We start from the raw sequence: 1,057,096 nt of genomic DNA, 5'->3' as shown, positions 1-1,057,096 counted from the left end.
GAATTTTGCCTCTGTATTTTCAGTTGATGTCTGTTCTATTGATATGATGGCCTTGTAACACTTTTAAAATACCTTTTCTTCTTTTTTTTTTTTTTAATGTAAGGGAAATATTGACTTTCAATGGGAAGAGACAGCCCTTTATGTCACCTGAACTTGGAAGTCCTTTAGAGTGATAAACTAGCTGTGGTTCGTCTTGACTGAGGTTTCTCAAAGACAGTCCTATAGTGTTGCATGACTGTTGGATGGTTCAAATTGTATTCAGCTTTAAAAGTAACTTGCTTATTCAGATATGAATCGCATAGAAATCAGTGTGATACGCACACAAAGCACTGTTATGTCCTGGCCATGGCTGGACCCTCTCTAGCTTCAAATAAGGCTAGTTAGGGCAATACTGGGTTCTTGTACTTATGTAAACCCAGTTTTACCCAAAACCAAAGAAAAATGTCATCTAGCCTATAGAGTGTTCAGGTGGTTGCTACTTCACTGTGTTGAGCTTGAGTTGAATAACCACCTAAAGCACCTTGTGACACCTCACTGAAGAAAAACTACCTCTCCAACCTCATGTGTACTACTGTCAAAGTTAACAGGTTTATTATGGCTTTCTGGACATCGGGATTGTTGCTTGTAATATCTTCTAATTAGACTGCGAGGCTCAGATGGTCGCTCTGCTGTCCATCTGTATAGGTGGACTAGCTGTATGTGGTAGAAGGCATAGTCTCCTCTCTAAGCCCTAAATCAGGACTGCCTATTAACACCGCTTTGGGGTAGTTTGTGACCCAAGCTAGGTGCACAGTCACTTCTCCAACCATTGTGCTTCTGTCCTGCCTTGATGGCTCATGGTGTGTGTGTTACGTGTGGAAATCCCATGCCTCTCTTGTGGTGCACCACAGAGGCCATCAGGGCAATTAAGACCAATGACCAAAACTAGGTACCGCTGTCTTGTGCACTTTTCCTTCAGTTTCCATGTGATGCTTTTCATGCCTTACAGTTTTGCAAGCAGATTGCAAGCAATGAATTACTATCCTGTGTGGTAAACAGGTATGTATGCACACATGTAAATTATATGGTAAACCAGTTGCCATTCTCCAAACAGCTTTCTCAAGGTGACTTCATATAGGAAAGCTGTGTTTTTCATGCCTGGCTCTTGAATATTGTTTTTCAGATACATAGGACTTTCTGTAATTAGCAACAAAAACTCAGGCACAAGAATACAGTGCGTGTTTGTTCCATGAGTTGGGACCATTTTGATATTTTGCAAAAAATGAAGGCTCATTTAATACCAGCCCAGCTATTTATACCTCTTGCACAAACTTAAACATAAAAAAAATGCAACATAACTCATGAAGCAAAGAACTGTCTTTGCCAAAGGTAATATTTGTATTTGGAAACATGGTCTATATTGTATGAAGCAGTAGCCTTCCAGCTGCCTCCAAGGTTTCTTTTGGCTGATGTTTATCCAAACAGTCTTGCTCTTCATTCATTTTAATGGCTGAGAGGGGCTGAGTGTTTTTACATTATGAGACTGGCACAGCTTGGTCTCTGCTTTTTTGAACTGTGCTGAATACCCTCTTCTGCTTCGCCGGGCGAGTGTGGAGAAGCGAGCCTGGTGCTCGGGAGCATGAGGAGCAGTGGAACTGATGTGCTCAGCCTTGACGAACAAATGCCTCGCTGTTCTGCAACTCCTGAATTATTTTCCAGAATTTTTAGTTCCAGTTCATACACTAACAACGGCTCTATTCTGCCTTTGATTTTTGCCCTACATATCTCGGGGTCCTGTGCAATGTAAACGAAGGAGGAGGATGTCCCGGCACTCTCATTTAAATGGTACTGTGTCATTATAGGAAGTCGGCGGGCAACCTGAGCGAAGCTCATGCCTATACCACAAGGAATGGGAAGACTTCTGAAAGTCTGGGAGTGGCTGCACCCGGGAAGAGTCTACGTGTCTCTCCTCTGACATTGCGGTGGTCAAGTAGAAGGTGGGAAACTTGTCATCCTTGCTTTTTAACTTCCTAATCAGGTAAAATGTGGACACTTCCTTACTTAGTATGTGAGGCTGGTATCTTTGTCACTTCTTTCCCCTCTAAGAAAAGGTTAGAAAATATTCCCAGTTCTTTTCTCCTTGAGTTCTCTTTGTAAAATATTCGTAATATACTACAGTAGATACAGTATTGCTGCCCAGACTATAAAGCTGTATTTAACCTGTATCACTTTGTAAGCTTAGGTAATTTAGGACCTACATATGAAGTTAAGCATGTGCATAAATGATTGCAGGGCAGACATTTTTAGATCCATGCCTTGAAGAGCCCCAAACCTCAAGATGCATTTCAGGGGATCTCTACCACAGAAATAGCTAACCTTCCTGACTTGTACTATTAGAAATAAAGTGCCATTGCAATACAAAGCAGTGGGAGCAAGGAGCAGGGAAGACATGAGTCATTTCAATGTGGGTCAAAGAGGCTTATTAATGATGGAAACTTTGGAAGAAACAAAGATTAGGCCACATGTCTTTAGTTTCCCCATCTGTCAGTTATGTAGCACATTACCATAGACCTCACTGATCCTGACAGTATCGTAGCACCCATTTCTTCATGTGGATGAGCTGTTCTTGAAAAATGCAGCTGGCACAGATTGCTCTTATTTTTCACACAAGGAATGCAGGTCTTCCTGTTCCACATATTTTTCTTCAATGAACGTAGTTATTGTTGTCACTGTGAGGAAAATCCTCTGTCTGTCTGGTAAAATACTTTAGAGGAGGAAGATAAAGCACAAAATCTTTTTGTTGTGGCCGAGGATTTCCTCTGCAAGCCTCTGCTTCAATGATTCACTGCTCTTTTCCAATAGAAATGCAAAGCTGGGATTGATATTAATTACACTTGGTAATCCTGGCCTAAATCCTTGGCTGCTGCAATTCACGTGTCCAACGGCACCAATGAAGCTAGTTGAGGCTGTTGCTGGTGGTCAAAGTTATAGCGCATCTCATTGTCCCATCTCCATGTGGTGCTACCGGCAGTGGCAACGTTGGAGGAGGTGTTGTGCATGGAGCTCCTGGCCTGCTGCGTGGTCGGTGTCCACGTGCGCTGCCAGGCAGCTACAGTGTTTCCGTAGTCTGCTTTGGGGGTCAAGTTGCAAAGCTGAAGGCATTTTTAAAAAAAAAGTCTCCTAAGAAGCCACTTGCCAGTCCGTACCACAGGTTGGAATCTGTGAGGGGCTTTTTGTTTTGTTTTGTTTTCCTTCAAGAAAACTCTATGCAGCCAGTTCTCATAGTAAATTTGGGCAGAGTTGAAGCAACCTGTTTTTTCTTTTCTAAGGTTAGAACCATTGTTCATCTGTGCAACTTTTTTTGTGTATGAAACGAATGCAGAGATCTGTATTTTGGGGGAGAGCCACAAGATGGATAAGTGCAAAGGAATTCTGCCGTAATTTTGTCATGAATTATATGTTGTTTGAAGCATTTAACAATATCACAAAGTTCATTGAGAACAGGAACAGTCATTTTGCTATCTTTTTTTTTTTTTTTTTTTTTTTTTTTTTTTTTTTTGCCAGTAAAATGAACAAGTTGCTTAGCTTCCTTAGAGAAATTCCAGCCGGTGGCTGTGCCAATTCTGCCCTCCTCATGTTCTTGTGTGCTTGCTTTGTTCCTGAATCCCAGATGGGTTTCTGAAAATGGCACAAGGTTGCTGAAATGTATCTGAAGACACATATCATCAGTATGCACAAATTCTAAAGAATGCAGCCCCTGGAGCTGTGTGTGATTTCATCAAAAGTGACTTTCCAGCTATGCTGAATCCTTTCATGTCTCTTGTGCAATCTGCAATGCTAAAGCAAACAATTCAAGTGCCAGATTGTCATAAGCATCTGAGTACTTCAACTTATTAAAGGGCCACCATCTTATCAAACTGGAGAAAATAAAGAAGTCTTTAAAATTAAGCTGCTGTAAATACACATAGGTAGATATAATCAATTCCAGACAAAAAACACCTCTAAACCAATCAGAGATTTTTAATTAAAACACCATGATGCTATTGCTAAATCTCTGGGTTTCTGTAAACACTGGGCCACATTCTGTTCTTTTGCAGTGTTAAATTTCTAGTAGTGCCAGCAGAGGGTTTTTTCAGTTTCTCACCTGGGAAAGAGAGAAAAAACTTTAGATTAGTGATGGAGCTCTATAATGCTGTTACTGAATTTTCATTTTGGATGTTGCAGCCTGTATATTTTGAGGTTACGAAAATAAAAAAAACAGAAGTATATGCTTATTTACTGAAAGTTTTCAAAAGGGAAAGTTGGCAGTAGTAGTAGTAGTATCAGTCAGTAGTAAACATTGAAACTGAACTAAATTAAGAAATCTGGGACTGGTGTGCACAGAGGATGGCTATGGGACTACGGAGAGAACACAAAGCGTGTGTTTGTGCAGAAATGATCAACCATACAAATGCAGGGTGAGGAGCATCATGTCGGGGTTGCTGTAGACACGAGCGTGGTCAGCGCTGTGCTGCCGTGCCCACATACGAGCACAGCAGGAAAGATTGTGCTGGTGTGTACAAACTGCTGTGGTGGTGGGACGAAGGATCTGACTCAGCAGTGTATGCATGCATTGCATGCCTGGAGTTGGGCACCACATTTTAAGGAAAATGAGAAGACATGAGGAGGTCAGCAGAGTGCAAGTGAGAAGATGCAAGCCTAGGAGGAACATGAACAAGAGCTTGATGCAGTGGTGATCTGCAGCTACATAAAAGAAGGCTGCAAGGATGGAGGAAACTCATCGCTCTCCGTGTCCACAATCAGCAGAGAAGAGTGTGCTGCCTCTGAAGCAGAAGACTTAGGCAAAGCCTCCAGGTGATGGAGAAGGAGTAAAACCTCCACCACCAGATACTTCTAAAGACATGTGCAACGGATCTCTGCCAGAAATGCCGTGTTTGACACTCTTTGAGGCTGGAGGATGGACTAGACTCCTTCTGAAGGTCCACTGCAGCCTGGTGTCCTCTGCTGCAATCAGTGACTGCTGTAGTGTAGTTTCATAGCCTTTCGTAGCTGTGAAAAGTGGATGACTTCTCAACACAAGGGTTTGGATATAGTGCCTGCATTTTTCTTTGCCTTCTTTTGCAGGCTTTGGAATTGACCATGAAGTGGTAGTCAAGTTTCAAGACAATGAATTAAAGTAGGTCACACAGTAACTTTGCTAACTGAAAGCAGTAAGCAGTGATGAATTCCGTATAGTCTGATGTCTGTTTGGTAAAGGTACGATTGCCTTTCTTACAAGGTCAATATTTTTGTGGCACTTTTTTCAACTTGGAAGGAGATTTTTTTTGAAAATTCTTCAATTGATTTCTTTTTGTTGTTGTTTTCTTTTAAATAAATTAGAAGGTTTTTGTGTTCAAAGGCAGTGCTTGCATTCTGGTTGGAAACTTGTTTTTTTCTTGCCGAGGATTTCAGCTGGATCATCTTCCTGAATTGAATTCCTGAATTAAGAGCAGCGTGAGTGCAAGCGCTGGCAGGCGAGAGGCAATGCGCACAGCTGCGTGGAGGCAGGGAGCAAGGAGAGGGGGCTGTCTGGACTCAGGCAAGCAAAGCACACGTGACCCTTAGGTGCCTTTCGAAGGGTCTGTCTATATTGTCGGTCTATAATGTCTAAGGAGCTCTCATCCACGGGGTGGGAGCCTATGAGGCGGGAGCGACGGCAAGGTAATGGAGATGATTTTAAGCCACCGCAGGGAGCAGGTAGACCACGGTGGGTCATGCTGCACCGTGACAGAACCAACTGCTCAGGAGGGCTTCAACAGACCTAGGGAAACGTCTGTGAAGAAAACGCATGTTCTCAGTGCTTTCATCATATGCATGCTTACACAACTGTCTTTGTGAGTCATCTTTTTGGCTTCTACGATTGCATTTAATGAAATGAAAGCTGAGGTTTGGTCCCGCAGAGAACAAAGCCCTCCTGGACGCAGGACTGCGTATTACCAAGCTCCTCCACGATTGGGCACATTCCCAAGAGGCTCCAACAAGAAATATCTTTGCAGACTGTTTACATCTCAATTTGTGTACTGTTCAAGGTTCAGATGATTTATATGGGTGCTGCTTTGAGGCGCAGAGTATATTTGATGCATACACGGGCTACTCTCTCACGCAACCTGATTGCTTCTCAGTTTCTCTCTAAACTGATGGTGGAAGTGAGACACATCACTGAAAGCAGAGAAAATACCGGCATTAAAGACAGGCATGTTCCATATACTGCATCTTCCATAGTACTGCTGGGGCCTTCAGAAGAAAGACAGGGATCTATGAGAAAAGTGATAAGGAATCAGTTCTCAGCTTTGCTTTAGTCCTTTCTGACCAGCTTTGGCTGAGTTAGTTTCCCTTGACACCACGGTTTTCGCTAAAAACCCGTAAGGTTATATAATAAATGAGTGACGATAAGGAGGATAATATTAATTTCCCTTCTTTAAGGCTGTTGTGGAATTAACTCATGAATATTTGGGATAACTGAGACTCCTGAGCTGGATTTAGAGTAGATTTGCATTGTGGCATATTAATGCGCCAAGCACTGCAGACCACTGCAAATGGTTATGATACAGCTGCCTGAGCCACCTGTCCCACCTGAAGGCATGTTTGGACTGAATGTATTGGTTATGAAAAGCACTGGCTGACTGCTGATTGTGTTTTTAACACAGTGCTCACATGAACAAGGCTGTGCTCGTAGAAAGTCTGCATCTTCTTCCCCATTTTGTCTGGAAATTATGCCAGTGTTGGAAGAATGCTCCCAGAAAGGGGTTGAACGAGCTTTACTATATGGATTTAGTTAAGCTAACAGCCCATAGTCCCCTGAAGCACTTTAGTTATGTGTCAATACTCTAATGAAGTTTGCATTACCGTTGCCTATGGTTACATGCAAGTTCCTTTGCATGGAAGCACTAAAAACCCCACCCATATGTGCTCGCGTGGGACCACGAAGAAGCAGGACAGCCTTTACATCTGTTCGGGCTTTGAGCTCTTTGCTCAAATGACTGCTTTCTGTAAGGGAGATGCCTGTCTCCGAGAATTGGATGGGGACCACCAAATGGTGTGCGATAGCCAGTGCTGCTCCGAGCCCAGTTCTCCAGGGGAGTGTTTGGGACGGTTCATGGTGATGCAGGAGGGCTGAAGTTGCCCTTCATAGCCCAACCGTGCAAAATGCATGGAGAGCTTCCCTGGCTGTTCCCTGCTTCACCTCCCTCTTTTCCCTTAATAAAATCATCTCACCTTTCTTTTCTGCTTCCTACCTTTGCTGGAGCGAAGGGCGATGCTGGGCACACAGCAGTGTGCTGCCCAGGTGTGGTGGGAAGCCTGGGAGCACCCGTGCCAGGCCAAAGGAGCTGCTGCGCCTTGCAAGCGTATGCTGAAGGACAGGAGGTGCCTGTGGACCTGGGGCAGGACTAGGGGTGGATTTGGGGTGTTCTGGTTTTGCTTTGTTGTGGGTTCCTCTGCAAGCACCGACTCTGAGAACTTCCTTCATTTCCAGTTCTTTGCTTTCTGAATCATTTGTTCTGCAAAGATATTGTGAAGTTTGATCCATAAAAGTGCTCTGAGGCCTTGGATGTGAAATACTATGACAAAAGAAGACATCCCAGTTCTTTACTACATTGCACATTTTAAATCATGGAAAAATTGGTCTCAAATACAATAAAATGAGCATAAAAAGGAATGTTTGCCAATTGCCTGTCAGGATCCTTTCAGTCTCGTAACTGTTTTCGTGTGAAGCAGTGAGTGTAATCCTTGTTGATAGTTGTTTGTTCCCTTGTCTTGAAGTCACTGGAAGCAATTTGTAAGTTACTCTTGCTCAACCTCTAGGAAGAGAAGAGAATGGAAAATGTTTACTTTTTTCTTTTTTTTTTTTGGTAAGAACTCTTTCTCAAAACAACGACATGGGCTGAAGACAAGCAGAGCCTTGCTGTTGACTTTGGTGGGTGAAGGAGCTAGCCCTTCTTACTCAACATGCTCTCCATAGCTGACAAAGAGCAGAAGTGGGGGTGTCGGTCCCCTATCTCTACCGCTTGGCCCATGTGTTGCAATGTCCATCTGTGTCACGGCCACTGAAGCAGAAGGTTGCTATGGGAAAACATCATTATATAAAGAACAGGGTCATCTGTTACTTGATACTCTGTGTTAGCAAGGACTGTCTTCTCCACCAGCGCAATACAGTCCCTTTCACCTGACCTTCCCCTGAGCTGTCCATCTTGTGGCCCCTTTGCCACCACTTTTTGTTCACTTTGAGCGGTTCTGCAGGAAGCATTCCTTTTTGATCCATTAGGGTTTGTTTTCACAGATTATTTTCATGTATATATTCCTCTTCATGGAAGGAGGGAGGGCATTTGGAGCTGCAACGCAATGGCAGTGTTTTTGAGGAGGTTGTAAACCGCAGTCTCCCCGTGTACCTACGCAGGGATGCCAAGGTGGAGGAGAGACAAGACAGTCTCTCAGGCATTGTACGTCTCCCACAGAACTAAAAGCATCACAGTTTGTTCTTTTTGACTTCCTGTAGACTGCCTAATTATATGAAAGAACATCACTGTCCATTTGGTAAGAAGATATATTTTTAGCTAAAAGTTTTACCTAATGCTTTCCTGATTTGTGTGGTTTTTTGCTCTTTTTTTTTTTCCCTTCAGCTGGACAACAGTGTGATCTTACTCCAATAATCAAACATGAAAGAGAGCCCATAAGTCTGGAGTACCTTCCTCTTACTGGAACCAATCCAGAGGAGACAAATGGTCACCATGCAGGAGGTCTGGTTTAGTCTCAGCCTGTAAAAATAAAAGCCTGGTTTGAGAATTGTCTCAGGATATGTCAAGGCAGCACAGTGGCAGGCTGAACTATGCTGCAGGACCTGAGAGCTCACAAACGCGGTGGTGTTTGTGCTGTGTGCCACCACGCTAGGGAGAAGGTTGTGCACGCAGCAGGTTAGCGATAGGGGTGGTGCTGGCAGGGGTCCCCGGTGTGAGCAGTGAAGGAATGAGTTAACACAGTGTCTTTCTTTGAGGGGAGACTTTAAAATAGGTTCCCAGCTGCGGGCGGTTGGCTTTGCTTGAAAAGTTCGACCAGTGGATAGAGAAAGTGGGAGTACTGGTATGGAGAAGGGGTCAGCAGCTCTTGGCAATTTTGAGGGTTAGATTATGTGCTGGCTGCCTCTGTCCACACTGCACCTCTTCTGAAAAACCTGCCTCTGCCTGGCTCCCTTTCCAACGGGCTGAATTTGGCTGTGTAAGGTGGTAGCTGTTGTTGTTCCCCTTCCTTGTTTTGCTGTCAAAGGAGCTTCTGCAAGGTGCTGCTGCTCCACAGTGGTGGGAGAGCAGCTGTACACATGCTGGGCACGATGAGGAACTTCACTATGGGAGAAAATAATGACTATATCTGGGAAAAAATTTTCTATCAAATATACTGCTCCCTATTTAAAATCTTGTTGCAAAGACTTCTGCAGCTCATGGTATAACTCCTAGCCTGGAGGCATCCTTTGGATCAGATGGTCACCTGAGACTCCTTGTACTTGCAGACCTCTTCTACAGTTTGGTGATCCGGTCAGGCCAAAGACCCGTATCTCAAACCCTGGCTCTCCTAAGTGTGTCCCTTCAGCGAGGGGGAGGCCCAGCTCTCTGGGTGGGTTCCTGGTGCTGTTTTCATCCAAGGACCAAGGTGCTTGCCAATATTGGTGCCTGTTGTCTGTTGTTCTGCTCTAAATTCATAAGTCCGTGATCTTCCTGCTGCTCTCCTCCCCACTTTGGTGGTGGTGGTGGCCAGACTTGGGGCACAGTGTGGCTTTCCTTTTGCCTTGGGGAAAGAAGCCATGGGGCAGGCCTGGCTGCTGCAGAAGCAGGTCTGTATTTCTAACCAAGCCACTTGACCTAGTAATGAGAGATGTGGTTGTTGTTGAGGTTGGACAACATTCGGTCACTGTCCTCCTTCACCTCTAGCATGCACATCTGTGGCAGCTTTTCTGCCTCCCTGCGTGTGCCCAGCCACATGTGTGGGAGAACCAGGCAGGTCTCCCTCGCCGCCCTGGCAGCATCCCCACTCCGTCGTGCCCCTGGCAGCACGGGGAGGGCAGTGAACCGCGTGCCTGGGCCTCTTCACATGGGCATGAGGAAAAGGTAGGAGTGTTTGTGTGTGTGTGTGTGTGCACGAGCATGTGCGTGAGACCAAAAGGCACATTAAACTACAGTAACACTGGTGGCCATGCCACTATGGACAAGGAAAATACAGTTATTTATTGAGGTTAAGCACCTTCACTGACCTCTTGCAGACAGCTAAAAGCTGTGGTGCTGCCACCACTGTGCTGTGGCCTCGGTGACCATGAGACCGCTGGGCTTCTTGTTCAGAAAAAAAGTGCTCAGTAGCTTTTCCTCCCCTTTCAGTTACAGGCTGTACCTTTTAGTTCAGCCTTTCCAGCACCTTGTGTATAGCAGCGAAGGCAGAGTGCAGCCCCGCACCGGGGCTGCCCCATTGCTGGAGGTGGCACCACCTCTGCTGCACTTCTGCTGCTGGCCTCTGTTTCAGGGCTGGCTTTGCTCCTCCTGACCTTCTCCTCTGTGGGGCTGGCCTCCTTCAGGATGGCCTTACTGACACACGCATTGAAGTTTTGGTGGCCTTAGTGAGGCCAATCGGTATCTCACTGTGCTGTTTGCTCTCCACACTGGCTAGAAGGCATTTTCATTTCTGTGGTGCCCTCTTCTCTCTCAACCCGAAGACACTCCCTCCTCATGTTTCTACGCTGCTTTCCCACATGGTTCCCCGATCGGTTATGAGCTGAAGGTTGCACAGGGGAATTGATGCACTGGTTCAGGTCACAGCAGTCTTCAGCCATGGTTATGGCTGCAGAGGTTATGACTGAGACCTCACCAGCTCCCAGAGAGCAGCTGCCATGCTTGGGTGTGCTGAGGAGCTGGGATGTTTGCAGGGAAGGTGGAGCTGTGCTCTCAGCTGCCCCGAGAGGACCTGGCTTTGCAAGGAGACCTTGGGCCAGGCCAGCATCTGTGCTGGATGTCCCAGCGCGCTGGCCATCAGGACGCAAGAGAGCTGCCCACAGGAGCGGGTGCCGCTTTGGCTCTGAGGGCAGGCAAAAGGGTTACCTACGGCTGACGGAGGCAGAGGCTGGCTCGGAGGAGGCCCCGGGAGTGGGAGGTGGCTCCTCTCCACCTCCCCAGCTGGCCACATCACGTCTGCCTTTCTGCATCCATGGATGCAGCGTGCAGATGCTGCCCCTTGCTCAGGGCACGTTTCGCGGTCATACCAGAGTCTTCCTCAGATCAATGGAGCAAAGGGCGTTTCAGTTCCAAGCAAAGTATTGGTCAGGCCCGTTATAAATAGCAGACTGACATTTAATGCACATAATGTTGTTTGCCCAGTTTTTAAGAAGGAAATATTATCTAAGCCTGCCTTTGAAAGCTAGAGCCACCCACACTTAGTCTTGTTAGGTTTGGCTGATTTGGCCCATGTAATATTGCTATCACTTCCAGAAAAACATTCTGAATCCCTTATTAATTGTGCATTTTAAGGAATGAAAAGCTTCTCTGTGTGCTTAAAAAAATCCCCCCCCCCATCTTGTAGTAGAGCACAAATACAGGAAAATTTTATAACTCCCTAAGCTGATAGAAAATTAGCACAGTCATGAAAGGCGTAGGTGGCTCTAGCAATGCAGCTGGAAAGGGGAAATGGATAAATCCGCTACTGGATTTATGGAAAGAGAAGGGCAGAGTCAAGGGACGGCTTTTGCCAGGTCAGCTTCCCGTTCCTCCTCCCCCCCCGTCTGAGCGCACAGACCTCCTCACCCCTCCGCACGGGCCAAAAAGGAGGCGCTCTTCTGGTGGCCTGTCCTGCAGGCTCCGCGCTTCGCAGGGTGCTGCTGAGACCTGCCTGACCGGGGGAAGCCTGAGTTGATTGACACGCATGCATGCGTGTACAAATGCGTGCATGCGTGTGTATTTGACACGAAATACGAAACCATCCATTTCTCAGCCAGCCCCGTAATCTGCCTGAAGCAGAGCAGAAACTGCCCCCACGTTTTTCCATCGACAGTCCCGAAGCGCGTGGGGGCGGAGGTGGGAAGTGGTGGTGCGGGGCCAGGTGCCCCGCCAGCTGTGGCAGGACCGTCGTGCCGCCGGGCAGCAGCGCACGCTCACGCCGCGTCGGTGGAGAAAACCGCCCCGCGCCCGTGCCTGCTGCCGGCGCTCCTCCTGCGCGCGGCCTCCTTCCGCGCTGCGCCGGGCTCTGCGGCCACCTTCCCGGCTCCGTGGGGGACCCGCGCGCTCGCTGGGGCCGGGCGGCTTGCAGCATCGGCTCCCCGGCCTCGCGGTGAGCAGTTTTCTCCAAGGACGAACGCGCGAATTCGTGCTGCCGAGCGCAGCCCAGGCTATTCAGACCTCTGCCACTGGACTGGCAGGCTGACCGTGTGCTTTTTGACCTGGCATTGGGCAGTGGAAGCCGCCAAGTTGCCCCTAAAAAGATGGGCAGGAAGAGCTCACTGCTGGAGAAGAAAAAGCAACAAAATAATTTCTGGTATTACCCAGCCCTACTACATCGGAAATGTCAGGTGCATCAGTCATTCAGTGCCACCACTCCGGCAAACTCAAGGAAAATGCTATATATGGGGAAGTCGCTTCTGCAAACTGAGCAGCATTTTTGAAAGACTGTGTTGTGTTGACGGTGCTGACCATTTTGCACAGCGGGAAGGAAAAAAAATGCAGGTTTTTGATATGTTGTCCCATATCCCATACGCATCGCTGCGGGTTGTGTTAATGGCATTTTGCTGCTCAGCAGCTGTCTGGGCGACGTGAGGCCAGGCCCGCTCATCCTGTTAACTGTCCAGGGTACGTATTTAATCCATTTACGGCTGCCTGAGGGCCCGGCTCCACACACCTTTCTCTGCAGCAGCGCCAGCCTTCGGCGCTCCCGCCAGCTCCGTTCTGAATCTAGATCTGTCGATTGACCAAGGTTAAAAATATCCGGGATCATCTGAGTGATTCATTTTACCGCACGGCCAAACAGCTGTGCCGGCACAAGAGCAAGGTAGTGCGGAGGAATGAGAGGCCAGAAGGTGCAAACACCTCACACTGGCTTCGCCAACGAGAAATAGGTACACGGACGCGCTTGGGTACTAGGAAGTCGCTGTGAAGTCCCAGGTTTACATTTCCTTTCGGGAAGCAGGACGGCTACCGGTGGAAAAGTCCTTGAGGATTTCTCAGTGTTGAGACCACAAACTTTGTTTACTTCTGCTTGTTTCCATTTACCTCAAATTTTTGTTTGGGTCTTTGAACTGCTGCTTTTAAATAGTAACCTGTGGCTGGTAAGATAAGACCATGCCCCTTTCCTCAGGTTTTATTCCGATACGAACAGCTCTGTATTTAAGAGACTGAGCGAAATTTGGCCACTGTAACACCAACACCTTGCTAAGGCCCAAGTACAACTCTAGTTGTTGGGAAGGATATCAAAAAAGGAAAAGAAAAAAAGCAGGCCAGCCCTGAATGAATTGTAACGTATTATAAAATAGTGTGATTTTGTTTCTAATAAAGACTCTTGCTTAAGACAGCAAAAGTGAGAATACTCTCTTAACCTGTACTCCAGGACAAATCCTGTGGAAAGCTTGGAAGCTCTTATGGAGGTTTTGGGCTTCCTCGGTGATCCTAGCTTTGGCAATGCATGAGTGGTAAGACTTGAAACTTTGCGTGTCATTTCATTTATAAGAATAACTTTTCCTTTTCCCTGACGCTTTGTTTGTTATTTCATTATTAATGGTGTAGTAACGTCTTTCAGTAGCACCATAATTTACTAATCCATAAAATGGAGGAATATGTTTCATATTTCAAGAATTGTGACTGCCCTCTCATTGCCCTCCCAGAGAAACCTGAGACTGTCGTTCCCTCCCACACTGCTACGCGAAGTCAAGAGCAGGGCTTTCACCCCGTATTGCAGACCATACCTGTCCTCCCTACTCAGTGACTGGTCCTGGAGTTGCTCATGCTTTTCATCCATCTGCTGTCAATTTAACCAGCTCAGCGAGCTAGTGGCTCCTTCTTACGACCTTGCAAGAATTTCCAAAACCTGGTTTCTATAAAAATCAAGGGGCGATCTCCATGTTTGCCCTCTTGCTCAACTAACCATGGTTTGTTATTGCCAGCTAGTGCTAGAACACATCCACCTCTCCCCCAGCCTCCAATCTGAGACTGCATTTGGGAAGATCTGAGGACTCCATCAAAATTTCCAGCTGCTGAAGTTACCTCGGTAGATTAGTTGTTGTCGCGTACGTGCAGTAGCTTTGCCCGGGCTGCTGTGTTTCTGGAAATCTGGAGCGCAAGTGAAGTGCCGAGATGGCACAGCCCCACGGACTAGGTCTGGCAGACCCAAGGAGAGCCCACGCCACCGGCGTGCTGCACCTTTGCTCAGAGCTGCGGTCCCAGGCCAGGCTGCTGCTTAAGCAGCTGATCTGCGCAGCCTGGGCGGACCAGCGCACGCTGCTGTCCAGAGGGCTGCAGCCAAGCAGCCCCTGAAGGGCCAGCAGAGCTAGTGAAAGCACTTACGGCACGCACGTACGTACACGAACAGTAAAAGGAACTGTCTTCTGTTGCTGTCTTGATTCTTTTAGCTAAAGCTGACGGCAACTCAAGATTGGCTTCACCACTGCACGAGGTTCCCCATCCAGGGCGTATTTGTGTGTTAGCCCACAAAACCCGAAAATGCACCTTTCTGTAGCGACACTTAGTCCTGGTGCTCCAGATGAAAAAATTGACTTCTAGCAAGACAGGCTTTTACAGGATGGACCTGTAAGTATTTATTTACACATGGTGTAATTTTTATCCTTCATGAGAAAGCAGATATCAGCTGCTTAATTACAGGATTACGTATGTAAACTTGCACTTCATAGAAATTTGGAAGGAAAAACCTCTGCCTAGCTTAATCTTTGCAATCAAGTTCCATCTACAGAAGCCTCTCATGTTATAGACATATCCCATGTGTGACTTGCAGTTACAATTTAATAAATACTTTACAAAAATAATGCTAGCTTTTAAAATAATTATGAAACTTTAACTCACCAACGGTTCCTCCCAGTTTCTTTAAAGAATAGCTTCTTCCATAGGATACTGTACACTCAGCATATGACAAGGCGGGGGGGGGGAAGGCTGTTTGCACACTTTATCCCAGGGAACATATTTAGGAATATTTATTTTGTTTTTCCTGGTATTCAAAAAGATAGACCTCTTTCTTTTCTTGAGAGAAAGAAACAAGCAGATCTAAACACTCTTCACATTAAGTTTAGGAACTGGAAAACAGTTGGAATTTTTTTTTCCTTGACACAGTTTCCTTTTCTGGCCTCACTTCTCCAAAGACCCGCAGCATGCTCACTTTACAGGTAGCTGCCCTGCAGACCTGCTCCAAGGTGTAAGAGCTAACCCCTGCCAGCTGTAGCTCCCTGTCTGAGAAGCCTCCAGGAATGGGCTGTTTGCGGCTCTTGCAGAATCACTGCACCAGCACTGTTCTTGCTCCGTAGGAAAACCACAGCTACCTCTCCCTGCAGTCCCAACCCAGATGGAGATAAGCACCTCAGCTAGGAGGTAACAGGAAGAATTCCAAGATAAAATTGCTAGTAATGGTCTGTATTTGCTTTTAACCACTATAACCACTACCTTTCCAAAAAAAGCCTCTTCCTTGTCGTGAAATCAATTATAGAGAAAACTGATGCTGTAGATGCAATAACCTTATAAACCATTCCCATATGGAAGAATACATTCTTCAATCCTACCGTTTATAATAACTTTTAAATATGTGCCCTCCTCAGCTGGGCCTGATGCTGATATGAGCTGCTATAGTTGGAGAATATAATGAAATGCACATTATTAAACAAATATTATTGCAGTATAAAGTCCTACTGGGACAAATTTTATGTATGTCTGCATGTAAAAATAGGTGTGTGTGAGATAGAGATACGTGTATATAAATTACACTTACTATGAAAAATATTTATGTATTATATTACAACATATACATTCATTAGAAAGAAACTGATGACCCCTATATAGGAGATAATGCAGCAGCCATTAGCAGTTCTTTGGCATCCAGGAAATGAATGCCAGTTTTTGTTTGAAGAGGAGGAAAATCTTTTCAGTATTCCCTTGCTTCTTGAAATTGCTTGTAGTAGTCTTCATCTGAAGGGTTTTCTGTGCACTTCTGCCCATTGTTTGGAGGCCGTGCTTCATTGTATCGGCTCCAGTCACCTTTGCATATAATCCAAGGCAGGATGTCCACTTTGTAATGGAGTTCTGCTGAGAATTCAATGCTGATCAGGTTTGGTGTACCTGCCCCTTTTCCTCTGGTGATCAGCTGCATATTATCATCATAGCAGCAGTGCTGTGCTGCAAGTGTTGTGCTTTCCAAAGACAGCATGGAGCGGATGCAATATCGTGCAGTGGGCTTATAGATCTCTAGTTTTTCCTTTGGACCACTTGCATCTTTCCAGCGAAAGTTTTTCCGCTTAAGCCGATCATAGATTTCAGCAGTACTGTACGCAACTTCTCTGGGGTAGGCGCACGGGCAGCTGGGAAGATCATTGACCACTTTGTGCATATATTTCTTCAAGAACTCACTTTTGCAGCTCATCCATCTTTCACAGCTATCAGTATCTGTTTAAAGGCAGGAAATGGAAATGTAAGATACATTATGCAGCATCCTACTTTGTATGACCAGTGATAACAAACGAGTAGCGTGTTACTGTGTTCCTCGTGTAACTATTCAGCACTGGCGCTTTGCTTAAGAAAGGAAGGGCAGTAAAAGCTTCTCACTGCCTGCAATGTGTTAATGAGCTGTTTTGTCAGATAAAGAAATCAAATGTGGCTGGCTTTTAAGGGCCCCAGGCCCTCTAAGTGGCCTCCAGGCCTCTCTGAATTATGTTGCCCTACTAGGCCAGGAGGAATCTTTGGCATTTCTAGTACCTGGCAAATTCTAGTTAAGTCTTCTGATATCCCAATGAGGCGCAACAGCCACTATCATGGGTTTACAAGCAGTAGAACTGAAATACGCAGATCACTTTCCCTAAAGTTACACAGCGATTTGAAGCCACTCTCCAGTTTAAAGCCCTAGCTCACTCATCCTTGTTAAGGCAGCAAATTCGGTGTTGAAAGGTGAAGTTCCTAGTGACACTAGAAACACTAAGATGGTAAGCAAAGCCTGGATTTTCTAAATTTTATTATTAAGCCCTAATACAGTCTTTCTTTTAACTAATTGATTTTTTTTTCTTTAGTCTCCATCTTCCAAAGGAGTATTTCAAGCAGCTGTAGTTCAAACATAGAGACTGACATCTTAGCTGATGACATCTCACAAGTGCCATCAGAAGTGATTCAGATTCAGAAAGTGCACGTGCCCTAGTATTAGCGTGTCTGTACATTAGTGGGCTTTAATAGCACCAGAGCCATGACTCACAGCTTGGATTAGAGAGATTTATAGACTAGTAGCATATTTAATACTGACACTTGATTATTTGCAAGAGACTTGAGAGAATCCAGTTAAATATCTCAGTTCATTTTAGGTGGCAGTATCATGCTATGGGCTTGCTCCACACCCACTTAACAGGACTCTGGAATAAGGCAAAGACTTGGACACAAAACTCTTCCTGCAAACATACTTGGAAAATATTTGCTTAATGATTCGTGTTCTGTTTTTCTAGCTTTTTAAAAAGTCATGCCCCAGCTGTCATTAACTATTGTGTTCTACTACCACAGGATGGCCATGATGGATTACATTATTTATCCACTAGCATCTAGTGTCTAAGAGTCACCACACTATGGTTTCAATGGAAGATGAAGTCAGAATATTACAGTGCTTGGGCAGAGTTTTAGATAGACAGCTATGAAATATCAGTATCAAGTCATGCCCTATAAAATTGCTTTGGCTAGCCCCACTGCAGCACACATAGCTATAAATGCTATTCACACTCATAAAAGTCATTGTATTTTTTTTAATGTGACAGTTGTATCTAAAATGCTTTTATAGTATCTTCCATTCAAGGCTATTTCAGCATAATGCTAAGCAGTGTTTGATTTTTCTCTCCATTAGTGTGAAGCCTTACAGCTCTTTTCTGAAGTAGGAGAGCAAATCATCATTTTATAAAGAAAAAGAGGCACAGATGTTTACTAGGAGTTAAGAGGAGAAAGACTCTATGACAGAAGCAAGCTGAGGTCTAGCTCATAAGCTTAAGCAAGATAACAAATGATCATTTTTACTGACACTTCTAATGATGAGCTCAAAATCTGGGTCCCATAGGGAAAATCAATAATGAAACCTCTAAAGAGATATCTTCTCAATTACTGAAAGGTTGACTAGGCTGCTTACCAACTTCAAACAGTTTGGTGGCATTGAAATCTTCACTTCCTGCAAGTAAGCTCACTTCCGTGGCAGCTGTCCGGAAGGTATCTTCAATACCTAAGAAAAACTCATGTTAGTGGTGGTGGTGTTTTCCTAATAAAAAAATAATGTAATATATTAATTGATCCTGCTGAAGTAAACATCCTTTCATTGCTGTTTCAGTTTGGCCTGCCTACCAGCCCAGCATTTCCCAGCCTGTGCTATGCGGCTTTAAATGAATATCTCTTCAAAGAAACATTTGAAACTGTTTATTTTTATTGCATTGAATTAAAGGTCTCTAAAGAAAAAAGAGAGCTCTTTAATATGTGATAACTATATGGTTACTAACGAAGTCTGTTTGCCTTCCATCTCCTTTCCAAAGAACTTTCCCCTGATCTCCTAAAAAGGGGAATAATAGTGGCTTGCAAAGGTTCAAAACAGCCTTAGGCAGTTTTTCAATAAAATTATCATAGGGTTTTGCCTTAACTTCAGCAGTAGATGCAGAATAATAGATACTCAAGAAGACATTACAAGGCAGTAATTCACTGCTGGAATTATAAACAGTAGAAGCTGAGCTTTGCCCTTGTCATTTTAAAAATGTCAGCACAGCCTCAAAGAATGAATATATTTTGCTTGCTGATCGTTGGGGGTCTGTTATATGACATAATATGTTCTTTCAAGTTTGCCACTGATTGATGCTAGCTGGTAATAAATACTGGAGAATATAACTGAGGGCTACACAGTTTCTTCTGGATTTAACCCCTTATTCAGGATTTAGGATGTATGAAAACCTACAGAAGTACTTCTTCCTGAACTGCCTAGCAGCCACTGTCTTGCAACAGATGCCATCTATCTGTGACTGAGATACTTCTATCCACTTGCTTTACCGAGGTGCCTAAATCTTCTCTCCAGCATTGCTGACATTTCATTTCCTGCCAAAAAAATCTGACCTCCAGGTTAAGATTTTCTACCTTTCTGAATCATTGTGCAAACTCAGTGAAAAGCACACCATGGCATACATTTTTATTTCTCTCTGATCTTGCAAAGGAATGAAATTGCACATCCACCACATCACTGCGTTATGAAATTGCCTAAATCTGAACACACAGCAGCATTTAAAGAACAGCAGGAAATAAGTTTTCAGCAGCAGCTTCAAATTTTTTGTGATGTAAGTTTGAGTGCTCAGCCCTGCTTTCAGCAAAGCAAACAATGTGATGATGGTAATTAATTGGTATTTAAATGCCAGTGCTTTTAGATGGGTAAGAACTAAGGTAATAAGGCTCCTTCTCTTGGCCATATTTTCCAAATACATTCAAGCCAAAATTATGTTTTCCTTCTTTCCACTATGCACAGCTGTTGTGGGACCAAACTTGCTGTTTGATAATTTTCCAATTATCAAGTAACATACTTAGAAGCAGAGATAATATTTCAAACTTAACACCAGACTTCTTTGACTTTCTCATACAGGAGCTTATGTGGCTTTCTACCCAACGAAAACAAAACTTCTTGAGTCAAACTCAAGGCAACTATTAAAAGTATCCTTATTTATAAATTTATATAGCTATTAATACACAGAGTCTTACAGTAAATCTATACATTAGGCACAAAACTTAAAAGCTATGTAACTGAGGAAGCTATTTATTCACAACACACATGCAAGCATGTACATTCACTGCACCGCAAACTATGAGCTCACTGTTGCAACAGCATGGCTACTGCAAAATTCTAAAATTAATATGAATTTATTTCACGAGAATAGATTACACTCTTCAGAGTACAAAAGGTATTGTGCATAAAACTGACTGCCGTAACTTTAAAAAAGCCTGTACTCAACTTCCCTGAGGGATAGCACAGCAGTCCTGGGGGACAGTACACTGCATCTAGCATCATATTATTGCTAGAGAAGAACCTGCCTTTTCATAAACGCCCTTGAGAACCAGCATGCCTCTTTCCAACAAATCTCTTACCTAGCCAAGGAAGAAATGTGATCTTGGCTTTGTGTGCAGGAGGCCTCTTCTCCCCCTCCCTCAACCGCCTCTCCCCATTCCCCTTCTAAGGGTGATTCAAGCGACCACGTGCAAACCTGGGCAGTTTGGCCTGTCGCAGGTCCGGGACTCGGTGGCAGTGCACGCGTACCCACAGGACCGCGTACGCTTCTGGCTGCCGCTCCCGCAGGTGACACTGCAGAGGGACCATGGGCTCCAGTCTCCCTCACCATCAATATAATCTGTGTAAGAACAAAGATGAGGAAGGAAATGAAGAAACAGAACTCCTACTACCCAAAACTACTGTGTAGTGTTTTTTATTAAGAAGGCAAAACAAGAATGGAATCCAGATGTCTCTACCTGAAGCTTGGGCTAAATGCCAGGCATAAGCCTGCTGTTTAAATGGCTTTCACACTTGACTCTCCTCAGGGAAATGCGTGCAACATTATTTGAAAAAATATTTCCTTTCTCTTTTGACCTTTTGGCAGCTGAGAATCCTCAGCTGCAAAGCTGGGTCATGAACTAACAGTACACATCTATTCACATAATTTCCTTGTATATAGGAATATGCTTTCTGACCACAAACTAATCAGGCACAGGATAAATTAAGTTTTCTTTTTCTTCTTTTCAAAACACACAGCAATGGCACAACAGAATTCACTTAATTAATTTTGGGGACACAATGAATGCTGGGTGTAAGAAATTGATGGATCATGTGTGAATACTGCAATTTTCTTCTTCAGTCCCTCGAACAGGAAACAGAGATATTACAGGAATACAATGATGAATATAGGGAACTGCGTATTCTGTTTGCACCCAGAACAAGATGCAATTGGTAGTGATTCATATGAATTATTAAATCACATCAAATCTGATCCTTTACTAGGAGACTTCTGAAAAGGAAGCGTGACGTTAGTGGTAGACAGCCAAGTCCAAGCAACAGTAAGTTCTCGCTAATGAGGCTTGGTGCCACCATTACTATATAAATATCTTAGAAGGAGACTCCTTTGTCATCTGTTGCATATCCCACCGTGTGAAGCCCAAAATGGAGTCATTGAACCAATCCCAGTTTATTTGCGTTCCTGCTGACCTCCTGCCTTTCAGCTGCCCCAGAATGGCTCAGCTGAGGTTTGTCTCTCACTATGGAAACTCTGGCTTAATGTATTTCTCTGCCAGCTTTAGGAGATGTTTAACTGAACCTATGAACACCATGGGCAATCTTTGCTCATTTGGGCTAGGACAGCAGTAGCAGCAGTAGCAGCAAAGCAAATTTGGGGACTAGTGACTCAAAGTCAGCCCTGTCCTATAGCTATAAGCCAAACACATATGTGCACGCAAGACACAGGGCTGGATCCTCATCCACACAGCCCTCCATGCTACATGAGCTCTGCTCCCTCATCTGAGGGTGTCCTGAGCTGGCTAGTAGCACATGTAACCTGATTTGTACCATATGTAATGACTGGTGACAACTCTGTGGGATGCTATTAAGCAATTACTGCTGTGAGTAGGGGAAGGTTATATATCCCACTCTTAGGAAGCTGCCTAGATGTGAGTTCCTTGAGGCACAGACCTGACATGCTTTTCCTCCTAGCTTCAGGTGTCCACCGCTGTGATGCAGGTGGGACTGTGACCCTGCTGTGTGCAGAGACCCATGATATCCGTGGTTTGCCATCAGGAGGGCAAGTACATTCTGTAGTCTGGAGAGGCATGAGTTGCTGAAGGAAAACATGATGTGTCCTCTCACTAGCCCTGCCCTTCTTCCCAGCTCTCCTCTGATGCTGGGATGTCTCTCCATGTGTCTGGTAGGAAGGAGTGAGGCTGAGAAGGAGCCAAGCCGAGGACGAGCCCAGCCAGGCAGCAGAGTGCTGCACGGGGCAATTCGCTGCAGCAAGATGAGGCAGATGACTGTGAAATGCATCAACAGTTCAGAGGCTGAAACTGGTGTAACAACCCTGTGTGGATGGGATCTGCTGCTACATCCTCCTGGCCAACATCAGTGGCATGCAACATTTTACATTAGTCAGAAGGCCAGGAGTTGCATGCAATTACCAGGGTGCTCTAGTGTATGGCAGAGAGCTCTAGAATAATTTTCAGGCCTACCTACCTAGTGTATACATTGTACCATGAAACACACGTTATCTCCTCTTAAAATATGCAGGGTAAGATTTTCAGCTGGTTCTCAAGCTCATTTCCCTATTTTCATATTTGTAATTCTTAATATATTTTCTACCACAATTTTTTGTGAAAGCCGTTTTATTTTACCTAAATGAATAACTACCTAATATATGAATTCTTGGCAATAAAGTGTGCCCACAAATAAATGCAGGTGCAAAAAGAAGGGATAGCCTTTAATCTTCTGGCCACAAAATTTAATACATATGTATGCATTTAAATACACAACTCAATGAAAAGATTCTCTCAAATGTTAAGGCTCTAGGACTTAAAAAGTTAACTGAAACAGGGAAAAATAAGACTGCAATAGTACATGACAGCCACTCTGCAGTACCTAGATAATGTAACATAAATGCCAGGGGAAAAATATTGTGGCTTTGAAATCCGGATCTAACAAAAAATTTTCTGTATTTACTTACAACTTAAGTCTGAGAGGTTCTGAGCTACCTGCTGCTCCTGTGGTGCACATGCTAGTTCATATCTGTTAAGTCATTGCTACGTGGATAGTTATAGCCTATTGGGACAGGGAATAAATGCAGCTCCTTTCTGTTTCTAGTTTCTGCAACTGTTTCATACAAGCTGAAAACAATTGTTTTTGCCATGACCCATCTGGAACAGAATTACACACGCAAATACACAATGTTCCTGTTGCATATGCCACTCCCCACACATGCAGCAACATAATTCATCTTATTTGTGTATCCATCAAACACTACCATGTTTTAGATCTTGCTTATTTATTCAATAATTTTATTTTAGTTCCCAAACCACTGTATGATTCTAAATTTGTACTTATCCTTACTCTAAAAATAAATATGGAATCTTGTTTCCTTTGCTTTTAAAAAAGTATACTTTTGACTAAAAAAAGTCCTTTATGGGATAACTGGTATGATTTTCTAGATTATAGACTTACTAGTGGAATGTAGCTACCACAGTACAGCTTGTGCATCTGCACAGATTTGTATTTAAAAGCTGATGAACAAAAGCCACATGTTGAAAAATTCTATTTTGTTTGGCCTACTTTCAGCGATGCCTCACCATTCTCATTTCCCCCAAACTCATTTTACAATCCCAAGATGCCCATAAGAGGCCTGGAACGCAAACTTACCATACTCTGGCTGCTCCTTGGACTCAAACGTCCGGTGACTGGGTGTATGACTATCCCACCCACCGAGAGGGCTTAGGAAGTTGCTGTCTTCAGTAGTGCTGTCATACTTGTAGTCCTGGTCACCGCTACTCATGCGTGTCAAGGTGGAGGACCTCTGCCACCAGTTTCTCCAGTCAGGTGATGGGACTGGCCAGTTAGGCTTGCTGCTCTCTTTCTGCAGATCCTTTTCTGGTTCAGTGTCAGTGCCATCAACCACTTCAATTGTAACCTATGGAATTCAAAATAGACCAGGTTGTGCCTCAGTATCTGCTCCTAGTAAGTGGGAAACTTTCTATACAGCAAAGACAAATGAGTGATGTCGCTTTGCAAAAGGGCTGTGTAATACTGTAGGGCTAGCATGTTGTAGACCATATGTCGATTACTGAGCCCAGAGATATGCAGAGACTGAGTGATTCCTTCTGCTACCTCTGCTGAATCAGATCTTGGAACAAAGGCTAGGAAAAATCCTGCACAAAATAATAACCCATGCTGTTCATAAAAACCTTTGCAGCAGAATATTCTGCCTTATGGGGAAAAGATGTTTAAACCAGAACATGTATGACCAGGAAAAAGAAAACCCAATCTGTTACTGTAAATATGCTGGGACTGTATCTGAGGCAAGCATGAAGCATACCACAGTACAGAGACTGTTCCAAGCACTTGGACTCACTCAGCACAGGGCTAAACAAGTCCATGAGTTGAAGGAGGAAGACCCGGAGCCCAGGGTCTCCACATGGCCAACTCTGGTCGCATCTGCCCTGCCCTCTAGTGGCAGCTCAGCCCACCCCTGGCATGGCCCACTCTGCAGCACTGTTCCCATCACAGTGACAACACAGGTTATTACTGCTACGTGAAATCATACCCTCTGAGGTGATGATTGCTGCTAAGCTCTCTGAATTAAGTCTTCTTTCTGTATCATAGAGTGTAACAATACAGAACCAGTTCAGCTTTCTGCAGAAGCCCAGAGCCGAAATTTAAAGTTTTCAATACAATTCCCTTGCAAATATCACGAATATAAATACAATTCTGCATGAGGACAACCCTTGATTACTCTTTTTCTGTGTAGAACAACATGCAATTATGAAACTTAGATAAATATTGTGCATGCATATAGACGGCTATTTACGTAGAAATAGGAACTAGTCATCAGAAACCTTAGCTCCATGAGTCATGGAAGCACAGTGTAGCCACAGATATATCATGTGTCAGAGCAGTCAAAATGATCTGATGCTTTGGGCTAGTGAAGTTTACTGATTAAGCTGGATTGGCTAAGCAACTGTAACACAAAAGTGACTACCAAACATATCTATAATGTTTAAAAAATATGGATGTTTTCCTTTGTGCTTCATAGATTTACAATGCAGACTTTCAAGACCCTACTGAAAACAGGGTTCTGTGAAAATAGGAAAAATATAAAACAACATACTATTACGATAAAAGGCCTTTACACAGGCACATGGATTTGTATTTTGGATAGAAGATTTAGTATTATATATCTGCTGTTAGTAAAATCACACTTTTTTGCAGCAGAAGAAAATCTAGTTAGTGTCTGTGTTTCTTCAGCTACTTGTGAGTGTTATATAGGAAGAGCAACTACAGTTGCTGCAATAGCTTAAAGATGCCATATCACGGCAATGTTGATGTTGTAACACCAAACACAAACCACACAGAAGTAAAACAATGCACATGTATCCTTTCTGGAGAACAGGATTTTGCATCTATTTTATGCTTTCCCCTTGACCATAGACAGAACCAGTGAAATGAAATGATTTGGAGGCTATTAGGAAGCTCCACTGGGAGAAAGAACAAGAGAGAGAGAAAATACAGTTGTCAGCCTAATAAAGTCTTTACACATGAGATACTTTACTCCTAGACCAAACACGTAATCAGGATCACTACTTCAATTTCTACAGACCACAAATTTAAAACGGATTTCATAAGCTTAAGGTCAGTTCAGGGATTCAAAATCACTGCACTGATCCAAGCAAAATGGAGTTTTCACACAAGAAAGTAATTTATGTTACTGAGTGGTTAATACTGGGCACTGTTGGTCAGTCGGAGGGCTCTCGCACTGTCCACATGAAATTAGAGTATGACTCTAGTACTTACTCTAGTAGTATTTTTTTAAGACCATATCAACTGTTTAAGCAATGAGTCAGCAGAGTGAAATTAAAAGAAAAATCTTTTTGAAAAAGAAGGTGGGGAGTACCTAATCATCAATCCATTTTCTTTGGCATTCTGTAGTTACATGATAGTGAGTCAGATGACTGCCCATTATTTTAGCCAGGCACAGTCTGAAGAACCACGGAGATTTAATTTAAAAGACTTATTCAGGATGCCAAGTCAGCTTAAGCAAAAGAGGGTTTGCAGGGTGAGAGAAACTGCTGTTAGGCCAACTGCTACATTGGGGAAGAAAAAGAGGTGAAATGCACAAGCTTTCAGGCTCCCAAGACTTAGACACTTGAGCCTCCAAGAGCACTGCTACTAAAACTGGCTTTCAAGATGTGTCTGTGCAATCAGATATCCCTCTTCAGTCTGCGTTTACTACCAAGGAGGCTTAGTACAAGGGCCTTTAAAATGGAGTTTCTAACTTCTAGGCTGAAGCTAACCTGCCAGCGGCTTTCAGGCAGCATGAATGTTAGGCCAGCAGGCAGGAAAATGAAAACTGCTCCAGGTGCAGTTTCAGTGCATGGTCTTACCTTGTGGTAGATAAGGCATATGAGGAACTTCCCTTTCTTGCAAGCATCTTGCAAGCAAAAGCTCTACTTTACAGAGCTTAGAGCTATCTAATATAGGTCAAACTGGGAACAGGACCCAGTGCTCTCCTTGTCAACTACACAGTGCTCCTTTCAGCAATACCTGGCATTCTGTGCTCTCATGTCCTGAGAAGCTGACAGCCAGGCCAGCTCCAGTGCAGGGAAAATGTTCTTCAGTGTGTCTCTTCTCCTTTCCAGCATGACTGCAATTGACTCTGCTGTACAATGTTGCTTTGTCACCTCTGACTTAGGTAAGAAATTAAGGCTTGAGATTGTGTTCCAAATAGAATTCTCTTTTTCTCAAAGACAACAGAGATCCAGGAGGAGGAGAGGTCAAGAGATATCCACCTCAGGTTAGCCAAATAGCCTATTCAAAGAACAAACATAACAAAAGCAAAACCCAGTGTGGCAGTCTGACATACCTCTGTCCTTCTCTCTCCTCTGCTTTCAGCTTTGATTACAAGTTTGTTTGCTTAACATTTGGTATTAAAAAGATGTATCCAAAGAACTTCAACAATGAATCCCAGGATTGTTTGAACTGTCACTCTTGGATGTAGATGACAACTTGGCCATTCAGAACTCTCTATCTCCACCCCCATTTGCCTCTAATGCACCTTTCTTAGGCAGGGAGGAAATCGGTGACCAACCCTAGTAATCCTTCCATGATGTGACCCAAGAGTTTGGACAGAGGTCCTAAAAGGTTGCTTCTTTGGATGAGTAATTGCTCCCTCATCTTCTTTGTCATATTTTTGAAAAATGAGCCTTCACTGAACTCTTCACAGCACATACATGTAGCCTTAAAATTAGTCCATGATTATATGCATGTATGATACACAAACATACATCTTGTTCATTTGTTTGGGCTTGTTTAAAACAACAATAAAGAAAACAGATCTACAATTAAAGTTGTTAAAAAGGGGCAGTTATAACAGCTCTATAAAATCTTCCTATGTCGCACAACATATGTCATTCCAACAAAAACATGTTCCACATATCCTCTCAAAAATTGTAAAATAGACCTAGTCTTGTATTTTTATTATGGAGACTGTTTTAAAGATTTCATTTTCACTGATTTCTTCTTCCAGTGATTAGCAAAACTGTAAACTGTTTAGTTTTTGTCATGCTTTCCAAAGTGCCTATGGTATATTCTTTTCTATAAATGCACAATCATCTCCAGAAGCCTTCAAACCTAAGATGAAGCCACTTCTCTTATGGCAGTCTGAGTTATAAATAACTCTAAAAATTGTTAAAAATAATTGGCATAGGTATATTAAAACAACAGATCTGCAGCGAATTTCTAACGCAACAAATGTATCAAGCACAGATGTCTTAAGTAACCAACATCCAATTTTCTACTGGCCAAAAATACACTAAAGATAAATATTATCCTCACTTGCTGGAGTGTACAAAAAGTTCTGTGTACTTTGTCCTGTTTACTGAGACAATGTTTCAGAATTCACTTTAATGGTGCAAACATCGCCCTAAGCAATTGGAAGATTATGTTCCAGGAAGACCTACATTTGTGATACTGTGCAAGCAGCAGATTCTACTACATTTCCATCGCGTGTTTCCTTTATGTAACTGATGCAATTCTTTAGTACAGAACTTGCCATTCTGGAAGGGTAGAAATGTGCAAGTAAGCAATGAGGTAATTGTAACAACAGAACAGAAATCAGAGCAGAAACCATTGTAAGGTACGGAAATAACAAATTTAGTTATATACCACATAACTTTAATTAAAATTATATCGGTAGCGATACTAGTTTACTTCCAGTTATGTCATTACAGCTCACAAATACATCGTGGGCTTAGAAAACTGAGTTATAACTTATATACAGTTGAAAGGTTGAAAGGAAAGTAAAGGACCTCCAAAATTTGCTGAGTGAAGGCATCTGAATCCAAATCTGAAATTTGTATTACATGCTGTCAATCTGACTGGCATTCTCTGCTGGGCCTATCTGAACCCTGGGGTTCAAAATCTGATCCCAAATCCAGATCTGAATTTTGCACACTATAGCTACCTCTTGTCACATTAAGAAATTAAACCAGGTCTTCAATGCAGTGAAATCAGCAGCTTCATAGAATCACAGAATTACAGAATCAGTAAGGTTGGAATGGACCTCTGGAGATCATCTAGTCCAACCTCCCTGCTCAGCAGGCTCACCTACAGCATGGTAGACAGGGTTACATCCAGGCGGGCCTTGAAGATCTCCAGAGAAGGAGACTCCACAACCTCTCTGGGCAACCTGTGCCAGTGCTCCGTCACTCTCACAGTGAAGAAATTCCCCCTCGCGGTCAGGCAGAACTTCCTGTGCTTCGATTTCTGCCCATTGCCTCTTGTCCTGTCACATGGGACAGCTGAAAAGAGTTCAGCCCTCCCTGCAGGTACTTACAGACATTGATAAGATCCCCCCTCAGTCTTCTCTTCCTCAGGCCCAGCTCTCGCAGCCGTTCCTCATAGGGCAGATGCTCCAGCCCTCTGATCATCCTAGTAGCCCTTTGCTGGACTCTCTCCAGTAGCTCCATGTCTCTCGTAGTGGGGAGCCTAGAACTGGACTGACCTCAAGATGGGGCCTCCCCAGGGCTGAGGAGAGGGGCAGGATCACCTCCCTCGACCTGCTGGCAACACACTTCCTAATTCCCTCCCCCCCCCCCCCCCAAGGAGACCATTGGCCTTCCTGGCCACAGGGGCACATTGCTGGCTCATAGTCAGCTTGTCATCCTCAAGCACTCCCAGGTCTTTCTCTGCAGAGCTGCTCTCCAGCAGGTCAGCTCCCAGCTTGTACTGGTGCCTAGGGTTACTCTTCCCTAAGTGCAGGACTCTGCACTCACCCTTGTTGAACCTCATGAGGTTCCTCTCTGCCCAGCTCTCCAGTCTGTCCAGGTCTCTCTGAATGGCACCAGCCCTCAGGTGTATCAGCCACTCCTCCCAGCCTGGTACCATCAGCAAACTTGCTGAGGAGGCACCACTCTGTCCCTTCGTCCAGGTCATTGATGAAGAAGTTGAACAGGATGGGACCCAGCACTGAGGCCTGGGGAACTCCACTAGCCACAGTGGAGTATAACATCCATAACATCCTTTGAGGATGTTATGCCCAAACAAAAGCATAACATCCAGCCTTGCTGTATGTCAAAGGTACACAACGTCCACCTCTCTCCCCTCGTCTACACAGCCAGTCATTCCATCAGAGAAGGCTCTTAGATTAGTTAAGCAGGATTTCCCCCGGTGAAGCCATGCTGACTACTCCTGATCACCTTCTTTGCCTCCATATGCTTGGAGATGACATCCAGAAGGAGCTGTTCCATCACCTTACCGGGGATGGAGGTGAGGCTGACCAGTCTGTAGTTTCCTGTGTCCTCCGTCTTGCCCTTCTTGAAGACTGGAGTGACACTGGCTTTCTTCCAGTCCTCAGGCACCTCTCCAGTTCTCCACGATCTTTCAAAGATGATGGAGAGCAGCCTGCCAACAACATCTACCAGCTCCCTCAGTACCTGTGGGTGCTTCTCATCTGGGCCCACGGATTTGTGAACGTCAGGCTTGCCCAGAAGATCTTTAATCCTATCCTTCTCAACCAAAGGAAAGTCTTCCTTTCTCCAGACTTTCTTCCTTGTCTCCAAGTTCTGGGATTCTTGAGGGCTGCCCTTAGCAGTGAAGACTGAAGCAAAGAAGGCATTCAGTAATTCTGCCTTCTTTGGCTCTTTCATCACCAGGGCCCCAATCAGTAGCAGGCCCATGTTTTCCCTAGTCCTCCTCTTGCTGCTGATATATTTGAAGAAGCCCTTCCTGTTGTCCTTAACATCCCTTGCTAGACTCAATTCCAGCTGGGCCTTAGCCTTCCTCACCGCATCTCTACATACTCTAACTGCATTCCTGTAATCCTCCCAAGCAGCCTGTCCCCTCTTGCATATTCTGTGTACTTTTTTCTTCTGTCTGAATTTGGCCAAGAGCTCCTTGCTCACCCATGCAGGGCTCCTGCTCCTTTTGCTGCACTTCTTACTCATAGGGATGCACCGCTCTTGAGCTTGGAGGAAGTGATGTTTGAATGCTAGCCAGCTCTCCTGGATCCCCTTCCTTCCAGGGCCTTAACCCATGAGATTCCTCCAAGTAGGTCTCCAAAGAGCCCAAAGTCTGCTCTCCTGAAGTCCAGGGTTGCAATCCTGCTTGTTGCCTTACTTCTTTCCTGTAGGATCCTGACCTCCACCATCTCGTGGTCACTGCAGCTAAGGCTGCCTCCAGCCTTCACATCTCCAACCAGTGCTATATATTAATGACATCCAAAAATAAATCTAATGAAATATGTTAAACACTACATGTTGAATGGATGAAGATGGGGGGAATGGGCATGGACTAACTTGAAAAAAAGTTGGTTTGAAAAACCTTCAGTAATTTTTCTTAAAGCAGATGATACAGTCCTGTTTCTACGTTGCTCTGCATGTTCCCTGAATGGGTCCTTGAATTCCTGTGAATATGTTTTTTAAGAGAAGGTAGAAACTGAATAGATATCAAAGAGAATAAATAAAGCTAATACTGGAGAGGCATGACTGATAAATATGGTCCACAGGCCTCATGCTAAACAGAAAAGGTAACATATCGCCAAGCAGGCAGCATTAATTTCTTCTGGCTTAAAATCAATCCTATTAATTATTACCAATTCTGCAACTCACAGCAAGGATACTAATGAAAACAGATTTAATCTTCAGTTTTCCAGAGCACGTCACACTGTTTTACAGTGTAGTGTGACATCAGCATGTTACTAGGACAGGAGACCTATCTAACTCTGTGTGGTTTCTACTTGTATCTCCTCATCCAAAATATTTTAATGTATCCATCACTCAGATGGACTCACCTAGTTGTATTTCAGGTATACAGACTGTAAAACTTGATCAAGATTCAAGTTCTCCAAAGAGGATCAATATCAACAAAACGCCCCTCCATGACAAACAATAGGGAGTTTTGCCTTTTCTTCCCATTTATCATGCTGTCTAGTACTTCTGGGGAAGCAGCAAAGCTGTGGGACAATAGAGAATACAACAGTACCTTCTTCAAGCCTGGGAAACCAGGAGTAAAAGAGGTAGGAGCAGAAGTTTAACTACTAGTTGAGGTATCAGCTTTCAAGCAAAGGAACAGTCACAGAGCTAGGGAACAGCTGAAAGGCTGTAGAAGGCTGGTTGGATGGGAAGAGGAAAATGCATTGGAAGCAGAAAACAATTTTTTGCTATACACTTCCTATATGATTTCATTCGGCTTCATAAAAGTGAGAACAATTCTTACTAACCCTGCCCAATTGCAAGGCCTGCATAGGCATCCCTTGGCTATTTCTTCTCAAAAGACTGCAAACCTACATCAAAAGGATTTTCCACTTGGGGGAGGCAATTTGGAGAAAATAAAGTGATCAGTTTTTGTAATCACCTTGTTTTCCAGAAGTCTTCCAGGCATTCACAGAATTAAAAAAAAAAAAAAAAAAAAAAAAAAAAACATAATATCTCAAAACAGCCAGTCTTTGCTCATCAAGAGCTGCTGCCATTACTCTCAAACAACCAGTGCTAAACCAAAGTTAAAGCATAAAACATCACTTGAAACAATGCAAAATTTTACGGTGCTTGAATATCACAGAAAGACTAGTGTCATCCTTGTCTCACATGCAATGAGTCATACAGCACTTGTTTATTGGAGCTCTGAGGGTTTTTTTCTGTTTCTGATTTTTTTTTAGACAACAATCCACTATATTTATATTTAATTATCGCCTGCTAAATACAGTAGTAAGACTTGGGGCATGTGTTAATTTTCCTGAATTCCTGTGCTTGTGTTCTAACGTCCACTTTTTCCCTGAAAGAACACATAACTAGGGCATGAAAGAGGAATTACCTCCTCACAGAAAACCAGTGAAGGAAGAAGGGTGATAAAGAGGACTCAGTCACTGGACTATGTTTTTAAGCTGCTTTCTTAGGCTTAATTTTATGTCTGTTTACTAGATTTTAAAATTATCCAGGCATAATTTCCCTTTAAAAATTATTATTGGTCTATGCATGTTTGTACTAGTAGAAGAGAAAAGAGGCAGCGGGTCTATGAGAGATAAATGTGGCCATTTTACAGGCTTTCTTCCCCTTTCCAATCAAATCCCACAAGATAAAGTATTCATTTGACGCAGCATGATGGAGTTCACAACACTGTAATACCATACTTCTCCATGCTGTTAAGATGGATCAGCCTTACACTGATTCCTCTATCACAAAGAGACAAGAGGCTGCCGGGTATCTCACAGCTAGCCTACTGCTGTTGTTTTGCCAGCTGCCTTTTACTGACACTTTTTCCACTTACTATTCTTCTAAGTCCATCTAGGCTCATCTAAGTCCACTTAGATGTTCCTGTCCTCCTTTAAATGCAAACAGGGGCTTGATCTGGCAGTAAGGTGATGCTTTCTAGGTGGCTGTCCTCTACACAGATGTATATGACTGTGAAATCATGTGTTGAGACTTGGATTTTTAATTTAATCCTCCCCAAGATTGTAACTTGTAGAACTCGAAGCCAATGTTCAAGAAGAAAAATGAGTATTGATTCTGCTTCACCTGCCAACTGCTGATGAGAAATTTGCAAATCAACAAGTGTCATTATTTCCACTCAAATAAATAAGGCATTGGTGAATGACAATTTTACAGTGTAAAATTCACTGTAATCTTGTTTTTCCCAAAAGGGTAAGCCACGTTTTACAATCCTTAGACAACGAAATAAGCTCTCATTGACTCTCAGTAAGGCCTGTACTGCTGCAGAAATGTGAAAACCAGGAACCTAAAGAAGGTTTGTATATCCCTATTTATGCACCTAAGTAAGCAGACTAAATATAATAGGAACTTAAGGAGGCTATTTCTGAAAGAGTTGATCCTTATGTACAAGAACTCTGGGATTAATGCTGCCCAACGCTTTCCAGTTTACAGATGTAAGCTCCCCATTTTTTTGGGAGTCCAGCAGAACTGCTGACATAGCTGGCTCGCACATTTCCAACATCAAGTGGTGGAAAAAGAGTTCATAGCCACAGCAGTTGCTGTAAAGGCAAGCCAGAGAAATCTTTCCATCCTCCACTCATTTACCTATTCCCTAGGTCTAAACATTAAATGCTCTTACCAATCAGAGAACACTTTTGCTTCCTCCTGTGCTCCTCTGTGGTTTACACAGTATTCAAACAATGATATTATGCTATTTACCTCATGCCACAGTTTGGGGCCCCTACAGCTTCCCTATCTTCCCTTCCCAAGGCTTTCTGGAAGGCTTCTCCTAGCGTGAGGGATGTGTGCAGTGACCACATGTTGAACATGTTTACTACCTCGGCCTGTCAAGCACTGGACTTGCACTTGATCCAAATCTGTTAGAATGCTGTAAGCCATCTATGAAGTAATGGAGTGTCAGCTTTGAGACAGCTCGTTCTCTCCTGATAACGTCAATTTCTCACAAATACATCATTTTATCTTTATGTATGTACTTCCTACACATATCAAAAAGATGGTAATTTTGTGGGTTGGGAGACTATAACAAGCCAGGAATTTATTTAACCGGAACACTAGTTCTATTAGTGCATTGTTTTCATAAGCACATCTTAGGCAGAGCAACATTTCATTGTATTGTCTCGGGTAAAAAAGACTGCTTATTAAATGCCAATTTTGCTTTAAGACTCTAAATTAAAAACAAATCACTCATTTTTTCCTCTTTCTAATCCCTGAAGTTTCAAGATGCAGACAGCTTTTAAGAGGCCATTACAAATCGAAGAATAGTTTGAGAAATAACATATAAAGTATCTTACAGATGACATTTTTTTATTCTAGGCAGCTGCTGCAGAATTAACATTTAAGTCTTAGTCCCATACAGAGGATGGCATTTTGAGCTGAAACTTAAAGACATATTCTCTTACAATCTTTGGGAATGTTTGCAGTTTATAACAGCATACTGAAAGAGAATCTGTTCACAAACAAATTTTATAACAGAGAATTGAAAACAGAATTAAAAATACTCATCTGAAGTCAAAGAAAAGAATATATTCTAAAACAGCAACAGCAAAGACAGCTTTAGTATCATAAAGAGGTCTATATCCAGCCTAAATTTAGGCAAGCAATATAATTCAAAAAGCAATTCAGGAAAAAAAACCCTGAAATTTGTGCATTCACATAGGAAAAAACATACACATTCTCTCTTGGTGTTATTGGCAGAGACACAGTGCATTCTGACTGCACAACTGGGAAGCCAAACTGAAAGCTCACTCGGGTCTAGCTCAGGAAATACCACAAGGTAACTTAAATTTGAACATATACCTGAATGTTGGGATTCTGCCCATTGATATCTGCTTTTGACAAGTCAGGGAAGTTTGGGAGATCCAAGAGGAAAGATCTGGGTCCATCTCTTTGCAATGACGTATGCCCATTTTCCTGCCTGAACCTCTGTTTAGGGAATGGCCGGTGGGCAGCCTGGAGGTCAGGATATTCTCTTCTGTCCTCAGGGTTCAGGGTAAAGCTGGCTTCAGGAGAACGGTCTTCTGCAGTGAGTGTGTTCTGGGAAAAAAAAGCAACGAACTATAACAACAACTGAGACAGCGTGCAATCCTGCCAATACCCCCAACTCCAGCTTCCTGCTAAAATGACTCGGCAAACACGCTGAAATGAGCGTGCTAAAGGTGCTTCCACCTGCTCTGCAAGGCACATACACAAGCCCTTACAGCATACAGACCCACAGCTAGTTACTCAAACATATAGGATTTCTGGCTAGAATTTTCTAGGGAAGCTGTGAGTTTGGTACCTGACTCCCACTGAACTATTCTCAGTTACAGTACTGCAAACCTGTAGCCATGTGACACAAGAGTAAATTGAATTAGACTTGGGTGCTTAGTTCTTTCAGCTTTCGGTAACAATTCAGCCTCCCCATGAGCACCTGAATATTGATGTAAACATCTAACATAGGGCAAATCTAGAAACACGACAATCAGAAGTAATCCCTCAACAATCAAATCGTATCAGATTAAACATGTCACTAATATGGTGAAAAGATATCATTATTTAGTTTGCTTTGTTCCAGTTTACTTTGTTCCAGGGCGGAACAAAAACATCTACTGCTAAGTTGATGTTGAAATTTATGGTATTAAAAGCTCATACTGCTGAACTGGCCACCTCCCTCTTGCCCTCCTCAGCCTTCCACATCTTCCAACTAGTTGTACAGTCTTCCTCACCCCACTTCTTTGGTCTTGAACATCTGAACCTTCCTTCCTCTGGGATCTCATTTTCATGTTTGCCTAATGGTAGGATTGAATTTCACCAAGTTGTGGGTCAGTGGTTAATGCTTTTGTTATTGTTGAGCGTGCTTTTAGGTTTTGTAGTGCATATTACAGCAGGCTGCCTTCAAACCAGTAGCACTACTGCCACTGCCTTTGACCTCGCCAAGGAGATACAATTGGTATCAAAACATTCCCTCCCTGGGTTAGGATTGGCCTGGGAACAAGAAAAAAAATAGCAAGCAAGTCAAATCTTCTTACGGCTTCAAAAAAATGCATGGAGCAGACTCAACACAGGTTTTGCTTTTGACTCAGCTGAAAAATTTTATATTTGAGGTCTTAGTATGAATGCCTGGGGAGCTTTTATTTTCAGTTCGTAAAGAGAGAGCAAGCATGGATAGGGTAAATGTTAAAGATCTATCTTTTAAAACAAGCACAATTAAAGTGGAATGGCCACATGTGGTTCTGGCTCTACTGAAACATATTTTTGCCAGCATTTCTGGTTAAACACAATCTCCATCCAGCTCCCCTGGCTCAAATTAAGCTAGCATACCTTTTGTTGAGATTTCAGATAAATAACAGTTCCAATGCCTTTTCTTTTATTTTGTGTTTATTTGCTTAAAAGTTTCTTAATTGACTTTTGAAGAGATTTTATAATATAATCTGTGCACATTACAGAAGAATATTTGGTGACTTAAATAAATCAAGGCTTAAGAGTTAATCTGGGGCTAAGTGAAATCTTCTCAAATAAAAACTAAGGCAGTTCTCCTCTCTCCCTCTCATTGCACTGCCTTTGCAAAGAATAAAAGCAGATTTAGTTAAATTAATGTCCTCTTGGTATTTTTGTGATCAGAATGGTTATACTCTGAAGGTGCCAAAGGCTATTACACATTTACCTACAGCACACAGACTTAAGAAGTTCATTCTGAATCAGTGTTTGTGTACAGTGGTATGAATGTACCTGTTCCTCCCAGATTTCATTGTCTGAAGGCTAAAATAGGAATACTTTACTTTGCTGATGACCAGATAGGACTTTCAGATGCCTTTCGTGGGCCATCTGTTAACACACAATTTATTTAATAAAAAGTAGAAAGCAAATCGCATGGCAGCAGGCTTCTAGGAAATGAAATTGAGGACCACTAACTTTAGGTTCCTTACCCATGTGCTAGTGCTTTAACCTAACACTTGTAAAACAGAATTTAACTTCAAACTTCACACAAGGATTAAATGGCTTCTCGGTTATGTCTGACTAACAATGAGGAGTAATTGTGCTGTTATTAAATTACTTCACACAGGAACCAAAGAAAAATGTGGTACTTAACTACTTTTTTTCAGGGGTATCATGCTCGTAATCTTGCCTTTATTAAAAATAAAGTGAGATTTTATTAAAAAATAATAAAATTCTCACATTCAATTTCATACCTTCCCTGTTTGCTTGCCACTTCAGCAGCATCTTGATTCTCCACATTAACATACCACACAACTAGAGAGCAGGCCAAGGACTTTAGAGACCTACATTTAATTCTCTGGTAAGACTCAGTGTGTGATCTTGGCAGGTTGTAGTCTGTCTGTGCCACCATGGGGATAACAGCACTTCCCTTCTGCACTATGGTGTTTGTGGGGAGCTCAGCAACTACAATAATAAGGACTATATAAAAATGTTTTAATAGTGTCAGGCAGATGGGATATCACATGGAGCTAGTTAAAAAATTGTCATGGCGAAGTAATGACATCAGGCTGACCGGGCCCACTACCAAGCTGCTTGGGGCAGGGACTGTCATTAATTACAGACTAAATGAGTTGGGGTTGTTTAATGTAAAGAAGAAAAACTGAGGGGTACATGGAAACTGTCCTATACCAAAGGCTGCTGCAAGGAGGAAAGGGATGGTCTACTTTGCATGCTCAAGGGGGACTGGACTGGAGGACGCCAGTTCTACATCAGGAACAAATTTAAAAATACATTAGAAAGGATAACATTATGCTAAAATGTACCATCTCCTTCATGGCAGAACGAAGGAAGGTGGAGCGTAAGGGGTGCGCTGGGCTATGCAAGAGCAAGAATGGACCCAGAGCATCACTCTCCTGTCTCTGCCACTGACGACTGTGGGACTTGACTAAGTCACTCAGATTTGATTTAAAATCCCACATATCAATGTCTTTGTGTGCCATCTATAAAACACGGAGGAAGAGTATTTCACAGGGGTGAAAACCCATAGCAGGGTTTAAGGCACTAAATAAGAGACAACTCTACCTGTATGAAAAATTCATTACCTGCTACTGCAGTTTAACTTTTCAATAATCAAACAAGTGTTTTAACTCCCTCCATTGCCTTCTTATTCTGCTTCTTCCTCTATCAGAAGACGGTTTCTCTTTCCCACAGAGAAGTTAAGCAAAAGCGGGAACTTCTGGAAATACCAAATCAAGGAGAAAGGGAAGTTCTCCGCATTTTTAGCAGATGAGGAATCCATCTTTCTCCTCCCACTCTTATTTTAATCCCATTTCCAGTTCTAGAAAAAAAATCAAGACCGAGAAGAAGCAAGAAATGACTGGAGTTACAAAAAATATTTTGGAAGAGCTGTTTTTTCTCTGTCCTTCGTACTTCTTTACCCACCTCTCTTCAACCCTTCCCCACTTGCCCAACTAAGGCCACCTTTGTAAGCACGGCTAATTACAGAGTTGAAAGAATTTGGGAACAATGATGCAACATATATCCCTAACAGCTCCCAGATAGCAAGGGAATCTATTACCAAATTCCTGCTACAGTTACATTGCTTTTTTATTTCTAGTGTGCTCCTTTGAAATATCTTGTAAAATGATCTTGATAAGTGGTCTTGAATTGAAACCTGACAGTCTGTCAATGCACTTTCATGATGCACCTGTACAGCATCTTCAACCACCAGGAACAAGGAACGTTTACTTATTAGGAAACTTCACAGACGCTATAAAAGATTATATTGCTATCAGAGACAAAATGAAGCCTGGGGCCTTCACAGAAAATCATTATAGCCATTAGGACTCGTTTCATTTCCCACCTGCCTAAACAGATTGTTTTGATTTTGAATGTTGTTGTGTGTTTCCAGGTTAGCGCTAAATGATCATTTTAAAATTAACCAGGCTGAGGAGGCTGAGCAACACACCAGGATACCACATCAGATTTTCACCTCTGCAGATTCAAGATCTATAATGAACTTGGGTGATCTATTTCTTATTTTTTATTTACTTTTTGTATATTGTAAGTAAAAGCAGCACAGGACCTAGCAGGAAGAGGACAGTGTTAGGTAAGCAGACAGTGAGGTTAACTGCTGAAAAGCATTATCCGAGATACGTGGAGAAAAAATTATTTTATGATCAATGCAATGTAAGTCCAATCAGACACATGTTCTGTTCTTTGCTTTGTCATGCCTTATACATGCTATATAACAAGCAAGCCACTTAGTTTTGTATTTAAATTTAGGATGCTTTACTTTCTGTGTGGCTAACTGAAAGCATGCAAAGGTACTAAGTCTCACAGCTCCAGCCTAACTCCAGCGAGTCACTGATGTTTCCTATCTTTGAAAGTCATATCAGAGGTATGTCATGTCAACCACTCAGATATAAAGAAATTCTCCTCTTTTTTTTTTTTTTTTTAATGTGCTTGTCCTTCACAATCATACATACCAATGAAGCAAAAGGATCTACTTCACTTTGGAAAGTTATGCAAATTAATTGATGCAATAATTAATTGTACATTTTTGATAATTACATTCATAAATCTTTTTAAATGGACTATACTGACTTGTTTGTTCTTTTGAACACAATTGTTCTTATTAAGGGTCTCCAAAATACTATAGCACTTGATTTAATCATTGGCTATATAGAAGATGAAGTACTGATAGTAGTAGCTAACAAGAAAAAGGAGTACCTTTAGTAGGGTGAATTTTGTAGTACTTCTCTATTTATTCCAGCAGTGATAAAATGATACTGTATCCAACTTTTTCTAACTTGCAGTATTTCTACATGTATGACTATACACAACTGAAATCCAGTCATCCTGCAGAGTACTGCTAAGGGACATGTTAACTTCAAGGGCTGCATGCTGCTCCAAGTGATTTTGTTTCTATGAAGAATCGGATGGAGTTGCAAATGCTGTTGTAATTAGGACAACAGAAATTCAGAGAAGACACGCTGATCTGCAGCCACTGTTGGAGCAAACATCTTCTGTAGATAAGTTAAAAGAACTATATTAGGCACCAGTGGCAGCATAGCAGGTAGTGAGGTGCTTGAGACATCCACATAGTTATTTGGCCTACCACAGCTATTTTCAGGTATGTTTTGAACTAGTTCTCAGGAGCTTCACACAGCAGAATCTCAAAGCATTTGGGTAGATTTATCTCAGAATCACAGCTTTTGAACACCCAAAATTTCTAGCCCTTATAATTACAGAGAAAATATTGAGAACTGAACATGTAATCAAGAATTGTTATGCCCACAAAGATCCTAGGACAACAGGACTCAGGCCTCCTTTACCTCTAAGGTTCAGATCATCATTTCAAGGCATACGGACAATATTAGGACAGGCTCCTCTGCAATACAGGAGAAGGCTGTTGCTTTGCTAAACCATCTGAGCTGTTATTTCCTGAAAGCCAGAGCAGCCCTACTACCATCCCTTCCTTACTGAAGCTTAAGACAGACATCCAGCTTTGAATTATCCTTCGTTGAGCCTTTAGCTGGAAGCTTCACTCATCAAGCTCTCTGTCTCTTCTGCAACATTAGTAAATGCTTGGTCCTGATCTGAACTGCTCTAGCAGACAGTATTTTTCCCTCAGAGCTCAAAGAGAAAGAAGACTAAGGACATCACACTCAGATCTGGCAACTTTTTGCAACGTGTTCTGGACACACATTTCACAGCACAGCTATTTTTAATACTCTGCTGTTTGCTTATATTTTATGCTTTCCTTCAGTTAGAAAACACAAACAGTGTGGCTTAGCTTTGAGGTGAATCGCCAATTTATATAACACTTTGATAATAAAATAGACTTGGTGATGACCAGAGCTCAGTGTCTGTAGGGAAAATAAAAGGCTCTATGGCAAATTTTATAATACAGTACACACTGGTGCTTTGTTCTTTAGCAGATAGTTGGCCATCCATGAGATGGCCAAGTGCATGGAATTAAAGTTGTGCAGGTCTCTGACAGATGACCAATGCCAAGTTTTGTTCACACTTAACAGACACTCCCAACTGCCCAAGCTGGTCATAAAAACTTAGTTGTTCTTCATGACTCTGGATCTTCCCTCTAATCACTGCCTGGCAGGCGCTCTCCATACAGGACTCTCTGATTTAGCAGCTGAACAGCCAAACACACAACTGAAAAGTAAGCCAGCTATTTCCATCCTACTACTTGTGGTGCCAAAATGCAAATTATTTGGAAGTACTGATGCTTTTAGGTTTTCTTAAATATTTGCATAAAACTAGCTCTTTACAAACCTCAAATGTGCTACCTTCTTTACATGGATTTTATGAGAGTGCCACTACAGTCAAATTATAATTTATTCCAGAGAAAGAAGAATCAGATCCCATTGCTCCATCCTGACATATTCAGGTGCCCAATTCAGTATGCATTGAAATAAGTATGAAGCTTTCCCATCTCCTCAGAGTTTCGGAGAACAAATTCTGTATCACTGCACAGACAAGTGGTTCAAGTTCTTGCAATGTCTGTAGCAAAATGTAGGTCTAAATAGAATCAGTTTATACCAAGGCTAAATCTGACTGAAGGAGTCCAACCTGCATCATAATTTACACACAGAGTTCCAATAGAATGCAGAAATCTGCCTTAAGCTATAATCAAAACCACAAGAGCAAAGAAATTGAGTATTAATACTTTGGTACACAATTTTTTGGTCAGGCTTTGCAGGCCAGCACACACAAAATCAGTGCAAATGAAAAAGAACAAGCATATATCTGAGATTATTTTCTTTGGTTTTAAACTAAGTCCTCTTGCAAGTTTATTCCACTAAATCACCACAGCTAAGATTTCACTAGGTGAACCAACTTTAATAAATGAAGTTTTCATCTCTCCCTAGCCAAAAGAGTAACCTTACTTGAAACCTTTTCAATTTTCAAAGTTGCCTTCAACTGTTAGTTTCCAAGAAACAGCTATTCCCAGCCTCTGTGTCTCCCTCTCATATGCCACTGAATATCCGCCCTGTGCTTTCAAAAGTGTCTATGACTCTGGCTGTGTTAGCTGGCAGATGTTTTTAGAGACTAGAAAGTGTTTAGTCCCTGTAGACCAAAAGTTACATGATGACTTCATCACATAAGCAAAAGCTAATAACGGGAAAGCAAGAAAGCAGACAAGTGTTATATTCCAAAAACATGATGTTTCCTGTGCTTCTGGCAATCCTACTCCTGTGCCTGAAAAAAAGGCAAGTCACTGGAGTCTTGATGCTCGAAACACATGCACTGTTGAATCACTGCAAGATAATTTACTTGACCCTCTGTTAGCTGCTTTCCGCAACAATACTAGTTTTTATTTTAATGGACTTGCTGGTTAAAAAGGGTGAAGGCAGAGGAAAGGCAGTGTTTGTTTATATTCAATATGGATGGATTCACCACATCAAATACCTGCCTCACAACACTCATTAGAAGGGGTTGTTTCTACACGAGAGTTTACAGAAAACAGCAGCAGAGATCTGAGTGGCCGTTGCAGGATCACCTACCTCTCCGGTCCTGGAGCAAAGTATTCTTTCAAGTATGAAAGTACAGATTTCAGCTCCCCATTTAGAAAACTTGGGATATTGATATATGAGCAGCGGGAAGTCGTTAGCATAAATGGCATCTATATACTCAGTTCAGTAACTATCTTATTTCTGTATCAAGACGCCATCAGAGGACACTGTGTCCTCTCTACGTCTCAGCGAAGTGCCTGTATGACAGAACAAGAGAAAGAAACTGGAGGAAGCAGATACACAAGAGAAACGCCTCCCTCCAGTGACAACAAGGAAGAAGAAGAAAAGAGTAGATACACAATTCACCATGACAGAACAATGTGAAGACTCTTCCCTGTTTAAGAGGGGAGGGAGGAAGGATTTGCCCTGGAGATAAATTTGGGCTTTTTATATTATGAATTCTATGGATGTATATGTAAGTTTTCTTAAAACAGTGAGGCAGGGGGGCTATTTCCTAGGACTGATTAAAGAAGCATGACTCGATTTTCAATTTCAGACGACTCGGGGGGCATTCCAATAGACTGCAGACAGGAAATGAATACCATACATGCACCGAGCCAGGCAGATGCTTTTGAATCTGACACTTAACGTGAAAAGAAAATATCTTCATTTCTGTCTCCCCTCCACCCCAGGATCCCTAGTTAGTTCTAAGTTATTTTTAGGATAAATGGTCTTATTTTTTAAACTTGTTATAAACTTACTGTGTGCCCGAAGCCACCCAGACACCACTGACAATAAACTGTATGGAGCAGGCCAAATTCATCTTTAGATTAGCCCAGCAGTCACATGCAGCAGCGAGGTAGCAGCTCAAATCTGAGACAGTCTGACCTTATCTGTTAGAGGAACTGTCAGAAAGACAGACAGGTGACCCTGGGTGATATGCAAGGTTGCAAGGGGAGAATTGCTTCTGTATAAAGAGAGAGCCCAAAGAGCACAGTGCATGCACTGCAGAGCAGGTTGGAAGAGTATGTCTTGGTAGGCTGTGGCACAGAACTTGCTCCCAGCTACTTAACTGCACTAAAGAGATAAATATACATCTTCTCTCCTCATATGGCTCTTACAAGTAAACTGCAATAGTTGTCATGGGAGTATTATGGAGTTTATAACCTCATTGCAATATGAGCAACATAATTGTAGCTCTTTTTACCAAGGGCAGCAGCGAGTACTAGGGAATTGGCATATACATCTGTGTTCCCCTACCTATTGCCATGTGTGAACAAACGCACAATTTCAGCTGCAAATTTCTCTTCTGTTTATTGTGGGAAGATTTAAGAAGGAAAAAGGGGGGGAAAAACAGAGAGGTTTTAACAATATTAATATGTTTTAATAACAATATTAAATTGTTCCTTATTCTAATGTTACACAAATAATTGCCTCACTTATTTTGATGTTAAGACTGCCATAGCTATATTCCTAACAACATGAAAAAACAATTCTCTTAGGAGGAAGGACAGGAGAAGAAGAAAGGATGGGTAGGTAAGAAAGGCAGGCCTGATTTATGTTACTCAAAAAGTCATGAATATCAACTCAATGAAGAGTAAGAATCAAGTTCACTGCCATTAAAGCTTTTCAACGGCTTTTTCAGAGCTACTGATCCCTCAGGGGCAAACTTCTAAACACTAGGTGATGCCTCTAACTAACCAGAACTCCCACCTGATACTGGCTAAGCTTCACGTAGTTTGCTTTCATCAGCTAGCATACTGGGGAAAGCAGAGACAGCTAAGACATTGCCATATCTGGGCCTAAAGAAGGAGACATTCAGCAGAGCACAGCAGCTGAACATTTATTACATTCAGCAATAGCATGCATTTTCTGCACCAGATGTTGCCTTTTAATGGTCATCATGGTAGACGTTGAATAAAAGAACAGATTTCCCACAGAAAAGCTGTGAGTCTGGTGTTTGCCAGCACCTCGGAGTGCTTTCTCTGAAGACAGAGGTGAATGCTCAGGTAAGAGCCCAGCTGTTCTGGGCAGAATCTGTTCACTCAGCTCTGGCTGCAAGCACCAGTGACTTGCTGACAAATACAAAATCACTTAGTATTTGTTGTGGGATGAAGGTGGGATAAGGCATCTAAAGAGCTAAGTAGCTCAGCTGGCAAGTGGTGACTTGTTCATGAGTTTGGACTCTCAGGTCTAATCTGAACACCCAGAAGGCACAGGATCCAACCATAAAGCAAGTCCTAAACTGTCAAACACTTTATAGATTGGCATCTTTTTCCCCTCCTCCCCTTTGTTGGGTCAGGTGTCTTTGGACTGAGGTGGGGAAGCTTCCAGGTGTGCTGTCCTGTCAGGACACTTCAGGATCAAGCCTCAAGCAACAGCCACTGGAATTGGGTGCAGTAAAGCAATTTCACCCTGTGCATCCCCAGATGGTCTCCTAACAGCTGCCTTCAGGCTTCTAATAGGGAACCACCTGCACACGGCTCGCTGCTGCTGGCATCATTGCTGTCACTGGGAATGCTCCATTTACTCTGCCTTCCACATCTGCTATGTTACACACACAGCTATGCAGTGCACTAGAGATTACTCAGCTCTTTCCAAGGCCTCTGCACAACTCAAATTCCTATGAGATACTATCTGGTAACATGTGCACCTTTGTGAAATGATTGACCCTCTTCCTTCTGTGTGTTTTGATTCAGAGCAAGAGCTCAAACTACTGCCATTTAAATGCCTATCTAAAGCTTCAGGACTCTATTGGGGTAGATAGTTCATCAGAAACCTTTGGAGCTATTGTTTCAGAATGTCTGAAGACACAGGCAGGTGGCTACCCTAGATACCCATTTGAAATATATTTTCACAAATGTTAGACATATACATATCGATTCCTCTATCCTTTTTCAATAAATCTTAGATTGTAAAGCACAAGTGAGGAATAAATATTCTAGTGGCCAGCTGCAGCAAGCCTTTCATAAATAACACCACAATCAATCCCTGTAAAGGAAAACGATACTCTAGGAGTTCTGTCCTGACGAACATCTGTTTTCCTATCACAGGAAGGGATAAGAAGAAAGAAAAAGTTAAATATTGAAAGCCTAAAATAACTCTGAATTAAGAAGAGATGGTAGAAGTAACGATGGATGTATTGTAAACCACCTGCAAATGTTAAGATTGCTACTCTCTTCTGCAGACCATTGAGCCTGTACCACAAACCTTCAATAGACATGGACTGTGCTCTATAAAAATCATGATGAATGCAGACTTGTTTTTATATTATGGAGGTCCTAATCCTCCTCCTCCTCTGCCTTTGCTCTATTGTTGCAACATCAAAGACCAACTGCTGGCTGAGATACAGTCAATATGAAAAGGGCGACCAGCAAATTTACTGCTTGACTTCATTCCCTTTAAATGGAATAGGCACCATGGCCCTTTTTCAAAGTCCAATCACAGACATATATCTTTTTTATTGGACATCATGTACAATAAAGTGAAGCTGTAACTTGGAAAAAAAATAGAACACCTTAAAAATCCCATGAGGTGAACATTCCTTTATAAAAAAATCACTGTGGTTACGTGTTTTGAAAAACTTAGTGCATTCTGCAATGCCAAAGGCATGGGCTGGCGAGGTTATAGTTTAGCTAAGATGCATACCCATGCCTAATATCTGGTTGGTTTCAAGAAGACTAATAAAAAGTGATATATTTAAGACTGAGTGCCAGTGTCATTCAAATAAACCGAAATGGCAGCATTCATGTCACAGGAATCATTAACTGCTTTGTTATAGCCTGCTCTGTGCAGTGAACCTTTACAGACTTCTTCAGTCCAGTGAATCTTAAAATCAGCTGCACAAAATGCCAGTATCTACACTGCATCTTCAACAACTCCATCTGATTACTGAGTTAATTTCAAGAGACATTTGCAGATGAGAGTTATTCTGACGATAAAGATAGGGATAGTTTTATCGTTGTGGTGTTGCTAAATAGTTTCCTGCTATGAAATTAAAAGGTGAATAATCAACTCAAATACAATTTAGACAATGACTATGTTGCAGTGCTACAGAACCAGGATAGTTAATTCTGGTTTATTTTTATTATTTTAATATTTTATTTCAATGTAATGAGGTTTTTTGTTTCAAACTATTTAAACTATTAGTGAATTTTATTTCTTTGGGTAACTTGTACAAACAGACTAACATACCTGATTACTAACATTATATCTAGATCAAGTTCATATTGATTTTAAATTCCTGCACTGATATATAAGTGGCAGGTAAAACTAAGCAAATTTATGCTTTATTATACCTGTATTAATCTGAGGCAACTTGTTTCAGTGCAGTAATTTTGAATTCCTCATGGCAAAATTTGCTGTTGATAGGGCACTTCTGAGGTCAGAAAGAAAATAAAGCTCTACCACTAATTTTTGAAGCATAACATAGAAAAAGCTGGGTAATCACAATGTCATCTTCACTGTTCTTTCTGCTACATGATGCTCCATTGTCAAGCATCTCCTCTTTCCATCACAGCCAAAACAATAGACCTTCTGGTGCAAGGACCTCATATATCCTACTCAGATTTCCTGGGCATATACAGGAAAAGGTGTTTCAATGACAATGTTCAGTTGTTCAATACCTGAACATCCAACTGCCCCTTGAAAAGAGGAATGCAAAGGCAAGAGGCCTGAAGAAAGGTTTCTGGAAGTTGAATTTGGCCCATGGAAAAAAATGACTCAATAACCGTTACTTAGAAAAGAAGAACTATGTTTCTTCAGAGTGGTACTGTGAACAGTGGTGGAAAAAGATGGGATAAGTTCTTTGAGTAATTCATACAGATACTTATACACTGCTCATAACTATATTGTCACAAGTACTGATATCAATGGACATGCAAGCAAAGAAGAAAATTAAAAGATTTTTAATCTTTCCTAGGAAGAAGAGGTACTGTGGAACAGAACAGTCTGAGATTTTTCAGTGACAGTATGAAGCTAATGAAACACTGTGGATGGAAAGAAGCATGTTCATGCAATCAGAAGAAAGCCACATCTGAAAGTCCAGGTATTTTTCATGGATGGAGGTCCAATTTGTGTATATCATGCACAAATAAATTCTGTAGAAAAAACAAAGCTGTGAAAGATATAACTCCAAGAGGAGCTTTGGCTACATCTGCAGCTGACACAAGTCATTGACTCTTCTTGCTTCATAGAACTTAATAGAGCAAGGTCAATTTAAGCACACTGAGAATGTAGGTCTAGAGTGTAGGCATAAAAGCCAAGGCATGTGTGAACTACTCCTGCCTTTCACCACAGACTGACTTGATGGAGCAGTGAGAGAAAGATCTCCTCTCTGGTTTTCCTCTTTCACCTTTATAAGAAACTCTGTAAGATTAAATGGACCCAAATGGCCGTTACACTGCAAGATCTTAGGGGTGAACAACTCCAAATCTCTTTCCATCCTGCTGACTGCTAAAACCAAGAGAAGAATACCAAAATATGATCCACAGCTATGACTTCTCCAAACGCAGAGAAACAAGGTCAAAAAGGAAAAGGAACTGCTTACTAGTACAGCCCACACCAACTCTTCTGACCAAGTATCATACTGCCACACAACTGACAACTGTGGCAAAGTGTCACAGTAATAAGTTTTGCTTTATTTTTTTTCCTTTTTCTGATATTTTGAATCTAAAGGATATGGAAATACCAATATTGGAAACATTCTGCTCTTTCTATCAGTCATAGATGACTGATCAACGAGCTCACAACTCTATTTCCTGGAAATAATGATTTATATTCTTTGGACTCTAACTTTTAGCTTGGCATTTTCTGTGTTCAGAACTTTTAAAAATGGTATCCTTGAGACACATTAGTGCTAAAGTGCAACAATAAGCACTTTATGTTCTTCTTCTCTAAGTTATCACTTTATTACTCAATTTGTAATAAATTACAGCACTTACAGACTCCATTCAAGCCTAGAGACCTACTATGCTATGCATGGTACACAGGGAACAACAACAACAACCACCGCAAAGAGTCTGGGCTGAGATTTTAAAACATAAAATCAAAATCAAAATTCATGAGTGACCTAGCTCTGCTACCACTGAAAGCAATGCTTTAAAGAAGTCAACTTTCGAGGAGAATAAAATTCAGTCACCTTGAAGAGTTTTTAAGTAGTATACCATTAAGCAAAGCAGATAATATATGGATTTAACAAAAAGGCCAAAAAAGCACTAGACAACCCTGTGAACAGAACAAATGAGATACACTCGGCATTAGTTCACAAGAAACACAGTGGTACAACTCACAAAAGAGCTTAGAGCAACCAGCTCTGACAATTAAATCTGAAGCTGTCAAATGCTTGTCTATCACTGTTCTTCCAGGATATATGCAAAAAAAAAAAAAAAAAAAAAAAAAAAGCCTCAACTTTTTACTTTATATTTATGTAATATAACAGCTAAACTGCCTGCACATATATTGAGGTATGGGTGCATTTCAGGATTTTTTTAATGATGATTCAGAAGAATGTAAATGTAAAAGTCTGGTAAAATAATTTCCTACCATTACTTGCATTCTGTGCACTTTTACATAACGAAGAAAAAATGAAAAATTGTCAAGCATGAATACCCACAAAACTGCACATTTTAAAAAATCAACTGATGTTCAAACCATTCTTTCCTCCCCAATGGAATACATACTGGTAACTGGGTTTTCAGAAATAGTATATTTCTATTACATTCTGTTGTAGAAAGTTGTTTAAACAAAAGAAGTACATTTATGTATGGGCAGACTAAGACAGCATTGTCTGTATCATTATCAACATTACTGCTTTGTGCATGGTGTGTACATACTGTCTCCCTGGCACTGGGCATCTCCAGCAGCATCTTGTCAAGAAGTGTACCCTCTCCATCAAAAATATTCAGTTCTCTCAGAGCAAGTAATGATTTTCAAGTAATTTGTTCCTTGCAAAGAGAATCCAGGACTGAGACCCCCCTAGTCAGGAGGATTTCCCAAGAGGACTAAAATGCAGCAACTGTTCGAAGAGAAATCTATGCTTACTGTGCTAAAGCTGGTTTGCAGGGGAGATGGAAATGGGACAGGGCCTGTGCCAGACACCTCTTCCTTACTGAACTGCAGGAGTTTCCTGCAGGCTTTTTGCTCTGCTCAGTGGAAGAGAAGGATCCATGGCTGGATGTGTCCCAGGTCACTGCTCTTCACAGTGAAGAGGCAGCTTGCAGTGCCACAGTGTGTCTGCTCCACTCAGTGAACGAGAAGGACACAAAGCACAGCCTGGCCAGGCAGTCTTTTTAACAGTGAATGAGGACAGTCTACAGCAGGATCTCTGTCAAAAAGAGGGTGACCCATTCACCCATTCAGAGGGTGAAATGAGGGCTGGCCAGAGTCTACAACACTCTGCTCTCTGCTCCGTGTAGAGTTTTCAAATGCTACAAAATAACACGGTGAGAATTTTCACCCAATGAACAATTCAATCATTGTTTCTTATTTTCTGTAAAGAAAGTTTCCACTATTTTGGTACAGACATAGCAGATGTGAGAAAAGACAAAAGAATGACTGTTGAGTTCAAAACATTGTTCCCAGTTTACATTAATATACCCTGGATTGCTCTGGATTGCTCGAATACATCTCTCCCCAGCTAAAGAATTCTAAAGCAGAGCAAGGTGTTGAAAAGTGTAGTATGTTGCAGGTGTAAGTATTAGGGCTGCGTTATCTATTAGCAGGTCGTGACACACATATTAAAACCACAAGGGAGTACATAGTGACCAGCTCCTTGCAGTAAAATGATGTTGAAATTGCTGGGGTCGTAAAGAGTAACAGTAGAGCATCAACCCTAGACCTCCTGTTTTACGGGCAGCTAGTAGAAGAACGGACAGAGCAGGGAAATGTGAGTGAACAGGGCTGACAGCCTAAGCCAGAGGACCGAAGGAATGGCTTTTGTGCCAATCAGGTAACAGTGTGGTGGCAGTAGTAGTGCTGTAATGCTGTTATAGTTGTGATGACTAGCAGTGATTTTCCTGTGTAGAATAGACCACTGTTTACAGGATGAACAAAAACTACAAAATAAAATCTACTCTAGAACTAGTGTAGATCATCCAAGTTACGTAAACCAACATGAGAAATACCAATCCAGCTCCTTTCAAGATCTCTACGTAACCATGCCTAGCCTTTCTACTGTCACTATCACCAAGGATGAGTGTGCTCTGGACCCTCTAGCAGCCAGACTCGAACCTACGTCTCATTTCACTACCACCAGTCAGTGACCCAACTGTGTTTGTAGGACTCAGAATCCCAGGTTAGCAGGTTTCCCTTTAACCGCATCTCCCCAGTCACACAGAGCCCCAGGGCACAGATAAGAATTGACTGAGAAAAGAGATAAACTAAGGCAAGTACATCTCTGTGGACATAAAACCATGTGAGGACCCTCAATGAATTTAAGTCTACATACACTCGTCTTTCTTCATACAAATACTCCAATACAATATGGAGCTGGAAAATTATCCTATATCTTGTGTGTAACATAAATGAAGTACTTCAATAGATTTTTCTATGTAAAGCACTAGGAAAGAACTGTTCTGAGGTATAGCTGCAGAGAAAAAATTGAGATGCATCCGGTGATTTAATGGCAGGTATGTATCACTGATGACACAGATGAGTAGCATAGCAACTTTTAACCATTCAGCTGGGGAGAAGTCCAGCAAAATACTGATCTCATTCAAAAATCTTGGCCAAATCTAACATAGGAAGTTACATGCCTACTTATCTAACGTTGCTCCTTGCAGCCTCTGCTGAATATCATATTCAGCAGGACCACAAGTTGACCATGAGCCAGCAATGTGCCCTTGTGGCCAGGAAGGCCAGTGGTCTCCTGGGGTGCATTAGGAAGAGTGTTGCCAGCAGGTGGAGGGAGGTGATCCTGCCCCTCTACTCAGCCCTGGGGAGGCCTCATCTCAAGTACTGTGTCTAGTTCTGGGCTCCTTAGCCTATATAAGATGCTGGAAAGCATCTTATAAGCATCTTATAAGATGCTGGAGCTACTGGAGAGAGTCCAGCGTAGGGCTACGAAGATGATCAGAGGGCTGGAGCATCTGCTCTATGAGGAACAGCTGCGAGAGCTGGGCCTGTTTAGCCTGGGGAAGAGAAGACTGAGGGGGTGGGTCTTACCAATGTCTACAAACACCGTAAGGGAGGGTGTCAAGAGGATGGGGCCAGACTCTTTTCAGCGGTGCCAAGCAACAGGACATGAGGCAACAAGCACAAACTGAAACACGGGAAGTTCCATCTGTGATTCTGAATATTCCTGGATTCCTGTTTTAAATTATTGCAGTAATCTTAGATGCTAAAAATTTTTGCCACATCGTAACCTGAAAATGTAGCAGCTATTTTCCATCAGGCATGTTTATTTTTGCCAAGAAATTAATTTAATTGATAGGTATGAAGAGAAGCTTAATTAATATTTTCTGGAGTATTCCTGGAGTCATGTTTGGAAGGTGGAACAAACTCTCCAAGGGGCCATGGACAACAGCAAATGCTCCACTCAAAGAAGTCTCACTCCTTCACCCTTGCTTCCTGCTCCATCCTTTGCTTCCATGCACACAGCAGCAGTACACGCAAAGTTAATCACCCTTCCTCCCTCCTCGATCCCAGAACAAGCCACAGCCCACTAGCAAAACCACTAAAGAGCATACATAATTCTCTCCTTTGGGAGATGAGAGAATGAACTACACATGGTGTCAGTCATTTGTAAGGTTTAGTGCAAACTGGAAGAACATATGCTCATACTACGGGTGAGCTTTGGCAAAAAGAACCTATACAGCAAAGCCTGCTGAGAACAGACAGGTTTTACTATCACTGTCAAAAAGCACAAAACAAAACATCCTCAGTGATGAGTAACAACTTCACCAAAAAATGATTCTGGTTTTCAAAGTATCAGCCTGCTTCATTCACAAGCCACCTGCTCAGAAATTTATTCCTACGATGTATAAAAGCAGAACAGGATTTAGTGCTAGTATTAAATATGCAATGTACATCTGCTTTCCAGCGTCTTATATAGGCTAAGGACTGTTTGGAAAACATGAATGCAAAATGTTGAATCAACAAATTTTCAGAGATGATTTAGATGATCAGTTCTTATTAGAACTAACCAAACTTAAAGCTCCAGAGCTCCAATAAGCTTTAGAAAGCTCAGTCTAAATCTTTCCCAAAATAAACAGTCTGAGTCCTACTTGGACTGAGAAAGCCAGAAAGCTGACATATGCCACTATAGCTGAATGGCAATCATTTTGCAATTTGATTGAATCCAGCATAAGGGGCAGTGGGAGTGCACAAACCTTAAAAACACGTCCTACCAAAGACAACAGAAAACATATTATCACTTTTGAACTTTTCATCCTTTTGTGCTGTAGCTCTTAAGAGAAAATTAAAAACTCAGTCCTGTAAAACACTCCTCACACGACTTGAAGAGTGATGTTTGTGCCTTGGTTTATAAGCAGCAGAATGGTTTTTCTTCTGAAGGGCTCAGAGAACATTTCTGACACACTGTAATCGCTTGCATGCTTATTGAGGAGAGGGAGGAAGGACAGGAGCAAGGAGATTAACAGTAAAAGGCTGTTTACAGCACTGTGCTTCTTTTCAAATAACATTCTTTTATGTGGCTCCAGTTTTATGTACAATTACTGAGTTTCATGCTAATGTAATACTGCTGCAAGTACTGCAGTGGAGAATCTGACTTCATGTGCTATGGCATATATTGTTGGTGGCTCTGTTACTGCATTTTACAAGGTCATTTTTATTGGTGTGGGAACACTGTTTTTCTTGGTGTGTAAGGCCTGGTATGGAAAAATTAGAAGTGATGGGAATAAACTTTTCAATGATATATTTTCTGACCGAATGAAAGCATAGGAGATTTTAGAGCTTTGTAAAGTATTACAAACATCTTTCAAAATTTATAGGATTAAGACCTTCCCTTCATTTTAAGAGCTACATTAAAAGATAAAAATATATCCAACTAGCTATTTTCCATCTCTTAATCTAGCTTCACTTGCCCTTATTCAGAAGCAACTCTTTATTTCATAAATATACTCCACAATACTTTCTGCATGCTAATTATGTTATACCTAATACACTGCTAAAAACAAAAGTTTACTTATATTAACTCCTACATCCTCCCTTCAAAATTCTGCTTCTCTTCTGTGGTGGTGAGGGAGGGAAGGTGTAAGATCAGATTGAGGAAAAAAAAAAAAAAAAAAAAAAAGACTGATTCTGTTCCATAATTCCAAACTGCTAAAAATTTTGCAACTGTAATCTGGATTTACCATTTTGTGTTAGCTTACCATAAACCCAATTTTAGCAGCAGACTCAAAGCACAACAGTGTAGAGATCAGCTGTCAGTCTCTGCAGCAGTGAATGGACAGAGCCTTCACCTGCATCTCACCCACCACTAAGAGGACCAGCAGAGTACACCAGGATTTTCTCCTCACTGCTGCTCCTTCTATGGGAGCATTACAGCCAGTCTCTGGGGCACAACACGATCCAGACGCCTGTGAGCTGTAGACACATGCAATATGGAGAAGGGCGTCAAGAGAAAAAAACAAAAAGTAGAGAGAAAGAAGCTGTTCAATTTTAACGTGGAAGTTCTATCTGGATTTCTTCATCTACCAGCCTAATTAACTGCAGTGGTTAACATAACTGAGAGGAGGGAAAAAAAATCAAACAAAACTTATATTTCAAAATCCTTCCATCATTTGAAGGACTAAGGAATGGAAGTAAAAGAAGCTCTTCCTCCAGTTTATGAATCAGACTGTAAATGCAAGTACCTTCATTTTAGGCTGTTTAAAATCCCAAGAATATTTTAAGATTATAATGGATTTTTTTTAGATCAGTTTTACAAAAAAATGGTCAAGGATGTGCTAATTGTTTCTTGGAACTAGGATTAGCGCTTCCAAAATTTCCATTTGGATGCACAGGATCAACTTCTGACCATTTTATTCATGCAAACAGACAGCGTAGGTCATCATACTCTGCTTTTGATATCAGCCAGATATAAACATGACCATTTTTGCTTTGCCAGTAGTATGTTTTTATACAAACTCGCCTTGTCAAAATACGTTTACAAACAGTAACTGCAAAGAATGCTGTGTTCTGGATTTGCCAAGTCATGTGCAGTGAATTTCATCAAATGAAATGCTTATCTAACCACTTCTTAGAATCTTTTATTTGCATAGGTCTAGCATGACTCCAAAGACAGGAAAAACCAAAAAGTCAGCAAAAAAGTAATGTGGAAGAACTACACACACGGAACACCTGCCACTTTCTTAGCACCTTTTGGCAGGACAGGGTGACAAGCTAATCAAGGGTATATATGAAGCAGACTTTCACCATAGTACATACAGATTTCGTCAACAAAAGGTTTTTTTGTTGTAAGCAATAATGGCTTGGTATCTTCCTACTGGTAGCTACCAACAGATCTGGTTTTGTGCAGTTCCACTTCCCACATGGATTCTTCACCTGGGAATGCAATGCACTAGCATTTTTTATTTTATTTCAGTATGAGCCACAGAACAGCCCCCAAAAACACTCAAAACAAAAATCTAACAATACCGTGCAAACTTCTCATCGAGCTACACATTATGATTCTGTGAATGGAAGCACATCAGTCAAGGTTGCGTTTTTTGAAACAGATTACAGTATTTTCCAGCTAGCAATTGAATCCATTAAAGTTATAAAATGAAAAAGACCTGATAGGCTTCCATATGTTTCACTGATTGCTCTAATCAATGCACTTAATGTCTTGTACAGACACACACTCAAATACATAACTGCAGAATCAATTCAGTTGGGAAGTATATAAAAATTTCAGTTCTACAAATGGCAAAACACGATGAAAATATGAACTGCTAAAGCTATCATGATGCTTAAAGGCACAGATTTTTATTAAGTTATTAAGTAAAAATAACAGAAAAGAAAAAATCTTCAATAATCAACAGATTTTCACGAGATAGTCAGCTATGATGATGATAATCTAGAAAAAGTAACTAAAGATGATTTTCCTCTTCTTTCACCCTAGTCTAACAACAGTGCTCTAAAAAGAACTCCTTAGGGAAACAGCATCAACTGGAGTTCCCACTTGCCCAGATGTTTCCCTCATTATGTTACAAGCTTGTCAAGAAAAGGCAAATTCAGGGTTATTCTAATGATAGCAAACACTTCATAAAAAAGTCTCCAAATTTACTTTTCCAAGGAACATCATTTTAAAAGGCACTTCAACTGCCCATGAGGAAAGAAAGCATCATTTATAAAACATTATTACCAGAAATCTTGAAGATATTAAAAAAAAAAAAAAAAAAAAGTCCTGGAATGTCAAGCCAGTGATAAAAATGCAGCTCAAAAAAAGAGCCTGCACCTTTGGGGCCTTAAGGAAAGCACGCAGCTGAGTACTCCCCAGCCGGACTCCCATGAAGATCAGCAGGAGGTTTTTGGGGTTAGGATGGCCTGATCCCAGCTTGTGAGCAGGCTGTTGCACAGGCAGATTCAGACTCCCCACTGCAGTTGGTGGTTTCACTCTGTAGACCTCCAACCGCAGACCCCAACCAAACAGCATGATCGTTAGAGCCTGCACCACACTGCCTCCCTTGCGTGTGTGTTCTTTTTTTTTTTTTTTTTAAGATGCTCTGTTGGTAATATGAATTTTTGTCATGGAGATACGAGGTTGTTTTTCTTCAATATCTGAGTACAGCTGAAAAAGCTGACCACAACATCTGAAACAGACTAGAGATTTACCAGCTTTACCTCTGGATTTTGATAATTTTGCAACTTCTATCACTGGTCTCAAGCCATTTTGGCAACAAAATGTGATACTGAATAAAAAAAAAAAAGGACCACCTGAAAAATAAGCAAACAGAGTCAAAAAGCTCCTTATCGCTGACTGACTGAATTCCCTGGCACTTTCACACCATGAGAGGACTGGAACAGACCGGCCGGGCCACAAGCCCTGTCCTTGGTGATCACAAGCATCTACTACCCTAAGTTTCGAGGGTATTTCAGGGCTAAGTGCCTACCAGCCTCTCCCCAGCAAAGCCCCATATTTTGCTCCCAAACTCGCCAAAGTACCTTTTTTTTTTTTTTTTTTTTTTTTTTTTTTTTTTTTTTTGCCGTGAGGGGCAGGGCGCCCCGGGCATGGAGGTCCCGCAGGGCCAAGCCTGGCGGGAGCAGCCACCTCACGCCGGCCGGAGCCGGCTCCGGAGCCGGCGCCGGCGGCGCGGGCAGGTGCGCGCCCGCAGCCCCTCTCAGCCGCGCCGGCCGCAGCCCGCCGCGCTCCCCGCGGGGCCCCTCAGGGCGCCGGAGGGCGGCAGCGCCGCGGCGCCGCCCCCAGGGGGCGCCGCCGGCGAGGCCGTTGGCGGCCGTTGGCGGCGGGTGGCGCGGCGGGGGCGGCCGTTGGCGGCCGTTGGCGGGCGGCGCGCGCGGCACTCACCTGCCGCTGGCTCTGGTTGCCGTCGCCCGCGGGGGCGGGGGGCTCGCCGCCGCCGCGCAGCACGGTGATGTGCAAGGTGAGCAGGAGGAGCCCCAGCAGCAGCAGCAGCTCGGCCGCCAGCCGCACCATCCTCTTGAGCCGGGCGGCTTTAGGGCCCCGCAACGGCGGCGGCCGGGGAGGAGGCGGAGGAGGAGGAGGAGCCGCGGCCGCCGCCGGGGCCGCCGCCGCCGCAGCAGCGGCCCCGGCGCCCGGGCCGGCCCCGGCAGGCGCAGGACGGGCGGCGGGGAGCGCGCCGCCCTCGGCGTCGGCGGGGCAGCGGCGGCAGCAGCAGCAGCAGCAGCAGCGGGGGCCGCCACACCACGGCGGAGCCACGTCGGGGCGGGACGCCGCGGCGGCGGCGAAAATCGCGGCGCTGCCCGGCGGCGGCGGGGGGCGGCAGGTAGCCGCGACGGGGCCGCGGGCCGGCGGCGGCGTCTCTACGGGCAGCCCAGCGAGCCAGGGGCAGCGCGGGCCGGCGGAGAGAGGGAGGGAGCGGGCGGGCCGAGCCCCCGCCGCCTCGGGGGAGCCGCGGGGCCGGCGGAGAGCAGCGCGGCTCCGCTGCCGCCGGGGAGGACGCGGGGAGCCGGGGGGAGCCGGGAGCGCGCGCGCGTGTGTGTGTGTGCGAGAGGGAGGAGGGAGGGCGAGGCGCGGGGGCTGGGGACGACTCTCACATGGCGGGGCAGCCGGGACGCCCCGAGGGGAGGAGGGAGCGCGGGGCTGTGGCCTCCCTCCCCGCGAGGGCACGGCGCTGGCCTCCGCACCGCTTCCCGCGGCTGCGGTGTCCTCGCCCCCGCGCCCCGCAGCAGCCGCCCGGGCGTCGCCCTGCCCTGCGCTGCCCTGCCCGCCGCCTCCCGGCCCTCTGCCGGCGCCCTCGCCGGGCTGCCCGAAGGGCTGGGGCGAGAGGGGCAGACCGCCGCTGCCCCCCGCACACCCTTCTTCCTCCTTTTCCTCCTCCCTGCGCGCCTGGCTCCCCGGGGGGCTGCGGGGCGCTGCCTCCCGGGCCGGCGGGGGTGGGGGGAGGTCGGGCGAGAGGCACCGGGGTGGCTGGAGCTTTAGCAGCCTGCCCTCCCTCGAAGCGGGATACCTGGCTCCATCTCTCCTGTCTCTCTTTCCTCCAGCGGCCCTAGGGCTGGCAGGGGCAGCTCCGCACTCTCTCCTGCCACCGTGCGTGCGTGTTTGTAAGCGGCTGGCTCGCCTGCTGCTGCTGCTGCTGCTGCTGCTGCTGCTGCTTCCAGACCAACTTTCTCGTCCCCTCGCTCTCTGTTGGGAGAGGTGTGTGTCAGATGCTTTTATACTGCCCTGCCTCCCTCCCCTGCTGTCCTCTCCCCCTCTTTTTGCTCCCCCCCTTTTGCTTTCTCTGCAGCTCATGCTGCAGCCTAGTGTTGCCCCCCCCAGCTCCCTTCCTCCTGCTGCCTTGCCCCCTCGACAAGCCCTGGTTTGCCAGGGCACTCTGCACTGGGCACCCTTGCTCCTGTCCCCATCACAAAAAGGACTCTGCACCTTGTGTAATGCTTCCCACCATGGTCTGGCAAGAATGAAGTTGTACAGAAGCATCGTGTCCCCCTTCACCAAATTTGTATATCCTCAGCAGGGCACAAAGGAAGGGAGCATTCAGGCCCCAAAGGTTTTTATACTTTTCTCTTTCTTTTCCCTCTGCCTTGGTTGCTGACTGTACAATTATACTGGGGGAGGGGGGAAGATCCCTCTTGGATGGGAAGCCCCCAAGTTTAGAATTAACTTACTTTTCAAAATATATGAAAATAAGGGTTACATTATCACCTGCTGTTACTCAGTATAGTTACATCCAATCTGATGGAGCCAAACCTCTTTCTGAGTGTTGAAGATCTGGGTCAGTATAACAAGAACAAACAATGCTTAAATAAAGTTACTAAACTTGAAACATAAAGTTACTTAACAAAAAATAGGAGTTTCAGAATCTTTGTCATTCTCCCACAATTCAGTTACATGTAAGAGTAACAATATAAGCTATCAGTGTCTTTGCAAATGTGTGAAAAGGAGCATTTATGGCAGCTGAGAGACTGAATTTTTATCAAAATGGCCAGATACAAAATGCTGCTGTAATGGAAGAAACAACTGTTCCCTACTCCAAACATTTCCAGTTTGAGACTGACATTCTCAAAGGAGTTTCTGTGGCTTAAGGATCAAATCTTGCTTTCTGTACTTACATGCATTTCACCAGAGAAAGCAAGAAGCACTGTGCCAGTACAGGGCAGAGTCACAGTGCAGACGTGGTGGTACTCTCATGCAAGTGTAATTTGGGAGTGATGCCACTGAAGTCAGCGTGCCAGATTGCAGTCTGTCAGGCAGCTCTGCTAACAATTTGGTACGCTTTCCCTCTATCTGCTGTACTGCTCCAGCTGTCTCTGCCCTGGACCAGTGAAAGTGGCCCACAGCACATTATCCAAAACCAAACTGAATGCATGAGAAGAGTCAGAGCTTGCAGAAGCTTTCATGTAGGTCTTGATGTATCTCATGGGTGTAGTCAAGAAGGAATCTGAGCACCATCTTGTATCCTTCCAGAGGCGTAGTTTTTTGCTTTTAGTGATAACCACTGTAAACTATTGAACGTCAGGTAGGAACACAGTTGAAATAATTATAGTAGAATATCATTAAAGATGTGACCAAAAGTCACAACTCTCAAACTTTCAAATTTAATGTTTTTTAATTCCAAAACATATTCTGTATTAGCAGTGCATTAGACACAATCTGCACAGACGATGAGGCAGGATAAGGACTCTCACTTGCCTGCCTTGAGGCTTTTCGTGGTTAAGTATAACCACTCAGTCTAAGGAAACTGCCTGTTAATTTATACCTGATATTCCCCCCTCTTAAAACTGCCTTCACCATGCACATGCTACGTTGCCAGGGGATATGAAGCGCCGCTGTCACGGTTAGCCCCTTGGAGCCCTGGCCTGTGGGGGCCTCTACACACTGCCCGTGGTCCACACGCACGGCTGGGTTTGGCTGCCCGGGGAGGCTCCCTGCTGCCGGCACCTGAGGCCGGCCCCGGGGGACCTGCAGCCCTCAGCTGAGCAGGGGCGCTGACCACGCTTACGTGAGGCGCTCGCTGCTGTGACTGAGCAAAACACGGTCGAGCGGTAACAAGAACAGTGCTGCTGATGAAGGCATACTCCCGGGAAGCAGGGAGTGAAGAACCCAGGCTGTGGGTGATGGACAAACAAATGGCAGAAAATTGTCCTCCAGGTTTACCAAAATCTGAACCAATCTAGTGCCTGTCAGTTGATCCTGGCTGTTGGAAACTAGAAACTTGGCATGTGAGTTCTGTATTTAGGAGCTTAATACTACAAATCAATGCCCAGAGAGAGACTGAAGGCTCATAATGCAAAACAGTCCAAGTGACAGCATGGTGAAAAACACACACATGGATCTGCTGCTGAGCTCTGGGTAGTGTACGTTCTCCCTTGTCTTATGAAAGACTGTGAACCAAAAGACATCTTTAATCCAGATGAGGTGTGCCTGTGCTGGTGTGGATTTCCTCATGGGACATTAAGTTTTATGCATTAAGCTGTTGTGTGAAGACAGTTAGGGACAGAAGGATGCTACTATTACTGGTAAGTGGAGAGCAGCAAGAAACTGAAGCCTTGTCTTACATGAAAAGTCGTAAGCGTAAAAGCGGTGCTTGTGCATGCAGATAATGCCTGTTTGGCAGAGTTGGAGGGAACTAGACTACTGAAGTAGAGCAAACGTGTCTGTGTGTGAGTGTGTGCCATAGATGGAAATTTAAATTCACAAACACTGTTAAATTAGCATATGATTAATCCAGACAAATGAATCACAGCCTGTAGGGGAGATGTAATTAAAAGCAAAGTGAAAAGCTCTGTTTTCCTGACTCTGTGAATACTTGCTCCAGCAACTACCATCCCGCACTAGATAATGCAATAGGGGGTTGCTTAGGGGAGGAGATTCATCCACAGCCTGAAAGGGATGCTGCTCCCAGGATGCGGTCAAGGGCATCTAGCAGGGAGGTAAATCAGCAAGTCGGTCAGACTGTTGCTGGTGGGGTAAGTAAGTAAGTGAGGTATTCATTTGATAGTGCCTTCTCTATTAAGGTTTACAACTTTTACACCTCTTCCCTTCACCCTCCAGTTTCGAGAGTGGAAAGAAACAGCTCTTCCATTTTTCTTCCCTCCAGGGATAAAAGTAGTCATGGATAGTGCTCAGCAGGTTGCAACATGTCTGCTGGGGTCTGGACAAGCCTCCTGCGCACTCCTAGCCCTTCACCAGTGTAAGGTAAAACACACTGAGCCCAAGCCACATTAGAAAAGGTTTAACTTAACACATTTTCCTGCATCTTTTGCTGTACGACAAGTGCATGTATGTGGTCACATAGTGTAGCTCAGCTGATGTGCAATGATTTATTAAGCTGCAATAGCTCAGCACCTGATGTCCTACCTCTCTCTCACGCCCCACGGTTTTTGCGCAGCTTCAAAAAGGGAAGCAGCCATCCCTGTCGCAGCCTCAACAATGTGTTCAGGTCCTTCTCCCAGGGTGCTTCGGACTTCTGATGTGAGCACTTCAGCTGGGCCCTGAGTGAGAGCTCCAGTCATGGAGCTGTTGGTGGAAGGCATCACCATCTCCTCTTATACCAGCCCATCAGAGAAAATTGAAACAGTTGTCCATATCCACAGAGACATCTTCAGAGCCCAGGACCAAGAAGCTGTTTCTGTTGCTGGAGGGAGAACTCCAGACTAGAGGGAGGGAGAAACAAGATTTGCAATGTCTCTGCTGGCATTTCCTGCTGTCTAGTATTCACGTCTCAGCTACTCCACCTGACTATGCTATGTGTTACCAATCTCACTTCACAGGGCCGAATGCACCACATCACTGTACAGGCACCTACACTTGAGGTTATGAATGCCATTCCTAAAACACAAAGCCTCATCTAACTGAAACCAAGTACTGCCCAGAGTTTGGGTGGTCCGATTGACTGAAATTAATAGTAAGTCAATTGTTATCTGTTCAAGTGTGAAAAATCCTTATTTTGGAAACATGCTGCCCAGTGACACCCTTTAAGGTCAGTGTGGGAACTGCTGGAGAGGATGAAAAGTGATATAATATACTACGGTGTAAGGTGCTGCTCATATGCTATATATCATAAGTGAGGAGGAGGTAGAAGTGTGAGCAATCGATTTACTTGCATGAGAGCCTCTGCCTTGTCTGTCACAGCACCATGGCTCAACTGGGTCCCAGCTGTCCCAGTGATTAAAGGATGATGGTGTTTACCTGTTTGTCCAGTTTTCTGCTGTATTCTCAATCTTGGTATTCCTCCAGGCCCATGACGTTCTGCGTGTTTGTAAGACTGATAGTTTTTCAGCTGAGCATAGTGCTGTCTGCCCCTCCCAATACTCTCCTCCCCTGTGCCTGCTCCCAGGATGCTATTGTTTTATCTTTAAGCCTGGGGGTTGCTTTAAAATTATCTGGGATGAAAACCTGGCTCCACTGAAGTCATTGGCAAAGCTCCCGTTGACTTCATAAGAGCCAAGATTTCACCCTAAGACGCTTTGTAGATTATTGGTGAATGGAAAGCATACGCCTGGCTTCTTGAGGGTTATTATTGTTGGTGGTGACCTCTGCTCTGGTGAGCGTTGAGCAAGACTGGGTTGAGACAGATGGCTAAAGCTTTTTCTGCCTCTTCCACTGCTTCCTCACAGTCACTTTGCTTTACGGCTCATCATCTTGGATGCTGCTTATCAAGGAATACCTTCCTGACTCCTGCCGATGGAATTTAATGCTTGTTTGCCCACATTCCCCATCCCCCAAAGCCAGCAGATCAGCAGATAGGAGACAGAATGGCTGATTAGCTCCTAGCTGGAATCTCTTACTATAAGCTGCAAATGCACTCACAAGGGTCTTCTAAAAAAAAAAAGTGGGGGGGGGGGGGGGAGAAAAGAAAAAGAAAAAAAAAGAGTAACCTTCCCTTGCAGGCAACCTAAGTCTTTCTGTGATGCATGGATCCTTTATCTCAATAAATTACAACTTCAATAGTAACCACAATCTTTTTAAAAGAACTGATTAGCTTAGAGGTCTCCATTTTCCTGCTTCTCCTAGACCAGTGCTTTCCTTCCCGTCTGCATATTTTGCTACCAGCTGGGCCTAGTAGCTGGGTCAAGATTTCTGAATTCTGCAGTTCCTTGTGTGACAGATGGGAAATTCAGCAGCCACTTTATTAAAACTTGAAGCAAAAGTGGAAATGTATAATGAATAACCTGAATGACGGAATACGGAAATGGAGAAGACAGTCCAGTCCAGTTTCCCTCCTGCTATTTATTTGTTCTCATACTGAATTCTGTTTATTTTACACTCCCCCACATTTTCACTTTTCAATGTGCTGCACATTTTTGTATGGATGATGTGCAGCTACACTGTAGCATTTGCCAAGATGTGGCAGTACGGGAGTGTGGGACTAAGCACACTGGGCAACGTTTTTCAAAAGTGCCCAAAGAACCTAAATTCTGCTGACTTTCATAAGAGCTTGCCACAAGACATTTTTGCTTCTTTAGAGCAACAGAGCGGAAGCAGCAAGCCCCTTTCCCGTGAGCACAGTTACATTGCTGCAGAAGTGGCCAGGCTGGCTCAGTTCTGCGGGTGGAATAAAGGCTCAGGCACCTGGCAGAGTCGCTTTGGTTTAGCGAGTCGCGGCAGGGCGCTGCGGCGGTGCTCGGCCGATGGCTTAGCCCCCTCCAGTGCACTTCGTGGGGCTGCCAGCCACCTGCAAGAGCCAGCCCGAGGCACGGCCAGGAGCAGGGAGCCAGCAGCAGGCCCGGGCGGCTGGCGTTGCATCCTCTCTTCGGGTCCGGGTGTTCGGCGTTGTGTCCTCCCAGGCCTCGCTGGTGGGTGGAAACGGAGTAAGTCCCCGTGACAGAGCATGTGGCTGAGGGCCTGAGTTGGTTCGCTGGTGCTGGAAGTTTTGCCCTTTAGTTAGAGGATGTTTCTGCTTAAAGTGTCCAGCCAATGTAACAGATTAACAGTCTTTCTTTCTTTTCTTTTTCTTTTTTAATATATTATTATTTTTAAACAATAGCACTAAATAGAGCAATTCACACCTTCCAGACCTATAGTTTGCACCTCTTTACTTCCTCAGAAAAAGCATCACATCACTGCACTGCAGCTGGATTTTTTTTTCAAGGCTATTTTTGCGACTGTGAAGGTCAGAAACTCAATAAAGAAAAACCAAATCAGAAAACCAGCTGCGAGACTGAAGCACAGGCCTATAGCCTGTTGGTGGGATGAGGTGCTGACTTCCTCCTAAAAAAAGAGTTTAGCTGTCTCCACTGCAGCAAATCTTCATCCACACAGAGAAAAACAGCAAAAATATGGCTCATCTCTTGAGAGCTTCAGGTGATGAGAGTCACCTGGTGTCCTTCAGGCACTGCTAAGCCATGCTGGTGGTGGCACATCACCTAGTACACGCTCTGTGCGGACACACTGCTGCCCTGGCCCGGCTGAAGATGTCCTAGACTGAGCACGCGCTCTGGGTCCTGCTTTATGTGGCTCTTTGTGGCTTTCGTTTTGTTGTTCTTACCAAACCAGTGCCTCTGCCTGATAGCTGATACTCAGGATTTCTTAATGTTTTTGCGTAGTGTTCTGTCTGTTCAAGTCAAAGTTACACCACATCAGAAAAAAAAAAGATTGTTTCTGAAACCTGCACATTATAATGCCTGTAATATTAGAGCATGGAATTTACCCTGAGGTTTCCCATCTCAGGTTAGAGCCAGTGCTTTAGGAGCTAAATAATATTAGTGATGGATATCTTCTTTTCTGTAATCAAATCCCCAGCTAACATTTCTAAAGAAGTACTTCACATCATGTATTAATTTAAATGGAAAAATGCAATAGTCCTGTTGTTACTGAGATACTTTGTTTAACAAAGGTGGTAGAAATCTGGAGTGTGAGGGCAGGTTCTTTTTTTTCCTGCTATTTACATATTTCTTTGAGGCTTTGGTAATGAGCCCACAGGTATCTCAAATCTGAGCCCAATGACAGATGCTGCATTCCCTACAGAGATCTCAGAAGGATCCACTACATTAGTAACAGGCTTTTAAAACACACACATTTGTTGAGATGCAGGCAAAAAGATAGCATATGAAGTAAATCCATCTTTTGTAACAACAGTGACAGTATGTTCAGTGAATGCATGCCTGTTACACAGTCATTTGGTATGTTGTAAGGAAACAGTGGTGCTAGGCTGATAGTTATTTACTGCAGCTGAAGAAATCATTTAGACTAGCATATGTGGCCTTCTCTTTATATTTTATGTTACACCACTGAGATCTTAAATTTTTGTTGAACAAAAAATGGACATTTTATGGAATAGTCCTTCCATCTGTGTTACTGGGCCAGCTGGTTTTTGTATCTTCTGTTAATATAGCTTCTAACATAGAGATGCCCATGTTTGTGGTACCCTGGTACCAGCAATGATCGTCATAATAGCGAATAGTGATAGACTCCCTGGGGAGCATTCCAGGCACTGGAGAGCAGAGTTCATTCAAAAGATGAATGTAAAAGAGTATAATAAAGGAGAAGCAAATAGAAAATCTGAGAACTCTCATCTAACGCACTTGATTCTTAGAAAAATGTTCTCTCCTACCTGAATTTAAACATGGTATCTGGGAAATGAATGTGTACATCACTGCTGTTCTCAAGTGCAGTTTGGATATCAAGAGCTTCACCATGGTGGTCCATGGTGGAACGGCGAAAGTGTCAGCAGATGTGGATGAAACCCCCAGAGCACAGGGCTAACTGGAGAACTGTGCTCAGTGAGCCTCTGAAGAAGTACTGATGCCTAGCGCATGCCCATGAAAAAATGCATAAGTGGGAAGAGATCAAGGTGACCCTCCAGCATGCAGAGGACATCATGAGCGTAGTACTGCTGACCACATCAGAGCAGAAGTTTTGGAGCATTGCTCTGGTTGGACGGAGACACAGTGTCGGGTTGGCTAGATGCTCCCTTTTGCACTGCTGTGGTGGGTTTATGATAGTGAGAAAGGGAGAATGGCTGGTACAGGTGCAGAGTCAAGAGGAACGCTGGTACGTGTGGCTGAGGAAATCACTGAAGATCGAAGGACGTGGTTATTCAAAGCAGCTGACCTGTGTGTGGGAGATTTTCACTCCTCTTGAACCCTGAAGACAACTGTAAGCCTGAAACAAAATAGCCTGGAAAAAAGCAATACCTGGGGCTCCACCTTGCTATCTCAGACAGCTATTTGCTGTTAATCAACACCTGAGCTTTTTCTTTGCTTTAAATTGATAACATCTTAGTGAGGTCAGAATTGACTTCAGGAGGTAGTGTGACCCTGTGGGAATCCTCTGAGGGGCTTTAGAAATATTGTTAGGAAAACAGAGGGTCAGTCACTGAATAGCAACGTGGCACTAGCTGGTCAAGTATAATATTTATCCTTCTATCACTCTGGCTATAACCATCGTTCATTTTATGCAGTTAAGTCACCGCACAACACACAGGTTGGTTGTCTTTTTTTTTTTTTTTTTTTTTTTTTTTTTTTTTTTTTTTGTAGTCAACCAAACAGCACAGCATCTGGACCAGCCTCTTGCTACTTAGTTCCAGAATTGCCTTTTCGTAATGTTAAAAACTGTATGGCTGTTTTCAGTGCTAAATCCACAAAACAGGTGGTTGATAAGATTATTGGCTCAAGAAAATAGAAAGTTTGTGGCTGGGCCCATTATAAAAGGAAATTCTTTTCAGTGGTTTACAAATAAATGAACTTCAGTGGAGGCAAGACCCTTGCGTATGTGTCTGCCTTTTACTGTATATGGAGACACTAAAGAGATGTTTTTTAAACAAGAAACAACTTGAAATAGAATGGGAATTGGAGCGGGGTGAGGTGGGGAGAGAGAAAAAAATTAACCCTTTTTTGACTTGAGGCATTTAACCTCAAATAGCATTTGTTTTTTTTTCAGTAGCTCCCAAAGGGGGATTCGTCTGTAAAATACTACAATTGATTAAGCTGCGTTTACAAGTGGGTTTGACTACAACATGTTGCTTTTCAACCAGGGCAGACAGGAAAAGGTCCAATTGACACCTGCTTCAGACAACCAATGGGACACAAAAGCTGAAATTCATTTCAAAGGGTCTCTGTGCTTGTCTCTTGTCATGGATTAAACCAAGGGGGGCCACTATTTAAGGATGGATTCTGCTCCCATTCCAGTCAATGGAAAAGAAACCCACCTATTTGCGTGAATAATGCAGAGTGGGCCCTTGGCAAGGAAGAGTTGGTTGTTGGTGAAGTTTTACTGACAATTCTGTATTAAGTGAGGATCTAGTACTTCTGAAATGCTCGATTTGCAAGCCAGATGTTTGAAATATGAATATTCACACTTGCAGATCTTTAAACAGACTGATGGAAGTTTACTAAAAAACAATTGGGAATACAAGAATTTTTCTGAGAATGCAAACTACCATAGGGCTTTTTAAAAATAGGTTTTCATTTATTTGATTCGAGTCTAACTCAATTTAGAAAATTCTTCCTGTCTAAAGCAATTTCTGTGTGTGTATGTAGGAACAGACAAAAATTGCTGAAATTATATTTTTTAGAAATTCAAACCAAAAGAAAAAAAAGAGACTGCCTCATTGCCAACAGTTTCATTAAAGAATGTAATGAGATGCTGAAGCAAACACTCAAAATTATCAATGTTAACCCCCCCCCGCCACTACTCACACACGAATGATGTTATAGGGCTCCCCCAAACACATGTTCTCCTAAGAAACTCTTTGCTCTTTCTAAGTTGGGCCCAGCAGCAGTGTTCACAGGGTGAGAGGGAGGCTGTGAGGAACATGCCTGGGACTCCCTTCCTTCTGCCTACCCAAGGAGGGGAAAAAAGAAAAACCCCAAGCCCTGACATGAACATTTTGGCAGCTCTTGGTGTCAGAGAGAACAGAACCTTCTCTGTCACTTACTGTCCTCCGATCTTTCATGGATGTCCTGGTGGCTGGGGTTTCCAAATCCCCGTCCCTGCCATATAACAAACCAAATTTTTGTCTTCAGATACTTGCCTCTAATCCCACAGAGCCATGGTGAATTTGGTCCATGCACAGGCTTTTGCCTATGTATTTGACCACTCTGGGCTGTCATCAGCTCTTCTGCACCTACGGTTAATCTCACAGTCACAGTTCTTTTTTTCTTTTCTTCTTCTTTTTTTTTTTTTTTTCTTAAACCTCTGCTCTTCAATTTATATGAATATATTAAATCAGTGGGCTTTCTTTAAATTTGAATTTCTAACCCTGATAGATACAGAGAAAATGATGAAATGAACTTAGAAAGGCTTGAAGCAGAAGACAAACTCCAGTATCTGCAAATGTTCACTCCTGACTCCTTAGCTCAGAGCCCTGAAGCTCACCAGCCCTGGCGAGCCCGTGTTGAAGCTGGAGGGTCCAAAGTCCAGTGTGTGAAATCCTGCCTGAGGTGCGTGGGCACCTAGAGACTTGAGGCTAGGGCTGTCTGCTGACACCGTGGAAACTGGACCACGTAGACACCTACCCATGGCCAAGAAAACCAATATATTGTATGTAATAAAGTACCAATTAAAACACACACATGCAGAGAAGGTGCTTGTGCATGGGGGGAATGCTAACGCTGAGCTTCCTGCCTTTTGTAGTGCCCCTTCCAACCTCCCAGCAATGCTAAAACTCCAGTAACAAATATTTTTGTTTTAAATGCTAGCTTTTAGCAAGCATTTACTGATAATGTTTAAATCGAATTTCTGCCCTTTTAACTCTCAATGAGTCCTTTAGGCTAAACAGCACACACTTTTGTATCAGCTTAACTCTTCTAATCTGAATGTGGTATACTTAAATTACTGTGATGAAACTGCCTCCTCTCAGCAGGTAGAGATGATGTGAAGATAAAACGTGTTCCTTCAGATTTGCAAGAATAAGCTATACCAGTATAAGATATCTTTTCTTGATAACTCCACCTTCATTAGGATTTTCATTAATTTAATTATTTCACTAAAAAATTCCCATACCACTAACTGAAATAGATATAAAATCTGTGTGCGAAACAGGTATAAGACATAAAAGGAAGGCACGGTCATCCCTGTCTGGTAATACAAATGTGATTTGAGATGTTAGATGTGAAGATACCAATTGGATGTGTGTGGAAATAAAAGCTGCTGATTGCCAGTGTGGTATATGATGAAAATGTTTCCAGTGGCCAGCATTGAATCCCACCCCAGGAATGGCAAACACACTAACTCATGTTATATGATTGCCTGATAAACTAATTAAAGCCAGAAAATGTTCAGCATCTCTGGGAAAAATGAATATATAAATGTTTAAATTGCTCTGTGCTCATCAAAGTTGCAACATCTTTTCAACTGAGTTTAAGCATGGCAACTTACAACTTTGTCTCTAGAAAACTCATGGCAGTCTTCTGAAGTAGTTAAGAGTACAAACAGTTCTGGTTAATGCGGTGCTCTGGTTATATCTATAGTAGTATTTACTTATTGTAGATATCAGTACCAAGCAAAATAGTTGATATGATTGTTAAAGAAATAGAGGACTTGCAAACATAACATGAGAAGAGAAATGATGCCTCTCAATCCACTAACAGTCTTTGTTTCAGCAAAATAACAAAGACAAAACCTACTTCACCTTGCATAAAAGCTCTTATCAGAGAGAGTTACGTGAACTAAAAATATCATGGCTGAAAGGAAAAAAATTCTATCACTGACTAAAAATGATTTAAACAGTAGAAATCCAAAAAGTAGAAAAGCAAGTCTGCATATATATACGAAATTATGTATGTGTGTACATAGCAGTGAAGGGTCTGGATTTCCACTGGAGTTGTGTGACACATCTCTTAATGATGTGTGGAAGGAGCTGAGATGTGATGTACTAAAATTAGCAGATAACACAAAGCTGCTAGAAGTAATCAAAGCTGAAGGAAACCATGAACAAACGTCAGTCCAAATAGACAATCCAACAATGAAGAAATCCAGGGTTGAAAAATGTAGTGGAAATAATGTTGCACAAAATACTCTCAGGCATTGCTTGGTGCTAAACAAGCTCTACCTACCTGGGTACCAGTGTGGACGACTGAGAGGTGCTTGGGCTGAGGTGCTGCTCAGAAGAAAAATCTGTGAAAATGGTGAGAAAATGATGCTGAAAATTTTATCTTGCTATACTTTCAGCTTGTGTTTTAAGCGATAACCCTTTGTCAAACCAGAAACCAGCAAAAGTAAAATTCCCTGTGATGACAAGAGTCAAAGAAACTTTTTCATTGAGAAGGGACCCAGAAGGACCAGGAGGGAAGAGAGCAGACATGCTCGTTGACAGGATAACATCTAGTAAAAACAGCAACTGTATTACACAAAGGGAGATTTCTTCCTGTACTATTGGAGAGAGAGAATGTAGCATCATTAAAAGACATGACATTTGAAAGTAAAGAGGAGTATCTTTTTAATAAATAAAGCCTTGCACTGTAGAGATGGGCTGTGAGCTTCAGACATAAAATGTTGAAATCAGTAGAACAAAGAACTTCTCCAAAAATTTAAGCATTTTTATGAGATCAAAATCTCCTATGGAGATAGGGTAGCATTAGCTAAATCAGTAGTTTTCTTTTTTTTCTTTCTTTCCTTTTTTTTTTAATGCAGACTGCTAACTTTTTTTCAGTAGATATATGGATTTCTGTGCAGTTCCTGAGGCTTCTGATGATATTATTTGCTTTTCTTAACAGCCTGTCGCATATCCTCACAGATTCATAGGCTATAGGTTGAAAATCTCTTTTGTAAAGGATTTCAGCCCTTGAAGCTCAGGACACAGTCATCTTAGGATCAATTAAAAGTAAAAAAAAAAAAAAAAAAAAACAGCTACTGATGGGAATGGAACGATTCGTCATTGGACTTAATTATCGAGGGCAAGGAGAAAACATCCCTTTCATCCACGGATTGCATAATTGTCCATTATGGCCTACAGCCTTGGCTTCTTTAAAATCAGTGACAAAACTCATATTGAATTAAATAGAAGAAGGATTTGACCCATGAGGGTTCAGACCTTTTGAAGCATCTGATGCTGGTGATCACTGACAAGAAGATCCTGGGAAAAATAGTTCAGTACTTAGGCAATATATATTCAGTGCCTGATAAGCCTCCCTAGAAAAAGACCAAGAAAGCTGGGCTCATACTACATGTCTCCGCAATGTACATATGCATGCATTAGAGAAATAAAGTTTACCTGTTATCCAAGCAGAAATGCAGACTGCACAGAGAAAATGTATTTTGTGTAAAATTTGGGAGTTCTTAGGCTCAGGGATGTATTTATTATTATTATTATTATTAAATGGAAGCAGAGTACAGGAAATCCAGAAATAACCAGCACTCCAAAGACTGATCAAGGTTATCATTACAAATACAGAAACCAGTCTGAGAAACCAGTTATGGCCTGTGTTAGGCTAGCAAACTGGATTTTAAATTAAGCTTAAGCTGGAATGAGTTGCTAAAGTTATTTTTAGCTTCAACCATGCGAGAAGCACATGGCTCCATAAATACATTCCCCTCCAGAACAAGTTAAGAGGGAAAAAAAACCCTCTTAACCTAAACAATTCATTTTAAGTTAGTAACTGAATTAAGACTTTTATAGCTCTGTTTTTTAAGCATTTGTCTTTTAAATGAGACTGGCTTTTGCAATAACTTGCATGTGTCTACAGACAACGCAGGGGGCAGTAGCCCCACAGAAGGCCTCCTGTTGGCCCCAGCTGGCCCGGTGCACCACCGGGGAGTAATTCTGGAAAACTGTTCATGAGAAAAAAGTAGAGGAAAGACAACATTACTGTGATAACGCATTTCCATCAAATCCAAGGGGAGGGAGCCACTGAGTTTGCTAACCGAGTCTGGGCTTGTTTTTTGGCCGTCCTGTGGAAGAGGGAGGACTCGTGGGACAGAAAATCAGCCTCTTATCCCAGCTACATCAGCAGATCATACAAAAAGGTGGTACTTACAAATCTCCCCTTTCCTGGGGTTAGAGATGACAGTGAGGGAGGGAGCATGTAATTAGTATCGTTATGTCGCTGGTCTGCAAACATTTTGGTGAAGAGGTGCTCCGTAGTTTTAGAAAGAAAAAAGGAAGCAAAAAAAGACATAAATGGGTTTGTTTAGCTGGTCCCATCCCTGACCCAGCAGGTCACAGGATGCGCCACGCAGGCGCAGGGATTGCCACAGCTCCCAGCGGGCTGATGAGCTGGTTCGCTCCTAGCGCAAGACCCTGGACAGTTTGTTGCTTCCGCAGGAGAGATTTTTGCATGGGGGAGAGTTGTTTTATTAAGTCACTGTAGACACCAAATGGCAGCTGTGACTATTCTGGCAGGGCCAAGGGATCTCCAGAGCTGGGCATGGCCACTGCATTCCTGCTCCGGCGTCCCTGTGTACGCAGGGCAGGCTGTGCCCCGGGTCCACTAGCTCTTTTTTTCCAGTCTGGAGGCTTTATTATTAATTTTTTGTTGGGCAGGACCTGAGGTATAAAGGTTTTTCCTTAATTTTATGTGATTGCTTTGTTAAATTGCATTTCCTCTAATAGATGATCCACATAAAGGTTAGAAAATAAATGCAGTAACTATTGAAATCCAGGAAAGAGACTTCACTGAGTGAAATGGCAATAAGCTGTATTTTTTGGCATGCTGGAGTCTGGCTTTCACCTCCCTGCTGTATATGCCCATGTCCATATCTCTAACTATGATAGATAAGATTCTTTTCTCCTCTTAAATTCTACATAGAAGTTTATCTTTGGTTATGTCTACCATGGACTACTGGCTTTGCCTCTTTTCTGCCTGTTGATCAAAGATGTTATGTAAGAACAGTGTAACTATGATTAAAATAAACATTTAAAGCCTATTACTGTGATTTCATCCAGATCTTTTTCTAAGGGTTTGTATTAACACTCATATAACAACTCAATCAGCATTGGTAGCAATAAAATACACAATAATTCCCTACTGATCCATCATTTGCACCCAGAAAACACAGCCTGTATTTTATTCCCCTTTTCCAGCCTTTGTACATGTTCTTGTAAAGTACACATATGATACTCAGAAATCAAAAGAACAGCTAATTAATTACATCCCACCTCCTCATATGGAAAATGGATCTAAACTAGCATCTAAAACACAATGTGTTTGCTTTAAATAGCCTAACTCAGAGGGACCAGAGAGATCTGTGGGGAATTTTTGGCACCGTATGAAGATTCCTTCAGCCCTCGAGTCCCCCACCCTTGAATTCTGTGGTGGGTTACTAGGGAAAGGATATAAAATTGTGGAATTTTTTTTAAAGGCTTTTCTCTTTGTTTTCTATTCTCCTTGGCTGCGCTCTTATATTTAATATTGTATAATAGTAAGGAACAAGGAGGGTCATTTGAAAATATTTTTTAATCTTTATTAAAAACAGAACTGCCTTTTGCTGCCACAGGACCACATTTACCTACAGAGTCCTTGAATGGCTAAAAGGGCTGCAACCATAGCTTCTCCTCGGAGGTTTTGAAGGCTGCCCGCACGAGCCTGAGTGACTGTAGTCAGGGGAGAGCACCAGCCCTGTGCTAAGCTTTTACGCGGCGCTGACCACGTCACTATCTAAGCATTTCCCAGGAATCCCAAATTAGATACCAGCATTGCTCTCTAGCTTCTCAACGGAGAGAGAGATGCTTTACTTAGTCCAGATTTTCTCCACTTAGCCCTCCCCGCCCCCACCCCGGCTTCATTAAGGCACGTTTAACTCTAATTCACCATGATGAGACAGTAGCGTGGATTTAAGGGCTTTGGTGAACAAGGCGGGGGGTGCTTGCACACTGGGAGCGATGAGGTGCTGCACCAGAGCTTGGCCTTTGTGAGCAATGGAGCGAGCGCTTGGTCTTAGCTCTGATGCAGTTACCGGTTGCACCTTAGTTCTATTGCTTCCAAGACATGTACGTTTGGTCTTTTTTATTGGCCATGCTTGCACTTCCAGGCTTAATTTTACCGTCTGCATCAGAAGAAAGAGCTGTAAAGGCCTGGAGGAGAGTTCTGGAAAGAATGAGATGAGTGTAGGGAATACAAAGGTTTAGAACAGAAGGTTTAATAAATCACAGTCATAAGCTTGGCCCAGCCTGTTCCGGTGCTGGAGCACAGCGCCTGCGTTTGCTGACCTAGGAGGGCTTTTCCCTCATCCCTCAGGCTGTAGAAGCCCAGCATCTACAGCCATTTGCTCTTAACAGCAATAAAACTGAATCACTGAAATTAATGGATTTCATCCACCTGTGGATTTCTATTTCTTGCCCAGTTAGCAAAGGATAATATGTTTTTTCCCCTCCTTCGACTTCCTTCCCAAGGGCAGGACTTCAAACTTCTTTATAAAGGAAGTCAGACTCACTGGTAAAGCTTATAGAGACTGATCAGATAATCCAAGTGCCTTGCTTAGTCATACAAGCATAGCTACTGGACGTTGAAAGACTGACACAGTATCATACTGTGTGGAGCGTAGCATGGTACTGTTAGGAACACTAATATTAATTAGCAGCCCCATCTAAAACCAAACAAACATAAAAATAAATATGAGGTAATTTTAAAATGAAAAGAATTTAAATATATTTAGATAAAAAAAAAGACATAACACTGTAAAGAGAATGGTAGTCTGGTTTGCATAACAAATGCAGACCTGTCTGGACTTCTCTGTTATCATCTTTGATCTTGAAAAAAGTCTACTGCAGAAAATTAGAGAAAACCAAAAAAGAATCCCTAAAATCATTAAAATATTGTATTAAAAATAACACAAAACATTATAATTAGAGCACACACATCTTACTGTAGTACAACACAACATCTTTTTCCTTTTATAAAAAAACAGGAGAAAGATAACTGAAATAAATACGAAGTACCTACAAAATAAATGGCTTAATGGCATTTTGTCCTGAATAAGCTTAGTAAAAATATCCAGCAGAAATAACAGCAACATTGCAGACACGCGGGGCAAGTATCTTAGATGAGTCAAACTATCTATTATTGCTTGTTTTTATCTTTCTCTAAAGGGAAGCTATGTGTGACCTCCAGGGAAGGTCAACAACTTAATTGTTGTGCTTAGGACAAAGCTACTCTGTGCACAGGAAATGAAAGCTAAAGAGAAGCACTTTGAAAAGAAAGACATTTTACTCTTTGAATAAAAGAGACCTGCAAAATTCAATATTGTTTTCATCCTCATCAAGGCTCCTGGCTGGATGCTAAGTGATGCTCGTTGGGTAAAGACGGGAAATCCAGGAGCCTTCCTGCCTTTGCAACACAAGAGTTGTCGTAGGGCAAAGCAGCTTGGAAGACAGTAAAAGAAAAAAAAATCTGTACGTTGAGGACTCTCACAGCCATGCTTCATTAGAGAGCCAAATCCTCTTGCTTGAGAGAACAGGCACCCTGAGCCATTTTGGTAAAAACCCCAGCCATTTCTTGTGCATTGGGTAAAAAAGCACAGCGCGGTTCTCCTGCAAGTTAAAAAAAAGGGAAGAGCAATTAACCTATAGGGATGAGCTGCTTTCTGAGAGAGCATCTAGCGCGACAGCTTGGCGAAGAAAGGAGGTCTACCTGCCAGCCTTGAGCTTTGCGCAGGAGAAGGGAGGAGGAGCAGGTTTCTCATGGAAACTCACGGAAAGAGAGGCAGGGGCAGCAGGTTCGTGGGGCGGCAGGGCCACAGCAGGGGCCCAGCTGCAGCTCCAAGCACGGAGGAGGGATGCTGCTCACCACTATTGCCAAGGCATGAACCTACAGCTGGGCTGACCCAGCGCGAACCACCAGCTCCAGCCCGCAAACCAAAGCTGCGGGCACCCAGCATCACGGCTTGGCATCTCCCTGCCCTGTGGCACGGCAAAGAAACTCTGCTCACCACCACTAATCCCCATCCAGCCCGCCCAGGCTTTGAAATACCTCCCTGGTATCACAGAGGAGGGTGGAAAATCAAAAGAGGGTAAGGAAATCCCGTCTGGCTCCCTGCCTGTGGTATACCCCCACCCACCGGCCTGGCTGATACTCCTTTTGGCAGTTACCCCTCTGCTCCGTGACGATCCAACAGGATGATGTTTCCCAAGAGCACCCTGGTGATTTACAGCTCGTGTTGCATTTTCCTTAGTAGAATTAAGGAGCTTGTATTGAATATAATGCAAATGGCAAACCTGTAAGGTAGGAGACCCATGGAAAATCCAGTAGGGATTATGTGACTGGAGGCTATCGTAATCCCCACTCACTAGGGAAATAGCTTTAGGTTGCACAGATAACCTTAATCCTGGTGTTTCTTACCGTCTGAATACCTGACTTAAAATTCTTTCAGGTGTAAAAGGAAGAACGATCTCGGATGTTCAATCCTGAAGGGCGTATTAGCTCCAAGGACGAAGAGTGACCTTTTCAATCCAACATCACCTTTAGACCAACAGACCTTCAGCAATCTGTTGTACCACTCTGATTTCCACGGGTGCCTTGTTTCTTCGGTTGCAGTTGGCTGAGCCGCCCGAAAACCTTGCTCCTGGCCGGGGCCTCGCTGTGGTACCTGGCAATGTCCACAGCCGCGGGGTGGCCGCTGGAGACGCCAAGGTACTGCAGACCACCAACGCAGTTTCAAATTCAGAATCTGGTACTTTTCTACCTTTTTCCAGCTACTGGAAAAATGGAGACGAGTTGCCCTAAGCTGGTGAACTTGCACTGAGGTCTACACAGCTGCTGAGAACGGAAAAGCCTGGCTGGCTGATCACACAGATTGAACACAAACACATTTTTAAGACGGCGGGGACTGGCCTTAATCCGCAGGCGCAGATGTAGGGACAGAGCAGCAGATGCAGCGACAGAGCACGCAGTCCCTGTCGGGGCCACGGCTGTCGCCGTCCCTTCTTCCAGGATGTAAACTGTCGTCTGTATGCCGGGTACGACCGTGCGTCTTGCTGCTTTAAAGCACATGTTCAGAGGAGTCTGCTCTACCAAATGTTGCAGTTTGCCTCGCAGACTTGACCTGTCCTGTTTATTTACCACTACAGCAGTATGACAACTTTTCCAGCAGCTGTTTTTTTTTTTTTATTATTTTTTTTCTCCTTTCAAATTCTTGATGACAATAATGAATAGCCCAGGGGCAAGAACAAATCATTGCAGAACCTTGATAAAAATATCCTCACAATTCCCTTCCGTTCTCATATATCTTCTTATATATTTAATATGTGCTACATTGATTTTGTACAGTGACATTTTAAAACTGTTTTGTACAGACACTTACTATCAAATGTGCCAGTGAACACTCATAAGCCAGAGTGATTGATCTTTTTTTAAAATTTGTAAGCCTTTCAGGGCAAGAATGACAAAACCTATTTTACATGAAATTGTGCTAACTGGTATCATTTACATCACCCTCTCTTTACCTAAACATTGACTACATTGCACATCAGATTTTCTTACAATATTTTCTCAGAACTGATGTCATATTTACCTGGCCTATATTTACATGGGAAGGCTGGGAAAAGCGGGTCACCTCTTCCAAGCTTTGAAAATAAGGAAATATTTGTTCACTTCTAGCTCTCTGGAGTTTCCATAATGCCTTATGAAGGATGTCCACAAGAGTCGATAATATAAAATACAAGCTGTCATATGCAAGAGAAAAAAATATTGGCCTTGAGGCTGGAAAAAACTTTGTAACTCTTGATTTCACGTAATCACAGAACCACGGAATGGTTGAGGTTGGAAGGGACCTCTGGAGATCATCCAGTCCAACCTCCCTGCTCAGCGGGGACACGTAGAGCATGTTAGGCAGGGTTGCATCCAGGAAGGCCTTGAAGATCTCCGGAGAAGGAGACTCCACAACCTCTCTGGGCAACCTGCTCAAGTGCTCCGTCACTCTCACATTGAAGAAATTCCCCCTCACGTTCAGGCAGAACTTCCTGTGGTTCAGTTTTTGCCCATTGCCTCTTGTCCTGTCACATGGGACAACTGAAAAGAGTTTGTCCCCATCCCCTTGACACTCTCCCTTCAGGTACTTATCCACATTGATAAGATCCCCCCTCAGTCTTCTCTTCCCCAGGCTGAAGAGGCCCAGCTCTCGCAGCCGTTCCTCGTAGGGCAGGTGCTCCAGCCCTCTCATCATCTTTGTAGCCCTATGCTGGACTCTCTCCAGTAGCTCCATGTCTCTCTTGCAGTGGGGAGCCCAGAACTGGACACAGTACTCGAGACGAGGCCTCCCCAGGGCTGAGTAGAGGGGCAGGATCACCTCCTCCACGTGCTGGCAACACTCTTCCTAATTCTAACTCCAGGAGACCATTGGCCTTCTTGGCCACAAGGGCACATTGCTGGCTCGTGGTCAAACCATGATTTCAACCAGATCAGTTTGGAAATCACTATTTGTTTCTGTGGGTTAGTAATCTGTCCTGGTTTTGATTCAGATGTATTTAACTCCCTTAGAACTACATTAAATTTCTGCAATTTACATTTCCAATGTCAAATTACCGAGTTTTGCAGCAGCAGCATGAAGTGGCATTACCAAGCACTGCCTGGTTTCCACCTGTTACTGTAAATGTCCTACATTCGCACAGTAAGTTTGGCCCCAGCTTGCAAATATCAGCACAACTGGCCTGAATTGTAGGTTTTTATTAGACCTCTTGAAGTAGGCAGTTTCACCTGGTTTCGAGTTTCATTAGGAAAGCTTTGCTCCAGCTTCAACCATTTTATGAGTACCAAGGCATCACCCGTTAAAAATGAAGACAATTGTTCATCCTTCAGAAGAACATCATTGCATGGAGACATCACTGAAAGACTGTCTTTGACAGAAGACATGCTTTTCTAATGGTTTGTTTTATCTAATTTTAAAAGTTCAGAGGGAGTCAGTCTTTGCCTTTCTCCATCAACACTAAATGATCTCTCTCTATGTTCACACTTCTGTGTTTCAAGGCTCTGCATAGCTTTTCTCTGAGTCACTGTCCAGCATGGTCTATGCCTGTTCACTACTAGACTTGGAAAGATGCTGGGTTATTAGACATTTTGCCAGCCCACTAGCAATATTCACTGAGTCCGGATGAGCCTATTTGTACCATTTCTGACTGGTGAAGGAGTATTTGCACCTCCTCTTTCTCCTTGTCCACTTGCTATACACCAGGAGAGAAGTCTTCTTTGGGGTACAGCGACATACCATGAAGAGTTGCTCTCTACATATAGCTCCCTTGCTGTGTCCGCTGGTAGGGAAGAACCTGCACCTGAGACTGGCAGAGGAGAAATGTTCACCCTCTGTCAAGTGAATCTGCGAACAGGGCAAAGTTCCCACCACTCTTGGTGATCCTAGCCAGGACGTGTTTGGGGTCGCAAGTGGGATAAGTCTGGAGGTGATTTCAGGCTGCTCTAACTCACAGCACAAGCCGACCCACAGAGCCGAGGAGCTACTGAACTTTGAAGTGCCTTTGTGCCCTATCCTTCTCCTGCACAGGGGTGGATCTCATTTGCGAGAATCACACCTCTAGGTTTGACTTTGTGCCTACGACTCTGAATCTAGAAGGGGTGATGTAATGACCTGCATATCTAGTGGATATTATTATTTCTTCTTTATGGAAGTAATTCATATTAATGAATAGAGACATTTTTATGGGGCAATAGAGTTGCAAGGAAGTCATAGAGTGGTCTCTGAAGGCCTCGCAGATTAACAGATGCCAAAGAAAGGGAGTTTCTTGATGGCAGGGAGGGATAATAGGCAGTAGGTACAGCTCCAAGGGATAGCATGAAGTATGTCTTCAAGTACACCCAGCTATGCCCAATTCATATCACTTCCCATATACACCAGAGAGAAATATATTATACTGAAGCTTCAGTCTGCCTTTGAAACTAAGGCCATCTGAAATCAGTCAGTTTGAAACTTCAACTCAAGGATAAAGGGAACTTTCACACAGAGATCGTGTTAGGAGAAATCCAGTGGAAGAGCTCATTAATGATCTTTTTAAGACTCTCCATAGATTCCCACAAAACACACAGTAGATTCAGTTGTTTCCCCTCATGAACAAAGACTTAGATAGAGTTAGAGGTGCCCCCCTTGTCTTTTTAGGGTACATCTTATTTGTTTACTTAGGACATTATTCTCCCCTAAGAAGTATGTTTTTCACAGACATACTATTTACATGGGCATAGGATCAATCTCTGTGCATTTTCTTCCACCCTTACTCCTAACAGAAAGAAAATTGCATAACAGAATAACTTTCACCACTGCTTTTATGGCTGATCCAACATCAGCACTTCCCTTTCAAGAATAACTCCCAATGTCAACAGCACAGAGGTAGGACTGATCTTCGTTCTTCCTTAAGCACAGAGAGGGCCAGATCCCCTGCTGGAGTCCATTAGGGTGGTTGTCACTGAGCTCAGATAAAGCAAAATCGATCTACACCTTGGTTTCTTTCCGTTCTGGTGGACTGAAAAGACTGGTTGCACCAAGTGAAGTCCCAAATGCATCTGCAGCTGACATACATACTTTCTAAGCTTAACAGATAGCACTAGCTCCATGTCCTTCAGTTTTACAGTTATTTCTTTAAGTTTATTGGTGAGGTAAAAGTCCTAAACTATTTAAGGCCTTTTTGTAAATAAAGAGTGTCCCTGTTCAGTCAATAGGTCAATAAAATCGACCAAGAGGATTGGTCAACAAAAACATATGAAGAGTCCCACTGGTTTAAGGAGGGTTGGAGGGCTCCAGCTGCCGAGTCTGAGCCTTAAGGTTTGCTACGAGTGAATTTATGCCCTGTAAAGTTCCTATAGGGCATTTCAGGACACATTCTGTATCCAGTTTAAGCTTTCAAAATGATATTCCTCAAATCTACGATGGACAGATTGTGCCTAACAGTGACACAGAATCCATCAGTGGCCAGGCTGGGACAGCCAACTTCTCTCCCAAAATGATAGCAGCAGAGTCTCAACTGCACTTTCTCTCAGATGTCAGATCAGGAGTAGGAACCAACTGTAATAACTGTCCGGTTCAGCTACTTTTATTGTAACCTCGTCCCAGTCACAGAATCACACAGAGAATCACAGAACGGTTGAGGTTGGAAGGGACCTCTGGAGATCATCCAGTCCAACCTCCCTGCTCAAGCAGGGTCAACTAGAGCATGTTAGACAGGGTTACGTCCAGGCAGCTTTTGAGTATCTCCAGAGAAGGAGACTCCACAACCTCTCTGGGCAACCTGCTCCAGTGCTCTGTCACTCACAGTAAAGAAATTCCCCCTCATGGTCAGGCAGAACTTCCTGTGCTTCAATTTCTGCCCATTGCCTCTTGTCCTGTCACATGGGACAACTGAAAAGAGTTTGTCCCCATCCCCTTGACACCCTCCCTTCAGGTACTTGTACACATTGATGAGATCCCCCCTCAGTCTCCTCTTCCCCAGGCTGAACAGGCCCAGCTCTTGCAGCTGTTCCTCACAGGGCAGGTGCTCCAGCCCTCTGAGCATCTTTGTAGCCCTGCGTTGGACTCTCTCCAGTAGCTCCATGTCTCTCTTGCAGTTGGGAGCCCAGAACTGGACACAGTACTTGAGATGAGGCCTCCCCAGGGCTGAGGAGAGGGGCAGGATCACCTCCCTTGACCTGCTGAGAATACTCTTCCTAATGCACCCCAGGAGACCACTGGCCTTCTTGGCCACAAGGGCACATTGCTGGCTCATGGTCAACTTGTCATCCACCAGCACTCCCAGGTCCTTCTCTGTAGAGCTGCTCTCCAGAAGGTCAGCCCCCAGATTGTACTGGTGCCTAGGGTTATTTCTGCCTACGTGCAGGACTGCACTCGCCCTTGTTGAACCTCATGAGGTTCCTCTCTGCCCAACTCTCCAGCCTGTCCAGGTCTCTCTGAATGGCAGCAGCCCTCAGGTGTGTCAGCCACTCCTCCCAGCCTGGTACCATCATCAAACTTGCTGAGGAGGCACCACTCTGTCCCTTCGTCCAGGTCATTGATGAAGAAGTTGAACAGTATGGGACCCAATACTAAGCCCTAGGGGACACTGCTAGCTCCAGGTCTCCAGCTAGACTCTGCTGATGATGACAACCCTCTGAGCTCTGCCTTTCAGCCAGTTCTCAATCCACCTCACTGTCCACTTGTCTAACCCACACTTCCTGAGCTTTTCTAGGAGGATGTTAAGGGAGACAGTGTCAAAAGCCTTGCTGAAGTCAAGGTAGACAATGTCCACTGCTCTCCCTTCATCTACCCAGCCATCATAGAAGACTGTTCCGTCATAGAAGATTATCAGATTGGTTAAGTATAATTTCCCCTTGGAAACCATGCTTTTCTGACCCAGCTGGATGCAAGCTGTCAATAAAAATATCCAGGCTCTCTCTTTCAGTGTCAATTCTACAAGCTTCACAGAGATTATTTCAAAAGTTGGAAGCCTATTAAAAAGGACATTTCTTGCCTTAATTAATAACACAAGATTGAATTAAATGTTATTGTGAGGTACTGATTGCCAGAAGAGTTTCCTTCTAAAATGTGAAAACCCTTGAAAATTAATGTGCTTAACTGATATAGCATGGATACTTAAGAACTTTAAAAGCCTTTGCCGTGCTGCTTCTCATGCGAAGAAAGTGACTAACTCTGCACACATGCACATGGGCAAATACATCAATTTCTGCCTGCAGCTTGTGTCTTGGGCCGCAGCAAACAAGCACTGCAATTTATACCAGACACTGGAGAATATGAATATTTTCTTTACTACTCAGCTCTAGGAAAGGATAATTAATCTAAGCAAAACCAGATGAAAATCTGAGAATATTTTACAATCCCCTTTCATTAAAAAAATCTCCATTAGCCTTAGAACAATGGGGCCAAATTTACACTTGGGGTAACATCACTGACATCAGTAAAATACAAGAATTAATTTGGCCCATGGGATCTACTTGAAGATATAACATACTGTCACAAAGACGACAGCCAGATTCTGTGGAGAAAATCTTTCTATATCGACTGATTTGGCTTTGATCAGACAGCACAGCTGTACAAGCAGTTATTCAGTGGGCTGGATCTTCAAGTGAAACTGTGCTTACATCTCTACTATAAAGCTCATTTATAACTACCTGAGAATCTGGCCAAGTGCCCTTTCCAGACCAAATAGGAGATCACAGTGTAAATGTTATTCAGCCTCAACATGATGCTTATGTGACATTTAGACAAACAAAGAGAAAGATACTGGGAGGTAGAATTTAAAAGGAACCAGGTAGCCAAAAACCTAAATGAAATGGTGATATCCATTGCTAATCCTCTATTATCCTGTCTCCTCTCCCCACCAAGCAGTCTCCTGAACCATATTAAGCTGCGGGGAGAATCAAGAAGAAAAGCAGAAGGCTTCTCTGCTGTTTCAGTCGTCATTTATTTATTTTTAAACAGAAAATTCTTGTGTGTTTTAGTGACGACATTTTAATGAATCCATCAATCACTGCGAACTCCAAACTAGAATCCTACATAAGAGAGGCCTATTTGCAGTACGTGACCTAAGCCCATACCTAATGAAATTTGTTCTCAGGGCACAATGCAAGTCTTTCATTGCTGTCTCCGTGGAATCGTAGATGATTAAGCTGGACAGGGCCTCATGGATCCTCAAATCCAATCCTCTGCACCTAGCATCAGTTTATCCCTGCGTTGTTCCCCCGGGTGTGTTATCTAATCCTTTGCTGACTGATCGCGACCCACCTTACAACTTCTCTTCCACTGGTGAGTTTTTCATTGTGTGTTGCCTATGCAAGCTCTTGATCACCTTTACTGGTCTTCAGTTCCCCTGCAGCATCCTTTTTAGGGTGTTCGGATCCCTGCTGTCTCCTCTTCCCTTAACTATTTCAAGCCTTTTAAACATTGCCTTCTGCTCTTTTTGCTTCCTCTGTCGTTTGCTCTGTACTTGTCAGTGCTGCATGCTGTATTTGAAGGGTGGCGCAGCCAACGCCACATTGCCCCTCTGCCACCAAGTATGGCTCCTCAGGGCATGTGCCATAGGCTGCTCCCGGACTTTTTTTGGCTGCTGCCATACACAATCAATTCCCCAGCCTCGCTAGGTCAGAACTCAGTTCCTTGCTTCCCTTTTCGTGGCTAACAGACCTGTTACTATTTGCTTTCGTTACCTTTGCACCATTTCTCTCAGGCTGATATTTGGCAATTCTACTTTATCCTTTTGCTTTCTGACCACTATAGCTTTGCTTTCTCTGCTGATCCTTCAGGCTCTGTGCTTGCTTCGTTTACCCTTGTTGAGAGGACTACTTAGTCAGGTCAGGAACATTTTCCTTACCAATTCCTCCTCAGGACTCTCGCCAGCTATATCACTGAGATGTGAATCCCAAGAAGGATTTTTAAAAACAAAATTTGACCTAAGAGAAGATCCAAATTGACTCCATGTCCACAGCTTCTGAGCTCTCACTCTTCATTATTTGGGCTAGTGGTGATTCAAACCATAGTAGATGACTCTACCAATGCAGGCACTCAGAGTGCTGCAGTCGTGGACAAACCCATGGACTAAAGCCCCTGTCGGCTTCAGAAGCATCAGAGAAAGCGGTTGCTGTTCCCATGTGGTTGTCAGCATCAGCCCTGTCCTGAAAGTTGCCAGATCCTGAACTCTGCTTCTGCCTTTGAGCTACTAGTTATCCACAGAGGGACTTTTATCTGTGCTCTTGGTTCAAAGTGAACCAATGTAATGAAGACTTACCACAGAAACTACTTAAATCAACCCGTGTCCACAGCCTTATGTGGTCCCTTGACCAGACTCGAATGGGAAAACTATTACAAACAGCAGGTGTTCGGTGAGGAAGCTGCAACAGTTTCTGAAGAAGCTGGGTGATCCAGAACCAAGTGATTTCTCTCCAAACCTTCCTACTTCCTTTCTTTCTTTTTTTTCTTTTTTTTTTTCTTTTTTTTTACCACTTGGTAAAGTGTTTTCAGTGTTTGAATCAGAATTTTGAATCTTAAATGGCTCCCTGATCTTCAAAGAACCGAAAGAGACCATAACATTTGCACTTTATACGATACATCAGATCAAACCCTGGATCAGCCCGTGGCTGACCTCCTGCTGTGTTCACCACAGACCACACTAGTCCGCTCAACAGCCCCACATCCAACCACCTTTTGCACTTAGGCTGAGAAGCCCATCTCCTCCCACAGCCATGCCAAATTTCATCATTTTCTGGCCCTCCCTATAGGGAAGTTCACTCTCCCCTGCACTGCGGAGTCCAGCAGCGGCCCATCTCTGCTGCCTGAACTGGGGGAATGGAAACCCTAGGACCTCTCCTGTTGCCAGTTCGCAGCTGTCTGTGGCTTGGTCTCTCCTTGTGGCTGGCATGGCAATGCTGGTCCCAGCAAGTTCTGCCTCCGCTTGTCACAGCTGGGCACTGGAGTTTGTCTGCCGGTCAGCTGTGGCAACCCATGGACATGCACAGTAAACCTGTAATTACAGAGTGAATGGCAATTTCAGACCTTTTAAAACAAAACATCTTGTTGTATTGGGGCTAAAACAGAATCAGCACTTTCACTGTGTCTTTACTCTTTGGAACTCCACTGTCCCTTCTTACATTCATTAATCTAGATTTTTCTCATCTGTTAAAACCCAGAGTGAAAATCAGACAATGCACTTTTGCCCATTTCTCTCTGTTTTACACTTGAAAACTCATTTTGCTCACTCATGCCAATTTTGATCCTATTTGTCTCCTAGTGGTCAGAAATGTCCAAATCTCCTTCACAGAGCTAGTTCCAAGGAAATCTATTGCTTTTCATGATTTTATCATTTTCCACTAGGACTGGAAGAATTCATTGGAAAAGCTACCTGACCATCCACATCTTAAAGCATTTTCCTCTCTCTTTTGGAGTTGTCCTTGACCTGTTTCCACAGTATCATTTATTCTGAGTGACAGACGATCATTGTTACCGTCAGCTTTTTTTATTTTCTTTGCTGTCAGTTCGTATCTAACATGCCTAGTGATGGAATACAATCACCTCTCCCCTCTCTCCTCCACACTGTTCCTCCCTCGTTCTAAACGACCCAGGGTTTTATCCCTGGTCACAGAGACCCATGTTGTACTGGTGCCATGGGACCTCATGGTCTCTCGTGCTTGGCTCAAAATCAGTCTTTCTCTTTCTATTTTTTAATTTTTCTTTTTTCCCATACTTCACTTGTGTGGAGCCTCATCCTGGCTGTCTCCACAGTCTTGTCCTTTTGCCTTTGGGAGATAGTTTCCCTTCCTTTCTCTTTTTGCCACTGAAGTGTTTTCCTTCTCCAGGGGAATGAATTTGTTGCTCAGCTTCATCTTTCCTGCACTAGTAAACTTCATCCTGCCTCTTGCACTTGGTTAGTGTTGTTCCATGGATTATCATTTTCATCTTTGTATCCTCCAGGCCTTCTTTTACAGAAGGTGATGTGCTCTACAGCTATTTCTTCAATCTCCTGGGGACATTCCTCAATTATGTCCTCAAATTCCTATCTAAATTTCAGGTTACCTCCATCTGCCTCTTTAGTGCATGCATTCCTTCCTCCATGACCATGATCAAATTTCTTTTCATACACATGTAGTTTCCCTCATATGCCATACTGCACTGATGTGTGACTGGGAGCTTCTGCAACCACCAGGATCTGTAGTGAACTCTTTGCTCTTTAGACCATTTTAAAAGCTTCTTCAAAAGAGTCTAACAGAGTTAGGTACCAAAATTCCACGGATATTTACCTGGTGCTAGGTGCACAGATTTCAAACACATAGTAGAGAAACAGGAGACTACCACAAGCTGTTAAGCAATACATATCCTTGCAAACATCATCTGTTGTGGCTGGACACGTTATTGAAATCCTGGATAGTCATTTGCAAAAAAGCTGACATGCAAGGTTTGGATTTAATCTTCACATTTTCACTCAAACTGTGGCATTGTTTGAACACAACAGTTTTGAGATCCTGGCAAAAAAGTAAAACCATCCAAGCTGTTCCACTCTGTTTTGAATTATCTCTCTTCTTATTTATTTATTTTTAGCTTTGAAGTCTGTGTATTTTAAAAATCAATGAACATCCCATTAACAAGCAGACACTAATTACATTTTAACAAACTGGAAAAGCTTGGCTACAAACCTTTGAAAAGATAAATTCACATTTTAAAAAGCTTCCTAATCCAACTGGCATAACTGTAGTAAGACATTGACAAAGCCTGTGCAGCATGGAAACCTTAAAAGAATCTGTTTTCCAGAAAGTTTTCTATAAACTAAAATTAGTCCTCATCATTGTACTGTCTAGTACATTAAGTGTAGTAAACAGGGTACTCATAACTTCTACAGGATTAATGGAGAAATTCTGAAATGTAGAAATGAAAAGATTGCTCACATGATAGCAACAACAATTAGTGCTTCTATCGCTCTTCTCATCAGTTCAGCTTAGTGTTTAACAAATTAATAAATTAATCAGGATCACCATTACAGCTTTTACAGAGGAGAAAAAGTGAGGCCAAGAACGCCAATGTGTTTCATCTACAATTACTGTGAAGGGCAGAGACAGAAGGGAACTGAGTCTCTTGCATCCAGTGCAAAGCCTTGGTCCATAGGCTACGCTGGGCTGCTGAGAAAAGGAACTTTTTGGATATGGTTATTGGAGTGGGCACCAGGAATCAGAGAGTTCAGATCAGGATGTTCTGCCAAAACTGGAAAATGCCAAAAGTGTGAACAGATGGTCTGGGAGCTATGAGGAATATCATGCCTGCTCTGGCTGGGAGTAGCTGCATCCTTGGTGTTAGACATTTTTGAAAAGCAGTCCCACATGAAAGTACGATCCCCAGCAACATGCAAAATAGTTTCTGCACAGCACAGAGAGCCAAGTCATCACGAGGTTTGTGTGGTAAGAAGAGACGCACAGGATACTTGAGTCAGAGCAAGCTCCAGAAAGCACGTGGGGAACCTCTGCCTTTGAAACATCCCCACTGATTTTGTCACTTTTGTGCTATTTCAGAATAGCTGCTGGAGAGGGCAACAGAAAAGGAACCCTCTCCAGACAACAGGCTGCCTGCAGCACAGCAAATGCCCATCTCCACCAGGAAACGTTTACTCGCTGCAGTCCATGCTGGACCCCAATAGGCTTGCTTGCCAACATTAAGATGGGCTCTGAACTGGAAAGACAGGCCTGCTGCTCGCCGTGCTAGGAGGCGAAATGGAGCTAGAGCAGACAAGGGCCACAGATGTGATGACACTTAATCCTTTGCCATGGCATGAGATATCAGTTCTGTGCTCTGCAAGGGACGGGAGAACGTATGTATCTCGGCCCGCAACAAGAGACTAGAGTTAGCTTATGTTCACGTGAACTTCTCTGAGACATAATTTCAAGGTGGTTGACGGAAAAGCAGGCTTCACCCATCAGATCACCACTTCTCACTGTTACACACATTTAATTTCCTTTGTCTGTTACTGTATGTAATTGATTTACTTGTTAGAATCAATTTTCTAGCCTTCCTGCAACATCTTGCTTTCACAGCTGCATCTTCTGGTTGAACTGGTTTGCCAGAAAGAAATTCTTCTGCTGCAGCATCCTACAGGCAACGCCTTTCTGCATCTGCGAAGAGGGCAGGCTGTCCTACCTGTACTGGATCCATATTGCAGTAGTGCCCTGCAGAGCAGCACAGGCTCTAATGAGTTTGAGGTCTCTACACTTGCTGGAAGTGTGAACTTACGGGGCAGAAGGCGGTAAGACAACAAGGTGGTAGTCCACTAACGGACAGAGTAGGATTCTCCTTGTCCTGTGTCTGGCCTGCAGTAAGCATGAGCTGCTCTGGATGTGTGAGTAAATTAGGGAAACACCTAGATACCTTATTCCGCAAATGTAAAAGTGATTTTTCTCTCCTGAAAAAGCATCTGGAGGCTCAAATGTTCAGATGCCAGTATTGGAATGACAGTTTGAGCTGGTGTTGGGATTTCTTTAAAATTTGGTCATAATCTGTATTTTAATTTGAAGAACAGTTAAGTAATGCACAAATAAAAAGCAGAACATATGCTAGAAAATCTCTATTGGATTTCTAAGCAGACTAGAAAGTGCGAAGTTACGTTAACAAATCAACAAGGAGTAGATTGTTTTTCCCTTGTTTCAGCAGGACTGCGAAACACATGATACACGTTCTCCTAAACACTTTTAGGGGGGTTAGTAGAAAATCCCAATCCTACCTTAATCTTTAAATCCACTCCTGTATCTTGGTCCTCCTGTGATGGGGAGCAGCTGTGAAATAATCTGGAGACATCAACATTCAAATCCCTCTGAAATAGATGCAGTCAGCTCACCCCACACTCTGACAGGTTCTTCTCATAGTTGCACCAGTTTTAAACCAATGGTATTGACTTCAAAGCAAGATTTAACTTGATCTACACTTGTATGAGTGATGGATGAAACCCACTCTTGGTTCAACAGCTTGGACAGTTCAGATGTGGTTCAGCACAGAAACTTAGCACCATCAATAAGAAACTTTTATTTGAAAAGGAAAGATTAAAGTCTGCAGAAGCTGATGAGGATACCAGGAAAAGCAGGCACAGTGAGTCAATGCCTAGAAAGCCAAATGATACTCACACTTCAGATCCTCAGAGTCTGCAGCTGCCAGTGCACTGCACCCGTAGACCCAGAGGACAGAAAATAACAGAATAGAAGGAATGATGCAAAAAGGCAGGAGAAGTGGATGAGGGAAACACCTTGGCGAGTAAGATAAGCACAGGAAACGAAGGCTCTCTAAAAGATGAGGTGGGATAAAGGCACAAGAAAGGGCAAACAGTTTAGTTACTCTGTCAAACAGACCTCTGGAGTCTTCTCAGGGCATGAAGGTCAATCTAGATTCTGCCAGAGTGTTGGAATTACAGCCTACCAGCAAAAAGTTAGTGTACCCATACTTACATCTCCACTGGATTACCAATGTAACATCTCAAGCAATTTTTATTTATGGAAGGCAGTTCCTCTTCAAAATCACATAAACCAATTACAGAGAACTACATGTCCAAAGAATACGAATGCCTGAGGATGGAGTATGTTCTATGAAATATGCAGTCCTTAGGTTAAATATGCTAATTCCCTAATACATATTCTGTCATTTTTTCTCCTAAAATGAAGTCTCCAAAATCCATTTAACTCTTAGATGTATTTACATTGATATAAAGCTGGAAGAACTCCACTGAAATTAGGGAAGAGGAAAAGCCAGTGCCAGATCATAATTAAACTCCATGGGGAAAATCCAGGAGTCTGTAGTTCCTGGGAGTTTTACCATTACATCACTAGAGCAAGGATTTCTCCCCAAATGTTCTCCAAGCCCATAGATATTCCCCAAGCCTATATTCTCTCTAATGTGTAAGGGATGGAAGAAATCAGAAGAGAGCATATAATAAATCAACTGACAGTCTCTGAAAAATAGCTGTCCTGTCTCCTTAATACGAGAGAGAGTAATGTTCTGAGGGCAGGAGGAATTTGGCTTTAGACAGACAGAAAACATTCCCCTATAGGGGGAGAAAAAGCGATCGTTCTGCAGCTTAATCAATCTCAGGCCTCTCTCCGAGGGAAACAGCGCGTTGCCTGCAACAGCATGTGCAATAATGTTTGCTGAAATACAAACTATGGCCATATACCCTGCGATGGAAGGTCAGAAGTCAGCTAAGGATCTGGCCACAGATGTTCGGCAACAGAGATCAAAACGCAATACATCAAATTCAGTACTTGAATTCCTCGAGGAACAGGTTGTAGAAGCTTCTCAGTCCTTCTCCTCGGCAGTCAGTGCGCTCACCGTTCACGTAACAAAGCTGTACATCACAGATTGCCGGGCAACTCAAAGACAAAGTTCACATTTCCTATTTTCTCCCTTTCCTGTGCCGGAGAATAGTATTTTAATATTTATATAGTGAGTTTGCTCTAACACACTAACACAGCTCCCTTGAACCTCTGCAATGTTTTCCAAGTCTGTCTACCAAAGTGAAGAATCATATGACACCATTTAGTCCTCCTCCAGCCCCCCAGCTCTTGATATATGTTTCCTAAAGCCGACATCCGATATTATGGAATTTTTTGCAATCAATTCTTAAAGTTATAGCACCACTAGATTTTTATTAACTTGCACAACAACAACAACAAAAATCCAACAAAAAAAAAAAATGGGCCCTCATAACCAATCAGCCTTGTTACATCCTGAAAGCTGCTTTAACAAGCAGGGAGTAATATAGTGTAATTGGTATGCCACAATTTAATTGTTCTGTTCTTAAATCTAATATTGCAGCTGTGGGTTAGGTTTACACCACAGCTTTAAAGAGAACATGAAAGTGTGGTACATCTGTGCAACAGAAAGCTAAACATCTCTCATCTGATGTGTTTACAATGACATTTGATAGCGTGGAATGGTTTGGAGTTCATTCTTAAAGCTGCAGAACAGCCTTTAAACACCGCACAAAAAAAGGGGAAAACCCTCCAGCCTTCTCCTGACGACGCAGTCCACAGAAGCCTGACGACAACGCCGTCGCAGGCGTTGCAGGGAAGCTGCAGGCTGCGACATCTCTTTCAAGTGTCTTTGTGCATTTGTCATTTGAACAGTGAAAAGGGGGACAAGGACACCTCCCCCCTCAGGCGACACAGTCAATTATTTGGAAAATGAACCACTTTAAGAAGTCTGCAAGGAGACAAGTAACACAATCCTGACGCGCACAAAGCGAGCAGGCGTATTTTGAGGAATTTTATGAAATGGACAACCTTAGTTTGGAGATGGCAGAGTTTTCAGTTCAACAGGTGGCAGAACTGCTTATGGTATCGTGAACTTTACATTCTGTATAACTAACAGCTTCAGCATTATGTACTTGTTAGCGAATTTATTAAGCCCGTAAGTAGTTCAAGGAACTTAGAAATGGGCCCATAAATGTCATCTGCAGTTTGTGAACTGCAAGTATCTGACTGTTTTGATCAAGGTTTTTACGGGAAAGTTAAATGGTTATTAAAATTATTTACTACTGCTACATGAAAAAGGAGCAAGCTTGCTGAAGAACTTGCACTGTGATAAGATGTGGAAGGCTGTAAGTCAAATGCGCTAGCAGAAAAGCATTTCCAAGCATTTATTTCCAAGCCCAAATCTGTGCATTGTGAAGCTTATTTTGTATTTAAGAGGCTGAGAAAGGGTCTGTGGAAGGGAGGAAGCATTTTCCCTTTCCTATAATCTTCTGTTAGAAATATTTAATCTGAGGAGGCTACAACTTTTTTTGTTCTCAGCATTAGTCACCTTCTAACTTTTTCTGTCCTTGGAGAAACGCATGATAAGGCAATTAAGGAGGTCACTTACTGCTCTTTCCCCTGTAGCAATCCACACTGGTGTCTTGGTTATGCTCTTCAATAGACCAAAGTCTTTAACTGACAAAATTTAGTTATACTAGTGTACTACACTGGAATCCATTCAGCTTTTAAACTTTTTTATTTCAGTCACCATTAAGACTACCTGAAGCCTCTTCATAAAAAGGGGCCATAACATAAGCTGTACGTTAGCAACTCCACCAATGGGATGCTTTCTTTCTGCATTAAAAATACCACAAGAAGGATCGATCTCCTGGGGAGGCAAATCTGTATCAATATTTCAGTCTGTTGAATACAGAAATCTGATACAATAAAATGCAACAACAAAGCTTCCCCTCCTTTCAATTAACTGTGAACCAAAAACTGTCCTTAGAAGGGAAGAAATGCATTCGTATTGTTTAGTTTTTTGGTTTTTCCCCTTTCATAGCATCGTAATATTCTCTTCAAGGGTGGAAAACTTAATCTTCAAGTTCAAACCTGGTTTCTTCATACAGTTCAGAATGAGCTGACTTGGAATACCGGGAATACTTCAGATATAGAAAATCACCCAATTCATCCAGAGCATTCAAAACCTGTAAGAACATTATACTGTATCAATTATCTTGGAAAAGAATTGAACTTCTTTACAGCAGAACAATAAGATCATAAAAGTATCAGTTAAGGAAAGTGCAAGTTTTGCTTTCATTCTCCTGTAGCGAGAATGTCAATGCAGTCACAGATGTACAAGAGCATGCACGAGAACAGAATTTACCCCTTCAGTATATTATGGTTTATTAGTCAGTTCATTAATTGAACACAGATGAAAAAGACAGATCTTTTCCTAGAAGCACAGGGAGATAACACTCCAAATAAAGTGTTATCTTTATTTGTAAAAAAGTCATATATAAGGCAATATTTCAACATTTCCCTACAGATCCCAAAGACTGGGGCTGTCGCTGCATTTTCTTAGATGTAACTCAGCCCACAGTGTTGTCCAGAGTTATCATAAATACTCAGAATAGGTTCAGTTACTTTTTACTTCATTCCATTCTCTGCTTGAATTAATGTCACAGACATAATTAATGTTGTATTAACACTGTACTGCAGTTTGCTGAACTGTGCCCTTTACTCTCAGTAGATTCAAAAAGTAGCCAGGAAACTCTGTACTATAGAGAAGTAGCTCAATGTCTTGCAGCATTTGATCCACATTTAAGAGCAAGTACCAAAGAATAGTATAGCAATTTTGATTTTGAGCTTGTTTCTGTTTAGCCACTGAAATAAGCTTACGAACAAAAAACTACAGTATTTTGGTAATGATCTATGCAGAGAGATAGCTTCAAGGTCATTAAAGAAATTATTTTTGGGAGCTCGCCCATCCCATGGATCTTTCCTTCTCTTAGTTCCAGGCCAGAATTCAAAATGAATTTTGCTGAACGGAAAAACTTTCATGGTACTTGTTACCTGTTGTTACACTGGATTTAGGCGTATTCACAAAGTGTTTGCCCTACAAATCTTTCCATCTGCTTGTAATTAAACTCTGGGCATTTCCACTCCCCCATATTGTACGGACATTTAAAGAGAATGCTACAAACACTGTGGCAACGATCTCAATTTCAAAGCAAAAATAAAGTGTGTTCAAGAACGATGGGCCAGAGAGTGTATCAGACCTTCACTGGTACCAGGAAGCAGCATGTGCAGGCACCAGGAAGTGCACTTGCAGTGATGGCTCAAAAAATGTAATGGGCATGATGCTACATTTTGGGGGGAAGAAGAGGAAGCAAAGCGAAGTAGCAAGCTTAAGCGATTAATCTTCAGATCAACTTCATTGCCTGTTATTGGTTACATAATCCAAAGTCCATATAATGAAACAGCAAAAGATGACAACGACACGTGGCTACGCGCTGCTCTGTGCCATTTTATCTGTGTGATAGCACGCCCTGCTAGTGACTGCTGTGTCTTTAAGAGCAGCAGGAATTTTGTACCGCACATGTGCAAGGCAGATTTTTCAATGTTGTTTGAGAGTGCTGCAGACTGGCACGAGAGCTGGTCAGCCAGGCAGGGCTCTGGCCTCTGTCTACGTATGAATATCAGGATTCAAGTGCAGAGCCAAGGACCCTCTGCAAGCACACGTGCTTGCCTACATGAAGGAGTGGCATCTTCTATTCAAATACCTCTTGTGTTCACAAGTTTTCTGCTCTGAGTACCATACTTGTGCAAAGAGAAGAAAAAAAAAGTCTTAAGTTTACTGTTATGTCTCAGTGTTGCCTGCCTCTAAGTTGGCATACTTCGAAAATGAAAGAGCATATATCAAACCAGGCTAAAACCAGCTTTGGCAAGAGAGGGAGATGGAAAACTTCAAATAGTTTATTTTAAACATATTTATGATTATGTTGAAACGGAAGTTTATGATCTCAACAAACTCTTAATAGTGTCAGGGAAAGATACTGAGCTTAGGCTAGACAGCACCAATTAACCCTCATAAGATTCAAACTGTTCCAAATACTGTTTGCAATTTCCACCTGTACCCTCAAGGCTGCCCATATACTACTTCTGCAATTCAGCCAACACGTGGAAATACGTAATGAAAGTAAGGGTATGGGAAACCTGATTTGCAAGTATTTCCATAACGTTTCACATTTCCTACTCTGACAGTTTTGACCTAATAGTTAACTTTTGTACTGCTGTGCTCTTCATGTGGGTCTTTATCACTATCAGATTTGGTCACTATTAAAGAGAGAAGTACATAGCAAGTCAAGTCTCCCATCATTTATTTTTAAAAATAAAATATATAAGTCCAAATGCCTTTAAAGAACAAGTGACAAGGCCAGAAAAACAAATGTAAAAATGAATTATTGAGTTTCAAAGTAATAGACACACTGCTTCTCCCAACCCCCCTTTGCATCTGAAGCTAATTTCAGCAGGACATCTGCTGTACTTACTGTGTCTAACATCTCCCGTGTATGTGCAGCTGACACACAAAACCGAGCCCTGCATTCTGTGATAGAGGTAGCTGGAAATCCAACCACAACCACCCCGATATTTTTTTCTAACATGAGTCTTGAAAAAACCCTAGGGGAAGAAGAAGAAATAAAAGAGTAAAAGTAAATTTTCTCCAATAAACTGACTACAAAGAGAAAACATTCAAGTATAATAAAACAATGGGTAAAACTCTCTCTTCAGTTGAAGTGGATGGTAATATTCCCATTGACTTCAGTAACAGCCAGAGTTTTACCAGCAGGACTGAGATTCTTTGCTGCTTAACAGCTCCTGACGCAAAGAGGGTGTCAAATACTAGTGTGATGGTAGAGAGAGGCGGCATCATCATAAAATTGGATTGATTTGTTTATGTCAATCAAAGGGCATATCAAAGTGTGAGCGTGTTCACAGTCCCTAAAAGCTGACGAAGTCAGGCCCCTGGAAGGTGTGTGAGCTGCGTTCCTTCATATCAACAAGAATCAAACAGTCCGTGTGCCGGGCTTCTCGTTCCCACAACTGCTCCGGCAGTTTGGGAACCTAGAGCAGCTCTCCAGCCTAAGTTACATGCAGAGGTTCCCTACAGTTTGACCCTTTTGTTATGCTGCTACTGACTTCTGATCCGCATGTCCAATTCAATACGCAAGTGCTGCTTGATAGGAACTAAATGGTAAAACAATTTTTCTGTGCAAAGACAGTTCGAATATTGGATGGGGGGAAAGAAAATACATCCAAAACCATTCATACATCAAGGGCAATACATCCTTTTTAACCATTAAAAGAAAATAAAAGCAAATCCACAATGCTATCAAGGGTGTTATTCCAGACCAAGTTAAAAACGTTATGCATATCTGGAAAATTACTTAAATTCTGAATACTGGAGCAGCTCAAAACTAAATCCAGGGCTCAATTTAAGATAAAATATATTTAAATGATGCATTCACCTAACAGAGCAAGTTTCTCTTGTGAAGCATCTACTAAACATAATCACATTTTTCATGGTTTATACCAAATAACTCATACTATTTGAATGGTGTGTATTTTTCTAACAGGTTTTTTTCAGTACTTACCCCATCTTACCAGGCATGAAAAGGAGCAAGGGGACAACAGGAGAATCATAATTGCCATAAATGATGAAGCCCAGTTCATGCAGTCTTCGCCTGAAGTATCTTGTGTTTTTCCCTAGCTGGTGTACTCGTTGGAGCCCTAGAATAAGTCAGTTGAGAGAACAGTCAGTGCAAAGATCATAACCAGAGTCCAGTAAAAGGGACTAGAAGTAGGGCTGTCCATAACAGTTCTGAAAAGTTTGGATGAGAGGTGTATGTTGCTATTCGATTCAGAAGAAAAAACATGGAACGACGTAAATGCAATTATGTTGATCAGCTCTGTGGATATAGATTGGTGACCAGTTCCCTTTACTGTATGCATGGAATAAAGTCTACTGAATGACAGGTGCCCACAGAGAAGAAGTTTTGTGTCTCTGTGGGTACACGACATTCAACAGAGTATGTTCCTTTCTGACATAATCCACTATAAAGGGAAAAAACTTACATCCACAGAAAGAAATCTTGATGCAAATACCATTATATCCATTTTTTTTCTGATTAATAATGCTCCACAGTGTTCCTCTTAAGTTTCAGCTAGTTCTGTGTGCATTCATGGGTTATTTTTTGGCTCTGTGGCTGCAATGAAGCTTAAGGTAGAAAATGCTGCATTTTGGGCCAGCCCCAAATGATGCTTTTGTTGCAATTTTTCAGATAAAGAAGCATATAATAAACTTTGCTCATATATCAAGTTTGATGATCCGTATTTCGTTGCAAATAATAAGCATAACTCCAGTTATTCTAATATGCACACTTAATATCCTAATCCCTTCTTGAATTTCCCTAAGTTTTTGCTCTGAATGACTTCCCCTGGTAAGGTCAAGGTCTGTTTCCTCCTCGTCTTCTTCTGCGAAGTAAATGAGGCATGCTCAAAGTGGGCATGTGCCAATCCAATGGTATGCTTCCTCTTTCTTCTGGATGCTGTGGAAGAATCCACCTACTCCAAGCATCCGTTCTATACATTTTGCCATTTACTTGAGATAACTCACACACTCACATTCATAGGACTCCCTTCAGCTACAAAGTAGGTAAATTGTGGAATTACGTACCATTTTTACTGTACATGTTGCTACAGCAAGGAGAGCCCCTAGCTGATGAGAAGCTTTAGCTCTGGGGCAAGAAGCCTGATTTTTAAAGGTGTCCAGCTGATCCAAGAGAAGCTGTTTTAACTTATGTATTGCCTAATCTTTGATACCTCATTGAACCACCATGTTTACACTTGTCCTGCAGCATGGACCACAGGCTGTTGTCGACACGACACAGACTTGCCCTCGTTCCTGAGGATCTGAACCATTGCTGTGACATGATCATCTCAAGTGCTCAGCAGTGGGGTGATCTGCAGCAGCTGGGCAGGCAGAGGCAGCATGCTCCTTCCCTGTGATGTGCTTCCAGGTGTGTGCTCCAACTCAAACTTCCTCCTTGTCACAATCCTACCTTTCATTGTATGAAAGTCACCAGGAACACCTTGTTGTTTGCCTTAGCAACTGCCTACCAAATGATGATTACTTACACAGTCCCCATTCATTCCTCATTTCCAGAAGGTGCATTCAAGTCTCCGTTTTTCTTACAGCTGATGCCCTGATAGTCCAGTAGCTACAAGGATGGAAAACTTCCTTCTCAGCCCTTATTGTTTAATTAACCTAACCACCCTCTCCATCCACCAATCTTTGGTGTCTACTGTTTCTTAAAAGGTAGCATCAGTGTAGTCCCCTCTGCACGGACCCCAGCTCATAGAACAGCAGATGGCATTATTCTGCAGTCTCTGAGTGAAATTATACTGTTAGAAAAAAGATAGGAAAGAGCGGAAAAGAGTATTATAAAGATGACTTGAAAAAGAAACACATTGTCCTTTGGTCCTTATTGCATAATCATGCATTAGAAAAACATCTGAGAGATTTTTGGTTTCTAAGGTACGTTTTTACACTTGTTTATGTATTTTTAAACAGAGCATCAAGCTTTACCTTTCTATTTTAAGCAGCTGGCACAATGGTAGGCTGGAAAACTGAGAATGAAAAATAGGGAGAACAAGGGAATTTACTCAGACACAAAGCTGAGATATATCTTAATATTTCTTTTAAGAGTTTTTTTGTAAGTCTTTGAGAGGACTTAGAATCAAAAAATTAGCTACTTAGTTTCTCTGTCCTCTTATTTTGTTGTTATTACCTCAGTATCACGGTCTGACAAAACTCAGTCATTTTGGATTTCAGATACAAGTTCTTTTCCCTGCATCGTCCCTAGTGTCGCAGACCTCGTTCAGTCACTAATTCACTGACGTGCCCCCAAGCAATACTGACCGAAGGGCTGAAAACAATTATTTTTAATGAATAAAAAAAGACAAAAGCACTAGAGAAAAAGGTGCTTGGAAAGTCAGCTCAGCCCTTCGTTTCGCAGTGTCTCTAAGCGGGTGATTCCCAGCAAGTGCAGTTGCTTCCCTAACTGTTGGCAGTACGGCTGCGCTCGCACGCGGAACGGAAGAGCCGCGCTCCTCCTTACTTCACCTCCGTCTGTACGTAGGGGCGAGTGTATGTCCTCACCCTAGCCGTAATTGTCATATTTCATGAGCTGGTCAATATATGTACCACACCAGCACTGCAAGGTGCTGACTGGACTGGTGCCACCTCCCACCTCATACCCCCACTGCCTCCCCAACACCAGTACAGATGTTCGTACAAACACGCAACGAATCGAGCCAATTCCTTGATCCGCCTGAAGACTGGCCTGGCCGGAAAGAAAACCACTGAAACAGCATTAGTCAGGTCAGTTCTCTTAATCTAACCACCAGGCAGCTGCACAAATGCTAGTGTCTGCACAGCAGAGCTGGCGAGCACACATGGCAAGAGTGGAGCTCGGTGGGACACATCGCTCATCTACACACTTACGAAATGAAGCATTTCCCTCCGGTTCATCAGCCCATGCTTTCAATATCACTTAGATTATGTCATCGGACATGAGTACTGAGGCCTCCCAGTACAACTCATTTCCTCTTTTTTTCTTTATAGTTGCCTTTGTACATGTGTATCTTGTTTTCACTCTTAATTTGCCTTTTCATTTTACTTTTCATCCGGTTCATTCACTACTTTCTTTTGTGACCATGCTCTGACTAGATGCCTGCCCCCTGATTTCCCGTCTTCCTCCTTGTGACCACAACAGCCAGTTCAGCACTTCTAGCTGTCACATACTACTTTTGGCAGACCTGTCTTCAGACCACAATCTGCTGCAGCACTGGCTGTTCTTCCTGTTCCCTCTTGGCTAAGGTGGGAATCACCACACCTACATAACCCTCTTTTCCACTGATCATTGCTGAGCACATGTAGGTTTAAAGAAGACCTGCTGCTTCATCCGTTGTGTATCTTCTCCAGACACGGTTCTGTCAATGTTCTGGCTGGGAAATTTACAGGGAAACTGCGACTTGCTTCACAGTGATCAGTGTTTTGCTGAACAAATTAAAAGTTCTCATAAAACCAGTGCATTTGTAACTTTATGCACAAAACTGCCCACACAAACAACCTGTTAGTTACAGTTTCAGTCATTCAGTTTAAAAAATTCAGTGGAAGAGATCTGCCGGGTTAGAAAAGGCCACAAATAGTTTAACCATCTCTCTAAAGCTGCTAAAACAAAAACAGCTGTGCCAGAGCAAGGAAAACAAATGAAACACAAAAGCATCCTACTACAAAGCTTTCCAGTCACTAATAAAAACAATAGTCTGTGGTATTTCCAAAAATATTTTTGGTGTAGTAGATCTCAAAGAACCAGGAGGAAATATTGAGGAGGAGGAGAAATGGGGGCAGGGGAGATGGCAAGGAAAGGAGATTAGAGTAGAACTGCAGAGTAACATGTCTGAAATAAAAGAGAAATTTTCCCCTGCTAGAGTTTGTAAAGATGTTACTTGCACTGCTGAATGCCCAAATTAAAAGGAAGGAAGGTGTGTTTGGGGGGGGGGGGGTGACCTGAAATAGGGGCTCAAAACCACTGCTGCTTCTTGCTATTTTAGCAGCCCTGAACTAGTTTCCAAACTCTCAGTCTACAGCATTTGAAACTACTAGACTTTCAATTAGGGAAAGTTTTCATAAATGCAGATGTTCTTGGCGGATGCAGTTTAATACTTGCTGCTTTCTCCTTTCTATTCAGCTGTTTACCACAAAGCTGGAAACAAACTGTCAGCCATTCAAAATTCCAGGCCCTCCAGTATTTATCAAACCATATGTGCTGGGCCTAGACTTGATCATTTTGTGTCTACTTCTTATTTTAGGTGCTGGAAATGTAGACTGCAAAGCAAGAGAGGGAACCCAGCAAAGGAACCGCTGTAGCTCAAAGAGGAGTTCTGGGCAACCTCTCAACTCTGGCAGAGTCGAACACCTCCTTCCTCTCCTGTGCTCCCCTACTAAATCTATATCCTCAATGACTCCGCGATGGGACAGATCCCCTTCAAGGGCACCCATGGAATTCATTTCCAGAAAGCTAGTGCTGATGCAAAAGTCACTTCAATGTTTTAGCAACATCCCAAAATAGTAATGTCATTTGCAGGGGTACGTTAAAGAGGCAAACGAAAGATCAGAGCATTCACATATATCTGGAGGGAAAAAAAAGCACATTAGGAGATGATTGCTACACACGCTGTATTTGTGAGTGAGTAGCTGAGAGGTACCTGCTTCTTTACCAAGTGTCAACACTTTCCTTTCTGATGCTAAGCTTTGTGGTCAAAGAACACATCACATGCATCATATACACACAGCCATCTTATATGCTGTCCTGATAAGAGTAATAAAGACCTTAACGTTTGTAACTGTGTTTCAATGCTCTTTTTCTTTCATTTATGTGACCCTCCAAAGTCAGATAAGGAGGCAAATCTGAGCAAAATGTTTATTTTCGTCTTACTGGCCCAATTCTTCCCCAACCCTGCAGATTAGATCAGCATAAGAGTTACAGAATTCAGTTCAGAATCAGATCTGAGTCCAAATTTCACCAGGGTATGTTTAACCAAAGATGTTGCATTTAACAAGCATTTTCTTTAATTCTTGAGGCTATGCTCTTGCATCCCTTAGTCCTGATAAGCTCCTCCTCCTTTGAGTGAAGATCTGCAGACTCAGGCCTAGCAGCTAAAATGTCACTTTTTGAATACAAGTGCTACCTCTGCAGCACTAATTACAGTATCAGGGCTTTAAATAGTAAAAATATCTGTTCAAAAATTCTTAGCTATGGAAAATTCTCGAGGAATTATGGTCTTCACCATCTATGCAAATAGCATATAGCACAGCGTGCAGGTTATGCCAGATAGTTACATTCCATAAAACACAAGTGAGCCACAACGCAATATATGTTCAAAGAAAATCAGGACTGGGAGAACTGACCTCTAGCTAGCTAATTAAAAGGAAGCCGACTTCTGCTCCAGAGTTTGCAGCTAAGGTTGAACATGTCATTATGAAGAGCTCTACATCTTTTTATTAGCTGAATACAAAGGGAAGGAAAAGAAAGGAAGCTGAAGGATAAAGCATTCTTAAATTTCACAAGTTATCTTCACAGAGCTTGGAACATACAGTGATACCTAACCAGTTTACTGCGATTTTACTGAAATAGAGGGTTAACTACTTGTGTTGTCCAATGAAAACTGGTATTTATTGCAATCTACCTACTGCAGACAAATTTCGAGTTTACATTTGTTACACTGCTTTAAAATATTTATTTTATTGCAAAGTTCTAAAGTTCTGGTAATTCTGGGAAAAGTGCTGATTTTATTTTTACTTGACACGCACTACTGCATATTGCCAGTTTTAGCTCATTAACTTCTGCAGGCTTTTAAGAGGCTTCATGGCTCACAATCAGTGTGGTTTAGTCTAAGAACAAAACACAGCGAAGGCAAGAGAGAAAGAAATGATAAAAGATAGATAGTGTGCCTCACAGTTTGTTAGAAACAGCAGGCTTTGGGAGCAGCGCGGCTACGACTAAGAGACTCAGCGGTGCTTTGCCACGTGCGGGGCCGGGAGCGCCACGTGGTCCCAGGAGCAGAGCAGCAGCCAGGCTGCTCCCGCACGCTCGCGAGCTGCGGGACCCACCTGCCCCCTAACCATACCCCTCCCTGGCAGGGGAGAGCCCCACGACAGGGCAGGCAGGGAAAGGAAAAAAGCACCGCCGCAATGCCACGGCTACAAACCTGCTTTTGCTGAGGATTTGGGGAGCTGCTCTGGAGCTCGACAGAGGAACACGTTGTGGCTGCGAGCCTGAAGGCTGATCTCTAGCAGGCGTTAACTGGCACGGCTCCACGCACTTCAGCAGAGCTCTGCTGCTCATGCCAGCGGAGGGCCTTACACGGGTAGCCAAAGAGGTAGTAAAACCATCAACTCTGTGCAACAAAAGCTTATCTTCCTCTTCCAGAGACGTCTGCTTTTCACTCCTGAAAGCTTTAATAAGCAGAGAAGCTGGCTGTGTTCAATTATTGCACAAACACTTTACCTTTGAACTCTTCCTGGAGGCTTCTAACCTTGGAAATTCTGACTCAGTATATTGAAAACAGGAATAAGCAACCTGTAGCCTTTCATATCAAGATCTCAGGTGTATTTTAATTGCTGGAGAGCTATTTTTCCTGAACCTCTTCCAGAGATGATAATCCTACATGTACTTTCCTTTGGCACACAGTGGACTTTTCAGGACACAAATCCACCTGCTTTAATCTTCTCCAGCTGGTGTTTCATTGGGCCTTTTTAGATAATTAGTTACACAATCAAACTTTCACATACCCGTGTCAGTGCCTTTCCTCAGTCTGTGTTCCTTGGATGCAGAACTCTGCTCCCTGCTCCCCCTTACTAACAACTAGATAGTAAAAAGCAAACTTCACAGGCTGAAAAAAAATTTGGAAAACAACAGCTCTTCCCCACTAAACTGTTGCAGATGGACAGATTTTCTTTTTTTTCCTCTGGTTCCATTATAAGAGTAACACACATGTACCTCCATGTGCATTAAATCACAAATAGAATGCTATAAAACTGGGGTGCCTAAAGGAAATATGTTCTCAGATAAAAAATCTTCATAAAACCCAACTTTGCTATAAATTGGGGAGAAGTGAAGACATTTTCTTCTGCAATCTAATGCCAATTATAAACCTAGTAATTTCAGCTTAATTCAACTGCTAAATAAGCCCTTAAGGACTAATTTAGTCAGTTCATTTTTTAACTGTGAACTGCTGCAAAACACTTTCCAGAGCTGACTACAGGAAGAAAAGTGGCAATTTCAGCTGAAGCAGAGAGGGCAGAAATTGTACAGATAGTGTCCTTTTTACTTTATGTCTCAAATGAGCCAAATATACCTACTCAGTCCCTTACCTACGCTCAAATACATAATGTTGCATTCAGTGTCCTGCACAAACGCAGGGACAGGGCAGCCAGCCTTGGCTGAGCCTTATTTGCTCCCAGCACAGGTGATTAATCACAAAGCACGTCAGTCCCTGTGCTGAAAGCTGGCCAGCATGCAACACGCTCCATCTGTATCACATTAGGTGTTTCTGCAATGCCAGTGATCTAAACGCAGTTAGAAAAGGCAGTTTTCTCCTTTGTGCTCCTCAGGCTGATAACAGTCCTGGATTCCTTGCACAGTGGCAGCAGCATCTGGAGCTGAGAAGAGATCCTCAAGCTCTGCTATCTCGGCGGTGAAGATATCTTTTAAAGATGACAACTGCGCCGTGGAGCTGCGCGTTACTGCCTCTAGGGAAAGCGTGTCTTCTTTTCAGGGAGATGGGCTTCTCCCCACTGAGCAGCCCGCACGCCAGGACGCGTGGAGAAGCTCACAGTCTGGTCACATCCCTCCTCTCCCTGCGCTTAGTGCTTATCTGAAAACACTGGGAGACCTATCCGTGGGTAGGGTCTGCTAAGGGACTCTGCACATTAACTTTGATTACGGAAAAACTGACTTCAAACAAGGCAGAATTTGGCCAATGCTGAGAGCTCTTGCAAATCCCACCGAAAAAATTATTCCTCCAATGCCCCTGCTTGCAAGGATTGAGAGCCTCTATGTATACAATCCGGCTTCCTCCAGAAGGCAGATCGCATGGCAGGTATCTCCACTGGAATAGGATGTCTCCCTCATTTTCAGTGAGGATGGCAGAATTTAGCTCTGTTTCATTATCCATTGCTGGGGGAACATCTGTGACGCCAGGCTCTGGCAGATTGCGATAAAGATAGCGTAGCACCAGCACCTTCACCTCCACTATCACAGCGACTTGGAGCCCTAGTCGTAGAGTCAATGCGAGGCAAACAGGGAATAAATTCACTTAAGACCTTTAAATGGAGGCATATATCTACTGGGAATATTAAGTTACTTAAAATTAAGCCAGTGCTCAAGCATTCTGCTTGATGAGGGCCCGAGAGAAGCAATCATCTCAGAATGAAGCAACAGGAAGAGAATTTGAGAGGGAATAGCGAAAAGACGTACTGACTGTCTTCGCAAGCTGTTTTGAGCAAGTTCAAGGGGTCTATCACTACGTAGCTTGCAGTATTAAAGCTTAAAGGTTCAGAATTAAAGTAGCATGATCAGTCCAGGCTGGCACAGATTTCTGTCGTTGCAAAAGGGATTGCTCCCCTCAGCTCTGGCTGCTCAAGTCCTGGTACTGGGATTCACGCAGCCATATGGTAAATTGGCTGTGGGAACCAGTTCGGCTGTAAGCTAACCATTTTTGGAGGGGTTTGGTTATTTTTCAGTTATATCAGTTCCCTGTTTCAGTTCATTGCATGGCTGCACAGACACTAATGTTGGCATGAGGGAAGGGGGCAGGAATACGGGTGGAAATCGGGGAACAGGGCAGGGTGGAAAGGCCAAAAGGAGGGCAAGACTGCCCTTCTCAGCAGCAGTGCTGATTTATGCCAGATAACTATGAGCCTTAACTACTGTCTTCATAGCCGCAGAAGACCCTGACTGCCAAAGGTAAAATTTTCAAAAGACTGCAGGTTCTGCAGAGCATTGATAGCAGTAGAAAATGGAAATTGAGCACTTTAAGAAGCTTTTCCTACAATTATATCAAAATCTAAGGCAGACGGAGATGCTTCAAAAAGGAACCTTTTAAAAACAGATTCTTTTTAAAGCCAAGGCCAAACAGAGAACATAGTATCCTGAAACTCCTTGTAATCTGAATGTGCTCAAATGCAAGAACTCAAAATCTGCTAAAAGGAAAATGAAAACCAGTAGTAGCAAAGTGATACACCAATCAGCACAAGTGACAAAATACATATATATTTTGCAGAAATATTTTCTATCTAAACAACCTGAGGAATTATCTTTAACACCTTTTGTCATTCTGAGGTGAGTGAGGACAGTAGATGCCTCAGAATACATTTTTTAATTTTTCAGTGTCCCTTAAAAAGCATATGAAAAATGCCTATTGCTATTGGTGAATTATTGTTTGCCATGCATTAAATAGAAAAAAATGATGGCTTTGGAAATGGTCTCATTTGATTTTTACATCACTATAATTTATTCTTAGTCATCAAGAAAATTACTTTAGATTTTCTAGCAGTTTTAACTTTGTCTGCCCACTGGTTCTATTCTTTTCCTATCAAATGTAAATGTAAAAATATACTTTTGGTATTCTCAGGAAGAAGGGAAAAGAAAAGGTCCAAGGTCACAGCTGGAGGGGCTGTGTTAGTGCTTTGCATGTAAGTAAGCATACATGAAAATCTGCACAGGGTCCAAGTGCTTCAAGGCAACTACAGTGTCATCATATGGATAAAACTGCTAAAGGCAGCTGCTAAGTTTCCTGAGGTATCTCCAGCGGTGTAATGAGAACCTACAAGGAGAATGTGTAAAGAATATCTATATAATGAATTATAAAGAGTAAATACCATGTGAACTTCTGCTTCCCATATTTCCTAATGAAAGAAGAGAGAGATATTTAAGATGAAAAGGCCACAAAGGTATAAGATGGCTAAAATGATTTTTTGTAGACTAAATGAACTGAACTGTGGAACTCACTGCCTTATGGCATTACTAAAGGAAATATAGCTACCAAAATCCATACATTTGTGAAGAATTCAATTATACAAGCTATGGTAATCATCTATAAAATTATATTACCAAGAATAAAAATTACTCTAGCTGTCTTTCCCAGACAGAAATAACTATACCTGTTACTTTGGACAGTATTAATGCCTGGTACTCCTTCAACATTTCTTGTGCTTCATTTTCTCAACTCACAGCAGAAAACATGGCAAAAGAAGGAATTTGTGATAAGTGACTATGGGCTCTGCAGTACCATCACAATCTATTTACTGAACTTAAGATAACCAAATTGCAGGAGATATAGATCATTCCATTAAGATGTTAAGGTTTCATGCATTTCATGAATATTGATGTGGGACCTACTGATACATTTATAGACTTTTCTTTGGAAAACACCACACCTTCTCTTTATCATTTTACTTTTATCGGTGCAAGGTTTTATAAATAAGAGCCTCTCCAGCCAAACTGGAGTCTCCTGCTGCAAAGGAAGGTAAGCAGACATTTTGCTAGTGCACTTTCACAGCTGTTTGCTGACCAGAGAAGAATAAGGAAACCAGAGCCGCTGAGCTAACAGCACTGGTTTGACGGGCTGCGTGTCTGCCGCAGTTGCTTTTACACCTATGAGTCCTCTCTTCCCCGCACCAGGCCCTGTTTGCCCCGAGCCTCTCCAGCCTGTTTTCTCAGCATCTTATTTTGGCCCTAACGTCCACCCTCACCACCCGTTTGCTAGCTGGTCCCTGTTGCGTCTCCTTTACTTGCCAGCATCTCTTCTCCCTTGGTGCTTCCACGCTCATCTCCCCGCGGGCCAGCCCGCGCAGCAAGGAGGCAGGTCCCGGGGCGCAGAGCTCTCCCCGGCGGGGCTGTGCTCCTCAGGCCCGCCGGCCCCGAGCCCCAAGAGGCTCTTTCGCTCTGTGGATCTGGCCTCGTGCAGCTGTCGTGCATGGGACAGTACGCGCTCAGATCGGGTCACGTCCTGAGAGTGCTAAAAACTCGTCACTGCTCATTCCAAGTAGGGATTTCTGAGAGGCTCACAGGACGCGGGTGGTATTTCATAGACATGGCACAAATGATAACCTTGGCTATCAGAATTCAAATCATCATCTCAAAGCCTGGAGAAATTGAAGCTTTTCAGGGAAGAGGACTTCTTTTCCTAGGCTGTCAAAATTCCATATGCACACCTATGAGTTTAAGGAAAGACTGAACCTTTTCTGTTAATATGAATAATATAGAGTCTGAACCAGACACCTGTTATTTTCAGCCAAACAGTTTAGGTTTGGTAGAGTTATCTTTAAAATGTTAGCAAGTTGAGCATAGATAGCACTACCTATTCCTTCCTTCTAATTACACTGTACCCTCTATGCACATATACATCCATTCATGTCCAGTCATACATCCAATAAACTGATCCTGCCTTGGAAATGCAAGCTCTGATTCCTTTTCCAACCAGGCATAATCTTGCTAACTGGAGATAAATGAAGAAAAAAATAAGAGATCAACCATTCTGATACACTTCAGAGCAAACACAAACAGTATCTTTGCATTTCTAGCCTCTGATGTCCACTATGTAATTCGCCTGCCCTACTCTTTTAAGAGCTCAGCTCTTAACAGATCAATGGCGAACAACTACCAGCAAATGGAAGGGAATGTAAAAGCATGATATCTGGGGAAATATAAGAGAAGACTGTGTAAAGTGCTAGAAAATATAGTTTTCAGAGCAGCAATTAAATGACCAAATCAATTCGCCTTCCCTTGGCTTTCTATTAATCTGTCTAGGAGTCAGTCATGAAGCTCAGACGTAAGAATAAGACAGGATAGCACATCTGTTGTCCCATTAGCTCACAGTTTTCAAGAAGCACCCTGTAGTTAGCTTGGAACTTTTTACCAAACTGGAATTTTAATACTTGCATCTTTTGTAAGGACCCCGTCCCTACAGGAATGCGTTCTAGAGGACAAGCCATCGTCCATTAATGGAGATCTCCTTAAAAAGGATTCCCCCAGTCATTCAGTGGGAAGGGAAGGCCATCTGAACCAACTGCAAAATAAACTCCCTTTAATGATCCAACAGGTTTCCAGGAAAAAAAGAAAAAAAAGAAGAAGGAAAAAAAAAAAAAAAAAAAGATCACATTTTCAGAGGGTCCATTATCACTCTGTGGTAATATAGTAACAATAAACTCTGATTCACTTGCAACCTCTCTGCTAGGTGTCACTGCCACACATGTCACTACCTCACAGGGACAGCTCACATGCAGGATTCACCATTTTCAGTGAAAACAGAGCAAAAGAACTCAGCCAAGATTGCTGTTGTCCTTGGAAATAAAACCATCTAAGAAGAGATAGGGCTCTCTTCCCTTCTGTTCCTCTCCTTGCTGAGCCACCACCTTCCTCGCTCTGATGCCAAAGTAGCGTTGTAGCATGCTCTAGCATAACATTTTTTCCTGTGTGTTATTTTTTGTAGTCTACAAGACAGTCTAATGAAGGAAGGCCCACATGAAAGAAAAACCAATAGACTAAAATAATGAGTTTGGCTCAGAAATAATTTTACACATCATAGCCAGTTTGCTAGCCTTTGTGCAATACTCAGAGTTGTGCTATATGATTTATTAATTTGTTTTTCTATTTGTTTGTATTTCATGTTACATAAAAATTTTAAAGTCCTTGCAGAACAGTAATTTACTTCCTAAAACATTTTCAGGAGACTTAATAAACACTCAGTTTGTGCAGAAACACAGTGTCATTAAACTAACTACTTCTGAAAGAGAAAATGCTGCAATCTCTTAGCCCTGAAACAGGCAGGCACGCACACCTTAAAAAACTGCACCTTGAACCAAGTCTGCTGCTAGCCTGCACTGAGCTGCACGCAGAATTACGCTAGCCAAAGGTCATTTGTAAGGGGCTTTGAAGGTTTGGAAATGCATACGTAATATTTTACACGCGGCTTCTGTGAGACCCTAAATACGTAACTCTGGGGAAGGCTCGGTGTAAGGTCGCCCTCTGATGGCAAATATTTCCTATAACTAGCTCAGAGAAGAGCACTGCAGGACAGGCTGCGCACACATTGCTGAGACAGAAGCAACATGTCAGAGCGGGTCTCTCATATCAAACAAGCTGTAGATATCAGCAAATGCAAATTTGACCTTTCAGATTTCAGAGTGTAGCAACAGTTCCAACTTAAAATCTCTGCCAAAATGACAAAAGCATCATTTTCTTGTTGACTACATATTGCACTGGAGTTTTGCAGCACTTCGTTATTACATTGCGCAGAGTCTGGCACTGGGACTAGATTCTCCATCCCTCCTTTCATACACTGGGGTCTTGTAAAGTCTGCCTCACTGAGGGGCTGTGAGATACGTCTCAATACTCTCGTGTCTATCAAGGTTTGAAACAACCCCCTGGGCCTCTGAAACAGAGTAGTGCAGCGCACTGCGGTATGATCTTACCCCTTCTCATGCCCTTTCTCTTTTCCATTCCTGCCTTGCTCCCACTCAGATCTGTCAGGGATGGACAATACAGAATTACGCCATTCGCCCTCCAGCAGGCAGGAGAAGGGAGTACAGCACAGCACTGCTGAATCAGCAGAAAAGAGACCGCAGTTCCGAGCAGAACCCGCATCTTCCACTACCTGTGGCACAGACGGTGACGCTGTCCTCAAGCATTCCCCAAACAACCTACACACGTTCAAAAACCATCACATTTTATCTCTGAGTCAGGATTTAAGCCCCCAGACAACGAACACATCTCAGTATCACACAGAAATACTAGCAGACAGATAAATCTCACAGCTGTTTTCGTTGCTTGCTGCGTACAGAGCATGTTACACAGAGGACTGAACTGCAGCTGCACCTGTAACTTCAGGGAAGAAATATAAATAAATCTATGTTTTCATAAAAGATATCAAATACTGAATTGTTTGAGGACAAAATGTATTTCAAAATTAGCTTTCATGACACTGCAATTAATAATTGAGGCGGGAATTACTACAATCATTTCATATCATCATTTAACATTCAATAGCTGTGTTGAAAATCTGAGCTGTGCTTGAGATGCTTGCCAGATTGAAGGCTTACACTTAAAAGAAGTTAAACTTGTCACTACATTCATTGCACAAGCACCTCTCAGAAGCTATTTTTTGACAGAATTCAGTCCATTAATGAAGGCATAAGGGATTTCCTCCCGAACTCATCTGACAAAGCCAGACAGTCTACTCAAGGGACAATTTGTACTTTTCCTATTTGTTGTGCTATGGGTCGGCGACTACAGCAGGCAACCTGGAGCAAAACTTTCAGAGTACTTCCATCTCCGCTGCTACACTGTGTCTTTAGGATCATCATCTAATCACTTTGCCTGCGTTCCCCCACCTGCAAAACGACCACAGCGACATCCCTGTCCTGCAGAAGACTTGCAAAAATCGTTGTTCAGTAAGGGCTAAACAATGTCTGAATGCTGTGGAAACAGGTGGATAACGGTAAAGGAAGGAGTTGGCTAAGGAAACTAAGGCTAAGGAAAAAGAAGTAGAGTTGATAGCACTCAGACATACAATGATCTGGGTATTAGCTCTGCTGGGTAGGTGCTGTGGTTATAAACAGAGCATACGCAGTCAGTGAGCGTGGCTTACCTTGCGTTGTCCCGTCTAGTCCCATGAGACACTTTATCACCCTGATGATTTGCTCTGCTACAGGTGGACACATGGATGTGGCGTACGCAGCACTGTGAGAATGAGTTCGTAAAAAGTCCACAAGGTCCTTACACAAGCAAAAACAAAGTATGAGTGAGCTTTGATGTGGTCAGAAAGCAGATCTTTCTTTTAACTACTGCTGGAGTGAGAACATGCAAAAGGAAAAAGGTGTTTCACCATTTATTGGTTTACTTTCTTGGTTACTACTGTTAATCATGGCTTGAAGAAACATCAGGCAGGTGTAAATACTTACAAGATAAGTGGGGCAATTACAGCTGAAACAAAGCTCTCAAACAGAGTATTTGCTTACATGGTAAGACTTACTACAAAGGATCCAAAATCATTTAAAGACCAATAAACAGCTGCATTTAAATTACTTCTTAGTTCCTCTTTTAGTGGGAATGAAACGTATGCACTAAAACAGTACAGTTTCTCTGGCAGAAGATTGTACTTCAGGAAAAGCAACCTGATTGATAGCTATCTTTGGATATTAGCCAAATCTGACTATTAGCTTCTTAAAACTGTAGCTTCCCCTCAGAGGACAGTCATGTTAGAGTTAGTAGAGATGCTTGAACAATTCCTTGTATAATTAAGAGCAAAATTCATAGAATCATAGAATCAGTAAGGATGGAATGGACCTCTGGAGATCATCTAGTCCAACCTCCCTGCTCAGCAGGGTCACCTAGAGCATGGTAGACAGGGTTGCATCCAGGCGGGCCTCGAATATCTCCGGAGAAGGAGACTCCACAACCTCTCTGGGCAACCTGCTCCAGTGCTCCATCACTCTCACAGTGAAGAAATTCCCCCTCACGGTCAGGTGGAACTTCCTGTGCTTCAGTTTCTGCCCATTGCCTCTTGTCCTGTCACATGGGGCAACTGAAAAGAGTTTGTCCCCGTCCCCTTGACACCCTCCCTTCAGGTACTTATCCACATTGATAAGATCCCCCCCTCAGTCTTCTCTTCCCCAGGCTGAACAGGCCCAGCTCTCGCAGCCGTTCCTCGTAGGGCAGATGCTCCAGCCCTCTCATCATCTTTGTAGCCCTCTGCTGGACTCTCTCCAGTAGCTCCATGTCTCTCTTGCAGTGGGGAGCCCAGAACTGGACACAGTACTCAAGATGAGGCCTCCCCAGGGCTGAGGAGAGGGGCAGGATCACCTCCCTCCACCTGCTGGCAACACTCTTCCTAATGCACCCCAGGAGACCATTGGCCTTCTTGGCCACAAGGGCACATTGCTGGCTCATGGTCAACTTGTTGTTCACCAGCACTCCCAGGTCCTTCTCTGCAGAGCTGCTCTCCAGAAGGTCAGCCCCCAGCTAGTACTGGTGCCTAGGGTTATTTTTCCCTAGGTGCAGGACTCTGCGCTTACCCTAACAAAAGCACTGCTGTACTGTAGGCATATCCAAAGTACTAGTTACTTTTCTCAACCCAATGATACTGTAGGAAATTAGAGATTGATTGAGTCTGTCAGTGTTATGAGAGGTTATACCTCCTAATGCAAAATGTCAGTGAATAAAAGTTACCACACCAAAAGTTGAATGCAAGTTAAAGTAATAAGGCCTGCTTGAAAATTGCCTTTGATAAAAAATATCACTAGAAGAAAAACAAAGACATTGGCAAAAATTATTGCCAAAAGAAGCTGTATAAGTTTATGCTGTAATTCCAAAGCTAAGGATAAAGAATTATGAAACCCTATATAGCCTATGCACTGTTATGATGCAATTGTAATTCTTAGGGTTTAACCAAATAGCCCAGAAGGTTTCTGTGCTCTTACTGACACAGAATAAATGGTTCTATGGTGAGCTTTTGGTTGCATCAACTAATGTAGGTGTATTAAACGTGTTGAGTGAGCTGTCAGTAAGGGTAGAAAGCCTGATGAATAGCTTTGTGATATTCGCATGTACAGAAAGGGTGACCCACCTTCATTTATGAAAATTTCCAGAATTAGATGAAGAGTCACTTTAGATACCTTTACAGGTCTAGACTTCCTATAATTTCTAGCTCCACTACCCATGTTGTCTTCTGGTAAAAGTTAAACTTTCAGATATAGATTTAGAAAGTAAAGGAAACAAAGAAAATTGATTCTTGATGCATTATGGCAGTCTGTTTTGAGATCTCCAGAGCGAAAAAATGAAAAGACACTCAGTGAGAAAGATAAACTTTGTACTTTCTTATATCCCTTTTATTCTACTCAAGCGCTAACTCATTAATGTTATCCTGGCAATATCCATATGGGCTAGCTAAACAGGCTTCCTACTTGTTTAAGAAACTACTTAAAAAAGAAATACATTTGGTAGGGTATGAATTGGGTAAATCATCACAGTTACTTGATATTTCTGTCAAACAACAAAAACTATGACATTTCGCAATGGTGCTGATTATACTTTCTCTTTTCCTATACACTCAGTTAAATCAAGCTCAGCTCCACTTTTTGTTGACATCTACGGTTGACAAGCAGTCACTTTCCTAATGCATGCAGAGCAATTGAGGACACGGATTTTGCTGTTGCAAAAGGCCCTCAGTAAATCCTCTTTCTCCATCTTCTTAAAAAATGCAACTATGACAATTCACAACTGTTTAGGCATTTTATTATCAGTGGATGAAACTGTGGCTTAAACCTCTCCATATTGCTCCACTCACTGTTTACAAATGTGAAATAAAGTAACAAGTAATTTGCATGCACATTAATGTAGCGAAGTATATTTAGCCAACCACAAAGTGGCTAAACATTTCCAGGACAAACAACAGTCATCAGGGTGGCACAGAAATATCCAACCCAAGCAAATTACATAATACAAACATGAGACAAAAATAAGAAATTCAGACTGTTTTATGTGCATTTGGGATCCAGACAAAAATGGTACTGTATTTAGAATAGTTCTCCTATGAAGCAATCTATAAAAAGAGATCAAAATATCTCACAGAAGATGAGAAGGTACTTTTTCTCCCTTTGACGTTAAAATGTTTGAGTTTGCCTTTTACCTTTTTGCCAGCTATGTACCCTCCAGCTGCACCGAAGCTCTTTGTGAATGTTCCCATTAATACATCGACATCATCAGGATTCATCCCAAAGTACTCCACAACTCCCCTGCCTGTTGCTCCCACTGCACCAATGCTGTGAGCTTCATCCAAGTAGAGGTAGGCTTTGTATTTCTTTTTCAAGGAGATGATCTCAGGCAGGCGCACGATGGAGCCTTCCATGCTGGGAGCAAAAAGAGCCGTGGTCAAAAACAAGCAGTTCAAACAAAAATTGCAAACCCTTCCCTTCACAAGCAAATAAAAACAGTGAAATAGTCTTAGAAGCTGAACAGTCAAAGGGTCCTTGAACATTTGTGAATTTTCAACAACCCAAAAAAGACAAGAAATGTACCAAGCAAGGGGGTGACCAGATTACCCAGACTAGCATATCCCAATTTGCTATAGAACAAATATTGTAATGAATTACAAAGAGCTGCTATAATTTACAGCCTGGGCTCCTTGCTTATCTCGTGCATGCAACGACAACAATATTTGGGGTAACAACTCTAGAGCAAATTACCCTGGTGTAGAAGCATTGTAGTACAACACATGTAGGAGGTAGGTCATGATGAAATGCACAGAAGGTGCCATAACGTAAAGTAGCACCAGTCCTCAGTGTGGACTAAATCAGTGATGTGAAAAGGCATAGTCTCGCTCGTTGTTGCTCTCTTTACTCACTTTTCAGGAAATGCAGCCTGCTACTTAGCGCACCAAAGTAAAAAAAAGTCTCCATTTTTTTTCTTTTTATCTTAGAGTCACACAAGAGAAAGAAATATTCTGAATTTATATTAAAGGTGTATTGAGATTCCTAGAAATAAGACAAGATGATAAACCTTTTATATTATTGATGATCACTTCAGTGAGTTAGGTGGCACAGAGGACCTGTTTAGCACAATGAAAGCCTTGGAGACAAATAAGAAATGTACTCTAATTCCATTTAGATCATAACATTAAGTATCAATAGTATTGCTGTGAAGACTATCATGTCTTGAAAATCTTTGTGAAATGACTAAGGCTATACTTGGATATGCTCTGATGCACTTAGTATTCATTTCATAATGAGTTAAACATATTATTTTCCACTAGTTGTAGTGAGCAGGTCTTTAAATGCTAAACACTTCCTATCAAACACAAAGTGAGCTTGCTCTGTGCCAGGAAAGCCAAGGTTTTGTGGCTTAGGTCTGAAGGGAAGGTGTAGCCAATTGCAAATGCTACAAGAGTTTCAGGTAAACAAAAATGTCAAGTTTGTTCCCCAATGGCATATACAGAAGAACAGTGCAATCAGTATGGTATCCTGGCAACATTTAGGCTCTGGACCAGTGGCTTTCAGAGACGGTGTGCTATGCACTGTAGCTGCACTGTGCAGCTGATATTTGGTTTACAAAAAAAGTAGGAGGTGCTTTTGCCACTTGGGAAATTTCTGACAATTTTAGTCCTCATTCATCCTTTGGCCTCCTGGGCAAGCTTGGAAACAAGTGGAAATTCCGTGAAAGGTATTTGCTACCTGTCCACGGGCAAGTCTCCACGGTTTTGAAGCAGCAACACGGGGATCTGCCTGTGCTGTTTGTACTGGGAAGCCCAGCAGGCCTGGCTGCACGTGCCTGGAGGCACGTTTTTGGCTGTCAGGTGCCCGCTGGTGGATCTGGTTACACCAGCCAGTTGAAGGGAGCATACGCCGGCACCAGAGCCGCTCGCAGCGAAGTCCCCTGCCTCAGCTGAAGTTGCTGACGAGGTGGGCTTGTGCTGTAAGCCCCCGAGGAGGGCCGGGCTCTGCCTCCTCCAGCTCCCTCTGCACTGGGGACAGACCCCTGCATCAGGCAAGGGCATTCAGCAGCTGGGGAGAAGCAACCAGAACCGCTGCAGCTGTTTTCTTAAGGAACACAAAGGCAGAGCCTGTAGCCCGCACGTAACCCAGAGTTCAAGCATTCGTCAGTGAAAAATCATACCAAGCCACTGGGTGTGCTCTGGCCTGCAGGATCCTGCATGCTTTGGAGGGCAGCTTTAGGCTGCGTCTGACCAGCTGGCAGGTCAGCAAGGAGAGGTCAGTGAGCAGGAGCTGACCGTGGTGTCAAGGAGCACCTCTGCAGCTGACACTAGCTCTGCCTGCAAGCAGGCGTCCCACTGTACAATTTCCAGCAATGCTGGGGCAGATCAGCCAGGCAGAGGAGGAGAATAATAGTTTTCTCTGTGTTTACATGGACATCATTAAGTTCAATGGCTTATGGAGACAAGCAGGAGACACAGTATTTATCTTCAGGAAGACGAGTAAAAATTGCAAATAGAGCTTGATTTCCTATGTGTGTGTGGAATGGAAGTTAAGTCATTGCTGAATCCCAGAATACATAGAGTTGCCACAGGACTACTATGAAGTTTAAATATGAAGAAGATTTAATGAAAACCTCTTCTTACTCCTAAGGGCAGGAGATTTCTTCCTGAACTCTAAGCTGTTCGGTGAAATAAGGCACGTGCATTCAATTTCAATGTTGATTTAGTGCTCTTGAAAGATGCTGCTCAAAACAAGTCTTATGATCATAGACAGCGATCCTAACACGACTGTGAAGTGTCCGTGAAATGGATGTCGTGCTGCTGGTTTAGTGTTACACTTTGTGCTGCCATCTGAGGCAGAGCACAGTGCCGTTTCTGTGCCTCATCTCTTTTTAGTCTCTCTTCTGACCCTGGAAGAGGGTTGGCGACACAATCACCTCCCTGTCTAGAGTCACTCCAAAACAAAGCTCACTTCACATATTGCCTGGGATAGCCCAAATGAAAACTTTGCTGAATCCTTCAGTAAATATTGATATGGACTGAGTTTAAACCAGAGAACTAGAAACGAACTCTAATCTCTCTGCCTCGGTCTGGTTGTGTCACCCTTTAGTGACAACAATAAAGCTACTGATCTGTTTCCCGAGCTGCTCAAGCACATAGAACATGTCCAAAGAGCTGGATGCAGACGAACTTAAGCTGGCTTTGCCCAGGCCAGACATTCTTGTTACATGTTATTATATCCTGTCTCTTAGCAGAAGTTACTAGTTTGGTTGTAGGCATGTGAAGCTTCTAGGTCACAGCTGACCCTCATCTACCTTGTGCAGAGGGCTGACAGAAGAGCTCGTATCAGTCAGCACTCAGTTTAATCCACTCTCAGGTGTGGGCAGATACACTCAGAATTTTGAGGTCTGGTTCAATTCCTGCAAAACTGCTGAGACTCTTCCCAATATAGATGATGAATTCTGGAGCCAGGTGCTGTAGACAGCAGACTACACTTGTGCTGGTCACCTTGCTTCAAACACAGACTTGGTCTTGACAGGATACTGACAGTGTTCATCCAGTTTATTTTGAAATTTTGCAAGAAAGCAGTTTTCCACAACCTACTATGGTACCACATAATATTTCCCACAATTTCAATCTTTGTTCTTTCAGGAGAACTAATTTACTAATATTCAAACTATTGCCTTCCTCACAATTGCATCACTCAGCTTCTAAATATGCCCTAGAGTACCACAATCCTTTCAACATTTGAAAATCTATCTGTTCTCCTTTCAGGCTACTTTGTACTTAGGAAAATACCTTCCCTCCCTCCTGACCTCTTGCTACACAAATATACACATTATATTTTAATATTTACTTTGGGTATTATTTTCTTACACAAACCTTGCACATTCACACAATGCTTTCTATTTTGTGGTATAGAGCAATAGTTTTAAAAAATCCTCCAACCTTGCCTTAAATAAAACTCCATACATTGAAATGGTAGAAGTGTTAATCTTTCATGCTGGCCCCTGGCCAAAGACATTAAATATTGTCCAATTCTTTTTCTGAAGTCCAGGCACCTAACCGCAGGAAATAAAAAATAGCCACGATAAATTTCCTATGATATTGGCACTGAATCCCGAGGAACTTCTAGTGTACACAAAAAGCCACTGGACAATATCCAACTGATCAAAGAGCTATTTTCTGAGTTGGAAGGAAATATACCCAAATCGAATTAAAAGCAGGGAAAAGTCGGATTAAAAAAATACATGTTTTGATCAGTTTCTGCTTCCTTTTAACTCCTGCCCTGGGCCTTGGCCTATCTGACTCCTCGTAAAAATGTGTGCAAGAAGCAGAAATCCACCAGTAACCACGTAGGAGCACACTAACTGATTGATTCTGAACTGGAAATGGTAGAAGCCAAAGAAAACATTAGCTAGAACTTAAATAACAGAAATATGATTTAGCAAGTCAGTTTAATTTGTGCCCTGGACACTGCCAAAACTTGTTCATGCTTTTTGTACTGAAGACTGATGGCTGGATGGCCTCTCTTAGTTTGGAATGAATATGAAATATATTTGCTTCTAGGCTAGTTCAAGTTGAGAGCCAGCTTTCAATAATGGTTACATTTACTTCTAATTTTTTCTTTTTCAGATGTTAGATACATTAAAAAGCAAACAAACATACAGTTCTTGCTAGGTTGGGCCCTTCCCAAGGCAAGAGGCCAATTCTGTCTTCAGTTATAACCAAGTGAGATCTGTGGCTTATGTTTTTAAAACACAAGTCTGATTTTTTGAAACACTTGTGTTGACTAATAATGGCCCTTTTCAAGTTTTGCTGGCTGGTAAGTCCAGGCTTATGTGCAGTGTAAGCACTGTAACATACCTCTAATGGAAAGAATAGGCAAAATACTTTCCGAACCATCAACCTTACCATGCTAAGACTATGTTGTTGCATACAATCTTTTTCTTTTCTTCTTTATTTTTCCAAAAAGAAAAGCTTAGCATGTCTTTTGCATCCCTGGTAAAAAAGTATTTCTGAAAAAAATTTGCCAAGCTAAACTTACAAATCAAGACATTTTAACTTGGAGAATGGCTTTGACCAAGTTATTTAAATTCTATATTAGCTGACCCCAAAGCATAATGTTTCCCTAAGTCCTTAAAAAAAAGCATTAAATGTTGTAAGAGGAAGACATTAACAGCAATCTATCTGCTCTTAAACCTTCTAGATGAATGTTAATTTAGCATCCAGCAAATCTTCAAAAGAATGAACATTAGCCAATATGGGTGTTGGAAAATCTTAGTCGATTTCAAAATTCACGGGCCAAGAAAGGAAAACATTAGGATAAGAGGAAAGAACACACACACACGCATGAAAGTAAGAGTATTTCTAAGAAGATTTCTAATATGGCTTCTGCAGTTTTTCTTTTGCATATGAAACATTATTAGGTACTTATCAAAGTACACAGCCTGTGAATCTGTTCCCAGGAGCGGTGACTGGCTGTGAGCACAGATCAGTTCTGTGCACCTCAGGCTGGTGGTGTCGGCGGAGTTGCAACCCATGGGGTGTGGTAGTATTCTCCCTCAAGTCAGGGCAGACTTGCTTTGCAATCAAACCACAATCTTCAATTTCTGATCTGCCTAGGCTATGAAAGCAATCAACGAACCAACCAACCTAGCTACTGCTACGGCTCGTCTCCAGTGAGATACTATTGCAGAGCTGAGCTTTGCTTTTCTTCTACTTCGGGCCTTTCAGAAGCACAGACACTCAGGATATTAGTGGTCTTAATCTTATTCATCTCTTATTGGGTGAGAGTGATATGAATGAGGTGGAAGCAAAGAAATTCAGTACCTGGTTTCCTGCCTCTTTGATGTTTCCTAGTAATCAACAGGAGGTGATATACTAAGGCTGAGGTTTTTTAGGAAATATAATTAATTTGTTAAATCCCATTGGAAAGCACTGACTTATGGCACTTTTGGTACCATTAATAATTCCTATCAGAAATAAAAAAATCCTTTTATTGAGGTCCTCTGAGGTTTATCATGTTTTTAATTTTCATGCCAACAGAAGGACCTGCGATTGTAACTTCTGAGAACAAAGTCTTCCTTGCAAACCAAATGCAAACCAAAAGGAAAACAACCCTCCTTGCCATTTATACATCTGTAGATAAAGTTGCAAATGTCACAACCATCTGGCAATAGGTTTGTCTCACTGCTTCATCTGATCTATGCCTCTGTCACCAGTTTCCCTCCTCTCTTTCTAGTGGTCAATATCCAGACCAAACTATTTAAAACTGAACAAAGCAGCCACAGCATTTTCTACATGCCATGTGACCGACAGAAGTATTTGTCAATAAATGTTGGCGGTCCACTTCATTTCTACGTGATCAAAGTCCTTAAATCTGAGTTTTCTTTTAGTTGTGCCAAACTATGTTTATTTGCAGGGCTTTTTTTCCCTGTTTATTCTGGTTGAAAGGAGAAGTTCAAACTTTGGATCTGCTGCAGAACTGTTTCACCTCTGAGTGACAGGTGGTTAGATAAGGACTGATTTGTCCTCTTTGCACCAGATGGCAAACATTAGTAAAAAGAGAGTGCTAATGACCATGAAGTTGTGACAACATGAGATTGTGAAAGATTAATTGTGAAAAAAGCTAATCAGCTCAACTGCACTAGCAATCCTCAGGAAAATGGCGTAAAATATTGCCATTCAGACTGCCTGCATTTCAGCAACCCATGAAATCACGCATGTGTGTAGTGTTTAATACTACTTTCATAAACCACACCACATTCTGTGAAGGAGTGGTTCCTTTCTGTCTGGTGCAAGTGTTACTACTGCTAAATTTACCCTTCTCCCACTCCCCCTCTCCTCGTCACTCCGTTGTAGCCTTGCCTAGGTCTGTACAATAGTTCCTCCTACTTTCTGGTTCTCTGCTTCTTCAGTTCTTGCTTCCCCTTCATAATCACTAACCTCCCCTGCTCCATGAGCTCCTGGGATTAACTCCTTGCCACCTACTCTGGTTCCCTGTGGCTCCCTACTCATGCTTTGTGCCAGCCCCACAGCTGCCTCAACAGCAACCTGTGCCCTACTTGAGCAGTTGCCAGGACACAACCTGTTTGGGGCTTCTGCTTTGCCACTAAGCTCTAGTGATGGCCTGTCCCTCTGGTTGGACGTAGGATGTCCTGCTCTAGTGAACTGGAGTCAGATTATTAGAATACTTTGTAATTACATTATATTATTAGTATCAATAATATTTGACAGATCCTTGAAGATGTCTGTCATTTACATTCCTCTAGGGATGGGGGCTACAAAAATAGCTGTTAGACAGTGAGGCCATTAGATCCAGTACTAATTATTGGAAAGATTCTGGTGTCACTTGGTCTGAGTTTAGCTTGAGTTTTTAGTTTCCACCAACTGGGTAAGAATTGGACCTGCAGAACTTACCTGTTAGGAACAGCATAGCTGTCTTTTGATCTACCAGCGCATAACTGACTTCTCAACGTATTCACTTTGTGAAACTCCTCAATACTTCTTGCTGCACAAATTTCATCACATCTCTGGCGACATACATGAGCTGATGATCTGTCTTGCTTTCATATACATTCCCCATTCCAAAGGAAAGTGATTAGCTAATGAACATTCAGAACAACAAACAGGATCTAACTGGAGCAAGTTATGCCAGCGCTCAGACTGACCTAATGAAAATCAATGTATTTGTAAGATCACTCAGGATGCTCTTTTACCTCTATTGTCATTATGATTTCCAATTGATTCCTAAGTTATTGATAGCTTCACTCAGTACATCATTCTGTCCTCAGAAATGATAAAGAGTACTCACATTTCTAAAGCACAAACATACCTGTAAATGCCCTCCACAAGGATGATAATTTTTCTCCAAGCTCTGTGGCTTCGAGGTTGCCCATATATTATTGCATCCTTCAGTAGACTCTCAAGACTCTGTATGTCTTTATGTAAAAATAAGGAAAAGGAGAAAGTAAAAGATTAACATGAAGACTTTCCCAAGGAACTTTCAATTTTCTTTTGGGTGCTATTTTTCTGTATACAGAAAAAGACAAGATTAAAAAAATATATCACAAAGACAAACTTTTTTAGCAGGTGAGACCCAACAACCGATTCAATTTACTTGAATGCAATCTAGTGACAAGAAGAGTTAAAAAAAAATAGCTTTCAGTTATGCACCTTATCCAGGAAAGAAAGTTTGATTTCTAGAAATTCTTGGCTTACATTTTTATTTAAAGGCAAAATGGAATTCCTTCTATTAACAATAAAGGTTAACTATCAGCTGTATGATAGGCACAATGTCTCAAGACTTTTGGAACAGTGAGCTTTTAATCACTTTTCAGCTCATGAATAAAATGGACTGTTTCAGTAAAGGTTTGGATTAGGATGCAGAAGCATGTCTGGATAGCAGTAAGAGAAATCTTGTCCTTCTCGAGAAGGAAAGAGAGTGAAAGAACACTAATGAGACAGGGAGACACAGGTGAGCACAAGTACATGCAATGGATACCCTAATTCAATGCCAAAATGCTTGGCACTGGCATGACTTCAATATAAGGAGGCCTAGAGCAATGTTAGAGATGCAGATGCTTTCTCAAGAGCTGAGTGTGGATAATCTCATAACACACTTCAAGGAAAGCCACTGATTTCTGAAAAATATGAAAGAAGGGAAAAAGCCCCAGAGAAATATAGAAATAAGGGTCATCTCAAAATGCAACTCTGACAGTGGAGTTGAAATCTAACCAGTGTGAATGTGAATGAACACTTTCCAAAATGAACTATTCTGGTACTTCTCAGGAATCTGAACAGACATTTCAAAATGTTTTTAAAGGAAGTCTTACAGAGACTACCAATACTCCCAGTATTATTAGAGATCAGATTTAATTGTGGGCTGGGAAAAATTAGTGGCATTTTTTCATTATATAACCCCACCTTTTCAGCAAGGCATCTTAATGCAGTTATTGTACCCTTCCAAAATAGTACAATGCTTGTCTTTAAACAGAACTCTTCCAATTGAAGAAAATATATCTTACCTGTGTTAATGTTGACCTACACTTCACCTGGTTCCACCTGACTGGAATCAGGCCATTTGCACCTTAACTGTCCACCATGCATAACCTGTGACCTCACTTCTCACTACTGGCATTTACTAATCTCATGAAAGATAAATTTCTCAGAAACGGCTATGCCATTCTGAACCTTACAGTGTAATCTCCTGACCTAGTAAAACCCCACCATAACTTACAAAACACAACACATGCACCGTAAGTTGCAGCTTAATTCAACTGCGCAATCACTGGTGCAGCTGGATGTGGTCAGAGATAGAAATATTATGAATAATGCGATGCACACAGCACACCTTCCACTAGATGGCAATCAAAGAAATAAAAGTTTCCCAGTGCTTTAAAAGGAATTTATACATCAGCTGACAGTTTGCAGCACTTGCATGTAGAGCTGCTTCCCTTTCGTTTCCCATAGATAATACTCAGAAATTATTTACAGTTCTGAGAATTAAAGGACTCCATAGGATGACAGAAATCTCACGTGTTACAAAAACGAGGGAAGATTTTCAGTCATTCAAATGGAATTTAGGCTTTCTTTTTTCTCCACTGAATTCAACTGAGTCATGGTCACCTATATCCTGTTGGGACTTTTGAAACTCTCCTCTGAAGCATATAAGGTCTTTCGAGTCAGTGCTCTGCCCAAACATCAGTGCGGACTGATGCCAGACTTCAGGAAAGTCAGTTTGCCCAAACCTCAGAGCTGACATCACAGCTTGAACATTCAGTTGTTCTAACATATATCCACATGGAAAGAAAGGAAGGAAAGAGGGGAGGACAAAGAGGAGGATGAGACATATGTAACTTTGTTTTAAAGAACTAATTTGGAAAATATGTGAATGTGAATAGCTCCTGTGTCCAAACTAGTGTGGAATGAGAGATTGCAGATATGGTTTTATATATTTATTTATATTTATAAAATACATAACAAATAAATAATAATAAATTAATAATATGAAATATATATATATATTTTTTAAAATATATATATATAAATATATATATATAAATATATATATATAAATAAAAGATTACGTTTTTGAGGCATGGACATGCCTGACTTTACACATCATGTAGTCCTGCTGGAGTTCTGGCTAAGTACATGTGTTTGCAGGACCAGGGCTATATCACTTTGCTTTTGGTATCTCATTCTGAAAAATATGTATATCTGTCCCTTTCTTAATCGCTTAACAGCCAACACATACTTTGTTAAGGTGCAGAGAAATTTTACTGCCCCTTTTACTCTGTGCTTGTAGTGTCTCATTTGGAAAGGGGAAATTGGAAGGTGAAGAAAACCTATTACCTTTAATCTTCTTAAAGAAGACTTCTCCTGTTACTCAAGCAAAATAAAGATGCTCTCTATATGCATATACTGGGACTTCCCAAACAACAGGCTATATTGAGTGCTAAGAAATAAAGAAAACAGTACATCCCAGCTGACTTTCTAATATCAAATTTTTTTGCCTATTAAATGTAGTTAGCCTGTAAAATACTGTGGCAGGGATGGGTTGCACAAGACCACCTTGAATAACCAGTTATGGAGAAAATAACTGTGCTCTCTCGTTCGACCACGCACAGCCTGGGATCCTCAGCAGTACAGGCGAACAACCATTCACCGGGCCCAGGAGGTGGCTGGGATTTCATGTGGTTAATTAGTCAAAGCACAACCAGATCTAACTTTGCCGGAGTTTCCACCTGCTACCTGTGGCATATTGTCTACATATGAAGGATGAGGTTTCTCAAGCAGGAACTGTGGTTTGCTTAGGTTTTTTTTTTTTTTTTTTTTTTTTTTAGATTTCAATACAGCGAGGATATGCTGTTGGTTTTTGAGGCGAGCCTGGACCGGGACAGGCGGCAGCGCGTTGCGCTGCCTCCAGCGCAAGCGAAGCCCCGGTGCCGGCCGGTGCCTCCACCAGCAGGCTCCGTGCCTCCCCCGGGACACACCGTCTCCACCCCTCATCCACTCACCCCTACACTGCAGTGCTGCCGATGTCATCACCGCTCCTCTGCGCGGGCTGAAAACCTCCCGCGTGATGTCAGCTGAATCCTTTGTAATTAAAATAAAAAGGCCCTACTATCCTTAGCGTGTTTTCCCTTCCTTCCCCTGGCGTTTGCCACTCCCGCTTTCAGTTTTGGCCACTTCGCACTCTCACGCACGCTCACACGCAGTCTGTGGCTATTTTTAAACACATCTGGAAAATCCTGCCCTACTTCCTCCATCTTTTCCTGGCATTTCAAGAACTGGGTCACTACAGTCATTCTGTAGTATTAGACTGGCAAGCGAATGTCTGACAACCACTGCGTCTCCCTAATTAGCTCTGACTACAGCAAAGGGAAAGGGGAGAAATGTTGGACCTCCCTGTGGGCCTGCTGTCTGCCTCTTCTCAGCCTCTCGTGCACGAGCTCCCGCACGCTGCCGCGCATCTTCTGCAGCGTCCAGCCCCTGCTCTCTCACTGTACCTTTCCCAGGCTCTGTCCTTGCTGGGGTGACTTGAGTGCCCCCCTTCCACGCCGTCCTCCTTCCTTGCAGATCGCTAAAAGAGAAACCACCGCGAGGCTTTTTTGTTGGACTAGACAGTACCTACAGGATTTTAAATAGTAGCTTTCATTCTAGCCTTTGAAAAGTCCCTGACTGATGGCGCAGCTCTGAGCAGCAAGAGAGTGCCTGGAGTCGCTTCTCTGAAATCACGGCGTTGATCATCTGTCTCTGGAATGGGGCAGGGGATGCCTTCTGCAGCCGCAGTAACAGGCTCAGGCTCCCCTCTCTGCCCGCCGGTAAATACTGAGCTCTGTGAAAGTTCCCTCAACTCAGGACATCTTCCTACTCACAATTAGCAAGTCAAACATAGCTTTTTCAAATCGGAGAGGGCAAATGCAGACGCAGCATGCTAGGAGCAGGATATACCAGTCTTCTCTCTGCAGCAGCGTCTGTATGCGTCACAGGGAAATACGTGCCAAATTGGATGAGACTGTGGTCCATCTATCTAGTGCAATGACCTTGTCTCCAATAGTGGCCAGAGGCTTCAAAGAAGAAAAAACCTTAGTGGGTAACGTGCCTTTCATCATGCTCTATAATAGCTAGAACAGTGCCCTCTCTTCTTAAATTCAAGGGCCACTTAAGCCTCTGAGGGGGGAAAAACAAACAAACAAAAAGAACAACCTTGTACTAAGTTACTGCAAAAGCTCATTTGCAACCAAAGAAAAGAAAAGTTTGGCTAATCTTTAGTCGTTCATTTACTCATTTTGTTTTTCCCCCATTTTGTCTGTTTGCTTGCTTATAGCCATGCAGCTGTAGTTTTCCACTTCTTTTCTTTCTTTCCTTTTTTTTTTTTTTTTTTTTTTTTTTCCCTTGGAATATATATTTGCACTGAAACCTGCTGGCCTTCTCCTGGCCTAAATTTTCTTTCGGAGTTAACTACAACAGATCCAGATAGCTGTGTTTTCTCTTTCTGTATGTGTGTCCTCATGGCACATGCATATGAACTCCAAAGCAATAATTTGACTGAGCAGACTGAGAAATGCCAGAGTTTGATCAACATAAATTCCCATCGGTTGTCCATGCAGGAGACTACATTTTGTTGGGCTCCTGAACAGCTCACACCTGTCTGACACAGATCTGTCATCAACCACCTGATTTGTGAGACTCCACAAAACCCCTTACTATCTTCGCAACACTCTGACAAGGAGGAGGTAGGAATGTGCTGCTCTGACCCCCGTTTTTCAGATGTGGTTTCAAGCTCCAGATTAGAGACCAAATTTCCATCTAACCTAGGTGCTTAGTTGTGCTTCGCAATTGACCGCCTTCTTCATACTGTCATCTCCTCTGAGTGTATGTTGAAATGCCCTTGCAATGAAGAGAACTGTTTTCTTTTTTTTTTTTTTTTTTTTTTTTTAACCACACAGCCTGATTTCTGTCAATGGCCATGACATTCTCACAGACCGCTTATGAAATTACAAATCTAAACCTGAAAATGTGACTACCGTTTACTTGTTTGATGTTATGTGGGAAAAATGCAGTAGAACTAGGACGAATAAACAGATCTCAAGCCTTGACAGCATCCTCTTATACAGACTAAAATGAACAGCATTCACCTGGATGTAGTTAATCAGAAGCACATCCATCTGTCCACAGGCTCTCACCCAACACTAGTACAATACCCAGAACAGCTGTGCCAGAAAATCCTTGATAAAATCACAGGCTGATTAATGGATAGCTATTTGGTTTTACTTTTCATGTTTTATTAGAAGCGTAAAGGGATTTTGGCTAATATTTAACCAAGAAGAAGGTCAGAGGTTTTGAAAAGTGCTTTAAAATATGTGACATTAGTAAAAGATTGTCTTAAACATAAAACAGGATGGGTGATAAGTCAGTCTCTTCCTGGGCTACAATATTCATTGTTTAAATTACCACTGCTGCAGGAAATGAAGGCACTGGAGAGTGTATCCCCAATGCATCTGAAAGGGTCAAGACCCCTTGTGGGTCACCTGAAGAGGGTGGGATGCTCTCTGGAGCCCAAACCTGGTCAGGGTAACACCTGACCGCCGGCACAACCTAGCAAGGGCCGTGCAGCTATTGCCACTGTGGTGGAGAGAAGTTTTAGCCTCCCTTCCCCTTGCTACCCCACGCCAGCTGTTGGGCCATGCTGCTAGCACCGTCACATTTCAAGCGCAGAAGTGCAGCTCCTTCCTCGCTTCCTAGAAAATCAGTGCACAGGAAACGGCAAATGGAACGGTGCCCACACCAGGGAAGAAGACAGGCAGATGCTTTAAGGGCAAGTCAGAACTGCTCTAGGCCACTAAAAACAGTAGCGCACAAACTTATGACTGATTCATATTTTCACCAAAGAATTTTACTCATGTCCACACTCACGTTTTGAAAACAGACCTGGGTCAATCTACTACTGGAGGAACCACAATCTATAATCTCTGTTTATGAACCTGACAAATTCCATCTTAAATCTAGCCAGATTTAAAGCTCCTACTGCTGAATTAAGAAATCTTGCAGATTGTTCTGAAGCAGAGAATTATTTCAGCCTCCAAGGAGCAGGCAGAAGGGCTCAGCAGCAGAATGCTCAGTGCTGGTAAGAAATAAAAGAAAAAAGAAACTGGATGCAAGAGTGCTTATTTTTAAACCATGAGGTTCCTAGTCACTTGGTGGGTGACTGCAAGAGCTTCTCTGGGCCGCAGCTCATTTCACAGGCAGCAACCTAAATGACATTCAGTGAGACCAAAAAAGGCTTGATGATGCATAGGAGGAAGATTTTAGCAGACCACGTTTCAGTTCTTACAGCGCAAACGTCAGGGAGATGGCGTAGGGCAGATTTCAGTCATTACAATAACTATCTTCAGGAAACAGAAAAGCTGTGATTCACAAATTGGCCTTGCTTGGCTACTTGGCTTTTCCTGAAAGCTGTGCCACCAGCTGTCAGGTTAAACTGGGCTGGGTATGTCTACGTGTGCCTCAGTTAGACACCATGTGTATTCTTGGAGAGGTCCATTTCATTTCACCTGCGGTGAAAGACGCTGGTGCAAATCAGGACTGATGCCATGAGCTGGCAACCTACAGATTTTAATTGTGATGCCTTTCAAAAAAAGAAATTGCATTTAAATGGATGCACAAGATAACATCCACAGAGCAGAGTGAGGGTCACGGGAACAGAAAGTGTCCCTTGGAGGTTGTACACCCGGCGGCCGACTGGAGCTGCCCCGGCAGGGTGAAGACTACTAAGGGGAGCCCACAGGAAGCGAATGCTCCATTCAGTAGCTTTTTGTTACAGGACTGAACGGGAGGATTTTCCTAAATTTCTATCACATGGGTAACCTGTGGGTGTACTTGGGTGCTTCTCTCAACCCCAACCTGTAAATTCCAGTCTCCTGTTTACGAGGAAAGGTCTGTTCACTGGCAGTCAGGTACATTCCTATGTGCAAATAAAAATGCACTCGCAGGTCTACTGCTTGTTTTTGCTTTATCATTCACCTTACGGCTTGAAAACCTTTTCATGCAACTTGTGTTTCTCAGAAAGGGGAAACATCCAAATGTCTGTTATTTTACTTGGGAGAAGCATAGATGTCTAACAATTCTGTCAATTTTAGGAAAACTATTCAGATTTTTCTGTGAAAACTATAACAACTAGGACAGCCACCCATTTATTAAAAATAGATTCCATTAGCTTTTGTAAGAATAAGAATATTATATATCACTAAGGTGATTCATAATAGGGATTATTTACTAATGAAATAGTTATAATTATTTACTTTTGCGTAATGACAGATAGATCCAATATTACAGATTATATGCTTTGAAATAAAATAAAAAATTTTTACTTTCTTACAAACTGTAGTTACAGAAGGCTGGATACACAGCAGTAATAATTTTAAAATGGTAATTTTTCCTCTCGTTTTATGATAAAATTTTCACATAAAAGTTTCCCTGTTATTTTTTATGAAAATTATTTTTCCATTTGAGGGGAATAAAAAGGGAGGCAAGAGAGATTACAATGTCCAGCTTCTTAGAAAATGAGGCTAAACCTCCTTTCCTAGGAAGTCTAGAACACCCTGTGCATGTTTTCTGAATAATATTCAAGAAGTAGCTGGTTCAGAAATTATCCCATTGCTTCACTGAATCGTTACATAATTATTCTGCTCATTTTGATAACCATTTATAGCAACTGCAACAAACATTAGTCACATCTCAGCCTTCTCTCAGTGTACCTTCTATACATACACAACCAAGGAAGTCAGAGCCAAACTAAATACATTCTAGGCAGTTTTATCAAGGGTATTACACTGCATGTCTAAAGAGGATGATGTAAGCAACAAGGAGCATGGAACAAATCTGCTTTCTCAAACTGCGCTGTGATAGCAAAAAAGGTAACTCTAAAATCTGCTGGCCAATTTGAATTTATTTTTTTGAGAATACGACACAGACAGCATGCCTGAGTCACTAGTGGCAGTAATTCCTGGCATCTCTTCTACTGTGTTTTGTACAGGGCAACGCTGAGTTAAAAAGTATGTAAATAACCTGGCCTAGCTCCAAAGGAGCTGAGCCAACTCATGTCAGCAAACAGTTCGGCTCATACTTACATACAAGAATGAAATACGTTTTTAAGCCCTGATCTGGCTGAGAACAGGACTTGGTTTCACTCTTTTTTTCCTTTCTTTGCACCTTTCTGGAGAACCATTCCAACCACTCATCAGAAGGCCCTAACCAAACCTTTGACTAACACAGCCCGACGTTCTGGGCACGTGTGTGCGCCTGTATGTATGTTATGTCTCCACACATTAGCAAGGAGGATAATCTGGTAGCAACACAGCTCCCATCTAGCAAACCAAACAAACATCTGCCTAACTGGAAAGAGAAGAATCCTCTTAACACAAGTTAATAGCTTAGGTTGTGTGTCCTTAATTTCTTGCTATACAGACTTGTATTACACCACTCTCAGACAGATCCATAGAGAAGAATGCTGCCTACTTTGTTTTAGGTGAAAGAGGATGCATCCTACAAAGGCAGTGGTGCTGCATGACCATAGCCACTGCTGTCCTTTCCTAAAACACAACCTATTTTCTCTAATGCAGACAGCACATAAATTTATTTCTATACCCGTGATTTTAAGAGCTTCAGAACAACATTTGCTCTTTGCTGGTAGCAGGTGACAACTGTACCTGAAATGAATTGTATAACTTGGCTATGCTTGCAGATGTGAACTAGGCCTATCTGAAGGACTTTCTGGTTGTCTTCTACAAGTGCTGTATAGTGTGGCACTTTGAGGTCTGCTTCAAGTAAGCCAAGGCCATGGTTTGTAGTGCCTCTTGTGGTACACTGCAGGGGATCATGAGCTTCAGTGAAGTGACAGTCCATTCATTATGAATGGTCAACGAAGAACATATGAAAAACCTTACTGGTCAGACCAAGGTCCACGAGGTCCATACAGAGACAGTATTCTGTCTCTAACGGTAGCAATCGGAGGTTTATTTAGTACAATATTTTGCCTCGCTACTTCTGTTCCTCTCAAACTCCACAATTATCCTCAAGTCTCATTCTAGGGATGCTAGAAGGCACATCCCTGATCATTTCTTTCATGAACTTGTCACCCATGAATTTATTTGATCTCTTTTGAACCTACTTGTTTGACTCCACAACCTTCTGTAGCAGCAACTTTCAGAAGTTCACTACCTGCTCTGTGAAAAAATACTTTTTTTTTAAATCTGTTTAAAATGACCTTCGACAGGTTTCTACTACTTGTCATTAGACAAGGATATTGCAGTGATGTGTAACTTATGGGTGTGAGTAAAGAAATACTTGTAAGTAAGAAGTTCCTAGCCATGGAACTACCGTACAGAGAGGCTCACAGTGGGCTGAGAGAAAGAACAAGAATGTGTGAAGCTTCTTTGTATGAAGTACTCTGTAAGTGCAACTCAGGTTATGGCTCAAGGTCTACAAAACTGTGATGACAAAAGCTAACACTCAGATTCCATACAATATTTCCATAAATTTCCACAGTTTCATTGTGAAAATTAGTTAAGGTAATGTCTTAGAAATGGCAGACAAGACTGACTTTGGCAAATCAGATCTTTAATCTAGAAAACAGTGAGTTTTTCTAAAGCAACCTTGATAGGCTTCCACTAATGTTTGCTTAGGTGCTTAAAGGGATTGTCTAGGTTTTCCAATGCTAGACTGTTGCTTGCTGGACTAGGTCACTATTGTTTTTAGAGTCACACAATATTTACACAGACCATCAATTTTCATTTATCATTTGCCTAAGCAGAGGCTGATTAGGTATCAGCTTCTTGGGAACGGAAGGAAATGTTGGCAAGTGGTTAGAGATTGCATTCTTCAAAATGAGGATAACAGCCCAAAGCGATGTCTTCACTGCTTCTCTAGGAGTTGAGAGTGACACATTCCTCAAACTGGAATGGTCTTTGAAACACTGCAGGAAACAGTGCTAGATGAGTGGAGAGGCTGAGAACATTTGGATTTTGGTAGTGAAAGGTCGTCCTGTAGGGTGTGATGCAAACCCAAGTCTGAGTGGGATAAGGCACTGAGCAATCTAAGGAAGAGCTGAGAGAACACTGCCATGCCCAGCATATCTAGGCCGTGAAAACGGACCAAGTTTGCATATGTTATGGATCAATCTACGAATAATTACTTTAGTAAAAATGTTCTGGTTCAGATGATCTTTAATTCTTGAGTGATCTTCAGAAATTGTTTCTTGTCTAAATTATGAATAGATATTAATTATAATAACATTTTCTATTACAATCTTAGTGTGTCTTTCATTCTAAGGGATCCTTAGGCCTTTTATAACACATACATAATACATTTTTGCTCACCTCAGGGCTAAGCACAATGCTTAATAGAGAGTAGAGATTGTATTAGCTATTAACAAAGGCAATCAGACCTCTTTTCTCACTCCTTACCAGTTATTCAGCTTCTTAATCTCTGCTGCAATCACTGCCTGGTGACAGTGGTGGGGATGGAAAGGGCAAGTACAAAGGAGAATAAAGGCAAACAAGCTCTTATCATCAAATCTAGTCATAACGTCTTTGATTGCGACCACAGCAACAACTAAATAAAAGTTAAAAAGCACGAACATTTAAGGGATAATTATGTAAGTACAAAGTTAAAGTGTAGTATTAATATGATTTCTATACTAAAATCCATACTTTGAAGAATATTTGGGATGATGCTGTTGTTATAACCATCTGCATGTTTGGTACAACCCCTAGGAATTTCAGGGTAGCAATTTCAAAAGGATGCCATGGGTGGAACTGTGTTCACACTGAACCTGCTAGAAACAGAGGCAGGAAACGTGGAGCATTTCTGAGAAATCACTCTGTGTATGTTATCGTAAGTATGTTTGTATGTATTTTGGTTATAGCGACAAGAGCAACAAAACCTTTTTGGCAGCACACAGTCATTCAGCATGTCAAAAAGACAGCAACAAGGCAAAGACTCCAGGTTTTGAAAACTAAGGTCCAAGCTGGTGACCCAGATCATGCACAAGAGTAGTTATAATCTTACATAGCTATTTTTTCCCCTTAGAAATCACTCATAATATGAACAGTTAACACTTCTGCCTGGATAAAAGCATTATTGGGGAACTGACAGCAAAGCATGCATAGCAAAGAAGCACTCTTGCCTTGGAGGTGCAAACATCTCTGTCACTGAATATTTCCAACTTCAATACTCACTGTTGTGCTTGAAGATTCTAATAGTAGCACCTGAAAGCCTCGCACCAAGAACGAGAGAAGTGTGGTTCAGCTCATCACTCAAAATGAGGCAGCCCTGTGGAGAAGGAGTACAGTGAGCATCTGCATGAACTGTGAGGCTGTCCAGAAGTGTGCATGTGCATGAGCACAGACACTGGTGTCTGTGACACAGCGTCGCTCCAATTAAGCGGTAAGTTTTAAAGGTGAATTAGAATTTCTGTCACCTCTCTGGGGATGCCAGGACTCTACTGCAAGGGCAGACAAACTGTGGTGTTGGATTTCCAGAAACTCATAGAAGGTGTGAAGGGATCAAACATTTCCTGTAACTAGGAAGTAATGAATAACCCTAGTGGAGACTGATCACTTTTTAGTAAAATCAAATGATATCGGTTCCTCTGTTACCTCTCTACAGTCTCTTTGTGTTGCAGGTGAAATGCAGCTTTATCAACCACAGCTCTAAGTATAAAGACTGCGTGACAGTAATGTAAGTAGCAGTTATACTTAGGCTGGGCTGGTATCTGCACTTCGGGTTGCAGAAATAAGAACAGGACAAACAGATGCCACATATATCCCACTTCCATTAAGGTCTTAGTGGAGCCTAGGAGCCAGGTAAAATCTTTTTCTGATATAAGCACACGCAATTTACCTGTAGTAACTTTTTCAATGATTAGCTCAGTTGAAAACTCATTTTCTTTCTAAAATCTAAAAAAATGCAGGATAAATAACTTTGCATGTTATATTAACAGGAGTCAGGATTCATGGTCAAAATTCAAGCTGGAACCTTAATTTAGCTCTGCTTCCTATTGTAGACTTTATGCTGTAGTGTTTTGTTACCCTGTTAGAGGGTAATATAACATTAGGTGAATATTTATTTTAGAAATACAGATTACACTAAGGTTGTGAGACACTTGACACAATTCTGGCTAGAGATAAGTATGCAGAATCTAAAGAGTTATCTATGTGTATCTGGACAACAAAACATAGTTACTATATTTAATTGTAAAGGTAAATTCAGAGATAAATCTCCCTAACATAGGACAATTGCATAATATCATACTAAAAATCCTCATCCTTTATCTGTGCCACTTGTTAAACACTTATCTCTAACTATTCCAACAATAACAAAGACATAAACCTCCACATGAGGCGGTCTATGTGAGGGACTTTTTTTCATGTCCGCTGCTTCACAAATTTTCCTCTATTAGTTCTTTGTACCTGTTCCCTCTGAAATTACCGTACAACTTCTCCAGTACCATCGCAGGCTGAAGTTTGTCTCCCGGGCAGCCTGAGCATTTTCCCCCAACCCTTGTATACATGTATTTGAGAAATCTCGTGTGGATCTTGCTGCATCCTTCTTCAGTAGTGAATGAAGAAGTGACTTCACTTCTAGCCAAGCAAGTTAAAAAAAGTCTTGATCATACACCACACAGTGAACTCATTCCATCTCTGCCAAGAGTGAAATACTGTTTCACATTTGCACTGACTAAAGTGGAGTCATCAAATTTCCTGGGTAACAGCAAAGTATATCAGCTCATTATGTCAGGAACTGGGATGAACAGGATAATGGATTTTTATGCCTTTGCATTAAGTACTTCAAATTAGAGATGAGGTTCTTTCAGCACCAAGTAAAAGCCCACTTTCTGTCACATGGCCTCAACTTTGGTCTTGCATTTGCAAGACGAGCCAGCTTTCAAGGCTAGCCAGAGTTCCATACATCAGGAATGATACCACTGTTGTTTCTCTTTTCTGAAAGTGTTATAAATATATCCTAAGCTACTCTTTCATCACAAGCACCCAGGCAATTATTCATGCTCAATATCAGTGCAAATAGGCAGCCCCAAATACTTCATGCTACAACATCTGTGACATAGGAGGCAACATTTGTTCACTCTTTAGGGAGAAGTAACTTGGTTAAGAGAAGCTACATAACCATATCACTGATCCTTAAATAGATGCCAGATATGTGGTGTAGCAATATCCAGAGATAGAAAATGATAAAAAAAAGTATAGCCAGGGCCATGAAGTGATCAGCCTTATCACTCAGGGGTTCCTGAGGTTTATGCCTAGATCAAGCCTTTCCATTTAATTTGTGGACAGACTACTGCAACAGTCGTTAAAACAATAAAAAAAAAAAAAAACCCAGTTGTTCTGTGTGTTCCTTAAGGAAGTACTCACCTTCCCAGCAAGGGCTGGAATATTCATAGAGTTAGTTGCAAAGCCCATGCCAAACACCATGGCATCTTCCACACCAAGGAACCTGGCCACAAGTTTCTCCAGTTCTACATGCTTGTCCAGAGTGCCTGCAGAAATAAGCACAAGCAATCTTAAATCTCATTAGGCTGTGAAAGTTATCAATTCTAAAAAAAAGAAAACATACAGAAGAACAAGTCAGAAGCAGGCCATTAAAATTAGATGGATTTTTTTTTAGATCTGATGAAGGTTTTGATCTTGTGTGTGAGAAAACCTAGAAAATGGAAGAATGCAAACCAGTTACAATCAATGATAACAAATACTGCTGTTGTTAAGGTAGCAAAGCAGTTTCTGTGACAGTTTCTGTTTCATATGACAGCAATTTTTGATTTAGCTTATCTTAAAGATTCATTTTTGTTTGTTTGTCTTTCCTAAAATGGAAAATATACCTTCTTTTATAGGAAATTTGGGACAAACACCTTAGAAATTCTTGAGTTCTCTCTGGATAAGAGAGAAAGTGGAAAACAACAATAAAACCTCCCATTTTTCCTAGGGTGCTTCTGTCTGTATGTGTACAACATACATATGCTTTTATATAGATAGACAAACAGAAGTTTTCTCCTTTCTGCTTGGGAAGTCAAAAGCTATGCTGCTCCTAATACGTGATGATAACTCTCTCTCCTCTTTTTAGTAGTCAAACATAAATGCTAAGACAACACTAGAGAGGTTTCTTTGTTGCATCTCACTTATCTAGTAATAAAACCTGCAGGCTCCAAACCAATAAGGTGCTCCAGTTGTCCAAAACCAATACTATCTTTCACCAGCAGCTAATAACCAAAATACAAAAGGGAAAAGAAAAGAGTGGTATTAAGAGAATGAAATAGCAAATAACTTTGAACAGTAATGAATCATCTCAGCTTGCCAGCTGTCCGGTCTCTGGTTGCCTGGCTGTGCACTGGAGGTACTAAAGCAGAAGGAACTCTTACAGGAGGATCTGTGGGGGAAAAGAGTGGCTTGTGGATTCTGACAGAGCATTTCCCCTAGGAGCAAAGCTGTGAGCAGGAAACAGAAGAAAAATTCAGATAGCGAACATCTCACCTCACTTCTGAGGCAGAAGTTAACGTCACAATAAAACAGGCAAAGTGAACTAGTGAAGGGCATTATGATTGATGGGAACGAGAATTTTTTTTTTTTTTTTTTTTTTTTTTTTTTGTGGTGGACAAAGGGCAGAAGAATGGAAGGGAAGCAGAAGCTTGGCTAGGGTGTCTTGACAAGAGTGATGAGTCAGGAAGGTGATCTTAGCTTCCTTATGGAGTGAGGCTCATTAAAAGCAAATCCAAATCAAAATGGCAATAGTATGATTTGAGCTAACTGATTAATTCAGTAATTCAATAATTGCAGTATGGTGGCATTTTTGTTACTTTTTCTCATTAAACACACAAAGTAGTTTGCAAGAATAGCATTCACTTGGAAATAGAACAGAATAATATCACTCAGGCAGGCAACTCTCCAATAGCCAGGAAGAAAAGGAGCAAGGGTCACCTGGCTACTAGAAAAAATCTGGATTATATCGACACTGGAGAACAGTGATGCAGTGATTTTTTTCCTGAGCTGTAGACCTGAGTTGACTCCTGCAGAGTTTCATGAGTGTCTCTACACTGCCTACATATATCCTGAATTCTGCAGCTCTGCATATCGCATTAGATACAACAAGCACATTGAGTTGGGTTGTCTCTGGCTCTATGCTTCTGCTAAGAGAATCTCCTGATATGTTAGGTAACATGATGTGGAAAAATTTCAGTGTCTCTGCAGAACCTCTGGTAGGATGTGAGCTGACTCTGCATGAAGCTCTTTAAGGATGGCTACTGTTCGCGCTTGCAGCTCAGATCCTCAGCTTTTAATAGCCAAGCTCCATGAAATACAGAAATATATGGAGTTTCAGAAGTCAACTGCTCATTGGAGAGATCACAGTTATAAGTGTATGAGGCTCTATGTCTTGGCTTGTGAGCACAGTCAGTCTCAAGGTATCTTTATGGTTAGCTCTATATTTTTGCATTTTTTGGCCTGGTTAGTCTTCAGCCTGGTTACAGCACTCATGGATAACTGAGGAGTTCCAGCATGGTCAACTGCCCTAGTGTTCCTTACAGATTTGTTCTGTCACTTCAGTGCTATGGACACACAAACAGATGATGAAGTCTGAAATGGAAACATGAAGCTGGCCACACTATGGTTAGGAGTATGAATTAGGAGTAGGCTGGGTATGGGAAAGAGAGAGGGACAAGCAGGGTGTGCTTTGAAAGGCAGGCATTTTAAATCATGAGAAAATTGTCCCTGACACTTCCAGGGGTAACTGACACTACTGGGGTAGACTTAAACTGCTTTTTGGCATTGCATCGTATATTTTCTGTTTTTAAAAATCCAGAGATACTGACTTGCTACGGATTATTCTATTCAAGCACCTATTATCTTAGATGAAGCAAAAAGGAACGTCACACTTTCAACCTGATTTTATTGATTTTGTGATGGTGAAGGATTAAACATTATGAAAGTGACTTATTCCTATTTATCATCTACTAACCCCAACAGTGAATATAGATATTATTGTATATCACTATTGCCTACAAATCCTGGACTCAAGATCAGAATCAACGGGGGGCTGAGTTTGCAAAACCAAAACCTGAATGACAAGGATTTGCAAAATCAGCGTTAGCTTTGAATTACTCTAATTATAATGGCACCATTGTAGGTGGTAGGTGAGGTATTGCAGGAGTAACACGATACACACCAGTTATTAGGCTAGTGATCAGTGGGAGGCAAGTGACAGCCATATACACTGGGAAAAGTAGAGCTGATGGAGCATACAAGCTTTCATTTCCCCAGGTTTAAAGTAAAAGGGATATTTAGTTAATAAGCTATGCAATTGTTTAACCCATAGTGGAAGATTTTTCCAGTCTTGGCAGCTCCTTAGTCACCATATAAACTGTACTAATTATATCACTTTCCACTGGGGGAAACAAGGAGAAGGATATGATCTGGATGAATGAGGTTCATCCACTAGGCTTTCCAGGTGGTTGCAGACACAACCCCAACAAGTACAAAGAGCACTGCCAGACTGATGTGAATCTGCTCCAGAGGAACTTCCACATGCAACAGCTGCAACAGCTCAAGCCACATACAGAAGGCAGTAATCACCCTATTTTCATTAAACATATGCCCAGCAGTGCTAACTCATTTTATTCTGACCCTGAAGATGTTCTGTGTTTTGATGGACTCAGAGCAGCATCACAATTTGGTAAATACAAAAGCAATACGCTAAGTATATTTTTATTAATAAACAGATATACTGTATACACAGACACACTGTATGCATAGATTACAGACATTAGATTTTTCCTCATAATCTGATTCTTATATTTACTCCAGGTTCGTCTGACCTGAGAAGTTGGTATACAACTAAAACACAGTTAAATAATGTATGCCACCTTACTACAAAAAATTTGAGAGGAAGTCACCTGCACCTGTAAGAGACCAAATAGAAAAGTCATTCCCTCCCTGTCGAACAGTTACATGCAATAGAAGACAGCAGGTGTAGCAGCTGTTGTTATTTTGTTTCAAGATTGTATAGGTGTCATGGAAAGTAAAATCAAAGATCTTTATCAAAAGTGGGGACTTTCACAATGTTAGCCTCCTCCACAGTTTCCCATCCTTTGAAAAGCAAATCCCCTTCGTTTCAGAATCTGGTGACCCAGTTCCCTCGCTGAGCTTGTCTTTGCGCTCTCGGGACAGGTGACGTGAAGCACATTTACTATGGCAGGCTTTTACAGGCTGTCTGCTCTAGGCTTGGAGATCACTGTCAGTCTACTAGACACAAATCTTGGAAATTCACTTCCTACGAAACAGTTTATTATTTAGCTTTGACACTTATTTCAGCTCAGACAAGAAGGTTTATGCCACTGGTTAGTCTGCTCAACATAGTTCCAGGACAGTCTTTCAGGTTTTTATTTGCTAATGGTATGCAGTGGCTAAACATCTAACATGGGAAGCACTATCTTTTAATATCATTTTTATTTGTAATTTTAAAACCCAAGAAAGGTGGAAAAATACCTGTTTACTTCAAGCTAAACAAAAGCTGGATTAGTAAACTAATGCAAGCAACAAGCCTTTGAGTGAGAAAGTACTCACTTTAAGGAATCCCATAAAAGTCATTTCTCCATACAAAGAGCAGCTGTGATTCTTATGGATTAATGTGAAAAAGAACCATTACTCTATGAAAATGATGATTTGTCAGAGGTATCTCGAGCTGAGTAGTGAACAAAACAACACAACACCTAAGCTTCCCGGCCACGTCTGCAACAAGGTCATAAACTGAGGCCATCACCTGATAAGATGTTTGTCAGAAATGAACAAGTAACATTACTGGAGCACAAACACACTTTTACAAAGGCAAGATTAAATGGGTTACTGTTAGGAGGAAGAAATAGGAACGCAGAAAGTGTATTATTTATTTACACTCTGCTAGAAGAGTGGATGATCCAGACAGTATCACTGTCCCACAGAGACCAGCACAGGAGCGAATACTAAACTTGCAGTGTGATGCATGCTGATGAGAGAGTGGGAGGGAAGCACAAGGTAACACTATGTAGTTGTCTCTTTTTAGTCTGTATGTCTATAAAACAGTCCCCAAAGAAGTGGGTTCTGAGGAAGCATTTGAAAGAAGAGAAATGTTGACATTTTCTTAATATTGATGTCGGATGGTGGTTTTCATACCACAAAGGTACTGCAGGTGTCATAGATACAGTAACCTACTTGTATCATTAACTGAATCTCAGAAAAGAGTAGATTCATTTTAACAAAACCGAAGTTTTGAAGTTTCCTTCTTCCTGTTTTCTTTGCTTCTTTTCCTTTATAAAAATACACAGTTAAAATCTACAGTCCAGCCTGTTCAGTGCCAGAGACAGGATGGCAGCATCTTAAGTTTCCAAAGATCTGCAGGTACATTGATATACTGTAGATATTTTATTTTTTAAACAAATCACACAATCCTTCGTTACTCCTAATGCCTTCAGTTCCACCTGCCAGGAGTTAGACTCTCCAGAGCTTAATCATGCTTTGCAGAGCATACTTTTGCAATGCTGAAATACCAGAGACAAACCTGGCACTTTGATCAAGAACTGAATCATTTATGAATAAAAGGGTAGGCAAAAAGAAAAAAAAATGTTAGTGGGAGATGACAGCAAAGGAAAATCCTTCTAATTGACTGTTTTCTAGTTTACGCTCTACCCTATAAGAAACTAGCCAGTCTTATGAAACATGTAGGTACTAATTCTCATTTATGCAGCTATATTGTTCTCTAAGCTCGTACTTGGAAACTAAATTATGGGAACTTTAGTTCCTTGCCACTGCCTGATAACCAAGGAATGAACCATTTATTTCTGTGTTTGTACAGTACTGTGTACAAATTGGGCTCTGGTCCTCATTAAAGCTTTCAAGAGGTATAAAAATAAAACCAGCCAAACAACCATTTTTACCTTCCTGAATCTGCTGATAGAAATTCATATTAGGCCTTAAAACTCAATGGAAGGAAGCAAAAGGGATGGAACTGCTTCTGCAATTTAAATGTTGGCATAGGTTTTCAGATTTGCTTTTTGGAAATCAGATAACCAAATATCAAAATCCTCAAGCAAACAAAAAAGTATACAACTGAGTGCAAGGCAGGCATTAAAATGTAAATTCTAAGCATTAAAATGTAAACTCCTAACCATGCCCTCTAAAATGAATCACCTTGCAAGTGTTCTGTGCAGGCTCCGTCTTGTCTTTTGGTCGAAGGCATAATCAGACAAGAAGGATTTCAAAAAGGCAGGAATCCTGCTTGGCTGCTTACATAGCATTTGCTCCTGCTACTCACATATATCGTCTCCCTAAGGAATACCGGTGACAAACAGAGCACTGGAATGAGCAGCTGCTCACACGACACTGCCACCCTTGCCCTGGCACTAAGCCTAGTAGGGTGTAGGGCATGATAATCTGTTTTATTTCAAAATGTTTAAAATTCCTGATTTTATTATGATCTGCAGTCAGCTTTATTTCAAAAAGGAGCACCTCTTTCTGCCACGCATCTGTATTTCCAAAATGTGCAAGCAAACAAACATCATATTGTAAGACTGGTAATCTAATGCTTAAGTTAGAAAAATCTAAGCAGGTTCATCTATTTGAGACACATGGAAGTCAACTGCAATATACACCTTGTTTAAAAAGAAGTGACATTTTAGTAATTTATGTCCTTGATCCTGCAAGGACTTACACACTATCCTTCTTTACTCGTAGCATATTCTAGCATTGTGAATAGTCTGAATGAAGTTAAAGAGACTCTTTGTTGTGAATGCAGTTACGTACAAACATAAATCTTTGAATAATCTGTCCTAAACTGTCAGTGAAGATAACTTCAGGAGTATTACACTGGAGCTCAGGTAAAGAAAAAGTCCTAGAAATCTCTACAATATGGCTCATGTAACAGACTAGATGGAGGTAACTACTTAGATTTTCTAATACTTGAAGAATCGATCTTTTCATAGAGTTTTCTTGATAATAGGACAGAGTCATACAAGTCTTCAAAAAAAAAGTCACAAGCAAAAGATAAAGAAAGAGGAACATGGCAAATTTCTGAAGTACTGGAAACAACCCAGAACATTCTCAGACAAAACACAATTTAAGAGAAAAAGACCCAGAGAAGAGAAATACTCCTTGAATATCTTAGATCACTAGTAATGGTGACCAATTTCAAGCATGCAATTCAGCTGAAACAATATATTGCAATCAGATAGATCACTTACAACAGGAAAGTAGGATCGATCTACGAGCCCTCTCTGAGGGTTTGCCTTACTTTTCATTTCTGGACATGCCACTTAAAATAACCATCCCTAATAAAATATGGTATTTTTTCCATGAGATCCCTGGAGGAAAAAAGTTTGGTTTGAGAGAAACAAAATGTTAATTTTCAGCTTGCTGGATAAAAGGCATAATTGGACACAAATACCGTCTTTTCATTTGAGTTTCATGTTATTCAGGTTCATAATAAAAATTCCTGAAGATTATCCCTCCTCTGGCAGTTTGGGAAGGAGAGTGCTTTAGGACAGCGATGTGCTTGAGTTACTCTTTTTGATGATCAGGCTCTTTTGACTATTTGGGATATATCAGTAGCAAATTAAAAGGTACTAGAGACTACTAGAAAACTCAACAAACCAAGCCCAGTGGGAAGAAAGACCTCTGAATCTCTCACTGCTCATCTTGCAGGATCAGGAATGAAGTAGTAATGAATGTGGTCTCTAAGAAATGTAATACTTCCAATGCTTCAAGACATATTCAATATCATCCATTTAGTTACATCTGGAAAAATCGAGTCTGTAAATCTCCATTACAGACTACATACAAACAGCCAGAAAAATTTTAAAGAAAAGGAATGGAATAGTGACTAAATTTTCCATTTTGCTTAAGCTATTGCTAAAAGGAAAGTTGAAGGAAAAACACAGCTATTTTGGCAGTAAAGCACACAAATCATATGTTGAAGGGTTTGTTTCTGAATATCTATTGATATTTTATAGTAAACAAAAATCGCCTTCCATATGAATGTTCGACCAGAGCTGTTGAAAGTGAATACGCCACTGACAAAACAGGTGAAAAATAATTAACCAGAAAAGTCATAGGCTTCTACCAAAAAAAAAAAAAAAAAAAAAAAAAAAAAAAAAATTGAAACGCTTCCCAAGGCGAGGAAAAAGACATCTGCATTTCTATGCTTGGAAGTTTCTTTCACCAAAATACAAAATGACTTTATGACTTTACTATTAGTAATGCATGGTTATATTCAGATTCAATATTGGTTCAGTAAAATACTTTATATAGAAGCATAAGACTGAAGATAATACTGTACGCAGCCTACACACCTAAGAAGCAATCAATTCATATATTAACCAAAAAGTCAGCCATAGCCGCCTCTTCCTTATAGGCATGTTGGAAATTTCTGTCTTGTGCATACGCATGTTTTATAAAACACCACAACATAATATTAGAACATCAGATTTAAAAAAAAAAAAAGAAATTTGTAAAACTTCATTTTACTAATCAGTACTCTGTAAGTATCCAGTTCTTTCAAAATATCTATATGAAAAAGCATTTAGTAACAGAAACTTTGCTGACCATCTAGCTGTTTACTCTACTTACCCATTTCTTGTCTGGTACTGCAGATTCCTGTTCCGTATTTTTGTAACTCTTTGGCCACAGTTTTCAATGCATTAGCATCTGTTTCTGCAAAGCCGAGGTAGTTATAAGAACCCATATTGATTACATTCTGGATAGTTCTTCCTGTAAACCTATAATTAAAGCAAATTTTAAGGAATGATTCAACTCTCCTTTCCAACCCAAACAAAATCAAAAGAAAAAATAAATAAAAATTTGCCCATAAATTTTGTTCCACTTTCTGATTCCTCTTTGGGAATTTACAATCCCCATACTTTAATATTCTGAAAGTTTTTTCCAATGGCTTTCTATTTTTCTGACTAAATACTGCATCCTGCTGAGAATGTTTTCCAGATTCCAGGTTGTAGATGGCAGCATTGGGTGAAATGGTGCCTTTATGGATTTTTTTTTTTTTTTTTTTTAACAACATCATGGACTTCTTATAAGGAGCTTACAAGGAACTTTTTATAAGAACTTATTCAGGTTACTTGTCAACAACTTCCACAAGTCATCAATGTGCCAGAGTTGTCACAGAAGAAAAGTATTAAATATTAGGAAAATGGGGTGGGAAACATTATGGTACGTTCTCAGTGAGCTAATCCCCGCTGTTAACATAGCCAACCCACACTGTTTGTGCTGAATTTCCTTATTTATTTCGCTCAGTAACAGCGGGAATGCACAGAAATCCTCAGGTTGTAAACTGCTCAAAACTCAGCTCAAAGGCTCACTGCGTAAACTACAAGCCATGCTTACACAATGCAAGAAATTATGACTTAAATCTTGACACAGGGTTACAACAGTTAGTTGTAATATTCTAACTAAAGGTCTGTTATTATAAATGAAGCACAAATATTCTTACTTGTACTGACACAGCCTATTAAAGCCCATTTGTGACAGAGTTTGGTCCCTTCCATAGTGCATTGCCAACCAATATTCAGAAGAATGGGAATAGATTGTCAACGTTATACTGATTTCAGCAAAAACATGTAGATGTATGAGGGTGGAGGGGCTCTTCAGCAGGGGCTAAACTAAGCTTTCTGCGCATTCCAAATGTACCAGAAGTTATTTTTATGAAGCTGCCACCTGCAGACAGTAAGCAGACTCACCTAAACGTCCAGTTGTAATCATCTGTAACACGTTCCATGAGGTCAAACAGAGGCCCCGGGACACTGCAAATTGGACGATTCCAGTTATCACGTATTCTCATATAGAGGTTTCTGGTGTAAAAGTTCTCAAAATCTTGATAAAGTGGCACAAAATCCTGGTTTGAAAACATGCATAGGGTTATGTTGCTGGGAAAATGTCTGTTTACATACCCAAATTATTGCCATTAAAAAGAAAAAACTTATTCATTAATAAACAGAAGGTTATAACAGCTGCATGTTCCTATGCCATGTACAACTCTGATCAAATCTCTAGTTTAATTTCCTCAAAAATACTGTTGTTGTTCTTTTTTTATGGTCAAGAAGTTGGCCTAATTTTCCAACACAGTATTTGGAAAACTAGAAATGGAAGAAGTCACGATGCTTCCACTTGGAGAAACTGAACGTTTCAAATAGAGTGTTTTGCTATGTGTGAGCTGATTGCAAAACTGGAAAAACAACTCATTATAACTCATTAAACATTGGATTCATTATATTCAAGCTAAACCAGAGTAATTGGTCTGGGCATTTTTGCCCTTGACCAGATGTGCAAACAGCCAGTTAACACATAAATGCCCTTTGAAAGCAGAGTTTGGTTGACAATTAGACAGTTTGGTTGGCAATCTGAATCTATGAATTTTACTTGGAAATTAAGTTAAAAGAATAGAACCAAAATAAAGAAAAAGAAACCAAAATAAAATAAAATATATCCCTATTAGTCATTGGATACAATAAGCTGATAAAACAACATAGCATGCATTTACATATGGGAGAAAGGAGAATTAATTGAGCATGTAATGCACGCGGGGTGGTAACAAGATTTAACCGACATGTCTGCAGTTACAGTAGTTCACAAATTGCCACATCATGAAGTGAACTCAAAAGGTTATTCCATGAGAATATGGATAAAGCCTTTGCACCATGATACTTCATCAGGCAGTGCATGCATTTTTGAAAAGCCAAAGCAGAAAAAACTATTTTGAGAATTTTAATTGTAAGAGGAATATTCTTCCTCCATTATGCCAAGTTTTATTGTAAATGATAGCTCAAACTGTAGAGAAGAAAAAGGAGCAACAAAAAATCTAAATAAAGTTGGAATGCAATTAAACTTGCTGAGGTGCAAGTTTCAGTTAAGACTATGTGGGATGGATGCTAAAAGTTTTAGGTGTAGACTCACAAGAATTCAGGCTACATTAGGTTTTTGCATAGACAACGATTCCTGAGTTCTCTGTGACCAGTAGTCCAGCAAATGCAAGTCAACAAATACAAAAACATTAGCTCTGCCTATGGCTACAAAGGAAAAGGTAAGACAGCAAGTTGGGACAGAGAAAGTTCAGGGTTTAAGAGGTTTGTAGGGTGCTATATTTAACACCAAGGAGTTTCAGAGCTTTCTTTTTCTGTGAAATGACATAAGACACAGATTAGACTCTGCTGAGAGTATTCTGACACTCTTATGAATGAGTCTCAGGCATGCTGACTGTGAAAATTATGATTTTATATATATATATACACATGTTTATATATTTAAACTATACTGCAGTGTATGACTCCTTTCATCCCTGTGAAATAGTCTTCTCTAGGATGAGAGCCGTCTGCCTTTGCTAAGTTATTATACGTAGCTTGCAAGCAGGGAAAAACTCAGCTGTAGATGCATAACATCTTTTTCATACATACTTTTTGTTGTTCTCTCTCTGTAGCAACATCACGTTTTTCTAATCCCCAGGATCTCATAAAATCTCGCAGGTAGCCAAACACTGTTCCTACTCCATAACCCAGGAAAGTAAAAACAGCAACATACATTGGTGTCTGTTCAAAGTGCTCAATGAATGGTTTTTTGTAGAGACTTCCATTTGATACTCCATTCTTCTGAAAATACAGAAGAGAAACTTCTGATTAATACATTTCATCTCGTCAAAGCTCATACCAAAACCTTAGACCTTGAGGCAAATATTTTCCTCTAATATGCCACAGATTAGGAGAGGCATTTACATCTCACAGTATATCAGCCGAAGCAACCTATCCTTGAAAAGGAAGGCCTCTGAAACTGCAGATGCTACCGACCACTACAAATGTCTTCATTTTCTCTCTTCACTCCACCAATATCCTCAATTGCCTTCAACACCACTCCCTCATCTATTTTGAAACATTTGATACTTATGAAAGACTGGCAACTTATTATTGTGTAATTGGAAATTATTTCACAGGTAATTAAATGGAAACCGCAATACTCCATTCTTGCAAGACAGAGGTATAAAAAGGGAAGGGTGGCATTGAAAACTCATGTACACCAGGCCTGACTCTGCTTCTAAAAGTCTTGTGTAATGCACTGCAGCAGCTAGCTATCCACAGCAAACCCTGCCCAAAATAGGGCATCTTTACCGAGATGTTCTGTAGATCTGAGGAAGTATCCAAAACAGCGTTGATCCCAGCCTTCTATTTCTCTTGCATTTTCACAAACACTTTTAATTATATTTTCAACTTCTACATTTCTAAGAGTGCTTAAAAAAAAAAAAAAAAAAAGAGAAACACAACACACACATACACACACCCCTTGTTTGCTGAGATTAGTTGCCCTGTTGTAAATAGCTCTTAAAAATTTACAACTATATGTGGAAGAGTATTTTGTCTTGAAAATATTCCAAAACTTCACCAGTTTTCAAACTAAAGAAAGTCTTTCAGTTGGAAACTTCTCAGATGAGTGTGTACTCTGTAGGGTTACAGGATATTCTTTGAGGGGGAACACCCTTATTTCTGCAAAATATGACAGTATTTAGTGTTACTTTCCATTAATGTCCTAACTAATTGAAAAATCAAAAAATCTAATCCAGAAAATAGTGCTCTCTGCAAAAAAAAATAAGACAGACATATTTTTTGAGCATGTTATAAAGTATGTCTACCCATTTATGAAGAAACACCATTACTACATTGCTGCCTATATGATGTATGAGCTAAAAAGCCTTATTATCAATTTATTCAACGTAGCAAGCTGAAATAGAATGATCATATTAAGAACAAGCGTAATTCCCTGGAACTGTCAAACCTATGTATAATATTACTGATCTCCATATTGCATTAAGCTGCCTTTATTCTGAGAAGAGTTTGATTTTGATTTTAATCTGCTGTCTAATTCTAGATTCACAATTTTTTGAGGGACAGGGAGTGCTGCTCCTAAGAAAGAATTTAAGGATCTTGAAGGAAACCCAGAAAGGAAAAAAATTAGGAGGTGAACAGAAATACATTTAGACTCTGGAATGAAACAGAGACCTGCAAGAAAGAAAGAACGCAGAGCTGGTTCTCACTGTGTGAGGATGGACCTTCGAAGCAATTTTACACATGCACTCCTACCTAAAAGTTAAGTGGTCTTTTAGGTCAAACTATTCATCATGAAAAAATTTTATGAGAATGGGTCAAACACAGTCACGTCATAATTCAGGTGAGCTGCAACAGCTTTTTGTACATGACAAGATAATTTAAGTATTTCATCAGAGATTAAGCTAAGTCACATCACCTTACATTTGCCATGGGCTAAGAGCGTATTTATGGCCAGCTATAGCAGTTCAGTTGGCACAACAGTCCGTCAAATCCTGAGGAGATGATAATGAGCCTGAGCCCAGAAAATTACCAGGATGATTCTGTTTATCAATTTTATTTAGAAACCTTTTGCTGTTATATATTTTATTTGTCAAGAAACAGGGAAGCTTTGGCTTGTATCAGACTCATCTGTTGCAGAAGTGGAACCCTTTTGTTTGGGCTTTGTTCTGGGCTCAGCTGCTGCTGTTTTATGCAGTCAGTATGATACGTAGACTGAACCATGTAAGCAGTTACCCACTATTCTTAAAACAAACGGCTAGCAGAAAGCAGCATCAGTAACAGTAAAAGTACTAAGACACAGTCAGACTCTGATCTACATATCTATTGATAAGTTCTACAACAGCGCCATAAAAGCACAGATTGTCACTAGCTGATGTCAAAGTGCCATCTTCTAAAATGGTGATGGTCTATGAATGGTGAAATCCAAGCGTCCGTGAGAAAAGGCAGAGTGAACAAATCTGCCTCTCCACCCCTCGGGGTCATACCTTCTCTAAAAACCAAGGTGAGGAGAACAAAGGGCATTTAATCCAACCCTACCATCGCAAAAGCGTAGAGAAAGAGTCACAGGACTGGAATAACCAAAGCAAGTGGACTTGCCACTAATGTGGATGCTCTTGCACAAAACTTTAGATTCAAGCATCAAAGCAAAAGGGACTGAACATTGTGACGAATTTCAACAATATCTGCTGGTCAAAAAGGTCAGTGGCAGGATGGTGAACTGCCATTTTATATTTAGCTACTGATGGATTTTTATGTGTTATCACAAAGTTTTATTTGAAAAGAAAGAGCTGAAATTGGACACTGCACATTTAATCACCTAGACGGTGAAGATGGATATAATCAGGCTCTTCAGGCTAGCACCAGAACCAAATACAGCAGATCTCTTACAGATATCTTTGATTCAGAGATCACATTGGGTACTCTTCTGAATTTTGCACTCACAAGTATACAATAATCTGTAAGAACATCTGTAGTGGACAGTATCTTTTCTAGACCCACACATCTACTATGGCAAATCTCAGTAGCAGATGCTCAGGCAAAGATTATAAAAGCAGATATACACAACGATACTCCAGTAGAGCCCCCCAACTTTCAGCAATTTGCAGCTTAGAGACTTCATGAGCCATTTAATATTATAAACTGATAACTAATTTTTAATTTGGATGCTTTAAGACACATGAATATCACAGAAATTAACTTTGAATTGTTGCGATTGATTTCTTATGAAACTATCTGATAATTTAATTTGACAATTTATGACCATTGTTCCCTGTTCAGCTTTTCTGTTCAGCCAATTACGCTGCATATAATTTTCTGTACTTGAATGACTTTGCCTTAAACTCATTTCTTCCCATGCTGAAGTCTTAATGTATTTAGTTTTAGTCCACTCTAATAGTTTTACACACACAAAAAAAAAAATCTAGATTTTAATGCTCACCCTTCTCTTCACTTTGTCTAGTTCTGTCATACCTTTTCAAGCTGCAGATTAGGGAAATTAGAACTGCACATAATACTTGAGGGCACTGCGTGGATTTATGTACCTGAAAATTAAATTTGGGGTAGTTTCCTGTTGCTTTTGTAAAGATTGCAAACATTCAATCTGTCTTTTTGCCATGAGGTTCATAGTTTCAGAAATATCCCTAATGATCATGATAGATAGTTAATTTAGAGCACAGCACTATGTGTGCTCTTCAGATCATTTTCTCCAAAATGATCTTTACTCTTTATTTTCTGGCATGCAAATTTGTCTACCATTTTATCATGTACCATGTACAGTACCATGAGAACCTTTGCAGGTCTTGGCATCCAGAGTTAATTTTCCCCTACCACAAAGGATTTGCATTGTCAACTCATACTATCACCTATATCTCCTGACTCCTTCTTTTTTCTAGCCCTTTGGTGAATATGAGCGCAGATCCAATTAGCCATCCTTGGGACACTCCATTTCTTGCATCTTCCCAGTCATCTTTTCAAAAAACGTATCTTTCTTTTCACCTTCCATTTCTCTAGTGAATAGTAAACTTAAGCTGGGGCTGATCTGAGTTATTCAGCAACTTTATACTTAGATTCCTTTAAAAATCTTGAGTAAATATCCTTTGGTCTTGTGAAACGCGTATCCACATTTTATTGGCTTGTTTTAAAACTTCTGCCGGCATTTCAATTCAAAGTAGTTTCTCACTAGTCAGCCACAGAGCTAGGATAATTTCCAGTCATCGATGCGAGGAATACCAACAAAAGGAGAGAGTAAGGACACCCAAGCAAAGAAGCTATAGTTGAAATTTGAAATACCACTGAGTTCAACAAATTTAGAATTTCTTAACTTCACAGAAACCAAGAGCACAGTCAGGATTTTAATGTGCAACTTCCTCGTGTTCAGCTTACGCTTAGCCTGTTAGACCGTGTTGTCTTACCCTCCCTTGTGACCGAAGGCCACACTGGCAGCTGCAAATTGGTCTCTAAAAGGCACACACAGCAATAGAATTCACGAGCAAAAATTTTGATGCCAATGAAGTTAACAGGAGTGATGCAAATGCAGTCAGTGCAGCCAGCTTTAAAACCAGTGCCTCTTATAGCCCCGTACTTAATTGTTACTGAAGGATTTTGAAACAAGATGTATTTTTCTCCTAATGAAGAACCTCATTGTAACCTCTTGAGTTTTTAAAATGTAAAAATTAACAATAACAACAAATCTAATAGGAGTATTAAAATGGGCATCAGTATAAACATTAAACATAATGGACACAGAAAAACTTTGATTAAAGTAGCTCCCTCCAAAAATAAAATAAACGGATCTCAAAGTCTGTTAAGTATATTCCTGGCAATAGCTTTAAAAGGAGGAAGCTCAAAAACGCAACATTTTCATCAGCAAAGAAAAATAACATATACCTATAAAATAATATGAATAATACTTAAATAATACTAAACTGAATGACATTAGGAAAGTGTTAAAATTGTAGTCACTTGTTTCTTGCTCACTTTGGTACTCTCTGAAATCTCTCTGTTCATATATTTGCTCACATTACCCTTAAAGTAAGGAGAGGACTTTTCATCAAATTAAGGTCCTGCAACCTACCTGGAATAGTGCTAGTTGGCATGAGTCAAAAATAAATCAAGAGGAAAGCTATCAATTACATGGCATAGAGACGATGTGACATTACTAAGCCTGTGTTTTGGCCCAGAGTAGTTCACTAATGTAGAAGTCATTGCTTATGCTGGCATAAATTAGGAGTAAACCACACCAGAAGAATTGTGCCTGTGAAACTGAGACCTGAAAACTTAAGTTTTCACACAAGTCTGCTTTGCAGATACTACGTATGCTCTAGAGAAATCCAGAAATCATACTATTCTTTTTGAAATCTCTGTTTAATTAATCATTTTGTGAACTACTATGGCCACTTCCAATACAGCAGCAGTAGGTGCAGACAGCTAAAACCGTGAAGTAAAACTATTGAAAGAAAAATACAGTCTTTGTTTTAAAATGTAACTTCTCTACAAGGATCCAGAAACAGATAAAACTTTCTTTTACTCTCCTTCCATTTAAAGAAGGATGTTTCATCTGTCTCTGGATCAGATTTTTCACGTTGTTGCATAAAACCTACGAAAAAGTAATGCAAGCTGACTGATTCACATGCAGCTTCCAAGACAGACGTGAATATGAAGAGATAGGCGTTGAAAACTGTGAACCAAATGATAGCCATATTTGCTCAATATCTGTGAGATTTCAGAAGGCGATTTAAATCTTAAAAGCAGGTTAGGGCAGTGCAGTGCTGCTGCCAAAAACTGTTGGGAGCGCAGACTGATGATAATCACGGATGCAACCAATAGTATCTGATTGCTTGCAGATGGCTTGCTAACCGAGACACAGCGTCTTGCTTCTAAACAGATATTTCCTCCCTAATACTGGAAGAAAAACTACCAGGGAGTGATCCTAAATGTAGGTAATGTTAGGTACCCCAGGATGTATGAGACAGCCACATCTCGATGGCAGGTAGGACACAGGACCTGCAGAGATTTGTGCCCCTCTGAAGCAGAGGCTGAAGACAAGATACTCCCAGGTCCCATTTTAGACGTGAGAAAGGTAGGCTACGGCTGAATCCCGGCCTCAGCTTGCTAGTGCACAGCCAGAGCCTGCCGTGGCTGGTGCGCAACTCCGCTGTCTGTGGGACATCGCCACCAGGAGGGCTGAGTTTCGAAGAATGAAACTCCCAGGTTCTACACAAGCTTGCCATGCTCACTGCCGTAATTAATGCTTTCTCCCCAAACATCATTCCTAGGCATCAAAGGGGACTTGGAATCTTAAATGTTTGAACACAGTCCCCCCGGGAAGAGAAAGGAAAACTGAAATAATGACAATCGAAGTTTCACTATAATGAATATACGATTGACACAGATTGAGATTACCTCACAAACCTCCTCAGTTACAGGCAGTAATATCCTTCACTGTAAGTACGTGGTGTCTTCTCTGTCATGACACATTACAAGCTCAAATCTCTAGGGGAGAAACCAAGGATGACTACGGGGCAAATCATAGCTTACTGAGCTAAACAGACAAGCTTTAAATTGAAAATTCAAAAAACAGATGCATCTAGAAGATGCTAAAATTAAGAGCCCTCTGCGCTGCGACCAAGCCGCAAGAAAGTACAATTCGCACAAGAAAGTGTGATCCACACACTACACAAACAGTAAAGATCAACCAACCCCAAAAGCTCTATTTCTTGTTACTGTGTATCTGCAGACTCAGTAAGTGATTATTAATTCCTGCTGAAATTTTAGGAAAAATATACACCTGATAATGAAGCAATCTATAAAGACTATAATTTCCAAGACTGTCCAGAAGGTTTAGGGACACTTATGACATCTCCAGAATAACTTAGGTACTTAGGAGTCCATGTACTATTGACTTACTGGAGCTATAGAATCTAACAGTTCAGGTACCCCGAATTCAAAGTTTGCCCCAGTAAATAATATTAACTGCTGTTTTTCCTGCACTGTTACTTTATGTTTCCCTGAAGACTGTGTCTCTTCACTGTGCTTTTCACAGTCATCAGAAAATGGCTTTTGTTAATCAAGTGTTATCTAAACACAACAAAACTTTCAGGCTCACTGTACCAATTCACGACCGCATACCACAGGCACTGGCAAAGGCATGAATCTTCACTTTCCATACTTCCCACCACTTTTTCAGTCAAGCACAAGTGACACATTAACATATCCACCTCATAATACATTCTTTTAGCATCAGATAATCAAGTCCTGCAATACCAGCTATGATACAAATACTACGAAAATTCAGATGTGAATGATAAGCACATTAAAAATATCCTGTCAAATATAAAACACTGTTACATATTTAGGGGAAAAAAAAAAAAGAACTAACTAGAATGTTTTTCCGAGTAAATAATTCACTGTGAAGAGTACTTGTTCCAGGTGCACACAGATAGTTTTACAATTCCCTGTCTCTCAGGTTTACAGCATATACTAATTTGAACAGTAACCTACATGAAGAATTCAGGTTATTTAGCATCAGAAGAAAATCTCTGAGTATATTAATATTAAATTTGTGAATTGAGACCTTTCTCAAAATAAGTTGGAATTTTACCATTAATGTCACTAGTGACTGTCCTTAAAATACAAGGAGATTAGATAGGAATTACTATTAATGCTGGATGTTACGCAGCAGCATGTCAGAAACAGATCCATTCCGCAAGACATTGAATAAAAAAAAAAAACCACAAAATGGTATTTCTGAGCACAGCACTGGAAGTTGGAATGATGCAGAAGGAAGTTGGTAAGAGTTGAGAGACAGCATTGGAAAAAGGCTTCACCTAAAACAGAGATGAACTTGGAAGGTGGGAGTATCATTGTCTTAATTTTGCATGTTTTTAACCTGATAAAGATATTCAAGACACCTCTCATCCTAGTATGTCAGGATATGAATTTCTAGCCCTGCGCACTACAGCCAACATGTGTTTCAGCATCAGTGAATGGTTATTTGCAGCCAATAAGAAAACTGTCTACTACATGCAATTTTCCCCAAATCTATAGATCTGCACATACTTTATTCTGATACGAACTTTGTCCAGTAAGCAGAACTGCACACTGCAGAATGGTCACACTACAACGCTTTTCCAAAGTAAAGCCACATGCATCTCTTCACGCCATAGAAACAGATGCGTGCACACAAACTTAGGACAAATGAGAAAGATTCTCTTTGGAGAGCTTTTATGTCAGTAGCAAACCGTAAAACGCAACGTGATGATCAGGAGAGGAACAGGATACGAATCTGAGGAAACACTGCTTTGAGTTATTGTTTCTATGGCAATTTCTGAAACCTACAACAAATACTATACAATGCCAACTAAAACGTTTGTGTCAAACATTACATAAGGGGAAAAAAAACAGTAAACTCTTTTGATGGCTTTACTTCTGTACCTCACAGCAACAGCAAGAGACAGTAAAAAGAAAGGCCGATACGTACAAGGACAGACAGAGCCATTACTGTGTCTGTCGTGACTCTCAGGGAATTCAGAGTGGACTCGGCTCAACATAACTGGGAAGCACGAGGGCACAGACAGAACTTAATAACTTTAAGAGATAAAACAATTAAGCTCACTACCCAGAGAGATGCTTATAAACACCAGAAGTATTTCCTAACCTTACAGCAATTACAGAGTAGAAAGCCTGGTGTGTTGAATCAGACACAAGAGCTGAGCAAGACGCCCAGGTTACAGCAATCCTGGCGTAGTTCACAGCGTCGAGTTGCAGCAAGTGTTTGCTGTTATTTCCAAAGCTCACAGTGACCTACGAGGTTCACGCTGCCTGGACACATCGGAATCTCTCCCGATCGTTCATACCCATGGCTTGGGCTTTAAGAATAATAAAAAAAAAGAAGGATGAAGCTGTATCACTTCAAAGGTTTTCAGTTTCTGTGCATCACTGACAGTGATCTACTAAGAGACAAAATTTCTGCCAGAAGTGATTTAGTGTTTAAGAATACATTCTACAGATCTTATACATGTATGTATGTACATAGATAGATAGATACTTATATATATTTTATGAGAAATTGATATTTGTCAGTATGAAGGCTGCAGCTGATCGGAAACACACTTGTGATTAAATAACCAGAGCATTAATAATTAGGGCCAGTGGGGACTCTGAGCTAAAAATCTATGTGATGCAACCCGCCAATTCAGTTTCCCACAAACAGACTTTGCAAGGAACACCAAAACACCCTTTAACTAGCATCAAATTATTCTCCCCACGAAGGTGAACAGACAGCTCTTATACACCAGACTTGCACAGTTGAAACACTGTTGGACCCCAGTGTTTTTCCCATTATATGGCATAATGACTTGTTACGGGGCCAGGATTCAGCACAGGTGGCAAATGGAACCAGTTAAATAATAATAATTCCCTGTCAGAACGGATGCATCTCTGGACTTCTCTAGATCATGCCAAACATGTCACAAACCTCAATCTTCACAAGTTAAAACTTTAGGAACAGTCTCAGTCCATCGTTATTTCCCAAGAGATGACAGCACCAGTTTTGATGATGACTTCCGGAATGCATAATACACCAGATCTTTGTTAAAGGATCACAAATGGAATTTACAGCAGTAACATTCCTTATCTCAAAGCTGCACAGCATTAGAATAGTTTGCACATTATTCTAATTATTCTGAGAATTATGCACAGGTTAAACAAAACAGCATGCTCTCCAAGACATTTCTGTTATTGCAAGGAGTTTCATGTCATATTTCAAAAAGGTGCCAAAAATCATGCGAGAAATCATGCCAAAAATGTGCGAGAAAATCATTGCCAATTTAGTTAACATAATCAGAGTCATAGCTGGCCAGACTTTAGCATTTATCCCATCTTTTCCAAGGAAATTATCAGCTTTTAAATGATATTTAAATACAGATCTTATAGCATTCTATGAATGGAGAGGAAAGAGAAACAGTAAATTGGTAACTTTCTGATCATGTATTTCATAATGGAGAAAAGCAGAATTTCTCAAGAACAGCTGGGAAAGAGGTAATCAAAGTGATTATATAGCGTTTGTGTTACTAATTTCACAGGTGGGGAAATTAAAAAACCAGTAGGAAGATGACCATCTGGGTAGACAAGGTCCTTCTCTGAACGGAAAGTGCTTACAGCATCAAATAAGAGCCCAAGGGGGGAAAAGGTTCAGAATGAAGTGGTTTATTAGAAAGGACATAAGGGTTTTTTTTTAGGACAGAGGAATTTGAGGATGACAAAGTGACAACCATTTTACAAATTTGGCTCTTCAGTATGAACTAGCCTCACAACACATCACAATGAAAATAAAGTTGAGATAATGAATAGCTTGAAACCTTAAAATACAGGAGGAGTTTTCTTAAGCAACAAGACAGAAATTCACTTAAACAATGGTTAGGCAACTTGGCAACAGTGCCCATGGCATAATTAAACTGGGATGGATCACGCCAAAGCCAGCACCTGAACTGGCATACATGGCTGAATTGGTGCACAATTTAACTCAGCAAAATGACACAGACTGCAGACAATCTAGCCTCCGATGACATAGTGAGACCCTCTGAAAAAGCTTACAAAATAACCTGGATTCATGGGCTAGTAATATTTTGCTGAAGGTTTGGTATTTTCTTCCTTTTGAAATTCCTGTTTTCTTTTGCTTTTTAAAATAGTGTATGCTGTAACAACTTTCAGACTTGTCGTATTCTATATAGATGCCTCATCTGCAACAAAGTTTTTTGGAAATGAGTTCCACTGTTTTACTCTTCAAGCGGTAGCCTATTTACCTCTTTGTATACTTTCAAACTTTGGCTTATTTACCTCTTTGTACACTTTTAACATAACCCTAAGTTCCAAACTTTTAAAGTACTCATCATTACAGAATTTCCTTCTGCATATCCTGTCATTGCCTCTTGACTTCTACTCTGTCTTTGTAGATAGAGAGTGACTAAATACAGATATAGATAGCTCTTAGATATAGATATGGATAACTCTCTGATATAAAGTTGTGACTAGAATCAATCACAATGCTTCAGGCCAGGTTATAATACCGAGTTAAACAAACTGTCATCTGTTAGGCACCCTGACATTGTGTTTTTTTTCCTGACTTATATGCAATGTGTAGAGGATACAGACCAATTCTGTTTAGTCAAGAATTAAGTAAACTACAAAGAACTCCAATGAAATTTGGTCAACGTTATAAGAGGTGAATTACCATTGAAATTCACTGCTAACAAACTCAAGATGGTACACTTTAGGAAAAAAAATCTGACCATAGTATATAATACTGGTTCCCAACTTAACTGATTTTATTTTTTTTTAAGAGGTCGCAAGGAAAAAACATCAAGTATTGTTGTAAAAAGCTTGCATGAGAACATGAGTTAAAGTATAACAATGATCTAGAAAGTAATCAAATGCTTTAGTGTTATTGCATAAAGAATTGAATTGAAACCATAGGCAATATAAAGAAAAATGCTATCAGTATGGGAGGGTTAAAGCACACATGATTTCTTCATATGTTTCTCTGAAGACTACAGTAAGAAATCCCATCAGAAATAGGATTATTGGCTGGCTAAAATCTGAGTATGATACAGAATAACAAATCATGTACTACAAAAATGGAAGTAACATACATTTCTGTATAATTAGAATAAATGTGTACTTACCAGAGATGCCAACCTTCTAATGGGAGATGAATTTTCACATAAGAAAACACAACAGGGGAAAGGACTGTTTGTTTATTTTAGTACTGGCTATATTTAAATCCATCAGATCACAGCACACAAGAATAGTGAGAAGACACATCACACAGCAAATTCTGGACTTAGCTTCTCTTGAGGTAAAAAAATGTTTTTAACTTATTGAAGAGTGAGGCAGCTAAATATTTCCAGAAGACCAAATAACTTAAAAGAAACATATGAACAATAACAGAAAAATGATACAAGATCATCATGACACCATAAAGACTCAAAGAGAGAAACCTGACTCAGGACTCTGCAGAATCTTTACATCCATTTGAAGCACAAAAGCAGTCTAGTATTTCTTTTAAGCTTGTGCCCTAATGAAGAAAACTATATATTTTAACAATTGTCAGTCAATCAGCTTCTTTAGATATTTTTTTTCTAAAGCTGCATGGAGTAACATCCTCTTCCATTTTTGTTTGTCTGTCTGTTTGGAAAATATCAAGAAGAGGTGATATAAATCTCTTACGACTAAGTAATGCCTACCTCTATACCTATAAGGAACTCGTACAAGGACTCCTCCAGGACACCAGGGGTGGTACAATAGTTCCACAAGAGGTACTCCTTTTTCCACCCATTTCAACTTCTGTCATTTACAATCAGAGATGACGATCTAGGCCTTGATGACTTTTTAATGTATATTTAATTATAATGATGTTCACTAACCATTATTAAACTGGTTAATTCAATCTTAGAGCTCAAAACAAAATAATTGTATTCTCTTTCTACCTCAATTACTTGAAAATTAATAAGAAATGTTACATGATCATTTTTGGTACATTACACATTAAAATACTCCTAATAAGCTTTTCCAGTAGTTGTGTAAGTCATGACACTGAGTATCAGAAAGGTTTGCATTCTGTCATCTAAACCTCCCATAATTATTACAGTTGAGGAAATTACCCTTAAATAACAGCTCTTCTCATGGTTTTTAGCAGTCTGGGTATAGGCAATCCTCATCCCAACATGTGGCACTGATTTTCATCCATACATCCACATCTACTTAGAGCCAAAACATCTGGGAACTATGGTTCTTGGTTGAATAGACAAGAATTTGGAAAATGAAGCCCATAAGAATTTCAAGAGGCAGAAACCAGGTGCAAGCATAGTGAGGAAAAGAGGTGACTGAAGCATGTTTTGTTTGGCTCAGCCAAAACATCTTTTCAGAAAACACAGTAAGAAGCAAAAAGTCATCTGAATTTGCTTTTGAATTTGAGTAGGAAAACAATGGCTTATGCCCTCACGTTCCCCTTCTGCTTGCAAGTGCATCTCTAATAACTTCTGAACTCATTGACCAGTTTCAACCGAAACTGCTGGAAGAACAGAAATCTTTAAGATACAAACTTCCTGAAAGCCCCATGAAAATCTGACCTCAATAGTGGAAATAAATCCAAATCCATGCATACACTGAAGGAGACAGCAGAAACTTGGGTCGTTATCCATTCTAGGAGTAAAATACAGAAGTGCACATGTGATGACTCACCAGTCAGCACCTACACAGCTCCAAACAAGGCACAACACCAACTTTCTATGTAGGCTGGAGACAGAAAGAGAGGTGGTAGGGAAGCTGCAATGTATTGGAGTGGTAGAAGAGCCAAGCACAAAATAAGATGAAATCAGGCTTTATTAGTCCCACAACTCATGAAAACAAGCAGTTATGGACATTTCCCAAGCCATTTTCTGTCCTACTTTCAATATTATTTCTTCCCCTGTTGCTGTGGGACAAATTTAAAAACAATACTCAAAACATTACTGAATCTTGGAATTAGTTTAAGTAGACATTAGTGTATCTTAACTCAAAGTTTTCATTATACTGATCATAAAATGCTAGAAATTAAGAGACTTAGGAAAGGCAGGAAATGGAACAGCAGGAAAACAGATTTCAGGAGAGCACGGTTGTATTCAGAAGAGTACCTTCAGAAGGCAGGGAACTCTTTAGAAAGCAATATTAAAGTAAAATGTAGTTAGAAACCCAGCCATCTTTTCAGAAAACAGTGTCAAGGGCAAAAGGTCAAACCACTCCAGTGCTACTAAACTAAGCAAAGTGCAGGTCTCAGCTGAAGTACTCCATCCAGCTTTGAGCAATGCTTTTTGAGAAGGAAGACATGAACCAACTGGAGACAGCTGGGAAGAGAACCACTAAGACTGGTCAAGGAAGTTATAAGGAAATAATGAAAGAATTCAATTTGTTTCATCTAAAGAGAAGAGAAAATCCTAAGGAGTGACAGGAAAAGAGTCTTCAAAAATGTAAAAGGTAACTACCAGAGGAAGGGAATAAACAGCAACCTGGACAGGAAGCAACACGCTTAAGTCACAGCAAAGGAGATCTAAACCAGACATGAGAAAGAACCTTCTATGCATATGAGTGGTTAAACATTAAGCTAGATCAATGGAAATGTTTGTGTAGAACATAAACGAGCCTCTGACAGGAACATACCATGTATAGTCGGGACTAATATTGTCTGGGAGGAGAAATCAGAAAGCTGTGCTGTCAGTTTCCTAACAAAATCCTAAAACAGAGCTGAGGGCGTAACAGGCTCCAAAATAGCCTTTAAGATACTCTAGTGTAAAATCAGCCCTGAATAAAACTAAAGCTGTTGATTTTTTATGGAAATGGACCTGATGACGTCTCAAAATACCTTTAAGCCTTGTTACTTATTTTTCCTTTTTATCTTAGGCTTAGACACCTCATCATAATGTGAAATGTGGAACAGAAAAGCCGCAAGGTGCTGAAAATAGCTAATACACATTTTCCTTAGATAGCAATGCAAGCAGATACAGATTTCCTCCGATCCATGGATTCCAGAAGAAGGAAGTGGGCATACAGAGCTTCGGCTTAAAGCTAAACTAAAATCAACATGACTAATTCTTGTCAACTGTTCACATTTAGAGGACTTAATTTGTTGAGCACTCTTTACAAATCATTGAACAAATTTCTGGCTAACAAAAGAGTGGCACTTCTGTTTACCCATCTATACCTATGCTCCTAAATTTGGGAAGCATTGAGATAGATGATAATAGTTTTCCTTCTGCCTCACTTTATACAGCTACACAGAGCAAAGACTAGGCAGGACCACATCGCAGGGTTGTGCTGAAGTTCTGATCCAGCGTACACATTCCTGAGCTACCTGACACATTTTGTTCAAATCAGGAATGACAGAACACATCTATAAACCAATCATATTTCTCAAATATGATTATTGGTAACAGAACCCAGAATGAAGCTTGCTCTCTTGGAGAAACGCGATTTCCAATTCCATTAAAATGTAAACATTTTAAAGTACCAGGAAAACAAATAATCTCATATTTTTGGAAGAAAAGTAGTTGTTTCAATGTGTACATGATAATTAAAACACAGGTTGAAATAAAACTTCACACGGAAGATGAAAAATCTTTCTTTGAAGGTGATTTTGGGAAGGTAGAAGGTGAACATTATTTGCAGAAATCCATACATTTAAATGAGGAAAGTTATTGTGTTTTGATGCAGCATTCAAAAAATAATTCTTTCTTCTTTTATTTCAATTCAATGATTTTTTTTCCTTGAGTTAAAAGGTTAGATTTCTAAAAATGTCCACCTTCAAAGAAATTACTACTACCACTGCAGCTTATGAGTAAATGATGTCAACTTTGTAACAAATAACTCCTTCCCTCCCGACTGCATTATATAAACAAGCAAACTAGTTTATAAGAAAGCTGTCATGATTCTGCCTAAATTAGTAATAAATCCCATAAAAGGTTGATTTCCAGAACATCTCATGTTTCACATCTACCCTTCCATAGCTGCAAAAAAATCAAAACAGTTAGAAACACAAGCATATGATTATGGTCATGCTCTTCTGTAGTGCTGCTATGAACTTATTTGTGCAATGAGGCAAATAATTAACAATGAAAGATTCGAGTGTCTCTCTCAACTGCGATAGGGAAGGATCTCAAATTTGTTCCAAGAACTTTAGTTCATCCAGTAATTGCCGAGAGAGAGTGAACTACTCATTTATGTTGCACCATCCAAAAATATCATTACTGCTAAGGAAAGTCCACATGTGAAAAGTAACATCACGTTACTGCTACATCCTATGGTACAAATCAATTGAACAGAACAAACAAACCTCAGTTATAGTGGGAAAAATAGTTGGCGTATGTCTCACACGCCTACTCTCTCACAAAATCTGTCTAAGGAGCCACTCATACAGCTAAATATATAGATATATCAGACTTCATAGTTAATTCTGAAATGATACTGGGGAACTCTGACAATCCTTTTGTCTTTACATTCTTTTCTGTTCCATAGCGAAAGATCTGCCTCTGCTCATTCTCCTTTGTAGTCTTAACTATCTTAAACTGAATTAATGTTTTTGTGTGCCCATCTAGATATCTCCCTTATGGACTAACGGAATGACTCCACCTTGAGTAACAGATCTGCCGATACAAACTCTAGAATGATGAAGGGGACATGTAGAATAAGCACCATAACTCAAGAATATATATAGCAAATCCCTTTTGGGGACCAAATTCATACCAGATGTTATAGTTATCTATGTTTCTTTTCTTCTCTTTTTTTTTTTTTTTTCATTCAGTAAGTATACTTCATAACTACCTGGATTGAAGCTAACATCACACAGAGTAACAGCTGCTGGAAGATTGCAAATATGATAAAAGACTGTTTGCAATCCCTATGTCTTCATTTATTTTTGCAACATTCTGCTCATGAGAAGGGAGGTGGAACACCTTGGAACAAAGACCAGTTAGAGCTGTCCCAACAGCAGGGACTTACAAAGCAGAATCCGGTGCAACAGTGGGGGGATACAGTCAGGGCATTGCGAACTCCAGAAAGAGCCCGCCTCAGGAAGACAGAATTGCCAGTTGCGGAGACTTAGCTATGTAACTAGCTTGAGCTGCCTTTAAAAAAATAATTGTTTGAATTATAGGAGAGCTTGATGTTTCCAACTACATCTCTGTACTCATAGCTTTAAACGGCAGTGCTTCCACACCGGATTGGCAGGAGGACGCACATGCCTCTTCTGCTGCCAAGCCACACCCCTTATCTTGCATTAAGTCAGTCCAGGTGGCAGGTGATTTCTGCAATGCTTAAAGGCAAAATCTTGCTTTTTTGACATGCAGGGGTTTCTGGCTCATCGTTTGCACAGGAGCTGGCAAGCCTGCCAGCTCCTCCCTGATACCGAGCTTTGTGAAAACAAGACACCTCAGAGGTAACCTCGTGTCTGTGAGAGGTGGTGGCTCTGTAGCCAGATTACAATGGTCTGACTCCGGCTTGGGTCTTGCCTGCATCCACACAGAAAGAGGTGGTAGTTCTTATCCCCTATCCAGGACTGTGGGCTAATCCTCCAAGTGCACCAGGGGTCCTAGCTTGAAATAAACTGAAAGAGGAATAAATGAGACACTGCGGTTTTCCTGTTTGGATGAAAGGAGGGTTAAGACAGTTCAGAAAATCCAAGTAAAAGCTCGGTACTGCCACGTCCATTGGCGCTGCAGGGTGGGACACGCTATAGAAATGTACAGTGAAAGGCACTGGCTTTCCTGAGGGACTCTGAATGATATAGACCAAGAGTTATGCCTATTTTATAAGCGTGCAGGGAGTTTATATGCCTTCATGTCAAATACTCTAGAACAAAGGACTTATAAATTCTGTGTTCATGTAATTTATTTATGAGTTTGCTTTAACAAACACCTGGCTGCTTCATTCGCACAGAATCACAATAACTCAATGTGGGTGAACTGCAGCACAGATCAGCAGCTTTTTTTGGAAAGGAAAATACCCCAAATAGTGAAAGAGTTCCCAAGTTGGGATTCTACCATAGACACATTGCCATAAAGGTAGGTTAAACTCTACCACTGTATACCAAAAAATGCCAGCAAACTAATATGATTGGGTCCTACAGCACGCCTGAAGAACTAAAAACACAACTGTCAAACAATGCAGTGGTAGATATACAGAAAGGTAAAGAAATAAAAGTGTAATTAGGTTTAAGGCTCAAATTATCACATACATCTGCATTGGAATGGAAGTGTCAAATATTTAAAGTACCTTCACTAAGGTGCCTCACACTGTGTGGAGCATTGACATTAAACCAGAATGTAACCTTTGGGAGGGTGAATCCATGCCATAAATGGAGTATATTTGTAAAGGGCATTCCTGAGCTGCCAGGCAAAAGGATCAACAGGCCACAGAATTTCAGAATTTTTCATTTTCAGTGGGAGTCATTCCAAAAATCTAGTCATTCAATTTGTAAAGCAGAACTGAATTTTTTCTGAAAATACCATCTATGTCCCACAGTCTCTGCAGTGAAGGAGAGTTACGTTTTAGCAATGTTTTCCTGTGCTATAATCCTAAAGCCTACACTAAACCTCAGTGAACAATATGGAAGGATTGTATTGCTAGATAAGAAAACTGCAACTCTATCATCATTCCCTAAAATTCCTCTCCATTCCCTCTACCCTCACCATTCTGTGTGTCCATCAGATAGGCTTCTGGTATTTTAAGAGAGATCCTGGACATGTAACCAAATTTCCCCAGAAATACTAGAGGCCAGCTTTGGGTTTGGAAAGGAAAGAAAATCGTAAAGTTAAAGTATATTCATGAAGATTGTATGCAAAGTATAGAGGAAGAGAACAGAGTGAAGGTGTTGCAGCAGTTATCAAAGGTTATCCTAGAACTCTCCTAGTGGGAGCATGGCAAAAAGGTGGCAGTGGCAGCCGTGGCGAGCACGGCTGCTTTTCTATTTATGCATGTGCTGGTAAAAACGTTCAGTCAGCACTAAGGTATTTCACTTCAGAGTATTACATGTTAGTCAACACGCATGCTGGCTTACACACGATTCAGGTTTCTGTGGCCATTCCCTAGCCAGTCCTGTTCAGGCTTTACAAATGAAATGAAGAAGTCGCCTCCTCCCTCTGAGATTGCAGCTGCTCGCTGCCCTACGTCTTCCCTCCTTGCGCCATTCCTCCCCCCTCGGTTCCTTGCCTTCCTCCTGGCTGGCATCACCTGCCACAGTCTCAGCCCATCCACGCTTCACCTCCTCTTGCGGCTTTCCCTCTCTCGCCTCCAGCACCCCCGGCGAGCCCAGCACTCCACTGACCTACTTTCTCACAGCGCGTTTTGCTCCCTCGGGCAGCTGCACCTCGCTCTGCCCCAGCGCCGTCTCTCTGCTCAGGGCTGCTCGCTCCTTAGGACCGAGCGATCCAGACTCTCCGGTTCAACCACTGCTTTATCTCACCCTCACTGGCCAACTGTCAGCTGTGAGAGCGCTCTGTCGCTTCTCTTGACCGATACAGATTTTGCTTCCTTGACTTGAAAGGAGAAACAGAGGTTCATGTATACGCTCATCTGATTCCGTGCACACGATGCTGCCACTTGAATAACTAGAAATTGTACCAAAGAGATACGCCTTTCTTCAGAAGTACTTTTTTTCCCTCATAACAGATGTGAAAATGGTACCTAAACTGAACTATTTACTTATAAATGTAACCTGCCTGACATACACACCTTTCTTTCTAGCTGATGAGTAATTTGAATATACTATCTAACTAACCAATAGTAAAGAAATTACATATTATGCAGCTTCAGAATTAACTTTCCTTTTCCAAAAGTACTCGATATTCGTATGTGTTGAGGACCTATTTCTGGCAGTTCTAGGGAAATACTTCCCTTCTAATGGCATGCACATGTGTGGGTTTATTTATTTATTTGAGATTTAATTGTCATTTCAAAACAGAATATTTCAAAGCCCTGGCAATTCTTACCTACTCTATTGTTAAAGGTTTAACTTAGAGCTCTGTTAAATCTTACGTAGTGAATGACCAAAAAACCACAAACAGTGGTTTGAAGAACTTAAGTTTTGGAATGATATACCAGAGCACGTGAGATAAAGTACAGGTGTGACTGCTTGTTTAATCCATGGATTAAATGAAGCTAATAAAGGAACAAGAATCCAGCAGCTGTTTCAAATCACAGAAAACAATTCTTTGTCCAATAGCATAGACAGTAATACTAGTTCATTTGCTTCTACTACAAGTTTCCAGAAATTGTATCAGAGGATTTATCATCAGACTTTGTAATTCTGGCTGTCATAGTGATCTGATATGAAAATATGCTTCCTATTCCAAGAAGATATGATTATCTACACACGATTGATGCCCATCTCATATCTCTACTGAAAACTGCATTTCAAACCCTATGCAAGTCTTGCAGAAAATGGCTGGTTTTATTTGACTACACAGGTAATCAGGCATGTAGCATCATCAAGAATGCAACACAGACTGCAATACTGACTAAAATAGGCTTGAAATGTTAGCCTTAAGGCACAAAGCTGCATGAGCTGGAAGAAAGGAAAAGTAGTAGTAAACAGTGAAATCTGCAAACAAATAATTGTCAGTCAACAACGTGAGTTATTTACTGACAAGTGTCACGGTGTTAAGACATTTTTATTAGCTTCCCTGACACCTCCCACCAATAACAGAACACCCAAAGAATCCACAAACCCTCTTCTTCTAGTCTTTTAGACTATGCTTTTGAGGGCAGAGGCCTTGCCTATAAATCTGTGCAAAGCACTTCAACAGGTTCTCAGCACTGCAGGTTACTCTACGGTATTCCTGAAAACAAAAATCTTCTAATTGTGATCCCTTATATCTCAAGGAAGAAGTAGTCAAAGCTCTCTAAAATCGATAATCATTGAGCCTAGTCATTACTCTTCAACCCAAGCCTACAAAAACTACCTGTGGCAGGCTAAAAGTCATGCACCCGTTCCATTTCTGTCCTTGTGCTGGTACTCCTAACTAGAATGCCATGCCTGCATAGCTGGGATACTCGACCATGAGGTGAACTGAAATCATGCAGCCTTTGTGAAATGGGTAAACACCAGCCAGATGACAACAATGATGTTGATTTAGCTGGCCTTTGGACCAGAGTCCACTAGATATGAAGAAGTGATGTACGGGATTAGAACTGAACTACTGCAAAATGTTAATTGATAATTATAATTTTAGAACACGAAGCTTAAACTCAAGTTTCAGCTGTAGGGGAGAAATATCCCATGAAAACCAAAGAGAAATGAGACCAAAAGCACAAGATACACTTTTCTATCCTTGCTTATCAGCAGTAATTAGAGCAGGAGACAGGTCACCTGCATTATACTCTACTGATGACAAACTACTGACATTTGGCAAAAGGTGGAAAGACTTTGATGAAAACCCCTATGAATTAAGGTTTATTAGATACTCAGACTTATTAGATACTACTGCTATGCATGTCAAGTATTTTACAAAAAAGAACAGAAAATGAACTCTCTATCTCAGGAAGCCTACAGCCTAAATAAATTCCACAGAAACCAGTGATAAAATATACATGCAGGAAAGATGTGTTAGAATGGAAGTAAACAGAGCTCTGGGAACTCTGGAAATAATAAATTCTGGATTCCCATGTGTGTATAATGTTGACTGACTTTCACACCAAAGTGATGCAGTGACTGCAATTTTCTTCTTGATAAAACCTCCCTTCTATTACAGATTCTGCAGTGTACACGAGGAGTGACTTCACATTACAGCTTCTCTTTCGAGTGTGCTGGGATTTTCTCCTGTGCTTGGCTGCCCACTTTAAGGAAAGTGTCTGATATACCTTTATCTAATCTTACTGAAATTGGCTGACAGGTTCAGAAGGAGTAGATAGACAGATAGTATTACTAAATATGTCTTGTTTCTATAGGAAACTGGGCCAGAAGTAATAGACTGTTAACTTTCAGATAACAAGATAGCATTATGAAACTGTGTAGTTTTCCTTTTCATAAAATGCCCAAACACACACATTTTTGACACCTATAAAATGATCAGCAGGGAACAAAAATGAGCATGCCTACCTGATGTTTTAAGAATCTGAATAACTTGTCATTTAATTGATTTTTTTTCTGTAAATATTAAGAATCCTATACCAAAGATCACAGGATTACAACAATCCTTTTCTCATCGAGTATATACAAAAGAGAGAGAAAAAAAGGCAATCTCTAGTGATAACACTAATGACAAAATCAAACAAAAGAATACATTCGCATAAAAGCACATAATTCTCAGCCAGTCTGCAAAATAAGTTCCGAAAAGGTCTCCAGTTATACTAAACCACAGATAAACAAAACTACTAACAGTACCTTTGTCTACAAGTTTTAAAATATTTTCTAAGTATTTATTAGTAAAGTTGTATTTATACCTTATGATTTTGCTTGATTTAAACATGTTATGCTGAAGGCATAGAGAAGTTCATGCCTACCTTTTCAAAAGTATCAGTTAGTTTGGGGCAGGGAGGAGAATCAAGTGACAGAGCTCCATTTTTGATCTGTCGTGCTTGGTAATGCTTTGACTGTTTTGTTAGTTACTAACAACAAAAGTGTTTTGGTGACACGCATGCTTGTATCACTTCCAGAGATGGATCTCTGATGCAAAAAAAAAAACACGCCGATTCCCTTCTCAGCTGAAAGAGATGATGGTCAGGCCTTCTTTTATACAAAATAAGGTCTGGAAAAGAGACTTCTGTCAGAACAGAAGTCTAGGAAGAGTTGAGACACTGAGGAAGTGCAAAGGGAAGCTTGCTGGAAATGGACAGCTGAACCTGTGTGCTTGGGAAGACGTTGTATGAGGAGGGAGATGGAAGGAACTTGTAAGCATCACTTTACATTGAAAACTGCTGCTGTAACTAGAAGCCCCCTGCTAGGTTTCCACACTGAGCAGTGTTACTCAAAGGCCAGAGATTTGGGATTTGCCTGCTCACCTACCCCTTCCTCAGGATTAGACATACAAGAAAAGTACATACTCCTTTCAGCCCTTCTTGATCCTGTATATCTCAAGTTAAAGAGTCATCATTTGCAGAATTTTATTTCTCTGTCACTGGTCAACAAGATGCGAGGAGGCCAATTAATTTCTATCTGCTAGTTAGTGCTACTCTGTAATGGTCTTGTTTTCAGAGAAACCACATACATACAGCTGCCACTGAATTCAATTAATTCACTTAAAAAAAAAATCAGGCTACAGAATAGCTGAAGAACACAGTTTGGATTTGATAGATTTTGGATCTGGTTCTTCTGCATGCAGTAGAGCTGTTGTTGCTTCCCGCTTTATGTTACAAGACAATTCATAGCTCCTATTATCCCATCCCTCACTCTTAAAAAGTCTATCTAGAGGTGCAAACACTGAGAAGTAAACTGCATCCTTTTCACGGATGCTGTAAATTACACCTCTTTTGGTACAAAAAGTTTAACCTAAGATGAACCTGAATTTTATCACAGCTACTCATGAGTTTCTGAAACACAGGGCTCCTGTCTCAAGACATGAGCTAGCTCATAATTACTTTGCAAACTCTTACTAGTGCACAAAGCTTAACCAACATTTCATACTATTGTACACGAAGTTATCAGTTCCATTAATACATATTTTATTCTTCTCTGAAAGAGAGATTACAGAATTGATAAACTTTCTATTCCATGAAAACATGTAGATTTTAAGATCAAACAGTTAGGCACAGTTTTTATCAACAGCACGATTGTCTCAGAATGAAACAGGTGAGCAAAAAGGATAACACTTATCTTTAAAAGTGTAGGCTTTGGCAAACACTCATTTTTGTTTTGAAATCTTTACTTATTCCTGCTTGATTATTAATATGCATTATATTTTAGAAACAAAGGTCTGAGTTCAACTTGAAGAGACACTGTTAAGAAACTTTCTAAAAGCCAGAAATGACTAACAGGGAAACTCCACTCATGTGGCATTCTCTCTACATTATTTTATAAAATAATTTTACGTTTCTCAACCTGCACATTTACATTTCTCAACCTGACTGTACACGCAAAGCAGAATCTACTTTGTAACACCCATTACATATTCACTGAGAAGCACCAATGCAATATGTAAAGGTTTATAAAAATAAAACTGTTAGTTCTTATATAATCGTAAGCAAGTGAAAATAAATTGAAGATGATTACCAGCAGGTGAGGGGCTATTACGATTAAAGAAGAGAAAAAGGGGTGGAAGATGGATCAAAACACAGTTTGAAGAGACTTATTTCCTTTACAATTAAAATACTCCCTCGTTCCCCTCATAAAAATAAACCCAAACCAAACAACAATGTTTGCCCCTTGGGGATTAACACTCCCTAATACTTGCCAGAACCTCCCAAGCAATCTTACCACCCACATATGCAAGCAGAAATGTTGCTTTTATAACAGTTATGCAAGGAAAAAATTTGATGACAACACAGGAGAGCAATGCCTTATATGAGGAATAGACAGATATACAGACATACAGTTTTGTGCCAGAGACCAATTAAAAAAAAAAAAAAAAAAAAAAAAAAGAAAAAAAAGGAAAAAGTTTCCCTTTGAGCATGCCTAATGCCAAAAGACAAAGTTCGAAAGCTGAAATTAGATGAACTTACTTGCATACCATCTTAAAAAGCTGAGAAAGTTCACTGATTTTTAAATTCTTTCTTGGACCATGAAATGCTGAGTAAGGCTCAGCTTAGCTTAACTGTAACAAAAAAATACCTTAAGCAAAATTTTGAGTTGAGCCTGTGAATCATTTTCTAGTTTAGTGCTGATATCTGTGTAGTACTTGAAGTTTTAACAGAGAGACGGACCAGCTGGTGGTCTGAGAAGATGTGCCTGATCAAGTCATGGGGTTGAGATTCTTTCATGGAGCAGCTGACAACAAGGTACAATCTGACAAACACTCACTCAATTTCATTTATCTCTGAAGTTAGCCTCCAGGGTCCCTGTCTAAATCACTGCAGTTATGGACATATGGCAGCATGCTGCAGAGGACTCTGCAGTCCATGCCATGATCTGTACAGGCAGATGATGGAAGTATCTGTATTCTGCCCCTTACAAGCAACAGGCTGAGCGAACTCTACAGACACCCCCAACAACCGTGTGTTTGACTTTTTGATTCCAGTAACTTTCAAAAAGTGTAACGTACGGGGGCCACAGAGAGAGAAATATTCATTTCAGAAGACAATGATTTCTGCAGGCACAAGGAGCAAACCAGAAATTGAATATAGGGACAGATCAAGGCACTCTCTTGCAGAATAACCTCATGAAGCCCAAGAACACAGAAATGGCTGCTACACCTCAATGTGTAGGCTGACAATTTTGCAACTGCAAGATCAGCCAGGCTGAAGTTTCAGATAGCTACGTGTGAGTCACAGAGAAGGATGTATGGCAGCTCTTCAGACCACATGAATCATCAGGAGTGGCAGGAAAGCAGAAACTCAAATGGAAGTTCCTGGAGGAAGCACCCTGCAGCATGATGTCAGCTGTAATGGCTGTGAGTTCCAGTTCCTCACCACAATTTTGTCTTTCCACATTACCAAGTGAATAAGCCTTCACTTCTTGGTAGGCTGAGGGGAAAAATAGGTTTTGTGGAAGACAGTAAATGATGGAGCACATGCCAAAGCCTGTGCCTGGCCAAATGAACAAAGGCAACTATACAGCTGCATAACTTAGAGATGATCAGAAGAATACTGCTGTCTTACATCTACACTGGATGCTCTCCCAAGAACCCAAAACACCTTGAGTTTGAGAGATTAGCTCCAGCAGGAGCAACTTCAGTCTCAGACTGCACCTAACATGGATATTGGCCACTTTCAAACTGGCATTGTTACAAAGAGACAAATGAGGTCTTTGTCTGAGCAAGGGATGGAGAGAATCACTTGGCCAGAACACATTAAGCATTACCTTGAGCTGAAGACATGGGTGTGCATAGATGGCATCTGCTCTGGGAATTCAGCTCTTCACCTCCTGGGTCACTACTAAAAGACATCTTGCTAAATCCTCTAGGTACCTGGTAGGATTAATATATCCTAAAGTAGAAAAATCTTCTGCTTCTTTTGGGTCTGGCATACCACACTTGTGGTTTCTGTTCCCTACTCTGCTCTTTAAATCACAATATTTGTCCTCCCAACTCAACATCTGGCCCACAACAACAACTCTCTTACAGAATGGCCTCACAAGAACTTCTAAAATTGCTTTCTGTAGAAAAATTAGATGCCAGAAATAGGAGAAATTCTCTGGGTGAGCCACTGGTCATTTCCTCTTTTGCTGTGTCATGCCACAACCTTAGCTACAGTAAAATAAGTTAACTTTCTTTAAAAATACATTAAAAATTATTAATCCATGAGAGAGTTCATACTTCTGTTGACAGCAGAAATGCACTTTCACACTATAAGAAACTAAAGGCTCTGTATGGTTTTCCAATATCCTATAAAACAGAATTTGAATCACCACTGCACTCTTGCAAACTGCAGGCTGTGAGAGGCAGCATGGTATTAACCATTTTTCTAGTAAAATCTGGTTTATAGAGATGTAAACAGTCCCTAAACAACCATTATCTTATAATTTTGTCTGTTACGTTCATGAACTTGCTTCTGCAATGGAATGCAGCCACCTTAAAAACAAACAAACAAAAACAAACAAACAAAAATGTTACCTTGCCACCTAAGGCAAAATTTAGGTGGCTAAAAAGGTATGGGTGGCTAAATTGCTTTCAAAGGTGGATTAGTTCTCATGCTGAAGATACTTTATATGTTGGATAAACAGGAAGGCAACGGGACCAGCCACTTCATGGCTTCTTTCACTAATTATTTCTACTGCACAATAAGCGCAGTACAGCACAAAAGTGGCTGTGAAAAACTTCATCCTTTACTCAAGGTGCAAATACAGTCCAGATCCAGGAATTCAGCACATACAGGCTGTGAAAAGAGCTCCAGAAGAATATATCAATTTGCAGACAAAACTTAAGAACGTCCTTAAAAAACCATCTGGGAGATAGCACTAATATTTTATAATACTTAATATTATATATATTTTTTTATTTTATAGAGTATGAAGGTAATCAGGCACATAGGCACTCTCCAGAGAAGCACATGCTACTGTTTATAATACTGTTCTCCTATTTATAATACTAACAAAACATAACCCAGAATCATGGAAGCTCTCACTAGCCCTTCACTTTAGACACAGACATAGTAAAGGTTGTAAATGCTTCCACAGATTTAACCTTTCTGATTGACATAATCCAGACCAACTATCTGCCTCAGGCTGATATTTTTAAAGTTTGGTTAAATAAATGAGGATAGGAGAAAACTCACATTTTTGTTTTCCCTAGACTAAAAAAATATACATAGTGCTTTTCCTGAGCAAGTTCAATGCATTTACTCTTTGGAGGAAAGGCTTGCAATTCTGTAGAAAGGATGAGTTCTTTTACTGTTCTTTTGAAGGCATTATCAAAGCTGAGCAAGACTTCAGCCTCTGAAAAACCTCCATTTGACAGAAGCTTGCTAAAAGATGGAGATTGAAAGTCCACTGGCATTGTGGATGAGACTGGAAAAACTAAATGAGATTTCCTCTCTGATTTTTGTGCTGGCAGCTCCTCTGATATTGGACACTGAATGATGATCTTCCATGCTGTGCCCATGCAGCATCAGAAGTCTGAATGGCAGGTATAGCTTATATGCATAACTATCTTACCAGGTAATTACCTGAAGAGGCCCCACTGAAATTTGGTATCAATTCTGTTCATTTTCAGAGTCATTGCAACTAATTCTTACCAGAGAAATGCTACCTTTTTATGTTAAAGAATCACAGACTTGCTTAGGCTGGAAGGGTCTTTGAAGGGTCTCTAGTCCAACTCCCTTCCCAAAGGCAGGTCAACACTGAATTCACATCAGGGTGGTCAGGGTTTGGCTCAGTTGGGTACTGAAAACCTCCAAGAATGGAGGTGCCACAGCTTGAGTAACCTGTCTTAGTGCTCAATTATCCGTATCTTCACATTTTTTTTCCCCATATACGAAACCTTTCTTGCCTTGTTTTACGATCACTGTCCCTCATTCTTTGGCTATGCACTTCAGTAAAAAGCCTTCCTTACTGAAGGTATTGGGTGGCAGCTGTTAGGTCCCTCTGAAACAGTCTCTTCTCCAACTGAACAAGCTTAGATCCTCCAGCCTCTGCTCACATGGCAAATGTTCCAGCCCCCTGACCATCCTAGGGGGTCTCCACTGGATTCACTTGTTTATTGACATCTTGCATGAGGGCCCCAAAACCTTATACGATATTCAAGCTGTCATCTAAGTGCCAAGTAAAGAGAGATCACTATACTGGCTATGGTCCTGTTAACAGTGCCCAGGATGCTGTTAGCTGTCATCACGGCCAAGCTGCACTACTGGTTCACGTTAAGCTGATTCTCCACCAGGACCCCCAGGGCCTTTTCAGTAAAGCTGCTTCCCAGACAGTCAATCCCCAGGCTGCACCAAAGCAGGGGTTAGTCTGTTCCAGATGCATGACTCTGCATTCGTACTTGTTGAATTGCATGATGATCTTGTTGACCTGTTCCCTCAGATTGTCTAGATCTCCCCTGAATGGTGCACTTGTCCTCAAGCAAATTGACTATCCCTCCAGTTTGGTGATGTTTGCACACTTGGTGAAGGTGCGTTCTGTTTCTTCCTCTGGGTTATTGACAGATATTAAGCAGGATACGTCCCAGTATAGACTCCCAAGTAACTCAACTTGTAACTAGCTTTCAGGCAAAGTGTGAACCATTAACCATTACTCTGAGCCTGATGATCCAGCCAGTTATTAACCCATAGAGTAGTCCATCCATCTAGACCGTAATGTCACAACTAGCACACAAGGTTTGTATTGCTGAAAAGGAGGTGGATGACATCTCCCATTCACAGATCTAGTCACTTCCTCATAAAAAAAAATCAGTCAGTCAAACATGATTTACTTTCGGTAAATCCATGCTTGCTATTTCTATCACCTTTTTATGTTCCCTAAAACAATTTTTGCTAGAAATGATCCACCTTCTGAAGACAGGTGCAACATTTGCCTTTCTTCAGTCATCAAGGACTTTTCTTGATATCCTGTCAGAGATGATAGAGAATGACATCACTACGATATCAGCCAGCTCTCTCAGCACCCTTGGATGCATTCCTTCTGGTCCCATATATTTTTATGGCTTAAGATTACTCAAGAGACCCCTAACTCAACCTCCTTCCACTACTGGAAGCTTCTATGCTCCTTGAATCTGATGTGGGTTCCAAACCCACAAAGGCTTGGGAGATCTTGCAGGTCTAGGGCGAAGAAGGCATCAGGTACCTCAGCCTTGCCTATGCCCACTGTCACTAATTCACCCAGCCCATTCAGCAATGGGCCCCATTTTCCTTGTTTATTCATTTACTACTAATGTAGCACTAAAAGCTCTTTTTGTTGTGCTTGAGGTCCCTTTTAAGCATCAGATATAGGTAAGTTTCAGTTTTCCTAGCACTAACCCTCATGCCTATACAATGTTTCCAAATTCGCGTTTCTATCTCTTGTATACTGCCTTTGTGCACTGGAAGTCAATCATGAGTTCCCTGGTTAGCTAAGCCAGTTCCCTGATATGTTTACTCTTTTTAATGAGTAGGGAGATGGTGTACGGTTTAGCTTAAAGGACCTTGTCCTTAAAGATCCGACATCCTTATTGAGCTCCTTTGCCCCACTGACTATCATTTGCTTTCTTCTTGTTTCTTAGGCCTTACAAGCCAAAACAAATCATAACATGCTCTCTTTGTGAGGGCCAAAACTTCCAAAAAATAAATTATCTGAATTTAGAGATTTCCAGGTGTTACCTGTGACTGTAGTTCTACTGGAAACTTTCTTTGATTTCCTGATTCCAATGCATCGAATTCAGCACACAGCAGGATAGATGGCGGGAAGAAGGGTGTGAATCTGAAGCCTGTGATTAGTAACTGGTGCAAGGCAATGAATTTCTGAGGCTCGAAACCAAAGAGCACGCTGGAACTGAGTAGGAGGAGGTCATGCCTGTGGTGCAGCTGAGGTGAAAGTACTGGTAATTGGTAGAGAAATCAGACTGGGTGTCAGACTCAATATCCTTCAGCTGTCACTACAGCTATGAAACCTGTAGAGAGCACAGGGGTTGCGCTTTCCACTAACACGTGCACAATGGAACAGGTTCAGGCTGGGGCTAATAAAGGCCTTTTTCACTTTGTTTTTACCCACAGCAATGTACAAAAATGAAGAAATTTCAGAAGAAATGAGTCTGTTAGTAGATCGTTAACACTGCAGAGTTGAGGCTGCAAACATTTGGAAAAGCTGTGGTCTATCAGCCTTAACCCCCCCCCGCCCCCTCTTTTCTCTTCTCCTATCAATATTCCTTACACTATTCTTCTAATTGCAGGTTTTAGCTTGCTTTTCTATAGAGGACTACTAGTGTTTATCTTGAGTTTACATCCAAAATGCCCCAGTTACACAACTACTGCAAAAGTGCATAAAGTAAATACTATATTTGAGAGAACAGAACACAAAGCAACCACAGAGTGCATTTACCACATATAGGGGAATTATTCCCATGAGAACAGTTAAATGACATTTTCCTCTTATGACTCTTATTAAAAAAAAAAAATCTAAATAATGTTTTCTTTAAATCTTCCTTCGGGGAGTGACACTGTAGTGCAGAAAGGAAAGAAGGGAAGAAGTGGAGCCATAAGCATGGAAAGGACCGAGTCTGGCTGCTGGAGGACTGAATCAATAGTAGACTGTTACCGTTTGGAGGACCAGACATCACAGGACAGGGTGTAAACATAATCAGCTTCTGAATTTTAGAGCCCCAAATGTCAGAAGGCTCTGACATCTTCTGGCTACCAAAGTAAGGGCGGGGGGGGGGGGGGGGGGGGGAATAGGGAAGAGGTTACTGTACTTGATATTATGCTGCTGGGCTCTATGTGGTTCCAATTTACATCTTTTCTGCTTTCAAAAAGGAGCTCAAAAGCTCTGGAAGAGTCTTTAGTGTATTCCCTGCAAGCTTCTTCCAGGCTACTGCCATTCTCAGTGTAGAACAGAAAAAAAAAAGAAAGAAAAAAGATTTAGGATCAGTTTTATACTATCCTTTTTGAAGACGAAAAGAATTAGGCTCTGTAAGGCACCCAAGGAAATGATTTATCAAAGAAATAAAACTGCTGTGTAGGTATTGTAGGAAAAAAGTTCCCTTTGGACAAATATATCTATAGTTTTGATGTACAATATCTCCTGCAAATGACACCCAATAAACAAAAAATAGTTAAAAATAATAATAAAAGAGAGTCACAACCTCCTTCTGGCTACTTCAATTAGATAATTAAATAGATTAATTACTGAATTGTGCTTTGGATAAGGACAATGTCAGGCTACGGACCTGGAAGAATATAAAACATCTGTCTGTGTTACGAACACATGAGAGGGAACTGATGGTCCACGATCCACCTTCCAAAGTCTGGGTCTCGCTATGCTCCACCTTCCAAGGAGGGGGATGTGGTCAGGCCTGCTGTTCGCTATTACATGGAAGTCTATATTACCAACTATGACCGAGTGAGTCAGACTTAAAATCACAGAAGCTATTCAAACAACAGTCCCATGCCATCAAAGCGGCGTGGCTTCCCCCAAAGCAACAGCATCTCTTCTGACAGAATGCTTTTCTGCTTCTTTATCACTCACGCTTTTCTGCTTCTTTATCATCCAGCTACCTCTTCTCCTGCCCTCCTCTCCTGTAAGTAGCATGCCACAGATTGCTAGAAGTAGGGAGAGCCTCCCTTCTCCCTTGCATTTGATCATCCCTAATTACACTCCCCAATCCATTAAACAAAATCCTTTGTTCTGAGATTTTGCTGTATCAGAATAGTTTCTCTCTTTCTGCCATGCACATACATATACAAATGTTCCTACACAATTAGGATGCAAAATACGTTGTTCCTGAGCAAGTTTCCAAAGCCAGCATTTCCAAAGCCAGTGCTTCATGCAGGCTCCCTAGAAAAGAGATTTATGGAGCTAATTTCTGCAAAGCCTGATGTTCCAGTCAGTCAATTGTGTGTAGTAACTATTGCTACATATTCCTGGCTTAGGAGCCTTCACTGTGCCATGCCCTCACTGCAGCCTCTGCACCATCAGTTGCCTCTCTCACCAGGGCACCTCCCTCTCCAGCCTTCCCCGCCAGGTAACAGAGCTGTAATTAAGCCTAAGACTTCCAGAACTGCTGCAGGTCTCAAGCGCTAGAGCCAGTATCATCAGCCGTGTCCCCTGAGCATCCTGGCATGATGATTCTTATCCTATGTAAGGTGTTTAAGGATGAGTTAATTTACTTAATAGGCAGCAAAGTATCTGTATGCGTGCATGTTTGTGTGTGGCTGGGTGCAAGGGAAAACTGCGGGAAGGTGGAGAAAGAACAGAAGAGGGAAAGGGAGGATGACTGGAATCACGACAAACCTGGCTCTGGCTCCCGCACAGGCTTCCTTGTGCACGCAGCTGCCATTTTTCCTGCGCTTCAGATCCCAGCTGTAAAACGGGGAGAACACCTCAGTGAGGCGCTGTGAATATAAACCCCCGGGAATACTGTGTGATGTTCCACCTGTGCAGCAACAAGCCATGCAAACAGACCGGGTGCGAAGGAACAGTACCTATTTCTGTAAAACAGGATGGAGCCAAGGCACGAACAGGGCGAGGCGGATGGGGTGGGGAAACAGACCAGACAGGAACGGGTAGATTCCTACTGGGAATGAGATTCCTGCTTTGTACAGGACTCCCGTCTGTTATTGTTTCCTTCTTTCCCAATCTGCATTTGAAGCAGGAGAGAGGGGAAATGGTCTGTGATTCTGAACGCAGCACCAGCACAGACTTACCAAACCTGCCTTTGATAAGCCTGCTGAACACGGCTGAAACATCACTTCCTCGGCTGGGAGCGGTATTTACCAGTCATTTCACCGCTTCCCTCCCATGGCACACGGCAGGGTAAAACCTCTTCTCCTCCAACCATATGGTACTCATAACAATTTGCTAATCTAGCAGGTGCATCTATTAGTATATTTCCTTCATGTTTTCCCCCTGCTTTTAGTCTAGGCTTTACTTCCTTTTTCCTCACACTCAGGAATATTTTTCTTTGAATTTCCTACTTAATAGAAAAGACTTGTCCAGAAAAGCAAACTAATCCATTCTTGGAGTTTGCTGCTTTCAAAACGTATTTGTTACAGCTTAACAATGTCTGAATGGCAAGGCTTTCTCCTTGAAATTTGCTACTCATACTGAAAGTGTATGTTTCAGGCATCATAGTGGCCATGACTGCAACATATAAAATTATGGGGAGATAGACGTAGTAAATAAAAAGATGTTAGATTAGAATTCCTGGGAGCAAATCCCAAGAAAGGCCTTTTCCATCATTGCACAACCTTTCTTGCTTTCCTCATCCTACAAAAGCCAGTGATCAGGAAACACCCAAACCAAGGGAGACACCTAAAGCCAGACAATCATTAACTTCACACTAGGTGTGCCTTCATTAGAGTGCTAGGTGCATGAGATCCCCATTTGAAAAAGAGACAAGATAGCAGTTTGATTGTAAAACCGGGGAGCCTAGCCACACTCATTGTCTAAAGCTTTTGGCAGGGACAGGACAGAGATGCTAAGGTGTCTAGTGACCACTTAGGCTCAACAGCCAAGCTCCCCATTCTCCTCACCTTCACACTGGGCTTTAAAGCCAGTCTTCTGCTACTCACACCAAGATCTTCCACTAATAGACATACCAGAATTCATAATTAGGACACTTTAATGTGGACAGTACGTTCCCAACTGGAACAGGTATTGCAGGCAGTCTAAATTTAAAATCTGAGCTCTTTTGTCAAAAGAATACCTTTGGTTTTGTGGTTCATTTTTGAGGTGCTACATGCCAACTATTCCACAGAACGTTGACATAAAGTGTTGGTTTCAAAGAGAAGAGCTTGAAAAAAAACAGTAAGTGAGCTGACTCAGATTTTAAGCGCTACAGATGCTGGCAGTGTAGAGGATAAGTTGCTAAGACTGGTGAGCAGGCATCAGTAAAGTAGGTATTAAGCCAACCTTTCAGTAAGGTAAACATTAGGAAAGGACAGCTTCTCCTGCCTGCATTTTTTTGGTCATACTCGTACAGCAGTGGTAAGTCATACTTTAAAAACCACTCAACACACACTTTAAGTTGATAAAACAGCTTTCCACTAGAGATTCACACATTGCAGAATCAACTCCACTATTGGTTAGGCTTTAAAAGGAAGCTACTACCTTGCAGAGTGCACGTGCTTGTTGTGTTTGATATGAACTAGAGGCTACTTAGTTCACAAAACCGCCAATACATTGCTCAAGCACCCACAGCTCTCTCTGGAGTTCAGGATGATAGAAACAGTGCAGGATCAGGTTCCCAAGATGATAAAACTTAACATATAAGGCAACACTGTACCACCTGTTTTATGAACACTAAGACCTCCATAAAGTTAGTTTAGTAAGTCATGTTGTAACTGCCTAATTGATTTCAATATAGAGGCAAATTAGGGTAAACAATTAAATCTTACCTTAATTCTGTTTGTAATTCCATTTTTGTTAGAGATTCCACTTTTTAGGAGATTATTCTGTTTCTGATGATGATGTAGATGTCCATTGCAGACAGCACTGGGATTAGCCATCTGTTTAAATTAGTCAGATTCTCCGTTCTTAAGGGTGTCTCAGATCTTTCTACTGTAAAAAAAAGACAGTGGGATGAGCAGATAAAGTTCTGAGTTAAGGCCTGAAAGGTATCCAACTGGTCTGTCAGGATTTTCCAGGATGAGATGAGGAACTATCTTTTGCAATATCTTAGAAACTTAAAACTGTTTCTTTCATACACCTTCAGCTCCAGCAAGCTAAAATACTAAATACGTAGCAGGAGGGTATGCTTAAAACCTCTGAAAAATACTGCTCATTGCTGACTGACTGACACTGCTTTTATGAGTCAACAGGACTCCTGCAGCTATCAAGAAGTGGGTGGATTCAGAGGCGGAGACACTTAAAGATATATTACCTCCCAAATATCACCCAGTGAGAAAAACCGCATTTTTCTCCTGATTTCACTCATTGTAGAGCTATGTTACTCTATTGACAGTGCAAGAATAAAATGTTTTGAAAATTTGAACAGAGTAATCTTTAAATCTATGTGATTCATCTTGCTAAGAATATATAGGCTTAAGAAAAGGTATTTTGCTGGGTAGAATAGAATATATTTTTTTCTTTTTTAAATCTCTTCTTATTTAGGTAGCATGACAGACACAACATTAATCATGCAAGTAAATGGAAAAGCTTTTAGAATTGAAATGAATTCTTCATCTAAAACTAGAAACAATTTGTTTGGTCCCATCCTACAGATTCATGCACAAGTGTTTACTAGAGTGAACTGTCCTTTTAAACTCAGTTTGACTAGTAAAAAGATAAGAGTGTGCTATTATAATTAATGGGAAATGAACTTTTATAAAGCTGGTTAGGGCTATAAGTTCTCAATCAAATAAGAAACTACTAAGCAGGACTACATATGTGCTTGCTTGTAAGACGCGTTCATTGACTGTGGAAATACTCACATATATTGTCTTTGCTGGAACAAGTTCTTGTGTTTTAGACTTTAGTGGCAAGCTATAAAAGTGTATGTTGTTTTCTCTCTGGCAACATGTGACTGAATCCCTTCCTCCTCAAATAATTAAAATTTGTGTGGGGATAGATTAAAAGAAAGCTGCGTTATAATAGAAATAGAAAGCTGCAACATAAAATATCTATACATCTTAGAAAAGAGTAAGGATGAAAAGCTGGGTAAATAAAAAATTTTGGAGTATTTTAATTAGAAAAAATAACTGTCATCTTGACAATGAAATGTAGTGATATACAAAAAATGTAGCTTACTGCTGCGCTATGAGGAATACAAGAAATTAAATATTAAATGAACCTCTATGAAAACATAAATGGAAACACATTTTATCAGTTTTGAAAGCTTATCTTAGCCATGTAACAAATTGCTAAAGTGGATTCCCTCCTCTGAAGTGAGTTGCAAAGTGAGGTATCTCCAAGTCTGTTGGAAAACTTCTGTTCCCTACTTAAAGGGGACCTAACTGTGTTTGAAGAATATACAGGTATTTCTTCTATTCCTTGCATCACTTCATTTCATACTCCTATGGTCTGCAGGGACTTCCACTAGGAGTCAAGTTTTGTAAAAAAGAAAAAAAAAATCTCAGGTCTTTGATAAACTATATCAGCACAACTGAAAAACAACAAAAAAGCGCCCATTTCTAGCTAAGTTTGATTTTGATATCTTTGGAAAGCCCTTTACTTACATCTTTGTATTAGTAAGGTAGCAATAGTTTTGGTCAAGAAAATGTCTCCATAGCTCACTAAAAATGACATAGAAACAGTAAAATTCCAATTATTTTGCTTCATAATTACACTAGCTTCAGAATCAGAACTCACCTTCCCTAAATTTTGTCTCTCAGGCAAGATTTTTTTTTCTCTCTCTCTTTTAAATAAATCACAGACTTTTGTAGATTTCATTAAGGCATATTTAAGAATAATTCAGATATAGATTAATTGTGAATATGTATTGATAAGATCAACTATTGGTCACAAAAATGAGCTAGGAGTTCATATTTGCAAAGAAAAGACAGAAGTAAGGACAACTTAGAAGCAGGTAGAACGAGTTTTCAGTAATACTTTCCTGCACATACATCACCTTGCACATCCTATGCCCTGAGAAATGGAGCAAAGTGATGTAGGAGAGATCTCCCTCTTCCTGCACCAGGCAGCCTGCTCTCCAGAAGAAGTATTTTCAGCATTCTTCACTTTGGAATTATTTCCTAGATTTTCAGAGCAAATCAAATGCCTGCAAAACACATCTTGTGCTCTGCCAGTTACTGATCATCTTGGCCCTGTTGTGATAAAGTTCAGAAAACTTACCAGAGTAACTTTCTTCCTCTTAGCAGCTTCCAGGGACTTGCTAACACCTCTGCCAGGTACACTTGCTAACAGACTGAGCACCTTCCAAAGCACAAAGTGGTAAGCCAGGCGTGACTTATTCTTTTTTTCATTCAGGCTGATAGGGGAGGAGAGTCTCTGATTAGATAAGAGTTCAGGTGATACAAATGCTCTCTCTAGTCCTGGGCTGTAAGTCATATTCGTTATTCATTTGAAGCCTCCTAAAATATCAGTGACTTTTAAGGAATAAAAGTGTGAAGTGAATGTACTGTAGTAATTTCAGTTTTCAGTGTCTTTAGCATATTTAAGGTCACAAACAAGCAGCACCAATAAAACGCCTGTGAATTCAAAAAAATTACATGAGCAGTTTTAAAAACCTCAGAGGAAGGCTGCCCTTTTGTATTTCTTTTAACCATGCCCTAAAATCCAGGGCTCACTAGGGAATGAGTCAAATTCCTGCCTTGAGTCCATTCAGAGCAAATGATTTGCAGAAGCAAAGACAGGCCAAATAAACACAGATGAACTGCAAAAGGATGTGGTATTTCTCCCAGAGAAGGAAACGTTGAATTGTGCCCTTTAAAACTCCATCTTACTCAAAGCCATCTGTCATTCAGTTTTCTATATCCATATCTATTATGATAACTATGAGCTGCATCCAAATCAATTAATTGTTAAAAAATGTGAGAAACTATGCTGCCTGGATGTTAGAGGGAAGACCCAATAATTATGCCCTACGGGACACCAAAACTACTAACAGAAATGCCCTTTCTTTTGTTCCTACTCTAGAAAAAGGGAGGAAAGGTTCACTATGCTGACTGCACAAGTAGCGTGCGTATTTACCTGTGATACAGAATAATACAACGAGGAAACCCAGTTCTGCAAAGATATGCACATCCTTCACTCTAGTAACCTGGGTACTGGTCAGAAGTAGCAAAATCTGCCTTCATATATTGGCAAGAAGATGGTGAACTTCCAAGACTGTTAGCAGACCACACATTATGTTCTGCATAGATGTTAGTAAAGTTTGTAAGATGTGGCCACAATCATTACAAATCTCTAGGAAAGCCACCAGTGAATTGCCAGAGTCTAGGCTGTATTCCTTGCTTTTTCACTATCATGTCATGCCATTGGCTGCTGGCTGATCCACCTCTTAAAATGAAAATAAAAGTATTTATATCCTGTTGTAAAGTGCTCTAAGATAAATTGCTGAAGAGTGTGATACAAAAATGACAAAAATGAAGTAAAATAGATATAGTTAATTAACAGAGGCTGAACAACAAAGCAAACAGAAAAAGGAAGGGTAGGGATTTGTCTAAGCAGTCTCTTAGTTTTTAAATAACTTTTCTGTCATGCATTTTCACTGTTACACAGTTTGTGTAAAAAAAAAAAGGCTAAAAAGCCTGACCCACTGCTGACAAAAAAACATTCAACCTTCTATTAGGCTTTTGGATCAGTCAGACCATTGACTCTCATGAGAGTGGCCCAAGGATTCCCATTTATAATAGCGCTACTGGATTACCTACAAAGAAAAAGGTACGTGTTGCAAGAAAGCATGAGAATTGATCTCCAGAATACTTAAGCGTCATAATCCAGAAGGATTTCCACAGGATTCCTGCTCATCCCAGCGAACAGTTAGTGATAGTACAGTTGTGAAATCATCTTGCAATCCACTTGAAAGGTCTTGATAACCTGAGTTCATGACAGATGCAAATTTATATGCCACAAGAAACAATAAAGATCTACATGGAGGCACGCATTAACTTTATACTTATTTTCTCTGGACAGATACCAATGTCAAATAAGGGCTGGAAGAACCGGGGAATAAAGCTCAAATTGTTGCTTAATTGTCATTGTTACTTAAATGTCATGGTTTTAACAATATTTAAATTAGCTGCAGAACCTGCCCTAGTGGTGAAATACATAGCTAAGAAACCTTCATCTCCCTGCCCTGATAACTTCTCTTGCAACAGAAGCCCACATTGTTAGTTCTATGTATTACTGAGCAGCTTTTTCTCTGATTAGGATCCCAGTATGTTACCTGTAGACACATGGATATCGGAGACAATTCCTGCCTCAGATACTGTAGTGATTCATCACAAAACAACCAGCGAGTCTGAAATGAAATAAACGAACAAATAGGGAGACACCATGCCAATAAAGCAACATAATTAATAGCAACTAGCAGGTTATCAGATGGCCAGTCATCTTTGGCATCTTTCCAGATTCAGCAGACACATTATCAGCACTCTACCATTCATCTCAGCTGCCTGCTAGTTTTAGACTACACTTAAATGTTTGAATGGAAGAACCTTGAATTCATGTTTGCTGCTTTAAGTCCTGTCTAGCAAATGCATCTATGAGGACGGTAAGTGTGTGACCCTAGCTTACCTAAGGCTAGGACACCTGGGCAAAAAAAAGACTGCACACAATTGTTGATGGATCCCCCATTGCCTTTGCACAGCTGAAGGGTATACAAAATGGTTTGTTACTTGCCAGGAAATGTCATCTGCCTAGAGCATCTCGGAACAAAGACCACGGTACAGGTGGATGCACCCAACCAGCACTGCAACAGACTGCAACTACAACAGGCAGGGCTCTGCTACAGCAACACTCCCACCTGGCCTTTCCTAACCTGGATGCTGAGTGCCTGCAGGCTGTGCTGAATCAGCTGCAGGACTGTCCTCTTCCAGAGCCCTGCAGAGCTGATACAGCTCCACCAGTCTTCAAGGAATCTTCTCCCAAAATGTCTTTGAGCGGGCAGGGACATGTTCTCTCCACACAGTTTTGAAGAAAGAGCAAATGGCAGCTGGAAAAATTAGGCAGGGGGTAAGAGGAGGTTGGAGTACAATGGAGCAGCTGAGCAGGAGGCTGGCAAGTGGCTGAGTAGGGAGATGGAAGTAAGCCCTCTGTTTTGCCCCCTGCAACTCAGCCAACTTCCTTTTATGCCCTGTTTTCTCCCATCTTCTGGTTCAAGAAAGCCTGCCATACTCATTTGCATCATCCTCTCATTTTCAGAGCCATGAGACTGGCACTTCTGCCTTTTCTCATCTCCACAGTTGAGGAGCTGGAGGGGACAGAAGGGTAGACACAGGCTCCCCAGGGGTGAGGTGGAATGACAGCATCCTACTTTAAGTTACATTGGACACTGATGGCTAGGAAGATCAACCAGAGGGAAAATCTGTGGGGCTTACAGTCCTACTGGGTTGTATGAAAATCCAGAAGTAAAACTGTGAGATCAGCAGAACAGGAAGATCCTGCAAACATAGTAGTCCTTTATTGCTTAAAAGATATTTTCCATGAATTCACTGCCAAATGCTTACACACTGGCACAAAGAGCACAGCCAGAGGTGTGGCCAGGATACAGGAAGCCACATCCAGCTGTGAAAGCTGGGTTAGAACTGGGTTGCAGTCAGGAATTGAAGTCAAGCTAAGCCAAGCTCAGAATCACAGAATAGTTGAGATTATAAAGGACTTCTGGAGATGATCTCCTCAGGAGTGTGAGGAGATGAAGGCTGCTCCAGACTTGTCCAAAAGACCAGTGAAAGTATGACTAAGGGCTGGGAAGCAAAGGCTTACCAGAGTGCTAAGCAAGAATTTTGTCAGAGACTAAGGCAAATATCAGGAAATCAAGGAGTCTGTAGTGGAGGAAGACACCAGGGGAATTAATGCACCGCAAGTCTGGGCCCCACAGCCAGAAACCAAGGGTCAGGCGGGCAGGTGAGGGAAAGGCAAGATCTCAGGGCTGCAGCTGCTGCTGATTTAGCCTCCTCCCCAGGATGAGGGGGCAGCAGGAACCTTGGCACTTTGTAGGGACGAGGCTGAGTTGGGCACGGGTGCCAGATGCAGTGCAGCCAGGCAGAGAGGGCCTGTCAGGGCCTGACACGGATGCCACAGTACGGTCTTCTGTCAGACACAACTGTCTAGCAGACACAGGTTTGACATGTACAGTCATTTCTTTTGTTTGTGATAATAAGCCTCTCTGGGGGGAGCAAGAATACCGGTTTAGAGCATGTATGTGTTTTTTTTTTTTCCTGCCAGCATGTACAAATGACTACTTTGTGCTAGGAAGTAACTTCTTTCTTTCCTACTGATGTGTATTTTTTTATCTGATCTTTTTTCTTCAAGTGCAAAACAAATCCGGACAACTCCTTCAGTGCTGCTCCTGTTCTAAGAGACGTGAAGGTTGCCATTCTGCTGGCAGAGGTCCTTCCCTCCTCAGACTGCAGCTAAACCTGAATGCTCCTGCTCAATATCTGCCTGTAAGGCAGATGGAGGCCCCTCTAAGGGCTGATAGATAGAGAAGCATTGCTAATGCTTCACAGCAGGAAATGTGATTCTGGGTTTCTGAAGGGTGTTGGTTTTCCCTAAAAGACATTTTTAGCAAGTTCACTATGGCCTGCTGGGATGTAAAAACTTCTTAAGGATCACAGATAAAGGTACAAATAAAGCAAGCATATTACAAATCGCTTAAGGACATAACACAGGGATCCTCACGTTTGAAGGGTTTACAAAAGACTAAGAATTGAACTCAGTTCACTATGGAAAGCTGCAGTACTCAATGCAACTGGCGTTTTCAGTTCCAGAAGACTAGGCTGAAAAGGAAAAGAGTTTAACTGATTTTTTCCAAATGGGTATTGCATATTTGCAGTTATTTCATACAGCAATAGTCCAGAAGGATTTGCTGACTTTCATCAAAGAGGTGGACCATTATTAATCTGGCTTTCAGGCTCATCCATCAAGGAGTGGCATAATACCCTAATTCTGTGGGAAGTAACAGGCATGCAGGTGCATGGAGAGAGCTCTTCCACAGAGAAAATTGGAGATTCTGCATTTCTTTGAGCAGTCAACATTTTCTTTCTCTTCCCTCTCTCATCTGATCCTATCTCTCTAAAAATCACAAAAAAACTCCCCAAACCCCAGCTCTGGGCAGTGCAGAACACTTGTCACCTTTGCTATTTGACACACCTTGGTAATACTCTCCAGCTCACTTTGATGGATGTCTCAAGGAAAGCTCTTGGGAAACAACATGAAACAGGCAGAGACTTGATCATTTACATGGTCTATCTGAGTTTCATCTGTATTGCTTTATCATCACAGTGTACTGTTTTTCTCTTCCCTTCCTTTTATCAGATTTTTGCGGATAGGCCCTCTGTAAAGCATAAAGATCTTTTGACCTTCACCTATCCTGCTTGCCTACAAGATCTTCCATGGGCTCTAAAAGCAGCTACAGAAAATGTTGCGAATTCTTGTTGGATGGAGCTAATAAAAATGAGGAAGAAATTTCCAGATATGATTACAAGCTGGCAGAAATGTAGTAATACATACAAATATTTATTGGGAATAAGATGTTTTCTTTGACATGAGTAAAGTAACTGAACTGGTTAGTGCTTGAAATCTACTATACACAAGCACAAATCAAAACACTCCCTGAAAAGAAGGGGAGAACGAGCTGCCTGTATAAACACCTGTTAGACCACCCATAGTGGCAGTTTCATAAGCTTTCAAAAATATTCATTCAAGCCCATAACTCCTCCGAAAACAGAGATGAATTCAGCTTAACAGCTTGATTACACTATGTTCATGAAGTGATCAGAAAACGTTTTAAAACAAAATGTCTTCTTATCTGAGAGACCGTTGGCTTAAGGGACTGAAAATGGGGCCACTCAAACAAAAGAATTTTTCATAAAACTGTTTCTGAGAGGATGAATTACATTTAATTGACATAAGACTACACACCTCAGCTCAATCAAAGAGCTACTAGTAATTTAAAGGAAGCTATATTTTTAGTAATAGTGCACGTTGAGAAGAAAGGAGGGCAAGTTTCCTCACACCTACATGAAAGCAGGTTTCAAAGGGAAGCTCAAAAATTGCTGACTAATCAGACACTCTATTTTTGCTGTTTACACACCCCTGACTGAGAACACATTCTGAACTTGACTTCCCACTAACCCCGTATCTCTTACCTCAGATTTGTTGTAGGCTCTTCATACCAAGGCTCTCATTCTACATACTGAACATTACGGAAGTCCAATCACGGCTAGTGCCTCCAAGTGCTTGTATAACCCTGGTAATAAATTACCATGCATTGAAAAAACAGAGTAAGCTACAGCAGGGAATTTTGCCTTTGATATCACTCCAATCAGAGCTACATTAGTTGCGTGCACTAGTGGAGTTAATTCAAAGCAGACAGCACCTCATGCATTGCCGGATCATCACTGATAACTCAAGTACGTTCAACTGTAATAGACACATCTAAATGCCCAAACATAACATGGTAAGCCTAGCATTTGTCATTTTAATGTTGCATTCTGTAAACCACTCTGTGGATGTATTTAGTGTTACTATTTCAATACTACAGGGAAGTGTACTGAAACCTTAACATATATTTATTTAAGGCAAAGCAGTGTTTACAAGGAGATGCATGAACTAATGTTCAGTCCTACTGTTTCCGTACCTTGGGTTATGAGGACACTGTTATATGTCAGAAAGCCAGATTATCAGATTACTGGATTGCAAGATCTTTGCTTTGAGATCTTGTTTCTGTCATTTTTGCTTTTACAATTATAATGTGTAGCCGTGCTGTTAAAAAGAGAAATTCAGTGTCTTGTACTCTCTGATGTAATTCCTTCCTCGGCTATGGTTAAAGTCTCATTCTACTCTTGCACTATTATTTCTGTAAGTCAATACATGTCAGTGGAGTAACAGCAGTTTAAACAAATTGCTAGTGGTGGCAGACACCTCCAAATTCTAATTTTTTTTAATTACAACTTTTGCCAAGATTCTGTCAGCAAGTAACCTAAGTTTTATTGGGCTTTGAAAACCACTTTAGATTATTAAATCCATAGATCGTTTATTATAGGCTAGTAAAAGATGATGGAATGACATGCTATAACTAGGCCTAAGCCTCATATATCAGCATATGTACATCATTTTGAATGTCATTCTTGAAATAAGGAAACCTCACATTTCAACATTTTAATTTATATTCTAGAGTCATTAATGATGAAATCTACTGTTCAGCCTGGGGTTTAGACAAAATTAATAAGTTGCTCCTCATTTTTGTGTTTATAATCAGAAGTACAGACCTGAAATATCCTAAGTCTGCACTAGATCACATATATAAATAAAGGAGACTAAGTTTTGAGTAGAAAAAAAAAGACAGTGGGCCTTCAGATAGCCAAGTTTCTTCTAGTCACACAGAATTCTTACAGGTGTATTATGTCATGAAGGAAAGGCATTATATTTCAGGATAAATTGGTTAGCATGATTAGTTTGGGGGGTTGTCTTGAAATGTGATATTTACAGATATTTTTGAAGGTGAATTGATCTTGTAGGACTGTGTCTATTTAGATAATTCATATCTAGGAAAAACTTAATGAAAGGACCTCTTAGGGAAAGCTCTTCCCACCACTACCATAATTTCCATAATCCCTTTTGGTTTATAGTGTCAATAAACTGAAAATTAAAATATAATATCTTTAATATACTCTAAAAAGTTCAAATATAGCCACTGATTTGGGATATTTCCCTTTACAAATCAGGCCTCTAAATCCTTATATCTTTCCCTTTTCGAAAATTTTACCACAAGTCTTTAGTATAAAAAGCACATGTACTCTGTATAAACAGTCTGAAATTATCATAGCCTGATCTACTGGAAATTCAGTTGCAGTTGAGCTTTCCTCCGAAAAATACCTGCATAACTTTGTCATTATTGGTAGTCATCCAGATTACAAAAGTGTTTGATCATTGGTTTGCAGGATTTATTGGATACAGTCAACATCAAGTATTGAAATATCATAAAATAAGTTTAAAATAATAATGATTTTTTGATCTTTTCTGAAATTTTCAGATGCATTTGGGTCATACTGTAGTAATCCAAAACCATGAGGGCTAAATCTTCTGTTGCTACTGAACGCTGGGATTCTCCTAACATTTCTTATTTACAGAAAGTTAAGTTATAACAGCCCCATATCACCACAGTTACCAACACAGGGGCTGTTGCAATAGTCTTAAAACATTACTGTAGAATTTGCAGGTGAGAGTGAATTTTTCTGACTTTTTAAGTGTCAAAGAATTCTGCTAACCCTTGAGTGCAGAAAGTAACTGGTATAAACACTTTTCTAAGATCCTTTCAGAGGCACTTATGGAAGTTGACTCAGGTAATAAAAGGAAATACAGAACAAGCTACTCTACATGTGGGAAAAAAGTACCAGAAATTACCTTGCTGGGTAAAAGGTTGACCATTCCTGTTTTGGGGACTATTCGTGTACTTAACTGCAGGCATACTAAGTGGTGCTTAAGTTAGGAGTCTAGTATTCCTATAAAGATAATGACAAGAGGTAGAGTCCTCAGAAGCACAAGAATTAAAAGTTTACCTTTTTTCCATTCACTATGCAAGGGGTCTCCTGGCAGATGAGCTCAAAACCAATAGTGCAGTCGGGCGTAAAACAGGTAAACAGTTTATCCACTTGTAATGGGGGCAATCTAGAGTTTATCCACATCTCACTTTCTAGCCTGGAAAAACAAATGGTTAATTTTATTGACTTTTTATTTACAAAGCAAGTGATTTTACTTTTTAAAAATTTATTATTTTAAAGTACATCATTGTGAAAAACAACCTGTTTGCTAAGGCATAGAAGCAGCTTCATAGAGTCGAATGTGTGCATATATATATACATATATCTACATGTATACACATATAGATACATATGTGCATATATATACATATATCTACATGTATACACATATACACACACCCATGTGTATATGTATATATATATCCACACACATATACATACATACATACACACACACACACATTACTACCTTGATTCTTGAAGTCCTTTTACCTGAACTTGTCCTCCGAGTATATCCAGATTGCAATCAGCTGTGAGTGCTTGCTCATAACATTTGGAATCTATTGTGATTTTTGACTTATTGTACACCATTTGGTTAGGAATTTATACCCAGCTCCAAGACTTTTTGTGGCACCTGACACTAACTTCCTTGCAAGGATTAAGATTCTTGCACTTACAAATACTATGCCAGTAAGTCATTCTTATATAATATTTGACTCTAAAGTATAGGTCAAATGGATTAAAGGACTTTGCAAGCACAGTATGGAGACAATACCTCTGACCTGGGCCCTTTCTCTACTGACTTTTTCAACCGGTGATAGGATCCAGAGCTGTGTAACCTCTATAGTTCTGCAAGGCAAATTCTAGTCTCCCTTTCCAAGACCTCCCACCAGTCAGGCTAGTTTGTTTGCTGGTCCTCATAATGTAGAACGAGCCAACATGGCACTGTCATTACTTCCAGTCTTCGACGTGATGCATGGAGCAGGGACAGCTCTGTGCCATCTGTTCCTTCTCTGTCATCACCACATCAATACAGACAAGTCATACCTAGCTACGTACATCTGCAACATTAAAATGGCTGATACCTGACTGGAAAGACAAACCTCAATATTAGTTAAAATCTGAAGCAAAAGACACAGGTTTAACCTATGTTTAATGATGAAATTTCAGTCTCTGTACAGGAAATTAAGAAGTGATTTCACACAAAGCTTAAAGGTTATTGCTCATTATTCATGTAATGTAATTGTTCAGTGCTTCTGGAAGAATGAGTTTTACACTCGCTCAGAGGAGGACTAGTAATGGTAACTAGTTTAAAAAAAGAAATAAAAGCTTTGGGAAATACTTGAACTATATCTTTTTTAACTAAAAACAAATGGCTACATTTTGCAATTCTTACTCATTCAATGAAGTGCTTCATGCGAGTAGACCCAGTGAAGTCAATGGAACCACTCACCCAAGTAGTAGTTATATGCCAGTACCTTTTTATTAGTGTTACTAAACTTAGTGACAGGATACAGTAGATTATTTGCCTTCCCCATTGCCAGTGAATAAATCATGGCAAGAAGTGACACAGGATTAGATCACTGTGTTAAAGGTGACTCCATACATGGGTTAACTTTAGTCTCATTTCTGGCTGCCATTGCCTATAGTTTTGCTATTCCTTATTTCAGTTCCATCCATCCCATCCCTCAGAGAAATACAAGTTAGGAAAGACAAAACTCTGTGTTTATTAACAGCTATCACATTAAAGAGATGCTTTATGTGAACTAAGAATTTTTTATTCAGCAGCCTCATGATACTTTACTGCTGTTGACATTAGCTATTTTTATCTTGCGCTGTCAAACAGGTGAAAGAAACCAAATTATTGGTCAATTCACCTAGCTCCTGTAAATTTTCAAAAGGATTTTTCCAGGTCCAAATTTTTCTCTTTTCACTTTGGCAAAATTTCTTTTGACATTTGTGAGAGTTTTACCCATCGATGGCTTTGCTGTTTTAATCAGACTTAGTTGCAATTCTTCCTTCATGTCGTACCCCTCTGAAGTCAACTGAATTCTAAACAGATAGAGTGGTCAGACTGGAGGCTGAGAGACAATTTAAAAGTTCTTCCTAGAAATTGGTCCCAAATGCAGCTTGGCCAACACTGCAATATTACTGGAAGGATTTTTAAAATCCATAAGTCTGAGACATACGGTTTCAGAAGTTTGTTTAAGCCTTACATACAATTGCATTATATCATTGTGTCAATGAAAGAAAATGTTATTTTTCTGCACCTGAGGTTATTTGTATTTGAGATTTAGTGTACAAGTCCGAAACTTCCTGCATTTGTTATAGAAGTTCCTAAGAACTTAATTAATAGCTTAATTACAGAAGCACTGATGTGTTTCAGAAAACAGGACTCTGAGAATCGTCTCACAGCTAGTACATAAATCAGAGAGAATAAAATCATTTGAAGGATTCCTAAAGCAGCAAGTTTCAGTCATGATATTAGTTTCATTCACGAGATTGTTCGTTAAATGCACTCATATTCTTACAGGATGCCAACTTGGTCGGCTTCTTTCATCTGTCATACAAAAGCACTGAAAAATGAAAGCTTCTTTCCTACGGGGTTCATTCAGTCTGATACTTCGTGTAACCTCTGACTGTACTATATCGCAAGGTACATCGACAGATCTCAGAAAAGAACTGAAACCGAAGATTGCTTTTTCCAGCCTCTGTGGTTCTCCTGTTCATAGTTCCCTTTTGAAAAAAACCTTCATGTCAAAGCAAGCAGCTTGGCATTTGTACTGCAATGCGCTGCGACAGTTCGTATTATATCAGTGGAGAAAGGCTAGACTAATGGGGCCTTAATGTACTTTTAACCAGGCCTCATCCCACTCTCCAGCTACAGTCATTCATCCCTCAGCCTGGGAGGTAGCTGTTCCAGCTAGCTTTAGTAGCTTTCTGCTTGGAATGGATTTCCAAGCATCCTTTTCTATACATGAGATTGTAACACAGAATAGGGGACCCGATGCTGGTTTTTTAATGCTGCTAAAATTTCAAGCTATTAAGTAATCAGTCACAACTTGCTCTGAGACTAGTGTATGTCCTTCAGTCCCCATGTTTTTAGTATAGCTAACATATCTAAAACAGTCTTTTAGCTTAAACGGCTCTTCTCCTTACCTGTTGTTCACTGCGCTGGCAAAGAGCTGCTGATGTCGTAGACTTAATGCAGCATTAATGCAGTTTCTTTGCATATCATTCCCTTCTCTTCCTTTCCTTTGCTAGAGGGAAACATGCTAAAACCAGAACAGATGTGACTCAAGACTTCTCACTAGGATGGGCAAAACCGAACAGTTGGCAGAGAAAAAGAGGGCTGAGGGTGGGGGGACAGACTTCTGCTGAAAGGAGTTTGAAAGAGGAAAGGGTGAAACGGGGATGGAGAATCGGTGGGACAAGTTCTGGGGAAAAAGATTTAATATCCCGGTTCTGTGAAACAGGAGGAGTAAGTCTTACGCCTCTGATTCCCACAGCAACTGCCATGCTCCAGACCCCAAATTTTCCCTTGTCATCTCTAGCTGCCAATTTGGCTTCCAAAATTTCTAGCCCCTGTAAGGGTGACGGCTGAGCCACAGCCATTCTGCTGCCCTAGCTGCCTGCGACCTTAGACAACTGCCTCTCTCACTGCTGTAAGGCAGTGCTTAACTAGATTTGGCAGACATACATGCTTTTGGAGGCCACTTTCTACCATCCTATGAACTGACCCATTTATATCAATAGTAGAATATGAGCTATTACACATCATGTAAGAATTTCAGAATACTAATACTGTTTTTAAACATTTTAAATCAGAGCAAGGATGACATCCTTTATTAATAGATTTCCAAGTCCAGGAGAGATACTAAACTTGAATCATGAGGTTCAAAATTAATATGATTTTGCTCAGTCAGCTTGGTGCTCTCCTAGTGTACAACCTGGTGCTCTCAGTGTTTTTTGGGGTTTGACTAGAGGATCTCTGAAAAGCTATCAGATTTAACTAGGATATATGACAATGGAAAATGTAAGATTTAGCAAGTAGTTCAAGATTACCCAAGTTCATATTTTATTGTTTAAGACAATGACATATACATGTACAAATCAGTAATCCCATGTAAAAACAAAATCTAGAGGGGAAAAAAAGTCCTTTTACAATGCTGCAGGGAGTCACAGTTCCATCCTAGGTAGATGCGTATGCCTCTACAAAAGACTAGACAGAAGGTTTAGAGTCAACAAACTCAGATTTACGATTTTAAAGACTCGGACCAGAATCTAACTGGATCTTTTGTAAGGGTGCTTGTACTTTAACTAGCTTAATCACCATGTTACCGAAACTTGACAAGTACATCCATCGTGACCTCAAGCATGAAAAGTTTCAGGACAACCTTGCCTAAGCATGGAGTTGAAGGCAATATTTTTATTTCAGGAAGCAGCATAATCAGAGGTAAATCCCAGATTTCACGTAGTATAAAACAACAAGAAACTCACCCACATATTTCCTCTGATATATATATATATACACTCATTCAGTTAGAATTGTCAAGAGACTCTGCAGGAACTCAACTATTATTCACTATCATAACCTTTTGATAACACAAACCAGCTTTTGCATTAAGTCTTTTTATCAAACCACAGTCTGTCCCAGAATACCAGACAAATCTCTTATTCCAAACTAGCCATCCTACAGTCACATATATACCTACCTTTCTTACTTTGAGTATTTCCACTCAAATTGATAGAACTGCTTCGAGCATAAAGGTAAGACTAAGAAAAAATAGCTGTTTCCAAGATGTGGCAAGCTTTTCCAACACAGTGTAGCTTTATAGACACAGCCAGTTCAACTGATATCAATATAGTTGCACATGTGATGACAAGTTTGCTGGGCTGCAATGGAGAGATAAGGGCAGAGAAGGTAAAAGAGATGGATAACAGAAGGAGAAGTTACTCACCCTTCCTGTGCCACTTTGCTAGGCTCCTGGGTCAGTGCTAGGGAAGAAATGTTTGTGAGATCTTGCCTTGTTTTCTACACTAGTACAAACATAACCTACCTGCAATAGTTGTAATGAACATGTATACAGGCAGATCTGGTGAATGGGAATAGATAACACAGTGCAGTTGGTATTTATATGCTATGGGGAAGAGTGTTGGATGAAATGGACCTGTCTGAATCTCAAGGGCCTAAAGAGAATGAAATAGTGACTCTCCCTAACCCCACAGATGAAGTAGGTCAAGCAAAGAAATAGACCAGTTATGTGAATATAAAGCTAAAAATATCCCCTTAGTAAACTTTAAGTCCCATCTTAAAAATATAACTCTTTTTTGCTTGTACCTTGAGTGCTATAAGATCATTCCAGACTGAACTTTTCCAATGGTTAAAAACTTTTGTCTAATTTTCAGCCTACTTGTGTTCAGGGCCAGCTTAAGCCCATTGCTTCTTGAGCTGCCTTTGATCTTTGTTTAAATTATTATTTTCACACACTTTAGTTTTCCTTACCGATGTACTTACAGACAGTAATCACAGGCCTTCTCATTCATTATTTTTTAGAACCAGTCTCTCCTAATAAGACAGAAGCTTGGTCCTTAGATTAGTTTTATTGCTCTTTTCAGCACTTGCTTGAGGTACAGTTTATCTTCCTTTTATGTAAGTATTTGAACTGTATCACTGTATCCCAGATAAAGGCCAAAGCCTTACACAATTTCTAACCAAAATAGGTTTCGGATTGTATTCTGGGCCTGCATTTGCTTTTGTTTAGTGCTGTATCAAACACTCCTGTTCATCTTATGATCAGCTACTATATCCTTCTCTTGCTCGCTAGCTTCCAACTGATGAACTTCTGCGCTACAGCAGATTGAATTTTATATTGTTTTCTTAATCTCAAATACAAGGCCTTCACTTTGTACTGCTAACTTTCACCTTATTCATTTATTTCTTCAACACTTTCTGAGTAAAAGGGAGGATTTGCGAGTCACCTAAAACACTTTGGATATTGATCATGAATCCTAAAACCTTGTCTGTCAGCAGATGTTATTAAAACACTCCTAATATTTCATGTGCTAACTGCATGATGAAATATTTTAACATGACTTGACCTGAGACCAAGCTTGCAGGAGTTTTACCAGTCACATCCAATTTTCTGATTGTTCTGGTAGAGAAATGTTACATCTTCTCCTATTTCAAATCATGATTACTAAATCAAGCTATAGGCTGCATTCTAATAAGTCTTCTTTCCAGCTTTGTCATGACCTTGCTATAACCTAAGTGTGTGCCTCTGCCCCTGATCATTGCCTTCAGTAAAGTTAAAGCTGTTTTTCTATCTTGTAATGGCATGAGATGGCTAATTATTACGGAGTTCACACCAGCGAAAAATAAAGCCTTTTGGCTTATTCTGACAGAAGTCAGAATACTGCCTTGTTTAGTCTTTGTTCAGACCTCAGATATGATATCATTTGACCCTGATGGATAATTTGTTTTATCAGACACTGAAATTTCCTAAATAATTCCACAGCATAGTGAAGGTTTCCTAGACAGTTGAAAGCTGGTACTCTTCAGTATCCTCTATTTACTGGACTCACATCTAAGGTAGATCTCATGAGAGGATTCTCTTCCCGTACTCAGTATTGCCAATTGTCACAATTTTATTGATAATCTCATAGTTTAGCTTTCTGCTTTCCCCCCCAACCCCCCTGCTTTATGACAGCCGAGGAACGCTTGAGTCAGCAGGGTGTTTTTGTATTTTCATGCATTCCTCTAAAAGCACAAAGGCAACAGCATGTTCTCTTAATGAAAGCTGAGATTTTCAGATGATAAATGGCTGTGGGAACTAAGCTTCAAGATAAACCAATACTGTGGGATCCATATTGAACCTGCAGCCTTGGTAGCCGTGGATAAGCAACATTTTGCAATAGTTCCAATGCTCTAAGAAATGAGTTTCAGTATATTTTCTACAATAAGACTAAGTTAATAAATTGCTTTCTTCAATTTTCTTTTTACAGGTTTTGTTGTTGACAAAATGCAGTTCACATTACTATTTTTGCTGTTGAGGGAACTATATATTTAAGAGAATTTTTCTATGTTTCAGTATTTATTTGGGTCAAAACCCAAAATTTTTCTAAACAAACACTTCAAACCTATTGTAGTTAGCATTTTTGTTCATCTTTTTAATTTGGCTCTACAGAGAGGCGATCCTATAATTGACAGTCCATTCTACTAGTGCAGACACGTGAGAGATAAGTTAAAATTCCTTCTCTACCAGATTCACAGCAAAGTCTCACAGTTCATCTGCAGCAGGGACTTAAACCACTAGGCTCATTGTCTTTCATTCACTCTCCCACTCTTTAACCAAATAAAATTATATTCATGTTACTCTAAGGATAAATTTTACAGTAAAACAGATACAAAAGGATATAGAATTAAGCACTGGCTTGTTAAAATAAGATCTGAACTTCCCAAGTCCTCTGGTCCTCAGTTTCGTTGTACTTCACCCTTTTTAATAGCATGGGGCATATTTGTTGAAATAAACATAGTGTAACGTAAAATCAGTTACAAACCCACAGCCTTCAAAACCTCACTCTCTCTAACAAGTGATTACAAATATATAGTTATATTTAGATAAATTATATCTTAACTAGTGTATGCATTATAAAATAATTAAAGATGATTTAGATTTTTAGAGGGCTCTTCACTGCAGTTTATCAATATGGAGCTCAAATAAGCCACTGAAATAGCATATTGCAAAGTGTAGCCTCTTTACTGTAGCTGTCCTGATGCTCATTCTTAGGAGCTTAACAGGCTTCGTAAGCAGTAGGAAGAATGCCAAATAGATCTCAACGAAGACCACAGGAATTAATTGAAATCCGGAAAGGCACTTGGATGCAGGTATTTTACCCATTCCAGGCCTTTGGCAATTGCTGAATTATGCTCCCAGAACTACAACAAACCTAAAGTAGAAGTTTTTCTGACATTCTGCACAGCATCAAGATATTAGCTCAAGTATTTGTTTTCTGTTTGTTAGCTTTTCACAGTATCCAAGAATCTCCTTTTACAGTAAGATGTCACAGACATGCAGACTGAGTTGCATCTGTATCAAACAACTATTATAAAACTGCAGGAATAAAATGCATTAAAAATGCTCGGATGAGTGATCCTGTACTGACCTCCAATGGCTGTGAATGTGTGTAATACACGGTCCTGTCGTCCTGCGGTTCCTTAGGAGCTCTAGTGCTCTAACTGAAATAACGTTCTCATGACAAAAAAATTGTTCTTTCAGGATCAAAACTAAATGGTTAATAAGGAGGTCTTGGGACTATTTTTGTTTTTCAATGTCATTTTCTTTTGAAGGCAGGGTGAAAATGTGTGCAAGCTGAGAAAATTATTTCCAATGAAAAGTTTGTGCTTCTATCTTTCAGCCATTCAAAGAGTTTCCAAGCCCTCACCAGAAAGATTAAAACAGATGCCCAATTTACTCTTTTTGTAAACATTTTTTTCTGATCACAAGGTGGAAATTTATCTGAAATGCGAAAAGAAACCCTGTCAGAGTTTTTACGGCTGCTGTGTTCACAATACAGCACCTAAAAGACCTGCTTACTAGTGTTTCTCAGGTTAGAGGAGTACATGAACTTCTATCATTTTCATTACAGTATAAACCGATTTGCAGTTGCAATCTTTGCAATTAGGAAACCTTGGCTGAAAAAAGAAAAAGAAAAAAAAAAAAAAAAAAAAAAGAAAAAGAAAAGAAAAGCTTTCAGTCTGGCAAGATTTTCTTCTAAGGGTTTGTCCCTGAGGCACCAAATGATAAGAATTTCTAGACTTTGAGTCTCTCAAGTGGAAATCTTACTCTTTAATAAGAAAATACCAACATCTAGTGAAGAGCACCTAATGTATACCCAAAACTGATATGGGACTTTGAAAATGAAAGAAGCAAGTCCGTAGGCTCCTCCCATGCTGCTGCAAGAAGCTGGCACACCGAAGATCTCTTGAGTAACTGCAAAGATTGCAGAAAAGAAACCACTTTCATTTTAAGTCAGTCCCAAATAATCCTATCTTACAACAGTTAAATGAGAGAAATGGAACACAGGGCATACCACTAAAATTTAATCTCCTGTGCCTTTTTCAGCAATACATCTCCAAATTTTCAAGACAACCAACTAGTGATGTTTTTTTCTTGGCTTGCAGAAGAAAGATGTGGCAGAGAAAAACATATAGGGCATTGCCAAGTATAGCTTAATTTATCCACATGCTATTTGGCTGTCTTTACAGAAGTCTTGCGCACTATATAGTAATGACTGACAGGAAAAGTTATTTCACAGAATCAGACTGGAGCATTCTGGGATTTGCTGTCTGGTCACCAGCCTATTTATCATGGTTCCTCTCTGAAAAATTGCTGTATGAATGTGTTATCTGCTCCCTCTGCATGTGCAGTCACATTTGTTGACTTCAGTGACACAAGGTATCATTTAAAAAGTGCAGCTTTACTCTCTGTGCTAGACTTGAACGGCTGAGAACTGGTGAGCTCTGTGCCCTCCCAATTCACGATATCGGAGAGCGAGACAGAGCTGAGGAAACAACAGCCCCCCCATTAGAGCGGCAGAAGGGGAGGCTTGATGATGGTCTTACAACAGAAGCACCTGGCACATTGTACTTTCTGATCATGTCTACACGAGCTGCCTTGAACAGGCGGAGAGGTCCCGAAGGTGTAATAGAGAGAGCTCATCCGGCCTCCTGTCCTGAAGTATTCATGGTGCTGTCAAGATGTACAGATCTTTGTGGAGCATTCGGCAGCGTCATGCTCACAAAATCACCAGCACTGACAGCCTCGAATATTGACACGAGACCGGTGTCACTTGTGTGCTCCATCTCAACTCCATATTCAATATTCTGGCAATAAAACTCCCTAACAGATATTGCTTCTGTTTTCATTTTCTTTAAAAATGATACAAGGAGCAGCATTTAGCTGAAACGAATCTCTGCAAAAACTAACCTAGTTTGCAGGTGTGACTTCAACTAGCAGCAGAAGATGCAATGGACAACGAGAGCCATCCCTCCTTCAATAAAATCAAAGCTCAGCATTTGTATTCTCAGAGAAAATTAGCAAATCTGAAAAGCAGTCACATGCTGTGTACCACAGATACCTGTTTGATCTCTAAAAAGGAAAAGCAATATACATAGGAATCACATTTACAAAAATACTTTTCCGAACCTTCACGTGATAGTGTTTGTACAGATCTCAGTCCTAAGGCATTGCAGCCAAGTAACAGTTTATAACAAACTCCACTAAATGAATCAATCATCTGGTATAGTTGGGATTTGGTGCAGAAACTAGGAACCATCACATTTTAATGTTGAGTTAAATGTAGATGTTTGGCACATACTTTCTTCTGCCAGTTGGGCTTTTATAAAACATAGCACCAGGAATACCTAAAATTGAAAGAGAAGGAAACAAACTTTTTAGCCTCTATCAAACTCCTCCTTTTAAGTATATACACTGGTTTGAAAACTCTTTGGTCTTAAAGCCACTAAATTCCATAAAAAGATTCCCATTTGTTTTGGTGGGTCCTGAATCAGGCCCCTAGAACTCCAAAACACAGAGGGAAACATAAAACCAGCTGCAGAATTTCAATCTTGTTGGATGCTCTAATTTTTCACAATTTCATTTTGTCCCAAATTTGGAGAAGAAATTGAAATCTTGAAATACTAAACAGAATGGTAATTCTAAAATGCTTTTGATAATTTGATATTAAACCTGAAAATATAGCATAATATGCTGTCAAAGTAAAGGAAAATGAAATGAAAAATTCTGAACAAAACCAGAAAATGCAAACAAACCAATTAATTCATTTTAAAAACATTTACAAGTGCATCTGTCAGCAGTGAATTTGAGACGGAAATAGTCCTGTAAAAAATTATAGTTTTCATGAAACTACATTTTTCCAAAGGAAAACTTACAGACAGCAGTCTTGGCATAGCAACCTTGACACCCTTGGCATTGCCAGAATCCTTTCTTGAACTACAGAGGTTCAGTTCCTTGCAGGAGAAGGACAAAGTGTTTGAAGCTAGCCGCTTTTTGTTGATAACGCAAGGCCTTTCACTGACTGTTCCAGCTTGTCGTGTAAATTAGAAGAGCCCCAGCACTGCAGAATCTGGCTGCAGATGAGAACAGGGACTTTAAAGGCTGAACTTTCCAGACAGGATCTGTGCTCTTGCTAAGCACAGCTGTCTGGAACCTGATATAGTATAAAGCACTTTTCCTCAAAAGCACCTCAAGCCTAAAGTAATTGAGAAAAAACTCCCAGCAAAGTCCATGCTCCCTCCCTGCACCTATTTCCACATTCCTCAAGGCTTCTTTATGCCGCCAGTTGAATTGGGCTTTGGTAAAACTGAGAACCTTGCTTGTCCAATCTTTCTATGGAAGACTTTGGTAGCACCAGAAAATACAGGTGTTTGTGAGCTTTAAATACAGGCAGATGTGATTCTATGTAAGAAGACAGTATAACAGTCAGGAATGAATAGGAACCTACACATTGCTTAGATTTTTTGAGGGTAATACGTGTAATAAATTGAGCGAGAAAATGCAGCTGGCTTAGCACAATGCTGCAAGTGTTCATTACAGGTGAAGTGTAACATTATGAGTGACTCAAGTCACAATTCCTTTTGCCAGAAAACTACTGAAAAGCAGCGCCTGGGTGCCACTTGCAGATCTGCTAATGTGGACAGCAAACATTGCTACCTTTGAACTGTAGCTGGCTCTCACATAGATACGTTTTGACATCCAAAACCATACCCACTTCATTTCTTATTTTAAGAATAATGGCACGTTCCAGTGGCCTGGGAATGTAATGGGTAGCATACATATGCTCGCTGTTAATTTTTAAATATCTGTGCGTATCCACACACCCTGAAACACATATCTGTCCTGTCTTTTAATTTCAGGTAGACTTGAATTGTGCCAGTTGGATGGTGGATTCATGCTAAGTGTCATTTGTTAAGACTAAAAATTCAAGCATATGTCTTCAGTTACTGAAGTATTCATAATACTGAGAATGATTTATACAATTTAAAAAAATTAATAAAAGTCTTGAGTCAACTTATTGCCCATTTGAGTATTTTCTACGGCAGTGTCGCAAATGTATTACAGAATGTACAATTCATGTTCATTTTCTGAGGTAATCACACAACTAACAGAGAAGCTGGCCAATTTCTCAAAAAATTGATTACATTTGCAAGCATTATGCTAAAACCAGTTTCCACTCATTTAAATTGCCCTTTTTAGTACAGATTAATACTACTGCAAGAGTGAATCAAATCTATAGCTAAAATCTTTTTGAAAGAAGATCATAAATTTTGTTTTTACCATTAAATGGAGGCAGTAAAACTAATTTTACACTTAATAGAAGACTTATAGATTGGTGAGGCAGTAAGCTTTTTCAGCCTGTATTGGAAAGGATCTAACTTCCTTACCTTCTTGTCTAGGAGACAGAGATAGACCTTGCTGGCAGTACGTTTTTCCAGATCTAGATGACAGTAGTTCATTTAAGAATCCTCGGGCAGCTTGTTGGCCTCAAAATTATGGTCATCCTTTGTACTACTAAAATTTGAGACAATATGTTGGTAAATTCTTTATAATACTATGGCTTTCTTCTTATCAGGACATTAGATTCAGCTTAACTGGAATGTGAATTGTAAAGAGAGGTTTCAAAAGACAAATAATAGAGGAATGGATACATAAACTTTTAGGAAAATGAGTGAACTTTTTATGAACTTTTAGGAAAATGGATGTGAGAGATGTTTCCAAGTTAGGGAAGCATAGTACACCAAGTCATATCAACTAGTGTTAGTAACTAAAATATCCCAGTACGACTTCCTCAATAGGATAGCTGGGGAGTTATGAGTACTTAGGGGAATGGAAGAGGAATTAGATAGCATTCATGGTCGTACAATATTGTACAGACCTTTTGCCTTTACATAGTGAAACAGAGAAGCTGAGTGGCACAGGAATGGGGTAAGGTGGAGCTTGATCTGTTATTAATTCATCTTTGACACAGAATAGAAACAATTAAACTAGAATAATGGGAAAATAAGCTCTATTAAGTACAGGACAGTCAGAAAATCTCTTGTCTGGCTTCAGGTTGCCACTCTTATGGAAGGACAAACTGCAGAGACAGCAAATACTCTTCCTATGTTAATTACATCTGCTTCACTGGAGAGCAAATGTCAGTGATGTAGGTGATCCACAGCTGGATGAGCACTTCAGAAGTAGCTAAGTCTGAGCAGGTACATCTGGTGAGGAGAACAGCAGAATGCCATGTTGAATGCCATCAAAATGAAATACACAGCTGGGTAATGTACCAGGAGAAGGAGGAAGATTGCCTATCGGAAAAGATAAATTACTTCCAAGATAAGCATTGTATCACCAACACTGTGATTTTCATACTTGCATAAGGCAAGAATGCTGCAATAAAAACAGTTTCTTAATTGCTCAAGACTCAGTGAGTTTTCACTGGTGTAAATAGCACACACATGGTCATCTGAGTGCCAAGCTACTTTATTTTTATTGAGAGAGAAATTCAGCTGAGTCAACCTCTGACAGACACATAGCACTGATCTTACAAACTAGAGTGTCTCACCTTCACTGTGTTTTACCTTAGGAAAGTTAAGGCATATTAGTTACCAATGGTTTGAAGAAAAACAACAAAAACCAAAACAACCCCAACTCTTTCAGCAGTGGTGAAGGCAAATAGTTGGTTTAACTGATTACATGATAAGAAGCAAGGCTGTGCCTAGATAAGAACACAGCATGGACCTTACACAGCTAGTCAGAGGCAAGCACCTGAGGTGTCATGTTCCCCTTACGTATTTGCAGTGGCATAATCCGCATCTGTTACCTTGCTCTAAAGAACTCATCTGTCTTGAGCAATGAAGGCAAAACCTTTCTCTGTTTGGGATTTGGGGTCAAAGGCAAAGCTTAGAGAAGGTGATTAACAGAACCAAATGTATTAGGAATTGCTGAGAGACTTTTCTGTTCTATTAACAAATGGGTTTGTTCTTAAACACAAGACAGCAGATAGGATCTTGCTTAACCTTTGGTAGCAGTGCTGATCTGAATCCCTCACCTGAGGTGGAGATTAAAAGGGAGCTGCTGACTGCTAACCTTCTCTTCTCTCCATACTTAAAGTTTGATACAACCCTTTGACTGTATTTCGTTTTGTACTGAAATATCGCCTTGCTCCTAGTTAGTTTCCAAGGGGTTTTCTTTTGTTTTCAGTACACATATTGTAGCTATTACCCTTATTTTGTAGAAGCAGTTTTACCCTTCCCTTGCCTTTAACACAAACTGATACAGCGGTTTCTGTTTACATTCCTGCTCCAGATAACTCTGAGAATGAAGTAATTTATGTAGGACACAACCTGTACCTTCCATCAAGGTTAGGGATCAGTCTCTCCTCTCCAGGAGCTTCTGGAAGTGAATATCCCCAAACAGCAGCAGTCAGCAATTTCAAAACAAAGTCATTTAAATTAAAGGGGAAAAAAAATCCAGGCTTTATAAATTAAAATGGAGGCAGAGTCATGAAATTTATGTTAAATGTAACATAAAATCAGAATTGGACTAGATCTTTTCCATTACAATTTGTTGACTAAGCAAGAATAAAACCTTACATAGAAGAAAGGCCAGTTTCTCCTAAAAAGCAGCACACAATCTGCCAGGTCTCCCCCACCGAAGCTTTATAACCTTTTGCTTTGTCCTCTTAGGGGCTCTGTATTCAGGTAGGGAGACTCTTCACTGGGAAGTGGGATGTGATGATTACCGCTGTTTTAATAGGTGTATATACTAAATTTGGAATGCCTTTCCAACTGAAATACTGAGTTTGGGATGAGCCTGAGATTTACCTCCCATATACATTGTGGGCATTTCTGATGTATCGAGGGCATGTAATCTTACTACAAAGCAAGTCTGATCCTCCGCTAGGGGCTACAGAATCTATAATTAATTAATTTTGCTCATGTCCTTTTAAAACTCTCAGAATGTTACAATCTGAATGGCAAATATTCAGCTGACAGTAAGGTTCGCTGCGATGTTGGTAAGCTGGCATACCCCAGCTGGTCCCCCTGTTCTTACAGCTGTATCAATTCAGTATCAACTCAACCTTCTTTTAGAACATAACATTAATCTGCCAATGAACATAAATAGAATAAACGTGTCACAAGCTACATGCAGAAACTGTCACAGCGTAAACCAGATAACTCAGAGGAAGAAAATAAAACCAGTGAGACTTAGTCATAGAATGCAGCGGTCAAAATCCTCAGTGTTTACAAACAGTCTGAATGTCTCCACCAAAGCAATCATATATGTCAAACACTCACAACAGACATTTTGATGCAAAAATGGCAAACAAATCATTAGTGCAGATCAACCAGTGTAGTTGACTGTCTCATTATTTAGTGTAACCAGTTATCAGATACCTTTTTTCCCCTTCATTTCTTCTTTTTTTTAAACTGATTCAGACCCCTTTTCCCCTCTCCCCTTTACCTTTTACAACCACTGGCTGTTATCCATTAATGCAATTTCACTGACTTGTGAAAAAAACATGTGACAGAACTTAAAACCAGAGACAGAAACAAAATTAGTTTACAGCTACTTTAAATTACATTAGAATTAACAACTGACCTTTTGCTTCTCTCTAACTTTTAATTGAAATACAATCTCCTTGTATCCACAGGGACATTTAGTGTGGGATTTTCAACACCGGCTCAATTCTTTTCAGCTTGAAGTCAGTGTAATTGGCTGCAGCAGAGACAAAAAATGCAACCCAGGCAACTCTTGAAAATTACACTCTCTGTGCCAAATATAAAAACACTGGCAATATTTCCACTGAATTCGCTGTGGTTTTGGGCTTGGTTCTGAGAACTGACATGGGGCTGTGATGGCTGGTGACAGCAGAAATATGGGAGAGGCTCACAAAATCCCCCCACCTGAACACTCAGTGCCATGACATAATACTAAGAGTTCTTCTTCTTTCTGTGATTATCACCTGGAAGAGATATTATGTGCCCAAACATTATGCTGAAGGCTGTGGTAAGAGCCCTCTCTTAGCCAGTATATCCAATATTTTGTCCCTCTCTCTGTTGGACTACTGAAAGAATGAGCAGCCACTAAAAAGATGAAGACACAGAGCAGAATGAAGTTGGGAGCTAAGCCCATCTAAGTGGCTTCAGATCTGAAAGGTACAAAACCAGCTGAAAATAGAAGTTTAGCACAATATCTCAGATTCTCAGCATAAGTGGAAAGATGTGCAACTAGGCTAATTCATCGAACTGTAAATCTGGATCAGCAGACCCAAGGCAATCAAAGACCTGATTACTGACTGTATCACTTAATAATCAATACAAAAGAAAGGGGTTTTAGTAAAAGCTCCTTATAAACAAAATATAAGGATCCAAGATGTCTAATTCAAATCTTACACTAAACGTAGCTTTCTGAAGGGAAATATCATTGTGATCTTCACTAGTATGTCTTCACAATATAGTCCTGAAAGCGTCATAGGTGTCCTGGGACAAGCCAGTCTTTTATTCTGCACTGAAAAGCATGTTGAGATCAGCTGCGAGTTTGCTCTCCCCAAGTAGTGGATCAGTCTCGAATCTATCATTTTTGGATGACAGCTAGCCACATGATACCGCAGTGTGGAATCGTTCCTTGTGAAAAAGGTGCAGAAAACCTCTGTACAGCCAATAACATGCTGATGACAATGTCTTGCCTGCATCCCAGGTGTCCAAAGTACTCCTTCAACCCATTTTCATGTGTATGCATTTCCTTTTAGTGAACTTACACTCAGCCCGAATTTAGACTGTCCACAAACACCATCTGCCCTTGCAAGAAGCAATGTACTTGTTCCTTTCTGGGCTACTGGTAGCCCACATCAGGATCAAGCACGTTGCTGCACAATCCAATAGATGGCTGTCTTGCATTTCTTTCTATTAAGAAGCACATTTGCTATAGAGAAACAACTGTCACTGTTCTCTGGAATGCACTTCCCATCATGAGTTTATAAAATGTAGCAAAAACAAGGAATAAAAAATCCCCTCAATCCTACCATCTTGTATAAAGAGGACTTTTTAACTATGATATGACTGCTGCCCAATTTAAATATGATGGAACTGTTGCACTAAACATTCTTTTTCTCAGTAGACCTCATCAACTACTATGTCAGTGTTTTTTAATAGTTTATTTTAAACTTTTCACTCTGAGTTCAGTAGAATTAAAACAATAAATGCAGATAGATACAATAATCACCCAGTACACCTTGATAAAAGCTCTGGTCTGCATTTCTTAGGAAGTCAACAAAATGATTGAACATTTCCAACTGGCCTTCAGAATCTGTAAGTCAACAGTTACTTATAGATTCTAAACAGACTCTGTTAAATGCCAAAAAAATAGTGAATAACTTTGTGATAAGCACTGTTGGCTCATTCAGTTATTAGTTATAGCTTATTATTATTAACTGCACATGCGTATTTGCATGACAAATCATTTATTCTTGAAGATGTTTATGAATCCTAAACATTTCCTAAATAGTCAGTGAATAACTTCTGTGCTAAAAAATAGCGTTGCAAGTCATTATGGGTTACATGATTTAGGTTATTTTCTCATTTTAACAGACTAAATCATCTCACTGTAATGTAGATACAGAAGGTTTGATTAAGCAGAGAAATTAAATGCCTGAAAAATACCAGATCTTTAAAGAAGTAGTAGCAGAGAATATTTCACAAAAAGCTTTACAAAGAAATTTTTAGGTGCTAGATGAATTTTTGAGCAATTAATGTATTCAAAGAAAATCTGGTCAGTTCAGGAATGTGAGAAAAAGGAAAAAAAGATTAATCAGTTCAATAGTTCATTGAGGATAATTTGAACACTTCTAGTCTATAACAGACTTAAATATTTAAAATTAATCACCAGTGTTGGAGTTAAATTCCTCCTATTCTTTACAATTTAAAATAAATTAAATAGTATTCTGGAAAACTTCATTGTTGTGCAGACATCATAAATGCAACTTCAGAGTACTTAGTTCAGGTTAGTGGACAGAAGAGTTTCATCATTTACAGATATTTGTATACCAATTTTAATTCAGTTTTGGTGGTATTCACACTTTGCAATTGGCATGTCTGCAGAAAATGTGAGTTTTAGGCATACATTAGCAAATAATTCTGTAGAGGTCACTTGAAAACATATTAGCATTTCTTCTTCGTCAACTACTGACCACAGAGAGCTTTGTGGAAGAACCCTCCCTGCCTCATTCCAAATACTTCGACCAAAAGCAAAAGTAGTTTGGATCTGAAACACAGTCTCTTCATGGAATTTGCACTTCTCTATGTACTGGAGCCAGAAAATAGCTTGCTTTTTCCTCTTATGAAATCAATGCAATGCAATAAGAAATTAAGAGGTGAACTCAGGGACAAGAGTAAGACCATATGACACTATCGTAGCATTCTGTCATTAAAATGCAAATAGTTTCAGCTAGAATATTTGGCCAAAGCTTAAAAAACAGAGATTTTAATTCCACTTTCAATTATTCATGACTTTGTACACAAACCTCTTGCTGATAAAGTAAACTGTCTAGGTTAAAACACAGTTTATTTTTAAAAATATTTCTGACAGAAAAGGATAGAACCAGTCCACATAAATATAGTTTCAAATTCATTATTTTACAATAAAAACTAGAATCCTGAATCAAATTTTTATGGCACAGACAGTAAGAGAACAAAAATATTAATAGATATGTGAAAACTTAGCCCCATGTGCAATAACCACAGTTAATCAAAATTTGTTTGCATGGAAGTTCTGACTGGAGAGATGCGAAGGACTGGGGAAAAGCTTTCAAGCTGCATTTATAAACCCAGCCAGAAAAAATTCCATAACAGTGCTTATTTTCAATTCCATTTAAAGGATTTATGCAATATGTTTTGATGAACAATAGGATATTAAAATTTAAGGGGCGAGTGTTAATTGTAACTTTCTCGTACAGGTTATTTATTCCCTAGCTTAAATGCTGTTTAAGTTAGATTCTCAGAGTCCCAGTTTTTAACTTGTAGAGTGATAAAATTTTATGATGCATTCAGAGAGTGTTTCCTTCAGCTCGAAGACCCAGGTCAGTCTTCAAATTTTTTGATTTACAGAAGAGGCACTCTGCACAATTAGACCTGTATTAGAGCTATGCATAAGCTAAGATCGAATTCTTGAGCTTTGTCACACAAAAATAGATGGAAAAATTGCAGATCATGCACTTCAAGAGGGACTGTGGTTTTAAATGCTGTACGAATTTAATAGAGTGCAGAATCTTGTTTTCGTATTGACAACGCTGCAGTTACACCTGTACTGCAGCACATAGGAAAAAACCTTCTAGGTCCAGTTCCACGATGTATTCTGGTCTTGGTATAAATTGGATTCGGGATAAGCAATTGGACTCTCTTGCCAGGAGTGCCAAAAAGGCTTGTGGTGCGGATGTTACATACAACAACGACCCACGCAGCACTGCCAGCGGGATGCCATTCAGGGGCAACTTATAGGTGAGCAGCAAGCATGCAGATGGGCATTGCAGCTTAGATTCACTCAGAAACCAGAAAACGAGTTAGTGCAGATGCAGCTCTGCTCCTGGGAGTCCCAGCAAGAAAAGCAGCTATTACACTACCTTCAAGACAGTGTATAAGTCATTTTATCAGAATCACAGAATAATTGGGATTGGGACCACTCATGATCATCTAGTCCAACCACCTTTCCCTCTTGTCTGGTCAGCTCTACTAGACAGCACAAAAAGCAGCAGAAAGACACCTTCTAATTTACCATCCTTTTTATAGAAATTTTTTTTATAAAAAAGTCATAAAGGCACCATTTACTTTAGAGGGTTCAGATGGTCACTGACACCTCTGTGGAGAGGATGAAAAGCTGGAACTGTTCACTAAGAACTTAGAGCCTTCAGAGGAAGTTAAAAGCATCCAAGTTCAGGTGATTTTCACGTTCATAGAGAGCTTGTCTATGTCCTTCAAAGAGATCAATTGAAGTTTACTAAATAGTCAGACCACATCAGGTTCAGGATATCTCTTGATATGAAAACAATTGGTGTCTATGACAGTTTTTAGGGGCACTCTCATATATACTAGTTCTCTTCTTACTCTCACCTAGGCAGCTGCTACTGGACATTCCTTCACTGGTCATCTCATAACCCCAGTTCAAGCCTGTGGAGAGGAGGCTTCCTCCGCAGAGGGCCCAAAAGGTATCAGTTCTTCTTTTTGCCTTTACCTTCTCTCTATAGGACATCTTCTTGACAAGCGAAACCTGAAGATAAGGCCCAGTGGCTGAGGCTAGAAGCAAAGACAAGAAGAGGCAAGTGATCAACTTATCTTTGCCTGGAATCTTTCACCAAAGCCCAAGCTTCCTGAGTTGCTAAAAACCATAAGGGAGATGATGAAGAGCCCAGACCTCAGCACCCACCAGGATAGTCAGCCGTGCCAGTGGAAGCCTGCTGCCTGCAGTACATTTGCATGCTCCCCCAAAACAGGCAGAGAATGAGGGATGCACTAGTGATTGCAGCCATGATGCTCCTGAGGTCCCCTTGTCCAATGCATCCTGGTGCTTCACCCTGAACAACATTTGGAAACAGTATAGTGGGTAATGGATCCCTGGGCTAAACTAGTCTAGCTATTTTTATTAGCTTGTGTTCCTCTCAGTAGAACTGATATTTCTCCTGAAAGAGGACAGAAGACAGGCTTGCCTTTTCTCTGACATTTGTGTATATTTTCTGAAACCACACACTGCACAGTAAGCTTTTTATCTGCAAAAATCAACAGCCAAAAATTGTGTGCGACACTAAAAAAAAAAAAAAAAAAAAAACCCCACCAATGGCAAAGTTTTTTTACTGGAAAAAACATAAAAAACATCCTGTCCACATTTTCATGACAGCAGAACATATCAGAAAACCATATACTTGTGAAGTGAAACAATCACTGGTAAATTGTTTCTATTTCAAGATTTGCCACAGATTTTTTGTAGTCTAAAGGGAAATTTTATGGCTTGCGTAAGACCCTGCACAGTAAGGACTCTCAAAAGAGATACTAACATAATATTCATGGACAACAAATGTCTTTTCAGACTTTCAGTAATATTAAAACCCCACATTCCCATGATCTTCTATGTAGCAGGCTTCTTTCTATGGTTTATGATCATTTGGCTGCTTTTTTACAGGGTTTTTTTTCAGTTTTTTTTTCCCAGCATCCCAAGATGAGATCACAGAGACTCATCTCCATGTCTGGCTTATACAGTAATGTATAGTCAGTCTCTCATCACAAGCAGCCTATCACCTACCTACAGAAGAATGATCATAGTTGGGCCTCCTTGATATACTCCATGGTTACCTTGGCAGCATCAAGATGAAACTTAAAATCCTAGCAGTAGAAAATAACTTCCAGCATTGGCTGTGGAGAAGGATATTCTAAAAATCTTTCCTGATGTTGTACTGAAGAAAGAAGAACACTGTGGAGAGGGGCACTGTGGAGTGTTGTCAGGATCCATACCTTTTACAGCCAATAAGAGGAATCAATATGCAGACTTATTCATTACAGTTTTGGTGGTTGATATTAATAACTCCTTCCAAGTGGACTGTATTTCATACTTACAGCTAACGTATTCATAATGGCTCTATCAAACTCTCCTTTCTGAAAGTTATCGTTACTTTACTTAGCTTTCACGTTAGTTTGACTAAGCCTGCGATATTTCCCTGCAGTTTCTACCTCTTCTTTTACCCAATTCCTTCCTACTTCAGAATGTGTTTCTGAACTGAAGCTAGTGAGACCTGCTAGTCCCTGTGTGTGAACAGACAAGGTCTGTATTTTTATATATATGGACAGAACATCTGATCCATAGCAAATTCTTCAAGAGAGTGCTTCTTGTTCTTTCAAATTCTTGAGTTTTTGCAGTCACTAACAGTCTTGTCAAGGCATTAGATTTCCTCCTAGGAAAAAAATATTGATATTCTCTGCAGTTTTGGGCATTGGGGATAGCATGTAGAGTCTGTTCCTTAGCCAAATTCACCCTGCCTGACCTCCTTGTGGAAACAGAAAAAGATCATAACGCAGGACCCTCAGCTGACCACTTCATTGAAGTTGATTTAAAAAGAACAAGAAAGGCAACTGTTGTTTGCCTATATTTCTATAGAATTACCTCTCTGCTCATTCTAACAGCAGTTAATGGTTGTTAATATTGGGTTGCTATGGTCATATTTTTCTCTACTTTTACTTTCACTTTTTCTTGGCCGTTTCAGACTAACCAGCAAACCGCAGGAATCCCACTCTTGTATACAAAGTCATCTTGCAAGACTCTTATGGTGCCCCCATCCAAGTAGGTTTTCAGCAGTACCTAACTGGGTGGAGACAACATATGTTGTTTCAGAAATCAAGTAGCGTAGAGAATCTGTGTGAAAGAGATGTCTTCTAGTGACTGTTACAGGAAACAAATGGTTAAGCTCTCTTTCTTTTAAGGTACAGGAAGATCACACAAATCCAAACCCATTTAGCCTAACTTCACAAAATCTTTACTCTTCATTGAGCAGTGGAAGCATTTGGTCTCCTCATGCTCTTTTGGAGGGGACACGATTTACTCCAGAGGAACCACTAAACAATAGGAGTAACAACAGTAAATACAGGTAGAGCATAGTATCCTATTTTCTAATTGAAAAACATTCATAAAAATACCTTTAAGCAAGTCATACCTTATATAATGTTGCTGACATAAAACATTAACTTTCACACACTGAGAGGAAGAAAGGGAGAAGAATGGTATGGAAGTAAAGGAAAAAAAACCCATACCAAACAAATACAAAGTTCTGCTATTGTCTTGAGGCAGCAATCATTGTAATCATTTCATCCCTCCTTTGCATTAGTATTTTTTTTGTCTTATTTGACTAACGTGCAGTTACTAACCTTCCAAATTCGAATGGCACATAGAAAGAGCTTGGGGGCTGCCCCTTTTTGTGAGAGCTGTTTCGTAAAAGGGAAGGTGAACAGAACATTAAAACCCCACTAGGGGGTCTTTTGTTTTAAGCTATGAAAAGTAAAAAACTGGCTGTGATTGTAGGAGGTATATACTTCATTGCTATGACAGATTCATTAGAAACGTTAATTATTCCCAGCCTTCTAATAGAGCATGCATGTATGCAGCTGATCAAATGGGAGACTGCTCTCTTATCATTCAGTTCACTTCTGCATACATTGATCAAGTTCTAAAAATATTCTCTCATGTAAGCCATGTTCTCTCATGGATTTTATTCCTGCAGACTTAGCATCTCCTTATTCCCAGGCCTGCTGTGATCTTATCAAGCTTAAACTGGTTCATCTGAAAAAGAAACAATCTTCAAACTAGTTTCAGGGACTGGGATAGTTTGAGGTTTATGAATGCTGCTGCTATTAGGCTAGACTATAAAAAACATCACAAACATAAGTAGGAATGGTAGTGCGCTCTGTTATCAAAAATCACTTGGATCTTCCCTACTTAAGACTATGTCTTGCTGCTCAGGTCAGATTGTGGACAACAATTAAAAAATATATATAAATATAAATAAATAAATAAATGAATGAATATATAGAATAGCAACTGCCTGTCTTTTTTTTTTCCTTAAACAAAAAACAAACAAACAAACAAACAAACAAACCTTCCCTTTTTCCATTGTGCCACTTCCTGGAAAAATTAGCCTTATTAGTTCACTAACTGAGTCAAGATGCTGACAAGAAAACACACACCCTAAATCTGTGAGATGTTGGTTCATATTTAGCCTAGAATGGTAAGAGTCAAAGTTACCTTCATAGAATCACTGTCCACATTAAATGAATTTGCTGAGATCAAAAGAGTTTCCAGGAGGCAGGAATCCCAAGCAAATAGCTCTTCATTACAACTGGTACCCTTTAATCTCTTTTAGAAGAGATCTGATAGAGATTAAATCTAGAGATAAACCTAGTCTGAAGCTGAGATGCACCACTGAAGAAGCTTATTTGCTACATCAATAGAAAATTAACAGTTTCCTGGCTTCTCATGGTTGTGAGTGCAGTCTGCTTCTTCTGAAGTCAGAGATAAAGCACCTACTTACTGACTGCAGCAGGGGCAGACCTAACTGCGCAACAGCAGTGCTCTTTAGTAAATCCCACTCACACTTAATAAATAACAAAGGATAGTTTTATGGCTCAGAACTGAACAGGGACTCAGAAGATCTAGAATCATCTCCTGGCACTGCCTTAAAGTTCCCATGTGACCAAAAATGTCATTCAGTCCCTCTGTTTCAGAGTTGCCATATCAAAAATACAGCAAAGCAGCCTTCTAATCCTTGACTTTTTGTCACAGTCTAAACTGGGATAAGGAAGATTTATCCACAACTCTTCCACCTTTTCCAACACTGTACTTGCAGGAGCACACTGCAACCATGAAGTGCTCTTCTATGTATTGAATGCTGTGGACACAAGGCAAAGACAAACAAGATCAATACCAAATGAAGCTGGGCTAATGCTAACAGGGTAGGTATCAGAAATACTGCTTTGGAAGCCACCTCATTCTGTACAGTAGCACAGAGGCTGCCAAATTAAGCATCTGTGAAGCAGAATCAGATGAACTGCAACAGCAAAAAAACTTTGAACATGTTCATGTACTTTTCCAAGAAGCCAACTTCGGTATCACCACTCAATTCTGCAGCACTGATGTATCTGACATCATTCATCTCTCTCTCTGAGTACAAATGTCTTACAAGTCAATTCTGTGGTTAATACAAGCTGACAAAAGGCAGTTTATATGCTGCGCAATAATATCCATTGCTACTCACTCAAAGAGAAGGTACTTGGAGGACAGCCTGTCCCCATATGACACAACCACTACTTTGCAAAACAGAACAGAGGACTTGCAAGAGCAACCTTGTTTCTCACTTTAAGTTCTTCAGCTACGGTGTTAACTTCCATCTTTACTTGTGACACATCTGAAGATTAATTGGTATCTCAGTCTGCAGTGGTCTGGCTAATTTAAACATAAACACACCCTGCAAAGGGCAGTGGACTGGAAGGAGATGAAAGGGAAAATGTTTGGCTTTGAAAGAATTGCAGCCTGCTAGACACTTTGCAGAAACTGAACACAACACAGATAAAACTAAAGAGCAGATCTATTAAAAATAAATTAATGTCATCTGCAAATAAAATTAAACCTAAGCTAATCACTCTAATAGCAGGGTCTCTGGTGAGCATTAAGGCTTAATTTTTTCTTATATTTGATGAAGGCATCTATTAATTAAAAATATTTATACAAGGTAGAGGCTTGACATTAATACTCTGTGCATGTGTTCTTAAGGGACCTATTCTATTAATAACCTATTTTGAAAGATGCCTCTACTCTTTACAATGAAGGCAAGACTATTTCAATAAGTCTTATTTACAGACTGAGCTTTCTAAATATTGTTTAGGGCTAGAATTGGATGGAGTGGGCTGATTTTCTACAGCTTGGTATAATACACTTTCTTTCCCATTGTTTAGTTAGCTTGTACTGAAAATAAACCTTCATCTTATCCTCCCCTTCCCTTTTATTGTTAACCTTTTATTGAATTGTTGAACACTGAAGCTCAAAAGCAGATGATCTGATAAGCATGAATGTATTGTACAAATGAGGAGGAAAAAGATAAACACACTTTCAATAGGGGGCATGAAAATATTATCAGACTCTAAGGCAGAGACAAATCAAGACCATGTGTCATTAATGAGACTATTCAAAGTAATTTTGATGAAGTTATGATTCCATTGTCATTTAGTACCGAAAAGGAAATGCTCAGTGTTTGAAAGATGAATTGTTAATCATTATATAGCTCTCTGGGGTCCTAACTCATTCGGGAGGGTTCTTTTTTCCTATTTCTTTCATCTTTTTTTCTACTCAAGCACTGCTATGAGAATAGAGAGGATTAAAAGTTGTCCCCAATATATTTCATTCTAGGGTGGCTGTTTTTATCTTTCGGCATTTTTTACATTGAATTCTATAAGGCACCTGTTGGCTGCTAAGAATAAGTCATCAGGAAGGTCACAAATGGTTTTGTATTGTATGCTTGTCTTTTTTAGTCTGTTGGGAGCTCACTATGTTGCTCACAGGAATAAATGCTAGAAAGAAGGCCAACCATGCTGTTAAACATCATTTCACTCTGTGAATTGCATGTGAACTATGTGTAGTCTCCCCAAACAAAAGTTAATCTAAAAGTCCCATTGCTCATATTATCATAATCTAACTCACGCTAATGATGGCAGCAGTCTCAATTCACGATATCAGTTAAATAAGCTATCGATAAACTTATCCACCCTTGCTATTGCTATGTTGCACAGAAGGAAGCAGCACTTTGAAGGGACACTTGAGAGAAAGGAACAGGCATGCTGATGTATGGCTTTGAATTGAAAGCTCTGATAAAAAGGCCTGGCTATGCAGTCCATTATGCTTGATAAGTCAAGGATACGTGGCATAAAAGTAACAGTGATGAACGTGGTAAAGTCCTAAGAGTAGAACAGAGGGACAGCCTAGGGGAAGTGACTTTGGCTTGAGGATTTCTTCTGATTATGCTTACTGCTATAATACAGCACTGTGGCCTGCCACATGGAAACAACAGAATAAATGCTGTGAGGCCTCCTTGTTTATCCAGCTGCAGTTCAGTTAAAGGAGGGGATAGAGCTGAAGTTAACTCTGGAGTCGAGAACTTTTTTTTAAGAAATAGGAACCAAATCAAACACATCTGGACATATAACCTACTACATCACGATTCCTGAGAATGTCCAGCTCCCCACGCCATGGCTAAACCACAGTTAGGCTAGTCTGCAAAAGCTGTTTCTCAGCATGAGCTGCCCAGATTTTATAACACGCTACAGCGCTTGCCTATAAAATGGAACACAAACTTCATGCCCTCTTTGAGGTAGGGAGGGAGGGGGATGCAAACCCCCAAATCTAGGAGCTTTACTCATCCTGCAATAGGACCCCCAGATGCTCTGCACCCCTCCTCAAGAACCTGTACACCCCATGAAAGAAGAATTTGGCACCAATGAGGCTAGAAAGAGGGAGCAAGGGATACTGTGCACTAGTTCCTGCTCAAATACTTTTTAATGCATTTTGAGTGAATGGAGCAAAATAGAAGCATCCTTATCTAACGGATTGCTCAGATATGGATAGTCCGGGAAGACATACTCCTTCTTCCTTTCTTCTTTATGGCCACATGAGTCTTGAATTCTTTTTGCTGTTTTTAAAGAGATACATGATATGGATATGTTCACAACATTTTAGCCCTGTGACCAGTTATACCTCCTTTCAATTGGTAGAAGATACCTTTATAGCTAGCTCTATATTGTTTCCATCACACTGAGAGTTTGATTAAATATTTTTTTTCCTCATACTGTTTTTTTCACTTATCTCTGCACTTTGGAACTGCAGCCAACACCAAAGTCAGAGCACAGTCAGAACGTTCCTTCTTACACAAAGTGAAAGCATTAACACTTGTGAGCAAAATCCATTCCATATTAAAGTTCATAGCAAAGCTTCCACTCAGCTTCAATGAAAGCAAGATTTCTCTCAGTTATTTCAATATACAAAGAGCCAAACATCAGAATTCACTTTAAGTTAATTTTACAGAACTTTAAGGAATGATACAAGTAATTGTAAAGGGTAAGGAAATAAAATCAGTTTCTCGCTTTCTCACTGAGAAAGAGGAACACACGAAGAGTTTGAATGCTGGGTCAAGCAGATGGGGTTTTTTTTTCTTTTCTTTCTTTTCTTTCTTTTCTTTTTTTTTAAGCATAGAGGGAGTTTTCCATTCTACTTTACAGCTACTGTATGTTCTGGTAAGGTAGGAATATGTTATTTGCAGTTTCAAGAGATTATCCCACATAAACAAGAACTCCCAAACTTTCAGCATTTATCCGTGCTTAATATACAGCATGAATTGGTCTATTCTCCAGACTTCTTTCAATAACAAATTCAGATGAACCCAGCAACTTGAGTAGCAAGCAGAATAGACAATGGGGGGGGGGGGGGAGAGAAACACCCCAAGAAACTATCTGCTTGTCTCCAAGTATTAGCAGACTGGCTTTTTCAGTTTCAATGATGTGTACCATGCTGCAGGTAACACAGTGCCAGCTCAGCAGCTCATGTAATTCATCATTTTTCTAACAAAGTCAGATCTATGCAAGTTTTCCCTCCAGGTAAGAATCTGCCCCATCATTTAGACTCAGCATTGCTTTGATAAACTTGTGATGTAAAGAGGATGGTGACATAACGAGCAGAAACTTCACTGTGAGGGCAGGAACAGAGACAACTGTAGTCTGTCAGCACAGGTGAAAGAAGAGGGGCTATAGAATAGAATAATAATGATAAGCAGCAGAATTTGATTTCATTAGCCAAAGAAGACTGAGGGGTTTTTGCTGGCCATTTTACAATTCTCTCACTTGACTTGTTTACTAATGGGAATATTTGCCAAAGAACTTTGAAAAAATAGTGACATATGAACAATCTGTTGCGGCATATTGTAGTGGTGTTGTTTGTGCTGCTATAGTTACTAAGCTTTTAGCATTTTCATAATTTGTCTTGAAAAAGCTGGAACTTGGCATGAAGTTTTTGGGTGCTTCTATCTCCAAGTCAGATGGTTTTCATATTTCTTGTTACATATCTGTAGATTTTTTTCTATGTGAAGAAAAGCCTGAAGAGATGCTGTGTCAAGGAAGAGAAAAAAAAAAAAGTATGCTCAGCTGAAGAAAGAAGCAGAAGGTGGAGGAAAAAAGCCAGATGCATTGCAAGATGAGCAGAGGAGAAACAGGTGCAAGCTCTTTTTCAAGGTGAGAAGAGTGTTTAAAAGACACAGGTCTTATGTAACTGCAAAATTCATCAGGCTTGTGAAAAAAAAGTCTTAGGATTTTTTACTTTCTTTTGGTTTCAGATCTTACAGTGAGGATTTACTTCAATGTTAGGCTTTTGTACAAGACATTAGTTTGACTCAAACCCCTGGGTTTCAGAGTGCTCACTCGGTGTATTCCATAAAGTCCACAAACTGAGGGAAGTACTCCTGGCAGCTGAAGTCTGTTTACATTACAGCTTGCAACACAGAGCACATCAGTGCAGTTGATTCAGTATTTGTGACATGAAGAAATTCTTTCAAACATTCCTCTTCCAGAGGCTTCCTAGATTGCAAAGGTATTTTAACCATAGACCCAAAATGGATATGAGAAAGTGCTCCAGGGCAATGAGCTGTGCAAGCAAGATGAGAAGAAATGAACTGTGGCATCAAGAACAAAATAAAAAGACTGAATATAAGGTCCACATACCTACCAAAAAACAACGGTCTCCTACTACTGTCTGAACAGGATGCCTTAGCTCTGCTGGCCTAAAATTGACCTGTAAGATACATTTCCACCATACGATAAGCCTAGATCAAAATCTCCTGTTCAAGTACTTGAACTACCATGTGGCTCTGCTGTGATGTGGCAGAGAACCCCATCAACACGGGCTGTATGAGCACAGCAGATGTCTCTTGAAAAGAAGTCTAGACAGGAACTGGAGATTCAGAAAGAGAGAAAAGGGGAACAAACTGAACAAAATTAGCCAGCAGCAATTTAAGAGCAAAGGTAAGAAAACACCATATAAACATCAGAGAGAACACTGGCCACGAGGGGAGGTGGGAAGGATTGCTGTGTTGTTTTGTGGCCAAAATTCTGGTGTATGTTATTCTAGTCTGGGCTCTTTCTCTTCACTCCCCAGGGCTATGTATATGGCTAGTTCCCATTGCTGTTAAAGGCATATGAAATGTTATGTTTCAGTCAGAAGATTGTAACTCTCCATCTTCTCACTGCTGCAACTAGAGTCTGCATAGAACCATGTCCTGCGCTCCTACCAGGTGTCATCCTAAACACGAGAAAAATCTCATCTGACTTGTGAAAGATTAATACAGCATTTGGCAAATGTTATGGAAATACTCAGTGTTCAAACATTATATCTTATCAATATTTTGCAGCATTTTTCTTGACATCATGAACTTCCCATAGGTCTTTTTGAGGGAGGAGGAGGCTGAAAGGGGAATATTACAGTGCTATTAATGGGCCTCTTTTAGTAATACTTGCTCTGTGCAACTTGAAGAGCAAAATATATGGATGATTCTACTTGCTTTTGAACTACCTTACATTTCTTACATTTCACAGTAGTTTAACAAGTGAATGCATGGAGAAGGTGAATGTTTAAAAACAATTAAATATAACTGAAAAATGATACTGTGTATGGTTAACCTACGGAATTTATTAACTCAAGATAATGTAGCTAGAGATTTGATGAGATTAAACAAATTCAGACCTGTATACACATCATGAGAAATAACCTATCAAGATTTACAGGAAGAGAATAATCTTTTAATAGATTATTTGAAATATATTTCCATATCTATATATAGATAAGGCTGAGATATCTATGTATGTATTAGAAATGGTTACAAAGCAAAAGAACAGTGGTGAACCAGATCTCACTAAGAATGATTAGAAAGAAAGTTCCCCTCTGAGAACATATACCTCCATAGTATATCTTGTAATTTACTCCTCAGAAGCTCATATCAGCCACAGTTTCATGCCATATACCTACTTATGGACCTCTAGCATTAGACTGCAACATAGAATCGGTAAGGTTGGAAGGGACCTCTGGAGATCATCTAATCCAACTCCCCTGCTCAAGCAGAGTCACCTAGAGCATGTTAGATAGGGTTGCAGCAACAAGAACCTTCCTTACTGAAGCCCAGGCTTGAACCAGGGACCTTTAAATCTTCAGTCTAACTCTCTCCCAGCTGAACTACTTTGGCTTCAGCTTGAGTTGCATGTTCTCATGTTCTCTCCTGTCAGTCCCTGTCCTACTGTCTCCTACCATAAAACACAAATTGCTTGCAAAAATGATAATTGTCTTATTAGTTTTAAAGGTCAAATCAAATGATGTGGAAAATATGCAGTGGTGTGACATATAATTTACATAATTGCCACAAAAATACTGCGCTAGAACTATGTGAAAAATCATATTCACTCTTTGAGGAAGAGCAAATCAGCCAGATCTGCAGTGATTTTAAAGTGGGGCTGCACCACTAACATATAAGTAATGCCTGCAACGTGATGGTCCCCAGCACATTCAGTTCTCAACTTACTTTCCTCTTTCCCCAACCCCTCTTCCCCAAATATAAGAAAATAATGAAAAAGGGGAAAATGAGAGATATTTCCTATCAATCCTAGTTTTTAAAATGATTTGTTTCCCAGATCTGGAATATAATTTTCAAAGTCATTATATAATTGCAGCTACCCTTGAGTGAGGGGGCGGACACGACGATGACATTGCTATTGCTACGTGATCTCCCAGATGATGTCATACAACATGATATACTTGTATGAGGAGGAAAGAAACTCAGCTTGTAGCTTAACAGTGATTTCCTAATGGTCTTTCCAGAAAAGAGATGCTTGATAAATACAGTTTGAATTCATTAAAAACAAAACAAAAAAAGCAAACAAGACAAAACCTGAGATATTTAAAAGCAAAAGTTCTGATTTCTTTCAATATCCTGACACTGTTTGCTTAAACTGATTAACTTGATGGTGGCTTGGCTGATGATGTTAGAGGCTCTTTACACAGATATTACATAACTCCCAGGACTGATGCTAAATTTGACATCTGCTCATTTTTTCTTAAAGTTTAGGGTGCCTCCCTCTCCTCTGTCTGCCCAGCACACCAGTAATTACACAGAGCTTTCTGTTTGGTGCCTCTGACAGTTGACATAATTACGCTTATTTCTGACATGAAGACAGCAAATTGCTCGTGTTAGTCAATGAAGTGTTAACACTGATGGTTCAGTTGATTGCTGTAACTCAATTTATAAGATACAAGAACGCAGTGGGATATACTAAATTAATGTGTATTGTATTAATCACACTTTTACTTTTTTCCCCCTCCCCCTAAACCCATCTTTCTTTGATCAGTTAAGGTTGATCTTACCTTAAAATAACTAAGCTGACAATAACCGTCTACATACTGGAAAACCAAAGTAGGATATTGATGAAAAGGTGTTTTTTTTCATTATGCCTCTGTTTTTCATTTATTACTCAGTTCCTATCATACCATATTTATCTAGTTAATAGAACTTCTTAATTAGCAAAAGTGAGAGAGATTCCTGTATTTGATGTATCACGAATTAATAAAAATGTAATGAATGAACAAATGGAAATGGTCTTCTAGACCAAAAACTCTGTTGCTTCTGAACTGCAAAGCTCTGTTATGAAATTGAAAAGGTAGAATTCTTTTAGCTATCAACAGGGATTCATATAATTCACTGCATATATTAAAGGAATCCCCACAAGGTATCTATTCAAGGTCAGGTTATTTTACATTTCCATAATATTAAAAAGTGAAAAAGAAAAGTAATACAATGACAGACTGAAAGAGGGCATCAGGTAATTAGACAAGGAACGTTCATGATCTAGGCGCTCAGAAAGCTTAAAACTAATTTTAAAAGTGAGCAATCCTGCTCACTTTTTTTTAGATCAAATTAGCAACAGCCTCAGAAATGCAGCAGAGCTGAAATATGCTAATGTCACCATAAAGGTCACTTTGCACATGGTTATCAAAAGTGTAGACAGAAAAAATTCAGGCAATGTTGATCAATCACTAGAAAATCCTTATAATTCTTAAATGATGCCAGGAGTATACACATATAACTAACAACATGAGATTCTCCTTTTCTTTAAACCTTTACATATCTGCCTTTAAGTAAACCTTATTCATATCAGCCCATATTCAAAGTGATTAAAGCTATTTATTGCTTTATTCAAACACTTTTTTTTGCTCCCTCTCTCTTCAATCCCTGCTTTTTGTTTTTGCTGTATTCTTACTATACTTTGTCTCTGACAGCAGATTTGAAGGGTAAGAGCTATCATTTTTGATGTCTGTGCAATATCCAGCACAACCAGGCCTGTAGATGTTAGAATAATAACAATAAATCACAGTCTGAAGGGACAGCTCAGGTAAGGCAAACATCCTGATTCATGAAGCAGTTACCTCTCCACTGGTACCTGGGAATCTTCCAGCACTGACCACAGATAAACCATGATCCACTTTTGGAGGGCATACTCCAGGAATGATGGGCTAATCACTTCTCCCAGTGTGCTTGTCTCCCCACTTGCCTTAGCTGCCACTGCTCATGTTGATAGAGTACTTGTGTCATGCTGAAACTGTCCTACTAATATCTGAACTGGGATGAGCTATTGTTATGCACAGGACTGTCTGGAGTTAGATCCGTCCGTTTCCTTGAAACTGGAGAAAAGTATTTTTTATAATAACTGTTTTTATTAACAGTAGGTTTCTCACAGACAACGATGCCAGCTTACAGACTTCTCTCCAAAGACAGTGGGTGCAAATTAGTCACGCTTTTTGAATGGCTCTGTTGTAATACCAAAGTGGCACAAAGTAGCCTTAGTATGAGTACTTATCACAGTATTCTTGTTTAATTGGGCCAGTTATTATATTTGGTGCTGTTCATGGCAGGCAGCTTCCTTCTGGGTCTGCTAGCCCAGGAATAGGACGTGTGGGTGAGAGGCTTCCTTGTGGTGGGCCCTTGGGGACAGAGCTGCACTCAGGAATTGATGGGACTCTAATCCTGTAATGTTGCTGCCAGCTTTGAAAGGTGTCAACATATTAACGAGACAATTCTCGGTTATGTAGCATGATTTCTCCTGCTGTCCTGGGGCTTACAACGATTACTAGTGACTACTGAAGCCAGCTATAAGGGAGAACATTAGACTTTGGTTTCTACTGTAACAATGAAAGCACACCTATTGTTTCTTATTCACACAGACTGGTTTCCTTCTCTATTGTAAACTGGTTATTATCCTAGACTGCAGAGTTTCAAGGGCAGATGAAGTCTGTGTGTTACATACCAAACCAGATGGCTCTAATCCTTGTTGAAGATTATTTAATACTACTGCAGTAGTAGAAAGAACCTGCACTTTTGGACAGCAGAAGAAAAGATTGAGAACTGCGAGCTCTTATTTTAGATTTGTGACTGTAACATAACACAGGTCTAGAGGACTACAGCAAAAAAGAATTAATGAAGGGTCAGTCTAGGAGTTCTCATTCACAGCCCCGTACTTCAGGTAGCTGTGCAAGCCAAGTGGAAAGCCTTATAAATCTCACTCTTACTGCCACTTCCTTCCTGTGTTTTGGAGAGGAATTATATAGAATGTTATAAAATGGGTAGAGAAGATGCACTTTAAATAAAAGCTGTTGCTTAAGACAGTTGGAAGTAGTTATGTGTGTACCAAATTTCAAGATCAGGCAAAACTTATTTTTCATTTGTAACTTGTTCAATATGGGAGAACACAAGTGATGTACTCTGTCTACCCATCATATAACAGCCCCAGGCTGGATTTAGACGAGTGAAAGAGACATTTCTGAGAAATGTCTGATGAGAAAATACCTTGAAAGAAGCAGACAGACCTATGTTACAAATGCAAAGATTACCTATGCACCAGATCATACACCATTACTTGCATCAGATCAGAACAAGATTTTACCCGAAAGGCTAGTACTGAACAAAATAATAATAGTTAAAAAAAAAACCCACAAAACAAAACATGGACTTCCTTTACAACAGTTTGTTCAAAACCTAAGGATTAAGCTTCTACACTGAAATAAGTACCACGCTTGATCACAATTAATATTTGTATTGCTTTAGTAACAGATGAAAGCACAGGATTGGTATAAACCTGCCAATTTTGTGCTTCATAAAAACATATTAAAATATAATCTAGATGCATAATCTATATTTTTAAGGTATTTTAAAATTGTTTTCTTCACTGCTGTACTACCAGCTTTATGCATTACTCCTCTGTGTTACAAAGGCAACCAAAAAGGGAAATCGCTTCTCTCTCTCCAAGGCTGATGGCTTAGCGAACTGCAGTTCTGCTTGCCCCACTTGAAGTGGCCCACATCAAATTCTAAATTCTAAATCATCTAAATTCAGATCTTTTACCCCACTACCCAACCCAGCTCCACCTTTCTGAATGACTGCAGACAAATAAATTGGTTCCAACATGAAAAGAGCTATTTTGGGCTCCCCATCTGTAAGCTCTTATTTGGCATGACTGGGACATCGCAACCAGCTGTATTTGTAGGGGAGCCATTCCCACTCTGACACTGGGAAGTATGAGCTTACACTGGGATTTGAGGTTATGACATGTGAGGATTCCCTTTAAATAACTTTAGACTTGACTTGGATAAGCAAAAAGAGTCTTCTGAGAAATATCACAGGCAAAAGCACACTGGAAGTGTATAAGTATCCCCAGTGGCTGTGATGTCACCACTAAAATGTCATAAAATGACCATTTAAGTGCTGAAATACTAAATTTAGGTTTCAGCAAGAATTGGATCCATAAAGCCATTCATCCCTGTGAAAAGCAGCAACAAAGCACTCTTGAATCAGAGTTCCCAACTCAGCCATGCAAGTAAATCATCATTTGGAAGTGGTGAGTGTGATGCCGGTATCACTTGAACTGGTTTCAATGGTGCAACAGCACTGATTTTGACAGGGCTGTTTGTGACATCAGTCAGGCCAAGAAAACCGGAATTACAGATTATTCTCATGGCTGGTCTACCTGTGAATTATATAACCTGAGAACTGCACATGGCCCTTTCCCAGAAGATGAGCAAGACTTGGAACAGACCATGACAGAACGTTTTCCAGTGCAAGCAAAGCTGATGCATGGAGACCCAGCGCCCACCCACAGAACACACTTGATGGCAACTTTGCTTACTCTTGAACAAACTGATGGCAGGTAGAAGGAAGAGTTTCAGATATGGCCTGATCCGTAGCTCATCACACGTTTCAACTGCTTGTCTAGAGGTGCCAAGGAAACAAGTCCTGAAGCGAGCACTGTGCGATGCTGATTTTCTGAGGGCAATATTGTACTTTTTGTGATCCAGACTCTCAGTGGTTGGGAAATATTACAATCTTTTTTCTTTCTGCTTGAAAGGGAACCAAACACAAAGATCCTAAAATAATCTAAGGAGGGGAATAGAGCTTTCTAAAGACCATTTAGAGCTATATTTCAAAAGCTGCTCTCTAGTTTTTTGCAAGAGATTTAAAGTAGTACTACCTGCTTTTTCCACTAACAAACTGCTGGAACCAAGACACAAACATATGCAAAATGAACATCAACTGATACCCCACTGATTTGGTGGGGTTTCACCATATACTTGCTAAAGTTAATGTGGAAGGTCGTTTCAGGCCTTCTGTCACTATGTTTTATACACAAGTTGCAACAGGACTTCTGTTCAGCAGAAGTTAAAAGTACCAATTGAGGGCAGTATATCATTTGTACAAGAGCTCACTTAGAAACAGAACATTCATTTGTTTTGCAAAAATTTTCAGACAACTAACTTATTTCTTATTAAAAGTATTTTTCCAGCAGATTTTTCTGGCCAGTTACAGAATAGATGTTATAACACTAAAAAGTCAGTCTGCTCTTGTCTTTTCAGAGCAGAATATTGATCTCTGGCTTAATCTGACAGTGATCACCATAGACAGTAACAAAATATTGCTGCAGGAGGTTTGAAAAAAATAATGGAATATTTTGCTCATGAAGACTTACCATCATTCTGTAGCAGTTATAACAGAAGAATATAGAGTGAATACCTTACTGCTTCTTAGCATTCACAGAGCATACAATAAATACATTAGAAGTTGCTAAACCCAGCAGCCAGAGATGCGAGGCTCCTGCAGCTCTAAGTTCCCAGGTCCAGTGAGCAGCGAGGCTGAGCATGCATTCCTGATAGGCACACACAGACACACCTATGCAATACATATGCCCCTCCGTTTCTATGTACACGCACGGCCCGCTGCACAGCTCAATGCTGAGCACAGAATAAGCACTCAGGCAAACAGTGCCAAGTGCCTCATCCTGTTCCCCTCTTGGGCTGTTCAGGACGAAAGCTCATTAGTGGAAAATACATATACAAATATATACACACAGAAAATATGGATGTCCTAAACAATTGACCTTAGACGTGCAGCCTACCCAGTAACTGATCCTCTAGTCTCCAATTGCCTCCCATTCACAGAGACATAAAACATCTCTTGGTCAGCTTCTCCCAGACCTTACAGTCTCCACAGTATTTGGCTCAGACCTCTTGGTCCCTCCAGTAGCCAGCTTATAGACCCTCTCGTCTCTCCAGTACCTGGCCCAGACTCAAGGCTACTTCGATACCTGTCTCCCAAGCCTCTCATCCTACCCATCAGCTAGTCCAGTTTGATATTTGCTAATGATCACACACTCTCACTTGCTTCCAGTTGCTGGCATGCCAGACATGTGACCCATAATCCCCTCTCCAGTTGCTGGCACTTTGGCCCTCACTTGTTCCAGTCTCTCCAGTTGCTAGCACTGTGGACACATGGGCCCCTATAACCCACTTTTTGTCTGCAGTCACTGGCATTTAGACCTCCAGAAATGCACGTGTACAGAAAAATAGATAGCTCTTCACCCAGAAAATAGTTAGAAATTGAGCTTAATAAGAAGACAGGGAAGACTGGAGGGATTAGGCACAGGGCATGGCCAGACAAGTGTGCTGATCACAGACACAGAGCCACCAAACGTGACTCGCCCCTTTTTGCCCTTTTCCCTCTATTTCCCTAGGCTTGTTCTTCCACAAACCACCTTGCTCGGTACTTTTTCCCTTTCTTTGGTTCCTCCCTTAAACATCCCATAATAAGTCATGCATGATCCTCAAACGCTCTTCCCCAGCATCCCGTAATGTGTCCCATATCCCTTGGCAGTAAGCCCCCGGGGACCCTCCTCAGCCATCTCACCAGGACTTGTGGCCCCGGGGCTGGTAGCCCCCTGGGAAGGGCTGAGTCGGGGTATTGCTCCTTTTTCCAGGGTTTTCGGGGCTCCCTCTCCTGCTGCTGTGTCTCTGTGCGGGGGTACAAGCCTTAAGTCACATAACCTGGCAACACACGCAATATGAGTATGTCTGTCTGCCTCTGCAACAGGGAAGAAAAGTCTTGCTAGAAAGGTACAAAATCGTGCTCAGTAAAATTACAGAAGATTTAAGATTTCTTAGTATTCTGTTTTCCTGTAAAATGAGGAATCCCACAGTTACTCAGAGGCATGGTGAATTAAGAAGTCACATAGCACTTCAGAAACACAGATACATGTAGTGCTAAGCAACAGGTTTGCTATGCAGCCATAGAAGTTATACAAAAACGTTCTGTTCTGCATTCTGATTTCATTGGAATATGTTAGTGCTTTCAGGCTGTAAGCACTGTACAGAAATGTATAGGTATCTGAAATAAAAATATTTTCCTACTTCATACAGATATTAGTAGAAAAAAGAAGCCATTTCTTTTGGTGCGTGCTAACTTATGCGTAAGACATAGAACATAAATAGTATATATTCAAGCAAAAAGGTACGCAAACTACTGAAATCCAAAGGTCTTGGGATGAGTTGAAGTTGATGGATAGTTTATGAGGTAGCAAAGTTGAGATAGCAGCAGTATTCCAGTTTTGTGGCTGACAGTACAGAAAAGGTTAGTTTCAAAATCAGATCATGCAGTTTCCATGCAGACCTATATTTGATGAATTATTGTAAATTAACAACTTGGCATGAACATGGCTCACTCAAGATGTCAGAAACATAGGCTTCAGATGAAAAATAACAAAGGCATAACTTTGCAGTCTAAATAACAGAAGAGCTTGGTATCAGCATCTTAACAAAACTACCAGGCTGCTTGGTAAAGACACTATTCTTGACCAACGGAAACAGAAACTCTCTCTGAAGACCCCTAAAGGAGATCCTGCCATCTGCAACACTAAAGTGAAGGAAATTTTCAGCAGGTGAGAAGCTCGGAGGAAAGAAAAAAAAAGAAAAAAGGGGAAAAAAGAAAAAAAAAGCTAAAAATACATACACTTTCTGGCTCTGGGACAGATGGTCCCAGAGGACCTAGAAGGGTTCCAGAGACCCTAAAAGGGCCAAATGTCATGTGCAGCCCAAACAGCCACACTATAGACCATCATAAGACAGAAATTTATACACAGAATATCAGGTTTTCTTCCTTATTTCCATAGTTTTTGAAAGATATGTGGCAGCTATGTATGCATCTGTATGGGAAACCCTTCATTTTGGGGGTTTCCTGTGTCGGTCTGCATTAACATTTTGAGTTGGGATGAGGCATACTCTTTCAGACCAAATCTCCCAATTGCCCTCATTTCCTGTCTTTGGTTCATGACACAAGGCTGTTGGAGCGCATGAACTGGATCCCTTTTAGATAACTGAACTGGAAGACGATCTCTAAGAATGTACTCAATCTGCTCCAACTTCTAGTGGGAGTGGCCAGTTCACAGGGTCATACTAAGATTAGCCAAAAATAACCTGACTCCCATGAAATTCCAGGCTGAGGGAGGGTCTTCAACACCAGCTGCTTCACTTTGCACTTCCATCCTTGGATCACCTACTTCTTGACATAGACTTAACCAATGGCTATGTGGCTGCTCTGGTAAGGTAAATGAATAGAGTGGCTCACTGCAGGCAAAGCTGAGTTATTATCCGTATCAGCTGAAGTATTACCAGTAGATGATGTTCAGTCTGTTCTAGCAGAGAGTATCTCTAAGATGAAAGTGACAGTACGATAGAGAAGCAATCCACAGCATTTTCTAAAAATAAAGTGTCTAAAATTAAGGCTACATAGCATCAGAAGAAACTGAGGACTTTCAGTTAATGTAAGGCTAACATATAGAGACAGAGAGTTATTCTGCAACAGAAACTAAACACCTCTGAAAACTTCTTTACAGGGCCACATGAGAACTGATCCACTCATTCTTCCAAAAAATAGATGCTAGATGCATTAGGCCATGCCTCCTGGAGGCTGGGGCAGTGACTCATCTCCCGAAAGTCAGACCATGACAGATATTAGCTGAGAAGACAGTCTGTGGGAAAGACCAGCAGCTCCAAAGCCAGGCAAAGTAGCTGAAAGGAGAAGCAGTGAAAGAAAGGAGTAAGAGTTCAGAGCTTCTTTGGTATGTAACAATACTGACACAAAAAAGAGAAACAGGAAAAAAAAACTATAATGACACTTTTAAAGGTCTGAACTTGACTTCTGACATTAAAGCTAACTAGTGCAGATTTATCCCGGGTAAGAGTGCATACTTGGTGCACGAACTCAGCATTAAAAAAGTGTTAGAAGTATTCTGGTATCCTTGCCTAACTCTTATCTGACAGATCATTAAGGAGAAGGAAGGAGTTCACATTAGCTACCAGAAAGGAGGCTGCAAAGCTGGTAGAAAGGCAGCGTTACAAAAGGCAGCATACCATGAGCCAGACTACAAACAGCTTTTTCCTCCTTGCAGGAAAGGGACTTGCTCTTGAGCCAGCTGAGCAGCCAGCTGGTCTCCAGTGTGAGATAAGGGTTTACCATTTAGCTCACAGAGAGTGGAGTCAGCATTACTCAGCTAGACTGAGTTGTGGTTCACGGTGTAATTCAGGCATCTGCTAAAATGCTCTCTTGCGCTGTAATTTGGAAATCAATCACAGGACGTGTCACATGGCACGTCACTTGGCATTAGCAAATGCTGTAACTTCCGGCAAATGTTGACTTGACACTCACGTTTAGACACCTGATGTCATGGATAAGCACAAAAACGGCTAGCCTGTATTCACAACTATAGAGCACGCACCGCTCTAGAAGCTTAGGGGATTAAGTATTAAAGTTTTGGTTCAGCTATGAAGTTCAGTTACTAAAAATAGATGCAAATTTGCATTCAACTGAGCATCTCAAAAGTTTGAGATGGCTTAGTACAGTTATAATTTGCACCTCTCTCTTCTTTGAAGACAAATGAATCATTTGTAAAATTAGGTGCAGATGGAGGCACAAGTCTTGGGAGGCTTCGAAGATTCTAGACTGTGTGGAAGGGCTTCAATTTGCATCTACAATTCATTCAAGATGAAAGATGAACCAAACTAAGTAATGTACGTTGAGACAGACAGTGAGGACCTCCTTTGTCTACTCCCTGAGGAAAATTCCGGCATAATAAGAAGTTCCTAAAAAGAAAAATAAATTTTCTTTTCATGTATTTTGCCCACGTTGTAAAAATCTCTTTACTGTTACTCTGTATTGCTGTTATATGCCTGCCCTAACTGAGCAGTCTAATGCAAAAAGAAATATTATGCAGTCTGAATACAGACATAATGAGCGCGGGGGGGGGGGGGGGGGAGGGAGACAGCCAAAAGTTAAATAAATGAATACAAAAATTATCTGGCTTAGGCACAACATTTCTATAAATAGGAGGCAAATAGATAAAACAACCTTGAAAAGCAGGAAATTTTTATCCACGTACACACATACACACATGGAAAATATGTATTCCATATATTTTTATATATATACATACACACATCTATATACACACGTACATACACATACCTCTTTATATACATATACAGAGAGAGAGAGAGAGAGGGATGTGTGTGTGTGAGTGAGCGAGCGAGCGATAGAAGGAAAATATTTGCTACCCAGAAACATCAAAGATGTGGAGAGGAAGAAATTGAATGAAATAAAATGGGAGATGAGATTGCTGGTGACTGGCAAATAGAGCAAACATCGGTTTTGAAAGAGTGATTTTAAGATTTTTTTGGAGCTAGAGCTGCAGATTATACATGCAAATTAAGACCACATGGTAAAATATCCAGAAGAGCAACTGGGAGGTTATGATGTAGAGCCATCAAAAGCAATGAGACAGCATTAACAGTGTTTGTTATTTTTTTTTTTTTAATGGTCATATGAAACAACGTTGTGGAAGCTTATATATTTTTTCTTCTCTCAGTTATTTAGGTAGAAAAACAATTGCTATTGTTTTTCTGTGTCAGTTCCGAGGACAAGCTGTTTAGGAGCAAGTTGTAAATCATGTAATAGCCTTAATAAACACAGACAAATCATGCAGAAAACAGGCAACTGCTAGTCAGAAATTACAAACTAACAAGGCACCATGAAAATTAAAAATGTTATTCTTGCACATACAGGTATCTTCCAGCTATTTCAAAAGGAAAACATAGCATTAAATTTGGAATTTTCTAACTACTGTTAAGAACTTCCCCATGTCAATTATTGCATCTGTAACCTCTGGCAAACATGTATTTATGTGTTTCAATTATAGCACATCTGGGTGGCTGTCAGCTTGCTATCATTCATGCTAGATCTTTTATATACATAATACATATACACACACACACATATATATTTATTTCCCCCCTCCAACCAGGAGGCTTACAGAATCATAGAATCAGTAAGGTTGGAAGGGACCTCTGGAGATCATCTAGTCCAACCTCCCTGCTCAGCAGGGTCACCTAGAGCATGTTAGACAGGGTTGCATCCAGGCGGGCCTTGAAGGTCTCCAGAGAAGGAGACTCCACAACCTCTCTGGGCAACCTGTGCCAGGGCTCTGTCACTCTCACAGGGGAGAAATTCCCCCTCACGTTCAGGCAGAACTTCCTGTGCTTTGATTTCTGCCTGCTGCCTCTTGTCCTGTCACATGGGACAACTGAAAAAAGTTTGTCCCTGTCCCCTTGACACCCTCCCTTCAGGTACTTGTACACATTGATGAGATCCCCCCTCAGTCTTCTCTTCCCCAGGCTGAACAAGCCCAGCTCTCGCAGCCGTTCCTCACAGGGCAGATGCTCCAGCCCTCGGATCATCTTTGTAGCCCTACACTGGACTCTCTCCAGTAGCTCCATGTCTCTCTTGGACTGGTAAGACCAGAACTGGACACAGTACTCAAGATGAGGCCTCCCCAGGGCTGAGGAGAGGGGCAGGATCACCTCCCTCCACCTGCTGGCAATACTCTTCCTAATGCACCCCAGGAGACCAGTGGCCTTCCTGGCCACAAGGGCACATTGCTGGCTCATGGTCAACTTGTCATCCACCAGCACTCCCAGGTCCTTCTCTGCAGAGCTGCTCTCCAGCAGGTCAGCCCCCAGCTTGTACTGGTGCCTAGGGTTATTTCTGCCTATGTGCAGGATTCTGCACTTGCCCTTGTTGAACCTCATGAGGTTCCTCTCTGCCCAGCTCTCCAGCCTGTCCATCTCTCTCTGAATGGCAGCACAGCCCTCAGGTGTGTCAGCCACTCCTCCAGCATGGTATCATCAGCAAACTTGCTGAGGAGGCACTCTGTCCCCTAATCCAGGTCACTGATGAAGTTGAACAGGATGGGACCCAGTACTGATCCCTGGGGGACGCCACTAGCCACAGACCTCCAACTAGACATCACACCACTGATGACAACCCTCTGAGCTCTGCCTTTCAGCCATTTCTCAAGCCACCTCCCTGTCCACTCGTCTAACCCACACTTCCTGAGCTTCTCTAGAAGAATGTTAGGCAGACAGTGTCAAAAGACTTGCTGAAGTCAAGGTACACAATGTCCACTGCTCCCCCCTCATCCACCCAGCCAGTCATTCCATCAGAGAAGGCTATCAGATTGGTTAAGCAGGATTTCGCCTTGGTGAATCCATGCTGGCTACTCCTGATCACCTTCTTCTCCTCCATATGTCTGGAGATGACCTCCAGAATGAGCTGTTCCATCCCCTTTCCAGGGATGGAGGTGATGCTGATCAGCCTGTAGTTGCCTGGGTCCTCCTTCTTGCCCTTCCTGAAGACAGGAGTGACACTGGCTTTCTTCCAGTCCTCGGGTACCTCTCCAGTTCTGCATGACCTTTCAAAGATGATGTAGAGTGGCCTGCCAACAACATCCGCCAGCTCCCTCAGTACCTGTGGGTGCATCCCATCTGGGCCCATGGATTTGTGGATGTCTAGCCTGCCCAGAAGGCCTCTAATCCTATCCTCCTCAATCAAAGGAAAGTCTTCCCTTCTCCAGACTTTCTCCCTCACGTCCAGGCTGCAGGATTCATGAGGGCTGCCCTTAGCAGTGAAGACTGAAGCAAAGGAGGCATTCAGTAATTCTGCCTTCTCTGGATCCCTTGTCACCAGGGCCCCTGCCCCATTCATAGTGGGCCCACGTTTTCCCCAGTCCTCCTCTTGCTGCTGATGTATTTGAAGAAGCCCTTCCTGTTGTCCTTGACATCCCTTGCCAGACTCAATTCCAACTGGGCCTTAGCCTTCCTCGCCGCATCTCTACACACTCTGGCTGCATTCCTGTAATCCTCCCAAGCAGCCTGTCCCCTCTTCCACATTCTGTGTGTTTTCTTCTTCTGTCTGAATTTGGCCAAGAGCTCCTTGCTCACCCATGCAGGTCTCCTGCCCCTTTTGCTGCACTTCTTACTCATAAGGATACACTGCTCTTGAGCTTGGAGGAAGTGATGTTTGAATATTAGCCACCTCTCCTGGACACCCCCTTCCTTCTAGGGTCTTAACCCATGAGATTCCTCCAATTAGGTCTCTGAAGAGCCCAAAGTCCGCTCTCCTGAAGTCCAGGGTTGTAATCCTGCTTGTTGCCTTACTTCTTTCCTGCAGGATCCTGACCTCCACCATCTTGTGGTCACTGCAGCCAAGGCTGCCCCCAACCTTCACATCTCCAACCAGTCCCTCTCTGTTGGTAAGGACAAGGTCCAGCAGGACACCCTTCCTCGTAGGCTCCTCCACCGTTTGTGACAAGAAGTTATCATCAATGCATTGCAGGAGCCTCCTGGACTGTTTGTGCCTTGCTGTGCAGTCCTAGCTTATCTTGTGCTGTCTTAACAAGCACAACATGCCTTAGCAATAATTTGGAATGAGAGAGATTAGAAGTGATACTATAATCACATACAATTTAAACACATCAGGATTCTAGGCACTTACCCATATGAATCTTTTGGATTAAAGTATGCCATTTCTAAAATATACTGGAGAAAAATGCTAATTGAAAACATTTTTCTTCAGACAGTAAAACATTTCACTATTTCTTAACTGGCATATGCATTTCTCACAATGGTTTACCTGACACAAACAAAGTTTTGAGAGTAAAAGGTTTTCTTTTTTTCCCCATACTTCAGTGTTTCCTCTTTTCTCAAGAGAAAAGAAGGAAATCTTTTAACTTATGTAGTCAAATTTCTATTTAGAAGGAAAAATAGAAGATGGTAACAAAACTGATTAAGTATCAACAAGTGGATATCTTATTTCTCTACATAAAAGGATATTATTGACCACATCCAAGGGCCCTAGCTGGTCCGCTAATATAAACTCAAGAGCTGGCTAAGCTAACAAGCGTTGTGTTAAATTGGAGAGTTACTTCCTATAAATCCCTTCTGTTTAAATTCTTTAACACACAAAAGGTTCTGTGATAGCATCAGCACCAAAAGAAAGCTGTAAAAGAGCAGATAAATATCTGAAAGAACTATTCAAGCAAAGGCAAATAAAGCTAGTAAATAGTAAGTGTACAGAGAGTTTTGACAGAATGCTAATGCAGGCTCGGGGGGGGGGGGGGGGGGGAAGATCAGATTTTTAATAGTACTAACCCCAGTGATCTGTGTTCACAGTTTTTTACTTCATTTTTACCAGATCTATGAGAGAGAAAGTATTCTGTATCTCGACACCACAGCTCTACTGCCTTTCTGGAGAGCGCCCAAAATGGTGAGTGCCCTTCCTCTTTTTTAAGGTGCGCAATTTTCACTCACATCAGAGGCATCCCTAATTTTTCCTACGCTGTTTTCCTACACTGCCATTTAAGAACTAAGTGGAACGTACTATTAGTCCCACTGCTTATTACATTTACATCCTCTTTCTCAGCTGCTAATACCAATACAAAACAAGGACACTTGGCCCTCATGAGAACTTACACAAAATTTTTAATTCCAGTATAGAAAAATCTCAGAATTTATCATTCCCCTAAAGAAATGGGCTCACTTTACAAAGAATGTGAAGAACTATTAACGTAAACACTTGATAAAGCTTTATAACAAGCACTTGAGGGCTGCGGTCCATGCGGTAGTCCTTATAGAGGGAAAATTTGATAGTCTGAGGGAGGAACAGAATCAAGACTTAAGGATGCTTCCTGCTGGCGGCTTTTACAGGAAACCGGTTCTAGTTTAAGCTGATCTATCTCAATCAACACATCGATAATTACAGCTGACATGGAATGAACTAAGAGCAGACAACCCCTTAAATAACAGAGGCCCAAACTATATAGGTCTTTTCTGCTTAGTCAAGCTTTTATTTGGCATTGAATTTCTCTAACTGTGTGCGCTTCTACATGAGAAGGAACTGAAGTCTTATTTTTCTTATCTTCTGAAGGTCAATGAACAGGTGGTAGGCAGATTACATCCTCTATTGGAGATAATCGGTGCCACCCTCCTGAAGCACAGTGCTGATTATTATGGAAAAGACGTAGTGCAGTACTAGCTCAGCAAGGCACCTATGACAGATTTTGCTTAATACTGCATGATTAATGCCTAATAACCTAACATTTAGGGAACAAGTACAGTAGAAAAAAAAATCATGACAGATCATGCATTGGTTTTTTAAATTTCCTGAGATTTTCCACAGATCTGGAATACAAATTAAGTTACTTAAGGAGACTGTATATCTCCCCAAAACTAGGAAAACAGTCTCTGGAAATGTTGACCGGGTGACTGGAATAACAGACTATTGAAGGCTCTAGCCTTCATTCATATTTGGTTGTTAGGCATGCTTTTCTTTTTCTAGCATGGGTTAGGATTGCTCCTTTCTTTAGCACATAGGATTTCAGCAGGAAACGTGGCTAGCATGCTACCCAGGGTACTAACGATAGGTACCCACGACCAGTCTAGTGCAATGGCATAAGCAACCCAGTATCATTACAGCTTCACCGGATTGGTGGAAGTGACTAAGTTTACATTAATCTAGATAAAAGTTATATTTACATTTAACCTAGATAAGATTAAAGTTATACTAGAATGTAACAGTAGAATAAGCCAGAACATGTGCAACTGAGGGTAAGCAGCTATCAAGTACAATGCATATTCATGGGTTTGGATGTTCAAGTTCGATTTGAGTTTCTTTTAGAAGATCAAAAAAGGAAAGCCAAAATGGGAAAATGCCCTTAAAGTGGTGGTTCTACTCAGGTTCTCATAATGCATTTGTTATTACAGTATCTGAGAGTTTATATTATTATTATTTTCTAAACTTTTTTCTCTTGCTATCCATAACTATTACCAACTATTTGGGTATTTGGGATTTACTATCCCAAAAGCTGTTTCTAGGCTTACGTATGGTCATGTTGAATAGAAATGAGGACAGTAGGGAACACTTCGGATACAGCTATATAAAATAAGGTGTGACATTTGTTGAGCAAACTTCCTTTGATTTAAGAGTTCTCCAAAGGCCTCTGAGAAAAATCTTGGTATGTGTCAAAGCTCAGAACCATTGGGATCAGGTTATCTACAAAACCACTTCATTTAAATCCAAACAATCATGAAGCAGCAGCTAGAAGAGACTTCCGCTCAGAAATCCACTTCTCTCTGTGGCTAGCTAACACATGGATCTAGCTAACACATGGATTTATCACCTTTCTTGACATTTTTTACAACCTGACAAACTGGTACTTGAAGATCTGCAGAAGTAGTAGGTCCACTGGCAGAAGTAATAGTGACTGATTGATCCAAAGAGAGTGAAGAGGGAAGACTGTTCACAGAAACATATGTTATTCAGGAAGTTTTAGTCAAAGCACCTATACATTGATTTTGTGTCACTGAAGGATCTATATTTGTACTGATATCTATCTATATTTTAATTTTGTACGTGGATAATTAGAACATTTTGATTGGTCCCTGGGTCCCTTGTAAAGAACTAGGCATAAAGGGAAAGAAGAGAAGAGCCATTCCCTGGATAGTATTACATCCATGTACAGGAGTAATTTATATTACTACCGCATCCTTCTTGCTCAAGCAATGACACCCTATGAATGTAATCTATTTAGCATTTCAGGAAAAGTAGATAAATCTTTATGAAAATCTTTGATCCAAGGAACCTGGCTGTGGACTACAAAGTTGCAAAAGGACAGGGCAAAGGCAAAACTGAGGAGGAGGAAGAAAATGAATTGATGTTTCCCCTCTCCCTACCCCCCCTTGGCATGTTCACTACTCTACAGGAAACAAACTGTTTTCTTCTTTCCTCTACAGAATAGGATGATATGGTGGAGGAGGTTTCAGGAATAACAAGCAATACTTCAGAATAAGTAGTAAACCCCTATAGAATAAAATAATCCTTTATGAAGAACTCTTTTGGAAATATTGTAAAAATATCTGTTTATTTATTGGAATGAGGGGGGGCACCAGTTCATAAGCTCCCTATCAGTCAGAAACAGTCAGTACAGACAAGCTTTCATTTACTTTGAGACTCAGAGGAAAAAATAAAATCCTTTCATTTAGGGCACTAAAGCATCATCTATGCACAGAATATGTTTTTGCCTAATCAGTATTAACGTTAATATGATTTCACCCCTGAGTAAACAGGATAGTCACATCCATCTCAGCAGCAAAGATTACATGTATTGATTTATATATATATATATATATATATATATACACACACACACACACACACACCTTAATCAGTGTGTGTCTCATTTCCCCCCCCCCCCCTTTCTCAAATGGAAGCTAATAAGATCTGGAAAGTCTTGAGAGTATGTCTGCAAAAATCAACTGAACTCCAGAGATACAATCTGTTCAAGTAGGAGGCTGGTTAAATGTGTTACTGTTGGTGGAAGGCACTGGAACATTTCTGGTGTGCTACTCTCCCACTTGTGGAAGAAATTAAAAATAATCAGGAAGCTGATACTAGCATTATCCATGCACATGTTCCAAGGAAAGCTACATAAGGCCTGATCCAGAACTTACTGCAGTCATAGTGTTGCACCAATTTAGACCCAAGTGAGATCCTCAGCAAATAAAGGGCTTCTTTAAGAAATTTGCTCCTGTATTTAACCCCACCTGTGCCAGAAGCCACTCCTACCTTCTGCCAATAACAGCCTCCAAATTATTGTTAGTATTTCTCATTGGTAATTCCATCAAGGGTGGATGGAATCAAAGAAATTGAAAAGTATCGCACAGTAGATGCTGAGCTTGCATATCTTGGTCTGCAAGAACAATATAATAGCATTCCCTGTCTCCACTGCCAGCCTTTGTAATCCAACAAACATCTTTAGAAAACATTATTGCATATGTTACAGTGCCAGCAGCTTGATATGCTGACTTTGAGCAAAGCTTTCTAAGAGTGCAGTTTGGTACTTAAACAGATGTCAAGATTTTGGTCTTTTGATGAAGGAAAAAAATAAAAGCAGAATTTGTTTAAGTTAAGAAATTACTGAAGAGCACCATAAAAAGCTTGATGGAAGCACAGAGTATGGGCCTTGGCACCAATGAAAGAATTACATTATACCAGGAAGATAAGCATTTGCAGATTAATGGCTATAATATGAGCACATAGCATTACCTATAAACTTCAGTGACATCTCCTGGCAAATAATACTACCAGAATTGGCTATGTCCTAGATGCCACAATCAGTTTCCAGTTCTACTTTGTGCCAGGAATCTGCTTTGACAAATACAGTTAACCCTCCAATGCACTTACGTGAGGGGGGCCTAGCACCGAATTCAGGTGTGTGTGCTGCAGTTTAAGCGACCTTATTTCCTGTTTTACCATCTCATATGTCATGTTCTTAATATAATGCTCACCTAAAGAACAAACATACCTCTAACAAACAGGATGCGCACTGATTTTTTTTGCTATGGTATAACACATCCACATGCCTTGAAAAGGCTGATACATAAGATGTCAACTAAGCGGAAGGAATACACAAAATCAGAAATGCAGTAAGATGCATGGAAGTAAAAAATAAGGAAATGACCTGGTTCCCTTTGTTATGATGTGATACACCAGTATCCAACAATGGGAAAGGAGGGTGAACTAGACAGGTTTCTCATGCCGTGTCTTGGGACTTTCCAAGTCTGTTTTTAGCAATAAAACCAGGAAAGCTGCAGAGTAAAATTAGTCAGCTTCTTAAACCAAAAGAGTTGCTACAGCAGTTTTAATCTAATATAAATAAGGTATGTTATTGTTTTAAAAATAAATCATTCCACTTCTTCAAAATTACATTTTTAAGGTAAACCTATTCATTCATCCTTTATCTTGTCTAGGAAAAAATCTGACATTAAATAATCTCATATGCATAAGGCAGTCTGTACTTTTGTGATTGACAAATCTGTTCACTGACAAACTTATAGAAAATCTGTCATCCAGCAAGCTCTGGAGGTCCCAAGAAGCAGCAGGACAATCTGCTACAGACCTGTTTGGGCCATAGCTCTAGCTGGGTAACACACATGGCCATATTGCAGGGTGTTGTCCTCTCTTGGCAAATAGTGGCTAAGCATCTTTGCCTAGTGGCAAGAAAGCAGAGGTGATAATCAAAGGTCACAGTGAGCAACCATCAGAACGGACTCATTTACAAATGCCTCTTGCAAGACAAATAACTATAGACAGCCAATAGCTTCCAAGTTCAACTACTGTCTTCCAAATCATAATAAATTGCATCTTCCATGCCCACAGTTCTGCATCAGAATGCATAAAAATATATTTTCATATATTGAAGTTATGTCTGTAGCCCTTCAAACCTCTTGCAGGGAGCCTGAATGAAGGAAACAGGGCAAGGAAAATGATACAGATGTTATTAGTTTTGCTATTTCAAACAAGCTTCCAGTTCCATGGTTAGTGAATTTTCTATGATTCTGGACCTAACACACACATGAATAATGACTTGAGAGTAACAAGTCAAACTTAATTTTCATTGTATTTTGTCTCAGTGACACTGCTGTTTAGGTTTTTAGATCATGTATATCCTTCACCTTTTAAAGTGACGAAAAGGAGCCAGAAAACTAGTGAGATTATTGCAAAGACGACTGATGACCTAACCATACTCCTCTCAAAATCAGAATAAGCAGTTTTCCAGATTTACTTTGGTGGGAAAATGAATCTCAGTCTACCTAGCTAAAACCCCAAGAGGCAAGATTTGGCAGGGGGGGACCCTCAAAACACGAAGCGTCTCACCCTTCCTAACTCGGTGAGATCAGGAGGAAGGCTACCTAAAAATCAGACACCTTGATTTGTTCCTGACCACTCAAGAAGTTGTTCCTGTGTATACAGGCTCTTTAATATTGAATACTGCATGGTCACATTCTCTCTCTGCACTCTTGGCATGCCTAAGCACTGTGGCAAGCACTCTGCCTCACCCTCCTTTCTTTTCTAGGGCTGTTAAAAGATAAGAATTGAGACAATTAGTTTAGAAATGATTGGCTATTGTAAGTCCCTGGCATGATAAGAGTTACATTCCCTAGAAAGAAATTCTTTTTGATGATATTTTCAAAATGAAAATAAAACAGAAAAGCAAAAAACTCTCCCCTTTGTTTAGAAGCAAAAGTGGGTGTGTGTGAGGGGACCCAAACCCCGTTTCACTGATGAAATGAAATCCATATCTCATGTATTTGTCCTCATTGATTCTGAGGTCTTATTTGAGGATTTTATCTGACCATCTAATCTGTATTAGAAACCCAGAAATATCTCAGTTACCCAGCAATATTGCTGATATCAACCAGGAAAAATACTTTTCTTGTGTGCCAATTAATTTTGGATAGAAAATGCTTTAAACTCATGCTTGGGATATAAGCAGTTGGTTAAAATGGTTAAAACAAACAAACAAACAAAAACTCCAGAGTTGATTGTAAACATACCAGAACTGAAATCAGGCTAAATGATGGAATACATGCATTCATGAGTTTACATGAAAAGTAGATAACACAAAAGACTTCGTAATCTAAGCAGCAATGAAAAGGCAACACTGTAACAGGAAGAAGCTAAAAAATTGTGTGCATCTGAAGCTGTCTAGTTTTCATTTAGTACTGAAAGTTAATCCATTCTAGGCTACTGTCATATAGCAGTGACACATTAACTATTCTTTTCACTGGAAGTAACGACAAGATCTTCAGTGCTATGTGGGTAACAGGAATTTTTCTGCCACAAAAGATAGAGATTTTGAATATGACTTCATTCTAAATTGGAGCGAGAAAGAAAATACATCAAAATTATCTGGAGTTCTTTTAGTTCTTTGGACATTTAGGCTATTTTGCCTTTTTTTTAAGCTATAAAAAGTCACAATTGAAACAAAATTAATATGTGAACATAAAAATAAGAAAATCAAAGCAAATGGCAACATCAACAATAAAATTACAAGCATTTCATGAGAGAAATTAAAATATTTTAATTTTGAAAAAAAAACTAAATAGGATAAAACAGAGTTTCCAAAAATCTTTACTCCTTTCCTTCCTTTTTCTTCGGGGGAAAAAAAAATCTAGTTTTGAAATGCATTTTTCTTTGGATTTCAGTAGAATGACACCATTCATGTTTCCCTGACCAGTTTTATTTTTGAGGGCTGCCAACACATAAAGAAATAGCGTATCATATCTATAGTAACCCAGGTTTCACAGTAGATAGAAGGACCTACGGCTTATGAATCCGCAATCTTGTTCTGCCTGGAAAGCCTTATGCAAATCATGTTTCTTCACCATAGCAAGACATAGGCATAATCACATCCCCATTCCTCTGTTTCTACCACTATCAACAGTTAACAAAGCCTGCAAAAAAGAGAAAATAGACCAAATTCTGGAGATCTTCAAAACCCACCTGGATGCGATCCTGTCTAACATGCTCTAGGTGCCCCTGCTGAGCAGGGAGGTGGGACTAGGTGATCTCCAGAGGTCCCTTCCAACCTTGACCATTCTGTGAAGTTTATGGCAACGTTCCCTTTGATCTGTTCTGGTGGAGCCTGTTCCTCATTTACAGTGGTGCTGTGGCACACTAAGGCACAGAAGGTAGGAGCAGAGAGGCCTTGCTCTTGCATGGGGCACCTACCTGTGTAAAGCACTGCTTGACATCATTTACTCTTTCATTATTTCAGGCTTATACAGGATAAAGTTTCTCTCTCTTCCCCCCCACCAATCCTCCCCCCTCCAAAGAGGCTTATGCCTTCATCAGGTGTTTATTTAGAAAGCACTCCACTAATTTCCAAGTACATTGATGTTTGATGCAGGGAATATAGATTCTTTTAGAAGATCTATTTAATTCATAGATGCTATTTTAATTGGTCTTCCATGCAACTGTCTCTCACTGAGAATATGGATTGCTCAGGTCAGTGATTCAGATGTAACCAGAGTCGCTGGTGACTGAGAATTAACGCAGAGACTGTTTGACAGCCTGTGTGAAATGAACTGATGATTTTTAGACCAGTTGCAGTTTGACAGATTACCAGCAAAACCAAACAACGATTTTGTGGGTCTTTTTGCAAAAAAAGAGCCAGAAAATTAGCTTCTGCAAATTCTCTTTTTACATTCAGACTGAAGGCAATCATCAGACCTGCATGCATAAAGCCTTTATCATCAGTATACCTTTTTCATGGTTAATTATGGAGATTTCACATTTTTTCCAAGTTCTGTCAGTCTGATATTCTGGGCACTGTTTGCAAAGCTCTGCTTTAGACTAAGAAGGCTAATCTCTTTAAGCTTCCTCCCTTATCAAGAAAGGGGGAACAACAGAGGGAGAGGGAGAGAGAGAAAGGGATGGAGGGAGAGATGGAAGCAAGGAGGGGGAGACAGATTTGTCCTGAATTATTCTCTACAGAGCCTAACTTATGCAACTTAGAGCATCTCTCTACACTAACTGTAGAAACTTCCTTGGGAGCATAACCTTCACAAGGCTAAAAATGGCTTTTGTAACCTTCTCTTTCAGCCTCTCACAAACATACTTCAAATATTGGGCTACATTGGGAATAAATATGTCAGACAACTGATCTCAGATATAGTTAGTTTGGCACATCAGCTAGGGCCCTGTCCCTCATCAAATTTGGATCCAGGAGGTCCTCACTGGACATTTTATTTAGGCTTTCTGGTGAAAATAAACAAATTTTCACCTCACACTCCTGCTTTGATTAGTACTTGCTTACTTTCTGAACTTTTGTTCATCATACTGACAAGATTTCCTCAAGGACAGGCTTTCAGAATGGCAACACCATTAAAAGAATAGCTCAGGCATCATTTCCCTTTTTCCCACAAAACAGAGAACTAAGTTACATGGTAAACATGTTTGCAGCAAAATATTATTCTCATTGACCATCAGGTCCTGGTGTCTTCATAGAACGGATGCACTGATTCAGCTAAAGCTCAGGTATTAAAATTAGGAAGAGCAGAAGTTGCAGATGTTTTTCAAATTTCCATATGATCTTTTCCATTCTCTTTTTAATTTCTGCTATGCAAATATAACCAGCAGAAAACTTCATAGAGTATCATAGAATTGGTAAGGTTGGAAGGGACCTCTGGAGATCATCTAGTCCAACCCTCAAATTAGTGGCCCATACAGGGATCAAACCCACGACCTTGGCATTATAAACACCATGCTCAAACCAATTGAACTAAACCTAATCCTGGTAACACAGTTACTTTATCTAGCTATCACCGGTGTATCAAGACAGGGATAATTTGGTCGTTCTTCTCAGATTTGTAATGAACTGCCTGGTTTGTAACCACTGGTAACAAACTATTGAGATTTTCAAAAGCTACAACAAAGCAGTTCTGCAACTGAATAGGATCTATTTAAAATATATAAAAGGGTACATAAAGTTCAGCTTTCCTTAGCATTAGAAAATCTGAGGATATTTCTATTGCAATAGGTATCATCTAAGGAAAAAAAAAAAAAAAAAAAAAGAAGAAATGAAAAAATTTTCCAGGGAAAAGAAGAACAGATGCAGAAAGAAACCTACTGACCAATTTTGTCCATGGCAATGGAAGTAGGAAGCAATACACAGCTAATGCTCTGTCAGTGAGTACTTTCCTGGTTTTAAGACAAAACCTTCCCCCCCGCCCCTTTTTCAGTTTTTGTGGTACCCTATATAATCGTGTTTTGTGCCAGAAAAGAAAAACATCGTTCTTCTCCCTTCCACATCCTTTAGAACTTTGGGGTTACAAAGTTCAAATACATTTACAACTTATAGCACCCAAGAGAAGTTTGGAAATTCAGACCAACTGAAGAGAGAGAGAAAAAAAAAAAAAAAAAAACAAACTTCTGTCGCTTGTCATTTGATGGCAGGGATGGATAGGACATGCATTCTGTACAAGTGACAGTTGATTTGCTGTCTTTTTTGTCTCCTGATATTCTAAGTTTGCAGTTGTTTTTCCTAACTTCTAAAAGTGTCAGTTGTTGGAAACTGCTGCTTGAAATCCATGCAGTCTCCAATTGCATAGAAAAATATAAGTAAACTGTTGCGCAGAAATACACAAATTAGTAGGTGTAAATGATCATCTTATATTACATTTGTCAGTTCTGGAGGGCCTTGGTTCAGTGCCAGAAGTCAGTCAGGATGTACAGGAGATTACACACGAGACAGCCTTCCAATGCCACTGTTCTGAAACCATGGGTGATTTACTGCACTCTGCACTTTGAGATTCTGCTTGTGCATAGGAGAAAAGAAAAAGAAAAGCAGGGAAAAAAAAAAAAAAAAAAGTACTTGCTCTACCAAAGGGTTGTTCTAGATACCAGGAACCAAGTAAAATAGAAGAGGATTCTTAGTCACAGGAATTGGTATACTGGAAACCAAGATGTGATCAGGTCCTCAACTGTTGAAAATTATCATGGCTCAGGTCATGGTGCAGTGATTCAAGCAAACTAAGAACACAGTCTTCATTTGTTAACATGGTGAACAATACTACTGGCTTGTAACTCTGCCACAGATGCATACTTGATAATGAAAGAGTTGTGTGCCAAGATATTCATCCTGCAGAGTTTTCAGTGTCCGCACTAAGCCTGAAGCGTGGAAAATGTCTTACTGATTTTTACCAGTCATCATATGCTGGGTGGTGAACCTCCATATTTGCTCCTGGGGGAGACTAGATGTAAAGAATCTAGACTCCCAGCTCACCTAGGCATCCTTAGGTTAACACATTGCAGATTACTCTAAGAACAAATGGATCAGGAAACGGGAAAGCCAGTTACGAAAACAGGCAGGGCTGTGGAAATGCTGAGACCTAGAAACTTCAGCCTAGAAACCTCCACTCATACAAATGGCAGTGCCATGCTTAACCATGGCAGGACAGGATAGGGTCATGTTTCTCCCTCTTCAAAGAGAAAGTCCATAGTAAGGAGAAGAACTGAAGAAGCTGGACAACATAAGTCACCAGGCAATTCCCTGACTGTTTCTGTCTTATCTCTGTAGGGTGTCCACTTTCTGGTTGGAAGAAGTATTAGACTGAATTTCTTTGGCAGTAGAGAGTACAGAGAAGACAGAATAAAGACAAAGATAAAGAAATCAAGAGGTCGTGTAATAGATTCTAAAGCTAGAGGAATGGGATACAGTATGTTGCTTCTCACAGTTCATCTGCAGAAGGTCAAATACTCATTGATCTCTATCCTCAAGCAGTGATGCATGTTAACAGGTGTGTCATCCTGTACCTACATACACCTTTGAATACTCAGGTCTGCATCACAGAGATGTGCTCATTTACCTCATTCAGAGTACTAAGGTGTACAGCATGCATGTCCTATTTGCTGTAAGAAATCTGCCTCACTGCATATGACTTTACAGAGGCCTCAAAACAGTGGAGAGCCACATGTATTCAGAGTCAGGAGCAATTTCATGGCAATCAGACTACACGGATACTATGTTTTTCTTAAGCCATAAAATATTAATCTGTATTCAAGCACCTATTCGTGCTGTCTCCTACTGCTACCAATTCTGTGCTCCATCCAAGAACCTAGAAACAGACAGTGTTGAAACTTCTTGGACTTAGAAGGGAGAGCACTTCATGCTTACAGAATAAACATTCACCTGGCAGACAGAAGTTGAACACCTGATAGTATTGTGTCCCTGAAGGAGCAACTCCCTAATCCACAACTTGAAACAGTGATGAGTTCTGGGAACATAGCTAGTTCTTAGATTTTGATTTTAAACACTATTGTTAAGCATTTCATTTATTGTCACTAACAAAGGTCATTGTGGTGAATTAGTTCTGTGTTTCTTTTGGTTTCTCATTTTGTTTTGCAAGGTTTTGAATTAGTTATAAAAATAAGGAATGCCATATAAAGGAGTCATCTACAGTTTTAAGATTACAGATATAATTCTAATGAGATGTTCCCTCTCTTCACTTGCATGCCTACATTCATGACAAGCTCTGACCTTTTTCTTGGCAGAAGGACAGAAGTTGACTTTCACTTGAGACAGTGTGCCAAAGTGTGCCAAAGCCAACCTGGCTACTGTACTGTAACTCACAGTGACTACTGTAATCCCTGGGAATCAGTAAATATTTAACGTGCAAGGAAAAAATCCTGGCTGAAAACTTTCTATTTCCTATAATGACCCGGACAACAGTGAGGCAGAGTGATTCAGTTTTAGCCCTCGACTTGAAAGCTTGTCATGAGTGTCTGGGGAGAAGTGGATTCAGCTTTACTATATTTAATTATGCTAGTGGTCAAGCCTAACCTTACTGTCTAAGGTCCCGTTATAAAGCCAGGTGAAGTGAATCACACTAATTTTTTATATTCCTCACATAGACTATGCTTCCATTCCCCTTCTCCTCCAAAAATTAGCAGCCACAGATCACTTGAAGCAGTGAGATGACCTCACATTATGGCCACAACCGCTGGAGACTCTTTTGGCCAGACTGCTATTAAGAGAATAAAAGCAACTGGATGTTCTTTTGCAGCCAGAGACTGAAGCAGAATTAACCACTGACCACTAAAACCTCTGACAAAGTGGATTTTTCTATCTCTGCTCCAAGGAAACCTCAAATGAATTTCTAATAAATTAAAACCTTGAACATAAGTAGAGACATGTTTTTTTTGTGCATACATGTGTGCGCTCCCTTACTCTGAAATTATCAGAGAGAACCTATTTGTCATGTTTGCTTTCAAATAATGTTATCCTACAGAGAACCAGGATTGCCCTATTTACTATGTTATTTTATTTTTAAACACTTAAAGCATCTCAGTCAGACTATACATTAGGGAAAATTTATTAAGTGCCAGTAAATTAACATAATAAAGAAACGTTCAATGAGTTGTAGAATCTAATGGAAATAGATAAAAAAAACTCATTGTAAATTATGTTTGTAAAATGACTTTTACTTTTTATGGTTCATCTAATCCTCTATAAGCTATTTATACTTTTTTAAATTTTAAAGTGCACGCAAACTCCAATTGATTATCCTTGTTGTGTTTCATTCAAATTAATTATTACCCAAAGTGTGAACATTTTCACTGTAGCTAAAACAATCTGGAGTAGCAACACTACCTAGTGTGGAGTTAACAGTTACTTCCTTTGGAAAAATATTCATCTAACACAATTTAAGGCACTGCACAGCTGAAGTATACACTTTCTAGGGACAGATGTTCCCTGTAGTACCAAGTATCCTGGGATGCTGCTCCGAGCTAAGGATAACAAGCATCATTTTTGCTATTTCAGGAGAACACAATGAATACTTAACATGTAGATGCTTTGGAAATGTGCCCAAGTGCCACAAGACGACCAACGGAAGTCCCACCAGAGAGAAAAATTAAATTAGAACAGATGGACTAATTCAGCATTTTCGAGTAGCGCAACCCAAACGTGAAAGAAGCCTGGCCGACTACAGATGACAAGGACTGTCTGAATTCATATTCAAGCTCTAAAAAGCAGACACATCCCTCCCCCCCCACGCCCCTCCCGCACACAGACATCAAACTAACGTTCTTGAGGATGCTGGCATTTCTGTGGGTTTGAAGCACTCAATCTTCCCTCTCCAGGGGCCTCAATTTCAAGACAAAACTCAGTGTACACTCAGTAGATCTGTTGCTCTCTACTGAAGAAAAAACAAACCAACCTGCACAGTGTGTTATTTGTGTATGCCAGTATTATCTGGTTGGTCAGGGCAGGAATAAAGTTTTTATAGGTCAGCCTTGAAGAACCTTAATGGAGGTACATAGTGATTCTAACAACTCTTTTCTACAGTGTTCACTGTTAGCGTAAGTTGACGACATACTACTTTTGAGCACTGGATTTGGATAAACTGTTAACGATGCTTAAGTGAAAACAAATGAAAATAACATCCACCAAGCTCACTCACAGTCACAGAAGTCCCCCTCCGCCGCACAACCTCGCTTCTCTTGTTTGGCGATCCATACAAGATGGTGTTCTGTCACAGCACTGGGGAACAGTGATGATGTAGACAAGGAACGCGTGATTTTTTTTTTTGGTATAGTGATTTTCAGCTGAAAAGTCATACAGGTCCCGAGGATCTGAAAAAAAAGGAGAAAAAAAAGAAAAAAAGCTTTCTAGTGTTTTGGCTTGTAATATTTTGATATATACTAACATTTAAAGTCTCATTAGCCTTTATGAGATATTAAAAGGTTTTACTAATGCTGTAATAGACAGTAATCTTTCTCTTTACTTTTTGGTTCTCTTAAAAAGGCAAAACACTGTAAATTGAGACCGCTTGAAACAATTTGTTTCTTCGATTTTCAATGCTACTAATGAACTAAAAAGAACAGCTATTTCCACAGTAAGTTTTTTGAGAAAAGTCAGATAGACAATGCAGAAAAGGAAAAACACACAATAGAGATAGTATTAAACCTAGATTTCCTGAATGCCATCAAGCATCTTAGGGTTTGGTGTCTTTTCAGTAAGCTAAATTAATTCTTAATGTCATGTCATTGTATTTGATCTGAGCATTGCTTTTCCTAGTCTGCTCATGTTTCCTGATGCTATTATGGAGCATTAATATAAAACTAAAAAAAAGGAAAAGGATCCATACTTGCTCACCTGTTATTTATATCTTTTTCCAATGATACACATTGATCAGTACTTTTTCCCTTTAGCTTGGATTGCTTGTACAGCCAAAGTTGCCTCTCCCCACAGATCCCTTCTCTCATGACTGCTGAAATGCTAACTCCCAGCTGATCGACTCATATGGAAATCAGCATATTAGCAGTGGGCAGACCAAGGACAGCTTACAGAGCCTCCAAGCACAGACCTGTTAAGAACACTTTTCTATGTACTGTGATGTACAGTGCCCAGTACCAAAAACAATTGGTGATCTCACTTACTTTCCCCAGACACTCCAGCTCTGTGTTTATCTAATGGAAAAAAAAAATTGTAACTGATCTGGAACAGAGATCTCCAATAAGTTACTCATTCAGATAACTTATCTGTGTTCTAGGCTTCCTGATTCAACAGCACATAGTTGCAAATGCATTACCTTTAACAAAAAAAGAGTGGGACAGTTTTGAAGTTAGAGGGAGCTGAGTTTATGATGAGTTGTCCTGCTGAACTTCCTATTACCCTGCTTAATATTTATTCCAGGTAGATTTAACCAAAATGTCACATTCCTTCACATTGACTTTGTTTAATATACCAAGGAACTGCAGTGAAGCTGACCTCCTTCCAGGAAAATAAGTATATTGTTAAATTAAGTGGTTAACTGCTCCCCCCCCCCCCTCGGGAACTGTTGCCAACACTATTTTTTGCTCAACAGTTTAGTTATATGACTGTAAAGACATGAATAGAAAGTGTGAGGTAAACAGCAATACAATACAAGAGGCTGATAGCAGTCAAGATTTGTCCACGTTATTAAATGCAAAAAATAAAATGGAACCAAGATTATACTGTAACTGTAGTGTAATAACCTTAATTGTGAAGTACATCCCAATCTAGTAATCACTTTGGAATACTTGCCAGTGAAGTCTAAATTGGATCACAGATAATGAGACCCACTGGATACAGACTAAAATGAAATATTATAAAGAAAAAAGAGAAAGTGTCACAGTATTATCACATGAATGGTCTCTAAAACCAAGAAATCTCAGAGGGATCACATTGCAGCTCTACCCAGCTGAAGTCACTGATTTCAAAATAGCAGAATTAGTTCTGTAGAGTTGCCATTCCAGTCACACAAATAAAATCACAAACTCTTATCAAGTCAGCCACATATTTCCAGCACCGTGAAAATATAGAAATATAGGAAAAAGTAAAACGCTTTCAGGCTGTGTTATACATCTGACCATTATTTAAGCTATTCTATAGCTAAATTTGTCTTTAGAGATCTGCTACAAAGGAAATTGAAGTACCAGCACATGCTCTTTAGAAGCACATTCTTCAAAGTCTTCTCACTCTGATCCTCCCATTGTAAAATGTCCTAATTTACTGAAATATATGGTATAGCATTTTGTGAGCAGAAGAAAGCTCCTTCCTCAGACACCTTTTACAGCACTAGTGCAGGGAGGGAATTTTCCTGTAGAGAAGATCCAGAATGCCTCTAGATTATTACAATCCAATAATGACAAAAATTAGATGGTCCAATCCTATGTGAGCCAGAGAGGGGAGAAGCCATGCAAAAATATTCCCTGGCTTTGCTTTCTTCCCTGACAAAATATTGTTTCCTTAGTTCTTCATTAATGCACCACAATAAGCTCTTTACTACCCACATCCATCCTTGGTTGCTGTTCTACTATCCACAGTTTCCTCTCATAAGAGACATGGCTGAGCAGAATAAAAGAACAGAGGAAAATGAACTGCCTCTTCCTGTATTAAATTAATCTCTGAAGAAAATGGCCACCAAATGAGGAGGATTGGTTAAAATGAGTTTTGACATAGCTTTCATGAACAATAACATTTATTCCTTCAGTAACTGTTCAGTTCTATTGATTCCAGTCTGCTTATCTTAGCTCACTGTCTTTTACTGCTCACATAAGAAAACAGAACTCTTGCCAGCAGAAGCAGTTTAATGAAAAATTAGTTATTGAAGAAGGAAAAATGGGAAGGAGTATGCCCTTCCTGTGTTGGGGCCCAGTGGGTAATTATATTTGCTTACATTAATGTCAATTATGTTGTAGTTGCAAGATGAGTGTGCTTTGCAAGCATGCTAGTAAATACAGTTACATGATTCCACAGTAAGGGGAGAATCGCATCTGTCTGAAGGTAGAGTGGTCTCAGATATTCTGATCAGGCAAATGGCCTTAGCCCTTACTAACTCTACTTCCACAACAAAGAAACATCATTTAAGACAGGTTATCACTTGGTAAATTTAACTTAAAGATGGTGCTTTTCTGTTGTAGTTACTCATGCATTTCTTTAGAAGAAGCATAGAAAAGCTGGATTGGAAAAATCATGTCTACACAGACATTACTCTTCAGATGAACTGAGCAGGAAGCTTACCTGTTTTCTGAACTATTCATTATTTTATAGTTTTCTGTCGTATACCTTATGAAGACCTCCTGAAGACTGAGAAAAGAGGCAGGAGATACAGAGTGCTTATGAACACTGAGATGACTTACACCAGAGCTGTCATTTCCTCATCAGGCAACTGAGAAGTAGAAGGCCTTAAGCACAAGCACTTGTATAACTAATGCTCATTGCCAGGTAGAGGAACACCAAAAGGAAAGACAAATAGGCCAAACTCAAAGGCCATCTAACCTGATATCAAGGATATTTAGGAGGGATAAAGGAAAGTCATGTTACAGCTCTGGATCAAACTGTAAGGTGTCACAAATCTGTTCTTCACCTACATGCTACAGTGATTAGTGACAGTGATAGTTAATTACTAGTTTTGTGCAGTTCTTGCAGCATCAATGTGGTAAGTTTACCTGAAAAATGTTTTTGGTTTGATGAGCAGGTGGGTAGAGTTTTGCGATAAGAAGTTTTCATTTGTCCAGAAAACCAACTAATATTTCAGTCTAGTGTGGATGGGAAGGGAAGAGAGAGGGGAAAAAGAAAAAGTCTAGTTTTACCTAACATGAAGTAAAAACTCTCAGACTGATCAGCAAAATCAAGTAAATTTTAAATAACTAAATAGAGTACTTAATTACAATTCTAAGCTTCTAAAGCTTCTTTTTTTTTAAAAAAAAAAAAGTAAGAAAAAGCCTTTTCAGCTAAAGTCCAGAGCATTATTTCATGATTTGTTTTTCCATTCCTAAACTACTTAGACTTTTTCCAGATAGAGAAGGAAGCAAGAAAGAATAAAAACTAAAAGGAACTGGCCAGTGTTCCTCTTGACCAGTTTGCCAAAAGGATTAGTATCACCAGCTTATTTGTCTTAAGAAACTTGGGCGGGGGGGGGGGGGGGGGGGCGAAGAACACCCTTATCACTAATTTGCTTTGTCCTTGACACCATTCACTGGGCTATACAAAACAATTGCTAGTTGGAGCATGACAGTTATGTTCATTCAAGTACTGACACTTTCATCAAGAACATACTATATCTGCAGTGATGCTGATATGTTTTCAAGTCTACTGCTAGCAAAGTAGTTAAAGATAAAATAGTAGAGCTACACAAATCAACGATATTAAAATACGAAAGCTCACAAATAGTAGGTTACAAGTGGTAAAACCACAATCAAACAACAAAAATGCTCCTGATTTCAAACAGTCCTGTTCTAATTGTGCTCATTACTCACTATTCATCATTGGTCCCCTTCTTATTTTGAAGATGTTAGGGAGTGAAATTCTTACTCTGGATATGCAACATCAATAAAGAATGTTAGAGAGTCACAGTTTGCTAATACCCAGGTCCCCAGCACCAGAAGATGAAAATCCATTTAGATTAAGCGATTTTTTTCTGATTATCCTGTTATACGTTATCAAGGATAACATCACAAGGAGTTTTCAAAACTCCATTACTTCTTATCTCTAAATCTGTCACTTTCTGATATTCTAGATCACGATCATTAATTTTCTATATTACTTCCAAAGTACACTTCACCACACCTACCCTTAGGGGAAACATAAAGAAGATAAAAAAAAGTATCTGCATGAGTGCTTTAACCAAGATTAATGAAGGACAGCCAGCTTCAGGAGGAAAATTCACAATGTAAACTAGGTGTCTTACACCCTGTACAAAGCACAGGAAACCTTCAGCACCTAGGAGTAGATTCATGAGCCAGAACATGGGAGAAAGAGGTTCCAGGCAGCTGCCTTCTCCAGCTAGAGAAGAGAACAATTAAAAAATACTTAAAATTCACCAAACCTCCTTACTCCCCAAACACTTACATGTAAGCTGAAGTAGACAGGTGTTTTAGACCAGGTGCAGTTCTGGGACTCACAGACCCTTCTCACACTTAACCATTCCAAACAAACAGCCAACCCCCTCCTTCAAGCAGCACTGACTCAGATATATACTGGGCAAGGTTGTGTTTACTCCCACTCCTTCAACCTCCACACCTGAAGGTGACTCCAATTACCTGGTTATCAGCTGAAATGGGGGCATTTCCCACTCCACCCTCAGGAAGATCAAGAATGCAGGACTCCCCGAAAGTGAGAGAGAGCCTGACTTTGCAGCCCTGTGAAAAGGGCTTTCAGCTGGGAGGGAAGGGTTCTGGGCTCCGATCACAACATTACTTATGTCGTTTATCCAATAACTCTAAAATGCCAGAATGCACAAGCAGTCCCTGGCATTTACACTGAACACAAGATTCTCTCATCCTCTCCTCATCAGGCTACAAGCTACTCGCTACACTACTCTCTGGCCCCTCTGTTTGAATTATTTCCTGAACTACTACATAACTTTAGCAGAAAGGAGGGAAAGTTTCTCCAAGATGTGGCTAATAATTAGGGCCTTCCCTTGGGAACTTGGAAATGTGAGTCTGAATCTCCTTTGGCTGAAGAGGTTATCAATGCAGGCCTCCCACTTCACGGTCATCGAATAGACTAATCTTACATGTAGGGGAGTGACCTCTCCTTTGCCTTCACATTACTTTTTCAGTGGAAGCACCAACAACTGTCACATCCTGTGTGGAGCTCAGTGCTATCAGCATCCAACAGGCACATAGTCAGTTCCATCACTCACCTTGCCATGGCAGAGGAACATCTAATTTTGTGACTACCAAATGAATTTGAATACAGGATACTTAACCTGTCCATGCTGCCTATGAATTCTTAATTAATTCTTAATTAATACCTAAAATTTAGGTAGAAAGCAGAGCAGGATACCCAGTTTCTACCTGGATTGCATTTTCACCAATGCATATTTCTCGATCACCTCACTTTATCCATTTGTTTTTTGTTGGTGGTGGTTTCCTGTTTTTTCTTTTCTTTTTTAAAATGTGTTACAGACCTACAAGCTCTTATTTCTGACTCATAACTTATGCTGGATTTGAAATTACCATACAGAAAATTAGACTGATAGATTCTAGCCTTTAAACCTTCTTAGCAGTGAAAGTACTTCACTCATTTTATCATGAAAAATGAACCATACCCTTTGGAAGAAGGAAGGACTTCAGTAATGTTCTGCTGTCAGTCAGCCACAGGCATTAAGAACCAGCAGCAGCAACCCTTTCCTGCACTTCAACACTGTCTATTGGACATTTTCCCCCTGCGTGCTCATTGATAGACAGATACTGAATAATTTACTGTTGTAAACTAATGGCTGTATAGCAACCATTTACTTCTTTTTTTGGATGGTCTGGTCTACAGCAGTGTTATTTATTGCAGAATAAACAGCTCTACCAATACCCCAACACAAAAAAATGGATGTATAATAGAATGGGCAAGAGGGAGCTAAAGATTAATGCCAGCTGGCTGTTTAGGGACCAGGCTACAGCTCTTAAAATGTCTTTCTCTGCTCCCAAAACATGTGGAAAAGAAGTTGGGGATTAACCTATGGGAAAACAAAAGATCCTCAATGTTTCACCTGGTTCTGAAAACAAGATTTGTTTCGAATGCCTTCAGATGGATGCTAAAACCAGTCATATCCTGGAAGATGAAAGACTGACAGCAGATCCTTGACACAAATTAGGGACTATCATCTAATTTGGACTGTCCATGATCATCTCAGACTTCAGTGATAACACTTCAGAAATGATTCAGTAACCCATTGACTGGGACTTCTCTGAGACAAGATGTTGCTTATATCTCTTGCTATATGATAGAACTTCTGATTTACCAGAAACCTGAGACTGAAATTTGCTGAACAAACGGACAGAGCATTCAGTTTTGCTAGAACTATGCTGAGTTCATGGGTTCTGTATTAGTGGAAATGGCAAACAAGGTAAAGAAGGAGCCAGGCCTGTAAGCAATCTTTGTGCTTTGAGCAAACAAAAAATAATAAAGATCCAGAAGATAGAGCAAACAAAAACAATTATCATGTAAAATCCAGCTGGTACCTTCAGCTTCTGACAAAGCCTGCTATCATATGCATTGACTTCCGCGAAGTTTTCAGCACATAAATAGACTAGGTGGGCTCAGATGTGATCCACTAACTATTTCAAAGCAATTGTTATCAACAGTTCACTGTCACACTTAAAGAAAGTACTGAATGAGGTTCCACACAGTTGTTCTGAGATCTGGCATTAGTTAGTGTTTTCAATAGTGGAGTGAGTGGATGAGCAGAGAGCACGCTAATTAAGTTTTCAAATGACCTCCAGCAAGGAATAATTACACGTTCACTGGAGGATCGGATTAGAATTCAAGCAGTGTTGACAAGTTAGAGATGCGAACTGAAAGGAAACAGTAGGGTGCCATTCAATAGGGACAGGGTCAGGCAGGATCGAACAGCTGTACAAACACAATGCAAGGAACGTTGCAGCGTTGTAAAAAAGGCCACAACCACACTGAGGCATAGAAACAGGCTTGCTGTTGGTAAGACACGCAAAGTACTCTGTGCTCTATTTGTTGTTGGTAAGACCTCTAGCAATCTGTGTGAAATGAGATATTCCACACAGATATTTGGACACCACAAATAAGATGATTGTGGAGCAACTTAGGGAGATACTAAGAACCAGACTGACGAGAGCGTTTTTAGGTCATGTTTTCTAGAAAGGCTGAAGGAATCTGGATTATTTAGTGTACAGAAAGATACCTGATAATAGAAATGACAACTGTCTTCCAGTATGAGTTACTGCAAAAAAGAATAAAGCCTTTTTCATGTTGTCCATTAGTAGTTAACAGAATTAGTTAAACTGAATTAAGGGAAGGGGTATTTTAGATTAAATGTTGCAAACAACTGTCTAGTGCTGATGCTGAAACTCTAGAACAGACTGCCAGGAAAGGTTATGGGATCCTGCTCAGAGGTATTTAAGAATCAAGTTTCTGCCAGGATTAAGAGATTTGTTTAATCATGCCTTTGGGCAGAAAATACATCAAATGACCTCCTGAGGCCCTTCTGATCTTGTTTTCTGTCACAGAAGTGGCCATGTTCTGACCTGGCCAGTACACAGAAGAACATACATGCTTTCCCTCCTGCTTTTCCTTCCTTTCAGGAAACCTTCAGAACAGGTTACTGCTTTCAATAAATGTAGTTGGAGGAATGGTCTCTGTTCTACAGAGTTTACCATCTTGATAGGGCTGAAGATGGCAGGAAGTATTACATTTCTCATTTTGGAAATGGGCTGTAGATGGATATAACAGAGGCCTTATTAAGAAAAAAAAAAGGCTCTTATTTACAATTCAAGGCTCAATACCCTCTTGACCGTATGTGCCTAAAGTCAGGCACTCTTGAATCAGGAACTGAGAGAGTAAGTGACTCATTTAAACTCAAGGGAATCTGTGGTAGAATCAGAACTGGAAACCACATACATAAGTTGTTGGATTGTGAATATATCCTTTGCCTCTTTCTGTAATAGAGCACCAGGGAAACGCTTGATGTTTATTTGATTTAACACAAGCCATGTTAAATATTGTATCTAAAATGGAACATGTAAATGGTAGATGAGGAAGAGCAGGCAGAGAAAGAGGCTGGGAGAGAGAGGAATTAGGGATGACATTTTATGTCTTTTAAAAGTCTGACCTTTCAGAAATATCACTGTGTACATTTTAAATATTAATAAAGGCACTAGCTGTTAGAAGGCACAGGGCTCTTGTCAGAGATGACCTTTTATTGAAGTAAAAGAAAATTGACAGTTTTATTAGCCATGGAGTACTGCAAACAGAAACTACAGGGAAAAAAGCAAGCAAAAAAGCTGTCATTGTAATTAGCTACATTCTGTAAATTAATCTGAGAATGTGTCTCTGTCTGAATATTGCTGCAGGACCCTCTTCATATATCTCAGTACAGACTTACTAAATAGTAAGCTTCAGAGTGAAAAAGAATAGCATTTCCTATTTCAGGTCCTTAAAGAGATGTTGTTCCCAAAGAAAAGAACCAAGACATTGGGACAAAATTAGCAGGATCTTTTTCATGACTCATCACTTCTGCATGGCACTAACAGGAAACCCTGTTAGAAACTGAGCAGGGCTGGTCCTTTTCAAGCATCACTAGCAGAAGGACTAGTACAAGGATCAAACAGTTATTACTTTAGATCCATTTTTCTTCTCAGAACTAATAAATGTGTTTAAAGATCCTCGTTGAAAGATCATATGATGCAGACTTAGTTAGACTTAACTTCAGTGCTACTTAACTAGAGAAGAAACAATCACTCCACTGGTTCATCCCAGACCAATGATTTTTCTTTAGAACTTGGACGGGGGCGGGGGTTAACTACTTCCCTGTGCTTTTGCTAGTGATACTCCCATGGATGCAGCTGTCTGATTCAAGGCCCGCTGACACTGCACAGCTCTACAGCTTTGACTCAAACTTCTGAGAAAATTGCTAAGTTGTGAGAATGGGCTGTGAAAAACAAAACAGAGTAAAGCTATACAAGATAAGAAATGTAAAATTGTAGACAGACATAAGATTGTTGAGATGAGGAGAATTAGCAGCTTAAGGACTCAAAAGAATAAAAATCCACTGACCTGAAAGTATAAAAAACCCCACAGGTAAAAAACAAAACAGGGAGTTGCAAACTGCCAACAAATCATCAAGGATCCCTGATCCCAGAAACAACAGAAGCCAATCCTTCCCCACCTGAGGAACAACTGCCCAACCACCTCTCTCTATCATCAGTACAACCTCCAGTGTTGCTTCCAGGCAGGCATAAGAGTTTTATGAGAAGCTGATTCAGACTCTGCACTTTGTGGTAGGAATGCAGGGGGTGGGAGGAAGGAAGGGAAGACAGCCCTTGTCCTTCAGATATCACTTACTGATGAAGAATGTGCTACATTACACTTTCGCACTTCAATATGTTTTACTTTAATATGACAAGATAAGGTCTTTCATATACTTCAGCTCCACTATTTTTTTAAAATTTTGTTAGTGCTGTTATATTTCACACCATAAAAAAAGTGAGGTCTGTAAACTGTATCTAGCTAGTGTAGTTGTGAGGGGCAACATCTACCCTTCTTTATGCCAGTCCTTGGAGCTGAGGCATTTCAATGCATAGGATTTAGAGTTCATCTGCACCCCATAAAACCAGCTGAGCCTGTTGTTGTTTGTTTGTCTTATCACCAAGGCTAGTGGGAATGATGAGGACTTAGAAATGGTAAGCAGTGGAGCCACTCTAGAGGGAAGCAGGTCACTGTCTTCTTCCCTCTTCTACCTCCAAACAGCTCAGGACCTGTACTCACCACAAAGCAGCTTTGCTGGCTGCATTGATGGATATAGATCCTCCTGGGTTTTCCTATTGCTCATAAATACTGTATGCTTAGCAGAACTGAGATGGGAGGGGAAGAAAGCTACGATATATACTGTCTAGGAGTAGTCACCTGCTTTGGTGCATAGTCCCCAAGTTTACTAGTCACAGTCACAGTTCAGACAACCAACTGGTCTAGGAACTTTCTTTTTCAAAGCCAGTGAGCACAGCAATGGATGCAACCACCCATCCATCCATCTGTGGTTTAAAGGAGTCTACTAAGGCAACAGCTTGTTTCCCGTGTGTCTCCTTCATGCTTCCGGAATGTCTCATTTGATCTTAGAATAGACTTTTCTTGTTTGATTCTTCCTAGTAGGCAGGATCAATCACATCTGTTAAACTGTCTGTCCTTGGTGGAAAAGCAGAAGTGACAGTCACCAACATTTCAGCATGTTCAAACTAGCAAGTCTGCTTTGTCTGTTAAACTGTTCAAGAGGATTAAAATTCAGCTTGAGGATCTTTTCAGAGCTACTCACCACTGACTAAGACAAAAAAATCAATTAATTAGCAATGGTAGATGGGAGAAGAAGAAATATGCTTTGTTTAGTGTCATCTTGAGAGAAATTTTAGTCTTTAAAAGATAACTAGATATTATTCCCCTCAGGCTTGATCATATATATCTCCAGTTATATGCTTGGAATTATTCTACAGTTGGGTAGTAGTGAGCTTTACTTTTCCTAACAATTTGTCCTGTCTTCTCTAATCTGATCCCTTTTGTGTCTCATCTTTTTGCTCTCTTCCTCTATTTCAGAGCAGACACACCACATTGATCTGATTTTTTTTTAATATATCCTTTAAAAAAACCCATTCTTAAATAAAAGGATAACTGGAACTTTAGAAAATAGTTTGCCTTCTTAAAGGAAGTATCATTGAATTTTCCATTCTTAGTGTTTCCTTTGGAACTATATTCTTTGGCTGGATAGAACCAGGCCACATGTGTTCTGAGAAGCAGGCAGAAAGGGAAGGTTAAGCCTAAAACAAATATTTATTCTGAATGTCACAATTTAATTGGTTCACATAGAGACATTAATGTGGGATCAAGTGCAAGCTACGAATATGGACAGGAAGATGTGAATAAATAAAATGTGTGGTAAAAGAGTGAAATAATTGTAAAGAGATTCATAAATTTGGACTGAAAAAAATAATAAAATAATGAAGTACTGCAAGGTACTTCAGGCACAAAGAATGTTAACAGCAATAAGGAAACATCTAGTCATCTTATAAGGTATTTCTATTTATAAGTGTCCAATTTTCAATTTCTCCTTCTTCTTCTTCTTTCTTTTCTTTTCTTTTTTTTTTTTTTGCTCAACAAGAGTTTAGCATTGTATTACAACAAAATATCACTCATTGAAGTTGACAGCACAAGTGAGTTCATTGTAAGGAAGGAGGTCTAGCATACGCCAGTGAAATGCAGTTGTTGTTTAACAATGCACAGAAGTTTATATGGCCTTTTGAGACAGAAGCCTAAGCCGAAAGTGGAATTAATGACTACGCCACCTTCCTCCTATCACCCCCAGAGGCAGAATGGAATTATCCACACCTAAATTATCCAAAACCTGTTTTTTATATGTGTGTGTCTATGTGTGTGTGTTTGAAATCTATTGCTGGACATCTTTGTATCTCATTAGAAGAAAAATATTTATTATAAAATAGCTAAGCATTTGACAGCTGGAAGATAATATGTCCTTCTGTGGCAGGGTCACTAAACCTCTGTTGAATGACAAGTCATCATCTTTGTCCTCCTCTAACACAGAATAGTAAGTGTTCAAAAAGTTATCCGATTTGCAAAACTGCAGTGTGAATGACAGTTATTTAGGAACATAGAGAAAAAAAATAGACTAAAAGGGAAACTACTATAGTACATTTTGTGATAACAGGAATGAAACTCTTCACAAAAATAAGTTGCCATAACATGTTTCCTGGATTTGATTAACCTGTGTGACCTCAGATGAAAGACTTGTCATTCTCAGAGGTCTTGAAGATACTGAGTGGGCTGGGGAGCATCCTTTTGCAAAAAGGATTAAATGTCATACAAAAGCTAAATTCAATTGTTTTAACAAAATTCACATAGTCTGTTAGTAACTAAGACTGATTAATATGAGCTATGGACAATAAATCTTTTCTTCTGAGCATCTTTCATCCCAATCTTTTTTACACTTAAGCAACAAAAGCAATGCACAGATTAATACTCTTCAACATGGCATTTTCCCTTGAGATCAGGAAAATTATCTAATTGTAGGTTTCTTGTTGGAAAGGAGGGAATGACCAGAGCTCTTATGGCTACTTATGGACAAATAAATTTATCTCCTTTTCTTTTAAAGAATATTTTGCTTCTCCCCATCCGCCCCTTTTGTAGTCTGTCTTGAAGTTGAAAAGCAGGTTCCTGCTGTGCACTGCAGCCTGAGAAAACTCCTCGGTGTAAATGAGAAATGAAGTTACACTTTAAGAAAATGGTTAGAGATTTTTCATTGTCCAGAAATGCAAAGATATGAAACATCCAACAGATATTCTGCTGAAGTAAGCGTTATATTTGTTATACTTATTTTTAAATCACTGCTGTCTACAGGCTCACTTCCTGGGAATCTACTTTTGTCTGTGCAGAGACCCTGCACTAGCTTATAAACCACTCATTTATAAACCTCAGGACTAGTTAATGAGGACAGGCCAGAAAAATTTCCCTTCCTGGCCTCTCCTCAGCTGGTGTAGATTGAGTTACAATGTCAGCGAAGAAGGGGAAATGTTACAGGAAAATATACACATTTGTAATGCTACACTAGAGAGAGCACAACTAGCTACTAAAACAAGGATGTTTCTTTTTTATAGCCATAAGTAGCGCACGTTCACACATCCGTTCGTTTCAGCAGCTCAGCATTTGGGGCAAAGGAGAAGGAAGACCATTTGGCTGGGAAAATGATTTTTTTTCTAGATTCTGAAGTGTTGTTCAAAGTGCAAAAAAGAAAGCTTATTTTCTTTAAAATCTAGTGTTAAAATAGGTCTTGACAATAAAGATAACTTCTTCATATTCCTGTTCCAGCTGATGCATCATGTGGTCTTAGCAGAAGTGTCTGACCATTTGAAGAAGTTACTTTCTTCCTTTTGAACTGCAGGCAGGTTGCATAATATCAAAGAACTGCCTCAGGAGTCAGAGAAAAGTAATCTAGAAAAGCAGAAAGAGAACAGAAATCCTGGAGATGAGAATAAGATAAGTGTTTTTATTAGCTTTTAAGGAATCACATGTGTGGTTAATATTGACAAGGCATCTTGCACCTGGAAGGCTGTGAAGGTGTTCTATCATAGTCTGGAGATGCTAGAAATATTTAGGACAACATTTTGATGTAAACACTGTTTTTTCACTCTGTTCCATCTTTGTTCATACACTTCCTAACAGTGTTTCCTGCCTCTATCAGAACATGGTGCAGGTAGCTTGCATTTGCATTACAGAGATGAGGGGGGAAAGATACTTCAAGAATACAGTACACTCGATTTGCTCTATTACAAACAAACTGTATAGTATCAGCCAAAGGCAAAGATTAAAAAAAAAGAGAGAAGATGCTCAGGCCTGTTGATTCTAAGAGTTATTGCCAGCTGTTACTAGTCACAGTATTTTTTAATTTTCTGCAGCTCCTCATGCTGCAAATAAGTGCCTTTAACTCCAGCGTTTTCAATATAGTGCCTTTCACCATAACAAAAATTTCCAGTTTTGGACAGAGACTGTTAACAGTTTCTACTGTCCTAAAATGGAAGTCTCCACTAGGGTTAACTCATTCTGCAATACTCAGCAGAAGACAGACCACAGAATTCATTTTCTTGGCTTCCAGTGTTAGACTAGATTCCTTTCATCTTTTTCTATAGTCCTTTTACAGAGCATCACTGCATACAAAGGTTATTGCTCAATCATATTATGCTTTGATTTAGTGTAAGAAGGATAGTCCAGTGACTTGGAGTTTCAATATGACTGAGTTGATGAGAGACTGGGTCCCTCATTTATCTGTATTTTTCTTAAATAATAAGGGGCGAGTTTCATCTAGGACCGTAATTCCTCAGGGCTCCTTTTGTAGTCAAGAGGAAGTGGGCTAACATGTTCTCTTAAGGTAGCTGTCCCCCATTGACAATACTGTGAGCTGACTTTGGTATCTCAGTTAAATGAGCAGTGAGAGCATCAGCTCCCAGGTATAATATTACTTTCTTAACTTTGAGGATATTACTTCAGGCATCTCAAAAATGTTCAGGCAGTAGGACCTTACAGGAATGATGATGGTGGTAAAACAAGCATTATAATCATGTTCAGCATCATCTAAAGCTACATGAAAAGTTCCTAATGTTGTACTTCATTGAAAACTTGAGATTTAGAGATAGACTGGTTAACTAATTTAGGAAATCTTTGAATAAGACTGCCCTGGAAAGATTTATCTTATTTTAATTGAAAACTGTTACACAAATGCATCAATTTTACCTAGGCAGTGATTTAAGTCTCTGTAATAAATAAAATTCACATTTAAAGATTCTTTCCACAAATCTCTTCATGAAAGATGTCTTGACAGTAAGACAAGAGGGATTTCAAATATCACTATTCTGGACTTCTTCACTTTGAGAGGTATATGGCTCAAATAGAGAGAGTGCAGAGGGGAGTAGGGAAATAATCAGAGATCTAGAAAACATGGGCTACAACACTGGATTTAATGAGCCTCAAAAAAAAAAAAAAAAAAAAAAAAAAAAAAGACAGACATGATAATAAATATTCTTCAAGTATTTAAAGAGCACCTGCCAGAAGAAAGAGAACAGATTGGTAGATCAGAGATAGAGAAATAGGCTTAAATTAGATAAGATTCAGGATAGATTTTGGAAAAAAAAACTTCGAACATTAAGGGAAATGAAGCACTGCAACAGACTGCCACAGGAGATGGTGAGGGGTATCACTAAGTTTGATAAAGAGATGAGGCAAACAGTAATAAACTAAGCAGCATTGATCCTGCTGTGGGAGACAGATGGCTGAAACGATCTTATGTTCCTTCCAGCCCTATTGTTCCAAGATTGCTGTAGGTAGATTTTGTTTATGTAAATGCACATAGAGATGCTGTTAACACACACACAGAGAAAATTTGTTATTTCCTTAAAAAGCTAGTGTTAATTCCTTGTGGAAGCCCCATTCTTTTCCAAAGTCCAAGACACACACTCCTCTTTTTAATTCATTCAGAAACCCATTCTTCCTCATGACATATCCCTCTATTCAAATGCCATAATACTGCATCAATTCTTTAGTGTATTATTTTAAGTTTTCCTGATGGGAGAGGTGACAAAGGTGTCGCTGCAGAGAAACGGTGAGAAATGCAGACCATTGTGTCCAGAAAGTATTCTGAGAAGTCAATTTTTCAAAGACAGCAAGAAACAATTTCAAAATAAGTTTTAGTAGGCAGCAAGCCCTATCGGAAAGCCTATTCAAAGGTATCATAGAGGTTTTCCTCATTTTCCTTAATTAGAGAAAAGATAAAATAAGATGCATGCATGCGTGCATGCACACACACACACACGCAAAACAAAAACAAACTCACAAAACCCTCCGGTTTTACCTCAAGGTCCCTCAGGTCTATCTTAAGTATCTGAGGCTAGTTGACAGTGTTTCTGGCATACACATTTCTCATTGGGAGACTATGATGTTGCTTGCAGTTTACATACATTTTCTATATATATATATATATGCTTTTGCATGTCATGTTCAATGGGTAATTACAAAGAGTAGCATATGTACAAAACAAAAGTTCCTAACTAACCACATGCAGTCCCTGCTTGCCAGCTGAGCACATAGAAGTGCTATCCACATGTACAGAAGCAGATGCCCATGACTGCAAATGCAAGAGGGCATGGAAATAAACTTCAGCTTTTGAAAGGTGTTACTTCTGGCTTATCAAATGCACGGCTCACACAGTGAATCCTCCTGTACATCAGGTTGTCAGATTTTTCTTTGTGGTGTCAGTGAATGTTTCTACTGGTTGCAGATTCGATTGTGAGCTACTTGTGAGCAGCTGGCCTTCAGTAAGAGGCTCTTCTCTGAACCGTCTCCCAAGCCACTGCTTAGTGTGGAAAATCCAAATGCCTTTTGTCACATGAATTCCAGGAGCAGTTCAAATGTAAAAATTAACTAATTTACTGAAAAGTCAAAGAAATTGAAGGTAGAGAGTAGACACAGGGTTATAGCTTTTTATTTCAAGACTAGCTTTCTGTCAAGAGCTACTTAATGTTTTTCAAAGGATATTGTGAGGACCTGATTAAAAAACAAGGTGCAAATTTATGGAGAGTCATTTGTATGAACATATAACAGTAGAAAAAACAGTATTAAGCAAATTCAGGATTTCTTCTGCAGGATATGGAGGCTGAACTGCAGTATTCAGCAATTCTATCCAAATCCTATCACAAAGGCACAAAACTCCAAACTAGCAACTCTTGTATATGATAGTCATCTAATCACTAGAAAACTATGCAGAAGCTTCATGTATAAACCTGAAATCAACTGCTGTGAGAAACAATAGTATTTAACTTTAGTATAAATAATACATACATCTGGATTTTCACTGAATTCTTCATTCACACTCCTGTGCTCTCATTTCCCAAACAGTTTTCTCTTTCCCCAAGAGATGCAAGCAAGTAGTACAGTTAAGCCTGATAGCACAGTTTATTTTATAAAAAGACTGTCTTTTGCTCTCGCTCACTTCTTCTTTATCTTTGGTCTACCAGAAAAGAGGGGAGTAGGAGTAGAATACACTTGGGAGAAATCCTGAAAACAAGACTATACCTACAGTATCTACAGAGGGCTGGTGTACTGACTAAAGAATGGCATAAGGGATGGATATATGGTTCCTAGTTCAATAACCAGCTTTACAGTATATGGTCAGATGGTGTATTCTAGACAGCTGCAAATGAGTTTGAACAGAACAGGCTGAAACCTGCCTTAGTGCAGACCTGATCTTATGTAAGCAACACCTACTGAAATGTATTAGAAAATTAATTCAGATTTGGCATTTATGGCCACGAGGACCAGTAAATGATGACTCACTTGAAGCAATAGATAACCGTACACATCTGCTGCTATATAATACATGTATGCTTCCTTTCCTTTAGAGCCCTATGTCACCATGTACAAGTCAATACCTTTGCTGAATTTTTGGCCTCTTAAGGAAAAAAATATTATACATATGTTCTGCAATTAGCCATAATCTATTTGTATCAATCCACATGGCTTTTATCTTAGTTGTATCACCATCAACAGGTAATATAATATTTATTAACATTTTTGCCAAAGCAGATTTCTGGAGTATTTACCTACATGAAAGCTATAGTTCCCAAAACTCTCTGTGCCTGCTCTCTGATGAAGTGCTGTATTTGGAAATCATGAGTGGGAGCTTAAAATAGGTTCAGCATGCAGCTCAGGCTGTTCTCATCCCTGACATCCATATGTGGTTTGGACAATCTGGAGCTTTCTTTGAAAGGCCCTCCCTGCGCATTTTGCAAAATAAAATTATACATCTGCTGCTATTAGACTCTGCAAGTTGCAGCACTTTAAGATGTCACTAACTTGATAAACAATAAGGCCTATAAAACAGTGATGGCTAAATAGACACATGCAGGATCAAATGTTTGCCACACAAGCAATCAAACAAATTGATGAACATGAAGAAAGTGATTATAGAACTATAACTGTTCTATTATTAACCAGCAATCTGCATATCTTCCTCCAATTAATGCCTAGAAAGGAGATGCGAGGCAGTTGAAACCTAATTACTGGCATAACACTTTGTTGATTAGAAGCATGGTAACAGTCATTGCTTCTACTTCACTTACACAAGGCCCATAATAATAAGCCAAACGATGTCAGTCAGTCATTGCTTTCCTGCCAGAAGTTTCTGCCATAGCAATAGCTTCTAGTGTAAATGCACTCCCTTCCACACGTCACTCAGCTTGGTAATTGCCTTGCCACTCACATAAAGAAAACAATTTCCAGCTCTGATGGGATTTTGTCTGCAATGTGAAACTGCTACTGCAATCTCTGCATCTAGATGTTAGCTTAGTTACTTTGGTAGCTCATAATATGAAACTAATCTTTAGGTAAGAAGGTGGGAAGACAGAGAGACTTACAGCTTGATAGGTGCTAGTAAAGCAGTGCTGTTCAAGTGATTAGTGGATGTTGTTATACCAGGAAAAGTGTTAGATGAGGTGGAACTGAAACAAAAACAAACATAAAAGCAAAGGCAGAAAAGTTCCTTTGCCACTTTCCTACAATCAAGAACATCTTTCAGTGCAGCATATCTGTCAGAAACCCATATAAAACCATACACACTTACTTAACATGCCTTAGGTAGCTCACCAGCAGCCCATAATCTCAGCCTGGAGGCTTTATCTTTGTGTCTCCCCATGAACTGTACACTTATTACCATCATTTCTTTGCTTCCAGGACTGAAGCTGCAAATGCAAAGAGTTTTCCTTTCAATATGCAGCATTTTTCTCACTTCACAAACTCATTCCACAGAGTGACACCATCTGCTGCTAGACAGTTCATTCTACTTCTTGTCCCAGGGCACATCCAGAATCCAAATTAAAGTTTTTTTCTAACACTTGAGGTGACCTCTCAAGCTTTCCATGCACTGATGTTTCTCTTTGTGTATATTCTTTCTACTAAGTCAAGTCACAGTCACAAGGAAAAGGCCAGCTAGGTCTAGAACAGCAGATTTGCCCATCTTAAGTGACCAAAGCAATAGCCAACCTTGCTTAGTTTCTGTTACACAACCTGCAGCAGCAGAGACAAAAAGACTCCCCCCCACCCCTTACATTCTATGTGGCTTTATACCAACCTTGTCACATACAGGCAGGATAAGAGCAGTTTATCTTTCTCTTTTATGCCAATTTAAAAATTAAACCAGAAATATAGTTTCTAGAGAGTAAGAGGATAGAGCAAATGTGAAGGTTCCTTTTTCATAGTTTACAGGAAGTATATATAGAACACAATCCCTTTTCAAGGCTCCTTTCTGCTGGAGGACAATAGCTTAAAGAGGGGAATAAAGCTTAAGTCCTACAGTATCAGCCAGAGAGGGTTTCTACTCCCAGAGCTCCATTGTCCCTTTGGAGGTATAAGGGACAATTTGAAACAGCAAAACTGTCTATGCATAAACAGATTAGCCATACTTCTATGCTTGAAAAAGGGTCAGGGCATGAACAAAGAAGGATGGACCACATATGCTGGATTATTTACTCGGGATACAGAGTCTCTGCTTTTATTTGACAATTATATAGAACTAATGTAAACTATTATCACTTATGTATTTTGCCACTGGAGAAATCAAGTCCCAATTTATTGAAGTCCCCAAACTTTAGGACACCAGAAACAGCAGCCACAAGGATCTCTGCTGGAGTTACTAGATGATCTGAGCCACAGCACACACGTTCCAAGAGGGAACATGTCATAACATCTACTAGAAAAAAGTGCTGAATGAATCCATTTATTTCAGTTGCTTTCAATGAAGCTTTGAGTTTATTTTGTATCTATTGCATTAGCATGCAATATTGCTATCACAAGATCTTGTGACAGGACTGAAATTAACTGTCTTCAATCTGCTTTCTATTTCTAAGCCTACTGCTGAGAGGTATGAATTACAAAGGTCTAAAATGTACCAAGCTTCTCATCTTTTCATAGCAGGGTCTATATCTTATCCATGGTACATAGCTTTAGCAAGTAGAAGTATATTAAGTTATCAGGGGGAAAAAAAGCTTTTATTCTTAGTTGAAATGGTTCTGTTTCAATTGCTGTATATTTCATTGTAATAATACTAAGATACTTTCAAAAATGCTCTTACCTTTATAGTTTTAAGAGGCAAAAAGGCATATTTCCTTCAGGGTGACATTGAATCTGATCTTTTGAGTGACTACAGGCTCTTTTTGTACAGAAAAACTTGGTTGCACACAAACTACAGTCTCAGAGATCTCCCTTAGTGTCAGCTGAAGCCCACTGGTTCTCCCTCTCCCCCAAAGAAAGCATGGTAAATACTCTTACCTTTGGAAAAGGCATGACAACTGACAACATACATCTTTGGAAGCATCCAGAAACTCCAAAAGTGGTTAGGCTTTAAATTCCTGCTAATTCTAAAATAACAACAAAAAACAACTTTGCAATTTGTTCTCTCAAACAACACAGAAGAATGTTTTTTAAAAGTAAAAACATGTAGGGAATAATACTATTATGTTTCTGCCCTTGAAAAAAAAAAAATCACTCCTTGGCAGGTAGCTTGGCTTTGTATTGATCGCTTCCTACTCTTCACATATGGTGAATGAGTATTTTTAATGCTGACTACACACTGAATAAATACAGAGATATATAAAGGACATAGCCAAAATAGCCCCTGTTTGGCAGTAAATGAGATCACTAGAGGTACCCCACAATTAATTTGTGCCCTCTTTTTTTTCATAGTTCAAATTAATTCAGCATAGCACTTTTGAAAAGTAAAATATAAGCTAAAATCTTGTAAGCTCAAAACATAACCTGAGCAAAAGCATTTAAAAAGATACAAGGAACTGCTTAACAGGAGTTTAAAATGTGAACACAATGTTAGGACAATCCCCCTGCCTCTACATCTTTCTTCAAAGTTTTAAATCTTTCTTACTCCCTATTCTCAGTCTCCTTAACTTTTCTCAGCTTTGTATTCTTTTCCTCATGCTTGTTTTTTCCCTTCCAAAAAAGTCACTTTCCTGCTTTCTATTCTGAGAGAAAAAAAAGGAGGGGGTGGGGAGTTATGGTGGGATTCCTATCCAGACAGACTAGAAGTTACTGCACATTTTAAAGAGGAAATCACATATTCTAGCCCTCCGAAAAACAGAATCAAGTGTACTTTTATTACAGCAGAAGATGCTCCCAAGTATATTTTTTTATGGTGCAAGGTTTTGTCCAGCCCCTGTTTGTTCTGAATGAGCTTGTAAAAACCACAAAGCAACAATCACAGCTAATGGGCAATGTAGCACGCAGGTCCTGCAAGATCTACCTCCTATCACTTATGATTTTATTTCACACGCTGTTTATTGTGTGCCTTTGAAGTGAATAAAATAGGGCAAATTCTTCTCAAAATAACACATTTACAACAACAAAAAGCAAAACCCACATCCAAACTCCCTCCATCAGGGAAAGCAAACTATAGGTTAGCCCACAAAGGAAATGAGGGCATTTAAAAGAAGAAAATAAAGAGCTTCATATTTTATGTTAAAAGAGACACTAACACTGAAAGGCCATAACGATAACCACAAGGATTTTAGCCCAGCCTCACTAACTGTTTCAACTCTGCCTCCTCTTCTGAGCTCATTTAATCTCTCCTTCATGCCCCTTCTTGTTTCTCAGGTCCCTATTTACTAACCACCTGTGTCTCTAGAGCAGCCTGGCTAATTTTGTTCTGATAGCTATTAGTCACCAAGCAACACCAAGCACTAGTTTTTACACAGGGCTCTATATTTCCTCATTTATCTTTTCCCTTTTTCTTTAGGGAGATCAAAAAGTCAGCTTGCTACAGAGATGAAGAAAAGGAAGCATCTCAAAGAGATGCTTAAGAGAACAGAACACTATCTCTCATATGTAATCTATATTACCTTTATGAATATTCGTAAGAGGAACATCCAAGCCAAGAAGGAAAACCATATTTTGGAGAGATGAAACAAATGCAACTGTTGACTACCTTTGTAAAGCCACTCATGAAATTTGCAATTAGTCAAAACTGTAACAAAAAATGCCATGGTGTTTCTTGAATCCCAAAAGCCATTCTTAAAGCAACATAATAAAATCCCTGGAATGGCTCCCTTTGGCAGAACAAACCCTTAAATGACTATTTGTTGCAAAATGCCTTATGTGGTCACTGTAAAAGGGTCATTAAACCAAAAGACATAAACGTTGCATAAGGAGACTTATGGCACTAACAGAATATAACATATACATTTCTAAATGCAATTCAGCTGACCTTCCAAAGAGAAGAGAGACTCAGCATTCCAGTGACCCTCTCCACAAACCAAAGCTGTCATGCTCTTTGTTAAAGATACCTCATTAACACTCTTGTGAATGCATAACTGTCATGCCAAGACTGCAGGATCACAGGAGGCCCTAAGAGAGTAAAGAGAGGTCCTTGAATCATGCTTTGAAGCTTTGTTTGCATTCAACAGTGACAAGAAATTCCCTGAGTATTAAGGGTAGTGGAAACCCCAGTGTGACAGTCTGCTTGGAAAGACAGCTCTAGGGAGGGGGAACAGAAATTCTACAGCTGAAGAGAAAATCCCTAAGTGACAGCTAGAACAAGAGACTGGTTAGAGTTGCTACAGGTCTCTAGTACCTTTTTTTTGTTTTTTTTTTGTTTTTTTTTTTTTTTGTTTTGCTGCACGTGTAACTTTGCTTCCAAGGTTGTAATCAAGAGCTTAGTCCTTTGTTGCTACACAATCAGTTCACTTCCTTCTTAAATTTATTTTCTTCTTTGAACTTGCCTAAGGTACTACTAAGGTAGTACCTCTAGCAAGTTGAGGTATGTTGTTTCTCCAGAAGATAGCAATATTCAGAAAAAGAAGAAGAGATCCTGCAGAGAATCTTCAGTTTCTCAACAAACTGACCGGTTGCTATGAAGACTGGTATCATCAAGATACATGAGAAAGAAAAGAAGGAAAAAAAAAAAAAAAAAGGTATCTTCTGATAGATGCTATTCAATGACCTGCAAGCAAAGAGGATGTCTATGAGATGAGGGAATCCCATATTGTCACATCTTGATGTAAATAGAACACAGGATAAACCATCTGTAAGCTTACAAGAAAACATGAGTCTCATTCAGTCTCACCTGAACAGAATTTCTAAGAGCATTTGGATATTCTGTAATTTCTGCTCTTAAGTCTGTAGTGGCAGTGCTGTCTGTGTGGGTTTGAAGTTCTGCATGATTATTAGCAGCTGTAACTGATTATGTGTCAATTAATACAGGAGCTCCTACAGGGTTAACATGAAGATTCTCATTTCTTCTGCTGTTCATTTTTATCTATGACTTTGAGAAAATCTATCAATCACCCTATGCACATTCAGTCTGTGCTAATACAGTCATTCATTATAGTTATTAGGCTGCTATAAATCCCAGGGAACTTTGACAGATCTTGCAATTTTAAGATAGGATATTTATCTTCTACAAACTATTTGCCTTTTATTTTATTTTATTTTTTTTTTTAATACCTGCCGAGTGCATGCCCCTGGAAGTCTCATTCTTCAGTGTGTTACTTATATCAGTGGCCATCTTGGTGGACTCTAGTAACCACAGAGGGACATAAGTGTATTGAGTAGGATCCAAGTACAGACTGGAGGCAAGCCTTTAGAGCAGATTTAAAAGGTGGATCAAGTGGAGAGGCCCGGGGCTGTTTCCATGCCATATGAAATGACCACAGTCCAAGTTCCCATTACTAAAGATTGTTCTATTTGCTAGTAGCCCTACACGGGATTTTGGAACTTAAATTTGCAACTATTACTCTGAACCCTCATCTCTGCCACCAGGCAATTCCTTTGGCTCCTTATTACTTTATTTTATATCATATTGGGTCTCTTAAGTTGTGCTTTGTCACAGAAGCTGCATCCTTTGACAGGGCAGGGCACACTTGTGCCTAACCTGGGGAGTCCAGACCAAGTTCTGCAGCCACCACTGCCATCTGTGAGATTTGGTTCATTAACACACTCAGAGGACACCTCCAATACACCCCAGCAAGCCTGCACTCATAACCATCACTTTCTTTCACAACAGCAGCTGACTCAGCCAGGTATAAACACAACTCTAAATACTTGTGATAAGCACCTAGTGATTCTCCATCCATTTCTATTGTTAGCAGGAAACTGCTGGATGTGCAGTATGCTGAAAGGCAGGCCACAAATCTAATGCATAACTTTGGTTTCCTGTCTTTGATTACAACAAAACAAAACAAAATCCTTTTGCTAGGATTTTCAAAAGCTCCTAAAAAGGCTTGTGATCATGAGTTAGCTTAGCTTAGGTCATCCTGGTGCTTTTGAAAATTCCCCTTTCTGGCCATAATATTCTCTGAGCAAATTATTGGTGCATAAATATCCTGAGAATTAATGTTCTCTGTTTTATAGTGACTGCATGACACAAAGAGAAATATCATCTAGAAATAGCCCCCAGTTTAAAAGTGTAAACTGTTTATTCTTAGCCAGCTGGCTTGTGATAAGAGCTTTTCTGTATTTAAAAGCACAGCCTTCTCCATTTCCTCACTCAGTTTGGGTGACATTTATGAGCTCTCTTTGCTAAGCTTTTTCACCTGGGCAATGATTTGTGGTTCATATAAACCACCAGACTCCTGTAATATGAGCTTATTTTATAGACAATATAATTTAACACTCTCACTTATTACAGCATGATTCAATGAAATAGGATGGAAGGTTTTACCAGTCTATGAGGCCATTTTGTTACAGGAGAGGAATTGGTATTGCTTTGCCACATTGCTGTCTTTTCACTGATGCAATGACCCCTGAGTCAGTTTTGGAAAGTCATTGAGAAACTAAGTGAGCAAAAGGGACAGCTGTTTTATCTTTTATGATCCCAGACTCTTTTAAGTTCTGAAAACTTGTTCAGCCCCACCAGCTGGTTTCAGCTTGTCATTTTATTTTGAACCTTCTAGCTCAGCCTATAGCAAGACAGGAATAAAGAAAAAAAAATGCTGGCTCCTACTTCTACACAGAGTGAACATGGGCAACTACAAGCCACCTGAGTTGAATTACTAGTCTTGTAGTCATCAGAAAGCTTGCTGCTGACCTCGGTAGGGCAACAATTTCCCTCTGGGCTAGGGGATTCCAGCTGATTCTTGTTGTCTGTAAATACTTGCAGAAAAGTGGAGTGCAGGATATAACATACAATCTGCAGGAGGGTCTGCAGATGAGGGTGCTTCAAAACATAGGGTTTTCCTACATTATTCTGCAGTTTCATGCAACTTCTGCACCTGTCTGAGGTGCTAAGCACATCACTAAAACTCCACTGACAGTTGTAGTATGTGGAAGACTCCAGTCAGAAAGAGGATGGGAGAAATGAATTCTCTTTTTATGTAAAGCACTCAAGGATTGTGGTTGCCATCACAAGCCAAAAGGAAAATTTACAGTAAAATACACGTAGTAATTTTGTAGGAAAATGGCAAAGTTCTGGGATTTTTTTCCTCAGTAATATAAAACTCCCCTGCTAATCCTGAAGCATAAGCCATTTTATTTTGTTGTCTCCTGAAGATCAGCTGTATTATCTATAGCACACACGCAGAATGTATTTACTGTTAATCCCACTGTTATTTATCTGTATTGTGGCAGCAGCTATCGTTCAGAACCCAGGTAGAGAAAAACAAGGGTTGAATTTGATCTAGCTCAAAGATGTTTATTATTACTGGTGACACACCCATGGCCAGCTGTTTCCAAATGCTGCATTAGTCAAGGAAGTATAGAAAATACCCAGGCTACATAATTCAAAGGTGATAACCCTTTTGTAAAATTCACTGTCTCTCTAAGTGAATCTATTAATGTTATTAATAATAGTTTGATATTAATGTAAAGCTGCGCTGTCAGCGGCCACAGAACAATGGCTGTGTGTGTAACTCTACTGGTTATTATATTACAAGGATGCCTGAAGCATTACGCTGACAGTAAGTGAAGCAAGTATTGGATTTAATGCATTTACTGAGTAAAAATTAAAAAAAAAATCATACCTTTAATTTAATTTATGCATGTTTTTCACTGTGGTAATTACTCACATGTCCACAAAGTCTAGGCTTCAGGCTATCAGATAGTTTATACAGGATTATTCTTATGGAAGATAGCACTTCATGGTTGCCAAAACAGGCTTGTTCTTTACATTACCTTCTGCTAACAGGATTTCTGCGACATGCTCCTTTCAAATGTTTTTGAGGGTCTTTGAGCCATGAAAAATATGAGAAAACTGACACAAGAGTGAATTCAGCATTACAGGTAAAGCAAATATGCAAAAAGTACATTTTATTCTGACACACACTGCAGTCTTTCAACCAGGAAAAACTTTTGCTCAGCCATGAATGAATGGATGGGAACTGAAGGAGGAAAAAAACATCCAGAATTATTAACTTGATTTTCAGCTTCATTTCTAACACGAAGTGAAAATAAATAATCACCACCTCATATAAATCCATGGACTCTGTTCTTCTCACTTGAATAGGGTTACAGAAGTTTATACTAGCTAAAAATGACGCCTACTATGTTTATCTGAAGTTGCAGTCTTCCAGAAATCTATTCCAGCTTTCTGTGTAGAAACACACGAGCATGCTGAGGGCAACCAAATGCTCCAGTTGGATTAGCTTCAGTGATTAACAGAGAGACCTTTCTTCAGAGTAGGCCAAATCCCAGCCTCAGCTCTCAGCGTTGCTAATATGTAAGATGCCTGAAATGTTGAGTTGGACTGCAAATTTATAAAATTTAAGACTCCAGTCCTACTTTCTTTGTTTTTTAAGGTTCAGAAGTAGTTTTATGGTTCAAAAAATCTAAAGCTGGAAGATTTTGGGCCCTTTACTTTGTATTTCTTGTGCAAGTTCTATGTTTCTTCATGTAGCCTGTCCAACGAGCTGGTTTCCAGGGGCTATACCATCCTTCAGTTTTATCTTACTGTACTGTGCAATATAATGAGAAGGTAAGCAAATAGGTCAAATCATCATCAAAAATGCTGTATTTGTTAAGCATATTGGCTTTTTATTGTGCATTTGTACAGGACTCATAAATTTTTTCTTCACTATTTATCTACTTTATTTGTCTATTTATCCTCTTGGATCATTTTGTTCTAAAATATCTTGTGCTTTACTTGCCTGGCAGAAAATTCTCTCAAATATTTTCTAACTGGCCAGCAGAAGATGAATGTTGAAAGGTTTGTTTTCTGCATTACAGCTCTAACTGAAGGCTCGTTTATTCAGAATAATACACAAAAACTGTGGTCTGATCTAGTGAGTGATGTTTTAGAACCTTCTTTCTTTTAGGTTTAACTTTTGTCGTGTGTTAATGTGGATACATTTTCAAATCACAACCATTTTCCACAATAAAAAAAAAATCTAATTTCTTATCACTTCTGAATCAATTTATCTTAAGCTGAATCAGTTTATCTTAATCCAATAAAGTAAACTAACTTAAACACAAACTAAACTAGTTTGCTTGTCTCCAGTATATATTCAGGCTCCTTTAACAAATCTATGGAGTTAAGTGCAATTTTTTGCCATTAGAGACACCAAAAGAATCTGCCTCTTTGTTTTTACCTGCCAAGAGCCTTTCCATTCCTGAATAACGCTATATTCTGCAAAACAACATGCTACACAGCCTAGTATTTATTTCTATGTCACGAAGGAAACATGGTCAGGGAGGAAAATGTGCTTTCCTTACTGCAGCTTCCTTACTGATGTGAGACAGGTTCTTTAATCCCTGCTTGGAAATTTCTTTTTTGCCGACGAACGATCCTGCTAATAAAAATGCCATATTAAAAGACGCAGTTAAGCCCTGCTCTTAGGCAACCAGAGAGGCTTTTGCTGAGCACTTCAGCCCTATAAACACCCCAGGAGAGCAGAAGAGAGGGAATATTGGTCATTGCTCCCAAGCCTGCTACTTCCAACCAAAAACCTTGGTAAAAGCACCTGCCATCTCCCGGGATTTCCTAGATACGTGGCACTAGGAAAGACGGCAGCAGTGTACATGGGGGCGCCCCAGTTACTGCTAAGGGGCCTGACGAGCAGACTGGATGAAGCGCACCGCTAGAACGCAGCAGAGAGGGCGGCGCAGCGAAGCCTGCGGCCTGGCCGGGGATCCCCTACCCTGGAGGAAACCCGCTGCCCCGCACACGGATTTAACACCCTGCAGACCGCGAGAGAGGACGTGAAAGCCCCCAAACCCACCGCTTGGTCAGAGCTGAGGTGACACCCTGGCCTGAGCAGTGCTCTGGTGATAGCAGGGTGGGCTGATGGCAGCCATTTTGAGCGCGGCTGGCAACCATTTTGAGCGCGGCTGGCAGCCATTTTGCTCACACTGAGGCTTCCTCACGGTGTCAGAGCACAGTGCTGGGGCAAGGGAGAGAACTGGGCAGTGAAGGCAGCCAGTCCTACACCTCCAGGGCTGCCAACCCTCCTCTGAGGAGCACAGCAGGAACCTGACCCCCTCTGGGCCTGGTGGCGCCTCACCTTGTTTCCCCCAGCCCGTCACCTTCTGGCTGCCCTCCCGTCAGCACCGTTGCGGTGATGCCAGCTCCTACCTGCGGGTCGCAGGCCCCTTTGCCAGCTGCTGCGCTGCGAGCTGGGAAGCTTGGCCCCTCGGTGTTTTATTTTTCTGCCTACAAAAGCCCAACGCACAGCGGCCAGGCCACTGCTCTGCAGTCGCAGGGGCCATCTTACTGCAGCATCGCCCCCAGGATTTACCTACGTCTGGCTCTTCCCGCTTCTCATTTTTGTTCCGTTACTTTTAATTCAAGCCTTCGGGCTACTGTGGACGATTTGGCACTTGTGTTGGTGTCCACACTGCTTAAGCACTAAGGTTAGGATACAAATGCGCCGTTCTCTTCGTGCATCTCCGGTGTTTATTCTCAGTTATTATTGCTACCATCGCTGCTTAAAGCCTTTTATCTGTATAGGGTTTGAATAGGAACTAATTAATCACACGGTATCTGTGTCTGAGTGACTAATGCACGGACGGCATTCACTGTCAGGACTGTCCTTACAGCTAGTCCTCTTTTCAGTGACTCCAGCTCAGATTCAGCCTATCCATTAGTAGCAATTTATTTCATACTCAAGCAATTGGAGAATAGAAAATCATCAAAATTCAACACTAAAGAACCAGCACATGCCACCAGTGGCTACAAAGCGCTGAGATAAAACAGGTTTCCTGTACAATTAGGAAGGGAAAGCAGTGGGTACGAGCTTGCCAAGGGCGAGTTTTTCAAAAGGACAAATTGTCACTTGGCGGGAACAGTTTCAGCTCCCTCCTGCATCTGTACAAAACCTGCCAAACTCCTTTAAACTGCTTCAGCCATTGCGTCTCTGCAGAAAACAGCTTTTCTTTTCTGTCACCTGAAGAACACGTCACCTTTAAAAAGTGGTATTAACAGGGTCAGATCTCCAGATTCACTGTGAAATTTAGTGAGTTTGAACTTCATGCCTTGCCCCAGCAACGCTGACAGCTCATCTTGAGGGACTGAACATGAGGGAGAATTTCTTCCCTGTGAGAGTGACGGAGCACTGGCACAGGTTGCCCAGAGAGGTTGTGGAGTCTCCTTCTCTGGAGATATTCAAGGCCCGCTTGGATGCAACCCTGTCTAACATGCTCTAGGTGACCCTGCTGAGCAGGGAGGTTGGACTAGATGATCTCCAGAGGTCCCTTCCAACCTTACTGATTCTATGATTCTATGACTGTGTATATATATAATGCAGGAGCATTTATAGCAGTCAAAGGCTCATTGAGCTAGGCTTCCAAGAAGGTGCTGGGTATTGTCTGAACTTTTTTTAGCTATCATGAGAAAGAGAAGGGATTTTGGTATTGTGGATATTGAATTTATGATAGGCAGTTACCACCTCCCCTGTCTCTATTCCCTGTCTTCAAAACATAAAATTAATCCTTGCAAACAAGAAACAAGAGGAAAAAAAATAAAAAATACTGACTGGGATCACATCACAACCTCTCGCTCTCTTCTCATGAAACCACAGATTAGCGATGTCACAAATAGAGGTCTCCAGCCCAGCTCCTCCATAGGTGAAGACCTGGGAACATGAGCTGAACTTAGTTTATAATTAAATTCAATCTATTACCTCAGAAGCTGGAATGTGAAGGCCAAGACTTTAAAGCTGCACAAGGATTGTGTGAGCTGTCAGATTTGGCTGTCTAACCTGGGGCACTGTGGAGGGGCTGGGTTTTCAGAAAATGCAGAGGAGCTGTGCTCTGAAGAACTGGCTTTTTAAACATTGTCTTGAGTCAGGGGCTATGAAAGTTAGACAATCACAATAAAAATGAAAAAAAAAATTGCAGAAGTGTAGTCTTGCCTTGACAATGACATTGCATTTTTTCCTAAAGTTACATGGGCATTAAACTCAGATGGGTGTTGATGATTCTGTTTAAATAATTGCCTTAATATAAACATGTCCTGACAGACCTCATGTTAGATACCAAACTCAAGCCAGAACAGTGTTTCTCGCTCTTCAGCCCACTCATTTTTTCAAGGAGTGTCCTGAGAGTACAAAAAAACCAAGCCACATATTGCACTTCCCTTTTCGATTAGAATTCAGATGTGATTGGTGAACCTGAAGTTCAAAATGACACAATATTTTTATCTTTTAGTAAAAAGGAGACAAGCAGCTATATGTTCTTCTCTTCAAGAATAGTTTTAGGAGCCTGCCTAGTAAGTAGCTATCTACATCCCTCTTTGGATCACTAATGCTATTGAAGATCTACCTTTCAGTGCTTTAATTGCTGTTTGATGTCAGCCTCTCCAAAGTACTGGCTTTTGTGGATTAAGTGGAGAATCGTTACACTACATTTCTACTGGGAAATAGATTACTTTTTCTATTCAGGATAGACTGCAGCTTGTAGATTAGTGTATTGTGAAATAATCTGGAGTTAATAGCTCATGATGAAACAAAAGCAAGTGGCCAGACCCAACATCCCTGTGTGTTAAGCATCTCACTCCACCCTATTGACAGGAGCATTGCTTGTATTGGAACAAGATATTACTCTACAAGTTCAGAGACAGCAGAAATTGCTGCACAGGATGTACCTGCAAAGGGTACTTAATCCAAGTCAGCAGGAGGTTTGTATTTGAGGGAGACGGATTTGAATCCTTTTGTAAATGTTCTGATTCAGATTGAAAGCTGGCATGATTCATTGTACCTCACTTCATTTTGCTCTAGCTTCCAAGTTACAGCCATTTGAATTCTGAATAAAGTTTCTATACAGCAAATTGTTTTAATTTCATCTACTTTATACACTAGCATGGTTTCTCATGTGCGCCTGTGCAGACAAGCATCTGGGTTTCGACTTCTATTTTTTTCTGTGCCAGAGGTCTGTTTATCAGTGAAAGGAATCTGGTTTTACACCAGCCTCCCCTAGAATGGCTTGGAGCAACTTAAATACTGATCTAAACTCTGACAGTATCAAGCAATAGGGCAAAGGCAAGTACATCATACACAGATTTCTTCCATAACTTTAGAGTTTTCCTTTTTTCTCCTCTCTCTCTAAATATATCTCAACATTTTCTTTCTGTCCTTACTTTGGTGCTCTTTTGTTTCTTGCTCTTTTATTAGCTTTCCTACTCTCTGATTTTGTGTCATCCACTTCAACATGCCAAGCCCTCCAAAATGAATTCTACCTTTTTCAACTATAGTATTGCTGTTACGTGCAGCAGCTTAGCCATTTACTCTGCACTAAAAGACAGGAGAGGTCCAGCCTCTGGGTAAGTTTTCTGGCTCCTTGCTCTAATAACTACTGCCACTAACACAATAAAGTTTTATCATTTTTATTGGATCCCTTCTGGAGAATTATAGGAGGAGCAGTGGCTTGCAGAGCAGATGTGTGAAGCTGCAGACAGAATTGCATCTGTTTTTTTTTGGCCACAAATTATACTGTATTGTCCTCTGTTGACTAGGAAATTTAACATACTGTCACTGTAAATCACATTTGTAATAAAATGATCATTAAACATAAATACATTATCCCCTTTTACCTTTTTATTTTATTTTTTTTAACAACAAACTGACTTTATTTCCTCTCCCTCCTTTTCATCCCTCAAAACAGATTTTTCTTCTCGCCCTGATATTCCCTCGAGCTGGGCCGGTTACAGAAGTTTGATGCTGGGTTTTACAGCAATCCTGAGAGTGGAAAGGAGTACAGGGAAGATGGGGAAACATCAGTAAGAATCTACTCCTTCCCACTGAATGAAAAAATACTTGTCACTAGATTTCTTGATGGGTTTTTCCTCCTCCAACAACTGTTGCCTAGTAGCACAGGGAAAAATAAGTCACAATCCAGATAAGGAATTAAAGGGAAGAGCTTTTTCTCCTAGTTGCAGGTGCCAGCAGCTTTTATATAGTGAAAGCATGGGTGATGCCCTGCTCTTGCTGCAGCTGTGAGCGCTCTCCAACTTTGCAATTCCCTGTGTCACCACAGCTACTCTAGTTTTCGGATTTTTGAATAAAGCAGTACCTGGTTACTGGTCAACATACAAAACAAGTTCAAGACCATCCCTTTTTATTTTGCCTTTGCAGGCAGACAAGCTAATTTCCAAGCTGAGAGAAGATGAGTAGATATGTTAACATAACACTGATCCCAAGCCAGCATACTTATCTCTCAGAAATGTGATTATTTCGGGGTCAGGATCTCACTAGCTGCAGCTGCATGCTGGTGTTTGGTTGGAAGGGGCAGCCTGTGGCTCAGAAAGTGGGAAAGCAGGCTCACATCTGCCCGCACAATCCTGTCTAGACATGGTCCAAAACCCTAGCCTGTGCATTTTTCTGAGTTTTTAGCTATAACAGTTTTGTTTAGCAAACACCTCCTGCTTAAAGGCTTTGGTTCCTTCTGTTACAACAACTGGTCCTCTCTTATGCCTGAAAAGGCTGCAGTGTCCTGAGCACCAGGATGTTGCACACAGACCCTAATCCTGGGAAACTGCAGGTTCAAACTGGAGTCCTTAAAATACTCTACTAGCAAAGGCGTTTGGCGCTCTCCAACTGTGTACATCCCAGAGGGGTTCAAGGTCAAGGGGGGCCATGGCTGTATATTGTTCACAGCAATAGTGTCACCTTCTGTCACCCTCACAGTGAGGCACAGAAGTACCGTTGAAACGTTTGGGTAGGCTTCCAAGCTGCAAATGTGGCTGACACATAAAAATGAGAAGAACCAATGGGATTACGACTGAAAATCACATTGGTAACAAAAATGACAGGGGTAGTCACAAGCCTTTTCAGGGACACTGTCTTATTAGCATTTTCTTATGACGCCTGGAAAACTTAATGAAGTTTAGCTTCTGTCATTAAGATAAACCAGCTCTGTGGTAATGCTGTCAGCCATGCTAATTAAAAATCAGCCTCCAAGAGCATAAAGCTTGTCTACACTTGAAAATTAATTCGGTTTAAGGTAGCATATAAATTTAAAATGTGGCAGTTTTCCACCAAAACCCATAAATGAATATATTTATTTTGGAATAAGAGTGCCTTTGAACTCGGATCAAACTGAAACAGATAGAGTGGTTGCTTCTTTCTTCCATCCTAAAATAAGAGGTCTCTGCATGTGAAATGATTCAGGCAGACCTGTTGCTAAGTCCCTATGTATAAGCAAGCCCCCAGACAGTTGAACAGCAACAGCATTCCTTTTTGTGCTTCACCATCTGAGCTAAAGCTGCAAGCAACAAACAATACATTCCTACAGACAATATGCTAAACTAAATTGTTATATATTATAGTTATTAATTTTTTAAGGACCTGTAGAGTTTCAGTAAGGCTGCTATTAGAGTGTAAAGACTAAATAAGAAAATTTAAACCTGCACTAAACCATGAATATGCACTTTCTCCTAAGAAAAGTAATACTTTTAAAAATATTTTATAAACAAGTTCAGAATACAGCTAAAAGACTGTGAGTATTTGGGATGGTTTTTCTTTTTGCATATTTTAGCAATATAATTATCAACCAACTTAAGAGATAGCTAGAAAATTAACACTAATGAATATAACAAATTCTGATCCTATTGCCAGCAAGGGAGTTTTTGCAATAAAATTCCAAGAGACCACCATGTCCAAGGTATTTTGAACTGTCAATGTACCTGCAAAGCACAAAATGAAATTTTTAGGCTTCCTTCCTTCCTATACTGCTCTCCCAGCTGTGTGTTAAGGACTGTATGCTTCATAATGCTTGCTAGCAGAAGAGAAATAGCATCTTTACAAGCCCAATACTGGGGAACCCTATCTAAGGGCTAGGGAAGGCATGGAGCAAAGCAATGTAACATGCACATTTTACCCCTTAACAACTAATTTCAATGATGTGCATGGGTTAAAAAATACTGTCTGAAAGAGAAGGGTCTCTCCACTCCAAAGAATTTAAATGGAGAAAAGCAAATGGCATTTCAGGTGCTCTTGTCTGGTTTGCTTTGTAGAAGGCTCACAGGGCTCTAGGTTGGCCTTTAAGCTTTTTGGATCTCCTATCAGGCAGCCAGTGAGATCTGGAGTTTCATTCAAGATCTTAAATGAGGAATCATTGCCTGTGTGAGGGAAGGAAGCAATGCATTTCCCTCTTTCATTTCAGTCACAAGCTTCAGAGGATGTTGAAATGAAATGGTAGCTAGTATGGCAAGTATGTCTAGTAAAAAATGTTCTTCATGTGAAAAGGCATGATTTGGCAATCCTTGTAAAGATGTCTGATTATGTGTCTATATATGATAAAAATAACATTTCATTTTTCTGCTTATACATGGAAAAGAAGATTGTGATTGCAGTATAAATAGAAATGGACTTTTCTTGCTGTTGAATACAAAGCACTTTCATCATTTACTCTTCAAAAATGCAGTCTGATTTACTAATTGGCTGTCTCCTATTTTTGGAGGGAGTCCTCTAGCATTTCTTTTTACAGGCCCAGAATGAACTGCTCCCTGGCAGTCAGCTGATGGCTAAGTGGTTCAAACAACGCCACCTTCCTATTACACAAGTGAAAACCTCTTCTTTGAAGAGCATATTGTAAAAACAGAGCTACCCTCCTCTAAATTATTATGGTAGAATATTCCCAAAGAAATAAACATAAATACACAATAGTAATAGAGAACCCTAAAAATATCTCAGTAAAACAAATTTCTGCCTTTTTATTTTGATCTGTCCTTTCCTTCATTTTCTTATTGCCATCCTTTTGTAAAACACTATCTTTGTTACCTGGATGGTCGTCTTCTATGTACAGTGCCTAGGGGAAGGAGAGGCTGAGGCTCATGATACACAAATAACTGAAGAACTGCTGGGCCTTAGGTTGCTGTACCTTTGGGAAAGGATAGCACCCTTCCGTGAAGCTAGGAAATTTCAAGTAGTGGTGATGTTTGCTCAAAATACACTTACAAAAGTGCATGTATCAGTGGCTGGGGGGAAGGGTCACAAAATACTACTGCCCAGATGACAAATTCTACACATGCTGGTGTATATGTGTGTACACACACCTATGAATACATGTACAAATACACACATGCACACAGCAGGACCACACAGTCACTTTCCAACATGACCTGAAGAAAAATATGGAATGCATTTGGCAGTGGTCATCGTGCTAGGATGAGGTGTTCCTCCTGCTGGTATCCAACCACTTGGTTGTAAATGAACCACTTGGCAGTGAAACCCTCCCCAGCTGGAAAACACAAACAAGGCAAAGCAAACAAACAGTCTCAAAATTAGGTTTAAACCAATGAACAAAAATCAAGCATTATTTGAAAGCATACTAAAACTGGCTGGGGTCTGAGACAGCATTTAGCAGCTCAGCATTTCTTTGCTGCATTTCAGAAATTAAGGAGAGAAACAGTGTAAGAGTCTTAGATGAGGAAATAAATAATGGACACTTTCAACACATAATTTGCATTTGAATTAACCAGGCTGGCTAAATTAATTCACCCATTATGAATGGAGAATTTTACTGCCTATATTTTCAAGATCCCTACCGTGCTAAGTTAAGTCGGCACTGAGGCAGGGACTACTGGTTTCATGGAAATTTACACTAAATTACTTCCTTCACAATTATTAGCTAGCTCACACTCATGATTTGGAAACTGAATGCTCATGGAAAGGCTTGTCCCAGAGCCTCTTATTTTCTCTCCACCATTTAGGAAGGCAGTACTGACTGGATTCTTTTGTATGATGTTAGGGCAATAACAGAACTGATCCAAATTTTTTTGTCTGAAACATTTTTTCCAGGCTCCCTTCCCAAAAGTGTTAAATCATACTGCTAAGGTTATTTTCTGTTAAACATCAGTTTAAAAGACTGGGGAGGTTGAGGGGTGATTCCTTTGCAGCATTATTTGAGTTACTCCTTTGAGAAAATTTCAACTGATCTTAAAGTAGATGGTTGCCACAATACATGGCAATAGGCTATTAATTATATAGCTTATAGCATCAACAGCTGTCTGGAGGAAGATATAAGCTTGGAGAGTTACAGAGAGATCAATAAATAACAGCTCTTAATAATACATCTAAACTGTATTTTCAGTTATACACAAATTATATTTTCATAAATGGTACCATCAAGATTTTCTCCTTCTTGAAAACTGTGCAAATTTTCAGTCACATCCAACAGATATTTCAAAGCTAAAGTCCAGTGAATTTAGCCAGAGTTTAGTTTTAGAGTTTGGTTTACAATAGTGATGCGTAAGTTTATTATTCAGATGGTGTATTATGTAGAGGGTATAACTAAGATGTCCTGGATGCTAGGTCATCTCTATGCTTTTATTAGGTACCAATCCCTTCTGATCTAAGTAGCCATACAACACACAAGGTGGAAAAAGGAAATATGAACTTATGGGAGTAACTCAGGAGCAAAGGATCAAAAAGTAGAGAAAAATACTTTGTATGAGCATGAAGAGAAACAGAGAGTGCCCCACTGCATTTATACAGGTGATCTAAGAAAGGCAATTTCTCTTTCATAAGATACAAATTCAGCTCATGTAACAAAACTGCAGCATTTCTCCCCCACACAGGTGGCTCCATCACTATAACATCCCAGCACCTCAAAATATATCAAAAACATTTGAGAAAAGGGGAGAGCAAAGTATTGTTCTCTAGTGAGCAGAAACTGAATGCTTTGCTTAAGAAGATGACAACTTGCACAGGAAATCAGTGGCAGATGAGGGAACTATTTTGTAATTCAAACCATGTTCAGGGTCATATCCCTTTACCCACATAGGTTAAGCAAAGATACACTACAGCTTCTGCAAACTCTGACCAAGACTTCACCCAGGGACAAACTGTGCTGAAGACTAAGGGACAGTATTTAAGCAGCAATGGTCTGATGGGGGCAAGGTTCACAAACAAAACCTGTTTAAATTGATGATGTTCCCTTTTGGTGTATGGGGAAAACCTGCCCTGGTTAGGAAAAAGGAACAAGCAAGTGATGGACAGCTATCTGACAGCACTGCCATTTGCTAGTAGAGCTTTTAGCACTTTCTCTGGAGTCATGGAAAGAGGAAGAAAGGCTTGTACGAGGTTTGTCAATTCAGATAGCCAGGTCAGCACGGGATGGATTTAGCAGAATAGCTATCTTCTGTCAGAAAAGCTACGCTGTAGAGCAGAAACCATGTCAGTAGCTCACTCTTCTCTATGCTTTGTAACCCACATCCACTACTTCCTTCCTCTCCCAGGGGGGAACATAAGCCATCCTGGTGTAATTTTGTTTTGTTTTACTTTTTAATAATGGAGATGAAAAAATGGCAGTCTCTTTGGTGCCAACATATTAGTCCATTGGCCCATGAAGCTTCCTCATTCCACATGACCCATAGCAGTAGTGTGGGGAAGAGGAGGGCAGAGACTGGGAGGGCAATACCTCAGAGCTGAACTTGTAGTGGGACTGTGGTACATCTGTCTGGAGAGCTCCAGTACCAGGAACAAACAGTTAGAAACAATTAAGCTTTAGCTGCATGAATCAATGCCTGCAAAAGCTGCCCAAATAGCTTCTACAATCTTTCCTCGTTTTCTATTGATTTCTCTCATGCAGAAAGCAAACCACATGGCAGCAGCATTACAGAAAATCCAAAGGGACTGCCTCCTTCCCTGTCTTCTTGTAGCACTGAGAAAATGAGACTATGGTTCGTGACAAATTGTCCTTGCTATCTGTGTCACTTCAATACCAAACAGGATATTATGCATATATTTTTTTCAGCATTAAGTTTAAGAGGCAAGATATGTTGTCCTGTAAGTCATATCCTTTAAGACTGAAATTCATTTACAAAATCACTAGGGTTTCTTCCCTTGCTTTTAGTTCCAGAGGAGATTAAAGAATTTACATCTAAACAGAATGAACTTGATCATAACAGGGTGGTACTTAAAATATTGATTTTCTTATTAGTGGAAGATTATAGCCCAATGCATTCATAGCAAACATAGCAAGGATGGATTGGCATCATCTCTAGTTGCTTAGGCCCTGGAACTTTACAGGATAACTTTTAAGAGTGCTTTCCAAATTAAGAGCACAGAAATTACCTGGGTGAATACAGTTAAACTATCTGAAATGACTGGCATTTTAGTCTTGCAGTAGCCCTCTTTAAACTGAGCATGAACTCCAACTGCATTTGGATGAAAAATAATTAGAACAGATTGCCACTAAAGACAATGTTGCCTTTCCAACCAGCGGCTGGTGGTGATAAAAAGGAAATTTAGATACATCATAGCTACAAGTCTGCATTTTAAATTTTTGTGAGCTACACAAATCGGAGTGAGCTTTCAGGAAGCATTCAGAAGTACTGAACAATTCAGTATCAGAGATAAAGAATAAAAGAATCTCACAAATCACAATTAGGAGGGTAGATTTTCTTCAGGAATTCATGAAACCATTTGAATTTTCAGAGATTCAATATATAATTGCCATTAAATATTATTTATATATTCCTTCAGTCTTCTAAATGAAGGGAAAAAAATCTGCATTTCCTGAAGTAACATGGTTAAGGTTATATTTCCCTCCATAGCAGAAGCATTTCACTTTAAACAGAATTAAACAGAAAATTAGTTCTAACTATGAAAAGGTCATTTACTCAGGATGAGTGACAGATGCCATAAACTTACTAGATGCCACTTGTATGTCAGTTCAGCTCAACTGAACACAAAGCAAATCAATTCAGCCTGGTCAAGTATAATTACCTGCTGGAGCAGGATACATCATTTTGCATTTATTAACAATGCCACAGAAGCACTAAATTCAACAGCAATTTTGATTAGCGTGAGACTGTATAGAGCTCTTCTTTCCTAACTGCTTCTTTCTCCAAAGAGTTTACGACATGATTATTACTTTATAATAATATTATTTGTACTGTGCTGGCAATTAGAAGTTCCAGTTACGAATGAAGAACACATTACTATGTCCAGTGCTAGATTAGCATGGCCACATTTTTGCTGGGGTTAGAGGGAGGGAGGGCTCCAGTGGGTACACTTCCAGGGGATGGGTAATATAAAGTGACTCAGAAACTGGAGCTCTGCATGTGCTCACAGGACTTGAATTTGGAGGCCCTAACTCTTGTTTCTTCCTATTGCCTTAAAATGGTAAATCCCTAGGACAAGGCCATTGATTTCGAAGAGAAATTTGCCAAACTGCTTTAGAATCCTGGTGAGTTTAATCCTTTCGTGGCAAACTTGGGTATATTTTTGTGTCCGAAACGTCAGAGGCTCTTGAGGGACAGGTTCACAGGTCTCATTCAAGTTTAACAGAGCTGGGACACACAACGTGGTTAGCCCTCTTGAAAAAAAACAACAAAAAATGTAGCCGTGTTAAATTTTCTGCAGTGCAACCAGGTCTAGTCATCCATAGTTATAAAAATCTTTGTTTACATAGTGCACTTACTGCTACAATATGTAAATGTGCCTCAAAGGACTTAAAAGTTATACCACACCAATTTAGGGATCAAATGTATTCTTTCACTTTTAAAATAAGTTTGTGTTCTGTATTTTTTTCCCTCCAGATGCATATTTTAGAGCATTAGAACCCAGTTATCCTTCAGGATAAACCATGCCTGCATGACTTGCAAGATTTAGGCTCTTTCCCTAGCTGTGCTGCTGATTCAAGAGGTGACTTCAGGCCTTGCTCGATGCCTCTGCCCTCAACATCTCCTCTTGAAAAAGAAGGACTCTGCCTCTGCCTCAGTCTCCCATTCTTCTTGTCTGTTCAAACGGGTATTGCAATGATATTTCTGTCTGTCTTGTGTTTGCCAGGTTCTGAGAGGATTGGATTCTCATTTCAGTGGGCTCCAGATTCATGGACTAAGAAAGGTGCTGCACCCTTGTCTGTAGCTATATGCAAGCATCTTGCCTGTTTCTGAGATGTTCTTCTGTTAAAATACCTTTCCCCACCCAATCAGAGAAACTTTTTTTTTTTCTTTTTTTTTTTTTTTTTTTTTTAATGGTGAGATTTTTCATGCAGGGAGTTGAGCAGGCTGTTCCCATCCTTGCTAGCTGCAGAGAATGGGCCAACATTGCCTATATCCCATCTGTTTCTTTCTGTAACAGGACCCAGTTTCAGTGGGGCCCAGAGTGAGAAATAAACATGATAATTTTGTCACTAAACAAGTTTTTAATAGAAAATTATTTATACTTCCTAATAAACTGATGTATTATGCTAGGAGTTAATTAATGCTATCCCAGATTTTGCTTTCTGACATTTTTTAGTATTACGTAGTTTGTGGAATATGCAATAACACAGCAGATACAGGGAAAAACAAAAGCAACCTCACACTGAACTCCCACATGAAGCCAGACTGTGCCCTTGGTTTAACAGCTATCAATCTTCCCCAGGAAAGCAAGGATAGCAGTAGTGTTAAAAATAAGGCATGCTATTGATTGTATTGATTACTTGTTTATCTGGATATTTTAACTTAGTTTTTTTTTAATGTTTGAAAAAATGTGAGTTACAAATGCTTGTAAATGGAATACACATTCAGTATAAATTTGTGTTCAATTCATTTTAATGTAAATATGTGATTTTTCTAAAACACCAAAGATGAAAGAAGGGCTAAAGAGTATAAAATGATTGACAGCAATCAGTAAAAAACCTTGGACAAAGTAGCTTAGTATTTTCAATATGTATACAATAATCAACCCAAAGTTGGGAAGATGGGAAATAACCATTCCTTACAGCAGAATTTAGAGCATCCCTGTAAAGGTAAAGTCACTCCTAGCCTCCAGCATAGCTGTGTGGTTATATTGTAATAGTATTGTCAGTTATATTTTTGTATGTGACAGAGGATTTGTTCTGGTATAATAAAAAGAAAATTAAATTATGATTTAATAAAAAGAATTGATTAAAAAGTAAAGATAAATCACAAAACCAGAAACATTACACAACACAGTTAATTTAACAAGGCTGACCTCATTGGACATGTTGTTAAACCAGCCAACAGGCAGATTTGGCAGTGTGCCTTAGACTACAATTTCCCTTATGCCTTTCCAAAGCACAAGAAACTACTAGATTCCCAAGGAGTTCTCTAATCATATAACTTGCCTGCATGTTATTTAGCCTAAGATGTGTTTAAAGAACAAAGAATATAATTCTATACAATGCAGAATGTAATTTGTCTTGTTTTGTAAGGCTCCTGCTGAAGTCCTGGCGCTTGAGGTAGTGTAGTCAAAATCAATTCACACCTCCATTCATTGTGCCTGGGGGATGAATGGATGCAGTCTCTGTGTCACATCCATAAGAGCTACTTACATTATTCTCCAATCCCCTGCAAAGGAGTGTAATTCGATTGATTCTTTCTATGCCTCTGAGAAGGTTACAAGGGACAAAGCTGGGCAAAATGAAAGAGAGCAACATCCTCCCTGTAGAGCTCTGAAAATACGAGGAGTGGGGAGAAGCTTGAGTTAATAGAGGATGCTCTTACTCAGGGGTCCCCAGAGGCTGGAGACTGCAAAGATCTGTCTTCTCAAAACTCTTCCAACAGTAATGCAAAAGGAAGGTGCATTTAATTTAGCAATCTTCGCCCATTTATAAAAATGGTGATTTCCTGTGCTTTATATTTTATTGTTTAGCTAGCACAGTGCATAACGATTATAAGTTCCAGTAGCAGAAATTTTGCGGAGGTATCCTTGACATCTAAGGTAACCAAAGACTCATTTTCCAGCTTGTTTAAATGCTTTGGACAAGGGCTAAAAAAGTCATTACCTCCATTTCATATGAAATACGACTTCTTCAGGAATTTGCTTCCTGTCATGTTCTGTTCGTTACTTCTAAATTATGAAGAACCCAGGATCCTTTTGTTTTTACCTTCCTTACTAGAAATAATGAACGTTTTCTTTCTTTAATAAAATGTTATCATCAGAACTAATGAATTCACATGAAAATCTCAAGCTTTAGAAAAACATTACTTTTGATTATTTTCATTTCTCCATCCAGTGAATCTAAATGAAAAATACCATTTTCAAATCCATGCTTTGAAATGAAGCATTTTAAATTAAATACTACTGCTTTTTGGAAAGAAAAACATCTTGCTGTCCTGAATTACTTTGATAAAGGAGGTAGAACATTGTTTTGTCTCACTATTTGAAACTTCAGCATTTTACTGTGTCTAGGACAAAGTACTATCTCTTAGCTAAATATTAATTATTTTGTAAGAAAAAAAGCCTGTTATCAGATAATGAATATATATATATCCACATGGACCTAATCCACTCTGTGTATAGGGTTATGTATACCTATCTATCTTGCTTATTCAGTCACAATATTAAAACAGAAAAGAAAGTATCACTTCCTTTCTTTCTCAGAGTTTTACGTATGCTCACATAAAATTTCTAAAGCTTTTTGATAAATAAAGCACTTGACAAATGTAATGAGTAGTGGAAAGCAGAAATACTGCTAACCTGGGCATGTATAGAGTACCAAAAAAAGTGTGAATTGTGAGAAATCATCAACTGTTTCTACAATCATTCTTTTTTAGATCATTCAATGATCTAAAAGGCTTAAAGGATTTTACCTATAGTGTACATAGGTAGATTATCCCTCCATTTGAAGTTTTGGAGGTCACTCCTATCAGCCAGTTTAGATACCAGAATAAGCCAGCTAGTCTGCAGAGGCAGCTGACAGAGGGCAAGAGTGTGGCAGATTTCTCCGGAGCAGACTTTAGGGAGCTGAAACCGGGCTCTAAGCTGCTCTCTGGAGGAGTGTCTGTCCTCTCTTACTGCAGCAAGGGCCAGGGGGAATAGGACAGGCAGGACTTGTGCGCCCACCGCCCTGAGAGACCTGCGGGACTTCAGGACCATGAAAATCCTCTCCCAAGTCTTCTTTGCTCACTCCCACACTCAGGAGCACGCAGCTGTGGCTTCTCTCATCTTGCTTTCATCTGCAAACTTTGCATCCTGCCCCATCCCTGTTTCCCACTGTGAAGCTGAGAAAGGAGACTAACAGAAACTCTTGTGGATTTGTGCAAATCTGCCTGGGGCAAAGATTTTACTAGCATGTTTTTTTTTTTTTTTTTTTTTTGTTGTTGTTGTTGTTTTCTGAGCGTTTAAACAGAAATGATTTAAATTTGCCCAGTTCACCTGTCATCTGCAAGTGTCAGAGTGCATCCTCAAGGTACTGACGAAATCATGCAACTGAAAACACTTTCAACTTGAAAACAAGCTTGAAGGACTTGGAAAAAAGGATTGTGACTAGCTCTATGGCTGTCACGCAGCAGCTCCTGAACTGATATAATTTCAGGGATAGGCGACTGGAAAAAAGAGAAAAAAGGTCACATGCACACACATGTATACATGTATGAATATGTGGATGTAGTTTAGCCATCAAGCTTGTTATCTCAGGCTTATACACCTTCAGCATGGCTTAATTTACTCATAAACACACTCTCAGCCCTGAACTTAGTTCAAAACGCTCAAAAATATTTTCAATGTCTATCACATCTGCCAACGACATTTCTCTTCTTTGTGACATGAGCTAGAAGGACCCTCTTCCCCTTCACTCTCTTACAAGAAGGGTCAATGAGGGAGGGCAAGGTTTTGCCCTTAATCATTTTCCCTTCTGCTCCCTCATCCGTGAGTTCCTTCAGCGTTCTGATGTGGAGAGTTTACAGGACTAGGGAGAAGTGCAAGGGCAGACTGTTGAGATGAAGTATCTAGGTTCACACAGCTTGGGGGAAGATGGCAGTGAAAAGATTTTTTCAAATTTAGCTTCTTGTTTATTTAAAACAAGCTTTAAGTTGTGGCAAGGATTTTGATAGAAACCTATGCCTACTGTTTTCAAGCTCTGTGACCAAAGAAGCCATTTTTAATATTCCTCAGGATGAATAGTTGGATCTTCTTCAGTTCTGAAAACATAATTCAAACAGGAGTTGATTGCCTTTGAAATTAATCAGAAGTTAATTGCTAAGAAAAAAAAAAAAAAAAAAAAAACCCTAACCAAACAAAAACCAAAGAGCCCACAGCTCATCAGGCATATAGGCTGGTATCCCTCTGACATTTCATTCGTATCTCCCTTGTTCTCCCTTCATGAAATAACTATCCTTCACACTCTCATTTTAAATTAGACCTGATAATCTCCTAGTCTGACATTAAAGAGATCACAAATGCTTCAGGCAAGGGGTGGCTCTTCTGCTGAGGAAATTATCCTAACAAAGTGCATGCAGGGTGCAACGGGTTTTGTAAACCAAAACTCAGTCTGTTCATTTTCAATAGTGTTTTTAAAGCTTTTCCTAATCGAAAATTTTGCAATGTGTTTCTCCCAACAGAAACCGCAGCTTAAAGGGTGGGGGGTGAAAAGAGGGTATAACATTTCCAGTGTTATTAATTAAATAAATTTAGAGATTACATTTGAATGAAAGCAAATGCTTCGCAGTTGTTTTTAAGAGCTCATATTTCCATATTATTCCAGCAGCAGTAGGGGTCTTATTATTTCTACTACACCTGTCTAGATTTTAAGAAGACTGAGTTAAACATTTTATAACTTTTTAAAAAGAAGAGTGAACAATACCCCTGGTTTGTCTGTGAATGGACCGTAATGACAAGCTAGAGGCATTGTCATCCAAATGGTGGATAGAAGAGAGTCATCATAGAGACTCTGCAGATAGATTTTCCAAAGAACTTACATTCTTTAGACATGCATATGATGACACAAGAGGTAAGTTCACAGTTACCTACATGTTTTACATTAAGCCATAATTAGCTGCAATGTATGTACTTCACATTAAAATAGCTATGAACAGATGAAGTAAATGCCAGGGACTGCCATCTGCTTTCTAACCCATAATTATCTCACTGATTATGAAATCCATATATATTTATCTAATTAGTTTTAATAGTGTTGTTTTTGCTGGCATTACACTAGAAATGAAGTGCAGAGGTGAGTGCCACTGTTTTGCCGAGGCAGGCTGGAGATGTGAGCAGCTCTCATAGGGAGCTGCTCCAGGAGGCAACACTGCCCTGGTTGTGCTGCGATAAGGGTGCAATGGGGCACCCCAAACAGAGGAGCCAGCTGCCACCAGAAGGTTTTGCAAAACAACACCCAGGGCATCAGGAAGCCAGCCCTCCTCTGCCAGTCTCACTGTGGGATGGGAAGCATAGGTTGTGCCCAATCTCAGACAATACTCGTGGTACTGCGGGTTACAAATAAACAGTCAGAAATCAGGAAATATCAGCACAACGGATGCATAATGTCCCACCAAGCACATATACTAACCAATGCTGCTCCCCAAAATAGATCAAGATTACTGATTTTCCAAGCTCATATAATTCTACCATCAGCACAGTCCAGGAACACTTTCTATGGAGATCTGTATATTTATCTATTTTATTCAGACCCCCCCCCTCCAACTCTGAACATGTTTTTTATCCAGTTCTATTTGCAGTATAACCAGTGTTGTACTTGCTATTAATTTCAGGGTGCGTAGTGTTAACGGTTTGTCAAAGGACAGACTTTGTCATAATTTCACATTTTGATTGTTACTCAGACGTTTTCTGCAAGATAAATACATTTAAGGCCAAGTTTTAAAAGTATTTCAGATGCCTAAGGGTATATTTGATAACAATTTCCAGGGATGCCGTGGATCCAAATGCATGGAAATCCTGTTGTTTAGCCAAAGCCAACTGAATAACTCACTAAGTTTCCAAAGGCTGCAGGACAGCTGAATTTCACAGACCAACAAGCACTGTAATTATGGTCAGCCCAGGACACCTCATATCACCCTGTACATAGGAAGACCCTGCCAAAGGAATAGAAGTTTTGCCCTGGCCCTGTTTCACCATCCCTCTTTACACACTTGGCAGTTTTGCAGGATCAGAGCCTATCTGTGAGGTTCTCTCTTGTATACCAACAGTATGTATTATTTATACCTTCTGTGGCTATTTGGTATACCCAGATTTAAAGCCTGCTTCCTCCCTGGAAGCAGTGAAGTTCATCCATGAGCTACAAAGTTAACACAAAACCTGTAAGACCTGCTCATTGGAGTCTCATTCTGTTCTGAACTTACCTGAAACAGACTTTTGGTGACAGGAGCTTGTGCCCCCAGGGGAATAACCATGCATTGCTGAGCTCTGCTTTTCCCCTAGTGCTTCATGGAGGGGTTAAACCTGCCACCTCTGTACCTCCACACTGACCCCAAGTGCCTGCCAGGATGCATCACTTGCTCCCATATCATTTATGGAGAAGAGCAGTCCATCATCCTAGGCAAAGATTTCACCAAATCCATCATCAAAGGCTGATAAATGAAGCATGACAAACTTGTTCTCACTTAGTGTTCGCAGTGGTGCCGGATGACAGCAGTGACACTGATGTGACTGTCCCACAGTGGAGCAGGTACATTAATTCAGTGACACATATGCCTGTCTCCATTCTCCAGCTTTCTCTCTCCCCAGTCCCCTAGGGATAACTAGTTGTGATTGCCTTTCTTCCAGCCTACAGGGTAAAAAAAAAAAAAAAAAAAAAAAAAAAAAAAAAAAAAAAAAAAAAAAAAAAGCCCTACTTCAGCAGATGGGCTGAAATCCCCCAACCCCACAGCAGTATCTTTGCATGTTGCTGAAGATGAAAAGCTCTTACTACAGTTCTCTTGCTTTTCTGGGGAACTGAAGGCCCATTGCAAGTCCAAATGAATTATTATTGCTCAGGTATTGTAATTATATGCTGTACAATGCTGGCCATATTGCAAGTGATGAGCGGGAAGAAATCACAGCTTTTTTTTTGGAGTAGAGGGGGAAATGTAATTTTTCAAATGGGAACAATAAAATTATACAGCCCTTTTTAGAGCCTGTTTTTGGAATGTGGCTTACAGCCTCTCTTAGAGTCATAACAGGAAGATAAAATAATAGAATACAAATTTCTGATGCTCCAATAAATAATGTGGGACAACATAATTCTCACTTCTACTGCAGAACTCACTAGCAGTAAGCTGAGCAAGGTGTTTTATCCCACAGGATAAAGATGTGTAGCAAGCTAAAAAATTTAATTAAATAACCGTGCCGCCACACTGGGCCTATATCTCAGCTGGGAAAATGCACAGTCGTATTCCTTAGACCACAAGAATTCTGCTTCCCATTCTTATTTTTATTCATGAAATTAAGATCCCATTCTGTAAGACCATTAGCTAAGCAGCTTTACTGCTCTAATAGCTCTGCTTCTATGAGTCCTTACATTCAGCATGTGATGGCCTCTATCCAGAAAAGCACTTAAGTGTATCCCCCTGTAGTCAGGGGAACATCCTCATTTTGGCATCAGGGGAACTTTTCACACACTGGAATTCACAAGTGTGCTATTGCGTCAGGGCCTCACAGTTGTATGTCCAATTATGAGCACTGGACGCCTTAATTATAAGCCAGTCTAGGTAGATACTGTACACCATTTGTTGGAGCATTTTTGGATGTTCTATGAAAAAAAATTACCAGCACTTTCTTTAAAAAGAATGTATACATATATGCACACACGCGTGTATTAATTACTAAAATTGTTCCCCATTTTAAGAAACATTCTTATGACTTCAAGGCATCAAAAGTTAGTTCCTATTTATTTGTGTGAGGGATACTGTGATCTCATCCCTTGCTTAGTGTATGAGAGGGATGTTCAAGTGGCATGACTGCTGCCCACAAACATCTTGGATAATAAAGCTTAAGCAAACACCTTAGCTGGCACAGGAAGGACCCCTTTCCCTTTGTTAATTTGTATTTTATCATAGATTTCAATTATGCTGGCCACCGGCGCATGCAGAATTCACATGCTTCTGCCACTGTCTTCATAAACAAACAGAGCTGATCTCAACAGACGAGCTTTTGAAGACCCTTGCAAAATGCTCGGGCTCCCTGCTGCATGCCCTGGCGTTGAGTTACTTTGAATTTGCTTTCTGTGCCAGATCAGACCGAGTCCTCTCTGTTCCCTCTGCCTACACATCTCACCATGTGACCTGCAAACAGCCATCTGGCTTACAAAGCCACGTTACATTTAACGAGGCCAGAAATTTCTCAGGGTAATGATCAACTTTTAAAACCTTCCTATTTCCTATTAAAATATTTGCCTATTTTAAGCAAATCTGAGCATGTATTTCCCCAGGAAGAGAAAACAACGCTCCATCTCTATGCACACCTCAAATAACACAAGGGCCTTGATATTTTTCTGTAATTCGTTTTTACTGCCTCATTTTCATGTTCTCCAGGCTTCTCTGAATGAAAAAGCCCACAAACTTGCTGTTATTTTCTATCATCTGTTTTGTTTTTTCTTAAATCCCCAAATCTTAATTCATCAGTTGAGACAAATACATTTTATGAAGGAAAGAGAAAACAAGGAGAGAGATGAAGGTGGTAACATTATGTTTTCTTTCTCTTGCTGCCCTGTTACTCACCAGAAGCAGTGGCACCCACCCTGCCAGCAGCGTCAGATGTTACCACTGCAGACATAGCACACTACTCAAATTTGGGTGACAGCGTGGTGGCTGGGTTACAGAACTTTTTAGGGCTGGCAACTGTTTTCTTTTATGAGGTAAAGCTCTATGCGTATGAATGGTGCAGAAATGGTGTACATTCATCAATAACCCCCCCCCCCCCAAAAAAAAAAAAACAAGAAAAATAAACAAAAAGTTGTCCATGGCTGAGAGTAGAGCTGTAGATTTAGGTTTTATTTCTGCTCTGGCACCTGGCCTGCTACAACTTTGTCTTCCCCATCCTTACAATTGTGATCCTTCTTCCTTCTTTGCAAAACACTTTGAGACTCCACTGAAACAGCTTAATATTAGAGGTCAGCGCATAAACCGGTGCAGCATCAAATCTCTGTGAAAGCCGTAATGTTTGTTCTTTTCAGACAGGTAACATAGCCAAAACACAAGGGTGGTGGACTAAACCCAAGAATGACTCTGCATAATGCAAAATTCTACAATGTTGTCAGTTTGGAACTTTTCCATTGCTGCATTTTGAGATACAGCTTCTTAAAATAAAGAGCATTTTTGGCCAGCTCAATTTGCAAGTGCTTATGCTAAGAAAGCATGGAGTGGTCTGGATAGCAGATGGTGGGCACTTCAGAGAAGAGGAAGGAGAGGAAACACAAAATCATACCTCTCTAAGTTTCGAATGCTAAAAATACAAGAGACAAAACTCACATGTGATTTGAAATTTTTGGTTTCTAATTTCTTGCAGGTATCCTTCAAGATATCTGCACTGGTTCAATAACCTCCCAGCATGAGTACATCCTTCAACAGCCTCTGTGCATTTACCCTAGTTGGATTCCCAAACCTTGCTGCTTTCAAGGGCAGCGGGACTGGAAGCAAATGACTGTACACGGCTCCTGTGCTTACAAAGGTACTGCATAAGGCAAGCCTTGAATAACAGTAGATTGATACTTTGCTCTATCAGCCAGAGAGGGTAGGATCAGTGAGACAGTAGAGACGACCAGAACCTGAGTAACAACAGGCTAACGATACATTAACTGTGACAAAAGACCATGAGCTCTGACACACTCAGAGCACAAAACCAGGAAAGAGCACAATGTGAAGGCAAGAGCAAATGTCTTTTTTGTCACTCACTGAACGCACAGCTTTGCTGCACAGAACGGAAGACATCAAAGTTCCCCACTGCAAGCTGGCCCTGCAGTGATTTTCAACTAGCTTTTTGTCACCTCTTTAATTTGGAAGCCAGCTTCTTACACTGGGCTATGACTATGTAAGTACTCTCACTGAGCTCCCCAAGAAAGGATCTTTCCTTAGTCAAAAATTGTATGACAGCGTGATGCCTCTACCTGTCAGTATTCATGACATCAACCACTTTTCTCATTGAACATGTGCTTACCTGTCTAGAGCTCAGGAGGAAATAACTAGGGGCCAAGCAGCTCTGATCTATGTACAGGGGATACTGGAATAAGACTTTGTAGAATGGACTGAAAACTCTCTTAAGAGTTTCTTGCGAGCAGTGGCATAAATTTGGTACGATACTTTATCCTCCAAGCCTACTCAGGGCCATAGTTAAAGCCGAGGAGATCTCTGAAGCAAGACTGCAGAGCATGCAAGCTCCGTCACTTGGAGCTGTGCTGATGCAAGGACTTGACTTTGTACAACAGCCTACAGACTGCAGCCTCCTGCTGAGAAGCTTTGATCCAACTGTGGCTATTCCTAAAACTCTGAGATGTTCTGAATTAGGGTGCAGGTTTTCTGGTGTATTATACAGACAGGATAAAGCAGTGAAAATCCTATCAATGTCTGAATTCAATTCAGCCCTGTGGGGGTTGGCGTGAAAAGTCAGGGCTTGTCAGGGCCAGTAGAGACTGACTCAATCAAAGCTGAAAAGATACGGTAGTTCCCTGTGGGACTATGAGTTATTGCTCATTATGCATCAGGGGAGCTAAGCCAGTTCAAACCCTCAGAGCAGCTGGCCCAACCTGCTGTCACAGACACACTGACTTCTGCTAAGTGGCCTTTACTCCACGGAGGAGCTTGCTAGACAGCTGTGAGAGCCCTTGCCAGATTATTGGGTGCCCTGAATACTTCTGCTTATAAATTATGAATCAGATGCTAAAACTAGGAATGGGAGTGAGACAAAAATTTGTTACCTTTCCTTCACAGTTGCAAAGAGCTCTCTGTTACAGCAGAAGACGACTATGCGGCACAGCAGCCTTGGTGCTATTAAAGCTCAGCTCCATTTGAATTTCCTTTGGGTCTGTGCAAAGCAGCTTGAGGCTCAATTGGAGGAGGGAGAAGTTGTGTTTGACAGCTGGGGCAGAGAGGGTTGTGGGAAGCCAAGAGCCCTGCTGCTGAGCAATTCCATCAGTACTACAGTAGCAGCAAAATTAGTAGTGCAACAGGAAGAATTAACTGAGATTCATGAATATAGCAAGGGAAAAGCTGTGCCCAAAGAAAACTGGGCCCAATGTAGTGAGAGAATGTATTCTGCAGAACTGCAGCTCTTATCGTTTCTTCTGCCTTCAATTGGTCTGGTCTCTCTGCTCTGAGTGTATACTTGCATGCTTGGCTATTATTAATTCTGCAAACTGGTTAGGAACACATTCATGGGGGAAATGGAATATAAAGGTGAAAGCACAATATCATCCTCACTTACATTTAGAAACAGGAGGGAAAAGAAGGAAAAGAAAAAATAAGATTCTTTGTTTGAAAAAAAAATCCAGATAAACAGATTGAAAAAATCCTCACTGTCATGTAGCTAGATTCACATGTATTAAACTAAGAGTCAGTTAACTGAAAAGTTTAGATTTTGTGTTTTCATTATCCCATCTCTCATGCAACTATTGACTTTCACAGGAAAGCAAAACAAAACAAACAAACAAAAAAAAAAAAAAAAAAAAAAAAAAGACAACCAAGAAGCTTCAGCACCATTTAAGTAAATATCTAGAGGAAGTTACTTCTCATTTGTAAAGCCAAAGCATCACTGTGCTGGTTCAGAAGCAGGATTCACACCACAAAGGCTAATCATCTTTTAGATTTAATAGGAAGGAAGGTCTTGACATCTTTTGAAGGACATAGCAGGCTGCAGATACAGCCTTCATATTTACAATAGAGAGTAGGCAATGGTAGATACATGCGTTCAGTTCCCTGTTTTTTTCTGCACACCAATGGAAATTAAAGGTTCTTACTGAGACAGGATTTCTATTATAGGTTTCACCTGTAAATAGATGAAGGACTACCAGTTCAGTCAAAAAGCTTTGACAAAAAGCTCTATTTGTCCATGCTAGTTTGTGCATTAAGATTTTATCAAACTACAACACATTCCTTTCAGAAGTGAAGTTATTGCAGCTATCCATCCAGAAATATGATATTCACAGCTCTCATACAACCTCTGTGATATTTATGCTTGGCCCACTACAACTTGCTTATCCTAAATTCTGGTTTTGTTATCAAGACTGCTAACAATTCCCAAATACAACTGACAGAAAATGGTGAGTAACGTTCCACCCCTGACCATCAGTAACAAAGAATTTTGGCAACCTAGGAACATCAAATCATGGCTTTTAATGACAATATTTGAATGGTGTTAAAGGCCAAGGTCTTTCTCACATGTCTTCTCTAAGAAAGGAGCAACAGGATTTATACCCTTCCTGCTTGAAAATGGTATCTGCATATCATGTGGGCAGGCTGTATACATTAAAAAAGAAACAACATCCTTTTTGTTCTTAGGTAATGAAATTAGCTTCTTTAGAACAGTTATTATTAAAACAAACTCATAGAATTTAAACAGGACAGAAGACAATTTCAGGAAAAGCACAGTATTCATGCTGTCTGTTGAAAAGGCACAGAGTATAAAGAAACCATCTGCAGTATGTTTTTATCTCCTTATCAAATCTATAAACTGAGAGACTGTATTTTAGAAACTAATTGTTTGAGAAAGGGTTGCATCTCAGGAAACTCAATGTTACCCATAATCAGAGTGTAAAAATCACATTGCTATGCACAAAAAGGGACACACTTAAAATACATAAAAATGCCCAAACAAAACCCAAGTGCAAATATATTTCTGTAACTCAGAATTCTTTGGAACAAGTGAAAATGCACAAAAATCCTTAATTTAGTCTTCCAAATGGCAAAGGAGAGAGATTCCTAGTGCCTTTTTAGTCAGCAGTTCTGACAAAGCAGTACAAGGGCTCTTGCTCTGGAGACTGCTCTGGAGAAGATGCAAAGTGAGGGAAATCCCCAACTCTCCAGGAACACCTTGACCTGTAAAACGGAAAAGGCCTATGGAAGGTCAAGGGGATTTTGAAGTCTAGCCATTTGGTACTATAGCCTTTGAACTTAAGGTCTAGCACCTTTGCATGCAGAGTGGCCACTTTAGGGCTTGCACAGAACTGGTACAGCTTATTCTGGAGAACAACTACCAGCATAAACAACCCTTAGGTCCTCATGGACCAACAGATATAGAGTCTGCCTGCATCACTTGTATTCTCATCACTTTTTTCTCTTGCAAGCCTCAGTTGAACTCGTGGGTACATAGGAACGCTGCAAAGCAATGCTATAAAGGACAGGTGCGGGTGTCAATGCACCATGAGACAGCACTGGGGCCTTATTGTTCTTTCCAATACAGGTAACCTGATTGTCTCTAGATCCAGTGGAAAATTTCAAGATAAAATGAGTTTCTCCCCTGAAAATGTGCACTCAACAGAAATCAAAATGATTTACAAGAATATTTCCCAGAAGTCATCTCTAAAAATAATGTTAACAATTATTTCGTAGACACATCACTTCAATTTTACTATTAAAACAACCTGACTGAATAAAAATGGTACAGTAAAGAGAAGAGAAAATATTTTCTTTTGTGAAAATTCAGAGTTTTCATCTTTTTTGATTCAATTCAAGGGTAAAACAGAAAGTCAACATCTTAGAATTTCTCAAAGGAAACTCTTTTCTCAGCCTGCTTTAATGCCAACACATTCCCAAAGCTCCAGGTTAAATGAAGTTCAGCAACCCATGTGATCAAAAGACATAACTCGCAGAGAACGTGTCTACTCCACACTGCATCCATAAATGAAGAACTTCATTTCTCTCTGCTGTGAAGACAAGTGCCATTTTGAGTTTCCCAGCTTTGCCTAGGGCACCTCCCATCAGGCATCTCTGCTGGGACATGGTAAATTCTAGCCCTCATGCTGGGACCCATCTGGGGATTTCTGAGGGAAACATTCCCTGCTACTGCTCATCTGCCTAACAGACCTCTCGGCTTCCCACTGCAGTCTAAGGGCTGGAAACTCTGCGCTGGCTGCACCCTCATCCACCACCCAGCAAAAACAATAAAGCTGGACAAGTCTCTTACCCAATGCCATGGACTATGCCAGTGTAAGTGCCCCGGCGGAGCCACATGGGTCCAAGAGCCAGCACAACAGGACAACTCAGCTATATTTGTCAATTAGAAAAGCATGAGAGACTCCTCGATCATTTCCAAAGCTTGTCTGTCTGCACACACGTAGCTAAATGTTTGACTTCATCTGCCTCTTCAGCCCTACACTGAACATGAAGACAACGTCCTTCTAGGCTGAACTTGGAAAACATAGCTGCACAACAAGTCACTTTCTCACCATGCAAAAACTGGGGTGCAGCCAATAAAACTGTCGGGTGCTATGCTTTATCGATCAAGAGAAAATATTTCACACAAAATAAGGCAGAGGTTGTAGAAAGAAGGTGTAGAAAGTTGTAGGATCAAATGCATGAAAAGGGTTAGACTTAAACACAACACAAACTCAAGCCCAGAAAGCTGTGGTTTGCTAGGGGTTCAGGCAGCGTACCAGTACATATGCCCTACTTCTCACCCTGTCTCTGAGCACACATCAGTATGTACTGTGGGAGGCAGGAACCTCGTGAGCGGCTAGGGGGAAATCAGATCTTTGATTTGGCATTTATGGAAAAAGAAAAAGTCACAAGCGGTTATTTTGGGAAACATAACCTTTTTTTTTTTTTTTTTTTTTTTTTTTTTTTTTTTTTTTTTTTTTTGCCTAGGGACCTCCAGCAGTGCACACTGTTCCCCTTTTGCTGCATACCTGCTGGCCCACACATGCAGCAGCACCTCAGTGCAGGGCTGCCAGCTGATCACAGGGAGCTGCTTTGCCAAGAGACTGCTGAGCCAGCTCTTAAACACTTCTTTTCATTAGATAAAAGCACCCCCTGTCAGTCAGGACAGCTGTACTGCTAATTTTTCACATGAATCATTCCAACATACACATGTACAACATTGACTTGCAGTTGGAGGCAAGTACATGTGTGAGATTTCTCACTTGCCTGGGGAGGGCAGGACCTGGCACCGGCTGGTGTGGGTGAGGAGAGCACCCAGCACATCAGCTGCAAGCGGGTGGTGCACAGCCCAGCCAGCAAACTGCTCCTCATGGCTGGGAGGCAGGACCATTCGAAATCTCTGTTGCAGAGGATGATATAGTAGCCTGCTTTCAAAAGAAAAACCCCCACTCAGCACAGAAATAAAGCACCTTTGGGCGCCATCCAGTCATGAAATAGGAGGACAATCAGCTACTGCATTTCTGCCCTGCCACTGTGCCTAGAGCCAGGATTGAATCCTTATCTCTGAAAGGCACTTTTTGATCCTTTCTAGCATTTGAAAAATGTCTGTCTCAGTGCTTTCTATAATCTGAGAGCGCTGGCAGCGATGGGCACATCTTCCTGTTCTCCTCCAGGTTACATCAATGCGGCTCGAGGGGCTGACCCTTAAACAGAGGTCTCACTACGCACAGCTGGTAGAACTGGGGGCAAAAGCAGCCTTTCACTTGTAAAATTAGATCAGCCTGCAGTGCTGTCAAACACACGTTACAGCTCTTGAAAAGGGACAGAGGTGTGGTGACATATCTCCTCTACATGTGCAGACATGGTGTATTGTTTTTCACATAGAAATGGCAAACATAGGGCAGATTGATTAATTCCTATTCTTTTAAATTCTCTTCAAGACCAGAACGTAGCCTTAGGCTTTCTTTAAAGGATAAATACAGCTTCTCCACAAGCACTTGCTCCCACTGTCTAACAGCACGCACCTTTCCTAGGGCTCACTCGGCATAGTTGCTCTCTTTGTAGGACCAAGGCTTCTATTAGCACCATATGAACAACATTCAGAAATAATTACCTTTAAACAGTGCCGAGGTTACAATAGTCAAATATTCAAAAGTAACGCAATGCTGCAATTCTGCTTTTAATTATGTAATCGCTTGATACTTCTCCGTCCAGCCCAGGATAATTTACTTAGTTACACCTTACAACGATGATTCCCTCTGCTACACCACTCCTGCATGTGGCTGGACAGAGCATTTAATCCTTCCTACCTCTTCCCACACGATGATTAATTTTCTCAGTCTTTATGCCTCAGCCACAACATCTGGGGGCCAGATTGTCAAGGAGGCTGAATATTTACAGCTGCAGTCAAGAGGAGTATGCTTTCAGTATACAGAAGGGCAATGTCAGTGCGGGGGATGCTGGAGAACGCCGTGCCAGGCACTGTGACTTTGCCTCCTGTGTCAAGTCACGAGCAGGCAGCCTTGCTCCTCCTAAGAGGCCAGGTGGACCAGGGGCACCCACTCTCTTTGCTGAAGCCTGTTTCTCCCACAGTCTCATTGCCCCATTGGAGTTCATTCTAGCTGAACCAGCACCATAACCCAGATTCCTTCAGAGCTTTCCCTGCGTTGTCACTCTCTGAAACCTGATCGTTGCCAAGACTGTGGCCCGTGGGCAGCTGACCAGCAAGAAGCCAGAGTCTCCTTTGCAACCATCTCTGTGCAGCCCAGGCATAGCTGAGAGTGTTCCCACTGCCAAACTGGCGAGCTGACAAACCTCAAAGAAGAGGAAAGGTGGGGGAAAGCAGGCCAGGACTGCTTCTCCCATTGCTTGAGAGAAAGATGCCAGCTGACTATCAGGCCTATCCCTTGGCAGTTCTTTAAAGCCATCAGATCAAGACATCAGTAGGTACTTGTCTCACACAAATGAGTACCTATATCAAAATTAGTGAACACCATGGTCTGCCCCCACTACAGAGCTCTTTCCAGCCTACTGCCTTATGTGGAAAGGAGCAAAGACACTCTGTGCCAGCCAGCGGTGTCAAGCTCGGGGGGTCACCAACGTGTCCTGCTGCCAGGGTCCCCTTGCAGGAGAGGCAGCATCCAGCAAAAGCAGCAGGGATGTGCTGGCCCCTCTCAGCCTGTGAGCCATTTCCCTGCATTTTCAGGGACTGAGAGAGGCTCCAGGTTTGTGCTTTGGCACCCGGACATGTTCCTGCCAGCTTTCAGTGACCAAGAGGTTTTTCTTTAAGATGCACCAAGGCCATTTTTGCACCAAGATTTGTCCAGGGGAATCTGTGACTTGCCAGCCTCTGCTGGAGGGGATTACTGTGGCATTGAGAGGAAGAGGACTCTCCCTGCAGCCTCCTCTGCTTCTGCTAAGGCCAGAGACAGAAACCTGCCTTGGCTCAGTGCTTTGAAACTCAGCTCCACTGGGAGCCCAACGGGACAAGTCACCGCCTGTTACTGATGGCAAGCTTGATCCTGCACCCACTTGGCTCTTACACAGAAAGCACTATGGAAACACCCTAGAGAAAATACTGATTTTTGTGCTGGCTTTACAGCAGGAAGACAGTGTATTAAGGCAGTCAGAGGACACACTGAGCAAAGAGGGAAAAAGCAAAATGCTGAGTAGCTATCAATACACCAAGTTTAAGAGTCCTCAGAGGAAAAACTATACCACTACAAAAAGATTATGCAAATTAAGTATGCATACCTGATTTCAGTTTCTCCATTTTTTAAAACAAATTAAAGGATAAATATGATTTCCTAGTGAAGCTCTTCTCCTGAACATGCAGAGTTTCCAGGCGGGGAGCTCAGCCTGAGCACGGACCTCGGGCCCTTGAAATTTTGTTGCAATTGGTAGTGGTCGCAAGCATTAGATACAAGACTAGATACACAAGACACCTTCCCCAAGGTAGGGAATTCGGGCAGCGCCATGCCCTGGGGCCAGTCCTTCTCTTCCTGGCATCTTTCCTCAACACCCTCCCCAAAAGCACTGCAGTGTTAGGCAATGACATAGGGCTCCTGCTGCTTCCCATTTCCCAGCTTTGTCAATGCTGTCCCTCCAGGCCCTCCCATGTTTTCATCTTTCTCCTTTCACCCTCAGCCTACTTCCTCCTCCTAACCTGGACAAAGGAAAAATAAAGACCTCTTGTGACCAGTCTCCTGCATGGAAAAAACATGCTCTCCTCCTCTTACCTCATTCTTAGACATAGCAAGGACTTCTCCAAACAGCCCAGCCCAAGGCAGATTCCTGGCGTGGAAAATGCCAGGGCAAATGCACAAAGTCATAAACAGCAGTGAAATCAGAGGAAAAGGCAAATAAATTCCATGTAAGCTGGGCAATATCAAGTTTGGATGCTTCCCACATGGAAGAAAAAGCATGAGGAGTAAGCTCGCTTGTTTGACTACAGGTTGTTGTTCTGCTATTGGTTTGAAAGCATCAAATTGAATTTTAAGAAGCTGTTGTGAGAAGATACAAAAGAGGTATTTGGGTAGATTTAACAAGAGGGACAATGCTAATTTTACCTGTGCAAGCTCGCTCACTGCTCCTTGTCAATGCAGCATAATTTTGCAGCTTAAGCATTAATAAGGATACTGATTTGCAAGGGCCCCTTTCATGTGTGTGTACATGGGGAGGGCAGAGAAGGGAGAAGAGGCTGTGCGTCTGGCAGCCAGAGCACTATTGGAGGGTCTGAGCCTTTACAGGGCTCACAGAGAGCTGGTTTTGGGGAGGGGAAGATGCAGGGAGACCGTACATCAGGCTCTGGGAGCCATGCTCCCAGCAAGGGCAGACATCCATATTTCCGAACAATTCTCCATCTAATTTGTACTTATGAATAAGAGCCATCCTATAACACAAATCATCCAGCAATTAACACACAACAATTTTGCAAGACTTTCCTTTGCTTGTTGTTGAACTACCTTCGATGCCATTGATGAGAGCTAATTAAATCAATCAAGTCACCATCTTACTTGAACATCACTGTGGTTACTGAACCTGTATCAGATAGGGAACAGTTTCTCAGGCATTTTAAGTATCAGGTTGCACATTTATCATGTTGTCCTTCAGCACACATCTGTTCTCACTGCTGCGTGCTTCATTTGTCATATGTTGTCACCATCCCTATCCCCAATACATCTAGGTAATTAATTCTTCCTTCATTTTTCTGTATGACTCAAACATTGTACTGAATAATCTATATCTTAATATCTATTCCAAAGCTCTCATTATAGGAAAACAGCAGTTCTCAGCCACATCCCCTAAATTATGTGACTGTGACCATATCCTCTCTGTTTCTGTATTTGGTTATTAAGAATCGATTAAGGTAAATGGGGGATTTGCTTTTTGTGGACCCCTATAATCTTGATATAGCAGCTCTTTTCGAGCAGCATGCGGAACTCAGGGGAAATAACCTCCAATCACCTCTGCAAGCTCAGACATTTTTCAAGGGAGAAGATGTAAATTTTGGCCCTCTTCTGTCCATCCAATGGCTTGATAGGAGATTTGCAGCACAATTAAAAAAACCCAAAAGGCTATATAGCTATGTTATTTAAAAAGTACAGAGGGGCGATAGTCTTTTTCCAAAGAGGAACAGCCTCTCTCATTATATTATAACATTTGGTCTCTATTTATGTTTCTACTCTGTCTGGCTAACTTTCCCTTTTATTTACAAATCAGTTATATTAATGTGCTTTAATTTCAACACTGGTTGTTCATTTTAGAGATAAATCAGTAGGCAAAAGGAAAAAAAAAACCTAGTAGAAAGCAGCCCCAGCTCTAACACCATACATATTTGCCGTAACTCAAAAGTAGACTGCAAAATTTTTTACATCACCAACATACCCTGAGGCACTTTCTATGTATTAATTATACAAATAATGACTCACAACGTGGAGAGGGAATGGTTAACTCACTTAGCATTAGTTTCTTAAACATCTCTTGGTCGTGGAGGTGCATCCTCCGTCCTGCTGCAGTGCTACATCTTGCGGCTGAGCTTTAACAACCCATGCTAAGCACTGATAAGAGCCTCCTTCATAAGGAGCCAGCAAACCTCTCAGTTCGGCCACAGAACAGGGAATAAATGTTCACATTAATTTTCCATTTTGGAAAGCTTCTTGGCTGAGTCTTTACCAGCAAAGAATTAACTGAAAGCTAGACCTGCCCTGCTGCAGAGGGGATCAGGTGCTTTTGGGGTTACCTGGAGCTTGAGTGGCTTTTAATGTTAGTGGGTTTTAATGTTTAATGGAGAAATCTAACAGGAGACACGTTACTGAAGTCACTAGGTTGGTCAAGGAGAAGATTGTCTCTGAAGGATGAGGGGGAAACCTCTGTGCTTCTCCCAGAAGGAGGGACAATGGGGAAAATGCATAGGAGCCCACACAGCTGAAGTGGGGGCCATGTGAAGAGATGCACTGAAAAGCCGGGGTGAGCTGTAGAATTTGAATTTGGGATTTTGCTGTCTTCAGTTTGCAAATACCAACTGAATTCAACAGTGAAAAACAGAAGAACCAGAAAGAGAGGAATAAAAAAAATCAGAAACACCACCTCATTACAGGTAGCAGTGATGTGTCATAAGACAGAATTAACCCTCTTTATTCTGCATACTTTTCTGAAAGGGACAGTAGGGCTATAATTTACCCAGATAAAATGCTGGTGTTTTTTGCCCTGACTCCGTAGGCATGCCTGGACTAACAGGCACATAAACCATGATTTATCTGAACTTAGTGCTCTGGGGAAAAACTCTGAGTAATGCCTCAAATTAGTCAAATTTTGCTGGTGTAGGACAGACTCAGGTAGAACAGGGACAGACCATGGTGAGGGAAATGGAATTGTTTCTTATTCTACTGTGGAAAAAACTCTTAGAGCTCATCCGAAGACATAGTATGAATAATAACTTGCTTATTATTATAGTATTATTATAGTAGTAAGCAAGCTCCCAGCTGAGATTAATGATGGAGGGACTTTTCCACCCATCATTTGAATCCACCTCTAGAAGGACCAAAGTGGTGAAACCTTTCTGAATGTGCACAGATGATAGTTTATCATTAAATATCTCCATACACAAGGGAGAAGCGTTTTCAGGCAATATGGCCTTTTTCAGTGCAAAGAACACCATTTTCCTTCCTTCCTTCCCTAAACCCCAATCACTTCCACCACTGAATAAAGAAAAGTAAATGCACCACAAAAGAGATCAGACAGAGAATGTATTTGCTGTAGGAGGTCTACCTACAAAGTAGCAGCTATGTCTGCACCAGGTAAAGGTTCGGAAGAGTTGATCAACAGAAAAATCTCAAAGTGGAAAAAAAACATTTGCTATTTTTTGTTACTCTGGCTTTGGTGTTTAGTTGAGATCGCCTTCCTCCCACCAAGTCTGAAAAAATATACTGTTTTTCCTTTTCTTAAAAAAAAAAAAAAAAAAACAAACATTAATTTTCTGTCACAAAAGTTATACTGGGAAAATGTTAACCCTTGCTAGTGAGGATCACAGTGGCAAAGTGCACAGAAAACAAGTCACATTTAATGCTACATCTCATGGAAAAACTTCAGTTATGAATCTCATGGCTTTAGTGAATTTGTTAAGCCCTAATGCAATCTTCCCTTGTTTCTTTGTGTCCTGATGCAGTGCTGTAGCAATTTAAAGGCTATGGCAGACTTGTTTATCGAAGAAGTACATCTGTTTGACTACATGGGTCTCTCCAACTTCAGAGAGAATCAATGAAATTCTTTCCTTAGAGGGAAGAGTCTGACGAAATTCTTGGTCTGATCCACCTAATATCATTTACTTGACTAAATTCATTTGACTAAAAGCATTCTGTCAATAAAATGCGTTTCTTCAGGCACATGCATATAATTCTGGTGACAAAGTGACTTTTGCCTACAAAATACAGCTTGGCATACGTACAAAAAATTATTTAGCAGAAAGTGAGTACACAGAAAAGGCAGGAATCAGATTCTGAAGATTTTGCAGTTATAAAAAGACACAAAAGAGAGAGAAGTTATCTGTTTAGTGCCAGACTGTGAGAAGTAATTTACATGAAAAGAGAGGGAGTTTACAAGGCAATATCATTTTCCTATAGGCCTTTAACATTACTATAAATCAAATCATCAACACAGAGCCGTGGTCACGCTGCACGGGTGTTTCGTTTTCTTTTTTGCTTTTGGCTGCAGTGCTTTTGATCCTGCAGTCAGTGGGATCTGTTTAATGTGTTAATTGCAAACTCCTCTGGTCTTCATCCAAGACATTTCTTAGTTTATTGGCATCAGAAACATGCAAATAAGGTGACTGAATTCTTTTGCCTTTCGAGTATCTTTGTGTCTTTATCTATTCTGTTTTGAAAAAAAGCACCAATGGCTGAACCCCAGTCCCAGTTGTGCAAAACCACAGATATCACTAACGTATGCAAGTAAAATCCTGCTTGGCTTAATGCACTGGGTGGAACAGTCACAGGAGGAGTATTTCAGTAATGCTTGCAGGGTTCACATTGCTAAAGCTCAGGATGCTGAATCGAAGAGCAGGGAAGGACAAAACACTGCAAGAGTTCAATAGTCCTCACTTCTGGCTCCTGCCCTTCACTATTATGCGGTCCAGGCCCTGATCCTGCACATCTTTCCAACAAAGTTAAGAGAAAGCGTGTGAGATACATTGTGGCACTAGGAATAGGGTATGTGCTCAGGCAGGCTGCCCTCATCAGAGCTTAATACAACCTCAGCAGATCTTAAGCAAAGGGCATTAAAGAAAGTATACACTTGTCTGTCCTCACTTTTGGTTCAGCAAACTGAAGAAAGTAACAGTATAACTCTTCTGATTAACTTTAAGAAGGTGCCTTGTTAAATCAGGGCCTAAAGCACTCCATAAGACTTAGAAAACCATTGATGCTACGTAGGGGTTCTGAAATGACACTACAGTTATGGAGGAGATCAGAGTCTGTGCCAATGTTAGTATTTGCAGTCATCTAACAGCAAACCTGTCTGCTGTAAGGTTTCGCTGGCTTGATGTGTGGCATTTCTTGCTAACACACTGATAAATGGCCAAATCTTATGCATAAAAAAGGAAAGCAGGAGCTAGGAAGGAAAGCTGGGATGAGGCAAGGAGCAAGAATCACAGGCTGAAGGTCTGGGGTCACAGTTCAGGTCAGAGACAGAGTGGAGAGCTGGGAGACATAGGAGGCAACTCATCATTCTAGGAAGAGCAGGCAGATACAGTTGCTCGGTGCTGAGGAAGTTGAGCTCTAAGTGGCAACATAGGAAAGAACAGGTTTTCCTATAGGGGAAGGGTAGCACAGAGAGCAAAATTAGAAAAGGAAGGGAAAAAAAAAAAAAAGAGTTGTTGAACCACTACTTTCAAATATCATCTGTCCTCAGGAGAACTGACGGACAAAAGGAGGAGGAAATCTTGGCCAATTTTATTTATTTTGTGGAAGTACTGTTTTACTTTTGAACTTTGTGAGAGGTATAGCACAAACATTCAGCAAGGATAGGGAGGTACAAGCTGGTTTGTGCAAACCAGAATTAAAATGAAACAACATACCTTTAGATTTCTGCATGGTAAAAGGACTTTTTTTGGCTTCCAAAGGCTGAGTTGTTAGGCAATCATTTTATGTATGCCAAGAAGCAAAAAAACCCGGCCTTTTTACACGTTATGAGACTTTTTTTTAATGACATAAAAGGTTTCTAAGGTTCCTATAGAAATCGAACTGAAGTCTGCTTGCTTCTGCTGTGTTTTCCCTGCTGTAACTCGGCTTGCTAAACCCGCTATGGCGGTTTTCACCCTCTGGTACGTTATCATGGCAGGGAGAACTAGCCTGAAGCACTGGCGGAGAAAATTTTTGCTTTCTAGTCAAGAGCCTCTTTAATGGGGAGGGCCCCACTGAGATCCCAGGTTATTGGTGCACCCTGCCCTGAGTGCCCAGCCCTCCTCATTTCTCCTCCGTGAAAGAATGGACTGAGCATTTCCACAGGCTACCGAAGTGAGTCTAAGTCCGGAAAGAAGAGTTTCATGGTGGACACCGTAGGTTCATAGCCTGAGCCTGTGACTTTCCTCACCCAGACAAATCTTGATCTCTGAAAGAATACCAGCAGGACCCCTAGTAGGTCTGAAATAGTCTTGGTACCTCACACCTATTTCCTCATCATCCCTTTTAAAGCCTATTATTTGCTCAGCTATGATTGGCTCAGGGGTAGACCCTTAACCTTGCAGGGCCTGGCTGCTTGCTGGGGAGGGCTCTCTCTCTTGCTTAGGGGCAACAGGGTGCCTGCCTGCCTTCTCCCCTGCAGCAAACTTGGCTCCCAGCTGGTGCTGAGCAAGAGTGGGAAGCTTACGGGTCCCACATAACCTCTCCTGCAGCACCAAGGTGCCCTCCTCTCTGTACTCAGCAGACTGGTAGGATACTCAAAACAGCATGCAATGACCACAATTAAAAGAGGGTCCCATGCCTCTGCTATGCTGGTGGAAATCAAAAGCAGAGTGAAACAAGTGGAGTTAACCTTGGAGGTCTTTGGCATCTGAACTCCCCATTCCTCTGCATTCTCCTCATGCAGCAGCACTTGCTATTTTCTTATATGACTCACAGTGACAACGGCCAGTACATCTCCTCCAACAAGTCCTCTCTGGTTATTTCCCTAGGTTCTTTATTGCTATTGTAATTTTAAAGTCTGAGTTGTACTCACAGATAGGATATTGGAACAGGAGTTGAAGTGCTCTATTAGGAGAAGCTAAAACAAAAAGCTGTGTTTTTTTCCACATTGGTGCACTTCGAGATGTACATCTGGCAGCAGGGTTTACATATCCAGATAATTATTGTCCAAGAGAGAAATTAAGTTAGTCTCATTTCTCCCTCAGTGGTAACACTTCAACTGAAGTGGTAATAAAGAAGAATCTCATAAACTAACCACTGGCCAGAGTCATTTGTCTGTTATTGATCCACAGTGTAATTTAATGGTGTGGAAAAGCAGGTACAGAGAGAGCCTTTTGTTTTCTTCTTTAGATGATGAAAACCTTCACTTGCAGTTTATGAAGGAGAGGCTGAAGTCCTCCCCGGCACTGGCTGTTGCAGAACCTCTTGGCTCCCTCAGGGCTGGTACCAAGCCAGACTCTGGCTCTGCATGGGCTCCACCACCACCACAAAGGCTTGATGTCAGACAAATCCTCCACAGCATAACTGCTGCCCCCAGGAAGCACCAGTGCTCACCTGCAGCCATTCCCAGGGGGCTCCTAGGGATGCTGCCCCCATGGAGCTTCAGCTGTGCCCACAGCTAAGCCAGCACTAAAATGCAATGCCAAATTTCACTGCTATTTAGTCATGAAGACATAAGCTATGGTGGCAGGTGCATGAGTTGCACCAAAGTGCCTGAAGCACTCTGATCCACCAATACCACAGCTATGTTGGCAAGTCCCACCACGAGCTCTGCCTGCAATGCGGCAGGTGGCCCAGACCCACTGTGTCCTCTCTACCAGCAGCCCCATCCACCAGGGAAGCAAGGCCCTATAAGAAGGCCAGAGCACCTGGCCTTGCTGACGTGCTTCGTCTCGAACAGGGATTACAGATCAATTTTATATGAAAATGTTCAGCCTTATCAAAATGCTTGACATGAATGAATACTTGTAGTTGAATTAAATCAAAGCGTGTGTGTGAGGGAAAGTAGTAGTTGTTGTTCTCAAACTTCCAACCCCAAAGGACCCATTCCAGAGGAGCTCTCTGCTTGTGCTGGGCAGCAGTGCCCTGGGAACAAGACTGCTCTTCAGGAGCCAGCTCTGCTCAAAAGAGGAGAGAGATGGTTTCAGTCTCAGGGACTTGTGAGAGGTGGGAAATCCCTTCAGTTCTGTGCTCAAACTGCCAAACCGTGACAGTTCAAACCACCACAAACCAGGAATAGCTTTCAACAACATCCATCAGGCAGCTCCTGCTGACTCTCTCGTACCCAAACGTTCATCCTGTAAAACTGGTTTGCTCAACTGACAAGGAAAACTGAAGCAAAACTGCAAAACACCTTGAAATTTATGATTATCGGCATCATCAGGAACTGCAAAATTAAAAACAAAGACCCTCCCCAGCCTCAGTCAGTTTTGCCATCCACAAAAACAGCTCTAGCTAAGCTGTACAAAAAACCATAAAAAGGAACTGCACGCACCAAACCACAAATCCCAGCTGTCCTGTCTCCCCGGCTTAACGCTGAGTGATAAACATGTCTCAGCTTATACGGCTGCCAGCCCTCCCATCCTTGCTGATTGTGCACATAAATAAAAAACACAATGATCTCATTTACGTCCCTTAAACAGCAAAAGGGAGTGGTAGGAGTCCCGGCTAGTCTGACTCGAATGACTCAGAGTGAGTTTTGACTGAAGCTGATCTATTAACGGATACAATTAAGATGCTGTTTCAGTTTAAAGATGAATTGGCCGTGCAGCGACAAATTGTGAATGCTTATTACTGCCACGCTGAGGCGGGTAATCAGGGAATGAAGCTGTAATTGTGGCACCTCTTGTTTTGCTTCTGCTGGAGTGCAGAATGCAAGATTCAATTTAACAAACAATTTGCCGCACGGATCATCCCTGCTGGGTGGAAAAGCAAAGCTTGCTGGGAACACTCCCTTTGAATTTTGCTCCTTTTTAAACCTGTTACAGGCTAACTGGCACTTGCTTTAACCTTTGCACTGAAATAGAAAGGAAAAAGAGAAACCGAGTAGTGTCATCAACAGGGCTTTGAGAAGATATCTCAGGTTGTGTCCAGAGCAGGAAGAGGAGGAGAGGGGGAATCATTACTGGAAATGGTCATCGTTCTTCTGGTGCTTTGTGGGTTTTGCAAGCTTCTCATGAGAAGCCAGAGGGAAGCAGAGCCAGCAGACTAAAACAGGAGATGTGGATGCGCATGAGGGAAAGAGTTTTATATTACATGGGGAATCCTTCCCTGTGGGGTCCCTTCCTCCTGAAATGTTAAGGTCTCCCTACCTGCTCTTACCTTCTTTGGAAGGGATGATTTGCAAACAGGGGACTTGTCCTTCTAGTTCCCCTTCTACAGGGAAGTCAAGCTGGAAACACTAGGTGGTTCATTAAGCCAAATATCCCTCTTTTCTAAAGAGGGAGGGGTGGGCAAATGGAGGAGGAAGCTGCATTTGGATTTAGCAGCTCCTTAGCAGCTTTCTTCTGTCCTGCCACAATGGAGAGGGCACAGAGACATTCCCAGTGCAGGTCTTGAAATACAGTTATGTGTGTGCTGACAAAACAGGTGAGAACTCTTTGATATAGTATCATTATTACAGTATTTTTAAGTTCATTTCTGAAGCAAGGGACATAATCTTGTTATAGTCAATCACTAGAAATATAGTAATTTTAATGGGCATTTTGCCTTTAACAGTCCCACATCTGTTCCATGATAAATTAGAAACAAACATAAAAAAAAATACGTATTTCAGTTTTATATCAGCAAGAGAAAGTCCTGGAAAGTATCAAATGCATAGGTACACTCTGCATCCTGGTTTTGCCAATGACTCCTGTGTCTTCTCTTGCTTTCCTCTGATTAGCTGTTTTAGGGCCTCATTTAAAGGGCTCTAAAAGATGTTTTTTGGCACCAGAGATTTCCTGGACAACATTGGCAGAGCTTGGCTTTCTAAGCTTCGCTTACCCATTTGGGATCTGCAGTTGCATACAACTACTGCCTCTGAGTTTCCATTCCCAGATCCTGCTTTTCCAGCAACACCAACCCCATGCATACATTACAAACACCTCTGACTTGCACATCATTTCTGCTTCACTGCTGTTAATGACTGATAACCTAGCAAGTCACTTGAACATATTTAAAACCCAAACCTCAGGGATTACATTCCATTAATGCTAAGCCCGTGTGCTTTGGGAGCTCAGAGCCAATCTGGATAGGTTTCAGCTGTTACTTCTTCAGGATGAAGACAAAGAAAGTTGTCCTCCAATTGCTAGCCCAACTAGTTCAGATAATAAGGACATTAGCTGTCACAGACTGGTCCCCTTGCTTACATAGGTTTATCTTTTAAATGTCTTCCCCCCCACCCCCACAAACATACAGGATTCAAAGAACGTTAGAGAACATAGGAGAACATTCAGTAGTTGGTAACCAAAGAGGCTCCAAAAGAGCCCTGGGTGGGTGAGAAATCTCTCTTTTTCTATTAAGCGTTACTGGTATTTAAAGTTCAAAGCTGTACTATTGCCTCACATGATGAGGAGCACAGATAAAACTTACAGAGCTAATAAGAGACAGGTCACCTCCCCACCAGACACCTCTAGTAACGTGGAGTAGGCAGCAGTGCAGGGCTATGCAGCCCAGCCATGCAGATTACACGGGGGCCTGTTCTGCACCCAGACCTGGGTCCTACGCCTGTCACGCAGCCAGGCAAGAGAGCCAGCTGCACTCTTGTGACACTTCCACTGGAGCTGGAAGCAGACAGAATATGCTGCAAGCTTTCAGAGAACACATCTCTTGCCTGCAAGTACGACACAGGGCTCAACACGTGTTTGATCCTGCTCTTGACTCCTTACAAGCCTTAGAGAAGCCCCAAAGAGGGTTTCTAGGCAGCTAGCAGCAGAGTTTGATAGTACTTTAGGAAGGTGTGACTTAACAGGTGGAAAAGCTTATCTCATTACATGAAAGTTCAGTGATTTGAATGGGTGCAAGCTGTCAATGCTGAGAGCTATGTGCTCTGGCAAAGCAAGAGGCAGAGAAGCACTAGAAATACTTCATAAGTCATGTGTCAGCAGCACTAGATACTTTAGAAAGGTGGTTTTTTGCCTTCCCCCCGCCCCAGAGGGAATAATCTTTGATGAATACACCTCTCCGATGTCTCCTGTCTTTTACTGGCCAACCTTGCTATATTACAGAGCAGGTTTTAAGAAGCCAACATCTTCCCAGAAGACCAAGATAGTCAGAAAATGGCCTTTCATCAGCAACTGGAGGAATAAACCACTGTTCACCTCCATCTGGCAGTTCTGTTCCTTAGCAATGCAAGGGAATTTGTGCGGCATGAGATGGAAGAGCATTTGAAGTTTGCTTTTTCTTTTACTCGTGAGGAAAGCTATTCCACTTGCAGTAGCCTTCCCTTGCTCTAGTGGCTTACAGGACACCAAGCACCAGGGAGAGAATGATGTCTATTACAGGGGTATCATTCCGAGTAGAGATGATGGCTTTTTGTCACCCCCTATTAAGTAATCTTCATTGCACTGTGAGGTTTGTTTTGTTGTTCTGTTGTCACAGGGCTGATGTAGATGCCCTCCACAGAAATGAGAAAACACATTACTGATGTTTAGTCTTGTCCTCTGTAAACTGCTCTTTTTCTCTCTCAGCCAGAAATAGCACACCTCATTCCTGGAGACTAAGAAATTATTCACTGGATTCCATTTTGAAAAGTAGAAAATTAAAACAGCTTTTGGATCCTGTCTCAGTGCATATATTCCATGTATGCTTTTTGGCTAGTCAAATGAGAATTTCAGATGTGCCAATTTAGATTTGAAGGCCAAACCTTGAAGGAGATCCCACTGCACAAGCCCTCTGAGTGAAAAGGGCACCTCAAGAGAGGCTGCTGAAGCTACTTAGCAGCTGGAAAAGGAAAAAAAAAAAAGTGCAGATTCTTGGTTTATAATCTCCACTAGCTCTGTGACAGCAGAAACTGGTCCCTGACCACAGCTTGGGAGCTACTAATTTAGGTCACTGGAGAGGAAGGAAGCAGATGTGATAATTCACAACATAGCCTTCAGACTGCCCTAGGCATCTGATGCAGGTGCAAATTAGAAGAAAAAGGGCTATCTGTGTCCCAAAGAGTGCCTATCTTTGATGTCCCAGTCAACTAGAGATAGATACTGCAAATACCTTTCCCTTCTAACACAAGTGTGTCCTGTTAATTGCTCTGCTCTACAGCTGGGCAGGGAAATCAGGCAAAGAAAGGTCAAATACCTGATCTTGCAAATGCATGCATGAATGCTTAATATCTCTGTGAGCTGTCTTCCTAAGTTCAATACAACTGTAAATACTCTGTAAAGAAGGAGAAAGCTCTTTAACCTGTTGACTGCCTACAAGATAGCAGTTCATGCAGAGTTGGGGGAAAAGAGCTGAGATCCCAGTCCTCCACCACAGGCAACCCTTCAGTTTGAACCAGCTTCCTGGAGCATAATTCCAGAAACAAGCATAATGTTAAGAGGAGGACACTATTTTTAATTATACAAGACCCTATTAGGGATGAGTCTTTCCAGTTTTACTGCACAGGAGATTATACACACATTTTTGGCAGCCCCCACTCCCAGTTATCTCAGGCCACAGACATCCCAATAACTCTCTTTGAGACAACAAATCATAAGCCCAACCATACTGTTACAAGAGAAAAGATTTTAAAATCTCCCCCAAAAAGTAAAGAGCTTACTCTTTGCAGAACACATCAGTGCTCCCAGCTGTAACAAGGACTGGATTGCTGCTGCCCAAATCACATATGCTGCATATCTGAAGCAAGCTCCACCTCATGCCCAAGCCCAGCTGCACTGCAGATCAGAACTTTAACCTTGGGCCCACACCACAGTCTCTTTTTCAACAAGCCATCAAAGCTCTGCACTTGCAGCAATTGCCCCAGTACAGCAATCTGCAGAAAGCTCTCAGCTAGTTGCCCTCTGAGCATGCTCACCATACCCACCCACAAGTCTCTAGCCCTCCCAGAGACCATACCCATTCCCCACCTGTGGCCACTTCTCCTTCCTGATGAGGCTAATGGGGCAGCCCTGGCTGGCAGGTGGGGAACTGCCTCCATCTTCTCTTCCTGGCCTTTGGCCAGGTGTTGGGTGAATCAAGGCTCCCTCCTCCTCTTCGTCTGTGCCTGGGAGCAGGAACTTGGGCAGCTTCAAAAGGAAACCTCCAAATTAACCATCTTTTCTGAAAATATTAAGGGAATCCTAAACGGGTTTTGAGAATCATTAAAAAGGAAACTTGTGCTGTGGCTGTAGTTTGTGAAAAGCACTTCCTAAGTCAAGCTACCAAAGTTTCTCGTGTCACAGAAACACCAAGAGAATCCAGTGGAGCCCTAATTGGCTCTCTTTATATCTTCTTGGGGCAGGGACAAAGTTATACAGCAAATGAAATCTACAAACGTCTTTATTTGGAAACAAATATGTATGTTACTACACCGCACTAAATTAGCTCAGCTAAGGAGATGGAAATTAGATCATTTAAAAGCAGAAAGCTCTCCCATATTGTTGCAGCAGAATCATCTTTTTTATATACCCAGACAAGGGGCTCATTTAGGGGGAAAACAAACACATCTTTTATGATTATGGCCACTCTGAGCTGTTTCTTGCACTCTAAGTTGTCTAACATGAAGGATTGATGGTGTCCTCAGATGATGATTTAATTAAAAACTCTTCCTTTCTTCAAGTTGAGATCTGTGAAATGCTCAGAATGGCTGATGGATCATTTGCCATTACCTTGTCTGCTCTCTTTTTATTATTTTTTCCCCCCAAATTTTAATTGCTGCCATTTGAGCATTATTGATTAATTCCAATTGTGCCTTTTCTCAGGTGTCTCCCTAGTTATTTTTAGCTATGTGGTCTATGCAAAAGATTAGCGCAATGTGTCTCGGAACTGTAATGGTTTTGCATGACTGTTATTAAAATACAGGTATTTTGATTATGTGCTCCTGGGGAGAGTAGTTCTTCCCCCGCTGAGACTTTGCTGCATGTTCTTTGGGTTTTGGTCACATGTAAGAGTTTACATGTTTGAAAATTCAGAGTCAAATATGCTATTGCACAGACCGTGCCAACTGCAATAGTTATGAAGCCACTCTTTGCAATAGATTTAAGGTGGCACATTAATTTTAGTCTCAGGATTATGATCTCAGAAGAGAGAGACCTGTTAGAAATGGTCTGATAAGCCTGGTGTACCTAAGTGTATAGATAGTTAGATTAAACAAACAAAAAAAAATCCTGCATCATTAATTCCAGAGCAATTATTTTTAGTAGCTGATCATCAGTTAAGCAGGAGTTCATAATAAGACTCTGTCTAGAAATAAATTTTAGTTATTAAGCAGCTGTCCACAAGGCTTACATAAAAAATTACAAAATGCAGCAATAGAAACTTGAGAAATTCCTTTCGTCAAATTTTTTTGCCTGTGGAGTATTACTGCATGTTTACATTCACTGAGCAGGAGGTCATTGCTGTCTCCCTCCAAAATAAAACTTTCCTCCCTGGAGCTGAGGCCTCACATGCTCTGCAGCAGCAGGGCCTGGGGCTGAGCTACATCCTGGGGGGGGTGCTGAGAGCATGTCTGGGACAGCCCCCACCCTGCTGCAGCAGCACATTATGACAAGATGCCAGAAATAAATCCCTCACACCTTGGGCCTCTCGAGCACTCAAAGGGCCAGGAAAACTGGAGTGAAAAATGTCATGGCAGCAGCAGCAGGTAGCCCTCAGAGACATCTGCCAGGTGGATGCAAAGGTCGTGCATAACATGGGAGCCAAACAAAAAAAAAGAATATTTTTGAATATTTGTGGCCAAGAGGTGCGCAGCTGCAGCTGCCACTGTCACAGAGGTTGGACTGTTCCCAGGAGGTCTAAAATGTTGGACTTGTGCAGCCTTGTTTGAGACTAACTGCATGAGTTGCAATATTTGTCCATGGGAATCCGCCAACACTGGTGGTGCAATGAGATGCTCCCAGGACACGCTCTGACCCGGGGAGTGCTCCTGCCAGGTCTGAGCAATGCAGCCTTACCCAATAAATGCGGAGTCACCGGGGTGCTCCACTTCATGGGGGCAAGTAGGGAGATTGCTCCCTGCAGAGTGGTGTATCATGTCAGGCTTTGGGCAATGCTGCAGCCACCTGCTGCAGAGAAGACCAAACCCTGGTGCATGTGTGCTCCAGCCCATGGCAAGTGAACTGGCATGTGGAGCCTGCATCCCACCATGGGCTTGAGAGCCAGGCAAAGCTTTCCATAGACTGACTGGACCAGTTGCAGTGAATACTACTGGAAATTTCAGGTAAATTGCAGCAGGCAGAAGGAAAAACAAGGGAGATGGGCAAAGGGAATGGATTTATGACCCAGGTGGAAAAGACTGTTTGACTGTCTGGGTAGACAGTAAATTGGGAGCCTAGGGAAATGGCCAAACTGCTTGCACGCAACAACAGCTCGTGTAAAGAGAAGCTGTATGTTCTCTGTAAGGAGAAGCTCATAGATAAACTGAGTATAGTATTAGTGGTAAATGCATTTCATCACCAAACTAAAAGTAAAAAAAGGGGGAGAACGAGAGAAAGAAAAACAAAGTTTGTGTCAAGTTTTCTATGTATTTTTTCACTTTTCTAGGGAAATTTGCTTCCATTATACAGGGAGAGGCAGAGAATTCTTTCACTTAAATAAATGTCACTAGTCTGAAACAAATCTTTATGTTAAAGAAATAATTTTTTCCTTCATAAAAATGGTGGTGTCCAAGACAATGTTTATTGTTTTCCAGTGAAGTAACTTTTTTTTTTTTTTTTTTTTTTTTTGATCTACGTGAAAAAAATTCTTGCTTTTCTGCATTTTGGACAAAAGGCATTTTTCTATACAAAAATTAAAGATTCATCGTTAATTTGTGGGTGTGACATGTTATTAAATCCTCTCTGCAGGGAGCAGCTGTAGGCCTTTCAGGCACATGCAGGGACCTCAGCATTGCCTTCACCCTTGAGTTCTTCTTTAGTCTCACATATCAAGACCAGTATCAAAAGAAGGGGGAAAAGAAGACCATAAAAAGAAACAAGAGGTTCTTCTGTTCTATTTTACAGAAGATAATCTGAAGATTATCAACGACACTGCTGATGTGAGCCATGCATGACTTTAAGGACTGCAGAGACAAGAATTAAGAGGGGAGAAATCCTGCCTATTTTGGCGACAAAACAACTCCTGGAAAGCTGTTACAGAACAAAGTCTGGCACAGAAATGGGGGAAAGGAACAAGACTATAAGGAGACAATAAATGATTTCACATGAGACAATAAACGATTTCACAGGAGAACCCCATCTTGAAGGATCCCTAGATGTTATTCCTGGGGGAATATTAGGAAGTTTCTTGCAGTCCTTTTTTCCTTTTTTTCTTGTTGGCATTAAAATACATTTCAATGAATTTTTTGAGTGATTTAATGAGATGTATTAGCAGAGATTTTTCAGAAAGCACTCTATTTTAGTAAAAATCCAGTTCCACTGAAGTCAGAAATTTCACCTAAACTCTGCTCTTTTAGAAGGTAATAGCAATTTTGCTGTTGGCTTTAATCGGAGAGGAACTAGGCTGATTATGAAGTAAACGGACGGTGCATATTCTGTGCAGATAGCAAAAAAGATAAAATTCATGCCTATGACTGGCATTATGGCCTTGGGGAAACTTAGAGCACCCTTTAGCTGATCCCACAAGCATACAGAGGTAGAGAGAGAGTGATACAAAACATCACTTTGGAAGGATGACTGTATTAGACAGGCATCAATCTTTGATAAATGAAATTAGATGATGTAAATACCCATCACAGAGTGACACCTGTCCCCGATGTAATGCAGCTGGAGCAAGGGCACTGCATCTGACCACCTGAATAAGCCATTTGAAGGCATGTGCACTGCTAAATGAAATAACATTTCAAACTCCTCCTGCACTGAATTATTTCACCAATATCATGGGGAAAAAAAAAAAAAAAAAAAAAAAAAAAAAAAACTTTCTTGAGCTACACGAGAGGATGCAGACTGCTGCCGCTAGGTGGGATAACAGCATAGCGGGCAAAGTAGCTGATAGATAACTGCAATAAGGAGCTTGCACCAGTTCTTTGGCCAGGCTCAGTTACAAACAATTGGTAAATAAGTGCCATGCTACATGGTAAAACTGCAACACCCTTGGCCAGAAGGCAGATTTAAGAGACTAAAAGAACTTTAAATATTCGTAAATGTTCTCTCTAATTGCTCTGTTCACATTCAAGTGCTTTTATGACTTGGCTGTTGCATAATTCTATAGCTAAACTTGCCCTATTTACCAACGGCCTAACAGGGTGGTTTCAGATCTCTTGCAGAAACAGCAGTTCTGCAGTAATGGAAATGGGCAAAACTCTTTTGAAATCAAAGGATCTGGCTTAATTTACGTCAGAAGGAATTTGACCAGGAGATTTTGTACTATGTTTTGGGGAGAAACCAGGAAAAAAAGGGGGGAGTGATAGTTTAACGTTTACAACTCATCTTTCATACATCTTTAATGGCATTGTTTATAAAAAATGCATTAACTGTTCTGTTTTGCTTCAGGCAGGGGGATCCTTTACAGGATAGTCAGCTTGATTTGGATCTTAATGATGAAGATGTTCCACTTCTGTTCCACGAACTAATTGGATCTGGGAGATGAACTCATGAGTGAAGATGTAAGATTGTGAGCTTGGCCTTTCCACATGAATATCTGAAGGAGAAGGCAAGGGCTATAAACTTAAAGTAGCTGAGAAAGATCCCAGGAAGAGCTGGAAAGAGGCTAATTTGGAACACAGAGAAAAAATAAAAGTTTCCTAATTAACCCCATCCCCCCACACCCGCAATTTATGTGTATGGTTTTTCCTCTCTCTCTCCAGTTTCTCTAGGAGTGCTGGAATTGCTTGCATTTCCCCCATTTCTGTTTGTGCTCATGTGGGTATACCTCTCAAAACAAGGTAGGGAGTAGGTCTTTCCAAACTCATCTCCAGGCCAAAGTGATCAGTCACCACCACCGCTCTCTCCCAGGAGCCATATGGACTGCAAATATTGTTTCCATTGCTAAGTTTCCACAAAAAAATGCTCAATGAGTCACATTATTCATATGAACTATTAAATTCAAGACATGAAAACGCTTCACACAGAGGTTTACACATGATTTTGCCAGGTGACAGAAAGGGTTTTACCCCTCAGTAGGTTAACAATTTATTAGTAGTTTGGGCAGATAAATGGCAATATCTGGTTTGCCAAAGGAGGGAGTTGTGTTTCCAAAGAGGTAAAGACACTAGTTTGGCAGGAGCGGGTTGAAAATGACTCCTACACAAGTTCAGGATCAACAACAATTTGTAATCTTTGGGGAAGAACAGGACTAAAATATGAATGAAACCCCAGCAAATTCTCCAAAAGAGGGAAAATACAAAGACCAGCAGATATCTTCCGCTCAACATCCTCTTCCACAAAAGCAGGAGGATAAAGGGCTGCTTCAGAAGTCAGGCTGTTGTAAATGGATCAAGTGCAAACTGAATAAAATAAAAAGGAAAAATATTTGTGGGCATCATAGCACGGAGTTCCCTTCCAATGAGAACCTCTGCTACCTGTGAAACCATAATAGAAAAGTTGTTATGGAGCAACATGGAGAGAATCTTCTGGATGATTGAATTTACTTTTCAACCTGCAGAGGAAGGAATTTGATTTTGCAACATTTTCAAAAGCATTTAGAACTGAATTACAAAACAAACTCAGAATTATTATTATATATAAAGTGATGAATACCAGAGACACCTTACTGATCCTGGATTGCCATTGTATTATCTAGAAAACAATCATATATTAAAAGTTTGCAGCCTAAACAGCCACAATAGGCAAAAATGTGACAGGAAGGAATCATCGTAGGTTTTCAGATACTTCTAATGGCACTGGCTGCCATAATTCCTAATTTTCAACAATTAGGCATTGTAAAGGAGTCTGTACTTTGGAGAGTACCAATCCTGTATCCCTTATATACTTTGAGAAGTCAGGCTTTACTGAACATGAAACAGATGAAACATTTTTATAGTGCCATGCTTACAAACAGGGCATTAATTGTAAATATATTCCATGCTAACCTTTAAAGTGTCCTTTGCAGACAGAAATTTCAGCTGAAAATCCTCCAAGCCCGGTGTGCTGCCAAATACCATGAGAGGGCTTGACGTCTCCAGGTTCATGTGAGCTCCTTATAATTAAATGGAAAATGCTCAGCCATGAGCACAGGCCCCAGCCTCTTCGTACTTCTTCCAAACACCTCTTTCCTCTGGACAACTTCTGTTCCTCCCTCTAAGTTTCACTTTACTTTAGAAAAACCATCAGTGACCATGGGAGCTGAGACCCTCTAAGAGGCTAAAATGTATCTTGTCCAGGGTCTCCAAGGCAATTAGCCTCTGATGCAAGAACCGAGCTCTCAGTTTTCAGCATTTGTGCTTCTACCTTGAGGCCATCAGTTCCTTTATGGCACCAAAAGAGATGTCAGTCACACAGCTAAAGGACTTGAGAGATATGGGAAAGAGCCCTCTAGAGTGATATGGTTTCATGCTGTTACTTTAATTTTTTGTCTGGCAAGTGAACTATATTATTTCACCAGAAGGTGGGAAAGGACTTGGAACAAAACTGATCTTGGCTGAGCAAACATTTGACAACGTTCTGTAGGAAACAACCATCTGTTTTGGGAGATATCAACTCCAGGAGATACTGATGGCACTAAAAATATCTGCCTTAGTCCACATTCTCAAGGCATTTAGTTTTCAGGCATGGAGAGCCTCAGTTCTTCAGGAGTAAACATTTTTATTTATTTTTATTTCTCAAGTGTTGACTTACTAGGTATACAGTGAAAGACTTGGATTTGTTCAAGATGCAGCTGCACGTGTTTTGGTGCCTGGGCTGAGTGGAAACTAGAGAAGAGCTGCAGAGAGATAATTAATATGGATTAAATGGAAAAGGGACTTCATGCTGTCTTTCATAAGCTCAGACCATACATAGTAGATGGATGTCTCTGTCTCAGAAGAACTTCCTAGAGCCATTTGGTGGGCTGTTTTCTTCTGAAATACATGAGGAGAAAAAAAATCTTTGAAAGAAACTTTTAAAATGCCCCACACATTCAAAATAACTCTTTATTCCTCACTGACAAAGAGATTGAAATATTTATAGGAGTTGAGAAGCAGCCCTGCATCCCACAACTCATGAAGATTTACGTTGTTTCACTTTCCATGTATGAATAAAAATCAAGACCATCCAAAGGTTTTCTAGAAACGAGACAACAGCGCAGCCTAAATCAACTGTTAGACTTTCTGCATGGAAGTTGGACCTATCCTCCCACCTGCAATTTTCTCATCTCCTGCAGCCCAGATAGGTGCCTCCTCATTGACCTGTGCAATAGGTAATAAGTACATACTTTTACTGCAAAGTGGAGCCCTTGCTATAGATGGTTTTCGTCTTTAGGAAAGCCAGTCTCTTAGTGATCAGGGAGTTCCTGCAGGATATTGAAGACCAGAGATGACACATGAACGCCTTGACCTGTCGTTCCATCTCTGTTCTAGGGTGTGTCACTCTCTCCATCCATGGTCAGTACAAATTCCTGGGCAGACATACCCTGATGTCAACCTGTTCCCACAAAGAGCTTCAACTATAGCAAAAACAAGATTTGCACTTGTTCTGCAGGAGCAATTTGCATTTTGCCCTTTGAGTCTTACCCATCATGTTTCCACCTGCTGTCTGTCACAGTCATTAGTTTTTTCTCCTTATTGTGTTATTTTCCCTTTCAAGGAGGGTTTTTAGGGGTGTTTGAGGTGGATTTTTGCTTGTCCCTCAGGTGAACTGGTAACAAGAGCCATACGCACATGCCAAGAGCAAGCACAAATGATACTTCCTGCTGACATTCCCTCTACTTCCAGTGATTTTAGTCCAGGAACCCCCTGAGCTGGATGCACTTTCTCCACGTTTAGCCTGCTAAAGAGGACTTCTTTTCCATGGACAGTATGCAGCAATAGGAAAGTGACAAAGTGTGCTCTGCTCTGGCAGTCATACTTGGCAAAAGATTTTTTTTGATGTGTGTGTTTCTAATCCTCTCTGCCATATTGAAGGCTAAACCTTTCTCAAAAGCTCAAAAGCTGCTCCAGTGATGTAAAAGACAGGAAGAAATGATCTAAAAAAGATCAGATATTGCAGCAGTAATGAAGAAAACTGCTGCAATGCTTACTTCATCCAGGTGTACTCAGGTGGATGAAGAAAAGGGGGTGTTCTAGCAGCATACAGTGCTTCACAGGACAGATTTTTTTTTTTTTTTTTTTTTGTAAAAAGAGAAATTCCACTTCTGGAATAGTTGAGGAAGAAAACATAAAAATGCTTTAGAAAACAGTGATGTGATTTTGGAACAGTAAATACTACCTGTGTGGGGGAGAAGGGAGCAGGGGTTCATTGGGCAGCTGGAACATATCAGAGCACTCTGGGGAGCCATGGATGTACTGGATCACAGTTAGGAGAGAAGGGAAACAACCTGAAGGAGGAGGGCAAGCAAGAGAAGTAATTTCTCTCTACACATACAGTAAGAGAAGGAGCCAAGAGAGAAGGCTGATAGGATGCACACTTCTTTAATGACTTTTTTTTTTTTTTTTTTAAGTAGAGTTTGTTTTCATGGCAGCTCTGAAATAGGATAAAGTACAGACAAGGGCAATGCTGCATAATGTGAACAAGTAAAGGGAACTGTTCTGCTTTTTCATTTAAATGCATGAAAATCTCTGTGAGGTCTATGCGTGTGTGGGGGGGAGTGCATGAATAAAAAAGGATATGCTGAAGCAAACTGATGATTCCAGTGAGAGAAAAGACTCAATTTGAAGGCTCATAAGCACTGCTGAAATTATCAGCTGTGGTAATACTCCTCAACTATGTTTCTAGGTGCTGAGTGGAGCCCTGATCCAATAAATATATTGGGCAGGACAGAATTTAACACCACAAAATCCTCTATATCACATCTGTAAGGTAACTTCTGGTGTTACATGACCCTAGCAGCAGAGAATGAATCAAATCTTATATGGTACAAACCTGCCCACAAACAGGGAAGTCTTGAAGCTGCATTGGCAGTGGGAAACTTCCCCTTCACGTCAAAAGCGGGGCAGGACTCCGCAGCACGAAGGGTCTGCAAGCGAGACGTCCTCGGGGCGGTGGGCCCCCGGGAGACATCACCCAGTCTGTGCCGCTCTCTGCCTTGCGAGGCACATCCACCGGTCTGACCAAGACCAAGACCAAGAGCTGACCAAGAGCTTCGCAAGCAGGGTTTTTCCAGGAACCACAGGGCACCAGGCTACCCGCTTCGTGCTCTTGAAGCAGTAGATGAGAAAGAAAGCAGTAAAACATATGAAGGGCAAAGGGCTACGTGGCGGTGGCACCACGTGCCTGCGGGCTGGCCTTCGCGCTGAGCCCGTTGTCGTTCAGGACGTTCTGCGTGTCCGAAGGAGCCTCCCTGCGGTGATCAGCACTGCCACGCGCCCTGCAAGCGGCACGTACACGAGGTGCGAGCCCGCGCGGGGCGCTCTCGGTGGAGCCACCGCTGTGCCGAGCACCGGGGAGGACACTGTAGTAGTCACTGCACTGGCCCGCTCTGCCTCCTGCGTGGTCCTTGGCGCCCGCACCCACTCTGTGGCAGAGGATGTGGCCCTGCAGCCCGGCCTCACCTCGGCAGGGGAGAGGAACGGGAGGTCGGCACACTCAAATACTGATGCACCGACAGCGGAAACGGGTGCTCCAAAGCGAAGAACTTGCGGGTTAGGTGGTGGGAGCAAAAGATGCATGCTTTGCATCCTGCGTGGCAGTGACATATGACCTCAATCTGCCACGTGCCGGCAGGGATGCCTGCCATCCACATCCTAGCTGCCTTATCCTTCATGCTTCACCTAGCAGAGGTCATCTGTGCACTAAAGCCACTTGAAGGGTTAAAAGCAGGAAGAAATCCTTTGAGAGACACAGGACTGCTACTCAGGGTCAGAAGATATTCGTGGTACCTTACCAACAGGAGGCCTTTCTTGCTTTGTATCACCTTTTCCAGCTGTCCAAAGCCAAACAGGTTCCGTCTTAGATCTGCATCTTAGAAAGATCATCATATATCATGATGCACAGGCTGGCCTGAAAGCAAAGGAAAGGAAGATCAGACTGTGACAAATTAATGACTCCAGATCAGCCCACCATCCTAAAGCCAGGTGAGGCCCAATTAATGTAGGAACTACCTAATTTCACTAACAATACAAATGTGTTATTTGCTCTCTGAAAGCCAAAGAGAGCTTTGGCTCTCTTACATTATATCAAATACATTATATCTATCTGTTCAGTAATGATTTATTTACGTACAGCTATGGTGCAGCCTTAAACACATAGCTTACTAATTAACTCATAGCCACCTAGAACAGTAATTAGCATAACAGCCACAAAATCTGGAGGAAATCCATAATCCATGGATGTACATGCTTGAATCATTGAGAATAGTCATCCTCAGTGACTTTAACCTGTATAACGAGAGCAAGAGGCATTTTTTGACTGCCAAGGGGTGTCCAGTGCTAATGACACATTTGAAATCAGGTTTTGGGCATGCAGAGAAGTGTGGGTCCCAAGCCCCTGAGCTTCAAATCTGTTCAGTGGCAGAATGAGCCTTCTAATTTTGCAACCGCTTGATTTTAAGCTCTTGGTATTTTAGTACCTGCTGCCTTGCCTCTTTTGCTACCACGAAGAAATACAATCACTGGGCATTGCTTGTGAAGCTCCGTGCTGTGTATTTGCTACTGGCCAGAGAATTTAGTCCTGCAGAAAACACAGACTTGGACTCAGATGACTGAGTTGAAGTTATACTGGCACATTTCTATCAGAATTTAAGTTTTGTGCCTGCTGAAGATTTTTCCCTGATCAGTGACAACCTGCATGCTTCCATGCCTACCCATCATAAATCTGTGCAAACAGAACTCTGCATAGTTAGTAATTATCCCTTCATTACGCCAGTGTGCTTCTGATAGCATAATCACGTTCAAAGGACACGTGATTCTCCTCTTATTATTTTCTGTTTGCCAATTTCAGCTGCCTTTACTACCAATAAGGATTATCTGGAAAAAGAAACAAAACCACACATTTTGAAGCCTGTACCTGCCTTCACAGTAGTCAATAACAAAATTCCCCCTGGCCTGAAGAACCAGACTCTTCAGTAGCAAATAGCAGCAGAAACAACTCATACCTGAAAACGCTGTAGATAAGAGTATATGAGAAACGTTTAAAGCTGTAGAAGAGTTTGAAAGAGAATTTGGTGCTCATCACAAGTGGCTAAGAGTTTGCTGCTCTTCAAGGAGCAGTTTTGATTAGAAGTATTAGTCAATCAACAGTCAGTCAACTGGCTTTTAACCGTTCCTCATCTACAATACAGTAAAGCACGCTCTGCAATGCGCTCTGCAGCGTTTTGCAGAGGTAGCCCGTGCTCGTCATGGTTCAGGCCCGCAGCGCTCTTCTGCTCCTGTATAAGGAGGTGAGCAGCAGGACTCACCCCAAGGGAACAAATTCAAGCTCTGTGAGTGATGCAAAACATCTCTTGAAACATGGAGCTGACACCTGAATGAGGAATGCAGAGAACTACGGAGGGCACCTTTCCTGTGCCCTCCAAAGGTGAAGCCAGACTGAGACATGGGGCAGAAGGTGGAAGCCTGTGGAGGAATGCTGAGTTAGAAAACATTTGCAGTTTTTTAAATAGGAGAGCTTCACAGCTAGGGCATTAATCCAGATCTTGCATTCAGTGTGAATGCATCCACCACAACTTATTCTGTAAATTTAATCCCAAACCCTGTCTGTACAAAGCCTTATAATCAGTTCTATCTTCTCCTTCCTCCCTTTAAAAATTGTCTGCTCTTGGAAGCCTCCTTCTTCTGCTATACACCTAAAGATGTTACCATTCTTCCTCATAACTATGTTGAAACAGTAACATCAATCATCTCAAGCTATCCACTCATTACACTTTTTCTGAGAAATAACACACATTAAAAATGCTAATAAAACTATTGGTCCTGGCTAGAACTTCTTGGTTTCAAGCAAGAAAATGCTGGCTTTGGAAAATTGCACAGAGGTTTTAGGAAGCTGGAATCTCCTGGTTTTAGGTAAATCAGTTCCCTAATTCCAAATACACAGTTTCTTTTGCAGAACTGATCAGAAAATGCTCATCTGAATGCCTGTATTCTGTTACATGAATAGCACGTATTTGCAGCTGTGTCTGAGATATTGAAAAGAACAAAAGGTGCTTGTAATTTGTGTCCAGCTTATTTAGTAGGGCAGCATAGTAATGAGCCTATATTAATTTGTGCATTGTGTCATTTTACAGTAAAACAATGCCAATGTCATCTGACCGTCATCTACAAGGGACTGAACTGTGACTTCTGTACAAGAGAAGACAGACTTTGACTGTGGAGGTGAGAGCACCGACGCATTAGTTTGCCTGCATGCAGTTGGAAAACCAGTCACTTCTCCAGTGGAGCAAAGACAAATAACAACAGCGGTTTAGCACTGACTCCATCAAAACTCCTCAGATCTTTGGCAAATTGAGTTTACTTTCACTACAACTAAACTACTTGTGACCCCATCCAGTCTATTTGGTGTTGTTAAATTCCAATGCAAAATGAGCCTCATCTGAAACAGTTGCATTTGTAATAGGTGGTGTAGATCTCTGAAATGAGCTCCTCTCATCTCATTTGATGACTTAATGGTGAGCAATCAAAATGGTTAGCAATACAGATAAAGCGTAATGGCTGACATCTGAGTTAGCAGAAGGGACTGGGGTCCATGCATCAGAGCCCGTGTTTTGGGCTCTTGAAACTGAAGTTCTCTCCTGCTGCTCCTTAGGGAGTGACAGCACCAAACTAGCACAGTGTGGGGATGCTGCTTTGCACCTCCATCCCCTTCCCTGGGGTGCCTGGCACCACCACCTCTCCCCTCTTTCTCCACTGCCTCCAGCACAGTCAGCAGCTCCTCAGGGCTGGCCTGAGAAAGCTGATGGACACCCCACATGACATCCACAGACCCTTCTGCATGCTCCTCCAGGAGCATCTTTGCATCTTTGATCTTCCCTTTTCTCACTTAAATTCAGGAGAATGCATCTTTCTTAAAGACAAACCAATCCTGATCAGGAAAGCCTAACCTAAACCAGGCATGCCACTGCACATGATTTTCCCACGAGAGCAAAATGAGAAAGCAAACCAAACGTGACAGATGTTAGTCATACCGCTTAATGTGCTACTGGAAGGTGCTCGTATCCTATAGAGATGAGAGCTTAGAAGTCTATAGCACAGAAGCCAAACATTTCAGGATGAGCTTTTCATGTCACTTTGTTTTGAAATACTTCAAGATGATGTGGCACAGAAATAATTTAGGCAAGAATAGATTTTCCTAAGCAAGACAGCAGGATAAAACATTACACTTTGTGATATACAGCTGAAATTATGCAACCTGAAAAGGCAACATCTCATCTGAAACACTATCACAATCATTTGATTTTTCATCAGAATGGAGAAAAAGATGAAGCATATTACAGCAAAATTTCTTTTGCTTAAAATACAGCCTATCTTGCTTCTAGGGCTCTGGAAATCATAAATTGTCTTCATCTTTTGCAGTCATTTTGAATTAATTAAGTAACTACCTAAGCTTGTTTTTAAACTGCAGTAATAGCTTTGTGGCTGGAGTCTCAGATGTATTAAAATATATTCTAAATGAATAAAAAGAAAAAAGAAACAACTCACAGGTTACATATGTCGCATTATATCATCATTTGACTCTAAGATGTCGGAGTTTGCTTTATCAGGACTTGACACTATCTACTTGACTAAGCAGTAACTCAAATACAAAAAAAAATGTAATAAAAACACTGAAAGTGTCATGCCTGCAAGCTTCAAAGCAGTGTAAGTCTTGACTAATTTAACACCTTTTTTACTCTTAAAGGAACTGCTTACACACTGATTCATCTTCTGTTCACCCAGGATCATCCTGCCGCTATTGCTCTGAGCTGTAACACATTTCTTTCCATGCTGTGAAAAAAAAAATTACAGATACAATAATAAAAAAAAAATCCTGGCCTTTGCTTAAGGCTTTCGAGCTACCTTGGGGTCTTTGTAGAAGAGCTCATTAAAAATGCATTATGCTAGTGAGAGAGCAATTGCCTATCTGCTCAGAAAAGCTTTGCAAAGGTGTGGGACAGTTACATAAGGGAAAAATCCACTCCTGTGGAAAGCAACGGCAGGGAGATCTTTATATTTCTTAGCTCTGTAGCTTTGATTCGAACGCAGTGTCACAATCACTGCAAATCCAGCCGCTCTTCCCAGCAGAAGTTGTTACGTCCCCGGGGAGAGGAATCGCACCCAGGAAGCAGGCAGCGCTTGCTCTCTCACGCAGCGCCCCGACAGAAGAAACCAGCCCCAGCAAGCATGGGGCCAGCGCTGTCCCAGGGCGCTCCAGAGCCCCCGGCACCTCGGCAAGCGCCTGCCGAGCCCCCCGCGTCACCCCAGCACAGGGACACCTCAGTATCGCCAGTTCCAGGCGCTGAGCTGCCTATCGTTATGCAACTTCTGTTACTGGTGCCGTTAGGATTTCCACATCCTCGTTTTTCTCTGGGCTGAGAAAACTTGCCTTTTCCCCTTTTTTATTTTGTCAGGGGGAATGTGGCTTCTCTCCAAATCATTTATTGCATATGATATTTTGCAAATCAGCAATCAGGAAATCTGCAGTAGCATGCAAGTCCTCTTTCTTCAAGTCAAACTTAGGATTTTGGGGACCCACGTATAATACAATTTTATGTGAGCCCAGTGAGTCTAGAATTTCACAAAAATTTAAGAGGGGAAAAATAAGCAGTCCAAAGTAGCATGCAAATTGAAAGATATGTTTTTAGAGGGCAAATGTTAATTCTATGCTCATCTTTTGATAGAACAGCTTTTCCTTTTAATGAAAATTGACCAATTACATTTGGCAAGAAATCTGAGTCTTCCTCTGTTCTTTTTTTTTTTTTTTTTTTCCTTTAAGAGAATTCTTCATTTTTCTACTCATTTTTTGTTACATCTGTGAGGCTATTTCTGCTGTTTCTTTCAATACATTTCAGATAGCCCGCATAACAAGTTGTAGCCTGGAGAGGCAAGGTCGAGGGCTCAAAGCAAGCTGCCTTGCCCGAAGTTCCCACAGCCCCGCGGCGGGGTGGCAGCTGCTGGGACCGGCCCCACGGCAAGCTCAGAGCCACCTCTCCATGACCACCCCCTCCTCAAGGGCAGCCTCATCTTTTCCTAAGGTACGAGAGTTATTCTCCAAGTGTGCCGTATGTTATAAATTGGCAGAAGAAGCAAATGTATGCCTGCAGGTGTATAAAAATAGATGTGTCAGCCTTTCGGTCTTGCTGTAGTCAAGCGGCTGACGAGGAAACTGGAGCGTGCAGCTCAGCCAGCTGAAGAGGATCAGCCCATCAGAGCAAACCCGAGTGAGGAAGTGTTTCTCCTCCACCTCTGTCCGTGCTGCTTTCCTGAGTGCTGGGAGAGGAGGGATGCGCTAAAATGACCGTATTGCACCGTTACGTTTTAGGCATGCTGGCAGATAATTTAGATCAAGGCCAACAAGCATAAGGACACCGAAGCGTTATCAGTTATGACTCCCAAGGATGGCAGGTTGCTACCGTGGTTTCCTGCAAGGCTGCAGCTGTGAACTATGTTTTTTCTTTTCTCCCTTTGCCAACTCAGCAACCTTCAGAAACTGGAGTAAGTCTCTTTTAAGTCTATGTGCTGCAGAGAAACTGAAAGAAAGCCTCAGGGAGAAGATATTGGCGTTAGCTATCTGATCCCCCTTTTTACATTGCTATTTCATGTTCAATTCTGAGAAAAAGAAATCCTTTTATCCTCTGATTCCCTACCTAATCAAAACCAGGCTATTTTATCCAAATAGCCAAGCCACGTGGCTTAACTCTGGCATTGATTTCAAGCTCTGGAGGGTTAGATCTGAAGGATTTTCCTTGAAGGAAGTCAGAAAGGAGAGTAATTTCTGCTTCTACTGTCATGAAGCTCTACCTTTGTCACAAAACATTACTTTTCCCATACGGAGAACAAAGTATGCAGGAGTTTGAAGAGGGACCTGCGGGAGCCCAGGCAGAGGAGGGCTCGGGCAACAGGCCCGTCACTGTCCTGTGTGGGACCCAAAGAGCTGTGATGAAGGGTGCCTCGGAAATACCAACTCGCAATCCCTGCAGTGAGCACCAAGGAGCGCCAAGAAAGAGACGTTCACCAGGGCCACACATTTTTATTACATGGTAAAATTGCACAGCATAGCCTGTTGCACAGTCCCAAATCGCCAGGGTGGAGGAAAGCATGGTTTTTCTCAAAGTGGTTCCAATATCAGCTGCATCCTCCTTGCGGCTCAGCTGGCTCCCGTGTAGTTCTCATTACCACAAAAATAGCCTACAGCTTTGGGACAGCTGGGAAGATCTACAGCACATGATACAGGCACATCAGGAGTCCTCAACCCTTCATCCCCCACCAATCTCTGGTAGGACATCACCATCCTATGGCATTGGGGGACCTGATCCTCACCTCAAACCTAACCCTGACCCCAACCAGCCGACCGAGGATGTTTTGCCCTAGCCCTTCTCATTCTCCAGCTGCTTTTGGGCCCCATGGTCCTTCACAGAGGGAGGACAAGGCACTTGCTGACAACCCTCCTGCTGCCCCACGGGGACGTCAAGCAGAAGAGAGCAACTATTTCACATACTGCACACAAAAGGAAAACCCCGAAGTCTTGGAAGCTCTGCCACCTCCACCAAGCAAATGTCCCCAGTGATGGGGAGAAAGAGAGGGAGAGACAGCAGCAGCCAAAATAGCATTCAAGGGCTTTCTCTTGAGGAAAATAAGGTTTAAAAAGCACCATACAGAATCCCAGCAGAAGCCAACAGCCTGTTTATTTAGTACCTCAGTTTTCCTGGAGATTTTCAGTCAGAGCATGGATGTGTGCAGGAGAAAAAAGAGTAGTTTTCAAAATAGTTTCAACCACAAGAAGAAGCTGTTCAATTCAGTCTGGAATTGATTTGGCAGATTCACTGTGCAAATGCAATATGGTGCTTGGGTTTTGCTTCTGTTTTTTCATTCATACTTACCTTTTTATTATAACTTCTATCATTCCCTCATACCCTGCTCCCTCTTGCCTTTTACCAAAAGAAAAACCTGTGTTGCAGAAATTTGTGTTATTCAGCCTTTCTCAACCTAGCCAAAACTCATGCCTGCCATCTCAAACAGCTGTAACATAAAATATATCCAGATAACTCTACCAGCATCAGTCCTATTAAAGCCAGCATGCCCTTCTCAATATCAGTTGTAACCAAGAGTATTGGCCTCTGTAATTGCAGGTTGTCATGCTAGTACCTTCCCTGAGCCTTAACTTTACTCTCATGATTCCCAATACCTAGAAAATGAAATGTACCAGTCTCCAATACAGCAAAGAAGGCTCTCTGCTAAGCAGGACTTACCTGATGCTAATTTCCCTTCAATCTCCACTTAAACCATACCCTAACCTTTGCTTTACTTCATTAAATATAACTTGGTGAGCTGTCTAACCCCTTCTGAACACTGCATTACATTGTGTAAGCTTTATGTGCTAGCAGCAAATGAAATGGGGGGGGGGGAGGGGGAGATCTTCTTTTTTTTTTTGCACCAGAATATCCAAGAAGACTTTGCATAAGGTCCATTGCCCATCCTGCCCAAGGAGATGCCATTGCACTGCCATCCTCTGCTGCTGTTACTCGTGGTTACGAACTGCAGGTGGGACCCTGAGGTTCTCTCTAAACTGAGATGCAAAGGCAAATTTGCTGCTTCAAGAAACAGAACAGGTGATGCAGAAAGCCACCAATTACTGGATTATAATTTGCTTCAGAGCTTTTCTGGCCATGTCTTCCAAAGACATTGATACTCAGAGCTTTCTTTAAAAAAGTAAAATAAAATGAAAATCTTACTGTCCTTTCTCCTATTCTCTTATTTGAAAATTTAAAGCAATCATGTCCTTTGTGCCCTTAGTTAACCCCAAAGGAATGAGAACTTTCTAATACTACCATGAAAAGCTTTGTCCACTCAAATCAATGGCATTGTTCAAATTTTAGGCAAAACGCGCTGTTTTGACAGTCATTTATATGAGCTAGGTTTGCTTCCACTTTCATATGCCTATCAGTATTTCTCAGGCTTGAGCTGAGCTCTCTGAGCATCGCAGTAGTTGGTTGCGAGTCCAAGAGCTTTTTGGGTTTGGCATGCTGCCCCAAAAGACCAATGCAGATCTATGCACGCCGCCACGAACCTGCCGCAGGTGCCACAGCTGCGAGCAGCCTAGAAACCGTTCAAAGGCTTTCCAGGGAAAGGGTAAATATATCGAGGGCTCTCCTGAGAAACCATGAGGAAACGTGAGCTGATTTTAAAGGGAGCAGGGTCAGGCCAGAGGAGGTAACAAACTCCTGTGGTTGTGCAAAATGACGTTTGATTTCCTGCTTTTCTCTTCTTCATTTTCTAAACAACCCTCCCCCCTTTCAAGCTGGCTCTTAAATTGTAAGGGTGGAAAACTACTTGGTGGCAGAATCGTGTTCTCCAAATTACATAAAAATTGCACAGCTGCCTACCTCTGCCACCCTTTGTAGCACTGTCCAGAGGAGGTCAGACACCACGAGTTCTGTCTGCGCGAGCAAGTCGCTCCGATGCATCGGCACCAGCCGGCCTAACTGAGCCAGGATTACGTGTTCAGCACTCACTGGAAGAGGCAGGAATTGCTACCAGCAGGTTTTATGGGTGGGTAGGAGATAAGGAGGAGGGGACAGGGTGACATGGGGTCCAGTTCTTGGGTCCATCAACTAGTCCAGAGGCAGCCAAGCGTACCCTTGCTCTTGCTGGTTCATTCCTTGCCACCCCTAATAACTCCAACTAGAAGCAGCCCAAGTCTCCCGCTGACCACGAGATGGGAGCTGCATTTTCTACCACTTAAGAGCTGCGGGAAAAAGCAAGTTAAGAGCCACTCTCAGCCATCCTTGTTGAAACATGGGCAAGTGCAATTGAATTTCAGATTAAATGCTCCACAGTTTTCTTCAAAGGCTTTGGGGCAAGTGACTAAACAGAAACATTGTGTGAGAAGATACAAGCTGCTGGTGCAGAATATCCCTGGTTTCTGTCCGAGATCCTGCTGTCCTTCTGTTCCTTAAGGAAAACATGGATTCATTCTTGCCTTGGGTTGTTTTGGGCACTGGTAACAATGTTTTCCTCAAACACTAGTCTAAAAATACCGTGATATCTGCCTGCCCGTATCTGTATTATTTTCTTCCTCAGGAAGATTTTTTTTTTTTTGAACAAAAGTACTTTTATAGCTAAAAGAAAGGGAAAACAACAACTGAAATCAAAGCGTTACTGGAGACGATTACAGAGGAATGTTGGTTAATGTGCTCATAGTATGCCTTATTGTCTCTATTTGGCATCTTATTGTACAGCAGACTTTTTTTCCTATAAAATACTAACAGTTTCCAAACTTCACCTTATGTATTGATGTGCATCTGCTAAAAGGTGCTTTGTAGCTCAAAAGCAGAATATCACCATTGGGGTTGCTATGGCAAACAGGCTTTTCTATTGGATAGAAAAAATAAATTGCTGTATAAATACTGAGTAATTAGTCAGAGAAGCAACAAAGCCTTATCAAGATCAAAACCTGCAGTCACTTCACCCTCTGTGATGCAGCCAACCCCCTCTTTCACAGTTAACGGAGATCGGTCAGTACAGCATATTTTAAGTGTTTTAAGGAACTGATGTTCCAGGCTGAGCTTCAAACTGCTTTCGTTTACATAGATGTAAAAACAAAATAATTGGACTGCCCTCGGTGATGCCATCCTGACTGCCTTAATCTGGACTATGATAATATTCTTGCCTTGAAGCTTCACCGCGTGCTGCCCCACTGCAGCTGGGTGTTCGCACAACTTCCTCAGAGGTTACTAGACCAGGAGATGTGCCCCCACTTCACTGCGAGCCTGGTGGATTTAGTGCCTGAAGATGATTGACTTAACCAAACTGGCCAATTTTTCAAGGAATTGGCGGAGGTGCCAGGGCAGGTTCTGCTCGGCCAAGCCCACCTGAGCAGTGACCCCACAAAAGGAGCGGGGCAGGCTCTTTCCAAGGGCACTAGCTTCTTACACCCTCGCCATCAGCTTTGCTCATGTGTTTATGTCTGAAGAACTCAATATATAAAAATTTCAATCTATTTTTAAAGGTGTTCAGCTAAACATGGCCTTTCTTTTAATTGCAATAAAGCCACTCCAGAGCTTACAAGATACCAAGTTTTCTAGCAGACTGGTTAATTGACCTGCTAGGAATTTTTATTTTAACAAGTTTTAATGGGGTGGTACATATAGACCGAGTGATACAAATTTCCTGGTCTTTATTCTGGAGGATACGCCTTCATGACATCTTATTCAAAAACTGAGCAACTCTGTCATGCCGCTATTCTGCCTGCAAGTTTGTGAGTCAGAACCAAATCAGCACATGCCGTAATTCTCAGCAAAAACGACTGAATGACAGCTCTTAGAATACAATGCTAATTTATGAAATCCTCATCAACAGGTCTCTGAGGGCTGTATCCTGGCCCAGTGCTACTCTGCATCTTCATCCATAATTTAGGGGAAAAAATTTAAGCCCATGAAAGTAACTACTAGTAATATTTGTAAATGACAGAAATTAACAGCACAATAAGTAACAATGAGATCCAGTCAATTAAATCCAGTAAGAGACAGCTGCTGGTGGAAAGACTTCCACATTACTGCATTAAATTAATTGTTAAAGTAAATGCAGCTGCTCTCGATTTCCAGCCAGGTAGTTCGAAGGGACCCTCCTGCTATTCTCATCTGCTGGTTCTTCCCATCAAGCGCAGGGTTGCTGAAAAGGTCAAGAGACTCAGTAAGCAAAGTGCTGGCGGTGGAGAACTGTCTATGCCGTGGCCTAAAGGCATCAAAATCGAGTGCTGACTTCAAGCATCCGACTGGGAAAAATGGATCAAGCGAGGAGGCTAGTGGGTGGCAGGTGTAAGAGAAGAAAGCCTGGGAAAAGGGGAGAGACTTTTCGTAGCTCTGTCAGAAAGCCAGAGGACTGCCTAAATAGACTGAAGGAAATGGTGTTGTCAGATTAGGGGGCTGTAGGAATAGCAGGTTGGTGAGTTTTTGTCTCCAGGTTTATACAAATTCTGAATTCAGAGAAAACAAACAAACAAAAAAAAAAAGATAGGAAAGTGTCTGTTCATCTCCTTAGCAATCTTAGTTAAAATTAATTCTGAGAAAATAATACATTTTAATTCTCTGATGATATTAGTAACAAAATCCAGGGAAAGGGAGATTTGTGGGCTAAATTCTGCCCGCCTCTTACATTTTTACAGCATTCATGAACAAAATAGAGCAGAATTTTATCCATTGTTGTGAATATGTGCAACAGCTTCCATTATCCCATTCCCATCTATCAGGAATCACTTTCGATTGACGTGCCCTTTGAAAGGCTACAACCAACTATTAGTGTATATCGCTTATTCTGAGAAGTCTTCCGTATAAATCCCCAGCCTGCCACAGACTGTCTGACATGCCAGAACACACACTTCTGACCTTCATGAACTGACAGGCATATCCTCCCTAAAATTACATGAGAAGTTAATTTTTTCTTCCTACAGGCTGTTGTTTTTTGTCATAGCATAAATGAGGTCTCAGCTTCTTAAAAATCCAAATATATTTCTGATACAGTTCCCTTAAATGTTATCCATTAAAGGAGGGAAGAATTGAATAAACAGAAGTTTTATAGCTGAAGTTTTACCTTATTATGATTGTGTCTCAAAACCATATAATTACTATTATTATTCTAATTATCACTACATATTTTTCAGGATACTTGTCCTCACTTTACAAATGACAAAACAGAAAGGTAAATAGCAATCTAACTGTATACATCTGAGGTTTAATGAAGGAGAGGAAAGGCTAAAAGATGTGGAAGACATTTTAGAGCTCCATCAGTAATTTAGAAGATTGAGTAAAATAAGTAGTATTCCACTGTCCTTAGGCCTCTCTGAAAAGTTGCTGTACATTCAGTTGTGCCCACAACAGTATGAAAGCAAAGTAGTAAAGGGAGCCATCAAGTACAGAAATATGTATATATATATAAAAATTATATATTTGCAGACTTTTACCTTACCTAGATTTTTCATATTTAATGTGAAGCCTCAAGAACAAACATCTTCAGGTGCCGCTTTCTATGAGCAACTTCTCCACAAGCGGAAAAGTTACAGTTTCTTAAAACTGAGTAATAGTTCCAGGGTTAAAACCAGATAAAGAATTTGCCTACACTCCTCAATGTTATCTAGTGAAACTAATACAAAAGTTTACCTGTAATGAACAAGGAGAAGATACGTTTATCTGTCTGGTTTGCAGACATCTATACACTTTTCATTAGAGCTTCTTTTTTCCTTGAGCACACCGAATGGATAAAATCAGTGGTCCATTTCTGACCACTTTCTGAGGTCAGAAATACAAAATTCAGACACTTCGTAATTTGATGAGAGAGAGAGAGAGCGCTCACATGAGTGTGTGTGCACATATCTGAAGACAGTATACAATTACCCATAGATTTGCAAAAGCAGGGGGAGAATGTGAGTAATCTATACCATATTTGCTAAATATAACTTCCAATTTCATTCATCCAGCTGCCTGACTTCATTCTGCTTGTATTCACATAACCATTTATCAAGACGGTCTTTTTCTAGGTACGAAAAAGTATTTTAGTATCATTTCCCTGTTTGTTATAGGAGGACAAGGAAACGCCTATGAAAGGGCTCTGCATCATTTTTGGTGATTACTTTTTAGCTGATCCCCTATTTTAACCCAAAGTCTGTCTTGCACTAGGCTGCGCTCAGCTTTGTGCATTTAACAGTCGCACGTGGTTCTTGCTGACTCTTGCTTCGGATACTCAGCAGCGCTGTCCACCAAGTTAAGAATGCAGAAATCAGCAGAAAGCACCCAAAGTTTAAATCCCAGGCTCACACCCTTGTGGCCCCCTGCACTGTCCCATGGGCTAGCCCTTGGCACCCAGAGTGCCCCATCCATGGGAAGCTCAGTGTGTAAAATGTGATTTTGACCAACCAGTTGTGACCTCTGCCTTGCCACTTGCCATTTTTCCCTCTGGAGATTAAAAGACTCATCTCCTGATGCCCTGAGCATCATGGAGAAGGTCAGGCCCTCATGCTGAGGGGAGCGAGGCCCTTTAGGGCTTGCTGAAGGCAGATGTTCAACAGCACGTTAGTTTGGTGAAGCCAAGAGGATGAGACTTCTTCCTTTTTTCGTTCCCCAGGCACGATTTGAGCTGTCCATCCCATTTTCCAGGTACGTTTCTTTCCACCTCTGAGTTTCACAGCTACAAGGTCAAAACTTCCAAACGGCTTCTCTGCGTGACCTGCTACTGGTCTTAAATGCTAATGTATTATATAACCCTGCCATGAGCTGAAGGGCCCTTTACATTATTTAAAAGCTGTCAGTCAGTCAGGTGTGAGCCTTTGCATTGATTTGCCATTCACTTCGTGTCCTCTTCTGGATGCATTAGGAGGCTGCAGCCTGCGACTCGTATTGCAGAAAAAAATTCCATTTGTTCAAATCTGCCTTTGCGCTGTTCACTTTTGCAGCCTATTTAATTCTTCTTTCTGTTGTTTGTGTGACATTAATGACAAAATAAATAATTCAGCATGGTTTTCACCCAAATGTAGCCCTTTCAGAGACTAAAATATGATCTTTGCTGGCTTAGTCAACAAAAAAAGCCTCCGAACTGCACTTTTAAAGTTGAAGCTCTCATTTCAACAGAATTTGGTGGCAAAACTCCCCTGAGACTCAATGGTAACTAACAAGCGCAATTTCGCACTCCTATTCCTGCCACTTGGGCTTCTGCTTTAGCACCACGCACATCTGTGCCCTGCAAAACGCAGGAAAAGCACCGGCTTTTCACGAAGCTGCCCCTAGCTCAACAGGGCCGTGAACAGCACAGGAGAAGCCGAACACCAGCAGGGAGGTCTGCACACAGTAAAGGGTGAAAGAGGTTAAAAAAAAAAAAAAAAAAAAAAAAAAAGGACATTTACTTAATTATTGAAGCCTGGCAAGGAGACTGCATGAGCGAAACAGCTCCTGTCCTGGCTCTAAGGCAGTGGGTTTGGTGATGAATTCAGGTACTCCAAGCATTTGAGGAACTCAGGCTACACAAACACTAACAGCAGTTAGCAGTTTTTTTGAGATCACTGAGGCCAAGATACCTCACTTGCTCCCTGTCCTCCACAGGGTGTTCTTCCCTTCGTTTCACTACACTCAATGCGTTTTGCTCTGTGCTCGTTAATGCTTTCCCTGAGCTGCTGTGCTAAAGCGGTGTCAATAGCTATATAATTTCTGAGCAAAGGAATACTCCTGTCAGGGAAGAAATCTTATGGCTTACAGTGTTGCTTTCCCTAGTCAGAAGTGTGTCAGCTCCAAAACAGTCTCAGGTTGCATTTGGATCAAGGCCCTTATTTCCTCATGACTTTATATTCACCTACTGTTCCTTTTTTTCAAGCACACCACTTAATCTGTCTGTAAACTACACATTTAGAGGTGGCAAATACATCATGCCAAATTATTCTCCCTTGGAACAGGGTCAATTTGATATTCAGATTGGCTTTTCATTTATCTCGGGTTTGCAAAGTGATTTGACTTTCTTTCAGCTTCAATTCTCCTAAATTGTTAGTCTCCAATTTTTGATTTTACAAAATAGAACTGTGTCTAAACCGCTACCCAGGGTATTTTCCCTCATGTCCATGGAGTCTGTTTTTCCTGATATGCAGTTACAATTACTGTTTGGAAAGATCATAGAGTGAATTAGGTAGCCGATCAAATAAAGCCTAATGAATTCTCATGGAGAGAGAAATCATTAAGGCTTGTGATTTCAAAATCCATAAATGCTCGTTTTATTCAAAATAAGATAATAATGAATAGAAGATGCATTTCAAAGTGTACACTAAACAAAATTGCTAATGATTGCTGTGGACCTGGAAACTGTGCTCGGAGAAAGGGATGCTTCTGCCCCTAGAAGCAAATGTGATTAAGGGCTGTGTGTGTGAGGGTCAAAGAGGGAAGCAACGTATTTACTTTGGTTACTTTTCCCTAGTCCCAGCCCTGACAAAGTTTCTCACAGCCCAGGTCTCTGCAGCCCACCCTCCCCTTGGGCAGTCCCCATCCAGCCCCACTCCAACTGCAGCTCTAACCTTTCTCCCTAATGGTGAAAATAACCCTAACTCAACCATAACTGCTTTAGCTGCTGCTTGTATTTGCAGGGGGATACACCCAGAAAGCACTGGCGCCTTTCCAGAAATGAAAAAAAGACCTGGTAGACCAAGCAACAGCAACCTTGATGTTGATTCTGGATATCTGATACTAGAAAGGCTAGTGTTTTCCTCAGCCAAAACCCACAGGTATTTTTTCATTAAAAGTTTTACTTCTGAATGAGATTCAGTATAGAGTTTAGCCACGATAGTGACACCAGCACATCTGGGAATGAGCAGACAGAGGGACCTAGAAAGTTTTCCCTAAGACTTTCAACCTTGTTTGCTGTGGTCACTGGCTTCCGGAGCTTGATTTCCTTATGTATTTGATGTGCAAATATTTTACGCCGGAAAATATCACCCCTGAGTTCAGTCATACCTGCCGGTGAACTACCTTGCCTAGTACCATGCTGTGCGAGGGTGAAAATTACTGTGCCTCAGTAGAACATCCCAACTCCACCAAATCCCTGAGCTGTGAGAAAGCCACAACAGCCAGCGGGCTGACTGCTAGAGCTCTCGCACTCTGGACCCCTTAAAATTTATCAAGTAGAAGATTAGGCTGTAAAATTTGATGACCACTGCTGTGACTCCAATGAGTTCAATGGCAAAGCCCATGTCCCATCCCACAGTGAGTAATGACAAATCCTGCCCACCTGAAGCACAGCACAGCCCCCCCTTCAGCTGCTAACATTTAAGACAACCATGTGCAGAGTGCTGATTTTTTTTGGCAATCTGGCCAGCTGGGGCTTCTTTCCACTGCACTATGGCAGGAACATGAGGTTTTGGGTATATTTGGGGTACTGGTCTCCTACCAGCCCTCCTACTCCTTTCCTCGACATTGCTGCTGGGCTGGGCAGCCTCAGCAGGGTGAAGAGGAGGCTTTTCCATATGCCCTTTACCAAACTCAACACAGCTCAAAAGAGTTCAGCCAAAATGCTAGTCCACAGCAAAGATGCCAGAGGCAAATGCCTCAAGTTACCTTACCCAGCAGGAGGTACTCAGAAGGCTCTGCTTTGTAGACCAGTTTATGTATGTATGAATAAACCCCCATACTACATTATTAAGGCATATGGGATACAAGCTTTTTGGTGCAAGGGTGATAAGCTTGGCGCTATTTTTCTTCACAACAATGAACTTTACTCAGCGATCCCAATCCTCTACAGGGATATAAGACACCCTTCCTTACAAGCAGGGTCAGGAGCATGTGAAGTTGTCCAGACGCTGATACCATCAGATTCTAAAACACATCGGTGACTGCATCTTTTATTCAATCACTGTAGTTGGCAGTTTTAGAAAACTGCCTGATATTGTGGCATATTTTTATCATTAGATACATAACTACCTGTAATCTTGAGCAGGAATTTGAGGATACAAATAGGAATAAGGTTTTAATTTGGGCATCTAGCAGCCTATTGAAACTTCCTCATATCAACAAGTAGGACAAGAGTCAATGGACACAAGCGGGGACATGGAAAAGTCTAACTAGATATAACTGCACATATGCATACATTTTATATATATATATATATATATATAAAATATGTATATATATAAAATATATGTGTATGCATTTTATATTATGTATGAAAACACCATGGGGAATGGGGATGGTCAAACACTGGAACAAGTTGTCTAGAGTGATGGGGGAGCCTCTATCTTTAGAAGTATTCAAAACCCATCTGGGCCTGCCTCTGAGCAACCTGCTCTAAGAGAACCTGCGTGAAGCAGGAGTTTGGACCACAGCCTGCCTCAGGGCCTGTCTGTCCTGCATGGGTCTCCCCTTCCATCCTGGACCTCTATGACATTTTGTCCAATAACATTAAAGAAAACGAAACAAGGGTAAAATTGGAAGTTGTCTCATTAGGTGAGATTCAGATCAAGTAGTAGGAGAAAATGCCGCTCCATTCCTTCAATGAATTCATTTACTGAAGTTAAAAAATTCAAACAACCCCCAAATCCTTAATATGCACACAGGCAACTTATTCAGTCTCCTCTTTGCAAACAAGCTCATCCCACCTTAGGGTTGAAACCCGAGTTTCCTTCTCATTGTTCTACAGCAATCAGACTTGCAGCTTGGAAGAAAGCACATAGGTGAGGTTAAATGCAGCCCTCAAGTGGGTGACAAAAATGGGCACAGCAGCACTCAAAATAATCTAAGCCCCTCTAAAGGTTCCCCACCCAGAGGGGAACTGGTACATGAGAAATAAGTGACTTCGAGATGGAGCATGACTGATTAGCCAATACCCTATAGATCTAAGCTCTGAGCAAATGCCCTTAAATTTCAGGGTAGGAGCCTGCACTGCACACCCTAGCTGCACGTATCCTTCCCACAAGGCAAAGCCTGACCTAATCAGTCTAATCTATCAGCCAGAGAAAGAAGCAGAACTTGCACTGACATCCTTGGGATATCAGTTCTAGTCTCGTAAGGATTCACGTGTGGAAACAAAAAAGCAACCTTCTTGTATAAGCAATCCAAGAAAAGTATCACAGCCAGGCAGAACACAACTGATGGCACAGAACAGACCTAGCAATGGGATATGTTTCTGACTATACGTGTGACTTGCAATCTGGTTTGCTCAGTATCATTTTTAGTTTAACTGTCCGTTTAGTTTGAATTGCATGCAATACTTACAGAAGCATACGTTGGACCGACATGAATACAAATGAGTTACTTAGGTCTGGAACTAAAGTAATGAGACCAGGAAATGAATTCCCACAGAGAGGCTTTAAAGAAAATAATTTAAAAAACCCCTCATCACTGTCTCCTGTTTGAGTTCCTGATACTTTTAACTTTTAAAGCCACTGCCTTAGTTAACTTTCTGCCCTGAACTTTTCATGATAGAAATAAAGTTTCATTACACAGGGAGGGGGAAAAAAAACTGCAGCACTACTCCTAGGGTACAGCTATTGCAGAGTCGAGAAAATCTTCCATTTGAACCAGAGGTTGGATTGCACTTTTCATTTCCATACACCAAAGGGCACAGGAGCAGCCAGCTGGGATCCTTCGAAAGAAATGCTGTGCTGCTAAGCAGATCGGCTGCATTTAGTAGTATAGCTGTTTCCACTGACCCAGTAAAAAAAATAACCTAGAAGTCATCAACCAGCGCCACAAAACATGGGAATTGATGACTTTGAGTGGCACCTTGGCTCTCCCGTGACAAAAGGGTCCATGGATGATGGACCCTTTTGAGGTCCATTGATGATACGAAAGAGATACCAGCAACCAAGGCACGGCTTTCCCAGTTTTCTATACAACATCCCTCGGAGCTGATGTCCAGGGTCTGAGGGGCCTTGCTGGGGATGGGGACAGTGGAGCAGCGCTGCACCTTGGCACAGCCCCAGCTCTCCTGGGCTGCCAGCCGCGGGGAAGCTCCTCGCCCAGGGCTGGGAATCGCTTTGCTCCCAGCTCGTCCCCTCGCCTGCAGGGTTAGCACGTCACTTTTTATCCTCGTACCTTGGCTTCCCTCTGCCTACGAGTGCTGGGAGCCAGGGACATGACTGCTTTTAGGAGCTTGATCACAGACGTTAAGAAGAGCCTGTTGTCTGGGGTAGGGACCTGGCTCCCTTGAAGAGCTGCTGTTTAAAACCAACGTCACTGGCACCAGCTGAACACCTAAATGCTCATAAACAACGTCGCCACTTCTACCCTGCAAGGCCGTGAAATGAAGAGGCTGAGCAGGGCGCAGCCTTCTCGGTCACCTGCACATTTAAAAGTCTTGCTGCTAGACCCACCTGCAGCCTCCTTGTGCCTTAGGGATACTCCGTGCGGTTTTGTCGAGCAGGATATTGCCACGAGCAACACACTCAAGGGCAGCAAAGAGCAGCCAGCACAGCCTTGCCTGCGCTACATGCTGCCAGAGTATTTATAGCCTTAGCATTTTGCCCAGGGAGCTGCAGCTTAATTTAGGCTTCTGTTTCCTGCTTACTTTCCTCTCACTGAAACACACGACAGTTTTTATCATTAATCTCCAGAGTGTCGTACTTACAGCTTCCTGAACTTGTATTTTTTCCCTCCAGTAAACGTGTCCTCTCCTTGTATTGCACAGAAGAGCCAAGCTGGGCACCAGCACCATTACACTCACAGCCTCGCAGGGTTAGGTCCACTGCAGTGAACAAATCACCTCCAGCTGTTTCCACACACCTTAATTAGTAAAAGTGGTTTCAGGCGCTAGGTTACCCTGCCCCAGCTGAACCCTCCAATTTTGGTTTCAAGAGTGGCTTTTTTCAGACTTATTCCTATTCCTTCACAGTCGTTTTTATTAGACTGGAGGTCGGTCCTGGTCAGTGCTTGCAACCGCGCTGTCCCTTTTATCCTCCTTGAGTTAAACTAGTGCATTTTGGTGTGTTGGCATGGATACTGAACACAGAGGATTTCAGGAAATTAACTTACAGCAGTGAGATTACAGCTAAGAAGTTTAAGCAAAATTGTAGTGAGATCTGAAAGGATGTAAAAGCTCAGGTGGTAACGCGTATGCAGAAGGTGCGCGACTCCTGCCAAGCTCATTTAATTCGGTGCGGCCTCTGCAGAGCCAAGCAGATGACCAAGCCACCGGCCTTCTCATCAGCATTCATCTGTCTGGCCAAAGAGATGCAGTTCCCATCTGTAGTGACACTCACAGCTTTTCCAAGTGGCCTCAGTGCATTTTTAGATGCACTGTTCCCTTGAGCTCCCTTCAGGGGGTCTTTCCATGCCCTGTCTTTGCTACAGCCTTGAGCAACACCGTTACTGCCTCATCCTGAAAGTTGAGATAGCTGGACTTCTCTCGACTCGCCCTTTGAAAGGAGCACAGCTCATTTCCTATTTACTGGAATAAACGTCCTCCTTGCATTCAACCAATGACCTGCTATACTGAAGAATAGCGGAGTAAGGGCAAGAGTGTTTTTTTGCCAGTGCAGGCAAGTAATTGCTGTTAGCCTTAATAGGAACTGAATTAATTACAAAGATACTTTTTTAGAATCATGTTATGCAGCTAAACATAGGTAGGTTGCAGGATAGTGTTTTAGCTTTAAAAAAACTTTAAAAAAAAAAAGTGAATTGAGTGAAACCACTGATGATCCCATCTGAATGGGAAAAAAAAATGATCAAAATGTCTTCAGTCTGTGTTTCAAATTATAACTCAAGGTCAAGAAAAATGTATTTAAAAACCTATTAACACTATCAAGAACAATATAAATCAAACCTAGAGGAGATGGTTTTTTACTTTCGCTAGCTAACAAATAATTCAATTACTCACCCAGCACTACTCGGAGGGAAAGCAAATCAGGGCGGCCTCTGCCACCAGCACAGGGAGATGCCGTAGCTAATTCCCTTAGCACTGTGCAAGTGCCTTCGCCTGCATTCCCTTGGCATTAACAAGGAAACAACCTGTCGATGATAAAGGCAGTTTGGGATCCGCTTCCGCGTCTCGAGCAAGGACATGTCAGTGCTCGTCGCTGAGCTGCGGACCAGGGCAGGGCTTGTGCATCACCAAACCTTGATGTACACCCGGTAGCCGGGGGCTTATGCTCTACTTAAATGTTTTAGAAGCGTCATGGTGGCCCTGGACACAGGGAAACGTAAACCACTGCCAGCAGCAAGAAGTACTGCAAGTGCCATTTCCTTAGCATTCACAAATTTGTTTCCATAGTGGTAGTTGTCTTTTTTAATAATACTCACAGGTTTTGTAAGTGAGATTGGGGTGTTTCTACAGGCATTTCAGGGAATTAATGTATGAACAGACACATATGCTTCACTGGTGACAAAAATGACAGCTTTTACCTTTTTCAAAGCTGATTTTCCTCCCCCCTCGTCCCCCCAAGAAAATAGTAGTGCAGGGACGAGACCGAACAAACAGGCAAACGACGATGCACTAGGATCTGTGCATTAAATGACACCGAAAGGAGAGGGAAGGAGGAGTTAGCCACTCCGGAGCAAGTGGATTTGCTCTGTGCAGCAAATGCACAGAGCACCTGACTCGGTAACACCCTCGCCAAGCAGTTGCGCTAAGGCTCTCGGTGTCACCGCTGTTGTTTCTCCTCCTTATCGGCACGGCACACTGCCCTTGCTCCCGAGCTCTTCCCCGGAGAGGACTGCCCTCCGGAGACGTGCGCGCTCGCCGAGAGCCCTGTTAAGATGAAAGTGCTCCCAGGCCCTGCCCACCTCCCTGTGGACTGTCTCTGCAGACCCCCACAATGGCTTAAAACCAGCACTGCTACCAGAAGAAAAAGCAAAAAAAAAAAAAAAAAAAAAAAAAAAAAAAAAAAAAGAAAACAAACAAACAAACAAAAACAAACAAACATACAAAAAACAAACAATCAAACAACAAAAAAATAAACCCAAGAAAATCTCAGCTGCTGTCCTGGTGGTTCTTCCCAGGAAATCTTGGTCTCTAGGTCTGCTTCGGCCCCTTTCCTAGTGTGCCAAGGTGAGGACCGAACTAGCGTGGGCCAGGACACTTTGGGACGGGCCATGTAATGAGGAAAGGCAAAGCAGGTGCCTGCCTTGTGCTGCACGGTCAGACTGGATGGCTGAGGCTGGGACCCTCCACACTTGCAGCCAGGACAGGGGAAGCTGGCACGCAGAGGAAGAGGAGCGGCAACCTGCCAGTATGCTCCACCAGCCACAGCTACGTGGAGAGGACTGGAGAGCTGCAGTGCTCTGCATGACAGAGCTTGGAAAGGTCTTTTCCTCCCGAGTCTGATCAAGAAGACCATATTTGCAGTTTTGTGGCAGGAATAAGAGCTCTATGTTCTACAATGTGCCTTTTTTAGGGTACTGAAGGAGAAAACAGACTAAAATAACAAAAAAAAAAAAAAATCAGGTGTCTATTTTGTGATTGATTTTGGTTCTTAATAGCTTCTTCTAGCTTCCTAATGATCTTCACTTCACCAACTGTCACAATTTAAACAAACTCCTGAACGGGCTCAGACCCTTCTGCAACACATCGAGTTAAGAGGCATCTGGCCACCTGGATCTCGGACTCACGTATCAATGCTCAACGAGTCAGCGCTCACCTGCTGGCCTGGCCTGTTTAGAATTGCACGTTCTGCCTCATGCGAAATGCAGGAGTAATAGGGAAGCTTACAGAACCACACCTTCTGCTCTGGAAAACCTAATCTCCTTCCTGGTGTTTAAATATCAGTCCATGCACCAACCTGCCAGCCACAGCTTTTTACCCTGCTGCACTAAGACCACTGAACTGAGCTATGCAGCTAGGAGAAAAGTTCATGCAATTCACTCTTTCTCCTCAGCTGAGTTTGGAGGGTGACATGGACAGAGCACATATTATTTTTGCCTTCACAATGCTGCTGCTTCCTGGAATGAAATTTTTTGCAGTAAGCTTAACCTTTGCAGAAGTCCCATAAGATGCTACTGAAGTTTTCATGGTCCATTTTCCCCCCTCCCAACTAGACCCACAGACACAGATTAGCAAGAGTCCCTGCACCCTGCGGGACCCAGGTCTTAGCTCTTGCTCCACTTAGCTCTCCACAAATCCTTCACCTCAGCTCTCTCTTTCGCTAGAGGAAAATGAAAGCCAAGTTTAGCATGGGGCCCTCCCAACACTCTGCTAACAACCAGACATTTCCCTACCCAAGACAACCCACCCAGCGTACATTTCTCAAAGCCCCACACCCAACTTTTAGTACCGCTTCGCAGCCCAAAGAAGCAATCCTTCATGCATGGATATGTACTGGCCTGGTCCCAGCTTGGCAGAAAACCCAGTTAGACGTTAGAGCTGAACAGTATCACGTCCCTAAGCAAATATCCAGAGTTCAGATAAAGCAGATGTAGATACAGCAGCCTACATCACCTGAGAGCCTATCCTCCTGCCATATTTATACTGCACTAGTTTTACCAACTGTTGTACATTTGTGTTGCCAGCTCAGGAGCTTAATTGCAAGTCTCCTGGTGCTGGGTGGTGGCTTTAATGAAAACTCCAGCTCCTGGGAATGCAAGAGTCTCAGCTTTCATTTAAAATCAATTAAGTGGCTTCTAATTGCAGAGTCAACCCAAGAACACCCAGTGAGAAAGTCCTAACGGGTGAAAATCTGAAGGTAAATAGAAGGGACCCCTTCCCTTTAAACCTAATTTTTAAGAGCATACTCCCAGCATTTTCAAACAAATTCAGTGACACTGAAGACTGGACTCATATGTACAAAAGCTTCATTTTAGCAGTAGTGATATTAACATAGTGAAACGGGCTGAAAGGGACAAAAGATAACTATATCTTTTAAAATATTAATGACTGATTTTTGTAATATAATTATTTTCACTGTTGCTTGAAGGAGGTGCAAATACACACATACTCTGAAAGCAGCCATTAGAAATAGGTTTACCTAAGGCTGTTTAATAGCTAGGAAGAATTACCAGTTGCATTCCTTTAACACGTATCTATCACAGGGTTATGAATTCAGCATGGTTCAGAGATTAGAAGGCATCCCTGGAGTATCAAGGATAGAAGAAAAACACAGCTGGAGTTTAAAATAGAACTGAAGAAGCAGGAGTTATGGCAAGTTTAGATCTGAAAACTAATATCACATTCTTTCCTAAGGAGCCTAGCAGCTGGAAAGGAATAAATTCTGTGGTACTTATGACTTAATGGGAAATAGTATGTCAGTCTGCACAAATTCAGCTGCATTGCAAGGGAAGGGACCAAGACTGGTCAAAGTCTCGTATTCTAACTGTAAATGACAATTCTTTCTTCCAACTATTTTCTAGGTATTAAATTTAAGTTGAAGAAGCAGTTTCCTAATGTTTACACACCCACACAGTTAGTTGGAAGTATGTCTGTTTATTGCCAGAAGAGCTACCCCCGTTTGGAGAAAAACAGGTTATCGTGCAAAATTCATGTAATTAGTTTCCATAGCCCAGAGCAAATCAGGAATAGATTCCTACAGCAGAGAAGCAGATTTATACCGAAGCGTTCCTTGAAATTTCTCATTCAAAGGCTGATGGCTGCAATGACTGCCTTCAAACTGCTATCAGTAAAAGTCTATGCAAAAATGAAATTCAATGTGCCATTTGGCAAACAGCTGTATGTTCATCCTTTAGAGACTAATCTAATCTGGGCACTCATTTCTCTCGGTGTGGATTTGTAACATATACTGTTACGTGAGCTTAATAAGGCCATTAGCACAAGTAGATTTACTCATACCCATACGTGCTTGCAGAACGAGACTCAGTCTGCATAGGGCCAGTCCGATCCCTAACCAACACCATGCAGGCAGAAAGTTTGCACTTTTTGCTTTTCCTGCTGATGTCTGCTGGGGCCAGTGGTAAGGACTGGCCACCCCATGGACTGGAAGTGGTGCTACCCCCAGTGCCAGCGTAGCCCCGAGCGGTGGTGCAGACCCCTCTGGTCTCCACAAAGCCTGGTCTGTTCTTGGAGGGCTGCACTGAGCCAAAACATGTGCTGGTGTCTACCCCAAATGCCTGAGAGAGTCTCCCTTTCCAGGGGCAACCTGCACTCCCTTCCACACAGGCTTAGAGCCAACGGGCTGGTGCTGCAGGACCAGGCGAGTGACTCACTCTTCCATTGCCCCACGGCGCAAAGATGCGCTGCCTGCATTCAGCACGGGATACTGTCTCCGATTAAATTGAATCAAATGCACATGTTTACGAGGCTTCTTGACCAGCCATTTTATCTGTCAGACTGAGATATGCTGATGGTTATAACTCAAGTTTTTGGAGTCAAATAGCTTTGGAAAGCTTTTTTGCCGTTACACTCCATGAATGTCAATGGGTCTAACTAAGCACAGGCAAAGATGGATGGCAGCACTTTCTGCATTTCCTTCTCCCAGCAGACAGCATTAGGTAATGCTGACTGGCGGATCTGCACCAAAAAAAGAGATGGAAGAAAGCACTGTATATTATTGTTATGACCGGTGCTGTATTGAATTTATTGTTGTTTTTCCCATTGAAAACAGTTTGCAAAAGATACTGATATGGCTTCACACAACTGAACTAGTCTCCTACTGAAATAAGATACCGCCCTGAAATGGTGAGTTATTGGAACAACTAACATCTCTTTCCAGAATAAGTATAACTGCCATTAATCCTCCCTCCCCCAAGTTTTAAAACAAACAAACATAAAAAACATCCACTCTGTTTATTTCCTTTCCAGAGGGTTACCAGAAGGAACACATGAAGAAAGCGGAAAGGGAGGAGGAGTAAAGAATGAATCAGGTGTATAAACAGTATGCTGTATAAAAGAGTATGCTTTTATGCCATCTTTACAAATGGAAAAGAAATCCATGATGTGGAGCTTAAGATGCGTCACTCATGCATAGCAATCACCATGCTTTTTTTTTTTTTTTTTTTTTTTTTTAATTCACATGAAAAAAGCTGGCCCAACCCTACCATGCTGTCAGGTCACAGAGAGTTGGAATCAATGTCTAAACAAATAGCAAGACTTATTGCAGGGATGGAAAACTAGAGAAATTCAGCTAGGTATCTATGGCACTGAAGTATTCAGGGAAGCATTTTACTTTTTCTGTTCCAGTACAAGTCTGTGCAGAAGAGGCAGTTCATACGTGACCTACTCATTAATTACTGACAGAAGGGCCAAGAACTGTTGAGAGAATTTTAAAGAGGATGGACAGCTGAAGGACCAGCACTGTGCCGTACTGGGGAAGCCTGGAAGCACTTCTAATATTCACTAGAGACAGTGAAACATCCTTGCTCTGGTTTAACCGTGTACAAGAAAAACCTTCAAGACAAGGTGAGCAACCTTCCTTGAGCATCTTCCAAGGTGACTAGATACTTTTTCTTATCATAGCACCTTCTGTATCTTTATAATAGGCTTCTGCAGCATAAGAGGCCCAAGATAGACATAAAGTGACTTACTAAACAAGAAGTTTACATAACAAATGGAGAACTGATGCTTATTCATAAACATGCATCCTAGCCCCAGATCACTCTTCTTGCAGACTAAAGAAAATAAACTGATTTTATGTATCTGCCTTGGTGGAATTCACCATTGTATCCTGGCTACCAAAATAACTGGAATGACTGAATCACCTCTGAACTTTGAGAAACACAGTTATTCTCATCATCTTGGACCATTACCTCAATCACCCTGGAAGGCCCCAGATCTCTGCTAAGCACAGCTCCAACTAGGCATCTTCAGATCTCTCCAGTGACTTTGTTCAGCAGCATTCTCAGAGCGCCCTGGCTGATCACACCACAGCCACCCTGCTCAAGTCACCTCAATATCTCTTCCTACTTTGTAGACAGCTTTGGGACATACAATACTCTGAGTATAAAAGATAAAAATTGAAAGCAGATCCCCAGCCTAATGTTTGCCATCATTGTTGTTACATTTTTATTAATAATAAAAAAAATCTCCTTCCTTGAGACTTTGCAGAAGACAAACGCATTTTCGATGATACAGTAAGAGATACCCTCAAGTGCTTATTGCGCCAGGGAGATTAATAGACTTTCCTGTGGGCCAAGAGACCTTGGTCCTCATTAAGGTCAAGCCAAATAATTTAGCTATGACTCTCAACTCCTTGATTCTAAACTGACAGATTATGAAGCCATTAATCAGCTCCCAGATGACCTTTGCTTTTGACATTCAGAAGGTAAACTGACTCTGTGTGAGTGATCTTACTGGATTCCTTAGACACTTATATTTTTTAGAAAAGTCAGAAGACCAAACAAACAAACCGCTCCGCAAAACCCTCACATCCTAGTAAGCACTGAGGATTCCTCTTTTTTTTTCCACAGAAGATAGAATGCACCTTTTAATATATTTTTTTTTGTAATGCACCGATTTCATTTTGCATACTCTCAGGGAATCAGATTTCTATTTGATAAGGCTAGAGGATACAAGAGATTATTTATTGCAGTATGTCTGGGCTTGTAGTTAGTTGCAGAGCCATAAATTTGGAAGACAGCAGAGTAACTGATCTTCAGTTAATTTCCTGGAAAGTCTGAAAACCTTCCCGTCCAGGGTGATCTCTCACAAAGACTTAATAAAAAAACAAAACAATGAAATAAAAACACCCAAGATGACCAAACCCAATTTAACAGTTCACAAAGATCATTTTTATTGGCAGCTCTGCAGGACTTCATTCATTGATGCAATACTACTCCTTTCTAACTAGGACAGGGAAGATGTTTTTATACTCTGAATGCACTTTTGGTTAGAACTGTCAGAGCCATGTTCAGCTCCCAAGCATACATTTTTAGTAAGGACTGCCTGCATATCTGAGGGCTGGATTACACCCCACAAGGATGTTCAGCAAGATTTAATTTTGACAGATTATCCCTGGCCTAATCACTCAATACCTGCTTTAGCTCACAAGGTAGGGCAAGTATAAAGCTTGAAATAAGTTCTGATTTTCAATTACTGTCATAAAAAAAACCCTGAAACAATTCTTTCTTTCTTTGTCATAATTACAAGCATCTGTTCTAGCTCCTGATAGAAATAATATTCCTTTGCATAAGTTATGCAGGAACCTGCATATTCTCCTGCAGATATAGTCAACAGCTTTCCAACAGCCTTTCTGCTGAGTCCTGCTCAAAGCACTGTTTATTTGCATTACAGCTACATTAGATGGCAATTAGGGACAGCTTTGGTTGTGTTGGTTCCTTCCCAGTCAAAATGGCTCCAAAACCTTGAATTTGACTGGAAAACATCATTTCTCAGGTTTGTAGCGGTGACCTATAAGACATGATTTTGAGGCAGCTGATGAAGAAGCCTTTACTGTAAGTGCTCTGAACACACAAATGTAGTGTATCAGCTGGGCTCTAAGACTGTTTTTCTTTCCTCTCCCTCCAAAGAGGAAGATGGCACATCAAAGCATTAAGCTCGCATACAATTTCCCTCCTATTGATTACTGATGCAAGACATAAGAGTTCATTATAGCTCTTGTTGGAGCAAGCAGAGCATGTGTACGAATCAAACCATATATCCTGCCTTAGCAAATCTGACTCCGTTTTTCAAACGGTGAAATATGCTTTAGACAACACTGCCTTTGCAGGTGGGTTTGGTCTTTAGGAGACCTTGTTGAGGCTTAGCGGAACAGAAAGCCCAGTGCTGCCACAGGAGACCCGGGACAGCTGCACTGGGCAAAGTGGTACCACCTGCCCGTACGAAAGGCCAGGCTAGTGTCCAGTGAGTTCTGCGTGGAGGAGTGTGCCGTTGGGTTTTTGCTGTTGTTATTTCTTGTGGCTGTCCTGCATACTTGTAAGTGAGCAACAACAATCATCATCCATTGGCAAGGGGGTTGGACGTGGTCTCTAGTTTCATTTTCTGCCAGCGTTGCCAAATTTTGCAATTTTACACTAAAGTATCATAAATTATCTGACACATAATTAGGGAGAGGTCAGGTATTTTCTAAAGTACTAACTTCCCTCAGAACATACAGAAAAATAAGATATCTCACAGGCATAGGATTCAAGTGCTTTTTATGGAAAAATTTCAATTAAAATATTTCAACTTTCAATTTCTAAACAAATATTTCTTGTTCTATTTGACTTTAAGAAATCAAGATGCAAGTGAGACCTTTATATTAGTCCCAACTGTTTTTCCTTCCATTTCATGGGAAATTTTCATGGTATTTGGTAAAACAATCATCTGGTTCTTGCTGGCTCCCAGTTAGTCTTTCTCTTATTAGATGCAGCTTTAGCATCCTGAGACCCTAGAATACATCTTGCCTTTAATATTGAAAAAAAAAATGGAGGCATTTAAAGCTTTAAAAACACAGAACAGGAGTAAGAAGACAAAGACAACTTTATTATCCCTGGAAAAACTAAAGAAATGCTATACTCACTTTTGTTCATTTTATGGCTGGAGAACTGGCACGTGATATTGGCTACTTGTATTTGGTCTTACCTGAGTGCTCAGCAGCTCCCACAGCTGCTGCTCTCGGAGCTGACCACCTTACCCGTGGCAAGGCAGGGCTCCGGCAGGCAGGCTGATGTGTTCTGGATTCCAAGTCCTTGTGCTGTCAGCTGCTCCACATCCATATGAAAACATACATACGTGTATGAAACTAAGTTAGCACTACCTGCATGCAAGGCAGAAGCAGATTTTCAAGAACTGCAGCATAAGGTATGCTTCCAGAAGAGCTCCCTCCTATTAAAGAAACTACATAAAAAAAAAAAAATTAGTTGTTTAAGTGCTCAGCAACCCTTACGGGCGCTTTTATGGCCAGACTGTCAGAGCTATTTAGCACCCAACGCAGTCAGTTTATCTGGAAGCCCAGCTGTTAATTTTAGCAGCCAAACGGGAGCTGACCTCAGTCGAGAGAGCAAGCTCTTTTGGAAGTTCTGGCCACAGAGCTTTCATCTAAACTGACTGCTCCTCAGGAAACAAGTAAATATCTTTTGACATTGTCCTCCTCCTCTTATGCCGTACCATATGGGGGCTGTTTATTTATAGAATACGTGAACATCATATACGTTGGACTAAATCCCTCTGGGTGAGAGCTCGCTCTACCTCACAGAGCAGCCAGCAGGCCCTTGCAGCATCCAAGCACAAGGCAGCAACATACTTGCTCTGTTCACCTGCTGTGCAAAGACAGTGATGGGACCCAGATAAAGCCAAATTCAAGAAATAGTAACAACAAACAAGAAAGATAAAAGCACTGGAAATCTGAGAGGGAGACACAGTATGCATTGAAATGATAACCTTCACAGTTCCCACAGGAGTGGAAACTTTGTTTTACAGTTTATTGCACCTAGGTGGGCAGGTGACTGGGAAAGTGGCTTTGCTATCAGCTATTACCACTCTTAAAACATCCTCCACAATCAGACACACCAGAAGTCATGTATCCGCACAGACCTCCTGGGCCAGGTACCCTCTCACTTCTGGAAACCAGGAGCTGCAAGGTGTGAACAGGTGCTGCAACAACCTCCAGTTTGGCAGATACCCCACTTACTACTGTGCACTGGTACTCTTGTTTCTCCTGCTGGGCCAAACTCTTGTAAAGCAGCTGCGACTGGTTCCCACCATGAGCCCTGACCATCAGGAATATCAGGGAAAAGGAGCTGACTAGCAGAGTCTGCGTGCCAGTGAGGCTGCTCTCCAGCCCACCACGCAGGAAGGGGCAGAGAGAAGTTCACAATGCATCAGCAGAAGCACTTTAGCCTTGTACAGACGTGGTATGATCTGAGAAGAGCTGGCACATTCCCACCTTGCTTGAGGGTTGGGAGAAGCAATGCAGCATCTCAGACTGAGCAATGAAGTCTACATCCAAGATACTGGAAATTTAATGCTGCAGTGAGGGCCTCTGGATCCAACTCTTTGTTCACTAAAAGAAATAAATAGCAAACAAAATTATGCCCAGTTTACTGGAACCAGTAAATAATTCAGGAGAAACCTCAGTTAATGACAATATATTTTAATATTAGTAAAGCAAAGTAATATTGACTCATTTGGAGATGTTTATAATTCCATTTTTGATATTTGCATACACTTTGATACCAACAAACACAGACGAACATCAAAAGTGAAGTGCAACTACCTCTTTAGGTTTTCACCTAACACTGTATGCATGTGAAAAGAATTTGAGCTGACATGTTTAACTGCAGAGAACTGTGATCATCATGTAAACCTCCCTCTTCAGATGCAGGCAGGGAAGTTAATTCCCATCTTTTAAGGGCACACTGTTCTGCTGGGCACCAACTTCTAAAGCAGTCATGACATAAGCTTTAACTGGCATTCTCAAATGCTTTAAAGTTTTATTGCCTACTGCTGGCACTCCAAAAGTTATGTCTCTGGAGGCATACAAGAAAAAAAAAAGATCCTTTGCAATTAGATAAAACAAAGCCATACCTGACTGGTATGTGTTAGAGGTAACACACCCCACCACACTTCAGCCAAAGTGATAAAGGTCTTTTTGTTCATTGGGATGTGAATGTGTAACACGAAGTGATCATTAGAAACCCTGAGCAGCGAAGCAGACGATCATTTTCCCTGTTATCTTGCTGCCTGCTCACATGAACAGCATCAGACAACTATTAAAAGACAAAGGAACACTGGTGGTGAATATCTGAAAGTCTCCTTGTTAGCAAGGTAACCTTTGAGACTGGTGTAAAGGCAAGGAAACATTTACAAGCCATTGCATCAATTATGAGAAGAAGAAACCCTTGTTGCCTATACTAGGGATGAGAAAAACAGCACAGGAATGGTTCCTGCTGCACCTCCAGTGAACAGCCCTTCTACGGCATCTCCAACCCATGGGAAACAGCAGCCAGAAAGTCAATTATCATCGAGCTGCTCCCCCTCAGGCTATTAAGTACAGAAGCGGCAGATATTTGGAAATCACCCCAATACCTTTTTCCTAGTAATAGGTGGCTCTGTGGCACATGAGCCTCAGCAGCCCCCAAAGACCTTGGTGTCCTATCAGGATAGTGCCCTATCAGACACACATGTGGGTGGACAGTGGTACCATATGCCAGTCTTGAAGCATTCAAAGCTGGTGACTCTTGTCCTGTCAAGGTGCAAGATCTCTTGTGAGGAGAAAGACACAGCCCTGCCCCAACATGTCCTGCCACCGGAAGCCTGCAGGTGTTTGTGCATCCATCCTTGGCTGCACAGCCTTCCCACTGCTTATTTTGGTTGCACTCAAGTTTTAAACAGGAAATCTGACAGTAATTCAATTCCTAGTTTCCAAAACTTCTCCTTCATATGTCATTCAAGAAGCCTTAGGTATCTAAGTATGCTTTAGCAAGGTTGGGTGGCTATGTGTTATGGGCAAGGTAGGAGATAGGCAATAAATAGCAGCACAATTTGGCCAGACTTTCCCATTTTGGGTCTAGCCTCATTGCTAGGAAGAGGTGACCAGAGTCAGCACAAGGTTGTGCCACAAAGATTGCTATCCTACTCAGGTACAGCTTTCACATCAAACTACCAGTTATCTTTTCAATTAATTGCAGGTATCAGTGGTTGACAGGGCAGCCTTACTATCAAGGGATAATTTAATATGACTAAACCACAATCAAAGTGTTATTAGCCTCAGAATTTAATCTATGCAGAAGTAGGATTTATAAAAGGGAAGGGAAACCAAGACTTAAGATGAGTAATATTAGTTGTAACATTACAGCTAGTTGTAATAGTATAATTAGTTGTGATATCAAGAATTAAACATTGCACTGCTTTGAGTCCTAGGACACGTGCCAGAAAAGCAGTTAGTCAGAGATGAGTAACAGTTACACGGTCCATTATCTCATAAACTACGAGGCTTAGAAATGAGTTCTCAGTGTCTTTGCAAAATTGCAACTCCAAGTTTTACAGTAACACACCACATTTAATTCCAGCTCTTCAGCCAGATCCATTCCCATAATCATCACCCGGTTCCACCTTGAACTGAGTTTAGAGACTGCTGCCCTTGAAGCCATGCCCAGCTCCACAAACCCCATCCCAGGAGCATCGCTCCTTCTCCGAGCACAGCCCCTAAAGCAGTCCCATGCGTTTCATAGCCTCATATGGAGGTGGGGGGAAATGAATCTCCAAAACAAACAAGAAAACCCCAACCTCTGTCTCTCTGCACCCAAGGGCAAGGATGTGGTCAACATCCAGCTTACCATCAGCTAAGGGCTGCTGCTCCTGTAGTGTGCTGGCCCCATGGCCAGCTCTGCTCCTGGCCTCCTGCTCAGAGCAAAGTCCAAAGAGCCAAAGTCATCAATTAAGGTAATATTTAGTCTCAAAATGTGTAATTAAGAAGTTTTATTTTTTTTTTTTTTTTTTTAAATAATAGCTCAACTCAATTTTTGGCTTCACCTCCCCCCCATTCATTATGGTGGGGATCAAAAATTTTTTTTTTTACCCACTTCATTGTTATTCACTCACTGTTGTGACTGACGCTGAAGCTATTGCTTGAGTTCATAGGCATTTTTTGAAAATTACTTAAAATGACCTCTGTTTAAAAATAAATAAAAACCAACCCTTCATTTTCAGGCAAAAAGAGAGAAATTTGGCGGTCTTTCAGGTTGTGCTTATCCTTTTCTCCTTCATTTCTTCTTACCTCTTCTTTTCTCCCTCTCCTCTAAGTACCAGAAAGGGAACGTGCTTATAAAGGAGAAAGACCAGGAAAGAAAACTCCCTCTAAGGAAAATAGGCAGGAATAAATTAACAGAGAGATGAAAATATATCTTTTTTTTTTTTTTTAAAAAAAAAAAAGATATCAGTTAGGACTAAAATAACTGATTTTTAATTCACTTTTCTGCCTGGTCCTTGCTGAGGTGCACCTCCTGGCCAGCCCAGAGGTGCCTGCTCACTGCCGAGGGCTGTCGCTTCGCTGGACCGTCACCCAACCACTACGCACACAGCGCACTCCCATGAGAGACTCTGTGAGCACAAATAAACCCTGCACCAAATGATTAAAAATAGCTACCCACCAGAGAAAATCCCTCTGCAATGCAGAAATCCAGCCCTGCTCTCAGTGGCATCAGCCTAAACCTGGAAAAATCCCTCTCAGGAGCGACCAGTTTCATCTCACATTTCCAAACTTCCTCCAGCTGCCCCACATTGGCATCTCCTTTCTCAGCAATAATGTCACTGATCGGCTGGCAGCTGAAGACTGCAGGAGGCAGGTTTCCAGCCGGAGTAGCACAGCCAGCACCCAGCATGGAGACAGGACAGCCTAGAAACAGCAGTTGCATGGGGCTGGCAGGAGCCTCTGCACCCCTTGTTGTCTCCCTAGCACTATGCATCGGTCACTGCTTCCAAAGCGTAGCTCCTCTCGCACACGTGATTGCCCTGTGTCAGCAGCGCTGCAACGCACTCAGTGCGTCATATATTGGGAATGACGCTGCTTAACACACTGGGGGAAGCATTCCCAGCCTGTAGCCAGGGCCCTGGCACAGAGGCAATTAAGCGCTCCGGGCTGCACGTGCTCCCACAATTGCCTTTTGTGACCATCACTAAATAAATGCTGCACCCAGCCAATAAATCTTACAGTGGCCTCATTTTTCTAGCAACGAGGCCTCAGGCAAGACCTGTGTGGCCCAGAAAGGAAAAAGGTTAACTTTTTCTGGAATTCCCTAATCCTACTTATCTGCTTCTTCTCCCTAAACATCTGTCAGCTTCAAATACCTGTTCTAAATACCAATTTGTCCTGCAGTAGTTCCTGGAGTCTATCAGCAATCTAGGCAATTAGTATTGTCAGCAAGTCATTCATTAACTGAGCTATTCAGTTTTGGCCAACCTAAAGCTAATTGTGAATTAAATTCACAACCTAGCAAGATCAAGTTAATTAAGAGAACTGTGGGTAAATATCAAAGATCAATAGGCAATAAATGAAAACCTTAATGAGAACTTTACTTGAATGCTAACAAAATTACTGGGTAAAACAGATCATTTCATATCAGATCATTCTGATTATCACCTTGCTTTTCTGCCCATTTCAATACAGCACAGTTGAAGTACACCCACACGGTGTAAGGGTCGGAGTAAGCATTTGGTGTCAGCACCCAGACAGAGACCCCAGGCAAGCAGCCCAATGCCACTTTGAGTCTGAAGGGACCGTACAAAAGCAGCATCTTGCTGTTTGTTTGTTTGCATGGATTCAGAGCCACCACTACTGACCTTATTGGCAAGGAGATGATTTTACCGCTTGTTGCTTCTGTTATCTGTGCAGAAGCATCAGGGCTATTAGAGGGGGAAGCTAGAGCTCATTCCTCCCCAGCGTCATCAGCAGAGGTAAATAACATCTACACAACCCTGCTGTGTGAACCAGAGACTAATTAGGGGGAACTGCTCGGGTTGTTAAGCTGACGAGCTGATATCCATTCATATCCTCTGAGGTTCAGGCCCCATGCTGTATTTGATTCATGCTATGGATTTTAAAACCATTAGACCAACAAGAACATAAGCTAAAGAAAGCAAAACTACTATGACTGATTTCAAACTATGCTCAAACACTGCTCCCAACAACACTAAGGCCAAATTGGGAAATCAAGAAGTTAATCTCCTTAGAGGCTAAAATGAAAAAGGGAAAAATCAGTCTTGCCATCAACTTAATACAATCAGTCTTTACATAACCTCTCACTCAGGCTTCATTAGCAGCAAAACACTCTCCATCCAGGATACATGCAAAAACCACCAAGTTCAACCCCTACCAAGAAACCTGAGGAAGCAGAAGCACCTCCCCAAGGCACACTGGAGAAGCAGCCTTTCCCCTCCTCACGAGGGCTGATCAGAAATGTCTGCAGCCAAGAGGGGACCAGGACAGTGGGAAACAGCAGATCAACCTAAAAGAACACCACTGACCTCCCTCCTCTCCTGCTACCTTCCCCCAATTTTTCATTTATACCATGTTCTGCCAGTTGCTCCTTGATGGTCATTTCCCTCCCCTGAGTACTCTTTTCCCCCACCTGAATTCTCCTTTCTGCATTAGCTCCTTCCGATATTAATTACCTGGTGCAGTGCTGAGTCTCCCCAGAGGAGACCGTAACCCTTAGAGCCTCAACAAGTGTCTTAATTCTCCACAGGTGCAAGGAATTGCAGTTCTTTATTTCTCCCTCAGCATTTTTCAGACTTCCTTACCTAACCATACCATGCTGTTTTGCTCCGAGGTGATTTGTAACACTATATACAAGCAGTGGGATTTGCTGGTCCTTTCGTTATCTGACAGGAGTTTCTTCACCTCCAGGTTCAAAGCTGTATCCTCGTTGCATGCATGATCAAACTGACTCTGCCAGCTATCAGCTGCTCTACACTCTTCTATCAGGGCAAATAAACAAAAGTTTGGTTGCAGCAAATGGGCTTCTACTAAAAACCAAGACAATTTACCACAATAGTTTCTGTTTTAGAAAAAAGGCTGTATGTCAACAGCTTGTTTTTGGAAAAAATAAGGAAAATGCAATCTGGAAATGCTGCATCATGAGAGTTTTCACAATACCAAAAGCATATATAAGCTCTGTCTTTTGTACCTCTACCATTTGTCTCATCTAGCTGGAGCGAGGAGGCTGTACAGGGGTCCCCCAGCCATAGCTGGTTGTCCGGCCAGTACTGGGCAGTGTTTGCACAGGAGAGTGGTTAGCCTCCAACCCGTTATTACCAGTGACAGTGCACAAGTGCAAGTGCGGTGGGATGATTCGAGCTCAGACTTTTGGACTCCAGTTTTGGCTCCGCGCTCCTGCCTGGAAGCAGCAGACTGCTCTTGATGCCTCTGAGCAAGTCACTTTGGCCTGGACTTGCCCAGACCTTCAGTTTCAGTACTAAAATGAGTCAGGGTCACTGGCCCTAAACACCTTGTGAAGTGATGCCTGCAGGACTGAGCTAACTTGAAGTGTCCCACATCTATCACCACTAATAAGTTGGGCCATAGCGATTAACTCAAGCAACTAGACCCTAAGTCTCCAGCATGAGAAAGAGGAGAAAGAAAAGACTTGGGGGAGACTACACAGGATGCTACATTGACAGAAGGCACAGCAATACCTCGCACAAATGTGTCTTAAAGGGTGTGCAAGGGTAATTGTTAGAAAACAATCTTTCAAACTGTGTTGTGCAGGACACAAGCACTTCTGGAAGCCACAAAAACTCTCACCTGCAGCATGCTCTAAATCGGTAAGTGGCACATGGGTTGCCTGACCATGCCATCTTTGTGCCAATGCCGTCCTTGACTTCTGCGGCTCACGATACAACAGGCAGTGCAATTTTATTATATCAGAGATATACCGTTCCTTTGAGCATCCCATGCTGTTTCCACCACAGATAGGAGAGCTGATGGTTCTCACTCTCCCAGCTTGCAGTCAAACAGGAGCCAGCCCTATATAGGGGTTTCGTTTCTTTTCTTTTCTTTTCTTTTCTTTTCGCAGACTCTCAGTGCACTGGGATGGGAACTATGGGAACTGAGAGAGGGCAGAGGTGTTAGCATCCTCCATGTAGCTGCCCTACAGCCCCACACTCAGTTTCTGGTGAGGCTGGAGCCAAAAGACCTAATGAAGCAGAGAGGAACAACTACATTTCTGACATGAAAGGCATGGCAAGTTTTCATCTTCGGAAAGGTTAAAAATAAACAGTTTAGCTTTCAGCAAAGTGGTCTGATTAGAGGCAAAGAAAACTACACTGATTTCCATGGAAATGGAATATTTTGTAGCTGCTACTTGATCTTGTTCAAATGTATTAAGAACACAAAAGCATGTAATTTCAATAGTTAGAGAGCTAGTATATTTAAAATTTTTAAATTAAATTGTTTTCTTTTAAAAGAAAGCTGGCTGATTTTACTCTCCTAATTGGTTCATTACTGCTGGAAATGGAGCATGCTTCTGTAATGGTACAGGAGGATATTACAGAAATATGGAAACAGCTACAACCCTGCAACAGAAGGGGTATAGATAGAGACCATATCTGTATAATCATACTAAAGATCCCCTAGATCCTTTTCTAAAAACAGTGAAGAATTGTTATTTAAATTATACTTCTTGCTAAATTTAAACCAATCACAAAACTGATATTAAGTTCTATGGAAGAAGGATCAGGCCCTGAATTTCATTTACTTTGTTAATATATAAGAATACCATGTAAGAATAAGGCTTATCTATGCATGCTCTGGAAGAAAAATAACTGAATTAGTTCTCCTCTCATTACTGTGGCACATATCTCCACTGGGAGGTTTATTTCAAATGAAGACTGTCCTATTTCGGTTTAACCCAGATAGTAGAAAAGTAATCACTCAAAATGGGGCACAATTGTCATAACCTTCATGGCAATAAATACTGAATACAGGTGTGAACTAAACCCTGCTTTACTATCCCAGTTGTTGTTACCTTCAGAGACATGCCCTTGGGTAGGATCGTCTCTCTCCAACATTTCAGCGCTGACCAGGGGGAAGTTGTCGCAGCAAGGCCTAACTGAAACAAATTTTCAAACAAATGTTAGAAAAATCAAAAAGATTTTTCTTCTGAGAAAAAAATAAGACACTGTGACCATGCTAAGAAAAAAATCCATTTCTGCCTCCATTTCCTCAAAGTAAGATTTCAGCAGAATCAATAAGCTCCTTAAGTTTCCATTATGACAGTATGACATTTTTTGACAGGAAAAGTTTTGTCTTACCGTAATTGTAGGTGACAGAACAACTTGGGTTTCTGTACAAAAAGGCTGCTGTACTTTTTATTTTTACATAAAATTTTTACATAAAAAGTTTCCTACCTGCTCACCTAGCGCATGCCCTATGTCCAATAGCAACGAACCAGAAACTAAGCTAGAGGCAGATCTGTCCATACGCCGCAGAGAAGCTCAGTCTGATTTAGGACAGCTTTTCGCTGTGGACTAGTTGCGTTAGGTATTGATCAGTATCAGTTAATACTGACTGATGTTGTGGCTCAAGGGGCCTTTGGGGTATTATTTTGCTTTTAATATAATGGTGTCATGAAACTAATCCTGCTGTTTCCTTTGCATTATATTGAGGACCCTCTGGGGCTAAGCCCTTTAATATGTGTAAAACATGAAAGACTTTCCATGAAAGCACTTAGGAGCAGATCCACAAGGAGATGTAGGCACTGAAAGACACAGTTTTGGCTGCCTGCTGCTTGACGAGGTTCGCAGCCCTGACTCGGGTATCTGAGCTCTTCATTAAATGTTGAGGGGAAAGCCGAGCAGCTGGTGCATTTGCAGAAGTCAGCAGCTACCACAGCTACGCAGAGAGAAATGCTGAGGAGCCACGTTCGGTAGACGTCCCGCTCCTGGCGGTAATTAGTTGGCTCTGCCTAACCAGAAATTGGAGAGAGCCCATTAAGTGCAAAGCCTGGTGGTACAGCAGTCACCAAGGACATAGGAGAAATGTTTGCCAACAACCACCGGGTATGGGTGTACATACTCTATTATGGCCATTAAAAAATTCTTCCTTTTTTTGTCATTTTTTTCCTGTTTACAGACACTTTTTGCTACCTCATTATGACTGTCTTAGTTCAAATAGGTAAATATTACGCTTTCGCAGGCTGGATGAGCTAAAAGCTCCTCTGTATTAGGTACTCACAGCTATGTGCAAACTTATTTGCCTTAAGGGTAGGATTTAAGAGTAGCAGATCAATGCTCACAAGAGTTTTTAGGGCTGAATGTTGAGACCTCATCCACAGATGAAAGGAAGAGAACAACATAATAATAACAGAGAAGAAAATCATCAGCTATGTTTTCATTCATTTTGCTGTGCTTGGCAAAAAAAAAAAAAAAAAAAAAAAGGTGTATTCATTTCAGCACAGTAGTAGTTTTGCTTTCAACGGTACCTGAATCTGTATTCAGTCAGCAGACTGCGTTGGGCGCGGGGTTTTTCGGGCACCCGATGCTCTCGGCCGGGTTTGCACCCGCCTGTTCCTGGCTGCAGGCGTTCCTGCTTCGGCGCTTTCGGGAGGATCACCCGCGGAGAGCGGAGCCGGCCGGCCCCGCGCGCTCCCTGCCCGGGCCTTAGGTACGCAGCAGCAGCTTTTACGCGCCGCTCTTTTTTATATATTACCTGCCCTTTCGTGCCACCTCTACAGACCACACTGCATTTTACCTTGCTTGTTTGGGCCTTGATATCCTCCTCAGTACCGACCTTGCGCAGCTTCTCCGCGCATGTGGCAACCAAGCTGAGATGCGGTACTATACTGGCACGATCACATTTGTATGCCATAATCAGATCCAACAGACCCTGAATATTTATACGTAGCTTACAAACCACAACATCCAATGTCCTGTGAATCCCGATGCCCGTGCTGCTGGATTTACTCTCCGTGGTGGGCAGAAGGCTGAATTACCACTGAATTACCCTGGCCCCCGGGGGAGTCTGTCATCTGATGTACTGAAGTGAACTGTACTGCCGTACACCCATCAGCAAGTGGCACATGCAGCACGTTGTTCACAAAACTACAGCTTCTCTCAAATAAAACTGTATTAACCGGGCGACAGCACCGTGCTCCTGCCCTATTCCCTGTGCACAGGCCTCCTGGTCTTCACGTCAGATTGGCTTCATGTCTTGCATCCCCATGCTCTGTACTCACCACACACGTGTAGCTCACTCAACGGCTGCGTTATCCCTTCCCTTTGGATCCCTCGGTTGTCTTATGTGATGCTTTGCAACACTCAGGAAGGAAAAGCCTGGTGAATACCTGCTTAGTTAGGGCAAGATCTTCCTCCTCCTGCATATGTTCAGCTTTTCAAAGCAGAAATAAAAAGAGCTTCTGCACGAGAGATAACAAAGTCTCCATGTGTGGAAAATAGCAATTCTTGTGAGCAGAAGAATGAGGAAACTGGTCATGCTCCCTTCAAGGATATCAGATGTTTGCCCTTTCTTGAACATAAGAGGAGATGGGTTGGAAACACATTATTCATCACTCTCCTAAAATAAACCCTCCAAAGAAGTCACCACCTGACAAACACTTACATTCAGGAATAAATACCACTCAAAAGCGTAACTCGCTCACACGCATAATGCTTTGCATAGTCAACACATGCTAGAGTTGCTCCCATCTAAAGTAAGGCAAACCATGAAGTGTAGCTCCTTCCTTTTTCATGTTAAGCCTCACCTTCTGTACAGTAATATTTTGGTCTCAGTGCAGTCTGCTTGGCGGCTTTGAGGGAGCAGTAATTGCTATTTAGATAAGAAACACACACAAAAGGTGCACAATGCCTCCTGTTGGCATAATAATCTCTCTTTAAGAGATAAAAACATGAGGAAATTTGGTCTCCCTTTCAAGGAGAAGAGTTGCAAAGTGCAGACTGGGGTGAAATATGACAGCGGGGTCAGAAATGATGAGACTATCTGGGGACCCAATTCCCCACACTCATCTCACCAGCTTCTTTAAACAGTGAAAAAAGCATCACAGACTTGTTGTGCTGTATAGAGTGTATGAGACTCACAAATATCGTCCAGCTGTGGCTGCTAAAAAAGGGAAAGGGCAATTCCCCCTCAGCTTCTCTGCAAGCCGTCCTGCGGCTCACCCCTTGAGGGGCTGCAGAGGTTCGAGGAGGCAGAAAGCAAGCTCACGTGGAGGGAAAAAAAAAAACGATTTGGGCTGCATGAGCTCCACAGCTGTGAGACGTTATCTGAACCCACTCGCAGGTCTGCGAGAGGAACCAGTGCTGGGGGAGGGAAAGGGTGGCAGGTCCAGCTTCCTGGACTGTGTCCCCAGGGATTGCCCAAGACCCATGGTGTCACTGCGCCTGCCCACCTGAAAGAGAAAGGTGTATCTTTATCACTTAGAAATGTGGATATTCCCTTTTCCCTTCAAGTGGAATTGTACGATTTAGCACCTTGCCTTCACTACATTATTGTCCGTCTTGATAAGAAGAGAGAATTACTTAAAAAGAAGTCCTGTGGAAGTTGTGTCGGATTTTTTCACCACCAAGACCAGGTCAGAGTTGGCTCACTCTATCCACGCTCAGAGAAAATTTGTTTTATCAGCAACAACATTAACACAAAACTCTCTCAAAAATGAGCGTTTCTGGGGAGCCCTACGTCCCCCAAGGGGCAGCTGGAAAACTGAGCTTAGAAAAGCTGCGTTTTTAGGTGTTGCAAATAATCTAGCTGCACTATAGTTGAGGCCACTACTCAGTTGTGGGTGTTGGGAGTTGGGGCGGGGGGACGAAAAGTGAGAGAGGATTTGTGGAGCACATGGAATTAGCTGCAATGGTAGATAAATACTGAAATACCTACTCTGCTGTTTGCAATTGCATGAGAGGTTTCTCAGAAGGATGGGGAGAAATTTCCTGGGAAATTGGCAGTCTGAGGTTACAAAGATAATAAGTATCTTTGGAAATCAGCACCACTGCCAATAAGTAAAGCAGAAAAAACTCCCCAGTGGAAACCAGAGCAGGCAGAGTTAGGAATGCTGGGGTGTGGAGAAAATGCAGAAGCTATCAGAAAGCCAGGAAAATGCTAGGGGAAGACTGCTTTCATAAACCAATCTGCTGCAAGGAATGTAAAAATCAAGTTGGCTCTTGGAAGAGAGGAATTCCCCCTAAAACCACTGTTTTTGAGGAAGAGGATTATCACGGCTTTAAAAGCTGTAGCTTATAAATATACTTTACTACTTTCCTAACGGTTGAGGCTACTCTCAGATGCTCCCGAGACTTTCCAAACTCTGCAGGGTTGGTCTGGACATGGGATTTCTCAATTAACAGCTAGATATGGTAGGCAATGGGGTCTGGGACTTTCCAGGGCCATTTTTACCCAGGTCAGATAACAACTCCGTCAGTTTACGAAACGTTAACAAAATTCTGCTGACTGCGATAGAGTCAGCCAAGGGATTTATTTTGCCTGTCCTATTCCTGTAAATTCACCTTGAGTTTTCAGTAGGACACGGCCACAGCCTTCGCCTGCTCTCTGCCGCGAGCCGTGCTGCGGCGTTGCTGCGTGCTCTGCTCTGCTCTGCTCCGGAGGGACCACGTTTCGCAGGCCAGGTGTCCCTTGCATCTCAACCTGGGAGCGGGATGCAAAGCTCGGTGTGCTCATGTTTCAGAGGATTCGGTTCCTCTGACGGAAACCGCCACTGCGTTGTTAGTCGAATTGAATTGAACCCGAAAGGAGGTTCGTGATCAGTTCAGACGCCGATAAAAGCCGATGGTTGGGCCCCCACTGGTCTGTTCCTGGAGCGCCTGTGCTGTTGTCGTGGGAGTGACACAGAAGTTTGATTTGCCAAAATACTGTGGAAGTGGAAGCAAGCGTATATCTCAATACACGAAGGGGATCCCTTTTTTCCCAGGTGTGTGGCTTGAGGCTAACAGAATAAGTGCACAGCACTTTCGGTCCTTGTTAAGCCTTGCCAGCCCTGAAATTACATAAGGAAGGGGGCATGGGGAAACAATCAAACCCCCCCCCAGCCACACTGCAAGCTTTTGCATTTTTCTACCCAGAAGTTCAGCCGAGTGAGCCACAAAAAGTGACCGCGGTTTCCTGGCTGATCAAAATAATAAAATACTCCACCAGCAAGACGTGAGCCTCCTTCTTCCGCTGCCTCCCCAGCTTTGCCTGCCCTTCTGACTCCCAGAGATGTTTAATTTATTGAAAGAGCCCTCAAATTCTTGACATCAGGTGGGAAACAAATGATGCACCCAACGCCGCTTCCTCAGCTCGGGGGGCTGTTGTTCGAACTGCTGGCAACAGCAGGGTGAGCGGGTACCCAGACTCCATCTACCAAGCTGATCTGCTTCATTCTTTCTCGCTTGTGTTTGCTGACTACTTATTAGAGCTGTATTCCCTCCCGGTTGCTGTTAACCCTTCCCTCCTCCAACCCAAATCGCTAGCTACACGCAAGGAGATTTGTTAGCAAAGCATGGTTGAAAATGTTCACATAATGTGGTGGAGAGCTACAAAAAACAAATAAATAAAGCCCTCACAGCTAAGCTACAGTTCACAATTCAAAGGCAAAATCAAGAGGGTCCAAATGCAGCAACTGCTACAGCTGGGTGGAAGAGGCAGCTGCCCCTGGGCGCGTACGTTTGTCATGTCCTACAGCACAAAACTGGCCATCGCCAGAAGGGCCCACCAGCAGCGGTACAGAGGTCCACTCATCCCATCCTGGAAAAGTAATAACATGCTCCAGACAGGCATAACCAGAAAGAAAAGAAATATGAGAATGCAAGTAGGTAGCAATGCTTTGTCCAGCAAACGTGAAACTGAAAAGATTTAAGGTTTTATGTATTTATTTTAAGCCAGCCTGCCTGGCAGTGCCATCTGCCCAAGCGCTTGGGAGGAGACAGCCGTGCACGCAGAGATGCGAGCCGGTAGGAGAGCGCAGACCCCAGCCAGCCGCCGGGGCGCTGGGTCACGGGACACCCGCTTGCCTCTGAAACACGTCAGGGGTGTGGGAGCCAGCTCGGAGCGAGGATTGGGCCAAGCAGTCACCGGCGATGCCCCCGCTGCAGTGCTTTTCTCGGGGCTGGGCACCTCGGCCAAGCAGGGCTGGTGGGACCACGTGAGGCAGCTCCCACCGCCGTGCTGCGCGTCCAGCCCCGGCACACGAGCGCTATTGCTACCCAGTAAGGTTACTGCAAGGTGGTTTACTTTAATATGGTCTTACTAACGTGCATTTTCTTTATTGTTATAAACAACCAAATTATTTTTGCTGAGCACTCCGTACCTACCCCTCCATGAAAACTGAGATTTTTACAAGACTAATAATGAGAGATGGAGAACATTACACAACTACAGGCATTTCTACAAGCCCTGCCAATAGCCATAACAGACTCAGACCACTATATCATGTTTTATACACATATCTGTATTAATACATGGAATCTCTTGTGGGATTTGGCAGGAGATATAAAGTTGTATTAATGTTATTTTTTCTTGCCTCATCAATAAAAAAATACCCATTAAGCAAGGTCTTAAGTTATTATGAATTCTTTCTATACAAACTGCAATTGCTTTTTCAAAAGGAGCAAAGTGCAGAGACTACAACTGTAGAAAAATAAAAGAGAAGCTATTATGGAGATATAAAGCAAACAATACCTGTGTTATGTCCTCCCCTCTCCAGATGGCTTATGTCTGAATGGCTTTCTGCTATTGCTTTTTTTGTTGCTTTATTTGATCTGAGTAACATATTGATTTTTTTATGGAATGACGTGATGAAATCTAAACTGATGTTACATTTCACTAATGTACAGCGACCTTGAGCCAATATCAATTTTGTCTATGATGGCTGTGCAAGGGTGCAGGTCAGTTAGGGGACTTCCCCCTTAGCTCTGTCACAACCTACTGAGCTTTCAAGACACACTTATAAATAAATTGGACATTCATGTTTCAAACTATGAGCCGAATTCTGAAGGGTTTCCACCATTCTGTGCAAAGCGATTTTTTCACTCAAGTAACATTTTAACCAAAATGGATCAAGTCTTACATGATCCAGTCCTTCAATATGAGTTGAGTGGATACTCTGGATAAAATCTGTTGAGTGTGCATTGTCTGTTTTTCAGTGCTTGGAGACATGCTGTAGTCTACATATGTGCAACTCAAGCCACGTGGCTTCACTGATCCAAGCACTGCTCCTACCTTCAGCTTCCTTCGGGATTGAATTGCCCAGTCATCCCAGCCCAGCTGACGGCTGTTGGGATAACGTCTTCCAGCACAATGTCCTGTCATCCCAGAGACACCCGTCTGGGGGGAGGACCAAGCCATAGGTCACGTATCTCAGCTGGCCACCCTTCCTGATAACACTCTTTCTCTGTTTTCTGGGGTAACATTGGCTAACAGGGAAAGCTGGGGTCATGGTCTTCCTTCCTCTCTGGCCTCCTTCGCCTCTTTTGAGTAAGAGGGCCTGACTGTCGCTTGGGACTTCTCGTGGGAGAGGAGCTGCTGTGGCAAAGCTTCCCAGGCACAGAGAGAGCAGCTCTGCCTCCTGGCCTTATCCAGGAGGACAGTTGGCACATTAGCATTTTCACAGCATTAGGCAACACTGTTAGCTCATTGGCAGCTGCAAGCAACCTCACTGGAAGGACTTCAGCCTAGTACTAAAAATCACAAATACATTTCTGTGTGGTGCTGGGATGAATTTCATTTATCAGTATCTGTAGCAATGTGAATTTGAACTCACTTGACTGATGAAGTAGGTAGAAAAAGCTATTATTTCACAAATGCAGGCCAGGCCAGTCTGATTGTCTGATAGTCCCTAATTACTCTTATTACTGATTTTTTTACTGAGTGTATTTGGGATCCCACACTTCCCTGCAGCTCTGCCTGAACCTACCCAAATTCTATTATCTGAGGTGCTTTTCCCACATAGCATCTGACAGACTGTCACTGCACAAAGACTTTTTTTTTTTTTTCCCTTAGAGTACAACTCACAGGAAACTGGAGCCTTTCTTGCCTCTGATGAAGCAGAAATCATCCTTTGCTGGCAAGGCTCAGTAATGATGTTGAATCAGGGCATGTGGGAAATGCAAATCAGCTCTTTAGCCAGGTGTCAGCAGTGCCACCAAACCCCAATAGAAATTTCCCCTTACTTTTTACCCAACAATCCTACCCACCATTTCTCTACATTTATACTGGGTTAAATAACATCTGAAAGTACAGGGATCTACCAGCGCACAGTTGGATCAGAGCCTCAAAATCACACGCAGTTACAGCTACGAAATAATCTCAATATACTTCTTGCCATGAATGGTCCGAGGTGGCCTAGCCTTGCACTATGTTTGCACTGGGGCAGGTTAAGGAGTCCTTGCAGTGTTTCCTGCCCCCAGTGCCATGAGATCGTAACCTCCAGCTGATAACCATGACACTTTTCACCAGCACAGCTAGACCATCAGCCCAGTAAGACACTACAAGAAAGTGTAAGAGCATGTTAGTTCCAGTAGCCAACCCTTGACTTGGCCAGAACTCTCTTAGTCTCTGTGCATAAGTCACCCCCAAGTGAGTTTAAGAGAGTTTAAGAAGACAGGATCTTGCACACACCACCTTTGATCACCTTGACCTTCCCAGAGAGGACACACCGACGAAATACTCAGAAATACTCTTATGAGGACAGCTGAGTTGAAAACACTTGATCTCCTCCTGCCTCCAAACTTGTAAAATTAAAGAAAGAAAGAAAAAAAAAAAGTAAATCTTCAACATACGGAGGAAAATCCACAGAATGAAGTCTACAGTTTTGTGCTTCTCTCCCCACACCCAGTTCCCCAACTTTGAATAGTCATAGAAATGCAATATTCCTTTTAACTGTCACAACTTACCAGGTAAAAGATTTGAAACTGAAGTATTATTTTAAAAAGAAGAATGAGAATGAGAACAGTGAGACTAACCATGATCCTAGGATTAAAGTATCCTAAATTTTAAGTACCAGTCCTCCAAGAGACTTGAAATGCATTCCTCAGGCTCTGAAGAGTTAAAAGGAAAAAAGAAAAGTAACCTTCTACTTCACTGGGACATGGTGAGGAATAACACACAAGGATTATGAGCTTTCTAGTTCTTCAATAATCTCTCTTTCCATCAGCTAGACCTGGTTAGATTAGATGACTAATTTACTTAATGAAGTGAAAAATGGTGGAGTTCAGAGGAATTTTCTTGTCCTTACCTGAACTCTCACCAGAGGGGAATTCTTCAACTGAGTAATAATGAATTCAAAACCAAGCTATAAGTCTCAAGGGAAGGGCATTTAGAGTTTTAATTCTCAACTGTTCAGGTCTAACTCCTCGGTGAAAAATGCTATGACATCGACAGAAGGAGATATATAGATTGAAAACAAGCTGAAAATTTGTCATAAAGAGCGGTCTATAAAGGTGAGGAAAAAGCCAAGATGTTATAAAATAGGAATAAATCCAGCAACTAAGAAAGGGGAAGAAAAAAATAAAACCACAGGTCTGTGGGATTCATTCCTCTGTCAGATTTTCTGCTTCCATTGAGTGCAATTAATTTATATCAGATGGTTTGCATCAGGCTTTCTTCTCTGGATCCCCCAGAGTCTTAAAGTTATAAGGCTGGGTAATGATCTTCAGGCCCCAAGAGGCTTTTACATAGTTACTAGAGCCCTCTCTGCGAAAGTAGAGTTGTTTTCATCACTAGCTTGACTAGTTCAAATCCACAGATATTACTTAAAATCAGAAGCCTAGAACCTCTCAGGGGTTTCTGGACAGCCTTTTCCAAACTACAGCATTGTTCAGCTCAAGAGTGCTTGGTTTATGGGATTTCCCATGGAAAAAATCTAATTGCAGGTAACATCTTGAAAGCCTGAGACCTCTGACACCAAGAAATATTCCCCTCTCCCACGTTATGTTCCAGCACCTACGCCAAATGGGTTACTAATGACCCTGCCTGAACAGCAGCTTCTCCAGAGGGGCAGTAATTAGTCACGTCCCTAATATTCCAAATGTAGCAACTCTGATAAGAAGTTGCATATAGAAGTATTGCCCCAAAACACTACCTTGTAATTCTCTGATCTAGCTTCCAGGTGTTTCTCAGCTTCCCACGCTGTGTATAATGGATGAACCATCCACCTGAACTGCCATACAAGCGATGGCTGTTTTGTCATGGGGCTGAAAGCATGTGGCAGGCACAGGAGGAAAACAGCTTTGAGCCCTCATCACAGAATGGTTGAGGTGGGAAGGGACCTCTGGAGATCATAGAATCATAGAATCGTAAGGTTGGAAGGGACCTCTGGAGATCATCTAGTCCAACCTCCCTGCTTAGCAGGGTAACCTAGAGCATGTTACACAGGGTTGCATCCAGGCGGGCCTTGAAGATCTCCAGAAGAGCAGACTCCACAACCTCTCTGGGCAACTTGCTCCAGTGCTCCGTCACTCTCACAGTGAAGAAATTCCTCCTCATATTCAGTTTGTGCCCATTGCCTTTTGTCCTGTCACTTGGCATCACTGGAAGGAGTCTGGCCTCATACTCTTGACACCCTCCCTTAAGGTATTTGTAGATATTGGTAAGATCCCCCCTCCCCCCAGTCTTCTCTTCTCCAGGCTAAACAGGCCCAACTCTCACAGCCTTTCCTCTGGAGATGCTCCAGTCCCCTAATTATCTTTATAACCCTATGCTGGACTTGTTGCAGTAGCTCCATGTCTTTCTTATACTGGGGAGCCCAGAATTGGACACAGTCAAGATGAGGCCTCCCGAGGCCTGAGTAGAACGGCAGGATCACCTCCCTTGGCCTGCTGAAAACACTCTTCCCAATGCACCCCAGGATATTGTTGGCCTTCTTGGCTACAAGGGCACATTGCTGGTTCATCCAAGCAGATATGCAGGTGCCAAGCACCCACTTGCTGGAAGCCTTCGGCTGTGATCTCTGTGCCTTCGGCTGTGGGTCGGCAATGTCCCAAGCTCTCACCAGGCTCCCGGTACCCAGAAACACAGTAACTCCATCAGTGTCACCTTCTGCCCAAGCCCTCGTGGTCACAGCTCTCATGGCTGGTTTGCATTATACCTCTTTGAATAGGACTTTCACCCAGTACCAAGTATTTACTCTGCTCAGATGAATCGTTCTCCCATTCCTCTCTGTTGTTGGCAGTGCTTATTTCCCCTATTGCATCCCTGTAAATTTGGGTAATCATTCAGAGATGAAATTCAACCCCATACAAAGGCCATGCAAACCTAACTGCTGTTGAAGACAGCAAAGTGGATACGGGCTAGCCTGAAAAAAATGAATTTCACTGTAGCTTCATTTGGCCGAATTTCATGATTACTTCTAAAGCAAACTCTTTAGAAACACAATCGCTGTGCTTCATCCCACCTTAAGTATAAAAACTTTGCAAATTTATTATTTTTTCTCTCCCTTTCCTTGCTTATTTTTCTCTAATTGCTAATAATTTTAATTAACACCAGAACTTCTTAACAGCACGTCATCTCCTTCATTTTTGCTATAGGTGTTAATTGCAGACTCAAATAAGAGGTGAAGAAGAAATTGAGGTAAATATCAAAAGAAGCTGGGCACGCGAATGAACAATTAGTTGCACAGCTGTCTTACAGGGCTTTGTCTGACTTAAAACAAAGTTTTAGAACTACTTGTTAATACCTTCATGTATGTATTATCTTTATAAGAATACACTTGTCAAGCTATTTCTTTTCAAATATATATATATTTTTATTTAGGCACAGCTCACAGCCAGATGGTAAGAGTACTCATAACCATAAACCCTGTCTACATGTTTACATTCAGTACTGACTCTGGAAGATGTGGTCAGTCAGTGGCACCCTCACACCAATTTTAAGGGCCTCTAAAATCTTGGCCTAAGGATTACCAGCTATGTCTTTGCATATGCATACCAACTGCTTCCACTGATAATATCCCAGCATCAACCAGCCCTTATTGAAATGCATATGTATGAAAGCAAAGAATTACTGAACTTTATCTCACAAAGTGAAATCTTTGTTTGAACACAACTGTGATTTTCAGCTAGGGAAATATCAGAAACACAGGGCACCTTGGATGAAGACAGGAGGCAGGTACTATATCTAAAGGCTGGCTGTAGTATTCAATCCCATTTCCCAATATCAACATTTTCATATCATTTAGTCAGAGGTTGAAAAAAATCAGGTCAAAAACTCAGTGGAACAAGAGTCCCTGAGGCTTCCCAGCAAACAGAGGGGTCAGTAGCTAGATGTCTCCCAACCGAGAACTGTCACTGCAACATTCAGTGCATGGGCAAGGCAGTCAGTCGCCAGGGCTGAGAGCACCTGGGGAAAGGGCTAAGGCTGCTCTAGTGACCTCCATCGCCTTCACTCCTGCCCAGGAATTAAACACAGTCTCAGCCCTGAAAGATTCACCAGCAAGGATGAAGAGGTTGCCAGTCCCTAGCGGTGGGAGCTACAACCTGCAGCTAAGCCCCTGGCAGTGGTAGGGCTTAGCAGCAGCAGTGACAGGGTTTAGCAGCAGGTCCATGGCCGGTTCAGGTTGGACCTGCCCAGCCACAGTGATGTGGGAAGGTGATTCCTGTTCCCCGCCTGCCGGGGAGCGTTGGAAGGAAGGCCGGGGGACAGGCAGCTCACCCATGTTGACATCCCTTACTACCTGCCAGGCAACACAAAATGACCTGGGTCCTGTCCAGTGCCGCACAGGGCCAAGGAAGCCTTGCAGCTGGCCACCCCTGCAGGCAATAGCTTGTTTCCCCAGAAAACAATTTGAGCTTGGTGGTAAGGGGAAAATTGCTTCTGCTTCTGAAGCATTGCTTCTGATAGTACTGCCTTCACGGTGTGAAAACACTGCCCTGGGGTAGGGTGACATGGAAGGACGGGAGAAATGTGCTGTCAGGCTCGATGATTTCTGTTCACAGGGATGCTCCATGTTTTTCAGCATGAGGGAAGAAAAGCAGACTTTCTCCTAATACATTAAAAATGTATCGTGAGATAATACAGAAAACAGACAGACATCTGGCAGATGATAACATTCCCTTTCCTGCCCAGCACTACTGCAAAACTAAGCAACGAAGAACACAAATATTTGTAAGGGCTTTGTCTATACGAATTCTGAATTATATGGTCACCTCCTTTACATGGCTTCCGTACGTGCTGCTACTGCCCTAAGTCACACTGTCCTTACTACTGAGGACACTTAAAGAATTAAGACTTATTTATTCTTACCTGCAAGGTGGATGGTCTCGCAGTAACATCTAATTCCGCCCTATCAACAGCCAGTTGTTTTTATTTCCTTTAAAATCCTTCCAGTTTTCATTCTGCTTCGGTTTTCCCTCGTGTTCTACTGCAAAACACACCAATGCAAATCCCGACCTGCTGAGCAGTCAAGGTGTCTTCCAGACTGTGCTGAGCGGGTTTCCATCACAGGGGCTGAAATGCAACATAAGGCTGACACCTCCAAGGCCACTCCTTGGAAAAGCCTGTCTCCAGTGATGAGGGTTAGGCCTCTAAAGCATTCAGTAATGCTTTGGCGTCTGGAGCTTTGACTTGTGCTAGTGAAAGGTTGTTGCGTGGCAAATTCAAACTTAGGCTACAGGATAACACGTCTTGCTAGGCCCCTGCTCCCTCTTCTTGCATTGCTGAATTTCTCTAAAAAAATCATCACTTGTCCTTCTCCAGTTTAAGTTTCTTGCTAATTTGCGTATGTTCGGTGTTCTTTCTGAGTTTTGCAGGTATTCAAACCGCAAAGAGCTGGTTTGTGTTATTCAACAGCAACAGCAACCTGCTTTTTAGTATTTTTTTGGTATCTCTAAAGAGGGTTAAAAAAAAAAAAAAAGCCCAGCCCAATGGGCACTCCTTCTCTCCTGCCACTGCCCAGTTCAGTACACCTCTCCATCTCTAAAGAGAAACAGCACGAGAATTTGATCAGCAACCCGCTGTGAAAGGGTTACCTGATTTAACCGCAGTATTTGACAAGCCTTTACAACTTAAGCCCTTGAAGAGATCCTCGAGAGGAACACGGCTGCATGCTGCCTCCACACTTCAGTTTTCTGCTGAAGCCCTTGCCCTTGCGTATCAGACGCTCACTTCATGTTGGTTTGGGCCCCGATCACCGTTTTATGGTCTGTACCCTCTCTTTTCCCTTCGGAGAATAATAAAATACAATAATATCTTTGGATATCTTTGGAGATCACCCACGGCCCCGGTTCATCCACCGCGTCCTTCTGCGAGTAAGCAGAGCGCACAAAGCACGATCCGTTTTGAGGCAGCCCGAACCAGCGGGGAGAGTCTACGCTGGATCGACCGTTTGAGTCGTAAATCCTGGCAGCTCTGAGGAGCATCGGAGCGCCGTGGCGAAACCCCCTGTTTTGCCAGCCCCTCGTCTCGCCACGCTTTTTTTGACTACTCGGCCCTCCTGCTCTGTTCCTTCCCTGCCAGCCTTCCTCAGTTCCCAGCACTCGCTTTCTGCTTTCAGCTCTTGACTGCTCCCCTGCGAAAGGCCGCTCTGCTCTCTTGTGGATTTCCTTCTTCTTCGGGGGTTTCCTTTTTTTTTAATTTCCATTTTTCCAAAAGGAACTAAAACCTGTTCCTCTTTAATTACTGCTCCAGTTAGCATCCTCCAGCCTTTCCAAACCCCTTTCATTTTCACTGCTTCCTCCCAACGGACCTGGCCCAATCAATTTTATAATTCCCTAAAATTTACTTTCTTAAATGCAGTGCTATGTGCATAATTCATCCATAAATTGATTTTTTTTTTCCTACTGGGATAACGATACAACCATTCTTAGCATTTTTTACATCTGTTGTTATTCTTTCCTTCTTGGTAATTACATGTACAGAGATACATATTTAGGGCAAGAAAGAAGATAGCAGATCACGCTTCAAATGCACAATTTCCTCTCCTCATAGAGACTCAGAGCCAAATGCTATTCCTTTAATTCTCTGACTAGTCCCAGCAAGGTCACTATGCCTACCTGAATGAAACAGGATTTCTACTTGTGGAGTTTTTGTCACAATTCTACTGAGGACAGAGATTTATAAGCTAAGTAAGGCAGACCTTGCTTTATGGCAAAAGATAAGTTAGCCAGAGCCAGATTTTGTCAGCTGATCTAAATCAAGACAGATCTATTGTCTTCAAAGAAAATGCATCAGTTTCTACCAAAAATAAAACAAAACAGTAAAACATCACTGGAGTTGTGCAGATAAAGCATAGCTAAGGATCAAGAGTATCTTTAAATCTGAAAGGGGATTTGTTTTTCCTTCTCTTAAAATTATGAGCTGACTTACTGCATTATTTTTTGAACCATTAATAGTGTAACATCTAATTTAGACACAAAGCTAATGCACAGGAAAACCAAGCAGCACAGATGACAAAATTATCACACCTTCCCTGGTACTGGCAAGCAGAATGAGTGTGGAATGCTTGCACATGTGGCTTACTGGCATTAGTGTGAAAACAAGCACTTTGGGAAAAAATACTGTATTATTCAAATCAGATTCCTTTTTCATGTCATTTCATGACATGACATCTATTTTCATGATTCTTTCCTGTCAGGAGAGAAATATGTTCACATGTTTCTTTTTGATACAGCTTTGTATCCAAATTATTGCAGGACCAACAGTGATGAGTAACATCCACACAAACACGTTCCCTTCGTGTGTGCTTACCTCAGAGTGAGGGTGAAAAAGAGAGAAATCCACCCAAACAGACAGAACGTACACAGAGCATGACTATTTGTGACACATCTGCAGAGAGTTTCATAGAGCAGAGACATATCCCTGGGCTCCTTGCTGCTCCTGTAATACAAATAAGAAATATATAAAGTACCTCATAAACCAGCTTGTTGGATTTTATTGCAAGGAATTCATCAGCCATCATATTACCATGCAAATTCTCTCATTGCATTGTCTGACAACAGCATTTCAGAAAAAAAAAAACAAAAAACAACAACAACCTGGAAATAAATTCTCTCCTTCATGCATGTCACCAGCTCCCTTTAACAGCAATGGGAAGAGCTCTGCGGTGGCCTGCCAAGGTGGGAACGGACTGCCCACCCGTCTCCCTGCTTGGCAGATGAAGTTGTGAATTGCTGCACATATGTATTTTTTTTTTCCCTCTGAGAGATCAAAGCTGGAAGTCAGGATTAGAAAAAAAAAAAAAAAAAAAAAAACAAGAGTCAGGACAGCTCCATAAGATAGGGGCTCAGAATTATATATTTTCTTGCTCTTTAACAGCCTCCTATATTGAGGCAAAAATGACTCTTTTTTGCCCATGGCTATCACTAAAAACCCATCAGCCCGAATCTGGACAGTAGGACGGAAGTTCAGCTTTTGAATGGAATAGGCTGGACAATATTAGAAAGTCGCATTCATCATTCTTCATAGAAAATGTAATTTCTGGATGAAAAATTTCAAATCTCGTTTTGCAATAAAAACTTTCATAAAATAGATTTCTTTAAAATTTTGGATTTAAATCACAATTTATCAGCTCCAAAGAGATCCAGATAGAAGACTATTCATGTTTTTTTCCCTCCCTCTTTCTATCCAGAAGTCTTTATAACGTCCTTCCTTTTTAAGGCCAAAATAAAGAGTGTCTGTCTACATTAAATGCCATCACTTAAATATTATATAAAACAGCTAGAGGTCATTTGCCATTAAAAAAATTTACCACCACCTTTTCATGTTCAAGAGTTTTTTCTATTCTCTCTCTGCTGCTACCTGAGAGACCCAAAAGAATATGGATGAATTTCAGTGTAGAGAAACAAACATTTAATTTCACTTTGTGTCGTCATGCAAGATGATTGAAGTCAGTCCTATACTGCGTTCCTCTTTCCATACCGTAAAAGCAGCTAAAAAGTGGCGCTGCCTTCAGGAGTTTATCTAGTGTTGCTAAGTGCCAGCTTCAATTGAAAGGGAACAAAAATGTTGGGAACCTGTACACACAGTCAGAAATACTTCACTGGCTGCTCTGATAGGCTGCTCCCAAAACGGCTTGCCCCAGGTAAGATGTGTATGGGTCCCCTTGCTACTACAGTATTTGAGCACCTTGCAGTCTCCAGTGCATACATCTACACTGCAGTGCTATCGGTCAGGGAAGTCATATTTTCCTAATTTTGCAAACAGTAAATAGAGGTACAAGAGCAATTGTTTGCTTTGTGATTTTTGAAAACCCTACAAGCAATGTAGCCACCAAGAAAGGGTGACTCCCGTGCATTTCGGCTCTCAGAGCAGAAATCTCTGCTTGGAGAGCAAGCTCCACTCTGAGGGCCAGAGCACAGCTCTGGTCCCCCCACCCTCCTCCTCCTCCTGGACCTTTCCTGACTGGACTCCCATGCTGCTGGCTTCCAGGTGACCCCAGAGGCTCATCTAATGACTCCCAGACCTGGCATCTGTAAGGCCACCAGCTACCATCAGGGTCATCAGGGAAACACTACATGGCTTGGTGATGCCCGCTAAGACATGCAGAAGAGCACAATTCAGCTCTCAGGAAAGGAGTGGGTCTACTTCGATATGATTAGAGAAAAAACAAGTGTTCACCAACATGCCCTTGAGATGCTAGTACTTCTGCTTCCTCCGGGAGGAAATGTGTTCACTCTCTGGTCATAATTGGGCCCCAAGAGAGAGAAGGTACCTGCACATAGAATGAGAGGAGGTCACCAAAGCAGGAGAGGGGAAAGGAGATAGATACACTGTGTTCCTCAGGCTGCAGATGAGGCGTCAGTATTCCCACAGCAGAATACCTGACATTAGAAGGGACCTCTGCAGACCGTCTGGTCCATCAGACAGACTAGATGGTTCAGTTCCCAGCTGAAAAAGTCAAGGAGGACAACCAGCACTAGCAAAAGTTTATGGCCTTTCTCAGATCTGGCCCTTTGGGCTCCCTTCATGAACAAGTCTCTCCCATGAGTCAAACTGACTTAGCTGGCACGAGGGAGGAAAAAGCTGTCTCCACCGAGTACCATCTCAGCAGCTTCCTTTCCTGTACATGATCAAACACGGCAGCATCCTGTCCCAGTTCCCTTTGATATACTGTACATAGAGACATTGTTAATATTTCGTATTTGTCTATTCCCAGAGATCTGAATAGTAAACTGCTTTTTAATTAACATTTGCTGAACAAACAGGATAAGAAGCAAAAACGGCTTGCTGCACCCCTCAAGTGCCTGTGGAGCTGCAGAGTGCGTAACAAGGCCTGGCTGTCGAGTATATTGCAGGGTCAGCCATATTTTGAATTCACCCTTTTGGTCATGGTGGAAAGATAAAACAAATGTCTTGTAAGATACAAGAAAAAAAGTTAAATGTCACATAAACAAATCTGACTTACGTTTAAGGTATAGGGGAGGAGAAGATCTGAATGTGCGTATGTTTAGGAGACAAATGAATAGGTGATTGGAAACTTATTCATATACTTCACAGGCTTTTGCCATTGACTATATGGAGAGTAATAAACCTTACTGGATTTCATATTTTGTAAGAAATGACTCTTTCATAGCTTTGTCCCTTTAATGCGTACTCATTTAGGAAAGTGCTATATAGGTTTTATTGCATCAAAAGGAATAAAAGATTTTAAATGAATCTTAATGATCTCTGAGTTATCAAAGTGCTAGTGTCAGGGACTTCAAGCTAAAATCACAGCTAGAACTGACATCTTTCATAAGCTTTTGAATGTATAGAAGGAAAACTTTAGGGGATAAAAGTATCTTATTTTAACAAGCCTTCAATCTCCTTTCTTGTTTGATTCACAGGTAACCTCTTCACCTCTCCTCAGCTTTCCATGTCTTCAAGTTTCTCTTAAACCTTCTTAACCTTCTCTTTTTTATTTCCCCTTCCCTTTTGGCCAAAATAGCAGTTCCTGCAAAGAACATACAGTTTTCTTGCTATCATATTTAAGAGAGATCTGTCTGTAGCTTACTGTCTGTATATTTTCATATGTCCCCCCCCAACAGGCTTTTTATTAACACATCTGGGAATCATAAAATAACATGGTCTTATTTTCTGGTATTATTGTTCCTGGATAGTGGAAATACCATAAAAGAAAGAAAAAACCCTAGCTCCCCTGCTTTCTGAGGCTTACAGCCAACTCTCTCAAGCAAGGCATGAAGACTTCCCTCAAATGTAAAGGGTTCCCACAGACCTGAAGATACCTTCTGTAATACTGCTGACCTCAACAGTGCTCCCAGAATCCACCTCTTTCTGCGTATTTGTTACACACGGTCTCATTTTACATATGCAAATACTTTCTGCACATTTGTGATGGCCGTGACTACGTCCCCCCTGCACTGCAGCCAGCTGCTAGGCAGTGTGGAAGGGAGTTGAGGGCTGTGGTCCAGCTCTCAGCTTCTTCTGCTGAAGGTCTGTTCACCCTAGCAATGGCTTTGCAAGAAACAGAGGCCCTCAGAAAAGCTTTAGAAAAGATGGCAAGTCCCTGTATTTTAGCACAGCTGCTGGTGCTAGCACACAGCTTTTCTCTTCAGAGCGGGGGGCATAACTCTGGGTTTGTCCGTGTCGCCCTTCAGCTGCAGAGCCACCCCTGCGAGCAGAAGGCGAGGGGTGTCAGCACTCGCCAAAACGATACAAAAGTGAGGTGAATATTAGGAGGTGCTCTCTGCGGCCGAGAGACCAGGTATCCAACACAGATGCATCTTCCCCAGGTGGTTCCTACTCCTCTCCCAATGTCTCGTTTTCATCTTTGTAACCTGATGCCGCCTTCATGTCACTCCCCTTTCCTTCTGCAAGTCTTTCTGTAGAACATTCAGTCATTTATAACGGCAGCTCCAGCTTCCTCACATGCACGTACCAAATCTCTGGGAGCCGATATCTCAGAAAATGACTCAGACAGTACCTTGAGATGCACAGTCTGGGACAATGCGCAATCAAGGAAGTTAAAGTCCTTTCATTAATTTCAATTTCTCAGGCCCACAACTTAATCTTGGGATGCACTAAGTACCTGTGACATGAGTTAACATCAGACTTGCACATGCCCAGCTCCTTTAGGACTGAGACCAGTTTTAGCAAAATCTTTAAACATGCACAACTTCCCTGGGATTTGATCAAGTATTCTGGTATTTTTCTGTTTTAGGACATAGGTGTACAATCAAGAGCAATTTACTTAGCAAGGTGGCGAGCCGTGGCAGCTAACTGTGCTACTCGACCTGAGCCTGTTCCAGCTGCAGATTAAACATCTCTGCTTAAACCACCGTGAAATGCAACAGGTCCATAGCACACACCTCTCCCCATTCTTGTCTGTGCTGGGCTCTAACTTCACGGGCTCGATGGTTTAAATGTCTCACATCAACAGCTAGTCATCACCCTCCAGCTACTGTAAAGCAACTCCAGATTTCTGCTCTTATTCAAATCTTTTAATACCAATTCAGTAATAAACTTCCTTTTCAATGACTCAGGGAATGATTTGCTTTGTCTCACATATCTCAGTGTCTAGAGGAGCTTTGACGAGAGTAAACCTAGAGTTTCTGATATAAATATATAATAATTCTAATGTTGTCAAGCATGGTGGCATTTTTATTTTATTTTCAAAGAGAATTTAATCTAACTTCCCAGGGGATTCTTCTTTTGTGTCATAACAAAGTCAGTCTTGTAATGGATTTTCCATTTTTCTTTCTTCTTGAATAATGACAAAATTGCTGCACAGAGAAATAGTGTTCTATAATATGTCACAAAATGCAAGTGGGAAGTGACAGTTGTCTTTGAAAGGCTGGGCTCAATCCAAGTCCTGATTTTGAGAATCATGGGTACTAAATTATTTAATATATTTGCACAATCAGCCTTCAGTCAGATTAGGAGCACAGGGAAAGTCCATATGTAATATAAAAGAAAACAGACAATGGTGGAAAAATAATTAAAAAATCAACAGGTAGCGCTTAAGGACCATACCTTCAAATGATGTAATGTTAATATAAACTAGCTGAGAATCTGGTTCATAAATATCCAGCTCTACATGTCATTTTAAATAAAGGCATTTTTTAATATTAAATTTATGTCAACTAGTAGTATATAATGGCATTCATGTATCCTTTGGGGAAAAAGGACTTCTATTATATTCCATTACAAGCCTCAATGTATCAAAGCACTAAAAGCTACTTCTCTCTTCAGTGCCATAATTTTCTTCAACAAATTCTAGAATCCTTTCATTGCTATAGAGCATCCTCACAGAAGTCTAATATTTTTTAACAGTACGTTAGATGACTGGATCTATTTCACTAGCTCACAAATCATGATATTGGACCTTCCTGGCAAAAAGAATAGCTGGTGCTCAGTGTATGCAAAGTTGTATTTCTCACTCAAGGAAAAAAAAAAAAAAAGAATTAAAGACATTTTTCCAGCATGTTTTGCATTACAGACCTCAGGCAAAAAGTTCAGAGCACAGTAGTTAATGGGTGAGCAACCTCGCACTTACGGTATCCTTGTTCTGTAACATTCATTGCAGTGAAAAGTAGTCATGGGAACCTGGAGGTAATAGCACTGCTCGTGTCCTGGTCGTATTTCACTATGCAATTACACAAATCCTAATTCACTGTGTTGACTGTGCCCTTCAACAGCGCGGACCTTTTCATTTAAAAAAGAGTTTGTTCCCTGTCAAGCCTAGTCAAAACCTGAGGCCTCCTCACTCCCAGAGGCTGCTGCGTCTTCTCCCTTAACGTTAACGCGGCATATCCCACAGCACGCTGCCAGGGAGACCGCCACCATTATTTCCATTCGGGAGGGGAAGACACGGAGCCACAGGCGCTTGTCTCGCCTGCGCTCCCCTGCACACCTACGGCCAAAGGAAAAGCAACATCAGATCCCTCAGACGCCTCCTGCAAAGCCGGACAAGGGGGATCTCCTCCAGTCGCTTCCTCCAGAAGGCCTCTAATTAAACATCTCTCTTTATAAATTTCTAGCTAGCCTGCTCCGTGATCTCCAGGGCTCTGTGGCTGCCACCTACCTAAAACGGTGGCCCAGACAGAGGCTTTTATTAGAGGCCTGCCACAAGGTGAACAGCGACGGGACTTGTCAGTCTCGGAGCTGAGTTGCTTTTGACGGTGAAGTGGGAGAGGGAGGCGGGTAATTGCTCTGAAAGCCTGCCAAGAAGCTCCTTTGCAGAATTAAATGGTCTGCAGTGTAATTAACTGTACAGCTTTTTGTTACTTGCAGCACGAGGTAGCTCATTTCCTTGTTCGGCTGCAATGGGAGGAAAGGGACCATGGAGACAGAAGAACCACTAGATGCACCCGGGTCTCTGCCCTGCTCCTGTCTCCCAGTATCTGTGACTGTCTTCCAGGAGCATTTGTGTCACTTCAACAAATGCACAAAGTCCAAGCAGATAGGTCACAGGATCTGTAACGAAAAGGAGGAGCTAGAGTTGCAGAAGCAAGATCCGCATTCCCCACGTCTTTGTGCCATAGTCTTGATTCAAGAGCTCGGCTTCCCCTGAAGAAGGTTGCACTGCTCTCCTCTTTCCAGCAACACTGAGCCACCTATAACGAAAGCCTGGGACAGATTTATATACTCTCAGTTTGCAGCGTCTCCTGCCATGATGCTTGTAGGTCATTTTTTTGCTCTTTACCAAGGAGCACTGACTCCTTTTTAAAAACTGACCATCAAACTGGTTTCTTGTTTCCAACTGATACAAGATCTGATATAAAAGGCAAGAGGGAACTTTCCATAGCTTTCAGTGAGCATGGTTCAGACTCAGGGTTCATCCAAACCTGTTACTGCTGCACAGAAAAAGGTTACTGGTTGGTGCTGGAAGGGAAGGAGGTGTTACTGGAAGTGTATCCTGCCAATGCACGCAAGTGTTTGTGGTCCACAACTGCACTCTCAGCAGGAGTTTCTCCACATGTAACCTCACATTCACTATGCAACAGTGAATTCTTCCCTTTTTTAGTGCTGCTACATTCATATTTCCCTGCTAGTTGCCCGTCTCCCTTGCCACCTCTTCTCTGGGGACCCTGTTCCTACTGTGGCCGCTGTGCAGCCTTGTTGAGCTCCCACCCCAGGCTAGCTTGGTAGCAGTGAAGAAGCTCCTTTTGCTGGGGGCTGCTGGAAGATGCTGCCTCTGTGAGTGGTTTCAAGCCACCCTTCTCTCATCCCTCCCACCCCCACTCACCACTTCTCTTTTTATTTTTGAAAGGCTGGAATATCACAGGCTAAAGAAAGCTGCAGCTGTGTTGGGGAAAAGAAGCAAGTCACGCCTCAGCAATTTATGGACAATTTCCCATTAATAAGAGATAATGGAATTGCAGTTCAATGGATCTGCAATTGTGCGGTCGCTCTCGGAGGATATGGGGGGAAATCTGACAGCGGTTTGCGTCTCTCAGAAACGGCATTACCACGGTTTTGTACATCCCATTGTACATAGGGAGACTTGGGCAGTTTAAAATGGCTTAACAGACAGCCTACTAGGAAAACGCAGGTGTATCAAGTTATTGAAATGACCCCCAATACTTCATTGCAAGGGAAATGTGATATAAATGACCCACAGGCTCACACTTCCCACATGCATGGGATCATCCAGCCAGCGTGCTGGGCAGGAGCAAAGGCACTGCTGGTCTTCGTGACCACAGGACCCATTTCAATTCTCCTTTCACAGGGGATTGGGGAAAGAAACATGACACCCGTTGATTAAGGAGACAATATGGTTATAGACCAGGGAGGCTTATGAGGCTGGTATGAATTTCAAGCTGTAGACCATGTGTTTGCACGTGTGTTTCACAGCTTGACTTCCATGTGCCCAAAACAACCTTTAGGGGCAGGCTAGCCTGACCAAAGGCTTCTCTGCACTGGTACCATGATGATCTGAAGTTACCCTGCCATTTTGTGCTGCAAATCTACGCAAGGACAACTAGATGCTGTTACTACAGGGAGTTAGCATTCTGAGATAAAAAGGAGTGAGAAACATCAATATGCACAGTCACAAAATGATTAGTCCACACCGGAGGTTTTTTCTGGGCCTTATCACTCAGTGCTTGATTCACCACACCCAGTCCAATATAACCAGTGATTCATATAGCCATATGAGTGTGCTCATTTGTGTTAACGCTTACGCCTCTTCGGAGTCTTTTTAGACTCAGATATGCTGTCCCGGAGAGTCATACCGGTTAATGGTGCCGACATCTCCATTCAATTTCAATTTGTTGTCCTGCAATAAAATTGGCCTCCCCCTTAATACCTTCTGAGCAAGGGCAAGCAAAAGTGCACCTTCTCCATGATTCAGCTTTTTATATATGCATCCTCTGATACATCTCCTGTTTAAAGTCTAGCTTTCCATCACTAAGGTTAGAGACAAGCAGAAAATCTCCATTTCAAATTCACATCTTCAGATCCTCTCTCATTCCACAGTACTATATTCTCCTGGAGATAATATAATCACAGATCCCAACAGAGATGTATCACCAGTTATTTCATAAGGGTGTGATTATACTTTTGTTACGTTTTATTCTAGTGTCACAGTGTACTAACATTTCGTTCGTTGGAGCTATATAACTGCAAAAAGCATTTCACACATCTCTCCAAAGCAACAGTACTGAAGTGCAAGATACTTTTTTCCTACATACTGATGAAGTACTTGCCTATGAAGACAAGAGTTCAACACAAGGGACATTGCTAGCCAAAAGGAATAGCTCTCTCCACCCCAGACTAATTGCTTTAACAAATACCAGCTCATACATTACATTTTTAATGTGAGAAATGGGTTTCAAGTCACAAGTTTCTGAAGCTCGCAGGGATTTGGACTGGAAAGCAGGAGGAAAAGAGGGCAGGAACGGCAGCTGGTTTGGCTCTTTGTAGCCTTTGGTCACTGAACTCTCCTGGGCTTTGGTTTAGTCCATGGATATGGAAATCTGTTCCTGGTTCGAAAAAGACCTCCTTAAGAATGCACAGTGAAAGAAAGGAGAAAAGGGGCAGATGCAGACAAGAGATTGTCACTGAGGAAATGCCAAGTGTTTTGGCACTGTGTCTATTGCCATCAAAGCAGTGCAAGGAAGGGCAGGAAGCTGGTATTTGCAGGCTGCCATGTATGAGCTGTCAAAAGCAAAGAGCCAAGAGAAACGAAGAAGGGAGATGAAACGGCGACACTGGAAAGTCAGGAAGGTTGTGAAGTCTTCCATAAGTCAAGAAGTAATACAAGTTTTAGCCCAAATATACCTCTCTCCCACAGAAGTTTCCTGGGTTGTATGCTGTCTTTCAGTTGATCTGTGCACATCTCTGTACTACCTCCATGACAAGAACCAGATATACAAATTGTTTAGAGTCAGTCACTATTTTCTGGCTAAAATTATTTAAATACAGAAATGAAACCATGGATACAACAATATTGGGAAACTGCACAAACTCACTACAGGACTTCATGGGGGGAGTTAAAAAAAACCACCCAGAACACGGAAGCAACCCAAGAAGCGTCTTTTCAAATTCAGGTATGAGTGAAATTTCATGAATTGAGCACATATTAATGCAAGTTTTCAACTGGAAATCTTCTCTCAATGCTCAGGACAAATTCTCTTCACAACTTCACAAACATGATCCAAGTTCACAGCACAGCCTGAAATTAGGCACATTTGACGTGATTTCCAGTTTTAGCACTAATCTCTCACAGTTACATGCTTTTCCAAAGGATGCAGATTATGAGCTATATCGCAAAGACCCACGTGTGTCCTCTTCTGCGACACGCTGAATTCTTATCCTTTAAAAATTAAAACACAACACTTTCCTGGACAGAAACATTACTTTCCATAGGGAACGTGAATGTTCGTAAACATGTCCATTTGCTTGAGGCTTGCAAGCTCTCCTTCCTTATTTCTACCTCCCACAACCAAGAGGTCCAGGAGGACCTCCTTTGCTGTCCATACATTCAGAGGAAAACAGATGCAGCCTTTATAAGTTTGCATTTTCAAGTGAGACATGTAAAAGGGGATGGTCTTATCTATTTTTCACAGCCGAAACAGAGGAATTTGGGGATGTAGTCCAGGGCTCCTTCACCACTTTGGAGAATTGACCCCTGTACCAGCCTCACTCCTAGGCCACCCTTTCCCTATGAAGGAAGAGCATTTAAGAACTGACCAGCACACTTGGGCTCCCAAACACAGCAGAAGCAACAGTCCTGCTTCTCGCAGATCCAAAAATACATAACGTGCACCAAAGCGCGAAATAAAGCGCTAACAGGTTGAAGAGCACTGGGGAAAAGATGTGTTTTGTTTTCCATGAGGTATCTAGAAACATCTCATTTACTTTTAAAATATTACACAGAATTTTGGGAGGCATCTCTACAGATTTTTAAATAGCTTAGTTGAAAACCAGCTCTCTTAATGAAAAACAATAGCAAATTACTGAGTTATCATTAATCTCATGCACAGAGGCAATTATTTCCCAACTGAGACTTTTATTTAAAAAAAATCATATAGATTATTTTGGAAAGATGACAAGTCTCCTCCTTGGCCTCCTTTTCTCTGGCTGTGTTTTAATTTGCATAAACATGACATTAAAAACTGAAAGAATCGCTTAAAAAAAAAAAAAAAAAGATTACTCCATCAACAAAACCCGACATCGCAGAATTCAACAGCGCCACAGAAATCGCCTGGGTAAGAAAAGCACAGATAATTTTTTTCCCCCCTCTACTGACATTAAAACACCCCTTGCTTTTACTGGGACTGCAGTTCAAATTTATGTTTCAGAACCCTTTAATAATTGAACACGTGTAAATATCGTTATTTTTAGATGCACTGCGGCAGAAAGCGAAGGAAGAAAAATTCCGTGGCGGGTGCCTCGCCAGGGCCGTTGAGCCGAAGCGGGAAGGGAGGAAGGGGTGTGTAAGACCTCACCGCGCCGGGAAGCCGGGAGCAGACACCTTCCCGTTACCACGCGGCGTTTGTCTCCGGGCGCTTTTGTTCCATTAGGAACTTGTTAATTGCTGCCTTCCTCGCAGAAGAACACCACGCTGTGGGGGGACTCTCGGGCGGCTCCGGCGGCTTGTTCACCCTCGGGAAGGCAGGGCGGTTTAATTGGCCGTGTGTGCTTGGAAGACGCAATAAAGCTCTGTAATCAATTGGTGTCAGCGGTTAATAACGGAGACTCTCAACCAAATGGGAGAGAGCCCCCACATCCTAGTTAATCGAAAGTTATAACCTTCATGGCAGTGGGGGAAAAGAAAATGGACTAGATGTGGAATTTACAAGGGAGTTGTGCGTGACCAAAAAAAGAAAAATTGCTCTCTAAGAACTTAAAAAGATCACCATCACCTCATCTATCTGCTAAGACTATTCCTTCAGCGTCCCAGGAAGGCGATCGGCAGATTCACATGCAAAACGACAAACAGTAAGTCACTTTACCCAGGATACCCACTGCTCTATTATATCAGTTTGCTAATAAATAATTCCTTCAGTACTAACAACGCAAGGACTGAAGTACTTCTTCCACCCTTCTTGCCAAGACAGAAGCTCAGTCTCTTCAGCATTGCCTCACCCAATATTTTCATGCTAATCCTCCACAACCAATGTTTGTTAGATTTCTATAAGAAATAGCATACATTATAGTCAGAAAGATTCACATCTAAGTGTTAGTTTTACAGCAGTTTTTTGAAAGGAAATCTGGCTAGTCTGCACCAGCTCCGAAGTCTCCAGAGCTTTCTCCATACACATCCGACTCAGATATTTGTATCAACTCCAAACAGTATATAACAAGACTGATCTCCTGGAACTGGATTTCAGCAGACCCCTGTTTCCAACTAGGCTCTTCAACAAGTTTCTAGGTACCTCTCTCTTTTGGGAAGCTGCCTGTTTGTTGGTAGCACTGACTGGTTAGGAGAATTTGGCCCTTGTTCAACTGCTTAAATTAGAGAAGATGATTTGGGGAGGAGGGGAAATATAGAAGTAGGACCATAACAAAAGGAGGAAAAAAACTCAGTTATGTTGTGTGCAATTCCTAGATCTACTAAGCCACTTTTGCAAAACAGACCTCAAAAAAATTCAACTACTTCACTCTTCCTTTTAGCCTATTCCTAAAAGACAGTTTAGCATCCAGAGTTGTGTTGACAATACTGCAATATTGTCCTGCAAAGAATAAGAAGTCACCTTCTCACCATTACTAATTTATCATGTCTATTATCTCACAATATTTGCAAAGCAAAATACTCTCCGAAAAATTAGAATGAGATAGTCAGAATCATTTGTTTCCATTTTTTTTTTTTAAATACAAGTAAGCAGTAGCATTTTTCAACCAGCAAAAATGCAGAGAACAGACCCTGTGGCCTTTTCCCCACCCTTACAGCAGAGAGCTCCTAGATGGATCCAAAATAAACCCTCATCTTACAAAAAACGCCTTTGGTTTACTGACAAGCAGACTCTTTTGGAGTTTGTGTAGACCCTCCCGTGCTTGGCGTGAGGCAGAGGAGCACAACGGGCTAGGGGAGACCACGGTGGCCGCTCGCTTTTTCCCTGTAACACGGCCCCTTTGCGCCAAGCAAACGCACAACGGTTGTGATCAGAGCTTGCTTGCAAAACCCCTCTTCCCTCCCAGATCCCCTGGGGTTCAGAGGCAAGCTGCAACATAGGTAGCTTTAATTATATATGTCTTAAAGAGACTCCCGAAGAACCGAAGTTATTTTCCTACGAAAAGGAGTCCGTGTGTTCGGCTGGAGCAACACGGCCGTTCTCCCATCCGCAGATTTACACCCGTGGGACTCTGGCCTGGCACCTCCCATACGTTACTGCGCGGAAGGAACGTTTTCTATTTGTGCCCTGGTATTAATTCAAACTAGTAATGAAATTGGGAGCATCACAAGGCTTTAGCAGTGCATGGGGTAAGACTAGGCTTAGATAACTGAATAAATGAACTGACTTAATTAGCTCTCCTGAAACAAATTATTATACAGTGCTCATTTCCAACTCTCATATGAACCCCAAAGAGTTCTAGAAATGCATTAATTCCTTGAATAATAAGTCTTTATATTTTTGCATACCTACTGCAATTATGGTGGATAATGAGATTTTAATTAATCAGACCTAGTTCTTTTTATAAAGCTGTTGAAGAATGTACATACATTAGGGACCTATTTATTCAGTAAATCTTGGGGGGGGAGGGAGGAGGGTGAAGGGAGGAAGAAAAAAAGAAAAAAACCTCAGAAATCTCCTATGCAAATCTAGCCTGTATCCTATAGGCTTCTTGACAGCATTCATCACGCAAACATCCTTATCTTGAACATGAACTCCCTAAACTATCAAATTCTAGGCAAAGTACTAACTCCACTACCTCTCTAAAGGCAAAATACTCATATTAAAGATTAAGCCACCTGGAATGCACTCTAGTTTTTATGCAGATAAGGTATTTTCTACTGCAATTTGAATGCTCTGTGTACAAAGATTATTTTCTTGCACCTATATTCTAAGCTTCCAGGTCCTTATGTGTGAGAACACTTGTTATTATTATTATTATTAACATAGCAAAGCAGCTGTAAATACAATCATTAAACCTTTCACTCATATTTTTAATTTTTTCAAACTCTTCAGAGAAGATAGCTAAATATCCCTCTCATATGAAGGTAGTGGCATTACAGTTGTCATTAATTATAAATCAGTTTCTAATCTGACTGAGAGAGCAAAGATTGTAGGGGGTCTCGTTAACATAAGATTAAAATTTCCTTGAAGTGTAATTATTTTGCAAGAGAGTCTTGGGCTGGATTTATGACTACGTACTGCATTCACCACGTTGGTCTCTGGGAAAGCTATCAACGGCATCCACAACTCCTCTTCGAAGAACTCTAGCGCTTAGGGGAAAAACTGGAGGGGAGGGGACTCGCAAGTCTAATTCCAGGTTTGTAAGAGACCCCCTCGCACGGCCAGCTCCCGGGCACGTTCGGAGGGCAGGGAGCGTACGCGAAAGATCAGATTTTCTTTCGGTCCTCGCTTCCACAGAACCGGCCCCCGGTTTGAAAAGCAGCTTTCGCCGGCTGACCCGCCGCGTTGCGGCTGTCTGGCGCGCGTCGCACCCCGCGCTGGAAAAGCGTTTCCAGCAGAAGGCCAAAACAGCGACAGGGAGAACAGAGATGCTAGGTGGCACAAGGCCCGGAGAAACCGAAGACACAGTGGTTAAATGTTATTGGGAAGTCTTCCACTGTATCTGCAGGAACGGAAATCCAGGAAAAAATGAGACCTCTCCCAAGGCAAAGCATGCCTCTGCTCAGGCCTCCACAGGAAGTGCCGTGCTGCTTATGATTAGCATCAGTGCTGCTCTAACCCACCTTGTTAACTCAAAGCCTCATGTATAAGCTGCTTCGATATGCTGCACTCAGCTCTGAGTCCTGAAATATTTTTTTCTGTGCATTCCCACCTCTAGTTTGGTTGCTCCCTCCTCCCCATCTAAATCTGATTTCATGTGCTTGGAAAACAGAACAAAAAAAAAAAAAAAAAAAAAAAAAAACCCAATGTGTGAATTTGCCACTTCTGAACATCTTGTCCTCTTAATTTGTACAGTTCTGGTTGGTTCAGCGCAGAAGCAGCATTAGCGGCAGAGTAATTTTAGCCATAAGGCACAGTGGGAGCAGGGAGAAGAGGGCAAGCAAAGACGGGCTCTGCAGAGGCTACTGCTCTTCTCGCCTTGCGCTCTGCCCTCCTTGCCCAACCTCATCTCTGCTGACCACGTACACACAGGCTGGAGGTGGCACCTCCATGCATAGTTGTTTCCTCACCCTCTTCTTCCCACCCTCCTCACAAACTGGTCTGTCTTCAGAGGAGCTTCACTCCATGTACCCAGAGCAGTCCCCAGCTCCTGCTTCCCTGGAGACCTCATCCCCTCACTGGGCACTCCACAGCCTCCTCCGGGCCTCTCTCCCTTTCCCTGCATGTTCCTCCTCATACACAGCTCCTTGGCTGTTCCCGTTTTGGGGCCTGTACCCACCCTCTTCTCTCCCCCTTGATCACCTCCTCCAAGGCCCCCATTTCTTGCTCTCTAGGTAAGAGAAGTCTTACATGGACTCAGGGTCTGCAGAAGGAGATGGCCAAGGAGGGCACAGAGCCCGAATCAGGAGGCCAGTGTTGCAGAGAACAGATAATGAATATATAAGCCTGAGTCACCCAGGAAGAAAGCTGGGGACCAAGCTGAAATGGAAAATTAATTGAAAGCAGAGAGCCAATATCTTTGTGCATCTGGGCCTAAAGGCTACATGGGGGAGTCTTGGCAAGCTGTTTTATGCTGCACAGAGGCAATCTGGAGAAAAGCAGTAGCAGCAAATCCACAAGTTAACCCAGGCACCTCCTTGAACTTCTCACTCAGTCAATTTGAACCAGCATTTTGGTTGGAATAAATAACAAGTTTTCCTCCTTTGAAGCAAAAAGGGCAACTGGGAATAAGATTTTGTTATTTCAGAATACCAAGCCTTAACATTTTACTTAACAATGTAAAGAACTGATGGCCTTTGAAAAGAAGGGAGGGATTAGCCAGCTTCAACCTTACTGCATTTATCTTATATAACTACTTTTCCAGCTGAAATGAAGACAAAAATGGATAGATCAGTAGTTAGTTGGAGAGAGTCAAGTCACTCTACATTTGTGGGATAAAAACAGGCACATAAACCATGACAAGCAGTTACCTTCAGCCAGCAACTTAACAGCAGCTACAAAGGAAATAGCAGGTCAGAAGCTGTGCCGATGGAAGGAACTTGCACTGCTTGGTGATGAAGACTATGACTTGGGATGTTTAATTTTTCTTGCAGTAAAAATCTGCATACTCTGTTTTGGGGGCATTTGTGGAAAGGCAAGGGTTGCCACACTGCTGCCGGCAAGTGAGTTTATGGAAACGGCACCCGTGCCTCGGAACGCACAGAGCTTCACGCCGGGAAGGCTCCCCACGCCTCGCACCGTGGCCATCCCACCACGTGGGATGAGGTCACCCTCCGGTGCCGGCCAGGGCCCGACGCGCAACGTGCAAAGAGCAGGCTCTGCAGTAGGTTGGGGTGTCCGAGGATGGCTGTAGTTTGTGTCTCCGCAGAGAAGCCCTTTCCTTGGTGGGTCCCACCAGGAGGCTCCGCGATGGCCCGGGGAAGGCACGGGGGTTGGCGTCACGGTGTCGGCTGTCTGCAGCCCCATGGTGGGGCTTTTCTCCAGGCAGTTTTGCCACCAGCTTTACCGTGCAGCTAGGGACTGCCAAAAGGAGATTGCTTGCAGACAAACAAAATAAAAGCCTTTCGCTAGCATGGCTGTTGGTGGTCTGGCCAGGACAAAACTCAAAAAGCCTAGCCAGAAACCCTGCACTAGCGCAGCTACAGTCCAGTGAGCCAGCGCAAGCACCAGGCATATGCTGTTAAACACACTTATGAATCTGTCAAAAAAAAGTCTCCTCAGTATACGCATACAGAAGGCAGACTTGTGAGGGAACAAATCCATTTGCATCACTGGCCTTCCCTCGTTGCTACGGCTGGCACGAGGCTTGAAATAAATGTGCTTTCCTCTTGCGTCTGAATAACCTCCAGCCCCTGTGTGAATAGCACAGCCCCTGGTAGTACCTCAGCCATCCTTCCTGCAGCAGCCTCTGCAGGAGCTGGAAGAGTCCCTCCCCATCGCGTGTTCAGCGTCTGCGCCGGAGGGTGGTTTTCCTTCCAAGCAACACGGACACACTCTCTCCGGATGCTGGTAAAATGGTGCCGGTTCAGAGACCTCCGTTAGTGCTTAGGGAGAAGCTCGTCGACGACAGCTCACACAGAGGCTGCTTTCCCTGAAAGCCAACTCCTTGGTCAAGCTCTTCCCCCGTGCAGGAGACGCTTTGATGGCTCCTGGCCCTTGCGCAGGTGAGTCAGCAGGTTCACGTAGCACCTAATAGCACTTGCCCATCGGTCACATGAGACCCGATCCAAACACCTTTACACCCGTTGGTGAGTTGAGTCCCACGGCACCCTTCGCGAGGAAGGTGCCTTCCCAACCTCAAGCAAGCGGTTACTAACGCTCTGCAGTGCAGAGGAACATCGCTGGTACTGAACAAGCCCAGACAAGCGCTGCCGCCACAGGGCTTCTGGTCCATCACAGGCTGATGCCACGGTATCATTATTTAGTTTCATCTATATAGAGAAATAAACATATGCACACAGCACGTTTATTTCACTCTATCAAATGTAGTTTTAACAAACATGACAATTTTTGCTGCGTAACAGAATGTCTCTGTTAATTACAAGTTTCAGTGCTTTGTAATTGTATTTGAATAGGCACAAGAAGTATTTCACTGCACAGTGAATGCGTTTCGTTAAATAGTATGAATTTACACTCTATTGTAAATGAATGTTCATTTTACATTGTAACTTTGTAACTTTTTTTTATTACAGAATGTTACCATTTTAGTATTCACTGTAATCACTCCACTGTGTTGCAAGCAAATGTCATTTATATGATATGTAAAAATTCAGAGAATTCAATTTAAGGGATCTCAGTCTGAAGTATAAATACATGCTAGCCACGTAACACAACTAAACTTACTCCAGATGGTTGCTTATAGCATATAAAAATCAAATTTCTCCATCCTAAGAAATTAAATTCCCAGTTCAAACAGACAATTCAGTGCAGTTTTTGCTGACCAAAATGTCCAGAAAATTAGCACTAATCCAAACATAATAAATGCAATGAAGTTTCTGTCACTAATGACAGAACAAATATTATGTTTTCTAGATGGTTTAAGGGCTTTTCTGTCTGAATATTATTGAGAATCCACAGAGATTTCCCCCATCTGTCCCAGAAAAGACTTTGTATAAATATCTAGAAACAGAAAACTATTGATACAATAAAACAAATGATTCTAAAAGCAGCAATGCTTTATTTGCTCCTCCACAATTACAGCTGCCCCAAGAACTTGCAGTACAGCCCAAGAGCATTAACAAACAGCCAAGCTATTTCTTCTCTGTTGATAGCCACCTTATTGCTTTCAGCAGCTAGCAAATTAAACTTTCAAAATAATTCTCATGTGCACTGACTGTAAAGTGAATTTAAATTAAAATAATACGTTACAAGAAAAGTGAGTACCTAGCCAGAGTTCTCACAAGCCTCTTGCTTCTTCCAAAACAATCTTCGACGCATGCAAATATAGTTGCACAGTTCACACCTGCCAACACGCATCTGCGCGGAGCACGTGGCGCTAGACATACCTTGTCCCAGCCCTCACACGCATGGGTGTTTGCAAACGCTTCCTGCCCCAGGAGATGGAGAAGTCCAGCCAAGGCTGCAAAAACCCCCATGAGAAATGCCTGGCTGCCCATTCCTCCTCCGGCAGGCACCCACGTGCCCTCCCCGCTGCAGGGTCCGAGGCAAGCTGCCCAACCACCACGAGCAGAAGGCCTGTGGTAGCTCCTTTATGGATGGAAAAAGAAGACTAAGAAGCTAAATTGCTCACTTAGGGTCACAGAGCAAAGCTGCAGCAGGGCAAAGACTGAGAGCAATCTCTCTTTGCCCCGCTGGTATCCTTCTCCGTATATTTACCTACAGAGAGTTCCCGGGAGTAAACGTTGGAACTGGGAGCTGGTCTGCAAGGCTGTTTCATGCCTGAGGCTTGCTAGCTAATGCAGAGCTAAATGTCACACTGAGACACTTTTAACTGCTCGGTTTTCCTGAGGTGGTGCAAAGAGGATGAAGCTTGACTGATACATCTGAAGCACTGTAAAATAGGTTATGGCCTTGAACACAGCTCCTCTCCTCTGAGACTTCTGGAGAAATCGAAGCATCAGAAAGCTGGAGCAACCTGATGTGAGAGCGCTGAATTACATTTCTGGGAGGTGAGCATGGTAATTTTTCTAATGGAAGTCAGCTTAGATGAGAACTAGGGAACTCACTTATTCGTAATTTCTTAAATAGTAATTACCAAATAAATGATTTGAAATAGTGTTCCTTTTGTTTCTGTGCACATATAGCTCAGTTCCAGCTTCTTCTGCCTCTGTGGCTTGCAGACTTTAGGTTAGACTCAGGAACTGCCTTAAAAATCTCTTCTCTTACTCTACGTCAAACTCAATTTAAAAGTTAGCTGCCAGCAAGTAACTCCCCGCGAGTGTCTCAGCCAGGCTGATCACAGTAGAACTGTCTCTGTAAGTGGGGCACTAGGCACAGTCAGGCTGGGAAATGGGTAGAAGCAGATTTATACAGGCGGAAACCACGACCGCGTCAGTGCTGTGAAACTCTGCAGGCGCTCAGGACGAAGCCTGCAACATGGAGTGTGGGGCGGGGGGAACTAGCAGAAAAAAAAATGAGAGCAGCCCTTCTCCTCATGGTGCACGCTGTTCTTCCACAGGACCTAGGAAAGATCAAAAGAGACATTTTCTTGTGTGGCTGCCCAGCTCTTTGCAGAGCCAGGCAAATGCCATTAGGCCTGCTTCATGGTGGGAACACAACAAGACCCTCTAAAGTAGTCCAGAGCCACTCGGCGCTTCACTAGAGAGCTTCACTAAAGCTGCTGTTAGCAGACATCCACCTGGTCCATCTCCAGATATCTTTAATGGAGCTGGCAGTAACTAGGGACACTCGTCCAGGAAAAACTTGTGGCTCTTTCTCCTCAGCTGGATCAGGATGTTTTGCCTCATGTACTGGCACCATCCCTGTGTCTTCAATAAAGGCCAGCTACTATAATATTTCATCACTGATGCTTCCTAGTCTGCAAAAGCATGTCTCACCTCCTCCTCATGTACATGCCACCTGAGTACGGCTTCAATTACCTTCTCTTGAACCGAAAGAGCTGAAGTGCAGAGTAGCTAACAAGCTTTCTCCCATAGCCTCAGACACTACAGAGCATCAGCCCTTAGCACGGTAAAATTAACAAAACCAGGGCTGGTTTAATTCATTTTTAATATCCCCTCAAAGTCAAATAAGGAATTCCTTTATCACAGCCAACACACACACACTCTCAAGACTTTCTTTCACAGAAGTTTGTAAGTCATGGCTCTACTGGCCTTTATACATTAAAACATACAAAGCATTAGCTCATTTTATTACTTTGTCCAGCACAGATTTGATTATGAAAATCTGTTCTTCTATATATCCTTGAGAAATGTCCAGTAATTGCTGGCATTAGCATATGCATAGCTCCTCCTGGACTACTCCTCAGCACTGAAAAGCAGCAAATGTTGCTCTATGCAAGACTGAATTTACTCCACTGCATTTTCCAGTTTAGCCTTCCAGTTTCAAAGTTTCCACCCAAAGCCCCTTGACGTCCTGTCAGTCATGCATGGGACTAGCAGCAGAGCAGTTTTGTTACCCTTTTATAGAAAAAAAATTATTGCTGGACAGGAACTGTTATCTGCACTGCAGGTCACCGAGTACTCTGTGTTTGCTACTAATTAAATTCACTGTTGGAAGCTCCTTACATCTCCACATGATACATATCTGCAGATCTGGATTTTTCCCCTAATTGCTTTTTGTCACAAGGTTATAAAACTCATGCTGTTATGCCCAGATATGGCAGGTCCCTGACAACCGTACACGATCACAGATGGCATTAGCACTACTCTTCACACAGCATTGTACCAAAATTGGGTACGAGTGAAGAAGTTTCAGCCTTCTTTTCCTGTTTTGGTCATTTAAGAGTTGTGTTTACACAGGAAAGTTAAGGAGCACTGAAGTAAAGCACAAAGTAAAGTTTGGGGCCATTCATATAATCTAAAGGATGCGGTAAGTTTAAGATAAAAGGTAATCTATATAAGCAATACTATTAATTGCCAGTTTACCCAATTCCTCTAATAACGTGTTACCTTTTTTTTCCCCCCGTGAACTGCGTGAACGAATACGTACCACTGCAGCTGCCTGGAGCTTCCCTTGAAACGACTGATTACATCACCCGGCAGAGCTACGTCTCGAGCGATCACGACACACAACCCGACCCGCCGCCTGTCTTCCACCAAGAAAGAAATGCTGCAGTTTGACATCTGAGCAAAGTGGGCTAGAGGGCCAGAACCAAAACTACACAAAACCATCCCCGGTGCCACCATTTTTAGTCTCAGTCACGAACAAAGTAGGGAAAAAAAATAAGTTAACTCTGCCCTGAAACATGCCTTTGGGCACCAGCCTTGCTGCTCCCCATTTCCATCTAAAAATTACGCTCCTCAGGGACTCAGCTCCTGCAGAAGCCATTCCTAGATGTGAGCGCTGATGAAGGGCTAGAGGGGAACATCAGAAGATGATCCACTCAGGCCAAGGAGGGAAAAGATGCACTTAACGTTCGTATTACCGATAGGTAAATTCTGTTTCTACTTGTACTTCTGCAGTCTCTGCAGACCTTGAGGTAAAATGCGAACTAGAAGTCCAGGTTCCCTTTACAGAGTGGTGCGTACTATTAGATCATGAAGGTTTTTTTCTACAGTAACTAGGTAAAACAGGTCAGGGAAATTGATTCTTGGAAACACACATTGCTCACTTTTGAATGTGGAGCACTAGCTACCAGTTCAAATGGAGACATCTCCTCTGCAGAGAAGAGAAATGCCACCCTCGATCTCTGTAAACCAAACTCACATGATATGTGCATGCCCGACTCCAATATCAAACGGATTATTATCTAATTAATCAGTCAACCATATTTTGGCGTAGGAAGTGCTCACTAGTCTTACATATGTAGCATGGTTACATTAACATTTCTGAGAGCTTATCAGCTTCCAAGTTCTTTTCTATTTGCATGTAGCAGAGATTTCTAGGAAAATCTGATTAGGAAGCACAGCATATTGATATACTGTGCTAGATTGATATATCTAAATTGATATAACAGAATTATATGAAAATAGTCTTAGATCTAGGCAACTGCAGTCATCTAACATACAATTCGATTGTCACCATCTGATCATGTTTATTATCTATTGCTGAGTCAAGAATAAAGTCCAATTTTGCAAAATACTATAAGTAAAAAAAAAAAAAATAAATGGCAGAGATCAATCCTGCCACGAATGGCATTCGGCCCTTACTCCAGACCTAGGTAATAAAACATCACAGCCCTTTGCAACACCTTTTAACCTAGATCTCAGCAGAACCAGAGCCACCAGCAGCACATCTGTAACTAAAAAGCATCACAGGTTCTTCTGCTGCGCTGGTGCTCCCCGTTGCAGATGAGGGAAGATACTGCACAGCTGCGTATTCACATTCTCAGGAAAAGAGTTGTAAAAAAATGCAAACACCTGGCTACAGCAGCAGTTTAACACCAGCTCTTAGACAGTGTTATATTTTTTATATTGTATCTATATATACACACACACACACCTAATATATATAATATAATTAGTTTCTTGTCATAGTATAAAACATAATATCTGCTTGTTACTGACCTGGAACAGAGGGTTTGCATTGCTGTTTCTGCCAGTGATGTGTGCCATCCTGGCACTGGTATGATGGGCGTTGTGCAGAGGTGAAGCAGAACACCTCTGTCCTCAAGAGCCTACAAATATCAAAATGTACAATTTTGACTGGGACAAATTATATTCAGTTTCACACATTCTTGTGTTTACTTAGTTGTGGAATCAAAAAAAAAAAAAAAAAAGGAAAAAAGTGAGAAGTATTTAAGCACGTACCATATATAAAGAATCATATTATATTAGCTGCAAAAAGCTAAACAGAGCAGTTTTACAGAGGTTGGTGGGAACACGTTTACTGAGCTGTTTGTTGATTCTTATTTGCAATTCAAGGAGCCTATGATTGATCAGGCCAATGTTTCTTCTCCTCTGACTGAAGTCTTTCCCCCCCGCTCAGGGAAATACCAAAGAACAAGTATGAATAATGCACTTAAGGTACAAACCTGTGGCATTTTGGTGAACTTTTTAACTAATGCTGGCATTTTGTTTAACGATACTGAATAAAGAATTGTACAGCCTGATTTCCCTCCCACTATTCCAGTCAAAAGGAATTGCAATCTGAGTCTCAATCAAAAGGAATTGCAATCTGAGTCTCATGTTGAAGATACATTTGCAAATTAAATTTCTGGTGGTGGAGGTGGGGGTGGAAACTAAATCTGTTAGTACATGGTTCAATCAAGAGTTTGGAATCAAAGACTTATAATGAAAGGGTGAAATCTTGGCTGAAAATTCTACAAGAGCCTCATCCAAAATTTCTCACAGCTCTATTAATGGCATAAATGTTTCTAGCTGGTACATCTGGGTCTCTGAAACAGTGGCAGCAGTATTTCAAATATTCTCAGAGCCAGATACTTGGATGGGCTTGAATTGGTCGCAATAACTGTGAAGATTAGCTTCTCAGGCCAAACAGAAACAAGCCAGGAGCACGCAGGCAGGCTTAGCTCTCTCGCAGGAGACACGTGAGCGGAACAGGACGCGAAGGCTCCTAAGGGGAAAAGCTGGACGGTGTACCGCTGCTCACGCCGAGCGGCAGCGGGTTAAGAATTCTGACACCGCAGCTATTCCACAATGCTATCGCTGAATACGTAAGGGCAAATAATAAGAGAATAGCAGGAATAAATGCAGAACTGGAACACATTCTGCACGTTCGGGGCAATAAATAAGCAGCACTTTTTCCCTTTTTATTCTACAACCCTTATTTAGGCCACGGGGGAAACACCAAGGGACACGCCAACTAGGATTCAGCACAGCACCACATACCAGACCTTTCCCATTAATGAGATCCCCCAGCGCAGGGGAACTACGGGCCAAAACAGATCATTTAGGGCAGATCATGAACCAGCAAGATACCAATTTTTTGCCTATACTTCTCTTCTTATGACATTTCTAAAACAAACCTTTTGTTAAGACAAATCTTACCAATTTAGATACAATGCTGCCTCTTATCCCAGCTATTTTAATCAACTTGATAACCAATCCAGCCCACATGCCTGAGTTTCCAGCAATTAACTTGCAAGGAATCCTGCCACGAACCTCAGTCTCTTTTCACACCTATTTCTTTAAAATTTGTTCACATACAACACTGCCAGGTTAACAGACAAACCGGTGACCTACAGGTTCTAAAAAATTAAGTGACATGGGACACTTATGGGACTATCCCTTATGGGACACTTAGATGTTCCACAAGGCTGGCAGAAGCAGGAAGAGGTATTATCAAAAGCTTAAATTCAATAACTCCCCAGAAGCATCAGCTTCCCTAAGTTCAGGGAATTCTCGAGTTAGCTAGTAAGGGAAAATGCGTCTCCCTAGCAGCTAACCACAGAAGGACAAAATTGGATGCTCAGAAAGAAAGCAAACACTGAAAAAAAGATTAATACACTGAAAAATATTTATATAAAAGAAGGACTTGTTTCCTCTGGACCCGAATATTCAAATCTAAGGGGAGTGTTAGCATCTCCATAGCAAGTGGGAATTGCAGCTCCAGGTAGCCATTACTATTTGAATTTCTGAATGTAAAACAGGCCAAGTTTTGTTGATGTCAGAGAGAGATGCAGAACTTGAGGGGGAAAAAAGAGAGAAAGAGAGAGGAAAAAAAGAAGATAGCCATTTAAGGAAAAGGGAAGGGAACGATTTCCTGGATCATGCAAGTAGTAGGGGTTCTTCCTCTCCTCTCCTTTGTTACTGCATTGAACTCGACAGCACATTTCAATATTTTGTGCTATTTAGCTCCCACTTTGACCTGTTCTCCCCTCTCCAAAATGCTTATTAAGGCTCGATTTTCTCCCTTCCACAGCCCCGGTGATCATGGCCTGAAGAAAACCACACAGGCGTCACATCTGCAGTAGTCAGACAGCCCTGCCCCGGCACAGCAAGGACCATTCCTCCGTTATCAAGCAATACCCCAGCTGGAGGGCTACAGGTCCATCCCGAGCTACTTTTGATCACAATCACCTTTTTTAAAAAAGATATTTTGAATTCTGCCTTTGAAGTTGTCTATTACGGGAACGAAATAAAAAGATGTGTCATAACACATCTCTTGATTAGCCAGTTGGTTTCACCAGCTGGGCTTTTTTTGTAGCTGTGAAAGAGGAGCCAAGCAGGCTCACATGGATAGTTATGCTCATAGCACTAACTGGAGCTGGGTCAAATCATTGTCCTCCTTCCGGGAGGATTCAGTCTTGAACCTCTTCCGCTGAAATGATGCTTTGATGATGCTTTGTGGAAGATTGGCAAGAGTAACCATTTAATTTCACATTTCTGTTTTTACTGTGTAGATCTTATTATATTACATGCATTAAAAATGCATGATTGCTTATAAATCTTTGATTACACTGCACTGGACTTGTTCAGGTTTTCACCGCTCTTCTTGGATTAAATCTACATAGTACCTATGTGTATATTTGTATACACATATGCATACATAATGCATGTGTATATATATATATATATATATATATATATATATATATATCTACACACACACAAACACACACATGCAAGATGTGATACCTTGCAAATTTGAATGCAAGCATTCAAGCAGAGAGTGGCAGCAGACCCCAGGAGCAGCAGTATGGCCCTGACTGCAAGACAGGCAGAACTTGTCCTCCTAAGCGTGTGATTACGTTTTACGTGCTTTACATTTCTTTCTGTCTCCTTTCTCTTTCTTTTTCCAGCTAGTATCAGGACAGCCGCTCTTGGGAACCGCCTGTTCTCTGTATCAGGAGATTACGAGGAAATGTGTTATTTTCATGGGGGCTGACAAAGCCATTTTCTCCCTTTTTTCTTACTGATTTTTTCCCCCTGTTGTAGCACATTATATGAGCTGCTCTCTCGGTTACACTTCTTTACAATCATTTTTTAATATCCTTTAGAAAATGTATGCATTATTTAGCATACTGCAGAGTGAGGATAGGCCAGGTGTGAATCATTTCATACTGCGGGAAAACAACTTCTCTTTCGTATATAATTCTCAAAGCTGCTTCTACAGACAGCTTTTCCCTACAGACAGGCTGCAACACCGCATTATTTTGTGCCGTATGATGCACCGGTGGGACACCCCAGCACTGGGACTTCCTCTGAAAGGCAGATTACTTAGAAATAGAGGACCAGCCAGGGTTAGGGGAGAACAGTCCTACGCAACGCCTGACTTCTCCAGCAGAGGATCAGGCCCCTCAGCAGTTAGGGCTGAACACTGAGAAAGGGTATAGCTTGCTTCCTGTTCCACCATTGTTTGCAAAATATCCATTATCAAAGAGGGAGAAAAACACAGTTTTAACAGGAGCAAAAATATGTTTTAACATCATAGACAAATACTTTTTTTCAGACCTAATTAAACATAGGAGTTACAGAAACCACCTGAAAGGCAAGTGACATTATGCATTGCTGCCATACAGGCCCAGTATCATCTCTTCTCTGTTAAATTCAGCTTACATTACACTTCTCCTTCACCACAGCAGTCAAGCTTTCCCCTTAAAAAAAAGCACCCTTTACACATTTACTTTTGTTTTTTCACCAATTACCTTTTTAACTGGAGTTAAACTGGGAGCCAGGTCCTTTGATGTGAAGGTTGCCTACCTGAGGCTACTTGAAAGAAATTAATCCAGATTAATTAAGGGTGTAAACTCAAAGCAGATGTGTTGATCTGCACGAGCCCACCCTATGGATACCCATACTCACATTTAAAGCAGCGTGTGTTTCCTCAGTGGACAAGGTAGGATGTATCTGTAGGATGTACCCAACTGGTGTGGGTGCATTAGCCACCAGACCCCCACGCAACCTGCAGCAGCACTCTCGCTCACGACAGCCTCCCCATCGTAGCCCAAACCTTCACGCTAGCTTGTTCACCTCAAGGCAAGCAAGCAGTTCAACTACTTCTGTCCCTAAACCAAACTGCAAGCCCGTCAGTTCCCTAACAGCAACTACATGGAGCACTAACAGGGCTTAATCCAGTGCAAGACTTGGTTTAGACAAGCCACCCCCAGCAACTAAGCCATGCTTTCAGGTGCCACTACTCCGTGAAGTGCAGAGCAGCAGAGCTGCAACCCGTTGCTGCTGTTCGTTCTCCCAAACCTTCATCCGATGAAGGCTCTGGTTGCAAAAATGTCCGAAAGTCTGCTGCCTTCTCCAGCATTGACGAGGCCACCAAGTGAGATGCATGTGTCAGTTTTAAAGGATGGATTTAAGCTGCTGGGCTGATTTCCGTGCTCACAAAAAGCTCGCTCCCATGTCCAATCTGCTTCAAAATAATTCCATTATTTGCACACAGCAACCTGTCTAAATACCATGCGCAATCTAAGGCTCTTCTGCAAACTTTAAGCTTCACGCTGAGACTGTCTGTCACCACAGCTGACCACAGAAAGTTTCTTCATACCATCTCCCCCTTTGCCCTTCACTGGGGTTGCCTCCTCCCTGCCCCCAGGGGCTGCTTGCTGCAGGCCACCCCCTTTTGCAGAGCTCAGCCACTGTCCCTTCACCCGGGGAACCTGGCTCCCACTCGCTGCCTACAGCCCTGCTTCCCTCTGAGCACGGAGCGATGCACCCGTGGGAGACAGCAACTTGTAAACTCTGCCCTTCGCAAGCGAGTGCTTTAGCTACCAGCCTACAAAATCATGTGCCAGTGCATGCCCTGTTCTGGCTCAGTGCATCTGGCTTTTCAGCATGGTATTTGAGCTTGCACAAGAGGGGGACATGGCCAGAGCCTACGTGCAGCCTGGGCAGCTTACTCTCTAATGTAAGGCAAGGGACTGAATTCCCTCTAGACAAGTGGGGTGGTGAACCTAAGTCCCTCACTTCCCAGTAAAGCACTAACCACAAGGCTATGTATAAATTCCCCTGTGGCAAGCAGGTTCTGCAGGGAGACAAAAAAAACCAAAAAGCCTGCTAATGCTTTTGGGGAAAATGCATGTAGGACCTTGCCTGCAGCACAGAACATCTTCTTGTGGGTCCTGAGCAGAAACCCAGGCTCTTCTCTGTATGAGGTTTAGTTTAAGACTCAGCTGTTCCTACCGACTAGCTCCTCAGAGCAGTAAATGCAGTAGGAGGTTCAAAGTCTAGCTAGCAGGTGCTGCAGGATGCCCAAGCATCCACTTTTGGAGCCTAGTGAGCACTCTGCTTCCAGTGGAAGTCCTCTCCAATGAAAATCCTCCAGAGGATCAAGTTCAAATGATTTCTGATCCCTCCCCCAAGGAGAAACCGCGCAATATGTTCCACCTTAGCTTTGTGGGGAGCAAAGTTAGCTGATGAGAAATAATCTATGCTGCTGGGAAGGCCTAGAAACGATTTCCATAGACCCTTTTACACTAATTTTGAAATTGATGTTTTTCTGAACACTGGTACCACGATTGAAATATTATGATCTGAAAGATGCTGTGGTAAGCATTACATCTCAGACACTTTGACACATTGCTGCTGTCTCAGTCTACAGTCATTGAAGTGTTTGCAGTCCAAGAGAGAGATCTCCAAGCCTATAGGACCTGGCAAAGTGATTAAGAGGTTTACATCACAGTTACAAAGCACTATAAACTCAAAAATAGTACAGTCACATATAATGAATATGGTCTTGTTACAAGACGCATCAAAATGCCAACAGCTGTTCATGCAAGACTTCCTATAAAGAGTTTTCGTGCTTTTTAACATCAGCAGTCCAAAAATTAAAGTGGAAGTCAACATGATTAACATGACTTTTAGCTTGACCTACCTGAGTTAACATGACTCACCTTTGTGCAGGTGAGACTGTCACATACGCAAGTGGTTTGCATCATTTTTTGGTACCAACACAAGCACAGCGGGTCAGGCACAGAAGCCCAGGCGTTCTGAAATTTCCTGCAGACAGGAGAATGAATTTAAGCTGAAGAGGCATCACAGGTCTTGCACTAGCCAGCCCCAAAACAGTCTCTTTTCTACATTTAGGAATGCGTACAAGCGTTTATGTGATCATCGATGAGTTCCTGGGCTAGCTAAATGAGTAGAAAAGAGCTGTATCTCTTTATTTCTACACTCAAAAGGATATGAGAGTTTTGAATATTAGTAAGATACTATCTCCCTTCCTGCTTTCACTGCATTCAGCAAGCCAGGCTGCACAAAATGGCCCATAAATCTTAACTGTCTGTAATCTGTAATAGAAAGATGGCTTTGAAAAAAGGGGGTTTTGGCAGACTATTATCTATTTTGCACCACTTTTTCTTACCTTATTCTGTGTATCTCTTTTTCTTCTATGAGAAGAAAACAGAGAGTTCCCCCCCCCCAAACCCCTTTTTTTTTCCTGGCCCAGTCTTACTCTTGTTCATGATATATTAGAGCACTGATACAATGTAGTTTTTCATTTTGGCAGCGTTTTTTAAATGGATTCCATAGCATGATCTGACCAGTGACAAATGACCCGGCACTTCCACTTGGAATACTAACGCAGAATTATCTGGCTTCCTGGGGCCTGATGGAGATGCAGTGAGAATTAAAAAAAAAAAATACTGCACAAGAGCACTAGTGACTGATGTAGGGTCTGCACGCTGAGCTTTTGACCTCAGCCGTTTCTACAGTAACTGTGTGATGTATTGTGCTTTCTCGTCTGAGCTTCGCACTGGAAGCCAATTAAACCAAAAGGCTATTCATTTCATTGTATTTGTCTCCAGGATACTCCAATACAAATGCAAACGATTGCTATTCAGAGAGCTTCCTGCATCAGAGAAATTGATATTGTACTGCTAATCTGTGAGAACAATATAAACCAATATGCAGTCTGCACTGATTTGAAAGATAGGTGCATAGGATGTACGTTGAACGTACAAAACACTGATCGGCGAGCTCATGAAATCAAACCTTCCGAAGGGCACTTGGGTCAAATCCTCAAGGTAGCTCTTTTTCTCAGTTTAATCAGCTAGCTTACTACTGTTACTCATGCTTTTTAAGAACCAGAGTCATCAATACTGGGACATATGGATGAGTAATATTGAATAGTTACAGTTCAAGAAAGGTGGTGAAAGTAACAGCTATAAAAAGGTAGATGTGAGCACTTTGCTGCTTTAAAGAAGGTAAGGCAGGAATGGAGCAAAGGGGAGAATATTTCCTATTAAAAATAAATCAGGAGTCGTTTGGGGACTGACCCACCAGTATGAACAGCACAGAAGGATATTCATATTCTCAAATACATCGTTCTCTTAAGAACCAGTCTTGATCTCTGGCTCAGGGAGAAATTAACATTTTTGTCAAAAGAAGCGGACGTGCAACTTCACTCTACTGGCTATACTTTCTTCTAAATTAAGCTTCCTGGTATAGTTGCCCATGTTAGTTAGAGCAATAGTAATTTCAGATCTGAAGGAATGACCTTCACAGTGAAGAGAAGAGGGTGGACTTCCAAACCATCTGGCAGGATAGAAAATAACAGCCTGCAACATGCCATTTGTAGATCATTTTTGCAGGCTAGCAACCACAAATTGAAACTTGCCTATCATCAATGGCAGATCAAATTTTAGGGCTTTTATAATGGTCAAGGTACTGAAGGCATGTTGATAGAGTAGATGTGGGCTTATAATGGAGGCAGCAACCTTCATTACAGTTTATCTAGACACGGCTGGCAGGATATAATAAACTAAACAAGGTTGAAATGACAAAAATGTCTCCAGGCTTATGAAAACCTGGAGTACTATTTCCCAGAAAACCTAGCAGTTCAGATAAAATTGACAAACACTTAACTCCGTTTTCAGCTAGGTGAAATCATTCTGGGCTAGAATCATCCATCTGCAGCTCTGAAACTCGGGGCTTTTCCATCAGACGTGAGCTTGAGGACAGTGTTTCCCTCTGACATGGCTAAATTAGATTTGTTTTATTCCCTCCCTACCCCTTGGTAAGATTTCAGATTCGTAGTTTAGCTAATAGCATATTCCAATGAGTAGTTGAAATACTCAAGATACAAAAACGTATAGTGTCAGGAACAAAGATTTCTTAAAATGGCTTGGAAATAGATACAAATATGAAAATTTCATGAAGGTCATGCGAACATCTCTAGTCATTCTCTGCTACAATAACTAGAAGGCACTCAATAAAATGAAAGGTACCAGATTTAAAGATGACTGAAGATCTTTTCAACAGTGTACTATTAGCCTGAGGAGCTTGTGCCATAACGTAACACTCAGGTCAACAACTTAGCAGGCTTCCAAAGAAGTGTTAAAAAAGCCATCAGCATGTACTGTAAATCAAAGCACTGAGGGAGAGGGGTGTATATGTGTTCATGTGCACATGTATTTTTAATATAACAGGTGGAACAGCACAAAACAAGCTCTGTACTAGGAGGGCTAGAAGGCAAGAAACTCTGTGTAGGCACATTTTTCTATAAGCTGTCTACTCTAAAGTTTCTCAAACCAGCTTCTGATACAGTTAAAACAAGCTCTGCTAAAAGAGAGGATACTCTGTTAGAAAATCCATAAGTCTATGCAACACGGAGCTTCCAATGTCTCTTTATCCTCTTTAATTTTCCTTATTATTCTCTTGTAGAGCATTAACCTGGAATTTGATATAACAGTAACAGGGGCATGCTTTTTCTTCCTACCCTCATTTCACAATTTACATGATGAGGTCTTCAAGAAGGAAGCTCCTTCTTTGATATCTATTTTTGTTTGTCTAAGTATAGCAACTATTTTCTATTAGAAGCTCCAATAGCTTTTCAAAGCTTTTATCTGTCTAGATGACACTTTCCAAAGTAGGCCTCCTCCTGGAGATGATTTTATTTGAAAAGGTGGGACAGGAAGACTCCAGCTTGGGATTTTCCTTTCATTTTTCTTAAATGAAAAAAAAAAATTTAAACTGAGATTTATTTGAAGGTATTTTTCATCTTTAGATAAAGCTGGAGGGAAAAACTCTATGTGAAATTCATTACAGCAATGTAATTGAGGCCAAGAACTTAGCCAAATTGAAAGGACTGGATTTTATAGGGGTAACAACAGTCAGAGTTATAATAGCTAATGTTAAAAAAAAAAAAAAAAAAAAAAAAAAAAGAGAGAAAGAAAGAAATATACTGGTAGGGAAAGCAAACTTCTTCCTTTTCAGGACTTAAGACAACAATCAGACACTAGGAAAAAAAACTGATTAGGGAGATTACCTCAACTCTTCTTATTATGAGGTGTTCTGCACATTTATTTAACCACCTTGTACTGACCTGTGGTGTGAAAAGGTGTAAAAGTAGAAAAATCACAGGGCTGTAAGTTTATTCCTGTGAAATTAGCAGGATTTCAGAATCAGCAGAAAATGTAGACTATTGAATGAGAAAGACAGTCTGAGCATCCTACTGAATTTGGATATTGATAGTGTTAGCAGGCACCATACCATGCAGAAATTCTATTATGTTATTTTATTTTCACATTTTTGTTAGCACAGGACAGAAAAACAAAGGCTTTTTGCATGAGAGTTCAGTGAGGAAAAAAAAAAAAGGAAAAATGGGTTCAGTTTTCTCCTGAAACTTGAACATTTTTTGATGAAGCTCTTCTCAAAAAGGAAAAGTATTCATAAAGAAAGCAATTTTTAGCAGAGACTAAATCAGCAGGAGTTTTTTTCGTACATGCTCCAGCAGAGCAGCCAGCACGTCCCGAAGGCGAATGGACACTGCACGCGTGGGAGCAGCCCCACTTAACACGCCGAGAGCAGAGAGCCGAGATCCCCAGCAGCAGCTGTCTCACCCCGCAGACCCTCTCCGACCGTGTCGCCGGACTTGCTGAGGCAGACGCAGCCCACGGTGAATAAGGAGCTCCCACGGGAGCAGCCAGGAGGGAGAGCTAGAGCCGAAACATCGCACCCCAGCCCCACCGAACTGACTGCAACCAGAACATCAGCAGGGTGAACCTGCACTCATTCTTTTGTTTTTTCTTTTTTTTTTCTTTTTTTCTTCCCTCTTTGGTCACTGTTGAATGGCTTTCAGTATTTAGCCTTATAGGGTTGGTATCGCTGGTATCCAGTAGTATTGGGATATTCACAGCAACACCCCAACTCAAAGTTCGGTTGGATCAAACCTGTAGGCGTACTTTCCTGCTCTGCCTGCCCCCTGCTCTCACCCTGATTTCCACTGGAACAAGACCCAGCCCCGAGGAAGAGGAGACCAGCTGTGAGGAATGCACCATCCCACAGTTTATTACTTCCACCAAGAACAAGGTAGAGTCCATTTTTTTCCCCAAGCATCTGAAAGATGTTCTGCCACTTGGGAAGCAACTTCATTTTGCCGAGGGGGAAACAGGGGTGGCAGGTAGCTCTCCGGATGCAGCGTCCTCAGGGAGGGGAGGATGCAAGGTCCTTAAAGACCCAGAGCGCTAAACTTGTATCAGCTTCTGAGGGGCAGCTTTCTTGTGGATGCTTCCCCTTCTACTCCCCCAGCCCTTTTACTCATTGAAGCATGTTGCCTCCTTGCATTCTGATGTGGCGGATTCATATACAAGGTACATAGAGTTGTGCTGATAGGGAAAACCTATTTCTCACTAAGAGCAGATGCAGCAGGCTGCGCTTTCCAGTCTTCAGTGCTGCAGAAGTAGGGCATCTCTAAAAATAAGCCTTCTTGCAAGACAAAAGAAAGGTCAGAGACACCTTCAACAAAAGCTTACCAAAGGAAAAAAAAAATTGAGACTGAAAACAAACTTATAACATGAAGGCATAGTATATTTGCAGAAATAAGAAGGGTGCTTAAGTTGTCGTAAGTTATGGTGCTTTCCTGGAACAGCTATGGAGATAAAAGGAGCATCATTATAGGAAAGATCACTTTGTTAGTTCATTTGTATAATTAGAGAAGGTTCAAGCCATGAGGGTCAGCAGTGCTCTGCCTTGAAATGTCGAACATGCAAAGTTCTTAGGTGATCAGGCATTAGGAATTAGGCCAATAAATGCAACAAAATTAGAGGATATGATGACCAAGCCTTTAGTTGAAAGCCTCTCTTAAGCAAACCTAAGTGAATTAAACAATTTTTCACAACAGATGAGAGCATATATTAGAGTATCTGTTGTGTCTCACATTCTGCTAGTTATCAGCTGGAACATTTATGAGACTTTTTATAACTTAGCTACAGCTACCTTGTGGAACAATTTAATCGCATAAAATGTTACAATACAGATGCACAAGCGAAACAATACCAGCTGCTGGCTTCTATTTCTGTCGTGCTGCTTTACCCCTTGGTTTCTCCCCGTGCCGTGCCGCACACTCCCGCCGCAGGGAGACTGCCCTTGGGAATAGCTATCAGCAGCAACAAGCTGTTTTCTTCTGCCTAGCATCCAAGATCCACACTCCCCGAAGGCTCAGCAGAAAAGCAGGGCTTCAGAGGCCCAGGTCTCACAGGAAGCACGTTCAGGGAGCCTCCTGAGCAAGGAAGCTGGGTGATGCCGCAGGGAGGCTTTTTCGTGCCTCTTTTCGTGCTTTTTTCCGGCAGAAGTTAACCCTGAGAGGACAGCGAGCACCTAGCCAGCTGCTTAAGACTACTCTCTTCCTCCAGACTCTGCAAGGCTCTGGCATGGGGCTGCCCTCTCTAGCCAGGGAGGGGAACACGTCTCGTCTAAAGCAAGCGTTTAGATTTTCAGGATAAAGTGGCTTATTGTCATCTTCATCACTGACTCCACAGCCAAACAACGGACGACACCGAAGCATTGCAAGCAAGTAAGGTTTTTTTCTAAGGCTGCAGTAGAGAAGACAAGCAAAACCACCCCCAAACTACTGTTTCTCAGCATCTGTCTTTAAGGATCATTTTATTTATAGCTAGAGAAGTTACCTGGGAGCTAGAGCTGTATTGCTGGGGAGGTAAAGCCTTCAGTAACATTTAGCTTCCATTTCAGCTGCTTGACATGGAGTATTCCCCTTGGAAATCCAGAGGGCAGCTACATTATGTTACATTTGTTTCTATGAAGATAATCAAAATGTAATATTTGGACATTGACCTGCTTGATTTTTATTTTTTTAACATTCTCCCCCTTCCTCCTCCCACACTCACCCTCCGGCTCTCTGCTTCTTAAATCCTGATGGAGCACCTGCAGTTGGTAAGTGAACTGTGCTAGGCTGGGTCATGTTTTCCAATGAAGACAAAAAAAAAAGATATAATTTTGGTTTCACAGCTGACAATTGCTTTTCATCACTGTTTCAAGCATGAAAGATTCAGCAATGGCTGCTTAAAACCTCGGTGGCACAAGCCTTTGACGCGCTGTCAAGCAGCTTTGCTTTTCTCCATGTCACGCACACTACTACCACAAACCGCTCCCTGGCATTCCTAGGTGAAGATTATGGAGATTATTAGGAAGAGCTGAAAGAGTTGGGGTCTAAAGAGTTATTAAAAGTACCTACATATTTCAGCAGCAAGAAAGGGGGTCAGCTGCCTCCCAGCTAAGTTATTTCATGCTTTTGCAAACAGTCCAATTTGTGCTGCTGATTTTTGTGCCTTTCCACTTGATCTCTTTGCCTGGATATTTCCACCTCAAATTCCAAGTGACTAAACTGTCAAGAACAAGGTTCTGCAACAGAAAGCATTGAAAGGAAAAAACAGCAACAAAAAAGCATTAGCAATCTGCTTGTGAACTGCAAACACACGCACAGAAGCTGAGCACAGCACACGGTTTTCTGAAAGGCTGGTTGTGCTTCTTGGAGTGTGAACCCAGCACGAGAAAGCTGCACGGCAAAAAAAAAAAAAAAAAAAAAAAAAAAAAAAAACAAACCCTAAAGAAACACGCTTACTGCATGCTCCCTTCCCCCCTTCTTTTTACCTTCAACTGCAGGTGTCTGAGATTAAAAAAAAAAAAAAAAAAAAAGAAAAAAAAGAAAGAGAAAGAGAAAAAAAGCCATGAATTTAAAATCTGCCCACAGTTTCACAAGGAGAGAAGACAAATAAACGAATAATAACAGTTTTTTCCTCAAAGACTTGGAAGTTAATACTGAAGATTGTTACTGGAAGATGATGCTTAGTCTCCACGGCCAATATTTAAGGGGAAACCTGGCCTTTTGGGATAAACTCTAATGCAGTCCGGGAGGAGCACATCAGGGTAACAAAGCGGTAGGGGAGGGATAAGGGTAACAGCGTTCATAAGTCAATGAAATAGGCTTAGTTGTCCACACAAGATCTGCAGACAAGCATTTTCATACACGTAATCACGTGCAGGCAGACAGCTATTCAGATCCCCGAAAGCTGAGCTTATCCAGGAGAAATATATGAGACGCCTTAAATTTCATCGCCCCCAAGATTTAAGGTCACCTCTGTGAAACACAGGCAGTGATGAAAGATCAAATCAAACAAGCTTTCCCCAACTGATACCTTGAGAAGTCAGTGAGACCGTATGCTCACCATTTGCGCGATTGCTTTTTTGTGTGCTCGTACTCCCTTCTTTCTCAGTATTTAACTATCAGATACCCCCATGAACTTCTCAGGATAAAGTTACAACCCCAAAATTATTCACCACAAAAAAGAGCTGTTGAATGGCACTTACACACACACACACACTCCATTTTAGGTAATCCCTAATCAGCAAAATTCATTGACTAAATTATACATGATTAATTATTCACCAAACTCTCTCCACACAACTTGTTCCCCCTCCCCTCCTTTGACAAATACCTAAAATCAAAATGCTGATCACGGCCCAACAGTTTATACAGTCTCTCGCCTTGATTTCTCCTTTTCAGTTTCTTCCCTCAGGTTCCTTAGTAAGCAAACCCTTCCGGTTCAGTAATTTGGTGAACCAGAGAAACTTTTAGTTGCAATTATATAACTGCTGCGAGGCATTCCAGTCAGCAGGAATGCCATCCAGGAGATTCATGGCTCTAAAAATGCATAAACAGCAGCCGTTCCCTACCATGGGACTTTTATTGGGTATGTAGGCAGTGGATCTGAAAGCTTTGATTTATTGGAGCGAGAGGCAGTGTTAAAACACTGTCAGGCTTCTGGAGCTACCGAGATATTAGACTGCTCCAATCCCGTACGTACATCACGCTCACGAAAAGCACGGGAAGCTGGTAGGCTATAAACTAGACGATCCTGGAGGTGTGGGGTGGGAGGAGGCATAGCGAGTGTAAACTGAGTTTGCGATTAGCTTTAAATCCTCAGAAACATTAAACAAAACCTGACCGTTTCATGACTTACACCTTCCTTTTCACAGCATTCCTCTATTTATAACTCTCCAGCAGAAGTGCAGACCCGACACCCCCGCTCCTGGCTTGCAGCCACCCAGGCCAGCAGGGCCTCCCTGCTCTGTTGAGCTCTTTTTGCCGCATACCTCCTCTAGAAATCACTTATTAAGATGTAGACCTGAGGGGTTTGTTTTTTGTTTTTATTATTTTTTTTTATTTTTTTTTTCCAGTTCCAATGTCAGGGCCTTTCTTACAGGGGGTGCTGCTTCAGCTAACAAGGTCCTCCACCCAGCTGTGGCCCTCTGTCACTCTTTTCCACCAACTCCCATAATCTCTTTTTTTTTGGGGGGGTCTCTTCTGGCAAGCGAAATGAGTTCTCTTTTCCCACCCATTTTTTCTGGGGATCTGTGCTTTGCACATCTGCCTCACTTACACTGTTGTTATAAGGGCTCCCCAGCTATTGAAGGGCAAACTGCCACCACCAAAATCACGCTGTGCAGATTTCGGACTTGAAACAACCTTCAGTCACTGATGAGTTTGCACTAGATCCTATGATCTAAGGCTTTATAAACTGTTTTCAGTCCTGAACCTGTCCCATAGTTTGCTCCATATCTGCTACCCTACTTCTAGAATATAAGATTACGTGTAATATTCTGCACCTTCCTCAACTCTAATCCTTTTGCAGGTGATTTTCTTCTGTAGTGATTCAGTGCAATTAGTCTGAAAAGAGCCTGCCTTCATTTTTCCTCATAGTCTGCACTCAAACGTAGAACTGCTGAAATTTCCTGCTTTCCCCTTTCCACCTTCGCAGGCTTCCCAGCCAGGCAACAGCTTTCTCTGTAGCTTACCAAAATTCAGTCCTGAATCCAGCTGGTCTTCTTGTGGTAGCACTGAAAGCTTGTGTTATTAAAGAAGCAAAAGCAAAGTCAGAGCTCACAGTCAGTTCACTCTGCTATGCTGGCTGCTTACACAGGCTTATATTACCAGGCGGGTTTTAAGAAAGAAAAGAGAACACCAGTGTCAGTACAGTATCTCTTTTTAACCTCAATTCCTTCTGATTTGTTTTAGAAGCTTCTCCAGTAAGCATTACAAACTCTTCAATCCTAGTCCTTTTCAATTGCAGAAGCATAAAAATAATAATATTCCTTAGAGCAATTATTTTATTTTTACTGCAATTTGTTACATGAATATCACAAATCATATCTTTGTCTCTTCACACAAAGAGGACCTTCTTGACAGGGCACTTTGGACGAGGGCTCCTTACTGCAGAGCTGTCCTTTTAAGGTATTTCCCAGGGTTGCCTCCTGGGTTGACGAGGGGAGAGAAGGCAGATGAGCCTGTGATTCTGGGAGAGGCAACAGACTGCAGCCCTTACCTAGCTGTTTTGAAGCTAACTCTCTGCAAGGCAGCTCTTTTCCACATGGTAAATAGGCTTATTTACCCTTCTATTCTCATGTCTCATTCCTAATGCTTTCAATGTACCCTAAGCACACAAGCAGCCAGTTTCTGTCCTCGGGTACTAGCCCAGTTCTCCTAGACTTCACCAGCATTTGTGTGTACTATCTGAGGAAAGAATTTATCTCAGTATAGTATCTATACCACGTGCAGGTCATCAAAACAACCACCAAAACCCGTTTCCTGAGTGAAGATACAAATTCCAGGTCGTCACATAAGCTGCCTTTACAGTGCATTTGCAGAGGTCATTAACTTGGCTACAGCCCTCTGCTCATCCTTCGGAGGAGGAGCAGAGGTGATGTCTTCTGAAACAGCAAGGCCAACCTCTCCTCTTCTCTCCTCTCCTGCAAAGGGGTTGGTACAAACCAGGAGAAATGTTGCACATCTCTGCCTAGTCCCCACTGGGAACTTGACCTAAATTCTGTGGCACGCTGGGAAAACCAATTTGAGATGTAGCAGCTGATACAAGGAAAACGAAAAGGCAAGTGCCTTCTTGCAACTAAGATTGCATCATGTATTGGAGTCATCTCCAGGACTGTCTCAGATATTCTGTGCCTCATTTCTCGAATTGTAAAATAGGGCTAATACTTCTCCCCTGTACATGGGTGATAATGAGATGATTCAGTGCTGCCCATAAAACACCACAAGTTTAAGTCAGTATAAACCAGCAGCACTTTTAAAATTTCAAAGGCAATTCAATTCACTATTTTTCAGCACTGTTCCAAAATGTTAATGTCTACTCGACTGCCACAGTTTGCTTTGCAAATCCATAGCCATCAAGTAGAAGTCATCAGGGGAAGCGAGGAGAAGTCAGAGGGAATTCTATAGGACGTGATCAGGAGCAATTAATTCATGCTGGCTATGGATTCTGCACCAGTAGATTTCAGGGCAAACCCAGTTGTAGTAAACAGTTCATATTTCCCCTTTGGCTGTTGTTCTGAGCTATCTTCAGCAGTTTACTGACCTCCCTGAATTGCTCTGTAGGCCATTCACACGGAAGGGATTTTCTTTGCAGCTGATACCCGAAGGCTAGTGTCTTCAGGCTAAAAGCTGGCACTGGGTAGAGCTGATGTAACTCAGCACAGGGGAGCTGTGCTGATTGATAGCTGAGGGTCTGCTTTACAATTAAAGAGGGGAAAACTGGATTCTGAAGAACAATTCTGAGAGGAAGGTGGATTCTGCCAGGAATTCCATGGCTGTAGAGTTTCAGACAACAGTTTTTAAAAATTTCTTCTGCAGGAAAACTCTCTGTAAGAGGCAGTACCCAACCAGTTACAATGCATTGCCTGCTCAGTGGTGCCAACAAAACTATTCGTAGGGGAGTGCTGTACATCAAATTAGCAAAATGTTCCAAGCTGAAAGTAAACCCGTCATTCCCCTAATCCGGTCACGGCGCAGCCCCAGAAATACATGCACGAGCACAGTCAAGGGAGCAGTAAGTCATACCAGCAGAGCAGGAGTATGTGAACATCTCTATCACCTCAGAGATTGTAGCAGAGAAAAAAACTGTTCTCAGTGGCTTTCCCAGCAACCAGTCCTCTCTGAAGTGATCCTCTCCTGCTCCCACCGCCAGGCGATCGATGAGAGCCCTTAGCCTTGTAGTATACATTAAAAAAAAAAAACTAATAGAGGCCTTTTTTGTGACACTTCCTCTGCAGGGTTGCCTGCCTATCATTAATAGCTGATAAAAAATTCATCCAGAAATTCTCTGTGCCTTTTCCAATGTCCTTTGCATTGCCAGCTGGTAGCTTGTGGAAGACCTCTTCTTGCTAGAGCTTTAAATAATGTACAGACTCACTTGTTAGCAGCTCACTCCGACTTAGATTTGATGCTTTTCCTCAAGATGAAATGGGCTACTTGCAGAGACAGAAAACTCACCGACTTCAAAGCTTCCTGTCTTAGTTAAAAAGAAACAAATTGCTTCCCTAGTGAATCTTCCTGAGGGAATAGCATAGGATAAACCTGTGATATTTGCATTAATTCATCTTTAAGCATAAACCTGAGGAGATTCCATTTCTTTAATATATTTTTACATTATTTAAATGGACTTGTTTTAAAAGCCAGTAACATGTTTGCTTTGGGGATATTTTGCATTTTTATTTACATTTTTAGCTGATAAGTTCTTTTTTATAGGACTGTTAGAACTAAGGCAGTTGAGCATCACAAAGATTTTAGAAAGGATTTACATCTGAGGCCACTTTAATCCTGATTTTCAGTAGCGATACTTTTCTCAGTTTAGTGACATTTAAGGGTACTGGAAATCTTTTGGTGACAGAACGTGCCTGCATTCTGGGCTGCCCGAGGAAAGTGGGGCCTTACTGCACTTGTCCTGACACCTGATGCCTACAGATCATTTTTGATCAGCAGATATCAAGGCACTTTACAGAAGAGCTTGATTTCATCCTCCTGCTTTGGCAGTAGGGGAAAGAGAGATGCAGAGGAATGAAGGCAGCAGCTCTGCTTGAAGGCTGGTGGAAGAAGGGTTGGTTTTTCTTCTTTGCTCACACGAACCCCATAGATTACAAGATCCCAGCTCCGTCCTTCCAGTTCATGCCGAAGCACTTTGCCACCGTTGTTAGTGAAGTCCGTTGTTAGCAAAGAGCATAGACAGATAAGCTCAGGCTCACCTCGTCTTCTTTTAGGATTTACTGTCCAGCTGTCCACCAGCTTCTACAGGTGCAGGGTGTCCTCAACAGAGCAGGGATGAAAGGGAATCAGACCATGTACTGACCTCAGTGCAGAGTCCAGCATCTTTTAAGTTCACTTATCAGATGAAGCTAAGCAAAATGCTGTTGATGGAAGAAATAAGGCACAACCAGCTCTGGACGCAAGAGTATACGCGTGTCTGTATCTGTTAGACTGTATAGACACTCACTGAAGTGAAAAAAACACCTTTCTAGGTCTCAATTGCCAGCTAACCCTTCAGGCCAAAGAGCTTCCTGACTCCCTCGTAGACTCACTGTCCTGAGAAACCAGAGCTGTTGTGCCTTTTTTTATTGCCGACCCAGTCCCACAGCATCAGTGATGATGTTCCACTGTCTAAGCAGCTGCATCTCTCTTCGCCTTTGGTTTTTCTCCAGATTATCTACAAGAAATTAGCTATCACACAGCAACCAGCCTGCATCATGCTGAACTATCTAGGCACAGCATTCATGCAAAGATTTCCTCAACGTAGACATGAGGATATATATTTTTTAATAAAGTTCACAACAGAATACTCTGAAGTGCTAGGTAAAAAAAGTCAACATCTAGATCACTAGGTAAAAGCTTTGAGTTCTTTACTGGCTTTGAGATTTACTGTTTAGCCACTCCAGTTCCTATCGTGCGCAAACGTTTCCAATATTAACAGGAGAAGAGTGATTTGTGGGCAGCGAATGGGAAACACGACATCAATTTAACAGGGCCATTTGGGGTTAGCACAAAATGACAGAACAGCAGGAAGCAGTTCAAAGCTTCCCCCTCAGCAATCAAAGCCCTGCAATTTTGAGTCTTTTCCTCCAATCAAGTAGTGTATTGATGAGAAACTAGTTCTGATAACGACCTCTGAAAGAGTCCATCCTGGCCTTCTGCAGTAATTCATTCCTATAACTATGGTGTCCTAACAGGAGCTCGGCAAAAGCGAGTCGTCTACACAATCACTCAAGCAGCATGACAAATGGCAGAAGCCAAGCTTAGTAGATTTTTTCCCTTAACTTAGCTGACTTTTTTCTTTGCAAGTGTCCTGATCTTGGCTGATACGGATATTGCTTTTTCTGTGCACATCTTCCACTCTCCTACCTGCCTGTCCCTGCTCACTGAAATTATGGAGAGACTATCCTTATTAATTCATCATTCCTACTGCAACCTAGCATGCTAGTTCCTTCCTGTGTTGCATTTTTTAAAAAATTCATTCTTTTAGCCTGCTTCTTAGATCAAGTCACCCTCACAATATTTCACTCCAAGCTTTAGTTCAGTTAATCTCACTCTTTTGGTGGTGCTGAAAAAAATCTCTCCTCCACTTACAAAGGCAGACAGAGTGCTGAATGCCAATGTCAGCTTTCCCTGATGGGAAATAGTAGGTATTTGCTCTCAGCCCTGCTAGTGCTAGGCATCATGTATTTCACTACATGAAAATCCACCTTCAGCCAGTAACCACAAACCTGCCAGTGCCGACTGCATTATTGAAAAATACAAAGAAAGGGTAAAGGAATGAAAACAAGACATCATCTTTCATCTGATTTTATTCACCATTCCAGAAGCCACCTTTTGAGTGACAGTTTTAAGCCTCTGCCTTTTCTCCAGTAGCCCAGAGCTAGTGTCCGTGTGACCGCTCAGGGTAACACGGCACAGGAGAGGCGAGGGTTGGTGCCTCCCTGGGCCATCACCTCTGATCCTGGCTGCCAGGCTGGGTCAAATTACCACCCATCACAAGTGTTAATGCTACCTCCCTATCACCTGCAAAAAAAAAAAAAAAAAAAAAAAAAAAAAAGCACATGCTAGAGCTAAGACAGTGCTTGAGTCTTCCTGTTGGCTCTGTTTGTAAAATGGGAACAAAAATGACTGCTGTGAGCTCCACTTTCAAATATCTCAAGCTGCACTTCAGTGATTTTTAAAGCTCCTCATACCAGTTCAGAAACGCAGTGAAACGCTGACCCAGTATGAACTCACTCTGTCAGTTCACATTTGCTCAAAACATTGGCAGGTTTCTGAGATCTGGGATCATCCATTGCTCCTCAGATGACAGAAAAGAGACACAGAAATCATAAAGCCCAGCTTTGAGCCCCAGCTAATGCAAAAGGAAGGCAATTGTGGCATGTCCATGTCTGACACGGATCAAATTGGTACTAGTATTTGGTAAGTGAACCCACTGCTCTGTATTGCTGTCCTTGGAACTCAGCCAGGGTGCGGGGAAAGTTTTCTCTACCAACTCTGTCTGCCAGCTCCTTGGCATCATCTGTGAGCCATCAATGGCTGCGTGTAGAGGGGTGAGGGACAGTGTCTGATACTGCTAGGTAGTTACCAGCCACAGACTGATGATTACAGGCCATATTTGAAAATTACTTTCCTAGCAGGGTCAGCCAGCTTGCTCATACTCTGGCACTGAGGAAGAAAAATTGCTTACATGGCATATATTGCAAAGAAGTCACTATATGAAGCATGGAGGAAAAAAAAGACAAAAATATATATGGTTTTTAAGGCAGCAAAACAACTCCCCTCATAGGGTCAAGGAAGGTTTCAAGCATGAGCAACTCTTCCATTTAAATAGTTGACTCTTACCCTATGTCTGGTGATTTGGCTCCCATGACGCCTGAACAGTTCTCCTGAAGCCAGTTTATTGTCTATTGGTCATGCCTGATGAGAGCTGTTAGCTCTGGTTAGATATTTTCCCTCCATATTCTAAGTCTCTGACCTTCATTTCTCTCCCCTCTGCATCACTTGTCCCTATACACTATCGGTGTCTGATGTGAGTACCACTACTAGCATGCCCTGAGGGGTAAGAAAAGAAATAAGAACATGTCATACCTTAGCTCAGGACTGCAAGCAAAGGGCAATACCTGGCATCTGGAAGTGCCCTTAAACCATACTATCCCCATATCTCACTCTTCAAGTTCCATATAGTTTAGTATCTGCACTCTAAATACAGTTCCTTTATTTTTTTAAGAGAAGAAAGCAAAAGTTTCCATTTAGGATTTTAAGGAAAACTTGAGTCCTGTCCTCCACCACCTGAGGCCACTGGGATTGCTGACATTTTAAAGAATGAATTAGCCTTTGCGGAAATCACAGCCCTCGTGTCCTGCAAAAAAAGAAAAAAAAAAAAAAAAAAGGTGAACAAATGCTGTTAGTTTTCCCTCTTTAGAGGATTGGCTGGAGGAACTGGGTTAGGGAACACTGAAATGTATACATACAGACATACGTATACATGTACATGTTGCTTCCTCCTGCCACGCTGGGTCAACATTCAGCATACAGGACAACTTGCAAAACGCTTGTCAACAGCACTGGGATGTCCCACCCTCACAGAGCCAGTCCTTTCCCCCAGGACCCACAGTCCCAGCACGTGGGGCTAGGCTTGGAGCAGGTGGTGATCTCTAGCACAAAGCAAAAACAGGCAGCCCAGGCCAGAGGAGGGCAGGGGACCCTCTTGGAGTAACAGTAAAATGCAAAATAGGACTGTGAAAACCACGATCGTGTGCTGTTCAGCAGCCTGGCTGTAACCTCCTGTCATTGAGCGCTATGTTACAGGATTCCCGTTCTTCAGCTCATGAGATCAGCTTGCCTGCAACAGCCCTGCACCCAGAGGTCTGCGCCAGCGCCTCCACGCAGTGCCCTCCAGTAGCGTTCCAGGCCTTCCCACTCTCTGTGGTGCTAAATTGCTACACCTGATATTCAGCAAGTGGTTGCTGTTAGCATGAGATAAAACAAGGTTTTTCCCATCCCCCTCAGGGGGATGGGAACCACTCCCCTGTACTTACCCACAGCATCCCCCAGAAGAAATCTTCTCATGCAAGTCCTTGTTGGTTGTTAGAATGGAAAATAGCCATGGTTGTTCTCAAAATGCTATCCAAGTTCAGCAGACTTCAAGAAGCTCTTTGAGAATAACAGCGCCTTCAAGCAAAATAGCTGTTTTTATTTGTCCTTCATTCTGAACAGACTGTATGCAATTTAAACACACCTTCTAACGTGAAGAATACTTTGTGCCACATACCTTGTGTGCTATGAATTCCAAAATGCAGGCTGTAAAAACCTACATAAAGCCTCATACAGATTTATTGTTCTGCCTATAGATTCATGGCCGAGGATAAAATATTTCATATTAGTAATAGAATTTAGGAAAGCTTTGGGGGGCATATAAAATCTCCTGATGAGCAGAAGTTTTGGTAAGATTTACTAGAAAGGTTTCTACCTATGTTTTGGATAATCAGATCACTGTGTGATTTCAGAATTAACTTCCATTTTTCTGTCAGCTCTACATTGCTTTTAGGGAATAATCACACAAATGCTGCAAAAGAAAATTCCAGTTTTACTGAGGTCAACAGGACAACTCACAACTCTCAGTTTCAATTGGGCCAGCGTTTCACTTTATAGGGAAGTCTTAAGGAGAAAATAAATTCAGACTTATAGGGCAGCATGCCAAAAAGTCTTTTTTTTTTTTTTTTTTTTTTTTTTTTTTTTTTTTTTTTTTTGAGCGCGGTCACAGTGCTGTATTTGAGAAAGCAGCTCCATTTAGCACCTTCAGGAACTCAGCAGGCATTCCTGCTCCCACTGACTGCTTGCAAGCAGGATAAGAGACTGGTTTAAAAGCTGCTGCTTTTTACAGTGGCCAGATACTGCTTGTGGGCTGAAGCCCCCATCTCAGCCCAGGCCAGGGATCAGCTCCAGGATCTTGGCTTCCACTGAGCGCTGAGCTTGGGAGGACTATTTACAGCCGTGCCACAGGGGTCCAGGCTCGCCCCATGTCACGGGGTAGGGTCTCTCCACCTCTGAGGCCATCCTTTATTCATCCTGTTCCCTTAGTTCTTACTGGTTTACTAGGAAAACTGAGGCTGCTAGCACCGCTGATCTCTCCCCTTAAGTAACAGGCCTCGCTAGGCTGATGCTACCCGTGTGGCCTTCTGCACCAAATCACACAGCCATCTAAGATACATTTATGTGCTGGTATTGTTAATAAAGAACAAGGCATGGAGAGTTCCTATTTCAAGCCACTTTCAAATGAATCAGAAGCATGGGACATGTAACAGGATTCAACTCAAGTTTATACAAGTTTTGTCATCTTTCTCATTAATTATACCTGTAGCAGTCTAACTAGTAGTAACATTTCTAGAAAAACTTACTAAAAGAGACAAGCTTGATGCTTGTAAACATGATTTTATAGAAGGTCCGAATGAAATGTGTAGTTACTGTTTTCACAGGGATGGGCTTCCTCAATTAAATATCCATGTCACTTCATTGCACTGTGGAGCATTTCTTATCATTAACTAGTAACATCTGAAATGTTCTAGAGATAGAAAACATCAGTGAAGTGGGGCTTTGGTTTCACCAACCATATAGGTATTTAATATGAAGACTTAAACCTCCTAGAAGAAAATATAAGTGAGAGGATAGTCAGAATTTTGAATAATATTATGTAATTAACTTTTCAGCAGAAAAATCTTTGTACTAACAAAATTCTTTACTTTGATATATCAAAGACTGAAAACCATGGTCCCTCCTATGCCAACTGCCCTTCAGAATAAACACAAGACTCACCCCTTTCATCTCCACATACCTAAAAATACTAATGCCAGTAGACAAGGTCTTTCACAAAGCACATAAATGAACTCATTCACTCTAGCTCACTAGCTTAATCATCAACCTTTTTACAATGTAACTGATTAACATTTTCATTGTTCTTCCTTGTTTTTTCCTTAGACTTTTACTTCTTTTGGAATCAAAAGATCTCTGAATACATAAGCTCAGCAAATATCTGTGCACAACTGTACAACAATGGAAAAGAGATAGCTAAGTAAAAGCTTTCACAATTCAAGCTTCAAAGATACCACAGGAAACAACCATTTACGAACCAGTTTTATTTGTACGCTTAATGTGACTATACACATTCATGAGTCCAACAAAATCTGCACTGTGACATTAAAGGTACAGTACAATAACATTCAACATGAGGTACTTCATATTTATATCTGTCCTTTATAAATAATGCTGCAAGTCTGCTAGGTCAAACACTGTTCCAGCACAAATGGGCGCTGTGACCTGAAGTTATTGGAGTTTATCACAACAAATAAAATAAAAAAAACAGTTCAGTGCAATAAGTATGTAGAAATTAGAATGTTTACTTAAATACTGTTTTAGATAGTATAGATGGGAGCAGAAAGTATATTACATTATACTCTCTATCACAGATCCCCTCACCAGCAAAATTCAACATACAAGTAGCAAAGATGGCCCAGGGTACAGTTTAAAACAGCATCTATGAAAGGATGTCTATCAACATTATGCTTACATTCCAGGTTAATATGGCTGATGCTTGCAAATGTCAATCAGATACTACTGCTAAATGAGCCAAATCCACGTTTAAATATCTATTTCTGTGGCATGATGTCCTAAGGTGACATAAACTAGTGCCATAAACTAGAGCATCAAGCAGTGCTCAGAATCAAGCTGCTTCATAGGTATCAAAAGGTGGTTTAGAGCACTTATGTTTATTAATCCATGTTCTAAACCTTGAAATACAGGCACCAACTCCTAAAACCTGGAATGGACTCAGAGGAATTAAGCTAGAGGTAGCTTTCATCCTACTTTGTCAGAAATAGGTAGTAAAGGTAGCAAATGAAAATAATAATAAAATAACAGCTATTTTTCTACATATTACAGCAACACAGTATTCTGATCTACTAACTATGTTTCAGCTACTTAATGTAGTAGATAGTTCACCTTTATTTGCAGATAAGTAAAAATCAACAAATAAATAAAAGTGAGAACCAAAGTACAGGTATACCAGTGCAGTACTGATTTGTCTCATTAGCCCAGGCACCTCAAAATGTAGCTTGTTACTGCAAGCAACTTGTAATCACTCTGAGTGATGATCAGATTGACTTCTATATCAAGCATTTGCTATAAGAAAACTTAATCCGCTGATTAGTGTATTACTCTGCTTTCAAATGTATTTAAAATAAATAGAACTACTGCTCAGACATTGCCTAAAACTAGATGAGTACTGTCTCATGACATTCTTAGATTTCCTGTTGCAGTCACTTCAGCAACTCTTTCTCCAATCCATATTATTATAGTCTCATTATTTTTGGCTGCAGATCTAAATATAATTAACTGGAGGCTTTTTAAATCTCTCTCTGGGAGTTTTCCATGCAGCATTCTGTTTAGATTTTACGAACAGGCTGATTTACGTACATCTGTTATTAAAAAAAACATATTATATATTTTGAGTGTGTTTTCAGAAAGAATGTTAATTTGCTATTTATACATAATATCATATATATATGTATACACACACACACCCATTTATAAAAATACCCATTAGCACTAAGATGGATAAAGAGCTTGGATCTTGCAGCACAGTTTTTCCACCTAGTTTCTCATATTTCCTAGAGAGAAGATCCCTCTTTATGGCTTTTGCCATAAAGTGTTTGATGTCTACACTCCAGTTTTCCTTGCTTCAGATTCTATTTTGGACACTGCAAAGATGTACTGGCATTTTAAATGGCCAGAGGCCAGGATTCCAACACCAAAGAAATACTTAGAGTAATAGTATTAAGCTGTTAAGAAATCATATGGGGGAAAAAAAATCTACAACAAAACTGGCAAGTGAATTTAGGGTTATGCTACATTAATGTGCTGATATAATATAACATTAGTCTTCAATCTGCCTAAAAAAATCATTTGGTCCTCTCATTTCCTTAAAACAGGCACGACGAATAGAACCCACTGCAGAGATGACATAAGAACGAGATGCATTACAACAGGTAGTGACCCTTTAGAAGCAACTGCCACAACGTAACAGTGAAGAATTTTCTCATGTTTAAATAGTACCTGTATCTCTTACTTATACTGATTTCCTTCCCTGATAAAGAGTCATGATCCCATAATACTTTTCCAAAAATGACAGACATATGTCAGGAAGCTTGGAAAAGAGTTCAGATAAGGAAAGGTTCTGCTCCACAAAATCCTCTGATTAATGCTCAACTGCAAGCAGTTGTGAGAGATTCAACATTAATGTATTAGAAAAGACTTTCTCCTTTTTACTGTTACTGCATTTAGTGTATATCATCAGATATGACCACAGCCAGGATTTTCTTGTCTTTGTCTAAATTTCCACTAACAATGTACAGCAATAAAAAAAACATTTCATTTTACAGAAAAAAAATCTAAGTGAAGACTAGTACACTCTTTTGCTCCTCTACAATCTGCCTCCAAGATGTTCTGAAGGCAGAAAAAACCCATAAGAAAAAAAAAAAAAAAAGCTATCCTGTATGTATTACCCTCCATTTATTTAGCAAAGGTTCAAATAAAAGCTATTTTTCAACCTAAATAAAGCAAAATTAGGTCATGGGAGTAAAAATTTTAAAAGCTTCCTATGCAATTTGTGCACATGCAAATACTTCCCTGCCTTCCAGGTGGAATTCCTAGAACGTGAACTCTGAGGGGAACCAAGCCCAGATCCTTTGCTGTAAGCATGTCCTTACACTGTGCAGGGCATGCTGTGTAGCTTCTGGAAAACTGCTTATTTCTCTCCCTTTCCCTGCAGCTGGCCATGGGAGAATCTCACCTGATGAAGGCATAACATGCATTTTTTCTGCTTACTGCTGAGGCACCTCTTTCAGCCATCAGGATAAAAAGTCATCCAGCTTATTAGAATCTGTTAAGTCTGAGGAGCAGACAGAAGAGAGCCATAAAACAAGGCTCTCCACTTTCTTCCGCTCTCTCACTAAAACAATGAGAAACAGAGAGCAAGAAATGAAGAAGAAAAACCTGATCACTGAAGACACTGTTTAGTGTAAGGAATCCTAAAATCTGTGAGACAGAGGATGGGGGCATCCTCTGATGGTTACGGATGCATCAACAAAGGAAGGGTCAGCAGGAACATGCCTCTCTCACAAAGCTTTTAAAACTTGCTTCTTCCTAAGAGTTCCAGTTTAGAGTTAAATATTACACCTAGACTTTATCACCAACACTGTTACAAGAACAGCAAGCCAGTAACTTGCCCACAGAGTTTAGTTACGTATTACCTGTACTGATCATGTTATCTGCAGATAAAAAGCTAAGCATCAGTAGGTCCAAACCAGACAGATTCTCCATTGCAAAACACTTCTTCTCCGCACCGTTTCACTCAGGCATAAAATATGAGTTCGGGAATCTGCCCTCCCTGTACACCAGTGCCATTTGTACTGTCTGAAGAGCACTGAAACTGAACAGTCACTTTCCCACACTGAACTTCTGTCATTCCTTCTTGTCCAAAATAACTTAGTTCATTACCATCCAGAATCACACTAGCTGTGTAAAAGGTGTCAGGCTCAATCTGCACTGGATATTCAAACCACACAGGAAAAGTGTTACTAGAACCATCTGAGAAATATTTACTCAAGTTCTGGCCTAGTATAACTCCTTGTCGTTTGAGTTCAATCTTGGCACTGTATTCTGCTGATCCACAGCTGGAGCCATACAGCCCAAAGCCAGCAATAAACACTCTCTTATCAACAGCAAACTGAATGCTGTCACATCGGCCCCTGTAACGCCACTGGTTGCTGCGGTAAGCACAGGATTGGAAACGGTGGCACCGCTGAGGAACGAGGCCTTTCCGGGGCTTGCTTACAAATTGCAACTCTGGCTTTTTGGCTGCTGTATACCAAAGGAAGATGTCATTGGTTTCGTTGAGAGTCAGGATCCCAGACTGTGCAGCACCGTTCGCAAAGTCATCGAGTGCCATGGTAGGGATGCGTATCAAGTACAGAGCCTTTCCTAGGACCTTGCGCTTATTCTCGATAGTAGCGGTTAGCTCTTGTCGCTGACACTCAACTTCAGCCCAGTTCAGAGCTGCTTCAAAAACAACAATTTCTTTGGCATTCAGAGTCTCCCTTCGGAGAATGCTTTCGAGCGTCTGAAAATCAATGTCACAGAATCCCTCAGATTTCAAAGCCAGCTCGGCTTGGGCATCAATCACTTCCCAGCAGCGCTGGGTCAGGTCAGGTTCCTCAAATAAGCAGCTCTGGGAGAGCAGCACACAGGCATTCTTTGCACTTAGACTTGTCTCTAGGAAGTTGACACAGGCGCGGGCAAGATGAGGGACGATATACTTTTTTGCAGCATAAAGAGTAGCCAACACGGTATCTGCAGCCAAATCAATTTCATCACAATATATGTATCTGAAATAAAACACAGGCATGTAACACTACTGCTTAATGCAAAAAACCACCACCTGTCAACAACATCTGAAAATCAGAGACGAAGAATTCCTAAATGACTCCGCATCAGAACTAAACAGTGCCTTTTGGAGAACATTCATTAAATTCACAGAGAAGGTACCATCCAAATTCACGACAGGTACAAGGCCATGGAATTGAATAGGCTGACATCTAAGGTGAGCAAGACTTTATTACATTTGAGGCACAGGTTACACAGATGCTGGTTACATTTACAAACTACAGCCCCCTCCAGCTGTTTTCCCCCAGTACACGTTTTGATTAACAAGGGGCTATCCTCCCCAGCAGATAGCTCCTGAACGGCTAACGTACGGCAAACAATACAGTCTGCAACACGTGTAGCAAAGAGGACTAGGACTGGATGTCCCATGGTAGTGAATTTTTATAATTTACTGAGATAGCTAACTAGTCTATCGGAAGTGAAGTGCTATCCAAGTACATCAGATGCTGCCATCTTCGTACTTTACAACTACTGTGTTTTCTTACAGAATGATGAAACCCACAGGAAAAGCAAACCTGAAAATAAGAATTCTGCGTCTTCATTAATGCTTACAACATCCTAACTCCAATAACAGTGTTTTCTCACAGTCTCAGTGCATAAATGGAGTAAAGGCTTTACTGTTAGGCTAATGTGGTGGAAGAGATGAAAGTTAAATTCTATTTATGTGACTAAATTGCTCATATTCATTGCTCATAGGAAAATAAAGAAATGTAGAGTTTGCTTTTTTAATATCTCATGCTTCAGGGCCTCATTTGCTGTTGGTAAATGCAGTGTGTTAAAACCACACTACACAGTTTTACTCTTCATATGAATGAAGAGGTCTTGATGGTTATAGCTGATCACTGTGACTTTCTCCAGTAAAATTAAAGTTAAATGCAACCTTGTAGTAATTAAAATGTTCCAGGTAGCAAGTTTCCCAACACAATGCATTTTTACAGAGCAGAACTTGCTTATAAAGTGGAATTAGTATTTACACTGATCTTATTACAGTTGTAAGTATCTCGTCTTTGCATCTGTTTTTGCAGATAGTGCGACTGACTGAGATTCTGACCTGCAAGTGACTTCTAGTTAGTGATGAAAAGGATAGTAATGAGGAAAATACTAAGGAGTAGTCATGATTTCTAGGGTAGAATAAATTCCAGTAAATTTGAATCTGTGGTTAAAATGAACTTGTATGCTTTTCTCCAAGTCATGCTTTGAAAATACGCTTAGAGCAGATACTGCCCAAGCAATACAGTAAAATGCAAGTGGTTACAGAGAGAAAGAATGCTAACATAGGCCCAACTCTTCCTGCCTTATTACTTGGTTTCAGCTGAGCTATTTGTACCAAAAAATATCACACCTATAGCTCACAGGTTATAGGCTTAGGTCCTTTACTGTTCAAGAAGCTTTCGATATTTCAATTTGTTTATTGTTACGATTCCAACTTTTTTCCCTTCTATTACTTCTCTTTGCCTGCTAATACAGCAGAGAATGACATCTGTTTTAAATTTAAATAGTACAAAAGTTGCTAGTTTAATATCCATGAAAGTGAAGAACTAATATGACTGATTTACAATAGACATAGTACAGATTGGCTGTATGCAATATTCCACATTTCTCGCTCTGCCAATGCACTTGATTCTGAACTGCAACTGCTGATATTCCGGTTCCAACCTTTTCTTGAACAAGAGGACTCTGTAGCTAAATCATGGGGTCTGATGTAATATACTCCATCTTGGGTTAAAATGAGATGATGGTTCTAACTTCAACAGTCAAGATAAAGATAAGATACAATATATCAAAGATAATAGTTCAGTGCATCACAGTACGAATTTAACAACTTCTTAATTTTAAAACTGTAGAGAACAGCCAAACAGTTTTACTGGAGGAATAACTACTGTCTAGTAGTTAGTTTCTACTTTCTAGTAGTAAAGACTATATTATGTCTAGCAATATTTTGACTCTCATTTGTCATCAGTATGCATACTACACAGTTAAAGACAAATAATATTTATGGCATAACAATTCACTGCCCAGGGAAAAAAAAGATTAACTGAATGTATTTTCTTATGCAGATTACACTGCACCTCTCCTGACTATGCAAAGGAGTATGAAGGAGAGGACTATTTTGGGATGGGTAAAAGTCTTTTCCTCTTTAGTCTCAGTGTTCTCAGCCTTCAGCTTTCCACTGCTCACAGCCGTTACAGGGAGCACTCGTGGGGGAATTTCCTGGGGAGGGGAGAAGGGAAGGGGGCCTGTAGCTGCCTCACAAGCTCCACCCAGTGCAGCACATGCTCCAGATCATGCGATGAGGGGAATGCTGCACTGCATCCCTTCTCCTCTGCTGCACCACCACAGCTGCAGGCAGCCCTGCCATCCGCAGACACTGGAGCACTCTGCAGGCACAGGCAGACCGCATCACGGAAAGTGCACACTGGCAAGGTTATCTCAACATCCACAAAGACAAAAAGTTTGTGGGTTTTTGTTTTTTAAAATAAAAGCTTAAAGGATAAGGAATTCCATGGTTCTGGCCATGCTCTCAAAGATAGTTTCCTAAATTGCTACAGGAAAAATCATTTGCCAAGCCCTAGATGTTGGTATTGATATTCTCTCTTCTAGGTTTGTTCTCTAAACAGATTTCTTCAGAACAGTGACAAATACAAAAAGCATTCAGTTTTTACATGGCAAATCACTTTTAGCCACAGTGAAATAGATTTGCTGTTCAAAAAGGAAGGGGGCAGGGGGAAATTCAAGTATCTTGTATTTGTGCCTTCCAGAATTCTGCATGAAAGTAAAGCACAAGTCTAAACTCTGCAAAAAAGCATGCACAAAACCAGAAAGGTCCAAACCAAGGATCTGTAATACATCTACCTACACAATATCATATCTTAACTTTATATTCCAGACCCACACAACAGCTGTGTGAGCTCAGCTTTTCCTGGCAGCTACTGATACCTGTCCAAAACATTTCCCATGTTCATGATAATCTCTAAAGTCTCTATGCAGCAAACTCCATATGCAACTTTGAACATTCATCTACAGTGCTACTGAAATACACAAGGAAAAAAAAAACAAAAAAACTATTCCACAATCACAAGCTAGTCAAAACAGTCTATGAAATTAAGTTGTTAGCTAGCGATTGTACCACTACATGCAAGTATATTAGAAGGTTATTTCAGCCACTGATGTATATTCTTCATCTGAAAGCAGTGACAGTTGCTAAAGCTGAAGGAAAAAAACTCAAAAGCCAAAGCATTCCTGTGACAGGAAATTTCTCTTTAAAAAAATGTAGTTTCAAGATACATTCAAAGGCAATTCAGCAGGGAAACTGTTTCATTGTGCTTGCTTAGAAAAAGACAGCGATTCTTATGCAGTTTGCATGAGGAAATGAAATAGTGTACCTAATCATCATTTTTCTGTGTTTCTTCTCATGAGCCAAATAAAACCCCATTTTTAAAACTTTCCAAACACATCAATATGATATATGAGCAGAAATTTATTTTTTCAGAGGCTATATTTGATAATTTAGGCTTGTTCTTCTAAGACAAGTTCTGTATACAGTAAGTTTACAAAAGAGCTGAAACTATATCAAAATACAAACCCAGCCATTCTGTTTTTTTTTTTTTTTTTTTTTTTTTAAAAAAAACTTCTCACTATGCTTGCAAAGTAGAATAGGTTTTTTGTTACAGCTAACAATTCTTTTTAGTAACTCCATTCCTTTGTGTAACATGTGCAGTGACAAATCAAATCAATAGGCATTACAGTATACAATGCACCCAAAGATCCCCTGTCAAAGTCATTATTTACAACTGCCTACATTAGCCTACTGTTTGTGTGTCTCAGAGTAGAGGGGCAGATCAAAAGCAGGTGAAAATAAAAGTTTGAAATACTTGAAACACAAAAGGAAGAATATTTTTAAACAACTGTTTCCTGTCTGCATATACTCATCTAATACTTTAACTGTGACATTACCAGTGTATGTATGCATCATAAAGAAAGATATATATAGCAGATGAATGATGCTTACTTCAGCATAGCGAGAAAAGCAGCAGGCTCAACATCTGGTATACGGATTTCATCTTTGTCCTCAGCAAGCTCTCCGTAAAACATCGCATGGAATACAGAGCTCCCAACAGCCAGGACATACTGTTGAGAGAGGGAAATCTTATTTCATGCTTTAAACTGAAAGCACTGCCAATAAAAACAGTGTGGGAGAGCCACTCTGAATACACTGGCTCCTCCAACTGACACTAGGCACACTTATATGAGAAAGTCAAACTTAAGAATAAAGTAACATATTTTCTTCGCATTTATCTCTTGGGCATACATGCATTAGCTACTGGAAAATGCTTAATTCCATTACAGAAGTTTTCTATTTCTAGAAAAAGTTCAAGAGTAATATTAATAAAACAGAACAAGTGGTATTCTCTTAACCTTACAACGAGCATCTTATCCTGACAAATATTTAACTGGAAATACACAAAAAGGTAAAGATCAGGGTATTTAACTGGGTGCAACTTTTTAAAATACAGAATTGCGTCTGCCTCAGAAGAGCCGAGTCTCCCACGGTACGTGCTGGTGTAACCGTGGGAGCTCCCTGGCTGCCCTCCCGTCTGAGCCACAAATGCAGCTGTTGCTTACTTTGTGTCCTGGCAACCGCTGGGTCGCACCTGGGGGCCCAACCACAAAATGGACATCGGCCATCAAATCGTTGTTGAACATCACTGCATTTCTACGAACAGAAGCAACGTGTTAATTTATGGTGTCCAATAACTCCGTGCTTGCCCCAAACCCAAGAGATTAAACTCCTTAACACCATGAAGTTGCATGTTAGCAGAAAGAAAAGCAGGTCACACTTTGTTTAAGCCACTTCACACATCATCACACAAATATACTGGGAAAAAAAATCGACGTCAGAGGAATAAGAGCACAAGCTTACGAAAACTTTTCAGAAAGTGAAAATCAAAATCAAGAGCATGTATCACTAAAAATCTCCACTAAGGTCTAAAAGCAAATCTTTATTGGTATGTTGTAGCAACACTTATTTACTCAAGACAAACAGCTGTACTGACTGAAAAAAGAGACTTTAAATGTCTTCCATTACTGAAATATTTGCTTAATGAAAAATCAAGAGAACTGTGTTTTATTCAGCATATAAATGAAAAGCTAAATATAAGCATTACAAGCATTTGGATACTTTCCACCCACTATTTAAACAGCAAAAATAACTGTCCTGAACTTACCTCTCTCTGATGGTTGGATAAAGTCCTTGCCAATTAGGTGCTGGAATAGTGTTGTTGTTGTTGAGATTTTGTTGGTGGTACTGCTGGACAGCAGTTGTATTAGTGTTGGCTGGCTTCTTTCGGGGAAAAATATCAGCAGCCATCTTCTTCTTCTTTTTGGTCTTCAATGTAATGATTTCATAGCAAACTGGAGGCAATTTGCTGCTACTACTGCTGCTGCTATTTCCCTTCTTAGAGCTTTTCTTGGACCTGTTCTTGACTGTCTCTGGAAGCATCAAGAAGAAGGTGAGACATTTCATGTTCTTCCCCTTCTCATCTACCATGAGTATACTTGTCTGTATAGCTAGATAGCCTAACTAGCTACAAACATTAAGAAATGTCAGTGTAAGCTGTTAAACAGAGCAGCAGAGCTGAGAGTTTGTTTCTTTTTCAGCAAGGCAAGGTGACCTTTACAGGACACCGAATAAGAAACTGGCTTTAAGTTTGATCCAGTACTTGAATTGTTAAATACATCCCCATCATTCTTGCCAGTTTTATTTCTTCCCAGATTTCCCGAAATCGAATCACTTGAAAGCGCTACCCCCTGCAAAGAGGGCAGGCACGCAGCTACAGCGCTGGCTTTTTGAAAGAGAGGAGCTGGATGCGCTGTAGCACTGCCGGTCGGCTCAGCCAGCTGAACTCGTGCGCTGAGCGGATCCGAACAGCGTAGGTATTACAGCCCTGCAGATGGAGGCAGCCAGCCTTCGGAGCCAATAGCTGAAGTCACCGATAACGATTGGACCCAGCGGCACAGTGACACCTATTGCAACGTACACGGCTCTAACATTAAAGCGACAGCAGTTGCGCTCTTCATTTAGTATGCAGAGCCAAGCGATAAAGCAAACTGCACGCGCAGTTACATAAGCACACGACTGGCCAGCAGCACGCACGTCTCAGATCTCCTTGGCGCTTCTTGAATTTTCACAGGGAAATGATAGCAAGGCTGAACCAGGTAGAAAAACATATCTGAGTCTAAATGTTTCTGTGGGAGCTATTTCCACATACGTTTGATATTAGCATGATTCTGTAGCACTCCACAAATCCCTACCGTAACACCTGTTCAGCAAGGAGAGCTCAAAGTATCAGAACCAAACTGAACTAAAACTAGCAGCAGAAGAGAGAACGTTTCAGTTAAACAATCCCTTTCAGTGCGGTTTATATTCCAGTGTAACATGAATAGAGATGAGGTCACAGCTTTAGCTTTAACTCCTTATGTTTCTAGATAAAGAAACAGCCTCGGACGGGGGTCCCAAATCACTAAACAGTGTTAATTAGGCCAGCTAACACCAGACACGGCTGCACCACTTCAGAGGAAAACTTCTAAACGTGCAAATCAGATTCAAGCAAATCAGAATGAATATATTTAATCAATATTTCAAAGCATTAGATGAAAAAGTCCAAATGACTTTGAGAGTCTCGGGCAGAAATCACTCCTTGAGATGCAAATACACACTGGTTTCATTAATAAATACTTTTTAAAATAAACAGGATATAAGCTTAGCCAGCCGAACCATTTAAATAGGAAAGAAACCTAATTTACATTCATTAGTTTATTAAGAACTTAAATTTAGATTCAATTTCCTTAATAGTAGGTCAAGTGTCTAAAAAAATTGGCATGCATAATCACTTAAAAAAGCAAAGAAATAAAAAATATTAGATAGCAACACTTTACACCTTAAAATATCAGTTTTTAGATGATCCGTAGTTCAAATATCATTCCATACTTTTCCCCCCCCAAGTTTTAAAGAAAAATAAAAACCCCTTTGATGTCAATATCAGCTTACTGTCATTTACCCTTAATTAATTTTCCTGGACAAGAATGTAACGGTGAAATAGAAGTGGAGGAAGGGGTGACGAAATGACCGACCCTGCTGAAGTCCATGGCAGAAACCTGCCACTGACTTAAACTTAAGCACAGGAACATTATTCCGGCTGTTTACCGAAAACACCACTGCGACTGCTGGAATCACAGGCATAGCTCCATAACCCCATTTCAGAATGTCTTTTAAACCCAAGAACTCTAAAAACCTAAGTGCAAGTATTTCACAGATTATCCAGTCTCCCTGAAATACCCTTCACATCAACCACTAACTAAAGACTGGCAGTAGCCATCCCATGCCTTCTGCTGCACACGTTTGAGTCGGTATCATTTCCAGCTGCTTTTTCCTCCCTTCCCCCTTTTGTAAATCTGTGACAGATTGATTTAGGAGAGAAATGAACAGTCTAAATCATGTTGAACTGTGGAGGCAAAGGGAAGAGTAAAGGAGAAAGAAACCCAGTCCCCTAGGTGGGATGTTTGTAACTGCTCACAGCTGAGAGCTTATAATGGGGTCAGAGCAGGTATTCTCAGCATGAAATTTCAGTTTGTTAGGTTTGTGCAAATTATTCTTTTTTCCTCCTTAAGTAGGTTTCCAGCCCTTCTAGTTACAAAAATAACCTTTTTGCCTCTGCATAGGGATGACATTTCATAAGAAAGAAGTTTAAAGATTTTTAAAGATACAAGCCAGAAAGAAAAGAGCACGGTCTTCAGAAAAATCTGATTTTTAGCCTTGCAGATGGCACAAGGGGAAGGGTTTCAGGGGTTGGGAGAGTCATACGGGAGATCTGATTTTAATTCCATACATCCATTTTATATATTAGTATAGTACATACATTCTTTTTCAAACCCTTTGACGAATTCAAAGATTATACACATACATCATTAATTACCAGATAAGGTCACTGGGAGGCTTCAGAAGAAAAATGGAGTGACAGACAGATCTACTGGTTAACTCGGTCTGGGAAAGAGTAATAAGTAAATACGAACCAGTAGGAGCAAGCGATACCTTCAACCTCTGTAAAACACCATGCACATATAACACGCTCTACTTTCTTGGGGAAGGAAGACAGCAAGAAGCCAAAGCTGAAGGATGATCAGCCTGGATCCAGAAGTCACATAGAACCTAATAGACAAGGAAATAATTTCCACATGACAGGACAGAAGTATACCCCTGCAAAAAAGAAGCCAGCTCAATTGCTCTCTGCCTGTTCTTAATCCACCCAGCAAAACCTGGTCTGCTACAACAGGAAAATAGATGATACTGATTTCCCCAAAGGCTTCAAAAGTTCCTACAAAAGAGTATGAACCTCTTACAGTTTTTAACAACATTTTCCACCAAACTTTCTATTAACTCAGAGACAAGATGTCACACATCAATCATTAGACACAAAGTCAAAAAAAAAAAAAAAATGAGAAAAAATTTGTGCCAGTCATAACACTCTTCTTTTTGCTTCAGTGGCAGTTTCCATCTACTTTCCCGTAACACTGTTTCCTCTTTTAGTATACACATACTGGTAATGACTTTACAAATCAATATACTAGCAATCAGCACAAGCCACAGACTACTCCCCGTCGAAAGACTAGTCAAAATCCCAAGTTCGAATCAAGTCTCTGTCTGGTGAGAGGATCAAGGAAATTGATCTTTTCTCACTAGAAGATCTTCTATTCATTTCTCCAAAAATTTCTCATGATGCATTCTCAACCCTCTTCAATCGTTCTCATTTTCAACAATTCTACATTAACATAACTTTATAAATGCAACTTAAAAGAAAGAGAGAGGGGAAAAAACTTCAAAAATACACAAATCTTTACTTTAGAAATAACTGTAGTCAAACCAGAAATATTTTAACATAAGGGTGTCGGAAATTCGTATCTGGCATTTTAGATTTTCTTTATGCCTATGTTTAGAGGTGGAAAAACTAAGAAAAGGAATCTATTCTAAACCTGAGACACTATGCCTCAGGTCTCACTTCCCTTCAAATTATTAGGGGCTATTTATAAGCCTCTGGAAATCAGCTCCTGGAGAAATATTCTTAAAATTCAAAAACATCAATTTTGTTGTTCAAATAAAAATCTGCGTCTTATTTTTGCCAAGTGGTTTTATTTATCCTTTAAGATCATAATGTGCCTTGACACTATTGTGAAGGATGGCATACGGCATAAGAGACATATTGTAATGCAACTCTTGGTGTGCAACTTTTAATAGTACAGTAATAGTATGATCATACCTTTCTAAAGGTCAATTCCAACTGAGAAACCATTTAATTTCCAGGGTGACACAAGTATTCTTTCTCATATTACATCAGTCTCTTATGCTACAATAAGTCTACCCTCAATTTGTTTTCCAATAGTTCATATTTCTTCCTATATCTCATATTTACAGTCCAGTTTTTCATATAGTATTATGAACTGGACAATTCCATAAGAAACAAGATTTAATCAAAATCCCCAGTATTATGAACTGTACAATTCCATAAGAAACAAGATTTCATCAAAATCCCCAGTTTTCTGTAACATTTAGTTCCTGAATAGAAGAATGAATTCCAATGGGCAATGAGAAAATGCATATATTTCTCTTTTGTAAAGCTGCCAAGTTTTTCCCTTGGCAGTTATTATGCCTATGCATTATTAAAGTTCTTTGTTTAAATTCTGGATTCCCCTTATTACAAAGCATATTTTGGAAAGTAAATCTCGATTAACCAAAATAAATACACAATGTCAATGTTTAACAAATCTACCTGGTTGCTGCTACTTTTTATTGAATTTAAGTTGACTTTAATCAGTCATCTAATGATGACATGTAAAATAATAAAAAAAATTGCTAAGGAGAATAACTATTTATGAAGAAGCCTGGGCTGTGAATTATTTAGTAACTTTAAAGAATTCTTCCCAACTTCCCGTCCAATCCTTCTGTTTATAAGATGGATCACCTGAAAAGAGGACCGAGAGCTCTACTCTTGATTTCGTCATGTAAAAATGCAGTATGGACAACAAAATCTTCCAATATCCTTGCTCTTTCACAGGTTTCTGATTAGCAGAACTGAAACTAACCCAAATTGTACCAACTTCTACCTGCAGCATGGAAATGGACTTGAAATCTTGCTTAGAAAAAGTCTCCTACAAAAAAAAAAAAAAAAAAAAAAAAAAAAAAAAAAAGAGAGAGAGAGAGAGAGAGAAATAAAGTTGAAATTGTAAAGACTCATAGAGAAACTGGAATTCAGGGTGAAAAACTAGAGTATTCCTTTCTCAGAATTGCCAAAAGCTGGAAAGAGTAGAATAACATCAGAATAGAACTGTAATTCAAAGCCAGCACAGTGGTTCTTCTAGTGCTGCATCTTCAATCAACACCGGAAGCTTCCAACTGATGTCCAAAATAGCTAAATGGTATTTTGCTACAGGTCTTATGCTATTCTAGTAACATGCTTGTTGGTAAATATTCTTCCTAACCCTGTTTAGTGATTGTCTTAGGTGTTACAGTATGAGGATTTAATCACTTGGCAAGACTTTATCCATAGAAATACTTTTTAATATTTCCTTCCTCCCCCCTGAATCCCCTTAACGCTTTAAAGAAAACAAAACCAAAAAGTCCTGAGCTGCCAAATAAGCAGGTAAATACAGCTAAAAAAATAAATATTTAGTTGCCTTTTATTACCATATTCTTGTATTATTTGCTATTACGTAGGCTATATCTCTGCATGTAACTTCTTATTGGTCTTCTTACCAGAGCAAGCTTAATCTTTTTATTCTATTTTCACAAAAAGCCTTTTGCTTTTTTACATCTGTAGTCATTTTCATGCCTTTTGCTTTTTTACATCTGTAGTCATTTTCATTACCCCCTTCTGATTTTACAAGAATATCCTTTTTGAGACAAAGCAATCAAAACATTTAAGAATACAGAAACCACTTATTCCTATGTTTACCTAAAGTTTCCCTCAGAGTGAATTTCAATTGATTGTTTTAAATGCAGTGCAGGCCCACAATGGTGAGTTGAGTAGGAATCCAGTTCATCGATTTTAATAGTCAAAGGCCAATTAAAAAACAAACAAACAAAACAACAATAAAAAAAAGACTTTGCTTCCAGAAGGTTCAAGGGAACTGATGCATCTGTGATGCATCCCTGGGAGCCTACTGGGACAAAGCAGATTTATCATGAACGTGTTCTTAAACTAAATGTCACTTTTGCTGCTGCCATTCTTTTGCATTACTTTCTTGCTCACCTACTTACAAGTTTACTATTTAACCTTGGTGTGAGTTTTCCTGTTCAATAACTTCACATTTAGGCTAAAAACATGCCAATCTAATGCAAAAAAAAAAAGATATTTATACTGTTAAGTTTTGCTCTTAAAACTAAAGATTTACATAGATTTTGTTCTGAGCTGGACCAAAATAAATACAGCTAGCATATTAAAGTGAGAAAAAAGTATGTTTAAAGTTGCACTTTTTCAATAACATGCTTGCTGCATGAATGATAGTCCATATAAAACATAACTATACAGGGTAAGGTTTAGGTGTACACAGCCTACAGTGTTGCAGTCTCGTATTTGATATTGCTGCAGTGAATTCGCATACAAACACTCTCTCCTATGCAGATGGAGCAGAATAACACGATAAAGCTTTCCTACAACACAAAACACATGATTTTGCCAGTCCACTGATACACATCCCCTAATGTCATAGTTTGGTAACTGCAGGCAGAAAATATCCCAGAGCAGAATTCACAATTTATCCTATAAACATTAATTTGCTTCTTGATCATTCAAAGTAAAAGCAAGAATTACAAATGAGCTCTGAGATGAGAAAAACTGCAACTACCAAATGATAAATTCAACTCAAGATTATAGGTGATAAACTGTTTTTCTATAAATTTTAGAAGGGACAAATATTTTCCCATCACTAATGCTTTAGTTTGCCCATTTCATTTAATACTAAGTTTCGTTGCTAACAATCTGTAGGATTAAAAAGTAAATAAAGAGTTCTATTTCTCAGTGACTACTGAGATTATTTTTTTCTTCTAAACATGATATTGCAAACCTGAAAGCATTCAATCCTTTCTCTAAGGCAGAGGTCAACTTTAATTCTATTCTGCCTCTTACCAAAACTGCTGTACAAAGAAGAGATCAGATAGCTCAGGAAATTGGTAATGAGATACAGTGGTTTTCCCTGTACTTCCCTCCCCCCCACACGTCTCTAGGTCACTAATTCTAAATTGACCGAGGTCAACAGTAATCAAAAGTCATTAGCATTTAATGATTGTTCAGTGCCCTGTGAGAAAAGAGCTAGTGATCTTAGTGCACTTCAGAAAAACCACCACTACAGTCAGTACTCGCATGCTGGCTATTTCAGTGGTGAGATGGGGATCAGATGACTACAGGCAGAACTTCCCTTCTTATCTTAGAGTCAGATCTCACCTATGTAGACAAACCTTCATACTAATTTCAACTTGAATCAGGAACTGTTTTTTAAAACCTAAGTTAAATTACTATAGGGTCTATGAAGGAAAGGTTGAAAGGTCCTGTTCCATCAGTGGTTCCCAAACCTCTTTGGCCTCCCATACAGTGATCAGTAAGTCTGTAAAATGTAAATGCTAACACAGCAAAAGATAAGACAACTTCTCAATAAATCCCCATTTTTGAGAACTAATGACTCTAAAAGAATAGCTATCCTGTGAGGATCCACAGGGGGGATTGCATTACTGTAGCCACACTGCTACGGAATGCAAGGACTGCATTTTGCACATTCATGTGCAAACTAGTCTGACTTCTCTATGTCAAACAACAACACTGAGAAACATCAACCTCTTGGAAGCTGCTTGTGGCATGGCAGTCTCAACTAGGTTAAGAAAAACAGCCTTTTTTTTTTTGGTTAGGTGGTCTAATGCAAATGCAATTGTGTTCTCTCATTTCTCACTTGTACTTATAGTAGAAGGGCATTCAGTAAAGAAAAAAACTTTAAATGAGTTAAGTGTGGAAAAAAGGGTACAGCTGCTTGTTTTCTAGTGCATTTTAACAGGTGAGGAACAGGTGAGTACACTGGCAAATCAAACTTTTAATGAGAAGCACATTCTTAAACATGGTAGCTATCATTTCTCAAAAGTATCAAAACACATGAAGAACTCACCTTGGAAATTTTTGACAATTGTTTAATAACCTCTGTTTTTTGATATGAGGGACTGATCTCTGCTAACCTGAGCTGCATCTGTTCAAGGATCAGCGTTCAAGGAACGGATGCAATGTTCGGTTCCGTTCAACTGCACTGTACTGAATTATTTTTCTTCTGACACACAGAATCTTATTACTAGCTTAGAGCTTTGTGTTCAGACTCTCAGGTCACATGGATCTTCTGCTTGGATTTAGAATGGTGGTCCTGCAGATAAGATTAAAAATTGGCAATATTTTTCTTTATCAACTGTTATAGAAAATCAGATTTACCTTCCTATGCTGCAAATGTTTCAGTCACTCTTACCTACTAGATCAGTTATGCTTTACTATTTCAGTTAATTTCACCTTTTTACAACTGAACAGCAGCTTCTTTGCAACAATGAATTTTCAAGATGAACATATATATATACACTCCTCAAAATAATGATTTCAGAAAAAATATATATATATATAAGTCTTTAAAATGTAGTTTGTCTAGAAATGTTGAGACATCTTAAATGCCTGTTCTCGCTGTCTTAGGGAGCCTAAGATATGTCAGAACTGCAGTACAGGAAAAGACAAAAAGGAAGAAGCAAGTAATTGAATATAATAGCACAATGCTATTTTAAGGGATTGTGAAGGTAAATGTACATTAGCTGTAAATATTGCAAAGTTTTATATGGTATGAAAACCTTTGCTCCTTTTTGGTACACATGGTGCAGTATCAACTTTATCTTAAAGGTGAGTATTATTGAAGACAAAAGTAAATAGTACTAAGGTGTACTTTGTACGCATTATGTGCATTATATTATTCAAACATAACATGGTATTCCTTTGAGTGATGTTGCTTGACCAGAAACTGAGTAAACTCAAGTAAACTCCAAGAGGGCAGTGATTGCTTTCAGCTCTGAATGTACGTAAGGACTCTAAAGGAAGGCAGAACACTGCAAAGAAGGAACAGTATAAGCCACTGTATACATAAGTATCTTTAACGCCTCCCTAGTGTTAAAGGGCATAGTCTGTGCTTCCCTCTACCCCTGCATGGGCAAGGTGACACACCGTAACTGGCATGTGGCATGTTACTAATTGGATTTTAAAGGGATTTTGTTCCACTGACTACTACAAGCCTACATGTAAAATCCCATAGCTCTCATGTGCAAGCAAGAATTCTACTCAACTGAAGAGTCATTTTCTTTTCAAACACTCAGAAAAAACAGATGAGCAAGCAATCTTTAAGTCAGAGGGAGACAGCGAAGCACTAATTCTAGAGAATGTAATTTTTTGAAGCAAGTCCTTTAAATTGTTTGAGTCTACAGAAAAGAAGCTGCAGCTAAGGTGGATACAGTGTAACACAGTACCTGAATATCCAATCACTGAAAGATGTTATAAAAAAGTCATTCAGAAATTGTAATGAAGTGGTGGATGATCCTCTTGAGGACCGAAATATTTACTCAGGAATACAAGTAACCTCATAATTTGGACACCTGGGCAGGACAAGGTGACACCTGAAGGTGCCTTCCAAATCTATTTTCTCTTCTTCTATATCCTACATACTCAATTCACAGATTACCAATCTGCAAGTATTTTAAAACATAACTGGACTCATTTGGTTTTCTTTTACTCCAGCTTGTAGATTTCTCAAACTCAGATGGGGCCCTAAGAGCAGGAAAAAGACCAGCCAGGCCCAGGAAAACAGTAGGTTTGCAAATGTGAGTGAGGTGGCATTTTATCTAAGCTGTGCCCCCCACCCCAGGCTTGCTGATAGGGCAAAGTGTGTTTTCTGATACAGAGTGGGTTTGCAATTAAGACACAGAACCAGAATTCAACTTCGTTTATGGCAGAAAACAGAACTGAAGACAACTTGCACCACACAAGGCTTTCAATCTTTTTCTTCCAAGATTCCCACCTCGTATGTTCTTCTTTTGCCTTATCTATCAGCTCTTTGAGATACAAACTGTTGCTTCTCGCTTACTTACATAGTGCCTCACAAATGGGGCTTTTACGCTAGGTCAGATATCTAAATGCTTGTGTAAAACAAAAAACTAGTCTTCAAGGTTCGAGGAGTCAGTAGAGAGAATACCATTGGAGAACTATTTTGAATTATCAGAGAAATGTAATTCTGGGCATGACAGAAATTTTGCTGCAAAACCAGGGTCATTTGCTTAAGTTCACGTAACAGACTACGACCTATATTTCTTAAGACAACAGCCTATCATCACCAGACCTCTGCTTTAACTGAACCTACCCTAGCAGTGATGATTTCATCAGAAATCTAACAACCGTTGGTAACTTCACAAAAATTAATTGCTCAAAAGCTCTAACAAGCAGGTGTCCACAGAATAAAAATTACTATTGCAATCTGGATTTTTTTCTCAGCCTTAATGGAGAAGTTAAGAGAATTCCATATCTCTTCCAAAAGGCATTTCCCCAGGTGAGAGCTGAGGCACACTGGAAGGGAAATGTAAGGAAAGTTATTGTGCGTTTAGCTGCAGTGTACTGTTAGCGATAAACAAAGTATCACAGCTTCCTAGCCCTACAGTTCTTGCGCTCTACAGTTCAACTTCTACAATCCTGCAGAACTTAGTTTAAAAACATGGAATGAACAAAGTCATAAGAGATTTAACTTGTAAAGTTAAACTATCTAATTAAGCCAAGATACTATGCTTTATGACACAACGCACTTGCTTTCTACAGGAAATGGTACAGTTCTTTCCCACCAAAAGAACTACTTTAAGTCTGACTCCAGTAGGTAATAGTTAAAGCAGTTGTCAAATATAGCTGTATATACATATACATACACACACACAATCCCACACCGCCTTTCTCCCCAAGCACCAGACAAAAAGCCTGGGATGCAGATTAAAGATTGACATATAGATCAAATGCTGAAAATAAAGAATGGCGAAAACTACTAACCGCACAAAAAACGCTCCACTAGTGCCCTTCAGACACAATACAGAACACCTTTGTTGTTTTAACAAGATATTCTAGGAAACATCATTTTATGAACATTTAATCATCATCATCGTAATTTAAACTTTTCTTCAAGTGAGGATAACCCACCACTCCCTCCTGTTTTGAAAGGTATCGTAATTCAGGAAACATTATGGGCAAACAAATTTAAAAGATTAACCTGAAGGTCATCACAGATAAACACATCAGTTTTTCTGGTTCTAGAAACAAAACAAACAGGAAAACTGTAAATACTAAAGGCAGGGCCCTTACCCAAAACTACCCAGTCTTCAGACACATGTATATAAGCACATTCAGCTAAGAAGTCCAGGAGGATGTAAAGAGGTGGTTTATTTAGGTTAAACAGGGTGCATTAGTTGTTCTTCTAGGAAGTTTTATTTAAAGATACTTAACATTCTTTTTTAAAAAAAGAAGAAAAAGAAAAGCAATTTCAAGTAGAAAAAACTGTTTAGGTTTACGCTTACATAATTTCATGTGTTCTTTTTCAAATCAAAGTTCTAGTCTACAAACATTTATGTGCAGAAACCGCTTTCCTGAATTTCTCATCAACAGAGCCACATCTTGCACATTCACACAGGCAGATCCCAAGTTTGCTATTACCTCTACTTCCTGTTTGATTTTAAAAGGCTGATTAGCATAGCCCAATACTAGTTCACTCAAAACCAACCCACTTTTATAGAAAATTGCATACATTTAGCTTTAAAATAAAAGAAAAATCAGCTACAAATGATAGTTGTGATTTACTAAACTTAATTTTCGCAAGGAGCTCTTTGTATCAGATTACCTAACCATTTCACACGAGCTTGAACTGTAACTCTGGCAGGTACACCGAGCATTAACTGCTTCTTCAGGAGCTCTCCGAGCACCCAGTTCCTCCAACTTTTGGGCAGAGGTGCCAAGCGCCCCCGGGCCGCTCCCTGCAGCATTTAACCCCGCAGCTCACGCCGCCTCTGCGCGCTGCAGGTACCCGCACGCCCCCTCCGCCCTCGCGCGGGCTCCCCGCGACGGGACAGCTGGGGATGAGCGGGCGCCTCCCCGCCCCAGCCCCCTCTCCCCTCACCGAGCGCCGGGGGCCGCCCGCACACGCATCACACCCGCGGCGCGCCCCCCGCCTCGAGGCGGAGGGAAACAGCGGCGACATCGCCCCCGCTACCCTCTCCGCCGCGGCCCCGCTCCCCGCGCCGCGCCGCGCCCCGGCCGCCCCTGTAACGGCTGTAACCGCCACCCGCTTCCCGCCGCGCGCGCGGCGCGGGTGTGTGTATGTGTGTGTGTGGGGGGGGGGAAAGGTGGGTGAGGGAGCGGCGCGCGCCGCGCACTGACCTGGGGGCGCCGCCGCGCCGCGCCTCGCAGCGGCCCGCGCACGCGCACGCCGCGCACGGCTCCCCCTCCCCACCCCCACCACGGCGGGCGCGAGCGCGCAGCCCGGCGGGGCGGGGCGGGGCCGGGCGCGCGCGTGGCGGGTGGGAGCGCGCGCGTGTGTGTGAGGAGGGGGGGAGGGGAGGGGTCCGCCTGGGCGCACGGGGCGCCCGCCCTCAGCCTGGCGGCGGCTTTACCTCACGTCTCGGAGGGACGTGCGTGCGCTCCTCCGGCCTCGCCCTTCCCACCTCCGGGAAACCACCAGAGAAATAAAATAAATAAAACAGCAGCATCCTCAGGGCATAACTGCTTTGGCAGCAAACTCCCAGAGTTTCATCTTGACATTAGCAACAGGCTACATGGAGACCAAGCTGCTCTCCCCACCCCCACCCCCGACATTTTCTTTTAAATGAACTCAATGGCAGAACAAGAGATTAATTCTGTACATCCTTCCATACATCAGCTGCTCTTACTCATGCTTACAGGACTGCCAAGTTTTTTTTTTTTTTTTTTTTTTTTTTTTTTTTAAGTAGTAATTTTTGAGCCACTGGAGAAATAATCTACATTAATAAAAGTGTTTCCAGGATCCGCGCCCAGGTCTATCCCCAAACCTTCCTAAATAAGGGATTTCTCATAACGCCTCTGCATCTAACCACAGGGGAAATTAAAACATGTTGCTAGCATTTATTTTTAAAAGCATAGCAAAAGCCTTTATCCTAAGCTTTAGATTTTTCTTCTTCTTTTTGGAGCAACAGTTGTTTCCGGAATCAACATTGTGTACCGGCTGTAGAGAGTCGTTTACCTACATCATGTTACTTTAACAGTAGTCATAATTTCACCTTGCTAAGGTAATCTGGATAATCAGTACTTCACTTCCCCATTTTAATATTTTATCCATTAAAATAGATAAGAAACTAACCAGCAACAGTAACTATATACACATTTTTGTAACTATTATAGATTTTTAAACAGCAGAGTACATGCCTTAAATTATAGTGTAAATGATGATTTAATTAGGACTTGCAAAGCGAACAAAATATTCATTGTTTGAAGTGAATTTAAGAAGCATGTTTAGCTCTAAATAACCACTGTAATTTTCTATCCTGTTTTCTTGACCAAAGGTAGAAGCCCCTTTTGCAACTTAGGCCATTTAAATAGGAAACAGTGCAAAGCAGCCCTTTAACTTAGCAAAAGTTATTTTGCAACCCAAATTTGTGATCACACAGAGAGGAAAAACCATGTTCTGATAATAACTTAAGATAGTATATCAAAAAAAGTTAGAGAACTAAGTGCAGCAACATTTTGGCACATCCATCTCCTTAAAAGGCATTGGGGGCTTCACAGGAAGAATAGGTTTGAAGAATTCCCCAGCAAATACCACTTTTTTCCATTTGGTCTGAAAGCCCACTTTTCCATATACAGGTGTTCAGTGGCAGCAAAAACTGCTTAATTCATTCTAGGGCAGTTACAGCTTTGCTTAGCAGCTATAAGGTGCTGCTGCAAGGTCTCCTTGTGTTTGCGCATGCTTTAAACAGCACAAACAGGTCCCATCTAAACCCACTCAGTAGCCCCAATTTTGACCTGTGCTTGCATTAAGCATGCACCTTTGGAGAAGGGGCAATGGCCCCGTGGTACAGGGCTGAACCCAGGACCACGACCAGAGCTGGGCAGCCAGCCTTGCCACTTGGCCAAGCTTAGTGAACTGCCTGCTGAGGACTGGCTTGGCAGAAGGAACCAGAACAATTTCCAGCTTCTGGCTCAGGTTTCTGTTACTGTTTGACCCTCATCAGACCCTCACAGTACAGCAGAGCCATCACCACTTTTAAAGCCCTTCTACTCCACCATAATAAGTAAGTTTGCCTGAGTGAAGGACCTCAACTCTCTACACCCAACAATTGAAGTTTAATCACTTAATTTAGTCACTCAATCAGGTATTGGACCATAACTATCAAGCATTCCATGGAAGAGCTTTGGGCTTAAATTTAATATAATTATTAAAACATAGTTACCACCACAACCCAGGAACAGGCCTTGTATACCAAGTAGATAAGTTGCTCTACTGCAGCCAGAAGATTGGTGAGGAGCACACATGGCCCCTGCCTGGCTGGTGGCTCCTCCAGGCCCTTCTCTGCAGCAGCTCTGCTTGTGGATCCATGCACCACACTGAAAGCAATACCAGCAAAGGGCTGCATTGCATCCTGTTTCACCACACAAGTCACATGTCTGCTGACTTGAATCTGGTGGAAACATCACCAATGCTGCTTCGCAGTCCTACAGGAAAACATTCTTTGGGAGCTGTCGAGGTTCTTCCAAGTGCTCCAGGCTGTAGTTACAGTAAAAACACCACCATACACACACACACACACTAAGCATGGCACTTGGCGCTGCTGCCAGTGTCAGGCACCTGCACAGCCAGGAGCACTGCTCCTTGGCAGAGCCAAGGCATCGGTCCCACTGGCTCTGCTCAGTTGCAGAGACTTGCAGGTGCCAGGAGTTTGGTCACACCTCTTGGTGTGGTCAAGGTCAAACACACCATATTACTAGCTGCTTCACACTGAAGCTCAGAGCCTAGAATAGACCCTCTTCCTCCTTTGCACATATAATACATCAGCTACCCAATTTGAAGCATGCTGGTAAGCAGTTACTTACCTGTTATACATCTGTGCAGCTCACTGCATTTCATGGATCAATCTAGTTACCTAAAACTTGTTGGTGAACCAAGCTAACCCAACTCCAGGGCAAATAACATCTGCCCAAAGCTGCAGTACTGTCTACACCAGTACTCTGCCACTAAACCAGCTTGTAACAGGGGGGAAGAGCACAGACACTGCTGGTGCTGCTCTGCAGCACCAGGGTGTTGACTTCCTTTCTCTTCTGTGGAAGCTATTGTAGTTTTGTAGCTCTCAAGTAGGATGAGTTATTTCCGTGTCAGGAGGAAGGGGTATTGTGCGCTCTGCTGTGCTGCAAAGCGCACCAGTTCAGCTAAGCTGGGAAAACAGTGCAGCAGACAGGACCTGCACAGGCTGATCAGTGCCAGTAGCCTGAGCACGATTGTAGCAAAGCCTTTTGGAGCACTCCTTCATGGAGGTGACTTCAAGGGTCCTGCCTACTCCTGAGCAACCCACTGCCAGATCTGTGCTGCTGGCTCATCCCTGCCAAGGTTGACCAAGAGCCCATCATGAGATGCAAGACCAAGGTAGCAGCCAGGTTTCCAGGTGAGCTTCAGCATCCCCCTTTGCCTACTGCAAACACAGATTTGCAGAGGAGGCAGCAGCTGAGGGCTCCACTGCCAGGGAAGTTAAAGCTATGCCAGTTTGATGTAGGAGATCTCATTAAAGTATTTCCATTAAATAGCTTTATGGAAAGGGAATTGGAATAGATTTTACTACAGGTTGGTGGTGGGAAAACATAGCCAAGTATGTGTGTCGAGTCATTCAGATGCATCTGTTCTTGTGTTACAGGCATATTTTCAGGTATTGAGCAGTGCTTTCCAGGGACTTACCAACTTGAAGAGCCCTTTAAAATATTTATTTTCCAGTTCAGCTTGCCTGCTGGGTAGGCTTTTCCAGATGCTCCAGGGTATAATTACACTTTCTCCAAAAGCGTCTTCTTACTAGACACTTTGCTAGTAGTGACCATATTCCCCCCCTACTCCTCCTCCCCCTCCCTCACCTCTTAAAGCTTCAATGAATTTCTGAGCACAGCTTCCTGGAAAGGTTATCTTATGTTTAATAGGGGGGAAAAGGTGCAAGAGATTTACTGCAAATGGAGCCATTACTGGCACAGTTATGAAATGAAAGAACAATCTAATAATGTTGAGCCATAAAGATATGAAGAGTTGCCTGTCAGAGACAAACTTGACTTGTGAAAAATTAACTGTGCAGCTGCAGCATGCTAGCAGGACAAGATTCACTTAGGCAAGGAGAAGAGCATAGGGTTAAATGCCCAGCTGTTTCAGATATTCAGGCTGCAATGCAGGTATCCAAACTTGGACCAACTGCAGGATGACACATCAGCAACTTTTCCAGAACCTGAGGCTGCAAGAGACTTGCATGAAATGGAGCCAACCACAACAACCAGAGCCTCCAGCTTGGGAAGGTGCTGAATGCCCACGGTGCAGTGCTGAGTCCCTGGTGTTTTAGGCATCAGATGCCTCTGAAAGCTAAAGCCATTATCAGCAGAACTATAGCTCATTGAGGCTACTGACCAACTTTCAAGTTAAGCATTAACTAACCAATAGCAGATGGTGTTGAATTTTGTCTACCTTTTGATCCATAAGGTCAGCCTACACATGCTATGAAACTTCAGTTAAAAAGCAGTGATTTTAGTCTAGTGTATTGGCACATTGCTCATCTCCCCCGAGTCTACCCTTCCTCAAACACTCACAGTAACACGTTCAGGCTTAGTTGAATGTCTATTAACCATTTTCAAAAATACATTCACTAGTAAGATACCAGTGTCCATTACAGAGCAGAAATTCACTTGACACCTTCTGCTAATATTAGAAGTGGCAGGTAGCTTCAATCAGTAGCATGGAAATACCAGAACCCTCAAAGTGAATTATGGCCTCGATCCAGACGAAAAGCGTTTACACCCAGGCTACTTTAATATTCAGCCACCTCAACTTGTTTGAGAGGCATGGGATAAAAAGGGACTCCATGGGGCAACCACATCATTCCAGAAGGTAATTTTTCCAGGCCTGTCACTGCCCGTGTAAAGGTACATTGCAGGGCCAATGCAAAGCAGTACTGAAAGTCACAGGAATATGCAGCTCATTGCAAGGTGTTATTACACTAAATTAACAGCAGCTTCTCCAGAGCAATACAGTTCCTCGTCATCTCTCAGCCTGGCTCAGCTCCTGGCTGATGAAATTTGAGGGGAGCACCTAGTCTAACCAGCCTCTCAATATCTCAGAGAGGAGTGTACTAATTTGAATTTGCAGGTGGGTGCCCAAGACCATAGTCATACAAGGTGTCTACCTTCACTCATTGCAAAGGGACTCCAGAAAGTCCACAGAGTCTAGCTGAAGAAACTTTCCCCATTAAGCTCCCAGAAAATCTTAGAAATTGCAACTCAGCTCAAATCCAGCTGCAGTTTTCATGCTTTCACCTGCCATCCAGTCTTCATCTTTCTCAGAATCAGGATACTAAGCATGCACCTTCCACTCAGGCCAAACCAGAAGCACAAGGTGCATATAGAGCAAGAGGACATGAGCATCAGAGCATAAGAGCCACACTGCTTGAGGAGCAAGAATCAGCCTAGTGTCTTCACCAGACAGTTTACACCCTTTTTCCCTAGCTTTCCTTACAGCTGGACTTCATTGCTGACACTCCCAAGCTCTCTCATGCCAAATTAAGTAGACATGCAGCTGACCAGGATGTTCTCATTGTATAGAGCCTATTGTGCAAGCAAGGTATGATCTTTCTCCTTATTTCCTAAGAGAGGCCAAACCTAGTCCTATGCTTGTATGTACTGAAGGACAGCTACTCTAGTCCAGCAAGAGGGTAGCTAGGCTAGATGAATGCTTTTGAAGAAGGGAAATCCAATGCCATGAGGCCAGAAGACAGCTAGAAGGCAGGAGGTTTTGCTACTTAAGGAAAGGAGGACTCCCACAACATCCAGCTAGTAAGCCTGTTCAGCAGGCAATAAGGTGCTGACTACACTGGCTCTGCCGGCTTTCTGCCATGGTATACAGGCAATCTGCTCACAAGAAAAAGAGCTAATAGATTGCACCAACCCCATTCCCTCTACAACACAGGTCACATAACTATTTCTTCTTTTGCACCTGAGGAACAGTTTGGTCAGACATCATTAACAGGACACACACCTGCAGAACTAGCTATGGGTTTAGCCTGTTACAATAATGCAAAAAGACAGCATCCAGATTGTCCTGCACCAAGGCATAGAAGAGAAACTGCTGAGCCTTCTCCCCTCCCCTTGTACATTTTCAGAAAAAGGGTTACATCAGTCAGAGATCTTTTCACTTTTTCAAGTACAAGTTATCCAAGTTTCAACATTAGAGAGCCAGTTCTCCTCAACACCAATAACCCTGGCCTGTCCAGCCCCCTCTCGCCAAATGGGCAAGCACTTTCCAGACATTCAAATTCTCCAACACATAGACATCATAGCCTAGCTCCAGCACCTCAGTCTTCTTTCTCCTGAAAATAACTTACTTCTAGCAGCACGGTCAGTTCTTGTACCTCCTTTCCTGCCACTTACATGCATGTTCTGTCTCCAGGCTAGGAACCAGCTCCAGCTTCTCCCTCTCAAGAGGATTGCTAGCCTTCTGCAGCCTTTTATAGCTCTGAATTCCCAGCAATTAGGCCTCAGCCTGCACCAGTCCCAGGCTATCTGGATGCTTTTTAACCCTTCCTGGTCTGTCTCATGAGAGCCTATAGTATCAGTAGCACTCACAAATACTCTTTCACTATTTTGTGTATGCGATGCCTTTTGTTTTGCTGAGTAGATTTGAAAATGTTGGTCACCGTCTGCAAAACAGTTTATGAAACATGTTTGTGAAACAGTCATCCAGAAAGTAAAGCGATCAATGCCAATGCTCTCATAGAGCAATAAAAATCAGGAGGGTTGCAGTGTGCAGTCTAAATGCCACATTACATTGAACAATTTTTCAGATGCGGTGAGTGTTCCCAATGCCAACTGAAATCCAGCATGCTAGCAAAGGTGGTCAGTCTAGCTGAATGCAGAAAAAGCCTAAGAACAATCTTGATAGCAATATCTGTTTTTAAACAGCCAGAAGTTACATTCCTGTCTTCTTTAGCTGTACCAGCAGAGCCTGAGGGAGAGTTGAAATCTCTCTCGTAACTGTAGGAGCATCTGCTCTTCTGAAACATTTAAAAATGTGTTATCTGACACAATCCAAGGGATTCCAAAACAAGAAGAGTTGCTCTTCAGAACTGTCTTTTGGAGACAGAGCTTAAGGGTCATCTTATAATGAGTCTTACTGTCTCTGAGATGGAAAGGACAGAAGAAAGCTTCCCTTAAATTGAAACTTTGGCTCAGCTATTCAAATTACACAGGGACAATATTGCCCGAACATTAGATCTTTATTGATGAACAAGCTTCTGCTATTGCTCTGTGCCAATATTAACCACATATTTTTGTAGCCAAGGACTATGAACCACAGTTTGTGACAATGTTTTTTTTCTTTCTAGGTTGTCAATCAAAAAAAGGAAAGATAGAAAGCAATTGAGGTTTTGGACTTAAAAAGAGGATGTAGTTAGTGATGAGATACAGCTACAGGAATCAGATGTTTTTCTTCCTGAGCTTGCACTCCTTGGAACTAAAGAGAATTAAAAAAATAAGAATACTGAACTCTGATGTAAGTAAAAAATGTTTGATTTCATCCTAGAAATGGCCAGGACTGTTGATTTCGTATAGCAGCAATATGTTTGATTGGCAATATATCTTCTAGAAGCTTGTGCCTGAGGTGTCTACCGTTATCAAGTCAGCAGGAAAATCCGACAAAACTAATAGGGCAATAGATGACTCCAAAAAGTCTACTCCAGTGATTGAATAGTCAAATTCGATCTTGTAAAATCTGTGGGTGTTAACTCCAAGCCTGCCTCAAAGCCTCCAAGTCTTTGGAGAGTCTCTTATTAATCTGCATGGTCTGTGAAGCATGGACTTGCAGAACTTGACGAAAGAGTTGCACAAACTCCCCCAGTTTCTGCATAGACAGTCAGCCCAGAGCAGAAAGAAATTCCAGCAGCAGATGAGCTTGCACTGAGGCCTAACGAGTTTCTCAGCTGTAATGGCAAAACAGGATGGTGCTTTAACAGAAATTAGAAAGGAAAATGGTTATTGAATTTTACTACAAACCCCCAAGGCAGAATGAGGAGTAGGATGTAAAAATGTCCAAGGAAATTAAACTGACAAGAAGGAAGGGCAGAGTGTTAATAACAGCAGGCTTAATTACCATAACTTACAATGGGTACACCCTGTAATAATTTCCAAGTATCATTCAACTGATCACAACAGGTTTGACCCGCTGCTTCTTAAGTAAACTGCTGCAATTATTAATATGCATCTATTACCAGGAGCTGCCAGGAACAACATCTTGAGTCTTATTGCTGAACAAAAAATGTGGATACAAATCTTGCCCTTAATTTTATGAATACGAGTTATGGACCAAGAAGGAGCTTAAGGATGTGAAAGAGTCTACGCAGCATGACAGGAGGGCACGAGCCAGTGGAGGAGTACATATCTTCATGTCTTTTAGAATGATTAAAGAGGTGAAATCTGCTCCAGAGAGACTAGATTATTCTTCCCCACTTAGCTCCTTGCATGTTTTTGCCTGTGTTGCATGAAAAGGGTCAATAATCCAACCATCTGTTAGACTGGTCAGCTACACCACCTCAGGTGTAGGGGGAGAGCTGGTCGCAGCGATAACCAGATTCTCCTCTTTCTGAATAAGTATGTATTTTTAATCCTGTCCTTTAGCTGCCTGGAGGAAGAGCGCAAACTCCCTCTGCTCCTTGCTTCTGCACAGCAGAGGGCACAAATTAGCCCTGAGTAAGGAATCTTGAGAGACGCAACCATCTGGCTGTCATTAGTTTGATTTGATTTGATGGAATTGGACAAATGTAACAATTAGTATAGCAAAAACTCCTAATTAAAAAAAAAAAAAAGATGACGATGATTGAGGATGGATGAGTTTTTAATTTTGTGCATGAATGAAAGAACACGTTAATTAAAATCTAAGGGTTATTTATTTGTTATTCTCATTTTGTAGCAAGCTGCTCCAGGGTCCCTGAACCTGGCTGACAGCTTACATCTTTGTACTGAAGCCCTTCAATTCTTTCACACTAGATTTCTCCCCCTCTTCTCCCCTCCTTCCCTCCATTCCTGCTCTTCCACACCTGCTGTCTGACAGCTCACAGCCATCAACCAGAGAGATGGGGTTTGTCTGCAGAGGGAACAGCGTGGGGACAATAATGTGCAAGGGGCAGCTAAGGAAATACTCTCGAATTGTGGTGTATTTAAGGATTATTGTATCAAAACGCCTATGCTTCAATTCCAAATGCTATGGAAGCATGAGCCAGTCAGCCAAAGTGACATTAACTGACATTATAGGTATCTCTGAGTGGGCTAGTGACTATATTTCAGGCTCAATAGGTAATCCAGAGGAAGCTGCAAATGGGAACCAGCTATATCACAGGATAATTACTACAGTTCTCCAGTTGCAGAAACAATGCAAGTAACAAATCTGCATAAGAGAGCAGAGAACTGCTAAGCTGCGCATGAGTCTGGGCCACTAACATGCTCTTCTCTGAAGGGTTAGTACTGGGAAGAATAGTCCCACTTTGTGAGTAAGTATTGCAGGTTTAGCCTCAAACTCTAAAATGTCTGCTGCCTTGGCTAATTAAGAACATAGCATTTCAATTATGCCTTACAAACCCAGGCTCAAAAATTTCACCTTGCTCCTGCTTTTGAGAAGCTATTTTTTCCAAGCTGGAATTTTGGAAAAAGAAGAAAAATTATTCATGGGCAGGCACATTTTTATTTCTTTTAAACTCCCTTTGGGGTAAAAAAGAATTCCAAAGTAATTGGAAAGTGCTAAGTCCCCGTGAGCCCTTTTCAAAGGCAGCTCCCTGACCAGTGCCATCTCTGCTAGGAAATCTTTTCCCAGCATGTTCACATTAGTACCCTGAGAGTCCACAGAGTCAGAAAATTGAACATTTGTAAGAAAAACAGTATGCGAAATGTAATGTGGTTACAGAAAAAAAAAATCCCTTCTGAGTACAATGGGTCATCAGACAGCCCTCGTGCTGAGATAGCAGAATCCTGCCAATCTCTTCTTGACTGATAGATTAAGAGTAGCAGATCCCCACTAGAGCAATTATCAGAGAGACAGATTTGACTGCCAAAGACAGCAGTATGCTTTCTCAGGCTTTGTTCTTCATGGTCTCTGCACTTATTAATCAGTCATTTAGTGCACTGATGTCTAGATGCAGCCCCAGGTAGGAAGGACATGCGGATAGCTGCCAGTAGGGGTGAGGTGAGGTCTCTAAGTGTCTGGAGGGGCAGTTTCGTTACGGAGGGCTCCACACGAGCTACACTAGTGTGCAGGAGATGTTCATTTTGGTGCAGATTTGCCTTGCATCTGCACTTGCAGCCTTGCAGCACGGAGTTGAGCACTGCCAGTAAAACTAGGCGATTACAAAACCCTTGGAGCGCAGGGAGCCACGGTGACCCAAACCCGAGCTCCCAACCTGCCCTCCTCGCAATGTGCAACTCAGTGGTGCACATGCACCCTTACCTGCACACGCTGGTCCTAATTTGTGCTGCCACTGCAATGGGTGGTAGCCCCACTTCAGATCACTTTACTACAGAGCTATATCCTCATTCATAGGCTTCCCTGGATTCTCTGCAGTGAAAAAGTAAACACATTGCCAAAAAGGCACAGATTTGGATAAAAAAAATATACCTGGAAGCCTGGACTGAAATCAGCAAAGAGTTTTAGATGTGTACCCAAATGCTTTAACTTTTGGTTTTTTTTTCAAATTAATTATCTTCAGGAATATCTACATGAGATGTTTCAGCTTTTCATTTCAAAACTACATTTTCTGCCTATTTCAAAATATAAACACAGAAAGATTTTTAGAAGGGTGTGTGGTGAAGACCATGAACCTGGAAACAAAACCAAATGTTTTGAAGATGTTTTTCTCTAGTTTGTTTCAGTTTAGCCAACAAAACAAACAAAAGAACCCCCATTATTTGTACAATTGAAATGAGCATTCAAGAATTAAATACAATTAAATATGTCTAGGTAACCTTACAGCAAGGTGATTTTATGCAAATTGATACATATTAAGAGTTACTGTTGGTGAGCTTGTCACCAAGTTACATTATTTCTCCTAAGACCAAAACAAATCAGCATTTTCCCCACTCAGTCTTTCTGAAGACGACCTTTCAGTAACAGCTGAACAGCAGGGTCGGAATGTGAAGTTGATTATAGACAGAAAGAATATTAAAGCTGAAGAAAGGTTTAAAAACTAAATGAGCTCAAGGGGAGGAGGAGAAGGAAGACATTCTTTTTTAAAAAAATGATTTGGACTTTAATGATACAGTGTATTATTTTCCACACAGATCATAGAATTACAGAATCAGTAAGGTTGGAAGGGACCTCTGGAGAACATCTAGCCCAACCTCCTTGCTCAGCAGGCTCACCCAGAGCATGTTAGACAGTTGCATCCAGGCAGGCCTTGAATATCTCCAGAGGAGGAGACTCCACAACCTCTCTGGGCAACCTGGTCCAGTGCTCCGTCACTCTCACAGTGAAGAAATTCCCTCTCATGTTCAGGCAGAACTTCCTGTGGTTCAGTTTCTGCCCATTGCCTCTTGTCCTGTCACACGGGACAACTGAAAAGAGTTTGTCCCCGTCCCCTTGACACCCTCCCTTCAGGTACTTGTACACATTGATAAGATCCCCCCTCAGTCTTCTCTTCCCCAGGCTGAAGAGGCCCAGCTCTCGCAGACGTTCCTCACAGGGCAGGTGCTCCAGCCCTCTGATCACCTTCGTAGCCCTACACTGGACTCTCTCCAGTAGCTCCATGTCTCTCTTGTAGTGGAGCCCAGAACTGGACACAGTACTTGAGGTGAGGCCTCCCCAGGGCTGAGTAGAGGGGCAGGATCACCTCCCTCCACCTGCTGGCAACACTCTTCCTAATGCACCCCAGGAGACCACTGGCCTTCCTGGCCACAAGGGCAGATTGCTGGCTCATGGTCAACTTGTCATCCACCAGCACTCCCAGGTCCTTCTCTGTATACAGAGCTGCTCTCCAGAGGGTCAGCCCCCAGCTTGTCCTGGTGCCTGGGGTTATTTCTGCCTAGGTGCAGGACTCCGCACTTGTTGTACCTCATGAGGTTCCTCTCTGCCCAGCTCTCCAGCCTGTCCAGGTCTCTCTGAATGGCAGCACAGCCCTCAGGTGTGTCAGCCACTCCTCCCAGCCTGGCATCATCAGCAAACTTGCTGAGGAGGTACTCTGTCCCTTCATCCATGTCATTGATGAAGAAGTTGGACAGGATGGGACCCAGTACTGATCCCTGGGGGACACCACTAGCCACAGGCCTCCAACTAGACTCCACGCCAGCAATGACGACCCTCTGAGCTCTGCCTTTCAGCCAGTTCTCAATCCACCTCCCTGTCCACTTGTCTAACCCACATTTCCTGAGCTTATCTAGGAGGATGTTATGGGAGACAGTGTCAAAAGCCTTGCTGAAGTCAAGGTACACAACGCCCACTGGTCTCCCCTCCTCTACCCAGCCAGTCATTCCATCAGAGAAGGCTCTCAGATTGGTTAAGCAGGATTCCCCCTTGGTGAATCCGTGCTGACTGCTCCTGATCACCTTCTTCTCCTCCATATGTCTGGAGATGACCTCCAGAAGCAGCTGTTCCATCACCTTTCCAGGGATGGAGGGAAGGCTGACCAGCCTGTAGTTGCCTGGGTCCTTCTTGCCCTTCTTGAAGACTGGAGTGACACTGGCTTTCTTCCAGTCCTCAGGCACCTCTCCAGTTCTCCACGATCTTTCAAAGATGATGGAGAGTGGCCTGGCAACAACATCCGCCAGCTCCCTCAGTACCTGTGGGTGCATCCCATCTGAGCCCATGGATTTGTGGATGTCAAGCTTGCCCAGAAGGTCTCTAATCCTATCCTCCTCAACCAAAGGAAAGTCTTCCCTTCTCCAGACTTTCTCCCTCACGTCCAGGCTGCAGGATTCCTGGGGGCTGCCCTTAGCAGTGAAGACTGAAGCAAACGAGGCATTCAGTAATTCTGCCTTCTCTGTATCCCTTGTCACCAGGGCCCCTGCCCCATTCAGTAGCTGGCCCACATTTTCCCTAGTCCTCCTCTTGCTGCTGATGTATTTGAAGAAGCCCTTCCTATAGTCCTTAACATCTCTTGCCAGACTCAATTCCATCTGGGCCTTGGCCTTCATCGCTGCATCTCTACACACTCTGGCTGCATTCCTGTAATCCTCCCAAGCAGCCTGTCCCCTCTTGCACATTCTGTGTACTTTCTTCTTTTGTCTGAATTTGGCCAGGAGCTCCTTGCTCACCCATGCAGGTCTCCTGCCCCTTTTGCTGCACTTCTTACTCATAGGGATGCACCACTCTTGAGCTTGGAGGAAGTGATGTTTGAATGCTAGCCAGCTCTCCTGGACCCCCCTTCCTTCTAGGGCCTTAACTCGTGGGATTCCTCCAATTAGGTCTCTGAAGAGCCCAAAGTCTGCTCTCCTGAAGTCCAGGGTTGCAATCCTGCTTGTTGCCTTACTTCTTTCCTGCAGGATCCTGACCTCCACCATCTCGTGGTCACTGCAGCCAAGGCTGCCCCCAACCTTCACATCTCCAACCAGTCCCTCTCTGTTGGTAAGAACAAGGTCCAGCAGGACACCCTTCCTCGTAGGCTCCTCCACCATTTGTGACAAGAAATTATCATCAATGCATTGCAGGAGCCTCCTGGACTGTTCGTGCCTTGCTGTGTAGTCCCTCCAGCAGATATCAGGGTGGTTGAAGTCCCCCATGAGAACCAGGGCCTGTGATTGTGAGGCTACTTCCAGCTGCCTATAGAAGGCCTCATCAACTTTCTCTTCCTGGTCAGGTGGCCTGTAGTAGACACCGGCAGCAGTGTCCCCTGTGTCAGCCTGCCCTTTGACCTTTACCCATATGCTCTCGACTGCCTCCTCCTCCTCCACACCTAGGCAGAGCTCGATGCATTCCAGTTGCTCTCTCACATAAAGAGCAGCTCCACCACCTCGCCTCCCTGGCCTGTCTTTCCTAAAAAGCACATAGCCATCCATGACAGCATTCAAGTCATGAGAGCTATCCCACCATGTCTCTGTGATTGCAACGAGATCATGGCCCTGTGACCGCACACAGATCTCCAGCTCCTCCTGTTTGTTCCCCATGCTGTGTGCGTTGGTGTACAGGCCTTTCAGAGAGGTGGTCATGCCTGCAGGTTTCCCAGGGAGGGTGCAGGGGGGTCCCCCATAGCTGTGTCCCAAACGCACATCCGCAGCTGCATGCACCCGTTGGAGGCCCCCCAACCCAACCTGTGTTTTGTTGTCTACCCTGTCTGTATGACACTCTCCCTGTCCCTTCCTACCTAGTTTAAACCCCTCTTTGCCAGGCTGGCCACAATTTAAAAAAAAATCAGTGCCCTTTTAAATTACAAACCATGAAACCATAATTTAATAAAACTAGACTGTAATATGATCAAGAAAGAAAACTGAAGAAATGTGAACTGGTTTCAGAAGTAAGGGGACCAGTTGCTAGACATGTGAGATTTCCTGTTCCAGAGGAAAATCACAAGCGAGATAAAGCTTCGCAGTCTCGGGGTGGGACACCTTACAATGTATACAGTATCCCAACTTAGGGAATAATCAAGATATTAAACTGCTGTTTTCCTCTGATTATACTTCTGTGCAAAATCTGTATCTTAAAATCGTTGTACAATGTCCTGTGAGCTCTTTTGCTGTTTTTTTCTTCTGTTAATCTGCAGCTTTCCTCTCCCATCAACTTCTAGCTTCACTAAATGAAGGGCAGATTTTTCTCCATGAAAGGTATTTTTTCCGTAGGGAAAAGAAGCGTTATAATTATCCTCATCACTGCAGGAAGATGCATTTCATTTTTTTTTTTGTTTCTGAAGGTTACCATGAAAAGTCTGGTTTACTCATCTGTGTTTGTTGGAAGGAACTGAGCTGATTTTCTGCAGAGGCATGAGAAACTGCAGCAGCAAGGATCCCCACGGGCTTTCACTGGACTGGGACATGTAGGTGACTGTCCTCTATCAGGATAGTATCATACTGCTTATACCACTCGGTCTTCCTAGATAATGTGCTCACATAATATTACAAGGCTGGTTCTTTGCTGGTCAAATGGTTAAGTCCTCTTTGGCATCTAAGATGGTCACAACTTACACCAAACAAGTAGTGGTCCCGTTTGCCTTCACGGGGATTAGGGTAGGTCCTTAGGGTAGGTCAATAAAGGACTGTAAATGTACTGGGAAAAGCAATGATGCTTTTTTTTTTTTTTTTTTTTTTTGGACCACCACAGATAATCAGGGGTGATATTCACAGCTTTTGCCATCTTTAACATTCCTGTTTGCAAATCTCTTTTTCAGAATTAAGCAGAGAGGTGAACATCCTTTAGTCTGATAAAACAGCAATAAAAAAGCACTTAGCTCAGCTGGAATAAGTACACTAAAGCCAGAGCAGCTGTACCACTTTACACCTGCAGAGATTTTGGCCCAAGACTTGCTATAGCTGAGCTCCAGTGGAGCTACAGCTGGTAATACTAACATTGATTTTTTATTCTCTAAGTTAAAAATGGATTTCTTTTTTTGTGCAGGCAGGCAGAAGAACATTACCAGAAGAACAGATTTTCTTAGCATGGAGCTGAGCTAATTGACCTGAAGCATCCTGTATGGCAAGAAACACACTTTCACAGAAACGACTATTAGTATTACTTTGCTTTTTTAATTGGTATTTACAACCAGTGCTTTATAGTAGGAGAGAGACAAACAATGGAAAAAATACACAAGGAAGGATGATTAAAGTCCTAAATAAACATAGAGAAAACTTGGCAGTTTGCAAGTTATCCTCCCAACCAGGTGGCCCTTATCTTCGTCTCCCTGGTGTCTCTTGCTGGTCACGTACACAGCAGTAACACGGGCAAGTGCGTGTGTCCTCAAACCTTTGCATTTCCCTTTACAGCTTGGTCAGTGCAGCATGAGTATGGCACCGATTCTGAGGCAACACTTCTTAACCTGCAATGACAGGCAAATTGGAAAAATTGCTTCTGGAAAAAAATAGGTGCATGTGAAAGAAGGTGTCAATACTTGCTAAAAGAGGAGAGGAAGGAGGGGGCTGAGGGTGCTAGCTGCACGATTTCAGGTGTTACATACTCACAGCTGTAGCTGTGTTAAAAACAGTGTGTTGCTACCCACCTGGTGCCAGGAACAGATTGCTATGCTATAGCAACCATCCATATCTCTTGACAACAATGGTGACTATTTAAAAGAATAAAATTTAGTATTTGCTATTGATAAGAGTGCCGACAAAAGGAATGAAAAAAGAAACATTCAATGGAAATGTTGCTTCTTACATGCAAACACCAGTGTTTGTATCCTCCATGTAGCATGGAAAGGAAATGATTCATCGGAGGTATTCTGATTGCATGAATGAGACTGCATTTTGAACTAGTTTCCATGCTATATTTCCATGATATTTATGTGTCCCACCTGGGAATACACATAAAGTGAGAGCTATCTGCCATTCTGTATTTCTGTCAAAAGTACCTTAAATATTATAAGGATTAAAGATGACTGAGCTCCAGGGCAACACCAGGAAATACCAGATGAGGGCAACAGCATCTACAAACATATGTATTTAGATGATTTTATAAAATAACCTCTTTAATTAAAAGATCTCCTCATCAAACATTCAGTGTAAGGCTACTTATAGATGTTGGGGGTAAGGAGAAGCTTCTCTAACCATCCTGTCCCACTCTTTTCCTTTCCTCAAGATTTTCCCACAGCTTTCATCCTACCAGGTGCTGCAGCAGCCTATTTTTGATCTCTTCTCATAGAAAAGTTTTATTAATTTGTTATAAAGCAAATAGTAAATAATCATACTGAATGCAGTTAACTAGATCTGCTGTCTTTAATCACTGCAAATCACCCTGGCTGTACAGCAGTCAACTGACCAGTCAACACCTCCGGGCTGAAACATCTCAGTTCCTCATCAGCTTCTGCTGCAGCACAGAAAGAGGAGATAGACTTTGTCCAGGTGACAGCAGGAACTGAGGGAGGCAGCACGGAATCCTCCAAATTAAAACTAAGACTAGGGGGGAATCTGTGGGGAATCCTCACCTTGCAGAAAACCCAGCTGGTGTCTAGTGCCGGAGCCACAAGGCGATGTGGTTCACCTTGCAGTGCCCTAGGACTTCCAGTTCTAGCTGATACTATGTCCAGAGGGTGGCTCTGCTGCTCACGTACCAGCCTAGCAATGTGGAGAAATGCCAAAGTTGCAGTGGGTTTTTCCTTACTAGGCTGGACTGTGGCAGTTCCCCCGGTGTTTCACAAGCAGCTGAACCAGTCCTGAAACAGAGGTGGAAAATGATAAAAGACAACAGGAGCAGGGCAAATGGAAGTGCTGCAGCCTTGTCAGCACAAACCATCTCTACTCATGGGTGACAGCTCCAGCCAGCTTAAGACTTCACTTCCTTCCTTAACAGTGCAGCTTGCAGGACCACTGGTTTACTCTGAATTCAGATTTTAAAAATCTGCAACATATGAATGAAAGTCACTACTCTCATTCCAAATTCACCTTGGAGGTCTCCCACTTAATTACTGACCAGCTCCTTCTGGCTCTTCTGCTTAATTAGTCAGATTTGAAAGAGGCAAAGCTCTAATTCATGCTGCTACCAGCGTAGCAAGCAAGAGATCCCATGCATGCCTCTCCAGGAGAGAATATTTGCATCATGAGGATAAACTTGAAATTGAATCTTATTCATGTAATCAAAGCATCTTTGATGATTCACTTCCTATCATTCCTGTACAGTATTCAAGATATAAATAGCTGTGTTTTAGACATAAAAGACTTGCAAACTATCCTCTCAGTAGCTTTCAGTGCAACAGAACAACTCCAGCAGGACTAATGGCTGCTGTTGCAAGGTATAAAGGGAATATCAGTCATAGTTTGTTTATCATCAGAAATCTGGCACTGACACATGTTTTGCAGAGCAGAACTGACTGGCTTGTCAGGATGCATGGGAATCAGCTAGCAGCATGGACCCTTTCATGGACAAGTGAGACATGTGGGGTGAAAAGAGGTTAACCACGTAATGACATGTGCAGTATTTCTGAGCTGGTCACTCGGGGACAAGTAGCATTAGAAATGGAGATGTAGCTTCCCTTGGCCAAATACTAATTGGAAAAAATGAAGAAAATAAATGTGCAGTGAAAAATCTTTCTAAAATGGTGATATGGACTGCAAAATGTCTTAAAATACATTGGCTAAAATACCTGATTTGTTCTAAGCATGTGATATTGGAAAAGTACTAGCAGTTTCAAATGCAGGTCAAGTTAGTTCTGGTTCATGGAAGGATTAACTCCATTAAAGCAAGGGGCCTTTCATGAAATATTCGTCATTAAAGATGGCAAACACAGGGCTCAGCAGAAGCGTCGGCCATCCCAGCTGCTTCTGACATTAGCTGAGGTGTATAGCACAGAGCCTGGTTTCTGTCAGACACCCCTAAACGCATCTGTAGCAATTACATTGAGCTGCTGGCTGAGCCCTTTGTGAAACGAGTTGCTACTGGGGGTGATGTGAGAAGGGTCAAAGGTGGCACCGAGATCCTGCTGTTTCTCAAGACAATAGCTGCATTCCTGGGAATGCTGGAAAAACACAGCCTCGAGCAGATTCAAGGTGAATGCCAAGAACTGCTGACTGGCGATAGTTATGAGAGCCAGGCATTCATTGTATAGCTTAGCCTCAAGTATTTAAAACACAGCTATAACACTGATTAAGTCATGCTCTTAAGTGGCAGATGCCATACTGCAAAACATTTTAATCACTGCAGCGCGGATATTAGCATCTTATTATCTCATCTTTATTTCCATGTGTTGTTATGGAACGAGAGCTCACCATGGTTTTTGTCAGCTTGAGGTTTTGGGAGAAAATAAAATCCAAGACTTGAGTCCTTGATGTAATGTGGATGTTCCGCAGTGCTCCAGGACAGCGAAGCTGTGACCAGGCAGTTTGGTCTGCTCCCCAAGGAGCTCATTCAAATTGAAGCACCAGAGTAAGGCAAGACTGCCATGACATCTGTAGGAGAAATAGCTGCTGGTCAGACACCTAAATGCTTGCACTATGCTTTCAATTTTAACTACTGGTGCTCTGAAGAGAACAAAGGATAAGGTAGCTAAAAGATTCACCTCTTCTGGAAGAAAAAATCACAATGGAATTCAGATCATAGCTGTGCTCAGAAAAACTTCAGAGAAGTGACCTGATGGCCCCTGAGGTGGAGCAGCCTCATGTAAGAACAAGCACAGAATAACACAGGTTGCACTGGTGATGGTCTAAGCCATACATAGTTTTCCTTAGCCTTTAACATGGATATCCTACTTTCTTTTACCATCCAGGTCTTTTTTTACACTACTGAATATGTTCTGTGTATTGTGCAGCCAAGGCACTGCAAACAAGAGTGGGTAATGAGCACTATATTGAAATATGTCTAATGAGGGTTCATCAGCAGAAGATTGATGAGAAGGAGAAATTTGCAGGGAGATTAGTGAACCACTTCCAACGCAAGACAAGGCAACTTCGGTTGCTCTTTAAGGAATACATTTGTACATAAACTAACAACTCTGGTACAGTTTCATACGTCATTAGGATAATGTTCTGTTTAAACAGAGTTATCAATCATTTTGTGATTAAACCCCTTTGTGCCTGGCAACAAATAGATGGGAAACAAAAGCGTTAGTAGGTTGTTTGAGGATTACAAAACGGTACTTCTAAAGCTCCCACTGCTTCTCTGGAAGGTGAAGAAGTACAGAGGAACTAATTGATAGTGCCAAAACAAGCCCCCAAAAGTGCAGTGACTAAAACAGAAAAAAAAAAAAACACTTGGGGTTCCTTTTATTTGTTCTGAAATGCTTAAATCTGCTAAGCATACATTTGGGTTCACATTCTCAGCTTTTCACCACAAGTCCTGAAATTTGTGTTTCTTTAAAAAGGGAAAAGAAACAGAAAGTTAAGATTCTCATGAAACCTATAATTTGAGCAGAGTGTACTTTAAGGAAGATGTGAACTATCATTAAGCTCTTTTTATAAACTTTTTGAATTAAAAACCTTGTATTCTTGCTCAGATCTAAAATTCTATTTCACACTTTTCCTTGGATGTCTTCTTTATTTTAATAACTAGTTTCAGGGAACTAGTAGCAGTACCCTTGTTAATTCTGTACTGAAGTTTTCCACTTAAACCATGCATATAATTCCTCCATTTCTCAATTACATTGATCGTTTTAAATTTCAAATTTTTGTCACTTTTTTTTTTTTTCAGGGAAAAAACAGATGTTGTGCATCATATCCTGTATGAAACACATTTTTACTTTTCCCAGGAAGCATTTAAAAGTCATGTTTACTAGTCCTGCCAACAGCAGCTGTTGAAATAACTGTACTTGTTCTTCAGTTCCACAGCTGTAGCTCCTTGAGGAAGACAATGAAAGGTCAAATGAGATGGCAGCCCATTTTCCTGTATCCAGGTCTAAGCGTTTCTCCGGACCTCACCGACTACAATACCGGAGCACAGTCGTGAGTGGTGCAGAGCAGCTCAAGAGCAATCGGTTGCTCCTTCTTTCTTTCAATCCAACAGATAGGTGCCTTCAGATGACACAAGTAAGAGCCAAGTTCAAAAACAGGCACAAGGAGGTGTTTAATGACACAACAAGTAGGAGATCTTGAACCTCCTTGCTAAAGGATGCTGTGGATGCGGATGCATGGATTCAAGAGCAGCATTTGGACTGCACCAACACTGGAAAATCCTGTGACAGTTAGCAAAAAGACAAGCCACTTCAGGCTATGATACCCCTTCCCCTCCCTCCCAAACTTCTTGGAGGCTTGTATGGATTTGGGGAGAAGCACCATAGATTGTTCTTGCTTTTGCCTGTGTGCTCGCTTAAGACTGTTGGAATAGGCTCGTGGGTAGATGATCCTACTGGTTCAGCCCAAGCTCGCTATTATGTAGTCCACCAAATACTACAAGTGCCTAATTATGGGGATTTGTTTGCAATTTAGTTACTTTGTTTGCTGTGTCTTCTTGTTGCCTTTCCTTTCCACAAATATAGGGGCGAGGTGAGAGAACATCAGGTTGGAGATGGAGGTAGGCGGAAGAGAACTCTGTTCGTGCTGACAAGGGAGAAAAGTGCCTCCAAGCGCAGGCTCCTGTGCTGGGACCATCAGTAAGGTCCTCTGCAGGGAGGAGGAGCCTTGTATGAACACTACCAAACATGTTATTGTGCCAAGTGAATTTCAGATACCTACCCTGCATTTACACTACCTACCTGATCCGAAAACCAGTCACATCTTTTCCCCAATCTATCGAGGGACTTTTCTACTTACTCAACAGCTTGAACTATAAATTATGAATATGGAAAGAAAAAGGATCTTGAAGCTTGATTGTCTCACTCCAGGACCACACCAGCAGGGGAGGAGCAAGAGCAGACTTTTGTCTGCTTCCTAAGCCCCACAAATTTAATTGCAATCATGAGTATCGTTTGCCCTCAGCTCCAATTCCTCAGCAGAGAAAGTGGCACCAGCCACCTGGCAGCCTGCCTGGAGAGGATTATGTCAGTTCACCTTTCAGTGATACTCTACAGACAGTGGCCTTGCAGAGCAAACAGACCTTCATTTCAGCCTGAGAGGACAAAAGAGCAAGCTGAAAGCCTCTATGAAGTGACACAAGCAATATGCATCTTTTGACCATCTAAACTATGCTCTAAAAACAAACGAGATCCCTAGCTCTTCTTTTAGATGTCTTAAAAAAAAGCCAAGGATAGAAAAAGAGTGACAACCATTGCACTATTATCCATAACATCTTCATACCTCACAATCTTCTGTATATGAATTTATCATTTTTTCTCCAATAACAAGTATTAGAGCACCAGAGAGTATTACGAAGGAGAAAGTCTAGGGGATAGTAAAATATCTCCTAGAGGAGGAGAGGAATATACTAATGCATATTCTCTCCTCATAAAAGGGAAAGCCATTCTCTTAAGAGCCAGATCTGGTGGGATTAATCTGAGACCATGACAGGCTATTTATGACCCTGAATGCCATCTTGGGAAGTGGAGCAAGAGACGATGGTGAGGATTCCCCACAGGGAGGTTTCCAAGACCTCAGCAAGAAGATGTTCTGCCTTTTGGTGGCTGTGGATCAGTTTGCCCTGTCAGTTTACCTCTACCTATGTAATTCAGCATACATCTCTGCTATTAGTATCTCTGATCTTTTGCACCCTCTTCCAGCGTAAGTTCTGTTTCCTTCTGAGCTGAGGTCTCAGACACTAGATCTGGAAAGTAAACTTGTTTTCAGATAGTGCTGGCTGGAAACAATTATTTTTTTATTTTGCAATTGCAGCTGACAGCCTTAATTCTTCCCTCAGAACAAATTAGACGAGTAACTATGACTAAGTTAGTTTAGCCAAATAACAGATACTGAGCCAGAGTAAGCCCAAATCAACATTTCTGCAGATAACATTACTTCAGGGCAGAGTTAAGGTGTCTCGGGTGCTTATTTTTGTATTTCTACATCTTAACATTTTTGTATTTCTCTCCAAAATGCAAGGAATTTACATTTAAGTTTGAATTTAAATTCTTTAGTGTGCATGTTTTGGGGATTAGAACCTCCCAGTAGCGTGCTTTACTCATACACTCAACTGTAACTCCCTCTTCATGTTGTTTTCTAGAACTGTAGTTGAATGAATCACGTTAATAATACATATTTAGACTGCACGCTGTGTGCTGTCACTGCATCCTAAAAGAGAATCCTTTATTTTTAATGCAAATAAGTACAATATCAAATTGATACATTTTCCCATTTGTTTTGATTTAGAGGAGAACGCAGAGCTAGAACTGCCTCTTCAGCACATGAAGGAAGCAGATGCGTGAGCATTTACAGCAGCGTGTGGGATGCTGGTGGGTTTAGTCTGCCACAAAGTCACCGCTCACTCACTCACGTCCTTTTAAATTTTAAACAGCTGCTACTGCGGCAGTGCCTTTGCTTCCACTGTGCTAGGCTTGGTTTTGCCCCCAGCCTTGTTGGCGCCAAGGGCCACGAGCAGCCCGCCTCCTCGCCGGGGTCCAGCAGCGCAATGACGCAGAGCAGCACCAGGGGTGCCCTGCGCCCGGTACCGGAGCGGGTGCGAACTGGTGCCCTCTCGTCTTGTGGATTCTTAATGCTTCGACACAATTAGTTAAAAGCCTTTCCAATAATGTTATCCTCCAGACAGGGTACCGTAGCATAGCTCTTCTGGAAGTTCAAGGCAAAAACTTGATTGATGAGGGGCTGATAGTACCAACTAGAACATAGTACAGGCAAATCTTATAGCAAACAACAACAAAAACCCTCTCCTTTCCAAAGCACCTTAGTCCGAACCAGTCCTGATCTCCCATGTTTAGGTGTCTAATACATTTCAAGGCACAGAGCAGCTCTGTGGGTAGGTAGTTATGGACATTAGACTGGATTCACTTTCCGTGAGACACAAAGAGGCATTAAATCCATGGCTCCGGAAACAAAAGCAATGATTCCAGCTCAGTGACTCTCCTGCATTGTCACTCCTGCCAGTTACAGCTTCGTAATTCAGTGCTGCTAAAAGTCTCAGATTACAATAGAAAGGAAGGCATATACCGCGTCTCTGTGGGCTGCTTTTAGCCCAACAGTTGAACTCCTGACTCACTGGCACCATTATTTTTGTTAACAATGTGAAAGATGATAATGCTGCAGCAGAGCCTAAGGCGAGCTCTGCAAAAGAGCCCTGGAATCACTTGTAGGTGACTTATCTTTGTAATGTAGTGAGTCGCACTTCTCCTGTGTGCGCTTTCTAGTTAAGATATATAAGAAAAGCCACCTCAGAAGAGGACTGCCAGAAACCAGTTCTCTGAATGGGGAGCTGATTAGTTAACTAGGATCCTCTCCAGGGAAAATATGTTCTTCTCCACAGACCTTCCTCTCTCCATGGGAGAGGAATTCCCCTCCCTCTGGGACTGACAGCACAGAAATCTCCAAGAGAAGACACCAGAGTTGTTCCCCCTAGTGACACAGCAGAGCCCCATTTGAAGCCCCTCTGAAGAGGACAGAAAGCTTCCAGTAACCCAGCTCTTGGGGCATGGACCAGAGTGTGAGGAAGACCAAAGCAAGACCTTTGCCCAGGTGAGAGGGCTCAAATCCATCACCCCAAGCTGCAGCGTATTTGGGGCAGGAGAAGACTCACCAGGTCTCCTGTTAAAGCTTTTGCACTCATTATGGCATAATTAAATTCTTCAGAAAGAGAGTGAGAGGGAACCTATGCAGAAGATATAGCAGCTTTGGAATATGAGAGATAGGTCTAAAATATAATGGCACAATATAAAATGAACATGCTTTCCAGGGAGCAAGGCCAAGACCCAGGACTTCTGCTTTTTTGGTGAGTGCTCAAAGCACTGGGGTCTCAAACTGAAGAAAGGATGCAGCAGCAGCATACCCCAGCAAGGGGATGTCCCCGCTGCAGATGCTGTTGGGGCATAGATACAGGACGGACCCTTACTAGTGCTGCGAGGACAGAAGCCCTTTGGGGCATAGCCTGCAGCAGAGCATCAGATGACCAAGACTCTCATTGAAAAGCCTTTAATAAACGGCAGCAATGGGCTTTATCGAAGTTGAGCTGAGGGAGAGAGGGGCTGGGTCCCTGTCTGGTGCACAGCCACGAAGCTGGTCACTGGTGGAAACCAGCTCCACAGAGGCACCACTCACCGCCTTCTCTGTACAGACAAGGCTCTCCAGAAGGCAAGGGGAAAGGCGATACCCATCTCCAAACACTGTTAGTATGCAAAAGATAAATAGGATCCCAATTACCTAACTGAGAAATCAGTGGCTTTATTTGTATCTATCTCGACTGGCTTTGCCTAATCTGCTAAAAAATTATTAAGCTTGTATTATTAAGGTAAATACTAAGAGCAAGTCTGTGACTCAGTGACCTCCTTACAGTCCCTAGAAATACCCCTCTGCCCAGGGCCTCCTGAAGTTCAGCTATATAGTAGCCCCAAATGCATACATCTGATAGCCCCTCAGTTGCAGGTAGGATGCAAAAAACTACTTCAGTTAAGAAAATCAGCCAGCAGCAATCCCCCAAACCTCCACTTTCCAGCTCTCCTCCACATCCCCCTCAGATGGCCTCCTGTTCCATGCCCACAAGGAGATGCAGGTCCTGATAGCGACATGGGAGCTCACGGCCTCATTCCCCTCCAACAGCCAAAAGTTAGCTTCATTCTTAGACTCTGACACTGTCCACATTGGAGTTTTTCCAACAGCCAGGTTGTGCAAGGAAAGACACCCGAAAGAGTCACATTTAGAAAGCCTGCAAATCAGTCATATTCAAGCAGAATTTTGTAAAAATGCATGGGCAACAGCTCGGCACCTGGATAAACGGGAACGTCACCAGCAGAATAAACAGCACAAAGGACATGCATAGCGTTAGGGAAAGAACCGTCCCCTCAGAGGACAGATATCTTTGCATGCGGCGTTTTGCTGCTTGGGCCAGGGCGCTCGGCAGCGCTGCTGGGCCTCTGGCACGTCACACAGCAGACTGCTGGCTCGCTAGGGAAGCATGTGTGTGCTCTGCAAAATACAGCTGGACACAGTAACTCAGCGAAGATACGTCTTGTGTTCAGCCAAAATTATTAGGAGCTTTTGTGTAAAAGCTGCTTGTCTAAACAAGCTAGAACTGGCCTGTTTTCCAGTATTTATAAAATTAGCAACTCATATACACCTAAATTCTTAGCTGATTGTCTAAAAAAGTGACGTGCGCCATATACTATGGGGCTGTGATGCTTGCTGCATCCTCAGTATGCTGCAGATCAGATTCAGGAGTAATATGCAAGGATTTCCAACCTGTCTTCAAGGGCATTTCTAGGAAGTCTCCACTGAAGAAGACTGGTCCTGACAGCAGGAAACCAAACTAACTTGTCCTTCATTGCCCTGCTCTGCAGCAGAAAGCTGTTGCAGTTTATAAAGGCTAGAGAAACTTTAGAAATATATTGCAAACAATTCCAGACAACTTACAGAGTCCTCTCAAATTATGTTGAGGTGAGCAGGATGACTGAGATTGCTGTTTTTATGACACCTGAGAAGAGAGGAAAAAAAATTAGGAAGCATCCTTCCCCTCGTGCCTCTGCGATTGAGGTCTAGTACCATTTTTCTCTGGTCCAGGGCTGCCCTGAGCCCTCTCCACCCCCAGGAAACCCCCCATGACTGCAGCCAGGAGCAGCTGGTCACATTAGGTTTTTTCTCTGCGTCAGTTCTCACGACTGTCCCAGGAACCTCTGCAGTTCTACACTGCTTGCTCCAGCCTCCGAAGCCGCCTCGGCGCAGTGCCGGGGAACCCAGCCCAGCAGGGTATTTCCCGTTCTGCCCACATTTCCCGTATTTCTGCCTTCCTGGTGAAAGCATCTAAGGAGGCAGCACCAGCTCGCGACGGGAGACGCTAGGAAGGAATGTTAAGGAATCAACCATCCGGCTGATGTTTTAACAAGGGAGAAAAAGTTTTGGTTATGGAAAATACTTCTATCTGAAGCTTTGGGCTGGGAAGAGTTAAATATCCCACGTCTGTTGGGCAGCGCAGGATTTTCCAGCCCTTTGCCTGGTTTCTTTGAATGGGGTTGTTTGTTTCCCCTCGGAGGCTAGCAAGCACACACAATGCGCAGATTTTTCAATTAAGCCATTTTTTTTCCACTTTTAGTCTTCAATAGAGTCCAGGTGCCAATTGTTTGCTGCTTTGTTCCTGCCTTCCCTTTCCTGCCTGCGGTTTAACCCCTTTTTCTCATTTTTGCTTTTGCAGATGTTATTTAATCAAACACATTCCTAATAGAGATGGCTGATAAAAGATTACCAAATGGCCCATTAAAGGTTTATCTGTAATAGGTAGGAGTAACGTTAAACAAATCTGTATACGGAGCTTCCACCTATGATTTTAGCAACAGTTAGTCCGATATTAATCAGTTCTCTGAACTCCTCTCTTTACTAGCGCATTTATAAACAAAGTGAGAACATTCGGTCTCTTTTTATTACAAGAAACAAATCGCTGACAGGCAGCTTAAGCAAACCGCTCAGGATTTATTTAAATAAGGCTAGCCATGACATTGCAATGATTTTTTTTCTTGTAAGTCTCCGCGGGGAGACAGCTGAGAGGGTCCGCGGGGGCGGCTGCCCTCCCCTTCCCTGCACGAGCCGCCCCTGCCCCTCGGAGGTGCGCGTGGATGCTCTGCACGAGCCAGGAGCTCAGTTAGGCGCAGGCTGGGGCTCAGCTCTGTCACAGCGCGGCTGCTGGAGGAATTAAACCCTTCCGTATATCGGATTGATTCCGGCTGTCGTGCGGCCGCTGCGCTGCCGTCGGCACGCTCCGCCGCGGCTCGTCCCGACGCGGCCATCAGCTGCTCGGGGCTCTGCCTCATGTGTTAAACATCAGGCCGCCTCAGCAGATAAAACCGCTTCGCCCACGCCTCTCGCCCGCGTGTTGCTCTGCATCGTCATGATCAGAGAAGGAGGAAACGCGGCCGGTTTTAACGCTGTAATGTCAGAATCGGACCTGGGTGAAGAGTGCTTGAACCGCGTCGCCTCCAGCGCTTTGCAGTCCCACCAGTGGGGCAACGCTAGCAGAGAAAGGCCGGGGGAAAGGGCGCTAGTAAGGAAAACGTGCCAGAACGGTAACTGGAGGTAAACCTACAAGTGTACTGCAAAGAGCTGAAAGAACACCTTTTTAAGAATAACAAGGATCTGACCTGAGATGAGGGTCGTAATCTGTTTCCACCTACTACAAGCACTGAACTTGTCAATTTGGCTGAGTGGCCAAAAGCTGCTGGTGGGGCCTGGACTCTCCTTGTAGCCTGCTGCTGAGGGTTTTGAGGGTCTCCTCAAACGCTGGCCCCCCGGCTACAGCTTTTCTTCTTCCAGGCAGGGTGAGCCTCAAGTGGCCACCCTGCCTCTTTGGTTTTTTAAATAAGAATTAAACACAAGTGAAATGAAGTAGTACTCAAAGCTACCCATCCATCCGCACAAAAAGAGATAAAGGAAAGGTAAGTGTAAACGTGCAAGTAAAGCAAGACTGAGAGCGAAGTCGCACTCTAGAGCAGCAATGGTTTGGTCTAAGGGAAGAAACACAGAGGGGACAAAGGCAGAATGATTTGGTGGGGAAGGGGGGGGTCTGCACAACACTGACCTCCCAAGCAGAATTTGGAAGTGAAAGAAAGATCTGTGGTTAATTGTACCCAGATTCATTCTTCCTCTGCCTAAGCAACAGGGATAGCAGGCCGAGTATGTCTCAAAGTACACTGTTCATTAAAACCTATCAACATGTGATGTTTTGCCCACAAACCCAGAAAGGCCTTGTCCTTGGCAAAAGCGGTCCCCTCTGGGCTTTCAGAAGAGCAGGGATTTAAGAGGAGGCCTTGCAGGCGAGCAGAGTTTGAAATGTCAAAGGATGGATTTAAAAATAGATAAGGCTGCGAAACCTGAGGGGACCAAGAAAAAATTAAAGGAGCAGGTGTCTCAAAAGCAGCATCTTTGTCCAGTGAAGCCAGCTAAGCCTCAAAATAAGTCGACAGGAGGGGCTAGGAGCAAAGCTTGAGAGAAGACACTGAGGCTTTGAGGGTACTGACCTGAATCTGAAGGAGACCGTGAAGAATGAGGAGGAGAAAGAGAGGGGAAGGGACATGCAAAGCTCTCCCATTTGGCTTGGCTCTGTGCTCCTGTCATGCTGCCCAAAGGAAAGCTGTCATATCTAGAGACCCTCCGCAAAGCCTCTGCGCATTTCCTGAGGGCATCCCCAGACACACTGTGACCTAGATACCCACTGCCTGGCCTTACGATGTCTGGAGGAACCACGGACCGGCAGGCAGTGCTTGGACATCAGTGACATGGTCTCATGCCCCAGGGGAGAGAACAAGGGGTCCTCGGAGCCTCACAGAGCCCAAAAGCACGTGGTGGAGCTGCAAACTCCAGCACTCAGCAGGTGGGATCTGACCAAGGGTGCAATGCCTACCTTGCCTTCCTTGGGGCGAAAACTGCTGGAAAAGGTGAGGGTACACATTGCATCTGGGACACATACCTGTAGGCATTCGGCAGTGACTAGTAAATCAAGTGAAAGAATATTTCAGGTTTTTGTTCACTTAATCATTTATTAATGTGTAATTTCTAATATCCTTCCTCCCCAAGAGGCATTTCAGTTATCCCCACGCTCACAAAGGGAAAAGCAGTTAACACAGTGCTCAGCCAGCTCAGTGCCGCGCTGAGAGAGGCCGTGCGTTGGCTGAGACTCCCTTTTTGCCATGGTTGCTACCCAGCAAGAGACAGCTTTCTCCAGCGCTGCAGCGCCACAGACCCGACTACCGCTAGGGAGGACAGGAATGAAGAAACTGAAAATAAGCTTTCAAATGAGAAAACACAGAATCTGCAGAATGCAGCAAAACCGTGGTGAGACCCGTAGCTGGGCATGTGCATGGGCACGTGCTTTCCTTAGTCTTTGCCGCGGAGGTGGTTCCTGCTTTCTGTGTGGGGTTCAGGCTGCCTGCAGTTGACCTGCTTTGCATTCAGGTTTCTGCCGTGTGCCAGGTGCTACACAGCAGTGGTGATTAATTACAGCACGTTGCAACCCAGGCTTAAGTTAGCCTCTGTTTAATTGGTTTGTGAGCTTTTATTTATCTAGCATGATCAATCTGTGTAATCCATGGATTTTCAATCCATCAACAAAATAGTTCTTAAAAATGTTATGGGCTGTACTTCCCAATGACATTGATGGGATATTTGTGAGAACTGAAGCGGCAGCAGGACATTACTAACTCGATTTAAATTTAAATCATTACTTTTTCAAGCCAAAAAGGGGTTATGTAATAACTTTGGATGTTCTCAGTGGCCAATGTATTTTGGTAATATGGTAACATATGTAGTCTTTTTGAAGACTCTACATCCAAATATGGATTTGGAATCAATTTATTGCACAGTGCTTTGTGCAATTATACCTACAGAAGCCTAAGTGAGAATTTAAATTAGCATTAAGCTGATGATAGCTTTTGCTAAAGGCAGACAAATATGAACAGGCACTGGGCAGATTTTCCTGTGAAGCTCTGATGATCCCCATCAGTTCCTGAGGCATGCTCCAAATATAAGCCCTGGTTATCTCTAGCAATTAGGCATTTCCAGCAACAGCCTCTATGCCTAAATGAGTTCAGAAATGAGACCCTCATCTCTGCATAAATCACGTGTCTCCAGAGTACAAACCATCATCATTCAGTCTGTAGAGGGACTACCACTCAAAAATAAGGACTGCACATATTCATGAGGATAATCCTTATCCAGAAGGATTACAAGTCCATATATACTAGTCCGGAGACATAGACAATATAAATAAGCTAAGAAAAAACATTTCGGGATGAATTATTGACAGAAGTGTGTGAAGATTCACCAATTTTCTTCAATGAACAAGGTATTTTGCATCTGAGAGCCATCAAACTCCCTGCAGAGGCATTTCACAGTTGGTCTGTGTGCAACAAGTTGAATCTCAAGCACGCTCATTAGTGTTTGTGATTTGTTTCTGCAATATCTGCACCCAGAAAATAGACTAACCACTGTTCTTTGGACAAGAAACACCCCCAAATACCACAACACTAAAGCAGCCCAACACAACTAGGTCTCCCCTCCTCACTTCAGTTGTATTACACTTAAGTTAGGATTTGTGAGAGGATATCCTGCTTCCCGAGTAGAACAAGAGAGACCCTAAAATCACCTCAGACCTGCAGTTGTAGAGTGACTGAAAAGCAGATCATAAGAACCAGTCTGTACACCAACACTTCTCATTCTACCCTCCAAATACCTCTGAATTTCAGAGTCGACCAGAATAGGAATATCATTTCCAACCATCTATCTAGAGACCTGATTTATTTATGCAATTTAACTTTCCTTCATCACTTTTCATTCATGTCTCCTATAGAAACAGGCTCCTTCTATAAACTCTCATGTGTCAGAGTGAAAGACTGAGTTGCCAAGCCATGTTCAGAAAGTACCACTGACAACACAAATACAGTAGCAATGGTAGTAACTGTATCTGCATGTATTTTAATGGGGAACATTGCAGGCAATTTCAGAGCTACTCATTTACATTTATTTGGAGATGCCCATCTGCACTTCTAGCACCAACTTATTTCACCCAGAAAGCTTTTGAAAGCCAGGGCGCTTTGAGAGACTGCTCAAAATCTGGGGTCCCTGCAAGCCTACGTCATAAGATGCTTAGGTCACCACACAGAGGTCACCAGCTGCTGGCTGTATTCATAACCACATTTTTTTCACATGCTGCCAAACAATGTTTGTAGTTGACATCCAGGAGCTAGAAAGCCAAAGCAAAGTGCCTCTGCTCTGTGTCAGAGGGGCCCAGGTGAGCCCGGATTACTCTGGAAATCACAGCAGTGCAGATCTGAAGAGCGCTGGATGTGGTATCAGCTGTTCTAACACTCAGCACAAAGGTGAGCTGCAGCTTTATGCAGTTGCCTCTCGCACTGGGCGCTCTCGGATAAGGTAGAGGCAAGAGCCAGAGAACCAGCGTCTCAAATGTTTCTGCTGCATTGAGCCACAGCAACTAATCACTTATTTTAGTGCTTCTTGGATGGGCTGTATCTCAAACCCAAGAGGATTAAAGGACTGTGTAGGATGTCTTTCTTTTAAATACTGAGTTTTGCAGACATGACACGTTGCAGCTTCAAAGGTACCTATACCCCAAAGGCAATCCTTACTTTGTGACCTTGATAAACCGCTGAATTTGTCAGCTACTCAGTCAAAAGGAATTTCTGATTTCTCCAAACCAAGTAAGTAGTGTTTTTGTCAGACTATGTTAACTACAGAAGGCTGCAGGGGCAGAGAGGTTTTTACCCTGCTACTAATGAATCTTTGGAGGGCTGGCTTCCCAACGAGCTGGAGGAGTTGGCAGCAAATACACAGCATAAAAATGATTCAGAAGCAGCCTGATACCTTCATTTCATTGAAAAGAAAAGCCACAAGACACACAAATAATCAGATGCAGTAGGGAAATTATCATCTAGAGAGAGGAACGTTTGTTCACAGCAGAAGTGGCAGCAGACTCAGACCCTTTCCGGCTGGAAGCAGGTGCAGGTACAGCAAACTGAGGTATGCAAGGATGATATGCCTCTCGGGGCACCTCCCTGCTTATAGGAAGGCAGACTGACGATGGAGTATTGCATATCACCTATTAAGCAGCAGATTGCAGTTTCCCCACATTGCTGCAAGGAAGTGTCTCCTGATTAGTTGAATAAATCCACAGCTGCGCATGTTGTCACCTTGGCAGTCTACTGCTTGGAGCAGTTTCTCCCTTGAATAGCTCTCAGAATTAGCAGTGAAAGGCTGGTAAGTTTTTAAAACACCTGGGAAACATTCCTGGACCTCTCTGAAGAAAGGCACATCTAAATGAGCGTACACCCTTGCTCCCATAATCTGGAGGCTCAGCTTCCTTCCTGCAAGGATGGGGTAAAGAGGCACAATTGCTTCGTATGTAAAACACGCTGCAAAAGATTTTTAAAGGAAGCACCAATGCTAAGGCAAGCCCTTACTGCTGTGTCCAGAGAGCGTTTGATACTACGTTTGGCCACATCCAAGCCCACAGCTACTGTACAGAGACATGCAGAGATCACATCTGCCCTCCGCTCTTTAGGAGAGAGCAGCCAGGAGAGCGGAGGGCAGTTCGCAGGCTGCACTTACCCAGCCTCCCTTAAATGAGAGCACACTTCTAGGGGATGTTTCTGGTGGAGAAAAAAGCAAGAGTGCAGGAACTGATGTGTCCGCCCAGCCTTGGTCAGCAGGCTGGGCCCTCCAGCAGACCGCTCGTTTCCGAGGTGCCGTGGCTCCTGTTTCCTGAGTACTGCAGGGACCTTCTGTGGTTTGGGTGGATGGGGCTGAGGCTTGCAGGTTCCCATGGAGGAGAAGTTCAAGTAATAGACATGCAGCTAAGTGTCCTTCAGCGAGACTCTTGTGTCACAAGGCTCTTCGTGTCTTGGGAGACAAAGACTCACATCCCCAAATGCACAGCAGTAAATTTTAAAGCTTGCTAAGAGGCTTCTTGCCTCTCATTTGTCCTGTTTCTAAATGAATAACATGACCTTGGAGAACTGCTTTGTAGTTTGGATTTTTTTTTTTTTTTCAGTTTTTGAATGACAAAGGAACAGCTGTTGAGATTCTCTGTTGTTTATCATTGCAAGCCTTGTGTGCTGAATACTTAGGACATGCTCTCTGGAAGAAAGAATGTTTTTAATATAGCAACTCACGTGCAGGCACGTGATGTCTTACCACCACTCCATGCAGTAGTTCCTATCTGCTGATGTTCTGTGACTTGCTACGCTACCGTACACAGCCACAGTGTCTTCTAGGTGTCTGTGATGGCCAAGTTTGAAATCTTAGCACTGTTTGACTTTGCAGCTACAAGGCAAGTTTCTAATTAACATTACACTGCACCTGAGAAGGAGGAATGATGCTGGTTAGGGAGTGTCAGGTGGACAGATGCTCGTTGCAGGTGAGGTGCTGCAGGAGGGACACCTAGCTTGGACACTGAGAGATGCTGCAGCACAGAAGCAACTGAATCTCCTTAGCAGTCGCATTTTTTTGACAATACAAGCAATAGCTCACTTAAATGATCCATCAGCTAATAACTGCTTTCCTGAAAAATTTCTTTCTTTCATTTCACTTCCTTCCCTGTAAGATGGAGAGGAGATACCTCCCTCCACCGCCCAGGCCTGCAGAGCACTGCCTGTGTGGTCTGTGGTCCTCTAACAGCTCTATTTGCCAGTGGAGCCAGCACTGAGTAGCTCCTTGCAGGAGGACCTTCATGCTTTTTTTCATTCCTGGCCGACTTTCCCAGCCATTTGCAGTACAACCTCTGCCATAAATTTCAGCAGGGACATCCCAGTGGTTTTTGCTTCGTGCTGATTGCAGACTACCAAGGCAGGGTTTGGAAAGGTACAAAGGGTTAATACGACAGGAATATATCCTTTATGTTTCTCTCCTAAACAAATTTTTAGTCACTTCAAGCACCTGCAGAATCATAGTCACATTCATGTTTTTTTCCCATTGCAGTAGCACTACTGAATATATGCATTTATATGGGGACTGTAAGGAGGTAACGGGTGGAGAAAGTAAGAAAAAAACCTCTATTGACAATCTCAAAACTTTCTTTAGATATTAAACAGTTTCATGTGCCCTCCTGTAACTCTACCAGCTTCCCTAATCTAATATTTTGTCTCATAAAAGTGCATTTTTCAGAATCACACACAAGTCAGCTACTTTTCAACACTAGACTTCTAAGCAGTTTTTGCAGTATATGGATAATTTCCTCATCATGGTAGTCTGCTAGAGAACAGCTAGTAAAACATATTAACCCTGTGAATTTCTTGCAAAAGTAATATATTAACTTCATAGCACAGGCTAGAAATGGAAACACTAATGCACCTTAACTGTGATTACTTGCCTAAGGACATGTTCCTATTAGCAGGAGAGAAACCGGGCTCTGGTTTCCAGCTGGCTACTCAAACCACTGCTAATGACTTGGGTTCAAACTCTCCCTTTTTATGGTCCTAGAGGGGTCTGCTTAGGCAAAAATAATTTGAAGGGAACTTCCAGCCAGCCAGCCAGCACCCAAAACATTGTCCTCACCGAGCTTTTGTTAGGGAAGTCACAGGTGAGGCAGCCCCTTAATTCCTATTTTTCCTCCACCTCAAACCCCACGCTCGTTTTCCCTCCCTGGAGAGCGTCCTCCTGCCATGCACGCAGCCCGCCGTGGGGTGGCTGCAGGCCAGCGCGGGAGCAGCCTGCCTCCCTCCCCAGGGCTCTCTGCGGCCACAGCCGCATTCCCAGGGCGGAGGAAGTCTCACGCTGTGGAGCTTTCGCACGCTGAGCCAAATCCACTCCCACTGTCCCCAAGGTCAAGAGGGTTCATTACTCATGGGATTATTAACCAGAAGGTGCGTGCCAGCAGTGCAACTCCCAAAGACACTAGCTAGTTTAAAAAGCAGACATGCTCAAATAGCTTCCTTATAGTTAAAACTGCTTACAAGAAGATACTTTTCTAAGTTATACTAGCTCTGTGGCCAACAGGTGTCCCAGGTAACAAGCCACTAACCTCACCTGAACCTTTACTGCCTAAGCATGAGATGTCTGGTCTCTACTAGGTGTCCTAGATCTCTTCTAGCTGTTAACATGACTCACATGCTGGAGACAGGCAAGGGGATTGCTCAGAAAGGCTCTTGATAGTGGGGTATTGCTGCTTGCTCATGCTCCTGCTGTTCTCCAGGTTGGTAGCCAAAAGCAACCAGCAAATGCCAGGCAAAAGTCACAGCTACAGAAGCTGCCAACTCCCTTAGATCAAAGTGGTAAGCTTGAAGCAGAGCTTACATAAAAGCTATAGCCTCAACTCATAACTAATGAACTTTTCTTACACGAATAGTGAGTTTTGTGTTTTCCCTTCTTTGTCGAATTTGGTGCCTGAAGATACTTTACAAAAGACTACAAGTGCTGGAACTAATATGGTTACAAAGCTGTAACTCCAGCATAGTGAAGAGCTTTGTTGTGGCGCTTTCATGTCTGCAGTCAGCTAGACTGCGCCGTTTCATGCTGTATCACTCGGTGACACATCTCAGCCTTTGGGTGGTGCTTCCACCCAAACTGCTTCCCTTGAGGAGGAATGTGTTTCTGAGCACTGGTCCCTTATCGCCACCTGGAAATGTTGCGCCCTAGCATGTGGGAAGAAACGTGGGATTCGCCTTGGACCCATGGATAAGGAAAGCATGCTGAGGAGTCATATGATCTACAGTATCCCATAAGCTCGTGATGCCTGGAGAAGTGCTGGTCAATCTGACACCTGCAGCCTTCGGTCCCTGCAGAGCTGGAGGCAGGGATGTACAAGAGGAGCCCTGCACAGGTTTGTGGTAGCTGGTAGAGAACAGCTTTGCAGGAACTGTGTGAATTAAGGATACTCCTTCCTGGTAGTAAATTTTTTTACACAGAGATCCCCAGAGCTGAAAATACAGCTACAGCTATAGCTTGGTCCTTACCCACATTAGCAGCTAACATTTTTTTTCTATTTTGTTCAGAAGCACACAGTGCTCCTACTCACCGCAAGAAGTTATTGCAATAGCATAGAAACATCTTAAGCACGTATCTGTCAAAGAGCTGGCAATCTTCTTGTTATCTTCTAACATAGCTGTCAGGAAAAAGAAAATACCCATAGCAGTGTTTTAAATTCATGTTATAAATCAGGCTCCAGAAAATCATGGACACAAGATCTCTCAATTATAGTTCATAATCTCAAATTTTTAATTTATTATTGTAATGGAAAATTGACAGTAGCTATGAAAATTTGAAAAGTTCAGAAATACAGAAGATCTAATAAACTAATCTGGGCTCAAAGTAGTATAAAAGACTAATTTATAACAATAAGGTAGAAAGGCTTTATCTGACTTGATAAGATTTTTTGACATTTCTTTTAATTATAATGGTAATATAACTGATGAGGCGGAAAAATGTAAGATAATAAAATTACATTCTCACTGGATATGTTGGCAAGGCTGAAATAAAAACCAAACAAGGCCCAATAGCTTTGGGTGGTCCAAGCCTCTGATTAGTCGTACAAGAGCTGAGAGCTTTTCTGCAAGTGTTCAGGCTTTGCACGCGGTTTATTCTTAGTCTCCAAGAGTTATTTCTGTGCATTAAAAGGTTTCTTATGTATTCATTAAAAGTGAAACAGCAGCCAAAAAGGAATAGCGCAAACAAATATAATGGATAAAATAGGAAAAGTTCAAAGAGCACCAAATCCCATAGTCTGAATTACTTTTTGTTTGAGAGTCCACAGCTTCAGTCTTGGCCCAGCTCGCATCCATTCAAGTTGAGTATTTTATATGGAGTTCTTAGGCATACTCATTTTTATCTGTCTGCTGCCAAACTCACCTTTTTCAGAATCATTCGAGGCTTTTCTATAAGTTTGTCAGCACACATAGCCATTACATGCAATCTGTGGCAGGAAAAAAAAAAAGGGAAAAAAAAAGAGTATGGAGCCCACTAGTACTATTCTTTACATTCTTTGGTTTCTTGCTAAGGTATTATTGTTTTGTATAATTGTCCAGTACCGACAATATCTGAAAGGCACTTTGTAATCATCACGACTTTCTCTGAGATGTCATCTGTAGAGTAGGACAAAACAGAGAAAATCTGAGGACGACTAGAAAACGGAAATCGAGTCTCTGAGTTTCGCTGTGGCCAATTTGAACATACGGTATAAGTTTGTATAGTATTTTGAAACAAGAATGACTTAAATTCTCTTTTCTATCTTTCATAATGCGAAGTGCTCAGGCCCTGAACTCCGTTTTTTTGCCGTTTACCTGCCAACAGGATGTTGGAGATAACTAGCAAAACATCATGTTCATTACACTGGTTGCTAAGCAGTTGCTATTGGACTGGCAAAATCCCGCACACACGTACTTTGGCAAGGTATAATTAATTACACGAGGATCAGTCAACAAAAAAGGTTATTGCCTTTTTTGCCTCAGTCCAAAGGCTGAGCGCTAAGCGCTCAGTCCTTATTCAAGTGAGCCTGTGCAGAAGTGCAGTTTCTCAAGATGCTCCTGGTCTAGATTCTAGATTAGGTTAAAAAGCCAGCCAGTCCTCGGGTGTTTCCCTTCTACACTTTGGAGCTGTGTTTTCAGCTCTAGGAAGCCTGTTGCCTTTAGCAGCATGGTGGTTAGCAAGACAGATGCCGCCCCTGGCTCTGCCCCTCAGCTGGGAGGGAGACTCACCAGACTCTGCACCCTACTTCTCCCTCTGCAAAATGGGGAAAAAAGCCGTGCAGGGGCTGCGAGCATAATGCTGAAGAGCTTGCTCAAGAACTGACCATCTATGTGTGTCCAGACTCCCAACATTTTTATTCCACTCTCAGTAGCTGCTAATTAAAAACTGAAAGATACTTAATTTGAAAATTACTTTTCATGGTGTTCAAGCCAAACTGCTTTTCATTTCTTAAATTTGCACTCTCTGAAACTTTTAATGGATAATTTATGTCAATTAAAACAGATCCCGATTTCAGTAACAGCTTAAGTCACTTGTGAGATTTAATTTAAACAAAATCCACTACTTCCATTTGGTTTATCTAGGATATGTCTTGGAGTGGGGAAGGATTTACTCTAGTCAATAAAGGCTACAATAAAACCTTGTGCCGTGCTAGTAGTGCCAGATCAGGCCTTAATAGAGCATAAAGTAGGGACAGAGCCCTAGGTAGAGCTACAGGAGGAAAGCGCCTCTGCCCTTGAATCAAGGCTGGTTGACAGCAAATAGCAAGTTTTTATATTTGCTGCATTTCTACGGTTAGCTTCATGTGCTATACTGCTTGTAAGTCGAGCTGATACACACAGGCTTAAGGAAGCCTAAGGAGAAAAGTAATTTTCAAGAAGTGATGTCGCTTATGTTCTCCTTGAGCTGACGCTCAAGTGTGCTGCTCCCCCTCTGCCAGCACTGCTGACCGATCTGTTACTACTGCAGCATCACATGCACAATTAAAACCCAAACTACCTCATCCTGCAATTATAAAAATGATAGTCCAGAACTCCAACCACTGACCTTGAAATCTCTGTTCAATATTCTATTTGATATGTACCACTACGAGCTGGGGAATAGCAGTTTCAGATTTTGAGGTAGCACATTAAATTGCCAAAGATTTAAGCATGCAAGATTTTGCTCCTTGCTTTTACATATAGAAGGTTGCGCCTGCATATGGGACAACTTCTACAGGGTGATGTTTGGCTCGTCTCCCAGCTTGAGTGTTTTTTACCTGAAGATACTGCACAGTGTCCCATTACAGGAAAACATTCTTGCCTTCTTTTATTAAAAGTGAAAACTCAAGGGCATTTTGCAAGGTGAGGGGAAGAAGAAGAGTTTCGCCACTGATTTTAGAAGCCCCCAAGTCTTAGATGACCTTTGCCTTCTGTATGCAACAGTAAGTTACCCAATCTGTCAGGGGAGCTCGGGGCTACTGCACAGCTCTGCCTCATTCACAGCACCTAACGAAAAGAGACCCGGAGAAGCCTGGCTTTGGCACAGAGGAGTTCAAAAATCCTTTGGAGAAGGAGTGTGGGGGGAAGGCAGCAGGAATGATGGGCTCTAGAGCTTTGAGGAAAAAAGCCTCAAGTGAAGAAATGCATAAATATAGCAAGTATTGAGCTTCCCCTTTGGGAACAACCCTGGCACTCGAGCGACTAGGACTGCGTGCTCTGCATGGCACACCAGGCTCTGTCTGAGCCTCCTGCCACTGGTCAGGCTCTTTCCAAAAGGTGAAAAATAAACTTCTATATTTAATGCACTCACAGAGCTGAAAACATGCCCCTCTGATTTACCTAGGACATCCTATTGAGGGAGTTTTTATCCAACACAATGCTGAAAATAAAATGGATAATTAAAATGCTGACATAGCACTACATTTTTATCTTTAAAGGTTATGTGCAATTTTCTGCATTTCATAATGGCTCTGTCTAAACCCTTCTGCCTTTTGCAGAACGCTTGCTGTTTCTCCTCTGGCCTCAGCTTTCTAAAAAAAGCTTTCTATTGATTCAGGACTTCTTGTTCGCTCCAGATGCACATCACTAAGGCAAAGAAATTGGTCAGCAGGGTTTTATCCTGTTGTATTTGTGTAGTGAGTATCTTATGTAGCAGTTTTGACTCAGTACTGTACGTGGAGGATGGAAACATCAGGCTTGCTGCTAGCTCAGGACTGTGATAGCTTTGGTCTGGTTCAAACGAATGTGGACACCAAGAAATGGATTCAGGCAGGCCTTCTGTGCAGCACGATTTTTAGAATAAAACCAAAGCCATATGATAGGTTTTGCCAGGTCTGCCTGTTTTAATGCACAGAATCCTATTAGTTCACAGCCTTAACGGGGGAATGACAAGACCATGGAAGGGAGCGTTAGCTGCGGGTGTAAACCAACCTACAAATTTTGATCATGATACACTTTGTCTCACCAACTACAGGCACATAACATGAGGCTGAACTCCTCTTCTGCAGCTCTGTGAGGATACTCAGAAGGTGCATACCTCTGGTGATACAGACATCTTATAGAGATGCCAGACACTTTCATAACCAAGCGATGTGCCAAAGGGCTCATCACACGGTCACAGATAGTCCCACTCCACCCCCTGGAAAACCAGCGCCTCGCTGCTGGTCAGGTGTCATGGGCAATGAGGGCTCCTGCAGACCTTTCCTTGACGCCCTGCTTCTGATTTGCATTGCATCAACACGGCCCTGGCCAGCATCACCTCTGCACAAGGCAAGCAGCCCCCACAGCCCAAAGGGTAGCTCTCCTTAAACAACAGCTATTGTAAAGACACTGTCATAGATTTGGGTTAAAAAAAAATCATTGTGGATACAGTCGTTTGGTGCTGTCCCAATACAAGCCGCGATCGCCCCTCCTCCATCCTTCAGGCTCTCCTCACTTACATTAGCTCCTCTGCAGATTTAGTAAGTCCTCGTGGTGGTTCTAAAACCTCGAACCACATAGATTTTCAGATACACAGGACCATCTTCCACACCACAGCAGACTGCAAGGCCTCATGAGTGGCAGGTGCCCTGTCTGCTGCACAGATCTGCGCGCTGCCTGCACAGTGTAGGTATGACACTGTTCCAGCCCGGTGACACTGCAGCTACAAGAGAGTAAATCCCAAGCTCGATGGAAGTCCCTCACTAGTATAGAGCATTAGTGCTCCCCTGGCACCAACTCTCTGTCTGGCGGGTGCAAGCAAGAGCATGAAATCAAAGCAGCATGGTCTGCCCTTTCCGAAGGAGCACACCTGCCTTCCATGCCTGTGTCTGTCCGTCAGCGTGCACTTACAGTGCCCTTTGCTCTTCCCCACGAGGGTGCATCTTTCGGGCCACGCGCATCCCACTGCAGTCTTCAGTCCAGGCTGCAGAGGGTAAAGGGAACCGACAGCACTCAGGAGAGTCAAGACTGAGATAGTCACCGTTCATCTCCACTTCCGTAGTTACATCACCTCGAAAAAATCAGGCCAGGCTGGAGTGCCAGCCGCAGCTGTGAGGTTCTGGTTTAAAGTCCTTTATGTCACAGCCTTGGTGTTATTAAATCAGGATGCTTGTCCATGAAAAATAACAGTATGCCTTGAAGGTAGGTTGTAGGTTGTGTTTGTGAACATCTTTGCTTTACAGCTTAGCCTTTCTGCCTGTCCATCTGCTTTCAGATTTTTATAACAAAATGTGTATGCGTTTTCAGCCACTCGGGTCACTGTTACTTGGTTCCCACTTATTTCCACTGGGACGATTCATCCTGCTGAGCCTTCAGGGGATCCCTCGTCCCTGAGGCAGACTTTCCCACTAGGGCAGAAGACAGTAGAGGAGGGCCAGAGCTCCTGTGCTGTCCCAAAAGATTGACATTGTACCTGAACATGCTAATAACAAAATCTGTACATACAATACACTAAATACAACTAAGTTAAGGTTGTTGATTAAGGTTTAGCTGAAACTTGACTTTACCCAACTCCTCAATGGGAAGAGGCTAGCTTATCTGTTTCAAAGATATTTCCTTTCAGCCCCTGATCACTGGAGCAACCGTGAAGCAGCCAAGTTTAGTTTACGAGGTAACTCTGGGAGGATATTGAGTACCCAGCTGGCACGAGGCAGAAAGAGCTCTACTTATTCCATTTGGGAAAATGGACCCTTACCAGAGGACATAAGAGCTGTATCAGCCCAAACATCCTTGTAGCCCTATAACCCGCCTTTAACAGATGCCAAATCTGTAGCTTGCCAAGGGGAACGAGGAGGCAGGTGCAAGACCTGGCCCCAGCCAGGGTGGAGCCAGCAAAGAGCAGAAGAGGGTTTGCAAACCCTGAGCAGGACTTGTAGGCTGCAGACAAGCTGGGATGGGCTGATGTTTTCGTGAAAGCGTTTATTACAGCCCCAGAATCGCATTCCTAAGTGTAACGGTCAGCTTTGATAAGATTTCTCTCAGGCTAATGCCCTCAAAGGGCAACAGTCTGAATAAGCTTATTTTTTATACTTGGCAATGCACAATTTCACAGAGGTAGCCAGGAGACTGCCGTTCCTTCAAGGCATGCAAAACAGAGACGGGTTTTACATCTTCATCCAAAGAGAACTCAGAGCCTTTTTGCTTTCGCTTTATTCCCAGATTCAATAATTCTGTGAATATTTTAGTGCAGTCCCACTGCCTGGCTGCAGACGCATCTAAATTTCATGTGTCTTCTGTTCTCTCCCTTCCCATCAGCCTGTCTACACAGAGTCAGGGCAACACTCGTACGCCACGCTTTGCAGAGCAGAGTCGTATCTACCTTGGATTCTGCTTAAAATACAAGCAATCGACTTGCACGGTGCAGAGAAGCAGCCAATAACCTAAAGGGCTGCAGAGGGCACATCACTGCCTGGCTTTGGTGTTTAGCCTGGGGCGAAGGCCCTTGCCAGAAGCAAGGTGCTAGCCTGGGTTCACCCCCGGGCGGGTCGAGCCCGGCCACAGCACCCGTTCATCCTGCTCACGGAGCCAGGAAAAACAGTCACCGCCGCCGAGCTCCGGTTCTGCTCGCCGTGCAACGCGCCCGCGCGTGCTGCGTCCAGTGGGTCGTTCCCACGGGGTGATGCCCTCCGCGGGCAGCCTGAGCCTTCAGCCCCGCGCCGCTCTCCCAGAGGTGACATTCGCACCTTGATTGCTTCAGACGGCTTCGCCTGCACCCGCGGCGAGACTGTGAACACCGAGCTGCGCCGGCTCGGCTCAGCGGGAGCCCACCGCCGGCGGAGGCTGCAGCACTCGCTAGAAGAAGCCGGCTTGGGACTCACACCAGGCCGAAAAGAAAAAAAAGGGAATTTCATCAGCATTTATTTATTAGCTTCCTTCCAGTGCCACAGTCATAGCATCTCCCAGGGAATTACAGCAGCGACATTTCTATCCGCAAGCAATATGTTGTCCTGTTCTTTTCTCGCAAAAGCTGTGAACGGATTTTTCCTCTTCCCCCTACACGGTGCCTTCTATCTCTGAGTGGCGTAAATAGGCATTAGGAGAGCATATCAGCTCAGATCCACTGTTCACACTGGCCTCTCCTTCTGCATTTCAGTCTAGCACCACTTTTTCCACCCAGTCCCAACTCAAAGACAGTTGTGTTCTGCAAGAAGTGCTATGAGACCTTGGATTAGTGCACCGTGAATGTCAGGATTAGAAGGCAGTCATTAACAATAGCTGGATGTCCTGAAAGCTGCTCATTTAATGGAGTGGTAAGAGATTATTTATGCTGCTACATTAAGGATCCCCGTATCTGGGTGTCTTGTCAGCTTAGGATGTGCCCTTTAATTCCTGTTACCTTGCTGAAACCTTGTGTCAGACCTGCTCAGAAGATGCATGGACCTTGGTAGCATCAAAAATGAATTACTTCTAGCTGCAGGAAGCCGATATTTCCTGACCACAGTTATGTATCTGGGTAATGGGGTGTAATAGGAAGGTGGTCAGGGTTCTCACATCAGCTCGGAGGGAAGGATTAGCACTCTAAAAGAACAGATTAATCTTTACCAGGACTGTGCACCCTCCTCCCCCCCGACATACACACAAAAATCAAACTCCTGACATAGAAATCACTGTTTCTGGAAATGACCTGCTGCACCTAAATGACTTGCTTTAAAATGTATGAAACTAAAATGATTTAATTTATGAAACTAAAACCTGTTAAAAATGGACACACAGTGTGACTCACACATTCCCCCATAGATCATTGCCACAAAACTATGGACCTTGTGCTTAATTAGGCATTTAGAACATGCAGCAATGTACGGGACACACTTTGGTGCCTCTAAGAAATACTGAAGCAATTTTTGTGGACAGGCATTGCACAGAAAACAGTGTGCTGGAGCATCCCGCCCCCGCCTGCCCTCCCCATCCACCGGGACACAGCATAACGACTCGTTTGACCCCGTGTCAAACAGTTCTGTTTCTTAAGTGAATTAGTAATTTCAGCAACTCTGATGTTTGAGGATTTTCTTTTTTTCAAATGAAGTCTAAAGCCAAGAGAGTCTGATGGAGGAGATAATTACTGCCTGCTCGTACAGGAAGATGAATAGTCCAAAGGGGACCGTTCTGATCTTCGTGTCTGATCTCCTGCCATCTCCCAACAAGGTTTGAACAATCTGCAATAAATAAAGCGTGATCTTGATCTACTAGCAAATTCTGACCCCACTAAGACAGAGTCTTGACTAGCAGTCACCCGTTTGCTGGCACAGGTGCCCCACTGCACGTGTAGGTCAGTCTATCCTGGCATGCACACACCAGCGAGGGTGGACATCCATGCCAGGCAAGCAGTCTCTCCGCTGCCAATTGCTTTACGTTTGTAGCCTAAGAAGTCCCACGCTTGTCGTGCACTACATCCAGCCTCCCAGCACGGATTGCTCTCGGAGGTGCCTGTGTAGCTCCTGCTCCAGCAACTATTACAGGGATGCTCTGGCAAATACCATCCCGTCCCAGCAGCTCCAGCGTTTCTGTCTCCATGCTATTTTTCCAGTTTAAGTCAGCATGTGAAGACTAGTTTCTACATTGCTTCCCTTCTTCTGTCTTTCCACCTTTGCACTACATCTCAGCTCCTTGCTTCTAATCTCACCCCTTGTTTTCAGCGTTGCCTTCTCAGTCCATGTTCATGGCCTAAGTTGGAACATTTTTTCTTCGTTTTTGGCTGTATGAGACCCCTCTGTTTTCAACCCTAGAGTTCAAAGTATTGCTTCCTCTTGTGTAGATCCTGACTGCCAGCAAGGGAGCTTGGAAACTACCAGAGGAGTCCCCTGCTCTCGACTTCCAGTGTCAAGCTCAGAGGTATATTGCAATGAATAGGTGCATCAAGCAAAGCTTACACAGATTTTTTGCTTCCTGGGTTACAGCATGTTTGGTCAGGTAATTCAGGTGTCAAGCTGCCAAAAGAAAAAAAAGAAAAAAAAAAAAAAGAGAGAGGGAGAAGAAAGAAAAAGACTCATTCTTTAAAAGACAAAAAAAAAAAAAAAAAAAAAAAAAAAAAAACAGCAGTGGAAACTGCAGGCCAAAAGGCTAAACTCAGGCAATTTGTAAACAATGATAAAAAGGTCTTAAAGTAGGAAGATTTTAGTGTTCAAGACATGGATAGCTCAGAATCCCTGGCATTAAGAGCTCTTCTTTATTAATATAGCTCTACAATTTTCTTTCTGGTTAAAATGTATGTAGTTTACTCCATGTTGCAGACTGATACAAACACAAGGGACTCTACTCCTCTTCAATGAGCTGTTTGCTAGATCATATCAAATGGCCATCCTGAGACTCGAATATACTGCTCTAGCTGTGACCTCAAGGGCCTGTCCACCTTAGGAACTGCAGAAAATTCAACGATTTTTTGTGCTGGCTCAGCTTAAGGCTTCTGTTGAAGCAAAGAGTTCAGTGTCATGAAATTTGCATCCCAGGGTAACAGTGCTATGATATAAATAATGCTCATTTACTTTTGGCTGAAACCAACATATTCATTAATCTCAGCAGCTCAGGACAGACTCAGTCTGGCTCACCATAGAGGAAAGGTCACTGCTTCGTCAGCTTTGGTGCTCAGTCTCCTCTCATTAAATCTCCATCTAGATGCTGCACGCTTAGCTTGTTAAGAAGCAAGGATTTCTCAAATCAGCTTGACATTTGCCAGACTGAGCAGCCTGACTGAGAGGGACCTTACAGGAGGTCCAGAGAGCGAGAAATGGGATCAGCGTGCATCCCCTGAGCACAGTGCTGCTGAACAGTTCATTTCAGTCAGGCACCCAATGGGAGATGATTTGTTTGCCTGGTGGGTACCGGCTGCTCTTTTAGGGTTGAGTGAAGGAAGATGTGAGTGCTCAAGGGTCTGGCCTGGCTAGAGCAGACCTGCCCCATGAGGGACTCATCCTGGCGGCTCAGAACCAGCTCCTTGTGCTGTCGGGTAAGTCAGCTGCTGAGCAAGAAATTCAGCTACTGCTTCTCACAAACAGTAAGAGCAGAAAAAAGGAGAAGGCGGCTCTGAAAAGACACAGAAGGGGCAACGACTTGGTCTACAAGAGCTACAAAACCCCAGAGAGACTGAGATCGCAGAGTCTGCAGCAGGCCGTATCGCTCTGCTGTGCTGCGTGCTTTGACAATCTGCTTTCACCACGGAGGTTATCCCAAGGCATGGGAAGAACATGGATGCAGTTTTGAACTTCTTTAAAGAAGATAATGAAAAAGAATCGTGCCCCCGTTATCATCCTGAGCACACATGGGAGATCTCCCAGCAATTGACCTCCGAAAAGTGACTGGTGAAGGAGAGATATCAGCAGGCATCCAGCCTCATAGTTTCTGTTTTTTTTTTCCTACTTTTCAAACAGATTCTAGCTGATTTTCCCTAACCCAGCAGAGGAAGATGGTTTATGGACTCTGCTGTTACATGTTTATGAGAGCAGGAGATGTCACAACCAGGTTTGTGTAATCCCAAGTCTGCCCAGAGGAAGAGATGTGCCGCTTTCAGAAGCACGAAGCTTTATAATCAGTTAAATGCTGCATGAATCTAGAAAACTCTCGAGGCTGGATGAATAGCAGCCTAGGGATGGCTAAGGAGGGCAAGGAAAAAAGTCACCTCTTGCAAGTGGGAGAGCAGTCAGCCAGCCCATGACTTCATAAAACCCCAAGGGGTTCTTGCTGTTTTCCTTTGTAGATCTTCAAATAATGTGGGTCTGGTACACCTATCACCACAAAGCATGGCTGTTTAACTCCTACAGCAGTCACCACTCTCCAGTTCCTGTGCACCATCCATGCATTTGCCTCAACCAGGCAGTTTTAGCTTGGTAACCAGTGAGACTAACAGCTGTCTGCAGCGGTGATCTACCTCCAGGTGCTCCTGGCCCCGGGGTCAGGGGACCAAGGGCCCCCGGTCAGGTATACACACTCACATGCTCTAACTCTAAGTCCAGCCAGCCCCCAACTAGGTCCTCAGCTACACGTTTGCAGGAGGTGTAGGAGTCTCTGGCCACTCGCATGGCCAAAGCTCTCCTTTGGAGAGCTGCTGCAGCTGAAGAGCTTCAGCCCGGGGAGCTGCATCAGCCTGATGAAGCAGGATGCTATTGATGGAGACAATTTTGTGCTCAGGATCTGCACTGCCAAGTGCTGCAGTGAGAAATACCAGCAGCCCCAAAACAATGCACACATTTTAATGGCTGGAGTTTGACATATGCAGGAATAGCACTCAGTGCTCCATGCCAAGGTATAGATTACACATAATAAGAACAATTTACCTGAATAACAAGCACCATCACCAAAGCACCCCTTCCGCATGTCTTCCCATATTGTACAGCTCTACACAGACCCCCATTTGGTCTGAGGTGGGAAGATCACAGCAGAGCTGCAACCTAGACATAAATACGGTTGGTATGGCCTCATTTATCTTCTACCAAAATACTAGATGCCAAAAATATATCATTATACCACCTTCATTCTACCAAAACAGCATCCACCTCAGCTAGCACTCCTAAAGGAAAGGGGCTCAGTTATTTGCAGAGCAACTCCAAGTTAGTATGGCAGAGATGCACCCCACATGCCTACATTTCTAGCGCTACTGTGAAAGTCATGACTCCCAAGCCAATGCAAACATACCAATGATGTACTATTTAAAACCCAAAGAAAAACTGCACTAACCGAAATAAAACACTTCATCACAAATATTTTTCTTCCTCATGAGAGGAAAAGCTGGGAGAAAGTATCACACATGAAAGGTGTGAGTCAGATTGCTAGCAGTACAGAGAGACAGCTGATACCGTAGATGATTATATTTCTCTTGTCATCGGGTATGTTCAGTGGAGATGAAAAATTCATTTCATGATGAAAACCCTTTGTAAACTCCTCCCTCTTGCAGAGTCAGTATTATAACCTAATCTGCTTAGCACAGCACATGCCTTAAAATGACCACAGCAGACAGCACTTGATGTGAGTTATAGTCTGCAAGCAGAATGTTGCATTTTAAAAGTGTTGTTCCAATTAACTTCTGCTTGCCCCTGGTTAAGATATATATATATATATATTTTATTTTCTGCGCAGCAGATAAAGCAGAGTCTTCAAAGATTCAACCTTCCCTCCGTCTACATCCCATTACTTTGTCACCAGTGCGATTGGTTCATGGCACATGCAATATCAGGAAAGCTAAGATACAAGAAATGAGCTGGAGAATGATTTGAACTGACGTCAATGTTTATTATTATTGGATCTGGTAGCTCACCCTCAAGCCTCATGGTCTTTTCTGTCTGCTCTACTCTTCTCCATATCTGCTGCAGATTCTCTGAGTTCAGGGTAATTTGGCATTCATAAAACACTAACTTCAGGAATTTGCTGCTGCTCCTGGCAGGTACAAATACGCTTTGCAGCTGTTCGTTGTACATGAAGCATTCATAAGCTGTGGGGATGAGACAAGTGCAGAAAACCACTTTTTCATCCTTTCCATTATCATTGCAATGGGCCAAATCTACAGCAGGTGCAAATAAGCATTAGATTCTCTACCTCATTACACCACCTCCTCTGAGCCTTAGTCACTCTGCTCAGCCAAAAACATAATTAGCACATTGTTTTAGGTTTCCCATACAAATTTTCCCACCCTTAAACAATCACACAAATATTTTAAAGGGCAGACATTTTATCTTAATGACTATTTGAGAGAGCTCCAACTTCCCTACTGCCTTCTACACTCAGCCAGACTTAGACCTCATCACCCACTCAATGCAGCTAAACTGGTTCAGTAGGTTCCCCTTGTTTTTCAGGTATATTGGTGAGAAGAAACAGGAGCACAGTCTGTGCCCCATCCTCACCCTTCCCCTCCTCTCCACAAACACCATCCAGTATCCTTTCACTTCTGGCCCAAAGCAGTGGAAAGCTGGTTTATGAAGACTGCTGTTAAGCAGGAGGAGGTGCTGAGGGGCAAAAGGGGAGCAGAGCTGGCACTATGGATTTATTTTACATTGCTCTGGGTGAGTCCAAGAGACCGGAGGGCGAGAAGAGGAAAAGACTTAACCACCCACCAATGGGCTTCACAGCCCTTCCTCTCCTTCACCTGCCATGCAAGAAGATGGCAATGAAAGCAACACGGCACCACCTTGGGCTTCACAAGCCTCATGGAGACAGAGCTTAAGCCCTAAAGCCAGGTCCAGAGATCACAGGAATTTCCCCAGCATTGCTGGAGATGATGGGGGAAGTAATAGTGAATAATTTCTCTGTAGCTTTTTAGGAAGCAGGTAGCACCAGGAGGGAATGCATCATTCTATGCCTCCAGCTGAGCTGCTGGGAAAGCCTTTATATCCCCTCTTCAGGAATTTGGCAGCAGCAGCTGGGCCAGCCAAGCTCCTCACTGGAAGGCAGGTGGGGATATGCTTTACCAAACAGGAGGGAGAACCCAGCTGGTATCATTCACTCATGAAGTGTGTCCAGACCTCCACAGAAAAGGAATTCTAGCAGTGGAAAATAGCAACTGAGAAATGACATTTTATACTTAAATTAAATGGATGGTGCTGGGAGGAAGGTGACTCAGATGCGTCATACGCTTTCCTCCTTACAGCTCATGTTTGCATCATCCTGCGTCAGCCACCAAACCAGCTCTGCTATACTACTGCAGAAACCTGTTTATTTGTGTTCTTATTTCCTGGCTGATGGTTTCTTGTGTAGCAGGCAGTAAGTCTATCCGTGTTGTCCTTTTAGGAGTTTATCTTACAGCAATGCCTGATGAGATGGCTGCACTGGGATGATTTCATTTGTGTTTGAATAGCTACTGTTACGCTGGGGAAACAGGCAATTTACCCTTTGGTTTTAACCAGAATGGCATTTTTTCAGCTTGCATTCCAAAACAACTGAAAAAAAACAGCTTTAAGGCCTTTCTAAAGAAAAAAAAAGTATATCAGCAACTTAATAATGACTTTAAGCTTGCACCTCACGTTCATTTCACTGAAACGTCTGTGTCAAATCCTTAAGGTAATCTTCGGCTCACTTGATGGCTCCCTGCATTTTCCATTTTCCCACAAAAACAAACCATGAGATCGACTTGCCAAACTCAAGGTTTGCCATCACAGTTGCTGCATCATCCTCCAGGCATATTTTCTTGAAATGAAATTCCTGCAGAAATTGGTTTAGTAAGTGTTTTGCAGCTCTTCCCTCCCCAAAGGTCCAATCTACTTTAATGAAGAATGCACCGAAAATGCAACGTTTGGATCCAGCTATTGAGAGTCCCATTTCAGAAGGGCTATAACTGGTCTGACAAAAGTGTGCCACTTTCAGCCAGACTCCTGGGACTTAGAAAGGTGTTTGAAATCTGTTGCCATACAACTCTAGTAAGAGAAAACAAGACGTTGCTATCAGACTTGTCTACTCCTAAGGCGAGCTTGCCTGGATCCATCTGGTCTGCAGCGCAGGGTTCTTTCTGCTTTTCTCTTTATTCTGCTCTGCTCAGGATCAGCCCAAACTCTTTATATTTAAACACACACAAAACAAACTGCAGGAGTGCATCGCTTCCCATGCTAGCTGCCAGAGAAAGCTTTACAGCGGGAGGCAGCGCTTTCCTTGATTTGTTTTCGTTTCCTCGCTGTAATTTCATGCAGGTATGCTGGTGCAGGCTCACATCATAGTGCTTCGCTCTGGGGGCAGAAGCTGCCCCCCTCGCCCCCAAAGCCAGGTGCCCTGACCGCCTGCGAGCAGCTCCCCTCCGTCACAGGCACGAGGAGCAGAGACTTGTCTGATGCAGCTCAACTTGTGTGGCAAACCGCGAGGCAGGGCGACGGTCAGGACCCGGCAAAGCTCTCCCCTTGCTGAACGAATATTCGGGCTGGCAGCGATGAGACGCCGGCACAGATTAGCCCGTGCTGCACTTGCCATCATGTCACCTCCTGTTGCTCAGAGAGGGCCTAGGCAGCACCGTGGGAAAAGCTGGCATTGCCTTTCTTACTCGTAGACCTGATGATACGATATTTTATAAACAGAAGGAAGCTTTAGCTAAGAAGTCAGCTCTACCAAGGCCTGATAGTCTCACCTACCATTACGATTAAACCCAAAACATTAAGGATAAAAAACATTCCTTGCCTTTCCAGCCACTGTGCCCAGCAGGACGCAGCACCTGAGAGGACCCACCTCAAGTCCCGCATCTGGCCTCAGAATAGAAGTCTGGGGAAGGTTTTTGCCAAAACCGAACAACAACAACAAAAAAAATCCTTTTTCTAAGTCTGTGATTGGAGCTCTCAGAGAGCCACGCAAAAGGTTTTTTTCCTTTTCTCTTTTTTTTTTTCCAGTTTGATTCCCTTCAGGACCCACCAGCATTGGTGAGTTCTTAACTTCAGCATGATGGAGAGAGTAAATCGGTGCACTTAACCGAAGGCAATCAGGAGAGTTTCACCAGAAGCCAGCAGATTTAAGCTGGATCACCAGCTGCTACAAACTGAGAGAGGCCACCGAAGGAATGTCGCTGATTCGTAGCAGCTGCATCTTTAACCCCTTCTCTTAGGGGCAGGATATAAAGCGAGTAATTTTAGGACACTTTCTCCCCCCACTTCATACCTCCATTTATGTTACTGTGGTGCTGGAGGATGGAGAAGGCGCTGTTTGCAAGCCCCCGAGCTCCGCGTCTGCTCGCCCGGCGGACGCCGTCGGAGCGGTGCTTCCCCAGACCGAGCGCGCGTCGCCCCGCCGCCCGCTGCCTGCTGTGTTTTTAGCGGTGCCGGACGGGCTGCGCAGCGGAGTTTTGCTCGCTTTTCCTTCCAGGAGGCACTGTTGTACCTCTGTTCTCTTTGTAGCTGAACTACGCGAAACTCCTAAGACCATAACTACTGCTGAAGCATCAACGCTTCCAGCAAATGCGGTTGAAATGGGCCAGCAGATTCAGGAATTATTAAGGAGGACCTAACAAGCAGGAAGGCAGGACAACCTTATAAGAAACAATTGGCTTTTTTTCAGGAAAAAAGACTAAAAATTGTCTATTTTTTTAACATATGTGTTCAACATTACCCTACTGATTAGAACAAAAGTCCATCCTGCCCTGCCCTGAATGCTGGGGCTCAGGGAAAGAGCCAGTGAGCTTTTGTTTAACTTCAAAGGATACGGTCAGACAAAAAAAGATTTTCCTTGTTGACTTCTGCTTTAGATAAATGGATCTATAACAGAATAAGCGAGATCAATCCAGCACGTTGCAAGTGGCAAAATGGACATTTTCCTTTTTAATTGCATCATTAGCTAATCAGGCCTCAAAGTTAATGGGCTTGTGATCAAATTGCTACTCTGATTTTAGTGATGTGATCTTTTTCCAGCTCTCAGAACAGGTCTCTCGCCCTCTTTGTGCCTGTGCTTTCCTATCTGTTGAGAGGATAATTTTATTTTTTTCCTCTCAGAAGACACAACGGTAAGCTCAGGCACACCACAAATTTTTTGATGGAAGGTAGCACATCAGAACCAAATTTTGTTGCTATTAAATGAGGGACTCTTTAAGAAGTACGTACCATTTTTTTTCTTACTGTTCATCCAAAGGACAATGAATTTCCAGCTCCATTCCCTTTTTTAAGTTTATAAATAGGGCTTGGAAGTGCATTGAGCATGATGGGAGTCATCATTTTAATATTGTTCAGCAGTGCCAAGCTAACACACTGGTAAATTAAAAGCCTTTTTGTCAGTGTAGGGGAGGGATCTGCTGGTGAGTTATTTTCCATCCTTTTTGCAGCAAAGATTACAGATAGAAAAGGGCAGCTTGCCAAGGCGGATGGCTCTTACTCTTTAAAACTGTAGGTGACCTGTCACCAAGGCTTTCTCCCCACCGCCCCCACCCCACTTGCTCTGCATTTTGCAGTAGCTCTTGACCTCATTAGGAGACTCTAAAGCCCAGACTGGGACTGGCACTGGTAGTAAAATTGAACTGGAACCAAGGAATACTCCATTAAAACAATACAATCACAGAAGAGCCCATCACATGGAAAGTTAGGAAGATGATTCAGCCGCTGGTACGTGACTCTGAGGAAGCTGGCAGCGTCGCACGGATGCAGCCCGTGCGTGCCGCGGGCTGCTCTGGGGGCGGCTGGGGGATTAGGGGTTCGTTTTCTTCCCGTGGCTTTTGCCCCAGGGTGACACCGGCCCTGACTCCCGACGCCCACCCGTGCGCATTAGAGCCAGCCGGGGCGGCGGGTCCCTCCGTTCCTCGCGGCCTGGGGAGCGGGGCGGCCGCGAGCCGGGCAGGCAGGAGGAAGCCCCGGGTGGGTGGGAGCAGGGCAGCCAGAGGAGACGCACCAAAGCCCCTGTCGTTGGGGGGCACAAGCCAAAACTGCTGGAGCTCATGCCACATAGCACCAGACAGGGGCTGCCCTGCGTGGCAAGAGGCTGTAGCCATCTGGGCTCGGGCTGGGCCACGCGGCTGGCTCTCCGGGCTAGCAGACAGACCTAGCCCATCATATTTACTGGCGTAGCTGTTATCTTAGGTCCATGCAATGTCTGTTTAAAACGTCAGGCAGGCTAATTAGTCCAGCCTTTTGAAAGGACCGAGGGCTTATTACTCCAGAGAAACTGGATGGGAACTTTGCTGTTCAGCACCTCTTGCAGCGGGATATTTAAAGATTTACATGCCTCTAACAAAGTTGTGGGCACCCACCACGTGCGTCCCTAACTTCTGGAGGTGGTTAAGGGGCCGCCTAGCCAGACTGATCACTTCTTTCAGCGGCAGCAGTGACTGCGGTGAGCAGGACGGGCTCAGCACTGAAGGGCGTTCAGCCAAGCACTGACTTCTGTTCAATACAAACTATTTTTTTTCTTAACATGTCAGGTGGCAAGTGCAATGCGAGTCTGATGTGACAACTTTCAGCTGACTGCAGACAGCCTGCTCCAGATCCTGGAGAAGTGAAGAGACTCCTTTGAACCGCTACCGCAGAGGTTTCATCTGCTTCTGGCAGGATCTCTCCCTTTCTCTTGTTAGAGGAATATGCCAGAGAAAGGAAACCAGTTGGAAATTTGGAGAAATTTTCATTTAAAAAATGAAACTATTTTGGAAACACAAAACAATTTTGTAAGCTTGAGAATTGAGCAAATAGCAGGACAGAATTTCCATCAATAAGAAAGAAAAAGATGGAAAAAAGGTGCACAAAAGACAGTGCAAAAAAGCGTGTGAAAAAAAGAGCAAAAACCCAAACTCCTCAGTACTGAACCAAAATATTTGCCAAGTGCTCATAATGTATCACAGGGCAGTGATGTTTCCCACTCACAAAATAACACAGCTGCAAAAAGAGACACCTTAATATTCTGGAAAGTTTGAAGCTGGCATACAACTTAGTAGTTTAAATTGGTTACAAAAAAAAATTGCTTTCAATTTTTAGCTCCTGTGGGCTCTTGTAGGACAATCAATTGCATATAAGAGTAAGCTAGAGGATTACAGACAAGGAAGTCTTAATATGAGACTCGTGGAAGCTACACCTTTAACTCTAGTGCCAAGTACTAATACTTTCCTTTTTCCAGCCTTACCATGGCAGTGCTTGGGTCCCGATGGAAAAATTGGGACACTGCAAGCTTGAGACTAATAAAGACCCTGTCCAAGTCTTTGCCTGTGATCCTGGCTGACATGGTGCTTTCAGTCTTTTTCAGTGGTAAAAAAAGAAAATACTCTCACAATAAATGCATTGCGGATCAAGAATTGCTTCAGTAGCACAGACCAAATATGTGCCCCGGATAGATAATCCCAAGGTCATATCCCTTTAGGAAACTTGACTACATACCAGCACTGACAGGGAACATCCTCCCTGGAGTGCTGCTTTCTGTCTTTATCCTCTTTCTAGCTCTTTTTGCTGGATCTGTAGTCTGGGGCTCAAATTACCATTTCTGACCACTGCAGAAACAAATGTTGAAATATTCATGAGTTGTTCTTACCTTTCATCCTACAGAAGCAACAGCCAGCACCGAATTTGCATGCTTAAACCAAAGAAGATATTTCAAGAGAAGGGTACTTCATACAGTGATAGTCATGAACTTTCATATGTATCAAGGTAAAGGCAGCAAGTTTCTGCTCTTACTTATGCAGAATCACACTTCGCTTGAGCAGTATCTCACTAACTGTTCCGAATATGAGTAAATATGTCATCTGAACACAGGAAATAAAGCAAAGTTAAAATACTGAACAAAACTGCATTTAAGTTAACAAGCCTAAGTTTCATAAACCCCATGACAGAAGCTCACAGAAATCTTTCAGGGCTCATCCAATAAAGCCCTATTGCATTTTGTTCTCCTCCCCTCCCCAAATCTCTATCTGTCTGAGTCAGCATCAGCAGGATATTTCAAATGGAAGCTTTGCAGATAAAATAGCTATTTCAGCTACCTTTCAATTACCATTTACTTTACAGAGTTCTAGGAGGAATATGGTAAAATCTGTCATTTTTCAACAATGTTATAGCTAAGTTAGAGATGGATCACATCTTACCTTTGTGTACTTGGTATCTGTCTTGCAAAAAAAAGAAAATTCACGTATGTTTTGACATTATAAATGCAATTATTTTCCATAGGCATTCTGCCTTGTTCACCTCTTCCTATACTGAAGAGCTGAACATGCTCTTGTTTTCCAGGGATGTTCAAAAGTTTTTGATTTTAATTACGTACATCTCACGTCTATTCAAGGAACAATATTGCCCTCTAAATCACCCAAACCCTCCAGGTATGGCTGCCTCACAAGACTACGTGGGCTTGGCTCTGAGCCCTTGCTGTAGGTGAGGTTTTGATACCCACACTCACTTGCGGACACTAAGAGTAGTTCATCACCATGAGCTGGGGTGACAATCTACCTCTAGCAGTTACTGGTACCTTACTTTGCAAATAGCCTCTTCGGAAATGGTAGTTGAAAATGATTCCCTCAGTCCAGCATGGCAAATGACATAATGTGCCCTTAAATGGTTCCACAAAAAGTTCCCTGAAGCTTGGCACCTCCCACATTTGCTTTGACAAGAACAGAGAAACCCAGTGACACTCGAGCAGTTTTTGCAAGATCTTTTCCTTGAACACAGCAGAAAATCTCATTTAGTCTCTTCTGAGCAGGGTGCTCTTGACTCAGCATCTCTCTGCTCCGGCCAGGAGCACAGCACACCTAGGGTTCCTCCAGCTCCATCTGCACTGTCCATTTTCTGCAACCAGTATATTGGCTTTACCCACACCTTCTACTGAGCCTAAACAAGTGTGCCTGGCACATTAATAAGTGTTTACTAGGTATTCTTGCAATCAAAACCCATTTGGTATGTCAATGACACTTTTCAAAATAACTATACTTCCTCAAACAAGGCTTGGTTGTGTGAATCAACATGCGTGCGTGTGTGTGTGTGTGTGGTTTTTTTTTTAATGAGATTTTGGCAAGTTCTTCTAGAGCGTCTTGATGGTTCCTGTGAAGTAACAAGGACTATACTGTGTTACTGTAGATGACTCCAAGCAGAAAACTTACAAAACGGAAAGTAATTTAATGCTCTGAAGATGAACTGCCTCACAACCCTAGCTGTTACTACCTGCTCCTCTTGTCATGTATAGAGTTTGGGCTAGACATGTCCTTTGCTAAGCAGCACATGTGAGGAGCTGTACATAGCCAGAGCAGTGCTGAAAGGGGATTTCAGTTATCCAGGAGCACTTGCTGCACAGGTAAGCAGGAAGTGACTGAATCCAAATTTGCCTCTTCTGCGGGGCAGATACATTTGACACTACTTCTCTAATCATAAAATTTCATAGAATTGGTAAGGTTGGAAGGGACCTCTGGAGATCATCTAGTCCAACCCTCAAATGAGTGGCCCATACAGGAATCCAACCCATGACCTTGGCATTTTTAGCAGCATGCTCTAACCAACTGAGTTAAACCATTTTTTTTAAATGCACTCCATGTTCCTCATGCTGCCTCCCTGAGATGACTTCTCCCTATGCTGGTGTGTTCCTGGAAGTGGGAGCTGCATCCCAGATGGGCAGATCTACCTCCATCCCTTGGCTGGGGCTGGGTTCAGAGGTGAGTGCCATGACCCCAGGAGGTAACACACACATCTCTTCTGCTAGGACAGACATGCTGGAAGCAGGGATAGAGGCCACCCATCCAAGCAGTTACAGGCTCTCCTGTTTCACCCAACAACCCACACATGAGAGGAGGGGTGAGGAGCATTCCTGCGTGGTTTTTGGGGAGACCAGGAGCCTCTCGCAGCTGCCCTCCTGCCACGGGCACCGAGGCTGTCAGCCAAACTCCTGCAACGTGCTGTGCTCTCTGCAGCAGCGTTTCTCCTAGTCTGCCCACCGGATGCAATGACTACATGAGGGTAACAGTGAAGAGCACCCACTACCTCCAGCTCCGCTCTCATACTGGTTACCTTGCACCCTGCTCAGATTGCAGGGCTGCGTATAAATAACACGATCATCCCTCTTTCTGAGGCTCACAGAAGCATTTTATCATGACAAAGGCACAGGGAATTACAGGGAGTTTGTGAAGAGATGCAGGAAAATAAGGGTTGTCATTTCTGATGTTTACCAAACTTGACAGCATCTCCTTAAATTTGCAGAATGATCATTTTCAGAGCAATGTATTTTAATTGGTATTCTTACTCTATTAACATGTAGTGATTTTTCTTTCTGTATTCTTAACAGTTGGGATGTGTCACTTTTGATCTACAGTTTAATAACCAGTAGAATATTTTTTCAAATGCAAAGTGCCAAGAAGGGTATTTATGTGATGTTCTTCTGCCTAGGGCGTTAATGAGGTATGATACTATGCAGCAGGCACACGCACGCTATATGTAATGGTACAAACGGAATGTAAGTAATACAGTTATTTGCGATGTAACACAACCGCTGCACAAATAGTCTTCCTGACAGTAAATATCATTGTTATGATAGGAAGGTACTGCTAACGCCACTAAGCATTACAATCAACTCCTGACAACATCATGTGAACCAAGCTAATAAATTTGGAATTATATGCCTCTTGCACATTTCTATTTATGTGGGACAGGACTTGTGCGCTAATAGAGTAACAAATAATCCTACTGAGAAAACAGTCAGGTAGGCTGAAAGCAAACCAACCAAAACCAAAAATCCTGCAAACATAGCACTTGCCAGGAGAAGAAAAGAACTTCTGCATAGTTGCTTCAAACGTAAGCACGACATTCGAGGTATGCAAAAGTTGCCTTTTGCAAAGCCAGCGGTAAAGCACAACCTCTGCCCCAGTTGCAGTGACAGGAACAAACTCCCACATGTGAAACGCGGACTTGCTGCCCACCAAGAGCCTGCTGCACACTCCTCCCTGCCGAATTTCTGGTGGTGTGAAAAGCAGGAGGGCTTTGGCTCTTGCATGCAAGGCAGCATGCGATGCATAGCCCTGGGGTCTGGTTTCTGCTGGCTTCCAAGCTTGCCAGCTGCATCGCTGGAAAACAGGAGAGCATGTATGTCAGTGCAAGGCAGGAGCGCCGCGCGTGCATGCCAGCCGCGGCAGGGAAGGTGCTGCTGGAGACCAAAGGAAGGGCGGGTTGTCTCTGCCTTTACGTAAAGCAGACCTCCCAGACATGAGACTGAGGTCTCAAAAGACTCTAAAATGCGATCCACTGGACCAGAAAAGCAGGAAATAAATTACTGGAAGAAGTTGCACAATAAACCACTGTTCCTCCCCAGGAAAGGACTCTTAGCAACTCTCCCGTGATAGACTTAGAGGAGAGATGAGAGCTAACATAAGCCTTGCCACTTGCTAACAGAGAAATTGGAGAAATCACTCAAACGAGGCGGGGATTAAACTGGGACAGTGCTCTAGTGAGAGAGCTCAAGGAAATTCACATTGCAATGATGGAGAGGAGAAGAAGATTAAAACTCAGGGCTGAGTGAGTAATGTGCAACAAATGTATTCAAATGAATCTCTTCCATCTAGGGCTCCCATTCCCTTGCAATCTTTAATGCACTTGCTCTGCTGTACGGAAGGCAGTGCTGTTATTTCTATCTCTCACGGGGCGAATGGAAACACAAGGAGATTAAGTATCTTCTTCAAGGTGACCCAAAAAGTCCCTTCCAAGATAGAGAAATGAAGCCAGAAATTTCAGGGCTCAGTGTATCCAGGGGATCATCGCTCTTCTCTGCTCTGGAAACCACGTACATAAATTTTGGGGAGGCATTCACTATTCAGGCTTTTTCTCCAGCTTGTAATTCTGGACTGCAGGTCATTGGAACAAGGCACATCACCAAACACAGCCCCTAGCCAGCTGCAGAGTCTTCCCCAGGCTCCTCATCTCTGCTAGCTATGTGCTTTTGTTGAAGGCAATGGGACTTACTTTCGTGGCATCAACCAGCGCAGAACACAGGCGACATGTTCAGGCTGGCATACTTGTGACTCCTCTAATGAGTACAGCAGGACTTGCCAATGGTACAGCTGACTGTAGTAACGACAGGGCTGAGACCGTGTTGTGGGAGGAAAAGAGATACTGGGGCACTTGCGTAACACCTTGATTTGCAGTTGACTCCATTTGAATCCCATGTAGACAGAAGGACCTCGTCATGTGGCTCTCATTGCAGAGAACCAGGTCCTAACCAGCCAGCAGTCAGACTCTGGTTAAAATAGGCTTCTGGGGAGCCTCTGCCTTGTACCTCCTAAGCCTGAGCTCACAAAAATTTGTGAAATAACATCTCTAGCTATTTGAGTATAAGTGAATTTGCCCAAAGGTACTGAAAATTACACTGCTATTCTTCTTACAGTTACTAGGCAGTCTGTTGGTACGCAAGAGATTGCTGTAGGAAAAGAAAAAAAAAACCACAGTTTTTATACCTGCAGCCAAGGTGCTTGTTGTGGACTTGCCACATTTTCTACACAGAGCCTTGGACTTCTACTGCATATTCTGTCCCTGGTGTTCACACAGGTCTCCCAGTAAGGACCATTAACTTTCATCCATATCCAGCATAATGTAAAATACAAATGAAGTGTCCAGGAAGCAGAGACCGAACTCTTCAGGTGAAAGGCCTAACCATTTGATTACAGCAGCTTGATCTTCCTGATCTTCCAGCTCCTCTTGCTTGTGGTTACACCCTGGTCCAGACCCAAGGAGAAGGAAAAGTCATTCCCACACCCTGGAGCCTGGTGACCAGGTACTTTCTGGCAAGAGCAGCACACGGTACCAGCTCCTCTCAAGCCAAAGAGGACTTGGAGACCAGGTCCTGGCAAGCAGACAGTTCCTGGGTCTGATCCAGAAAAAGTCAGCTTGGCATGTTAGGAAAAGTGAATCCTGCTCCTAGGAGACACCTCCAGGTTCTCACTTTTAAACAAACGGGAGTGATAAACCATGCAGCCAGATTCTAGGGCCCCAGCTCTTGCAAGAAGGGGATAAAAAAAAAAAAAAAAAAAAAAAAAAAAAAAAAAAGCTCAGAGCTCATCATTTTGGAGACTAGCTCACAGTGGCTTCCTGCTCAGCTTAGCAGCAGCTTCTCTCCTCTGCTCTTCAGGAACACCTTCCTCTAGCCTCTGTGTCCAGAGAGCACCTGGCCATCTGCCTCTATTCCTTTGGCCTTGCTGAGTGCAATTCAAGTGCTTTTTATATCTTATGAAATGCAAGACGGAAACTCTCAAGTGCTTTTCTAGATCTTGACATGCCTCTCCAGGGTGTGCTTCACATCTGTGAAAGAAAGCCACCTACAGAGCAGCTACTGGGACCTCATCTGTGCCCTGCCTGCGGATGGTGGGACTCCTTGACATGAAATGCAAGCTGATCAATGTCTGTGAAGAAAAATGTTACACTGCTGGAGGAAAAAAATCTTGGTTCTGCTGGCAAACCTAGAAACAGCACTGGCCTAAAAACCTGGAGCATTTTAACCTCCTACTTATTTTACCTAGGCTTTTACAAACACATTTGCCATTGCTGCCTCATTTGCAAAAGGTTTATTGTTCCTTTTTCTCAGTTCTTCACACAAACCCATTTGCTTCTCCCTCCATTCCCAGAGGCAATATCTTTGATTTTAATTTGTCTAGGCTTCAAGGGGTTAGATGCAAGGCAGCTTTTTTCCCCCCAGCACCCGCTATAAAATCTCCACTGAATATTCCTATAGGCAGATTTATTGCACACTCCTGCGTTCCCCGTTACTTCTGCTAGGTGCTGAGGGCAGGTATTGTGCTGAGCACAGACAGCAAAATGCAAGAGGGACTTCTCCTCAAAGATATTTTAAGTCTGCAATTTGACTCCTCTACTGGCTGCTTGCTCTGGGGCCAGTTCTCAGACCTATTACAGCCAAGAGAAGAGTTTCCACCTAGTTCAGTGAGCTGTGGTTGGGGTCTACTCACTTCACAAAATGGAGCTGCTCAGGGGCTTGTTAATCTTTGCCCCCATCACTGACCCAAGTTGCTTCACCATCTGCTGTTATCCAGCAGGTAGGGCTACGAAGATGATGAGAGGGCTGGAGCATCTGCCCTACAAGGAACGGCTGTGAGAGCTGGGCCTCTTCACCCTGGGGAAGAGGAGACTGAGGGGGGATCTTATCAATGTGTACAAGTACCTGAAGGGAGGGTGTCAAGAGGACGGGGCTGGACTCTTTTCAGTGATGCCAAGTAACAGGACACAGGCAAAGGGAATGAACTGAACCACAGGAAGTTCCGCCTGAATATGAGGAGGAATTTCTTCCCTGTGAGAGTGACGGAGCACTGGGACAGGTTGCCCAGAGAGGTTGTGGAGTCTCCTTCTCTGGAGATATTCAAGGCCCACCTGGACACAATCCTGTCTAACATACTCTAGGTGACCCTGTTGGAGCAGGGAGGTTGAACCAGATGATCTCTAAAAGTCCCTTCCAACCTTATTGATTCTATGATTCTATGTTTTAAGAATGGCAGGGAAGGTAAAATTCAGAATTCAGTATTAATTATATTTTTTTCTTGCTGCACTTCTGCAAACCAATCTCAGGGTCTTGCAATCTGTTTTTTTTTTGTTGTTGTTGTTGTTTTTTCCCCCACTAGAAGATAAATAAAAGAAGTTACAGAGCTTGTAACTTCTTGTCTTTCTAATCAAATCCTGGAAAAGAGGAGCCAAACTGCAGACACATAATCCCTTTGGCAAGGGCTCTTTGTGCACACACCAGTACGCTCTTCCAGTTACCCTCGGAGCCAGCGCTGCTCGGAGAACTTAACATAAACCCTATGCTGCTTGCAGCAGCTCCCTCAGAAAGACATTGCACCACAAAATTAAGAGAGCCAGCACGGTGTTTTAGAAAGAAACCCGGAGTAACCGTAGGTAAGAGCACCATCTATTGGTTGCACTGTTGCTTACGGGGGGTGCAAAACGCGTCCTGTTCCCAACAGGATTGAAGCGTCCGTGCATCACACAAGGGACGGGCCTGGCCGCTGGGAGCTTGTTCTGCACAACAGCTGCACAGAGGGCGGCGAGGACGACGAAATAACGGAGCAACTTGTCCCGAGTCACCCAGGACCTAGAACGGGAGCTCGCTGGCTGTTTGCCCGGGGTTGTGATCCTGATGCCCTCTAGACCAGCCTGCCAGTTACTACAGTGAAGTATATTCCATACACCCTGCTTTTCTATGGAAATAATCTGAGCAGCCCGAACCAACCAATTCCAGCCGAGGTTTTGGGAGCGTTCAGGGTGTTTGGCCACTACTCCCATTCTATCATTTTAAGAACAAAATACTAAATATGCAGTAATTGAGAATATGACTTTCCAGTTAAGGATTTGACATGTTTTTATGCCTTTTAAGTGACAATATTTGTTCGGAGCATTGTCTGCATGTGCAGTTACACAGAAATTGGTTTAATTAAGGTTAATTGGTGCATAATTAGAGCTGCTGCCAACACAAAAGAATGGCTGCAGACCAGGGAGAGAGTCAATTGCTATCCAGCTCCAAAGGACAAATAGCATAAAGTAGAGATTACAGCTGAGTGGTAAAAACCTAAAGTGCTTCATTTTTTAGAGCTGATTTTGTAGAACAACATGTTTAGCTGCTTGGCAGCGTTCGCCCCAAAGCACCTTGTCCTGTCCTGGTCAATGAACCATTTTTAACAGCAGAAAGCACGTGTGCTAGTAAATCTTTACAACTGGATATTCTCCTTTGCCAGTGCAGGAGAATGGTGTGGCCTAACGCAGCTAAGCAAAGGCTGCACAGGACGCAATCCAGGGGGACAAAGGGGAAGAACGGTCTTCTCAAAAAGAAGGTGTGATTATTGCACAGTAAAGTCACTCGGGACAGTTGGTCTGGCATAAATCCGGTGGAAGCAGCACACTTCATTGCCGGGAGGCCGGCCAGGTGATGGCAATAACACTTTGAAGGACAACTACAGAGCGGTTTTGGCCATGGCACCACGCGAGCAATGCTCCAGCAGCCTTGCTTTTGGAAGGATCCAGCAGGACGATCACCACCGAGCGTTACTTTTTTTCGCTGTTAACCATTCTTCCCTAGGGGCACATCATTTCTTAGCGCTGCAACCAAGGCCAAAGCAGCCGTGCCTCGAGCCTGCGGTGCAGCGTTCAGCTGGGAACTTGGCTCACACCTCGCTCCCAGCTCCACCGACCGCTTTCCCAGCCCGTTGCTCCCAGGCCGACCAGTCCATGGGTGCAGCGAGCTGCCGGCTAAGGGGAAAGCTTCCCCAGGTGGGCAGCTGGGTCCCACCACGCCACGTCCAGCTTGGCCCACTGCATTCCTGGGAAGGAGGGAGCCCACTGCTGCCCTAATGGGCTTTCCAGATGGCAAATGAGCTTGAGAACAGGCTACAAAATAATAAGGAAAACGAGAAGGGAGGTGGTGGCAAAGGTCTACAAGATGGAGAGAAGGGATAGAGTGGAAACAGAGTGAAAACCAGGCTAGCAAGCAAATAGGGTCTGACTGCACTGGCATTATGCACACGTGTGCTCCTTTGAAAGCACACACACAAAGATAAAGTAAATTAAGCAGAAAAAAGGGGTTTTCACATTGCTCATAGAAGCAGCTACTTTCTCTGCATTGTTATTTTAGTGGTGATCGTCACTGCTGGCAGTCGGGACCCTGCACTTGCTGAGGAAAACAGGATTCAGGGTTTATGAAGAAAGAAATGCAAGGATCTACCCAAAAGGCAATTTCTTCCTACGTTCTCCTCAGCCAAAGAATTTCCTCAAGTCTCTAAAACCCCACTATAAAATATTATCAGCCTTCCCACCTCCAGCCGATACAAATTCCTGATTGTTACCATGGTGAAAAGGGAATCAGCAGCTCTCCTCTACCCCCTCCCCATACACACACGCTCCCCAGTAGACAACCAAATGGTCAGCGAGACAACATCCAAGAGAAAATAATCTGTTCTTGGCACAATTCCTCCATACATCACCTTGCTAACAGCAGCTCTCAAGACTCGGGGCAGTTTTAGGGATGAGCAGCACATACCGTTGCATTAGGCACTACTGGAAGCAAGTTATGCTCTTACCATAATTTCGGAAAAAAGCAAGCGATTTGTTGCAGGAAGCTCCGGAGAGCAGCGCTAGTCTGATCAGCAAGGCGTGATCAGCAAGGTACTGCGGCCGGTGGGGCGCCTTGCTGAGCCCGAGCAGCGTCGGCGCTCGCAGCAGGATGCCTTTTGCCCAGTTTAGCCATCTGGGGACGAGGTGCCCAGCCCCAGCTCCTGCTGGGGTCGGTAGGGAGACACCGGGTCCTCCCAAGGGCGCTTCCTCCATCCTACAGAAGGGAAACGTCCCCGGACGGGCGGACGGCTGGCCGCTAACTCACTGCAAGCGACGCAGCTCCCACCCCAGCTGCCCGACACCGGGGACACCAGTGAATCACGCCCCCAGGGAGAGCTATGCACCGCGTATCCCCCCATCTGAGCCTCTAGGATGCCTCAAGTCCTCAGCAAACCCAAAGGCAAAGCCATTTTCAGACTAGCTCGAAGAGCGGGCAGCACTAAAGCTTAAAACACAATCAATTAAGAATTAAAAAAAGGGTAAGGAGGGAGGGGAAAGAATTACCGGGCTGAGACAGAGCTGTGTTACGCAGGTGCTTTCGGGTTGCTAAGCTGCAGGGAGCAATTACGGAACAAGCATCTGGGGGAGCAGAGCAATGAAATCAGTGTAACAGAAATCGAAGGGATCGGCGTGTGCACGAGCTGGAAAGGCAGCTTCACTCAAGCTTTAGATAGCACAGTAAAAATGCAAATAAGCAAGTGTTCCTTCAGCGTTGGGTAAGCATGGTAACAACCGTTTTTGTGGATTTTATCTCCGCGCTGTCATATGCCGGATTGACACTGCGCTTTTTAACTCCAAGCAGTGATATTGGCTGTAGAGTTACAAAGTGCCAGCACCAAAGCATTGAGAAAACGCCCTAAGAACGCAACATATCTGGCCTCAGCACTGACCACGTCATTCAGCACCAGCCACGGGGAGCGTGGAGCTGCTGGAGGGAATTCATCGGCCCGCGGAGGCAGCCACCCGCGCTGCTGCGAGCCTGTCCCGAGAGCCTCCCGAACAGCCCAGCCGCCCAGAGGGCTCACAACCCACACGGTATTGCCGTGAGCTGCTTAGCACCTGAATCCTCCAGAGGAAGTTGGGAAGGGCAGCTTCCCAAAGCTGAGGAAAAGCCTGCAGTAAAGATAAAAAGGTGAAACTGCTTTTTCTCTTAAGAATTTACTATATTGTAGCCAGATGATCAGCCGGCCCAAATCAGCATAGCCCCACTGGTGAGAAGCGGCTGGCACCCGTACAGCATCCGAACCTGAAAGAGTCCCCTTTTAGGGCACCAAAATGCTTTAACCTGCTGGCAGATGCACCCTACCTTAGCCAGGAAAGGAAGGGCAGCCAGCTCGCTGCGTAGCTTGAACTTGCTCACAGTGCCAGAGGACGTGACATATCAGCTGTGATGTGGGATCCTCACGGCAAGGCTGCCAGGCATTTCTCTTAGCACTGTTAGCAATAACGATTTCAAGATTCATTGGACAAGGCAACGCCGTAGGAACGAGCAAATGCAACATGGCAAACACGAGACTTACCAGCGTTGCACCAAACTCACATAAGAAGCAGCAGCTGCCCGCCAGCTTCTGGGAGGGGGGTAACACAGCGCCAAGACCTGCCTTGACCAGCAGCCTGGAGCACGGACACGCGGCTCGTTTGGGGGAGCAGGAGGTGGACGGCAGGGGCCTGGCTGGTGTTCAAGGACATGGCAAGGGCTTGTTTGCTATCAGACCCAGATCTAGCACGTTTTTTAGCTGAGATTTTTGTTCCTGGTCTCAGACTCACAACTCAATGAGCAATCCCTCTCCAGATACAAAGTCTATTTGTTGATCCAAAGAGTTGTCTTTAGATGTTGCTGACTTATTGGTCATCCTCTTTTTTGACTGTAGTCGATAACATACTCTAAGTGAATTTCTAAATATAGCTCTACAGAATGCTGCTCAGTACTAATTGCCTTTTGTATAGTCGTGCTCCAAGCTTGCACTAATAATCTCAATATCTTCTCCAAAATAAATCAAATGAGCCTAATCCAAGATACAGAAAGAGCTCATTATACATTTATTATTTGCTAGTTAAAGCAGTATTGTTGAGCTATCAATCCAGTTAGTTACACAAGTTATTCTGCCCATTAGGTGCTTTTACTCTGTTAACATGTACTTTGTTTCCTCATTTACAAGTATATTAAACAGAAAGGGTAGAATGGTTATTACAACCTGTGAAATGAAATGCATGTTAGGCCACAACTCAGACACCAGCTAAAAGTCACTCACTTATTAAAAAGAAACTGTACTCAACTCCATTCAGTCAAAGCAGGGTGTGCAGGAAAGGGAAAAGAGAACAGGAGCAAGAAAAGGCAATGTGGAAGCGGATGCTGTTGCCCAGACTGGCTTTGGCACTTGGCTTTAAGTGAAGGACATGCAGAGCATGCTGTGATGCAGAGATCAAAAAAGCCCGGCAGGACCCACATTTGTGGGCATCATGTAGCTTTTTCCTCCCCCAGGTGGGCCACCGGCCGCCACAACAGCCTGGGACTCAGCAAGGTGGAGCTGAGCCCCACCACCAGTGAAGTGGCAAGGCAAAAGGTATTTCTGCTCATGTCCTAATTTTCTCCTGTGCTGTTTGCAGCAGATGGCGATCCAAGTGACCACATCAGCTCGGTGCACCCAAGGGGACCATCTGGACCAAGAGAAGGCCAAGCCTCCACTGGTGGCCAGCACAGACAGACTGAGCAACCTCCCAGCGCACTGGGGAGCAGAGCTGGTCTCCAGAGTTGGCCAACGATGGCTCTGTGCCAGGTGGCAGAAGTAATGATGATGCAGCAGTTTTTACTGCGCTATAACCCATGCAACAGAGTTTTTCTCCCCTTAAGTTCTTGTTTGGGGATGGTTTCTGGTGCTTAGCTACTGGGTGCTGCCACAGCCCAGAAGTGCTGCTTCTAGTACCGACAGGGAGGAGTTGTTTCTTCAGGAATCATCTGCTGGAGACACTTCTGCTACAAAGCAGGCAATAAAGTGGTGGGAAGGATGTGGTAACAACAAGGGAAGGTACTATAGACATTTTGCTGCTCTAGATTTGATTTAAAAAGTCTTGGACCTTGCAATGTTACCACTCTTAAAGAAAAAACAAACAAAAAAAATTCAACAAGGCTACCCCCCAAATGTGCTTCTACAAAAACCACCCTCCCAGAAGCTGAATGCATTTCTGCTGAAGAGGTCCCTATTTTAGAAATAAGTCTCCCTGTCCCTGGCCATAAGAGTCCATCAGCATTAAGGCTGCTGAATACCACTAATGTTGCTGTACCAGCTTTGTACCTGTAAGCAAATCTGCTCCTGCATAATTTGCACTTCATTCCGTATTAATGAAGTAATTGTTTTTCAGAATTGTTTTATTGCTAATTACATTAGTAGTTTTGGGCGCTTTTGGCTTGCTTCAATAAGCATTTAAGAAGCGAGACTTTTAATAGAGCATTAAGAATAGGGAGAATTAAACAGAGTAATGGAATGGGTTTTAGCTTCAGCTTTCAGCAAAACTGCAAACGGAAGCAAGTCTGTTATCACACACGTAGTACCATTATCTACCCAGAAAGCTGACCACGCAAAATCAGAGTTTGATTACATACAGCTCTTGGGATAGCCAAGGTACTTTACGAATAGGGGATGCACGAAGCAGTGACAGGCTGTCAAATGCGATGGTGATTTATGTGCTCATTCCCGCTGCTAAGAACGAGTACGCGTCTGAAAGTCTCCACTAAAACACGAGATTTCAGCCCTCGTCCGCCTGAAGACAAGGCTCCTCGTTGCTGCCTTTCCCAGCGGATGGACTTACACGGTGTGGGGCACTGGGGACTAGCACAACCCTTCCTGCCAGGGGATGCAGGACATGCTCCACTTGGACTTCCTCGCCTATGTGAAAGCCTTTTTTACCATCTTTCTTTGCTTCATCTTCCTCTCCTCCCCCCCCCACAAGATCACGCTACCTCTTAGTCTCTGCAAGGTGAGCAGCTCAATAAATTGAAATTCCTCGAGCTGTCATTTTTTTTTGGAAAGCAAAAAATAGGCTTGGTGTTCCAGTTACTGTCTTTCAAATGCTCTATATGTAGCAAAAAAACCCCACATGCTGGTATCTACTCAATGGTACCTTTGTTTCCCCAGATCACACAACACCTTTATGTATCTGGTACAAGGATGTGCAGAAATACATTTGCACAAAGCTTATGCCATACAAAACTGTTTTCAAATGGCATCTTGGGCTTTATTTTCATATTTATTCACACGGCTACATATTGCTGAGTTCCACAACTAGGAATATTCGGTGTACTTTTAATTGTTATTATGCATCTTCCCAGGCAGAAAAATAGGATCACAGTCACCCAACTCTTTCTGCACACAGTTTTACCTAAGTTGGCTCAGAACAGGCTAAGGTCTGTAACGCAGAAATCTACCGTGGGAATAGCCACACACCTCAACATTTCGACCGAGAGCTGCAATCCAAATACATTAATTCCCAAGACTTTGAAGTCTCCAGGCCGTGAAGGTTTGTTTCACTTCTGTTTTCCCACTCCCATCTCCCCACCCTAAAGCTCCAAGTCTGCAGTTAACTGTCCAGCGCCAGAATTGACATGACAGGAGCTTCACCCTGACTCTCGTGGGAGTTTGGTCACAGTTCATTTAATCTATATCCAGCCACGTTCTCCGGGGGGAGGAGGACAGTCTTCCCGAGGGTCAGATCGACAAACCAAATTAAAGGTCCATTTACCTAGACAGAGGTGCAGCTAATTGGTTTCTGGGCACAGATGCGCCTTCGTATCTGGATAGCCAGATGCAAGAAAACTTTCTTCTGATCGATGTTAGCACACAGGGGGATTTACTCCTCGGTCACCATTCTGCCTTTGCTCATCGCAAAAGGCTTTGGCACACTAGACAGCACCAAGCAGGGCCTGACTGAGGCCAATGCAACAGCTCCCATTGCCTTCAGCGTGCCTGGGGCAGGCTTGCAGTCCTTCAGTGACCCTGAAAGGGGGATGATTGACTGAAATGCTATATACCATTGACTGACTGATAACTGCAGGGGAGAGTCAATGACAGATTTCATTAATGCTTAATTAAGACAGATAGAAGACATCTTCCCTTGGCTAATTTGCTCCCCAGAACCTGCTCACATGCTCTCTATTTCAAAGCAAGCGAGACTGAGAAAGGCAAAGCTAGCGCATCCTGCGGCGCAGCTAGCTCCATTTGCCAGGAGAAGCTGGTATAATCCCAGCTGGGCCTGGAGACTGGCTCTCCAAGGAATTCTGTCCTTTCCAGAAGATAAGGCATTTGGTGCACTGCCAGAGTGTACTTATTACGGAGAACACACTTGAACAGCAGCTCTGCCTGGCTGGCTGCCCAGCCCGCTCCAGAGTGGGCAGGTCATACTGGCGGGATGTATCCAAACAGAGCCAAAACTTGAGCTGCTGTTCACAAATGTTTGCCTTGTCATTTCCAGGGAGATGCAGAGAAGGCAGCTGCAGTGCAGAGCAAGACAGAGCATCTTTAAATGGCCAGGGGAAGCAGAAAGGTCTCCTGACATCTCCAAAACTGCGCCTTTTCCTCACACTGCTTACACAATTCTCTGCACAGTAGATGCAGTTTTGTGACTGGACATTTGCTTGCTGTCATATACTGGCTGAGTTGCTATGTCCACTGTTACCTCGGAGCATTAATACCTTGTGGGATTGCTAATGTGTTATGCCAACATTTGCTGCATGACTTTATGGATTGCCCTTCAAAACTCTGACGTTTTTTCCCTTGTCCTTTGGCTGCCTAGATGCTGTCTGGCACAAGCTTTGGCTTAGAGCAGAGCCCAGAATAGTAGAGTCCAAATCTTGGCAGAAACCCCCAGGCAATGCTGTTAAGAAACTTGTAGAAGCAATGCTGTATATCAATACACATATTGCGTGCGCACTTTATTTAAAGGACAAAAGATAAACTAAAGGCTTTCCAGGGGAAAATAAGTCAGTGGCATGGAGTCTGTGCATATTCACATACAAGCAGCATCATCTACACACACAAGCCCACCCCAGAAGAAAGGCAGTTGCACGCAGGGAGGCAAGCCCTTCTTCCAGAAACATCAGGCAGTACAGGATATCAAGTCCTAAGAAAACACAGTTTCCCAAAAATCAGTTCAACGTGTAGGGAGTAAAGCAGAGAGAGAGAAGATTATTTACCTCAGCTTCTTTCCAAGGATTACATAAGAGAGAAACAATAATAAAGACAAAGAGCAAACATTTGTTCCCACTCTGGAAACCACAATAACATCCGAACTTGCAAGACCAGTTGTGGCCACACCACCTGGTGAATCAGCTGTAAAAGTACAGAGGGAGTCACTTGCCACATTAAGGTGCACACTTCATCTTCCTTGGGAGAAATCATAGCGATCTATTCTGTTTTGTTTTCTTCTTAAAAGGAAGACACATGCAAATAAACTAAACTGAAAAAGATCATAAAATTATTGCCGAGTTTGAAGCAACCCTTGGCCCCAGTGCATTTGGCTAATCTCTAGCCTAGTGCCTAAACAAAGCACTGAGCAGATACGTCCAGAAAAAACAAGCTGTTAGCTGGGTGATTATAAACAGTCAACGAATCTGCCTCAGTGCAAACTGTTTTTGATTGCTACCTGGTCCCTGCTCTGTATGTCAAGAGGTTCAAACGAGGTCAAGACACAAGGTTAGTTCTGGTATGTGATGAAGTTGCCTTGACATGGTAAGAGCAGGGCTGGTGAAAAACAGGGGAAGATACAGCACAAGATCAGTTAGCAGTACCACTTTTTATGCTAGTCCTCATCCCAGAGTGTTTTTTTCTGATGAAAATCTTATGTTAGGCCAATTAAGGGGATTTTTTTTAAGTCATCATCCAAGGTCACTGATCCAAATTCTTCCCAGTGAATCAAGTCTCCCTATTCTTCATTACACCAATTTGCAGTCTGCTTGAATAGGAACGCTGCCTGCATACTTGATGGTTGCTAGCCTAATCTGCAGGTTACTTGGTCCATCTTCACAGTTACCAGATTAATTTGTCAAACAATGTGGCCCTCAACATTGATAAATGATTTCTTGAGTTCGGTCTGGATCTAAATGCAACACTGCAAACCAGCTTCTACCTCCAGTTACTGTCTCGGGAGACTTCTGGCACTATTTAACGTTTTACTATGTGGCCACGAAGATACTGAACCAGGCTGCAGGGTCATGAGAAACCTTCCTCGAGGGCAAAAGCCAAAGTTGCTGTAAAATACCTCGCTGCTTTCATCTGAGAACTGCAGAGCATTTTACAAACAGAAGTGATATTTCAAAACACTCCTGAACGCAATCAAGTATCATTAACCCAGTTTCCAAAGCCCTTGTTCCTGTCAGCAGAGCAATTTTTTCCCAACACTTTCTCCATGTATTCCAATCACATCAATTACGCTTCATTAGGGAGTCTCTAAATTTCCATTGCAAACCCACTACAACAGTAGAGAAAATGCATTTGATTCTCTCACTTTCTTCAAAGAGCCTGTGTCATCCATTACTGTGTTATGGTAAAAGCTTTCTCTAACATGGCTGTTGTGTAATTTGAAGCCAATGGTTTTATTTTCATCTGAATCATCAATCTCATGAGAGATTTTAGTTTGCAACTAAAAATTACACTAAGCTAAAGGTAAAAATGAAGTGTTCTTCCTATCTGAACCAAGGTACATTTTGCTCACAGACATACATACACGGGGCTGAAACAACCACGCAATCGTGGAGAGCTGGGAGCTCTCACCACCAAGAGCAGCTTCCAGGCAGGGCACGAGGCACCGGCCGGGAGCCTCTCTGGGGCTAAAGGAGGTCTCTGTGCCGTGGCTGACACGCTGCAGAGGGACCGAGGAGGTTCCCAGTTCAGCACACATTCAGCTGGGAACTGAACTAGGTCTCCTGAGGAAAGCAGAACTATGGAAATAAATAGCTCTGAAGTTTCCTGAATAAACCAAATAATCCAAAACAAAAAGTTGTTTTGAATTAGCTCCAAACAAAAGCAAAGGGGGAACAAAGGAGGACAAGTCTCTCTTTTTCTTTCTTTCTTTTTAAGAGAAACAAAAGTGGAAAATTTGTTTGAACAAAATGGTTTTTGACCCAAAATAAATGGCTTCATTGTAGCTTTCTAAAATAATTCAATTTAGCCCAATTTCTAAAGAAAATACTGCTTCAACAGGAAAAGGTTGAAACATTGTGCCTTGAAAATGCACAAGCGGGATGTTCCAATGTTTTTGAGGTTTTTTTCTCCCTTTTAAAACAACTTAAAAACTTTGATGTCAATTTAACTCATATCAGTCTACTCCAAAGGGCTTAAAAAAAGAAAAAAAAAACAGTAATTGTACTTAGATCTGTTTCTTCCCACCCTGCTCCAGAATGCCTCAATCACCCTGCTACCATCCAGCAATAGGAGTTTTTTCTGCCTCCTAACAGCAGGAAGCGTATGAAATTCATTTCCCTTTCCCACCGTCTGCCTTGCACATCAGGGCAGGGTCTGTAAAATAGCCGACAGCAGGACACCTTGTTCTTCTTTTCCCTTAGGCATTACAATATCTAGCATGATTACCAGTGCTGAAAAAGGAGGACGGTTGTTATTGCGGCATTCCTAACAGTACAAAAAAATGCTCATCTATTTAGTAGAGTCAAACACAGCTGCTGCAAACCAAACTACCATGCCCTTTTCAGACAGTTTTCTTCCCTTTTTTCTACCTATTTACTGAAAGGTGCCCAAATACAACAAACGATGAATACTGATCCTTTTACTTCCCTCCTACATGTTCAACTATTATTCTACTACAGTTGTCTAATTAACAGCTTCTAGTTAACGCATGAAAAAAAACAGGGCTCTGCTGTTATTTATGAACATTAAATTGCTGGGATAAAATAAGAACCTCAAAAAAAAAAAAAAAAAAAAAAAAAAAAAACCACACCCCACCAAGAACAACAACAAGAGTACTGGTAAAGAACAGTGCTGCTTGCTTTAGTTACCTGCATACTGAACAAGTGTCATGGTTTAATTCCAAAACAATGAGATTTTGTCAACACTCCTGAAAGGAATGATACAGAAAACATTCTGCAAGCTGCAAGGTCGTATAATGGCACCCATCCTCAAGTTTTCAGTAGCATTCAAAGATAAAAGGAGAATGTAGTTGCAGTGGACCAGCTAAGCCACATCATTGCACAAGCCAGGGTCTTCAGCCAAGGACTTGCAGCTCGGTGCATATACACACACATAGCTTGACACATGCACAGTCACTAAGTGACATAATTTTGAGAGATCACCCATGCCCAGATGTCAGAGACAACAGAACTGGAAAAATCGGTTCAGAAGCTGATCTTTAAGCAAGATCCTATGCAAGCGAGCACGTGCCAGCCAGCTTAGGCAATGCTCAAAGTCACCCCCTAGGCAGCCAGCTCCCCGTTTGCCCTTGCTTCCACATGGTGCTCTCCCCAACCCTTCCACAAAGTCACTTGCTCCAGGCTGCATGAAAACAACTGGCACAGCACAAACCCGATCAAGTTTCCCCCCATCTATGGCTCAAACCAGGAAGCAGTACTCCCATTTTCTTTCCCTGCTGTCAGCAAAAAAAAGTTTATAAAAATAACAATCCATCCCTAAGTCATAAGAATGATATTTCCTTGAATTACTCTAATTAAATGTAAACATCTGTATACTGCAGTTCCACCATGTATGTCATAGAAGTAGCCCTCACCGCTGCATTCCATGTAAACATACCAGAATTTCTGCAAAATACTGTTAATCATGCTTGAATTTGCCAAATATTTCTTGAAGCATTTATATCCCTTAATAATACTACAGTGTACATGACAGCCACAGTCAGGTAATTATTACTTTGTGAAAGTATGATGTTTACTGCTTATTGGAGTGGAATAAAATACCAGTTGCTTTGTTCATTTTCTATATACATGGCATGTTTAAAACCAAGTTGTATATGTTCTGCACCATTATGTCCTCCTAAGCCTGGCAACATCTGGAATCCAATGAGAAGCTGAATCAACATCACATTGTCCAAGATGCTCAGCTGCCTGGTGATATCAGCACTCCTCAGTAGGTCTTTAAATTGGGAAGTTTTCCAGCAGTAAATAGTTCCAGCTACTAAATGCTCTCTGAAACCAAAGTCCAGGATGGTTGATGGATCAAGCTCATCTTGAAAGCAATGTGTCAGGAACGTTTACACAAACCAAGATTTTTTTTTTTTTTTTTTTTTTTTTTAAAAAAACAAAGTGTCAGAGTCCAGGCTAAATATTTTATTTTGGGGAAAGGGAGATCTGAGTTAAAATAGAGGTAAGTTTTTAAATAAAAGTATATTTCACTTGAAGAAAATGGAAAATAGCATTTTGAACATGCTGAAGTGAAATGCATCTTCAATTTTGTTCTTTCCCCAAGCAAAGCAACATGCAGAAATCCACCCAAAAAGTTTAGGTGTTTCAATTGCTATAAAAACTACATTTGTGAACAGATAAAAGTTAAAATCACTCAGCTCAAATTCACAGTACTTCCTTGGCAGTGCTGCAGGAACTGATACCAAGTAGAGCTGCATACGCTCAGGAATGGCCTGGGCCACCATTTCAGAGTGGCTACAAGAAATGGTGACTATGGGATTATGTCTTACTGGTCTTCCCCCATCCACACTCACAGAGCACAGCAATCACTTTCCCCACTTTCAGCTCAAGCAGAAGTCATAACACTTTCTTGTTTACTTTTGTTGACCACAGCAAGTTTTTAAAGCCCAGTAAAACTCCAACTCAATGGGCTCTCCTCCCCAGCAACGCATGAACACTGCAGAAGACAACCCTGACTTTCGTGCTCTCGGTCGCGTGTTTGATTTCGGGCAGCACTCCCTCACCCAGCTCAGCCATCCTCCCCTCTCTCTTCTTCATTTTGAGGTCAGCCTGATGCTAGAGGTCAGAGAAGGAAACAGACTTCTAAGACCAAACTGCAAGTCAATGTCTCTAGTAAATAGAGACATCTGAACCTGTGATTTCCATGTTCAATTAATTATAAGACTGTTCTCTTCTGGTAGGCGATTTGCAGCTAGCTTGTGCTATTGCATATAGTTATGAGTTTAACATATCTGAACATGGGCATTTGTGGCTCCAGACGAACATCTAGTAGTTTGGGATTGTTTTCTTCACATAGTTGTGGTTTGGAGCTCTACACAAAGTAATCATTTGGGTTACGACTTTTGTCAGTATGCAGCCATTATCCCATTCCGATGAAACTGCATAAAAGATCTTCTCAGTAAAGCTGATGAGAAAAACGCTCTCACATTCAAAGAGAACCAACATCTTGTTCCAGGCAAGTATGCACAGGGCTGAATCAGAAGGTAACTTTATTTGCTTTAACCAAGCTATCTTATATGGAGAAAGATAATTCATGAAAAGGAATACATAGCAGATTGCTCCAAGAAACCATAAGACTAGATGGTTGGCAAACACTTATCTGAACAGCTTTTCCTCACGATGTTTCCATTGCTGCTTCTGGTTAGGCAAGAAATACCACAAGACAACATGTTCTCTGGGAAAACCTGGAGGACCTATCCCTTATGTCAACTGCAATCATATAGATGTAGGGCTGCCTTTTTTAAAAAAAAAAAAAAAAAAAAAAAAAAAAAAAGTGCTGATACTTTTTGAAAAAGTTGTTGGTTTGGTTGCTGCCTGGCATTTTGAAATAAAAGAGGGACATCAACCCGGCTGCTCCAGTAAAGAGACAAACGCAGTAAAAACAGAGATATGTTATTTTAAATTTAAAATAGCAAGTTTTAAATATGACAATTTTGACAAAAAAAATCATGAATTCATTTCAGTTATTGGGGGGGGGGGGTGGAAATTAGGAGCAGGTTTTTTTTGCCCTGAAATTCATTGCCACTTGCTAATACTCCTATCAGACAGGAGCAGGAGCAGCACAGGAACGCTGAGCTACACTCATACCACTACTGTTCACTTGTGTCCTCCCACTTATGAGGGAGAATATAACCTAGCATACTTGAACTTCAGTAAAGATCTGATTAAAGCAACAATTACACCTCTTTCTGTGTTGCAGTCCGATAACCAGCGATGCGTTATAAACGCACACCAGGGTTACTGAGCTATTGCCCAGTGCCTGGGGAGACTGGGTGGATTTCACTCACGCCTCCTCCATCAGGATGTTCTCAGAGGTTCAGCGGTGGGCTGAAGGTGGCCCTCACAGCGATCAGAGCAAGACTGAGATGCTGCTTTTCTGTACTGCTTGGGTGACACTGTGGCCTTTTAGGTACAGTTTATCCTTGTGCTGTTTGTGCGCCTGCATTTCATATCAAGCATTTAGAACTTTATTGAATAAATTTACTTTGTTGAAAGGTTTAGAATAGACATTCTTTTCAATAGCTTTTTGAATTCAAAGTTCATGTTGTTTCAAATTCGACTACTTGTGACTTTTTCCCACCTTTTATTCCTTTGTTCCTATGCTTACATGGAAAAAGGTGGTGGAGGAGAGGAAGAGTATGGAATAAAGAGGTTCAAAGTCCATTCTTCCAGCGATTTACAAGTGGAACTTTTTAATAAGGCTGAATAAACAATTTGTCTATTTTAAAACTAAATATACATTTCAAAAAAAAAAAAAAAAACAGCAAGTCCAATCACACCTAAGAATTTTTCGGTCACTGCCTTTCATTTCTTACTGAGAACTGCATCAACCTCACATTTCTGCTGCAAGTCTTTGTTATTGCTTGTTGTTGTTACAAAGTATAAAGCACAGAGGACCTGGGATGGAGATGTTTTTCCCTTAATAACTGCATTATGTTGTCATTCAGCCTCACAGCAGGGATGCAAATCTCTCCTTTGAATTACTGGCATGTCAGTAGCTCACTTAACCACATGCTGCTTTCTGAAGGAAAAATAGTCCCCCCCCAAACCCATCAAAGTGTACATTTCTTTTGATGTGGGCAGCATTTCCAGGCCCATATTTCAGTAATGGATTAAGTCATTTGTGCAATGAACTCTAGCATGAGTATTAATACCCCAGTGCTTGTTTTCTGTATGCTTGTTCACTTGCATTGCCACCAATGCTGATGACAATATCAACACATCGTAATGCATTAGGGAGCATCTCAGAAACACTTCTGCCTTCCCCCTCCTCGTTCCTTGCAAAATGTCTTCCCAATGCTCTAGGAGATAAGTGCATCCAGGTTTTGCTCCAATTGCAAAGCAGTTTGGGCAGTGAGGACAGCTGGAAGATGGTGAGTCATGGGGCAAAGCATGGTCAGAGCATATTCACCCATCACCAGGTTGAAAACGTGTCTGTAAGACACAGGCACTTAAAAGCTCCCAAAAAATTGAAACCCAGGTATACGGTTCAAGTGCAGTCTCTTGGAGAGTGCTGAACTCCCACAGCAAAATAGCTCTATACTGTCTCGCCCTTTGCCAAGGTAGAAGGAAACAGGATGACTATCTGCAATGCACTATACACTTCAAAGAAAACTATACGTCTTTTACACACCCAGCAGCCACACTGCGATTCTCAAGGACTGAAAGAGCAGTCTCTACTGTTTTTTCCTCTGGTCCTTTGTGTCATTTATTCTCCAGGGATGCTGTTAAAAATACCATGCTTTTGAAGTATCTATATAGATTACATGCAGGCAAACTACTAACCACAAAAGCATACACTTAGAGTTTGCCTTTTTGCCAGATCCAGAATGGTTTGCTGCTCCAGAGCTTAACTTCAGGCAAGTTGTTCAAACTAATTCCAAAAGTCCACGTAGAATTCAGTCAAACTGTTTAATTTCACCTTTTATATTAAAAGCACACATAATTATGAAGATAAGATATACGCAAGCCCAGATGTACTTAGAAGGCTAGTGAACTTGAACCTACTTTGAAATAGTTCTCAGATGTGTTTGGGAACTACTTTTTTTTTTCCTCCTCTCTTCAGTGAACTTAAACAGTAACCAGCTGCTTTTGCAAACTGATTCCTACATCAACATTTACTGAAGATCTGCTTCTGCTGCTTTTCTGACACTCAGTATTACGATTCATAAAATGAAAGACGTATCATTCAAAAAATAAAAAACATCTTGGCCACCCACCACGTAGCATTATTCACCTATCAAAATTGGCTGTATCTGTTTCGGGGGAATTTTTTAAGAGAACAAAAAACAAAAAAACAACACACTTAGAAATGTTCTTCCACAAAACCTGTTTTATAGCCACGGACCTGAGCTTCAAATTAATAGCAGACTCACACCACATTGGGTTTCATACCATAATCTCAGATTCTGCTGTAAACATTTTTTTGTAGCTCAATACTGAACATGTATCTCGTTTTTGGAAGACATGATAGAGCCTCATATCTTTTAACCACAAGATAGTTTTTCCTCCTACAAAAGGCAATAGCACATGAACAGAGGAAGAGCAGTCTCAGACCCCACGGGGGTGGGAATAACCTTGGTGCAGCTGGTGGGAGATCTGGGGGGCAAATTGCTTCACCTCTCCAGGTCTCACTTTGCCACACTGCGAGACAAAATTAGCAAGACCGAGGTCCTTTTGTGAAGGACTACGTCTACTATCGTATCTACAACTTAAAGATTAAGGTCAGAAGAAATAACTTTGCTGGGCTTTCTGCACGCTTCGAGTTATGAAGCAAGCATTTTGCTGACCTGAGGCTGATGTGATTTTCCTTACATCAAATACATGCTGCTTCTGAAGAAAGCAGTTTGTAAAACACGCGGCTGCAGGGGGAAGAGAAGGACGCGCAGGTCCACAGCGCCTTGTTTGCTGCAGCAGTACTTCCGCAGCGCTCGGCCGACTTCGGGAGGGGAAGCAGTCTTTTACTGGGCTCAGTCCAGCCTTTATCCTAGGTAAGTCTCTCCCTAATAAGCAAATATCATCCTCAAATACAGCTGCCGCTTCTTTCCATTTTGAACTCATGATCCTCGGGAACCCGTTTATCAGCTGGAAAGGAGTCCTAGCCTGGAGGTCTCCTTGCAAGTACTGAGCCGACCACCCCCGGACAAGAGGTGGATAAGTGGTCCTGCAGCAGCTAGTCGCTCGAGGGGCCACCCTGGGCAGCGGGCACAACAGGCGGCAGCATAGCCCGTCAGCCCTGCACCAGGGGTTACGACCTCACTAAGTGCCAAAAAAAGCACTGGGGACAGTTTTAGTAATAGGGTTACTCTGCAGAGGTGAGATGACACCATCCATTCAGTGAAATTTTGTGCTCCTTGGGTGGACGCTTGTTTTCCACGCGAGCACAGTCGCTAAAGCCTTGAGCAATGCTGTTACTTCGGTAAGTGTGAGGTGTCAGCACGTGCCAGAGCACAAGCACCATAAATTCACCTGCGTACCGTGGACAGAACAACCAAAACCCGCTACGTGGAAAGACAGGCAAGCTTCTGCAACCGAGTTAAACAGAGTCTTCTTCTAAGGCAACCTGAGGAAAACACGCCTCCAAGCATTCAGCTGCAACGTACGGCAAACGCCGAGCGGTGACAGCAGCGGGGTGCTTGGGAGGAAAGCCACCACAAACCTTGCACGCAGAAGCGGGCTTCACTCGCTGCAAACCCTGTACGGTCCAGGGGCTGGGCAAGCGGCACTGAAGTATGCCGGGGTGCTGAGCACAGCTGGACTTTCCCACGCAGCAGAGCGCCGGCACGGCTGCGGAGCGAAAGGCGGGGAGAGGTCCGCGCTAGCTGCCACGCGTACATTGAGGAGGAGGGAGAAAAATGGCCTTATTTTACTTCCATACCTAGCTTTTCTCATCTATAGGCCCAAGCTTACTCAGAACAGTGAAAGCCGCAAAACAACAGCCTTCGTCTTTTGTTTGCTGGCTTCCCTGCAGCCCGGGAAAGGGCAGGCGGCCAAGGAAAAAACCCAACAGCTCCTGCTCCCAGTCATCCTGCAGCTCTGCCCTGGGGGGGCCAACAACAAGCCACTCAGAACCAGCACCCAGCTTTTGCACCAGACGTAGAGATATATTTAAAACATAATATAAAAAAAACCCAATTCAGCGAAAGTTAAATTTCACAGAGGAAACGCTTGCATGCTATAAGCGGTGCTAAGCACCCATGCTTGCACAGCTCAGCACCCCATATCAGCTCCACCTGCCTCCAAGCTTGCTGGGTGCCTAAAGCCTGGGACCAGCACGTGGAGCTGATCCCACCCACTGCACTTGACCATAGTGGTCATGGGGCTGCGGGCTGGCCTTGGGTCCCCACCAGTCCCCTGTTACTCATGAGGCTGCAGGCCCCAGGGATGCCCAGGCTGCTGCAGCAGGAGAACAAGGCCCAGCCACCAAAACCCCAGGGCTGCGCAGCCTGGTTGGACAGGGACAGTAGTGCAGGTATTTACCAGGAATGCTGGAGGTTCAAGCTTTGTATTAAGCCATTTTGATAGCTGTGTTTCAGTGCAGCACTGCTGCAGGACACGAGAATTACATTTAGCTAACCCACATGCATGCTCACCTCTTGTGACCGAGCAAAGCACTTGCTGCAGCATCTGCCTTGCTTGTTCCTTCACTACCTGGGGTGCCTTGCCCTTTGGACCATCACATCTTTGGGCTGTTTATTCCTACAGCACCAAGCCTAGTTAGGAGACAGCCTACTCCACTCTGGTACGCACCAAACAAGTAAATACCAAAGAGAAACAGTACCTCCAAACAGCTCCTCAGGGGCTCACACAAGGCAAGGCAGTTGCTTCATAGCAGGCAGACAACTGTGTTGCAAAGCTCCTCTGATATAAGCTCCTCAGGTGACTTTGTCAATTAGGTTAATCCCCACCCCTCAGTTTCTCCAGCTGTGAAACAGAGATAACATCCCTCTGCCTCCAAGGGAGCTGGGAGACCCAGCATAGCAAAGGGGAGAAGGGGCTCAGCTGCAGTAAGGGTGCTCTTAGAGAGACAACCTGGAAACACGTCAAACCCTTGCTGCCGCTGTGTGGGGAGAGGTGGGTGGGAAGAGAAATCTCGTTCCTGGTCCTCCATGGAACTTGGGGAGTTTATTCCCTTTCTGTGTAGAAGGGGAGTGCTTTCTTCTTTGGGGAAAGAAACATCCTTCAGCTACAGTGTGCACAAAGCTTAGCCAGGACCTTGCTAGCTCACGACCTGCTGCTAACGGTGGGGGCCTAACGAAGCCAGGCAGCTGCTGCTGCTCCTGAGACTTTGCACTTGCAGCCACGGGGAGGGATTTGGTCCTTGCAGATTTGCCTGCCGTTGCTCTTGAGCAAACAGGAATGTGAGAACTATTCCCTAGTATTCATGCTGCTAATTGCCCCCACTTCTCCTGCCCCTCTCCACAGGAGGTCTCTTAGCACATCAAAACACCAATTAAACTTTGTAACCCCCTCTGTAAAGTCAGCGGGACCTGCCTGGCTAGTGGGGACCGCAGAGCATCACCCCAAAGACTACCAGGCCCTGCTGCCACCGTGCTCCTCTGCGCCAAGCCCGAGGCCACCCGCGCTGGCGTCCCTGTGCCTCTGACAGATCCAGCCTGACCCGGCCCTCCTGCATCGCCCCATCCATCCCTCTCTCCTCCCCCTTCGCCTGCCCCCGGCCGCCGAAGCCCACGCTCCAACCCCAGCCGTGTGGGTTTCAACACGCTGCCTTTACTATCTCGTAGCACGTCGAATTACAGCTCCCTGAAGTCGAAGGTTCTGCTGAACCAGGCCCCGCAAACTCACGTTTTCTCTTTTAAAATGTGAAAGAAAATGGCTTAGGAAATGCTTTCTGTAAATGGACTAGACATATTAATGCATTTGGTATATGGCGAACAAAAGTGGCTAAAATTGAAGGTCTGTCAGCTTTTTCATTATAAACCGTATAGTTAGAGCTTTATTTCTCAGCTGCAAATAGCTGTAGGCTGGAACTTGGCCACACAATCTCAGACAAAAAGTGCATTTTATTTTCTGAGCCTTTTTTTTTTTTTTTTTTTGCCCGTTTTTTTGTGATATGAATATGTAAAAAACAGCAGGCTGCTGTTAGGGATGCTTTTTCCGTCCTGATGTAACTGAGAAGAGCCGACAGCCTGTATTTAAAGGCGAACTGCCTTAGTATTGTGGGTTTGTATCTGACCCCTCAATGATTTTAACACAGCTTTAGCAGTGTGAAAATAGAGCTGTGGACTAAGCCTAGGCTGTCAAAGAAAAAGTGCAATAAATTCCTTCCCAGCATATACACACTGGCCAGATACGGCATTTTTTCGTGTGATTTTACAGCGGTGTCTTTGTTAAACTGACAACCTGTTATGTGGAAATAAACACACACAGCTCAGCTGTCTGTCTGTCCAGGTCGCTAAACCTACCGGGGGATTCTCGCGGCACCGGTACCTGCAAAAATCAGATGTGCGAAATTGCAGGTGGGAGATAAGTGTGGAAAAAAAGGCTTATGTCACCCAGCACTAAGGTAAATCACATTACTGACTTTGCTGTTACTCTTACCCTAGTCTATCTCTGTCCTCTAGTGGAAAATCTCCCTCTAAAAATTGGGTTTGAGCCTGGCCCTGCATAGCTCCTAGCTTTTGTGTGTCAAATTTTTTTTCTCTCAATTTACTGGGCATTTTTTGGTGCTTTTTCTCCCCCAGGGTCTGTTTTGAGTTGCTATGGCCATGACCAGCCAGAGAAGCAGAGCTCCCAGGAACCAGATACAACCGCATTTGGTGATAGCTTAGCACAGTGGAATAAATCAGTTGTTCTGAATAACAGATCACATGGGCTCTGACATAAATTTCACATCTCAGACTGCAAGTCTCGCTGCAAATAGTTGGAATTTGGTAAAAGGGAAATTTTTCTCCAGGATGTTGGTGGAAATAAATACCTCAGTGTGTCCAGATGGGTCAGAAAGCTGTGATTTGAAAATGTTCTTCATGCTCAAAACTAAGAAACAAAATGTCACAGAAAATAGTGAACTTTGCAGGTCTTTGCTTTTTCTTGATGTTTCTTTGATGCTCTTCCAGGAGGTGCAGTGGATCATTCTGCCCAAATTTATATTTGCCAGGAACTTGAATCACTTTCATGAGGCTTTTCTGAGGTCTGGAGGCTGCTCCCCAGTGGCAGATTCAGAGCTGGTGTGGACTTTCCCAGGGAAGTTCATTTAGATATTAAGCACCTGAATTCAGCCTGGGAACTCTTGAAAGCTGTCACCAAAACCTACCAAAAGAAGACCGGCAATAGAAGACATCTGGGATATACATCACCTGCCCACAAGAAATGCTGCGGTGCAGCCTCAGGTGACATGGGAATTAGGAGTCTGGAATGGCCCACAGGGAAATTTTAGACCCAATTCTGTGCTTCTGACAGTATTCAACTTCAGAGAGAGATGACAGACATTTTCCTGAGACTGAGTTGATATGTCCCTGCACACATTTACTCTAATTTCCAGTTGTGAAAGCCCATATTCAGCTCTGATACAATCCAACAGCTCTTGCTTTTCTGTATTTTCCTCTTGCATATTATAAAATATTATAAATATTAAATAAAATATTAAAATTAATAAAAAATTAAATAAAATATTAAAGATGAATGGCACTTTTCAGGCTGATATTATATTTCCTCAAAAATGTTGATTTACTTTGATTGAAACAGTAGGCAAGCCCACACCAAATTCACTGGTCAGGAAAAAAGCACAGAATGGCGAAGGAGGTAGTCCCCTCCTGAAATCTGAAATAACGCACTTTGACTTGCTGTTGTGAAGTCATTTTGTCTTGAGGTTTTCCTACATTTATCTTTAAAGATAAATAGCTTTTCTGCATCTCATTTCCAAACTCCATAAACATTTAGTTTAAACCACAGCTTTTTTTCTCTCTCTCTTTTCTGCTTTGGCAAGTAAATCAATGTCCAATGTCTTGTGACTTTTTTGGTCTTAACGAAACCCTAGAGCAATTAGATCCTCAGCTGAATTTTCCTCCACCACCTGAAACCAAGAGCTTCCCTTGAGCTTCAAAGGAGGTTTCCTTAGACTAAACAGATAAACTGCAAGCTAGCAAGAGAATATTTATGCTCATCATTTAGCTCAACATGCATCAGAAGGATGTAAGCGCTCAAGCTTACTTGGTCCTGTGCATCTGTGATTTAGATAGCTGGCAAAAGTTCTTCTAATTACTCTTTGTTCACATAAATTTAAATTTGAAGCTCAGCTCAAAGAGAAAGCACAAACCTCAGAGGCTCCGCGTGAAGCAGGAAGTACAGTCATCTGACCCACAAAAACACCTTTTTGGGCCACTGTGTTGTGCTCAGCATGTGCAATCTTTTTCAGTAAACAGTAGCTCAGAGACGATTATTTTCTAATATGTTACCTGCTCTACCTGGGTGCATTTTCTACTTGTTTCCTTTTACTGTATAAATTCCTCTGATGCTCAGTAGTCTTTTTCGGGAGTAGGCAGCATCTTGCACCACTGTGCAAGGCTGACGTGTATGTCAGCGGTTTGCTGTTGTTGCTTCCCGCTGCATGGTAGGGTCATCTTCTATAGAACGGCAGCTAAGTAATCTCTCACTGCATGTACCCCAGATTTAAACCCTGAAAATATCCTGTCTAAAGACCGCCAGGCAACCAAGCACAAGGAGACAACAATCAGCTTGGACTCTAGCAATAAACTAAATATTTACCTGTCAGCTATTAGTAACTTATTAGCACAGAAATCCAATTTTTTCATTGCTGATGGAATTTTGTATGAAAACGTTTAATGAACGGTGACAAAGATTTCACTCTCTACCATGACAGCCTGCAACTTGCATAAGATACTATAGCAATAAAAACCACAAAAACTTCTGGCATGTGAAAGGGTAAGAGATAACTGTGGGAAGCACATAAAAAGTAGGGAAACAGTGCTATACATGTGCAGATGTTTGCTTCCAGAAGTCTAAAGCTGTGCATCCACTCTAGGGAGCCAGAGCTAACAATTATTCCTGAGACTTTCCTTTGTATTACAAGTGATATGTATATTCTTTTTAAGCTGAAAAAATAAATGATTTCCTATCTTCAGTCATTTAGGGAGAAATCTACCCTGTGCTACGACTGAGTCTTCAGTCTGGGGCAGGAGGGCTGGCTGCTCTCTAACTATCCTGGTGTGGGGGTTTCCCAAGAAGGCAGCGGCAGCCTGTGCTGAGCAGGGTGAGGAAGCCTCGACCCAGGCCAGGGCCAACCCAGCCCCTTCCTCACTTCAGCCTGGCTTTCAGGCAGAGGAGCACACAGCAGGCGCCTTCCTTCTCTAGCACGAATAGGTAAAACATCTAAGCTTCGAAATAACTAATTATCCTGCCTTGGAGCTATCGCAAGGACAGTTTCAAAGAAGATGACAGGGGATTACTGATAACTCCCAGGTCCGTGTGTTTTTAGATGGAAAGGCGGCAAGCGGAGGGGCTTTGAACAGGACGCCTGCAGCCTGAGCAGTGTCGCGTCCCCGCCACCTTGCGACAAGCTGCTACAACTGCAAACCCCCCCCAAGCCCCAGGTCACCACCAGCCCCACCATCTCCGGGCGCCCGGCCGCCCGCGGCGTGGTGGCTACCACCACAACGGGGTACGTACCGCCGCGGCGGGGTAGGTACCACGACGTTTTGCAGATCCCCAGCTGAGTGGGAAACGCGGCCATCAAGCGGGATGGGAACACCGAAGCCACCCCCGGGATGCGGGGAGAGCAGCGATCCCCACAGAAGCGCCAATATCGTTTCTCAGTGGTTGGCTCCACGTTTCCTTCTGGGCAGGACCCAGCAGAGAGCTTGGCCGCTTGAGAGGGGGGAAAAATAGGTTAGCCAAGTTTTCTTTTTTCCAGACTTATCTGATGTTTTTGCCTGCTTTGCCTCTTCCTGACTTCCTCGTCCTAAGAAAACAGCTGCCTTTGGCCTTCTGAGGGGAATTTTTATGTAATGATTGAAAAACAGAAAAAAAAAAAAGTGAGAATCTTATTTTTAAAGCCTCAGCCAGAGAGACACGTTATCTCAAGTTCTCCATCTCCACTGCATGCAGAGGATGTGGCAGCGAGCCAGCCGGGCTCCTCCTCCGTCCCGTCCCCGAAGCTGCCCGGAGAACTGAGGTTACTTCGCTTTTCCATTGTTCCAGTTTTCCTGCAGAGGCTCTTGCAGAGCCGGTCGCCCTTTGATGCAAAGGGCCTTCCTGCCTCACACGCGATGTGACAGGTTTCATAAGCCACAGCAGCCTCTTTCCAGCTGGGGAGTGGTTTCTTCTCCCACCGGGGCCAGACTGTCCCAAAGGAAATCCCTGCTCTGCTCTGCAGGCCGTTGCACGCGTTCTGGGGAGCAGCCATCGCTGTCACGCACGGCTTACGACCAGTTTTTGCACGGCATTTAGACACCTATCTCAGCTCCCACTGGACCTCGACAGACCTGGGCGCACAAGCGGGTTTTTACTTCTCCCTATTTCACTATAAACGACAGGAGGTCACCTTTGGGAGATAGGTACATTGGCACTTCTTTTTTAATCTTTGCTTTGTAGAGGTGCAAACATTTGACAGAAGATTTTTTTTTTTTTTTTCATTGCAATAATTTTCCACTGGTAATGACATGCTACAAAATATCAGCAAAGGAAATCAGAGTATCAAAGGCATACTGGCTAAGGCCAAATTAAGGCACAGAATTAATCCACTACCATTTCTCTGACAGGGCATTGACTTTCTTAGGACATCGGCAAGATCATGGGGAAAAATACCGCAGAAGAGACCTGGCAAGTTTCAAGGGCAAACGATAAAATGCTGTTGAAAGAATTAGCTCTGCTGAACACTGTGATGTTCAGCTTTCCTCAGATATATTACAACAAGTTGGTTTCATCACCAATGGGTAGACAAAATGAGTGATTATACTGCCCTAAAAGTAACCAGCTGAATAAAGGAAGAAACAACAAAGTGAATAGATCCACCATCATTGCTAGTGCAACAGCAAGGAGTAGCAAATTAGGGCATTAAAGTTCAAAACAACAAAAGGAGATGGTTTGTCGTGAAATGGGTCATAGGCCTGTGGTGCTCAATACTGGAGGATGCTAACAGTTTGCACAGGTTTGAGGGAGATTGGAAAGTACATGGAGAAGAAATCATAAATATGGTTTATTTATGACCATACTGACATTTGTCAATGAATATACAAACCGCATCCAAATCAGGAAATCCCTGAACCAAAAATGATTGTAGAGTCAGAGAGGGAGCAGTATCATCTATATTTGTTCTTTTCTTCCTCTCCTTCAGTAACCTGCTTATGCCTAGCGTTGTAACCAAGGCCCTGGGTTAGGTGGCCCTTCGATACGATTCACTGAGGCTGTTCTCACCTTCCACCATGCTCTTATTTACGCAGTGAAAAATGCTGTGATAACAATACTGGGCTGGAATTATTATGAAGCAATTAATATCAAGCAACAAAACACCAAAACCAAAAAAAAAAAATTTTAAATACTTTTCAAAGTTTAATAAAGCAGTGTTTTTCCACTGATGCAAAAATGAAAGTTGCCAGTGTCAGCCTTTCTTTATTTAGCAGAGCCAGGGAAACGCACAACAGCAATTTGACACGGTAAGTCACTCCAAAGTGAGTGCCAGCTTCCATATGAGCTGGCAGTTCAGCTCCTCAACATCAGAAGTCTAACTAGGATGAACTAACCCCAGGCATTCGGACTGGCGAGATAGTGAGAGACACATTGAGGATATGCCTTAAGAAAGTCACCAATGCAACTTCCACATCATGCAATAATCTTAAAAAAGCATTACAGAGGACAGGACCAAATCAGCTGCCAAACATTGCCAAATGTCCTATACATCAGAGACTAACGAACGATAAAGAGGGTAAAAAAAAAAGGTGACATGTTCCTGCACTTTTCAGTGGGGCAGTTTCCATGGAAAATTATATTCCTATAGCACAATGTGGATTTCCTAACTGATCTGTCTTCAGGTACATAATAGAGTCCCGGATTCTGGGTGTTTTACGGGAGACACAGTCTGGACTGGGAAACTGGACCCTGAGAGTGAATAGAGCCTGACCGAGATTCCAGATAAAGCATATACACATAGAAATTCAGTGACATAAAGTACAAGATAAATTAGTTGAATATTTTAAAAAGAGCCAAAGAATAAAAGCATGTTAGATGTTCTATTTAGCTGTATATTGCTTATCACACTTGAATCAAGGTCTTCTTGGACAACGGAGTTTTCAGATAGTCAGTAGGTTTTGGATCAAATCCTAGAAGGAAACGTGGCCTTACAAATATTTACTGACCCATTTCTAAGTTGTTTTATGCCTGTACTCTCCAACCACCAGTACTTTCAGTGTAATAATCTATAGGAAAAGAGAACCTCAAGAAATGTGGAGTCTGCAGCTCTTTCATTCAGCTGGGCAGCACTGCCAGGCTGGAAAGTAGGATTTTGTTTGAGGGGCTGGGGAGGGTGGACATGTGGAGAAATAGAACTAGGATTATTTTTCCTTTAACATACTCATCTTTTAGTTGATAGATGTCTTTTGCAGAGAATCAAATAAGGGTACAAAGATCATATCTCTTCAGAGGTCATCTTGAGACAGCCAAAACAACTAATCAGTGATAAGATTAGAGATAGGCAGATTTTTTTTTGAAATCATGCATGCCGAAGCTCTTGTCCATGACAACAAGGACGGAAGGATATCAGGCAATGAGAACTGCATGCTTAAAGTGCAGACCCACTGGACGTCTCCTATGAAATTTTTTATTAAGCTCTACAGTCTCTCTGAACAGCTTGCTTGATGAAACAGCTAAATCGTGGAAAAGATATTGATTGTATATCTAAATCCTCACCTGTGGATTTACTGCTGTTGGTTATGCACAGGAACAGTTAGGTTTGCCATAAAGGAATCAAAATTCCAGGTGAAGTTTATCCGTACGACAAAAATCTGGCTGGATAAATCAGCATAGACAATAGTGCCTGGGAAAGAACTGGTTCTTCCAAACTCTGTACAGCGTTAATTTGCTCTTGTAGCTTTGTACCCCCTGATGTCTTTGCAGTAATGTTCTGATGTATCAAAGCAGGCACTCAATTAGCTTTAAGCACATTTTTTAGACTGCCCATTCATATCCAACTAACACAGCGGCATCAAGATTTAAAAGAGGGGTACAATGAACTCCAGAGAGACTTTCCACACATAGAAGCTGGCAGGCCACCTTCTACTTAAACTTTTAAGTAAACTCTGTGCTGGGAGTACTGTTGAAAGCCTTCTTTAACCTTTAACCAGAAGAAAAGGACCTGCTTGGAGAGATGATGTTTGAAAGCCTGTCAGAATCCATTTGAACACATTGCTATCCCAGCACAGAGTAGGAGCTGCAAAACAGCAGACAGGCTAATACTTCTAAGCATTCCCTATGCATCATAGCTACGTCAAGACAGGCATCTGAGGAAAAATAGGTATGCCCTGAAGATGTAGTTCAAGAGCTCTTTATCTTTATAATTGATTAAAATAGTCCTTGTATGGAAGGTAAAAGCAGGTCACAGGAGGTTCTTCTGAACCGAGCAGCAAGTACCCATTCATTAGCTTTCTTGGCAGGATCAAATAACAAAAGTCTTGATGCAGTGTTTGATATCCATAGGAAAAGTAGCAGCGAAAGAAGAAAAGGGAATGTGGATCAAAAGAAGGGCAAGACACAGAGAGGTTGCAGACTCTCTGCTGTTTCACACGAGTACTACTGCAAGCCACAGTAGCTGCTTGGGCTCTCTCTGTGTTAGTTTGAAATCAGTGGATCAGCATAATTAAAGACACTTAGCTCTACCAGTGACGCTGAGCTGAGCACGTAGGTTAATAGAGTGTTTAATTAATAGCCTGGGAGGAGGTAGGAGCTCGCTCTGCCCCACGCTGAGCCAGCTGGAGGCCAATGAACACGGCTGGTGCTGGCTTGAGTCTGGGCTAACAAACCTTGCCTTCCTTCACGCCTCCTCTGCCCAGCCAGTCCACACGGAGCAGGAGCAGCTCCTAGTTGTAGCAGATGGCTGAGCCAGCGACCAGGAGAGCAAGTAACTTCTCTGACAGGAAAGCAGCAGTGACAGTTCCCTCTATCATCCAGAAAAGGCCACATCGCCTCCAGCCAGGGTCCATACTGCAAGTATCTCTAGTCCTGGAGCTCAAAGGCACGTTACAAGACTGTTTATATGTAGTGTAAATGGAATTCAAAGAGAGAGCAGTCATGGGTCCTGTTATTCTCAGCTGCGGGGTGGGTGGATTCACACCCCATTGACTTCTACATTGAGTACAAGATTTCAAAGCCCTGTTAACAGCAGAAGCATTTGCTAAACCCTTCCTGCCATTGGTACCATCAGCTCAGGTTCACATTAACAGTGTTACAGGCTGGAGGTGATCAGCTACCAGCAAGGGATTTAACACCATGGCAATTACACTTTGTAGATTAGATTGGAGTCTGATGATACAGTGCTAAAAATGCCTGTGGCAACCAGCAACCTCTCTGTCTTAAGGCTCCCAGTGTTGCAAACAAGAAGAGATTTAGCCTGTCCTACAATAGTGTGTACTCTTACCATTTACGAAATGAGTCTTTAAGAAAAGGAATGATTTTTGAAAAGACTCTTACTATAAGTAAAAGTTATCCAAGGAAGAGGAGAAATAGCTTCAGTATCTCTGAAAATCCTGGACAAAAGGACTGCAGAGATATTTTACCAGGCATAATAGTTTAGAAATAATTATATGTAATATATTTATATTATATATATGTATAATATGTAACAGAGGTATATAGCATACATCTATCTATAATATATAATATATATATATTTATTATAGATAAATACATATATTGCATATATGTAATGCAGAAATAGAAATAAATGCTAGACTTACTGCCCAAGATGGATAGGGTCCTTGGGTCTCCTGCTTATGAGAAAGTGCCTGTTCTGGCCCTTGTGTGAGCACAAGCAGAATGGACATTACAGGTCCATAACAGGCCTGTAGGTCCAGGACAGCGCTGAAGGGCCTGGCAGCCCTGCAGGACAGAGGAAAGCCTTCCTCCAGAAGGATGACTTTTTAATTTTGTAGAGATAGGTGTTTCAGGGAGGAACGATTTTACTTTCAGCTACCGCAGTTAGCAATCAGAGCACGCGATAAACGGAACGGGCTCGAGGGGCGCCTGGAGGTGCCCTGAGTGTGATTGCTGCTTTGATGGATCACCCAGAGCCCGCAGTGAAAAAGAGTGTGCAAAGCCCCAAAAGGCACGTGTACGGCCTCCGCAAGAACAGACTGCGCTCCTTCTCACCAGACTTCAACACGTGAGCATTTATCCAGCAGATGGCAACAGCAGACCGGTGTGTGTCGCACAGGGAGGATTTGCAGGCAAAGCCCTCGCTGCGTCGCGCTCAGGACGCTTTCCTTGGACATCCTTGTGCCACCCCGGCAGCGTGCCAGCTTAGCACCTCCGCGCACGGCCCACCGCAGCCGCAAGCGCAGAGGAAATCAGCGCTGCAGATAACGGCAGTGCAAACCCTAGAGCTCTCGGTTTCTGATTGTGCTTTCAGGCATTAAAACAGACCCTCCGCATTTTAAAAAGCTTACGAGCGTGGCTCTCTCCAAGTGATCGTAGCTTAGCTACAGCATTTCCTTCTAGGGGGGAGGGGAGAGGGAAGGCAGTGTGAGGGGCGATGGGATTTGGAATGCAACAAACACAGATCTCTCAAAATACGGAGCCATTGGCCAGCATTTGATCAAAACACAGCTCTTTCCAGCGATGAGCAGAGCCTGGACACGTGGGCTAAGCTTTAACCACATTCTTTTCATTGCTTCTGAGCCATCTGAAACAGCTGCTCTTAGGAAGTACTTGTTATTGCCTCTGAAAGGTAATTACTTGGCTTGAAACTGTAGACTCAGCTCTTGGCCTTTGGAAGAAAGTGTTTTGCAGAGGCTCACGGACGCTGCTGGTGCTGATATCCATGGATGGATCAGGGAGACGATGACACAGAGATTCCACCACTGAGCTCCACCTCGCTCTGCCCAGGCCCTTGGGAACATGTGGGAGTTATATTTAGGAATAATCATCTCTGTGCCATTGTTTCTCAATAAAAAATCATGAGCGCGCTATTGTTTTTAATAAATAGCAGTGCTCTTATGCAAAGCGGAGTATGAATGGACCTTGAAGAGATACAACACCAGAAAAATGGACAGCTGAACGCTCCAGGCTTGAGGTTTTTCCTTAGGCTGAAGCACAGGCCAGATTGAGGTGAAAAAGACTGTTTGGGAGTAATATGTTTGCGGAGCACTGGAGAGGGTGTAAATGGCTGTGCACATCAACTGATATTCTTTGGGAATAAAGAAGTGGAAAGAATTAATTTGCAAGGAATCTCCTGCAGAGATTTTTTACAAGGTGGGGGGAGCGAAGAGAAAGGCCTGAGAGCAATAGCAAAAGCCATGCTCAGTGGGATCTAAGTTGGTAGTTTGGCAATACAGCTGTACATAATTCAGTTTTCATCAAAATCAATGAGCAGAGAGCCATCACTGTGTAGGCATCAGATCAGCTGTGGCTCAGGAGGAGACACGGCTGTAAGAACCGTCAAGCCCCTGCTTGGCAACCATCGTCTCCCGTCTTATCTCCGTTCTCAGCAGTTCCCCGTCTCATTCTCAAGAAAAGGGTGATACAGGCTGTAAGGTATTACCGCGTTGGCTAAATGCAAGAGCTGCCACCGTGCTCCTTCCTCCTCACTGCACTGATACTCTCAGTTGCCTTTGCAGGCCAATGCCACAGTTTAACAGCTGCGTTTCACTTCCTTGTGTATCTGCTATTCCTGTACGAAGGACTGCAATGCCATTTTAACTCTTTTCTACCCTCACACAGTTCTTCAAGAATATACTTGCAAGAAATTGGTTTATGTCGAAGATCAAACTGCCTTCCAGGAGCTCTTAAGATCTTTTATCATTCATGGTAACACATGTAATCGGTGAATGTCATGAATTATCTTTATGTTAACACTGTTTACAAATGATGGGAGTAAATCCAAACCCAGTGGAGAATGTTTCCCTTAGTTCGTATTTCAGTAAGGGGGCAGATTTGTTGCCTTGGGAGGAACTTTCTCCTATCATCAGTAAATGCAGAAAAAAAAAAAAGAAAAAAGAAAAAGAAACATACTAATATCTGTCACACCACAGCACACAAAGATACTGCTTTTAATTAGTTAAATTGAGGGCTTTTCAGGAGTTCTCTTGCTCTCCTAATGAGGAGGACTTTGAGGTATCTTTGAACTAGTTACAGACTTGAAAGTTTGAGTAAACAAGGATTCTTTATACCATTACTGGTAAGAGCTTGTTCGGACAGATGCCTTCTTCCTCCTGAGGTTCACACCACATTTTTTTCTTAAAAAAAAAAAAAAAAAAAAAAAAAAAAAAAAAAACTTTGAAGCATTTCATAACATGACGGGCAAGAACCCAGAAGTAATTAGCTTGATTGGGCGTTGGAGCTGCAGACAGAATAGATCCTTGAAAAATCACTGCTGTTCTCAAACCTGACACAACTGGGTCCTTAGGTCTTAATCACTACAGCATGTATTTTTGAGAGGCCCTCAGTCCTGGTGCATACAGACCTTGAGTCCTGTAAGAGCTTCTGTCTGGTTACTGGGATATCCGTGCAAGCTGCCAGACCTCCTTCCGGACAAACCAGCTTTCCCCTACTGCTGTTTCGGTGAAGGACTCATGCACACAGAAGTAGGGAGGAAAGGAGAGAAGTAGCTGGGAAAGGAAATAAGTAGGGGTTAGTATGACAACAGTATACAAATTATCAGGTGTCACTCGCATGTACAGAGGGGGGAACCTAGTCCCCAGAAGTTTCCATCGTGACATAAAACACTGTGAATGCTTCCAGATCTGGCAGTGATATTCTGGCAAGGTGCCTGGGGTCATATCTCACATACAGACTTATTTCCTGTACCGTGCTCTGTTCCCTGCTTTTACAGTTAATTGCCAAAGTTACCTAAGTTGCATCGGCTTTGTGCTTGCTCTTGTTGAGCTCAGAGCAGGGACATCTTTCCGTTCCTCAGGCTTCAGAAACAATTGCAACCTTCATGCTCTCCTGACGACCACCTACATCCAGCCCTCTTCACATTTGCTGATTACCTGCTAGATCTTCTAACGCATGTGGCATGGCAGGACAGGGTCATCTAAAAGGTATATGGTCTGTTTGAGGTACTGTAATACCTCTGAGAAAAAGACTGAGTTATATTGTATCTCTGAAGGTGCAAAAGTGTTTGCCCTAAAGGCTTGAAAGCTTTTCAATTGTGTCAAGCCCACTAGCCTCTGGCCAGTTTACTTCACTGGAAAGCTGAGGAGGGCATTTCCAAGGGCTGGGAGTTTGTCCAGTCTCCTCCTAAGCTATCAAGAGACACTCATCTTGATTCTGGTCTAGTACCACCAGCCTGGTCAGTAGAGGCTTGCATGTGTCCATCCATCAGCATCATCAGGACACTGCACTTACCCGGGACTGATGTGAGCTGACCATTTATACTGTGTTTGCATTGGCATTTGAACCTCCAATTTTGACACAGCAATTATACTCAAATGCCACAACTGCAAGCCTGCTAACAGCAGTGTGGTCCAGCCTCTCAGCAATTCCCCAAGGAGGTACACTGCGAATGGCACGGCCATAGAGACCAGCCAGAGCCCACACTGGTCACACCATGCAAACATACCTCCCAAGGGAGGAAGTTCCTGATGATGATGCTGAAGAAACCTAGTTAGAGTCTTCCCCATTCTAGTTAACATTTGATAGAGTTAGGTGGCCAGTTACAGTAAGGTTTTGTTGGTGCAGAGTAGTAGTTTGCCAAGAAACTAAAAAACAAACAAAAAAAAAACCCCAAAAGTCGTTCTAGGATTCAGAGAAATTCAGTTTCAAAAACCAAAGAAAAACTAAGATGCACATATTGATGCAAAAAAGCAAGTAACAGAAAGCGGAACACTAATATTCCGTAATAAACTTGTGGTTTTTTCAGTGTTGCATTTCTAGTGGGAGAAAGAAACGTACAGCCACTCATTCCAATCGAACCTGTATGTAGTAATTAAACATGAATGAACCACAGCAGATAGACAGCACAAAAATATCAGTGTCTTGTTTCTCAGCATACATCTGACAAAGGCCTTTTGGCTGTTAACGTTGACATTTTTGTGGCTACTACCTCATTGGAGACTCTCCTACGCTAAAAAAAATTGCTGCTTTAAAGCATCAAATCCTCTTTTACTGTGACCAGAGTTCTACTGCTATATATCGGGGCAGACTGAGGCGCCTTATCTTCGCTCAGAAAATCGAATAAGCTGCGCCCCTACGAGAACCCTCTGCAGGAACGTTAGTGCCAGTGTAATTGGAGAGGTCAGGAATCAGGTAGCACCACCAGCGCAGCTTCTCTAGTGTTAGATGAAGCAAAGTACATGCCTTTAAAAAGTTAAAGCTGCTGAGACTGATGCATTAGTTGTTATTAGCTTCTTATAGCTGTGCTCTTCCACCTTGTGCCAGGTGCGGTGTGAACACAGAGCACAACAATGATTTCTGCCTGAATATTCAGCTCCGGGCAGCTTTAAGCACCAAACTAAACTGGGACATAACACATGTCAGTATAATTAGTTGGAATAAAGTGTCTACTGGAGAACAATATTTTGAAAGATTTTAAATGTTTGGAGAAAGAGCTGGCAAAGTCTGCGATCCATCTCACTGTTCCCATCATAAGGTAACCCATCAAACACCAGCTTCTAAAACAAAATCTGGTGTAGTCAAAGTTTACCACGTTATGTCTTCCAGTCTGCTTTCTTAGCCTTTTTCTTCCTCAAGCATTGAGGCTGCACTGCATTTTCTCTACTGTTCTAAGAAAACAACATTTTTCCAATATGCTCCTTGTTTTGGGTTATTTTTAAAATCTCCGGGAAAAGCTCACACTTTCTTCTGTAGCCAATGCCTATTGTTTATGGAAGCAGTTCCAATTTACTTTCTGTAAGGAAAAAAAAATAATAATCTACCGCCTCGAAAGCGCTGCGAGTATTTGCATTGTTCTCTTGCATTGTTTTGCTTGCAAGAGGGAATTCTTTGGAACCACGGAGGCAGCGAGACTCCCTCGCCCGCCTGCTCGCGCTTCCCCTCCACCTCCCCGGCTCTCAGATAGCAGTGTTCACGCAGTGACTTTTTTTTTTTTTTTTTTTTTTTTTTTGCAGAGGCCAGGGTGCTATTTCGGGTTGTATTTCCCTGCCGATTGTCCCACGCTCCTGAGCCGGGCGCGCTCTTGGATAGCTGCGTGTACCCAAGCAAAAAGTGTCACGGTGACCCCTGTATAAAAACCTGATCTTTATTTGTGTAGCTAAACGGCTGATGCACTTTTCTGAAAATCCACCTGACTGGAAAAAATATTTGTCATCAGGTGCAAGCTCTACTATCAATACTTTTCACAAGTATTGCTAACCTTCTGGAAGGTTACAAATCAGCATAGTTTTTGTTTTCCTCGCAGTATCCATGGGACATGAACTAGTTTGTGTCGCTATACAATAATGAACCCTCACAAGAAGCAAAACGTGAGACATCTAGGTTCTAGAGCAAGTCTTACAACTAGTCAAAATTTCTGATCCTGTCTCTAAAAACAAATATCTTCGCTTCTCTAAGTGGAAAGGGGTAAAGTCCAGCCACTCTAGGACAGGTGAACTGCCATTTTCTGAGAGTGCAAAGTTAAACTGCAAACTACTGATTTACTTTGCTGAATGAGCTCATCATCTTGAATTCTGCGTGTTGTTACTGAATCTGGAAAAGAATTCTATCAAAAAATAAACTGGTACATCTCAAATATAATTAACAGCAAAACATTTACATTTTGATTCCTTGAGGACTGCAGCAGGCTTAGGAATCTGGAGCTCCCAGGAAACATACTTTGTTTTAGCAGCAACACATTCTGGTGTATCAATAATAAAATATTCTTAGAATTTCCAGTTCGCAGGGAATTTGAAAGCTATTCCTTTTCATCTGACTCAGGATGTAACCCAAATGTGAAAAGACACTCTTTCTTGTGAACTTGAAAGCCTGCTCTTCAGCCAGAGCCTGTTAAGATCCTGCTCTCAACTTGCATGTCCGAAGCACAGCGATAATTAGTGGAGTTTTTTAAGTAATCATTGCATTTTGAGGTTATTTATATTTCAAGCTGGGCCAAAGTGTATTCTTTTGCCCAAACCACTTGTAAAATTTGTCACTTAACGTTAGTCATTTCCATATGCCATTGAATGCCAGAAAAAGCCCAATATCCAAATTTTAAGAAATACTTACCCTTGGTTCTTGTTGCATTTACATTCATTCTGTAATTTTGCAAGCTTCACCAAACAGGTGAATGAAGAAGCAGCTGATTTGAACGTAATCGTTTGGCTATTTACTTCATGGTGAGTTGTATTAGGAGGATGAGAGCCTCTGTTGGTCAAAGTCTGAACACAGTCTACTAACTGTATAGGTGAAGCTTTAACGAATTATGAAGTGCAGAAAAGAGAAATGAAAAACACCAGAATCCTCCAACTTTGGCATACTAGCTACTATATTCAGAACCAGAGTGCAAGACAGAAGGAAAGTGACAAAAAAGAAAAAAGATCTGAAATTTCAAAACATTTCCTAAAAATTGAAACATAATGAAAGATTAAATTCAAGGGAAATATTTTGCAGCAGTAAATACTTTTTACATAAAAAGTCTGCATTTTGCAAGAGAAATGTCTAAGACACAAATGTTGGCCATCTGTAACTGCTAGCAGCACTGAGCTAGGCAGCAAGATGGAAAAGGTGTTGTGGCAAATTGCCGTTTCTCCTTCTCTTGAGCACAATTTTTAAATGAGCTGGCCCATGTCCCAGAAGCAGCAATGCCATACTTGTGTTTTGAAAAATGCAATGTGCGTCACCTAAGAAAAGTGGCTCCTCAGCCTAGCCATCCTGCTTCTGCTGTCCACGCTAGCTGTTCCAGAGTTACTTCAGTAACATATTTCATCGTGACTGGAGTGAAATATTTCCTTGTCTTTTTTTGTTCGTGCTTACAGATAAATCACTTTTTGCTTCTAGCAAGTAATTTGGGCTAGAAATATGGGAAGATGCTAGCTAGGAGTATAAAGGTAAATACTTGTAAACAGTTCTCATGCAATTACGTGCATGCTGTATGCGTGTGCTTGTACACATCTGCACGTAACAGATTATAAAGATGCATACATTGATGTCCATTACAAAGGTATGTCTGCATACGCTTAGGGCTCAATTTCTGTACAGCTATATGCTCAGATAATAATACATATTTCATAAAAGTATTTTAAAATTTTCTTTACCAAGTTTCTAAAACCAGAAAAGCACCTGCCCCACTTAAGCATGTCATGAGAAAACCTCTCCGAACACATTTTATCTGGAAGTGTGTATACTCAGAATGTACATAACACTGTTCACATGAGACATTGTTATCCAAAGTGCTTTAAAGTTTAGAATAAACTATCTGAAAAAGTATTACCTTCTCCCTTCAACCCCTCTTTTAACCAGTTCTTAACACATGTTCCCACCCTCTCATTGGTCCCTCTCCCTAGCATATTTCTATTCCTCTTGCTAATGAAGGGCAAATTGATTTATTTCATTTCACCTTCAGCTGCCTTATTGATGCCATGGCAGGAAAGCTCAGTTAGACAAAGCCGAGGTATGTATCCTTGAGTACTTCATGCTCAGCTGCAGCCCAAGTTGCAGGGAAGTTGGGACCATGCTGTTCTACATGAGTAAAAAAACCAATTTTTTTAAGAGCTAAAACTAGACGGTAAGCTGGTCAGAGCTTAACAGCAACAGTAAGTTTGACATTTAGTTTGTTGTAAAATAGAAGAACGTCTTTTCAAAATGAGAGAATATTATCTGCTAAGTGATTGCATGCCTATACGCATGGCAAAAGATTAGCATCTTGCATACATACCTTTTGTCCAGTGTTATTCTTATCTGCTTAGGCACCTCTGCTAGTCCACGCTGAGACATAAGCTGTGAGAAGTGTAGCTGTTGAATCAAAAGAAAAGGTAAGAAAGCAAATTGGAGGGCACATCCTTCCAGCAGCTCTTTAGGTCTGTAAGTTCAAAGATAGTTCAAATAGTTTTAATGATGTTTTCTATCAGTCTTTGATCTCTATTTTTCCTTCCCAAGAGCACATATTAAAGGAAGTTCCACAAGTCATCAGCCTATCTCCTCTTTTCCATGCTAGTCCAACCTTACTTGAAGAGATGATATATTTGACAAATTTTAGCTTGGCTCTGTTGCTCTGAATTTCCCCCTTTTGTCGCTCTGCACTTCTGACTTGCAATGAGCAAATCTCAAAAGACTACAAGTTTGGCTTGGATAAACAACTGCGTTTTTTGAAGTTTATTCTTCAGTTTTAAGAGATTAGGTTCACTGCAGCAAGCATTTGAATTGCATGCCTTGAGTGCATGGGGGATTTGAATGACCAAAGGCTTTGACGTTCCTCAGCCACAGGAACGGCTGACAAGTGCACTTCCCAGGAGCAACCAACACAATTAGTGTGCCATAAAATTAAACGGGCAAAGGGAGTTCATCAGTTTTCAGGAGCATAGGAGAAATGAGAGCTGAAAGCATCAGTGGGCCGTTGTTCTCACCGAGCAGGACTCAAACGCTCAATCCAATGTAAATAGATGTAAAGCCTCGAACGCTTTCTGCTCTAGATGCTTTCACCAGCCACATGGTAGGGGTAGGACCAAAGCGCAAGTGCTGTGTAGATGGTGACGCTGTATGAATGAAAATGTGCATTCTTCCTGAGGGGACCACTGCCTCAAAGCCACATATAATGTCCTCTGCGCTGCAGGGTGCACTCTTAACGCACCCTTCCAACACGATAGTGCTGTTACAGGTGTGATTCTTTAACTGTGGCTCTTTAGTGACGCTTGGCAGCACTTTAGAAACAACTTTCCATACAGGTAGATCAGCTCCAGAAACTAGCCTTAACTGTATTTGCCTCACTGAGAAAGCACATCAGAGATGAATATCAAAGTTTAACCCTCTTGCCTGCCTCCTAAAGCAAAACACAGGGTGCAGCCGGGATGTAACATCTCTCCTTTTATTAATCTACCTATCGTATGCCTGTAAACCCCTGCGAGGAGTACATTGCTGCTGTTGCCAGGTACAACAGCATTACAGAAAATAGTTCCAATGATGAACAAAAATATATCTTTTTACGTAAAATTTAACACTGGACAGTAACATGGTTATTTCTCACTGCAGAACTTGTGTGGTTTTAATAAAACTTTGCTTTGTCAGAAAAAAATGCTCTTTGGGGCTCCAGAGGGCTCCTCTGGGTTACAAGCAGGAGCAGAGCAGATCACAGGCAGGGGGAGGGGGTGGCTTTTTATGCGCACGCCAGCAGAAATTCAGGACGTATCTGGACACAGACCGTGCAAACCTCAGGGTGTCCAAGTGGCGACCTAGATCCTGAAGTTCACGCACGCAAAGAAAGCGAGTTCTTTAGTGTAAGCACACGGGGTTTGGAGCTCTTTGGAGCATCTGGGCAGCAAAAGCGATACAATAAAAAACTCCATCCTCAAATGGGTGGTACGAGGCTTCGGGAACAAATGTTTGTAGAGCGCTCAGACCCTGGTATGGAAAGGTGCAGTAAAAGTTCAAAGTATTATTGTTACGGCAGAGTTACTCGGCGAGGCGGGGAAATATCAAAGGCTTTCCTCTGCCGGCTGGCTCGGCCTTATCTCGAGGAACGGCTGGTGGGTGGTGATTGCTCCTGGGGCCCGGCCATGACGGAGACGCCAAGGCACCGAGCGCGCTGGCCCAGGCGGAGCGGCGCTCCGGGCACCGCGCGGGAGCAGCCGCGGCGGCTCCTCCTCGGCGCCTCCCCAGCGGAAAGCCCCAAGCGAGAAGGGAGCGCGCCCCGACACCCGGCCCGTGGAGGCACTCGGGAAGGGCTTGAGCGCGGTGCGGTGGGGAGCGACCGACACAGATCGCCTCAGACCCTTAGGGCTTCTGGTCCTGCTTCCCACAGGCTATTTTTAGATCCAATTAGGCAGATAAGATGGCACGGGGAATTAATTTTTGGAGCTAATTCCAATGTTTGGTCTGTTTTATTCCTTCAAATGCTTCTATCTACATGCAGAGTAAATGATTAAATCACAAAAAGCAGATAAAGCTTTTTTTTTTTAATCTCTTAATGAGAGATGTTTAAGCAGTAAAAGACTTTATCACTGCAAAACCACTTATGGCTGATTGCAGGGGAATTCTCTCTCTCACCACATTAAACCCAAAGCAAGTAACCGAATATGAAATAACACATTTTCTTGGCATCAGACTACATGACAGCTCCCCTGGGTCTGCTGCAATGCAAAGGCTAGTAACCCACCCATCAGGAGGAGATAAAATACAATTAACTAATTTATTATATAAATATTTTGGGTGGGGAGATATGAATCAGTTTATCTTTATTATCATTATTAATAGGTGTTGTTCGCTAAAACTGAGTTTTTCAAAGCTGTCTTTCACATTAAGAAGTCCAAATTCCCTTGACAAATCCCACCCTAAATTTCATGTTGATTGCTTTTGCAAGCTACTGGAGAACTAAAGCAGAGAGAGCAGTAAAACTGGTTGTATGATATTATTCATGGCTGTTATTACTAGAATTTATGGTCAGCTTATTCCCGTGCTATTTGGGCATAATTCATACATTTGGACAAAGGGGAACCATAAATGAATGTTCTCCAGCAAAACCCCCTACCTTTGCAATGCTTTGAGATATGTAGCTGTTGTGACCGCAATGGAAAACGCAGAAACACTGAAGTGACTGCTGGCCTCAACAGTTACTGCACTGCCACAAAGTCCTGAAAAATCTCCAACCTCCCCATTTCTCTGGGCTGAGGAAATGAAGCTGCATCTTCTGCAGACATCTGCCTCCCAGGCTGAGAGGGTGAAACATTGGAAGCAGAAAAGCCAGCGTGAGTTTTACCACTGCCTCCAGCGGGGGCAGCACTTCGCCTTTGCAGTAGATGCCGATGAAAAGCTCTGCTTTGCAACTGGATTCCTGTGGCTTACCCCACAAGGGCAAGTTAGCTGAGATGTGGCAACTGCGTGTGTGTGTACGCATATATGTATACACACAAGTATGTTCTCCAGGCTGAGAAATGGTACCCATCTTATCCCAAAGAGAGGTAAATAAGCGGTTATTTTGTATTGGCCATTTGAGAGATCAGCTGCCACAACGTGCAATAGCTCGTCCGTGACCAGGAGCCCCGATAACCTGGCTGCAGGGCTCCACAGTGGAAGGTGGCAGAACAGCCCCTGCCTGTGAGAACCAGCAGACAAACCAGGCCTTGCCCCCGTGGGTAAATGCTGCAGCTTTGGAGCTGCCGGGACTTTGTGCTCTACCTCGTGTCCCCCAGCGCCCCATCCTGGAGTTGGGGCAGGCTGCATGAAGGGCCCGTCGTGGGCAGTGCTTGCCATAAGAAAAAAGGGATTGAACAGGACTTAAAGCAGGGGGAGGGCGGGGAGGGCTGGTGGTGCCCAGCATAGGTAAGTTAACCCAGCGAAACAAATGCTTCGTTTTCGGATGTAAAGATCTCACCAGGTCATAGTCAAATGTGAGCCACAAGCTCTCCTTATTCCAATGCCTTATGTCACAGGCCAAACATTTCACTGTGTATCCTCATATTGAGCCCCCTAATTCGAGTCTGACTATAGCACCTTCTTGTAAATCAAGCTTTAAAAAGCATCTGATACTTAGAAAAAAAACTGAAATAAGTCAACAAGAATAAAAGCTTTTCTCCTGTGGTAGCTGTGGTGCTATCTGCTTCTCCCTTAATCCTTTAGCAATGGCAGCATGTACACAAACTTTGGATCTGAATTTCTTCAGTTCATGCTCTTGTATCTCCTAAACCTGTCACAACACTAAAAAGGCTGATGGCAGGTCTTCCTAGTAGTGAACTACAGGTATGAGGCATAAAAAAAAAAATTGCTAGATGCTCAATATTACTACCAGTAAGGTGCATGTATTTTAGACAAGCAGGAATTAATGCTACAAACTTACCTTAGAATACTAAGTCATAACAACTACTTACTTGAGTGAGGTCACAATTCACTGGAAAGGTCTGTTAAAGTCTAGTCTTTACACCCAAAGGCTTCATGACATACTTGCAACATTTGCTCTTCAAAAAAGATCCATAGTTGTTGTGAGCAACGCCTGCCTCATTACCCATTTCCTTGGGCTACCTTTAAGCACTATATTGTGTTTTACGTCTCTGCCAGTATCGAACTCTACTTTGCGGTAAAACTTAGCAAGCCATTTCTTTCTTCATCCCTACTTAATGGTGCAGTGACCCACTAAAGCAAAGATCTGCTCATAGACTTATCCCTGAAAAAACAATAGGACAGCAATAGTATTTAGCATAATATTTCCTACCCAGGGAAATATTGAAATTCCAAGGCAGTCAAAAAGGTTCAAAGATAATTTCACAGTTGCCGCATCGAAGCAGGTCCTTTATCTGCTTTCCTAGGGACCAAGACCAATTCATGAGAGGCTATGTCTGGGTGACACTGTAAAGCCATAATTGGCTAATAACAGCAAGTATAACAAGAGGCAAAATCAACATTTTACTGCTAATATCCCCCAAACATGCCATACTGCAGAAGCAAGATGGTAACTTTAGTAAAAAAAAAAAAAAAGTATAAATATAAGGTGACTAAATATTTTGAGGAACTACACTGCTTCCATATTCATATTGGAGAAAGATCAAACAGCTTTGATTAGTTTTTCCTCTCCTTGCTTTCATCTACAGATACTAATTTTTCTTAATTCCTAAAGCATAATTAAATTATAGAGCAGTCCTACAGATAGGACTGTACAGAAGAGACATTCTTACTAAAAAGCTGCCGAGGAGAGGATTTCTGCAGAAGGCGGCGGCAGCAGCAGGGCAAAGGCCCTGCAGCTCGCTGCATGCCGTAGGAGTGCCCCAGGCACCCAGCGTCTGCCAGGCTCCAGCAGGTCTGGCAGTCAAACAGGACCCAGTCCCATCAGGCGCTCAGCACGTTCCGTACCCATCAAGCCCATCTTCTGGAGGGATGGAGTCTCCTTCAAATACTTGCTGACCTGCAGGGACAATTGAGGGGAGAGGAAGAAGAACAAACTGCAGTACGCTCTTGGGGTGTTCAAAAATAAAAGCAAGCACTCGTGTTTCTGCATCTGCAATAACAATGAATTGACACCATATATTTATGCAAGTTCTCTTGAATTTTTAAGTTGGAACAACTCCAAAGGAGTAAATATTCTGGTTGAGTCCAATATTGTAATGCCCACAAACATACCAGAGATGAAAGGTACCTGGCTGAATATGGGTAAAAATAGATGGGATTTGGAAGAGCAGTAAGTAGTGCCTGGGAAAAGTGACCTACATATGGTCTTAATCATGCCTGTGGATAACCCCCACATTACCCTTTAAAAGGTCATCTGATAAACATCAACACTGGGCTTTTCTCACAAACCCAACACCTACAATTGCTTCAGGCTACCGTAATATGGCTTGAGAAGTTAAATTAGAAGCATATATTTGGTAATAGCACCTCTGAGAGGGAGTCTTCAAAAGCCCATGCCCCCATTAAAGGATTAGAAGACTAGCATACACATCAGCAGCTATACTCCATCCAAAAAAGCACACAGAACAGGAGAAAGAACACAGCACTTTGTTCTGATTAGTTGCTTTGATTGATGTAAGTTTCTTTATTACTTCTTTACAGCTGGAAAAAAAATATTCCGGAATACTATAAAGTTACCACTATGAAGTAGTGCTTCCACCACTTCCCCATCTATCATGGATCCAGTGGCGATCTCTCCAGAATACATGATAGTAAGGCACAGAAAACAAAGCACTCTCTTAGGAGCTGCCGGCATGCTCCAATTGTTTTCAAAAATGCCCAGAATGCAAGTTATGGACCTAAAGATAAAGCCATTGAAAAGTAAGAATGGGGCATTAAATATTTCTGGAAATGTGATGATCCAGTACGAAACAATGGAAAATATATTTTAAAAGAAATTAAGTAATTAAAATTATTACATTAAATAAGCATTTTTTTATTTCAACATCTTCCCTTCTTGAAGTAAATCCATCTGATTTTCCTGAGTGCTAAATATTCTGAGGTTATCTGCCCCAAAGGCAGGCAGAAATTGGTTGAATTGTCTAAGAAGTAAGGATGAAGGCAAAGGGCACATCCTAAGGATTAATAACTGGCTGAGAAACTGGAGGGCTCAAGGTGAAAGAAATTCTCCATACCAAGGTCATTGCTGAGGTTAGGATATTTTAAACCAGGGGGCAGAGGGGATACTGACCAAGTATTTGCAAAAACATTTGCAACTTTTTCTAGTGCCCGTTTCAAAACCAGACAAATTCAGCAAGCCTCTCCACTAATCTAAACAGAGAACTGAATTATGCGTGAACTTGTAGGTTTTAGGAAGGGCTAGATGGAAATGGGAAATCACTCGTTTGGATAGCCTCCTGCAACTGATTAGAAAATTGTCCACATAAAGGTTTTCATGGGATTTCCTATGCTATTTTATCCCTACCTCATATCTTGCCAGCTCATAAATCAGAAGCGGCGATTTCCTCAGTGCTGGCTGTATGAATCCTGCCCAAGCACGGGAGTCAAGGCTGTGCTCCTTCTGCTTCAGACTTCACTCCTGCAACGGAGGGTTCGGGGGTCCAGCCTTCATCACAGAATCTGTTCCAGGTGAGCAGGGCAGAAGCAGCCTTGCTCTTTAACAGGCACAGGGGCTCTGGACTCCTCAGTTATCTGGCTCTGATGCCCTAAATAATCCTCATGGGTTTTCTTTCATGGCTTCATGAGAGGGGTAGAATCGTTCACTTACGTTTTCTTTCCCAGCTCCCTGTAAAGACGAAACATCTCTGATCCCATTTCTCTCGGTGCCCCTGCACTACGTGGGTCCTGCCCCCAGCAGCTCCTCTCTTAAGAGCGTGCAAGCAGGAGTGGGCTGCCACGGCAGGAACGCAGAAGCTGGAGCTGTCAGACCTAGTCTCGTTAGATACTAAGGGGTCTTGCAAAATAATTGGTGTTCGCTATACTTTTGGCATGGATGGTTGCTGAAAAGCCTAGAAGGATCTCAAGACTCAGTTCCTAAGTTCCGATGATTTTTTTCTAGCTGATCAGTCTCCATGTCCGTGGCTGAACTAATTTCCCACTTCAGGCTTTCGACAGCTGGACAAAGCAGGTTTAGAGCCATGCCTTACTTTAAGTGTAGAGAGATGTTTTCAGTCTGACCTTGCCAAATTAGTCCCTGGCTTAGGTTGTCTGCTGAGATCCAGGAAAGATTTTCCCACTGAATTCCAAGTGGGAAAAACTAATTCTATCCATAGTGAGTTGATGCAGTATTGAAGTGACAAATATTTAGGGAGATATGAATCTACCTCATGATCTACAGAGCCTCTAGCTTTATAAAAAAGGAATACATGTATATATATTTTGATTGGTGGTGGAGCTAGTTAAAAGCTGATAAGTATAATTTTCACAGAGACAGAGGGAATATGCTTTTTAACCACACTGTGGTGTGTGCGCTTAGACTTCCAAATTGTGTGCATGATTAACCTTCTATCTTAAAAAGATAAGATTTGGCATGAGCAAGTGTGGGTTTTGTTTGGCTTTGTGTTCTCAAGTTCACATATTCTGTTAAAGTACATCAGATAATAAGATGTAAAACCATACATAGGTATATAACATTAGTAGAGTAGCAACAGCATAGCCTAGAAGGAATGAAGAGAATATAAAAGCATAATCATAGATAGCAAAAACAAGCCTTCTACACTGCATTTAAAATTGTGATTTTTTTCCTTTTTAACCATTCATTCTTGCTCTTAAAAATTAAGAATTAATACAAGTCAATGGCCAAACTCCCATTCTATAGCACTAGGTCCTGTCCCTCATTTGTTGCTCTGTTCTTTCTTCCCTCTAAACAGACTTACTGCTGTACTAAATGACTAATGTCACTGAACTTTGTAGGATCACAACTGAGACCTAGGGCTGTCCTATGTATTCCTAGGTGCATTTTTACTATCACTGTTTCCCTGGAAAAAAATATTTGGACCAGTATGTTGCATGTTGAGAGCTATCTCCACCATGGCTGCATCCTCTTCTGCTTCAGAAAGGCATTGTTGCATGGGAGACATCCAGGTAACACTGGCTGGGTCCATACCTGACAAAGTGCCTGCTGCCATTTCAGTCAATGCATTAAGGACCGAAGGAGGGACGTAAGCTAAAGAGTATCAGCTGGGAACAGAAGATTATAGTTAACCTGTGAACCACTGGCAGGCCTAAACCTGTTACAAAGTCCGGACTCACCGATCCCCCACCAGTCACACGTAAGTACAAATGGGTTGCAGACTGAAGCCAAGGCACTAGCTGGCCCAGCTGCTTGCAGTCCAGCACAGTCCTTCGACAGCTGTTCTACACTCACCTCTCGTCCCAAGAGCATTGTACATCCTCTGAGCTGAGCTAAAAGGTGTCAGCTAAAATGCCAGCTGTGTGAATGGAAGAAGTTTAGAGAATAGAGCTAAATATGTCAGAAAACCTGCTCCTGAGCCCCTTTTAACCCGGCAATAGCTAACATTTAGGACTAGAGCAGGGCAAGTATCAGTCATGACCATGCAGTGGGCAAGAAACCATGCAACCTACCGTAACCAGCTGCTGCTCTGTATCGGTCTGACTCCACCCTTCTGTATTTCCTAGTAATATTCAAGCTGGCACGACTGTGAAGACAAGCCTAGGATGAGTAACAGGAAAAACAACTCATCCAATGTACTATTTTGAGAACTTAATAGAATGTATAAAGTTATGGTAGTGATACTCCCACAGACTCTTCAGCTTGTGTCCAGAATGGAAAAAAAAAATCTACTAATCAATTTTTAAATGCAAGTCTGGCATTAATAGAATAAGCTCCACTTACCTAAGGGACCACACTGACATTCAGTGTAAACCCTCGACTGATATATACTGAAATTTCTCCTCTTAAGTCAGTCAAGTCTTCCTGCTTTACACCGGAGGGAAGTTGCGTCCCCACAGTGTCAGCAGTTGCACTACCTGCCAAAAGCCAGGGATCTTGTGTTATCTCACAGAATTCAGCTCCCAGACTCCCTAATGGCATATTAAACATCGCATTCAAACAAAACAGCGAGAGAGAAAAGCAAAACTCTCGTTGGTTGTGCACATCCTTAAACATGTTTCCTCCAGCTTAAGTAGCCTTTTCCAACATAAGCCTCCTTTGTATCCCAGAGAATTGTCTCACTCCAGTATAACAAACATGCCACTAGAAATCATGTTTATTTGATGGCTTTCTATTAATATAGCAAGAAGCGTCAGCCATTACTGGGACTTCCCACTGCAACAGATAACCAAGAACAACATTCAGCAGCTGGACAGGTTGGTCCAGAAGAATTGAGTTCTACTCTGATGGCTGCCATTGACCTCCCAGGCAGTGCTGGGCAAGTCATTTCACACCTCCCCGCTACAGCTTCCAAATCTGTATAATGGAGATAATGAAATGAAGCTCCTTTTAAAAGTACTTTGAGATCTCCTGCAAGGAAAAGGCTGCAAAAGCCCCAAATCTATTTCACTGATAACTAGCTGTAATGATAATGCATGAGATGTGCAACTAAAAGGCATTTAAAAACCTATGATTCAGCTTAAGGTCGCTACTACTTGTAGTGTTAGTGAACTGGAAACTAAATCCTTACATTTTTGTATTCTCTAATAAAACTTCTAAGACACCTTTTTGAAGTTAAGACAACTCAAAGTGGGGTAACTAATTTCATCTCACTCCATTTCTAGCAGGGAAGATTAGTCACAAGAGCCAGATGATCTGACTGAGCTACTCTCCCTACGTGGTCAGTAAGCTTAACAGGATATGAGTGGGAATAACTCAGCAATAACATTTCTGTCCAAAACAGACAAAAAAAATAAATTGCTTTGCTTTTTGTGTGCTCAATTCTTTTACTCACTACTTTCAAACACCAAATAGGTTGACCCAGAATCCAGCATGCTGGATTTATTCCTACTGGAGCCAGTTTTCCTACCTGATGACTAATGACTTGGGAGCAGATCTGTCTGGTGCATTGTTCAATGGAGCTGCCTGGACATTTGGCAGGACAGAGGGCAAATTGTGTGACAGGCTCCTCAGTGGCTTTAAGTTATTACAGTAAACACACAGACCTTGACTGTTCTCCATCACTGATTTATATAGAATTTGGCTATGCAGAGGATGGCTTTCAGCATGCTTTTACATGTGGTTTGGCGACGCTGAGCATTTCACAGCTTGCTTTTACATGTGGTTTGGCTGCGGTGAGGCTGATTTACTGCAAGTTTTTACATGGAGCTTGGTTTTGCTAATACTGGGGTCTGCTTGTCTGGTATTTTACACTCCCTGTAGTTAGACTGTGCAGGTCATACGACTGAAGGACAATTTAGATATAAAACAAGTCAAAAGAAGTCTGGACTTGTTGCCTGCAACACCATCGCAAGATACTCAAACATCATTATGCACCAGCTTGCTCCACAGTGAGCAGGGAGCAGCTGTCCCAGGTCCCAGTTTGAAGTCATACGTTTTTTGTTTTGAATGCAGGGGATCAGTACTGCTCCTTATCCCAGTTCCAGAGGTGGGATCCAAATGTCTCCTAGTCATGTCAGCCATTCTACCTTTGTGTGCTTGACATATAGTAAATTTATTACTAAGAAAGGTTAAATAATTCATTCTCAAGACATTTATGCAAGTCTAAAAATGACAAGACTCACATTAAAAGCACTGCTTTTTCCCAGCTAGACTATAACAGTCTTGCAAAAGTTTTTTCCAACCCATGCAAAATACAATAGCAACCTTTAAAAAAAAAAAGTATAAACACAGAAGCGTTACCCTAATGCTAAGGCTTAGGCATGTCTTCTGTACAAGATTAACCCCTTTTGAAGCTGTTAAGTGATTCTGATCACAGGTAATGAGACCAATACTGGCCATTTTTTCGTTCCATGCTTCAAATGCAAGATGGAATAAAAACCTTCCAGATTTCCCATCATTTAGGTCCTAGTACTGTTCCAGTTTGGGGTTTTCTTCCTTCCATATGCAATAACCTTGATCTACATGTTCATAGGTTTTGTATCAATTATACCTCACATTGCCTTTGTCTCTGCACACTTTTGGAGAAAGGAACAAAAGCCTGTGAAGGTAAAGGGGGAATTGCAACTAAAAATTCTTTCCCAAGAGACTACCTGAAGAGACATATCACTTCTGGATACTATTGCACGATGTAACAACTTAACAGAGCATTAGGTGGCACTTGAAGTTTAAGTCACTTGCCAGTGTCTGAGCTAAAAAAGAAAAAAAAAGTAGAATATAGTAATAAAGTACAGTAAATACTACTCTATGTGTAAATTATCTAGAAACAAACATGTTTAGTAGATGAATGAGAAAAGGCAGAACAAACCCTTTCACCTTGGCTCAGTTCTTGAGGCTAATCTCCAAGTGAGTCACCACAAGAAACACATACTTTATCTGTAAAAACGCAAAGGAAATACTCCACCCATTGATGGTTTGATATAAAGAGAACAATATTAGCAGTTTTTAAAATGCTCTCCTATAAAAGTTCTTAGTAATTACTGTTCTTTAATTCAAGTGCTGCGCATCCAGTTACACTGCTGTGATCCGGAGGAGCACTGCATCTTTCAGAGGAGCTTCTCCAATATGACTGAAGGCATGCGTCTTCTGGATGACACTACATTTTACCTTTTGTGTTTTCCATTAGCACAGTAAGTTTGCTAATAGCTCCCTTTCCTGATCTGAAATTGGGTTTGCTGAGTCTCCTTCTCCAGAACTGGAGGACAGAGGTATAAAGAAATTTTAGAGTTTTTTTTAAATCCAAAAATCTTAATTCTCAGTCCCATGAAATAAAACTTTTGAAGATCTGAAATCCCATGAGACAAGACAAACATTTAAAATTGAGCCATCTTGTTTCAGTTAGTATTTTATAGAGTGACTCACAATTTCAGTTCAACTTTCATGAACAGATTCAGTACCATAAGCTCATAATGGAAAATGTCTTGAAATTATGATATTCCTTTATTAGAAGGGACACATTTTAGATCACTTCTTTCCAAATTTATTTCCTTCAGTAGAGTTCATGACTTACTGTCTGATGAGGGGATACAAGAATTCAGCAGCATTAACTATATTCCATTTATCTTTGCAGTCATGCTGTAAACAGCCCATATGAAGATAAACAGGTCATCGCATGCACTCATGAAATAGAGCAAATAAAGCTGGCAAGGGAACCTGCACAGTCTTCTCCTAGACCAAATTCCTGATTAAGCCTCTGATAAGGCCTGAATTAAGCTTCCTCTTATGTTTAAAGAAAAAGCACATAGCACCACTGAAAGCAAGAAGGCTGGATATTATTTGGGGTCTCAAGCTACAAAACTAATGCTCTGCAAACCCTTCCCCACATTGGCTGGAATGGATGCCATTTCTTTACCAGATTTATTGTATCAGTCCATATCAGAGTCCAACATCTAAAGAGCAAGGATCCATTTTCAAACTACGCACACTGTGCATTGTTTCGATCTGAAAGTTTTACTGACACTCCATATGCTGATCCCTTATGAGATAAACGTGGAAGTTGTAACAGTCTCAAATTAATAATTTAGAAATTCTCCCTCAGAACTTAAGCATAAAACCAGCGTGTTCAGGTTTCTCCCCCAAACAAGAAACATTAGAAACCTTTTCAGTTTGCTAGTACGCAAAAGTTACAATTCGCCCCTCAAACTCTGCAGCTACCTACACTTGCAGGAAAAGTCCTGACTGTTGCAAATTTGTTATAGTCTGGAGAACTGCTAAGAACACTGAGCAAGGCTTCTTCAGCTTTGTGTGTTTTGTGGGTTCTGGTGTTATCTCTGTGGATTTTTGGAGATAATGAATAAAAATGCAGGTCCTTGCCCACAAAGGCAATATGAGCTTAACTATACTTCCTGACACACTATCTTTGCAGGCTCACACATGAAAGGGCAGAGGACATCTTTGCATTCAATCTAGTAGGGTGTGATCTTGCCCACAGCACACCTATGTCAGCATTTCCCTGTTACTGCAAGCACCAGGCGGTAGGAGGACATCCTATGCCTAGGATGGTGCCGTACAAAGGCATTGCAGGTACCTAATATGAACAGCTCCCCCCCTGGGATGTCAGTGCTGAGCATTGCTCTCCTGAGGCTGGTTCCCACCCTGCTGGGTGAGCTCTGCTGGAACAGCAGGCTTCACCATGCAGCCAGCTTGGGCTGCTCAAATTATTTCTTTAAATTACTCTTTCTACAGCCCTCCCTCCCCAACACAGCATCACCTGCACAGTCACATTGCAGTCCCCATGAGAACACTAGCACACACTGGCCATCAACATTTCTGCTCAGGGCAGATATATGCAACTGCATAAAAAAAATTAAAGGTACTGGCAGATTATGCTGTTTCTCATGAGCCTCTGCAGAATTGCTCAGGCAGGACAGAAACAGACAGTGATTTTCAGACATCTCAGAGGAGGGCAAGAGGATGAAAGCTCTGAGAATATTCCATTGAGAATAATGTTTTCTTCTTACTATATTTTTTCTTGTTTCAGGAAAAAGAGAAGGAAAAGCATAGCTGAACTATTACCGAAAAGCTCCAGCCCTCCGCTCAGTTGCACCATGGAGGACCTCAGGCTGGCATTAGGGCTCTGCCATCCCCTATCCTTGCTAAAAAGACACAGCAGATAGGTATACAACAGATTTTCCTTGCTTTCTCTTGAGACATTCAGGACTAAGAGGAGGAAAAGTGCTTCTAACACCATATAGATATAACTTTAGAAATACGTAGGAACCCTGGGAGATTGGATGCTGCCAACTCCCCCAACAGTAATGTATGAGGCTAATGCATTTTCCACCCGCTGCTACAATTAAAGGCTGCTGGTAGACACACAGGCTAAGCTCCCTGCTACAGCATTTCTCCAGGTAGCCACTGCTCTACAAATAACAAGTCTTACCTACTCAGAGTGAGCCAGTTATGAAAGTCTACCAGAGACATCAAAAAAAGTCTTACCTCTCCTTCTACCCAAACAGCCCTCCTGCTGAAGAATGTCACACATTCACATACAAATATATTTTATTACTAATATATCAATTTCAGTAAGCTCTGCTAGCATCCACAGCATCAGAAAGGCTGTTCAGTTAAATATTAGCTCATGCCAGAATGCTGTGAAGACAGTCTGATGAGCTGTGACACAATTCATAAGCTAGCTGCATCAGTAAGTGGACTCAAATTTTTATAGTTTTTTTTATATTATTTCTCTACTCGTAGATTACTATCTCATTGTAGATGGAAATGACTTCCTTCGCAAATACTCAACTCTGCAATGGACCCTACTGATGGATAACTATGGAAATCAGTCAATATAGTCATTTTTCCTGGCTGTTACTTTATCTACAGATGCAGAATTTAGTCCCAAGACTACATTTGCTGTTGAAATGAAGGTCATTACTGTTTTCTGAATTGAATCAGAGATGAAGAAGGAATGTAAAAAGGGTATGTCAAGTCTATAGACATGCAGCCCAGCACAAGTTTCCAAACTACAGCCAGCTGGTCACTAAATAAGAGATAAGTATTTGAGAAGAGGAAGGAAACAAGGTAGGACACCCAATATCCTGAGATTCTGGAATGGTAATTGATTCATTGCTGGGGATAAGCCACAAACAAGGCCCTTATATCTATAAATTTGAATAATGATTCCAAAATTCTCCGAAAGAGATCTGGAGGTTATATGGATACATACTATTTAAATTAAAGAAACAGTGATACAAAGACTACATAGTTTTCAGTACTGAGTAGGATCCAAACCAGAACAGATTCATACATGCCAAAAGAGGCTCCTGAGCTACAGGGGCAACCACTCTGCCTTTTCCCTTGCTACCTTCAGGCTAATGAGCCCTATAAATGAGCAGTTAATTGGATTGTTATGCAACACCTGGAGAACATTCAATGTCCCACTGGTCACAGTTTCCAAATGAAGTGATGCATCTTGCCTTTATAAGCAGAGATTTCACAGGCTCTTGCAGTGCACAGCCCTACTTACCATCAAAGGGTGCTAACAAACCAGCTTTCTTTGTGGGCCTGAAAACACACAAATGAGTAATTTCAGTGTTCCTGAGATACAAATCAATCAATCAAATTCTTCAGTGCCAGACATGCCTTGGTTCCCTCTTGCAGCAGTTAGAATGGCAACAATTTTGCTGCTTTGCCATCCTCAAATCTTATCTGGTTTCTCATGTTAGAAATCTAGCAGCATGAATAGAGCGCTTGTTGATTGCTGAAGAAGCTGCTTTCCCAAGACTTATGCTGGTGCACATTCAAATGAGAATGCTGAACATGGTCCATGTCTGAGGTGAAGAGATATGTAAGTGCTTTAAGTCAAAGCATAAGTATTTTGTGCTTTGATTTAAAATTCATACGTAAATAGATTTTTAATTGGTGAAAGCCCTTGACAAAACACAACATGACCCCCTGCAAAATTGTTCCTAGACTTCAGTGGTGAAGTTCTGATTATGATAATTCCCATGTTGCATTAAATTTCAGTGCAATTTTGACTGCGGTCTTTCAACAAAATCAGCATCTCAGCATATTATCTGGGAATGTAGCTTAATAAGTCAGTCAGTACTGACATTAAAGCAAAAAAGGGGAAATTCTTCTCAAACAGCAATCAGTAACCCTTGAAAATGAAATATTTTTCATAAAAACTCCACCAGCTTTTCCCTCCCACAAGCACATTATGTTGAATCCTACAGATATTTGGACAGTTACTTGAGATAGACTAAGTATTTTTTAAAGTTCAGTTGAAATTTTAGAGTGCTAAACAGGCTTGGTTTTGATTAACCATACAATGAAAGAATACATTGCTCCCTCTTCTCTTCCCTCCCCTCCTAATGCCTTCTGCTCCAGAATTTAGACCTAAAATACTATCCCTCCTACTACTTACACTATTAATGATTAAATTGATTAATGCTTGACATTAATCAGTTGCTTATCATGCACATAATTCCTACACGGAGAACACCAACATTTGAAAAGATTTAGGCTTTATCTTTGTCCTGAAAAGGTAGTTCAGTACAAGAAGCAGGATAGCTTCTGCAAGAAATTCTTGGTTTTCAGAGAAGTGAAGTTGAACAAATGTGTAGAGGTATTAAAATGATTTTTGGGAGGCCATATTCAAGATAAAGTGAGCCTGGAACATTCCACATACTGTTTCATGCTATTCGCCAACTGTCCCTCATTTCTGACCTATAGGTGGCTATAGCAGTCAAGGGTTGAGCAGAAAATATGCCTACCTAAATTAGATCAGGGATTTTTTTGATAATAATCCTCTTCAAAGCTAAAAAAGCTCCTTCTCAGAGCGAAGGACCAGGGCTCTTGGTTAGGCCAAACTGGAAGAGAGTTGGCACTGTAGCCCTTGATGATAAGAGGTTTCGCTTGTCTGACCAAAAACACTGAGATGTGGTATATGGTCTGGTTGAGGGAGAACAGGAAAAATGTCCAGACAGCAGATAGGTGAAGTAGCCCACACCACATGGAAAAAAAGGCTTAAAGGAACATGGCAGTGGAAGAGGAGGAGCAGGGAGATGCTAATGTAGTTCAATAGAAAAGCCCTTATGATTAGTTGCTGCCTGCTAATACTTCCTTTGATCTTTCTACTTCCTTTCCCTCAAATGAAAAATATTGTCAACTCCTCCTAAGCCCACACCATGGGTTTCTCTTCACTACTGATGAAAAGCAGGTCATGATACTCCTCTCATACCCTGTGGCCAACTCCCTCCAGCCCTAGAAGCATATATAGAAACTATACCTTCTCCATTACCATCCTTGAAAAGGCTCCCAAATTCCCAGTGTACCTCAGCATTTAAACATTATGTCTCATGCAAAACTAAAGGTTCCACCCTTTGCAATTAAAGCTGTACAACAGCAGTAGGAAGCCAATACTCCTGCTAGGGGCATCTCTTGGGCCTAAGGGGCCCGAAAGAGACAGAATTTATTATAACTTTGCAATGACATGATATGAGGTGAAGAGGTCTTGTTGGCTTTCAGCCAACACTGATGTGGCTTACCTCCTCAACACAGGGCCACTATTCCTCCAGGCAATAAGGCTGGTATCAAGGCTGGAGACAAATAGATGTTCAGAACAGCTCCAAAGCTAAGTGACTGCCAAGGCTTGAGCTTAAATGCATCCCTGGACCAATGGGGAGCAGGTGTGCAGGAGGAGGCTCTCAGGCACTGTGGGGGTCCCAGGTGGAGCTGCTTAGGACCATCAAGGCCATTAATGCACTCAGGGCCCTAAAAAATGTTCCCTGTTTTTACATATTCCCTTAGAGAGGAAAAGGTGTTTGTCATTAGCAGATAACACCACCCAAGTTGAGCACAATTCGCCTCTCTTGGAGCCTGACCTGCACTCTATAGAAGTATTTCCATAAGCAGAGTTTGAGACTCTTAAACGCTTAAATAAAAATGAGTTTGTTTCACATTTGTTAGGAAATACATCATACTGTAAACACTAATGGAGGGAAAGGATGAGCTCATATGTAACTTGTTCTTAGGAAAAGCCAAGGTCTGCATTCACAGAAAGGTGGATGTAATGCTTTTGTTTCTTTCCTCCACTTTTCTCCACTGTGTATTTTCCTCTCTAAATTTATATACACTGTCCATATGTGCTAGAAACCATCTTGATCTGAGTTACAAGCTCAAAAGTACTGTTACAGCAAGTATGAGATGAAATACAAACAGGATCATTATTTACATCGTATGTTCCCAATACGCTAAACAAATGAGACGCTGTTGTTCCCGGCTGAATCAGTCTTCTTAATGGGTCCCTTTGTATTTACTCTTATTTTATTAATCAGATAGATCAAGCCGCACCAGCATATAGTCACACATTAAGTGCACCCATTCTTTGGATGAATATGTAAAGTCTTTATACACAGCCAACTTTGCCTTATTTTACACATGCCTGACAGGTACAGTCTGATTAGATCTATGGTCAGTCAGGCCCATACCCATACAAAGCCAGGCAAGGTCTGCGCACAAGGTCTGCGATCCTTCTCATCAGCTGAGAAGCAGCGCGTGCTTCACAGTCTCCTCTTCTTCCTGGTCCTTCGGTGACGCATTTCAGTGAGGAACGGGAAATGGTGCCATAAGAGCAATGGCCTTGTCCTCTTCCCACAGCAAGCTAGGCAGATGCTTTAGGTCCATGTTCTGGGTTTAGGTAAATTATTATTTCTTCAGAAATTAAATTGTAGCTCTGGCTTTGGATAATACATTTTAAATGTTGTTATCATGCATAACATTTATTAGCACACAAATCTTGCCAAGTAGGTTTTTAAAAGGCAGGGGAGCACTCCTAGTGCTTCTAAATGCATGTGTTCAAACATGAACAACTCTTGCTTCACCAGGCATGGCCACAAGTGGGAATGTTCATCACAGCCGCAACTCCAATATACCATCTCTTCACCATCAACCTCAAAGCAAGCGCTTACAGAAAGATGCTTCCTTTCTGACATATGTATCTTCACTGAAAGACCTGATGGATCTTACAAGCCTCCCAAGTGTTTTTTTTTTTTTTTTGTTTGATAATCTCTGTTATCTTGTTCAGAAAGACTAAAGATGACACAGAAGACTGACAAATGCAGTTGCGTACACTTCAGCTGAGAAATGGCTGCTCATGGTCTTGCTTACAGGCAGAGCGAAGCACGATACGACGCATGCATTCACAGAGGGATGTGTCTTGGAATTGAGACAGTCAGCAACAACGCAGAAATAAATTACTGGAACCAGTTCCAGGACACACAAAGCCAGTGTTAAGTATGTGTCAAGGCAAACTATTTTAAAACAAACACAGGTTTGCATTCAGCTGGATCATGTTAGAAGAAAATAGTTTCTAGCTAAGAGTGACTTTGCCGTCCTGGCAGTTTTCCTCTGAAAAGCAAAGAAAAAGATACCTATTATTTTTTGTGTCACCAAAATTTTAAACAAGGTTCCACTGTGTAAGTAATTATCATATCTTCTAAGATCTTTCATTTTGTAATTTCCTGGAGGAAATAAATTAGGAAAAGAAAAAGGTTGCTCTCCACAAGCAAAGACTAGAAGAAATGAAAAGCACTACCAATGGTAACAAACTACAGGGGCAAACCCATGTAACTCCAATGTCAGCAGGCCTGACACTGGGAGTAGTCTCTACTCTTGCATCACAGAGTTAAAAAGCTGCACTGATAAAGCATTCAAAATACTTGCAGTCAGAGTATAAACGCCAAAAATACATCCTGGAAGCTCCAAGCTCTGGACCTCTATAGAGTCTGGGCCACAGAAAAGATTCACTACTCCTCTCAGATTGCATGTAACAGCCACAAACAGGGTCTATTACTTTGGATTCAGAGCCAGTAGTAGAGGCCAGAATTTGTAGGTGGCCTATTTTGAAGGAAACATTTTCCCCAGTACTGCCACGTTAACAGGCTGCTGTTGAGTCAGATAGAGAGAAGCCTCCCTGCCTCATCCTGTCTCCTGGGCTGAATTTTCTCTCCCGGCACGGTCACGGCAGCCTGCAAGCCCTAACTTCAGAAATGACTGGCTGCTTCGTTCATGCTATAATTTCAAATTCTCAAGAACTATCTGAAATTAAGCCAAACACTGAAAAGAGACAATTTTGCTGACTATATGGACCTTTTATAACTTCAACATCTTAAGTTAGTTTTTTTTCTTTTCTTCCTTCCTGGACGCGCAAGCCATTCCAGAACGTATATCTGAATATTTGGTTCTCACATATATTTATTTAGTTAGCAGTGGCATTCCTATTTTTATAGCTTTGAGTTTTTAACTTTCTTGTTAGCAACATTAACAAGGTTTATGGCATATAAAGCGAGCTGTGGCATTTAAAAAATGTTGGCCTAATGTAACACCAGCTTTTTTTATATACATGTTCAATGGCAAGCTCCTACTGACAGGCAGAATGCATTTCTATGTCTGGGCAAGTTTATAGACAGTGTTCCCACCTCTGGGCCACAAGGTCACAAATTTGTTTCTGATTCTATTAAAGAAACACTCAACAATGGTAAGTTTGTGTGCCTTTTTTTTTTTTTTTTTTTTTTTTTTTTTATGAGAGGAGACTGTTTTATGTGATCCAAGATCTTAAAGATACTCCAAGGAATCTCTGTTGAATGCTGGGCTTTTCACCCCCATGCCCTGACCAAATAACACTGCCTGCAGATTTGAGCAGCTTTGTCTGGCAGTTAGATAAAACAGAAGAATTCAGGGAAATCTGAAATGACCGAAGAAAAGTGCAGGCAACATCTCTCTCATTTGCCCGCATGTAGTTACACTTCCTTCGGTGGCACTCACAGGAGTATGATTTGGCTCCACGTCAGAAGACGTACAGCAAATAAAGATTCACGAGGCGTGTGCTCTGTTCCGATTTCCACAGCAGATCCTCTGCGTGACCTCGAGCACTCACCTGGCCCTCTCTGCTTCTGGGATGGAGGAACAAGCTTCCTTCCTTGCTTTTGCAGGATTTTAGAGGCAAGGCACTGATAAAGCAAGATACCCACCTCAGTGAAGGCCTTTTTACTCCATACATTAATAGATTGAATTCGTGGCAAGGACAAATAGAAGGATGAATATTCCAGAGATGACGCCTATTCCCTTAGGAGATACCAACCTTAATCTTTCTCGAGATTAATTTAGCTAAGGATTTTCTCCTCTATGTCATAGGATGGTTCCAGCTGCAGCTTCCTCACTGTAAACACTTACTGGGTGATTCCCAGCCCCATTTGAAAGAGGGGAGGGCTCTCTGGGCTGGCCCCAGCCATCACTGACCTGAAATGACTTCATGCAGGAGCACAACATTCTCTGGGACACGATGGCTACAAATATATAGACTATTGGCTTGAAAAACAAGTACAGGGCAGCAGAACCCCAGCTGATGGGGTAAAATTAAGATTTCAGTTGAGAGAGAACCAGTACTTAATAGAGAGAGGGAGGGAAGAGGGAGGGAGGAGAAGCTCGTAACTGTTGAAACAACTTCAGAATCACACATTACAGTCCATAAGGCAATCGTGAAAACATGGATGAGCAAGAAGCACAGCTCTTTTTGTGAGACAATTCAAGTTACTGTGGGTACGAGGATCAAGGGTAGGTATTACAGGCCTCTCTACCGGAGGGAAAACAGCCAGAATATAGCAAAGAACCAGAATTTCTCAGCTAGGAAAAAGACCGATCACAATGCAACAAAACACAGGAAAGAGAAGTTGGCTGCAGTGCCTGACAGGAGGCCCTTTAGCTGAACTAGAGGACTCCAGGTCTATTCTTTTTCTAATTTCCTTATGCCCCCAAGGAAGCTTTTGGTGGAAATTTGCTTTCATTTATAGGAGGACTGGAAGAACGAGGGCCAGATTGTGACTGAGGATCTGGCAATGAGAAAGAGGGTTCAAAGGAGAGGAAACGGCTCACGGTTTGTGCAAGATTTGGTGTGCTGTTCTGCACTGAAAATTGACCTATGCAGTGACTGTTACTACTTTCGCTGACACTGCCAGTCATTACAGGGAGATATTTTTGAAAAGTGTCTGTCCAAAAAACTCGTTCAGGCTTAGATCCAATACAATGCTCTCCAAAAACCATCACTGTCACACATATTCTTGTGGACAAATGGGGTACTAAGTGATCCATTGTGCAGTGCCATCTGCTTTAGACGCTCTCCTCCATGATGCAAATGGGTTTGGACATCCGTAACTGACTGAGAAGCAGCAGCAATTCTGACAACACAGAGAAGGGAGAAGAATCACTCTTGTCTGGACACGCCATGGTCCTGGCTGTCAGCAGGGGCAAGGCTTGTGCAGGGGTTGCCCTCAGGTCTGGCTCAGCCCTCTGCACGGAGCAGCCCCACTCTTGTTGCTCCCTGACACTGTGTACAGAAAATACAACATGTTAATAAGTACCATTGTTTGGAAGTGCTTTCTGAAGCAACAGCATAGTTTAAATCTTACTACAGTAGCCATACTGTAATTAGATATTTAAACTTTGTAAATAACAGCAAGCTTACTGAAAGATCAAATAAATGTATTAATAATTTTGCTGTACTTTTATGGGCCTTTGGTAGTATGTATGGTAAAACATAGAACTATTACTAAATATCACTGCTCAGAGGAGGCACTTCTTCCTAAAATGTATTTTTGTTTTTCTATGCTGTATTTGATTACCTCATAGATAAACGGTTTATGATCATCATGCAATATCTCTTCTAAAACAGGTTGCAACCTGTCTTGCTCCTCCTAAGAATGGGAAGTTTTCTGTAGGTTTTGAAAACATTTGTGATCAGCTACAGTTTAAGAAAAAATTCCTATATAAACTCCCTTAAAACACCATGTACAGGTTAGCAGTAGGTATCTCCCTACAAAGCAAGAATGTTCTCCACTAAAGCAATCTACTCAACTTAGTGATGTCTCTATTTGGTTACTGTTATAAATCACTTGGGCAGTCTACAAATATCAATTCTGTGGAACTAAATATATTTTTAATGTGTTCGCATATTTATCAGAAAAGAATCCAAACAGGTCAGAGTGGCTTGGCCACAGGAGACATGATCAATGAACGGGACATGGTCAATTGCTTTGCACTACCTTCAGGCTTTCTGTTCTGTTAAATAATACAGATGTTCTGATTGTTCTGGAATTGTTGACGATATACACTCAAGGCAATGGGGAGTCTTTAACTTTTTCTGGATTTATTGGCATCATGAAGCCAAGAAAGAAGTTGCTCAGAATTTTCTGTATAGGAGGAGAGCAGATATTTACCTTTCACATGTAGCCCTACCTACAAGACCCTTTTGTGAGATGGTTTTTTGTAGCGCCTCTGTCACATTAGACATGTAGAACAAAACACTTTAAAACACTTTCACTCATACTTATCCACTGAGGAGTTTTCCCTTCTGGAGTATTAAACATGTGTGAAATCAGTGCTGAAATAACAAAGGTACAGTGGCAAATAATGAAACTCGTTTTGCTCAGCAGGACTCCCTGCAAAGTGGTATTTATGTAAGAGCACTAAAAAACAAGAGCCTGTTCCTAGGAGAGAGGGGAGAGTATCCCAAACTACCATGCACATCTGGTTTGGTTTGGAGCTGTCAGCCTCCTCAGCACATACTGCAAACACCGCAGGAGTGTCTCTGTTTTCCAAAAGCACGGTAACAGATCTTGAGTGCATCTTGAGCTAGATCCTGGGTGGGTATAAATCAAAGTAACAGCACTGAAATCAATTCAGCTGCTGCTATTTACACCAGATGAGCCTAGTTCCCTTTGCACATGTGTCACATCTAATATGAGACTCCTGGACTACCACGATCCTGATTCCAATGTCTGTCCATGCCCAGCCACCATCATGCCCCAGTTCATCCAACCCTCCCCGGAGCTGCCCCTACCCTTTGGACCATCCTCTCCCTTCCCTCTGTCCCTCCTTTCTTCCCCCAGAACTGGTGCTGATCAAGATTTTTGCTAGGAGACCAACTCTCTACATTGAAAACATCAAAGCATATCTCTGGTTAGATCTCATCCCAGCCCTCCAAGTTCGTTGACTTGGAAAGTGAATAAATAATAAGGCAGCACGCCATTGTTTTCTGTTTATTATAATGGAAATAAATTGTTGGCTTCTAATCAGGCACTGATTGTTCCTTTGATATCACTGCCAGGAAGGAAAATAAAATGACTTTAAAAATCACCTTTCAGAGAGAGTTCCGTGTCAAAGGCTCTACCAGAAGTGCCAACCACGCTACAACAAAACTTCAAATTCTCCTCTCTCAAAGAAAAGAAAAGAAAAGAAAAGAAAAGAAAAGAAAAGAAAAGAAAAGAAAAGAAAAGAAAAGAAAAGAAAAGAAAAAGAAAGATAGTGAGAGCCCGAGAGCAGGATTGCTTGGGTGGGCTGGCTGGCATGACATGCACGTCCGAGGAGCACACTGTGGTCGCAGCAGAGCTGGCTCCTCTTTGAGGAGCCCTTCCTGAAGATGGAACACAACCTTTATTTTCATTTTTTTTTCCAGAAAGCACAGGTGAGCTGAATGAATTACTCTTTCTGCCTGGCAGGTCTTAAGCTGATAATATGAGACTTTATTAAACAAAATGGCAGAGGGGATGCTTTGCCTCAGAACTTGAACCACCCATAAATCTTAATTGTTTCTGTTTTCCTTAAGCTTCCTGGAGAGGCAATTTCATATCACCCACTAACGCCTTCTCAGCATTTTAATGTCTTCCCTATAGAAGTACAGACTTCCAGCTGCTTGAATTTCTCCCAGCCTGCTACCTAGCTAATGAAAGAGTATATTGCACATCAGCACGGCCGTTACATATATAGAGAGGAGCTTCCTCATTGGGATTTGTAGTTGGATCCAGATCTTAAGCAACTCAGAGCTCAGCCGTGTTTAGATTTCATGACTTGCTGCAGTTTGATTTGGCTCAGGGCAGGGAATAAAGCTGAGTGTCAGATTCAGATCTCAGTCCAAATTTGGATTTTGTATTTCAGCTACCAAACTGCATCATGGTTTGGCACAGTCGTGCTCTCACCTGCTCGAGCCATGTGGAGGACACCTGTGATTTCCTGGAAGCGCAGTAGATATTGCGCTGTGAGAAACTCTCCATTCGAAAGCCAACCTATGAGACACCATTTCAGCTGCCTCCAAATGCTATAGATGATTCTGCATGCTACAAGCCCAGAACCACTAAAACATGCTTCACACTTATGCTAACCAATGGCAAAAAAAAAAAATAATAAAAAAAAAAATAAAATGAAATAAAACTCTCAAGAGCAGGCAGTTTTATGCCTTTCTTTGTGGTCAGTACTGTTAGAAAACAATACAACCTTCTTATTTGTAAGCCTGGGACTCAGGTTCAGAGCAGCAGCATGATCTGAGTGTAAATTGGGACAACTACATAGTTATATCATTTTGTACAACAGCCTGTTGTTCAAAGAGTCTGTCATGCTACCTATAGCGAGAGTTCTTCAATATCCTTTATGAAAGAACTTGCTTGAAGACTGTTGTTCCAAAAATCAAAACAATACCCCTAGGATGACTGGCAAAAGGTTTGTGTGGCAAACAGCTTGGTCATGCTAAATATTAATTAAAGACTTGTTTGACATAGATATAATGCTTTTACTTTGCTCTAAGTGTATCCTTATTCTGCAAAGCAGTTAAGCATATTATTAACTTCAAGGATGTAGCTGTATGGTCCACTGAAATAGAAATGGGGCAATATAACTTAAATTAAAACGACGCAATATAACTGGGACCTCGTAAACTGCTTATGACATAGGTGCTTTTCTGAACTGAAGGGGTTGAAGAGCTCACACCAAAGTGCCCTGGGGTTAAGTACAGAGTTCCTATTGGCTTCAGTGAGCATTCAGTCAGTGCCTAGTTTTTTATAGTTATTAATAGTTTATAATGGGATACTTAGAAAAGGAAGGACCTTTTCCTCCAGATAATATCACTTCTTCTAAACTATTCCTGAAAATGCAGAGTGTGATTACTGACTTGTAAGCACCTGATGATCACATTTTGGTTTGAACTTTTAGGAGCCTACGTAGGTTTGCTAACTCCAGCACTGCCCAGTAATTTATTTCCCAGCTGAGCTGTGAAAGTCGTCTGGAAGAAGGAAAATAGTGTTTAAAGGCTTGCTGTGTGCACCAAAGATTATGCTAGCTGGACTTGTGTATGTACACTATTGGAAAGAAGCAGTTTTCAGAGGAGGGGTAGAATTTATTTTCCTAATGAAAGTAAATCTTTTTCTTTAACCCAAAAGTAGCACTTGCTTGCAAACAAGGGTCTACTGTGAAGCTCACCTTAGCAATCTGGTGGGTGCTGTGGGACCAGACCAGCTGACTCTTCTGTGCTGTTTGAATCCTAAAGCAGTGTCTTTTGGCTGAGAGTTATCGGTGCAGCTGTGAATTGCTCGATGCACATTGATCTGTCCTATCCAAAGAGACAGAAGTAAATGTCAGACCTGAAAATACGCAGTTAGCATTGGCATTCTGGTGTGCAAACTGGTACGTGATATTTACAGGTCCTCCTTGGAGAGTGTGGAAATGTTATACTCTGGCTTGCAAAACTGATATTAAAGAACATTTCTGCTTCTACAGCTGATGTGGCCTGTACGCCTTTCACCCAGAAAGTTACTGGGAACACTTAAATGCAAAGAAAGGTCTTTATTGTTAAGTCTACTTCTGTTCTTTTTAAAAAACACTCTCTAGCAATTTCTGTGAAACTTTAGGATACTGATTACCAAGAAATCACTTCCTGGACACCACACAGTTGAGATCAGTAACTCATGCTAAAGTTATCTTGGTGTAAACTTTAAAGCAGCATTTCCCTGAGGATCTCTAGATGCTGGAACGAGTGATGCATCTCTGCGTTCTGTGAGAGTCTGAATTATTTTTAATCTTCTGGACATGTTACAAAGATCAATTTATAGTCTTCTAGAGATGGTAAGGACAAGGTTTTGGGAGCAAGCAAGAAGCACGTTGGCTGTTACTGATTAGTGGCTGTTGTTATTTCTGAAAAGAAAGAACTTTCTAGGGCAAATTCTTCTATCTTCTGGCGCTGCTTGCTTTATTTTGAAGAAAATGTTGCACTAGCATAAAGTGGCACAGTTCCACAAACTGGGGTCAACTCGTTCCTTTAGACCAGTAAAGATTTTTGATCAATATATTATGAATTATGCAAACCCTCAGAACTCTCTGTAGGTGTTTTATATTAAAAAATGCAGAAGATGGTGTAGAAAAGCTTCTTTTACTTTCCACATTTGGCAGCTTTAAAGGTATTACGATGAATTATCCCAACGGCTTTATCCCCAAATTACTGTAAAATGGAACAGAGTCTGGCCTGTAATTTTAAGAGATACACTTAGTTTTCACTTCCAGTATTATGTCAGGGATTTTATATGATTCCCATTGAAAACAACAGGAGGACTAGAGTTTGAGCAAATCCATAATACACCCATATGTGCATCCCATAATATCCAGCAATATATGTTTTAAAATTCTCTGTTTGTTCAGGTTGCAAACTCATCAGTTAGAATATTTACCAGAAGCCACCACAAAAATATAGCAGTGACATTCACACTGAATCTGTATAAATTTCAAAAGAAGTCATAAAAAACAATATGTAGAATTTTTTCTACCTCTACTTAAATCCTACTTAAGCCTTACTTAGGAAAGCACAATTCCTAACACTTACAAGTTAGTACAATTGCTTCCTTAATACTGGCAGACGAAAAGCAAGAACCACAGAGTTCTGCATGTTTTTCCAACCTAAAGAGTCAAATGGCCTAGGTTTGCCCAAAGTGTCACAAACCCTTTTGCACTTTTGCAAAATGCCAGTAACATCTACAATTTCATACTCCCGACTTAAATGCTTTTCCATTTTTTTTTGTTTGTTTTACACAACCTTTGCCATGATTACTCTCTTACCTCTCTAAGTTCTGCTGTGATTTTTTTTTTGTTAGACTAGATCACTTCCTGGGAAATTACAAAGAATTTTAACGACTGGAGCAGAGAAGCTGCCTTTGTTCTGGAAAACACCATCCCTGGAAGCCCCTTTCTCTCACACGCTGCGCCTGGTGAGGCATCACAGGCCAGGGGAGGTGATGGCTGGCATGGCAGATGCTCGGCAGGCGGCTCCTGGGGCAGGTCTTCTCCTGCCGTTTCACCCCGCACGGTGCGAATGACTGCGTGCCCGCACTTCGGTCCCGTCCACATCGGCACATACCAAACACAAGTAGAAGCAAACTCAGGATGCTAAAGAGCCACTGAGAAACCAACTAAATGCATATTTCTGGGGGAATCCACTCTGAAGCAGCCCCGGCCCAGGCCTGTGCATCGAGTTCCCATCAGCTGGAGCACGGCAGGCATGCATCAGGAGCTGATCTCACAGCTGAGCTCAGCTGAAAGGAAGCCCATTCATGTGCTTTGAGAGGGCACTGCAATGGGAACCCAAATGCAGCAAGCAGGGATGATCGATGAGGAAGTTCACACCTCATCTGAACTAAACCTCTGCTACAACACCATGGAAATGCTAATGGAGACACATCCTTAGCAGGAAGATCTACTGCAGATGCAAGATGTGTTAAAGATTTGAGAAAACATACATACAAAGAAGAAAAGTGACATATTCAAGACCACAGGAAGAGGCAGGAGCAGAATCAAGATTTAAAAACTTGCTTTCCATCATCTTATCTATATTGCTGCTTCTTGAATTTAATCTTAAATCTTAACAATTCATAGCCTTTCCTAGACATCTTGTATCCTTAATGCTGAAGTTTTGGATAGTAAAATAAACATCCATGTTACAAATGGTTATCTGACATCAGTGAAATGGTGAAGTTCCTGTTCCCTGGACACCTGTAAAGCCTTCATTTTTGCCTCTTCAACAAACCCAGTATGTGCTTCTCTTCCCCCTCCCCTGGTATTCTTTTCTTGGGGCCCATGTGGATTTCTTGGCCTGCCTTAGGCTACTGCGCTCAAATGATAGGACAGATGGATTTTCAATACAAGTTTTATGGTTAGTGGTACCCCCTTCCTGGTAAAATTCTGCAGACTTCTGTGGTAATTTTACTTCCAGAGTTGTCAGAAATATGCAAAAATCAGGGTTGTTACATATGGACACAATTTAAATGGACAATTCAACAGGAAGTAATTTTTCATAAAGGTAGAGTTTTATAGAGCTATGATATGGTCTAGAATGGGAAACTTCTACAAATATGTGGGTATTCTCTTGTGGAGGTCAGCATAGTCTTAGGCCACTAAAAATAATAACCCTCAATCTCCCAGCTCTCCTCTAACAGCTCAGCTATCACTAGTCACTATTTAATTCCTTCTCTGCCACCTCTGACAAGAGCATTCCATGGCTTTGACTGAAATCTGCTCCAGAAAGCTTTTTAAAGTGTTTCTTTACAATTTTCATGGAATGGACATGCTGAGGATCTGTGGCTGCAACCAACAAACGGGTGCAGGCTGGATGTACTCTAATTACTAAGTGAAAAATGTTCTCCATGAGCTGACACGTTACGTCAGAAGCCTGCTGACCTGAAAGGAAGAAGCATGAAACCTTTTCTCCCCACCGTTCTCCCCCTGCTCATCAGAAAAGATGACCTTCTTCTAAAAGCACAGATGCAGACAGACCCAAGCTCCTCTACCTGCCCTCCAAGTTATGCAGGTACAAGTCAGTGCCAGCACACAAACCTCACAGTTGTATTAGCTCCATCCTGCAACGGACACCATGATGTATATATTTTAGTACTATAGAGTACAACCCCTAGCTATATGGCTCCCATAACAAAACCAGCCTGCCACTGTGGGAGCTAGTTGGGAGGAATCTGTCCAAGAGGTATCCTCCTGTCCAGAGACTTTGCATCAAAGGAGCATGTCCTACAGCCCAGCAATGAGCCTACTCAAACTCAGAAGACTTGAAGAAATGGATGCAACCCTCTTGGGAACTGCACAAGAGGAGAATGAGGGTGCTAATAGAACCTTACTGCCCTGAGCAGCCTCAGCTGAGCCCTGCAGCACATCCAGAGCCCATGACTTCATTTCAGCTCAGCCCCAAGCCCATGGGCATCCCCTGGTCCATGCTCTAAGGGTGCCGCCTGCAACCCTGTTTCTTGCATGAGCTTCAGACCCCTGCTGTAGACTTATTTTTGGCTCTCCCCAGCCAGACCCTGAACCTGCTTTGTCCTGGACTGCTGTGCTCAGATACTGCCTGCGCTGGGGACCTCTTTGGGTCCCAGCTTGGCCCCTGTCATGGGGCAGCCCAGCCTCTCTCCTGCTGCTCCCTGGAAGTGAGGCTCAAGCAGATCATTCACAAAGGATATTTCAGATCCTAGTTAAAGCAAACCCTTTTCCCTTCAGTCCTGGCAATGCTGTTCTTCAGCACTCTACACATATGAGTTGCAAAGTTGACAATTCTGTGATTTTCTTTCAAACAGGCTTCATTTTGCCTCTGACAGCAAACTATTCAGGGCCAGTAAATAACCAGCAAATGCTTTCTATATTCATCTCTTCAAATATTTTGGCTTTTCTTTGCTTTTAATTTGCTGGGAGGCAGACATTTGAGATAACAACTGCTATGGTAATATTATCAGTCATCTGCACATCAAAAGGAAAATGCCTGTGGAGCAGACTTCCTGGGTTCTTGGTTTTCTTTTAACTGTTCCAGGGCAAATTCACTCCTTTGCCAGAGCTCTGTTCAAAACAAGAGAAGAAAGTATGGTGGAAATAGTTTCTACCCTCTGCTTATGAAGCTGTCCTGCTGGTAGAAACACAAGTTTCCCTATTTCGTCTTTAACGGTCCTCAAGGACAAGTGAACTAGAGCAGTTCTATGTCGTACTCTGTCATATCCTTTTTTGCTGGTAAGAAACATCAGATGTAAGCCAAAATACATTTACCACAAGGTAATATGCTTGTGATCCCCTGGAGAGAGACATGATTCACTCCTTGTCGAATAACTGAGGGGGTTAGGACCCATTAAAACTAATCTTTATCTTCCCATGAAATAAACCAGCTTTCTTGGGTTCAGCTATAAAGCTTGTGGGGGGGGGGGTTTGCTTGCTGAGGTGGAAGGCCCAATGTCAAGCCTGATGAATGAAGTGGTCTAGAACTTTATCTCACCGCGTTGAACCATCCGCAAGAGGGCCAAGTAGCTTCACTGATTCCTTAGAGAGGATGTAACCAGGAACGTCATCAATGTCACCAATGCCATGGATTTAGAGTTATTACTCTCTATTCATTTGCTTTTTCAGAAAAACAAGTTGGAAAACAAAATGTAGCATTAGAAGCAAATTGGGATTTGCCCGTTTAGTGCTACTTACTGTTGATGATGTAACAGTTTGTCCACTGTTAGTTTAATGAAACCTAATATCCTTCACACTAGAGAAACCATAAGCTTATACTTTGATCTAAAATGACCTTTATCTGAGGATCTTAGACTACTTTGCTGGCATTGAGCCTATGGGAAAATAATAATTATGCCTACGAGAGAGTCAAAACTGAGAGGAGCAGCTGACACAGCAGAGAGCTGCACTACCATTCAGAGGGACCTCAACAGGCTGGAGAGATGAGATCCTCATGACATTCAATTTCAACAAAAGGAAGTGCAAAGTCCTGCCCTTGGGAGGGATACACCCTACGCCAGTACAGGTTGGGGGCTGACCAGCTGGATAAGCTTCAGAGAAGTGGACCTTCTTCTCCGCAGCAAAGGATCTGGGAGTTCTGGTGGACAACAAGTTGACCACAAACCAGCAGTGTGCAGCAAAAAAGGCCAGTGGTGTGCTTGGCTGCATTAGGAAGAGCATTGCCAGCAGGTCAAGGGTTTTTTTGTTTGTTTGTTTTTATTTGTTTGTTTGTTTTTTTAATTAATAGTAACAGGATCACATCAGATCTTCCATTTTCCTTAACACTGGGGATGCCACATCTGGAGGGATGTCTACAACTCTGGGCTCCTCTGTGCCAGAAAGAAATGGACTTAGCAGAGGGACTACAATGAAGGGCTACAAAGATGACTGGAGCATTTCTCATATGAAACTGAAAGAGCTGGGACAGTTTAGCCTGGAGAAGAAAAGACTCGGGGTGGGGGGAATATTATCAACACATATAAACATTTGAAAGGAGGGTATAAAGAAGATGGAGCCAGACTCTTCTCAGTGGTGTCCAGTGACAGGACAAGAGGTAATGGGCACAAACTGAAATACAGGAAATTCCATCTGAACACAAGAAAATCCTTCTTTACTGTGAGGGTGGTTGAACACTGGAGCAGATTGCCCAGAGAGTTTGTGGAGTTGCCATCCTCAGAGGTATTCAAAAACCTATCTGGACACAGTCCTGGGCAGCTTGAGCAAGAGAGTTGGATCAGATGATCTCCAGAGGTGCCTGTCAACCTCAACTATCCTGTGATTCTATGAACCGTTACGCCAAAGAAGTAATGCAGATATAGGTATTGTGTATCTACAGTCCTGGTGGTTATAAGCACGGAAAATAAAGGTTACTGCACATATATTTACTGTTTTCTAGTAATTTTCTAAAACATATCTTTTAATCATACAATAGTAAAGACTTCTCTCTTCCATTACCTTGCCACTACAGGAAGATATTTTACTAGAAAATGCACTCAATAAATTAAGAGCTCAGCTCTTGGCTGCACCATACGTATTCTGACCAACCTTGGGCAAGGTATCCAGATTACTGTGGTCTACTCCCCATGCAGAAAATGAAAATACTTGCTATGAATGGTGTTAGTCATTCAGATACCACAGAGACGAAAGCTCATGCCAATATCTGTGCAGTCAAAGAAATAAATGTGAAAGAGAAAGTCAACCTTGAAGGCAATCCTTGAACAGAGATCACAAAGGTTAACCATCCAAATAAATTGTAACCGAGCAAACCTTGTGGTTAGTTTTCCAAAGGTAGCTTCTTCAGCTTTGACACACCTCTTTCTAAGCATAGATGGTTCATATAAAAGAGGCAAGCAAGCATGGAGCCTTCGAAGATGCATAAATTACTCCTCCTATCAGAACAAACAGCATTTCTCTATCCCTGCTTCCAGTAGGTGTGTGAAACTTATTTTTGTCCATGGTATTCAAGCGTAGTTGTTTGGAACAACATGAATTATTAAATGAGAGTTAGTTTCCCCAAATTCCCCCAAAACTTCACTGAGCTCCAAGAAAGTGTTAGCAGGGGAATAAAGCCTCTTTGGAGACAAGAACAACACACTACCTGGTTAAACAACGTGGGGGAGCCCAGAAAGGTAACCTGCCTAACAGACAAGGCTTCTCACCACTTCCAGGTGTTACTAACGTGCTAAGAGCAGTTTTGCCTACATACTTTCAACATTGCTGATGTGGTAACATAAAGGATGTGTTCAGCGTAGGTGAACTCCCTCTTCCAAATGTCTCTGACATTTGTCTTTGAGACATCTGAAATTGGTCTTTGAGCAATTTCAGTCTCAGGAGTTCTAGTCTCTCTGTCTCTCAGTGAGTAAGCTTTGAGGACTGGGAATATATTTGTCTTTTGTGTAGCATTGTTGTGGTATTGTTGGGGGTGAAATAAGGCTGGTTGAGAATTTTTTTTTTACTGTTAATGTTTTTATTGTGAATATTTTTTTCTAGGGAGGCTGAACCAACAATAAAAGCTGAAAAGTGTACAGTATTTAAACTCTGAAATACTGTATTTCCTGTGAAAATCTGCAGAGAGGTTTGGTCCATTGGATAAAGTTACAGTTTAGGTATTAAGAATCATTTTTAAACTAAAATGAACTCTGAATGAAGATTTTATTTCCACTTTTCATGTAAAATCAGAAAATGTGTTAAAACTCAGTTTTGATAATAAGCAATTTTTTCATGTAGAAAAGTTATCCTTGAAAGTTGTCCAACTCTAAGCAAACAGAGCAAAAAGAACAGTTTTGGGCTGTAAACCACTGCAATGGGAAGAAAGACATCTTTTGCCCTGCTGAGATTCACAGTATCACCTAGATATATGTTATCAATTGGGCAGGGACGTACCTTCTGACAAAGCATCAGATCCTGACCATTGCTGAGACAAGAGATCAGTTGTAAAGAACTTATCAGCTGATAAAGACATGGTATTCTTGGAGCTGAGCTGCTAGAAACAAAGGTAAAAATAAATCCATGGGTTTATTACTTATGGTTTCCTTTGGACACTTTCTCTTTGATATTATATTATTAAATAATCCCACAGCAATCTTCTACTATGATGTGGTTAGTCAGATAGATAGTAAACAGGGCCCTTCTCCAGATTTATCGCCTGGAACATAGAAAAAGGCCTATGCAAAGCTACAGAAAGGAAGAATGAGAGAGACAAACAAGGAAATGTCAATTAAGATTAATAAGATAATAACCAGATTGACTGGCTTGGGAGACGTGTTTACTTTTACGTTTTCTGTGTAGTTTGTTTCTGTGAAATGAATATAGTGAGACTGGTCAAAATGTTTTTGATGGGAGCTGGTGTGGGGGGGGAAACAGATGAAAATTTTCATAGAAGTTGTCTCTCTCATGCTTTTCAGGTTTTTTTTTTTTTTTTTACTCAACAGCAATTTTTCCTTTGTTCAACACAATGACAGACATAAGTATTCCACACCCAGCAAAACAATTTGAGACGAAATTTCAAGCACCTGAGAGGGTTCTTGTTGGCTATATGAAAGTATTTCTTGCAAGTGGCACCTGCACTGTTCTTCTTGAAGTTTCCAGGCTGTACAGCAGGATGGGGGGGGGAGGGGGGATTCACCATGAGGGGCTGGGGGTTGGGCAATGACTCTAGCCCCTTGGAGGGGAAAAGCTCTTTCTCCAGAAAAAGGTTATGAATTGCAAACATAACCATCTTCAGACAAAACACAGAAAGAGTGTGAGAGAAGGAACCAAAACAAGGTGTCTCCTGGGCCTCCTTCCCCAAACAGCATCCCTCCTCACCCGTGATTGCTCTTTGGCACCGTACACTTCTTCCTGCAGAACAGCACAGGTTGGAGGGACCTAGAACAGATCCTCGCCCAGCCATGGCCTGGTATGAGATGTGGGGTTGGACCCGCGCAGCAACGATCCACAGCTCTGGGGTTTGCTAACCACTGGGTTAGCATGTACCAAAGACAGCACTTGTTCCACCTCTTTTTCCATAGAAAAAGCAACAAGTCAGAAGAACTACCTGGGAGACTTGAGGAGTACACCCCGAGACATGGGGTGGGGGGGGGGGGTAAGCCCTAGCAGCAGAAGACACGTGATGTGACAGGTGTCAAATTCTGTATATGGAAAGGGGAACTGCAGTTTTCTCTCTCATCTGATTTATGATGTACAAGACATCATTTTAATAAGGTTTAGGAAAACTACATTGTAAAGATTAAACAGCTGGATGCCACTGTTTTGCACACTTAATTTAGAGCAGGTGATGCACCTCATTTTAATTCTATGCTAAGCAGTGTGGCAAATAAGATGAAAACAGACTTTTCAGCTCATTTGTTTCTCTTTTCATTAATTTGTATCTAAATTGTGTTCATTTTTTTTCCTGCTGCGGGTGGGAAGAGATACAACTGTTTACAGGAGTATAACTAGAAATGTTAAAGAAATAAATCTGCAAGGGTCTACAAGATGGAAAGGGAGTTATGCAGCAGGCCAGTAGATCTTACCAATAGGATAGTAGGCAGAGGTGAGGTTGGCCAAGTGAAATAAAGGGTTTACCATTCAATTAAGTCACGGAGCCAGACATACATACTAATGCTTTGATCTAGAAACCTGAATCAGGGACTTGGAGATTATTAATGCCCCAGAAGAATCAGTAGCCTTTCTCAGTGAAGGATAGAGCACCATGAATTTTAACACAGTCCTACAAAATTTGTTTGGAGAGCCCTCCTGAAAGGGAGGCAGACACCTCAGGTCCCTTTTTTCTCAGACACCACTATGAATTTTTCCCTTGCAAAGGTCGTGGAGCCCGTACAGCTCCCTTTGAAGAGTGTGTGCTTTGCCTATCATTGGTGTGGTGGACCTACATCAGGCTAGTCAGAAAGAGGTCCAAGAGCTCATAGAGTTACTAGTGCTCACCTGGGGGTCTTGTCTGTCTCGGGGGCAAGGTCTGTCAGGGAAGGAACAAGCACCCCCTTAGCACTGGTGAATCAAGACGGGGAGAGAGGGAGCCCCGTCAGGAAAGGTCTTGGCAACACAGTGCTGAGATTTCTGAGGGAAGGTATGGGCTGTCTTTCTTTACTTTTCAATTCAGCCTAATCTTCCTTTTTCTTGCACAGAGACCAGGTAATGCTGAAAAGCAAGGTCGCAGGGAAAAGGAGGTGCATACTGGAGCAGCTATCAGCAAGTGATGGGGCCCTGCTACTTGCCCCTTGCTGCAAAGATGCCCTGGGGCTGGTACACTATGCTGGGCTAGTGCTCTACCCTTCTCCTCACTGCAGCACAGTACTCAAAGGAAATTCATGTAACCCGTGACTACTTGTTTTCATTGCCAGAGACTATGTCTTTGTGTCTTGCATCTTCTAAAACAGCCCATTATTTTTCAGGCCCTTTCTCTGGAGGCGTTGCCTGTAGGGACCGACCCTACTGCTTGTTTTTTGCAGAACACCATGGGGAAAAGGGCCAAGGCTACCTCAGTGTTTACATATTACGATGCAGTGGGCTCATGCTGCCTGCAGATATATTCAAATTAGTGTAAGTCCAAGGTCAGATCTTGTCGATGCATGGTATTTGCGAGCTCTTGTTACACACACACACACTTCCAAACTGTGCTAGACTTGCTGCAAGGTGTTTGCAAGAGATTCAGCCCATGGCGAATCAGCACTGACATGCAAGCCCTGCTCTGCCCCTGTTTTTGGCTGATGCTGCTTGGATGCCCATTCTGCGTGAGACAGAAACATCACTGGACGTAACGGGTTTCTCTCCAGGGCACTGCTTACTTAGCAAAGCACATACTAAGCAACAGTGACCTGCAGAGATTCTCTCATGCCAGTGGGTTAGAAGACAAGTATGTGCTTAAGTAATTTGTAGGAATAGTATCTGCAAGGTTCATCTTGTAAGTTACTATTCATGACTTCATATCAACCTGAATAGTAGGAACACTCAAAAAATTAAAAACATAGGGGTGCGATCTGGCATTTTACACCTGTAATTTTTTCTTGAAGTATTTGCTCTATGAGTGGTAAAATCAGAGCTTCAGCACTTGACTTGGAACATATGCCTGAGGCATGCAGTGAAGGGAAAACAAAGAAAATATGCAATGCATGTATTAATTTAAATAGATCAATGTGATGATTTGGGATCAGGTGGGATTCTATAGCTCAAAGAAAAGGACAAAGGGAGGTCATTAGTTACACTTTTAATAAATCAATTTGTTAATTAGGGATCAGGTGGGATTTTCCAGTATGAGAGAGAGGACAAAGACAGCTTATTAGTTACATTTTAAATAAATCAGTGTTTTAATTGGTGTGGAATTCTGCTGCAAATTTAGGGGAGAGTAAAACAGAACAGATATTTAAACTGTCACTTGAAAATAGGCTTGCTGTAGAAATAACAAATATTTACTATTTCTTTAATGCTTTTATATTTTCTAGGCACCCCTTTGCCCAAAACCAGTGAGGTTAGGTGGAACTGAAGGCACAAGTAAATAAAGATGCAAGTAAATAAAGTGAGAAGACTCATAATTTACTCAAGCAAATAAAGACAAAAAGTTGTTTCAGCTTTTTGTGGCTCAGTAGACACAGCAAATTGATTTCAAAACATTAAGGCATTCAGAACCACTGACAGCTTGGGTCCCAGTCTCTTACTTAATCCTGCCTCAGGAGGATACGTCAGCTATAGTATATGGCAACTTCTGTCAGGTCTTCACTACAATACTCACTAGGTGCTGAGATCTTTTCAATCGTGGCACATCAGGACAACATTTGCATTGTGCAGATCTCCTTGTGCAGAGTCCACTTCCCACTCACGCAAGGTCTTGCAACCGTGGTGGTCACAACTGGCTCACAGCCGACTCCACGTGGATCCTACTGAGGCTGATGCGAATCCATAGCTAGTGTCATTTGTTTCTGGACTTGCACTGATGCAACATCTGAAAGTAAAACATTATCCTAATCAGAAAGGGGAGTGGGCTGCTTAAAAAGGGGAATGTTCAAATGACCAAGTCCAGCAACATTCAGTCTGTTTCCTTTTTGCTGCTACAAAGCAGGACAACAACTCAGTGCCATCAATACATGTTAAGGAATACCAAGCATTTTAGGAAGCAGAAACCTTTATAATAATCAGTGCTCAGTGGTTCCCTGCTGTGCTGTGCATTAAAAGTAGCTCTTGTCAGACAACTTGAATAAGTAGTTGCTTCTTTTCGCCTTGTTTCAGTTTTGCCTTTCCTGCGCCCCACAGAGGAGTGCACAGTGCTCGCTGCTGATCGACAGCCACCCATCCTGCACGGCTGCCATCTCCTGAGGGCGCATCTTCTCGCGTCGCCTGCCACCTGCGCAATGAGACGCACTTGATAATTACGTCCCGGGAATGCAACGGCTCATCTGTGTCCCTGCCACATCTGCTTGTGGCTAATAGGTGTGCAATATTCGCTCTGAATTTGAAAACCGCCCCCTTTCAAAGGTCAGAAGATCAAAAGTTCATCCCTCATTAGGAATTGCCAAGAGCCCACGCGGCCGTTCGCTGCCCAGCAGGCTGCTTGCGCGAGACGGCAGCTCACTTGCTGCTGCTGTTGTTTCAACAGACATAAAACTTGAGACCAAGTCAGCTGCAGCAAGAAATAATAAAGTCATTAAGTTTACACGCAATCTTCAAAAACTTTCCTCAAAGGGTCTCCAGTTTATTTTCTCACCTCAGTGTGAGGCTCAGTTTTAACAATATGGCTGCCAAAAGGGTCATTCTCCCTATGGATTAGGTGGACTGTTGTGGTGGATACTGTTTCAGCAAAGAAACAGAACCTAGAATTTTAATCAGCTATGTAAACTGATAGAACTTTGCTCAGAGTATTTTTGGCCCTTCTCTTGCAAGTAGATTCTCAGTAAAAAAATGGAAAAACACATCACAGGTATGAGTTATACCATTATTCTTCTTTCAAGAGAGGAGTCATGTGGAGTCTAAACACAGCAGTATCTTGAGAGGTTCAAAAGCCAGTAGTAAGACTCAGTCTGTGCTGAAACCTGACCTATAAGGTCTCAGACAAAGAACAGTAAGCTTCCAGATTTTTCAATAAAAACACTAAAGTTATTTTAAGTTTCAAGAATACAAATAAACGGCAAAAGATTGATATTTTGGGACAGTTTTTTTTTCTTGCAGCAGTAACTTAAACATCACTTCATTTTTGCAACTGAAGGTCCACAGTCTTTTGCCCAATCATAAAAGCTTTAAAAAAAAATTCAGGGTTTATTTAAAAATTGTTTTCTGTACATGACATCTTTCAAAAAGAAAAGAAGAGGAAAAGAGGGTCCTTTGGATCTCAGCAGAAGGCCTGTTTCTCAAAAGTACCAAGCAAGGTTTAACGAACATAAACAGTCCTGCAGTTCCTGCTCCCTCTTCAGGGACTGCTCTTCTCCTCGAGGGGAAATACCGCATCCCTGGAAATGGCAGACCCAGCAGTCGCCGTTCAGAAAAACAACATTCGCCAGCGAAACGCTCAAGTATGTGCTTGAGTGCTATTAGCATAATTGGGACACAAGTACATGACTGAAGTTAAGTATGATTAAAGTTAAGTTTCTTGAAGATGAATGGATTAATGCAGATGTTTCGACAATTTCCAGCATCAAGAACAGAAAGTTTAGAGCAATTTGTCTAAATTTACTTGTAAGTTTTATAGAAAACCACCTTTTCTGGTCTTCCAAGTCCCAGCCTGATCCCCTCAAGCGCCTAAACACTTCTCATTACTCTTATCCCACTCCTGACATTCTGCCAGTTTTCTGCATATTCCCAATATATCACTGGGAGCCCAAACAGGGGAACAACCGGGCTGCTAAGGCTCTACCTCGGGAGAGGGCTGGGATGAACGTGCCAAAAATCTCCGCTGCTGAGAGCAGCTGGCCGGCACTGCTGCCTGCTGTGCCGACCTCGTGGTCGGAGAGTGCCGACTGCGCCGGGACCTGGAGGGGCAGGTTTGGGGAGACACGAGGCTTGGTAGGATGGGAAGGGCTCAGGAGAACCGCGTGGGCCGGGGACATGAGCACGGGAGCAGAGCACATGGCCGTGTGGCTCAGAGAGCTCCTCGCTACCACGCTGCCTGCTGGGTCGCTTGCCACTGAGGAGAGATGCAACCTTCTTCCTCTTGTCGCACCTTTAGTCACAGGGCAACCTCTGGACACTGGCAAACTCAGACACCATGGTTGTGCGCTGGCTGCAACGCAAAGTCACAGGAGAAACGAGGGCTGATCTTCCGCACCTCTTATCCCACCTGCACAGTGCCTAAGCCAGAGCTGCCTGCAGACCAGAGGCAACTCCTGCAACACTGAACCAACCGCCCACAGGAGAGCCCAACCCAACGCGCTCCTAGTCATTTACAATAATTTCCATGTCTTCTTCGCAGTCTGTGATTAGGATTCAAAAATTAAAGTCATTAATCTTCCAAACACTAAAATAACAGACACCCTAAGAGCAAATATCTACTTGCAGTCCCTTCAAAATCTACCAGAGAGAGATAAATGTACTCTGGGCCCCAGTTAACTTTATCCCAGATTTCAACTTGATATCTACTTCGGTGATGGGAAGCTCTACTGGGTGGCTTCAAACTGGCTTCCAGACAATTGCTAATTGTGAGGACTGGAAGAGGGGTTTTTTTATATTTTTTCTATCGTGTTAGCAGAGGCATACCGGCAGCGGCAGATAGAGGCATACCGGCAGCTTGCTGGCAGTGGAAACTGCCACTTTGGGAAGAGTTTTGATTAAAACATACATTGCTTTGATCAGTGGCTTCCCTGTAGCGTAAGACAAACACGATCAGCAGTTTTGGTTGCTGCTCACAGCACATGCTGTGAAGCACTGCACTGCATTAAGCAAAAACTTAAAAGGAAATTGCTATAGCCAGCTGAGATCTGGAATTATCATGAAACCAGGAAATCTTAAAACCTTATAACATTAAGAGAAACCAACACCACCTTTCCCCCTTCATCAGTACACTCCTCCACAAATCTCAAGTCCAAGAGATTAGGCCTGAGATCTTTTGACACATGGTGTATGTGTCTGAGGAGGAAAAGGTGTGACTAGCACGATCCACAACTAATCTCATGCTTTTGTTTCTTTTCATTCAACACTAGAAATATCACAGAAGTGTGCTTCCCTTTGGCTGTCTGAAGCTTGTTTGAATCTCACAGCTGAGGCCCAGAGTGGTCTCGAGTGCAACCATGGACTTCATGTCAAGCAATACTAATGCTACTTTTTCTTCATTTTTTTTTCTTGTGAAACCAGAGTGGTTCAATTATAGGAAACTAATATAGCTTTAGTAATGTACCTGAAAGTTGTTTGTTTTCTGTACTATAGTCATGCATGTAAGATTAATCTTTTGGCATTTGTTTTTAAATTTCTCATGCTTAAGGCTTTACATTTCTAGGAAATAGAATGCAAAAAAAATTACACAATTAAATAAAAATGTGTTCACAGATCGGTATATAGTTTAAAGATGTTACTTACAAGCTCATAAAAGAAACATGGATGAGAGCTCATGAGAGGAAAACTTAGTATTATATTTTGCTTTTTTAAGCTAGACATCTTATTATCTCCTTGGAGAAGAGTAAGTGCTCTGACTGATGTAAGTACCAGCCTTCCTCACCTTCCACAGGATTGGGCCAGATCTTAAGTAAACAGAGAAAGGCCAAGTACCAAGAAATCAGTAAAATGAGATCTGGGCCACTGCCTCGTCCACTGCCTGCAAAGCCAGAGGATCAGGGGATGCCAATTTTGAGTATATACACCTATATACATACACACACACACACACACAGAGATATGCACATGTGTGTGTATATATGTGTGTGTGTGTGTGTATACATATGCATACATACACACACACATATATATACACATATATATATATGTATGTGGCCTCCTGGCACAGACAACTCTGACTTGTCATATGATACTCCGCTCTATGTGAAGGCCCTCTCTGATAAAGTAATAAACATACCATAAAACTGGTTTACAAGCCAGGTCTCACTCTGCTTTCCAGCTTTTTCTCATTAAGGGCATTGCTGCTTCAAGGAAGTTCAAGCTGCAGCACATTTAACATCTGCATTCCTTTGACACGGTTTGAAATTATTTTAAAACAATTGGAGGGGAGGGCTAGGTTTGGGGGGGTCTGTGTGCTTCAAAGAGAAAGCAGATGAACGTCTAAGCCCCAAATTACATAACCAGCCCCACCAAGGAAATAAATTAATTTGTTTCCCAATGGCTTATTTATATAACCCTTTAATTATAGCTAACCGTATCACCAGTATTATACCATGGGAAAATGTAGAACTGTTAAGCAACTCACCACTCCGCCCTCTTCAGCCCGACAAGACAATCATTAAGCAACAGCGGCATGTTAGGACATCGCCCACTCTTTCGTCTTTCAAAGGTAGAGTTCAACAGCGCGGGCATGAAAATACAACCTCAACAGTAACTCTTTCTGAGGGCTTTTGTGTGTTCCTATGCTCCGTCCCCAGTTGGATCGTAAAAATAAGACAGCATTTGACCTGCTTGCAACACAAAAAGGATGTTGTTTGGAAATTCCCCATTTTCCCAGTCTGCACATGAGTCATAATCAGCAGTTGAGCCCTGTTAACTACAAGTGCTGCACAATCGACACCGGGTTTTCGTATGTGGTAAGTCAAGGTAGCTCTGCTGACTTCGGTCAAATCATTTCTAATTGTTTCTAATTCAGTACACACCAGCTGAGCCCCTACCTTTCGCTCTATAAAAGGCACAGTGTGTTAACCCGCTTGCAGCAGCTCCTTGGGGCCTAATGAATGCTGCATATGAGGGGTTATTAGACCTAACCACTGTGAAGAAATGGATGGCAACGTAATAGGAAAGATTTTGTAAATGCGAGGTACCAGAATTTGCTCTAACCAAAGTTGTCAGAGCAGCTGTTCTAACCCATGTTTAATCCACTATAGAAGACAACATACAAGGATTTCTAAGGATAGAGATTTCCTGATGTTATGAGACAAAATCGATGGTGGCCATGTGGAGAATTCTGTGACATTCTGTAAATGTTTGCAAACATGACGATCATCCAGGTATCCTACAAGCCACAGCGTTGCTAGAGGAGTTTCTTTATAAATTACAGGAATTCCTCCTAATGCTTTTATGCACAACTCTACTTTAATATTCAGGTTAGTAGAATTTTTCTGCTGCAATAACTTTCTCCTTTGTGAAGGAGGAAGCCTTGGTAGCTAGCAGCCCTGTAACACCAACACCTTTATTTAGGTACAATGATAATGCATCTTAATGCTCAAATAGCCAGTCTGGCTGGATATTAAGTGCTCCGTATATAAGCAACTGAGAAGAGATCATAAGGGATGCTTTGCAATCTACATCAGTTGGATCCTCCCCATGAAGCTGAATCTCTTCCTAAAAGATAGGCATAACTTCCACCACAAGGCAATGGGCTCAGTGCAGCAGCTGTAATATGCATTATGTGTGGGCCTTGAAACTGGCCCCGTGGACTAGGAAAGAGAGTCACTCCAGGCTTTTTTGTCTCAGCATTGAAGAATTTTCTAAAACCCTGCCTAAAGTTCAAAAAGAGCTCAAGAGAAAGCACAACATACACAGGAACTGTCCCAAAGAAATTCCTCAATTATCTTGCTGAATAGTCAGTTCTTTGCATTAATTTTTAATTTAAAGCTGACATAAAGCGAGTTTTAGCAAACCATTCCTGCATAACTCAGTGTACAGAGAGATGAAGCAACACTATAATTTTATCTTTTATACCCTTTGAAGCAGTATTTCATTGGTCATGTCTGCAGTGCCTGAGGATGGCCTTTAAACCAAGCTCTGTAGTCTTAAAAACAGATCAAAAGAAATTTGGTCATTTCCTTCAAAATGCAACCTTTCTCCTCCCCTTTTTCACAGAGCTGCAACATGAACGAGGGCTTAGTGTTGAGGAGTATCTTCTGTAATACAGTATAAATGGTTTGGCTCACAGCCTCAGCTTCTTTAGATAGGAACGGCAAGTCAGCCGTTTTCAAAAGGGCTACATTAATTTAACCTCAGTTCAGAATTAAGGGGAAAAAAATGAGGTTTTCAAGAAAAATGGGTTTTGTAGTAACCAAAAATTAAAATGTTAATCCTTCTGTTAGCCTTTAATATATCAATGACATTATGTTTCAGGATTTTATTATGACTCCCAATAGCTGCTGTTGTACATATATCTGACCTGACAGAGGCACATGATTGGTTAAAAATCTTAGCTATGGTTGCAATAAATATGCAATAAATATGCAATAAATATGCAAATACATTTCCAGCCCTCACAATCACAGAAAAATGTTTGCAAACGTGACGAGCATCCAGGTATCCTACGAGCTTGAAAACAGGAAATAATAAAAAGAAAGCAGTGATTTTTGAATAGCATATTATAATTTTGTGATTTGGCATCCAGACCTGATTTTTAACCAAAAAAATAAGGATTGCAGTGGTGAGGTCTATTCTCCTGCTCCTACTTGGCTGACATTTCAGATGACCATCTGAATTACACAAAATAGAGAATAATTGTGCTGAGATGTAGAGGATAATACTGACTTATAGAAAACAAGAACTAGTTATAACCCAAAAGTCAAATTCCCGGATCTTTAAAAAAGTTTAGTTAACATATGTTTATACATTTTTCCCGCAGAGTATCATTTCTTCGTTTTGGCTGGTGACCGTCAGACCGTTTCTACGCTGTGTTTAACCCAGGCAAAGCCAAGCCCTACAAGACACCTCCAGGGCAAACAGACCTTCAAATTACCGTTTTCCTCCTCTAACTGGTGGTTTGACCGTCAGTCCCCTCCAGGATTCCCTGATCACATTCGGCGAGGAGTTAAGAGTTCAAACTCTTTCTAAACTGTTTTTCTCGCACAGAGAGCCAAGAACTGAAAAACGGCCCTTGGTGAAGTCTGGAAAGTGACAGAATTAAAAAAAATATATATTAAAAAAATGAGTTTCTGCTGCCAGGCTGCAGAGTGGTAATGCCGTAATAGGGGCTCTCAAACCTCTGCTCACGCCTGCAGGATGCTGCGGCCGGCGGCGGCTCGGGCGCTGCTTCCCGAAGGGGCGGCGAGGCCGAGGCCGGCGGAGCCAGGTGTCTGCGCAGGCGGCCTTGGTCTGCCTTAGCCTTTATTTCTGCTCTGGGACCCCCTCGTTTCATCGTTCTTTGCAACAACCGTCATTGCATTCATTTTGTCGGGAGTTATGATCACGTAACTGGCAGGCAGATTTGAGATTTATAGCCCACGATGTTATAGCTAATGAGGCTAGCAGGGAAAAACAAAAACAAAATGCTGTATTAGCAACTGTTTGGATTATGTAGCTGTATAAATGATACATTAAAAACTGGAATACTTTAACTTTTGTTAGGAAGAAAAAGTGGAAGAATGCTATCATTGACTAAAAATATTCAGTTAAAATATGCCAGAAGGAAACCATTTTCAGAGGAGAAATGCCAGAATCAGATCCTTTTGGACAAAAGCTACCAATAAAAATATTTTTTTCAGTTTGCAGAGAAAACTTTCTGAGGTTTTCATCTACCTCCTGAAAAGTTTAAAAAACAGTATGCAAGGAGCTTGGGTTTTTTTCCTGCGAACATCTTTGTCAGAAACTCAGTTACCCAACAACAGCAAATATTGACAAAGAAGTTTTGATCATCCTGGGAAACACTGGCACCCTGTGAGTTCTGCTGCTCAGAAGCAGATCAAAAAAACATGTGCTTGTGTGTAGCAGCTCGCTCTGCGTCTGCTAGCAAGGAATCCGCCGCGGGAACACCAGCCAGGCACCACCATGGCCAGCCTGGGGCTTCTTTGTGCAGGTCAGTCTCCCAGCCGTCCAGAGAGGCTGTCCTTGGGGGAGCATTTGCCAAAATGCTGAAGTTTGCTTTGGCAAATCTTCATGATCCTGTATCAGAAGTGTTTACCCTGAGGATCTGGCTCTATTTTAGCCTTCTTGACTTATTTCTTGGCATGTGGCTGCAAGTTGCTTGGGGCCATGCCAGGGCAGGGATGAACAGAATAGCATTCCCGGGCTTTTAACAGTGTTGACCATTATATTGTTGTGAATACATAACAGCCTTCAAAGGCAGAAAGGTGACCCCCCGGCACATGCAATGCTCCTTCTACTCCTTTCAAGCCACACATCATCAGCATAGTCTGCACTTGAACCCAAGACGTGCTGGTTTCTCCAGTGAACGAGTGATGGAGATTATTGTAGTGAATAGTAACAGTAGATGAGGTGCTATCTTCCCTTTAAATTGAGCCATTCAGTTTGTCATGAATGGCCGAGTATTTTTTGCTTGCATTTGGGAATTAAGTTTCAGCATTGGGAACAGAGTGAATAGGATCAATGATGAAGCTGAAGTACAAAAAGAAGGAGAAAAAAGGGCAAAGGACTAAAACCAACAGAGACAAGCAATTACAAGGTGTATTAATGTACACTGGGCTAGGCTGGAAAGAGGGAAGAACTTATTGTTATTCTGGGGGATTTTTTTTCTCTGAAAGATAAAGGGGAGGGAAGTGAATATTTGTTATTTGGGCGATTGCAAAGCTGTGGCTGCAAAGAATAAAGAGACCTTTTAGAACATGGCAGCTGCCTCTGAGCCTCAAGCGTGGTACTTGATACTACAGTCTACCTTCCCAGTGCTTTTTGGCCAGCTTTTGAGAACAGCAAGGAAGGCATTCACAAGGAAGACAATGGCAAACGTCAAGAAAGAGAGAGGAAAGCTGGCATTTAAGAGAGTATTGAGTGACAGGCAGGCTAGATCAAAGGGAGACATTTACCAAGCATTTGTAATTGCAATGCTAATAGAGGTTAATCACAGAAAGCAGAGCGGAATGGTTGATGTCTTCCCAATTATAAAAGATATACATACATATGTATATACACACATGTATATTTTGTACACACACATACATATTATATATCTTATATAAACATACATACACATATTTTTACAATATATATTACACACATATATATACATACATATACACACACACTTATATCTTATAATTGGAAAGGCATCAACCATTCTGCTCTGCTTTCTGTGATTAACCTCTGCTAGCACTGCAATTACTAATACCTGGTAAATGTCTCTTTTTGATCTAGCCTGCCTGTCGTTCAATAGTATACACACACACATGTATTTGCACAAACACACAAATATTTATATACATTGTAGTTTAAAAGCCAGCTGGTCATTCAGCCAGCCATAGTCACCGATTCTGGTTGGGGACGAAGATTATAAAGTCAGAACGTTTGAAGAACTCCTTTGCCATCAGAGACAGTGAGATGTTTTGGGGGGAATGCGCAAGGCAGGGCTTATGTATAAATCACTGGAAAAGCAGGGCTGGACATACTGTTTCTTTGTAAGACAGAAAAAAAATGTAGCCAGGAAGGCTGTATTTCTTTTCAACCTTTTAACACAGAGAAAGGAGAATTGTTATTAAGGGATTTTTGAAACCGAGCCTTTTAATAATTTGAGGGCTAGATTTTCCAGGAGCTCAGTACCCAGTTACACAGCTTTTCTAAAGGCTGCACAATTTTGCAGAGATGGACTCAACTTTGAGCGCTTTTGCTTACCAGTCCCTTTTCAATCTTATCTCTCTCACAGACATGCTCTCTCTTGTTATCATTCTCCCACATATTCCCTTCCTATGCCACACACTTGTCCAAAAAACCAAAACAAAAACATTTCCTATGGGAGTCTCTCCATGCTCGCTTTAAGGAAAAGCCATTCTTGCTGTTTGCCCTCTGTGGCATGTAGTAGTCACAGATGTGTACTGCTACACATCTACACATCTACTGCTACAGATGGTAAGCAAGGACTACTACAGCAAAATTTAACTAAGTCTAGAATCATTCCTAATACTGCGACTATGCTTGATTTTACTGGCAAAACCATCTTGATGTCTATGCTGGACATAAGGTTTTTCTAACCTAGAAAAAGAAATGTTACATGCAACAAAATACCACACACAAAGCGTTAATGAAAGACCACAGCAACACTAAGTGAATAACTTTCTGTACATATCCAGACCTCTTCTCTTCACCCAAAGGCTGCCAGTGGTGGTTCTTTTGCCCATAAACCACTCCTAGAAGAACTACCCTTGATTATGTGTCTTGACTAATTCCTGGAACAATAGCGTCTCTGTCAAGAGTTTTAGGAACACGTAATAGCAACTTACAAAAAATGCATTATTTACCCAGAAGGTATTTGCCTGTACGGAAAGGTGCTTCAGCTCACGGACAATATACTGCCTGGTTAACCGCCATCGGACAGCAGTTTTCTCCACATCCTATGAGTGCGTTTTTCCTTTAATAACACCAGGAACACAATTACAGACTTTTGCCTCCTTTGTACCAGCTGTCCGAAAAGGAAAAAGACGGTAAGAGTGAGAAAGGAGCAGGTGTCCGTGTAGGCTCCTTTACATCCACCTTGCGGGCGAAGGACGCTGACATTTCCCGCGGGGCTCGGACGGGACGAGCAAGGGGGGCTCTGTGCTGCGAGGGAGGTTGGGGCTGCTGCTGAACCGAAATTTATCCCATAAATACTGAGGTAATGGGGCAAACCGGCGGGGACTGCGCGTGGGAGAAAGGCTAAGCGGAGAGGCGCGCAAGGGAGCCGATGCCCCGCGGCCGTCTTCTATTTTGCCGTCGTCTTCGTACCCTATTCTTCGCACAAGTGCCTCAGTATAAACATAGATGAGAAAGTACAAATGCCAAAACTTGGATGTAAAGGGATGCTTAAAAAGAATTAATTAATCAACGCAGCTCTGACACATGCCTATAAATCGTTGCTAAATGAAGGCCTGTAGCAGAGTTTTGTTGAAAACTCAGTAAGATTTTAAAATGTTAAAAATTGGCCAAAAGCATAAAATACAAATTTCTGTCTGCAATTAGATTAGGTTAAAAATCAGCAGTTCAGGTCTGAGTCTGGAGCCAGACTAGGGACTGGGTCTGTCAGCACAAGCATCCCATGAACAACCGTGCCAACATTCAGACCAACAGTGGAAATCTTGCAGGCTCATTTGGAGGCAGTCTGGTCTTGCAAAAGCTCTGCCATTTTGGACTACATCCAAAAAAACAAGCAAAAAGAGGCCCCTGGATGTTTTTTTATTATTATTATTATTTGAATAAGCCCATTGTGGGTTCTAAACAAGTTCAAATCTGGGCAGACACGCCAAAACAAATCCACCCTTAATTCTGGGAGTTAAGAAGATACGAAACTCCAGTTTGGCCCCATGTCTATCTTACAGATATCTATCTTAAAGCATGTTCCTTCTGAAAATGACTTAAGAATTACAGCAGCACCTTAGCAAGGCTCCTGCCAGTAAATACACAGGGTAACTGGCAATAAGTAAAAACATTGACTGGATTCTTTATAATGGAAAATTGATTGGATTCTTTTTAATGGAAAATTTCCTTGGAAATGCAGCATTCAGTGGGCGTATGAATCTCTTCCATCGCAAATGCTTGTCTTTCAGCCCCGTTCCTTGGTCCTGACACATCATCTTTGCTGTGGTTTTAAGTGGACGCTGCCATGCACTTCCAGGACACCCACCAGACTCCCCGAAACATAGGTGTGCTCAAGGTTTCCATAAGGTAGCTCTGCAAGCCACTGACAAGAGATTTGTTGCACAGGGACAGGAGGCCTCCTCCAAGGTGTTACCTTCCAGACCACCTGGACAAATATATATCAAACATTTCCTTGGTTTCTACAGATGTCTAATGGAGAGCCTTGGGGGTTATTTTTACCCCTGCCAGCCATGACAGATGCAGCAATGGCTTCTTGTGTTATCTAATCTTCTTTGACTTCAAATTAAATTGACTTTTAGATGCTCTTCTCTTCATTTTCAAGAATTTGTATTACAAAAACAGTCTGAATCTGGTTTATAAGCTCCCCTCTTTCATCTTACATCACTCTGAAAGGGAGAAAAGAGGTCTGTCCTGGCTTAAGGCTTTAGAATATAGGAAAAAAATCCTTGAGCAAAGCAGATGTTGCAACCTTATTTTCCATCTCATCCACAAGGTAGCAGACACATATACTCCTACCTTCCTGTACATTTATATTTTGAAAAGGGCTTGTGTATTATTGTGGTAGAAGTTTGCCTAATTTCTAAAAAAATTCTGTAAATTAGCCACTTCTCAGCTGAGTGGAGGTGAAGGACCACTGAAACCTCAAGTAATAATCCCTATCACTTCCTTTTGTTTCTGTAACAGGTTTTCATATGGAACAGAGCTATATCCATTGGGCAGAGAACAAATCCAATAAAGAGCAGTGCAGTGCAGCAACGCTTTCCCCCCAACAAAATCTGCATTCAGTGTAAGGACTAGATGGGAAAAATTTCTCTGTGCTTGAATGCATTTGCACAAGAGAGTCCTCTGGGAGAGAGGATACCCAGCATTGCTGGTGTAACAAGAACTGGAGAGGGAAGGTAAGTCTGGGAGCTGTTCTTCTCCCCCAGTTCCCACTGCCTAGAGGGATAACGTTACCTAGCAGCATCTCCTGAAATCACTGTAAAGCCAGAGTCCTCCTTTCACAACTCCTCCCTCCTGCTCATGCAGACAAGCAAAATTGTGTGACTTCAAGTACCTTCAGACAACACAGAACCAAGTCCCTAATTTATACAAGTTTTCAGTATACTAATCAGCTCTTTGCAATTGAAAATTTAGTCTCTGGAGAAACACAGAGCTGCCATTCCCCACTATGGCTGTTATTCCCTTCTCCACCTGCTTGTTACCACCTCAGTAATTCTTTCATCGTTGCAAAGAGGGAAACGAGGTGCCCCAATGGGTAGGACACTAATCAGCTTTTCTGTCGAGATCTTGACTCTGTGAACTCTGCAGATCACTGCCGCTCAAAGGCGTGACTGCATGTCAGACAGATATGCCTGACCCAGCTGGTTTGAGGCTGACCCTGTCAGTGTGGATGGCCCTGCGAGGCTGAACGGTACTTAGCCAGAAGGCTCTGCAGCTCCTAGGGAGCCTCAATTCCCCTGTCACCACATCCAGGCAAGGCCATTTAAAACCCGTGCAGGTATCCGGGGACCTGCCAACCTCTTGAATGCAACGCAAGCATCACCAAACAGAGTCCATCCTCTCTGATATTAACAAAGCTTTAAAATTCCTGAGATCTGAATATGACTGCATAGTCTCTTCAGTTTTTTGACAAAATAGAAGATCCATTTACTGAGGAAAGAGGAGATAACTCAAGTCTGAGGTATCTCAATCTAGAAGAAATTTCTGGTTTTAGTCAAGGTCAAGACTGTCCAGTTTTGATAACTGAGCAAATTCTTCAATCCTTTATGTTATGAAGGGGATATTTCATTCAGTTTCTGCTTATCTTGCTCTATCTTCTCCATTATCATCCTCAGCATTGCTACAGATGAAAGTTGTTCCAGCAGAAACTGCAGGAAATAAGCATAAGGACCTGCAGGATCAGACAGCTGAATGAAGGAGATGGTAGTCAAGAAAGCAAAAGAAGGAGGACAAGGATGAAGGCACAGGAAATAGGAAGAAGAGCAAAAAGTGGAAGGGGGGGAATGAGCCATAGCTGTGAGTGAGACTAGACACCGAGCTGTCCACATAGCTGCTCTCTGACCGAAGGCCACTGACCCTCAGAAAGTTCCTTTATCTAACCCAGTGGTAAACACTGACTGTCTGATTTAATTAACTTTTCTATCATTAGTATGCAGCAGTCAGGGAGAAAGAAGAATACAAACCGCTACGTAACAGACTGTCATTGTGCCCTCTGCTACACGCTATGCGCAAACATAAAGCATTTGGCTCCCTGAGAGGTAGGACAGAAAAATCCCATCATACCCACACAATTTTAAAAGTGGGAAAGACAAATCCTATTTTTTTATTTGCTTTTTACTTTTTATTTATTTGCTTTTGCTTCTTTCCCAGGCACTTTCTTCCTTCTGGGTCAGCCAGTTTAAATTGGAGCTTGTAGCAAGAGATCCATTTCTCACCAAACAAACTGCTCTACAGGAACGCTAACGTCTTTAAATATATTTTTGAGCAAGTTTTCCCTCTCCTCCCCCATTCGGAGTTTGGTTGTTTTGTTTTTCAGCTGATAATATGGACCAAATAGGGCCTTTCCCACCATACGGGAAAGTCAGCAAAAGAACTTCTCAGGAGTGACTTGAACAGCTTGGGAATTCATCTACCTTGGCAGGAAAGTACCAATTCCTCCACTTTTCTAGGCTTAATAAATTCCTGCTCTCTTCAGCAATAATAAAACAAAATCAGTCTCCCAGGGAAAAATTCACTCCAACACACTGTGCTATTTCAGTCATTCTGAACTTTCATTGGTGGGAGATATAAAAAAAAGAGTTCATAAACTCTTCCAAAAAAGATAAAAATAAACCCATCCTAAAAGTGGGCTTCACCATTCTCCCCAATCCTTGTATGGAGTTTCTTTAACTGATGCTTTCTGTGTGGATGGAAACCAGCTTTCACTTAAGAGCACTTAGCGTCTTCTGTCTCCAAGACTCTCCAAGGTTTTCCAAGTCCCAAATAGAGATTCTATACAAGTATTGTATATCCCCTTTAATAGAAGATATACACCTGATTTATGCCTCCTGTGAATCATTCCTACTACTTTTTAAGCAGCTTTTGGTTCCACTCCTCCATCTGTTTCTCATACATTCTTGCGGGAAAAACAGGTTCAGGTCTCTGCTCTTCTAACATCCCTCAGCCCAGGTGACTTTTGGCAGGAAATGGAAGGAGGGTGCACAGTGCACACAGACCAAGGACAATTTTATATCTGAAAGCACATATTGTTCTCATTAGAGGTTGTGAAAAATCTCCATTAGCTGGAAAAAATCAGCAGTTCTTTCACAACAGAAATGCAGGCACTTTGTGAGGGCCTCCACACTCATAATGTTATCGAAGCGCTTTATGGAAGAGGTAATTCTCACTGCCAGGCAAATAACTGATTCTCTTCATGCATGGACAACTTAAAAACTGTTTGGAGGTAATCTGCGGCAGACATATAGAATATTTCCAAAATTTAAGGCAAAAAACGATGAAAACAGAATAATCTTCAGAGAAAATTCAATGTTTCAATCAACCCAAAGTGAAATACTACATTTCAGATGCAAGAATTTTAAAATAATTTTTAAATTTTAATTGAAAGAGCTCTCGTGCAATAAAATTGTTTTTGGGAAAATAAATTTTAGTTAAATATGTTAGCCAGGTTTAGTCACTCTGTACATTCAAATGAAGAAAATGCATGAAACTACTTCCTCAGGTAGGACAAAGTACCTAGCACTAGAAAGAAGGATGCAGCTCAGGTCATAGGCAACATAAGCCATCCCCATACACAGGAGACTGAAGGAGCTGAGCTATAGAGAGTTCATTACAAATGCACCTTTAGAGCTACATTAAGGTTGAATCTAAGTTGTAAAAAAGCAAAAGGGAAGTAAAATCTCAAAAACTGTCATCTAGCTGTATGAATAAGAAGTTTATAAACCAGAAAACTTCCCCTCTCATAAATTCTGCTACACGAATTTATTGGAACCAAATTTTGAATTCTGCAGTCAACGTTTAAAAGAAGGCCTTTTAAGAGTACTACCTAATCTCAATTCTGCTGTTCAGTTTCCTGAATCTTGCATAGTCTTCTAAGAAAAACTGGTATGTTTAAAATAATTGATTGTACCTTAAGAAGGAGAACTACAGCTTCCTGAATAAGTAAGGTTTCCTTTAATAAGTAAGGTCAGTGTTATGTGCATGTTAGTAACAAAAGAGCGAAGCTAATGTTCCTAGCAATTGTTTCAAATCCGGACAAAATCCTAAAATAATAAAGGAAGCAAAGATCTCCATCATAAACCCACTTATTATTTCCACATGGTGTTTGTGTGTGCATGTTTGTACAGTATATGCAATTGAGCTTGCTTTCACAAATTAGAAATGTTTCACATTCCTTACGTACAATGATTGCTCACACAAGAGGCCTCAAGGTTTGTTTTCTGACAGACTGGAGAAACTAGGAACCTTGAGAAAATCAGTGTGATCTGTTTAACATTTGCTCCTTAGAGCTGAGTGACTAGTCCAGTCTGTTTTCTGCAAATGTTCATAAGCCTGAGCCAAAGCACGCTGAAGGTAGTGAGGTTCAGGCCCCTATAAAAGCACGTGGAGGTCACTGTTCTCACCCATTTTTGTCAACATTTGCAGGATGGCTATTATGAGCATTTATGGAAGCTGAGCACTTAAGTTGCACAGAAAACAGTGAAAGTAAAAATTTAAATGCAGCATTATTGATCCATGTGGGTCAAGGGAGATATTTAAACCCAGAAGTTGACTTCTAAAACCATGAAAGGGCCCAGGCAAAGATTTTACCTGATTTTAGGCAATAATCTCCCATTGGTTTCACCTCCACTTTAGCTACCTAAATCCCTTTAACAATCTAGACTCACTACAAGGAAAGAGTTTCAATTACCCAAACCCATTTACATGGAATAGTCATTAGTGAGTAATGTTGCTTTTGGTGATGAAGGACCCACATTCTGTTTGTAATGGGATGTCTTAATAGTGGTTAAGCAATATAAAGTATAACTCACTATATTATTATACCCGCCTGTATTGTAGCCCCTTGTATCTTTGAAGCTGCCTTGGTAGCATGGCCTTACACACTATCCTTCCTCAGTTTTCCCAGTAGGCACAAGTGGAATAACAATATCAATCTAGTTGGCAAAGTGCTCTGAGGTCAGCTTATGCCTAAAAAGGGCTGCAGAACGGCAGTAGCTGTTTTTAAAGTAGGCATTTAACCTCAGAACAAGTAAACAGCAGTGTGATGCCATCCCTTCAGATTCTTATGGTGGAATGCAACATCATGATGCTTCCTTAAATCAGTTCTGGGGCCCAATAAAATATTTTGGGGCTGATAAAATTTAGCCTGGTTACTTCCTAAAATTTACCCAGTCCTTGATACAGCCTGATACAATACGTTGTATGTGTATGTGTAGACAGAGTTTTAAATTCAAAACAATCAACCTTTTTTTTTGAATGTGTAAATAAGCAAAGTAGCTTTGGAGGACTTTCTTGTAACTCTTTTCTTCACTTGCTTCTGGATCCTTTCTCCTTTATTACCTGAACATCCCTCTAGGGCAGAACTTTGCAACTGCCAGTTATTCTTGGGGAAGGAAGGTTTTAATGAATCAGGAAATGAATCATTTAACTCCAAGGCCTAACACATCATTTCTTTTATACAGTTAGCCTTCTATTTTAATGATTTAGTTGTTTTTTTTCAACAACTAATCTTACTGTTTCTTTTGTGTGTGTGTGTTATTTTTTCTCCTCCAAGTCACAGTGTTCACTTTTAAACACTTACTTAAATTTAAAACCAAGCAATAAGGTCCTTCAGAATCTTTCTGGCTTTAAAAGATTGTTTTAACCCTTTCATCACAACTGTTGTCCTGCACCTGCTGCTTGACCAGTGTTTTACTATACTGGAACCAATGGAAATTTAGAAGGTGCCTGACATGTTTAGCACCATAGCAGGCAATGACATCTTTTTGAATTCATGTAATAGTCTAGAAACAGTCCTGTGGCCAGTAGAAACAAACATTTCCAGTAGTGCCACCATCGCTCAAGGATTACCGACCACACTCTCATGATTCTCTCATAGCAATCAGCAAGAAATAATAAATGGAAGTTCAATTAATGTCTCTGTCACCATTTCCCATATGACCCTCAATTACTCTGTAAACACTCCTTTTTTTTTTCAAAAGGGTTTCAGATGGACAAATTCACAGAAAATAGCACCTTTGATGACTATTAAGATACAATCTCTGGCACAGCAATACCTTAACTTGCAGAGTGGAAGAGGCTACAAGCAGATTTGCTCTGTATTTGTTGGCCATGACAATAGAAAAGACTCCAGGTGAGACTGACCACGATGGCAGCTCTTCCAAACCTTGCGGGAGTATAGCAAATCTATTACTGTTTATGAGGTGCCTCTAAATTACAACAACAGAGGTCATGTGAGCATCCAAAAAACTTCAATAAAGTCAATGAAGAGACTTAGGAAAATTCTTTTTCCTGATGAGATCCTAGTGAAAGAGGAGGATGCTTGAAAAGAAAGTATAGAACATGCAGGTCCACCTTGAGATAAGCTGCCAACTTTTTCTGAAAAATGTCAGGGTGAATTTCAGAACTCCTAATCTTTGGGCCAGTTTATTGAAACATGCTCAGTCACCACCTCTATCTTAGATAAATATGACTCTGTGTTTTAGATAAGAGGCTGCATTTCTGAGGCCATATGTTCATGACTTACGATGGCACAACCATGTCAGCTGGGGTGAAAACAAGAGTGAAGCCTATGTATAAGTAGCATAGAGAATTAAGTCACAGCTGTCCTGCCAAAACCATCTCCTATTAGTATAGCTTGCTGCTCTTTAGAGGCAGTGAGTGAGGCTGGAAGACAGATCTACACTACCTGGTTTCACATAAGGAGCTGTAGTGGACAGCATCATGGAAGAAAAAAAAATCAGACCTCTAAACACTGTCTCTGTGTGAGCAGCTCTCAACAGAGCTCTCAGCAGAGAGGCAACCAGTAAAACAGCTGCTTTGTCAAAACAGCTTCTGCTGTTCAGGTACATAGTCTAAGTTATGCCATCCACAGGACTCCTCTTGCCCATATGAACTCTATCTCCATTAATTCTGCCTGCAAGAGTAACCAAAAGAATCATTCAAAACCTACTTTTTAATGCCGCAAAGGTTATGAGGGGAGGAGTAATACAGTATTTTTTACTTTTCTACAGCTAGCAATGTAGAAAGGTCTATTCGGTACTTTCATAAATTAGAGAAGTTTCAGTTTGCTCTCATCTAGACTAGCCATTGAACTAGCATAAATTTTTGAACTGTTTCTTAGGACACATGTTAGCCCAAATATTTTTGAAGCCAGTCCTTACCTGCTGAAGAGATCACTCTCAATTCTTTCGAAGTTTGGCTGGAAGTTTGATATTTTGGCAATTTTAGGGAAGAGTCTTCTTAGTTAAATGAGCACTACTCTGTTTTTACTTAGACTATGCTCACAGAGAAAAAAAAGTGACTTAAAGATGTACACCTTCTTTTTGTACACCTTCTTTTGAGCCCATTAGGTACCCACGGCTTTATCCTGCACTAAGGTTTGATACAAAAAGTTGCAATTCATTTTCAAATGAGACTATGGAGTCAGGCATTCAGTTTGCATCAAGTTGGAAATAATGTTGTAAATCTTGTAGTGCCCCTGAAAATTTCAGCCACAAATCCTCAACCCGATCTCTGTTTGGCATCAACTAGCACAACCCCGGTGCATCCGAAGGGCCCTGCCCTGTACAGCTACCATTAATGTGTTGATCCTTGCTTCTTTCACTGACTGGACCAACATGCCAACAGGAATGGTTGCCATCTGATTGTTACCTGTGTCTTCCAAACAGAACTGATCCCTACCCATGTCATTCAGCAGTGGTTGATAGCCACATCTCTTTTAGGTCTTCCTGTATTGACCCTGTTGGTAAAAGTGGTCAGCTGTGGCCTAATGCATCCAAGTCAGTGTAGTATGAAATTGTCAGTTCTGACATCTTTATCTCAAGAAGTATCTTATTCCCAAAGCAGTCGTTGAAATCAAGAGATGTGCCTACATTGTGAAGTGGCAAATTATTCCCCATCTATTCAAGGGTTTAGTCTAGCTCTTATTTCAGCCTCAAGGAGTATTCCTACAGATTTGAAGGGGGTAGAGGCAAACCAAGCATTTGAGTCTCATCCTTCTGAGCAATGCCACAGGGTTAGGTGTAAATTAGGAACTCGGTCTTTATGGATATCCCTCTATGTCTTTCTTTTGGTTGCCTTGGAAGTTGCTTGCATGCTCCAGAGAGCAAAATCTATCTTAGAGATTTCCCCCACCTAAAAGAGAAAGCTTTTACACTAGCAGCAGATAAGAAGCTTCCTTACCTGTGGAGCTGCCCACACTAAAGATCACTGAGCCTTTGGAAATGGACACCAGGGATGAAGTTTATGAAAGTCAGAGACTTGCTTCAAAAGACTTTTAAAAAACATAACTGTAGTCAGGTGCCACTGCCTAGAGATGTACCAGCAAGAAAGGTTGCTAGATACTAACACTCTACTGCAAGCACAAAGCCAGCTTGTAAAAGGAAATTCATAAAATTAGACAGTTCTTTGGAACAAAATCTCCCTGCTACATTGGTGCCCTAGGATCATGTATATCGCAAGTAAAGAGGGAAATTTCATTTTGTATTGGCTAAGCTTTTGAGGAAACAATTAAACATTGACACTAGAGGAAGAGGTGCCAACTGTATGTAAAGGAGTTGTAATTAAGTGATTACCCTCCACCTTTGCTAATTAACTAGAGTGGATCATTGCTCCAACATTTATTTAACAGAATTTGCTGATTAAGATAATTTGTGCACTTTGTGGGCAGATAAGCACATGCAGAAGTTACAAACACTCAGCAAAGCAGTTGTGAAGAGATATGAGTGTGGTCCTGCCTGGTTTGGACCATAAGTGCAGGGGATGAGTATATGCATCACTGGTTAGAGAAGCAGAGCATGGGAGAATTGCTGCAATATGTTGTAAAATATAAATATGTGTGAGGTTGGACACGTCTGACTTGAATGTCTTGGGCGATGGGTGTGGTGTACATGTGTATGGACTTACCGGAGAAAGCGCTATTGAAAGGACAAGGACTTGTGAGGCTGTAAAATACATGTGTGGAGGTGATGAGGTTACTGTTCGATGAATCAAATTTCATTACCAACAGCTGTAGTGCTTAAAAAAATTGATGTCTATAAAGAGCCGATTGTGTAAGAGAGCAAGCTACGTTTCCTGTTTGATGGAGTTTCAGCACAGTAGGTGGGTATTAGCTCTCGTGCCAATGGTACGAAGCTCAGGACGAAGTTAAGATGCATGCCTAGCCCCGTTACACAGCAAATCTACACGCCCTCTTTATTCCTGTTCTTTGATTCTTGTTTGATTGTTTTCAGCATGAAATACAGTATAGTGCTGGGGTGGGGGGGAGTCAAAAGACAAAACAGCGCCTGCATTTCAAAAGGATAGGTATGTTTTGGCTAGCACCTGACACCAGCGCTCGCAACTAATACCAGCTGGCTGTTGGGGCGCACGCGTCGGCTGCGCGGCCGGGCTGGCTCATAAGCTTCGCTCACTTGGTAGCGCCGCATTTTCCCGACCGGTGCCTGAATCAGCGCCGGAGTGACATCGTCCCCACCAGCTCCAAATCCCACGGTCAGTGTTCGGAAGCATCAAATACGGGAGAATGAATGTGCCTGCCTAGCCCCGGAACAAAAGAAATATGAACCAGCTCTGACCTTTTCTTCCCTGTACTTCTGACCCACAAGCAGCCACCCAGCTTCTGCTGATCATAGCCAACTTCTCACTAACCAGAGACTCTGTATTTTGGGCTGCTCCGTGCTACATGCAGTAAGTAAAAGTAAAAAATCTCAGGCCCTGACCTAGAATGCTTCTCCTGTGGCAATTTAGAAATGCTGGCTTGACACTTTAAAATTCTTGCCATTTGGGCATTTTTTTTTTTTGCTCTCAAAGGTGACTCCTTCTAGATAATGTGCAGAACTGGAGAGTGAAAGCATCAGACAAAGATTTAAGACTGTGTGTTTACTATTAGAATGAGTAAGTAAGTCTCATGCTTTTACACATGAGTAAACCTAATGCAAACCTGGGGTTGATGCAGCTGGTCAGCCAGCAAGCCACAGGACTCACAGGGAAGCTGATTCATCTCTGAAGCTGGAGATGCAGAGCAGGGGAGATACTAATTTCTTTTTCCGTATCTGCATCTTAATATTGGTGAAAAGAGATGCCCCTATCATTATTAAGACGAGAAATAGCAACAGCCCTGAAGCAATGCCTGGGCCTGAACTTAGCCACACATGGACCTAGAGAAACTCCTTATCGCACCAAGGAAGCATACCCTCAGCTCTTGCCAAAACCCCTATTAAAATTCCTATCTTTGCAGTATTCCCAGAAGATCAGCAAATTCATATGTATTTTGAGCAAACCCAGAGACTGAATTCCAGCAGTGAAGTTGTAGAGTTAGCAAGTTTGGGTCAGCATTAAGGTTGCTCTCATACAGAAGCAGATTTTCACATGTGATTATGGGACACAAATTGCTGAGAAAGAAGGCGTGAAGACACAGAACAACTGAAGCAATAAAGTAGGCTCCTGTGAACAGTGTGGACTTTAGGACCTCTCCTTGGCAGCAGGGGCTACACAAACTGAACTAAGCTGCGTAAACTTTTATGGTTATAATGGTAAAATAGCTGAGACTTCAGCCAGTTTAAAACTTCCGCCCTTAAAGCTTTACATTCATAAAATTTTAAGGACTGAAAGGCTAAACTGGAATACATCGTGGCTGCTTTACAACCACAACACCTAAAGGGCTCAGCAGAGTCAGGGTCCACTGACTTCCACTGCCCTGCAGAGCTGCTAAGCTCCAGAGGGTTTCTGGGCTCCCTGGCTGGACCACACAGCTTTCGCCGTCCCACGCGGCTGCCAGGCTCAGCAGGGTCCCCACGTCTTGACAGCGCAACGAGAGGAACAGTCGCTCCTGAAAAATCCAGGATGGCTACACAGGTGCAATGAAGTATGCACTGGCCTTCCTAGATTCATTATTTTGATAAAACTACAGCAGAGTTAATTTCCTCCATGCAGACAGGGTCTCCCTCTTTCCACAGCAGCTTCGGCACTTGAAATTTGGTCTGAAGTGGTGAAAAGTGTTAATACCTTTGTGGTTTAGGGTGGAAAAAAAGTCAGAAATACTGTATGCTTGCGCACATGTATTTCTATGTGAATGCTGAAGTTCCCATTGAACTTCCTTTCTGAATGAAAAAGATGCCAAAGAATCATGAAATGTTGCTTTTTTGTGTACAAAATCTGCAATTCGAAAAGTGCAAATGAAATTATTTTAGAGGAAAGTCCAGTTTTTCTCCCACACTGCAGTTAGTTTCAGAGGAAAATCTTACTGCTTTGAAAAAGCTGGAAGGGTGAGAAGATGACTGTGCACAGAGTAGTTTGCAGACTTCTCTCTGGACACATTATTGATGCTCCATCACAGAATTTCTTATCAGGCTTGCTGGATGAACATGCAATGCTGATGGCCAGCCTGTCTGACTTAACTTTATTACCAGAGTGCTCCCAAAGTGCTAACTAGGGCCTATTATTCACTCCATTCAGCTCACACCTGCTTCTTAGGGAGATGTTACACTGCTTTAACACAATGAACTATTGCTTTATTGCTCTCTGCTATTTCCTCCTCCCTCCAGCCTGAAAAACCACACTTCAATCAATGGCTAATGTCAGCGTGGGAGTAATAACCTTCATTTATAGCAGCAGGCAGGGACATCTGGACAGGCCAGGGAAAGAGGCAGGGAGTAAAGCCATCAGGATGTGCAGATTGCACTGTTATCATAAGAGTGCCTGGTTTCAGCACAGCTTTTAGTGTGGAAACATCTCAGACGTTCATTCCTTCAGCTGAGGGATTTTCCCCTCAAAGACAAAGAAGTGGCAGGAGAACCAGGTCTGACAGGATAACAGGGGTAGGTGGTACCTTAAAAAGTTGCAGGAAAATAAATTACAAAGCGTATTTTAGCTTTTCAGGCCAATCCTTGAGGAAGATAAACTGATGGTACTGAAAAATCCGGAGTCAAGTACAAAGAGTTTGACCTCAAAGTCAGCCAGCACCTCAGTAGCTCCTGGTTCTGCAGCCAGTTTGCTTTCAGGACTAATCGATAAACCCTTTGGGGATTTCTTCCCCTCCCACCTGTGCACTAGTAACACCAGTACTTTATTTTTCTCTGTTATTTGTCTGCCTTGTTAGTCATCCAGGATTTTAGAGAGCAAGGACCGTTTCCATGTCACCTATTACTACTATATGATTTTTATCTCTTGGAGCCTTCAGGGCCACTGTGACAGTATTGATAACTGGTAGATGAAGGGTACGTCCTCCTGGTACTGGAGCCTCGCACAGGATCCCTGCACATTCCCCTCAGCAGGTTGGTTGTTAGCCCGTGGGATGAGGATACCTGCCCACTTTTGCCTTTCCCTTACAGGTTCTATAAAAATTAGACCCCCCAAAGAATTCATTACATAGATTGATATGAAGAGGCACTTAAATCCTCCTTGAACTGGAATTGATGTAAAATTCAGGCAGAAAGAGTTGGATTTTAGGTCAGAAGCAACTGTAAGTTTTCTTCAGCTTACAATGCCAATGCCAAAAAGCTTTTTTCATGGAAGGTGGTATAATTCCAGCCACTGAACAAAACTACCATTTTTCTTTGCTAAATTACCTCTGAGGGAAAATTCTATTTTCACGGAGAAACTGAAGCATTTCCACAGCAAAGATGACATTTCCTGGCAAAAAAGATAATGTATTTTTCCCTTACCATGTCTGCTGTTCATTTAGAAGCAGAAAAATAATTTGTTTCCTCCATAAGACTTTTTTTTTAAAAAAGTAGAGACGGTAGCAGCTTTTATTTTTAGTTGACTTGAACTAAAATGAAATTAATTTTGCAAAATTCTAGATCACTTAAGTAATTAAGTAATTTCTCATGATCCCAAAATACTGTGTTTTTTTGCTGTTACCAGCCAGGTTTTTCACCCATGAAAAAAAAGCAAACTTCCCTTGGTTAAATACCTATCCCTTTAGGCATTTGAATCCCTTCTCTAATATGTCAGAAATCAATTATCTGGTTATCCTCTAATTTATTAAGCCTCATGTCTCAGATTCTGGAAATATTTTGATGTTGCTGTAATGCATTTTGTATTGGCAGAGCGATTTGTTCTAATACATTTTGCACGACTCAGCCTAGGCATCTTGGCGTTCTGAATCAATCCGAACAGCACTGAATAGTTTAATTAATGTCCAATGTACCGTGCCTTGGTGAAGCCGACAGCTGGCAGCTTATCTTGGATGACCCTGGGTGACAGGCACAATCTGGGATAATGCTAATGTGTGTCTTTTGTCAACTGACACTGGGCGAGCCAAAAAGTCAGGGCTTCAGCATCCAAACAATTAGTATATATATCCATGGAGATAAAGATGGGAGAGAAGATACATCTCCCAGGAAATGTCTCAGGGCCTGGTGATTCACAGACAAGCTGACACCAGACACAAGGCATAGCTTGCAGTTTTACGAAGTATCTTGCAATGCTTTCAGCAAAAGAATTATTACCAAGAGGGGACTTAGGTGGGAGCAAAAACGTTGGAAAGAGAGAAAGATTTTGAGGAATGGCGCAAACTGCTCACTAGTTTTAAGCATCATCACAGCTGGCAGATCTGAGCAGACCTTTCCCTAAAGAGGCACTAGGCAGCAGCTGGGTGCTGGAGGTGGCTGAGGCACTGGTCAGGGCTGGCTTGTGGGTTGCAGGACCCCCATCTCTCGCGGAGGAAGCCAGTGAGGAAAGGATGGACACTTCTGGTCAAAACTCACCGAGACACAGAGTGCAACTCATGGGGAAAAGGCAGAGGAGGCAGGGAGGGTTTGTGAAGCCAAGAAGCAACAAGAGAAGCAACGGGGGACTCTGGGGATCAGCACCTGATTGCTCGCGTTTGTACATAGGGAAGCTGTAAAACGCTCATAAAAACAGATTAACTTGTTGTTCAAAAGTTATAACACTGAAAACCTAGAAGCATTCAAAAACATTCCAGTTGGGCAGACATGGAAGAATTACGATCAGGAGAATTTGCTAAAATTATTTTGCCTTGTCCAAACACCAGGCCCAAACTAGAAGCAAAGACTAAATGTCCAAAAACCGAAAATGAAGGTCAGTGGAGAACCACTCACACGGAGGTATAAAGTTTCAGTTTACTTTTCCCATCTGAGTCCAATACCCTCAGCGTGGAGAAGCTTTTCTGTAGATTAAGAAATACTATTAGAAATGGAGAAATATTCAAGAATATTCTCTTAAACATGTTCACAAGTTATTCTTTTACTTCTAAATATCTTGTAAAGCCATTTTTGGCATTCTTTTGGCAAAAGGAGACAGAGCAATGGGGAAAGTAGTGCAGTATCTCATTTATCATAATTGCCAGCAATTGCCAATTCCCTAATTCCTCTGGATCACATAATTTTTCTCCACCAGCTTTCTAACCAGGCTCAGGCTGGAAGCTCTGCGGTGCTCCTGCAGAGCCACAGCCACAAGAGGGCTCTGCTGAAAGCCCCCACTCAGTTTCCACGTGCTGTGAGGGTGCAAACAATCACAAAACAACTGACCTTTTACTGAAAAATAAATCTGAGTTTGGTTTGCCAAATGTTTTCTCGGTACAAATTATTTTCAAGTTTTTATTTCCATTCCCTTCTTATAGCTATACGCTGGGCTAGCATCTCACTGCTGCCTGCTGTAGCAAGCTTTACAACACGGTAGAGCAGCATGCTTATTTTTAATGGATTGAAGTTAATAAAAGATGGTCAAAAAAAAAAAAAAAAAAAAGAAGCATTTACATTTTAGGATGAAATTCAGTGTATACTGAAACGTAATTTTAATGAGATTTTGTTTGACAGTAAGAATCAAGAGGGATTCTGATAATGTCAACATATCTTATTTTTCATGCTGTAGGATGAAACAGTGCAGGTTAATTTGCAACCAAAACTACTAAACCGTATTTTATGTACATAGGAATACACATGTACCTATGAAAAGACAAAGCAACATCAAAGAATACAGTGTAGATAGCTGTTTCGGCCCCCTAAGTAAGTGTGCTTATTTAACCTTCAAAAACAGGAAGAAAATCACCTTTTCTATATAATTTTTATCATAAGGCTGTGTCATTAACATATTGATCTTTTGTCACAAAAAGAAGCTTGAAAACTGCAATAAAGGAAAACTCCAAATACATACACTCAAAATAGAGAAATCTTCCAAATTCTTCCTAAAAAATCCTTATCAGAAATCATAAACCTGTGAACGTTAGGCACAGCATCTCAAAAAATCTAGGGGTAAGGTAGCAATCTCCTCATCCTCCTGAACTTTCCTATAAAACAGAAACTTGTTTGAGCTTAGTTTTTATCATAGTCTAACTTCTCCATTTTAGATTAGGGCAAAGAAAAACTTTGGAAAATTAACCAGCTTTTAGCTTTTCCTTCAATCAGATGCAATTTACAGTCTTGCTGTTGATTTTCCACTTTCCAGCCCGAGCGTCTCTGTCTAACATAATTCTGCAGTCTGAAATCACACTCCAGAAAAGACTGGCTCAAGGACCTTAAATAATCCTACAGCTCAACTGTGCCTGAGAATTACTGCGTGCAGTTGTTTCCCATTTGCACTGCTTATCAGTCGAGTAACAACCACTTGCATTAACTGGGATATTTAGCTCTGTTCCCATCTGGGTACAGGTGTCTGTACCATCTCTGCAGACTTCAGTGTCTCCTCCGTTATCACGGCATCCTTTTGATCAGGGAGCATCTTGGGGCAGGCCTATTATTCACTTCAAAGCTGTTGTAACCTGACTAATCTGTGCTTTCACGCAGGAGCTGGGAGATGCACTCAGGAGGGCCACTGGGGAAATCTGGATGACAAGCTCAAAAATCCTTTGTGTTAAGCTTTTTTCACCCCTGATTTTCTCAAAGCACTGGCAGAAAGTAACAGCTGAGAAGGTAAATCCATGCGCCTTCTTATACTCCCCTCCTCCAAGGATGTAACAGAAAATGCATGATTTCATGTCCAGCAACAGCTGTATCATGAGAAAAACTACTGTTCCAGGACAAAAACCTCTGCCACCCTCCTGCTACATGCCACCATTTAGAAAGGTAATTAAGTCAATGCTGATCTTTAATAACAGGAATAGCTCCATCAACATCAATGGGACATCTCAAATGCTCTGGGGTACGTGTGCACACCTGTCCCAGCTGGGGTCTCATTCAGCACTCTGTCTGTATGCTTGTGCAAATCTGGTCTGCAAACCAGTTATAACAATTACTGGTGGTCTGAGTCGCAGTCATAAGTCTGAGCAAAAACCCTTCATTTACATTGCTAAGCAGAACTGATTTGCCTTCCTTTTGAAGCTGCTCAAAGTCAGATTTCAGAATGCCAAACTATTATCAGGCCACCATCCACAGTAACTCTTTGGGAAAATGCTTAATTGCAAAACTAAAGTGTCATCTGTGTACAATACCACAACACCCCATGTAAGCACAGTAATTGCATATAAGAAAGCACACACACACACACACACACACACACACAGCTTTCACACAGATGACTTGAACACACGCATGTGCAGACCTATTTAGCACGTTCTTACATACCCTGTATAGGCAGCTAACATTGATGTTAGCAGCTTCTAAACTGGGAAAGGTCCAGAAAACATGACCAAAAGATGAAACACGGGGAGTATCACAAAATATAGAGAAATTAAGCATGGAAGATGGAGATGTGACAGAGATGAGTTGAAGGATGGGATAGGAAAGAGGCAATGAATGGGAGAAGGCAAAGGAATATATATGTATGTATGAAAAGGCAACATTAAAGAACGCTCTGTAGATAGCTGCTAGGGTTTCCTAAGTTTGCCTTTTTCCCCTCCCAAAAGATGGAGAAAATAAAGAGGAGGAAGAAAATAAAGTGTAGACCAATAAAAGAAAAGAAATGAGGATAGAATGAGTTAGGAGAGGGGAAAAAACAGATAAGGCAATAGGACTAGATGAGAGGACACAGAAGGCTTTTGTGGTACTGTATTTTGTTCAATATATTTAAGCTTCTTTATTGCTGTATGTCTTTGGCAGACATCCAAAACCTCTGCAAGTGTGAGAAAAAGACACTACAGCTATTTGGAACTGCGGATCTTACTGTTGCTGGCTACTTAGTTAATTTTGTAATTAAAGGCAATTTAGAAAAGGTAGAAAGAGAACCTGCTGTTCACCAAAATCCACAGCCCCTCCCAGAGTAAAGCACCAACTTCGCTGGGAAACTGATCTTTAATTATTACTAGCGTCAAGGACCAGGAGGGTACTCTCGTGCTTTTTAAGCTTAACTTCATAGTGGAAGCCAAGAATTTCACCTAGTGATCCCAACACTGACTCTGATAAACTGCAGGCAAGCTCAAGTAGGTGTTTTAAGAAAGATCTCAAAATCCTGACTTAACGAATTCGCTGCCTAGCAGGCTGAAGCAGCGTGGAGCCACGTGGAGCAGGCGTAAAACCATCAGCCTCTTCTGCCAGGCAGCGCAGGCGGCACAACCCGCCGCCGCCAGCCCCGTCGGGCTGGGAGGACGACCCCTCGCGAGGGAATCCCTGCCGTCCCCAGGCCCTTGGCCTGCAGGGCGAAAGAAAACCTTCACGCCGAAGCTGCATTTTTCTAGTCAAGGAGAAGTTACCAGGCAGAGCTGAAAAGCCTTCTCCTGCTGCCACCCTGAATAGTTAAGCCGACCTTACTTTAACCTCAGCCACAACATCTCTACTTTCTCTGCAGGAGGATGAAATCCACCCAAGCTCCCTGGATTCAGTAGGTTTGCATTTAAACCCTACCATTGTTTAATTATTTTTATACTGTTCAACTGTATATAGCATTCAGCTACTAATATGGCCAGCACTGGGAGCAAAAGTGAATAAAGGATTTAATTACAGCCGAGATGTCCCTGGTATAGCTTACTGTTGTTCTGTAAATCCTTCTTCTTGGCTTATCTGCAGCACAAAGAGGCATCTCTTCCCCTGTGAGAAGGGTGAGCGGGTGGGACGCGGCGCAAGGCGATGCCAGGATCCCCTTGCAGGCGGGCTTTGTGTGCGGACGCGCCCTCCGTGAGTGACAGCCGGAGCTGAAAATTAGCCCTAGCTTGGGGGAGCTCAGCTTTCCGGCTAAATTACCGCGTTTCTGTAACTTCAGAAGCCAGGTATTTCCCTTGATAGCGAACGTCGCGGTCTTTTGGGGCAGGACACGGAGATCACGGTGCCAGGCAGGACTTACAGGTAATTCACTGCTGCTGTGCAGAGCTCTGAAAGGAGACCACTATCATCAGGCAAATTTAACTTTGCTCTGAACCAGAGGCCCAGACCAACTGAAAAATTCCTATTGACACTGACAATAGTTCTGCCTCTGCAGTGTCAGTATTTTTTAATTTTTTTTCCACTGGACACAGCTACTGTAAAGCTCTGGAGGTCTATGCAACACAGCTGATAACGCTTTCATCTAACCTAGGCCAAAGAGAAAGCCTCTAGGGTAGAATCACGAATATAACAAAGACTTTTTCCTGACTCTTCAGCTTCTACACAATGTTACGTTCACTGTTACGCCCCAGGTTCCCAGGCAGGAGCGAAGCCTTCCGCACAAGGATGTACTGAGGCAATCATCATCCTAAATAGACTGCAGGCTAAAAGGACCAGGTAAGGGATTGAGGAAAAGCAGTTTAAGTACTACAGATGGGGAAATTGAGGCAAAAAAGTCATGCAAGGAAGCTCTAGTGGAGCTGATAGCTAAGCCAGATACCCTGATTGTTATTCTTGCCTCCTACATTCAGCCTATGGGCCACACATTTCTGAAATATTGAATAGTTCTCACACGCATATTTCTTCACACGCACATATCTCTGGGCTTCCATGCTTTGAAATAAACTTTAGAAAGGAAAAACAACATTATTGGTACGAAACAGTTCATTGCAAGAGTTAACAGTTTTGCTTTTTGATTTATGAGTGCTTCCAAAGATCTGCTTCTTAGCTGAGAGAAATCCTAAGCAAAATGTCCCAAGATTGGTTGCAGTGATTGGAAGAAAACTGGGTAGGACTAACTTGGCAGGTAGAAGGTTTTCCAGTTTCGTCTGTGATCAAGCTTGGCTGCGTACATGTAAGTAGCCTGCCATTCCCTGCGCATTTACTACTGCAGTAACTTACTGCTGTTAAGCTAAGACCTAGAATTTGCCGTAAAGAGCTGGGCCCTGCTATGACCGGCCCCGTGGGACTGAGAAGAGACGGTTCTTTCCGGGAGAATTTGCAACTACTGCAGAAAAAGCAGTTGGAGGATGATGCAGGATCAAAGCAACTTCTCCAAGGTGCTCGGTATTTGAGCGGCAGAGGAGAAGGGCCTCCCACAGCCCGTGCCACGTCCGCCTGCGAGATGGGGCAGTCCCGCTCCTCCTCGTCCACATGACCAAGCCCAGAGCAAGGTGGTGGAAGAGGCAGCATCCAGTGAAAAAGATGCATTTTCCCAGGTCCACTCTACCTCAATTTGATCAAAATCTGCGGAAAGAGATTGAGACGCATACTTTTGTAACTTTGAAAAATACCCTCTCTTCAAAGCCCTTCTCACAGAGAGTAGTTCCCATCTTCCAGAAAGGACTCCACACGCCGGCCTCTCAATAACGCTGCTCAGCAGACAACTTCGAAACTACCACGGAGGCTTTTTCTTGGTCTTTGGCTGCGTGGCACACTCCTTCTCTGCGCATGCTCTGCGCAAGCTGGGAGCAGAGCAGCGCCAGCCCCTCGCCACGTGGCCGCCACCAGACCTGCCAGCGCTGAGGCTCCTACACCCCGCATCGTGGTGGGCCGTGCCTGGCTCCGCGTGGTGCGGCATTAATGTGGCTCTGTGACCGCAGGTGGAGCCCGGCTAACCGCGGCGGCAGCGGGAGCCTGCTGCTGCCTGCGTGCAGCCGCACGGCATGCCCTGCCAGGCCCCTGGACCGATTCCTTTCTCCTCCAACCCGGTATCTATTTCACTGCCTTGTCTCTTGTAATCACAGCAAAAAAGCTAATCAAGCTATGGTTTTGCAAATTCCCTGTGCCCTGCCACAGCCGAATTCTTCAGTGCCGCCTGGTGCCGAGGTCTACCACGGCTGCTAGACCACCCCTCCACCCGGGAGCCATTCGGGGCGATACAGCAATTACTGGTGCACACGCGAGCTCAGGCAGTGAGAGAGGACAAAAAGGGGCACCCCCATACACAGCCACGAGCAGCCTCTGGAGCACATGCGCTTGCTCAAGGATAGCTGAGACGGAGCATCTAGACCTGCTCAGCTCAAACAGGTTCTTGTCCCCACAGGAAGAACCAGTACGTTCTGTCCCACCGTAGGCAATACCTAGCATTCACTTCCATTGCTCAGATGCAAGGATACCCCACTAGCAAACTGCATTTTCAGAAGGACCTGCAGCATTTTGAGTCTATTTTCTCTGCCTTTAACGATTTCCTCATGTCTTTCAACTCCTGGGCCATGTCTGGCTTTTGACAGAGAAAAGAAATCAGCTATACACATTTTTGAAATGAAAAGTGCATCTCAAAACAAAATCAATTTTATTTACATATAACCCTTAAAAAAATGTAAGTAAACCTCCCAAGAAACATTTTAGGCAGGACAAAACATTTTGTTTGCCCTACAGCATTTTCTCCGGCTTCACTGTGATGAGAAAATATGTTTTTGCTTTGCAAAAACTTGAAACTGTATTTATACTTTTAACTCTAGTTTTCAGCTCTGGTAACTTTCTGAGCCTGTTGTTATTTTTCTATGCAGTAATCTCCAACGTCTCTCTCTTACAAACTCTTGTTCAGTCTGCTCTCGAATCCATGCAAATGCTTTGTATTTATACCATCCTTTGTCAAGGAGTTCCACAGGTTCCTACCCCCCTTCAAAAAGTCTGATTCCCAGGCTGAAAAACCCCACTTTATTCGGTCCTTCCTTACATGTGAAGCGTTCAAAAGCTCTTGTCGTAGTTGCTGTCTTTCTCTACACTTTTGAGTTTTGCTATGTTGCTTCTAAGCTCGGAGTCCCAGCCGTGAATGCTCTATATAAGATGTGGGCAAAGTCTGATGGCAAACTCGTGTTTTCTATTTTGTTCTTTATTCCTCTGTCAAGAATCCCAACATTTGCTTGGCTTTTCTGATGCCGCCAAGCACTGAGATAATGCGTTCATCGAACAAGCTATCGTGGCCCCAAGGTCTTGTATCCAGAGTGGTAATGGCCAGCTCAGCACCCACCATTTCATACAGGAAATGAGGGCTATGCAAAGGGCTGGTAGCATTTTACACTTACCTACATTAAGCTTCATCCTCCAGTTTGTTGCCCATTCACCCGCTGTTGTAAGAACATTTTGCAGTCCTACAGTCTTCCTCACCAACTTGAATAACTTTGTATCGTTACCAAACTTTGTCACCTTACTGAAGCAGCACCAGATTCAGCACCGATCCCCGGAGAATCCCCCTACAGACCACCTCTGCTGGAACACTCATTTACACCAGATCTCTGTTTCCTCTCTTTCAGGCAATTATACACCCATTCCACAGGCACCCCTTTCATGCTTAGCTTCTATTAAAAACCTTTTGTAAGGAACCTTCTCAAAAGCCATCTGGGAATCTGTGAAGAGTACATTATTTAGCTCATTCATATTCACATGCTTTTTGGCCTTGTCAAAAAACACCAAGAGCTCTAACTTGAAATCAAATCATTTCGTCAAATCAAAATACATTCAGATGCTTTTGAAAAGCTGGAGTTCAGTTTGTGTAAACAGTTCGGCCAAAAAAAGGCAACCCTCTTTCGTTGTTTGTTAATTATCCATGATCAGTTATTTACCCACTGCTGCCCTTTTATAGGCGCATTACTCAATATTCAGAGCTGCACATTTTAAGTGAGCACAGCTCATTACATTGCTAAGAAACAAAGCTTTCCCTTTACAGAAGAAAGAACCAAGGGGAGCGACAGTGAAGTGTATTGGTGGACTTCATTCACACTAGGGTTCCTACTTGTAGTATTTGTTAATCTGACTTAGCTTAACTATCTAAAGAGTTCGGAAATCATCTGCAGCATTGTTTTCCCTATTTTATTCCTATTTTATTTATTTATTCCCTATACGGTCGATATATAGGCAGAGTTTGGATTGCCTCTAGTAAGGATGTCAGACTGCAAGTTTCTTATTATAAACTGAACATAAGATACCTTCAAATCTGGGAGTTACTGGAAACTCTGACAAAAACTAAGAAACTTTACAAAGAACTATGAAACTTTGCAGTGTCTTTTTCTTCTTTCTGTGAAGTGTATTTTATGAAATTCTCAACTAATTAGAGCTTATTTCTTCCATCATTTAATGATATACTTTGTGACTACATAGCCTGCTCCAAATTATTTAAGTGAGGTATAATGTATGGGTTTGGCTATTTGACTGTGAGGTGCAGTCACCCACCGTGAGGGAGGGCAGGCAATGCAGGTACTATTTTGCACTTCTGTTCGGAGAAAATTCCCTATTTGTTGAGCTCTGGAGGTAACATGGTGAACTGGCACAATTACCTGGTGTCCTGGCCATGATCCTGCCACTGACATTACCAGTCTGAGAAGTCACAGGCGGTTTCCTTCGCTGCAGTTATATCTGCCAGGCAGCCCTATATGCTGGGATAAACCACTGCAAAAACATCCAGAATCTGATTCTCTGTGCATCTCTGTGTATATGTCAAAATATGTACACAGGTTGTTTGCATTTCACATGTTAAGAACCTGTCCTTCCTTGCAGTGTCCTAGAGAATAATTAAAAACTGTACGCGTGTGACTGAAGACAGGCGAACTTAGCCCATAAACCCATGACAGACAGGCAAATGTCAGTAACTTATACATTTCAAGGAAAGTTAGAGAGAAAGTGCTGAAGATCAACTGGTTAAAATATAAAACAATCTTAAAGATATATTAATAATGGATTTAAATACCTGCATTTACCCCATCGGCACTTGATTTGCCACTTACCGTATGGCAGATTAAATATGTAGAGAACAGGAAAGACTTAATATCTTTCCTCCACGTGAGCTGAAGTTCAGCCAGATGAGCAGAAAAGCAATACCGTGGTGTTGACAGCCACACTAACATACCATTATAGACAGGTACATTATTCATTAAAGCTATAGGAGATCCAAAAACATGAATTTGTCACAATGGACTTCAGCTTATAGGCAACAGCCAAAAATGCCAATGGAAATATCCTGGTAGCAAGGCATCAGGAATTCTTAGCTAAACTCTTCATCCTCTGCATCCCATTAGCTACTTGTGCCACAGCTGAGAACGCTCTTTTTCTTGAAATCTGTTCCCTCCTCTCTTTTTTTCTTGTACTTTAATTCTGTTCTGCTTCTTCCTGTTACCATTAGTGTGACTCCTGAGCAATTTTCTTACCTGCTTGCCATTTTTTTGTGAAGGTCTTAAAACCCCCCCTCTTCCTGCCCTTCTCCTATAACTGACTCATCAGAAACTCAGAATCAGTTGCTATCTCCATGCTAGTAATCCCTGATCTGGCCTGATTCCACATCAGTCTCCGTCTCTTAATCGACACCTCTCTGGCGGTGATCAGTCATAACCTCAAGGTCTACGTGAGCAATAACAGAGCTTCTAAACCCTCCCTCACAGCCAATATTTCTATACAGTCCAGGGGTATATCAGAAGGAAAATGCCACTTACTCCATCAGCAAAACTTAATATAAAATAACAAAACATAGTTGTCTTTGTAAGCTCGCCTGGATAGAACTGAACAGATGAAAGATGAGTATTTTCTTCACAAGCCTGACCCACCTCCTCTGGTAATAATTTGCTGCGAATTGCTCCGGATGCTGCTCTGTGATCATACACCGGTTTATGATGAATATTTCAGTAATGTGCAACACCATCACAGCACTGAGTGCTGCCCGTCAGTCTGAAAACAGTGTACTGTACAATTTTTTCCCTTAGTATAGAAATTTCCAAATTGCTATGCCTTATAATGTTAGGGAATTTATAAATAAAATCATAAAATCTGAAGTTAAATGCTGTTAGATATGCTTTAAATATTTGTATTATGGATAGGGGGCAAAGAAACAAGATTTCTTAAGCTATATTTTCAGTAGCAGTTAGAAGTCCTGTTTACGGATTAGAGCCATCAGATGACAACATTGCAGGTTTCAATAAGCAAAGACAATATTAAGGTAGCTATGATACACAGAATTTCTAAATTTAAGCCAGGTTATATCTAAAATTCTGTACATGAACAAATGGCCTATCCCAAAGAGTCTGATTCTTGCAGTGCTATTTTTGACCACTACCACCGGTTACATTTTACAGATCAGAACACTTAACTCTTCTGTTTCAGAGAGAAATGCTACTAACACTTATACTTGCAATCATATCTATTTTACCTATATTATTAAATGAGGTTTCACATCTCAAGAGAATGTAAATTACCTTTAAATGAATTGCCCAAAGCTACCCAGCACTCAGTGCTGTAGCTAGGACCAGACTTGAGGAACTGCTGAGCCACATTTCAGTACCTAAGCACTGAGCCATTTGTTCGCATACCTGCACAATATTAAGGCCACAGGATGAGTCCCAACTCTTTTATCCAGGGAAACTAACTGTGATAAAAACGACACATGACAATGCCAGTAAGCCCAATATCAGGAAGAAATTCCAGCTTGGTCACTTTTATATGCACATCAGCTAAACTGCAATTAGCATATCACAATGCAAAGCTTTAGTCACAGCAGTAAGCTTAAAGATGAACATACTGGCTGTTAAGGTCTGAAATATGATGCTTATCAAACTTTTTGGTACATAGATGTTGAGAAGAGGTGACATTTTGTAACATCAAATATGTGTTGTTCTGCACCACCAAAATTATGTAAAGTGCAAAGGTTTATCACAAAGATTCCAGACCACAAAAATCCTCAGTCTTGATATAGTCATGTTAGAGAGTGCCTCTTTTTAATTAACAGAGGCTTTCTGTTTCCTGATACAACATTTTTGCAAATCCTGTGATGTCATGTTGAAAGGAGCAAAAAGACATGAGTGAAGGCAGATATCGTTATACACTTTTTGGAATATAATTTATCCAGTGAAAATTTTGGCCTGTTTTTTCTCCTTTTCATTCATTCAATTTAATGAGCTGGCGTGACATGGATTGAAAAACACAATAAAGAACGTGTGCAACTGAAAAATACTCAGTCAGAACATTTGAAACAGAAGTAAATCGAAACAATATACTTCTATCTTTATAGAGCTTCACAGCTTCCTAAGTTCTGCCCTAAAATCAAAAAAAGAAAAAAGATACTAAGTGGAAGGTCAGGTATCCCTCTTCATCTCAGCAATTTTCACTTGCATTGGTGCATTATCTTTTCCTCAATTATTTCCTTCTTAATGCTTTTCAGTATCTTCATCCATTACTTGAAGAAGCTGAATAACTGGTCTCTGAACAAGCACAGCATTACAAAGAGGAGAGTAAAGAAACTCTTAAAGATTTTAACTTGCATCTTTGTTCACTAACAACCTCCAGAGGTCAGATTGCTTCATGTTATATCCTCTCTCATGTATTATCATACATACAGCAATCCACAACTTGAGTCAATGAAAAAGCAGAGAAAACAATAATAGTGAAATAGTATCTCGTGGAATGATGCGAACTGATTTTTCAAACTGAGCCAAAATTTTAATCCACTGAGCCAAAAAATCTATCACTGATTTAAACTGGAGCATGATCTGGCCTGTAGCACCTCCACACACACACACACACACACTTACACAGAGCTTTGCTTTTGCTTTTTGCCTTTTTGTTTTTCTTGCTTTTGCCACAAAGTGGAAAAAAAAATCGCTAACACTACAAAACAAATTTTAATGGGAGGGCACTGTAAAGTTAATTCCCAGGTCTGCAATGCAAAATGAAGGACTAATTAAGATGTTTGGCCAAGGTTTAGCAGCTATTATTTAAAGAAGGCACATACCCCTTCTCCTCCCTAAGATCAATTAGCATGTAATTACTGCAACGCCAGCAGACTGGGAAATTAAGAGGAGAAAACCCCTTGTGTTACAGGCCCCAGTTTGCCTTTTACCTGTATTCCTGCTGATTATCTCACACATTGGTATATGCCAAAGATCAGCATGAAGTTTGCAGTTTCTGCGTTTTCAAGAACAAACGTGTGAAGGAAGAATGATAATCCAGTTCCACTGCATCTTTCCTTCATACAGCCTCTGACTCCTAAACAGCATTAGCAGCCTAACCGGAAAGGAAACGAAGCGATCCTGCCAGTCACTGCTCCTACAAATGAGAGGCAAAGATGGCAACAGCTCACCCTCCACAGCCTCCTATAAAACGACGCAATAGGATCAAGAGTCAAACACTACCACCGCTTTACCTGTGCTTCAGCTCCTCTCCCCCAAACAACTCGGGGAACTGCTAAGAGGAACTGTTCCACGCTGCACTGAGAAATACAGGCTTTTTGAACGGGCAGGGAATAGAAAATTAATTAAAATTAATTTGACAGAAATTTAGTTTAAATATCTTAGTATCTGTGGGATTTGGGTTAGGCCCCTTCAGTCAAGTGCATATAGCTTAACAGGTAATCAATAAGTAATAACTGAACAACAGAAATAAGTTGAAAACAGAAGTTTTATCCTCCAAGATGTAGAACACGGTCATGTGTTTTTCCTAGGCAGTGCTCTCATGTTTTTCCGAGTTACTGGCTTAGAAAATCCTACTGTGGAAAAAGAGAGAGAAGGGCTAAACCACACACCCAGAGCTATGAGTCTTACATTCACCTATGTCATTTTGGCGTGCAGAAGATACATATTTCATGTACACTGACATGGCTCTTGGGGAGGGATTTTAAAATATTCGCTGCCCTTCCTTTTGAGCAGCCCATTTTCTGTTCCAAATCATTTAGCAAAAGCTTATCTGAGAACACAAACCTTACTGCATAGATTTTAACTCTTGGCCCAGGATCTATCCATAATTGCTATTGTTGTTGTTGTTTCTCATCAACATGAATCACCATCTGGCAACAAACTGCAGTCCAGGAGACTTCTATAACTTCCCCTTAATTTAATTCTTCAGAATTCTCACCCTCCTTTAGCATGATATTACCAGAAACTGATCCAGATGTTACAGGGAGAGGCAGAAGATAAGTAGCTACTAAGTGCCTTAGACAGCTGTCTGTAAGGGTTGGATTCACAACAGTTACTTTCAGACACAACTGCAAGCAATTACAGAAGACTTAGAGTTCTTTTAACTGAAGAATAATTAAATGAATAATTTATGCAGGTCATAATTCAGCCAAGAATTTTACTACATGGTTAACTTTAAGCAAATATTGAAATCAACTGCCACTGGGTATTAGCACATAATTTAAATTAAGCCATGTTTTAGAACTTTGTAGAATCAGTACCTAGCACATGAAGGAGAAAACAGATACATGATATATAGATACTTGTTGGACTGTAAGCGTAAGTCCGTTTGGTCTCAGCTACGTCTGAAAAGGGGTTTAAATTGGGTTTAAGTAAGTTGCACCGATGCTAATTTGAAGTACCCTGGAGCTCACTTAAGAAAAGCATTTTTGTTAAGGATGGTCCGAGAAGGTCATTTTTCTGATAGGAAAAGAGAAAAGATTAAAAAAAAAAAAAAAAGAGAGAGAAAAAAAAGAAACAAATTCAGGACATGCCCCCAAATAAACATCCACTTCAGCATTTTCCCAAGCACCTCTGATTTCTAGTAAGGGAAACTTGTCCAATTTGACAAGCAAAAATATATCAGCAAAGACTCAGAATTCTTTGAATTCTGGCAGCCACAGTTCAGAGATGATGTCTCCGGTTAGACAGACCACTTTCACCTGACCTTCAGTCTTGGAAGACACTTTGCACCTCCACAGGTTATTATTAGAAGTATCTGTGATTGCTTCTGGCCTTCCATAGCGGTGGGAGTAATCCTTCTCCTTTTCTCAGGCACATCCTTCCAGGATCAAGCTGGAGCAAGAAAATGATGGCAGCTTTTTACAACCTTCTTCAAGCTCCCTGGGCTTAGGACTCTTTCCCTGTAATCCTTCTCTGATGAATGCCAGACACCAGAAATCCCCTTGCTGATAGTGATCCTTACACATGAACTCCTAAACCTGCCAGTGCACCTCAGAGAGGTGCTTGCAATACAGTTTTGAAAAATGCATTGGGGCATTGGGCCTTGCACATTTGATGTGGTTACCCAGGGCTCAGAGGAACAAAACGCCTTGTGGTGTGTCAGCTCCCTCAAAGGCACTGCTATCGCTAGGCTCATCTTAGGTTAAAAACAAACAAACAAAAAACAGATTTAAAAAACATGGACTTGCAATAATGGGACCAAGCTACAGAAAAACAAAATGCATTATTTAGATCCTTGGCAATAATGATCCTCTTTAGCTGCTCCTGTGTCTCAGCTTGTGAGACTGTCTAATTACACCCACCAAGTCACCTGGGGCTTGCGTTCCCGGCAGAGCTCTTAGAGCTGCATGTTTTGTAGGCCTGCACGTAACGGCACAGCGACAGCCTATCTGGCCACTGCTGTTGAGTGAGGATGGCTTTTAAACCCGCCGGAGCAGCTGGCTTTAGCCTAAGTAGAGCACGCTGTCTTCTCCTGCTCTCCTGGCTTTCATCCCCGTGCCAGCGGGCGAAGGGATATCACCCGGTAACACGGGGAAGAAAGCACTGCCCTCCCCTCTCTCTCCTCAGAGTATTTTAATTAACACTGGCACTGTGTGTGCTCATTACCACATTCCGGGCTTCAGCTTTGAACTGGCCATTCTTGTTACAAGCCCTTTAGGACATAGTGGTAAAACTTTACATGTCTTGTATTATAGCAATTATTAATTACAGGTACATTTTAGTGATTGAACTACAGCAGTTGTTACCAGTCTAAACGCAATACTTAAGCAGACACAAACAACAACACTGGGAACGAAGGTACCTGGCCAGGGTGACACTCTCTTAACCCCATTAGTTTTACAGGGCCCTTTGGAGGCTCTATCACAACTGCAACGGCTCCACAGGCCCACTGCATTTAGGCAAGGAGTGATGTGCTTCACAGGCAGAGCAGGTGCATTGGATGCAGTTATTAAGGAGAGCTACTGAATCAAGCGACGGCCGAAGTTAACGATTTGGAAAGCGTTTAGGGAATAAAGCCTAAAAAGCCTAGGGCCATCAGAAAATATTTACTGGTAGAGACGGACAGCATAATTTCTCTTGAACTTGCAAAGCTAACGCCTCCTAGATTTTGGACCCAAGGAAGTAGAGCTGAACTGGGGTGGGCTGTTATGGTAGGGCCCCACAGGTGCTTTCAGCCAAGAGAAGAACAAGGAGCAACTACATGGAAGGATTATATCTTCCAGCTGGACTCTGGCTCTGCAGCTGATTTCTTGCACCAGCCTATTAGAGCCAAAAAAGATATCCGACTAGAAACTATTTGTACTAGTATTACTGGGTTAGCCTTCAAATGGGTCTATTCTGTCACCAGCCTTGTGAGTGGAAGAAAGGCAAAAATGGCTTTTTCTGTACTTTTTTTGGCTTAAGTGATGACGGGGACATACCCTCAGCTTACGTATGGTTACATGCTAGCATTGTTTGAATCTTTTTCTGATAACAATTCATCCTTTTTGTACTAGCCTGAGTTTAGCGGGTGTTTAGTAGGCATTTCATAAAAATATAGAACTAGTGAAATGGGAAGCTAGAAGGCAGGCTTTCTATGAAAGCTTAGCCCAGTGGGAATTTTTTTCCTTAGATCCTTCTAATTGCTGTAATAATTAATAAATAATCTCATTAAGTTATATTATACTTGATTATAATAAAACCACTTATGTAAGGCTAAGAATTTAGGCAGCACTTCACGTGCATACTAAGAAAAATGCATCTCTCTTCAATTACACCTTCAGGAGAAATTAATGAAATGTATGTGACTGAGTTTTTCAAAATCTCCTCCATGGTTATGATCTCTGACACTGACAAATGAATGACATTGGCCAAATGTCCTAATCATGCTACCTTAGGCATTTATGGCTCTGATGCAGAAAAGCACTTGATCACATACTTTACCATAAACAGGTCAGTGATTACACAAAACTTAATGGAATGACATTCAGACCAAAAAGAAAGTCTGCTCTCAAGTAACTTTCTTTTGGGGGCCCTCTACTTTCCACTGTTTATATGAGTCAATAAATTTTTCACTCTAAGTTAAAATCAGCCAAGATTTTAAGTTCAAGACAATAGGAGATCTCCAATTTGCAAGGGGTGGAGGCTTGGCAGCTTTATATCTCAGACTTGACACTCCAGAAATAAGGCATGAAAACCACCCATATCTATCTTGAAATGAAAAGCAGAAAAACTCTGATCTCAGTCTGGCTGCCATGTAAACCCAGGGTGGCTGCGCTGAAAAAACCTCTTGACTGACCCCACCAAAATTTCCACACTTCGTATCATTTCTTTTCATTTCCTCTCCTTTGCGTTCCCAGGGTCAGTGACATCAACCAGTGCGCTCCAGACCTGCCTCAGTTTGAAAGCTCTTGTGGAATATGAGATGTTTGCACGGTCAAAGCAAGTAACCCAGTGAAAAGTATCTGCTGAGGCCGAAGTGAAGTGCCATTTATTTAGATAGGTCTGTTACAGAGAGATGCTACAGGAATACATGGGTATGCCAGCACAACTAAGGAAGCAAAAAGGAAACATTTTAACAGGATAAAGCTTTTAAAAATAAACTTAGAAAAATGAAAAGCATTTAAAATCGCTTTGAAAGCATAAAGCTTTTCAAAAGGGAATTGCAGTGTCCTTATCAACCTACATTCGCAGAGGCTTCCTTTTAGCTGCACGATAGCTTAAACAATAACCTTGTTTTCTGTGTCTAGTTATATGGTTGTTAGGGGTAAAAAAGATCAGAAATAATTTGGAAAAAAAAAAGGAAAAACAATAAATGCTGCTGAAAATGGTACTTGGAATAAAAACATACCTTTTGCATCACATCCAGAAAAGACAACAAAATTAGTCCATACATTTGTGATCCTGACAACAGCTTGACTTGACATGCCAAGGTAGGAATTTCTTTGCCTTTGAAAAAAAAAATGTGCTAGTCTCAGGAAGCTGCCAAAGTCCAGGACACTTTTTCTGGGGCTGTAACTACAGCTGTTTAAATTACCGTCCTGGCCAAAACGCCCTGCGGACAGTTTTCCACCTTTATTTCCTTTGTCACTAGATGTCACTGTACACACAAGCGTGCGCCTGGGACTCGGGGCAGTCGGAGCGCGGACGGCCTGCGGACGCGGCCAGAGGACGCCTCGCATTTGAGCGCTGCTGCCTGGCTTTCGCTTGGGTCGCCTGCACTCGCCTTCGTTTCAGTTCTCGCCTAATTCTGGAGCAGAAGGGGGTTTATTCACTTCCACAGCAAACGCTCCGCAGCTCATTTTCTTTGACGAACCTAATTTTTTCCTTTTTTTTCCCCTTTTTTTTTTTTTCTCTTTCTAAAGAGGTCCCGCTCACCCCGGCCGCGCCGACCCGGCTGACTCCTAAGGGCCGAACCGGACCGACGGCTTGGGCTCGCGGCAGTCGCAGGCTGCTCCGTCGCGGCGCGAACCGGCCGGCGGCGGGTAACGCTCACGTTTGCTGCTCGCAAGCACGATGGAAAGAGGACTTCGTGGATGTTTCCAGCTTCCTAAAAATGTTCATAAACTTACTATTTAGCCTACAAAAACTGCACATGATTTTGACATTTGCTCACAGGAAATACTTATATACAGCTAATCTGAAATATTGAGTGCTCCAAGAAAACACAAAAGACAATCAATCTGTCATGGCAAAATACACTTGGTATGGTATTCCGATACTTATGCATTATTTGCCCAGCTACGGACAGAGTACCAGATTGTTAGCTAAGATGAACCAATGTCACCCTATCAGTTATGACACAAGACAAGTGACAGTAGTGTCCATTTTTCTTCTCTGATTAAAGATATTTCACAGATTTAAAAAAAAGAAAAAAAGAAAGAAAGAGAAGAAAAAATTGACAAAAAACGAGTAGTTCTGTACATCTTTGTTCAAGAGAAAAGCCCATGGAGTCAAGGCTTTCTCAGACGCTTATAGACAAAGTATGTTGCACATACTTTGCAGGTTCTTGTTTCTGCACAATTCACTGATGACTTTTTTTGCCATGCCCATCCTGTTTTACCTCCCAGACTAAATCACCTCTGTTCTTATTAGCAGTCTTTTTTTAATAATCCATTTTACTCTACAGCAAACAAAATCAGCATCAGACATATTGCATTCGCTTTCTTCCATGCCACTTTCACTCTGCTATGACTTAGTTCAGAAAGCTATTAAGTTGTCTGTGGCAGCTGATCTGTTCAACTCAGCAATAAAATTAGTTCAGTTTCAGCAGTATGTAAACCTGAATGAGAACAGTGGAAATAAATTCTTCAGTAAATCAGATCTTGTCAGAGTATTACTGAAGATGTTTCAGAACTATTATCCAGTATCTAACACATCATCACAGACTAACACTTCTTATCAGCTCCAAAATGATATATGCCACTGTCATACTAAAACCTACTTAAGCAGTGTATTAGTTTTCTGGCTGCATAATTAACAGAAATAATAGCAGTAGAAAGAAATAAACCTAACAAGCCACTTGTAAACACATCAGAATTCTCCTAAAATAGTGAAAACTCTTTGTAATTTCCCTCATATAAAAGGGAAAAGATCATTGTATCGTTACATATTTGGTGACATCTAAACAAGGCCCTGAAAATAATTCGGGAAGCAGTAAAAAACCATGAAATAGTGAGAAGGCTGTCTCTGACCACTGTGCCCTGAGTCCTGCTACTGCTCTTTCAGTGGTGGCCTCCAGACCTCAATCCATATGATGGCAGGTATCTACCCACAAGTGACATTTAGTCCCTCAGAAGATCAGCCCTGTGTCACATGTCCACAGCATCTGGGGAGCTGAATATTGGTTGGCCAGAGGGTTAGATGGTAATTGGGTTTTGGAAGCTGACTACAACCCCTCCCCGGTGTCTTGTAACCAAACTGTACGCATTTCCACTGAAGAAATGGTCCCACTGGGAATTCTTATGAGACTTTCAACAGTTACAACACATCCACCTATATTATATGTTCACACAACCATCTGCAAAGTGCTGTATTAATATAACATAAATATGTTATAAATATAACATATTTACATAAATATAACATAAATATAAATGTAACATAAAAGGACAAATCCTAACCTATCCTTTTGCTCTGGGACACTGCAAACCCTAAGCAGAGTGGGGCCTTTGGGGTCCCACTGTACAAAAGACAAGCCAGGAAGAGGCAGATAGAAAGGACTTTGCGTCCTCATGGACTGCAGAGCAATAGTCATTAGAAAAGTAACTACGACTGGCACGGAAGGGGGTTTAGTGACAGAGTGAGGACAGGAGGGCTTCAGCTGATGTAACCACAGACCAGATAGATACGTACAGATCTTGCACTTAAGTCTTTATTTAGTGTGTACAAACTGCACTTAGTTCGAGAGCCTAGTAACTGCATAAATTATTGATTACAACAATAGTCAGACAGCTGATTTTAGCAATGCTCCACTCTCTGACAACGTCTTCACTGCATGGCCTCTTTATTTCAGCCATTTAGAAATCTAAACTTGGAGTTTACAGGTAGCTGTTTTTCTGTGTGGGAAGAGTGTCAAATCCCATTGCTATTCAGAGTCCTCAGTAGGAAGAGATAAATTAGGAGCATCTGCACTTACACCAGCTTTCTCCTTCTACTGAGTCTGAGGTTTATTTGTCCAGGGCTCTTGTAGTGATCTCAAGATCTACTGCAATGCAAATGATGATCTGACATTGGCCTATCTCTTGATATAGTGCCTTTTTTCCTACATAAAACCTTCCTCCCTCCTCTGCATTGATTTTTAGGCTAGTTGTTTGCATTATCCGAGTCTGGAAACTTGCATTTCTCTTCAGTGGTCAATGTATATGAGTATGGCATCAGCTACTGTACTAGGAAAAAAAAAATAATTATGAGCAAACTGAACTGGGTCTACAGTCTGATCAGCGACTGAGGATGAGGTCTGAATCTGCTCAGCACAAGGCTACCAGGCTCCCAGCCCCACTGACTCCCCAGTAAGGATGACTACTGACAAGCGATTGAGGCAGTGCCTTTAGGCCTGGGGGAAGGAAATAAAGGCTCAGGATCTGGGAAATGCAAGTCCCAGAAAAAGGAAGATAGAGAAATAGGTCTTCTGATGTTGCTCAGAGTAGCAGGGAAGTCTTAGTGGGGTCAGACTTTGGCCCTGTAACTTTGTTCTCACTGGAAAATATGATGGCACTGTAGACAGGGATCAGACAGAAATTTTTCATAGTTGGTTAAATGCACATAAGCAGGCAGTGACAGCTTGCTTGTCCAGTAACTCAATAAAAAGATTTCTGAACTGGTTCTGATAAGCCTTTGTCAGGCCTGAGGTCACCTCATGTAAGACTGAGTTGGGTTCCCTTAGACATCATGGACTTTGCCTTTGACTTTCCTGGGATCCTGCTGAAGCTCTTTACCATGCTCTGCTGGCTAATGCTCTTCACTTCTTACAAATGCTTTTCTTGGGAAGCAAAAAAGCTAATATTATCTTTAAAACAGGTGTCAGAAAAGCCCATTTCTGATGACTGTTTTTCCCATCTAGGCAAACTGGAGGCTAGGTGATGGTTCACCCGCCATCAACACATCAGGAACTCATTCAGCTTTTAGATTGCTTTCTTTTATTGTACAATAACTGCCCTGTGGCATGTATAATAATTTCTGAGCAGTTGGCCCAAGGCAATTAGTTGAATCTCTGCCCTGCAGGTAGAGAATAAATAAAGGATCTGTCACCACCAAATAAACTGTGAAACAAAGCTCCAAGGACATTTGCTGAAGCAGGTGACCAAGGAACCAAAGTTGCTGAGCCACTAATGTACTGTGATGGAAATAAGTACATGATGCAATTTGGCTGACAGCATCCTTAATTACAGGACATGGCATCATTTGATTCACAATGGAATAAATGGATATATTTATACATTTGGAGGTTTGAATGAGGATTTCCTGATTTCCTGATGAAGTCATTCCTTTTTTACAGCAGCACCTTTCGTGGCACTCTACAGCTAAGGTCAAGTCACCATTTCCATTAAAAATATCAAACCTATTTTCAGGGTTTTATTATTACTCATTTATACAAAAAAAATCTGTACCGGATGAGACTTGGCATACAGGGCCTCAGTCCAGGAAGAGAAAGAGAGAGGTCGAGATTTTTCTCCCTCCTTTGCTAAAAGTACACAAATAAATATACAAAAGCTAAGTAGCAGCAAAATACGTCTTTTAAAGTCTAATAAATCCTGCATAAGCTTTTTCCTATAAATACTACGCATAGACTTCTGCTCTAGAGTACATGGAGGGGGGAGAATATCAGAAACTATTACACATTTTTGTCTGGGAAAGTAACTGCTTCCCATGTGCAGTGATTTCTTTTCCAAGACTAACTTTACACTGTATTTTATTAACTGAAGACTCTGCGCAATTAATAGAGCAGACAAGGATTCAGCCTAGTAAACAGACCGAGAGTTTTGTTCCAGTATTGCTCTTGCATTGATGTAACCGCAGATAGCTCTCCTCGGGGCAGCAGAACGGCAGGGGTGTGCGACCTCCGCCAGCAAGAGAAGGAGTCAGGCCCTGCATGCACTGCCCCAGGAGCCCTCAGCCAGGAGGCTGTAATGACTTCAAAGGAGCTGTTGTACTCTTTCATGGGAATAATCAACATACAATGCAACCTTGTTTATCCAAAGGGCTCAGGTGACACCCAGGACCTCCTGATAAAAGCTGGTGGGGATGAAGGAGGGAATGGCCCAGATGGGCATAAAAGGATCGCCCTCCAGGGATCCAGAAGCACCTCTATTTGCAGAAATTCTGGATGACAGTTTTCACAAAGCCCTCTGGCCAGCCCACTCTGCACAGAAGACAGTATTTTGGAACTCAACCTAGTCTTGAAAGACAGCTCCAGCCACAGCTCGCCGCAGCTGCATGGAGAAAGTGTCGCTGCAGAGATGTCTTCTCCTGATGCACATGGCAGCCGTGCAGTGAGCATGCTTGTTCAGGGCTTGTGCAATGTGTCACCATTCCCGCAATGCCCCAGTGAGTCTGATCACACCGAGTCATACGCTGGGTTTCTTCCACTCCATGCCTCAAGCAAGCAGGCTGCACAAGCAGCCTCTCTGCACTTTGCCACATCCTCAAACTTTTTAGAAATGCCACGTTTCCAGTACCAGAATCCTGCACTTCTAACGTCCAAGGAGGGTGAAAGAATTTGAGTTGTCAGGAGTTTTGCTGGCTGATTATTTCTTTCTACTCTTTTTCTTTTAGCTGCTACACTTTGGACCAGAGTTTTAGGTCAGAGTTAAGCTTGATTTTGGTGGTGCTCTGCAAATCCTTGCTTTAAAGAGCAGGACTCTTGTGTTAGCACACCCCCCCCAGCAAAATATATTCATTTTCCCAAATCAATATATCATTTTCCTCTTCTTATGCAGGGACATGAAGGTAGGGTATTTGGCAATAGGGAGTCAGAGGAAGGACTAGTTGAACCCTTACTTGTCTTCTGTGCCACTGTCACTCACAAAGATGAGCTCACGAGCATTTTACTCACAAAGAGGAGCTTTCTGGTATGACTCTCCTCTTGTACTGCATCCACCAGGCCTAACACACTCCCTGGGCATGATGAGCTCAGATTTACTGAAAGCTAGTCTAATGGAAATGGTGGTTTCAAAGCCTGTACATCAATGGGGTCATTTCACAATGTCTGCAAGACATGTGGTACAGATGTGCCAGAAGAAGCTACATGATGATTAGCATCCAAAACATTTCTAATACAGACAAATTCTAGGATAATTACTTTCCTTGTAGCACATTCAATACTGGCTGGCTAGGGATACTGTCTTTTCATCCAGAACAGTCCCATGTGGCACAGCCAAACATGAGAAACAAGAACGGGTAAAACAGCTGTTACAGGCCCCCAAATTCTACAGAAGTTTTGAATATATTATCTGTTACTTATTCAGAGCCCAGTATTCAGTAGAAAAAATCTAAGGTGACCATCAAAAAGCCAGAGTTGCTACAAAATGAGTTTGCATAGTGGTATCGGGCTCACAGTGAAGAAAGAACACATCCCTGATCGGCTCAGAATGAAACGCAGTTATGTGCTGCTGGAGTGGCTCCCACAGCTCGCATCAGAGCGAGACAGTGATAGCCCTCCGTTAGGTCATCACCTAAGACTCTGGTAGATTTTGTGCTTTAGCTCTAATGCGCAGAATCCCTTGATACTTTTTGCACAAATCTGCTGTTCTAAGTGGAGTGGAAGACAGTAAAACACTGAATATCTGCAACAAATGTTTCATGTTCACTAACCTGAATCAGAAGCCAACAATTCATGCACTCAGTAACATCCTTCAACAGTACTAACCATTTATGAATGCAAACAGATTACTGCTATCCATTCTGCCTTAAGCACATGCACTGCCAAGCACACAACCTCTCCAAAAAAATAGTCTTTTAAGGAAACAGGGACAGCCACACAGGGGCAGGAGTCTACCCGGCCCCAGAATTGATCCTGTCTCCAGCAATGACCAGTAGCAAAGGCCTAGGGACGGAGTATAAAAATAAAGCAACAATCTGAGTATGTTCCCCCAACTTTTAGCAGCAAGAAGCACTGCTTGACATGTGTAGATTTTAGGTAGAAGACTGAAGATAGAAGACTGAAGACAGTACTTGCTATTTGCACTTTGGAAACTTTATGTTCTCTTGGTACAGTGACCTACAGAGTAAGGAATCCCTAAGAACTCATTAATAGGTGGTGTCTCATATAGCTCCACTGAGGCTGAAAATGAGAAATAAAACACAGACTATTTGGGAGAGTTGCCTGTATATTTCACTGAAACATTTTAAATTTCCAAATGTTCCCTATTATTTATCATTTTATGTATTTGCTCTTTTGAATTCCAAGGTAATGGGCCAAGTCTAGGAAGACTAGAACAGGATCCAACCAAACCAGAAAAGAAAATTAAATAGTCACTTTGCTAAACATGACTCAAGCCCACAAAAGCAAAAAAAAAAAAAAAAAAAAAAATCAGCGTTAAGGCTCAAATGCTATCCTTGTCTCCGTCTGCCGTACTTCAGGGAGTCTCCAAAGCAGGGGTGATTTCACAGGTCACACGCAATGCTCAGGCACCACAGGATAGGTTAAGGAGGGAGTCCCAGCCTTAACTCTGCATGTCTCTCCTTCTGTGGTTTCGAGACAGACTCTCGATGTTAGTACAACCTATTTTTTGTGGTTTAATAAATCACATATTTTAGCTTATGTAATGACTCAGAGTGAGTGATTGTATTCTCCTCTGGCCCAGAGGTGGTGTGATCATATCCCAGCTCTGTAAAGCAATGGAAATCAATGGTTGCTGCTGGATTCATTTCAAGCAGGCTGGGGTGTGTGGAGGTGGTAAGGGGCTGGCTCAAACCTTAAAAGTTTACTAGTTCCAGATGGAGTTGTTTACAAAAAATAAAACATTTTTGAATCAGCTTGTGGTTCAAATCTCTTTCCTGACCTCTCCTTACCAAAACAGACTAAAAAGACATGGCTGAGTCCTTCTGCTGACTGACAACCCACTACATATTATCTGTATTTCTCCTAGTCTTAAAACATTTTGCAAGTCCAACTACCTGCTGAATTTTAAACACCCTTAAGAGCTGCACAGGGATGTGAAGTCACACACTGCTCAGCGCCAAGGCCTGTTCTCTTGCACATCGAGCAGTGAAATCTGAGGCTGCTCGCTGCAGCACACATCCTCCTCATTAAAAGGCTTTCCCATTACACAAAACTCTCTTGCATGAAGCACTTTGGCACCGTGATTGATCAAATCCCTTTGAAATCATCCCCCTCATAACGCACCTATGCCGCTGAGAGAAGGTGGAGGAGGGGAAGCAGCGACTCGCCTTCCTTATAAATTTTTGCGCTGCACTGCAGAGCGGCAGGAGGAGAAGAGGGGCGGCAAGCAAAGGGAAGCCGCGGGCGGGGGTCCCACTCTGCCGGCGTACGCTGTCAAGTGCTGGGGGCAGCGACCGAGGAAGGAACCTGCTTTCACAGATGCGTGGCAGTTTTCCTCGGTGACTAATTGGTATCGGGGATAAGCCTTTGCCCCAGCAACCTTGTTGGAAGCTCCTTCTCCCAGCAAACCTTGAGGACTTGGGACCCAGCCATATACATTTACAGAAGTCACTGGTTTCTCATAAATAAGACTGAAGAGAATTTGTTACAGGAACCGTGTCTGAAAAACATAAGCTAGTTTAAAATTTGGGAGGCCTTTATTATTTTTTTTTTCTTAAATAGATCGAATCCACACATCATGTGTCTGGCATTGTTTGTACTCTGTGGGCAGCTTATAAGATGCGAACAAGAATGGCTGATTTTGCACATGCAGCTGCCCTGCTGTGATCCACAGCAAATCCCCCTACCCGCTTCAGAAGGCAACCCTCCCCTTTGAAAACGTGGTGACACAGTTTCCTTTCACGTAACACACAAAACAGGCCCTCGTCTGATCCCTTCTGATGGGTTTATATGCAGAACATCTGCAAAGATGCTAGCGAGAAGGGTGATTCTGAGCAGCCAGAAATAAAAAACAACACACCTTCGCGTAAGCATTTTGGGGGACTGAGGCAGGTGTGGCAAATGTAACGCACCATGACATATACATGACAACATTCATGACAATACCTTCCGAGAAAAATAAAAGGTTTGGAAAAGTCTTGCGAAGAGGAAAGGGAATTAATATATTTGCCCAGCATAGCTTGTCTCAATTTTCCCACTTGTAAACATCTGACTGTTGTGTTTGAAGGCAGAGGGAAATACAGGGTGAAAGCCATTTCCTCGCCCAAATCCCGTGTCTCACGAGTCCAAGAAATAGAGAGTCCAAGAAATAAAATTTTAAAGTAAAACTAGTTCTCTTCAACTTCACAGCAAACAAAATAGCAACTCTAAGTGCTCTAAATGAAACAAATGAGAGCTCATCCTTCTGGAAAATAATGAAAACAGAAGAAAGAAAACTTCTAAGCCGCCTTTGCTCCAGCATCTTTTAGCTAGTGCTTCACATGCATCTTTTAGCTAGTGTTTCACATGTCTGATTTTGAAGAGCATTTTCATATTTCCCTTTGAATTATTATGTTTTTCTTGGTTCTCATTACAGCAATGAGGGGACCCAACACCCTCCCTAATGAAATGCAGAGCGAGCCTGAACAATAAGAATTGCAACTTCCCACAAAAGTCTGTTAAAAAACAATTACGATTCTATCTGAGAAATCAGAAAGCGGTACGGGGGGCCGCAGCAGCCACACCAGCTTACGGAGTTCATGCTCGTTCCCAGCACCGAACACGCTCTGGGGCCTCTTGGCTGTGACAAACCAGCAGTTTGTGGGGCCACACTGTAAACCATGTCAGTGAGCTGATCCTGGTTTAAAAATAAATCTGGAGAAAAACAAACTCAGATCAATTTGCTGATCTAATTTAAATAAGGACACATGAACGCCTGTCAGCACCACATGGAAGGGTTCAGCAGAGTGGAAATGAGCACCTGAAGGAAAACTCCTTAAACCAGAATTGCTGCCGCAACCACCATATTTGAAACTACAGCCTGGTGGTCCAAGTTCCACGGTCATATTAGGCGCCTTAGGGACCCTCCGCTACTCCCTGTGCCATGGGCTGAGGCGCCGCTTCCCGGTGACCAGCTGCATCCACGACTCTTCCTTCCCTCCCTCACTCTCACCCCCCTGGACTCCTCTGCATTTCAGCAGTCTCTGCCTCAATTTTCTTTTGTATTTAAAATAAACCTTTTGAAGAGATATTTCCTTTCCAGTGTCATACTACAATGTAGGCAAGGTCTGCATTTGATTAGTAAATTCATCCCATGCCGGTATTTTTGTACCCTCAGTGTCATGTACATTTAATAAAATGCTATTCCCTTCTCTGTCCCCACGTTTTTAATTTTTCTTTTAGGGAAGATGTGTGTTAAGTTATAGGAATATTCTTGCATGAGTGAGTCAGGGAAAGGAAAAGGAAAACAAAAAGGAAAAGAAAAATTAATTCAGAAGTGGTTAAAGTTATTAGCCAGAAGTTTCCAAAACAGTCAGCAGAACTGGCAAGCAACAAGCACACAGGTCATTTCGCACTTCTGTGTTTTCCAGTCATTTTTGAACACAACAAGCGTCTTCGCAAACAGCCTGGATGCTTTCAGCTGCCCATGAAAAGTAGGAGGAGGAGTCACTGTCAGCGTCTCCGCTGCTGGAACAGGAGCCTTTCTTAGGGACCAGAGCCACCAATAACCCCAAGGCTGCTGGCCAAGAGCAGGAAGGGAGCCAGGAGCTAATGATGTTAATAGAGAGAGCCAGGAGGAAAGGAGAGAGGAAAAAAAAAAAAGGAAAAGAAAAAGAAAAAGAAAAAGAAAGAAAAGAAACCAGGCACAGAAATAAGTGCACAAGAGTAAGGTTAGGTGGTGGTTAAAGGTTGGGGGCGGAGATGTGAAAGGCAGTGAGACAGGATGTATAGAAAACAAGGGAAGGAGATGACAAAGAGACAGAGAAGGGAAGTAGATCAGAAGAGGAGAGAGAAATAGTGGCAGCAGTGGCTCACGGTCTGTGCCTTTGGACAGCTTCCTAGGCTAAGGCTAACGAACCTGCCTCTAAGAGTTGCAGAGGGAGGGAAGAAGAGGCACTGGCAGAGCAGAATCTCTTTGACTGCTCATTTTGGATGCGTTCAGAATAAACGTGGTGTTGGAAGAGAAAGAGCAACTGCCATGGCCGACAGCTGATAACCTCGCTGCTGCTTTTCGTCTTCTGGAAACAGCAGTGAACAGCCTAGGATAGCATGGAGCACCAAGGCCTCTTATGCCTCCTACTAACCTGCACCTTGCATTAGTTTTCCTGAAGAGCAAGGACAGGCATGAGGTTATGCAGCCCCTGAACTGGCAGTGCTGGGGATGGTGCCTGACCTTACACCTCCTGTGAAATGCAACTCAACGGTTTCTCCATCCAGACTGGGTTGCATCCCTCCACACTTGTGTCCTTCTAGCATAGGTCATGCTCAATACAAATCTTAACAGAACCATTAGTATCCCTAATACAAATTCAGAAATGCCCAGACCCTACTACTCAGAGGTAAAATGTCTCACAGTTGTGTTCATGGATGGCGTAGATTGGGGCAGATGGGAACAGGAGCTGATCTCCACTAAAATGTGATCCAAAGGATAAAATCTCTGGGGGGGAGGGGGTCCTTGGTTCAGTTAAATTAGACATTCTGTCAGGATCTGTCAGCATCCTTTCCCCGCATTTTCCCTCAGCTCCCAGACTTAGCCCAGAGCTCAGACATGAACAATGAAATGTTAATCTGATCCATTGCAGTCAGCAATTTTAAAAAAACATCCCAGAAGTCACCTCTTCTGCAAACATACCCATGTAAAAGGGATATTAGCTGGTGCTTTTGCAAAGAAACACTAAGACAAGGCTGCTTTTGTTATACGAAAGATCCCCCAGTGACGGACAGCTGCTGCACCATGCCTTGCACGGGACAGCAGATAGGAATTACCTAGCAGTGAAACATCTCAGGCATCAGTGCTTTGAATGTTTATCATCAGCTGGTGAAATGAAAGGGGTCTCCAGCATTTCAGAAAGCATAGCCAAGAGTAACTGCTGACACAACATCTTAGCTGGTACTTTCTGGAAGGTAGTCTCATTAAAAGTAAAAGTAAGAAGAGGAAAGCTTGCTAGAGCTCTTGCAGAGACAGCTTACGTGAAGGAACTGAAAATGAGCAGAAGGGTTGATAAAAGGCATAGAGGTTTTGCACAATAGCATATTCTCCTATAAACCACCTAATTCTTCTACTTGGTATTCATCACTGTCAGAAGCCTTTATAGCAGTGAATGAAGGCTTTATGCTTAGCCTCATTATCAGCTCAATGATAGAGGGCAAGCCATGCACATGAAGTTCAGTACCAGAGATATGTTGTTAAAATGCTGCAATTTGTCAGCATTTAGATAAACAAATGAGGGGCAGACTGAGTGTGTGAAGTGACCTCTGAAGCATTCACGGGATATTTTGCCACTTGTTCTGAAAAACGTATTCAAATTGCTCTAGATTTGCTTGGGTGGAATGAGGAAACATTTATTTAAAAATGATCTCTTTGGCCAAGACAGAAGTTTACTCTCATTCTCTTTTAAGTTGTTTCTCTCTCTCTGTAACCTTGTTCTTTGCTTACTGTTGTGCTTCCCATAGACCCCGACATTCCAGTAAGCTGTCTTGGGCTAGATCCTGAGCAACTGGACACAACAGCACATTCCTATTGGCTTAATCGTCCGTCAATCTACAGTGTGAAGAGTTCAAAAACAACTAATAACCCACGTGAAGTGATAACATATCACAATAATGTAATTGAAGGAATGTGTTCTTCCCTGCTTTGGCTAATAAATAATAAATCAAAGCACAAAAGGAGAAAAAAATGTCAATCTCTTTAGAGATTTGACACACACTTTCCTTCCCGTTGGGAAAGTTAATCTTTTTGTTTTTATTTTCAGTGTTATTTACCCCGAGGCTTACATTTGCCTGTTCCCTGTCAATTCTTTCTTCCAGTGCTTGAGTGGAGCACGCTTAGAGAGAAGACAATGCCTCTTTGCGGAGGACTCCATTTCTCAGTTTCTTACAGAGTTTTTAATGATGCCGCGAAAGCCAGGCACCCGAGAAATCAAATGAAATGAATTGTAACACTTTCTGAAAAGCAAGATTATGCTACAATGGGGTTTCAATCACCTCCGGGAGAACGTTTGTCTGAAATCAGGCCTTCCTCAGATTATACACAGCTGTTGAGCTGCCTAATGCTTTCACAGCTTTCCTATGTTGAAGGAAAACCTTGGTGGCATAGGATCACCATCAATCTCAATACCTCATACAAAGTGGAGTCACCAAAGTCTCATTTGCAGCCCCTTTTCTTTTTGGCCTATACACAAACTTTTCTGCTCATTTGAAGAGAATTATGTGGGCTTAATTAAGTGTAGTAACTTATTGGTAGCACAGTGCCCAATCAATGAAATGTGCAGATGTGATGTGAAATGATGGGGCAATGCTGCTGTGAAGAATACAAATCAGGGTGACGGCTATTATTTGTACCCAAAAGAAGTTATTTGGGACTCAATTATCCCATTCATAGTAATTGTGGTGCACCAGATGGTTACAATGCATAAGAGTCTTCCATGGCCATAACATTTTTTCTGAACACCTTTTCTTCTACTCTAATTCACCATACGACGATTAGTTTCTTATTGGGTATTTATTGAAATGAAGGGGGCTAAGGAACAGATTTAGTGCATCAAGGAACAAAAGGAAGGGGAGACCCATGAATCAAAATAAGAGACTGCAGCTTGCCTCTGTTGTTTTTCAGAGGCCTTGAAATAGTCGCCTTACAGCTTATCTGCAATGACCTTCCCTCCCCTTCTTTCTCTTGCTCCCTTCTCTCTCCAAGTCCAGGAGATGTAAAGTTTTTTAAATCTGACCGGCTGCTGTGCCGTCTGTCAAAGCCTTTCCAGCCAAGTGAGCAGTTTTTCATTTAATTCATTGAGTTGTCCTCAATAACATTAATTCCTTCTCATCGGCACCATTGAAGCAGCGAATAGGAACAAAACCAAACGAGGTTGTGAATATAGTGCTGGTCATTAACTAGGGGCACTGACTCTATCATCTGTTCATCTCTTCGTCTTACTGAGGTGTTTGCAATATAAAGGGAAAAGCAAAGGAGGTGGGAAGAAAATCAGAACAGAGAAGCCTAAGGAGCCAGGTTCTCAGCCTGACCAAATCAGCTTATTTTCTTCACAACCAACGGAGCAACAGCTGTTTATAGCAGAAGGATCTTGCACTTGCGTTGGTGCTATCCCAGCCCATAGGTGCTCTTGCCCAACACCCAAAAGAATCTGATGGTGGGAGGTTAGATATAGGTATCCCAAATGCACTCTTTGCACCTGCAGGAAAGCGGGAGCAACTGTGACGCACTGCAGCCGTATGTCACTCATCTTTATGAGTGACATGATCTTTGGGAAAAGCAACCCTCGGCCTGGACTCAGGTGAAAGTCCTCCGAACAGCAGCAGTCTTGGGTTTGCACTCAATGATCAGCAGCCCTGCGCAGAGTTTCGTGCTCACAGCAGAATGTGAAGTATGCTGAAAATGAGCTAGCCTTTTCCCTTGGCAATCACCACTTTCTAACCCGTTTTATCTCCTGAGCCCAGCAGCATCCTGGCACTCCCAGACTGGCATGTTACAGGAAAAGGAGTATGTAGGCTTCAGTTTTAGCGTACCTGTTGTTATAGCTACATTTGTTTGTTAAACATAATGATGGCTTTAAGAGTAATGCATTTATGACTTTCCTGATTAAGACAACGGCATAGCTCTGGTGGCGTCTACTTGAAACTTGATCGTGTGGCTTCAGAGGCTGGCAACCACATCCTACTTTGGGGTTAGCCAAATAAAACTATCTTTCGGTTTAGTGCTGCTAGCTTTGAGGAAATGATGGTTATGATATTTGGGCCAGAGTTTATGTTTACTTAAACTACGGCTGCCACGAGACAGAGTCCGTTTTTCCTAACTTAACAAAAGAAAGCAGCATACAAAATATGCCTTTTAAATAACATTTTTCAAAGGTGCTTTCCAACTTAAAGACACATACACTACAATGCCACTTGTGTTCTGCAGCCTGTATTGAAATGACACCAAACTGCAACCCACAAGCCCAAGTCATGCATTGCAAATTGTTTATTATTTGCAAATATATAAAGCTTGCTATATCACATAGATCTAATTTCAACCATGTCTTTTCTTTAATAAACAAAATATGCTGTGCCAGCAGAGCTATAACCAAGTGATAACATCTGGTTTTCATACCATGTTCAGATCAGAAAGATAACTGTTTCTCCCAAAACAACAAAAAAGTGGAAATAAAACCTAAATTCCAAACCTGCCTTTCAATCACTAATTTATTGGTCATATAAGCAGAGGCAGAGTTTTCAAAGACAAGCAACAGTTTTATCATTCCTATATATTATTGTTTTTCCCAGTATTATTCTTAACTCTGATCTGATCTGGGAATCAAGCTCCTCTCTAAAATCTCTAGCTTCAGATGGACCATACATGCCCTAAGACATTTCCAAGAAAGGTGCACCAGAATATAGAAGGCAAAGAAAAATGGTTTGAGAATCCATTGGTTCCTTTTCTTGCTGCGGGGTCTGCTATGGTGCCTGTGGGTCCCCATAATCCTGTTTTCTATCTCAGTTATATTCTTTACCAAACAAAATAGACCCCTGCATTTCACTGCCTATGAATTAGACCCCTGTATTTTTTATTTTGCTTATCTTAGGAACAATACTTTGCACTGCCAGGTGGCCCCATATTTAAAAATTTCCAGGAGTTCTCCACAACTTAGGCTTTAGGCAACACCAGAACCAGCAAGTTCTGGGCTACTATTTGTGTTTTACAGACTAATGAAGTTGTAGATACAGAAATAGATTTGATTAGCATCAGCTTGGCTACATCTCAGCCATTCTGGGGTTGGTGCATACACCCTCAGCTGCCCATTGGGAAGAGACCAGAGTCAGAGACCTTCCTGCATCCTGTTTTCTGGTAGCACAGGTAGGGACAGATGCAAGCTGAGCTCCAATTGCTCCCTGGCCGACACAGTCAAAGGACCACAGTTATGGGAAATCTACCTCCCAGTTTAGATGTAGATCTGCTTTTTCCCCAGCAGAAGTGGGAATAGAAACTAGAAGCCCTGATTCAGGTCATCTTCTCTAACACCTGCATTACTGTCCTACCACAAACTGGATCAAATAGCCATATGGTCTCCTAATATGCTTTCTGAGAACTGCTCACAGCAAGCAAAAAGGCAGCTAGAGAGCAGAGAAGCACCATTAGTGATCTCAAAAAATGAAATGAAACTTTCTTTCTAAGGGTGAGTAACTGCATTTAGTGGATTAGAAACGATTTGTTCTGTTACATGGAGAATTAAACTCTGGCCTCACTTCAGCTGAATATAAATCTTCCATCATCCTTGATGGGGAGAGGATTTCGCAGTGTTCACTATTCTGTAGCTTAATATTATTTCAATACAGTGGTGTAATATTGGCAGTTCAGAGTCTCCTTTAAACAAGAGCTAACTGAATTTTGGCACAGCTTTCCTGACCATTGTGCATTTTTGAAAATGGAAACCATGTTAGTCAAAGTGAATTACAGTCTGTACCCTCTCTGGTAAACTTTAGGATAATTTTAAAGTTTGGCTCACATTCTTACAAAACCCCAACCAGATCTCATGTCATTGCAACTGGGAGATATGGTAGTTATACAACATGGCTAACATCACAAAAGTTTGTTCCCACAGTGCTTTCAGCTTAGGCCTTAACTAGGACCCAGAACTCATTTTGCAGAATTGAGAAATGAACCCAAGCTCTGCCCTGCTTTCCTGAATAACTGTTCTGACTGTACAAATTCATCTAACCAAATTATATCCAACAGTCAACAGATATACTGTGACCTTAAAGGCTATGAGGCTGTCAACTACAGCCAGACGCTACCCATGCTAAAGCCTCAAAGATTTTGTTTGCCCCATGAGTATTTTTATTAACTCTTATTCACCTCCTTTACCAGAGGCCTCCACCAAGCCAGGATACTACAGGGCTGCATCTTTGCAAACACATTAAAAAAGTGATTTTCTGTCCGGAGGGATGTAGGCTGTTTTCTCTGAGAGGCACCTAAATATCTCTGAAGAGCTCCCTTTTACAGTCTAAGAGATGAGACAAGACAAAGAGAGGACACTGAGAGGTACTCGGGCCAGGAGGATGGAGTCATGAAAATAATGAAGCCTTTCAGTGCAGGTCTCCCAGCGGGTGTGTATCTGCACATCTCCATTAGCTTTGGCTTTCCCGGTGACACCCAAGAGACAGCTGGACTTTGTACACCAAGCCAGTATCAGAAATTATCATAGTTTCATGATTACTTGTCTTATGCTCAAGTTGCTTTGATGTTTTAACTTGACAATATCTTGTTCTCTCAAAAATTGTTTTGGTGACATTTTAGTTTCATATTTCTCCTGAGACTGTCCATAGTATGTACATAGAAAAATAAAAAGAAACAAAATTTATAGTGCTGCTTTGTTTCTCAGGCAAGCAGAGAAGCTTTTCCCATATATTTTGTTTTGATCTTATCTATTAATGGCTATAGTTCTTCTGTTTTCTCCAGGTCTCTTATTTTTATTTTTTAGTAAGAATACACTGATGCAAAAATATCTGTGCTGAAGCCTGCAATCCCCTGAGACCTAACCAAGTGCTATGAACTTGAATGTACAAAGGAATGTGTCTCATTAATGAACATTTATATACCATCTGCATAATAACTTTTTTCTATTCCCTCCCTCAGCCCCTCTTTTATGCCTTTTGTCATTTGTCTTTGGCCATACACTGGCTGTCAGAGGTCAGTTAAAAGACCAAGAGGTGGATAAGGAAATCATAGCTCACTCTATGGAGATTCTAAAATATATAGTGGCCACTGACTCTGTCAAAAGTTTTTTCCATATTTAAGGAGATAGTTGAAAAGAGGTTTAGATTTATTTGAATCAGTGGTAAGGTCAAAAACAGTCATATCTTTTCATATCTGCTGAATTAATTACAAACGCTATCTAGTTAGCCTGGACTCTTACTGCTTTTTCCATGCCTTTGAAAATCTATTTTCCAAATAACTGTTAATAACTGTTTGCTTTGACTTGTACCTGAGATTACATGTATCTATCTGTTTCTTAATGAACAACTTAAAAAAGAGCCTAAATACTCTTCAAGTAAACTTCAAAAAAGAAATCCACATTTTTGTTTCAAATCTCATACCCTTCAAACTAACAAAGAAACATTTTTTTCTTTTCCCATAACAATTCTCCTGAACCAAATAGCTTCACTGAAACATCACTTTGGCATCCCAAACACCCAAATCTGGGTTCTTTTAGTTTATACACTATTATGAGTAGAGTTTGCAATCAAAATACAGACCCAAATTCATCTGGAAACATATACAGCAGGACAAAATCTGTCATTCATTTAAGAATGTAGCGTCTCTGCAAGGCTAAGCATTAAGTATGATATTTAGGCAGGGAAGTAATAAAGGTAGCACTTTGAGGCCCAAAGTATACCTCCTGGATGCTTGTATATTCCCCCTAAAGTCATACAAATATTTGTGAGGCCAGGTATTTATCCAGGATAAGTTCTTTGACCCCAAGGCATGACACTGATTTGCACCTACTGTGGATCTGGTCCTAAATAAAAAGGCCAGAGTGCTACAGCTTTCACTTAACCATGTAGGAGCAAAAAAAAAGAAAAAAGAAAAAAGAAAAGAAAAGAAAAGAAAAGAAAAGAAAAGAAAAGAAAAGAAAAGAAAAGAAAAGAAAAGAAAAGAAGACTCCAAGGAGACTTAGGCAGAGATTCCCACAAAGGCAGATGTGAGTAATGAAGTCTGAAATAGAACTGGCTAGGAAAATGTCACTGAAACATTCTGGATTACCTCAATGGAGTTCTATAAAAACTTTTTAAAAGAAAAGCTTTGCAAATATTGAAGCATCTCATTCTGACGTTTTGGGAGCAGAAAACTTGATTTTTCTTTTTTGAAATCATTTTTCTTTTCCAAATATGCTTAATTGTATATACATTAAAAATAGATTTAAAAACAGATTTAGTCACAACATCCCTAAAGACACTCAAACTTGCAGTGCCCATCTCACCGAGGGACGATGAGGAGGCCGTCAGTGTCAAACACAGCTCCATCCAGGCTGCCCTGCTCTCACTGTGTGCGACTGCAGTCACCGTTTGGTACAGTAGGACGTATGCACAAGCAACATTAATACACCGTGTAGCGTCTATCACACGGTGTTGTAGCTAATTTACACAAGCATAGTTACGCAGGTACTGGCAGTTTAGTGGGGACAGCCCTACTGAGCCATACTCACAGCACAATGTGAAAAGGGACTTTGTCTGTCCTTTCATGTGTCCTTTTGTATGTCCCCTCTTCCTCTCCTCTAGAGATGGGAAAGGCAGGCTACAGTCTGAATTCATGTTCTTCCCTCTTTTAATTAAATGTATTTGGTTAGCCGCAATTGGGACCCTTTGAAAAAGATAGAGTGTCTTTGAAGACTGCTTGGACTGCAAAACTTCCCCAAAGTTACAAAATTTCACACGACATGAGAATTTCCTCAGTGCCGGATGAAGTTGTTTGCTGAGATTGGAAGTACCTCGACAGCCCCCAACTTCTCCGATCCTCTGAGCCTCCTGCTCTTCCTCTCCCTCACCTATCCCCAATTCTCCTGCCCTTTTTTCAGCATCCTCTGCTCCTGCCCCAGTGCCACCTGAGGTTTCTCAGCAGAGCTGGTGGGGCGCTTCTTGATGCACTGCAGATGTGGGCCGTTAGTGGTGCTTTCACATGGAACTCAATTTGCTTGAGAAGGTCTAACCCTGTGACTAAATTCTTAAACCTGCAAACTGTAGGCAGAGCCTATGCTCCCATCCAGACTGAAAAGGGCAAAGTAATGAAAGAACCCCCCTCCACTAGTAATTCACAGGATGTATGAAAAGTAACCTTAAACCCCCCACATTCTCAATGCTAATTAAGCAATAATGATCAAGGCACAGAGTATTTCCTGGGGATTAATAACTAACTGGGAGGAGATGATGACCCCAGACAGTCATTAATCCTCAGGAAATGCCCTGCATCGAGGTTGTTATTGCTCATTCAGACTAAATATGTGAGATAAAAGTTTTTAAAAAGTATATCTGCTTGGAGATTGTTCAGTATATTTTTTCTTTAGTTACGATTAAGAGCCCCCGGAGTAGAAAATCTGAGGTCCATCAGCTGATCAGATCGCACAAAATATTCCTCCAGGTCCCACTATGACTGGAGATACAAATCAAATCAGAGTTTCTCAGATACACTCTTCTGCAGATGTATCTTGCTGTTCTGCAGATGTTCAGAGCTCGATCCTGAACAGCGTTAAGCTCAGTGAGGGCCACTGAGCCTCAGCACCCCCCTTTTCAGTGTAACCTCCAATGCTGTCCTCACCCAGCCACCCTTGAGCCCCCAAAGCTGACCACCTCTGACAACATGGCCTGACTCTGTAATATGCTAGATTTCAAATATGTGCTTAACTTCAAGAAAAGATGTAATCTTAACTGACTTGAATAATTTAATAGATTAGGTCTTAGAATCAGAAACTCTTTGCACCTGAGATCTCATCCTTTCCTGTTTAACTCCCAGCAACCCAGAGCCAACAACAAGGGACACAGGTTGAAAGTTAAGCATACCTAACAACATTTTCAGGAATCAAAACTGCATTCAGAGGCACCAGACCCAAGCAGAGAGTAATCACCATGCAGTGCAGATAGCTAAGAGTACAGTGTAGGACCCAGGCCTGGTGATCACTTTGAGGCTTTCTCACTATAAATCTCTTTTCTTGGGCATGGGTGCATGGGAATGCACCCTGTGGTCTTCAAACCAAACGATTTCTACTGCAGTTTCATAAAAGAGAATTGGTCAGATCATGTTAATAGCACAACTATTTATCGCAAACTGTTTGCAATGGAAACTCCCAGAGACACATACCTCCTTATCTATAAAGGGACAATAAAGCTCCTAATATCACAAGCCCCTCACACACTGATGTTTTTGGGTCTGCTTAAATCAGAATTGAACTTCTGTAAGCAAAAAATGGAAGTCAAACAAAAGTTTTCTCATTATTATTGGTAATCTTTAAGTTCTACTGAAAATAGAACCTTTGTATACCACTAAATACTTCCTTTAACTTAGGAATACAAATTAAATATAAAGAAAAGTAAAAGAGAATCCTTATTTTCATCTTCCCAGCTAGCTTAAAAATAAGGCAATGCAATAAATACTATAAATGGTATCAAAATGTGAACTCACTTTTCTAAAACATTTGCTGTTCAATATTTTAAAAGGTTAATAATGGTACAAGGAAAAAAGGAAGTAGTACATATTTACATATGTCTATATGTGATATGCTCTTATTAAGGAGAGTTTTAGTTTTACGCATCTTTTTTTTCAGATCTTCTGTATCACTCCTTCTCATCAAAAAAAAGGGGAGGGGGATGAGAAAAAGAGGTCTGATAACAATAAGCCCTGCCTGACTTAAGCTCTCACATTAGTCTGAGACCAGGCAAGGCATTCAGCACCTAACAGGATTAAGCTAAAGAGAAATACTTAAAAGAAGGTAGTTAAAATTCAGTTGGCATACTAATGAAATTTGAGAGTGATTTTTTTTTCCAAAGCAGTTTTACTCATCTCTAATGATAGCACCTCTAATCAGAAGGAGAAAAAAATATTCTTAAATCAACACAATGTAGCATACTACAAAATGCTAGTAACCTAACACATACATCTGTATGAATTAGCAAACTCCATTCTGCATGGAGTTCTCCCTAGATGCTTTTGCAGGACCCCTGCTTTATCCTTCACATAAATCTCTTCACTTCGCTGCAATACCAGCCCTCAGTGTTAATAACACAGCGTCAGCATTTTGGTTAGATTTATATAGAAAAACTACACTGAAAATTGCCTGGTCATTATACATTCCTTTAGAATCAATGAAATGCTATAAATCTTCCTTAAATATATTTGTGCTTGTATGATTCAAACATTACTCCCTAAGTGTACCCTGACATTCATTAGAACATACTTAAGCATGGTGTTGCAAAGAAGAAAAAAAATAAGACTGCTATGCTAAAATTGTAATTTTTTTAAAAAAAAACAAGTACGTACAGAGTATATTCTGAGAGCGGGGTTGGTAGATCTGTTTGTAAGATGAAAATTAGTAACTAGTGTAAAACACAACCAACTCTACTGCTCCTCTATACCATGAGAGCAATCACTTGGTCTAAAGTTTCACGTTGGCCTATTTCTTATTAGCTGGGCTAAGCTGGCATCGAGGGGCTATCATCTGTCAAAATATCAGCGCGAGAAACAATTGACAAAGCCACCACTTGAGAATGTTGAGTAAACTGGGTAAAAAAGCAGTGAAAGAAGTTAATGTGCAACCTGGCACACAGTACCAGCCCAAGCCGTGAGAACCACTTACGTGATAATTGGTCCCTCACAATATCTTCTGCTCTGTAAAACATTGTCTTGGGCTTGTCTTTCAGCACAGGAACTGATCTCTTTGAGACGCAATGAAACAAACACCCACCCGAAAGCCCCCTCCAGCTGACAGGGGAGGAATTCAGGTGGGAAAGCTTGCAATTTCTGAACGGGTACAAACAGTTTCAGGTAACTCCAGACTTACCCCGGGTCAGCGGAAAAAAGCAAACTGTTTTTTGAAAGAAGCAACAGCACATTTACAGGCATTCATTTGTTCAGTTCAGACAGAAATGAGTAGCCTCTGGGATTCATAATATCTCCCTCCCTGTTTTATCCTCCTGTTGTCCTTTTTTTTTTTTAAAAGTCCTTATTGTACTGAGTAAGCATTACCAGGGGAAGAAACATAAAACCAGGAATCAGAACGGTAACAGAGAAAATTATTAAACATAGTCTATCTACACAGTAGGTGTCTAGGCAGCAAAAAATATTAGAATATAAAAATAGACCATAAGACACCTTGTAATACATGTGTTTCACAGTACATTCAAGTTTCCTTAGCCTTTGTCTATATATGCATATCTATATGCATACATACATAGAGAGATTTTTAAAAATTGAGGGGAAGTGTCCAAAACCAAAGCTAGCAAAGCATCACCTACCACATTTGCACTCATATGCTTTCATATCCATACCCCATACACAAACATATACGTGTGCACCAGGGGAGGCAGCCATTCTGCAAGGCAGCACTCCCATGCAGGGGTGAGAGCAAGTCTACTCTTCATCTGAAATCTATACTAAAGGATTAGATGATGCAAAGCCTGTAAGTGGAGGGGTGAATTTCACCCTATAAGGCAAATTCTTTTACTATCTAAAGTTGGTTCACTTTGAGTTTGAGAAGTGACCTAGGAGACTGTTCTAAAACGGGATCTTCTTGAGAGAAAGGGTCTGATTTGTAGCTACTGGAAAATATGAAATCTGTGTATGTTTTGGCACATCTTTAGATTCTCAAGAGTCAAGAAACAGGCTTCTCTGTTTTTTAATGATTCAGAGAATGGCAGGCAGTCCTAAAAAAGTGGGAGAACTCAATGTTTGTAGAGCAAATATAATCTCCTTTATGACAGAAAAGTTCCCATAGCAGTATCTGTTATTTCTTCTGTTGTTCCAAAAAAATAGTGATCCTTGTTCAGGCTTCTTCCTAGAGCAACAAACATGTGGGCAAATGTTCTCAAGATACGCTCAGCAGCAGGCCAGGTGTTCCATTGCATAGGTTTGGGGTCTTGTCGTGTTAAAAAACACGGATGAATCGCAACAAATTTCCTTCAGAATTCACCAAAGCTTATGATAGTTTCCTTTTCAGTCTGTGCTAAATCAATCTCTGTGCCATCAAAAGCACCATCCTTTTCATAAGTAATCATTTACTGATAGGACTCTCAATATGTCGATGGAAAAGTAAAAGCACAGTGTGTGTTTGGTGTCCAAAATTAAAAATAACCATTATGGGATTTCCTTTGATGAGATCATGCACTGTCTCACAAAAATAGTGATGCCACAGCCAGAACAATTACATGAAAATAGCAGAGATAAAGATTGAGACTAAAACTAGCTCCCTCATGAATAAGACTGACATACCCTGGTCTTATGCTTGATAACCAGGCCAGAGCTGTGTGAAGAACCTCAAAAAGTCTGCTATAACCAGACTCAGTTCAGCCACTGTGAGGGAATTAGAAGGCTCCCATTTGAGGACCACTGACCACACTCTGATAAAAAGAGCTTCCTGGGGAGAGCGGGCTGCAGCGCTTTGGAGATGCTAGGTCGAAGACACAGCTGTAAATTGGAAGACCCCATTCCATACTGTTGTTAAGCATATATCTCCACTGATGAATAAAAGGGGTCCAGGAAGCGAGCTCAAACACTGGATCTCTGAACATCTATAATACTTAACTGTCAGTTCACTTCCTGACCATTTCTCAGCTTCCTGAACTAGCTCCCTCCAAACCATGTCAAGACACAGGTTAGCAGTAATACATTTTGGAGACCACTCCTAAAGGCTTTAGATATGAGGCATGATTTGGCCAAGTCATCAGTTCTACAACACTATTCTAGCAGGCTGTCCACCCTTCGGCACTTCCACGCACCATCATGTGAAATGATGTCATCATACCTCTGTGCATGTATCATCAGCTTCATGTGATAACAACATGCTTGAGAGTTGGGACGTAGCCTCACTATGACACCACATACCTGATACCGGAAAACTCAAAATGTTATTTTTGTTACAGGGCCCCTGGGCACCCCATGGGGCTCAGATAAACTCCAGGACAAAATGCTATGTAGTATGAACAAAGTCAGTCTGCTCTAAAGGTGGCTGGCCTTGAGCAGTGTGAACCAGTCTGTGCCATTTGGCCTTGAGCATGGGGACTGGTTCCTGGTCCTCTTCTATTTAGAGGTGTTAACAAAGACAACCAGACTTGGGGCCTCTGAAGTGAAAAGGTTGTGGTTTTAGTCTCTATAACTCTGCCCTTATTCCTCCGCAGCTACCACACTGGACATTTCTCTTGCTTTGGCTTTCATCTACACTCCCTTTTTAACTGAACAAGCAAAGGCTACCAAAAACAACTTTCTGTTTAAAGAAGCTCAAGCCCACACAGCAAAATGCTGCCTTTGCCACAGCAGAATCACACTGGTCCTCAGGCAATGGAAGCCTGATCTTACCTCACTGTTTCCTAGGAAATGTAGCTCCATCGACTTGCTCTGAATTTACCCTGGCCTAGAAGGAAAAATTGCCCTGCTTTCCTTGCCAGAAGAACAGCTAATAAGCTGAAACCAGAAGAATTGAGGACTGCTTTAGACTTTTCCTACAGGTCAAATAAGGCTGAGGTGGTCTAAACAGAGCAAGCCTGTAATCGTCAGTAAGGAAACCGTAACTTTTTGTACTCTTTCCTAGGCCATCATTAGCATATGGCATGCTCAACAGATGGATTGATGCAGAGCTGGACATCTGGAATGCAGGTGTTCCACCAGATAGTAGGTGGCATTCCAGCAGCTGGATTTCTCTGTAGGCAACCTCCAACTGTTTATTGCCAGGAAAGAGGTTTGTCCCTAATTGGCATTAGTAACAATATCTCCTCCTCCTTATCAAGCTGAAGGCTTGATATGTCAGTCACATATCTCACTCTGCTTCCCTTCACTCTAATTCTCTTAAGATTAGACCATCCTTCTCTTCATCTGCTTGGCAGACTGCTATGCTGAGGTGGATATCAGGGCCACCACCAGCTGCTAGTTCTTTATTGCTTGTCAGTTCTTCAGCTGAGCATATTTTTTGTTTTTTGGCAGCTGGGGAAAAACAGAGGACAACAATAGTGGCTTCTTGAGCTTAAAGTTCTGTAGATAGCTTTCACAGTCCGACCATCGTGGTCTGTTCTGCACATGGTGCTGCTGTGTTAATGAAAGAGTCACATTTCTGCAGTGGAGGGGGGCATTTACTAGAAGCCTTTCCGATCAGGGTAGCTCCAAACACAGATACATTAAATGAACAAATCTCTTAGAAGATACGTCCCATTCCTTCATGTAGCCATACATCCTGTCTAAGCTCTGCTGAGCAGCTCCAAGATCCTGCCAGGAGAGATAGCAACGTAAGTATCTTCTAAGCAAGGCAGAAGGTTATGCATGCGCTCTGCAGGCCACTCCAGCCAGCACTGAAGTGCATGTTCACCTCCAAGCACACGATAGCACTACAAAAAAAGTACAGGCAAAAGGGAAACTATATAATACGAATAGTCAGATTAGTTTAGTCATTCACTAATCCCTACTCCAGCATTTCTTCTTCTTTCCCCCCCCCCCCCAGGTATATTTTAATCCTCAAATGTATTAAGAATAGACATTTAAAATTCAGCTTCTTATTTTTAACACCTTAAATAAGCTACAAAAAACTGCCATGACTATCTGGAATATTTCATTTGAAGATCTCTCTTCAAAGAACAAAGATTTGCCTCAAGCAAAGAATATGGCTATTTGATTTTAAAGGATTTGTGGCATCCTGCTACAACTTTACGTCTGTAGTAACTTTTAGAATTTAACCAAATAGAAAGGCTAATTCATTACAAACAGTAATTTTTTAATATTAGGCTCCTAATTATTCTTCTCAACTAATACTGCATCATTATAAGACACACCAAGTCAACAAAAGATTTTTGAAAAAAGAACTCAAGTAAAATACTAAATATTTTGTGGTTGTTCAAAAGTAGTTATTAGAAGGAATTGCTTAGCACTCACTGTCAGCACAACAAGGAAGTTTGTAATGTACCCCCACTGTGCAAATACTGAGGCTTTCTTTTTGGTTGAACCTGTGGCCATCTGTGGCTACGATGGCTACTGAGAGCAGTCATTTCTGAAAACACCTTGTTGTCTGTATTACCATACTGCCTATTCTCACTATCACGTACCTTTTTTTCATTCACTGCATCTTGAGTGACAGGTAGACTGCAACCTTTCTGGGCACGAGCTTTGTATAATACCGTGAATGAGATGGCCCTGATTCCTGACTACAGACCGCACTCGGTACAGTAATAACATATACAATATACAAGAAAAAATAATGATTAATTATATTCAAACCATGATGTCTTATATATATCTTTAGAAACTAATTTCTATCTTTTTTTTTCCATTACTCATGTTTTCATAGAGCTCCCTGTTTTTTGTTTTGATTTTTTTCCATGTTGGATGAAGTTTTAATTCCTTCTTAAATGCCTTACTCGAGTTGCCCAGATCTTGGTTACAGGGGAAAACAGTAACCAGAGTTATTCATTGGCTTGTTCTTTCCAGCTGCAGAGCTTTGGGTGGGAAGAGACTCTTGCTCTCTTCTTTCCACCTCCCCCAGGTTTCTGAGCACTGTGGTCTGGGACTAACTGCTAAGGTAGTGTGCTTACGAGGCAATCATTTACTAACCCACTGTTGTAGAAGAGAAGTTTATAATTCAGAGGCAGGTCTCAGACACACAGTGACACTAGGCACTGTTACTAGGCTGGTGCTATAACGAAGGAAATGTGGTCCAGCTTTTAGGGCATTTGCCCAAGCATTAGGAAACCCTGTCGGAGATTTGCTGTATTACCCCACGAGCCTGCTTCTAATGCTATTGAAAATGCCAGCTATGGGTGCCTCAGTTACTTGTCATAATTATTACAGTGTATAAAGTAAAACAACCAATGACTGATTCAGACATCTCTACTCAATCAGGAGGAGAAGTACTTCTGGCACCCAAGCTAGGCATACTGACAGAGACAGACCTTGCTTAATTTTTCTTTCTTCCAAAAATAATTGTTGCCATACTGCTAAATACTTTGAATGAAAGAGGGTTTATCCTCATAAAGTTGTGAAAGCATTGAGTATTTGTGGTCCCAGTCAGTCTTTTAGAGCAAAAGGGTGGATATTTTAACATCAAAATAGATCATGTTTGGAATAAATTAAAAGCCAAAACATGTTAAAAACAGCCTGTGGATGCAGCATGTGTAATGATCCAGACAGCTGAGCCCAAACCCTTTTTTAAAAAAAAATAAAAGAAAAGCGAGGAACCTAAATTTAAGTTCCTAGGTCCAAATCTGGCTTCCCAAATAGTGAGGCAAGCTCACTTTCAAACATATTGCTCAGCCTGCCAGCCACTGCAGGCATCACTGAGAGGTTTTCACCTCCTTGACTCTTCTATTAGGATGGAGACTGTAGTGACATGGTAGTAGAGGGGGAAGTAGCTGTTTTAACTTTTGCCTGTTAGAAACAATCCTTCAGGGAATTTCAGTCAGATCTGCATTGCTGGATCATAGCTGATTACTTCCGTTGATCCCAGGTTACCTCAGTAACTACACTGTCATCATACCCAGTGAAAAAATTTTTTTTTAAAATGAAAAAGAGACAGAAGCAAGCAGTTTGCTCAGGGATCAGGACAAAAAGGAGCACTTCAGTTTTCTGTGACTAATAGTTGAGATACTAAGGGTTGAAAGTAGTTTATGTCACCACATAGTATTGCGGACGGGATGCTTTGACCATGCTATCCCTTGACCCATTCTATTAGTGGAAAGCTTCTTAAGACTTTCATATTTTCCAAGGCCTCTCTTTTCCTTGACCTAGATTGAAACCAAATACCATACCACAAATGTTTGCTATTTCAGGCACTTAGATAGAGTTTTACAATTCCAGGCTGTGATCAATTACTCACTATTGAAGATTTATAACAAGCCCTCTTCCACAGAACTGAAATCTGATGGTGACTTCAGCTAGGAACTCTGCTAAAGTTGAGGAACTGATACTTAAAGAAGCTCCAAATGGATCCTTATTTCAAGATTTAGTGAACTCAGAATCGGAAATATTTGTTCTAGATTTCATCTAGCAAATGCTATTAAAGACTGAATCTCAGTTACAATGGTAATTGTCTACGTGAAAAAGTTACACCAGTATAAAGGCAAGTTTATTCCAACCTTTTTCATTTTATTTTTTGCTACTAGTGAAGCAGCTTACTTCTAAGCTTATTTCTAAGCACACAAAAAGCCAGTTATATTCTGAAAGAAGGAGCATGACTCAATATATCCAACTAGTGCATTTAAATTAGAAGTGTAGTTGCCTGTACGATCACAGGAGGAGAACACAACAGTCAGTTTTATAGGGTAAGTCTACTCACGTAAGACCACTTCACCAGGCTACCTATGTAACTAGCCTCCTGACTTGGGCACAAAAGTGTGATGCCTAAAGCTGGTTGGGATGGACATCGGCTTACCATATCCAGAGGCTGCATTACACTAATGTAACTGGTCAGACTTCTGCCTGTGGATGAGTCTTACCATTCCTTTGCATACCTTAGTGCTAAAAGGGACTTAATGTTGAGGAGAAAGGTGATTTACCTCAGACTCATGTAAATGACCAAATATCTAAGCCTGCGCTATGCAACACCACATCATATGGACACATTCAAGCTAGCTTCAAGTAAGATGACTACAGAGCCAAAAGTGGTATATTTATGTATCAACGCGATTCTTTTAACATAGTATATAGTCATGCTGAGACACAGCTTCAAAACACCATGTTAATGTGAATTTTCTTTTTTTGCAAGTGTTACGCAAGGTGTTTGCACGGAACTGTGGAGGTACTACCCGTTCACTGGAACGCTCCTGCCCAACACCTTGGCAATGTGGTCACACTCTTAATGAGGGTCCTGGCATTCATTACCCAGCCAAGTCCCATTTTAACAGAGCTCACAGGGACAGATGAATGAAGAAAATAATTAATATAGTAAGTCAGACCCAGAAGTTGTGCTTACAATCCCCTAGAACTCCAGGGAGAGGAAAGAGGGGTTATTTCTGAACAAGTAGAACAAGTATGAAATATGCTTCCATAAAAATAAGCAAGAATGGCTATATGCCTTCCAATGAGAAGGGAGAGCCTCCATTCAAGGGTGGCTCACTGCCCCCTCTCTTTCAAAATTATCCATTTCAGAAATACAAGATTCCAATCAAAGATTACCCTGTATTCTTCCTACCCAGCCTAACTTCCTGAGATAGCTTAATAACTAAATACAAGTTACTCCAAACGAACAAGCTACTTGCATGGTCTGAGGCCTTACAATGATTCTTGGGAATAATATGCATTTCCTCCCCATCCTCCACCCCATCTTTTTGAAGCATCCTACAGATTTTTTTAAGAGAATTCGCCACAAAAGAGCAAGTGAACTGCCTTTTTTTTTTATTTACTTATTTTTTCCCCTGAAGAACATCTGTAAACCATCTTACAAATTCTGAAAACACACAGTTCTGGTCACAAAGACAGTGAAATTTCCTGTTTTAGTTTATATGCCTCCACCATTCTGTCTCGTTAGTTCTAGAACCAAACCTGTCATGTTACAAATAAGGCACATCTTAATGGGTGATACAGATGTATTCCAAGTGTTTGGGACACGGCTCTGAAAGTCATACACTGCTAACTATCTTGGCTAACTCGCACTCTCTTGAAGTTTCAGTTTCTATATTTGTAATGGTCTTCAGCACATGTAGGTAAAGTACCACATAAATATCAAGCATTTTTGCAAGAACAGATCTGGATATCCTCAATTATAATGCTTTCATCCACACATTCTTTCTGATTATCTTGAAACCAAATATATTATTTTTCACAGGTATTTCCAAATCTGGTCCATAATGAGGAATGAAGATTAGAGCCAGTAAAAATTTTCAGCTGGAAAAATTTCCCATAAAAAAGTCAAAGCTTCCTTGAAAATGAAATTTTTCATAGCACTCAAGAGTTACATTTATCAGAGTTGAAAGCTCAGAACTTCCTATTAACTTCACAAACACTCACTTCAATCTGACTCTATCCAGGCTTTTAAAAGTACCAGAAACACAGTGTGGACATTCATATTAAAAATTAAATCTGACAGGCAAGACTATTTTCTACAATAGTAATAATTCAAGAATTTTATTCTTCTCTTGCCTTATTAATACTTTCAATTTTTCTAATCCAGTACACACAAAGATAGCATTCAGAAGGTTTAAAAGATGTTAATTATTATCAGTATCTTTTCAGTAATGAAACATATAGAGGTCCTGAATTGGTCTGAGATCTTTCTATCTGCAAAACTAGCTTTCTGATCTCATCACACTGCTACAGAGAGGCCTGAGGGTAAGGAGGGTCTGCTGAAGCCCTAGGAGACGCTTCTAGCCCTTTGATGGACGCTCCTTTGAGTCCATCTGTTTTCAGGAAGCACTGAAGGGTTCGTCTCAACTTTGTGGCCTATAGAGGCTTGCAAACAATTCAGAGCTGGTGTATTTAATGGTGACTTTCTTACTGAACTTAAAGCAATTTTTGTTTATATGCAGCCTATAAAGCGTGTTGGGTTATGTTTTTATATTTTACAGGAGGTTTTTTGAGATTTCTGTTAAGTACAGTATGACGCTGTTTGTAATTATGCCACTTTCTCTCTTTCCAGCAATATTGGATTTTCAACTTTCTTTCGCATGTCAGTGGAGGCTAAGGATATTTAGGTATTTCAAAACAGGTCTCAAAGATTTCTTTGTTTCCTTCACAACATCTTCTTAACTTTCAGTTGCTGCAGCTTTGCAGGTGGATGGGTTGCCAAGCTGTCTTTCTATACGTTGGTTTTGTATAACAACTGGAGTCACATTTTTCTTGCTTTTTCTAATAGCTGAATTTTCATGGACGGTATTTGCCAAGGTTTGAGATACTGTGATTCATAGAATACAGTCCTCATGCATCTGCCTGTCAGGATGTGTGCTGAAGCAGCCAAACTTTCTCTGGGTGCATTCCCAAAACTTCATCAGACTAGATACAAGCCTGCACCAGTTTACTGCTTGCTTTATTAGTTCTAAAATCTCCAGTTTCTTTACCTCATTCTGGCAACAGAAACCTGAGGGGAGGGCTTTTAACTGGACATACATTATAAAAACGATATGTTATTAGAGTGGAGACCTGACCCCAAATTCTTCAAAGCTGTAATGAATAAACGGTTCACTATATGTTTCAGACCTCCTCCTCCTCTACACTACGCTCTCGCTAGGATTGGTGGGGTCTTCAACTTTATTACATATAATATAATCTTTTAAACATAGAGTGTATACCCCACACCAGTATCTAACTTGGCTTGCTCTTTATTTACCTTTGCCAGTACTGAGATGAATGCTATGTACTTTTTTTTTCTATCAGAACATCTGGACAAATTGATCATTCTCATTTTTCTAAAAAAGTTTCCTTTAATAATATTTCCACCTAATAGTCAGTATGATCTCAGACTAGTTTATTGCTGTTCTTTTCTTCCTTTCTTTACAAGATTCCTTTTAAATCTCTAAGTATATGTAAATAGTCGTTCTTCATTTTGGTTTGATATTTGCTAATTCTGAATATGCAACAGGCAGAGGCAAATACTTCATTCATACAAAATTCACAGTTGTCAATATACAGATATATTAATAAATACACCTTTTCACATTCAGCATCCTACACTGGGTTCCAGTTTGCACTAAAAGGTTTGACACTGGGCAATTAAAAGTCTCTAAGGCCAAAAAGTCCAACTATAATTATTAACAGGTACTCAGGAGACTACTAGGAATTATGAGCTAATGTCTTTCATGTGTCTTAAATTCTGGTGAGGATTCCATGGTTTAAGATAAAGCTGGACACTTCTTTAATAAGTCTCACAAATTGACGAGGCTTCTTAGGTTTCACAGTTGCATTCAAACCACGTGCTCCCTAAGCTTCATACTACTGACCTCTTGCCTCTTCCATCCTATCTGCCCTAAGCTTCATACTACTGACCTCTTGCCTCTTCCATCCTATCTGCTTTCCTTCAATTTGTGGGCAGATTCCTGCACAGCACTTATTACTCATTTTCATCGCTCCTTGCTTAGCTGGAATCCATGCAGGCTCCTGGCTATACTTCGTTTAGTTCATATAGTACCAGTGTTGAAGACACAAATGGTAGGACTGCAGTCAAAACCATACTTACTCTGAGCTTGTCACATCCTGATCAGATCCCCTGCCCTCCGGACAGAGGGCAGATTTACATTTGACACAGACCTTTTGTAGAATAGGATGAATCAGACCTATTTCCAAGTTGTCCTTTCAGCAGTGACCATACTAGCTGCTTCACAGAAAGGATCTAGTAGTACGCAGTTATAAGATACCCAACTGTTGATGTAAGCATCTTTCTAAATCTCAGTGCCATTTCCTTTACAAGTTTTGAGACCACGAAGTAACTACTGCACTGTGCCAGAGGCCCTTTGGTTGTTGTTGAGCCTAAATTACTTTCATGGGCAAGGATAACTATGATTTAGGAGATACAAACATCAAGCAAAATATCTAGAAGCATGCTCACAGATCTAGATTAGGTTCCACATATTATCTTGGCAAAGTTGAGTTTGGAAGTAGAATTCAGCTGATTAGTCTGTAATGATTAAACTGCCATCTTTCCCAGTAAATAGGAAAAGTTATACAGCTGTTTTAAAGCCAGCTGTATAAATTCAGCTAAATCACAGGAGAAGCTTTTTATTCATTATAATATGGCTTGAGGCAAAATAAGGTTGAAGTTATTAAATTGTAACTAAAAGCTAGCCACAGTAAAATATATTGAAATCAAGATTAAAAGCACATACACAGTATGAACTCCTAGTCTAGAGTGGGGAGGCCAGGAGAGACAAAACTAATTCCTAAGTGGAAAACTGAAATTCCTGAAATCTCTGTTCCTGTGGCCAGCATGAATTCTGGGATTTGAAAAGTGGTATGGAATGTCTGCCAGTATCATTCAAAAGAAAAGAGAATCAATCCAGTAACTTTTGCTTATAAAAACAGTAACAGCAACATGTTCTTTCAACCATGACCTTGATAACTTTTTTAAGAGCTTCAGACAGCACCCTGTGTCAAACTATGTTTTTTTTCATGGCAGGGCTGAACTGTTTTGAGAATGCAACAGTTGGCCAGGATAAATCTTTATCTTCATTCGCCCATTGTTACTTGTATTTTTGTAGCCTTCTGGTAGCAAGAGGTCACATTTTCATGAAGATAAATTCCCTATTAGACCCAACTGCGGTCTGAGGTCATTGCATATCTGTGCCAGGACAGACTTAAAAGTGATGGTGAATAGGAAGTTTTTGTGTGTTGTATTGTCCTGGTTTACTGTGGCTGGAGCCAGACGGTGTTAGGACCAATACCAGCACGGGCTAAAGCAGGCATATCTTTCCACTTGTTCATCACACAACAATGAGTAAATAAACACTGTCCCCATCCAGACCGAGCTGTCAGCCCAATTAGGCAGGCGAATGTCCTAACTCACCCTGTTTCCTGTATCTTCACCTACAGTTTCTACTGCTCATACGCCTGGGGTGATTTCAGAGAGACATGGCTGCACTGAAACACGGTTACACTGCTGGCAGGGGTCAGGTCTGCTGTGTCAACACTAATCCTTCCTGTCTACTATCAGCTAGTTTGACATTTGATTTGTGTCACGTTTCTGTGTCCACTGGAAGCCAAATATCACAGCTCCGAGATAACATTTTGCCCCACTTTCCTCCAATCACTGAATGATTTTCTATTTTCTGCACTCAAACTCCTAACCAAGAGGACCAGCAGTTACTAAAGAAAAGATGCACATGCCTGAGAAATTATACTCAAGCGAACAGTATTTCACTTCATAAATACCGTAACATTCAGCTATACCTTCAGGTAATTACAAAGGAATTAAACAGAACGTCCTTACGTACGAGAATCGTATGCCTGGTATTTTGAAACGCCCACTGAAATGCACTCTTTGCTTTATTCAGTGCAACAGAGCAGCTCCGGTATAACACTGAAATTTGTTCACATCTTACAGTTCAACATCAAAAAAAGGCCAGCCACTCGAAGTGCAAAATACCTTAGTGTTCACATCAGACTTGTCCTAAACGAAGCCAAAGACTTCTCTCACCCCCTCCAACTCTGCTGAACAGTTTGTTATGACTCCCTGATAAAGATCAGTATCTACTGAAAGATAAGCCAGGACCACCACCACTTTGGGCCTTCAAAGTATGCTGGACTGCATTACACCACAGTGTGAAAGGACATGCCTGTCACGAAGGTGCCAGCTCTTGTCAGAAGGCTGTTCCTCCTATTTTGGCACCCAAGGAGGATTTTCCCATGAGCCCCAGTAGCTGTAGGCTGAGCATCTAATTTCTAATTCTTGGCTATACAATACATGATGGATATGGTCCACAGTTCTAGCAGGCATTGAGATGAACTACCTCAGGTATATGGATTCAAACTAGACCAATATATCAGCATAATTCTGAACTGCAAAATTCTTATATAAGCAGTTTTCAGAGCAAGATAATTTTCCAAATATGGGAACATTTACTCTTCAGCTACCCAGACACATATAAAAACAGACAAAACTTGCCTTACAAAAGCAGCACCTAAATAAGTTTCCTAACTGTATTTTTGCAGTCCATGTATAAGTAAGTCAGTAGGAGACAGAGGAGCATAATGTCCCTGAAAATTAAGCTATCTCTTAAAACAAAATGATAGAGTATACATATACCTAGATACATCTTTATAGCAATCTAACCAGCTGCTCATTTGAGTCTCTAGGAAAGATCAACTGGGAGATACAGGAATCCAAAGGGCAAACGCTTCCTTCAAATTTTCAATTGACAGAAAAATTTTTAACAAGCATTCATAAAAAATAAATAAGTTATAGTCTAAAAAAAGAAAAGAAAAGAAAAGAAAAGAAAAGAAAAGAAAAGAAAAGAAAAGAAAAGAAAAGAAAAGAAAAGAAAACCAGAAGAAAAAATTCTAAGGAAAAAGTAAAAGTTGAACATAAAACCCCAGGCTTTAGAGGTTTTAAACTGCAACAGAACTTTAAAACATGCAATAACTCTCATTAATCTTACCAGTGAGATATAAATGCATTGCTATCTCACCAGTAATAGTATGTAAGATTGCACTCACTCTCAGACATATTCCATTTGCCCGACTATGTTTTTGTGTATAATATACTCAATCTTTCAAAGTGCTTAACCTTCTCAAGTCACTGAGAGGAGAGCTCACCTACAGTTCTTTCACCACCCAAAATTCAGATTGATTTCTGTGAGAATTCAGTAGCTAACAAAAAATCAACCTGAAGCCGGAACAGCACTCCAGTGATTAAAACACAGCTTTCTCAGAAACATAATGCCATTATTTTTCCCTTCTATGAAAATAGGAAGTATATTAGAACGTACATGCTTTTGTAGGTCAAATGGTCCCCGAGTGGTCCTCGAAAAGTCCGTTATCAAGATACCTTGCCTTGAACAGAAGGTTGGACTAGGTATCCTCTCGAGGTCCCTTTCAACCAGAACAAGCTTGCAGTTCTACACAAATAAAGAGGGACGTTGTCAATTGGAGGCTGGGATTGTACATGACCACGGAACTGGAATCTAGAAATATAATTTGAACTTTATGTTTGTTTTATTGTCAAGAATTTTGAGTTCTTAATCTATTGGCTTGGTGTCACTTCTGAGTGTTTGTCCTAATTCTTCTGGTCATAGGTCATTTCCCTTTTACTCACCAAACTTTCCAAACTCTTGCTGTCAACAGTTACTAGCTTAGCATAGCTTAGCTTCAGTTGCAAATGGATTATTTATAAGGAAAGCTCAAATACTGTTTACTTGCTGTAGCCTGGTCCTGTTTATTTGACTTGATCTACTGCTTCTCTTTGGTTTGAAGAGCACTTTTCAAGGTTTCATTGGCATTCTGCTTGGTGTTGGACCATTGCGGTGACATAGCAGAAAGCCTGGGAAGCAGAAATTTCATAGCAGAGGGTAATGTGCAAGGTTAAGAAACTGGAATTGCTCATAAAACATTCAAGCAACAGAGGGACATAAAAAGACTTAGAAGGGAATCGCTTACTACAAAACACTGTCAAGCAAAAAAAGGAAGAAAAAGACAGAAAACGGTAGTTTTTCTTAAAATCAAAAGTACCTAGCTACAAAATAATTTTTAATCCCTGATCAGCAGCTATCTTATCAAGTTTGGATACCAACATGGTGAATTCTGAGATGTAGTACATCCTGAATTAAAATTTGACCCTAAGGCCACATAGTTGGACAGAACTGTTGGTTAATATTTGCCCTACGTCTAAAAGCTTTTAAATCATTATCTTTCTTTGCATCAGTACTAAAGACAGTACATCATATAACACCTTTAACAAGGTAAAAAACACATTACACCTTCATATTTCTGGTGTTATGTAGAACAACGCACACCATAACTAAAGTCCAGAATGGGTCCCTAATCCAAGAGTACAATTGAATGTAATGACTATAGAAAATAACTAGATATGAAATTAAGATGACAGTCTGCAGCTTCTAATATTCTACATAAGCTGATCATTTAAAGACAAAAAATGCTGGAAATATTAGCATTTTTGGGGAAAAAGAGCTTGATAGCTGAGGATAATGACCTACATACAGCAAAAAACAAACACTATCACACCTCCTCCACTATTACATTTACCTGCAGTATTAATGGCTACTAAGTAACTATTTTTTTGTACTCATAAATGAACTCATTTGCATGTGAGAACACACTTATATGCAATCGTAGTATCTAGCCATGAGACAAAGCAAATAATTAAAAAAAGAAATATGGTGGTGACAGTATCCAAGACAGACATTATAACACAAACTAGTAACAGCTACAGAGTTGCAGTCAGAAATTATAGCTCTTACATATATTATTTTGTCTTTACAGATTTTTCTGTCCCTTTTTTGATGGAAAATTCACAAACTGATTTATCTTCTGTATTTTTTCTAAAGTACCAAGAATTTCAAATCAAAATCTGAAGCTTGGAGCTACCAAAGTAAGTGGGATTTCCCACCCTTACCTATACTTTACTGATACTCTGCCTACAATGAGAGTGACTTTGAGTAAAATTTGGTACCTCTGAGAAACATTTTAAAATTCATGGAAGAAGATTTTTTTTCTTCTACCATATTCCTATTTTGAGGCTTTAAAAACATAGAGAGAGTAAAGAAAATGTTACATATACTGAACTGGTCTACACATACAACACCAGACACAAATGGAAGGGAGCTGTGAATACCCATGGTACAGCAGTGATGCTCAGAAGAAATCTTAAGTTTTGTTCATCAGGTAGGAGCCATCTGAATTGATCAACTGTTTTTTGGTCTTTCCGAACAACACCTGATAATGTGTTGTTCACTTGTTCATTACTAAGAAAGGTAGGGGTGCATGTGTGTAAGCAAGTGCACTATGTTTATACTCAGAGCAGGAAAGCAGAGGAGATCCACAGCAAAGTCTGAAGCAAAGCAAAAACAAGAAAAATAAGAAATTACATCCTTTTTCTTCCTGATCAAATCAGATAAAAGAAAAGTTGCTGGGAAAGACAGGAAGAAAACAGGGTAAGAGAACATTGGGAAAAGCACAGTTCAGAGCTACAAAACACTCATACTAGGACTGAGCAATCTTTGAACCAAAAGTCACCAGTCACAGCAAGAGATTTTGTGAAGCAACATCTTACCAACATTATAATTACTGTTAGCGATACTTTACTGTATAATATCACTTCATATCAGTTGATATCAGATTGTGACTCCCTTTTACAGTGAGGAAAGAGGGACAGACAGGATTAAAACATTGAGGTTATTTGCAGACCTGGAAAAAGAAAATTAGGTTTTCAGACTTGCAGTCCCGTGTACCACCTACAAAGTCCATACTGCTTCTTCTATCTCCTAAGTTTTCTTAAGAAAATAGTATTGGTCATGGACACCATGTGACTAAACTGCACATGAAAGGTCATACGTAATCATACCTTTGAACAAACCAAGGATCAAATAAATTCATTAAGTAGATAAACTAAGAAAATATTATTATTAACTTTCAGGACTTGCAATTCACAGTAATATGTCTTTCAGGAAGGTAACATGAAGTTTGTATGATCTCTTTCTTCCATGTTGCCTACTAGAGCTCAGCTATACCCTTTCCAAAATAAACATCTGAAATGGGAACATTTCCTTTGAATAATTAAGAATATCAACCCCGTCTATCTAAATTTTCACTCCTCCCTTTCCTTGGTGTGCACAAAGTTGTTTCTCTTCCTATCTGCTGGCAAAGAGATGAATGATGGCCATAAGAATCCCTCCATCCCTAGCTAGGAGATGGCTTCAAAGGTCACAGCTGAGGGTAGGCAAGGGGCTTCTTTGGGGAGAAGTAGGGTAATAATGTGTTACCTGCTTCTCCTCAAAGAAGGCCCACGCACAAGGGGGCTGTGACCAATGCTGTTCTCTTAACAGTTTAAAACATCCACTCAGAAAGCCTCTCTCCCAAAACCCATCCCAAAAGAATTGCGCTGCTCCGAGAAAAGGGAGCGCGAAAGCCAATCCACGTCACAGAGCCCAGGCTGCTGCGCCAGATGCTGTGAAACTTGATTCAGCTCGTGTAGGGGGGCTATAGCTGCGATGGTAAAATGAGCAAGCTCCAGTATTATATCTACGTTAAGCACATCTGCTACGGGCTTTGAGAGGATACTTGGCACAAGTTACTTCTGTGCTAACACAAAGGACCATGGACTTTTGGTCAGACTATGAACCCAAGCATTTTGAGGCACTGGCTTTCATTGAAAACATTTTGTCCGCTTCATTTTCAACTGCTGATGTCCCTCATTAGAGCTGTTAGCACAAAACAAGGAACACAGTAACACGACCAGAACGGACTTCTCCCTATTCCGAGCGCTTTACAAGCAACACTCCTTGACTCTTTTATGAGCATTTCAGAATTTCTTGGGGTTTTCCAGCTGCTTTTTGATCACTAGTTTGACTAAGTCACAGTATGGCCCAGCCAGCCTCTTTTTCCAGACAGGAACTGGAACACATGGCTTGTGGTTGCGGTAAATTAATAAGGGGGAGAAAAAAAATAAACAGAAGGGACTTTTCCCATGTGTTTTACAACATTGCAAATCTGTCGACCATCCAGTTCCTGTAGTGTACCACTCTCCTGCCAGTCATTCCTGTGCTCGCTTGCTGTATGATATAGCACTATTCCCCCCACACACACTTGGTTTTTTGTCTTCTGAATTTCAGATTCTCTGATAGTGTAAACTGGTGTCACTCCACTGTAGATTTTTAAAACAGCTCCAGAACTGCTTCCAAAATATATATTTAAATTTATGAGGAATTCCTTGCTTGTAATGGATATAGCCTTAAGTCATAATTATTGCATCTGCTTGCACAGAAATCAATTTCTACATTCTTCCATTATCAACATTTACACAAGTTTGTAATAAAAATACTCAGGCAAGTATCTTACAGGAGAAAAAAATGATTAAATTTCACTTTCCATAAATATATCACAAGTTACGCCCCAAATTCATAGCTAGAGAAAAGGCAACACAGTATTAAAAATTCCTAAAATGCAGTATTTTTCAAAGGTGAAAGATTCCCAGTCAAATGCAAGATTTCCTGAAACAAGCTTTACAACAACAAAAAAAGGACTGCATTGTATTTTTAACCTACATTCTCATTGCTATTGTTCGTTTTTCAGCACAAATACTATTAAAAGTTCCTTGTGGTATGGCTGTTTCTTCATAATTATCAGTGGAATATCCCTGAAAACCGCTTTCCATTCATTTCCTCAGGCCTGAAGAGTGCAAGCAGAACCAACAAATTTCAGAAACACGCTCCCAGCAGCGACCCTGCGAAGAAGTGGCTCAGCTGCTCTTTGTTCATCGGAAAAGCTGGGGTCAGTCTGTGGTTCTCATAGTCCGAGAAACCGTTTAAGAATAATTCAAAATTACAGTGATCAGGAGTCACATTTCAGCAGAGGAAACCTAAAAGGCTACATAACTAGTTTTCCCACAGTCCACGCATCCAAAACTGGAATCTTAGCGTAGCCTCACCTTCAGCTCTATACAGCTGTACAACAGTTGCAACCAGCTGATCGGTTGTGTGTCAAGGAACGTGGCCCTATCTCTTCCTCCTAGTAAGACTGTAAGTGAAACAAATCATCAACTGAATTTTACTAGAGTACTTTGGGAAAATTATTTGAAGGAAGGAGTTTTTGTATCATCTTTGAAAGTACTTGGTACCACTCCTTTTAGGATCTATATTGTTAATTAAACGGACCCTAGCTGTGGCCCTTTACAATCACTTTTCTGTTGCAAAAATCTGAGCATGTTCCCACAGCTCATGCTAAGCAACATATGGGATCAGACCCCAAGATGCAATCCAAAACTCCACTAAAACCTATGGAAAGAATCCAACTCATTCTCTGCAACCCAAACCTCTCTCCGAATGCACCTGAAGTATACCCACAGTCAACTACTTAATCTCTACACATGTGGCTTAAAACTATAGGTGTTCACTTATTCATTATTAAAACAGGCAAAAAATAATAATAATAATAAAAAAAAAGGAAGTCTCCTTAAAGAAAAGATTCCTTCATCTCTTCCAGTGTTGGGTTTTATTGTGATTCACACACACACACTTTCAATATTCTCTTCTCACTATGGTGAGCTAAAAAATAATATTAGAGAGTTTACATTTTAAGATTTAAACTGAGGTATTTTTAAAACTGTTTTGTATTGAGAGATCATTCGTGACTTTCTTCTTTCGCCCTCCCAAATTTTAACAAAGGGCTGAAATAAAAATATGCTAAAGAATTACAAGATACGAATCTTCCAAACGGGCACAAAACAAGGGACTGACAGGTGCATGCATACTTTCAGATGTCTTGTGAAAAAGGTGGTTAAATTGCTACAGGCTCCAAAATCAGTGATTTATGGTAATGGGAAACTATACAGCACGCTCTTGAAATGCAGTTTTAAATGATTGATACAGCTTTAATCTGGCTGAACACATACAGTAGATAGATTTAGTGTCTGGCTTATCTGTCTGGTCCTGAGTGTTCATCAGTCAACCTAACTAACAAGCTAAAACTCAGGATTGCGGTCAGCAGGTTCATATTCATCTAAAATATGGGGTTTGCAGTGAGCTCTTTCACACAAAGAGATTACACTGACTCTGTTTAATGCTTGCTTACCCCTACTAATGCTCTCCAGCTAGGAAAGGAAAGGAGTGTGGGCTCGAGTAGCAAGCTGACCCCTTGCATTTGCTTTCCCCTTCATTACTTTTAAACATCACCTTAAGTAACAACTGCTGAAAAGCACTAACAAAATCATTTTATGGTGCCAGAAATCTCAATAGCTCATAAAATTGTATTATGAACTATGTTAAATTTTGCACAAATCAAATGTGATTTAATGACTTTTAATGAAAACAGTGGTGTTTTCTGTGTGGCTAGTTGCCTTCTAGCATGGTACATGAAACAGCTTCAAAGTAAAGACTCAGCTCATAAAGGTGAAATGAGGTAAGAAATGTGTGGTGTAGAAGATCTAGGCACAAACTCCAAGCTGGTGTAAAGCAGTATATCTCCACAAGTCTCATACAAAATCCCAGGTGCCATATCTAGGGTGGGGTGAGAGCACGTCTAGAGTCACTGGCTTTTCCAGTGATAACTCTGACACGATTTCACGAATTTAAACTAGGCAAGAACATGACTATTACTATTTTCATAGGTCAATCAAGTGACATAAGTAGGAACTCCAAGCAAAAAAATTTTTGGAAAATGTACTATGGACCATATGAAGCATTCTGCACAAGATGAGCCTTTTTTGAAATATCCCTCCCCTCACTATTCACTACTTTGGAAAAAAAAGGATCAGTGGATTCCAGCCCCCCTTTGCTGTTAATCCATACTGAGTTTCAAACAAGCCTGTGGAAGGACAAGACCTGAAAGGGTATTTGCAATAAAAGAGGCAATGGACACAAAAGTATATACTGCTAATTAAAAACTTAAAATTATATCACAATGACTTTAAATGAGAATGATCTCAGTCTAATCACATAATACTTTCTTTTGTGCTCTGGGTCACGCCGTCACTCAGATGCAGCATTCAGGAAGCACATTTCATTAGACTAAATAAAGCTTCAATCATGTGTAAAATTTCCAACTTGAATAGGCAGCCATCATATCATTCATCAGTCTAGATGTATTTAATGGGTGTAATTTCTTCCTCATATTTCTGTGTGTTGATTGTTTCATTTTCATTACAGAAATCTATCAAGATTGTTCTTTTGCTATTCTTCTGGTCAAGATAAATAATGTTTTCTAAGATGTACCCCAGATGCATTTCTTTTTACTTCTCAGAGAATTGGTTGATAGAGGTAAATTTAAACTGAGACACAAAAAACAACAAAACAAAACACACACCCTCTCCCCAGGAATCAGATGATATTACCCATCCTTGTATAACTTGCAATAAATTAATTATGCCTAATCAAAAACAAATTGAGCAGCCTTGTTCAAATACCAGTGCCCCCTGCGGATTCTGACACTGTTTCTACAGTTGAAGGCAAAGGGAATATTTTTAACGTATGACTTTAGAGCCAGCTAAAACACTTGAGAATGAGAGCCCATCTTCCTCTCCCCTTTTTGCGCAATTATCTGTGAGTAGGAAAGTAGTACAATAAAATCAGCTACCTTCCAAATTTCAAAATTTATTCATGAGACGGAAAAATTTGAGGAATATTTGCAAAGTCACCAGAAAGACACTGCAGCATGCAATGTAGCCTACCAGCACTAAATTTTTGCCTCCTGACTTACTTTTAAAAATTAATTATTTTCTTCCATACACGTACTCTTACGATTTGGAGGCAGAGTTACCCTGCTTATCAGAGATAAAATTATCATATCATAAGTGTAGTTTCAAGCTATTTACATGGTCAAAGTTTCAGCACCAATAATGTAACACGAGTTGTCCAGCTAGGATACTTATTTATTTATTCTGTTTATTCCTTTGTGTGTCTCCACAGAGAATACAAATGCAAAACATTGTATTGGGCCTGGCTGCTTAGCCAGAATAAATCTTCTATCCTCTGACTAGCCTAAACCTTTTCCAGTTTTTGTTCCTTTTTATCTTCGCTTCTCTTTATCTTCACTTTTATCTTCTCTTCTCTTTATGTGTGTTCCACCCATCTGTTGTTTCCTCTCGTGACCTGGGCCCCAAAACTGTAATGAGATCTGTTCTGGTGCATCAGGCTCAGCAGAATCAAAGAACATCATCCATTTCAAAAATACAGGAGTCTAATTGGGCCCTAAAACCTTGCAGACTCATTCTGATTAACAGCACTTCTAAATTAAAAGATGGATGAAAATACAAAGAACCTTACGTTTACCTTTTCTGATACGTGAACATTTTTCAGAATCCTGGATTAAGCAAACAGGATGGGATAAGGGATTTATCCATCAGACTATTGTAGTTGAAATTGTAGTAGTCTCCCCGTTGGTGATTTGAAGCCCACGGAATGGAGCCCTGAAAAATAAAGCAGTAAAAACAGTGACTTAATACTATTTTTTTTTCTGGCCACAACTTCCAAGAGAGCCTAGTTATTTTGGATGCCTCAATTATTTTTGAGGGCTAGGACAGTGTGGGAGGAGAATGACTGTCAGACCTACTGAAGTTACAGTTTAAAGAGACCTTGATTCTTTCCCCATAGCTGAGCTAGAAAGTTGACACATTCAGTTGAAAAAAAAAGTCCATCTAAAGCAATAATTTGAATTTCCTCCAGTTTCTGCTGCAATCAACCAAATATACATACAACCTGAATGAGGATGGAAACTGACTCACAAATACAACTCTAAGGACAGTCTTTATGGCCAGGATAAATAACTACTGGTCAGATAATTTTAGTGATACTACAGCTACTCATCCTTTTGATACACAACCTAATTCTCCTTCAAGTCAAAGGAAAGACCCTGATGGCTTTAGTGGATGCTAAACTCAAGAACAGTGTTCAACATCCAGAAAAGAAAGTGAAGGAAGAAAAGCCAAAATCCTTCTCCAGGGTGTAAGGGGAGGCTGCAACTTATTTTCAGTTCTGCCAAAAGGTTCCTGTGTGACCTCCTGCCAACTGCTAATTTTCTCTGGCCAAAAAGCCCAAATATATTTTAAACACCTAATGAATTTTATAGGCTAGTGCCTCTGTGCCTTAATTCCTATAAATAAAATGCAGTAGCAGTACCAGGGAATCTTTCAGTGCAACAATTCTTACGTAGTCATTGTAACTACTTTTTCTTCCTTTTGTGACAAAACGGGAGTAGATATGAAACTTTCCTCATCAATAACTTGTGGCATTAACATGGAAAAGACTGATTAAGAACTCTTCAGAGCAATACGATATGAAGTAGATTCACTTAAAATACAAATTGGAAAGAAATTTCAAATTTTTCATAATATATATACTTATATTGTTGCATCTAAAAAAACCTGATAAAAATCTGCCCTGCAGAGGGAAGTCCACATTTTCTATCTCCATTATAGGGTCAGTCCTTAAACGCACACGTAGAGGTATGGGAACATATGAGCGGAGCATTCGGAATACAGATTAGCTCAGATTAGCTGTAGTCAGACAGGTAAATAGAATTTTTTGCACTATGTATCTCAGCAGGAGACTATCTTTAGATCTCAAATCATTGTACACTTTGAAGCAGGTACAGTTCCTCTATTTTCCGTTGTCTTTAGGATCTATGAAGGCACCAGCACATTCTCACCCAAAGAGCCCAGGTCTGTGATTAAACCATGGCAGTGGATTTAGGGGTCAGGACTCAGGAAGGATCTCTGCATCACATGCACATGCCAGAAACAGCACGCCGGGCTAGAGAACTGCTTTTGTGACAGTTATTGCTGCTTTCCTCCTTAACTCAACATGTATAACTATCTTCATTCTAATTAGTGTTTTTGGTTAGATAGTATCAACAGGCCTCAATCATAGCTGAGGTCCTGCTTCTGCCTTTGGACAGCTCGAGAGATCTAGGAATTGAACCTAAATCTACAGCTCTCCAGCTTAGATCCTTCAGCTAGATGATAATTTTTTGTCAGGACTATCCTTGCAGAGTATAGTACATCCCATTTCCCAAAGGCTAACAAGAGCCTTGTTAATTACTTCAGAGGGTGCGGATCAAATCTAGCATTACCGTGGCTATGTTTCCTAACATGTTCTAGCTCACAAAAGTGTTTCAGGTCTCTCAGGGATCAGAAACGAGAGTTTTAACAGAGAAGTTGATAAATACTGTCCCAACACAAAAGAGCTCTCCTTCAGACCCTGCCTCGAATTTTCAGCTCATCTGTTTCTCTCATCAGGCCCAGTAGATACAAAACATTTCTACTTGTCATGAGTAAAAAGAGTTAATACAAGTTGGAAGTTATTTACAGTTAATAGCAGTGGAAAAATTGCAGAGCAGTTTGGTCCTGTATCTAATAATAAAAAATAGTTTCTTGTAAAGAGACTTAAGGGCAGAGGCTCTCCAAGTTCTTCACGTTTTTTACATTTTTCTTCAAGAAATAGAACAAAATGCCAGTAATCCCAGCATTTTAGGATAAAGTTTTCCATAGCTTTCTGGTGACCTTGACAACAAGGAAATCAATAAAGTAACTATAATAAAAATATAAGTTGGCCCAACCTCTCACTTGTTCATCAATGCAGTGGTATTCCTCAGTTTTTGACTGATGAGAAACTATTTTGGCTTATTTTAAGTGTGCAAAGGCATTGGAGAGAATAGTTGTATGTTGTTAGGATAACTGTATTGCTTTGTAATTCTGGTGATCAGTTTTAAAAATAAAGGTAAAGAAATTTGATAGAGGCACCATAAGTGAAGTTTCTAGACTCTAACTTAGAAAAAAAATCACTAAGAATGCAAGCAAGTGAATAGTTACCAGAAAAGATTCACTAAGCCCATCGATGTCACATTTAAGCCTCTGAGAAAACCTTACATAATTTTTAAAAAGTAAGCATCTTCAGTTCTTTTGAATTCAAGAGAACTGGAATAACGCTGAAAATCAGGGGACATTGCTTAAGAACCCACTTTTAGAATCATATTTCTACAGTGCCTAAAGCTTTACCTGCAACATTCAAATAAAGGATCTGAACCTACGTTCAGATGAGCTAGTTTAAAGAATGTTATTAACTTCGACGCACATTAGATCCAGTCTTAAATCAAATCTTTAAAGGTATTTATGTACCTAATTGCCTTTGGAATCAAGTATTTGGGCTTCTCTTTCTCACAGCAATAATGATTTAGCACAAAGCACAACCCTAAGGGGATGGGGGGGTAACCTAACTCAAAAACCTACCTAAAGCCTACTTTCTAAAAATACTTTTGCCTGGAATCCAGCTGTACTGCTATTCAAGATCACTGATCTTCCCTTTTTTCAGGCAAAAATGTTTACTTGAACTAGCACTGCGAACATCATACACAATTAATCACCCAAAGCATTTGCTCTGCTTGAAACCTCCGTCCCTCGGCGTGTTTGTGTAGTGCCCTTGTTTCATCTGAGACCTTCGAACGCAATAATCATGACAACGACGATGAGGTTGCAAGTCATTGACAAAATACAGTTTTGGTCCAAATGGCAACATAAATTCCACGTGCATACAACCTTCATCCTGCTCTTAAAATTCCCGAACATAATTACAGACAAAACATACGCAACCATTTATAGCCAATCTGCTGACAAAAATTATACGGAGACATTTCCAAAACATCTTATTGTGTAATTAACAAATGGAAGGTTTTTCTTCTTTCACCTCTTGTTTGGATTGTTTTTATTTCTATTGTCATCAACTAGTTTGGAGGAAGTTAGTTTATGAAATAGATCTGGGGTAGGCTCTTTTCTGAAAAATTCCCACTGGTCTGACTTCAAGGCTAATAAAAATGCTTTATTGTTTCTTCTGCTGATCCTCCTAACTGGTCAGCAAGCCCCTAGGGCACAGTTAGTCCAACAAATTCAAGTTTGAATGCCTAGTATCTCACACGCAGCTCTAGAAAGGAATAAATTTCTTGTTAATAATAAATAGTCTACTGAGGTGCTTTGTAATTATTTTTAATTTCTCAGTTTTTCCTGTCTGTTTGCATAAAAAATTCACAACGGTGATCCAGAATTTTACAAAATAACATTATTGCCAGGTACCCAAAATAATAATTCTATAATGTATCAAAAAAAATACAGAGCTGGATCCTGGCTATGTCACTGACCTCTGCCATCAGTGAAAGATTGCCTCATAAATCTTCCCCATATGATTCAGATGTAGATCTAAACTTGACTATAATCTTTATATTTTATATAGAATTATTAAAATGAAAAGAAATGAAATACAGCAAATGCAGACAGAAGCATAAAATAGTAAAAAATAAAATAAAATAAAATAATCCTGACAAGTATTTGGGATTTTTTCACCTTGCTTGGCAAATGGTGGCTCAGGTTAAAAACATACTTCTACTGACCCATTTCCAGATTCTAGAATTCTATTTTCTTCATTGGAGTATAATAGAGATAGATGGTTAATGAAATCATGCGGCATCATTCAATCAAACTCTGTTACTGGTCTGATGATCAGAAGTACAAGCACACTATCCCAAGTGTGTTTGTGCCACGAGTATGCAACCATTTGCCCATGCAATTCACTTATAAATAGCAGAAAAACGCGCACATAATTGTCCAGCACTTTTTCCAAAAGTGAGATTCTGAGGGCTCATGCAGATTCTGAAGCATAAGTAGGCACTGAACTGTTAAATCCCTATAAATCCAGTCTTCCCCCAAGCAGAATAGTAAAAAGCACACAGTAGAAGGTGGATTCTCTGTTTCCTGCATTGAGCAGTCTTTTATGCCACAGGTAGCCTTTTTGATTTCCCTCTGACTGCAGATGGAGTAAGGAAACACTCGATACTAGCTTCTGATACTAGCTCACTGAGTTCAGTGGGAGTCTTTCCACTAACGTCAGAGGGATTTGGAACAGGCTCTGGGTAAATAAGGACAACACAAAGAACACAAACGTACTTTTATAAAGCTAAGAAAAAATTCTGTTGTGGCTCAATCCATCTAAAAAGAAAAAAAAGGCCAAACCCATCCCTCTGGAACAGGCTGAAAGAAATTTTGCTACTACCTGTATTATCAGTAAATAGGTATGTTTTTCCATATTTCTTAAATCTATGGTGTTTACTAAAACACTAGAGATGTGGGAGCAACAAGTAACGATCTATTTTCTGTTTTCAGGACTCTGAACAAAATCGTGGCCTGACCAAAGGTAATAGAAGCTTTTTACTGATTTCTGTAAAGCCAGAATTTCACCCCCTGAGAAGAAACTGCAACCCCAATTTGAAAGCAAAAGCTGTAAAGAAAGCTGGCACAAAAACATAACTAAACAAAGTACACAAGGGATTTAAAATGAGATTAGAAGCATTGTTTTGACCCTGTGGCTTTCAGAGGAGTGTGAGAAAAACACAGTAACACAGTCCAAGGAGCCTTTGCAAACCAGGCAGCTGAGACAGACACTTTAGAAGAACTGGAAAAGAAAGTCTAAACGGAAATGGAGTGAAAGGAAAACACAGCTCCATCTCGGGTGAAAGGCATGAAGCCCAATAATCATTTGGGCTGAGCTTTGTTTCTGGGGTAGGTGTTCCGAAATCCATGTTGGAAGAGCAGACAGAAAGGTCAGGGAAGTCAGAATTATTATATGAGAAAGGAAGCGCGGAACAATGGGCTTAGCGAAGACCTGACAGCTGAAGGATTGGCGGTCTTCTGTATGCAGGAATGTGCCGCTTTTATTGATGGGCTCTTTCTCTGGAGACGAATTACTGCGAGCAATATCTGTACAGACCAGAAGTGCACTGTTGACAGAGTTGCTGAATTATTTGCTGTGGATAAATTATCTAAGTATTCTTTCCCGATTCAGATTTTTAGCAAGTCTAATTACTGCCATAATACATATTACAAACCCTAGTCCAACACAGCCCATACGCATGGATTTTAACAACAGCTATACAAGAAGTTTCTTTAACTCTAGTGGGACTATATGTGCTTAAATTGAGCATAAGCTTATGTTTTGCAGGGAACAAAACCTACTGGAATATACACACCGGCAAAGAAGTCACATGAAAAAGTTGCAGCTGGCAGCAAAGTTTCAAGAACAAGGCTTGGATGTCCCCTGTCAGTTCAGCTGCAGTGCTGGTCACTACTTTGTAACCGTGTTTCCCCGGTACAGAGACTTCCAGCTCTTCAGGGCTGTGCAGTCTCCTTCCCACATCTGTACTTTACCATTAAGGAGCACTGATGTGCCATAATCACTGATTCATTGATGGTTCCCCAATTGCTTATTATTCCTTATTTGCAGTTTGAGACTGACCACTGAAGACCTGCTCCCTCTATGATTGATAATTTTTTAATCAAGAAAGGTAAACCAAAGGAAGTGATAAAGACTCAGTAAAGAAGAGGGAACAGATGCTACCAAATTTTCTTGCTTGTACTAATTGTGTTATTCACATGAAGATATTCCTCCAAGAGCAGGGTAGGCTCTTTTTCACAGGAACGATGGAGGCAGGCAAGCAAACAAGACAGACAAATTCGTCGAGAAATTCAGTGGAGCAGCTGCAGTAAAAAGACAGCTGCAACTAAGAAGCAAAAGGATGGGACCTAGCAATACTTGTTTTCTTCAGCTTTAGCACACCTGAATGATGCAGTCATAGGTAGAAAAACATCTCCACTCAATCTTCTGTTTAGCACAAAGCCATTCATTACAATTTTGAAAAAGGAAAGCTCTTGAGGACTGGAAGGTTTCTGTTGGAGGAGACGTTTTATAGGAGAAAACTGTGGGAATCTGTGGGTGTGTAGCATGCTGAGGTTTGAACTCAGGAACTGTGAATGCGATCTTGACATCCAAAACTAGCAATGCACAGAAGGAGCCAACACCACAGACCACCTAACCTCTGAAAAGTCCGAGCTCGAGCTGTCGCCCACAACTGCAGTCCCTCTGCACGCCAATAGCTGTTGCAGCTCTCAGTCTGCCTTATGGACACTCTTACGATCATCTGTCCCATTAGCCATACGAGCCTATTCCGTTTCTTCTTACGCTGCCTACAGCTTTGAATACATGCTCAGCAATGTGATGCAGACAAGTGCGTTTTGCCCTCCCCCTCTTTTTGGTCAGGAAATGCCAGCCGCAGCGAGTCTCTCGGAGAAAATGAATGGGAAATTTGCAAATTCCTGTAAACACCCACAAACTTTCTCATGATCTCTTGTTACTTTTCAATGGACAGTCCTTTGCGGCTCCAAGAAGGCCAGGCTGCGGAATACAGCAATCATATTGTGCTGGCCTCAGAAACGTGTGGTTGTTCGACAAGAAAAATGCCCACACTACCTGGAGCTGGGCAAGCACACAATCACTTTAGTCTAGCAGAGAAACTGACCTTTTTAAAAAAAGAAAAACAAACAGACAAGCAAACAAGCACTGTTTTGTTGAGCAATAGCTTTTACAGGGAAATCCTTGCAACCCTCTTAATGCACAGATCGATTCAGTCTTGTACTGTTAGTTTTCTAGAGGATTGTGGCCTGATATTTCACCAGGAAGAGCAAGAGACCCAGCATCAGGTTTCTGGAGTGCTGAACCTAGACTTAAAGAGTCAAGTGCCCAACAATTCCTAAAGGTAACATCACCATGTCCTCCTGTACGTGGCACCCTATAACCAAAGAAACCTAAATCACAGCATGGTGGAAGAACGTTGGAAACGATCTCACTCAGCGACTTGAACACCAGTCCCACAGCTCCTAGCTCAGCTAAGTATCTGTTCAAGCTTGAGCACTGAACCACCAAACACAGAAGAACCTACGAGCCTGCTGCGTGGAACGTCACAGTCGGCCTCCTCAGCAAGCATCCAAAAGTGGCTAAGAGTTATCGGAAGATGGCATATGACAGATTACGATGGCTGGAACTGTTCAAAGGAACCAGGCAGAAAACAATTAAATCACTCTTTTCGGACTATATGATTAGCCTGAACTTCCACAAAGCTTCAACAAGATGACCTCGAGGTGCCCTTACAGACTCATCAGCAATTTAGCAGCAGCCAGAGTAAGAAGGAATTGGATTCTTATTAGAATCTAGCCAGAGCAAAACAAACTAAAGATTTGGTTGCCACTGCCAAAAGCTGGGTTCAGAAGTTAGGAATCCTGATCACGCAGATGCCTCATTTGCCCCTCACTTTCCCACATCTGCTGAATTTACAAATAAATCTATTAGAGCATATGATTTTTTATTTTATTTGCCAGAGAGAATGATAGTAACAAAAGGAGGCTGTGATTGAATGAATGTGCCAATGCTCTTCCTGTTTTTTTTTTTACTGGCATATCATTGTATTTAAAAATAGAACTTTAATTTTAAAATAAACAAAGCATAATATGGAGGTTTCTGTGTAAACAAAAAGATTGTATATGTGGTGATATGATAGAAAATTTCATGCTCAAGAAATTTCTCATTCAGCTAAAAAAATGGCAGTCAGTAGACTTTAGTTATAATTGCATCTAATTGATTCTCTCCCCCCACTTTTTTTTTTTTTTTTTTTTTTTTTAATCTGCGGTGTTGTGGTGCTGCATCAACAGCAGTCCTTGACACGAGCATGTTCATTAGGGACTCGAGGAAAGGAAACAAAGAACCATATGAATAACCATCCCATACCCACTGCAGAGTTCAGTTACTATTTATTTCCATTACAGAAACATTCAGAGGTACCACACCATGTGGGGTAGGGAACAGGCAGGACAGAAATAAGTATACACACAACAGTTGTGTTAAGCACTGTGCCTGATCACGCAGAGTATCTTCATCATGCAGTGGCTGCAGCCCACTTTGATACGACAGACAGATGAGCAGCTGAGGCCCAAAACCACCTTAGGAATTAAATACCTTTTGAGAACTTGTGCAATACCAGATGTTGCAGAGCCTCACATTTCACTACCTTGCAGGTCACTGACATCAACAGCCTTGAGACAGGCACTTATATGCCAGATGCCTAGAGCAAGGAGTAGAAGATGGAGATCCAGATGAGGCAAACATCAAAGCCGGGAGGTGCCTAAACTAGATCAGAAACACCTTTCAAGGATGTCAGCCCGTAATTCTAGGTAGCAGAAAGATGATCCCCTCTACATCGGATTCAGAGAGTTGACTCCTTTTATCCATCCACAGGACAAGTCCTAATGCAAGAGGGCAGCTGAGACATGAGTCCTTAAGTTGATGGTAATGCAGAGATGTAAGCACTGCTGGCCACAGCCAGCCATCTAGTTACTCATCTTGGGAAAACCACCAGCAGAAACATAGGCACCTTCAGGCTTAACTGACAAATAAAAAGGATTTTCAAAAATCTAATGTTCAAATGCAGACACCCATTAGGAGTTTACATCCTCTTCTGAATCTATCCCTGCAGGACCTAAGGCAGAACAGAGTCCCCACGACAACTGGAAACTAGATCCAAATTGCTTGAATCAATCTCAAAAGCCCTGTAGCACAGCAGCTACCATGTTCAGCAGCAGCTAAAAGGAATTAGAAGCCTAAGCCATCAAATCAAAATCCTTTGACAAGATCTCATTAAAACAATGGAATGCAGGTTCTAAATTCACTTAGTCACTTTTGAAAATGAATAAAGGATTAACAAGGATCACACCACAATATGCCTATACTCTTGGCGTATATTTAAGGCTTGCTCCCTGCATAAGCTGCATCAGTCTCTTGACCTTTCCACGTGTTGAAAAGACGCTCACAACTACACATCCTTCTGGTGTTTCTGTCCTGCCATGCTAACTGGCCCCTAATTAGTAAATACTGCTTTTCTCAGCAGACTTTTCTAAAAGTTTATGAAAAAAATAGATATTAAGAATCACTACAAAAAAACAGGACTCTCAACATAGATGTCAGTGACTCAACAGCTCTCAGTAACCACTGCAAAATAAACATTAGACAGTAATTACTGCGTATGGGTTGAACATCTGCTAAGAGGAACCATGTTTTCATTGAACTATGATTTTAACAAAGCGATCGCTCCCCAAGAAATACGGCTTAAGGGCAATGCTTTAAAATGTGGAGTGTGTTCACATACAGCAGTCTCCCCTTGTGCACCAAACAGAATGTGCTCAACTGTATAAATAATAGAAGTTTTTGTTTTAAAAGAGAACATTTTACAAAAAAAGACATTTTTAAAGTCAACACTTTTCCCGTTACTTGTGTGGTATCACGTTCCCTGAAGCACTGTGCTAGCAAACGTCTCTGAGGGTATCCCTTACGCACGCGCTTGGCCTGCGCTGCGGGATAGAGACGCAGCCCAGCACCAGCCTAGCACTGTAAGCCCACGCACAGAAAGCCCCTCCTGGCAGGAACGACCAGCCCGGATGCAGCGGTAAACGTATGCAGCCAGCCTGCTTCCCTGCGCAGGCTAGCTCATGCGGTCCAGTAAGACGTCTTTGTGCCGCACGCTGCAGAGCTTCCTGCTCTGTGGCTTTTTGTGCAAAGTCAACTTAAATGCCATTGCACTGTACAGTCATGCCCATCATCTTTGAAGCAAACACGCACTCCTGGGAAAACATGCTATGTTTAGTAACACAGGCTCCTGAAAAGAAGCCTCTTTGAATGGTAACGCTATGGTGAACCGGAGGGGTGTTTGCTCTCTGCCATAATCTCCAATAATAGAGCCAGTTCTCTAAACAGAGCTGTGCTTTGGGAATTAGCTATTCCTGTTAGACCCAGATTCCACACAGCAAGAATGCTTGCAATCCCTGCGACTCTCCGTCCCGGGACAGAGCGGTTGTGTAAACAGAAAACTTCACAGTGGGATTATACTGAAATTTCATGTCACGCTCTCACAGAAAGACCGGCCCTCCGAAGCCCTGAGTATCTGCTTTTACCTGTTACAGGACATAGCAGTGCTGGAAATACCAGCATAGAAATCAATCATTGTGCTTTTGTTTCCCCTGTATGACATGAGAAAGAATACAAATCCAAAACATGTTACATTAAATGGTGCATTTTCTTATTTTTATTATGTGTGGTGTGTAAGTATATAGTGCACTGGGTACATCTGCACGCCGAAGCCAAGTCTGGAAAGCCACCCAAGACCGTACGTACCTATGGGAGTACCTAAATGAGTCCAGACTTCCGGATCTGCTGAGAACTCCCAGTGGAGCAAAGAGGCAGAGGCACTAACATCCAGGCTGTACCAGGGACTACTGAAAACCTGGTATCTGCAAGGCTAGACACTTAGAGATCTTATGAAAATCTGGCTCTTGGTGCCAACTTTAGGCACTTGCCTTTGCAAAATATATGACAAGATTGTAGCGTTTATATAATTGCATAAACATTTGTATAAATAACTTCAGTCCTACATTTAAAAGTCAGTGGCTGTCTTTGTCTTGCAATTCTCTTAATGCAATTTAAATGATTACACTGAGCTTTCTAGCATAAGCATTGATATTATTGCATTTAAATTCTTCTATCATACCTTTGAATAAATAATGTTATAAAAGCACACACCTTTACTTAGGCATACCAAGGTATTCCGGAATTTCAGTATGAAACAAAAACAGTATTTAGACAACAATAAATTATTATTTGCAGCATGCTCTAGAAAAAAATAATATGAAGCAAAATAGGTAGAGTTGACTTGGGGGGGGGGGAGCTGTCATGAACTTTAATACCATTCTATCAGTTGTGACAAGTAATTTGCTATCATGGAGTAATCCTAACAATTCCTGTCAGATGCTGATAGAGTGGCTGGAAAAATAAAAGCCAGGATCCGAAGTTCCTTAATGAAACGAGCTTTGGAGAGTGACTTGGTAACAGTTCCTGCCCCTTGCCATCTGACACCTAAAACAGCGGTGAAGATAGACTTCGAAGGACAGTTAAGCAGTCAGTTCCACTGAAATCCCAAGCGTTTTGGTCCCTGCATACTTTTCACAGCACTAGAAAACCTCATTGCATTTATTAGAGTGCAAGGAAGAAAACTAAGGGGTTTGCGTATGTGGCCTCCACGGAGCGAGGTACTGTATAAACGCACGGGAAGGAGCCCGTCCCCTTCTCTGCAGGGTTTACAACTCAAACGAGAAACAGCAGAGCCCAGTACAGCACCGAGAAGCAAAAAGGCGAGACCGGCCGCCGCGAGGAACAGCGCCGCAGTAAATCTGCTGCCTATCGGCTCTTCTGTAGGCACCGTGGCCAAAAACTCGGCAAGCCACCAGCCGAGGAAACCTCCACATTTCACCTGAGAGAAGTAAATCACCGCTTGCCAAAAACAAACCAGCCTCTAACCATTTCAGTCTTTCAACCTTTACATAAACTGCGCCTGTTTGCCCACACAAACAATGGCTTTATTGTTTTAATCAATATACAGTACGTGACCTATTATGTTAGGAAACGAATGAATTGTTGTGTTGTCAACAGTTACTTTTTTTTCTATGCCTCACTATATCTAGGAATTTGTTTCCATGTCTTTAGTTTTAAGGAAAATCTGACACTTTGGAGAAGGTCACTGATACCTTCCTAAGTTAACAAGTTATAACAGCAAAAATTACATGACCTGGTTTTCAGTCATTCAGCAACTCCTAACATAGGCCAAATTTTCATGTCCAGTTCAGTCATGTAACTTACAGTAATTTTCAAAAGTCGTCATTGCCCAGACACCCCATTTTGGGCACAGAGTGGGCACTTGAAAAAATCTGGCTATTTATTAAAATGCCCAAATGGAAGCAGAACTCTTCCAAACATCTGGCCAGACTGTGGCTATGTGACTCAAGATGACTGCATGAGAAAATACAGGGTAGGTAAGACAGTAACAAAGGCTTATGAAGAAATATTTAGATGCTCATTCAACATTAGACACAAAGCCCATCTTCAAAAACTCATTGCTTGTTACTAGTTCACTTAAAATTTGAAAGCGTCCAAAATTATTATGCCAAGGATGAAGATAAAACAGAATTTTTACAAATAGCAAAGAAGGTATCCAAAATATCCCTCTTCTCAAAAACAAGATAATAGTTTGTTTTGAGGGCTTTTTTTGGAAAGAAATCCAGGAAAACTTTTAAATGTTCATGAACAACATATGTTCTTTATGCATAGTCTTTCTAGATTAGAATAATTCTATCAACTCAGAAAGGAAAAAGTTCTCCGTTTTGTGAGACCCACTAGGCATCAAATGGACCCTGTGGACAAATTTATATGCAAAGGAAATATTTTCACAGGTTGGATCAGTTCATAAACGAAAGGTCATGTCTGGGAGGTATAAGTATAAACGGTCGCGTCTGGGACAAGATACTGTGTGACAATGCCAATTTCAGACCTCATTTATCCATTTTAGCTAACAGCATTATAGCCTGAGGCAGCTTTCCTTCTGCCATATTTAACCTCTAGAGAATTTAAAGTTAGAGGAGGAATAAACTTTTTTCACTGGTTTTGATCTGCAGTCTCTCTTCAGCCACTGCTTCCAAGAGCTTCTGGGAAATGACCAAAAATATTCATCTGATTGCTGTTCTGTGGGATATGCTTATGCATCACAAGAATATGATAAAGATACCACTTCAATGATATAATGCATTTTTCAATCTCAGGGTCAGGAATTAATACCCTAAGCTCTGAGACTTTAACCTACAGCATTCACATGTTAAGGAAACCCATCAGGGCTAGGTCAAGAAGCACAAGGGCCCCCTAGCAAAACTGGATAGAAACAAGAATAACCTAGACAAAAGACTTCCATCAAGAAATAAAAGGTATATCACCCAAATAAGGAGCCCTTCTCTGAACTAATGAGAATGACATTTATGAGTTTTTTCAAAGAAAGAAGGAAAAGGAAGGAAAAAAAAAAGAAATCATTCCATATAATGCAACAACTCCTCAGTTAATGTAAACTGGCGCCAGTTTGTTGAAGTCAATGGCGCTACAGTGATATGTACCAGCTGAGGATGGGGCTCTGAATTTGTAGGCATTTGGCAAAGTGCCAGCCTTCGTCTACACACAGACTAGTATTGTGTATGTAAACACTGTCTGACTCTCTAATAATCATAATTTTTAAAAAATGCTTTATAGTTCTGATGAACTTGTCGCGTAAAACAAATACTGGGCTTCCTGTGTTTACTGCCTCCATCGGAGCAGCAGATACTTGCAATCTTGTACATTCTGTGCTTTTGCTCACTGAATTAATTCCACTTAGCTAAAGGATGGCCCACTCAGAACCCCAAATCACAACAGTCCAAAACAACAGCTGCTTCCTCTATCCTAAAAAAAAAAAAAAAAAAAAAAAAAATCAATATCATAGTGAGTAAAGGATAGTATTTAAGATGTTAAGATGTACCATGCTGAGAACCATCAGGACCCCTTCTGAAGCATTATTGCTGTACTGATTTGTCCTCGCTGCACAGACTAATGCTTTACTGTTGTCCCAGACCAGCCCAAAGTCCCTTCTTTATAAAGATTCAGATACACCAGTGAATAAGAGAGTAAATTGCTCATGTCCTGCCTGCTTCCTGCGCCTGTCTTGGGAAGGGAACAGGTAAGATCTAGATCTACCTACCCCCTGTACACCTGCACTGACAGTCTGGGTTTCCACATGGTTTCCTTTGGTATGTTGCATTAGATTGCTGCCTAACTAACAGTAGTTCAGGGAAGACGTTTATTCCTCTCAGACATGACACCGGCTCTTAAACTAATCTGTGCAAATAACTGGGAGCACGCCTTTTTACCTTCTGGATATGCCAGCCACACCAGCCTAAGGGGCTGGTTATATCCAGAGCATCTCTTCCGCTCTTTTCAAGAGATCACCATGATAAAGGTATTTGGATGAAGCCGAAAAGCTTTACCCTAAAAGCAGTCTTTATACAAGCCAGACCAAGCTAAAAGAAAACAGAAATATTTTGCTACTAAAACCAAAACAAAGCTTTGTAACTGCACGAGCACATGAAAAAAAGGAAGAAAAGACACATTCACAATTTACTTGGCTCTAAAACTCAAGTATTCTATGTCTTGTTTTCTCAAACCTGTATGGTTCAGGTAACAATTTGAAGAACAGTATCACAAAGGTTAATCTTTGAAATGAGATCCTTACTGCTCAAGAGGTTATTACAGGTGCTCATCTGAGACCAGGCATCAGGTAAAAACATGATCAGTCAGACTTTTGACACAGGAAGTACTATCTTTTTTATAAGATAAGAACTAAATATAGGAAAAGACTCTCATAAATAAACATAAACTGCAGAAGTACCTGATGAAAACAGTATTTGATGAGGCTAAGATCAGAGATAGACACCAAGTTAGACTTGACTTATTTTCTTTATGGCTCTATTAAGTACTTCAGCCTAATTTAGTCTGAGGCTCACAAAAAACAAATAAAAAACAGGTAGAGGCTAAGAAGATATGATTCATTTTATCAATGCACAGAAAAAGCATCAGAGAGATTTTTGTACTCTAAGGAGAAACCAACCTGAATACAACAGATAAATCCAATTTCATATTGACCCATCCATTTAAACTAAGTCACTCAGATTTATAGGCACCTGGCCTTGCCCAAGACTAAGCCTCGGGTTTGATGTGCATTGGTTGGTCCAAGATTTGCTTTCTAAACTACAATACTTGGGGGGTGGGGAGAGGGGGAAAGAAGAATAATTTTTTAACCCTTATCTGCGTGCCAGATTTAATTAGCACATCTATAACAGACTGGTAACCCAACCACAAAAAATATTTGGGTAGAATCTATGCTTACTTAAATATATTCTATCACTTATCCAATAAAATGTAGTTATAAAAATAACAAATTCACCTGATTTATGAAATCTTTACATCTCATTTTAGGACCAAAACCAAATATAATTAATAACTATAAAAATGAGTACAAGGAAACCACCACTGTTTTGCCATACTTTCCATTTGTTGACAGTGGTTTTGCTTAATAGAAATAAGTGGCATGTGAAGAGTAGGGTTTAGAGGGATTTTTAGATTCCAGATAGGGATGGGAGAAACAGTTAACAATAACGAACAAGCGATTTCACCCAGAACTCAAACTAACCAAAACTGAAACCTGTTTTGATTGGAAAAGTGGAAAAGGAAGTGGGTGTTCAGATCCAGATCTAAATTAGGTTTAGCTGGTGGTTTGGGGTTTGGTTTCATGACCAAATGAAAGCTAGGCTTCTCGTACAGATCTGATGATGTTGAAATCTTCTAAACTTAAGTCTTGTAAACTGAAGTCTTGTAACCTGTTGTCCTGAGATTTTGGTCCCAGAGACTGGAAATCTTTTTATAGTTATGCCTAGTTGACTGGCACCACCATTTTCTATGCTCCTTTGGGGCTACATTCTCGATGCTTCTTTTCCTCAATCACTGTTTCCGTAGAACGTAAGATCTCCAAATTCAAAATCTGACATTTGCAGCTGGTATCATTCAGGTCTATTTTATTGAAATGTAACCATTTTAGTAACCATATTAAAAAATATATATACTTTTCACATATGTCAGTATATAGCAGAGTTCAAGACCCTAAGAAAAGCGAGGAAGGCAAGTTGCAGACTACAGACCCCAAACTTTGCGAGAGCAGATGTTGCCTTCTGTATAGAAGTGGTACGTGGCATCTTGTGGAAGACAGCTCTGAAGGGGGAAGGCTGCCTTTAGGGGCAAACTGCTCTCAGCACAAGGACACTCTATCTTTGTACTCAGGAAAACAAGTAGATGTATCAGTAGACTAGTATGGCTAAACTGAGAAAACGTGACTGAGTTAACGTGACTGGTGTAAAAACAACACACACAGGGGCAGTAGCAAGGATATGCTACAAAGAAGGAACACAGAAACTGCCCAGGCATGTAAAGATCGTGTTAGGAAAGCCAAAGCTCAGCTAGATTCAAAACTGGCAAGGGATGTTAAGGACTACCAGAAGAGCTTTTAGTACCATGTAAGCACCAAAACAAAAAATAAAGGTAAATATGGGGCCACTAATGAATGAACTATTTAGTGATAGCAGACAAAAATAAGGCTGAGGTATGCAACGCCTTCTATGCCTCAGTTTTTACCAACTAGTTCTCCCAGCCTTTGTACCTACAGATAGGATTCAAGGATGAGAGGAAACACTTGAAGTGGAAGAGGACCAAGTCAGGCATCTCTTGAGAAATCCTGACCCATGGAAGTCCATAGCACCAGAAGGAATACAGCCAAGTGTGCAGAGAGTGCTAGGGGCATTGCAAGGTGAGTCTCTATCATCAGTGAAAGGTCAGAGATCGAGGAAGGTCCCCGATGACTGAAGAAAGGCAAATGCTCCATCCATCTTTGGAAAAGGCAAGAAGAATAATTTGGGAAACTATAGACTAGTCAGTCTCACTTCAGTCCCTGGAAAATCAAAGAGCAAGTCTTGTTGGAAGCCATTTCTGGGCACATGAAGAAGGAGATGACTGGAAATAGCCAGCATGGAGTAAGGGTAAATCACACCTGAATAACCTTATCACCTTCTGTGAAGAAATGACTAGATCCATGGATAAGAGGAGAGCAGCAGGTGTCACCTACCTTGATTTTACCTAATTTTTGACATGGTCTTCTGTGGCATCATTGTATCTAAGTTAGGATGTTATGATCCAGATGGGTGGACTACTACTTGGGTGATTAATCATTGGGTTCAAAGGGTAGGGGTTAATGGCTCATAGTTTGCCTGGAAGCCAGTTACAAGTGGAAGTCCTCAGGGGTTGATCCTGGGACCTATCCTGTTTAGTATCTTATTCAGTGACCTGGAAGAGGGGATGGAATTCGCTCTCACTAATTTTGCAGACTACACCAAACTCTAGCGGGATGGAGGAGGGCAGACATCACCCTCAAGGATAACACTTACGGAATGTAGACTAGCTGAACGAATGAGCTGAGAAGAACCTCATGAAATTTAGCAACAAGACATGCAAATTCCTGCACCTGGGACAGACACCCCCATGTATCAGTATCAGCTGGGGACTGACTGGCTGAAGAGCAGCTCTGCTGCAAAGGCTTTGGGGATCATGGCAGACAGGCAGCTAAACACGAGTCAGTAGCGCAGCCTGGCAGTGATGATGGCTAGCAGTATCCTGGGCCATATTAACAGGAGCATAGCAGATTGTAGAACTAATTATTTCCCTTTTCTTGGTGCTAATTAAGATGACATCTGGAATCCTATTTTCAGTTTTGGGCTTCCCGGTACAAGAAACACATCGATAAATTGGAATGAGTCTAGTGGAGAGTACCAAGCTCTTGCCATGTGAAGAGACACCACAGGGTCTGTTCTGCCTGGAGAAGGGACAGCTTTGAAGGACCCAACAGCACCCTCAACACCTACAAGGGGTTCACCTGCTGATGTGTACAGCAGGTGAACAAGAGTCAACAAATTGGAAACAGGGAGGTTATGACCAAACATGAGAAAACGCTTTCTACTGCGAGGACATTCAGAAACTCGATCAGGCTGCTCAGAGACATTTTGCAGTTTCCACCCTTAGAAGTTTTCAAGAACTGACCAGATAAAGTCCTGAGTGACACAAATTCAGTGTGACCCTGCTTTGAGCAGGTCATTGGACTATGGACCTCTTGCAGTCCCTTGCAGCCTGAGTAACTCTGTGAAGCCTTTATACAGAAAAGCACTTCCAGTCCAAAAGACATTTAACTTCAGCAATACTCTATACAGAGAAGTATTATAATAAGTGCTAAACTTAAAGCTTGCTGAAGTTACTGCTCATTGATTTGAGTGGCCTATGCACTTTAGTAGGTCTTTACAAAGCCATATGAACTTATCCTTTGCTCAAGCAATAATGGGTGCAAACCTCTCCTCCCCAGATTTCAGAAAATTAAGGTGACCAGAAACTGATTCCATTAAAGAGGATACAGTAAGTAGAATGGAGATGATGAAGGAAGGACAGGCTCTCATGCCAAAACATATGAACTACAGCCCTCATACTCTGCCTCCAACCATGGCCAGGATTATCTGCGAGGATATAGAGAAGTTTTGAAATTCTTCATCTCTAATAAAACTTCATATCATAATCCTTACTAACTGGAGACTGCTTTAAACTCCTGAGGCCCAAGGCCCTTTGCTGAAGCATCTTACAGGACTCCTTGGGACACTTCCCTTTCTGGCTTATTACTATCTGTGCCACAGATCTTACCTGACTGCAATGCCAATTTAAAAAAAAGAGATAAAACGTGCCACCAAGACAAGGAGTGTGAATGAAGGAAAGTAATTCATTTTCATATTAGACTACTACTTCCGCTGGCTCTTAACTCAGTATTCATAGACCATACAGCATTAAAATAGTCCTACAATCTATCCTACTGAATTAGTTTTATAAATGGAAGCACATTTGCTCAAAATTTCTATCTTTTGGTTGAAATCAATATGCAAAAAGATGTGCTTGACATACAGTTCACCCCTTTATAAAAAAAAAAAACCAAAGTCCTCCTTGCAATAGATCCAGTCCTTTTTTCCTCTGTGTGTATATCTACATATATAAATATATATGTATCTCTCTCTATATATACACACACTCCCTCTCCATATAAGGTCTTGGTAAATATGAACTGGATTCAACTCAGAAGGGAAAGAGACAGTTTAATTTTAATAGGCAAAACATATTATCAGACAAAATGAAAGAAAAAAAGAATATATCCCAAACTAAGACCATGTAAGGTATGTATCAACCAGTTCTGAAAAAGGTTCCCACTGGAATTATTCCAGACTAAAACAATGAGTCATCCTCTAAGGAATCTTGTCCTCACATGAAATATATAAATCATTGTCCATTTTGGAAGGATTACATCAATAGCACATATCATTAAAATGTTATTCCTTTAAAAAGTGCTAAGACAAAATCCAACATTTTGTTCTGTAGATCTTGATTTGCAGTGCGAACAGGAGGCTTTCCACAGACCTCCAGGGACAGTCACAAAAGCATTTAGTCCCTTCATAGCCAATGTAAGTTCCCATATGCCTCTGCAAATCTGGGCGAATGTGAAGAAGACCACAGCTTTAAGAGGTTTCCTCCTTCCCCCCAACGGTGAAACAGGGGAGCTCTGCGAGGTGGCTGTGGTAGGAGAGGGAAGAACGTAAGATCCTAAAGTAACACTCTAAAATCTCAAAAATCAAAATCAATGCAAAAGCGTCTTATCCAAACACTCCAGCAGTTTCATCAGTAATACTGCTCAAACTGGAAAACTGTCGACTGTTCCGCGGGCCAATTATAGAAATTATTGAGCTGCCTGCCATTTGCCAGGGAGAACAGAAAATGATTTCTCATAAAGAGAAAAATAAATTCTGTAAACTCTTACTGGAAGGCATAAGGTCAATGGCACAACAGCTCGCAGAATTAGCACACGAGGAGACATTCACAAAGAACAGGTTTGCTTTCTATAAACATTTCCCATTAGAAATTTAGAAATCACAAATACATTTTTCAAAAAGAGATTTTTAAGAGGCTTCAAGTGTCACTGAAACTTCGTATGGTACCAATTGTTACTCTCATGTACTATTTTGCTTTCACAAATACATCTTCAGCTTCACTTAAAATGAGGTCCCAATGAACTATCATATATACATATGAAAGGGGCTGCTTTCTTCTTCAGCAAGTTTCCCAAAGGAGGTAAGAGAAATGAAATCTTATAGATAGGTACACAGAGAGAGAGAGAAAGACCTGATGAAGATTACCGAGCAACTGAGTCCCAAGCCAACAACTACATCCAGCGTTTTATCCACCAGGACCTACTTTCCTTCACAGTTTATCAACAGAAAATAAATTCACTATTTTCAAAATTGATTAACAATTACAAAAATCTTCAACCCTTTGGATGAGTTGTATGGCGAAGTATCCCGTCAGCAACATTTAAAAAGGCCTCTGCAGGCATTAAAAAGATGCCTCTGCAGCAGGCATCCTTTCCTTCTGCTGGGAGGGCACAGGACAACAGAGCTGCTAACACCATCCCTCAGCAACATCGGAGTGCTTCTCACCTCTTTCCTCACAAGGTATTTCCTCTGTATACGGAAAATAAGGAATAAAACAGGTTCTTTTCACTGCTTGAGTTTATCAATCCATTCTCTGTCCCAGGCAGCTCAGTTGTCATTGCAGGAACTCATTCACGATGAGGCAAGCAGATGCTCAGCATATTAACCCAAACTTTTCAGGAATACTAGCTGACTTTAAAACCTCTATTATCTGGTCTTGTTTGGGACTCTATTGCTTGAGCCAACAATTTGCCAGAGATAAACTGCCTTGGTAGACTGTGCCCCCACTACTGCTTTTTCTCATGATGCCAGCAGGAAAAGCTGGTCCCCAACTTCCATGCAATATTCTGAGACCAAAAAGCAAGCAGAAGGGCTACTCCATCTTGAAAAGGAGAGGCACTAATCTACACAGTTCATTCTTAATGAAGATATCTTTAGCATGTCTTTTCTTTGTGGCTTTTTTTTCTCTGAAAGGATTCCCTTTGTAGTGTTTGCCAAGTGTTCACGATACAACATTTACAAAAGCTGCACCGTTTTATTCTGCATCCCATAGGGACAGTGACCATTAGTCACAGTCAGAAGCACGTTTTTATCACTTCCCAGGCATCTATAACGTGAAGCAAAAGAAAACTAGTTAATACTGGCAGTGCAGCTTGGTCACTGTTACTTCATTCTGGCCTGGTCTTAGCCAGCTACATCACTGTTTTGAAATGTGTGGCTTAGATGCTGTGAGATCAGCATTTTAAGGATGTTCTTCTACCACATTTTCTGTGAAGCAAAAGTATATAATTATTTCTCTTTCTAGAGGTTGAGTCCATAACGCTAAATGCATGCACTACAAAGTCACAACGTAACAGGACTTTGTTCTTTCTTATTAATAACTACAAATAACAGATTGAAAAAAAAAGAGTCACACAAAAGGCTACATGGGAATGTATTTTTTTTTTTTTTTTTTTGGTCATACTTACATATGTAAATATAACATACATAGTATACTGGAACAAAGAAATAACTTTTTTTTAAAGCTCATTAATGCCTCAAACTATTCCAAAACAAGTTTTAATTCTACAATACATTCAATAATATAATATGAATTGTAGAACTCAGAGAAGGAAAAAGCTTAGTGGTTGAGTCATCAAATAAACCATTTCCCACCACCAACAGCATAGTTAGCTCCTTACAATATATCCTCAAGCATTTTCTTCTGATTCATTTTAAATAACATATTGCATACTGCTAGTATCACTTCCCTTGGGAGAACATACCATAGTCTAATAGCTCTCACCATTAGGAACATTTTCCTGATGTACAGCCTAAGCATGCTTTTTTGCTGTTTTATTCCATTAGTTGTAGTTAAAACCTCTTTCTTTCAGCTGAAATATTTCCTCTCACTCTGTGGCATTTGCATTCTGTTATTAATTGTAGACAGCTCTCCTATACATCATTTAACGTTTGCATTATGTTTCTTTCCTGACAGTAATCACCAAATACAGTGGCATTCATTAATATGGGAAAAAGCTGTGATTGCTCCAGACCTTATCAAAGAACCATATTTTAGATGTCTGTTACAGACTTCAGAATAAGCTGTAGCAGCAGCATAATACTCCATAAAGCAATTAATTTGAATTTCTTGTGCTGGAGGGAAAAAGAAAAAAAAAAACCAACCCTATCTTCTTGTGTAATAATCACATAAATGCCTTGACAATGTATTTAGTTTTTCAAAACTATTATGATACTTACTAGATCTCAAAATCATAATATACAGAATAAGAAAAAGCCAGAAGAAAACTGAACTTTTATTTAACCATGAACTATCCTTAAAAATATTAAGTACATGAAAACTTTTGAGGACTGCTGTAGCAAAACTAGTCAATTTTGAAACAATCTAGCATTTTTCATAAGCACTATATGATATCCACTTATGTTTGAAAGACAATGATGTGTAAGCTATTGTCCTGTTCTGTACAGTGTTTGCAGTAAATGCAATAGGAATAATGCTTGAGCTGAAAACAGAGCTTTATATGCACAACAGAAAATAATTACTGGGATACAGTTTGGTGCTGAAAAGGGGGGGAAAAAGACAGTTTGAGTTATCACTGCAACTCCCTTGGGAAAGTTGCTAAGGATGAGCTCTGCAACCCTTGAAATCAATGAAGATTCCCAACTGGCACCAATAGGCTATGGATGAGGCCTTTAAAATTCTTCTTCCATCTGTAAAGTGGAGACAATATTTTGCTACTCCAGAAAAATGTTGTGAGGATGACTTCATTAATCTATGCCCAATTAATGGAGTGATGGAGACCATGTATGTTTGTATGTATATAAATTCCCCAATAGAGTGAAATGGAAAGATACCCAAAATTGAAAGGTATAAGGAACCTGTTGTAATCCAGTATCATTAATGTGCACAATCAGATGCGGTTTGTCCTAAATGGGAGTACATATCTCACATAGATATCAAGGGTGCATGTTTATGTTCTATTTTGCATTAAATTACAGTTTGCACAAGCAACATTTGACTTTCCTCCTTCCCTTGTTCCTTTATTATGATTATTATTATTTTTAAGCCATCCCTTCCCCCACAAGAAACTGGCAAGAGACATGGAGCATCTGGGTTAGGAATAACAGCTGGTGGGTGAGACAGTGTCAAGTTCTTTACTGGCTTCTACTTCAGTCTTTTGGGAATTAACCAAAATGAGACTTCTTCATAATAATCCCTTGATCTTTTGCTCTTGAATAAACTCCAAGAGCGACCATGAGCAAGTCCTCTTTGGGCAAGGCAAAGGGGTTCTTCATAGCCCATTACCAGAACTGTTTGGAAAACAGGATCTCTGCTCTTGGGAAATTCCAATGTTCCAAAATTTGTTTTGTGCTCCACATTGGAACAAGTCAGACTTAAAATATTTGTTTCAGGATAGAGATTTCCCCCCCCTTCAAAAAAAAAAAAAAAGAAAGAAAGAAAGAAAAGAAAGAAAAATTGGAAACATTAAAAACTAAATAAAACATTACTTAGAACCAATGCATGATACTGACATAAAATATTGAATGGAATATGAATTCTATCAATGTTTAATATAAAACATTAATATTAAAGTCAAACAAAATTGAGAAATTGAAAATGAGACAAAAATGTATGTGGAAAATGTCAAAACATGTCACTCAAGCTGAATGAGTTAGGCAGAACACTCTATGAACATAACTGCTGTTTCCAATAGTCAAGCCAGCCTGGTACCTCTCTGTTGCACTTCATAAGGGTCTGTAGAAAACACCTTGCACGTGATCAAATCATCTTATTCTTAGAAGACATTTAATACATTCTTGGGTAAATATCATTCTGTGATCTATTAGTAGAATCCTGTGGCCATAATGGTCTGCACTATTTAAGGATTGGTCTTCCAGATCAGAACTGCTACCTCACCTGTAACACCAAGCACTTTATGCAGTAGATTTTATTTTCCTATCAGGAAAAGTTATCTCATCGGTTTATTGACACCGTAGGCAAATAGCATTAAACGTGCTTAATTTTGCTGCTTAACGGGAAATATGTCCCACACCTGTATTTAAGCCCCACACCTCAGCCCTTGATTGGGGAAAGGGCCCAGACAGTGAGCTGTCTTGCAGAGAGGCCTGTGTAATGCTAGCATGGCCAAACTTCTTTGTGCAACCACAGAAATATCAGAGGCGAGCACGGAACAACCGGAACATCAGAGACTGAGCCCTTTTCACAGATATTTGACTAATCTGATGATGTATCCAGAGCGCTATGTGCGCCAGAGCAACGAACTTGCCTATACAAGCAGTAACCTTTTGCCTGTCAACAGGGTTTAAACGAAGGGAAGAAGCACCATCGGTTTTGTACAGCAGGATTTCACACCAGCAGCAGACAGGCTGTGAAGGCTAAGGTTACCACGCTACGATGTAAAGGACTAAAGTGTGCGTGTGAGCGTGTATGTGTGTACACGCACATAAAAGAGAGGGAGATTCATCTACACAAACAACCTGACTAGCTGAAATGTGGTTTCAGAGGGAAAAGAAAGGAAAAGAAATGGACCAAAATACCTCACATACACAACAGCAGCAATACCAATATGCTCCTGACACAGCAGTGGACTAGACACAGCCATAGAAAAGTAAATGACAGCTGCAGCAGATGAAGATTTGGGACATGCATCAAGAGGAATCTCTGTATGAGAAACGGACGGCAGTAAACATGCAAATTAAAACAACTCAAGGTGCAAAGTGCTTCTTTGGGCATGTGCACTCATGTTTACAGGCTGAGATGTAAACAGGCAATCACTGCAGGCCAGATCCAAGGCTCTCTGAAGTTACTGGAAGATTTTTACCAAATTCAATCGAATTTTTGGATCAAGTCCTAAGTGAATACAAACATTTCTTCTTCTAGTGACATAAGACCATGCTAATGATTTTACCGCCTGTACCTGTGGGGAGCTGAGGGCTGCACTCCTACATGCTCTTGGTGACAGAGCATGCACCTTCCCACATGCTCTGCTTTGTAACCCGCCTTCCCTATGCCTGACCCTTACGCTAAATGTTACAACCTGTCTAGGGCATACTTCCCCTTCTCTCCAAGACAGTATTTATTATTCATGTTGACATACAAGTTGCACTGATTTCTCAGGATATTGTTCCTCATTCCATTATACAATTTCTTTTTAGTTTCTCCGTAGCTGCTTCTCCAACAATTGCTTAGGAGCCAGGGATTATTTACTGGCAACCATGAATACGTCAAACCCTCCAGATGTTTATTACTACTGCTTTCCAGAGGTGTCGGCCAACAGTTCTGCTCATGGCTCACCCTTTACCAGGACCTCAGATAACAGCAGCTTATAGCCCTGAGTTTGGTGTTGGTCACCTTTTGACCCACAATTCATTTTGCTTTCTCCTAGGCTGTAAAATGGTTCAGTGGCAGTCTATGAAAGTGAGCTCACCACTCTGCTGGTATTGAACTAGAAATTTATCAGCCAAGGGGATATTACAGACTGTTAAAGGCTGATTACAAATTTGGCCTCGTTGCCAGCTGACACCACTGCAGCGGTGCGTGTTATTGGCAGGTAACACAAAGGCAAAGAATGTTTCAATGGCACAAACTGTCCAACACTCAGTGCCCAAAGCACCTTTTTACTGGGAGAGGTGAACTCTCCACCGGGACAGGAATGTAGACCGTGTTCTTTCACAATTTCATTATGTTTCTTTGAGCCAACTTTTTCCTCAGTGAATATTTTTCTACTCTTCTTGGACCTAAACCTTTTAACCGGAAATTTCTCCAGGGATGTACCCTTCAAACAACCAATGTGACTTGAGGTACCCCAGGCTTGCACATACAACTCCATGCATACAAGTCTTATTAAACTAACCTTTTCCTGAATTCAAAAGACCGGAATCTTGTTCTGTCCTTCTTCTGAGGGACATCCAAAGACTGAAAGTGCCCTGCAAGCACTGACTTGGCAAGACCAATTCCTACAGCACCGTCTGCTGCAAAGGCCGTGTGCCAGGTAATGGGTGGAGATAGCACAGAAGATGATCGGATGGTCTCTGGGGATTTCTACCAGCTGCCTGGAGCTCAGAACTGATCTAACCTGTGCCATGGGTGCGGCAGAGACGCAGGAAACCATAATCGCCTCCCAGCTGTTCCTTCCTTCCTCCACCCATGCTTGTTGCTGTGCAAGCCAAGCACAGAGAAAGTTTTTTGGCAGAATAACAGTAATGTGCCAATGGCAGAACATTTGTTTAGCTCATATAATTCTTCCGTAGATGCAAGGATCAACATGTCTGTGCTACTCACCTAACTCCTTGTAAAGGAAAAATAGAACACTGGCTTATATAAAACAAGGTAACAGAGGTAAGAATGAAACAAGCAGTGTTCACTTGCAACGTTTTATGGATGAAACTCAGTTTTGTTTTGTTTTCACTGTGGGAAAATTCCTGCTGTAATCACAACTTTCATTTTTAGGGATCCCTCATGCTTAACAAATTGACAGACTATTTACTTATGGATCACTTCACCCACCACGGAAATGGAGCGGTCTCATGGGTAAAAAATGGCGTCTATTTTGCAAAATTACTGAAAAGCCTAGGAAAGATGCAAAGGCTTCTTATCAGTTTGTAACAATTAACAGCTAGATTTCCAAAGGTGTTCAGGGCACCTGAAATTATCAACTCTGGCTCTTAAAAGCATGTAAAAGTTAAGCACACATTTTCTTTTGATTTCCATTGATGCTCAGGCAGATTTGAAAATCCTAGTACAGCTCAAGTAGCTAACTGCCTTGGCAATTTAGCCCTAGAAAAATTTCACTTTTGACAGTGATCACCACCACCTTGGAGCCTGGCTGGCACAGTGCTATCAACAATCATCTTGAAAAGGGTGCCAGAAAACCCCCGTTCCCCCCAGGAGAGTGAGTTCTTCTGTCTTTCAACGTATCAAATTTTTTTTTTTAATGGAAATAGACCTAAAGTCACATTAAGTCATGAAAAGAAAAAAAAAAAAAAAAAAAAAAAAAGTCCTTGAAAGACGTTTGTGCTCTCTCAGATCAGCAGCACCATTCAATTCCATCACTATCAAGCTGCCAGACCTGTTTAGGTACTATCCAAGATGATATCCAAGCTGCAAAATTAGCAGGTACAACCAGAATTTGCAATGCATCTTGATTTTTGTAATGCTCTGAGAAAATCTGCAGCCAGTTTAAAATTTCAAAGTTAAACCAGGCCTTAGAAACCTTCCACTTGAGAAATCATGACTCCTACCTGTGATATGGGGCTGAAGTTCAGATCTGCATTTATACAAGCAAAAGGGTATTACTCGTGGAAGGCTCTATGCAAGGACCACCAGCCACTGAAATTTCTCCTTCCTCTTGCCCAAAACAGCCAAAGTCCATGATCTTCTGGCTTGATTTCAAAGCTATTACCCATAAATCTCTGAAAATGGTTGCTGATTAGGAATACAATGTTAGAAAACTACTATAAAGGTAAAGTGTTTTAAGTTCATATATCATCTGCTTTACCTAACTGAATTATCTTAAACTGTTCTCTCAAAAACATAAGCCTCAAAATCCTTCAGTTCAACATTCATGAACTTCGTTCTATTCCCTTTCTGTATTTTAACTCTTCAGGTGTAAACCTCCTCTTTAGTGAAAGTAGAAACTGCCAGATTCAGGAAACTGGATCTTTAAGAACTACAAAATGCCCAATAAAGGTAAAAAGGTTTTAACCGGTGTTCTACTCCTACTCTGTTTTTACCATCTGCGATATACTTTCAGCATGTATCAAAGACACTAACTTTTAGGTAATTGCCCAGCCTGGCATTTCTAAAACACAGGAAAAAAATGACTAGTTATAAAACAACTGGAGTATGTTTTTCCTAACGTGCACTTTGCAGGGAAGACTCACAAAGCACATAGCAAAGCTGTGTAGCATTCCCGAACGAATCCTCTGCAGACTCCCTCACAGGCTGGCTGAAGTCTTTTTACTGCCAAAGTGATGTCAAGCATGGGTAAGAAACCCAAAGCTCTAACCTATCCAAGCTTGAACACTTACACTGAAACAGCTCTGAAATATTTACTATAAGACAATTTCCCCAATGAAAAGCAGAGTTGAACACTTCAGTTTCCAAGAGAAAAAGAGGGAACAAATCACGCCCTTCAACTCGGTAAGGGAAAGAGAATTTCAGTGTGCAGCTTTCCCCTCTCCTACACCAGTGAATGTAACCACAGACCCAGGACACCTCTCCTACCGAGATGGGAGGGAAACATCCCAGAACAAGTCTCATGTTCGTTACTTGGAGAAGATGATGATTTCAGCCAAATCAAAATGAAACTAACTAAAGTTTTCCAACTGCCAAAATCAAGTTTATTGAATCCAGCACACTATCCTGTGTTCCATTACAGCAACACAGAAGAAAACAGAGGAGAAAACTGGTGTTGGAAAATAACAGTCTTGGTTTTCCAGAGCTTTCTCCACAGGGAAGGGACCGAGATCCCAGGGAAGGCTGAAGACAGCTGGTTTTCTGGCAAAAGGAGGAAAAAGTACGAAATTCACGAGATGGATTGACCTGCTGGGTTTTGCAGGCTGCGTTAATGCTAAATTGCACAGTATATAGCACAGCCGCGATCGCACAGCCTGCACGGGGGGAAGGGAGTCATTTGTAAATTCGATACGTTGACTCCACAGTCAGTTGGCTTTAAAAGAAAAGTCATTCAATGTGCTTTCTAAGCTCTGAAAATGAAGACACGCACAAGTCATACTAAAAATTACATCACGGAGCTTAAACATGCAAAGCTCAGATATTTAGCTTCATTGTTTGAATTTAGCCCCATCTCTACCAAAATAAATACATGAGATGAGAATAACCAGCACATAAATGTCTTTATCTAAGAAACCTTAAAATAAATCAAATTCATGCTGGACTAACTATACCCATGCCAGTAATAATGTTTCCATAATAAATGAAAAGGAAAAGGAGGAGTTGCTCAGAAAAGGCCCCAATGGCAACCCAATGAGGTACAACAAATGCAAGACACAGGCAAGACACATGACATGTATGACAAGGTATAATGCTTTCAGTGCTGCTTACAGCAGGAAAACCTATTCTACATATACAAGTCTGCCACCTGGGAATAATGTGGTCATTCTTACTGAATAGCAATAAAACTTGATAGCATCCCACACCCGTTTGTATCCTATAAACATCATTTCCTGCCAGTCCTTCATGTTCCCCAATTTAATGTAAAAAATAGCTCCTTGCATCTCAGAGTTAACTAAGCCCATACACAGGGATACGCGCTGAGTCTTGCTATTAAGCACTGTATTTCATCTATAATGCTTTGATTTTCCTGAACGTAATTTTCAAAACTCTTGACCTGTACTTTATCTGTTTTCTTAGCATAAGGTGAGCACATGAAATTTTCTGCAATGCACTGTATTTTGCCAAGCAAAATCAAGCTTATTTGTAGTATGATTAAACAGTATGATGTCTATCATCGTGGCAAACGTGCCAAGGACTAAGCCATAAGCCTAAAGCTATGAATCACTATAGCCTTAGCTAAATCCAAGTTCTGTGGGTTTTTTTATTTTATTAGACACTGCCTGCTTCACAGGCCTCCACAAGACTTAGACATGTCCTTTCCCCAGTGAATTCAGCCTTAGGTTTTCAAGCTTCTCTCTCCTAGATAGTATTTTCGTGTGAAAGGTCTCAAGCACTTTATGAAAAAGATCAAGTTCATCACCTCCACAAGGGGAAAATGAGTCACAGAGACATGAAGCGAGTTGTGTAAGATCAAGCACAGACTAAAATTCAGATTGAACCCAGGTCTCCTGAAAAGGATATGGACAGCTCAGAGATGCATAAATGACAGTCACCCTCTGAAGTGCTGTAACTGATCCAAGTCTTTGGGTTTAGAATTCACTTGCTGTTATGCCAGTAAACCCATGCAAGCTAGCACCTCAGTAAAAGACTTCAGGATTTGACATTTTTGAATATGCCAAAATAGAGGAAGTTAACTTCAAAGAGCTTTGAATTAGAATGAAGTCAATGATGGCTATTACCAGCTAGCTTCATGAAGAGCCCAACTAATTCACTAAAAATACAACACCATGTAGTGGCCTAAGTAAAATAAGTCTTTGGTATCAATGCAGGACCTAATGATAAAGTACACACCTCATGAGCATCATCCACTGCACTATTTGGTGCTCTCAAGGAAGAGACAAAGTACTAAATAGTTATGGAAACCAGCGTGACCATCATCCTCATCACCATTACTGTTGCTGGTATAGTATGATCCATCCAGATCAGCTGTGAAGCACAAGTACAAGGCAACAGGGGAGGTTCATGTCCTTAGGTCTCTGCTGCACCCATTCCCGGGACAGAGCTTCCTCTTCATGCATTTGGTTTGATGCTAGCTGACAATCACCATTTTTTTTGACCATGCTATGCACACTTAAGAATTGCATTTAGCCTAGCTACACATAAATATTGGATGCAAAGGGCCTCTTTAATAGGAAAGAATACTAAAGACCAGCATGCACAAATTACATTTAAACAAGTTCCAGTGGTAACTATACTTAGAGCCTTGCATCAAATAATCATTTTAGTCAAAGGGACAGAGAAAGGGGTAAGACTGGTAACAGTTATATGCCTAGCCTTATTTCCCCCCCACCCCCTCTTCCCTCTGGCCGTCTTGACACTACATCACTCTGAGCACCTATGGTCCCTTTTATGCTAAAAGTTCTGAGCTCTGCTCAGATAACGTACTACGGCTTGCTGGAAGCAGACATTTGAATGAAATAAATAGGAGTTTTGCCACTGGAATAAGGATTTCAACATAGGTTCTTAGTACTGTGCTATCAGTGAAAGTAAGGCATGCAACACCCATTCATGGTAAAACACGCTGGTCTATTAATAGAAAGAAACTGAAAAATGGGTCTACTTGCATTGTAGACCTTTATGCTACAGAGCAGTTCAGCACAGCCTCAGCATGAATAAAAATCAGATTCAAAAGCTACTGAATTGCGTGGCTTGATTTCTCATTGAGTCTCATTATTTGCTCTTTGAACATAATACCTCTCAACTTTTAAACCATTTTATATCGCCAGGTTGTCCCAAAAGGGACTCTAGGGATGACTGAAATCAGTACCAAGGATCAGTTTCTCATTCTAATACATCCTTTTTGTTTTTCTTCGTGAGGACAGCCAGTCTTTGATAGGCATGCCTTCCTGGCCAAGGAAAGAAAGTAAAACACCAGTTCTGACTGCACCTCAAAGTGACAAGACTGAGCCAACCGTTTTGGCTTGCCCACCTCTAACTGTTTGGGTCCTTTCCCATTTACCTTCCTCACTCCGTAGTGTGGGCATGATCCCAGGCTAGCATAACTATGCAGTTGGGCCAGGCCCCCCAGATAAACAGGTGCAGAAGAGCTATGGAAGCATTTCAAGGTCTATTTAGTTACAGCTTCTCCATTTAATATGTTTCTACTGCAAAAGGAAGAATTACTTAAGAAAAAAAGTGCATGCCTCTTTTTCTGCCAAACATTTGGCAGAAATATGACTTTATGAGAGCAGCAGGTAAGTTGTTTCAGTGGTGAGAGTCTCCTGCTTCTCTGACTTGTTTGTGGCGTGGTTAGTAAAAACCGTAATGCTAGGGCCTGTTAGAAGGCAAAGGATACGTGCAGTATTAGAGCCTCGTAACACACATCTGAAGGGCTGGAGCTGCAGCATAAAAGAAAGACACATGCAAACTTCACTGGCAAAGCATGCATTTTAAATAAAAAAGCTTCAGTACTCAAAAACAGACAGTCTCCGGTCTCATTCTGAGTAATGTCTGCCTTCTATTCAGTACAGCAGCCCACGATGAAAGTAACAAAGACATGCCAGATGAAAAACATCACGCTACGAGATCCCTGTATGCTGGAGAAAACCCTGTCACTGCTTACTGAGATATTTGCCTCTGAAAATACGTGGCGAATAAAGATTCGTGTTAAAAGGGGGAGGGAAAGAAATGAAAACAATTTATGCCCAGTTCATTCCCTTTTAAAATTTTAGTCTGATCAAAATCTGCTTTCCGTGGATTTTGCTGCAGAGCCTGTATGGGGTTTCCTGAGCTCAGCTCCTGTAAAGATGAATTCAGACTCATACCAAAAAAGTGCTTGGCACTGATTCTCCAAAGCAGGACTAAGGGCCTTGCCAGCACCCTCCATCTACGAGAAAAGCTTGTCCACGTGAATGAGACGGAAGATGGCCCACAGCGATGGTGTCACATGAACTGTTCTCTGTACTCACCAAGGCAAGACACACAGCCATGCATACAGAGACATGCAAATATGTTGATTAGTAAGTACAGTATATTTACTGGATTTTTTTTGTCATATTATTCATTGTTACATATGTTAGAAAACTGACTCCCAGTTATCTGAGGTCTCTGGAGAGACTCCTCTATTTCATCTGGCATCCTTTTATTTGTGCTTGTGTGTCTTGCAAATAATTAATTACTCTAAACTTCGTACTCAGATGGAAGCTCATTCTTTTTTTTAGAAGCTCATTTTTCTATTTCATTTTACATTAATGGAACGTTATTTAGAAAGCATTAGTAAAATAAAGGGCTTTAGCCTACTGAAACAGTCCCTTAAGAAACAAAATACATAGGTGCAAATAATCCATTCATTAAAACTAAGTTGTTGAAAATATTCAGGAAATATTTATGCATGAAATTCATATTCATATGAATTCAGCTGGTGAATGATCCAAAAAGAGGGAGAGAATGCAAAACTATACACTAATTTATTTGTAGTAACTAATAGTTTTGGTGATAATATTTAACAGCATCAGCTATGTAACGTTACCTGGGCATAAACAACAGAAGTGAATGAAAGGGAGATAAAAGTAAAGCACATTCTTTTACTAGAGAAGAACTTGTCTGCAGATTCTGCAGCCACCTTAAGTCCTTATCAGAAGGCTGTACGCATTTCTGTAGCAGTATTTTAGCTCAGCCAGAAGTTACAGGCTTGTCCCAAATCACCAGATAGAAACCTCATGTCTTGCATTGCACTGGGCATGAGAATAGTCTCAGTTGTCTTTAGCTTTTAAACCTATGGATCTTCAATTAACAAATACAAGGTATTGCTCCAAACTGGCAGCATTTATTGATCCATTGCTGCCAATTAAAAACAGAAAAATAGCAATCTGTTGGGAAAATAGATTTACAAATGGTCCTTACAGAGACAATTTAGGCTTGGGAGGGTTTATAACCCTCTGTTACAATCCTGTCAAACAAATACAAGGCTAAAGGCACTAATTTTTTTAATAGGATAGCTGAGACCATGAACAAAATTTAGGTCTAATTTTGAAAAGCCCAGCTTCTTGATCCCTGGAACTGATTTATCTACTGGTAGGAAACCCAGTAGTACAAATTCTGAAGGCAAACCCACAAGGGAATTATGGTTCTCTCATAAGACTGCAGAAGGCCAGTTTTAGCCAAGGATATACACATATGAACTCTTATTTTTCACTGTTTCTGTTACAGCATCACTTTGAGATGCATCCAAAATTAGGGCTCTGCTGTGAAAGACACTAGGATGGCATATGGCAATAAATAGTTCTGCAAATAGAAGCTTATAGTATAAATAGAGAAGACTGATCAAAGGAAAGAGAACTGGGAAGTGATTTGCAGATCGCAGAGCACACCAAGTTAAAAGACAACAAGTGAGACAAGTGGCTCATGCTGCCTCCTCAGAAGGTGACTGACGTTATGCAACTGATCATTATAGAAATCAGCTCCAGAACGGACTCACCTCCAAGTAGTATCAGCTAACAGAAAGTGCGACTGGAGCTTGGTGGAGCAGGCAACATCTTGGGTAGAGAGAAATTATTGCATAAAAACTACCTATTGAATGTGTGCAAAAAGACAGCCTTCCACTAAATCAGCTTGTTACACTCATTATAGGCTGAAGCTCTATTACTACTACTGGGGTAGTAAAGTTCCCATCACAGAGCAGTATCCCTGCAAGATACTGCTGCCGAAAAATCTGACAAAAGAACATAACCTTAAGCCATATATTCCCATTAGGGCATGATGATTCACTGCTAATCCAAAATGCCTTCAGATACAGACACAAAATTTGATACAGTTTGTTCCTTTTCTTTCACGCAGAAGAGAAGAACAGGCCAAAGCAAGCATAGTCAGGGGAAGGTCTTTTATAAGCAGACTATTTTCTCATGGAAAGGAGTCATAGATAATTGCTTTTGACCTTTCTGTCTCCCCAGTAAGTTTTGAACCTGTTGGTCATTTTCAACTTAATTTGATACAGGGCCAAAAGTCCCAGACATGCAATGTTCGTATAAATTTTTAAAAAATATGTAGCTGGGTAGAAGAAAGAGACCCAAATTAGAAGTTCCCATTGAGAGAAAAGCTGCAAAGTGATCCCACATCAAAGAACAGACATAGGATCAAGCCTTCAGAAGCTTCAGCAGCAGTCCTGTGACCAGCAGAACCAAACAAGACTAGGTGCCCAGAGCTGAAAGTGAGAACTGCACCTAGAGAGCTAGGAACTGAACCTGTTAGTTTTTAACTTATGAAAACACAGATGACAATCTCTGTTTTGAAGAGTTTTCAGTTGAAAGATGATAGATTACGCAGTGAACTGAGGATCAAACTGCTGCTTATAGAGTAAGCAGCAATATTTAAAAGTAGAGGAATAGTGACTCTTACATACTTGCACTTTTAGAGAATTTAAGCCAATAATATTCATAGCAGTGGTATAAATCTTGAACAGGAGAATTCACTGAGCTGCAAGTACAAATTCAATGCTAAAAACAAGCTAACTGATGTCTGGAAATTCATTATTGTGCCTCATCCAACTTTGAAACAAACCAGATATAAGTTTTGATTATATTTTCCCCAATTTACTATTCCATGTAGAATAAGACAATATATTGTAGCTTCTGTATTACCTGTTTCGAATCATTTAAAATAGAGTGAGACAATAGTCTTGAACTCTCCCCAGAAATTCTACTGTCATAAAGTTTAGCACGAATCCTTACCTGGCAGAATTGCTGTGTTAACGTGACACGTTCAAGCATATTTACATAGCCCCCAGGAAGAAGTGTACCTCACCTAAAGCCAGAAAACAAGGGAAAGATACCCCTTTGACTTCAGGGGGCATTAGATTAAGACACAGATGATTAGTGACCTGGGGCAGAATGGCAAACTACTTAATATCACCTCTGTGGGCATTCAAATTACAATATTAAAATCCATTTTATCATTGGTAAAGTCAATCATGTTGTAAATGCAAACAGATGTTTCAACGTGTCTCTGGCATTTGGCTTCAGGCAGAGTAAATTGAACATTTTCAATTTCGTACAGTTTAGTTTCTATGAAGTTAAAGTAAACCAAATGATTTCTCCCACAACATTTTTACTCACTGTCACCACACTGATGTTTACTTTGTCACACGTGATAAAAGGCTGGCTTGCATGATGACACCAAACCTGAGCAGACTGAAAAATTAAGGAAAAGGGGGAGGAGAAAGGAAATTCACTTTTAACTCACCGTCTTCGCAAGCTGAGCTTTTTAAGATCTGCCCACCCATAAAACAAGACATATGACTTTGTTATACTTGGAGCCTGACTGTCAAAAACACAGTCAATATGTTATGTGGTATTGGGCTGCTTCTACTTTTATGATAACACTGTTATGTTAAGTCATTTTAAAATGCACTTTGATATACTATACACATGAGCTAATGCACATATGTATTTATGCACTGCATGCTTTGGAATGAAAAGGACAGAAGGCAGTGTGGGAAAAACAGGCTGAAGAGGGGAAAAAGAAAAAGGGACCCTACAATTCCCATAACTCAACGGCACATATTGTTAAGTTAACACGCAGGCCACTGCCTTGCAGGACCCAAGCACTGGCTGACAGAATTAGCTTCTGATTCATGCTCTGTAACTCTAATGCCAGCCAGGGACAAGACCATGGGAACATCTCAGCTGGGCTCCTCCTTATCAGCTCCAAGCCAGCTGCCAGACTTTAAGGTTGCTTGATAGAGAATTTAATTCTCAAGATTGTACATTAATTTCTAAATTCTTTCTTATCCATGTGCTGTGATTTCACAGACTGCAGTCAGTGCAGCCCAGCACGAGACAGCTTTTCCCATCCACACCCCCTCCTTCCTGTCTACAGACTTCCTTCCTACAGATTTACCCAGACATCTTTGAGCAAAATTAACTCCCTGCACTTCTTCGACCAGGCGCTGGCAGATGGGAAACCTGACGCTGACCTCACACTAGCTAACAGGCAGTCGGGATTTTAAACATGACCCTGCCTGTATAAAAAGCTTAGTTTATTCATTCATCTCTACCATCAAGTAAAAGGGCATTAATGTTCACACAGCAGCTAACCATGGAAATAGTCCTTTACAGTAATGATTACTCACCCCCCGGGCTTGTTGTGAGGTAGACCTCGCTAATGACTGCATGTGGCTTGAAATCACTGGACATAACACAATTTTTGAACAATATTACCTTAGTTTATATTCCTTTGCTCTTTCATCTCCCTATAATTTAAATTAGTCTTTAATACGGTCAGGAGCACTGCAGAGTGAATACACAACAATCAACTAGTGATTGAAGATTCTGGCAAGCAGAGATAGAATTAAGTTACAGTAGAAAATTTAAGTATTAAGAGTTTAATATGACCAGATCTCTTGGTTTGCTTAGGACAGTTCCAGGTTCCACAATTGTCTCCTGGGTAGAAGCAGAGTGTGTGTGTAGTAAGATGAACCCATTGTGCTAGAGAGAGAATAGGAGTCCTCTCCTTCCCTTGAAAAAATGGTCTGATACTAAAGTTACGAATCTAACGGGGGCTCCTGTCCAGAAGGTAGGTACAGCTTGGGTATTGCCATTTCTCTGTCTTCCAAACTGCCTAGTTATTGGCAGTCCAACAGAATAGGTTAAGCAGACAGAGCAAATTAATTTATTCATTATCTTTAATTCTGAAATCAAAATAACAGAATCTTCCAAATAATTTTTACTGAAACCAAACCTTAAACAGTGATTCATGTAAATAGGCAATTACAGGAACCCAGTCAGGACCAGCGATCTAGTTGGCATGATCGCACCACAACCAACGCAAGCCTTTCAGAAGAAGGTGCAAGATATTCCAGAAGAGACAAACATCGAAAAAATTGTGAGAAGCAGCTGCTCCTCCTTCGCTCTCCTAAAAGACATTTGGCTGGTGCTCTGATTTTATACACACACAGGGTTACTTTTTTCCTCCTTGTTCCTGTAATTGTGAACACTCCCATTAGCCTTAGAGGTGGAATCTTGCTAAATCTAGAGCCTCAAACATTTCTTTTTCAGCTTGATGCTTTTCTACATTCCTGCCTCCCTCTTACCTCCTTCATCCTCTTTTACTTTATGCATTAATATTGATAGCTGCACCTACTTTTTTCTCTGTTTCAGCATAGCTAACCGAAGACAGACAACCAACAGGCAAACAAGAGTAACTAAGAAGGAAAACAGAATCCAAGTCCATACAGCAAGTCTTTATTTTGGATTATTTGATCCTATAATTATTGAAATCAATGACAAATTCCAGATCATGGAAGCTTTACAACAGAGCTTGAGAGAAAAGACCTGTGCGTGTCCACATTTTAGGTTAAGGACTTCAAATAATTGTTTGGCTGAAACTTAACTGCTCTGAGGAGATAACAAGCTGCAACCACCCTTATGCTGACATGCCTAAGCCTCCCCTCCTACTTACTATCGTACGTGGTCACAGTAAATCCTTTAGGCATAGCCACCCTCGGAGTTTGTGGCAGTACCTCCAAAGAATGGCAAGTGGTGATATTTTTTTCCCCTCAAGTGAAGGAAGTGTTTTGATGGTTCAAAAATTTCCTGTGTAGACGTGGTCTATCTGTCGGTGTCCTGGCTGGCCCGCTCCTGCTTTTCTCTACTTTGTAGTCTGTTCTTGTTACCTACCAGCCCTTGATGGATTCACTTTCAGTGAAGAGCCTTTACTTGGTTCTTTTGGCTTTTCAAAAAAGCCTAAAGAACAGATTTGACTAACAAAATCAAAGTATAACCTTATTTTATTGGGGAAGATAAAGATGCTTTAAGTGAAAATTCTGTTTTCAAACAGAGTCTATTACACGTAGAAGAAATAGGTTATATGTATATCTTGCAATGTTTTCCATTCCCCTAAGAAAGTTGTGCACTATTACTACAGATGTAACAGTAAGCAAGTAATTGAAAAGAGTTACGCCCTTAAATCCACTTTAACAATTTTGATGTTATTAGCTGCAGAATTAAATATGCTTAGGAAAGGTTGTGTCACAAATCAGAAGTTGTTTCCGAAGCCTGTTCCCTCAGGCCACCACTCCTTGCTTTTCTCTTTCTTTTCATTTAGCAAGACATAGAAAGTTTGTATTTTTTTTTTTATTTACTTGATTGCACTTGGTTATTTGAGGCTTACAAACAAGTAATAAATATAAGTCAACTTACATTTAAAGCTCTCAGACTTATTTTCACAGTAAGACAGAAAAGTATGATGTCAATTTAGAAAAAAATTATTTTGTCTTTTTATTAACTTTCAGTTGGTTATTGCAGACCTGATTCCCACTTATGTTTTACATCACTGTGCTAATATAAAGGGAAAGTAAAATAGACATAAGTTATGATTGCATTCACATTAAGGAACACTAAAGGAACCAAATTCCACTCTCAGATGGATTCTAACTTTCTCCCTTGGTCAGTTCCTCCTGCAAGGAGACAGGCATTAGGTCTGTGCAGAGATTGATACCAATGTGCATTTCACAATAACATGTGCCAGATATTGTGAAAATGTCATGAAGAGCCTGAAAGTAATCACAAGAATTGCCACAGAAGATAAGAGAATTGCTACTGATAGACAAGTAACCCTGAAGAGTTGCAGCAAATCTGGGACATAATCTATCCTCAAAACTTACTCTCACAGTGTCTGGAAGCTTTCTCATTTTGCAATGTATTCTCTTTTCCTTCATTCTAAAGTTGATCTATGCCACCTTTTCATAGCTGAAGATTACATTAGGTCACAGATGGAAACTTAAGACCAGAATACGGTCTTGGCAGACATATCAGATCCATGTAGTTGCAGAATAACCCAACTTCATTTCTACGTGAATTAAAAACCGACCCATCAAAACTACCTCTTTAGAAAACTCTCTTTTGTTAGACTCATTCTGTTTCCTTGTCCTACATTTCTGCAGTATCAGCATAACCTGCCACTCCTCTCCCACACCTCAATAATAAGGGCTTTTCTTTCCTTTGGATTGTCATCTTGATTTGTTTCATCACAAAGGTATAAGAGCCTGCACTAGCAGTTTGGTAACAACAGTACACAAGAGCCACAGATTTAATGTTTCTGCCTAACAAATCACAGAAGCATCCTGTGTCTGTAACGCACAAGGACATGCTGGTACAGATCTCTTAAGTCTGTATTTGTTCCCAAGACACGGTGCGGTAAGAATGTGAAGAGTTTTTCTTTCCACAAACAGATATTGCAGGGATATTTGTTTAAACCCTTGAGGTTGATAATCAACCATAGTTCATCCCAGCTCAGTAACTGCTCGGAAACTGCCAAATACTGGGAACAAAGTCCATGAACCATCTCATAAAGTGTATATGTTCTGCTGAGAACATACATGAGATATAAATATATATAAAAATATACACACACACAGAGAGAGATATATATAATATGATGAGAAGGGGGTATTGAATCTCCCAGAGCGCGCCATATGCAGCTGATGTTTCCCTGTAAACAACTGCATAACATGGGGAATTAGGGTCTAAAAATCTTGGCATTACGTTGTTTGGGAAAACACTAGTGTTTGCTTGAATCTGCCTCTTACAGAAGTGTTAGAAGCCAGCTGACAACTGGAGGAAGAATAGTACAAAGAGGTAAAAGGGGTTAGGACACCTACACTAGAAAAGATTTATTCCAATTCTTATTCTTACAAGTAAGAGGAGAGATATCAGGGGAATGTCACTTTTATTTCCCAATTAAAAAACAATCGGTGAGTCCCATATGAAGAGGGCAGACTTCAATTCCAAGGAGTTTAGCTTAGAAAGAACTTCTTCCCAGACATGGCACAACAGAAAGGGGATTTCTGTAATCTTCACATGTCCTTCAAACAGCTTGTCAGACCAGTAAACAAATATGGCAACTAGCCATCATGGCTGAAGCCAAGGAACACATGGCTTTTTTGTTGTTGTCGTCGTCAAATGTCTTGACTCAAAGATTCATGAGAAAATGCCTTGCAGCTCCCAGGAAGCCTAAGAGGGGAAAGCCTCTTTATTAAAAAAAAAAAAAAAAAAAAAAAGTCCAGATCCAAAAATCTGCACAAGGACACAATGGAGTTCAAATAAAGGAAAAAAACAGAAAGAATCTGCCCAGGAAATCCAAAACGGCACTATAAATTTGAAAATGAGGAGGGGAAAAAACAAGTCTTCTTCCCGTCTCTTTATTAAAGAAAAAAAAAATAATGATTACAACACCACCACAAATTGTTAAAGTGCTGAATAGCCACCGACAAAAGGGCTATGTCCTCTGTTTTAGGACAACAACACTTTGCTTAAGAAAGGGAAAAGACAAAAAGGTGCTGCTAGAGTCTCTCATTCAGAAGGTCAACTTCTATACAGACCAGTCTCATGACTCAGTTAAAATAATCCAAAAATCTCTAACTGTAATGTGCTCTCAGTTTTGCTAAGATAATCAGTGCTGGAATCCAGTGACACCTCTCCCAGCAATTCTTTTATTCAGTGATAGCCTAGGCAAAGGCCAACTTTTATTTTTGCCCAAAAATGACAAGGAAAAAAGAAAATACCAGCGGTCAGGGCCACAATCCTGCAATTTGAGTAGCTTGTCAGAGAGAAGCAGGAAGTGACCTCCCACAGTCTCACACTCCTTCAGCACTGCCAAATTGGCCTGCTGTGTTCACTGTGCAAAAAAAAAAAAAAAAAAAAAAAAAACCAAGAAGAAATTAGGTTCACTGTCCTTTAAAGATTCTGGATAAAGTACTTAAAGTCATGCTAGAAGAGACTAAGCAGTGGACAGGCTTTTCCAAAACAGTGTTGTCTATCACAGAGAAATCTGAAAAGAAAGCAAGCACTCATTCCAAAAGGAATCGATTTTGGATGAATCAGGAGAGATTGTGCAAAAGCTATTATTGCCTACATTTCCACAGAAATGGGTACATCCTTCCAGGGAAAAAGGTATTTTCCATTTTTTTGAGACCCTTTATATTTTTGTCTTCTTCTCTACTGAATTTCATAGTAAACCTAGAGATGTAGCATCATTAGCCTTTGGGGTATGACATTGTTTGGTCCAACAGTTCCTGGTAACGATTTGTTTTAATTTTCTAATTGTGCTCAAATAAAATCAATTGTTGATAGTAGAGTTATATTTCAAGGACTTCTGCATGCATTAAACTAAAGCTAGAAGACACTCCACCAGTGGACTATTGCCTGTTTGCTTCAGTCTTCCTCCTGAGAGGCTTTGTTGCGCAGTCAGAAGGAACCGAACGCCTCATCCTACGCCGGAAACGGCTGGATATCAAACAGCGGCGCATAAAATAGAGGGACAGTCCCAGCCAAACTCTTCGCCTGGTATTTCAGAGATAGTTCCCAATCCACACAATATAATCCTGACGTTCATAGACAGAAGGTGGCTCTTCTGCCTGTGAAGTCAGTGCGATATTACAATTCACTATATGAAAGTATAGCGAACACGAACGTATTCTTTTGACACATGAACATTTTTCAGACCTAGTCTCTGTGATCTCTCACTGAAAATACTATCCTTGGACTTGATCAGTACATGGTAAATCTATGAGCTTGACAATTCCTAGTAACTGCAAAACACCAAAGTAATTTATATTATTTGGCATAATACCTCCAAAACATAAGTCCACCAAAAATAACCTGATGTAATACTGTAGAAGCCTGCGGACTTTTGGCAAAAACATACCCATGGCTAGATCCTTGTTACACTACTTAAGGACTGCAGCTCTGAATCTTAACCATACTTCAACTGCCTGCTTACTGCCCTCAATTCAGAGAAATTTGCACTTCCACAAAGGGAATGGTGATTTCTCTCAATCAATCACACTTCACTCTTACTTCAAGAGATTGTGATGAGGAGTTATATAATCTCTATCCCGAAGCTCAGAACTTTCTGATTTTAAATCTTTATTTGCTATGCTGTTTTTTTATCTCACCACCTTAGAGCACAAGTCATTGTCACACACAATCCAAGAATTTAATATTGGTAAAATTCACTTGAAAAGCCTCAAATTTTGGATATGATTTTTTTTTTTTTTTATAAATATTTGCTTAAGAGAACTTTTTAGAGCAATGGTATGGTATATTTGAAAACTAGAGTGGATTTTCCCTTAATATCTATTTTCTAGCTTTTAGGCTCCATACGGAAATCACTAAATGAAATTCTATGGCCTGTAGAAGGTCTGGCACCATGACCAGAATGGTCCTTTCTGACCTCAGAATCTTTCCAAATGCTTTAACTTGCTGTGCATTATCCTACAACAGCAAATGAATGTTACTTTATCTACATCATCTTCATGGCATTACTCAGGCCATGAGCAGACTGTAAATCAGGTCCAACATGTCATGGATTTTGAAACTGGTCTACTTGCATGTAAGAAACAGGTGGAGAGTAACACTGCTAGAAGGCTACCTACTTCAAAAGAAACTAATGAGATTGACAGTATAAGAACTCTCCAATTTTAACTGAAGGATTGATGGAGTATTTTTCAGTAAGTGACAGAAAGCATATTTTTGTGGCCATTTACAACAGTAAGGAGGTTCTCCCAATGAGGCCATCCTGAAATACTTTCTGGCCACAAGCTATATGAAAAAATATATATAAGTGACTATGTGGCACATAAGGAAGAAAGCACTCTTTGCGTATACTGTTTCAGCCAAACACTATTTCAGGTATTTGGTATGTCCTCAGAATGTATGAGTTATCTAGTATGGCAATCTGTATTGTCTCATTATTTCCTAAGGCTCTTTTGCATCTCTAGTGTTCCTGCTAGCTTTGCCTACCGCTCCGTGGTAAGACATTATCTGCTATTGCCAGACCATCTTTTTGTGGTCTGTGGCTGCGTATCACTGAGCCAAATCACGTCCCAGTTTGTGATGGGGAAGAGGGTCATAGAAGCCAAGAGTCTTTTCTAACAATTAATACGGCATCATCATGGCTATGGCACTGTCTAGCTTCTGATGACATGCTGTCCTGGCAACTACTGATCTCCTTGCAGATGGGCCTTTGCCACCAACCTGACAAATTTGGGAGCATTCCCATGTTTGTCTAGGTATATCCATTATTTCCCATTGCACTTCTACAGGAAGGCAGATACATTTCAAAACATGCTGCAGCAAGGACTGATGGAGGCCTTTGTCTTCTACCCCTTCCAACCCCTCAAAATAATCCAAAAAGATCCTGTCACTTGCCTCAGATTCCCTTTCCTTTGGTGTTGGGAAGTTCCCACGATGGAGATTTCCTTTTAGTTCTCCACCTTTTCTCTGCTTAGCCCATGCCATAGCATATACTCCATCAATGCTCTTTTGCTCTTAGGTTTCCAGAATGGAAGATGTACCAGAGAGAGGTCTAACAGAATGTCCCAGTTCACTTCAGCTGAATCTTGCAACACCACTTAACTCTACCATGCAAAGTAGTAAAAAGATTTTATAATGTGCCCTTGCTTCTACAGTGGCAAAATTTAAGAAAATAAAGCTGTGCTTGTTGAGGACGATTTGTCTTCGTTGTACAGAGAAGCTGGACTGTACTAGGAGGCTGGTGCAAGAGCTCAGTGAATTAAAAAAAAAAAAAAAGTTATATTACCTTTTCAATAGGTTGTAAATTAGCTCTTCATTTAAGTTATTCAGGCTCCCTCCTGCTAATATCTCCGTTTCTTGCAAAGATGTTAGACATTGTTCAAATAACTAAGAAAGTCAGTGGTAACAGTATCTGGAAGAAGATTAAAGAATTTACATTACGGACTCTATAGCAATACGATACCGCAAACAGTAATATAGGATTACAGATAGTGAGATAAAAGCCTAACTAATTTCATCTGATCAGCTACAATCACTATAAATTTATTCCTAATAGTATGCAAAATATGCAGAAAAATGTCTCCTTTAGCATCAAGATAGAGTATGAATTTCTCGGATAAAAGGTTTGATCTACAAAAAAAGGCAAGAGGCTCTCAGACTTGAAGGAAAAGATGCATCATTTAAGCAGAACAATCCAGTAATTTCAACATTGGTGCCAAAAGAATCTGGACCAAAATCACACCCATATAAGTATTCAAGTTCATGCTGTAGATCTCCATCCAAGAAACAGGATCAAACATTCTCTATTATTTTTCTGTCTGGCTTTACAAAGAAAAAGACTTTCTGGAAATGTCAAACTAATACATTTTACACTTGAGATAAGAAAAAACAATAACATGAAAACATGCAGCACAAAATGTTTCAGGACTTTATTTAGACTCCTTAAATATAATAAAACATTATTTAAAGGCTTGACATGAACTTACCATAAGGTAAGACACTGCTGAGACAGTCAAACAAACAGTCAGCTATTATACTTTTCTAGCAAGTCAAGTAGTTAATGTGCCATGTAAAAGGGGGGGGTGAGGGGGAATGGGGAGCAGAAGGTTGGGGAGGAGAATAACCTAACCCTTCATACATAAAATCCTGCTCATATACACTATATCACATACACTGACAGTTCATGAATATGCAATATTTAGTAGTCTGGAAATGCTAGTTTGAAACATCCCATTCCTAAAGCTAATGTAGATATTGCTAGTATTGATATGAAAATATGAGCAGAGGTTTTGCTGACTATGAAAGGTTTTGCAGCATCTGGATTTAAATAAATAACTCTTTTGAGAGACATGGGAGCACTGCAATTTGGAGGGGAGAAATCTGAAGATACTTAAGGAGCTTTGTGTTGTTCTTTTCACTACAGGAATGTCAAACATCAGGAAGAAAACATGTTTGTACTTCACAGACTGATCCTTTTATTTTTACAGGACCGGGTTAGAAAATGTGTCAGCCAAATCATACACTGATTTTTGTATTTAATACAACTACCCTCATTTATGAGCAACCTGAAATTTTAAAATTCTATTAAAGGAATGATGTTCATCTGCTGCAAAGATTATTAAGGCCACAGATAGCAGACAATGACAACAGTGATAGTAAAAATATCTGCCATGGGGATGGAACATTTTGACACAAAGTCTCACAGCATTTATAAAGCTACATCCTACCACTTGTATCCATGGGCTCTTTGGCTGAGATGCAGAATTTGATGGGTGAGGCAGATCAGTCAGTCAAATACAATTTTCACTAGTATGTGGATATCCAAACAGCAATGAACAGCGGTCCAGAAAATTACCCAGGAACGATAGATGGAGACAGAATAATTGAGGGTCTGAGAAGGGTTTAAAGAAACTCCTGCAACTCATAGAAATGGAACTCTTTCTGCTTTCTACGAAGAACAAGGTTAAGCAAATGGGAAATACGTGAGGTGAAATTCCAAACCGAGAATTTTCAGTTGCTACTTCCACCTTACACTAACATATGAAAAGATTTAAGGGGAGAAGATACACAAAGGTATCTGAAAATATTTAGTTATCCTAAACTGTCAAAAAAGTATACGGTGAAAAAGAGACAGTCTTTCAGAGAATTAACCCAGCTCCTTTGATGCAAAAGAAAAAGCTGGTAGGTGTTTCAAACATGTCTCAGACTGCAGTTAACTTGAGAAAGAAAAAAAAAAAAAAGATAATTCTCACAGCTTCCTAATGAGGAACGTAATAAAGGAAATAAGTGATGAATTTAGCAAGCCGGAGTTGCTGCATCCTTCACTCTAGACATCAAACAACTCTACCATGTTGCGTCAAGCAAAAGAAACAGGAAAGGAGAGATCACACAGCTTGAGTTCCTTGGCTCCAATGAGGCCAAAGCACTGCTTCTAAGGAGGATGGAAATCCTATATTCTTCCTGTGGTGCAGGAAGTACTTGTAAACATCTCAGGAATACTCTGCTTTAGCATACTGTAAACAAGAACACAGCATATGCACTGCTTCAGGCCATGTAGGGGAAAGAAATGAGGCAACCCTTGGATTCAACCTAGAAGAGGAGATGGCAGGGGAACTGAGTCATAGCTTAAACAAACAAGATTAAAAAGTACTTTTGGGAAGAGACAGGAACTGAGGTTTTAAGTGGGGCAATTCCGAAGGAAGGAAGGACACCTACTACCTATTCCAATAATATTTTGCATTTATGTAACTAAGTGGCTGCCATCCAAGGATCTGAAAATACCATAGGGCTTCCAGTAGGCTAGATTTCAAATTCTGTGATCACAGAGCATTGTTCCTCATTTTACAATTGTCCCACTCAAGGCACAAAAGGCCAAGTGTTTGGGTCTGGCCAAAAACCCTGGCCTGGAGCCAGTTTTACACTTCCACCTTGAAGCCAATGCCCACATTCAGTAATCACATTTGATCGGTGTAAGAGGACATTCCCAAACAGGGACCTGCTGCCTTGCAGCTGAGTATGTCAAGCTGGCACTCAGAGCCATGTCCACCCCAATGGACTATCCCCCTTTCTATGCATTTCTATACATTCCTCATGTGAAGAAAGGTACAACAATTATAGCTACCCTGCAGTGTGTGTTTAGAAACCTGTACATACATTTAGATCTGTTTGTTGCCTCTTTATTAAAGAAATAGCCTGGGAAACAACAGTAACTCAAAACGTAATTCTCTACTATCAGTCCTACCATTGTTCTAGAAGTAGATGTAACTCATTACCATATGTAAGTTATATTTTACACAGACTGTACCTCTCAAAGCACTGAGATAAGCCTATCTTTGCACTTGCCACCTATCCATATGAAAAAGAAGTAATGAATTTAAAGCCTGGCATTGCCTACAGTAAAGTGGGTATCAGGAAAGTGGAAGAATTGAGGGCAGCTTTCCAAAGGTCTAGTCCTCTGGCTGAGCTCTGTGCCCTTAACACAGAGCATCCAGTATAACAGCTGTTTCCAGAATGGCCTTGGGAAACTCGTTTAATTCTCTTCAGTTTCCACTTCTATAAAACAAGGATTATTCCTGCTCTGTGAGAAGCATGATGAAAATTAATAAGTGACTGAACAGGACTCATGAAAGATATTGTCTAGTCCTATTTCGGGGGGGAGGGGGCAGCGTTGTTTATTTATGGACAAATGTCCAGTCACAGTACTGCTTTTTTCATGCATCTCACTGACAAAAAGTACCTTTGTGTACTCCGTAGAAACACTTCCCACATTATAATCTGATTTTTAGTTTAATTTTGAAAAAGAATTAAATACAAGCTAAGCATATTTCCAGTTCTAGACAGCAGTGTCACAAGTATAAAGCTCAAAGATCAGGGATGAGTAACACCACTGACTTGTAAGGATGGAAGCAAGGAAGGAAGGAAAATGAGTTTGGTGACAGCGATCCACCTAGCTGCTGGACAACCTGGACTGGTACCTTCCCTTGATAATCTTAAAGCAGAGCAATCAGAAGGCTAAGGACTTCTAATCACAGCAGTCTACAGCATGAAGATTATGACATCTGCAGTGCTATACTAAAAATAAGCCCAAACCAGAACAACATATGATTTGAATAAAGATCTTTTTTCTTAAATCTTGTGTATAAGAATTTGACCATTAATATCAGTTCTGAAATAGTGACGCCCATATCTCCAGGAATTCACCTTTCCAGATGTATACTGTGTGTCAGTAACATGTTTCATGTTAAACTTTAGACAAGTAGAGCTTTGTAAAAACACTGTTGTTCTTTTACAGCAAAGGAGAGGGGAAAGAATAAATGTTGATGCCAACAGACTAATAGGAGTTTCCTTTATTGAACTGTGTTCTATGGAAGCAGAAAATGCAGTGCTATTATTACTCTAATACTTAAATATCTAAAGCCAGAGCATAACGCTTGAAACGTGCTACCAAAAATCCATCCGAAGCCTGTAGAAATTTTAGCTGTGCATTCAGCGAACATGAGAAAAACTTAAAGAGGCTCCAAGTTAAGAGTAAATTAATATTACAAGTGTACAAACGAGGCTCATATAGATAAACCTGGAATAACCCAACTATTTGCTGCAGAACAATCCACACTAATAGCACCTGGAAAGGTGCAGTCATACACACATACACCCTAAGCCGATTACTGCATTTTTACCAGGGCTGCTTTGTGCCCGTCTCACTAGGTTATCAGACAGCAGGTCCCACTGTTCCTTTATAGCCTCAGTGGTGGGACCAGTGGCAGCACCGTACCTGCTGTAGCTTCCACTGTTCCCCTGAATCAAAGACCAAGCAGCAGCAGGATCCAGGTTACATGTCCCCTCCTACCCACAGACTGCAACAGCAGCTAGCACCAGGATTGACTCTGTGTGCATGAGACGGCAGAGGGAAACACTTGAGCAAAATCCTCAGCTCACAATACTGAATTCAAAAGCAAATTCTGAGAACCTAGCCTCTTCGCAACCGCTGCTCACATACCATAACCCACATTATACCAAGTGCATGGATGGGACAATGAACTACAGTGCTTAGAAAAGAAAACCAAGCTTACATTTAATCAGAGACACATGACATGTTAACAGATGACTTCAGATTAATAGAAACCATTGCTAAACAAGAAATTAGGGGCTTAGAAGGTAATATCATACAAATGGTTTAGAGCTACTTGTGCTGATTAGGCATCAAAGATCTTAAGTAACATTGCATACACTGAATATTCGGTTCTTTGCATAAGTAGTTTGACTGACGCTTCAGAAAAGTTAGCTGAGCTCAGCAGAGAGAAAAATCAGCATGGAGACTGTGCCACTATAGATGTCACCACTGTGAATGTGTAGGAATAGTTCAGTCTGCAATCTGTTGAACACGAAGTAACTGAAACACACGTTTCAAAGTAAGAAAACAGCTAAAAGATACCATTTTTTCCATGTTGTTATATGTCTCTGAGGCAGCAATCTGCATCAAATCGCCTATAAAGTTTAGAGGGAAGAGATTCCTTCCAACGAAGTTAGCTACAAAAGCACACGAAGTCCAATGAGGACTATGAGGAAAAGAAAAAAAATCCAGATCTTTCAAAGTTGTGTATTTTATTACATATTTAGCTGACTATATATAAATTATATGTATATACATATATGATTTATATAATGTATACATAACAGAGGAATAACATTCCCCATTTATACTCATACATTCCTCATAACTCAGCTATGTTAGATAAATCATCTACTGGGTCTGTTATGTCAGACAAATCATCATATTGATGTGCCCATCAATACAGTGTCTCAGAATTTCCTACCACGTCTCTGGAGATCTATCTCCAGACCTATACAGTAAGGCATTTAAAGACCTCTATCATCACATGCCTAAGGCTGACACAGATCACTGGTGAAACAGCAGTTTCAGTCCAGGGATGTGCTTCAGTAGACCGCTCCCTCCATCCACCCCTGCCTGGGTAGTATGCTTGTGAATGCTTATACGAAAGGTTAAAGAGCACAAAGCCACAGTCTGGCCTCAAGGTATTAAAAATGAGATCCACCTACAGACTGATTCCAGCAAAAGTACTGAGGAAAAAAAAAATCCACCTCCAAAGTCTGGTTAGAGTTCATAAAGGAATCTATGTTCTTTAAAGGAGATGCAAACTTCCAGGAGGCACAAGATTTGCCATCAAAGTGCTGGCCTTTTAATCCAACAGTTGGATTTATGGCCATTTTTATTCTTGACCTGCTTTATGCAAAGTTTTCTGAAAGAAGCAGGACCTGCTTGGAAACAACTGAAGGTAAATCAGACCTCTCATTTCACTACGGGTGTTAACAAGAGCCTTACCTATTTGTGATGCTCTGAAACAGAGGTGATTAAGAGACATTCAGGTCCTTCCACCTCTATTCATCACTGAGGTAAAAAGGATGAAAGATCAAAAGGGAGAGAGCAGGATTTGTCTCCCCGCCAATGCATTCTGGCAGCTCTATAAAGCTGGGATGCCCAGACACCATATAACTGCTCTTTAATTACTTTGCGTTCTATCCAGCCCAAATTGCCTTTGCAAGCGTCTGCGGAGCAGCAGCATTTGCAATTGTTACTAGGCTGCTTGGAAACTCTGTCTAAACTTTTTGTCAGAAAATTGGGTTTTTAAAAAACTAAACTTTTTTTCTTTCATTCCATGTGTGTTGCAGAAGGCATCCGATTTCCTCTCAAATAAATTAATAATCTTTTGTTTGAAACTGCTTGCTATTGTTAGGTTCCTCTGTTTGCTTAATGTGGTTTTCCTCCAAACATTTTTGGGTTTTGGAACTTTTCACCTGAAAATGCATTCAATTGCTATGAACTTAAAGAGAATTTTTGATTTTTGGTTTTCCAGTTCAAATTGTTTTTTTAATTTGATATTTTGCCTTCTAATACAGAAGTCAAAATATTTTCTAAGCAGCTGAGCCACAATGCAGCGGTCTTTTGCAACCATCTAACAAAACTGGAAACCTGCCTGCATTACCAAAAAGACACCCCACAGTTCAAAGCCAAGCTATACTGAAGAAAATTTGCTCCAAAACCTACAGTCAACAGCATGTATTTAGAAATAAGCTTATATACAGACCAAACGCACACTAAATCTGTATGTAAATGATCATTAGTGATGAAGTCTGAAGAATGGCTCTTCGCGGCCACATGCACACATTGCCTTTCTAACTGCTCTGCCAGAACTGATGCCTGGGCAGCCCATGGGTAGCTCAGCTGCATCATGTTAGTGATGCCTTTTAAGTAGCTGTCCACTGAAAAGGTCTTTTGGAGTAAGGAAGAGAAAAATTAAGCTTTCCTCCAAATCTGCAGTAACTCTTTCAGTGACATTTCCCCCAGCCCACACAGGAAAGTGGATGCATATCTATATAGGACTGGATTACACTCTTTCACTCTTTTCTCATACTGGCATAATCAGCTGCAGAATACAAAAGACCTCCAAACGGCCTTATCCAGTCACTCATATACAGCAGTGGTGCAGAAGCATCTCCAAACAGAAAATATGGCAGGGTTAAAACTTTTTTGGAAGCAGCCACCCCTTTGCTGCAGCTTTCTGCCCACTTTGTTGCAGTGACTAATGCAGTCACTTGCCCTAAGTCATGGGACACACACAGTGCAGACAGCATTTTCTTCCTCGAAGCAAATTCACTGAAACCAGTGAGATTACTCAAGAGAGTAACTGCTAAGCAGTAGAAATACTGCCTTATAACCCACAACTGATTTGACTGCTGGCAGGCAAATACCAAGATTCAACAGGATTAAGAGAGGCAGATTCCAGCCTTCTCTTCTCTAGAAATAATTGCACCTCCTGAACGGATAAATTCTGAAGGCTTATTAAAATACACGTACTGCTACTGCAAATAATATAGCAAAAGGAAAATTTAAAATTAACTAGCTCACCTTAGAATCATGTGTTAGTTCCTACTGACTGAACTAAACTTATTGCAAAAAGATTATGGATGGTGTCACCTTTATATCTTTACAGGCAAAGTATTAGTCCTTATGTTTTTTATTCCAAAACAGTGATCTGAAATGTTGGATCTACAGCTCTTTTCTCCCACATTAGGTCCAAAATGACACTGATATTCTTATGTATTCATTTGTTCCCATGGGATACTGACAGCTGATCTCTTTGGATATTCCTCTTAGCAGTCCAAAACCACAGAAATTCTTTGGCAGCTAAAAGGAATAACCATGTTTCTGATTCAGCAAGGTATTTAAGCATATGCTCACCTTTAAGTGCATAAGTACTCCATTAATTCAATGGTTATTTATTGCTTTAAACTAAGCAACTGCTAAACTGGGACTTAAGTGCTATTGTGTATCCTTTTACACATACTTAGAAACACACATTTAGCAATTTATTAGGCTTTTTTTTTTTTTTTTTTTCCAATGAGTTGTGCAAAACATGTCTGCAGCTCTGTCTGTAGGAGGCTTACATAGCTGTTTCCACTAATTCTTAAACTAATTCAGGCACGCAGGGATACACACAGCAGCTCATTAAATCTGCATGCATATTGTTTGATTTCCATGACACACATAACATGCAAGATTAACAATTTAGCCCAAATTGATCAACATAACCTCAAAAAATAAATCAGGCATACTTTAGCATCCCAGTTAGATCCTGTTGTCCACTCTAGTGCCACTAGTTTTGATAGGCAGCGGATATAAACAAACAAATAGAGCTTTTATCTGTCATTTCATCTAATAAGAAAGTGAGGAAGGGCTGGGCAGACGACTAACAGTGATATCTTAGTGACCAGTTGTTGGAGATATTCACCGCCACTGTCACTGAACAGTTTTCAAGCTAATCAGAACAAGACAACTGTGTTGATACTGTCTTGATGAAGCCAGTACGAAGTGAAGGAGGTCAACACAAGCAGGCCACAGCGTCAGAGCTTTATGTCTATAAGGTACTTAGATCATCCCCTCATTCCTTTCATAAGATAGGCAAAATGCTTTAAACACTATATTGTTTTAAATCAATGCCAGTAAATTGCAGGTTTAGTGCTACAATCCTCTCCAATCTAGACATGTAGAGGACCTTTATGTAAAGGAAAGCTGTCCTTCATGTCATTTATTTCATCCATAGGGGAAAAAACACTAGTGAATAAGTGACTGTGAGAATTAAAAAAAAAAAAAAAAAAAAAAAAAACTCTGATGAAGTGTTTGGTTTTTTTTTTAAGCTAAAAAGATTAATTTTGAGTAAAAGAGAATGGCTAGATTTCAATGTAAATGGTCTGTATGCAAGTTATACAAACTATACCAAAAAAAAAAAAAAAAAAAAAAACGGTTTGCGAGGATGTCTAACATCTCCAAAATCATTCAGTGCCATATCCACATGTATTTCTAGGAAACTCTGTAGTCAGTCCAAATTCCAAGCATTAAGGAAAAATTTCTAAGAAGTCAAAAGACTGGGGGGAAATCTCGCATTTAATTTCCACACTACGCTCTGTTTGGTAAATAGCAGCTATTGTTTGGAACAGAACGCAGTCACCATTCATTATATTTTCACTCCACATTCTTCGTTGGGAATTCAGGAAGTGGTTCAGACTAAAATATTCCCTTATGTTATCTGACCTGTAAAAACTTGGCTACAGGCCAGATCCTGCAGTTCTTAAACATTAGTATTTAGCATTTATCGTTTAGAATTTAATCTCTCCGAGATAGGAAATGCTTCGGCTTGGCATAGGCGGAAGGATTACTCCATGCTCGTTCACATTTCCACGGGCTTTGAGACATATTCTTCTTTTGTAGACTACTATTTTTTTTTCATTGCAAGTTAATGCATTGAGGTTTCTCCACCATTATGCCACACACCGAAGGCAGGTAAGGAAATTATAGTTTTTTGTATATTCTTTCCTTGGCAACCGCTCTTGCTCATGCTCAAAGAGCGAAGAGGAATGCTCTCTGTCTCCGTTCCAGGACACGGCTTGCCTTACACGGTGCCCTGTGACTCAAAGCACATTTCCGTCTTCAGAAAATGGAATTCCCTTCTTTGGTATCAACAGCAAGTTTGGCAAGAAGCACGTTAGACTTTTTCCCTTTTTTAGATTAAAGTTTCGAACGATCTCGTGGAATTCTGTAAATATTTTATTACATATTTTATAGGTGAAGCATTTTATATTTTGCAGTCTTTGTGGAAGTGCAGTCATTTAGTTCAGTTGCTCTTGCCCCACGGTTCAGCTGTAAGTGCTTCCATCTGTCTAAACCCATATGCAGTTCACTAATTGTCGACCCCTTAGGTAGGCCTTGCTATTTCTATAGGTTTATTGTTAATCATTAGATTCAGGAAAAATAAACTACTTCAACGTTACCAATAAGTGTTCCCAAGAATGAAGAGAAAAATTCCTCATGCTTTAATTGCTCTTACCATTTTTAACAAACATTCCTTCAGAAAATTAGTAGAAAATGGTTATTGATAGGGCTGGTTAGAAGAAATACATATTAAAGAAACTCTCCGGAAAACTGGATTAAAACTTGCACTACGATAAATGACAAAATTTAAGGAAAATTAAATTTTCAGCAAAATAATATTAAAAAATAACATTTGAAAATACTGTTTTCCCAGACCAGAAGATTTCCACCTTTTCTGTGAAAACTGAAAAGTTATATTGGCCTTTTAATTTCATTTATATCTGAGTAGCTTTCTCACAGTCACATGTTCACAGAATAAATTGTATCCTTCCAGTATTCCTTCTAGAATAAACCTCCCTGTCATATCCTGATGACACCTCTCCCACGATTTTTCAGCACACCTGACTCTACAAGGAGGTAGCATCATAGAACAAGGACAAGAAGTGTCTTTTAAGTGGCTTTTAAATTGCATCAGCTATTATGAAATAGCTTCACACAATTTATAAAATAAAAAATATTTTCCTAAAATATACATACACACATATACACATATCCTTAGGATGCTTTCATAATCTCATTGTTGCTACATAGCTAGATAGGATATTTTCTGTTTTCCTCCCAAGGTAAACAGCATATTCAATTTTTTGGTGGTTTTCATGGATGGTTACATCCACCATGTGCTACACGGACATGGATCTATGATCCAGCAAGCTCTATTGACAGCTGTGGAAAAATATCTCCCTTTTAAGATTAAACTTTTCAAAATGTTAGTTTTGACAAATACCACTTCTAATATCATTAAAAACAACAACTTAGCAGTATGAAAGGAAAGTTTAAGCAGCCTAATTTGAAAACATTGATTTGTCCTTATTTCTTATCCTGTGTAACAGTTACAGCTCTACAAAAGTATTGGAAACAAATTTGCAAAGACGACAGTCCCAGAAAACAAAACCTACTGTACCTTTAAAAAAAACTTTTTTGTTTTTCAAAAGCAAAAATATTCCTTTTCAATAAGTAAAAAAGTTATATTTACTAATTACCAGAACATTCAAGACTCTTAATCATGGAGCAAGATATTGTTGCTCATATCTTGCAGGTGGCGCATGGAACATTTATTGATTTCAGCCATGGAATATATGGCTGTATAATACAAAAAACTCTTATGCCTCTTTTCAAGAAATGCTTAAGAACTGTGGTTGAGGACAGAATTTCAAGAACTTTAGATGCTATGATCTACGTTTCCCCCCTCACCTCATTCTTTACATATCTAAAATTTAAAGAGACTTCTCACTGAAACTTTTCAAACAATTGATTGCTGAATTTCTTTTCTTTTTCTCTCTTACTTTTTTGTTCTAGCAAACCTACAATTGTCAGAATTATACTAGCTGTTGAGTTTCAGATATATTTTTAAATCAACTTGAAGATAGTAGTAGATGGTATCAGTAAATCAAATTTCTGTAAAAAGTTTAAACGTCCTTTCTTCACGACCCCTCAGAGACTACTATGAGTACGAACACACACACACACGAAAAAGAGCAAACTTTTCAAAATGTTAGTTTTTGAGCATTTCATCAGTACAGAAATGGGGATGCCACAGAGGACAAACAGTATAAAAAGTTATCAGAAGAGAGTGCAAGACCCAAGCTGGAAAATAAGAGTCTTCAAAAGAAAATAATACAATAAAGAATGAACTTGAAAATGGAAGAAATAAGAAGGGGCTACATTTTTTCCTCAAGCCAACAGATAAGCAGTATTAAAGCATGAGAGCAACACAGATCAAGCACAAAAGCCAACTAAAGTAAATGCACTTCTATTTTGTAATATATAGTGAAGGCTAAACTAATCCTGAGAATGATTTGAAAAGTATTGCCTTGCCTGAGATCTAGTGTAGTAAGACCAAGCTTGAACAAAACCTCAACAGCCAAGACATGAACTCAGGTTTTTTTCCTCTCTCTCTCATCTGGTTTATATTTTGTATAGCAGTTGAATAAAGACTTATTTAAGCTATACAACGGTATATGAATTTTAACCTTATCTGGTAAAGTATAGGTGTTACGCTATACTCACAGAAGGAAGTGATTGCAAAAATTCACCTTGATCTAGAGTCTTCTCATCTGCTAACTATCCCTCTATACATGATGAAATCAGAGGTATTAAACTACCATACATGGTTATATGGAATACATAATACAGCCACATGTTTTTCAAGTGCAGGCAGAATTTATACGTAAAACACACACACACATACTCACAGAGCTCAAAAAAACAGGAAAAAGTCACTGCTAAAAACGTCTGCCATATTTCTGCTTTGCAATTTTACCTAGGATTTCCAATTACAATTGTAAATAGCTTATTTTTAAATGAACCAGAGGAAAGTTCACCAGAACTTTAAATAGTTGTTCCATGCTAAACTCTGGTAACTAATTTAAAATTTTTCATCTATGTTGAGCAACTTTTATCTCATAAAATGCATCTCCACACTGTTCATCAGAGACCTGGGAACAGGAATAAAAGGACTGTGACAGGTACAGCTGGGTACATAACTAAGTTTTATTTCTTTATGTGAATTACAATAATTATGCTTGTAAATTATTTATTTTTCACCCCCTCCCCCCCCAAAAAAAACTGTTCTCATGAGAAAAAAAAAAACTCTGTTTCTAGGAGATAATTATAGTTTTGGCCTTTTTCTTTTATGGAATTCCCTTTAAGGACTAGTGATTATACCGTGAAAAAGAGCAGCTGGTGAGTATCTTATCTGATTAACAATTCAAGCAAAATTTACATAAAATAGCATACAAGATCACAGTTCCAAGAGGAGAGTGGACTCTGGCTGCTATGCATCTCAGCAGCATGAATGATTGTAGTGCAAATTCTTGCTCTGACATCTTTAAACCACTCAGGGCCAAAATTCCAAATTTGATTTAAAGGACATTACTACTAAATTCTGTCTGCATACAAATTGAATACACAGACCCATTTGCTTATTTTAATCGCCTGTATATTTTGGGTTGTTTGTAACAGATGCATTTTTCATAGAGGTGCTTCCTATGCTTTCCACATAAATTTACCAATTATGTTTGCAAGAAGACAAGAAAGAAAAATGCAAAAACAAGATGACAGAGTAAATACTGGTTTCTAATATTTCATTTATGACCTTCCAGTACAAGGCAGCTGATTTGTAGGAAAGACATTCTTTGTTGCAATGTGTATGAAAAGATTTCAATTTTATGATTAGAAAAACCCGAAGCTCTTCCTGACATTATAGCTAAGAGGCTTTGCTAAGTGGCTAAGAGCCACCTAAAGAAACGGCTTAATCCTGAGAAACTTAAAAAAAGTCATTGGCATGCAGCTTCAAAGTGCATAAGTCAAAGAAGCCACCCCAGTTTTGGTTCTGCCTCCCTGATCAGTCAATCCTACCAAAGAGCTACATGATGCTACTAATCCTGAAGCAGTGTTTCTACCTATAGGAGACTGAAAAATGCAGCTTCAGGCCCTTCTTCCATGGGCAGACCACATATGCCAGCACAGGATTCAAGTCAAATCAATGGAGCAGCACTGGATCAAGCCCTCCAGGTTGACTCTTCAGGGGCATGATATGCCCGATTTGCACTCGAAACATTATCTTAGACATATTTATATCTACATTTTTTTCTTGTAACTGCAACATAGTTTTTCACGCAACTTGCTGTGTTCCTTCCTTGGCTTTATTAAAGGCCATAGCAGCTTTACTAACTGTCTTCTCTTGCATTTATAACCGGGAACAATTTGCCAGGGCCTGCTGAGCACAAAGAGTCTCTTTAAAGAGTCTGTGTAAGGCCTGTTGTCACTGAAACATCAGCTTTGGGCTTGATCTTATCCCTTTGAATTGGAATGAGAACAGGATTGGGCCCCAAATGAGATAGCGTCTCTGGCTTGGGAGCCAGACTCTACTGTTAAAACTCCCATTACCAAAATGCAGCCTTTCTATTTCTTTGTATGCAATCGGCAGGACTTTTCAATGGCAGCAGGCAAGAAAATTCCAGTAATGCCAGAGGGATCTCGATTTGCCTCAAGTTGAAGAGAATCCATGGGAATTCTGAGATGCTTTTTTCTCTTGTTCTCTGCAATTATTTTTCATGCTAGAAGCATAACTGAAAGGAAAAAGCAGATGACATCAGCTACCAACAAGGAAAATATCACAGGGAAAAAAAAAAAAAAAAAGAAGCACACACTGTGAAACAAAGATACTTCACTGCAACAGGCGCTAGGCTGGGATCAGAGGGCAGCACCCAGTCCCAAATATGGCCATAGTTCCCTATACGTCTCCCCTATAACTTTTCACTACTTCATAGGGAAGCCTCCCAGACAAAACTGAGCAGTGACTCAGATCTTCACCGACTGCAGCAATGAAGTCTATATAAATATCTAGATACTTACAAAGCAAAAAATGATGCAAGAAAAACACACGCAAACAAATGAGCAGTCAGAGACGATTACTTCTTTGGAAGAAAGAAAATGCAGACTGCTTTGCCTGGAAATTTGGGGCTCAGCTGCACTCTAAGGGTCCTCTCAGTAGAAGAGTGCCATTGAAGTTACTGAGTCATCGCAAGAAAACTCAGTTTTTCATTATTCTGATGAGAGGTATTAAAAACAAACAGAGTCTAGCTTTTGGAGGATTAGGGAAAGCCAGTCATACGAAGCTATGTGCACCAGCGGTGAGGATTTCCCCACACTCAGTTAAAGCCAGCGGACACCTCTAAGACCAAAGCCAGAAAAGCAACATTTTCTCTCCCATTGCCCAACTCGGAGAAAGCGAATAAAAGCGTCTACCTGCCAGCACAAGCGGCCTGCTTAAAAACCTGAAGTCACGGGCTGCAGCCCATACGTTTTTGTCGCCAAGCCCCAATCAGCAGAGTACGATTACGCACCAGACCACCTCCTAGACCCCTTTCCTCGTGCACTGCCAATTCACCACCACCACCACCAGCTCCGCGATTGCCAGGAACCTGTTGCCACTCTCCTGCTGACTGGAGCTGAAGCCTGCCTCCAAATTTGACAGAATAATTCAATAGTGCATTGCACAACCCGCTGGGACAACGTGTTGCAGCTCAGCATTGCTCTTGAAGGAGATGCCAGGAACAAAAAAATAAATTAAAAATAAAAAATAAATAAATAAATAAAAATCTGTTCTGGTATAAAGCAACCCTAAGAGCAAGGGGAAGTCCTGGTTTGTGAGCCAAGGTTTTCTGCTTTCAGTTTACAGATATTATTCCTTTGCCTTCAAGCATGAGGCTAAGAAAGCTGGCCCCCCAGGAGTGCATTTTACATGACTTCCTTCAGCTCAGAGCCACTACCCGTAAAATATTTTTGAATGAATAAACCATCTTGCTCTATACATTAAAATTCCTCCACGCAAGGTAAATGAGACTGACAATTAACTGAGGCCACAGAGACCCTAATAAACCATTACAGTAAGGGTTTCAAATCTTGTATTTCAAGGATTTAGAAAAGGCATTTTCTAGGGGGCACCCTAAGAGAAGCTTTAAAAGGGCCACAGAATACAGTTTAATTAGGCATTAAATTTGATTATTCTAAAATTCCTAACTGCAAGAAAAAAAAAAAAAAAAAAAAAAACCACAACGTAGGCACATAAAAACTGCACATAAGAAATAGGAAATTCCTGTAGACCCTGCTCTGCCCCGTGGGGCAAGGGACGGCCACACTCCAGGGCCCAGCCTGCTCTTACTAGTTATCGGTGCCCTGGAGACAGAGCCCTTAGTCCGTGCACAGGCAGAACGGGCTTAAGCGGACGACTTTCAATACCGTACCACGTAAGGCACTAAGAAAATGAACGTATCGCCAGGCACTCGAGGACTAGCTGATTTTAAAGACTTCGCATTTTTCTAAAGACGGCTGCTCTGCAAGGTCAAGATTTTGTTATTCAAATCCTATGCATTATTAGGAAGCCATAACTTTAAAATTCCAAAGATAAAAGGTGGGACTTTGCCGAGGGGGAGGGGAAGGTGGATACGAATACCATGGCTCTAAAATTCCCAGGCATAAATCGTGTAATTTAAGTCTCCTAAATCTGTGAGCGAGGCCATGCTTTATGTTTACAGCTGTTGTTCAGAGTGGGGAAGTCTCTTGGCCAGTGATAGAACAGCATCTTATTTCTTCAGTCCTGCCTAAAATTTATTATTCATGGACCATGGTTCTTTCTCCCTGAAGAGTACTTGACTGGAAAGCTGTGCATTTCATGCATCAATCTTATTGGATTAACAAAGAAAACACTTAGCATTAAAACAATGTCAATTATTTACATACAGAACGATGAAAAGGAAACTCTCTAAACGAATGTGGTGCTGCTCAAGCTCGTGCGATAGTCCTTCATCTTCCTCCTTTGCTAAGGAGGAAAACAGAAGAGAATTTTATCTGAATCACGAAGAAAATCCGAAGGGAAACTACAACATATCCTATGACTGTGCGCGCTTTCTTCACACCTTTTTTGGTCGGTAACGAACAGCTGTTCATTGTCTAAAATAGCATCTCCTTTTTCAGTCTTTTTCACCTCAAAAGGAAGCCATCTTATCCGCCCAGTTTTCCACCCCTAGGGAGAGGTTGAACACTCACTTCCTCGTTCCAGCCTTCCCGCGTCTCGGCTCTACGAACCCTGGCACCTACCGGCCGGGGCGACGGCTTCACGCAGCTCCTCCTCACCTTTGGTCAAACCTCGCAGCTGCCCGCAACTCACCTTCCCCTTTAAGGCCATGCAGTGAACCTCTATTTTCTGCATTCCCCCGTGTCTGACTAAGCCGCGGCTGCTGATGTAAAGGGTGGAGATGGCAGTTATTTTATGATACCTTATCAGTGGGCCGATACCAATGTCTCAAAAGAAGCTTCTTAATGGCAGGGGAACTTTGCAACTTTCTCATGTTACCAGAATCTCACATTAGCTCTTAGACTAACGTGGCACAAATACCGTCCAATCCTTTTTTATTTTAACACCACATCATAGTTCTTACAGCAAGTTTAATGATTTCCATCCCTCAAGCTACATAATGGATGCAGCACAGTGCAGTGCCCCTGCTTCCCTATCTCAGCTAGAAGAAAAATGCTATTCAAAATACTGTGTAATCTTTTATTTATGGATTTATACATTTTTAACTGAGGTTTTGAAGCCTGTCAAATTTTAAATCCAAATGGCCCACTTGGTCGCAAGCCAAGACCTTCTCCTGATAAAGTAGAGCAAGGAAACTTCTGTAAAAGTGGAAGTGTCTAAAAAGAATTTAGCAGCAATCCTTGGTGATAACAGAGCCTTGATGGGCAGTAGCTGAATGAGCCTCTTAAATGCAAGTTTCAAATGTTTTTCTTTTCATGCTGCAAAAAATTTTTCCCTTTTTTTTTGAGAAAGCTTTGTTCTAACCAACAAAATAAAAAGGAAGAATAGAAGTCAGTTTTTCTGACTTCTTTGATCTAAATACAAATAAACTCCATTTAAATGAATGAACTTTATATCTACATCGGTGCTGCTCATAAAGGAGGTTAAACCCCAAGGATATGTGAATATTGGCAACGCTCACATGCTCAATACTCAAGTCGTTGCAGAGCACATACTAAAACGCTCATTGATCTGATTACGGGCCAAATCCTAGAAGCAGCGTTATTTCCCCAAATAGATCTTCCCCACGTACATGCGTAAACACAGAAACCTTGGAGACTGCGGTGCTCCTCAAGCAACACAAGCCACCTCTTGAACACCACTCTTGGGGCCGCTGGGCCTTGCTCCGCCACATCCGTGCCACCAGTTCAGAACAAGCCCGCGTGCTCCGCGGCCACATCGCTCACTGGAGTGCAATTAAAAGATACTCAGGTCAGCAAAAACCCCTGCAATGACAACACTAGGAAAAATGGTCCAAGCATTAACAAAAAAAGTCCAGCCTGTGCACTGACAATCTGTGCTTTGTCTCAGCTAGAACATTTTTTCTCCTGACTGAAGCTCATGTACAGACTAAATAAAGCCCAAACCCTTATGTTTTAGGGCTTCCGCAGGCAGCTAGAAATAATATTTAATTATTAAAGCAAATTAAAATAGTAAGATCCTAATAGTTTAATGCAGACAGCCATTTTCACACAATTCCTTTGAGCAAAAATCTGCTCAAGGTCTTTGTAGATGCTAAGGTTTGTTATATTTTTTTTTCTTTTGATTTGGGTTGCTTGTTTTCATCATTGACTTCTACATAGTCAGTATTTCTTTTTTGGTGACAGAAGCTGATGAGTTGGCTTATTTGCTCCCCATCTGAACTGGCTGCAGGTCACAGTAATGAGCCACGCAGCCAACTGTCACAAACTCTCAGAAAAATATGAAGCCAATATGCAAACTGCCCTTCACTGTGCTAGCATAGACTATGCAATCTTTATTTTCACTGTTCAGTTTCATCCTATATATCACATGCAAAATGTCATTTATGCAACCTTTCTAATTAGTCAACTTGCTTCACATGTTTTCCCATGAAATGATTTTTCTTCTTTTATGAATTGGAGTTTTTCTTATTTCCCGCAGATTCCATTAACTGTCCAAAGTCTAGACTCTGCTTCAGCCAAATTTCTTCGAGGCAGCTTTCCAGGATTTTATATTGTCATGAAATTAAGTTAAAATCAACTGAAGAGGTGTTTCCTCTCTTGCTGCTTTTATTTGGTATGTATATAGTAAGAATTCCTACTTCCAGAGTAGGACACGATTGTCCAGGAGGGGACAAAAAGGGAAGCTACCCATTGTATTCTCCAGTGCATATTTTTTAATTCTGCAATCCTAAATAAACCTGGAACTGGGAAAGTATCCCACCACAGGCACCTGTCATTTGTCCAGCCATCCCCTTACTCAGCAAATCACCATACATTTCATTGACCTCGGTAATATTATAAGGGTTGTATTTTCCCATGGATGAATTGCTCTGAAACAATTTCTCCAGTGTGTTAGGCACACTGGCTGTTCTTTGGCAGCCGGCATGCGTATCCGCTTGGTTCCTTTTTTCCCTCCCGCTCTTAAACATTTTTATTGTGTCTACCACTACAGAAATCCCCCTCCCCTGATATTTGAGTATTTCTCTTTTTGTTCCTTTCTTCATTCTATATTAAGTCATTAGTGAACTATACAATTTCCACGTCCCTATAGAAATCTTCTTCTCCCGCTTCTAGATGCAACTGTAACAGAATACCTACTAGAAGGCATTTGACTCTTCAAACAGCAATCCCCTCTGTGTTGGGCAGGGAAACAAGACCATTAATAATCTCAGTACTAGTCTGACACCTAGAATGAAATAGAATCGAGCTCAAAACAGAGTGAACTCTTCGTTTCCTCTCTCTAAAAGCATGCAGAGAAACCTGTAACAGTGAATTCAGAACATACCCTGAACAAGAAGAAAACCTGAAGCCTCAGCAACATAAAACTCTCTACAGATCAGCCAGGATGCAGAGACAATTCATGATCAATAGCAGCAGCTGAATCTGAAGTGGAATTTTTCCCAGAAGTAGGATCTGTGTAGCTGGCTGCCATCTGATGATAATAATAATAATGATGATAGTAATTTGCACTTTGGGAAAGGTTCAAGGAGGTAGAGAGAAAATATAATGTTCTAACAGAAAAAAAGCCGCATCAGCATCGATTAATTTGTGTAAATAAATAAACCATTATGACTTCCCTTTCTTAAAATAGGTGCAGAAGGGAGTAAATGACAGTTCACGTAATGAATGTTACATGGCTGAGTGAAGCTGCCAGACACATAAATAACCTTTTCTATCAAATGTGCATTCAAATGTCCTGCTTTTGTAACATAAGAAAAACAATAGACATGATCACATTAGAAATAAGCATAAAATGGAGCAAGCATCTTATCACCGCTTACAGTCTTGTTTGCCCTTTCAGTTTACAGCCAGGTCAGTCACTGTGAAACAGAGCATTAGCAGAGTTTTACAAGGGAAATTCTAGTGACCATACCCACTTATATTCCTATATTTCTACGCGTACCGCTTCTTACTATTATGAAGATACAAATGCTTCCATTTTTATAATGCCAACAGTGATTTATCAGTGTTGCTGAATTGAATTTGTGACTGTAAGTGCATATTCTTGCACGCAGTCAGCTCATCTTTCAGAGCATTTCGTTGAATGGAAAAAGTCCTTACTAATGTCAAAAGAGTTTAAGCTATTTACATTAATGTCTGCTTAAAGAACTCTCCTGTGCGAATTGTTTAAAAGAAACAATCACTTTAAAGAACATTATGAAAAATCATTTACTAGCTTGAACAAAATAATGCGAATTACTGGTTGCATGGAGCTACAGAGAACCAAAGTCTAGAAACTGTCCTGCACTGTATGTGTATGAATTTATTTTTACATAGCAAAAATACATGCAAATCTCACTGCAAACCAGAATCTATCATTTGCCTTGGAAGCACAGAGTAGTTCATTTTAATTTACTGTCAAGTGAGCTGAAATATTAATACGCCTATGTTGTCTAATAGATCTGTCTGTGTTCCTGGGTTTTGTAAACATTCTGATCTTCCTTAGAATTAGGCATTTCAGCTAGAAAAAAAAAGACAATTTGTACTGGATTTTGCCAGAACTGGTCAAGCAATTAAGTTACAGCATCGTGCCTTACTGCAGGGTTTTGTACTAGGTGTGAGAAGTGAGAAAACAGGAAATTCCCATTGAAAAGAAAAAATGAAAAGAAAAAAAACAAAAGAGCAGCATATATGAAAACCAAATGAGTAAGTAACTTGCTGACTCACTACAGAAGGATGGTGTGGAATTAATCATCCTTGCTCCTTCCCAGAGATCAGAAATAATTACTTTGCTGTAATATTTTTTTGAGTACTTGGAGTACCTAGAAAACAGAAAGGTTGTCAGCTGAAAAACTGAACTTCACTGGGAAAGTTCAGAAATGGTTTCTACCCTGGACCAAAACAAGTGTTGTAAACAACTCTGATTTTTCTTTGTAGCAGCTATTATTTGAAAGGGTCTTCACCCTGCAGCTACAGGGAAGTACAGGACTCTGCACAACGCTAGCACGAAGTCCCTGTCCAAAGCCCCCTCGTCGGTGGCCTGCTTCGATCTGACCCCAGGCGCAGAGCCCTTGTAGAGGGAGCCTCGCAAATCCTCCCACGCAGCCTCGCTGAGATCACAGCCTGCTCTGATAGCACAGCAAGTGTAAGAGCAAATAAGGCACGTGAAAAAAAGGGGAGGGAAAAAACAGAAACTAGTGTTCTGCAACGCTGGTGAGACAAAAGTTGCTTCAGTCTCGAGACCTGCCTGCTTGTTTCAAATGGTGTTTTTGATTCAGCAAAACTCTCGCTTGTTCTGTGAAAATTAAGTGTGTGTGCAGCTCTGTTGACTTCGCGTGCTTGCAGCTCGGTCCAAATTTACTCTGCTAGATCAGTTCACATAATAAAAATTGCAGCACTAACACCACACGTGATTTAATGGCAAGTAAATCATGGTTGTCTCATACATACGTCTGTAGCATTATTCAAAGGATGAAGGTCACTAAGGTGGACAGTGGGTAGTGTGTTTGTGGTATGCTTAAAGATAGAAAATACTATTTCTTTCTCTTCTTTCTGTCATTTAGTATTGCTCTACCTGTTTTTCCTCACATATATGAGCATAGCAAGTAACAACTGGCCCGTTCAAGAGATTATAGTAAAAGTGCAATTGGACACCAAGGGCTAAACCCTCTCCTGTTGCAAAGTAGCAAATACTTCTAAAGTTCACGGATATGAATTCATTTACAACAAAATTTGGAAACTATTTGCATCACTACAGGGTTTAGTATTCCTAACAGAATAAACTGATATCAGAATAAACTGATAACAATAAAATCCTTTATACAGGGTGTGTGAATTGTATGGCAAGTACTGTTAATCTGCATTTATTACATTGCTTTTGTAGTTTTTGTATGTACATGTTGCACGTATTACGTGCTTTTGTAGTTTTTACAATGTTTTTAAATGTATCAAGACACATATATGGGGCCAAATTAACACAAGATGTGGTCTACCAATGGTATTTCAGTTCCTAAAAGCATACATTTCATTGATGATGCTTCAGCCACACGTATTGTCTCTGAAGTATAAACAATATCCATAGAAAGAGAGGAAAACGTTGAGACGTTAAAGCTGTTTAAACCTGAACAAAAGATACTCAAGTTCATAGCATATTCAGGTTCCTGTGAAATGTGAATGTGGAGTGATTTGTATTTACCTCCTATATATATGTGTGTGCGTGTGTGTATGTGTGTCAGAAATCTACTCCAAATCCCAAAGACAACGTATGGGAAGATTCCCACTACCTCACTGATTTTTGAAGCAAGCTCTGAAATAACCCCTACTGTTCTCAAAACGTGCATGTGATTTGCTTGAACAAGGAATGACAATGCATTTGACAAGCCGCACCAGAAATTATATAGAGGTCTGGTTGCGCTTTACAAAACCGTGACTTCATTTGCTCACTTGAAGCTCACTGACCAAGAAAGCTGTAGAAGCTGGCACTAAGTCAATCTAAGAAATCCTGCCAGAAGGAGAACTAGCTCCTAATTTCAGCTGAGCCACTGAGCCACCACAGGACCCTGCATAAGCCTTTATATTTTATCATCCCTCCACAGCTCCATCTGAAAAACTGCAGCACATCTGTGTGTCTGTGCACGTCATGCACACACACAGGCAGAACATCAACTAAAACCAAACACTGCATCTGATCACCAGTTCTCAAATAAACCCCCCCAAAAATAGAAAAAATGCTATTCAGATAAAGAAAAGCAAATGCCAAAAAATCATGTCCTTGTCATATTATCATTTCCATCTCCTCTCATTGCAATTCCTTTTATTGCCACAGGTACATACATAAATACCCACAATGAATGAGTTAACAAGTAAACAGTTCAAATCTGCTTCTTGTCACAGATTTAAAAATGATTCTCCAGTTGTATTTTCTGCATAGCAGTATACTGAGATGAACATAGTCATGACTCAGAGTTTTCCCAGGCTCAACCAAAGCAGCTGACAGAGGCACATGACCAGAGTAAAAGGAAGAACTTCAAAATAAAGGCATGTTTCAAGAAAATACAAAATGACTTAGTGACTGTTCCTAGTATTTCATTTAAGCTAAAATGCCCCCCCCAAAAAAAAAATCTTACAAAACCCACAATTAGACCTAAGTCTTACAAAAATAAATAAAATCAAACAACATAAGAGACACCTCTTTTAACCTTTCAAATTATGCGACCGGAGCCTCCCTTTAGGCCAATTGCATGTTACTACCAGGGAGCTGATTTATAAGGTACCCTCCACAGGTATCTGACAGCTGTATAAACTGTGGCAATGGGATACAGCAACAATGCACCAACACAGATTGAAAATCATTTAAGAAGCAGAAGCTTTTTAAATAAATATATGAAAGTTGAATTCAAGAACATTTAAATGTCTATCAAATAACAGTGTTCTCACTTTACAATACCCTTGCTGCAAGAAACTAATCCTTATTATTTCATTCCTGTTTATTCACAGAGGCTCCACGTACAAAGAAATAGCCATTACTGGAAAGTCTGACATTCTGCATAAACAAGACACTAAAAAACATAAATGATTGAATATTAGAATGGAGCATAATTTTTAAAAATTAGTCTTGCTTACAATTGCATTAATTTGCATTATGTAAAATTGCAGTGACCCAAAAATGACTGTGGGAGAAGGACTTCTAGTAAATCTCTAGTTAGGCTCCAACAGTACAAAAGCATGAAAGGTCATACAGTGGTGGACTGGTGGACCAAGCAAACGAATTAACTTCTAAGTTGACAGTATCCTGTCACCAATCTTTCTCCCACAAGTATTAAGAAAGGCCTTTCATCTTGACCAGAAAATTTGACATTTTGATTGTAGTGAAGAGCCAAATCCACATTAGAGAATTGAAAATGTATGCATGCTCTTCTTCTGTGTTAACATATGCTTAGCTCATACTCATTTCTTTTATACATGCTAATCTTTGAAAATTGCAACATACATATTTGCACTTAAAGGATGTCTTCTAAATCAATTTAAACCCATGAAGAAACAAAGCAGAGAAGCTCTCCAAAATAACACACGCACATTTGGAATATATGTATCCTGGTCTTATGATACCTCCATTTATGATAAAAAGAGAATTAATGTACAAGTGTATAAATGTTTGTCATCTACCTTTCCCTTCATAAAATTAAACGTCACAGCTCAGCTTGGCTGTAACAAACATACTCTGCTGATGTGTTTCACACACAATTACATGCACAGAGAGTTACATATCTGCACAACACAACGTATCTGGGATAGACCGTCAGCAGACGGAACATCAATATACAGCAGCCAAGGATGTGCCCTAAGTTTGTGGAGGGAAATCTCAATGATCCTTGGCCTTTTGCTACCCCAAGCACTAAGACCCTTGTCAGTGATGCATGAGGACGCCCATAATTCCTTTCTGCTATGGTAGTTACAGTGCGCTAATATTTTCCAGTTGCTATGTCGGCGAGCTTCTGGTATTTAGCTGTGAGCAAATAACACTAACTATATAAAAAGAGTTTGATGAGGCAATATAAAGCATTACAGTGGCGCCCAATATAGTCCCCCAGGTCAGTAATACGCAATTTAAAGTGTTCCAAAATAACAAACAGGCTCTATGTACAATAGATTCTAATGGCTCTTAAAAATGCCCTAATCACTGACTTAATTTTATGGAATTTAGTATTAATAACAACCAAGTACCAGAAATATTTTTCTTAAATTAGCAGATTCACAGCAAAATATTCACAACGGGCAATGCCCTCCATCTTATATTTTTCCTAATAATATTGTGACAGAGAATATAAATCCAACAGTTCTTCAGCTGTACCAAGAGCTGAGAAGCCAGACCTTGCCTTGAACACAAGCCATTGCCCGAAAGAGCCTCTACCCAGGGGAGTGGTGGCTGTCCTCTTCCATTCATTGCTGTTCAGGCTTGCTAGGGCAAGGAGCTGGTGAGAAACTCCCTATCTGCACACAGCACAGCCAGCGCTTCATGTCCTGAGGCCAACTCCCGCACTAATATAAGTGTTACGCTAGATTTAAAAACACTTTTTTGAGCGTTCTGATCCATTTGCCCAACCTGCAGAGTAGGAAGGAATTTATCTCACTTGACTTCCAACATCCAAAGGTTTGCTGCCCAGTCTAACCTAGAGAGTTAGGCACTTCTGTGTTCAGGAAGGACAAATAGGTATGCCCAGAAGGACCTGGGATGATAGCCTGATACGACTAGTGGATCCTTAGAGGTGGCATATCTCCCCAGTGATGATTTAAAAAAAAAAAAAAAAAAAAAAAAAAAAAAAAAAACCCAACACACAAACACACACACACACAACAGTCAAGCTAGAGACTCCTTCCATGAGCCAGAGCACTGAAGCCTGGACTATCACAGTCACGCAGCTACTGTGTCATTTCAGAGAAAGGCAAAAGTAGTGTACTACATTATTTGTGGGATGGGATAACATTTCTTTCTCTTCTTCTCTCATTCAAACAAGCACTTTGGATGGAACTGAATTCTGTTACTTACTATTCCATAAGGCCTGCAGAGATTAGGACAATAATGATGCTTTGGAAAACATTATATTTATTATATTTCTCAAGCCTAATAGCAAGAAAAGAGAAACATTAAAAACAACGTTATTTATATTTTATTCTAAAGTAGAAGTGTAACATTCATGTCACCTGGTACTTCTATTATTGTTATAATAATACAATGTGTTTTCATTTAAGTCATAACTATTCAAAATTTTCTACTACTTAACCCCATAAAGCTACATTCTAGTAAATAGCCTCATAGCACTGCAGTAACACACCTTTGCTTTCTTCCAAACTACACCAAGTAGTTTAAGAATCTTAAACCTCCAAACAAGTATCTAAACTTGTTCATTTCCCTCCACATTATTCATGTAATAAAAATGAACGGTGTGTCCTATACTTTTAATTTCATTATGTCCGTAAGTTTCATTATACCCTGGTTATCGTTAAATGCATATACACATGTACACGCATTCTGCGTGCTTCTCAAGTCAAGTATTCTCCAAGGCACTCTTGGAATGTAAAACAAAGTTGTAATTTTAAACAAGTGGAATATCCCTGATTTAGTAAAGGAAGAATGGGGTGTTAGTCCTCAAATTGCTGTTGCCTTTTAACCATGAAACACACACCACAAAATGTTACTTATGGTGGACTAAGACAGAAGAATTCCTTTCATAAAATTTAATGAGTGCAATGTTTCTATGTTTTATAGGGCATGGGGTGTGAAAAACAGCTCAGTTTTAGCCCTGATGACATTTTCATATAGGTGGAAGTAAAAATAGAGAGAGATTTGACATCTTGACATAAAAGGGGCACAGTATAATGTTGCAAGGGTACTATGTATAAGTTTGGAGTGAAAGCATAACATCTGATTCTAGTTCTAGACACATGGCTACACAAAGAAATTTAGGCATTTTTTCTCTTTACAGCTAATAGAAAATACAGTGATGTGAGCATGATAGGGTACAGGATTTGGAGTTGGAGAAATGGAAGTTATCTCAAAAATACTAAGATCAAAACTTCTTTCTACAAGCCTAGAGTCAACGATTGCAATTTATTCTATTCCTTGTTTGATATCAGAATAGCTCTATTATATCAGTAGTAATTGATCTATTAAATCAGAAAAACCAGAGTGTAGAACTAATCAGAAAGATTGCTTCCAAGGAGAGAGTCTAATGTTCTAAATTAGAACATCCGAGCTGAAATCTTAAAATTTGTATCAGAAGAAAATATTGTGTTTAGATAATACCAAAGCACTGTTGTAGGATCTATAATGCTACAGTTAGTCTGAAATATAACCTATAAAGTATGTTCTAGTATTGAATTACATTTATGTTGTCACAAAAAAAAGATGTTGAAACAAACTTGCATCTGAAATATTTTAAATTTTTGTAATTGATAGTATTATGAAAATGAAACAAGACTATCAAAACTATTTGATTTGATAGTTGCTTGCCCGAGTTTCTTTCAAAATAATTATGTTCCTATTAAAACTGAAGCAAGACAGTTTTGCTCGCTTACAGGGGGAGGGAGGAGGAAATCACTGTGGTACAAATCTTTACAGTCAGCTCTACAGAAAATTAAAAAAAGGGAATCCGTCACACTGATTTCGATCTTTATTTGTGCTTCTGTCCCCTGTTATGGTCCTGATTCAAGAAGCACTTCAGTATGTACTTAAACACACACTAAAATAAAACATGGTTTAGCTCTAAATAAAGGAGTAGATTTTTCACTCCACATTTTACAAGACCAAATCTACAGAGCTTTCAAACTTTTTTTTTTTTTTTTTTTTCAAAATCATCATTTAGGTTGAAGACTAGAAAATTTGATACACACAAAAGCCCCTAGTTCTTAATACTAGCTCAGAACTGAAGAGAGGCAAAATATTGACCACAGGGCCAGCAGAAACCTCCTAGAGGCTCCACCACAGTTGCATTCAGCCCTTGCAGTGTTTCAGCCACCATACTCTCGACCAGCCTGAGGGCCCCTAACAATATGCCAGGAAGGTGCAGCGTGATAGGTCATGCCAATCAGTAGATAAATCCAGTTATGGAGTTTTTTTTGTCTTGTTTTGTCTGTCTTGTCAGAGGGTTTTTTTTTTCCCCTTAATTACTGTAAAAGTCTTAATGCCCTCTACTGGGAAATAAATTAATAAATAAAATGAAGTACTCTCTCATGACAAAATGAGGTGGCAGTCATTAATGCTATCCAAAACCAGATCCAAATCTTGAAGTTACTTACTTGTGTATCTCAAGCATACACTCTTTCGCTTGCCTGACGTCAAGGATCAACCTGTTACTCACCCAGGAAAGAGCACCAGCTCATATCAGGACCTCAGGGACAATATCAGCACCCTCAACAGACTATTCTTCCAGTATTTTTGGCAATTACTTGATTGCTTTATTTGAGCAGCTAGCTACAGCCCTTAGACTGAGGTAGCAAAGTCAGGCATATAACAAAAGGAAGATATCCCAAAAGGTTTAGACTTCATCTAAAGCAGACAGGAATGTTTCTGTAGATTTCAAAGTGTTTTGGATCTGCCCTGGGAAGTGCTGCTGCAGCAGATACTTTTGATAGATATATTGAGAGTCTGTTTATATAGAATCACTGAGGGCAGAAAGTAAGCAGTGCAAGAACTGGGGCATCTTGCAATCATGCAACATTTGCTGTCATGTCTATGGACTTGAATCATAAAGCTTTATTACCCCAGCATTTTTTTTCCACCAGATTAGAAGAATGTAGTGCCTGAGATAATAACCTTCCTCGGATTTTGCAATGTCTGCACTTTCTCAGACATAGTTAAAAATTTACATGTCATTAGCAGCACTAGAGCAAATCCTAAAGACGTTTTCTCCTTCACACCATACTTGCAAATGAGGACTTCGAAGAGGTTTTTTTGGGGGGGTGTGTGTGTGTGTGTGTGTGTGTGTGTGTGTTTTTCATTAGTTAACTATTTGCTACATCAGCCTTTCAGAAAGACTGTTCCAGCCTGTGTGGGGTCTTATGCTACCACTGCTACGTCTTCCAATTGCACATGAATTGACATAGCCTGACAAGCTTCCCTGACTTGCCATCTGTTCTCCTTCTTTCATTTTTTATTTATAGGGAAAATCATACATCTGATGAAGTACTCTAGGCACAGATTTTATTCTGATTTTGAATACTACATTCTCTGTTAAAGAACTTAAAGCTGAAAAAGTATGCTTTACACTTGTACCAGAGGGAAATTGGTGATAGCCATCACTTACTTGAGAGCTTTGTTTCATTCCTGAGATAGACTACCAGCTTAAAGTTAGCAATGCTCACATCTAGGTATCTAGTTACTCATATGTTGCTGCGTCAAGAATAATGTTAACTTAAGAGTCAGATTCTGTGAGACTGCAACTACTACGCGCTTGTAGACAGATATGATTTTTGGTTTTTTCATTTTAGCCTGCAGCATACATTATTCTTTCATTTCTGAAAGTCTGCGTACAAATGCCAGGTTTGGAATTAGGTTCGCAAGTTAGTGATAATGCTTCCACAGATTTCCGTATTTAGTCTTTGTTAATTCGTTATTGTGACAACAGCGATGGTCCTGGACCCTAATTCTCTTCACGTTTAGTTGGAAACATTCAGATTAAGTGTTCAAGACTAGAATTACCACATAGATCGTATATTCAAAGTCAAACCTAAAAGATGCTCATTGATCAAAAATGACAAACCAAACCAAGACATGCATGCAAGAGCTCCGAACTGAGGTTCCTTCCTCCATCTATATTGTCAGTTATTCAACTGGTTCTTTCTTAGAACTTTTCCTCCCCAGTGGGTCAGATCTGGAAGTTTTCCCAAGCTAGATTGGGGAGAAGAGGAGCATTGCAACCTGGCCTCACTTGCAAACACACAGGGGGTCTGTGGCAAGGGGAAGCAGTGCTCATAAAGCATTATATTCGAAGACAAATGATCTCTAGGCTCTGTTAAAGATGTAGTATGTTCTTGTAGAAGCATATTGTCAGATAATATAGAAGACTTCAGGATGCCCCTTTTTATGACGATATTGCAGCATACCGCAGATCTGTTTTGGCAATTAGTCAGAAGGCTGAACATATCATAGTACTTCTGCGTTGTTGCTTATTTATTCTTTTTAGGACTAGTTTAAAAAAAAAATGATTTCAATTAGAGCTTCCCTAAGCAAAAATAAAGTTTTGATGAAACAAGAAATATGAAAGTTTTCTCAGTGAAATGAGAAAACATTCATAGAAAATGAAGAGGAAAAAACCCTCCTGTCCAATTCTATTATTTTATAAAACCTGTCACAATATTAAATGGCAAACATAAAAGAAAGGAGAGAGAGGAAGATTCAGTGGTTAGAAACAAATTTCCTGCTTGTGGACTAAGAAGGTTTCACACCTAAAGAGAATTTATGTTGCACAGTATCTCCAAGGTACAGCTGCACCCTTGTGTGACCTTGAGCAACAGAAACTAGATACCTAATTTCAGGGAACATGTTGGAGAATCAGCCTCCATCTGTAAAATAGGAAAATAAGAAAGTATGAATCTGAGGTGCTTTGATATTTGGGTTTTGTTGTTGTTGTTTTTTTTAATGTTTCAGACTTCATGACACTAAGACACAACAACTGTAACTGCTAGACAGTATTAACAAACAAGATGATGGTTAGAGTCCTAAAAAAGAGCAAATTTAGCTCCCATTGCCCCTTCACTGACCAAAGGTAATTCCTAGAACTACAGCTACGTTCCCATGTGACTATTTTAGCAACTTTTAGATTTATTATTTCTTCTAGTTATATTTTATTATGCCCTTGTGGCTTTGTGTCATTTTTATGGCTACATTTTAAAGCACCTTGAGACATGCGGAAGGTGATCTATAAATCAATTAATAATAGCAGTTATGGTAATAACAACATCATTATTTTGATGGAGCTGGTGATTAATCTGTAAATAAATTAAAATGAGATTAATCTTTAAATGCTCAATGTTTGCCTCTTGTACTTGGTAAGTACATTTATTCATTCTGGTTCTTGCTTAATGATAAATTCTTTTAGAGGAGTGTTTAAAAGTTCTATCTAAAGAGGCTGAACACTTAAGAACACATTCATGAGTCAGAATTTCCTGGAACCACAACACACTGAATTTGTCTGAAAAATATGTAACATGAGTATTTGGGGGGGGGGGGGGAAGGGGTGGAAGTCATTCTAATGGAAGAGACACCCTTGAAGGTGTCCACAAAGAAGCAGCAAATACTCATTCAAAACACTGTGCGCAATTTTGTTTGCTCTGTCATCATTTTCCCCCCACATTTTGAACATGTTTCATATTTCCCAAAGTGCTAAAGTATTATTCTTTGGCTAAGCGTGTGCTATTTTGGGTGATTGATGATGGATATAAGTTGCTTTTGCTTCTCTTCAAATGCTCTGTCTTAAGATACCTTCCTTTCTCTCCCTCCCACAATGAAAAATTATTTTCCCTCTTAACACCTATTGCACATACTTTATTAAAAAAAATTAGGAAGTGGTAAATAACGCCAGTACTTTCACACAAAACTATCTGTGAACTCTAATGCCACCAAGACATGCATCTGAGGCACAAAGCTCTACCACGCGATCCTTCGCGCACCCCTCAACACGACCCTCAAATTCAACGAAAGGCCACCTGCGGCTCGCCCTCCCTCGCAGGCGGAGGGAAAACCACCGCGCCCCGCGAACGCCCCGACCCGGCTCGCCGGCGATGCCCCGCTCGGAGCCGGCGGGGGCTCCCGCGCCGCCCGCACAAAGGGCCCCATTCACTCGCGCGGCTCCGCTGACGTCACCAGCGCTCATGACGTCACCGAGACCTTTTTGTGAATGGGGCTTTGTATCCCCCTGCCCCGGAGCTTACAACCGGAGCGTAAACCCTATCTTCGGGGCGGCGATTAACCCTCCGCGCTCTCCGACGCGGCTTATCGGGAAGCTTCCCAAAGCGTCAACAAATTTGAACAAATACCTGCAAGGCTTCCAACCCTGCGATTAATAAAAACGCAAAGATATCACAGAAGCTGTTGCATTCCACTGGTTAGGGGCGTATCCATCTTTGACTACCATAAAATAATCTATGGGAAGACACGGGCCTTAACTTCTGCAGGCTAAGCTCTATGTAAACAGAGCAAGCAGGTTTCGACAGGAAGATTTTCTGCTCTGTAATCAGCTGAGGCACTACTGCTATTTCTGACAAACTCGCTTCCATCAACAACAACCGGTGAAGGAAAGAAAGCAACCAAGCCTGTAAGAGCAGATTACTGATCCAAGCAGTTCTTTCTTACAGCTCACGTTTTTTGATACGCAAACCACCACAAGTTTCAACATCTAAATTCTCAGAATACAGGAGAAACTCCACGGGGTGGGGGTGGGAGGGGAACAAAGCAGAAAGGACTTTTTGGTCTTAATTTACCAACAAGGTTTCTTCCCTTATTTATACAATTAAAAAAATATATCAAGACTGTTGGTTACAAACACACCCTAAAAAGAAATTTAGACAAAAATCAAGTCAAACTAGGCAGTGTTCAAATTATACATTTTTATGAAAATGTAAATTTAAACAATTTCTTGTTAAAAGTGCATTAAAGTAATTTCCACACATTCTTTGTTTCCCTTATTGTGTAGTAAGATGTCTAAAAAGGGGAAAAAAAGAAAAAAAAAAGATCACTACAGTCCCTTCTCTGCATAGATTATAAAATCTTGTAGCTGTTGTAGCCGTGTCATGGGGAAGGGAAAACAGAAGAAAATCAAGCATTTCTCATGAACCAAGGAGAGACATCTTCCACTTTAAATTTTCACCCATATGTCAAAAAACATTTTCTTTCAATGTTTTTCAAAAGAATGGTGCTCTGTGATTCAGTCAGCCCTTAAGCAGAGTGATTGTACTGCAGTAAATATACTGCAATCAGAATAAAGTCAAGCAGAGGTTCACACCAAGCTCTCTTGACCTTGCTAACTACTGTACTCTCTGTTAGGAGGCCATAGCATAGCAGAAATGGCTGAGGCTGGCTATACTTAATGTAGCTGTTTGAGGAATAAACAGAGCACTTGAATACCTAAGGCAGCCAACTTCGGGCTTTTAACAACCACTCGAACATTAGTTTCAAAATTGAAAACTTAGATAAGATGCAGTTCTGCTTGTTTGGATTTTCCCAAACTTTGCATGGCCTCAATAATCTAAATTTGGTTCATTACGGTCTACAAAAGCCATGGAACATTTTGAATGCATGTAGGTAGTTTATTCACTGATGTTCAGCACTAGCAGAAGTAGGCTAATATTTTGTACTATAATCTGTTGTTTGTCTTTGTTTTCTTGACAGCAAACAGACTTCAACTGACTCAAGTGTTTTAGCTTTCCAAACTGTTGCCTGGACAGTTCACACAAATACATGGTCTGAAAATTGTGCAGAAACAGCTTATTGACAATTCTTAAAATTTCAGTGTTGGCAGTTCCTTTCAGTCAAAGAGATGCTGCAAATCTGTTCCACACCTGCACATGGATCAGTCCTTGAATCAGAGAACCTGTGAGAATATGTAGAATTAACCGTCTCTTTACTGCAGTCTGTCATTCCTGCGGAAGAGCTAAACACACTTCAAGGTTAGCACAGTTCAAACTCTGAACCAGCCTTTAGGGAAAAAGTTGGACTGTTTAACACTAAAGACTCAGTCTTTTGCTCGGCTCCCTTGATGCCAGCTCCGCGGGCCACTTTAGAGGTGCTCCAAGCCACACAGGAGCTAGCTGAGCCCCTGGGCATGTCTGGGGAAGGCAATGCTGCGTTGATTTTTGATGTTGTTTTGGCTGTTTGTTTATTTTAAAATGAGACGCGGTAATACTGCTTTCTCTATAAACATTTTCCAGTGGTACTGGCTGCTTCCCAGGCTCCAGTGAGGATATCTCTAAAGTTAGCTGCAGCCTCTGAAGTGTGCTGTAAGTATCCTATTGCAGAATTTAAAATGCCTACTAACTGAATGCAGTTGTCTTACTTTTTGAAAGGTGGTGCCAGAAATATTATTACATTTCAGATACTTTTTGCCTGGATGACAGTAGAAAATTCTGTTTTAAATCCATCCAACATAGCAGTTAGACATAGGAATGTCCGGGGGTTTTTTATTTTGTTTAATTTTTACAATTGCATTCCTTTGCTTTCAACTTTGCCTTTTAAGCCATCTATCAAAATCACATCACTATCAGTCATACATATAATCATTTTTTTATATATACAAGAATATGTTTGTCAGGATAAATAAAACATATGAAGTAGCATTTGTGTTACAAATGCTAAGAAATAAACACTATCTGATGAGTATTTTTGTCTCTTACTACTGTCTCTATCAACAGACACTGAAAAGTAATACAAGTAATTCACTGGCTGCAATGCTTGCAGTAACTAATTTCCAAGTCATCAAAATATGAAAGCAGAATGGATGGAATCAGGAAAACCATGTCTCAAGGAGGTGGAAGGCAAAGTAACACAAAAAAGTGACTTTCTCTGAAAAGCAATAAGAATCAGCTGGGTCCAGCAGTAAACCAGTGCCAATGTGCTGCCTGTTAGCTTGGAAATGGCTTTAGTCTGTTCTCCATAGTTCAGCAATGTGCTCTTTATTCTTCACAGAAATACCTTGCTGTTTCAGATATTCACCTACTTTTTGGCTCCAAAAGTTGGTTTAGTCATGTTTTTTCAACTGATGTTTGTTTGCTAACCATCTCTTTTGCTTTCCATATATCAAGCAATCAGAGCGTTTTATATAACAACTCACTCAATATGCTATTAATAATACTGAGAACTGTTACTCCAGGTCCAAAACAATTTAGACTTTCTTCCATTTGAAGCCACAGGATAATAAGAGGAGGCTCCAAGAGAGGTGTGGATCACCCACAAGAGGTCTGAACAGCAACATGTATTTTTACTGGAAGTCTGCTAACTAGCCAGAAACTTTGGAACACTATGACACCAAACCAGCAAAGTGGTATCTCTCTCTGCTTTATTGAAAACATCTTAGACAGCATACTGAAAAAGTGCACTTCATTTCACAATTTTAACCTTATCTTTGGCCTGTAGTCTGTCACAAGAGTGAAGATTAGGAAACGCAATGGAGCTTGAAAAAGTTTCATTCGACAAGAATACAGGAGAATAAGAGAGAGAACAAAAGTTGAGAAATCTATCAAGAAATCTGGAGAAGAAAATCCCATTCTAATGATATATTTATAGTCCCTATATAATAATCTTATCCAAAGTCAACCAAAATCAGTGGTGAGACTTCAATGAGTACTGGATCAGACTAAAAGCACAACTTCCAAAATGAGGAAAAGTATTTTGGGAAACGTCATACTTGAAATTATAACCAAGAACGTGAAATAACCACCCTGTTGTATTTAGAGTAGTTCATAGGTGACTAGGGCAGATAAAACAGCCCTCCTATCACATGCATTTAACAGATGGTGGGACAAGGTTTTGCACCTGTCCAAGCATCCAGAGAGTTGAAGTCCTCATTTTTGTGGAGATTTTCCATCTTTTACACTTTTAGCACATCAAAGAAAATCAGAAATATCTGTGTCAGTGAAAGATGAGGTTCATCAGGTCTGAGCATCTTTACTGTATGAATATGCAATTTAATTAACATGACAGTATCTTTATTAAACATCCACTATCAACTTCTGCGCTACAGTAGTAAAAAACAACATACAGTTAAAAGCATCAGAAGGTGTTCTGATAGCATTACTACCTCCTTCTGCAACATGATTAACAAGTAGAAGAGAAATAAAAAAAGATGTGGGGCTTGAAGCTTAGAAATAGTCACTATTAAGAGTAAAAAAAATATACAGACTTCTCTCAGCTGAACCTCCCAATATGGAATATTTGTAGGTAGTAAGTAAACTTGCTATCGTAAGTTTCCATGTCTGCAAAGGCAGCTGAGAACAGGACATGTTTTTATAAAGGGATTTAGGTAGTACACAAAGAATCACATTCAAATATTTGTGGCTTGCAAAAAAAAGGATGATTCTGATGGCAAGAATTGTTACAACATACACTCCAGAATACCTATAAGTTCCAGGAGTTTAATTACATATGAAGTATCTCTAGGGCTGCATCCATACTTAGAATGATTGTCCTACCCCCGTAAATTAATCACAATCCAACTCACCAGTAAGAGCTAACGAGACAAGAAAAAGGCCAGTATCTGTTTACCTGCCAAAACAATCAGTTTTGAAATGTGTTTTCTATTTGGCAGAGGAAATACCTGCTATCCTAATTTTCAAGATATTTTAGAAGAATGCTGTACTCAAGAACATGGAGAAATCTAAACAGAGAAAGTGGACAGGGAATTAGCTCCTTCCTATCAGCTGAGGACCTAGCCCGCTCTATCTAACCAGCTGGAACTTTGCTAGGAAAAGTAAGCCAGTACCAGAGCCGATGCAAAGACTGTCAAAGGACATTTGTCCCCCAGGAGCCTCTTCCTAGGAAGTAGGCTGCTGTCTGGTGGGAGGAGATCAATAGCTAATGCTCCTGTTAGAGTAATGAGGATAGGAGTGAGATATGAGCAGATGAGTGGGAGGGGGTAGGAAAAAAAATGCATTTGCTATGCTGACAGATTTGCAAGTCAGCTTGTAGTTATCTCACACAGAAAGATTCTGTGGTTCATTTAAGCGTTAAAGAAAGGTATTAGCTATGGGCACTATCAGTTAGTTAACAGCTAGCTGAGGTGAGAGTCAATGTCTCCAGCAATTGTGACAATCATACTAGAATCAGAGATATGAAAAGACTTTAAAAATATTTTCACAACATTCACACTTGCTGACCGCAGCACGTGTGTTGCAAAAATATCTACTTCAGGTATCCTGATCTCAACTGGGCAGAGAACAAAACAGTAGCCTTTGTATTTCCAGCTACATCCAAATCAAGCAGCCCTGTTTTGCTATGCTTCCAGACCTATTCCTCACCGAACACCAGCCTACAACTTTAGGAAGTAAGCAAGAGACAAGACAAAAGCAAGCCATTCCAGACAGATGTGTTAAACATATTCCTTTATTCTTAATTTCATACCCACCAAAACTCAAACCTTGCAGGGCATGCCCATTGTCAAGTGTTCAGAGTTCCTGTGAGTGCTGCACTTGTGAACTCTCTACCTAGCCACAGCTTCCAAAGGGTGCTCAGGGCAACAGCTGCACTGCTAGGGATATTCTTGTGCTGTCTTTAGGTGATGCGCAAAAGATAACAGCTTAAGTAGAAAGGCAAATGCAATGAAACGCACAGAGCGAGAAGACTTAGCTGAGATGCCAGCAGGATCGGTGACTACCTGCAGGTTCAGCTAGCATGGAAATGATAAAACCTGCATGTTATGAATTAAGAACTGCCTGTCTTAGTACATAATTATTACATCTGACCACTGATGGAGAACGGCAAACTCCATACACTCAAAAACTGGGAAAGGAATTCTGTGGCACATTCTAGGATTTCTAAGATGTCCTATAAAGCAAATCTAACTTTATTTTATTTTCCTTTAGGAGATTTTAATTGCAGACATTTTGTACATGAGTCTCTCAGAATAAAAGATTTTCAGCAAATGAGAAATGCCTCTGTTCTGATAATCACTTATATAAAACTCTATAAAGCGGGCTATAAAAATGTTGTTAGGAAAAACACAAAAAAGGAAAAGTGAGAAATGGCAGTTACTTTCTATAGAAAGCTGCTTTTGAATAAAAACATGGAAAATCATTGGAGAGATGTATTCCTCTGTACACATCTGTAGAGCACTTCTGCAAAGACAGAAAAGTAACAGGAATTGAAACAGAACAGATGAGGAAAAAAATTACATGTTCTTTTGGACAAGTCTGTAAACTTGCATCAGATTCTTACAGCATTTTCAGTATACAAAGACTTTCAAAATCTGTTTGCAAGTATTTTCAAAGTCATATGAGTGAACTCACACAGCATTAAAACAGCTGTTTCAAGAAACATGCAGATTCAGAAAAACACTAAATAATTTACTTTTCTTCATTTATTTTTAGATTTTTCATTTAGGAGACAAGATGCAGGTGGTGAGAGTTAGGAAAAGGAAAAAAGAGCGAGCCTTTCCAGAGGTGCTTTTTTCACATTGCTGTGATTTTGTTTTTTGACACGGCATCTCTGATTAAATTCAGAATAACAGAAGATGGATATTGGCTGGAGACAAGATTGATTTATAATCTAGAATTGTTCCAATGTACTTTGTCACAACCTGTTTGTTTTAATCTGGAATAGAAGTGGAAAAAACAGAAAAAGTAAAGCCCAAAACTAAAGTGATACATATAGAAAACATGAACACATCCTTTACAACTAAATTAAATGTAGGCTACACATTTTTATCAAAATACACATGCAAACTGCACATTAGACCAACAAACAAGAAGAGATTCCGTAAGCAGTACATATGGCCCTGAAACCGACTTCCTTTAGAGATACGTTCTCTTAGATGTGCTCCGAAGTCTGCTGTGATCCATACGACACTTTTTGACTACAGCAAATTCTGGTGCCTTTTTGGTTTACGGAAGTGTCTTCTGAAACAGAAGGCTCTGCAGTGGTCCTGTTCATCTGCTATTATTAGCAGTACTGTTGGTTTGCAAAGTTGGGAGGTTCTATCAGTGCCTACAAATTCTCGCCAACATAACAGAGTAATTACCAGAATATATTGCTAGATTCTGGCTGGAAGCAGCTAGAACACAGCTGGTAGAAAAGGTTGCAAAGCTGATAGGCTTCACGGCTGGACCACAAGGCACTGAAGTCTTTTTCTATGGATTATCTCTGTGAACTTCATGCCAAAGGCAACCTTTCAGCCATCAATCTTTGGATATTTTTGGAGGAAGGGACAGAAGATAAGTGGAATCATATCTAAGCTAGTACAGAAATTTCATTCTAGTTCAAGGATTTTTTCAGCTAGATACAGTAATAATGTAACTAAATAGTAGTACTCATCAGCCAAAACAAGAGGAGGCTGCAAAGCACAGAAACACTTTAGGAAAAAAGCTGATGAGATGGACAGAGATTGATCCTGACACCTTCTTGACAATTGACATAACTTGAAAAATACAAATATCCTGAAGTAAAATATTGCACCTTACAGAATATTTAACTCCTAAACAGCTAAGATGAAGTGGATAGATCCCTCTTGCAATCAGTATCAAGCAAGCCATTAGTCTTTGCCAGCCAATTTTATTTTTAAATCAGAAAAACATATCGCTGATATTGCTGCTACTGGCACTGGAAAGCGATCAGTGTATAGCAGGCAACTCCTGTGATGAAAAATGGTGTTTAAAACATAGTTCGCAAGCCATCTTTGAACAAAATATCACAAGAAGAAAGTAAAGGCCAGCCAAGCATTCCCGTTTCGGCTGCCAGGACTTCAAATCTTTGAATTCAAATTAATTTATTTATAGCTTAATTCATCAAGTCTGCAGTTATTTTCCAGCCTCTGAGAAAATGAGTCAGGCATGACTAACAGTAGGGCCTTTGCAGTGTAAACATGTTGCCCTCACAACAATAAGAATCTTAATTAACAAAAAACTCACACAACTAATGTGTTGATCAGCATTTACATTACAATAGTTTTCTGAGATCTGTGGATAGAAATGAAGTATAAAAGTGCTTCTTAAAAAAGTGAAAAATCCCCATGTTATTGCAACTGCAGAGGCTGAACTGGGTGCCTGCAGCGCTGAGTTTCACCGTTACCTACACTTGGAGAGCGAACATTCCCCTGCCCTCCTCCCAGACGCCCCCCCAGTCCCGCCATAAAGGAGAGGCTGAAAAAATAAACCAAATTTGGTTGGATGATAAAGAACACAAATGCATTCACATCTAAATACAAAATGGCAATCATGCCTGAAAAGCCTAAGTAGCATGCGACACAAATATTGCTGAGTTCATGGGAAATGAGAAATACAAAAGGTAGCCAGATGCTTCAAAGAACCTGAAGAACAACTGTCCCAAGATACCAAGACAGATGGCATGAAAATCTTAAAGCGGTAAGAAGCAAAGAGGCTACTTCTATTTTCCATACAAATCCTCTGAATAGCCCACTCTCTGGCCCTTCTCAAGTTTAGTAGTTAAAAACGCTAATTAATAAGCAGACCAGTTGCATCCTTCTGGCATTTGCATTTCTTGTAAGTTTTAGGAAAATTCTGATTCTAATGAGAATTTTTCCATGGAAAAATAAAAATATTCACTCCTACTGAAGAATGAAGTTACTTTTAAGAAATGATAGGTAATATGAGAATTTTAAGACACACCCCCTTAAGGGCTCGCAAACCAGAAGATAAATATGCAAAATGAAATGCAAAGTCCGATGCTGTTGAAAACTGGAAAAAGAGACTTGGGAAAACCATTGCAAATACTCAAATACTGAATCTTGTCAGTAAAGACAGCCAGAAACATTACTAACAGACCTGTGTAACACCTAACTTTATGGCTAGCATAAGTTCTGCAAAGCATGGATTTCTGATGTGTTAAAGCTCCTTAACAAAGTTAATGCAATAGTAAATATGGATGACCTTGGAATTATAGTTTATTTAAAACCTTTCAAGCAATTTCATAAAAGGTTCTTATGAGACCCTTAAAGAAAAATAAGGGTCCAAGGAGAAGCATAACTCTTGTCAAAGTAGTAGTAGTCAAGAAACAGGTGAACGGTCTCACAGTGGACAGCTACACTTCAGAATGAAGAGAGGTAACTGCAGGGCAAATAAGGATGGCTTAAATAGTGAGGGCAAATCCTCTTTATTCTCTAACTTTGGAATATACCTCATAGTTCAAAAGTTCATCTTATGTAAGTTGGATTTTCATCTGAGTCCAAGCAAGAGATACACATTGATTAAAAACAGACTGAGTGGAAAGAGAAGAAAGAAAGGATGACTCTAGAAGCTGGGCACAGGAAGAGGAACAAGCCAAGTGAAAAATAAAATCGTGGGTAAGCGAGTGGATGTGCATTTACAAGCTCATTCTCAACCTACCTTTTGGTGATACCTTCCCAACCCAAACACAGCACAGACCCTGGAAAACTACACTTTGGCTTTGAAGCTTAATCACAGAAGAAAAACAAAACCAACCATGGGTTTTAATTACAGGAAAGATAAGTTCTCTGAGCTCAAACTGTTTTTTACAGTCCTGATGAATACTAAATCATGCAAAAAAACTCAAAATCCACAGGGTTTTCCATCCCTTACATAGGACCAATGTCTCCGGATATATTTAGTAGCAGACTCCGCTCAACTGCTGCATCATGTTTGTGGGAAAAGATGCTCTCAGAATTTTTGAGTCCAAAAATCCTTTGAAGGCAATACAGCTTAGATCACACCATGGACTCTGCTATCCCTGAGTGTATCACTTGCTCCTTCACAGTGACATCTTAACTGCAGTCGTCTCTTTTGGGTCAGTCATCTCCCCTTGTGCATCCCACATACTGAAGCTGTGTATCAGTGGGAAAGGACTGCAAGCACCTGAGCATTCAAGTAGATGGATATACTTTAATTTCAGACATCTTGATACTCAGCTGGCAACCCTCCTACAAGCTGTATTACTAAACTGCATCTCCAATAGCCTGAAGAGCATCCAAAAGCTACTAGAAGCACTTTGACCAGTTAATCATAGTGAAACATTGGCAGCAAAATACTGCACAGCCAACACAACAGATTGAAAAGGGAGCCATAATATCATAACAAAGGCTCACAATAAGAAAAGGTACATGCACACAGTGTAGGCAGAGGACACCACTGGGAAAGGCTCATACTGTGCAGTCATCTGCCAGTACAAGCAGGGCAGAGTCCCGTTGCCAATAGATATTACCTGCTGTAGATTGACACAAGAATAGAATATTTTTTCTTAAGTTCTGACAAAACCTTTAAAGCTTCACTTGTCAAGCATTATTAAAATTAACTGGCTAGAAAATGGGGGTTCTGGGAGCTTTCACAGATTAGGTGCTTTTTTTGCAGCTTTGATGGCATCAAGTGCAGTTAGTCATATTCAAGTTCCATAACGTTTTTGATATGAAAGAACTCATATCAAGTTGTTACTAAATCAAAAATCCAGACTTTTCAGGTGAATAAGCCGTTGATATGCAATGACCTACACATTTGCACTTGTTGAAAATGCACTGAATTACAATAAATGAGTTTGCATGGCATAGCAGAAAAATTGTTTGTTCATTCCTTCTACGGGTTGTTGGACAGACGTTTTATTATTTTCTAAGTTTAATAGAACTTACGCTTATTCAACAAAACTTTCCTCAAGTTCTTCTTTCCTTCCAATTTCTCCGTTTGATTCCTCCACCTGAGGAGAAATTCATATTTGTCTTGTTTGTTGCATTTAATGTTGAAGATCAGATAACGTCCATTGCCAGATATATCTGTTCAGAGAACACTTTTTGGTTTGAGGAGGGTAGTAGAGGAGGCGATTTTAGAAGAAAAATTTTTATTTATATAAAAAGCTTTGCCTGCTGTTGAGATATATTCCTAATGCCAATTTACTCCTCCTCCCCTCCCCCCCCCATAGATGTTTGTCTTCATCCAAATTATTTACTGTATTTTCAGACTGCTTACTCAGGTTCAAAGACTCTGTTTATGACTCTCTGTGCATTCCTCTTTAGGACAAAGATCGATGTGCTTGCTACACGTGCATTTCAGCAGAGGAAGATTTTATGCAACTAGATTTGCACGTACTACAACAAAGATTTTTCACTGCTGCAGAGGAGAAAGGTTTGTATGATTTCATTGCAACACTTTGCTTAAAACATCAGAGGAAGACTCCAAAAAATGAGGAAAAATAAAGTCAGACAGAAGAGTAGTATTAAGTCACACATAGTATGTTACAAAGCGTGTATACAAATGCTTAGCTTTTTCTCCTAAGTCTGTTTGTCACTTGCTCTTTGCAAGAAAAAAAAAAAAGCTTCTGTACAATTTTCATGTTATTTCCTCAGCACAAACAAGATAATTGAAAATAGTTCCCAAAAGGTAATGCTTTAAATCATAATTTCATCACATTTCTAAACTGCAAGCATTATTCACAAATTAGCATGATCCACCAAATTCTGCACCCTGCACTGATTTTTGCATCCATCAGAAAAATATTAAAAGTTGATGTGACTGCAGTAAAAGCCATTAGGCTTTCTTACGTAAGGCGCAGTTGCCACAATGCACAAGGTTTGCCGATTTCTTAATGAATTTACCCTCACGATATCTCTGCAAAGTAGGGAAGAATTATTGCCCATAACGTACATATAGGAAGCAAAGGGCAGAGGTATTAAGTGAACTCCAGCTACTCAGCCAAAGGGAGACAAGAGTCAAGGTCTCCCACTTCCTAAGTTACCAGTCAAGGGTCTCCAGACTCTACCCATCACCTCTTCCCTAAAACATGTTTTGAAATACTCCAGTCATTTTTTTTCTTTCAATATACAAGTCTAAAATAATTTTAGTCTTTGATTTAATACTGAGAAAAACACTTGTACAGTCAAGAGCAGAATGGACTTCTAGCACAGAACAAAATTAGATCAGAATTATTGCTCTGTTGCTGTAAAGAGTGCATGTTTAACATGAAATGTGGCTGGGCCACATTTTAACCGTAGCAAGAGCTTGCAAAACTTTTAGTAGCTTTCTGATTTAAACTTTAAAGGTCCAGAATACTTTATTAATAGTGTAATCTTTCTTAATAAAAGCTCTGTTAAGTTTGATATTAATCTGTGCTCATAAATACAGAATTGGCATGATGACAAGGAAAGATTTTGCACTAAAAACACTAGCATAAGAGTGGAAGGCGAATGCTACCGTATAACCTAAACGCAAACAGAAGGCAGCCTTGTTACCTGTTATCACATACCTGAACAAACCACCAGACGGTTAGAACATTTAGGCCAATTTATATCTGGTTGATTTATTGTCTATGGATTTAATTATTGAATAAAACTCAAGTTATACTCCTTTTAGCCTCAGAAATGTTGAAAAAGATTATTTTCTTCAAGCTTTCTGTATTCACAGAGTAAATTAGTGACCAGTAACAGGTGATAACTGTTGCAGCCAACAACTAAAAAGGCCAGAATTTAAGACATTTTCACACATACACACAAGAACCAAAAGTCACTTTCAAATAAGAGATGGCTAGGAATATCAAGTGGTATAAACCTGTAATATGAGTCAAAAAGTCAGGTCACAGGCAATTTGCTAGAGGATCACTGCCACAAAAAATAAATCAATAAATAAATAGGGCTATTATATCAGACAGCTTTTGCTATTTAAGATTGACATAGTAATAGCTGCACGAAATAACAATATTTGCAACACAGCTAGATTTGGGTTTGTTAAGCAATCTTCATCTGGAGTTTCCACAGCCTTCATGCTGCAATGCCTCTATTAGCTGAAGGAAAGTGAGACGGTCCTGAGAGGCACCTGCTGGCGGGTGGCATTGTGGGGCTGCTGCTCAGGCAAGGGTGACAGTCCCAGATCTGCTTTTCACTGGAATCACTTCCCCACTAGCACAGAAATCTTTTACAAGCAGAAACAAGGCACATCAGATGGGAGCATGAAGGGTTTCACACCATCATCCAACTCCAGACATCTCACCTAAGGACTCTGAATCAGTCCATGGAGGTATCTTCCTCATCTTTAAATATGTAAAGAACTACACAGGGAACTACACATTTCCCTCCACTAAGCAATATATCATCCTGTAGGTCACGAGCACCGAAACATTTATCATCAGAGAAAAAACCAAAACCTATATTCTGCAGTATTTGCAATACTAAAAACTGTAGTATATTTTGGTTTGTTTTTCACCCAAATCTAGACTTTTATACGTTGTATCCATGTATTTAAAAAAGAGCTAAGTATTGACATGACAAAACATTAAAAATAAAATAGTCCTTTTTTCCTGCTCACTTGGAACAACGTAGGGAATTTTAAGTGAGTCCATAAAAGTTTTGATTAGCTTAAATTTGCATTTCTAAATGCAAAAGAAATCTGGTGGAAAATTATACCCAGCTCTAGTCAGGATAACTTTCTCTCCCTTCAGTTTTTTTTCCCCACAACTGCCTGAATGTTGTGCAACTCTAGGAATGAAAGCATGGATCTTTTCATTAACCACCTTGGCGAATAGAAAAAGGTTCAGCGTGACTCACGTGGGCTTTTTGACTTAAGTTATGTCAGTGATAGAACCACTGTAATTAGAGCTGGAGAAGACCTATTAGATCACGTGGATCCCTTGCCAGGGCAGAAGTGTTCAACAACCCAGCTTCTGGGACTTTGCAGAGAACGTTTGAATTATCCCAGCTTAGAGACTAATGTGTAGGAGCACGTGGGAAAAAACTACACAGAGGAAGCAGTGAAGTCTCTCAGCAGCCAGTCAGGCCCATGAAAGTGGGAGCTGTGAAACCTAGAGAACAGTGCAAGGTGGTTCAGTGATGTAGTGTCCTTGACGCATGCTGACATCAACTACTGACAGCCACATTCACTCAAAGGAGTGAATTCATGGAAGTGAACCACATGGAGTTCCCAGAGGGGCTCTCTTAGGGTCTTCAAGAAAGGAAACAGGATCAAAGAAAATTTCAGTTCTGCAGAGAAGCTATCTCTCATGAGATCCTTCTCACATGAAGTAGGTGGTAGGGTTGTCAGATGCTCAGAAACAGATTTCAATGAACTCTACCAAGCTAAACTCTGCCCCAAGTATACACCAACAGAATGCAGTGAGGGCTGAACTCTAAATTATACCACTCAAAGTTACTTTCTGAAGCCTAAGACTTCTAACACAGGTAAAGATTTTACTAAGTTTTCTGAGAGTAGGGAGGAAAATTCCTGCTCCTCTCAAGGCAGGACACACTGGCAGTCAGGTTGCTAAAGCAAGAATATTTAATATAAAAAGATTAGAATGTGGGATACTTCTTACTCAAGATTTCCTGTTGAAGCAATAGAAAGGGGATGAAAGACAAGGGGAAGTGTATGTCAGCACATCTTCTGCTCTACTCCCTCCTACACAGAAACACAGCAGATGCAATAGGATGTCAATTCTTCCTAGCACTGGGCTCTTACTGAGCAGCTTTAAAGCTATTCAGTATATTGGACGGTGGAAAGGGGAGACACTACTTGGCCTGGCTACTACTCAGAATTTTTCCCAAGATATGTAATATTTCTCTAATCCCTATTGCCTCTGGTATAAAAGTTGATCTGCCAAAGAGCTTTAAAATAAATAAATAAATAGAAATAAAAAAGGTATGACCAATCCTCCTTGACTATATCACAACTGAAAAGTGCTTTTCAGAGGCACATCGTCCTGGAGAAAACTAGTCCTGGGGAAAGCTTTGTCTCATTATGAAATAAGCCAATGACTCTCTGTTCTGGGAATGTAGTAACTTTGAGTGTATCAAAGTTTCCCGTACAACTTTTAGGGTGGTGCCACAAGGAAAGTGCTCACTCTGATTTTGACATCCTCTCTCCAAATCATTGTAAAAAATTAATGAAACTCTTCTTGGAGTATAAAGCCTGTGAGTATAAAGTTGGTAAGTCCTGAGTTTTTTTAATGTACCAAGAATGTTCTCAAAGCTAATATATATATATATATATATTATATATTATAAATATATATATTTCCAGAAAGAATACTTCCAAACATAAGTATTTCTAAATCACTTCCCTTGTTAAATCTTCCAAAGCTACAGGCCAGATCTTCAAGTGAAAAATAAAATAAGAGCTCACACACACACACCTCCCTTAAATTTTAAGTGTACAATCTACTTCCTTACTAAGCACACTCTTTTGAAGAAAGTTATTTCCTTGTATATCAGGTGAATCCTTAAGTCAGCAAAAGAATGTAGAAAGCTGTTCCACAATACAAATGATTTTGATTATCGTGTATTTAAACTGTCTGTTACTCTAGCAGTTTCCATACAAATTAAAGCTTGATAAGTCACCAGAAATTTCTTCTAGACATTATATTCAACCATAAATCAATCTGAAGTCATTTTTTTCTTGATAATCATTTTCTTCCTGATGAATTCAGTATTTCCCTGTTGCTATTGTTTATGACAGAAAACCTCTAATGACAGAAAGGGGTCTTCTGAACTATGCTTTCTTTCTAACTGCTTGCATCATCGTGTATTTTGGAGAGAAGACAAAAACTATATAGATAGGGAAAGCACTGGTTTTGAAATTAGCACGTGGAAGAAAGAGGCAATCTAAAGAAATAACTCTTCCATAGAGGAAGAAAAGCAATTAATCCAGTCATTCATAGGCAAAAATAAGAATAATAAGTCCTAGATTTTGGGGCTGAGTACAGAGTTGTTACAAAAGGTCCATAAAAACTGTCTTGCAAAACACGATGACTAAGAATCACATTGCTGAGGTACTATTTCTTCCAATTCATGGTGAAAGGAGTAATTGCTGTTTCCCTATAAAAACAAATTAGGACAGCCTCAGAGCCCATTCAGCTCAGCCAGTGAGTGTTTTCAGAAAGAAACTTTCATCTGCTTTTCCTTCTTCCCTGTCTACTCCTCCTACTTTCAAGCCCACCAGCAAGAGGACTACATTAAAAACATACACACACAAACAAAATGGACAGTTTTGCAGCAACATGCACTCACAAACTAGCCAAGTAGGAGAAAAGTACTGATGATGCCCTCAGTGACAGCTTCTTATTTATCATGAGTGTGTGTGTAACATCCTTCTTACCGAGCTGAGAACTTTCCTGGTACTGCAGGGTCCTAAATAGATTTCCCATAAATACCGGGAAATTCTCTTAGTATCCACGTTAGAGTAAAGTTTTGATCATGTTTACACTCATTTTGGCTTTTCTCTTTACTTCAAGATCTCATCATCACGCTGACCACATATTCCTCTGGCTTGTTGGTTCATGGCAAGCACAAAGCAAACACCAGCAAGAGATCTTTCTATATGAATGTTTTGTAGTTACAGCAGAAAAATCCTCAAGTGACTCACTTTATGACATAAAGCCTGGGGTGTCCCAGGCATTCCCAGAATACTGTGATTTGGTATGAAAAGAAAACCAGCAAGACACATTTGCTCTACTCTATTTTGCTATGTAAGCAGGTATGACACATTGCTCCCCCTCACATCTGGGCCCTGTTTCTAGAAAACAAAGTTAGAAAGAGTAAAACCTCTCTTTATCTCCTTATTTCTTTGTGGAGGCATATATTCTGAAGTAACATTAAACCCCTAAATAAGCAAAGAAAGAAGCATATTTCCCCACAGAAGTGAATCATTGCTGTCTCCTCTCCCATTTTTTTCCTTAATACTTTATTTAGAGAGAGACAGCATGCACAGCTTAGTTGTGGGCATGCAAAGAGCATAATAGAGCAGAAAATATTTTTCAGTGTTCCAGTCTATGTAGGTTTGGGGTTTTTTTTTTCTTTGTTGTTTGTGTTTCTTTAAGAAAATGTGTAAAAGAAGTCCCTTAAGAGTATTTACATCAATACTTTTAGCAATACCTTCTTTTTCCTGAAAGAGTTTTCATTAAATCCCACTGCAATTAAAGGTTCATTTCTAAACAGACCAGAGCTTAGGTTATAGAAGGAAGTCCTACAACAAAACAGCATGTTTCTCAGCTCAGCAATGCTTCTGCCCACCCCCACCTCCTCTGCTGTTTGTCCCTGCTATCGGCAGGCAAAGCCAAGCACATTTATAGTTAATGCAAAGTCCACTGAGAAAGCAAGAATCTTCCAGCACCGCTAGACCGCATACAATAGCGAGATGCTAGTGAATTGGTGAAGGAGCATGAAAGCGAGTGCTTACACTTAATGAACAACCTCCACTATGTTGGCTCATTGCCAGAAAAAATAACCCATTACAATCAAACCCAGTTAAGTCAAACAGCCCATGCTTAATTAAAGCCCACTCTAAGAGCTTTCTGTTCAAAGCAGCTGATATTTTCAGCAGGTGAGACTGAAGCTGTCCAGCTCATAGTATCCAATCTAAATCCTTAAATGTGGGTGTCTGTTCCACATACCTTGCAGACATGGAAAGGGGGATGCAGAGCCCATAAGCAGAATATTCAGAATACAATACTTCAATAGAAAACATCAACATCTATGTGTAGGTTACCAAATAAGATGGGTTGAGTCTGTTCTCCAACCCTGAGGCCAAATGAAGGCACAGCACAGCTCACATCCACGCAACGTTTTTTCTCTTCCCAGAATAGAGTGTCTCCACTCATACTGCCCACTGGGACCTGTCTCTGGCCAGTCCTCTTCCCAAAACATGCCCAGAAGCCATATGGGCAAGTGCTACCCAGTGTGTGCCAGGGGCACTGCTTAGCCGTGAACAATTAAACAACATGAACAACCAAGGGCCTATGCACAGACTCAGGTCCTGGCTCTGTTTAGTTTATTAGTATTTTATGTAGCCCATCCATCCTGAAAGCAGTAACCAAACCAAATCTATTTTGACCTTCATCTAAGGGTCCTGTCTTTGAGGTCACTTCAGTAAGCCTGAAGCCACCAAGATCACTTCCAATAACTTAAACAAGCTTTACGTTCAACTCACAGCCTCGGTTCCTGCGTACTGGCCAATATGCTAACTCATACCAGACTCTGTAGCTTATGCATACTCCCAGATCATTAGCACATCCTGACTTTCCTGGTGTAGAATCAAACTCAAAGTCTAACTCCAAGTCTCGTTTGAAGTGCGTGGAGGAGGAGGAGGAGGGAGAAGGTTGATTGAAAAACAACAAATATCAGGTCATTGTAGCCATTAAACCCACAAAAATGTCTACGCTATAAATCAGTCATACAGAGCAGACATGAAAGATAAGGAAGACAGGAAACCATACACCTCAATACACACACAGGCATGCATCTATGCCCATACATAAGTTTACCAGTGCTGCTTGTCTGTAAAGTAAGAGACACGCAAATAAACAGCAATGCTATTCAAAAGATTTCCCCTCTCATTTTCAGACAGAGGTGTGCAAGCCAAGCCTTGACTCGTTTGGGGATAGGGTGTTTCATTGTGGTTTGGAGATGCATCCAAAATTTTTTATTACTCAAACTTTGGTTCTGAGTGTATTTTTGTAAGGAGTCTGAGAATGAAATATGATTCATATTTACATCTGTTAACATGTTGGGAAAAAAGGATGAGCAAACTGCTGCTGAAAGACAAATAAAAAAGAGTTGGTTTGATTTCCCACAAGACTTTCTAGGTTTGGGCTGCAAATGTTTGTGTTACCAGAAACCCCGTAAAAGAGGTAAAAGCAAAAGACAGTGGCAAAGTCAGCAATGATCAGAGTTGTGCATCTGGTCTTCTGGTAATGTAGATTTGAAAATAGCATATGAACTGTTGCAAGTTACTTATGTCAATTCAAGATTCTGATAAAAACTAGTTAGAGTCCCATGATGTAATTTGCTCTGACTAGCCAGAGCTCTTCCCTTCAGAAAGGATACATTGTAATATTTTTGTCTGTGAGAATGATGAGTGTACGTATTCTTATAAATAAGATGTTATGTATAATCTTTCCACATAAATCTCAGACAGCTGAAGTATAATGGAAGAAAAATGTCGTGTATTGCAAAGAATTTTTTCCCCAAATTAACCTCCATAAATGTCTTAAGAGCAAAGGGAACATCTAATGAAAGGACCTTTATGAGGATGCATAATATGACATTCCATCAGTCCATTCATAAAGTCAGAAGGAAGCAACATGATGTAGCTGCAAGACCAAAAAAAAAAAAAAAAAAAAGTACAGCAAAAGCTCAGACACATCTTTGCTAATACTAAAACAATTTCTATCATCCAGACAGCACATCTCAAGGTTCTCTGAAGTCTAATTATGAAAGCCTAAACTTTTTACAAGGCTGTGATTTCTCATATCAAGAATCATTCTCCATAAAAATACTATTTATATCAGAGTAATTAACCAGACTGCAACTGATGACAGTCAGGCAGTGATAAATACGGTGTATGTAAACAAACATCAGGTCAAAGCAGACATGGCAAACTACGGATAGGAGAAAAGAAAAAAAGAAAAGGTTTTGTTTTTTCAGATGAGTAACAAAAGCAGAGAGATTGTGCAATTCTTAACTCTGCCATAGGCTGCCTTTTCCTTTAGCAACTAAAATCAGAAGCTCAGCAAATTAGTGCTCTCCTCTTAGGGCCAACTATCCTCAACCCAGTGCCGGTTTCAGAATTTCAGCTTAACTAAGAACATTTAGCAAACATCCTTCCGTGTGTTAGGAGGACAAGAAACTGCAAACTATTGCAGTTGAAATAGGTACAGTTCCTTCCACAATAAGTGTAGGAATAGTGGGTTTAATTTGCTTGAGTAAAGTCATTTTCACATACTTTAACTCCTATGCAGAGAATGAAGTGAGAAGGAAGAAAAACAAAAGACAAAGATAGAAGTGAACAATGTAGCAGACAGATGGAAGCAGATCATTGCAGGTGAAATTTGAAAGTGAAGGAAGAGTCAAATGCAAAAGAGACATAGAAAGGACTTTTTTTGATTATCCAGAAAAAAACCCTAGGCTATGTATAGCACTGGCGTAAAGGGACTAAGGAATATCTGCTTGAACAGAATAAAAGGAATGTTAAAATTCATCCTTCTTACTGTCCACTATAGCAGAGGAGAAAAAATTCCAAAAGAATAGAAGCAAAATTAGTAGTAATATGATAGAAATATCCAGGAGCCCCAAAGAATATTTTATTCGTACTGGAATGGCATGGTCTAATCCACATATACATAAAGTTGAATGGGGTATAGCTAAAAGGGAATTAAGTGATTTTCATCAAGGTATAACATTAGGGGAAAACCTTTTCCCCAGTGGATTACACCAAAAGAAAAAGAAAGTTTGGGGCAGGGGGAGGAGGAAGAGATTCAGCAGATACAAAAATTAAGAGATTAGGTGAACAGTCTCCATTCCAGGGCCGTGTGTTCAGGAGCACGTTCAGGAGCGCTGCAGACCAGATGCTACTGCAACAAGTTTCCTACCAGTCACAACTAGAAGAGAAGTGTTCAAAGGGAGAATCAAAACGTGCTCCTTTAGCAAAGACGTATTTTTGAGGGCACAGCTAAGCGAGGGGAACGCTACCAAAGCCCAGGTACCTGAATGAAGCTACGCTCTTCCCACCGAGGGGCTGTGCTGTTGTTAAAGCACACTCGTGTGGCACTGCGAGAGGCTTTGAGCGCTCCAGAGATGGAAACCACATGCTAGCATACCCCCCTGGAAAGAGCCCAATGTGCAAGCCAGCGGGCAGACCACCAACTAACTACATGTGTACAAGTGCTCACTGGGTGTCTTTGACTTTTGAGAACCAAAGAGGAGGGAGGCAGGGTGGTTCCCACCCTCGGAAAGAGCCTGACACACTACATGTGTAGGTTTGCTGAAGAGAAAGAATCCCACTCCAGGGAACGTGTTGGAGAAGCTGTGTGACAAGACGAAGTGGCTTGCTCCTTGCTTTCTCTCCTGGGCTTTATCCTGTCTGATAATGAGGGAAACTTGGCACGGGCTGATGAGAGAGGGTAATTTGCTCATGGGTCACATTTTGCACTCTGCCCCACTTAAACAGTTTCTTAAACTGAAGAAAAAGCAGCATTTTCCTGCATCAGAGCGATTGCTATAAAAGACGTAGGAAGAACACCGTTGTTGCCAAAGATCCATCGATCACCCTCGCAACAAAGGGTTAGGGGCCCCCTCTTCGTATTGCTCATTTCTCGCTTTCCTTGGAAGCTCTCTCCCTGAAACATAGGGAGATTTCCCTATTCCCGACACCTTCCTCCATTCAATGACTTTCCCCCTTTTCACTCTCTTATCAAGTCCTATCTCCAGTCGCTCTCCTATCAAGGAGGGCCTTTATTCCGCAACACCGCGAGACACAGTGCTGCTCTCAGCGTATCATCTCCAGCAGGGGTGACACATATTAGCAGCATTGTCCAACTCTTTGCATCATAAGATACTTCTCTTTGCTTGCATGTCAAGCTATAATTCTTTGTGAAACACAGTATAGCTGCTCAAGGAAGACAGGGGCCATTCTCCATGAAGGTCTCAGTTTGAGGCACCAGAAATTTGGACTCATTTTGGTTTCAAAATTTGGTTTCTAGTTATGCCACAGACTTTCAGAAGACTTGGGCTTAACCTCCCAGATCTTCTAATATTAGAAGATGTTTGAATATCCACCTCTAACCTGGCTGCGCTGTAGCTCCCTGGGCAAAAGCACTTCTCAAAGAAAGCTAAAAGCTTTCTATAGGGAAATCCGCAAACACTAGAGTATGGGTCAGAACAGGAGTGTTAATGCACATTTTGGACAGTTTTGCAGACATTTCCCCCCCTTCGTTACCGTCCTCCTTAAAATCCTGTAGTCATGGTTCAGAAAGTTACAGTAACACTTGCCATCTATTGTGTTTTTAAGCTATTACTGTGGAGATACTATAACAAGAAAATATTGATTTTTGGATTTTTTTTTAATTTTTAGTTTAGTCACAGCAACAGAGAAGGAATTAAAAATGAAAAAGTATATTCACACATCAAATTCCTGCCAGCGCTTACATTAGGAAAATAAAAGTAAGCCTCTGAATTTTGAATTCTGCAAAATACATACAAGCACAAATATACTGGTAAAACAAAAAACACAACCTATTCAGAAATATATCCTATGTAACTGTATATCCATTTTTTATTTTACATCACCAAATTATTTCCACAGTACTATGAGGCTGCAACAATATGAAATATTTCTTTGGACTCTGATTCACCAAATATTCAAAAATCTAAATATACTTTTAAGCACATTAGTAATCCCACTGTCTTCCACCAGGGTTAGTGGCTAATTAAAACTTAAACACTGCTAGACTGAAATCTACAGTATTGCCAATGTGGGAAAACAAGATCTGTTTCCCCCCTACACACACACTTTAAGAGGGTATCCTATCCTTGAACATAACATTGCCTAGGAAGGATGAGGGAAAAAATATTAATATCCTAGCAAAAAAGATAAAATCCTAGAAAAATCAGATTGCATGTCATCTCTAATGAAAATGCAGCTCTACCTTTATATAAACTACAGAAAAAACAGAGGAGGAATAGGGAAAGCCTTTTTAATTTAAAAAAAATATATAATACTCATAAGTTAGTTTTAAAAAAGATCTCACTTTTCTTATTTTTGCAGTTAGCAGGACATTCAAATTTTATGCAAAACATCTAAGCCTGCAACACAGTAACTTTGACTTAATGCATCAAACAGACAGTAGACAAATTAAGTAGACAAATTGTCTTAAATAGACAATATTGCACTGCTTCGTCCAACACAACAGCATAACATCCTATGACACTGGTGACAATATGGCTAAATGCTTGCAATAAAACTACCTGGAATATCAACGTTGCACAGGCACTTTGATGCTTTGCCACATTCGGACTTCAAGAAATTGGGTAGCCTTATCAAGGACAAGACAAGCAGGTGTAAAGCCAACTTGATAATCAGCCCTGCCAATATACTTATCTACAAACTCCAGCCTTTCTAGTGCTGCAATTCATTAACTGGATGAAGAGCAGGCAGGGAATGGAGTTTGGGATACAGATTCCTGTCTGTCTCATTCTAGTCTTTAACAGACTCGTTTTGACATATGATTTAAATCAGTATCAGGTCTCTGAGATGAAAAGCAATTGTACTAAACCACTGCACAGTAGTAGAGTTTAGTTTTCTACTACAGAAAAACATAACAGAGCAGAAAAATAGACTCTAGTCTTCTGCTTAGAATTGAAGTAAAAATGAGCCTGTTTTAAACTGCACATTTCTGAATCAAATAATTTACACTTTCTTCTGTAAAATGTTGATTAAACATTCATTAAAAGCCCAAGCAATTATCACTACAATAAAAACAATAATAGCAGCTGTCAGGATGACTTTCAAATTGTAGAGCAATTTCTAATACTTTATGTAACCACTATAGCAAGTCTTACATAGTCAGTTCTATGTATTTATATATCTTTTAAGTTGCAGTAAGTCATGAACTATATAAATAGTATAATTCTTGGAAACGAAGCAAATGTGAAATCCCCCCCTGAGGGGGGGGGGGGAAGCAGGCAGCAAATGATGGGGCTGCGTGAATGAATAGCTAAAGTATAAGCACTTAAATTTTGTTGTTATGGATCAGCTCAAACCTGAGGTTAACTATGAAGCCTACTAGATCTTGTGGGCTCATTTCACAGAGAACAAAGGTGATCCAAAGCAGTAGCCAAAAAAAAGTTGAAGAGACTTCAAACTGCAAAGTCTCATGGATTCTATTCTCCACATTTTTCTCCCCAGACTAATAATTCACACGCACACAGATAATTCACTTCTTGAATCTCATGGTGAGAAGTGTTTTTTCATTCAAACCCAAGCTATCCCATAAAATAAACCTAAATTAGCAAATCATTTTTGTGAAAGAAAACTCTCCAAAAACTATTTTAAAACCTTATTTTGATGCTTCTGAAAACATTTCCGTTCTCAGCCCTAAGCTTTGCTTTCATTCTCTGTTTTGGGCTGTTGCAAAGAAAGATTTACAGCTACAACGAAAAAAAGGACCAGATAAAGGCTAAGGACCAGGTCTGCATGTGGCCTAGCTTAGCATACCACCACTAACATTATTTCAACTCTGCCACTTCTCGCTGAAAATCTAGACTAAAAGCCTAAGGTAAAATGTGCAGTCTGCTGGGTCTAAATTTCCTTCACGCGATTCAGCTAGTCTCTACTGACACCAAAGCAACACATCCACTGGCACCACAACTGAATGCTAAACCTCTCCAATGGTCTTTGCCTAGGAAAAACCCAATGCTCTGCACTAACCTTATTCTTTCAGCAAGCAAAGGAATATTATTCACTGCCTGAACCTTGGCTGCCCAGAAGTGCCAAAGTTCTGAACAGGAGAGGAGACTTGGGAATTTCTTGATTTTTAGAAAGGTATTAGATATCCAAAAAAATTTATTCATTCATTTTTACAGGAGTCCATGAGAAGTCGTCTGACTGTCAGCCGTAGTGTAATTCATTCTGATAACACAAACAGAGCCTATAAATCTTAACTAACAGCTTAACATGTGAGGCATTTGATGTGTCTGGGAACCTGCTGTATGAAAGAAATTAGCTGTAAAAAAAGAAGCAAAATGCCTATTCCCATGGGAAGGCTCTGTAAGACTAGTAATAGATCATTTGTTCCTTTGGAAGACACTTGTTCCTCTAGTAAAACAGCAACTAATATTTTTGCTTTCCACTGCTCAGACAGGAAATATGGTGCTAAGGGCCAATAGACAGAGCAAATCATCGTGCTAATTACACGGTCAGTAAACATTTGCTCTCCCATGTTTCCTAAAGGTCCGAATAATTCCTGGCTGGAATTCAGTAGTGGAACCAGTTACCTCCTTCCTCTCTGATGTAAACGCTGAGGAGATGGATAACATTTTAGAAGATCCCCAGGTTAAAAACCCTGATTATAATGGGAGGATCATGTCACTCAGAAAAGGTTGAGCGCTACCACATCTAGACTGGGACTGAGAAGGTTTTGAAGTGTCACAGGAGCAAGGTTCTGAAGCTGCTCCTCATTAGGTAGCAAACATCCTAATTTAAATAGCTCAATAAATTTACAAATGGAATTACAGAAGGAGGTTGCTTGCAGGGAATCACTTCTGATAGATGAGCGAGTCCCTTTCCAATCCTATATCCAACTTTTGTATTTAGGTCAAATTTCTCATGTAGGGATGCCCACAGTTAACCACATGATTACACAGAAGAAAGTGATATGGAGAACACTCTACCTTCCTACAGAAGAGGGAGATAAGCATATTTACTTTGAAGGTTCAAAAATTTACCTGTTTGCTGTAATTTTTAATTTACCTTGTCTGACTCAAACTGCAACTACCACAGTATTCCCTCACCAGGCCTGATCTTCATCTCTGCCATTTTCTACAAGATGAGGATCCAGTCCATGAACTGGCCACAAACTGGACAAGGACTTCAGTATCTTTTTCTCAGAACGGGCTTGCATGTAAAATAAGAAGATCTATCGACAGATATTGAGCAAACTATCTTCCTTATTTCCTCCCCACAGAAGAAAGGTACCTCCCAACCATGCAGTACTCAAATTCCTGAATGCTACTCACTTAATTAGCATGGGCAAGTCATGGGATGCAGTTGTGTCAACATCAAAGGGAAAACAAACACTCAAATGTTTTGGAAATGCTTCAGAGTAAAATCCTGCTTCTCATGTGCCCTGAGTGCAACTTCACCCTCATAAATTTTAAGTAAAATAGCTCCCTAATTGTACTCTAAACAGTACAATTGCAGACAAAATGCTTGACTTCCACCCACTGCTCCTCCATGCTCTCAACATGTGAGACTGATCATTTTCATTCTGAGGTACTGTTATTTTAATTCTTTTTTGTTTCCATTCTTTAATTCGGGGGGGGGGGGGGGGGGAAGCAGCTAAAGACTCAAAGTGAAGGGGAGATGGGTTAGTTCCTCAGCTGGCACAGATTTCTAAACCCTTCCTAGACTCGATAGAGCTGCTGTGGTTTATATCAGGAATGACATAGCTCTGCACATTTTCTTGCTTCCACATATCTACTCCGTTATATATCAAAACTAATGTTTTCTAAGAGGCCACTACTTTGAGAGTGTTTTGGGTGCTTGACATTCAGCTCAGACCTACAGACCTAACAGAAGTGCTGAGCATGGCATTCTTAAACACACGAGGGGAAGTAGGGCTTCAGCTGGTGCCCCCAAAACCTTCAGTGTACTGGGGGGAACGAAGGGAAAGAGGCTGCTTCCAAAACCAGTCTTAAACAAGCCTAAATAAGTCAAAGGCACTGATTCAATAGTATTGTCTAAATCAAACTTAAACAAGCAGTATTGTGTCTACCACCCTTGGTATTTGACAACTAGTCTCTGCTACTTAAAACATCCTGTTTATTCCAGGTAAAGTTTGAAGGTTTTGAGAAAAAGAACAAGGGGTTTTGTTTTTCCTGCACTTCCTTACAATGGAAAGAGTTCAGCTAGAGATAACAGCAATTATTTTAAGCAATATTTTTAGCCATATTTGTGACCCTTGGGATTTGATACACTTCCATTGCAGCAGGTTGCTTCACTGATTATTTCACCAAACAGACTTTAATGGTTTTATTTTCACTTTCATTAATGTTTAAATGTCTTTGAGGTATTATAGTTATTCTCTGCAGAAACTGAAGAACAACATGAAAGTGCATTTATAAGTATGCAGAAAACACCACAGTTTTCTTGATTACTCTGTCATCAAAGATATCTGCTCTAGGTTGTGCTCAGAGCATTAGCCCATGTAGCCTGATATGAGTTCATGAGGCTGGAATTCAAAACACTAACCAGCTGTGGGAACCCGGGAAGAAGGCTGTCACACTAAATGGTATCCAGATTAGAGCTGTGAGAATTTGGGAAAGCCCGTCTAGCAAGCATGATCTCTTGTGGGGGGAGGAAGGGAGGGAGAGAAACAGTTCCCAAGTTGTTAGACACACAAGCCTAAAGGAAACTAGGTCTCCGTTAGATACCAAAACTGCTGGGCCTGACTGGAACTAAATCTGTATTGGGGAATATTTTCCCAAGGGAAGAAATTCAGCAAGTTATTTTCCTTGATTAAAATAAAGAACTTCAGGGTAGTTCTCCTCAGTGCAATCTTGGGGCTGGATACAAAGAACCTTGCTCTGGTAGAAGCTGCTGTGAATTGTGGTCCAAAAGTTGGACTTTCTGGACTACCTTTCTAGAAAGTGGTTCATTTCTGGCATGCTGGTGTTTGATTTAAAACTGCCAGCTAACCAGACAGATTGGAGGGAAAAGGATGACCACACACAGTTTGATATCTAAGGAAAAGAGAGAATGCAAACCCCATACAGGGCTGGGAGGGAAGGGGGGTGTCTTTTCCCCTTTCTCCAGCTCAGAGAGGGTAGATGATATAATATGGAGAAATATAGTATCTCTTTGCAACCAAGATCTGTAACACCTTTTTAAAACAGACTTCTTTCCAGATCTTGCTAAGAGGTGGCACCCTTCAGAACAAACCCCAAACTCTTATTTACTTCACCTTTAAAATAGCCTTAAATAAGTCTCTAGGAAAGCAGGAAAGCTCTCTAGATTTGATCGTTTCCATCCTGCTTGGTCTCCTTTCATTCAACAACACTAACCCACCACTCCAAAAGCAATGCCCATACACAGATATGCCAGGCAGAGTCTCACACTAGGCGGAAGCGCTGATTCAGCCAGCTGCTTTGGGCACATCCATCAGTGTCAATACCGGAAAAGTGGTGCCCTTCAGGTGTTGGCTCTTTGAGGTATTTGTCATGAGGTGGAAGAGGACTGTTCAAAGGCAAAGACACCTCAGGAAGTGATCTTTTTCTGCATACTCAGTTAGTGACCCTGAACATAGGAGCCACACAGATGGTGTCAGCTCCCTCAGAGTCCAAGAACATGGCCCACAACCTGATTGATGTCACACCTGTAAAGACTTGTGGGAGTAACTAATGACATGCAGCTAGTGAAATTCCCCATTTGCAATTTCCCCTCTGTCATTACAGGAAAGTCTATTTATCTGCTAAACATTACTCCAGACTCATTGGGGGGAGGGGGGGACTGCAAGTGATTCTCCTCTGTTGACATACTAACTGGTCTGATCATGAAACAAAACACATCTCAGTGACAACTAAGAAACAAAAAGGCAGAGACATTTAAAAACTCTCTCACATATACACGACTGAGACAACAAACTAAGGAAAATGGCACAACTTTCCTCCTCTGCTAATTTGAGTGACTGGCAGTAGTTTGGAAGATTTTGGTTTTCTTTTCTCTTCCAGTCTCTAAGTTCAGCTTTCATTTCCTCAGTTGCAATAATAATAAAAGCAGACAATTTCAGTGACTTTTTAAATTGTCAAAGATTAATTTTGTAATGAAAGCTGGCAATATATTCACATTTACCTTTGCATCAAATATAAAATTGCAAATTCTCATTAGCAGCCTCCTGTCCTGCTCTGATTTTTCTACCTCTTCAGTAATAAAATACGAGGCAAAAAGAAAGGAGTGACTAGAATGTCCAAGTCTTTTAGAGAATGGATTCCAAGTAAAATTTTCTGACAAGAGACACTTGTGAGCTGTGAAATGATAGAAATCAGAATAGCATAACCCACATCTCTCCTCCTGCACAGGGAAGCCTGTATCCCTTTGCAGGGAACAGGGCTTTCTAAACCTGATGTTTCTGAGCATCAGGCCTGCTTTTTCACCCGGTGGAAACCGCTGCGTAGGATAGTGGCCCTACACTCACTTTTGACTGGCTTCCAATGTGACATAACATCAAACTCAGACAACTTCCCCTGCAGCCTTGCACGTCCACATGGCAGGACCCCTTGCCCTTTGGAAATTCCCAGATCTGCCTGTAGCCTTGACCCAAAAATGCAGGGCCTGTGTTCCGGTGCCTGAGGGGCAAAGAATACCAAGGATGATTTTTCCTGAAGTTTCTTCCCCTTCTATAAGAAATGTAGAAGTTTCCACCTAGTTAAATATGCTAGTTAAATACAGCTCATGAAACTAAACATCAATTACTGAGCATTGGAGACAGATTAGAGAAGTGGAAACTATTTCTTCTCAATAACTTATTTAAGCTGTTTGATTTAAGTGCCTTTCTTGTCAAAAACATCTTAAGGGTTTTAATACTTCAGCCATTCCAAATAGCAAGTGAATAAATCCAAAGGCCAGAGTACTTTGACTCCTAAACATTGATATTAAAAAGTCTTTCCCCCACCTCAGATTTCAGCTGCAGCATCATAGAGATCTGGCTGTCACGATAAAAGACTACACAATAACACTTCTGGTTTGCTCTGTATCAGTTACAATGATTAGCAGCAAGATGAATCTAACAATAGAACCAGAATAGACTCACCTTTAAACCCAAGATCTTGATTTAAGACAGTTTTAAGTTGCCAAATATTTATTACAGTAGTCTGCAGAAGCCTCAGAAATACATCTGAGAATCTGTTAAGCTGTTTTGAATGCATACAATTTGTAAGACTATCTGTAAAGAACAAATACAGTTTCTGTCAGATTCTCGAGTCAGGAACAGCCTTCTAACCTAAACAGAGAAATGGATGGGGATCATAACAGCTCACCAACCATGACACTAACAAAGGCCCAGAAATATCTACCGGGGGATTCTTTCCATGCGGTCTAAATTTTAAATAAAGGCAGGATGCAGTAGGACAGACTTCCAGCAGGTATAAATGAACACAGCTCCACAAAAGCTGGGGACCTGACCCTATCCTTGGCTCGACCCATTTTGTCAGCATCTCCAAACACAACACATCAGTAAAGCTGCTGTTGCCACGTTACATCTTTCTCAAACTATATGAAGCTTACAAAGTGCCAAAAGCATCCGTACTTGGGAAATATAGTTCTGTGCTATTCAAGGAACAGTGCTTAAACGATAATCTTGAAATGCTGCATCCTGCCCGTATGTCTCAGCTTTCAAACATCCACGAAGAGTCACCAATTCTTCTACTCAGCCCCAGAACATCCCTTAAATTTCAAGTAGGGTTTAAGAGAAAATGAAACTAGCAGTTGCACTCCAACAATAAGAGGATGCCTCTGTCTGAAAATATTTACATACATCAAAGAATGGCCTGACCACTGTTTAAACAATAAGTCATTTGAATTTTTAGCAACTGTTACACAAGGGTTTTTTCTTTGTTATTTGTACTTCTGCTTTTGATACTTTTCTTAGTAGCAAATAATTTTCATCTGTTAAACATTTACATCATATGTTAGAAACATCAAAAGCTTCAGAACTTTGACAGCATTCATCCCCATCGGGGCATACCAAATCGCAGCAATGAGAAAGAAAAAGCTGAATAGAAGATATTTAAAGAAACCAGCATGAAAAGCAAAAATATTTCCAGCTCCAAGAAATTATATCATAAGGAATAAACACTGTTCTCTACTGCTACCTCATGCTAAGAGATGCCCATGATGCAGTCAACACAAGCTTTATTTTTTCCAGCCTTCTTCCTTCCCCACAGCAACTTTGTCACTTTTGTTACAGCTTAAGGTCTTTAACTCGTATGTCAGGTGGATATACTCAACACTGATGATACAGCTGTAGGAGAGTTCTACCCCTTTGCCTCTGCAAGATCCTGCAACATGGGGGCCAGGAACCAAAACCCTTGTACAGAAATGTGTGGGTTGTAGATGCCCTCATTGCCCAGGTTCTAAAGCTCATAGCTCCACCTGCTCCTGAAACATCCTGTGCATAGAGGCACATACTTTAATGGCATAAACGGTAATAAGTCAGTTTTTTTGCTAACTTAATTCTGCAATTACAAATGCTTCTGTCTAAATCTGTCTGATCAGAAGCTGCTTCTCTTCATTTTACTTTTTTCCATCCTTTTTTTCATCCTTATTTCCCCTAGGTAACTAAAAAAAGCTTGAGAATAAGAGACAATTTACATGTAAACACTTTTTCAAAGTCACTTGTGCCTTTTTTTCCTGAGCTTCCCTTCCAAACAGTCAAATTCTTTTCTCAGAAATACCATACTTCATTACAGAACAATAATAAAAATAGGTTTTTTTGTTTTTCAATTTGCACTGAACCAAAAATATATGAAATGGAACGGAGCTGAGGAAGCCCAAAAGCTTATTTTTTCCTAGACAAAAAAAAAATATTTTTGACTAAGTATAAAAGAAATGTTATGGGGTGGGGAGGAGAATGGGAGACAAAAATTTGCTACTTAAGAAGATTCCTCAACTTCTTTCTCTTTTCATTGACATTTCCATGAAATTAAAAAAGTGCAAGATCTCTAATTTAACTAGCTCTGAAAGTTATGTTATAAAAATCCAAATAGTGATGACATTTAGGTCCAATGTAGAATATCGGAAGTGCTCCATTAACTGTGAACACAGCTTCTGTTTTCTGAACAAGTTGTCCCACGGATAGATGACAAAAAAACACAATAATCTGGTCTTGCACTAACCGCACTGTTTGTCAGTTCAATAGATGCACTACTAAAAATCTTTTAGGTATGAAGCTTGAAGCTTGTTTCTGGAGATCCCCTTATGACTCTCACGTGTGGAATGCATTAACTAAGTCTGCACCTATGTCAGACAGGGAAATAGGAATTATTTCAGGTACGCAAATATAGCTTCCTCTTGTAACAGGGTCAAATTCCAAAGTTTGCTATACTTTCTAATGCAAGAAACAGCTTTTTAGTGTTACATCAATCCTCCCCTCAATATTTTTTTTTTCAATCAGTTACCCATTGTAAGCTACTCAGTGAGAGAAAGAATACGGAATATCCTTTCCTTTCCCAATTTAGAATTGGGAAGCATCATTTGGATGCAATCACTCAGCAATATAATACAGGCAGCAATCTAACAGAAGACCGAGTGAGCCTTTACTCTACTTTAGAGTCATTACATTAACATGGAATATAAAATAATTCGAGTTAAACGGGATTAACTGTTCTACCTGGGGTTGTGGTCTGCGATAATTAGGCATATAGGCCAGCAGTAAAACTCACTAGTAATGTCTTCTTTACAGGTGTAAGAGTTTGTAATGTACATTAATCACAGACAAATCACTTCTGTCCACCGGGCATGTTATGAGAATTTCTGGCAATAAACTGTCAGAATTTCAGGAGAAAAAATTGCTTCCAAGGAACTAATGGGGTTAATGGCACCTCCTCCCTCCTCTCCAGTAGCAGGGATGGACTATCCTGTGTTAGCTAGGAGTAAAGAGCAGAGAAGACTTTCACTGGGGAATCACTATTCCCACTGCAGGCAGGCAGTCCTATACCACCCATGCACAGGGAGGAAAATCACCTGCTATTTATAGGACCAAAGAGAGATGAATACTTATTGCAGGAGCAAATAGACCACGGCAGAAGAACTGGGATTCTCTAAAACAAAATTTCCTGCATGGTCTGGTCAAGCAGCAGTGTCACCACACTGCTCTTTGCTGGAGATGAGCATGAAGCTACATGTCTGCCCTGCAGTGAAACAGTAGTTTTAGAGGATTTACCAAACCTGGAACACTTTATGAAGCTCATGTAGCAATGCAGCAAGTAGTTTCCACTGATATCAACAGTTCTACACACACATAAATGCCAAGATTGAGCATGTATTTTGAAAGCTCTTCTCTCAGATAATATCTTTTAGACCTTAATTATCCAAATATTCCTTAATTTACATGAGAGTGATCAATGGAATCAACCTGTGAAATTAAAGTAAAAGGAAACTGCAGGATCAGGCCTCTTCTGCATACTCAAGTTGATATCAACCAAAGATAATTAAATTGTTAAGAATGCATTGAGAGGTTGACTTCAGTGTTAGTGTAAGTATATGAGTGAAATATGTATAACTGAAGTTTGGATTGAGCTTCTTAAACCTGTATTCTGCATAGGTTAGTGCTAAACCTTTAAAATGACCACTTAAACAGCAGTATTTTTAAAGATACTCATGTTGAAAAGAGTTATCTTATGAATTGAACGTCTCTTTCAGCTGACAATTAACATAAGCATAGAAAGAAAAGGAGGAAATGTTAGTGCCAAGGGATGGGAAATGGGAGGCCTAATTTCTTTTCCAAGATTAACTCTTGGGGCTGAAATAAAATTCAACCTGTTGGCTAAAATTTGGCTTTCTTCCTACTAAAATACTTTCCTAATCAGTTCAACATGTTAGATATCTATCACACTGGACCTTATGCTTCTGGGGAAAACATGATTGTCAACTTCTATTGTGTGTGGTACTACCTGGAACATTTCACACACCAATCTCCGTTTTTAAATGCAGTATATCATTATTACAGAGAAATAATGCTAATAATGCCAAGTCCTAATGAGCAGTGTCAAAGTATTTTTTTTAATCAGCAAAAAACAAGCAAATTGTCCAAAACTGAAGCCAGCAGGAAGTCCTTTCACCACAGGACAGAGTAGTAACTCAGAGAAGCTAGGCGCAAAGGATTGACTTGTAACTTGAGGCACACACATACACAAGGGAATACAATTCTGTAGCAACACTTCTTTGATGAAGCATTAGAGCACTCCTAAGCACATCCAGTCAACATTAAAGAGAACTTTAAAGTGTATTTAAATGTTTTGCCGTGCTAGGCTTAAGGAGTAGCTCACTTCCAGGAGTTATTCAGGTATTCGGCCCTGGTGCATACATCCCTCTCCTGAGGGCATGGGGCCGGGAGTAGGAACATCTTTCTCTCCCCTTAGTTACTATTCCCTGTAACTGTGCCACTACAGGCAAACTTTACCACGGTAGAGAACAGCAGCATCTTTCAACAGCACAGCCTTAAAAGCCAAGGGAAAACAGGGAGGGATTTTTGTCTCAGCAGCCCGTCTGTGAGTCACGCTGCCTCCCCGGGGCTGCTCCTTGGGTGGTACAGCTTACACACCATCCCTCGCTCAGAGGATGTGCCTAAAGTCACCAGCAAGCCTCTTGTGAAGAGAACAAACAGTTTTACATACACTTGGTCATATGGTCTATGTAATGTTATCCAACATGTAATTAGCAAATTTTGTAAAGCTCAGACTGTTTTCTTCCAAAGTAATCCCAGTGGAAAGCTTTTCTACTTCCTCATTGCCCTGTTTTGAATATCCTTCTTACTTTGGTTTTCCAGGTCCTCTTATAATTTATACCACCTACTCAGCAAGTTTCAGTGCAGTCAGTATAGACTGACCACATCCATATAGCGACTCAATGCTCACTCCAATTATTTTCAACAATATATGGATTAGATTACACACACACTGCCAGAAAAAACGATCTACCTCAGATTTAAATCATTACGAATGACCCTCTGGAGACAATAATCTCTCCTAAATGCGAAAACTACAGACGAATGTCAGAACGCTGTCTGGCCCAGGAATGTTTCCTCATAACAAGGCTGGTTTGTGCAATCAATGAGGCTGACAAAATCCCGATGCGCTCTCAGGGCCTGATCCAAGGCACACTGAAGTTTATGGTAACACTCCCATTGACTAGAGCTGCGTGGGAAATATTTTTGCTGACCCATGAGAATTTTTGAGATTTTTGAAACCTTTTTCCCATCCTGAATGGGAAAGAAAAGTTGAAATCTTAAATTTTCAAAAAACCAAAAGCTACTGCTTTCCATCCTCTCCCCTCAAAAATTGTGCAAATTTCAATAAAAGAAGAGTCTGTGCATTTGGAATAATTTCTTTTCAAGTGAAGGGAGAAACTTTTTATTTTAAAACTAAAGTCAGAACTTGCAAAGTTGCAAAAGATTTTAGATAAAGATATTGGCATTTTCCAAAAAAACCTGTTACATCCAAAATATGTTGAACAATTCTAATACTCTCTACCAAACTGTAAAGCAGGCCTTCCTAGCAGCAGTGAATCCACCTATGCTATTTCATCCTTTCAAAAGCCATATAGAGACACTCCATTCTTCTTCATAACTGATGTAATTTATGTTTGAACCGCTGCAGAGAGGTGGTCTCTTGTTGAGCATAGATTGACAGAAGCGTTTTGATTTAACGAGCACACAAAAAAAAGTAGAATAATTCCTCACAACTAACTGCTAAATGTAAACACCACATCTCTGATTTTTCAATTAGTTATGCTTTCTTCTGCAGGGTGGTAATTGTCAAATCATAGGTAAAGTAGTATTTTCCAGCCCTGAAGGTCCTGAAATCCCATGAGGTAAGCCTTGTATTCACATTATAGCAGGAGCCACTGGATGGAGCTGTTATAAACAGTCTCACAATTGGTGCGAGTGAGTAATATTTAGCCTTTAAGAAAACTGCCCTGTCATTATTTTTAAGATGTTTCCAATGGGAAGGCTGTTACAAGCAGCAAAGTAAGTTTTTCTCTCTTTATAATGTCTGCAAAGAGTTAACTCTTGCTCAGTGAGTAGCAGAGATCTGCTGGTTTTCCAGAAGCAGTGACTATCAATCTCTAACAAACAACTGGCATATTTGGGGTAAAAAGAGCAAGTGGCCCTACGAACACATGCCTATATTCTACATGAGTTGTGTTTCCTTTGAAAAGAAACCAGTCTGAAAGACCCTCAAAGTGTCTTACTATTCAAAAAGGTGAATTAAAAAAAAAAAAAAAGAGAACAAAACCTTCTCTACTCCATGTAGAAGGCAGAGAAAGGATATGGGAAATGGAAGGAGAGAGATCAACTGCCTTATTCAAGTCAAAAGGAAACCTATAGAAGAGCTGGAATTCAAACTAAACAAAAATTCTGATAGCAAATCCAAAGGCAGTCTCCTGTGTGTTAAGCAGTCCCTGCCAACATTTGACTCATTGTAATGCATAACTCTTAAAAACAGTAGTTTCCCAGACAAAACATCACTGTAGCTATTAGCAATACAGAAGAGAGAAGGGAATCCATGAATCTTTCTGCACAGACTGTATGTATATATAAATATATGCACACAAAATAGTCTTTGGGGGGAAAAAAAGGTAACTGTGGGGTTCCCCTCCCCAGGACAATAACAAAAACACCAAAATTTAATAATAAACTGTTGACAACCTATAAGTGAATGGAAACTTCTGAATTGACATTTTCCATCCAAAACGAAATTCGTCTCTCTCTCCAAGGGCCATGTGAACTGTCTCACCAGCAGAAAATAGAGCAAAGTTTTCCTCATGACAGAGAGAACAAACAGTGCCTAAGACTTCAGGGGAGTGTTAAAAGGACAACTGACCACTTTCAAAAATGCCCCTCAGCAGCACCAACACCATGCTCTGACGACACCACCATCTGCTGTGGAATGCACCACTCAAGCAACACATACACCGTACACTAAATCCTTGTGCTCCTCCTGTGTCTGGGACTTGGACAACAAGCACAGTAAATTAAGCTTTGTATTCTTCATAACTTCAAAATAAGCACTGTGTCAGCTTAGCCAGCAATCTACCCAGATATCTCCACCTCGTATCTCCGACTTTCAATGAGCTGTCAGGAAATTCAGGATAGCAGTTAGCTCCCTCATTTCTAGCTAGAGCCTAAGGCCAGTTTTGTAGACACTCATTTAACCTCCCACTTTAAGCCTCTTGCTGAGTGTGCCATGTTCTATATCATCAGGCACCTTTCTGTAGCTATCATCTCAGCTCCCACAGCAAGCAAATTCAGCTTTCCCAGGATGGGATCCCTCTCACACGTTCTAGACACAGGAGACCTACGGAGGCCCCCAACCCCTTGTTCTCCTGTCCTTGCACCTATCCGTGCTTTCATATCAATCAGGCCAGTTCATACAATCTGTAAGGTTGGAAGGGACCTCTGGAGATTATCCAGTCCAACCTCCCTGCTCAGCAGGCTCACCTAGAGCATGTTAGACAGGGTTGCGTCCAGGCAGGCCTTGAAGATCTCCGGAGAAGGAGACTCCACAACCTCTCTGGGCAACCTGGTCCAGTGCTCCGTCACTCTCACAGGGAAGAAATTCCCCCTCACGGTCAGGCAGAACTTCCTGTGCTTCAGTTTCTGCCCGCTGCCTCTTGTCCTGTCACACGGGACAACTGAAAAGAGTTTGTCCCCATCCCCTTGACACCCTCCCTTCAGGTACTTGTACACATTGATCAGATCCCCCCTCAGTCTTCTCTTCCCCAGGCTGAAGAGGCCCAGCTCTCGCAGACGTTCCTCGTAGGGTAGGTGCTCCAGCCCTCTCATCATCTTTGTAGCCCTATGCTGGACTCTCTCCAGTAGCTCCATGTCTCTCTTGGACTGGGGAGACCAGAACTGGACACAGTACTCGAGATGAGGCCTCCCCAGGGCTGAGGAGAGGGGCAGGATCACCTCCCTCCACCTGCTGGCAACACTCTTCCTAATGCACCCCAGGAGACCACTGGCCTTCCTGGCCACAAGGGCACATTGCTGGCTCATGGTCAACTTGTCATCCACCAGCACTCCCAGGTCCTTCTCTGCAGAGCTGCTCTCCAGAAGGTCAGCCCCCAGCCTGTCCTGGTGCCTAGGGTTATTTCTGCCTATGTGCAGGACTGCACTCGCCCTTGTTGAACCTCATGAGGTTTCTCTCCGCCCAGCTCTCCAGCCTGTCCAGGTCTCTCTGAATGGCAGCACAGCCCTCAGGTGTGTCAGCCACTCCTCCCAGCCTGGCATCATCAGCAAACTTGCTGAGGAGGCACTCTGTCCCCTCATCCAGGTCACTGATGAAAAAGTTGGACAGGATGGGAGCCAGTACTGAGCCTGGGGGACGCCACTAGCCACAGGCCTCCCAACTAGACTCCATGCCAGCAATGACGACCCTCTGAGCTCTGCCTTTCAGCCAGTTCTCAGTCCACCTCCCTGTCCGCTCTTCTAACCCACGCTTCCTGAACTTATCTAGGAGGATGTTATGGGAGACAGTGTCAGAAGCCTTGCTGAAGTCAAGGTGCACAATGTCCACCTCTCTCCCCTCATCTACCCAGCCAGTCATTCCATCAGAGAAGGCTCTCAGATTGGTTAAGCAGGATTTCCCCTTGGTGAGTCCATGCTGGCTGCTCCTGATCACCTTCTTTTCCTCCATATGTCTGGAGATGACCTCCAGAATGAGCTATTCCATCACCTTTCCAGGGATTGAGGTGAGGCTGACCAGCCTATAGTTACCTGGGCCCTCTGTCTTGCCTTTCTTGAAGATTGGAGTGACATTGGCTTTCTTTCAGTCCTCAAGCACCTCTCCGGTTCTCCAGGACCTTCCAAAGATGGAGCCTGGCAACATCTGCCAGCTCCCTCAGTACCTGTGGGTGCATCCCTGCCAGGCCCATGAATTTGTGGATGTCTAGCCTGCCCAGGTCTCTAATCCTATCCAAACCTATCCTCCTCAACCAAAGGAAAGTCTTCCCTTCTCCAGACTCTCCCCCTCATGTCCAGGCTGCAGGATTCCTGAGGGCTGCCCTTAGCAGTGAAGACTGAAGCAAAGGCGGCATTCAGTAATTCTGCCTTCTCTGGATCCTTTGTCACCAGGGCCCCCGCCCCATTCATTGCATTCTTTCCAATTCACCATCCAAATACAATGAAGTCTCATTCATTGCCTCCCAAAGACTTGCAGATTATATAACAGACAGAAAAAACACTTAATTTTTCTCCTTTTTGTTGTTTCAATGCTAAGCATTGCATGTGGTATTAAAAAAAAATCATTTGGAGGATCAAAATGTGTTTAAACTACTGTAAACTTTGCTGTGTTGGGGGTTAGGCTGGTGCTCCAGAGCAACAGGAGGATTGCTTCTCTCCTGAGAATAACTGGGCATGCTTTTCAGGAAGAAGCTTCTAGCAGGTAGGATGGGCCCAGCTGCCATCATTGGATGGTAAGCAAAGAGCACAAGAGAAGCCTATGAAAATCCTGAGAGGAGTGGGCAGTTGCCTTCAGCAGAGACCTTAAAATGCTTCAACACTTACGGAAAAAGACTGAAATTCCAAAAGCTCCAGAGGCACTGCTTGGAACTCACTACAACCCTGACAGTCACTCATACTTACTAGCCAGAAAGCAAGTCTGAAGGATGCAAAACAAGTTTACTATACTAAGGGGCTATGTTACTACAGTGCAGGTTTTGATTATTTCTTGCCCCAACCTTTCTTCCTCCCCCCCCCCCAAAGTAAAGGGGCCACTTATAAGACCGTAAGCCTTTTTGCATCTTCCACTGTGCTTGCTTTAAGAAACAAGTGGCACAGTTCAACCTCAAGACTACCACACAATCCCAGAGCTGGGCTTGAAAGATCATTTATGAAGCCTACAGTATAAGAGTTTAAATGCCATCAAGAAGTTTTACAAGCTCCATTTTGCAATGGCCAAAAAAAAGACAGTTCTTAGAAGGACATCTACTCAGAGATTGTGATCTTCAAAACACTCCTGAAAGATACTTTTTCACTAATTAATAATGTGTAACTTCATTCTCCTTCAGTAGTCTTAATTGCCGTCTACATTTTGCTGAATGTATTTCTGCACAGAAGTGACACAGTTTTATTCTTAACCTTCACAAGGCATGAAAGTTGATTGATTGGAAAGACAATAGGTAATAATTCTACCCATTCCTGGAATTAGTTATGCTTTAATTAAATCTGGAAGTTAATTGCTTGTTTTCTCTAAGGTATCCCTGCATTTTTAACAGACAAAAGCTGGAGCAACTGTATTGTTCTGGTGTGGACAGAATTTCCACATTGCTGACACAAGTTTATGAAGAACTACTACATGTGTGTACATACAGCTGATCATATCAGAACATGAGCAGCCCAGTTTTCTTAAGGAAAGTTTTTTTACAAAGGGAGGAAAATGAAACATTTCATATTTAGAAGGCCTTTCTGATTGTAATATTTCTTTCTGTCACCATTTTGTGACTAAGTAAAAAGAAGGTAATAGGTAAAAGGAATAAAAGAACAAAAGACAAGGAGGAAAAAAAGGAAAATCAGTAAGTGAACAAAGCTTAAAACTCTGAAATCAAAACTCAGAAGACCTATCAGTTATTTTTCTAGGTATAAGAATTCCATTACGAATTCTGGAAAAAAAAATCTTTCCTATGTCTTAATCTGCCCTAGTAGTATTATTCATATTGCAACACCACCAGTCACACAAGGACTCCACAATGATAAGCTCAAAATATATACCTGCACACCTATACTAAAGAGATAGGATCATCTTCAGAAGGCATGTAATCTGTTACTATTATACCATTTATACTTAATTAATGCATGTTTTTGTCATTAACTGATTTTGAAACGCAACAGGACAGAAAGGTTCCACATAAAACACACTGCCTTCCTATAAAGCATATGAAAAATGAAAAAGTCAGTCTTTCATAAGTAATACAACATAGTACTCTTCATCCCTAGGATAAAAGAGCAATTTACTTCCTCTGCTCTTTACCCATACATATCGCTTGCACTCTAGAGGACTGAACAATCCTATGAATTTTGAAATTGGAGACACCAGAACCTCTAACATTCTTTAAACCTAAGCTCACCTCTTTGACTGGAATAGCACCATTCCTGATGATTAATGATCAAAAGACAGTTAACTAAAGAAAGAATGCTGTTTTTAAGTGTAAATTCTAAACTTCGTGGACCTACGGAATAACTTTTCCTATCATTCCAGAGAGGAAAGGAAGTAAACCTGAGCCACTGCACTCTTGGTTTTACACAGTCCTGCAAGAATTGCCAGGGATCTCATTCCTAGCTTCTGATGTACACCAGAAGCACAAGGCAACATGCTCAACGTGGACATTTCTGAACGGACACTCTTTAGGCAAAGACTAAAACTGGACAAGTATCACAGGTAAACACTATTAAATATAAAAAATTCAGGCCTTTGTAAAACTATTTCTGCAACATGCAAGCACCAGATGGGTATGGATGTATGCACTTGCTCCTTTAATGCCACTGGGAATTTTGCCAGAAAGTAGGATTAAACCACATTTCCATATCATACCCAGAGGTGCAATCAAGAGAACATCCTTGAGCATCACCTTCACAGCCTGTCCTAGAAGTTAAAGCTATTCTCCATCCCACTCACTAGTACTGTCTCTTCATAATCAGCAGCTGGTGAAAGAGGACAGCCCTCTTACTGAAATAACACTCCACAAATTTACAATCCCAATTTATTTAATTTACTGTATTGCAAGCTGCTCCGAAGCAGCGTATGTTTTCCCAGGCTTCAGCTACGCTACTTGAAGCAATCCATTCCCTGTAATAATTTCCACTGGGAAAAGGGAGGAGAAGGGATGCAGCTGTGAAGTGCCTGCCCGCGCATGACCCCAAGGCAGCTGGGCAGCGGTGGTGGCCCAGGCGGTGCTGGAATCCCCCTTAACCTTCTGCAGGATTTTCACAGCGCTGCATTTTGGCAGTGCGGCTCTTCTCCCCCCATCCATCACCCTCTACTCCGAGCATAGCTTGAGAACAATGCCCAAATGTGATTTCAATTAAGTCAATAACAAATTCATGAAGGTTCAGCCCTCTCCATCTGTCCAAAGGGAGCAAGGCTCTGTTTGGTTTGGGGTTCAGGGTTCCCCCCCAACTCATCGTTCTTTCTTATGAATGCTCTATTTGACAAAGCCATCTACATAACAGAGAGATTTAATGGGTTTTATGGCAAGAAACAAAAGTGCAAATTAAGGCAGTTCCACTATTAATTCCCACCATATTGGAACATTACACAATTTATCACTTAACATGTACATAATTTAGCATGATTCAATATCCAGCACATTAAACATGAGACAATAGTGAAAGCCTACTAATACACTATTAATTCCTCCTTTACAGAGGAATTATTTTGGCTGAAGTAAGTCCTACTAAAAACTTTGGTTTCAAAAGTTTAGACGCACTTTGTACCAGAAACAAAAATTAACCAACATATGAGGCCAGAATAACTAACCACGTCTTAATTTCTTACATTACTGTCTCAAAAGCTTTACATCCTGTACACATACAAACAGCTAGTAAAATTAGGTTAAAAAAAAAAAAAAAAAAAAAACTTAAATCTTGACACATCACATCAGATATTTTCCCCCGGAAAGTACTTTGCAGCACAAGGTAAAGGTCAGGCATAGTTCTACACAATTAGCGCCTCACCCTATGGATATTTTACACAGGGCAGCTTCCACGACACCACCTTTCTGAATCTACTTGGATAGTTTGTGGGCCTGGGCCTTCACCCTGCAAGTTTCACGTTCAGACCCGATTTCTACACCATGCAAACAAAAGTGCCGTAAGCCTGAAGGCAGCAAAAGGTTTCAGGGGATGCTTTCAGTGAGGTACATAGGAAAGTGCTCAGCTATGAATGTACATTCAAGTTAAGTCCAAACACCTGGTGCTAGGTGTACATTAGGATGCCTTGCAGAGCCTGAGCCATTACAACAGCTATATGAAAAATATGGGGTGAGGGGGAAGATAGGAGGAGGAGGAACTTGCTTCTAAACATACTGGAACAATTTACCAGACTGGAGCAGATTTAATCATTCCACTCATATTGAAGGGAGAAAGTTCATGGTGAACTTGCCACTCTGAAGATAATGAAACAAGTCATGGGAAGGAAGATGTTACTGAATTGAACAGCAACACGGGAGGAAAGCAGCAGAACATGATTTGCTTTGTCTTAATATATTCTGTAAAGTTATGTCACCAAACTGAGATGCAGGGATGAGTAATTTATTCAGATAATAGATTTTTCTATCCAGGATTTTTCTAGCTTTGTCTCAGTCACTATACACAAACACAGCTGTTCAACATCACAGTTTTTTAAAAATCAAAAATATGATGATTTCATATATTAGAGTACAAATGTTAGGCAATTTCTTAACACTTTTCATTTCAACCAAAACACAAACTGTTTATTCCCCTTCTTTGCTTGTCATCTGAGGCCTTAAATGAATCTTTACATAATGAGACAGCTATTTAAATAAGCGGGAACAGGCTGGGCAGAAGGGCTCTTATAAATTATCTGCCATCTATGGTAAAGTAAATTGCCATCACCTTTGCCCTTTCATTCCCTAAAATGATGGTTGCACATAAACACAAATGGAGACAGGTTAAGAAGGTGCGGGGGATGAGGGGGAGGGAAAGATCAATTCTTCCACTTATAAGCAACTAAGACAGAGGAAGAGACAGATTTTATTTATAGCTATATGATTAACCCCAAGTGAGAATTAAACCATTCAATGCAAACACCAGTGACCAAAAAAAAAAAAAAAAAACCCTCCAAAACACCCAAACAAAACCAAAAAAAAAAAAACAAAAAACAAACAAAAAAAAGGCTTAGAGCTAGAAAAGATGGAATATCTACAAGTACTCTGCATGGGCCAAAATGAGTAAGGAGCAGCTTTGTTTTGGGCTTTGAGTGGGTCACAGCTAGATGCAAGCTGTTTTTGAAAACCTGTTGCTAGACCTGTAATTACTTAAGCCATTCATTAAGAGCCTGGGCCACCTATTTAAAGCCTGCTCCAGAATCCATCTCCCCAAGAACCCAGCAATGGCAAGTCACCCTCCTTCAGATGCACACTTGCTTCTAGGGCGCTGAGTCACAGAAGCACTGCAGCTCTGCGTTTTATTCCATGTTCATGGGTTGGCCACTCCTGGCTTTGGGGAAGGAGGAGAGAGCAGGAGGCAGCTGTAGCTCATCCCTCTAGTCACAGGCAGATCATCAAAATCTCACCCAGATCTTCCCAGACAGGGGAAGATGGGACCTCAGAGGCAGCTGACTCCTTCCTTTATGGGAATGGGGAAACTCTTGCCTTAGACATCTTTCACAACTGCACTTATTCCACCCTTCCTCTCCTTGTGGGCTGTTAAAGATAACTTTGAACCTTTGGAGAAGCCTGCAGGCACAGCAATGCAAAAAGATGTTCTTAGCAACTGAATTCAGTTTTGCCTTAAAGCTTTTCCATTTGAATACTTCCCCCTCTCTGCACAATTTATGTATCAAACCTTCAGAGAGGAAAAATACAGTCCAAAAGGAGAGAGAAAAACATTTTGGATAAGTCTTTGTGTACTGAAATCACTGGAAGTTTTGTCTCTGAACTTGGAGAAACCAGAAGTTGGTGTTTTGGCTACTGACAACAGCTATCGGAAATTCGGCTTTTGTAGCTTGTGGTCTGCAGGTACCTTTTGTAGTGGTGCCAACTGCTTCTACAAAGTTAAAGCAAATGCTTTAGTCCCTGGCACTACCTAGAAAGACATGGTCAGTTATGACACTCTAAGGAATAATTTGTTTTACTGCATTTCTTGTCAAATAACGACTTCCTTTCACAAAAAAAGCAGATAAAATTTTCGCTCCTTCCAACATGTACTGTGCTAAATTCAGTGACACCTAATGTGCTCTTAGAAAGAGTGAGGCTATTGGTCAGGTCTGATGTATTATGAGACAAGGTCAATAGTATATCTTCTCAAAGTATTAAAATTTCTTACAGGAACTACTCTAGTATTTATGCATGAAGTCAACTGGGCTATGACAGGCTGTCTGTAGGATCAATATTTGATTTTACTGAGGGAATTTTGGAAGCTTCATAAATCCTTACCCAAAAAATTAAAGCCTGATGGGCTCAAATCTAATGAAATTTGAGTTAACTAATAAAATGCCTGGCACTTCTTCCTTTTGATAAAGCCAGAAAATTAACAACTTCATCAAAATGTTTTGACGCTCTTTCTAACATACCAGAAAGCTCACAGATTTAAAAAAGCATGAAAGAAACAGAGCTGCTTTTTCTCATATCTTCTTCAAAAGACTCAAAAAGTTAAGCTTAAGGTCATTGCAAGGAACAAGCATGGTTTTAGTATAAATCTCCACTTCTTGGAAATCAGTTATATCGCCACCATCCTCCACTTAGCAATAATGTTAAATAAATAAATGAAAATTGCCTACACATATATAGAATTTGCCTTTATGGAAACATATTTCCAATAGTGCTGATTCTTTAAAATTGCCTGGCATCCAGGCACTCCTAGCAAGAAATTGAAAATAAAATTTTCAAAGGAAGTTTGCACCTAATACTCACTTTCTGAAAGGCAGGTCATACTTGAGCCTTTCTGAAAGTCTGTACTTGATTACCCAGGCTCAGTAAGACAAAATCTGAAAAGGGAGATTCACCACCGCTTGTAAAGCACTCTGCTGCCCTACAGTATCAGATCTGGTGAGGCCAGCATGTGTTCTTCACTGTCATTTTCAATCAGGACTAAATGAAGTCAAGACTTTCAGTTAAAGCAAATGCTGAGCTGAATGCTTAATATTTAACAAGAACTTCCCATTCCTGTGAACCAGTTCTCCGACAGTGAACAGCTCTGCTTTCAGATTAAGAAAATTAAGGAGATGGGTTTAAACTTTAAAGGGAATAAAGCAGTAAATTATTATTTCAGGGATTATATCCTCAACTGATGTAAGCTGGCACAACTTCAACAGAAATCTGTTGATTAACATCAGTACGTGATCTGGCCTAACCTATTTAACACGTGTGCCATTTTGGTACTAGCCTCAGAGTATCTAACATTTGCTTTCAGCTGTCAGCAGGTACCAGTAAAAGAAAAAGATGATTCTTTATTTTAAGCTTTTTCCTCTCTGTTTTGTGTGAATTCCAAAAGTCTAGTTTCTTTTATTGTACTTTAGTTATTTTTGCTCATGGAGGCTTTGGGAGAGCAGCAGTGGAAACTGAAGCTGTCTGGTTAATCTGAGGTCAAATTCTGTGTAGGCAGCTGCAATCCAAACTTCCCCACCCTGCCCTACCAGTAACCCGAACTCTGACCTGCTAGGACCACCTCCTCGCTCCTGCAATGGCTCAGTCCGCGTTTCTACTGAGCAAACAGCCAACTAACTAAAATGCCAAAATATCTACGTGTGAAAAAATATATGCACACTGTCAGGTCTCTGTGACTTTTTCTGCTGGACAATAACCAAGACCACCAAATGTATCTGGCGGCCTGGAATCCACTGATGAAATCAAGTCACTTAGTACATGTACTTTGTCCTTGTGAATAAGTTATATTTTAAACTGGAGCAGCAGTCCAAGGAAGAAAAAGGGGAAAAAAATAAATAGAATTCACACACACCCTCTCCCTACCAAATCATGATAAACACACATGCTCGGCACCCCAAACTTATTTGTCTTCACTGCAAACTTCTGGGTGCTCAGTACTTCTGAAAGTCAAGCCACTGATTCAAGTACCTAAATACAAACTTAAAACTGAAATTTCCTACATAAGTGAACACTCAAAGTGATTAATCTCACTGATATATGCTTTGAAACTCCCATGCTAGAAACCCATTGTAAATTCTGACTTTAAGCATTTTTGTTACAAGCATTATCTTAACCCTAAAGCTCATCGTCAAAATCAGCCTCTTGGATCTCATTACTGTAGCCCTCTACAGAAGGTATCTGCTGTGGAGAAATGACACCTTCATAGATAAGCCAGAGGAAGGGCAAGATCCTCATTTCACAGGTGGGAGACTGAAGCCTAGGGAGGAAAAGGAGAGGCAGGAAAGAGGGAGGGGGAAAACAAAACAAAAAAAAAAACAAAAAAAACAACAACAAAAAAAATCTAAGTAATACATTCAAGGCCACCCAGGAAGACTGCTGTAGAGTGAGAAAATGAATCCACATTTCTCGCTCCACCCCCTTTCCTTCCTCTCAGTGCACCAGGCCTCCACTCAGAGCCTCCTGAGGACTTACATGGGTCGCTGCTATTGTGTGTGGTAGCTACTAACAGGATCCTATGTCGGCACCAGTACAGAAGGGCAAAACTCACAATTTCCAGCTCTCATATTTGTCCAGCAGAGAAAGCAACAGCATATAAGCAAGCACTTGCATCCTCCTGCTCCCCTGATGCTGAAGCAGTGGGAAGCAAGGAGAAAGATGTACTGATGCAGAGAGGAGCTGCTAATGAACTTCCTGACATTTGGACACCTGGAATAAGATTCTGGACCATGACTGTTCAGGACAACCATTAATGGCCAAGATAAGCTTGTTTAAGGAAGGAGACAGAGCTGTCAACTGAATCCTCAGGGAAGACCACAATGCGGGGCGGGGGGGGGGGGGGAGGAGGAGGAGGGAAACCAAACGTGAGAAAGCACAATAGATGAGCACTGACATGACCCAATCAATGCTGATAGTAATGAAGTAGGAGGAAAGTAGGCAGGCTTTTAAAAAGCCATTTAAAAGGACCATTTCTGCCAAATTTTAGAGATAGCAGAACAAGAAAGGCCAACATAGAGATAGTAGAACTAAGAGACAGAAAATGCAAGGTCTACACCTAGCTGTGCTGCTAGTTCATAGGGCTACTCTTGAGTGAGTCACCCTAGCCTTCCTCCTTCACCTGTTTCAGGCTATAAATACCTTGAAGCAGGGACTGTGACATTATCTTATTTCACAATGAACTGTGTATAGTCACAACACCTTAGTTTGAACAGACTTGCTATTCAGACAGAGAACTTACAATACAATTCTGAAAGCTTTTTAAGGCCATGATAGTTTCCCCTAACTGAGGGGAAAGGAGCCCAAATACAAGATGTCATCTGTGTCATGCAGGCAGATGCAGGCATTGAAAGCCAAAAACAGACAGGGCCCTGCTACGGGATCACTCACACTTGGCATAAACCAGCCTGAGTGTCAACTGTATAGATTCCCTGTAGAGTGAAGGTGCACCTTCTGGGTCTGCACAATAAAGCTCCAGCAGCTATGTCTTTTAGGAATTACTATTACAGGATTAGAAAACCCATGGGGAGAGAGCAGGTTTGATCATTTCCCAATGAACAGGAAACAGCCACTGCTGCCCAGCATGCTGTACAAAGGTATTCCATCAAGTTTTTGGTAAGGCCTGTAGAGCTACTAATGGCACAGCTGGCCAACAAGAGTTCCCTGTCTCAGACAAGCTGAGATTAATTTCCTTTTGTATTTTTCTTTTTACATGAAGCATTTGATACACAGGCCTGTAAAACCAAATGGGTATTATTATTTAATAACAACTTGGTTTCCAGAATATGAAGAACATCACATCAAGCCAGTGCCTATAAAGGCTTTGGTCAACACACAGGAGGGTGCACTGGTGAGAATGAAATGTTGCATCCCCATCAGTGTGGGTGTTCAGAGCACCAATGCAATTTTCAAGCACATCCACCAACTGTTCCCACCTATCACATGTGAGCTTGCTTCACTGAACACACTTAGAGTGGTATGCATGCTGGACACCTTTTGCAGGGAACTAAGGAGAAGTTCTCCTCCAACTACATATCAAATATATCCATATGAGAGGCAGGGGTGTAAGAGTCCAAACCAGCACCGAGTTCTTAGGACAGTTTTGAACCACATGTATGAGGATAAATTCAGTCAAGGTCAGGCTAAACCCAGTCTAGAACTATACCCTCACCTAGCACCAACACATGAAGGCAAGGGGCTCAGCTTTTGCTACTTTGATCTACCAATACATTCCTACTGCACTAGATTACTAACAAAGTCAAAGACAATTTGCTGAGCATTAATTTCTCTGTTGATGTAAGCATTTTAATAGTCAGTGTCATTTATAACATAAATACACTACATAAAATAAAAAGCAGCTAACTATAGAAGCACTTCCAATGAGAAAAGCAACACAGCAATGCATATAAGCTGAAAAATGCAAGAACCACATCACTGCACACAAGTCTTGTTGGTACTGTTATATTTTTTTTTTTTTAAACCATGAAGGTGGTCTTGTAAGAATAACAGAATTCTATTTATTGAAAAGTTTTACCTCTGGGGGAAAAAAAGTAGGTTCTAAGTTGTCATGTTTCCCTTGGAAAGGCATCTTACACCTTTAAAGTTATTACACTTCAGTTCTTCAAAAATAGATGAAGAATGTTAAGTCAGCAATTTGAAACTAAATGAAGTCATTTTTATTTAGATCAAATGTCTGACCATCTAAATTTTTGCTTTACTAACAATTCAATATTTCAAGTTTTTGTTTAGATTTAGAGGCAAGTTAGCTTGTATATAATGAGTCCTACAGAAGGAAGATTGTCCTTTATCTCTAGAAATGCTAAGTACAGATGAAATTACTACCTTACAGAAGTGTCAACTAGTTCGTGATTTGGCCATAAGCACAAGGTTCTTCCACCCCCCAACCCTCGCACATACCTTTTGCCTAAATGAATCAATTAAGTTAATCTAAAAAAAAATAAAATAAACATACCTACCTTATACCTTATCAAAACACTGCAGCCAGCAATTTGTCAGTTGCTGCCATGTTAATAATTCACTCAAATTATTTAGGACCTGATCTAAACCCACTGAAATCAGTGAAAAGCAAGATTATGAAAAATGCTGTCTGTCCACTGATGCCATAGTGAAGAAGAGGCTAAGCAGAATACTTTCAAAATAAATAAATAAAAATGTCACCATCAAACTCAAACCACCCACTTCAGCCCAGAAGAAGGGAGAGGTTGGCATCCTATTGCCTAGTCATCTCTGATTTCATTGAGCATTCTAAATAAAGTCCTCATAAAACCTCCGTTTCCAAACTCACCGAGTGCATATGTGTGGTAGGACATCACAGTACTCTTGAAGCTTTCAGGCTGAGATGTTTACAGGCTATAATGAAAACCAAAAAATGAGGCTATAATGAAAACCTTCTTCCTTTACCCAAATAATATACGTTCTTTTAACTACTGGCAAATAGAAGACCAAGCATTCACAACGATTAATCATTTTACTTTTTGGACAGTTTAATGAGATTCTAGGAGTGTCATATTAGCCAGCAAAATATAAATGCAGTTTTTATTTGGTGAAAAGGCAAAAAGAAAGCGACACATTTGCATAGATCTGGGCGTAAAACAGAAACAAATAATTCTAATGCTCCCAAATGGAAAGATACTTCCCCATTTTTAGGCTGAATGGAAGTTTCAGCCCTATAAAGAAACCACCAAAAGAAAAAAAAAGAAAAAGTCTAAACTCAATCCAAGTTAATTACTGATGCAATGTTACACATCTTTCTTCGGAAGGGGAAAGGGTTATTCTCCTCTTAGGTTCCATTAATCATCTTGGAAAGCCCAGACTAGAGATGACGAGGAGCAAAAGGAACAACACTTGGCTATATGAAGCAGAACACCCAGGCCAAGATCTGCTTGCTTACAGACAGATGGCAAATGCAGCCAGTGCTCTGAAACTACAGCTGTGTGCCTGAGATCTCTCAGATCTATGTGTGTGATCATTAAGGATTTTCAAATTATCTAATAGAGCAGAGTCTCCTGGAGACTTTGGTTTCCAAACTTTTGTTTTCTTTACAAAGGATCACATTAAACTTACCCAGAACACAGGGAAAAGAAAACAGTTCTCAAGCTTTTCTATTAAGAAGTGTTACGCACGCTAGTGCTCTGAGTGAGCTTGATTTTCTCCCGTGAGTGGAATTTTCTCACACACTCTGTATCAACAGGAACAGTTGGGAGTGCAGTCACAGTAGGAAGGCTGAAGAGCCATTGGACTGTCCCCTCCCAACCTGGGCATCTCCTAGGTGCATGCCACCCTTTCCTTCTCAAATTGCTACAGAGGATTGTCACAAAGTCCCTTGGAACCCAGAGGGTCAGCAAATGAGCACCAACATGCCTGCACATTTGGCAAGCTCCATATACGTTCCATGAGCGCCTACCAAAACTGTGGCACACGTGCATACAGCTAGCCAGATGTCTACTTAGGCCTGTGCAAATACCATCATAATGTGTAAGTGCAGATACTGCACACAGGCAACACTCACATGTTATAGTAACTACATGCCAGCATGTGTGAGAAAGCATTAGTCTTGCTCTTGTCCAGGGGTAGAGGAGCTCTCTCACACTCCTCCTTAAAATCTCATTTATTCTTCTCTTAACATTGTGTCCCTCCCTCTCCCCTCAGCCTTGTCTTCAATGTCCATCCTTCTCCCCACACAGGTGGCTCATTCCAGGTCCTGCCAACACCACTGCATTGCATGCTGTTCAGGCTAGAGCGATGGAAGTCCATCAACATCTCTACATCTTCCCGATGCACGCAGCCCAAAAAGCTTGGGAGCGTTCTGCTCCTGAGGCAGGCTAGCAACACCGTAGCTCATTACGCTGCCGCTCCTCAGCTGAGTCAGCCTAGACACAAGGAGCTGCAAGTCACACAGCTCTGAGCTGTTACTGCAATGAAGTTGGCTATACAGACTGTCATAGCAAGCCAGAACCTGACAATACACGAGGCTAAGGCTGAACACTTGCTGCTAAGCCTTGTCAAATTTCTTTCGATGAGAAATTTCTCTCCTGAAAAATGCTTTACTCTTTTGGGGTGGAAGGTGTCAGTTTTGACAATGTTTAAAATCAAAAAGCATACACGCTTTATTTCAGTAGTGTCCTCCTCACTCACTGCTTTGATTCATTAAGTATTTTTAATGAATGCTTGGCTTTGCCTTTTAGTTACACTAAACAAAGCAAATGACCTTATCCAAATAAAAAGTTTCAGCACTCCTGAATCAACATTTTTACAGAAATTTGTTTGGCAAGAGTTAGAAAAAGAAATATTGGCTTGGAAGGGGAATTGTCACTTTTTTAAAGTGTCCATGTTTTGCATGGAAGGGAAATTCCATTTCCTGTACAGCTCAATGCGCTTCCATTTCATTTCTGGCTATACACGTGGGGTTTTCAGTTGTTGTTTTTATTTTTTGCCTGAAATGCATAAAATCTTCATAAAGGCTGTTGGAAGTATGTTTCTAAAACAGCTTGAAACCCCAATTCCACTAGAAGACAGACTACCAAACACCTACCTCAAAGCTCATTCCTTACAAAAGGCTGAAAACATGCAGGTGCAAAGGGGAGGTTCTATTGCTACTCAATTTGTGACCGTGATTAATTCTCTGAAGTCACAGGTATTCAGACTGTAATTTTACAAGTAGAAACAGATCTGCAAAAATAACTGTACAAAAAAGTTTCGGAATTTATGTCAAAAAAAATCTTGATGATATCTGCAAGACTGATTTGTCAACCTGAAAACCATAGAAAGTTGTATTTTCAAAGCATAACAACATTTACCTCTGAATTCCATTATAACTCTGCCATCTTCTAGACTAGCAACCAAATAAACAGCGATACGTACGTATACACGACCACAAACTAAAAAGGTGCCAGAATCAGTGAGTACCATACAGTGAAAGCCTTTGGCAGTGCTTCAGAAAGGGATCCCTAGGAAAAACCATGTTTACTTCACAGACACAGAAATAATAGGTTGGACTGCAACACAACTTTCCTTTCTGGTTATAATTGATAAAACTCATATGCATGCAAATGGAGGGAAAAACCCATCAACAAAATAAAAGTCTTCGCTGACATGCATCAACCTGTTTATTTAGCAAGCTGTCTTCTGATACAGAGCAACACTTCATTAGACAGCTTTGTTCTAGAGAATTTCTTGGCCATGTAAACTACAGATACCCTGTCGTAGTGGCTTGCAAAGTAAATCATTTGTATGTAAAGTTTATGCAAATAAGAAAAACAAATCAATCCATCTCATTGTTTTCCTCAACCAATTACGTCAAACACAAATAAACAAAGATATCGCTTCTGTGCGGAGAACGCAGACTGATGGTTTCGCAGAGGAGTGACCGACTCAGTAAATTAAATGCCCAGGGCCTCAGAGGCTTCATCTGGTCCTAATTTTCAATCAGTAGTAAAACGATATGTTTTTCACTTTCATTGTAGCTTGTTTTCATCTAGTTTATGTTCCAAGACATCCTGTTTTTCAAGCTCTGATCTGTCACATTTGGGGAGGGGAAAAAAAAAAAAAAAAAAAAAAGAGAGAGAGAGAAAAGGACGGACCAAAGAGCACAACAGCTGACCTAGTGGCACCATGAAAGCAGCAGAGCTCCTGCACTCCTGGCTGGCTGCAGAATTTCTCTTCCTTAGGCCAGTAGAAACTGGGAGCAAAGGGAAGTATACAGCACGGTCTCAGCAGAGGTGGAAAGTATCTCACTGTGCTTTTACAGAAAAGGGGGTGAAAGTAGCAACCTGAAAGACTGGACTCTCCTGTGCGGTATTTTGGCCTCTCTGTGGCAAGCGCAACTGTTACAAAAGGCAAGGTGTCTTACATCCACTGCAAAACACCACACTACCCATCGAGCAGAAGAGACACACTTACAGCAGTCATCATGACCACTGAGCCTCTCCCTCAACCTCTGTGCATCACCCCCCCACCTTCTCTAGTTCAGGCAGTCTACAGAAATCAACGCACTAAAAGCTAACAGAGATTAGTGCACGGCAGCAACTAACAACATATAGTTGCTGTATCTCTAACACCACACACAACATAAATCACAGTAATTCACATATGCACAGGTCCTCTCATATAACCAAAAATGAGAAGCTTTAGCCAGCATCCCAGGTCAAACAATGAGGAGGTGGTGTGGCTATCTGCACTCAAAACACAACTGCAGCACATGCTGAATGCTGCAGGATGGAGCTTGATGTCAACTGCAAAACCTTCCCAAGAAGGAAGGTAAATACATGGTGATCAGGCTGTGCCGAGCTCCACACTGCTTCAGTAGTGCCATCAGTGCCAGAAGGAGGTCAAGTAACAGAGTCACAGCACCATGTTTCACTGCAGCAGAGACATTGCAATGATCAGTTTGTTATCCATAAAATGAAACCACAGTTTTACAGGTCTCATCCAGTTCAGAAACATCTTCAGAATCAACATTTCTAAATGTTCTGAAGTACCCTGTCTCTGCAATAGGCCAGGCACAAGGACATTCATTTGGAAGACAGTATACCAATGTTTCCGAGAGATCAAACCAGTCTCTCCTGAGCACTTGACTAAATGAGCAATTTTCATTTAAATATACGTACACATGGCTTGGGTACACCTATCTCATATAAAAGATTCCACCAAATTAGGCAAACATCTTGCTTTTGTTTTTTCCACCTTCCCATTGAAATAAGAGATTAACATCACATCCTCTGGTCTGATGATAATAAATAGTAATAATAGCAGCTTGCAGCCCTCAGTCAGACAGCTTCCCTGGGTTGGATAGCCCAGCCTCAGCACACTCGTTCCAACTCTGCCTCCCATCCCATGTCTTATTTTAAATCCTGCTGCTGAAATGTCTCTCACTGCCCCTCCAGTTCTTCCTAGCTTTCATTCTTGGCTTGCAGGATCACAACTGTGCTGCTCACTCGAGATCCTACAGAAACATTCTTGGCTGATGTAGATCAGAAGAAACATTTCTGATCCAAGTAACAGCAGTTTCAGCCTAAAACAGCAGAAAACCTGGCTCATCCCTCAGTCCTCTATGCTTGTGTAGACTGCATGAGCCCAGGCCCCTCTCTCCCTCAAGAGATTCTTGGGACACAGGTTTTCTTCAGTCACTGCGGATTTAACCCTGCACACATTGAAGTTAACAGTGCAGTTTACAACTAGAATACAGTTTACAAGAACCATTTCTTGGTTCATTTATTTCCAGCTACCTTTACATGCCTCATCACCAGAGTATGACAGACAAGACAAGCTCCACTAGGAGATACAGGCACAACCTTCTTTATATATCTGTTAACAGAGCACAAGTCCACCGAAAAGAAAAGAAAGCTCTAATAAGTGGCCCTACAAAAGTCTTTACACTGAATCCATAAGGATCTTCACATTTTAAGACATTTCTCTTTCCCATCAAAAGATATTTCCTTACCTTTATCTATCTGGATAGGGATTTTCAAAGGGACAACTCAGTTTTCAAGGGAGATGGCATTCACCAAGGTCCCTTTGAAAATGTCAACAGTTGCTACAGGTTCACTTAATCCTGTTTTTCTCAGCTCCCACTGCTGAGAGTATACTGCTCATTTTAATAGTGGTTAACGAGGCAAATCAGAAAGACATTTACATCCATGGTTCTGCATGGGTTGGGGGGGAAATCAGAACAGTGTACTTAAGTTTCCCAAGAATTCACAACATAAAGCTCAAAGCAAGAAAAAGTTGCCTCATCTTCCACAGAGCTATGCATCAGTCGCTTAGAAATACTTACCTTAATGTAATGGGATGACTATCCCATACATTGGCAGGCATATTTACTTTAAAGTGCTAGCTTTCATCTTTTAAAAAAGGAATTTACAAAGAATAGCTTCATTTGTATCATATTTTCCCTCTCTAATGTGCAATCAGATGGGTGAAAAAGACAGGGGGTGGGGAAGAATTCCACAACATGATCATTTGGCAGCTTATATTATTTTCTTTCAAAGGGCATTACAATACTCTTCTCTCACTTGGGGAACTTCAAGAGAAGATAATTATTTTTGTCTGCCTTGTAATATATATTAAAATTGTTCAAATGTGGCTTTCCAGGGAATTCTGCCAAATATTTTTAGGCACCAGACCCAGCTTTACTTAATTTTATATTGCCTTCTTAGTCTATTGTAAAAAATACCCTTCCACACAGTTTGAATTTGGTAGAAAGTCTGAAACATGGTCATTTATATTGGAAACAAAAACGCTTCTTTCCCTGAAATAGAGATCTTCAGATTCTAATGTGACAGCCATTCAGATGTACAATAATTAAAGCATCTCTACAGAGTTTAAAGTAGGCCAGTGAGCTTTTACTACCACAACAAGCAGAAATAGGGGGAGGTTTAAGACACATCTAGAACAGAAAGTAAATGTTCATGTTTTATAACAGTAGCACCTTGAGACTCAGAGAAGATCAGAGACCTGCTGTGTGAGGCATTACTAAAGCTCCAGAAACACAGATCCTAAACCTTTAAGTGCTGTCATCGACTGCAGTAAAGTATGAGTTTACACTTTAGTAGCAGACCATCCCTGGCACACACACACACACACACACACAAAAAAAAAAAAAAAAAAAAAAGTGCTATTTGAGGAAAATAAATCATCTCTTGTTATTAGCAATAATATTTATTACATGGGATAAGATAAAACAAAGAGGCAGTGGGCAAAACAAGTTAGATGAGCTGCTCCAAAGAGTTTATGGTCTAAACAAGCAAGAATACTAGAACTGGACAAAAAACACACAGACAGAGCTTACTATACAAGAGCAGAATATCTCTCTGCAAAGAGATAAGCTAAATAACAGAAAGGGAGAGATAAGACAGGCACGGAGTGGATTTGCCCACCGGTAGCAGCACAACGCAAACAAAGGAGTAGACAAACGGCAAATGGAAAGAGAAGGATGCAGAAACTTGCTTTAAATCATGCAGTGATGAACTAGCAATGAAAAGAAGCCTGACAACCAGCTCCCCATTTAGCACTCCACCCAATAACTTCTGGTGTTTCCCTTAAATAAATGTCCAAGTCTACCCTAATACACACCGATGAGAAACACCAGGCTGAACTTCAGAGGAGTCAGACATGATTTACACAGCAAGAGCAAGATCAGGATAAAGCCCACAACATTCCCAGCAGTATGTTTCCTGGATATTTTACCAGCTTTTATTTTTTTTTTTTTTAAAAAAAAAAACTCCTCTTGTTAAAAGCCAGTATCATAAACTGTAGATAATTAGCACAAAAGTCCATGTGAAATGTTGTATTTGTGTAAGTGTTTATTTTGGCTTCCTAAAATGAGCTGGAATCCAGCTCTTGTGCTCAGCCTCGAGCTGAGCTCTTGTGCTTGGTTATATTTGTCCTGTTATGTACAACAAACTTGGAGCCACATTTAAGTATGAAACACTTTGAAACTATATTAATGCTATCTCTTTATCATTAATACACCCATTAACTCCCTTCACAGTTGACCTATAAGTTGATTGGTTGACATAGCTTGTTTTAAAGGGTAAGTTTCACAGAGCAGCAACAGAGTTTTACTTTTCTTAGCTTTTCCTGATAACCAGAAGGAAGGCAGCCCAGACTGCATGTTGAAAACTGAAACAGCTGAGTGGGCTCCTCCTACCTTCTCTCTTGTGTTTTCATCTTTTATGGTGGCAGGCTACTCTGTGCCAGACAAACTAAGATTTCTTATATGCTTCAGTCACTTGGCTGTTCTTTCCCATAGATATTCCAAGAGCAGATTAATGTCAAGGCTTGCCGAGCCAAACACATGAATCTCTGACGACTTCAGTTGAGAAGAAATGCTGCTGGATAGTCACTTTTGCCGTCAAACCAAGAGACTGCAAACTGGACCTGGTCTCGCACGTGCGAGAGTCAGGAGGAGCTCTCACTGGAGCCGAGTTACACGGGTGCACGGGAGGTCAAAAGCAGGTCCCTTAAATAGAGTCTGAAGAAATGCAGTTGCATAGGGAAGTGAAGTGTTCCCTCTTTAGAGCGCAGCTGCATACGCTGCCCACATAATTTAATAGGGCCCAACTTCAGATACAAGGAAACAAATGGCTCCTCTCCCTGCAAAGCCAAAGTGGGGAGACACCGCCTCCCTCAGGGCCCAAAACACCCAGGGACCCAGCACACAGCAGCCTGCTACAAGAAACCCCCCAAACTGGCGAAGAGCCTATGGCATCTTCTTTTAGTGTATTTGTGTTGCTGAGGTGAGAATTAGAGGCACTGCACCTAGTGAATTGATTTGGGCTGACCTGCAAGGCATACAAAAACTTGCATCCTCTAGGAAGAGGTCAGCCTGGGGCACAAGGACCTGGGCAGGTGCCATCACTTTGGTGGCAGCCCCAAGCCCATCTGAGGGGCCACAGCAGTTCAGGGAACGCTCTGGCTCCCACCAGCCCCAAATGCAGCAGGAGCTACCACCTCTGGTGGAAGGTGGATGTTAGTGTTTCCATACTGCTGGGCAGGGAAGTAGCTCCTATTAAGTTTCCACCCTCATGCTTAATCTCTAATATTGGAAGGAAAATACATTTTTGAGTCTCTCCCTTAAAGCAATGCTAGTCTCTTCTTTAAAGGCCTCTGCAAGCCTTTCACAGAGGCAGGTGAAAGGACAGAGGGGAATTTTCCCTCCTCATGATAGCTGTGTAGAGATGACAAAGGGAAGAATAAAAAGGAGTAAGAGCAAGTTAAATAAACATAGTAGGGCAGCATGCACCTTTGAATGCAATACCTTTCCTAGAGCACACAGGAATTAAGCATCCCTTCCCATCCCATGTCCTTTTGTGATAAGGCCCCTATAATTCCTCTAAAAAGAGGGAAAAAAAAAAAACTGTAAGCAGTTAAGCTATGCATTTATCCAGAGTCATCTTGTAAAATTATACATGAGCACAATTTTATCAATGCTTCTTTGATCTACCCATTGGTAGAGTCTTTGCAGATCTGCTTGTGATGCTCACAAGGCTTTTCTCAGGAGAACAAGGATCCCATCAGGACATCAAGAACACTAGGAGCTCCAGGAGACCAGCCTAAGCCCAGCACCCAGGTTGCAAGCAACCAAGCTTTGAAGAACAGCGCAGAAGCGCAGCTCTCCACAGTCAGAAACCAAACAGTTCTCAGCCTGCTCATTACCACTACTCCAACTTAAGCATAAGCTACACAATAAAAAAAATGAAATAATTCTCCTTAAACAACTAGGACACAACACAGAGATGTTTGCAATTTCTCTCCTCCTCAGGTCAGCAGAGCTGCTAGAAATCCTCCATCTGCACTAGCCTCAGGGATTGTAGCCCACATTGATACATCTTTGAACAATTGAGTTCTTTAAGTTTAGTTCTTTAACACCAACCCACAAGATTACTTACCTAGAATACATTTCTTCGTGCCAAACTTCATCCTGAAACAGAATCCAAATATTCTCTTGGAGGAGCAGCTCAAAGGGCACTTTCCAAGGAGAGGAAAGCTAACCCCTCTCCAGGTGTGCCTTTTCACACTCTGAGCTGCTCCAGGTGCTGCCACTCTGCACTAACTGAGCCCTTCTGGCCAGCACCTCCTGGCAACTCTTGATTTGACCATTTAGAGTTTAATTCAGCTCAGGGCATCTCTTGAAGATGGTGAACCAAACTCCACATGCTGTCAAGTTCACGTATGTTCAAGCTAGGCCTGCCTGTAAATCCAGATTGCCCCTTGGATTCTACATAATTAACAGTCGATGCAGAAAACAGGTGTCAGCACTTGCCAAACCATCACTGGGAGTTCATGGATTTAACAGTTTGTCCATTACTTGAATAAACAGACTTACTGCAGTCTTCAGCAGTATACATCTGTCTCCTGTATCATTCCATAAAAATATTTTGAGGGCAAAAAAATAGGTAGAGGGCGAATTTTATTTACTATTATGAGTGTACAAATCTGTAACCCTAAGTCAGGTTACATTCTCACTTTCTTCAGGAAAAAGATCGGTCTACCATTGAAGTATAGAATATAGCCCTGTCTGCTGATAGACAATTGATGGAAGAGAACACATGATTTTTTTTTCCAGCAGCAGATACTAGAATCAATTAATAGCTTAACATGCTTATTTACATGATTGACAGAAAGATATAAATTGTGTGATCAGGCAGGGAAAAGAGAACCTCTAAGCTGATATAGTTCAAACTATGAAACACTTTGCTTGACTAGGTCTGTAGTCAACTCACAAAACATATGAAACAGTAAAATTTACAAATTCATTTCTATGCAGTTGCACAGGGGATCTGCAGGAAGAATCAAAGGTTGACAGTAGTTTACTGTCCAAAAAGTTTGGAAACCATGGCTCCAAAAAATACAGCTTATATTCTTCATCTATCAGCAGCTTATGTTTCTTAAAAAATATTTGAAAATATAAATCCTAAACTACAAACTTCTCAGAAGTCTTTCTTACAGAGTTAGAGGAGAATTAAATAGCAGTGTTTTGCAGTTTAAAATGCTGGCACTTTATAAAGAGAAGCCTTTTGTTAGAGACAGGAAGTTTAGTTTATTGCCTGGTGTATACAGTTCACCTACCACATTATTTTGGGCTATTTTCATTCCTCATACAGTAAAGAGGAAATTCTAAGAACATTTCACTGCTTTTCTTTGTTTGATGAACAGCAAAAGCTTGCAGTTTACTGACCACCCTATTGCTTTGCTACTTCTGACACGCAATTTCACTTCACATAGATCCTCTGGAGGATAAAACATTTGTTCTTTATAAAAATGAATTGTTTCTGTCCCATTCATTTTAAGTCTATCCCCCACCCTTGTCTTTCATTACTTCACAGAAAGAATTCCTAAATAGAAAGCTACCAAAGAAATACCCCATAAGCTGAAACCCTTCTGTTTTTTTCATAAGTAAAACTTCAGCCTCAGAAAATAACAGGACAGGCTCATAATGACAGCTTCTCTCCCCTTTGCAGTTTCCCCAGGTCTTCTCCTGCAGGACACAATCTGTAGCAGAGTAATAACACAGTTATAGTACTGTATTATTACTTAACAGTATGGTTGCCCTTCTGAAGGGCACTCAACAAAACAGATGCTGCATCTTATTTGCTGGCCGCTGTAATTCTGTTGTCTGTACAACATGGTTCTGTGCAGCTGAAATAACAAAGCAAAGAACTACAATGTATGCTCATCTAACTACTCTGCTACTTTTCAACGATCCACAAGGTTATCCCAAATGTTTTTATACCATTCTTGCTTAATATATGTATAAAAAAAGATTCCTCATAAAAGGCTTGGTTTCTAAAAAATGCTAAGCATTTAGACATTTATTAGAAACAGTTTTAGTTCCTCATTAATCTGAAGATGAAGTATTATTGATTTACAATGAGCAATTCATCCGATATCCATCAGCAGCATATAAAAACAGAGTCTGAGAATTAAAGAATGGGTGATGCCTTTTTGGCAGTAGTTTGTTATGTCCTGCCAATGGTATAACCTGTCCAACTGGATGTGAAACAGCTCTGCTCTTTCTGTGTGTTCTGCATGCTTGACTGTATATGTCCCACAGATCATACACTAACCTACATTTATTTTTATATTACAGGATCAGCAAGTATATATTAGATCAAGGCTTTGGGGACTTTACATATTGCTTAACCTCAGTCACTCGGGCTCTTAGTCACTCCAGCGATGAGCTTGGTAAAAATAGATAAATTACACAGATAGATTGACACATAGACATACACACATCTGCACATACAGACACATATATCCCTAGGGCCTGATGGAACAACTCCAGTTGACTACAGTGAGCTTTGGATCAGGCCTGGTGTTAGTATAAGATACAGAGTAACTGCCTCTGATCCTCGAAACCGATTTTAAAAGGCTAATGTAAGGGCTGAGTTTCCATTCTGCTACCCTGGTTTTCCATCATTGTAACTCCACTGGCTTTAGTGGCATGTAAAACCCATGTAATGAAGTGGAGAATTATGCTCACATTATGTTTCTAAAGTAGTTCGTTACCCTGCATATTACACCCTTTTCAGTGAGGTGGCATCTCTGTGAGGGACTCTAAGGACCGAACTCAGTGAAGCTGATATGACTCTTCCCACTGGCTCTAGTTCAGGGCTCTAGATTATCCCAAAAATTCTGAGGAATATTTTAAAGTGGTACAGTCAACGTAGAATAGTATTAATGAAAGCCTCCCGAGGGGGACATGGCTTTTACTGGTTCAGAGGTACTTTCTACAAGGAAAAAAGGTTTTACAAAACATTTTAAAGTGTACCAAACTCTCCTGAAAATAATTTTTTCTTCCTTCTTTCCACTAAAGAAAGAACCAAACCCAACCAAAATTCAGGATGGATAAAAGTTTTTTTTTTTTTTTTTTTTTTTTTTTTTTTCCCAGCCAAAATAGAGTTCTTTATGCACTGTAGCACACGGAAAGTGGGGAGGTAGAGGGCAGCAAGACAAGAGAAAGGAGCACGCCGGCGGCGCCCCCAGCTCCCCTGGTGCGCGCTCGGCCCGCGGGGTGGCTGCCTGCCAGCGTTGCTTGACGCGCGCCCGCTCTCCTGGCGGGCGCGCAGAGACCCAGCTCCCAGCCTCGGGGGCTGCACCTGCCTCCCCTCCCTGCCGCCACGGCCCTGCGTGTCTCTCCTGGCGGCCTCCGGTCCCACCCAGCCCCGCTGCCCGCCCCAGCTTCCCACGCGCGCACACTTAATGAGCAGGTAGGCTAATTGCTTGCAGAACAGTTTTCCCACAAGGACATTTCTTAGTTTGCTCAGGCAGGATTCAGCATTTTGGTGCCAGTTCCTCGAGTCCTGCCTCAGCCCGTGTTCCGTCAACACTATTTTTTACAAAAACGGGTGCTTTTTCAAGAAAGGACTGCCAGGCTCCCCAGCCACGAGAAGCCTGGGAACTACAAAGCTAAATCAAAGTTTTGGTTCAAATTCGAACCCTTCTGCAGTCTAACGCCCCTCCTTGCGCCTCAGATTTTGCAGAATGGAAAATAACAACAGTCCTTTACCACACAGAAGAATTAGGACAGTGCATACATCAAAGACAGGGAGATGAACAATTCCCTACAGAATCTGCAGGTCTACAGAAGTACCCGAAAAGGACAAAATGCAAAAGAGCATAACTAACAATTTTCTGAAATTGTCCCAAATCTTGGCCAGTACTTAAACTTCAACAGAAGATAGGCCAGGTTCTATTAATCTGACACATCAGTACATATCCAGAGGCCATGGGGAAACTACAGACCTCAGACAGGATATACCCCAAGTCTGTAAACCATAAAATACTACTGTTATTATCCAGACTTCTTTGCAATGGACCCTGAAGATTCAATAATGTTGATACGACTCTTCCCTTCTGGCATTGGGTTACAGCTCTAAGTTAACATGAGAATCCTGTGAAAAGGCCACCATAATGCAGCGTGGCAAAGCAAAAAAGTGTTAATGAAAGTTGTTTATTTTTTCTCAAATGACAGTAGCTCCTGGAAGCCCCAATCAATGTCAAAGCCCCAAAATAGGAAGTACTACATATTCATAGAATAAGAAGGTGTAAATTTCTGTATAAATATTGGATAAGTTTTCACCGAAAATCCCCTCTTCTCTCTCCAACCCTTTAAATTTTCCATTAATTTTTTTCAGTTATTTTTTCCTTTTTCCCCCGTTGTTAATTGTTATCACTGCTCTCCACCGACGTCACCCACTGTACCTCACATCTGTCAGTTAACTTCTGCCTGAGATGATCCTAGGTGATCTGCATCTAGTTCAACTCAGAACAACTACTCTCATCTTGGATTGGAATTGCAAGTTTGTTGCTTCTGCTTCAGATTTAAAGAGCTTGTGTCTGCTTTCTCCAGCCTCACTAGTCAGTTAAAAAAAATACAGTCTCTCTGCCTGCAAACCCTGTCTACCTATGTCCTCAAGCTGTGACGGTTGCCACACCAGGATCAAATAGTACTTACAGTCAGTCTTGGAAAGAATCTATAATTTCTGCTTATCTAAACTCCTGTAATAAAAAATGTTTTGCAAAAGACATGCCAATAGACAGATATTATTTTTCTTACATGAGATTATGAGTCTAGTATTCAGTTATTGTATCTCAGTGACTTATGAAAATCTGTGAATGTTTAAAATCTGAATTGAATGATTATGAAGGGAGGTGAATAGAGGCGAATAACTATTTGACGTTTTTCTTTTTTTTTTACTACTTTTTTTAGCAAATTCACCAGAAGAAAACATTTTCAAAATTACAGGAACCAGAAAGGACAAAATATTTCATTTATCTGTGAAATGAAACATGTATGTATTTGTATTTCAAAATACTACCTTTTCTTCAAAATATCCCTAGAACAGAAAGTAAAAGGAGGGTAAAATCATACTGAAATCCAAAATATATACTCTATTTCATGCCAAAATACAGACATAATTTGGGAGGTCTGCATTTTGTTGAAAGACACAGAAAGTGTCTGCTTCAATACCTCTTCAATCAAATTATTTTCTAATAGTTTGGTTCGGTAAGCAAAATACAAGGAAATAAACATCAATTCATCCATCTCTACAAAAAATATTTCTTGTGAGATGTCATGACTATGAGATGTCTTATCCCCAGAAAGTGACAGTATGAAAGCAGAACCTTACGATTGCAGTAGCTAAAGAGGGACTGAGGTTCCACCTTGTAGCAAAAGCAAGCAAATTCACCCTAATTTTGTAAAAACTGTGCAGCCAACTTTGCTAAGGAGAAGCTCTGTGGGATTCTACCTCTTTGTATAACCTTTAGTATCTTTTCTTTGCAAGATAGTCATCATGTGCACAGGTTTTTTTCCATGGAAGTCTCAGAAAGGAAAACAAATCACAGAAGAATCAGGCACAGAATCATACATGAAACAGCCGGCCTGGCCACTTCAGAAAAACACTAAAGAAAGCAATTTATTCATAGCTATGAACATTCGGTGAATTGAACACAACAGTAACATTCTAATAGCACATACTCAAAGAGCATCCTTTTTTACGTGGAGGGAATAAAAGTAAATTACTTGTTATTTCTATTAAGAACAGCCAATGTCTGTTTTGTATCACTAATGCCATCTAAAACTTTTACCATGTGCCTATTTGTTAAATAAAGATACATTTATGGGCAAGAACTATATCACTTTCTGTTGTTTTATGAGACAGAAAAGAAGAAAATCCATACAATCCCCTCCACACTCTCAAACTAATGGGCTAAAAATCAGAAAAAAATATCTACAAGATCAGAATGTATGTAAAAATCTCAATCTGTAAAAATCTCGATGAATATTCAGGAGTGCAAAATTCAGGAGTGTTTTCATTAGGAAAAGAAAAATAAAATGTCCAGGAAATACTTGATGATAACCATGAAATTCTGGAATTTCAAAATTCTCTTCATCAATTACCTTGATGAAAAAGATCCTACATAAGCTTTTAGATACTAGCATTTGGATCCCTCTCCTTCTGAATACATGTCACTATTTACATAATAAAATGCAAGGAATAACTGTGCTTAGCTGTATAGGTGATGTATTAAGCAGCTGGTGAATGAATATCTTGTACTTATCTTTTGATTTTGTATTATTTTAAATCAACTGCTGCTATTACTCACTCATTCAATAATAACATTGCATCAGAGGCTTAGTGAAGACAGGAGGAAGGAATTTGTCATTGAAAAGGTGAGTCTGAAACACTGCCAGAACTCACAGAGCTTTCTTGACTTAATTCTACACATACCATAACATGTCTCGACCATGCCACGCACAACTTTCCCTGTAACAGGAATATTTAGTCAGCGTCACTGGATTCTGTGACTTACGTCAATGTGACTACTTGCATGAATGCAGATTACTCATATGAGTAAGGGACTGAGCCTTCCATCAGCGCAGCCTCTGGAGTCAGAAGTGGGCTACAATTATCACACTACTGTTTGAAGTATTACTTGCGGGGGGCGGCGGGAGATTCTCCAGCGAAGGTGGGAAAGAAACACGTTCTCTCCAACACGGCTGTGTGTCAGCTGTTAAACGCCGGGGTTTCTTTGAGCTGACTCCTGCGTTGCTGCAGCAAGATGAACTTTAATGCAATGCAGAATTTTTAACTAGCCATGATAATTATAAAGCAGACACAGAGGTCAATTAGGGTGTTTTCACAATGCATATGTCTAATGGGTCCATGTATTTTATTATACATGAACCTAGCAGCCAAAACCGAGACCCACAATATTCATTTCTGCCTTTGGGAATCACTAACTTTTCTAAAGGAGTTTTCAAACCAAGTTAGAATGAAAAACTGGCTGAAGGAGATCTGTTGCAGAGCTATGTACTGTATCTTTCACTTCAGAACTGATGAAACCGAGTTTCGTTTTTGTATGTTGAATCAGTCCAGAGTTTTGTTTCAAGCCTCATTCCCTGATGGTTCTGCTCTGCTTCACAGGCATTTGATTGAGGGAGTCCGATGATCTCTTTCCTTCAAAATGATGGGCTATCCTATCCTTAGCCCTACCAAGAAAACTTTTTCCACGAGGCCATAGTTTCTATAGGTAAATGCAGAACTAAGCTAAGAGAAATTATGAGAAATAGTATTTCTTAAGATGAAAATGTTTCTAATCTATGAAATCTCATGGTTTTTGAAAATCCTTACACAGTTTTTAAGCATTTGAAACAAGGGTTTGGTATAATATTTCTATCGGCTTTTATTAAAAAAAAATAATTAGAAGGATTTCAGAGACCTTACTAAAACCGTAATTCACATCTATAACTTCTGAACTGTCTAAAATATAAGAGATTTTATTTTGGCTCCAAATTGCAATTGTTTTACTTTCTTAAACCTCAGAATTGCCAAAGGCAGAAGACTTCTCTTTTTGCCTTGACCAAGGACAGGCTGCATATCCATGTTAGGGACATTCTGTATATTTCAGACCAGAAAAGGAAGCACTTCTCTCCTTTTGTAAGTTATTTCTAAAGACCATTATCTTCCTAAAGAGTATGTCATACTTTTTTTTTTTGCACACTGTACCTGTCCTACTGCCTCTAACTCCATCTTCCATCATAAGTAAAAAAGGATTCTATAACAAACTAGTACTAAGACAAACAGACAAAAGAGTTGAGTTGTCATAAAATTAAATCCCACATAATCCTGGACCACAGAAACATAATCAAAAAAGAAAATGGGAACTATTTACATGTTGACCAGTATTGAAGCAAAATAAAATTTCCTACTATTTTGTTTTTATTTTGGATGGAGACACACACCTGGAGACAGGGCATGCTATTTTTTTTAATCAGCATTAGTTCATTAATTTCTTGTAGGGATCACCAGAGAAGTGGTACTCAAGCTGGGTTCAACAGCTGCGGATTCTAAATTTAAGATGCACATCCAAGTTGCCTGTCAATGACATTTTAAATTGAGAACCTGAGTGACTCTCCTTTCAGTGTTCTCTGTGGGTCTACTGGACTATTTCCACTCTCCTATATTAATCTGAAATTCCCAAATGGATCACAAAGTGGCAGTCCATGCACCCACCTGTGGACCAAAACACGGACAGCGAAGTGCTATATATTATTTTCCATGAGAAGCAAGGTTCTATTTAGGAGCATATATTTCTTTTTTTCTTTTTTGTTCAAAATGAACAGTTCTAGGCCTGAAAACCCAGCAATTTACTCACTAAATCATGTAATTCTCTTATTTCCTAACTAATATAATCCATAAGGGCTCACAATTTGTTAACTTTGCACTCAGTCAGTCCTTTCTCCTTGTTTAGACTTATATTGCAGACATCATAAATTTTACATAACTAATTGCAGCGAGACCTTTGCCTTACTTGAAATATTCTGAAGAAAAAATGTATGTCTCAGCAAGGCAATTTTCTCTTAAGAACTTGAGAAAACAGGATTTTTTTTCTTTCTGCAACACTGACCAATTACTTTAAAAATGGAACAGACCAACCAGCTTCCTGTTTGGTGGTGACTATGAGTTTTGTAACCTGTGCTATTTTACACCATCTCTTCTTTCTGAACGATGAAAACCTCCTTTCCTTAGAAGACTGTGCATATGCAAGAATTTTTGGATTTGCCCATATGGTGATTTTTTTTTTATCATAAACTATCTACTTGCCCATTAGGCAATTAGGGAAAACAGCAAGTGTTTGCACCTTTGAACAAGTGTCTGGGGAATAGTCATAACAACTGCCTAAACTGCCTCAGCCCAGTTGGCAATCAATTAACTCAAGGGAAAAATATATAGCACAGCCTAGCTGAAGAGGAAGAGTTGAAGTCCCTAATGGCCCAAAGTGGCACAGTACTTAACAGTCACAACCCCTCATGCAAATAGTGGGAATTAGACCTGCTCAGTCTGTTGAAGCCTATTCAGTGTTCTGCCTCTTACAGAACCGGCACTTACACTTCTTTAAAGTCCCTGTGTCAATTTTGGATATTCTGATACAGACGTTTCTTCAAAAGATGACTCAGCTCTTCCGTATAAGAATTGCTAATAACCTAAAGACCACAGGTTTCTGAGTCACGCACATGCAATAACGTTCCTTTCCGGAAACAGAGCATAGATGTATGCAGATAAAGCTGGATATAGCTGCAGACAAATGACAGCATGTGGAGGTATAAAGGCTTAACTGGCAAGGGTTTGAGAAAGCTGAATTGTTCACAATTAGTGAATTATGCAAAATGTCCTCAAGGAGTGATGATGCCATATATGTCAGAAAAATTGTTATATGCTTAGCTCAGACCTCTACTTTCCTGTTAACCTTGTCTCTTAAGCCAGGTACATATTTAAACTTGACTGATAAGCAGTGTAATTCAAACTTTTCTTTTTAATGAGCACCCTCCTACCATAATCTCATTGCTTGTTCCTGAACATTCATAAATCCTGAAAACTCTTGAAGCAACATTAACAATTTTCTTACTTTTAAAAATTAAGTTTTGGAAATACTGACACAATTTAGTGGCAGAAATAAGAATAAAGACTAACCCTCCGAATAGCAAGTGTTCCTTGGATGGACAGGAATAGAAAAGCGCAGAACTTTCTCTGAAGTTGGCTGATGGAAAATCTACTGTGCTCAGTGCTTCTGAAAATCTCACAACCTAACTTTCAGCACTGAAAATCAAACATTTCCCACAAGTCTTTTTATAGACTTGCAGAGGACTAAGAAGAAAGACTGAAAAATCACAGCTATATTCTTAAGAGTGCTCCAGTTAGATTTAATCCGTTTGATTAGTTTATGTCTTAACCTCACCATCTTTTTACCACCAGTTTTTATGTCCTGCAGATGCTGATAAGTCGGCTCAATTCCCCATTTTTTCCATTACCAAGGTTTCATTATGCATGTAAAGCATGTTTCCATTTGCCTGAGGTACACCAGGGGCAGGCAAGCATTTTTCAAAGATAACTCATTTAATATTAAATGTCAAAATATTACTCACTTCTTTAGCAAGATCATGCAGCTGCAACCTGGAGAATTAATTTGGGATGGTGTCTCAGTGGAGTTTAGGGCGTTGGTCTAAGCATACCTTTAGCTAAACAAAAAATCATTGAGTTACTCAAAATTTAAAATGCTGCATGGAACTAACTAAAGCGCAGTAATGATCAACTAAACATATATAGGAAGTGTTTTTTGTTTTTTAAACCAGAAATACTGTGATTAATTATGGATAAAACAACCAAAAGAACTTTTGATGGCATAAGTTAAAGAAATAGATCTATTAGTATGATGATAAAAAAGTGATCATGACTGTAGACTTTGTTTTGAAGATCATCCCCATAGAGTTTTATTCCTGCACAAGTAATAATGAAACCAGGGGAAAAAGAGAAGCATGGACCCCTCTCCACTTTACAGACAGAAAACTGAGGTGAGAGAAGAAAAGTAGACTAACTCTGTTCTTACAACACTTGCTTCCCTATGTCTCATTGGAGAAAATTCCTGATTCACATTCATGTAAATCAGGTCAGAGCCAGCCCATGAATGACACGACCAAAGATCTGTGTCAACAGTGTGAGCTGATTCTCTGGCTCTCACCTCTGAGTGTTAGCAAGAAAGAGTTCCTCTTCACGGGAAGACCAAAATTTTACTCTGACTTCCAAGAAGAGGTGTTTCCCACTGCCTGCACAGATAATTGTTTCATGAGCAACAGACATCATCCATCACTGTGCTGTGCATTTGTAAAAAGATGGTAACTGATTGGTTCTCACGTCGATTTTATTATTTATATTGCTATTTGGGTGATTAGGTTTGTAGATTTTTAGTGCTGTTTTTTATTTCTAAATTTTTCATAACATATTTAGCCAAGTTGTTTCTTCCTTACAGGATCAATGTAAGAAACACATTTTTTCTTGGAATGACACTCTTTTAGAGACCTTCTACACACAAAAGCTAATTCAGAAAAAAGATAGAGTGTGAATTTAAAATAAATAGCTATTTTTGTACAAAACCATATCAAGATATTTTCACTTTGTAATAACAATGTCCAGAATCGTTGTCAGTCAGATACATTAATTCTGCTTACAGCTGACATCTTTTCTTATCTTGAAAAATTTCATGAGTCTTTAAATCCAAACTGTCTTAAAGCTTTCCACAAGGAAGTGTATTAATAAGCCTAGCCTAATGGCACTGCAGTAGGCAAAACACCATGGCCTTTACAGACTCACTGCAGCTCGCTCACTACATAAGCCATATGAAGCTTGTTTTGCTCAGAAAGCAAACGACAAAAAGAGAATCTGAGTTAGCATATGTTCCTTAAAAACGGCATTTGATCATAATAATGGCCATTCTTTTGCTTATCAAGCAAGACACAGCCCAAGTTCTCTTTAAAATGGTGAGCCACCTCCTGAGCCCAAGCACTCACATGAGAATCATTTTACATCCCTCTCATTTGTTTTCATTATTTATCAAGACAGTTAAAGCTAGCCAGGCTCATTCACAGACCTTGAAGTTTCTTCCTGCAATCCAAGATATATGGTGTGGCCTTTTGAAATGCTCTTCTGTTAAGTCTCTCCTCTGTGGTCCCTGTAAGTGCCTTCTACCAGATCTTCTTTCTGCTTGGCTTAGAGAGCCCTCTCCAAGCCCCTTCTTTAACCCTGTGATTTAATCTTAGGACCTTCATTTTGAAACTGGCTGCCTCTGAGACATTAGGTAACTCTTAATGCCCCAAACCTGCCTTTAACATGTTCTTTTGAGTTCCCATTTATTTTTTTTCTTTGCCCCTCTGTCTGTAAAGGAAGATAAACACCTCAGGAATGCTCTGGAGGTTTGCTCTACAGCTCCCCTCCAGCACTGGCCATAAGCCAGTCTTCTAGGTGGGGCCTTATAACCCCAGGATGAACTAAGGTAAATCTGTAGAATCTGTAGCACTAGCAAAAAGAAGAACTTGGGATCGAGATACTTGCTTCCATTTCAGAAAATGACAAACACGAATAAATGGCTTTCTTACGGCTGTATGCAGATCCAAGATCTGAAGAACTCCCTAGCACTAGCTGCTCTATTTGGCAGAGTTCTGTATGTTAAGGTACTCAGACCACATAGTGATAGGCACATTACAAATACATTGCTTTTCCTATATAAATTATATGCTTTGAGGTGCACTTCACCTACATCATCCATGTCGGTGCAGCCACCAGCATACAAGAAATGATCTTCCTTTGTTATGTCTTTCACTGTGGTTCAGCTCTCACGAATATTGCCATCAGATGCCTCAAACTATAAAGGCTTTTTAGCAACAATATTTGAGTTCTAGACAAACCCTTTTCCATACTATGCAATAATAATGAAATATGAAAAGTCTTCTAGTTCCTATGTAAAGATTTGGAATAGAAAGAGAGAGGGGAGGACAGGAAAATTGCTTTTAATCAAGTTTTTTCACACTTGCCCTTCCATTGGCCAAGCAGCAATGTTTTCATCTATGTCTAATCTATATAATGCTTCTGTAGGAATTGATTGCAAAGTCCCCCAAACTGATATACAACTGTTAACACTAATAGTAAAATCAGTCTAGCTGGAAAGCCCTGAAGGGGCTTTCCACACAACGGCTGTAGTTCCCAAAAGCCAACACAGTCAAAATGCAGTCTGATTTAGAACTGATCCAGGACTTCTGCATACTGATATTACACAGTTTTGCAGGTCATACAAGCAGTTGGTAAAATCTAGTGTTATTTTATCTTCGCTAGTTCCAACACTGCTAGTTGGCTGCTCATGCCGGCACTGCTCTTCTAGCTGACAGGGAATATCACCACACCCTATAAAATGCATTACACAGTGCAATGACTGTGCATGTGAAAGAAAGAATCATTGCTGCGGGAAAAAAAAAGCCTTAATTATAGGTAAGCAAATAAATTCATAATAACACCTTTCCATTTAAACTTTCAAATTTCATTTCTTTCAAATTCATCACGCATCTTTCTCATTAGAATTTAGAAATACAATTCTGTCTCACAAATAGCTCTTTAGGAATAGCTAGTATTTAACCTTCAACATCCATTAGCTGGTAATGTCAAAAATTACCTGCGATTGTGTCTGTTTCCAGGTGAATAATTTAAGAACAGCTCAGCTGTTCAATTGCATTTGACCCAATCTGCTTGGCCTTGTATTCTGCCTCTGACAGCGGTCAGCACCAGATCTTTTTTGAAGAAGTGGTAAGGTCTCAGGTGCTGGAACATGTAGTAATTTAATTCTCATAGAGGTCACATCCGGTCTTGATAGTCAAATATTGTCTTCAGTCCAGAAGAATTATGTTCAGTATTTCCTCTCAAGTGATGCCATCATCATTCTAATGCTGGACGAGCTTTCTATTGGTATAAATACACAATTCACATTTTAAGCTGGAAATTCCAATTGTGGAATACTAAAACTAAACATATATATTGGTTGGATTTTTGTTCAAACCTTTCGGTTTAACATTTGCAATCGATAAATATTTCCCCTGGTGAACCTTGGCCATCAAATATTGTCAGAAATAAAACAGAAATGGATTGTGGATAGCATTCAGTTGGAAACAAGAACCAGCTTTGCACATGCAAACTAGCTTTTACAGATTTTTTTTTTTTTTTAATGATTAAGAACATCATGTTTTTATATCATTTATTTGGCTTTGTGAGTGATATGTGTTTCACTGTTTGACACCTCATGGCAGATCAGACTACCATATTTTGACAAGATGGTTCTACTGAGAATCTAGACTTTGTAAAATCAGATTTTATTCCAGTGACCATTTTATTAAATCATGAATTTTCATGACTCTTCAACTTTTCACCAATTTATTGCTGCACACACCATCTGAAAGACTTTTGCTTGATTTATGAATATGTGGTTCAGTCTTAAGTGCTGTGATACTGATTGTTTTTTTAACGTGTCTTTTTTTCTGTTATGTGTTAAACAAGCCTCTTCTAATATAATATTACAGTCATAAAGATTAATAATGTAAGATGATAAAACAATTAGTAGCATAAAAGCACTGGCTATACAATTTGTATAGCATAATAAAACTTTAGCATTTGAAGTAGAAAATTACTGTGCAAAATCTAAACTCTCCTTGAAATTCCATTATAGAAATCACAGTAGTTTATTGCCCAAAAGAAGCGAAGTGGAGGAGCAAGTGTGTTTTTGTAACAGATTTAAGAAAATTCTGACACTTCCAATTCTCTTAATTAAAACTGCTCTCATGACTCATGTATGTCATTTTAAAATGGAGAAGTCTATCAGGCTAGGCTGTGGGTGTGCTCTGATACCACAATTTACTCTCGATTGCTGGCTAGACTTATCAGTTAAAAAAATTTAAAACACTTTTTTTTTTTAACCACAGACTAACAGGCAAAAGCTAAATGGATTTAACCCCTACAGTTTGAGAGTTGTGAGGGATTTAGCCACACAGCTCTCATTAAAGTCAACAGAAGTTCAAGTCAGTGGGTGTGGTATGGCAACTTTCCACGCAACTCTCATAAAGCTTGAAGGCTTTTCAGGTCTCTAAGGGTAAGACAGTGGGTAAAAATACCTTATCTAGTGGGAGTCAATGCAATTATGCCGACTTTAGTGGAGAATCTGACCTGATACCTTGGATAGGTATGACCTAGCAGGTAGATACATCTGTGGGCCAGTATCCAGAGTGATTTCCACCTATAAGTAAAGAGCAAGCAGAGCTTATACCACTTTGGGGTAACCTACTTCTTACAGCTATTCTCAAAAACAGGCCATCTGTAACACACTGTGCCAGCTAAAACTTGTGGGTGGTCTTTAAGGGTAGTCTCACGTGGAGCTCATTGCTGTAATGAATCTGCTGGTCACAAAGGCACAATACAACTGTAAACCAGGCAATCAATGCCACTCCTCGACTGCAGGAGCAATCAAAGATTCAGATGAACTTCTTAACTGTGAAGCTCATTAACATAATGCAAGCAAAACACATCAATTGCACGGAACCATTTAGTTCATCAGGTTGGCTGTAACAGTGTATTATTGTGTTTATGCTCCATAAAAGATCTGCTGCTTCTTTACATTTGAATGTAACTTGTGGTGTTGATGTTGTTCTTCAAAAGCCATGGATGAAAGTGGCTTCCATGGCTATGGAAGTATATGGAAATGTTGCCATGAAAATTTCACCTCACATGTGTTTCTGGAGATGTACATCTTCCTAAAACAAGCTTTCCTAGAGGGCAAAGAGATTCTGAACTTTTAAAAAGGCTTGCAGCAATGTTTCAACTTGTCCCAAGCTCTGTTGCCTTTCGCATATTTTTTGCATTTGGAGAGAGCTTGGGCAAGATTTCCAGGAACTGATACGCAGAAACAAGCTCTGGCTCCTGCATTTCAGCATCTCCAAACAGCTCATGCTGGGTTATCTGAGCGCAGTTTTGGGCTCTGCCTCAAATCCGCTCTGTGACCCGGGGTAAAGTTGCTTACTCTCTCTGCCTTGGTTTTCTACTCTTAAAGCACAGATGATAAAGCCTCCTTTCTTCTGTGTTGTGTCCTGTCTCCAGAGACTGTCAACTTCAAGAGAAGGTCTCTACGACAAGGCAGTGTTTGTTCTTTGCCTGCAACACAGGGCTGAGATCCCACTGAAGGCTCTAGGCCTACTGGGCTCTAGGCCAAGATCGGGATAATCTTGGCTTTTGGTTCAAACAAAGGTTCCCTCTGCTCACAGGCCATCACATTCAGTTATTTTGCCCTGTGGTGAAGTTAATGCTCCATCTGCGATGTCATGGTAGTTTCCATGACAACAGGTTTACGACTTCAATGTAAAGTCAAATGGAAGGAGAAGCTCAGGGACGTGAAGGAAAGCTCTTACTCAAATCAGAAACATCTGACAGAATAACAGAGAATAGAAATGGCCAAGAAGGTACATTTCTTTTATTGTTACACATGTTTGTGGTTTCTTCTTAAGATCTCAACAATGTGTACTTCTTCTGTCACACTTTTTAATAGATACTCTTCCACTTACATTTCTTTAGTTAAAGCTGTTTTCTTTCTTCTTTTAAATACAAAGTAAATTTGATACCATTTGTTTAACTAGTTAATGAATGCCTTTGCCTTTTTTCAATTAGGTTTAATTTAATAGGAGTAAATTTGGACTTCAGTATATTCTTCCTTCTGATGCCAAATAGGAATGATGCTATTCCTGAACAAACAGAGGAGCTGTTAAAACTGCAGCTTTCCATAGTTAGCAGAAAAGTCTTTCAAAAAAGAAAATTAAAAAATCCCACATCAAAGTCTTTTGAAATATGTTAAAAAAAAAAAGATGCAAGAAGGCAAAGTTGTTATGAAATAGAAATAAATATTGGGCAGGGTAATGCAAAGACTCCAAAGGTTTTCCTTCTGAGTTTGTTTGTTTGTTTGTTTTTCCCTTGAGCAGGAATCTCCTTAAACATAGATGTATTTCCAGGGAGTAAGGTGCCACCAAGATATAGACTGCAAAGTGCGACAGGTAGGGCTTAGCGTTTTTCCAGCGTTGAGATGTTTCTCCAGCAGCCTTCAAAGGAGCTATCCCTTCTGCAGTCCCAACAAGCAGTGCCCAAGAGTATTTAAAGGTGAAGAGGATGCATAAAGAGGAGCTGTGAAGTTCACTGTCCATCCTTGTTATCAAGTCTAAACACATAAAGTAGTCAACTCAAAGACCCTGTGAGTAACATTAAAAATCAGGATGGATGGCAATGCTTACTTAACATGTTGCCGTTTGATCTACTGAAAGCACTTCATAATGGACGTCAATAATAAAGCAATTAAAGTCTCAGCTGAAAAGTTTTTGAGTGGTTACTGTGCAACCAAAATTGACTAGGTGTAGTATGTTATGTCTTCACCATGCTGGTTGGTTCATAAATAGTAGATTGAATTAGTTAATTAAGATAAATAGTTAATTAAGGCTTGAATTTTCAAAGAAGCCACATTAGGTAACCAAATTCAATGAAACTGGGTACTTAACTCCCTTAGACTCCTTTGAAAAGCCCAGCTATTAATGCTCACCTCTTTAGTTGCAATTATTTATACTCACAGAATTATGGGTGCAGCTGTTTATAAATGCAGAAGCATGACTACAAAAACAGACATGGAATGAGAACAGAGATTTCTCCATGCATAGCATAGTACATAAATTTATATTAGCAGTGGTCATACATTTAAACTATCCTTAAAGGAAAAATACCAGTAGAGTTAGTAATATCTCTGAAGCTGGTAATAGCTTCTGAAGCGTACCTAATTAAAATCAATTAGATATACATACTCACATATACATATGTGCAAATTTATATATATATATATATATATATATATACATACGCATATATAGAAGTATATGCATATACGTAAAGATCCAGGATGTGAACATGGGTGCAGGCAGTTGTTTCATATGCATTTTTCTTTGCAAAATAGTAAATTGTATTAGTATTTGCTACTGAGACAAGGGACAGTAAAGCTGCCATGGTAATGTTCATGACCTTATCAAAGCATAACAAGAAATGACTTTCTTAATAGTTACATGGAGAGAATATGGAGGTAGCTTTTATTTAAGTAATAGAGGAAGCACTGTAGCAAAAATCTTGTCTAAAACAGTAGGCACCCAATGGTTTAAGATGGGAAAGTAACAACCTATTAATACATTAAGAACAAAACTCCAATCAACAAAACTCGACACCATGTCTTTGTACTTGACTGCAGGTCTGTTTGATAAAGGATCCTGGTGTAATAACAAAAATATGGCCCAGATATCAAATTCATCCTTGGTGCTATCTCCCACTAAATCCAACGGAGTTAGCTAGGGCACTCTGACATGAACAGTTAAATCTTGTCCCCGCTGAAGTAAATGACAGAAGTGCTAGCTCTATGGTTGCCTTCACTGAATTCAGCACAGAACTTTCATTATTTTAATTGCAGCCTCCCTGAAAATCCATCATCTTTATAATTACTGTGAAAGATAAAATGTCCAGTTTGCCTAAATGAGGCAAATATTAGCTTCTGATCCAGCAAAACACTTACACACATGAATAACCTTAGGCCTACAAATAGTGGTTGGGACAAATCACGTGCTAAAAGAAACATATGTGCTCAGGCCCATTGTCATGAAGTGAATCATGAAGAGGAGGATATATCCTAATGCCAAAGGAGTGGGAATAAAGAGGATTCAGCCAAAGCCTATTCATTAGCGGGCAACATTTTTTTCTATTAAAAAGTGCCAGCACTTTAATTCCATGTGTTCACAGTAAGAGTGCTGGCCCATAAACAAATCCAAAATATACAGAAGATCAATTTCTTCTAATAAGGAGGGTCAGTGACTTTCCATAAGAGTGAGTCACTGAGTTCTCCAAACCCTTAAGGTGTAGTAGAGCAAATGAAAATGAGGTTAGCTGAGGAATGCAAACAGATATATGGCACATATAGGGCTTTAGCTTCACTCCAACATCCATATGTGGCCATAAAATATAGCTTCTTGAATGTAAAATGTATAGATTTCCCTCTGCAACAAAGGCATAAAATATCTCACTCCCAAACAAGTATTTGAGCATAGGAACATGATCTTTCACTTCATCTAGGACTACCCACCCAGTAAACCAAGCTGTATTCTTTCTGGGTGGCTCAGAGAATAGCATATTACAGTGGAAACACCCATTTATTTCATTTACTGCCATTTATAATATTTTCCACTATTTGTAGATAATGAATTCATCTACTTTTTGCCAAGATTATGCAGCCTGTTTTATAGCCAAAATTATCCAGAATCCTTCTAAAAATGTGTTACCCTTCATTTTCCATGATTGCTTAGTGGTTCTTTTGGAGCAGGACCAAAATCAACCATATTAACAATGCACAGCAATAACTGAACTGTCATGCTCATACTCTCAGCAGCAGGAAGAGTGCCATCAAGCTAGTCCCTGAACAACGCACAATTCAAGAGCATAACTGCTAAGGTTAATTAAAGCCATTAAAGAAATGAGGTATTATTAGTGGAGTTCTTTCTTCTACATGTTCTACAATGGTTTTCTTGTAGAGGTAGATACATTTCAGATTATCTGAGATTTTCTTGACACCAGTGACTCTTCAGTCCATTCAGATAAACTATATAGGTAAAACATAACACAACAGAGACCTACAATATGTAAAATGCCTGAACAGACCTAACCCCTGACCTTGTAAAGACTGACAAACATCTTTAACATTGCACACCACAAGTAGCTCTATGAGATTCACAGGCCTATAGACTCTGCACCATATTGGTACTTTGCAACTAAGCTCACGCGCAGGGCACTGCATAGCTGCACCAAGCCACAAGCAAGGCAAACAGAAAACTGTGGAAAATAGGGATAAGTCTCTCCTTATTTCTGGGATGATTAGTGTTGATTTCTTAGTAGACAACTTCCCTCTCCCCTCGCTGGCTTGGCCATGCTGGCATGCCATAGAGGGTGGAGCTGTAGGACCATTCTCTCCCTGCTCTGCACAAGAGAAAGAAGAAAAGGAGGCCAGTCACATCTGCACAGGGTCTGGCAGGATAAAAATCCCATGCAGGGGAGAGAGAGGGCTCCTTGCCATCACCAGGCTCACAGCTGAGCCCAGCATGTAAAATGAAGCACATGCAAATCTTTGCAGGAATTCCTTAGTGCTTGGCCTGAGTCAAGTTTGATCCTGGAGGCAAGGAAATCAAGCTCAGGACTCTAAATGAAAGGAGAAATTCCTGCCCAGAGGTTCCAGTGGACGATGTTAGCAGTGGTAACAGAAGTACACAGCTATAATTATAAACAAAGGCTAAACAAAACAAATCCACTTTCACTTTTTACAATTTTACACAGAAAGAAAACGAGTGCAATAAATATGCTAACAGCCAAGCCTTTGTTTCTTTACATTATCACTATTTTCTTTGGCAACACTGGGGATCTCTTAGCAGGAGCTAAGAGGAAGGAGAAACTCTGGCTCAGTAACAGAGGCCCTGTAGCAGCCAAAATCTGTTCTTCACCCAAATCACCATTGATCTGCAAAGCTGAAGCTGAGCAGCTGGTACCGAACAAGTTAATCAGCTACCATGTGTGACTTGAGAACCCAGAGAGGCAGGGAAGCCACACAACAGGTTGAGTTATGGCCACTGGAACAAGAACAGGTTGTCATGATATAACCAAAGATTTCTTAGCACTGACAACTGACAGCAGTGCAATAAATATTAATACTCCAAACTCCTACTTGGATTCCTATAAATACTCCAGGCTTTGCCAAGATTTGCCTTTCCCTTTGGCCATCCCATTATTCAATTTTACCTAACTCAGCTGGTTGGGGACTTTGTACTTTCTTCTTTCCTCTACAAGAAACAACCCTGACATCAGTTTAGCTCTTCCTATACTGAAGGTTCCACTGATATCACCCAGTCTCGTCTGGCTTAAGACTTCTCCAGCCAGTCCAAAACATACAGATTTTCTTTGCCTGCCCTCTCAGTATCATCTCAAGGCCCCAGCATTCATCTAGTTATCTCAGTGGAGCAGGTTCTCAGCTGATTAGCTTTATTTAGATGGGTTTGTTTAATTTCTTTCCTTTTTTTCCTCTCTCCCTCTCTCTCTCTTCTTTTTTCTTTTTTCTTTTTTGTCAGACTCTTTGATTCCCTTTCTGGTTCTTCTCATGGTCTCCAAGTTTCAGGCACTTCTCTAAACACCCTCTAATGTTTTGACTTTTGATAGTTAAATTTAAACAAAACTTAAAAGCTTTTCCAACTATTTTTACTCATTCTCAGAGTCATTTATCAACTCCATAGAAAGTCTGGATTCCCCCTACATATATGGATCACTCTGTTCATGTGTAGCTAATGTGTAGTCTCAATTATCCCACAGGCAAAGACAAGAGTCTGGTGCATCCTTCTGGGTAAAGCAACCAGAAGCCACCGAACCTTTCCCACTCAAAACATAGTCACTTTTCGGATATCTCCTCCTAGACCCACCATTCCACTTCCAGGCCTTGAAGGTATCTAGGATGTAACTCAAGAGTAGCTCTTAGGATACGTTAACATATTTTGGCTGTAATGGTCATCATCATATTTGCACTGGCATAGAAGGCCAAATGTGGACAGCACTCTGGCCATGCAAAGGTACATTTCCTTTCAAAGCCCTGCTGCAAGCTGCACAAGTTGTATGCATGCTGCTCTTCTTGTACGTCAAGTTCTGAAAAAAAAATCTGACTTGTACTTCTTGCATTTACTGGAATCAAAGAAAGATATACGAGAAGGAAATGTGTGGCCTCTCGAAGGCATTAAACATTGCCCAGCTGCCACTAAAAAGGTGTCCTTACTTGAATTCATTTTTTATTTTATTTTTTAGCAGACAACTACTCTGCACTTTTGTACAAACCCATAGGAATTTTATTCTTGGACCAGTAGATAACCACAGCACATCTCTCCCAAGTTTCCAACCCCACAACCATTTTTCTTAATTTTGAAACTTTAAAGGAAGAATGCTTCTTTGGCTTCACAATTTTACACAACTTGCTAGAACCACGAGAGACTGTTACAATACCAAGCCACATGAAATGGAAACATTCAAACAGACCTTTGGGCTGGATCCCCTGCTTCCACCAAGCTGCACTCAGCCCATGACTGGAGAGTGTCTGGCATAGCTAAAGGACAGTTTTTTTGTGATCTCAAATCCTGATGGCCAGCAGGAGTGGTTTGACCTCCCAGTGAAGTTAAGAACTGCCTAAAAACTCCTCAGAGTTGCATCCTTGGAACCCCAGAGGACCTTCTGGAAGCTAGTGATAACTGCAGCCCAACATGCTGGGCTGTATTTGGGGACCCTGGAAACTACCACAGCTTGCTAACACAAATAGCTCGTTCCTTACACCTTTGGCAGGAGACTCCTGAAGCTGGCGCTGTGGGTTACGCTGCCAGCAGAGCAGTGCGAGGAGACCAGAACAGTTCCAAGGAACTGTTTCCCCTAAGCGGAAATGAAAAGAGAGACTGAAGCCACTGGCAAGCCATACATAAGACATTTTGGTTAAAAGCAGTTAGACTGCACTTTGGAATGACCACTTTTTGCAGACTGTGGTGTTCACATTCTGTGTGCATCGTACTCCCCTTGCAAGCAAAGCTAGTCTTAAATACTTCACAATTCCCTGTTCCAGCTAAAGACAGTACTTTTAGTTTAGTCTTCCAAAACTGTGCTTTGCTAATACACATCACAATGGGGCTCAAAATATAGTAAAGATATTGTATTTAAATGATGTTCTGCTCCCTTAGGCTAGCTGGCTCAGTTAGTACGCTTCAGAAGGGCACAACACAGTTATTAAAACAGTATAGGAATATGTGCATGGAGAAAAGCAAAGTTAGCAGGAATCAAAAACAGAGCTTCAAGAGAGATGGACTTCCATATGACTGGCCTGTACTGGAATCTACATGGTCACCTCAAGACAGTCTTCCAGCGTAGCTGCTTTTGTTAACCGCAGTGTTTAACTTCCAGTCACCCGAGATTGCCTCAGCCTGATCATTCACCAGGCTGGGCTGCTGCCTCCCTTCCAGAACAGGGCTAGCTCTTCCCTCACAGGAGTAGACAGCCACAACTCGCTGGTACTAGCTAGGTGAGGAGCCCATGCTATTGCACTAGGCACTGGTAAAAAACATACTTTGCAGTGTTTCCCCCAGCAACTGCACAAACTACATGTATACTATTATCTCTCTTGCATGCGGACAGATGAAGCACACAACGATTCTGCGAGCTGCCCAGGGTTACAGGACCATCTCAAAGCAGAGTATTGCACCCAGCCCTCCCAAAACCTTCTGCAGAAGGTCACTCTGCCTCCTTTTCAGAATACAGTTGAGTGCTAGCTGAGCTCGTCTTACAGCACTCCTTAAAACAAAACAAAACAAAACAAAACAAAACAAAACAAAATCCCCCAACCTTGGACTTTAAAATGCTTTACAACACAAATGCTAAAAATACAGAGAGAAGCAAGGGTAGGAGCAGAATGAACTTATGAAAAAGAGGCAAGGGAAGAGAGATATGATTTCAGCTGAAATGGAGAGCGGATGGAGAGAGAAAGGAAAGACTTTCCAGATGGCTGGAGCTGTACAAAGCCTCCTACATCAAAATTGGCTGTACTGGTCAAAGAGAGAGAAGGTTTGGGGTGATATCTGCACCCTGCTAAAGTCCTAGAAAAACGTTCTTTCCAGCAGGTCAGCTATTCCTCTCATGGAACAGCACACTGCTGGTGTGCCCTCAGATGATGTTGAGAAAGTGAGAAAGACTCTGCCTGGGATCTGAGGATGTACAAAGAGAATCAGAGCAACCCAGCAGGATCCCTGCAGCTCTTCTGGGAGTTGCCACATAAATTACTGATGGCTATGTAAAGGCAGTGGCAGCAAAAACCTCACAACAGCATGAACACCTGAGCAGTTACTCAGCATCCCAGGCAGGTTTTACTGCCTTGGCTGAACCTACATGGCTCTCACTTTGTTTTCATCAGTACCCCACCTCTGACTAGTCTTAAGCTACCTCAAAAGTGTCCTCTGTGGCTGCAGTCTCATCTATAAGTCACGGCACAGATATATCAAGTGATTCTGCAAAATCTACACCTGCTCACTGGCTACTTTGTCTTCCTTAGGTTGGCATGCTTGGAAATGGCCAGGAAAAAAGTTATAAGCTAATAGATTTTGAAATGGTTTCTAACAACTCCCTTTTGTCAGATTCCTCACCGGCTCTGTCAGGATGTTCATTTAATGCCTTTCATATTTCCCGTGAAAGACCATAAGCTCCCAAAGCCTGAGCATATCTGGCTCACAGAACCCACATCTCAGCATTATCAGGAAAGAGCTGATGAGAATATGATTGCCAGTGATGATCACAAGTACTTTACAAACACAGGGAAGCATGTTCTGCATTAATTGCTAATCTATTTCAGCCAATTTGGCATCACGACAAATGCAACTGGTTGTATCTAACAAGCCACAGGATCAGGAATGATTCTATTTCAGTACAGTATGCCCAGGGAGAAGAATCAACCCCTAATCCCAGGTGACTAGTTTCTTTATAAATATATTAGCAACATAATGGAGGGCTTTTTAATGGGATTATAACCACACAGGCAGACCCCAAGCAGCTGCTCTCCTAGTCAAAGGGAACATGGCTGACAATAAGATTTACGAAAGTGAATGAGGGGAAAATGGCAAACCTCTAGCATGGCACACTTAAATGACCTTACTGCTTAAAAGGAACTGGATCATGTTGCATACATGAAAAGCAAATCAAATATACTTAAAGCAATCTCTTTGGGCATGCTCATCATCACTTTCTCTTTCTCCCACTGATCCTCTGTCAAGAGTAGAGAAAGTGGCCAAACCAAGGCGAACTCATCTTTTCATATACCAGGGAGAGATTTTAAAGCCAGAACGATTTCACTGATGCATTGAGTAACCGAGGGAACATTGTCAAAGATGGCAGGTCCCATATATTGCTACACAGCCTTTGTCTTCCGTTCTCCGCAGAGCTGAAATAATTGTTTACTCTGCGTACAATTTAACAGTTTAGTGCTGTAAATATATAGATTCACAAGCATGTTTTTGAGTGTACATATATACATACATATATATATATATATATGCATGTATATGTACACACAGAAAGTGAGACAGAGACAACCATGAGGTTGTCACTGGGAAAGACCTAAAATGGCATAAGCAAGAGAGAAAACAAATCTCGTTCAGAAATGCCTCTGGAGACATTTTACAGGAGTATTAAAATCATAGGCCTAGAATCTGCCAACAGTAGTACCTGGATTCCCTTTCTTTCCATTAATTTAACTGAGAGGTAGAAGGATGATATTGTAACTTACTAAAAGAAAACATATTCTTTCTGAAACTGATGGAAATGGTAAAAGACAACTGTGTCTGTAAAAATGAAACATATACCGCAAACCACATTAAAAAATATATATATACATTTTTAAAGTCATTTTAGTTTGCAGTTTGCTGGCTTGAAATTGAGAGTAAAATTTGGCTCTGTGATTTTGAAAAGAATACAGCATGGTATAATGCACATAACTCTTACAAACACTGCAAGCTGATTTAGCAAGGACTATTTAGTCAGCTTAGCCTTAGCGTGACGAAATTTTTCTGAAGTCCAGATTTAATTTGCCCAGCTCTGGAATTCAGTTACAGGCGGCCCTTGGTTCAAGGTGGCAGAATGACTCACTGTAGTATTTAAGCACATATTTAACAGTAAACTTGCAGCTTACATCACTCCAAAATATGTTTATATAGAATTCGCCTAGAAATGAAGAACACTGACTCACCTAGCCTAACTGACCTGTATAGCCTGTCCAAAGTCCACTGATAATAATGAAATATCCCCAGTTATTTCAGTGGCTCGGAATCAAACCCACATGTTTTTCTTGAACACCTCTTCAACTTCCAGAGCTTGACCTCAGGAGGCCCTGGCACCATTCCAGGCAACATTGTGCTCCCTTTCAAATAACTGCATGGAGCACTGAACTTGATCTCCTCTTCACCCACACGCTACTGAGCCCACCTCGGTGGCACAGGAGGTATTCAAGATACGTATACACATGTGCAGACATTAGCAGGGGTACTATGGTGTAAAAAAGTTTAACTGGTCTGAGTTTTCATGGTTGTGAGGGTTAGTTGTCATGGCTCAATAAATGCTTTCTATCACACTGTCATGGATTCTGTGTGCATCACCACATATTGTCAAAAACCTAATAGTGAGTTTCAAAACAATTTCCAGTTAAGAAGTGGATCACTCTCTAGTCAAGTAATGTTCTGGGTGTCTTCCTGCCTTTTAGTACAAGCTCCCCATCTTAAGTTTAGTTGGAGGCAAAACTTTTGCAATATACAGAACAGGAGATGTAATTTGATCTCCTGACACATTTCCATATTACAAATGATAAGCACTGGCTGTGATGCACTAAAAATACTGCCACTGTGGCGAGAATTAAATGTATCTCTAGCACTTGATTCAGAAGAACAGTTAATGCTGTGATTAAGTTCATGGCTAGTCAGGACAAGACATAAGCCGATGTTTAAAGAAAGCTAAGCAGGTCCGGAAGTGCCATCCTGACCTTCAAAACTGGGTCTGTCCCAAGACGATGGAAGGATATCCTTAAAGAGCTAAAAAGCACCACAGCCTTTGCTGCCTGGTACTCAAAGGATAAGACGTCCTTTTTTTGAATGGGCTTTAACATAAAATGAAGCTAACTGTACAATTTTAAACCAATATAATTTTAAAAGTCTGAACCAGAAAACTCCACTGACCATACTTCTCCTCCTAGAGAAAGAATGAAAGAGTAAGTTTGCATGGAACAGATGCTAGCCACATTGAACAACACTCCACTGACAGGACACTCAGAGAGCAGTAGTTTTAGGTTCCTATGAGAATCCATAGAAAAGTGAGTAGCTAATACTGTAATTAAAAATTAAGATTTGCAGGGAGACAGGGCTTTGAGCAGCAGAGAATTTCAGCTCAGCTTACTGAAAGCTTCAGAATATTACCAGCCTTCATCTAAAATGCGTCAGCAATCGTTTCATTTTTATCAAAACACTATTAGGCTGTGGTGAATGACAGCATAAATCTTAAATAGGAAAGATACAGGATGAAAGACCACCGGGGTGGAACATAACTGTAAACCTCTCCATAAAACTACATTTGAGTTCTGATCATATACACAGGAACTCCTTTAAATGATCCAGCAAGAATCTTAACTCACTGACTTCCAAAGAAAGTGTTACCAATTAAGTGGGAGAAACTTTAACAGTCAATTTTAATTACACTAAGAGATTCAGCAATCAATTCCCAGCCCCAACTGAAGTTTTTACTAGAGAGGACTGGAACCAATTTACATGCTTTTATGTTGTGTCTAGACTTTAATAAATGGTCTAAGCACTGAGCAATTCTATGCCAGTATTGAACTAGTTTTTGTGTATACAGAGAAATGTACCAGCCTCTCTAAAATTCTTCAAACTTTGTGTCTTGAAAAACTCCCCAAGAAATGACTGCAAAGCTTACAGAATATATTACATAAGTACGACTGTGGGGGTTGTTTACAATACACACCAAGATAGCGATGCCACAGATTGTCCTCCAGCTCATTGCTCTAAGCATGTAAAGCCAGCTCTTCCTTTTAGTGTGAAATGGAGTAGCTCTTTTGATTACAAGACGTTGTACCTATTGAAGATTATTGCAATTATATTAAACCAAAAAAACAACTGAACAACATGGGACCACCCAAGACATAAAATATTTAATTGATGACCCTAAAAGGTAAATGCAGGCAATCTTTTGAACACCTAAAGACATTATCTTTCAGTTCTGCCATCCCCTTCTTTGTACCTGCCACAGTCCTGATTAAGCTATGGGCTAGTGTGCTAAACAATCCCAGCATCCAGTCGATCCAGCTTCACTGATACAGGGAAAATGAAGCACCTGGTAGCTACACTGTTTAAACACTGAAGAGTCTGCCACAGCACATTCAGCAGTACTCTCGCTGCATGAGACTAACCACTACAGCATCACTTTGATCATTGCTGTAGGTCACAGAATCACCCTTAAACCAAAACAGTCTTGTTAAAAAATTAAGCTGAATTACCATTTAGGGAGCTCTGTTGCATTTTTTTTCTTCCTTCTCTTCCTTCTTTTTAAACATGCTTGTCAGGAGTGTGAAACTGTATGCATTTATCACTACCCTGCTCAGCAAAGCTTGTTAAATTAAGAAAGCCATATTAAATTAAATAGATTGATAAACATTCATATACTTGTATTCAGAGGGCAGTGTATATAATTTTAATTTTTAAAAACTGAGAGGTTGCTCTGATGATTCAGGGCCTCTTAAGATGTTTCCCACAGGATGATGTCAGACTAATAAACCAAGGAGTTCTGCGTGCCAGAGGGCTGACAGACTTGGGCTTCTTGTCTTCTGAAGGCAAGACAGGGAACTACCTGCTACTGTATTTCAGGAAAAGCAGCAAACAACTTTGGAATTGCAGCATCGTCTTGGCTGCCACCAGAGATAACAAAACCCAGAAAGGGTTGCTCTTCATTTTACAGTAGCACATAGTCTTTGGCGCAGCAGAAAGCCCAGGGTGCCCCATCTCACACCTCCCTCCTCCAGCCTGACTGCTTTGCAGAGGGCTGTCACCTGCGGGGGTGGGCCACGTGCTCACCTGCACAGCACACACAGGCAAACCGGGTCGTGCATGCTTTAGAGGCTATAGGTTTGGGAAGTACATTTTGAGGACTGTCTTTGGAGCTACTCTAGCCCTGTCACACAGAGGAAGACTCTTCTGTTACGTACAATCTAAATATACGGAGAGCAATCTGCCATTGGGCCAGGACAGCATGGAGAAATAAGATAAAAGGTAGCAAGGAAAAAAAGGCAACAAACAAACACGGCTGCTTGTCTAAGACCAGCCAGCAGGCCAGTAACAGAGCTAGGACCAGCACCTGCCAGCCCAGCTCCCACAGCGCTCAGGGGAGTGGTTTCTCTAGGGCGTCACTCTCAATTGCTGCCAGAATGAGTAAAACAGGCTCCTACTCAGGCAATAGAAATCTTGACTTAACAAAGTATCCCTCGCGCTCAAGAATTATTTTTGCTGACTGGCAATAATAGCTTGTAAAAATAAAAACCAAATGCACCACATGCTGCAGGATGCTGGAAATGTTTTTTGCAAAGACAGAACGTTATGCATCACAGTTGTCTGTGGTGGGTGATTTGATCCCCTATCTGGGGCTCACTATAACATAGGATGCCTATCAACACAAAGAAGAACTGCTCAAAGCACTGTGTTTTTCCAAGTTGATGGATTTTTTTCCTTTTGTCTCCTTCAGAAAACATACACAACTTTGTGAAGTTACAATCATCTCCGTGGCTTAAAAGAAGGAAGCAATTAAAAAAAATCTGTTTCTCACACACTTTTATTACATAGAATAATATGCAATGTATAAATTCATAGACTTTTAAGGAAGCATCATGATCCTCAGACCTGACCTTCTGAATAACATAGGCCAAAGCATTTCACTTAGTGGTCACTGCTGCAAGCCCAGATCTTGCAGCTGAGCTGTTGCAAGTCATTCAGAAAGACACTCATCCTGATTTATGGGTACCAGTCTTGACGTGAGAATGTCACACAAAGCAGTTCCTGTCTTGAGCTTCATGCAATGAATTGGAAAGTTAAGCTGGTTCAAGGGTCTGAAATGCCTGCAGTCCAGTAAGACTCCCTCTCCAATTTCAGTCGGAAATAGTGTGTAGGTGGCTTATAAAACTTCCTTTCTACAGTGACCCCAAATCTAACCAAAAGGTCAGAATCATTTATGTTGCTTCAAAGGCTCAATTGTTATTCAGGCCAACAAGTTAGCAATGACAAAAGTATATTCAATTCTTTAGTCTATGACATAGCTAAGACAAACATGGTGAAAGATTGTTATTGTTTATACAAACTCTTTCTCTACTGAGAGAAACTGTAATACTATTTTTCAGCACATTAATTGTGTACGGTTCTCATGCTGTGGCTTTTAAATCCTACGTGCTAATAGCTACCTTTTGCCACCAGATACCTACCTATTCAACAGCCTTTCTTCATAGGAAATCCAAAAGATGTGGATGAAATCCTGGTCCTGGTAAAGTCAAAATGAGTTTTTCCAGGCTCTGTAACCATCAAGACAGTCAAGCCCATGTGGGAGCAGTACTGCATAAAACAGAAAAATAATATTACAATGTCATTAATTACTTGTATCTTAATAACACCCGCTGAGATGAAGACCCCACAATAGTGGCAGTTGGTTGACAGGTACTTAATGGACAGTGCCCCTGGAGATATAAAGACTAACTAGAGAAGGCAGTGAAACAAGTAGTTGGGAGATCGAGAAAGAGGAAGTGATTTGCAGATGGTCACACAGCAGATAGCTGGAAAAATGAGGAACTGGACAAGACAGATCAGAAAATTAATTCAACCACCTACTGTTTCTTAACAGATATTAATCATTCAACAGGCAGAAAGTCATTACTTTTTATTAAGTTACAAAGCCCTTCAACTTCCATCAACAGCCATTCCATTTCAGCCTGGCATGCACCTACCAAACAAACACACACAAGCCCCATGGAAGTGTTTCTGAAAATGAAAAGAGCTGGCTAAAGTTTCATGTTTGTCCTTTCAAGCCATGTAAACCTGAGAATAAATCCACCTGTTGCCCTACCTTCAATGAGGTCACTAAAAAAACTTCTATTTGCAAACAGCTTAGTGGCTGCTGAAGAACAGTCGCCAATAAAGTTATTCCTAACAAAGATTAATCACTGAGAAGGGTTAAGTCAGCATCAAGTAAAATACCAGCCACTGAATAGCAAGATTCTTCTGTAGTAATTTACTGCAATGTTCCATGCTGAGACTAATTAGAATTGCACAAAAGAAAATTAAAAAATTGTGAAAAGTAAAGTGAAAGACCATAAGAACAGAAAAAAAGTAAATAACAGAGAACAATAGGAGAGACAGAGAATCAGAAAAAGAAAGATAAAAATAATGACATGACCAAATAAATTTTACATTTCAGTACTAACTGGGGAATGGGAAGGAAAGAAGAAAATGTAGCTCCATGAAAAATCAGTTCTGAAAAAGTAATTTGAAAAGAGGTCAATACTATCCTGTTTTTAATCAACAGTGTAGCAAACTTAAAGCAAAACAGATTTATTGTTGATAAGACTGTAATACCACTAAGAGTCCATTTGTTTTTCCTCAAAATATCCTACACAATTTGTTTATGATATGGAAATCTATACACTCAAATAAACTGTTATTAATTTTTCCTTACTATAACTCCTGCTTATACATATTCTCAGAATGGGGATGACAACAATTTTCTAGCTGCATAGCACACTGGCTTCCCTGAAGGTATTTCTGATACGTATTTCTCAGAGCAAACTGAGACCGGCACAATATAATGAACACTCTGACATGTACACCATATTAAATAACAAGTGATTTAGACTGAAGCTGGTAGAAGGCCAAATCTTCCCCTCTGTGCCTCAAGATTCGCAGAACCAGAGGAGATGACTTCTGCATCCAGCTTCGCTTGGGAGACGAGGGGAGCAGCACAGCTGTCCTGCACAGCCTGGCAGGCCGGGTGAGCAAGCAAGATCCCTGCGGACACCTGGCCTGCTGCATTACACACACGGAAGGCAGAGTCCGGCTGGGAATCCAGGGCTGAGGACACACAGCTTTCTCCAGGCTAAAAATCTTTCTGTTTGGGGAGTGAAAATGCATGTAAGAAAGTGGACACTGAAAAAAAGAGCCTTTCTCCCCAGCTTTTCATGGGAAAGCTCAACTTTTTATTAGGAAACATTTGGAGGGAAACTTTTTGACCTAGCCTAGCCCTAACCAGAGCTGGGTAGGAAGCTCTTTTCTCCTCTCTCCAGAACTTAAAAAAATAGTACTTTTAACAAATCAGAAGGAATTTAAGCTAGCACAGATTTTCATGAAAAATCAGAAGATGCAACTGCACCCCCTGCATCCAACGGGCTTAAACCAAACATTTTACTTAAGTAACTCAACAGAATTATTCTTCTTGATTTTATTATTTAAACAGAATCAAACTTTTTTTAAGTTAACAAACAAAAAAGAGCAAGTGTAAACTAAAGAGAAAGGGAAAGCACAATTCAAAACATTGTGGGAGGTGGCCTAGCACCAGGCTGCAATCCATATGTTGACCAAGCCGCATGAGCTGAGCTCTGGGACCTTTTGGTACAACCAACTCTGTGAGCAGCCCTTAGCGCCCTTCTGTTGCGCTCCGCCAGGGAAAATTGAATGGAACGTGGTGTTTGTACAACCACTCAGAACTGGCTTAGCTCCTCTCCCGTTTACACCAATAAGAGTCTGATCATTAGACTCAATGGGAGAAAACATAAACTAAAAAGTCCATTTTTTTCCAGTATTTTCTCCTAGATATGGCTTGTTAACATTGTATAGACACTGAGGAAGGGGAAGGGAATTGGGAAGAGGAAGAGGAAGTGGAAGGAGAAGAAGAAGGGAATGAGAAAGGGAATGAGAAAGGGGAAAGGGAAAGGGAAGTAGAAGGGGAAGGGGAAGAATGGGGAAGGGGGAAGGGGGAAAGGGGAAGGGGGAGGGAAGGGAAGGGAAGGGAAGGGAAGGGAAAAGGAAAGGGAAAGGGGAAAAAAGGAAGAATAAAAAATGGGCAAAAAAAGAGAGAGAAAGACAAAGGAAGAGAAAGGAAGAGAAAGAGAATGAAAAGAAAAAAAATAATAAAAAAGTAAAAATGAGAAAAGAAAGAAGAAAGAAGAAGACAGAATAAAAGAGAGAAAAGAGAGAGAAAAATAAATAAATAAAAAGAAAAGGAAAGAAAAAAAAGGAAAGAAAGAAAGAAAAAGAAAAAAGAGGAAAAGAAAAAAGTGAGCAGCTGGTGCTGGAAGTGAGCAAGACTCTTTCTCTCTCATTTTCTTCTGTCTTTTAATAAATCATTGTAGCAGCTTTGTGACAGGTCTCTGTTATCCATAATGCCCAAGCAAACAGCTTTTCTTTCAGCCTCTATTCAGTTGGCTGCCAGGGAAGCAGGACTGCAGGCAGGAAACTTCAGTGGCTCAGCCTGCTCCTCTGTAATTCAATTAGAAAAGCAAGCATGAAGTCAATATTCATTGCACCAGGCCAGGACTGCGCAGCACAATGAAATGGTAATGAGAAAGTTCACAAAGGAGACAGGCTTAATGATAAGTTTTTAAAGAGCTGCTGCAGCGGGTGACCCTCTATATAACTGGCAAACACACATTGGCATATGGGTCTTTACCCTCAGGGATTTGCCCTCATCCCTTGCCATCTGTATCCAGGGCAGACGGCTGATTGTGAATCCAAGGGAATCTCATGATATACTGTCGTAGGTCACCCTATTCAGCTATTTTGCAGCTCTGAAGGGAAATAAGATGTGTTTTTTAAACACCTGGACCACAAGGGAACACACATACTTTGCTGGATCACTGGTAATGCAATTTCAAGTGGTGTGGAGCTGTGACTCCCACACACAGCAAGGAGGTGTGCCTGTGGGCACATGGACCAGGGAAATCATGAGAAAGAACTTCCAACACTTCGTGGCAGTGCAGAAGAAGAAGAACTACACCCTTGCACTTCAGAGCAAGACAGCACTGACTCCCTACAACTGTGAGAACATTTGGAGGAAACATTTGTGCTTTAAACTGATCAGTAAAGGGTAAATTGTTGGACGTAATTCTGTGACTCCCTCTATCCCTCTAAAGAAGGGCTCTACATGATTTCCTTTATTCTCATTTTAGCACTTTGCTGGTGACAAGGAAATATGTGGTTATTCATTTTGTAAACATTGCTGCATTTAGTTTTTAAAATAACGAATGATTGAAGTAGTAATTAAAAAACAGCATTGTGTGTACAAGCCCGGAGTTGCCTTGTTCTAATTTTGCTTTGATTCAACATTCCAGATTTAAAATTACTGCTATGGTAAAGCCCTGGGCCCCTCACAAAAAGGCTTGAATTTTCAAAGAAGCCACATTAGGTAACCAAATTCAATGAAACTGGGTACTTAACTCCCTTAGACTCCTTTTGGGAATGGGGCCTCATTCTTTTAGGTGTGCTACAGAAAGAATGAGTGCCCCTGAATCTAAACAAGTAAACATGAGAAATGGAAAGTTTTTATCCCCTTTAACAAAAGGGAAACAGGACACACAGACCTTATGTAAGCTCCCTGAGGTCACATAGGGTGTCAGCGACAGAGTCACAAATTTAATTTAGATTCTCAGGCTATCAGTCCCAGCTTATATCATATTGTAATACAGGACACTACAATGCTATCAAACAATTTTCAGAAATATGTTGTTATTTCTCTAAATTAATCTCTCAGCCTAACTTACATTAACTTTCCACATATTTCCATCATCATTAAAGGCTGCTTAATGCATTGGTAAATAATTAACACAAGTCAATAGCTATGAATTTTCTCAAAATCAGAAGGTGGTATTTTTCAACATTGCTCATGACAACAGCTGATTTTTTACTTCAGAGCCCAACAAAAAGGAAGTCAATTTTGCCACTCTTCCTGATTCAAAAACCCTTCAACCGCTAATAATAGAAGTGGGTGGTGAATTGCTTCATCTGCAGTAGGAAGCTCTTCATGTCCTATTGGGCCAGTTTTTCAGCTGCTATAAACCCACACAGCTTCACAGAAGGCAATTCAGCTGTGTCAAGTCACGCATGTCAATACATTTGTATTTCACTATCTCCTGAATCTCTTAATATGGACCCAGTTTCTGTATCTCAAAGGGAGAATGCAGTATTGCCCACAACTGCAGCTACATTCAGTGGGGTATAACAGGTAGAACAGGCTGCTGGGATCCCTCTTACAACCATCTCTCTTCTCCAGAGATCCTTCATGTGAAAGAGCAGGGGCAAACACCAGAAACTGCAAATCTGCCCCAGCAAGCCTTGCTAGGCCTTGAACTCAAAGCAAGCCCCTTCTGGAAAGGATGATGGCCAAACACATCAGAAAAAGCTGCTTTCTTTTAACACTGAACAAAAGACTCTATCTGAAAAAAGGGAAGAGTTTTATCTCTGAAGTTGCACACACTTGTGTCTGCTTCTGTCATTCACATTTTTCAACAATTTTCCTCGCCCCAAAACCAACCTCCTTACTTTTGCCAGAATTTTGAAGAGTTACACACCTTGGTGGACATAAAGCCCTTCTTCTCGTAGCAGTAGGGATCAGGTGTTGAAGTGATGCATGTTCACGTCTATATTGAATAATACCAAGGAAGGGCCAGGTCCCACAATTCTTCTTTTAGGCTAATCAATCTCCAGCGCAACTCTCTCACAGACTAGAGGAAAGAAATAAAAAATAGGAAGTACTAGTCACTTTAGATGTCCATATGGTATATATAAATATATTATCTGTATTTTTGTATAGCTGTATAAACCACAGTTTTCACAACTACATGCAAAATTTGGATACTCTCTCGAAAGGCCCAGTGTGTTAAACTGAGTCCTCACTGCTCAAAAAAAACTAGAGGTCAAATGTTCCTTTTTAACTCCTGCATGTAGCTGTCAGAAATGATCACAATAACTTCCCCTTTCTTATTTTAGAGGCAGCACTCTTATGTAACGAAGGCAAAATCTGTCGAGGTCAGGGATTCAGCGACAGCGGATTCATCCACTGAACAGCCCTTGCTTCTTAGTGACAGACACTGGGAAGTTCAGGAAACACTGCAGGTATCTATCTCCCCTGAGTTATCACTTGTTCATGTCAGACCCTGTTATCCTGTTTTATGTTCTGTGCTTTGATGGGAGATGTTGTCTGCACAGGATCCTCAGCTGAGAATTGGCTTTTCCTGGAGACATTAATGCATGTAACTGGGGCACGCTTTTCTGGAGTATTTCTATCACCTTTCAAAGATAGAGACAGTCAAATCTCTCTTCCACTCATCAAGGAAATGCTTAAGGCATCAAGTGGGGAATTCCAGGCCAGCTTATGGCTGGTACTTTCCATTTTCTCAAGCAGCAAGGTTACATGGGACAAGGACTGTCATGGTGTTTATTGTGAGTTCCCTGGTGAGAAGAACATTTGACACTTTTCCTGGCTTGTTGCAACTTTCCTTCCCTCCTGGGGAAGTCAAGCTATCTCTAGCATTTGTACACAGCTGCTGTTACTTGATTTCACCCATCCCCTCTGAGCACACACTAGCAGAGAGGCACTAAAGTCAGCTACCCTAGGTCAGGCTCTAACCTTTGCAAGGGTAAGGCAAAAGAGAGCCCTCTTCTTTAGCAGGTTCACATTGTTCATTAGAGCTGAGCTCAAAATCCAAAAGCCCACCCAAAGAGGCACTAAAACACCAGGGAAAGATCCAAATCCTTCTCAAATGTCCATATCTGTCTAGTTCCTGCCATGTTAGTTTTAGTTCTGAGTCAAGCTATTTCAAAATGGAGGAACTGCGGGAAAATACACTTGAGAGAAAAGATGGTCCCATAATTAAGTGATTAGCCCCATCAGGGTTTAATTTCAAATACTGACATAAGACTCCTGTGTATCAATGAACAGATAAATTATTTACTCTCCGTACTGTTCCACCCGATAAATAAATGGGCGACAGTAACACTTTTCTCCCATGCTTTGTCTCTTTTGATTGTCAGTGTGTAGAGGCAGGGTTTTTTTTTATTTCCTTGGAAAATAGCTTGCGAACAGCCCTCCCCTCAGGATTGCTAAACTCCACTGGGACACACCTTTTACTGGTGAACTACAGAACACACCCAAGCAACAAGGAACACAAATGCGTCTTCATGCACTATGTGTCCTTTCAGCAGAAAGTAGTGAGGCTGGAGCTGGAGACAAAGATGACCTAGGTACAGGCTAACACCAAATAGTTCCAAAATTGCAAGCCAAGTTCAATGCAGCTGATAAATTACAGAAACACAAAATGGAGAGTCTTTTTCTGTTAGTAATAATAAAGGTACCACAACCAGTGAGTCCAGAGCTATGCAATTACAAGGAGACAAGCAGTGTACACAATCAGGAATCCTTATCAGATTGTTTGGTCTATCTTTTCCATTTAAAAGTGATGTTTAAGCTATGTTTATAGACAAAAAAATTGATCAATGAAGTTGTCATTTGGTCATGAATAGCACGGAAAAAATTAATCAGGTGATGAAAATATTGCTGCTTCTCCATTTGGGGAATAAATTGAAGATATTTCAAAAAGATTTTGTCAAAACTTTGGGGACACATGCAGCAGCAAAGCCAAATGCTGTCTTTGAAAACTTCCCCACAGAAATATTTTTAAAGTTATTTGGAAATGAGTTTTTCCAAAGGTAAAATATCTAGAAAAACCAAAACAGAGATTTACTATTATTTAAACTTTTCAGCTGCTCCCTAAGAAAATAAACTCAGAGCTAAACAAAAACTTCAGTGTTTTCCTACAAAATAAATAACAGTAACATTATACCCACTAAACAGGAATCAGCTGTATAAACAGTTTACCTGCCTCTGACAGCATTAAGTATAGAAAGAATTTCTGGGCAACTATATTCAAAGAAGGAATAACTGAAGTTATGGTAACCACTGTAACAAAGCCCATAACAAATACTTAGTAAATGAGAGGAACAAATATCTAAAACCTTTTTCATCTTGAGCAGGCATCTTCAAATTTTTTAGTAGAAAAAAAGGTGACAATCACTGCACACATCTCCTGCTTGTTACTTAGGCTTACCCAATAGCTACCATTATAAGCCTTTGGTTCAAGATTTGATAGTCTTTAACCAAGTCATAACCAATCTTTTATGAAATCTGAGTGTCTGATATTGCCACATTCATTGCCTTCATCCAAGCATAGACAGATATTCTATGCAATTTTGAAATATTTTCAGCTTAGAAACAAAACACTTTCTCTGTCATATAGTCCCTCAGATGATACTTAAATTTATTTCAGTGAACTAACTCTGAAGAGATCACAGGCTTCAGATGGTCCAAACAAGAGAAGAAGAGAAAAAAGATTAATCATTTTCACAAGATCATTCTCTGCAATTTGAACTATAACAACTCAGTGATCAAACGATTTGCAGCTGTGAACACTAAGAGATGGTAGCTTTTGAAATATGTCAGCATGTCATATTTCCCCTCCCCCCTCCCCCCAATTCTCATCCTTCCCATCAGCTCAGCATATGTAAACTTTTGGTACTGCATGTTTTAAGTTTCTCCCACAATACATAATGGGAAAACTTACACTATTGTGGAATAGGGGCATATGTAATAAATACTTTTGGTGCTCAAGAGCCTAGAAATAGACTGTAGGCTGCATGTATACTACAGACTTGTATCAGCATACCTAGATTCATCAGGTGCATAAAGAGAAATGATCCTGATGGACACAGCTGGGTTTCAGAGAACCCCTCCAAAGACGTACTTCAATAGCAGCAAAACTGTCTGTGTTCTAGCACAGCTTTTGATAAAAGGGTATGAAACAGAGGAGCTGCAGCTACAGTAGGGGTACATCAGCTCTACAGCACGATATTCACAACAGATAATAACCAGGTGCATTCAAACAAAGAATCAAAAATTGGGGAACATGAATCCTCTCATGCAATTTCAGTTCTATCATGCTTGTAATCATTGCTCTTTTAAAGGATTTGCAATAGGAACTGAATGCTGAATTCCCCTTTGTGCCACTTTGGATCAGATCCTCAGCTAGTACAAACTGACTGAACAGCCACAGATGTCACACAACCTTCCTATATTTATACCAGCTGAAGATCCAGACTTTTGTTTGCCAGTGAGGGTGTTGCTCTACAGTATTACAGTTTCTGGCCCAAGCCATTCCTAACCTTACTGTAATTTACAACACTATCAGGCACAAAAGGCAAAGAGTAACTGGCAGTAACAAATGTCCTTAAGGACTGTCCAGAAAATATGCATGTAGTTAATATCTGGCCAACAGAAAAATATAGGGATATGGTCATACAAATATCCTATAATTATCTTAAGCTAGTGCTTTGGGTCACACTTCACTGCTCACTTTCCTCAGATGCTTTCCTGCCTCCTTCCTCACACCCTAAGTGCTGTCACTGTGCTGTCAGCTTTACAGTATCAAGCATGTGATCTCTCTGTTGGTACCCTGTTCAGTGTCATTTAAGCTGCCCAGTCTGCAAGGCCACCAAGGTCAAGGAACTATCAGGAGTAAGGTTTCTTAAGTGCAATGTGTGAGACACCATCTGACACTGTTTACAGATAGAGTTAGCCTCTTATTGACCACAGGATAGAAGTTAAAAGCATTGCTTTGGGAGTTCAAATGTGTTAACCTCTGAAGTGATGTTTGAATTAGGGTTATAAAGGGCCTAAAGTTTTGATCAGAGACTTGGAGAATAAAAAGGATTTGGAAAAATTTTAGAGAGGGATCAGAGTAGCTACACTGAGTGTGCCAACTGCTATATTATTGTTGATTTAATTGAGTCCATCTATCAGGTCTGTGCATTATGTGATCCAGTTCCAACGATGTTTCCCTGCTGCAGCTGACAAAATACAGACTATACACTTCAAATGCAGTTGTTGGTCTTTAAAACAGGCAGTTGCAAAACACGTTGGCTGCTCTAGTGATCAATAATGGGAAGGGCAGTGTATGTTGGACTAACTCCCAAACAATTAAATACTCGCCAGTGTAAAGCAAAGAACGACACAAGACTATGCCAAAAGCTTGTTCACTGTTCAGCAACCCAAGTATTATAAACACTGATGGTTTAATAATCAGGAAAAATTAACAAAGCTGGAACAGCAGAAACATTCTCTGAGAAGTTTTGTGATGAATACACTGAAGGCATAACAAATTCACCTTCCTTTGAATTGTGCCCACATGCCATCTGGAATTCCTGATGCACTGTTTTCCTGGAAGCTGACCCACAGAGGAGGAGTTCAGGCAGCTGTGATGAACTGCATACACAGACTATGAGGATGCCACAGCACCTTCGCTCTGCACGGGAACAGAGAAGCAGTGCTTCTCACTCAGAAGGATGTACCCAACAGCTGGAATGTGTTGAGGTGCTGAAGCTGCACTTTGCAGTCTGAGAATGAGCAGTTCAGCCAAGCCCCTAGAATAAGGGAAAGGAAGTGCAGTGTAAGGGCACAGCAAGAGCTGGCTGCTCCCTAAGGGACCAGGAGCTAAGTGTGATAAATCTCCAGGGATGGATCAGCCAGGGCCCTGACCCACAGTACCAGAGAAGAGCAGGACAGACACCAGGTTGGCAGCCGGGGCAGCCCAGAGTCTTGATCGCCAGACTAGTCTGTAGTGACAAGGGTCAGGGCTGAGAGGGCCCATGGCCGAGCAGCGCTCTGGCAGGGCTGGAGCCTGGTACTGCTACAGTGTCGCCGGGGCAGGGACTGACAGCCCCGGCCTGGTTTGAAATTGGAGCCTGGGCATGGCCAGGGGAGAAAGCCCCAGAAGGTGGGCAGGGATTGGGAGGGCTGGTGGTGGAGGGCTGACACGCAGAGCTCTACATTTTTTCCTGAAGAATTTCACTGTATTTCACTACTAAATTAGCTATCTTCCCATGCCTTGGTTTCCCCACAGCAACACGGTAATATGTTGGCATTTTGAGCACTGTTACTAACTTTTCCACTTTAGCGATCTATCTTGTCAATATATGAAAGAGACAGAAAGAGCATCAAAACTACAGAGAAGGAGTGGTAAAAAGCTCCCTACCTTATCCTATTATAGTGGCTATGCTAAGAAGGTATGACTTTCTTTTACTATTCCATAGTCTTGTAGTAAGTGTGTTGCACTCCTTCCCCCCAAAAAGAGGCTCACCCATTCATGCTGTGATTTACTGATGGAAGGAGAGATTCTCCTCCTGTGAGACACTCAAGAGTATCTTGCTCCTGAGTGAGACAGGAGTCTCACAAATTTGTGATCATGTAACATGCAGCTACACAGTTGCTTCCTCTTGCTCAACTTTTGCATTCAGATTAGGGCTGGATATAGCTCTGCTTTATTCCACAAAGAACAGTGTTGACTTGTAAAGAGACTATAACCAAACTGAATAGGTGATGCTTCTGAGCTGTTGTAGTGTCAGTCAGTCTGGGTATTGCTCATGTGGCCACAGACAGCTGAGACCCTAACTGGCACTACAGAATAGTATTCAGGATATACAGGCCCCACCTGCCATTCTTTTTCTAGATGTGTGCTAGCAGTTACCAACTTGTTGCAAATCTCCTCAGTCTTTTAAAGTATGGAAGACATGATAGATTTTGGTATTATTTCTGTGAAACGTAGAACGAAGTGCCATGTACTTGGCTATTCCTACTGCTTGCTATTCAACTCAACAACTGCTTTCCAGAGATTCTCCCCGGGACATAGGAATTGATGAGGTGTGCATTTGAGGGAAGAACATGGCAATGTGGTTTCCCTGTACCACTTAAAACAACAGTCTCTTTGGCTAGGTCTTATCTGATTAGGTCTGTCTGTGCTATACAACGGGTAGGTTAAAGAAGTAGCCAAAGTAAAATGGGGCTATAACTAAGGAACAGATCACCTGGAAGCATATGTGGAAAGTACTGACACTATGATAGGGCTGCTCAGATCGTCACCTGACAAAGGGAAGAGAAGGCTTCAAACATAGATCTTTTTAATTAAGAGAATATAGTTGACAAAAGTCAAAAAAAGGTAATTAGTAACAAGGAAGAATGAAGCTCTGCCTATGTGAACGGCATCTAGCTATGCAGAATGTCCCTGTTTCTTTTGTTCTACAATGTAAAGACAGGGTCTAAGATCTGCAAAGATTTTTTTCCCTAAGCTTCTGCTGTCTCTGTCCCTGAACTATCACTGGGGATGTGCACAAGACCAAATCCCAGGAAAGTCCATACTTGCAGCATCAGGGCAGCTGGAAGGGTACTCTGGAAGTCCATGGTGAACTTCAAGGCCAAAGGCAGACAGACTTCAAGACGGTAAAAAGTATGCCAGAGAGACTGAAGGACACTGTACCTTCTCAAACAAAAAGTGTAGTAAATGCCCATCAGTGTGAGTGCTGTAACCCAAGAACTTACAAAACACCAATCACTCAAGTTTCTGAGCAAATCAAACCTTTCAAAAAAGCATTTCTATGGATAAGGTAAGAAAGTGCTACTGTTGGGTAGAGGGGAAACAGAGAGCTAGAAACACTAGGCAACCTGTGGAGGGGTAAGGAACTGAAGCCTAACTCCCAACTAACCACCATAACATTGCATTATCCCTTCTCTCTAGCAGTTGCCTCAGTCCTCAGCTCTAGACTTTCCATCAAAGACCTTTAAAGACAGCTATGTACCTCAAGGTCGTTAGTTCCTAGATTTGACAGAAGAGACAAGCTTCTCCTTTTGAAAGCTGTGTGGGGCACCTGTGGAACAGGAAAGCCCAGGAGACCTCCAACGCAGGAAGGGCCAGTGGGACTGAGTAAGACAGACAAACGAGTATATACAGTCACAGGTTCCACAGGTTTGGTTTTGTATGCTCCAAGGCACCTTTCTCATATTCCAGTAATTCAAGCTTCAACAGGGGAATGTGTTCACATACAAAGGAGAAGGGAGGAAGCCTTATGTGCAAAACAAAAGCTGAACTGAGGCTCATTTTAAGGTCACTTTCCTTGGTCAGAATATGACTTTACCTAGATGGGAAAGCCAAATGGAAGAGCAGTTGCAAAATAACTATATAAGGGAATGGGCTTGTTGTTGTCTTGTGTATTCAGTTTAGACAGGTTATCTCCAAAAAGGGGAATCTCAAGCACCGATGACCATCTCCTTCCAGTAACAAAGGAATTTAGGTCCCTTTAACTGTTTTCTACTCAGTGTCCTGGCTTATCTGAATCTCCTTCTCAGGTGTTTAACTTGCCCCACGCCTGCTATGGGAAGTCCAGGCTGCGCATTCCCAAATCTTGTATGTTGTTACACTTGGCACTGCAACAGCCAAGTGCCTTCATGATTTACTCAGAAAAAGAGTTTCAGAACTAGAAAAACATTTAGTTTGCCATGAAGTGAAACATTCTTTACTTTTAACTATGTTTAATTACAACTATGTTGCTTTTGAAATGTAACATCATAGGACTTACCTTACTGGAAATCTCTTCTTTTTTCATTTTAAAAAGCTGTTCAAAATGTAGTAAGATGTTTTTTTATCTTAAATACGCATTTTTAAGAAGATGGTCCAGCTATAAGGAATGAACTTTTGCCCACTGAAGACACGGCCTCACAGGGGTCTTGTTTATTTCTAGGAATAAAATCTTACACTTACTGAGCGAAAGTCTGTTCCTCTTTACTCAATTCAGCAACCCTTAGATAAGGAGAGTTTAAAATAGACAGCTTTTCCTGTCTTCAGCAATATTATGGGACATAGGCTCTATACTCATCTTTTTTCTCTCCAGCAATTCTTTGGGACAATAATCTCATCATACTTTATAATCCTCCCACTGCACAGCTGAGGAAATGACAAAATATAGGTAGCTATTAACCTTGTTTTTAAAGATCATTTAAATACTCCCTATACACACACACAAATCTCTGAACTGGATTTACCTTCAACACATTTCTATTTTAGAAGATAGTGTATATGCCTGGGACAAGGAACATTGCTAGTAGACTAATATTCTGGCGCCTAAATTAATACAGAACAGGTTGGTTTTTCTCTCTCTCTGTCTCCCCTCTCTCCCCCCTTAAAAAAAAAAAAAAAAAAAAAAAAAAAAAAAAAACTCTGGTAAATGAAACTAACAGGGGGCTATAGTTGATATAAAAATATACATCTATTACATTTTGTGTTTCTGAGCCTTAAAAATCATGATCCCATGGTTTCTGGTCACTTACAGAAAAAGATAAAACAAAGCAAAGTACGAGCAAGTGTCAGTCTTAAAACCAGAAACTACCATTTCAAAGTGCTGCAGTATATATTTCCTTTTCTGTAACCCCACAATAAAACCTGTGTCGAATCCTTGTAGACTAGATCCCATATATGCCAAGTCCAAAGCCATGAAATCATGCCATCTGTCACTCAGTTAACAGTCAAACAAACTGTCCTAGAAGAATGTGCAAGCAAATTTTCAAAATACAGTATACTCTTTGTAGAACACAAGTCTCAGTGCAGACAATCTCTGGTCATTGAAAGAAAATCCTTATGCCAGGCAAAGCAAGAAGTCTGAGACCTGGAGATGACACCACAGCAGTATCACCAAAAAAAAAAAAAAAAAAAAAAAAAAAAAAAAAAAAAAAAAGGCAGCCAACCATAAATAAGGAAGATAGTGTTGGCATAGTAAGTGGCATTTACATCAAAAGTGTCAAGGATTCATCCTTAAGCATAGTCCTACAGCTGTTCAGCTGAGGCGTGCTCAGAGTGTGAACTTCCTAAGAGACATTGACAGTCTCACTAGAATATGGACCCAGAGTTATTTATGCATCTTTCTTCTTTCACACTTAATTTTTACTCTGTGGGAAAGAAATAAGTATAGTCTATATACTGTTGGCCAGGATTTCAAGGACATGTACTGTCACAGAATGAATGTTGTTACAACACATATTATTTTGTAGCAGAAGATAAAAAAATTTATTCAGTGCTTTATAAGGAAATGCACTGATCTGAGATGCAGTCTAACTCAAATTGCCTGCTGGCAAGAAGTTCAGCTGAAACCCTGGGAAAACCAGACCAATACTGTGTGCCCCGTAATAGAAAAACAAAATACAGTTTTAGTTACAGTAATAAGTTAATTTGGTTACAGTAATAAGCTAATTTTGACCCCCAAGTTTTTTGAGCTATGTTAATGTTAACGTATTTTTTTCTAAATTAGTGTCATTTCAGATGGATGTACAATCTGAACTGAAATTTGCAGTTATTTGGAGGATCTCATTGATATTAAAAATGACTCTTTGGCTGATTATTACATCCTAGCACAATTCAGTAGATACCTGGGAAAGAAACCTCAGCTCCTGATCACTATTCATTTGCAGAAATTATGTATAAAAATCAGAAAGAAAAGTTAGCTCTTGAACTTTCATAAAAACACAACCTTGACTTTCCCTATTTTAAGAGTGGACTAAAACATGAGTTGGCTGACTTAAGGTAATATTTTAACCAGAAAGCACAAGAAAAGAAACACCCTAATTGACTGAAAATCCAGCTGTGGACTTAAAATAGAATTTAAAAAAGTTGCATTTTTCACGTTACTAAGTTCAGCACTGTCTAGTCTTTGAAGAAATGGACTGGCTTGACAGAGCTAGCTGGAGCACTCAGCATTCACACGGGAACTCTCTTCTGCTGTCAACTAGCCCAAAAGCATGGCTGTGAGACTTACCATATTCTGGTTGCTAATTATTAAACATATCTGTTAGGGCCACCTTTGTGCTTAAAGAAGAGAATTAAAGATGGAACTTTCAAAGCTTTTTGTTAATGCTTTGTTCTGTTTTAAAAGATCTTTGCTTATATCAGAGAGATTTTTCAAAGCTAAGGAAAAAATCTGTAGGCTGGATACGGTCCATTTTAGCAATAATTAAACTCTCTATTTCTAAAGGTCTAATCTGAGTCTTAATGAAATAAACAGCAGAGCTTGCACTGAGTTCTACACAGGCAGGATCCACCTCTACCTACTCAAGGTTCTTCACCTGAATCCTTTCTCACTGTGACCAAGCAAGATAGCAGTAGAGCAAAATGTTTGAAATGAGTATCTAGCACAGTAACAAATCTGTTCTACATTTTGCACTATCAGTCCCTTATTGGAAACTCCAAAGAACATATCCACTGTCTACTATATTAACATTCTGTACTTAAACCTACCAATTCATTCCATGTACAACCCACTCCATAACCATATACATTAAAATCCTGCAGTGCCAAGTGTTTCAGGGATCCTGAAATGAGTACTTGTTAGCACTAACTTTTCCATCTTCAAGGCTTTTACCCTACCTACTGAACTTTCCCTGTTTCCTTATTGCCACACAACTCAAGGCTGAACCATGCTGCCCGAACAATGCAACCAAGCAATGTCTAGCCACTGAGCCCCAAAACCCTTGTCACTCAGATGAAGTATGGTAGCAGTGCTCCAAAATTCAGCTGAATTCAAGGAGCTTCTAACTTCCCTCAAAATTGATCCTGGTTTGAAAAATTGCTGATCTGGAAAATTCAAGATATTCTATGGAAATATTTTTACCTTTTTTTCATCAAGGAAAAAAGATCAAGAAACAGTTTGACCTGAAACCTCTTTAGTTTCCTGACAGCTCATCTATCCTGCACATTGACAGCTCATCAGGTGGAGAGGCATCCAGCATCTGCAGTTTATTATACAGATGGAGCCAGGGGACCTCAGGCTTCCAACTGATCTCTAGAAAGCTCAGTAGCAAGACTTAGTATTTATGTAAATTTATAAGCTTCAGAAATAAGGATCCTCAGAGAATGAAAAATCAATGCAGCTGAACAGGAATCAGCAAATGCTAGGCATTTGCAGAAGCTGAGGATCTGGCCCTTATTTGGTAATATTTTATTAAAATAGACTTTGAGATCCAGAATGCTGCACTGCCAAAGTTGAACATCAACTGCATGAGCAGCCATGTGGCAGGATGTGGAAAACTACTTTGTGTTAATGATTCTGTGCTCTGATCAATATTCCACAGCCTCCCCATGAATGAGTTAGTGTTTGACAGGAGATAATACAGTGGTAGCATCAACTGTCAAATCATCAGGGCACTGCTGGATTTCATATTGCTATAATCCTATACAGCAGGTATATGAAAAGCTGCCTGAAGCAAAATAATAACTGCACAAAGCATATGCAAAAGAATCTCACTGTTCTATGAAATGCAGCATTTAATCATATGGGTCCTTGCTGTTGGGAGGCTAAGAGAGGCAAAGAACTGCAGTGAACACGCTCCAGTAGGAAGTCAACCAGCCTATGGCTGTTTATAATGCATAATGGCTTGATCATATGTCTGATTCTCATTTGGTATTTTTTAAAGGATTAGCAGTGTATAAATCACATGATTAAAGTCACTGCAGGGCATTTTATAACTGTAGGCTGCCTTTTATAAACTATAAGCTTACTTTGTGACCTAAACCCATTCTGTTTCATAAATTTTTTATTCGGTTGACATGAAAATCAACGGGCTGTGCTTCTTTAATTATCTGCATAGACAGCTTAAAGGTTTTTAAGAGTTCCCACTACTGCAGTATTTGTTACCTGCCATCATTAAAATTTTGCCAAGCTCTGCTGATTAGAAGGAAAAGCCTCTGCCTTGAACAGCCTGTCCCTTCTGTGACCAGAAACCTGTGCTGATCTCTTCACCAGGACTTCACAGAGGCACCCACTCACAGGATGAAAGTGCAGAACTTGAGCCCACAGTGGCCACAGTTCTATACAAACATGCTCTGCTTTGTCGTCAATTACATTATTTTTTCTGTTCATGATTTTTTCAAGTCCCAGAAGCCTGCTCTGAGTGGCTGACAAGTCACTCTTTACCCTCTTATTTTAAGGGGTCTGGAAGAGAACGAAGAATGTGGTAACATGAGACAGTTCACTAACATGAGCATGGAAAAGATCTTTGGCACAGCCGAAAGCACCTGTTAAAATGAACGTATTTAACAAAACCTTATCTCTCTTGATGGCACAAAAAGTTAAACACTTTATACTACAGGTTTTGTCTACACATTCTTTTTTTTTCCAGATCAATTTCCATTTCCAGTATTTAAAGATGGCCCCAAACTATATCTGTATGTGAAGTACCGCATAATTTTTCAGTCTGAGGACAGAAAGAATCCTCCTCTAGAAAACTCTTCTAGTTGTGTACTGTTGGAAATTAGAAATAGAGAAATATCTGGGGAATGAGGACATAGGCCCATTAAGGCAGCCAAGCCCCAACTTTTTTTTTTTTTTTTAATGGAAGGCAATACAGGAAAAGACTGATAATTAAAAGAATAACAACAAATTTATTCTCACAGTCTAGGAGTTAAGATGCTTATGAGGCAACCATGAATAACAAGTTCAGAGCCCAAGTTCTCCATTCTAGAACTAGAAGAGAGTTGGGGGTGACATACATCTCTTCCCAGAAAAAAAACTGGACGGGATGTGGAGAGTTCAGCTTGTGACAACTCCCTTCAGCTTCTATGTAAGTTTGTTCCAGCCTGATACGATTTTTAACTCTCCTTGGAAGGCACATGCATTCGACCCTATGTTCGCTCTACTCACCGTCACTACTAAACCCTTTTTATTCCTCTGAAAGGAAAGCTCAATCACTGAATCTGTCTGCTCTTTCTCCCATCTCCTCCCCTTCCCTCCCCTCTGACCCTCAAAGGCAAGACATGAAGTTACATTTCTCTATTTCTTCCATCAGCTATTGTGGTATGAGAGTTCCACTAAGACATGGGCATGTTCCAAAAATAACATACGAATAAGGACTTCTGTGTTTTTAAGACCTGACCCAAAACATTTATTTATCCAGAAGTTGAAATTCTCACGAGCAATGGGTGAAATTCTGAGGAGAGGAGATTTGTGGCAGGCTTGGACATAACACGGAATTTCAGGACAACAAGTGCTATAATATATGCAATGAAAGATAAGCCTGAATCTGAGTGTCAGCAGAAATCTGTATATTAACATCATTTCGTAAGTGGCATCAGTCACTTTTATATTAGAAAGGAATGATGATGAAAGCATAAGTACACTTTAATAATAATAGTGATTCCTGCAAATACCAGAATAATATACCATTGACAGTGCAGTAATGAATCGCTTATAGCAAACAGGACAGTCACAGTTTCCCAGGAGGCTTATTCCCCCACTGCAGGATACAAATAATTCCCATTGACTTCAGTGCCTTTCCTGCTGTGAAGGACTAGGAATTTACTGGCTTCAGTGGGAGTTACGAATAACTTCAGGAACTATCAAAAAATGAAATCCTAAAGAAACAAATTAAGAATGACTCTGACTATCCAGTTTTTATATCTATTTCAAAAATTCCTCTCACTGTTAGTAGGAAAAAAAAAACTTTAATACAGCTCAAACTTACCATCTATAGAACTCCAAAATTCCAGTAATATCTACAAACAAATGTATATTGTCAGACTAAAGGAGAAATAGTAAGGAAAGACACAAGGACCTGCAAGATTTATTGTGGAAGAAATTCTCTGTGAAATATTTGTCTCTTGGACAGATTTTATCAGCCAACAGCTGAGACTCCTTCACATGGTAGATGCACACAGGACTCCCTCATTAGCACCATGTAGTCATCTTACTGTAATTCTGCATTTTGTTTCATTTACCAGTGAAGACAATCAAATAAAAAAAAAATAACTAAAATAATAGGTTATACTTTTTGCCAGTACTATGTTTAAATTCCCATCCTGCCCATTTGTACCACTTGTCTGGTAATATATCTGGTGCAGATATGACAAATATTCTTCTTTGAGAACCATATTTGGTTCAGAGAAAATTCATTGCTCGGAAGGAGACATAAGGGGTAATGTTTAATCTGGTAGACCAACAAATGGGACAGTCAGCGAGCTGCTTGCCTACCTCGTCAGGTGCATGGCATTTTCACCACAGAAGTGTATTTTCCAGAAATCAATAACATATAGATGTGTGGCAACTTAGTGGGTGTGCAGAGACCTGTTGTGGAGTTCTTACCATCTTCTCTCAGATTCTAGCTGGATCAGGTCCTGACGACATGACACATGACCAGAGGATCAACTCCTGTGTAGCAGCTCCTATGAAAGGAGACCCAACTTCAAACTCCTTTGGAATGGCAGTGCTGAAGGAATCAGTCCAGAAGCACACCTGTCTATGGAAAAAGGAATTAATAAATTACTCTCAAGACATCCAGTGAAGACACTCACTGACACCAATGACACTATGGATGGAGGTGACGGAACAGACTGGAAAAGGCTGAGTGTCTTTTCAACAAGAAGAAATACTCCTCCTTGTATCTAAATCTGTAATTTTATACATGATGTGGATTTGGATTCAGCTGAGCTTTTCCAAGTTAAAGAAGACTCACAAAACTGAGTAAGCTGAGGAAATACATCCTTATAAATGTCTAGATTTTATTATTTTCAACTTCCCATTTAAAATTTTTATTTTCTTCTTTGAAGTCTATTGCCTCTGACATCCCCAAAAGGTATTACTGTGGATATCTCACATTCTACCAGAAACGTTCGATGAGTTTTAGTCAGATAGTCCTCAGCAAATTGAAGAGGGGGGAGGATTGTGTCATGGCAAAGTGATTCAATAGTACCATAAAAAGCCTACATTCAGCTGGAAAGGGAACAGGCCTTCACAGAGTATTCAGTTACATTTAGGCAGAAACTAGACCCTGAAAGAGCAAAGTCAGTTGGCCCACAAGATTACAGGCAATTCATTTACTAGAATTGGTTTGCCTTTGCTGTTGAAAGTGTGGACAGCCTATACAGCTTGGTGACAGGTTCTGCTGCAAGGGGATGAAGTAAGGATGCAGATTGGTAAAGGACTTAGAAGAGGGTGGGGGGGAGAGGAGTCATCTTTGCTTTATTATTTTTTAAAACACCTGCCATTCACTCAGTCCCTTAAGTTCAAAAAAAGCATCTTTCCAGAGTATTTTAATGGGCCTTGGGGCTAGGCAGTTGTTGATCTGGATGAGTCAAGATCATCCACTACAGAGGCAAAAATAGCAGGAAGCAGGGAAATTGTCTCAGACCTCCCTTGGCAGACTTACTGGCTGACTGTTAATAGGGAGATCCCACCTGCACATTTTATAGGGTCAGAGCCATAACCGGAGGCTACAGGGTATACAGACTCTTGATCATTCCATTACAGTAAGGATGTATATCTCTAGTTAAGCTCACAAACAATGCTGAATAGCTATTCAGAAGATTAACAAGACCTCCTACTTCATGGAAACAGCGACTGTTTATATAATATGTAATGACAGTAAATCATAACAAATCCTAGGAGAAAACTCCAGTGAGAGATAAAATAACATGACCTTCTGATTTTTCTTCTTTTCTCAGTCTTACAATCCATGTCTTTATTTCTACATCCTGTAAGGATTTCTGCATATGCTTAGCTTTCAGCACACCAGTAATGCACAGATTTTAATTAGTCTAATTAGGTGAAAAAAGAAAAAAAATAGTGCATGCATAGTGGAAAGTCCTTTTTTTTTCCTCCTTTGTTTATCTTAGTTCCTAACATAGCAGGGTCTCTGTCCATAGTTACAGCTCTCTACCACTATGATACAAATAATACAATATACTCCAGTTTGCAAGGTTAAACAATTAGCACTCTAAACATAGGGCTGGTATAAAGTAGCACCACTACTGGTCTCTATTACTGTACTAAGCTCGACCAGCTGAGGAGCAGACCCTGCCTACGGTGGTGAGTTAATAGGCAAAAGAACTAAACAAACATACTTCTATGGGAAAAATACTTGCAACTGGACAACTATTTTCTGAAACTCATCTTTCATTTGAAATGAATTACTGAATAATACCTTGCATCAGAAATCCTCACTCCATCATTTGCTATATTATAATATGACACAGTTTTCACAAGACAAACAGACCTCATTACTTTCCCCCGGGAACTCTTCCTGTTTCTCTTTGTGCGTGCATGTGTATGCACGTGTATATGTGAGCAGATCCATGATTACACAAGCAGAACTCAGATTTACTTAGAAGGAACTGCTCCAGTGCTTTTTTTGCATGACACTCCTCTGAAAAGTTACCTGCTCCCTGGTAAGACAAAAGAGTCAAGGTTAAAAAAAAAGAATAATAATAACAATAAAAAAAATGTTTCTTCTCACACCTAGCATTTACTTGTGCTGCAGTTGCACCACTGAGCTAATGTGTCAGGCCTGAAACCCAGAGTGCTGGGTCCTGTACAGACATGTGAAAAAGGTCCCAGTCCATCCCCAAGATTTTTCAGCAGAAGTATGCCTGCGTTGCATTACGACGGAAAATTGGAAAGACGGGGATTGTCCGTAGCAGCTGTGCAAGACCTGGTGCAAAAGGTCTGCATCCCCGCCAGGCGCTGCGGGGCGGCACGTCCTTCGCATCAGCGGGGAAGGAGGCGATGCGCTTCCCGGGGCACGGCCGCAGCCCTCTGCCAGCCCCAGCGGAGCACCACGGCTTCGCGCACAGACAGCTAGGGGACTCCTCCAGGACAATCTCTCTGCGTGGTCACAGTCCGGAGAGGGTTCTGGCTGCTTTGGGGGGGTTTCCTTATTACTGATTCAGTCATTCAAGAAAGAAATCAAATTTGAAACAAGGACACTCACATGTGAACTTGCTACGCTTCAGCACTTGTCCAGCTCTCATTCGTATGGCGGTTTTAAGATCTAGTGGAAAAGAACAGACTTTAATGACCATGCGTCCTTGTGCTCTGGAGTGTGGGCTACAGCGACTAATAACAGATGAAGGTTTACATGTTTTTCTTGTGTTTCTGCTGGGGCTGCTATGTCATTAATTCAGCTTGTGCCTGGCTACTTATGTTAAACATTCCCTTTGTGGCTTTCTCTAAATCTTAAATTTTGCATGTGACCACATGTAAATGTAAATGTGTATTTTTATGGTCCTGTAATCTCAGTGCTTTTAAATCCCTGTTGCCTGAAGGCATACAGTGAGCTGAAGCAGAAAAGCTTGGTCAGTTTGTGATCATTTAGAGCTAGTTTATTTGCTCTTTCTGAATGAATTCTGTTTCTGTAGAGGTTTTTGCCTTTAGTGTAATAGAGTAAAGATAAGATCTAGGAACTTAATTAACCCTGCAGGGCCTGTGAGCAAGGCTCATTAAAAAATAGTCAAACACATTATATTTAAATACCTTATTTAAGGAATTTATATCATATTTCTGAACAGGAGATATACATGCCACACACTTATACCTTTAACCATTGTAAAGCATTTCTTTACATAAAGCTGAAAAATGCTCCAAATTTGAGCTCAAAAGCATCAAGATTATACATGTAAATAGCCTGTAGTTTTAAAGACTACCTGGTAACGACTGGAAGTTGCCTCTGCAGCACATTGTAAGCCGCAGTGTCCCCTTTCACCCGCACCCCAAAAGGGTGCACACGTTCTACAAAATCAGCGTTACTGCAGCCCATATCCTGATCAGTAAACATTGATCTGAAGCAATTTCTCTGAGAACTTTCCTATCTGTCCAAGGTAGTGACGAATAAGGTATATGTGATCCTGATGTCTCTGAGGACCTTTGGAAAGGCTTCATAAAGAGTCAGAACAAGGTTATTAAAAACCTTTTTCTGGAGTTACTACAGATCTCCCTGTAAATTTTCTGGGTCGGATAAGAGCAGAGCATGGGTTCTGGTACTCAATGCCATGAATATGTAAGTTTTTATCATACAGCTTTTGCAGTTGCTTGATCATAAAAGCATCCTCAGCGATTCTGAGTTATCCTTCTCTCCTAACCTTTCATTCCTTCCACCCCCACACTCAATCACAGACAGACAAGAAAAGCAAGGCGAACAGAGATCTTTGGAGGCATCCAACCCAATTCTCTACTCTGAAAGAAATGTTTGTTCATGGGCACAAGTGGTAGCTCAAATCCACATCCTTAAAGTGCCACCTGATCTCATCAAGCACTCAGCATATCCCATTGACTCAGGACTTCAGCAATAAACTGCACTGAACAGGCGATTAATCCCCAGCTCATACGCTGGCGCATTACTAGGTGCAGCCCTACATATGCACTGTGTGTGGGGAGGCTTAAAAGCCAGGGGAATTACTCTTGCTTCTTGTGTCATCTTGAAGCCTTCCTTCAGAATTAAGCCTGGTCAGCACTTAACTTTGTTGTAAGTGACTGCCTGACCAGTTAGTAGGATAAATGATGCCAGTGGGACTGAAAAGCATCTGAAATTAATCATTTGCTTAATGGCTTTCCTGGAGAAGGATGTGTTTAAATACATATTTAAGGGGATTCTCTGATGCAGGACTTGTGGGAGCACTGATCCTATTGCAGGAAGATTCTAAGCAAGAAAGAGCTACACTGTGTCACAGGTATTTTAAATTCAAAGACATTTTAAATTTAATTAATTTTAAATTCTATATCCAGACACAATTGGTAAAAAGCAACAAAATCTTTACCCTATAACCTCTTCAGGAGGAGGAATCTATTTTTGGTTAGGGTTTATATAGCATTTCATGCAGTAGGAACCAGTCTAGGCCCAAGGCAATTGCACGCTAATGCTATACCTATATACATTTTTTGTTTTTTGTTTTTTTAAAACCCTCAGCTTAAAATTCTGCCTCAAAGGCCTCAAATTAATATTAGCCATTTTAAAATCCCACTGTTAAGAAAAGAAAAAACCTTGACTGTTTCTGTAAGTAAATCCATGATTTATATTGTGAATCACTTTGGTAAGAGCAGAAAAATCTCAAATCAAGTTACTCTTCAACCTGTGCTAATAAATCCTGTGTTGACATGAATTCTTTTCTCAGTGCTTCATTTTCAAAGAGTCATGTGGTTTTTTAATAATCACTCTTGTTGCTTCCTCTTCATCCTATTTGATAAAGTAGCAATAACTACAAAAGCATCTTAGGCAATGCATTGCAACTCAAATGCAGCACTGAGAAATATCTCTGTGAAATCAAGTTTAATGAGATATCAAAATATTTCATCTACAAGTCTTGGCTGCTGGACAGTATTTTAGAAGGCAAAGCTAGTTTCCCTAGTCCAGATTAGTCAACATCAGGTCCACTGGTCTAACATTTCACAAAATATTTTCCCACATTCGTCTGACTGCAGTTTGAAGGGTGTAGCTGACAACATAAATGTGCCCTAAGGTGAAAATCCCTAAACATTTCCCTCGGCGATCTTTGAGTCTCGAGGTTACTAATGCAGATGTCTGTAATCAAGAGATCTCTATGGACCTGCTAATTATTCCCTAGACTTTTCCACTAGCAATAAAAATCCCATTTCTCGCAGCTTGTTTGCAGAACCGCTTCCATTTCCACAGTGGTGGCATTAATTAGCACAAACCTGTGAAAATTGTTGGAGTTTATAGGTTCAAAAAAAAAAAACTACTAAGCATTGCTTCTAAATATTCCTATAAATTCAGCCATGGCAACAAGTTCTGAATGCCCCACTTTCTCAGTTGGAGCAATTTTTCATGCTTGTAGCAATAAGTGGGAAATAATGGGGGTCTCAGATTCACATTAGGGAAGTTGCTTCTGTGACCTCTCCATGCAGATGGACGGTGAATTTCTCAGATAATAAATCAAAGTTTCCTGATGTTATAGTGGCATCTCTTGCTGAGGCCTGTAGAGCTGCTGGCTGCCCTCTATTCAAAGGCAACAGGCCTTTACCCTGCAGGATGCTTTCGCTACAAATCCTTCACTCAAGATTTGGAGATATTAGGGACTCTATAAACTGCCCAGGCTTTGGGGGGAACAGCCAGCATCCTGCTGGGAAATGGACACTTTTCAACTTCACTGACATCTGTCACACATACAGAGAATAGAAAATGATCAGGAAAAAAAGCAATATTATGACTTTCCCATCAGCAGGGCTAGTTAGCTCTTTGTTCTTAACAGATATTTAAAAGGTTCATCAGGGCTACCTTGCTTAACAGTAGCTCCACTCAGAGAATCTTATCTTTGGGTTTTAATGACCACAGGATGTTTCTCTGTTCCTTGGTACTTTTTGCATTCAGCTAACTTTCCTGTAGGAATTTCAAACAAACAAAAAAAATAGCTATGATGCTAGTTTTTCCATGTACTTTTTATTAACTTTCTTCCAAACGAGTCCCGGCAAGCAAAATGACACCAATTTTTATTATCAGAAATATATTTATTAAGTGACAATCTAACTCCCAGAATAGCAAAGCATTCATTTTTTTGGAGTTAAAGCTTTTTCCCAAATGACCCTAAAATAAGCATGGGAAAGCAGTATTATAAATATAGTAATGAACTTCAAGCAATATACTCTTTTTGCTCAACGTATTGCCTGTATTAAATACTGGTTTGGGATAGGGCTGTCAAGCATGGTGCTTATATAACATAAAGATGAAACTTAAAATGATGCTCCCTTGTTAATTAAAATAATCTGTAACTGTTTTAAACACAGAGGGCAAAACTTCAGGAGTACTTCCCCCTCCCCCCTTCAAGTGTGAAGTACATACAAAACTCCTTCATTCAGCTTGTTATTCATGCAAGTATTTCCCTTAAAAAAACAATACAATTGATCAGATAAACCACTTGATAGGGAAACAGGAGTTTTCAGCTATAACCCTGACACTCTGTGGAATCATGCGCATACTTCTGGGACTCAGTTTCTCCAACTGTACTAGGGGTTATAATGAGCAATGTAAGTGCTTTTATATGGCATTGTGATGCCTAGCAATAAAAAGAATTTTTAATTGTCCTTACATTATCCCAGCAGTGACTATAATCTACTCATTCTTAAGTTTCTCTGTTGAGTTCAGCAGAGTCAGTGTAGATTATATAACTGTAGCTGAGAACACAATTTGATCAGCTGGCTTCAGTCCTTGTATGAGTTCCACCTAAGACACTAAATTTCAACAGAATGAGGCAAGCAGGACTTGGCCAGTGTTTAATATTTCCTATAAAGCCAATGTTGAGCTTGATCTAGAAGAAGTACGGGGAATAATGTGCCTACCCATAGCAAAACTGGGGCAGAAATCTCAACATGCTTGCTCAGCTACAATGACAAAGACCTAGCACTGTCTAAGTGCCTGGAGAAAGGGATTTAATTGCTGGTGGTTGGACAAAGAGGGACAACAACAGGCTGGAATCATCAGTCACTGAATGCTGACCATGGTATAATATTTTCCATTTAAGATTAGATGTAAGATTAGATGAGTAAAGGATAAGGTGGGCTTAGAAATGCATCCCGGTGAGGCTTACGGCAGATCACTAAACCCAAAGCCAGATGGTGCACTGGTTTCCTGCAGCAGCATGAGGGCCTGAGAGCCATACAAATGAGTCACATCTGCCGAAAGCCATCCCAACAGAGAGTGATGAAGGGCAACCCAGTAGTGGAAAGCAGTCTGGATCCCTCCACTGGGCAACAGATTTTTAATAACCTTTTACCCCACTAGTTGGGAGTCTTTTTTCCAAACACTGAGCCCAAATGAACAAACTTAGCAGCACTGTAAAATTTAGCACTCTTCGAAGTTTTAGTGTAAAACATTAGGGTAGAAAATGTGCTTTCAATGAAAAAACCTCACTGTTAAAAATTAACATACTGAAAGCATTAACATAGTGTTTAAAAGACTAGGCTCATTCCAAACACCTAACAACAAAAGTGCCTGCAACATTCCAGAAATAGGTTTTCATTCTGTCAGAAGTTGAACAGTTTAAATACCTTTAAAGGTCCAAAGTTTAATGATTCAGACCCTGGAAAGACTTTTTAAAGCTGCCTAATTCTGCTAAAGTGTATAATTTTTTATAGTAAATAGGCTCTTCTGAAATAAAGCTGTAGCCTTATCTTTTTAATTATGACTTCACGGACTGCCCACAGAATGCATTTCACTGCCTGGCAGAGTGCATTTCACTTCTGTGACAGTTCTGGGTGTATGTGAACACAGCACGTTGATGCATCTCCGTTTATCATTGCCAACACTGCTCATACTCAGAGCTCAGCTTGCAGCACGTTAGAACCCAATGAAGTATTTAAGCGCACACTTCGGGTTTTAGGATACAAACAACATAACCAAAGTCAGAGAGACTATTCAGATGCCTAAAGTTACTCACGGCCTCAAGCATTTTACTAGATTAGCCTCCAGTACTCCCTATCTTGCTGGATCGAACTCTGGCACAAGGGCAAAGAGATATAAAACTGCAACAAAGTCAAATCAAGCCAAAAGCAGCACTGAATTAAGTCCGTGGTCTTCCTAGCTAGTCCCAAAATTTTTTAAATGTCTACACTGTAATTATGTATATACTACTTGCAAAAAGGGGAATGATTCAAAATCATGATGAGAAGATCATTCTATTTTATGACCATAGCCAGTATAAATAATCCAAACTTGAGATTTTCAAGGGATTGTTAAGTTTTCTGTTTATTTTCTATTTTAAAAGGTCAAATAACCTCTCAGAGACTCTATCTTCTCTTGAATGGCTACCTATTTTATAATTCTGAGTGGATGACAATTTATCACTGAGATTTGAAACTATCTAGATATGCTAGAAGATAAATATTCCAGAAGTATCCCTAATACTATGCAAACAGCTACATACACTAAGGAATTATATTTAATACCAACAGACAGTACACAGCTAAGGTCCTGAGGCAAATAGCACAGACTCTAAAACACAGGAATTTATGATTTTTATTTATACTAAATATATAAATATTTAGTATGATATAATACTAAAAGAGATTAGGATCTCCTTTTAGCATTATTCAAATTCAGAAATAATCTGATAATCCTGTTCCCATATGTCCTTCATATAATAAGAAACTGCTATCATTCAAACTATTGTCTTATTCCATTAAACAATTTCTGGCTTCTTGTTTTGTTCAGGAAAAACCTAAAGAATACTGAATATGTCTTGCTGTCATTCAAACACACTAAAAGCTAAGTGATGTCACTCCATTCTGGAGATCATACAATTTTCTTTGTGTAAACATGTTTAACATTTTCAAACTCCCTTTATACATGAAAGAAATCTGGCAATTGTTTCCCCAGGATTCTCTATGGAAAATGGAAATACTTCATATTCTTTTGCTGTAAAGGGGAAAATTCATTCATTCTCTGACGTTTCTAGCCTCTCTGCAGTTGCTACAGCGGATAAGCTAATGACCCAGGATTTGCAAGGGAACTGCCCCACGCTGTGACTTCCAGCTTTGCGAGGCCACACGGAATGTTTCATTTGTCTCATTAACTTCCCACTGTACCAACCAGAAGTTTATTATACAGTACTTCTCTCTTTCAACTTTTACAGTTCATGTGCCTCAGCAGGAGCCTGGACCCAATGACCCAGGGCAGCCTTTCCAGCGCTGTGCTCCTATGAGATACATGAAAGCAAATCACAAAAACTCCAAAGTGGTGTTTTTGGAAACTTTAGATGAGATGAAGCACAACAATGGAACGTACAAGCTCAACAACAACATTCAATCTAATATGACAGACACAAACTATATCGTGTTCTATACAAACTATACAAACATTTCCAATTGATTTCCCAGGGAAACGAGGCTTATTCAGTCATGCTGTCTGCCTGTTCATCTGTTTCCCCCTAATAACGTTCAAGACTACCAGTACACTTCAATGCAAGTTGTCAGGCGAGAAGCAGAAGCCTTGAGGATAATTAAGTTCCTACAGGTCTTGTGAAAACCAGTCATTTCACAGAGGAAAGAGACCTAAATTAGTGCCCCTTGTGAGGAAAATCTCCTTGAAGGTGTGGGATCGCTGGTTACTTGTCCAATCAGTACAAATTAGCTTATTGCCAGCCTACAGATCAGCATATGCATGGCTCCAAAGCAGAAATAGCACAGGCTACCTTGTGCCCTCCTGGTCTTTAGGGGATCTGGAAGGGATCCAGGGGTCTCGTGAAGATCCCCAGAAGGTGCATGGGAGACAGAGGACACAGTTTCATAGGAAACTGGGCTTCCAGTACTCCTGGAACAGCTTCTTATATATTTTTTTCACATAATGAACAGAATAGCTTTTGATTTTAGCCCCTTAGATGTTCTGTTTCTGCTCTATAAGTTATTTCATTGGCCTCAAAGGGATAGGAATCCAGTACACAATCATTCAAGAATGCTTGCTCATGCTATTGGCTGCATTTTTCACTTAAGATAAAGAAATTTATTACTAGGCTAGTGTTTGTCCTCATACTTCATTTCAGTGCACAGATACTAGAAAGGGCAAAATGCATCACATTTAAAACTGTATAGTGAAGAGGTCAGCCATGAAAACAACATCTTTAATGGCCTGGGTGTGAAGACCAACACTTATCTCAGAGAGAGGTAAGTACAAAAAGGCCATGAAACATTCAAATAAGAATACTTAAAAATAAACATGGATAGAAACCCAGATCTGTGACAGAGCACAGACAGACATGTTTAAGCATGAGTAAATGAGGGAGTAAATATACAAGAAGAAACTTAGTGTACAGTAAAAACTAAGCTGGAATCAGGCTATTTCTGAATCCAGACAAACAGAAGTCTATCTACAAGGAGAAATGAGAAAAGCTTTTAGCTAAATAGAAGTGCAGCAATGAGGAGCCAGCTCAAGCTATGTACCCAAAAGCACTACCGAGTTTGCTACTATACCTGTACTACTGAGTATTTCTTGCCAGGACGCGTCACACTAGCTAAATTAAAATTTAAAAAATATATCATTGTGGCAGGCCACCTTGTTTCTCAATGATATATTCAGCAGTCATGTGCTGAGACCCTTCCTCTCTCACACAAACATGATCAAAATGCTGTTGCTCTCATCACATGATGGCTGCACAGCTAGTTGCATCATCTAACATGCAGACACAATCCTGTTAGGTGAACAGATAGACTTTCCCTTCTTACACATTAGAAAGGTCTTGTGCTACTCATATGGCAGATACTGCGGTTCAGATGATGGGGACAGCCTGGGGGTCTTGGAAGAGCAGCAGTAAGTGGTGCTAACAGAACAACTCAGCCAGCCCTTAGACCCCTAAGATTAGGTATAAGGTGGTAGAAAGGCTGGATCAAGGCACAGATGAAAGGACACATAATTAGACACCACTGTGTTAGCTCATGCTTGACCTTGTAATGCTTACATACCTAAAATGGTGCTTTCCTAAAACTTTCTTCTCACCTCAGACCACAGTGACAGCACGCTTTGTCCCAAAGAAATGGCTCGGGATTCCCTTAGACCTTTCAGAGGCTGGTCCAGAGAGTCCTTATCCCATGTTGCTACCCTCCCAGTAATTTATTAAACTATACAAGTCTCAGCTGACACATAAGGTTTGCTCTTTCTCACACTGAAGTTAAATCCATCTAATTTTTTTCTCTTGCTGCCCTTGGCTCAGGGGTGTCTCTTGGAACCAGTCCATCTTCCAGCTGCCAGTTGCTTCCCTTACCCTCTTCCTGCCTTCTCTTTTTATTCCCAGATCATATACGCCAATACTGTTCTATTCAGGGGCACTCTGATACACCTGTTAAACTCATCCTAAGTGCAAAGCAAACCAGAACACATGCCTTGGAGAAATGCTACTGATATGCATCATATGGAAAAGTTTTGTGATGATAGCTGACTTTAGCATCCTGTGCAGCAGTCTAAATTCTACTGTTGCACTTGAAAAAAAAAAGTTTTAAATTAATACCTTTGGGTGCAAGAAAAATCACCCTAAAGATAGAACCAACCTTCTGAAAAACATCTGACACGGTTTCCAAGCTGCTCAGAAAGTCAAATAGAGCAAGTAGTGCAGCAACCTGAGAACTGCGCAGAAAGAATGCTTTAATCCAAATGTACCTTAAAGCACAATACTTATGGATCTGACAAGGCCTTCCTCATAAGTGAAGAGCTAGCAAATACTTATACACAGGGAAGAAGGACAGATTAATTCAAACGAGATAAATAGAACATTGATGCCAAATTGGGAGGTCCTTTAAAAGTCAGATTAATTCACTCAATAAATTAAAAACTGCAATGCTTTACACATTTGGGATGGAAAGCTTCCTCCCTTTCTAGGTTATCTGATCCTTTTTCTGAAGAATTACAGTACAGATAAAGGTTTTCTAGAGACTGTTTCTGAAAAAGGTTTACATTTGCATTCTTTATTGAAAATGAGTTACTTGCTGTGAAGGTTGTCATATTTCTAAAGGATTCACCAGCATATCTTGTTATTAGTAACTGTTTAACCACTCTGCCAACAGAGCATTACTCTCAAGAATTAATGAATGAATAATATTGTTAAAGTAGTTGTTTTTAGGAAGGATTGAGTCCAAATGAAACTGCAATCAGGGCACCCGAACATACAACACATCCTCCTCCAAACCCAGTGCTATAACTCAGTCGGACGCTGTTGAAATCACTCTATTATTTGCATGGATATGAATTGTAAGAACCATTTTTTTCCTTCTTTTTAATCAGTTATTGATTTCTGAAAATTACTCAAGGCAGAAAATCCATATATTAACAGGTTGGCTTAATTCATCGAGACTGTTATTTTATAGCACTACTGAGAAAATTCATTACGTAAAGTTCTTTCAGCTACTTCAAACAAGACAGATCGAAGTGCCTCTTAGACAGAAATCAATGCTTTACAGTACTGGTCAGTAATGAAATACATGAGAGATTCCTCCCTCAGAGGGATTAAGGTGTTTACACTTTTCCAGCATGACGAAGACCTGAGATATGGAACCAGGGGGTGAAGCAGATATCCTGCTTATTGTACACAGTACTCCATAGATTTCCAGCAGATTTCCTTGTATTAAAAATTACAGAGCTTGAAAACTAAGAGCATTAGACAATGCAGAGGAATATACTTAACATTAAAGCAAATGACTTTTTGAAGGAAAAAAGGAAGAAAAGCAGTAAGATCCTTGCCAGCTAACAGAACTCCCTTAAAATAGTTGAAACACAAAGCTGTACTTCCAGTTCAGGAAAGCATCCCTACTCAGAAAAGGTGTTTATGCACACATTTACATGGTGCCCAGTAGAAGGACGGATTTAAGTATGTGTTTAAGTGTTGTCAAGATCTGGATTTGTCAGACTTCTATAAAATACATGTCTTCAAATATATTTAGATTCCCACACTGAAGAAAAACAACAGTAACAAAGTTCAAAAGGACTTTGAGGGAGAATTTTTTTTGTTTGCTTTTTTTTAAATGCTCCCCCACAAAATGTATAAATTAAATTGATACTTCAACCTTCATAGGTGTTAAAATTACTCATTTTCTTGTGACTTGTTAACTGACAAATATTTCCAAGTTAAACATTGATTTTCCTTTGCCTCCTTTTACTGTTTCTTGAGCAATTTCTTGGATTATGGGATTACAAATGTTTTACATACATAAACCAAATATTTCAGGTTTTATGGATTTCAGAATCATTAGGTCTTTATACAGTAAACCTAAAATTGCCAAATCAGACTACATCTTTACAGTATGCTATTCCTTTGAGACTGAAGTGGTTAAAGTTAGTGGAGGTACGATCTGGCCCACTATCTTGCAGGAAATAGTTTTGCAGAGATAACTGAGTGGAATTCTATGGCATGCAAAATACATATGGCCATATTAGCTAGTTTTGAATTCCCTTCTGACCTAAGATCCATTAATTTACTTATGTTTCCTTGGTAAATGAAAGAGTAACTTTTGATGAGATGCAGATATATTCGCATCTTCACTAAACAACTACTGCACTTCTTAAATTCAGTATTGTCCCAACTTCCAACTAATTTCACTGTGATTTTACTGCCTTCTGTTTATGAAAATACTCACAAAAATGAATAAAATTAAGCACAGTATCCTATGAAAAACATTTAAAAAGTAAGATGTCAGTGGAGTAGACAAAGTCCAGAGCAAAAGTCTTCTAAATTTTGTGTCTGCTTTGCTACTCACTCCCAAGAGCTGAGTTACTCTCTTCATTTTATGCCTCTTTTTTTCTTAAAAATAAGAGAAATGCTGCCTGCTTGCTTTTCTCTCAAGCATATTGTAAAAATTAATTGATTTTTGTGCTTGCTTAGTTTCTTTAGTTTACTAAAATTTAATAAGTCACTCATCCAGCAAAGCTCTTACACATATACTCCAAGAACAAATGTAAAAACAAAACACTTTGAACGTGACCTTCACAACTGCAATTTTTCTTTTTTTTTTTTTTTTTTTTGTGCACTCTGCAGTTTGCAAGTAAATTTGGGGATTTTGCTTAAAATGAATTTCCTTTCTTCTCTTGCAGTGAAACAATCTCTAAGAGTGATTCTGCCACCTGGCCTGGCTTCTCTGGCATTAGTGGAGACTGCATTGATGAACACAGGGAAGAGAAAAAGCTTGCTGCAGAGAGACATGAAGGAGATAAATGAGGCTTTTACATTTCTTCCGCAATGAAATGCAGGGTAACGATATAGAATGGCAGAAGAAAAGAATGGTACGGGGATCACCTATCCCAGTTTCTAAGGAACAAAGCCAAAAGGAGCCCAGTGACCATACGCAACAAGGAAAACACATACCCCTAAATGAGAGTGCCTAGGTGGCAGATTTAAGGCTCATGGAAACTGTACCTCGAAGAGTCTCTGGCATGTGTTAATTGGACTCTTACTGGCAATTCAGGCTCCCATATTAAGTATTGGTCTAAGGTTGCCATTAGAAGTCAGTGAAGAAGGCTGTTGGTTAGACAGGCTACCATCAGACCACTTTATTTGGAGCAACTTCTGAGAACCATAAAGTACTAGGAATAAAAAGAAACAGACAATATTCTATGTGGAAGAATGTAGATTTTAAAAAATCCACCAAAGTCAAAGCTCTTCAGAAATACAGAGGCAAGTTTAAGCAGCACTTTCCTTCCTAGCCAACAAGAAAATGGTCTCTTTTCTCGCAATGGCTGCTTCTGAAGTCATCAATGATTTAAATAATTCAGTTTTCTCAGGCAGAGGAGGTAGACTAATGTAATGAAAATGTACAGAAACTCAATGAATACTGTACTATTCAGTACAGAAAAGAAGATGGAAATATTCTGTTACTAATTGACAGCTGAAAACACAAGCTGGTATGAAAGGGTCAAGCTGATATAATGTGGAAAAAAAAAAGATGAGAGAAATATTGTTAAAAGATTTAGGAATAACCCAATTAGAACTTGCCAAGAGAAGGAAGCTATCAAACTCAAACTTAGGGGGCAGAGAAAATTCTGACAGCCATTCTGACAGACAACATGCAGGAAGAGACCTGTAGTAAAAATACCGCTATTTGCAAAAACAAGATATAGTTTGTGAATATAAGGAGCCAAGACAGCATCCAGCATTTGAAAAAAGATACAAGAACTGCAATGGCTCTCATCACTTTGGCATTCACAAACTCTTGCAAGGCAGGTACTGGACAAAGTCCAGTACAAAGTCAATGGCTACTGCATGACTCAGAAAAAGCTGCAGAACATTAGATGATGTTGCAGAGGATCAACAACTGACAACTGAGCAAATGGAACATTAAGTTCAGGTTGGACACAAACACAGAAAACAATATGATGCCAGAAATAGCGATTTTAGTGCTATCTTGTCAATACCAGTGGAAATAACCAACAAATAATCAAAACTCTTCTCCTTACTAGGGAATTGTAAACTAAGTATTGGAGTAGATAAACTAGAAAAGAAGTATTGCATAGTAGTACTAAGAGGAAGCATCTGCTGTGGTAAAAACATGTTCCAGAATCTTTTTAAGGCTGTTTATTTTCTGCAAGGGTATGAGACAAGAATGAACGAAAACTTTGATGTAATCTTTCAAGGGCAAGCAACATCTCTGAGTACACAAACCTCAGTGAGCTCAAGCACATGATGGTCTATGCTCTTGGTAAAGTGTCCCTGGATGCTACTAGAAGATTTGGATAGGATTATTGCTTGAGAATCACAGAATGAGCAGAAGATGCAAGAATCAGTTCAATTACCAGTTAACGAAAATGGAAAAAATGCAGTCCTTCAGCTATGTATTGGCACACTCACCAGGACCAAAAAAATCCCCTCTGATGTGTAAAAAGGCCAAAACTTCTACATCTGAAGGGAAAGAGCTTTAGAAAGACAAGTTGATGTCCACAATTTTCTATATTGGATGCATCAGGAAAGTTCAGACACCTATGTTCTCATACTGCAGACTAATACAGAAAAAGCTACCCAACACATTTAAAGAGCATCACACTCTTCAACTGGGCACCAGAAGCGATATAGTTGTGAGAGCAAAGATTCCACATGCGGTTGACATGCTTCTCTGCCAGCACCTAGGTCTCTGTATCATAGGCTGCACTTGTTTCTGTAAGCTGTCATTCAAAGCACAGTTTGCCCACAAGAAAACACAGCAGACTGGATGGTAGTTCAGGCTGAGCAAAAAGGCAGTTCAGCCAGGCAAATACATGAAGGATATCCACAACGTGCTTGTTCAAGATGAGAGGATGAGATACAGATTCCTCGCTTTTGCCATCCCACAATGACCTAAGACAGCAATGGCAGGAAGTGTCCAGGGTAAAGAATTTGAGAACCTGAAGTAGCAAGTTAGTAATTCCAGTCCCAAAGTGTGATTATACACTTAAAATTGAATTTTCTTGGAAATTTCCAAGGTGAGTATTAGCACAGCCCTGGCATTAGGGATGCTGAGGTTTCCAAAGACTCACAGCTTCCTGTAGTAGCACTGAGCTTCCTGAACACTAAATGAATATTACTAATTAGTTAACACATACTGAGACTACATAAAATGTTGTATTAGGCTAACATTTTATGGGAAACTGTATCTTTCAAATGATTTATTGCGAGTCAATTGGAACTGGATATGTCATACAGAGCCTCATGTTAAGCAAAGTGGGGTCTGTCAGACACCTTGGCTCCAGGCTCCAGGCAATTTCTGCATGGCAGAGGACTGGATGCTACTTTTGCTTTTTATATCTTTCTCAACGATGACAGCCCTCTGCCAAAACGTGCAAGGTTGTACCTATATCAAGTTCATGGTGAATGAGGTAAGGCTCTGTTCATTCTGATGTAATCTGAAACAAATGGGATGGACAAATGATCACATTAAAGAAATGGGTCAGATCTGCTGCTGGTGCCATACCACTGACGTCAATGAACTAAGCTGATTTACACCAGCTGAGTATCTGGCTCTGAGGTTTCCATGTATTTAGACAAAATATATGAAAATGCACATAAAAAGCCCCCCTCAAAAAAATCCTGAGGCAAAACTCCTCATTCCAAAATCAGGTAAATAAATGACAGGAACGTAGTTACTCCAGACACTGCACTTCAGCAATGGAAAGAATAAAGGTTAGGGCACCCTAAATCTTGAACTGCTCCTTACTCTTTTGAGTGAGAAAAAAACAGATAACAACCTTAACTCTGACCCAAAATAAATATATTAGCAGTAGCTGTTACTGGAATGAACAGGTACTGTCCTGTAACTCATGAAACATTAACTTCTATCCACATCAGACAACTGAGGCTATAAAATAAAGTTTAGCTTTTGCCCAGAACTCTGCATCACACTTTTCTTACCGAAGAAAAGCAATATTTGTAGTCTATATGCAGGAAAGCAAATTCTTCCAGAAGCTACTCCATACGATAGATAAACTTTCAGATAGGCCTCAGACTTAAGTTCACACATCCACATCCTTGTCTTAATTCTAATACATTTTCCTTTGAAAATACCTTTAAATTTGCTGTTTCTCTAAATAATACTGTGTAAATATTATGGTCAGTCAACACGTGTACATTGTAATACTTTGAAACTGTATCCCTCATGAGAAAATATCCATTTGCTGAGAGTGTAAGGCCACCCTAAGAAATAAAAAATCAGATTCATTGTAATAAAATCATAAAGTATACACATTTCTTTGCATCCAGCAAAAATGGGCCATATCCTCAAACTGCTGGGAACCACAGTTGCCCCACAGAAGTTACCACAGCTCAGACCAAGTGAGGATTGGCCTTGGTGCATTTATCATGCAAAGAAAATACAATATACTCTCAGATATTTTAAGGACAGAGATCTAGAAATGTGGAATTTCAGGCAAGTTTAGATGTACTTATTTTCATGAATGACACCAAGCTGCACATACTCCATACAAAAGCACTCTATGTTTCCAATTTACTTCATTCTGAGCAATTTCTAGGTTGCTTCTATCCACAATGTGTTGATTCAAAGCACAGATGTTTCTGCTGAGGCCCTAAAAGATAGCTGGAGTTCATGTCTTATAAGTTTATCATACATTTAAAAAGGGGTCCTATCAGTCTTGCCAGACACACAAATCTAATCTGGCACCTCCCAAATTTGTGCTACTTCTATTTGCCACAGTAAATTTGGGTGGCTTTTATATATATACAACCCAAAGAAATATTTACAAAGTAACTATATGCGTTTATATTTTTATTACAGAATTTTTTTCCTCACAGGGAAATAACTATTTTCCACTCCTAAACTTCAGCTTCAATCTTGAGGCCTTACTGAGTCCTGCCTTCTGCTATCTTTCAGACCCAGTTTACACCTGCTTTGTCCTTCAGAGAGCATGAGCAAGAATGTAAACATGGGAAGGCTGACTTGCTAGTCTGATCTTTCCTCTTCTACATGCAATTTAGTATTATCAATCCTGAGTGTGTGTGTGTGTGTGTGTGTGTGCGTGTGTGTGTGTGTGTGTGTGTGTGTGTCTGCATGTGCATGCACTAGAAACCCTCCTCTCTGAATATCTACCCTTGGTAGCTGTATACAGAATATGTCTTGTGTTGATTTCATGCTGCCAGCATTCCTAAAATATTAGAGCTAAGCACAGAATTTGACCTATAGCACAGTGGAGGAAAAGTTCAAACACAAAATGAGATATCCATCCCACAGTCTGAATTCCAGTAAGCAATTTCCTTTTCCCAGTGTACCATAGATTCTCATCAGATAGGCAATAACAAACAGAAACCTTGCCAGTTTTTATTTTATTTTTTTATAACCCATAAAATTTCTTCAAATAATTGTACAGATTTCAAGCTTCCCTTTGATCGGTCTTTGCAACAATGATTCCAGGCCTCTGCTAGGTATGATTCCGCAATCCCGATACATACAATGGAAATGCCCAAGCCTACAGAAAGCCTTCTCATTAAAGCGCTAATCTGTTCCACTACATTCCTGCAAGACAGAATTATCCAGCTTTAAAGCATGCCTCAATAGTGAGCTGTAATAAGACTGATAGAAACAGCTTAAGTAATTGGATTGCTATATGGTATTGAATGTCTGACAACAAAAGATATCAATCTCTATTCTACTACCGCATCTTTGTTGCAGCAATGAATTCACTTAGCAATGCACTTGGAGGCTTGCAGTCCCTGCAGGAGAAATAACAGACTGCAGACACAAAAGCAGGGGCATCTGATGAGCACAGAGAAAGCAACTGTGCCATTCCAAGAAGTTAATTACAGTGAACAAAAGCACAAGACTATGACTTGTTGACCATTACCATAATCACATTATTATAGTCTTCTTTTATTCCCAGCAGCACAGGGTCTATTCTTTCTTTCCATTTGGCTCTGTGCATTACACTTGTTTTTTGTCACCTGAAATGTTCTGTAGAACAGACCTCCCTCTAAAGATAGTTGGAAATAACATTCTTCCTCTGCTTTGCGATTGTTTCTTTTACAATTTATTCTCTTAGAGTTGATTTACAAATAATGTAAGATGACTTCTTTCAAACTTTGAATGGGGACAACTTCTCCAAGCATTTTCTGCAAAAGAAGATCTGTAAGAACGTTTGCCTATGAGAGACTGCGTGCTTTTATAACATACAGTACTTCCGTTATTTATGTATTTTATTTTAATACAGATAAGATAGAATGGTTCATGGCTTACACTCACAATTAGTTTTGGAGCTAGACTTACATACATTTAACAACATTTTAAATTCTTACAGCCACTCCTGATTTACTCCACAGTAAGGTAGCTTGTGGTTTCTTCTAATAACATGTGGCTTTCAACAAAAGCAAGTTTTAAGAAATTTAAAATGGATACGTAAGTGGAACTTGGACTCAGTGTTTCCATATCTGTTAGACATGATAACGATTCAAGGGAATTAGGATTCTTGAAAAGAATGGAGGGAGCTGGGTGGCATCTATCTGGGAAAACCCTTGCCTCCCTCTCCATATGCCAGGGGACAAATTTTTAACTGGTGTACATCAGCCAGGCACAAAGTTAATGTACCTGGTTCCAATAACTCCACAGATTTCATACAAAATACAACCAAAATAAAATGTAGCTAGATTTCCGCTTCTTCAAAGTAACTTAAATGGCACAGGGAATTAATTCCCAACCACTCAGAATTATTCAAGTGGCGCTGCGCCAAAAGCTGTAGGAATTTATTTTTTAAAAACTATCAGCAGCTTGAATAGAGCAGTAAGTACTTTTCAACTTGAAGGGAGGAGAAAAATGGGATTGTCTGCAGCAGAGAAGACAGGAGCAGTGTCCATTTATCCCAGAAAGTGTCAGAATCAAGAGCCCAAATGCTCTTCAGGAAGAGGGAGAAATGAACAAAACTATGGGAGAATATCAAGATCACCAACTCTCTCTGGATGTCCAACCTGTGGCCAGGAAGAAAATTGACAAGTAGCCAGGACCTGCCTGTAATCCATCCTAGACTCATAATTTCTGTACAAAGGACCCAATCTTTCTGCTATTTAACTTAACATAAAGATCAAAAATTAGCTGCACAATGGTCCGCTTTCAGCTAACCTGCTAGGGCAGTCCAAGGAACTGTTGTGGAAACAACTGAATTGTCAAGTGCTAAGTCAACCATCAAGCCTCAAAAAGAAGTGCTAGCCTACCTAAAACCTACCTTGCCCACAGCTGGTGATTGCCTTAGCTAGTCTTTACAGCCCACATCCTGTCTCTGTAGTAACTTGTCTGTGTCACAACGCAGCTGATATTAAGGACAGGGAGGTTTAGTGAAGCATGGCTCTCCAAACGTCAGCTGCCCAGTTTAATTTCTACTTTGCCAGAATACATCTCACCCAAATTGATCCTTTTCACACCCCAAAAAATCCCTTGTCAGTGAGCCAAACCCTGAGCAATCCCTATCAAAGCAGGGCATGCTGTTGAACAGAAAATCACTGCAGTCAACCAGCAGAACCCTGGGGAGCCCTGTATGACCACAGGGCAATCTGATAAAAATCATCCGCTATTGACTGGAACTGGTCTCTGTGGTATGGTCTGCCACACCACAGCACATTTACTGTCATACCCAACCCATATTCCAGCAACAGCCCATCAACACCAAGAAATAAAAATACACATCTCTCATGAAGCATTTATCCTCTCTACAATGTCAATGTGCTAAAGAATGCTGGCCATAGTACCTCAGTTTTCAGACATGGAAATTGAGGCACCAGTCTGGCTTACTGGCCAGTTACACCTGGAGAGGGCTGTGAGTCTCTGCTCACTTGCCCTCCCCTCTTTCAATTGTGAATTCAGGAATCCCCCAAAGGTTCTCTTTGAACTGTGACAGCTTCTTAATCCAGGCCTAAATTTTTAACAGCAGCACTGCTGGTTTGGAAACACTAAGTGGTACAGACACTTCCCTATGTAGAATAATGATTAAAATCAGCAGTGCTTTAGGCTCTCTTGAAACTTGCTGAAGATTTATTCTTTAAACAAGAAAATGATTTATTTCAACAATTATCTTCAGGCGGATTAAATTATGCGCTTTTAGGGCTCTTATTCACCACAAAATTAAGAACACTGGGTGCCAGCCATGGAAGCCCCATGATCCTTTGAAACTCAGCACTGGCGGAGACTCATCCTGATCCAGGAGAAAACTGTCTCTTTCCCATGGCCACAAAATGCCATCCCTGACCTTCTGCTTGGCTCCACCATTCGCACAAATCCTTTGGCTTCCCCCTTCTTGACCTACTGCAAGTCGCAATGGACATATAAGGCACATGGCTTCCCAGGACCACACTGGGCATGCTCTGGGTTGATACCATGACAGAAGAGTTATGCTCCGAAAGAACTGATTGATTACAAGCCAGATGCCTCAAAGCTATAGCATATCCTAAGAGTATCTAAAAGCTCTAGAAGACCTCGGATTTATTAACGAAGCAGCAACATTCAGTGAGAGTAGGAAGAGTTCACCAGGAACACTGAAAGCTTTTTTTTTTTTTAAGAATAAAATTTAAGATTTTTTGTTCCTGCATCTTCCTAGAAAAGAACTCACTTCAGCTAGCAGTCTAGGAGTATCTTTATCATCACAAAGGGCTACCTTCGGTTTTGATGAATCAGGCAGAAAGTTCAGAGAAAGAGAAGGTACTGGTGAATTTTTGCTGAGAAATAATTTCTTCACCTCCAAGGGCCTCAAATCCAAACTTAAATAAAGAGGGTCTTGTGCCAAGTAAGATTTCGAAAGAATGACTCATGCCTTTCCCCCATTGCTGAAATCTCGATCTCTGTTTCATACATAAGAACCCTCAAATGTTGATTCTGCTTTTCCCTTCCCACTCCATTATTTCTATTTCCCTTGATTTCAGCTTTTCCTCCCTTTATGGTTTTACAGTTTTGACTCAGTAAACAAAAGCCAGTTGTTCTGTGTGTACTGGACCTGTTCCTATTCTTTTTACCACAGACCAAGTTCATTTGAAATGAGCCATTCTTACTGCCTAACATTCAGTGCCAGCAACAAGACACTAAAATATGGAGAGCATAAGCCTTCCTAAAACACATACTCCAGAAAGAAAGATACTCCAATGTACAGGAAACATTAAAATTGTAATAGTCTAGAAGACCACAGGCCTTGAACCAACAGATTTTCACTACCATCATGTTATGAGTCATTATAAATTTACCTCAGGAGCAATATGAAAGATCATGGCCAGGCTGAGAAATCCTCTTAAGTGCTGTAGCTCTCTTGTGATTTAAATATCTTTCTTTCACTCAGGTGTAGTTATCAATTAGTGGTAGTAGTACTGTATGCCAACCTGTCTCACACAAGCTGTGACTTTCTTAGCAACAGAATTCCTTACACTTAAATAGACTAAAACCTAAAAAATGAGTGCTTTGGATAAGTGTTGTAAAATTTTGTCTAGACATTTGTTTATAATATAGGTACATTTAGTTTAAATTTTGTTACTTTCCTATTACAATAATGTCAATACATAAATTCCTGGCCTGAAACACTGAATCCCCAAGAAGAAGAGAAGAGAGCAGAAAAAATATGGGTCTAAACATAGGCAAGTGAAGTGTTTAGAAGCTTAAAGAAACATCTATAGAAATCACCTGAAAATACCAGAATAGTATCTATCCTAAACGTAAATGACATGAGAGATACATAACAGATCAAACATGCAGAAACTCATGTCCTCTTCACATCCACAACATAAGACAAAACTCCTGCCAATGAAATAGAAAAATAACATTTAAAACTGGTTTAAGAAAAAAATCACAGTATGAATAATTAATCTGTGGAACTTTCTGCCAGAAGAATAACTGGGAAACTAAAAATGCTGCACTTCAGAATGAATTAATAGTTTATATGGAGAATATCCTAAGTTATTTTTGACAAGATACAGCTAAATGGATATAAAGCCCTATGATTCTGATCCAAACTACTAACTAAAGGCTCAGGATACTTTTTCCTTCATAATTGCTCTGTAATTTCTTTGCTCCTTGCACTGACCAATACTGATACATGACATTGCATTGGATAGTTTTATCTGATATGACAGTGTTCATGCTTCTCTATTGCTTTTCTTCTTATTTAACTGACCTCTCTATAATACATTGATATTAATAGCATTTTCCTTTTTTTAAAAAATGGTCCCTTTCTAGCTCAAAGTTATTAGAAATCTCTTGAACGCAAGACTTCCAATGTGAAAGCACTACTTATATGAAAGCTATTCTGATTATAACATTCTGTTGACAAAAAGCCAATGGCTATTTTGAGTAAGAATAAAATTCTAACATATGATTCTAACATATGTAAGCCTAACAGATACTGTGAAGCAACTACACTGTAGTAAAAGCAATTAACGGTTATGTAAAAGCAGCTTTTTCTAATGTTTAAGGATCTCCTTTAGAAGCTTTTAATCTTCAATAAGATTGGTGCAACTGTTTGTTCATTAAAAAAATGAATTATAGACTGATCAGTTTTAATTGTAGTCAAAGTTATCAAAGATTTAATCATGTTTTAGAAAGCTGTGTCTTGTTGAGAAATGTGTCAAAGAAAAATCCCACGAGTCTTTTTAGATCAGTTTTCAAGCTATTTTTATCAACACTGGTTGGGTCACTAGAATGAAAGACTGGCCTTGTAGTTGAACCACAGGGCACATACCCAGCAAGGTATTTCAGTAAAAGAATTTCAGACAATTGATGTCTTAAGTTTCATGCTAAAGTATACACTTCAATTCTTACTTGGACTGTTTGTTTTTTTTTTTTTTTTTTTTTTTTTTTTTTTTTTGGTAAGATCTGGGCTAAATCCTTATTCCTAAACAGGCTCTTTATACACTTCAATTAATTTTATGTTTCTACGCCACCATTCTGTCTCAACTACTTAAACTCAGTTTTATGGAGCAACGGTTGTCCCCTGATTAATACAGTTGACCTCCAATCTCAGTTATTAGGATTCAGCTCAACCATCACAACCATACTGGAAGTTGTCTCACAGGAACCAGCCTTTCACTCTTCAACCCTGTACAGGACCTTGACCAAGTGATTTGCTGAGAGTCTAATCCCAATATGACTTTTCATATATTTAAGGCCAACCAAAGACAATGGGACACTATAAAAGCTTCTGGATTCAATGAGAGATTCTCTAGCAACTCTGAAACGGTCTGCATCAAACTACTCAGAGACTGGCCAGCCTGACTGAGGGCTCCTCTACTGTATTTTTTTTTTTCATCAAGGTCTCTTCAGCCTTGGCTGGCCTAGAAGGCTGAAGTGGCCTATCCACATGGCCAACTCACAGAAGAAGCCACCTCCCCTCTCACAAACGAAAGTAGTTTCCACCCAAATTTTGAGGTAGGCACAGCCCTTCCTTTCCAAGGGTCTGTATATTGCTGCAGCAGGAGTATTGCTCTGCCCTGCCCTCAGTCCCAACTGTAAGAAAAGCTACTGCCAGCTTTTCCACTGAGCCAAGCAGATAAAATATTGCTTTCTTCCTGTTCGGGACCTGCCCCTACTACACAGTAATGTCTCTTATTTTGGTTACCTCCTGAAAATTGCTCCCCTAAGCCCTAGCACCATCTTTTCTGACCCTCACCAATTGCTCTGTCTTCCCAGAGTCCCAACACTGCTTCATTCACTGGCAATGTGACGAGCCTCCAAGCCTTCTTTTTAGCAAGAAGGGTCAAGGCATGTCTTGTCTCTTGGAAGCTTTCATTTCCTGTAGCCCTAATCCATTCTGCTTGTTCCCACATCATCTTTCCATGATCCTCAGCTCTTCTGTTTGCTCCATTATATAACATGAGTTCAAATACTGTCCTCTTCGAAGCTCTACCCCATACTGGGCTACTCTTACTTCCCCCTTTCATTATAATGTAATAAAAATACGCAGTAATAACATTATATTAGTAATAACATGTACAGATGAGTTTCTTTGCTGAGGAAACTAGAGCATCACTACTAGCAAGTGATCTTTTTTTTTTTAATCTAAGTACATCGATGCTTACAATCTTTTCCCATTCTGTTTTCTCTCATTAACAAACTTCTCCCTTCAACTCTGCAACTCTAGCATTTTCCCCTCTGGCGACTAGGATCACCCAAGCGATACTACTGAGTTTACCACAGGGTGCAGAGTGCTGAATGCACTTCAGATCTACTTACTTATCATATATTTTGTGTAACCAAATGCCAGGGCTGTCCCAGTTTTGAGCACTGCTCCTGAAATAGCAAAGCATCTTACCTGAAACAGCCTCTGTGGGGGGTGAACCCCTTTAGCAAAGCTGTACAGCATCATTCAGTGTTCCAGAACCTGCCTCTGGTAAGGGGCAATGTCTCTTATGCAAGTTCTCTTCTCTCACTAGCCAGCACTCATAAGAACAAAGAAAACATCAAAAAAGATCTGTGATGGGGTAAAAGAAGATGCTTACGTCTGAAAAGTGCTTCCAAATTTTTCTATCCAACACAGGCTTTTCAGCCCCTCTGAATCCTAATATCTACAGTGATCTTGTGCTACCAGGAAGAAAAAAAGAGCTAGAGTGAAGGTGTTTTTATGAAAGATACTAGCGCTGAAGTGAGGAGTAGGAAAGGATATGCAAGAGAAAAGGGGAGCAGGGAGAATTAAAGAAAAGTGATTAAAAAAGATCAGACTGTAAAGAAAGGAGAAAGAAAAAAATGTGGATAGATGAAGATAGTCTCTTCCCACACTGCTACAGCTGGATGGAGAGAGGTGAGGGGACAGAAAGGAATCTTACAGGAGAAAGGAGGAGTCACAGAGACCTGTATCAAACTGCATGGGAAAAGGAAATCCAACTGCCCCATCTCAAAGTGGAGAATGTGTGGGATTACCCCCTGTTCCAAAAGTCACTGCCCCTTGGTCTTCTCCCATACTTGTATTTTCCACATGAGTAAGAGATTTATTTAGGAACAGACTGAAAATCTATTGGTCCCTTAGAGAAACTGATATGAAAGATAAATTTAGTATTTTGAAGTGACAAGGCTATTCAGTCCCACTTTAAATGTTTTTGCCGAGTAGTAATCTAGACATCATTTTAAGTGCTCTGCTTCCCAAAAAATCCTTTTTCCTTACAGCTCAAAGCATTCTGCTGCCCATATATCTACCAGGAGCAAAAGAGGTCACAAACATATTTTTTTGATGTACTAGAAGGCATCACCCTGGGAACAAAGCTTGCAAAAATCCTTCTCTTTCAGCAAGTTTCCCTTAGCAAAGCTAGCTGAGGTTTTGAGATAATCCTCTTTCAACAAAGAAAACATTTTTTGTAACCTGAAGTCACGAAAATAAAGACCACATTTGAGTAGACAAACAGAAGTAACTTTATGGACATACTCTTTTTAAAGCCCCAATTTCATTTTGCCAGTTCTGGTCTGAGAGCTTTGCATTTTGTCAGCTGGAATCATGACTCCACTTGATGTGGATAGATTTAAACAACCTAAAAAACAAGCCATGTACAAACTTCTGTACAGCAACAAATCTTTGCAATCTCACCATCAGTGACTGCAGTGTGCTCACCCTGCCTGCAGTACACCATAAGCATGCTTTCTAAATGAAACATCATGCTTAGAATTACAATATAGTTAACTGTCAAGTCTTATTTCCCATCTTAATGGGATAGCAAATGGACTGACAATTTCTTTTTTTTTTTTTCTTTTACAATCACTTAACTTGTTAATTGATAGTGTTTACTCTTGACTATTATTTTTAAGGAAGCCTCTTTTGGCCACAGTTCAAACATCCCTTTCACTCCAGGCTGCCACTCTGTTTAACAATCTGATCCATCGACCCTATTGCCTGGTCCACTGCGCACAGAGAGATGAGCTTCTCCAGATATAGGGATGAAACTTTCACTAGGCTCCATCCAGGCTAAAAGTGGTTATGCTAAAAAAAAGTTCAAAGATTCGGCAACCAATTCCAGTGTCCTAGAGAAATTAAAAATCGCTGGAGGGAGATCTCCATCCAGCATGCACAAGCCTTTCTTGATACAGTGGGAAAGCTTTTCTTTCAGCTAACTTGGTAGCTAGCTTAGTATGTACCTATCTTAGTGAAAGTCTTTGGAAGAGCAGGGTTGATTTCCATCAGCTAAGTGCACTGTTACAAAGCTTCCGTCTTCCCTTTTAAAATTTAACAAAACCACACAAAAACTCTACTCTTTTTCTTTTGGTGTAATAATCCTGCAAGCTTCCCCAGGTGCAAAAGAGAATTTTTCAAGGTAAGTGAAATCTGAAAAAGCTTTTCTTGCTGCTGGGAGATGCCAAGGAAAGAAGTATTGTTTGCCTTCAGTTTCTGCCTATTAACAGCTCCCTGCAGGAAAAGACCCAACAGCAAACAAAACCAAAGAACAGACTGTAGAACTAAGCACTTGAGTCCTCTACAAACTAAACCAAATCTCCAAGTGGTATAAAGGGATAAGGTGCTATTGAAGTAAATGTGTTGAACAGGTCACACTTCCCTGATGGCAGTGAAACCATGCTGCTCTCCACCCATGAAGGGCTCAGCTAACATTACTTCTCATTTGCACAGTGTTTCTACAGTAAACTGCCCTTCACTCAATGAGCAAGTACCTTTTCATGCACAACCCAAGGGAAGACGGAAAGGTGCTTAACTGACCCCAACGTACATCCTATGACCAATACAGGATGGGTGCAGTGGGGCCTGCCCTTCCTGACAGGAGGCTGCTTTGGAAAGCACAGAGAAAAGGGGTTGCTCTTCATAGAAAAGGAAACAGGATCTCTCCAGCTGCACAGAGTGGAGTCAATCCAGCTTGTGTCCCATCCTTACATCCCTGGAGCCTGAGTAGACTGCTCCATCTAGGCCTTGGTGCACATGAACCTGTATGCTTTCCAAAGGCTCCTGGCTGCAGAAGAAAGAAGGGTGAGCGGCAAGAGATATACTCAATAATATGAATGCCTCAAGTAAAGGCATACTGCTCATAAAGAAGTGTCAGCTTCTCATTTGTTGGTCTAGATGAGACAAATAACCTTCTGGGCAAGACAGGAGTCATCTCCAACAAAGGCCGTGGTACCTAGCACTCACGCAGTTCCTTCAGCTGGAGAGAGACATGGGAGAAGGCAGTAGGACAAGAGACAGAGAGAGAGGCCTACAGGATGCACAGGAAGGAGCATGGCTACCCCAAAGGAATCCCTGTCTTTTCATGGCTGTTGGACAACGGATCCATCCCCTTTCTGTAAGAACCTTCCTTCTGAACAAGAATTCTGGGAAATGAAATCCTGAGGAGTTCAGTAATCATATGCCCATCACTCCAGGAAACTGCATACAAGACAGGATGGGACAACTCATTAAGCTAATGAGTGACTTCACTGCAACAATTACAAAATCCCTATTAAATTTCTATAAGCAGGAATTATTGCGGGAACATATTTATTTATACATAAGCAAAACAGTATAGCAAAAGACTACATAGAAAAAACTTCATATTTTCTATTAAAAAAAGTAGAGATAGATTTATTCTCCCATATATAATTCATTAAACAAATGCACTTTAATTTAAATCAGCTAATACTTTATACTTTCATAATTACTCTATTTAAGTATGAAATTTTAACTACCAAAACATTGGGCACTGCTTTACGGAAGATAACTTGATACGCTTTAATAAGATTAAGGACAAACAGTAAAACAAATAGATGCTTAGCTGCAAATATCAACAGAAGCAAACTCAGGGAACCTAGAGGTAGAAGGAGAGTAAACGATAAGGTAAAGTGGCGAAAAGCAAAAGTTAGTATCAATCAGCTCTCCTAGCAATAAAAATGCCCTTTATGTATTACTTTGAAAATACAAGAGGCATGCAAAAACAGGCCAAAAAAATCCTCCGAGGAAAAAAAACCTATAGCCTTATATACCCCTCTCAAGTATCTCTTTTAGCAATCTTGCATTTGGTTTCAGTGTAATATGAACAGACCTATCTACTTACAAAAGCTCCCCTTTTCCCACCAGCCTTGTTTGTTATTTTATGTGTTTCTGCATCATTTGCAGAGTTTGCTTTGATCTACATTCCTCCTGGATGTGCAGTTTCCTTTTCGGCTACCAAAAGGAAAACTGTTTGGTTTGAAAATTTGCTTATTTTGAAGCTCCGCTGGCCCCAAATACCTATTTTAATCCGAATGAGCACAGTTCAGTGCTTTCAGCTCTTCAGCACCAGTTGCCTTCCTTTCAGGAAAAATCTCTTTCAAACAATAAGTGACCCCTTCATACTCTAATAAAATTGCCAAATTGTAATCCTAGCTGGCATAAGCAAGAGCATTCTGTTTGCTGCAGCTGAGTTTGAATATTTACATTCCTGTAGAATTTGATCTGTGATTTGCTTTTATTTTAGCGCCGTTCTAAAATGGTCAAAATTTCCCTCCACACGTGGAACTTGACAATAGATACCACACTGCTCTGAAACAGCATCAGGACAGGTAAATAAAGAATTCTCTCAGTATTTCTCTATTACAGACCTAATCTGCCTTCCACTGAAAACAGAATTTCTGTTGCCTCCAAGGGCTGGTTGGGCCTAGGTGCGTTTGTGATATGACTGTAAATCCTCCTGCATAGACTATATGATGCTGAATGTAAAGTGTGAACCATTTTAATGCTTCCTCCGCTTCTAATAAGCACCATACAATACCAATACAGTAGAAATAGTCTATAGACAAAACACAGTTCATAAATAACAGATAAACAATCTTCAGATGAGAAAAGAAGACAGGGCACATCCTTGGAATGACTCTTTGACTGAGAAACAGGATATATTCTTCAAGGACCTTGCAGGAATACAGTCCCAGAGGACAATCAGAGATTAGATCTTCTCCTCTATGGGGTTAGGCTACAGGAGTTAACTTGGGAAACAATTCAGATAAACAAAGAGCTAGCAAGAGGAAGCACACGATTAGATTTTGCTTTTGTGCATTTATTAGATATGGGCCTTCATGTCAAAATCTACACTAAGAACTCAGTTTCAAATGATAATCAAGCATTAACTGACATCACCAGTGATGGGAAATAGGCACAACCCCATGCAATTCTGGAGACCAATTAACGATTTTGAGAATACTCTTAATGAGACAGCCTTGAGCTAAGAGTATCATGATCCGTCCAGAGACAGTAAGGGCAAACGTAAGTATTCCTTAGCAAATATGTAACTCCTGCCATCACAGCAAGTGCTGTGGATAAAAGCTGGGAGCTTTATGCTTTCTTCATCTGTAGCTCAGCATATCAAGTGTAGTCAAAGGCAGAAGTGCTTTCCATGAGTAATTCTTCTTCTAAGAAAACAAAAGTTGATGAAAGAAATTTGTTTTCAAGTGTGTACGTGCAGATGCACGCTATCACATGCATAGCTACATATACATGTGGGGGATAACAGAGGTCTGTCTTTGCTAGAAGAAAATCCCTCCTCATAAAAATACAGATATGCCCACTTCAGATGAGTAATTACAGAGAAAACAGTTATCAAGGATGACTAACTGAAATGTCTAAGAATAATAACTTCCCTTTTTCATAGAGAAATCTATGAGAAGTAAATACATGGAGCACCTGGTGAGCCCACGTTAATTATGAAGAAGCTTTGCTGAAAGAGAAGGCAAATACATAGAGGATCCCAATTCTAAGCTGTTCGGGACATCCAATAAAATTAAGACAGTGGAAATTGTTTCCTGACGAGTGTATGTACATGGGGCTATTGCAGATTCTAGTGTAAAAGGTTTTGCAATTTTTCATGTAAAAGTGTATACTGTGGTTTTCTATACTCACTCTTTTGAGGCACCTTTTCCTGTAACATTAAAAAATGAGAATTTAATAATACATATGCATTAGAAAATTGTGATGATGCTCTATGCAGTTCATTCTGTGAAGCCAGATACCCCATCTCAGAAAGTGAGATTAAGATGTCACAGGAGAGAAGTAATACTTGAGGCATCCAAAGAATTATGCCAGTGGATGATCCAGGGAACCACTTTTTTTTTTTTTTTTTTAAGGTTTCTAGAAACATAAAAATTGCAATTCTCAGATAACTAAGCTAAGAGTAGGAAACACCATGACTCCCATTTGGCAATACTTTACAAAGGAAGCACGTCAGGTTTACCTCAAAGTAAATCCCTAAGAGCAGCTTGCCACACTGCTTGCAACGCAGTGCTTCAGCTGCGCTGCCTGCCATCTTGTGCATTACCAATACCACAGCTTGAATGGTTAAGACCTGAAACTGATCCACTTCAGTGATTAGGCTGATCCAAGGACACGGACAGAGGAGCAAGGTTTAATGGACAGGCGGGCAGGAAAAGTCTTTTAACACTTCAGAAAACGTTGACTTGGTAGAAGGAATTGGCTAGCTCAAGGGATTAGTAATGAGATACTGAGCCCCTTAGCTCTAGGTCACCACCCTGAATCTGGTCCAGGTCAGTAGAAATCAAAAGCTGTCGCTGTTGAGTGGCCTTCAGGAAGTCAGTTGGTGGTCTTAATCCAGATACTACTAGCAAAATATGTGAACCATCATCACTGACAACAGCTTGCAGCACTTACTGGAAAGGTTTAGGACTGGTATGGCATAGGAAAAGACTGAACAGAGAAAGATGTCTCAAGCAAACAGGCTAGACTGGGATTCAGCTCCCTGCTCCTTCACAAACTTCCAGTATGACTTGGGGCATGAGAATAAGGACCTTGTTCAAGACAACTTTGGCTCTTCACTGCTACTGATTTCACTGGGAATTAGTAGCCTAGATGTCTCTGAAAGGTGTATTAATCACACTGCATTTCAGAGTCTTATCTTTAAAAAGGGACTAACTAACCCAGAGGACTGCTGGGGTGTATGGGCTGATCAGATGCAAAAGCTAACAAAGAAATCAGGATAGGTGAATAAACCCTTTTTTCCTAAAATCAGCTCCTCTAACTCACCAGCTGAATACACACAAGGCACCCATTTGCAAAGCTCCATATTTAACATGCTTAAAAAGAACAAATTCCCCTTATAGCAAAAACTACTCCTTCAAAAATAATTTTTCCACTGATGCTCAGTAGTGCAGCATCAAAGAATACAGCTGCTCCCAGCTTTCATCCCATCTAGAATGAAATTCTAAGGCCTGTGTTGTGCAAGAGGTCAAAAAGATTATCATAATAGTCCCTTCTAGCCATAAAAACTATGAAATTGGAGAGTGAATCACAAGGTACTGGTCACTATTGAAGGTAGGATAGTAGGCAGCATAGCTCAGTGACGGGGTGTGATATGGCAGAGTAAATCCGGTGTTCTCAGGCCGTGTGAAGCTGAGAAACTGACATTTTGCCTTCTTTGTTGCCCCTCTGGGACACTGAGAGAGATGTAGGTTATTATAATAAACCCAGTGCACTCTCAAAGCAGTCTAAGAATACTGCCTCTTACAAGAGGTGAGTGCGTGAAGGATTGAGAAACACTAGTTATTTTCAAACTGGATTAAGTCTTTCAAAAGCTAATAGGTTTCCAATGAGCTGCGGTGCTGCTGCTGCAGCTGCTCTAATTTGAGAATAAAAGAATGCAGGCTTTGTGCCTAGGGACCTGTTATTGATCTGAGCAAGGAGGATGGGAAGAAAGGGGGGGTAGAGGAGGGTTATCCTCCTTTCAGCTGGGGTGGAGGCGTTCTTTTCAAAGTCACATTATCTGCTAGTAACAACAAAGCCTAACCCCATGACATGCTGCTCTATACAGGATTGCACTTGTTGAGAACTAAAAGCATTAGGGGAAAAAACCCTCCTCTGGCTACCTTGCGTAGCTAACTTCGTTGAGGGCCCACGAGACTCAACAGATGGGTCTCGGGACTCCCTCATTAGGAAACGTGCCTGTCCTTTTGCATCTGGTGCCTTGCTCTGCTCTGTGCCACGCATTCATTAGCATAGCAGGCTCACAGATTCCTTAGCACGTGCTTCCAATAGATATTGGAAAGAAAGGAGGGGAGGGAAGCCACTGCTTGGAGCAGCAAGATGCAGGGTCACCCTCTAAACTGGGAAATCCTTCCCAGCACATGGGCATGTGCACCTCCCCTCCCCTGCTGCCCCGGAGGACAATAAAAGGCAGCCAACCACAAACGGGCATTTAAAGAGACAGGTGTGGAATTGCTTCTATTCAAGTTGTGGCAGAGCCTCATTCGTTCCCCTCTGCCACAGTAAATAAAAATCATCATTATAGAAAAAAAAAAAAAAAAAAAAAAAAGTCAGGGCAACACACAGATTGTGGATCTGCAAGAGTCTGAGGCCCTTTCAGACATAAAGCGGACTCACACTGAGTTACGCCATTACCTCCAAAGAAATTAATTGGGATTTAGGGCCCAATTCAACAGCAAGCTCTTTTCTGTTCAGGTCTTCACCAAGCATGTCTTACTGTCACTGTGTCACAAATCAGAGGTGCCCTTCATCACACTTGGAGTAGTCCCTGACTCGGGGCCTCGATTTGGGACCCCTGATTCTCCCCGGATCAAGGGAGAATCATCTCCTGTGCGTTTGAAGACACAGTGAGGCAGAACAGCCAATAAGGACGCAGGAACGTGAACTATTCCAGGTACTGCAGAAAAAGCAAAGAAAAACCTTTAGTCAGAGAGGCAGAGTGACAGGACTCTGTATCTTGATCATACTCCCTAACCTATTCTTACTCCATTCCTTCTTGATCACTCTTATGTCCACTATCTTGTTAGCAGTTGCAGGCACGTTGATCACAGCTGGGTCCAGAGCAGGAAGACCAGGAGAGGCTTGAACTACTTAAGTTAATGTAGACCTTGTATAAAATGCAGTGTTTCAACAGCAAACCTCCCAAATTAGGGCAGACTCAGACTCTACCAAATGCTGCTGGCTCTAATATATAATATTGTCAGATAGGCTGAAAGTACCTCACTGCATGATCAGTGACATTAAAGCTACTAGTGCACATATAGGTAATATTTGCCTGCTAGTGGTCCTGTAACAACATGTAGAATGGATGAGACTTTTTAATTCCTGTATAAAGGACAGACATAGAATAAAGCTGCCATTTTTAGCCCCTGTGCTTAAAAGCTTGTCTTTGTCTTTAGCATCAAGGATGTTATCAACCCTCTGAGGCCTGTGCTTAGTCTAAAAACATTTAGCTGATACAAAAAGGTTCCTTCTGCCAGAGAGTAGGCAGTGCCATGGGACCAGAGGAACACATGCCATCATGCCACTGTAAATACCCCTAATTTTCTGTAGATTAGCAGAGCTACTCCCATGCCCCCCCCCCAACTTTGAGGTTGAACTCACTGGTCAGTCCAGGAAGTTTCTTAAGCACACCCCTAATTTAGTTTTTTGTGCTTTGACTTAGCCACATTTATATTTTGGACTGAATCAGGATTTTAGTAATCCTAATTCTTCTAAATGCTTCTTCATGCCAAATAAGGCAACTCCATTTATATCCCCCACATAGGTCTAATAAAACCTGAAGCGTTGAATATTAGATCAGTCATGCAATAATGGATGACAAGGACAAGATATCACGTAATGTACACTCAAATTTAATTTTGCTAGTTGTAGCCCTCTTCTTCTTAGTCACATCCTTATCTAAAAGACCACTGTATTCTTTAGTCTTGCATGCTTAAGATCTTTTGCAGTGGAGAACATATGAAACACATACTCTCGTAAGCATTGAATAATGAAAAACGTCTATATGAAAACTTCAGACATTTTGATGCTTTCATAACAAAATGAAACTTGATCCAAGCACTTACTCAATACAATTGGCTAAAAAAGCCCATAGAGCTTTGAGGAAAACCATGCCAGAAACTTGGAACTCTCTTAAAAGTATCAGTTGTTTATTGGAGACGGTACTCAGCCCAGATTTCAGCATAGCCATTTCTACAACTAACAAGAATAGCTGAGGTTACAGCTTATCAAATGAAAGTGTCATCCTGTCTGTGACAGACATGCCAGCACTGCTCAGTGTCACAATCTTTGCACCTACTGGAGGCTATGCTAGCTTGATAAGATGTACCCCTACTCAGGCCTAAAACTGTAGTCTCAGCTCACCTCTGTTTTTAGAATGCAGGGATTCAAGATCAAATCACTGATGTGCAGGAATTCCATTACAGGAAAGGATAACAGAACAACAAAGAAATTATGTTCACAGGTTAATGAGGAGGCATCCAGTAATTGATGGTTAACACAGAAATAGCTAGAAAGCAGGTTCTATATGTGTGTAAATTTATGAAAGTGAAACTATTATCCTCTAGAATGGAGTAAGGTCTCAATATTATGCTGACTGAAAGTTGCATTAAACAGCTGGATAAAACATGAAAGCTCTAAAACAGGCATAATTTTTTGGCTGTACAACTTTTAACCAGGTACAGCAGGGTAATTTCTGAGTATCCCATCATATTTACTTTTTTTCTTTACTCTCAAACTATCCTGTGAATTAGATGAGTGTCTCATTTTAATTCCACAGAGCTAAGGTACAGAAAAAATAAGGTGGGAATCTCAAAGTCACAAAAGGCACATGCACAATATACACAACAGGGCTTTGAAAACACAATTGTCTTAAGCAACTTGCCCCAGGGAAGCATGTCAGTGCTGCAGCAGCAACCAAGATTTAGGTCTTCGTCTCCAGCCACTACAGCATCTTCTCCCCACAAAATCTTTCGTCACTTTTGAAAACCTTGAAACCTTGCCTTGAGATATAAATTTAAGAAATTGCCTGACTTCAAAGAACTACGGGTTTTACGGAAGCAGGTATGCACTGCTCAGTGTTCAGTAAACTGCACTTTCCCCTCAGCTCTGCTACTTGCTTGACTTTCTCAACATAGGTAGCTTTCTCTCTTGATTCATTTGTGAAATAGTCTAATGAGGGGTGTGGCCTCTCTGCTAAATACTTTCTAATTAGTTTCTAAACATTAAATGATTATGGAAGTGCAATTCCCATTCCACTCAGGTGATGAAAAGCTTTACAGGAGTTCAGTCTCACTCTGTAATTAGAGAAATTAGCTTTCTAAGTTTAGATCACTCAACTGTGCAAATGGGTTCATCTGCTGGAATGTGTTGCTCTGAAATGTGTGTCAGCCAAGCAGTACAGCACAGCCCCTATCTCTGCTGCCCTGACACTTGCCCAAGTGGAGAGGTCAATTCCAGTACAGTAAGAGGAAAATTAAGTGTTATAGGTGTATTATAGAAAACACTTTATCTAAAAGCTCACTCATCTGTGATTAACTGCAGTGATACATTCTTCTCCTTGCAAAAGGGAAGCTTAACTCCTAGATAAAGGACTACCCACATGGGTCATGTTTCCCTTCTTTCACTCAATCTGCCTGGAACTATACCTAAAACCACAGCAAATGTATTTTAGACAGTGGCTAATGTACAGATACAAAACTATTTCCTAATCTGTGCAGAAACAGATTTCTCTAGCTTTTTCATCTGCTGTGAAATAAGGCCAAGTTTTTATGAACTCTTTATGGCTACTGGCTCCACATCTCTGTGGATCCTTCTGCAGTAGCCCTCTCCACTGGCTCATTCAAATTTGATACAGGATCAGGCCCACATGATTATGCAACTGTGTCAGTCTGCATTATACTAGTAAACAGTAGTCACTGACTTGAAAAGGAGATGGATCAAGCCCCCGAACAAAAAATTTCCAGAAGTGCCATTCCAAGCTTACCTTCAGGTATCACAAATCTAAGGAAATCCTGTGGGATTGTTCACAGCCATGATTCAATGAGTCACAGAACTTTAAAAGGAAATTACAACTTTCCTAACACAAAGAATTGACTTTGCGACACCTGACCCTCACAGGCCAGGCGCTCCCTCTAAAGGCTGTGATCCTTGTTCCATGGAAGTCCTGACTTCTCCTAGTGACTTCAGTGAAGCAGGATCTAACTCTATATCAGGAAACTGATTCAGGTCTGAAGTGAAGCATTACATGCAACACTGGACCTTGGCACACTAGATGTTTATAACGGCTTCTAATGTGGATGTAATATAATTATGTTAGAAAAGTAAGATTAGCAGGAAGTAACTTTACACAATGTAAAAACCTGTAAGATGGTCATTGAAAAGTTTTTTCATCAGCCTCAGAGGAAGACACATCAGCTCCGAACCTTGTAAAACATGATCATGTTAGCGTAAATTGCATCAGGAATTTTAAATGTACCAATCTCAGGCTCCCAAAAGCTACGAAAATTCAAGCCCCTTGTATCATACGTAGCAATTTATTAGCTTTATTTATTTTCACAGCAATATACTGTGAAATATATATCTTAAAAAGATCCTCAGAAGACATGCTCAGTTGGATTTCAGTGCTGCTTTACACTGTCTAAAGATCTGGTCTTGAGATCTCAGTAAAGGAAATAAGGAGACAGGACTTCAAGGGTGAAGTTCTGGCCTTAATAAGTTAAGGGGATTTCACTACTGACTTCCATGAGGTCAAGATTTCTTTTTTTGGGGGGTAGGGAAGAGGTTGCTATACACTTCAACACGACTCACACTATGCCTTGGTTTACCTATCAGTAATGCTTTGCATCTCAAGACGTTGGTAGGCTTAAATCATTAATGCTTGCAAAGCATTTTAACTTGTTGGACAAGCAATTCTGTTTAAGTACTACTACACTGCTGAGTCACAGGCACTGTGGGAACCAAAACTTCGGAAATCCTAAGCACTAGAGTCAAACAGGTCGAGTAACCTTTCACAGAAAGGCCAATTCCAGACCTGCCCTAAAGGTACAGAGCATACTAGCAGGTAGCCGGGTATTTAAAGGCCAAGAGGAGTGAGTGTGTGGCACTTGTGAATGAGTAACGTTTAAATAGTCTACGGACGCTAACAAGCACCCATTCAGAAATGGGCAGAGAGACTGTTTCTTTTATCACCAAACTGCAGCCACTTTGTGGATCAAATACAATGAAGGTTCAGCAGCTGAAGAAAAGTTTGACTCTCAGTAAGTAAGGAAGAACTGATACAGCTAGAACTTATAGACTAAGGTGAAGAGAGAAGTATTTGGCAACCACGTACCTCACAGATGTACCAAAAATGTTGGTACGTTATCTAAGTTCTGAACTAGTAAATAGGAGATAGGAATCTGATTCAAATACTCAAGTATGACCATGCTCCTACCATCAAGGCCATGCGTACCACTGGCTTCACAGCCGGAGACACTGCCTAACAACAGAGGTGTTAACACAGCAACGAACAAATATGGACTTTGCTTTTGCCATAAGAAACAGAAACAAAGGAGATAAAATTAGGTCAGAAATCTCATTTTCCTCTATGCCACTGGCATTAGTGTATAAGGTAGACATTTCTGTATTTAATCTAGGTGGAACAGAAGACAGGGACTTAGGAATAGCTGCACGAGGTCAGACCAAATGTCATGTAGGCCAGGTTCCTGTCTCCAGCACCTCAGGAAGAAAGTGAGAGCCATGCCACCACAGATCCCAGCATACGCTAGCCCAGTGGCCGTGGGACGTCCCGCACCAGAAGGGCGAGCTTTCTGTCCGACGCCCCTCGACGCACAGCTCTTCCTCCGGCAGCCGCGCTGGGTGCCCACCCTGAGATGTCCCCCCACCCTGCGGCAAGGAGTCCCACCGACGGCCGGGCTCCGCTCGGGAACCACCAGCGCCTCCGCAGCCCCGAGTGTCCCGCACAAGAGGCGCCCACCTGCCACGCTGCCAGCTCGGCGAGCCGCGCTGTCCCCAGCGGTGTCTGCCGGAGGCGCCGCCGCCCCCGCGCGACGGGGGCGAGCACAGTCCCACGGCAGCCGGCGAGGCCGCGTACCCGCCGGGCAGCGCCGCCGCCGCTCGGAGCCCCCTCGGGCACGGAAGCCCGGGTCCGGCCGCGCGGAACCGCCGCCTGCGCCGGGGCGGGGTGGGGGGAGCAGGCGGGAACAGCGGGGGCTAACGGCCGCGCGAGGGGCCAACGGCTGGGGGGATAATGGTCAGCGGGGGCCAACGGCTCAGGGGGTAACGGTCAGCGGGGGCCAGCGGCTGGGGGGATAACGGTCAGCGGGGGCAAACGGCTGGGGGGGGTAACGGCTGAAGGGGTAACGGTCAGCGGGGGCCAACGGCTCAGGGGGTAACGGTCAGCGGGGGCCAACGGCTGGGGGGGTAACGGTCAGCGGGGGCCAACGGCTGGGGGGGGCAACGGCTGAAGGGGTAACGGTCAGCGGGGGCAAACGGCTGGGGGGGGGCAACGGCTGAAGGGGTAACGGTCAGCGGGGGCCAACGGCTGGGGGGGGCAACGGCTGAAGGGGTAACGGTCAGCGGGGGCAAACGGCTGGGGGGGGGCAACGGCTGAAGGGGTAACGGTCAGCGGGGGCCAACGGCTGGGGGGGTAACGGTCAGCGGGGGCCAACGGCTGGGGGGGGGCAACGGCTGAAGGGGTAACGGTCAGCGGGGGCAAACGGCTGGGGGGGGGCAACGGCTGAAGGGGTAACGGTCAGCGGGGGCCAACGGCTGGGGGGATAACAGTCAGCGGGGGCCAACGGCTGCGGGGGGATAACGGTCAGCGGGGGCCAACGGCTGGGGGGGGCAACGGCTGAAGGGGTAACGGTCAGCGGGGGCCAACAGCTGGGGGGGGGCAACGGCTGAAGGGGTAACGGTCAGCGGGGGCAAACGGCTGGGGGGGGGGGCAACGGCTGAAGGGGTAACGGTCAGCGGGGGCCAACGGCTGGGGGGATAACAGTCAGCGGGGGCCAACGGCTGCGGGGGGATAACGGTCAGCGGGGGCCAACGGCTGGGGGGGGCAACGGCTGAAGGGGTAACGGTCAGCGGGGGCCAACGGCTGGGGGGGGGCAACGGCTGAAGGGGTAACGGTCAGCGGGGGCCAACGGCTGCGGGGGGGCAACGGCTGAAGGGGTAACGGTCAGCGGGGGCCAACGGCTGAAGGGGTAACGGTCAGCGGGGGCCAACGGCTGCGGGGGGCAACGGTCACCTGGGACGGGGGGGGGGGCTCAGGTGGCGCGCGCCGCTGCGGGCCGTGAAGGTAACCGTTACAGAAGCGGCCGCAGCGCTTGCTTCTCCCCTTGAGCAACCGGTAGCGGGGCTGCGGCTCCCGCTTCGCCTCCGAGGAGGGAGCCGCTCCTCTCCGTAGCGCAGACGACAGCGGCGGGCGAGAAAACCCTCTGCTGCCGGCAGCGCCGCGCCGCGCCGGGCCCTGCAGCCCCCGCGGGCAGCTCCGCCGCCGCCCGGCCCCCGCCAGGTGGCCCCGGAGGCACCTGCGGAGCGGGGCTTCCCGAGGGAGACGGGGAGGGCCGACCCCGCGGCGGCCGCCGCCGCGCTCTGCCGCTGCCGTCCCCGCAAGAGGAGCAGCCGCCGCCGCCGCCGCCTGCGGCTCGCTCTCGCCCGCGGCCCGCTAGCCTCCCTCTCCTCCCCCTCTCCTCCCGGTACCTGCCTTCCTCGCTCCAGCCTTTCCCTCCCTCCTCCCCCTCCGCCGCCGGCCCCCGCTCATGCATATGGATAGGCGCATGCGCGGGCGGGCGGCCTCCCCGCCTGCCGCCGTGGGCTAGATGAAGCCGTGCGGCGGCGGGGCTCCCAGACGGGCGGCCGGCTCCCGGGCGGTGTGTGCGCTGCATGTGCGTGCGTGTGCGCGCGCGCGTGTGTGTGTGTGTGTGTGTGTGTGTCTGGGGGGGGGCGGGAGGCGCGCCGCGCCTCCACCGCGCGGGGCCGGCGAGCTGAAAGAAATAAAAGGATCGGGATAATAATCGCAATAATAATAATAAAAAAAAGAAAGCCAAGAAAAGAAAAGAGAAAGAAAGAGGGAGGCGAGAGAATAAGGAGAATAAAAGGAGGCCGGACTGCTTTGCATTGAAGACCGGGGCGCTATTGAAAAGCGCTTGAAAAGCGGCGTTGTTCGGCGCGGGTGCGCGCCGCGGCCGGCGCGGTATATTAGAGCGGGGCGGCGGCGGGCAGCAGCGGCGCCTCCTCCTCCTCTTCTTCCCTCCCGCCCTCCCGGCTCGTCCTCGGCGCGGAGCGGAGCGGAGCGGCGGCCTGCAGGCAGCGCGGCGGCGGCATGCGTGCGCCCCGGCGGGCGACCGCGGCGCCGGGCTCCCTCGCCCTCCTCCTGGCCCTGCTGGGGCTGCGGGCAAAGGTACGTAGCTGGGCGGCGCGCCCGCTCCGCGGCCGGGCGAGAAAGGGAGGAAAGCCCCCAAACTTTAGCGAGGCTTAAGCGCTTCCTTGGTTGCGCTGCGCAGAGCGGGTCGCGGGGGTTTTGCTGCTTTTTCTGTGCAACGCGGCTCCTGCAGTGGTTGCTGTAGGTTCCTTAAGAACGAAAACCTACCGTGGTGCAAAAGGCGCTTTTGCACGGCTTCTCCAGCAAGAGCAGAGTTACAGCTCCAAACTTTTCTGCAGAGATACGAAACGCAAAAGTACTCCCTGCAGCAAGATGGAAAAAATGTAATTGGTGCAAATCGCTTCTTTTCGAAAATACTTTTTTTTTTTTTTTTAACAAGGTTAATTGCAGCAATCCTCGGGTTACTAATGGGCAAGGTTTGAATCTGAGCTGGGCAGCCTTGGAGGGCTGCCTTTTCGCCTTGTCTCAGCTGCACCTACAAGAAAGCACAGGGCTTGCATTCCCTGGGTACTTTGGCTACATCATGTTGTTGGTTGTGCCCTCATAGTATGCACCCTTGGTTTGTTTTAGTTTTATTTCCTAAGGACTTAGAAACCCCTTCTGCCCTTACCCCTCACTGTTTTTTTTAGAGTTGCTACTTCAAGTACTTATGCAGTGTTAATGAAAGTACTTAGTTGTGAGATTTTAAGAGCCTTTCTCATAGATGGCTGATAGGGGAAAGGTGATCTTGTACTTTTTTTTTTTCTTTCTTCTTCTTCTCTCTTGCTTGTTGAAAACAAGTTGTTTCTAAAATGACTTTTTCCTGTCTTCAGACTTGTTATAGATTGTATTTGGAAAACTAAACATGGTAACTGTGTTTCTTGTTTCTCTCTTTTTCCTTTTTTTTCCCCTTTGGTTCTTTCTTGGGATTGACAGGTGACTCTAGCATCAGGACAGTTTGAGTTGGAGATCTTATCCATGCAAAATGTGAATGGAGAACTGCAAAATGGAAACTGCTGTGATGGCACCCGGAACCCAGGAGACAGAAAATGCACCAGAGACGAGTGTGACACCTATTTTAAAGTTTGCCTGAAGGAGTATCAATCCCGGGTCACTGCTGGTGGCCCTTGCAGCTTTGGAACCAAATCCACTCCTGTCATTGGAGGAAATACCTTCAATTTAAAATACAACCGGAATAATGAAAAGAACCGGATTGTCATCCCTTTCAGTTTCGCCTGGCCGGTGAGTGAGTGGCCTGCCCTGGCTCTCCCTTTGGATGGTGCTATGTCTGAGATGCCTCTAGTGAGCTGAGCTCTAGCTGCTCGCTCGGGTGGAGAGGAACCAGGCTTGAGGAGGGAACAGGCATTTTGGCAAGGGGGCTGGGAATCCATAGCCCAGAAAGGAGTAAAATGTGGTGGTGTTTTTGTTCTCCCTGGAGCTCACAGTGCATAGCCTGTTAAATTCAAAAGTCAGATGTGCCGTGAGGGAGATCTAAATGGGTCAGGAAAGCAAACCCAGTATCTCTGCACTTCACAGCATGAATAAGTCTCTTGAGACTTAGAAGGTCAGATGTTTTTTTATTATTATTTATTTATTTTATTATTTTTTTTTAAACCGCTGAAGTCTTGGGCATAAGCCAAAAGAGCAGTGGGCTAGGGGCTGGGGAGGGATCCCGTGTGAAAAGGGTGTGTCATAGCTGGCCTCCGTCCCTGAAGTGTTTGGGAAGGCTTTCTGCTTCCCCTGGGGGAAGTCTCATTGCAGTGCCTGGTCTTGATCGGAGCTGCTGTTGCTGTTCTTGATGAACTAGCTGCCAGCTTCACTGAGAGTCTTGATGTTTTGATATACTTGCAGACTCCAGGAGCTAAAGACAGAAGGGGGAGAAATGGTTTAGCTTTTGGTCCTTTTCACCCACTGCTGCCCCTGACACACTCTGTCATGGCTGCTTGGCTCTGTGGTCGGTAGAGCTGGCTCCCCTCTCCTTGCTTGCAAGGCTTCGCAGCTCAGGAGGGGGGTTCCTCTGCTAGGCGCTCTCCCAGGGTTGTTCCCACTGGCAAACACTGGTCAGGCTTGCAAAGTGAGGAGATGCAGGACTGGTAACCTTGTCCCCAACTGAAGCCTGCCTTGCTGTTGATAACAAGTGCGCTGCCTTGGACTGCAATACTCATCGTTTCATCTGGGAGCCCAGGAGGGGTGATGCTTCCACGCAGTTTGCTCAGCAGAGGAGGCTTGTACTTGCTGCGTGGAACCTGAAGGCCGTTTTTCTGAAACACGCTTCACCTAGGATGGCAACCCACATGTGTAGGCATCAGAGCCATAGGATTTGCGGATGTAGACTGACACCACTATGGCCTTGGATGCTAGGACTTTGTGCTCGGCAGTATTGCCAATAGGCAAGCAAAAACTGAGGATGACTGATCTGGGGACTTCTTGCACATAAAATAATACATCTCTAGTGATGGTTTTTGGGATGCTCTGGTGTAAAAGCTGGAAGCCCCCAAATCTATGCTCCTATTTAGCGATCTATTTAGCGATCACCTAGGAAACCAAAGCTGTTTTCCTCCCTCCCGTTCTCCAAAGGCGCTGAGCACACAGTTTCCCAGTGACTGCCTTGGGATATGTTGATACTCTGGCAGTTTTGAAAATCCAGTCATCCTAACCTAGATGCCTAAGGTCATTTTTGTGAGGGGAGGAAGGCTCTTATATGCAGGCAGGGGAGGGGTGAATCTTGTTTCCTCTCCTTTATCTCTATCACTGCTGGCAAGGTTGAAGCATGTGTAGATTTTCCACTCCCTTCAAAGCTTGGCCCATCCTAGTCAGATAAGGACTGTTTGCTGGGAGGGCCTTGACTTTGGCAGGGGTGGGGGAAGCCTACCCCAAAAGCGTTCTTTTTCCAGTGTATACACCCACTTAATAGTCTTACAGCTGAGGGCTGCAGGCAGCTGTGTGCTCTTGAAGTGTCCTGTGCTGCCTCCTACCTGCCTCCTCCGTCAGTTGTGACTTTGGAAGTATTGAAGGCTGGCGAGGCAGAAGGGTGAAATCAAGTCGGTGTTTTAAGGAGATAGTATTACAAAGTACAATAGCAGAGTTAACATAAGTATCCCCTGTTGGAAGTGTAACTCCTGTCTTTCTCTCTTTTATTTTTTTAAGCATGAAATGAGATAAAACTGTTATCAAATATACTATCAAAGGGATAAAGGGTTTTGTAAAAATCTGAGGTATTTGAAGCTCTGCCAGTGGCTGTAATGCTTGTGTTGCAGGTTTTGACTTTTTTTCCCCTGCCCCCCCGCCCCCCCCTAAAAGTCAGGTTCATCAAAGGTGTTTTCATTCTATTTTGTTTTCTTTTCTAACAAAACACCCCCCTTGCCCCTAATCGTTCATCTGCCAGGAATCTGAATGTGTGTGTGTGTATATATTCAGATTATATATGCATGTGGGGTGTCTGTGTGTGTGTATATATATATATATATATATATATATACACATAGATGTGCATATTTATATAAATATGTATTTATATAAAATGATGTGACAGTTAAGTGCCTTCTAACAACCCCTGTCTTAGGGGTGGGAAGGGAAATCTGTGCGTAAAGGGAGGGCCGGGGCAGGGGGAATCCTGGAAGAAGTTTCTTAAGCTTCCTTGCATCTTTTTGCAAAAGAAATACTTCCATTGTCCTGCTGAATCTAATTGAGCACTGGAATCCTTGAGGGCAGCAAACCTCTAGCACACTCTTTGAAATGCATAAAACAATTTTAGAGCTCTGGATACTACATCTGAAATTTTTGGAATAAACTTTTGCATATTCCCATGTAGTAGATGTACTTGTGGAGATTGTAACGACTGTCTGTTCACAATTATCCAGCCTGCTTCCCAGATTCAACTACCATAGGATATGGCTTTTATGCTAGCCATTGTGACTTTCAAATAGCATTTGAACAAAAGAATGTTTAATGTGGCAAAGCTCTTATTTGTGCTAAAACTGGGTACACAAATGATTTTGTGAGTTCTGAAAGTTCTGAAGATAAAGAGGTGAACTTAATTAGCCAATTCAAATCTTATACTGAAATTTTAGCACTTGAAAGAATTTCTTTTCAGTGAATACTGTTGACTTTAGAAAAGCTTGGAACCGACTTCACCTTTGTAAATTTGTCTAACTATGACTCTCTCTTTGAATACATCCAACTGAGATTTACAGTAAAGGTAATAGGAGCTAGACTGAAATATTAATCATGTTGTACTTGAAAATTCATGTTAATCTCTGAATATGTAGCATTTGTGTTCTGCTGTCCAAGGGAAACTTCTCTCGGACATTCCGGTTTGAGTCAGTAACACTAAGAAATCTTGTTGCTTTGACTACTTAAAAAAAATTTCTTCCTATGCCAAGCTGCTCCCTTACGCCTTTTGTAAAAAAATAGTTATGTGTCATTAAAGGTCTTTATTCATCAAGCAAAGAAGGAAGAAAAGAAAATGGTGTGTTTTAAGCACGCTGTTAGGTTTGGTTTGTAGTTGTAATGTAGACTTGTATTGCTGGAGTCTTATTAATAACGCATGCAATTTGCTGTTGTCAGTTTTGATATGTGTCCTTGTGAGTAATGGATGTGGAGATGGTGGGCTGTAAATTCATTTAAGTGATTGGAGGTTTGAATAAGTTGCTAGGAAACAGCAGTAGGACAGCATAAAGGAAATAAAGTGCATCTAAAAAGCTGCCCCTGCAGTAGCTAGCGAGAATACAGTAAATTACACATACATGCACACACACACACGCTAGAGACCTTATTTGCACATTCATTTTGAGACATTAGTGACTTTCTTGGTGGACAAATTTGGCTTATGAGGCCATACAGAAAAGAATGGAACAAAAGAATTTCCATGTTCCATATGTCAGTCTGTCTCAACAAGTTTTGTTTCAGGGTAGAGACTATTCTGACATAAATCTTTTGCCATTCTTGAATCAAACAACATCCCAAGTGTGATATCTACAGTACCTTGAGGGAGCAGTGCATGAATTAATTAAGCAGAACTTTAGTACTAAACTTTGCTTTTAGGTAAGGGAAGATCTTTTGGGGTTTGGTGGGACTGTGAGTAAAGAAGCAGGTCAAAGTTGGCAATTTCTTTGGTATGCATAGCTCCAATTTCAAACAGCTTGTTTATCCTGAAATTATGATCCTTGTAATTATTTAATATTGAGGCCAATTGCACCAACCCACTAGGAAACTGAGGTGGAAAAAACCTTCCAGTGTCTAAATGGCCTTACTATAGAACATGATTTAAAAAGTTTAGAACATCTTATTTTAACCTTACTTTAAAATACAAAACAACCAGTTAGCCTTTTCTTTAATGACAAATCTTACTGCTACTGGTGGTTGAAGACGTAAAAAGACATTCTCTGGGTCGGCTTTGTTTTTTCTGGCTGGAAAAAGATAGTGAAACAGCTTTAGTGTTTTTAAGCTGTGTGTGAACTTTTTTCCCGTCTTGACAAAAAGCTTCCAAAATACTAATCTGTAACTGACTTTATAGTAACAGCCTTTTCAATTTAAGCTGTGTGTCCTTCTGTGTTGGGGTTTTTGTTTTTTAGCAGTAGGTTGCAATCATGAAATTATTCAGGTTTTTACTTTATTTTCTTTTCTTCCTACAGTTAACTTGCAATACCACATGCTAGATATTCTTAAAGCTATTTACTCTTGAAAAATGCCTGATAAATCATCTTGGCTCATGGGCAAATCGGAGAAAATCTTTATGATAACAAACACTTATCAATTAAGTAGTATTCTCACTATGATGCTTATTGTTGATTAATAATTTAAGAATAAATCCTCAACATTTGAAGTGCAGTATTTCACCTACAATTATTATCCAAAATGGAGCAGAGAGTATTAAATGACATCTGGAGCATAATTAGCATGCACAAGACTGCTATTTTTCCCAGAGCTGCAGAGAATTGGTGCATCCATTCAGAGGTTTTGGACTTCTTACCAACATGTTCTAAAGAGTCATTTCTGTTCCAGACATTTTAGAACTTCATCTTCCTGGTAAATCCATTTGACTGTATTACCATAATACATCTAAAAATAAATTCTCATCCTGCCTGCTCCCAGAATTTTTGTTCTTTTTATATTTAAAAAAAAAAAAAAAAAAAAAAAAGGCCTGCTCCAGTTTAACTTCAGTGGCAGCTGGATTGGGCCTGGCATTGTTCATTGAAGCTCATTCCTAAACTTTCTCAGAGTACATACATCCAGCACTGTCAGCTTGTTTATGCAGCTGGAAGTCAGCATGTCTAAAATGAATTGTATAAAATCAGTACTTCATGTTTAAATTTCTAGTTAACATGAGGAAACTTGCTGCTTTGTTGTGGACTGAAGACTAGATTTGAAGTAAAGTGGTTGTGTAGCTAGTAAAGGTGATGGCTTAGCAATTAGAGATGATGTGCAGCACCTGGAGGCTTGCTCTCTAATGCATGGCATTTATTCCAACTTCAGTCTGTAAGTCTGATGCCCTGCAGTATATGCAAAGACCTGCAGTTCCTGAAAGTGTTTCTTTATATGTAAAAAATAAAGACAGGATTGGCTTTGAAAAAACAAACCAGCCTTGACTTTGTATTTCTGCTGATGGGCAGAGGTCTTTTATGTGAATTGGGACATTTCTAATAATTATTGTAACTGGGAAATCTTATATATGTCAACATTAGAAGTTCCCCCCCCCCACATTCATTTCTTGTTACTCTGTGGAACTCATGGTTCTGTGGTCACTGTTCTACAGTATAAATTGCACTCATTACTGTTCTAGTATTCAGAAGAAACTGTAAGATGTGGATAGAAGTGGTAAAAGTGGTTTGTAAATGGTCAAACATCCAGAGTCCTTTACCAGCACAACCCAGTTCTTCTGCACATAGGTAAATAAGTAGAAAGGCTTCTTGTTCAGGCTTGCTCTATGTGAACCTGACTGTTTTGCTTGGCTGGCTACTAGGTATTCTCTCTATTAACCTTGCCACCCTTTTGTAACTGGTGCGTTTAATTATCAGTGGGATGCTTTAAACAGGTAGGGGGAGTGATAAGAGCAGGTAATCTGCTTGTTGGGGAAGGTTGAAAGCAACCATTGACATCTTGGCCTACCTGTGAGTCTTTGCTGACAACTGGGGTTTCGTGAGAAAATAACTTTGTAACCAGATAAGGCACTGATTAAAATGCTATTGTAATACTATGCACCTCAGTAGCTGAGATGACTTTAAAATCATTTGTTTTTTCTTAAAAAAAAAAAAAAAAAAAAAAAAAAAAAAAAAGGAAAAGAAAAAGTTGAGAAGCAGTGCTTTCTTTGAAAGAAGAAAAAGGACCCCAAGTCTCCCCGCTCTATCCCAGTACATTGTTTGATTAACACATGCTAGTTCTGTGATTAGAATACATTGTAGTCTGGCCACCCAGACAGAGGCATTGACTGCTAATGTTAACCAAGAACAATAGTGTGGCCGTACTGACTGCAGTGAGGATTACGGAACATAATGGGGCCTATCCAAAAATACTGCTAATACAGGACAAGCAACAGGAAGCAGCAGTAGACTCAGCATTGCTCGGCTCCAGACAAACCATGGACTTACTTCACACAATGGCAGCTTCAGCACATCATGTATTCACAGGATGCTCATTATTCCAGTAGGCTTGCCAGATTGGAGATCAGCCTGATTTACTGGATGCTTAAGCGTACGCGTAGTTTGGATAGTGGTACTTTTGTGTCCTTCATCATCTGGCAGGAGGGTGGCAGCTGCATCACAGAGAAGGTCTTGACTTCAGTTACTGGCTTGGCTTGTGCTGTAGAAAAGGGAAGGAGTTTCTCCTGGAAGCTGCTAATAGAGTTAACGATTGTTTTCACATCCTCTTCTTTATGTGGTAATGAAGTGTTTATCAGCACTAGCAGCAGTGAAGGAGCTGCTCAAAAGGCAGGCTGAAGGAACAGTGTGCTGTGTTTTTCTTGTAGGCTTCTTCTGATGAGGCTCTTGGCCAAGTTGTCTGCTGAGGTTCAGTCTAGCTCTTGGCCATGGAGGCATGAAATGGCTACAGCTTAGACGTCGTTTATATAGGCAGAGTTAAGAGAGTAAAAGCTTTATAGGCTGTTTCCTTATGTAAGTGGGCCTAAAGAAGAGCTTACTGATTATGCTGCCTTCAACAAAGGGGTGTAAGGATTATGTTGTTTCCCTTCTCTTCCCAAATATATTCGTATCTCTGCATGATGAACCATTTGTCCTCAACTCTTTTGAAAAATTATTCTGTTGACAAAGTCAAAGTTCTCAGGCTGTCCATGGCATGACATTCTGATGGTGTCTGTGTAGCATCATCGTGACTTGTCATATGGCAACATGGGTATCCAGCGAGAGTCCTGCTGACTTTCAGAGGAAGTGGTTTTGTGACTAGTTGTATGTCTGCTCAGAGATGGCCTCCTTCCTGGCCCTGTGGGCACTTTGAAATGCTCCTTAGTTTCTCTCTTCCCTGTCTCACTCCCTTCTAGCAAAAGGGAGGAGGGATTGCTGCAGCTCTCGCCATATTTGCTGTGCGCTCCTCTGTGGCTGGCTGTGACAATGTGCCAGGCTCCAGGCTTCTTTCCTAAGATCCAGGTAGGGTGCAAGGACCATTCCAAGACTGGTCTTCACAACTACGTGTGCTGGCAAGCCCAGCAACATTCACCTTATGCTCTAACCTGATTTCCTTGTTTGATGGAGGAAAAGCAGGTGCAACATTTACAATCCAACTTCCCACTGCATTTGTCTAGTCATGGTTTCACATGCTTATCAAAGCTCTTGCATGGCTTAACCACAAGGACAGCAGGCAAGAGGTGTGATTAGTTGTAGCCTTGTTCCCAAAGAAGGCTGTCTTTTTGCTAGTAAGCCTGAAGTTTCAATCTTGCTCTGTCCCGCTGAATCTCAGAATGTTTATAGAAGCCGAAGTATGAAAACACCTTTTCTGAGTGGATACCTGGATGAAAGGAAGGAAGAAGGTAATTAAGCTGAGAGCTTTGAATACCTTCTGCTTACCTGGACCTGCTAGTATTTCATTTAATAACTTAGAAAAGAGGTTGCATTGCCCTCGCAGACACTTAAAAGGTATGGATTTCAGGGTCTTCAAAGTCCTTCCTGAGTAGTATTATCAATGGATCAAGACTGAACCGTGGTGGTTTGTCACTGAGGAAAATAGCTCTTGCATGCAGGTTTGGTGGGTTTTGATTTTTTTTTTTTTTTTTTTGGGGGGGGGGGGAAGGAGTGTAACTCAGCCATTTCTATCCTTTCACAGCTTCACTCATAGGATTTTTACTTAAATTTGACTTTGACTTTCAGTTTTCTGGGCTGGTCAGGCTGTGCACACTCTGCAAGCTGTGCTAGTTTCCTATATATATTTCAAGCCACTTTTCCTCTCAGCCAGAATCCTTGCCTTCTGGTGAAGATCAGGTTTACAGTGGCTAATTGGGTGCGACTCTGGAAAGTTCACTGCTGCCTTGTTGCCTAGGATGTTGCTTTGATGGAATAAGGTGCGTGATGTGGAATTCTTGTGTCTGGATATGTATTTATTCAAAGATGGGCAGAGGTCAGCTGTGGGCATGGGAAAGCTTAAACCTTCATGCTAGAAGTAGTCATTCCTGAGATATCTTAATTGTTGATCTATAGAGTGGGGATGATGTGCATTTTTTTAAAAAAACCTGAACAGTGCAGTCTTTGCACAGAACTACTTTATTTTGGGGGAGGAGGCGGGGGGGGGAATTGGGTAGAGGTATGTGAGTGTCAGATTGTTGAGGGGGGCTCAGTCCTGTTACGGGCTTGTGTCCACCTCCTGCATTTAGAAGTGTCTCATCTTCTTGAGTACCAAGTCTTGTCCTTTTTTTTGCCCCATACTGAGAAGGGTAGAGCTGAGAGTTTAAACTACCATTTTTTTATCATCACTTCTCAGGACAGGGACTTTTCATCTAAAATATTCAGATGGGGGGAGAGTTACAGGTATGTGAAAACCAGGTCTGTTTGCCCATTCCACCCCCTCCTTTTGTTTCCATCCTGTTAAGCAGAAGTGTCATCTTTCCTTAAACGCCTGCGTGGAGTTGGGAAGTGGTCACACAAGTATCTAGCAGCAGTAGCACTTAAAGCAAGGATTTTGCCTTTCCTTTCCTTAAGGGCTAGGTGTGTTAGTAAACAGTCTTGAGAACCAACCAGGAACTGTTGCTATGAGTTTAGACAAAATATCTTCCCAAACAATTATGCAAGGGTGAAAAGAAAACATCCTTAACTTTATTGGAAGCAGTGCTAGTTGCCATAATTCATTCTCTATATCATAGTGTTTTTTTTTTTTTTTTCAAACTTGCGGTAACATGTTGTGCTTCTCAATGTTTGTAATTACACCAGGGAGGAAGCACCTAAAATAGTGTAGTATGTATTTGTAATATGGCTCAGGAGCTATATTCTGAATATTTTTGTTGAGTTTTTTTTTTTGGGGGGGGGGTGGTTTTTTATTATTATTTATTTCTGACTTATGTAAGGACTTCTAAAAATCTGTGTTTTAATGATCATTCCTGTGCTGCTTGGGCGGGGGACTTTTATTTCTCCCTCTTCCAAGTTGTAAGACTGGTTCTAGAGTAGTAACAAATAACATGCAACTTTCATGAAATATTAACCAAAAATGGTTTGGGCTGATGGAGTCCTTGCATAAAAGTTTGGGCACATGTCTCAACATGCCCAGCTTTGCTTACTTTTTGAAGCATTTTCCCACAGTTATCAGTGAACAAAATGGAATCCTAGCCTGCTTTGAATATGAAACATATTTAGGCTGTATTCCAAGCTGGTGTCCATCACAAACTAGGTTTTCCTTATTTTCCTTCAGAGGCTACATGCTGTGTCCAGTCGTGAGAAAAGAGTCTTTGTTTGAGTGTGGGTTATTTATTTATTTATATATTTTTTTTTTTATTTGGAAGTCTATCTTACACTTGCACCTTGCGTCAGCTTACTCAAAACAAAACTGCATTTTTTGTTTCTGTTACAGGAAGATGTTAAGTTTGCATGCCACAACTGAATAGGTTGCCATGGAGTGCAGATATGATTAAGGAGAAATAAATTTAATGATGAACAGCTTCCATGGCAAAACATTAGAAGTCTTCCACAGAGAGAGGTTTTATTTGTTCTATTGTACTCATCACCATAAAGATGTTATGCTTATTACTGCATTTATACCGTTTACTATAACTGTATTAATTCACTTATTAAACAGTATTTTTTTTTTTGTTTTCTTTTGATCTCTTCTGAATCATTCTGTATGTTTGCAAATGGCTGGTTAAATAGCAGTTTTGAAGGATACAGGCTGGATTGTAACATACCAGACTAGAGATGGAGGAGGGGAAGACTTTTTAATGGCTCTTGTTCTCAGGTTAGGATTGAAGATAAAGGTGGCTTAGATGTAATAGCTGGCATCTTTCCAACCTGCAGAGTCACTTTGGTTAGTTTATGCTTATGATTATTATTACTGGAGTGCTAGAGAGCTCATTGGCAGACTAGCGTGTCGGTAAATGTGACACAGGGTGGATAGTGCCTCTTCCTTTTCCCTACTCCTCTAGGCAGCTTGATCTCAGCCTTTGTTTTACCGTGCCTGTCTCTCGGCCCACCCCCTTCCCAGACCCATCAGTTCTTCTCTGAGTTACCTGATACTTGTGGGAGCAGCGATGGCCCTCGTGCAGACAAAGCTTTCAAAGGGGGTGCTGAAAGGCAAAAGCCCTAGAGATTGCGCTGTCAAGGCAGAGCAGAGTAATCTTAGCAACACTTCTTGCTTTCAGGATGCTTGGGGGAGGGGAGCTCCAAGACTAGTTTTTTGTAACTAAGATTCTTTTGAAGCGGTTCTTGATTTGGGAGGGTGGCTTCTTTTTCTTACTCTTTCTATGTTATTTTGGTGCTTTCTTTCATGCCCTTGCTCTCACGTGCACAGTTCTTCTAAATAAGTTCAATTCTGGTTATAGCGTAGTGTCAAAGGCTGTGCTTCCTAGTTAAGTACATAAGATGCATTAATGATGACAAAGATGAGCAATCCAAGGTGAAAGGTCTCTGTTAAGTCAGACTGGATAAGGTAGCTTAAGGGGCTACAAGAAGATAATGTTTGTCTCAGGTATAATCTATTACCTATTTATGTTTTTAAGTATGCAGTTCTAGGGCAGAGGCTAGGAATTTCTCAAATTAGAATTGTATTAATTTTTTTAAAAAGTTTATGTTCTGGCTCTTGAAACTCTCATATTTCTCTTTTGCAGAGATCCTACACGTTGCTTGTTGAGGCATGGGATTACAATGATAACTCTACTAGTAAGTATTGTGGTTTTTTTTTTTTTTTTTTTTTTTTTTCCAATTTACTTAGCTCAAACTCCTTGACTTCCTGTCTACTGAAAGACTATCAGGAAACACTATCTGTCCTTGAAGCATGGGTGACTTTCTGTAACAAGGATCCAGTCTGGGGATGAGGAGATCAAAATGGAGATGGTGTCAGTGTCCTCCCAGTTTATTTCAGTAGTCTACCCAGCCTGCACTGAACAGCCCATTCTGGAGAGAAGAGGGGAAAGCTCTGCCACCCTTGGTTTTGAGAAACAACTCCAGGCTTCACAGTAGCCTGCCTCTCTCCTGTTGCATGGAGAAGTTGAGTAGCTTGCTGGCTTATATACCTAAGGATGCCTAAAAATAGGCATCCTTCCTTCTCCTTGGGGAGAAAAATGCCCAGCTTGTGGGAGGGAGTGGTTTGTTTTGTTTTGTGGGGTGTCTTTAGTTTTTTAGAATGATATTCAGAAGCCTAAATCCTATTGACTTAGGACCTTTTTTAAGTTGTGTGCTTTACAAAACTGAACTGAATGCATATGCTGCTTATTTGAGAGACAAGGAGAAGGCACTGTGCGATTAAAACTTGGTACAGCCATTCATCTAATGACCATAGATGAGAAATGGGAATGATTATCAGCTCTTCCTTGGGGGTTATAGGATTCCTTGGATATATAGGGTTTTGTATTCAGGGGCTGAATAATATTTAACGGATACTACCTGGTAGAGTTGGCTGGAAATAAAGAGCGAGATCTTTCGCCTGGAATGTCTGGCTGGTTTCAGAAACTTTCTACTGAGCTTTTTCTGTTGGCTAAAGGTAGCCATACAGTCCGGCATATCAGCTGTTCTACCTATAGCCTACTGACACTGCAGTAGGTGGGCAAAATTACCTCTATTCTCAAGCTAAAGGTTTAATAGTGTGTGGGGGGAAAGCTGCAGCAGAAAGTATGAATCTGAAATCATAAACCTTTGATACAAGTCTTTTTGCTTCCATTATGGAAGCAAAGGCATCACTGTGGCCCACCTTCCACAAATGTTCTAACAGCTTAGTAGAGTCCTCTTTGGAGTGCTGGGTGACAGCTGCAGAGTACTAAAATTTGCTTTACAGTTTGCAGAAGAAAGGCCTTGCAGATATGCACACAGTGCTGTGGGTTTATGTTCACCTTTAATTGGTGAACACTAGACTGTTTGGAAACTGCACTTTGGGTCTGGGGGCCATTCTGTACAGATCTGCTTTTTTAATGTATATGGGATTTCCTATTAATTCCAGAAGGGAAACTCCATTGTAAATGATTAATGTGAATCGGGAGTGATATTTGTAATTTGCTTTACAACCCGTCGTGTCCAATGCTGTTGAAGTACACGTCCTTTTAAGCCTTACACCAGCATCAGTAATGGAGGAGGGCTTAGAAAATTTCTTGGATTTTGATTATAAGTGTTTTATCAAGGAACAGAAAATAGATTGCTATGGCAGCAGAGTTGCATTATAAATGGAAGATGCCAGCATTCAAAATGAAGGTCTTGTTTACAGTAGAATCTAAGGGTTTTTTTGTTTGTTTGTTTTTTTTAAGCTGGGTCTCTGCCACGTTTACTATTATTAGAGCTCATCTTTTTTCATGAAACAACTGCATTTCCAAAGCTACACAATGAACCTTTTCTTTGCTTTCATGTTCTGGATGTACAATTGTCTTCAGACAAAACAGCCTCATTTCTCAGCAGTGCATTTGTCCAAGTGCAGACATAGCCTTGCATATGTTCCTGATTTACATTCCTGTGCTAGCTTTGCTGTCGCATATCCATCTATAGATCACTTCAATCACTGCACTGCACAAACCATTTTCTTTGTACTGTATCACTTAGAGTAGATTTCCTATAGCTAAAAAATTAAGTGTTGAAAAGCTAGTTAAACTATAGCTAAACAATTGTCATAAGATAAAACGAGTATTTTTAGATGTCTACAAGATTTTCTTTCTCCCTAGTTACAGTTGAACTGTGAAGATTCTATGTGAGAGCTCTTTTAAAAAACAGTGAGTTTGGTAGGCCTTACGTATTTTGCAATAGCTGTAGCATCCTTCTGATCAATCCTGTCATAGGGAGATCCTTGAGTGGATGCTTCCTCCCCCCCCCCTACATTCCACTCCTCCTACGTTCCCTTTACCACACGCTCTTTCTTGTCTCACTTCCAAGAGTGGCTTGCAGTTAAATGCTGGCCCTGATGAAGCTGATGAGAATCATGCTTTGTTGGAGCCAAGATTCAACTTAAATGGTTTTCTTACCTGGGTTCTTGTCTAGATTCCATCTTGCTACTGTCACTTCATACATAAAGCTAATGGAGCTGACATTGCATCTCAAAGTATGTCAAAGAGCTATTGTAAATGACTAGTATCAGTTGCATGTGAATTCCAGTCAGGCATAAGAGGCTTCAGCACCGTGTAAACCAAGCCACAGCCAATGGAAGTTGTATAAAGCAAAGACTTTCAAAAAGGTGCTTGTGGCCACCCAAACTGCTTAGAGGAGTCCAGGCTTTTTTGGTTTGCTTCTTAATGCCAGGCAATTATAATTTCTGAAAATCGGACCTCTGAAAAGGTGGGTACTCAAAATAGCTAATTTTCTTTGTGTCTAATTGCTTTGAAGTTTAGCCACCAAAAAACAAATGAAACCAACAAATTCTGAGGCATCTAAGTGCAGAGTGCAAATTAAAAAATATGGAGAAAGCCTCTCTTATACTTCATCAATTCTTAATTGGTTAACGTCTCCTCTGACTCTTCTATCATGGGATTCTGAGTCAAATGATGTCAAGGGAATTATGAAGACTACTTTCTCTCAAGCCTCCCTAGTCCCTCCTTTTTTTTTTTTTTTTTTTTTTTTTTTTTTTTTTTTAATAGAAAAAGAACTTAACTAGTCTTCTCCTTTGGGATTGCATGCTACAGGCTAAGAATGGCAGAGTTGTTGCAATGCCTTCCCTGAAGTCTGGGTTAGCACCCTTGTGAAAGTGCACTGACAGGTGGGAATAGGGAGGGGTGGAAACTTTTTTTATGCAAGAAAGAACATGCCAATAATTCATTGTGAAAACTGTGGATGATGGCTAAGGAAAGAGATCTTACAAGTCTGTGAGCCCTTACTTGGATTTAAGTGTATAGTGAACAGCTTTATAACCTGTATCAAATGAAAGGTATTTTAGCCATGATCCAAAGTGAAATCACAGCTGATCTTCAATTGGGGCCTCAACAAAAAAAAATTCGCTAGACTAATAAGGATGTTTCTATGTAAATTCAGTAGTCTGTGGATAAGGGCCCAAAGGAGCTGGTGGCTAGAGTTGAGATGTCATACACGTGCAGCAGGGACATGCTCCCCAATGAACTGACAAACGGGGAAGAACGGTAGAGCAGAGACGAGACGAAAGATCCTTTTTTCTGAGATGTTTGCTTTTCTGGTGCCAAGAACTGAAATGGCTGTCAATGAATGGTATGTTCCCAGTGGAGAACAGGAAAAGACTCCTTATAAAAGCAACCCTGTATGTTGGGGGCAGGGGTGGTGTCACAGAACTAAGTTGAATGTCATTCCCCTCCTACTGCTTATGGGAGAAAAGGATAGAGTTATTTTACTCACAAGAAACAGGATGTCTTTATGCACAGGCTTGCTATTTGGGGAAATGGATTCATTTTTCAGCTATGCTGTAGATCGGGGTGTAATCTTGGCAAGTGCAGCAAAGCCATCTCCAGCATGCATGAGTGGAACTATAATCGCTTGACTAGCTCCATTCAGGACAAATAGATATGCATCTGCCTAAGTACCTCTTAGAATTAGCCTGTAATCTTGTTGATGAGATCTGAGAATCTTACACCTGCACAGTACAGGACATGATATTACTCTGGATATACCAGTATGGAAAAGTCCTTAGGCCTCTACATTACTTGTGAATGGGTTTTAAATTAAAGGCCTACATGCATTTGAAAATATTAGGCATAGATGTGGGGTTGGGGGCTTAGTGCCGATGAATAATAAAAACTGATTTAAATGGAAAACATCATAAAACCAGAACTACCAGAAGGTGAATAAGAAATTGTTGCCCTTAATTTCACACCGTAAACACTTAGTAAGCGCTGCAGTCTTGAGCCGAGGATACCTATAACTGCTTAAAATATATATTTACTGACGCTCTTCTGTTGTAGCGCAGCAAGTGCTTTGGTGTACCTGTCTTTGAAACTGTAGACAAGCAGGCAGGATCTAGTAGAGAATTGATAAGATAGCTGAGGCTTGAGAAGCCTATTTAGATGTTCCTTTTGAAAAATAAGAAGCGAAGGTCCTTATCAATACATTCAGAAGTATTTTGTACAGAAACCTGCCCAGGTGTTTTCATAAGCTCTATGTGGCAGCTTCATTAGTCTTCAACTCTGCCTTATGTGAAATCCTCAATCTTCTTAATTGTTGGAAGAACAAGTGAACATCAGTACTCTTTAATTTGTAATACTTGAATGTGCTAGTTCTTCACACGCTGCTTTCTAACACAGGAGGGCAGTTTGCCAATGATGCCTAAAATTTCTGTCTCTGGATTATGCTCTCATAGACTGAACAGTGTAGCCTGGCACTTAAACCCACGCACAACTAGGTCTGCAAGGATATTTTGGCTGTTTTATGATAAACTTTCACTCGGCAGTCAAGTGCTTGCTAGCAGCAGGTCATACGGCAGTGTCAGATCATTTAAGTCACAAGATCTGGACTACAAAGTGAAATACCACAGATGTATACAATGTTCTGCGCTAATGTGAAATATTATTTCAAGCTATAATTTAGACAGTTCAGGTCTCTAAAAGCCAGAGAACTTTTGCTGGAACTAAACGTCAAGTACAAAGTCTAAACTTTGAAGTCGTCTATAGAGAGAAGGAGAATCTGTAACAAATATACACAGTAATTTGAGTTCCTTCCTTGGAGCTCTGGTAAGCTTGAGTTTTTAGTGCAAGCTAACATCTGAAAAGAGAACTTCCACAGTATTTCTCAGCCACAGCCTTGTGAGATCACTGATGTTGAATGAATGCCAAAGCTGTTCGTTTTCAAGACAATTCAGAGCTTGCACTGGAATCGCAGAAGGCTGCAAATTTTTTTTTTAACGTACTGTCCATGTCCAGTTTGTAGAGATTGCTTTATTAGGCTATTGTATGAAATTTTCATAAATACTCCAGTTTTAAAAACAAACCAGTACTAGTAATTGAGTGGCAGGGGAAATTGCATTGTGCACCAATTTGCTGGAGGTATGAGGAAAAGCAACTCAGTTTTTCTTTAACTGCTAGATGTGATTGTTACTGGATGTCTTCATATTGAGAAATTGATAAACAACTGGCGGTAACTTAATGGTCCATCTTGACTTCAAGCCTTGTTTGGTTTGCTCTACTGTATACCTGTTTCAGTCAATGGTGTGTAGTTCCAGGACAGCTTTATCTTACTCTCTTAAATAAAATCAATTGACTGCCTCAGTCTTGTCTGTGAAGCTAGAAAACTTTGATCTGGAAGGGAACGATACCTAAATAAAGATCTAACTCTGTCTCTTCTCACATCTAGATCCCGATCGCATTATTGAAAAGGCATCCCACTCTGGCATGATCAATCCGAGCCGTCAGTGGCAGACTTTGAAACACAATGCAGGAGTTGCCCACTTTGAGTATCAGATTCGTGTGACTTGTGCAGAGCATTACTATGGCTTTGGCTGCAACAAGTTTTGTCGACCAAGAGATGACTTCTTCACTCACCATACTTGTGACCAAAATGGCAACAAAACATGCTTGGAAGGCTGGATGGGACCAGAATGCAACAAAGGTTTGTGACAAGTGCTTGAATTGCAAATGATCAGCGATTTTGGATAGGCTGAGGGACTGAGACAAGTCTACAGTATGCTTCATATCAAGACTGTAGTTTGGTGATATGCTAGCGCTGCTGTTAAAGCAGCTCTTTTTACACAGAGAGCTAGGGCCAGGAGAAGACTAGTTTCAGCCTTGTTTTAAACTTGGCGAAGCCTGAATATAACAAGTACTGGGGACTTACCAAATGTGTTCTTTCTCTGATTATCCACATCTTTGCCCTTGGGAAGAGAACCCAGCCCATTAACTTCAGTGGGAGTTCTGCTGCTATCTTCAATGGCAGGATTTCCCCTTTGGTGCAGAACTTCAAGACAAGCAGGAAGGAGAGACTTGTTTTAGAGTTGACCTGGCAAGAGTAAGGCTTTGGTGTTGAAAAGTCCCAAGCTATTTGTTCTGTCTGACTTGGTGTTTAACACACTTATTAGGGACTGACAATTTCCTAGGTAATTTCAGAAGGAGAAAGCAGGACTCTGAATGGGAGGAAAAGACTCTCAGCATGTCTTGCTGACTGAGTATACTTGTAATTTGAATAGATGCTCATCTTCATATCCTGTCTGTTCAGAGATATGGCTCAAAAGCAAATCCAGAGCAGTTAAAAGTTGCTCTGAATTAGATGGAAAGATAGGGAGAGCGGGCTAGTACTGCAAAATGCAGAGAAAGGAAATCTGTAGACTAGAAATGACTTGCAGCTCTGTAAAGTGAAATGGCTTTCCTACCATTGAAACAACTCTTTGAACAGTGTTAGATGTGATTCCTCTTTAAAGCTAGCTGATCTATTTGCTGTTGTGGGAAACACTTACCTTTGGGTGTTTTTATTCAGTAGACTTGATGTGAGAGACTTGCTAAGACCTTGGATTCAGTAGGATTACAGTGCTAGTTAGAGATTAAAATGTTCCCATGAGTTAGAAGATGCGGGAGGCAGGCAGCACGCTGATACTCTTCTTGTTTTGTTTTAACAGCTATTTGTCGTCAGGGATGTAGCCCCAAGCATGGTTCTTGCACAGTCCCAGGAGAGTGCAGGTAAATGCTTCCCTCCTCTCCCCTCTCATTCTGCCTGCCAAGTAACTAAACAAGTGATGCTAAAAACAATGGGATTGGGGAGGGAGGATATTTCTAGAGTCCTGCTTTTGACCAGGGTGCATTACTTGTGCTGGCTTGCCCTGAATCAGACCAAGGTGGGGGTGAGGGGTAGGTTTTTTGGATGCGCTGATAATTTTGAGAGGCTCTTAGTTTGTGAAATGATGATATTCCTAAAAGGCATGGAATAGATCCTGTGAATACTGCCTAATGAGCACTGACTAATTGCTTCTGTATAAATAGTGCGAGTGTTTCGGGGGGGGGGGGTACGTGTGTTTGGTTTTTAATACAACCTGATTAATAGGCTTTTTCCACTACAAGTTTGAACTGCTTCTCTCTTCTCCCTTTCACGCCTGTTTTTCCCTTCTCTTTCTTCCGCTGCAGTTTCTTCCATCAGTAGGCAAAAGTCAAGCATCCTTTAGAATGGGATTAGTTAAATCTGGTTCCTTCGCCATTGTGAGCCAGGCTCTGAGTGCTGAGAGGTTAATAGCTGGGATGAAATCTTGTCAGTAGACTGATGAATGCAGAATTTTGCTGCTGTGCTTTGAAGTCCATTCTGTCCTGGCAAGGAGACAATGAAAAGCAGAGTTTAACCATAACCCAGCAATTAAATATTTGGAATGCCTCAAAATATGCACCATCTTTACAGCACAGGGAGGTTTTCTCCTGTATCAATGGAGGGTAATGGATATTAAATATGAACATCTTTTTAATTAACAAATTTGTTGCTTGTGTAACCTTTTATAAAACCTGTTTATATGTGAGTAGGGAACTGAGGGCTTCTGAGGCTGCAGAATGTAGCTCTTGATCCTGTTTAGGCAGGTTAAGAGTAAAGCTGGAATATTCACAAGTAAAATGCAGAGGACTAAAGGAAGAGAAAGTCTCTCCCCCCCTCCCCCCAAAAAAATCAATTCTCCTTTGCTGGAAACTTTCACATGAAGTGGGATGATATTCTCCTCAGAAAGCTGTACTTCAAGTATTAAATCTAGGATGTCTGGTAGTCTGCGCTATGTAAGAGGTCAGCCCAAATCCTCACAGTAGTTTGTTCTTTCTCTCTATCCCTGTAATCTCTACTTCAAAACAAAAACACTTTCATCAAGGAGACTCCCTAAAGATAGAAAGTAGCTCTTCATCCTGCACAAGAGAAATGGCAAAGTGAAAGTCAAGCTCCAGGATGGACTGATACAGGTTATGTTAAGTGCTTTTAATGTTTAGCAGCACTGACATAAAATGGTTAACCCCCAAAACACCAAATTTAAATCTGTCCTTTTTTTTTTAAAAAAAAAAAAAAAAAAAAAAAAAAAAAAAGGCCAGCAAGTAGTACGAAGTATTGGTGAGGATGGGGGGGAATGGTGAGGAGAGTTTCAGTCAAGGCTACCAGTGATTTGTGCTTCTGTCATCAGAACAAACATACTTTGTAGGGGTTGCTGTCTCCTAGTCAGAACAACAGGCTTTGTTTCCATTTTTTTTCCTTCCCTTTCTCTTTCTAAGGCTCTTACCTCCCACTCACTGCCCAGACATGCACTAGTGCTCTTATTTACTTAAGGTGCAACTTTCCCACACTTTATTTGCATAGTCTTGAAACAATGCTGTCCTTCTGGTGCTTTCAGATAACTCCTGCTTGCCAAGTTAGACCAATATCTTTAAAGAGAGCACAGAAACAAGATTTTATTTTCTCTTAAGTTTTGATGAGTCATGTCACCTCTATGTTATAAATGCAATAGAGTTTAAAAATAACATCCCAGCAGAAACTGCTCTGGGTTCTGGTACAACAGACAATTTGCAAACACTCTTAAAATATCCTTTTCCCTCTTGGTGCAAGTCACTTTTTCTAATGCAGGCCTGCCAACAAAACCAAATACAAGAAAAGTTAACTTTAAATTTCTCATGACAAACTGCTGCATACATATTAAACAAGAATTACTACTATGAATCTTGTTTTAGAAAGGATATCTGATTGAGGTAGGGTTCTGTTTGTTTGCTTGTTTTTTAAGATGACCGTACTCTTATTTGTATTTTCTTTGTTATACTTCGAAGCTGATCTGTCTGAAGTAAGTCATATCTCTAGCTCTAAAGGGTTTTTTTTCCTTTTTTTTTCTTTTGAAGGGGCAGGGTTGGGGGAGGAGATGTGCTTGTTTTCGTGTGTAGGTTTTTTGATTTTTTTTTTCTTCTGTTTGTTTTGTTTGTTGGTGGTAGTACATGTTTCCCTCTATATATGCTTTGAAGAAGACAAAAAGCTTTAAAGAAGACAAAAAGGAACAAAATTCTAGATTTGGATGCTTCTTTTTTTAGGTGAGGTGTAAGCTCACAGGCAAGTTGCTTTGAATGCAATAGAAGTTGAAAGGGTATGTTCTTAAACTTTGGTCTCTGCATTCTTGTTGCATTCCCTATATGGAAGGACCTTCCAAGGGCTACTTGAGAGTGGCTGTTTTGTTTGATATGGATTTTTCTCTCATGATGTTTTTCCACAAAGAAAAATAAGTTGGCCTAACTCTTTTTTGTTGTTGTTGTTTTTATATATGCACAAGCTATCGAGTGTTTTCTATTGCTTTTGAGTAGGTTGCTATTGAAATAGCTATTGAAAAAACCCTAAGTAAATTAGGATGCAGTTTGTCACCTGAGACTTTTAGAAGGGAAGTCAGATTTAACACTAGCTCTATGTGATTAACCATTCGATAGATCCCCTTAGTTTTTTCCCATGAGAAGAAACTGTTGGTAAAAGAATAGTGTCTTGCAGGGGGAGGGGTGTCTATAAATAGAAAGCTTAACTGACTTCTGTATAGAAAAGGCTTATTTTCATAATCTAGTGACAGCTTAGTGCATAATTACTGTTGATCAGTTACTCTCAGGACCTGTTAATGAAATATGGTACTTCAACAAACCCTTCTAAGTTTCAGCTTGTCTTTATCTATAGATGAATTTTAATTTGAAAGAATCCTTGGTCTACTATGCCAGTGAGAACTAAAGTGAAAGCCAAAATAAACTTTATTTTAACGGAGCTTTACTTTAAAAGGGTATCTTCCTTTCTAGTAAGGAAATCATGTAGCTTATTGATAGTGGTATTATAGTAATGATAGTTCTTCTCCAGGTATGAAATTAAAGTTGCTTGGAATTGGGTAACTTCTAGTTATTACCTGAAAAGGGGTTAGCATAGATCAAGTTCTGAAGTACACTGACAACCGGTTGTCTTGTAACAACCGCAAAATTTGGTGCGTGCTGTTTTCGTTGATCTCGTGTTGTGGCCCGGTCCATACTTCCTTTGTATGTCTCCTAGCTCAGCATAAGGCTAACTCCTAGTAAGCCTCAGCGCTCTTTATGCTCTGCTATTGCCTTGCAGAGGGTTCAGAGTTGGTGTTTATGGTTTTGTTTATCTTCCTGTAAACCCAGCAGGCTGAAATGCCTGGAACCTTGTATTTATGAGGATCTCTGGATAACTATTGTTTCCACTGACTTTTTTTTTTTCTCTCTCAGTTTATAATGTGTTCTGTCAAAGTCCAGAGATTGATTTGTAGTGCACACCCACCCTCTCTGCCACATTTGTATGAGGCTCCAGAAAGAGTATTATTGTGTTGAATGGCCTCATGCTGGTTCTCTCAGAGCAGTTATTCTTTTGTCGGGACACCCGCTACAGAGACCTTGGCAAAACTACTAAAATGTTTGTTTACAAGAAACCATCAAACAAACCTTGAATAGCTTCTCCACTTCCCCTTGTCCTTCCCTTCTCCCCCATCTCCCCAGACTCTCTCAAGGCTTTGGAGTGCTACACTCACATCTACACAGAGCAATTCTAAGATCTGTTTCCCTGTTCTGAATCCTCCCCCCCCCCTCTTTTCTTTTATGAAGGTGTCAGTATGGATGGCAAGGGCAGTACTGTGATAAGTGCATTCCACACCCTGGATGTGTCCATGGCACTTGCATTGAACCATGGCAATGCCTCTGTGAAACCAACTGGGGTGGTCAGCTCTGTGACAAAGGTATGCTAATCTTACGGATAGCCCAGTGTAACACTTGAATTTTAACACTGGCAAACTTATCGGGAGAGAGTGCACACAAGACAGAGTGCAAGCCTCGAAATGTGGCAGGAGTTTTTGTCCTTCAGCTACTTAGCATTGTGTGCTTCGCTGTTCTAGTCCAGTGTTGTTAGCGTATGTGCTTAACTTTGCTCTGTCCGGTCCTACTTCTGTGTGCACATGTATTCTATAAAGTTACTACATAGAGCATGCACATAGCCATGTTTCTGTTGTTGCTCAACCGTAGTTTTTGAAGTTCCTTGTCCTTTGCAGATCTGAACTACTGTGGGACCCACCCACCCTGTTTGAATGGTGGTACCTGCAGCAACACTGGCCCTGACAAATACCAGTGTTCCTGCCCTGAGGGTTACTCAGGACAGAATTGTGAAATTGGTAAGTGTGGTGGTGGGTTTTTTTTTGTTTGTTTTTGAGGGGGGTTTTGGTTATTTTTGTGTTTGAGACTATTGAACTGCCACTTGACAGTTTATTTCTCATTTAGTGGCTGGTTTTGGTTATATGGATAGACTGTCACAGATAGCTGAAAAGTTCCAGACTTGTTTCATATTTGACAGTTTATATGTCCTTAAATCAGCCTTCTGCTTGCTGTTCATCTGATTTGGCTCTGACTTGAGCAGATGCATGCTATAACGTGTCGATCAGTTTAGCATGGAGGATGACTTCCCGCTAGTGCCCTTTTGATTTGCAGTTCTCAGGAACAAGATACATCAGTAGTAATGATGGTGGGTCCAGAATAGAAGCGGGCAGAAGGAGCAGAGGATATGTTGTGGTGGTACTGCTGTAGCCTTTATCACAGTGTACTTCTGTCCTGGTGCAGCGGAACATGCCTGCCTTTCGGATCCTTGTCACAATGGAGGAAGCTGCTTAGAAACTTCTACAGGATTTGAATGTGTGTGTGCACCTGGCTGGGCTGGACCAACTTGCACCGATAGTAAGTGGGTTTTGTGTTACGTTTTGTGTGTGTATGTGTGCGCGCTTCCCCCCCCCCCCAATCTTATTTTACTAGTTACTGTTTTAGATCTGTCTTTCTAATCCCTGAGAAACTTATGGTGTAGCCTACCTATCCTATGCATTGGTTCCTTTAGCATTGGTTCTTAGCATCCATTCATATCACAGTGCACCCTCTTCTTCTGTGCTTGTACTGGGGCTTTCATTAAATGCAAGGAGAGAGAATGACCAACAGTTTCTTGGGAGAAGTAGAACAGACTTGGGGTGGTTCTTTTAATAAGCTCTTAAAATTCTGCCTGAGAGACCTGTTGTATCAAAATCTGACTTCCACTTGCAAAAGGCTGCTTGGTGTAAATTTCTTCCACTATGCCCTGTATGCTTTGAATGCCCTTTCTCCTTTTCTAAGGATTCTTTTGCTAAAATACTTGTAAAAATTTCAAGTAGAAGTTCTGTTGTTTTTCTGTTCTCTAGGATAAATCCTAGAAGCAGCACCCATTTATCAAATGTATCAGTTACTGAAGTTGCCTATCTGGTAATAGAGCTAAGCCTCTTCTTATCCTGCGTTACAGATATTGATGATTGTTCTCCAAATCCCTGTGGTCATGGAGGAACTTGCCAAGATCTAGTTGATGGATTTAAGTGTATTTGCCCACCTCAGTGGACTGGTAAAACGTGCCAGCTAGGTGAGTACTGTGTTTCTCTTCATTCAGTGCTGCTCTGGGGGAAAAAAAAATTAGAGGGATCCTAGTCTGGCAGGCATACGATTGTGCCCTTTGCTTTAGGCATGTTTATACTTCTGAAACTCTCGGACATATTCTGGCATGCACAGAATACTGACTTTCTTTGTTTGCAAGAGTAGGTCCTAAGCTTAGAGTGGCATACTTCTTTCCCTTTTATTATTGATGCATGCCAGTTGTTGAAGAAAATAGTTAACTGAGCCAAATAGACATACTTTAAACTGCGCAAAAAAAAAAAAAAAAAAAAAAAAGTGGGGAGGGTGTATATGTATGCCTTCCATGCCTGCCCCCACATGTATTTTTTCCTTTAGCCTGTGAGAAAGTTGCAGTATCTCTCAGCCATGTCAACTCCTCTAGACCAAGGAGTTCACAGCTGGGTTCCAAAATGTGGATGATCTCACAAAGAATGAGCTGTCTGCATTCTTTACACAACACACTAATCCCAATGACCAGGCTGCAGCACTCCTCCATCAAAATGCTGGATTGAGGGGGAGGGGGAGGGGAGGGTGCTCTGAATGAGTAGCTGTGTAATTATCAAATAATTGGCATAGCCAGTATGTTCTAATTGCAGAGAAATTGCAAGAGACTTCAAAGACTGATGCATGATTGACTTTTGTTCTCTTAAATCACGCTAATCCAGGCTGTATATTACAAGTTCCTTTTAGATATGAACTGCTGATCATTGCTGTGAAAACAGACTGTAGACTTCTCTTTTTCCTTGTACCCTACGAGCAGTTCATTTGGCCATTCACCCTGTTTTTCAGATGCGAACGAATGTGAGGGCAAACCCTGTGTCAATGCCAACTCCTGCAGGAACCTGATAGGCAGCTACTATTGTGACTGCATTACTGGCTGGTCTGGCCACAACTGTGATATAAGTAAGTGTCTATATCCCTGGGTTTATTAAAGGCTAATTGTGTGTGTTTAATATACATATTCCGCTGAGTTCTAAGCTCAGATTTAAATCTCCCAGGCATAGTCTTAGCAGTTGATGTTTTTAGAAAGGGAGTAGTTGGTGTGGAATGAAAATACACAATTTTATCAAACTCATTAGTCCATAACATAGCTATATTCTGATAAAGTCACTAAAACAATGATGTGAAGTTTCACTAACTCTAGTAGAGGAATCACTAAAGGTTCCACCCATTATGATAAGATTATCTCAAGGGAAGGCATGCAGGAAACCTGACAAAAGGTTTATCTAGTTGCAGTTTTAGAAAGACTTGAACTCTGTATCTAGTGTAAATATATTTTTGCCTTCTAACCACACTAATTTTACTGCAGATGTTAATGACTGTCGTGGACAATGTCAGAATGGAGGATCTTGCCGGGTAAGCCACTGGCTTTAATTTGGTTTTCCAAGACTTGCAACAGTAACTAAAACATTTGAGTCTAAACACAAACAGTGCAGGGAAACAGCAATAAGCTATTCCACAATACATACAGGTGTATATATTGTCATGACTTTGAGTTGGGGGGGGGGAGTTATATCATACTTACACCATTTAAGAGTATGTGTGTAGAACAGCAAGAGCAGAATTTATAACTGCAGTAAATGACTCATCTTCACCACCACTGTCACCAGTAAACAGGATTGGCTGTTGTGTAAACTATCTATTGCAAATGTAGATTTTCCTCTTTAAAACATGGATATATGTATCCTACTGAGAAATCAGGAATGTAAGGCAGTACTAGTTGGTAGATAGTCCCCCCCACCCAATATTCCTGCTTTGTTTCAACATGAGCTAGTTTCTTATGTTGGTATTGGATATAGTAGAAGATACTTTGGCACTCTTAGTGGTTTTTCTTTCTTATTCTTTTATTATACATATAGCAATTAGATATGTATTTGTATAATATATGTATTATATATTTGTGTATATGGGCGTGTGTATGTGTATATAAATACACACACACACACATTTGAGTGTGCATATGTAGCTATATATCCGCACACCCATGCATGTATGTGGGCGAAGAGGAAAAAGAAACCCCTTAACTTTAAACTTTCTTGTTCCTTCACAGGACTTGGTTAATGGTTATCGGTGTATCTGTTCACCTGGCTATGCAGGAGATCACTGTGAGAAAGACATCAATGAATGTGCAAGTAACCCTTGCATGAATGGGGGTCATTGCCAGGATGAAATCAATGGATTCCAATGTCTCTGCCCTGCTGGTTTCTCAGGAAACCTCTGTCAGGTAAGAAGTACGGGTGAAAGGCAGGCTCTCAGCCAGTGGCCTTTCTGCCAGCACTCTGGATCTGTACCCTGAATACCTTGCATCCAGTGAACCATAATATATAAAGTCATACTTGGTATAGCTGTCAGTCTGCCAAGAAAGTGCTTGATTTATATGTATTAAAGAAACAATAACAAAAAACGCTCACAGGCGGCTGAAGATTCTGTTAAAACAGATTGCAAATGTTTGCATGTCAGGTTTTGTTACGTGCTAACTATTAACTTCCAGTGACTGTTTAATATCAAGAGGGCTGTCTGCTGAAATAGCTGCAAGTCTAACTGAACTCTGTGCATTATGAACAATTCAGTCAGGCAGTAGATAAAAAGGTCAGATTCCACGATGTCTGCCTGTTGTAATGAGGGAAAGCTATGATAAAACTTCTGTTTCACTCAGCTTCCCCTCTCCCTTTTTTCTCTCTTCCATTTCCCTTTCTTCCCTCTGCACTACTTACAGCTGGACATAGATTATTGTGAGCCAAACCCTTGCCAGAATGGTGCCCAATGCTTCAATCTTGCTATGGACTATTTTTGCAACTGCCCTGAAGATTACGAAGGGAAGAACTGCTCCCACCTGAAAGATCACTGCCGCACAACTCCTTGTGAAGGTTTGTGTTACCTTGGAGGCTGGGAATGACTGATAACACCTTCTGCTGATCCTGTGGCAGAAGACATAATGCAGCCTTCGTTTAGTGTAATCAGTGGAAGAGTTTCTTTGTATAAAGAGGCTGAATGTCACCCAGTGCCTTAGACTTATATTAGTATGAAAAGATGAATAATACTTGTAAATACCAGCTATTTGAAAGAAGATGCAGAATTGAAGCACATCTAGCAAATAGCCAGCTTTGCTGAAAACATTCTAGGCCAAATAAGTGGTCCAGCAACCTTCAGATAAGTTACTGTCTTTGTTGTATGCATGAATCCTTGGCATAATCCTTTTACTCTAAGGTAGCAGGTACAAGCCTTTTAAATGTCCTTCACTGGTAGCTGTTAGCATATGAAATAATCTAGGATGGGCAATCCTTACTCAGATCTCTGTTTTTCTGCAGTAATTGACAGCTGTACAGTGGCAGTGGCTTCTAACAGCACACCAGAAGGGGTTCGTTATATTTCTTCAAATGTCTGTGGTCCTCACGGAAAGTGCAAGAGCCAAGCAGGTGGAAAATTCACCTGTGAATGCAACAAAGGATTCACTGGCACCTACTGCCATGAGAGTAAGAGCTAAAAAGATATTTAAGTTTTACTGTTTCTGAATCTCTCTTTGGAAAAAGATTCCATCCTTTCCTCCCAGATTATTTAAAGTTTTGGAGGCTTTTTTTTTTCCTTTCTAACACAATGAACCTTATAACTGCTTTAAGTTTTCACATCCCGCATGGGTGAGGCAGATTGGAATTTGCTAGGCCTTGGGGAAAGTTCACAGTAATGAACCTTCTCGTTTTGAATTGTATGTTTTTGAAAACCTCATGTATACAAGGTCTGAGGTATTTAATAGTGGGTTTTAGCATGGATTTTAAGTGCTCTTGAAAACCTCTACTTTAAAATGTTCTTTTTTTCCTAAACTGCTGAGTGATGACTTCATCATTTCATGTCCACACTGTTTTCAAGTATTTCTGGTCTTGCTTAGAACTCTTCCTCTCGAGGGGCTTAGAAATGGAAGTAGCGTCAAAATAGTCAGTGAGATGCTAAAAGTTCAGTAGCTGAAAGTTAACGTGTTTTTGTTCTCCCTCCCTCATCCCACTCCAAATTATCGCAGATATCAATGACTGTGAGAGCAACCCCTGTAAAAATGGTGGCACTTGTATTGATGGCATCAACTCCTACAAATGCATCTGTAGTGATGGATGGGAAGGAACATACTGTGAAACAAGTAAGTTTGTTAACCCTTCTTCGGCACACAGTAAAATCCTGTCTTTAAGATGACAGTGACCAATACCAGCTGAACATGAGGTCTGCTTCAAAGGCCTCAGAGGAAAAGGTGGTGTCTTTTTTTCCACTGAGTCCTAAGTTCTGGAATCAGAGCTAAACCCAAGTTAACAGCAGGACTGGGAATAGAACCTGGTTCTACTACTGTTTAATTTTCTGCTCTAGCCTTTGGATAACTTTCTGTAAGAGATCTTTAGCATGAGTACTTACTGTTTTTTAGAAAGATCAGAAATGCCTTTTTTGCATTTTGTAAGTCCTGGAAATAGAAGGGGAGTGAGCAATCAGCTTCCATCATCTGACAGGAAAATTTTTATAATAGATCTTTCCTCTCTCACCTCTTGTCTATTGAAACAAAATGAAAATTAGCTGGAAGAACAGGGTAGAATATTCTCGATGTTTGTGATGGTGCTTAAAGCATTAAAATACTTGCTTAAGTATTTAATCTGTGACTGAGACACAAAATTGGGGATAGAAAATCTTTCAAGCATTAAGCATTTATCAACTCTGTAGATGCTACTTAGCTCACTTCCTCTCCATAATATTTCTAGATATTAATGACTGCAGTAAAAACCCTTGCCACAATGGAGGAACTTGCCGAGACTTGGTCAATGACTTCTTCTGTGAATGTAAAAATGGGTGGAAAGGGAAAACTTGCCATTCCCGTAAGTTCAGTATTTCCAAAACATAACAGGCATGCTCTATTAAGCTGTTTAAACTTACTGTGTAGCATTAAGAAAGCACTGGAATTAAGGATAGTTTGGGCTCTTTCTAGGTGACAGCCAGTGTGATGAGGCAACATGCAATAATGGAGGAACATGTTATGATGAGGGGGACACTTTCAAGTGCATGTGTCCTGCAGGATGGGAAGGAGCCACTTGTAATATAGGTAAGCACCCACATAAGCACCAGAAAGCAGACGCACTACTGAATCTGTGACCTCAGTTTTCCCTTTTGGCTCAGTTTTGAGAGCTTTCTGAAAACTCAGTGGTAAATTTTTCTGTTACAGCAAGGAACAGCAGCTGCCTGCCAAACCCTTGTCATAACGGTGGTACCTGTGTAGTCAGTGGGGATTCTTTTACTTGTGTCTGCAAAGAGGGCTGGGAAGGACCCACGTGTACTCAGAGTAAGTTGTCTTTGCTTGAACTTTTCCAAAGTGTTGCCTGATGAGAACACTAGCTCATCCTGTTGCCCTTGGAGTCAAGATTGAAACCAGAAGGGAAAGCTTGTTTGAAGTAGGCTTTAGCATCACCTGAGTCTTTGTTTTTAATGACTTTGTGATAGAGCCCTGACCTAGGCATGAGAAAGTTGCAAATGAGCTAAGTGGAAACAGATGTTGTCTTGTTTTCTCCTGCATTCTTTTTCTACCAGCAGCTCTGTCTGCTTCCACTCGCTTCACTTCCCCTGCCCCATGTTAAATTTTTTACAATGATCTTTTCCTGTATACATGTGTTCCACAATGTAGCTAACATATTTTGTGGTAGAAACCTGGAATCAATTTAGTAGGGAATTTCAACATATTTTGTAGAAGTTTAAGTAAGTGTAACTTGGGCATTAGGGGAAGTCCAACCATTCTTTACATAGTAGAGTTGCATTAGTCAAAGTTTGCATGTTTAATGTGTCTGTTTTTGCTTTGCAGACACAAATGACTGCAGTCCTCATCCTTGGTAAGTTTAAAGTTTGTCTTTAATCCTGTGCCCTTGCTGTTGCTCAAGAACACTAGATCCTTTTTAGAATACTAGATTATTTTTACATGTAGCAGGCTTTAATATGTGTGTAACTTTTTTTCTTTATAGTTATAATAGCGGCACTTGTGTGGATGGAGACAACTGGTACCGCTGTGAATGTGCTCCAGGCTTTGCAGGTCCTGACTGCAGGATCAGTAAGTGTTACAATGGGTTCTATCTTGATTTGTGTCTCACTTGAATTTTGTAAGACAGTTATCTTAATTGAGTCAAGTGGCAGATCAGATTTACTGTAGATGGTTGATACTTTTTTTTTTTGCTTAGATCTGTAGCTGATGTGCAAGAGGGTAGGAATTACATTGAAAATGAAAGAAATGCTAAAGTCAGTTCAGCTAGAACTGAAACCTCTTGATTCAGCTGAGTGGGAAGAATGCCCTTCAGGACAGTCTTCCCAGTTTCAGTATGTTTGTGTGGCATGGGTTTCTGTTTGGCACGAAAGCACACCAGCCAAAAGCCTTGTCAATTAATGATCTACCTACAAGCCCTGAGGTGATGTATGTACTTTCCTGTCATTTAATAATAATTACAGGTAGGACACTAACACTTTAACAGCCATGAAAATACAAGTTTCACAGCAGTAATACAAGTGGAAAGTAGTTTAATGTTGTCATGAGTTGAAGAATATAATAAATGTACAGACCCTCTCAAAGGAGAGGAAGCGTGCTTGTGTGAGGAGGAGTGTGTCTTTACCCTTAATCTGTAAGCTGACATAAGGGTCAGGTTTTGATTTTTGTTAGTGCCATACAGCAAAAATGTCAGTGAACTTCCTCCAAGATTATACTGGTGCTGCTAGTATCTCTGAGTAGACACTGGAAATTGAACACAAAGTTCTAGTATGCTTTGTTTGACAAAATAAAAGAATGTTAGAGTAACTTTTTTTTTCTCTTCTGCTCTCTATCATAGACATCAATGAATGCCAGTCTTCGCCTTGTGCCTTTGGAGCTACATGTGTGGATGAAATTAATGGGTATCGTTGCATTTGCCCACCTGGTCGTAGTGGTCCAGGATGCCAAGAAGGTATTCCAGATGTCATGGCTGGTAATCGTGTTTGTAACAACATCAGTATAATTGCATTTTAACAGATAGGTGGTTTTGTTTTTAGGTAAGCGTTGTCTTTTAGTGAACAAGCAAGCTTTATTAAATCATCACTGAGTTTAGGGAGAACTGAGTGTGAGGAAAGGGAAATGCTTAAGGTGTTTTCCACACATTTTCTCTCTAAAGTTTTTAATTCTAGTCCATCTCTTCAGTTACAGGAAGGCCTTGCATTACTAGTGTTCGAGTAATGCCAGATGGGGCTAAGTGGGATGATGACTGTAATACCTGTCAGTGTCTGAATGGAAAAGTCACCTGTTCTAAGGTACAAATTTACTGTGTTTTGGGTTATGCTGTCTTCTGTTCTATAACTAGAAGTTATTTATATTGGTACTTATTCTTTTCAGGTTTGGTGTGGTCCTCGACCTTGTATAATACATGCCAAAGGTCATAACGAATGCCCAGCGGGACACGCCTGTGTTCCTGTTAAAGACGACCATTGTTTCACCCATCCTTGTGCTGCAGTGGGTGAATGTTGGCCTTCAAATCAACAACCCGTGAAGACAAAATGCAATTCTGATTCTTATTACCAAGACAATTGTGCCAACATCACCTTCACCTTTAACAAGGAAATGATGGCACCAGTAAGTAACAGAACATAGTTCTTCCTGTTCTCAGAAACAAGCACATATGTTCGTCACAGCACAAAACCAAGTAAAAGTACAATAAAAGCTGATATTCCTTCATTATCAAAGCAAGCAAGGTACAAAGGGCCACTGCTTAATATAGATTTCTACCAGAAGCTGGCTTGGCAGGAATCCCCTTTCCCCAAGAACTATTACTTCAGGGAGAACTCTTACAGGAGACACTGATGGGGGGGAGAGGGGAAGGGAAGGGGTGTGTGTGTGTGTACACACAAACAAATATATAAAAATATGCTTAAGAGCTTTTTTGTATCCTTTAGGGACTTACCACAGAGCACATTTGCAGTGAATTGAGGAACCTGAATATTCTGAAGAATGTTTCTGTTGAATATTCCATTTATATTACCTGTGAGCCTTCACACTTAGCAAATAATGAAATACATGTTGCTATTGTAAGTACTCCTGGAATATTTTTTTTGTGTGTATGTCTTAATAGTTAATTGCTGGATATATGTGTAACATGGATTTCATAATAACTAACTCCTGGTTTTTTTTTCAGCACTTACAGTTTTGTTTCATCCCAGTTCCCTTTTGAGAACAGGGAAGGAATCTTGGTTACATGTGCATACATGAAAGCTACCATCTGTTAGCAACTGTAATAGCTCCTCTACCTTCTCCCCCTCCTCTTCTTTCCTTTTTCTGTGTTTTTTTTCCATAGAAAAATGGTAAGAGCCTTAACTGTTAGCAGAAGTTTATAAATAGTAGAAAACCTATACACTTGATCTAGTATTTGATATTAATTGCATGATTCCTCCTTTGTAGTCTGCTGAAGATATAGGAGAAGATGAAAACCCAATCAAAGAAATCACAGATAGGATTGTAGACCTTGTCAGTAAGCGTGATGGAAACAACACGCTAATTGCCGCAGTCGCAGAAGTCAGAGTACAACGGCGACCAGTTAAAAACAAAACAGGTAAGCTTCTGTCTGTCTGTCTCCAGAATCTCACGTCCTTTTGATAACTAGAATAGCTTTTCAAAGCAAGTGAAACTTTCCTTGCTTTTGAGACTTGTAATAAATATGAGAATCTTTTGCCTTTTGGTCTTGTTACCTGGCAACAACGAAGCAATTTTTGCTTGAGGGTCTTGCTCCTTCCCCATGCCTTGAGTATTCTGCAAAAGTTCTAAAATAATAGTCCAACAGGTTAGAACAGCTACTACTCTTCTCCCCCCTTTCATGGTTGGGGGAGAGGGGGAAGGAAGAAGAAAATAACTAAAGTCATGCTTGTTGGCTCTGAAAGCTCCATTTATCTATCTGGTTATGCCACTGTCCTGATCAGATGAATTAAACACAGGGTCAAGAGTGTCCGTTAGCTTTCCACATAGCACCAGACAGTGACGGCGTCTTATTGACAGCCAAGCCACGTTGCCTCTAAGCTGGGAACCGGCACAGCAGTGTAATGAGGCCTTTAGCACTGTTGCCTGCCATCACTGACACTGTGGAAAGAGGAAGACATCTCTTCCCCGGGGCTACCAGTTAGTACTCTGAGAACTAACTTCGCTACACTTATGTTACCCTCTGATCCACTGCATATAAATTAGGCTTAAGAATTAAGATTTGTTTTATTTGTAGGAAATCCTTGACTAGAATTTGTACCAGGGCTAACTGTTCTTATCTCTTTCAGATTTCTTGGTGCCATTATTGAGCTCAGTCTTAACAGTAGCCTGGATCTGTTGTCTGGTGACAGTTTTTTATTGGTGCATTCGAAAACGCAGGAAGCAGAGCAGCCATACGCACACAGCATCTGATGACAACACTACCAACAATGTAAGGGAGCAGCTGAATCAGATAAAAAACCCCATTGAGAAACATGGAGCAAATACTGCCCCAATTAAAGACTATGAAAGCAAAAACTCTAAAATTGCCAAAATAAGGACACACAATTCAGAAGTGGAGGAAGATGACATGGACAAACACCAGCAGAAGGCCCGATTTGCCAAACAGCCAGCGTACACATTAGTAGACAGAGATGAAAAGCCACCCAATAGCACACCTACAAAACACCCGAACTGGACAAACAAACAAGACAACAGAGACTTGGAAAATGCACAAAGTTTAAATCGAATGGAGTACATTGTATAGCAGACAGTGGGGTGCTGCCATGCAGGGCCTTTAAATATCATTACAAAGGCACTCGGAGCTTGTAGTTCTTAAACTGTTGTGTAATATTTGAGTCTAAGGCTATTATTTACTTAGAATCCCTGTGTTAATTTAAGTTTTGACAAGCTGGCTTACACTGGCAATGATAGTTGCTGTGGTTGGCTGAAATACCAAGTGCTGCATTTCACATCTATGCAAAACTAGTCAAAAGTGCCCTAATGTAAATTCAGCTGTAGCTGATACATCATGGAAACGTTTCATAAGGTATTACATAGCCTTATTACTCTTTAGCGTTAACTTTTTTTTTTTGCCAGATGTCCCAATTTATACAGTTTCTTTAGAGTAATACATTTTATTTATATTTATTGAATTTGAGTTTTTTGTATATTGGTTTTATGGTGACGTACAACTAGTTCTGTATTTGAAAGTGCCTTTGCAGCTCAGAACCACAGCAACTATCAAAAATAAGTTTATTATTTATTTTTTTTAATTGTATTTTTGTTGGGGGTGGGTGGGGGGAAACTTGTCAGCAGTTGCTGGTAAATGAAGAATTTAAAGAGGAAAATGTGTCAAAAATAGAAGTTTGTATAGATATGTAAATAATTCTTTTTTTTATTAATCACTGTGTATATTTGATTTATTAACTTAATAATCAAGAGCCTTAAAATATCATTCCTCTTTATTTATATGTATGTGTTTAGAGTTGAAGGTTTTTGATAGCATTGTAAACTTGTGGCTTCTTTATTTTGAATTTATTTTCTTGTTACATGTTGCCTATATGCCAAAATTAAGGTGTTCTAAAATAGCTTATTTTTATTAGGATGGGCTTTCATGCCTTGATGCTGGTTTTTTGTACAACGTCAAATGTTTGAAACACCTTCCATAGTATCACTTTAAGACTATTTGTAAGTACTGACTGAGGCAGTTTAGATAATTAGACTAGAAAAAAAAATTTTGCTGCTTTAGACTTGAAAAAGAGTGACAGGCAGATAATCTGCTAAGAAGCAGTTTAAGGGAACAAAACTGAGCTATAACTTTATGTAGATGAAATGTGAGTGGTTGCATGTAATTAAAATATCCAATTAGCGTGTGAAGTTGGAAACACAGCAATCTTACTTTGTAAATTCTGATTTTTTTTTTCTCTCACCATGAATATGTAATACTGAACCACTTGTAGATTTGACTTTTTTTTTTTTTTTTTTTTTTTGTAATCTACTGCATTTAGGGAGTATTCTAATAAGCTAGTTGTTGAATACTTGAACAGTAGAATGTCCAGTAAGATCACTGTATAGGTTTGCCATAGATCACACTGCCCGCCTTAACAAGTGAGGAAATCAAAGTGCTATTACAATGTTTAAGATCAGAAGGCTTATAAACATAATCATCTCAGTGGTTAACCATTGAGATCGTGAAGATACCTTGTATTGTGATATTAGTGTTATATGAAAATGCATCTTTGATGTGTTGTTCCTGGCAATAAATCTTGAAAAGTAATATTTATTAAATTTTTTGTATGAAAACATAAAATAGCGTGGAGATTATTGAGCTTGGAGGCACTCCCAACTAGTTAATTGTGCAAAACCAGTGGAAGGAGGCCCTTTATGCTTCCAAGACTTTATAATGATTGAGGTAGAGCGTTTTTTTGTTTTTAATTTTTTTTTTGTTGTTACATGACTACCTCTTCTCATCAAATTTTGAATCAGTTTGAAGGGATTTAAAAGCAGCATGTCCCCTTCTTGTTTGTTTGTTTGGGTTTTTTTCATGTCTTTTGACTTCATGTATTTTTAAGAGAATTGTGATGTGACTGGAATTGTGCAACTAGTTTACTTTGCATGGGCCAATGAACTACCACTGGATACTAGCAACTCTGAGTAGCTAGGCAAGATTCAAACTGCTGACCTGGATGGGAAAGGATCCACAGATCATACTGATCTCTAATGGGTAAGAAGTGTTATGTAAAGCACAAAATGAACTTTTAAAATATTCTATGAGTTGATGTTTAACTAATGTAGTCTCTTCCACTTAAGAGGGGCAGTGTGTGGAAGTACTGGTTAGCTGTATGATAGCCTACTCTTATTTTAGCACACACTTCCAATGAAATGAAGCTGCAAATTTGTTTTGGTAAGGTATTAGTATAAATCTGAAGTAACAATTAAGAGTATGTAACAAACTCAGTTGCAAAATTATGTAAAATAGGGTCAGGCTGCTGCTTGTACTTCATTGTAAGCCAACCCACCACAAGGCGTTGAAAGATAATAGGCCTTTTGTTCTATGCTTGGTTTGTTGTAAGTACAGGAACTTTACATAGAAAAAGATTGCTGTAGTAGCCACACAATGAACGTTTGCTTTTTATATAACAGAAAAAAGCAGGAGATCTTGTGTTTTGTAACTTTTCTACAGCTTTCAAAAAAGTTATTTAGTATTACTTCTTATTTCAAGCTCACTTTAGGTGGGATTTCTAACTAGTCACTACACTGCAATGAAAGGGTTAATACTTTCCTTTTCTCCCTGATGTACTACATAACAGAAGTATCAGAATTTTTGGTTTACTGCTTGCTGAATGGGAAGTCAACAAGACTAGCTTCATCTGACCACTTCGATAATTACTCATCAGACAAACCCCACAACTAATATTATTCTTTTTTTTCCAGGTTTCTTTCAATCTGCAATAAAGTAAACAAGTCTCTCTTTTTTTTTAAAAAAAAAAAAAAAAAAAAAAGCTACTTAAAGCCAAAGTGATGTTACTTGAACAGTTCTGTACTTTTAAGATTGAATTAACCATTTTCCTGAAATCTACTGTTACCATAAGTCTCAGAATCTTAGTGATGCATAAGCCAACTCTCTCTCTTGAATGGCTGAGCTGTTTACACTTGAGTTTGTAGGCAGAAAGCTGGGACTGCCTTCCATTAAGCAGAGGAGGAAAGAAGGAGGGGAAAAAAACAAAAAAGGACTAGTCTCTAGGAACATGCAGTTGTCAGGCTATCTTCCCAACCTGCTGAAGTAAATTCTAATTAGAGACCAAAATGGTTTTGTCTCTGTATTCACTGATTAGGTCTCCAAAGACTCAACGTAGAGCAAAACCTGGGTTCCTTAAAGGTCAAAACTTGTTAAAGCTTTGACAGCATTGTTTATTTTGAGCCTTTGCAGTGCAATGAAGTATGACATTGGCTATGTAGAGGTACTTGTTACAGCATAGTTTCTCCGTACATAGCGTATTTTTCCTATATAATTCATTTAATTGTCAAAGCAACTGAAGCTTGTGAAACTGCTATGATGATATTTTTTAAAAAACATCCTCGTGTTAGTTGTAGCTTCAAAATTTACTCTGAGTTTAAAACAAAAATAGTATTCCAAAGCTCAGAACCACCACCAAGTTGAGAGTTGGTAAAGGGTGTTTTCTATTGTCAGAAAAATAAATAGAAATCTATATGTTTCTAATTGAAATATCAAGGCTCATTATTTTTGTGGAAATTTTACTTTGCCGGCTTAGTTTACTGCTACAGGACAATACACTGTTTAGTTGGCAGCTGTTTCTTGCTGCTACTGTGTATTTTAGTCTTTGGATCTTTATTCATCTAAGAAATGAAAAATGTTTTAAGGGTTTTTTTCCTAAAGGAAAAAAAAAGGGGGGGGGGAAACTTTCCTGTGCTATAACTACAGCTAAATGAACCTGTCACATCTTGCGTGTATCTAGCCACATCAAAGTGTCTGCACCTCCACAGGAAAAGGACCTGTCTTTCTCACACAGAGGTACCTTAGAACCTCAGGGGCTGATCCTGCATGTTACATCAGCCCTAACTCGCTATGTCATGGCACCGGGGGAAAGGCAGCCTTGGGAACGGTCGCTTCTGCCTTCACGCAAGGTAAGGGCAGCTAGAGGCTGCAAGCAAAGGCTAGAGGCGAGGAACAGACGCTGGGCCTCAACACGATACCAGCAGCCTCCCAGCAGCTTCACCAACGAAGCTATTTTCCTTGACCACTTCCTGCACAAACTGATACGCTTCCATAGCAAGAGTTAATGTTATTGCGGAGTGCTCTGCCAAGCTCCAGAACGTACAAAGCTGCGCTTGCTCTTGCTCCTTTGACAATCATCACATGATTCAGCTGCTTCTCTGCCATCCCCCAGTGCAGCTGCTGCAGCCATTACGCTAAGCGCCTCTTGCCGCTGCCTCTGTTCAGAGGCCTGGAGGGCTCCTTTGGCCATTTTTAGAGTCCCATTGGAAGGAGTCACTAGGCAGAGGCTTACTGTTTTTTATTTGTGTATGCAAAGATGACGAGAAGTTCTGATAAAGGAAGTGCCAAATTCAGCTTTTCTCCTCCCCAGAAGATGGAAGTGATTGCATAAGCTGCCTCTCCCCTTCCAAAACTAAGAAGCAGGATTCTAACACATGCTTGATATTTAAGAATTTTTCAACTTCCTCTTTTGCAATACTGACACTAAAGGTCTTCCTGACTGATGTTTAATAGTACATCCAGAGCTTTTTAAAATGTTAGGTATTGTTCCCAACAAAGAAAAAAACAGTAAAATAGCAAAATTATTAATTCTATTTTATTTTTCAGTGTGAAGGAAGAAAAAGGTGAAGGTTCTGAAGTGTCTTTTGACCACTGAAAGGACATCCAGCTGATGGTTTACCCAGGTTCACTAGGGCAGCAGTGGAGTGATGAACTCTTATCAGCTAGGGTGTCAGACCAGATATCCAACTCAGTTCTTACAATGAGCACCTTCTCTGTGAGATGCAAATTGTTTCAACCAGTTTCTCAAGCAAGTGAAGAAATAAATCTATCCTTTTTGTTCTAGCACTATGAGAACATGTTACTATTAAAGTGGAGCATGCCCATCTCTCTCTAGAATTATAGCTCAAAACACTTTTCTTTCTTTAAAGAGCTGATGTATAAAAAAGACAATTATTCTGGCAGCAAAAGAGCAGTTATGGAGCTAGATTAATAGTTCCTACCAGTGAAGTATTACTTGAGGGGACGATCATGGCTACACTAAAGGATGTAACTTTGACAACAGGTTAGCAAATAAGTAAGTGAAATTCTCACTTGCAAAAAAAGCATTATCAGCTCTCTCGGGAAACAATTCCTAACTCTGAAATAATTGAAATGGACAGTGAAGGAAGTAGGACAGTGGAGTTTAATTACCTGGATCATTTTCAGGTTATTGCTCACATGCCCTGTGGCGTTAAATATTTTTCACAACTCTGTTACTGTTTTCCAGTATAAGCCATTAGTAAACAAAAAAGATGGGTCTAGGGTAAAAATGGCACCTGATTGCCATACAGCCCTAATAATAGGTTCCATTTTGATTAGCTGGTAGAGGATTAAAAAAAAGGAAAAAAAAGAGAGAGAGGAAAAAAAAAAGGAGGGAACAGAAGGGAGAACTGTGTTCAGAAATACTCAAATACATTGATGAAAGAATTTGTAGTATAAGTCCGTTTACCAGCTTGTATTACCTTGAAGAAGTTGCTTTCCCTCAGTGCTATCCCAGCTGCCAAAATAAGCATATTCATATTCCTGCTAGGTTCAGCTGTTTGCAGAGCCTTTTGATGAAAGGCTAGATGTGCAACTATTCCCCCATTCCACACGTTCTTGTTCACATAGGATTTCTGATGCTAGTTAATGCTTCTTACAGTGGCAAAAAAGCCAAAAGCAAAGAACTGAGGACTGTCTTTTATTAAAGCTAATTTCTGAGGCCAACCAACACTTCCCACTGCTGGCTACAAGACACTTGAAACTATTAACTCTGTTTGCTCAAGCCTGCATTAGTGTCTTAATACAGTATGAAATATTTTGTTAGATATGATATAGGTAAGGAGACAACTATTTGTAACACAAACAATCTGGGATATTCTAGTTACATTTCTAATATCACTCTTATTTCAATTGCATGTTTATCCACGCAAACAAAAAATTGTTTCCTCCATATTTTCACTTAAAACAGAATCTATCATTTTCCATTCAAAAGTCAACAAGATGATGATACTAAAATGTCAATTGAAACTCAACCTATATGACCCATATGCAGAGTTGTTAAAAGTAAGCAAGTTTACTTTGATTAAATGAACTTCTTTTAGGAAGATTTCCTAACACCTTGCTTGGACAAAAGTTTCTGTAGCACTGAAAAGTCCTGGCTCTTAAGATTTTCCTTTTTGCTAGAAACAGGTGTTCTTGAAATTTTTCTAAGTAAGTGTAACACTGAAATGTGGCTATACAACGGTAATAACATGCTAATACATGGTCTAGACCTTAGTATGCAGAACTACAACTTGACAGATAATATCAGAGCTAGCACAATGTTTATTACTCAGAATAAATCTTGTGACAGTTAAACTTTCTAATAGATCAACACCGGCCAAGGGAGATTTTACATCAGCTGCTTCCTTTTAATAAATAAATATGTAAAAGTCTGGTCTGGCTTTTGATGTGTGTTTAAACACAAAAGTTCATTAAACAAATATTTTTAACTACTTGGATATAAAGAATAATGAAAATGATAGTCTGCATGTAGAAAATGTTTGCTTAGGAAAGGATTGTTTCATTATCAGCAAACAGCACAGACCAAATTAACCAGCTGATTTATTTAAAAAAAAGGGGGGAGGGGGGAAGGGAGCTTGCTTGAATTAGACAGTTACTTCTTTTTAAGGACAAATCTATATTCATATTTCAATGTGAACTCTGCATTTTGGCTTCAGCCAGCCAGTCAGTTCCTCATAATCTTGATGTATGTCAAGGAAGCTTGAAAAAGCTCTGAAAATGAAAATAACAAATGAAACCACCAGAGCAAAAAAAAAAAAAAAAAAAAAAAAAAAAAAAAGACATTGTTTCTGTGCTTCAATGCCAGTTTCAGAACAGCACCTTAAATATAACTTTTAGCAGAAAAATATGCTAATGCTGCTGTGAAGCAAATTTGTAATAGAAAGCAAGGCCAAGAATTACTCAATACAGGGCTTGCTTTACATTACTCAGGCTCAGTTTGCAGACATTTTTTCTTTTCTATTCCTAAACCTGATTTGGGAAATTAGGTTTGTGAATCAAGCGCATCTCAGACCACACACAACTGTCGGGGATCTGGATGTAGGTGGACTGTAGATAAAGAAAAACCCAAAGACTGAAGAGAAGACCTTAGAGATAAAGTACAAAGATAATAGAAACATATGGTAACAATACAGTCAGGATGCCATAGAATCACATAAAATATTGTTAAAGTTTGCAAAAGGAAATTTTTTATAATAGTCCTGCTGTACAGAGAAAGAACAATTTTGGGCAGCAGCACCAGCTAAAACCAGAAAGGATCATGAATTCAAAGCTTTTCCATGAATAACTGTATTTCTGAGAGAGAGGACCTGGGAGGCAATTTTTCAAAGTAATGGGTCTCTAAATATGCAGCTAGCACAGAAAGCGTGCTAGACAGTGGGTCTTTCAAAGGAGTCGAGGAGGCTAACAACACACTAATTACAATAGGAGTGAGGAAACTATGCACTTTGGAAAAAGTCCAGTTGCAATCCTTCTGAATCTGTATGCCTCTAACACTTTTATATAATCTAGCCCTACAATTCTTATTGTTACTTGTCACAAGATGGCTATTTTAAAAGGGGGATGTTCCTATGTTATCAGTAAAGTGATAAGAAATGGCACTGTAGCCTAGCAAAAGATCGTAAAGGCAGAATCAAGTGTTCCTAGCTAAACAAAAATAAGCTACCCAAGCTCTTTCTAAATGTATGATAACATTTATTTGTAAAGATGCGTACTTGCATATGTTATTTAGTTAAGAAGATGATTAAAACTAAATTGTAACCTTATGGTTAAATTATGTATAACAGTAATATTATGGGATGATACATGATATCTTTGGTTAGAATTACAATTTCTAATACTTGAATTAATTTGATTTGGAGAAGAGAAGAGCAAGAGGAAGGGAAGCTTCAGAATTTACAGAAAACTGTAAGCTGTAGTAGTCTGGGCTGTACTGCTCAGGCCTGTCCACAGTTTTCACAGATACTATTACTGTGTTTGCCAGTTCAGAAAAGCAATAAGATCTTTTTACTCTCCAGAATAAAATGAAAAGAAGAAACTGAAATGATTTTCTAAACTCAACATATGTCTGTCACAGGGTAATTGTCTGAATCTCTCCTGCAAGTATCATCTGTGTTATACTCAAAATCATAATAGAAAACTCATAAGGATTCAAGCAAAAACAAAGTAGAAAAAATGGAAATTTACAGCTGTAGTCTAGACTATATGGTTGTATCAGTTTTTATCAAAAAAACATACAAATGATAACAAAAAACATACCTTAAACATACAAAAGATAGCAAAAAACATACCTTAAACTATTCTTCCAAACCCATGTTCATTTGCAGCTTTGGTTTGCTTGTTCCCAGGAAAGACCTTTTTGCAGGCCTGAAGACTGGTAAGGCATTAACAACCTTATTGCAAAACATTGTCAGAAACACCATGCAAACAGACTGTAAGAAAAAGAGAAAAAGCATCTTGTAGTGGGCATGAAGAATTTTCATCCATAGGAAAAACTGGAAGTTATTTATAGCAGTGAAGATGCTATTCAACTAACAGTCTGGCTGTCAACTGGCGGGTTACTATCTCTCATAAGGACTTATACTAAACTTACTATTAACTCTAATGCTTATGTGAATCTTTCTATTAAACTAAGCAAGGATATCTATAGTAGTGACTGTATGTCAGTAAGACTTTGCAAAACTTCCTTCACACAAAATTTTTATGCTCACATTGATTTTCAGAGAATGATCAAAAGGAAATTGCTTGTAATTTTATTTTATCTCTTTAAAAAGATAAACATGAAGTAAGAGGTTACATTTCCTTAGCACCTTAGCATACAATTTACAAACGCAGTACTACAAAGTGCTGTACAATTAAAAATTAACTCTATCTCAAAATAACAAATGAGTCAGGTATCGCTAACACTTGAAAAAAACAGACATTACAGTATGTTGTTTGTACAGAAAAAGGGCTTGATTTTGAAACACGCATGCAGGAATACAATTACATGCATGTTTATGTATGATTTTTTCACAATAGCAACGTTTGCACGTGCAGGTGACTGCAAATATAAAACTTATCTTAATTTTTCCAAACAGAGAACACATGATCACTTGTATCCACAGTTCATGTTAGAAATACTTATCAATAACAAAATCGCATAGCACAAACTATCTATTTTGAAACCCTACTGAAAATATTAGCCTTGATATAATTGCCTTAATATAAGCAATATTAAATGGTGGATAAAGATTTATTTAAAATAACCTGAATTTGTTTTACTGTTGTAAAGATCGCATGAAAAAAGTATGAACTTTCTAACACAGAAACAGAAACAATTAATTTCAACTAATATAAACAAGTATATGTTTAGAAACAAGCAAAAACTGGAAGTTATAGTTGTAACTGGCTCATGTAAGTGGTTTTAACTTTTGCTGTCACCAGCTGATACCAAGTTTTATATAGTGCCAAATTATACAACCATCAGAAATATTGCTTAGTAAATTATTTTAAGAAATTTCTTTCTATAAATATTACATATTGTACAATATTTACATGTCTTAATACCAAAAAAACTTATCAGAATTATCTTAATTGCCGTTCCAAATCACAGAGCTGTTTAATTACTAAATTTGCTTTAAAGGTTTATGTAATTCAGACTTCTTGCATTTTTACTGCTTTTCATGATTTTTGAATCACTTCCTACTTTTTATATATGTTTTCTGAATACAAATCTGGTTGTTGCTCCATACCATCAAGGTAATATTTAAGACACTATCATGACTTCTTAAGCCTTCGCAGTTTTAACTTTCTAAAACCATCTTCAACCTCTTTTTTTCTTTTTGGGATAAGCTTCTCTGGAGACATAGACAGCAGTTTAAAATGAGATGATGAAGGCATCAGGGAGAATTCATCAATGGTTGTGTCTGGCTCATTTTTGTTTGTCTGCACTAGATTGTTACCCACAAGAAGAGGTCTGGAGAGTTTTTTTCCCAAAGTAAGTGACTCTTCATCAGATATCCTCTTTCCTGAGTCTAGTTTAGAAAACAAATTAAATGGGGTCTTCTCCTCCAAGAATGGACCTGAACAGTCATCATTGCTCTTGCTCATTTCTGTGCTGCTAGGAATTAAAGAAGCCTCTTCATAAAATACTTTTTTGGAATGGTCTAACTTTTCTTCTGAGCCACAACTCTTCTGCTGAGCCTGTGTTTTAGTCACTTTTTGACTTTCTTTTGGATCTAGCTGTGCTGACTCATAGCTACAAGAAGGATTCTTGCTTAAAAGTCTCATTTTTAACCACTCCACAGAGTGAGGTTTTCGCTGGCTGCTAGCATCATCTGGTTGTCTCTGATTAACATCATTTTCTAACTCTGAAACAGGAAGCTTTAAGTTGTTCTCAGATGTATTTACGCAATCCTTTAGTTGTCCTGTACTTCTACATTTTAATTCAGATGGAGGATTGGGAGAAGTTCGACAGTCATTCTTTCTGTTCTCTTTCTGTGAGTCCACTGAGCCAAGATACACTTTCTTGGAGTCCTTGCTGGTTTGAGGCTTGCTCACACTACTTTTCCTTGTTTTTGTCCTTTTCACACTGCAATAAAAAAGGATGTTGTTTTAAATAAAAAGGAATCTTTACTGCCTCAGTCTGCCCTTTTTGCAAACTCTCAAAGACCAGTAAAGCAATTCTCTTTCTGAATGTGGAAAAAAAATGTGTATCACCTGACAAGTAGCAATGTTTGTCTAGTGTGGATAATACCAAGTGTTATCCATCTGATTTTCCACTGCATTAGGGGAACTCTATTTATTAATAACTAAGCCATAAAGGAGCTCACATTCTACTCCAAGAGACAGAATTGGATTCATTACAGATGTTGAAGGTCAACACTGCATAAGTACATTGAATTCCTTCCCAAATTAGCAGATAAAATAATGTTTCAAGAGTGTCTGAACGATTTCAAACCATTCCCATATATTCATATCCATTATGCATATCTAAAGAATAGAAGGGGGCAGGCAGGAAGATACAGTGTGTGTGTCTATTTATGAGAGTTTCTAATCTCTAGTTTAGAATGTTCCTCTGGAATTTTTCCCAGGACATTTCAAAGCATTACTTTAAAGTTAACCACTACTCATCTAATATCAAGCCTGCTCATCTGGGAAGGACTTAGGTAACAAAAATAGATAATATTTTAAAGGAATTATACAGGAAAATGAAATCACAAGTCATGATGGAGTGTTAGTACATAAACACTCTTCAATAGTGTATATTACCTACAAATCTCAACTTCACATAGGCTATAAGATGAACTTCACATACAAGTATGGTAGCTGCTTATGTAAGATTTGAAGTCTGAAGACTATAGCATAGCTTCTCCCATGCTGAGACTGCTTTCTGTAGCTCTGCTGATGCCATCAGTCTGCAGTCTGCATATCTAACTTTCAGAAAAAGGAGTCCTTCCAAGAGCTGGAATAGTAGCTCCAAATCTAATCTCACTTCTAAAGACAGCACATGAAACAACGTGGGCTAAAACAAATGTTGCCAGGGTTCACAGCAATCCCCTAATTCCACAGTAAACATTTTGGGCTACTGTCAGCTCATGCAAGTAAGAACGGCATAGTGATACAGCATAGGACCACTGAAATGTTCAGCCGACCAACTAATCTTCCTTATCCACTGTGCTATGTAGCTGTACAGGGCGCTCTTCAGTTGTAGCCAAAGATCCTGATTAATATTGTGGTAAATTGTAGACTCTCAAAATGAAAAAAAAATTGCAAAGTGTTTTTTTTTTTTTTTTTTTTTTTAGCAGATTCAAACATCATATGTATTTATTTTGGCTTAGAGCTTCATTCAAGAAAAAACCCTGGTTTGATTCTGCCTACTGCTATGTGAGATAGTTTATGTGGGTTGCAGTAGCTTTTTTCATGCCCTACAAAATAACAAAGAGCATTTTATGTGCTTATCCACAGTATGGTATGAGTCTCTTAACAATAAAATATAATCTTTTATATAAGAGTTCATATTATTTGATATTTCATTACATACACCGGATTCTATTTACTCATATTTTGTCACATTATAAATGTGACATCTCAGAAACAAGAATAACATACATTTCTCTCAAGATGTCTTGCTTTATCTGTTGAGTCAGACTAATCTTAAGCTTTTTGTTCTCAGCAGATTCAGTAAAATATTCAGATGTCCCATTGGAAAGTTCTTCTTTCTGCTCCAAAAGAAAACATAGGTTTAAAACATGACACATTAAGGTATGATTGTTCAACACAGAACTCCATTTGTACTACTAAGGCTTACAGATATTCTTTATTACATTGATGTGAGTAGTCTAAGACAAACAGCTAAGAACTAAATTATTTTGAATCTTATAATGTCTGGGAGTTTGTAATCAGTTTACTCCCCTTTCAGAATACCAATGAACATATTTCATATGCTAAAATATACCACAAACAAACAAGACTGCAATGTAAAGGATGTAGCTTTCCAAACCATCTGAGGAAACTGTTGGCAAATATTTGACATCTTTGTGGCTCAAACTGTGACAAATGCCAGGAATCTCTGTTGCAGACAGGAGCATTTTTGTCAGTTTTTTCTGAAGAGACTGACTGGCGCAGTGGTCTATAGACTTATTCTCAAAAGAATTCCCATAATTTCTATACTTACAAAAAATATACAGAGTATTACTTGCTCATTTAAGAAGGCAAGGGTTAAAAGTTTTAATAATAACATTCGGACGCTCACAGCTTGTAGTGGTTGGCTACTACAGGACAACAGGGGAATTCTTTCTGGTCTCAACTAACAGCAGTACTATGGTTTTACATAATATGAGACTGGGGAGGGGAGGAGGGAAGGAAAATGCTCTTTTTCTTCAAACTGTGCACATTTCCTTTCACGATGAAACAATCTCAGTGAGAGAGGGCCATTTGCTGACTTCACTATTAACTACCATATACTTCAAATAAATACGATCTCTGAGGCTATGGAGAGAAAAAAATGTCACAAAGCCAAGAAGAGAAGAGGCTTTGTGCATCTTCTTTTCTTTGACAGTATTTTTCTTCATCAGCCTGGATGATGCAACTTCTGATTGGGGCTCATCAAACATAGCGAATACTCATATGTACTACTGCCTGATAAACATTGTGAACGCAGTACGCCAGAGCTGGGCAAAACAGAAGAACCGAAGAAAGCCAAGAGGGACTGTGGAGGCACAAGGCTAAGCATGTGCATGACCACTAGCTGGAACACAACTTGAGAACCTTTCACTTAAGGGGAATTAAACCCTGCTATTTTTCTAAAGGAGAGGAGGTAAACCCTACTTCTCTTCCCAAGAGAATGACCCAGTAAAAACAACTTCCTGTTTTGTTGAGGAGAAGGAGAGTAGTCTGGCAAAGAAACAGGGCATTTTGACAGTTTAAAAAACTGCAGATGTTTTGAGCCTCTGTTTCAGATGCAAGTTATGCAAACTTTTTTGTGTGTATTAATAGATTCATGAAGTTCTGTGCACTGCTGTTGCAATACATGTGTTTACAGTACACACACAACACAGAAGACATACATGCAGTGTGATTTCAATCTCAAAAATCAAGCCTAACTTGTTTGAGGGATGAACTCCCCTAACTTGACTTAATATATTTTTGTAAACTATTAAAAGGAATATTATTATGATACCGAAAAGCTTTTAAAAGAGGCACAGACTCTTAACTTCAACGTCAGTAGGAAATATTCTGATTTCCAGTTACAGTCCCACAACTTAGATTGAAGATCTTACACAATAATTTGGTATCAAAACAGTTGGCGAGCCGTCTTATTTAGCCATAAAAAGTAGCATTTGAACTTTTCTTAGTCTGCTTTACAGTAACTGAGAAGGCTATTTATATTAAATCTTTTCCAGTCCTCAGCTCATCAACAAGCTCATCAAGAAGGCAGACTGTGACAGACACCCCCACCCCCACCCCCGGTCCACTAAGGCATTTCTTCTAGACGTGGTAAGCAACGTGTGCAAAGTAACACTCTGTGTAAAACCTGAGCGTGCCAATGCAGACAAAGGAGGCTCATGGACAAGAACTGTCCACACGTACTAACTGCCGTAGGTAAGCCATAAACCTCAGTTCTAACTTGTATTCTGTTACGAACAGTGAATGAGTATTGTCTGGAATGCAAAGTGCTATTAGGGTGTGAAGAGCAGACCCCAAAGACAGGCAAAGATGACAAAGTCATTTCACATGTGAACTGAGTCAGACTGGAAGTGAAATAGTTCCCAGCCGAATGGCAAACACATTCACTTTCTACCTCACCTTGAATCTTTTACTTCGTTCTCAAGTAATTTATCCCATCAAGCAGTGACAGAAAAGGGTTAAGACATTAACAAAATAAAAAATCAAAATGATTTATATGTGAAACACTTCTGAACATGCCCTCTAAGTACAGTAGATTTTCCCCTTGGAACCACACCCTGTAAGTGCTGTATTTTGAGAGCTGAACAATTAACATAAGGCATATGAGTCAGTCTTTGAAAGACTCTGTGGGAACCAGAGAGCCTTTTGCTATTAGAGTGATGTAAACTCCCTAAGGCTGGAATAAGTCCACAATAAAAGGCAAAAAGAGTCACAAATAACAACAATGGGCACTGCATACACTACTAAGATGATCAGCCATTATTGGTGATACTTCCTTTATTTTCTTTATTAAACTTAATAATTTTAGTTAATTAAAAAAATAAGAAATACTGTCTGTTTTGGGAATACTATTTATTTCCTATGGGAACTTCAGGACTTGTTAGAGAAAGAAAAAAAAAGCTAATCTGCTCTCATCCTGTCTAGTAATCCCAAATTCCTTTTAGGCAGAGAAATAATTAAAGAAAAATATTCCAGGCATAAAAAGGGGGACAGCAGAGGCAGACTTCATATAAACAATGACACCACGACAGAAAAAAACGTCAAAGCACCGCCCGACTTGCGACTTGACTCTGAAAGAGCTGCAGGGAGTGGGATTGCTGCTAACAAATTAAAACCACATTTCTTGGCAAATTGTTAAAGACAGACATATTTACATTTGTATAGAGACTGGGTGGGTACAAAAGATTAGAATGGTTCCTTAGCCCTTGAACTGCCAAGTTCTATTAGAAATATGTGCTCTGAAAATCCTAGTGTAAGCTCACTCCTTTTTGTCACTAAAACTCAACTGAGAAGGGCCTGCAGAAATGAGGCTTGCAGAGAAAGAGGAGTTACTACCCTACCTGCTCAAAATATTTGCTTCACAGAACCTGATTTGCAGATCCTTAGTACTTATCCAAACAGAGGTCTGGCATCAAGATGGAAAAAAAAACCCTCTCTATTAAGACCTGCATAGAAACCTGACTGTTAGGTGCACAGTATGCTTGCTTTAAGGCTTATCAAATTGCAAATTTGTTCTTATACTATCTAGACTCAAAGTAAAAAAGAATTCCTCAAAAATCTCAGAGTGGTGACTGCCATATGCACCTTTCTCCAGGAAAGCCTAGCTTAGCAATAGAGCATTAAATACCTGTAAAAGTACTACCTATGGATGTGCACTTGTGAAGAATCCTTACAACTAATTATCTTGAAAAAGACTCAAAGGTTTGGCCTCTTCAGAAATCAACCAGACAATACTCTCATACACATACTGAAATCTTTTATTTGCCTATGACTATGCCCAGGATAACAGTTGCACATGGTTGTGTACCAATAAAATAACTCTAAGGGATAATTAAATTTCATGCCTGGTTAAAAAGAACATATTGTTTTTGAATTGCACTAATCAATGTGGCTTGACTCATCCATCAAACAACAAACTTAACAGAAAACATCAATGGGTCCAATAAATCAAATTTAGTATCAGAATGGCATATGGAGGTCCCCACTGAGGCCTCATATAGCACATGTAGTGAGGCAGTCCCTAATATCAAAATTCCTAGACTCTGAATATAATCATGTAGATGAAGCAATGGAAAAAAGTACCCCAATTACACACAACTGAATAAAATTAAAATTAGTAAAAGGAATCAGACAGAAGTAGTTATTCTGGGGAGCTTTATCTGAGCTTGTCCTTGTATGATTTCTCTTAATGCCACCCAAGTGGTATCATGAGCTCAACCATATAAACTTTTAGGTCTCAGAAAGGTTCTAACAGATGACTGGTAGAGCAAAGAGACCATACAGGACTCTTCCCAATCTCATAAATATCAAAGGCCTCCTAAACAGGCTTGTGAATGAAGGATGAACCAGATCCACCTGACAGAATATCAACAGGCATGGGACATTCAGTCTAGTTTTCTGGCTGACCTCACATAAAGGAACATCTTTCCCTAATGTCTCTTTTCACGACTCCTACATGACCCAAATTTTTCAGTGTTTTCAATACAGCACTGCATCTGTCCTACAGATTCCTGTCATACTGTAAACCATTCACATAAATGTTCCAAGTACAGAAATGAATACTGTTAATCTGAAATATCCTTCACTGGTTGGTCTAGTAGTATTTTTGCTTTACATTTTAAAGTGGACTGTCCCATCTACAGGTCAATAATTTGCAACAGAAAACACTACGAGATTACATTGCATGTTATGAATGAGAGTATAGATTTCAGTATTTGAAACAGGTATTTTTAAGAGACGCTGATGGTTTTGAAATACATTCTGTTGACAAGACTGAAACTTGAATATCAACCAGAGAAAGTCACATCTCTCCTGTAATAAACAGAACTGTATAATCTATTAGTGGCACACAACAGATAGCAAGGTCTAACTTCTGGAGCCGTACAATCTTCATTATCTACTACCAAAATTCACTTTCATTTAACACTATGACTCTTAACTACTAAGTTTTTGTCTAAAGTCCTGCCATCTATTCATTATGAACCCCTGTAACATGCATTCCACTTTCTCAAAACACAAGGTGTGAATGTGGGTATCGCACCTGCCACGTCAAGTACTGTCAATTCCAAACACTCAACGGGTCCTCAAAGCATCGTTAGATTAGTTTATAGCATACAGCTTCTATCAGAAAAATGCCTTCTTGCTTTTAAATTTTGCTTTTGGGTACAGTAGGAATCCAAAAACTGTTCTGAATTTGAGAAATGACAGATTAACAAAACTAAAGAGTTGCCTAGATATTCATTTGCATACTTGTTAGATAATGGAAAAACTCCTAATATGCAGTAAATAACATAAAAGTTGATAGTATATTAAAAAACTAACATTATAAGGGGGTCTGTTTAAAACTTCATACTCAACATGCAGTACAGATATCAAGAACATATATAACACTTTCTAGATCTATAGATGGTACTCCTGAAATAAATGATTTATTAACATACTTAGAAGCACATGTGATACATACTGTGTGTATTTGCTTAAAGACGAAAGTGTTAATGTTAATTAACTGATCTATTAATCATTTTGATTTTATATAGTGATGCTGCCAGATTCAGATACTATCTTAACAGAGAATGTCCACTGATAAGAAAAGGAGGAAAAAGACATTATCTTTTCAAGTAAAATAACTTCTCTCAATGATATTGAAGGAAAATTTAAAGCATAGCCTGAGTTATTTTTTTCCAAAGAAATGCATTATCTTAAAAGCATGCATCTTCAGCCAACCTTTCATATCAATTCTAAAATTCATGCCCTCAATAGCTATAAAAGAAGACATGTATGTGAAAAATATACCTGTTTTATAGTTTAAGGAATTTTGTATAAAATAAAAAAAAGTAATTTTATGTATAGCTCAACTCCTTTGTCCAAACTACAAACCATAGGAGAAGGAATCTACTTCTCAATTGTCACATGGGTATCTGGAAAAAAAAAGGCAATCCTGTAATGCTGTACTACAGCTTTTAGCAGTCTGAAATTTGGATCTGCTATCTGCCTACTAAATCTAAGTGGTGTATCAGAACCAACCACTACAGATGTCTAAATCAATATTAACTATCAGTAAATTTAGGCAAACTTTGTATTTATCCTTGCAGATATATCCTTGCAGATTTCCTTTGCTCTGCACTGTATGACATAATAGAACACTAATTAAAATATATGACCTATTCAACATAATGAATGATTTACTTAAAACATCAGTTCTTATAGAATAAATACCTGGAGAAAGAATACATCAATTTTGAAAGCAACTATTCTATTTAGGCAATTACAATAGCATTTAACAACTGTAGGAGATCTCAGAAAGATTAACTAATATTCTTGATCTTGTTGGCTATAAAAATAGATAAAACACAAGAACTAACAGGCCTCAGCTCAGTAACATTGCTGCACAGCCTCGGAAAGCATTCCTGTTCCATTTTGCCTGTGTTTTAATTTGGTTTCCAAAACAAAACAATCCCCCCTCGCCCTGAAACCCCAAGATTTCTGAGCTCATGCTATGGGCCTGTTCCTCCAAATAATTTCTAAATCTGCAGGTCAATCTCAGACAATTATGACAGAGTCACTGAGGTCTCAAATTTGGTAAGTTCTTAAATGTTTAAAGAGAACTGCCATCGAGGAAAAGGAAAGATCCCTTATAAATGTCTCCGCAGAGGGAAAGGCAGAGCTAGCTTAGTCGCTGTAGCCACTCAGCTTGCTGACAGCTGGTAAGTGACAGTTCTCCCCAGCCAGCAGTTCGAACGCAGGTTAGGAACAGCTAGGCAACTGGGGGAGATTCCTGGGGCCACGAAAACTGAGGGTACCATGGGAGAGTTCTGTGGGCCCAGAGGGGATTCCAGGGCACGTGCAGGGGACAGTTTAGGAAGCACAGGAACAACGTGCAGGTATGTCATATAGAGATTTTCTACCAGACATGGCAGGGAGCTGCGGTCACTCAAGTGGATGAGGCACAGAAAATACAGGAGGAAATTGGGGGTATCGGGGTGATGTGAGGATCCGTATGTTCAACCACATGTAAAATTTATACACAGTGACTGTATGGTGAGCAAAAAACGCATGTCAGAAATGTTTACGTAACGGTTGAGTATGACAGGACTGAACTGTAGAAATTATAAATTGTTTAAAAATACATCCATGAACCTTTCCATTCCAAGTTATAAAATTCCTTCTAGTTATTGCAGGGTTTTCTGCTGGAAGCTGAGGAACAGATTGCTCTTTAAAATGATAAAAAAAAAAAAAAAAACCCTATCACATATTCTTTGGACAACAGGAATACAGAGAATTATTATCACAACATTAAGTCATTTAAGTCACTTTCAGTCATTAAAATCTCTTAGGTGCACAGTGACTAACTAAAATATTTAGCTCACTGCAGCTTTAAACATTAGCACGTGCCCATCCTCTCAAGGTCTGAGAGGGACCTCAAGAGAGAGAAGAACATCATGCAGTGCAAAGTCCAGATTATTAGCTCAAATAGGCATTAAACACTAGCATAAGCTGTGACATCAAGAGAGTGAGAGCAGAGAGGAAAATGATGTAAGTGAAAGGATGATGAGAGATAGTGATATCTTAAATAACCACAAGGCTTTGACAAACGAGATTATTTAAATGCTGCTAAGCAGTTACACTTAGATCACTCAGAGTACTCACATAAGAAACAACTACTAAAATCAGCAGATACAGAACTTGTCCCTGCTTTTTGAATACTGCTTCATATGGAAATCATTTTATGTGTTTAATAAATTATCCTACAGTTATAGGATCCTTCCTATTTCTGTTATCTTTCATTTGGATTTGTACAATGATAAGTACAAAAATCACATAATCAGTAAGGTTGGAAGAGACCTCTGGAGATCATCTAGTCCAACCTCCTAAAGATTTCCTGGTGCTGGTTCCACTGGGGCTTGAACTAGGACCTTCAGCGTGTAAAGCAGATGTGATAACCACTACACTATCCCTCTAAAATCTTCTAATGAAGATGGATTCAACTTATTTATTAGCATTATGATAATTCTATTTTTTTATTTCATTCTTTACACATACTAATATTCTGTCTGCTTTTCAGATAAATAATGTTACTGAACAATCATTTTCAAATCAGTTCCCTGTAGCAGTATCTTCGTCTTTTTCCAGAGATCTTACAGATAATTCACTCAGCAGCATGCATGAATACTGTAATTGCTCTTTGCACTACAAGTTACTTCATATATAACAACAAATAATTTTCTTTTAGAGTCCTAAAGATCAGTTAGCAATTTCTGTGAGGTTTCTCCAAAGTTCTCCAGAGTTTTCTCTAGTCTTGACTAATTGAAATACTTCTATCAACTGCACTATTTATCTACTTCTCTGGATCATTAATATAACAAGTAGCAGACAGCTATTTCACTTTTCCATGCAGAAAATAAATCAGTCAGTTTGTAAACTAAGAAACTAAGACAAGTTCAGACAAATCTCACTGAGGCAATCCACATTACCACTCTCAGGTATCCTCCCTCCCCTTTTGCAGGAGTTTTCTGTCCCCACAGCAGCGTTGGCGACACACACACAAACATATCTCAGCTGCTGCCACTCACAGTTCAGCATATTGGCTTTAAAACCCAAGGGAGTTTGGTTTGCATGAGTCCACAGGGCTGTGATGCACAGCAAGATGCGGTGCAGGCACACATACGCTTCGGCAAACTGTCACTGGAGTGGTAATACTCAAGAAGAGGCAGACAACTGGGTCAAAAGGGGGTATCTTAACTGGCACAGCTTTCTTCTTTATGGTTGAGTCAAAGACCTGAGCTCCACTATTTTGTGAGTTAGTTTCTCAGAGAGCAGTTTTATGATTTAAGCTAATTTAAAGCTATATTGACATTGAAAGGAAAGCCTCACCCTTATCAAACACCTGGTCCTGCCAAGTCCCTGTACCAACACAAGCACTTATGCAGCCACATAGTGAGTCTGTCCAAAGTGATCCAACTGAAAGCTAACCATGCAAACAACAACAACAAAGGAAACCTTGTTTGCAGACGGGTCATTGAACTAATTCAACTCTCCACACATGCCAGCACTGACAGAAGTTGCAGACAAGTACGCACGGATAATAGAAGGGAAAAGAAGGCAGGAGAGATTGCATGTTTCAGTGTCGCCAGTCTTGTGTCAACTTCAGCTGAATATGAAGGATGAGTAGAAAAAGCTGACAAAAGCTTGGAGTGTTGAAAGTGCAAACTCACTAAAGAAAAAAGTAATTATCTGTCCCGCTAAGTGATGTAGGGATAAGGCTCACTAGTCTGCAGTTTCCCTCTTCAAAAAAAAAAAAATAATTGCAATATTTGCTCTGATAGTTTTATTACTTCTACTACAAACAACTTTCAATGAAAAAATGCATGCATTCCTTACAGACTGATTACCTTTTCACTGTAATTCTCTAATAATTCTTGAATGAATGGTATGTTTACATGGTGACTTGCTGCTGCTTAACTGATAGTTTTGTTCTTGCAATCCCCATCCCATCATTGCTTAAAATGGGCACCAGTAACCAAAGAGAGCATAGGGGCAGATTTGAAGAACACACAGAAGTGCCAGTGTCAGCTTGGTAAATACAAAATCTCAAGAGAGGTATGGCTCCTGAATCCTAGCTCTCAGTGCATTTCTAACTCAGTACTTCAGATACATGAGTAAACCTAGCAGCATAACACATCTGAGCAAAGCAGGAGCTCAGAGGAAGATGGCCTTGGAGGCCATAGCTAACACAAATGACTCTTTCCAGGTGTAGTAGTTTCCACCTCCGAGGTTGGGATTCGAAGGAAATACAGAATACATGTATACATGGAATAAAAGAGATGTGAAGTAATTCAGTATTCTTGTTTAATCTCATTTTATATAATTTTGAAGAAGTCATGAACGAATGATAGGTTGCGACACTGTCTTCTGGGCCACTAAGACCAGTGCAATGTGTTTAATCCCATTCATACAATACATTTAACCCCATTCAGACAGCTATCAAACTACAGCTTAATATTAAGTTGTTCTTCTCTAGTTATGCCTCCTATAATAGTTAAAAAGAATTACAGCATATTATCTAAACCCAAATAAAATTAGATTTTATGAGGAAAAAGAAAGGATAATGTAATGACTTTGAAGAGCATCAATCAGACATATTACATCAGGCAACGGGCAGAAATTGAAGCACAGGAAGTTCCACCTGACCATGAGGGGGAATTTCTTCCCTGTGAGAGTGACGGAGCACTGGCACAGGTTGCCCAGAGAGGTTGTGGAGTCTCCTTCTCTGGAGACATTCAAGGCCCACCTGGATGCAACCCTATCTAACATGCTCTAGGTGACCATGCTGAGCGGGGAGGTTGAACTAGATGATCTCCAGAGGTCCCTTCCAACCTTACTGATTCTATGATTCTATGAAATGTAAAATTAATGTATGTTTTGAATGTTATTTCCATTCTAGGGTAACTGTATGCAGCTGCCTAGAGGAGTGGTCCTCTACTCTTCTTCCAAATCCTGTCACGTTCCTGCAACGTTCTTTGTGTCACAACTATCAATTGTATGAGCACAGGATGAGTTGGCTCAGCGAACTGACATGACAGAAAACTAACCTTCCAAAGAAATCCAACAAATAAATAGTTTTCTGCTGTATCAAATCCAACTGATATAATCTCAACTGAAAAATCACAAGGCCCATTGCAACAGAAAGGAAAGTAATATGGAGCTAGAAATAGACAGGACATTGACTGACCTTTTAAAGATTAGCCCACAATTACAATTGTTTAACAGTGATATTACATATGCACAACACAGCTTTGTGCTGAGGTTAGCACCTTATACACTGTGAACTGTACAAGTGTATTTCATGGTGTTTTTTCTTTCCCCTATCCAATCTGATATCACTTAACAATAAAACATCATCTTTAAGGTACTTAAGATAACCGAATTTAACAAAAAATCTTCTACCAGTCTTTGCAAATTGTTCCTACCAGAAGAAGGGTTTCTACCTTCAAACACTCATACTGCTCCTCTATTGAGCAGCCTCTTGCTAATTCCTGTTAAATATACGAGTTTTAATGAAAGAACCAGAAGCCTCTTCCCAATATAATCAGATTCCAAGCACACTGTGTCACTTACGCTCTTAAAGTATTTGCTTTATTAAAGAGAACTCTCTAATGTAAGTATGAATTCTCTAATCTAAGTCTGAAGTATGGTACAGTGACACAATTTATAAAATGAGACTGGTATGAAAAACACAAAATGCTCTGCTATCTAGCTTTAATTTGTTGGGGTTTAAAAAGCACTCCACATACTTTTCACACTTTTCTCCTTTTGTACATTTTAAGAGTTAAATTCTGTTTGCAAAATCTTATTTTTTTTCATAATAGTCCCTATAACAAAATAAGGCTCAGTGGAAATTTTGATACTCTTAAATCAAGACATGATCTACTATTCTCCATTTTCTTTTCCTATTTCATATGAATAGTATTTTCAAATTTCCATTTTAATATCAACATTAGCTTAACCTCTTTCATGCCTTCCCTACAACTACTTCCTTCTATAGATTCTAGTATAAAGCTTATGTGATTATCAATGAATACTACATTGTTAGCACATTTAAAAAATGTTCTCAAGCCTGCAATAACCTTACATCCATTTCCACTGTTTCTTCAGATAATTCAGTTCCAATTTTCCATTTTAGCACTCTAAAAAATAATCATTAAGAAAATGTCGTCATTTTCACACAGATGACATATGTCTCTATAGCTGTTATACTTCCTTAGTTTCCCTATTTTGCCAGAGGTCTCAAAACTCACTCTTTTTTCAAGATAAAACTACTCAAGATTACAACTATAATTTGACAAAACATGAAACAATGGCTTCATGCCTATACTTAGCATAATCAGCCAGGCTATTCTTCCATCTTTTCTTTGAGACTTCTAATTTGTTCATGTGTTTTTAATACCTTATCGTATTCTTTCTTTAATAGAGATTTGCTTATGATGCATTATTGTCTGCAGCCAGTACCCTAGATACGACCACAGCAGCACCCATTTCTAAGTATGGATTTTACAAAATAGAAAGTAAAATAGAAGGCAATTTACTGATATTTCGTTTCAGCTCTATTCTTTAGAAGTGTTCTCCAACCTTTTATTACATTTAAAACCAACTTGACAGAGACTGTTTAAGCAACAAAAGACATCACAGAAGGCTTTGAATTGCTACATTCAAGCTGCTTGTGTATATCTCAAACGCAATCTAATAACGATTCTTAAGATGCCAGATGTAAGGATTTTATTTCCTATCTGGCTACATCTCTTGAAACTCTTGGTTTAATCAATACCTATTTCAGGAGATGTACAGAATAGCCTAAAAGACAGTGAAAAGGTAAAGAACAAACTGCTGAAGATAGGTGAAAAACAGAAGAGTTGCAATTGTAAGAGAAAGAGCAACGAATGAAATAAATTTGCCTCTATCAGATTGAGATAAAACTGGTTCAAAGTATTCAAAAGGAGGGCATTAAGCCTGACATTTATTGACACAGTTCAGGAATTAAAGCTTTACCCAAAGCATAAAACAGCATAAAAGCAATTAAAAAAAATAATTTTAAAGTCTTGACTAAGCTAAAGTCTTGACTACTGAAATAACACTGAAAATGATGAAGTCACTGTTAGTTACTAGTCAATTACTTCTATAAAACAGAGATAAACCCTCAAATTGGTAACTAAAGGTAGAGCTGATGAAACACCCAAAAGAACTTAATGCAATTATGAAATTATTCAAATTCAAACAAAACACAGAGGGAAAAAACCATATGCCCCATCTTCACCCCTTGATAGAACACAACAGTCTATCAATGGAAAGGTCTTCTTGGAGGTCTTTTGAAGTTCAGTTTGGAACTCAGACATATGCACTGTTAAACTGCATAGAGGAAAGCACATACACAAAGTGCAGATTCTTAGTCTTTATTTCTGGAGTGCCAAAAACCTGAAATTATCTTTCAGTGGCAACCGAAGACTCAGTTCTCAGTTTGCCAACTTGACAAAATAGTCAGCTAGAATTTATAACAAACTTGGTACTAAATATGCTGAAGAAGACCTCAGATCCAAATAGGCCCCAGTGGACTGTTCAAGTTTCTATGGTAAGAGTTATGAAGGCACTCCAAAACATCTGCTGAAGATCTGTTCACATTATGTTGGTTCTTCAAAACAGGGAATTTGGCTGGCAGTAGCTATCTTATTCTCTCCTACCAACATATGACACTAAACATTCCAGTTATATATGCCTGTATTGCATCCATAAGTAAAGCAAACTCCTAAAACTCTGCTATTGATTAGGGTATGATCACACTGAAAGATCTTTTAAATTTAAAGCTCACTTTTTGAACAACCAGGAGTTTCCACAGATCAGATAATATTTTGAAATAACCAAGCTGAAGTTCAGATGATTAGGTTTTTTGTTTGCCTTCTCTTTACTAGACAAAACAGATCTCTGATCTGTTATATTCTGGTAAAAATTAAGAATATCAAAGGTGTGTCGGGGGTTAGATGTCTCATGACAGATATTTAAACAAGAAAAAAATTATTTCTCAATCAAAATGAAGAGACAGGATTTTCTGTTTAAGGCATCTAAGAATTTTAAAGACAATATTGAGAAAGTAATTTTCACCAAACTAGAAAAGTACTTATAAAGCAATTAGCTTTTCTTTTTGAGAGAGACAGAAAGAGAGAGAGAGAGAGAGAAAGAAAGATAGGTAAATTTTCTCAGTCCTTTGACATTTAAGAATACTTACCAATTTGGGAAACAAGATAATAAAATCTGAATCTAGAATAGGAAATAAATCACCCTATTTGATATAAAAAAAACCTCATGTTCAGCGAGTAAAAGAAATGCTTATTTTTTTAGTATCAAATATAGTTAAATATATTTGATAAAAACCACTAAAATACACACAAACCTCCATATGTAATTCCGACTCTCAACATGAGCACAGAAGAGACTGCCTGTCATATAGCAGGCCACCTGGGTCAATATGAGCGCTCCAGAGATAGCTATCAGTTAACTGCAGCATAAAATATAAAAGCCTTTAACCATGATAAAATGTTCAGGATGAACTATTTTAAGTACAACTTCCTATGGTATTTAACTAACCACCAGTGCCTTTTCTCCCCTATAAATGATTGGGAGTTTTTTTCCCAGCAGGTCTAGCACTGATTCATTTGAGTTGCTCTGCAGAACAGAAGCACTAACAAAACATAAAAAATCTCACAGCCATTTAAAACTGCTCCATAATTATTCTGGAAAATAAAATGTTATAAAGACAAAATGTAAAGGAAAAAAGATCCTAAAAAAGATCTCTAAAGCCAAGGTGCTGAAAGCATACCTAGCTTCCTAAATAAGCAATCTTATTTAAGAATAAATAAACAAATAAACTCCGAGCTTCCAAAAATTCTCATTATTGATTGTTTCAGACACACTTTAGGACCTCCTTTTGAATACTTCAGTCCAATTGCTTAGGTGATTTTCTGATTCCAGCCAGACATTCACAAATATGTGAATAATTACATCTATATACAAACATTCATCTTACCATTTTACAATAAACAGGAAAACCGTAGAACTGTTTTGTACATACCAAAGCACCATTCTCACATGTCCAAGCACTTGGATTAGATTCAAGTTTACTGACACAAACCACAAATCTGTCTGGAAATACACGTAGCTCTATACAAAAACAATTGAAAAGAAAATTACAAAAATGATACGCATATATTCAAAGACACATAATGGTGATATTCATATTATTTTAGTAAAAAAAAAAAAAAAAAAAAAAAAAAAAAAAAAAGAACTGTACAAGAAGTCACTTAATCTGCTCCATTACTGGAAATTTTGTTACCTTCTTTCTTCAATATCTCATCCACGGTTTGAGTTGCTTTGCCTTTTTAAACCATTCAATAATCAGTAAGTAAGCCCAGTCCTCAAGAGGACAGCCATGGCTACACAATAGTCCACCCAAGGCCCTCAACAAATGTACCACATAGAACCCACAGACAAACAACTTAAGATGATTTCTTTTGTGCTATTCTGATGATTAACCTTTTCATAACAAAAGTTGTAAGTCATGTCTGTCATGCAGCAGAATAGATTCAATCAAGATTTGACATAAAATTCCACACATAGCAAAACTTGACTTGACTTTCAACTTGACTATTGTGATTTTGAAATCATTGAACAAACTGGTTAACTTTTACTGAATTACATATTTTATTCAAGATCATATGGTTTGTAATGAACAAATAACAAAGCTTCTATGTACAGAAGATTGAAAGTTGAAAAGTTTCAGATTAGAATAGATCAAACCTAGCTTTATTCAGTAACTATCAATGCTTTGAAAAGAGAATAGTTGGATATTCAAGGCTGGAAACTGGTCACTTCTTGTGGGAGGAGGCCACAAGGCCACAAAGCCCTTGCCCCTCCTGAAAACTTGTAGTTGGAGAACAGGTAAAGTGCCCCCCAAGCTGAGGAGGAGCTGGGCATGGCTTCAAGGGAAGCAACTGGGCCGACAGACCCTGTGCCTTGCGGGAACACTTGGAAAAGTGGGAGTGACTGTTGTGGATGGCTCCCTGCTGCAAGGGATAGAGGCACCTATCTGCCAACCTGACCTCTTGTCTAGAGAGGTTTGCTGCCTGCCAGGGGCTCAAATACAAGATGTCGTGGAAAGACTGCCAAGGCTTGTCCACACATCAGATTATTACTCTCTTCTGCTCTTTCACATGGGCGCTAACAATACTAGGGCAAACTGGAAATGATCAAACAGCATTTCAGCGCTCTAGGGATGGTGGTCAAGGGTCTGGGAGCCTAGGTCATTTTCTCCTCAATCCTGCCATTGAGGGGAAATATAGGAGGAGGAAGAGAGAGATTTTCCAAGTTAACAACTGGATGTGCCGCTGGTGTTGGCAATGGGGATTTGGTTTCTATGATCATGGGACTCTGTTTGAAGATCAACAACTGATGGGGAGAGATGAGATCCACCTCAATCAGTGGGGCATGGAGGTCTTTGCCAATAGGTTGGCCAGCCTGGTAAAGAGGGCTTTAAACCAGGAAGGATCGGGTAAGGGGAGAGTTACAGAAATAGAGTAGTCAACAAAGCATGGCTGAAGCTGGGATGCCTCCAGTGGGTGCATGCAGTCAGAGAAGTGCATATGGGACATGGCTATGGAGGATCTTCTTAAACTCCTCCTGGCAAACCTGCATGCTCAATCACCTCTCTGATATGCCTGTACACCAGTGCACGCAGCATGGGGAATAGACACGAGGAAAAGGAGATCTGTGTGCTGTCTCAGGGCCATGATCTCATTGCAATTACACAGACATGGTGGAATAGCTCACATGACTAGAATGCTGTCATGGTGTCATGGACGGCTATATGCTTTTTATGAAGGACAGGCCAGGAAGGCGAGGTGGTGGAGATGCCTTTTTTTTTTTTTTTTTTTTGTGAGAAAGCAACTGCAGTGTATCAAGCTCTGCCTAGGGGTGGATGAAGAGCAAGTTGAGAGCTTATGGGGAAGGATTAAAGGGCAGGCTAACATGAGTGACACTGTTGTGGGTCTCTACTACAAGCCATCTGATCAGGAAGTTGATGAGGCCTACTACAGACAGCTGGAATCGTTCAAGAGAGCTGGTTAATATTCAAGCATCACTTCCTCCAAGCTCAAGAGCAGTGCATCCCAAGGAGAAAGAAGTCCAGCAAAGGGGGCAGGAGATCTGCATGGATGAGCAAGAAGCTCCTGACAAAACTCAAACAGAAGAAGAAAGTACACAGGATGTGGAAGAAGGGGGATAGGCCACTTCGGAGGAATAGAGAAATATTGTCACAGTATGCAGGGATGCAACGAGGAAGGCTGAGGCCCATCTGGAATTAAGTCTGGCAAGGGATGTCAAGGACAACAAGAAGGGATTCTTCAAATACATCAGTAGCAAAAGAAAAACTATGGAAAATGTAGGCCCGCTCCTGAAGGGGGGTGAGGGTCCTGGTGATGAAGGATACAGAGAAGGCAGAGTTACTGAATACCTTATTTGCTTCAGTCTTTACTGCTAAGGCCTCAGGAATCCCAGAATCTGGAGACAACAGAGAAAGTCTGGAAAAATGAAGACTTTCCCTTAGTTGAGGAGGACCAGATTAGAGATCATTTGGGCAAACCTGACACCCACAAATCCATGGGCCTTTATGGGATACAGCCACAAGTGCTGAGGGAGCTAGTGGATGTTATAGCTATCCCACTCGCCATCATCTTTGAAAAGTCATGGAGAACTGGCGAGGTACCTGAAGAGCGGAAGAAAGCCAACGTTACTCCAGTCTTCAAAAAGGGCAAGGAGGAGGACCCAGGCAACTATAGGCCGGTCAGCCTCACCTCCACCCCTGGAAAGGTGATGGAACAGCTCATTCTGGATGTCATCTCCAGGCATATGGAGGAAAAGAAGGTGATCAGGAGTAGTTAGCGTGGATTCACCAAGAGGAAATCATGCTTAACTGATCTGAGAGCCTTCTATGATGGAAAGACTAGCTGAGTAGATGAGGAGAGAGCAGTGGACGTTGTCTGCCTTGACTTCAGCAAGGCTTTTGACACTGTCTCCCATATCATCCTCCTAGATAAGCTCAGGAAATGCAGGTCAAATGGGTGGACAGTGAGGTGGATTGAGAACTGGCTGAATTGCAGAGCTCAGAGGGTTGTGTTCAGCAGTGTAGAGTCTAGTTGTAGGCCTGTAGCTAGTGGAATTCTTCAAGGGTCAGTACTAGGTCCAGTCTTGTTCAACGTATTCATCAGTGGCCTGGATGAAGGGATCAGCAGCAGCAGCAATCATCAGCAAGTCTGCTGATAATACCAAATGGGGAGGAGCAGTTGATACCCCAGATGGCTGTGTTGCCATTCAAAGAGACATGAACAGGCTGGAAAGTTGGATGGAGAGTGTCATCAGCAGGTCGAGGGAGGTGATCCTGCCCCTCTACTCACCTCTAGTGAGGCCACATCTGGAGCACTTTGGCCAATTCTGGGCTCCCCAATATAAGAGAGACATGAAACTACTGGAGAGAGTCCAGTGTAGGGCTACAAAGATGATTAAAGGACTGAAGCATCTCTCTTACAGCCTTTCCTCATAAGAGATGGGCCTATTTAGCCTGGAGAAGAGAAGACTGAAGGGGGATCTTACCAACATCTACAAATACCTTAAGGGAGGGCGTCAAGAGGATGGGGCCGAACTCTTTTCAGTGGTGCCAAGTGACAGGACAAGGGGCAACAGGCACAAACTGAAACACAGGAAGTTCCATATGAACATGAGGAAAAACTTCTTTACTGTGAGAATGACAGAGCACTGGAACAAGTTGCCTAGAGAGGTTGTAGAATCTCCTTCTCTGGAGATACTCAAAACCTGCCTGGACGCAATATGCTCTAGGTGAGCTGCTTGAGCAGGAGCATTGGACTAGATGATCTCTAGATCATCTTCCAACATCAATCATTCTGTGATTCTGTTATTTTACCAACTAGATAATTCCCAGATTAACATCCCCACATTTTCAGCTCAGATTTTTTTTAAGAGATATATCTCCCCCCCACCCCCCGCCAAGAGATGTATCAATTTTAATGTTTGGCATAATTTAAGAACAACTGATCTTGAGACAGGGCAGAAACAAGCATGCAGAAAAATATCAGGCTGGTCTTTTGCAGTTTCTAGTAGAATATCTCGCCGCAACGAAGTAAGTGTGAGTATTATGTGCACAATTCACCAGCAAGATTCAGGTCATCCATATGGTAACTGTCTCTCTACAAGAAAGAGCCCTTTTATCAAAAGCACAGCTCCATTAGTATCTGACAAAATCCTACAAGTGCTTACCAGCAACCCCAGCAGTAACTTTGCTACAGTCACTACAATGAAAGATGGAGATGTTGAAATATATTACCTTACATTTGCTATTAGTTAAGAAAATGTACACATGGAGACCATAGCTGCAGCTTAATTGCCACAATAGCTTGTTAAACTATTGTAACTTGATTGTGAACACAAGCCATTCACTACTGTAACTTGATTGTGAACACAAGCCATTCGCAGTGATTTCAGAGCTACCAACTCTGCTGGCAGAACTGTGTTCAAGAAAGTACTAACATTTCCATGTCAATAGTGACCAAATTATGTTTCTTTGCTTGTAAGTCAAGACCTGAAATGCTTTTCTCAAAGGTCTAGTAAAATGGCTTTCAAACTGTAAGCAGTCTAACGACTATTATATGGTCAACTTCACATCCATCCCTTAGACAGTGATGGAACAAATGATCTGGAAACCATTTCCAGATGCATGAAGGATGAGAACACCTTTGTGAATGGTCTGCATGAATTTATGAAAGGAAAAATCATGCCTAACCAACCCAATAGCCTTCTACAATGAAACAACTAGGTTGGCAGATGAGAGGAGAGCTACTGTTTAGCCTGACCTAAATAAGGCCTTTGACATTGTCTCCCATAATATCTTCATAGGCAAGCTGATGAAGTAAGGGCTAGATAAGCAGACAGTGAGGTGGACTGAAAATTGTAGCCTGAAATGCCAGGCTCAAGGGGTTGCGATCAGCAGCACAAACTTCAGCTGCTGGTCAATCACAAGCGGTGTGCCCCAGTGGTCAACAGTGGGGCATATACGCTTTAGCATCTTCATTAATGACCTAGACAAGGGAGCAGAGTGAACCCTCAGCAAGTTTGCAAATGATACAGAACTGAGAGGAGCGGTTATGCAACCAGGTTGGTGTGCTGCCATTCAGATGGAACTCAACAGGCTAGAGAAATGGGTAGAGAGGAACCACAAGAAGTGCAATAAAGGAAAGTGAAGAGCCTCACACCTGGAAAGGCATAATTCTATGCACCAGTACAGACTGGGGCCCTGCTGGCTGGAAAGTAGTTTTGCAGAAAGCATCTGAGGGTTCTCATGGACACCACCATAAGACAGTAATATGCCCTGGCAGCAAAGGTGGCCAACAGCATTCTGAGCTGCATTAGGAAGACCAGCAGGTCAAGGAAGGTTCTCCTCCTCCTCTCCACAGCACTGGTGAGACCATATCTGGACCACACTCAATTCTAGGCTCCCCAGTACAAGGGAGACACAAACATACTGCAGCAAGTCCAGAAATGAGCCACAAAGACAATTAAGGGATCAGGGTATCTTTCATACGAGAAGAGGCTGAGAGAGCAGGGATTGTTTAAAAAGGGGAATCTTATCAATGTATATAAGTCTCTGATGGGAGAGTATAAAGAAATGGAACCAGACTCTTCTCAGTAGCAGCCGGTGAATGGACAAGAGGCAACGGGCACAAATTGAAAAACAAGAAATTCCATTTAAACGAAGAAAAAGCTTTTTTATTGTAAGGGCGGTCAAGCATTGGAAAAGGTTGCCCAGAGAGGCTGCGGAGTCTCCATTACAGGAGATATTCAAAACCCAATCTGACAATGTCTGAGCAGGGGGTTGGACAAGACAATCTCTCCAGATGTCCATTCCAACCTCAATTATTGTACAACTCTGTGAGAGGGGCTACAGAAAAAAGGCAGGGAAATTATTGCAAGGACTGAAATTGTTATGTAGGGTTCCAGTAATACTCTCTTTGGTAAACTTATTTTAGATATTGAGTATCACCAATTACAATATGCAAGATTCTTTTTTAGATTAGGTTTGATGTCCGTTTTTTGTTCATGAAGCATTACGTGTGTCTTACAGAAGAGAAACACGGGCACCAAATTATTTACCATTTGATATGTACTTATTTTGGTATTTGTTGGCAATGAAAACCAGCAAAATTAAGCCCTCTCCTATTAGAAACTTCACACGGAAGCTGAGTTTTAACTGGAGAACTAAAGCCTCTCTTTTTGGTAGCATTAGTAAAGTACATTGATTCTAGCTAGCCGTTTTTATTGTTACATTTTATAATAATCTCATTTGCTGGCTAACAAAATAAATACATCTCTAGGCATTCACTAATACTTAAAAAAGTTAAGATTTAATACTCAAACTACTCAGCATCACAGGCTTACTGCTATTCTAGCCCAACTATTCTTTCAGCAGGCAAGGAGAACAAGTTTGACAAAATATTTAAAATCAACACTGTAATCTCTTCAATCACTATGGAGTTAGACAAAATTAGTTGATATTTGAAGAGAGATTTAAACATTCATGACTATAATAAAATTCCTGTAAAAAAACCAAAAAATTACAAAAAGATTTCCATTCAAGTAACCATATTTCTAATACCACTTAGTTGATTTATTATTCTTTTATATGAAAAGATCAACACAAAGGGCAGTGATTGTTACAGCGCCTTTTTATTGTTGTTGGCAGGACAGGATTGATATCACTTCCTTACAGAACATCTTGGCCTGAGAAAACATGAAAAAAGATCTGGTCCAATGACATCACTTATATAAAGATTTTATAGCACTGAGCCGAATGAAAGCTTTTTCTTGCATACACTTGTACCATACAGTTGATGTCACAAGACACTCAAGCAACAATGAGGTGATTCATACTGCAACCTCTGGTTGATTCATCCTGCAGAAACTCAGTAAAATGCTGAGTCTCATCATACTTAGAGAATTTGGTGTGGCTTAGCTGATTACCCTGACGCAAGGCATACAAAATTTTAAATTAAGTTAAAAAAAAGAAATATATGTTCAGAAACACTTCTAATTTTAGCAAACATTCCCTGGAAAAAAAAATCAAAATCAAATAAAAAAAATGTGATTAAGCATACCAAAAAAACTAGCAGAAGTATTAAGTTTATGATCCCCTTGTTTTCTGCCAAAAATGCGTAACACTATAAGAAATCAGTCTCTTACCACGATAACGTTCTCCTAAAGCACAACGAAGATTGACCCATCTCTTCATAAACTGGGCAGTAATGTGAAAATGGCTGCCTGCAACATAAATCAAAGCAGTGATAGTAAGTGTAAGGGTATCTTGTGCATTCTGGTCTCAAAATGTTGCACATTATGAAAAGAAAAAAAAGGACTGTTGTAGAGAGAGAAGCAGTAGCAGCTCATGAACACAAAAAAACCCACAACTTTAAAGGAATATTTTTTAAAAGAGCTACATATACTGAAGTCTGAAGAAATTAATATCTAGAAGGGGGGAAAACCTAAACAATTTACTCACTGTCAAGTTCTAGTATCCAATCACAGAAATGAATTTAAATCTATTAATTGATCACAGAAGATGTCCCCATCAATAGCCCTGGGTACTAAATTCCTAGTCACTAATATATGTTTACAGAAATTCTACTTGAAGACTACAGAGGACCTTAAATGTCTTCTAGAGAAATATGACATACTCAAAGTTGGTAAAAAAAAATGCTGAAAAATGAATGAAAAAAATCACAAAATGTAAATATTTATAGCTATATTGAATTAAGTGAAAAACATAAACCTTTAGAAACATTAATATCTACAAGCACACGTAGTCATGCTGGCTGCCATAGCAGATACCTGTAACATATATAGAGGATTCTTCAGTTCCCATTCCCAAGAACGATAGAAATCCTTGTGCTCCAGGAGCATAAGAAAAGGCTAGAAAGGATTAACTTATGATTAAGAGACTACTAGACCAAAGGAAACCATCTTCTACTTCTGCTTTACTTAAATTCTGAAAGGACTCTGAATACATCAGTTAGAACTAGATTCACAAAGGTACTTAGGAAACTAACTCCCATTGAAATTGAAACAAGTTTGAATCTGTGAGTTCTCCTCCATAGTCTCTCTGTACAGCTCATTAAAAAAAAAATATATATATATATATATATATTTTGCAAAAGAGAGTTAATATTTCCCCTAACTCTTTAGGGGTTTGCAAGTCACAATGTATTGCTCCTTCTAAGACAGTCAGACATTCTATATGCAAATATCACAGAAGAGTTTAAAAATCTTCTTCTAACAATTTAAAGGAAGTAATGAAAGACCTTGTTTCTTAGTCTCAGTTTCTGCTGAGCAAGTGCCAAGGTATTCCTTATTTCCAAGTATAAGCCTGAAAATGCATGTCCTTTTCTGCAGTCTACAACTCTCCTGTGAGTACAAGATCTCTTGGAGCTCACCATAAAGTGATGTTCTACATTATCTCTCATTAAGTACTACAGTTATTGACCGCAATCAGTCTTTTCATATTTATCGGCCATTTTTTTCCTTCCCCTCAGGAAAACAACTAAAACTTCCCTTCAAGTCAAGAGATGACAAGTCAAATCATCCCTTAAAGAAGATGAGCATTTGAGAAAAATTTCAATGTAATCCACCACCTTTACCAACCGTGTATTTATGAACACAATTAAAGAAAATTACTTTTAGCTACTTCCAGTTTGGCATCCACGGGTCTTCAATGTTCTTAATAGGGTAAGCAAAAATCAAGGAATTTACCCTTTATATAAAACAAATTATTAGTCTGATAAAACTGTCTTTCACTGTTACCTCCATAATGCTAAAGAGTAACATTCATAGAAGTACAATTTCACAAATTTCCAAAGAGAATATTAAGAGAACCTTTCCTTGTACATGGGCCTAGGATATTCCAAAAGTATTTTTCTTCAGTAGAACTTAAAAAGGGGAAATCTTGTGCTTTTCACAGAGAAAAGCATGATTTCTGAAATTCTTCTAAGAATCAAGTGATATGTATATCTTGCTTGCTATCCTGGTGTATATTTTGCTTGCTATCCTGGTGTTCTCTGAGAGGTAAGCTTTTAATCATATTTGACCGACTAATGGCCGGAACAAAGTCAGAAATCCCTCTTAAAGAATCTTGATTGGTTCCCGTTTCTGAGGAATAACACCTCCCTTAAATCTAAGGCAGTAAATAATACATACACACACAAGTGATCCAGGCAGCTCTACACTATTTTTGCAGAGTCATCTCAAATCTGAAAGTGTTACAGAGTCTTTACAGGGTGTTATACCTGAGAATAAGCTCTGCCCAGAGGGATTAACACTAGAAGAGAATTTCAGTTTCCATGATTATTTACGAAGACTTGGTTGAAAAAGTCAGAACAGATGTTCTGCTGTAACTGCAGGAAAATGTTAAGATGTGTTACATTCAATATATCATATTTTAAAACTAAAACAGAGCTATGCTTATCAAATATTTCTAAACTCTCTTGTGTGAAATCTGATCTAGCCCATCAAGTTACCTGGAGTTTGCAGAACTTTTCCACAGCTTTGAAATTTTCTGAATTACTGCAGCACTATAGAAGCTGTAACATTCTCTTTCTGCTTCCACCAATTAACCATTCTTCTTCATAAAACAAAAAAGCCTCATAAGAGCACTTTCTTATCTGACAACTTTATGCACCTTTTAGTTTTTTAAACTTTCTATATAGTTAGTGAGCATGAGTCTGAATTAGTTCTCGAGTCCAGACTTGTCTACCATCAACACACTTTGTATACAGGGAAGAAGGCCAGTGTATACTCAGCAAGGACCAAAAGCTACCGCTTCTGCTATCTGGAAGGATGGAACAAGCAAGATGTTTCAAATAACCCAGCATTAACTCCTTCTAAGCAGACTGCAGAAACTTAAAACACTGTTTTGCAGGCAGTAATGTAGAAAGAAATTTCATGGATTTCAGGCTCAGCAAGCCCACTCAGACAAATCTTAGATTTCATCTTCATCATGCAACACTGATATAACTCCCTACACAGACTACCAACATAGGCAAAAATAACATCTCTGCTAGTAGTTTTTTTTTTTCTCGTTTTTTCAAAACTGCATCTAAATCATCAGATCAAGGTTCCAAAAAAATAAACTACAAATGAAAAAGAGACACCCTGGAACCTAGAATGTGACTTAATAAACGTAGTTCTAGAAAGGCTGCAGTTCAGTTTCAGCTGTAATACGCACCAGTGAGTAATGCCTTTTAAGGAACGGTAATTTGCCCTGCTTGTTATATTTCATAGTCCCAAGACACTGAGAGGAAGTATCAGACACTGGCTTTTCACTGTAAAACTATCCCGTAACACTTGTTTTCCAAAGGAGTTACAGCCAAGTTGACTTGAGCTTCCACAAGGCTGCCAAGAAGAGGCTGTGGTACAGCGTATAACAGTGGAAAGCCCTCTCCCACGGCTATTAGAGACCATTCATCTGGGAACCTGGGAAAATGCCTCTGAGCTGCTGAGTTATCGGGAGTAGCCTGGCAGGTGTTCACTTCCCAGCAGTATCTGGCACCTGCCTGGCTCTGTAACTAAATTCAGCAGTCTTCTCCAAACCTGCACTACAAGCCTAGGAAGGCCTGTTGCCCCACAAACTGTTCCTTATTTGGCAGAGGGCTATTTCTGATTGCACAGGATTTTTATACCGCTTTTAAAAATATTTGTTTTTTTCCAATAGCCTAGATATTATACATTTCTGACAGATTACTCTTGATTAGGACCGTCTCTACGTTTGTACAGTATAGTCTTAAACCCTGGTAACTTAAACGTATTGAAAAACATAAGGTAAGTTTGCAAACTGTTAAACTGTGAAAGTAAGCATATACTTTTTGAAATATTACATTGCACATATAAAACAAAATCTGAATTTTCCTTATGCTAGTTTAATTATTCTACACAGATTAAACTAGAGTCATAATAATGTTTACGGTATATAGGGCTTCAAAGTACATCTACATCTTCAAAGTACTCTACAGACTTATTATGATGATGTGTTTTAGCAGTCATATTATTTCTTTATTTCTCCACTTACAATTATACACCAACAAATTCCTGATCATTAGTAAACTACAAAAAAAAAAAAAAAAAAAAAAAAAAAAAAAAAAAAAAAAAAAAAAACACATACCTCACCATGGACACAAAAAAAACCTGAAACAAAAACCTAGAACTCCTGTTGCTAATCATGCAGCCTTCCTTCCCCAAAACAACTGCGCATATTCACATCATCTGCTTCAGGGTAGTTCGGCCTTTCTAATTTAGGTAAGATTCAAAACCAAAAAAAAAGGGAAAAGGGAGGGAAAAAGGGAAAAGGAGATAGATTGGGAGAACACCTAATAGTGGTCCCAGAACAATTTTAACCAGCCGAAGGTGCCATCCATTCCTTCCTTCCATTCTGCTTTCAGTACAAAGTAGGTTTTTCGATCCATTTTTTTAAACTGTATTATTCTAAGAGATTGTTTCATGCAAATGTTCAGGAAAATATATTTACACTTTAAGTGAACTCTAAAAAGGCAGATTCCAGCCATTAAGTTTATACACATAAAATGTGAATAATAATAATAATAATAGAAGCTTAGGTGCAGTACTGATTTCTATATGAATATATATATAAGTGCATATGTCTGTTAGGAAGAGGGACAGGTAAGCTAAAGGCATTTAATGCAGCACTGCAGGTATGATTTTGCACTCATAAATTAAAGGACTTCCCCTGTACAGCACTATCAAACACTAAATCATACAGCAAATACCCAAGTTCTATCTTGAAAACCTTTATAGCTGTAAATAAATTGAATGATGTAATTGGCTTCTATCTGTTCCAGGATGTCTTACAGTCAACGTAAACCAAGTAAAGGCAAAAAAGAATTACTTTTTCTCCTTATTCTTCCCTTTTTACAATTTTATTAACGATAGTGACATTCAGCTAAATGTTCTGAATACCAGCCAGTTGCTAACACAAGCAATTCTGAAAGACAGAGCAAAAACCAGATTGTATGCCTCTCCTCCAGCAAGACCAGTACGGAATTCACTCTGGAATCACAACTCTATTGAACAAACTGGATCCATATGAGACACTTCTCAGCTTGCTTGTCATGGGTATTCTGGAGGAAGGAACTGAAGGAAGGCATACATCAGCCTGTTTGGCCGTAAGATGAGAAATCTAATGGAGGTCATCAGAACATCCTAGCTCTGGAGTCCCCCCTCATTAATACTTAGGATGAAGAAGCCAACTGATACAGTTTTGGAAAACAGCTCTTAAGATACAGTCTCTCAACATCTATTCATAATGTGTAAGTTAAGTAGCTAACACCACCTGCAAAAGAATTCAAGCAGATAAAGTAGAGCCACAAATTTGATGTTCAGAGCACCATTACCACCAACAATTACTTTCTAACAGGAAACAGGATTTGATTTCACCCTTTGGTTGATCTCCCCTTACTGATCACATTATTAATTGCATGTGATAAGCTTTAATATATAAACTTTCTGAAAGCCAACAATATATTCTGCACCGTATCACAGAATAGTTGAGATTGGAGGGGACCTCTGGAGATCATCTAGTCCAACCTCCCTGCTCAAGCAGGGTCACCTAGAGCATGTTAGACAGGGTTGCATCCAGGTGGGTTTGGAATATCTCCAGAGAAGGAGTCTCCAGGAGTCTCTGGGCAACCTGCTCCAGAGCTCTGTCACTCTCACAGTGAAGCCGTTCTTCTCATATTCAGGTGGAACTTCCTGTGCTTCAGTTTGCGCTCATTGCCTCTTGTCCTGTCACTGGGCACTACTGAAAAGAGATCGGACCCATCCCCTTGACACCCTCCCTTCAGATACTTATACAAATTGCTAAGATACCGTCTCAGTCTTCTACAGGCTCAACAAGCCAAGCTTCCACAGATGTTCCTCATAATCCAGTCCTCTGACCATCTTTGTAGCCCCATGCTGGACTCTCTCCAGTAGCTCCATCTCTCTCTTGTACTGGGGAGCCCAGAACTGGATGTAGTTTGGAACACCTAAACTGTATTCCACAGGAAATCGCATGCTTCAGGGTTCTTGAACCACTGGAAAGAGTCCCACTGCTAAGGAAAATGCTGTCAGTACCAGCCAAAAGGCAGAGAGAATTGAAAAAGATCTGTTGTAAATGCTGCCTGACATATCACCAGCAGAGGAGAACCTCATATCTCTTCAACATGGCTGTGTCTCAATGAAGGAGCAATTTAGACAAAAACTGTCTGATGTCACGTTTGCATACACTGTATATCCAGAAAAAAACTAAGTGTGTCCCCATAATTGGCCAGGCACAGCTGTATCCAAATGGACAAATGCCACTTGGTTTATTTCATTAAATACTTCTCAGTGATTAAGTAAGTTTGTGGAACCTACACCTTAGCTAAAATGAAAATCCTGCGAAATACATACCTCATGATTTTCACAGTCTGAAGGAATGGATACGGAGTGGTCTTTAAAGCACAGAACACCTTCTAGAAATATGTTCTGTTATGCTAATTGTCTGTCTAGACAGACTACCTTCTTCCATCCTATGAGGGTATGCATGAGCGCATTTTTGATGCCATAAAAACTTGATAGAGAGAATTATGTATTTTAAATACACTCCCTAAAAAACAAAGTCACTTTTAGCACAAAAACCTGGCCATGATGTTGAAATGAGCCTGTCAGAGTTTAAAAGTCATGACTGATTCCCCTTATTGCTCGTTAGAACAACATTATCATAGGTGCTAAGACTACAATGCTAAAAAGATTTTCAAGTAAAGGTAAACATACCCGTCATGGGTCTGCGGACTCTATTTTCCCCTAGCTATAGGAAATAGCTTCTGCAAAAGCTTCCCTGAGAGGAAAGCTGTCAAGATGTCCATCTTCTACCCATATCAGGAAGTCTAGGCAAGGGTCACTAAAAATGTCAGGAAGAAGCTTTGAACAGGTGGAGAACTGTATATTGTATCTCATGGCTAGAAAAATGTATAGGTTTGGTGAAAAAAGTCAGTCTGCTTCTGGATACATGATAGGAGAGAAAGAGGGGGAAGAAGAGCTAGTACAGGTATTTCCAGTAGAACTTTAAAAAGACAGCATGAATGTGAGAAGATTCAGTTTCTTCAAAGTTGATCCTGATATATAGCAGCAAGAAGTATCTGCCTCTTTTTTGAGGAATACTATTAAGACAGCTCAGTGGAGCCAAGAAGTAGATGTTGACAGTCATGACCTCTCTTCTTCCGCCCTATGACCTAAAGGCCACTTAAAAAGAAAGTGAGTTCTAAGAGATGCAGGTGGCCTTGAATTATCATACATTTTATGCTGCTGTCAGAACAAAGCAAGTTGTGGTTGGGGTTCACAGGTTCTTGCCTTTTCATACAAGAGAGTCTTCTTAACATTTAGAGGAACTCCTTCTCAGAAGATAAGTGGAAAGCCACCACAATGGAGCTTGTTATATTTTCTCTTTTTAGATGCAGGCAAATGGACCACAATTCAGCTCTAGCAGTGAAGCAGGTGATGGCTGTGGTGCAAAGAACTGGAGTCTGACCTCAGACCTCAGACAGGTTGGTAACAAGCTGCTCATTTTAGCTTACTCAAGAACATAGTACTATAATGAACCACGTGAATGGTTCACCTCAGTCTCTTGTAGTTTGGCATCAGTGTAACACATGCTTCATGCAAAAAGATACATAGAACATTCTCTTTTTCAATATTCAATGGCAAACTTAAGATATTTAATACAAAGGACCAGAAACCTTGAGTCTACCATGTGCTACAGGCATACAGCAGAAGAGATCAGACAGGCATTATCCATATTCTATCACAAACACACACACACACACGAAAGCTAAACACGTTTCTTAATTCAAAGAATAATGAAAACAAATTATGTAAACAAATACAAGATTGTCACCTTTTATCCTTCTTTCTTTAAGTGACAAAGTTACTTTTTTGCAATGCCAACTTTTGGTTTTTTTGGACTGCTGGTGGTAGTTTGGGGACTCTGAGAATTTTTGGGAAACCAAGGGTTAAAGACATGTAAAACAGATTTTCTCACAGTTTAAAGACAGCAAAACAACACATTTAGGAAACCAGACAGCTAAAGGGTCAAAACATTACACTTCCAGGTCAGACTTCTGGTTGCAATTAAGTAAATTCCTCCAAACATTTCTAGCAAAATCATATTTCTTTTAGGCTTTATTTTAAATCCCTATTCTTTCTGGCTTATGCTCTAACCCAAACACTATTGCTCTCTTTAGTAACATTTAATACAGAGTACCTCGTTTCTTTCTCTTTTTCTTTTTCTTTTTTCTTTTTTTTTTTTTTTTTTAAGGGAGCCTGATATTTCATCTCAATATAAAAATCAAATCTTTAATTTTTTCTATATCATTTAATTTACAGTTGAAAAAGGCAGAAGTCATCAAACTGAAAACTAGTAAATTTAAAAATACGGCATAGTTTTTTGTTTCCTTTTAGAAAAGATATTTCCTTTTTCATCTACTTCCTTTTATTATTTGTATTTTCATAGTCATAGTTCTTTTTTACAGCTAAATCAAGGTATTCCTTCTCAGGCAGTTATACGAAAAACTCTTGACACTGAAGATGCTGACAATGCTCCTAATTTTGCAAACTTATATGCCTGTTAAAACATGCCAGTGAGCTAAATGACTTCTATCACTGCCCAACAAGACTACTTATGTGTACAAAAATAGAATTTAAGCCCCAGCAACACACAGATTTTCAGACTCAAGATTTCCAGACTTGCAGAAACCCCATATACATGGCCACCATTATCAGCAACATGCGCATGAATAGCAAGCTCAATATGAATGTAAAGATATCCAGTGCATGTGGTTTTTTTAATACATGAGTGATAGGCCTGTTATGTGTCTAATCAGCTTGATCTACCATGCATGTAAATAAGCGATAGAGGTGCTCATATATTCCCAAGCAGAAAAATTGGTATTCTAAAGGTGCATTCATATTACAGAGATATTTAACAACAACAACAAAAATTTAAGTAGATTCAGATACTATTTGCAATCACTTTACTTCAGTATAATGCAAGTATTACTGCCAAACTCCATTCACTAGAAGAGAAGCACAGCTGCACTTTAGCCATAAAATATTCCAGGTAACACTCTTTAGGTATCTAATATATACACATTTGATATGTAAAGATAAGATAGTTAAGAAAAGGAAAAGCATGTACATCGTACTGATCAAATAACTTCTCTCTGTGATTTTATATGCTCTAACACAAAGAATTTGAGCATCCACTAAAAGCCGGCCACAGGACCTATGAAATGCTCCTAGTGGAAATCCCATTTGCCATACTGATAAAGGAGGGAAGAATAAACTTGAAAATCAACTTTATTCTTCAGAAAATTCTATGTGAAACATGAGAGGATTAGCATTTAACAAACTGGATCAAAATACCTGTTGAAACACTGAGCACCGTAAAGACTAACTGCTACCCATTGTAACTGTTCTCAGTGCTTAAATAGGCCTAAAGAAGCTGAACATTGATATCCTAACCTCCAGCTTCCTGCTTTCAAGAGACTACAGAAGCTTTAAAAAACTACACGGTGCACAGAATAAAAAATACTTTCAAGTGTAACAGATGTTGCAAAGAAGAACCAGGCACTCAAATAAGAAACAGCAAGTGCTTAGCAGAGATTTTCAAATTCACTCCATGTGGATTCCAAAAATGTTCTCACTCACAAACAGGTGCTAAGGTCTCTTCCAAATGGTAGATATATATTCCCTAGTCTACATGCCAGTCACTTTGACAGTCTCAAATGAATATAAATCACACAAATTAGAAACTAAGAGAAGGGTTCATCTTGCCTAACTTGAGACATCTACATCAAGCTAGTGTCCTAAACTCCATTTTTAACTAATAGAGAAAAACAAACACTTCTATAACAAGACTTGCACCATCCCAAACTAGGATGAGATTAATTCTGTTCTGCATATTTTGTACAGATAAATTGACTATTAACTTCTAGTAAGCTTTGTTAAACTGGAACAGGAGACATGATTTCATTTTGTAAGTGTGCGGGGTTACTTGTACTGAATTTTTGCCTAATTACACAATGAACACTACAAGAATAAACTTTAAATTTGCATAAATAGGTGTGTGTCTGCAGCAGCTTAAGTACTAACAGCAAAATAACTCTGCAGAACCCAAGTAGATCTCCATAAAAACTTTATAGCTTACATATCTATATAAGATAATAGCTGTTATGTTTGTTTGTTTAAACACAGGTATTTTTGGTATACCTGCACCATACAGTAATTTTCATAATGTTTTTTCTTTTCATAAAATGAAAAAACTCATGTGGAAATGAGAAACAAAAGATGGAAATAGGACAGAAACAAGGGATCGAAATAGAATGATTATAAGGCAGATATTAATTAAAGGTCAGAGGTCAAGGCTGTATTCAAAACTATATTCAAATTCTTTCTTTTCACAAAAATACATCAAATCAAATGACACTTACTGTTTTAGACTAACTGATATTACTGTTCAATATTAACTATATAAAACACTTTATCATAGGGTATCTTTAAAATAAAAACTATTCTTTTCCTCTCCAAGACCTTCACATAGGAGCTGCAATTAAGGAAAAAGTAAAATAAAGATAAAACATTCAGCCCACCTGGTACTGCACCTGTAAATGTCCCATGTAAGGCAGAGACTGCTAAAGTGTCTGCATATATCAGTGTAATATCAGGAAAAAGAAGACAAATATAGACCCTTGAATCTAGACATTCCAAAACTTTCTCTGACAATCTTTGAAATACACCAATTTTCTCTGACAAACTTTTGAGTTTTCAGTTTACAGTGCAAGCTTTTGCTAGAAAGGTAAGATGGGAAGAACGTAAGAAAGGCCATACTGGGTCAGATCAAAGGTCCACACAGTTAAATGTTTTGCATTTGAAAGTCACTAGAAATGGATACAAGGGGGGAATAAAAACAAGCAGAAACATATGTGATAACTCCTCCATCTATTCTCAACTGGGGTCTTTCCTGAGCCAGTGGTGATTTCTGCATATTCTGTAACCTCACTGTTTCCATGTTCTTGTCCAATTCTGTGAACTCACAAACTTTTAGTATCCCCATCATCCCCTGGCGAATAGTTTCACAGGTCTGCTAACTACTTCGGTGTTTAGTAACTTGCTTTGATGCCACGTTGTTCTTGAATTGAAAGAGGACAACAGAGGAAATAATTTTGTAGACTTCTATTGTGTTTTTTTTAATTCATCTTTTTCCAGGCTGAAGAGTCCTAGTACACTGAGCCATTCTCTGTATAGAAGCATTTCCTCACCTTTAATCATCTGTGTTGCTCCTCTTTGAGCTTTTATCAATTACATTTTATTAGACTATAACAGAAAATTGCTAAAAAAAAAAAAAAAAAAAAAAGCAGAAGTATTTCTTGTTGTTGTCATCAAAAAACCTCTTTCCTGAAAAAGGAATAAAAATTTCAGATACATAGTTTTGACTTCCAAGAATAAAAATATTTTGGTGAAAAAAGATGTGCTCATTCTCTATTAGCTTGTTGTTAAAAAAAAAAAAAAAAAAAACAGAAACTGTTAAGTTCAAAATACTAATCAAAACACTTCAGAGAGCTTTCAGGCTCTGTTGAACCACAGGGATGAATGCAAGTTCAAGGTTCATTAAGACTTGGAGGATTGTGCTACAAATAGAATGAATCCATTGCTAAGAAGCTTCAATATAATCCTCTGAGAGACAGAAATCATAATGTGCAACTCCAAATATCAAAGTTCATTTAAAAGACTTCTGTCCTCCCTCAGCTTATCTGCTACACTTTGCTTTCACCTCCGTTGCGTCCATCAAATTTTTGTGGGGTTGCCCGTTATGATCAGTGAAATTATTCTATTTGGAAACAATTTTGTTTTCTATTTCACACTATTTCACAGCAGAGAAGTAAGAGGTAACAGCTGGAAGGGTGGGAATACTTTTTATCAGTTGCATCACTAGAAGACTGTAACATGAAACATATCTTACGAATGTTATACATTTTTTATTCTACAGTAATAGTGAAAACTCTTAAGACAAATTAGGGGAGTTTGAAAAGGATATGTTTTCTCAAAAGTCACCAAAACATTTTAATCAAAATGCAAGGCCAGAATAGTTGGAATATTTCCTACTGTGATTTATTTTATATTTTTTGGATGGCCACAGTAGCTAAACAAATAGTTCATAAGCAACAGAATAAATTAAACATTTTCTTATGAACTTGTACCTTATGCATTCCTTGATATTTTAAATAACTTAAAGATTTCCTTGAAATTTATTAAGATGTGAACCTTCACTGCAATTCTTTGTGAGATTGCACCATTCATAACAGTGCTTGCACTCTTTTCCAGTCTTTCATTTCAGTAATCTCATCTGAAGTTAACACCTGAGAATTCAATATCCTAGGCTTCTACCTGTTAATAAGTTCAGTTGCATTTGGAAAAAAAATAGTTGCAGGGGAATATGGATGGGCCAACAGACATACACAGAGAAAAAAGAATGATCACAATGAGTATGTCTATCTTAGAAAACTGGGTTAAAAGTATTTTTAAAAAGCCATACACAGTCCCAAGGAAAGCTGAAAAAAAAATCAACTTGGAAGTTCTCCGTGCCATATGACAGCATGCTTTCTATTGTCTTTGTAGAAGGAACTGTGTAACACAAAAATCTGAAATCAGAGTAAAAATGTTCCATCATCAAACCAAAAAAAACCCAGGAGTCTAAGGAAGGAATGAGAAAAAAATCTGAAGATGACTCGTAGGATAAATATCATTAACTTTCTTCCTCCCTCAAGAGGAGGAGTAAGAAGGTCACTTTACAAGATACCTTCTTCCTTCCTTTCATTTCTTCAGTGGGGATTTCTACTAGCCATACTTTATTTAAGGATCCTCTTCACTGTTTCCTCTCTAGTCATGTAAACTTTGCCTTCTTTCTTAATTTTCTATAGTTTTCCCTTTAACAATCCCCCATATTTAAAATCTCTGCCCAGTCTTCTTTATAGCTCTTGTTACTTAATTCTCTTTGCTCTTAATCAAGAACAGCCACCTTCTGTGGAACACGAAAAAATAGGCTTTGCTTTTATCCTGTCTTGGGTCTTTTCATATCTAGGCAAGCATTAAGTGCCTGACAACATCACTAAAAAACACATCTTACCGAGCAGTACAAGCAGCAAAAAGTGAAAATGTACGGTGTACAAATAAACACAAGTTGTAACCTTTAAGATTATATAATTGTAAAGTGAAGTAGTTAAGTACTGTTTTTAAATGAATAAGCAAAAATCACTAATATATGCCTTGTGTTATTGGTTGATTTTTACTCATTGAACTTCAAATAATGCTGTTGAAACATACATGATCAATGCTTTTCTTACATGGTTTTGTCCATGCAGACTGGATATAGGCAAAATTAAATCTTTGAACATCTATTACATTTTAATTTTCTCTTAAAAAAAATAAAACAAACCAAAATCAAACACATTTGGACATTAATTAAACGCAGGAAATGGAGAGTTTATACCAAAGCCTATGTCCAAAGATTAAATTAAAGCTTACTTTGGCAAATCATTCACACTGGCCATTTGGGAGGGGCAGGGAAATTGTTCAGACAGAAGGAAGAATAGGAAGAACTTGCTTGTCTTGGCTACTTTCACTCATTTTTCCATTCTTTCTTTCTTTCTTCTCCTATGTACAACACCCACAGATTTCCTAATGAGATGGTATGCGACCCACCACACACTGCTGTGTGGGTGTAACTTAAATGGAAAAAAAAAGTATATTAACAAGTATGAAGATATTTACCTTATGTGCCATAAAATTGGAAGGTGGTATTAAATAGTATTAATATTAAACATAATATTAAATAGGAATTGTGATATCTGCTAATTTTCTCTTCGAAATAGTTATGGTAGCCATTGTAACAGCCTCTCCTCTGTTTTGCAGATCTTGACAGCAAGACCAGACCTGATAATCAAAGTAAAGTAGCTTGGTTTTTATTTCTGAGGACAATCCTAACACAACATGCTTCAGTGTTAAAGGTTGATCTAAAATTTCTACTAATAATGGCCTAATAATTCTGATTCTAGTAACTTCTGAATACATCCTGCAATGTGAAGAACAAATAATTAAAAGCAACCTGAAAAGATGCAAGTTAAAAGAGAGGTGAAGCGCTGACCAGGGATACTTGACCTAGTAAATAGCCAGCTAAGAAAGCATCTTAAGGAAGCATTTTAATTCTCTCTGTAGATACACTTCTCCTTGCAACAGTGGGGATTTCACAGCAGTAAAACTCTAGACAGACTCAGCATAACTCTGAGTAAAAGAAACCACATTCAGTTTGAAGAGCTCAAAAACTTTCAGTAGCCTCCAAACGCAACAGTAGCTGCAGGCTTAAACATTCCAGGAGCAGCACCTGCAGAATGTACATGTATCCACATACAGAACTTGCACATTTCTTCATATACTGCAAAAGCTACACACTGACCAGCTATGTTGTGCTTCACCTCACCAACCTGCTGGTGGGGGAGAGAAAAAAAAAAAAAAAAAATCTTTGACCAACTGTGGTCCTAAAGAGGAAAATAAGTACAAGAGCTTTTGGAGTCATGTTTGAGCTGTAGCTGTTAAAGAGACTCAGACATGTGGCTCACCTAAAAGGGTCGGTTCCTTAGAGGCAGGTTCCAGCTGCTCTGGTGAACACCCACCTATTCTTTCTTTCTCAGGTAAGAGTAAACTTGAATCCAACCTGAACAAACTTGATTTTTAGACTTGAACAAAACACCCCTTTCTTTCAAACCGCAGCCCTGAGCAACAAGGGCTGAGAGAACAGAAAGAGCTGGATTTGAAATTTTGTTCAACACAAACATTTGTTATCACAGATTGTTTTCTTCCTTTATTTTTTACTGTTAATTAATGCCAGTGATACTAAAGTGGACAAAATTGATATAACAGTTATTCTGCTTCATCCGAAGTAAATATTCTGTAATCAAAAACAATCATACACATTACTGATGACCTCTTTCAATGCATATTACTTAAGTTTCTTTATTTTCAGGAAATAAGGAAAAAGGTCATGCAGAAGATCAGTTCACCAATCCTAAGACAGTGTACCAGTATTCTGAGTGAAAAGTTTGTGATATAAAGGAAAATATAAGACCTTAAAAATCTTAAGAACTCCTTCAAATTAGTGCTTCTGTCTGCATATATAAAATTTAGCTTGTCTGGCAGCTCTGTCTCACCAAATTATTGTTTTTGAAAACATACTTTTTATTCAAGCGGGAAATTTTATAAAACAGGTAATAGGAAAAAATGGTTTCTCAGTTAAAAAACAAATCAACAAACAAGAATCACCTTCACAGAATAAATTTTCTCCCACATTTCGTGATGTCCCTCTGCTTTTACTGTAAGAAAATTCTATTTATTTAGTCAGAACTAGAAAAGTACATGTTTTATAAATATTTATAATGTTTTAAAAGGATAAAATGAGGTTCCCACTTGCAGGGAAGAAAAAAAAGTTTGAAATTCTTTAAATGGCCCAAAGCACTTTTTGCTTATTTTATATTCTGTACTTGTTTGGAAAGAAAAAACAAACAAACAAACCACCCATGTCATGTCATAACAAACTAGCTCCCATTTATTCCTAACATATTTTCATACTTTTATAAAGTGTTCAATACTCTTGACTGCAATACTGAGCCAGCAATACAATATTTAATCTGTTCTCCTTACTAAAACTAATTCATGTTAATATTGATAATAGCGTTTAAAGTTACAAACCATCAAATGTAATCTTATAGCAATATACCTTTACAGTAACTCAGAACATTGAGAGGCAAAGAATTTGTTCAGAATTAAGATTTTTAGTATAATATAAATTCAAAAAAATTTATTAGTACACTGATGGCACACTGTAAGTATATAACTACTTTCATTGCAGAATTAATATTTTAGTAGATAAGCATTCCAACATATTTAAGGAAATGTAAGAAACACCTATTACTGCCCTTCTTTTCTGTGACAGGTTTACAATGCACTCTAAGCTGGTAATAATCCAAAGTCATTATTTCCTGAAAACTATTTGAAATTAAATTGATTTTATGCTGTAACACCAACAGATAATCCTATCTAGTATAGAGCCTACCACCCACACTTGGTGACCAGAACAGCTAGTGCAATAGTGTTACACAAAAATTGGCAAGCTATTTAGAGCCCCCAACCGATCTAGCCCCAAACACTAGAACGCAGGCTGTAGTAACCAGTATCTATGAGCTTAAAATAGGGATATATTCCTAAGTGCATCTTTGTCTCACCACTCTCTTTCTCTCTCTCTCTCTCTCTCTCTCACACACACACACCCATCCAACAGAACTGTTGTGATTCAATGTTCTTTCTACTGTTCCATTGTTTCTATTGTCCAAGTACGTCAATCCTGTTGCCAAACATGCAGAAACAGCCACAAAACAACAAATGCCATTTTTGATATCATAATAAAATATAAAGTGTGAACAGAATGTCCGAAGGAGAAGTAGTACTGTTTCTAACTAAAAAATGTTGATGTTTAAGTGGAAACCAGATCAAATAAACAAAACAGCAGGATTTCCATCAATTTTGGAAGATCCAAGATTATACCAATTATTCTTTTTAATTCTAATGAAAGACTCATATATGAAAAAATTTCTGTTCTTTTTTCAATAAACATATATAAAATTGAAACCAACTTAATATTTTCAATAATGTAGCTGAAATGATTTTACATATTATAAAACAGACACTTTGAGACTACTGGATTTCCTGATGTCCAATTTCTCATGACAAAAGTAAAAACCAACACTTTCTACAATACTTTGTTTTACAATAAATTATATAATTGTTTTTACCTGTTAGAAACAAAGGAGCAGATGCTGCATGTTCCATCGATTTCCATTGACCACGTCGTTTAGGAGCTTCCAAATAGTGTTTGACCCGTGAAGCTACCACATCTTCTAGCATCATGCAGAGCTCCTGAAAGAGTAACCATTTTCCTAGTTAGATCTGAATTTACACACATGCACATAGATGCACAACAAAAATCAGTATCAAATCACTCCCTTTAATATATAAAGAAAAACATACATGTAATCGAGTACTGAGGTACTGAACAGAGACCAGAAGCACATAATTTCAGAAAAGAATTGGAACAAGAGAAAAAGAAGGGGGAAAAAAATCAAATAATTTTTTTTTATATATTTTGCAAAACAAAGGAGGAAGCACATTATGATTCAACTAGGATACACTGTATGATGTGAAACACATTATTTATAGAAAGACTTTAATGTTAGAATTTTCACTGGAGAGAGGAAATAAGCTACGACATTACAATACTACTACTCATTGTTGAATAGCAAATTACCTAAATTCATTTGCATGCAACCAAAGTATGAAAGAAAGACAACATGCTAAAAATGTACCATAACATGAGAAATTTAAGCAGAATATAGGGAAAATACTCCCAGGAACTGTCAACACACTATTCCACTCCAATAATAAAATACAGCAAATATTCTGGTTCAATACAGTGCTACATTTTGGGGAAGGCTTGGAGATAGTCAGGTCACAGTAACCTAATCGCTCTTGCTCATTTTGATTTTTCTCCCCCAAACACAACCATTTATATCTTGCATACTTCCTTCAGCAAAGCACAAAGAAAATCATATACAATCCAGAGAGAAAAGCAGGCCTTTCAGCCAGAATTATCATTAAAAAAAAAAAAAAAAACTTAGAGTAAAAGCAAACATTTCTCTCTCCAATACTAGAACAAGTTTTCAGATTAATTCATATGCACATATTTTAGCCTTCTCCCTCAGTAATTCTCATTTTCCACTGTGCATTACTATGTGCTCACAGAAATGATACTTTGTGGAATACAAAGATATCATTTTACCTTTCCATAGTGTTTGGACAACAAAGTTATATTATTACTATCTAAAACAAAATAACTTGGCTTTAAACATACCTTTGATTAATCCAGAAAGTATGCAGAGCAACAAAATATTAATGTATTGCTCTAAATTAAAGCAATGCATATACGATGGTGAACCAGAAACAGTATTTTCTCCTCAGAGTTAGAAAAATAATTTCCTTTCAGCTTGAAGAATACACTTACAAAACATACGATCTACTTATTCTTCTGTTTAGCTCATTAAAGCGATCTCATTACACACTCCTTCAACAGGACTAGTATTCAAGTTACAATGAAAAGGTCTAGAAAGTAGTTGAAATTGTGCATTTGGTTCATTCTGCAACAATAAAGATTAGCATGCAACTCCTTACTTTACATGCAAAATATTTATTTTAACTGATATGCTTATGGAAATATTATTTAAATAGTCCTCCATAAAGTAGTATATAGACTTTATGAAATTATAAGCAAGACTGATTTTAAAGAGAATTGTCACTGCTTATTTCCCACTGCTAAAAAGAATGTATAACTGAGAGCTTACACACGCATAGGGAGAGACCATAACAATGACATGAACAGAAATCATAAAAAAAGAAACTTTTTCAAAGTACAAAGCAAAAGGTGTGACTTTATTATTTCAGGGGGAAAAAAAAGAGGTAGGACAGAGCAGCAAGGAGAATTAGAAGGGGCAGAAGGACAGAAAAAGACACAAAATGCCTCAAATCATTGATGTGCATCTAGCAACATTTCTTGACAATTCCAAGATGACTTTAGCTACACGTGACAGGAGTGTGCAAACTGTGCTCTTTCAAAGGCCCAACTACACAACGTGCACTGTACTTTCCTCACACAATCCTCACGCTTGCGGGCCCTCATTCAGTTCCCAGCCTGCTCTACACAATCCACACTCCAGCAGGAGCTGGAGCTCCAGCGGACCAGCCGGCACTGCTCCCTCCTTCCACCTGGGAATCCTATCACCAGCAGAGGCACGGCCGGGTAGCTCCATTACACTGCGATTCTTTTTCTGCTGTAGCGCTTCCACGTCGTTGTGGGCACATACCCACGTAACATCCTTCGAGAGGGCTCCATTTCCTAAAAAAAGCAGCTACTGAATTTCATCCAGTGTAAGCAGAGGATCAGAAGATACCAAGTTTGTGTTACAAGGGGTCTGAGAAGCATCTGCTATTCTCACTGTCAGACAGACAAGCAAAGAGAGCCATACCACCATTATAGAGAATTTGGAAAAGGCAAAACTGTTGAAAACTGCCTGAAATGAAAATTTAAAAGTTCTGAGTGTCTGAAAACACTTAAATTCAAAATTTTCTTCTCTGGTTAATAAAGCACAAATTAGATGAATCACATGCTATTAAATATTCTGCTTTCACTCTCTCAGAATATTAATCTTTTGTTTCTTTTAATTTTATTCAAATGTATTACTTGGAGAAATACTAGGATGCTCTGTAGTAACAAGTTAATTATGCCATTATTAGAAAACCTATCTGCTGAAAACTACCGTAACAGAGACTTGCGGGAAAGTCCACAGGCATTTGAAACATGTCTTGCATTCATTTTCAATAGGAAACTTCTCAAGTTCCCACAGAGACTGAAATGGGCTCCTCCCAATAACTCATCACAAGATCCTAGCAGAACTCGCACAGAATTTCATGAATGTTACATTCTTAATTTTGCCGATGTACTGATTTTACACGATTTCACCCTCTGTTAAGGCATTTAAACAAAAGATTTCACAATAAAGATTAGGAATCTCTTTCAATAAGAGATAAAGAATCTACTACTATACTTGATCATGCACACTCAGGAAAACATTTTCTTGCACTTACTCTCTAAATCATTCACATTTCTCAGAAAACAAAGCAACTAATAAAAAGGGTATTTCGCTGACAAGCTCGGTAGAAAAATGTATCTGTCAGAATTCATTTTTCACCACTCAGACTTAAGGTAATTTGCAAACACTCATGGGAGATATTTTTTTAAACTTAAAACATATTTAAGCCAGAAGAATCAAAACAGCAGGCACACACACGCATGTACACACACATAGAGTTTAACCATTAAAAGACAAATAGCAAGTGGTAATGTAGTGACCCAAAAACAGATAGCACATATTGTTGACTTATGGGTCCGACAAGAACTGTTCAGGGTATAGGTATAGGTGTAGGTATAACCACAATATTCTTATCATAACACTGAAAAATTCTGAGCACTTCTGTGCAATCCAACTTTTTCTCCCGCAGCCACATGCTTTTGAAGTAGAATTGATTTTTGTTATACCTCCTTTTCATGATCTGAAAACCAGCTGGTGTCTTTACTGGAGCCTTGAGGCAAAATATGAACATCCACCAGAACAGCAAAGTTCCCACACTGAAAAAAAAAAAAGGAAAAAGAAAAAAGAGTTCAATTGTAGCTGGTAGGAAGCACATATCTAGCAGACAAGAATGTAAACAATCAGGTAAATATACGCATCTGATTCATGGGTACAGCAAGCATAATGTAGAAGTTCATAAAAGACTTTTAAGTATGGAATTGCAAATCTACTGTCGTCTATGTGTTTAACAAAAAAATAACAGCACCAGACATATCTTGGATAGCTAAGTGAAAACTTAAAACAACAACAGCAAGCCCAAGTACTCAGAATTTTCTTCTGCTACGACACCTTAAAATCTGAGTTTCAAGCAAATTTTAATGTGTGAAAAATATGCTGTTCCTTCACCAAGCTCTTATCATTCCACTGTCTGAAAAATTAGTACTACATCAGTTATCTAGTTTGCATGTTAAAATTAGTAAGTCCTTAAAAGCTTAGCTTCTCTAGGACTTTTTTACCTCTCCAGATTTGCTAACTAAAGGAAAAGAAAGTTTGAAGAATTTGTGGTAACTACTTAATGCTCATTGGCATCTGTCATTCAGCCAATATCTTGAGTAGTTAAATAAAAATAAAATTAAACTATTAATAAACATCGTGTCCTAACAGTTGCTAGGATGATACAGGCTACAACTCAAGTCTCAACAACTGTTTCTGAAATTCCTTGATAGGCCTTAATTGAAGATACTGCAACACAAGAAATTTAATGATTTTCTTCTGTCAATATATCAGTCACTGCAACGAGATGTTAATATAAAGAACACTCACATCCTTTCAGTTTCACTGTGCACTAAACATTCCCGAACAAGAAAATACTTCTTTCCTCATATGCAGAGGATATGCATTACATATACATGACAAGCCTACACTCTTCCTTTTTTCTATCACATAGCACAAAACCTCACTAACAGAGCCTTTAACTAAACAATTTGTAAGGTAAGAGCCAATTTTACCATTTCGCTTTGGCTGCCTGTGCCATACCCGTGACGTAATAAATTCACTCTTTTAGAGGACTGGACAGGTACGGTCACGACAGCTGCCCACACAGAATGCCTCACCAGATGGAAACAATACCCTGTTTCCAGCCAAATCTCTACTGCACACGTAAATTCCAGCTCTTAGATTTGGCTTGCTTCAAACGCACGTTGCAGCGTACACTTCCTGTCCTAATCTCTCTCTGTATTTGCCCCTCACTGCCGAACACCTGCATGATCTAAGACAGAATTGCAATTGCAACAGATTATTTGTATAAATAATATAATATATAGTTATTTATAAATTTATAGTATAATCACACATCACCTAGAGTCTAAAAGATACATCTATATCTAATGCTTACGGTATAGCAGAACAGTCTTTAGGAGCTCTCTTTACTGAATGTTGAGTATAGACAAAGAACAACAGGATTTAGGCATGATTTTACTAGTCCTACCAACATATGCAGTAAATTATGCATTTCTAGGATTACTAACACTTAGATTAATACTTTGCATAATTAATGATGAACAGAAATATTTAAACAATGTAAATATAACTACAATAAAATTAATTATTAATATTTTATTGTGAAACTTTGGCAAGTGAGACAGGCATTGTGAAACCAATTTGAGACACTAAGTTACTTACAGGTATCACTCACTGAAAAAAAACAGAATGCTTTCATCTATTTTATCAAAAGGCCTCTCTTTCCTCCAGAGAGCCAAAAATTACTAGATGGCTGCAATAGCAAACCTCTCCAAGTTTTAGACAGATTACAAAATATCTCTCAAAAATCTCTGGTGAATCATTAGTTAGCCCCAGCAAACTTTTGAGTTGACTATTGAACTTCAAAGTTACCAGACCCTGCCTATTTTTGGAAGAGAAAGCACTTATTTTTTTCATTGTTCATCACCTAAAACAAAGAAAAAGTATTTATTACAAAAATTCAAATTATCTAATGCTAGATATTAACTTGACTTATTTCACATTAATTACACAATTATATAGACAGCCAGAAACCTACGGGTAAACTAGAAAGAACTTTTTAAAATCTTATTTTAATACAAAATTTGTATTGGAAATGATTTTTGGGGTGGTGTGATTGGCAAAATTGAACCTGAATACTTGATCTGATGAGAAACACACACATCATTTTAAATGACAACATAAATATTGACCCATCAAGAACCACAAAAGTAACATTTTACACAAAAATGATTAAATAGTGAAACAGACACACCTATTTGATATGCCCTCATAATTCCAGAATTCAAATATTTCTTTATTTTCCCAAACTATTTTTTTAATGCTAATATGCTCACTGTAACAGCCTAATAACATTCACTGTTATTAAACAAAAGATTGTAAGCTATCTCAGAATGATGTCAGTGCACAGTAATGGGATTTAATTCATAATATATTTTCGGGAACCAAACAGCTCATATAAATTAATCAAACACTCCACTTTAGATTCTGCAAATGGAAAAGATAACCAGACATGCAACACAAACAGACTGAATATCAGTGGAAAGTGGTAAGCCTGTCAAGTCATTTCCTCATGATCTGTTAAAACCTCCGCCCAGGTTAAGTACATATTTAAATGGTGAATTATTACCTTAATTCCCCAAATCAATAGATAAACCAAAACAAATACATTTTATTGCCAGCCTCATCTTTACAAAAAAAACCTACTGTTGTGTGGGAACTCTGATGTCTTTAAACTGCATCACTTACTTGCCTGAAAGCATAAATGAAAATACATGGGAGCCGGAGATGAGCACAGTGATCTTCTGTTTCGTTAACACCTTCCCAAACATGCCAAGAAGGGGGAGCCTGCCTCCCAGGACACATCTTAGCACTTCCTATTTCTATGATTATTCTACAGATGAATAAGACGACTTCAGGGTCAGGATTTACTGCTGCTTAGTTAAAGAGGAACCATACCATCACTTTGCTAGCTTCGGTGTGTGAGTGGGAAGGGCACTGGTTGCAAGTTGTGATACAGTCTGTGTCTGTGTGATACAGTCAACTTTCACAGAAACAGCGCGTCCCTAGTTACTGTTCAAGGCAAGGTGATTTTTCCAACTCTGAACTTCAGGAGTGGATTAGGAAAATAACAGGTCATTAGTGACTGGCTTTGATCATCTTATGGGATTACTCAAAAGGTCACTTGAAAAAAGGGACTGATAGTAATAAAAGAGTGAAACTCTCACCTAGCGCTTTCAAAGGGCAGCAGGACAGCAGACCAGAGTGAAGGCTCTAGAAGGAGCCACAGGCAGAAATTCTCTAGGAGATTATGGTCTAAATCCATGCTTCAGAGCAGTCAAGAATTAAGCAGTAAAAGTGGAAAAATACAAATATTTTTCTAACTTTGATCTCGTTTCTGTTTAGTTCTGGAAATTTTACAAAACTTTTTTTTTTTTTTTTTTTTTTTTAAACAGGTTAACAGTTAGTCAAAGTATCCTCAAAGACAAGCCATTCGTTATGTTATTGGGGAATCCAGAGTTCCTTGTACTTGTGCAAAATGGGACTACAAGATTCTGAGTCACAGAAAAGGAAAAAGATGGAAGATGAAAGATATGCACAACTGGAAGAGTAACTAGAAACTTAAACTCTCAGACTGAGCTCTACTAAGTTTCAGAAAACTTAAAGAAAAAAAAAAAAAAAAAAAAAAGTGTCCAGCAAGCACAAGAAGACTTTCTAACATTCCAGCAACCAGGCTATCTTTGGAACTCTGAAATGGGATTGTATTGGACTTACCGGAGTTTGTACAAAGTTTTGAAAAAAAGCTGGTGTTATTAAAGAAGGATTATAACCAACAGCTAACATCTAGATCTTTTTAGTCCCCTGCTTTCAAAATCTCCTTAAAAAGGGAAGAGCAGCAACTGCCAACAGAGACTAACCTGAAGTTCTATCATCAAAGACAGCTGTACTAAGTTATACATAGATTCAGCAGCAGTCAGCCAAGCTAAAATGCATTCAAACTTTTCAAATGAAAGCAGGAAATTCCCCCTTCATAATCTGAATGAAGTATATCTAGGTAGTCTTTCAAAAGCCAATAGCTTGCTTTTTATGTTTATAGTCTATATACCAGAAATTCCAAACAGTGGGAGTGTTCAATTTTCTGATGTTTTAGAGCAAGTAAAAGAATACCTAAAAATTCAAGCAATAGATTATAGGACTATTGAGACTACTCAAGGGTCCACATGATAAACAAAGAGGTGCAAGCAGAGAACAGATCTTTCAAACAAACTTTTGATAAAACTGATCTGAGAACAACACAAGAAACTAGGATGCAATGCAATATAGTAGACTCTTTGAAGATGAAAGACAATGAGAAAAAAGAACATGAAAAATGTGTGGGTGCTTCAACCCCTAGAGAACGTAGAGAAATCTAAATAGCTTCAAATCTAATGTAGGTATGGATTATAATGGAGGCATTCAAATTAAAGACTACTAAAATGCTGTTAAAACACATAATTGAGAGACACCCTCTCATATCAACAGAGTAAAATAAATTAATCGGACAACTACTTTAAGAACACTCTAAATATCTGCACTAGCAAAGCATTTCCATGTTATTTAGTAAAGAAAGAAGGTTTCAATGCAAATAGACTTCATCACCCACAATCAGGCTGAACAGTCATTACTTTATCTAAATATCTGAACTAGTCTCTGAGAACTGCTCTATCAAGTACAATGTTGAAAAAGAGACATGAATTGCACGAGAGAATTAAGCTTAATTTAGCTTGTCAATCTATGCTGGTCTGGTACCAATTCTGTAGGAGGTTTTGTAGCCTACATATGGAAAGGAGACACGTAGCTGGAGCTCAAACAATTGCAAAAACTAAGTTTTTCCTCAGGGCAAAGTTTCCAAGTAACAGTGCAATCTCAACAGTGTTTTGAAAGGATATATACCATGCCCCTGCCTGTGTCAGAACTGATCCAAAGAAACCAGAAATAACAGCACAGTATTTGTTCAAGATAATAAAAAGATAATTTGAGATTCCAACAATCCATTTTCACCATTTTGTTCTAAAATACTCATGTAAGTACTACAGTCTCTTTAAAATCATAGTTAGTGGGCCACAAAGATATACTAATCTGTTTTCCAGGTGGAGCGGAGGTAGGTTTGGGTGAGAGGAAATGTTTACTCTCAAAACTGCAATAGATAGCTTAGCATATTCACTATTATATATAATCATTGTAAATATCAAGAACAGTCCAGAAGGCTTGGACACACCAACACGGTTCCACAGGATCTTTGGTAACCATCTTTGGTAACCGGGTGCAAATAAAGTTTAGAGCTACCTTATCTTGCTCTCAGCTATCAACAATATAAGTTTGATCTTACAAAAGTGATTCACGATGAGAAATACAGCCTTCTTACTGCAGTATGAAACTGTAATTTGGGATATCCTTCGTGGTTTTGTAACGTCAATGCTGGGATTTAGTTTCTTGTCCATATGAAAAGATGATGATATTAGTATACACCTCACACAAAGAGGTAGGCATGTCTAAATTGATTTTTAATCATGATCAGATAGTACAGTTACAAATGTTATTGTAAGTATTTAGAACTGATAATCCTAAATTATCATTACTTCTCTAATCTACAGTGCTAAAGTAGAAGGAAGTACTTAATTCACTAGCAACTTCTATGTCACTTCATTGTTGTAACTACACTGAATTTCAGATGTAGCTATTTCTAAATAATCACAACTTATTATTATTTGACAAATCTAAGGATTTGTCAAAATAACTAAAATTAATTATAGGTTCATAATCCAGAAAGGGCTACATAAAGTCCTGCCAAGAAACAGCAGGGATGACTAAAGTTTCCAACAATGAAGTAATCCTGAGCAATAAAGTGACTATATATTTTTCTGAAGATACAATTAAAAAGAGTTTAGAACCTTTTTTTGTTTTTGTCTTTTTACTTGTTAAATAATTTCCACAGATTTTCACATACATGCTCCACAAGCTACAAGACAAACTTCAAAATAGAATCAAAGATTATTAAGTATGTATTTGCAAGCTACTGATGCATTCGTTAATTGTACAAAGAGCACCATGCACCACAGCTGAAGGGCTTAGTAATGCATCACCTCATTTGATGTGTTTCTATGTATTCTGGCTATGACAATACTTAAATTGCAGTAAAGTTAAAATACAGTAAAAATTAAGGTGAAAAGATATCATCCTGAATATCCTTTGATGTACATTATGTCAGAGGAAATAAATTCAGCATTTGAATACCCTGAAGAGAATGATTTAAAAAGCTCTCATAAGGCGAAGATGAGGGAACACGCTAACGTTTTTCTTGATCCATTTTACAGCAGCTACAGGGAAGGGCCAACAAATGGAATAGGGAAATGTGGGCAGGTGCTAAGCAGGAAATTGCGATTACTTCACAAAGCTGCTCATCCTTTTTATACTAAATGAAGATTTAACATTTTCAGAAGAGGGATTTAACGTTTTCAGAGAGTAAGATGTAACCTACCATAGCACACAGCTACTTAAGTGGGAGGCAAAGGGGAACAGAAATTCAAACCAAACATCTGCAGTTCTTGTTTCACTACAAAATATCTACAGATGTTAAGTCTTTATGCCAAAATAATTTAACAGATTAAAGATACATTGATTACACATGCTCAGGTTTTAAAATAAATATATAAGACAAAAATAATTTTATTTGCAAAAGAGTAACATCAAGTCAAATTAAAGAATTCCTTAATATTGTTAAATTTGGTCAAATGGTTGAGATGTTACATTTTCCAAGTGCATAAAAGAAATATTTTTAACTCTCCATTTTAACTAATTTGTCTTTGAAATAAAAGCAGGCCAGGAAAGTCTCAGAACTGCAGAAAAGCTTTTAAAGAAATAATGTAAAAAATAAGAAGTGATTCACTTCTGAGAACTGTGTATTATAGAGGTGATACTCTTTGGACAAAATCCTCAAATTAAGCTTTAGTCAACACAAAACAGCGGAAAGCTCAACATAAACTAAATCCTTTTCTACAAAACAACAACAGAATAGATGAGCTGAACTGAACAAGGGACACTAAATCTTACTCCTGAAAAAAACAGAATCAAATGCTTGGAGAATACATTGTGTCTCAAAATGGAAACAATTAGCCAAAACTCCAAGGAATTACCAGCTGGAAGGCTAAAGAATGTCAAACTTTTAAAAGGTACTCCAGAAAAAAAAAAAATTAAACTTGCTTTCATCTGCCAAAGACACAATAGTCTTTATGTATAAATAAAAAGAAAAATTAAGCAGGGCTGGAGGGAGGGGAAAGAAGCAACACCTGATTTATAAAAATAGATGTAAAATACGAGCATAGCTGAACCCTGAAGAATTAGTGACAAGCAATGCCAGTTGTGAAATGTACCACTTTGGTTCCTGGGGGATGCCTATCACCAGAAAGGCTGTTCAGACTAGAGCTTAACCTAATGAAGAAGCTACTGCCCTATTCGCTCCTCCTCCCTCATTCTCCCTCCACCTCACTTCTTCCAGAGAGTACTGCTTCCGGGACTGAGTGGGCACAACTGTCCCTTAAGGAAGCAAGTTTTGACACAGCAGTTGTTCTAAAACTCATCTTTAGAACTACTAAATTAAGTCAGACCCTTTTGGGAGAAATACACTGGGACTGACTATTCACATGTCTATCATAGCAAACATAAAAAGTGGTAACCGCTGGCAGGAGAATAGGGCAATGAAAAGCAGGTGGGGGACAACTAAACCCTGATTTAAATCAGATGCAGCTGAAAAAGTGTATCTGATTGTGTTCTAACATTAGGCCTTCAGGATAAATTCAGAAACACATCAGCTACCTATAATGAAGACTAGTATTACACAGTATGCATAGTACACCTAGTAATCAGTATTTAAATATATCCAGCAGGCACACCAGAATTTTGTAACTAAAACCAGTGAACCTTTCAGCAAATCTTAATCTTTCTGCAACTCAGTTTCTCAATCTGAAAGAAACAAAAACATAAAACGTCTCACAACTGTACCACATTCCTTCAGATGTTTTTTTTAAGTTTAATTACTAAAGTCTCTTCCACTAGGGGAAAAGATTATCTAAATTAAGTAGTGTGACTGTTTTTAATATGAAAACAAACACTGCATAGATATAAAAAGAAAGAAACTCAATATTTTACACAGGCATAGATTAATCTGTAATTGGCTTTGTCAGTTTCTGTAATTGCTTTTCATGCTATCAAGAGCATTGATAGGTATTTTGTTCACATGTAGTCAATTAAGTAATGAAAACGCAAGAGAAAATACTGATTTTAATATAATGTACAGACAATATGGCTATCAAGTTGCTCGTTTTCATCTATTATTGAGTATAACAGAAACAGCATGCTCTCAGGATTTCAGAGAACTATTTAAAAGCAGGAGAAAAAGGGCAAGGACTGATATGTTTTCCAAATTTCTTTTTATTTCACAGAGATTAGAAAAATATGTTGCCACAAAGAAAAAAAGAGCATAATTTTAAGTAATATTAAGACAACTATGAGCTGGTATTTGAGAATGCATTTTAAAAATGTTGTTGCAGTTTTAAATTTCAAAGCCGTTTTTTTCAAATTTCATGTGGATTATGTTACTAATTGCAAATATTTCTCACAATTACATTTAAAAAAGTTAGTGATAATTAGTAGTAATCTTAACACATGGAAAACATTAGAATCACTTGAAATGATAAATAGTGTTGATTTTATGTAACAAAACGTACACTCAAAATACATAAAAAGTTATACTGGGTCAATTTAAGGTCCACATAGACCTGTATCCTATGCCTTGACAGCGACTAGTAGCAGATAACTACAGGAAAATATAAAAAGGTAAGCAAATAATGATACTTTTCTCAACAGATGTATTGGGTCTTCAGCAGTGTGAGGTTCAGAGGTTTTCTAAGCCACAGGTTGGATGTGTGTATTGACAAGCCATTGGTGATTTCTTCTATCAGAATTTGTCAAACAGTTTTGTGAAATAGTGGGAATTTTTGTATCCACAGGATCCTGTGGCAAGCAGTTCCACCAAATGATCACACAAGCATGAAGTGTATCTTCTTGCTCAGTTCAAAACTACCATGTTCGTTTAATTTCATGCCCTTAGTTGTTAAATTGGAACAAATGGTTATTTATTATTTATCTCTTCCCATCATCCATAATTTTACAGATTACTGTTAATCACCTCCCACCTAACTCCAGCTGTCTCTTTTCCAGGCTGGAGATTTTTAAATTGTTCCTTATATTGAAGAAGTTCGACACCTCTCTAGTTTTCTTAGAGCCACTTAGGAGAACTATAAATGTACACAGTATTTCATGAGCAGATGTACGCTCAATTTGTACCATGGATCAATGATTGTATTATTTATGGTCTCTTCCTCTGTTCCTAAAAATTCTAAAATTGACTTTGCTTTTTCAAGTACTGTGATTTGAGCTAATGCTTTCATAAAGCATCATATAATTCAAGAACTCATTTCTGAGTAATAACAGCTTGATTAAGACCCATTGTTTGTATACACAAATTTGGAGTTGTTCTCCCTCACCCTTACATGCATCACATTTACTGTTCTGGATTTCATCTACTATTTTATTGTACGGGTCCGTCAATACTATTAGGTCTTTTTGCAGTGCTTCATTGTCAGCCCTTGCTATTCAGCTCCCCTCTCAGATCATTTACAAATACTTCGAGTAGTCCCAGCCCCTAGAGTTAACTCTTTGATTCCACTCTTTACTCCACCTCCCTTACCCTTTAGCCAGATAATCTATGAAAGGACCTTCTTTTTCAGCTCACCTACTTTAAGCAACTCTGGTGAGGCACCTTGTCAATCGCTCTTTGGAAATCTAAATGGGTTTTAGCAACCGGATTTCCCTTTTCCTCACACTCACTGATTCCCTCAAAGAAACCCAATAGGCCGTGATGTAGGACTTCTCATTACAAATCAACATCTTAGTATAGAGTTTCACTATTTAAATGCATTTCAGTACTCTCTGCTCTACAAACACACATAGCATCGTGTTCAGCTAGTGCCTTCTCATGATCCTCCTCCCTCAGGAGCTGAGTCTTCACCCTCGTCTCCCAAATTCCCTCTAACCAAACAACTGCAGAAAAACATATCCATCTAAAATGAGACCCTCCTGTAGAGATCCCTTACAAACAGTCTTTTTAATAATTTAATGGTTTTCTAGACAAAGGTATGCATTTCTGCTTTTACCAGATTTTTCTTCTTCCTCTGTCATCAAGCATATTACAAAAAATTGCCATAGGCATCCTAAAACTTTATAATATTTTTCATAAATTTGAATAAGCATTCAAGAACTTCTTCTTGCCAATCAAAGTCGTAATTCCTCCCTAATGCATCTTCCAAACGGGTGAGGCCTACAGTTAATCTGACAGAAGACAGCAGCTTAGTAAAATAAGATATGCCATCTAGCTAAGATGTCAACCAACTGAACTAAATCCTGGCTAATTGCAATGTTTATGTCTAGCCTGCAACAGGTTAAGCTTTAGTTAAATTTTAACAGATCTTCAATGTACCTAAGTTCTATAACCAATATTCACTTGCTTAGCTCTGTAAGGAGGAAACAAATATAGTTTATATGCAATAAGCACCCTTATCTGCTGCATAGCATTTCAATGTCAGCAAACAATAAAATCAAGACAAGTCCGTTGCCAATTCCCTTAAATCCTGCAGGGGATGGATCCTTTCCACCAGCTCTCATTTTGCCCCTGTGAAAAATGTTTTCCAAACTGACAAAGATAAAGAAAAGTCTGAGAGCAATATAGCATTTTACAATAACAAAAATAGTGCATTTTTAACAGGCCAATAATCAGTTACCAGAGCTGCAAAAATTGGCCTAAGTTACATTAAGTGCCAACAAAAATAACTGTTTCTTAACTCACTAGTCTATTCCCTAGTTATTTTATTATCATAGCAAGGACATATAACTCAAATTTTTAGTCAACAAAGAAATAATTATTGGCACATTAATGCAGGAGAAGATTTTTTTCCCCTGCCTGCTGAAGTACAGTTCTGGTCTATATCACTCTCAGTTCCCAAGCTTCCTTCCACCTCTCCTTATCTCTGTCTTCATTTTCCCACTGTCAAAGCCTGTTTTTCCAGGAAGGAAAGTTATGGTAAAGATGAGGAATATTGTTCAGCACCTCTTTGCCCTTTGGCACTGCTATCAAACACAGGGATTTTATCTGCCACATTAGCAAAGATCTTACAAAAAACACATTCCTTTTTGTATAATGTACATGGTGGTCACTCAAGCAATAACCACTAACAGATGTCTAAAGTGAGGAGAACGGACTATTTAAATAGAACTTTATAAATTCTGATGATACTTTCCCAGATTTAAAACCTTAACACTTAATTTATAACTATCAGTATGACCATATACATTTCTTTGTGTGTTTATTTCTAGTTCTAACCTCAATAAGTATACTTTGTCCACCATGTTTTAAGTTTCACTGCAACTTTGCAGATAATCTTACTCTCAATTTGCATTCACTCAATAGAGTAAAGATAGTATTAAAAATGAAAAACTCTGTACAAAGACTCCAACAACAAAATATGGAATTCTATTAGCAACAATGAACTTAAATGCTTACATGAAATTACTGAGCATATTCAGTACCCTGCTATAACCATCTGGGAAAGGTTTATTTTAAAGAAAACACAGCAGCATAAAAGAAATGTAACCCACTAGAATCTTTCCCATTTAAGTTTTAATGTTACAAAGACTTTTATCTAGGTCTGCTTTCCAGGAATTTTTTTAAACACTCCAGAACAACATGCATGGGAAATTAAGGATTCTAAAGGCAGTTACTCCTTACATTTTAACATTACAAGAAAACATTGGATTAGCAGTTGGAATTTTTTGAAGTTCTCCATGAATCTATATACTTAAACCGTATCTGCCAATAGTACCTTTTATTCATGTATTTACCATTTGACAAAAGATTAATTTGGCATAACGAAGCAGTTCAAGACTGCAGTCTTTACACTACTGCATTATGTTTAATTGTCTTGTTTGCATGATCACTTTTAGTAAAGATCCCTATAAGTATTTCTGTTTATACCTGCTTAATTAATTTTTTTTCTTTTAATAACTGTCATTAAAAATCCACCTCAGCTACAGAAGCAGACTATACTAACAATTACAGTAGTAAAGGATAAGATCAAATTCTGCCACTGTATCTTTTCTGCAGAGATGTACAGAAGGTTTAAAAACACGCACTCAAAGACAATCTGCATCCTTCAGGATCTTTATGACTTGCTGTTATATAAACACAAGTAGATCTAGTATGAGCTGAAACTCCTGATTAAGTATTTTTTAAAAGCAGAACCTAAGATGAACAAAAATCTCAGAAAACATGCAACTCCAGCATATTAAAGCTTTGCTATCACTTGCAAAAGCATAAATCTACTTGCATTTTGCTCAAAATATTCAGGAAAAAATTTCAGGATCATTTTGAGGGAATACACTTCCCCCTGGAAGAAAAACACAGTAACCGTAGCTTCTTGTGTAAAGGTTTAACCCTCTGTGGACAGCAGAGTAAATAAACAGATCTATGAAGCATTCTTCCAATAGATAGATCCTATTACAGGTCAGAAAATTCCTTTTCTTCCTTTTACAATATGCACCTGCACCACGTTATTGGAAACCACCAACTTCAAAAAGACAGGCTGACAAGACAGAAAGGCCTTTTTATATAAAGCAGTAACTTTTCTGTTAGAACTTACACATTACTTGTCAGCAGTCAGAAATTTAATAAAATACATAAAGACTTTGTTTGAACATCACCTACTGAACACAATGGCTGATCAGACTATTTATGCCAACTAAGGTTCTTCAACAGTATCTGCAAATCTAGACTTTTATGATTGAATTTTTCAGTTCCTACACATTTGCATCTTTTTAAAGACCCAATAGATGAAAAGGTCATTTTAAATTAAGAAAATGTATATTTTTTCTTGTATTTCAATAGAAAAAAACACACTTGAGATTTAGAGGAAATTACCATTTTAAAAGCAATAGCTTATTTTTTGATTAAAAAAATACATAGTATGCTAGCTTCACAACTGCCTTTGTTAAACGAAATGAAGAAACACAGATGAATAAGAAGATCCAAGAATGCAGAAACAGGAAAAAAGAGAAGACAGTGTCCATTTTATCTAATAAGGGAAAGAAAAAAAGAATGTTGATTTAGCGTGTCTGAGAATGTTGCTAAACTTCATTAAAGGATTTACAAGCGCATCTATGTATTTATATCTTTATATTATTTTTTCTTAAACTTAGTAACAAAGATCCACACTTTTATAAAAACATGGAAAGACAAAGATTTGTATACAGTTTGCACAGCAAAAACGTGTGTTATTAATCAACTGATAAGACCAAGTTGCTAAGGGAAATAGTTAAACGGAAAGAAGTATTTCCTTACTTTTCAGGCACCAAGAAAGAATTTAGTTAATCTACTGTAAAGTAATTAACATCAAAGAGAACATTACAGACCAAGGAGTGTAAACATTTAAATTTCATCATTATTAATAACTATCACGTGATAGAAGTGCTAGACGCTCCATATCTTGCTGGCTTTAAAGTTTTTCAAATAGATCCTTCCATCTTCCTTAATTTGGCTGAAGATTACTCATAAATAGCTGCATGAAAAATTAATTGACTAAAAGTCATCCTGAGCTTAGCAAGAAGTACATCTCCTTGAATTCATACAACGGCAAGTCATGAACAGCTGAACATGTATGAATAGAAGAAGAATCTGATTAACTGACATTGCTCAGGAAAGCCTTTCACAGGTCAAAAACACTATAAAATAATAATGAGTTGCAGTCAAAACTGCCATTTTATCAAATAAGTATCTCTTGAAATATTTGGCCAAATACATAAGTGTTTAGAAGACAATAACAGAAAAGTGTAAGTTTCTTGGATAAAACGTTACATATCTGTTTTATACAAATGTAGATGATAAAAACATATTAAAATCAACGAACCTATTCTTACAGGTTTTCTGTGGTTTAAGCTTTTTTTTTGGGGGGGGGGGGAGGTTAAACAGTTTCCTTTTATAATACTGAGGAAAGAGAGATGATTCGCATTATTTTATCCTCCATTAACTGATTATAGGAGTAGTAGTAGTTGGCAGATAAATGTCCAAGAAATGTTCTGACCTTTCTACCAAAGTCTTTGAAAATGGACTCCTGGGAGAGCTTTATTTTATTTTAGTTAAATACACCTTTAAATACTTCAGACGTGTTCATATAAGAATACCTCACTAAAGTGAACTTTATTTTTTCCACCACAGATTGCTTTTCATAGACATTGTTCATCTCTTTGTAAGGAAAATGCACACAGCAAAGCAGAAATAGACTAAAAATATAACCACAGCATACTGCAGAAAGACTTCAAGAAAGACGGAGGACCTCGCACATGTCCCTAGATCACTGTAGGTAAATATGTTAACTTCAACTGTTTCCCAGTACAACCTTGGTACAGGCAGGAAGACAACTGATTAAGTGAAAATCTACCATATGGTAGTGACATACTAACTCCCTCAAGGAAAAAGAGGACTGGATGCTCTACAGAAGAGTCTGCCAATTGAGCCAATACAATTAACCAACAATAAACCATCATCCTTTTTTGGGATTAGTACTAAAGAAAGATAAAACATTTTGAGAGTGCTTCGCTTCAGGAGCCTTAGGTTCTCTTTCAGGATGTGAAGGAGAGCACAGACTATAAAGCAGAAAATTCTGTCCATCATTTCCCCAAAATGACACTTTGTCCTCACACCTCCCACATTCCTAGTCTCTTCTCTATGTCCAGCTGTCAAACACAGCAAAAATTAATCTTGCCACTCAAGATTTCCCATCAGTTTGAATATCCATTACTGCTCCTAATCCTCATCTCGTTATCTAGCCATTACCAATTCCTGTTTTACTCTCCCTACTCCATACTTCGGAAAAAGTAAGGGCAAGCAGGATACCTGTTGCCCTAATGCCTTCTGTCTTTTAGTTTAATTTTAGTTTGACGCAACCTACACATCTTTGCCCCAGTGTTCATGTATATCATTAATTCTCTCTTCCACATTTGTGCTCCACTGGTTCTCGTAACAGTCTCAACTCCTCAGCTCCTCACCTAAACTAGTGTATCTCTATGATTTATTCAGGCAAATCCAGTCCCTTTCTTGTGCCTAACAGAGATCTTCAGAAGATTTCTTTTCACCATCCCTTAAGATTATCACGAAGATCACTAGAGATCCATTCTCAGTAGAGGGTTTTCTTAGCTAAAAAAAAAATCAGAAATTTTTCTACTGAAAAAGCATTAATGGATTTTACAGATATGTGTAACTTGGTGGGGAGATATTCAAACCCACGGCAAAGAGTTCATCCTAAAATTCAGCTTGCAATTACTGCTGTTTGTTAAAACCTGTGATCTGCTATGACACAAAAGATAGCAGTAAATAGCTGGTAGGTATATCCAAAATTTACCATATTGGAGAATAAGCAGTAAGTAGTCAACTTTTAAGAAACATACATATTAATACACACTACATTAAGAAAGATATAAACATTGTTCTGTTGAAGCCATGTCAGGTCTCAAGATAACTGAAGCCTGAAAAAGATGCAGGTTTCTGTCTCTACCACTAAGTTCATGTGAAATGTAAAGTTACAGAATCTTATTTCATATATTTTACCTTTGCACATCAGCATCAAAAAGGCATAAAATGCTTACAGAATTTATTGCTCCAGTTCTTTCAAAAAGCCACAAACCAGCTAAAAAAACCAAAAACTTTGTTTTTATTAAAACCATAATGATAATGCAAAATATTCTTAGATCTATTATCTATTTGAAAGTACTAAGCTAACTGCAGACAGTAATTGCTGATAAATGCCAGTAGTAAGCAAACCAGTTTCAGATTTTACATATTATCAAGAGGCTACAAAATGAATGGCTACAGCCAAAGAAATGTTGACACAGTTGCACATTCAGCTTTAACATGCTGATCATGTTAAAATAGTGCACAAGAAGTATTTTTCCACTTTGTAAAAGTCAGATTGTTTACATGCATAAGTGGCTAGAGACTTTGCTGTCTGTGGGTGGTCTTAACATTTCAGTATCATAACCATGACTATAAGGAGAAGTAGCATGAAGTAACTTATTACAATTACAATGAATGCCAGACTGCCAACATTACGAAGTGTTGAGATTTAAGTTTCTTAAAATGAGTCTTAAAAGATATACATGCCTATATGTTCATCCCCTTTTAAATTGTAATTAATAACTAAGTTTAAACAAAGCACTTCTAAAAGTAGCCAGAGAACTGGTATTTCAGGAGGGTAAGTTAATTTTGTTCCCTTTATATTGCTTAGAAAGAAAAAAAAATGAGGGAGGGAGGGAGGAGAAAAAGCAGAAATCAAGAAAATAGGAATAACTAACATCATGAACAACACTGAGATATTATGACACTCAAGTAACTTTGCTCATAGCCTCCCACCAATTAAGCTGTAAATTATATTAAATTTAATTACAACTGTAAGTATAATAATGTTACAGCTACAGTACTTGAAAGTTTTAAACCTCCAAATTGCTGTTGCTTTGTTTAGAAATCTCTGAGACAGCAAACATATTTAAGAAGTTTTCTGCAACTACTAGGAACATCTTTTAAATAAAGTCCTATTCTTCTCATGGTTTACTTGGGACAATATTGCATATTCATTAAGGAAAAGAGGAGGCAGCTATCTGCAACACAGGGAGCTCTATTAGTAGATTTACCACTCATACAGTTATAAACATCTAAAGGTTGACATAGCTAAAGCATATTAACCTGTCCCATCCTCCCATTTCATGTCTAGTTAAAAAAAAAATGTTCAATGTCCACACAAGGCAAGCAGGTAGTATGATAAACTTTCTTCAATTGTTCCATACAAGAATTCTCAGTGTTTTCTACACTATGATGCTGAATTAACTGAGATTTCCTCCCATAGACAGCAATAAAAAGCAGAAATCATAATCTTTCCAGCATCTATTTGTGAACCACCCCTGCCCACACCAAGCTCCCTGTCAAATGATGTTTCTAAAATCTTACTGAAAATTACGAAGTCAAGACCACACTAAAAGAATCTAAAAGGAGTATGTGCAATATATAATTAATTCCACTATAGAATTGCATATGCTATTAATGATTATTAAGTATGGAAACTACACACAAAAGACAGATTGAAAGTACAAACTTGCATCAAGAATGTGGCTGTAAAAAGGTTAGAGACAGAGGTTTCTGCTTCCTTATTCTTCTATTTGCCCTTTTTCTAATTTCACTTGCATATGTAAGAAGGGAAAGCAGAAAGGAAAAGTCACCTATTCCTTTAGGTCTTCCATATGCTTACATCTTACTGCTACTTTTAATGTGCATTGGGAAAGCAATATTCTTTAAAACAGTTTCTTCGCAAAAACTACTATATTAAAATCAGAAGAGAAAATTCAGAAATATTATGGATGAACAGAATTAACACTGTGTGACCATTCTAATGCCGTAATTTCACCCAAGATGCACGTACCTCACAAGACTGTGTTTCTGATCCAAAAGCATTTAAGAAAATAAATGTATCACCTCAAATCTTTAATGGGATGCTTCCTACATTAGAAAAATGATCAAAAAAATTATTAGAAAGATAGTCTGCCTGAAAACAATTCACTAAAAGGATAACTAGTAAATGACCCTTGAAAGAGGTCCTTCTGCATTTCCTCAGAGAAAGCAGAATGGCTCTGTAACTAAACTAAATGTGCAGAACTAAAACAAGCACTGGTTTCCATTTGTGTTTGAAAAGGAGGCTGAGTTAACCAAACTATAAAGGAGTTGAACAAATTACTCGATTTCCATGTCTATACTGAGCAGTCAAGCTGATCATTAGATTAACTTGAAAGCTCTCATACTGGAATATAGGCCTTTCAACCATGGAGGAGAACCCAGAAGGGTAAGAGCAGTGTTCTGTGCCAACCTCAAAAAGCCGCTGTCCAAGATCAACCTGGTGCTGAAACGACCCCCCCCCCCTTCTCCTACAGCATCCCATGGCCATGAGGAGGGGAGGATACAATTTATTATAGTTATGGGGTGAGAGAAGCTTCCTCCTTCATCAGTATTATTACCTTGTTTTTTTAAGGCATACTGCTTTCACATCATTAGTCAGTTAGTCAAAGCACAACCTGAGCTTTTCTCTGTTAATTATTTTCCTCTCTTCATGAATGCATCATCAAAACCGCCCAAACTCCACTCTCCCATGCTTTATCATTTTATTATCCATAATTACTTCAAAATAGACCAACTTTATTATACTTCAAAGGAGTAATGTAAGAATTGCATCCAACCATGACTGGAAATACTGTTGTAAATAATAAGTTGTAAATATTCAACTTCTGCATTAATCCAAAAACATTAATAGGTTGGTCGAAGACAGCTGTAAAAAAAGGTCTAAGTTTTTTGCGGCTTAGGTAGCACATAGCTATTACAATTCCATATCTGCTCACATACAATCTATTCCTCATAGTATTAATGTAGACTATTATATTTTTTATGGTTATAATCTGTAGTTTACCTGCATTAAAAAAAAAAGTTAAACATATGCTCTTGTGATTCAACAGCAGTTATTCAAGTGAAAGTTTATTCCAAAGTTGCTCCCCCATAGGATTCTGATCTTCCACAACCTATCCCACAACCCTCCTACTTTTGACTTTTTCTTCCCCTAGTTCTGCTTTGTAATAGCCTTAATTGCTATTATAAACTGAAAATAAAAACAAAGGAGCTCTTCACTGATGAGAACAAGCTCTCAAAGAACAGAATTTTGACAAGGCCTTTTCACATTGTGGAAAACGTAGAAGTCTGAAATCTTCACCTTCAATAAATGGGAATCCCAATCATGCAGCTCAGAATGGAGCTGTATTTCAAGAAACAAACAAACAACCTGTTTTTCATCACACTAGTAAGATAATAAGTAATAGTTGATTTAAATTACATTTAAACAAGTCTGGATTAGTGTCTTACCATTCTAACACTTAAATATGTAGCTTTTGAAGAGGTTCAAGGTATTACTAAAAAGGTATTACTAAAAAGATGAGAAAATTTAAACATCCTGAAGATCACTGAACTAATTTATAGATGGTCAAATTAGAGAAAGTGAGCATGATGCCATTACTGTTCAAGGTCTTACCACAAAATCTGTGTGGCAACCAAAAAGAAAACAAGAAACATTTCACAGTCAAATACTAATACGATAGCCATCAGCAGCAGAGGAGATTTGGGTTTGGTAATTACTATAAAGTAGACGTTCAAGCTGGATGAGTTTACCTTCTTAAATTCTATTTGTTGCCTATTCTGAAATTATAATTTGCATCAATTTTAAGTCACTAATCTCTATGCTAGATGAAGCCCAGTATTAAGGACACAAATCAGTTCTCACATGAAACAAAAATACTCAGGAAGAGAGAGCTTGAATTATTCTAGGAAGATCTGTATTCTCTGAAGAATAAGCACAACTCTGTATTACTACTCAGTCATGATTCCAAGAAATGCCATATAACAGAGCTAACAAATAATAAGAGTCAGTGGCACTGCTGAATTTCAATTCCCTGATTCCTAATAGTAGAAACAACCTAAAATGCATGTTGCAATTTTAAACGTTAGTTCTCACTCCACAAACTAATACAATACAGTCTTAATTCATTCAACATACGAAGTGAGTGATAATATGTTTTCAGCTGAGAAAGTTTTCTGCAGTTTTGCAGTAGAAAATTATTTCTAGCTAGAAATGGATACTTTTTTCTGTTGCTAGGACAACATGACAAGTAAGTAGACTTGAACTATTCGGTTGTAGGATAAGTGTTTCTCTTTTGATGTCCTAGATTCTTTCCTTATGCATCTTATTTACTGTATGACAACCCTAAAACAAGATCTACTGTCCTGGTAAATTCAGTGACACTAGCAAAAAAATGAAGTTTTTTGTGGAAAGAAAATGATCAGCCCTTCAAATGATGCACTGTCATAAGCTGCCTCCACCATGATAATAGAAAATTATTATTTGGATAAACAAATTCCCATTCAATCATATATTAAATATAATATATTGACACTGGAATAAAAGTACTTCAACATCCACAGTTATTTCTTATTAGAAAATAGTCAGGACACCAGATCTGTAAGTTACACTGAAAGAATGTCTCATTATTTCCCCAAACTTACTAGCAATGCTCACATTCTAAAGATTGGCCAGAGGACCAGAAGATAATACAGCTCCTAAACTGTAAAGCTCTTTTGGAGACTATCCCAAAGGCAGATGGAAAAATAAAATAAATATAGAAAATACATTTCATAGAATCATAAAGGTTGGAAGGGACCTCTGGAGATCATCCAGTCCAACCTCCCCACTGAGCAGGGTCACCTAGAACATGTTAGACAGGGTTGCATCCAGGCGGGTTTGACAACTATCAACTTTCATATAATATCCAAAGACATCTTGGAAAAAAATCATGAAGGCTAGAATTGGGCTCAGTGAAAACTCTGTACTAAGTTAAAAAAAAAAGAACTAGACTACTAGAATTGCTTTCATTTCTTGCTCCTCAAAATCCTCAAAAATCTTATGGACTAAAAGAAAAACAGCGCACAAAATTAACGTCAGTTCACTAAACAACAGAAATTCTTTCTGATCTTCAATAATACTATGACTCTAAATATTTTCTAATGTATCTCTTGATTTCAAAGTACCCAGAAATATTCTTTATTTCCACTGACTCATTATTACTGCTCAAACAGGGCCAATCTCAATAGCTTCCTATAACCTTTTGCTTCTACCAAAAGGGACTGACAATCTACCATTCTTAATATATCTAGGTAAAGGAGGAATACTAAATCAGCAGAGCATTCAAATGCATTAAGTCTAGGCTTTGCTTACGCATGTATCTCCAAGGAACATGACAGCAATGTTGCTAGTAATTTCAGAAGTATTTTCTCCCTCTAAATCAGTTTTGAATCTGCATTTCACTGTAGTTCTGAAGATTAAATTCTCTGTTATATTTTAATAGCCCGTAATCATCAGTGATGCCCGTAACACTAATAATCAGGGTGAAGAGTGGATAAAGGCAAAGAAACATTACACTTTCCTTAACATCTCTAAAGTCTTTGATGGTGATATCTAAACACTCTCATCTGTCTTCATCAAAAAAAAAATATTTTTTTGAAAAGCAAGTTAATTGACATAGAAGTATTAAAACTCAAGAGGAAGTCTGACACAATTTCTCAAGAAATCAGTTATGCTCTTCTACTCCAAATCCTTCTGCAAGATTTAGCTCTTGTGAAACACCCACATCAGCCAAGGATGATTTAATCAATCATAGCCATTCAGCCTATTTTTTATTAAATTGCAAATATTCAGTAAACTAAACACTTATTTGAGGGGAAAGGATGCTTTTCCTCCAATTGTTTTCTTAATTGTGGACCTAGTTTTCACCTTTTGGCTCATTAGATTACTCCTACCATCTAAATTCTCCTAGTCATGAATTACCACTACATGACAGTTGAACATCTCACAAAATAAAACTGGACACTTGCAGACAAAACCAAAAGAGTAACAGTTCATAATCTTGTTTTCTACTACTGAAGATTACCTTACTACAGCAAGGTAATGCACTGTGAAAGTGCTACTTATTTTACTCTCCTATTTTCGTACTATATAAAATATCAAAAAAAAAAAAAAGTACACACTGCATGACCTGCTAACTGTCAAATCCTAGGATCTTAGCATTGAACAGATCTCTCTTTAATGGCTTAAGACTTAGCTCTTTCTCAACTCTTTAGTTCAGCAAATATTTTATGTTCAGATCTATATGCCTCTTTTATCAGCTTTCATCTGGATGATACAAAGCAGGATAAACCACAATCATGTATATTTGGTTAATTATGACTGCTATTAAATCATTGGTATATCCAATGAACAAAGACTCTGAGTTTAAAATAGAGTATTGGCTTGAACATGAAAGACTGTATTTAACTGTATCTTATATAAACTATTGTTTAACCAGCTGAGCAGTGTCAGATATGCCAGACACCTTACTTCCTCCTGGAGACAAAGCAGGGCCCTGAAAAGAAGATCTTAGAATAGAGTTTACTTTAATTACTGCAGAGGTTTTTAAGAGTAAAATGAGGCTAGAGTTCTTGAAGTACATTCAGAGATATCCTCAGTCATCCACAATAAGAAAATATTGAGAAAATGCTCTGAGGCTGCACCATGTTTTCTTGCGTGGAAACCAGTGACATTATGTCCTTCTTTACCTCTGCTTTCTTCCTCATTCTCCCTCAAGACTAACAACTATTTTTCAATAAACATTCAACACACGTATAGCAATCCTTCACTTGAATGCTGTTTCACATGTACACTGCAAATTACACAGAGAAAGGAACAAAATCTTCATTTTGCTGAAGCTTGTAGATTCAGGACTTCATCCCAGAGGAAAAACATACAGATAGCAGAAATACCTGAGAGGCCTCAAGGAAAGACGTTACAAGGACAAGAAAGAAGGCACTTTAAGCTTTATGAAAACACCATACTATGCCAGTAAAGTCTACACACTCAATAGGAAAAGATCAACTTAAAATATTCAGATCATCAAAGTTAAAATTTTGGTTCAACATTGTCTGTACGTGACCTAGACTAAACTAGTCTCCTTCCTGGTGTAGCTCCCAAGTAAAAATTTCTTTTGTACCTATTTCAAAAATATTCTGTTTTATGCAGCAAGGAAATAAATAAATAAGTAAGTTCAATATGCAAAGGTAAAACCACCTTTGCATACCACCTTGTTTACCAAAGGTAAGCAAGCAAGACATTTCATTTACCATCTTTTTGCACAAATAAATGAACCTACATAGCCAATCCAATTTACATTTGTTATCTAAAGTCTACCTTAACTTTCTTCTTCTCTGTTGATTTGCCCAAGTAACATCACAACACAGCAAACAGACAAATATTCTATTCTGTTGAGAAACAGAGCATAGAAAAACATTCAGTAGCGGATGGGCTGAATATATCATCTGTAGTAAGACTTCTTCATGGATTAGGATACCACTTCATTCTGTATTATGAATTTTGTTTTTCAGATGTACTTCTGACATTACTACTGAATTTCATTATTAAATCTTCAACTTTTTGCCTCTTCATTAACACATTTCTAGTAATTAAAAAAAAAAGAGGAGAGAGATTCAGGGATAAAAACATGCTATGACTTTTCAGTAAGTAATTTCTTGACACTGTTTGTATGACTGCATCTACTAAATATTATCTTGTTTCTATTGTTTCTACTTATATCTGAAGTTAATATTTGATTCTGAACAGATGACTCTTTTTCAAATTAGTTGGGTACCTGTTTTTAGCACAAAACAAACAAAACACCTAAGTGTGAAATAAGTCAATAGGAAAATAGATAGAAAACGTTTCTTAAAAATGAGCAGAAAATGGACTTGTAACTAAGAAAACATCATTAGAGCCTTCATACGAGCTTTTAAAGTGAGTTTTACTAATTCATCTTTTTTTTTAAAAAAAAGAATACTTCCTTTACTCTTCTGTTTCTACACTCATTCCACATATATGCCAATATTATCCATTCTAGTACAAGTTTTAATCATACACATTTGTAAATTATAAATTGTAAAGCAATATTTCAATTTTCTTAAACATTGTGGGCATCACAGCACTTCAGATTAGAAATACTTGCAATCAAAAGAGTGAAACTAATGTGCGACAAAATCACTGGTGGGACTCCTAATTGTTTAAGAGTGAATTAACCATGCCATAAATACAAATAAATTTAGGTTGGTTCCACATGAGCCAGCTTACAACCACACACAAAAAAACCCATGCTTACTTAGGCTACATTATGTTCAATTATTTGTTAAATCCTGTCAGGCTAAGGACCTAAACATCAACGGTCTTACCTTTCTCTGCTTTATAACATGTAAGTGTACATTATTAAAGTACAAACTCCAGCTTTTTCTAAACTTGTTTTCAGTTTATCCATCTTTTCCCAACACTAGGTAATCATGAGGTGGCAGTACAGGGAAGTACAGGAAAGAGGTTTTAGCTCCCCTCTCCTTTTCTCTCTCCACAAGAATCCCCATCTCATACTGAAATTAAAGTTGATTTCTAACTTATTATTTGCAGTATCCTTTTTCAATATTTCTCCAATCTTTAGACCGTGACATCATAGGCAAACACACTATTTTTTTTTAAAAAAGATAAATTAAACTGAGTAAGTCTGTAAATGAAATAAATAAGCCTGTTCTTAGTTAAGCTACAGTATGCTAGCAATATAATCCTACAAGCTCTGATTCAAAGCTCATCCACTGCACTGAGGTTTGAGTCAGTTCCACCATAAGAACAACTTAATTCAATAGTGGTAAATGAAATCTAAGACATCTTACTTCATTAGAAAGCATTCCAAGTAACATGGGTAATAAAATTGGTGATTTCTTCACAGTCCATACAGATTTTAATTCCTCAAATTATTTAAAAAGTGTCTGGAATTTATAGCGCTTGCCAATCACACTGTCACAGCTTAATTGAGCAGCTGTCAACTGTTAGAAAGTACATCATCATCTCTTATAGAACTGCTGTGGGAAGTGAAACACTTATACAGGATATAAAGTTTCTGGAGTCATAGTAATGAATCTGTTTTCATCAGGTGACCATGAGTCATCATTTTATCAGCAGTTTAAAGAGTTTTCACAATAGCCAAGCGTCATCATGGCTCACACTTAACAATGACTGCAGCAAAAAACCAAAATACATAGTATGCCATTTCCTGTGGTACCATTATTTAAGGAAAAGTTTGGTTATTGAGTCAAGAAAAATTGCAAAGTCATTGTTGAATGGTAAGTGCTGTAGTGTACACAAAATGCTTAAACTAATTTTTTTATTGGAGAACTGAAACCAAGTAATAATTTTGCTTTTTAAAATAGCCTCATTTTAAGGAAGTAGTGAGCTACTTGGATCAAGATAAGGGAGAAAATTAAAATGCACTGTCAGCCTCTTTTCTCCCTTTTATTTTACACTTTAGTCAGAACATTCACACATCTCAAACATTCAGATAATTTTCACATATTAAAATCCATTACATTGTGCAAGATGGGGAGAGATCATGTGAAACAATACAAAAACTATTTATATTCGGTTTTCATGATATTAGCACTAAAAGCAAAAACCGTATCACTGTATTATTAAACTTTTTGGACATGGCATTAGTGGGTACTGATGGGGAAGGTGGTGGGGGAAAAAAGGATCCCTCACCTCTCAGCTTACTAACCCCCATCTGAACTCACTGGAGGGAATTGAAGAATTTCACCTACAGTGCAAGCTGAAGCCTCTCCCAGGACCTAAAGACATTCACTGACCCCATGCAGCATCTCTGCTAAGCTCTGATGCTTTGCTGGCCTGAGAGAGATTGAAGTCTGCTTCTCAGTTCCTCATTCCTTCCTCCCTCATTGCTGGGCTGAGTAAGGGGTCATGCAAGCAGTACCACCAACACTTCTGAGAAGCAGGACGGTAGAGAAGTAAAGTATGGTGGTTCTGGGCAGAAATAAGGCATATGGCAATTGTCACTGAATTGATTATGCCTAAAAAAATCAGTATCATTTGGTACAATGATACTAATTGTATCATGTACATGTACTAATTGTATCATGGTGCAATGTATATTTAGAATCCCAATACCACTGTCACAGTAGCATAGTACTCAGAATTAGCAAAATACTCATTTTCTGGCACAAATGCTACTTTTAAAACTGGTTAGATAAATTTATTTGACCTACCAAGAAAAGTAATGCAAGCTGAGCCATCCTTTTAATTCCTTATTTGAAGTGATCCCCATGAAAGCAGTGTTTCCACTGTTGACATTTATCCCTCTGGCTTCCTATGTCTTTCCCCCTGTGCTAACACTTTAATCTCTCGGCTCTTCATCCACCCGTCATTTCCCTAGGCTTGAAAATTAATCCTTAGAGGTCAGTGAGGAAACTTCCATTGACTCCGGGAGGTTCAGAATTAGACCATACATTTAATTCTCATACTCCCTCTACTCCCCAACTTCCTCTCTTTCTTTTCAGGAACTTATTTACATATCACTTCAGTCATTCTTTATCATCCCATTGCTGGTCCCATAAACTCAAAATGAAATGCATAGTTACAAGGAATGAAATGAAAGGTAACTAAACAGATTTCTCTCCATCCTTTATTACTGTTTCCCACCTCCTGTGTTAAATCACATTTCCCAAAACTCCTTATTTATTTATTTAAAAGATTTGAAGTACTTTTAGAAAAGAACCGTATTTATACAGAACCTAATAGAAACATCAAGGTGGAGTAAAATGTACAGTAGTACTTTAGAATAATTTTCATCAATTGCATTTATAGATGTTCTGACCAATGTACCTTTAGAAGAACTCTATCTCTAGAAACCCATCACTATGTGGATAATAGAGCATTTTCTTAATTAAAAAAACTCAAAAAGCAACAATCTTTAATCAAATCAGGGAACTGTGGTACCTAACTTTTAAATTTCAAAATATTTTTACAAATTCTACCTGATCTTAGGAAATGGAATCTTACCGTATTTCTACTGAAACATTTGTCAGTATTCCAGTAACATAAACAGTGTTTAAAAACACATTGTTTTGCAATGAAAAACAGCAGAAAAAAAAAAGACATTACAAATATTGTATGATACTTAAATAAGTACTCTCTTAAAAATCTGGCTATTAGACAAGAAAACAGTATGTTAACCAGTTCAAAATTGTGTGTGTGGAAAAAATAAATAAATAAAAATCTGTAACAGCTGTCTAGTAACTCCGAGTAGTCACGATAGATGAAAAAATTTAGTTTAAACACAAGCAAGAATAACAATCTTTCAGGGAAAGCATTCCTAATTCTTGCTCTCAAACTTTAGAACAGTACATTCATATTCCTATGGACTTTATATAGCAGTAAAATGTATTTACTGCTCTCCATGACCCATTAAACAGTATCACACTAAACATTTACAGAAATATTGATCAGTAGACGTGCTTCATAGAGAAGCTAATTATAATCTGCCTTGCTCACTTAGATGCCACCAAAGCAGACATATCTGATGCAAAAGTCCATGTCAACGTATTTCATTCTTAATATATTTTCAATGTATTATTTTTGTATTATTTTTTAACAAACAGTAAAAACAGTATCTTGCAAGCAGTGAGCAGGTTGGCCTTAAGAAGACCTGTAAAATGCCAGAAGTACATGCTAGCATATATTCTGACAGGAACATATCTTTCTATCCTTTTCTATCTAGTGTTAGGTCTTGTAATCAATATGCTTTGTACAGTTCCTTTCATAGAGTATTAAGATATGCAAAGACAGATGTTAAGATGCATTTGATTATAAAGATTTTAACAATATCTTAATAGTTATCTTCAAAGTGTGTTATGAATAATTAAGTAATGGATACATATACAAGCAAAATGAAGGTGAAAACTGAGCACGTTACACTCACACTATCATTCTGCTGTCCAATCATATCCAATACTTCCATCTTTACTCCCAATACAAAATAGAAAGATGTTCCCTGCTTCAAAGGAGTTTGTGATCTGAAGTAAGCAAAAAGATAAAAATAGAAGAACCAAGAATTTCATACGCACTCCCAGCATGCAATAATTATCGAAGAGCACATTTGAAAATCTATTATAGTACTCCGGAAGACCAGAGGGAACATTCAAGTTATAATTACCTTAATCTCAGTTATGTGCTAGCAAAGGTCTACAAGTCTTAGTTAGACTTAGCAACAATCTTTAATTCAGAGAACTCAGGTACCTTACTTCTAAGTTTCAAAATACTCTTAATTTCTAAAATGTAAGAAAGTCCATAGTAAAATATGCTTCCCTTTGAGCTGAGGTTTATTAAAGTACAGCAACAACTTAAAAGTCTTCAGTGTTTGGCAAGTGAACAAATTGCAGAAAATAGCAAATGAGAATTTTCTATTACAGCTACAAAAATTATTGTATTTAGTTCTGCAGTTTGGCATGCATAAACTCAGTCTACATAGTTTTGAAGAATTCTTCTTTCTACTTTTTCCAAATTTTTAAACAAGGTCCTAGCAATATTGTTTTTCAAGTCTGTATACTGTTCAACATTTTGCTTTAAGCTTCACCAACTAAAGTTACGATTTATAGAACAGCAGTAAAATATTTTAGCAACACAGACACATAGAAAGCATAATTAAATTCACATGTCAATTTTTACAAATTTGGTGGTATTTTAACATACAGTGCTTTATGAAGTATCAATATTACTTAAAATTGAAAATTACTGATCAGATTAATTTGTATAAAATATCATATATTGCACTTAACAACACACTATGGCATCCTGCCACTTGGAAGTGAAGAATGTGTGTTTAGGACTTCACTGTAGTTTTTGTATTAAGGTTTAAAGCAATTTTACTGCATCAATTACTTTATTTCATTTGCTCTTAATTGCACATAAAACCATGTTTATGATTACCTTTCAAAAGTAGACCAACTACTCCCTCTACTGAAAATAACTGACCATTACATTGCAGGAACACAGCTAAGTTTATAAAACACATGTAATATTAAGAAACAAAGCTATTAATCATGTTATAGGTGTCTCTTAAATTATGTTTGAGTCTGCTAGAACATGAAAGATGGATAAGCTGTACTCTTCAGGGTCTTAGCAAAAGGATTAACATACATACATACATATATATATATTTATGTATACACAAACACACATACTGCCAAAAGACAGAAACTTAAAAGGAGAGTGCAGATGACGACATATGCATGAAACATTTTCAAAATCAATAAAATACCGCTATCAATTTCAAACAGATGAGGAACCTAAAAGAAAGAACATAGTATCTTTTATACTCTCCCTGTAGAGAAGAGTGAGAATATTTTCTGCTCTTTAATGGGGAGCCTTTTGCAGAGGAATCTTCCTTGAAAAATGTGAAAGTTGAAGAGTCTTTAAAAAGATAATATTCACATTAAACATAAATCCAGATACAGACGTAAGAAAAACTGCACACATATAATCTCAGATCTAAGAATTGAAGTGTTATGCATCTTTCTGCACAAAGTAAAATCCAACAATTATTTTCGCATATTTGCCTTGACTAGAGGATATCAAATATGTAATGTAAACTCAATATAAGCTAATTTTCAGTATTCTGTATATCTAAAAAATTTGCCCTCATTTTTCAAATTCTACCAGGAAGAAAATAAATGTCATAGCTCACAGGCACTCTCAGAGGTTCTGTCTACGATACTGGTTAGCTACAAATACAGGCTCAATGAGAAACTATCCATTTGCTTAGATAATGATGTCAAACTATCTATTAATTACCAGAGCGCATACTGGGTAAAGGTAAAGTGCCTATGCTGGATTAAAAAACTAACAATAATGTAGATCAGTAATCAAAGATCTTAGGACATTTTAATCTAGCAAAGTGATTTGAACTCACATCACTTGCTTTCTTTGGCATTTGCATTCATATTGATGATATCAAGAGAGCTGAGAAAGATAATGGCTTCATTCTCAGATCGTGTTACCGTATCAATAGAGTAGTAGCACACAGAGTCAAAACATCAGCTAAAGTACACTCAAAAATCAAATTTATCTCTTGTAACTCCTCCTGTATCAGTTAAGAAGCAATGAATGGTATCTCAGACAAGAAGATCTCTAAGAATTAGACACGACACCATCAATTTAAGGTTTACAATCAAGTTAAGGAGTAAGAAGAAAAGATTTGAGCAAATGTCCCAGTAAGTGAGCAGTTTTCCCTGCAAAGAACACAGATTTTACTCCATACCACACAGAATTAACTGTTTGGTCTACTTTTCGAACAGGTTAGTTACCCACAAAACCAACTTTCCACAGCTTTGTCAGCTAGGAAAAATTCTGTAGCGAACCTCCAAAAAAAGCAAAAACAAACAAACAAAAGCTTATCCACAAAGGAAACAGTTTCTTCTGTGAAGAAAATTCTTGGGAAAACCATTTCTAAGAGTAACATACTGCTTCAATCATCCAGAAATGCATGCATCGCACTAATCCAAACAGGAAAATAAGCAAACTACGAAGCAAATGAAGAGTCAAGAGTGACAGAGAGTTTAAGAATATTATTACCCTTTATACCAGGAACTCTCGGATTATCTGGCAAATACATGAATAATATTGCAAAATATTATTCATAATATTCAAAATATTATTCACAATAAAGGAAGAATCAACACTAAACTTTAATTCAGTTAAGCTAATGCTGTTTTACTGAGAACTCAAGCAGTTTCTAATTCTAACTATACAACTAATCACTATTAGGTACATGTGACTGATCTTCAGCTAAAAGGACCCCAGACACTCTGCCATGATACAGCAGTACTTGAATCGAGTTTGCTTTCTAAGAAAGGAAAACTGAAACAAAATGTGCTACCATGAGTAGAAGCCTGAAGGATGCATCTCTTCTTCATTAACTTTTAAAAATCAGTGTACACACACCCTTCTTGGTATTATAGATTATCAGGACCTTTTTTAAATGAAAGCTATGAAATTCTACTTACCTTAATAACAAATTTGCTGGATGCCATGATAGTTCAATGTAAACTGGTCCTATAAAAATACGAATTAAAAATGATCAGCACTAGAACCAATGCCAAATAACAAGGACTTTTTTGATCTAATCAATGCTAAAAAACCCTAGCTGATTGTGTCAATACTGCTGCTTTTCAAATCCTGTACTCTGCCTTCAAGAAATCCAAGGAAAATTCTTAAAAAAAGGTAGGTATGTATAAGAGAATTACACAGCACTCTATCTTGTTTTCTTTTAATAAACTTCATCACCATTCAGGAAAAGAGTATCCAACATCTGAAATAGAGTATAGAAATATTTTTCAGATCAGTACCAAGACACAGACAAACTCACCTTACCTATCCACAAGAAGCCTTTGAGAGAGCAGCAAATTGAACTTGGCATTCTACCCTAACTACTCTCTCATCCTCTGGCCCCTACCTGTATGGTCCTGGCCTAGTTTCCTCTTCAAAGTAATAGCTTTCAGTTAAAATTCCTTTGCATAGCTCAAAGAAAGATAGAACGAGGAAGAAAAAAGTAAAACACATACATTTAAAGGAAAAAAAATCCCCAAATTCCTAGAACTATTTGTTTAAAGAAAAATTAACATATGAAATAATATTTGCTCTATTCAACAGAGTACTCAAATCTAGCTTTCTCAGCAAAGTTCATTCCCTCTTACCTCATGGAAACTCCTTCCCTACTAAGCCAGGAAACCTATGGCAATCCACATACATCCTCTTGCATTTCTCTCAACAGCAAATTTCAAAATTAAGAAATTCATTCCCTACTTGCAGGTCTGAGAATCAGCTGCATCACAGATTGAACAAGTTCAAAAATAAAGCACAGTTTTTTGGGTTTGGGTGGGTTTTTTTTCCTTCTGGTCAGCTTTCTGACAGAAAATCTACCGTGTGTGTATATGTGTATATATGTGTGTGTGTGTGTGTGTATATATATATATACACACACACATATATATATTTATATAAACACACACACGCATACACACACTAGAGAGAGAGAATGTATATATGTGTGTGTGTGTATATATAAATATATTTTTATATATAGATATTTATTTTAATTTGATACTATTATATGTATAACAGAAAAGTGACCCAAGCATTATTTTCACTGCACAAAACGAAAACAAACTTCAGACATCCTCTTCTCCTGCTTATTTCAAACAGTGTTTACATTGTTAATTTGGGTTATTGACTGAAGCATACCCAGCTGTACAGATCCTGGCCCTGTCTCAAACCACTCCAATTAGCTTAAGAAGAGTTCATTCACGCTGAACACTAAACATACCCTTCCTGGGGTGTGAAAGTTCCAGAGATTCCTACTAATTAACAGACTCCATAAATAACATAATTCCTGGATCTTGAAATCTGTTCTACTCTCCAGGGGACAGTTAGATTTACAGATTTTATCAAAATTGTTAATCACTAAAAACTTTTTTTTTTTTTTTTTTTTAAAGAAAAACACTGTCTCCCTCAAATGACTATAAATTTTAAGTAGGCTTGCAAATCAAACACCATAGTTCTAGTCACCTTCCAAACAGTTTTCATTTTTTTAATTGCCTTTTTCCTAACTTACAACACAGTTAGGAATATAGCACTAAAACTACAGGGGAAGATCATCTTTCTCCATATTAACGGGAGCAAAACATTCATTTGTCAAAACGTAACACAGATGTTGGGCAGGGAAAATTGGTAAAAATCTTTCCAGCTAACACCACAATGTTAGGGTTCAGAAGAGACATGGAATGGGCCTGATGGTACCATATTTATACCTCTGAAAAATAGAGGATAAAAGGTTCATATGCATTCTATTTTCACACAGGATGGGACCAAAGGCAACAGACAAGGAAGGGACCTAGAATGTGAGAAAAACAGGTGAACAAGGGTCTCAATATGCAGGTAGAAAAACAAGTACCCAAACACATAGCTCAAGTTTCAAAACTCAGGCAACAGGCAAGCTTCTGTAGCTGCTGCCTGTAATACATGAACTGCAACAGAAAGCACATCGAAAACAGAGTTGCCTTTTACATTCTAAAGCTCCCTAAAGAATTAATCTCTTAATAAGCTAGAGAGGTCTGGTCAATTCTGCAAGAGACAGTACAGAAAAAGAATACAAATGGAGAAACATTTACCAGTTTGTCACTGTATATTTCAAGTTACTGCAAACCACTGTGACAGAGCTGTGAAAATTTCAGAATAAAAGTCAGGTCAGTGAGGTCTCTATCGTGAACTACACTTAGGTGTTTCAAAAAGCAGTCATTTTCCTTAGCTAACTTCAAAACACAGCAAAACATGATAGAGAATCTCTGAAGAACTGCATAGTGAAGCAGAGATAATATTGATCTTTAAATTGAACAGCAATAGTTTTGAACTAAGTAATTTCTAAAAAATTTCTGCACTGTTTTTCCCATTCCAGATACCCAAGTGTTCAGATACAACATCTGAAAACTACTTGAAAATGAGAAAGCAGCCAGAGCACAATCTCACATCCTGGCTCAAAGGAAATCCCCAATGATTTCAATGATTTGCCTACATATAACATCAATATCCAGGCAGTAAAAAACAGAAATAGTAAAAAGATCACAGTGAAAAGTGAACTAACTTATCTGTCTCTTTTATATAACAAAGGGTTTTACTGAAACCAGATACGAGTGACTTTGAACTACAAATCACTCCACAAGTAACTACTGAAAATTAAAGTTTATATAATTAATAAAAATTAATGTTTCCACTACATTCTGAAAAGCTCAAAAGTAAAGAATTCATATCCAGTGTATCTCATCAGCTACACAGTAATAGCAACCAGAAGATAATACAAAGCAAAACAAGTTTTCAAATAACAACAACAAAGATAGAAGCTGGGATGCCATGCCATGCTTTCTGCTACATAAACTAGCATTCTCCCTTGCACATTATAGTCCTAGAAACTGGAGTAAATTCTGTCAACTTTAGTGATAACAATTTCCAGAAACACAAAGTAGGGAACAGTGGTCTGGACCACCTGGAGTATCACATCATTTGCTCTGTTTCAAGTCATGCTGGTAGGGGTACTACACAGAAGTAACATAGAAGAACTACTATAGGAATTTCAGTAAAAGATAAAAACCTAGTAATGCTTGAATCAGCAGCTGCTAAAACTAGGTTGGAATAGAAGCTAAAAGAAAATGTCATCTAGCAAAGTGAAAAAACACTGCATTTCTCAGTTTCTTTTAATGGTGTATAACATCATATTATTAGCATTCAAGAACTCCACAGATGTATCCTCCCCATCATGCAAAAGCAAAAAAATAAGTAAAAAACACACAAAACACCTGCCAAAACACCACAAAACCTGGTTAAGTATGACTCTTAAGAGTCTCTCTTAAACAAACAAAACAACAAAAAAAAATGTTTCCAAATTCATAGTGGCACTTCAGAGCTTGTGATTTTTCTTTCATTAAAAAGTTTAGTATCAGAATTTCACTAACGATCCCTAGCTTCATACACACACACCAAAAACAACCAAAGGAAAAACAGGAAATATACTGGCAGAGAAATAACAACAAATTTTCAATTTGCTGTGGAGCGTACCATCAACTAAGAACTCCTGCAACAGCACCGGTAGTATTATACAAGCCTAATACACTGAATGAGCAGTACCTTGGAACGTGGTAAGCAGAAGGCTCAGAATGATAGCATTAGAAACAGTTTGCCATATGCAGCTCAGAAAATTATATACAGCCTTGGTAAGCTCCTGTGTTTCTGGAAGCATGAGGCATATGACTCTCAAGGTTTCTGCAGACTTGTGATTTCAAGGACAATATTTGGACTGTTAAGGTTTTATCACTAATTCTTACAGTAATAATGATACGAATAAGAGTTGCAAAAGAACAAACACAATTGCCACTGTTTGGTGACAAAAATCTGTTTCCTGAAATATCATATCTGTTATAAACTAATTTAAATCTGTAAAGTAACTTGACCATAAGGAAATGTGGAGAAAAGCAAATAATATAGAAAGATCCTCAGAAATTAGTCATATTAAAAAGAAAAAAAAAGTCTAGACATAGTATTTTAACACTCAAATTCCTGATGGTCAACCTGTGCAAGAAAGCAAAATCTAGGATTAAACACCTAGATTTCCTTTAGCAAGAGTTGGACATGTTTCAAAAATGGTGCAGTCTTTCCTTCTCAAACTTGAGGTTAAGTGGAATGGTGGAAATTCAGCAGAAGTCAGGAGGTATGGCCCTTCAGACAGCTAAAGCATTTTGTTTTTTATTAGCTGATCAACAGTATCTTACCTTTGCAAAGAAGCAGCTTCCAGTGCTGAGGGAAACTGGAACTCACTGGGAATCAGGAATTGAAAACTCCAGCTGCACACACACACACAACCCTACAAAGTACGGCAAGTTCTAACACTTTGGTAGCACTGCTGCAAACTTTTCACATTCTGTGAAATTTTGGATGTCTTTACATACAGGGAGAATCAAACATCTGAAAAAGACAAAACCAAAACCTCATGTGCTAATTGAGGAGCTCACTAAGACAAGTCATTAATAACTATTTTTATAGAAGAGTCAAAATTAAGTATCACAACATATTTTTTTTTTTTCTGAACTGTCCAGAGAACTGTCTAAATCTTAGGTATTTGAGTCAAACCCTGTCCACTCCCAAATCAGTGCCCAGAGCCCTTTATGGAAGCCAGGCATCTGTGAACGTTCTTCTAGCATAATTACAGCTCTAATGCAGGAAATGCAGTGTCCCAAACCCCTCTTCTTAAGCATACACATTTAAGTTAGGTTACGGCAGACAGGTCTCCGAGCTCAGCCAACATGCAGAAAGGGACAGAAGATTTATAGAAAAAAGATGAAAAGAAAATCTCACTCCATGATTTAGAGACCGAAATGTTTACCTAGCAATAGCAAGGAAAACTTGGGAAATGGCTCTTACATACGGGATCTTTGCTGGTTTTTAATCCTAATCCCCACCCCCATCTTATCATTTTGCAGTGAGCCAGAATTTCATAAATCAAGACCCCCAGGAACATTAAGTTCTGAATTCATTCCTTCATCCAGTTCCTTCTCCATGCACTAAAATTCTCTTTTTCCAATCATGGGAACATCAGCGCTCAGTAAAGCATAAAACTCATATTTGGTAAAAATTACTTCCATCTCCAGAAGGAGATACCAGACTTTTCAGGCTTAACTCCTCCCAATTTGTCTGCTTAACCTTTGGAAGCTACCCTTCCAAAAGGCTGTCAAATTTTTATTTACCTTGTTATTATCTAACTTCCTCATTCATAAATTGCTAATGCATCTTTAAAAGTTCTAGAGCATAGTAGCTGCAGAGAAAAACAAAAATGAGAAACTCTGCGAAAGAACATGCCCCTTACAGTTAGTTCATGGTCACTTTGTTTTTGCATTAGGGAACGTTAAATCCCAACTGTTCCAGAAAACTTAGATTTTTTTTGTTATACTCTTATGTTATCCTTTCTGCAGAGACTATTCACTAAAGATGTGCCCTTTTTTTGTTGTAAACTTTGCAGTTATGCAAAAAATGCAAAAGCTTTACTACCACTTGTTGAAGGACACTCACACGTGGCTCAGTCACAAGTGACAGTTTTTTTGCAACAAAGTGCTGCAGGGCAATAAATATCATCAACTTTTTCCCCCCTCCCAGGAAACAAGATCATGCAATAAGCATATTAATACGACAGAAGATATTCCTGGTAATGATTCCAGAAGGAGAGGGAGGGAAGAAAACAGAGCAAGTAAAGATGCAGAGCAGAACAAGTGCAGAGGTAAGAGTAATTTTGCGAAGAGGCCACGCAATGAAGGGTTGGGGGTGGGGGGTAGGTTCCCCCCCTCCTTGGTCAGGGTACACTGTCTACCTGCAGGAAGGCTCAGACAGGTGAATGAGTGTGTAATGCAGAGTGACTGCATTGTGCGTTATCCAAGAAAGGAAGATTAGATTTTTTTTAAGTGTGACGGCTAGTGATTTAGAGGGACGTATTTTGAAAACCGCAGAAGCGGCAGTGGCGGCCACGCCGGCAGGGGAGAGGAGGCGGCGGCGGCATGAGCAGCCACGCCGGGAGGGGGGTGCTGGAAGGGGGCGTAGCAGGGGCACCAGCCTGAGGCGGCGCCTGAGGCAAACGCGGAGGGAGCCGGGCAGCGCCTCCGCCACAGCAGTTATCCCGACGGCGTTAGGGTATCACCCAGCCCGTTTATTTCGAGAGAAAAGCGACACTGAAGCCCACGAGCGGACGCTCGCTGCAAGCTGCCTCCCCGGGCGAGGGGAGAAGCGGGCGCCGGCGGGGCGCCCGCCCCGTACTCACATCGTACCTCCTCCCCACGCCGCGCGTGCCGCCAACGCTTCCAACGGCTCCTCTGCCCCCAACCAACATGGCTGCTGGGCACGAGCTTCTTCTCCCCTATCCAAAATGGCCGCCGGCTGCAGCCGCTACCCGCCAGCCTTTGCCCGAACTCAAAATGGCTGCCAGGACGGTTGCTTGGCGGTGGTGGAGGCTTTTTTGAAGAAGAAGAAGAAGAAGGGCAAAGGCCCGTCGCTGTCACGTGAGCCTGTCCCAGCCAATGGCGTGTGACAGGGACGGTACGGCGCCCGCGCGGCCGCTGGCCTCAGTCACAGTAACGGAAGGGGGGCGGGGGAGGAAGCGCGCAGAGGTACGGCGCGCGGGGGGCCTCGCTGCCGTTAGCGTTTAAACGCGTCGGTGATCGCGCGACCCGTCCGCGGCCGTTGGCGCGGCGCTGAGGCGGCGGGCGGAGCGTTGCGCTGCTCGCGGCAAGAGCGGCCGTGCCCTTGCGGAGGCCGCTGCGGGCCGGCTGCGGCCGGAGCCGAGGTGAGCGCCGGGAGGGCCCTGCGGGCAGGGCCGGGGAGCACCAGGGCCCCGCTGGGCAGGAGTGTTGGTCTTCCGAGGCCGCCTTGTTCTGTGCGCGCAGTGGTGCAAAGCGCTGCAGTCCCCAAGGCACGGGGGAGGCAGACGCGGTGGCTCACCTCACCCCTGGGAGAAAGGGAGCGATTCAGTCTGGTTAAGAACGTCCGTTTGGCGACTTACACCCTTGTAACTGTTAAGGGAAGTAGTTATATTGATACAAAATCTGAGCATATCTTCCCCCATAATAGGTACTTCTTATCGGAAACCTGCAGAAAGTAGGATCTTGTGTATTCCTACTTTTTTTTAGATGAGGACAAGTTTATTACTTCTGAACTGATGTTGTAACATCTAAAAAGCAAGGATAAAACAGTAAGATAATTAGGCATGACTGTCCCTCAAATATAGCAATTAACATTTCAAGATACCTGTTTTTTTTTTTTTTTTTTTAAAAAAAACTTTTTCAACTTCATAAAGTAAGGCTTTATTTTGTCATTTTGTGTTTCAATCACTTGCTGCACAGTAATTAGGAACAGTAACATTCAGGTTTATCTGTTCTCTGCTATTATAATAGAGAATCGAAGGATTTTTAGGATATATTTAAAATAATAAATTATCTTTGTCTAGGTAGATGCCAGTTTACAATGGGTCTTAAAGCCTTCTGGAAGGACTACAAAGTTCTGATTGTTATGGGAACTAGCCTTGGGCTGGTACACTGGGGGTGGTTTAACATCAAGTCCAGTCCTATTTTCCAAGTGAAGACAGAGGAGAGTTTTGTTCCAGAACCTGGGATTGTGGCATACGTGATGCGAAATGAACACAAAAGTAAAGAAAAGTAGCGGTAGTGCTGTGTATTATGGGTAAGTTTCTTAATTAGTTGTATATGTATGTTTGAGACAGTAGTGAGTTAGTTGAATCAGAATTTTCTGACAGATGCAGTCTTGCTTCTCTGGTCTGAGTCTTCCAGACATGTATTCTCTTTTGAAACTTATTTAACCTGATAGTTTTGTAGACCCAAAAATACATCATTCATCTTCTCAAAAATTACTGCTAAATCCTATGTGATAGGATCAATTAAGTTATGTTATTATATGTCTTAAGAACATATAAAACCTAATGACTTGACAATAGTCAGACTCTTGTAACTGACTTGAACCTGAAAGGGCAGCGTTGCAAACCAAAAGTGCCCAGAAATAACTGACTACACATAGTAATATAGTATGTGTTGTTATAGTAGTGATAGCTATTACTATTTCAGAAATGGCAAGGCTATTACATAGTAGTGAGGTTTAAATACTCACCAAGTAGTCACTCGCAGTGACTACACAGACATATATTGATAGAAATAAGCAGTTTTGTTTCAGTATCTTCAGTTCAAAGTTGAAGACTTTTTTGTTTTCAAGAAAAGTTACAAGTGATCTTCAATTAGAGGTACCAGTATGTGCTGCAGAATCTTGGCTCTTTTGAAGAGTGCATAACAGCTGCCCCTTAGATTCAGATAGATTCAGGATTAATTTCATGGAATTGTTTCTTTCTGCAGCTTAGCTCTACTCATTGAGTTGTTTTTTTTTCCCTCAATAATTATAAAATAATTATAAAATTCTTAAGCATCAGCAGTTGTCCCTTAAGTTTTCCATTTGACTTATTCAATATTTATATTTAACCATTAAGAGTTAAAGATATTTAGGATCTCTTTGAGCATGCTGATTAAGTGACATTTTACATAGATATCGAAGATGTAATGTACGTAACATAAACGATCAAAGACATTTACTGTTGTACAGTAACATTTTTCTAGACCATTGCAAGCAGAATGAAATTTTACAAAATCCTAGCATGCAATCTAATCATGCTGCACTTCATGCCTTAAAAACTGCTAGAATCATACTGTATCATCATACTAAAGTGTTTGACTAAAAAAATTAAGATATTAGTGTTACATTTATTTCTTAGTGTTTCCAATATGCAAGTTGTCAGTGTTGTTAGATGGGTTGGCATTCTTTATTTTCAAATAGGCATCACTTCTTTAAAAAGACATCGCACATTCATCCTAAAATTCATTCTGAAATGCTGGATCTTAGAACTGTTAGAGGAATGTAATGACACTTTAGTTGGTACTATAATAAAGTGGCTGTGGTTTGAGGGTTTTTGTTTGTTTGTTTGTTTTTTTAACTACTGCCTTAACACATCCAAACTCTGGACAGTCATATGGAACAGGTTCTCAGTTGTGAAAACTACTGAATGCCGAAAGGACAGATGGTTACGACATAGTTAAAGATAGTACTTTTTAAATTAAAATATCCCTTTAAATTCTGAATTTAAAAGAGAGCTGAAAAAAATTATATATGCTAGAAGTTTTCAAGTAAGAAACCCTTCTTTCAGAGGCAAAGAGTTTTTGAAGTTGTTTGAACATTAAGAACTTTTGTGTCTGAAGTTGTTCCCTGGGAAGTAGTGCTGAGTATTTAAATTCTTTTGTTCTACAGTATAAAGAGCTTAACAACACTGATAACCTTACATTTTCATACAATTCACAGCAGTTTATAGTGGCCTGCTCTTTACAGACGTATAGGTAAAATGGTATACAAACTGGAGGTCAGAATTAAATGTATTCATTGATAGAAATGTGTAATTTGTGTACTCGCTGCTTATATTTAGTATTAGTAGGTTTTCTCAATCAAATAATATTGTAGTTTGATATTTGTTAGCCCATATGTGAGTTTTTTGTGAAAAATAGAATAACAATTCATGCTATACAATATTGTTGTAAGATTGCCCTAATATCTTCATATTATGTTTATTTTAGGTATAATTAGCTCTGAAGCTTTTCGTCTGTGAGTGCTGTGAATAGACGAGATGAAAACTAGCTGGAGTAGGAAGAACTTTCTGCTTGTGGCAGGACTGTCGCTTATAGGTGTCCATGTTGGTAGTATCCTTGTAAACTTAGTTGCAAAAAAATCTGTTCAATCGCATTCAGAAATTAAAAAAGATCGTCGTGAATGAAATAGCTTTCTGCTGCCATTACGTATTTGTCTCACAATAGTATTTAAGCCAGATCTTAAAAAAATTGTGGTGAGCAGCTAAATGATGTAGTTGTTGTACTGTATTACATTTAAAATAATAATCTTTGGCTGTAAAGAATAAAAATGTGCCATTTTAAATGTTAAGTGTTATGAATTTGAGATTCAAGTGAAAACGAAATCTGGTGTTTCATTGGCCAGAATTAAAATCTTATTTTGAAAATGTCTCGTGTTGAAGCTAAAAAGCCTTCATTATGTATTAGTGAACCTTTAACTAAAGATACAGTTCATCAGTCACTATCTGTGCTAAGTGATGTATTGAAATCTTGCTATGGTCCTGCTGGTAGGCTTAAACAGCTCCACAATGGTATGGGAGGCTATGTTTGCACAACTTCACAATCTTCAGCTGTACTCCGTTGTCTTTCTGTCAGTCATCCTGTGTTAAAGGTTTTGACAGCCTCTGTACAGAATCATATAACCCGCTTCAGTGATTGTGGCTTATTTACTGCCATTCTTTGCTGTAGTTTGATTGAAAACTTTAAAAGCATAAACTTTTTGTCTCATACTGTTATTAAAATAAGCAAACATCTTTTGAGCTTATGTACTGACTACCTCAAATCTGAGGCCTGTGGTTGTCGAGTATCTGTGGATTTCAGTAATCTTGAGACTGTCTTTTGTTTGGTACGTAGCATATTAACAAGCAAACCTGCTTGCATGCTTAGTAAAACAGAAGTTGATCATCTCACTACCCTGATTGTAAAGGCTTTTTTACTTACTGTTCCATGTCACGTTGAAACTAATGCTGTTTTAGGAAAGTGTGTAATAGTGCCTGTGAAAGGTAGAAGAGTTGTAGATTCTACAGTTTTTCCTGGACTACTGCTAGAAATACCGGAAAATCAGTTGGCAAAATCACTATCTGTCAAAAGAACTTCTTCAAACATCATCAAGATAGCACTTTTTTGTGTGTCTATGTCAGGAGACTCTTTCAGTCCTGAAGAAGGAAGTATAACAGTCCATCACGGAATTTCTCTAGAAATGTCAGAACTGGATCAGTTACTTAATGTAGGAAAGCAGTTGCTTAATGATGAGATTGGCCTTGTAGTGTGCCAGAAAGTTATTCATCCGTCCTTGAAACAGTATCTGAAAGAGAATCATATTGTCACTGTAGACAGAGTTGGACTACCTATGATGGAGCCCCTGAGTCAAATGACAGGTAAGAAATGAGTTTTAGATGATAAACAAATATTCTTAATGTTTGTCTTATAATAAAAACCTACAAAATATGTGTGATTGTAGGGTAAGAATTCTTATTTCTGTTTTTATCCTACTTCAGCTGCAGAGTAAGAATTGCCATTTAAAGTTTTAAAACTTTTTAAGGTGATCAGTTTTGTGCTGGCCAGCCGTAATGATGACGTAAGTGCACAAGTACTGCCTGCTGCTCGAGGAATGATAGAAATGGAAATCAGATGTAGATTATTTTTAAACTCTATCTAATCAGAATAATGAAATTGCTTCTTTTATCATGAACTATCACTAAATCTTACACTTAGCAAAAACCAACACTATTTTCTAAAGATTTCCTCTATAGATGAAAGTGTTCTGTGAACATACCTTGAAGAACATCTATCATTTAAAAATCTAAGGGGAGAAAAAGTTCATGCTTTGTGAAATACAACAGACAGCTATTCTGATGATAGTAATACATGCTGCTCTCTGCTTTTCTTAATTGAACAGGTTCAAAGCCTATAGCTTCCATATATTCTTTCTCTCCCAGTTGTTATGGCAGTTTGAAGGATGTACGCACTGAGAGTTTTGCCTCAAAACACTTTGTGCATCTAATTCCTAATGACACACTTGTCTGCAGCTTGATGCTCTGTAACAGAAATGACACCACATGGGATGAATTGAAGGTAGGCAAATCTTCCTGAAATATTTCATTTAAAGAAAACATACTTTCAGTGGGGGAAAAAATGAAAGAGGGTAATAGAACAGTATAAAGAGATTTTAGAGAAGGTTTTTCACTACCTTAATGGAGCTTAATTAGAATTTAAGTATGTAAGTTCAAAAAAGGAATTCAGAAACTAGCTCTTTCTGGAATTATGAGAACCTTGAAGTACTCTTGTTCATTTAATGCCTCTATTTTAATCATGGAAGTCATTTAGGTGCAGAAGGTTTTTTTTCACCTATTTTTGAGGCCAGTACTGGAGAAACATTTTCATTCTCATTACTTGATCTATGAGAGGATGAGAAAAAAATTGCCCAGTGAAAGGTCAGCAGGAACACTTGCGACTGTAGTCAAGCATAGCTCTACATTGAATAGTTGCTCTAAAAGTGATACTGTTTGAATTTTATGAACAATTTCCTTTTGTGAAAAAGAATCAGATACAGTATTTCACTTGCACTTTTCAATACAAAATGTGGACAAATAAACATGTTTTGGAAATGCCTCAGCAGATCTATGTTCACACTTGATTCAACTTTACCAAGTATATCCCAGAAGTTACTCAAAAGCCTGTTTCAATAGTTTTTTTATAAATAGGAAAGCCTATTGTGCTATGTGTAATGACAAATTCATACGGTTTTCAGCGTGCCTATGAAACTGCAGAACATGTGTTACAGTTAACCATCAAGGAACCTTTGGCCCTGTTAGGAGGTGGCTGTACAGAAACTCACTTGGCTTCGTACATAAGACACAAGGTACGTAAGGCGTTGTCAGAATAGTAAAAGCTGCTTAACATACTCAGGAAACAAGAACTTAGTTTGTGAAGAAATACTGTTGCAGTTAGAAGACTTGCCTTCAGTATATTAAATTGATAAATGTTGCACATTTATTGTCTGACAAATAATATAAAATATTTTTGAAGTGCTCACTGCTAATGACCCCTGTTTCAGGATTTCTCTCATGTTAATTTTACTGTACTTGTGTACCTTAATGTTGCTTTAGGTATCCATTAATTATAGGAGGTGTTCATTTTTTTTATGAGCTTAACTTAAAATAAAAATGTGTAGAATTTTTGTATTGTGCTAATCGCAACAATTTTTTTAGTTGACTGGTGTGAACAGTGTTGAAAAATTGCAGCAGTACTGTATGTATTTGATTAAAATTATCTATTTTTGTAAAACTTTTCTAATTTTCTGTTGATTTTTGTTTGTTTTTTAGAGTTGTAATCTGTCAACTAGCAGTTTTAAAGATATAGAGTGTTCTCAGACACAATACCAATTGGTTGCTGATGCTTTTTGCCGCTCACTGGAGTCTGTAGCTTGCTCACTGAATCATGATGATGGAGACATTTTTACAGACATGGTTTATGGGCACTGTTGGTTTGTTCCATCAGGTTTTTCTTCCGTCTCCAGCTGGTCAGATTTAATTTCAAAATGTGGCTGTGGGATTAACAATAACACTTCAAATCTCAATTGGAGGGTTTTGCAAAGCCAGTTTAGCTCTCCTGTTCTACAGAGCTGCCCTAAAGAGTCTTCAGTAAAAGCTACTGACTTTCTGATACTGGACTGTTTCGCTGCAAAATGTAGTGGCTTACAAGTAGCTGTGGAGACAGCCAATTTGATCTTAGATATTTCATGCATAATTGAAGATCAAAATTAGTCTGTTATGTGAACTGTACTGCACAGCAAGCTACTTACTTGAAAGCATGGTAATTCATAACACGTTAAGATACACTTACGAACAGTCAGAGTATGTACAACAGACAAATTTTAAACATTGTTGGCAGTTAAGTGCTTTTCTGATTCTTAATCTACTTTGCCTTGTAGCCTTTTCAAATATTTCTTTTGTTTGAAACTGCTGAATGATTAGCCAAGTATATAGTGAATCATAGTAACGTGATAGAGTAGTCCAAGTAGTGTATTCAGACCAGTGAATGACACTTCAAAAATTATGAATTTCTTACATGCTTGCAGGAGATTTGAATGTTCTCTTTCAATATATTAATACTGAATTTAAGGTGATCCACTTAACATTCTCCATATATTATGCAAGTGTTGAATGTCTTAGCTCTGGTCTCTTCTGAGGAATGCGGAAAATTTTATTGAGTTGATGAGGAAACATACGTTAAGGATTAGACTTTATATAGTCTCAACGAAAGCTTTACACATTCAAACACGCTATTGTATTGCAGCAAGATATTTATCATTGGTAGTTTTAGTTTCGTGAGTAAAAAATGAGTGAAGTCCTTGGCAGATACCATGAGCCACTTTTCTTATTTTCAAATTTTGTTCTGAAGATCTTGTAACTTTATACATTTCCTGTTCCTTAATTGCTGCAAGATTTTTCCAATCGTATAAGTAACTTAACAAGGTACTAAAATTTAACCTCAAGATCTTAAGGTAGCAGGTAATGGAAGACTTGAAAAGAAATGGCAGACTGATTGTGGGGGAAGGGAGAAGACTTTTGTACAGTGAAATTTCACTGCTTTCTGTGGAATACATGGCAGTTTGTAAATAACGATGTTTTTATTTTTAGCAAAGGTGCAAGTAAGAATGTTCTGCTTTCAAGGAACTGAATGTACTGAATGGTCTGTACGTAGCTTTTCTTCTAATGCAATAAGGCTTTAAGCTGCTGTGGCTTGTTCTGATCTTTAAATAAAGCTGTAGACTGAAACTTGCCTTTTTTCATTTCTGCTTGCATGCAAAATCAAAAGGGGTATTAAAGTTTCTTGTTTAAGTTCATTTTTTTATCTCTTTTCTTCTCCCTCTTTGTTTTCCAATACCAAGGGTCAAGTGGAGAAGCCAAGAAGGTCTTACTAGTCTGCTTATCTGTTTCCTGGTCTCCTAAGTTTTTAGTATATGTACTGAATATAAATAGTGAAATTCTATTTTGTATAATTCAATTTTGAAATGCGTAATTAAAAGGTCTGAAAAGTTCTATTTTTTACATAGTTTTTTTTTTCATTTTTAGGGGTATAAAATTTCATTTCATCACTGTAAAAAAAATGAAGCTATTTAGATTTCTGTATCTTTAACTGAAGTGATAGTTTCAGTGCTGTAGGACATCAGTTGGAAGTTTGTGAAAAAATATTGCAAGCATTAAGACGAAGACTGTTTAAAATTACTTAAAAAGAATGTTTTTATCTATTGATCCTTCTATGTACTTTGAAACATATGAAAACATCAAGAATAATGGAGCTAAATGATGGGTGTATATTTTAAAACACAGAAGAATCTTGGTGATATGTCAGTTAATGATGAGTCTCTAACACAGAGTACCAAATTAAGAGTATTTTAATTTCTGTAATAGCAGCTTGTCATGCAGTGCAAAAATGTTGAGTTTAGAGTACGACTGTTAAGGGAAAATTAAAGCAACGTTTAAGTAGAAGTAGTTGGTAGTATCCACTTGTCTTGGTATCTAAAGTTCAGTTTACAGCCACTGTAAAACAACTGAGTTGCTTTTAAGTCTAATCAGTTTTAAGAAAATCAATATAGTTAGAATATTCTGAAAGCATTTGGAAAACTTAGCAAAATGTAGCATGTTATTGCCTAAAATATTTTAATAATAGCAAAATGAAAATTTTCTGAGGTAGAGCAAATTTTCGGTTAGATTTAATTTTTGATGGGTAGGTAAATATTCATGTAGACCTGACCCAAACAAAGATTCTGTCATGTGTAAGTATATTTTCAATAACAATCAATTTAACTGTCCCAATGTGACTGAAAAGAAGGAGGAATGAGCAGTTGGCAATCTATCTTATGAGTGGTTTTGTTCAGTTTTCAGTTGTGCTACAGCGTTCCTATAACTTCTAATGGGTAACTTGGGTAATTTTGACTCTGAATCTAAGAGCATCATGAAAATAACTCTGCTCCTCTCCCATGTTTTATGATATAATGTTTTTTTAGGTGCAAAAAGGGCAATTTCTTCCCTGAATTTTGGGATGGGATTCACAAAATGAAATGTCCCCATTTCTAAGTCCTTTGAGAAGCTGCTATGGTTTTATTCCCTTGTTCTCCTTGAAATTTGAAGACTGTTCTGCAGGACAAGTTGGCACTACACAGTTATTACTAGAGGTGTTTTTTGATCATGACCTCAGTCATGCCTATTGCCTTCCAGAGTTTGCTCAGGGTTATTAATTTTAGAACATAGAGTTTTGTGGGTGAGGAGTTCTAAATAAGATCCAGTTGTTAAAATGAAAAATTGTTTGTTATATGGGAACAGAGAAATAGACAATTTGGAACAAACTTGAATCCTTATTAAAAGCAGGCATTTCACTAAAGGAAGTTTGTCCAGGATCTGTATAGCCTCCTGGAAAACTGATCTTCTAGGAAAAACTCCCCTGTGCTTTCTGCATATGAACCACAAGGCTTTTTCTCTCTCTCCCCCGCCCTGAAACTCCAAGAGCACCATGTTACTGTAGCTAACACTAGCCTAATTCATTGCCTTATCTGTTTAGTGTACATCCAGAGGAGTGTGAATTTGTAGTCCTACACAGGAATGGTTGAACTTGAATTACAAGCATTATCTCACACCTCAGAAATTCTTACTGCACCGTGTATGTCGTCTTAGTGTGCACTCTGCATGTGTTTCAGACCATATCCTCATATCATGTTAAATGATGCAGATCCTCAAAGACAGAGTAGAAATGGATTTACGAGCTTGGGAAATCTAACCTGTTGTATCAGTAGGATAATACTGAGTATTCTGAGAAGCATTCAGGCATTTCTAGGCTAACCAACTATCACAGCTTTTGTTCTCCCCATGTAAGGAAGAAAAGAATTTATTGTTGCTAGAGCTTGTAAGAAGAATACTGCTTGAAGTATCGCAAGTGCAGCAGAGCATCTGCAAAACATAATTCACCTTACCCCAAAACCAAACTTTTAAGTTTTACTTGTGCCCCTAGTTTGCTGTGCTGAGCAGCAAAATGTAGCATATTTTCAGCAGCATTAAATGACTCGTATAAGTACTATACTCTTCAGTCTCAGAAAAAATCCGTATCTGTATGTGTGTCAGTGTCATAGGAAGAACTTTTTTAAACTGGATTTGCTTTTACTATTGGTCTGAGATCAAGATGCAGAAATAGTCTGTTTTTATTGCAAAAGAGACTACTTCCAGCAAGCTCATAAATTATGCAGATAGGCTTTGTGAGAAGTCGGTAGCTAACCACATTACAATATATTTCTTTATTTCTAGAACTGGAGTATCTTTAACCAGAGCTAATATGAGTTATTTATGCTTGCTTATCAGCAAAGAGTGGTTGCATAGTACTAGTTAACTTTATGGCCAGTAGCACTCTGATCTTAACTTCACAGTTACAGAATACCTTTGCTTCCTGTCTACATCCATTATCCTATAAAAATTAGTCATGTCTAGTATAAGCCCAAGAGTATAAAAGATTTTTTTTATTACTTTATACTGAAAGCAGAAGTGGGCTTGCACTGTAAATACAGCCACCGTGTCTTCAGTCCATACACCAATCTGATTAGTTGCAGAATAAGTTCTAGCATTGGCCAGGTTGCTTTGTATCATCAACTCTGCTGACTTCCCTTATTTTTGACCTGGATTTACATTAAGTATGTGCAAATAATCTGTAGACATACTTCCTGCAGATTCTAATACCTTACTACTAAAATATTCTATATAAAATTGAACTTTCAAATGTGGTTACACACCTAAACCTTTTGTTCAAGCTTTCATCGTTTATCTTGAAGGCCACAGCTGTGTCTAGTCTGGGTTTTCCAGATTGACTATTGGTGTCTTTGTTATTTTCTGTTCTAGCAACATTAGATTTCTTCAATAACACATTAAATACTATCATCTTACTCTCATAACACTATTACATGTTGTCCACTAAGCGTTGGCTTGGCAGTATACTGCAACACAACAGCTGTTTCTTACCTGTAGCTTTCTTATTTTATTTAATATGATTTAGTCTTTTACAAACAGAGAAGCTAGACAAACCCTTCTCAATCTTCAAAAATTATCCTTAGTTACTCCAGTCTGTTATAGCTGGTGAGTACTGGGTAGAGAAAATAAGAGGTTGGGGTTAAACTAGTTTCACAGTTTGTAGCAATGACTCAGATGGACTCTGAGTCATCATTGTTTTGGTGTGAGACTAAGAGGAGTCTCTGCTAATAAACAGTATACTTAAGAGTTGCAACTGATTTTCAGGGAATAGTAGGGACTATTGTAATTTTAATCAAATTGAAAAGACTTCGTGAGTTTGAGAGTCAGAAGTGAGTATCATTATTCTCTGATTTATTTCTCTGTGTTAATGTGTATCAGTGGGTACTAAGCTTTAACAGAGATTGTATTAGGGTTACTAGTAGGGCTAGGATCACTTTTGAGAACCTAAAGCCTCCAAAGTCTTGATATTTATGGGACTTGGCATATTCCAGGGAATTCCAGGACCTCAAGATCAGTGGAAGCTGCCCAAGCTGATGCACTGTGTAGCTACAGAGTACTCTACAGAATTGGGAAGGGACTAGAGTTAGGGATAGGACATGTACAGTGCAAGTGTTGCTTTCCTGGGTGATCTGCAAATACCAAAGAGAGTAATCAGTCTTATGTGACTAGTTCTCTCTGTATCTGTGGGCGTTTCTCCACTGCTACATAGAATGGTTTATGGCATGGTTAATGGTAGGTGTAGGAAAGTAAGGCACTAAAAGTCTGAGTATCAGCAGGGTCTTGTGGATTTGAGAGAGAGGGTGGGAGCACATTGGATTACAAGTGCACTTTTGAGGGTAAATCTTCCAACATGCTGTCTCCTGTTTTGTATTGTGGAGCAGCATCTGACCAAATGGACTGGATTCATTTTGGATGATGCCAACTGGAAGACGAATGCCAGGCACTTAAGTAATAAGCTCCAAGTGCTAATGGGTCCATGGTCCACAGGACCAAACTAGAACTAGTCAGAAGTATATGGTGTAGCTGTAGGGTCCTCAGCACCAACAGTTTAATTGTGCAAAATCAGCTCCTATACGTCCTCCTTATTTGCTGATACAGATGTTTCTAGAGGCTACCGGAGCCAAATGCTAAGGAAATACCCTCTAGTTTCCAAATATTGCTTGTCACTAACACATTATAGTCTGATGGGTTGTGCTTTCCTTTATTTATAAGGAAGGCAGGAACTTGAACTATGGTGGTATTCAGATGCTGAAGAGCAAAAATACAGCAGATGATAGAAAAGGTCATTAGGAAAGCAGAACACTTGCAGATGTGGGCAGAATATGATGGGTAGCAGAAGAAAAACACATCCGACAAGGGAAAAGCTGGTAGGAAAAATGAACTTTGGCAAAACTTGTTGGGTTACAGAAATGCCTCAGAAAAAGCAGTTTTGTGAGCGCTCTTTGTGTTTGATGTTGAAGACCATGGAAAAATTGCCAATTTAAAAAAAAAACTTGAGGAAAAAAAATGAGCTAACAAAGAGCATTAAGCGTTAGCAAAGCCTAAGAGCCAGAAGAAGTACTGGAAAAAGAAATTGTTCTGTTTGCATAGTGAGCACTTCAAGAGACATACATGCTGCTTCTGGAGGTCAACCAACGAAAAGGAGCAACCTGTGGCAAAAACATAAATTTATTGGTTGTGCCTTGATAAGAATATAAAGTGTGGCTCCTGATGAGGGTTATCTAGGGGAGCTGTAATACACCACTGATCTCATTTAAAAGCCAGATCACTTAATGCTGTTGCTGTTATCTGGAAATGTTTGTACTAAGTAAGCAAGGAGGATAGTTAGATTGATCTTGAAGTTAGAAAAAAAAAAAAAAAAAGACTTCAGTGAAGTAGAAATTGATATACTAACCTGCTAATGTTTGAGAGGTTAGAAAGTTTTGGGGTGTTTGGGTGTTTCTTTTTGTTGTTTGCTAGGATCTACTCATAAAGAAATGAGATCTTGTCTTGAAGGTGTGCTTAGAGACAGGAACTTCCTAACCTGATAGCCTTCTGGGAAGCCTGAGGAGGAGAAATATCTTTGGAGAAGTGGAATTATATGGGAATTAACTTGGAACAGACCATGAACTGCTTTATGTAGGATACTCAGCTGGAATTCTGCAGGACAGGGGAAGATTATTGGCTTGTGCCTGAAAAAGTCTACTTAAGCATGGTCTAAAGGTAGATAGCAGAGCATATGTAATACAGCTGAAGGATCAAAGAAGGGCTCCACCTGTGCTGTATGAATGTGGTAATCTAAGAGGTGATTCAAAAAAGTGAGTTTTTTTGATGTTTACTTTGCTCTGAGACAGTGTCCGCTAATCTGAGATACGTGGCATGGGTGAGAACTTATGCTAACCTCTTTTTTCTTTTTTGTTTGCTGTTACGTTACTCTTGCTCCCATTTAAGCAGGCAAGCAAGCAAGCAATGCAATGCTTCTTGCATAACTAACAAATACAGGGCAAGTTCTTCACTTGTTTTTTATATGCCATAACCCTAGATCCTGTTTTTTCATCTTTGCTGTGATCAGGCTAACAAATAACTAAAAAATAAAAACAAGGATGAGGAAAAGAAAATTAGATTTCTAAATTGTGCTTAGGTTCCTTTTGTGCATTCAAAATAATGATCCTAAAAGTGTCTGCTCAAGCACTGTCTATCTTTCTATTGCTTAGACTTCATACTTTTCTGTGTTCAGTATTATAGTTACTTCTGTGCTTGATGTTTGGCTTAAGTATGACCTCTGAATTATCTCTGGTCTTGAGCTGTTCTGTCGTGATATTTTACTTGTAAACGTGAATTTGACCGTAAGCTACACCTGTTCAATATTGTACATGATTGCTGAAAAAGAGTATGGTATGGTAACTCAAATGTGCTAATGTTTCCCAGTTGGGAACATCTCTGAGTGAAAGCTGCTCTCAGCTTAAATTAATTAGGAATTGATTAATCAGGGAGTAGCTAAGACAATGGAAGATGTCCTTGCTTTTTCTTACCTTTGAAAATAAACTATTTCATATGTGTCAGTAACTAGAAGAATATAATACAAAATGCATAAAGTGGAATACTCAAGCCTCACCATGAATAATCCAGTGCTTTTTATTGGTATGATGAAGGTCTTTCTGATGTTGTATTCATATCCAAAGCTAAACAGCAGAGAAATTGGTTTTCGCTAATGAGAAATGCTGTGTAAAATCTTCCTTTGAGTACTGAAATATTTACAGTATCAAATAAGCTATATGCTCTTCTTTGGAAGAAGAAAAATTCTTTATCTATAGAAGAGCTATATGCATTTGATGTCATTGTGAATGTAAAATCTCTTAAAGAACTACTTTATATTAGTGTTCAAATGAACAGCAGCATTTTGAGAGGAAAAAAACCCAAGTAAATTGAGTCTCATTTTCAGGATTTAAGATAATAGTTCCATTACATCTGTTTAGTCAAAATGGCTGCTAAATAAAAAGTCTTTTTCTTAAAACTGCATGCTAAACAGCAGATGTCACTCCAGTCTTTCTGTATGTGGGCCAGAGATTCTTCTTTGCTCCTACATAAGAATAACGTATGCATGGCATTACTGCTTACATTTAATACAGCATACGCTAAGAAATAGTTGTAATACATTATAGAATTTCTGAGGTTAATCATAGATTGCTAGTTTACATCCTAGAAAAACATTCTGTTTCTGAACTATATCCATTTGGAGCTGTGCATGTTGGCAAGGGCTGGAATCAATTTATGATGATACAGGCAATAGTAGTAATGCATACCATTCTCTAGTAGATGTCTTATGTTTAAGACAACGCTGTTATTCATTAATCGAGGAAAAATATACAGCATTATGACTGAATTGTTCTAAGCAATTGCTTTGGGACTGTGTTATTAGAGTTGCTAAATTCAGAATGAAGTTAACCTTTCAAGCAAACTACAGCAAATAAATGAAAGCTATATTACAATTGCTAGCTATAGTAGCAATTCATATATATATATATATATATTTATATATAAAAGCCTAGAAAGGAAATCTTAAATTTTTGCATAGTGGTTTATTAAGTTTGCACATGTTGTATGACTTCTTATATAGTACATATGGGTCAAAATTCTCTTAGCAAAGTGTCTAAAATTAATTTTCTACATTACATACTTAAGGATCATAATATAAGTTCAACCTGATTTTTTTGGCTTAACATCAACAAACTCTATAGTAGTTGCTGCAAGTATTCAGTGTAATCTTGAGAATGCTACTCTTGGGGTGGGGGGGGGGAGGAGTTTGGTTGGTTGTTTTGGGAAACTGATACATGTCTAAAGCCTGCCTCGAGCTCCTTTGCTGTCAGTTCTAAAGACACTGGAGCAGAAAGCAAGGTACTTTCATTTTATATGTTACTCTTTTTTTGCTTAAAACCCTTACTTTAGGGATATGTTTGTCTAAATCTAGCATCTGAATGTAAGGGAAGTAAGATGGAGTAGTTCTTAATTTTGAACAAAAGTTTTACAGTATCAAAATGCACTTCTTAGGTAAATACCTGTGGTATTTTGTTAATTTTTTTTTCTCACATATGTCTTTGAGGAAGGGACATCACAGTTTTGCTTTTTTTCTGTTTTCTGTTTTTTCTTTTTTTTTTTTTTTTTTTTGGGGGGGTTCTGTTTAAGAAATTTAAGACTAAAGAGTCTCTGTTGTTCCGGAAGGTGAAAGCTTAGAAATTGCAGGTATCTTTGATGTAAAGTTGTTGTTATTATTTTGTATGTGTGTATGATTGAATCTAAGTTCAATCCTCAGTCACTGGGGTGTTTTCTTTTCTTTTCTTTCTTTCTTTTTTTTTTTTTTTTTCCCCTCCCCAGATTTGGGTCTTAGTAACACAAAAGTTCTATTGTTTTAAGCATGGATAGCCTCTTCTCCAGTAAGTTCATAGTCTGAATTGTGTTGCTTGGTCTTGGTATTTTATAAAACTTTGGATTTTCTTTTTCTCTCCATGTTTAAATCCTAATTTTTTTGGAGTCTTGCGTTATGTGTTTGTTTGTTAAATTTTACAGAAAGATCTCAATGGGGTTCTTGTTTGTTTTAGCAACAGAAAAGAGTTCCCACATGTGAACATCTATCCCTCATCATTGCTGGGGTAAAATGTGAATATTTGGAGGAAAAAAAACCATACTGTGAAGGGTCAAGTCATGAAGTGATTGAAGAGATCCATTTAAAACATCCCATTTAAAAGAAATAATGATAAGAAAATATTTTTAGACATTAGTCATGATTTTTTGGGAGAAAATTAATTGGGTGATATTTGGCAGTTCCATAGAAGTACATATGAGCAGTAGCTCAAAATTGTAGGGGCGTAATTGCTGACTGTGATGTACCTAGTCTCTGAAAATCATCCATGTGAGCTGAACAAAAAATAAGACTTTACATTTCATTGAGCTTTGCTAGGTATAGTTCCACCTCTGAGATAAGAGGGATGAGTTCATTTTGCCTGAAACTTTGCTTAGTGAAGGGTGTCAGAGATGGTCACTTTTTTAACAGGTTAATACTCAACCTCTCTTGAATATGTCTACCAATTTCAAATGGACTGCTTCTAGTACTAGGAAATGACTTTATTTGCCTCTTTAAGGACTTTTTCAGGGTGGTTTGGTCATACACAGCAGCTGTTGTAAGCTGCCTGAAACATAATATTAAATGATTCAAAATGAAGCTGCAAATCTGCTTGAGAGTCATATTTTTCTGTTCTGCTGTGGGAACTTGTAGAGAGATGACCTGGCTTGCTATGAGTTTTGCCTTCAATTCATCACTGCCTTGCCATTGCTAGAATTCCAAATCTTTCATATTTATCTGTATTATACTGTCCGTAGAATATTTGTCTGCCTAAATGATGACTAAGAATGGTGAGTGGCAGATATGGCAGTAATTGTAAGGCACAAAATAGATTCCATAGCTGCAATAAATAGGATTCTAGAAACAGCCAAGAAATGCAGAGGAGCAAGTGGATTTGAAGCCATTGGCCAGAATATTGTTTTTGTACAAGGAGGGGGAAAGCACTCAATTTTATCATAATTGTGTAGAAAGGCTCCTTGAATAGAGAATTATAGTGATATCTCCAGATAATAAAAACACAGAATAGCTTGTGTGAGTGCATGTAGGAAGATTACTCTGGTTTTCATTTTGCTGTTAGTGAAAAGAAAATCTAGACAGAAGATTGGTACATTGCGTATGTGATGCAGTAAGATTCAACTTTATTTGGTAAAGATCATCAAACAAACCACATCCAGTGTGCTTAGCACTTGCATTCAGGAATGTACTGTCAAGAACTGGACTGAATTCCTGTATAGCTTTACTCATTTATAGCTATCTCTATTCAGGAAAAAAAAGGATTGGTAGTATCCAGGAATCTGGCGTCAGGAGAAGTCCAACTGAAAATGTTTATCCTTTCCCTATTCAAGAATTTTTGTGAAGAGTGCCTTCCTAAAGACTTGTAGCTGCAGTCAGAAGGTGGGAATTGGCTGTGCTGCAGGAGCTCACACTAGCTTGTATCAGTTTCTTTTAGCCTTGAACAATGTGCCAGGCATCCAGCTGGAGAAAATTGCCATAGTTTTATGGACTCCTTGGTGTGCGACAGCTAGAATCACTGAGATTCTGGCCTTTTCAAGCTTAAAAACACTAGCATGTTTAGTTTTCTTTTGAATAACTGATTAGGTATGTTCTGATGTTCCAAAAGCACTTTTTTTTTTTTTTTTTGGAGGGATTACACTCTCCTATATGATATCCAGTGGTTTGCATGTTAAGAAAAACTGTAAAGCTGATTTTGTTTAAATTTTTAGAAAGGGAAATATTCAAAATTTTAGCTTAATCATAGAAATATAAAGGATGACACCCTCCTAGGAGTCTCTCGGCTATCTGCTCTTTGTCTCAGCAGTGTGAAGCAGTCTGTCGTTTTTCCCCCCACTATGCTGAGTATTTGGTGTCTGTTTCTTGATGCTGTTTATGAATATGAAAGGTGCAAAGCAAAGTACAGACCAAAAAGATGATCCCTGTCTTCAGAAGATATGGTTGAAGATGAGACAAAGTAAAAAGTCTGGGATGAGATATAGATTCGTATAGACAGTTGTCTTTAGTCTGTACAGTGGCCTATAAGTGCTTGGAAAGAATTATAAGGAATAGTAAGGACTCTGCTAGAAGCTATGAGAGTATTCCAGGAATCAGTAATTTAAGGACTTTCCGGGCCAGACTACGTCTGGCTTGCTATTTTAATAGGCACTGTTAGACCTGTTTCTCAGTTACAGCTGAATGTTTGGGCTTTTTAGGTATTTCTCTATTGGGAGCCACCTTTTCTTTAAATTTGGCTCAGAAGAAAATAAGCAGATGAAGCATCAAGTGCTCAGTTAAGATTTTGGATCTACAAAGGAACAACTCTAGGGTTTAACTCCACTAAAGCCATTGTGAAAATATTTAAATGGCAGGATGAGATATAAAAGTGTTTTTTATGGCCTGTCTCTAGTTAAGATTCTGCATCATGCCTTAGAGAGAAAGATTTTCAGATTATTCTTTGGCCATGAGCTCATGGAGATCGTTTTTGTCTGCTTGAGGGACAAAATGGGAGGGCTGAGCTTAAGAGCCAAACATTGTGTAAGAGTAGAGAAAGATATCCAGAAAATGCGTGTCTGTCTTAAATTCTCCAGATGTTCCTATTCTTCTACCCACTGATACTGAATCCTGTATCTTCTATAGCTCATACAATCAGATAAGTCATAACACTGAATACATAATATTTGCAGATGAAGTTGCCTAGGGAATATATTTCATAGTAAATGCGCTCCAGATTGGCTAACTGTTCTGCAATAGCATGTATTAAAATGATTTAGGTTCCTCGTGCCTAAATGTCCGCATTGCTCAAAGTAACAAATGTGTTATAGCAAGCATGCAAAATAGTAAAACGCCAATTCAAAAATCCAATTGCAAAGCACAGTGCAGGCTAGACAAGCCACCCTAATGCAGTACTGTCCTATGCAGTGGGAGCAGCCTTGAATTGTTTGTAATGCAAGTGCTAACCACAAGTGCCCCAATCGTGAATTTAACATATTTTCTTTTTTTTTTTTTTTTTTTTAGTGTACATGGAGAAATAAGATATGGAGCATTTTCTGGTGAAATAATACAATAAAATAAACCCTATTGCTTTCTGGGGGTGAAAGAAGTTAGGAGAGACCCATTTAAGAGTTGTCAGTGTTTTCCTGATATTCATCTGAATCAAGATAAATCCTTGTGCTGTGTGATAATATCTTGTAGTCCATGGGAGTGCCCTGACTATCAGGCTGAATCTTTTGAGACCAGGAACATGTATTTCAGATTTCTATTTTTTTTTTTAAAGTTCTCCACCAGGTCCAACTGTTTGCATATAAAATAAGGAGCAGACTTGATTAGATAATCCTTACAACAGAGCAGGTGTACGAGATGCAGCTTCCCTATTGATTAGAAGAGGAAGCCCAAATTAGAGATACTGCAGGTCACACCTTTGGAGAGAAATGCTGGTATTTGAGCTTTTGTCTCATGTGTTCTAGACTTGCTTCTTATCTACAGAAGGCTGGAGGTTTTGTACTTTGCATCCATATCTTTATAAATTAAAGAATAAGGGTTTGTTTGATCTGGACATATGGGATTTTGCTGCTCTGTACTACAGTTCTATTCCTGTGTACGAAGCTGATACTGAAGTTCATATTGCATTAAAGATTGAATCCTTTGAGATGCCCTTGATAGTGAAGATGAGAGAGTCTGTTCTTTTAAAAGGACATTTTTTTTTTTTAACAACTTGTTAGACTAGGGAAACTACCCTGTGAGAGGAAACCTACCCCTTTTGCAGAATTTATATCTGGAACTACGCAAATTAAAGAAAAGGTAAGATTCTGCCTGTATGATTTTGCATCTTTTCTTCACTCCTCTGTTTGTATCCTTTTACATTTTTATCAGTGAAGGACAGAGAAAATGGCAGGTGCCCAATCCTTCCAAACCCACCCCATTTTGAGAAAAAACAAACAAACAAAAACATTGCTCTGATAAGACTGAGTCATCAATTTCTCTGGTCTGCTGCAACTGTCAGAGGACTGTACTCAGTGCTGCTGTGGTGAGGCAGACAAACCTTATTCCCAGTGCTTTGGTTTAGTTTACACAAAATGCATATGAATTTGGAACAATGATATAGTTGGATTGTAAATATGCATTTTACACTTCATATTGAATGTGTATATTATCAGAGCTGCTCAGGCCTGAGCAGTCTTCCTCCTCCACCACCAACAAACCAGTGAAGCACCGCAGTGTTGTTTGTGTTGGTTCACAAAAAGGTAAAGTGAAATGTCCAAGATCCATAGCAAATCTTCTGAAGAACAAGCTGTAAACTTGTATTTTTTTAATGTTTTTCACTGGCTGATGGGTAGGAATAGCATGGCCAGAGAAATCATAGTGCCTGGTGGTTTGGCTTGCCCTTGTGCATTCACTGCTGAACAGCAGCTATTTAACTCACAGCATTTTTAATGCAAATCAGTGATGACTAATACAATGTTGTACTGTAAGTCGAGGCATTTCAAAGCTGATTCACAGATGCTTCAATTATATAGTAAGCATGGGACAACCAGTTGGGAGTGCTAGCCTAAGCCACTGTGCGATCTCTATCATCAGACAGAAAGCTTCAGGCCACTGCCCAAGCCAGCAGTCTATCTTTCCTCTTTCTCATTGCCCCTTTTGGAATAATCACTTGTTTTGGACTGTTGATGTTGTGTGTCTTTTTTTTTTTTTTTTTTTTTTTGGGGGGGGGGAAGGGTGAGGAGTGTTGGAAGGGCAGGCATCACATGATGTCAAGGGCTTGTTCTTGGAAGAGGGCAGACAAGAAGAGGGGAAAAGTGTGAAGTCTGTTTAAGCTACTTATAGTGATGCTCTATAATGATCTGCATTAATATTCACCCATTAGATATCTGTATGATACACAGCGTTCTAAGCAAGAGCCAACTTGGGTAAACAAAGAGGCTAAAGCTGGAACTTATTTCACATTAAAAGTTGTTTACTTGAATTTATATTTTTAATGTTTTTCTCTATTAAATGCATCTGTTAAGGAGGGACTTTCACACCATATGTTACAACAAATTCAGTATCAAACAACTCCTGATGGCTGAAAAGCATTTATGAAATGTCTAGTCATCTTCTTTGCCTTTTCATTTCTTTTCAGTGAGCAAAAGCAATGTAAGAAGTCGCACAGTGTATCCACATGCTGCTGTTCTTCTGAGACCCATCTCTTTATGTGGGTTCAAAAGCAGAAAGGTTAGAGATCCAGAGCAGCTAATGATTGGTTTGAAGTTTCCAGTTTACCAGTATGTCCAGGATTAATGCAATAGGTCTTTTCCATAAAGTCTGTGTGATCTGAGTTTTTTTTTTTTTTTTTTTCCTTCCCCTAATACCAAGCTCATCTGTAGTTTGGTGAGGCCAGGTCTCATTTCTCTTGGTCTGTGCAATAAGCCATCTAAAATGGGTATCTAGATGACTGTGACATTCTTTATACAATGCATTAAGTATTTTCCACCCAAAATACCAGTTTTCCTTCCTTATCTGGCCTTGACTGTGTCTCAGGACTTCTGTTTGTTAGATAGAATTTAAATTTACTTTTCTTATCCAGGCAACTGTTATCTTTTCTAAAAATGTCCTTGTCCAGTTACTTTATTATCCACTATATTTACCACTATATTTACCAGATTAACCTGTTGGTCTGGCCTAATTTTGGCAGAAGACAGGAGGGAGGAAACAATCACTTCTTTTTCTGTTAGATTAGCAGGAATGGTCTTAAACAGCAACAAGCCATGGATATCGTTTATGTAATTGATAAATTTAGAAACTAATTTTTTTGTGCTTCCCTATTGGTACTTCTATTTGCACAGTCAGGGGTGTCATGACATTCAGAAGACTAAGCTGCATAGGTTTTCAATGCTTCTGCCATTTGAAAGCTAATCAGATAAAATTTTGGAGCAGTGATGTGTAACAGGCAGCAATATCTCACTACATAGTTGTGCCATGGCACAAGCAAATCCTCTCCATGTAACACATGATTTGTTCTCTGTTTTAAAATGGATTCTTCTGTACCTGAAAAGACTAGAGTCACCTCTGCAGATACCTATTATGGTAGTTCAGCATGTAAGTTTGCATATTATAAAGTGGATGTCTGGTCCTGAGCTATAGGTCCTGCTAAGACATCTCACATTGCATCATCTTGGCCTCCCTGTATATTTTACAGGTAGAGTGACCCTGTGACTTGTAGTTACCTGCTGTGCCTAAAGGTCCTGAGCAGTATCATCTTAAGGAGCATGGGGGGAGAGGGAGGGAGGGAGGAGAACATCCTTCAGATTTTTACACTAGTCACTTACTGTCACCTCTGAAAAACATCTTCCTATGGCAGATCTGTGGCTTTTTGACTTCTTCACGTCTGTACTCCTGCTCATTGTGTTTCTGTGACTCAACCACAGGAGTGCTTCTGCACTCTATCTGTTGTATTTCTGTCAATTTATATTTATGCAGTCCTCTCAGTTTGATATATTGTAATTACTTGATGCGACCCCTGAGTAGGTGGAGTTAGTAAAGCTCTGTGTAGACTAGTGCTTGTTCTGTGCTGGCTGTACTGGAAGGTGTTAGCTGATAAGCATTTAATTTTGCATAGCTTTAAAGCTTGATGGGAGCTTTGATTCTTCTGTTCTTGATCTGGCACTGCTTTTTACTAGTCTTAGCCACTGTTCATTCAGCAGACTTCCTCTGTACTCCAGCCTCTTTGCTTCCTGATAGACTCTCCCTTTCCTATTTTTGCTCAATTGCCTTGCAGCTAGCCAGGCCAGACAATAAATAGCTTCCTCTGCAAAATGATTACTCCTACAGTCCATTTTCTCATGTTTTTTGTACGTAGTTCTAATTTTCCAGCGATCCCAAAGTGCCTTATCTCTGCAGCTGATCCACTACTTAGATGTCTTCTGTATCAGGGTATTGTGTCAGCAGAATTTCTTCACAAAAAGATAAAGGTTGTCTTCACATTTTACTTTGATATCTCATTCCACTTGCTTGATTAATTGGATATGGGGATCTAAAGGCAGAATTGATAGTGGTAAATTATTCAATCTAACTTTCAGAATTCAATGTTGTAATGTATAACCTGCTTGCAAAAAGAAGGCATTCTCAGAAGTGAAATATATTTTTGTTATTGAAGAATTCCTGTCACAAAAATATAGTTTTGCACCAGGAAGAGAAGAAAAGGAGGAAAAAAAAAACTTTCTTGTTTTAGTAGCAAATGAATGTTTAACATACAAGGAAATGAAGATAAAAGAAAAGTTATCACTTACTAAACTTGTTTCCCTGCAAGGGCTTTTAACAGCTTGACTGAATCCATTTGAGACTATTGCTTTGTGATATCCTTCCCTTTCAGTTGGTATTTTAATTTAAAATACCGTGAAACCTGTTTTAATCACCTGAAGACCTGATGAAAATCGGATTACTCCAGGGCTTTTGTGGGGAGGAAAAAGGATGCTCTGTAATCCAAATACTTAGACACACTTGAAATTGGCTCATTAAACTGCAAGTTACTTAATAAGGATAAGTATTAAGTGTCTATCTTGAGTTAGTTTTGTAATTTAACATAAGGAACACAGCTCTGGGGATTCTGTGACTGACAGAAGCTGTGGTCACTGGTCCACTCTTAAGAAGAATCTTCTGTTTTTTAAACTTTGTCTTAACCAAACAATAGAAGTGACCAGCATCACATCATTTCAATAACTTTGAACTCCCTGAGTGCTATAATCCAAACTTTCTGGAAGGCTGGACATTTGGGAATAATTAAGTTCCTATCAGAACAGTAAAGCTAGGTGGTTGCAGAAAAAAGTTTCCCAGGCATGTGTTACATAACTCTGACACTCATTGCTTTGTCCTTGATAACTTTGTAGTTCATTGTGTGTTTTTTTTTTTAAACTGCTACAGCTGCAGTGTTCCTTCCAAAATACTTTTCTTTTTTTTTTTTTTTTTTTTTTAAGAGGTATTTTGTAGGTATATTTGAAATTAGTGGAAAATCTCAGTGTAAATCTTCAGTTTAAAAGTCAAAGAAGTGGCTTGTGGGAAATGGAAGAATTACGCAAGAATGGAAGCAATAGCAAGAGATTGCAAGATAGAATTTTCTTAGTTTTGCTGTTCACAGAACTCTTTAGTATGCTCAATTACTGGACCTAGCAAGAGTTTTCTAGGCTTAGTTAGCCAGAGCAAAGATGGTTTTGTTTTCTGGTGGCAATTTGCCAAAATACACCATACAGTGGTCTATGCCATTAACTTTTTTGTGTTTTTTTTTTTTTCCATCTAAAAACAACAAATAAGAACAAACGCTCTCTGTAGAAGGGGATTTTTTGTTCTGGTTGCTATGCATAGAGACCCTGGGATTCCTTGGTTTGTATCCTGAGGACCACAAACTCGTGGGCTGTCACAGAATAAATTACTGGGATTACCATCCTATTGATTTGTTGGAGAAATGGGTGTCAAATATATTCTTGAGTTTCTATTTACTACTTAAAGCTGGTTACCTCTGTTGTTCTGCTTTCTTTCCAGTTTAGTCTTAAGGTTTTCAAATAACAGGAATTTCTTTTTCCGTGTATCTAGGGAACTATTTTACTTTTAATGTAATTGATATGGACAATTAAGATAGCATTTCAGAAATTGTGAAAACTTTGAATTGTAGTTTATTTATAACTTCAGAGCTTCTTACTTGAGTGATTTGTATCTTGAACTCAAAGTTGGTGTTATTCCTTTTGCTCTTTGCATTATTTTTGGTCCTTGCATTATTCTGACTTTGTGAAAGTCATTCAGCAGTATAGAAGGCCAAAAAAAATTTTGTTAGAGCTCGCTGAAGATGTGATTCATTTCATCCCAGGAGTGAACTGACTATTATTAGCCCGAGCCTTGTACTGATCTTTGTGTCCCTTGATGTCCTTTTTATGGGACAGTCCATTTTTATGAAACTCTTTTCTGTTTCAAGTGATATTCACTCTAGCTAGATTCTCAGATGCCCGTTGTGCATGTATATTGACACTCCTTGGAAGGCCTCCTCTGAGCTCTCATAGTAGCAAACACAGTAGAAGGCTACTGGGAAAAGTCAGACAGAAAGAGAAATAGCATGCAGGTGTCTTTCATTACATACACAGCAACACTGGACGCAGTAAATGAGTTTTCACAACTGTGGCTGCAGAGGGTGGACCAGAAGGCTCCTATCACTGCACACTGCAATAAGAGTAGAACAACAGTTTACAGGCTCCACATGTGTATCTTTTGCACAACAATGTTCTGAGAGTTAGGATAGATGATGAACGCTGAATTTCTGAGATCTGTATTGGGAAACTTGTGGATTTGGATGATATCACAGGATGGTTGAGATTGGAAGGGACCTCTGGAGATCAACTAGCCAACCCCGTTGCTCAAGCAGGGTCACCTAGAGCATGTTAGACAGGATCACGTCCAGGTGGGTTTGGAATATCTCCAGAGAAGGAGACTCCACAACCTCTCTGGGCAACCTGTTCCAGTGCTCTGTCACTCTCATAGTAAAGAAGTTTTTCCTTATATTCAGGTGGAATTTCTTGTGTTTCAGTTTGTGCCCGTTGCCTCTTGTCCTGTTGCTTAGCAGCACTGAAATAAGTCTGGCCCCATCCTCTTGACACCCCCCATTTTAAGATATTTGTAGGCATTGATAAGATCCCCCCTCAGTCTTCTCTTCTCCAGGCTAAACAGGCCCATCTCTCACAGCCTTGCCTCATAAGAGACATGCTCCAGTCCTCTAGTCATCTTTGTAGAAGTATATTTTACTGTGTGCGAAACCAAATGAAATTCTGTTTCAGAATCAAAAAAAGAAACTTAGAGTTCGTCATAAAAAAAATAAAACCAGAGTTGCTTAAATGATAGGAACTAACAGTAAAGATCAGAAGTAATCTGTAAGGATTAATTGGTGAATTCATTCAAATTCTTTTCAAATAGGAATATTCTCTCCCTTTTAATTAAGCTCTTTTATTTTAGCATTCTTCCACTTTAAGGTAGTTCTGTCAGTAGTTCACAATGTCAGCCAGATGTGTTACTGTAGTGGATGACTTCCCAGTAGCCTTCATAATTTTATATTTTAACATTTATATATGTGTGTGTGTGTGTGTATAAATCAAAGTTTTTTGCTTAAAATTGTAATTGAGAGAAGAGGCCATCATGAAGTGTTAATCTCTAGTGAGTCCAGATCATTTCTATAGAAGCACGGTGGAAAAAATCACATAAATACTTCTCTGTTAATCTGCTCAAAAATGTTATATTATTTTTGACATGTTTGCCGCGTAAATAAGGCCAAGCTTTCTTTTATATGTGTGCTTGGGCATCTAATAGAAATCTAGTGGGGCTATTGTATATGCAACAGAGGACAAATGTGGGTGACATACAGCAAGCTACTAGCCTTCAGTTTGGGGATTATCTGTAACTTTAATTTCCACTAAGACACTTCCATGTTCATGCCCACATACTGACCTTGAGTGCCCTCGGGGATTTTAGAGCATGCATAAACAACCACACACAGTTCCACCATTATGCAGCAGGATTTTTACATCTATCTGTTTAATTCCTTGTTAAATCATAGTGCTAACATCCACTCTCTTTGTCTTGGAAAACTGAAGTACTTCCCTACTGCAGCATTAAATAATCAGACATAATAATGTGTGGCAGACACATACAATTTAACTCTTGCCATTTCTGTCTTGAAGCAGTGGATATAAGCATGCACACAACTCCTACAATGACTTCTGAGCTTGGTTTCTTCCTACAGTTAAAGAAACCCAAAGTACCAATTTTAATTAAAAAAAAAAAAAAAACATACTCGGTACAAAGAACAGCATGAAAGTATGAATCTGAAAGCTTCAAAGCAGGTAAAAACTGTAATTATAAAGTCAGTGGAGGGGGGAATTGAGGGTTGGGCATGGCCTGTATTGATTTTAAAAATGGGATTAGATTATGGTGTATATAACAGAGGACTCCACTGGGGAGTCATGATGAGTCAGGCTCCCCCATACAAGTATTTTGTCCCAGAGCTGCATAAGGGCACACTTATTTTATGCACCTAGGTACATAGTGGGGCATACTTTCCACAGCACAGTCAGTTCCATTACTTCTATAGCTATTTGAGTTTTTTCATTCCTCTCACTTGCCCCAGGACTCACTTTCCAACTTTGGCCTGTCCATCCCAGCTTGAGAAACCAGACAAGTAACCCCTCTTCTTTCCTGTGGGAAGTGAGTGCAATTCTTGCTGAATGTGTGATCTGTAAGAAGCTTAAGGAATGGCCTGTTTTTTTCACACAAGTGTTATATAAATAAAAACTTGGGCTCCCAAGAGCTCTGCCATCTCTGCAGTGGGAGGACCAGCCGACTGACATTCAGCCAAAGCATTAATTGGGAGGAACAGAGGTAGAAGAGGACTCTGCCATTTCAGGGGGGATGACGAATGCTACTGTTACCCTGACTCTGTCAGATGAGATCTCTGTTTAAGTTGGCCTTATTGGGTAATAGGTACATGCTAATTTATTTGGCAGTTAAGTAGATTGTTTCAGTCTTTCATTTTTTTGTCTGGACATGAGATTAAAAATTGAAGAAAGGAGGAAAACAGCCAGATCTCATTAGTTGTCCACTGTCAATCTTTGCTGCATTTTCAAAGTATCTGTATGGCAAGCATTTCACAAATAGAGAGCAAAATACAGTACAGGTACTGAAATCTGTGCTTCTCTCTCTCTCTCTCTCTCTCTCTTTTTTTTTGAGGGAGAAGTTGCTTGTTGGTGAAGGCATAAATAGGTCATGTAGCTGCTACATCTTAAAATAAAATAGTTGGCAAGCTTCCCTGCCTGCAGTGTAGTGTACTGAATTTCAATGAAAATCACCCAAATGTACAGAGCTCATAGGCAACTTGGAATGCTGCAATATAAAGCGCTGCAGTATACATCTCTGAGATGCTTCCATGCTATTTGATTTGCTTGTTAATAAATCTTTTCTCGGTGAAAGCACTATTTTTTTTTCAGACTGATATCTAGGTTCTGAGTTGAGCAACAAAAATAATATCCGGTATATCCTCATCCATACTCATACAAGGGATGTACTTTAACTGCTTGCAGAGGAATATATTTTGTATATTCAATTTAAAAGGTGAAAAACAGATGTAATACCTGTGGTTTTGAGGGAGGAAAGAAAAAACTCATACAGAAATTAGAGAAAATTATTGTAACAGTTTATTTTAACAGACATGTTAAAGATATGACGACTTTGTCCTGCAACCTGCTGAGGATTCTCTGTTCCCTTTGTTTTTCCATTTCTAAGTGTTTTTTTTTTTTTTTTTGACTTCGCATATGTCCAAACTCAGTAGCACAGGCATGAGATAGATGCAGTAATATAGGATTACTGCAATTTACCCAAACTCCTTACTAGGGTAACTGAGTATCATGCTGCCATATTGATGCTGTTATTATGCATGCTAGTTAGCTATTAGCTTTTCTTCTGTGCTACGCTGTGGTTGTAGTACTGTGTTCTTTAATGTGTATACACGTGTTGCAGAAAATGTGTGTCAAGTCTAAATTATCAGCTAGGATAGGATGGAAGCTCTCCACTGGTATCTCCCATTGTCATAAAGCGTACACTGAACAAAATAAGCACCAAGTCTTCTTATTTCTGTACTCGTTTTTCACTAGCCTCGGCTATTTCAGCAGCTCTTCATCCCTGAGCTGATATTATCCAAATGACTAGCATTAGTTGTAAGGTTATATAATCTGTAGGAATGTGCACATATGGCTAGCACTGGAGTCTATTCAGCATGAATATCTCATCTGGTGGCAGAATAAGAGTATTGAATGAGAGCGGGAAGAGGATTGATTCTAGTGTGATCCACAAGCAAGTTTCCTAATGAAGGAAGTGCATTCCTTTTCATTGGAGGATATCTCTCCAGAAGGGCCAAAACCATGTTAGTACGTTACCATAAAACCCTGTCATTTGTGTCTGACAGGTAGTAACAGGATCTCATCATTCCCTGTTATGAATGATGCTGCAGCATCACAGAAGATGAAAATGAGTGTCTGTCTTCTGTCCTGTGGCAGCACACCATGCATTAATGATATTAGTATGTTTTCAGTTCTGTCCCTACCTCAACTTGCACAGTGGCAGGCTTGAAGTACAGGACTAATTTAGAGGGACTGGTAGCTGTTGTTTGGGTAGACCCTTTGAGATTGCTCAGGAGT

The 1,057,096-nt window shown here is 40.8% G+C and overlaps 8 protein-coding genes and 2 long non-coding RNA genes across 19 annotated transcripts; 4 read left to right on the top strand and 6 right to left on the bottom strand.

Moving 5' to 3' along the window:
- Window positions 1–14,783: 14,783 nt before the first annotated feature.
- ISM1 (isthmin 1) lies at window positions 14,784–56,975 on the bottom strand. The gene is made up of 6 exons (XM_062573507.1): window positions 56,769–56,975; window positions 34,707–34,943; window positions 23,614–23,881; window positions 20,432–20,575; window positions 18,337–18,426; window positions 14,784–16,631 (listed from the first exon to the last, which is right to left on the bottom strand). Exons 1-6 carry the CDS (start codon window positions 56,895–56,897, stop codon window positions 16,114–16,116), a joined length of 1,386 nt encoding a protein of 461 aa, XP_062429491.1. The 5' UTR covers window positions 56,898–56,975; the 3' UTR covers window positions 14,784–16,113.
- Window positions 56,976–92,490: 35,515 nt separating this feature from the next.
- SPTLC3 (serine palmitoyltransferase long chain base subunit 3) lies at window positions 92,491–180,218 on the bottom strand. The gene is made up of 12 exons (XM_062573505.1): window positions 180,108–180,218; window positions 146,055–146,246; window positions 144,345–144,499; window positions 143,224–143,372; window positions 134,995–135,119; window positions 132,802–132,895; window positions 121,392–121,497; window positions 113,753–113,972; window positions 110,714–110,840; window positions 96,091–96,226; window positions 94,987–95,116; window positions 92,491–92,640 (listed from the first exon to the last, which is right to left on the bottom strand). Exons 1-12 carry the CDS (start codon window positions 180,216–180,218, stop codon window positions 92,527–92,529), a joined length of 1,659 nt encoding a protein of 552 aa, XP_062429489.1. The 3' UTR covers window positions 92,491–92,526.
- A 254,517-nt stretch (window positions 180,219–434,735) lies between these two features.
- Window positions 434,736–453,604, bottom strand: BTBD3 (BTB domain containing 3). 2 transcript variants are annotated; one of them, XM_062573504.1, is made up of 5 exons: window positions 453,544–453,604; window positions 441,256–441,520; window positions 440,654–440,744; window positions 440,040–440,158; window positions 434,736–435,972 (listed from the first exon to the last, which is right to left on the bottom strand). In XM_062573504.1, the coding sequence occupies exons 2-5, from the start codon at window positions 441,396–441,398 to the stop codon at window positions 434,940–434,942; spliced, it is 1,386 nt and encodes a 461-aa protein (XP_062429488.1). In that variant the 5' UTR covers window positions 441,399–441,520; window positions 453,544–453,604; the 3' UTR covers window positions 434,736–434,939. The 2 variants fall into 2 exon arrangements, with proteins under 2 accessions (XP_062429488.1, XP_062429487.1); XM_062573503.1 differs by lacking the exon at window positions 453,544–453,604 and having other exon boundaries at window positions 441,256–441,578.
- Window positions 453,605–552,715: 99,111 nt separating this feature from the next.
- LOC134139116 (uncharacterized) lies at window positions 552,716–559,501 on the bottom strand. The gene is made up of 3 exons (XR_009958071.1): window positions 559,339–559,501; window positions 557,645–557,871; window positions 552,716–552,779 (listed from the first exon to the last, which is right to left on the bottom strand). It is a non-coding gene; the product is annotated as an uncharacterized LOC134139116 (long non-coding RNA).
- Window positions 559,502–570,714: 11,213 nt separating this feature from the next.
- On the bottom strand, window positions 570,715–901,124 carry LOC134139115 (uncharacterized). Of its 2 annotated transcripts, XR_009958070.1 has the most exons (9): window positions 901,106–901,124; window positions 862,772–862,831; window positions 860,149–860,302; window positions 845,718–845,870; window positions 840,591–840,717; window positions 677,226–677,362; window positions 590,243–590,452; window positions 578,692–578,821; window positions 570,715–571,797 (listed from the first exon to the last, which is right to left on the bottom strand). It is a non-coding gene; the product is annotated as an uncharacterized LOC134139115 (long non-coding RNA). The 2 variants fall into 2 exon arrangements; XR_009958069.1 differs by lacking the exons at window positions 570,715–571,797; window positions 578,692–578,821; window positions 590,243–590,452; window positions 677,226–677,362 and having other exon boundaries at window positions 839,932–840,717.
- Window positions 901,125–901,227: 103 nt separating this feature from the next.
- JAG1 (jagged canonical Notch ligand 1) lies at window positions 901,228–939,890 on the top strand. The gene is made up of 26 exons (XM_062571544.1): window positions 901,228–901,805; window positions 902,703–903,008; window positions 914,017–914,068; window positions 919,628–919,882; window positions 920,883–920,943; window positions 924,844–924,974; window positions 925,284–925,403; window positions 925,846–925,959; window positions 926,546–926,659; window positions 927,478–927,591; window positions 927,998–928,044; window positions 928,739–928,912; window positions 929,405–929,555; window positions 929,997–930,161; window positions 930,701–930,814; window positions 931,419–931,532; window positions 931,643–931,756; window positions 931,877–931,993; window positions 932,507–932,534; window positions 932,664–932,749; window positions 933,516–933,629; window positions 933,860–933,969; window positions 934,052–934,288; window positions 934,609–934,740; window positions 935,111–935,261; window positions 935,971–939,890. The coding sequence occupies exons 1-26, from the start codon at window positions 901,728–901,730 to the stop codon at window positions 936,426–936,428; spliced, it is 3,657 nt and encodes a 1,218-aa protein (XP_062427528.1). The 5' UTR covers window positions 901,228–901,727; the 3' UTR covers window positions 936,429–939,890.
- Window positions 921,302–1,027,486, bottom strand: SLX4IP (SLX4 interacting protein). 6 transcript variants are annotated; one of them, XR_009957838.1, is made up of 11 exons: window positions 1,027,398–1,027,480; window positions 1,025,358–1,025,550; window positions 1,021,047–1,021,095; window positions 990,304–990,393; window positions 986,951–987,074; window positions 970,215–970,292; window positions 962,986–963,074; window positions 948,576–948,685; window positions 946,217–947,055; window positions 944,774–944,914; window positions 921,302–921,556 (listed from the first exon to the last, which is right to left on the bottom strand). XR_009957838.1 is itself a non-coding variant. In XM_062571546.1 (9 exons), exons 3-9 carry the CDS (start codon window positions 1,021,071–1,021,073, stop codon window positions 946,242–946,244), a joined length of 1,332 nt encoding a protein of 443 aa, XP_062427530.1. In that variant the 5' UTR covers window positions 1,021,074–1,021,095; window positions 1,025,358–1,025,550; window positions 1,027,398–1,027,480; the 3' UTR covers window positions 946,051–946,241. The 6 variants fall into 6 exon arrangements, 4 of the variants coding, with proteins under 4 accessions (XP_062427530.1, XP_062427531.1, XP_062427532.1 ...); XR_009957837.1 differs by lacking the exon at window positions 921,302–921,556 and adding an exon at window positions 943,047–943,196; XM_062571546.1 differs by lacking the exons at window positions 921,302–921,556; window positions 944,774–944,914 and having other exon boundaries at window positions 946,051–947,055.
- A 184-nt stretch (window positions 1,027,487–1,027,670) lies between these two features.
- Window positions 1,027,671–1,028,784, top strand: LOC134138212 (uncharacterized). 3 transcript variants are annotated; one of them, XM_062571555.1, is made up of 2 exons: window positions 1,027,671–1,027,736; window positions 1,028,573–1,028,784. In XM_062571555.1, the coding sequence occupies exon 2, from the start codon at window positions 1,028,590–1,028,592 to the stop codon at window positions 1,028,782–1,028,784; it is 195 nt and encodes a 64-aa protein (XP_062427539.1). In that variant the 5' UTR covers window positions 1,027,671–1,027,736; window positions 1,028,573–1,028,589. The 3 variants fall into 3 exon arrangements, with proteins under 3 accessions (XP_062427539.1, XP_062427538.1, XP_062427537.1); XM_062571554.1 differs by lacking the exon at window positions 1,027,671–1,027,736 and adding an exon at window positions 1,027,750–1,027,912 and having other exon boundaries at window positions 1,028,577–1,028,784; XM_062571553.1 differs by lacking the exon at window positions 1,027,671–1,027,736 and adding an exon at window positions 1,027,750–1,027,912.
- Window positions 1,028,785–1,030,798: 2,014 nt separating this feature from the next.
- Window positions 1,030,799–1,030,951, top strand: LOC134138213 (uncharacterized). The gene has a single exon (XM_062571556.1). It carries the CDS (start codon window positions 1,030,799–1,030,801, stop codon window positions 1,030,943–1,030,945), a length of 147 nt encoding a protein of 48 aa, XP_062427540.1. The 3' UTR covers window positions 1,030,946–1,030,951.
- A 233-nt stretch (window positions 1,030,952–1,031,184) lies between these two features.
- MKKS (MKKS centrosomal shuttling protein) lies at window positions 1,031,185–1,035,577 on the top strand. Its single transcript, XM_062571545.1, has 4 exons — window positions 1,031,185–1,032,175; window positions 1,032,697–1,032,872; window positions 1,033,549–1,033,659; window positions 1,034,123–1,035,577. Exons 1-4 carry the CDS (start codon window positions 1,031,185–1,031,187, stop codon window positions 1,034,561–1,034,563), a joined length of 1,719 nt encoding a protein of 572 aa, XP_062427529.1. The 3' UTR covers window positions 1,034,564–1,035,577.
- Window positions 1,035,578–1,057,096: the final 21,519 nt, after the last annotated feature.

This window comes from Rhea pennata, chromosome 3 (genome assembly GCF_028389875.1).
Source record: "Rhea pennata isolate bPtePen1 chromosome 3, bPtePen1.pri, whole genome shotgun sequence".
NCBI lineage: Eukaryota > Metazoa > Chordata > Aves > Rheiformes > Rheidae > Rhea > Rhea pennata.
The sequence above is the reverse complement of the archived record's forward strand: the minus strand, read 5'-3'. Positions and strand labels throughout refer to the sequence as shown.

Coding starts and splice junctions, on each gene's coding strand:
- BTBD3 (XM_062573503.1), bottom strand. CDS start 441,578: ATGGTAGATGAGAAGGGGAAGAACATGAAATGTCTCACCTTCTTCTTG. Junction 440,745..441,255: donor TATCCAACCATCAGAGAGAG/GTAAGTTCAGGA, acceptor TTCTGTTCGTAG/AAATGCAGTGATGTTCAACA. Junction 440,159..440,653: donor AGCGGTTGCCAGGACACAAA/GTAAGCAACAGC, acceptor CTCTCTCAACAG/TATGTCCTGGCTGTTGGGAG.
- LOC134138212 (XM_062571555.1), top strand. CDS start 1,028,590: ATGGGTCTTAAAGCCTTCTGGAAGGACTACAAAGTTCTGATTGTTATG.
- SPTLC3 (XM_062573505.1), bottom strand. CDS start 180,218: ATGGCTAATCCCAGTGCTGTCTGCAATGGACATCTACATCATCATCAG. Junction 135,120..143,223: donor CAGTACCAGACAAGAAATGG/GTAAGTAGAGTA, acceptor TTATTTCTGCAG/GCACTCTGGACAAGCATGTA. Junction 132,896..134,994: donor TTCCAGCCCTTGCTGGGAAG/GTGAGTACTTCC, acceptor CCTTCTCCACAG/GGCTGCCTCATTTTGAGTGA.
- JAG1 (XM_062571544.1), top strand. CDS start 901,728: ATGCGTGCGCCCCGGCGGGCGACCGCGGCGCCGGGCTCCCTCGCCCTC. Junction 901,806..902,702: donor TGCTGGGGCTGCGGGCAAAG/GTACGTAGCTGG, acceptor TGGGATTGACAG/GTGACTCTAGCATCAGGACA. Junction 926,660..927,477: donor TGGTAAAACGTGCCAGCTAG/GTGAGTACTGTG, acceptor CCTGTTTTTCAG/ATGCGAACGAATGTGAGGGC.
- LOC134138213 (XM_062571556.1), top strand. CDS start 1,030,799: ATGAAAACTAGCTGGAGTAGGAAGAACTTTCTGCTTGTGGCAGGACTG.
- ISM1 (XM_062573507.1), bottom strand. CDS start 56,897: ATGGTGCGGCTGGCGGCCGAGCTGCTGCTGCTGCTGGGGCTCCTCCTG. Junction 34,944..56,768: donor GCAACCAGAGCCAGCGGCAG/GTGAGTGCCGCG, acceptor TTTTTTTCCCAG/AACACACTCACTGCAGAAGA. Junction 23,882..34,706: donor GGCAGAATCCCAACATTCAG/GTATATGTTCAA, acceptor TGAATTCCATAG/GTTACAATTGAAGTGGTTGA.
- MKKS (XM_062571545.1), top strand. CDS start 1,031,185: ATGTCTCGTGTTGAAGCTAAAAAGCCTTCATTATGTATTAGTGAACCT. Junction 1,032,176..1,032,696: donor GCCCCTGAGTCAAATGACAG/GTAAGAAATGAG, acceptor TTAATTGAACAG/GTTCAAAGCCTATAGCTTCC. Junction 1,032,873..1,033,548: donor CCACATGGGATGAATTGAAG/GTAGGCAAATCT, acceptor TACGGTTTTCAG/CGTGCCTATGAAACTGCAGA.
- SLX4IP (XM_062571548.1), bottom strand. CDS start 1,021,073: ATGGCATCCAGCAAATTTGTTATTAAG. Junction 963,075..970,214: donor TTTAGGAGAACGTTATCGTG/GTAAGAGACTGA, acceptor GTTTTTGTATAG/AGCTACGTGTATTTCCAGAC. Junction 947,056..948,575: donor CAAGACATCTTGAGAGAAAT/GTATGTTATTCT, acceptor TTTTTATTGCAG/TGTGAAAAGGACAAAAACAA.